The 1,123,802-nt window shown below is 41.0% G+C and overlaps 9 protein-coding genes across 34 annotated transcripts; 5 read left to right on the top strand and 4 right to left on the bottom strand.

Annotated features, from left to right (window-relative positions):
- Positions 1–64,034: 64,034 nt before the first annotated feature.
- On the bottom strand, positions 64,035–171,702 carry UBE3D (ubiquitin protein ligase E3D). 5 transcript variants are annotated; one of them, XM_067560761.1, is made up of 10 exons: positions 171,448–171,698; positions 169,708–169,904; positions 167,321–167,411; positions 157,505–157,736; positions 152,804–152,873; positions 147,635–147,704; positions 146,467–146,575; positions 140,190–140,359; positions 119,554–119,692; positions 64,035–65,377 (listed from the first exon to the last, which is right to left on the bottom strand). In XM_067560761.1, the coding sequence occupies exons 1-10, from the start codon at positions 171,507–171,509 to the stop codon at positions 65,357–65,359; spliced, it is 1,161 nt and encodes a 386-aa protein (XP_067416862.1). In that variant the 5' UTR covers positions 171,510–171,698; the 3' UTR covers positions 64,035–65,356. The 5 variants fall into 5 exon arrangements, with proteins under 5 accessions (XP_067416862.1, XP_067416861.1, XP_067416863.1 ...); XM_067560760.1 differs by lacking the exon at positions 64,035–65,377 and adding an exon at positions 83,398–83,476 and having other exon boundaries at positions 171,448–171,702; XM_067560762.1 differs by lacking the exons at positions 64,035–65,377; positions 119,554–119,692 and adding an exon at positions 125,135–125,275 and having other exon boundaries at positions 171,448–171,702.
- A 3,825-nt stretch (positions 171,703–175,527) lies between these two features.
- DOP1A (DOP1 leucine zipper like protein A) lies at positions 175,528–278,000 on the top strand. 9 transcript variants are annotated; one of them, XM_067560750.1, is made up of 40 exons: positions 175,528–175,645; positions 200,242–200,377; positions 201,462–201,701; positions 202,676–202,867; positions 205,098–205,279; positions 207,151–207,321; positions 208,489–208,678; positions 209,246–209,344; positions 210,722–210,821; positions 214,505–214,614; positions 217,096–217,204; positions 218,669–218,789; positions 219,998–220,117; positions 223,526–223,640; positions 224,581–224,814; positions 227,181–227,802; positions 233,373–233,647; positions 234,508–234,660; positions 237,516–237,616; positions 239,755–240,014; positions 242,164–244,171; positions 244,274–244,385; positions 246,159–246,341; positions 248,964–249,089; positions 254,545–254,679; positions 255,494–255,549; positions 257,853–257,957; positions 258,975–259,041; positions 260,832–260,976; positions 261,261–261,340; positions 262,675–262,784; positions 263,514–263,663; positions 264,107–264,168; positions 264,976–265,128; positions 266,735–266,871; positions 268,667–268,722; positions 270,152–270,316; positions 272,733–272,862; positions 275,170–275,229; positions 277,197–278,000. In XM_067560750.1, exons 4-40 carry the CDS (start codon positions 202,730–202,732, stop codon positions 277,500–277,502), a joined length of 7,446 nt encoding a protein of 2,481 aa, XP_067416851.1. In that variant the 5' UTR covers positions 175,528–175,645; positions 200,242–200,377; positions 201,462–201,701; positions 202,676–202,729; the 3' UTR covers positions 277,503–278,000. The 9 variants fall into 9 exon arrangements, 6 of the variants coding, with proteins under 6 accessions (XP_067416851.1, XP_067416853.1, XP_067416850.1 ...); XM_067560752.1 differs by lacking the exon at positions 175,528–175,645 and adding an exon at positions 195,764–196,221 and having other exon boundaries at positions 270,152–270,232; XM_067560749.1 differs by lacking the exon at positions 175,528–175,645 and adding an exon at positions 195,764–196,221.
- On the bottom strand, positions 277,819–292,560 carry PGM3 (phosphoglucomutase 3). 2 transcript variants are annotated; one of them, XM_067560755.1, is made up of 13 exons: positions 292,390–292,560; positions 290,474–290,692; positions 289,620–289,804; positions 289,409–289,476; positions 288,257–288,390; positions 287,851–288,046; positions 285,239–285,396; positions 284,190–284,273; positions 282,475–282,573; positions 282,019–282,135; positions 280,934–281,056; positions 280,449–280,622; positions 277,819–279,441 (listed from the first exon to the last, which is right to left on the bottom strand). In XM_067560755.1, the coding sequence occupies exons 1-13, from the start codon at positions 292,558–292,560 to the stop codon at positions 279,352–279,354; spliced, it is 1,818 nt and encodes a 605-aa protein (XP_067416856.1). In that variant the 3' UTR covers positions 277,819–279,351. The 2 variants fall into 2 exon arrangements, with proteins under 2 accessions (XP_067416856.1, XP_067416858.1); XM_067560757.1 differs by lacking the exon at positions 292,390–292,560 and adding an exon at positions 289,996–290,236 and having other exon boundaries at positions 277,825–279,441; positions 290,474–290,597.
- On the top strand, positions 292,542–304,964 carry RWDD2A (RWD domain containing 2A). Of its 4 annotated transcripts, none has more exons than XM_067560768.1 (3): positions 292,542–292,660; positions 298,928–299,154; positions 301,908–304,964. In XM_067560768.1, the coding sequence occupies exons 2-3, from the start codon at positions 298,954–298,956 to the stop codon at positions 302,583–302,585; spliced, it is 879 nt and encodes a 292-aa protein (XP_067416869.1). In that variant the 5' UTR covers positions 292,542–292,660; positions 298,928–298,953; the 3' UTR covers positions 302,586–304,964. The 4 variants fall into 4 exon arrangements, with proteins under 4 accessions (XP_067416869.1, XP_067416865.1, XP_067416867.1 ...); XM_067560764.1 differs by having other exon boundaries at positions 292,568–292,679; XM_067560766.1 differs by lacking the exon at positions 292,542–292,660 and adding an exon at positions 292,669–292,800.
- Positions 304,965–305,035: 71 nt separating this feature from the next.
- ME1 (malic enzyme 1) lies at positions 305,036–662,453 on the bottom strand. The gene is made up of 14 exons (XM_067560758.1): positions 662,316–662,453; positions 593,997–594,130; positions 574,094–574,243; positions 516,557–516,632; positions 506,968–507,129; positions 481,844–481,947; positions 415,779–415,888; positions 390,331–390,428; positions 379,639–379,752; positions 340,778–340,883; positions 334,115–334,257; positions 331,676–331,849; positions 308,946–309,044; positions 305,036–305,704 (listed from the first exon to the last, which is right to left on the bottom strand). Exons 1-14 carry the CDS (start codon positions 662,358–662,360, stop codon positions 305,534–305,536), a joined length of 1,686 nt encoding a protein of 561 aa, XP_067416859.1. The 5' UTR covers positions 662,361–662,453; the 3' UTR covers positions 305,036–305,533.
- A 50,205-nt stretch (positions 662,454–712,658) lies between these two features.
- On the top strand, positions 712,659–720,567 carry PRSS35 (serine protease 35). The gene is made up of 2 exons (XM_067560696.1): positions 712,659–712,932; positions 717,724–720,567. Exons 1-2 carry the CDS (start codon positions 712,838–712,840, stop codon positions 718,976–718,978), a joined length of 1,350 nt encoding a protein of 449 aa, XP_067416797.1. The 5' UTR covers positions 712,659–712,837; the 3' UTR covers positions 718,979–720,567.
- A 19,290-nt stretch (positions 720,568–739,857) lies between these two features.
- On the bottom strand, positions 739,858–880,923 carry SNAP91 (synaptosome associated protein 91). Of its 2 annotated transcripts, XM_067560748.1 has the most exons (31): positions 880,464–880,923; positions 879,213–879,372; positions 850,268–850,410; positions 838,821–838,896; positions 825,171–825,273; positions 817,223–817,316; positions 813,984–814,095; positions 807,470–807,576; positions 806,191–806,232; positions 798,240–798,310; positions 795,651–795,678; positions 792,009–792,118; positions 790,822–790,922; positions 780,717–780,731; positions 780,393–780,563; positions 772,949–773,056; positions 772,100–772,357; positions 771,799–771,876; positions 771,574–771,645; positions 770,954–771,037; positions 769,766–769,849; positions 761,567–761,704; positions 760,097–760,237; positions 758,206–758,236; positions 750,895–751,006; positions 750,507–750,510; positions 750,313–750,332; positions 746,231–746,314; positions 746,041–746,145; positions 743,231–743,332; positions 739,858–741,274 (listed from the first exon to the last, which is right to left on the bottom strand). In XM_067560748.1, exons 2-30 carry the CDS (start codon positions 879,340–879,342, stop codon positions 743,240–743,242), a joined length of 2,715 nt encoding a protein of 904 aa, XP_067416849.1. In that variant the 5' UTR covers positions 879,343–879,372; positions 880,464–880,923; the 3' UTR covers positions 739,858–741,274; positions 743,231–743,239. The 2 variants fall into 2 exon arrangements, with proteins under 2 accessions (XP_067416849.1, XP_067416848.1); XM_067560747.1 differs by lacking the exons at positions 739,858–741,274; positions 743,231–743,332; positions 746,041–746,145; ... (16 more) ...; positions 792,009–792,118; positions 795,651–795,678 and having other exon boundaries at positions 797,862–798,310.
- Positions 880,924–964,781: 83,858 nt separating this feature from the next.
- On the top strand, positions 964,782–968,049 carry RIPPLY2 (ripply transcriptional repressor 2). 2 transcript variants are annotated; one of them, XM_067560694.1, is made up of 4 exons: positions 964,782–964,889; positions 965,108–965,183; positions 965,529–965,593; positions 967,766–968,049. In XM_067560694.1, the coding sequence occupies exons 1-4, from the start codon at positions 964,840–964,842 to the stop codon at positions 967,929–967,931; spliced, it is 357 nt and encodes a 118-aa protein (XP_067416795.1). In that variant the 5' UTR covers positions 964,782–964,839; the 3' UTR covers positions 967,932–968,049. The 2 variants fall into 2 exon arrangements, with proteins under 2 accessions (XP_067416795.1, XP_067416794.1); XM_067560693.1 differs by having other exon boundaries at positions 964,782–964,919.
- Positions 968,050–970,197: 2,148 nt separating this feature from the next.
- Positions 970,198–1,108,641, top strand: LOC137161463 (melanocortin-2 receptor accessory protein 2-like). Of its 8 annotated transcripts, XM_067560745.1 has the most exons (18): positions 970,198–970,385; positions 972,958–973,111; positions 978,442–978,542; positions 980,745–980,829; positions 984,583–984,624; positions 991,823–991,877; positions 993,337–993,394; positions 993,548–993,641; positions 994,053–994,085; positions 995,212–995,334; positions 1,014,139–1,014,279; positions 1,025,517–1,025,669; positions 1,026,309–1,026,459; positions 1,029,296–1,029,382; positions 1,030,952–1,031,116; positions 1,088,678–1,088,811; positions 1,099,298–1,099,397; positions 1,107,542–1,108,641. In XM_067560745.1, exons 1-18 carry the CDS (start codon positions 970,311–970,313, stop codon positions 1,107,933–1,107,935), a joined length of 2,145 nt encoding a protein of 714 aa, XP_067416846.1. In that variant the 5' UTR covers positions 970,198–970,310; the 3' UTR covers positions 1,107,936–1,108,641. The 8 variants fall into 8 exon arrangements, with proteins under 8 accessions (XP_067416846.1, XP_067416839.1, XP_067416838.1 ...); XM_067560738.1 differs by lacking the exons at positions 1,088,678–1,088,811; positions 1,099,298–1,099,397; positions 1,107,542–1,108,641 and adding an exon at positions 1,032,154–1,034,457 and having other exon boundaries at positions 972,958–973,078; XM_067560737.1 differs by lacking the exons at positions 1,088,678–1,088,811; positions 1,099,298–1,099,397; positions 1,107,542–1,108,641 and adding an exon at positions 1,032,154–1,034,457.
- Positions 1,108,642–1,123,802: the final 15,161 nt, after the last annotated feature.

The following is a 1,123,802-nucleotide window of genomic DNA, read 5'->3' as shown; positions in this document are numbered from 1 at the left end:
GAAAAGTAGCTAGAAGACGAAACCCTGGGGGAAGCTGGTATCTCTAGACTGATGGATTCTGACAAGGGGAATCCTGAGCATTGGACAGAGGTCCCCAAAGCCATTTGAATAACCCTGAGAGACTTCTGGAAAGTTAGTAGATACATCTCTTCCTTCATTTGGACTACAAACTGAGTCACGGGCAATGTATTTTACCTGCTTTAACCTCTCAATAACTCATTTCTTTTTCTTAGCTAATAACTTTTTCATTAGTTTACTTGAGAAATTGGCGACAGGGCTGTCTTTGAAATCAAACTGCAACTTCAGCAAGTTTGCAGATGACACTAAGCTAGGGGGAGTGGTAGATACCCTGGAAGGCAGGGATAAGATACAGAGTGAACTAAACAAATAGGAGGATTGGTCCAAAAGAAATCTGATTAGGTTCAACAAGGACAAGTGCAGAGTCCTGCACTTAGGATGGAAGAATCCCATGCACAGCTACAGACTGGGGACCGACAAGCTAGGCAGCAGTTCTGCAGAAAAGGACCTGCGGGTTACAATGGATAAGAAGCTGGATATGAGTCAGCAGTGTGCCCTGGTTGCCAAGAAGGCTAATAGCATATTGGGCTGCATTAGGAGGAGCATTGCCAGCACATCAAGGGAAGTGATTATTTCCCTCTATTCGGCATTGGTAAGGCCACATTTGGAGTATTGTGTCCAGTTTTGGGCCACCACTACAAAAAGGATGTGGACAAGTTGAAGAGAGTCCAGTGGAGGGCAACAAAAATGATTAGGGGGCTGGAGCACAAGACTTATGAGTAGAGGCTGAGGGAGCTAGGCTTGTTTAGTCTACAAAAGAGAAGAATGAAGGATTTGATAGCAGCCTTTAACTACCTGAAAGGGGGTTCCAGGGAGGATGGAGTTAGACTGTTCTCAATGGTAGTAGATGATAGAACAAGGAGCAATGGTCTCAAGTTACAGTGGGGGTGGTTTAGGTGGGATATTAGGAAAAAGTTTTTCACTAGGAGGGTGGCGAAGCACTGGAATGGGTTACCTAGGGAGGTGGTGGAATCTCCATCTTTAGAGGTTTTTAAGCTGTGGCTTGGCAAAGCCCTGGCTAGGATGATTTAGCTGAGGTTAATCCTGCTTTGAGCAGGGGGTTGGACTAGATGACCTCCTGAGTTCCCTTCCAACTCTAATCTTCTATGATTCTATGATCAAGAGTATCCGTTGACCTGGGGTAAGTGGCTGGCCCTTTGGGGTCAGGAATGACCTACTCTGTGGAGATTCTTGGTGTTAATAACCTTTCATCACTAAGCCCAGATTGTCTCAGTAGCAAGATATACTGGAGAGCTTAAGGGGAACTGTTTGTGACTCCGTGGTAAGACGAATAGTAATCCAGGAGTGGACAGTTGTTATTGGTTTGGTGAAACCTAGCTATAGAATATACTACAGTTTGGGGTATCTGCCCTCTTTTCTGACAGTCTGACCTGAGATTGGCACTCTCAGTTGTGAACTACTCCAGACAGCATGATACTAGTGACAGATAGTGTTTTTCTGTGGCTACAGTCGTAGGGACTGGCTATTTTAATTTTTTTTTTTTTTTTTTTTTTTAAAGTTAATGGTTTTAGGAAAAGACTTTAAAAGAAAGGTCCTATCACAAATGTAAAAAAAAGGAGGGGGATAGAGAAGGAGCTATGATAAGGTTTTATTTTAAAAAAACCCACCTTATCTGAAATAATAAAGTTAATAAATCAAGGTACCTTTTTCCATGTATTGAAAAAGTTAATACCACATTTTTAAGATGCTGAGAAGTATAAAGAGGGAGTGGTCTCAGGGAACCATGCTGGTGTTCATTAAAAAAAATCTATTCTATACACGTTTTTATACTGTGCTTGTCACAGCAGTATCTGAGCACCTCCCAGTAATGCATTAAGCAACATGACTACAGCAACTGTCACATGTTTGTTCTCTTATCCTCTACCCAGAAGGAGAAGTGCACAGAGGAGTGTGTAGCTTTGACAGGGTTTTTCCCACCCCGATTTTAGAGCCCCAAGATCAAAGCTAGAGGCAAAGAGTGGTGTGGACCAGCTATCAGTGAGTGGGAGGGTAGTTCCACTTCGAAACCCGAGTAACGGGAAAGGTGATTCACTTTGACACTAGCAAGACCATGCCAGAGCTTATAGCTTGATCCTATTTAAAGCTAACCCCTTCAACAGAGCTGGGAAAGGAAGGGAGCAATTCAAAACATCCAGGACTGAGTAAACTCACCTTTTACAATTCTAAACTCTAGACTCTAATACCAGGGAAGAAACGTTAGTAACTAAATATTTTATGGTATAAAATACATGAAGTAAAGTATTATTGCAAAATTCAAACTATTAACACAAGTTATGACATTAACAACTTGAAGGAATAATACTGCCCTCCAAAGAGTTTTACCCTATATTTTTAGTCTATAGGTTAACTCTAGAAACATTACATGTAAAAAAAATCCACGTTAAAAGTTCATAAGAGTTGTAAAGTCAAGCACTCAAATTAGGAAATGCCAGATTTACAGTCGCCCATGCAACTTAATTCAGCCCCCTTTCATGTCCTTCCTGTGCACTGAATGAGGCAGGGATCTGTGGAAAGAAAGTATGTAGATAGTAATTAAAGGCTGTTGTAACATATCATAATATGAACAAGGTGCAGAGTTAAGATTGCACAGGCCACCCTAATAGTGGCATTTCCTAATTCTGAGTGCTTGACTTTGCACCCTCAATAACTTTAACATAGTTTTTTTGTATATAAATTTCTGGGGTGGGGGGAGGCAGAGGTTATGAAGAAGTAAATGTAAACTCTATTATCTGAAACTAACTACCTCCCCCATCCTATATCAACAGTAGGGTCTCACCCCTGAACATTCAGCACTACAGCAAAAACTACCACCACTTGAGCTCAAGGCCTAGCCACATTAGCTAGCAGCAAGAAAAAGCTGTTAACCCAAATGGGAGATGGATGGTTTGCCATGTGCGGGATTCCAGGAGATTTACAGCGGAAGCTCTGCCTGCCTCTCTCTTCCCCCACTAGGAATCAGGGGAGTTGCTGTCTCACGTAGTCCCCCCAGAGGGTTGAGATGCTTAAGAATATTCCAGGTTTGTGGAAGTTGCTGGCAAGCCTGGGTTTGCTCTCTTCCCTCTTTCCAATGCTACAGCTGCTCTGGCGGCTCCCAGTTGTTCCCAAAACAATGGTGGCTGCTGCTGCTGCGGCATTGACAGAGGCCTAGTTATTTAGAATGGCCATAGTTATTATTTTCACGTGCTGTCAAAACATTCCAGAGACACACAAGTAAAGTAAATAGTGATTTTTAACAATTGTATGCCTCTGATAAACCTGAATGGAATGTTATGGGGGAAAAGAAAGAATAGCCCTAGGACCACAGGAGTTTCTCCCTGCCAAATTGCAAAGGCCTGTTGCAAACAATGGCAGTGTAACAGCTTTTCTAAAAAAGGTTGCATGAATCTTTCATAATGGAAAGATATGCACCCTAAATATAGGGCTTACTATTAGCTCCTTCTCTAATAAATGTGTAATAACTGGCATTTCAGTTAGGAATGGACATTTTTAAAAGATAGTTCAGAACATTTTCTAGGTTGGTAATGTGGGGGGAAGCCATTCTGTTTATGCAATAGAAAGCAGAAGGCCAGTGGAAGTTATGAGGAGGAGGATATATTGGCGTGGGTCAAACCACTGAGGTTTCTCTCATTTGTGATTGTGACAGTATGCTAGCAGCAGCACCCTGATCACAGACCTTGCTTCAGCTTGAAGAAGGCTGCAGGCTCAGCTGGACGCAAATAAACACTTTACTTGGGGAGATGATGAGCACCTGGGTGGTAATTAATGGGTTCATTATGCAATTGGGAGGATATAAGTAGAAGGAACAGGAAGCAAGGGAGAGCTCAGAAGGTGATCTGTGCTGAGGAGAGAGATTGTGTGGAAAGCTCCTGCTACAATCTGTCTGAGTTATGTTGTGTGAACAAAGGAATAAAGCATACACATGGTGAAAGGAAAAACAGCCTGGGACCTGAGTAGCCTATTGCCTACACTTCAGATCATAGACAATGCTATGCACTGCATAGCTGAGTGAGCAACCTGTGACACCAGGGGTATGTCTACATAGCGAAGAAAAACACCAGCTAGCTTGGGCTTGTTGGGCTTGGGCTGCAGGGCTGTTTCATTATTTTGTAGACTTCTTCACACAATGCACAGTCAACCTGTGGAACCTCCTTACCACAGGATGTTGTGAAGGCAAGACTATAAGGGGTTCAAAACAGAACTAGATAAGTTCCTGGAGGATAGGTCCATCAATGGCTTTTAGCCAGGATAGGCAAGGATTGCTGTTTGCCAGAGGCTGGGAATGGCCGATGGGATAGATCACTTGCTAATTACCTGTTCTATTCATTCCCTCTGAAGCATCTGGAATTGGCCCCTGTCGGAAGACAGGATTTTGGGCTAGATGAAACATTGGTCTGACCCAGTATGGCCATTCTTATGTAAGTACTCGTGGGTTGGCAGCCAGAGCAGCAGCAGATGTTATAGGAGTTTATTAAGGAACTGTCTCAAACATAGCAACTACTCTTACAGAATGATTAGTAAATTCCAGTCATGGAACTAGAAATCGGATGCTGGGTCAGGGACCATGTAAAATGGCCCAGGGATGACTCTGATGACTTTTTGTTTATTTTTGAGTGGGTGACTATCCATGTCAGATGGGATAAGGATGTTTGGACACTCTGGCTGACCCTTTCTCCGACCATTGAGGCTCAAGCGGCTTATATGGCCTTCAGCGAACACCACGCTAGATGTTCTAAAGGCCACTATTCTGAACAGGGTGAGCATGGCAGCAGAGAAATACTTCCAGAAATTTAGAGCAGATAAGTGAAACAGTGGGTTACGTCCCAGGGTGTTTGTACAGACTGAGGCCAAATTGGCAAGACATAGAGGACAGTTTATGCAGAGCCTTTTTGAAACTACTCAAATCTGGGTCTGGAGGCACCAGCCTGAATCATTCAAGGCTGCAGTAAAACTAAGAGTGTGTAGAAGCAGACTTCCCATGGAAAGTGCTCTGAGCCCCTTCAGACAGGGAAGGGAGAAAGAAGGTTGAGACATCTTTTTCAGCAAAACTTGGGAAGGGGATACAAGGGGCAAACAAGGGTGCCCCAGTCACCCACATGGAGGTTTGTTTCCAGTGCAAGGGCAATGGACACAAAGAAAGCCAGCACATACATGGACTGTGGGTTTGCATAATTCTGTTGTGGGCAGGGGTAAAAGGCATGTCTGGGATAATGACAGTTTCCCATCAGAATAGGCTGGACAACCACAATGGGGCTGGTAGATTCTACAGCTACATGTCCCCTAGTACAGAGAACTTTGGTTAGACCACAGTGGCAACAGAGAAGGTTGATGGTAACCATCCACTGCGTGCATGGGGAAAAGAATACTTAGCCTGTGACCACCATCTCATTGTCAGTGGGAGGAAGATTTAAGCGGCAAAGAGTAGGTATGGTAAAGTCATTGTCTTATATGGTTATGATAGGAACAGACTGAACTCCATTTCCTTTAAGTAAGAAGGGCAAAAGATGGAAGGGAAGACACCAACAAGTGGGTCTGAATAAGGAAATCCTGAGTATAGACCTTCCAGGCAGCCCACCAGGGGTCATGCAAAAGCACCCTAAACATATATCAACAAGCCCAGAAAGAAGGGACACATTGGAGGACTTGGAGGGCTGTGACAAACTCAAAGGGGGCAATAGATCAAGAAGTACTCAATCAGGGACACCTAGAGGAGAAGGAGAGCAGAGGCTCAGCTGACTCCCATGAGGAACAAGCCACAGGCAAGGTCCTTGGTAACATGCTGAAGAGGTCGAGAAGTGTCCTGATACCAGGACTTTGATAGGTGAACATACCCTGATAATCCCAAATCAGGAAAAAGACAAGACAGAGGATGACAGAGACCAAAGTATTGATGCTCTTGTGGTACAACTACTCTGGTGTATATGAGCCAGGGCCAAAAGGAAAAAATGAGCTAAGGTCAGTGGAGTACAGCTAGTGTGATGACCTATGGAGCTGTGGGGGAACCTCCACCCTCAAAGTATATTTTCTGTGCAGGGAAGGCAGTAGAACCTCATTAGTGGCCCCTGGAAGGCCAGTCTGAAAGGTCACAAGAAACCCCAGTAGAACCCCAGCCACATAAAGAGGGTTGGCCTTGAACAGTGAAGACCACCCCACCTGGAAGGCAAGAAAGAGTCTCAATTGAAGGGGGGGAGGGGAAATGTGATGGAGTGCTAACAGCAGCACTCTAACACTAACATTGCTGCAGCAAGAAGGTGACTGCAAGCTCAGTTGTGAGCAAACACTTTTTGTTGGGGATGATGAGCACCTGGGTGGTAATTATTGTGCTAATGATGTAATTGGAAGGATATAAGTAGAAGGAACAGGAAGCAAGGGAAAGCTCAGAACGTGAGTTATGCTGAGATTAGAGACTCTGGAAACCTCCTGCTACACGATACCTGTGTTATGTTGTGTGTAAAAGAGTGAAGGAATAAAAGGAACATGTGATGGAAGGAAAACAGACTGGACATGTTTATTACCGTGAGGTGACAGAAACAGGCTATACAGTACAATACACTAGGTAGCAGAATGGGCACCCTGTGACACTGACCAGCACATTACCACAAAAACCTATTGTAGGGGCAGCTCATGAACAAGTGCAGAAAAGATCAAGAACAACACCAGGGCCTAAAACAGATTCACACTGATTTCACTGAGTTTTGGATCAAAGTCTAAATGTATTTCTCAGAGGATTATTCTAACATATTGACAACAACCCAAAATTTAGTGTTTGATCTGGGTTGAAGTGAAAATACGGTCTGCGGAAAGAGAAGTAGAGAAGATCAGGGGTAAGTTAATGGCCACTGGTTTTAAAAATCAAGTACAAAATACAATGAAGTGGGTTGTATGGTCCCAATTCTGAGAAGTACAGAGTACTCAACTCCCATTGAAGTCAACAGGAGTTGAGGACATTCAACCATTTGCAGGATTGAACCCTAAGATTTAACATAAGTTCCAACATACTAGAGGAAGGAGCTCCCCGGCAGGGAAGAATGGGTAACTTAGATTTCAAGAGTTACAAAGAACAGGAGCATATATGAAAAGGTTCATAATTGCCATATCAGGCTTCATAATTATTAAGAACATTTGAAACTAATTAGGAATAAAATACATATAGTAGAAACCTCATTATCCAAATTCCCACTACCCAAACATCCCTAATAAATTGTAATAGTTATACAGATCCTTTGAGTATCCAAGGAGGGATGAACCTTCTGGGATCAAAAACATTCCACCACCCTTTAATCACCACACTAAGGTATGGGAGAAGTAAGAGAGGAGAGTCAAACAGAGCATCATGGCACAGCTACTTTTAACACTTCCCTTTGATTATGGAAAAAGAGATGGCAACTGTGGCTGGCTCAGAATTCATTCAAGATAAGGGTGTGGATATGATGTCCTAACTACCCTTTTCCTTTGCCATCTGCTCCCAGTTACCATTATAAAGCAGGTTTGATTACTGGGATTGTAATGTCAACTGGTCTATGGCACTGTTAAAGGGTTAAAGTCCACGATGCACTTATACACTTTAAAGGGATACTATCATTATTCATTTTAAATAAATTCCTTCCTGAGTTAGTAACTGGGGATTTTCTTTATAAGGGAACAGCCACTGCAATAAAACTTTCTACTATAGTGACCAGATTACATTTTCCAACCTCTTTTTTTAAAAAGAAACAAAACTTAGATTAGCAGCAGTATGTAAAAGATTAACCAATTCAACAATGCAAAATTTCTCCATCAGAGAAACATGCATGGCACCAAATGGCCAGCAAAGAGAAACTTTGATAGCTTTGGTTTTTAGATCAGTCTTGTTCAAATTACCTTATGCACTAGCTCTTAGGAATGAAAAAGTGTATGAAGAATCCATGCTCATAAAACCTACGCTGTTCTAGTGACAGCTTGCTAAAAGAATTGCACTTTATGAGAATTTCTAGCCAGAGGAAGATTTTCTTCTGTCTCTGATATTGCTGGAGACCCAGGTTAACTTGGCCAACAGATACTACTAGGCCTTCTGTGAGCTGCTTTCACCTTCCTGAAGCTCTGCAGAAACTGTACAAGGCAAAGATCACCAGTTTCATATAAAGACCTTAAAGTTATTTACAAACACAAATCAATTAATCAATATCGCTATGAAGCAAGTGAGGGAAAGTTAGCCACCAGCTTCTGTGGCCAGGGCATGCAGCCACCTCCGGAACAAAAATATGGTAATTGTTTGACAGCACACTGCAATAGTATGTAACATTTTATAACAGGATGTGAATAAGTACTGCACCGCTGCTGCAATTTGGCAGGTAAAATGTATTTTCCCAAATTGAACTTGGGTTGAGTCACTGAGGTTAAATGTGGAAACTTCTTCACACTTCATAAACAGTTCAAGGGGTTTTTTTGGTTTGTTTTGGTTTTTTTGCAAAAGTACATTAGAGAATATTTTATTCTAACTAGTTTATCCCTCTCTAGTGTTATTTGAGTACCAGATAAAAATTATTAGGAAGCACAGAGTTTTTTGTGGTGAAAAGAACAGTTCAAGCCCTTGAATCTAGAATAAGGAAAACTTGAGCTTTAATTTTCTGTACTGCAGTTTTTCCCACACAAACCAGAAAAACCCCATATAGGTCTAAACTGACCATAGCAGCCCTAGGAGTAAGACTTTTGGCATTTAACTGGCCAAACTGAAGAATAAAAAGAAAGGTTTGCATTGTATTTTTAGGGTTATTTATGTTGTTTTTAATTGCAGATCCCAAAGGCATGACTTTCTAATACATTTTGGTTCACATCCCCAATTTAAACTGTTGCTATGTCTTCACAATAAATTACTTCGGTATAACTTATGTCGCTCAGGGGTATGAATAATCCACACCTCTGAGCGACATAAATTATACCCACCTAAGTACCAGTGTGGACAGTGTTATGTCAGCGCTCCGCAGACATAGCTACTGCCTCTTGCAAAGGCAAAAGTTACTAAGCCTATGGGAAAGCTCTCCCCTGTTGGCTTAGAGCATCTTCACCAGAAGCGCTACAGCAGGGCAGCTGCACCGCTGGTAGCTGCTGTAGGGTAGACATAGCATACATAAGCAACAGATGGCTGTGCAGTAAAATTAGTCTATTTATCCTTTGATTCATTTTCAGGAGTATCTGTAGTTTACCATACGTTGTTCATATATGTGAAAGTAAATTTAGGTCACCTAGCTCTAAAAAAGGATATGTCCTCTGTATTTTCTTGAATCAGTTAGGATCTGATCTATAAAAGTGCTTCCTGCCATATTAAAAAAAAAGTTCTTAAGACCCATTTAACTGTAAGTAACTCAGGCTTTCAATTGCTCAGCTGTGAAGGTCAGGTACTTTAGATCAGTGTTTCTCAATTACAGATCTATGGACTGGTGCCGTTCCCTGAGATTTCCCCGGCACAGTTTAGGAAGGCAGCAAGCCAGTGCCTGGTATCAAAAAGGCTCAGAAACACTGTTCTAGACTTTTCTTTTTCTCTATTCCTATGTACTGTTTGCAATATATGTAGAACTATGGGCACTACGCTCCTTTCCTCTGAGTAACATGGACGGAAGAGCACAGTAAACCCCTAGGAATAGCATTAGGTGGTCCATACAGAAAGAAAGGATAGCTGTGCAGTATTGTCCTCTTCCATTCTATATCTGCCACCTGCTCACCATGCTAACATCACACTTAAAAGGAAACACAGGTCTGATGATTATTACTGTATAAAGTTTCTAAACAAAAACTCACTGTTGTAATGACTATTGTTTTTTTCCATGGATATTTTACAAGCCAAGGGTTTGCAAACCTGGTAAAACTTTCTTAAAAAGAAAAAGTGAAGGGAAGTGTGGGCTGGCAGTTAAGGTCAAGAACTTGGGGACAGTCACCATTTTCCAGAGATTGCAGTTTCTTCAACATTTGAGTGCTTCGGGAGAACATGCTGGTTTTGCCAAAATTGTTTAGGAGAAAGAGTTCCAACAACATCAAATCAATTTGATGATTTTGGAATGAAACACTGATTTTTCGTTTTGAATATTTTTTTAAATGTTGGACTGTATTTTACAAAAAAGTCAAAGCAAAGTGTTTTGATTGACTCAAAAGGATTTTTCCCAGAATAATCTTTTGTGGACAATTTCAAAATTTTTGTGTTTTGTCCCAATTCAGTAAGAAGCCAATCCTTCACAAAATGGTATTTCAGTCCTCTGCACAACTCTAGTGCTGACCTTTTGCCATGTTAAAAAACAATCCATTTAGTCTCACTCTTAGAAATTGGTTGAGAACATAAAATAAACAATACTTTGTCTCTAAACCCTTGAGTTAGAATTTCCTTAAATAGCTTCTTTTGATTGACCTGAAAGTCCAAATAAATTATATCAACTATCTTTTTTATTCATTGGTATGCTGACACATTCAAACTCAATTTGGAGAGGAAATTTTCCTTTAAAGAACCATGCTAGTTGGTCCCCATCATATCATATTTATCTAGATGGTTTAAACTCTATTTCATCCAATGTTTCTGATTTCCCAGAAAAAGGTTTTCTGGTCTAATTCGCAGGATCATCACTAGCACCTTTTTTAAAATCCAGGTACAATATTTGCTATCCATCAGTCTCCAGTGCAGTAACTGATTTTATTGAGATATTGCATATTTTTTGTTGCCACTTCATTCTTTTCAGAGCTTTGGATGAATACTACAGGAGACTGGCAAGCTTTCACTGTTTCATTTATCAGTTTGACTAGCTTTTTTTCCCATCTCAGCCTCTGGCACTGAGTACCATCTGTAATGAAGACAATAGAGAAATCATTAAACTTCCCTGCAATAGCCTTATCACCCTCCATTTACTCCCGGACAGTCAAGTGGGGATCACTGATTTTTGTCTGACATTCTGTTTCTGAGGTACTTAGGGAATTCTTATTGTTTGTGTTTGGCTTGTTGCTTTTCAAATTCTCACTTAACCCTATTAATTTCTATCTTGCATTTCCACTGACATACTTTGTTCTTTTCTTTTGACTTCCTCATTTAGTGAAAGGTCTGCTTGGCACAAGTTCTCTCTTGAACCTTGACATTTAAAAAAATGTCCTTGTCTGCTTGTTTTTCTTGTATAATTAAATTTCTAAGCAATTTATATGAAAGGAGAACATGATCCTTTCTCATAAGAGCTTCCAGATGATGTAGGCATGAGATGTAACACAATTCACGCATGTAGCACATAGAACCGGCCTGCTTCATATATATTTTTATTAATTTAATTGCTTGTCTTATTATAATAGATTTATATAGATCAAGTGTTCCCTGATATTTTGTGGGTGAGGAAGTTAAGTTTGGACATGGAAGAAGGGCACATAGTGCTCAGGTTATAATAGGGGCAATCCACCATGTTAAGTTTTAGTCTTTTGCTTATTATTATCTTAGAATCATACAATCATAGAGTCGGAAGGGACTTCAGGAGGTCATCTAGTCCAACCCCCTGCTCAAAGCAGGACTAACCTCAGCTAAATCATCCCAGCGAGGGTTTTGTCAAGCCGTAGCTTAAAAACCTCTAAAGATGGAGATTCCACCACCTCCCTAGGTAACCCATTCCAGTGCTTCACCACCCTCCTAGTGAAAAACTTTTTCCTAATATGTCCAACCTAGACCTCCCACACTGCAACTTGAGATCGTTGCTCCTTGTTCTGTCATCTGCCACCACTGAGAACAGCCTAGCTCCATCCTCCCTGGAACCCACTTTCAGGTAAGGCTGCTATCAAATCCCTCCTCATTCTTCTCTTCTGCAGACTAAACAAGCCTAGTTCCCTCAGCCTCTCCTCATAAGTCTTGTGCTCCAGCCCCCTAATCATTTTTGTTGCCCTCCGATGGACTCTCTCCAACTTGTCCACATCCTTTTTGTAGTGGGGGGCCCAAAACTGGATACAATACTCCAAATGCGGCCTCACCAATGCCGAATAGAGGAGAATAATCACTTCCCACGATCTGCTGGCAATGCTCCTACTAATGCAGCCCAATATGCTGTTAGCCTTCTTGGCAACCAGGGCACACTGCTGACTCATATCCAGCTTCTTATCCACTGTAACCCGCAGGTCCTTTTCTGCAGAACTGCTGCCTACCTCATCAGTCCCCAGTCTGTAGCTGTGCATGGGATTCTTCCGTCCTAAGTGCAGGACTCTGCACTTGTCCTTGTTGAACCTCATCAGATTTCTTTTGGCCCAATCCTCCAGTTTGTTTAGGTCCTTCTGTATCCTATCCCTACCTTCCAGGTTATCTACCACTCCCCCCAGCTTAGTGTCATCTGCAAACTTGCTGAGGGTGCAATCTACCCCCTCCTCCAGATCAGATCATTAATGAAGATGTTGAACAAAACTAGCCCCAGTACCGACCCCTGGGGCACTGCGCTTGTGACCGGCTGCCAGCTAGACATGGAGCCATTGATCACTACTCGTTGAGCCCTATGCTCTAGCCAGTTCTCTATCCATTTTATAGTCCATTCATCCAACCCATACTTCTTTAACTTGCTGATAAGAATACTGTGAGAGACTGTATCAAAAGCTTCGCTAAAGTCAAGGTATATCACATCCACCGCTTTCAGCACATCCACAGAGCCAGTCACCTCTTCATAGAAAGCAATCAGGTTGGTCAGGCATGACTTTCCCTTGGTGAATCCGTGTTGACTGTTCCTGATCACCTTCCTCTCTTCCAAGTGCCTTAAAATTGATTCCTTGAGGACCTGCTCCATGATGTTTCCAGGGATTGAGGTGAGGCTGACCGGTCTGTAGTTCCCTGGATCCTCTTTCCTCCCTTTCTTGAAGATGGGCACTATATTTGCTTTTTTCCAGTCATCAGGGACCTCCCCGAATTGCCACAAGCTTTCAAAGATAATAGCCAATGGCTCTGAAATCACATCAGCCAACTCCCTCAGCACCCTCGGGTGCATTGCATCTGGCCCCATGGACTTGTGTATGTGCAATCTTTCTAAGTAGTCTTGGACCTGTTCCTTCAGCACTGTGGGATGTTCACCTCCTTCCCATTCTGTGCCACCCAGTGCAGTAGTCTGGGAGCTGACCTTGTCTGTGAAGACAGAGGCAAAAAAGGCATTGAGTACCTCAGCTTTCTCCACATCTTTTGTCACTAGGTTGCCTCCCCCATTCTGTAAGGGGCCCACACTTTCCCTAATCTTCCTCTTGTTGGTAACATACCTGTAGAAACCCTCCTTGTTCCCTTTCACGTCCCTTGCTAGCTGCAACTCTAATTGTGCTTTGGCCTTACTGATTTCATTCCTGCATGTTCGAGCAGTATTTTTATAATCCTCCCTAGTCATCTGACCAAGCTTCCACTTCTTGTAAGATTCTTTTTTGTGTTCAAGTTCACCAAAGACTTCTTTGTTAAGCCAAGCTGGACGCCTACCATATTTGCTATTCTTTCTGCACATCGGGATGGTTTATTCCTGTGCCCTCAGTAAGGTTTCTTTAAAATACAGCCAGCTTTCTTGGATTCCTTTTCCTCTCATATTAGCCTCCCAGGGGATCCTGCCCATCAGTTCCCTGAGGGAGTCAAAGTCTGCTTTTCTGAAGTCCATGGTCCGTATCCTGCTGTTCTCCTTTCTTCCTTTTGTCAGGATCCTGAACTCGACCATCTCATGGTCACCGCTGTCCAGGTTTATTCATAGTTTTATTTATAGTCCTAGTCTCAGTCTTATTCCTGATCCTATCTACAGAAACCTTATAGTCTTTCTAGAGCTCTTAGCTCTTGATCATTTCCTAAACTCTCCCCCTCCCACTGGAGAACTGAGGAAGCATACAGCATACATCAGGATACAGGGGCAAAGCTGATCCTTTTGTCTCTTACTACCAGATTATCAAGGAAGGGTGTGAGTATATAAATCTAAAGGGTTATAGTATACAATACCACATGGATCTCTAAAACAATATTATTGCCTTTCTAATTTTGATTAATTATTCATTTAATTATTAGTCTATTTTATCTCAATAAAGTCTTTAAGGGTGTATTTTGGTTCTCAGTGTAAATGTTTCTGTCATACATCCTCCTGGTCCTTGCAAAACCATGTAGCCTGATTCTGGGACAAGAACCTTATCTTCTGATCAGATTAATTAACGAGCCTCTAACCCCATTCTGTAAACAATAATATTAAAAACCTAAAATCAGGTCACACACAAGAACTTGCTATTCATGAGTTAGGGAGTGCTCTCTAACGACTAGATTAAGATGGCAGATTTGCTCTCCACACATATACTCTCAATATAGAATTAATATAAGTGATGCTGCTGCATTCAACAGTGTTCAAGAGGAAAGTGGGGTACATTTAACTTTTACCCTTTGATCATTAAGAATTAAATGAATCATGATCCTGTTTCTAATTTCCTGGACTAGCCCTAGCTGAAGCTTTATTAGAATTGAATTTTTCACTGAGTTTTCTTTAAATGAAAATGTACACTCCTCTAGGAGTGCGATGTATAAACAGCTGAAGAAGTGAGTATGCTTGTTACTAGCTGTGGAGAGCAGTGCAGAAAAACTGAAGGAATATGTTACAGGCCAGTTGTATTTGCTTGAAATGGCCTACCATATTAGGGGGTATTAGCCCTACTGGAGAATGTTAAATGAGTTCTGCTGGCTCACTGAGGTAGGGGACTCATTATGCCCTAATATGTAAAGGTATTGGGTCTTCCTTGCCCAGTACCTGCTTGCTTGATTGCTTTCTTCCTATCAACTACTAGCTGACAGCCTTCACCTATCCTTCAAGGATTCTTCATCTCTGAATCAGATAAAGTCACTATTCTTTAGTTTCCTGGGCTTCCTGATTAACCTCAAGGCTAGAAACACAAATGAGAACGCTCATTCTGTGGAATGTCAGTCCATCTATTTCTGATCAAATCTAGGAAGTGCAGGAGAACAAATGCTTTTTTCCCCTTCAAGTTGGCTATGCTTCTTGTGAACGTCAAAACATTTTTAATTGGTTCAGACAGATTTGGATGAAAGTCCAGTTCTCATATTACTTCATCGGGTCTAGCCCGGGTACATCCACTGACTGTGGGCCCGATCCTGCACTCCTCGTTTTAGGCAGAGGGCATTTTGCCTGAACACAGGTTGCAGGACTGGCACATACCTGTGATTTTCTTGATTTGGCTCCAGTGCAGTGCTCTCAAGTGTTCCATGTTAGAGTGAAGCACTCTGCATTTTCTCTAGTACATTTTGTAGCTGCTTTGGCTTCCACCTATGTATGCTCTACGTTCAACTGTCTGGGTATACAGGCTGCCAGTTTTCTCTTCTTGACTCTTTTCCAAAAGCAAAAGTGCTGCCTCCACTTGAGCAGAAAGCCTGTGAATAGAAAGCTACAAAATCAGAATCTTCATTGATTTTAGTTAATCTTGACCAGGGTGGACCATTCAGGCCCTGTTGGAAGTGACTGGCTGCTAAACAGCTCCATCCTTCATTTGTTTCAAGAAATAAGACTTTGGGAATGGGGAAGACAGGAGAGGGAGTTCCAGTGCGCATCCCTCAAATTCTCTTCGATTTCATTAAGTTCTCTTCCCAGTGTGAAAGGATACATTAACTACACAGCTGAGGGAGGATTGCACATGCATTTGTGACTGTCTATACCACTATGCTCACCACTTTTACACGACTGATAAATTTTGTACCAAGTATGCCTTGTGAGGTATCATTTGAAAAGTCACTCTGCTGAATACCATAATCCTGTTGAAACATGTGTAGCAACGCTATATGTGCAGTTATAAGATTCTACTGTTGGATTGTTACTGAAATGTGCTCTAAATCTCGGTGACACCCACAAACCAGTTTTTCAGAGACAAAGACATGCTTGCCCCAGCCAGGTATTAAAGGACTATCACCTGTTTAAGCAAACATTCTCCAGCAATGGGAAGGTGTAACCAAGAAATTTACATGTCAATCACTGGGATGGTTCACACCTCACATCCACAATAGACTGTATGTCACCATAATGCAGCAAAGAAGTTTCTACCACAAGACATTAAATTATAAAGGAGAGGAAAAACACTTATCTTTCTGCTCATGACATCAATGATTACACGAAGGACTCTGAACTAAGGGGGAAGAGAGGTTCCAGGATGAAAGGAGACCCAGTTTGTGAAATGTACTGCAGCGTATAGTGAGGGAAATCTTCTTTTAATTCTGTTAGTTTGTTATGTTAGCCATTAGCTCACATTGTATTTCTTTTCTAACTACAGCAAGTCAGGTGGCCCAGACCCTTTTTTCCATCCACAGGGTCCCCGCTCCCTGACCCAAAGGACTCACCATGCCTTGGTACATTGCAATCACCCGTGCTCCTTTATTTACAGTGCATAACAGTCAGTCAGACTTTTCTTCCCCAGGCACTCTAGGGGCTCAGGATTTGCCCTCCCTCCCGACAAGCAGACAGCCTGTCTCCCAAACTCCCCTACCCTGCTCAGCCATGCCTCCCTCCCTGGCTTCGGGTACTGGCCTATTTATCGCTCTGGGCCAGATCCCCAGCTGTTCCTAATTCCTTCATTAGGCCAGGCTCAGACCCAGCTTAATCAGTGGTCAGAGCTGTTACCTGCCTTACCCAAGCCCCTTAGGTCTGGGCTAACAGAGGCAGGTAAGGAGTTTTCTACCCTCTGCCCTGTTACAATAACTAATCCTGACTTTCATGCATCATCATTCAGAATCATTTCAAATCTATCTTTCTGTAGTTAATAAACTTATCTTGTTTTATTTTAACCAGTGTGTTTGGATTAAAGCACTGTGGGAAACTCCGTTTGGGATAACAAATTTGGTGCATATCTTTTTCCTTTGATGAAACGATGGACTTTCTATGAGCTTGCATTGTTCAGAAGGGTACTGAGCAGAACAAAATGCACATTTCTGAGGGGACAAGGCTGGGACTAGGAATTCGCCGGTGTCACCCTGTATGTAATTTATGAGTGACTGGTCAGAGTGCTTGTGTATTTAGACAAGAGTGAATTTGCATGCTGAAGACTGTGAGAACAGGCTAGAAGCCGATGTTCCAACAGCAAAGCAGTGTAAAAGGCACCCCAGGCTAGAAAATTAAGGGGGCACAGCTGTTCAACAATCCAGATTGTACCCTAGGGAATGTCATAGCATTACATTTTACAAATAAACCAGCATCAAACAGTCAAAGAACAACTATGATTTTAGGGATCAGCCATATCTCTTTAGTACATTAATTATCTGCTTTGCAGTGTATACAAGGGCAAGAAAGCATGTGTGAAATAGCTTGCCTACTGTATTTTTAGAAATCTGCATTCTTTAAGTTAAGAAACACATCAAATGCAACCCTTAACCGATATATATTTGCCTCTGTCAACGGTTACAACGGATACATCAGGGTTTTTTTTTTTAAACTTTGAGAATGCAGATTTATTTTAGTTCTTCATACGAACACAGTGAAAATGCTATACTCTTGACTATTTGCTTAAACAAGTAAACAGCACAGTTTCTATGCACTCACAGCAATAAAGAAAATCACAATATATGCTATATCAGTGATTTAAACATTTAAATATATGTACATATGAAGGGGGAAATACCCAGTATGCAGTTCAGCCTATTTCCATTACACACAGGGGGTTAGATTGATATTTTAATAGTTACATATATTCTATTAGTTATTTTAAATATTTTTGTCAGTTATCATACATTTGCATGATTAGCATAATTGCATAATATGGGTAATATGGATAAAGTATTTACAATATGTATCTCTTTACTTAACATGTAAGCAAAGCATATAATGTTACTATATACATGCTTATTAAAATAATACTATCAAATGACATTTCATTTCCCATTGATTTTTGTCCTATTTCACGTAGAAAACTTTGATCTGCTGTTTTTAATGGAGCCCCAAGTAGTGGGTTTTTTGGTTTGTTTGGCATATTCGTTTTTAATTTTTACTTCCATATTTGTGTACAACTGATAATGTCAACTGGCTTTTCACTATTAACTGCTGCCATCTGTTGAAAAGTAACATGAGTTCTCAAAAATGTTTACAGGCATTTGCCCGAATCTTTCCAACCTTCTCTAGCTATCCATTCATTTTCAAAGGGAGATTTGCAGGGCCCATGGTAGGTTTTAGTTTTGTTCTTTATTATTTTTCTGAACTACATTGTAGATTACATCCAGGGTAGCCAATGGACAGCCTACAGGCCATAGGTCACTTATGGAGTTGTATGTGCCACACGACTCTGTCCTTGGCCCCAATCCAGCACGTACAAAAGCACACGCTTAACTTTTAGTGCTGACGTGCTTAATTTAAACCACCACCACTACCCCCACTAACCTTGCATCCCTCCCATCCCCCCCACAAAGGACTTATTTTTCTATCCAGTTCATGTTGCTGGAAAGCCACAGAAACTTAACTCAACCTCCTGTCTGATCCTTTCCCACTTCTGTCCCCCAGTTCAAGAAAACATTGCTGAGCAGGGATGCACGTAAATGTTGCTGGAAAGGACTCAAGCAGGTGCCTTACTCTAAGCACCTGATTAATTGCTTTTCTGACTAGGGATGGTCTTCTGAATTGGGCCCCTAGAGGTTAGAAGCCCCTTTAATCCCTATTAAAATGTTCATCTAATCTTCTCTCGCTCAGTTGCTGGAAATCTTCCAGCATTCTACTGCACTCCTCTGGCAAAGAACTATTACCTGACAAGTCCCTGAACATAAAAAATATTGATAGATTTAAACAAGAACATTGCACATTCTTGACTTGTCCATATCCCTCCAATGAATACATCCTGAAAAGGCTCAGAATTTCCTAAAACTCTTTCTCATCCCTTCCAATCATACAACATTGTAGCTCTACTACTTGAAATGTTGTGCAACTCCAAAACAAACTACTCGAATCAAGTTTGAAAATACTGTCTGCCTTATTTATCACCAATCAAATGCAAATTGTTCTTGGTGCTATACAAGACTTGGAATAAGGGACATTTTATGTCCCAAAAAGCTTGCAGTCCATGGAGTTTTACCATAGATGAATTTGGCCCTGAATGTTGAGATATTGAGTTATTACCCTGAGTCACTACATTGACCCTGTTCTTAAAGGTGTCAGCAGTTGACCATTCACTGGGAGTTACTGTCACTTTTACTTTACATCCTAATTAAGCAGAGGTCTAGGGACACATGCAGGTACAAGCACAATGCACCAGAAGGAGAATGCCTTCTGTCATACTGTCCTTCCAGATGTTCCAATGATGCCTTTGAAGTGGGAAGGAAGAGAGGCACACATGCACAAAGAAACACTAAAGCCTTCAGTGAGACAATTAACCTGCTAAGAGAAACTTCTTATTGGAAGACTAAGTGCTTATTATGAGCAAGAAATTCTGTTGAGTATTAAGTGACGGACTCTCAAGGGATCAGTACTGAAAATCTCTTAAAATTTTTATTCTTATTCCTAAAATATCACATTTTGTTCTTTTAAATGGTGCTCTTGGGTTCATTATAAACCTCATTAAGGAAACAAGGCTTTGCGCGATGTTTAAAAAACCTGCCTAACTAAGACAAACTGGCATTCACTTTTTAAATGGAATATTGATGATCTTTGCTCTTAAATTCAAAGAATAGCTCTTTTTTAATCTCCTAAAATGTGCTGGAATGATTGCATTGTGTATTTCCTGATTCATTCTACTATGGACAACCCTGCAGAAAAACGTTTACATCTTTAGCATTTTCTCAGTAATTCAAATAACCTGATTTCTTAGTTTAGTGTAATGAATAAAGCCTACCAAATCTATCAGAATATCACAACAGGATTTCATTATGAATGCTTTGGTCATATATGTAGTCAAACACATAACTCTTTCAGTTACCTCTAACATGAACCAAACAACAAGAGGCATATGATACTAAATAAAATGGCCTGTATCTTTGTTTTGTATTCTATTTAGGGTTTCTAATGACATTATAATCAGTATATAAAGTTAGGTAAATCATCAGTTCTGTCTTCCAAAACACAATTCTGTACATTTCTTTGTTTTAATGATCCCAGGTAGAGAAATGAGTTAAAGCCTGAAAAGCCCCAAGAAAAAAGTGTTTATTTATGAGGCTCTCTCTCTCTCTCTAAATTATTGTTTTCTTTTCCTTTGACAAACAGAAATTCCTGTGGGTACCTCTATGAAGTAATGAACGGCCCAATTTTATGGACTATATTGACCACAGAGATGATCGTGATTGATTTCTGAGCCGTTGCACTGGGTGTCACCTGACAGCAAGAGGGGAAGGATCCAAGACTAGTAAAAAGCATTTGTTTTACCATTCACCGGGTATAGTGCTCCCTTGTTTGGGTGCAGTAGGTGGCCAGCTGATGTGTCATCCAGCCCAGCTCACAGCAATCTTACATATATGTTCAGTGGAAGGGAAGGGAGAAAGGGCAGGACTGAGCTTTATGGGACTCCACCTAGGTATTCTCTCGGGGAAGAGAAGCAGTTGCCTATCCTGATTCTTTGAAATCTAAGAATTAACGAAGCCTGCTTAATGTTGCTTTCTCCCTTCCACCCCCCATTTTCTTCTGGGACTTGCAGAAGCAGCACCTAGTGATCAGATATGTTGAAAGCTGCTGGTATATCCAAGAGTGGAAACAAACAGTTTTCTCATGCCTGCCCATGGCCATAAGAGGGCCATCGACTAGTACTGCATGATCCATCTGCATGCTATAAACTAGGCAATGTTTTAGATGTTTGCTTACTGCCCCTCTCAATAGTTTTGTCTAGAGAGGGTAGATAATGCGGTCTTTGGTGTCAATGGTTTCTTGAGATCGAAGCAGACCATCTTATGCTTCGGGGGGGTCCAGTATTTGCCAAGTGAGGGCAGAGATCACCTCTGTATGATGGACAAGGTGCACTTCATGTGCTTTCACCAACCCATAGAGATGAGGGTATGTGCTCCGCCAAGGCGGAGAGTTCGTATTTTTAGATCTCAGTGGTGAAGAGACAGGCAGACAGGAAGTGCTCAAACAGCAGTTTATTCACGCAGCACTTAAGTTACAGATTTCGGGCTGCTGCTAAGCTGTTAGGAATACAATTTAGGGATTCAGGCGCTTACCAACACGAGGGCAAGGAGACCCATGCTTTGCCCTGTGAAGCGAGTTGCAATCAGGAAACCGGCCCACTCAAGGCATCAGCTAGCACCTCACTGGATCCACGGAGAGTCTCACGGCAGGGCGCACCTGGGTGGTCCTAAAATACCCCCTCCTCCAATTCTAGCAATAAGCTTATTGGCTACATTTCAATCCCCTTGGGGATTGGGCCTTAACACTTGTTATTCTTTTTTCTATTGGCAGTTAGCTAGGGACCAATCCACTATAAGCTGCAGTCACTTGTTTACTGCTGTAGCTAGCTTTTAGCTGGCTTAAACTGGTTTTGCAGTCAGCCTACTTCTGCTTTCATCCCGTGGTTATGTCTGGGTCATTTTGGGCCTAGCTATTGTTACTTATGCTAACTCAGGCCTAGCCTTGTCACTATGCTACCCTCGTGTTACAATATTCTTCCACTCCTTACAGGGTAGGTTTCACATGTTATGGCAGAGCTATCCTGTGGTGCTGTCATAGCTTCTGTGGAAATGGACCAAAGTCTGTCAAGGAGGACAGACTGAACACAACCATCTGCCCCCAATTAACTACCAGCAACACCAATTCTGATTCAGTCAATCTTTTCAGACAAGGAGGACAAAGACAAAGACAATCCATGGTAATTAAATGAAATGCTATCTCCATAAAATGTAGAGATCATCAGCATAGGATGTAACTTGTGTGTTTTGTTATAAAGCACCCAGAATGAAAGACTCCGTACCAATTTATAATAAGGTTTAATTAAAATTTTATTTAACCAAGGACAGCTTTAGGTTCTGATCTTCCAAAGATATGCTTAACGTTAAGCCTACAAGTAGTTCCTAGCCACATGCTTAAAGCTAGGTTTGTGCTTAAGTCTTTGTAAGATCAGAGCTTAAAACTATATTATTTAAAAGGGTCTGATTTGTAGCTTATCTTTATCTTAATTATATGAAATTATAAAGTCCTTATTGCTATTTTAAGCCTAAATCAGCATAAAAGGGAACACAGCAACTTTGTTACAATTAGTTGAGCTGTTGGTTTTGGTAAAGAGGGCCACAGGAGCAAGGCATGTATCTCCTTTCATTCATTGGGAAGAAGGTTGAGCTTTTCATGAAGTTTTATGGACATTGGCAGGACTGTTAGGAATGAAATAAGGATGTTGCTAATGAACCAAACTTAATGGGACATTATAAATGCCAGTGCTCCCTCAGCATGAGACATAGACAGTAGGGTTCCTGTTGCTGCCAGGCTGCATAAAAAGGGCCTGTGCATAACACAAGTGTCCATATATGTCCTGCTGGAGACACCCATGATAGAAAGATGATAAAAGAACACTACAAAATACATCAACTGAAAAACAGATTCAGATTCCTCTTTAACTTCCTAAAACTGCATGGATTTATTGGTATGTTACTACAGTGACAGAAACCTTCAGCACAATATCCTGTACATCCTCAGGGCCGGATTTAGAGGCAGGCGATCCAGGCACCTGTGCCTGAGGTACTAGACGTGGGGGTGCCGGTGCTCAGGGTGCTGTTTTTGTTGTTCATGACAAAAAGGAAAATAGAACGTTTGAAGTAAAATGTTTCAGGTATTCCATATGGGGATTCATTTTTCACTAACCTCCTAGAATGTTCTGGACTTTTGCAGAATTTTGTGGCACCTTCCAGACGTTGAGAACTAGATTTTCTGAATGTTGTCAGCCATGCCCTCACAGGTATATAAAGGCTGGGGCATCACCAGTCAGTGAGGTATAAGAATGAACTGAAGTGAAGTGAGAGCCCAGTTGCAATATTGTGAGGCTTGTTTTATTGTGTAATTGTGAAAGTGTACTTGTGTTTTAAGATGTGAAGAGATAAAGTAGCAACTAATAAAGGACATATTTAATGAGACACCAGAGAGATCTCTCAAACCTCTATCTACTCAACAATATAAAAGAAATGCTGTTACTTCTTTTGCCATGTTTAACACAGAATGTCTGACTTTCTAAGACTGCGGAACAGACTTTTTTACTCTCCCTAATACTATGTTTTCCCCCCATAGAAAATAAAAGATGCCTCCAAAAAAGACTTCAAGAGCTCAGTATAGGAAGCAAAGAGCTCAGCTGCAATCTAGTTTGCAAAAAGAAAGTTTGTTACTTTCTGAAAATACCTGAAACAGAACATAGAGCTGGCTTTAGGCAGTAACGATTGTCCCAGTGCAGAAGAAATTGTTCTGCAGTCATAGAAAGTAACAGAAAAGCGACCTTTTGAACTAAAGAAGTACGGTTAACATTCTAAGGCTGTCACCCACTGTAACACTACCATGGCCAGGGGAGGCTGGGGTGTGTTGGTTCTGGACACTTAGTGATCAGTGTGAATACCAGTGAGACACGGTATGCCCGATTTGCAGATCAATAAGGTTTAATGTGCAAGGTTTTCTATAAATATACTAGTTAGATACAAAGCCTAAAATTAACTACAATATATCATACTCACTAAGCCTGGAGAGCTAAGCAGTTACACAAAAGGCTGAATACAGGAACGGCATTCTTCAGGGGCCCCACCAGGGAGTCAGTGGCCTCTGATCCAGCCGGCAGCACCTCCCGCGGAGTCAGGTGTTGATGGAGCACCCCCCTTTGTCTAAGTGGTGACTACTTATACCCTTCCATAAACAACCTTCACCTAATTATCTCTCTCATTATCATATATGCTAATTACCTACATTCCACCCTTAACTACATTTCATTCTCACCATAATAATTGGGGTCGTCAAAACAACATCTGGTGATAGGAGGGGCGGAGTAAATGTATGTCCCGGCAATAAAACAGTGTACCCCAGACATTCAAGGATAGCTTCTTGTTCCCATCACCCTTATCTATGTGCAGCTGCAGTATCTGCATTTTGTGTTATGTGCCGTGCTATGCAGAAACTGAGACATCTATACTGTTATTCAGTCTCTGCCAACTGAAAGATGTCATGCTACAGGGGTCAGAATAGCCAAAGCAAGCAACTGAATGCTATGCTAGGCCTGTAGGACAGTGGTCAAGCAACTCAAATTGTACTGGGCCTCCAACAGGGTGTTCCTGCTCTTCCCGTCCCTACTCCCCCTTCCCCAAGGCCCCCACCTCCTGTCACTGCCTCGCTGCTCCTCTCCTCCACTCCACCCTCCCTCTCTGGCAGTCCCCACCGCTCACCACATGCATCCCTCGTCTCCTCCCCCGTGGGACACCCCCTCCCCCATGCGCCATGTCCCTCCTCTCCTCCACGCTTACCCCCTCCTCCGTGAGATTTCCCCAGCCACTTGCCACATCTCTTCTCAACTTCCTCCAACTCCTGTGAGACCCCCACCTGTCACACGCTATGTCCCTCTGGTGAGGGTGCGGCCAGGGCACAGTGAGAGCAGAGTGTGGGCGGGGCTGTGGGTGGCAGAGGCAGGACAGGGAGCAAGCCTCCCTCAGGGGAAGATTCACCCACCACCCATGAACATTATTTAATACTGGTCCACCCAATGTTGGTGCACAGTTCAATTTCTTGATGTTCGTATATTTCAGTTATTCTTAAAATTAAAAAATTTCTGTAAGCGTAGAGGAAACCAATTTCTTTTTAATTTCTTTATATACAGCATGAATAAATACAGATTTACAGATCCTAACATGTAAATGTATCATCTTATATGACAGGGATAAATTATGCAGGCAAATCGTGCACCAAAGTTGTAAGATGGGCTACAAATGCAATAAAAATAAGGTATTGCAAAGTTTAACAATTTGGAGGGAGTGGGGGACACACACCAAAGGCATTCCTCGCCTGGGGCGCCATTTGGTCTAGGGCCAGCCCTGTACATCCTCACAAAGTAGTAAGTGTCCCAAGTAACTGTACACACTGCATCTGAGGAAGTGAGTTGAAGCTCACGAAAGCTTATGCCTGCTGAAATTAAATTTGTTAGTCTTTAAAGTGCTACAGAACTCTTGTTGTTTTTGCTGTATACAGACTAACATCTACTCCTCTGGAACTCTTGTACACACTGAGTTACACAACCCAGTTTGAGGACTTGTCCAGGGAATTGTTTGTAATTCCTTTATCTTCTCGTAGAGAGAACTACTTTTTAAAATGTTGCTAACATATTAGGGCCCATATAAACACAAGGGGGCACTGATCCTGGCAGGGGTCTCTGGGCAGAGCTGTGATGATAACAGATGCTGAATTTCAGTGTTTTAGGTAAATCTCACAAGTGAAACATATCTCCAATTTTGAGTTCATTCCTGCTTCCACTAGAACTTGGAGTTTTGCCTTTGACCTCAATAGGGATAATTCATCTCCGCATAAGTTTAATTTGCCCATGGTGTATTCAGAAGAACTTTTAAGCATGTATGGTGAAATTCACTGTGTGCAAAGAGCCATCTTAAATTCCACTTCAGCCTTATTTTGAAGGCTCAAGCGACGCACAGAGCTTATGCTGGCTCTCTGGATGGGGTGAATTTCACCTTCATTTAATGGTTGATCTGAACATCCCTAGCAGTATTTCATAACACTGTAAACACAAGCTAGTTCTTTGAACTCTGTCTTTAAGTCAGCCTTGGCTTCTCTGAGTAGGTTTGTCTAGCCCCAGGGAAAATAAGAGATCTATAAAACAAAGCTAAAATTAGACATTTCTTCAAATCAGTTCAGTGGAACTCCAAGAGTCTCTCCACATGGAGTGACCTCCAGCCCCCTAATGGACTGGATGCAGCAATAGCCAGGACATTGCTGTAATCTGCAGAAAGTTTCAGATAATGGTGGCAGGGATAACCTTAGTAGCAGCTGTTTTTGCCAAGCTAAGCACATCCCAGGCAAATAATAAAAATTAGTTGATAATGTTCAGTTACTAATATCTTAAGGCTAGACTGAGAAATTATTCTCATCCCTGAGCATAACAGGGCTCAGATACATTGTGATGAGTCACCCTACACAAACTTCAATAGATAACACAGAACCAGCCCCTTTGTTCTGGGAGATGGGGAGGAAGTAATTTACTGCAGTGTTTTACAGAGTGCAGTTTATGGATGTTGGTTTAGCTAGGGTGGCCAAAGCATTAAGGGAGGAGGGAGAACCAGGCTTGGATTTATCCCCACCTGCTATTCACACCAGGAGTAGCTGCTATGCAAAGCCTGCTCTTTCCACCATACCTTGACTCCTGGACTAGGTAAGCCCCCAGTGCAACCACATGGAAAGCAAGGGAACTTAATGCTTTCTTGCTCCCCTGCATGGTTGCCTAGGGCCACATGACAAGCTAATGACTAAATCAACAACTGGTAAAGAATGTCAACAAGAGAAATAATCTCATACACTTTACGATTTGTCTTGATAAAGGGCTCACATCATTTTGGATGAGTTCCAGAAAAAAATAATACACTTTTCCAAGAAAATAGCCAACGAGAAATAAAATGAAGTTATAGTGCAGCAATAATGTGCTTTCAAGGTGATATGAAATAAAATACTGCCCCATGTTCAGCCGAGTCACTGAGAATAGATTCTGCCAGAAGGCTGTCTGTGCATCCACTCATCATTCAGTCTCTCAAAATCACATAAAAAATCCTTTTCATCACAATTCAATAAATAAAGCTTCTTCCCATCTGCAAACTGTCTGATCACAGCAAGAATAAATCAGAGAAGTAACATCAAAAGGTATGCACTCTTTTAAGCATCAGAATTTCCCCCTGCCCCTGCCCCTGCCCAGGTAATACTGTGGGAATATGTGAAGCTTTCTACTTGGAAATGACAAGATAGCTTTACTTTTCCATGCTTACTCATCAGATCTGCCCCTTTGTGATCAAAGCCATGGCTGTTCACTTTAGTGGGGAAATAATATATATTTTACTTCTGCTGGGCTGGCAGAGCCAAAACGGTTAAGAGAAAATGTGCTGAATATTATTTATTCTTGTGTCAGAATCGTTACTAAATTCCAGTTAGTTACATTTGGGCATGGAGTTATATATGTAGCACTGAAGGCACAATTAGGACCTTAATTATGATTATAACATGACGAGGCAAGTACCCACCTTTGCTCTCATGTCCCAGGTTGAGTTGCCAGGGCCATTTTGGGGTGGGAGGAAATAAGTTGGAAACTTCTTGAGTCACTGAGAAACAAACATTGTTAGTATGTATATTACCATAATGTCCAGGTGCCCTAGTCGTGGACCAGGACCTCATTGTGCTGGGGTCTCTACAAACATAGAACAAAGGGAGTTCCTGCCCCACACTGCTTACAAGAATCCTCACTATTCCCCAATTACTCAGGTCACTTTTCTGAGCAGAGCCACGCTTCAGCAATCTGCTAAATACTTCTATTTTTTCCCAAACAGTAAAGGAAGCTTGTTACAAATCTATATGCCACCTAAATCCTGTGATAAACCCAATATCCAGAGAATACAAAATGTATTATTTTCAAAGACCTCTAGTTTTCCACAAAGCATCATTTTCTATCAGCCCTCTAAGATTCTTATAAATGTAAGGTTCTATTTGCAATTCATTAGTTTTTACTTCCACATCATCATCAGAAGGGGGAAGCAGAAATGTCTAAGTGAAAATGGGTCCCTGACAAAATTAAGGGTTTTTTTTAAAAAAAATATTTCTAATCTGCACACATCTAAACCCACACTTACAATCCTCCCTTCAAACATTTCAGCGTTTACTAGGTGAATTAGCCTACCCTGCAACTTCTTTGTTTTCAGTGCAATTTCATTAAATGAACTGTGATATAACATTTCCAATGTGTGTTCATAGTAATAGGGGAAATTATTTTACTGGTGGTTGCCCATATATTGTGATTCGCAATCTCAGGAGGCAACTATCTTTATTGTTTAGTGTCCCATCATGGGTTTGTTTGGGGTTTTTTGAAACAAAAGACTGAGAGGAAGGCAACACCCTTATAGAATTTGTTTTCTACTGTGTATCTGTTACATTTCTAGGCACATAAATGTAAGTTCAAGCATATAACAATGGATCCCAACTGTAAAGGGTCAGCAGCCACAGGGATCTTCTTCACTTCACTTCTTCATTGAGAAAATCCTGTGTAATTAGGGTGAGCCTGGCCATGTGCCCAAAAGACCGACAGACTGCAGCTCAGTTGGGCCAAGGGAAAAGTGAACTCCAGAGTCAAGGGCATGCCCCCAGTCCCAAGATGTACAAATAAGCTATGGCTTGTCGATTTTAGGATCCCAGTTGATTTCTGCTGGGAGATTTAAGCGTGAGGAGAAAGGCAGTATCTGAGATACACAGAATGCTAATGGCAAATGGGCTCTATAGATTTAAACCCACACCCTGCATTGGATTCAGAAATGAATTCAAAGACATTCCATTCCATGCCGCACAGGTCCCATGTTCAATGAGTTTCTCTTGTGAGTAAGGGAACTGTCGCATTCTGGATTAACTGGAGTTCCTGAATAGTTCTGTAATATAGCCCCCAATGGAGCATGCTAAACTATTCCACTCAGAAGGTGACAGAGGCAGAAAGAGCTGCTGTGAGGAATGGTTATCACAGCCTCCTAGCCAAGTGTGAATGGGGAAATAAAGCAGCCATTGCCACTGTAGATATGGCCCCACAAGGTTCCCAAAGGAGAACTTTACTAACATAGTATATCAGCTGAAGGGACTGGTATTGCACCTGCCATCTCCACTGCTTTTTTCCCCTCAGCTAACCAATGTCATTTCTCAGTTTTATTCATCTTCACCCAGCTCACTTTCCTCCAAACCCCAATCTCATGTAGATACATAGAACTGGATATACGTTGCATATAAATTCAGGATTGTTTTGTATCCTAATAAAGAGTATGTTCCATTCAGAAGACTTCATCTGGAAAGCTCTCTAAAACTAATAATCCACATCCTACTGGTTCTCTGTGTTTATGACCCCAGCTCAGCCAGCTTCAGGACTCTTTCTCCCACCCACTATGTGCAGATTATGGAAGTCCATCTGGAATCCTGCTCATTTCACGTCCCATCCAGCTTCATAAAACATAAGACAGCCGCTAAATTACAGGCTGTAACAGTATTTTCTTAGCATTTTCCAATCCCTTTGTACAGGGACCCTCACAGTATAGAGACCCCCATGGTAGCATGAGAAAAGAGATTCCCACAGTGGCTGCTTTCTGCATTCATAATCAGGGGTGTCTTGTGCTTTGTAGCTGTAGAGGATTAACAAGTCCACCACAATAATGGAAACATTTTCACAAGGTAGTAAAGCACCTTTTCCTGTCCAATGTGAACAACTCCCCCAGATAGATTAAAAATGTCAGTGGTGCTATCAGGTTAGATCATTTCCTAGTTCGATTGCTCAGAATTACCCTCCGTAGGACTGTCAATAATGCAAAGCAAGGCCACAATACTGTAAGTTTATTTATCATCTGAATATTAATAAGTAAGATGACAATTTAGCACACGTGCAGAGAAGTTCAGTGAGATTCTTAATGTATGATTTTTGTTGGGGGTGAAGAAAGGCAGTGAGATATAGAACTGGCTGTTTAATCTCAGTCTGAACCAGGAGCCTTTAATGAAAGGAATATATTTGTTTCAATCAAAAATGGCACAGCAGAAGCACCACATACAATTCAGCATACTCTGACTGCTAGTATCTGCTCACATCTCAGCTACTGTAATTTTTTACTTATTGCAGCAGAAGCCCTCACCACAACATTTAACTGAGGATATGTCTACACTGTGGAGTGAAGTCAATTTAATTTAAAAATCGACCTTCACCCGCTGACCTGCCGAAATCGGAGGAGCGTGATCACATCCCCACCAGCCACGCTTGCATCGATAATCAAAGCAGTGCACCGTGGGTAGCTATCCCACAGTGCAACTATCCGCAGTGCCTTTGAGGAAAGTTGTCATCCTCCCATGATGCAATATGCTCCCTTTCTCACCCCTACCCCCTCCCCTTGTCCAGAACAAACAGATGAACATTTTTTTGCACCATATTTCCAAACCCGTCTCCGCTGCGTGCATGCCATTGCCGGGGAGGCATGGAGCCCACTCAGCTATGCACTATAATTGTGAGCATCACAAATATCTCACGACTTATCCTGCAATATTTTCAAGGCCGAGACAGGAGCCGTAGCGCAGAAAATTGTGATGTTACTGAAGCTGCCCTACCACAAGCCATAGAGTGAAACAATTCCCATTTGCTGCAGGCTGTCATGCAACATCTTCAGTCCGTGGAGCGCCAGTTCTGGTCCTGGGAAACAAGCACAGACTGGTGGGATTGCATCGTTATGAAGGTGTATGATGATGATCAGTGACTGCAGAACTTTCGTATGCAAAAGGCCACTTTCATTGAACTATGCACAGAGCTGTCCCCAGGCCTGAAGAGCACGAATACTTGCTTGAGACCTGCTCTGACAGTGGAGAAGTGAGTGGCCATCACTTTCTGGAAGCTAGCAACCCCAGACTGCTACCGGTCAGTGGGGAATCAATTCGGAGTCAGTAAATCCACCGTGGGAGCTGCTGTGTTGCAAATGTGCCGGGCCATTAATAGATTTCTGCTGAAAAGGGTAATGACTTTGGGAAATGTGCAGGACATAGTGGATGCATTTTCTGCAATGGGGTTCCCAAAATGGGAGGGGCAATAGATGGCATACATATCCCTATCTTAGCACCGGACTACCTTGCCACAGGTACATAAACCAAAAGGGATACTTCTCAATGGTGTTGCAGGTGCTTGTGGATCACAGGGGACTTTTCACCGACATCAGTGTGGGGTGATCTGGAAAGGTGCATGACATACACATCTTTAGGAGCTCAGGTCTGTTAAAAAAGATGGAGGCGAGCACTTTCTTCCCTGACCAAAAAAATAAATATTGGCGATGTTGAAATGCAATAGTGATCCTGGGGGATCATGCCTACCTCTTGATCCCCTGGCTAATGAAGTCCTACACCGGGCACCTGAAGCATTTCAATAATAGGCTCAGCAAGTGCAGAATAAAGAGCAATGTTTTTTAAAGTAGTACAGTTTTATTGGTGTCCTGTTATAGTGGGGGGAAAGGAAGATAATTTTACATTCTCATAAGGCTGCTTGGCCATCCAGAGCAAAATGTGACTATGCAAACAAAGGATGCACACTCCCAGTTCTTAAAGAGGTTGTTTTAAAGGGGCTGCCTCTTGTTGCTCCCTTCCACCGGCATGAAGTGGAGTACCTACTGCATTAGGGGTAGGGGCTGGTAAGAAACAGTTTGTTGTTTGAGCATTTTGGAGGGGCTGCAGAGGGAGTCTGTCCTGCCGCTGCTCATCCTGGAGCGCTACCAGACACCTCAGCATGTCAGATTGATCCCTTATAATACGCAACATCTTCTGTTGCGTTGCACGCTCCTGCGCTGATTTTCTGTTTTCCGTGTCCATGTTTAGTTTTTCTGACAATGACATCCTCCAGGCTCTGAGCTCTGTGTCAGGAGCCGTAGAGGCGTTCATTAATTCGTTGAACAGGTCATCCCGAGGTTTTTCGGGTTTTTTTGTTTGGTTTTTTTTTGCTTTTTTAATCTGGGAAACGTGCTCTGCAGGAGTAGAACCTGGGGTGAAGGCCAAGGTGTCCACTGTAAGGCAAGCAAAACAAAGTTGCCATTGTATGGCATCCGGCTACAGGCCTGGCCCTTATGCTGCTATGCTGTGTTCCGCAATGATGCCTGCTCATTTAATACCAGAGTGGCGGGGAAAAGTGTCCTACTGTGGCAGAAGAAATAAGGCTGCCATCCCCAGAACCTTCTGCAAAAGATTGCAGAGTACATACATGAAAGTTTCCTCGAGATATCCACGGAGGATTCTCAGAGCATCTCTGTGCACGTAAATAGTCTGTTCTGGGTAAAAACCTCTGCTTTAGTGTACCAACCCCCATGAAGCCCATCCCCACAAAAACACAAACTCCTTTTTTCCCCACAGATAAGAAGCTGGACTGGGAACATAACCACAGAAATGCAATTTGCTACACACACTCACCAGATGTGCTTTCCCTGGCATCTCAGTCAGTAACGCTGTCCTGTGTCCGGCTGGGCTGCTCTGGGGTAATGAAGAGTTCCTGGTTCTCAGGGAGAATAGATACCCTGCTCTCCTGCTCCCTGTTCTCCTCATCCTTCTCTTCCACAGAGTCCTCCTCATTCATCCTGGACTGGAATTTTGCAGAGGTATCAACTCTGCACATTGGCACAGTGGTGGGGTCACCACCAAGAATTGTATGCAGCTCCTCATAAAAGCAGCATGTCTTCAGTGATGAGCCAGAATGACTGTTCATCTCCCTAGTTTTCTGATGTGCCTCCCTCAGCTCTTTGATTTTAACGTGGCACTGCTGCACATCCCTGTTGTGGCCCTTCTCCACCATGTCACGTAATATCTTCTCGTAGATATCTAAATTTCTTTTGCTGGCTCAGAGTTGAGCCTGAACAGACTCTTCACTCCACAGGCTGATAAGATCCAAGACCTCAGGTCGACTCCATGCTGGAGCATGTTTGAGGCGTGCAGTCGCCATGAGCAGTTCAGCTACAAAGCTCTCTCCATGCTGACCAAACAGGAAATGGGAATTCAAAATTTCCCAGGGCTTGAGGGGAGGGGCTGTTTCCTGTGCATATGGCCATGGTGCAGCAGAGTGCAAATGTCCAGAGCAGTCACAACAGAGCATTATGGGATACCTCCCGGAGGCCGGTGACGTTGATTTACGTTGCGCTTTGCCTACACTGACGCTCATTCAACTCATAGAATTCAACTTCAGTGCTACACCACTTGCGGAGGTGTTTTTATTAAGTCGAATTTTACCACAATTTAGGTTGGCGGAACTGACATGCCAGTGGAGACGCATACTTTAGGTGGTTGATGTAAGCTGCATTCCGTCGACCTACATGGTCAGTGTAGACCAGGCCTGAATTTGTAACCAGTTACTGGCATAGTTGGCTCTAAACAAAGTTTGGGTCTATACACAACATGGTTACTACTCATTAATAATGGTAGATAACGTTTCATCCCAGCATGGGGCCTAGGCTGCTACATAATTGTCTTTCTGTAACTGACTTATTGTCAGGGGAGGGGTGAGATGGGTGTGTGTCAGGAGTTGGAGGAAGTGGAAGGTGTTTGAGGAGGGTTGTATTGTGGAGAGGATCAGCTAAGCATGCCTGTGTCATTGCTTTGGCCAGACCTCTTTTCTCCTAGCTCTCTGCCCATCTGATCCCAGAATGCATTTCTCATACATCAGAGTTTAAGGCCAGAAGGAACCATTAAATCATCTAGTCTGACTTTCTGTGTATCATAGGCCATTACGTTTTACCCAGATACCCCTATACTGAGCCCAATGATTTTAGTTAGACTAAAGCATTTCAATGCTCAGAAGACTAAACTCTGGTGTGCCTCAGACAGAGAGGCCAGAGGGCCCCTGCAGTGGTAGGGAATTGATTAGGAAAAAAAAGCCCAGCTGATCCTAACAGGTGGATCTGCATGGGAAGGCAAAAATCCCACAAGGTCCCTGCCAGTCTGACCCAGGGGAAAATGCCTTTCTGACCCCAAATCTAGAGATTAGTCTGACCCTGAGCATAACAGGTATCTAAGGAAGAGGATTCACTGTGGCAGCTCAGAACATTAGTCAACCCTGTTCCGTGCTCAGTCTCTAGCTGTGGCTAATCTCTGATGCTACAGAGGAAGGTGAAAAATCCCACTCCCCGGACCCCCCACCCTCCCAGAATAAATCTGACCAATTGTGCATTGGGGGTGGGAAATTCCTTCCTAAACCCTGCAGAAGCCGTGTATGAGATTTGATTATTGTCATTGTTTTAGTGCAGAGCTCCAGCTGTTGTGAGGATGTTGAAAGCAACACAGAGCTTCCTGTTCTCTCCAGGCCCCATAAAGTTTCCAGGGCCAGAAGGGGGACCGACATGACCATCCAGCCTGCCGCCCTCTGCCTCACACACAGGCTGTAGGGATTTCTCCCAGAGTTGGGTTAAGCATGCTATATGGAATGATATCTAATCTCATTTTAAAGTCTCCAAGGGATAGTGAGTCCACCCACCTTCCCTGGTAAGTCATTCCAATGTTTAATTACCCTCCCTTATATATGCAGCTTATATTTCAAGGTTGAATTTGTCTAATTTCAACTTCCAGTCATTGCATCATTTCTTACCTTGGTCAATAAGACTGAAAGCCTCCTCCTCCACACACCTCCAATATCAGAGAACTTTTGCATATGTATATACCTATACACAGCAATCAATGACTTCTCAACCTTCCCTTCGGAAGCTGAATAGGTTGAGCTCCTTAAGCCTCACCTCGTAAATCTTATTTCCAGCACCCAGATTATTTTTGTGACCCTCCAATGAATTCTTTCTGGTATTTCCACATCATTCTTGAAATGTGGACACCAGAGTTGGACACGGTGTTCTAGTAGTAGTCCTACCAATGCTGTGCACAGAAGCAAAATTGCTTCCATACTTCTGCTTGATATCCCCTTTTTTATACATCCAAAGATTGCATTCTGCTGATGCTGCTCTATGCATGTTGCCAGGGCCCACTATCCCCTTGGGCAGTATGAAACAGCTGCCCTGATGTTACCAGACTGCACTGATACAAACCGTGGGCCTGATTCACTTTTCACCATAAGTAATCATTTACTACAGAGCCAAGTGAGTATGAAGTCAGTGTACTAAATCAGAAGGGTAGCATTTTGCACCCACGTTGCACTGATATGAGCAGGGGGTTGGACAAGATGACCTCCTGAGGTCCCTTCCAACTCTATGATTCTATATATATCAACTTAGATTGTAAGCTGTTTGGGGCAGGAGCCATCCTTTTGTTCTGTGTTTGTAGCGTGCCTAATACAGTGGGACCCTGACCCGTGACTGGCACTCCTAGGCACTACCACAATACAAATAAATAATACCTAGCTATTACATAGCACTTTTCATCACTAGCTCTCAAAGCACTTTACAAGGGAGGTCAGTATGCTTATCCCCATTTTACAGATGAGGAAACAGAGTCAGAGAGAGGTGAAGAGACTTGCCAAAGGTCACCCAGCAGGCCAGTGGCAGAGTCAGGAATAGAACCCAGGTCTCCTGAGTCCCAGTCCAGTGCGCTGTCCAGAATGAATCAGGCCCATAGTCCATATGGCAGTGCTAAGTGCATAAACATGGCTCAGCCACATTTGTGAGGCAGAAAACCTGCTATGCAAACACAAAGTGTCTGTTATTACTGGGTCACAAGAGTGTCAAATTGGTTACAGGAACACAGTTGTATCTGTACTGTAAGCAGTACCAAAATTTTACTATAAATCCACTTCATTTTTCCTGAGGGAGAGTCCCTTTCTACTCATCGCTCTAAAAGCACAGCTGTAAGGTTGTTCAGTACTATTTTACTGGAGAAATGGAAATTTCCTTGTTACAGAGGAGCTGCAAAAGTTATGAGAGTTACTTTATGTTGTGACATCACTTGCTACAACATTAAGAATGTTAGGAAAACACACAGAAGCAGTTGGGTTTCAAATAACCAAGTTTAGTAACGATATACAAACATACAGGGCTAATTTAAAATATACAGTGCTTTTCTGGCAGGGTTCTGGGAGCTTCTGCAATATAGAAAGCAAGAAGGCCCACTGGAGGGTTCCCAAATTATTTAAAGGGATATTACCCAATTACTAGACACTGCACTTTATAACAACATTCCAAAAAAACAGGGGAGGAGCATTTGGCTGCTGTTAGCTCTGTATTTTAACAAAATTATTTCTTTAAATTCCTGAAATATCCCTTCTGACAGAGTGAAAGGCATCACCACAAAAAAGGGAGTGGAAATAAGGGTTTACAACTCAACGTCTCTTTCAATACTTCGTTTATTTGTTGTCTCACTCTGGCCAGATATTTCACAAATTCATTTCCAGGAGATAACAGTTGACTCATTGTCTCAATTTTCATTAAAAGACCTCAGTGCTAATTACAACCCTGATCATACGCTTACACATATGCTTAACTTTAAGCATGAGCGGGTCCCATGGAAGTCAGCAGAACTGCTTGTATGCTTGAAGTTGGGCACATGTGTAAAGCCATGGTCATTCTATGGAGGCTATGCCGGCATAACCCTGTAGTGTAGACACAGTCTACAATCGATGGAGGAGGCTTTTCCCATCAATCTAGAAGCATTACCTATCCAGGCATTGATAGCTAGGTCAACGGAGGTATTCTTCCATCAACCTAGCTACATCTGTATTGGGGGTTAACTCAGCATAGCTATGTCATTCAGGTGTGTGGATTTGTCATGCCCTTAGGTGTTATAGCTATGTCTATCTAAATTTGAAATGTAGGCCAACCCTAGCTGAAGATCAGGGCCTAACATTTTTATTCTTTTTGATTTACAAAAGACTCCTAGAGAATCTTAAAAAAACAGCTTTACCATTCATTTCAAACATTATCCATTATCCGCAACCTATTTTCAAGCACTTATGAAGCATCTTTTCCTGGCTTTCTGAGAAAAGACTATCAATAGACAAGAGGGAAGCTTTATTTTTTAAGGACTATAATAATCATTGGCATTCTTTGGTGGGTGTGAAAGAGAGGCTTTTCTTCCCTTTTTTCTAAGTGAATATTACACATTCATTTCAGCTTAATGTTCAGGGTAAAGGTCCCAAAACAAATATAAAGTTCCTCTCCTCTAACAGATTTACAAGCTTAACACCAATGATTTCCCTGCAACAACTCTCCATGGAACAGCTTTATATAATCCCTAGGCTTCAAAGAGCTTCTTGTAATTACTCTGAGCCTTTTGTGAGAAATTTAGGAAGTTTTAGGGTATCAATGAGCAGTTAGCATCTGTGGCTGCCTACTGAGTTCTGAGGTTTAAATCAATTAGTGGAACTGGGACTGTTTGCAACGGGGTTTCATGCAGAACAAGCATATACCAGAATTTTAAATTAAATATTTAATTTCCTGTGGAAAGTATCCAAAGTTCATTCTTTTTTACCTAGTGATTTTGACTCTGTCCCATACTGCTAACCTGATTGAGTTACTGATGCATTGTTCTTGGTAGAATCTATTTCTAGTCTTTTTAAACAAATCCTTGAACTAATCAGATTTGGAGAAGCAAGTGGACGATTTTTCTTTTTTATGCTTTGGATTTCTCAACATCATACTGTTTGTGTTCCACTAGAAACATCTGAACCAGAATTTATTAAATGTAAAGAAAGAGTCCACCTCATTCTGTGAGGACTAAGCTGTAGAATTTTCTCATACATATTAAGGTAATAAATCAACCATATTAAATCACACCCTACTGTGCTATATGCCATTTGCATACAGGACCATAAAAACTGCTAGCAATACCAAGCAAGCACTGTTAAGCAAGCAGTGGGGAAGAAAATGTAGAATTACATGGTGTAGTTTTCAGTAAAACTGCTGAATTTGCAATACCAGCATAGTACCACCCAGAAATGTTAGCTAAAAGGAAACGGGGTCTGACTTCCTGAAAAGTCAGAGACAGCTAGGAGTGACTTTCTGAACTGCTTCCTGTCCAGCACAGCAATGGAGAAAAACATAGTATCATCTTTTAAATCTTTAGAGTAAACAATATTGAATATCAAGTCCTATTAGATGTATTGAGAACTGAAACCCCGATAAAGTACTTTATAATTAATTAATTAAGCCTTATTACATCCATGGACAATAGGTAAGTATTATTTATCTGTTTTACAAATGGAGAAAGTGAAGTACTGAGAAGGTGACTTGCCCAAATTCTGATTAGCCTTGTCTACACTAGCCGTGTTTAGGAATTCTTCCACCATTTAACTTCCCCCAATATGACTAATATACATGCAATCATAGCAAAGCAGTCAGCAGAATCCAGAATAGAATGCAAGAGTCCTGACTTTCAGTTCCCTTTTCTAGTCACCAGGGTAGACACAGGGCTGTTAAGAAGTCCACAAGTGCTGAATAGTCATTCCCTCCTGACCCCCACCACATTTTGCAGTTTATTCCATGGCTCTGGAAATACAGCATTTAAAGTGATGGTTACATTATGCCACATACAGTACTTTTATAGAATCAACAAAACACATAATGGTGGGGTTTCATATACAATTCTTACTACTTTTATGCAGTGTGATAATCTAGGTCCCTCAGGGAAGAACAGAAGGTTTAAATCCCAAAAATAAGCAATTATATCATCTGATTGCATACAGTGTTGTTGTACTATAAAAGTATATTGAGTAAGGTCTTTTATGAAATCTTGTAAGGTTCTGAACTTGAAAGACATTGCAAGAAACTATGGTTATGATGAATTTATGCATATAGAAAGTTGTGCTCAAACTTCAACTCCACGTTCCCACCCTGAGAAGTTAAGCTGGGAGGGGCACCTCTGAAGTCAGGTGTTAACACAAAACTGGCTTCAAATAACCATCCAATGTCCAACCCAAGAAGAGACAATGATGGACCATTAGAATTAATGGGAAGACATTGAGAGATCCCTAGTTATCATATCAAGAAGGAATTTCCCCAGTCTGAATAACCATGAGTCAACAAGCTTTGAGGAAAAAGAAGAGAAAAAAGCCTTTTTGAAAAGGAGTTTGAAATGAAGGTTTCTCATCTAGAAAGTGAGAGGCAGTCTGTAGGCAGGAAGCTGTCTGTGAATGCTGGATCTCCCCACAGCTAGGGGGATACACTGGGAAAATGTTCTAAGGCAATAGGTAACTTGTTTGAGGAAAGAGCTTTTATCTAATATGAAAGTGGAAAGCTTGTGGTTGAGTCTATGCTTATTTTCTGTGTAGGCTTTCCCTTTCTATTTCATCTTTGAATCTGTGTGGGTTTTTTAAATAAACAAGTTTTTAAATAAACTTTTTTTTTTATCTCAACCAGGTCTGATGTGCAAACAGTGTATACTACTGACAGAGTGCTCTACTCACCCCTGGGATAGCACCTTCTCCTAGCGATTCTGAGGAATTAGCTTCACAAGGTCAATGCCCTTTCCCACCGTTGCACACCATCTCTCAGTCTCTCTCTCTGGGTCTGCAGCCCCTCTCTTGCTCCACAAGCTGCTGCTGCTGCTGCTGCTGCTGCTGCCTCTTCATGATGCAACCCTCCAGCCAGGTCCCTATATGCATTTTCTCCTTCCAGGGTATCAAAGTCTTTCTCCACTAAGCTTAGGCTCTTCCCATTCACTGTCCCATTGTGCCACTTCCTCAGTGGTTGGCAGGGGAACCCAGGTCCATTCTCTACTCCAGAGTATGGCTCAGGGACCTCTAGTCAGCAGCCAAGGTTGATTCCCTCTTGGACCTTAGAGCCTTTCCCTGGGCCTTTTCCTTACCCTCTGGCATTCCCCCATCCCTGGGTTTGCCAGCTCCCTACTCCCAGGGAGTAACCAGAAGCTACTTGTCTCTGCAGCCCCCAAACACTTCTCCCAGAGAGTGACTGCAGACTTTCCCAGCAGCCTACCTTCTGCTGCCAATTTCCTGTCTTCATAGTCCCAGTCCAGCTCATTCCTCCTGAGCAGGGCTCCCTCACTGAGTCAGGGGATTACTTAGCCACCTGCTTCCCCTCAGTTTGTGGCCTGTCAGGTTAATTAGCCCTCTTCTCAGTCTGCATTAACCCTTTCTGGGGAAGCGTGGAGTAAACACCCCATCATGATTCCAAAATGAGCTGGTGAACCAGAGGGGAATGATCAAGTTTCTGGTAATTAAGAACACAGGAAGGACCTATTTGGGGAGACTAAGGACTGGAATGGCTGTTGCTGTCATCTTGGAAGGAGTAACTAGGCAGGGAGAGCCAGGGTGAGGCCTTATGCTTGTGGACTGGCTATGGGCAATCAGGGATCTGACTCATAGGCGCACGACACCAATGTACCCCAAAGTAAAAGGGCAGGTGGTGACCCCTTGTCTATCTGAGTGATCCCAAAGTGTCATCCTAAAAACCTCATTTATGGCTTCACTATTTGGGGCATTGTGATCACCCTAAACTCTTGCCAGTGAAAACTGAATACCATACCATTATATATTTTATAGAAATAAAAATGCTGGGGAGAGTCTTAATTTTCCCTGCACCATTGCATCTTCTCACCCTTGGTTATTCAGCTGTAACTTGGCCAGAAACTGACAAAAGTATTGTAGCCTGTCCCATTTTCACTACAAAATGAGTAAAGCTCTGTAAGAAAGCCTGTAAGAAAAAGATTTAAGACTTACAATGAAGAGAAAGCTAGAGGGAGACTGTTGATATAAAAATGGCCATTGCCTTCAACAGCTAAAATTGAAATATGAGCAAAAATCTCTATTTCCATATTGTTACATTGACAAAGGACTGGAAAATAAATACCACCATGGCTGGAAAAGGCCAATAACTGTAAAACAGAAAAATAATTTTAAAAATAAGAAATGAAAGGAGACACTTATCTTCTGTTCAGGTCAATAAGCACTATCATTGCAGTTAGAGAGCCATTTCTCCATAACAAATAGGGTGATGATAGCATCATGTCCTCTCATAAAGAACAGTGTCTGAGTTAGTTTAGCAACTGTAGCCTGTTTCGGAGTCATCAATTTGACAGCTTCAAGGTTAGGGTCCAGAGTTAGGTAAATGAATATATATGGAAATCAAAGACATCCAGAACCAAAACAAAACTGAGAATTTTCAACTCAAACATAATAACATAGGAATGGCCATACTAGGTCAACCAATGGTCCATCTAGCCCAATATCCTGTCTTCCGACAGTGGCCAATGCCAGGTATTTCAGACGGAATGAATAAAACGGGTAACCATCACGTGATCCATCCAAGCCTTTGGCAAACAGCAATCCCTGCCTATCCTAGCTAATAATTCTAATAGCTAATAGTTCGCTAACCACATTATAGTCTTGGCCTTTACAACATCCTCTGGCAAGGAGTTCCACAGGTTCAATGTGTGTTGTGTGAAGAATTATTTCCTTTTATTCATTTTAGACCTGCTGCCTATTAATTTCATTCGGTGACCTATAGTTTTTGTTATGAGAAGAAGTAAATAACACTTCCTTATTTACTTTCTCCACACCAGTCATGATTTTATAGACCTCTAACAGATCCCCTCTTAGTCATCTCTTTTCCAAGCTGAAAAGTCCCAGTTTTATTAATCTCTCCTCATATGGAAGCTTTTCCATACCCTTAATCATTTTAGTTGCCCTTTTCTGTACGTTTTCCAATTCCAATATATCTCTTTCTAGATACAGCGACCAGGTCTGCACGCAGTACTCTAGATGTGGGCATACCATGGATTTATAAAGAGGCAATATGATATTTTCTGTCTTTTTATCTATCTTTTTCCTAATGATTCCCAATATTCTATTAGCTTTTTGACTGCCGCTGCACAGAGGCTGTTTTTAGAGAACTATCCACAATGACTCCAAGACCTTTCTTGAGTAGAAACAGCTAATTTAGATCCCATCATTTTATATGTATAGTTGGGATTGTATTCCAATGTGCATTACTTTGCATCTATCTACACTGAATTTCAACTGCCATTTTGTTGTCCTGTCACCCAATTTTGTGGGATTCCTTTGTAACTCTTTGTAGTCTGCTTTGGACTTAACTATCTTGAGTAGTTTTGTATCATCTGCAAACTTTGCTACCTCACTGTTTATACCTTTTTCCAGATCATTTATGAATACGTTGAACAGTACTGGTCCCAGAACAGACCTCTGGGGGACAGCACTATTTACCTCTCTCCATTCTGAATACTGACCATTTATTCCTACCCATTGTTTCCTATCTTTTAACCAGTTATTGATCCAGGAGAGGACCTTCCCTCTTATGCAATCCATGAAAGGATGCTGAGGGAGTTGACCGATGTGATTGCAGAGCCATTGGCCATTTTCTTTGAATACTCATGGTGATTGGGGGAGGTCCCATACGATTGGAAAAAGGCACATACACAGCCCATCTTTAAAAAAAGGGAAGGAGGAGGATCTGGGGAACTACAGACCAGTCAGCCCCCCTCAGTCCCTGGCAAAATTATGGGGCAGGTCCCTCAAGGAATCCATTTTGAAGCACTTGGAGGAGAGGAAGGTGATCAGGAACAGTCAGCATAGATTCAAGAAAAAGCAAGTCATGTCTGACCAATCTGATTGCCTCCTATGACGAGATGACTGGCTGTGTTTATGTGGAGAAAGCGGTGGATGTGATATACCTTTACTTTAACAAAGCTTTTGCTATCATCTCCCACAGTATTCTTCCAGCAAGTTAAAGATATAGGGTTTGGATAAATGGACTCTATAAGATGGATTGAAAGTTGGCTAGATCACTGGGCTCAACTGGTAGTGATCAATGGATTGATGTCTAGTTGGCAGCTAGTATCAACTGGAGTGCCCCAGGGGTTGGTCCTGAGGCCAGTTTTTTTCAACATCTTCATTAATGATCTGGAAGATGGGGTGGATTGCACCCTGGCAAGTTTGCAGATAACAGTAAGCTGGGGGGAAGTGATAGATAAGCTGGAGGGTAGGGATAGAGTAACCTAGACAAATTGGAGGATTGGGCCACAAGAAATCTGATGAGGTTCAACAAGGACAAATGAAGGGTCCTGCTCTTAGGTTAGAAGAATCCCATGCACAGAAACAGACTGGGGACCAACAGGATAAACAGCGGTGCTGGAGAAAATGACCTGGGGGGTTACAGTGGAGAAAAAGCTGGATATGAGCCAACAGTGTGCCCTTGTTGCCAAAAAGGCTAACAGCATATTGGGCTGCATTAGTAGGAGCATTGCCAGCAGATCAAGGGAAGTGATTATTCCCCTCTATTCGGTACAGGTGTGGCCACATTTGGAGTATTGTGTACAGTTTTGGGCCCTCTACTACAAGAAGGATATGGACAAATTGGAGAGAGTTCAGTGGAAGGCAATGAAAATGATTAGGGGGCTGGGGCACAGACTTATGAGGAGAGGCTGAGGGAAATGGGCTTATTTAGTCTGCAGAACGGACGAGTGAGGGGGGATTTAATAGCAGCCTTCAACTACCTGAAGGAGGGTTCCAAAGAAGATGGAGCTAAGCTGTTCTCAATGGTGGTAGATGACAGAACAAGCAGCAATGTTCTCAAGTTGCTGTGGGTGAAATCTAGGATGGATATTAGGAAAAACGTTTTTCACTAGGAGGGTGGTGAAGCACGCAAATGAGTTACCTAGGGAGGTGGTGGAATCTCCATCCTTAGAGGTTTTTAAGGTCCAGCTTGACAAAGCCATGGCTGGGATGATTTAGTTGGGGTTTGTCCTGCTTTGTGCAAGGGGTTGGGCTAGTTGACCTCTTGAGGTCCCTTCCAACCCTAATCTCCTATGATTCGATGATCCCATGACCATTTACTTTCCTTAAGACCCTTTGGTGAGGAACTTTGTCAAAGGCTTTCTGAAAATCTAAGTACACTATATCCACTGGAACGCCCTTATCGACATGCTTGTTGATCCCCTCATAGAATTCTAATACAATGATGAGGAATGATTTCCCTTTACAAAAGCCATGTTGACTCTTCCCCAAAGATCAAAATCATCTATGCATCTGATAATTTTGTTCTTTACTGTAGTTTCAATCAATTTGCCTGGTATTGAAGTTAGGCTTACCAGCCTCTAATTGCCGGGATCTCCTCTAGAGCCTTTTTAAAAAATTGGTGTCACATTAGCTATCCTCAAGTCATCTCGTACAGAAGCTGATATAAATGAAAAGTTGCATACCACAGTTAGTATTTCTGCAATTTCACATTTGAGGTCCTTTGGAACTCTTGGGTGGATGGATACCATCAGGTCCTGGTGACTTATTGCTGTTTAATTTATCAGTTTATTCCAAAACCTCTTCTAATGACCTCCTCTAACTGTCCTCAACTTGAGACAGTTCCTCAGATTTGTCACCTAAAAGGAATGGCTTAGGTTTGGGAATCTCCCTCAGATCCTCAGCGATGAAGACCAATGCAAAGGATTCATTTAGTTTTTTTCACAATAACTTTATCTTCCTTGAATCCTCCTTTAGCATCTCAATTATCCAGTGGCCCCACTGGTTTTTTAGCAGGCTTCCTGCTTCTGATGTACTTAAAAAATTATTTGCTGTTACTTTTTGAGTCTTTGGCTAGCTGTTCTTCAAATTCTTTTTTGGCCTTCCTAATTATACTTTTACAATTCACTTGCCAGAGTTTATGCTCCTTTCTATTTTCCTCAGTAGGTTTTAACTTCCACTTTTTAAAGGATGCCTTTTTGCCTCTAACTGCTTCTTTTCCTTTGTTGTTTGACCTCGGTGGCACTTTTTTGGTCCTTTAACTGGTTTGTTTATTTTTTTAATTTGGAGTATACATTTAAATTGAGCCTCTATTATGGTGTCTTTAAAAGGTTTCCATGCAGCTTGCAAGGATTTCACTTTTGGCACTGTACCTTTTAATTTCTGGTTTTTGAAAAGTCTCAGACACACAGCTCTCCTTCCCAAAGCAGAATGAAGTGCACAGGGGTTTAGTCAGAGCCTTCCAACTAGGGATGTTAACGTTAAACGGTTAACCATTTATTGATGGTTAACCATTTAGTATTAGTCTTACCATTAACACATTCCCTAGCCTTTCCCGCACTTTCATTCAAATCCCAATGGCAAACGGCCACCAGAGCAGGTGAGCAGAAGCGTGAGGGGATGCTGGACAGCCATTCACAGAGCAGCATCCGGAGGCCAGCCCCGACTACAAAAGCTCACACGCTGAGCCTGAGGAGTGGTTGCCCCTCCCGCAGATAGAGGTGAGGGCAGAGCAACGTCAGACAGCAAGTCTGGCCCTAAGGGGCAGTGGAGCTGTCCCACTGCCATGTGGGCTTAGGCCCCTGACACTGTCACAGTAGTGCTGCCTGGGACTCTGCCCTCCCCCCAGTCTGGCAGCCACATGGAAGTTGTGGGTGGGTGGTAAATATGGGGGGTGGGAGGATAGGGGCCTCTCTCCAGATTCCAGCAGCCACCGCCACTCAAGCCAGCCCAGAGGCACCTTCACAGCTTCCTGCCACTAGCATGCTCATTCTTTTCTGAAACCTGATCCTGGACACTTCCCTTCTTTTTCCCTATAGCCATGAGTTGTTGGTCCCCCTTTCTCCTACTCTTCTCTAACCACTGAGCCATTCAACCACCTGAACTCACTCTCCCTGCTCATTATTCTCGTTCTTCTCCCTCTCCTTCCCTCTTTTTACCTCTCTCACCCTCAACTTTTCGCTCCTTTTACATACTCCCCTCCTACTCCCGCAACTGCAAACCTCTCCATACGCTATTCATCTCCCCCACTTCAAGCCTGACTCCCCCTCACAATAAATAGCAAATATTCCCCTAATCCCAACTAAGTTTTTATAATACGAAAAAAAATAAAATAATATCCTGCTCACCCTCTGCTTCCCCTATCTCCAGACGTCAAACGCAGGGACATCAGGTCCCAACAACACAGCGCCTCCCCGCAGTTGGCTGCCTCCCCGCAGTTGGCTGCCTTCTCTACAGAGTGTACCAATGGTGGGGCTCTGATAAGAATGGTGAGACCACTGCAGCGTCATCTCAGAGTCTGTGCTTGCATGCCTCTCAGAACAGCCACGTGAACCAAAAGATTCAGCTTCATTACCACAGGACCTGGTGTGGTCACAGGAGGTTTAACGTACAGCTTTATCATTAGGGCTTTTTGAGCACCCTGTCCTGCCCCTGTGGAGCTCAAGCACAAACAGGCCGCCATGTGGCTGTGGACTGCCTCCTTTTTCATCCTGGTGGTGGATGGATGCACTTGACAGCTCTGGATGAGGCTGCTGGGACAGAGTGGTTACGTGACTTACCCAGTACCTAATTCATTGTTTGTGCTGTCAGAAGCCATATGCCAGAAGAAGTGAAGTCAGAACCTGCTTTCTTTTAGCATAGGCAGAATACCAAACAGCTCAAGATTTCAGCTTCCATTAGCAACAGCCAATGACTTTTTTTCTTTTTCTGGCTGCTCCCGCCATCTGCTTTGCTTCACCATACCACTCTTCCTCATTCTCCTGAATTTATCATGCCATTTGTCACTATGCCTTTGTCTTCACAACTCCTCCCCAGCTCCCTGCCTTCCTACTTCCACAGTCTCCTCTTCCCTCTCCTGAGCTTTACTCCCTTAAAAGCTCCCACTAATTAATGTACTTTGATTTCTTTAAAATGGTAATGTCTCCATAGGTTGGTCATTTTAATGTATGCGCAAGACCTGTGTGACTAACTGCATTACATGATACTTGTAATACTTGCACTCCTTCTCTCTATCCCTCATGTATGCTGCCCTGCCCCTGTTATTTGTTCTCACTTGGTTTGTCTTGTTTTATATTTCGATTGTAAGCTCCTCAGGGCACAGAATGTTTCTCTCTTAATTGTTTGTGCGGCCTCTAGCACACTTTGAGGTGCTCAAAAATAAATACTAGTAGTTCTAGCCAATGAGGTTGATAAGACTTGCTCCCCCACCCCCAGGGCTAGAGGACACAGTGCTGAAAATGGGCTCAATCCTACACTCTACTCCAGTCAGAGCAAAGAGACTGGAAAGCAGCCAGCTCCCTCCAGGCAATCAAGGAGGGAGTTTCAGTATATCCAGCCTTCAGTGTCGAGTATACTGGGATGTTTCCAGGGGCTGTGGATGGCTGGAGCACACTGCACTCCAGCAATCCAGCTAATGGCTTTTCTGGTCCATGTCTAGCCAGATGTAGTTTATTGATTTTGGTCTGGATCTGTGATCCAGCACAACCCTATCCATTTTAAGCCTTGCTTGTACTATGCATTATATGCATACATGGTATCCTCATGATTTTTCCTGCAGTAATCTAATTTAATTCCGTAGAGCATGACTCCCTTTTACATGAGGGTTGTTGGACACTGCTCTGGCAGTGTAAAGAGGTATTAATTGGGGGGAGGAGGATATAAGTTACAGTTAAACACACTTTAAGGATCCTGCTCTGACAGGGGATGGCTGCCTTAGTGAAAATGTGTAACAGGTCCATAATCTATAACAGGTCCAATAGTTTAACTGTAAGTAGATATTCGCTAGATTTCATACAAACAGGAGTTTATGGCAGCTATTTCCCATCTTGCCTCCTCATGGCTATGGCTTATTTCCTGAGCACTAAAAACCCCAGTAGTCATATATTTCTCACTATGAAGCTTCTGGAGGTGATGCGGGATAGTGTCAAACTAGAAATTGGACTTTCATAAATCTTGCATTGTGTTGCTTTCACAATTCTTGAATTTGTGTTGGCTATCTGTTAAAGCCAGATTTGCCTTTACTGTTCAGGACACAAATAATGTGTGGGTATTAAGATGCTCATAAACTTGGGCTGTTGTATTTTCCTCTCCTATCAACCTACTTGACACTGATTTAATGATGTATAGGCAAATCACCTTTAAAGTTATACATTTACATGTATTGTTCATTATATTTTTATTAATGTTTTCACTTGCAATAAGCCTTAAATTCTTTTTTCCATTGAACAACACTAAGCAGATATTAAATGATTTCAATGTATTTGAGCGACTAGAGGTGACATAACTGCTAATTAATCACCTGGTTTCTCATTAAATATTGTTTAGTACCTCAGGAATTCATATGAGGGTGCATATTGTATCTCCTGTTTATTAGCCTCTCGTCTATATGCAATTTTTCAAATTGGTGAATGAGTGCTGATAAGACTCTCTTTATTACAGCTGGTTCAGGAATTGATGATGTTTTCATAGCTCTTAATATGGCTTGTCACCTTACTGAAAATAAGTGAAACATGGATACATTAAGTATCAGACTGTCTGTTCTTGATTTAAAAAAAAAGATATGCAAGGATATGTAAATCGGTGTCTTGCTACTCTTTATGCCACCCAAACACTTGCAATAGAAGCCTGGGGAATTTATGTTGTATTCTATACCTTATAGTCTATGGTGTGTCTATATATAATATGGCTATATACCAGTAGTTGTTAAATGCTGCAGTATACTTTTCTGAGGTTCACAAAAGATGTTTGCGGTCATCTATGATGCTGAGAGCTTGAGTCACAATTGTGAGGGGAGGAGATTTATCTGTGAAAGCAACATTGGCTAGAACCACTATGTCTTCAGAAGCTAAGAGCCCATAAAAGGTATTTTGGGAAAAGACGTAACATATCCTCCACCCAACCAAGGTCATGCCTCCTCCCTGTTGTGAGACACTTCCTCAGATAATGAGCGCTGTCAGCTATGCTAGCACAGCCCCAGACTCAGAGGGTAGTCAGTTGTATTATAGGTGCCTCTTGAGTGAGCGTGCTAGATGTTGCTTAGGAAAACTGAAGTAGTACCAGAAAGTTAAAAGAGAAGGATAAATACTGATAGATTGATACACATACACACACACACACACACACACACACATATATATATATATGTACACACATACACACAGAGTTAGGATAAAAGATAGAATATACAAGATACAACAGGATACACATATATTTCCATGTTTTCAGTGATATTGACCTTTGCTTGTTTTTCATACAAAGTGTACAGATACAGTAATGGATGGTCTGGGGTGATTACTGGTAAGCTAGTTGCACATCAACCTAATCCCTTACAAATCTATATCTGCTCCAGTACGAAAGAATGTATTAAAAAAAAAAAAAAAAAAAAAAAAAAAAGGAGGGTAAGATATGTTCACTTTTCACACTGAGGCTTCAGTGTATGAGATGGAGATAGAAAAAAAACTCAGTAAGATTCAAGGGTGCATTAGAGCAGTGACAATGGAACAGCACTGGGCAGCTATAAAAAGTATCTTCCTGAAACCTGATTATTTTCAACTTTAGCATTTGGTATTGCTTGAGTGAAAGGCACATACAGTAGAGGTGCCATGAGAAATGCTTTGCTGGCATAAAGTGAAGGTCCATTCCATTTTGCATGTGAATTCAAATAAGGTTAAATTTTTTTAGTTTAAAAACTCTGTGCCATTGGGATGTTCCATTTCCCTTGTTTCCTTTGAAGCTTTTAATATGCTTCTAGAATGGGTGATGGGTGAGTGACAGCAGAGCTGACAGTTCTATTAGCTGTAGAAACAGGACTGGACAATCAAAAGATATCGCACCTATGGATAATGAGATGGATTTCTGAATGCAGCCTAGATTCTTGCAGGATAGGCTACAATGTGACTGTTAGTAGTAGACGTAGCAACACGTTTTCAAGAATTTGTTTTATATCTATGATCTTAATTAACATGCTTGCCACGTACAGTCCCAAGAGGGGAGGGATGGTCTTGTGGCAAAAGTCCTGGATGGGGCCTTATGAAATCAGAGATCAGATCCCTGCTCTGTCATAGCTTTTCTGTGAGACCTTGGGAAAGACACAATCTTTCTGGTCCCTAGTTCCTCATCTAAAAATGGAGATAATATTTCACAGGAGTATTGTGAGAATAAGTATAGTATTTGTGGGGTGTTCAGAGGCTGTGGCGATGATAGTCATAGGCAGATAGACTGAACTGAACTAATGAGCCGACTGCCATTGATTCTTGGCAGCAGCTCCTGAAAATACAAGACTAAAAACAAAGGAGATGAACAACTTATCTGAGCTCCTGTGACAGCCTGATGCCAGTTTTCACATGCAGCTGTTGCAGACACACCAGTGGGCACAGGCTTCAGCATATGATCACGTAGGGTTTCTTGTTGTTGCAATCCACTGTGGTCAAATAAGGTGGGACAGAAGTGGACAGGTTTAAAGATTTGTCAGCTTTTTGCTTTATTGGTGTAGAGGGGACCCTCCTCCCTAGAGAGAGTCAGTCAGCTGAAGAAGCTGTTTAGAGTGCAAGTGCAATTAAAGGCTGCAATAAACTTGGTTCTGGACATTTTGTTTGTTTGTTTTAAAGAACACCTAATCCATGATGTTTATCTCAGAGTCACAAATTGTTAGGATGTTGCAGCCAGACACTTTCCTAGTTCTAGATATGCACAACATATCTGCCATAACTGTTTGGGAATGATTGGTATTCAGTGCATTGACTTCATTATTGAGATGTTTAAATGCACACTTGGGTCATAGATAGCCACCTAGATGTGTACTGTTTCTAAACCTGGACCCAAAAAATGCCTTTTTGGTTGGTGAGTAGTGGAATTTAAAACAACTTTTTTTTTTTTCAAAATTTCCCCATGGAAAAAAATTCAGCTGGGGGCAGCTGTCTCTCCTTTCTTTTCTCATCCTTTTCTAATACTAAAACACAAAAATGAGAAAAGAATAAAGTACAGCAGGAGACGGATAAAAGGGAGAGAGAGGAGGAAAAATATTTTAAAACTGAAAAAATGTTCAGGGTGTGTGTTCAGGGTGTGTGCACACTTGTATCATTTTTGCAAAAGATGTTAACATTTTCCATTAGTTGAAAGGCAATTTTCTGTCAGAAAAATGTTTTTCATGGAAGTTTTTCAGCTTTAATTGGTTCTCTAAAACAGTAGCAGAAGTCAGAAAGGAGGGAAGAGGATTAGGCTCTATACAGACATCTTCTGATACAATGAAGCAGAGGAGAGATACAGATACACATATAGTAACTTCAGGGACAATACTATTTTTCTCATTTGTAATCATGCTTCTAGTTGGTATCAATCTGACGCTTTCTTAGTTTCTTCTCATTTGTCTCATGATGAACTGTAAAACTAACTCTGCACCTTTCACTTCCTTTTATTACAAGAGTGGAAGAAGTGGTGCTACAGGAAAAGTAATTTTCATTGTTTAATTAAGTCTTAAGCCTGTAAGTCTGCAAAAAAGAGCCTCAGGTATATTCAATGGTGAAAGCAGATATAATGGGACTGCAAGAGGAGAGGAGGTTATACTTTTGACTATTCTCTTATTTGGTGTATTAATTTTACTTCTCAGAAATGTTTTCAGATGGAGACTACAGGAATTACTATACCTCAGCTGGAAAAACAAGGGAAAAAATACATTGCCCTGAGCACAGAGTATGTGGAAGATGATCATCAAATCGACCAGAGTGAAAAGAATTCCAGAAACTGCAAGATATTAAGATGTATTGATTTATTAACAAATATATCATTTAACATGCTAAACTACTAGAGACGTCTTAAAAACTGCTGTTTGAAGGTCACAGTCAAATGTAACATATCTACTTAACCACATAGGTGTCTAACTGCATAGAATTAGGTCATTTTTACATAGACTACATGTGACGTGACTGCTCCAAGTAGCAGTTTTTAAGTTTTTAATTGTCAGATACTTACATATAAATAAGAGTGATTTATACATTGTAATTGGATCAATTCATCTCATTAGCTACTTGCAGCTTCTGAATTTCCTCTTGCAGTGTTCAGTGGATTTACGTCAGACATAAATAACAAAGGTTTACTGAAACCTGGTTATCTCTGGTAAAGATGGAATCCTTAAAGCGACAGTCATTTTTTCCTACTGCTTAGAGCTGTTCATTATTCAGAAAAAGAATTAAATTATGGTAAGGCTCTGAAAAGAATCCTCCATAGCAAAGAAATTATTTATTGAGGGCCAGTTTATGATCTCTGTTTCACTGGTGTACATCCCAAGTAACTCAACTGAAATGAACAGAGTTACTTAATATACCAGGATAAATGAGAGCATAATTTGCCCCTAAATTAGAAACTTCTGTCACAAAGGGTTTTGGGTAGCATACAGATAAGGTGGTGCCCCTTGAACACTAGATATTTTTTCTTAATGGGGGATTTGCTTACTTTTCAATATGGAATGATGTGATTTTTTTAAATGAAGCTTTTAATTTAACTTTCTAATATATTTAATTTTTCTGATTTTATGAAGTGTTCTTAAATAGTGCCTTCCAGATGTTTAAATTGGCATCAGCTTAAGTAGTGCATGGGGAACCACTATATTATTCTAAACAAATAATATTTTATTGAACTTTCTACAAAAATGACATAATGGAATCAATGTTTATTGCCTTTCCCCAACTTCCTGATCCATTGTGATCAGTTTCCCAGCTGATTTTTCTAACTGTCAGCCCTGCAACTTCAGCCTGGAACCCAAAAGTCAAGCTAGGCAAAGAATACCAAGAACAGATTTTACATGAGAAACTATTTAACAACTTGGCTGATAACATGTGACCAGGAGGGACTCCATCTCCCTACACAACCTCACTGAAGCCATGGACATTGACCATACACTAACCCCTATAGGGGATCTACAGAAAAGTTAATGCTAAGGCTACATTAAGTTCTCTGGAACCCTCTCCACACCATCAGTGCCCTTTGGGAGAGGGAAGATTCCAAGAGAAGCCGTAGCAAATCTGTATGAAAGGGACCCTGGACACAGGTCTGTAAGAAAAGGGGCTCTTAAGGAAAGGAGCTGTGCCTCCAGAGGATGTGTAGACTGAGAGTGATTAATTGCTTGCTCATTCCACATGGAACAAAGTTTGCTCCCAATAGACTAGTCTAATAATCTGTGCATGGGGAATCCCAAAAGATGAAAGAGCAAAATAGATTTGTAACACCATCAAATCGATCCACCTGACAAAAGCACTCAGGAATTTAGGGCCAGCAGGGGAGATGTTTTTAAATCAACACTTACAAAAGTGACACTCGCAGGGGTTTTGTACAACTAGAGTGCTGCTTGGCTTCCATGACTTACCTTGTGTTTATGCACATTTTTTGATTCCTCAGAGTTGGGAATATGATGCTCAAAATTAAAGACTTCACAAGCTTGTTTAGCAATTCTATTTCCCACTACTATTTTTAAACTCCCTTTGCAATCAGTGCACAGGAGATTTAATCTGAAGGACATTTTCTGCTGAGAAGAGGGTTTTATGCTGTTTTGACTCCTGAATATGCAGAACACAAAACTCTGATGTCTTGATAGTGTCCTCATGCTTTTTTTCTCCCCAAAGCTCTTTTAGGTTTGCTTCACAGTAGCTGGATTTTTAAATTGTGTTTTAAGATCAGTACAATAATAATGCACCATATCTAGAACTAAATGGCCAGAATAATGACACAGTGAAGTTGGTGTTTCTTTCTGAGGGTTTATCTTATTTGTATATGATATGTGATCATTCTTAATGGCATTATAGATCTTGATGAATGGCTTGCACAAATATAAGATTATTGCAGTCTACATTTATGAAGAATACAAAAGAAAAGAAAATCCTACTAGCTATGGAGAGTCACCTTATAATAAGTGTTCAAGCAGTTTGATGTGTTTCACGATAAAGCACAAACTTGTGTCTTTCAGAGTATTTTACTAAAGATTTGCAAATAACTATCCATTGTTAACTCTGTAGCTTCCTCACCCTGGCCACTTTCCTCAATAGCTTTCACCACCCTTTCAAAGTACGCAAAGAGCACAGGAACATCAGGAAATGTGACAAATCATTTGTGGAGGACAGAGATAGGGTTTTTTGCCTATAATGATAACTATGCATCCTAATCACCTTTAGGTGGGATGCACATCATAGGTAATAAAATAATACTAATCTTACATTTTATATATCACTTTTCATCCTACAGGAACTCAATGTGTTTTACAGACGTAAACTATCATACAAAATATACACAGGGAACACCACTGAAATACAACCATATCTGGCATATAATATGGTAACGGTTCAACATTGCACAAAAATTCTAAAGTATAATTTCTGGCAAGAAAAGAAAACTGCAGGGGGAATTCTAGGCAGGAAGAATGCAGTTATATGTGGAATCTCAACTAGACCTCAGAATTAAAACCCGCTTTCTTGTGGAAATCCTTTGGGATCTGTAATGACCATAAGTGGCCGGGACTCCATACATGGACAGATATATAAATTAATGGTTATAAAGGCCTTTGTGTTTCTGCTACATGAAATATTTAGGGCTCAGTGATGTCTCTCTTTCAAGGCTCAGTTGCATTAGGGGAGGAAGGAGTGGTGTGTTCATATATGGAAGTAGGCAAATACTGCAAACACTTTCCGTGAATACTTGGGTGAAGCCTCTGTCAAATTTGCTGTAATATTGGGGGGGGCTTCCTGTTAATTTTCTGTGAATATTCATGTGAACAAATTTTTGGTGGTTGACAACAGAAGCCTCACAAGTAAATACCCATGTGAATGTGGACTTACAATGATATTTCTTGGTTTTCCAAAGCGTGTAAAGGGAAGGGAAAGAAATGCAAGTGAACAGAAGCAGCCCTGAGGAGGTGGGGCTGTGCCCGTAGGGAAGCAGCAGGGGGCAGGAACACACCTGGCAATTTGACCGCTTGCCTGGAGTACAAGTATGTATTGTACTCAGGAAGGAAATGAACTCCGTGGGACCCCGGCTTCCAGAATCGCCTGGAAAGGTGGAATCTACAGATGCTTGCCACTTGGCATCCAGGATAATCATTACAAAGGGCCCCTAGACCCCAGGCATCACCAGGTTGGAAAGATAGAGAGAGGGGACCAGCAACAGGAGCACCCCAAGAGGAAGTGGGGGGAACAGCAGCAGGTAGATGTGGTAGAAAAGCAGGATAAAAGCCTCCCCTGTTGCATCTAATGCCAACATATACCAGGTGCTCTCATAAGCTAATAGGATTTTAAAAGCTATGGTTTAACTTCATTTGTAGCTGCACTGGTTCTACTTGTAGATTAGACTGTAAATTCTGAATTACATTGTAAGCTCTTTGGAGCAGTGACTGTTTCTGCCTCTGTGTCTGTGCAGCACCTCCAAGCACTACACCAATAACCACATTGGCAAAGATCATTCCAAGTCATGTCAAAGCAGTTATTTTGTAGAGCAAAGGAATCACCCAGAAATGCTTCTTCTGGGTCTGGGCAGTGTAGCACAAAACACTAGCTATCCGTCCAGACCGGGGCACTGACAGACACCTTATACCTTGCTAGTCCCTGCACAGATTCAGTGGGACCCCTGCACATTCACATGGGACAGGCATAATTGTAACTCTCAGATTTGAATGGGAAAAGTAGATTTGCAGCTTTATGCTTTACCTAGTTCCTTTACTTAAAAAGGGATCTTTCCTAGCCCATCCTCAAACCATACGTATAATGCACAACATACTAAAGTACTTAAGACTTTTTACTGAATGAGAGGGAAACAAGAGTACAAATGTTGAAAGCACAGTTAAATGTATTAATTCTAAGTCAGTAAAAGTAAATATAAGATGTTGCAGATTAATAGCAAGCAGAATGTCCTAGACAATCATAAAACCATGGTGTTGCGCTGTCTGGAGTGGCTCACAACAGAGAATGCCAACCTCAGGGCAGACTGTCACAAAGCAGGGCAGACACCCAAACTGATTGTATGTGCTATAATTGGATTTCACAACTCAAGTAACAAATGTGAATTCCTGGCTCACTGTAACAGTCTTACCATGGAGTCATAGTCAGCCCCCTTGGGCATTCCTTTTTATCTTGCTGCCCAGGCAAGTTTGACTTAGTGATAATTGGTTACTTACACCCGCCCAAAAAAAAAAATCACAAAATATCCAGGTTGCTCCCAGTCCCAAGAGATCAGTCACTTACACACTCAAATGAGTTTCAGTCTATGATTCAAAAGGTGACGGAGTTGTAGTAATCTGTCAATTCAAAAGGTCTTTCAGGGCTAACCCATGTCAAGCAGCATGGGGATCTCTTTGCTTATGGTTAGGAATCTTTGCCCCTCAGGGTCCAGACAGCATAAAAGAGATTCAGTTGCTCCCTGTCAGGGATTTTTATCCCCTCCATCTCAAAGTCCAAACTGATTGGATGAGTTCATGCGTGGGTCTTTCCTTCCTGGAGGGAGCTAGGACCGAAGTCAACAGGGCCTCTGTCCTTTGAGGCGACGCACTACCTCCTTGGCCTTCAGTGGGCTATCTTATGTGCAGGATGAGCGCTTTACCTTAATTAATGTTTCTTTTTCCTGTTTGGGGAGTTACTCAATTACACAGGTTTACAATCCAAACACTCAGTATAACTATATACCATGGGCTATAGAGGTTATAAGTAGGATCAATCCATGCAGCATCCTACAAGTATTTTCTAAGTCTAAATACTAAACACATTCTTATCAACTTACCATCTACTATAATTTTTGATAATGCTAACACCCAGGTAAGCAAGACTGGTTTTCAGCTATGCCTTGTAAGTGTTCAGTGAGGTCTAAGGCTTTGGCATGAGCTAGCATCATACATGGTTCATCAGCAAATAGGCCTAAATATGTCTACAACCTCCATTTGCTGTAGAAACCTTGCTATTTCCTTGATCTTAGAAACAGCATAAACTGTGACTGATAATATCTAATGTCACTAAGATCTCAGAGTGTTATGTAAAGGGAGACAGCAGCTATTATTAGAGAATTCAGACATATCAAAATATCGAAATGCCTCCAAAAAAAAATTAAATACCACCATATTTAAAACTTTCTCTCAAAAGACATTGTACTGGGGATTGTAGTGCTGAAGATTTAGCTCTAGTCTAATAGTTCTGGCATACACCCAGAACCCATTCCCCTCCCAGCTGTAGTGCTTCAGCTTTTATTCGTAGTTATATAAATCACAGAGAGTATAAATGCATTACAGGTTAAGAGAAGAAAATAATATAATTTCCTAGCAGACACTTAGAACAGAGACATTCCAAATATGTGCCCAAATACCCAGCAATTGTTAGTGGAGAATAAAATAGACTTTTTTTTAAAAAAAAAAAGTGTATTGTGAATTAATGATTTATCTATCTATCTATTGTATTTATAGCACCTCCCAACCTTTAGTGTATTTTATCCTCACATTACCACTATGAGTAGGGAAGTGCTAATAGTCCCCCATTTTACAAATGGGAAACCGAGGCACAGAGGGGCACAAAACCAAACAGGAGGTCTTTGGCAGAGCAGGGAATTGAACTCAGATTTTCAAGTCCCAGGCTAGTGCCAAAACCACTGGACCAGCCTTGCTCTCGGAGCATAAAAGGTGCTGCATTGAGAGCTCTGGAGGATCATGTGCTTCTCATCTTCAAGTAAGATAAAGCAGAGGCCAGATCATGACATGTTTCCCCACATTTGTCCACCAATGAGCATCATCTCTTTTATGAAAGAACCATGTCTGGGGATGAAAAGGAGTGTTTAAATCTCCATGCCCATTTTTTCTTGATCTGTCTGCTGATACTGTCAGTCAGGGTAAACCTTATTTATTTAGGAGGAGGCAAATTCTCCATATGATTTAATTTTCCATATACATATATTAAAGACTAGATTCATCTTTCTTACCAAAATGTCCCAATTCAAAGAGCATCTATCAGGCTGCCCCTTTTTAACCCTGATGAAAAAAATTAAAGAGAAAGAGAGAGATAGCTCTGCAATGTACTCATACTCACTACTGGATCTGTTTAATAGAAATAGAAGTTTTCCAATACATGGCATGAGACCCTATGCCACATGGTACACATGAAAAACATGGCAGCTAGCCACACCCTCCACATAAATTGCCATGATAACAGTGTCTGAGCTCAGCCATGAAGCACACACATGGCTTTAAATAGGTGGCACAGGGTGTGAGGGCATCTCCTAGTGGGTGCTAATAAGCATTAGATTAGGATAAATTTGCTTTGACAAAGAAATCAGCAGTTTCTGAGTCCTTGGTGTGCAGAATAACTAAGGAATTGTAAAATGAAACACCATATATTTGAGGCCTTGAAAACCAACCAATAATATTTTCATCAAAATCACAGGGAGAGTAAAAGATTGCAAAGGTTCAGATGAGATTATTTTTAAAGTTTATTTGGCTCAAGGAGATCATTAAGGGAAGCTGCAATGGCCAAAAGATGAGAAAGAACATGCTCTGATGTAATTTGACATTGAAGGAGCGTTGACAGATTAAAGTTCACAGATATTTCTGACAGGTAACTGCTCCCTCAAGGTGGTGGATACACATGAAACTGGGTGACCGCCAGATTGTACAACATTCACCACCTTGTGCACATTCTATGATTACAAATCAGTTTTTGCTGACAGATCTCATTTTTCACTGCAGGATGTTGGTCTCCAAGCCTGTGCCAAACTGTTCTAACTTCATCAGTGCAATCGGGAATACACTTTACAAAATTGCCTTTTGCTGAAGTGAGAGTACCAAAGCAATGTAATTCTGCAAAACATTAAAGGAAGGGAAGGAGAGAAGCTATCTATAGAAACTAGTACAGATGCTTTCAATTTTCTAATAAAACAGTCCAGTCTCATGGTCAAGAGACAATAATTAAGATAACAGGAACAAAATAAACCTTATTTCTGACTGTGAGCAGCTATGACCCAGGACTCTCGCTGTTATGACAATTAAGTTACAGAGGAAACTGCTGAGTTATATATTACTGACAGTATTTGGTTGAAATGGAAACTAGTGACATGCAGATTGGTAAAATCATTGAAAATAAAGACCCTCATTTAGCAAGACTTTAAGAAGACTACTCATGTGCTTAATGTTAGGCAAATGTTGAGTGCCTTGCTGAATTTGGACCAAAATCGAAAAGAGGGGAAAAGATGCAGATTTTAAGTGTGTCATCATAAAATAACCGGGTGTTTTCATATATTTTTGAAATAAACCAGTATATTTAAAACATGCTCCCCAGTCTCATGGTGACATTGAAGAATCATATATATATATATATATATATATATATATTCACAAATTTAACACCGCACCCCAACTCACCCACCACTACCAAAGATGCTCCTTCACAGTACCTGTAGCCATCAGGAAAAAATTTGCAGGAATAGGCAATAATTCCCTTTTCAAAAAAGGTGGTTTAGTTTATTTTTCCCTTTAAGCATATTCTGGAGGATGCTGCTGCATCATGCTTACAGGTATACTACTGGGTTCCCCCATGCCTTGTTTACTTAGCTAAGCAGAGAACTGCATAAATGCCAGGATCTGTCACAGCTGTGTTTGCTGGACTGGAACATTGCTCTTTGTCTATTGAAGATAAGAGCTCACAACAGTCAAGCAAGCCATGTTTGCACCTCACAGGCTCAAAATATTATTTTAATAATTATCCTGAATCAACAAAAATAATGGCTCAAACCTTCTAGTAGCCATTTATTAAAAAGATACTCTTAATTTAGTGCATTTTCAGTTTGCTTCATCAATTCTGCAATATGCATTCCAGTAATTTGATGAAAATGCTTTTCTTCTTCAGCAACAAAGCACAAGCTGTAAATTGTCCCATTCTCAGGTTCCTTTCAAAGCTCAGACAAAGGACTGTGCTTGTTCTGCTCTTATTAAGTCCACATAAATCAAAGCCTGGTAAAGGGCAAGCCTGGTAATCTGAGAAAACAGCCTACACTAACTATACAATTGGATTACTGTGTGTCTCATCCTTCATATTAGCCACAGACATAGTGCAGCAGCTGACAAAGTTTCCAGAGAAGTTCAGAGAAGAGCCATGACACAGCATGAATTTGTAAATTTAATAACCATATTAATCTAGAACTTAATTGTCCAGTGTTGTAGGGCATTGACTGGATTTGTCTCTCCGCTCCCCTTATTTTATAGCCAACACCTTTCTAGTGCAATCAGTAGTTAAGATCACACTTAAGCCATGTCTACGCCTCATCCAGCTTTTTTTTTATTCCGTATTGTTGAGGGCAAGAAAGAGGGAACAGTAAAGGTTTGTAACTTATGTCTATCCAGTACAGAGGAGCTGGCTTGGGGGGCAGATCCTCAGATGGTATAAATTGTCATAGCTCCCCTGAAGTCAAAGGAGCTATGGCAATTTTACAGAACTGAGGCTTTGTCCCCTACTGCTTATCTTCACTTGTGCTAGTATTTAGTCTCCCCTCACACTTATGCAGGTATGAAGCAACCTTTTCAACCTGACTCACTATGCACAACAGGGTCAAGACTTCTGTGATGTTTATAATGGCTTTAAAGAAGAACATAGTTTCAAATTATGAATGAAGCTCGACACATTTTTAAAGGACAGGTTCAGAAGATTTAGATACTATTTTGCAGCTCTGCCAGATAGTACGTTAATGTTTGCAAAATGCATAGGAATCCTCACATGTAACGAAATATAAAAGGACAAAGTGGCTTTTTACAATTAAATGAAAACCAATTTTATATATGTTCACACTTCAAACACTGCTTTTTTCTAGATTTAATCTAAGTAGTGAGTGGGAGCACACACCTTATAGGATATAATATACTGAGTTACACAATCAACAGGGGCTTTTCTGAATGAGAAAATCTTGTGCCAACACCTATTAACTAACATGATATTGAACACACATTAGCATTCAGAACAGACAAGCACTGTCATATTTAATATCAGGTCACCTGGTTATTAACCATAATAGTCACCGTCCACAATGAATTCTATGTCATGTTTAGCCTTGTGGTAATAAACATGTATTCTAATATAATGCAATTTCCAAGAGTAGACAAAGGCAGATAAGGCCTAGCAGGATATTCTATTATTTGCCTCAGTTATATATTTTGCAGTGTTTATACAACTGTGATGCAATCATTGCAAGAAAGCCTGTATGAGAAAAACAAGAGTTCAGGAAGACCTGTTAAGGTAGTACTTCAAATGTATTTATCTGCCACTTTCAGTGGACCAAGGATAATTGGGGATGGGGGTGGCTTTAAAAACAAAACAATAAATTGATGTACTTAAAGAATGGACTATATTAAGTGTTGAAAGACAGCACAATATGGAAAAGAGAGCTGACAAAAACATGTTAAGGTATTTCTACACTGCAATAAAACACCCACGGCTGGCCCACGTCAGCAGACAGGCTTGCAGGGCTCAGACTGCGAGGCTATAAAATTGCAATGCAGATGTCCAGGCTCAGGTTTGAGCCCGGATGTCTACACTGGATTCCTATAGCTCCGCAGCTGGGAGATAGCTGATGGGCCAGCCAAATGTGTTTTATTGCAGTTTAGAGTAACATACCCTGTGTGTTTAAGTCAAAATGCTTATCTACAGAATGACTATTTATTTTAAACAAGAATTGAAAAGCTTCCTTTTATTTTATAACTAAGGATTGTCTACATGGGAAAGCTGAACTGATATAAACGAAGGTGTGAATTTAAACTGATATAGTTAAATTCCTCATGTGGACACTCTAATTCTGATACCAGAAGGCCTTTTCTCGGTTTTGCTTGTCAGTCACTTTGAAAGAGGTTTAAGCTAACCTGAAAAAGCCACTCTTATTCCAGAATAACAATGTTTCCATGGGAAAGTATACTGGTGTAACTGTATTGATTGAACTATTCTAGTATAATTATACCAGCCTAACTGGTAAAACTTTCCCATGTATACGAGACTAAAAGTAATAAAATAACCCTATGGCCAACCAGTGCCAAACACAATGCTGCTGCTTTTGTTTACTGAGAGGACATTGATAGTCTGATACATAGGCATACTTTATGCACCAATTAGCCATCTATATAGCTTCATGGCATAGTGGAATAAAAGCTGACATTTTTAATTTCTTCTTGTTGCCATTCAGTATTTGGAAAGTTATTACAAAGCACATCTATCTCAGTTAATGTAAGCTGGGGATTTTTTTAATGCCATTGCTGACATATTACCATCAATTTTGGACCAACAATGTGCTTGTCACTATAGAAATTAAGATTGTTCCTGCTGTGAAAAGTGTAGAGTCTAAAAGACAGATACATTAAACAGAATGGACTGGAAAATCCAGAAGTGGGAATAATTATTTTATACGCGCACACACACACTCAACTCACTTCTTGTAGGTATTGTGGAAACATTTTTTTAAAATTTTTGTCCATATGTCTGATGTACACCCTTTATAAACTTGAACAATAAACGTTTCTGTTATGGACACACATAAATGTGGAATTTATAAATCGGCATTAGATTTACCACTAATCGTGAATGATCACAAGGACGTTGTGATAAGAATTAGTGTGCAAAAATAACCTGCCCACATGAAGATTGTCACATGCCCCTTTTTATAAAGCATTATAATTAATGAGTTTTTAAAAAGGCAACAACTGAACTCATCAGGATTCAAATACCCCAGTGCCTATGAAAAGAGAGGAAAAAAATGCCGAAAGATTTAAAAAAAAATAAATAAATTAGGCAACTTGTCTATAAAACAGTTACTGACTGAATAATGCAACACCTGTCATCACAATTAATCCTTTTCTTTTCTCTCCTTCTGAATATTGGCAAATAAACCCATTTTCAGACAAGAACACTTCTGATATATTTATATGTGGGCTGACATTTTTTAGGTACCTGTGCAAGTAACTTAATACTTGCAGGAAAGATAACCCAACCAGAACCAGAGCTGCTTATCTTTGACAGCTTACATCCCCATACCTAAGGTATGGGGATAAAGACCAGGCAGCAAACAGATTCCTGAAGAACATGGCTTTGTGAGGCTGCACTTTTGGCCTAATCCTACCTCTGTCGTCTCCCCTCCTATATACCTGCCCCAAAATCCTGTACTCACACACTCACACATCACATTTTACTGTGATCTTCTACAAGGTTTTCTGAGAGTGATAAACTAGCCAGGAAGGGTTTGATTTATATTTATTTACAGTGCTCCTTCTCATGCAGACTCCTAGTGCCCCACTTCATGCAGATTTTTTCTTCTGTTTTTCTGATAAATTAAGTTAATGATTTGCCTACACTAGCCATCTCAGAACCTCATTTGCCATTAGAAGTATATTAACTATTTATGTCCCCAACACCATTTTATGTTGGAGAAATTGACACGATGATAGATTTTAAACATACAAAGCATAAATATTCTCTGAAGCAGATTGCTTTATTGATGCAAAACCACAACGGGGGGCATTTAAATAGGATGAAAGTGGCTTTACAATCGCAATGTAGCAATCTGTCATTACTATGTTTTCCCTCCTTGATTGGCCTAATTGTATTCTGAAAAGCAGAGACCAGCATATAACAGAGCAAAACAAAATTGGAAAAATATTATTAGAAAATTCATTTTATTCATAACAGAAATATCAAAATAACTAACCATTGTTCTACAGACAAATTATCTGGAAGTGGAAGTAGGCAATATAGCCCCTGAATATATATGTAGAAAATGCCACACTTCTGCTCTTATTTGAATACTCGAATCTACACTAATGAGGAAAAGTAGGATGAGGCCTAGACTAGTTGCTGACTGGTCTTAACCCCCCACTGATATCCCACACCTCACAGAAGATGTTCAGCATCTTGCAGCATGTGTTAGAATAATTTCACTGGCAACCATGTAAAGGAAGTGCTGGCTTCTCCTGGAATCCTAGGGTTTTAAAAGGAGCTCTTTGTAACAAGAATTTCTCTCTCTAAACCAGTTTCTCCTAAAGAGTTGTCCTTTGACAAGCTCACAACTTCCTTCTTTCTTGTTTGCAGTGTAGTTGTTGCTGTGATGGTCCCAGGATGTTAGAGAGAGACAAGGTGGGCGAGGTAAGCTCAAAAGCTGCCTCTTTCACCAACAGAAGTTGGTCCAATAAAAGATATTACCTCACCCACCTTGTCTCTCTTATTTCTTGTTTAAAGATAGGTATTGAAAAAAGCCAGCCTTTACAAACAGGATTTCTTCCACTATTTTTAATAGAAATGTTTCTCCAAGCATCCTAGGAACGTAAGAACTGCGAGACTGGATCTGACCTCATGGTCCAGCTAGTCCAGTGTCCTGTCTCCAAAAGTGGACAGCACTAGATGCTTCAGAGGAAGGCACAAGACAGATTAGAAAGGCAAGGGATAATCTGCATCCCACATTTGGTTGCCTCCTCCTAACCCCTATATTTACAGATTAGTTTACTACCTGAATCATGGGGTTTAATGATGCTAATCAAAATGTACGGTGGCATAAATTAGTATAATTCTGGATAGTCTAGTTATCCATATAAATGTGTGACCTTTTTTAATCTTGTTTTTGGCCCCAGTGGTATTCTGTGGCAATCTTGAGGAGGTATTATAAGAAAATGATTACATTAAGTTTACAAAATAGACAGGGTTCTGAATATGTGCTAATATAGGGCTCAGATATACAGTATAAAAGGGTATAAAATCCACAATAGGAATTTTCTCATACAGTTCAGCCATATCCTTAGCTAAGGCAGAGAACAGAGTGGCTGTTGAATTGTGGTAGCAGTGGTGCTTATGCAGGGATGAATAGCTCATCTTTCCCTCCACTGTCCACATATATACAAATCCTCTCTGATACTCTTTCTGCACAGCAGAGACCAAAGTGATCACTGATACCTAAAGAATGAGAGATCCACTCCAAAACTGGAAAGAGTGCAAGGTTATTTGTTCCACATGGAATGTAGCTGGTGGTATCATCCCAGTTACAATTAGGTAAATGTCTACAACACAGAAACAGCCACCAATTCCAACCAGCACTAACTTGCTCGTCAGCCCTTGCTGACAGTATAATAAGAACAGGAAGTACTGCAGGGCCACATGGATTGCACTATCCCGTAGATATGATTCCTCCAAGCCAGGGTTGATGTAGGAAGGTGTAGGAAAGGCTGTGTGGCGAAGCTTATGCTGTCACAAACTGAGATACACGTGCTTCACAGAGATGATTTCTGTCTCCAGGACGGTCAATCCAGCAACTTCTATAAACCCTACATTCACATACACATTTCTTTTTATAGGTGCAAGATCATTTCTTTCAAGTAATCACAAAAACTTTTTGTTGTGAACTTTAATCAAGGCATTATCAATTTCATTCAGTTTTACATAGGGTACAGGCATGAAAATATCTTCTCTCTTGATTAGGAAGTAGGATTTAATATGGAAATAATGTATATGCTACATACATAATGTTGCTAGAAAACAGCAGTTCACATTTTACAGTTCTAGTCATCTGATGATCTCTGCCAACTCAAAAAAGTGAGTAACACGGTAAAAGTTGCATATATATTTCTTAGAATTAGAATTAGTTAGAATTCACTATCTTAAATATTGTATACCCTCTCCTGGCTGCCAGTTTAAACAAGTCACTATCAACCACTGCTCCATCAAGATAACTGACTTCTCCTTTCGTGATGAAGAGGTCATCATTATAGTCATCCCAGCTTTCTGACATAAAACACTCTCAGAATTCCAGTCTTTAATGTATGTCTTTCTCAACTAACTCTCTCTGGTATTGGTTTTGCTCTTTCAAAATGGAAAATCCAATAAATATCAAGCTAAAATAATAATTAAATATTATGTTGAGGTTTTGCACCCCAGTGGCTCTTTCTAGAAAGTTATCCCAGTGGAAATGATCTTTATATTTTTTAATTGTATTTGAAGGTTAACTTGAGAAGAATTTTCAATTAATGGGTCTGGATTCTTCATATCTTCAAAAAGGCAACCTGTAAAAGAAAAGAAAAGAAAACAAAAATGGTTAGTCTCAGCATGGTGAGAAAAAGCATAAAGGACTCCTGCAATTCAAAGAAATGATGTACTTATTATCACTTCACCGAAAAATACTTTTACCTAAAGCTGCACAGTATTTTTCCCAAAGTAAAGATTGTTAAATGTTGAAGATGTTCTAATATGTTTATTCTACTTTTCTATTTATTCCTTTTATGTCCTCAAACCCATTTTTCAATGCTTGCTGCCGAATTAAATCAGCTATAGGAGTTCTCACAGTTGCAACAAGGATTAGCAAGATTCTCTGATTTGTATTTCTGTGACGGAAAGCCACGTATACACATTTTTCTCGTTGTATCTGAAATACAGTTTGTTTCGAATTTAAAAAGATATTTGACAGTATTCTGAAATTTAGATTTTAATCCCTGATATACTCCCCATTTTGCCCAAAATATTAGCATGTTTAAAGAATGCTGTTTCTATCTGCGAAGAGTGAAATCCTGATTCCATAAAGGTTAATGGAAAAACTCATTCAGATTCAAAATGACAGGAAATAGTTAAAGACACATCTGTGATGATGTATAAAAAGGAAGATAACTAATTACACTAACACAATCACCACTGTTACAAAGTTGCAATAAATCTTTCCCAAAGTATATCATGTAAGATATCAATGGAAAAGTTATATATTGCTAAGTATTATTATTCTGTTTAAATCCATGCATCATCTTTGTATCTGAAGTTATGAATATTGGCTATGTGTCTGTATTGCACAAACGTCCTAAAACAGATTTGCATTTAGACTACCAGTCAGCTTGATGGCTAATTAAGGACAATCAGCTCATCCACTGAGCCCCTCCTGAATGTTTCAGAAAGCACTGGAGCATTAGCTGTCCCATGATTCAGAAAGGCATGTAAGGACATGTGACAAAGATATGTGATCTAAGACTCCATCTTTTGCCAGTAACTTTTCCAAGTACCTTTCCATGCAGTTGGGCTGAAAGTATAATAAAAGGAGACTATGACATCACTTCTTTGTCTTTAATCCTGCTCCACAACTTTGGATATGATTTTTAACAAAAGGAAGTTTTGAACAAGGGACTGATGACCCCCAATCCACTTGGGTGAACCAGAGAGACTTATTACAAACTAACAGATTTAAAATCACTGCTATTATATCCTGACCTGCAAACTCTGAAATCAATTGTAATGTATATGATTCCTTTAACTCTCTTATAATTCTCTTCTTTTCTTTTTATATTAATAAACCTTTAGTTTTTAGTTACTAAAGGCTTGGCTACAAGCATGGTATTTGGTAAGATCTAAATATATATATTGACCAAGGGGAGTGGCTGCTCCTTTGGGATTAGAAGAACCTTATATATGATGAATCTGGTTTTCAGTAACCTCTCATCATAAAGACCAGATGTCTGGGTGGTGATAGGAGCTGGATTGCCTAAGGGGATTGTATTTTGGCTTCTTGTTAACCAGTGTGCTGATACAGGAGCTCACTTCCATTACTGGCTTGGTGAACGCTAAACAGGGCTGACCCTAGACCAAATGGTGCTTCAGGTGAGAAGCATCTTCAGTGTGCCCCCTCCTTGCTCATTTATTATACTTTTGAGTATCTTATTTTTTTATTGCATTTGTAGTCCCTTTCACAACTTTGGTGCACAAATTGCATGCATAATTTATCCCTGTCATATAAGATGATAAATTTGCACACTAGGATCTGTAAATCTGTATTTATTCCATGCCATATATAAGCAAAAAAAAAAGTTTCCTCTAAGTTTATAGAAACTTATTAATTTTAAGAGTAACTAAAATGTGCTAACATCAAGAAATTGAACTGTGCATCAACACTGGGTAGACCACTTCAGTTCATTCTTGTATCTCACTGACTGGCGATGCTTCACCCCTTATGCACTACAAGTGCATGGCTGACAACATTCAAAGAGGTTTGAGGAAAATGTAGTTCTCAGAAAGTTGGAAGGTTCCATGAGATTCTATAAAGCTCCAGAACATTCTAGGAGATTAGTGAAAAATGAATCACATATGGAATACCTGAAACTTTTTACTTCAAACATTCTATTTTCCCTTTTGTCACTGACAACAAAAATAGCACCCCGAGTGTGGTGTCCCCTAACCCCAGCACCCCAAGCAGTTGCCTGGGTAGCCTGCCCCTAAATCTAGTCCTGATTCTAATGTTAGAATAACCACCAGTTTTGGGGGGCGTCTGCTGTATTTTTTTATCAGGCTGTCCTGAATGTGGCATTCTCATCTGTGACCCACACCAGGCACGATCCACATCATCTTTCTACAGAAGGAAGGAGAAAAACTACATGGAAAACGATCCACCTTCTTTCCTCTGGTGTACAGGACTAATGGCAATACAAAAAAGGACAAGGACTGTGACCTGCCAAATATAAAGAACCCAAAGATTGGTGGGAGTAAATGGGCCCAACCTATTGGCCACTGGGTCATCTGCATGTAGTGGCTCTCCCTCCATGTTCTTTTCAGCCTTCCTCAGAACTGGCAGTATATACAAGAATACAATCAGAATGTGAAGCTAAACAACTGTGAAGAAAGTATGAGCAAAGTGGAACTCCCAGAATAAGCAAAAGAGCTAACTATTAAACTGGGGAGGCTTAATACTTTGCCGATCAAAAAGGTAGTTCAGAAAATGCATTGAAGCCACTATGGAAGGATGAAAAAGCCAATAGGGCATTTAGCTTACTGCTGAAAACACCAAGGGAACAGAACTGATGCCTCATACAAACCCAGCAAGGAAAAAAGTCATTAGACACATGCTGCCCTTTTTCCTTCATGCTCTTTGCAACTTCAATATATCAAGTACACAAGCAATTACAGACCTAATACAGCTCAGGTTTATAGACTATTAGACTACATGTATGTGGATGTCATGCTGATCTTTAATCACCAGACTGTTTGATACTGTATTTAAAGAATGTGCTAAGTGTGATGAACCAGCAGGGATTGAACTGCAGATAAAACAGAAACTATATCAAATGAATAGTCAAAATACAGAGCTGGGCAGAATAAAAGATTTCTTTCTAATCAGATGGCCAATGGAATACTTAAGAGAGAGTCAAATGTTTGTTAGAGAAGATGCAAAAAACTAAGTGTCTTTAGATATAAATAGGGGATTTCTCTGAGAAAATCTGCTCTAAGAAAGGATTTGCATCAATAATAACCTGAGTATAGACAATGAATACCCCAAGACAATGGCACTTCTTGGCTATCAAGGAAAAAATCTGAATCCCAGCATTGCAACTGCTCAGTATCGACTTGCTGTCTGCAGCAATTAAAATAGGAGCACACTGGAAAGATCCACATGTCCATAGGCTTTACTACATGGGGGAGCTGTGCAGAAACTGAAACTTCTGTTCCGTGGAAAACTTTGCATTAAAAACAGTTTTGCATCAAAACAAAAAGTTGAAAATGCAAATTTTTCAATGGAATAGAAATTTTTGAAATATGCCAGGCAGATACATGGTCCACCACCAAGCTGGGTGCCCAGGAAGCTGACTGCTCAGGGAAAACTATCTGCCTAACTGGTTTCTTTCAAAAGTTTCATCGCTTCCACATGCTCCTATGACAGATTTTGATTCCGTTGAACCAGCATTTCCCAATAAAAAAAACCGTGCTGTGGGAACATTTTTCAATAGTGTTAGGATTTCCACAGAGCCTGGAAAATATTAGCAATGGAAGACATTAATCCTCTAAACTACTGACCCCCTGGAGGGAGAGTACAGTCGGGGGAACTGAAGAGCATTCACTAGAGATGGGGGGTAGTGTTGCTTCCTATCATGGTGGCAGGGTGGTTGGGGTCCAAGCCCATGATGCAGTGACAGCAATCAGTCAGTGCCTCCCTGTAGGACTTGTTCCCCAGAGCTGGGGCCTGGGTGGGCAGGATCCAGCAAATGTGGCTGCAGGGGAATGGACCAATCAACAGCAGATGCAGGGGAGGGACCAATCAGGAAGCGAACCAACTGAGACTCTTTCTGAGCTGCAATGTCTGCACTGCAAAAATCCCAGACATTTCCTGTTATTTGAAAAATCCACCTGGACAGAGGATGGAGCCTCAAAAGAAGATTCAATGTACAGGAAAACCTGGATGTATGGTAACCCTGTTGTTTTATCAAGTTTTTTAAACTTCTGCCTTAATTTTTATAAGGGATTGGGGTATTAGTTGGGGATGTCAGGGGTAATTAATGGGCCTTTTAATGTTCATGGTTGTACCTTTTAAAAGATTATAACAATTGAGTGCCAATATATGTTTTTTAGATGTACATATAGTTAATGTTAGCAATACTGTTTGCTCAAGTAGGAGGAGATGTCTGTGCAGTTTAATTTCAGACCTTCTTGGAACTTTTAACATTTTGCATAGTGTTTTTCATACAAACTGTATCCCAAAGTTTTTCACAGAGTTAAAGAACACAAGAGAGTGTCTAATAAAAATACTAGAAAATAGTGCTGTAAAGGTATTCCATAGTGAATAAACTAAGCGTTTGGGCACAGCAGGTCCAACAAAAAAATTAAGAGGAATAGGTGAGGGAGAAAAGCTGTTTTTTATAGAAAAAGTTTGAAAAGCAATGGAGGCTCAATGAGCCGGAGAGATAAAAGAAGGCTGTTCCAGATGGCAGAAGCTGCTGGAGAGAAATCTCTTGACACAGTATTACCATTTTGGACAGAACTGATAGAGAGGATGTCTGGTGTTAGATGAGCAGAGGAAAGGCTCAACCTAGATGAGCAATGTTTTTAAAAAAACCCAAGAACTGCGTGTTCAGAGTACACAGACAATTCTGTGGAGCTGACAGTAGATACAGGAGTATGAGAAAAGTTAAAGGTCAAAAATGATGCCAAAGTTAAAAGCAGTGGAGGCAAAGGGGATGTCTGAATTGAGGGAGATGAAGATGGAGGTGTAGAGAATACTCCTCTTTGCTAAGAAAAGGACAAGCAATTCTGTCTTTGAAATAATCCACTTTCGGAAGCAGAGATTAAGCCACGTACTTATTTCATCAAAACACAAAAACAATGAAGGTGTCAAAAGCTGAGTTTCAGTATACAATCATGGGGATCTCAAACTTTTAAACTGCTCCTACTTTTTACTCACTCCGAAGTACTGCATAAATAAAGGTGAGTGTGTGCTTTTAAAGGTTAGAGACACAGAATTTCTACTACTTATCTGTAAAAATATACTGGTGTACATGGCACATACCATACAACCCCTATGCATTATCACTACACAGGTGGAAATGTACTTAAGTTCTCTCTCATTTAACTACATCTGTAAAGTTAAAGCACAATAACTTTTGTGTAGAAGCAAGGCCTTAATTCTATCTGATTCATCATAACATTTATGCTCAGTTTGCACTGGCATAAGATCAAGGTAGACCACGAAGTGGGAGGAGCAAACCATCTGCATCTTGTCCTGGAGACATCTCCATTAATAACTGGCTCCGGGCCCATACTTCTCTCATCAAAGTCCTGAGGTTCCAAATCCTGTCTTTTCAAACAACTGAGCAGAGAATGAAGGGATCAAGAAGTACTCCCTTCAAACATGCCTTATAAATGCCCAGTACCTCCACACACAAATGGGTACTATTCATTTCCTGCATCACTACCAGTAATAAGGCAACCATAGCTTTACGGCAGCCACAACTAGCTTGCAATGTGGATTAACAACTGTGGGCAGTGACTAACTATGCTAACCACAGTCAGACCGGTGGCTGCCTGGTCAGTTGGCTTCCATCTGCCTGGATCACATATTGACTCTCAACTTTTGGATGAGAACCAAGTCCACCAAGGTGCAATCCACAATACCTGTTCCGGAAATACATTTGAAAAAACAAAATGAAAAAGGATATTTTTTTAATGCTAAACCGGAACATATGCCCACTTCGTTCTGTCTCCGGTGAATGCATTGCCCCATAAAAAGGCAGCTACCTAAGTGCTACCAGGCAGTTATTTAGTAGCTCAGTATCTATGAAACTCCTTCCCTAAGGTCTGCATCTTGGCATGGGGGAAGGCTTGTGTGTTCCAGTGATCTTGAGAACTATGCCAGCGGACGTTTTAATTCCTCACAGGTCAAAGCGTAGGCACAGCTGGAAAAGCAGTCCATGCTCCTCCACGCTGGGGATTGAGCAATAGGCCAACAGCCTATCCTCATAAAAAAGTTAAGTTATAGAAACACAACACAGTAACTATTCTGGCAAATAACATGAACAGGGATGGCAGAGCCTTGTTCATGCCCTAAGCAACATGTGATGGCTTGGGAAGGATTCAGTTCTATGCAACTGCTTTTTGGAAGTGCACATATATTTCTAGATGTGAACGTTACCATTTGAAAGGAGTGGGGCATATCCAGCACTAGGACAGTGAGAATAATGTAGTAATCAAACACACGTCTATGGTAACAATGGGATTACTTTCCACAGAACAGCCTCCTGATAGTGTGCAGAGGTCCAAACCAAGATATACTAGCTACAGAGCTGTGCTAAATTGTGCTGATGTTTTACTCTCATTTTGCATTCTCCAGGCTCTAGGGGGAATAGCAGCAACGCCTTGCTTTGCCCCCCATGTTCTCCTATGCCAGAGAGGAAACAAGCAAGTGATAGGAGTGCCCTGAAGTCCACTTTCACATCTGATGTGTCATAGACACAAATTACAATCCTCTGAGGAGAACTGCTCCAGGTTTACACTCAGATTAGAAGTTTCATGGCATACTTTGAACATAATGCACTGATGATTCAGGCCCAAGCATATAATGTATCTGAATATGAAAAAGTTCTTTACATAATGAAGTTTCCACTGACCCTTATTTCTGGCCTAAGCAAATTGTAGAAGGATCAGCTTGCACTTATGGGCCTGATCCACTGACGATGATGACAGGATTGTGCCCTTAGCTTGGTAAAGCCAATCTAATTACTTTACTATTAACAACAAACAGAATTTCAAATGCATAAATATTCCCTGAGGATAAGATACCATGCAAACCTTCATGAAACAATCTTACAAATCCACTAAGAAGCATGGTTGTTAAAAGGACACTGTCAGTTTCAAATGACTGCCAAACATTTGATCTTATAAAAAATACAGTTTTACAAAACCTCGGACTAATAGAAAAGTATGCATAATCATCATGATTACTTTTTCATTCAATGGAGTCGAGTACTTTAACAAACGAAGCTACTGCTCTGAAGTGTCAGGAAAGCAAACATTACAGCATTGTGCTACTGCAGGAAAACACAGAGATGAAATTAAATAGAAACCAGCTAGAAAGAGAAGTGATAGGACTAAATAGCCCTGATGGGTTACAAGTGCAGGGAAGGAAAACCCAGATCATTTGGGGTTATGAGCAGGGGAAGGAGTGATGGCTTTATGGTACGGTTCCACCATTCGTCCCCACAGTGGCTCAGCTGGCACTTCAGATGTTGGGAAGGGAAGGGAACCTTCTCTGGGATCCCCCATACACTAGCTTCATGGGGAATTTGATAAGTTAATGCTGATCCTATCAGTTACACTACAGGCAATTTGGCAGCAGCACCTAGGGGAACCCATAACAAGTATGTTTTTGTCAGAGCTACACTGTCATGGAGGCCTGGAGAGGGACTGGAGACAGCACAGAGTCATGGAAAAAGCTGGGCCTCAATAGATCTGCTGCTAAGCAGCCAAATTCCCTGCTGCTTCTGTGAGAAGGGGAAACTCCACACTCCACTGGGAAAGGTGTGAAGGGAATTCCACATGTGCAAACTTGTGTTGTTTCCTGTCCCCTGTGCACGGATAAACCATGTGTGAGACAGTACAACCCAGAGGGACTAGTTAGTTCCATTGTCCAAACCGGGAGACAAGTAAAATGTAAACAAACAACCTACTGGAAAATAAAATAGATGTTAGTTGAAATTTCAGCAAGACATTTTTTTAAAGTATGATTTTCAACCTGACAGCGTCCCTTTAAAATGGCAAAAAATAAGCCAGTCTGTAACTAACATATTATGCTTTCAGTTTATCCCTCTTAACAGTATTAATTTCTCAGAAGTATTGAGTTACAGTAGGCTGTTTGTACTTGACCAGACTTTAGAAGGAAGCCTAAGAAGAGCAGTCAAAAGGACAGACAAAAGATCAGTCTCTATTGGGTTTTATTTTACCTCAAGATGACAAAAGCCCTTTCAGCATACTAGAAAACATTGCTTAAAAATGTGAATGTTATAGGGGAAATTGAAGTGATTTTTTTTTAAATCCAAATTTAAATGGCTAAAAACCCTAACAATTTTATTTTGTCTCATTCCCAGCCCCCATTGTTAGCCTGTTCCCATTTTCTTTTCTTTAGCAGCCATTATTCCTGGCAACGAGTTATGTAGGACAGTGGTTCTCAACCCAGGAAGTATTCAGAGGTTTTCCAGGGGTTACATCAACTCATCTAGATATTTACCTAGTTTTACAATAGGCTACATAAAAAAACACTAGCAAAGTCAGTACACACTAAAATTTCATACAGAGAATGACTTGTTTATACTGCTTTATATACTATACACTGAAATGTGTATTTATATTCCAATATATACAGTATTTATATTCCAATCAATTTATTTTATAATTATATGGTAAAAATGAAAAAGTAAGGAACCGCTACTTACCTCGTAACTGCTGTTCTTTGAGATGTGTTGCTCATGTCCATTCTGATTTAGGTGTGTATGTGCGCCACATGCACCGGTGCTGGAAGATTTTCCCCTGGTAGTACCCGTAGGGCCAGCTTTAGCTCCCTCTGCAAGGGCGCATGTATGTGCTAATTTATAGGGCGCTGCCAGTCCCCCCTCCCTTTCAGTTCCTTCTTGCTGGAACTCTGACAGAGGGGACGGAGGGTGGGCTGTGGAATGGACATGAGCAACACATCTTGAACAACAACAGTTATGAGGTAAGTAATCGCTCTTTCTTCTTCGAGTGCTTGCTCATGTCCATTCTGATTTAGGTGACTCACCAGCTGTGTCTCTGGAAATGGGCAGGAGTTCATGGCCATGAAGACTGCAGTACCGCTCTGCCGAATCCCGAATCGTTCTGAGCTTGCTGCATAACGGCATAGTGGGACGTGAAGGTATGTATGGACGACCATGTAGTGGCCCAACAAACATCCTGAATAGGCACATGTGCCAGGAAAGCGGCTGAAGACACATGAGCCCTTGTGGAATGGGCTGACAGGGACACTGGAGGCGCAACTCCGCTTGTTCATAACAGGCGTGAATGCAGGCTGTAATCCAGGACAATATTTGCTGTGAGGAAACCAGTTTGCCCTCCATCCTGTCAGCAATCGCTACCAAGATTTGCTTGGAGTGGTGGAACGGTATGGTCCTATCGATGTAGAAGGCTAGAGCCCTCCTTACATTGAGTGAGTGCAGGTGCCTCTCTTCACTAGAGCTGTGAGACTTAGGGCAGAATATCGGCAGGAAAATGTCCTGATTAACATGAAAATGGAAAATGACCTTCGGGAGGAACGCAGGATGAGGTCGAAGCTGTATCTTGTCCTTGAAGAACACCGCATAAAATGGCTCCGAAGTCAGGGCCTTAATCTCCGACACCCTGTGTGCAGAAGTAATTGCTACTAGAAAAGCCACCTTCTAGGACAAGTGCATGAGTGAGCAGGAGGCCAACAGTTAGAAAGGCGGAGCAGTGAGCCAGGAAAGGACAAGATTCAGGTCCCACTGGGCTCTCTAATCTGAGAGAAGAGTCTTTCCAGCCCTTTAAGGAATCTAGTTGTCATCTCGTGGGAGAAAACCAATCTGCCCTGTATCAGTGGGTAAAACGCCGATATTGCTGCCAGGTGAACTTTTACCAATGAAAAGGCTAAGCCTTCCTTGCTTTAAATGAAGCAAATAGTCCTTTGCGATTAGGAAATACCGTGAGTAGAATACTTTGCCCTTCAGATTCTGAGGAACCTCCTCCACTGCTCCTATCTGCAGAAGGGCTTGTAGCTCCTGGACAAGGAGTTGATTGTGAGAGGGGTCCCTAAAGAGGGATGGGGAGGGAGGATTGAAGTGAACTGAAGGGTGTAGCCAGTAGTCACCATATTCAACACCCAACGGTCCGATGTAATGGCCATCCAGGCTGGGAGAAAAGAGGCAAGGTGGGAGGAAAATGAATGGGAAATTGGATCTCAGGCATAAATTGATCAGTTGTCCCCAGGCGCACCTTCAAGAGCCTCTCTTTCTGCTCGAGGAATGGCAGCTCAGGCCTGGTTTTGAGGTAGATGCCAGTGAATTGCCCCAGTGACATTTGTAGCCTCTATTTCTCTTTCTTTAGGGCTCCTCTCTGGACTGGCCTCCAAAGTGCTGCTGCTGTGTGGGCCTGAAGTATTTCCTTGATGAGGACAGGTATAAAGGCCCAACGAGTGCAACGTGGCCCTAGAGTCCTTTGGACTGTGCAGCCTGGAGTAGGTCTGGTCCGCGAACAGAGCAGTGCCATCGAACAGAAGGTCCTAGATGGACTGCTGGATATCCGTCAAGAGACCATATGACTGGAGCCACAAAGCTCTCCTCATTGATACCACAGAGGCCATTGCCTGTGCTGCCGAGTCCATCTCATCTGAATCTGCCAGCAGGGAGGCCATGGCCACAGTCTTACCCTCTCCAGGATGGCCTCGAACTCTTGTTTGGAGGGCTGGAGAAGGGAGTCGGTAAAATTCTCGAGCGATTGCCAGATGTTAAAATGGTATCACCCCAGCAACGCTTGCTGGTTAGATACCCTTAGCTTTAGGCTCGCTGTCGAATAAATTTTCTGGCTGAATAAGTCCATTTTCTTTGCCTCTTTGCTCTTTGGAGTGGAGCTCATTTGCCCCTGCCTGTCACGCTCGTTAGCTGCCGTGACCACCAGCGAGCCCGGAGATTGGTGCATATATAGATATTCAAAACCCTTAGCGGGCATATAGTACTTTTTCTCTGCCCGCTTGAACATGGGGGGCAGAGATGCCGGGATTTGCCACAAAGCCTTAGCCAGCTTCACTACTTCCCCATGCACTGGGAGGGCCACCCTGGAAGGGGCTGTGGACACCAGGACGCCAAAAAGCTCATCCACTGGTTCTTTAAGCTCTCTTAAGGCCTAGGTTAGCTGCTAGCCTTTTCAGTAGGTCTTGATGTGACCTATAAATCGTCCAGCAGGGCAGTGTGTGAGGAGCCTGCTACTGCTTCATCTGGGGAGGACAGTAGCTGGGGGGCTGCTGGTGCCCCTTCCCTAGTCGAGGTGGTCACTGACGGACTTCCCGACAGTGACTATCCACGCTCCGAGTTGACATTTAAAGCCAGTGCTGAGGCGGAGTCTTTTGAAGAGCGCAGCACCAAAGTTCCCATAGACAAGAGTATGTAGGGCACTGCGGAATGGGGGAATTCCCAGGGGTTCCAGTATTGCCAAAGTCCAATCCATCGTCCTTGAAGTCCATCCCCCCATCTGAGGAAGACTGAGGGGGGCTTTGCAGCCTGCCCCTCTGGGGGGACTATAACTTCCTACCCCGAATCTGAGGAGATATATCCCAGTGACCATGGGGGTGCCAATGCCACCTGCTTCTCCACATCTCTGCACTGGAGTTCTGGTGTTGGGGAGTGGTGTCCAGAGCTGGAGCATTGGTCACGTCTCAACTGTGATTTATCCTTCGGCTTCCTGTAAGGATTTGAACGGTGCTGGGGCTCTGGTGACCGATTTGTGACGCTGCAAGCTCAGCGAACTTTGGGGCTCCGAAGATCGATGCCGACGCTCGGCGAATTGGTGCCGATGCTCCGAGGATTGATGCCTAGCGCCCTGCGACCATTGGCCCAAACCCAATCTGTCCCAGTGTGATTCCGGTGATTGGTGCCAAGAACCTGAAGAGTGCCTCGAGGTCAGCAAATAGCAACCAGCTGACGAGGGACGAGACTGTTGCACCGATGTTGCTGTCCCTTTCAATGAACCCCCCGGCCAGGGCGTCCACTCCTCAATGCATAGGTCTACCCTCTCGAGGTATAGGCGGCACCAGCATGGCCAACAGGTCCTTCATCACCTGGAACACCTCAGGCGTGGAAGGGACCAATTGATGGCGTGTGCCTTTGCTGCTTCCTGGAGTTGGCGGTGGCGTGAGTGCCGGGCTCAATGCCCATCCAGGCAGAGACCCTTTCTGAGCTGACTCCGGCTTCCCTGAAGTTTTCTTAGCCGTCTTCGGTGCTGGCAAGCGCTCCCTCTCTGAGTGCGCCTTCTTTTGGTGCTTTTTCGGCACCGGGGATGTCGAGTGGTGCCGGGTCAACTCCGACGCAGGGGAATGCTTTTTAACGATGCTGCAGTATTCAGTCCCGAGTCCGATCTTGGCTCCGACACTGGTCTGAGTGCCACCTCTATCAGAAGGGCCTTAAGTCTTATGTCCCAGCCCTTCTTAGTTCTCAGGCGAAAGCTCCTACAGATCTTACACTTCATAGAGAGGTGAGCTTCTCCCAAACACCTTAAACAGCTCTGATGCGGGTTGTTCAGGCTTCTTGCAAGAAGCGCAGGGCTTAAATCTTGGGGAACTGGGCTTGCTCCGACCCTGGGAACTTACTTATTAACTAACTGAGTAACTACTAAACAACCAAATTTTTAAACTATATACACTAAGAGAGCTAGAAACCACTAGGAAAACAGAGACTTGCGAGAGCAAGAGAGTTGTTCCAGCACCGTCACGGGCGGTAAAAAGGAACTGGAAGGGAGGGGGGCCAGCAGCGCCCTATATACCAGCGCATACATGTGCCACTGCAGAGGACACTAGAGTCGGCCCTACGGGTACCACCAGTGCATGTGGCGCGCACACACACCTAAATCAGAATGGACATGAACAAGCACTTGAAGAAGCAATTTTTTAGTAACAGTGTGCTGCGACATCTTTGCATTTTTAGATCTGATTTTGTAAGCAAGTAGTTTTTAAGTGAGTTGAAACTTAGGGTACGCAAGACAAATCAAACTCCTGATGTACCGAGGCAACAATATTTACCTTTGATAGACAAATTATTACCTTTGTCTATTACCTTTGATAGACAAATACAAACGATGGCTATAGATAGATATAGATGGAACTCGGTACTAATGCTGTATTGTAATTACTGCTCTAAATCCAACCAGAATAATAATAATAAAAAAAATCCACAGAATTTAGGATTTTCCTTGTTAAGGCCAGATGCTTTTTGTTTTACCCTATGGCAATTACTGTTATGAACTGCAAGCCTCAGCTAATCAAGCAGACTCAAGCAGCACTTATTTTCAACGGCAAATGATTTAAACTGCTATAGCAAAAAGTTTGCCTGAGGACACAAATGTGTGGGTAGTCTGAAAAGACGTTTAACTAAGGCTCTGCTGAGTCTCAGCAATTGTAAGCCAAGTATCTTGTGCTTTGCATTCTTGTGCACTTTCTGTTTTAGTTGTCCCACAGGATGAATACCAAAGCAGAAACTCATCTCCTTTTTTTGAGGGCTGTTTCAGAATGGGGAAGATGGCAGCTCTGCTTCTGCTGTGGTATTTAACTCTGGTCTTAATGGCATTTAAACATGCAATGGAGAAAACAATGGCAGCTTTGAACAAGAGACTAGACATGGTTCAGTCTTTTTAAAAGAAATGGACGAACAAAGTAAGATTTTCAAATTCAACTCATGGATTTAGTGTGGAGAACCTGGGCTAAATTAATGGATTTGTATCTGTCAGAGTTCCTTTGTGGCATCAGGCCTCTAACTGTCTCCTATCTTGCAGTGGGAACCCATGTTCCTCTCCCTTCAGACCAGGGATTTAGGCTTCAATTCCTCTTGCAATTCACTGTGATCACCTGAATAATTCTAAGTTTAGTTTGGCACCTGCCTCCTATTCTCTTTTCAGGGACAATGACAGAGTTAACCAGTGATCAAACAGCCTTCATAAAGCAAACTATTTAGAACAAAAGCTTTACAGCGAAAACGTATCATAAAAGAATAAACAGCTTACACACATTCTTATGTGGTCATACTGATCATACTACACAGGACCCTGGTAGGTTTCAAAATCCTTCAACCCTTTCTGCAGGGCATGTGCCTCCTGTCACAGTGCCCACTTATGTAAGAGCTAAATTTAGCCCCATAAGTAGTGACAACAAGTTCTCTGCATTTCAGCCCAATAAGGAAAATAAAGCTCTTCATGGAGATATCTCAGAGAATTTAGACAATGCTGGTTATCACTGCTTTCTTTGTAAAACTAGATACCTGACCTTGTTGGGGCTGAGAGACTTGGAATCTATTAGTCTTATTTTTTCTTGAAGGCTACTATTTAAAATTCTCCTAATAAAATAAAATCCATATGGGTGGTTTGTAAAACACTGAACATGTATCATAATATCCTCAAAAATCCCAGGATTAAGAAGGTGGCATTCTGACTGCCTCTTCCCTGAAATGCCAGAGGGGATAGTTTAATGGTCTACGCATCAGGTGTGGAAACCAGAGATTTAAATTCCAGCAGGGTCAAATCAGTTCTCTCCCCCTCCCAAGTAGATTGAGTAGAATGGATGTTATGTGTGGGAGTCAGAGGAGAGGTCTAAGCCAGCGTGCTATAAACTTTATACAGACAGAGATCCCATTCACTTTTTGTAAAAGACTGGGACTTGCCCAGGAGCACTGTGCCATATGTTGCTTATTTGCATGGCTACTATTCTCTAACCCAGATGTGGGTGCCATTTGGTGCTACTGTGTGCATGTAGATTGTGAAGTATTTTAGGCTTCTCTGGATGAAAACTGCTAACTAAATGTAATAATTTACTGTCACTGTATTCTGCGCCCATCATGCCTTAAAGAGAAAGAAAGCTTTCATGTGTGTGAAACTGGAAGCTGGTCTTTTCCTATGCGGTGAAATATCCAACTAAACTCCAATTGGAATTTGCCAGGCAAACTTTCGTGAACTCCCCTCCCATCCTGTTCCCTGATGAAGCCCAATGTTTAACTCTCTACATCAGAAGGCATTGACATAGATTTTCCAGAAAGTGAAGCTGAGGTAGGGGAACAGCAGAACAGCCAACACCAACCATCAAAAAGCCCAGAAAACTAATTCACACATAAGTTGCACAAAATTTACACAGACATTTGCTCATTGCTACTCTCCCTCCCGCACCAGCCTTGGTCTCTTGCCCTTCCCCTCTGTTTCACTCCCTGAGCAGCTTTCCTCCTTGTGTTGGAAGGCACAGGAGACAATTTGTGAATATTCCTTCAACTAAGTCAAACACCTGCACAACACAACCTTCTCCGTCTTCCCACACAGCCCATCACCCATACACAATCAACTCTCTCCTTCCAACAAAATCCAGTCATCCCAGCTCCATAAACTCAGTTCTTCCTCCTCCTACCCAAAATATCAATCCCCCACATATTTTTCTCCTCACAATAATCAATCACCCCACCAAAAATCAGTCCTCCTCCATCAATATCCATCTCCAGTATCTCTTAAGACTCAGGCACTTCATGTAGCAACAGGCTCAGTTCCCTGACAATACTCCTAAGAGCACAAAAAAGAGGGGAGATTGCTGCAAACCACAACTGGCCCTGCAAGATCTTCAGTTCCTGTTCTGCAGCCCCAGCTCCACGTGGTGGGTAGGGGCTGGGAGGCAGAGACCCTTCTTCAGGGCCAAGAGGAAGAGGACTCTTGCTGCCAGCTCCCAGTTGTGCTTCTTAGCCTCCCTGCAACAGCAGCAGGCTCCAGTTCTTTTTATATTTATATGTAATCAGCGAGGAAGCTGGAAATAGCAGGAGATGGATTGGCAGTATGGAACCAGAAGGAAAAAGCTGAAGTCTCTTGCTAATAGCTGGAGTTTAGACAGATCTGCATCTAGATCAAATTGAGAGTTGGGGACTGGTCACTGCATCATCAAGACTCATATAAACTAGAAAAGGGTTTTGTGGTCTGTCAGACTTTCACAACACATGTCCTTTCAGTGTTAAATTAATCCAATTATCAGTAAGGTACTGCACTAGCAATACATCAGAATTATTTGATATCAGTATTTGGAGTCAAAGTATTTTTGTGTTTTAACATTAAATGAAAATCTCTCTTTCACCTCTTTTCCTCCCCTCCAACTCAAACTATTTGTCAGAAGTTCACGTGTCCACGGATGCACTTAGGACACTCATGACACCATCTTATCAGCTATTAGTGATGGGCACTACAGCAAAAACCTGAGACAGATAGGTAACATAGATGGCTATGAGAGTTAGGAGCAGTGGAGGTCACACCCAGGGCCATAGCATCTCTAGATTTTATGTTAGCCAGTTACTCCTTTCAGATTATGCTACTGTTGAGCTGCATATATAAGGGAATCTTAATAAACTTGTATGGGTGGATTTCATTTTAGTTTTTCACTTATAACAACACAGCAAATATGTTTACATCAATTAAGATGTTTCTGTCACTTGCTACCTTCTGTCTTTCATTTCCTCTCCTTTCCATAAATCTGAAGGCTCAGAATACACACACGTTTATTTCACTTGTTCCCTGTTCGAACGGACTGTCAGTAAAAGCTCTAATAAGGGGTAGTGAGATATAGTGATGTGAAGAGAAGCTGTTTGGTTAATATTCCACCTGCTGTTGGCATGGTGAGAGACGGTCTAGTTTATTTTTGTTTTATTTCCCACAAAGTATCTCATTTGCGTCTGAAATGAAACTGTGTGCTAAAGATTGAGGAGCTAACTAATAGAGTAACATCTCATATGTTCTTAGTTGTTTGAGAGTTGGTGATGCTTGTAAATGTGATATAAATTGATAAAGTTTTAAAAGTCTCTGCTACATACAGAAATATTTTATATAACTTTTGCTAAAAATAAAACTATTATAAGCCACCTGTTATATTTGCATGTAGCCCAATTTTTAAAAGGGGCCCTTAATTGTGTGTGCCTCAGTTTCTGGATGCCAAATTGAGACACCAAAGAGCTGATTTTCAGAAGTCGGGAGGATCATTGCTAGAGATTAAATGTGGAATTCCACAACAACAAGAAGTCAATTTTTAGAGCACAACCCTGCCTTCTACATCATGTTCCAGGTATAAGGAGTTCCAGGTATAAGGAGCAGCATGGAAGAAGGCATGGGCATGAGAGAAGGAGTAGGATACAAAGGGAAAGGTGAAGTGTGAGGCACTGGCAGAGGAAAGGGAGAGCGCGAGGAACAGAAGAAAATGATAGCAGAGGAGTAGACAGGGATAAAGTTGTAGAAGGACAAACTTATCTTTTCCATACTAAACCAAACATAAAATTAAGTTCCACAACTAACAGAATATAACATACTAGAAAAAACACTTATGTACTGTGAATGTGACTTACTGGAAGAAGCTTATATGAAAGGAAAAGGTGTTGAAAGACAAGCCACCACAGATTCCTCTTCCAGATGCTTAGGTATTGTGTCCATTCAGTGGTCACCCAATGATGCAGTTTAAAACTGTCTGTCTTACCATTTTATACTGCCACCTATCACTGTAGCAGTTAAGCACCTTCCATGTAAAAATCAAAAGCAAGAGCAAAATCCGTAGTGGATTTCATGGAGTCTCTGGCACTTCTTTTTGGGAGGTAAAAACTCTGCTTGGGGTAGGTTTTTTGTTCTTCAATTTTATAAATTTATTTTTGTTGTTGTTGGTGGTGGTAGTTGGGTTTTATTAGCTAGAGGGTCATGAGTGTCATTTTTATGGTGGAAAGGCCTTTCCTAAAATTAAGGTTTTGTTGCATTTCTCCAGACTCTGGATTCACTTGATCTCCTTTAGAAGTATGTTCGATAGTTGAATTCCCTTGACTGAGAATGTTTTATTCCCCACTCACACACTCTTGTCCTGGACTTTGTGACCTTCCTTGTCCTAGAGGAGTGCAGGTGCCATGGTGGTTCATAGATTTAAGGGACACTCAAAGTTGCACCATGATGGAAGATCACCTCAGTTTGCTTTTACAATGAGACAATGCTCTGTCTATGCTTCTAAGATTGTACTTCAAGTCCTCGCTGCCTTGCTAGTAGGGTCATCACAGATCTGAGTGTAATGAGCTAATTCTCCCATAATGTACATAATGTCCCGTAATGTACTTTCAAGAGATGCTTGGAGAAGATGCACCCTTAAACAAAATGAAGTCAAAGATAATTATATTAAGACTCCTTAAAAGGCAAAATTCATCCATCATGGACAACATAAAATAAAAATTTAATATCTAAAAACTGCATTACTAAACTGCCTAATGAGCCATTCCTCATGCCTCTGAAAGTTGTTTTAATAGAGAATGATAAAAATGACTTTAATAAAACTTGAATACCCATTCCTAGAAGTCACATAGTGAATTCTGGCTCAAGAGTCAACATATCTGTTCACACAGGGAAAGATCATGCAATAGACAGGGACAAATTTCCTATGCGTTCTGTTGGAGTAGGTTATAATTTTACTGAAGATTCCACACCTACTTACTTCATAAAAATAAAACATCGGTTTCTGCAACAGCAAAATACTAACAGATATCATAAATATATCCTGCCACACTTCCACCCCATCAAAAATTACTCTTTAAAATGCAATGGTCATGCACACTAATGCTGCTACTCTTGTGACATGTCATAACACTAACATGTCTTAATGTCAGCTCTTTCAGTTGTTCTGGAACTGGACACTTTTCCCCTCCTCCCTAGGATGTTGCTGGAATATTTTGCTTTGTAATGTATTTGTGAGCATTTGCTCTTCATTCTGATCTTCTCATGTTTAGGTGTTCCCTTTGTTGAGGGAAGGCTATGCTAAGGAAATGAATCTCGTAGTTCATTCTGAAGGCTGCAAGGACAGTGATTATTTTTACCTCACTCCTGACAGGAGCTCCCTAGTCTTGAGTTTATTGCTAAGAGCTCTGTCCCTTGTTTTCATGAGTTTGAACCTTGAAGTTAACAGTTTCAGTTGTCCTGTTGACTGTAGCTTTCAAAGGAAGTCCTGGGTCTCTTAACTAGAGACACTCTATTAAGTAATGAGCTCTATTGCCACAAAGGACTCAAAGACAAAGGATAAAAATTTCCTGAAGTAATTTAGGAGGCCAAATCTCATTGAAAGACAATCTAATTTAGGAGTCTAAGTCATTTAGGCACTTTTGAAAATTTTACCCCAGGCTCTCATCTTGATATTGACCTGATGCCCTATGGGTATCCCATACCTATCTAATAAAGTGAGTGGAACACTAAGGCTATGTTATCAGGAGATCAGCTGCTGCATTTGACATTAGTTGTGGACTCCTCCCGCTCTTAAGGTTGAGGCACTTATTCCCAAATACAGGGAGCTGAAATAATCCAGGCTGGAAGCCACAAAGACATGTCTGAGGGGGCACGATTTCGCTCTAGAAGTGAGGAGTCTAAGGAGGCTCACGGGACTTAGCCAGCACTAACCAGACAAACCTGTAAAGCTTGCTCTGCCTGGAGGGAGGAAGCCTGCCACAGGAAAGGGTGATGACTTGGGGGCAAGACTGCTGTACTTTGATCTGTCCCTGTAGCCAGCAATCTCCAATGATAAGGAAAACAGTCATAGACCCTGCCACCCCCGAGACTGCATGGACCAGGTATAAAATAGGGGATGACCAAAGGAAGGGCTGGAGGCAGACCCTACCCATGACCAAGGACATTAGAACCTGCAGATAAGATGAATGTCAAAGGGGTGACCAAAAGACTGCCTGAGAGAATTACCACTTTTGCCTTTTTCTCTGATTCTCCCTCTCCCAAGAGGGGTAGAGGGAAAAAAAACCCCTTTTTGTTTGTAGAATCCCTTGTGTGCCACAAACAGGGGAAGGGCTCCATAAGCAGCCCAAATTGTGGTCTGGAGGAGACTCAGGGAGGGCCCCTACCCCCACCCATCACAACATGGAACATTATGGCAAATTGTCAGATGATAAGGGGGAAATCTTCTTGCCAGCTGCAGCTGAAAGAAGGTGTCTTTAGCAGTTTTAGCTCTTTGCATATCCTGAAGCAGCAAAGAATCCAGAAGAGCTCCCTGACTCCGGACTGACTGGACTATTTGAGGGTAGACTCTCCATAGTGGGAGATACTAGAGTAGATAGACAAGGTGCAAAATGATGACAGTTGCTCATCCTAGTGAGAAAACGTTGTGCTAAATTCTGCACAAGCTGCAAATGATGATGAAGTAAGGCTGGAAGCGTTGCCAAGAAGAAACAGTAGCAACTGAGCCTCATGGTTACAAGACGTATATTACTGTGGTACAGCACAAATAATCCGTGATATAAAACCCTTTTTGAGTTCTAAAATTTGAACAAACAAGAACAATACATTCTATGCTTATGTTTGGGTTACTTCAACTATATAGTGTTGCACATGCTCAGGGTCTAACTGATCGCCATATCTGGGGTCAGGAAGGAATTTTTCTCTAGGTCACTTTCCTCTGCCGCACAGGATATGGGTCACTTGCTGGTTTGAAATAGAGTAAATGGTAGATTCTGTGTAACTTAACATCCTGAAATTAAGATTTGTGGACTTCAGTAACTCAAGATAGAGGTAATATGCCTATTGCAGGAGTGGGTGGGTGAGGTTCTGTGGCCTGCAGGAGGTCAGACTAAGTGATCATGATGATCCCTTCTGGTCTCAAAGTCTATGAGCCTATGAAGAACACTTGGAGGGTTATTATGGGAGGGGGGGACAGTTATTCTGATGTTTGGGATGTCTATATTACAATGCTAATAATGAAATACAGTACAGTTAACTCTCATCTGATAGTGAAGTTAGCCTCAGCCTTTCTATTTTCTCTCTATACGGTGTGTAGTCACTTCTGTTGTCACTTTGTCTGATTTAATTTAGAAAATACTCACCTTGCAGCATGGAATATGCCTTTATTTTTCAGCAAAATTCCATGCACAAATATAATCTGTAACAAAATAATAATAGCTGATTTTCCATGATTCATTGTGAGACCTCTGGCAGAGTCAGGATGTCCTGGCTCTCCATTCTATACTCAGATTATGCCTCTCATGTTACAGATTTACAAATGTACTATCAAGATTTTCAGAAAAGCCAATTGCATAAAATAGACAACCAGAAGAAAAGCAAGAATTCATTATCTCTTTGTTTTCGACTGACTGATGTTGCAAAAACAGTCAAATTTGTCTGAGAGTTAAAATCCGTTTGTAAAATGTGTAGTGTATAGGATGGAAAAAGACATGAACCGGGTGGATAGACAAGAAAGGAAATTTTCACAGCATCCTTGCGTCTTAATCTGGTTGTGAACTTGAACAAAAGTGATTGAGTTCCTTGGGTTTTCTTAAGGAAAAAGGAATTTAATCTCTTTGCTTTACAATCCTGGAAATGAAGTATTCAACTGGGAATAGGAGTGGAGGGGAACACTGACATGCCGGAAGAGTTAGATTTGGGATGCTTGCATTTCAGAGGAGTTGCTGGATGGTTGCAATGACACCCCAGAAATTCTGCAAAAATCAGCTAAGCCATAGTTAACTGTTTCAGTGTCTGATTTGACAGCACTTCAGACATACCCTGAGAGTATTCTGCTTTACAATAGTCTATTTAACTGGGAAAGTCAGTTCCCTCAAGACCACCTATAATTAGTGAGGAATGATGCACACTTGGAAGACAAATATAGACATTGCAGAGGTGATGCATCACAGCTTGAAAATAATTAATGCTCATCCTAGTAATGCCACCTACACCAAGAGACTTCGGAACAGTTTACTGGGCCCATAATGTCACAAAGGAATAGGGAAATCATTTTTCATATCCACAGAAATAGGTCACCATAAACATTTTGAAAAAGAATCTGAGTGAAAATAAAATGGATTTTGTGACAAGCTGTACTCATTTATCGCACAAAGTAAGACTTGCATGTGGGCTTTCAAGGTATTTCAGCCAGCCTGCTTCAAACATGAAACACATTCTGAAACAAACAGATAATAAAGCAAAGTGATTTTACAATTAAACATTACATTATTCAGGGACTGAACAGCTCAAGGATAGTGGGCTATGTGGAGACTGTTGCCTCTAGGTTACAGGTTTAAATCCAACCCACCACAGAAACTACCCAAAGTCTTTACTATTTGTTCAGCAGTTTATTATTATTGTTATTATTATTATTATTTGCATTACAGTGGTGCCTCGAGGCTCAGACTTATACGTGAAGAACATTTGTAGTCGCAGCCTAGCTCTTAGGGGATATGTGTCCAAATCACAAAACAGCCACCATCACAAACGGCAACCTTGTTAGCAGTCCCAGCAGAGACCAAGAACTGAATGAATCCTGAGGTCTGAAACATTTGTTCACCCTTATAGGTGGTCCCCCTTTCAGGTTAGCACTGAAGCACAATTAGCAGGTCAATGTTTTGTTTATTTGAATACAGTTTTGCTGTATTAATTTTAAATGTATTTAAAGTGAATTGGCACATTTAAAAACCTGGTTCTTAAAGTATCTCAAGGCACAGGAAGTAAAAACGTTCTGGAGATTTTGTGAACACCAAAACATTAAGGAGTTCATCCATATCTACTCACATTTTGTCCTTTTTTATTAGGATCCTACATAACTCTAGAAATTCCAGCTACGCTCTCCAATTAGTTCTTTAACTTCCTTTCCACACCAGGTTCTTTGATTTATTAGAATGATACTCTGCTTGCTTATTGGACAAAAAATAAAAAGCCTCTAAGTAAAACACTGCTCTGACGTGACAGCCACCTTGTTTCGTCTTCTCTCTTTCATGTTTTGCGCCCTTACATTCTAACATACTCATGAATCTATTTTTCAGCTCACACTCTGCTGTTCTTTTTCCTCTTCTTAAGTTTTTCTGATTTTCTTTTTTGCTCTCTTCCCAGCAGTTCAATTTTCTCCAGCTTCAGGCGATGACAACAATTACATCTCACCATTCTGTGACCACTTCTTGAACTGATATAATGCTAGAAATAGTATTATTCAGAACAAAGCTAATGTTTCTCTTTCACATGGGATTTTCCACATTCATTTTCATCTTCCTTTTACAAAGCATTAATGACCTTCAAAGAGAGTCAGTTTTTCATGGTTTTCTTTCTCTCTTTCTATACTCACTCTTATTTTCTGCTTTTAGTATCCAATTCATCACTCAAGGAAAAGTGTATAATGAGTAAATTGTACACTAGTGTCATAATTCCCTGGAGGTATCATTCTCCTGCCTGGATTATTAAACTACAAAACAGGGACTTTGTCAAAAAATCGTTACAGTCTGTTTGACTGACCTAAGACATCAAAAAGACCAGTAAAACCCTTTCCTTAGAGAGAGATCACTTACAAATGCACTATTAAAACATTATTTAACAGTATTAAGTGACTGAACATATTTTAAAAAAAAATTCAATAAATGAATAATATTGTATCAATACGGCCCTACTTGAATTGTGTGATAATTGTCAAAAAATTGCATCTGAGTTGCGGACAAACCATGGAAAATTGCGCAAAAGTAATAATGGACCTTGTTATGTTCTGTAATAAAATCCATTATTACTTTTCTGTGATTTTCCATTGTCAGTCGCCCATGCTGAGAGCAGGGGCTCCCGCTGTCGACCGCCTCAGCTGACGTCGGTCGCCTGGGGCTGACAGAGGGGGATCCCGTTCTCAGCCCCGGGCTCCCACTTGTCAGCCCTGTGCATGGCAGGGCTCTGCTGTCAAAATTGGGGTGGAAGCCTAATATCGTGGAATCCTCAATATCACACGTTAAATAGGGCCTTATGTATGAAAGATGTACAGGAACAAAGAACATAACAGAAATACAAAAAGATGATTATGGAGTATTTAACCAGATATTTACAAGCCTGTTACCTGGATACAGTATCAGATAAACTATAGTAACTATAAACAATCTGAATAAAAAAACCTCAGCTTTTCAAAATTATCATCAAAATTATATTAGCTATTTTTGTTTTGTAAACATGAAGAGCTAGAAAACATTTAAAACTAGCTTAACTGAAATGTTTGTATGAAAAGCATTCTCTTTAAAATATAATTTCATTTAGCTAGTGAAAGAAATGAGAAGCCATTTTCTTTTCAAACTGTAAAAATAAACTTTTTTCAGAACTGTTCCTTTACGATCAGTTCCACCAATAACCATATGCTGGCATTGCAACCTTAGTGATTTCATGTTGAATGTGAATATGTATATACATATTTCACAAGGGTATATCAAAATACATATTCCGCAAGTATACACAAGTTAATCTAAATACACAAATCAGCACATCCTCTGGACTTTCAGTCAATATATTCAATGATAATTCAAAGGATAATTATTCCAAGAACCACATGTTTATTAATTTAGTTTGCAAACTTTAAGGCCAAATTCTGCTGCTCTTACTCACATTGAGTAGTACCTTATCCTGTAATGTCAAAGTAGATATTACAGAGTAAAGTACTACACTCAGTATGAGTAAGGAAGTATGGCAGAACCTGTCAAATACTTTCAAGGTACTTCAGCTTGGTATTCAGACACGAGTTATGCTTTTTAAAATGTATGTATCAACTGGAGTAAATCTAAAATACCTATTTGCCATCTATTTTCGATACATGTGGCCCCTAACACCATAGTATCTGAGTACCTCACAATTTTTAATGTATTTATCCTCACAACCCCCTTGTGAGGTTGAGAAGTGCTCTTATCCATTTTACAGATGGGAAACTGAGGTAGAGAGAGTCTAAAGGTATGTCTACGCTGCACACGAAGCCTGGGCTCTGACTCAGGTTTGAGCGCAAGCTGTCCGTCTGTCTACACACAATTCAGTCTAATTTGGGTCAGTAAGCACACATGTTCCAGATTGTAGGACCCTGCTAGGAGTGTGGATCAGAGCCCAAGTCCTGCTGAATTTTGGGTCCAAGCTCTGTCAGCTGCAGACCTGAATCAGAAGGTATGGAAAGTGCAATCTGGACGTGTTAGCACGGTTGAGAGACTCGGGTCCAGCAATTGTAAAACCAGGCTTACAATGCAGTGTGGATATTCAAGCATGGGCTTGGAAATACTAAGCCCAGGTCCCACAAACCCACATTTATAATGCAATGTAAACATACCCAAGTGACTTGCACAGAGTCACCCAGGAAGTTTGTGGTGGAGCAGACTTGAATCTAGGCATCTCAAACTCTAGGCTACTGCCCTAACCACTGGACTATCCTTCCTCTCCCCCACTTTGGTACATTATATATTCTTTTGCATAACTGCAATAAACAAGGGGCCAGATCTGACCCCGATAGCATATTACTCCAGCCAATAGGCTTCTTTATGGAGTAAAGTATTATTCAGCGTGAGTAAGGGTATCAGAATTTGGCCCAAAGCTATGTCTACAGATTTACATTTTTTTACTAGGATATACATGATCTTAGCCATCAGACCGGGAAACATATGCCAAAAGACTCTCCCCCCACTGAATATTTGCACAGCAATTAATTGTTCATCTTGAATGCTTGCCAATTTTTTACTGGTTTTATATCATGAACTTGTTCACCTCAAAACACAATGCACAGTATTATCTATACATACCCAGAAGGACATGCATCTGTGGCCTCATCCTGAAAACACCTTACATGCGTGAGCATTCTCACTGAAGACAACGGGACTACTTGCATGGGAGACTAAAGGATGTATCACTGTTTGAGTTCTCTATAATTAATTTTTTCTCATTCGCTTTCTCTTGCTTAAATCTCAGAAGATGTCATTCCAAATATCCCTTGTTAATTTTTTAAATTTGTTTTACTACTTCTCTAAAGTCACAAATACATTTTTATATACATCCACACAGGCATATGCACTATGCATTGTACAGTGGTTACTTCTTTGTTTTAATGCTCTGGCTGATCTACCACTTTCCAATAATAATAATAATAATAATAATAAAACTGTTTTCAAAAAATTAAAAACACAGAGAAGTGAAATTAAATTAGTTAACTGCTAGGAGCATGAAGCATTAATTAAATGAACTAGAGAATTTTCCTCTTATGAGGAACATTTATTCAGTGTAATTAAATTCCTTTTATTCGAAATCTGTACTTACCTAAGTGTAAAATATTACATCATACCAATTCCTGCAAGTGTACGCAAGTACTGAACTGTTAGGGATCTTTTTTTCTAACAGACTGAAGACATTAAATCACCTTCACTGTTTGAAGTATTCAAAGAAGTGATGGAAAAAAACTGCATTAACCAACAACTACGGTTCCTAATTCATTTTTCTAAAGATTACCCAGCTATCACAGATTAGCTCCAAGCATTTTCTTGCAAAGTTCATATCCAATGGTATTGATGAGAAACTTTCAGAGAGTCAGTAATAACTATTTCTCCTCAATATAGCCTGCTGACTGGTTTACTCATTTGCACCTGTTCTGCACCGCTGAAGCCAAAGGGAGTTTTGACATTAACTTCAGTAGGGTCAGGTCCTTGGCTAGAATGTGGGGATAACACCACGAACGTACTAGGTATATTCCCATACTGCTGTACATAAACAAAGTAAATTGAAACAAGAGCAAGTTATTGCCCAGGGCTAAAATTTTCAAACCTAGAAGCCTAAAATCAGGTTCCCAAATATGATGCCCAATTTTCAGAACTGCTGAGTACCCCTTGACTTCAGTGGGAGCTGTTGGTGCTCTGAAACAGAGAAAAGTCTGGATTTTGCCATTCAGTTTTGAATATATGGGCTATTATATTCAAAGCTGAGATGGCACCTCTATTTGAAATGACTCTGAGTCACTTATAACTTATTCCAAATTGTGACTTTTTTGGCTGAACATTTTCATGTTTGGTTTCAGTCCAGGAGAGAATGATTTTAGAAATTTTCATAACCTGAAAAATGACTCAACAGATTTTTATCTCAATGGTGATGGGAAAAGAGGGTGTGTTCCAGTTGCTACGTTTTCAAATGCTTTCTTCTGCACTTAACTCCTACACAGAATAGCTAGACAACGTCAGACTTGGTTTCTACATAATCCTGTATTAACAATATGTGCTTTGCCTTGCTGAGGAAGCTTGGTTGTGAAATAATGAGATTATTGATGTTTGAATACAGCACTTTCACTGGCTGTTCTTCGACTTCCAAAGCATGTACCAGGGCACATAAAATAAAATAAAATAAAATAAAATATCTAGTTCTTCTATAGGCTAATATTCACTCCTGTGCAGAGGCCAGTAAAAGGTCTAGTCACCACTTAAGTCCCACTAAAACCTTATTTTTTTTATCTTGTTCTCCATTAGCTTTAAAAGTGTATAAACTACTGCATGGATGACAAGACAAAGACTTAAGGAGGGTTTAATTAAGGAGAAAGGGTACTGAACTCACTTATGCTGTGCCAGGGTTTTACATCTTCCCTCCCCTGTGAGTATATTTTAACTAAATTCCAGGAACATAGTGGATCAGGCCCATGGTCCATATAGTCCAATATCCTGCCTCCAACAGTGGCCAGCTCCAGATTTTTCAGAGGAAGGTTCAAGAACCCTTGCATTAGGCAGATGTTGCATAATCTGTCCCCCACTTTAGGTCTTCTCCTAATCCTTTAATCAGTCTTAAATCCTGAAGGGGAGGCTACTTACTGTAAATTATGGTTCTTTGAGATGTGTGGTCCCTATCTGAATTCCATCATGGGTGAGCATGCATGCTATGCGCTGGAACTGTTGCAAGCAGTGTCTGTCGACCCATGTGCACACCTCGCATTGCCCACATGGTGTGTCTGAGGTCTTATATGTCTGCGCAGGTCAACACCCCCTCAGTTTCCTCTTATACCCAGGCATCAAGCCCTAAGCAGAGGGGAGGGGGGAGGGCCGGATTGGAATCCAGATAGGGACCACACATCTTGAAGAACCATCAGTTACAGTAAGTAACCTCTTCTTCTACTTTGAGTGATGATCCCTATATGGATTCCATCATGGGAGCGTAGCTAGCAGTAACCAGTATGGAGCCGGGGCTAGGGCTCCGTAGATGCCAGAGTTTGTAGGACTGCAGTGCCCACTGCTGCATCAGTAGAGGTGGCATTAGTCAAAGCGTAGTGAGCCGTGAACATGTGTATGGAAGTCCAAGTTGCTGCTTTGCAAATATCTTGTCATGGGACGTCAGTGAGGAAGGCCGTTGTGGTTGCCTGTGCTCTTGTGGAGTGTGCTCTGATACGAGATGGAAGCTGAACTCGACAGAGTGAGTAGCATTCCTTCATGCAATGAACGATCCAGTGGGAGATACGCTGAGAAGAGAGCGCATGCCCCTTGTAGCGGTCTGCTATCACCACAAAGAGTTTTGGGGAGGTTCTGAAGGGGCGAGTGCATTGTAAGTAAAAGACTAGCACCCATCTGACATTGAGGGATTGTAGGGTCCTCTCCCTGGTAGAGGAATGTGGCTTAGGTGAAAAACAGGGAGGTGAATAACTTGGTTGAGGCGAAAGTGGGAGGCTACTTTAGGGAGAAATTTGGGCTGAAGCCTCAGTGATACTTTGTCCCTGTGAAAGATGGTGAAAGGAGGGTCTGCCATCATGGCTGCTAGTTCACTAACACATCGAACTGAGGTAACAGCCATGAGAAAGATTGTCTTCGTAGACAGAAATGGAAGGGCACAAGAGGACAGGGGTTCAAAGGGCGGCTTAATAAGTGTGGAAAGGACAAGGTTCAGGTCCCATGCCAGAGTGGGGTCCCGGACTGCTGGAAACAAATTAAGTAAACCTTTTTTAAACCTAGCGACAGTTTGATGACTAAAAACAGAGGAACCCTCCACAGGTGGGAGGAAAGTGCTTATGGCTGCTAGGTGAACTTTTATAGAGGAATGAGAGAGCCCTAGCTCTCGTAGGGAGAGGAGGTAGTCTAGGACAGCTGGAATGCACATGGCTGATAAGGGGTGATGGTTATCTGAAGCCCTCTGAGTAAAACATCTCCATTAGGCCTGGTAACAAGCCCTGGTCGTGTGACGGCAGCTGTATGTGAGTATCCGTTGCAGTGAGGAGGAGCAGGCATTGTCTACCTGCGAGCCCCATCCAAATACCAAGTTGGGAGGTGGAGTGGTGCTGGGTTGGGATGCTAGATGCGGCTGCTCTATTGGGTAAGTAGGTTTGGTATGAGGGGGAGAGGTATTGGAGGGTGGGTTGACAGGTGCTGTTGGTCCGAGTACCAATGCTGCCTGGGCCAAGATCTGCACCTGATCTTGTTTCAGTTTGTTGAGTACCCGAGGAATGAGCAGAAGGGAAGGAAAAGCGTACCGGAGGTCCGGCATCCATGGAATCAGAAAAACATCTCCTTGTGACCCCCATCCCAAGACACTCCTGGGGCAGGAGGGGAAGTTCGTTGTTTGTCACTGAGGCAAAGAGGTCCCACCATCGGAAAATAGTCCGGAGAATGGGGTCGTGGAGTTCCCATTCGTGGGAGCAATGGAAGGAGCGACTGAGCTCATCCGCAAGGACGTTGTCTGTTCCCAGTAAGTATGTCACTTGTAATGTTATATTGTGCTTCATGCACCAGTTCAATAGGTGGACTACTTCCTGGCACAGCGACAGGGATTTGGCCCCACATTGCTTGTTTACATAGTATACCATCGACATGTTGTCTGACAGAAGTTGGACGTGTTTGCCCTGGAGTAGAGGAAGGAGGGCGTTGCATGCACGTCAAACTGCTCTCATTTCTAGGTTGTTGATATACACCCTCGCCTCTCTGGGGGACCAAAGTTCTTGAGCTGTGTTGCCCTGTACATGGGCCCGCCAGCCCACTAGAGATGCATCCGTCATTAGGATCTGTCTGGTTTGGGTTGGCGGAGGGTATGCCCACCAAAACTTTGGAGGGGTCCCGCCACCATGTCAGGGAAGCTAGCACTTTTGGTGGGAGGGAGACCCATTTGCCCCGATGGTCCTTGTTCGGGTCATAAACCAACAGTAATCAATGTTGTAGGCAGTGCATGTGGAGTTGGGCATACAGTGTGACTGAAGTAGATGCTGCCATGTGTCCCAGGAGGGATACGCATAATTGAACATGGGTGTGTGGGTGACGTTGCACCTGTGCAATAATGTTTGTGAGGGCGGTGTAGCAGTCTTTGGGAAGGAATATCCGTACTACCTGAGAATCCAGTGTGGCTCCAATGAACGTAAGGTTTCTGGTAGGAACAAGTGTGGACTTATCCCTGTGGGTACAAATGCCGAGGTTGGCGAACAGATTCTGTAGGGTTTGGATAGTGTGATATATCAAGGGCAGAGGGCGGCAGGAGAGTATACGAAGGGAGGTATATCAGCCCCAGGATGATCAGGGCTTTATTCCCTGCAGCCTAACTAGAGTCATGAGGGGGCAATTAGGAGCCAGCTGAGGCCAATTAGGGATCAGCCAGGTGTTCCATAAAAGGGCTCCGCCCCAAACACACAGGGCACAAGGTGGAGGAAGCAGAGGTGTTGTGCTGTGCGGAGCGGAGCGGAGCGAAGCAACAGACCGAAGTAGCGAAGTGTGGGAGAGCGGAGGAACCCTGAAAAGAGGTACCGAGCCCAGCAAGGGGCAGCAAGAACATAGGGCTTGAGAGGCCAGAAGGACTGAGGGGGGAAAGTAGCCCAGGGGAAGAGACTGCAGCTCCAAAATACAGAGCCAGGAGTATACCGCTGCGGTTCATAGGGCCCCTGGGCTGGGACCCGGAGGAGCGGGTGGGCCCGGGTCCCTCTCCCCCTCCCCCAGGGAAGATGGGGTGACGGGCACTTTCCTGGTCCCCAACAGGAGCAAAGCACGAGATCCACTAGAGGGAAGCCGGCCATTGGCCACAATAGTTACTAGTAGGCGTTCGTGCGATGATGCCACTAGTAATCAGTTGTCTAGGTAAGGAGACAGAGAATGGCCTTGTCATCTCAGGTAAGCTGCCACAATGGCGAAAACTTTAGTGAACACTCGTGGTGCCATAACTGTCCCGAAGAGGAGAACATGGAACTGATAATGAGATAGCCCAAGTTGGAGACAGAGGAATTTGCAGTTGGCTGGGTGGATGTCTATATGAAAATATGCGTCTTTCATATCAAGAGCCGCAAACCAGGCTCCTTGATTGAGGGAGAGGGTGATTTGCAATATCGTTATCATCTGAAAGTGGAATTTGTGGATGAATTTATTTAGCGCCCATAAATCCAAACTGGGTCTGAGATCTCCCCCTTTCTTTGGAATGAGGAAACAGGGGGAGTAGAACCCACGGTTGCTGTAGCGGGAGGGAACTCATTCTATCACTCCCTTTTTCAGTAGTGTTAGAGTCTCCTGGTATAGGAGGTAGATTTGCTTGGCATCCACCCTGGTTGGTCGTGGTGGGTGGGAAGGTGTGGAACTCTATGGAGTAGCCTTGTACAATGTCTAGCACCCATTGGTTGGTGGTAATCTTGCTCCATTCGTCATAAAAATTAGCAAGAGAGCCTCCAAATTGAACGGGCGAGGCCGAGTTTGGTTCGGGGAATGATTCACGGTTCTCTTGCTGAAAGTCAAAAGTGTTGTTTTGGGTGTTGGTGTAGGGTAGACACCGCGGGCGCGGTAGCTGAGGAGGGGTAAGGGTGCTGTGATTCTTGCCTTCAGCGTTGTTGCTCCTGAGGTCATGAAGGGTAGGATTGAGAAGCCTGATAATCGAGCGTTGGTTGATAGAGACTGATAAACTTGTCCATATTGGAATCTGGTGGGACCAGGGGTATATAGGCCCAGCGATCGAAGAGTGGCCCTGGAGTCCTTCAGAGAATGGAGACTCTCTGTCTTGTCACTAAACAATTTTTGATTATCAAATGGTAAATCTTCCAGTGTCGTTTGGACTTCCTTTGGAAACCCTGAGGTCTGTAGCCAATAGTCACGTCGTAGAATAAGTCCCAATGCAAGGGATCGTGCCGCTGTATCTGCTGCGTCAACTACTGCCTGGAGGGCGACTCTGGAGACCAACTTGCCTTCCTCTATAAAGCCTTAAATTCTCCACATTTGTCCTCTGGCAGAGAGGTCTGGAATTCCACTAGTCTAGAATAAGACTGGAAGTCATATTTTGCCCGTATGGCTTGGTAGCTGGCTATATGAAACTGAAGGCCTGCCGAAGAGTATACCTTGTGACCAACAAGATCTAACCTTTTCGCAGTTCGGCCTGGAGGGGTGGCTCTAGGGTTTTGTTGCCCGGCCTGCTGTACCGAGGCTTGAATCACCAGTGAGTTAGGCGGTGGATGCATAAAAAGGAAGTCTGTATTCTTGGCCAGTACCAGATATCTGTGTTCGGCCCGTTTGGGTGTTGGCACACAGGATGCTGGGGTGTGCCAGATCACCTGTGCTGGCTGTAAGATAGCCTTATGGATTGGTAACGCTGCCCTAGCTAGGCTCGACAATTGAAGGAACTCTTTGACATCTTCTGCTGTTAGTTTTAGAGTTGTTGCCCTGCACCATAGCAGCTCCTGATATTGACCCTCATTGTCCAGTGGCGATGCAGATGGCGAAATGATGGCGTCCTCTGGCAACGATGAGGCTCCTGTAGGGGGTGGTGGATCCATCGGTCCCGACGGAGCGAACGGTACTGGTGGTACCGAGGCTTCTGTGTATTCCCCAGATACCAATGGTGCGGTATATACTGATGGGGGATGAGAGTTTGTTGCCCGGTCATAATAAGGGTCTCACCCTTGCAAGTGGGGTCTATCTGAGCTTTCATAAAAGTCCTACGGATATCTAAACCATTGCTTCTGTGAGGATGCATAATGCCTTCTTGAACTGCATTGTGGGGAGAAATGTGCTCTGGTTCAGACAACCAGTCAGATTCTGACGGTTCCAGTAGTGGCGGTGCTGTTGGCAGAACTGGTGGAGGTTGCGGAGCCTGTAGTGGCTGTATTGTCGGCCGAGGTTGCGGGACCGTATGTGGTTGTGGGCCAGTGGTACTGGTGGAACCATAGGATATGTTCACACTGGACGGTGGTGCAACAGAAGTAGTCATCACCCAGAGGCAGTGGCCATATGTTATCCTGGGGGTCGTTGTGAGCTGAGCCCTCCACAGGTCTACAGAGTTCAGCTGTGGGGGTCAAAGTGGATAGCGGTTTTGGAATGCGAGGTACCGGGTCCACTGAACTTGTGGATGGTCCATATTCCATAGGGGCTTCAGATATGGATGGGCTGACAATGTTTTCTTGTCAGCTTTAGCTCTTTTGGGCACTAGAGTTGCCGAATCTGCCTGCGATGTCTCGCCTGGCTGGTCATGGCTCAGGGCAGGAACGTGGAGTTTAGAAGTGTTCCCTCTCGGGGATCCACTCTTGTGGCCATGACTATGTTTATTCTTATGTGACTGATGGATTTGATAACTCCACCAGTATCAATACAGTTGGAGACACCAGTGCCATCGGTGTGGGTGGATGCTCCCGTGGGTCCATTGCCACCTCTTGGTGTGCATGTAGACCCAGAGCTTCCTCCATAAGGAATTTTCTAAGTCTGATTTGCCTCACTTCTCGCATGCTAAATAGGAAGGAGCAGCAGATGGAGCACTATGATACAACGTGAGATTCCCCCAAACAATTTAAACAGCGTGAATGAAGCTTACTGAGAAGGACCGCGGGCATGAGGCACTACTCTTGAACTCTGCCTGCTTTGGCATAGTCCCCCAGACAAACAGGGGGTGCGGAAAAAGTAATTAGATCTCTATCTAACTCATTCTTATATATAATGACTTACTAACGATCTGCTAGCGATCAACTAACAATTTACTGACTATTTTACTGCTAACAATTAAAATGTTTACTTGCTACTCAGGTCTGAAGAGGAGGAGAAGATGTTCCGACTCTAGCCATGCGACAGTAAGAGGAAACTGAGGGGACGTAGACCGATGCAGACATCAGACCTTGGACGCACCGCATGGGCGATGCAAGGTGTGCATGCGGGTGGACGGACACAGCTTGCAACTGTTCCGCCTTCAGTGCATGGTGCACATGCATACCCCACGATGGAATCCACGTAGGGACCATCACTTGAAAAAGCAGCATAGGATTTAATGCTTCCAAAATTTATGTTAGCATTAATTAGTAAACCAAGATCATGCAGAGATTATGTACAGTTATCCATAAAAGCGTCTACTCCCTTTCTGAATCTTGCAAAATTGTTGACCCTAATTACATCCTGTGACAATGAGTCTCACGGTAAATTATGTGGTTGCGTGAAAAAGCATTCCCTTTCACTGAGTTTCAGTTTGATCTATTTTCATTTCACTGAATGTCCTCTTTTTCTTGCATTATGAGACAGGAAGAACAGAAGCTCTTGATCCATCTCCTCTAGCTCATTCATTATTTTATTTACCTTCATGTCCCATCTTATTTGTCTCCATTCTAAAGGTAAAAATCCCAGTTTTTTTCATCTCTCTTCATGAGTTTTTCTATTCCCCTAATCATTTTCATTAGTCTTTTTTGAATCCCTTCTAGTCTGCAATACCCTTTTTGAGATGAGTACACGATATTCCAGGTGAGGCCACATCACTGCTCATTTAGAATGACTTTCTTGGCTCACAGCACTATACAAACCATTTATAAATCTTCCCATGGGCTCATTTCACCCTTTGGTGTAACTTCAGTATGAATTTTGGCCAATATGATTATCCTCTGGGATGTTTATCCATTTGAAAGATCACTCCTACAGTGACTGCACTGTCTAGAAGTGGTTCAGTTAAAATGTACAGAGAAGTCTGAAGGCTCTTATCAATATAACAATGGGAAGTACTGATCATTAGTCATTTCCTATAATTTTATCCATCACTTATGTCTTTGTTTGATCACCTACACAATAGTTGCTTTTTATGCTAACTGTATGACAGACTTAATCAATGTATTGTAGATGTACATGTTAATCGGGGATGGGTACATTACGGAAGTAACGACAGAGAACAACTGAAGGGACTGAGTCTTGATGCTTGAAAGACGAGACATATTGGTCTGAATATGACTCATCTGATAGCATCTGATTCTTACAAACAGATGTGCGTGATTATTAATTGGCAAGGAGATCAGCAAGGCCAGACTCCTCTCCCCCTCCAGTGACATCTCACCCCAGTTCTTTGAGATTGTGCTGTAATCAGCCCAAGGAAGCTACTGCTGCGCCAGGGTAGGATTTACTGCTGCAGCCTCACATGAGGGCTCAGAAGTACGTGGCACTTCTGTTCTCTGATCTACTTGATAACAGAGGCAGGTGAGAAAACGCTTAACTCGGAGGTCTGGTCTGCACTAGAAAACTAGACTGTCAGTCAGGGTGAAAAATACCCACCCCCTGAGCTGCATAGGTAAGCCAGCCAAAGTCCTTGTGTAGACAGCACTAGGCCAATGGAAGAATTTTTCCATTGACCTGGCCTCTCAGGGAGATGGATTACCTATGACGATGGAAGAATCCTTCCCGTTGGCACAGGTAGTTTCTACACTGAAGCGCTAAGTGGTGCAGCTGTGCCACTGTAGCCTCTTAAAAATAGACGAGCCATGAGTTTTTGCACAATAAGTCGCAGCCTTGAGGCTTCATTTACTATTTGGCACATAATACGGACACATTAAATGGATTTCAAACTGGCTAATTGTTAGGTCTCAATGTAATTAAAATGGGGAATCATCATCGAACGGCTGTGTTTCTAGGGGGGGCCCACAGGTTTCAGTTCTTGGCCTTATGCCATTTTTATCATTGACCTGGGGTAAAACAAAATCATCACTGATAAAGTTGGCAGGTGACATAAAAATGAGGAGAGGACAGGTCACTGAGGTACATCTACACAACCCATGGCAGAAAGCCTCAGCACTTGGGTTGAGAGACTCGGACTTGCGGGGCTCAGGCTTTCATGCTTGGAGTAGCTGTGTAGACATTGCGGAATGGGCTGGAGCTCAGGCTCTAACACCTAAGGAGGCAGGAGAGCTTCAGAACCTGATCTGCAATGTCTACACAGCTATTTTAAGTGTGGAAGCCTGAGCCCCACAAGCCCGAGTCTGTTGACCTAGACTCTGTGATCTGCTGCGGGCTGTGTATATACAATAATCCAGAGCTACCTGGATCATTTGGTAAGCAGGGTGCAAGCAAACACTATGAATTTTAATACAGCCAATTGTAAAATGTATACATCTGAGAACAAAGAATGTAGGCCGTACATACAGGATGGCGGACTCTATCCTGGGAAGCAGTGACTTTGAAAAAGATTTGGCTGTCATAGTGGATAATCAGCTCAATGTGGGTTCCCAGTGGGCCACTGTGGCCAAAAGGCTAACGAGATCCATGGATGCATAAAAAGCGGAATCTTGATTCATTTCTGATATCCACAATTGGAGAAAAGAAGAACCATGAGAATGATTAAAGGACTAGAAAATGTGCCCAATAGCAATAGACTGAAGGAGCTCAATCTATTTAGTTTAACAAAAAGAAGGTCAAGGGGTGACAATCAGAGTCCAGAAGTACCTACCTGGGGAAAAAATCTTAATAATGGGCTCTTCAGTCTAGCAGACAAAGATATAACAAGATCCAATTGCTGAAAGTTGAAGCTAGAGAAATTCAGATGGGAAATAGAGTGTAATTTTTTTGACAGTGAGGGTAATTAACCATTGGAACAATTTACGAAGAGCCACAACACTGGCAATTTTTAAATCAAGATTGGATTTTTTTCTTTTTACCAATATGTTCTAGTGCAAACTGGGATTATTTTGGGGAAGTTCTATGGCATGTGGAATACAAGAAGGCTGACTAGATTATCACTGTGATTCTGTCTGGCCTTGGAATCTGTGAATTTTATTTGCTGATAAATAACTGTTCTAAAAGATGCTGGGACAAATCCTAGGAGTTGATAAAACTTCCTTTGACTTCAGTCGGACCAGGTTTTAGCCCACATTTTACAATATGGTGAAGAAGTGCACTGTTCTGGGGGCAGGGATGCAAGGAAGGAAAGAGCTACTAAACAGAAATATTTCTAACACAGCAAGTTTTATAACTAATATTTAGCTACATTCTAAGTATCACCTTTAAATAGGAAAAACAGCTACTACTAATGGAATATATCCCCAGGATACCCATAAGGAACAGACATTTGTGATTCATTTAACTAGTCACTAGCTACTGTTCTACAAAAATACAGCTGAAAATGCATTTACTTTCTGTGACAGTTAAGAATGCAACTTAAAAAAAGAAGATTTTTGTGTGTGTTCAGCAAGTCTCCTACACTAACTTTTTTTTTTTTTAAGTAGTAACATTGGTTATCAGTATCAGGGTATCAGTAGTTTGGAGGACCAACAAGCATGGAACATTATATCCAACACAAAATTATTGGTATTACTTAATGATTGATGATATAAAAAACAAGGTTAGGACAATAGTGAACCACTATGACTAAAGGTAAGGTCCACCTCTCCGGAGAACATGATCCCAAAGCTTCTGGAGCCCTATCGTTTCCAGCATCACTTATCACAGATGAAGGACACTGCAATCTGGCACAGATCCCAGGAGTGGGCCAAGTAGCCAAGAAAATTACATGATTCATGAGTAAGATTACATTCTCAGTTACTTGCTTCAATAGAGCAGAATTTTTTTCAGTGAACAAGGTATTAAAAAAAAAAAAACCAAAATACTGGTTGATAATTTCCTCTTATCTAATTTTCAGGACCAGAGTTCAAGTTTTATGTCTCTCCAGCAAGAGTTGATAGCATCGCTATTACTGAAAACAGCGTAAGGAATACAGCTCCCTGATCTGTTTGACCCTTTTGTTATTCTTACAAGCACTGGTATCATACAAAATCTGGATTGGCAGGTAGGAAAAAAGTATCATAAACTCATAGACTTTAAGGTCAGAAGGGACCATTATGATCATCTAGTCTTACTTCCTGCACAACGCAGGCCACAGAACCTCAACGACCCACTCCTGTAACTGACCCCTAATCTATAACTGAGTTACTGAAGTCCTCAAATAATGGTTTAAAGATTTCAAGATACAGAGAATCCACTAGCAAGTGACCCGAGCCCCATACTGCAGAGGAAGGCAAAAAACTCCCAGGGCCTCTGCCAATCTGCTCGGGGGCAGGGAGGGGGGGGGGAAAATTCCTTCTCGACCCCAAATACGGTGATCAGCTAAACCCTGAGCATGTGGGCAAGACATACCAAACAGAAACTCAGAAAGAGTTCTCTGTAGTAACTGAGAATCCACCCCATCTCACGTCCCATCACAGACCATTGGGCATATTTACTGCTAGTACTCAAAAATCAGTTAATTGGCAAATTAGACTGTCCCATCATACCATGTCTTCCATAAACTTATCAAGCTTAGGTTTTTTTTTGTCCCCAGTGCTCTCCTTGGAAGGCTGTTCCAGAACTTCACTCCTCTGATGGTTAGAAACCTTCATCTAATTTCAAGTCTAAACTTCCTGATGGCCAGTTTATATCCATTTGTTCTTGTGTCCATATTGGTGCTGAACTTAAATAACTCCTCTTCCTCCCTCGTATTTATCCTTCTGATGTATTTATAGACAGCAATCATATCTCCCCTAAGCCTTCTTTTGCTTAGGCTAAACAAGCCAAGCTCTTTGAGTCTCCTCTCCTAAGGCAGGTTTTCCATTCCTTGGTTCATCCTAGTAGCCTCTCTGCACCTGTTCCAGTTTCAACTCATCTTTCTTAAACGTAGGAGACCAGAACTGCACACAGTATTCCAGATGAGGCCTCACCAGCGCCTTGTATAATGGTACTAATACATCCCTATCTTTACTGGAAATACCTCGCCTGATGCATCCTAGGACTGCATTAGCTTTTTTCACGGCCATATCACATCGGCGGCTCGTAGTCAGCCTGTGATCAACCAATATGCCCGGGTCCTCCTCTTCCTCTATCACTTCCAACTGATGCGTCCCCAGCTTATAACAAGAGTTCTTGTTATTAGTCCCTAAATGCATGACCTTGCACTTTCCACTATTAAATTTCTTCCTATTTCTATTACTTCAGTTTACAAGGTCATCCAGATCTTGTTGCATGATATCCCGGTCTTTCTCTGTATTAGCAATACCTCCCAACTTTGTGTCATCTGCAAACTTTATTAGCACATTCCCACTTTTTGTGCCAAAGTCAGTAATAAAAGGTTAAATAAGATTGGTCCGAAGACTGATCCCTGAGGAACTCCACTAGTAACCTCCCTCTAGCCTGACAGTTCACCTTCAGTATGACCTGTTGTCATACTGAAATTTGTAATTTATCTGTAAATTTGAGTCTACCAAGTGATTAGTTAATAATATATTAATAAGATTTCTGGTATTTATTTCCTTTCCAAAAAACAAAAATCAGTTAATCTTTAATGTATTAGGCTGCTGTTAAGCAGAGCAAGAGGAAAGAATGTTAACCTAAATGCCCTGGCAAAATACCAACAATTACATTCTGTCTACCTAAAACTCTCCCTGCATTTTCCATTGGCTATGGCCTTCTTAAACTGCTGCATGCTGTTCTGTGCACTATTAAATAGTTGCCAGGCTTCACCTTAGATAGAGCAGCATTTCTATTTAGAATGAACTAATCCTTGTGCATTAGTATGCTGTGTTAATACTTAGCCTCCCTATTGTTCTTTCCTGCAGAAAAACCCATAGAAAAAAACCCCCAAATGTTCCAAATGCTCATTTGATAGCCCTGTAAATGAATTTGCTATATTGAGATACATCTGTCTCCTCTCACACCATTACGTATAAGAGCCTTTGAATTAAAGAGTCATTCTATCGTCTCTTTTGATGTTACTGCGTGAGAAGCCATTGCATTTGTAATTTTCCATTACTGATCACACCAGCAGACCATTTAGAGAAGAGGAGATTAGAACCCAATCCTGTTCACAGTGCAGTCTGTGGGAGTTTTGCCATTTATTTCAATGGGAGCAGGAATAAGCCATTGGCAAGGCAGCCTTTCTTCAAATAATTTCCTCTCACTTGTTGGATGGTCAATTCTTTTTTGTGTTTCTTCATATACGGTCTTTTCCTGACTGCAAACTTTCATTTGTTTTCTAGCATCATCCACTACATTCATCATCATCAATCAACCACAGATCGAGGACCAGTGATTTAAATGAGGATGACATGATTAGATGACAAGTTTCCTAAAATTGCAATGAATGATGGACTTGATTACTGATGGCAGGCAAGTTATATGTATGTCACTGGAGGCATTACTTCAAGGCCTTGGTAAGAAAGGGTCACTCCAGAGTCATCTTAAAATTGACAGTCAAGAACAAAAAGCCTTAATAACCCATCTTTCTTCCACAGTGCACTTCACCAAAGCCAAATTGCTATTCCATTTCATAACTACTACAGATGATATTTGGTTTCATGCCCTTGTAATTAGTACATTTCTCCATTTGATTCTTTGAAGACCTGTCATTACCACTTCACTCTTAAGATTTTGTGGTCTCAAACTCTTCTGAATGCCTTGTCTAGCTGCCTTGCCTGCCAGTACAACCCTGGAGCTGAACAGCAACTTCTTTTCACCAAGACACATTTCCCAAGGTCTTTGAAATCTATGATAAAATTTTGCCCCATTATGAACTACAGCTACAATTTGATATGGTTGCATATCTGTATTTTCAAAGCATGTTTCACTCTGTCCAAAAACACTATAATGAACACATCTCTTCTCCATATGTTCTGGAACACCCAGACTCTTAAAGGAAGCAAACAACAGTATAGTGTAAGCTTCTGCAATGACTGTCATCCACACAGCAAATATCAAAAAGTATATGAAACATTAAGAAAAAGTCTTCATTATGGAGTCATTGATTTATAATCTAAGAATGATTCATTACTCCCTATTATTAAATTTATGACTGAATACAGTGTTACATATGAATCTCATGTCAGATCTAGGCGCAGTGTTGGCTGGCAGACTGTAAAATACCCCTCACTTAAACCAATCTATTAATTCTGAATTGCCCAAAGCTAAAACTAGCTTATAGGAGGCAAACTTCTCGGGATACAGCCCTAAATAGAAATAAGTTATCTAATTCAAAGGAATAGGTACCACACTGCTTCATAAAATCATAGAAATGTAGGGCTAAAAGGGACCTCAAGAGATCATGTAATCTAGCCCTCTGTGCTGAGGCAGGACCAAGTATGCCTTGGTGTGATGGGCTATACAAACCCCACACGGGTCCTCAAGGGGTTAAAAGGCAATACTGGGCCCAATAGCCCTGCCGACTGGGCCTGCCAAGCACGCACTGGTTAGAGGAACGGGTTAAAAGGGAGCTCAGAAGCCCAGGCAAAGTGTGGTGGACAGGCTGCAGGAGGAAAGAATCCTTCTCTGTGAAGCCAGACAGAAGGTTGAGTCTGAGAGGGGACCACAGAGCGGGTCAGCCCCTCTGACAGCACATTCCCACTCTCCACCCCGTCTGAGAACTTGCATGTCCTGGGAGGCCCTGCTCCTTTGAATTCTGTTGTTTGCTGAGAGACTGTTTGGACTACTGGGGTCATGTCCCAAAGTAAAGGACCTGTTGGTAGAAAGTAACCCAGGGCAGCAAACTCGAACTTGCTGCAGGTAGGACCTTGCTGATGCTGTTTTTCACAGAGCCCTGGGCTGGGACCCAGGTCACCCTACCATTCTCTTTTAAGGGCCAAAGCCCAGATGTGGGTGGAAAGCTTGAGATTCCCAGCTTAAGGTCAGGAACAGGCATTTCTACTGCCTGGACAGAGGGGCCATGCTTCTCTTGACCTGCTGCTCACAAACAGGGAAGATTTGGTAGGGGAAGTAGAAGTGGGTGGCAACCTAGGCAGCAGTGACCATGAGATGGTCGAGTTCAGGATCCTGTCAAAAGGAAGAAAAGAGAACAGCAGGATAAGGACCATGGACTTCAGAAAAGCAGACTTTGACTCCCTCAGGGAACTGATGGGCAGGATTCCCTGGGAGGCTAATATGAGGGGGAAAGGAACCCAGGAGAGCTGGCTGTATTTTAAAGAGACCTTATTGAGGGCACAGGAGCAAACCATCCCGATGTGCAGAAAGAATAGCAAATATGGTAGGCGTCCAGATTGGCTTAACAAAGATGTCCTTGGCGAACTTAAACGCAAAAAAGAAGCTTACAAGAAGTGGAAGCTTGGTCAGATGACTAGGGAGGATTATAAAAACACTGCTGGAACGTGCAGGAATGAAATCAGGAAGGCCAAAGCACAATTGGAGTTGCAGCTAGCAAGGGACGTGAAGGGGAACAAGAAGGGTTTCTACAGACATGTTGCCAACAAGAGGAAGATTCGGGAAAGTGTGGACCCCTTAGAGAATGAGGGAGGCGACCTAGTGACGGAGGATGTGGAGAAAGCTGAGGTACTCAATGCCTTTTTTGCCTCTGTCTTCACAGACAAGATCAGCTCCCAGACTGCTGTACTGGGTGGCACAGAATGGGAAGGAGGCGAACATCCCGCAGTGCTGAAGGAACGGGTCCAAGACTATTTAGAAGGCTTAGACATACACAAGTCCATGGGGCTGGATGCAATGCACCCGAGGGTGCCGAGGGAGTTGGCTGAGGTGATTTCAGAGCCATTGGCTATTATCTTTGAAAGCTCGTGGCAACAGGGGGAGGTCCCTGAGGCCTGGAAAAAAGCAAATATAGTGCCCATCTTCAAAAAAGGGAGGAAAGAGGATCCAGGGAACTACAGACTGGTCAGCCTCACCTCAATCCCTGGAAAAATCATGGAGCAGGTCCTTAAGGAATCCATTTTAAGGCACTTGGAAGAGAGGAAGGTGATCAGGAACAGTCAACACGGATTCACCAAGGGAAAGTCATGCCTGACCAACCTGATTGCTTTCTATGATGAGGTGACTGGCTCTGTGGATGTAGGGAAGGCGGTGGATGTGATATACCTTGACTTTAGCAAAGCTTTTGATACTGTCTCTCACAGTATTCTTATCAGCAAGTTAAAGAAGTATGGGTTGGATGAATGGACTATAAAATGGATAGAGAACTGGCTAGAGCATAGGGCTCAACGAGTAGTGATCAATGGCTCCATGTCTAGCTGGCAACCGGTCACAAGCAGAGTTCCCCAGGGGTTGGTCCTGGGGCCAGTTTTGTTCAACATCTTTATTAATGATCTGGAGGATGGGGTAGATTGCACCCTCAGCAAGTTTGCGGATGGCACTAAGCTGGGGGAAGTGGTAGATACCCTGGAAGGTAGGGATAGGATACAGAGTGACCTAAACAAACTGGAGGATTGGGCCAAAAGAAATCTAATGAGGTTCAACAAAGAAAAGTGCAGAGTCCTCCACTTAGGAAGGAAGAATCCCATGCACAGCTATAGATTAGGGACTGACGAGCTGGGCAGCAGCTCTGCAGAAAAGGGAACTGGGCTTGTTTAGTCTGCAAAAGAGAAGAATGAGGGGAGTTTGATAGCGGCCTTTAACTACGTGAAAGGGGGTTCCATGGAGGATGGGGCTAGGCTGTTCTCGGTGGTGGTAGATGACAGAACAAGGAGCAATGGTCTCAAGTTGCAGGGTGGAAGGTCTAGATTGGACATTAGGAAAAAGTTTTTCACTAGGAGGGTGGTGAAGCACTAGAATGGGTTACCTAGGGAGGTGGTGGAATCTCCATCTTTAGAGGTTTTTAAGCTGAGGCTTGACAAAGCCCTGGGTGGGATGATATAGCTGAGGTTAGTCCTGCTTTGAGCAGGGGGTTGGACTAGATGACCTCCTGAGGTCCCTTCCAACTCTAATATTCTATGATTCTATGATTCTAAGCTGTGTGCGCTAACCACTAGGATGCCTGGCCCTCCAAGTCCCCTATTACACTTGATTTTAGGGCTCTTTTAATTTTAAAGCACCTCAAATGTGCAAGTGAAGTTTTGTTTGTGCAGACGTTTACGGGAAATGATGCCAACATTCTTTGAAAAGTAGATTATATGCTTTGTCCATATAAGACAATTTCTTTGCAGTAGTTCACAAAATTCTGCAACTAGCAGAAGCATGAGGTTGTGATGATGATGCTATGCTAGTCAAGCCTACATTAAGACCCATACAGACAGCATGGCAGAGTCCTAAACATACCTTTTTGGAGAGTTCCTTTCTCACTGTTTCAAATAAGACAATGAATAGTTAACACAATGGAGGTGCAACGATGTTGAAAAGTTCCCTAGTACCTTTGATATGGAAACTCTTATTTTATTTATTCAGATTAAAATATAATATGGAGAACTGACTAAATGCTTTCCAACTAAGACCACACATATACCAGCACATGACAATTTTCAGTACCTGGAAAGTTAATGGAGCAAATTATTAAGCAATCAATTTGCAATCACTTAGAACATAATAAGGTGATAAGTAACAGTCAGCATGGATTTCTCAATAACAAATCATGTCAAACAAACCTAATAGCTTTCTTTGATAGGGTAATAAGCTTGTGGCGGGGAAGCTGGAGGGGAGGGTGGTAGCTGTGGTATATCTTGACTTTAATAAGGCTTTGATACTGTCTGGCATGACCTCATAAAAAACTAGGGAAATACAATCTAGATGTAGCTACTATAAAGGTAGGTGCATAACTGGTTGGAAAACCATTCCCAGAGAATATTTATCACTGGTTCACAGTCAAGCTGGAGGTGCATATTGTGTGGAGTCCCACAGGGGTCAGTTCTGGGTCCAGTTCTGTTCAATATCTTCATCAATGATTTAGATAATAGCATAGCCAGTACACTTATAAAGTTTGTAGATGATACCAAACTGGGAGGGGTTGCAAGTGCTTTGGAGGATAGGATTAAAATTCAAAATGATCTGGATAAACTGGAGAAATGGTCTGAAGTAAAAAGGATGAAATTCAATATGGATAAATGTAAAATACTCCACTTAGGAAGGAACAATCAGTTGCACACACAAAATTAGAAATGACTGCCTAGGAAGAAGTACTGTGGAAAGGGATCTGAGGGTTATACTGGATTACAAGCTAAATATGAGTTAACAGTATAACTATTGGGGGGGGGGGGGGGGGGAAGGAGCAAACATCATTCTGTGGATGTATTAGCAGGAGTGTTGAAAGCAAGAAACGAGAAGTAATTCTTCCGCTCTACTCTGCGCTGATTAGGACTCAACTGGAGTATTGTGTTCGGGGCACCACACTTCAGGAAAAATGTGGACAAACTGAAGAAAGTCCGGAGAAGAGCAACAAAAATGATTAAAGGTCTAGAAAACATGATCTATGAGGGAAGACTGAAAAAATTGGGTTTGTTTAGTCTGGAGAAGAGAAGGCTGAGAGTGGACATAACAGTTTTCAAGTACATAAAAGGTTGTTATAAGGAAGAAGGAGAAAAATTGTTCTCGTTAACCTCTGAGAATAGGACAAGAAGCAATGGGTTTAAATTGCAGCAAGGGCCATTTAGGTTGTACATTAGGAAAAACTTCCTTACTGCCAGGTTAGTTAAGCACTGGAATAAATTGCGTAGGGAGATTGTAGAAGCTCCATCATTGGAGATTTTTAAGAGCAGGTTAGATAAACACTTGTCAGGGATGGTCTAGATTATATACAGTCTTGTCTTGATTGGAGGGGTCTGGATAGAAGACCTCTAGAGGTCTCATCCAGTCCTACACTTCTATGATTCTATAAATTACCATTTGTCTGTGACACTGATGAATAGTGATGGATGATAGAAAACTAGATAGTGCCTACCACATCGTGGGCACTTTTGTAATACACATACTATATAATTAGAGTATAACAACTACCTGCAAAGGTGAAATGTGGGGAAAAGACTAACAATTAAAACCTTCACAATGAAAATGAATATGAAACTACATCAGATCTGGCACTTTGTTTCTCTGTAGCTGTGACATCATTCTTTATTGTGAATCACGTAACATGAAATCAAATCAGAGTAATCCACATTGGATTTTCACAACCAAACCTATGCTATTCTTGTCTAAAGAACATTAGTACTTTTTTACATGCGTTCTGAGAATATTGTTCTGGAAGATGCCACCAGATGACAAAGTTACACTTAATCTTTCAAATTTTTTTTCTTAGTGTGCAAGCAAATATTCAGGCTTGTGTTGTTTTATGATACAAGATTCTGGGTAGAGAGACAGAGGTAGGGTAGAGAGAGTTGGATACTTTACTGAATTGGGTAGAGGGAGCGGTACAGTGTGCAGTCTGCCTTGGTCTCTGACTGGAGTTAATTATTTGTGTAGATTTGCTACATGGGAACCAGGCATTTGTGTTAGGCGTAGATTTCTAAAACAGGCGATTGCTTATGTGCTTTTGGTAACCACCTCTTGCCCAGGACATGTGTAAGTAAAACAAATTATATTTAGAATATATCTAGATACTGTGTCACTGATTTCTCCTCCACTGGAAAGCTGACCTGCAAGGCCATGGACATCTGGTACTGCTTGGCAAAGGGGTGACACTAATGTGGTTCCTGATTCTAGATCTCAGTCAAGGGTTTTACTACTACGTTCTGAACCCTGATTCACCATTATCATCATCTGAAGTACAAGACAAGACATGGACTTAGCTAACTGAGGACATGGGGGGCTTTAGCCACCACAAAGATGGAGGGTTTGCATTAATAAAGCAAGAAAACATTGAGCTTGGAACAGAAACTTGTTCATCTCACTTTATTAAAAGTGGACAAATTTAGTCATGTACAAAGTAATTCATTAAAGCAATATTCAGCAACAACTTCTTTTTTAACTCTAAGCTCTCCCCCCAAATAAAAAGTTGTCTATGCTCCTGGAAAAATATGTTTTACATACAAAGTAAAGTCACACATTAAAAACTGATAGATGGCTCTAACAGTTGCTCAAATAAATGTTACGGTAAACTACAGGGATATTAGCATTTATTAAGATGATTTTATTAAATCATCTCTCAAAGTGGCAAAGGCACAAAAAATAACATAATCAGTTAATTAAACCTGGAAACCTCTCTCATTCTTCACAGAAATATTTAAAAATATAATAATATAATTCATTCAGTATTACTTGTTACTTCCAGTGGCAGCCCATCATATTATTTTCTAGATATTCTGAAGGAGTTTTATGCAATTATTATTATTCCTTAATACAGTAATAACATTTTATTTTTTAATAAGTATAGCCTTTGTAATTGTACTGAACTGCAAAACTCCTGATGCTTGGATGAAAGATATACAAGTGCGGGTAATGAGGTAGGATAAATCACCATAAATGTGAAATAATCCAACTTAAAAAGAGAGTACATAAGTATTATCTAAATCCTCATAATAAAGAATTTATCTGCAGTTGTAATGCAAGAGAGAGTTGGGTTTTTTGTTTATTTTAGATCATTCTCCACAGGAAATATAGTGGTTTAAGAGGAAACAATATTATGGTTCTAGACAAGATTAAGTCTTACATCATACCCTTTAATACTATACCTTGGCAGAATTAGCTGAAATCAGCAAAATTTACTACAGCAGGGGTTTCCATGCTAGGCTTCTATAGTCAAGATAATCTATTTGGAGCAGCCAAAAGAGACTGGCACTAATGTTATTGTGATTTCTCACTTTAACAGCGACTTTAGCAAAAATACAATCACTCCAAGGAAACAAAACTGAATACATGTATATCAATGAAGGCAGGTTCTGTGTATTAACAGCAGTTTCTCCACTTTATCATCAATGCTGGTTGAGAATTTCAAAGAACCTATGCAGTTTAGGAGATTTAGAAATGGAAATTAATTAAAGATGTGTCTAAATCCCCTAGATAGTTTTGAAAATCTCAACCATTTTCTGAAAAAGAATCAAAGGGTATGGATCTAGATGTTTGCAAAATATAAACACCCACAAGTCCATATATATATAAGAATACATCTCCATTCCATTTTATGGCAGAGCCACAGTAGCCACCTTGTAGGAATTCCCAATTTTTAAAACTATTATTTTTAAACAAGAGGTGCAAGATCGTTATAAATCTACTTTATTTTCCTTTCTGGTATGGATGGGTTGAAGACCCATTTTGAAAGTCTATTTCTCTTCCCCATCTTGTTCCTTTCCTACCTCACTGCCTGTCAACCATCTTGAGCAGCAGTAGCAGCAACATCTTCTTTCCCTGCCTCTAACGTTGCTTCCCAAAATGTTCAAGGCAGCAGCAGCATCAAATTTACAAGAATTTGGATTAGTTCACTTCTGCTGCTCAGAATGCTTAAGGAGAGCGGGAGGACTGAAACTGACCAGATCCTTCTAAGTTTTACTTTACTGTTGCTCCAGAAAGTACCCACATGTCCTCTCAAAGAAATTTTATTATTTGTGGGAGAATGTGCAAGTGCTTTTTACAAGCATCAGTGATGGGAAGCCTCTAATATATCAAGGCACACACTTCAATTCAGCCCCTGTAATGAATGTACATTACAGAACACAGTAATTCTGTATCTTAATCCATTCTGTAATAATTACTGTACAAAATGGAGTTATCAAGCTATCATGAATGATTTTTAAAAATTCTGATGTTCCCTAAGGAGCTTCCTTCTTGATCTACCAAATGTTATTGTACTTCAAATTATGAATAAAGAATACTAAATATTTTCCTTATCAATTGATAGTTCAAAATAGTTACAGGTTTAAAACAATAAATAGACACAAAGGTTTTTTTTTTAAGGACAGGAACTATTATAACCACTTAGTCCAACGTAGGCCATAGAATTTCACCCAGTAATTTTTGCATCCAGCCCATAGTTTATAGTTGAGCTGGAGCATATCTGTTAGAAAGACATCTAATATTGATTTAAAGACTTCAAATAATGGAGAAGTCGCCACATCCTTTGATAAATTGTTCCAACAGGAATGTACTCACAAGAGAACCCTGCTGGTTGAATCTTAACTATAGAAGAACCACTATGATAAATAATGCAAGTACCAAACGAAAATGATCCTTTTGTACTATCAGCTCATTTCTCTTGTCAGAAATGTGGACAAATTGGAGATAGTCCAGAGGAGGGCAACAAAAATGTTTAGGGGGCTGGAGCACATGACTTATGAGGAGAGGCTGAGAAAACTAGGCTTGTTTAGTCTGCACTAAAGAAGAATGAGGGGGGATTTGATAGCAGCCTTTAACTATCTGAAGGAGAGCTCCAGGGAGGATGGAGGTAGGCTGTTCTCAGTGGTGGCAGATGATAGAACTAGGAGCAATGGTCTCAAGTTGCAGTGGGGGATGTCTAGGAAAAATTCATATTAGGAAAATCTTTTTCAGTAGAAGGGTGGTGAAGCTGAAATGGGCTACCTATGGAGATGGTGGAATCTCCATCCTTAGAGGTTTTTAAGGTGCAACTTGACAAAGCCCTGGCTGAGATGATTTACTTGGGGTTGGTCCTGCTTTGAACATGGGGCCAGACTAGATGACCTTCTGAAGTCCCTACCAACCCTAATCTTCCATGATTCTATGAAAGTACTAGTGCAGCTACTAAAACTTCCATTGAAATGTTGGCATTGCTCTACAGTCCTTAAAACATAATTTATTTCTTTCAATTTCACGCAACTGTAAAACTAAAAACAAAACTGCAATCTATTTAAGTCCAAGAACCACTGATACAGTCTATGGCCATAAGAACTGATGCATGGTACTGAAATAAAATGCCTGTTTTCCCACAATAATAGGATTGAGTGAAATGTGCTAAACAACTCCATATATCATCATAAGAATTCAATATATACGACATTTTCTGTTCAGTGTGCCGGAATTCAAAGAAAAGAAAAGATAAGGTTAGCAAAACATAACAGATTACTTGTCACTTTAAAGCATCTTCCTGCATTAATTGTTTTGTGCTCTAAGTACAAATGTACCAACATATCTGACCAGCTTTTATGCTCAGAAGTAATAGATGAACAGTTCTATAACAAAGTAGCTGATACGTCAACTGGGTGCTAGCTATGGGCACTTGCCACGTTTATAAATAATATACAAAGTGAAGTTCAACCAGTTAGTAAAGCAAAGTACTGTCAGCTTCTAAGGGAAGAGAGGCAGAAAGATCAAATATATAGTGAGCTAATGCAGTTCTGTGAACTATGTAAATGAGCCCAACAAATGAGAGTAAAATAAGGCTCACTGCAAACACAGGATAGGAAACTTTACTCATACTTCTGCATTTCATTCCAAACAGGCAGATCATGAGCCCTTGACAAGCCCCCTTTGGATGCTAGAGGAATCCACAGCTGGCTCAGTGAGCCCTAAACCAGCTGCTACAGGCCCCTTTGGTGGAGGAGATGGGCTATGGGTTTGATTGTCAGGGGCATTACGGATCAGGGACAGAAATCAATTTGTTCTCCAGTAATCCTGGTTGATGAAAGGGCTCCTTGGAAGCAGTTATCTACCAGCTCAAGTTAGAGCAGACTCAGTTTGGCCCCCTCCTGGACTGGGTGAACCAGTGTTTGACTTTTTCCACTTTATTCCTTGCATGCACGTCTTCTCATGTCAGCTGCCAGCTACAGACAACAAAGGCTGCATCTACACTGGAAGTGCTGAATCACTGCTGCTGCGCCACGGTAGCACTTCTGGTGAAAACGCTCTGAGCCAACGAGAGAAAGCTCTCCCGTAGGCTTAATTACTCCACCTCTCACAAGAGGCAGTAGCTATATCAGTAGGAGGAGCTCTCTTGCCAACATAACATTGCATACACATAACATTGCTTAGGTAGGCATAACGTACGTTGCTCCAGAGTGTGAATTATTCACACCTCCTGAGTGATGTAAGTTATACCGAAGTAAGTTCTAGTGTAGACAAGGTCAAAGAATTTCAATGTCATTACATAGGAACGAAGAGGATATGACCCACAGAAACCACCACAATGTGGAAACCTGCTGCAGAGTAAATTCAGAATGCTAGTGTTATGATGCCTTCTGGTGCACTCCTGTTACATACTGCTTCAGTGATATAAATCATATTGAAATCTTTTCACGGGGTCATATCAGAATGAAAAATTATTTGAAATATTATGTTACTGAGCAGTGTTAAAGAAGCAGTAGCACACTGCTAGAAAATAAAATGCCATTTATACAAAGCACAGGTAGGTAGAGCACTAACCTGTCCCCAGAGAACACTTTTAGAGCACAAAGCAGAACAGTTTATTACTGAGATTATTAGCAACTAAGTCTATTTCCTTGTGTGCGTTTTTATACTCCAAACAATCCAATCCATACTTATGCAATCAACAGATTTAGACAGTCTTCAACGTTGTACTATAACATAGAAAGGATTCTACCTAAGAATCCACATCCTTCACACAAAAATTGGTCACTGTTAGCACTGGGATATGGAAAGGATCACTCTTTGTCTATTACTTCCCAACACTGCATACATTAATTGCTACTAAGCTACAGATGAAGTCAGGTGCTAAACTGTGCCTTTTCTAAGTTACCAATTCAGAACCACCCACTGCACATTTTTTCTAAATCTACACCAGAAACATACATGTGTGTGAAGAAAAATACTCCTCCACTGAAAAATACATTCGCTTTCTACTTGGGATGGCTATATCAGTTGAAACACCAACTGAAACGCCAATTGCCGAGGCAAGAAGAAACACTTTCCAGGTTCTTTTGGGCCCAATTCCAAAAATATTTAATATTTTTAAAATCTGCTCAAAATAATTTTCTAGACTGATGATAATTATACATTACAGGTGCACTGCAAAGGAAAACAAATTTAGTTTCTGCCCTTTATTTCTTGTTTACAACATTTAAAGTATTTCTTGTTTAACAAAATAACCCATTTTTTTCCAAGCTCTGTTTAAGACTCAGCATCCTTTTCCCGCTCATTCAGGTTATAGACAGAAGTGATATCGGGCATGATATAACTGTTCAAGCCCCCCACATATCTTGTCCATTTTTTCCATGAAAGTTATGGAAGAAAGGACATAATATTCCTGATATCTATGGTGTGAAGGTGAAAAACAACAACAACAAAATCAGAAAAAAATTCTGAAAAATAAAGTTTGAGGCGGACAGTTTCTATTTTAAAGAAGCAGCTGACATAGGAAGACAAGCAAAGAGCATAGACAAATGATATCTTTAGCATGAAAGACTATTCTTAACACTATCATTAGAACAACAGGGTGGCTGATTGCATCTGCATTTTCATTAGATTTACTCACAAACTAAGATTTGAACAATTTTCTAATAAATCCACCAAAGCACTAAAGCGCACGCTTTCCGATTAAGCATGTGAATACTCCTATTGAAGTTAGCCACACACTGGAATGCTTCACTGGTTCAGGACATAAAATTAACCCATGAGGACCCTGGAAAAAAGGTTTCTCACATGCACAGTCATATTTGGAAAATGAATTTAAAACTAGATCAACCTATAAGTAAAAGAACTTCACAGGCACCTCAGGAAAGAACCTCTTCTAACTCCAAGTGCCATGATGAATTTTGGCAAAGCGAGTATAGTATGTGCCAAGGCTCTGATCCTGCAAAGAGACATGCACTTGTGCCCAGCGCTGAGTACCACTGAAATCAATGGGGCCCAAATTAACCACATCAGTGCATTTAAATCAACAGGGCTCTATAGCGACACAAGGATTCTCCACATCATTCCTGACAGGATTATGCTGCAAGTTAACACTAGCTACTCTTTAAGGGCCAAGTTTTGCAAACATTTACAGTGTGAGTAACTTCACTCACAAGAGTAGTCCTATTGAAATGAATGGGACAACTCACATGAAGGAAGGTACTCTTGTGTAAGGATTTTCAGGTGTAGGCCCTGATCTATCTACAAAAGGGGTAAAATATTTCTTGAATTTACTGATCTCTCTCTCTCTGGGTTTGCTAATCATTTTTCAGTTCCCATCTACATCCAGACAAGACCCAAGAAATCTCCCACTACAGAATCTCAAACACTACATACCAAAACAGGGCAAAATGTATCCATCAGCATACAACAAACTTTTATTCAAACTATTTCTTAATCCCAAATAAAACTGGGAAGATTTTATCCCATATTATGGGCAGTAAACAAGTTATTGAATGTTCACTATTTAATAGGCAATGTAGCTTGTTCAACTGCATCACTGGCTAGATCAACCAATCCATAAAACATGTAATTCTGTGACCTCATTCTGTCAACACACAGAAGATTCCTCAGCTTTATGAGCCAGAGAAGTACAATTCAATCACAGTTCTGACCTGAGATATAAAAACACCAATCTGAAATAAACTGCAATAACTGCTGTTCACTTGAGTTCAAAAGAATACAGATCCCCTTTTCAAGTTCACAGAGGATAGATGGTAAATTGAATATTTAGTTATTTCATAACTGAATGGGCCAGATCCTCAGATGGTGTATATCAATGTGACTCCATTAAAGTCAATAAAGGCACACCATTTTACATCCGCTGAGGTTCTGGCCTAATATTTCTTTTATGGGGATTTCTTTTCATTTACTTATCCTACTTTGGCAATGATGTTAACATGAACACAATTGGAAAGAATTCTCATAAAATAGAAAAAATAGTGGACATAAATTACTTAAACTACAGAATGCAATTTTACTGTAACTGCCAAATCAAACATAGATTTAGATACATTTACTGACCTAAACCAATCAATTGTTGATTCATATACTGATGGATTGAGTCAAGGATAGACAAAGCACATTTTAAAGGAGGCTGAGTTAATACATTTGATTATCATGAATTAAAATGACTATGTATTTCATTTCAAAACTGTACATGCTCATTCATAAAGATAAAATTATACAAATCTCTTCCACATTTATTTATATTAGCATCTCTTCAAAAATTATTTCATTAGACATTTTAAAAGCCCTATATCTTTCACTGAAGAGGGTTTGGTGCGTGTTGAACAGTAACCTACAATAGGACAGATTGTGACCACTTCACTCCCATGCACGCACTCTTACTTGCATGAGTGATTCCATCATTCTAGGGAGTGATCACCCATGGAAGTAAGGGTTCATAATCTGGTTTGTTATTAGCACAATTATTTTAATTTTCTTTTTTATAAAGTCTTTGACATAATGCTATGTTTTAATGGAGTTGTACTTTAATTGTTCTAGCTACTCACACTTTCTTTTTAAAAAAGTCCTTGGTGGCATTTATTTAAACACGCTATTTAGCTTAGGCAGTTTAAAAATCTGCTATACCTTCCCATCTTGGTCCAAATACTTAAATTCTGGGGGAAACTGAATACTAAAGAAAATTCTTCCTTGCTGCATTTAGTATTACAACTAGCTGTGCAGCCCCAACTGATAAGCCTTTAATTTGGAGGGTTTTATGGGTCTCCAGAGAGCCTGCTCTTTCCTACAGATTACACTTTTATATTGGATGAAAAGCAGTTCATTACCTGGAAAGAGTTCATGCAGCGAAGTGAAGGTGGCAGACAAGCATTACTCAAACTCAGTATCAACAACAATTCCAAACAGGTTTTTGATGGAAATGTTAGAGGATGAACTCCAATATCATTTTCCCATGCATCAGCGAGGCTGGAAAATAACAAGAAATCCTGTTAATTAATTCATGTAAAACACATATTGCACAAAGTTCAAACAAATGCTAAAAATAAAGTACTGTTTTCTATATCCTAATAGTACATGTACATTGTCCCTTTAGGAGTCACGGGCCAATGTATTTTCCTTACAAGACTGGTAAATGTGAGAGGTATTTTGCTATTATCACCAATTTTACAAAAAGATACATAATGAGACAAGACAATTTAGCACCCATCAGAACAATTCATTTTTACATTTGTAATTCTAAGTTTTAACAATATTTCTGAATCAGATCTCAACTGTCACTGGCAATTTCCTATCATAGAGTACATTTGCATATACTATATTGCAAAAAGAACAGTTAGTGTATTATTAGGAATCCTTTTTATTTTTATCTTGCTTCCAGTAGCACAGCTGTCACTTATCACTGATGAAAAGGTAGGAGGGCAGGGGTTCTGATGCCAATTGATTTTTGTGATATAGCAATGGAACAAATCTACACGGACCAAAATCAACCCTACCGTGCTTTATATGGCTTTCTGGTTTGAACATAAAATGCACAGAAATTCTCAGAGCTAATCACACTCAAGCACAGAAACAGCAGCCAAAATAACTGGTTTTTCAAGTCATTTTGCCAATTTATGCTGAGGAATAACAGATTGTTTCAACAAAATCAAAATGCCAGCATGATCAGTTTGCAAATGCTTATTAAGCTAGACTAAGCTAGACTCTTCCTTTTCTTCCGTGTAAGAATTGTCAGATCAGATCAATGGTTCATTTAGTCCAATCATCTGTCTCTGAAAGTGGCCAGTACCATTTGCTCCAGAACAAACTGCAATCACAAATTTAAATACATATTTTTATTAGCAGATCAACCACTTCATTCTTCAGCTCTTCTGACAGCATACCATCCAAACCTGGTGACTTGTTGCTGTTCAATTTACTACAGGAGAACCTCAAAGATACAACCACCTCGGGAATGGAGGTTGTTCGTAACGCTGAACAAAACATTATGGTACGGGATCCTGCTGCCAGTGTCTTCCAGCAGAGGCTGGGCGAGATCTCTGCAAAGCTGGCACCTGGCAGCACTGCCTGGTTTGCAAGCAGCTCCCTGCCCTGTTCCTGTTTCTTGCCTTTGGGCTAAACTGGAGGGGGGGCTGCCCTGCACCTTTGGCACTACAAGCCCCAGCTCTCATCCGCCTCTCCCCAGGGCTCACCCTGCTCTGAGCACTGCTTGCCACGCTCCAGAGGCAGCACCTGGCAGGGGGTTGGTGCCAGCCGGCTGCCAGTACCTCTCCTTCCCTGCCCCTTGCACTCCCAGAGGTGCTGGCAGGATCCAGGAGTGCAGCCAGGGGCAAAGTTGGGGCTTATCGGTGCACAGGCTGTGGCCCTTTAAAACTCCTCCAGAGTGCAGCTGACTGCCACTCCAGCTCCAGGCCAGGCTTTGGCTGCAACCTTCAGTTCCTTGCATTGCAGGGAGCTTTCTTTCCTGGCTTCCCCCTCCAGTGGGGTAGGAGAGGGTGAAATAGCGCCCTTGGCTTACAGGAACAGCACAGACCCTGCGCTGTTTCTGCTCTGCATGATGACCCTGCAATACAGGCACAATATTTGCTTCGCCCCCCCCCCCCGCAACCCTTCACTGCTGTCTGATTGCTTACTTCGTTTCACAGGGTGTTCGGTTGACTGATCAGTTCGTAACTCTGGTGTTCATATCTTTGAGGTTCTACTGTAGTTTGTCCCTCCTCTTTCAACAGCTGACTCTCCAGCAGTAGCTGAAAAGAGCATGTACCAACACCCACCATTCTCTGTGGTGAAGATCAAGTCAAAGAACTCACTCATTCATTCATTCAGACTACAATATCCTTACCTTCTTTAATTGCTCCCTTTACCGCTGGTCCTCTAGCACAGTATTTCGCAACCAGTCTGTGGACTGGTGCCAGTTCCCAAGATCTCCCTGACAGAGTTTAGGAAGGCAGTGAGCTGGTCCCTGGTATTAAAAAGGTTGAGAAATACTGTTCTAGCAGACCCACTGATTCTATGACAGACTACTGCTTCTTGTGTATTTAAAATATTTCTTATTTCTTTTCAATGTGTTTATCTATTTTCTCTTCACACTCCCCCTTAGCCCTCCTAATTTCCATTTTATATTTTATCTTCCACAAATTATGCTCTTTTCTATTGGCTTCTCATAGAAGGGGATTTTGGCTTTGAGGGATAGCTGTTTGGCTTGAATAGCCTCTTGAACCTTCATATTTGGCCACACTGTTTTTCCTCCCCTTTGCCTCCCTTCTTTCTTTTTTTTTCAGAGTTATGAAGAACTCCTGTGGCTCTGCTACATATACAATGCTGAAGTAGCCGCCCTACCGCATTCAAGGATTTTAATTTTCTCAGTTTCGATTTTACTCATTTTTTTACTTGACTCTTCATTTTACTTTTAATCCCCTTTTTCTAAATATGGCAATGTGCTCATTTTGGGGATGTCTGTTTCCACGAGGATGTGGGGGAAGTTCTATGACGTGTGGTACACAGGAATAAGACTACATGATCACAATGACCCCTTCTGGCTTTGGAATCTATGACTCCATGGATTTAATTTTATTGTGATCATCCTTAGTTGCTCAATTATGATTACTTCTTGTATATAAGAACTCCTGTGTGTTCCTTAATACTTAATCAGGAATAATCTCTCCTTTTGTATGCTCTTGAACTAACTGATTCAAGAAAGCATGGTTTATGTTGTTTGAAATTGTTTCTCTAAACCTCCCCCAGATGTGACATTTGTCCACTTTATATGTGGCAGTTAAAGTTACTTATTACTACTTTTTATTAGACTCTGTGCTTCTTTGTTCTCCTTCTGCTCTCTGACTCAGGAGAGCATTAAAAAATATTTTTCTTCTTCTGTACTTGTTCTTGTGGATGAAAGAAAAGCTCTTCTTTGCTAAAAATGGAATATTTCATTGTTTTCTGATATAGTTATTGATTTTACAGGGCCTGTTTTAATTTCACATAGAATAGCTGTCTCAATGGCAATCTAGGAGAAAGTATTTCATGCTTTCACTTTTCCAGCTCTGGAAAAGGCCCAGTTGTGTGATGCGAGTGCCTCCTAGGAAGTGCTAAGCACCCAAGGGGAGCAACATACCAAGGAAGCACTTTTCTCCTTCCAGCCTCAGGTCAAAGATGGCAGTACAGAAAGAGTATCTCAGCAATGTTCATTATTTGTATTTCCCTCTTTTGACTAGTGTATGCATCCCACTGCTACTTCCTCATCTGCCGCAAAATGCTATGCTAAGAAGGTGAACCCATATTAAAAGTGGATGACAGAGGGGTAAAAAACACAAGTCTCTCGTTTGGACTAAGATTTGTGATGGGGAGAACACACCACTGAAAATAAACCTGGACAGTTGACATGAATCAACTTTAGAAACCAAACCCCGTAGCAAATAAATATAGTAAAATGTACTCAACAAAAGAGTTCTGAACTAGGAACAGCACACGTCTTGAGTTAAGCAAAAAGGACATAAGTGCTTTGCAGCTGGACATTGAATCCTTGCTTCTACTCTTATAAATTGTTAAAATTCAGTCATGCCTGCCAGCTATTTCCTTATTAGGAAAATTCTTCCTAGTCAGAAGTTAAAAATAAAAATCACTAACTTTCTTAACTAGAAGCACCATGCACTTTGGATGATATCTGGAAATTCACACTAGGCAAACATCAGTAAGTTGGGGTAATTACAACTTAGAAATTGAAGAGAATGGTAGATAAATTAAAAGTAGAATATACTGTTACCGTAGAGTTCATCTAGTACACTCATTGGAAATAAAGGCTTACATTTAAAATAGCAACAGCAATTTTCTGAATTAATTGAATATACTGATGTTTGCTTAATGTGAATTTCCAGATATCATCCAAAATAAACTCTTCTATTTTACCAAAAAGATATTAATTACACCCAAACCCTCTTATTATAAAGTCTTTGCATCACAGATAACTAGATTCCCCATGAACATTGGTATGAAGGGTTCATTTATATATTTGTTCAGATATGGTTGGTTGGTTATAGCAGATTTCAGTCTTCATGTTACTTCACTGTTTATGGGAAAGTAATTTTTTTAAAAGAACCTTGCCACAGAGCTGAAAAAAATGTGTGTCATTACCCAAAAGCAATACAGCAAATTCATCTTAATCAGGCTGTCCAACATTGGGATGTCTCTCTGGGCATCCATGTAGTCTAGCAACAGGGAATGACACTGAATACTGCTTAATTGGGATAGTATTAGCATGAATTAGCTGAAACAAAAAGCAGCAGTGCATCTCCTTAGCAACACAAGCTATCAAAAGTACATCAAAACTGTCCATCACTTTTCAGCATCTTCCCATCTATCAAATCAAATTCGGGATCTCAGTCCCTTATCTTCAAGGCATTCAATGGTCTGGGCCCTTTACAACTGAAAGATCTCTGAAGCTCTGGGATCAGGACCATAGCTGACAACTTAGCTCCTCAAATACAATGAAGCTGTCCATTGCAAGGGTAAAACTCGTTTGTGTGGGGGGAGGGCAGAAGGGGGGGGGGGAAGAAGGTCAGCTTTTTGGGGGGGCCACTCCAATGCAGTGGAACAAACTTTCACAGGATTCAAAAACAACCTCAAACATCACCACATTCTGTGCCAACTGCAAGGTGAATTTCTTTGACCTTGCCTACCCCCATATACAGGACAGAAGACATAAAAGAAAGAAAATAAAGAATCTCACATAACCTTCACCTTGGAGAAAAGAGTGTCACGTGACAAATGCTATTCACATTGCTTAATGCACTTCTGGAAGGTGCACCAATACTATGGTGATGAGGGAGGATAAGAGTCTGAATGGAAGAGAATTCTGCTTGATTGGGACACACAAAGCTATTGCTATCATTTAGCCCCAGCATCCATATGTCTTTCTATGCTTTGACCTTTGAAAATGGAGGATACAAAATAATAAAGATTAAGAAATAAAAAACTAAATGCTGTGAATAACATTTTATTCTTTTTTCTGGTAGATTTTTGTATATTGTAGATTTTTGTAGAGTTTTCCCTAAGCAGGGATTCAGGTAGTGATATCAGAATCATGTTACCATAATGGGCTAAACATGCAAAGCAAGGAAAATAATGTTGCTGTTATATGTGTGACAGAAAAAAGATTTAAAATAGTATGTGAGATTTTTTCAAAGCTGTCTAAGGGATTTGTCTATTTTAAATTAAAATGAATGGACAATAGTGTCTAAATCACCTAGATTGCTTTGAAAATGTGAACCTCTATATTCTGATGTTTAACAAATTGATTCTAAAGGCAAATGTGAACTTCACAAAAACTGAAAATGACTATTCAGATTCGACTAGTAGTGAAATTGTCAAAGATTTGCAACAAAAATAGTTGACCAGACTCTTTAGGTAAACATATCCAACATTCTGTACTCCAGAGAGCAATGATATCATGCCAATCATAATTATGGGTTAAACCATGCATTGCTTTTGAACAAGCTGAGGCAATCACTTCTCTTCCCAGCCTTCCTCTGTCAACTCAGGTTCATTACACTGCCTCTGTAAAAATCATAGCATATGTTAGTCTAAGGACTTATCTTTATTCAGAGACTCTCAACTGGTTTCCCCTCTCACCTCCTGCTGCACCTCAGAACAAGTGTATATATTCTTAATGTATAATGTAATACCTCCTCCTTTTTTCCCTGTCTGTCCTTCCTGAACAAGCTATACCAACATTCCAGTCATGAGACTTATCCCACCAAGTCCCTGTGATGCCAGTTAAAGACATAATTTAGTTTATTTACTATTTATATACTAATACTTCCAGTTCTTCCTCTTACTCCCCCATATTCCTTGAATGTATAGGCCTGGTCTACACTACAAAAATTTGTTGAAATAAGATATGTTGACTTTCAGCTGCTGTAGCGGTGGCTGATGTCCACACTGCTCTCCTTGGGTCGGTGGAGTGCATCCTCACCAGGACCACTTCCACCGACCTAAGGGACAATGTAGGGGGAGCTGAGAGACCCATCTCTCAGCTCCCTGTGGGCTGCCCCCCACTTCTCGGTCCCAGCCAGGGCGTGGGGATTTCCCCACTCTGAGGCTGGGAGCCTCCTGCGCCCCGGCTCAAAGCCGGCTGCAGCCCCCCATGGCTTGCCCAGTCCCAGCTCCCGGGTGTGAGGCAGCCACCCACGCCCCAGGTTGCCAGCTTGCCGGTGTCCCAGGCTGCCAGCGGGGCTGCAGCCCCCTGTGCCCGGCTTTCAGTTGGGAGCTGGGAAGCAGCCTTCCCAGCTCCAGGTACCATCAGGCAGCAGCTTCCTGTGCCCCGGATGGCAGCCAGTAGCAGCTTGCCAGCTCTAGCGAGCAGTGAAATTGAGAAGTATGACAGCTCCTCTACCGCTCTAAGTCTACACTGATACTGTGTCGCCCTTCCTCTGCTGACAAAAGCCCTATGCCTCTCACAGAGGTGGTTTTATTTTGTCGGAAAAACAGGGCAGTTTTGTTGGCGCAGAGGTGACTGTGGTGTGCACACCAATACTGTTTTGTCGACAAAACTGTCTAGTGTAGACCAGGCCATATAGACATCTAAAATGTGCGGATTTCTCCCACTGATTTCCTTCTTATTGCTCCTATGACCCTATCGTACTTTTCCATGTCTCCTCCCAATTTCTAGCCCTCTGTTAAGGTTGCCCTTTTTTATGCTTACCTTTGTCACCTGCCCCCTTTAAACCTAGTTTAAAGCCCTCTTCATTAGGTTGGTGAGTCAGTGTGTGAAGATGCGCTTCCACTTCTCAGCCAGCTAGACCACATGTCTTCCCAGCAGACCTTCTTCTCATCTCTAGGTGTGCCTGTCCCTGCCTGGGTCCTTACCCTCAACCAGACGGATGGATGAGAACACAAACTGTGCCCTGCCCCCTTCACCCTTGCTCCCAGAGCTGTACAGCTATTGCTTATTTACCTGGGATCATATCTCGCAGGATCATTACTACTCATGTGGATGAGCAGCATGGGGTAGTGATCAGAGAAATGGATAAGCCTCACCAACTTTTCATAACATCTCAGACAGCATTTTACAATTGCTTCTCATAGTTGCTCATGGATATGAGCAATGACAGCACTACGCCATACAGGCCCCCATATGTATTAAGAGGAATTATAGTAGCTGGCTTCCTGTTGTTCCATCATTTCCTGCCAGGACATATAGGCTAACAAGCAGTATTATGTGATCAATTGTGTCAAATGCAGCTGTAGAAAAAAAAATCAATCAAAATCAATGTTTCACCTCTGTCCAACCCAACTGGGGGTTTCCCAGTCAATGATATTTCTGTACCGTGACTTGGTCTGATTTCAGATAGAGTAGGGTGCTAATGGCGGGCAGATGCTGCTAGAGTAGGTTTCTACCTCTTCTTGATAATTTTGGAAAGACATCTGGATAATTCAGGAAAGACATGAGACTGGACAGCAGTAAGCTAGGTGGCTGGCATTGAGGGACTTCTTTTTTAAGAACATCTAGACTAATATGTCTTTCAGGGAGGCTGGAAGAATATCAGTCTCCCTGACAGAATGCACTCTGTTACAGCAATGGGCTGAGGCATTCCTTGCTAGTTTTGATCAGCCAGGAGGGCCACACGTCTCATTTGGCACTGACGTCTTTCAATGCTTCTAGTACTGCAACTCCATCTGCTGGGCTGGGATTTTTTTTTATTTTTAATGCTTTTGGTCCTTACAGTTGTGGAAAAGATGTTTAAAAATGTAAATTATAGTGATTTCTTCCTGATTCTGCAAACAGACAGCTCTAGTGCTTCTGCTGTTGATCAGGGATTTCCCAAGCAGCAGTAGAATCAAGATATTTTTACACTGCTGCTACTTGGAAAAATCTAAAAGCAGCAGCAGAGAAACAATAATATTGCAGCCAACACTTTAAGAAGGGGTCCTCAAAAAAGTTCTCCCCTTTGCTCAGTGATAAACTCATTGTCTTATAGATGCATGTGCCCATAGACAGGAAGAGGAAAGGACTGGGGAATATCTTCATTACTTTTCCCACTTGTCTTATCTCCAACAGTAAGTTATCACTAGTCAGTATGATACAGCAATGCATAAAAAAGCAGGGCTGAGCTTCATGACACACAAGGGACGTCAACCTCCATCAACTGGGTAGTGGAATTTTAGCAAGGAGCTGCCATACATTTCTCCCAGCACACTGCTGTAACAGAGGGAGATGCTGGAGCAATTCACCAGAGAAGCAGCATGCAAAGAATGGTCCCAAAGTGAGGAAGAGTACACTACTGGAATCAGTAAAACACTAAAGTCCCTCTAGCCATCCCCTGCAGCAGTATTTGAGTACCTCACAAAGGAGGTAAGAAGGCATAGCCAAAAAAAGGCAAATTGTAGGAGAATGAAAAAAACCCAACAAAACTAGAAACCAGCAGAAAAGAAGAAACAACTGATGACATTATAAATCACATACGAGTGATGCGGTACCAATACCATGGAAAGAGGAAACGCTTTTAGAGGATGGAGAGGAGAGGTTTATCCTGCAGTTTTTCAATGTCCTTTTCTAGTTTGATTGACTAAGTCACTCAAGATAATCTCAGGCTTGGTCTGCACTGCCAGCGAAACTTGGTGGCAGTCGACAGGAGATACACTAGCTACTTTATGTCGCTTACGTATCTTCTGGCAACTTCCTAACTTCTACTTACCACAGTGTCCCCACTATGTGGCGATGACGGGAAATGCTCTCCCATTGACACAACGTTAATTTTTTGCGGGGGTGGATTAACACCATTGACTTCCGGATCGATTGAGCGGGTCTCCACTGCCGCTCAATCGATCGCACAGAATTGATCCTGCAATGCCAACGGGGGTGCCGTCAATACAAACATATCCTCAGAGTCTTTTATAAAACCTGCATTAACACCATAACGTGTTAATTGTGTAAAATGTGTGCTGCTTAATGGTTAGCTGCATAAACCAGATCAGAGCAGTGGTACACCTCTTCAGAAAACCTTCAAAAAGTTAGGATAGTGGACTGGCAAGTCTACTATAGTTAAGGTTTATGGGTTTATCAACTGGAACATTATGCAGCTTATCCTTTTCTTTTCTATACCCCATTCTTAGGGGGTGCAGAGCCAACCTGCATGCACATCCTTCCCCTTGTGTGAAGAGTAATCCATATTGATGAATACCATCCCTTTCAGCAGAAGCTCATTATATAGCCCTTCAGAGCCACATGCATGGAAACCTTGATTAATGTGATCCTTCACAGTGAAAATATAGTGTATTTTACACTGTCAAGGTCCCAAATAAGGTTTCTGACATTGACTTTAGAAAATTTGCCTTTTCTTGGAGTGGCTTATACCCTTAAAGCTTTCCTAGCAACTGTGCAGCCTTATGGATTTTTCTCCTGCTAAACAGGAGTTTCAAGTTTGAGAAAAGATTTACTGTGAAATGCCCTGTCCAATGAAATCTGGACATGCTTGCAGAGGTGACAAACTCAGGTTCAAGAGATTGCAATATCAATTTCCTGGATGCGTCAGCAGTCCTGCTGGATGATTACAGACTGAATTCATCCTTTAGCTTTGAAATGTTAGCAGGGGAGATAGATCATGCAATCTTTGTTAGTAAGAAATAGGAATAAGAGGTTAGAGGCAAAGCTTATTCTGAAACAGCAAATAGTGGGGGGCAAAAATGGTAGAAACTTACTCAAAAATAAATACCTAAAAAGGAGTGATATGGCGTAGGCATTTATGAACATCAGTCTGCTCCAGAGGTTACTGTTAGGAATCAATAATTCACTGAGAGAGGAGGAAGTGGGATTGGGATGTGGAGGGTGAGGAAGGGGATTTAAAGTAAAAAAAAAAAAAAAAAAAAAACACATAAATAGTACTTTCCAACAGAGAGATGTCAAAATCAGTGACAGAATAAATCTACTGATTTAAAAGTGTGTTTGGAAATTTTCATCAAACTGCACATTGGATTTTTATGAAGTCCCTTTTTCTTAAAAATCCTAATCTGGGATTTTTCCTAATTTAATTTCACGTCTTTATTTTAGATCAAATTTGCCATTGCCAAGCCCCTGGAAAGGCCTTCATTTCCTGACCTACGTTTGGGATTCAAAGAAAAAAAGGTGGAGCTCAGAGGACAGTGTTCCAGCAAGTACATTCCCCTTTAATTCTCCATTCCCTATAGACCCAGCTAAAGAAAGCTAAGGCAGCACCCTCCTGTTTAAGGAGGCCCCAGTAGAGAGATGTGTGAAAGGAACACCTGAGGTCACCAGCCAATAGCAGGAAGTAATGGCAAAACAAAGGGGACCCTGGAGGTTGAGTGGATGATGAAGAGAAACAAGTAATTATACAGGAAAACACATTCTTCTGCTAAGGCATGGGACAGGCTCCTTTCTACCATCTGGTTCCTGCCACTGCTGTCTCAAGCAGTATCTAGCTCCTTCTTTTGGCAGTGGAAGTACAGTAGTATTTTCCATCACTTATTCCTCTAACCCAGTGAAATGGCCTTTAAATTCAGGATGTGCTGTCAATGTAATTCTTTTACAGTAATTGTTACTGCTTACCTATGCAAAGTACACTTAGTGGGGAAAATAACTTTTCTCTCCTTGATTTTCTGCTACATTCCATCCAGTCCTATTCAACTCCTAAAACACATTGCATTGTCTGAGGAGGAACTTTGCTTTGCATGGCTAAACACAGACATTTTTTTGTGTTTAATAAGGGCTTAGATAAATAATCTTAAATCCCAGTGGGTCTCATTAAACCAACATCATAAAATTTTTACACTTGCACATGAGTTTGGAGGGATGGAGGGGGGAATGTCTACCTAGCAATTTGAACTCATGCTGCCTAATGTAGCCTTAGGGAAGTGATTGTTGAAATGTGTGTGTCTAACTATTTGAAATGGATTTACAGTGGCCAACTATGATAAATCGTTGCAGAGGCTGACATAGATTATTTTCAAACAAACTAGTACATTTTAAATACACAAAAGTACAAAAACAAAGTTTAAATAATACTAAAGATGGTAATCTGTTCTTTATGCAAATTGTAAGCACGTACTTCACGCCTTTGGGACAGTTAAATGGTAACAGTTTTACTGTCCGATGGAAAGGTATGTAGGTTCCTCCCACCCAGTAACAGTCTATATCTATTTAGTTTGGTTCTTATATGTATTTCAACTCCTCAATAATATCTCAGCTTCCAGATGGAGCCCTGAAGATCCCTTTACTTCTGCCTGCCCCACCCCTTTTACACTCTGCCATCTTTACCCTCTTTCTAGCAGAGGACTTAAAAAAATTCCTTGTGGATTGGGATCAAGTCCAAATTTCCCACATTGCAGGCAACAGACTACTTTACACTGTGAAAACAAAACTAAACTAGTATAACACCGTTGTACACACAGGTCTGGTAGAGGTCCCTTGGGATTGATATTCATCAGGCTCTTCTGTTTGGAGCCCACCTCACTGGGCTTTAAGCCTCCTGAGTCTGAACAGAGCCCATGTGCTAGCCCTGAATGGGGTCTCTAGACACACTCTCAGAGGACAGATCCTCTGTCTTGCACTACTCCTGAGAGCTGTGACCACACAATCCATTTGCCTTGCCCTGGGACCACTGCTGACCCCTCAGACTCTCCTTTACTTTAAACACACCCTCTCCCAGACTTCCAGCCATGTGGGCTTTCTGCTGGTATAGGTATATCAGTATTCTACACCAGCCAAGCTAACAGGGTGCATCCCAAACCAGCACAACCTATGCTTTAGCTAGCATAGCTTTTTTCCAGCCGTCCTACCCCTCCCTTCCCATCGAAATAAGCTATACCAGCAAAAGTGCAAATTTGCTGATATACAGCACTGCCTCTACTCTGGCGACAAATCACTGGGCTGGGCACAAATCACATTTCAATACATCACATCATAGTTGCAGAACAGTTACACCTCCAAAAATCCAAAGGGACAGAAAAGAATCCTGTTTCATTCTCCTGTTACTGTGCAGGTGCCACAGGTCTGACAATACTTTTAAATAAATAAGAAAAAAAGCAAAACAGAAGTGTTTCTGTTTTGTGACTAGTGTCAGCAAACAGGACTCTGAATACACACATGAAGCAAATCTATGGAGCAAAGTGGTGCCATTTTTGCATAGTTCATTATGATAATTTATAATTTGTATTTCAGTAGTGCCCAGAAATTCCAGTGATGGACCACAACCTGATTGTGTTATCTGTTGTACAAACACAAAGCTAAAGGACAGTCCTGTCCCAAATAGTTTACAATCTAAGTACAGTCATCAGTTTTCAAAGTAGAACTGCACTTTAATGATTCTCCAGGCATCATGGGTTGAGCCAAGTTCCATGGCCAAGTTCCAAGTTCCATGTATCCATGGAAGCTGGGCATACCCTTCTGTGGAGACTACTAGATCAACGTCAAACAGTAATGCTTACTTCTCCATACCCAACAAGCACAGTTTATTCAGACAAAATATATTAAGTAAAACTTATTTAAATTAAAAATCAGATTAAATTAAAATGGGACAGGCTGGCTTTATTTGTGACAGAGGGTACTGCAGTGGTCATATCCCTCTGTGATCTGAACCAAGTCCTCACCTGTGCTGCCCCAGTATACATTTCCTCAGAATGATTATGTGGGTTGTCAACATTAACAATGCCATATTAACATATGACATTTGTATAAGCCCAATAAGACCTTAAATTCCATTCTCAGAGTTTATTATATATAAAACTTTCAAAACTGATTTTCTGGCCACTAAAAAGATATCATTAGGACTCTGATTTTAAAAACCTATGTACTACCTTTTCACTTTCTAACATCCATTCCACAACTAGGTCATTTGAACCTAACATTTTTCTGTTATTCTACATAAATGTAATACTAATAAAAAGACATGCCGGAACAGTATGTCTGTAATGCACATGAAGAAGTTGTTCTGCATTACAACTGCTAACAAAACAGCAATCACACTTCATAAAAAGATGACTGAACTTATTGCTTTTTAAAAATTTAATTCTTTCCTGATCTATTGACTCTTATATAGTAGACAATTCATAATGTTTAATTATTTGATTACAGAAAACTGCAACAAAGTAAGGAATACCACAAATCACAGAATCAGAATCATTCTGAACATTCACTGACTGCAAAAATCTATTATTTCCAGCCACCCAATCCAAAGTATTGCCTAGCAAAAGATTTCTTACTAATTCAAACCTTTACCGACATCATGTTCTTCCCTTTCTGGGACTGGGCGTGTGTCTCTGACCTCTTTGTCTTAAGCCTACTCTTACACTTAAAAATTAGATCCACCGAATTATGTTGCCCAAGGTTGTGAAAAATGTTGCACACTGAACACTGTAATTAGATTGACCTACATCCCACTGTAGCTGTGGATAGGTCAACGGTAGAATTCTTCTGTCAACCTAGCTAATGCCTCTCAGAGTGAAGAATTAACTGCAGTAATGGAAAATCCCTTTCCATTGATCTACAGTGTCTACACACTATGGTGCTACAGCCGCACAGCTGCCGCACCGTAACTATGCCGCTCTAATAGCTGTAGTGTAGAGGTGGCCTTAGAATAATATGTCTTTCCCTCCTTCAAGCAGGAGGTTCCCCTCAGTCCTCTTTCTGGAGCTGCCTCCTGCCTTAGGTTAATCAGCGGCAAGGCTTTTGCCAGCTCCCTTCAGCTGAACACTCTTCCCAACTAGCCTTCTAATCTCAAGGGTTCAGCAGGCCAGCCTTCTCCTGTCAGTGTCTGTCCTGCTATGAGGGAATAGACAGCCTTTATGATCTTCCCCTTTCTCCCAACTCCTTCCCAATCGGTTAACTGAGAGGGGAGGCTTGCCCCACCCTCTGTGCAAGGCTCCTAACTGTGGGCCCTTAAATATACAGGAACAGGATTCCCTCTCCAAGCACTTTTCAGTCCTGGAGCTACTTCCTCCCTCCTTTCTCTATCTCCCTTCAGTCTCTATACATCTTCCTATAGGACCTTTCAAACCCTCCAAAAGCCATGTCAGGTGGTGGAGTGGGCTGACGACTAGGCCCTACTGCCTTTGATGGCAGACCACCCCAATCACACATGCATGAACGTTTTGCTTAGAAAGGGTTTCTGTATAAGGTAACTGGAAAGCATGCAGTGACTGGAATGCATAAGCATACATCTATAAAATCACCCAAACTAGTGGAAAGAGGAGACGTGCTTGCAAAGTATCCTATACTGGTTTCAATGGGCTCAGAATTGGGCCCCAAGACTGCCTCATACAAAACATCTCAAGATCTAAAATGGTGATTTCCTTTTAAGAAAAGAAAAACACTTCTAGGCTCTGTATTCTAGTTAGAATTAAAGAATTCCTCTTATGAAGGTACTAAAACTGGCAAGTGAGCTTTTTTCTCATTTGTATATGTATTTACTACTTTTTGAAGAAGGCAGCCCTCCTAACCGCCAACAAATGTAACTCACTCAACTCACCATTTTCAGACTATGGCCTCAATGGCTACTTTAATCAGACCAGCAGAAACCAAAATCAATGCTGAGCAAATAAAAATATACTGCTGCTTAACTCATAGGTCCCAATGCTGTTCATCTCCGAATTCAGAGTTCTCATGCAGTATACCCTTTCAAATCAACATTTTAAGAAATAAAGCATAAGTGAACCACTAGTGTCTCATTCAGACAAGTTTGTGCACGGTGTTTAAACACAAAAGCTGTAGCTCTTTTATTCCCAACGTTATTTGCAACGTGAACAGGAAAGTAAGAGAAGTTTGTCTTTTTACCCCTTCATTTCATTCTTCAAAATCTGTGCCAAACAGTTTTTAAAAGCAAAAAACAAACAAACATCATGCAGAGGAGCTTAATTACAACTTGTTCAGGGGACATTTCCTTCATCTTATCTGCATTTTCATTTTATCTGCACGTCACTGAAGAAAACAGTTGGGGGATGACTGATTCTCGGGTACATAGCAGTCCACGATTGCATAAAATAAGTCCTACAGCCAATTAGCAGGACACAGTTACCTGATTTTACAGTGCTATATAAGTGCAAATAATTATTAACCTGACAGTTGCAAGTAAAATACTAGTCAACTTAGAACAAAACCGCAGGTCTCCAGACACACTTGAAGGACTGGGAGTACTAATAATATATCAACAATAAGTCAAACTCTTATGTAATGCTTTTCCATCAGTAGATGTCAAAGCACTAGCTAAGTCATTGCGGTTTGCTTCCCATATTCATATAGCCAGTTCTCAGGTCGGTTCTGGAAGCTCTAAGTAGGGAAATGTTGCAGAAAATGACTTGGTGGGGAATATGTCCAAGTGTCCCTAAAAGTCAGACAGACCCAAATTCTAACACCTGAGCCTCAGTGGTTCCGAGCCACACGTTCCAAGCCTCAGGACTACAGAATCAATACACTACCAGTGTGTAATTCACTGCTCTGGAGAATACTCGGGGATACCACATACTGTATATGCTGTAGCACTTTCCATGTAAGAACAATTCTGGTCTACATCATGCAACAGTCCTTTTGCACCATGACAGGTGTATAGGTATGAGGTAAGTATAAGACTGAAACAAAGAGTATTTCATAATTCCTGGTTTATGGACTTTTGAAAACAGCCATGTTTTTCTTTTGTCTCTTAAAAATATTTTAATTGGAGCAGTTAGCACAAAAGATGACATAAAGCAGAGGGAATCTGAAGTCCTCAAACAAGAAAAAGACAAGCAATAAGGTCACAGTAATATCCACTGAGAATTTGGATAAGGAGAGATGTTAACAATGTAGTTAGGTGTGTAATTGCCCTTCAGAAACCATGCAGAAAAACGAAACATTAGACACATGCTCAGATAAGCAAAGTTCTTCTGATTTCAACTTATGTGAAGAGGATAAAAGTGATAGTAAAAAGACAAGAGCATAACATTCCTAACTACTGAGCAGCTCAAAAAAAAAAAAAAAAAATACAGGGAGATCTTCAGATGCTAGACCCCTAAATGGACTGTGCTATTTAAAGTTACTGACATCACACATATTTAAAAAAAAAAATAACCAAAGCAAATGTTCTAATAGGGAAGATAAACTGGAACAATTGTTCGTGTTGTCCCTCCTCTCATCTTCTTTCTGCTCTTGATGATAAAACTTCAAAACAATAAGGCCTCAGCTGTATCTGCCAGCGGAGTCAGAGTGCTAGAGTGCGCTTTCCAAAAAAACCTCTCATTCCTAGTTGGCAGCCACTGAGAACATGTCTACACAGCAAAAAAAAAAAAAAAAAAAAAAAAAAACCCAAGTCCCATGGCAGCAAGTTTCAGAGCTAGGGAATATTGATTTGGGCACACAATGTGTGGCTAAAAATAGCAGTGTAGACCTCCGGGCTCAGGCTGGAGCCTGGGCTCTGAGACCCTCATCGGGTTTCAGAACTGGAGTTCCAGCCTGAATGTCTACTCTTCTATTTTTAGCCACTTAGCGCTAGCCCAAGTCAGCTGACCCTGGCTCTCAGACTTGCTGCCATGGACGTTTTGTTGGTTTTGGGGTTTTTTTTTTGCTGTGTAGACATACCCTGAGTAACCCAAAGATAAATGCAAACTAATCTTCAGAAATAGACTTTCTACACCCAATCCACTAGAGAAAGAGACACACCTGCACATAGTCCTAACAGTAAGACCCCAAATCAAGTCTAGGATGGAGCCTTTGACAGAAAAGGAGCTCTCTCTTTTCTAAATTTTGCCATTTCTCTTTGCCTCTGCATCCTTAAATGGGCATTATTGTTTTTGTGGACGGTCCATAATAGGATTTGGACATCACTGTATATGAACTGCAAGTGATCAAGTAAATATGGCTGTTATCTATGCATTATGCCAAGGTATCTAAATCTTCTCTCTGATACAGAATATAAAATGCAAACCTGTACTACTGCAAGTTTTACAGTTATTGAAATTCAGTTTCTTCTGTTTTGAGACATTGCACTGGTTGCAGCAGTATTCCCCATTTAAAGTGTAAGCAGCCTAAATCAGACAACTACTATAACAGGGATTTAGGGCCACTAAATAACCTCTTATTACTTGAGAAATTCTCCAGTCTCTAATTTGTATTTCTGATCTCCATTCTGAATAAGCAAAAAATGACTCCACTTTGAGATAGACACTGCAGACCCTAAACATGCTCAGTAAGAATTTAGGATTTTTAAAATAGTGCCCTGGCAAAGAGCCGTGTGTATGGATCAGCACAATTGCAGCCGCGGTAAATGATCACAGTGAACGTGTGCAAAATTGGTGGCTACTGAGCACGTGCAGTAAGGGGTGACAGAGGGTCAGTTAGCTGAGCAGCTAGCTGGTCAGAATGCACTCATACGGGCCACAACCTGTTTTAAAAATCAGAGCCGTCAATCAGAATTCTGAGCATGTGCCAGTGAGGTAGTTGCTTCTAAGAATAGAAAGGTATATAAAGAGAGAGCTACAATGTAGCATAAAAGGCCAGTGGGCCCAGCCACAGTTTCAGAGTCCGGAGTCTGCATCTGAGAAAGAGAGAGACGTTGGGGGAGAGCCGGGAAGCTAGCAAGAGAAGACAAACAAAAACTGCTGAAGAGATAGAGAGAAAGAAAACTGGAACGGAGCATAGCTGACTGACCAGGAACTAAACAGCAGCAACAGTGATTTTTAAAAGGAAACATCAATAGACTTATAGAGTAAGCTTAATATTCTGTTAATTATAGTTTAGTCTAAAGTAGAGGATGGGATATAGGGTTAGGGTTTGTGTGTTGTTAAGAATACATGAAATTCTGTTATTAATTGCAACGTATCTATGTAAACTTCAAAGCACTTTAAAAGATCTGATGTCAGCAATTCATTGCAAACTGGCCACTTGCAAATAATTGCTTCCCTTAGAATCATTTAAACTATATGCTATTGTAGTTTAAGTGCTCTTTAACTTGCAATAAGGAATTTTGTCTCAGGGATTTTGTGTCTTGTTTAGGATTTTTAGATCATATTGTAGTAGGGATTATTAGTTCACCTCGATTAGTCCTTCAGCCCTTGTATAGATTAGGCCCATCACAGCATGTCTTCCATTCTTCTCTTATCCTGGCCTTCCTTCATCATATGCGGCCATGCCTTTTCACGACAAAATCTTCTCAGCTCTTTGGAGGTTGACCAAGTGGTCGTTTCAATTCCCGTTGGTACTGCCTGGTGACAGCTTTGGTCCACAGATTGTCAGTGACCCTAGCTATATGCCCAGCCCATTCCATTTTATTGTACCTACTTTCAACAACGACAGCCTGCATTCCACTCTGCAGTCCGATTACTTCATTAGGGATTTGGTCACAGATTGAAATCCCCAGAATTCTTCTCTCCATTGCCCTCCATTGATTATTAGTTACAGCAATAAAAAGATACTTTGTTTTGGAAAGAAAACTGCCTTTGTCAAATACTTTATTGGAAGGTTATATATGTGTCCTTTAGTGTTTCCTTAACAACCCCAAACTTTTACCTTGGGAAGAACAGACTAAGGGGGCAATAGGCAGGTTATTATAGCAACGTCCCAAAATCCATCTTTCAGGGTAACATTTTATATCACACATAGCAATATATTTTCCATTGCCTTACTGTGAAGCCTTCTGGATTAATAAATTTAATTATCATCACATCATTCTCTAGGAAGATGATCTCTCCTCCACAAATAAGCACTGTTCACGGTGTCTGAGCATTCTTTCCATGAATTAGGTGGAAAAATATGTTCAAAACATTCAATATTTGAATTGGTTTTATGTATATTGGTGATGCAGTCACTACAGAATCAGTGTGAATACCATGATATATACCATAAATTCTCACAAATTATTGAGAGGTTTATATTTTTCTTTTTTAAAATATTATCACGAGACATTATATTTTCTGGTAAATTAAATAGGAATTAAAAAATCCGCCACTCTTTCCCCCCCAAGAGTTTAAGGGAAAAAATAAACCCAAACCACTATTCATATATGCTTTTTGCTCTACCATCATAGAGCCAACAGATGAAATACAAATTACCCAAGAAATCCTATTCCATCAGCTGTGCAAACACTGAAGTCATTGTTGAATGTAATATTCTAGCAACTTTGTCCACCACCAGTTAGAGGCTTTAATATAAAATGATGCTATTAAAACATGATTGCAACCTTAACCAAACATTATGCTGGCAGTGTTTTTCTTCCATAATCGACACTTCAGAGCCTGCTAAGTCAAATGTTTTCTTTATGAAAGCTCCAGTACACTTGGACATAAGAAAAACCAAGCATTCACAGTTTGAACTTAAAAAAAAAAAAAAAAAAGGGTAGTTGAAAGAATCCTATCATTAGGTTCAAAGCAAGTTATAACTACACACACACACACACACACACACACACACACACACACACACACACACACACACAAATTAACCTGTAAAATCATATTTGAAAAGCCCTTAATTGTAAAACTCCTTCACATTACTAAATAATCTACTTCACTTCATATTCTTCTTGCTAAATATTAAATTTGATTTCCTTACACATTTATGTTGTTACATACGTTGCTCATCCATATTTAGACAAGCAGTGTGCTTATCTACTGTAACTACTTCAGGAAGTGCACACAGGATTGAGGATCTCTTGGCTTAAAAACGGAGGACTTTAACAGACCATATGAATAACAAGGCATCGTTTCAGAGCAAAGGCTTAACACTGAAGCTGCAACAGACAGATGAAAATTGCAAAGTGCAAATTGCACACACCATGTCCCCTTAGGGTCAGCTGCACCAGAGGGGGTAGGGTTACCACCAGGGAAGGGCAGGCAGCAGTATCGCCACTGCCATTCCACAGGTATTCATTCTCCCCAAAGGAGAGCAACTTTACATTCTGGGCAGGATACCACAGGAGTCGTGCAGGTGGAGAATAATAAGGAGAAACTGAACTGGCAAATGTTGGGTTTACCCTGCCCCTGGCCTGGCCAGCTTTTCCCACTTTCTGGGCTGTATTAGCTGGTTCTAGGCCCCCAAATGCTGCAGCAGGTAGTGGGTATCTTGGGCCAATGTGATTGTCTAGCTTCAGACAGACTTTCCATTTCATGGAACTCACATCCTGGGTTCTTCTACCTTCTGCTGGTGGAGAAAGAATCAGGCTCTAAATGTGTACAGTTAGTTAACGTGAAAAAGAAAAATGAAAAATAGAGCATATTATACTTAGTAAAGACAAAAAATATGAGCTACCTATTTTGTAATACTAGTGTAAATCAATCAGTAATGCAACTCCAGCCCCTACACTTTCAAAGCGATGTGCAGGAATTTAGCCACCAGATTCTCATTGACCTAACAGAACTCAAGCGACTGAAACCATACACACAACATTATGAAAATGTACCCCATTTAGTCTGAAGTGTACCTAGAAGGTACACTGTCCTGGACTGTGAACCCAAACAAAGAACAGAACTTAACAAAAGAAAAGCGGATACTTACTCCTTATTCCTGTTTTTAATGCAGGGATGGTAAAGAACTTTGACTGCATTCCAGGCACCTGAAGAGCTGGAATCAGGCTTCAAACTATCTTCAAACAATGTAAAAACATTGCTGGATGCTGAATTTCCCATAGATTCCACCAATAAAGTGTCAGAATTTAAAAGCCACATCTGTGGATAGAGAATAGTTTATTTATAGAATTCACCAACAGCTTGAACTTGTTCTGTTACTCCGGATTTAAAGCTGACATGCTATGAGTAGGTAACATTAGGCCACATAAATCATGAAACTTCTTGATGTTTACTAGAGTGTGACAATTTAAAACTAGTTTCTAAGAAATCTTTAATGGATGTGAACTAACATTTTATGGTAAATATTCTTAAGTGTTTAAAGTGCTATAAGCTCCAGTGGGGATAAATCAAGGGTTGTATAAATGATGCAGGATTCCTTGTGATCAGTGTTACGAGCAACAGAACTGTGAATCTGCATTTCCTTTATGGCAGTCGCATGTTCCCTCTGCCAGAAAAAGAAACATCCAAAGACTATTGTTCCAGTTGCTAATGGATGATTTTTCTAATTTTGTATTTCAGTGATGTGTTAAACAGATGGTGTTGAAACAGTCAAATCCTGAAGACAGGATGACAAGTGAAAGATTTCCCACTGGAAAGGCCAAGGTGGGTGGATGGGTGGGTGTGTGTGTTTGCACGCGCGCACGAGTGAGAGAACATTAACACAGATTGGATGAAGCTAAAACAGAGAGGGAATGGTTAGCACATTAGAGTTTACTAAAGTTGAGACAGGCCCAATTACCAAGAGTAGAAAAGATTCTAGCCAACACTTATTGGGAAAATAAAACTAATTCAGAGCTGTTAATGGGAATTAAGTTTCTCCATACTAATTGCTGGCACGGACGTGCTAGCAGTCTATATTGGAAAATTTTGAAAAATCTCAATTCTTTGCACTGTAATATTATTATTAATCCAATCATTGAATGTCTGTGTTGTGGTACCACAAGACCCAAATCAGGATCAGGCCCTGCTGTACTAGGCACAGTACAAAAACCATTGAGGTCTCACCCCTTTTCTTCATTCATTCACTTGGCCATGGCAGTGAAGAGACATGAGTTGCCAAAATGAAATTAATTTTCACAAGTGAACTAATCGCATTTTTTTGCTCTCTTTGAGCATATTATTTCAGTTTTCTTTGTATATCACTCATAAAATGTAATACTTTGTACTGTCCTCCAAGGAATTCCAGTTGTTTTTCCCCAAAGACCTAGTTGTTCTTTGAATAGGCAGTCAAGTTTAATAGGGTTCTTTTCTTAGCTGCTTTTAACATTTACTTTGATGTATCTTTGGACTGCTATTCGCAATATCTAGTGCACTTGTAAAAGTAGCATATAAGTAGTGCTATTGGTTAGTTGGTGCTAGCCTTTCGCTTCTGGAGACCTGGGTGACCTCAGGTTAAGGCAACAAATTAAATTAAGTTTGGTGATAGACTTACTACAGCCCCCAATAGTAGAGGTTTGTTCACATCACATAACACATATTAGTTGATATAACTGATCACAGCTTCTGTAGTTTGTCAGAAGACCAAGATTAGAAAACTGTAGCAAGCTTTTTTTTTTTTTTTTTTTTTTTTTTTTTGCAAAGGAGAAATGAGATGCATTCTCAAAGATGTCTTGGGAGGAGATGAGGAAAAAGGAGACATACTTTATACTCTAGCTAATTGTACAAAGCCTACCTCTAGCTATTACAAGTCCCTTACAAACACCACATATGATTCCCCTTCCCCTTTTAAAGAGTCCTTCTAGAATCTTCACAAAGTGAAAAGCATTCTTCACTCTAGCCTAGAGGACACAGTCTCAACATGCGTCTCTTCCTTTCAAATAAATAAAGTAAATTTAGAACTTAGCAGTACCTATTTGACATCCCTGGAAAGCCACATCCTCTCTACTAAAAGAACAGTTACAGCTGATGGGCAGGATCCCCTGGGAGGCTAATATGAGGGTGGAAAAGAATCCAAGAGAGCTGGCTGTATTTTAAAGAAACCTTATTGAGGGTGCAGGAACAAACCATCCCGATGTGCAGAAAGAATAGCAAATATGGTAGGCGCCCAGCTTGGCTTAACAAAGAAGTCTTTGGTGATCTTAAACACAAAAAAGAAGCTTACAAGAAGTGGAAGCTTGGTCGGATGACTACGGAGGATTATAAAAATACTGCTCAAACGTGCAGGAATGAAATCAGGAAGGCCAAAGTGCAATTGGAGTACAGCTAGCAAGGGATGTGAAGGGGAACAAGGTATGTTCCCAACAAGAAGAAGATTAGGGAAAGTGTGGGCCCCTTACAGAATGGGGGAGGCAACCTAGTGACAGAGGATGTGGAGAAAGATGCGGTACTCAAGGCCTTTTTTGCCTCTGTCTTCACAGACAAGGTCAGCTCCCAGACTACTGCACTGGGCAGCACAGAATGGAGAGGAGGTGAACATCCCTCAGTGCTAAAGGAACAGTTCAGGACTATTTAGAAAGATTGGACATACACAAGTCCATGGGGCCAGATGCAATGCAACCAGGGTTCTGAGGGAGTTGGCTGAGGTGATTTCAGAGCCATTGGCTATTATCTTTGTCTTCTATGAAGAGGTGACCGGCTCTATGGATGTGGGGAAAGCGATGGACGTGATATACCTTGACTTTAGCAAGGCTTTTGATACAGTCTCACACAGTATTCATATCAGCAAATTAAAGAAGTATGGGTTGGATGAATGGACTATAAAATGGATAGAGAGCTGACTAGATCATCGGGCTCAACAGGTAGTGATCAATAGCTCGATGTCTAGCTGGCCGCCTGTCATAAGTAGAGTGCCACAGGGATCGGTCCTGGGGCTGGTTTTGTTCAACATCTTCATTAATGATCTGGAGGATGGGGCAGATTGCACCCTCAGCAAGTTTGCAGAGGACACTAAGCTAGGGGGAGTGGTAGATACCCTGGAAGATAGGGATAGGATACAGAGTAACCTAGACAAATTGGATGATTGGGCCAAAAGAAATCTTATGAGGTTCAACAAAGACAAGTGCAGAGTCTTGCACTTAGGATGGAAGAATCCCATACACAGCTATAGACTGGGGACCGATGGGCTAGGCAGCAGTTCTGCAGAAAAGGATCAGGGGGTTACAATGGATAAGAAGCTGGATATGAGTCAGCAGTGTACCCTAGTTGCCAAGAAAGCTAATAGTATAGTGGGATGCATTAGTAGGAGAATTGCCAGCAGATGAAGGGAAGTGATTATTCCACTCTATTTGGCACTGGTGAGGCCGCATTTGGAGTACCGTGTCCAGTTTTGGGCCCCCCACTACAAAAAGGATGTGGACAAGTTGGAGAGAGTCCAGCGAAGGGCAACAAAAATGATTAGGTGGCTGGAGCACAAGATTTATGAGGAGAGACTGAGGGAACTAGGCTTGTTTAGTCTGCAAAAGAGAAGAATGAAGGGGGATTTGATAGCAACCTTTAACTACCTGAAAGGGGGTTCCAGGGTGGATGGAGCTAGGCTGTTCTCAATGGTAGCAGATGACAGAACAAGGAGTAATGGTCTCAAGTTGCAGTGGGGGAGATCTAGGTTGGATATTAAGAAAAGGTTTTTCACTAGGAGGGTGGTGAAGCACTGGAATGGGTTACCTAGGGAGGTGGTGGAATCACTATCTTTAGAGGTTTTTAAGCTGTGGTTTGACAAAGCCCAGACTGGGATGATTTAGCTGACGTTAGTCCTGCTTTGAGTGGGGGTTGGATTAGATGACCTCCTGAGCTCCCTTCCAGCTCTAATACTCTGTGATTCTTCTATGATTCTAAGATAAGCAGAACAAAACCTGTTTTGCTGAGGCAACAATGTCATGCATCCAAAAAGCTTAGTTCTCTAGTATAATGAGAAATCAAAGCGGGTAATGAAGATATGCCTGGTTATCCTGGTCATACCAGGATGAGCTTGATTACAGTATATACAGTATAAGTATCTACTTAGGGAACAAAAATTTAATAATGGGCTCTTCTATCTAGCAGAGAAAGGTATAACACAATCCAATGTCTGGAAGTTGAAACTAGATAAATTCAGACGGGTGTAAATTTTTAATAGTGATGTTAATTAACCATCGGAACAACATACCACTCAATGTGCAGCGGCAGTCAAAAAAGCCAATAGAATGTTGGGAATCATTAGGAAAGGGATAGATAGAGAAAAATATCATATTGCCTCTTTATAAATCCATGGTATGCCTATATCTTGAATACTGAATACAGATCTGGTCGCCTCAGCTCTTAAAAGATATATTGCAATTGGAAAAGGTACAGAAAAGGGCAACTAAAATGATTAGGGGTATGGAAAAGCTTCCATGTGAGGAGAGATTAATAAGACTCGGACTTCAGAGGGGGGATATGATAGCACTCTATAAAATCATGACTGGTGTGGGGAAAGTAAAAAAGGAAGGGTTATTTACTCCTTCTCATAACAGAAAAACTAGGGATCACCAAATTAAATTAATAAACAGCAGGTTTAAAAGGAACAAAAAGAAGTATTTTTTCGCACAACACACAGTCGACCTCTGGAACTCCTTGCCAGAAGACGTTGTGAAGGCCAAGACTATAACGGGGTTCAAAAAAGAACTAGATAAATTCATAGAAGATGGATCCATCAATGGCTATTAGCCAGGATAGGCAGGAATTGCTGTTTGCCAGAGGCTGGGAATGGCTGACAGGTTGGATCATTTGATGATTACCTGTTCTATTAATTTCCTCTGAAGCACCTGGCACTGGCCACTGTCAGAAGACAGGATACTGGGCTAGATGGACCATTGGTCTGACCCAGTATGGCTGTTCTTATGTACCAAAAGTCATAGCGGAGTCTCCATCAGTGACAATTTTTAAATCAAGATCAGATGTTTTTCTAAAATATATGCTCCAGGAATAATTTTGGGGAAATTGTATGGCCTACACCATACAAGAGGTCAGACTAGATGATCACAACGGTCCCTTCTGGTCTTGTAATCTATGGAATCTATGATTTATGCATTCCACAAGACTGGCACAAGATCAGCGGGGACAAGCAGTCGAGTTCCTCATCCTCTAGTCTACTATATAAACGTTTATGAAACGCAAGGATGCATCCTCGAGGAAACCCAGATCCTCTTTTTCTGAAGAAGGGGGTAAAAGAAAGAATGCTGTTCTTCTTGTCAATGTACTATAAGCCATTTAAGTATATGGGGGGGACCCCTTGCTTTTTTGCCTTTTGAAGTAGTTTTTGGGCTCGGCCCTGGAAAGTCCGCAGTTGGTGAAGTAGGTTTGGCCCAAGTTGAATCCCAAGTGTTGAAGAGAACTGGCCAGTTCTTGTAAAGGTGTCACCAGAGAAGTCTTGGTTGGTATTGGGGGATGCAGAGACCCCAATTCACTGTCTATTTTCCTGAGAGGCTGAAGGTCCAGTAACTGAACAGCTGTGGCAGACCTCCTGCTCCTGTGGCTCTTCACACAGCCTCCTCATAATGAGAGCACCTACTATTAGTCTGGCCTGCTGCACCGTAATGGAGTGGAGATAAGATGCTCAGCAGCTGGTCCTGTCCAAAGGTCACAGCCACATGGTCCCCTCTGGGAGAAAAGAAATGTAGGGAAATGATTCTGGTAGTGCTTACTGAAGTTAAGAGTTAAAAGATAGGATGGTAGTGGATAAGGTGGAATACTGAATTGCTACTCTCTGTGCTCTTCCAGAAACAAGATTAAGTGGGATGAGGACAGAAGGGGTGTGACCATGCCTCAGAGGCTCCTGGACAACTCTAAGATACTTCCAACATTTCCAGGAAGAGGGGTGCAGCCCAAGTGTATCAGATATAATGCTCCAGAATACTTCTTTAATTTCCTCAGTCACAAAAATATTGTAAACAGACAAGACTACATACTTGTATGTAAAAAGCATGGCTGTGTACAGTACTTTGGACTAACTGCATGAGACTACAATGAACTTTCAGTCTAAAAAATTCAAGTGGATTATTACATTCCATTGCAGAATGCCCAAAACTAAAAAGAAAAAACAGGGAGTCAGAAGCAGGCAGGCACCACAACTGATAATTTGAATGATCAACTCCTTTTTCTCATTTCACTTACACACATAAGTAAACACAATATAACCAATGAATATAACATAAGTAAACACAATATAACCAATGAATATATGCCAGGAGTTCACACTCATGGAAGGTTAAAAATGGAATATATTTCTTTAGAATTGTAAGAAAATGTCTTACCAAGATGTAGACTTTTCCATCGTGCCCTTGTATTATGAACCTAAATGTGCTTCTGGAAGAGGATAGCTCCACGAGACACTGAGCGATAATGCTCTGTACAAACTGAGACCTGTTTTAAAATAAAATCAGTCTTCACAGAATGTTTTCATAATAATGACACTTTTCAAAACTAGCCACTGACACCCAGTGAGCCCCAAGTAAACTTTAAATATATGGCATCGGAGTTTCTCCATGCTGTCAATTCTACTACAATCTGGCAAGGAAATACTGCCCCTAGGCTTAAGTCACTGTTATGCGGAGATAGAGCTCATCTCTTCACCTCCACCTGTCTTGTCTTCCCGTAACCAGAACTGAAGTATTTTTCCTTTTCTGCATAACAAGAATTGCCATACTTGAACGGACCAATGGTCCATATAGTCAAATGTCCTGTATCTGACACAATCCAATGCCAAATACTGCAGATAAAGGTATAAAACCCCAATACTGCACTTTAGTCTGGAATATTATGTGTACATAAAAGTGAATAATGATGTACATATCTGAAAATATCTTTTAGTCTGCAGAATGGAACAGTAACTTTTTATAACATATGATGCAAGCTGTTCACAGCAGGCTGTATTTTATGGTAACCTCAACATAGTAACCTGGATTTAAACTGGATTGTCTGGGGGGAAAAAAAAAAAAAAAAAAAGTCTTCCAATGAAAAGTACAAGCTTTAGCTGTATTTAAAGGACAGAAGAAACGTGGTTTAGATTGTCAGATACCATCTTGTAATTAACAATTACATAAAAGCACTGCATAAATTTAGTGAAGTAACTAGGTTGGCATAACTAGTCACCGGAAGTCAAAAAATGTAAAAACAAGTTAATTTGATTTTCCATTACACCATCTATACTTTATGGTATACAGTTTATAACAAACTGTTGTATGTAAAGCTACACATTTAACTAGAAAAGAGATCACAAGACACAGCAGGTGTACTATATGGCTGTGTTAAGATTGCTTTTGCATTTCCTTAACTTTGTTATTATAATAGTGCAGACTTAATACTACATTAGCATAATATTTAATGAAATACCCAAAAAGTAACTATTCAAAAAATTTAATATTTATCACTCAACAACACTGTCCCAATAACCAAACTGAGTCCATAATCTGATTTCTATACCTTGGTATCATGTCAACATTTTTCCCAGATGGCTGAATAATCATCTCAGTGACATAATATTTTGTAGTCCCTAAAATCAGACAAGAGGAAATTTTAAAAACTCATTAAAACAGTACACTTATTTTCCATTGTAATATACCGCATCACCATATTAATTAAACTCTTAGATCAGCATTCAAATTAAAGGGTGGAAGAGATGTTCACAGTCTTGTTTTGGCATGTTGTAGGAGGAGCTGGGTAACTGGTAATGGCCAGAAGGAAATATCTCTTTAGCTCTTTTTGGAGCTAATCACACGATCAATAATTTGCCGTCTGTATCAGTCCCTACTTAACATCAGGCACAACCATTTTGATACAACCATTTCCCCATGTACCCCAGATAAATCCAGAGTAGGCAAGAGCCAAAACACCTGTACTGATAATTTTAAAAACATTTTATGTATTTAAATGCTTGCTGATAACAATTAAAAACTCTTGTCAATTATTTATTACTGAGCCAACTTTGAACAAGAAACTGAAAACACTTAATGGATTGAAACCAGTGCAACTTATATCAGTACTTCAGCATCCTCTACCAGCCAATAATGCCCCTGCGAATCACAATCACACAGCTCTTACAAGAGTAAACTCAGGGGACTAATTTTCTTCTTTCTTTAAAGAGAGGAAACAATACTTCTCTGTAACAAAGCTAGGCTAACTCAGGACACTGACCCTTTCTGGACTGATTCAGAAAGGACCCACACTTCAAGTGAAGGCATTTAAAAAAAAAGTCAGAAGAGGAATTGCTTCATCCTTGCAGACATAGCTGCTTCCACCCAGATCATCTTTTTCTTTTAAACTTTTTTGTAGGTGTAAAAGAAAAAAATATTTTATTTATAATATACACACAATTTGTATTTTTCAAGCTTTTTACTTGCTTTGCTAAGTAGATGCATTTATTAAATACCTAATTCCGTAAACATAAACAAAGGGGATGCTTTAAATGCGAAGACTGTAAAAACAAACAAACAAAAAACCAAAAAAAAAAAACCAGTTTTATCATATACAGTTTTGTACACAAGCAGCTGGTACAATCTGGCTAGTTCCAGGTACAAAAACAAGTACATACAACTGTAATATTGCTATATATCTATGTATAGATGTCGCACAGCTGGGGTTTCTTGCAGGTAGATGCATGGATATCTGGGCAGAGTCATTCTGCATGCATATCAGTATCCCAGTTGAGTGCCTTTCTTTGTCCTTGAATGCTAAGGACTGAAATCTAAAGACTTCAAACTGGTCTTCGGACATTGGGATTTGAGTAGCAGTTTACTTCTTCTATTATCTGAAGCCACAAATCACAATTTTGGGATTTTGTTTCATGAGAAGTAATCTTGTAATACACTTCCTTGTGGCTATTAATATTCTGAATTAGCATCATTCTTTGTTATGAAGGTTTGAGGAGAGTCCCTGAGAACCTTTTGCTTATACCAAAATGTGCGTCGAAAGTTCCAAGTAAGCTTTTATGCTTGCGTGACTAGACTATTTGGGTATGTGAGCAGTCCCAAAAAGAGTGTGAACATGCCTAGTGAATCATTTGCTCATATCCTCTCTAGCAGAAGGAGGGACTGAATACATTAATTTTGTTGAGGATTACAAAGATGTAGAAGTAGTACATGACTATTGCATGTCTATTGCAGCATCTTTCAGCTCGGCTTAGAGTTTAGCGATTAGCACTGTAGATCTAACTGTCTGAGCCTATGCAGTGCATCTTTAAGTTACACACTGGCAGCTGTATGTTTGCTCGGTCAGCTGGTGAGGAGACAGCAATAAACTGAGATAAAAATTCACATTTCTAAAATCAGATTTTTGGAATTTGTATTGTGCTATTTATTCAAATGATTTCAGGTCTGAGAATTAGGTGAACTGATCTAAGTGAATCAATTTATTCTCTAGCCACCAATCACTGTTTCATAGGACAGGTAAAAGGCAAAGTCTGTGATTTTAGTCATTTATATTAGATGAGCCCATGCCCATTATTTCCCTGTGTACTGAAGCACAAGAAGTCCCAAAGCTGCAGAACTCCATGATACACTAATTAGGTTAGAAATTCTTGTACAGGTTCTTCAGATCATAACTAGCCTTTTTCTGCAGTAGAATCACATGAGGTCCACTAAGTCAGAGCCATTTGTCTGCATCTGTTGTCTCGTCTCAAACAGTAAGCTCTTTGGGGTATGGACCATCATTTGTTCTGTATTTTGTACAGCGCCTAGCACAATAGGGAACTGGTCCATGACTTAGGGATCCTGGCACTATGGCAACACAATAAACAACACGTATTTATTGCTCCACTCCCTGCGTTCCCCTTGCCTGTAGCCTCAGAATTGGGGGTGGGAGGCAGGGAAGACTTTCTCTGGACCAGCAGTGAGCACTCAGCCTCCTGGTGGGCTTGAGGAGGGCCTGGTGGCTGATTAGTTACACAGAAGGATGCAACATAAGCCTAACAGCTCCTCACACACATGGGGAGGACTTATAAACTCTTACCCTTGCTCTGGGGCACCATTCTTCTCTGAGAAGAAAAGCCTCTCCTTCCCTGACCTTGGGATTAGAGCAAAACCAGATTTTGGGCCTTGATTTGGGCATCATGCTAGTCACTTTTTTGAGGTGGGGAAGGAATTTTCTCTCACTGTCAGAATGGCCTGGGCAGTGTGGGGGTCTTTTCACCTTCCTCTTAGGTGCCTTGGGAGCTGGAAGGTAGGCAAGGTTGTAAAATTTGTTTTGTCACAACTTGGCAGGTGTCCAATACAGGTACTTAGTCAATAGGGTGTCTTGTTCCCTGATAAACCAGAACTAAAAGCAGATTAGAAGACAGCATCTCCTAAAGAAGGTGGGGGAACAGGGCTGGGGCTCCCAATATCTTGCATGGTGAGGAGACAACCATCTCTTTTCCACCCCTTTAACTCTGGTACAAAGGGAGGGCAGTGGAGTGGGAGGGGGACTGACGGTAGTCCTCTAGGAGCTGGAATGGAGGAGTAAGGACACTGAAGCAGCTCTCCACCAGGATTATAAAGGATGGATGACCTGCACTGGATGAGTTATTGCCACATAGCTCCCAGATATGTTAATTAATAAAAGTCGTGGCCCAGTTAAATCACATATCTGGTGTCTAGTCTTTCTTTCACTGGTGACTGGGACAATACATTTGTAAACATATCCAATTGACTGAGACTTAAAACAGTTTGTACCAATGTTGTTATTCATGTAGAACAGTTCTGGGTGCCAATCAAATGACAGTCTGACCTAAAATAGAGCCTCATCACAGAAATACTTGTAGGGTAAACAGGCTCTGTTTTTGAGACACACTTATTCTACATTTAATGCAGCACTGACATTTCTTTCCTTCTTATATTTGTCAGTCCCATTGTAGAAAACAAAAAGCTTAGTGAAAATAATAAACAACAAGTCTGCCAAACACTCCTCAGGACACCAGGAGATGAGCCCACCAACATAGAAAGTAAAATTTGAAAGTAAATGTCAGGAACAGAAACTGAAAACAGAAGAAAGTTTTATTTTACATTTATCCAAGGTGGTTGCCACTGGATTTTTACTAATGATAAGCGAACTATGATGGAACAAAAACAGAGGACTCAGACAGCAATTAAAGCTGCAACGCATTTAGGATAAATATATTTTAGAAAGAATAATAGAGCATGTAGATTGGGGTAGCTTAAACTTCTAGTTTAAACTAGTGCTCTTACACTGAAAGTATCTAATGGGCATCAATGCCTTCAGTCTGCAGAATGTAGCATTGTAAAGGTTTAAATAATATATTGAAAGTAGGAAAATTTTAAAATTAAGAAAGAAACAATAAGCGAGGATTAAAAATCAAGTAACAAAAATAGTGGCAGTTAACAAAAGAAAAATAAGTACTAACAATGGCTAGGTAATACATATTATAAACATGAAGATGAACATCTATACATTTTTTAATGGATCAAACCGCTATCACCCTGACCACACTGCTTATATGACTTCTCCCATCCTTTCATCTGTCTTTGTTTTTATAGATTTTTTAAGCTCTTTGGAACTGGGGGACCTTATCTGCCTATAGATCTGTACATCATCTTGCATATTTTATATTCTACAGTAATATAAATAAATAATACATACCACTTCCATGCAATAATCTCAATTCAAATATTTATATATAAAATTACAGATCTATAGATATACATACCAGTATTAACACATAGTCTAGACACACGCATTATGTACTCCTATTTTAAGGTATGTTATATATGCAAGTTTGCAAGAAATTACTCCTCTATACATTAAAATATTGTCTACAAGACTATTAACCTAAAAATTGTTTAGTAAATATTTTTAAATACACTAAGATCAAAGACCACAGTAATTCAATGTTAATTTCTTATAGATTGATCAATTAAGGTGACTAGCAAATTTCAAATGAATCAACTCCACAAAGTTTTTGCCAACTTTTGGGCTGTGAAACTTTATAGCCTTTTCTTTTGTATTAGTTATAGTTGATAGGAAGTAGATTTTTGTTCAAAGAAATTAACCTTTGCACATGATCTATAAAAAGTTTATTCTATCCTATTTTGTTTAAAGGGGCTATTTAGCAAAGACGAACTACATACTTGAGCTTGTATTAGGTTATGTAGTTCAGACCTAACTCGATACACTAAAAAAAATTTACTAAGGTACACAAAGTATGCATTTCAAGATTAATTATAAAGTTGCACATGATACTCTAGGTAGCCATCTTTTTAAAACTAAATTTAAATGCTTGTGTTCATATTTTAATCCCTAACCATTATTTCCAATCAGAGTTGTTCATAACTCTGGGTCTGTGCTACAAATCCACTTCACAATAGAGCAAGAAGCATGGGTGAAACATCTAAAATGGAATACATCATGTTGCTAAGTGTTAAAAGAGAACAATATGGCCAGATGCACTACATAAACAAGAATCAAAATAAATTACAGGGGCCAATAACCTCATAGTTCTGACAGTGGAAACAATAATCTCACCCCTTCAGAAGTGAAGGGAAAGAACCCACAGGAATCAACTCAGCATCCTATTGATAAATTATTTTTCTCCAGAACTTTTAACCTCTAGTGTTTAATGAGTGAGCCAACCAAGTATGGTTTTGTTTGTGTAATCCATACCTGATGATACTGTTTCTCCCAGCATTACCTTGCAGCGCTTACAAATTACTCTGGTATTTTCCTTTGATTTCTGTAGAACAGAGAAATGTCATTTAAATGCCATTCAGCTCTTCTGAAAAAGAATGTATAGTTTTAACATACGCTCCAGAGTGCAGAGTGAACTTTATACTTCATTCTGCGTTCCTCAGAATGTTTACATATATAGAGATGTGTCTTGACTATTTCATTCACTGCAACCTTTTAAGCTTTCTGAGTTACTTAGAAGTTGAATGTTTGATTTAAATATTACAGTACACTGATGATATTGTACAAATTAAACCCAGTTTTCATATTTAAATTGAATATTATTTAAAACAGTAGTTCTCAAACCACAGCCCAATCAGCACACAGCTATGGTCCATGTGACATCCTCAGGGCCATACAGGTAGTATATATATATATATATATATAGTGTGAATGCAGTCCACATAACACATGGAGAGCTCCATATGCAGCTCACAATGGTAAATAGGTTGAGCACCACTGGTTTAAAAGATATAACTGAGCACAACACTTACCTTAATTCATATTATTTCATTAGCAACAGTTTTGCATCTAGTATCTGCACAATCAATGTTATGCCTGTTCATTTGGGATGCATGTGCAGCAAATACGTTTGACATGGGCATTTGTATAGGTTTAGTAAAGTCTGAAAAAACTTTCAACTTGAAAAATCATATTGAAGCCTGACTAATTTGTACCTAGACAGAAAAGTAATACCTAAAATTATAAATAAAAAGTTAGTGGAAAAAAATCTGTTTTTTCCATTTATTGTGTCCCTAATTAAAGATTATCACCATATTCCATTGCTTCCAACTGTAATAAAGCCACTCTTTCACTAAAGCCAACATAACTCTCAAGTTTAAAACCTTCATGTGTGATACAAACCACCAAAATGTATGACCAAATGTATAACATCTGCATTGTTGCCTATAGTACCATAAATGACAGATTATCATGTTTTTTCATAATAAAGCCTTTTTAAAAGAACGTGTCCTCATTGTGTGATGTAAATATAATTATAATATACCCAAACCAAAGATTATGTATATAGAAACAAAGAATGTAAGTAATACATATAAAATAAGGGGACTGTATCCTAAAATCCCATGGCTTCAAAAAAGGACTTGGTTATTTATCATTGCCACTAACATGAGCTCCCAGGGTAATGCTGTAGCTAAAATGGTAAACATGGTCCTTGAATGTATAAGCAGAGGAATATTCAGTAGGAGTAGGGAAGTGGTATTACCTCTTATGTAGAGCATTAGTGAGAAGGTTATTGGAATACTGTGTTGAGTTCTGGAGTCCATATTTCCAAAAAAGGATGATGAAAAATTGGAAAGGGTTCATACAAAACCTACAAGTATGATTTGTGATCTGGAAAACATACCTGATAATGAGACTTATGAAGCTCAATCTATTTTAATTAAGAAGATACTTGATCACTGTCTACAAGTATCTACATGAGGAAGATATTTAACTAGCAGAAAAAGACATAACGAAATCCAAAGGTTGAAAGTTGAAGCTAGACAAAGTCAAACTAGGAATAAAATACAAATTTTTAATAGTGAGGATAATTAACCATTGGAACAACTCACAGAGACGGTTGATTTCCTGTCACATGAATTCTTTAAATCAAGAATCAATATTTGAAAAATATGCCATAGTTCAAACTGATGCCAGAATTACTGGGTAAGGTTCTTTGGTTTGTGTCGTGCAGGAGGTCAGACTAGATCATTATAGTGGGTCCATTCAGGTCTTAATAATGTACCAACCTGGGAATATTAGAGATGTGAGTTCTATTCCTAGCTCTGCTAAAAGAAACTTTATGCAATCCATCAATTAACTTATTAGTGAAATGGGATTACCTTGAGTCCAAAGGTAGGACTGCACAGAAATATAAACAGTGTGTGGTATAGATGAGGTTTGAATCCATGATCTCTTGGCTCCCAGCTCTGTGTACCTTCCCATGGGCTAAACAATCTTGTGATGGAGATCTTTCTCTGTTCCCAAAGTGGGAACCTGATTCAGCTCAAATGTGGTAAAGTTGAGAATTCTGTTTGCCAGGTAAAAGTGAGGTTGCCCCTAGTAAGAATGGCTGCCTACTGGCTCTTGTTTCTAATGAGACTGAATCACAGCTGCCCTCAGGGAAGACAGCTACTTCCTATTATTAGGAAACTGAGGAGACAATCTATATTGCAAACATCAACTGAGCCAGGAAACATCAACTGAGATTCTAGTGGGAACTCCAGGGTTGGGAATTTTCCAACTACTGTTGATTAAAAAAAAAAAAAAAAAAAAAAAACAACAAAAAAACAACCCCAGCCTTAACAGGATACCTAACACCAGAAATGAGGATCCCATTGTACTGGAGTTAGACTGGATAAAGTCAGCTCCACTATCTACAGTTAGTTCACTTTCCCAACTGCTGCCCCTTACTCCCTGCAAAAAGCTGTGGAGCAGAACTTTCTTTTTCTTTCGAACAGGGAGTAAAGAAACTGGGTTTCTTTATACAATATTTGAAGGCAGGGGTTGGGGAGCTACAAATACAGTATTCCTCAGATGACTACTATTTGAGTGCTTTTTCTGCTTAAAATTTACATGCTGTGGCTGAGAATTGTGAAGTCTGATACCTAAAAACTCTGAGAACTCAGTGGTATCACTGCTGGAACAAAAAGGATGATACTTTTAGTCAGACTAATTAAATCAATATATCTATGTGACAACTTGCAGCCGCTGGCAATCTGCAGATGGAGGTGGATCCTCTAGGTTTTTTTTTGTATTTCTATTTCTACAGATCCTTGATATTGTCTCAGGGAAAATATTTTCCCCAAGAGATACTATTAGGATGCTGCATGACCATGTGATGTTTAAAATCCATGTTACATTGTTAGACTAAAATGTGAGCAATATATTTTCCATGGCAGAACACTGTCTTGGTCCCACAAGAGACTAAAGAGGATTGTTTAAGTATCTCTGCCACTACTGTTTTGGCCACAGACAAACACTCTCCAATGACTGCTATGCAATTAAAGAGGAATTTTCATACTTATGCAGGCTGCATGAATACACTATAAAATGAGAACATTTGTGCCAACAGCAATCTGTGTTGCCTGTAACTTTCAATAACTCTCCATATTACAGAAGAATTTCATATTTCAATATGAATTTTTCCCTGATTAGTCCAAGTTTCTGCTTGATCTTAAAGTTGTGCTCATTTCCTTGGAAATGACCGATGCTAGAAATCAGTGAATGTAGATATTACAATTTCAGTGCAAGCATGATACAAGGGTTTTCAAACAATCAAGTAAAAAATCTTGGTATCAAAGCAATTTTTAGGAAGTAAATATGGAGATTCATCATATTCAAAAAAATCTTTGGGTGCCTCACCACTGGAGACTTATCTGATTTCTAATGGAGCTGGTAGGACTACACTAATCTAAATAGCAGTGGTGCAGTGCATTTAAATGAGCCTTCTTGTTTCAGGTGCACCTGCAAGTGTTTCAACTGCACCTCCCACTTCTCTCAATCCCTCGCACTCCCTGTGGAAGCAGTTGCTTGTGGGAGATTTGATAGCCCAAGGAATCATGGTAGAAGAGTGTTGAACTGCCCTAACTCCATGGGAATCACAACTATTTCTGCAATATATTCTAAATACAGAGGCCATGCTGAATAGTCCGAGCTTACTCTTTGTTCAGAGAGAGAACTTCCTGCTAAAAGTCCTGAAAATGAACCACCTAGCATCTCAAGAAACCCAGAAGAGGGCATGAAAGGTGTTCAATCTAGCATGGGAAGAGGCAGAGCCAGAGACCAGCAGTGCATGGAATCCATACAGTGACTCACAGAGAGAGTCTCAAGCTTGCTGAGTCAGAGCCTAACAAACTCTGTAAGTTACCTGAAGACAGCATTTGCCAGGCCGAGTGCAGCTTTTGAGTCAGAACCATGACAACAGAATGGAGTGACAAAAATATTCTCATGACATGGATCCATCTTCCCATCATTTAAACATCCTCCCTTGTATTTTGGAAACATAAATAAATATGATACCTGGACCTAAACCACATCCTAATTTTGACAAGTGTTTGTATAGCCAAACTGTTTTGTTCGTATTTACTTTTTAGTGTCCAGCATATTTAAAGCAAATGTATTACTCCTCGATTCCACCCATTCTTAGCTTCTGGGTTTTATTTTGCTTATTATTTGCTTATTATTGCTATTGTTGGCATCTTCCTATCACATCACAGTTACAGGTTTTAATAATTACCCATTTGATTATACAAAACCTGTAGCAACAGACCACTGTTTCCATTTCACTCAAATCAAGAATGATCCAAAGATTTTGCTTCTTCACTTTCAGATGATATGAAATCCCATTTTAGTTTACTCAGTCTTCTTGCTAGGTGCTAGGTTCTCTGAACAGTATTTTTATAATGCTTTCAACTGTGTTTCAAGGGAGAGGTTTCTGACCAAGAGCAATTCTTCTGAAAATGCAAACCATAACCTAGAATTTAGTCTGGCTCCTAGACAAAGGATCTCAACAACTCTATACTACCTGTGAAACAAACCCACATTTTCACAAAGATCTTTCACAGAAATATCCATTCCCAAAAATAAAATAAAATAAATAATCACACTGAGATTTATTCAAACAAAATACTTTACCAAGGCAGAGCCCCTCTCAGAAGCAGAATGTTCAGTCTCTGAATGGACTATTTCAGCTCCAAGCACATGTGACTCACTTCCTGAATTCACCAGAAAGTAAGTGTGTCCAAGAAAACAGTCATTATTTTGAGGGTGAAGAATACTGTTGGCAAAGGGATTGGGGTGACAGCACCACTCCTCAACTAAAGCACTCCAGTTTTCACTTGGTAGAGGAAGAACTCTGAGAAATGTCCTAGTAAAGGAAAGAAAATGAGATATTTCAATCTACTACAAGGATTTCTAAGACACCTATTATCGATGGGTCTGAATACATTGCAAAAAACAACCAAACATAAAATTCCCCCTGAAAGAAAGAGCTGGCTTTCCCTCCCTCAGTAAAAGGCATATTCTTCCAACTGTTGGAGATGATTGGATGAATTCTGAGATGGCAATGGCAAAGTGACTCATAACATGATTATCTGGTAAACACCTGCATAACAGGTGAGTCTTGCATTATGCCCAATAGGTAGAAAGACTCAGACTCCGCCTGATCTCCAGTGATTATATTGCAGAAATTGGCATTAACAACTAGTGAAGCGAATCTTGAGATAAAAATAAAATACATCAAGTCACAGTCATGAAAAATATAATAATGTTCATTTAAAAACATTTTTTTTTTAAAGTTCTCTTCTCTCTCTTTTACATCAGACGTCCACACAACATCAATGCAGGTTTATCTGCAGTACACACTCAGCAAGATCAGTTATGCATACCCAAAGCCCTCCATGCGCACAGGGAGGCAATTAGGCTTTGACGCAAAAATAAACAAACAAACCAAACCAAACCAAAATTAAAAATGCTATAGTTTTTTTTACTTGCACTGGATAATGCAAAGAATGGTTACTTACCTCGTAACTGTTGTTCTTCGAGATGCGTTTCTCATGTCCATTCTGTATGTACGTGTGTGTGCACATGCCACATGCACCGGTGCTGGAAGCTTTTCCCCTAGCAGTATCTGTAAGGCCGGCTCTAGTGCCCTCTGCAACGGTGCACGTATGTGCTTGCATATATGGTGCTGCCGGCCCCCTCCCTCTGACTTCCTTCTTGCCGGAACTCAGACAGAGGGGACGGTGGGTGGGTTGTGAAATGGACATGAGCAACACAGCTTGAAGAACAGCGGTTATGAGATAATTAACCGTTCTTTCTTCTTCGAGTGCTTGCTCATGTCTATTCTGAATGTAGGTAACTCACCAGCTTTACCTCTGGAGGCGGGTGGAGTTCATGGCCGTGAAGATTGCAGAACCACTCTGCCGAATCCTGCATCGTCCCAAGCTTGCTGCGTAATGGCACAGTGGGATGTGAAGGTATGCACGGACCACACAGCGGCCCGACAAATATCCTGAATAGATACATCCGCCAGCTAGGTCGCCAAAGACACCTGAGCTCTAGTGGAATGAGCTGACAGGAATGCTGGAGGCGCGGCCCCGACATGTTCATAACAGGCGCAAATGCAGGCTGTGATCCAGGACAACACTCGCTGCAAGGAAACCGGTTTGCCCTTCATCCTGTCTGCAATTGCCACAAAGAGCTGCGTGGAATGGCAGAATGATCTGGTCCTATCGATGTAGAAGACCAGAACCCTCCTTACATCGAGAAAGTGCAGACGCCTCTCTTCACCGAAACTATGAGGTTTAGGGAAGAATACCAGCATAAAGATGTCCTGGTTAACATGAAAGTAGGAGACGACCTTAAGGAGGAATGTCAGATGAGGGCAGAGCCGAACTTTATCCTTGAAAAACATCATATAAGGTGGCTCTGAGGTTAGGGCCTTAATCTCTGAAACCCTGCGTGCAGAAGTGATCGCTACCAAGAACGCCACCTTCGAGGACAGACGCATGAGCGAGCAGGAGGCCAACGGTTCTAAGGGCGGAGCAGTGAACTGATAGAGGACAAGGAACAGGTCCCACTGGGGAACTGGCGCCCTAATCTGAGGGAAGAGTCTTTTCAGCTCCCTGAGGAATCTAGAAGTCATTGTATGAGAGAAGACCAATCTGTCCTGAATCGGTGGGTGGAATGCCGATATTGTCGCTAGATGGACTTTCACCGACGAAAAGGCTAAGCCCCCTTGTTTCAAATGAAGCAGGTAGTCCAGAATCGTCTGTATAGAAGACTTCGTTGGCGACACCTTGTGATCAGCCACCCACCAGGCGAAGCGCTTCCACTTTGCTAGGTAAGATGCTCTAGTGGAAGGCTTTCCGCTTTCCAACAGCACTCTCTCGACCTGGGCCAAACAACGTTGCTCTTCCCCGCTCAGGCACGCAGCAGCCAAGCCGTCAGATGTAAGAAGGCTAGGTCCGGATAAAGCAGCCAGCCTTTGTCTTCAAAGATGAGATCTGGGCACAGCAGTAGAGACCATGGCCAAGCTACAGAGAATCTCGCAGTATCCCAAATCAGTGCTGGCAAGGCCACTCCAGGGTTACCAGAATGACTCAAGCTTTGTCTCTCTTGACTTTCACCAGGACTCCGTGCACCAACGGTATTGGGGGAAATGCATACATGAGACTCCCAACAACAAGAGTAGAAACACATCCGACAGGGAGCTGTCCTCCAACCCCAACAGACAGCAGAAGCAGGCACATTTCCTGTTCCCCCTGGTGGCAAACAGGTCCACCCGGGGAACTCCCCACCTTTGGAAGATGCAGTCGGCTACCTCCTGGTGGACCACTTGTGGTGAGAGCAAAAGGACTTGCTCAAACAACCTGCTAGGGTATTCTTCAGTCCTGGCAGAGGGACTGCTTACAGGATAATGTTGTGCTCCACACAAAAGTCCCAGAGACATATGGCTTCTGGCACAGGGCTGGGGACCTGGCTCTTCCTTGCCTGTAGATATAATACATTGCCACTGTGTTGTCTGTGAGTACTCTCACTACCCTGCTGGACAGATGAAGCCAAACCACCTCACAGGACAGCCTGATGGCTCTGAGCTCCTTAACATTTACATGCACGCTCAGCTCCTCCCTGGACCAGCGACCTTGTGTCCTGAGGGTCCCTAGGTGGGCCCTCACCCCAGGTCTGAGGCATCTGAGACCAGGGACCGTGTTGGCCTCGGGGCCAAGGAGGGAATTCTTGCCAGTACCTGACCAAGGTTTGTCAACCTCTCTAGAGAGGTAAGGATCTGGGAAGGGATTATGACCACCCTGTTCAGGGGATATCTTGAAGGGGAGTATACCATAGCCAGCCACATTTGGAGTGGCTGCAAGCGTAGTCTAACGTGGCAGACCACGTAGGTACAAGCCGCCATATATTCTAGCAGGCTAAGGCATACCCTCACCATGGTAATCAGGTAGCCCCTTAGGCTGGCTATAAGCTTTGTCATTGCCTGGAATCTGGCAGCAGCGCCCTAGCTTGTACAGAGTCTCAGACCACCCCCACGAACTCTATTTTCTGAACCAGAATGAGAAACGACTTCTCTTCGTTTATTAACAGGCCCAGCGACTGGCATGTGTCTCTCACGATCTGCATGTCTAGACGGACCTGTTCCCTCGAGCGGCCTCTGAGAACCCAATCTTGCAGGTAGGGGAAGACCTGCACCCCCTTGCGCCTGAGGTGTGCTGCCACCACTGCCATACATTTGGTAAAAATGAGGAAAGCAGTGGAAAGGCCAAATGGTAAAACTGCAAATTGGAAATGCTGCACTACTACTGTAAACCGCAGGAACTTCCTGTGCCCCGGAAGATAGCGATATGGAACTAAGCGTCCTTTAAATCGAGGGCGGCAACCAGTCGCCTGGATCCAGCAAGGGAATGATGGCCGCTAAGGAGACCATGTGAAACTTTAACCTTTGTTCAGGGACCGCAGATCTAATATGGGCCTGTGGCCCTCTTTCGCTTTGGGTATCAGGAAGTACCTGGAGTAGAACCCTTTTCCCCTCAGGTTGTGAGGAACCTCCTCCACAGCCCCTAACTGTATGAGCGCTTGAACCTCTTGGATGAGGAGTTGCTTGTGAGACAGGTCCTTGAAGAGGGATAGGGAAGGGGGGTGGAAGGGCAGGATCAAAGTGAACTGAAGGATGTAGCCAGTAGCTACTGTGTTCAAAACCCAGCAGTTCAACGTAATCACCCTCCAGGCCGGGAGGAAGGGGGCAAGACAGGAGGCAAATGGGCGGGAGACTGGATCTCAGGCACAAATTGATCAGTCGTCCTCAGGTGCACCTTCAAAAGCCTTTCTTTCCACCTAAGAAATGGCAGCTTGGACCTGGCTTCAAGATTGATGCCAGCGAATTGCCTCGGCGGCGCTCGTAACCTCTGTTTCGTCTCCTCTAGGGCTCTCCCCTGGACTGACCTCTGAAGAACCGCTGCTGTGAAGGCCTGAAGTGCCCTTTTGATGAGGACGGGGTATAAAGGCCCAAAGATCGCAATGTGGTCCTAGAGTTCTTTAGATCATGCAGCCTGAAGTCAGTTTGGTCTGCGAACAGAGGGCGCTTGAGCTGGCCCCACGGGTATCGCTAGGGGAAAAACTTCTGGCATCGGTGCATGTGGCGCACACACATGCCTATATTCAGAATGGACATGAGCAAGCACTCGAAGAAGAACCTGAAGTTAGACTCAAATTTAACTTGCAAAAGCCACACATCTTAGAATACCTTGGATCATGAAATAGTCTCAAAGCGAGACTACACACATGCTGTTGTACAGGAACAATTCTATTTGTCTGAAACACCTACACAATATTTTCTTCAATACAGTTTCTGCTTTGAACATCTGACCTATGAAAAGCAAAACTTCAAATTGCTTTTTTTGATAGTAACTATTCTCTTATTTCTCCTCAGTACATGCTTTTATACCTACTTTAATAAAAAGACAAATATTTGAAATACAGTAGTTTCTCCTTAAACCAATAAAATCCAAACATACATACAAAAAATGTTTCATAACATCTTTTTGTTTTTAAATTGTCATATTACTCACAACTTCCTAAGCCTGACCACAATTCCCCAGTCTCTAGTTCCACAGATGTGTTGTTCTTTTTTAAGGGCGCAGAGCTATCACTCATTTACAGTTTGCTTTTGCCTGCATTTTCTAGCAAAATAGTTGTACTTGTAGGAAATTCTGCACTTTTGCCCAAATGCTGGACAATGGCTATATGCAAGTTCACTTCCACACCTCCCATGTCATTCTCTAGGCCAATGGTTCCCAACCTGGGGGGCAGGCCCCCCTTGGGGCGGGCACCAAAGATTCCAGGGGGTCCATGAGGCTTCAGTAATATTGAGGTCATTTAGCATCCCAAGCTCTGAACCGGGCACAGCAGCCTCCAGCTCCATACCGACCGGGTACAGCCCCCCCAAGCTCTGTGCTGGCTGGAGTGGAGGAGCAGCCCCCCCCACCCCTGGGGCCCTGAACCAGTTGCAATTCTACAAGGTCAATTCCTTGGCACCACCCATGGTCTGTATTCACTGCAGTCAGATGTAACAAGAATTTCTGTTTGAGACACTTCCATGGTCCCTCCACATTGCTCCAACCTTAATACTGGTGGTGGGTTACTGGTCAGCCATCCTTACAAGCTTTGCAGTGTAGTTCTGACAAGGACTGGCAAGCCAGTCAATTGATTGCCTATTATCGGACCACAGTCAAATACTGTCAAATGTTCTAGCCACGTATGCTTTGATGCAGTCAGTAGCCTACCTTTTTGATTGCATCATACAGCCATTGTTTCATTTTTTAGAACTTCATTCCATTGTCTGGCATTTTTCTGAGTTAAAATAACTTTGTTAAAAAATATATATATATATATTTTTTTTTATATAATTAGGCATAAGTATCTTTCTAAGGCTAAGCTTACTGGAGACATCTAAGTCTTACTCTGTTTTGTTACTGTTCTAATAAATTAGCGCTTTAAAATATTTGACCATTTTCGACATTATTTGACAATATGCAACCAATATTTGTCCGGTCAACTGACCAATTATTTTTGTACTTGTCAAATGACCAATCCAATCTTCCTTATTGCTCTCAAATCTGTCACTCCTGTTACTATGTGGCATTTTTTGCATTACAGCAAGGAGAGCTTGTATTTAACAATTATATCCATTTTATTCAAGCCTTACATAACACAAAGCAACAGAGCCTGCTGTAAACTGGGACCTGTCATTGTCTGATCTGTGCCTGCAGTCCAGAACCGCCACCTTGCCATCTTACATAAAGACCTTTGGTCTCCACCCCGGCATTCCACATCCTTACATAACAGCAGCTGGCAGAGTCCTCCTAAATAGACCGCCTCCCCCCATTAGTTTGCCCATCCTATGCCAGAAATGTGGCTTTTCTTTTAATTACAGTTTGAGTCTTGTGAATCTGTGAATGGGAAGCCAGGATCTGGGCCCTTATTTGTCCCTAGAACTGGATAAATGACATCAAACTAATGCAGATTAGAAGATTTTGAATTGTATTGAGCAATGATTTATTCAAGCCCATCTAACAACAACATGGGCAATCTATGGGTCCAGTCCTTCAATGGGACTCCTCACTATTGTAAGGTTCTACCCACCCAGGGTCCTATATTGGAAGAAGACTCAGTTTCAGGTCTTCATCTCTCTTTTAATTTATATTAATACCCCAAAACTGCAGTCCAATATTAATATTATCTTTAGAAAGTATACATTAAAACCCTCTACTCAAAATCTATTTGCATTATAAAGTTTAAAAATAAAATAGGAGGACTTTAAAATATATAGCCTATCCCCCCAAAAAAAACTTCATTGATTTTAGAATAAAATACCTTTCTTTAACACAAACTACGTAGTCCTATATTTGCTCTACATAAAACTTGGGAATTCAGTCATAACAGTAAATGTAATGCAATAATTCTATTAAATTAAGAGACACTCTATTCTGCATTTGATTTTTCAATGCACATATAAAGCACTTGTGTAGCAAAATTAATTTTTTGGCCTAATGGAAAGGGCAATCTCCTTAAAAGATAATGAATGAAAATTAATTTAAATTACATTCTGCTCTGCTCTCTGAAAGCTACTGAATAAACAGAAGCAAAGCCTTGAAAGGCATGCTTTTTGTCTATAACCTCCTCTTCTACAGTATAATCAATAGGAAAGTGTAAAGCACGAAGGATTCTTTCTCCAAGAATCAGGCAGCACAGACAATACTGAAGAGGTTTATTCACGATACCGGGAAGTCTGATTAATCAGCTTCAAATTCATGTTGTTACAGAAGACGTTTATATACAGTTTTTATCACGTAAACAATCTGTTCACTTACAAATACAGACATTGTTCCACCCAGAAAGAACAGGAGTAATGACAGATACAGAACATATGTGCAGAGACACTCTAATTACATCAAAGGATCTCTGACTACACCTGGGGGAATGGGTGGAGAGGGAGAATCCTTACAGATAGGAGGGTACATGACAGCAGGGTGTAAGGAATGTGCTGTTCTCATTATGAGGCTGAATCACTGAGTGGACATCTGGCCTTCCGAGTTATCAGGTATTTACTCTAGCCATTGTCCTTGAGGATCAGGTATGCTCGTTAGCCATTTACATGAGTTTCGACTTACAACTTGTTAGCTGAAAACAAGTTCAAGCCTTACAAAAGAAAGAAGCATCCTGAAATCTCAGCAGCTTTCAAGCCATGGAAAATTTGATAATCTTCCTTCCATTGGTTAGTAGGGAAGGGGCAGAGGGGATGATTCCGTAACTCTGTAGAGCCATGAGACTCATGGAAAGAATCAGGCTCTAACCCAGTGGATTTCTGATCATCTGCAAGGAAGACCTGCCCTTCATACAACTCTGCAGCCTTTCCCCCTCTCCTCCCCAAACATCTATGTTATCTTAAGCTATCTATCATACATCTGCACGCTACCCCTCTCTCTCTAGTGAAGCCAAAGCCAGAGAGAGCTAATGTTGTTTCTAACAGCATTAACTACAAAACTGATTTCAGCTGGAAATGAGGCAGTGTGAGAAGGGAAAACACCAAGTAAAGTGGCAGCTACCTTGCTTTACCCTGTCATCCAGACCGCTGTAGCCCACCAAGCACCAAGGGGCTTTCATAGGCTGCCTGAAAGGAGAAAAGCATGGTGGAGAGCCATTCCTATGCCCCATATCCTTAACCCTTTTACTCTAATTTGATCTCCTGTGCGCTCAGGTGTGGAAAAGAGTGCAGGATCCATAGGCAGTAACATTCATATGCATATAGTAAGTGAATTAAAAATTTGGAACAATGTTTATTTGGGGATGGAAATGTGCTTTCAACTGGAAATATCACAAATGCCACTGACTAGAACTTAACAAGTTCTGATCATTCTTTAAATATATAAAAATAAAACACATATTAGGTGCTAAAGCACTCCATAAGGAAAAACCATGAAATCATCATTTGGTTACATTCAAGTCAAGTCATAAATCAGTAAAGTTGATGGCAATATAACAGAAATTTAAACTGGATTACATTTGAATGGCCAGTTTGCATATTAGGAGGGACACAGATCATAAGAGATTGCAAGTATGTCTGTTAGAATGTGCGCATGTTCCGCTGAAGCTGTAAAATGGCTCATCACAACAGCTAGAAAACCCAGCAACTCTGCATTAAAATTCAAATGCAATCTGCAGACTTTGTAAGAAAGAGAGAGAAGGCAGACACACGAAGTTCAGGTACAGTTTACAAACTTCTGAAGGTTCAGGGCTACTCAAATCTGGGGGGCAGGGAGGCGGGTGTCAATTTGGCTCATTTAGCAGAGGAATCCAATAAAAAGTTCAGCTCCGGATATGGACTTTCCCAAGTTTGGAGGAGTTCAAATATAGTGTGTGGAAACCTTGGGAACAGGAGGAGTGGGAGATGGTATCCTATCAGCTATAGATGTTACTGGTCCTAGGCCCCATCCTCCATGTGCCAAGTTTCCTCAAGTCCTGAAGTATAGGGTGCTCAGCACATCACAGTACTGATTCCACAGAAGCACACTGACCACTACAGAAAATCTCTTTGGAAAAATTGTATTATACCTCTTCATTATGGATCTATAACTTTCAGGGCAAGGACTAATTTTACCCTTTTCCTGGGAGACAAAAGGTAGCTTTCCACCAACATCTACTCTGTTGGTCACACTTTAAATTCACCCTAATCAGCAGGTTGTACTTATAGGGCAGGATTCTTGAAATGCAGAAAAATACAAAAGCATGTAGTCTCGTCCCAAAATTTCAATTTGTGTACATTTACATTTAAAAAGTCATCCTAAACCTATTATTAATTAATGACCATGAATATTTCTTTAAAAAAATCATGGGGGAAAAAAACAAAAACAAAATCTCTATGACTTAAACTTTCCCCTGCAATACAAAATATTGAAGTGTAGGAGAACCAGAAAAGGAAACTGACTAATATATACAACACTAGTCTCTTATCTATGGATGAAAAGCCCTGTACCTCAAAACATTGAAGAGGGTAATACTCATTAGCCTCACTGCACACAGATGGGGAGACTGAGGCCTCCGCCTCAGGTGAAACAGCTTGTCCACGGTATAGTGCAGAGTCAGGAAAAGAGCCTGGATCTCCTAAATTGCAGTCCAGCGCCCTAACCACTGAAACATATTGCCACCCTAGTCGCTATTTTCCAAGTCGAGTGACATGCCAAAAGTAAAGAAATAGCACAAATGGTGAAAGATTTGTTTTAGATAATTTTACTTTTAACAATCTATGCTGTACACGAATAACAGATGAGGAGACTTTTTAAATATATGACTTTTAACCTGTCCTTCTTAGTGCATGAGTAACATGAATAGTAACCACTGTAGTGTTTATTAATATACAACATACAAAACGGCATTGCTTACCGTTCTTTTATTATGATTTCACCACAAGATTGACAGTAAAAGATGCAACTCTTCTGCGCCTTCAGACTTTGAGTGAAAGTTGAAATCAATTCTACAGGTATTAAAGAGGATATAATAAACAACCAGTTCCTGTTTTGAATACACATAAATTTGCATATAAAAACCTGGGTATCCACTCATTAGCTCCTGAAAGTGGAGAGTCTAACTACTACAAGCAAGATAAAATACTGGCATTCCATACATCACATTCCTTGTACGCTTCAACATCCTTCCTGCTTACAGGAAGAGAACAGGCAGGCAGATCTGAGGAAAACAAAACCCATATGCACAGTATCTAACATTTATTGTTATATATACACATGCTTTATTTGAATGGTCATTTTTAACAATGTTGCAAGCTTCATGTTGGAGGGGCTGAAATTTTATCAGGGTCAACAGGATTCTTTTAAAGTTACATTTAGGGAAAATTAAATCTTAATCCCGTTAACTTTAGCTCTACTAATCTCTGGCTCTGCCATGTGGTGATGTGTCCTTTAATAATTTATCAGACTAGATAGTTGAAAAAAAAAAAAAAAAAGAGTAATATTCTAAATTGTCAAACAGATAGAAGCTGCGTATGTAATAGCAACAAAATATGCTCTCTCTCAAAGCAGAAGAATGACAGACTCCAGTATAACAATACCCTCTGCTGGCCAGCAAAGTGAAAACACTCCAACTAAAGCCTGTTCAGACATTTCTTCCCAATTAAACAGAGAACTAAAAATAGTCAATGTACATGACTTTGAATCAGAACAAAGCTACAAGTGTACCACTGTGAACAGATGAACTTGAACTTATCTAATGTGATGCAAAAGTAGACATCATATGCCACATTTTCAAAACTGGGACCATATTGAAAAAATTGAAACCTGCAGTTGTGTCAGTCAGGTGATTACACACACACAAAAATCAGGAATTTTACAATACTAGCTTATATTAGCCTGCACAGTTACTCAGTTTGCTTGTGAAATTTTGAATTTTATGCATACTTTTGTGGATGCAACTTGAGCTTAATTTTTGAAAACTCAACACTATGAATACACTGAGGGTTTTTACGCTAAAGCTTCACATGCAAATTGAATAACTGTGCATAGTAATACAAACTAGTATTTAAAAATACCTGATTTGTGTGTGTGTGTGTGTGTGTGGAGTCAGCCAACCTACACATATAAATGCAATTTTCACTTTTTTATTGGTGCAATTTAAGGTTGAAAATTTGGTACATGATGTTTATTTCTGCATCATAATGGATCACTTCTGTTAATGAGAGACAAATATTACACTAAATATTTTTTCATGTAATTCAATTGTTAAAACACATGCACAATCAAAGATCAACATGTGTAAACCACCTCAGCATTCCATAAAACAAGCCATAGAACTCCAGTTTTTTCCTGTGTAAAAACTCCACTCTTGTAATCTACACATATGCAGTATAGCTATAACTAGTAGTAGTAGTAGTAGTACTTGTTTCTAGTTAAAAAAAAAATTAGAAATGATATGATACAGTGTGATGTCTTCCCATTGTGTGTCCTGTGAAATATATCTAAATGTTTCTATTTCTGGCCATGTGAGATACCAAATATGGTATATGAAATAGAAGGGAAAAGAAAGAGCCCAATTTGTCATTCCTCACCCGTATAATACTTGTAACATATGAAATCAGCATCCAGACAGTTAGAAAACAAAATTTATGGAAGTGCTGTATAGTTAATTTTGCAGATTTTAAATAAGTGGTACTTCACTGCTGGAACACTGAATACTGCAGATCAGTGCAATGACATAAGAGACAGCAATACAAGACAGTGATTCTCAACAAACAAGTATTAGTGACATTCCTTGTCCAACAGCCTGGAATAAATTAGATTTTTCACTTTGGCACATAAAGTAGAAGCAAAAATCAAAAGAAGAAATTCACAAATCAGATGATGAGGGAGGAGTGAACACTGCAGAACAGGCCTAGGGTTTTTTTGCAGTTATGTGTTTTCCCTTTTTATTCCCTATTTTGTTATTCTATTTTTGCATTTTTGTCTATCAAAGTTGGAATGGGAGTACTGGGAGTCAGTTCCTACTTAATTTTGAATTCAGTGCGAATGAGAACCTTTAAAAAAAAACAAACCCATAAGACATAAGTTCTGTATATCAAGAAATCAAGTTAATTTTCTCACAACAGAAAATAAAGCTTTGCCTTTTTTCTCTCATATATTTGAAATAACTTGTAAAAAGTCTCACATTATCCCTAAACAAAATTATATTATCTAAACAATGGCCTAGATCTTCTTCCTTTCAAGGAATTTGGTATGCATTGTCTAAATCAAGGGAAAACAAAATAAACTGGTCACCCTTACTTGCATTTGAACCTGCTTGAACTTGCAGCCTCACATGTAAACCATCTCCAGCTATGTATTGTAGTCCTCGACAGGAAGAAGGAATAATCCTGACCTCTGCAGGAAGGCTGATCATCTTGCAGGCTTGACAATTTTTTATCTCTAATGATGCTGGAGCCACTGAAATATCCACTGGCAAGTTTCCTGCTTTTGGCTCACTAGAGATTTAACACACACACATATATTCCAGTTAGAAAGAAAGCTTTACAATGAGGGTTTAGTCACATATGTTGTCTTGTTTAAACAAACTAAAATTCTCTGAAAGTTGAAATGCTTCTGACTTTTTTGTGGCTCTGGATGATTTTGTTGAGTCCAATATTGAGAAACGTATAGGGATTAAAAACAAAAATTAATGAACGCTTTTCAACAATCCACAGATATTTATCTCCAAATGAGTATACACCAAATTTACTTATTGAGAAATAAGAGAGCAGTTTAACTGTTTTTCTTTAACCTAAAACCATAAAACAAAATGTGAAGGAAAAGAGAGTTTCAATTTTTTGTCTACAATCCCAGTTGCAAATCAGAGACAAAATTACACAAAAAGGAAAGACAACTAAGATGTTTATATGTTAAAAAGATAATGTGGGAGGGGCCACAATTATAAATAAAATGTCCAGTCTTGTCTTTAAATCTCTGGCAAAATTCCCATCAAATTGTATGCGGATAGGACTGGGTCCAAAGGATCTGAACCTGAATTCCTTGCACTTATAAAATTCCCACTGAACCCTCAGAGTAGATTAAAACTGGAAGAGGTAATGGAGCAGCAGTTCTTAATGTTAACAGCTGCATGTGCCCAGACCATACCACAGATGGCAGAAAAACAGACTTTTGTTAATGAGAAGAAACCAACACATTTAAATGTGGAAACAGGTATTTTTCAGAAATTAATTGCAGAAATCATAGAAGAAAAAGTAACTTTCAATACTTTCTCTATAGGTTTGATATGCCTCTGAAATTCACTGGGCCAACTTTTTCCAAGATTCATAGCAAATGGTGTGGTATTCATTCATTTGCATCCACATTTTACACTTTTTATTACATATGCCACACATTTTGCTGATTTCTGCCGTCAAGATGCTGAACTTCACAAATCAAGTGCAATGCCCAAAGAGTGGAAAATACTATTGTTGAAAGTTAGTTATGTACTGGTTGAGGGAGGGAAAGTTTATTTGCCCAATGAAGTTTGTAATTGGAATAGATGAAACAGAAGCAGATAAACACCTCCGTAAAGACAGCTAAATGTTTCGCAGTTGACATGCAATGATTTTTAAGATTAGAAATGACATGCATTAGGAACGATTGCTACTTTGGGAGATTTGCTACGGCAGCACCGCATATTGTGAATTCACAGTGGGAATGATGAAGGTCTGCGCTTAGGCGACCACCAGTGAAGCAACAGGAGTGCTGGGTGGAGCAGGAGTAAAATGCCAACAGGACAGTAAAAGTTGGGGGGGGATGGAAGGGGCATTCTTGTCACCCACCCACGCCCACATAGTTGCACTGGCACGACCCCGGATCTTCAGCCTCTACGAAAGCCAGGTTTGCAGAGGCGCTATGCGATCCCCGCCGTGCTCCCAAAAGCCCCGGGAGCAGGCGCTGCCGAGCAGCAGACACAGCTAGGGAGCAAGCTGAGAGGCTCGCCGCACGCAGGGAGAGGAAGAGGGATTAAGCGGGCAGCGCGCCGCTCCTCTGCAGTACCGGATAACCAGCAGCCCGCTCTGCATCCTCCGCCTGATCTCCAGGAAAGCTGACTCCTCCATGGGGACGCCGACTGAAGCGCTCTCCACCCGGGCCCCTTATGTTACCGGGCCACGCCCCGCGCTGGAGATGGGGATTCCCCCCGAGGCTACTCCATGGTCAAGTTGCCCGCCCGGTCAGGCTGGCGGTGGTGAACCTAGCCACGTGGGGACTACCTGAACCCAGCCCAGGAAGCTTTGTGACCGAGGAAGGAACAAGAGCAGAGCGGTGCTTGTGCGGCTCCCTGCCGCCCCATACGGCGCCCTGTGTACCTGCAGCGCCCGCCACGCACCCACTGCACAAAGCGGACTTCACTTCTAGTGTCCAGTCATTATCCGATCCCAGTAACAGAGAGAGCTCCGAGCTTGCTCCCAGTAGCCAGCCTTGGGGTGCCACCACCAGTTACTCCGTTCTGCTGGTTATCCAACTGCTGCAAGACCAGACTATGTGCACAGCTCAGCTGAGAAGTGCTTCTTCACCTGAGTATCCCTAAGGACCCTGCTCAGGAAGGAAGGGTTTGCAGGAATTAAATTCGTGTTTGTAACCTCCTTGTAATATTACAGCCTTTAATGTTTTGTAATAACAATTAAATCCCAATTTGTTTTTAAGGACATTGGAAAGAGAAGGAAGGGAAGTTTCTTCTCTGCCTGAAAAGTGTAGCTAACTAATTATTTTATGCAAATATTGCATGTGTATGGTGTTTTTCTTAAAGCACTGTCTCCTAGCTTTTATTTAAAAACAAAACAGTAAACTGTCTGGCTCTCATGAGTGCAGAGAATAACTTGAAATCATGGACCTTAGAAGTTCAAAAACCTGCAGGCAAATTTGGGGGTTCTTCTAATTATTTATGTTAAATAATGATGATTTTAAAGCCAATGTCATGATTTTGGAGGGCCTGACTCATGATTTTTAAAAGCTTGGGACTGAAAATACTGAGGAGGTGGCTGCTTTTTGGCGGGAGGTGTAAAAGCATAATCTTATGTAGTATTTGTAGGGCAGAATGTGGCAGGTGGTGGTCAGCCAGTGTGAATCAATTAAAATTATTTAGTGTTTTTATAATATACAAAATCAAATATTACAAAATGCAGGCTATGTTTAAAACCCCCTTATACCGTATTATAATTAACTAGTTTTAAAAAGAATGATAACAACCTAAGTTTGTAAAGCACTTGAGAGTGAAAGACTATGTAAACTGAGGGGCATAACTTTGCAAACTGTTCCATGCAAGCAGATCCTTACACCCATATAGAATCCCAGTAAAGTCAATAGGGCTCCTCTCTGGAGTAGTTTGCAGGATTGGAGCCTTAAGCCCTGATTTTAAAAGTGTTTCCACATGTGCAAAAAGTTGTGCGTGACTGTGTTTGCAGAACTGGGGCCTATACAGTTAGAAAAAAAAAATCTCAGTGCAGCCACCCTTGGGATGAAATGTTTAATAGCACATAGAAAGTGCAGAATAGTTTAATCATTCGTTAGCCAATTTAAACTGTAAGAGGATCTGAATATAACCAGTTAGTTTCCTAAAATGGAATTTAAACCCCAGTCTTGCAACTGATTCTGAGAACAGAGCCTCACATCCCTGTGGAGCTGGATTGATTTAAATTTCTCACATGGAGCCACTTGCAGGCCAGGACCCAAGGGTTAAGAATTAGATCTTCCACTGATATTTGTATGACTACATTAAATGAGTGTCAATTTCTGCTTTAAATTAAAAATTCAACACAATCTTTAACAGTGGAAATTGTGTACCTGTCAGATTTTCAAAAGGAGACTCTTGTTGATCCATGGAATCATAAGTGTTTTGTGTGGGATGAGCAGTACCTCTTCTATATTAGTTCAAGTCTGGAAGAAAGTTCAGAATTTTTAAAATTTTGAATAGAAATAGCCATTAAATCATAGAATGAGAATGTTGTATAAAGCAAACTTACTGTCAGAAAAAAGTATTATTCCCATTTTTTCCACTTTTCTATATTTAGCAGACAGCTTGGGGCCAAGTCCTGTTCCCTTTGAAGTCAATGGGCATAGCATTGTGCCCTAGGTTTTTACTACTTCTGGTTTGTTTTGTCCTTTTTCCCCCCCCCCCAGAAGATACTTTTAATTCTTTTTAAATATTTGATTTTCTTTAAAATACTCTTTAAAAATCCCTTTTCCTTTTGTGATCTTTTACTTTCTTCTCCCATATTCATCTTCAGGGTTCCTCTCTCTTTCTCTCCAGCTCTGAGGCCCCGCAAACACATGAACATGAATATCTTTACACATGTATTGTAGTTCCATTGAGTTGAACTGAATTACTCACATGTGTAAAGTTATTCACATACATAAGTACTTGCGGGATGAGAGCAATAGTCCTCTCCTTGCTCCATTTTGATGCCACCAATAACATTAATTCACAGAGACTAAGGCCAAAAGGAACTATTTCTAACCTAACCTCAGTATATCATAGGCCATTAAATTTCACCCCATCATGCATGTATTGAGCCCAATAAATTGTTAGAGAAAGAATAGCTTATGTTTGGCTAAAGCATATCTTCCAGAAATGCATCTAGTTTTGATTTAAAGACCTCATGAGGTGGTGAATCCACCACTTCCTGTGCTAATTTGTTCCAATTGTTAATCACTCTCACTGATAAAATGTGTGCCTTATTTCTAATTAGAATTTTTTCTGGGTTCAACTTCTGGACATTGCTTTTTGTTATGCCTTCCTCTGCTAAATTAAGGAGCCCTTTAGTATTTGATATTGTTTCCCCAAGAAGATATTTCTACATTCTAATCAAGTCACAGCTCAGTCTTCTTTTTGATAAACAAAACATATTGAGCTCTTTAATATCTCACTGTAAGGCATTTTCTGTAGTCCTCAAATTATCTTTGTAGCTCTCTACTACACCTTTTCCCATTTTTCAACATCCTATTTAAGATGTAGATGCCAGAAATGGACACAGTATTTCAGTATTTTTTTCACCATTACCATATACAGAGGTAAAATACCTCCCTAGTTCTACATGCTCTCCAAATGTGAATGAATAATAAAGGTGCTTGAGCGTGAGTAGGTCAAAGCTTGAATTTAAGCTTCAAATGCAGGTGAGTTGATAGCTAGTAAGAATGTAATTTGTAAAACAGAAAGTGGGGATCTATTTTACTTTCTCGGGGGATAATAGGCAATCCAAAAGGAAAACTCAAGAGTCTTCACCAATGTTAGCTCACTTTCTTAATTACTTGTCTGATATTGCTCTTGCCAAGTACAAAATCTGATTTGTTCATGTCATCTGTGATCCGTATAAATCTTTCATATAATTCAGCATTGGTGCAACAATTCTGTTCCATCTATGAGAGAATGACTACAGTTCACATTTGTCGGTGGTGGTAATTTGTGGAAATATGAGACCAAGAAATATATATATATATTTTATTTCATAAATGCCTATATGATAATTGTATATGTTATTTATTTCGTGTATGGAATTAGGACCACACATTGCAGCTGTGATAATGTGTCCATGTGCCCACTCCTGAAGCCCCAATACAAATCCATAGAGCACAACCACAGAAATCCCTACCTGTCCATATATCCATAGTACAAATAAATCTGTAGATACTGAAGCCAGGTCTACAGATACAGCAGTGCTAGACATACACATTAAAAAAAGAGAGTCTGCAACTAAGAGGGTTTTTTTACACAAATACACACACGTGGCAATACACGCACCTCCCTGCACAGACGCACACAGTCTCTTACACACAAATACATGCAATGCATGCACACACGCACTTGCCCACACACAGACACTTTTTCATACACTTTCTTATGCAAAGACACACCTCCTCTCCACGGAACAAAAAACGATGCACAATACACAATAGTGGGGACACACACACACACACAATTTCCCCTACACAGGCACACAGATGCACCCACATAGTGCATACACACACGCAGTGCATGCATGCAACCTTCTCCCCTAGACACGCTCTCTCACACATCCACGCCGCCCGCAGCAGCAGCGGGGAAAGGCGCTGCGCTGCCTGAGGGCCGGCCAGGGGGCGCTGTGGCGCAGCCGGTCTGCCGAGCCGGGGGGGAGGAAACGGGAAGCCGCGCTGCATGTTGGGAGCTGTCAGTGGCCGCTCCTCCGCTGTCGGCCTCTTCCGGCTCGTGTGTGTCGCCCAGGTAACAGCCCCCCCGGACCGGCCGCGTTACCGGGCTCAGCCACCGCGCGCCGCTTCTCGTCCCCCTCCCCCGCTTCGGCCGCTCGGCGGGTCCCGGGCCGGGGGCGCGCGGAGCAGCTGGAGGCCGCGGCGGCCCCTTCCGCCTCCCGGCCCTGCCTCGAGGGGAGAGGGCGCTGCGGACGTGCGGCGCCCGGGTCGGGCCTGGCCTTCCTGCCAGCCCGACCGACGGCGGGGAGGGGTCTCCCCCGACACTGCCCTCGCGCGCCTGCTGGTCCCCCGGCCCTCCCCCCCCCGCCTTCCTCCGCCCTGGGTGTCCCCCGACCCTCCCCCGCAGCACCCTGACCCTCTGCTTCCCACCCTGGGTGTCTCCCCAACCCGGTCTGGGAGCTCCTCTGCCCCTCCTCCCGCCTTGGGTGTCTCCCCCTTTCCCTCTGTGCCACATGCTGACCCCCCCACACACACACACTTTGGGTGTCCTCCTGACCTTCCCTCGGCATCTTGGGTGTCCCCAACCACCACCACACCCTGATCTTTGTGTCAACCCTCTGAACTCCTCTCCCCCTGCTCTGGGGGTCTCCACTGAGGGGTTCCCCTCTGCCTCTCCCACTGGCCTGCGTGTTCCCATGTCGTGGGTACCTAAGAGTAAGTGGGAGAGGGCAAGAAATCCAAAATAATGCAATAATCTGTGAAAGGGCTCCTCATGTCCCAGTGATGCATGATTTGTTTTCAATTCTTTTCTCTTTCTGCAATTCAAGACCATAGTTTTAATTTGTAAAGACCTTTGTGAATTATCTCCATTCCCAACCCCCACACCCTTTTGCACTACTGCAATTGCTGAGGTCAACTAAAGGTACTTCTGCTGATGGTCCCTGGATTTGCCCACTGCAGAGTGTCTTGAGAGTAGGATGCCCAATGGAGGAATACTTGTGTTGCTAGAAATGGAATGTATTAAACTTCAGATTCAGAGCATAATAGTGCAAAGCACATTTTTTGCTCAAAAACCTGTATGCTTTTGGATTTTGGTTGTGGAGGTTTTTTCTGTGGTGTTGGAGTAATAGAGTGCTTTGTGGCCTGGTGTGCTTTTACTGCAGGTTGTTTAAATTTAAGATTTGCACCTGGATGCTAAAGTGGGAGATGCCTCCAAAAAAACACCAAAATACATTTGATATTAACTTTAGATTTTAAACTTTTGTTCTGAAAGAAACAGCATTTGCATAGTTGCAATTAATCACTTGTTTTGTATTAATGTTGCAGGAGTGTCTAAACATGTACATACACTTAAGAAGACAGTCATTTACTTTGAAGAGTTTACAGTCTGAGGGACTGTACCTTTATTGTAATCCTAGCATGTGTTGAACTTGCTCTATTATTCATTAATTATCACAAACCTTAACCTTTGCACTTCTCCATCTGTTTGTGTGAACATGATAGTTTAAGCTGACAATTGTAACGTCTGCTGCTTAGAGCAATACTTGCATTCTAATTCTGAATTAGGCAAAATAATGTATGAGGTAGAAGACTATTTAAATAATATTTTCAAATGCCTATGTGATCAAAAATAATGTCCTGAAATTATATTGAAAATAATAGGACTTAATTTTGTTTTTAAATTTTAGCCAGTGTGTCTGTGCTTATTTTAAATACTTACATCAGTCTGTTTGGCAGTTTCTTATGTTCTGCTTTGTAGCATTACTAATGCTTTTCCAATCAAGTTGGAAAATGTCACCTACATGCATCAATAGAGGAAGGGGGAAACTTGATGGGGGACAGTTCCAGCAGCAAGGGAGGGAAACACTTGCCAAGGGAAAATAGGTAGCTCCTTCCTCAGGAGTCTCTGACATCCATTAGCCAGATGGGGAGAGAGGTGCTGACTGACCAGCATTCCTCAGTTCCCAGGATTTAATTCAGTGCAGGGGTCATGTGGAGCCTCTTTCAGCTCCATTCCAGAAGCCCTCTGTACTTCCTTGAACTAGGAATGGGAACCAGGCCTGACAGATGCTGTGGGTCTAGCCAATCGCCTATTTAGGGGATCAGGAAGCAATTATTTTCTCCCGTGGGCCAACTGCTAGAGGACCAAGGAGGTTTGTTTTGTCTTCCTTGCAGCACCTTCAAGCTACAGTGGGTTGAGTAGGAATGCACTTAGTACCTGATTGAGGTCTGGGAGTGAAGTTTATTCATCGCAACTTTTGGCTAGTTTCCTGTGTGGTTAAGAGAAAAAACTGAATGGTTCCCAGAGGTAAAAGATTTGGGATTTATGTGGTCAGTAAGGTTAAGATTTTGTCACGGTTAATTTTAGTAAAAGGAATGGACTGGTCAAGGGCAATAAACAGAAATTCAGGGAAGCCAGTGACCTGTCCCTGACTTTTACTAAAAATAATGGGGTTGGGGAGAGGGCTGATGGGGGGCAACGGAAGCCTGAGCAGGGGGTGGGGGTGAGAGCCCGAACCCTGCTGCAGGAGGAGAGGGAGGGTCCAGTACCTGCCACCACCATGGCTGTCCACTCTGGGGCCCCCACTGCAGCTCCAGAGGCTCAGGGTCCTCTGGATGCCCATGGCTGCTTAGAGCTGTGTAGTCTGTTGGCGTGGGGTTTCCCCACTGCCCGTGGCAGGTGGAAGCTGCGGGGCCGCCCATGGCTCCTGGTCCCCCTACTGCCCACAGCATCTGAGAGCTGCAGGGCCCCCACCTCCTGCGGCTTGGAGTTCCAGGGCCCCCACTGGCTGACTGCTCCAGTTCTGCCTCCCTGAAGCGGAAAATGTCATGGAAGTCTCTGAAGTCATGGAATCTGTGACATACATTTATCCTTATTGATTGGCCTTGGGCTCGTGATAGGGTGAGACCTTGAGGCCCTCATGGGCCAAGGTTAGACCTTGTGGCTCTCATGAGCCAAGGTCCCCACCCTGCTGCACTATGTGCTCTCATGGAAGGGGAGTGGTGCTAGGTGTCAGAGAGCTGAGGCTCCCTCAAGGAGCCATGTAACCCTCGCACTGGAACAAACTAAATGCCTGGTATAGGAGAGTAGAGTATGGGTGATGGGCCCTTGTGTTAAAATTTAATAAAAGTTGCAGCCTGCCACTTAATTCCATGCATGTGTCTGTTCTGATTTTGCTGCTCCAGCCACATCTGTAGGTAATATCTTTTTTTGCCACTGAGGTTGTATCTGCACAACAAGTACTACAGCTGCACATATGCTGCTGTAGAATAGATGCTGCCTACGTGAACCGAAGGGTTTTTTGCATAGATGTAGTTAATTCACTGTTCCAAGAGGCAGCAGTAGCTCAACTGAAGAATTCTTCTGTCAATCTACCAGTGTATATAGTGGAGGTTAGGTAGATCTAACAACAGTGCTCATGGCATGAAATTTTTCACAGCCTTGAGACCAAGCCTTAGAGAAAAAATTATACCAATTGAGATATAAAAATATGTAATGGTCTTCAAAATTATACAGTCTTTAAAAATAGTATCTCCCTTATGAGGTTAACTCTGATGTATCAGGGTTTGTGGTTGATGGAATGTCAGCAGCATAGTGTGCTTGATTCATTTTCCTGTAAATGGGAGTTAGCATTCTGTGAATTCAGGGAATCTGAAAATAAGAGGTGAAGGAAGGTTTACATTCCTAACTTCCTGCCTTGTTTGCCCTGGTTATCTGTGGCATTCAACACATTAGCGTATCATTAAACAATGAATGTTTATATCATACAAAATTGTACCTATCCTACCTCTTTCCCTGGCCCTTTCATGCTAGAAATTATTTTGTGATGTTACATTATAATAGATAATCACAGTAACACCCAATGGAAATTAACTCAAGCTTACTTTGTTTTGAACTGCTTCTGCCTAGCCAGTGAAAGATTCTGTTCACTGAATAAAACTACTAGTCTTCTGCCAATTTCACTCTGATGGAACAGCATAGATCTTAGATATTCAGTGATGAGAAAAGACCCAAAAAGGGTATATGAACAGGAGGAATGCAATCAAAACCAATTCCAGGAAAGGTCTGAGGAATAGGGGAGTAAAGAAGAGATGTGAGGAGTAGAAAGCATGGAGGGGAGTGGAGACTGTTGATTTACTTTTGTCAGTCAGATTAATTGTGTTAATTAGATTAATAGATGAAAAACTTTTAAAAGTGTATCTTTTTTTATTTTCTCCATTTGAAAGTTTATGGGAGGAGGAAATGTTACATTGGACTTATTTCCCTGAATAACCAGAAATGAAACCAAGAATGAAAATAAAGCTCTGAGCCATTCAAAAAAAACGAGTTTGGCTATCAGCACAGTACTATTTTAATTTTTCTATTTTAAATTGTTTAACTGTTGATTCTCTCTCAATGCTATGACCATCAGACCTCTGCAGCATGCTTATCTTTTACATAGATTTTAGAACAAGTGGCAGAATTGTCTTATTGATTTATGAAAGACCTCAATAGATTTCCCACCAGAAAGTTCTGTTCCTTTAGAAAAGGAACAAATGTTGAAAATATACATGCTCTATTTAACAGTCTTTAGTAGCTAATTGTATGGACCCTGATGCATCAAAGCATTTAAGCAAGGCCTTGACTAAGCATGTGAGTAATCCAGTTATGTCAGGATTACGCATGTGCCTGAGAGCTTTGGTAAATTGAGGTTATAGTATCACCTGTAAAAGTGTAGTGAATTTAACCCTAGTTAGTTTTACTGTTCTTTCCTATTGGGTTCAGTTTTGAAGAGGGATAAAAGAAGTGGAATATTTGTTTGCCCAAATAGTCATAGAAGAGGTCAGATAGAGATTTACACACCAACAATCCCTTTATAATCAGGAGTAGGATTCATGAAATGAAGTGCTCTGCAAAACATTCAACCTAGAAAGTGTTTAGGAATATGTAGGGTATGTGATATAATTTCTTAATAAAAATAAATGGGTTTATAATGTTTTGGCAAAACAAGAGATATTAAATAGAGTGTTGGACAAGGTATTCCAGGAACACTGAGGTTTTTCTTTTCTTTTGTTTTTAACTACTGTGATAAAATAAGGCTAAGAGGTGATGACGTCTAACAAAATTTATAAGAGTGTCAATCAATGTGGGGAATAAACTGCTGGGGCAGAAATACACTTGCGCTAAACAAATGAAAAAAAAATTCTGCCTCACTAAGCTTCATAGATTTTTATTTTTTTTCCTGTGACGAATCCACTGGTTTGCATAAATTGCATATATAGAGAAAATGACAATGCCAGCTGTTTAGGTGGGGAAGAAGTTATATGGCTGCTTTGAATACAAACCTTAATGTGATGTGGATGAAAATTTTTAAATTGTATTGATTCCCAGTATGACTTCATAGTTTAGGTTTAAGATATGATGATGTTTGTATTTCCTTAAACAAAATAGGAAAAAACATCCATAACTTTGGAATTATCCCCAAAATATTGGTATTGTATCCTAATGACAATAAAATTGAACAAGAGAATATTTCTGCTTTATTTCCTTGCCCACTTCTTGGTGGTATTAGACATTCAGAAGTAAAAGGTGAAGTGGATTTATGCAAGTTCGGTAGCGGATAAAAATATTTTTTCAACACTGGAAAAAGATATCAGGCCCATTTTAAAAAGGGTTAATTTCAAATCTACCCAGAGATGCATATTATGAAAATTCACTGATAAAACTTTGTTAATGCAGAGTTAAGGTTGCCTGTGGTATGTCGTGCTCTTGCAGAACATCATTTGCAAAACTCAAACTTCTGAAAACCAGGAAATAGAGTTAGGGTACATGCCACTGCATCCTTAATGCTGCTTTCTTTGAGTGATGCTGCAATATGCCTATTACACATACACTTGGACTCTGTGTTTGCAGATGGTGCAGAACACTCAATGAATAGGACACATGACTGCTGTAGAACTGAATCTAATTCTCTTTCTTTACTAAGGCAAAGCTTGTGTGTAAGTGAGTGGTACTGAACAGGAGCTACCTGTGACCTGCCCTACACGCAAACACTTAGCCTTCTGAAACAATACATCCGCTAAATTTTACATCCCCTTCATTCCTTTGTATAATCCCTTCACATTTATGCACAGGATGCCAACTAACACTATGTTTTCAAATACCCATTATTAAACTCAGAGACCACTCATCACATCTTGCTGCTGATTGTCTCTGTGGCAAGAAGACTCTGGTGCACAATCAGATTAGTTGTGGGAGCTGGGAGCCAATGGGAAGGCAGTAACCAGAACTGGGTGGCAAATGGTGGAGATGGTCGTAATGTCACTCATTGACCTAACCAAGTGCAAGGGCTCCTTCCATTCCCATGCTATGCTGTGTTTCTCATCACACAGGTGCCAGCTCTGTTCCACACCATCCAGCCCTAGTTATTACCTATACCTTCCCATTGGCAGAGGTGTTGCATTGCCCACCCTCTGATTGCCTCTCAGCTTCCAAACAATCAGCCAATAGGGAGGTGGTGACTGGAATTGGGTGGCGTGGAGCAGAGTCAGAGCCTGTATCGATGGGGAAGTGGAGCCAAGTGGAGCGGTGTGATGCAGCAGCAGCTTTATTAAAAGACTCTGCTCCTCAGTGACCTGGCTCACTCTTTTTTGGGGGGAGGGGGGGGCTTCATTCCCCTCCTCCTCACCCGTACCTTCACTTTAGGCACTGTGCTTGATGATCACATTGCCATGGCTACAACCCTGCTCAGCCCTCCTAAAGAATATTTTCACTAGCTGCCTAGGTCATGTGAAACCAGGATGACTGGAAAACCTCTTATCTACCCTTTCTGCACATGCACATTGAAATCTGTTTGAAGCATGAATTTTTAGCATGTGCTAATCCAGGCAGTATAAATCTTCCTTTAATAATGATTTCAATATTGCTTCCTCAAATGGACTGTGGGACGAGGTGAGCTAAATGTTGAGTAACTGAGGCTATGTCTTCACTGACGGCGGCAAATTCGCCCCCGTCAGATTGACTTCTCTGGATCGACTGAGCAGTCAGTGAAGACCTGCTCAGTCGATCCAGAAATCGACGTATTAAGACCACCTCCTCAAGTAGCATAGTGCTGCGTCAATGGGAATGCGGTTCCCGTCGGTGCAGTGCAGTGAAGACAGTGCACAGACCAGAAGCAGAGAAGTCGACAGAAGTAATGCATGTTTTTTGCGTAGCTTGCGTAAATCTGGTCGACTGCTGCCAAATCTTGGGATAAGTGAAGACAAGCCCATAGATGAGACATGGTTTGAGCCCCAGGTGTGCCCAAAATAATTGTTGGTAGAACCTGTACATTTTGTGAAACGAAGGTTTTTAATGGGGAAGGGACCTGTATCTTGGCAATCTCTTGCTCAGATGACTCCAAATTTGGTTCACTAACCCTATTCCACACTTTCATGAGACAGCAAATTTTAAGACAATTTGAGTAAGCATGCAGAATTTAGAGCACTGGGAAGAGGAATCCTTTAAACAGGAAGGGGTCTCAACCTTAATTATAGTTGAGCTGGTGCTGTGCTATAATATAATGTTGAAAAGGGAGAATAAAGTGCAAAATTTATGTCAAGAGTTAAGGGTAATTAAGTAAAATATCAAGCCACCAAAAACTTGATGTTATGTTTTATTTATATACTTCAGTAACTATTTAAATAAGAGCAATGTACAGGGTGTTCTCATCTTTTTCCAGTGCCAAAGCATGGGAAGACATACTCGGAAATGAAAAAGTGAAGTATGGCTGGACAATGAAAGTAACAAATGCCTTTTTTGTTCACAAAGCCAAAGTACTCATGAGAAATTGAAGCCCTGCTATAATGCAAGGTGTAGTACAAGTTTAGGAGTAAACATAGATTTGAAGCTGCCCTGTAATAAATTAATACTATATGTTGACCTGATTATTGCGATATTTATTGCATGAATATATTGGTTTATTGCAGCGTTGATGTAGCTATGTTGGTCCCAGCTGAATAGAGATACAAGGTGGGTGAAGTAATATTTTTTATTGGCCGGGCTTCTATTTGTGTAAGCACGAAAGTTTGTGTGTCTCACTAAGCTCTTCTTTCAGGTCTGGCAGTCTCCCAAGCCCTGCAAGCCCAAGTCAACTGACGTGGGCATTTAACTGCAGTGTAGACATACTGTAAGACAGTGGTTCCCAACCTTTTTGGCTCAAGGGCCACGAATATTTTTGCAACCTTGAAGGGCCACCAATCTATCAACTAACAAAAAATGTATTGACGTATACACCATTAAGGACTACAAATCACTACATATTTAAAGTAAACATTTTGATGCTACTGTGCTCATTTTTACATTCACTATTTTACATTTACAAATTACTTACGGTATGTCACACACTCACATACAAAGCACTAGTGTACATGAGTGACTGTCACTACACACTGAAGCACATGGACTGGCAGCTAACTGGAAGGCACTGATTTTTAGAGTCCTGTCCCTCCTCAAGCATGGTGGGTACTGGCTGCTCCACCAGCAGCTGCCCCTCTCTCCCACCCCCTTCCCCCACTGCAGTCAGATGAGAGGGAGCCTCCTCGCTGATTTCCCATTCCCCTGGCTGCAGCAAGCAGTCCTGTAGCCCTATGAGCTCCACCTGGGTCCCTAGGCAGTGGCTCCCTTCTGCAGCCAGGGGGATGGGAGATCAGTGCTTCCCCCTCCCTCTGGCTCCAGCAGGGACCACAGCGCCTATGGACCCAGGCAGAGTGCTTTGCCGTGCTCCCTGATACAACCAGGGGGAGGGGAGTGCCAGCAAGCCCTGTGGCAACATGCTCCACCTGGGTCCTTAGGCAGCGACTCCCTTCTGTCGCCAGCAGGAGGGGAGCTGCAGGCCATGTTTGGCCCCTGGGCCGTGGGTTGGGAACCACTGCTTTAAGAGCTCTGTTCCTATTGTTAAAACAACAGTACTGTTTTATTTAAGAATGCTGTCTGATCACTGAATATAGACTCCCAAAGGACAGAATTGCAAACTCGGTCAGATCTTCTGGGTAAGAAAAATTGATACGCAGGGTTCTTTGGCCTAGTCTAAGAGTTGGAGAACTTCAGAATTGCACACTGGGGTAGGTAGAAGTACATGGCCTGACACCTGAGGGACAGCTCTCAGAAAGACCAGGGGACAGAAGTGCAGCTAGCCCTGTAAATGAGACACATGGGTGTGCTTTCCTCTGCCACCTAACATTCTGATGTGCTCTGTAACCAGCAATACTTGTGTGTCACTTGGAGATCATAAGCACAGTCTCTGGCTATGCTAGACAAATATGTTCCATGTTCTACACCAGTTAGCATGGCTGGGGAGCTATCATTTAACAGAGTTTTATTGTCTAATAAAAAAGAAATGATCCATTTATGAGTAGCATCTGCCTTTTCTTTATTCCAGCGTCAGATTGTTAAATAGTGGTTCAGTATAGAAAATTAGTGGGTTGTTGAAAAGGATCCCCGTCCATACACCTAAGTCATAATGTTTCAGCTTCACAGCTGAAGGTATAGATCAATTATTAGCTGCTGCTCCATCAAACAAGGACCAGTGCAAATAATGTGTTAGATACATTCAATTATCTTAAGAAATGTTTAGGTATGGAAGTCATGTTTGTTCTTCCAAAAGCATTTGTCTTTTTTTGTATTTAATGTTATAATGTGTCAGTGGAATTATTAGGACAGGGGCCTGGAGATTTAATTAAGGGGATGTGGAGGATTACGCCTTTAAGAAAACTGTGGAAAATGTCTTTATAAATAAAGATATGTGACAAAGAAGGCATTTAAACTATATTAATAATATAAATTGTAGCAAGGAGGATGATGATAGTTCTGTGAGTTGGGATGAAGAGAAATTTAGGGGAAAAAAAGAGGCATGCTAAACTGTCAAAATAGATAGGTTATATCCTGAGTCTTCTTCCTCAGATGTATAATTCAATGAGAAGGAAAAAAAATCCAATTCTGAATCTGATGGTTTGAATATAGATACTCCAGAGCCCTTTCAAACAAAACAGCCACGCACGGTGTTCGAGTAAAAAAGAAAAAAATATTTTAAAAAAGAGGGGTAGAAAAGGAAGACAGATTCAAGCAAATATTTCCCATTTAGCTGTAGATTGTCCTTATTAAAAGGAGATAAGAATTTCTAAATAAGTTCAGAAAAATAAACAGGCATATTTGCATAGGGCAAAATCTGAGATGACAAATTTGAGCATTTGTATTTTTTTCTATCTGAAATAGATGTGGCTATTTCTGCAGTAGAAAAAGATACAGTAAACCTAGCAAAAAGATAATTTGTCACTAGAGAAAAGACAGGGAAAAAGTATAAAAGATAGTTAAGTTCTGGTTGTCAGACCCAGAGACGATGATGGCTCAAAGCAAACTTTTAAAATTACTGAGCAGAGCAGACAAACTAATCAACAGATAACCTTCCTTAATATGACATGGTGGCTGTTAAATGGAAACCTATTGGTCTCAAGGAAAAATTACTATCCTTAAAGCAAACTCTTCAGTGTAGATAATTTTTCTTTCACCATGCCAGTGTTGGAATATTAATCCTAAAAGAGGTCATGCTATTCCTTTATTGGACTTCCTTTGAGTGTCGACGTCTTCAAGTCTTAATGATAGTGTGATAAAAGTTCAAATGATACTACTGGGTTGTCATTAACACAGATACAAAATTAACCTGTTTTATTCATTTTTTCACTTCCTAATTTATTTTTTTAGAAGTGTTAAATGTGATGAAAATTGTATGATTTGGATTCCATGTCATATTATTTTAATAAAATTATTTTCTGTTACAGTAATGCTCAGAGGCCTCGGCTGGAATCAATGCTCCCTTTTTCCTAAGCACTGTTACATACAGTAAGAGACAGTACTTGCCCTGAGGAGCTTACCCTCTAAGTAGAGAAGACAAAGGGTGGGAGAAAGGAGGTATTGTTGTCCTCATTTTAGAGAAGTGGAACTGGAATCAGGTTTTAAATTGGAAAACTAATGTTTTCCTTTTATTCTTTAATTTTATTTAATAGTGTATAATACTATTTAATTAGAGTTGGAAGGGACCTCAGGAGGTCATCTAGTCCAACCTCCTGCTCAAAGCAGGACCAACCTCAGCTATATCATCCCAGCCAGGGCTTTGTCAAGCCTCAGCTTAAAAACCTCTAAAGATGGAGATTCCACCACCTCCCTAGGTAACCCATTCCAGTGCTTCACCACGCTCCTAATGAAAAACTTTTTCCTAATGTCCAACCTAGACCTCCCCCCCTGCAACTTGAGACCATTGTTCCTTGTTCTGTCATCTGCCACCGAGAACAGCCTAGCCCAATTCTCTCTGGAACCCCCTTTCAGGTAGTTAAAGGCCGCTATCAAATCCCCCCTCATTCTTCTCTTTTGCAGACTAAATCACAAATCTTTTTCTTCTCTCTTTAAAAAGATGACTCCTGGAGACTTCTGGATTTCCTACTTCTAGTGAGAAGCCTGTGGACACTTAAGTTGAGCGGGAAATGTGCTTTTTTTTAATGTAAAAATAATTATTACATCTCTGAATATTTACTTCCTTTTAATCATAAAAGTGTGTTATGAAGGTAGGAGTAGAGAAGTTGGTTGCTGAAAGTTTGAAATATTTATTTTCACGTGAGCTGCCTTAAACAGACTGTTCAATTAGGTATTTTTTAATTAGTTATTTATTAGCCTCAGTGAATTCTTATCTGTTAAAACCTGAACTCTGGACCTTATAAAATAGGGCTGATTAGGAGGAAGGGCCATTCTTTACAGCTTGTTACTTACAATATCTCTAATTTTCTTTAGTCTTCATAATAGTGGAATATATTTTTATTTCAGTTGGATGTTTCTTCAATGAACGCCCATATAAGAAAATAAACTTCTGGTTCTCCTGATTGTTGGTAACAAGGACTAGTTAGAGCATCTAGGATTCTAGGCTTTGTTATAATGGTATCTGGTGCGTAAGTGCTTGAGAGTAGTTCAGTTTTTGAAGTAGTCAGACACTTCATTGGGACTAAACGGTTATGATGAATTAAATTATTGGTATTCCTGAAAATGGGACTGAAATGCAATTTGGGCCAACCAAGACAGTGTCGTTTTAAAGAGAAAATACAAGACAATTCTTTTGTGAATTTTAAGTGGATAAAATAAATGTGCAGTGAAGTTTGTAATATTTAAAACCATGTTAAAAAGGGAGGTTCTATCTTACAATGCTACAGAGAAGTGACAAAATTAGGGCCAATAATAGTTGGAAATATTATCTGAGAGTTGTAAGAGTAACTCACTTCCATGTGTTATTGTATGTATAGCAAATTTAAAACACCCCTAGTCTGCAGAAATTAAAGCTATCTGTTAAAACACAGACAATTGTAGATGAAAAGATAGCCACTCAGAGAGGAGGACCCTTTGTTGTAAAACAACGGGAGTTCTGTGGCACTTTAAAGACTAACAAATTTAATTTTTGTAGGCATAAGCTTTCGTGAGACTAGCTGAGTCTTACAAAAGCTTATGCTTACAAAAATTAAATTTGTTAGTCTTTAAAGTGCCACAGAACTCCCATTGTTTTTGCTGTATACAGACTAACACAGCTACCCCTCTGGAACCTTTGTTGTGAGTTACTTGAGAAATAAATTATGGCAACTAGAATCAATTGGAATCCATTGCAAAACCTGCAACTTTGTTGATAGGAAAGTATGTGCTTCCAACATCAGACTTGTCTCTTTCAAGACTAAAATCATGCTACATATATTTCCATTCTCTTCTTATTCATGCTTTATTTCATCCCATTAGTCAAAGACCCTATTGTTTATAGTCTGGCTTTGAGTTTCTGAAAATGCCTTTGTCCTCATGTTCCTCCTCAATGAATTTGAAAAACTTGGTGGGTGAGGTAATATCTTTTATTGGACCAACTTCAGTTGGTGAGAGAGACAAACTTTCAAGCTACACAGAGCTTTTCTTCAGGTCTAGAGAAGGTACTCTGAGGCCTAGTGTACATTTAAAACTTACAGCGGCACAGCTGTATCGGTACACTGTAAAAGTGCTTCTGTAGCTGCGTTATGTCAATGGGCGAGAGCTCCTGCTGACATAATAAAAACATCTAAATGAGTGGCAGTAGCTATGTCAGTGGGAGAGTGTCTCCCGCCGACATAGCACGTTCCATGTAAACACTTATGCTGGCAAAACTTATTTTGCTCAGCAGGTGTTTTTTTTTTTTTTTTTTTTTTAACACCCCTAAGCGAGAAAAAGTTTTTCTGGAATAAGTGCTAGCGTACACAATGCCTGAGTGTCACAAGTAAATACAAGGTCAAAATGATAGTTTAGCATGAGTAGTTAACCTTGATTGGTCCCTTGAAATATGTGCTAAGTGGCCCATTTAACACCTCTTGTGGTCATAGTACAAAAAGGGAGGTTAGTGGGTTACAGATTGTTGTAAAAATAAGCCATAAATCCAGTGTCTTTATTAAAACTATGATTTTTAAGTGTCTTGAAAGCTTATGAATTTAAGCTCTCAAACTTGCCTTTTGAAAGTGTTATGCAGGTTTTCTTCAAGAATGAGGAGTGATAGGTGAGATCTGGAGTGATCAATTTCAAAAGCTTGTCTCTCTCACCAACAGAGTTGGTCCAGTAAAAGATTTTTGCCTCACCCATCTTGTGTGTGTCACTTAAAATGTGGGTTCTTTCCTACCTAAATTTCAGAATGGCCTTCAGGGTTAGATCTAAGTAAAACACATTGCAGTAATACAAAATGGATGTGAAGCAGCCTATTGTGAAGACTGTATCAGAAAGGAAAGGGAGCAACCCAGCCTCTTGATCAGCTAAAGAAATACTTTAGCTGCAACTAAAGAATGTAGGACCAGTCAGAATTTGAGTAACACTGGTGTTGCAAAACACTTTCACAAACATAAACCCTTAATTAAAGGAGAGCACAGAACTCCTGCTAACTCCTCCAGGTTCTTCTACCAGTCAGCATCATATAAGGATTAAACTTAAGATACATACCTAGAGGAAAGCTACCTATATTGATAACACACTGAGAAAGCAAGCAGACTATTAATTCTAGGCTTTCTTTCATTTTAGCAAAGCTAGGAAAGGAGAACCTAATACATAACAACACAATAGTGTGTCTCCTTTAATCAGATTTCAGGACAGGAGCAATTACAATGAACAGTACATAGGGTTCTTACCTCAGGACCCTGGTTCGGAGCTCACAAACTTAGTCATCAAACAAAGTCTCTGAGTCTGGTTAGACTAGTCTCCTGGATCCTGGGAGAGAATCTCTCTCTTGCCCAGCTTCCTGTTTAAATAGCCCATTTCTAGGGTGGGGCAGGGCCTCATTGATTACATACCAGGTGGTATACCCCTTCACACTCACTAGGTAGTCTAACATACACATTGAACAGTGGTAAGATGGGTGTGATGGTTCTCAGGGTACCCAGTACTGTGAGACACCTTGTTACCCCTAGCCAACCAAACATTCTCCTTTGGACTATGCCAGTCCTTACTTTACTTTGGAGGTTAATAATAGGTGCACCCCAGGTGAAATGTTCCCCTATGATGTCCAGCTTTTAATCCACTGGATACTCATAGTAATACCCTGGGAACAGTATACACACCAGCTTGTATTATTCAACCCAGGATCAACATATTGCTTCATATCACAGCACTTATATTAATTGTGAAAACAAGAGTACATTTATTATCAAAGATTCAAGTGATAGTGAGTAAGGATATTGGAAACAAATGGTTAGATATAAAACAAAATCGTAACATGCTTTCTAGAGACTAAACTAACAGATTAATCTCCTGTGTAAAATAGTTTTATGTAACCCAGTGTCGTCTTCAGCTTTTCAACCATGGGTGGCTGAAATCCCATTTTCATAAATATAAACACACTGTCCATTTACTTCCTAAGTGTAGGTTACAGGGCTGTCTTCTTTGCCTCACAGATATACCCCCAAAAGTTTATTGTCTTTGTACACAACCATGATAATCACTCATGGTTTGCTTTTCTTGTGTGCTGCTTCCATGTAGACTTCACATCTCTTACTAACTTCTGACTTTGTATATAAATGGATATCCATTGTTTGAGTTTAGGATGCTTAATTTACATTTTGACAGACTTGCATTTCTTACCTCCTCTTTGAGGGAAAACCTGGTTTTCACCCTACCTGGATACAGACTTTAAAATCATGTTTTCAGTATATAAACATAACTCCTTACGTAGTGTTTGTACATACATTTTACCATGATATTAATGACCAGTGTAATCCTGGCTTTTATTTAAGGCCTCACATGACATTATTTTGTGAACCAGGATATTCATACCAGAATCAAGATATTCCTGTAACCCCCTTGCTAGGTGGCATTAAGGGGATTTGGGGGTCACAGTGGGACACTATAAGGCCCTGTGTCTGAAGGTTCTTGGGGGGTTCAACAGTGGCTCTGAAAAACACCATGGTTCTTCTAAAACAGCCATGTCTGCCTTTACCAGGTGTTGCAGGAAACCACCTCAACAACCAGTGGTAGGAACGGATGCTCACTAAATAAATAACATAAACGTAACACCTGTCTGCTATTAAAAGGAGAGCCACAACTAAAGGTAACTGTGGGTTTCCTTGTCAGACTGACAAAAATCTGTAGGCATCTAGAATTGGCCTGTCACTGTTTTGTTAATAACTTTCCTCAAAAAGGGGATGTGGGTAACAGGATGATAGTCAAAATTGTTAGTGTCAAGCAATGATCACTTGAACATACCCTCAAACTGTGATTTGTAGGTCTACTTGGCATCTTGCTTTCCTTAAGAGGCATTAATAATTCCCAATGATAATGGGTCCCGGTTTTTTCTATTGACAGTTTGGCAGCCGTGAAGTGGAACTGGGTCTGTTTAACAAGTAATTGAACAGACTTATCTAGAATCTGTGGAAGACTGGGTGAAACTTGATTCTGAAGACTGCATATGTGCCCCTCTTGTCTGGATGCTGCACCCACAGAAAGAGACAGATTGCTCTCAGTGTGAATAATCATAACAGTAAAGTAATTAGAAAACTCTTGATAGAGATAGCTGGCTCTGCTACTAAGTGAAGAGTGTAAGAGACAAGCAAATAAATGATTTTTTCACCATTGTACATATGTGATGGTACAACAGAGAAACCAGAAGTTTTTCTGAAGTTATTTGGCTTTGAGCCATCAAATTTAATTATATATTTACTTCAATTAATTTCTAAGTTACAAGCCATTAAGAAAACAAAACATGATATTGGGAGGGAGAAAGTTTCTGTATTAATAATGTGAATTAAACACAAACATTGTTTTATGCTTTTACCACCTGCAATTGTGAGAACTAAAAGACTTAGTGTATTACATTCAAAGAGATTTAACTGTTTCCACACGTTGGCTTCATTAAGCACTTATAGGAGGCTAATTTTCCTAAGTAGGGAATATATGGAAATGTAGGAAGTTCTGCATCAGACATGTTTGCTCCATTGTTGCATTTTAGTAGATGATACCATTACTGAGCTTTAATAATGTTCTACTGAATTACTAGAATTATACAACTTGAGAGAATTTTTGTTGCATCTTCACTTTAGCCGTAAATCAACGCAAAGAATAGTTGTTAGAGTACATGATGGAAATGGAAAATAAAGGTTAAAAATGACATTCGGACACAAGGCCTTCATACTGACAAAAACAAATGGAAGAACTTATATCTCACACATTGAAGTGAGTCTGTAACACTGTTTTTAATGAGTTCCAGAGGGGTAGCCTTGTTAGTCTGTTTTTAGCAAAACAACGGGAGTCCTGAGGCACCTTAAAGACTAACAAATTTATTTGGGCATAAGCTTTCATGGGCAGAAACCCACTTCATCGGATGCATGAAGTGGGTTTCTGCCCACAAAAGCTTATGCCCAAATAAATTTGTTAGTATGTAAGGTGCCACAGGACTCCTGCTGTTTTGCTAAAAACAGACTAACATGGCTACCGCTCTTGAACTCATCAACATAAGAGTAAAAAGTCACTTTGGAAAGTATTGAACAAACTTGAATATTGTGAGCCAAATTCTGTACTGCCTTAAGACCTGTGCAATTCTACTGAAAGTCAGTGGATTGCAAGGGGTTTAGTATTCAGTCCCTTGGGTCTAAAACTGCCCAACAGAACTAGATAATTTTTCAGATATGTTTTGTTTATACCCTTTTCAAGTTGAATTGCCGAGGGATAAGGGTGTTTGAGAGAAAGGTGAATCAATTCCACCCTCAGCCAATTTAATCTAGTCGGCAGTATGAATGTAACAGTGCTTTGGATAGCTTTGGTTACTTCCACAAAAGGATTTGAAGATGGACTGAAGCCTTGAGCAGGTTATGTAACAGGGAGCCAATATAAGGAATGGGGCCCTTGGGTGATGAGCTCTTGGGGTACTGATTTGATAAGAACATGGGCTGTTGCATTCTGAACCATCTGGACCTTTTTGTAAAGCCAGCAATTTAATTCCTTTGCACTTGCAAATGCCAGATTAGTTATTTCAAATACATAGATCACCATGGCCAGGTCAATGTTGACAGGAGAAGGTGAAGTCACTTTGCCAGCAGTAGTTATTTCCGTACCCAGCATCAGTGAAATGTGGAGGAGGACACCCAGGCTGTAGATCTTTGAAGGCAGAACCTTTTAATATGGGATGGTGGTGCGGCATCAAGCTCTTTTGAAGTGCTTCCCTCTGCACACTGGCATCACCTCTTAAGAGCAACTTCTCCACATTGCACCTAATACAGCCTTAAGGGGTGGATCCTCCACTGACCACTGCAGCATAGAAGCAGCCATAAAGGAGTTTTGCACACCAGAGAGAGATGCTGCATGTGTGAAAATGTTGGTCTATTTCCTTAATAACCTTCTGTACAGATAATGTTCCCAGCTGCATGCAGTCAAAGTTTGGGTTGAGACTATAAAGGGGGAAAAGTGGCTGTGGCTGGAGACAAATTTCCTCCCATGCTTGACCCTAGAGCGCATGACTGGGTAGAAAGCACCAAGTTTGCCAGAACTTTCTCCTGCATGTTTGCCGAGGTACAGCAACTAGAAATGTGTATGTGAGGGACACAGAGTAAAGCTGCTGTTTAGCTGGCACACGTACATATCTCCCTCTCTCTGACCGTTCTTGATCTGACCTAACGTGCTATATTACACAAAGTCACTCTTTAAAAGTAATCATCAAACTACACATACGCACACTGTGTAGCATATGGCATCCTATACAGATTATTTCCCCTAAATGTGGATTTAGGTGTGTAGATTTAGGTGTAGATTAAATTTTTTGGCCCAAGGGTTTATTTTCCAGTTCACATATGAGATTCTATGTTAACTAATGGTGACTGCACTTCCAGATGAATAATGAAAGCCTTTGGGTTCCTGGTAGTTCTCAGCAATTACTTTTATCAATGACCCACTGCAACTGCAGCTGGAGTCAATGGAAAGATGCCCATTGACTTTAGTGGAAGCTAAATCCAGCCTTATATTATCAACTATAACTTAACTTGGGGCTCTGCTTTAAAAAAAAGTTATGAAAGATTTTGCACCATTTTACATACTATTAACTAAAAACAAAGTAAATTCTGTTTTTGAGAAGGTTTAATTTAGTATGCCCTTTGGTGTAAATGATTTGTAAGAGATTAATCACAATTATCTTCTACATTAGGAATTTACTTATACTCCATAATACATGGACTGGAAGATCAAGACCAGGGCAACATCCACTTGTAAAAAGAGGAGGAGTGAACGGTGTGTGTGTGTGTGTGAGTGAGAGAGAGAGAGGTGTCTTCCACTTTTGTTTTCATCCAACTGTAATTTCATTGTGATGAATTACCGATGGTTCTCAGTGACCAATGCATTTTCAAATGTACTTGAAATAAACTGAATTCAGCACCAGAAAGGCAAGCTACAGGGCATGCAGACAACTTTTTACTTCCTGTATTTAGGTGAAGTGGGCCAGGAGTCACAAAGAGGTAATCTGTCACTGTCACTGGTGTGTCTCTAATAATTATCTCTCTAGTACAAAACACGCATTCATGTTTGTGCATATCTGGTATAAACCAATCACCTCTCAGAGAAGCACAGTTGCTTAAGGACTGAAGCAATGGGTGCAAGGTTGGAATTGCTGTAGCACCACTTAGTGGGCATTACATTACTAGTCACCTACTAAAACTTGTATACCTCTTCTAATTGATTGATATAATGGAGATTAGAGTTGGGTTAACCAATCTTTTATCTGCCTGTTAAACTTGTCAAGAACTGGGAACTTGCAGCTATAATCCCATATAACTCATTCAGTGGACAACATTTCCCTGCCCGTTCCCCCCTTCCCGCCCCCCAGCATCCTTAAGAAAAGACTCTGCCATACTGAATTGATTTTAAAATTATCTAAGTGCTAATTATAAATCTTGTTCTTCATGGCTCTTACCCTATGAGAAATCTTGGTTTTTATTTAATGTTTTCTGCACTAGCAGCTGTGCCACAGCCGGCTCTCCTCTTCACATTACTAATTCTATGCTCCCTTTGATCAAAGGCTGGTGGCCTTTTTAAAAAAAAAGAAAAATAAATAAATAAAACCCTAAAAAATAGTCAATGGGAGCTGCCGCAGTAGCAGAAATTGTTCAAGAAGCAGTTTGGAGTAATCCCAGCATTGGTAAGGAACACTAACTTTTTTTTTTTCTCTCTGAATCCTGATTGTGAACACTTAGGAAAAGAAAATTACACATCATCTTATTTATGACTATTCCTTGTGAGAATATGCTGTCATTAGCCAACAGACAAATATTCACTATGAAAAATATAGAATCTGTATAAAATCCAAAGTTTCATTTCACTGAAAGCAAGGATCTCACATTTATAGTTTATAAGGAAGGAGGACCGAACGATACAGCTTTCTCAGCTTCTGGTGAAATGGTGGTCCTGTCATCAGCTGAACAGATATTTGCTGTGTATTACCAAACTTTCATTTAAAAATATATAGAGAAGTTTTTCTAAGCGTATGACCTCTTGTAGTCCTCATGATATTGAATAGCCTTAGATTCCAATAAAATATTACACCCTTTTAATCTATTTAACTTAATGGATTCAAATTGCCACTCCGAGTGCTAAATTTCACTGATTTAACACAATACATTTATATAGCCACAAGAAGATGAGCACTTAGCTGAGAAATATCAGTTAGTTCAAATATGCTTTTTGCAGGCTTTACAAAAAATTGGAGGACTTAAATAGTAAGAAAGTGGTGTGTATCATAAGGAATAATCATTGCTGTTCATCTACATAATATACAGTTCTGTCTGCTTTTCTTCTTTACCCTTTTGGTACTGGCAACAAGTGACTAATATATTTAGTGTTATGAGAACTCCACAAGGTAATGACATCACATTACTCAATTTGTCTCCTGTGTACTCCAAAAAGTCAAAGGTCTCATGTACACTCAAAAGAAAATCAAGTGACCTACTCTGAATTGAAAGTACTTTCCAACACAAACAAAATCAAAGATCCAGTTTTTTTCTCTCTCTCTTTTTTGCAGTTATGAAAAACTAATTTGAAACTTCAGAACACTCTTTGGCCCTGGTTTTGAATTAGTCAGTTGAAAGAAAGAAAGAAAGATGCCAAATACTGTCCGAGCATGAAACTTAATGGTATGAGATTTCTCTGTTAGATGATGTTTCCTACACTGATCTTATGTTGTCAACAACTAAAATACCTTTTAATGATTTCTGGCTTTCAAAGTATAACACTGCCTGGGCTACATATGTTTACCATTATCCATAGAATCATCAGGCCCCTTATTTTCAATAGAGGCAGTTGTGGACATGGGCCAGAATGGGCAGAAACACAGTTCCGGTAGTGAAATTAGCAACTGGACAATATTCCCAGAGAAGTAGTCCTGTTTCCTGTTCGTTTCTGGAAGAAAGCCCATTTCTGATACAAAAAATATCCCTAGAAAAGAAATTTGTGTGGAGGGTGTATGTGTGAAATTATTACACATCAACTCATATATCAAACACTGCACTTAGTGTCTTTCATGTGTAGCTCTCACCCCTTTACAAAGTTGGAAAATATCATTATCCCCATTGTACAGCTCAAGAAACAGGCTGTTAAGTAATACGGTGAGTTGGTGACAGATCTAGGAACAGAAACCAAGTACTACTCCACAGGTTTTGGTTGTATCCAGGTGGTAAATTGCAGAACTATGTGACAAATTGAAATGATCACCTTACCTACATTCTGTCCAGTGATCCAGCTCCCTTGTGACTTATTCCAGCATTCCAAATACTGGAGCAGCTTCAAACATCCACTTTTGTTTTTCATTAAATCACATGCCACAAAAAATGTTTCCTTCTATTCCCAGAAAGTGGAATATTCATCCCCAGATTACGTTTACTGAGTTTTTGCATGCGCAATATTCAGACCTGGGCCAGTGATAACCAATTAAAGCTAGAAACAAGAGATTTATAGTGAGAGAGCTTTCCGATGGGATAAACAGCATTTGCTGTTTTCCCTGGAAAAACTCCAGATTAGATACTCTAAAGTCACAATACTTTTCTTTTTAGAAGAGCTATGTTAAAGCACTTTTAGAGGTGCTTTAGATTTATTAATTCTAATTTTCCCATCCCTGAATGCTCAACAGATAGATACCTGATAATGAAGGCAAGTGGGCCTACAGATGAAGGGCTGCAAGAAGTAGTCTCAGTACATTTCTAAGGTCCTTCTAAAATGCCTTTCCTGTTAAAGGCAGCATCTCCACAACGTGCCTGTGTCATATAAAGGTTTTACTGACGCTCATTTGGGATGGCCTGCAAAAGAGGCTTTACAACTGAGTGAGCCCAAACTCATACCAATAAAAAGGTAAGACTATGCCACACCATCATGCACTGCATATGTACAAATAGGATGAAACAGAGTAGTAAAGAAATTGGAGAGTTTGTGTGCTTTAATATCACGTAATAGAAGATAAATGCACACCTCACGGCCGTCTTGGGGCCAGGTGCTGCTCAGAGGCAGTGGAGGGTAGGACCTGAGCCACTGGTACCCAGTCCTGCTGTAAGGTCTGTCAGTGACCTTATTCCAGCAGAGGACCATAACTGAAGTCTGCTCTGCCATGCTTCCCCTGCCACTCATGATACACTCCTTCCTACCTTTATGGTAGGGGCAGCTGGCACAGGAGCTGTACTGGCCAGATTTCTGCTCATAGTTCCCCAGAAAAGATGGAAATTTACCACTGACTATTACAGGCCAATTCAAGTCTGCTTTATGCACTCAAACAACACAAAGTGCATTTCACAAACTGGGGAGATCTCTGTGACCTCCCATGTCTCTGGCCTAGCGAAGTGCCTCTTCACTCTTGTCTAGCCTAGCCAAAATGGGGCCACTAACATTGTCTTTACAGCCCCTTGATCTGGCTATCCTTCTCTTCATCCAATCATGCTTAACGTTCTTGATATCACCTTTAAAACCTTATAGAACTCTAACCCACCCTACTTATCCAACTGGGTCTCTTATTACATGGGCCTTCACACCCTATCCTTTCTACCACTGATCTCAGTATAGTCACCTCCATCTCCCAAAAGTAGTGAATGCTCTTCCTCCTTGTCTTGCTTAAAGACATATTCTGTGGCTCAACCAGGTATCGTGTGCTGGAGGCAGGAATTAGTGTGTGAAAGTGTATGGTTTCTGCCCACAAAAGCTTATGCCCAGATAAATTTGTTAGTCTTTAAGATGCCACAGGATTCTCACTATTGTTTTTAATGTTATTTTTTTCTCCTATCGCATATGTTGACAGATTACTTTATTTGAAATTTTAGAAGTTTCTTTTAAAAACACAATAAACTTTAATCATGGCTACTGTATGCAAGTTTATGGCAAGAGCATGGTTACTTTTGTTATAAATTAGGGTATTTTAAAAACAAATGATACAGGGAAGCTGGGATCTGTGATTGAAAATGTTATGAAATGAAAAAGGCGTAGCTTCTTCTTGGAAGGAGTTGGTTTCTGTTACTTTAATGACTTGCAGTTATTCTGTAACATGCCAGATCAAATGTCCCAGAGCTGGGACAATCCTTTCAGATCACTTTATAGTTAAACCAAGCCTTCTCTTGAATTTGTATTTATTCTCAGGGTACATGCATAGAGGGATATTTGTAAAGGTACCCTGAAATCTAATCCGTTCTAGATGCAGAAGACATTGTCGCACTGCATTTTGCTGTACCGACACTTTAAATAATAAATAAAACTCAACATTAATCCAATTAGTCAAATTTATACTGGACCGAAACAATAATCTCTTTCTAATACAGATTATTTTTGATAAAGGATATGCTAGTAGAGTAGTCATCTGGAATAAAAGATCCCAATAGAAGATAAATACGGAACCTTAAGGAAACAAATTGTTTTTTTCATAGTTTTGATTTTAAAATAATGGTGATTAAATGTAGTGCTTGTAAAAGAGACCGGATTTACAGAATTGGAGGCTGTGTTTCTTTATCCACAGAACATGTATTGCACATGCAATGGTTAGAAAAAGCTTTCCTCACATTGACAAGGTACAGCAGGGAAGTGAAGCTCAGACTAGAAGGGAAAGTGGCTCTATTACTGAATAGGATAAAGTAATATGCAATCTATTTAATATATATTTGCATAGTTATACTTGCATTGTTACGTTTCTTCATTAGTAATTAAAGAATACTGTCATTTCATTAGTGTTATGTAGTTGGCATTTTACCAATTTCTAAATATGAAGGTTATTTAATTATAAGCTACTACTAATTGTCATATTTGTATAGGGAAAAGAGCCAGGAAAATATTCTGAACTGTTAATATTTAAGTCAGGAATAAGGCCTCCAGGAAAATAGTCATATTGTTATTAAGTAATATTTAATAGTCCCGATCTTCCGTTTCTAAATAGGAGTTTATATTCCTGGTGAGCACTCTTTCACACAAACATTTGGGCGGGATGGGGAGGTTGAAGGGGTAGCCCCTCTCCCCACCAAAATATAAGTGGCTTTGTTGTACATAACATGTAGCTGGATAAAGAAGAAGAAAGAAAGAAATATTTTTAACCTAAGAAGCATTTATTCCCTATGTCAGTTCTTTTCTCCATTCCTCTGTGCTTGTGCTAAAGTCTGAAAAAATAAGAATCCTGCTGCTTTTGTATGTTTGTCCTTTCTTCTCTTTTACTGTTGTTAATATTTTATTTCATGTTTGGAGATCAAACATTGACAGTCATTGTACCCCTAACTTTTTGAACAATCTGCTGGGCATTCTATTCTTTGTGTTAAATGGATCTTTTTCTTAATTTAATTAGAAGCAAAGATTGTTAAACAAAATGTCATAACATTAATAGAATTCTTAACTTCAGTGGTGAGTTCCAGAATGCATCAGTTTGGCACTCTTGTTGAGCATATTTGCTTCATTAAATATTTGTATCATACATTCAATTTCTGTCCTGCCACAGAGAAAGTAAAGGACAATCATCATTATTGTTCCATCTATCAGGCAGCAAGAATGCAAAAGATTTTTTAATCCAGCCTTCCGTACATAGGCCCCATCTGTCTCATGTCTCTTCCTTCCAGTTCGTTTGCTTCCTTGTATCTAGAAGCATATGTCTATTTTCCTTCTTTCCTTCTTCCTTTAGTTCTCATTCCTTTTTTATTTTCTAGGATAAAAAGAAAACGAGAAAAACGAGGCTCACAAAAGAAGGACAAGGAGATGGATAACCAAGAATTCCAGTGATCCGGAAAAGAAGACAGGTGGAGAGGAGTGTGTTGAAGACAGAGCAGAGAGTTATCTATCAAGGTACTTATTTGTTTAAGTTTATGGCCCCATTGCCCTACTATCAGAGTTTAGTACTGGAGTCCTCCACCTTTCTCCAGAGTTCTTGGAGGAACGGGGCAACTCCTGCAGGATTTCTCATTGTCACCAATCTTGCCTTTCTCCTGGGTGTTTGAGTGGAGTTCTATCTCCTAATTGCAGTGAAAGAAGAAATCCTGGGAAGACTAGCTCAGGTCATATCTGTTGACCTCAAATGTTTTGGCAAAATTGACTGGCTCACCTTGACTGTATCTGTCACGTTCACTTGGTTCAGCTGTTGAAACCCAAAGCCCTGTTTAGTGGTGTCTTCACTGGAAACTATAGTAAAAGTTTGAGCATACAACTTCTCCCTTTCCCCATGGTTACTGAAAGTCCTGAGAAAATTGACTGAGACAGAGGTGGTGATATTGTTAGCTATTGGATGGACTCACCGCTCATGTTTTTCAGGCTTGATGAGCATGGTGATGAATCTCACTATATGTATCCTAAAATACTAGATGATCTGCTCTAGGGCTTTGTTTTCTTCAGTCACCCACTGCACCTCAGGTAACTGTATTGAAGTTTATGGAATAGGGTTCCATCAAATAGAATTTCTTGCTGAGCTGATGAATGGCAGAAAATTCTCCACACTTTGTGTGACACATCTTGGACAATTAGAAGACATTTATCAGATACTGTAATGCAAGAAACATTTATTTTCTGATTCCTTCAGTATGTTTTTTACTTTCTTTTAATAGTATCCAAGGATCTCCACCTTTCCTGTCTTCTTCATCTTTATATCTTGGGATATTGCTTTCCACCTATATATTGACTTTTCTTCTCTCTATTATTTCAGAGGCCTTTACTTTACTGTTATATACTCCCCAGTAACTCACTCTATTACTTCTCAATGGAAGCTTCATACATCATAGGAGATAATTGGCTAGAAAGCAGGTCACATGTGGGAGATCCCTTTGAAGCTTTTCTATTTCAAAATAGCTTTTTTGGTTGCAATCGCATCTATTAGGCAAGTTGGTGAATGGAGTTCTTTTATTATTACTTTTCATTTTCAGTTTTCTGCTTGATTTAGGTGTTTTTTTGCTGTCTGCTGGACTTCAACCCAAAATTGAACATGGAGCTACACATCAACCAACTCATTGTCCTTCCCACTCTTTGATCTTACCCAAGACAGAAAACTGCATTTGTTGGCTATGAAATCTATTATGTAGTTTCATTTATCTCATTTGGAGGAATTTAGAAACCTGAAGTATTTGTGTCTGTTCTGTGAGCTATCAAACAAGAAAGACTGCTGCAAAGCTACAATTGCCAGGTATGTTAGAGTAGAATAACCCAACTATAAATTGTAATTCCCAGATGGTTTGTGGATGGTACCAAAGGAGCAGTGTAGGAAAAAATAAGATTAAGGAAAACTAAAATATGAATACACAATATAAGTCCTGTACTGGTAATCACCATATCATTGTAACCAGAGAATTCCACCAAGTTCAGTGTAGACTAGTGCAACATACTGCTAAAACCTCTGATTACAAAATACTATTAACAATTAATGCTATTGTACCTGTGTGCATGTACTTTCTTTATACAAAACAGTGTAAGTGCTTTTAAAACTATAATATATGGATGCAGGACATGATGAAATATATTACTAAACTGGAAGACTAAATGTGTCGTAATTAAATGTTAAGTCCCAAGGGCGCTTCTGAAGACTATGCAACTGTGTTGCATATGTATGTCCTTCATTTTTTTCTTTGCCCTGGGGGTGATTGAGAAAGATGGATCACTTCATGGAAAGCATGGTGGCAAATTGTTCCAATGATGGCTTAGAAATTAAAAACAAAATGCAGAAATACAATGATAAATCCATAATGTGTGGCTGTGCATTTATTGATTTGAAATTATGGTATATAGAATGTTCTGAACTGCTGTCTATCAAGAGTATGAAGCTTTCAAACCTGTTGCATTATTTAGAATTATAAACCCGTGGAACATTTTTGGTGGAAAAGCTTTGAATAATTAACTTTACTTGATTTTCAAGCTGACAAGGTGAACGCAAACTCCTTTCAAGAAACACATTAATATCTGTGCAAAATAATATTTTTGTACACAATACACAGATTTGTCCTAATTAGTAAGCCTAATTTTATTCTCACATATCTGTAAAGTCTTCCACAGGGAGGGGATCTAGCCTCTATGATGATCACAAGCTCTTTGTATGAAATTTTGTATCTAAAATTATTTTAATATTATGAATCTTTCGGGAAAAAAATGTTCACTGTTTTACAGCTAATGATTTTACATGAATTGCAAGCTGGTCTCTAGTGGGGACTCTGTGGGAGGATGAACACGGAGGAGGTGGAGCTACTGAGTGACTCCAAATATAGAAACTATGTAGCAGCAGTTGACAAAGCACTGAAGAACTTTGAATACTCCAGTGAATGGGCAGATTTGATATCAGCCCTTGGAAAGCTAAACAAGGTATGACAGTAGCACGCTTCAGAAGAAGCAGCAGGTGTATGGAGGAATAAAGCTTTGAGGATTGATTCATATATAATATACAAAGATAAGGTTTCAACAATTTTGAACCTAAAATATTATTAAACTGTTGGAAAAATAGTTTAGCAGGTTAACCTCTACATAGGTTAAATTACTTAATGTACAGAAATTGCTGAGGAACTAACAAGTTCTTTGATGATTAACACCACTTTTTCTTAGACATTTTTAGACTCTTATTTATGTGGCTTCTTTCTTCTGTTCTGAGATCATCCCTATAGTTCCCCATAATCTCCACAATTCTCCTAATCATAAAGAGAAAGGTAAAATACACTAGGGAGGACTCTTTCTTCCTTACCCCGAATATGCTTTCCTTTATGCCGACCTCACTCATTCTCCCAGTCAGACAAGATGGTCCCTCATCTTGCACAGTAGCCCCATTTAGTTCCCTGCCTGTTATTCTTCCACACATACTTGTCTCTTTCCGCCATGGCTATACTGGTCAAGCCAGGAAGTAATTTATAAAGTATGTGTGCATTAAACAAATTGTGTAAGAATTCATTCACAAATAAAAGAGCTAAAGACATAATACTTGCCAAAACCAACAGATTAAGCCAAATTTGAAGTCTGTAGTACAAGCATTTTTGGTGTACCCGTGAAGCAAAAAATATTAGGAAAATGTTCCAGAAGTAAAAACCCACTTCAGTTTCTGAACCATAATATTTCCAAAAGTCTTTTCCAATTTGTTCCAAATTTTAACCACAAAATCACAAATTTTACTATGGGCTATGAAATTCCATGGAAAGGGATAGGATGGTGCATCTAGAAAATGGGTTTATAATGGGAAGTTAGGTTCAGTCCAATTAGTAGTTAATTTTCAGTAGGTAATAAATGTAAGCTAAAGCTCTTGAAATAATTTAGTATGGAGTATGAAATATTTTGTAATTTTCAACTGATTTATATATATATAAAGCTTACTGGCAAAAGATTTAATTTTTGCTGCTCACTATGAGGGTAATCTTGGACCAGAAAATTGGATAAGAAATTCTTATCCATGTTTCTAATGATTTTCAGTAGAAACCATTATTATGATAAGTGAGAAAGAGAGCGCACCACCTTTTTCACAGAAGTACACTGAAAATCCTTCACTTATTTTCTCTTTTTTTTAAATTGGGGTAGCTTTGTTTATTTTTAATCCCATCATTTCTAAACTTTTTGATTAAATGAATACTTCACTCTAATTTACATTTTTGGACCAACCCTATATTCCTCATGCTCCAAAAAACTACCAGTGGAAGTTTTGGATGAGGCCAGGATATAGGCTTGGACTCTGAACATTCTTACTGCCTTGTCAATTAGAATAAAATATGTAATAGCTCAGTAGACTTACATGACACTGCATAAACATAGGCCCCAACTTGCAAGAAGTTCCATGCGGGTATCCCCTTGTGCTCCCATGGAGCCTCACTGAACACAGTTGGGTTCATTTGTGCCCACAATCAGCCCATATGGAACTCTTTGCAGGATCGGCGCCACAAACTAGCTGGTCTGAAGCATTTTTATTTTGCTTACTATGTCCTGTGGAATATTGAGAATTTGGGAGCACTAATATGGTGGATGAGGACTACAGAGTTGTCAATTTGTATAAAAAAGTTTTAGCTTTATTTTTTAAAGTTGGTTGTGGAATTCTCAGTATATTCTTACACTACATAATCTCAAATATAACTGTGAATTCAGTTATGGAAAGTTCTACAGTTTTTTGATTTGCACACTGCATCCGTCTATGTTTCTTAAACAACAACTATTGATTTTTTTAGTAGAATAATTTTAAAAGGGATCACAAACAGTCCTTTTTCTGCTGGTAACTTGTGTAGGAAGCCAGAGAGTTTTAATTTCTCTCCTGAAATACCATTGTGGTAGATGTGGCATCAAAACCTGAATAAAATAGGATAAATATTCTTTAACTGTGGGCCCTCATGTAAGTGAAATTGCATGTATTTAGTCAATTTCACTTAAGACAGGCACAGATGAAGTGCCTCAGGGTAGAAGATAGCAGGGCAATTTATCAAAATTGAGATTTGGGACAGTTATGTTGAAATATATTATAACTCCCAAGTGGGCCCTATCATAATGCTTGGGAAATAAATAGTAAAATATGTAACTGGCAATAACTAATTGTTGGATATTTTTAATAGATTTACATTTTTCTTTCCAGGTTTTACAAAACAATGCAAAGTACCAAGTAGTACCTAAAAAGTTGACCATAGGCAAGCGTCTAGCGCAATGCCTTCATCCAGCCTTGCCAGGTGGGGTTCATCGGAAGGCACTTGAAACATATGAGATTATCTTCAAAATCATTGGACCCAAGCGTCTGGCTAAAGATCTTTTCCTGTACAGGTAAAAATAGTGGAAATGTCATTAACTTTCAGATTTTTAGTTCATCTAATGTTGTTTAGAAGATTTTTTTTCAATTTCGTATTTTAAACATTTTTTTAAAGATGGACAGATGGACTCTATATGCTGGAGCAAAATGAGCCACTTAGCTGCAGCATCTTGCAGTATTATAACAAGTTACAGTCTGATGTTAAACGCAGTATCTGGTAATCTAACTAAAACCACCACTGCTGATGCAGGAAGACTGGCACAAAGGTCCTGAACATCGCCAGTAAAGGTGGCCTCAGCCATCTAAGGATCAAGTCCTTGAAGGACAAGCAGTGGCTTTTAGAGAAAAGTATCCTCTGGAGACCAAGAGGGTATTTGAGGAACAAAAGACACACTTTGGTTGTTGAGAGTGACATAGCAATTTCACACACACACACACACACATTTTTTTTTTCATTTCTACAGTGTATGAATAAAAAGACAGTTCCCAGAAAGTTTTCTTTTCATCAGAAATTTTTAGGTATCCACTCTAGGCCTCTTAGGACAGTGTGACTCCAACCATAATTTTTCCTAACATATACTGAGTATTTATTCATGGTCTGATCCATGACATCAGTGGGTTTTGGATTAGGCCGTCAGTGATTCTGAAAAATAAAATTGTATTCAGAATTCTTCTGTTCTTTACATTTTTGTAGTAATTTAAGAGATTTGGCAGAGACAAATTTTTGTTATTTGTTATTTTTGTTATCTAAAAAAACTCTGTTTTGTTTATCAGATTTAAAACTGACTTCTGTTTTCCTGAAATAGCTATAGAAGCAGCAGTTGCACATAGCAAATGTAGAAAATCACGTAAAGACACCGAGTTATAGAAAGGTCAGATAAAAGAACATCCTATGCTGAATTATAACATAAAGGGATCAACCTAATGAAAAGATTATTTTTTATATGTAATCCCATTTTTTGGGCAGCAGGCATAATCCAGGAATGAACCATAGCATTAGCAATCTGCCTTGTGTTTGGCTCTGTTTAGTGTAGATTTTATTGTTTTGGAATGGGGATGTGGAGAGGAGGTATTAGTTTATTGCCCTCACAATGGGAAAAATCCTCACAATGGGAATAACCTATTGTTCTTATACATCCATTCAATGTTTTTTTTCTTATGCTTCTAAAATTAAACTTTCCTTTATCCCTTTTTAATGTTCATATTGCTAGTTTGAGGACTTATTTGCAAGCTCGATATCTGCAATGAATATTGTGTAATTTTTAAAATTATTTTGTATCTTCTTTGTATATTTATTTTGTTTGTCCTGAAGCTTATTTTTGTACAGTACAAGAGCATAGTTTTTATTATAAGGAAATACTTTTCTATACCTATTAGTTCCCATATTAGTTCTATACCTATTAGTTCCTATATTAGTTCCCATTATACCATGTCTGCATTTCTATGTTTTCCTTATAGACCTGAAGATGCTTTACTTGTGGTGTTTTTTTCATTTGATAATTCCTTTTCTAATATCATGCATTTAAGATTTAATTTTCCAGATGCAGATCAGTTACAATGATAGATTTTGTGCCCAGTCCTACTAAAATAGTTCAGTTTCATCTTGTTATATACTTGTTGCAATTCACACGCTATTCTACATCTTCCTTTCTTGAGCTGAGAATGATAAGACTCCATAAAGTCAACTAGTGGCCTCACCGTACCAGTCTATTAACCTGGGAAATACTTATTGCCATAGTGTCTCTGTACCAAAACAAAACACCAAGATAAAAAGGTATTCTTGTGACAATGCTGGGCACTGCTATAACTGTTTTGTGTGATCTAGGTTAGGTGTATCACATAAATAGCTTCCTGAAAGAGTATTACTGTATTTTATTGTTTACAGTTCTGGGCTGTTTCCTCTTCTTGCCAATGCTGCTATGTCAGTCAAACCAGCATTACTCAGCCTGTATGAGATTTATTACCTTCCTTTGGGAAAAACATTAAAACCTGGTCTGCAAGGATTGCTAACTGGGATTCTGCCTGGTTTAGAGGAAGGATCAGAGTACTATGAGAGGTAAGAATATACTAATATATTCGTACTACTAAAATGTTTGTTTTTTAACTTTATGAAATACTGAGTTTTGCTGGTATGTTAAAAAGAATTAGATATTTAAGTAACAGGTTTTATCCAGCAAGTGATGTAATCCCAGATGAACATTAAGGTGCTATATTTTTACAAGATTCATAATATTATGTTAGAAGAAAGATAAACTACTTATTGATGGCATATATTAAAAGGAAATTAAATCAAGTAGCCCCAAAACAGAACTTATTATACAGTTTTAGAGATATGTGATACATTAGAAAATGTATTCCTTGTTCCATTTTAGTGGGTGTCACTCAAAATGGTTGTTTTACCATTTATGAACTTTGAAAACAAATATGTGTAACACTTAATCTTGGTCCAAAATATAAATCTAAATTAAGTCTAAGGTATACTAATCAGGAACAATAGGTCCTTCTCTTCAGTTTACACACTAAAATTACACCTCTCAGAGTCTCAGAACCTGGGCTCTCACCCAAGGCTGAATGTCTACACTGCAATTAAACAGCCCCTTAGCATGTGGCATGTGAGCCCGAGTCAGCTGGCATAGGCCAGCTGTAGGTTTTTAATTGCAGTGTAGATGTACCCATGGTGTAATACTTCAGTGTCAGTATTTTGTGCTGAGATTCAAGTGCCATACAGTAGAAACAAGGGTTTCTGTCATAAAAATTTAGGTTCAGCTTTTAAACAGGGTCAAGCTGACTCTAGCCTATATGAAAAAGAGGTTTTCCAAAGAATGTGCTTCATAAGTACTTTTGTCCATATAGAAACTGTGAGGGATATATCTTGCTTTGTATTTTCATTTTTAAATTTTATGTTAAATAATCAGTGCCAGACACATCTCTCTTTCAGTGTTAATACATTTACCTTTATCCAGTGGGTAATGCTGAAATTTCCAAAGGATTGTGAGATTTTTGGAGGTCTTATAGGATAATATATATTACACAGTGCATTGCTTTCTGAAGCAAAGAATCTCTGTCTGCAATATTTTGCTAAATATTGAACTTTACATTGATTGCTGCTCTGTACATAGAGCCTGATTTTAGGTTTTGTAAAGCAGAAAATGTTTAGTTTCCAAAGGTATGAGCTAATGCAGCCTCTCTGTTCCACTGACCTTTTTTGTCACTTGTGCTGTAGAACCAACACACTGTTGGAGAAGGTTGCTGGTGCAGTCGACCAATCAGCGTTCTATAGTGCCCTTTGGGGTAGTCTTCTTACCAGTCCTGCGGTTCGGTTACCTGGAATCACTTATGTCCTCTCCCATCTAAACAGGAAGCTTTCAATGGAAGATCAGCTCTATATAATTGGCAGTGACATTGAGTTAATGGTAATTTGTTCATTCTTTCCTGTAAGGCTCATTTACATAACTGTACAGCTTCCAGAAATTTTCTGATGTCTTTTCAGTCGTTGAAAATAATCTTTACAGAAAGAACATATGTACATTTTGTTTATTTTCTAGCACCAGTTAGATTGAGTTAGTGTGCACGTTAGATTAAATTTCATAATTTAGATTTTAAAAATTGCGTAGTGTTTTTAAATTGTGCTGGCCATTCATTACACCTTTCAATAAAAATAGCTAAATTTTGTGGTGCTTCTTGGAAAATCTGTAGTGAATTACTTTGCTGATCAAGCTAAATCAAAGCCTGCATATTTTAAAGCTTAAATGCTTTCTACAGTTAGTAGAAATTGTGCAAATTATATCTATCTTCCATGTTTTCATAATTTCATTTTTTGCGTCTACATTGTTTACATTATATCTCATTTTGAACCAGATTATTTTGATTTAAAAAATTTTCAGATATCTGTTTTTGAGGCATGTGTATATATTCTTTGAAATATAATCCATTATGTTATTTTAATTACAAGTCTGATTTTAATGGTAATGTTATTTCAGGTGGAAGCAGTAAGCACATCAGTGCAGGATTCCAGTGTATTAGTCCAAAGGAGCACATTAGACTTAATACTCTTCTGCTTTCCATTTCATATGAGTCAGGTAAAATATTAATATAAAATAAAGAAATATATAGCCACAATACTCCTGCATATATAGATTCTTTTGCAGTCAAGTACTGATATTAAGTCAATCTTTATTAATGGGTTTCTCCAAAATCAAAATAAATAGACTCCTCCATAAGAGAATATCTCTCGAGTAGCTTGTGTATTGGCATATAGTGATTCCTGCCCTAGGCTCATGATGTTTATAGGTTGACATTTTACTGTATACAGACTGAATATAAGAGAAAACATTTATTCTTTATGGAAAATTTTTTTATGGTAGAGATGGGATCTGACCTATTAGAAATTTTCCCCCCACAATTTCTAATTGATTAGAAAACAAGTTATTAGCTCATTTGTGAGTTTTCAAGTCCTCAATATTTTAAGAGATTCACAAGTTAATTCTTTTAGCAGAGTGAGTGATTCAGAGTATCGGAGAATTAAAAATGAATAATGGATGGGAATAGTTAGACATCCAAAGGAGTTGGCAGTGGGAAAGAACTTTTCACCTTCTTGGTCACTTAAACCACTGCAGCCCAGATCAATAGTGACTGAAATTTAGTCCTTCCACTTCAGGGTTAAAATGGCACTGGAGCTGGGTAAATTTTTTTTGATGAATAGATTTGTTTTTAGAAAAATGCATTTTTTTCATTCTCTAAAATTATTTGCAAATTTGGCTCAAATTAAGCAGGAAAAAATGGAAACATTTGTGAACTATTTGTTTTTACTTTCTGTTTCAAAATGGTATTTCAAATTCTCATTTGGCCAATTTTAAAGATAAAATATCCCCAAAAAGGGAAAAAAACACTTGAAAATAGCCAAATCAAAATGAAAAAATATAAAACATTTAATTTTGAGTTGACTAAAACATTTTGATTAACTTGGAACAAATTGAAAAATAAAAAAACTTGATTTTGAATTGACCTGAAACATTTTGGTTGATTGGAACCCAAATTTTATTTATCAGTGCTATTCATGTAGTACCTTTCTTGAGCACTAAAATCCACATAAGCTAGGACTTTTTAAATACTAATCGGTGAGGAGAAATTATTTAAGACTATATCCTCTGGGGATTTTTTTTTTGCATTTTATTAAGTTTGCTTCTGTGACTTCCACTTGATAAGCAAAGTGAAATACATTGTAACAAGGTGATGGACAGTTAATAGAGGGAGTAATTTTCTGCTGTAGTTGCAGTGACATGCAGCACTTTTGATAGGTGGCTGTTGTAAGACTCAGAACTTTGTGTTACTTCACTGCTATGAATTCAGAGGTTTCAAGAAATTAAATAATTTTTTTCTAGTGAACACTAGTCCATTAGCCAGCTACAGATGTCATTTTCTGTGGTTAAACTAAGTAATATTCCTAATTTCTTCAGGCAACGCGCCCAGACATGATCAGAATTTTGTCAGCAGCCCTTCATGTAGTACTGCGCAGGGATATGTCACTCAACAGAAGGCTTTATGCATGGCTTCTAGGTAGGTTTGTATTGCATTTGATAATTATCTGTTTAATAGCAGAGAAAGGAATGTACTTGGTAAAAATAATGCCAGGTATTGGTAATGGTGAAATCTTATGTATGTGACTTGAAAAATAAAAATCAGTATTGATTATGTTCCTGCTGTATTTATTAGTGCAACATAATGGCACCAATGTGTTAGACCACACAAAGAAAGACCCTTGAAAAAGTTGTGTGTAGCAGACTTTGATTTTATCAAATGTGACTTACAAAAAAAAATTTGGTCAGCACAGCCATGTGAAAAAGTCCATGATAACAACAATCCTTGCCATATGTAAATTATTTATAAATTTTCTTGGAACCCACAGGTTCCAATAAGGAATGGGGTCCATTGTGCTGCGAGTTGTACATATTAAAAGACAGTCCCTGCCCCAAAGTTCTAATAGTCTAAAATAAGACAAGCCATAAGTGAGTGTAACTTACATTTGAAGCAGGAAGGGGTAAGGAGGATGAAGGGAATATTGATAAATTGAAATATATTTGAAAGTAAAATTTATATTAACTCCCTGATTCCACAAACACCAATACATGTGCTTAACTTTAGGTACGTAAATATATACATGATTGTGGCCTAAATTAGCATTTCTGAGCCTACTTTGGGTGACTGTCATGAAGCTAAAAATGTTGGTGAAAATAGTGATGCATTATGGATGCTCAGTGTCTCATTGTATAATACTTTTAATTTTGATATCATGCCAATTGGTCAGAAAAAGAATTAATGAAGAGCTATGGAAAATGTTTGTTATAATCAGTTTAAAAAATCTTTGATTATCAAACCAATTTTTTTCATGAGTAAATATTGGTTTATCTTCTGACTGGTTTTTTAATACTGCTGATTAAACTCATATCACATTCTGTCAGATGGGTTCATTCAGCAGGGGGATTAAAAATTCCAACTTCAGTTAAACACTTTATTTTCATATCTATTTCACAGTTCAAAGCATTTTTATGAGCTTTTTACTTTAAAAAAAAAAAAGACAGGGAGATTCATTTATATAGGAAGATCATTTCCCTAATTTTTCCAAATAAAAGGAAATTGCAGTTAATAAATTTAAAAAACCCACCAAATTAAGGTTGAATCCAAGTAACTAACCTTTTTTCCTATAAAAACAGAACTTGAAACATCTACAAAGAACATTAAGAACAACATCTGACCCATCTTTCTCTAACTCCTGGTGTTACGTCACACTGTTTTCTTAAAATTATGTATGGCAGATTCCACAGCTATTCCATGTGTGCAATTTCCACTGAAGTCAATGTGATTTTGGTATATGGAGTGGCTGCATAATTCAACGTGTATAAGTGTTGCAGAATTAGCACCACATTGATTATGCATGTCCTATATTCTGTACAATTATATAATCTCCATTTTCCATTTAATTGATCTGTATAGCTTTTATTAATATTATCATTTTTTCTTTGAGTTAAGAGAAAATTCTAATGTAAATATAAAAGCACTCTTCTTTTAACTAAGAGTTGAGGCTCTTTTAGATCTAAGTTTTCATAGTATATGTGATCTTGGCCTCTGGAGGGGCCACACTTAGCTTAATTGGGGTAAAACTGCAAATAATGGGCCAGGCAATCCTCACAAAACTGGTGGTTATTTCTAAAATTAGATTCACCAAGCCAGCAATAACACAGCTTCTAATTGCCTCACTGGTTATTCAGAAGCCAAAAACACAGTTCCCTTAAAACCATCCAGCCTCTGGCTTCCACCCAGGCAGCCAAGTCAAACATGATGGGGATTACTGAAAATCTTGTCCATCATATAAAAAAGTTCTACCAATCCCAAAGGACCAGACACATTACACAGCAGATCAATGAATATTTCAGATCTTACCCAAATACATGCTCACAACCAATTCTTATTAACTAATCTAATATTTATTAAAATAGAAAAAGAGAGAGTATTAGTTAAAAAATCATTATACATTCAGATGATAATGAAGTCCATAGGTCAATTTCATAGTAGAGATGGTAAGTAGAGTTTCAAAAATTATTTCCATAAATTAGTTCATAGGTTATAATCCAATAGACAATCCATGTGCAAAGTCTGTATGATTTCTTCCATGAGAAACAGCAGGGTAAATCCAGATTTGGAGCTGGGGCCTTCGTCTTATGATTTAAACCTCCTCTGACATGGTTTAAGTAGGCCTAAGATAAAACAGGATCATGTTCGAAGCTTCCTTTATAGTTCTTTAGCAGGCTATGATAACCTCTTGACAGCAGATATTTCCTTGAATGGATACTAGGTAATTACTTTTGGCTTTAAAGTAACCTCTCTATTTCCTAGGCATGCATTGATTAGCATAAGGTAACTTTTCATTAAAAGGTAGTTTTACAATGTGGAGTTACAAATTTCAAAGAGAAATAAAGACAATGGTATTATTTCACCCAAGTTTCATCTAAATGTTAATATCCTCTTTTGATCTCTAAATCAATAGAACACAGCAATAGACAGGAAAAGCAGTTACTATCTACCAGCTAATGAAATCATATTATGAAAATTCTAGCAGGTAACCACAGACAAATATAATTAGCATTTACTTCCAACAATATAGACTTGTATTTCAAATATTTGGCCAATTAGCCACAAGGAATGACCCTCATTACCATTTCAATACTTTTCTGATATGTCTTGAAAGGTTGATTTTGGATCATTCAGCCTGCTGGGGCTTACCTCTTTCTGGCTTAGTGTCACAGTATAGTACTTAGATATCTTTTTAAATATTTCTCATCATTCTTCTGTCATAATGCACAGTTTTATGAAAACTCAATAGAAACAAAAAACTTACTAAACTTTTTAAAATCCAAGTCTGCTCTCCATAGATGTCCTTAATATTAAAGTTTATTTTCAGTTGAAACTAAATGACATGCATCCTCTCTACTTTTTCTTCTATTTTTATCATTCTTTGCCAGAAAATGTGAAAACCATTTCTGAAAAAAATTGATATGTTTTGAGCAGCTTGTTTTTTGTAAAGCTTTTTGAGGGAATGTTGAATTGCTTTAAGAAAAGATATTAAATTTTCTGAGAGGAAACATGATATTTCTTTCACGTAATTTTTGAGTGATAAAGTTGGTTTCTTTAGCATATGAATCTTTTCATAAATGATTTATTAGTTAACTTTGATTTTCCTTTTATATGTATAAATAATTTAGAATAACAACATTAGGACAGTAGCTTCAGTGGCTTTGGTCTCTGTGGTTCTTTAATGTTTAAAATCTGTATCTTTAAAAAATATTTTGTCCTCTGTTATACAGCCTTCAATAGCATTAATTAAGGTTTTTTGTAATTGTTGTTTCTGCTGCTACAGTACATTGACTTTGAAGACATATACTGTTGTTGTATTTTTTTTAAGTCTACATTTTTCTTGCAAAAAGTAATATAACTATCTAGGAGTGTTTTCAATGAAAACTAAAACTCCAAAATGTACTTTGCTGTGTAATCAGCTTGATAATTTTGTTCCATGTAATTAATTTCCTTTATTAAACTATGTAAAATGGTCTCTCTCCCGCTAACATTACTTGGAATACAAATTGGTAAGTTATCAGTGCAAATGTGTTAATCCACTGTTTAAAAAATTGAAGAAGAAAATATGAGAAGGTAGATACTAATTTGCCCTGTCTTTTGTTTGCTTGAAGGTTTTGATAATAATGGTGCTACCATAGGACCAAGAAGCACAAGACATAGCAATCCTGAGGAACATGCCACTTACTATTTCAATACCTTTTCTAAGGAAATGTTGGTCCAGGTATCAATATGTTTGGGTTTTTTTTACGTGGCACTTACTTATTATGAAACTATTCTTTGCATCAATATAAATAAACCTTATTATAAAAATACTCTTTCTGTTAAGAATTGTCTTGACAAAAATTGCTGTTTCTTCATTCATTAATTGGCCATCTCAATATATTCATGTAATTTGTATCTTTTTAAATTAAATTTTAGTTAGCGCTGCCTTTTTGTAATATCACATACTCGTCTGTAAAATAAATAATTCTTCTGGAACTCTGAGATTTTGATAAAAACCTTAGTGTGAAACATTAGCTAGCACTCTCTTTAAAACAGTAACATTGTAAGGAAGTAGTTTAATTCCATCTCTTCTCATCTGCTTCCTGTCCGTTAGCCAGTGTAGCTCTTATGGAAAGTACTTGATTGACAGGTCAGCAGATTGAAGTCAATTTATCCACAGAACAGATTTGGAAAGGCCTTCTTCCCACTTGCATAAATGATGAAAATGCTCCTCCCTATCTCAGCGGTGGGGGAGAGGGAGTTTGGTTAGATTAGCAGGGATGACTAGTTTCCACAAGGATAGAAGAAAGAACTTTTCCCCTGGTCTTTGGTACATGCAGGAATATGCTGGGGGCAGAAGGGGGCTTTTCTGCCGCCTACTGGCTGGCTGATGGCAGGAGGAATGGTGGAGCCAATTGGCCTCACAACCTTCCCCCCCCTTTAATTCCTTCATGGGCACCTGGAGGCAGTCTTGCCTTGATAACTGCCTCATCTTCTCTTCCGGTAATTAAGATCTATAGAGATGTGTTTCAAGGATGCTGTGGGTCAGACCGACCACCAGTTTTGGGGATCAGGAAGGAATTTTTCCTATTGGATCACATTGGCAAGGGTCCAGTGTGTTTTTTTCCTTCCTCACAGCATTGTGGAGGCACAGTTAGGTTAAAAGGAGTAAGAATGGGAACTCTAACATTAGGAGTTAATAGAGAAAGAGGGTTAGGTCATCTCAGCTTGTGGTTGGTGTCTATTGTGAATAAAACCTGAAAAGGTCAGCTCCCAGATGTAATGAGTCCTAGGATTTGGCTAGTCCATTTGCCTGTGAAAAAGGGAGACCTTAAGTCTTCACAGGCTGAGGTTCCTCTGGGAACCTTCTACCCCCTTGCGGGGGGAAGGCTAGGATGATTCGTAAGTGAGCTGAATCCTAGTGAGAGGCTGAAGAGGGTTGACCTTGAATTATTGGTTCTGTGGAGGAAGCCCTGTAACCCAGCATTGGGCCCAGTTAAGTACCTGTATGAGAGAGGGAGTGGGTGCTGTGCACCCCTTGGCCATTGTTAAGTGAATAAAGTTATGGTCTGCAGCTTAAATCCATTTCTGTGTCTTTCATTCACCTGGATGTCTTGATTAATACCTTTGTCCATTTAATCTTTTTCCTCTCTGATAATGCTAACAAGGGTGCCAAGTTTGATACAATCCATTTATATTTTTTTAGCAGTTACTGCTCAAGGTAGAGGGTACCTGTTTTTCCCCAATAAAGGGGAGAGCCCAGTTGTATAATCCTTCAACATCTTTTTTAAAGGGCATGACAAAGATTGGCATATCATGTTAGAATTGTCATCGACAGCAATTTACTACCATTGGAAAGCCTTTCAAATGTTGATTGCCCCTCTCCTCTTCCTTCTTTGCCAGACTTTTTTCTCTTCTTTTGTATTTTCCTCTGCTTTTTGGACTTGCTTATCCTTTGATACCATGTCTTGGGAAGTCTGTTTCTCTAAAAGCATGTTCAGGTGTAGAAGATTTTCCAAGATACTGTGTGATGATATTCACCTTTTAGTAGATGGAAGATCAAACCTTTTTTCTGTCTCATTCCTTCTGTCTTCTCTCTTCCTTCTTTCTCCTCTTTTCTCTTTTAGAAGTTGTAGAAGAAATGCACTATCTCCTACTAAGATTGTTGTGCCAACAGCAAAAAGAAACTAAATAGCTTGTGAGAATCTAGTTAGTTTTATTCTGCATCTGGAGCCATGGGACACTTCAGTATAGGAGCTTGTTGTTTTTTCCTTCCTTTTGAAGCTCTCATTCCTACTTGTTGAGCTAAAAAAAAAATAGTCTGACACCCAAAGTGCATCCTGAATAGATAGATTACTGTTTTATTCAGCCCAGTCTTTAAAAAAAATTCTTACCTTCTCAAGTAGCTTCATCATCACTTTATACCCTTCCTTCATTACCCTTAAGAAATTTTGAGTAAGCATCTATTTATTCTACTTTACTGTGTGGTCCCCTCCTTTCTACAAATATTAGAATAAACAGTCTAGCCTAGCACTTATGTGGAATAGAATGTGATGTCATAGGCAATAAGGGGAATGCCTAGGTATGGAGAAGGAACTGCACTGAGGTAAGAAAACAGGGTCTCCTCCACTGTGAGCTATTCCCCTTTTTATGTTTTCATAATTGCCTGCTTTCAGAATCTGTTCTTCTTGATTTTCTGATCTGTTTATGTTTTTTATAGGCAATGGTGGGAATCTTACAAGTCAATGGACATGGAGAAGAGAGTACACTGATGCAGGACTTAAAGCCTTTTCGGATTCTTATCAGTTTGCTGGACAAACCTGAGCTAGGTACTTTTCTCATATATTATAGCCTTAAAATGTAATGAAAAACATATTTGCTAAAAAAAAGAGATGAATTATTTTGTTTGACTCATATAAAGCAATGTTCTAGATAATGTCCTTAAGCAGAGTATATTAACAAATTGGTTGGTATGCTCAAGCGTTCACTTGACAAAAAGAAATGTGCAGTAAATAGATGGCAGAGTTGGGCTATATAATGTCTTCCAGTCTAATCACGTACTACTTTCTCACCTCCTCAAAAAAACCTAATTGTTCTACTCCAGGCAGAAAATCTGAAGTTAAAATAATACTGAGAAGTAGGTTTAGGCACCAGAATTGATCTTTCTAAAGTTGCTTGAATCTTGAGGGGAATGCTGTTTAGATTTTAATTCTCTAGGAAAAACAAACTATAGCCGCCACCATTGTTACAGATAAATGGGAAAAATACAATAACTCCTGTTCATGTGATCCCGAGTCGCTTTCCACATTATCCCAACACACACACATTTTGAAATATTAAAAATATAATATATATTTTACAAACATTATCAACAGTAAGGAGAAATTAAAAGTGGGGGGATGTGGATCATGTTAGCAAATTTCCATACTATTCTCGCTTCATTAAATCTTAACATATGCAGTTTCAGTAAAATTTAAAATGTGTGTCTCAGAAATCACGAATGACTGAGAAGTAGTCAAAGTCTTTAAGTGTATTTTTTATCATATAGTTTGACTTTTCAGTCTCTTGTAAGTTCCAAGCCAGGCAGTTTAAATCTTACTGACACTGCACACATTAAGATTTAATGAAGTGAACATAGGATTGTGTTGGCAAATTGATTTGGCAGATTCAACAGAGTCTGCTACTGTAGAAATCAGTGGTGGTGTTCCCACTAATGGGAGCAAGATGAGGCCAAGAAAAAGCACAGAAAGCTGTTCTCCTCCTCTGAAGACAGATCACTTTGGAACTATTGATACTCATTTCAAAGTCAGATGCTTTTCCTAAACCTCAGGAGTTTGTAGGAATCTAATGTGAGTCTGATGCAAAGATTGTCTAGCACACCAGTAGCCAGAAATGAAGAAGAACCAACTCCAACTGAATCAAAGAAAATTGCTCAAAATATTTTACTTCTAATTTTTTACCTAACATTCTCAGGTAAATTTTTATCATGAGGTGTTAAGATTTAGCTCTGTGAGATAAATTTAACGTATTAGGATTCACATGGATAATTTCCTGTACATCCTATTGAATAGCATATTATATAAAATATGTATAGTTTTAAATTCTACTGTGCATAAGAATGCAAAAAAAGTGGGATTCTGTTCAGCTTTGTAAGTTATCTGAGTAAAAGTGAATTCGTGGCTTTAATAAATGAAACTGAGGATGATAATGATTTGGTTAGGGTTCAGATACTGTCATTTGAATGTTCTTAATTACAAGGTTATCATTGCAGTTATTTCTTATGGTCATTTTAGGACCTGTAATCTTAGAGGATGTACTGATTGAAGTATTTAGAACATTATATACACAGTGCAAAGCTGAGCTGGATCTTCAGGTGGAACCTTCCTACAGCAAAGATCACACACAACTAAGCAGGTGGAGTACAAGGAAAATAATATAACATATGTTTACTCTTTAACAGAAAATATCATACGTTTTAAATAAAAACATTTATAAATAATAGAAATTAAATACTCTTTATTGCGGAATGCACGCTAAATATGCAGCAATATCTAGGAGCCTGCTCCTTTGAAAGTAAAAAGCAAAGCTCCCATTGATCTGAATCAAAGCTTTTCTTTGGAACATAATGGAATGGACATCTATCATTTTATTTTTTTAAATGACATTTACTGTGCTAAAAGGGTACCAACATCAGTTGCTTTATTTTGCAACAGTTTAGTGTAAATATATAGTTACTAGTGTGCGTGCAAAATTCCATGTGAATGCTGTGTCATGGAAAGGCAGGAAGAGAATTCGAAGAGCTCTCCCTTTCCCACATTTGGCACTCGTGAGAAAGGCAGTGGAGAGAGCAGGTGGCGTGAAGTTATGTGAGATGGCAGCAGAGAGAAGAAGATGGTATGAATGGGGAAAGCGACCCACTCCTGCCTCCCTGCAGAATCACTTCTCAGATATGGCTGAAGCCAGCGAGCAGAAGGTGGTTCCCCTTATGTTACTTGTCTTTAGAAACATGAAGAGAAGCTGCATCAGTGAAGTAACAGAAGTTGGGATGCGGCAGAGGCAGAAACCTGGTTGGAGAGTCTCTGATCTGCTCTTGCATACAAAGAGAGGCAGCTCCCTCTCACTCAGTGCAGATCCTTTTGGATTTCGGAATGACAGAGAAGAGATGCCATTGGGGAGGAGAAAAAGAAAGAGTAAAACTAAGGGAGGACAGAGCCCAGGAGAGTGGAGACAGAGAGGGGGACTGCTGGTGGAAAGGATAATTAAAGAGAGACAAAGAGGGAAACAGAATGTTGGAGGAGGAAAGGGAAGGGAGAGAAAAATAAAATAAAGAAAAATAAGAATGAAAATTGGAAATCAGATCCAGTAAAAATACATAGAAAAGGGAAAATAGATCTGAGACAGAGTGGGATGGCAAGAAACATGGCAACCATTCGAAGGATACGTGTAAAGAGCTACAGTGCATGCCCACCTGAAGAGCTGCCACTAAAGGACTGGGAGGGAACCAGTGTGTTAATATCAGCATTTCAGTGAGAAAACGCAGAATTGTATACCTTTGCATAACACTTAAATCATAGCATAGTAATATATATTAAATTGTACTACTACTTTTTATTTTCTTTTAGCAAATTGAGGGAAAATAAGAAAACTGCAGAGCTGATTAAAACTGCCAATCTTCTCTTTAATTCCTTTGAGCCTTATTATATGTGGGATTACATTGCTTGTTGGTTTGAAGAATGTTGTAGGTAAGTTATATTTAATTGCTGTAAATGTAAAATTGGAGTCAGCTTTACATTTTTTTTTGTTTACATGTTGGCAGGGAGTTAGACAAGATGTCCTAATAGTTGTGTTCCACCTCTGAAGGCTTGTCTACACTAGAAACTTACACTGGTTTAACTATATCTGTATAGTTAAGGCAATGCAACCCTCCTAGTATTGATGCAGTTTTATCAAAGGTTTTTTAAAGGTGATTTGTTCTGATATAGCTACTCCTATATAGGAAGAGGAATAAGTATACTAGTATACGTCACTTTTTATACTAGTATAACTGTGTCTGCACTAGGGCTTTTACTGGTATATGCTATTTTTTATACTGCTATAACTATTTCAGTAAAAAAAATACCACCCTGTAACCAAAGTAGTTATACTGGTAAAACTCTGAAGTGTAGACCAGGCCTAATTTCTGAGATTCAGAATTTTTTAATCCCCTTTCTTGATCTGGGAATAATCAAGGTATTGATAACTTGATTTTAGTAAGAGAAATCTTTGCAGATTTCTCATCTTCCTTCCACTGCTGCTTCAACACGAATGGGTAAATTCCTTTGGAAAAGGTAACAAGGAAAGGTTTTGGGTAGATTGGTTCACATTTATTGTCCATAGAATCAAGGTGTCCTCCTATAAAATCATTATCTGTAGCATATGGTATACTTTACTGTATTAGGTAGAAATGTTCATACTTTATTTTTGGTGTATGTTATTAGGTCTGTTAGCCTGTGTCCCAAAAGGATTTTGAAAAAATTTCCCTCTGATCAAGGATCTGTGTGGCTAGCAAAAGCTGTGCATCAGTGCTTGCAATGCTTGGAGTCTTTCCTTTTCTATTAAGTATTGTTCAGATCTGGGATTGAGAAAATACTGTCTTCATTCCTGGAGAGATCACTCCTCAAAGATGTTCCTCTTTTTGGCTCTGATCCATGGTCTTTCTTCAAATTTCAAAAACTAGAAAGTATTTTCACTGGTCCTTCATATCCTTTCAAAACAATTCTACCTCCAGTAAGTCAGAATTGTGGCAAAAGGAGCCTTGAGAGACACTCAAGGATAAATATATTAATTTAAGTTACTATTCATAAGTGGATATTACATTTCACCTATGTAATGGTACTCTGCACGGAAAGCTATTTTTCCCATAATGGGAATTTTAATTAGAAGAAATCTAGGATTTCAGAAGAAGACTTTGAGAGCGCTATAGATAAAGATATCAGTCTCAGGCAGAGAATAACAGCAACTTCCTTGAAAGTATGAGTTTCCTGAAAATTGTGATGAAATTGTTTACTTTTTGGTAATATTTACCTTGGTGTGGGGAGAGGAGGGAAAGAAGGGAGGAGATTCTTCCATTTTGTTGTGTTTTAAGCTGATTCCGAATGAAAGAAAACAGGCAACCACCAAGTGAGGGGAAAAGAGAATTTGCCTAGAAATAGCTAATTGTTACTGTAATGTCTGTATGTCTTGTGCAATAGCTACTGCATTTGTGAATGTGTGTAGAATATGTGAATGTGTTCAGCATGTGATCTGCTGTTGTAGGAGAGCAGCGTACTTACCTGTAAATGATATTTCCCAATGACAAGACCTGTATTTAATTTTCACTTAAATTATTCATAGAGTTCAAGGCCAGAAGGGACCTAGTTTGACCACCTGTATGTCACAGGCCGTTATATTTCAGTTACATTACAGTTATCCCTGTATTGAGCCTAATAACTTGTGCTTGGGGTAAAGAATATCTTCAAGAAGGGCACTGTAGTCTTTCAAGAGATGGAGACGCCACCACTTCCATTGGTAGTTTGTGACAGTGGTTAATTACCCTCATTATATAAAATTGTCCTTTTCTTCTAATTTGACTTTGTCTGACTTCAGCTTCCAGCCATTGGTTTTTATTTTGTTTTTTCTCCACTAGATTAAAGAGCCCTTTATTAGTGCCCATTATTTTCTCCCTGTGAAGTTACTTATACACTGTAATCAATCTTTTTGATAAACTAAACAGATTGAGCTCTTTAAGTCTCTCACTGTGAAGCATTATGCTTGAACAGACATGAGTAATCAATGAAATAGACATTTTTTTTGAGTGCCAACACCGAGTCCTAAAACATTTCATAAACAAACTTAAAACAAAAAATATATAAATTACATGTAGAGAACACTTACTTATAATTAGTTGTAGCCACTTCTAGGTTGACTTGTATTAGCCATTAAAGAGATACTGTCAATCTTAATTATTTTGAAGTATATTAATTTAAGTCAAAACATATTTCTCATAGAACACCCTTTAAATAGTATGTCCTTTTATTGAAAAAAATGTTTTATAAGAATGTTTCTGCTCTCCTGATGATGATTATAAGAGGGCAACATCACAAGGCATGTTTGTGCCAACCCTGTCTACCTTTCTCCTTCTACTCTGTACATATCCCTGCATGCTGCCTCTTCTGATTTAATTTCAGCATTGCTGCTGCTGCTGCCTCTTTCCAGGCCTGGAGAAGCACATTCAAATGAAGCAAAACAGTGCATGAGGGTAATATCATCATGCTAGCACAACTGACTGTTGATAAAACACTGAAACTGACTAAATAAGTGCTGCCAAATGCACAAAGTAAATGAACGGGAAAAAACACATTTTTCCCCATTAGTTCCTTTGTTGCAAAATTTTCAGACTGCAATATGATTTTCATTTTTCATTTCATTTTTCCTTTAAACTTAATTCAGCAATGTGACACAACAGATTAAGAAACTATAAGACAGTGGTTTTCAACATGTGGTCCGTGTACTCCTGAGGATCCGCAGACTATATCTAAGATTTCCAAAAGGGTCTGTACTTGCATTCAAAATATGTTAGGGGTGCACAAATGAAAAAAGGTTGAAAACCACTGGTGTAAGACATTTAGGAGCTGTAATAAACCAGATTAAAACTTGGTCAAAACACTGAGATTAACATTCTACTCTTGTGAAAAATCCCATGGTAAATTTTAATGACGTCAGCTGCTTGGGACCTTCTTTTTAGAACTCATCCAAAAGACTGTATCTTCTGCAGCATATTACCCCTAAGTTCCATCCTTGAGTCAATATTGGTGCCCAGAAGAGTGTGCTATGTATGGATTTACCAAAACAATTTCCTGTAGCCCTGCCTTGCTTATTTTATGAGATGTGACTGGGTCACAGCCCACAATGGGGTGGCTGCCTTTCATAAAATATTTAACTGCTTTTGTATTTCAGATAGATAAGGATTGTATGGTCATCTATAAATTGATTCAGCTGTTTGTTGAAGAAGGAACAACTGGGCCAAATGCTTTTGTTCCATTAACTACTTCCACAAAAGGCTATTATGCATTAGCTTGTTACTTAATCATGTCCTATGTCAACAAAAACAACAGCATATTTTAATTTTGTAGGAGGACACTGCATGCTGGGCTTCAGACTGGGCCTGTAGGTGGTAACGAATCATCTGAGCTGCCCCTGACCAGTTTCTGCCTACTAGTGGATTTTTTGTTGGATATAGTTTCTTTGGTAAGAATTCCTTTATTCATTGGCTGTAGGTATATGAGGACACTACTTCTATACTATGATTTATAAAGCACTTTTGAAAGCAAACCTTGTCCACAAGTGAGTTTAGCATGAATTGGTAGATTCCTTTAGAAGTGACGAAAGGTTTGAGGTGTATTGGATGAATTTAATCACATAAACATATCAGTATTTACGTTCTTCTGATGCATGAGCCTGCAGATTCTGTTAGCTGTCATCTGATTCTGTTTTGAATTTTGTCCCTTATTTCCTTCTCTAAAATTTACATTGTTTTAGTTACAAATGTAACCTATTGCTTTGCGGTTTTATATGATAAATAGTTTAGATGATGCAATTCATTGAGTGCTAATTGTTCTGAATGTCACAATAAGATATTTATTGTCTTTAATCAATTGGCATTGCTTAATTTGAAGAAGACTGTTGGAACTGTTTTTCTCTTTATCTTTCTTTCCTCCTCAATTCTTTGCTTTCTCATTTAAAGCCTACTAGAAGTATGAGAGTGCTCTGTCAGGTATGGCATTCAACCCGTTTTCCTTTAGTTATTAATGATTTGATACTTTTCATTCTTAAATGTGTATTTTGGGAAAATTAAAATACAAAGGGAACTGGGGCAATTTTTTAATCCTATCAATGTTATAAAATTCGTTGTAATCTCTTTATAGTATAAATGAAGGGGATTTAGAATTCTGAAAATACTGAACATATTCAATAATTAAAATATTCTGAAAAACAATTCCTTTTTATCCCTCATAAAACTAATGCATAGAATATCAGACATGGAGAACTTCTAGATGTTATTTACCACTTGCATTTTTAAGAAGCTTAGAATAAAATTAATTGTATGTGATAATTATATAGCTATAGTAAATACATTTTAGGGATGGGTTTATAAGACACTTTCTGAATTTTATTATCTTTTTGTTAGGAGACCTACATTGAAATACAAACAGAACATCTTCCTCAATTGTTGCTCAGAATGATTTCTGCATTGACAAGCCATCTTCACACTTTGCACTTGTCTGAACTAACTGATTCCCTCAGGCTCTGCTCAAAGATCCTTAGTAAGGTTCAACCTCCACTGTTGTCTGCAGCTACAGATGGTACTCTGCAGCTTCCAAGTGGACACAACAGCTCCATCAAAGAATGGGAAGATAAAAAGGTAATCTGTTAATATCCTTTGCGTCCTTTTGTGTTAATTTTGTGTAAAATGTGGGATTTTCAAAATATTCAGTGTTGGCCCTACTCTGCTAGTGTTGAAGTCAGTGGGAGTTTTGCTAATGATTTTAAGTCAGGCCAGTGCTGAGCACTTTCAAAAATCTGACTCAACTTCTTCCGGTGAATTTGTTAATATGATATTGTATGTCTCTTCAAGTCCCTCACAGTTTTTCTCTGCTTTTTTTTAATTCAATTTGTGCTTTTTCAGTTTTACAGTAATTTTTAAGTTTCTTAAGACATGCAAAAACAGCAAAATACAGATGGGAAAAATATAAAATGTCTTTTACAATAAAAATGTATAACAATAAATTTAATAAACAGAATGAAATTTGATTAATAAAACAATTGAACTGTGCAATAAATTGTGGATGAAGGCCCCAGTGATTCAAGGACTTATACATATGTTTTAATGTTAAGCACATGCATAAGTCGCTTCAAATTCAGGACCTAAGTAAGATCTACAAACTTCTTGAGAAGTATTTGGATAAATTCCTAATCCAATATGTAATAAAATCTAAAGGCTAGATCCAATGCCCATTGAATGCAGTGGAAAAATTCTCATTGATTTCAATAGGCATTGGATCAGGCATCATAGTCATTATTTCCTTTTACCATTTGGAGATGGTTCTAAAGCTCTTAACCAGTGCTGCCTTATAAATTTGCATGTATCAGATAAATTAGTTCTTATGAATTATTTTAATGTTTTATCAAATATGTATACTTGACAATCATTTAATAAACAAAGAGAAAGAACAAAAAAACAGCAACTGTTTCTATTTTAAACAAATTTCTATTTCTATTTCTAATAGTTTACATTTCTGACAATTAATCGTGAGATCAATTCTTTTGAACCAAAATATATGAAGTTTTCCACAACTACAAACTTTTATGAAGTAAATCCCCCACTTCCAAGATGCTAGGTACTAAATTTTATACTGAGAATCTAAGAATTTATGCTCTGTGTTGAAAGAACATCCAAACTTGTTTGCACATTAGATTTTGATTACTATTTAAAAGATGGGAATTAAAATTATTAAGTTTTATAGAGAAATTGGAATGGATTCATTAATAATTAATGGTTTTTTTAAAAAATATGCAGTTCAGAAAATTTCTGCTGTTTATTATTTTTTAATAATTCTTCATTTTTAGCTCCAAAATTCAGCTGTTTTCTCTTGTCTTTTGGAAAGATGCCTTGACAATCTGTAATATTTTATGTTGTATGAAACTAATTCATCCTGGTTAAGTAATAGAAATTAACAACAATAATAATAACCAGGAGCAATAATACCAAAACCATAGGAATTCTATGAGCAATACGCCCACACAATTTTAGGTCAGAATTAAATACCATCTGTAATATAATTATTTGTGTGGTGACATTCTATAAACTCTCTTGACTGTAGAGAAATTTAAACATCTTCCCACTCCTTCAAGTTCTTTTAAGCCTCTCTCTTGACAGCTCCCTTCAACTCCTTCGCCCGCTTACATCATTCCACCACCCTTTCATATTGCTTCCTATGACTGGAACAGCTCTCCAGTTAACAGATGACCAGCTGCCAGCTCCTTATATAAGAAAATCCTAAAACTTAAACACACATTCCAGGAAGTCTGTCAGCTAAAATGATTGTATGCAGTGTTGTTGTAGCTGTGTCGGTCCCAGGATACTAGAGAGACAAAGTGGGTGAGGTAATATCTTTCAACCCTTGAATGGTCACTTACAATATGTGTTAACTACTTAGGCTAACCTATCTGTTCAATCTTGTATTTAGCTGTTACACTCTTAGTACATTTCCCAGACCTGTAGAAGAGCTCTTTGTGGTTCAAAAACTGTCTCTCTCATCAGCAGAAGTTGGTCCAATAAAAGATATTACCTCACCCATCTTGTCTGACTAAAATGACTCTAAATTTTAATGTCTTGTCGTCTGCTCTCTTAAACGTTTCAGGCTTTTTTTTGAATGACATAATTTTACCGTGTTGATCCCTTCTCCCTCAACCCATATTAAAATATAATATTTTTGTTTAAAATCTTAAAATGAATATATTTCAGTTGATAGACAAGGATGGCTCCTCTTATAATTGACATGGTCTGCCATATAAATATACTTCTTTGGAGTTTTAAAAACTTGGTTTTGACATGAAAATTTCTGCAAGGGATCAACAATAAAAGTATATAACACACATAATTTAAAACTTTATAATAGAATAGAACTCAGAACTGCCATTCTTTTCCAAATAGGAAAGATTTCTAGTAGCTAATTAGTGACATTCATTTTACTGTTTAATAATAATCTGTACTTTTATCTGAACTAGGTGCCATCAGTTTCACTTGAAAATCCTCATGATGTGTTTGAAGATGGTGAAAATCCTCCAAGCAGCCGATCCTCAGAAAGTGGATTTACTGAGTTTGTACAGTATCAGGCAGATACAGCTGATGACATTGACACAGCCTTGAGTGAAGGTCATGGGGCACCTGGTATCCCTATTATAGGTAGCACATCTTCAGAGACAGAGACAGCATCAACTGTGGGATCTGAGGAAACCATTGTACAGCCTCCTTCCATAATTACACAGGGGCCAGCAACTCGAAGTGGGAAGATGATCCAAAAGACTGCAATGCAGTGCTGCTTGGAGTATGTCCAACAATTTTTAACTAGTTTTATCAACCTGTATATAATTCAGAGTAATTCCTTGTCTCAGCCCTTGGCAACAGAGCTTCAACTGGACCTTGCTAGAGAGCAGCAAGGACAACCTAAAAAATGGGATAGGGAATCACATGGAGATGCTAAGGGGAAAAAAACAAATAAAACGCCAAAAGAATACCTTTCTGCCTTTATTGCTGCATGTCAGCTATATCTTGAATGTTCAAGTTTTCCAGTTTACATTGCAGAGGGGAACCATACATCAGAATTACACCCTGAGAAATCAGATTTTGGTAAGTAACATTTTCTTACTTTCTCCTTTTTCTCTAGTATATTCAGTTTAAACTCTTCTTTAGAAAAATCTGAAAAGTAGTAGGAGTCTTCTCTATTTACATTGTTGCTTGTTGTTCCTTGTAATGACATAGATTTTTTTCTTTTATGACTTGGATTACATTTTAGAAACTAAAGTATTTCTTAATACAGAAAATTGATGTTTTGAGGTGATACTTAATACTTGTCTGTTTTGAGTAATGAATATGTACTTCAAGGGATGGGATCTTAGAGTGGAACCCGGTTTCTAGATTCTGCTGTCGAAGTGTGAAATACAAAATACTTGGTCCATGTATTCTTTGTTACTAGTGCTTTTCTTATGCCTTGGAATGTATTTGCACATTGATCAGATTTATGTAATAGCAACAAGATTACATCAAACATGCCTTTAACCCCTTTTTATTAGTTTAGACTGTTATCCATGTTTATGCCTTGTGAAATAAGTGTATAACCATAAGTTATAAATTTCAGTTCAATAAAATTTACACTACGCAAGAGTTTATTTCTAAATTTATTTTGCTGTTGTAATGTAGTGTTTAACATCAAGGTTGTAAGTGCTAACTGACAACATCTGCAAAATTCACAAGTAGAGTTACTGAACTGGAAAAATTAGGCGTTAATTTACATTATAGTTAAAGTGAGGCCTTCTCTTTGACATCTGGGATTTTATTTATTTGTCTTTGAAATTTAATATTGTTTAAATGTAGGTTTTTGTTTTTGACTTGTGATAGAGAACATTGCATGGTGTTAAGTGAGAGGGCATTTTATGGGGAAGAAACAGTGGCCTGTAATTAGATATTAGGAAAAACTTTCTAACTATCAGGGTAGTTAAGCTCTGGATAGGCTTCCAAGGGAGGATGTGGAATCCCCATCATTGCAGGTGTTAAAGAATAGGTTAGACAAACACCTGTCATGGGTGGTCTAGGTTTACTGGGTCCTGCCTCAGCGCAGGAGGCTATACTTGATGACTTCTCGAGGTCTCTTCCACCCCTACATTTCTGTGTTAGATTCATAGACTTTAAGGCCAGAAAGGACCATTGTCATCATCTAGTCTGACCTCCTGCACATCGCAGGCCACAGAATCTCACCCACTCACTCCTGTAATAGACCATTAACCTCTAGTTTGAGTTACTGAAGTCCTCAAATAATGATTTAAAAACTTCAAGTTACAGAACATCCACCATTTACTCTAATTTACGTCTGCAAGTGACCCATGTGCCATGCTGCAGAGGAAGGTGAAAAAACCCCAGGGTCTGCCAGTCTGATTTACGGGTAAATTCCTTCCCAACCCCAAATATGGCCATCAGTTGGATCCTGAGCATGTCAGCAAGACACACTAGCCAGACACCTGGGAAAGAATTCACTATAATAACTCAGAACTCTCCCTATCTAAAATTTAATCTCTGGCCATTGGAGATATTTGCTACTAATAGTTGCAGATGGCCCACAAACCATTGTAGGCAATCTCATCATACCTTCCCCTCAATAAATTTACCAGGTTCTTGAAGCCAGTTAGGTTTTATTGGCCCCTGACTGCGTCTCTTAGAAAGCCATCCCAGAACTTCACTCTGCTGATGGTTAGAAAGCTTCATCTAAATTTCAAACCTAAACTTGTTGATGGCCTGCGTATATCCATTTGTTCTTGTGTCAATATTGGTGCTTAAATTAACTCCTCTTCCTCCCTGGTATTTATCCCTCTGATGTATGTAGAGAGAACAATCATGTCTCTCCCCTCAGTCTTTGTTTGGTTATGCTAAACAAGCCAGGCTCTTTGAGTTTCCTCTTGTAAGATAGGTTTTCTGTTTCTCTGATCATCCTAGTAGCTCTTCTCTGCACCCATTCCAGTTTGAATTCATCTTTCTTAAACAGGGGTGACCAGAATAGCACACTGTATTACAGGTGAGGTCTTACCAGTGCCTTGTATAATGGTAATAACACTTTGCTATCTCTACTGTAAATACCTTTCCTGAGGCATCCTAGAATTGCATTAGCCTTTTTCATGGCTGCATCTCTTAGTCACCCGGTGTTCAACCAATACACCCAGATTTTTCTCCAACTCAGTCACTTCCAACGGATATATCCCCAGCTTATAGCAAAAATTGCACTTTGCGCTATTAAATTTCATCCAGACGGGTACCCAGAAGTCACCTACTACAGGACAGACCCAACAAAGAAAACAACAGGCACCACTGGCCATCACCTACAGCCCCCAACTAAAATCTCTCAAACACATCATTAAGGATCTACAACCTATCCTACCAGATGATCCCTCACTCGCTCAAGCTGTGGGAGGCAGACATATCCTTGCTTACAGACAGCCCCCCAACCTGAAGCAAATACTCACCAGCAACCGTACGCCATACAACAAGAACACTAACCCAGGAACCTATCCCTGCAGCTCTGCCTGCTCTGCCTGCACATCGACTCTAGTGATACCATCACAGGTCCTAACCACATCAGCCACACCATAAAGATCTTATTCACCTGCACATCTACTAATGTAATATATGCCGTCTTGTGCCAGCAATGCCCCTCTGCCATGTACCCAACCGTACTGTCACTACACAAAAGAATAAATGGACACTAATCAGACATAAAAAATTGTAACATCCATAAACCAATCGGAGAGCATTTCAATCTCCTAGGACACTCTGTAGCTGACTTGAAAGTTGCCAGACTTCTACAAAAAAACTTCTAAAACAGACTTTAGCGAGAAACTGCAAAGCTGGAACTCATATGCAAACTTGACACAATCAAACTGGGTCTGAATAGGGACTTGGAATGGTTATCTCATTACAAGAAGTAATTGTCACTGTTCACACATTCTCACCTTCTAATCAGTGGTTGTGAATAGGCCTCATCTATTCTAACACCTACCCTCCCCATTGTTGTTCCTTACCCTTGGATGTATATATATATACCCCCTATCTGATTTCTATTTCTTCCATCTGACAAAGTGGGCTGCAGCCCACGAAAGCTTATGCCTGCAGAAATTCAATTTGTTAGTCTTTAAAGTGCTACAGGACTCTCATTGTTTTTGCTGTATACAGACCAACACGGCTACCCCTCTGAAACATCCCATTTCGATTGCTCTAATTTTCAAGGTCATCCAGATCTTCTTAAATGATATTCCAGTCCTCCTCCGTATTGGTAATGCCTCCCAATTTTGTGCCATCCACAAATTTTATTAGCACATTCCCACTTTTTATACTAAGTTCATTAATGAAAATGTTAAATAAGATTGGTCTCAAGACTGATCTCTGAGGAATTCCATTAGTTACCTCTTCCAGCCTGACAGTTCACCTTTCCTTATGACCTGTTGTAGTCTTCCCTTTTACCAGTTCCTTATCCGCCTTTCAATTCTCATATTAATTCCCATCTTCTCCAATTTAACTAATAATTTCCCATGTGGGAACTGTATCAAATGCCTTACTGAAATCCAGATAAGATTAGATCTACTGCATTTCCTTTATCTAAAAAATCAGTTACCTATTCGAAGAAAGAAATCAAGTTGGTCTGGCACGATCTACCTTTTGAAAAATTAGGTTGCATTTTATCCCAATTACTATTTACCTCTATGTTCTTAACTACTTTCTCTTTCAAAAATTGTTCCAAGACCTTGCATACAATTGAGGTCAAACTGTCAGACATGTAGTTTCCTGAACTACTTTTTTCTCTTTTTAAAAAATAGGTACTATATTAGCAATTATCCAGTCAAGAGTACAATCCCCAAGTATACAGAGTCTTTAAAAATCTTTGCTATTGGACTTGCAATTTTATGTGCCAGTTCCTTAATATTCATGGATGGAGATTGTCTGTGCCTCCCAATTTGGTCCCATTAACGGTTCGAGTTTGACTTCCACCTTGGATATGTTGATTTCTACTTCCAGATCCTCATTTCTATTAGCCACCCTGCCGCTACCCCTAAGCTCCTCGTTACCCTTATTAAAAACTGAGGTAAAGTATTAATTTAAGTGTTGTGCCATGTCTAAGCTATCTTTAATTTCCACCCCATCCTCAGTGCTTAGAGGTCCCACTTCTTCTTTCCTTGTTTTCTTTTTATGTATATGGCTATAGAATCTTTACTGTTGGTCTTAATTTCTTTTGCAGGGTCCAACTCTGCGTGGCTTTTGACAGTTCTCACTTTTTCCCTACACTTTCTGACCTCCAAGAGATTGCTTTCCTTGCTCGTCCATCCCATCTTTCATTCCTTGTAGACTTTCTGCTTTCTTTTAATAACCTGTTTGAGATACTTGCTCGTCCAGTTTGGTCACAATCCTTCCCTACAAATTTGTCCCCTTGCTTGAGATGCAGGCTTCAGATAGCTTATGCAGCTTTGACTTAAAGTAATTCCAAGCCTCCTCCACATTCAGATCCTTGAGTTCTTCAGGCCCATCGACTTCCCTAACTAATTCTCTTAATTTTTTAAAGTTTGTACTTTTGAAATCAAGGACTCGAGTTGCAGACTTACTTGTAGAACTATTTTTGTTTATCCTTCCATTTAGTTTAAACTGAATTAGCTCATGATCACTTCATGATAATAAAGGGAAAATGTGTAGGTAAATATATATTTGTGTAAAATTTGGTTAAATGCTCAGTTTCTGAAGAGATATTTACTTGAGTCCAATTCCCTTTATGAACTTTGCATTGTATTGCAGTAAGTTGTTTGTTGTGTGAATTTAGTGGAAATTGACAAAATAAGCTATGGAGGTATTTCTGGAACAAAATATTAGGTTGCAAGATTTTATTTTTCATTGTTTCTTTCATGATAATTTCCTGAAGATAGTATTTATGTCAGGAGAACAAATAAAAATAATGCATACTCTAGCATAGTATAGAAATATAGTTCTCTCTAAAACGTTTGAAATACATTCAACCAACCTATTTTAAGCTAAAATTTCAAAGAATATGTTTTCTCCTCTTCCATTTTTATTCAGCTTTTATGTCAAAGGCCATAATACACATTTTTTTAAAGAACAGAGATACTGAAACTAACTTAGTGGTACGAGGACTGACTTGTGGACTTTTACACATTTGTAAAATACAGTGATCAAATGCAGTGTATTGTTGAAAGCCAGACAATTTGTGTTCACCTCACCTGGAATAGAGGAAAAAATATAGTACATAACAGCTTATTATATTTATTTATTCTTATCATAAGAAAATGACTGTTCAGTGAGCTGTGTCTTCTGTTGTGGGATTATGTTTTTTGGCACATTGGATAAATGTAAAAGGCCATGTACATCTTCTGATGCTATATGAATTAATACAGTAATATCACATTTTTAATTTGTTAGTAAGCAGTTTTGTTTGTTAGAATTCACATAATTTAAAAAGAAAGTATAGCATTATTGTACTTGATTTCTTTTTAGCTACCAACTTTATTAAACATAAAGAGAATAATTGACAGTACAAATCATTTTCTCACATATTACAAAAGAGGTATAGTAGATATGCAGAATGGTAAGAAAAACTAATTTCAGTTCAAATGAAATTGTTGAAATAAAACGATTTTCCTTAATTTTTATTTCAGACTGTGAACAAGTACAGCCTCCTTTATGGCTCCAGACTCTTATGAATGCTTGCAGGCAAGCAAGTGATTTTAGTGTTCAAGGTGTTGCTATTTCTCTGGTAATGGACTTGGTTGGATTGACTCAATCCGTTGCTGTTGTCACTGGAGAAAACGTAAACAGTGTGGAAACTGCACAACCTCTAAGTCCAAACCAAGGAAGAGTTGCTGTTGTTATCAGGCCTCCTCTTACTCAAGGCAACCTGAGATATATGGTTGAAAAGACAGATTTTTTCAAGGTACAGTAAACATCTTAAAGCCCATGCATTATTTCATCTGTGTTAATTTCTCTAGACTATATTTCCAGCAACAAGAAGACACTCTTTCCTTCCAAGTCCACATCAACATCCTTGCTATTCTTGTACATTCTTAGGTTACGGAATAAAACTTACTTACTGGGTGAGATGACAATTGCTACTTTCTGTTTTATTGTTTAAATTAAAATATTTAGTTACTACTATTTAGTTCCACACAATGTAGCTATAAATACCTGATTAGAACTGGTCTTTTGGAAATATAAATGAAAGATCTGAGTTACTAGATTTGAGAAGATAATGTGAGAGGTAGCCAAGATATGAAACTGAGGGAAAATATTCAGGGTAGATACTGGTTTAACAACAAGTACAGTAATAGTAATGACTTATAGAATGTGAACTTTTAAAAATTATTTACAAAAGAAACACTTACATTTTACATTATAATTACAGTATTAGATCTACGATTCTGAAGACAAATTACACTAGCTCCACTCTTGTGATTTAGGAGGTCATCAGAAATCCTCAGTAGAAAAATATTCTGTATTAGGTAGTTTATTATCAGTGTTGAAATATTCTACTATTACAAAAGTTAATTGCATCCTCAGAGTGACATTTTCTGGAATTTTATTCAGTAGGGTATTACAGTGTTTTGGGTTTTTTTGGCTTCTTTTGCATAGATATAAGCAATGCATAATCACATAATGTGCCCAATTGTTCTTATTTTTCACTGACACGACATATGTCCTTTCAGTGTGTAAAGCTAGTAATTCTTAAGAAAAATACCAGATATTCATTGACTTTTATAATTCTGTCTCTCTTAAAATTTATTTTCATTTACAAAGCATGTAGCTTTAACTCTGTGGGACCAGTTGGGTGATGGAACTCCTCAACATCATCAGAAGAGTGTGGAGCTCTTTTACCAGTTACACAACCTGGTTCCATCTTCTAGTATTTGTGAGGATGTTATAAGTCAGCAGCTGACCCACAGAGACAAGGTAAATCTTCCCTGCTCTTTGTGTGATTATTAAAAGGTGAGTTAAAGGAACTATCAGGAAATGTAGTATTAGAGTGACATGTGAGTAAAGGACTTGATAGCTCATAAGACAGTTTGAGCTGTTTCATGTATATATGCACACATATACACACATTAATATATAAAATATTCTAACATGTTCATAAAATTCTGAACTCTCACAAATCTTCATCTCACCTTTCCTTTCCTGTCCCTTTAATTAATTTAGGATGCCGTCATGGTAGTATCTGAGGGCTTCACAACCAATTAATTTATCCTTACAATGCCTCAAGAAAGAAATAGAAAGTGTTATTATCCCCATTTTTCAGTTGAGAGCTAAGGTGCAGAGAGATTTAATGACTTAACCAAAGTCATACAGAAGACTGTTGTAAAGCTTGAAATTGAGCTGAGATCTAAGTACCTGAGTCCCAGACATAAATTATCATCCTTCCCACCTCATTCTCTGCCTCCTTCTTCTTCCCTCTGCAGCTGTCTCTCTCTCATTCTAGCCCCACTCTTATTCTTGCTCTCTTCTCTTGTTGTATTCTGGCCAACATTATAGCAAACCTTATAACTCCTGTTCCTTCTCCAATAAATTTGCCTTGATAAGTGATCTATTTGTTGGAGTGTTCTGCTGTCTCCATTTCCTTCCTCTTCTCAAAACTTGTTACTCTTTCTCCAGCATAGCTTCTGACATTGCCATGGCCTCTCTGAAGATCTTTTGTCTTTTATTACTCCTCCTGAAAGTGGTGGCAATGGCCTTGGGTCCCTCCTCTCTCCATTTAGTTACTTACAGACCCTTCACTTATTTTCCTTTGGGGCCCATTCAATTTTGGTCTCTTCTATTCTTTCCCTTCACCTTCTTTTTTTTGGTGGTTTTAAGGTCTATGTCTCTTCTGTCCTCAAACCTCTGGCCATGGATGGCGTCTAATAAGACGTTTTATATGTCTGCTTCTTTAACATTATTGGCTCATTGTTTACTTTGGGTTCCTTTTCTCTCTAGGCTCCTGTGATTCTGACTTCCTGGTTCTCGTTCTGCCTTTCTAACTCATTCATCATCTCCTTTGGTGATCTTTAAGAGCTGATATAAAGATCAATCAGTGCCATTTGCAGTGCACAACAAGTTTTATTACTCCTACAAAACTGAAGAACTATTCGGCATGTTCTTGATCACTATTTATTGACACTTTTCTCATTTAACTGTTTATATATAGATATAGATATATATATCTTCCTAGAATAAAAAGTGAGCAGTTTCCATTAACGATATAGTCTTTCAAATGACTGAGCAACTTTACATCCCTTCCATTTTGTGTGGTTCCAACCTAAGTCCTTTCCTTCTCCTGCCATTTGCCCTGAGGAGATTTCTGTGCTGTTAGATTTTCTGGCATTACCTGTGCCAGTTCCTGGGTATCGCTAGTAGGTGAACTACCCTCGCACTCATTGCCTCACAATCATTGCAGTTTCCCCTGCACCTGCATCCTTGTTTGGAACTCAGCTGGTCAACTCTTGAGAGCAACTGGTGCCTGGTTGCTTGTAGGAAATAACAGTTTGGGCAATAGAGTTGTACTACAGCCACTTCATAGGTTGTCCATGAGGCCCTGAAGTAGTCCCATTTTTCATAGACATCCCCATGTATTTGTTCCATCGAAGGGAGTAGGATGTTTTAGTCATTACTGATGTCACTGAGTGCTGCCTGTGGTCAGTCACAATGAAGAGTTAAAGCAGTAAAATCTTTTTTTTTTTTTCTGACACCATGTTAAGAACTATATAGAGAATATAAAGAGCAGCCAATGGAAGCCATCTACTATGCACAAGTTTTATTGGTCCTACAAAACCCAGGTACTATGCTACATATTCTTGAGCACCATCTGCTGGCATCTAATCAATTAACTATTTACATATATTCAGAGAAAGCACTCTTATAAAACTCTTTCCCTCATCCTGATCTCTTGGTGTCCCTCATGGTTCTGTTTTCAACCCCTTCTCTTTTCCCTCTATACCATGTTTAGAGGTCTTTAATGCCATGGTTTTTAAGTACCACTTTCATCAGGATGATTTCCAAACCAATGACTCTTCCCCTGACAACTCTTTCTCTCTTTGACACCATCTCTTGGATATTTTCTTTTTCACTTGGAGTCAATGCCAAACTGAAGAGGAAATGTGTGGTTTTACCTATGACGTTTTTACTTAATATGTTTGTTATATGGTGCCATGGAGCATGAATTATTGAACTGATCTGGAAAAAGTCACCTGTAATTAAATCAATTAGAAGAGAAGATGATGACTTAATAAGACAAGGGTTTTGGACAAGTTATTCAGTTTAATTTTAAAAGTTGGCATGGCATCACATTCTGATTCTGGACAAGTACATAGTTCTTTTTAAAGCCAGTACCTCAAATGACCAGAAAGTAACCTTTCTAGATGGCACCCTGCCCACCAAAAAAGAGGAACTCGTAATGTATTCAGTGCCTTAAATAATTGTAAACCAAGCTGTGCAACTGATAGAAACAAAATAATTATTGTTTTAAAAATATATGTTGGTAACTTGAATTCCTTTTCATCCTAAACTTGGGGAATTAGGAAACCATGCTCATTAATGAGGGGAAAAAACATCTTTCAAAGTAACTACAGTTATGGGCCTAAAAACTTGGTGTGTCTTTTTAAGCATTCAGATAAATAGAATTGATTGCAAAGTGAACTGAAATTAGTGATTCTTTTAATGTGTTTGTAATGATATTTTAATATAATCATTTACATTCTTGTCTAGCTTTCTTTTCACTGTTGTCCCAGGGAGAATGATAGTCAATGTGGTCTAACCTATATTTTGCTCCACAGAAAATAAGGATGGAAGCTCATGCAAAGTTTGCAGTGCTTTGGCATCTCACCAGGGACCTTCATATTAACAAGTCTTCTTCCTTTGGCCGTTCCTTTGACAGGTTGGTTATCATGTTCATGGTTTGTTAAACCTTTCGGTTCTATTACATTAACTGTGTAAAGTACTTCAGTGGTGTAATCTGGGAAATTCATGAATTTCACGGTGTCTAGCAAGAACACTGTTTTCAGCATCTAAAGAAAATGAATGCTAACTGTGTCATTTGTAAATGTCACTGATAATATTGTGGATAAATCTGAGCAAACAATTGATTTTTTTTTTTTTTTAGTTTGAAAGCCAAACAAAAAGAAAAAAATTGTTATTTCAAACTGAAATGGATTTTTTTCAGTTTTTCTCACCAAAACAAACGAACAAAAAACCCAGAAAAATATTAATTTGGATTCAAACAAAACATTTTATTTGACCCTAAACTAATTTTGGTTGGTTTTTTTTGTTTTGTTCTAAGTTGTTTTCAGAGTTGGCTTTTTTGTCCTTTTTTGGTTAAAATTAGCTCAATTTTGAAACAAAATCCTGTTTTCAAATAAAAAGTTGAACCATTTAGTTTCAAAACGGTTGAAATTAACTTATTGACTTTTTTTTTTTTTTTTATTTCCTTTGGCTGAAACTATTTGCTGAATCCAACTCAAATTTGTAAATAGTTTAGGTGTCCCCAAAAATGCATTTTTCAGCAAATTTACTATTTGCCAAAAAAATATATCACTCAGCTCTGATTGTGAAATGTAGGTCAGGAATGGTGACCTGGTACACTGTGTGGTCATGAGCACAGCATCTGAGCTTGTGAATGCTGCCTTCTGTTTGCTCCTGTCATTGCGATGAGTTAATTAAGACAAAGGCAGGAGAAAGATCCCAATATTAAAATAGAAATAAAATGTTTTACACTAAAACAGAACATGAGGTAATAATAGAGCTTGAAAAAATAATCTGGAAGTAGTCACTTGAATTTAAAAATAAATTTGCATCATCTATGTTTATGCCCTATATATTTGATTAGACACTTCTTATCAACGCAGTATGGATACTGTGTTCAAAAAATTTCTCACCTGACCCCCATCACAGAAGCAATTAAATGAGCCAAATGAGGATCTAGCCTCACTTTTCTCAGCTTGGATTGTGTACATACAGTTTCTTTATGTGAATGTGATGAAAGAAAATTAATTTGAATTTTGTACCATTTACCTACAACTGTGGGAGAGCATAATGAAGTGTTGGATTTCATCTTGTATTTCTTTTGGAGCTACCTCTGTCACTGATTACTGAAGAGAAGTTGGTAGATTCTGTGAACACAGTAGAAAAGCTTATGAATATGTACCACAGGAGGGCATAAAAATGTTAAAAATGATTAGGGGCTACTAGGTGTATTATCTAAGAGGTAAGGCAGCTGTTAATTTTCTTCCCTGGAAAGAGCTCTCAAGATCTAAGATATGAAAGGGAGAAAATGATGAAAATAGGAAGAGTATTATTGTCAAGTAAGCTATGTTTCTGTTCTCAGTCCTTGAGGATAACACTTGTAGATAATAAATAATAATTTTATTTTCTTTGCAACCTCATTTACAGATTTTTTAAATTGTTGCTGTTTATATTGCAGTGGCATCTAGAGGGCAACCAAGTCAGGGCTTCATTATGCTAGATGCTGTACAAACTCAGTAAATGACAATTCCTCTATTATTTTGATCTGTCTTTACTGTTAGCTCTTTGTCTCTTTTTCTTTTATGCTAGAATATGTAAATTTCACTTTTGGATCCAAAATTTGAATAGAGAGCTTCTCATTGATTCCAAACAAAATGCTACGTATGTGAAACAAGGTGTAGGAAGTGTGTCCTGGGATTCTCATCTGAACAAAGTTAATATGTCACTATTGTTCAATACATAGGTTATAAAGAATCATTGCAATCTTAGAGAACAATATTTTTTTTTGAAAAATCTGGGTAGAGTTTGATTGACACATCTCAACATTCCTCATGGAAAATGTACAAGCATATATGAAATGTTGGTAAATTGAAGATAGGTGTTGCTTGCTAATTTTGAATGAAAAAGAAAAAGTATACTTTCATATGGAGATACAAAATGCAAATAAAGCTTATTGATAGTGGACAAATATTGAAGTTTAATGTAGATTAGGTTAAAATAGGTTATATTGGGTTGTAGCAACATGTTGGATTTATTCCTAGGTTTTTTCCCCAGATCTTTGTTCATCATGCTGGACAGCCTTAACAGCTTAGATGGTTCTACCTGCTCAGTGGGGCAAGCATGGTTAAACCAGGTACTCCAAAGACATGACATTGCAAGGGTTCTTGAACCTTTGCTTCTGCTGCTACTCCATCCAAAAACACAGCGAGTTTCTGTGCAACGAGTTCAGGCTGAGCGCTATTGCAATAAGTCTCCTTGTTACCCTGAAGAAGAAACCGAAAATCACTTCATGCAAAAATTTAGCTGTGGTGATGGTAAGTACAGTTTAATCCATTCGTAAATTCATTATTCATTAACATTTTATTAATTTAAGTATATATAATATTTTATGTATTTTTATTCATATAACATGAAACAGATGGCAGAAGAAACACAGTATGTGATTTTTATGATAATAATTTTCAGAATTGCCAGCATTTAGGATCTTGGAAATGATTATATTCTTGTTCCAAAATTTTTTTAATTTCAGTGAAAACTCTGTGGGTTCAACTCCGCAGCATGTCAAATATTTGGAATACAGTAACAACTTTTCCCTTGTACATGTTGTCACAGTTTCAGGGTTAACTGCACCTTTCACCCCCACTCTCTTCGTCACCTCAAGTGCACCCATTTGACGTTTTAGGCTTCCTAGCAGTAGCCTCTCTCAGGCGGAGACTTCTGTCTCTCTCTCTAAAGACCAGGGGTTTAGACTTGCAGTCCCTCTGCACCTCACTGTGATTTCTGCAGCAGGTCTGTCCAGGATCCAGCACTTGTGGTTTGCTTTTTTCCTAGGGGCTATAACAGTGTACATCATTTACTAACCAGCTCTCGCAAATCAAAGTACATTTATTATTAGGGCAAAAGCATCATAGAGAAAACATAAAAACCATAAATGGTCCTATACACGTGTTAGAAGTTTACCTGAGGTCACCCCCAGCTCCAGCATAGGGCTCTGGTAGGTGTCAGTCTTTCAAACCCCTGCACTAAGAACAATCTTGGGACAGTTCAATTCTTTCTTTATATAATTTGGGCCTTTGATCTCTGGCCTCCTGTAACAAGTAGTCATCAGTCAATAGTCAGACCTCTCCTCAGGAAGCAAAACTTTAAAGGCTGGGTTTTTGCATAACTGGTGTTGGGAAATTTGCATTAACCACTCCAGGGATTCCCCAGGAAACAACTGAGCAAGCCAGCACCCCAAAATCACATTTAACACTTATTGTCACAAAAGTCCATGCCTGTCTGGCACATTTAAATATAATAGTCTTTTGAAGACCTCACACTTCCTAGGTCTCACATCTGTCATACAAATATAATACTGTATGTCAAGTATACTAATCTCCAAATGTCTTTCTGAAACTGTTACTGGCCTCCACTTCAGCAAAGACAGTTAAGCACGTACTTAACTTTGAACGTTAGATTAAAAGTCTCATTGACCTCAACAGGATTTAAGCACATTTTAAAATTAAGACGGCGCTCAAGGGCTTTTCTGAGTGGGGCCAATATGATGTAAAGGTAATAATCTTCCATTTTTCCATGCCCGATGCTTTCAAAGCACATGTATAGTGTAGTTATAAAAATAGGTAGTTAATTCTGTCTTGTGAAAGTAGTGGTAGTGGCTATAGTGTTTCACTGGAATCTTTTCCCCCCATTATGGTTAATATGTTTTTATCACGATGGCTTTATCAGAAGATAGAAGTTTTAAAACAAATCAAGTTCATCTCTACTTAAACGTATGTTAATGCTTAAAGTTACTGAGTTAATATTATCAATTATCAATGTTTCATCTTGAAAATAGAAGTTTCTTAATGTAAAACAATGTAATTACATTAGGATTGTATTAAGAATAACTAATTGTATTAAATTTTTTAAACCTTTGAAAACTTAATGTCTTTCTCAAGGAAAAAGGATACTTTCATAGCTCAATGTATGTATTTATGCTGCACCACATGACAAAACGTAACATCAAATTTTAACAATACAGGGACCTAGATTTCTTTGATATAACAGAAAACTAGTTAGGAAAATACCAACAAAAAAGAGTGGGTAACACACTGCTTTCAGACCGTACATTACAAGGACCCCAAGCCTTAGTATCCTGGCTAAACTTCATTTTGAGTTGTTCCATTCTACTTAGTTGTTGGGTAGAGTCTTGCTTTGTGCTGTTAAGCAGTCAACCATATCCACTTTAGAAGTGGTTGAAGCTATTCTAGTCACCATTTCATTGGTAGGGGAAGCTCTGCTTTGTACAGTTAGTAAATGGACATATAAATTCCTTTACGATCTTTCAGGATGAAAGGTGCTAAGTAAAATAATTGTATTTAAATGTAAGTTTTTATTATTTCTGCTTATATCTCAAGTTCAAAATAAATCTGAAGAAAAATATTCATATGCCATAACTATTATTTTTGTGATTTCTTTTTCAAGCATTTTCTCACATGCCTGTAAACCAAGGACAACTCATTACACCTAAAGAAAACAATGAAAAACAACTTATTATGGATGAAATGGAGAACTTCAGTCTCACCGTCAACCCTTTGAGTGACAGACTTTCCTTGTTAAGTACTAGCAGTGAGACTATTCCAATGGTTGTGTCTGATTTTGACCTTCCTGACCATCAGATAGAAATACTCCAGAGTTCTGACTCTGGCTGTTCACAGTCATCTGCTGGGGACAACCTGAGTTATGAGGTTGAGGCAGAAAACCTGAGTGCTAAGAATGGTTCTCAGGCATTGAGAGAAGACTCACCTGATGAAATTGTGCAACAGGTGGTTATTGACTTGATATGCAAGGTGGTAAGTGGTCTTGGAGAGGAGACTGAATCAGTTAAACATGATCTGCATCCCGATGATGCTTCATCTAAATTCAGTACTTTAGATCACTCTGAGGAAGTTTCTAAAATTGAAGATCAAAATATTCAGAGCATCCAGAACAGTTTGTTTGGTAATGACAGTTCTCAATTATTATCTACTTCAACTGAGATTGGATTTGAAAGACTAACGGATGAAATCTCCAGAAACAAAACGTCACCTTGTATTGCAGCAAGCCCTCAGGCCCTCTCTGACCTTACTTTCAGTTCAAAAGATGCAAAATCTGGACAAAGAAGTCATGGTAGCATTCAGTTCAGTTTCAAAGGAAAACTGCCAGAAAAAATGTCAGAAAAAGAAACTATTGTTAAAGAGGCTGGTAAGCAACCAGGAGCAAAGCCCAAAGTGAAAATAGCCAGAAAGAAAGATGAAGAAAAGAAAAAAGCACCAACAGAAAAGCTTAAACAAACCAGTATTTTCTTTAGTGATGGTCTCGATTTAGAGAATTGGTACAGCTGCGGCGAGGGAGAAATTTCTGAAATAGAGAGTGATGTGGGGTCTCCAGGAATTCGAAAATCTCCCAGTTTTAACATTCATCCATTATATCAACATGTGTTGCTTTATCTCCAGTTATATGACTCCTCAAGAACATTATATGCTTTTTCTGCAATCAAAGCAATCTTGAAAACAAATCCTTCTGCTTTTGTAAATGCCATCTCTACTACCAGTGTCAACAATGTATACACTCCTCAGTTATCCTTGCTTCAGAATCTTTTAGCCAGGCATCGAATATCTGTTATGGGCAAAGACTTCTATAGTCACATCCCAGTGGACTCTAATCATAACTTTAGAAGTTCTATGTATATAGAAATTCTTATCTCTCTATGTTTATACTACATGCGGAGCCACTATCCAACCCATGTAAAGGTAACTCCACAAGATCTAATAGGAAACCGCAATATGCAGATGATGAGCATCGAAATTTTGACACTTCTCTTTGCTGAATTGGCAAAAGTAATAGAAAGTTCTGCAAAGGGCTTTCCTAGCTTTATTTCAGACATGTTATCCAAATGCAAAGTTCAGAAAGTGATCCTGCACTGTTTACTATCTTCTATCTTTAGTGCACAGAAATGGCACAGTGAAAAGGTAGCTGGTAAAAACATAGTTGTTATTGAAGAAGGTTTCTCTGAAGACAGCCTTATCAACTTCTCTGAGGAAGAATTTGACAGTGGCAGTACTCTACAGTCACAGCTCTTAAAAGTGCTTCAGCGGCTAATTGTCTTAGAGCATAGAGTAATGACCGTGCCTGAGGAGAACGAAACAGGCTTTGAATTTGTCATAACTGACTTGGAGCACATCAACCCACAGCAGCCAATGACTTCCCTTCAGTATTTACACTCCCAACCAATAACCTCTCAAGGCATGTTTCTCTGTGCAGTGATAAGAGCTTTACACCAATCCTGTGCCTGTAAAATGCACCCCCAGTGGATTGGCCTGATCACTTCTACTCTGCCTTATATGGGAAAAGTTCTACAAAGAGTGGTAGTTTCTGTGACCCTCCAGCTTTGCAAGAATTTGGATAATTTAATTCAGCAGTACAAATATGAAACAGGATTATCCAATAGCAGGCATGTATATACATTTTTTATTTTTGCAAATTTTATCATATATTTAAATGTTTAGTTAGCAGCATGGAGCAAATTCACAACAAACTTAATGTTGCATTTTAGGCCGCTTTGGATGGCATCAATTACTCCACCAGATATGATCCTTACCCTATTAGAAGGCATCACAACAATAATTCATTACTGCCTACTTGATCCATCCACACAGTATCATCAGGTAAATGTAGTCAAGCATCTGAGAAGCTTCGTATGCCATATTTGTTCAATTAGAGTGTATGGTCTACATTCAGAATGCTTGCAGTATTGCATTTGCTCTAAATTTAAGTTTGAGGGGCTTGGGGGGAAATATTGAATATTTTAAAATCATAATGAACAAATTTTGGGTAATAACAATTAGGATTTAGAGAATTCTTATAAGAGAATGTATTCTTCATATTATATGCCTCTTTAAATACACAGAGCATCAAATTTTCCACTCGTATGTATTCTCCAAAGGTTCACTTGTCACAAAGCCCTATTCTTGGAGTCTATGCTCCTACACAAGACCAAGGGTGGGAATTCTTCCACCTCAGAATTCTAAGGTGTTAGCTCCTGCAGCCAAACTCAACTGTGGAACTTTCCATTGGAGCTCCACCTAATATTTCCTGAATATGGTTGCGTGTTGTGTTCACCTGCTTAGCTAACTCTGTTACCTGGATCTACCTTCCTTAGAAACGTAACTTTCTGTCAGAATGTCCATTCTTGTGCCTCTTTCTGCTAGGTTGAAGCTTTTTACATTAGCAGCTTGTCTTTTGTCCCTGGTGATATTTTGTAGTTGGTGCTGGGTCTCTATGTTGGGCATTTGGCCTCGAACCTAATGGACCACATTTTCTTGTTGACTGTTTACTTTATGTAAATATATATTTTCTGTCTCTTTCCCCAACCCTTTTCAGTAGTCACCATCAAAATACTTATTAGCTGTCTTTGCAAGTAGCTAATGTTGTTATGGTATTCATCATAGCACTAATTCTAAAGTAATGTTAATCACTTGCAAAGGCATTTACAAAGAATTTAAAGGCATAGAGATGATAATGAAAATCCCTCAGATCTTCAGAACAGGCCCCAGTCTAATCTATAGCATTTTTAATAAATCCACCACCAAGTTACCCCATGGATAAATTCAATCTTTGCTTTGCATGCCTTGTGAAGGATCATGCTGGGCTGGATCTGCATGCAGGTTCAGATGGAAGGTGTCACTGCAAGCCCTGTGGTCCTGGATTAAGCACATCCCACAACAGATCTGATAAATCCATACAATCAGATATACCATTGGGTGTCACAATTTTGTGTTAGCACTAGCTACATCAGCAGATGTCTATTGGGATAGGCAAGGAAACTATGCTTTAACAACTTCCAAGCATACAGCTCCTCCCAATATGCCAGTGTCATCTTTGCCTTGAGTAACACTGAATTTCTTAAACGATGTTTGGGAGTAAAGCAGTAAACAGACTATTGAGTATGGAAGATATACTGCTTAGTTTTGGTCAAACTAAAATCTCTACATGCAAAATGTCCAGAATATAAGACTGCGTAGGGCAAATACCTATACATCCCAAAAACTCACACTTTTTGATTAATATATTTCAAGAGATCAATGCATCTCACGATAGGTAATAAAAGTGCTACTTTATTATTTAAGAGTGTTTAAGCATACACTGCTAAGGAAATACACTTCCTGTTGCTACTTAGAATACAAATTTATACTAATAGACGCATTCTGGAGTAACTGAAAAGATTTTTTTTTTTTTTAAATACTGATTTTCATTGTCTTGCTGCTGTTCAGAACAGAGTAGACTATCTTACAAAAGCCTGTGTAAATGATGTTCATCCTAAAATCATAGTGTAAAATGTATAGTTGTACATTGTTATTTCTTAATTTATACTGTTTTGCTAATGCTGGCATGTAGATATTTAATGCTGGGTGGTTGTTATTTTGTTTAACACCTTCTAGCTTTTGGTTAACGTAGACCAGAAACACTTGTTTGAAGCGCGCAGTGGAATCCTATCTATCCTTCATATGATCATGTCGTCTGTGACTCTGCTATGGAGCATACTGCACCAGGCAGATTCTTCAGAGAAAACAACTGCTGCAGCAGCTGCATCCGTTACCACTATTAATCTCGGATCAACAAAGGTCAGAACATCAGGAGTAACATGTTTAAGTTCTGCATTATTACCTTTGTCAAACTAACTCTAACTGTATTCCATTAAAGTGACCTTAGAAACAGTGTTTCTTAGAAAATTCTTTGAACTTTTGCAATACCTGAATTGTCCCCAGGGTAAGAGGGGAATGGGCAGTCAGTCTAGAATTATTTAATTTGGACAAAAATCTGACTCTCCAGTTAGTACTATACTGATGACATAACATCACCCATGGAAAATAGCTGAAGTGTAGAGATGGAGAAGTATTCTCATTATAAACCATTTAAAAATACTGCTTTATATCTCTAAGGTTATAAATATTTGTTTAAAATCTTTACAGAATTCACAATATACTTAAATCAACACTTAATCTGACATCCTTATGAACAGGTTCCATGCTCCATCCATCTCCTGGGAGTGGCATCATTGTGTACGGAGAGATGTCATGTCAGATCATGGGCTGGTGACTGGAAAGAGTAGATTGTGGGTGTGGGGAACTGGACAATATGGTATTTGAAGAGTTTTGCAAAGTATTCCAATAACATGTTCAATGTTCTGCTTAGCCCATTTATTGCAGTCAGTTCAAAGTCTTCTGCTATTGAAGGAATTTTGTGTTTTTATGAACAAAATCAGGTTATCTAATATGATACAAGGATTTTAGTGTGATTTCCACATAGTTTATCATGTTACTTTATGTACTACATAGCTGTTCACCTTAATATGCCAAATATTTTTCTTGATGTATGTATAAAAAAAAGGACACCATGCTACAGTCTTTCACAATCTATCCATTGAAACCAATGGCATCTGATTCTCTGTATTGTCTTTCTATAAAGCCATGCTTCCTGGTTGTAGTCATGTTGGCAAAAAGACTCTCTGAAATCAATCTCTGCTTATAGAAGGGATGATCCATACTGCATATTTCATAAAGGCAAGATCATCCTTTATACTCCAGAATAATTGGTTACTTAAGTTTAACTCTTCCATGCATCACAGATTCTCTCTTTATTTTGCCTGACGCTTCAACACTCAAGAGCACTTGGCATATCCTGGATGTGAGAAGAGCTGTTAAGATTTATCTTGATTAGAACCTAATCAGTTCAGGACAATATCTAGGATGACCTGTCCCTCTTCTTCACCCCATTCAAGATAAATTCTTTGGGTGCTACTACGATGGCCACTTCACAGCCAAGCATAGAGTTAATATGGTTGGATAAGGAGTTACTGTAAAGAACTTTATGTTTAGTCTGTTTAATGCTTCAGTACAGCTTTGGAAGTAGTTATCTGAGTGAGTGCAGAAGGAGCATTGCTAAGTTCTGGAACTCCATCTCGAGGGATATGCTTGCCTCTGGTATTTGCAAGGAGAGAAGTGCTGCCCAAATATTTAAGACTAGGAAATGGATCATTCTCAGAAATTTTCCAGTGTGGTATGGCAGTTCACTAGAGTATAACTTTTGGATGCTTGTGTGACATTGCCCAAGGTACGCTCTGGACTGATGGACAGCTGTGTCCCCAACCTCAGGTGCCTTTTACGCTGCTTCAGAGTGAGCAACTACTACTGGTCCTGCTCACATATAGCCTCCAGTATGTAAATTATTCCCAGCTATACTGTCTGAATGCTATAGTCAGCAACGCATGAATTAGACTGCAGGGCAACACCAGCAACCTCCCAGTCCCAAACTTTTCCCCAGAAATGTGCATCTTCTACTGCCCAGCACCCTCCCGGACAATACAAACTTATATAAAGACTGTCATTTATTAATAGAAAATGATATGCACAAATCTCGTTATCCCAAATGGAGTTTCCCAAACACTTCAGTCCAAACACACTAGTTTAGATAAAACAATTAAACAAATTTATTAATTACTGAAAGATAGATTTTAAATGACTACAAATAATGAGGGATACAAGTCAGAATTGGTTAGAAGGAAATAAAAGGTAAAACGCAACTAACACTCAGTTTAACAAGCTAAGTGAATATAAAGCAAAGATGTCTCTCTCTCACCACCTGATCCAGCACTCTTACTGACTGAACCCCTTTCAGTCAGGATTTCCCCCTCAGTCCAATACTGCTTCCTTTGTTCTTCAGGTGTTGATGATGCCGTGGGTAGAGAGCAAGGGAGAGATGATTCAGGCATCTGCCTTCTCCTCTTATAGCCCTTTCTCTTGCACAAGAATCATCTCCAGCTGATGTTCAGGAGACAAAGTCTCTGTGGCCAGGAACCTAAAGCTGCTTCTTTGTCAAAATGTAGATCTTTTGCCCACACCTCTGTCTTGTGGAAGAGTGGGCACTTGATCAGATGATGGTAAATTTGATCTCATTGACACCTGGCTGAGGCATTGGCTAGCCTTTTGTCTCTGAGGGAACTTGCTTGTGACTGCCTTCCAGAACGTGTTGGAACATGTCCCAGTAATATCACACAGTGGAATGTTATATCTTTACATACAATGTTGCCGTACATATTTTACCAGGACAATAATGATCAGCAAATCATGATACCTTACACCATATACTTTGTACAAAATTTAACAGTCTTGCAAAAGGGGTGAACAGAGGGATACAGACTGTCACAGCTTGTTTCAATGTGTGCATATTCTGTTTCTGTGTTTCAGAATTTGAGGCAGCAGATTCTTGAATTGTTGGGGCCAATCTCAATGAATCATGGTGTTCACTTCATGGCTGCTGTTGCATTTGTATGGAATGAAAGGAGACAAAACAAAAACACTTCTAGGACAAAGGTATGCGTGTGTAGCTAGTTGACATGCTATTTGAATACATTGTAATCTGACTTACTGGATTTCCACTACTTTTCTTTAAAACCTATTTTAAAAAAAATGAAGCTAAGATTTTTGGGGTCATATAAAACATTATGTAAATCCTTTTCATAAGTGCATTGATGTTTATGCTATAACCACACACATTTATTTTAGAATAGAATAAAATTATTGTTTTTTTCAATAGAATAGCATTTTTTTTTTTAAAAGAAAAACATTATTGTAAGTGACTAATATTTAAAATAGAGGCTTCAAATGAAAGTGACAGTCAATGAATATTTGGTGAAACATTTGTCCAAACATTTCATTCAGCTCTCGTTCCTACAAGTTTTTTTTTCTTCATATTCTTAGCCTCTCATCCATAAGGTTAAGATATTGTCACAGTTATTTTTAGTAAAAGTCAGGGACAGGTCATGGGCAGGAAACAAAAATTCATGGAACCATGACCTGTCCCTTACTTTTACTAAAAATAACCATGACAAAATGGTACTGATGGGGGAAGGAGAGCCTAAGCCCTGCTGCGGGAGAGGAGTAGAGGGGGTGGGGTCTGGCACCTGCTACCCTGGAGGCTCAGAGCTCCGGGGACCCCCGCCGCCTGGGATCTGAGGGACCGGCTGAGCTCTGGGCTCCCCCTGCCAACCACGGTGGCAGGGAGCTGCGGAGATCCCCCTGCAGTGACTAGGAGCTCCGGACACTCCCTGCTGCCCATGGCAGCGATGAACTCCGGGTTCCCTCAGCCACCCATGGCAGCAGGGAGCTGCGGGGTCCCACACAGTCCATGGCAGCTTGAGCCCCGGGTGCGCCTCACCGCCCAGAGTCCCCCCGCTGGCTGGGGCCCTTAGAGCTCTGAGCTGCCGCCCATTGCCCATGGCAGCAGGGAGCTGCAGGATCCCAACACCACCTATGGTGGCTCAGAGCCCTGGGCACACCCTGCCACCTGAGGTCACTCGGAACTGTGGGATTCCCCTGCCACCCGCAGCAGCTTGGGGCTCGGAGCTCCCTGCACTGCCTACAGGGGACAAGGAGCTGCAGGATCCCCTGCCACCTGCTGTGGCTCTGAGTGTTACCCTAAAACTCGGAACCCACAAGGCCCTGAGTTAGCTTGGGTATACTAACAATACCACTCCCCACCCTTACTTCTATAAGCGGGTAATTAAAGTGGTCCACCCTAGGAGATTTACAAGGGTTTACCAAGGGTTCTGTTACCAGATTTGCCCTTCACCTTGGGGTATGCTCATTTATTAGGGTTACCTTCCTGGAAGGGGGGGGTGATTCTAGAGGTGGGATCCTAGGGGTGTGATTCTACTAATGTACTGCTTGTGTTACCTGTGTGTTCATAGGGCTACAAGCCCCCTCCCAATGGAGCTATCCTGCAGGACCTAAGGTTTTCAGGGCTGGGTTCCTTCAGCACCTGATTCAAATAAACCCCCCACAGATACACACACACACATTTTAGATTAACTGAGTGTGTCTGAACAGACTGGGCTATCAGCACTGTCAGCTGACCCTTTATATGTCCCTGAACTCAGCAGGCTGGGTGACACCACATTCTCAGTTGCTACCCTTATATGCCCCTTTGCAACGCACCAGAATAGAGCAGGCTGGGTCCAAACAGCACTTTTGGCTACTCCCCTTAATTGCCTCTTGGACTCAATCAGGCTGGGTCAAACAGCACTTGAGCTGCACCCTCATTTGCCCCTGGACCCATAGATTAGGCAGAGTAGCACTTTACACCACAATTGTTCTAGCAGTAACCCCCATGGTGAGCAAAACCCATAGGACTTTTGGGCACTCCAGAGATCTTTGGCTTATGTAAGAGAAGCGTTACTACAGAGCAAGATAGGGACCAAGGACACAAAGGAATAAAATAAAGTTTGGAGAGATAGAGAGAGAAAGTGGCAACCAGCTTGATTATAACAGTTATTTTATTTCCAGAGGGGTAACCATGTTAGTCTGTATACAGCAAAAACAACGAGAGTTCTGTGGCACTTTAAAGACTAACAAATTTAATATTTGCAGGCATAAGCTTTCGAGAGACTTCAGCTCTCTTCTTCAGATGCAGTAATACAGAAAATAGGTAACACAGAGGCATCTTATAGATATCCAGGTGCATTGAGAACAATGGGGGAGGTGGAGTCTGGTACTTAAGACCTAATGACGACCATTGAGTAGGAGGTGAGAATGGGTGAGCAAAGTAATTTACCTTCAGTAGTGAGACAGCCACTCCAAGTCTCTGTTTAAACCCAGTTTGAATGTGTCAAGTTTGCAGATCATTTCTAACTCAGCAGTTTCTTTTGGAAGTCTGTTTTTTGGAGTTTTTTTGGAGAAGTACAGCAACTTTCAGGTCAGAGACAGAATTCCCTGGGAAATTAAAGTGTTCTCCCACTGGTTTATGGATGTTATTATTTTTTATGTCTGATTTGTGTCCATTTATCCTTGTGCATAGTGTTAGTCCAGTTTGGCCAATGTACATGGCAGAGGGGCATTATTTTATTGCTAGGTATATAAAACTTACGATACTAATAGTAATACCATTCAAGGAGAGAAAAACAATCAAACACTTACAGTACTACACAATTAGAGTTGGGGGTATTGGAGAAAGCTATCCCAGGTTTGATTACAAAAGTAGAAAGTTATACCTGGACTAAGAGAGAGAGAGAGGGAGAGAGACAAGTTGTGTTGGGGGAAGAAGGTGGGGGGGTTGATCTCACCACTCCATGCAGTTCAGAGATTCCCAGGAACAGGCTTGTCAGTTCAGGGTCTGGAGGGCTTTTAGCTGGCAGAGCCCCCAACATGATTAGTCAGGAAGAGAAGACAGGTTACAATGGAACTGCTGCAGAGTTTGGATCCAAGCATCAAAACAGAGGTTTGAGCTGTGATAGGGGATTTGTAGATGCCAGGTTTGTTTATGGATAAACAATGTCTGGACAAAAGGAGCTGATCATTCCTGGAAGGGTGTCTTTTCTTCAGAGAGGGCTCACAATGCAACCAGGTTTCAGTGTTTTGCATACCAATAACTAGAATGGTCTGATAACTGCGGAGCTGGATGTGTACAGGTGTGAGTTCATTTACATCGAGAGCAGAGATTTCCCAACATGCAGTGCTTCCCCTGCTTCAGCAATCCCAGAGTTCAGTGCGTGTTCCATCTTCGATGTAGATGAGGCTTCTGTTCTCCATTCATGTGCTAACGGAGATGCTCATGAGGCATGGGGAGTTGTCTCACCCTTGATGGGAGGGTTTCAGTTGTGTCTCCTGCCTTTTCATATTGAGAATGTCTTTGGTTTCTGGTTCAAGCAGCCTTTGGTTTCTGTTTCAAGCATGGGCTGGGGCAGAGGGGGATAATTCAGGTGAGCCAGAGAGAGAGAGTTGGGGTTTTGCGCCCTGGTTCCCCAAGAACTCAGAGCTGCTAGGTAACAGTTCCCATTTTAAATCATAGAAAAACTCTCTAGACCTGCCTGTCTTGGTTTATCCTTCTGAGGACACGTATACAGCCTTCCACTCAAAGGATTGATGCTCAGACAGTAAATTCTTCTAAAATGAAGTTGGTTTTTTTTATTAAATACTAATACTAATATAATTGGATTTTAAATAGAAAAATCAGTACAGTGAAACATGAAAAAAGCTACTCGAGACAATATAAAACACTATAAACTATGTACTGTATACCATTACATAGAAAATAAGTACAGTTTTCACAACACAATCTGGTATTTCCTTAGCACATGCTAAAATGTTATGAATACTTAATTGTAACTCAGCATAATAAACATATAATGTTGCAATATATAACATAAAGAAGTCCTGCATACATATGTATAAATCCTTAACACAATGTAACATCAAACTTATTACAATGTAATAAGGAATTCCCTTTTATTCATTTATACAGTGACATTACAATAATATACTTAACAATACTACTTATAAACTAACTAACATTCTATGAGTGCTGGACACGCAATCATAGAATGGGTGGGGTTAGAGATCATTCAAATGCGGGCATCCAGCTTTATTTACAATCATACGCATGCATTCCTTATTTTTAAGGAAAAAAATCATACTTCTTGATTTTAATCCTTCTGTATCATTTGGGGTCCTTCTGATCTGTCAAGAACTGCTGTTTCTCTGTCACTCTTGCTGGTGCTGCTGCTCCTAGATATCTTCTCCTGTTCAGGTCCTCTCCTCTTGTCACCATCACCCAGAAACAAGCCTGTCAGTTCTCTGCCTTACCTACAATTTTTCTGATCTTTCTGGATCCTTTCTGATTGGTTGTTTTCTTAATGTCAATCAACAGCTTCTTCCTACCCAGGGATGAGATCATTTTTGACCAATCAACTGACCACTATGCTAATTAGTTGTACCTTGTTTACCTCAAACTAGGACCTCCTCTTGATCCTCCTCCAAGATATCATTTTCAACCAATCAGCTATCTGATATGCTAATTAGCTTTGTTTGTTTACTTCAAACTTGGTCCTCCTTCTGATTCTCCCCCTTACCTACTGACCCCACCCTATAGGTATTAGGAGGGACCTTTATTTAATTCCATCATACCTTTCTGCTATTGGTCAGTTTCTTAACACCTCCATTTTGTTTCTTTTCCCTCTCTGACTGATGATATCATCAGACAACCATTTTGGATTTCTAACTAAAACTTACTCTGAACTAACATTAATTACAACATATTAGAAGCTTTAAGTCTAAAACTAGCTATATTGCTATTCATGCCTAATCATTATGATACTGTCACACTTTTGTTTTTCTGATTGGAACAAGTAAAATCTTCACTGTTGTTCTCCCCGTTTGCTTTTTAGCTTTTCAGTGGCTAAATGCTGTCTCTGATCCTGGTCTCCCTATGTGGGTTAGAGCAACTTTAAAAATACCTTGTATCATGAGCCCAAGCTTCCCTGCACCACCCATGGTGGCTGGGAGCTGCAGGAGTCCCCCTGCTGGGCACAGAGGCTGAGAGCTTCGGGGAGGCCCCACAGCAACTGGGAGCTGCAGAGGGCACTGTGGTGGCTCAGAGCTCCTGGGCTGGCAGCTGGGAGCTGCAGGGACCCCCACTAACTGCAGTGGCTCAGAACTGCAGGAGACCCCTGAAGCCTAGGGCCACTTGGAGTGCGGGGGTCCCGGGCCCCCTGCTGCTCATAGAGGCTGAGAGCTGTGAGGCCCACCTCCTGGAGGACCTGGCGCTGGGAGCTGAGGAGCTCCAGTCCTGCCCTCGGCTGAAGTGGAAAATGTCACAGAGGTCTCTGGAAGTCACAGAATCTGTGACCTCCATGACATAATCTTATCCTTACTCACGCATTGTCAATAAGCTGTACTTTACTTGGGAAAACTATTCTCATCAACTCCTTCTACACTAGACAACACCAACTATTAACTGTAACAGTAATCTATAGCACATCTTGGTGTTTTCCAGGTTATTCCTACAGCCAGTGAAGAACAACTTCTATTGGTAGAGCTAGTTCGCTCTATCAGTGTTATGAGAACAGAGACTGTTATACAAACAGTAAAAGAAGTTTTAAAGCAGCCTCCAGCCATAGCCAAGGACAAGGTAGGAAAATCCGTGTTGTTGGTAGTTCAGTTAATGCTGTTTCAGAAGAGATAAATGGTACAGGTACTTAAATTATCCTGAAGGAATATGCTACCAATGTGCTGTAGGTTGGTAGCAACTGTCCTCTACCTCTAATCTGTTTCTGGTAATATCTTCTTAATCCTATTCAATGTAGAAACCCATTTCTCTCATTTAAAAAATATATTTAGTAAAAGGTGCTAGATTGACAGCATTTGAAGGCTGAAGCCCATATAATTCTTTGTGTTTCATATTTTGAAAATAGGCAAGTTCAGGTTAAGTCAATTGTGTCACCTGCACATATATTGCACATATACTGATTTAAAATTCACTCTTTTGGATACCCACTAGATAGGAGGATTAATCAGGTGTGATACTTTTTTCATGGGTGCTAATATATATTTAAGTATGTAATGCCCCCAGAATTCTCTTTCCTTTCTCCTTTGTTCCTACTTTTGAAAGGTCTGGTATCATGGTGAATATCCAGTTGAGGGAGAACAAGACATGATCTCTAGCCCCTCACCCTGGAGCCTGTCGGTGGCGTTCCATGATACAGCTAAGGTAGAGGGGATAGAGAAGGGTGTTTCAGGGTAACATTAGGTTTTATAAGGCTAAGATTTTTGCTGCCCAGGCATGACACTTAGACACCCATGTGAGTGCATTGCAATTTAATTTGACCTCAGGCTATCCACTGTTTTGTTCCTGGTAGTTGGTTCAACATCCACCATTTGTGTGAGGTAAACAAAAAGACAAAAGTCAATTTATTTCTGGTGACACTGATTTCTTGTCTTTCTAGAAGCATCTGTCATTGGAAGTCTGCATGTTGCAGTTTTTCTATGCTTATATTCAAAGGTAAGATAATGAGGCTATAGATCCTTTATTGCTTTCTTTCTGTATCATCAATCAGTAGATAACCATAAAAGGGAATCTGAACATTTGAATCCTCTACAGAAAGCTGCCTTCCTCTGATTTACCACAACAGACCAAAAGGTTACATGAGAAGAAAACAGTTCTTTCCATGTGTAATCTATAAGCTATATCCACAACCGGACTTAGGCACTGCAATGCTGAGTCTAACTTCTTCTTCGAGTGCTTGCTCATGTCGATTCCAAGCAGGTGTGCGCATGCCATGTGCACAGTGGTCAAAAGGTTTTTCCTCTTGCGGTACCCATTGGGTCAGTGCAGGCGCCCCCTGGAGTGGCGCCTCCATGGCGCTGTATATAGGGGCCAACCAACCCACAGCCTCTCCAGTTCCTTCTTACTGCCCGTGATGGTCATTGGAGCTTTGGTCATCTTGCTTCTGCAAGCTTTCCCTGTTGTCTGTAGCGGTTCCTATAAATAGTTAGAAAGTTAGAGTTAGTTTGTTGTTGTAGTTATATAGCTATAGATAAGTGTTAAGTAACAGTAAGGGGTCTCCCTGTTTCTGGGACTCTCCTACCTGAGGCCCCGGGGTATGCCTCGGGCACCAGGCTTCACACTCTGTGGATCCTGCCCACAAATCTATGCCGAAACATGACCACACGACTCTTGCTTGAAGTGTTTGGGAGAGTCGCACCAAACATATCGTTGCAAGATCTGTAAAGGTTTTTGCCCGAGGACCTGTAAGGAGAGGACTGCGTTCCTAAAGCAGATCCTCATGGAGGCAGCTCTTTGGCCACAACCCCTGAACCCAGCACCAGTGTGCGTCAGTGTGCAGTGCCCTGGCATCAGTAAGAGGCCCGGTGCCAAAAAAGTCCTTGGTGCAGAGGAAACCTCAGCACTGACACTCACTGGTGGCAAGGACTTTTCGGCACCAATCCCATTCGCCAGTGCCCCATAAGAAGCATAGGGTGGCCAGGGAGTGCTCGCCTACAGTGTGCCCCATGGACGAGGATGCTGGCACATTGCACCCACAGGCGTCTTCCGCGCAAGAGTCCCCGGGACCGGTGGTGGCAGCGCTGCAGCGAGCGCCTACAAGCCCGATGAGCGCAGGTTCCCTGGTGAAGGAGAGTGAGGTGGAAGAGCCGGATCTCCCCTCCACGCTGGATACATTTGAGGCGGCGCAGGACCTGATTTTGCCCCCCTTATATTCCATAGCTTAGTGGTTAGAGCACTCACCCAGGAAATGGGGACCTGGGTTCAAATTCCCTCTCTGCCTGTTGTGTAGTAAGGACTTGAACCTAGGTCTCTCACCTCCCCGATGAGTGCCCTAATCACTGAGCTATAATGTATTCTCTCAGTCTCTCCTGTTGGATCTGTTCCACTTTGTATAAATAAATATTCATTGAGCTAGAGAAAGCATGAGATTACTATATAGCCTGATGGTTAAAGCACTCCCCATGGAGGTAGGGAGATCTGGGTTCAGGTGCAATGGGGATTGGATCCCAGGTCTCCCACATCCTGGGTGAGTGCTCTAACCACTGGGCCAGAAGCACGCCACCGCCATCTCTTGTTTTGTATGGTAGCCATGCTCTGAGAATACCTACCAGATCAGGCCCCTCAGGTGAGATAGGCAGTAAAATGCCTAGTTTGTGGATCTCACTGGGGTTAGGTGTGAGTTGGGTATCAGGAATGAGGCAGTTTTTATGCATGCCCACCAGCAGAAACTTAGGTGGAATTTAGGCACTTACAAGGTTAGGGGTCAGCTGAATGGGGGTTTTGAGAATCCAAATTGTGCAGGTAGGTACCTAAAGTGGTAGTTATGCACCTAAATCCCTTTGTGGCTCTAGCTGGTTTTGTGTTACGTTAATTTATAGATGAAAAGGGGATCTTCTGGGTTCCTCAATTCCCCTTCTATCTTTCATTCTTTCCCCTAACTGGAAAGACCAACAGCAAACCTCTCTGCAGCTGAGGAAGTCTGGACTCAGATCCCTCCAGATCCCATCAGCAATAATCCACTCATTGGCCAGAGAGGGCATCTTTTGAATACAGTGTTCTTCCCCCTACCTCCAGAGCCTGGCACATTACCTCCACAACATCTCCACTTCCTATTGGTCTATGAACCAAATGGGAGAGATAGCATCTAAATTTTGATCGCCTGCATGAACAGTGCTTTTAGTTGGCACTAAACTTGGTGCTGTCAGACAGGAGAGATGGGAAATAGGATAGGGTGGGAGATGGGGTATTTTTGACACTTGACATGATTTTGTCACTTTGATTCTGTCATCATCTTGCAGAATTCCAGTGTCCAGCTTAGTAGACAGCTGGGCAACACTACTGCTTCTTCTGAAGGACTCTGTACAACTCAGTCTTCCAGCACCAGGGCAGTTTCTCATACTTGGGTGAGCAATTATACTTAATTTTGCTAGAAATTGTATGATTCCTTAAATGTAAAATTATATAAAGGGCGAGTGTTTTAAATCTTGATTTAATTACTTAGAGTTTTGAATGAAGAAAAATCCCTATTTCCTAGAGACCTTCTTGACAAAGATTTATGTTGAATGCAATATCTTACTTGGAAGAATGTTGATCATATACAAATATTGATTTTTGTATTGTTCCAACCTTATTCTGGAAGAACCACTTGTGATATGAGTGTGCTACTATCTTCGTCTTCATCTACTTCTCAGCTTCTCTAATGACACTGCCAACTGTGTGTTAATCATGAATACTTATGATGCTAGTTTGTGAGGTCTCTCAACACGTTTTCCCATAGGCCAACAGACAGCCATTAGACTAAAATAACTTTTTGTCATTTTCAACCCTGCTCAAATTTAAATTAGAGACCTAGAAATGTCAAGCTCCGTATTTCATATTAATCCCCTGAGCTACCAGGATCCTCTAAATAGTAGTTTTAAACTTCTAAATTTACTCATTAAGTCACTCTTATGACTATTTATTTGTATATTATATTTTTCTCTCATGTAAAATAGGATTAATTAACAGCAAAGAAACAGTTTGCTGACATTCAGAAATAAAATGCTGAATATGGTCATTTGTCTTAAGCGTTAAGCAACAATCTCTGTAAATTATAGTAATACTGCAGTGAAGTATTAAACCAAATAGTCTCTAATTAATTTGTCCAAAAACATCTCCATGAAGATATTTTGGATGTATATCATTGTTACATCTACTTGAAAACTATTAAGTATACAAATTGTCTGTTACAATCAAAATAAATTTCAGACGTTTGGAAATGTCTTTTGGAATTTTAGCAAACTAAAGGGAAGCAGCTGAAATTTCAATAAATGTGTGCTGTGCGTGTGAATTTGTCATGGAATTTTTGCCTATTCTAAAATAAAATGCAGTATTTTATGTTAAGATTATCATCAATATTCATTTAATATATTTTCTTTTAGTGTTCTAAATGAGTTTATTATGAAAAACCCAAGTCTGGAGAATAAGAAAGATCAAAGAGATCTTCAGGTAAGAAAATGGTTTTGTATAAATTTACTGTTGAAAATATTCAGTAAATGCTTAACTGTAGAGAGCACAGCATATCTGAATGATCCTTCCAGTATATTTTTAAAAATATTTTTAAGCAACTGATCTTATTATAAGGGCTTTTTTAATTTTCTTTGGCAGTTTTTTCTATTGCTTATAGTTGTTATATTTTTGTTAATATTTAACTTAAAATTTCCCTGCTGTGACTTAAACCCATTGCTATTTTTTTCTGTCCTCATTATTAGCATTTCTCCTCTAGTCATCTTTTCTCTGACTGAACCTTGCCCAGTTTCTTAATTTTATATCACAGTTCTTATTTTCCAAACATTTGTCACTTCTGCTGCTGCCCTCTGAGCTTTCTGAACTTCAGTCCACTTTTTAAAAAATGTTGAAACCAAACACTGAATGAAGTACTCAAAGTGAGGCCAAATAGCACTAAGCAGGGAAGAGTAATTACCTTGCTGCTTGTACATGAGGTACTCCTGTTAATACAATTTGGATTAATATTTTATGTAGCAGCATTGCAGTGTGCATGTTCAGTTTATGATGCTCTCCTATAATCCCCAGACACTTCCTTATGGTATTACCACTAATCAGCATTCCCCTATTCTCTGGGCAAAACATGCAGTTAGATATGCATGTGCTTGCTGAATCGCAAAAATATACTTAAGTGAATTCTCTTGTGAGCTTGAACACTTGACTACTTTTTTTGTGTTTCTCCTATAATTCCAAACCTGCTTAACTCCTGATCAGAGTGCCTAAGACGTTGGCTGCAAAGACGTATTGTACTGCAACACTCATGCTGTTTTTACCATCAGAAATCACTTACCTGAAGCTACTTTCAGGATCATGAGTTATTTCATGTCTGTGGTGAAGTTAAGTTATTCTTTGATGTTAGGTGAAAAGGCATGCTATTGGGGCGGAGATCTCATACAAGCTTTTAAACATACTTGAATACCATACACAAAAAACATATGACATACCTTTTACTTCAGCTGTGATTATATAAAAAATGTTGCAACCCCCATTGCTTTAGTTTTGAATATAACCTCTTGGTGACAGTAAACATTAAACAGTAGATAGTCCAGCAGAGGTCACATGTTCTTTGACCTATTTGTGGTAGGTGATATTTTTTGGGGAAAAAAATAGTCCAGGATTATGAAATAATCTTTCAAATTATCCATTGGGGCCTTGATATTTCAACAGAAACAAAAATGCTTCAGATTAAAAGGGAAAAAAAAGAATGTAGCAGCCAAAAAAAGTTTCTGTGAATGGATGTAAAACACTTAAATTTCCCCAGACATAGGGATGGCTATTGAATAAACCTTATTTCTGTGGTTTTTTCCATTAAGATGTGAAAACCACTGCCACAGTCAGATCTATATAGCTTTCAGTTTACTCACACAAAAAGCCACTAAACATATGATTGCTTTATTTTATTGATTTCAGACCAATTCTCTAATTTATCACAATTATTTTGCATTTCAATTCTATCCTCTGAAGTGTTTGTGCTACCTTTCAAATTCATACCATCTATCAATTTGATTAATCAGTTGGCTAAGAACTGTTCATCTCATCCTCCAAGAAATATTCATAATGGCTGATGTTGAACAGAAATGAATAAAAAACAGACCCCTATGACATCCCACTCAATACCTCCTCTTCCCCTGTCTCTGAACTAATGGGTATCTGTGTAGACAACAGATCTCAAGAGCGCAAACTTACCCTTTTACACGAGCTTCTTTACACATTTGCTTCTTGCATTCCATCAGGATGTAACTCACAAAATAGTGGATGCCATTGGTGCAATTGCTGGTTCTTCCTTGGAACAGACTACTTGGCTAAGACGAAATCTAGAGGTCAAACCTTCCCCCAAGATAATGGTTGATGGAAACAACTTGGAATCTGATGTTGAAGGTAGCTTATTTTATCTTTATTCAAAATAAAATAGTTTATTGTTTCCCTTCATGTTACTAAAATAATGCCAGATTTTATAGTACTAGTGCTTCGCTAAATCAGTTTCAGTGCTATTGTGTGGAGTACTGAGCTATACCGAACCTAATGTACATGGTGAAACAAAAAACAATCAATTTTCCATGTCTTGGAATATATATACTTCAAAATATTTATTTTTATAGATATTGATATAAGATACATAGTTTCCGACAGTAATTGGCTCTTCCTGTCACTTTTTCATTTAGATATGTTGTATCCGGCTCTGGAAACCTCAAATATAACTCCTTCAGTTTATAGTGTCCACGCATTAACATTACTTTCTGAGGTAAATGTTTCTTCAATTATATGTCTTGCTGGTTTCTTATAATATGGAGGGACATAGAGAGATTAGAAACATACACATAAACATGCACATGAGATTCAATTTAGAAGACTACTAGTTAAACATCTATGTGAAAAATAATCTGAAATATATATACATAATAGGAAAAAGCAACTCTGAGAACAGAAATGCATAAAGAGGCCTGGGAGTGATAATGGACAGCAAATGTATATGTGAATTTGTCATTTTGCTGTTTATTTGCTAATAACTGGCAATGTGCTCAGTGTTGTACAATTGTCATTTGTGTGGTGGTGCTTTCCAATCACTCTCATTATGCTGAGAACAAGAACTGGCTATGTGATCAGAGAGCCATTAAGGTACAGAACAGTGACTACTGACAGATGTCTAATATGCAAAATAATTCTCATCTGTCAAGGGGTTTCTGTCATTGCCCTGACTTCTGTCCTAGACATCTGTGTTTGTGTGATTTTGCTAATTTGCTGTATTAGTTTTTGGTGATTGATATTATATTTTATTCGCATTTTGTGGGGAAAATTAACAGTAGCCATTGAAGTCAATGGACACTGGTTCCTGCTATATGCCAGGGTATTAATCTTTGTAATCCTGACATGCTATACACATTGAGTGACTTGTACCAGGGTTTGCTGGAAGAAGTTGAGTGAGGAATGTTTGGTGAGATTTTTTATTTCTTATGGCAGAGTTTATTTTATATAGGCATAGTATGCATGAATTTATGTGCTGGTAATTAGCAAATGCTTATATTTTGTGGGCTATTTTGTAATATGTCTTGGCTGTGTTCATGTATTTTTAATTTTAAATATATAGTGGATCTTTATACTGTGGTCTTTTAGTTTTGTACAGTACTTCAGATTTGATAGCGTCTGTGTTAAATTTGAATAAATTAATATATTTATATGAATTTGCATCAGTCATAGCATAAGTGTCATGGATTAAATGGGCATGGAGACTTACCCAGGAAATGGCCTTGGAGGAGAGAGTAGGGAAGTTTACAGCATAGTCATCTGTGAATGGATTTAATTGTATCTTAAGCACCAAATTCACTTTATGAAAGAGAACCTACACATTTTTAAAAAGAGAGAGATTTTATCATTTATTTTATTTTCCATTTTTAAAAGATTCAGTATAGTTAACGTTTGGTAAACAATTATATTGAAGAACATTACGCAGAAAAGTAACTATATAAATATAAAGCTCTTTTGGAGGCTGTAAGAAGTAAGTTTAAAAAAGCCAAGCAAAACACTCCTCCCCCACAACCACCTTAAATTCTTCAATGTCTTGCTTCTTATGTCTTGTAGGTTTTGGCTCATCTTTTGGATATGGTTTTCTACAGTGATGAAAAGGAGAGAGTTATTCCTTTGCTTGTAAATATTATGCACTATGTTGTGCCCTACCTCCGCAATCACAGGTATCCTGGAGTTTGCTGATATTCTGCATGTCAGCTGAATCAGGCTGCCTATTCCATGGCACCACAAAGACAGGCAGATAAGAGAGTTAATGTGACAGACTGTCTGACTCCCCACCAAATTCCCTGGAGCCTGTATGAAATATATTGAGCTGGAAGCAAGCGTTCAGATCTCACCTCTGCTGGCTGATGTTTATATATTCATGCTTTTCACAGCCCTTCTTACTGACCAAGGCCTCATGCTCTAAGCCATTAACTCTCAGAGGCAATCAAGTATTAGCCCCCATACTTTACAAATAAGTTAACAGAGAGGTGGCAAAAGGTCACTTCAGGTAGAGTCTGGAATAGAATCCAAGTTTCTAACACGGCAAAGCCAAGTTTTATCTGCTCAGCCACATTGTGTTTCAGATCTAATGTGCCAGGTATATATGCTTCAGCTTTCCTACCTCTCCACACTCATGTCAGAGCCAGGGATTAGAATGCAGGATTCCTAATCTCCAATATTTTGCTGCTATCTGACTGAGTTGTATAGCTATTTGCTAAAGAGTTAGTCAAATCCCTTTTAGTGGCTGATCTGCAAAGAGGATAACAACCTCTCCTGTGGCATATATACAAGTGATTTTAATTTGATGTTTTAAAATGATTATTTATGCAGGAGGCTGGATATATATTCATAACTTTTTTAAAGCAGTGAATTAAATGATTTCATGTTGAGTTGCTTTTTCTTTCCAGTGCTCACAATGCACCCAGTTATCGAGCCTGTGTTCAGTTACTGAGCAGTCTTAGTGGATATCAGTATACAAGAAGAGCATGGAAAAAGGAAGCTTTTGATCTTTTCATGGATTCTAGCTTCTTCCAAATGGATGCTTCTTGTGTTAACCAGTAAGAATTTTTCTTGTTTGTATCTGTTATTGTAAATGTTTAGTATATAGTGTAATCAGTTACAAATTAAGAATGCTATGCAATGTAAACCAGGTTTTACCAACAAACTTCTTTGTTTGTGAGTGCATATAGATTATGAAGTTATCATTTATGCACACAGATTATGAAATTCATATACTCAAACCTTATTTGTGTGCACAAATTGAATGCAAATGGCTATGTATATGTAAACGTATCATATATATGAATAAGGGAGTACTGAAATTGCATGTGCAGTCAGTTTACACATGCAAAGCTGCACATATACAAATGAAGACCAGGTTGGAATCCTTAGAAAATTTGGCCCTGTATATATTTTTAAATTTAAAGAACAGAAAAATGTTCAAATAAAAATACAAATTTGTTGGTTTTTTAATATATACAATCATCCTCTTTCCTTTTAGTTGGAGAGCAATTATGGATAATTTGATGACACATGACAAAACTACGTTTAGAGATTTGATGAGTGAGTACTGACTCCTGCTCTGTACAATAATACTTACATGTTTTTTTATGTTTCAAAGAACTCCATACATGTTAATTTTTTTTAACCATTCATTACATCAATTTCTCCAGGAAAGATATTTAAAAATTCTAAAAACAAATATTTTTTGGAAGCTTTTTGTTTGGATCTTTTTAATTCCACTTGAAAATTCCAGTAGAGATATTTGTAAGAATTGTTTGAATTAACCAGTGTTTTAATTTACATTTTTTTCTTAAACTACTGGCATTTTGGAGAAAAGGGCACCGCATTGACTTCTACCATACTAGGACACAACTTCTTTGAAATAGATGGAAGTGTCCCTCATTGGGCCAGCAGTGAATTTTACCCTTTGTGTGAAAAAGTTTATCAGGCAAATACTTTGTCCAGTCTCAAAATGTGGTTAACCATGCTCTAACTTGAGGAAAAAGATGATTCTAGAATCCTGCATAATGATAATTTCTGATTAACAATGTATTTGAAGATACAGGGCCAGACTCTCCTTTCAGTTACACTGCTGCAAGTAGGTTTTCCCTACTATAACAGAGCAGAATTTGGCTCAAATTATATAAAGCATAAAGGCAGTGTGTGTACTTGCCATTTTTCTTTCAATATATGTTTCTTATATATACTTGTTGTGGTTAAATAGTATCTGATTATATGTACAAATTACACAATAGACTCTTAAAAACTGTCTTCTTAACTTCTGGTTTTATTCATGTGATGAAATAAAATTTGCCTTTCTTGTACGATCAAAAAGTATGGCTCAAGATAGTACTTTTTCTCTTTTAGCACGAGTGGCTGTGGCTCAGAGCAGTTCACTCAATCTGTTTGCTAATCGGGATGTAGAGCTGGAACAGCGAGCTATGCTCCTGAAGAGGCTGGCATTTGCCATTTTTAGCAGTGAAGTGGACCAATACCAGAAATATCTTCCAGACATACAAGGTCAGTAGAAATTATTACTTACAAAATTTCTTTTTTAAATAAAATTGATTGTTGCTGAAGAAAACTTTGTCAACACTGATGTGTTGTGGGCTCTGATAAGCATTAGCCACTATCACTTAATTTCATTTTTGGCAGTCCTCATAATAGAAGGTAAATCTCTCTAGCTTTGGAATCTTTCCTGTTCCTGTTTCTGTTTAAATTCTTGACAAAATTCCTGCTACTTTCAATGGGAGCAGGCTTGGATTTCAAATGACAGTAGAGCACATAGGCTTCTTGACTGCCAGTTAACTTTCAGCTGGATCATGTTACTGATCTGTTGTCTTATCAGTTAGTCAGAATGTCTGGACATCCTATGAGTGGTTTATAGGCACATATGTCCACCCTACATTCAGCTATGTATATATGTATAGGCTTAGATTAAAATATTGTGGGTTCTACAAATTCCTGTAGCTGTTTATTCTTATCTTCTGTTAGTCTGTCTAGTAATTAACATTGGAGGTTGTTATTGCTTCCTGTTGACTCTTTTGTAGGACCTTTGGAGAGAGCCCTTCCCCCCCCTCCATATCCCCCCATTGTGATGCAAATTATTAGGATAGCTTCCGTCTCAGCATGATGTTTTTGACCTGGTCTACACTTACCTGGAGATTCGGCAGCAGTCGATGGGAGTTACGCAAACTATGCAGAGTAGCTTGCATAACTCACGTCGACTGTTCTGCTTCCCTTCTGTGCGCTGTCTACACTGCTCTGTGTGGATGGGAACAGCGTTCCCATTGACGCAGCGCTACGCTACTTGAGGGGGTGCTTTATCACCGTCAACTTCCTGATTGATTGAGCGGGTCTACACTGACCGCTCAATCGATCCAGAAAGATCGATCTGGCGGCGGCGAATTTGCCGCTGTCAGTAGACATGGCCTTTGTATGTTACCATGATAGACTGTGGTTCTTCCTTCAGTTGGGTAGCTCCATAATCCACTTGTTCCATGATTTGTATTTTGAAGGTCTTTTCCAATCAGCCAGTAATTAGCACTAGGTCTGGCCTGTTCATGATACCGTTATTTTTCTTGGTCTGAACAGTGTGTGAATGGTGTGGTCCTTTGCTACTTGAGAGGCTAACTCTTTATTTGTTGGGTACTGCAGTGTATGTGATGAGCTGGAGCTAACAGCTAAATGAACTAACAGTGAATGAAAAGAGGCTGGGGCCAGAATATTCTCAGTGTAATATACAGTATAATAATAGTACAATATTTTAATACAGTAAACATGAGTTACTCTAGCTCTTACCACATATCTTTTGTTAGAAACAGAAGTCACTCCTTTATAATCTGTTGTTCTCCTCTTTGGAATGGATCAAACTCTTATATCGCTAACCAATGTAATGTAGCAGAAAGCTAACATAGATAATAAATAGTTGTTTTGTTTGTTTTGCAGTTATATAACTATTTGGTTCACACAGTTTATTTTGGACATTGATGAAAAGAATAAAATATAGTTAGTTATATTAATATGAAAATATATTTAATGCTAACAAGAATAAATTGATGGGAAAACTAAAAAGCTAACCAGAATTATTATGAACTGAGGAATCCTTGTTGGCTTTCTGTTTCAGAAAGGCTGGTAGAAAGTCTCCGTTTACCTCAGGTGCCCACCCTTCACTCCCAAGTGTTCCTGTTTTTCAGAGTATTGCTTTTAAGAATGTCTCCACAGCACCTTACCTCACTTTGGCCTACCATGATCACTGAGTTGGTGAGTTGCAGTTAGCATTCATGATTTGGAAAACCAATAGTGCATAGTTAACAGACGTATAACTTAATACCTGAATATCTCTTTGAGTTGCCCCAGGGAAATAAGTTATAGTTACATTATGTACATTTAAATATACAATGGACACCATTTAAACTGAATGCTGACTTTTTTGCATAATCTTGATAACATCTGTTTCCCCAAACCAAATAAAATGTCTGTATGGTTTATGCGATCAGTAAAGCCATACAGAAAATATTTTTTTCTAGAAAATTTCCAGTCTCTGTTCCCTCCCAGCTCCCACTTGCATGCAGAAGTAAATTTGCACCTCCCTCAATGTTCATTCCATCTTTGCACCTCCTTACCAGTTCATTCCCTGTCAAAGTAAAGTTTGCTTCCCCACAACGTGCCTGCTCCCTGACTTTCACTTGCTTCTTCCCTGCTGATCCCTTACCAGTCATTTAGCCCCTTCTGATGATGATGGCATCAAGCAGAGGGATCTGAAAACCTTGTTATATTGGTAACCATTGGTGATTCACAGCACTTTTTAGCTATACTTTTGTGACCAGACACTATGTCATTGGCTCTGCTTTGTCACCTTTCTGTGGCTCCACTAGCACAAATGGGACCGAGTGTTGCCTTTAAATGGCCAGCTGAGGATTCCTCTTGTGTGGGATATTTCAGGAGTAGAAGTGGTTGATGGCCAAAGCACCTTGTGATCCATTGATCCTGGGTCAGCAGACTGGCCATTACCAGATGTCTAAAATTAGAGCAGCACTGGGGTGTTTAATTAAATTCTGAATTTTGCTGAGGCTGATCTGAACTCTGATTGCATCCATGGAGAGGAAAGATAGTATAGTATAATATAATTCTTGTTCTAAGTAATAAATGCTGGTAAACTAGCTAGAAAAAGGTATTCTAAAGATTATGAAAATAAAATTTTGCATTAAATATGTTTAAAATAACTTTGGAGAATAGCAACAATATAAATATTAAGTAGCATATTCTTTCCTGTGCAATATATATTCAGAGCAGAAAGAAAAGATGATGTGGCTGTTTGCGGGTTAGTTACAGCTCCTTGATTCCCAAACTACCCCAGTCCTGATATAAATTAGACCAGTCTTGGGGTTGCTCTAATTTGATACAGCTGACTACAGTCCCTGAAATATCACATTTTAACTGAGACTTGCCACAGATACTGGGGCTCCACTCTTGCTTCCCACCATACACTCCCACCATATCCTTCCCTTCCCTGGCACATCTCTTATACTGGAAGTGTAGGAGGTTGGTATAGTAGCTTGTTTTGACTTTACACGAGTTGAGAATCCCCTCCACTGGCGGAAATGCCAGCTGGACAGTGGCATCCAGATTACTTTCCCTCTGCACTATTCAGTCAGCAGAAAAGGGATGGAACAATCATTGAGAATCTGATCCTATATGGCCATGTAGGCTGAGTGATTTCATCAGCCAGGAAATGGAAATAAAGTTCCAAGCCTCAGTCCTGTTAAGGTTCTTTCCTCGGGGCTTATGTATTATTCTTCAAACAGCCACAAACATCAACAAAAAACCTCTGGGGAGTAATTCCTTGGAGGTTTTCCCAGCTTTAGCCAGCCAGGAAGGGAGAAAGCACACCCTTCCCCTTCCCTTCTCTTTGACCCAGCTTCTTTCTTTTATACTCCTCTCTGTGCATCCATGTGATCAGCCAGGTCCTGTTAACCCCTTATAGGCTGCAGAACTCTTACCTTGAGACAGTCCATTGAAAATAAAATGTTTTTAAAATATAGAATTTGACCTTCAGGTACAAGTATTTTTACTGATGGAACAGGAACTCACTGCTGATGAAGATATTTCAAGGTAAAATTAAATTAACTTCTGCTCATTTGTTCAATTTTGTGATACTCTGTAGTCTTCTGAAGTGCAACTGGATAGCTGCATTAACATTTAGAATAGTTTGTCATAGAAAAATTGTTCAAGTTCAACTGAAGAATATTTTAATCTTACTGCAGTACAAGAAACAATGTTTGGACTTTCTTTTTAAAAAAAAAAAAAAACCAACAAAAAACCTCTCACCACTAACTACTAATAAATGACTATGTTAAATCATGCAATCCTTTTTCAAGAGTAATTTTTACTTATGTAAATAGTCCCATTGTAGTCAGTTGGACCTACTTGCATGATTAAGCTTTACGTTTTCATAATGTGTTTTTTGGATTATTTTACATAGGGTCTATAAGGGTATTATGAAATATAATGAAAATTTGTTTTGAAATATTTTAAAAACATTAAAATCTTATGTTTTTAGTTTTGTTGTCCTTTCCCAGTCCCTCCCCCCAAACAGTAAAATCCAGTTTGCATAGTCATAACTTTTGAGGCAGGGATTTCAAAGGCACAAACGGGAGAAATGTACCTGACTCCTGTTTGCTTTTTCTTAACTCCCTGTTGATAAACTGCATAGTCAATTGCTGGATCACACTTTGGTAATTATGAAATATACTCAAGAGACCAAATAACCAGTGTCAGTCAGTTTTATTAATATGGCAGAGGAGAAAGGTTCTGTACGATACCAGTCTCCAAAGAACAGTCTGTCTCATGCAGTGATGTTATATTCACTTTATGCAGAGGGTGCGCTACCCAAGTTACTCATTTTAGCTGATATTATTTATATGGTTTTACAAGTGACACATCTCTTTACACGTCTCTAAAATCCCACCCATCAGTTTGTCCCAGTTCCCTGACTTCTTGTACTCTTTTTTATATTTGTTTTGGATACTAGCATTCCAGCTACTGCTCCATGAAGGTACTTCCCTAGCTTGTCCTGAGACATAGAACAAATGTATCTTGATTTTTGACAAGTTTCCTATCTGCTTATGCCAAATTCTTACTTCAGAAAATGCAGAGTTATGGGATACTTAGCATAAATTATGGTATGACCAGTTTAGACTATATCACTATTAAAATATTTGTGCTTAATGTTATTGGTGCTTAATGCATACTAATATACATGCTGCAGATAATGCATAAGATTAATATGATATATATTTATATGCTAGCAAGCATATATTAGGCGACATCCCTTTTTTGTTTGAAAATCTCTGTTCAAATATAGTTAAATCAACATAATGATTTAAGCATATAGTATAAACTCCAAACTTTACAGAGATGCCACATGGTAAATTAAAGATCTGCATCTTTGTAAAACAAAATGCTAAGCGAGAATCATTCTATAACGGTGGAAGGTCATTATGACTATCTTGTACAGCTACTTATTATGCTTTAATTTTAGAACTTCAGGCCCATCTGTTGCTGGCCTAGAGACAACCTACACAGGAGGCAATGGCTTCTCCACATCATACAACAGCCAGAGGTGGTTAAACCTTTACTTGTCTGCTTGTAAATTTCTGGACTTGGCCCTGGCATTACCATCTGAAAATCTTCCTCAGTTTCAGATGTAAGTAAAAGGAAATTAAATAGTTTACATATTTGAAAGTCTTGCTACTGTCTTGTAAAATTCTAATTTTTAAAACCTTTGTTTCCTTTCCCGTTTCTTATCCCCCTTTCTGCCTTTAAGCTACAGCAGCAGATTACATTCTCCTGACATACAGACTTAGAATATTGTCCTGTAATATTTTCCCTATATTACAGTAGCAAAGTTAAGCCGTAATTAAGGTATTCTATCCTAAATCTTTGTATTTCAGTCACTTAGAAATTTCATTTGGGCTGAAATTTGCCATGCTTGATCTTGGCCCAGAGGTGAATTTTTAGGGAAATTTGAAGATTATCTGTCCTGTTGTTTTTAACTGTGTGTAGAAGTGCATGTTAGACATTGACAGCTCGTGCATTAGCTGAGAATTGCTATAGAGGACTGGAGCTCTGCTCTGTCCCCTTTATTCTCTCAACACACCTCGTACTGGAAGATGGGGTGTAGGAGTCAGCTCTGCCAGTTTTATGCCAGTTGAGAATTCCCCACCACAGGTGGAATTTTCAACTGGTCAGCTGTGGCATGAATATGTCTCCTTTGCACTGCTCTGGTGACACAAAAGGGGTGGAACTGGGGCTAACAAGCTGGTTCTGTTTTCCACATGCATTGTAATGTGTGTATAGAGGTCCACATTTATCCCTGGTCTAATTCCATTTATCTGAATGGAATTACATCATTGATAATTTTATCTGTAGCATTTAAAATGTCTTCTGGTGGTAGTACTAATTTAGTACTTATTACAGAACATTGCCTTTTGGAGTAGAATTCTTAGCAGAAAATTTGGTATATCTGCGTTTGGAGGAAAGGGGAGATGGATTGTTAGCAGAACACCTGAAGGTCTCTGTCCTTGCCAAAAAGAAGCCACATGCAATACACTAATTTTTTTAAAGGGGAAATGAAAGGTGTTTCTAAAATAAATGTAAACCAAGTTCCAAAATCGTTAACAGGATACACAGGTATCTTTTAAATTATAAATAAGTTTTAAAAGTGAATTAAAAGGGATCGTTTTATCAGCTCTAAACCAAAAAACAATTTTTCATATTTTTCCTGATTTTATGACATTTCAGATGCCTATCTAGATCAAAGCTTGGAGGTGCATACCTCCTCTAGCTTTAAGTGTCTGAAATATCCGTAGTGCTTATAGGAGAGAGACAAAGCTCTGAACTCATATCTTTATGGATAAGCAAAATAAGTAGTGTATTTTTAAAACCATTCATTTGTAATCTTAAATGTTCTTGGGTATCTTGCTTTTGTTAATAATTTTCAAGCATCTGGATGTATACCTACATTGACCCTACCTGAGATCTGCCTGCAGAAGCTAAAAGATGGAGGAGTAGTTAGCTTGTCACCCACTGAAGACCCCAGTGATGGGCATCCAATCCAGAACAGAGCAGGATGTTTGACAAACTGCATAGCCCAACTCTTGCCTTGGGGTCATTCAGAGGGACTGACTCCTTGCCAGTGCATTTGAACAAACCCTGCAGAATTTAGTCAGCTCTAACTACCTTGTTTGTAGGAAAAATATGTGGGGTGAAGAAGAGAGTGGGCTGTGCGAACTGCACATATGTTGAGGTCCACCAGCATTCGTAAACCTAAGATGATTGTTTCACTAGGATTTTGAATCCACCCCGATTTTCAGAGCAGAACTAAACTGTTCACACTGTCCTACTTTTCTTTGGTAACCAAACCTTATGACAATGGCTTTCAGTAAAGGATTTTTAATTGATAATTTCCTTTGTTCACTACTGTGCATTCATGGAAACATATTAGTCTTATTGGATTAGACATTAGCTTGTCTTGTCCTTCCTGTTGTTGTAGCCAGTACTTGATTATTCAGGGAAGGCAACTTCTTCAACTCCTACTGCAGGGCATGATGCACCTAACAGTTCCACAGTGTTGTGTGATGAAAGGCAGAAGCTTTCAGCTCACAACTTAGCAAAAGAGCTTCTACAGACTTGTGGCTGAACCAGGAGTACAGCACTAATTTACAAATATACAAAATTACCTCAAGTATTTTGTTGCGCCCTTCAAAATCACTGTAGGTTTTCTTTGGACAGAGTAGTGACCTGGGTACCATTTTGCTTCTCCTCCTCTTCTACCTTCTCTTCCTTTTGCTATCCTGAATAGGTCCTCCAATTGTCAGTGAAGAAACACAAGAGGGAAAAGGAAACACTGTTTTATTTTCAGTGTTGCTGAAATCTTTTCCTTTTCTGAAGACGGTGTCTATGGTACAATCCACCTTTTCTTTCTCTCTTGAAGGCATCTAAATTTTTCTTTATAAGGAAATCAAACAAAGTTTTGTAGAGCCCTCACTTTTATGACTATAGCTATCTTAAAAATCACCTGTTTAATCTGTACAACCTCTGGCGATGTTGCCTCTTGACAGGTATCGCTGGGCTTTTATTCCAGAAGTGTCAGATGATTCAGGTTTGGAGGTACGAAGACAGGGCACGCATCAAAGGGAATTTAAACCATACGTGGTACGATTAGGAAAACTGCTGCGGAAAAGAGCAAAGGTATTTAATTTTTCCTTGTTTTACTTTGTAAAGCTGCATGTACAGTAACTTGCAGCATTGTTCACTTTTCTATATAAAATTAAAGGGGCACTGCCAAATGTGCTAGTGTCCCTATGTTTGAGTGAAAGTCTCAAATCAAAGTGAGTCTGAAATAATGAAAAAAACAGAATTAGGTACGTGAAATAGGCTTTGTTCATTAGTTATTACATAGCCAATTACATCTTTTGTCATTAATAAAATATAATGAATAGAAAGTATAATATCCTCTAAATCCTAAATATATTGTAATATAAAAAACAACCACTTTCTAATAGCTATAGCTGTTTATAGATGATAATACAATAATCTACCAACTAAAATAGGAAAGTGTTTTTGTTCCTGGAAGATGCTCACAAATATTTAGAAACCAAATAAACAGTTGATTCTATTGCATATTTTAAAAAATAACATTTTATTAAAAAGTAATTTGTCTTAAAACTAGACAGAGCCTTGAAGGGCTGGCTTTCTAGCTTTTTGTAAGGTAATTTTAACACCTGAATCCAAGGAAAGGCTGTTTGAAGTAGAAGTGAAAGCATTACTGAACTGGAGATAAGAACTTGATAAACAAATAAACAGCTGGTGCTTGCTGTTCGCTGCTGGCCTGAAAGAGGGAGGTAGGGAACAATAGGAGCAGCTTGGAGAGGGAAAACTTAAAGGAATGGGGGGAAATGGGCTGGGGTACTTTGTGAAGGGGGAGCAGAGCTAAAAAGGGAGGAGCTCTTTCAGTTTTGCCATTTTTCCATTATACCTGTGGGTGAGGTGGGCAGGCAACACCAGTGGAACAGGAAAATGTGGGGACTTGTCCTCCATTCCCCAGCAATTGCCCCATTGCCCTTCCATTGGGATTATTTCCGCTAACACTTACAAAGCACAAACAGCAGAAAGAGCTAGAGAACTATGTATGTTGTTGAATCCCTTGCTGGCTGGAAAATGAGCAGAGGACCAGCTGAAGTGGAGAAGGCTACCAAATTCCTTCACTTATTGCAGAATATAATTGCTGCCATGGAATGGGAAAAACACTATCTGGTAGTTTTGAAAATATTTGCCACTGCTGGGGTGGAGATGGAACTGAGAACGTGGGGAAAGACTGCACTGGGGAAGGGTGGGGAAGCTTAGACAAAGGGTAGAAGAGACAAGAGAGGGACACTTCAAAGCTTTGCGGGGATGCTAACTTTGAGTTTATTCTTGGAGGCCTATCTGAATATTGTTACACCCCTGGTGATGGCATATGCTGGCATACTGTGTTTAACCACTGGAAAATTTACTTTGCACTGAACTGTCTCTTTAGGATGAAAAACACCCATTGCTGTAGGTATATGCTATGTGAAAATGTGTGGGGGTAAATTGGTGTTGTAGGTATATATGTACCATTAAACAAAAGGCTCCAAACTACAGGATTTGAAGCAAAATATGTGATGCAAGTCAAGATTCTTCAACTTCTTGTTTTTGATTAGCCAGGAAAATGAACCCCATAAACGTCTCTTCCCACATTGCAATGCTAATCAGATTTAGTCTGTATCATTAAATGAATTGTTAAATACTGTATATTCCTTGCTTGATGTTTGAAGGTACAGCATTTTAACATCGCTTATGCATATGGTGCATTCCAAAATAGTCTTTGACTGATTTATAATATTAGTTCTCTGCTGGTATGTATTGATGTTGAGATCACATTTTTTAAATTCAGTACTTTTCACAGTGTGTTTCAAGGACTTACAGAGTTTCCAGAAACTTCTAGAATCCTCTAGTCAAGGCAGCAGTTACAAATTGTGAACCACAAACTGGGAGTACAAGGATGAGAGGAATGGGAGTGAGATGATAAATATCAGCTTCCATTCCATTGTTTCTTTGTAGTTGCAGTGGAAAAATACTGATGAAGATAGAGTGTGCGTCTTTTGGAGTATACAACTTATCAGCAGGATGTATCACTTTAGCTTCAGGACACTTTGAGTGATAGCCAGATTCATGCACTTTGCTATTCCCCAAGCACATTTGGGCTGAAGGAGGTGTTCTCCAATCCTCAGTCAGCACTGACAAGAAACAGAGAAACATAGTGGAATTTCTTTCTGCCATTAGCCTCCTTCCCCACACACTAACTCCACAGTCTGATGCCCCCAGGCTGTGGTTTCAGACAATGGGCTCTTTTTGGGAAAGGAATTTCTTTTACTAAAACGCAACACCCAAATTGCCAACTACAAAGCCTTCATGGCTAAGTATTATTTTAATTGCTGGAACACAGTCTGAAAGTTCTCCTCTTTCCTTCCACAGGACAAGCAGGAGGACTTTCAAACGATGATTTTGGAGGGAGTGGAGATGGCCAAGCATCAGGTGAGGGTGGCCTTTGATGCTTGAGTTGTGAAACAAAAACTTATTTATCACCACCTGATGCTCACAAAGATGTGTGGTATCTGGAGATTTCAATAAAAGGGGATAACTCTCATCAGAGAACAGAGTTACGGCTATTTGGATGAAGACAAAAGAATAGAGTCCAAAGTGCCTCTATTTATGTAGATGACTACAGAGAAATGTATTATTGTTAAGCCAGCTTCTCTAAGTAAAAGGGGTTTTAAAAAATAGGGTTTCAATAAATTGTGTTTCTACCGCACATCAGAAACCAAGCACATAACCCATATTCTAGTCTTTGTGTCAAGATACAGGTCATTTACCCATCAGACAAATTAGTAGCATTGCTTAGATACCACGGTGAAGAAAGGCCATAGAAATGGCATAGATGGATTTGTACTTCATTGATCATATCCAGACAGATTAGTGGAATTTGCACAAATGCACTTTGATTGATAACATCTAGCACTAATGTTTGTAATGAGTAAATGGTGGTGATTATTTTTGGAACAACCCCACCCCTAAGTGTCAACCTTGAGGCAATACACTCAAAATCAACATTGGAAATTCTCTTCCTCTCTGAATACAATGCTAGTGAACGCTGGGAGAAAGGAAACATTTTCAAAAATCAATAACTTAAGTTTTAAACCTTCTTCTCCAGCTGCACTGACTGAGAGACCAAGTTAGGTCATGACTTGGCCCAGGTTGTAATATTTTTTTAAAAAGCAGAGGGTCAGCAACTCATTCTGTAGTAGAATTCTGGATCCTCTGTGCTCTGATTTGTTACACAGCCTGTTTTGTACTCAAGACATTTTTACCAAATAAGTGACAGTTTTAACAAGAGAGAATTAAACAGCTTCATTGCTGAAGAAAAATAGAATATATTGTCCTGCATTTCAAGGACTGTTTTATATAATGGAAATGTCCTGTAGGTCTTCAATTGCCAAAAGATGCTTAATGTTATTTAAAGGGTAAAAAATACATTGTTTGTAGAATATATTTTAAATAAATCTGTGGTTACCCAGGGGCTGAAACGTGAGTAAACAGTAACAGTACTCTCTTCTCATGCCTTCCTCTTCATCCTCCTCTTTCACATCCCGATGTTAGGGGTTTCTCATGTTGCTCTCATGCTGTCTGCTCAGGTTCCATGATGTTTCCTTTGATAATTCTCCATTCTCCACTCCTTATTCTGAATGTATTATAGCCCCAGTGGGAGGGAAAGCACAGATCAGAGGCATTTCAAGACATGACTCATTGATGTCGTGCTTCTCCTCTTCCTCCCCCGCTGTCTCTCAAGAAGCTGGATATGTCTGCTTTGTGATAGAAGAAATACTGCCAATATACTATACTGGTCTACATAGAGCAATGTCCTCTCGAGTGTTGACATAGTCTTGGTCATTTTCTAGGTTAGGTTATAGTCATGGTAATTTGGATCAAAAAGGAAACTGATGGTTAAAGACTACAACGTAGTGCACAGTAGATACTAGTGATTAATGCTTTAGAAAACCCTAAAGGAGAGAGATATGCACACACCCTTTGACTGCTGTCTTTAGTGGTGGGGTTCCAGAAGTTTCTCCTTCAAACAATGCCCAAAGCACATGCATGTAACCTAAGTGTGTGGACAATGTCTTCTGAAACAACTCAATTTTTGGTAAGTAATTTTATTTTAATGTCTCTGTTCTGGGATTTGTGTCTTCAATAATATTGGCAACAGGCTGAGATGAGAGATGCCACTAATGCCAAAGAACAAATCTGCTTTAGTAGGTGACTTAGTGAATCTCCAGGATATGACTATTCCGAGCAGAGAGGAGAGCATTTAGCATCTATTCTGCTGGTAGCAATGTACTGAAATATTTTAATGGGCAACACCATTTCTCATATTTTCTGCTTGTCCTATGTGATTTGCTTTTGGGTTTTGTTCTGTACTATTTCATACTTATCTGTATTTACAGAAAAACCCAGAGGAGGACAGCTCAGGGAAAACATTAAGTTGGGAACCAGGTCACTTGCTGTTAACCATCTATACTGTCCGCAGCATTGAGCAACTTCTCCCTTTCTTCAATGTACTCAGCCAGGTTTTTAACAGCAAAGTTACAAGCAGATGTGTTGGACACTCAGGGAGCCCTATCCTTTACCCAAACTCTTTCCCCAATAAGGACATAAAAATGGAGAACCAAAAAACATTCTCCAGCAAAGCAAGGCAAAAAATTGAAGAGATGGTTGAGAAGGATTTTCTGGAAGGTGTCATAAAAACGTGAGCTATCACTGGCACTAATCAGCTTAAATGTAATGTAATTGTTTAAATGAAATGCTGTATCTTTCAGAGCTGTATAGTTTTCTTTTCTTACTCTGTATGTAATGAACACTTCAGGTTATATTTAATTTAAATATCTGTAAATAAGAGATGAGTTCTGGATGTGGCCTGAATCAAGTTTAAATATTGGTAGCGCATATTGCTTATGGTGCCTAATATTTACAGTATCTGTGTTTTGTTGTCTTGAGTTCTGTCTTTAAAAAAAAAAGGAACTACAAAATACAAGTTGCACATTTTTCAGTTTGTTTCCAGTTTATTTCTGTGGTCTTCATTTCTCAACTCATTGGAAGTGGCTGACACACTTTTTCTCAGCGTTTGTTAAATTGGTAATCTGCTAGTTCTTTGAGTGATGGTCCCTATTGTATTCTACTGTGGGAGACCCATGTGCACTATATGCCTACCAAAAGCATATATGGCACTAAAATAAAAGGTGCTTTGCCTGTACTTAAGGCAAGAATGATCTAATCAAACACATTACTAAAATACTTTAGTTCTGTCCATTACCCAGACATCAAAGGATTAAGTTAATATTGTTGCTGTATTCCACTGTCCAGTAGTGCATGCTACTCAATATTTCTATTTTCATTCTTACTAAAGCCTTGAATCACATGAAAAATTTATGAAACAAACTGATTTACCTGAGCTGTGATTTCTTACAAACATGTCCTAGAAAGTGTCTGTCAGTGAGGAAAGATTTTCTTGTGGCAGTAAGGGGAAATGAAACTGACAATGGAGAATGCTGAATAGCAGGTTCTGTCCTGTGTCTGTGATATGGAAAGACTAATCTGTCCCTATCACAGGACAGAGTAATTCTCAGTCTATTGAGGTAGAAATGTGAGCACAGAAGTCTCAAAATGAGGGACAACACATGTAGCATGGGATTAATTTAAGAGTCAATGTGAGTGATGTCTCCAATTTCCAGTATTAAAGAGGGAAATAATACCAGGCTGGGAAGAGAGAGGTACACCGGGCTCTAAAAGTTACAGCTGTATTGTTACAGTTAAGATGTATCCAAGTTTATTACAGAATGTGTTACTGCTGTCTGCTGCTATGTGATTATAGTGATTTAGAGAAATTTATGTAGTACAGCTGAGGAGCCTGCAAGAGCACTTGAGGACAGGTACCACATACAGGAAACACTGGTCCCTAAAGTTTTAGAGGCCACTCATGGCCGCCTTAACAGATGAAGACAGCAACATAAGGTCTGCTCAGTCACCATTAAAATGGAAAGTTCCAGAGGGGTAGCTCTCTTAGTCTGTATACAGCAAAAACAACGAGAGTTCTGTAGCACTATAAAGACTAACAAATTTAATTTCTGCAGGCATAAGCTTTTGTGGGCTGCAACCCAAGTTACTACATAGTAGCGCAGCACTCCTGATTGCAGTGTAGACAAATCCCCAAACACTGCTTGCTTTAAGTGGAAAGTTTGTCATAGAGCAGACCGTTAAATAGCCACTAATGTTGTACTACCTTTAGCAATACAGCACGTAAGTGTCCAGGGAAGAGATTGGAGCATTCAAATTTAACTCATTTACATAGAAGATACTCCAGCTCAGATTGAGAACAATTAAAGACAGCAGAGACATTTGTTTCCAGTTCTGTTATTGTACTTCAAACAGAAGTAAAAGGTCTAAAGAGGCTTAAAAAAACTCCAATGGTCAGAGCAGCAGGAGTGTCCCATTAAGAGATATTCCACTTCATTTTTTTTTTTTAAACTGGGTGATTAGTCAGAAATAACAAAAGAAAAAAAATAAAGTAGTGATGTATAGGTAGTATGATCACAGCTGTGTCCTTCAAAACACAGGGTGGGGTGGTTCTCCTATTCCACCAGCTAGATGGTAAACAGCGAGGCTTACTTCATGTGCGAGGGAATCTGCATTCTCCTGTAGATTGTTTAAAAAAAACCAAAGCGTTATACTAGGCTGTAAGCATTGTTCATTTGATCTGAACTTTAACATTGGAGGCAGTTTTTCTGGACATGTGAATATAAGTATTCCTAGAAGGCTGTACATTTGAGCCTCATAGTTCAAATCAATGTTATCCAGCAGCAATATAATTATAGCAATACAAGATTTCAAAAGACCTTTAATCTTGGTCTGAAAAAGCCACTTCTAGGGCAAGTTGTTTCTATGGCCACTAATTCCTTGGTTTCATATAAAACAGCAACATACTATCAGTTAGAATAGGGTTTTTTGTGATGGTAGTCCTTGTTGCCATAAGGGACCAGATCACAATCAGTCACTGATTTTATTTCCCATATCCCAGTAAGAGATGGGAAACACTCAGGCACTGACAGTCTAGGCTGGATTGGAGTCACTATGCACATATCAAGATTGGGCACAGGGAGGAGATTTTCTTTAAACATCACTGAAAGTGTGTTTAGCACCTACTGTAGACAGGCTTTAATATCTTTAAAAGTCACGTTAGCTAATCATGGTAAAATAGGGCTCGACAAACTCTGGGCGCCAGGTCGCCGTGGTGCCTAGAAATTTAATTCTGGCGCCTAGTACTTCTCCGGGGGGAGCGGCTGCTGCGCTCCAGCCTGCGTGCCCCGCCGCTGAGCGCATGTTGTCTGGCTCCTTAATTTTTGGGCTGGCTCCTCGCTCCAAAGCAAATTTGTCGAGCCCTGTGGTAAACCCTAGGTTTCTCTCTATAGACTCTCAAACAGGCTTGGAAATATTTAAAAGAAAAAGAAAACAATCCTAAAATTGCTTCATTCTACTTATCAGGTTAGAGGTCCTAACTTACACTTATTTTCTTCACCTATTCTAAAGTTTGTCCCCAATAAGCTCTTCCCCCCTCACCCCAAAACTCAGTAGTTTTAGTGGTGCTGTATCAGAGGACTGCATTGCTTACAGCTGATGTACAGACAAATTGTTTCAGTTCTGACCTGTGTGTCTGCTTCAGCATATACTCGAACAACATCTTCTGTTCCTGATGGGCGGACAAAAGCTCGTGACCGGCTGTATTTCTTTACAAGCTCATCAATTTTTTCTTGTAGCCCCGGGGGTGTAACTGCACATCTCTCAGCAGCTGTTGTATCAATGACTCGTCTGTCTGCAACCTACAGTGGCAGGACCAAACAACATATGAAGAACTACCCTTCTAAAATAAGCTTCTTGTTGGGCCTCCGATTTGTCTGTCATTTAATCTGATTTGCTGCTTCAGTAAGTGAAGGTCTCCTTGGTCTTTTTGTTATTTCTCTTAGCTGCTTTGAAGAAGAGTAAAAATATCACAATATGGCATAGATCACTTCATATCTTCAGCAGGAAGGAGAGGCAGGCTGGTGAACAGAAGAATGCAGGGAGGGTCTCAGAGAGAGAGACAGACACACACTGACCACTATACTCTGGCCAGCATTATAGTATCACTAACCTTAACTTTGAGCTGGCGGTTTGGAAGATCTTCATAGATGGCATCCCACTGTTGTACTGTCAGACCCTTTAGAGCCAAGATTGCTTCAATCACTAGCATGTCTGAGATGGCATCACCCACGGTCTATGAATATGAAGAAAATAAAGGAGTCTTCAATGACAATTAGAAAATCCCAGGGTATTTTGTTGAATTGGCCAAAACAATTCTCAAAAAAAAATCTAAAAAGAGTCACTGAAAATGCAGCAGGATTACTGGGTGACTGTCACAAGCTTGATTTTCCTTACTAAGAGCAGGGGGAGGAAGCGAAGTACTAGAGAACATGCAGCATGCTTCACTGGAATGTTGGATTTACCAAAGATGAATTCTAGTAGTTGAAGAGGAACCCCAGTACTTCTCATATTAGGTCAGATTCAGTGAGGACAGGTGACTTGTTCCTTCCCTACACTTACTCTGGCAAAGGATAATTCACACTTGTGCATTAAAGGAACCACTCCAATAAAGTAAGATGCTCATGCCTATTCGATCCTTAGCTTCTGGGCTAAGGCTGCCAAAAAGAATACCAATGCTTCCATGGATACAAGGGCCTGTACATTCCATCATCTCACTTCACAGGCCAGTGAACAACCTTCAGATGAAAGTTACCATTTTGGTGCAATTCAACCAAAATTAAACTGGTAATGGGACGTGGAGTCTGAGGTGTCATTCTACAGTTTCCCAAGCAATCCAATCCCCTTCCTCTTCTCTAGTTACAAGTGCCAAAGGCCAGACCAGATGGAAGTATTTTGCCTTTGTATGAGTGGACATCTTTCTAATGGGAACAGTTACACTATTCAAACATGTCTTCCTTTAGTTGTGCAAATGTGGGGAGACAATAGCAGGTGCCCATGGCTGTCTGCCCAGTGTGGTAGGATGTTTAAAATAGGCCATCTCCTTCCCTTTGCCTGTTTTGTCATGGTGTGTAGTCTTCCTCCACAAAATTTTCTACACACTCCCCATCCTGCAACTTAGCAGTCACTCAAGACACCAACATTGTTAGCCCCCTGCATCAGAATCAAAATATCTGATTTTTACAGTTCAGCTCTTACTTGATTAATCAAGTCAATGGTATTTTCAAGCATCTTTGCAGCTTCTCTTTTTTGGTTCTCTTTTTCTTCTTTTGCCAGATGTCTTATTTTCTCTTCAGCAGCTTTACTAAATAATACCTAGAGAAAAAGATATGATAATAGAATTATGTCATCAATGGACACATTTCTAAACAGTTCATACAGCAATTAGAGAGAGATGATTGTGTGTTATGCCAACTAAACCCAATTAATTGTCTCTGGGTTTCACTTCCAGGAACTCCCATAAGAATACTCAACAGTTAGTGGCAATGGGTGGACAGAATAGAGAAGGAAAAAAGGTGATTAGCAAACAAGAGAATAGGGTAGGGGGAAAGTCCCATTTGTACTGGAGGTATGGAATGTAGCACATTATTCTCAAGCTAATTTGGTGGTTAAGTTTTAAAACTCAAATAAGCTATAATGCCCACAAGTACTTACTGTGCCATGCCCATTCGCCTCAAAGTAAATTCCAATGTCAAATTCCTGGGCCTTGTGATGCAAGTGCTTTACTCCTGTTTTGGTACAATGAACAGGCACCTACAACCCCAAGATACAAGAAAAGCAGACAAAGTGGTAGGAAATCAACATCTTGAGTAGATGGTAGAAACACAAGATCAAACTGTTAGCCATGAAATTAAGTGTCAGGAAAATAGCTAAATGCCTTGATGCACTATGAATGTTTAGTACAGATACTGTTTTTTTGTAGTCAAAGTGATTAGCAGAAGTTACCGAATTCTCACTACAGACCTATTGGGTAAGTAGCTTTCTCATTTATCCATACAAAATGGGAGGAGAAAAGATTAAGGGTAGGTGCAAAAAGATACCGAGCTTTTCCAACGCCTGGCCCCCCCGCCACCTAGTGGAATGCTCCCCCTACAATGCACAGGGAGAGTTAGGGGCCTAAGAAAGGGAAGCTAGTTTCCTCAGAACCTAGGGAGCTGCCTGTGCTAGCCAGGATTGAACTGAAGATGAAATGGGTGGGGCTTGGAGTTCTCAGCCATGAACCCTCTCCTGGAGTTAGGTGTCTAAAACAGATCAGCTGCTTAGGTAGTCCATGTCCTACTAGCCAAAAATCAGACCTTTTTTGGCTTGGGGGGCGGGGAGGAAACCCCCCCCCCCCCCCATCATTATAGCCAAAAGTCCTGTAGTTAGGACATCCACCTGGGATATAGGAAACTTGCTCCACATCACAGGTGAATATTTTAACTATTGGGATGAACACACTGCTGTCTTTGGCACAAGGCCTGATTCAGTACATGTCCTCTGAGCCTGCCTAGAGGATTAGGCCCCATTGGTGAGATAGGCAGGAGAATGCCTAGTTCGCAACTCCCACTTTGGAGCCACTAGGGCTTTGGCTTACGCAAGGGGTTGTAGCAGCTTCTTGGCTGCGGGGTGGTGTCTGGCTTTTAACATGCCTAGCAGGAGACACTTAGGTGCCTGGGGATTAGGTGGCAGCTGAGAGGTGGTTTTGAGAATGTCAATGGCACCTAAAGAGTGGACTTAAGGACCTAGCCCCCTCTTTAGGTGCCTAAGTACCTTGGTGGATCTAGCCCTAAGTGACAACTCCATGCGTGTCCTTGGGCAATCTCCTGATTCCCAAATCTGTGCCTAACCCATTAGAACAAACCAGGTCCATGACTGTTTAGAAAAGAGTTAAGGTTTGTGACCGGAAGCATATTATTTTAGTGGTAGCCCAATGAATGACCGAGAGAGCTCTGTCTAGGAAGGCAACTGAAGGGTGGGTGCCTAGGGAGCCTCACTGAGAAGAAGTTGAACTAAATATTAGGACCATAAATATCACTTCAACAACATTGAATGTTCTAAGGCGATCAGGCCTAATCTGTTTCCCTCAGCTGTCTAAATGTATAAAGGGCTCTGACTCTGAAGCTTTCTAAATAAGGGTAAAAAAAATAAGATTTTGTTTAGCACTGGCAATCCAACTTTTAAGTTAGCTAGAACTGAGACTGACATTTCTTCCCACCTTTAAAATCTTGTTTACCACCAATAATTTAATTGTTAATGAAGTTTAAAGCAAAATAGATTTATTTCATTTTAGGTCTGCCTGGTGTCCATCACTGTAGTACTTTACGGGTGCTTTTTTAAAAGGTAGGAAGCAAATGTGGAGGAGATGGAGAGAAAAGATTACTTCATGCCTTCATGGTTTCTTCAAGATAACGTGTAGAACTCCCATTAGCATATGCTGTTTGTACCACTGCCATCTCCAGAGTTTGTCCTATCTGAGCAGACAAAAAAAGTAAAATGCTCAATTCAAGACATATAAATCTTCAGAAAGGCACAGTATATAGGAAAAGCTAAACCAAGATTTTAGTTTAGGATGCGAATAGAACATTTAATGAGGTGAAAGATTTTCAACACATAGAATTACTCTCCTGATGTACTTTCAGAACTCTGCTGCATTTGAGAATCTGAAGGATGTAGGACTCGTAGGACACAGAGCTTTTTGACATTAAATCACTATTGGAACTGGCCTTTGCCAGGTTCACAGTCAAAAGAGGTTATCATGGGATACTGTATCTCTGGCCCCAGGAGAAGTGAGTCAATGTCTATCGGAGAAACTGACACCAACTGGAACGTGCCTTGGCAGAACAGTCTCAGAGGCACCAAGGACCAAGTGGGAATGGAGATTGGAACCCCTCTTCTAAACTCCAGCGCACAGTGGGATTTTATACTCCGGGTCTGTCCAGGCAGCACCATTCACCGTCACTAAGGACATGAGAAAATGCACTCGAAGGCAAATCAAATGCAAACTGAGTTCAAGGGAAGGGGAGTGCAGGACTGAGCCCTCAAGCTTAACTTGGGTCAAAATGGAGTTAAAAGAGTGAAGAGGCAGGAAAACATCTCAGGTTGTCAGCAGTAAAATGAAATCTAAAAGTAGGGTGACTTTTTTCAGTCCCTAGTCAAGGCATGATGGTCAAGCAGTCAGTGCTAAGTTTTCTAGTTTCAGCATGAATTTAAAGCTAGCTCCCTTGTCCTCTAAAAATTAGGTCACTCCTTTTGCCACAGCAACTAAGGTATAAAAAGGGCTCTTTTTTTAAATATTGGATTTTGCATCAGTCTGCATATTTAGAAAGAATACCCAAGTGCATTGACACCCACACATACATCTCAACCTGTGAAGGTGAGAGGCTATGTTTCACAGTTTGGGCCAAAGCAAAACCCTTTACTGTATATGTGAAGTTACCTTGATAAGAAGTTCTTTAATGAAAGTGCTAATTAAAGTTGCTATTTTATCTCCATCCAGAAGATGAAAATGGCCAGCAGTATCATTATAATAATAAACAATTCTGTCTGCATCTCCATCAAACGAGCAGCATCTTTCATTAGGTTTGATTTCTAGTCCTAATACACAGGGAAGTAGAAACTATTAGATATGGAATGAGAAGCAAAACTCTAGTTAGTTCAAATATCTATCCATCCAACTATCTATGAGAAGTTTCAGAAAGGAGATTAGTTACACACATGCACAGTCTCTAAACATGAAAAACTTTTAGTAACATGAGAGCAGGAAGTTGATTTTACTAAGAAAATCTCCCTTGAACTTTTCTAATCAGGTAAGCTGCTTTGAATGGCAGTTGCAAAGAAAAAATACATGTTCACTTTGCAATGAAAAACTGAAAATTCAGTCTCTAACCCATTTATTGTTATACCACCTTAAAAAGGTCAGGTTACAAAGTCTATATGAAATATGGTCTCAGACGTACTTCTAGTGGTCAGACTGCAGTATACTCTGTTAAATAAGTAGCAAATAGCAATTATGACACCAAAAATAGAATCCAGACCTACCAAATGCCCACACCTCTCAAACACATGCCTAGCCACCACAGAGTATTTAAGGAGCTACATCATCTATTGATCCAAATCAGAGACCAGAGACACCTAGTACTCCCTCCATAATCCACAGATGTGCAGGCATTAGCTCAAAATGAGACAGATGGGCTTCACCTCAGGGTGAAAGTCTGAAAGTACAAAAACTGGGAAGCAGCTAGATCAGTGGTTCTCAACCCGCGGCCCAATCAGCACACAGCTGCAGCCCATGTGACATCCTCAGGGCCATACAGGTTGTGTATATATATATATATATTGTGAGGATGCTACCCACATAACTCAGACAGAGCTGTATATGCAGCCCATAATGGTAAAGAGGTTGAGAACCACTGAGCTAGATGATGTCAGCTTGGTGCATGCTGCACCATAACCAGACCTTTCCTCATAACATCTTTACAAACTGACTGAAATGAATACATAAACCAATTAGATATTATATTCATAAACCTCCATGTGTCTTGCTTCCAAATACAACCCTCCTCTACTTGAGTAAAGTACAAGCATTTCCACAAAGTGCTTATTCACAGTGATTCCACTGTTTTCTTGGCCTCTTGCCATGGTTTCTCCCACTTTAATGCTCACTGTCTAGAGGCTGGATGGACATTAGCACTTCTGCATCAAAGGTTCTTTTCATCTTCAATACATTTTTCCCCACCTGCTTTAGGTTAGTTCTCATTTCTTCCCTTACACTTTGAACTCCCTCTCCTTAATGCTAGTATTATACCGAGTGAGCCCACATTTATGAAACCTTTGGCCATTAAATCTACCAAATTGGTGTTACACCAAAAAACATTGTCGTATAAGACCCTTAGATACTATAGCGTTTTCTATAGCATCCATCACTAAGATTATATATGAATGTTTTGCATCACTTAGAGATAAATGGATATGCTGGTCATACAATGCAGTGTGTTTTGTCTGTCTAGTTTTAAGCATAAGCTCCTTGGGGCAGAGACTATATGTTGCTCTGTGTTTTACAGGACCAAGCAAACTCTTTAATACTCACTAAAAGAAATAACCAGGTGATAGCCAACTAGCAGCTACCATCTAGCAATACAGAGCTCAAATGATGCTTTACAAAGGAAACTAGTTATTTTTCTCCCAGACTTTATGATCCTTCCCTATGTTAGCTCGCTTAGGTCATTAAGAAGGGTTGAGGGGGGAATGGGAAGGAAAAGAAGGATTTTTTGGGGACTTTCATGCCAAAGAATAATATTTCTTGACATCCTATTGTTTGGTTTTAGAGATCCCAAGAGCAGAGCTTCTGAAAGAGGAAAGATGGGAGCTCCAATGCCTCCTCATCCCATCCCATCCCAGAATCTCTTGCTCTGGAAACACATTCTGGTTCATGCATGAGAGAAAAGCATACTCAACTATTATCCTCTCTGTCGAGGCATTTTATCCAACTCCCCTCCCCTTGCCATCCCTTCTCTCACGCAAGTTGATACCTGAGTGAGGCAGTGCAATTGCAGCTCCTCTGCAGCTGGCAGGTAAATTAGCAAGTCCCAGTAGCATGGAAAACCCATAGGCCAAAGTTTGATTGTGAACAAGTAAAGGGTTAGGAATGTACATCCAGTTAGCCACCTAAAAACAAAAGTGGCCTGAGTTTCAGAGATGCTGTGCATCCCATGTTCCTAATGATTTCAATGGGCAGCTGTAAATGCTCAGCACACCAATAAAATCAAAGTCTCTAATTCTGATTTACACTCCTAACTTAAGTTGCTCAGGTTTGAAAACAGTGGCCTTAATCTAAGTGATAAAAGCTTAAAGCTTTGAGTAATCTGTTATCACTTTGATGATTTACAGCATTAAGGGGCTCCACAAAGATCAGTCACCTATATCTGGGGAAGTTACGCATCCCTGTGCTTCCATGCTAAGTCCTATGCTTTGAAAGTTATTGCTCAGCATGCTGCTTAATAGAGTCTGTATTTGAAAAGGGTTAAAAAATTTAGATTGTCGATTACATACCTAGAGGAGGTTTCTGATGAACTTTCACAAAGTCTGCACCACATAAATGATTGAGTTTCTCCTTGGTTCCATCATTATATAAGTGAATTAACAGTTTCTTCGGAAGGTAACGTTCCATTTCCTTTAGTTTCAGGGCTCCTATACCATTTGCACAATCTATCTTCAGACACCTCGGGTCATCTCCACAGCTGGAAGCCTTCAGAAAAGAGAGGCAGGAAAGGCATTACAGTCAACGATAATATTTCGGATAAAAATCTATAGCTATCTCAGAACTCCCCATAGCAGAAAACAAGCACATGTGACGTGTTCTGAGCTATTTTTTGCACTGTATATGGAAGATATCCAGTTTGTGCATTTACATGAATATAAGCAATGAATTATTTAGTGAAAACATAACTACCCTCACCTGTTTTATCAGTGCCCCAAAAGCTTTGGATAGTTTCTGGTAGTAACCTTCTACGGTTGCCTTCCCATAGTGCTCTTGAGTATTTTGACAGCAGACCATGTAATGCAGCTGTGGTGTTGTTACCAGACCATAATCTAATATAAAATAAGTCACAATATTAAAATAATAGAAGAGTCACTCCTGTTTAGATTGTTGTTTCCAGGATATTAGAGAGAGACAAGGTGGGTGAGGTAATACCAACAGAAGTTGGTCTAATAAAAGGTGAGAGAGAAACTTTTGAGCTACACTGAGCTTTTCTTCAGGTCTGGGAAAGGAATTCAGGCATGGTCTACATCAGAAAATTAGATAGTTAAACCAATGTCCATCAGCATGTGAAAAATCCACACCTTTGAGCAGCATAGTTAAATGGACCTAAGTCCCTGTGTAGACAGCACTAGGTCCACAAAATCTTTCCCGTTAGCGTAGGTATTGTCAGCACTGAACTGCTACAATGGCGCAGCTGCATCAGTTCTGTTATACTGTTTTAAGCGTAGACAAATCCTCAGAGTGTAACAGCCAAATACAAGGTGGAACAGATAGTTTAGCATAAGTAGTTAAATATTCTAAAGGGACCATACAAGGTAAACTGGCCGGTTAGCACCCCTGCAGTCATAGGACACAAGAGGGGGGGCTAATGGGTTTTAGAATTGTTGTAATAACCCATAAATCCAGTGGCTTTATTAAAGACCATGATTTTTACTGTCTAGCAAAGTTATGAATTTCCAAGCTCATCTTTTGAAGGCATCACAACACATTCAAAAGATGACCCTGGGAGCACTTTAGAAGATGAGCTCTGTGTTGCACGAAATCTTGTCTCTTTCACCAAAAGAAGTTGGCGCAAAAAAGATATTACCTCACCCACCTTGACTCCTATTTAGAGATATACAATATTTACTACTGTATATTATAGAAAATATTTTGCAAAAGACCTAACTGAAAACTTTCAAGTAAACTTATGTAGAAGTATCCACTTACATTAAGATCATCCCCAACCCACACAAATATTCACTATAAGCAGTAACGGAAATGGTATCTGAGCTACAATTTTGGGTCTGTAGTTCATATTTACATAAAAACTTCAAATATGAAGCACCAGGTTAAATGTCAACATACCACGATATTGACCTCCAAGAGCAGATACACCATCTATTACTGACTGTGAAAGTTTCTCACTGCTAGGTCTGAAAAAGAATAAAGACAATCACCACTTTTTACAAAAGCACCATGCAGAAACGCACACCTAGGCCTCACTCACTGCAACTTTGGTAGTTCAATAGTCTATGTGTGTGTGTATTCCCCCTCCTCCCCCACCCGCCCCAATTACCTGGTGTCTCTACCAATACAAATTGAGGCATGTTGGTGCAGGTTCACTGCTTCTTTCTGGCAGATCTCAGTTAGTATGCTCTGTATTTCTTGCTCTTCTGCATTAGTTAAGCGTGTAGCATATTCTTCCCAGGCAGAGGTCAACATTTCACCCAGAGGATCAACCAACTTTACACCATTGTCTTCCTTGGAAGAAAATAAATGTATTGAGTCTAAAAGTGAAAAACCCAGCAGTCTCTTTAAAGACAGAAGACAGCTATAGATACATCATTATGGCTTCATTTAGACCTAAAGTGTAAATAAAACTTGGCCTAGCTACCAAACAAACCCACACATAGCCTAAATCAGTAATACAATCAAAATATTAAGTCACCTACTATTTTTCTGGCAGTTCTGTAAAAGAGGGTCAGTTGATATCAAAGCGATAGGCTTCGCGATTTCATAGTCAAAAATATTTTAAGAGCAGCAGATAAGCAAAGCAAATGCTTCACTTATAACATTTGCTTTCAAAAAGCAACAGTCAACTTAAAAAAATAGAATTTGCTGAAAGAATTTGATGTCCCTCAGGTGTGCTCCCTGCTTTTCATCCTCATAAGGTCCTGTACTTTAGCAGTTCTCCTTCCAGAGGGAGAGGGAAGAACAAAGATGAGGGTATGAGTTTGTGTGGCAAAGCAGCTTCCAGCATGCAAGTAGTCTTATTTGCAGTTAATGGGACTATTCACATGCTTAAATTATGCACAAGTGTTCACAGGATCTGGCTTTAAATCTCTGCCAACTCAGAGATTTTGATTCTTCTTTGGCCTATACCACCTATTTTCCTCTTTTAACAAAGAATACAATCAGAAACATTCTTACTTCAGGATTGTGAGATGCTGTAACCATGACTCCAATAGTAGATTTGGTCTTCTTGGACCTTAGTACTGCCAGCAAACCCATGCGATACATGACATGATCAAGATGTCCTGCCTTTGTACGAAATCCAGCAGTTCCATACTGAAGGGTAAGTCCATCAGGTTTCACGTGTAACGTTGAGTACTTTGCAACTGCCTCAAAATCCATTTCTGTACAAGGAAACTGTACACGTTATTAGTAACAGCTAAAACACCATCATAAATTTCTAAATACAGATACATTGAATCAACCAAATAAGAATATGTCTCTGGAGACAGACAGAAACAAGTGGCATAGAATTTGCAGCATTTACATGAAAAAGCTTTTAGTTTTTAAAGGCTATTTATTTGTGTAGTAAAAGACTATTTTAAACAGCAACTCAAACTTGTTTTTAGCCCAAGATTAAGTTAAATCTAGATATATTCATGCAAGATAGGGCTTTTTATGTTTAGTTGTTGTTCGAGTCAGGGTTATTAGATATTAAAATTGCAACTGAGGGTCCACATAAAGCCATTCACACCCCTCAAGACATTGATGGGTTTGCAAAAGAGACACAAGCATAATAGCCCTAAAAGAAGCCTCCACATCATCTGCATACAATGAAGAGAGTCTGTGTCAGCCCCACAAGCCAGTACAGAGAGAGACGAGACAGGGCCAAGGGGGGAGCTACAGGATCCTCAGTTACACTGGTTCAGTGGCCCTAGTGCAAGTGGCAGAGAGAAATGGTGTCTCCTATTCCAGACAACAGCAGGAACAGGGTATTTGGCTTCAATACCAGGCCCCACTCCCAGTTCACTGGGGATACAGTTTTCCTTTCACCACACACAGCCTATTACTTGTTTTAATATCCAAGTGAAATTATTATTTGTATTGTGGCAATTCTTAAGGGCTCCAACCATAGATCAGGGCCCCACTGCGTCAGGTGTGATACAAACACACAATCAAAAGCACCTCTGGTTCAAAGACTTTACCAACTAAGTACAAGACAAGAAACAACACTGGGTTCAAGTGAGACAAGCAGAATACCATGTAACAATGGAACAGCACTGAGTAGCATGATAGGGAAACACAGCACAGAAGTTGCCTCCATTGACACATAACAGTGGAGAATCTGAAGACGGGATCTGAAGGAAGACAGGGAGGTGGCCTTGCACATTTATGGGAGACAGCAAGAAGGGCTGTGAGAGATGCAGGCCGGCATAACCGGCAGATGGGAGGCAGGATACAACCGCTCAATATAGGGTTACCAACCACCCGGGTTTTGCCAGACGACCTCTTTTTTGGTCTTCTGATCTCCGTATTTCGAAAATTCGCCCAGACAAACAAATGTCCAGGAGTTTTCCTTGCTCCTCCTTTTTCCTGCCTTCAGAGCTGCTGGGTGGCTGGAGAGCAGCTGCTGCTGGCCGGGCACCCAGCTCTGAAGGCATTGCTGCATCGCAGAAGGGAGACCCGACGTGGTATTGCCATGGAAACTGTACCCGCCCCCTCCACACAACCCACACGCACACCCCTGTCCCCAGCAGTGTCCTCTACGTGAAATACGGTAACGATGAGTGTCCTCTACGTGAAATACGGTAACGCTAGCTCAGCAGCGCAGGAGAAAACTTGCTCCGCTGTGCCCAGCCTGGGGCCGACATCGCGCAGGCGAGTTTCAACTCCCGTCCCGCGGGTAAAACTTTTCCAGACCATCCCCAACGCGCGAGGACGGTCTCGAAAAGTTTCACGAGGTGCCCGGCCCATCCCTCTGCCCCGCCCCCTCTGCGGTCACCGGCGCTCGCCCAGCCCGGCGCGGCCGCGGCCCCGTCGCCCCCGGACTGAGCAGCAGGAGCGGCAGCAGCGCCGTCCAGCCAAGAGCGCGCTCCGCGCGAGCCGCCTCGTACCTGCGCAGCGCTGCGCGCCCCCGGAGCTGCCGCCGACGTGGCTAGTCTCTCAGCACAGCAGCGGTCGACCACGCCCCTTCCGGGATTCGTCCGCCAGCACCCCCAAGCCAGCCAATCAGAGCGCAGCAGCGCGGAGCGGGCGGGGCGTCGTTGGGCACCAGGGCATTCCATCCGCCCGATGATATCCCAGCCTGGGGAGCGTGATGACGTGCCTAGTCGGAGGGGCGGGAGCTCCGTCTGGCGGTTAGCCAGGATGAGGCGGGACTCAACGGCAAGCTGCGCGTGCCGGGGTGCGGGGTTTGGCGGCACCGATGGTCATAGAGGCCTAGTGAGGGGCGGGGCTTGTGGAAGTGGTGTCGTTCCACTCCCTTGGGCGCTGCTCGTGGACAGGCGACCCCTGGCATCTCTCATGTGGTGAGGGGCCCCCCGCGGGGGAGGGGGGCGGGGGAAGGGAGAGCAGTGGGGGCTGAGCAGGCCGGGGCGATGGGGCTGGGGCCCTGCAGCGAGGCCAGGTGCCCCATTTTATGGAGTCTTGCACCAGCTGGTGTTTTTCCTAAAGCTTCAGCTGCCGGAGTCGGGCTGGGGAGTATCCTGAGGTTCGGTTTTCGAAAGAAAATAAAATCTTTCTGCGCCTGGTGGTTTTGGGCCGAAGGTAGAAGACGTGGCCTCGTAACGGCCTGCATGCAAAAGGCAAACGTGCAGAACCCAACAGCCCGGGTTTTCAAAATCAAGCCCCGTGGGCAGCCCCCACCAGATGGGGGAAAGGGCGGGAAACTCGCCCCTGCCTCACCAGCGAGACGGCGCCGGGCACCTTCCCCGCCTGGCTTGACGAGCAGCTGAAGGGACTCCGCGCGCAGCTCAGCCCCGCACCCTCCAGCGCGGACCCTCCCCCCCCGGGGGGCACGAGCGCGCGCTGCCCGACGGAGAAGGTCGCGTGGCGTGGCTGGTGTCGGCCGTTGCGAAGGGTGCGGGGCGGGCCGGCGAGGTAGGGCCTGGCTGAATGAATCGGCGCACAACTGCCTTTGTTGCGGGGCGGGGAGGGGTGAAGCTAATCAGAATAGGCCTACCAGGGAGACTCCACTGTTCTGCGGGGACCAGTTTATTCAGTAGCTGATGAGCCCCAATATCGGTTCCTTTCAAGGGGCTGACAACGCTCTGCCATTCTCCTTTGCCTTAGCACCAGATGTAGAATGCAAGGAGGTGGTGAAAGACCATTGTAAGGGTACAAACACGGTTCATAAAATCAAACCAGAATTCGTGTTTACATGGATTTCCAAGCTGACACATTGTTTCCGTATTTACTTGTCAATGTAACATTTTAGTTATTTCTAAAACATTGATTTGTCATTGGTTGTACAGATGAGTCAATATTTAATTTGCTATTATTAATAATGTAACTTCAGTACTACCAGCACCTGATCCAAAGCCCAATAAGTCAAGATCTGTCATTCAGAGCCTAATCCACCTGAATTTTAGCTCAGTCTTCATATGTTGGGTATTTTGATGTGCGTGCGTGCGTGCATGTGTGCACACTTTTTAATCAGCTTCACAATAATTAAACAATTTTAATATCTTTCTAAAGAGTGTACGCAATTTGAGTTTTCATGGGTAGTAAAACAGCTTTTTTGATAGTTCATTAAATCTGTTTTATCTAAATTGACTCTACAGTGTCATTCATAAAAACTTAGAGATATAGATTCCTAAGGCTTTGTATAGCTATAAGGTGTAATAAGCATTTTGATAATATTCTCTAACTCTATGCTGTTTAGTACACCTGAACGTTGAGGCATGTATAGTCTGGTGTGAGGTGATTTTACAAATCCAATGTTGTATAATGCAGTTTTTCTCAAGCTTTTAAGTAGCAAGTACCCCCTAACTTCTGAAAATTTTAATAAGTACCCCAACACTCAATTTTCCACAACCTTTTTCCCCTGTACCGCTAGACGGCTGTATTTCTCGTAAAGCAGGAGAGTTTTGAGTTCTGCAGTGCTGTGTGGCTGTGGCAGATCACAAAACCCCCTGCTGTTTCTCCCCTCCTTCCTCCTCATAGGAGCAAAGGTCAACGCCACCCAATCACTATGGCCTGATGGCGGAGTCATGTGGTGGTCTCACACAGGTGGGAACTTGTGAGGTATGAGCAGGCACTAGCGGCTCACCAGAGTGGATAGCAGCGCTCCCCATGGCCTTCCCTAGTGGGGTGTGGACCTGGGGCAAATCACACTGTGTGGGCCCCTCTTAACATTTTTATACTGGTAAAATCTAGGGCTGTCATAGTTGTCAATTTCACTGCTCAGCTAGAGCAGTGAAATTGACAAGTAAACCTGGGCATAGAGCTTGGCTTCAGGAATGAGCAAGCTGCTGGGCTCTCCACCTACCTTTCTGGGCACTGGGCTTTGACCCGGGGAGGGGAGCTGCCACCTGGGCAAGTTGCAGGCGGCTGCTATCTGGCTGCCAGCCTGGGAGGTGGGCGACTGCCACCCAATCCGAGGAGGGACGGAGGAGGCTTCTGTGCAGGCTGGGACCTGGGGATGTGGGCAGGCGGCAGGCAGCTGCTGTCCAAGCCAGGGCACGAGAGGCTGCCTCTTGGCTCAGAGCCGGGGCATGGGTGACAGCTACCCAGCTGTGAGCCCAGCTCACAAGGTACAGGAGGCTGCTGCCGGGCTCCCAGCTGGGAGCAGGCGGGACACAGGTGGCTGCCGCCGGGTTCCCAAAAAGCCAGCACCTGCCGCCCAAGCCGGCAGCTGCCACCTAGCGCCCCAAGAAGCCAGCGGCTGCCGTCCAGCTTCCCAGGACTGGGTCGGCTGCCATCTACCTCCCAGCTAGGAGGTGGGACCAGGCCGGAAGCTGGCGGCGTCTGCCCACCTTTCCCAGAAGCCTGCCTCCCTTCACTGGGTTTTTTGCCACGTACCCCCTGCCTGTGTCTCGTGTACCCCCAAGGGTATGCGTACCACAGGTTGAGAAACTATGGTATAACGCATAGTTTAAAAGAAATTACACTTGTGGCACCTGAGTTTAGAATTTCTTTAGGTTTACATTAGGAAAACTTATGCACATGCTTAATTTTACACGTGAATAGTACCATTGAACTCGGGGACTACTCAAATGCACAAAGTTAAGCGTATGCATAAAGTTAATTAAATTTTTTTCAAGACAATAATCCTGCAAAAAATTATGCATGTTTTGAGTATGTTATGCTATGTTATGGAGTACCAGTTAAATTCGTGACCTAAGGATGAGTTGCGTTTTGCACGTAAAGCAAGGATTGAGTTTGTGTGTGGAAAATTAGGGAATCTCTTTCCCAAACTTACAACAGAATTCATTTGAGTACAGAATGAATGTTCTGAAAATTTATAAGTAAATTCAAAAAACTAGTTTGGGTTAAATTACTTTAAAAATGGTATTGTACTCAGTAGTTGCATCATAGAGGGAAAATATGAGGCAAAAAGCTTTGTAAAAAACCCTTCTTTAAAAATCAATTTACTCTAATCAGAGATCAAAATAATTAAAATGCCTTAATCGTAATAAAATGGTTATTGCATTGGGTCCCTATGGAACAGAATTACAGTTCTTTTGGGTGTATTAACCACATTTCCATATCGTATATATTTGAATTTAAGTGTTATCTTAATGGTGAATTTCCTGGGTTTATGCTTGGTTTTGGGATAATTCCTACTCTCGGTCCCTAAGTTAATGCACCTCTACCCTCCATGAAATGTTTAATGTCTTCTTGAGGGCACTCACTTCGGTCTCGGGCTTCCAACTGTGTGCTTTCTCGGGGCAGAATCCTGTGTTTCTCCAGACTGGGGCCTTCAGTTGCAAACCCGTGCATTTTACTCTGATCACCTCAGCAGGTGTGAATTTAGTTCAGCATCTTCAGTTCTGTTCTCTCAGGGGGAATGACAGAGTTAACCAGGGCCAACCTTCATAGAACAAAGTACCATGTATTCAGACCAAAAGGATATCAAAGAAGAAAAAAGCTTATATCCATGCCTGGCTTGATGCCCCATTTGCCATATGAAGACCCAGGTGGGTCTAAAATACTTAGCTCCTCCTTCATGCCTGTTAGTTCTCAGAAGGTGGCTGAGGGTGTGTGTACACTACAATAAAAGATCCACGGCACAGCCACAGCTTGCCTGGGTCAGCTGACTCCAGCTTGCAGGGCTCAGGCTGCAGGGCTATAAAATTGCATTGTAGACGTTTGGGCTTGCGCTGGAGTCCAGGGTCTGAAGCCTTGTGAAGGGGGTGGGTCTTAGAGCCTGGGCTCCTGCCCGACTGTCTACACTGCAATTTTTAGGCCTCTAAGCACAAGTCAATTGACCTGGGGTCTAAGACTTGGTGCTACAGGCTTTTTTTAAGGGTGTAGATGTACCTTAAGTCTGGCCCTATTTTTGTACAACTTGAAATTCTGTGTCTGCTAACACCTTAGAAGCAGGTCAAACCATCAAGAACATTTTCCCTGATGATCATATGTCACACATGACAGCTGAACGTTGTGACTTTGTCCTGACCCACAACTACTTCAGATTTGGAACCAATCTATACCTCAAAGTCAGTGGCACACTATGGGCACCCACATGGCCCCACAGAATGCCAACATTTTTATGGCTGACCTAGAACAATGCTTCCTCAAAACTCATCCCCAAATACCTCTTCTTTACCTCTACATTGATGATATTTTCATCATCTGGACCCACGGGAAAGAGTCCCTCGAAGAATTTCACCGGGATTTCAATAATTTCCACCCCACTATCAACCTCAGCCTGCACCAGTCCATGCAAGAAATCCACTTCCTGAACACTACAATAAAAATAAAGGATGGTCACATTAATACCACCCTATACCGAAAACCAACTGACCGCAATACATATCTTCATGCCTCCAGCTTTCACCCTGGACACATTACACGATCCATTGTCTACAGCCAAGCCTTAATATACAACCGGATTTGCTCCGATCCCTCAGACAGAAACAAACACCTACAGGATCTCTATAAAACATTCTTAAAACTACAATACCCACCTGGAGAAGTGAAGAAACAAATTGACAGAGCCAGACGGGTACCCAGAAGTCACCTACTACAGGACAGACCCAACAAAGAAAAAAACAGAACACCACTGGTCACCACCTACAGTCCCCAGCTAAAATCTCCAACACATCATTAAAGATCTACAACCTATCCTAACAGATGATCCGTCTCTTGCTCAGGCAGTGAGCGGCAGACCCATCCTGGCTTACAGACAGCCCCCCAGCCTGAAGCAAATACTCACCAGCAACCATACACCCTACAAAAAATCCAATCCAGGAACCTATCCCTGCAACAAACCCTGTTGCCAAATCTGCCCACACATTGACTCTAGTGACAGCATCACTGGTCTTAACCACATCAATCACACCATAAGGGGCTTATTGACCTGCACATTCACTAATGTAATATATGCCATCATGTGCCAGCAATGCCCCTCTGCCATGTACTTTGGCCAAACTGGACTATCACTATGCAAAAGGATAAATGGACACAAATCAGACATAAAAATAACATCCATAAACCAGTTGGAGAACACTTCAATCTCCCAGGGCACTCTGTCGCTGACCTGAAAGTTGCTGTACTTCTCCAAAAAAAAACTTCAAAAACAGACTTGAAAGAGAAACTGCTGAGTTAGAAATTATCTGCAAACTTGACACATTCAAACTGGGTTTAAACAGGGATTTGGAATGGCTATCTCATTACAAGAAGTAATTTGCTTTGATGACCCATTCTCACTTCCTACTCAATGGTTGTCATTAAGCCTCAAGTACCCGGCTTCTGTCCACCTACCCCATTGTTTTCTATGCTCTTGGATATGTAAATGTTGCCTTCTATATGTTTTCTATGTTTCCTGTTTTGCTGTATCATTTCTACCAACTGCATCTGAGGAAGTGAGCTGAGGCTCACGAAAGCTTATGCTTACTGAAATTAAATTTGTTAGTCTTTAAAGTGCTACAGAACTCATGTTGTTTAAACCAGTATGTGTGTGTTTTTCCCCAGGAGGTGAAATGTGAAAAGGCTGGTTACCCCCATTTTTTAAGTATTAGGGATTTGCATTAATTATTGTTTATCTTTAGTTCCTGCTGGAAGCATTTTTTATCATACCCATTTAGCCAGGAATACAATTGCTAACAAGCCCATAAATATACATATAACTTTTAAAAAGTCAATATAATAGTTTATCAGTATTCCATACCACTGGTCATATCTCAGTATGGCTTTGAGTATGCTGTGATTCCAAAGTGGTTATCAAAACAACATTCCTGTAATGTGTTTTACCCTTTAACTAATTATACGTACTCTCAACCTTAATTCCATTTTAATGTAGTTTTTTTTCTCTTGGAAATTAAAGAAAATAAATAAGGGCTTTATGATTGACAATTTTTTTCATAATTGTTTGTTGTTTTTTTTACTATAAGACAAAACCCACAAGATTATATTGAATTGACTGATAGAAGAATATTGCTACAGTTTAAGAAAGATTATTGCTAATAAGATTTCTTCTATTCTCAGGTATCTGGGTTTACAGCTGTAACATAATGGCTGTGACAATAGAAGAATGTCTTGAGCTTCAGCTGTTGGAAATGGAAATGCTCTTTTCAATGTTTCCTAATAAAGGAGAAATAACCCTTCAGGACAAAAATGCTCTTACTAATGTGCAGATGTATTTGAAAAATATAAAAGAAGCACTACCACCTCAGATTGAATATTCCATTTCTGTTGCTATTGATGAGCCAAAGGTGAGAACTTCCATTTACATTTTGTTTTTAACAACTCCGTTTTCTTAATTTTGCACCGCAGTCACCAAAAAAAAGATGTTTCACGCATATTGTAACCAAATATTTATAGTCTCCATAAAAAGTGCAGAGTTCTTGTTTTAGCTTGTATTTAACAGAAATTCAGTGTTTGTAGTAAATAATAGGTTTTATTTGAAGAAAAAAAGGATGCAGCTAAACTTTGGGCCCCATGCTGCACTCTGCTGTTGGCATGGAGGGCAGTAAATATGTACTTTAGTCCTTCCAGCTTTAATTTTCAGACTGCAACTTGCAACCCTTGGGCAGGAGGAAGGTGGTGGATACATGGGGGACTAGTGTCATCCCCAGACCTGTATTTTTTTTTACTGTGGGCCAAGCTGAGACCAAATCATGCCATTCTTTAAGCATCATCAGTGGGAATTCTACTTAATCAGTGGGAATTCTGCTTAAAATCTGTTGGTATATTTGGACTTTGAAAGGTTGTCAGTACTCATAACTCCCACAAATATGAATGGGAAATAAAAGTGCTTCTCATTTTTTCAGCATAAGGTCCAAAAAATTTCATTGCTGTTTCAAATGATATAGCAATGAAATTTTTTGGACCTTATGCTGAAAAATGATAAAACAATAAAAGAAAAATAACAAGAAAATCCAGTTTATTTTTGGGTCATAAACATTTGATTGATTATACATTGGAGATTGAAATTACATAATATTTGTAAAGTTAATGCCAGAATTCAGACTTCTGCTTAAATGTTTAAGTTAATTTTACTAAAATGTTTGTCAGAACTTTGTTCAAATGAACTTACATTTCTGAAAGTAGTTTAATGTTGAAATTCAATTGTTTTATCATCTTACCCATAAAAATACAGAAGTGTTCTGTAATGTTCTGAATTCACTGGAGCTGTTTGAGTTAACAAAATGTAATATGAATTAATTATCAAATTAGATAGGCAAATGAGATATTTAAACGTTTTTAAATTATTGCCTACTTAGCACACTTTGTCAATATGATAGAGACTAATTTAGGAAAAAATAAAATTGTAAAACTCTGTGGTTAGAAGAAAGTTTATGAATTATGTTGAAACCAGGTGATTTTAACTGTAGGATAGTAGAAATCACCCATGGATTTAAGTTGTGAATGTTCGGGTCATTTAGCCCAGTGGTTCTTAACAAGGGATATGCGTAATACTGGGGGTACGCAAAGGTCTTCCAGGGGTACATCAACTCATTTAGATATTTGTCTAATTTTACATCAGGCTACATAAAAAGCACTAGCAAAGTCAGTACAAACTAAAATTTCATACAGACAATGACTTGTTTATACTGCTCTCTATACTACATACTGAAATGTAACTACAGTATTTATCCAATTGATTTAATTATATGGTAAAAATGAGAAAATAAGCAATTAAGTGTGCTGAGACACTTTTGTATTTTTAAGTCTGATTTTGTAATCAAGTAGTTTTTCAATGAGGTGAAACTTGGGGGTACACAAAAAAAATCAGACTCCTGAAAAGGGTCAGTAGTCTGGACAAGTTGAGAGCCACTGATTTAGCCCATACCCTCAGGAGAGCTCTTCAGTTTTGGTATCAAGATAGAAATACTCTAACAACTAATTTTTATAATATTACATCCATATATTTAAAATATTCCACCCCTGTAATGTTCTTGTTGTAGAAAATTGTCAATTCTTAAGACAGAATAATTTGCATTTGTTTTCTTAATTGTAGTATTCTGCACAGTGGGAATATCCTTTGAACTAAGTATTCCAGTAATTGCTTAGCCTACCATTGTCTCATCTATATTACTCTGAACAGCCTTCACCATAGGTGGATCTTTTATGTTTATGGAGAACTGAGAGGCTTCAGTCAGTTTTCTTCCCCCCCCTTCTCCCCCCCCCCAAGTGAAATTGACTGACAATAGTACCTACTATTGGATGCTTGTTGCAGTTTGCTACATCACCACTCTTCCCTCAGGTGTTTGCCTCCATGTGCAAGTTGCAAAACTCAAAGTTCTTTCTCATTCTCTCAAGTAGAGTGTGAGTGGGTGCAGAAAGAGAGCATCTGAGGGTGTGGAAAGTTGTCAGACATCTGGAGCTTGCCATTCCTCTATCACAGAAACAGAGTAATAGTAGTCTTCTTGAAAGTCACTTGCCCATACGGCTTTTTCTGGAACTGCTGTTTACTTTGAAGTAGCTGCCTGCTCTGCCTAGCAGTGCTCATCACAGCCACCTAAAAACATGCAGTAGGAACAGCTTCTCTTCAGGGATAACCACCTGCCTACTACAAACTTGTCACATTACTCTGGTCTGTGAAGCAGGAAAGATCAACTACATGAAGGGGATGTTGCAGGCGTGGACACAGTGAGATGGGGAACAGGGCACAGAAGATATAACAAAAAATAATGCAATTTTTTTAGATTGTGGCAATTTTATTTGATCATATATTATTTCCTTGGCAGAGAAGGAGATATCGAAAGGAGGGTGAATCTACCTTAAACCTTTGGGTGGTGGGGTTGAGGGTTGGAAGAGAGACTGAGAGGCTGAGTTTGGAAGCATACCAGCAGTCTCCCCACCCCCTAGAGAGACTGCTGTAATTCTCTAACTATCATCAGCTGAGGCATTCCTTTGTGGAGCACAGTATATGGTTCTTGAAATTCCTGTTACTGTAACATGTATTTCAATACGTGTAGATCTGATTTCATGTTTCTCTTTTTCCTCCCCACTTAATCTTAAGGTAAAAGTAGACTTGCATGTATCCTTGCCTCACAGCTACCCTCATTCAGCACCACAACTATTTGCAAGATCAAATGCACTAGACAGACAGAATCAACTGCAACTCAATAAGCATCTCACTTCTCACATCAGTTCTTTGGATTCAGGTGAACTGTGTGTATGTGTGGCTGTGCAGTGGGTCCGAGACAACAGTGCATCTTATTTCCAAAACAGTAATGTCTCTTCTCAAACTGCTCCGAAAGAAAAGGCAGTAAAAATAACTTTTCATCGAATGTGGATCTATAGTCATCATATATATAGACAGGAACTGAAAAAGAAAATCTTTGATTGTGCAAAGCAATTATATTTGACTGGTTTCTGCCTAACTGGGAAACCTGGGGTCATCTGTGTGGAAGGGCTCAAAGAAAACTGTGAGGAGTTCTGGCATGTTATTAGATATCCCAACTGGAAACACATTTCCTGCAAGCATGTTGAGACTATAGAAACTGAAGGAAATGGGGATAAACTTCATCTCTTTCATACATTTGAAGATTTACAGTTTCAGGCACATGGTGGTTATGGACTGAGGAATGACTATCACATGGATCTTGGCCAATTCTTAGAATTCCTTAAACAGCATCAAAGTGAACATATTTTTCAAATATTATTTGGTGTTGAAGGCAAACATTCAGACAACTAACAGATCAACTGTATAAATAGTTTCAATTTTGCACAACAATGTTACAAATGGGTTTTTTTTTAGTTAATCCATGGATAGACTATAATAAACATGAAGTAAAATTGGTATACATGGTGCAAGGATAGAATCTTTGCTTTTGTTTTGAATAAATCATAAGCTTCTGAAGTGTACATGTTTATTTAAGAAAATGAATGCTAAAACTATATCTACCGTGCAACTATATATAATCAGCATTTATCACCTTTTGGTTCATGAGCCAGACCGCACGGCCATGGTTGCAAATTGCACAATCCCATACTGTAGTCCTCAGAATTATATCATCCATCTGGCTTCTCACCCACATGGCACTTGGTAGTTTCTTCAGGTCTAGACCTATAATAACTTTTTTTGTAGGGGCTTGGGTGGGAGAGAAGAGGGAAGGTGGAGGAGAAGGGGCTGTATGCTCAGATTATTTTGCATTAATAATAAAAATAGACTACTCTGCTCCATGCTTGTCTGTGCAGCACACCTGACCTGCGCTGTGAAGCCTCTATTCAAATTTAATTCAACTATTTTTTAAAGTGCATACAAAAAGATCCAACTCACATTATTTTATTTCTTACTAAAAATTAAAAAAAAAATACCACCCATTTATGATGTGGCCTAGGCTTTGCTCCTTTTCCTTAATTATTTTTTCTTTGGTAAATTATTGGGTGGTCTGGAAATTGAAGACTGAAAACTTTAGCTTCGGTAGTATGTGTTTAACATACCCTAACCTGAAATATTCAAAGATTTATAAATTGTATATAAAGAGAGTGCATAAATAAGGGTTTAATACAGAGATACCTCGGTGGCCTGCTAAGCAGATGGCTAATGTCCGTATGCCTGGATACAAAAACAATTAGTTATAAAGCATCCTATTCATAACACTTTACTATGTTCTTTATGCCCAGAATATACAGCATAAGGGATTTTCATGAGCCTCAAGTCAGAGAACCACTCTACTGCACTGTCACGCTGGCTGGTTGGGTGGGGGGTGGCATTTATTATATTATTTAACATCAATATGTCAAAATCACAATTCATATGCCATATGCTTTGTCAGGTACTGTTAGAAAGGCTGTAATGTGCTAAGTAAGATAATGTTTGTTCATGTGTTATGTGTGTAATGGAAGTTATGGCTATGTTTGTATCTATATTTCAATTTGTACTGTGTTTCTGGTCAACACCCCAGACAGGATGGCTGCAGCACAAGCGCCTGCTTAATGGCCCATTAAGGAAACTCACAGGTACAGTGGGCCAGGGGGAGAAGCCAGGGATACACCTGATGAGTCACCAGGACTTACTCATGTGACCCTGGACTCCATCTTATTCCTGTAAATTTCCACAAGCAGCATGGCAAAGGCCAAAGGACATAAAAGGCAGCTGCACCACATCCATTTTGTCTTCAGTCTTCAGCTTACCTCTGGATCAACTCGTCTACAACTGACCTGAAGCTGTGAAACAAAGGTTTGAGACTCATCCAGGTACTGGATGTACACCAGAGGGACTGTACAAGCCTGCAAACGCCACAGTTCTACTAGAAACCTGATATATATGCACTTTCCAGTTATTTGTATGTATGTAATTGCTTTAATCCTTTAACATTTCTCTTATAGTTTGTTTGCTTCTTTTTATAATAAACCTTTAGTTACTAAAGGATTGGCTGGCAGCATAGTATTTTGGGTAAGATCCAAACTTATATTGATCTGGTACTGTGGCTGACCCTTTCGGGTCAGGAGAAACCTTTTTGATAAAGAGCATAGAGTTTTAAATAACTGGTCTCTTTATTGGACCTAGTGGCTGATTGGGAGCCAGAGACTGAAATGCATTAAAGGGGGCTGTGTACATTTGTATTTTGGCTTCTTGAGGAATCAGAAGCACCGTTTGTGGCTGGTTGGGAAATCTGACTTCAGTGTCACCCACCAGTGCTGGGAGAATCTGCTCTTCTTTTACAGCCTGCCCTGACCTTGGCATTTTCAGGTGGCTACCCTAGGCACAGACAGGTCACAGCACTATACCAGAATAGCTGTTATTTCACATAGGGGGATGAAGTGTTACAAGCTTAAATGATATAAAAAACATAAAACTAAAATGAAAACAATTTTAAAGCAAAAATGAACCAGTAAATAAATCATAACTGTAAACTTTTCAGAAGATGTGGTTATATATTTAAGATGTGCTATGGACACTTCCTTTTTAGTGAAATGAATACTGAAGATTAAGTAAAAAAACAACTCAACCACTATAGAGAGATGTGTAAGCTGCAAAGGGAAAATATTCCCTGTGACAGTCATTGCTTCTCGCATTAGAAAACTTTATCTGAACTGCTGCCATTGCAACTGCACGATTGAAAATGTACATACAGTTTTTCTTAGTTAAAAATATTCTACATTTACCATATTTTTAAAAAAGTTTTTATTAGTTGTATTCAAAGGTAATAATATAGCTATTTTATATGCAAATTGTATTATGCTTTAATTAAACAAATTGTTCATTCTTAGGTTATTTAGTCTCTATCACATTGTTTTGTCAGTTTGGACATAATCCTGATTTTATTGAAGTTAATGGCAAAACTCAATAGTGTCAGGGACAGCAGGAGAGAGTCCTCTATTGAAATTTATTGTGATACATCAGAAATGTGATTCTCCATAATAGATATCTTCCATAATATTCCATCCGAAAACCATAAGCAAAAAAGGGAAACACTTGCCACAAGCCTGTTGCCCAAATTGATTTTTATTCTTGTGTAATTATTTTAGCTGAATAATCAACTAATTTGAAATAAAACTACAAAGTTTCTAACAAAAAATTATTCTTACTGTAAAAGATTTCAGCATATTTTTAAAAAGCTAATATTTTTTAGATTAGAAAGATAGAAAAGTACTGAATATTTGAACTCTTTCAACTACTGCTACCTTGTTCATTTTCTATTTGAGATTTCTGCTCTGTATTTTCATGGCTTCCTCAGGCCAGATATAGGAGTCCACCACAAAGCTGTCATAATCAGTGCTATAAATGTGAGAGCGGATGAATGCTTCTTTGTCTTCAGGCTCAGGATAGAAAGAGGCTGTCTTATTGCTGTAGGCTTGTTCTGCAATCTGAAAACACACAACCAAGTTCACAGTTAAAACTTATTAAGGTATTATTGCAATGTTGTACCAAAAGTAGAAGTAGAAATTGTGGTATCTTATGTTAAATTTTGAGCTATCATATCCTCTACTGGTGTAAAACAAGAGATTTACATGATTTTACATCAGCTGTCAATCTGGCCGAATATATCATGAAGAGGATTAACAAAGGTGCAACATTTTCTGCAAAGTTTGTTTGTGCATCCACTGAAATGAGACTTAGCCATGGCCTTCTCACTCTCTTGCTATATTATCTGGTGGTGCAAATGGACTGTTCCCTCTTATCCAATAACATCCTAGCTTTTACGGCAGCATTGGGAAAAATATTCCCTGCCCACCTCACACAAACAAGAAGAGAAGTGAAATCTCTGCAGTTAGGAACATACAAGCCTTTTCTACATGGCAAAAGTAATTTTTTGTACTTTAGTCAGCTTTTACCAAGGTTAACGCTTCCTTTCCAAGTATCGCATGAAATATTTCTTGCTTCATTTTGCTTAAAGACTTGACACCCACTAGATGTGATGAGCTGTTAAGGTTTTCCATAATTGCCAATATCTTTTTCTGTAAAGCTAAATCTCCAAGAATGGTGAATTTTGACCCTACACCAGTGTGTGGGCTTCATTTCAGTGATGGTTGGGAAAAGCCCCTGATTAAATGCCTGATTCTGAAAGCTTCCAAGTGCTCCATCGCTAGTTGAATCAAGTGCTGCATCACCAGGGCCTTTTGGTTTTGGGTTTTGCCCATTTTTACCAAAAAATTTCCAGGTTAGACAAAAGTTATTGGGTTTTATTTTTAACCCATTTTCACCCAAATTTTGAACCACTCACATACATGAAAATACTGATTGTTAAGAAAAATCCAATACATTACATTAAGTAGATGTATTTGTGTTAATAATCAGCTAGACTAAGTGTAAATGCAAGCCAGTTAAAGTAAGACAATGTAGCGGAAGAGAGACATGCCTGTGCATGCTTATTAATACATCTGCCTTTTAGTGTCGTCGTTCCCCCCCACCTCGTCCCCCCCCCCAAAAAAAAAAAAAAAAGGCTGGAATTCCCAGACCCAGTTCTCTGCTCCCAGCAGGAGAGATGGTGGCTTAGTAAGCTGGAGGGCCCAGGTAACTGAGCAACCATCTCTCCTTCCTGAGTGGGCCCAGAAGCTGAAGAGCTAGGAGGCAGCATTAGAAGATGGCACCCTCACCTTTTCCACTTCCAAACCCACTCTGGAAGGACAGATGGTGGTTGAGTAACCCAGGTTACCAAGCTGCCACCTCTCCTTCCAGAGGAGGGAGCTGGGTCAGAATATTCTTATTTTTCTCTATTTGTTGCTTTTTTTCTGACCTCCCATCCCCCAATATTAATACAGAAAATTGAAGTTTTTTCCCCACCAATTTTCACCCATTTTGCAATTTTTGTAATAAAAATAATTAAATTCCTGACAAATTTTAAAATAACCAAAACCAAAATGTCTTGTGCATCACCAAAACATATGTGGCTATAGAAAAACTGAATTCCGAAGGAATCTGAACCCACTTATTTTCCACAGTGGCCTCTTGGACAGAAAGGGCATCAGCTGCCTGAGAAAATCTGCATGCTTGCGTACATATGCTCTTTCTCCCTTCCTCCTGAGAAGCAACATTTTTTGGCTGGAAGGTGATTCAATCTTGACTCCCAAAACAGATTAACCCTACAACTTCTAGGGAAAGGAGAACTAATTCTACCTCTCTATATCACAAACTTCTTAGGTTTGGGGAGAGGCTATAATCCCAAATGGAAAAGTTGTTACCTTGTGATTTCCTTTCTGGGACTGACCTTGACCCCAAACTGTCCCCTCTGAAGTTCTTTGGGTATTTCCACAAGAGTGCCTCGTTGGGTCTATGCATATAATTATCACCACTGAATAAGGCATTACTGTTAAAGTTTAAATTTCTCTCCTAATAGAAATTCATAAATTTCAAGATATCTTTGGAAGTGTTCATCTAGCTTGAGGGCAGAAAGATGTGGCCAAGCCCTGGTGCCCTGCATACAAGCCTCAATTGCTTCCAGTATTTGCAAGACAATTTGCAATACAGCCCAAATGTTCATAGATGCAAAGGTCAGAAGGGATCACTGTGCTTATCCAGTCTGATTTCCTGTATAACACAGGCCGTAGAACTTCCACAAAATATTCCTAGAGCATAGCTCCAACTAGGAGAGAGATCAGACCAGAAATGAATCAAGTTACAAATTTTCCATTTTTTCAGAAGATTAATTCTGTCATAGTGAATAGAAGAGGAGCGTTTCCAGCACTTTGTGAAAGGATTTGCCAAGCACAAAGGCAGTCTGATTTTAGCTTGAAAAGGCTGCATGGAGATGTTTTGATTTCTATGGAACACAGCTATTATGAGCATGAAAAGAAGTGAACTACAACTAGACTTTTTATATATATACCTGGGATCCTGTTACCAAATGAATCATAGGGACCCATGCCACAGATAGGGAGCTATTGATGACAATTCTCTTCCAAAAGGCCGTTTAGTAAATGGGATTATCTATAACATGATGACTCACTCAGAAATAAAACTCTGAAATCATGGGAGACAAAAAGCCATGGGGAAGGCAGAACTGGGACTGGGTCTGTTGCTTTTCAGTGCTGCCAACTCTATGGGTTATCAAATCACATTGGGCATTTTATAAACTACAGACAGAGTGCAGTCAATCTGGCAAAATCCAGGCATGAAAAACATATATTTACCTTTACAAAAAAAACCTATCTGTTCAAATGGGCCAAGATAAAGAGGATTGTAACAAAATCAGGCAGTGGAATGGCAAAGGAAGGAGGAGACTGGCATGTGAGAAGGCATTTGTTTTGAAAGGTAACTGAAGGATAGAAATTTATTGACAATATAGGATTTCATGGCTCCAAACTCTATGGATCAGGTACCATGAACAGTACATGAAATTAACCAGATGGTAGGCAATAGAAACATCATTCTACTGTAGTCATCAGTAAATTGAACACTGAGGATGTGTCCAGCTCCTTCACTTCTGTGCCTGAACTGTATGAATTTGAAATTGATTTTAAAAAGCTCTTCTGCTTTTTTAATATCAAGATTGATTTCAAATGATCGTAATGAATTCTGAAAATATTTTACGTCACCTAAGCTAATTTTAATACACGCAAAGTGCAGGAGGAGTGGAGAGAGGCTGCAGAGTGAACTTAAATCACTTACCTTCACAGCAATTTTCAGTGACACATCTCGAATAGTGACTAATGGAGGGTATAGACGTCCCTCCTCTAAATGTTCCTTTGACACCTCTTGAGCTATCACCTAGAAATAAAACAGAAGGCAGATTTAATTTTAAGTCCACAAGCCTACTTTACAGTAAATCAATTTGAAAGTAACTTCCATAGTCTCCTTTCTGATTTTGCATTGCTTCTCACAGTTCTTAAATCTAATACTTTGTAGAAAATAAAGTTGCCATTAAATATCTGCTTTTATTTTCATATTTTCTTCAAATGTGTATTGATTCCTGTGCTTTTGTTATCTTACTTACTTTATCTTCCTTAGGGCTTGTCTACACTTAGCAGCACAGGTTCATCAATGCAGCTGTGCTGATGTAGCACTTCAGTGAAGAAGCTACCTATGCCAATGGGAGGGCTTCTTCCGTCGGCGTAGATATTCCACCTCCACAAGAGGCAGCAGCTAAGTCAACAGCAGAAGCCCTCACGTCAACATACCACTGTCTACACAGTTAGGTCAGTATAACTGCATTGCTCATGGATGTGGATTTTCCACACCTCTGATCAACATAGTTATACGATGTAAGTTGCTAGTGTAGACCAAGCCTTAGACCTTCTCTACACTTAAAAAATAAGTCGATCTAACATAGGTCAACTTACAGCCACTGCTGTAATTACAACTGTGCCTGATGTCCACACTTCCCTCCTTGGGTTGGTGGAGAGTTTCCTCAACAGGAGCGCTTCCACCGACCTAAAGGGCAGTGTGGGGAGCTGAAGACCCCCATTTCTCAGCTCCCTGCTAGGAGCCCACAGGCTCCCGGGCTCTCTGTGGGCTGATCCCCACTCCCTGGTCCCAGCTGGGAGCCTTCCTCCCATTTCCCTGCTGGGAGCTGGGGGAAGCTGCCCCAGGCATCTCTGTTCCCCACTCTCTGCCAGAATAGGCAGCCATGTCAATTTCACGGCTAAGCTGTGTAACTGACAAGGCTGCCCCTGCAGGGAGCAGGTGGAGAAGCACTGAACTTCTGACCCTGGTTCCCAGCTGTCTGGGCTTACAGCAGCCTGGGCTTGGGCTTTCTTGCCATTTTCAGGGCTCCAGCAGAGTGGTGAAATTGACAAGAATGACAGCCCCACCACCGATGTAAGGGGACATGGTGTCTATGTTGACACTGTGTCACCCGAATTAAACCAACAAAAGCCCTACAACTCTTGTCGAGATGGTTTTATTTTGTTGAAAAAGCGGCAGTTTTGTCGGCGGATTGCAGTGTATACACCACCTCTGTTTTGTCGAGCAAAGCTGACTTTGGTCGACAAAACTCTCTAGTTTAGACCAACCAGGCCTAAGTCATTATTATTAACTTTATGAAGTGCTGTCTGATGAATGCAAACAATCTACCCTGCAGGTTTTGGAAACATAGATTTATGAGCTAGGGAAAAGATTATGCAAATCTTAGGGATGACTTCACATGCCAAATCCTTTTGCTCCCAAGAAATGTATGAACTCTACCCCCATTTTTACGCTCTACCAGGACTCCATTTGCAAGTCGTTTACTTTGTTTCTAACTCAGGCCACATTTAAACTAGGAGAGCTTTGCTAGTATAGAAATATCAGTCTATTATACCAGCAAAGCATTCTTAGTGTTGATGCATAGCTTATTCCAGCTCTCCTGAGTAAATTTTTGCCAGTATAACTGTGTCTACAATAGGGACTTCTGCCAGCACATCTATGTCAGCTAGAGATCGCACCTGATCACCCTGACCAACACAACTAAGCTGGCAAAAGTTTGTAGTGTAGAGCTGACCTTGGTAGGAAGGATGTCTTGAGTAATGACACAACCTCCCTCCAGCAACTGTGCACACTATTCTTCAAGATCATATGGGATATGGTATTGTTTTCCTGGTATTGTTTTTCCACCTGCTTTGAATGTGGATGAAGCCACAAAGGGGTGTGCCACAGACCCTTTGCCAGGTCACAGATGTCTTTGAGCAGAAGGGTGATTCTTGCAGGCACTGAGGAGGTTGAGATGTTGAATAACTTGTGTGTGTTTTCTTGGATCATCATCATTTTGATGTCCAATGTCTCAGCTATCCTAAGTAACAACTCCTGGAAAGCCCTAAAGTCATCGTTGGCTAGTGTTGGAGCCAAGATTGTTTTGACTGCAAAGAGGGTGTCTTCAGAGGAGAAGGAAGCTACAGAGTCTCCGTCACTGCTTCTGCTATGTCTCCAAAGGATCCCTCCTGTTCTGGTGAGGATGCTGTAGCCAGTGATGCTCGTAGTGGCAAAGTCCTCCTCCTTTTAATTGAGACAAGTGAAGGTGTTCCACGTCAAAGTCTATTAGAGGGTGCATCTCAGTAGGGCCAGTACAGCCACGTTGAAAGGTTGTATAGGTACTGGCCCAACAGTGGGTGGCCCATCCATTGCCAATCCTGCACTGGGATTTGGTATCACATGTCTTCCAGATATCCTTGTAGGTATCATCCATGCCTTTCAGATGACGGTTCCATGCTCAAGTCAGGAGGTAAAGAATCACACGGTGACAGGAGGAGAAATCTCTCTGGGAGTGGCACTGCCAGTGGGTGTGGCTTTGGCTCCAGTGGTAGTGGGCCTTGCATCAAAGCCTGTGCTAATACCAGGTCCAGTGCTGAGAGGAGCATGGAGGGGCACGGAGGAGCATGGAGGGGGACTTGTCAAAGGCATGAAGTGGGCTCATCCAGGCACATTTTGGTATCAGGAAATCAGGATTTCTGGCTCTGGGTCCAGGGCAAGCACTGGTCTTGGTGTCAATGCTCGTATGTGTAAGTCTGTCTTCCTTGCCCTAGGTGTTGCTGCAGGTATCTTGGTGCTCTCCTTCATTGGTATTAAAGATTTTGAAAGCTTCTTTCTTGGTCCAGAGTCCTCTGAGGAATGGATGTGTTGCCACTCTGAGCTGTGTTTGCTCTCACTGCAGGCAAACCTTTTTGATCCAGAGGACAGAGCTGATTATCTTTCCTGGAGTTGGTGCTGTAGTCAGCACAGTCTTCAGTGCTCAGGTAGTGTACCCTCTTCATCTTTCTTCCCCTGCTGGAACTGGGGATGTGGTGCCCAATTGTAGGGACACTCCCCAAAGACAGAATCCTCAGTTCATGTACACAGGACGTCTCCATTCCTGGATCTGGAGCTACACTCATGGATTGCTCCAAGAGGTGTAGTTTGAGCCTTGTCTCTCAGGATTTCCTGGTGAAAGCTGAAAAGGAGAAGCAGATAGCACGCTTGTCTGGGAGATGTGCTTCTATGAGACAGAACAGCTGTATTTATCTATGATGGGTATTAGTCCATTACAGAAGGATGGGGCTTGAGCATGGTGGGTTTTGAAACTGCCACAGCTAGCAGTCACTGCAAAGTGCCTCACCCTGCTCTACAGGGGAGTCTCTCCATGTCTGTCCTGACTGCTACTTTTTTGAGGGGCAGGATGGGGGAACATTAAACAAAAATCAAACTACAAAAGAAATGAAGGGAAAGTGTTTTCACTGAAGAAGAATTCTGATAGTCAGAAGCAGGTTAGTGACAGTTCAGGTTCCGTCTTGCTGGCATGGGTGGTAAAAGGAAACTGAGGGAGGGTCAGGGTTGCTTCATCCTTTATGTCCTCACATGGGAGCATGAGGAGGCACGGGAACAACGTCCTGTCCTGCTGGACATTGCTATGCAAAAATTTTTGAATTCACCTGCTTGAGGCACATGCACACCTACAGTGTAATCCACATAGACGTACCCAAAGAAGAAGGTAACTTTCTAGAGCTTTACTGAACACTAGAACATTCCCACATCAGCATCAACTTCCTGGACACCACAATCAGCTTCAACAATGGAACACTATAGACAATTATATACAAGAATCTCACAGATCATCACACTCTCTACAGATCCAGTAACTACCCCAACACACCAGGACATCTATCATCTACAGCCAGGCCCTCAGAAATCACAGAATATGCTCTAAGGAGAAAGTCTGGGATAAAGACCCTAACACATTTAAAATTGACTTCACCAAACAAGGACACTCCACCAGAGAAATAGATCATATCATGGAACAGGCCACCCAAATACTTCAAGAGAACCTGCTTCAATATAGGGGAAAAAAACCTCTCCAACCACACACCCCTAGTTGTCACCTATCACCCCACAAATGGGTATCATTAAACAGTTACAACCCACACTCTATGGAGACCACAGCCTAAAAGAAATTTGTCCAAACAGCCTCTTCTGACTTTCAAACAACTCCCCTGCCTCACCAACCTCATCATCAGAGGCAAGCTCTCCGCAGACCAGGAGCCAGCAACTCAAAGCAGCACCAGAACCTTGCATAATAAAAGATGCAAAACCTGTAGATGTATCTCCACTGCTACAATGATCAATAGCCCCTGCAACACATCTTTCACACCAGATCCAGGGGCCCTACGCATGCCTATTCACAACACATGGTGTATCTCATCCAGTGCACTAAATGCCCGAATAACAACTATGTGGGTGTGAGCTACACTGCACCCCATGTACACCCTTATGGTGTGATTGTGTATCATTCATGTTCACCCTTACAGTGTAACTGTATTGTTTAATGCAAAGTTGTTGTGTAAGACGTTTTTGGAATGCTCATGACGTACTGAGTATTATTGTTGTAGTAGTAGTATGTTTCTTGCAATGTCATATGTATGGTTATGAAGCTCTGCTATGAAATATTCCCAAATATGTGTCTTACATGATTTGAAGCAGATCTTTGCTGCTTTTAGTGTTTGCCTAGAGGTAGTTCATGCCTTACTAAGGCATGCATAAAACAACCCAGCTCTTCCAGGAACAATGGACTGGCCTAAGCACCTGATGAGAGGATGCTCATGTGACTCAGACCATGGAGGGGTCCAGGCACGGACACTGGTCGTCACTTGACCCTGAAGGAGGGGGACGGAGGAATATGTTAAAAAGGGGAGACATTTTGGCTCTCTCTCTCTCTTGGAACCCAGGTAAGAATAACATCAAGCAACCAATTGAAGCACTGACCACAGAGGAGAGCCTGGTTGCAGGCCAACCAACCAGCCTGTGGTGAGAACCATCTAAGACTGTAAGGCTACTAAATGTGTTAAGTTTAGTTTAGAATGCAATTTGCCTTTTTTTAAATTTTTGATTAAATCTGACCTGCCTTCATGTGGTTTATAATCACTTAAAATCTTTCTGTACTTAATAAACTTATTTGTTTGTTTCATCTAAAGCAGTGCATGTGGTTTGGGGGTGTGTAGAGACTTCATTTAAAGTGACATAGCTGGTGCATATCAATTTCTTTGATAAATTGATGGACTAACCAATGAGCTTGCAGAGTCCAGCAGGCAGCACTGAACTCTGTAAGAGGGAAGTTCCTAGGGTTGCATCTGGGACTGGTAATTGGGTCCTTCTATTGCATAATCCCATGAGTGGCTGGCCAGAAGCACTCACTCACTCACTAAATTAAGGGCCACTTGCTTGCAGGAGGCTGTGTGTGGGCTGACCAGGAATAGGTGGTTCACATAGTGGGGCAAGTGCAAGACGGGCTCCAGGAGTGAGGGATTGGGGTGACACAGCTGTACACCAGTCCAGACTGCAGAGGGGAACATCACAGGGTGAAACCAGACAATCACTACACACTCAAATGAACTCATACAGAAAAATGATAAAAGAGAAAAGATGGTTATTAACCTTCTGTAACTGTTGTTCTTTGAGATGTGTTGCTCATGTCCATTCCATGCTAGGTGTGTGCACGCCCATGTGCATGGCTACCAGAATTTTTTGCCTTAGCAGTATCCGTAGGGCCAGCGCCCCCTACAGTCCCATGTTCATGTGCTGGTATATGAGGCACCACTGGCCTGCACCCCCTCAGTTCCTTCTTCCCATCCATTCTGATGGCGGGGATGGATGGCAGGTCATGGAATGGACATGAGCAACACATCTTGAAGAGCAACAGTTACAGACGATTAGTAATAGTCTTTTCTTCTTCAAGTGCTTGCTCACGTCGATTCTATGCTAGGTGACTGGCAAACAATGTCATTGGAGATGGGCTCAGAATTCATGGATGTGCCATTCGCAGATGTGCTCTACTGAAGCTGGCATCGCCTTGGGCCTGCTGGATGATTGGGTTGTGAAGGTGTGAACTGATGACCAGGTAGCGGCCCTACTGATGTCCTAGATCGGTACTTGAGCCAGGAAGGTTGCTGATGTGGCCTGAGTCCTGGTAGAATGCTCAGTAATGATCACCGGTGGAGGTACATTTGCCTGTTCATAACAGAACCTGTTGCAGGAGGTAATCCAAGAGGAAATCCTTTAGGAAGACACTGGTCAACCTTTCATCCTTTCCGCTACCACAACAAAGTGCTGTGTGGATTTGTGGACAGGTTTAGTTCTGTCAGTGTAGAAGGCCAAAGCTCGCCTCACATTCAGAGTTTGCCATCTACATTCCTCATTAGAACTGTGCGGTTTAGGAAAGAACACTGGGAGAAATATGTCCTGATTGTTGTGAAACTGTGATACCACCTTCGGTAGAAAGGCTGGGTGGGGTTGCAGCTGAACCTCGTCCTTGTACAACACCCTATATGGTGGTTCTGAGGTGAGTGCTCTGATCTCAGAGACCCTTCACTCAGAGATAATTGCCACTAAGAAGGCTACCTTCCAGGAGAGGAGCAGCAACGGGCAAGTGGCTAAAGGTTTGAAGGGAGGCCCCATGAGCCTTGCTAGAACTAGGTTCAGATCCTATGGAAGTATCTGGTCCATGACCTGAGGATAAAGTCTCTCTAGGCCTCTCAGGAACTTGCCTGTCATGTCACGGGCAAAGACCAATCTGCCTTGGATCGGAGGGGGGTGAAAGGCCGAGATGGCCGCTAGATGAACCTTCAGTGACGAGGGGGCCTACCCTTGGTGTTTGAGATGCAGCAAATAGTCCAGAATAGACTGAATTCATGCCCTGAAGGGTGAGGTATTATGACTGAAGACCCAGCTGGAGAACCTCTTCCATTTGGCCAGCTATATCGTTCTGGTGGATGGCTTTCTGCTGCCCAGCAATGGCACCGCTTTGCCTGTTGATATAGAACATTGCAGTGGTTTTATTCATTAGAATTTGGACTATTCTGCCTGTCAAATAGGGGAGGAACTTCTGGCAAGCTAGTCATACAGCCTGGAGTTCTCTGACGTTTATGTGGAGGCTGTGGTCCTCCTGAGACCAGACTCCCTAAGTATTGAGATTGTTGATGTGGGCCCTCCATACCAAGTCCAAAGAGTCGGAGACCAGTGTCACTGAAGGAAATAATCCCTCAAAAAGAGCGTCCTCCATCACTGAGTGGGATTCGACCACCAGTTCAGGGAAGACCAGACTTGGGCTGTTATTGTAACCACATTGTCTAAGCTGTGTCTACTTGGGGCATACACCAAGGCTAGCCACAACTGCAGGGGTCTGAAGCGTAAGAACACATGGTGCACTACATAAGTGCAGGCTGCCCTATGACCCAACAGCTTGAGGCATGTTTATGCCGCAGTGAGAAGGCAATCCTGGACATGCCTGATGAGATGTGAAATGGCTTGAAACCGGGGTTCTGGGAGGAAGGCCCTGGCCTGGATGGAGTCCAAGACTACTCCAATAAACTCTATTTGCTGGACTGGGGATAGGGCAGACTTCTGCTCATTTATCAGTAAGCCCAGGCGCTGACAGGTGGTGATTACCAGAACCAGACTACTGACAGATTTGAGTCTGTGACCTGCCCTTGATGAGCCAGTCATCTAGATAGGAGTAAAGCTGTACTCCCCGATGTCTCAGGTAAGCAGCTACTACTGATATGCATTTTGTGAACATCCTTGGGGCGAATGAGGCCAAAGCAGAGTGCTGTAAACTGATAATGGGTTTGGTTCACCACAAACTGGAGGAATCTCCTGTGTCCAGAGAAAATCGAGATGTAGAAGTACACATCTCTTAAATCAAGGGTGGTGTTCCAGTCCCTTGGATCCAAGGAAGGAATGATAGAGGCTAGGGAAACCATGCGGAATTTCAGCCTTTTGAGATATTTTTTGAGGAAACGCAGGTCCAAAATGGGTCTGAGGTCTCCCTTTGCTTTGGGGATATGGAAGTAACAGGAGTAAAACCCTTTTCCCTTCATTTCTGGAGGAATCTCCTCTACGACCCCCACTTGTAGGAGGGCTTGCACCTCCCAAATGAGAAGCTGCTTGTGAGAGGGATCCCTGAAGAGGGATGGGGAAGGGGGGGGAGTGAGGAGAATTGCAGGGTATAACTCGATGAAATGGTGCTGAGGACCCAACGGTCTGATGTAATCTGGGCCTATGCATGAAGAAAGGGCAACAGGCGGTTTAGGAACAGGGGAGAGTTGGATCCTGGTGTGGAACTGCAATGCCGTCCTCAGGTGCACCCTCAAAACGGCTGATGCTGCCTGCTTGGATAATGCAAGGGGCTTGGTTGAGACACAGAAGAGGTAGGGTCTGGGCGATGACACTTAAAGTTCCTGTCTTTGTCTTTTCTCCTGTAGGAGTGGTATTGCAAGGGACCTGGCAATCTAGGTTGTTGTGGCAGGGAGTGGAACTGTCTCCTGGAGGCCTGTGGTGCGTAGAGGCCCAGTGAGCACAAGGTAGCCCTGGAGTCTTTAAGATCATGGAGTTTAACATTGGTCTGCTTTGAGAAAAGAGTGTTGCCTTCAAAGGAAAGGTCCCTCATAGATTGCTGCTTTTCTTGGGATAATCCCGGTGACTGCAGCCAAGAACATCAACACATAGAGACTAACAAGGCCATTGATTTCTGCTGTGTTCAGTGTAGCTCTGGCTACTGTTTTGCCCTCCTCTAGGATAGCAGGAAAGTCCTGTCCTGAATTTTGACAAGGAGTCCCAGATATTAGAATTATATCTCCCCAGCAATGCCTGCTGGTTAGATATTCGGAGTTGAAGGTTGGCCATAGAATACATTTTTCTCTCAAACAAATCCAGCTTTTTGGATTCTTTATTTTTGGGGGTGGAGCTCGTCTGACCCTTTCTATCCCACTCATTTGCAGCTGCCATCACCAAGGACCCAAGGGGTGGATGCAACAAAGATATTCAAGCCCCTTGGCCAAGACATAGTATTTCTTCTCTGCCCTCTTCAAAGTTGGTAGCAGGAAAGATGGTGTTTGCTATAGGATCTTGACCATCTTGAGAACCTCTTCGTGTACTGGCAGCACGACCCGGACTGGCGCCATGGCTGCTAGCTCATCAAACAGGTTGTCTGTTGGCGTCTTGAGTTCCTCTGCCTCTAAGCCTAAGTTGGAGGACACCCTCTTGAGGAGCTCTTGGTGGGCTCAAACATCATCTAATAAGACTGGGGCGTCTGACTTCACAACTGTGTCATCTGGGGAAGACAAAGATGATGGCAAAATCTCGGGAGGAGGTGGCATCTCCTCTTCTTGTAATGGGGCTGTGGTGGTAGCCAGATCCTGAGCTTCGGAGTCAGGGTCAGACACTGAATCCTGACCTTCTTCCTGGGCTCTTGTCACCCTCTGGTGTCTCCCAGATGACTGGTAGGAGAGGGTGCCCAGTGCAAAAGAGACTCCCCAAGGGTTCCAGTATGGCCAGTTGACCGGCCATTGGCCCTGTGGGCAACCTTGGGTGCCTAGGTATGGGAGGTAGTGGCAGGGCCATCACGTCCCTTGCTGCCTGAAGTGCCTCTGGTGTTGACAGCACCACTATCTGGAGAGGACCCCTTCTGCTCCCTGGTGTCAGCAGCGGTTCCCCCATTGAGCTCAGGGCCAATGATGGGGAAGACAGACCATGTTGCTCCAATGAGGGCAGCTGGCCCTGCACAGGTCCTGTGCTCAACTCTGCTCTTTTGTCCTTCTTAGGGGTGGGGGAATGCCCCATATCTGAGCGCTTCTTCTGCCACTTCTTTGGAGTTGTAGAAACGGAGTGGCATTGAGAGGGTCCCACTGCCGATGGAGTGCTCTGCACTGTTGCTGGCCCGAGTTGGCACAGGATGGTTCGGAGGCCTGTCTCAGTGCTGTGTTCATGAGTAGGACTTTCAGGCAAATAGCTCTGTCTTTTTTCGTTCTTGGCCTGAAGCCCTTACAGATCTGACACTTATCCTTTCTATATGCTTCTCCCAAGCACTTAAGACAGCTGTCATGGGAATAATTGACTGGGAAGGGTTCTGGCAGGTAGCACACAGTTTGAAGCCTTGGGAAAAACAAGGTTACTTACCAGTAACTGATGTTCTTCGAGATGTGTTGCTCATGTCCATTCCATTATAGGTGAGTGCATGCCACAGTGCATGGTTCCCGGAACTTTCTTCCCCTTAGCAGACCCTGTAGGGCCGGCTCTGGTGCCCCCAGGAGTCCCACGCACATGCCGCGGGATATGAGGCACTGCCGCCCTATGCCCCCTCAGTTTCTTCTTTCCGTCCGTGACGGTTGCTGGAACTAGCCTTGCTCTCTGCAAGTGCCATTCCCCTTGTTTGAACTCTTTGTTATTCAAAGTACTTTAGTTAGTTTTAAGTAGTAGTTAAACGGTGTTAAGTGTAGTTAGATAGGAAGCCCCTGAGGGACTTAGGGTGGCTGGGCCATGCCCCAATTGCCTGGGTTTAAGTCGTGTACCTCTTGCAGGAAGGCTTTCCCGCTCAGCGACCCCCACAATCGGTGCCTTAAGTGCCTGGCGGAAGAGCACAGGAAGGATAAATGTAAGATCTGCAGGGCTTTTAAACCACGGACCAAGAAGGACCAAGAGATCTGGTTAAAAGCCCTGCTCATGGAGGCAGCGCTCCACCCGGCGTCCGAGCCATCCCACTCCACGGCACCAAGCGTCACCTCGGTGCAGAGTGCACCGCTGGCACCAGCATCGACTCAGCATCGAGTAACATCGCCGGTGCTGAAGAAGAGGCAGCGCGCGGAGCGCGGACACTCCCCTGCACCGTCAGCATGGGCAGGGTCGAGTGCGGAGATGCACCGGCCACGGCCCATTGAGTCTTCTCTGGTGCCTGCATCTCCAAGCAGGGAGCCTCCCGACTCCTGGAAGTGGGAGAGTGCCCCTGCCGACACCATCAACACCGGAGGCATTTCAGGTGGCAAGAGCCTTGTTGGCCTTGCCCACGCCGCCTCCACCCTGCCCTCCGCCGAGGGAGAAGGAGTTGGTGTCCCCGGGCAAGCCCACATTGGGTCCCCCTGAATGGTGGTGGAGATCCCCGGTATGGGGAAGAAGATCTCCTGCCAGACAGCCACCGAGGGTAGAGCGAGGATGCTCCCCAAGCAATTGCTCCAGGTCAGCGTCGTCGAGCCGGCCTGCTTCGACTCGGGATGTGGAGTCTCCCTCTTGGCGCCGACGTTGGTCCCCGGTACCAGAGGCAGCGTAAGCCAAGAGGTGGCACCATTTGAGGTCTGCCAGGCGATGCTCAGACAGCTCCGGCTCTGAATCCATGGCACCGAGTTCGCCTGCACCAAGGCGGCACAGAACCCGGTCACCACGTGAAGACTCCACATCACACAGTCCCCGACGCAGAACCTGGTTGCCGGAAGCAGGCTCGGCACCGTGGAGTTCGTAGCGGTGCTGGTCTTGGTCACTGAAGAGTAAGCGGCACTGTAAGTCCTTGGTGCCGAGACGGCGCTCCAGTACATCGAGCTCCTCGGAAAGCACCTATACTCTCTGGCACCGTTTGCGGCAACAGAGGCGGTCCTCATGATCCTCTAGCTTGGAGGCGTCGAGAGAACGGTCCCCGGCACCAGGCGGTGCCTGGGACCGAGGCTGTGCATGGCACCACAGGTCTAGTGGCTTGGAGTTCTACAGGGGGGACAGTCATCGGGACAGCCGACACCCCCATAAGACGCCACAGCCGGCGGCGCAGTCAGCCCCATATTGGCCCCAGGGTCAATGGCCTTATTGGGCCCCATGGGGCATCCAGATGGGACAGAGGCCACACACAATTCATCCTGTCAGCAGGGCTTCAGTCTGTGCCTCCGGCTCAGGAGAAGGCCTATACACACCACTCCTCAGACGAGGAGTTGGACCCCATGGAGGGACCCTCTATGGGTGCAACCCTTTGTCAGGTGAGGGAACACCCCCAGGACGCGCCTCAGCAGTCCTCTTCCTCCTCACTGGACGAGGCAGTCTCCCGGGACCTTGGTGCCGAGACGGCGCTCCAGTACTTCGAGCTCCTCAGAACGCACCTATACTCACTGGCACCATTTTCAGAGGGCCGAGGGGCGCTCTCCCCCTTGCCTGTCTATGCAAACCATGGTTGCGGTGTTGTCCGTCAGCACCTTACTTTCTCATTTGTACCATATAATTATAAAATAAATAATTTGGAATATAATACGGTACTTACATTTCAGTGTATAGTATATAGAGCAGTATAAATAAGTCATTGTCTATATGAAATTTTAGTTTGTACTGACTTTGCTAGTGCTTTTTATGTAGCCTGTGGTAAAACTAGACAAATATCTGAATGAGTTGAGGTACCCCCTGGAAGACCAATGTGTACCCGCAGGGATGTGTGTACCCCTAGTTGAAAACCACTGTCTTATAATATGTGTTAACTACTTATCCTAAACAAGCTGTTCCACCTTGTGTTTAGCTGTGGCACTCCGCATAGCTTTTACCTTTCCCAGACCTGAAGAAGAGCCCTGAGCAGCTCAAAAGCTTGTCTCTTTCCCCAACAGAAGTTGTACCAATAAAAGATATTACTTCATTCACCTTGTCTCTCTACAGCTTTATTGTCTGTCTTGAGTCAGAGCACTGAACTGAATTTTATTTCAGATAACATTAGGCTTCCAAATGTTTTTGTTATGCTGGAGATTGGGTAGCTCCTAGGTAGTGTGTTTTCGATCTATGGGGAGTTGCAAACTTCACTGCAGCCATTGAGCATGCTAGCTGCTTCCATTCAGGCTAAATGAGGGAGTAGTTAAATACCACTTTGTTTAGTGATAGCTGACACAACAGAAGCCAGCATTCATATTACAGACCAGCCTGGCATGGTTGAAATACGAGCTGAATTATGCAGCCCTTCGTAGCAGGATGCGATTAATGGCCCTGCACACTTGTATGACCGCAACCTCCACAGTGGACTTCCTAACTCCAACTAATTCGTGACTGACTGGAGGCAGTCTGGAGTTGCCAGCTTCCACACAGCGATCACCATGTGCTTCTCTACTGAGAGGGCAGCTCTCATTGTGGTGTCCTTGTGCTGTAGGGCACGGATGAGCTCTGCACACAGTTCCATGAAAGTGGCTTTGTGCATCTGGAAGTTCTGCAACCACTGCTCATCATCCCATACTTGCATAACGATGCGATACGACCACTTAGTGCTTCTTTCCTGAGCCCAATAGCGATAGTCCACCCTGTGCAGCTGCTCCGTGAATGCCAAAAGCAATCTGGAATTGTTTCTTTCCATGGCACACAGCAGAGCAGACACAACAGATTCATTTTCAGATTCGCAGCTCATGAAATACTGCATGATCAGTTGCGTTACGTTCATAACACTTATCACAAGACTGGAGAGCAATGCCGGATCAATGCTTTCTGATAGAGATGACAGGCGCACAGTTTACAGGGCTGTTGAAAAACAGCATGAAATGTAGTCAGAAGCCCATGGAATGATGGGACGGAGACCCATGATGCACTGCAATCCATTTCCAGAACTCCTAGTGGCTGAAGGTGGCGAATTGCACAGTGGAATAGCTACCCACAGTTCAGTGCTCTCTCTGTCGATGCTAGATCACAACTGTGGACATGCTCCACCAACACAAGGAGTGTTGTGTGAACATTCACAAGCAATGTAATTATAGCGGTTTATGATTGTTGGTGTAACTTGAGCTGACTTAACTCTGTAGTGTAGACATGGCCTAAGAGGTTTTCCCTGAGGTCTGAGTGCAAATTCTGAGGGTGGGGTATTATTTGGTGGAGCTGTGTGTGTCAGTGAGTCAGAAGCAGATAGAGAAGGCAACTTTCCAAGGAGTCAACAAGAGAAGCAAAAAGAAAGCCCGAAGTGAGTACTCTTTAGACTGAGTGCTGGCTGGAAAGAGACTTGAAGAAACAGTTGAGCAAAGAAGCTTCCTCCTATTGTTCGATTCCTACTGTGTCCAGGGAAACAGGACTTTGTGTACATTCTTTGTATATAAACAAGATTGCATCAAAGGAATACTGACTAACACCAATTTCTTCACCTTCTGGAAACAACCTGCAAGGCCCTAAATATTGGCTAACAACTCAGGCTACAAAGGGATAACATTATGGTAACCCCATGTAAACTGAGGAATCGTGCACTTAATTGTCATTTACACACAGCCTTATTTTAAATTCTGTTGAAAGAGAGAATGCTGGCCAGGACAAGGGCAGGTTATAAAACCAGGACATTCACATGCATGCAAACTATTGCTGTCAAACTATCAGCATTTAAAATTGATCTTGAAAAGCATATTGGCTGCTAAAAATCCACTAGAGGGAGCTATAATAATTCGGAATAGAAAACATAATCCTGTTTGGTTTTTTTAAATTTTGTTTTGCTGTCCCCCTTAACAACTGGTGGTAGTTTGCTTTTTTCCCAAGGATAAACCAGCTCTTTGATACAACAGATGTATATTTATATTTGTCAGAAGAATACTTAAGATCTGTTCTTTGTAATTCGGTTTGTTCTTGGATTTAACTGGTTCAGATTTTGCTCAGGACATGAATCTTGAGAAATTAGCTGCTGATACTTAAAGCGTTGCAGGAAAAATTCAGAAGTGAAAGGTTTTGTTTTGTGGCAGGCGACTACAGGAAGCAAGTTAGAGAAGAATTGGATGCTACTCTGGGTGGAACAAGTGAGAATCTTAGCTCACACAGAATCTAAAAAAGTTTCTGTGCTGTACTTCTCTAACAAGTGTATAATCACACTGAAACTGTGTATAATCACAACCACACTAATATTTTCAAAGGAAATTTCACATTCTTCAAGGGGATTATGACTAATTAAAAGCATTTTCTATTAATTCATGCTTTTAATAGAAAGACAAATTGTCCAGCATTTAAATGGATGTCATCCAAGACTGAGCACATGGCATGAACCAGGTGTGGACATCTTGGCTATTTGGGAACATATTTTCTATAATGAAAAGGTTTAACATGATTATCTCTGAAGTGAATTAACTGTAGGCTATATAATGCCAAGAGTATTTCATTAGTTCATAATTCTCTGACATTTTTTTGTGCTTGGTAAAGTTTAGAAGAATAGGTAATGTTCTTGTCATTACAGAGAAATTGCCTACAATTAGAAGGCATTATAGTTCACAGTACTTTAGAGATATCATCCAAAATCAGTTACATTCTATTTTACTTGGCATGAAGCAAAGAACACCTGAAAACAGAATCTGAGGTACTTACAATAACTGAACTGTTCCTTCTATCAGAATTGATTGAAGAGGTCACAAAGCAAGAAGACAATAGTTGCGGGCATGAAGTCTGGATTTATATTTTCAATAGCTCTATTTTACAAATAAGCTTATATTACATGCTGAGAAGGTCTTTTCATTTAACAGATATGTTTTGGGAATCTTTTAAAATCTAGAGCTTTCTTGGCACTTCCATTCACAATTGTTCTTCAGCTTTTAATATCATAATTATTTCAGAACCTACATGCTGGTATACTTTGATTTAAGTCCTTTATGGAAGACTTATACCCCTTTTCTCCCTCCCCCCAGGACTTTAAAGGATATCTTTAACACTTCTTACCACAATTATTTGTGAGATTTTTTTGGTGGGGGTTCCCTTAATAGTCCATCAATGCTACTCCTTGCTTGTTCACACAGTTCAGTACAGAGTGATAAACTTCCTCCCACACTCACACAAGATCCAGCACAATTAGTTTCCAGCACAATTAGTGTCTGCAGTATGAAACCGGTGGTGAGTGTTTTATCCCCATAAGTATCTTGAATGGCTGTGGATTAACTTCTAAACTACCAAGACTAACTATGTAGGGTAAAAACAACGAGAGCTCTGTGGCACTTTAAAGACTAACAAATTTAATTTTAGCAAGCACAAGCTTTTGTGAGGCTCAGCTCACTTCGTCAGATGCAGAGGTATACAGACTAACACAGCTACCCCTCTGGAACTCTTCCATGTAAGGTAAAGCTGTTTGCGCATGTAAAACTTAATAAGGGACTTTCATATTTCATAATAACTTATACAGCAAAATCTGCACTAAAAACAACTTTCAGGAAATAGACCCTGTTTTAAGAGATCATTTAAAAGTATCTGCCCAGTTTCCAGAATAACATTGTTTGACTGCTAGTTAAAACTGCCTCTGTTGGTAACCAGTTTTTGCTGGTCTTTTGGACTGCCACTTAAGATATGTTTAAATCCATGTATATAGAACCTTTCATCCAGCAGTATTACAAAGCACTTTACAAACTATATATAGGAATCACTTAGCCCAAACCAAAATGAAGCTACTTCTAGAAAGAAATGAGGCAACTGTTTAACAACAAGCAGCAGTTTAGGATAGTTAGTGAAGAATACATATCCAATTGAAATTACAGGGGAGGATTTGAACAGGCAGGATGTAATTATACAAAGTCCTATGAGATGGATCATTGCCCTTCTTGGTTGGTTAAAGCCACTGGAAACAGTCTGGACCTTTTACTAATTTTACTGATGGAAACTGAGACTGTCCCTCTTACAGAGGGCAAGGTGTTGGCAACTTTTAAAGATGCCAGCGCATACCTTGCTTAACCAAACCTGTGTTGGAAACTCCCAACACTGCAGCTGCTCGCCATTAAGCATTGTAGACCAAAGGAGTAACATATTATCTTGCAGATGAAATTCTAGATGCTAATCTGCAAAAAACAGCATGAGACCCCAGTATCACCAATAGCCCGGTGGTTAGGGCACTCACCTTGGTCGTGGAAGACCTGTTTGTTTTCAAATCCTTTCTCTTCCTGATCTGGAGCAGGAATTTAAATCTCTCACATCCATGCTCTAATCACCTGACTATTGAACATTCTGGGGTGGGGTTTTCTCAGTCTCATCTGCTGAAACTGTTTCACTGTGTAGCACATAAATAATCATTGGAACATAGACTTGAAACTGGGTCTACTACATCCCAGATAACTGCTCTAACCGCAGGCCTACAGAATCACTCTGTCTCACTTTCTCTGAGCCAATAAATATTTAATTATTTACTACAAAGTGGAACAGCTTGAACAGGAGTCTCTCTCACCTTTCCTAAAAGAGAGCTGAGGTATCAGATCTTAGATATGTTGTAAGCATGCTTATGTGATTGGGCCCTGCTGGTAAGAAAGGCAGGGCAATGCCTAGTTTGAAAATTCCACTCCAGAGCTACCGGGGTTTTGACCTGGGAAAGGGTTCTGAGCAGCTTGTTAGCTGTGGCGTGGCAACAGTGCTTATGTGGCTTTGTGCATACCTAACAGAGGAAATAAAGTTCCCTTAGTACTATATCTATATATGCTTTTTATGCATGTATATATATTATGCTATGCAGAGAGAAAAACATAGGGAGATATGACACAACTCGTGACTAAAGGAAACCCTACCACATATCCATATTTGGTTGTGTTTATTATTGCCTTCATTAGTATTTGTTATTCTTTCAAGAGTATCTTTCTCTTTTTGGAGCCTTTAGCACACGGGTTTTCAGCATTTTTTGTGGTGGAGATCTCTTGTGAGAAATTGGTGGAAAGGTTCCATCATCTTTTGTGTCCTTGTGCATGCTCTGCTACAGGTGCTACCATTGTTTTTCTTTCCATTTTCTCTTCTGTTCTTTTCTGCCTCTGTTCTTTTCTCTTATGATTATCTTTTATTCTCTGTATTATTCTGCTTTCTAATGTTTGTTTTTCTTTGCTGTTTTGATTGGAACTTCCTCCCCTGCTCTCCACTCAGCAGAAGACTGTATGGTGATTGGAGGGGTTTGGGGAGGTCTACCATTGATGGGTCTGGGAGGCTAATCAGATATGCTTTGCATATTAACTGAGAGCCATGGGAGCAAAGGAGAAAAGTTGGGGTTAACAAGCTGCTGTCTGAGCCTCCTACCCTGCACATGTGAGCTTCCCCTGTGGCCATCTGAATTAGTTGCCACTGTGGGAACAGGAACAAAGAGCCACTCATTGCATTACTCATAGTCACATTAGCAAATTCAGATTAGGAAGGAGCAGACTGAACATCATGGGACTTTTTCTCTCACTGTTTTCTTCTATTCCACCCAATTCCCACCCTATTGACTCTACTGGGTTTCCTCCATGGGGCTCCTCCCAGGATGGAAAACACTGTTTTAGCAGCTGTTTTGTAAGGATATGGTCATCACTTCCCCTGCCAGTCTACAAAACACTGCTGGTAAGATCTCAGGGCTAGATACATCAAGATACTTAGGTGATTAGCGTCCATCACTGACATTCTCAAAAACATCACTCAGCTGATGCCTAACTCCAAGTTCCTTTTTTAAAAACCTTTTTTATTAAGGCAAAATTACAATAACATATTAACAAACTACATCATATATTACTTAGTTGGGATCAGGGTAACATTCAAACAATCTGGCTGGCTGGCGAGCCCTCTTCCTCTGAGCATGCTAAAAAAGGTGACCAAATTTATAAATATATATCCTCTTTTTGGCACTTTTCTTGAAGACATTTGACAATCAGGGTCCAGACACCCCAGGGGGAGAACAGACGGTTTAAACCCAAAAATATATGCAATTAAACCAATTGATTGAATACTATGTTGTTTTCTTGTAAGAGTATATCGAGTAAGATCTTTTATGAAAACTTACAATGCACTGAACTTAATAGTCATTATAAGATATGTATACAGGTTATGGTAATGAAGGTATGTGTATGTATATATAGAAAATTGTAACTGTGGTGCAACTTCAGCACCATCTCACAACAGGGCGGTTAAGCAATCAGGCAGGGAGAGGCTATCTCCCCAACCAGAGAAGTCTAGCTTTGAGCACCTAGCCATTGTCCAGCCCAGAAAAAACCAATGTGGAACCAATAAAAAAAAACAAAAACAAAAAAAACAGAAACTGAAAAGAAAATCCCGGTCTTTGGAAACCAAAAGAAAGGAGGGAGTTTTCCCCACTTTGACTATATATAATGAGTGGAAAAAAATTCAAACCCTTCTAAAATGGAAAGGCTTTGAACGGAAGACCAGTCAGAACTTGGGGGACAGTCCTGAGGCAGGAGGCTGTCTGTGAATGCTAGATACCTCTGATAACTCAGAGGGCATGCTGGGGAACTGCTTTAAGGCACTAGGTAACTCTTATTAGAAAAGGGATTTTATCTACTATGAGGGGGGAGGTCTATTTAATATCAGTGGGAGAGGTCTAGGTTGGATATTAGGAAAAGCTTTTTCACTAGGAGGGTGGTGAAGCACTGGAATGGGTTACCTAGGGAGGTGGTGGAATCTCCATCCTTAGAGGTTTTTAAGGTGTGGCTTGACAAAGCCCTGGCTGGGATGATTTAGTTGGGATTGGTCCTGATTTGAGCAGGGGGTTGGACTAGATGACCTCCTGAGGTCCCTTCCAACCCTAATCTTCTATGAGTCTATGAAAGTGTAAAGCCTGAGGAAGCATCTTCATGTTTATTTTTTGTGTCACTTGTATATGTTTGCTTTCCCCTTACTATTTCACCTTTGAATCTGTGGGGCTTTTTTACAAGTAAGTTTTCAAATTAGTTTATATATAAACTTTTTGTTTATTTTTATCCCAAGCAGGTCTGTGGTGTGCAAATTGCATGGAGTATTTGTTGGCCCAATCCTGCTTTTACGAAATACATGAAAGAACAGAGCCCCCTCTTCCTACTAAGAGGCACTTCAGCCTGTTACACTGTACCTTTAATCAAAAGCTAAAACCTCAACTGACTCTTATTGTTCTACCCTTTGAAATGTTCACTTCAGTCTTTTTAAAATATTCATTTACTGCACATCATTGGAACAAGAGATCCCAGATTTTTGTCTAAACTATTTTCTGTAAGTCCTACATTCCAGTTTGACATGATTCCAAATCATATTATTTAGTAATAATTCCAGTCTATCTGTTTTAAGATTATTTGTAAAACCACTCCACTGACAATTTTATTTGTTGATTTTACCCACTTTCAGAATATTTGTAAAAATCCTATTTTATATGTGCTTAAGTCAAAAATGAAATAATGTTTGCTTTAAAAGACATGTAAGTTATTCAGTTAGGAGTTTGCACTGAGTGATTGGAGTGTGAATGGCTGAGCAATTGAGGTGGGTGTAGACAGGGAGAGCTATTGAACAATTGGTCTAAGTAAGGAATGTCAAAACATGATGAAGAAAACACCAGCCTCATCTCAAATGTTTGAGGGAGGAAGAGAGGCGCGAAGATAATAACTTTTACCACTCAACTGGCTGAAAAGAAGTCCATCCTGATAACTTTGGAGTCAGCCCACTTCAAAGAACAAAATCTGATCAGGCTTGCAACAATGTGGGTAATTAAGGATCACACCAAATGCAGATGCAACATGATAAAGCAAAAACCCATAGACTTACAGGAGGTCTTTTCCCTATAAAATGGGATAGAAAAATGAAGACTGGAGGTTCGGGTTTACATCACCACACCAGCCAGGAGTACCAGCGCGCATCGGCAGAACCTTGCTCCTCACCCTTGTACTACAGTCACCTGGTTAGTGACTACCATGAGCACCAACAGGCTGGCACTTATAACATCTGTGAGACCTCTATGTATGTTTGTCTGTCTCCCTGTCTGTGTATGCCTGTCTGTGTGTCTGAGTGTGAAGGAAAGCACAATTAAAACGTGTCAATGAAGTATACTTTATTAGCAAGAATCTCTGTATTTGTAATCACTAGGTAAAGAACAATACTAATATTGTTACAATGTTGATACTGTTTTCCTGGTATTTACATTATTGATACTATTTCAATAAGTAAAGCACAATATCAGCATTGTTACAGTGTTGATACTGTTTTCTTGGTATTTGCATTATTGATACTATTTACCAAATTTTTGTATTCACAATAAATGCGGCTTGTTGCTTTATCCCCTGAAAAAGACTTATATTTGTTATTTGGATAACATATGTATGCCAAAATGAGCTGGTAACTGGCAGGCTGGTTTCATGCCTCCAGGAGTGACGAACTGGAGGGTAATGATCCGAGTGTCAGGTAATTAAGAATGAGGGGAGGACATATTTGGGGAGACCCATGACTGGGAGGGCTGTTCGTGTCACCCTGCAAAAAGCAGATTGACTGGTGAGAACCAAGATGAAGACCTTATGCTTGTGGGCAGGCAACTGGCATAAGAGAATTGAACCATAGCTGCACAGCAAAAAGGTGCCTAAAGTTCCCTAAAACTACAAGGCTGGTGGTGACAGAACCCCTTAATGGTCTGGGTGGACTCCAAAACATAAGAATATGTACTTGGTGTGAAAGCTTTTCCATTGCAAGAACAGTTTATACCAGTTTCAAAGGAGGAGAAGTAACATTTTTCCAGTAACACTCAATACAATGTCTTGCTGCTAACAATAAAAAAAAGTTGTCATTCTGTTTAAAATGATCAAGAGGGCCATGCCTTCCCCCACCCCACTTTTAAAAGTGAGACAGCCATGCCTGCCCACTTTTTAACATGGGTGCATTGGGGGGGCAGGGGACTGCAACGTCCCCCCAACTGCAAGCTTTGTGCAGGTGTGGAGGACACTGGCAGGGGTTATGCTTTGTGGCAAAGGAGCTGATAAAGTGATCAGTTCCCCTGCAATGAAGCACAGCCCCTGCCAGTCTCTTCCCGGTGTGGTGCTGAGGTGGACCTTAGCCCCCGCTCGCCATGAGGCCCAGTCTCTTTCAGTGGCCACGCCCCTGTTCCTCCTCTTCCCTCCGAGACCCAGCCTCCCAGCCAGGGTGGAAATTGGAGCCTGGTCATGGTAAGAACCGCTATGGGGAGCCCCGGACCCTCCACTTGCCCTGGGTAGTGTGCCCCAGAGAACGAGGACATGGACCGAGGGCTGCTCTCAGGCTCCCTGGCCCCCTGCCTAGGGCAGGTGGAGGGTCCAGGGCTCCCTACAGCAGCCTGGGCTCCCTGGCAGCTCTTATCATGGCCCAGCTCTGGCTTCCGGCCTGGCGAGGGAGTGGGGACCCAGGGGGAAGAGCAGGGGGTGGGGCCATGGAGAAGGGCAGGGCCTCATGGCCCCCCACTTCTGCGGCGGTTCCAGTGCTCCTGGTTAAATACCATCTATAAAGTCATTTATAACCATTTTCTTTATGAGACACTAATTGAAAATGTATATCTGCTTTCTTATACAGAGACCCATTCATTTAGATCAAATTCTTTGTCCAGATCCCTCTGACATTTTTTCATCTGGGTTGTTTTCTTATCAACATCTTTTTCAATCAAAATGGTGTATATCTTAGAAAGTAAACCTTTCGTTCCAGCTCTAGCTAGACCTTTAATCACATTTTAGGAGCCATTTGTATCCAGATTTCACAGTGGAAAATATTAAATGATGGAGTGAATTTCATACCAGACTTCTGAACCAACAAATACTAACTTCTTTATAAAAATAACTGCTTAAAATATATAAATATATTTATAGAAGTAGAAAACTTACATTACTTACAAATAAAGGGTAAAATAGTGAAAGGATTTTTTTTTTCTGATTTGAAAGATGGCATTTGTATATTTATATATTTGAGTGTTTATTACGTAATCACAGATTTTAAAGAATTTTTTTAATTATAATCCATAGTGTACATACCTCAGCAGTAGTGAGAAAAATGTCTTCTTTTATGTACCTCAATCCACATGAAACAACACCAAGGGCAACTCCAGGAAACACATATGCATTGTTACCCTGTCCAGGATAGAAAGTGCGTCCACTTGGAAGAGTTACAGGGTCAAAAGGGCTTCCACTTGCAAAAATGCCACGCCCCTAAAAGAAAATACATTTTGAAAGTATTACTAGCTTGTTTGAGAGGAAAATTGCTCTCATGAAGGTTTTACATAACCATTTAGATATTTAACGTATTACAAAATTTCACTTCTATCTAATTTTTAATGAATCTTCTTGGTACTCTTTGTTGAATATTAGAAATAATTGACCTAAAAGATGTCCTGGGTAACAGAATGCTGATCATGGTACCTACAGAGTATCTTGTGTGGCTGATTTATGTTGTGGAGTAGATACTGGCTTATTAGGAAGCAACAGATGATATACATTTTCTCAGAAGCCATGAATGTGATTTAGAGAAAAGATAAGGAAAAGTCGAAGCCAATGTTAATGATCAATTCCTTGTTTATCATCATGGGAAATACAGACCTGTAAGTATCAGGAAGTAGGGGAGAAATGTCTATATTTGTAAAATTCAGGTAGTGTCATGCTGCCAAAGCTAAGCTTTAGATTTGAGGTGACTTTCAGTTCCTCACTTTTCTGTTAAACTGAAGTTCACCCTGTGCAGAAGGCCAGCACAAAATGTATTTAAATCCTCAACATGGGGCTTAGGGAGGATTTAAGTAGTATAGGCCTTGTGCTGGCCTTTTGCAAAGGAATGAAAGTCACTCTTAGGAAAGGCTGAGAGCACTGGTGACACACCCAGTCTCTAGTGCCTTTTATGGATGGCTGAGGGGCTGTCTTGGAGGCAATTGTGAGCCCTCTCTTATTAGTGCTTTCCCAATGTAGCTGCTGATTTATAGTAAGAAACAAACATCTAAATCCAGAGTAATGAGATAAATGAAATGAAATGCCAGAGGCTGTATTTGAACTACTTATGGTTCTGAGCCTGGCCTCGCTGACATGAGAGTACTTTAGCATTTAAATGGTAAGGTCAAGTAAGGGCGGGATGCTTGTGCTCAGTCCTACAGAGGTCCTTTGTCCAGCCCCCTTTATGCTAAAATTGCTAAAACAATTAATTTTACTATGCAATAGTTTTAAGAGTCTCCTTGTAGCAGAAAATATTTAAGTTTATTTTAGGAAACTGAAAATGTGTATATTTTAAAACACACCATCGTTTCTGTTCAATTCTTCAAACAAATATTCTGTTTAGTTTGGTGTCATGCAGTATTATCATGGCCTGTTTATTATATGTTTTGATGACAGATATTCCAGTATATCTTTAGCTCTGGTTACCAGATGTAGCTGCCCATTATAACCAATCCTTCATACTGTATGCATTCCTGTTTGACTCATTCATTGCATTGTCATATGTACTTTTCAGTAGGGAAATGGGACATGCTACATTTTTGTTTGTATGATAGTTGTGGTATTAAAAAGCTTCCCTATACTGGGGGAGAAATCCAATACAGAATCCATGATCCAATACAAAAGGCAGATGGGTCAGTTGCTCACACTGGCAATTTTTAACACTGCTGTTACATGAAACTGCTGTGGTTATTGACACTCACTCCAGAACCATAAGACTTCTTTAAAAAATTAAAAAAACCAAACTAGTTCTTTGTTCTTAATTTTATTCACACAAACAGTTCTCTGCACTTTTCACCTATATCTTTAGTTATAGGAAATCTGGGCAATAGAGATCAATGATGCTTGGGTGATATTCTCAATTCAGAATGATTTCTAATACTTTGCTTCCTGCAAAAAGCATGTCTATCTTATGAATATTTATAAATACAAAATATATCTTTAAGGAAAAGCAGGTCAATATATTAAGTATAGTAATGAAGGACAGAGTATTAGACAAGCATCTATAGTCTGGCTATAATGCATTGCCACCCTATCAAATGCTGCTTCATCCTAACTTGGTGGGGAGATTTCTGTAGAAGGAATATAGTGTGGACGTCCTCTATTGCTAACTACAGCACACAGGAACAGTTAGCTAAAAGCACAAAAACACTTCAATAAGGACTCCTCTCATTTCTTCGCAGATTAATGTATAATAAAAAATATGGCGGTTTCATAGCCCCATAAAATGTATTAATAATAAAAGTTGGTGAAAATATTTTTCTGGTTTTTGTTTGTTGTGTTGTTTTGCTTCAATGAATTACCAGATTTGTGGTGTTGCACATTTAACTGATCTCCACATACAGAATTAAGTAATTAGTATTTCTAATCTTGAGCTTCTAAATTCACCTAAAACAAATAAACTTTTAAAATATAAATAACAAAGCAATTATTCATAGCTGTTGGGTTTTTTTTATCTAACACTACAATTAGTGACTGTATGCATTAACTTTCCATTACCTCAGTCATCTCATAGCACTGCTCAGCAGAGCACTCCGCTTTGCTGGTTGGATTACTTAGAGCAAAAATGATAGGCCGCTTGTTAAAGGAAGCCATAGCCTTGAGAATTTGTTTTGTAAATGCACCACCAATTGCTGCAGCTCCTAAATAAGATAAGAGAAACACATGACAGAAAATGTAGGGAATGCAGTTTGTTCAAGATATTCATGAAGGTCATTTTGAAAAAGGAGTAACAATACAATAACATTTTCTTTTACCACAACTTTTCTGTTAACATTTAGTGAATTTTTTCCGACTTCTCTGATAAAAACAAAGGAGCAACTTTTACATGTACATAACCTCAGGACACTGTGTCTGCAAGTGCTAACGATAGGGAAGTTACTTACCTGTTCAGTAGCTGGACTTACTCACAAAGTTTAAAGCTCAGGGATGTTCGTCCAAAAATAATGCTAGACCCTCTGTGTACGGGGCAGAAAATAAACTAAATAAAGCTAAAACCTAATTATGAAATCTAAATAATAAAATATTTTTTAAAACCTAACCAAATATTCAGTTGGGAAAAAAAAGGTGGACACTGCCAGCTGGATCCGTCTCACAGCTAGGAATGAGTCAAAGGAACTGAGGGTAGGTTGGGCTCTCTTCTTCCTTTATACGTTCAAGGGGAAGGGGCTTGCAGGCATCAACAGAGCAAGTGTAACCCACAGACACTGCTGGCTAATGTGTTCTGATTTCCAGGTCATGGGGCGCATGCACACCATAGGTAGAACACAAGTTGAGAAGCACTCAAAGAATACTAGTTAATGTTTGTAAAATGCTTTGACAATGTAAAGCAATGAAGTGCCAGGTACATTTTTGATAGGGTGCTTCTCATCCCTTTGCAACCTCAAGCAGAAACCAAGCACGATCACACATCTTGTACTCAATTTAGTGCAAGGGCTGTGTGAAACTAGTGGCACTAGCCAGCCTAGTTGGGCAGCTGGGGTTTGGGAAAGGCCATGCCTCGGCCCTCCACAGTAGCTAAACTACTTCAAACAATAGTGCATGCTGCACCCTTTGGGGAGAGTGCAAGGACTAAATTTCTTTTGCATTCCAGGGAACTCTAGGAGCTCAAGAACATAGGAATGGATGATATTGGGTCAGACCAATGAGCCACCTAACCCAGCAGCCAGTCTTCTGACAGTGACCAGTGCCAGATGCTTCAGAACGAATGAACAGAACCAGGCAATTATCAAATGATCCAGTTGTCCAGTCCCAGCTTCTGGCAGTCAGAGGTTTAGGGACACCCAGATCATGGGGTTGCATTCCTGATCATCTTGGCTAATAGGACCTATCTTCCATGAACTTACCTAATTCTTTTTTAAACCCAGTATACTTTTGGCTTTCACAACATCCCCTGGTAATGAGTTCCACCAGTAGACTGTGTGTTGTGTAAAGAAATACTTCCTTATGTTTGTTTTAAGCCAGCTGCCTATCAATTTTGTTGGGTAACCTTTGTTTCTTGTGTTATATGAAGGGATAAATAACACTTCCCTATTCACTTTCTCCACAGCATCCACGATTTTATAGACTTTTGTCATGTCCCCCCTTAGTCGCCTCTTTTCTAAGATGAACTGTCCTCATCTTCTAATCTCTCCTCATATGGAAGTTGTTCCATACTCAATAATTTTTGTTGCCCTTTTCTGTACCTTTTCCATTTCTAATATATCTTTTTTGAAATAGGGTTACCAGAACTCTATACAGTATTCAAGGTGTGGGTATACCATGGATTGAGATAGTGCCATTATGGTAGTTTCTTTCTTTATTATCTGTCCCCTTCCTAATGGTTCCTAAAATTTTGTTAGCTTTTTTTTCATGTTGCTGCACATTGAGCAGATGTTTTCAGAGAATTATCCATGATGACTCCAAGATCTCTTTCTTGATTGGTAACAGCTAACTTAGACCCCATCATTTTGTATTTATAGTTGAGATAATACTGTCTCATTTGCATTACTTTGCATTTATCAACATTTAATTTTATCTGCCATTTTGTTGCCCACTCACCCAGTTTTGTGAAATCCCTTTATAATTCTTTGCAGTCAGTCAGCTTTGGACTTAACAATCTTGAGTAATTTTGTATCATCTGCAAAGTTTGCCACTTGATTGTTTACCCCTTTTTCCGGATCATTTATGAATATGCTGAACAGCACTGGCCACAGTACAGACCCCTGGGGGACACCTTCATTTACCTCTCTCCACTGTGAAAACTGACCATTTATTCCAACCCTTTGTTTCTAATCTTTAACTAGTTACTGATCCATGAGAGGACCTTCCCTCTTATCCATGACTGTGTAGCTTGCTTAAAAGACTGTTGAGGGGGTTACTTTGTCAGAAGCTTTCTGAAAGTCCAAGTACACTGTATCCACTGAATCACCCTTGTCCACATGTTTGCTGATATCCTCAAAGAATTCTAACAGATTGCTGTGGTATGATTTCCCTTTACAAAAGCCGTGCTGACTCTTCTCCAATAAATCGTGTTCATTTATGTGTCTGATAATTCTGGTCTTTACTATAGTTTTTACCAATTTGCCTAGTACTGAAGTTAGGCTTATGGCTTGTAATTGCCAGGATGGCCTCTGGAGCCTTTTAAAAAAATCTGCATTACATAAGCTATCATCCAATCATCTGGTATAGAGGCTGATTTAAGCAATAGGTTACATATCACAGTGAGTAGCCTTGCAATTTCATATTTGAGTTCCTTCAGGATACTTGGGTGAATACCATCTGGTCGTAGTGATTTATTACTATTTAATTTGTCTATTTGTTCCAAAACCACCTATCACGACATCTCAATCTAGGACAGTTCTTCAGATTTGTCATCTAAAAAGAATAGCTCAGGTGTGGGAATCTCCCTCACATCCTCTGCAGTGAACGAGTGCAGATAATTCATTTACCTTTTCCACAATGGCCATGTATTTCTTGAGTGCTCCTTTAGCATCTCAATTGTCTAGTGCCCCACTGATTGTTTGGGAGGTTTCCTACTTCTAAGGTACTTAAACATTTTTTTGCTCTTAGTTTTCGGGTCTTTTGCTAGTTCCTCTTCAAATTCTTTTTTGGCCTGCCTAATTATACTATTATACTTGACTAGCCAGAGTTTATGCTTCTTTCCATTTTCCTTAGTAGGATTTGACTTCCAAAATTTTAAAAGATGTCTTTTTGTCTCTAGCTACTGTTGTTTAGCCATGGGTGGCATTTTTGGTCATCTTATTTTGTTTTTGTTTTTTTAATTATTTGGGATTCACATTTAGTTTGAGCCTCTATTATGGTGTTTTAAGTCATTTCCATACAGCTTGCAGGCATTTCACTCTTTTGACTTTTCCTTTTAATTTCCATTTAACTAGCTTCTTCATTTTTGTGTAGTTCCCCTTTTTGAAGTTAAATGCTACTGCGGTAGGCTTCTTTAGTATTTTCTCCTTTACAAGGATGTTAAATTTAATTACATTATGGCTGCTCTTACTGACTGGGTCAGCTATATGCACTAGATTAGACTAGAACCTGTGCTTCATTTAGGACTAAGTCAAAAATTGCCTCTCCCCTTGTGGGTTCCAGGACTAGCTGCTCCAAGGAGCAGTCATTTAAGGTGTCCGGAAAGTTTATTTCTGAATCCAGTCCTGAGGCGACATGTAACAAGTCAACATGGGGGAGTTGAAATCTCCCATTATGATTTGGTTTTCTGTATCTGTAGCTGCTCTAATCTCCCTGAGCTACAATCCTATGAGCTCCTTCCTACAATCACTATCATCATCCTGGGTCAGGTGGTTGGTAGTATATTTCTACTGCTATACTCTTATTATTCAAGCATGGAATTTCAATCCACAGATTCTACAGTACAGTTTGGTTCATTTAAGATTTTTACTCTATTTGACTCTATGCTGTCTTTCAAATATACTGCCACTCCCCCAGCAGCATGACCTACTCTGTCATTTGTATGTATTTTGTACCCTGGTATTACCATGTCCCATTGATTATCATTGTTCCACCAAGTTTCTGTAATAGCTATTATATCAACATCCTCATTTAATACCAGGCAATCAAGTTCACCCATCTTAGTATATAGACTTCTAGCAATTGTATACAAGCACTTATAACATTTGTCAATATTTAGTTGTCTGCCTTCATGGGATGTAACTGAATGAGGCTCTTCTTTGTTTGACTGTTCCCCACCTGTGCTTTATCAACTTTTATCCTCTTCCCTTTACTAAGATATAGCTATTCCCTTTAATAAATTTCCCCCAAACGATGTCTCTGTTCAAGCCATGTGCTCCTCCACGTGTCAGCTTTCCCCCAGCCCTTTGTTTAAAAACTCTTCTACAACCTTTTTAATTTTACATGCCAGCACTCTGATTTTATTATTGTTTAGGTGGGGCCCATCCTTTCTGCGTAGGCTCCTCCTTTCCCAAAAGGTTCCCCAGTTCCTAATAAACCTAAATCCCTCCTCCTTACACCATTGTCTCATCCACACATCGAGACCCTGCAGGGAAGTTCTGCCTGTCTTACTGGCCCTGAGGCACTTTGGTCATCTCTTTTGGTCAATCACTTTGGCTCCTGAAGCTCCATTCGCAGCAGTGAGACTCATGTACCATCACCCTCAAAGGCAGAATCCAGGTACAAGCCACCTTCAGTGATTACTCTTTTTTTTGTCTTCATTATTAAAATAATACTTTCTTGTACTTGTTCCAGCAACATTAAGGCAATTTCCTTAGCTGTGCCAACAAGACTCAATATATGGCATTTGCTGAGACTGAATTAAGTGAAACCTGTAGAAAAATGTTAGTCAGCACAGTGACCCCATTTATCCAGGGACAGGGATTAGTCATCAAACAGGAACAAGAATCCCAAATTTGACTCATGTTTCTGTTGTGAAAGTCTTAGCCGTATAGTATGGATAGGTGAAAATGGCCTGCAAAGAAAGAACTGTGTAGTATTAAATACTAACATGACATATAATACATATCAGTATATAATTACAATATATATCCCATGTACCAACTATCCAGATACTTTTAGCTGGATGCATATCATGGACCTTTTGCTCTAATCTTCAATTTAACTGTTTTTTAGCTTTATTTTCTCCAAACACTTTTTGTCTATTACGTGATTTCATGTTGCAGTCATGGATGGTGATATTGTGCATCTCTTTTGCATGTTAATTGCTTTGTTGAACTGAAGAAGAATAAGGGTGAATTCACAAATCTTACTTTAGAGATTGGGATTAGAGCTGGGTGAAATTTTTCAGACAAAACTTTTTTGGTGAAAAATGGAGATCTAATGACATTGAAACATGTTGTGAATTCATATCAGTTTCACCAAATTGTTTTGGTCAAAAATATCCCTTAAAAACATCAAAATGTTTCAACATTTTCAAAATGAAAATTTTGATTTTTTGGTCTGGAATGACTTCATTTCAAAATCTTCTTTGATTTTATTAGAAAACAACCTGAAATATTTTTAAATAGTCAATAGCGAAATGAGACTTTGATTTTGTTGAAACTAAATATTGCATTTAGTCTAGGTTTTTTTTCCTTTTCATTTGCCAAAAATTTTGAAAAATTTTTGTTTTGATTCAATCCCAAACCATTTTTTTCCCAATTTTTCTGAATTGTCAGTGACCCAAAAAAAAAAAAATCAGTTATTTGCACAGCCCTAATTGGAATAGTATCTTGCCATGATAATACAGCATTTGACTATATCAGTGAGAAAAAGGAAATGGTTCAGACAACTAAGTCAGGTCCCACTTACTTGATTAATCACTGCTAAGTTAAACAGTGCAAATGCTTATAAAAATTCAGTCCTCTTTGTTGAAGGCTTACATGATATAGGTTGGAGCAGTAATTCAATTGGTATTCTAAACTCAAAATATTTTTTTAATTTTGTGGTAATTGGCACAGAGTAAGATATGTGCACACTTTCTAACATGTGATGAACAGTTTTAGTGAATAAATTGATTTTAAAAGGTTACTTGTGCTGCAAAAATTCAAGAACATTTGCCTTTTCATTCCTGAAACAGGTAGTAGAAAACTGTTTTAATTCTGCTGTATAAAGGATTGAAACATCCTTTCAGCTGGTTACTTCAATGAGATCAAGATCCTGCAGTCCTTATAAAGTCAACGACAGTCTTGCCTGAACAAAGGCTGCAGTAACAGAACCAAAATGCGAGACCAGAAATCTGTGTAATCAGATGGAGAATGCAGGTGACTGTGCAGTCATACATTTATGTATGCTCCTCTTTCCTCATTCTGACTTCTGAGGTTATTTACCTTTAACTTCAGAAGTAATATTATAATGAAGAGGTGTTTCCTCAACAGGAGTTCAAGAAGACATGGATAATTCCACCACTAATATGTAGGGTTTATAATGAAAGCACTGTTATATGTTTGCCACATTTTTATTATTTAATGTTTTAATAATAATTTAATATTATTTAATGTAAATAATAATAATATTTAATGTTTATTTGCAGTAGCATCCACTATGTGCTCGGAATTTTCCAAATACTTAAGAACAATGGTCCCTGTTCAGAGGTTCTCATAATCTTCCCATTTGCAGTGTCACATACATTCATAGTGTATAGAAATAATAAAACAAAGTCTCACTGCTTAAAAATATAGCATTTGAATAAATACTCACCTATGAGTACAGATGGTTTTATATCTCTAACAATATCTTCTAGATTTTTCATTTCATCATGTTTACGGGCAAACCTTTCTTTCTCAGTTGTTAATGAGGAACGCTCCTAAGTGAACATAAGGAAAAAATGCATTTATTAAAAATGTGCTGGGATCACAATATTCCCTATGCAAACCTATGCCCACTTCAAAAAGAGATATTTTGGATATTAATTATCACTTTTATTTTTAGTGTATGGCATTTGTATTAACAAATAACAAATGTTAGAAAAGTTTCTTAAATTGTACATTGCATCATGCTCTTATAAGAACAACAAATACATTTGTCCAAATGTAATTACCTGGAATGTGAACATTTTAAACATTGACAATTTTACTCCACAGTAGCATTAACTACTCACAAATTGTCAAAAATCACGCACCATATATGGTTTATAATTTTACAAAAATTGAACAACTGTACACACTTTAAAAGAAACAAATGTGCTTTGGGCCAGATAATTCATGTAATATTGCAATCTTGTAAAATTTTAAGCAGTTGCAGTTTGATACTTCAAAAATTGATTTAATAATAGAAAGCCTGAGCTAATCTTAATAGAGTTTACATGTCTTTAGTGATATTCTATTGGCTCAGAATGTATTTGTTTATAAAACCCATGGTGCAGGAGTTACAATGCATTTTCCGTAACTATTATTCAAACAAAAATACTATCTCTTAGCTGCTTCAAGTCTATTCTTGTGTAGAAGATCAGGAGTGATCTAAAATATCAATTCTCTAGCTGCAAAATGTTAGGGTTTTTTTAATACCTCAGGATAAAACATCTCTAACCAGGCACCAATGGAAATATTTTTCCGGTAACAAAAATTACTTACCATGTAAGTGGTAAATCAGTTAAGTTTTCATCCAAAGCCTTGCCTACATTGGGGATTTCAGCTACCCATGGCCAGCCACCATTGTAGCTGCACCAAGTGAAAACCCTAATGTAGACAGGCAAAAGCGCTACAGGCTGTGATTTAAACTAGTACAGCTTACATGGCATATAACTATAGTTCGAAAACAGTGGGAGCTGCTGGGGTCTCAGGACTTCTGAGAATTAGGCCACTTGTTGAGATGTCTAAATATGGAGAAAGAGCCTATCCTTAAGCACTCATTTCTGAAAATATCACCCAAGAGGTTAAAAATAGAAATGCTTGAGAGAGCCTTGACTACATGGCTAGATTGGATACTATATTACTGATGTCTTTTCCTAACCATGCATTGCCAGTCTCAATAGAGGAAAATTTCCTTTATCTTTCCAAGTTAGCAACAATTATTGAGATAAAATCATCCTTGGTGTAACTCTATTGAAGCTTAAAGAGTTTTACCAAGGACAAATTTGGCTCATATGTTTTAAAACAGGATCTAACAATGGATTCGTTCTACTTTTTAAAAACTATATTTTTGCTTCTTTGTTTTTAACAAAAAAGATTGCTTTAATGTTTTAAACAAAAAGTTTGTGGCTTGGTACAAATTACATCACTGCACTTACTCTGATCCTCCTTCTCCTCTTTGGACAGTAACCACAAGACTCAGTATACAAAATAGAAGGCCATTTTTCATCTGTAGCAGGAGGAAATGATTCCAGGGGAGACCACAAGAAATTGTGTACGTCTGTCATGTGGCTAGAACTGACTGAGCTGTCTTGTTTTATGGATACCAGTTTCTCTGGACTCACCCTTGATTATGGGGAATTTCTACAGATTTATTCACTTCTACAGATTTCTTAAGTGACTGAAATACAGTGTTTTAAGTAGAGAGGGCTGTGTCCTCATGTGCTTATATGGATTTTAAGTATGTTCTTAGAACTACTACCACAGAAATACTGAGATACGTGCACCTGGTTTCCTTTGTGGGTAAAATATAAAATCCACAGCCTCTCACGAGTGCAGTAAAATTAGCCACTTTTGTCATGTCCATGATGAAGCCATTGCAAAGTCTCCAATAAGACTTTGAAGACTGCTATTTATAAATTCTATAGCAGATGTCATCATGGTCTACAAATGTGTTTTTGAGAACCATCTGTCTGAAAATTTGGGGACTTTTCCCTATATCATTTTAATGAAAAACAAAAATGTTTGCTTTCCAGTGGCCATATGTAGTCTTCAATTCTTCTAAGGCACAAAATAACTAGAGCTGGTTGAAAAAATTCTGACAACACACTTTTCAAACATTAATCAAAAATTTTGATTTTGATGAAGTTCCTCCATAAACCAGTCAGGGGGTCTGATGAAAACCTACCTGCTTTTCTGGTAGCTCATGTGCCTGGCTCTTTGGCAGCGTATCTCACCCATTGCATTACATGTCCTAAGAACAACTAGATGGGTGAAACTAAACAATCACTACACTCTCAAATGATATCACACAGAAAAATGGTAAAAGACAAAATCACCACATCACATCACTTTTCACAAAATGAACACTCCATATCTGACTTCTTGGTCCTTGTCCTCAAACGAAACCTGCACAACACGTTCAAGAGATGAACCTGGGAGCATAAATGCATAACTTAACTAGACACTAAAAATCACGGTCTTAATAAAAACACTGGATTTATGCCTTATTACAACAATCTGTAATCCAGTAAACCCTCTTTTGTCCTATGACTTCAGGGGTATTAACAGGCCACTTTACCTTGAATGGTCTCTTAGAATATGTGTTAACTACTTATGCTAAACCATCTTTTCCACCTTGTGTTTAGCTGTGACACTTTGAGTACTTTTCCCAGACCTGAAGAAGAGCTCTGTGTAAGCTTGAAAGCTTGTCTCTCTAAATTCCTTCACCCACCTTGTCTCGTTAATATCTTGGGACTAGTGCAGTTACAACAACACTACTTTAGTAAAAATCATGATAGCTATACTCATACAGACCCTTGCTTAGAATATATCTGAGAGAGAACCTTCTCATTTTACAATTTATTCAAACGCTGTTTTCTTGAAGAAAATGTAATTTTTAAGTGAATGTAGTGATTCTAAAAGAGAGACCTAAAACTGGGGCTGAAATTTTAAAAGCTAGCTAGGGGATTTAGCCATATAACTCCAAATAATTTAGATGGGAGCTGTTGCCTGATTTCTGGGTATTTAGTAATTTGAATGGGGTTGGAGGCTCGCCATCTGATCTGATCAGAAGATAATGAGGTTCTAGTCCTAGAATCAGGCTCCAGAAGAGTTTTTACAGGGACCGCCAGGGTGCACGACAGGAATGCTCACACTGATAAGTGAATCTGTATAATTTTATATGCTTTTATTAAGATAACATAAAATGATAGACAAATGACTGATTAAAAGAAAATGAATAATCAAATGGATAGTAGGTAGGATTATAGTCTTATTCTAAAGACACATGTGATATATATATTTATACTGTATGCTTTGGATTAATATACTCACACCCTTCCCTGATGACCTGGTTAAAAGAGATGTCCAATTCCTCAATTCTTGAGTGGAGGGGTGGAGAGCTAGGCAATGCTCAAGACCTAAGAGCTATAAGGCTAAGACTAAGACTAAGACTACAAATAATACTAAGTATAAACTACGAACAAAAGATTCTAACAAACACTAACTAAAAGAAGCTTAAAGAAGGAGTAGCTGGTGATCACCCCAAGAAACATGGTTTGCCCCTTTTTATACCTTGAACAATATGGATCCTCCTTTGAAGTCCAAACTTGGCTTCTTCACCCCTAAATTATTAGGGTACACTTATTCTATAGGTTGGCAGGTTTGTGCGTATTAATGATATATCCATATCCTTTCCAGATGGTTCCAGACAGTTCGCTTATCTTACCTTTGTTATATTTGGCCCTTTTGTGGGTTTTGTGGTGTATTTGTGAAGTTTACTCGGGGCATAAACTGAGGCAGCCCCCCTGTCTTGATGCCTCCTGACTTATCTAGGGTAAAAGTTATAACCATATATGTCTTATCCTTTAACTCATCATTACTTATCTGGGACAAAGGTCCCAAACATATGTATGCTAACTGCCTTAGCTTTCATATAGGATGTGGCCTGTAAGGTACCTTGCATTACAGCTATAGTACGTTAATATGAATCTATGACTCTATTATAATAAAACAACAATACTTAAATCTATAAGGAAAGGTATATATGTGCAAGCAATCAGGCTAATCCTATAGGCTACGGAGCTGTGGGATAAATCCTCTAACTTGCTTTGAAAATCTCAACTTGAGCTGAACTTCTGTTATCAACAGAACTGGAAGGACAGAAGCAACAGGTTTGCTAGCTTCCTTCACTGCTGTGCCAGTCTGGAGAAGTATGATGGATGGGTGAGGGGAGATCTCTAGGTCTCAATTCAGTCTATATGTCTCCTTCACCTTGGACTGGGACCATTCAGTGTAGGCCTCCATAAGGGAATGCACCTTATATGGTGGGAAGTTTTGCTCCTTGCCAGTCTGGACAGTTATAGTCAAAAAGTGAAACTAGTGATGTTTTTTCCCTGACCTTCTTCTTGTTGCTAACATACTTGTAGAAACCCTTTTTATTACCCTTCACATCCCTTGCTAGCTGTAACTCCTATTGTGCTTTGGCTTTCCTGATTTCACTCCTGTATGCTCGAGCAGTATTTTTATAATCCTCCCTAGTCATCTGTCCAAGCTTCCACTTCTTATAAGCTTCCTTTCTGTGTTTAAGCTCACTGAAGATTTCTTTGTTAAACCAAGCTGGTCTTGGCTTAACAAAGTTCAAATATACTAAGAAAGAAAGGTGAGCACCTGACATCAGAGACTATGGAAGAGGCTTCACTAGAATGGGAAAAAGTAAAATATTGTGAACAAAATTTTGGTATTGATATTAGAAAGAGCAATGAGATCTGAATAAAACATGATTTTCTCTCTAGTCTATAAGAACATAAGAATGACCATAGTGGGTCAGACCAATGGTCTATCTAGCCCAGTAATCTGTCTTCCAACAGTGGCCCGTGCCAGGTGCTTCAGAGGGAATGAACAGAACAGATAATCACTGAATGATCCTTATTTGAGCTTGCACTATTCAGTGGGCAACATTAAACATAGTAAGTCGGAGGTTCCTAGGGTTGCATCTGGGATTGGGGGGTAGTTGCTGGGGTCATTCTGTTGTATAATCCAAAGAGTGGCTGGCTAGAAGCACCCACTCACTCAGTTAGGAGCTGCGTGTTCGCTGATGGCTGTGCATGAACTCAGATGGTGGCTGTGCATGGGGGTTCTCACGGCAGAGCAAGGTAAGAGCAGGGTAAGAGCAGGCTCCAGGAATGGGGGATTCGGGTGACACAGCAATACACCAATCCAGATTGCACTAGGAGAACATCACAGACATGTTCACACCAAAACCAATGGACCAACAGGTGGGTTCCCAACTTGACACCTCTATCACTGTTAAGATGGGGAGAGAGGAGGAAGTAAAAATCAGCTGGTCAAAGACAAGACCATCCAATATGAGGAAAAAAGCCAGCCTCTAGTTGGAGAGTTCTGGTAAAGTACAGCCTCTTGCCAGCTTTCCTAACAAACTTTGCTCTTCTAGACCAGATACCAGATTCTTTGAGCTTGATAGAACTGATCTGTCAGAGAAGGGCAATTTTTCAGAGCCACTAATACTTCACAAAAGGAATAAATCTGGTCAGACAACATTTGATATCTAACACCATTTTCCTTAGCAATTAAATAATTAATGGTTTAATTACAAAAAATATTATGTGAAGACTGAGACAATAAAAAACAACGATATTCTTAGTTAACTTAAGGCTATCGCAGCATCCATAACCCAAACTCGCTGTGGTTAAAGAATGGAGCTTATGACATACTCTGTCAACTAGAATGCTGAGATTTTGAGAATCAAACACACTACTATCTAAAAACAGTTCAGTCTGATGGAAGATGCCCGCCTCAACTTAGCATTATGTTGCTTTTGTTGCTTTTTTTGTTGTTGCAGTTTTAAAATTATTTAATTCATCTTTGTAAAAAGAGGGCAGCTGGACAGTTTGGCTACAAATCATTAAAAAAGCAAACAATGCAACCTGAAAATCAATATGCTGCTTGATTAGAAGCCAATGCAGTATCTTAGTGACAAGGTAATATGAGCTAAATGCATTATTAGGTATTAGTCCAACAAGTAAATTAGAATGCGGACTGTGTTAATCATCAGATGAGGATGACAGATGAAAAATAGCAAGGTTCTCTGAAGAAGACATGCATACATAAGGGTCTTGGCAATGCTAGAAGACCAACATTAGTAAATACTGATATTTAAATTACAAAAGTATGTTACTATTATTACATATGGTTATTATTAGTAAGTCATAGGTGTAGTATGACACCAAGGCCCTTTTCTATCTTGGATGGCAAAACAATATCATAAGTAAATGAAATAGGAGGATTCAGTAACTAATGTTGAGAGCCTTTCAAAAACAGGTCTGTATTCCCAATCTTAATAGAAAACCAATTTTAGACATTCAAATACTGACAGCATGACAAGGAAAATATATTCAAAGAGTTTTTGGTATCAAGCTTAAAATAAATTTACATCATCATCAGCACAGAAATGGAAACTTACCCTATGTTGCCAGATTACAGAACCAAGTGGAAGCTCAGATAAAACAAAATTGGCTTATGAAAAGAACCTTAGAGACCCCATAGACAACAGCTGTAAAACCAGGACTTCAGACTGTAAAACTGACATACTGAGAGTGATGTTAAAATTAGAAGGTAAATCATACAAATAGTCCCAATCTGGGGCCTGATAGTGGGCCTATTATAGTGTATCTGACCCCAGCTAGGAGTTCGCACTTTGTACCATCCCTGAATAGCATAGTAGCTTTATGTAACCAGGGAAAAGGGGACATGGTTGGAGCATTTCCAAGTTCAGCTCTTTCTTAATAATCATTGCTAGAATGGCCCCTTGATGCCACAGGCAGCTGGGAATAAGTTAGAGTAGCCTTCAGAATGCTCTAGCTTACACTAGGGACAGAACTGGCACTCATCTTGCCCCAGCATCAAGAAGCCACAAAGCTAGCCTAAAACTACTTGCCTCCATGTCTTCTCTGATCCTGTGCCAAGTCAACTTATCTAGACCAGAGAATACAGTGGTGTGAGGCTTAATTTATATAAGATGTTTAGATACTATAGACATGAGCACCACAAAAATAAGTATGTGATAAATAGATATGTACAATGATTATTAAGGAGAGTGTGACAAAAGGAAATATCAATATTTTTTATAAATATGATGAATGCCTCTGTGTGTTTTTGATGGGTTATCACCATAGTATCAGAACAGTAAAGTTAAGTTGTATCAAAGGGACAAAGGTTACAATGTTAGATTTAAACAACTTTAAGACTCTCTCACACTTTTAGTGGCTATCATCCTAGGCAGGGCAAAAGTTGAGGACAAAAATGGATGAGAGACTGCTCGAAGAGGAAGGTTATACGGAGAGATTTGAAGGAGGAAAGAGAGAGGACACACCTGGCAGATGAGGATAGGGAGATTTTTACCAGATAAAGGCAGAAGTTCGATGTAAGAGATTAAGCCTAAAGTGGGAGAAATATACCCTAAGAGATTAGTAAATCAACAGGATTGAGAAGAACATAGAGAGTGGATGCAAGCTGAGGAAAACAGAGAGCAGAAGTGACTTAGGGTAACTAAGGTGAATTGAATATAACCAAGATAACCTTTGGATAATATGAAATTGAATGCTTTGGTCAAACAGAAATGGATGGTTGCAGTGAAAAGTAAATAGAAATGAGCATGGATAAAAAATAAAAATGTCCAAGAGCATCAGTCTGTGTGGCAAAATTACAGCTACAATGTTGTCACAATTGTGAATGACAATCAGTAATAATTTAAAAAAATATCAATAATAAATTTTATAAAAACAGCAAATGCTGATGAAAATAAATTTGAGAACTATGTCAAAATAAAAAAACCCACTAAAATATCAATTTTGTGCAAAGATGAGAGAAAAATCAGAAAATATATTTTAAAACTGACTAGTGTAGTTTCTGTTGGAAGAAAGTAAACAATTATTGGAAGTGTTTAAAAAGCAGGATATTAAATGAGATCCAATAATCATTGGACTGATCTACCAAACCTAAAGTACAATGAATTGTCATAAGAACTAACATTGGAGAAGTTAAGGGTGAAAAGCCACTCTATGCAGAGAGCCAGAACAAGACCTGTGCACCTCTTCAGCCTTAGGACTTGGGGTGCACATCTTTTGTGTTGGCCCTCTGTACAGGGATGAATTTCATCCTAAAAGAATAAAGAAATCAATCTGGCAGCCACAGAATACTCCTAATGGATCTAATCTATCATGTTAAAGTTTTCTATAGAACCAATCACTATAGTATTTAAGAGCTACATCAGTAAATTAGATTTTCAATTGCAAGGTCCCTGGTGGACTTCATACAGCTTTCTGCTTTTTACTCTTCCCAGGGTCTGTTTGAGTTATAGCAAAAAAAGAACAGACTTGTAGCCTATTATAAAATTGAGCAGACATTGGGTTAGTCTAATCTCTGACACGTCATTCCACAGTCAATCCTCCTCAACTGAGAATGTTTTATCTCCGGTTCTTACTTATGGCATCTTGGATTTTGTTAGCTGCCTTTTCACAAAGGAACATAACTGTTTTAGCTGGTCAAGGGTGGAGATGCCATCACTGACGTAGTTGGGTATTACCCTAGAGACTGCCTTGAAAAACAGGATGAAGGTGCTTGAATTTGCAATGGAAGCAGGTTGGGAGCAAGTGGAGGGTCAGAGAAGTGTTGTGTTCACAGCAGCATTGCATAACAACAACATCACAATTAGATAATAAATAATAATAAACTTGTGTGTGAGATTGAGAGAGAAATGGGGACAAAGGAGACATGGGAGGTGAGAGAAATGTAGGAGATCCAGACTCATTAGCCTATGTATACACTCAAATACATTCACCCAGTGATGTCTTCAATAAAATTCAGAATTAAATAAAACCCCCGACTACTTAAATAATTCCCAAGTATACAGGTCGGAAATGTAATAAACTGGAAAAATTGACAGCAAACCTTAAATTTTTATACAAAAGCTTCAGGGTACTCAAGACAGGAATTTAAGACATGTAAAGAAGATCAGCATCAAGAAGGAATGTATTCACACAGATTCAAGTGACCAAAGCCCATTGAAATAATGGGATCCACTCCCCTTCCTCACATTCTCCAGAAAAGAAATACAGTTGTTAATTTCAAAGGTGTAAAACGCTTGTAGACAACCTTTATAAACAAAAATGAAGAGCATTACAAGGGCTCCATAGTGAAAGAGAGACTGAAACTATGGCTATTCCAAGAAATGTAGCTTTAATCACCAACTCTTCCACCACAACAAAGCAGAAAAGCCAGGCACCAAACTCAGTATAATGAAGTATGCTGGTTCCTGAGGAACAGAAAATGAAAACACAGCTGCACATGAAAAATAAAAAAAACACAAAGGGAAAGGAGGGCGGGAAAGCAGCCACAAGAATCTAGTAACTGATTATGTGGCAGTTGTATGCAAAAAACTGCACACACTCAGATCAGTAGGTCCTAAGGTCTTTTGTGTTGATCCTAATTATCGGCTGAAATATTAAATTGTCCAAGTGGACGAAAGGTGACACAATGGTCCTTCTAACCTGTAAACATATTATATAAAATTACTATTGATAGAAAGGACAGAATTGAGTCAAAGAAATAATGTGAATTCAGTTTATTTGGATAAAGAAGCCACTGATTAGGAGCTCTCAGGGATTCTGGTGATGTTTTCAAACTGTTACAGCACGAGACTTCTTTGGATCAGAGGAAGTGTCAATATATTCACAAGCTGTTTTGATTAGGCAGTTTTGATTAGACAAATTCTATCAGATAATCCCTTTTATATGTTTGTTTTCTAGGAAGCATTTGGTAAAAATACCTTATAGTGAAAGACTTATGAAGCTCAAACTATTTAATTTATCCAAGAGAAGAAGCGGTGACTTAATCAGGATCTGTAAGTCCCTACATGAGGAAAAGATTTCTTATAGTAGATAATTCTGAAATCTAGCAGAAAAAGGTATAACGAGAACCAGCATTTGGAAGCTGAAGACAAATTCAGATGAGAAATAAGGGACCGATTTTTAAAAGTGAGGGTAAGTAACCACTGGAAAAACTTAAGTAGAAACATGTATTCTCTCTCACTTCAAGTCTTCAGCCCAAAACTGGATATCTTTCTGAAATGTTATGCTATACCTCAAACAGAAGTTAGGAGTTTGATGCAAGAATTCCTGGGTGAGGTTTTATGACTTGTTTACCAGAAAGTCAGTGTAGATAATCATAATGGTTTCTTACAGTCTTAAAATCTATGAATTTACTCAGCTTTTGGGCATCTTAATCCTCATCATACTGACCAGTGTGTGTATCATCACTGTGGTCATCACTAACATTATTTTGAGACACAAAGATTTACCATCACAATACTGGCCTTTTTCCTCAAAGATTTTATGAACAGACTAGATAAAGAGATGAAACCAGACGACAATCTCCTGATCAACTCCTGAAACATCAACCTAAGGTTTCTCTTATCCCTCTTGTCAATTTCCACTCCTACCTTATTCCTCCTGCCTTCTTTTCTCTTTTTGCCTTCTGTCTTATTGAAGTCCTGCTTAGCCAAACAAATCTAACCTTGCAACATTTTGATTTGATCAAAGCCAAAAGGAATTTTTGAGCTGATCTCAGTAAAAACATTTCCTCTCACAGACTGGCCAGAAGAAAATTAAAAGAATATAATTATTTTCCAGAGCCACAGGAGGAAATCTGAGGTCCAGGATCAGGTAATTTGGTCATGAGTTGTGCCTATGATCTGCCAGCAACTGAACTACAAGCGTCAGAGAGGGAAGCTTCATTTTCTTATCTTTTGTTACTCTTGTCTCCCTCCCTCTTAATGTGCATTTGTCTAAAGAAGAAAAAAGATATGTCTTTAGCAGAATAAAGAGTTGAAGGCTCTATTTTAAGGTGACTTCAGGACATATGCTGAAGTGTTATTACACACTGGCTCCACATGGTTGTTACCAAGTCCTATCTGATCAGACTTGTGCTGAAGCGGGTAGTGCCAAAAAATTCTCAGCATCCATTTGGGTCTCTTAACTTTGACACACTTGAAGATTTGTGCTTCCAGTACAGCTTGTGGAGGCCAACAAAGCCTTGAGGTGTGCACTGAAAACTTGCAGCAACATCTGAGCACAGATCCTGCAACAAACTCTAAGCGATCTCAGGCAGCTTGTCCATCACTGACATTTTATCTGCACACTCAGGGCAATTCTTCAATCTACTGTACTGCTCTACAGACCAAAAAAAAAAAAAAAGGAGAGAATGAATACAACAATGGAAACAGGTGAGATGAAAGAAACCTCAGGCTATGTGAAGTACTGATCTCTTTACTCCTGAGGGAATTCTGCACCAAAAAAAAAAAATTAAAAATTCTGTGCACAGTATTTTAAAATTCTGAAAATTTTATTTGTCAATAAATAAATGTGGAGACCAGCACAGCAATGGGGAGCACAGGCCACTGGCTGCATGGAGCTGGGAGATCACCCTGCAGTCCCCTCCCCCTCCACAGGACAGGGACTTGGCGGTGAGGCTGCACCCAACCCTGACACAGCGCAAGAGCCTGCCCCACCCCAGCATCACCCTGGGTCCCTGTCCCTCTGCGCCAGGTGCATCAGGGGTGGGCAGGCAGGCTAAGCCCAGCAAGATCCAAGTGTGGGGGGGATCTAGTTATGAGATTGAGGCTTCTATGTGAGGCAGTCTGGATGCGGACAGCTCAGTGGGGGATCGGGATGCACAGGGGCTCATTGGGGAGTTCCAGGGACAGAGGCAATGAAGGTGGTTGGGGCTTAGCAGGGGGTATCTGGCTGTGGGGGGAATGGGGCACAGCAGGGGAGATGTGGGGATCAGCTGGTGGGGTGTAGCAGGGGGGTCAGTGTTGGGGGAGTGGGGCTTGGTGGGGTAGGGATCTGGGTGCATCTGGTTGGGGATCAGTAGGGTGGGGGTCTGGGTGCAGGGGCTTGTCAGGGTGGTCCATGTGCAGTGGGGTGGGGGGGATCAATGGGCTTGCTTAATAGGGGAGCTCCAGCTGCTGCTGCCGCCAAAGGGAGGTCACATGCCGGGCTCCCCACTGCCCCTGCTCTATCCCCTCCACCTTCCTCTCCCTCATCACCCTCCCCTATCCCATCCCCCTTCCTTCCCCACTGCCTCTTCTTCCCATCCCACTCCTCTCCCTCTTGCCCTGCCTGCCTCACTGTGGGCACTCAGCTTTATAAAGAAAACAAGATGGCTCCCAACACACATACCAGGGGAGCACAACCAACACTAGGAACCAGGAAGCAGCAGACATCAGGCCTAGTGGTCAGAGTGGGTATTGGGGACTGAGCATCGAAAACCAGGGGCTAGGATCAGAGCCACAGGCAGCAGTCAGAAGCCAGAGCCAAGATAGGGGTCAGGAACTGGCTAGAAGAGCCAGGGTCAAGCCAGAATCACCTACAGCAAGTAGGGTGACAGGCATGATGGGGTTTCATGCAGGGACAAGGCAGAGACAAGGCTGGGTGCAAGACAGGGGCAGCAGGAATAAGGCAATATGGGAGTAGTCACAGTAGTGGGTGTGAGCACTGAGCAGCCAATGGGTTGCTGCTGCTGTTGGCTTAACAGCCAGTCTGCTGGCCCCTCCAGCCAAACAGGTGACATAGCCAATCAGGCGCTACTGCAGGCAGCTGCAGACGCTGATTCCTGACAGTACACCCCCTCAAGAGTTCCATCTAGGGGCATAGGGGCCTGGTTTCTCAGGGTATGTGTGATGGAAGGAGCACAGGAGATCTGGGGCATGGACGTGTTCTACAGGTTCTGGACCATTAGTCTGGACCATATCTGTTCCAGTCAATTAAGTATTGTTTTCCCCAGACCCAGCAAGTACGTAGAATCTGATGCACTACATATTCTTCTTGCTCCTGAATGGTTATAGGCCAGGGAGGGGAAGTACAAAGTGCAAAAAAATTCTTGACTGATAGTTTTAGAAAAGAGATGTGGAAGATGGGGTGAATCTTAATGGAGTCTGATAGCTGTATCTTGAATGTAACAGGGTTAATCTGCTTCATTATCTGGAAGGTCCCTAGGTACAGATGGTCCAGCTTCATGGAGGGGTGAGTCCATCACAGATGCTGATAGACAACCAAACCTTATGCCCAATCCCAAAGTACATGCTGGATGGCAGGACCGGTCGGCATACCATTTGTACATTGCCTTGTAGACGTCTAATTGCTTCTGGAGTTCTTGGTGTACCTGCTGAATGTGGGCAGCGAGTTTGGTGACAGTGGGCATACATGATTCAGAGGGGATCGCTAGATTAATGCAAGGATGGAAACCGCAGTTAGCAAAGAAAGGGGTCTGCATCATAGTGACGTTGGTGGCATTGTTGTAAGTGAACTTGGCATGAGGGATCAAAGACAGCCACTCATTTTGATGATAGTCTAGAAAGCAATGTAGGTACTGTTCAAGGATCTGACTGACCCACTTCACCTGACCATTGGTGCTTGGATGGCAGGTTGTTGAAATTAGGGAGTTGATAACCAGTTGGCATAGAAACTCCTACCAGAAGCGGGAAATAAACTGTTCCTTGGTCAGATACCATGCCCATAGCCAAGCTGTGGAGAGGAAAGCTAATGTTCACAAACAGGCAGGCAGTCTCCTGAGCAGAGAGAAACATGAAACAAAGTGCACCATCTTGGTTAAATGGTCTATCACCAGTAGAATTACAGTGTGGCCTTTAGTGCTTGGTAATTCCACTATAAAACCCATGAAAATGAAGGCCAAAAGCTGGGATGAAGTGGAAGAGGGCTGGAGGGACCCAGAGCTCTTGAACTGGATGGTCTTGATCTGGGCGCAAAGTTTGCAGAAGTCTATGCAGGATGCAACAGAGGCACATATGGCTGGCCACCAAAAACTCCTGGACACTAGATCTTAGGTTTTGAAACAGCTGAAGTGGCTTGCCAGTGGAGCGTCACAACAGCATTGTACGACTTGAAGCTGAGTAGCCTCTTTGAGTACACAGATGTGTCCCTCATGGTACAAGATCCCATCCTGGAATGTGAACACTGCAGAGGTCTGGTCTTGGTCGTTGATACAAGAGATTTTTAAGCTGCTCTGATTCATATAAGATGCTCGGCACCAGAGACAGCATTTGATTATACAGCTGGAAAATGCAGGCGGAGAGGAGCAAAACTGGCAAAGATTTTATCTACTTTAATCAGGGGAATAAAAGTAGTGATAGTATTATAATGAATAGCCATGAACAGTTATATAGTTATTTTTAGGATTAAGGTTTCTGATAAATAGTAATTAGTAAAAACAACGAGAGTTCTGTAGCACTTTAAAGACTAACAATTTGTTATTAATTTGTTAGTCTTTAAAGTGCCACAGAACTCTCGTTGTTTTTGCTGTATACAGACTAACACGGCTACCCCTCTGGAACTATAGTAATTAGTGATAGTTTAGATTAAATTTTAAGTAGAAATCAAAATGATGATGTCATCAGGTAGAGAGGGAGTAGAAAGCAAGATGGAGGTATTCAGACGCTGACCAATAGTAAGAAGGCAGGATGGGGTGAGATAAAGTTCGGTCCTGATACTTGAAGGGAGGGCTCAGCACGTGAGAACTGGGTGGAGTCAGGTTTGAAGTAAACAAGTGATCTCACCCCTTAGCTGATTGATTAAAGATGATATCACTAGATAGGAGGAGCAGGGGGAGGTCCGAGCCTGATTAGCATAGCAGGCAACTGATTGGCTTGACATGATCTCATCCTTTGGTGGAAAGGAGGGCTTAATTGACATTGGAAAAGCAACCAATCAGCAAGGATCTCTAAAAATCAGAAAAACTGTATATAAAGACAGAGAGCTGACAGGCTTGGATGTTGGGTGATCATGACTGCTGAAGAATCCTGAGCAATGAGAGCAGCAGCAGAAGGAAGAGAAATTAAGATCTAGATATCTCAGGCAGCAGCAATAGCAGCAGCTTCAGCAGCAGCCACAGCAACAGCAGCACGAGCAGCAACTTTTGGCAATAGACTAGACAGAGCAGGACCATAGACAAAGCAGAGGAAAAGATCTAGGAAGAGTGAGTAGGACCTTTCCTTAATAATAAGGAATGTATGGGAATGACTTTAAATAAAGCTGGATCCCTGCAGCTTGAGTGATCACCCCACCCATTCTATGATTGCCTGACCAGCACTCATAGAATGTTAGATAGTTTATAGTAGTAGTAGTAGTATTGTTAAGAATATTATTGTAATATTACTGTATGCGTATGTGTTGCCTGCCACATTGTAATAAGCTCTGGATTTTGCAGTGTGCTAAGGATTTATACATATGTATGCAGAATTTCCTTATGTTATATGCTGTTACTTTGTATGTATGTTATACAATGCTGCAATTAAGTATTCATGACATTGTAGCTTATGCTAAAGGAATACCATATTGTGTTGTGAATGTTGTATTGCAATTTTAGAATTCTTATACTGTATAGTTTATAATACTCTGTATTTTATCAAGTACTTATTTCTATGTGTTTTACTGTATGACTTTCGATTTAAAACCTAACTGTATTAGAATTAGTAGTTAATACAGAGACATTTGTTTTAAAAGAATTTGCTGTTTTAACTGTCAATCCTTTGAGCGGAGGGCTGTATCCATGTCCTCTCAAGGGCAAACTGAGACTGGCACGCTTAGGGGGCTTCTCAGTGATTGTAAACAAGAACTTCTGATAAACCCTTGTAAATTCTCTAGGGCAGACCACAGTAATTACCAGTTTATAGAGATAAGGTTGGGAACATAATTGTTAATATAGCACTCCCCAAGCCAGTGTAGGGCCTTGTGGGTCTCGGAGTTTTTAGGGTAACAAAATTTGGCATCTCAGCGCGAGCCTGGTGTTGAAAGCATTGTGCAGTATAAAGTAATATCAGGCTTGGAAATTCTCCATTACATCAGGGTCTAAGGCTTGATGAGTTTGGATGGCAAAAACATTACCAGACAACTAAGAATGGATGGAGAATAACAGGTTGGAGGCTATGGTGCCAGAAATAAAAGCCTGAGGATTGCTAAGGTCAAAGTACTCGTACTTCCATGAAAATGCATCCGCCTTCCCATTCTTTGTCCCATGAATTCAAATCGCAAAAAGAAAAGGGAACAGCATGCCTGCTACTGGTTCAGATGCCTGGACATCTTTAGGTATTCCAAGTTTCCATGATCCTTCAGACCTTGGACTGGGAACCTAGCCTCCTCCAGAAGGTGGTGTCATTCTTCAAAAGCCACTTTGATGGCCAGTGGTTCCTTGTCAAGGATGTCATAATTCTTCTCAGCAGGAGTGAGTTTTTGTGAGTGAAAGGTGCACAGGTGAAGCCACTCATTTGGAGCATTAGGTTGTAATAGAACTGCCCCTAGTACAAAGTTTAAAACATCCACCTCTACTGTAAATTGCCCTTGGGGGGCCTGAGTGGAGCAAGATGGAAGCTCTCCTTCAAATTATCAAAATTCTGGGACCATCACTGGGACTATAGTAAAGTCCAGGCTTGCACCGGAGCCCCTGACCCCCCATTTTTTTTCATTTTGGATTGTTCAATCTGTCAGGTGACTGGGCTGTGGGGTGTCTAGCCTAGTGGTCAGACCATGCATCAAGTGTAATGGTCAGAGTGGGTTTTGAAAACCAGGGGCTAGAATCAGAGACAAAGGGAGTAGTCAGAAGTCAGAGCCAAGAGTCAGGCCAGGGGTCAGGAACTGAGTACCAGAGCTGAGGATCAAGCCAAAGACAGTAGTCGGAAGCCACGGCCAAGGCAGAATCACTTAAAGCAAACAGGGCAACAAGCAAGTGGGGTCTCAGGCTGGGATGGGGCAGAGATAAGGATGGGTGCAAGGCAGGGGCAGCAGGAACATGTGGTGGGCATGAGCACTGTGCAGCCAGTGAACTGCTGCTGGCTTAAGAGCCAGTCTGTTGGCCCCTCCAGCCTATCATGTAGCATAGCCAACCAGACAGCCTTCTGCAAAACAGCTGTGCTCATGGGTTGTCTGAAGACTAGGGGTACATCTTCACTGATGGCAGCAAATTCGCCGCCGTCAGATCGATCTATCAGAACTGATTGAGCAGTCAGTGAAGGCCCACTCAATTGATCTGGAAGTTGATCCATTAAAACCACCCCCTCAAGTGGTGCAGTGTAGTGAAGATGCCATGTAGAAGAAAAGTTACAAAGATGATGGGAGTTACACAAGCTACTCTACGGTAAGTGTATACCAGGCCTAGCTCTGTTGCAGGCCCTGATTCCTGACACTGTAAGAAATAGCAGGGGCTGCTATACCACCTCCGCAAGGGTAGATGTGCACCAACAATTGTTAAGCAGTTTAACATCTTCAGAATTCTAAGGTTGACTGTTCTCATCAATGTCAGCCTCTTACTTCGCCACCAATTCACTCTGATTTTGGTCAACTATGGAGGTTATTTACCTGTAACTGGAAGTTCTTTGAGATGTGTGGTCCCTATCTGTATTCCACGTGTGCACCATGAGCTTGAGTCTGGAGATTTTGGTAAGCAGTATCCATGGGTCTGCACATGCACAGCTGTTCTTCTCAATCTCCAAACCAAGGGTGTAAAGGACAGTACAAGCCGATGTCTCTCCAGTCCCTTTTCTCATTGTGAACTGATCATGAGCCAGAGCAGAAGAACAGAGAGGGGGAGTAGTGGAATACAGATAGGAACCACATATCTTGAAGAACCTCCAGTTATAGGTCAGTAACCTCCATTTCTTCTTAGAGTGATGGTCCCTATGTGTATTCCATTCGAAGGAGATGAGTAAGCAGTAATCAAACAGAATGCAAATGTGAGGATGCAGATGGTATGGATGTCTGTAGTACTGCTGTCCTCACAGCTGTATCTGCAGTAGAAGTCTGGACCAACACAAAATGTCTTGCAAAAGTATGTATGGAGCACTAGGTAGGCTGCCCCACATATATCTAATATGAGTACATCTCGCAGAGATACTCCAGAGGTTGCTTGTGCTCTGGTGGAGTGGGCTCTTATTTCCTTTGGGGGTGGGGGATGAGGAGAGAAAAGAATGTGAGCTAGTTGGTAACAAAGAATGATGCAGCCTGAGATCCACTTAGAGAGTTTCTATGCAGATAGAGCTTGACCCCTCCATCACTCTGCTAGGGTGATAAAAAGTCAAGGTGTTTTTCTAATTGCTTTCATTTTCTGTGGATAAAATGATAGTGCCCATCAGACATCTAGAAAGTGAAGCCTTCTCTCCTTATCAGAGGCATGAGGTTTTGGAAGAAATACCGGTAAGTGGATGGTTTGATTCATGTGAAACTCCAAAATTACTTTAGGAATGAATTTCAGGTGAAGATGAAGCGAGACTTTCTCTTTATGAAACATGGTGTATGGTGGATCTGCCATAAATGTTTCCAGCTTGCACATCCTTCTCACTGATAAGATGGCAACTAGGAAGGTAACTTTCATTAAGAGATGGGACTTAGAACAAATGACTAATGGATCAAAGGGAAATTTGGTGAGAACTGAAAGGATGAGATTGAGACCCCTATCATGGTGTTAGTTTCACCACTCGTGGGAAAGTTCTAATAAGTCACTTAGGAATCTAGTTATTGTGGGATAGGCAAAGACAGTAGGGCCACAACTGGAGGATCAAATGCACTGATTGCTGCAAGATGGACCCATGGGGAACTGATAGAGAAGCTTGATTTCTTACGGGTAAATACGTGTTCCAGAATAGCAGAAATCCCACTGGACTCTGGAGATAACTGACATTGTTAGGACCAAGAGGAGGAATGCTTTCATTTGGCCAGAAGGCATTTCCTGGTAGAATCCTTCTTGCTTTCATTGAGAGTGGATTCTGAATATTAGTGCTTTAGGTATGATGCCCCTCCAAATACTGGGCCTTGTGTTGCAAGGGTCCTGGGTTGGGGTGCCTGATTGTACTCTTGTGTTGATTCAAATCCAGAAGTGGTTGGATGTTGACAGATGGATGGGTTGAAATCATCAGGAAGTCTGAGAATCAGAACTGTCTCAGCCACTTGGGCACAATAAGGATGATCTGAACTCTGTCGTGATGGAACTTCACATAACCTGTGGTATTAGTGGTATGGGAGAGAAGGCATATTTGTGATACTCCATCCAAGGTAGCAGCAAGGTGTAGCCTTTCAAGCCACAGCCCAGAGGTGCTCTGGAGCAGAACAGGGGTAGTTTCTTGTTTGTTTGAGGCAAAGAGATGATCCTAAGATGGTGTTCCTCACTGAGTGCAGATGTTTTTCAGAACGAAATCTTGAATCTCCCATTCATGGTCTGTGGAAAATGTCTGATGAAACTTCTAGGGAGTTCTGTGCACCCAAGAGGGTTATGTGGTTTCTGATACACCAGTGCCAGAGGCTGACGATCTCTACATACAGGGGAAGGGACCTTGTTCCCCAGTGTTCATTCATATAAAGGACAGTCATTACATTGTCTGACATTACCTGGATAGGAATCGGATGAGTGGAAGGAATGAGTCACAAGCCTAAGGGACTGCTTTTAATTCCATTAAGTTTATGTGTGTCCTGGCCTCCCAAAAAGTCCAGGTGCCTTGTGCAATATGATTGTTCATATGGGCACCCCAACCTAAGAGGGAAGCATCTGTGATGATAGTCGCCTTGGTGTGAGTGTGAGGAAAGGAACTCCTCCCTGAACTTTCTCTGAGTTTTTCTGCCAGGTGAGAGAGGCCATAATTTAGGCCAAAATTGTTATTCTGGAATTTATGTTGTTGTTGTCTTTGTCTCGTGAGTAGACAGACTGAAGTCAAGTTCCTAGGCAGCAGAGACGAAGCCTGGCAAATGGTGTTACGTGAGTGCATGAGGCCACATGGCCTCAGTAGGAAAGACAGGTCCTGACTATAGTCAGAGGTTTTCTCAAACCACTCATAGCATGGACTCTCTCCATTGGGAGATAAGCTCTTGCTGTAATCAGGTCAAGGGTTGCTCCTATGAAATCCATGGACTTTGTGGGAGTCAAAGTGGACTTTTCTTGATTGACACAGATTCCCAGGGAAGATAGTAAATGGAGTAGAATTGGGTTGCCAGCTGGACTTCCCTGCTGGATCTGCCCATTAGAAGCCTGTCATCAAGATATAGAAATACACTAAAGCCATTTCTTCTCATTCAAACTGTCACCACTGAAAGGACTTTTATAAGGATCTTGGGTACTGTAGTTTGTCTGAATGGGAGTACTCTGAATTGGTGGTGTCTTGCCCAATGAGGAACCTTCTGAGGGTCAAGTGAATGTCTATGTGAAAGCAGGTGTTTTTCATGTCAAGCACCAAGAACCATGGGCCCGCTTCCAGAGAGGAGATTATTAATGACTATATGACCATGCAGAATTTTAATTTTTGGATGAATGTATGTAGCTGGCATAGATCAAGAGTCGGTCTCCATCTGTCATTGTTTTTTGGGGACCAAGAAATATGGAGAGTGGAATCCCTTTCCTTAAAGTTGGGGTGGCAGTGGTTCTAGGGTCCTTTTCTGGATTGTGGTGGGGACGTGAGATAAACTTGATTGCTTTTCCTCTAGGACCTATTTGTCTGTGTTATTGCCCCTCCAGCTGTGAGCAAAGTTGGTATGGCAGCCACCAAATGTTTAGGGGGCAATAAGGCATGGCATCAATATCAGTATGCAGTCCTCAAGTGTGCCAACAAAAGAACCTCTTGGATTGTAGGTGGAGCTGGTCAGTGGTCATAGAAATGGAGGAAGTTGCATACCTGGGTCTTTGAACCCTTTGTCGTTTGCATGGATGGAGCCAGAACTGGTACTGTTGGATCCTTCTTCCTTCATGCTTTATCTTTGTGAACAGAAGGCTTATGCAAACCTATTTATGATTTGTATTTACAGGTATTAGATATCTCTATGCCCAAAGAAAGCACCTTGAGGAGATGAGGATCCTCTTTTACAGCATCCACATCTCATAGCATCCTCCCATTGGTCCCGATGGCACCACCGGTAGAGCAGGAGCCTATTATTTCATTGTGCAAATTTGATACTCCAGATAAATCTTTCTGCAGAGGAAAACATGTCCAGACAGAACCCACAAAAAGTATTGGAACTATCTGCCTCCTTCAGGATATGGCTACCCAGGGACTGCTGGTACCCTGTGTCTTGGGCTCCCTACCAATCCTTATTGGCCTTACTGGGCCCCATGAGATCCATATAACAGATGTTCTGGATCTGTGCAAGAATCATACCAACCTTCCTCTCACAATCAACAGTAACTGGCTCTGTCAGAGTTTGCACAGAAATAACTCGGGCCAGATCTGCCAATTCCTCTGGTTCTGAAAGGTGTGTCATCATCCTAACCTAATGAAGTGGTTACTCCATCATCTCCTTCACTTTTCAATGACCACAGGTAGTACCAGGAACTGTTACAGAGGGTAGCAACCGAGCTCCAAATACCTCTCAAGGAGGTCCAGTACACAGAACATGGTCTATTAGACATCCTTCAATCCTCTGGTCCTTCTAGGGTGGCCCTTCAAGTCAACCAGACTCTTTTGGAACCTCCCAGATCTGTATGGTATATCCCTGCCTCCTGTGCCCCTTTACTTGAAGAGGGCTGAAAAAACGATATTTCGTGCCAGGTAAAGGGGCAGAGTTTTTATTTACTCATCCAATATCCAACTCCTTAATGGCACAAGCAGTTACAAAAAGGTCCAGGACAGCATCCCAAGACTACCCCAACTTTTCTCCTCTTGAGGAGGAAAATATTTTCATCAGCTAGTTTCCAATTCAGAGTTGCTAACTACCAGGTACTGTTAGCAAAATACAATTTCCTGAATTATTAAAAATTTCTAGACTTTAACGAGAAATTTCCTCAGAAAGACAGGACCAAGTTCCAAGCCCTCATTGATGAAGGCAGGCTGGTGGCTAAGACATCACTCCATGTGGCAGTGGATGCACATTAACACAGCTCCAGTCATGAGGTATGAATTGTGGGTCCAATGTTCAGGGTTCCCTAGGGAGGACCAGAATACCATTGAGAACATTCCCTTTGATGATTCCCTTTAATAAAAACACTGACTAGTATCTACACCCTCTTAAAGACTCTAGGACAACCCCTCACTCCCTGCATTTACATCCCAACCCTGAAAAGGAAATTTCATAAGCAAACCTACAGATCCTCCTCCCCCAGGCATTTTATCAGCAGCACCCTTATTAACCCCCATGCAAATGACAAAGGGTTCAAAGACCCAGGCATGAGACTTCCTCTATCTCTATGACCACTGAGGCATAGAGAACTAAGCTAACTATGCAAACTATGAAAACACTAAAAACTAAACTACTAAAAACTATTTATGATTTGTATTTACAGGTATTAAAATAGAGAAAGATTGAAGCAGACCTAGAGTATTCCAATTCAGGCCATTCAGTGGTATGAAAGAACTGGAGCGTCATCGGTCTGCACTGCCTTTTATACTCTGGTTTGGAACATGAGGAGAATAATTGTGCCTCTGTGTACCAATGGACACTGCTTACTAAAAATCTCTGGACTAAGATGCATGGTGCGCATGAGTACCCAGACGTGGAATACACATAGGGATCATCACTCAAAGAACATAACCTTCCTATACATCAGTTTCCCAATCTCTAAAACTGAGAAAACAATACAGTGAAACTGCACAAGAAACCACCCTTGTTAGGCAATCTCTATTTTTTGTCATCCATTTAAAACATATAAGGCTTCATCCATTAATACTTGTACAACACTGAAATTCTTGGATGAAATGCAAAATAGGAAGTATTACTCTAGCACTTCAGGACACTATTTCTGGGAATGAGACAAAAATCTGCATCAAAGATATGTAGACAGGTAGGGTCAGATATTATAATTTTCCTGTACTCATTCACCCCAGCTCTGGAATTATTATCAGGGTGTTGGCCTAGGTGACATCTTTTCCCTCTTTAATTTTTATGATTCTACTATCTTTACTACAGTGCTGCTACAGTGCAGTTTAATAAAACTCAGTACTGCTGGCTCTCTCAAGATTTTACAAGCTAAATACAGAACAGATGCAGTTGATATGGAGGTAACCAACTATAAAAGAAATATAAGAATTCAAAAGGGAAAAAAGCTGTTGTATTAGTGAATTGAACCTTTTCTTCTCTAAGAAAAATCAACATGAAAGTTTGGAATGCAAACGACATGAAAGAGGTGAAAAAGAGAAGTTAATTGAGCTCTTGCATGTTTCTTTTATTTTAAGTAGCTCACAAGCTATTAAATACATAACCATCTTTTAAAACATATAGGTTTCTTTATTTTGGCACATGGAACATTTAAGTTTCTTTAGTCTGACACGTGGAAGAAAGAAAGTAAAAGTAACTCATGAACTCTCTCAGCAACATCAAATTTCTGATCTCTGTTGATAGCATCACAGACCACAGCATCTGTGAGATGAGCTTTATCACTATGCATATAAGATATTTGAGGCAACATATCTAAGTTCATGCAAAAGTCTGATATATTTACAAGATCAGAAAAATATTATTATTCATAAGCCAGCCTTTTTGTTCCCTTTTAAAAAATGTCTCCTTGAATATTGTTAACATTACACACACACACACACACATACACACAACATATTAACTTAGTTATTTAAAAACAAAAACACAATCATACTTACCTGGGAAATACAAAAAAGAACAAGTTGAACATTTCTATTTTTATTTAAAATGGCTAGCTTTAAAATCTACTTAATACAAAAAGTGCTAGAAAAGACTGTCTCTAAAGTAGGAATAACACGGACTATGCACCAGATCTTGTTCCCACTGAAGTGACATGGGAATTTTGTCATTGACTTCAATGTGAGCAGGATGGGACCTTCTGACACTAAACACCTTTGTATTCGTAACCTACATGCTATCCTACTAATCTTTGTAAAAAATATGCCTTAGGAGGTATCATTTGAAAAAACAAGGTTACTTACCAGTAACTGTTGTTCTTCGAGATGTGTTGCTCATATCCATTCCAATATAGGTGAGTGCGCGCCCCCCGTGCACGAGCCTCCGGAAGCTTTTCTGCCCCTAGCAACCCCCTGCGGGTCGGCTCCTGCACCCCCTGGAGTGCCGCGCTCATGTCGCGGTATATAGGGACCCTGCCGACCCCGTGGCCCCCAGTCCCTTCTTTCTGCCGACTCCGACAGCGGGGACGGAGGGTGGGTTTGGAATGATATGAGCAACACATCTCGAAGAACAACAGTTACTGGTAAGTAACCTTGTTTTCTCTCTTCGAGTGATTGCTCATATGCATTCCAATATAGGTGATTACGTAGCCATACCATGGAGGCGGGTAGGAGTCACTGTCGAGTAGCCCTTCTTAGGATGGCTCTGCCTACAACCACGTCCTCTCTTGCCTGTTGTACGATGGCGTAATGAGATGAGAAGGTATGGACAGATGACCAGGTCGCTGCCCTGCAAATGTCTATCAGGGGCACCCGCTCCAGGAAGGCCGCTGACGAGGCCTGGGCTCTGGTCGAGTGTGCCGTCACTGTTCCGGGAAGCGGCACCTTTGCCTGATCGTAACAGGTACGTATACAGGCGGTAATCCATGCAGAGATGCGTTGAGAAGAGACAGGTAAGCCTTTCATTCTCTCAGCAACCGCGACGAACAGTTGGGTTGACCTTCTGAATGGCCTTGTACGATCGATGTAAAAGGCCAGGGCCCTCCTGACGTCTAGGGAGTGCCATCTCTGCTCTGCCTCCGATCCGTGTGGTTTGGGAAAGAACACGGGGAGGAAAATGTCTTGGTTACAGTGAAACTGAGACACCACCTTAGGTAAGAATGCTGGGTGGGGTCTCAGCCTCACTTTGTCTTTATAGAAGACAGTATAAGGGGGCTCCGAGGTCAAAGCTCTCAACTCGGAGACCCGTCTGGCTGAAGTAATGGCTACTAGGAAGGCCACCTTCCAGGACAGGACTAGCAAAGGGCATGTAGCCATGGGCTCAAATGGGTGTCCCGTTAACATGGAGAGAACCAAGTTCAGGTCCCAGAGAGGTACCGGGTCACGAACCTGCGGATATAATTTCTCTATCCCCTTCAGGAACCTACAGGACATAGGATGAGAGAAGATAGACCTCCCTTCCATCGGCCGGTGGAAGGCCGAGATGGCCGCCAGGTGTACCCTCAGGGAGGCTAGTGCGAGGCCCTGCATCTTTAAGTGTAGGAGGTACTCTAGGATTGCCTGTATGGGCAATGAGCTAGGTAAGATCCCCCGGGACTCCGCCCAAAAGGTAAAGCGCTTCCATTTAGCCTTATACAGCACCTGAGTGGAAGGCTTCCTGCTCCCTAGTAGAACCTGCTGTACTTATGTTGAGCAGGCTCTCTCTCCCTCTGTTAACCACATAGCCTCCATGCAGTCAGGTGGAGGGAGTCCAGGTCCAGGTGTAGAAGACGGCCCCGGTCCTGGGAGAGGAGGTCGTAACGCCTCGGAAGCAGTATTGGCTCGGCAATGGACATGTCCAGTAGCATACTGAACCAGTGTTGCCGGGGCCAGGCTGGTGCAATGAAAATAACATTCGCTTTGTCTCTCTTGACTTTCAAGAGCACTCTGGGGAGTAATGGGACGGGGGGAAACGCATACATTAGGGGCCCCGTCCAGTCTATTAGAAAGGCGTCCGAGAGGGAGCCCTGCTCGCATCCCCGGAGTGAGCAGAACCTCGGGCACTTCTTGTTCCACGCAGAGGCGAACAGGTCTAGTTGGGGAGTCCCCCACTTGTGGAAGAGAAAAGACGCCACCTCCTTGTGGAGCGACCAATCGTGGCGGGGTAAGAACGACCTGCTGAGGCGGTCTGCCTCGTCGTTCCTGACCCCTGGGAGGTGAGAGGCAGAGAGGTGAAAATCGTGCCTCACCGCAAGGTCCCATAGCTGCATGGCTTCCTGGCACAGAGTGGAGGAGCGTGCCCCCCCCCCCCGCCTGTTGATATAAAATATGGCTGCTGTATTGTCCGTGAGGACATGCACTACTCTGCCCGTTAGGAACCTGAGGAAGACCTTGCAGGCGAGACGGACTGCTCGTAGCTCTCTGAAATTGATGTGAAGGTGTAGCTCGTGAGGCGACCATAGACCCTGCGTGCTGAGGTCTCGGCTCGTGGGCTCCCCAGCCCACGTCGGAAGCGTCCGTTATCAGCGTCACAGATGGGGTTAATTCTGCAAAGGGAACCCCCCGAAGTACCTCCCTCGGGTCTGTCCACCAGTTGAGGGACGTTAGGACCTGGGCTGGGATGGTGACCACCTTGGAGAGTGAATGTCTGGATGGGGTGTACACCGAAGTCAGCTAACCTTGGAGAGGCCTGAGTTTGAGGCGAGCTAATCTCACCACATATGTACATGCCGCCATGTGCCCCAACAGCTGAAGGCAGCGCCTGGCTGTCGTCGTGGGGAACCTGAATAACTCCCGAATGATGGCGGTCATGGTCTGGAATCGGGCCAGAGGGAGGAAGGCCCTGGCTTGGACTGCATCTAGGGTGGCCCCGATAAAGTCTATGCGCTGCACCGGGGTGAGTGTGGACTTCTCGTTGATGAGCAGGCCCAGTCTGGTGCAAGTTGTGCAGGCTAGGGCTAGACTGTTCTGTACATGAACCCTGGACCTTCCCCGTATTAACCAATCGTCGAGGTAGGGGAAGATCTGGACGCCTTTGCGCCGGAGGTGGGCAGCTACCACCGCCATGCATTTTGTGAAAACCCTGGGTGCTGAGGAGAGGCCAAAAGGTAGGGCCAAAAACTGGTAGTGGGCACCCGCTACCATAAAACGAAGAAAACGTCTGTGCCCAGGGAGGATAGAAATATGGAAGTAGGCGTCCTTTAAATCGAGGGCAGCATACCAATCCCCTGGATCCAGAGCGGGAATAATAGAGGCTAGGGAGAGCATACGGAATTTGAGGCGTCTGATAAACCTGTTCAGGCGGCGAAGGTCTAGAATAGGCCGCAGGCCTCCCTTTGCCTTGGGGATAAGGAAATACCGGGAATAGAACCCCCTGCCCCTCTCCGAAGGAGGAACTTCCTCTACCGCCCCTAGGCGGAGAAGAGAGTGAACCTCTTGGACGAGGAGTAGCTCGTGAGATGGGTCCCTGAAGAGGGACGGGGTAGGGGGAGAGTCCGGTGGGAACGCCGAGAGTTGAAGAGCATAGCCTCGTTTCACTACGCTGAGCACCCAGCGGTCCGAGGTTATCCCCTGCCACTCTCGGAGGAAGGGATGCAGTCTGTCCGTAAAGGGTAGGGTGGAATCCAGTGGGATGGAGAATGTCAGAGAGCTGCCCTCGAGCGTCCCGTCAAAAGGACCGCTTATTGTTCTTCTGCTGGCCTTGCTGGGAGCCCCCTGCAGGGCCTTGGCGGTCTCGGCGGTTCGACTGCCTAAAACGGTCTCGACCTCGCCTAGGTGGAGGGGGTCGAGGAGGCAGTCTAGAGGCAGGCTGTTGTTGCTGCTGCCGTTGGGGTCGCTGTCTGCCCTGGCGCCTTGTGGCCTGTGGCACATAGAGGCCTAACGATTTAAGGGTAGCCCTAGAATCCTTGAGGGCGTGTAACTTAGTGTCTGTTCTGTCCGAAAACAGGCCTACGCCATCAAAGGGCAGATCTTGGATGGCCTGCTGCACTTCCAACGACAGGCCGGAGGATTGCAGCCACGCCGACCAGCGCATCACGATTCCCGATGCCATGGCTCTCCCCGCCGCGTTGGTGGCATCGCTCGTGGATTGGAGAGCCGCTCCAGCGACCGTCACTCCCTCCTGCAAGATGGTATTATAGTCCTCCGCCATGTCTGATGGTAGTGCGCGGAGGAACCTCTGGAGGGAAGTCCACAGGTTTAAATTGTACCTGCCAAGGAGCGCTTGGTGGTTTGCGATCCGTAGTTGTAACGCTGCAGTCGAATAAATCTTCCTCCCAAACAAATCAAATTTTTTGTTTTCTTTATTTTTGGGAGTACTCGACTGGGCCCCTTGTCTGTCCCGTTGATTAACGGCATCTACAACCAGCGACCCCGGGGGGGGGGGAGAGGGGTTGTACAGGTATTCAAAACCTTGGGAGGGAACGTAATACTTGCGCTCAGCCGTTTTAGAGGTGGCAGACACTGATGCCGGAGTCTCCCACAGGGGCTTGACCACCTTCAACACCCTGTCATGGACTGGTAGCGCGACCCGGGAGGGGCCCGCTGAGCCTGAGACCCCGAAAAGAGGATCCTCCTCCTCTGAAAGCTCTTTTAGATCGAGCTGTAGGTTATTAGCTAACCTCTTTAATAATTCCTGATGGGTCTTAAAATCAGGAAGGGGGGTTCTTTGGTCCCTAGATGTAGTGTCCGGAGGGGAAGAGGAGGAGGACTGGCGAAGGGGACCCGTGGAAGGACCCTCCAGAGGGTCAGACTCCTCGTCAGAGGTGTCCGGTCTGTCCTGACTGGGAGGTGGGGGTGGGGGTTGGACAGCCACTGAGGGAGCCGACGCTGTGCCCTGGGTGGGTTGTTGAGGCCATGGCCCCCAATAGTGCCATTGCCAGGGCCCCTGCACCCACGTCGGTACCGGTCCCGGTGCCGTAGCTATTGCAGGCCTGCAAGGTGTCAGGCTGCGCGATTTAGGGCGCTTCCTTTTATCCTTGTCACGATCAGGCAATGATCTGCTCTGGGAGGACCGGGAGCGGCTGCAGCGGTGTCTACGATGACGGTGGGGGGGGGGAACGGCTGGGGCTGGACGAGTTCCCCCGGGACCTCCTGGCTCTGCGGTGGTCAGCTGCCGGCGACCTGGAGCGGTCCCGCCCGCGGCTATGTCTTCTCCGATGCCCCGGAGAAACCCTCGGTGCCGAAACCTGCGTTGCCGAGGGCCGCGCCAGGCTGTGTTTGGAGGTCCTCGCTGACGGTGAGCGGTGATGGTAAGGCTCTGAATCAGCTGGACCCCGACGGCTACCCGCGGATCGGGAACGATGTCTGTCCCGGGAATCTGCACGGGCCCGGACCGGGGATCTAGACCGGTGGCGGGGCTTTGACTGGGATCGGTGCCGAGAGCCTGATCGGTGCCGAGAGCCTGAACAGTGCCGAGAGCCGGATCGGTGCCGAGAACGGGATCGGTGTCGGCCATCCCTAGGCGACGGTGTTCGGTGCCGGGAGTTGCGCACCGAAGATCGAGAGCGGCGCTCGCGTGCGTGCTCCAAGTGTCTCGGCTCCGCAGGCGAGCCAGATCTGTGCCGAGGAGAGTGGTGCCGGGAGTCCTTTGAGGGAGACCGGTGCCGAAAGCTGCGCACCGAAGTGCAAGGATAGTCAGCCTCCCTCGGTGCCGGTTGGCTGTCCGGATGGTGGTGGGACACCAAGGATCTGTTGCCCGATGTAGAGCGGCTACTCTCGGAACCTCTAGACCGCTCCCGGTGCTGCGGTACCGAGGTGCTCGACGACCTAAGGTCGGAGCGAGGAGGGGGAGTTCCCGCTTCCCCCGTCCTCGACCGTCTGGGGGGAGACGATGGTTCGTGTCTCCGCTGCCCACCGGGGTAACCCAGCGCGGATCTACCCCGAGACGCCAACCCTGACTCCCTCGGCCGAGGGGGGGATGGAGGCGTGGGCATGGCCATGAGAGCCCGTGCCGCTAAAAACGCCTCCGACATCGACGGCCCTTGCAGGAGAGGTCCCCCACCCCCGGGGTCGGGGGAGGCTCCCTGCGTGGAGATGCCGGTGTCAGCTCTTGCTGTACCCCCTGCTGTACCGGTCGCAGGGGGGAGTCCATAGACACGGCCTCCTGCAGCTTCCTTTTCTTCGGCACCTTGTGCACCGGTGCCGCTGCCGGTGCCAGGGGAGCGCTGTGCGCCGATGAAATACTCGGTGCCGACGGTGACCCTGAGGGCTCGGAGACTGGGCGAAGCGCCGACTCCATTAAGATGGTCCTGAGGCGGGCATCGCGCTCCTTTTGAGTCCTGGGTTTGAAGGACTTGCAAATGTGGCATTTGTCCTTCCTATGAAGTTCACCCAGGCAGCGGAGACAGCGATCATGCGGGTCGCTGACCGGGAAAGCCTTCGAGCACTCGGCGCAGGCTTTGAATCCCGAGGTGCCCGGCATGGCGCCCGGAGCCCGTAAGGGCTAACTAACAACGCTAAACTACAACAACTTTTTTTTTTTTTTTTTTTTTTTTTTAAACTATTAACGTTTAACAACAAAACTAACTAACCACTAACTATAAGAAGGAAAACAGGTAAGGTAAAGGAGATTGCTACTTGCGAAGAGCAAGGGGCAGCGTTCCAAAAGACCGTCACGGGCGGAAGAAGGAACTGGGGGCCACGGGGTCGGCAGGGTCCCTATATACCGCGACATGAGCGCGGCACTCCAGGGGGCGCAGGAGCCGACCCGCAGGGAGTTGCTAGGGGCAGAAAAGCTTCCGGAGGCTCGTGCACGGGGCGCGCACTCACCTATATTGGAATGCATATGAGCAATCACTCGAAGAGAGAACTAATAACTCACTGATCATTAATAGCCTTGAGTGATGTAGTAAGTGTTCAGTATTCAGAGTAATGGACATATGCTGGAATGACAACTAAAATGTGTTGAAGCCAGGCATGTCAGGCATGTAAACAGCAGCAGCGACTGGGGGGCGCGTCGTGGAATGGACATGAGCAACATATCTCGAAGAACAACAGTTATAGGGTAAGTAACCATCTTTTCTTCTTCAAGAGCTTGCTCATGTCCATTCCATTGTAGGTGACTCACAAGCAATACCTTGGAGGTGGGCCAGAGTTACGGATGAGCTGCCTGCAGCATTGCTGTACCAAAGCCCGCATCATCCCACGCCTGCTGGATGACAGCATAGTGGGACATGAAAGTGTGCACAGACGACCAGGTGGCAGCCCTGCAGATGTCTTGCACAGGCACTCTCGCTAGGAAGGCTGTAGATCAGCGGTTCTCAACCTTTTTTTCCCGAGTACCACTCGGGCCAGGTACAGTCAGGTCAAGTACCACTTGACCCGACTGTACCCGACCCAAGTACCACTCGGGAAAAAAAAGGGAGGGGACTTGTGGCGGGGTTTCGCAGCGGCGGCGGGAGGGATTTGCGGCGGGGTTTTGCGGCGGAAACAATACCCGCCACCGAAACCCTTCCGCCGTTTCCCCATTTTTGGCGACACGGTTTCGCACGGGCGGGTGGGAGGGCCCTTCCGGCGGCTGCGGATTCAGCGGCGCGCGTACCACCCAGCCTTCCGGTAAGTACCACCGGTGGTACGTACCACCGGTTGAGAACCGCTGCTGTAGATGAAGCTTGAGCTCTGAGTGAGTGGGCTGTAATTATCCCTGAAAGCGGCGCATTCGCTTGCTTGTAGCACAACTTTATGCAGGAAGTTAACTGCAATGAGATGTGCTGGACAGAAACAGGTAAGCCTTTCATGCGATCACCCACTTCAATGAAGAGTTGTGTAGATCTCCAGAACGGTCTCGTGCATTCGATGTAGAATGCCAACGCCCGTCTGACATCTAGCGTGTGCCACATCCTCTCCTCCTCTAAACCATGTGGTCTGGGAAAAACACGGGGAGAAAAATGTCTTGGTTATAATGAAATTGGGAAACCATCTTAGGCTTGAAGGCTGGGTGCAGCCTCAACTGAACCTTGTCTTTATAAAACACAGCGCCCCAATCTCTCCTTGATGAGGTAGTGGCAAGCAGGAAGGCCACCTTCCATGACAGCAGCAGTAAAGGGCATATAGCCATGGGCTCAAAGACGGGCCCCAAGAGCCGTGAAAGGACCAGGTTGAGATTCCAGGAAGGCACCAGATCACGGACCTGCGAATAGAGCCTCTTCAGGAACCTAATCGTTATGGGTGGGAGAAAACTGATCTCCCTTCCAAAGGCTAGTGGAATGCCAATATAGCCGCTAAGTGGACCTTCAGGGAGGCCACACCTAGCCCCTGGAGCTTTAGTTGCAACAAGTACTCCAGGATTGCCTGTAACGGCGACAACACTGGTGAGATCCCGTGGGACTCCGCCCAACAGGCAAATCGCTTCCATTTAGCACAATATACGACCTGTGTGGAAGGTTTTCTGCTACCCATCAAAATTTGCTGGACTTGCACTGAACAGGCTCGCTCATCTACGCTCAGCCACAGAGTCTCCAGGCCATGAGATGCAGGGAGTCCAGGTCCGGGTGCAGCAAGCAACCGTGATCCTGGAACAGGAGATCGTGCCACCTCAGAAGCTCCAGTGGGGGGCGATCAATAGGTCCAGCAGCATGCTAAACCAGTGCTGGTGTGGCTAGGCTGGCACAACTAAGATAATGTTCACTTTGTCCCTCTTGATTTTCAGCAGGACTTTGTGAAGGAGAAGAATGGGCGGGAACACATACATGAGGCTCCCTGACCACTGCAGCAGGAAGGCGTCGGAGAGCAACCCAGCCTCCAGACTGTGACAGGAACAGAACTATGGGCATTTCTTGTTCCATGCTGATGTGAACAGGTCCACCTGGGAATAGTCCCACCATTGGAAAATCATACAGACCACCTTCAGATGCAGTGACAAGTCGTTGCGGGGTAAGAACGACCTGTTGAGGCAGTCTGCCTTGTTGTTCCTCACTCCCAGGAGGTGGGAGGCTATTATGTGAAAATTGTGCCTCACTGCCATGTCCCACAGACAAATGGCTTCCTTGCAGAGGGCTGAGGATCAAGCAACCCCCGTCTGTTGATGTAATAGATGGCTGCTGTATTGTCTGTCATTACCTGCACCATCTTGCCTGCAATAAGGTGGAGGAACACTCGCATGCTAGTCGAAAAGCCCATAACTCTCTTACATTGATATGCATGCACCTCTCCTCCCTCTACCAGACCCCTTGTGTGCCGAGATTGGAACTGATATAGGCCCCCCACCCTAAGGCCAAGGCATCTACTACCAGGGTAACCAAGAGACTAGTTCTTCGAACAGTACACCCCTCAACACTGCACGGGGGGCTCCTCCACAAGTCTAGTGTGGCCAGAATGTGAGGGGGAACTGTGACCACCTGGTCCAGGGAATGTCTGCTCGGGGCATAAACCAAGGCTAATCATGACTGAAGTGGTCTCAGTCTTAGGCGAGCCAGCCTCACCAAGTAAGTGCAGGCCGCCATGTGGCCTAACAACTGCAGACAGTGCCTGGCTGTTGTCGTCAGGCAGAGATGCAGGCGAGCAATGATGGCCAACATTGCCTCAAATCGAGGCTGGGGCAGAAAAGCTCTGGCTTGGGAAGCATCCAGGACCTCCCTGATGAACTCTATTCGCTGCACCAGGGTTAATGTGGATTTCTGCTAGTTTATTAGCAGGCCCAGCTGGTAGCAGGTGGAGCGTGTCAGATCTACACTGCTCTGGACCTGGGCATTGGACCTGCTCCTGATTAGCCAGTCGTCCAAGTAAGGGAAAATTTGGACCCCTCTGTACCTCAAGTGCACCGCCACCACAGCCATACATTTCGTAAACACCCTTGGGGCCGAGGAAAGGCCAAAGGGCAGTGCTGCAAACTGGTAGTGGGAATCAGTTACCACAAAACGGAGGAAATGCCTGTGGCTGGGGAAGACAGAAATGTGGAATTGTGTGTCCTGCAGATTGAGGGTGGCATACCAGTCTCCTGGATCCAGGGACGGTATGATGGAGGCAAGGGAGACCATGTGAAATTTCAACTTCTTGAGAAATTTGTTGAGATGACACAGGTTTAGAATAGGCCTTAGACCCCCTTTCACTTTGGTGATAAGGAAGTACCTTGAGTAAAACCCTTTTCACCTCGCATCCAGTGGAACCCTCTGTATGGCCCCCAAGCTGAGAAATGTCTCTACTTCTTGAATGAGGAGTTGCTCGTGAGAGGGGTCCCTGCAGAGGGATGGGTCGGAGGGTTGTTGGGAGGGGCAGAAGCAAACTGGTGGGCATATCCTGCCAACACTATGCCAAGGACCCAGCGGTCGGAAGTGACCTTGGCCCATTCAGACAAGAAGGGAGCTAGGTGGTTCAAGAAGAGATGGGAGGGATCCGGGGAACAGACTGGTACGCCACCCTCTGGCGCACCTTCAAAACTGTCTCCTTTAATTGCCAGATCATCTACACGACCCTTGGTGTGGGGCTGAGGAGGACCCCAGCGTTGATTGAGATCTACTAGATCCCCTATTTCTATCCCTCTGCCTGTAGGGCATGAATCGCTGAGGCTGGTACCTTTGCTGTTGCTGGCCCTGAGGATGGAACTGATGCCTAGAGGTCTGGAGCGTATAGAGACCCAAGGAGCGGAGCATGGCCTTCGAGTCTTTCAGACGATGCAGCTTCACATCTGTCTGGTCTGAGAACAAGGCTGACCCGTCAAAGGGGAGATCCTGGATGGACTGTTGGACCTCCTGGGACAGCCCCGAGGATTGCAGCCACGAGCACTTGCACATGCAGATGGTGGAGGCCATGGCTCTGCCTGCCAAGTCTGCTGCATCCGAAAACACCTGTAATGCTGCTCTGGCGACCGTGATACCCTCCTCCAGGGGGCGCCAAAGCCAGCCCTACGAGTACAGCTAAAGGGAAAAAAGTTCTGGTAACTGCATGAGGGCGCGCCCACACCTACAATGCAATGCAAGCACTCAAAGACAAATATATGTTAGATTCTCTGACCAGCCTGATCTTCAGGCAACATAATGAAGATCCATTTTTACATATTAGGTAAATAAACCTATTAGCTAACAAGTGGGGGAAGAAAAAGCATGGAGCTTCCTTTACCACAAGACTCCATGTCACCTTCCTCATAGCTTGAATAAACTTTACTTTGAGGGGTAATCTTTAGAAGAATCAATTTAAAAGATTTACTGGTCTATAAAGACAAGTGTTAAGCAATGGAATCAACTGATTGTTGATGATCAACTGATTATCCTTGAAAACTTGTGGCGATTGGGGGAGTTCCCGGATGATTGAAAAAAGGCAAATATAGTGCCCATCTTCAAAAAATGGGAGGAGGATCTGGGAACTACAGACCAGTCAGCTTCACCTCAGTCCTTGGAAAAATCATGAAGCAGGTCCTCAAGGAATCCATTTTGAGGCACTTGGAAGAGAGGAAGGTGATCAGGAACAGTCAGCATGGATTCACCAAGGGCAAGTCATGCCTGACCAACCTGTTTGCATTCTATAATGAGATGACTGGCTCTGTAGATGTGGGGAAAGTGGTGGACATGATATGCCTTGACTTTAGCAAAGTTTTTAATAGGGTCTCCCACAGTATTCTTATCAGCAAGTTAAAGACATGTGAGTTGGATGAATGGGCTATAAGACAGATAGAAATCTGGCTAGATCATCAGGCTCATAGACTCATAGACTCTAAGGTCAGAAGGGACCATTATGATCATTTAGTCTGACCTCCCACACAATGCAGGCCACAGAACTTCATCCACCCACTCCTGGGATCAAAGGGTAGTGATCAATGGCTTGATGTCTAGCTGGCTGCCGGTAACAAGCAGAGTGCCCCAGGGGTCGGTGGTGGGGCCAGTTTTGTTCAACATCTTCATTAATGATCTGGAGGATGGGGTGGATTACACCCTCAGCAAGTTTGCAGATGACACTAAGATGGGGGGAGTGGTAGATACCCTGGAGGATAGGGATAGGATACAAAGTGACCTAGACAAATTGGAGGATTGGGCCAAAAGAAATCTGATGAGGTTCACCAAGGACAGGTGCAGAGTCCTGCACTTAGGACGGAAGAATCTCATGCACTGCTACAGACTGGGGACCATCTGGCTAGGCAGAAGTTCTGCAGAAAAGGACCTGGCGGTTACAGTAGACAAGAAGCTGGATATGAGTCAACAGTGTGCCCTTATTGCGAAGAAGGCTAATGGCATATTGGGCTGCATTAGTAGGAGCATTGACAGCAGATCAAGGGAAGTGATTATTCCCCTCTATTCGGCACTGGTGAGGCCACATTTGGAGTATTGTGTCCAGTTTTGGGCCCCTCACTACAGAAAGAATGTGGAGAAATTGGAGAGAGTCCAGCAGAGGGCAACAAAAATGATTAGGGGGCTGGAGCACATGACTTATGAGGAGAGACTGAGGGAACTAGGCTTGTTTAGTAGGCAGAAGAGAAAAATGAGGGGAGATTTGATAGCAGGCTTTAACTACCTGAGAGGGGGTTCTATGGAGAAGCTAGGCTGTTCTCAGTGCTGGCAGATGACAGAACAAGGAGCAACGGTCTCAAATTGCAGTGGGGGAGATCTAGGTTGGACATTAGGAAAATGTTTTTCACTAGGAGGGTGGTGAAGCACTGGAATGGGTTACCTAGGGAGGTGGTGGAATCTCCATCCTTAAAGGTTTTTAAGGTGCGGCTTGACAAAGCCCTGGCTTGGATGATTTAGTTGGGGTTGGTCCTGCTTTGAGCAGGGGGTTGGACTAGATGACCTCCTGAGGTCCATTCCAACCCTAATCATCTATGATTGTATATAATATTGCTGTATAGAGTGAAATCTTTTCAGAAAGCTCATGAGACACTGGTGATTAGTATCATTGTGAAATGTATGCATTAACACTACGTCAGGAATTATAGATGCTTCTGGATATTAGTCTGTATAATCTTCCCAGACAGGAGGGAATGTCACAGCTATCTACCTGTCTCCAATGCAAATTAAGGATGGTGGAATGAGAAACAGTGGACAACCCATTCACATAGGAATTGTACAGGGGGATAGGATGCCCACAGGACGGGAAAAACATCATGAGGTCATCCTGCCACTTGAAACAAGTTAATTGAACTTTGGAAGACATAAGAAAAGACAAAAGCCATCTTTGGCATCCATCACTAGACACACACAAGAGGCTAGAGTTCTTGCAAGCTGAGAAAGATGGGTCCTTCAAACAAGGGGGCAGTAAGTGTGTGTGTTGAAGTCTATGGAACCCAATAGAAGTGAGAATCCTGCTTAGGCAAAGATCTTTCACCTAAAATAACAAGGGAATCCAGCACATTGTACCTTTGTGAAAGGTCCTGACTAAGAGAAAGTCAGCCATGGCTGGGAATGATTGATAAGAGAAAACATTTAGAACAAAGCCTGTAATTTGCTAAATTAAGATTTAGACTTTTAGATGCAGGTTTTCACTTTTATTTCTTTGTAGCCCTTTCTAATTTTATTTATTTTATTTAGCATCACTTAACCTATGTCCTATTGTGAACATGTTTGTTTTATTTTATTAACCAACTCAGTGTGGTATTTCAAGAGAGAGGTGAATTCACCCCAGTTGAGTTAATATGATATGAAGTGTATTTGTGTCTGCAAAGGAACAAATTAACAATATTATTTTTCTGAACTGTCCACTAATAGGCTGGAAATTGCAGAGCACATAATTTTGGGAAAATTCAGGACTGGGAGTGTGTTGGGGTCATTCTGCTAGTAGTAACCAAGGCTGGTGGAAGCCATTATAGGGCTGTGGGGTTGTGGACAGGCTGCTAGGGTTAGAGCTGCTGAACCAGTGCTGTCTAGCACACAAACACTCAGGGTGTGACCTGCACACTAGTAGGCTGGTTGTGAGTAGCCCAGCGTAGAATATGAAAAGAATAGTTAAAGGGTTTATGTTTTAAGATAGAATAGAAAAGTTTAGAGTTTGGAAAAAGGGCCGAAAGGACCTAATAAGGGCTGTCAGGACACTAGCACAGCACAGATAGAGGGCAGACATGAGAACGAATGCTGACCACACCTGGCTGGAGTAACAACTAAAAATGTAATGCTGCTAAATTATGTCACATGGGATGACAACATGAGCGAGAACAAATTGATACATGGAGTGACAACATGAGCAAGAACAAATTGATCAGAAATGTTACTGAATTATGTCACATGATGGGGCAAGTGACAACTAAAGTTGTCAGTTTGGTCAGTTTAAAGTAACAAGTAAACTTGTCAGCTTAATTAATAAATTGCAACAAGTAACAAGTGAAGTTGTCATGTTGGTCAGCTTGAGGTTATTTAAACCCCCAAAAATCAGTTGCACTTTGTACTGCAGCCCACTGGGATCCTTGGTAGCTGGACTGAGCCCTTCTATGAACCAGCAGCGTCCAAGGGACAGCTATACTTCTTAGAGTTGACTCGGCCCAAGGGGCTTAGGAACAGAAGCGCTTTTTGGTAATGTATGAGAGTACACTTGCTTTAAGATAGCTAAGAGTTTGCAAGTGACCATCTGTCTGCAAACTCTGGAATAATTGGGAGTTTACAAGCCACCATCTGTCTGTAAACTGTGGAATAACTGGGAGTTTGCAAGCGACCATCTGTCTGTAAACTCTGGAATGATTGAGGGTTTGCAAGTGACCATCTGTCTGCAAACATAAAATGACCAAAAGTAAAATTGTGCACTATAAGGAATGAATGCATGCATAGGAAAATAGTAGGCCTTTGTATTCTTCTTTGGTTTCATGTTTGTATATTTACATGTATGCACTTTATTTAATACTTATGACTAAATAAATGAGCTCCATTTTTTCAATTAAAGTCCTACTTGAATTCTTGTTCAGTCGCCCCCGCCCCTCGGTCGAGACAACTCCTCTGCTCCCAGAGACCCACACTTCTAAAGCTAAGGCCTTCCAGGCCGCTCTGAGTCCACACCCAGGTTGGGAGCTACAGCAGCAAAGGATTGTGATATGCCCAAGATTACAAGACAGGCGGTAACACACCCCTCACTGGTCTGGATTGCACCCTGAAACTAATCAGAATGTGACAGATATATTAAGCATCTAGATATCAGAATAGATAGATAATTGCTTCATCGTATCCATAAAGCTGTTTCTGCATCTGGCTATATACAATGATGAGAATAATTTATAGGAATGAAAAATGTTGCATTACCTTAACTATTAATCCTTTTGAGTCAACCATCCATATCTTTTTGATGGCTTCATCTTCAGGTGTTCCTTCTTTTTGCATAGCCATAATAATCAGATTTGCTATCCCCAGAGCAGCCTTAAAAGGAGAGAGGGAAAAAGAAAATTAATATATGAAACTGGAAAAGAAAAAGATGCAATAACATATACTATTTTTTCTATTACTTTAGCCAAAACTGTTAATTTCAGTAACAATTAAAGCTCTACAATGATTTCATAAATTAAAAACACCAGAATGCTAGATATGGTGGTGATAAACATCATATAAAAAACAAAGATAGTCAGATTCATGGGTCAGTTTTGCTATGTTTATTCTAGCCAAAAAGATAGTTTTTGCTTCCTCTCTTCCTCACATGACTAATGGAGTCTGTTATTTTACATTAGACAATAAAATATGATAGAGATTCAGAACCCCATGTGACTACTCGATTATTACCAATGAAGTTTGGTTTGAATAAAAGAAGTTTATTACATTTTTAAAAACCAGCCCATAGAGTGGAGTGTAGGGGGTGGTACTGAAGTGAACATGATCTCTGGGCACTGTAACCCCACATGTCAGAGAAGCAGATGATTATTAATGTGGTACAAGATATACCTTAAAAGTTTATGAGAAGGTCACGTGTGACAGTATCAAAAGCCTTACTAAAGTTGAGATATATCATATCTACTGTTTTCCCCCCATCCACAAGGTTTGTTACCCTGTCAAAGGAGGATATTAGGTTGATTTGACATGGTTTGTTCTGGACAAATCCACGCTGACTGTTACTTATCACCTCATTATCTTCAAGGTGCATACAGATTGATTGATTATTTGCTCCATATCTTTAAAGGTACTGAAGTTAAGATGATTGGTCTATAATTCCCTGCATTGTTTTTATTCCCCTTTTTATAAATCGGTAGTGTATTTGCCCTTTTCCAGTCCTCTGGGATCTCTCCAGTCCTCCATAAATAGTCAAAGATAATTGCTAATGTCTCAGACAGCTTGTAAGCCAATTCCTTGAGTATTCTAGGATGCATTTCTTCAGGCCCTACTGACTTGAAGTCATGTAACTTGTCAAAGTAATTCTTAATTTGTTCCTTGATCTTCAGACCCTACTCCATTTACACCAATGGTCACTATGTTAGTTATCTGATCACTGCTAACCATGTTGTCTGACATTTGGACATACGTGGATTGGATGAGTGGGAGGAAGGCATTGCAGGCTCAGCGGACCTCTGTGTTCTAGTATATTGATATGCATTCTGGACTCCTGAGGGGTCCTGATGCCCTGTGCCATATGATCACCCTCATGTGCACCCCTACCTAAGAGAGAGGCATTGGTAATGATGGTTGACTTGGGAATCGGTCTGAGGAAAGGGATCATCACCCAAACTTTCTCCGGTTTTGTCCATTTTACGAGTGTCCAAAAGCTTGGACAGAATTCTCATCTTGTTGTTGATGTTGCCCCTCTCTGGTGAGTACACAGAGGGAAGCCAGTCTTGTAGGAAATGAAGATGAAGCCTAGCGAATGACATCACATATATGCATGAGGCCATGTGGTCAATGAGGGAAGGGAAAGTTCTGATTGAAATCCAGAATCTGATAGTGGCTTTCTGTGTGAGAGCACTCATGGTCTGAAACCTCCTAAGGGGTAGATAAGTTCTTGCTGTGGTCAAGTCCAACACCACCCTTTGAAGTTTATGGACCTCATGAAGGTAAATGTGGATTTTTTGTGGTCGAGGTAGACACTAGGCAAGGCAGTAAACTGAGCAGAAATTGGCTTGTCCGCTGGATTTCTTCATAGGAGTCACCCATCAGAAGGCAATCATCAAGATATGGGAAGACAGTAAATCCCTCTCTTCTCATCAAAGATGCCATTACTGAATAAATCTGTGTGAAGACCCTGGTGCTGTGGCCAGTCCAAAGGGAAGACTCTGAAGTGGTAATGGTCTTGACCAAAAAGGAACCCGTGGGACAGTTGAATATCTATTTGAAAGTATGTGTCTTTCATGCCAAAAGCCATGAACCAATGTGCCCTCCTCTAAAGAAGGAATTATTGTTGCCCAAGAGATCATGAAGAATTTTAGTTTTTAGATGAAAATGTTCAGCGTTTATAGGTTGAACATTGGCCTCCACCTCCTATTTTTCTTGGAGATCAAGAAGTAAGGAAAGTAGAATCCCTTCCCTTGATGTGGAGTGGAACTCTTTCTGTGGTTCCCCAGAGGAAAAGCAAGTCCAATTCCTGTCAGAGAATCTCCTTGTGAGAGTGGTTCTTGAAAAGGAACTGGAAAGAGTGTTTGTGGGTAGGATTTCCCTGAAACTTGATCAGATAGCCACCATGAATAGCTTTTAGTACCCATTTATTGGTAGTTAGGGCCCTCCAGTTGTCAGCAAATTGGGTAAGACAGCCTCCAAAAAGCTGAGGCAGAGAATGAAGAAGATGTGGGTCTCTACCATCCCACCAAAAGAAACTCCTTGACTCAAAGTTAGAGTAAGATGTGGTGGTGGACACTGCAGAGACTGGGTTCCTGGGCCTATAAATCTTCTGTCTTTTATCTGATGGCTCCTGAGGACGTTGATGATAAAAGGGCTGAGGAATCAGTGTCACCCTATATCCCTGTCTGTGATGTTTTCTCTTGAGGATCGGTATAGATGCCAAATGAGAAAAGAGTTACTAACCTTTCATAACTATTGTTCTTCAAGATGTGTTGCTTGTGTCCATTCCATGTTAGGAGTGCACATGCCCGCATGCATGGCTGCCGGAGATTTTTTGCCTTAGTAGTATCCACAGGGCTGTCTCTGGCATCCTCTGGAGCCCTACGCTCATGTGGCAGTATGTGAGGCCTGCACCCCCTCGGTTCCTTCTTGCCATCAACTCTGACGGCAGGGACAGAACGTGGATCATGGAATAGACATGAGCAACACATCTCGAAGAACAACAGTTACGAAAGGTTAGTATCCGTTTTTTCTTCGAATGCTTCTCGTGTTGATTCCATGTTAGGTGACTCACGAACAGAATTCCTGGATGTGAGCTCAGAGTTCACGGATGTGCTGCTTGCTACATTGCTCTGCTGAAGCATCCTGGGCTTGCTGGGTGATGGCATAATGAGTCATGAAGTATGGACAGAAGACCAGATAGCAGCTCTGCAGATGTCTTGGATCACCACCTGTGCCAGGAAGGCTGCTGACAAGGCTTGTGCACTGGTTGAGTGGGCTGTTATAATTGCTGGTGGAGGCATCTTTGCTTGCTCATCGCAGAACTTAATGCAAGAGGTTATTTATGAGGAGGTGCTCTGGGAGGAGACTAGCAGGCCTTTCATCCTATCTACTACTGTGACAAAGAACTGCATTGACCTGCGGAAAGGTTTAATCCTTTCAATGTAGAAGGCTAACATCCAGGATGTGCTACCTCCACTCCTCACTGGATTTGTATGGTTTTGGGAAGAACACCAGTAGAAATATGTCCTGGTTATTGTGGAGCTGTGACACCACCTTTGGTAAGAAGACTGGGTGGGGGTGCAGCTGGACCTTGTCCTTATAGAACACTCTGTAAGGTGGTTCTGAACTGAGCGCCCTGATGTCAGAAACCCTTCATGCTGAGGTAATTGCCGTCAGGAAGGAGACCTTCCAGGAGAGGAGCAGGATGCTAGCAACTCAAAGGGGGGAACTGTGAGCCTTGAGAGCACTAAGTTCAGATCTCAAGGTGGTACCAGATCCCTGACCTGAGGGTAAAGCCTCTCCAGACCTTTTAGGAACATGATAGTCATATAGTGGGGGAAAAACTGATCGATCTTGGACTGGAGGATGGAAAGCCGAAACAACTGCCATGTGGACTTTCCGTGATGAGAGGGCAAAGCCTTGCTGCTTGAAATGTAATACATAGTCCAATATGTCTTGTATTGAGACCTGGAGGGTGGGGGAGGAGAAAGATTTCATTCTGGGGCCCAACGGGAAAACCTCTTCCATTTGGCCAGGTATGTTGTTCTGGTGGAAGACTTTCTGCTGCCCATCAGGACCTGGTGAACTTGCACAGAGCAAGCCCACTGTTCTGCGCTCAGCCACAGAGTAGCCATATCGTGAAGTGTAGGGATGGTGGGTACAGGGTGCAACAACCAGATGTGGTCCTAGAAGAGGAGGTCAAGACTGAGTGGAAGCTTCAATGGGGTTACTACTGACAGCGCTAGCAACTTGCCAAAACAGTGCTGTCGCGACCATGCCAGAGCTATTATGATTATGGCTTTTGCTTTGTCCCGCTTGATCTTCAAGAGGACCTTGTGAACAACTGGTATCGGCGGGAAGGCGTATAGCAGTGCTCCTTCCCATGGGAACAGGAAGGCATCAGATAGAGAGCCCTTTGCGAGCCCACGTAGTGAGCAGAACCGATGGCACTTCCTGTTCTGCCTGAATGTGAACAGGTCCACTTGGGGAATTCCTCACCTTTGGAAGATCATGGCAGCAACCTCTGGGTGGATAGATGATGGCAAAATGAGAAGGATCTACTGAGGAGAGCCGCCAGCACATTCCTGGCATAAGGATGGTGGGAGGCAATGATATGAATGTTGTTCTGCACACAAAAGTCCCACATGTGGAGGGCTGCTTGGCAGAAGGCTGATGAACAAGCTCCACCTTGCTTGTTGATGTAAAACATCACAGCGGTGTTGTCCATCAGGATCTGGACCACTTTGACGAGAGATAAGGGAGGAATGCCTGGCAAGCCAGATGTACTGCCTTGAGCTCCTTGACATTTATGAGGAGGGAGCGATCCTCCTGAGACCAGAGCTCCTGCGTGCTGAGATCGTTGATGTGGTCTCCCTACCACCAGATCCAAAGTGTCAGAGACCATCGTCACTGAGGGTGATAGCCCCTCAAAAGGCATCTCCTCTAACACAGAATGAGAGTTTGTCCACCAGGTTAGGAATGACAGAATGTGTGGGGAGATTATGATTATGATGTCCAGATTGTGCCTGTCAGGAGTGTAGACCAATGATAGCTATGACTGCAGGTGCCTGAGGCACAGATGTGCATGTTGGACCACGTAAGTACATGCTGCAATGTGGCCTAGAAGCTTGAGGCACATCTGGGCAGTTATTGGGGGAAGGCTGGGGGGGTTGAACATATGCAATGAGGTCCGACATGACTTGGAACCTGGGCTCTGGTAAAAGGTCTTGGCCTGGGAGGAGTTGAGAACTGCTCCTATAGATTCATCCATTGGACAGGGGACAAAACTGATTTCTGTTCATTTATGATCAGGCCCTGATCCTAGCAGGTGGCCCATACCAGATTGAGGCTGCGGTGGACCTGGGATTGTGACTTATCTTGATGACTGGATCATCAAGGGTAATGATAGATATGTACCCCTTAATGCCTCAGATAAGCAGCCACTACCATCACATACTTTGTGAAGACCCTTGGGCTGGAAGAAAGGACAAATAGCAGCCCATAAATTGAGAATGGTGTTGGCCCACAACAAATTGGCAGAATCTCCTGTGTCCTTGAAAAATTGAAATATGGAAATAAGTGTCTTTTAAGTTGAGTGTGGCATACCAGTCACTTGGATCCAGAAAGGGGATGATGGAGGACAGGGAGACCATGCAGAACTTCAACTTCTTGAATACTTGTTGAGGTGACACAGGTCCAAGATGGGTCTGAGGCCTTCTTTGGCCTTCGGAATAAGCAAGTATCAGGAATAGAGCACCTTTCCCTTCATATCTTTAGGGTCTTCCTCCACAGCCCCTTCCCGCAAAAGTGTTTCCACCTCCTGAATGAGAAGTTGCTTGTGAGAAAGGTCTCTGAAGAGGGACAAGGAAGGGGGGAACTGAAGAGAACTGCAGGATGTAGCCAGTTCATATAGTGTTGAGGACCCAATGGACTGATATTATCTGGGCCCATGCAGAATGGAAGGGAAACAGTTGGTTGAGGAACAAACAGGGGAATGGATCCTGTAGCCAGACTAGGGTGTCATCCTTCGGCACACCCTCAAAATGCCTGATGTGGGCCACCCTGATGACACGTGGGGCTCGACTGGGTCGCAGAGGAGGGTGGATTGGTACAGTGATGAATAAACCCTTTCTCTGTGTTCCCTGCCTTGATGGGCCTGAGAATCTGGGCAGCAGTTGCGGAGGATGGAACTGCCTCCGAGAAGTCTGAGGAGTATACAGGCCAAGGCAACTGGAATATTTCAGGCCATGAAGCCTGGTATCTGTTTGCTCTGAAAATAGAGCATTGTCCTCAAAGGGGAGGTCCTGTACTGATTGCTGTACCTCTTGGGACAGACCTGAAGATTGCAATCAAGAGCACTGATGCATCAACACTGATGAAGCCATTGACTTGGCTGCTAAATTAGCCACGTCCAATGCCGACTGGAGAGAGGCTCTACCTACACAATGGACACAAACTCCTGTCCGATCTCTTGTGGCAGGGCGTCCTTGAACTTTGTAACTGAATCCCAGATGTTATAATTCCATCTCCCCAGCAAAGCCTGCTGATTAGAGATTCTCAGTTGAAGACTGGATATGAAATAGATCTTTCCTCCAAACAAGACCAGTTTCTTTGTGTCTTTATTTTTAGGTATCAAGCTAGTCTGATCCTGCCTATCTCTCTCATTCACGGTGACTATGACCAGGGATCCTGGAAGTGGGTGTGAAAATAAATATTCATAGCCCTTGGCCAGGACATAGTATTTCTTTTTGGCCTGTTTGGATGTTGGTGGCAGGGAGGATAGTATCTGCCACAGGGCCTTGACCACCTTTAGCACCCCTTCATGCACTGGCAGCACAATCCTAGCTGGTGCCATGGTAGCCGGAATATCAAACAAGCTGTCTGTAGGCTCCAAGAGCTCCTCAGCCTCTAGGCCCAAGCTGAAGGCAACCCTTTTAAGGAGATCTTGGTGGGCTTCAAAGTTGTCAAGTGGCATCGGGGGAGAGGAGGTTTGGGCCAGTGACTGCTTTCTCCACTGATGATGAAGATGACTGTAAAGTGAGGGGAGGGAGTGGCACCTCCTCTTCCTCCACAGGAACTGCCTCTACTTTTAAATCCAGAGGTTCGGCGCTGGGCTCGGATTCCGAAACCAGGTCCCATGCCAAGGCCACTTCTCGGATGTGATGGGAAAAAGGTCCCATCATCATTGGGATCTCCCATGGATTACAATATGGCCAATAGGCCAGCCACCGGCTTTTGGGCCAGATTCCCGCTGCAGGGCCAGCATCCAGCATTGGTGCACCCGATGAGCTGTGCTTTTGGGGGTGGTGATTGGACTCCCCTTTGGATTCTGAGGAGGACGATCCCTCCATCAGGACCACGGTGGGGCTGATAGCGCTTCTCCCTGCCAGCTGCAATGGAGCACCAGGGAGGGCAACTGACAATGAGAATCCTTGGAGCGGTGCCACATAGGTGGAGAACAGTGCTGTGTAGGTGGAGAGCGGCACTGCGCAGGTGGGGAGCGGCGCTGCGCAGGCAGTGAGTGGTGCCAAGACAGCGGTGAGCAGCGCAACATCAGGGTATGAGGTGGGTGGGATCAGTGCCAGGTATCTGGAGGTCAGCGACTGGTGCTGTGAGGATAATGATTGGTACTGGGGAGATCTAGACTGGTGGTGTGCGACTGGTGATTCCACCTCGGAGTCAGAGACCATGAACATGCAGCTGGAGACTGGAACCGAAAGGGCCGTGACCATCTTCTTGGCGTGGGGGACCAGGACCAAGGTGTTGTAGACTGGCGCCGAGATTCCAAGGAACAACGCCAGTCGACAGGCCATTGTAGTGGGCCCATTGTGGTTGTCCCCTGGAGGTGGGTCCTTCACTGGTGTGGTTGTCAAAGTAAAAGCACACGGGGTGGAAGGCACTGGAAGGGAAAAAGAAGACTTTTCTCCCCAGGAAGCCAAGCTGCTTGCATCCCTTATCAGAGAGAGTATCCATGGGGTGTGGCTGCTTGGATCTCTCTGTAGCCACCTGTACCACCAAGAAGTTAGGTGGTGGGGGCAAGAATAAAAACTCTCCTCCTCTGGATGGAACAAAGTAATGCTTCTCGGCCCTCTTAGGAGTGGGACCACTAGAAGCAGTAGTGTGCCAAACCATCTTTTGCTGGGTCCATGATGGCCTCATTAATGGGGAGAGCCACACAATTTGGACCAGAAGGCTGAAAAATGTTCAGTAATCTGTGCTGAGGCTCCTGGACTTCCTCAAGCTGAATCTGCAGTACTGATGCCATCCTGTGCATGAGCTCCTGATATTGGTGATCTGGCAGAGACAGAAAAGATGGAGTAACCACCTCATCTGGTGAAGATGATAAAATCACTCACAGAGCTGTCAGAAAGAGCTCGCCTTCTTCCTCCAAATACTTGACAGGGCTGGTTGGGGTAGACGGACAATGATAAATAGGGCTCATGCACCAATCCTGGGTGTCCAAACTAGGGCTCTCATGGCCCCAATAGTGCCAGTAGGATGGATCAATGGGAGGGGGAGGACCCTATGGCATAAGGTACCACTTATCTCTTGCCTAATCATGTCTGGCTGGAGGCCAGAACCCTGATTTATAGGGCTTCTCTCCGGAGTCACCTTTACCTGGAGCTGCCTGGCCTCCTGAGGAGTCCGACTCACCGGAAGAAAAGGTCAGATCCTGAACTACCAGTATAACTGACGGTAGTGATGGCTGGAACAGGAAAACAACTTTGAATCCTTTGGATAGTCTCTTCCTCTGGCATAACAATGTCCCCGAATACAGATAGTCCCAACAGGAGGAGTGAATGTGGGTAAGCGAAAGCAAATATGTCCTCCAGGGTGATGAAGATCTCAATCCATCCTGTCATGCAATGACAGTCTATTGGTGGAACAGTCAGAACCAGAGCTTCCTTGGTCATAGTGGAAGTTAGACCCATCTGGAGTCATGTTGCTATAGGTACAACATCAGCACTAAATGTGGGTGGGAGCACCAGAAACCATTTATCTTGATCCTTAACCATCAAAATTGATCCCTGAACCAGCAAATCCATATCCTTGCATGCCACTTTCTCCTGCTGAGAAGATTTACACAGGCTTAAGTCCTTAGCGCTCATGCATGAAGGTTCTTTTGACTTTGATGGGATCATGGAGGGTTCCTTTCTCTTCAGGGCAGTCTTAGACCAAGATGGTTTGTTCCTATGTCTATGAGAGTACATGTAACAGGGTTGAGTTTGGCTAATCACAGCTCGTGATGCCTCTTTATGACTCATCTGGGGAACTGGCTCATGAAATCCATGCCCCATCAGGTGGTCAATTCAACCCACTGCACTGGTCTGGAGCTGCAGTGCCTCCCCTTGGTGGCGTAACCCTCTGGCCGTCGTCATCATCATCCTCCTCCTATTCCTGGATATTATCAGAACTTCCTTCCTCAAAAGACTCAGGCACGCTCCATATCCACTGAGCTGCCTGCACCACTCCTGCAGTGGCTGGAGGGGAATCTGAGCCCACCCTCTACTCCATGTTCTAATCCAGGGACCCTCAAACCAGCAGTTCAGACCTCTCAGACCTTACTGCCCCTTCCCTGTCCTTTCTCAGGCTTCTATTCTCCCTCTTGTATCAGGGAGTGTGACTACAAGTTCACCTCATTGCAGCCCCCATCTACTGCCAACTTCCTCTCTTTATAAGCCCTGCCCAGCTCCTCCTGCAGTTGCACTTCATCAGCAATTAGGCCTTAGCACTGCTTGGCTTTCCTCCAGGTACAACCTATAGGTTAATTGACCTAATATACTCTTCAGGCCCAGCACAGTGCCCCTTACTTTCATTAGAAGCCTTTTCTTTAGGCTTAAGACTTTTAGCCTCCACTCCTGAGCTTGTGCTCGAAGGGGCACGACCCTCTTGCTTAGATTGATGTATCAGAGTTAGTCCCTAGCTCAGATCTGATTGAGGTCTCATTGCCTTCTCCATCAGATATTTCCTAAGCCTCAGTGCCTGTCCCTCACAACTTCTGAGGGGGAAGGAGCAGCAGATGCTGCACTTGACTGAAATGTGAGTTTCACTCTCACAGTTGAGGAAGTGCTGATGTTTATTTTGCACAGAAAAGGAGCAAAGAAAGGAAATGCAGTTTTTGAACCCTGGAACCCTAGGGCATCATCCCAGCATTTGGGGGTGAGGGGATATTCCCTTGGATGGAGAAGAAAAGGGGGGAAATAACTATCAACTATTCTATAATAAAAAAATACTGAACAACTAAAACAACTATATACAATATATTTACAGCAGTGACACAGCAGAAATGAAGCTCAGACACTAAGGATTCTGACTTAGACCATGGAGCGATCAGAAGGAACTGGAGAGACACTGGCATGCAGTGAACTTTATGCCCTCAATTCGGCACACAAGGAGAGCTTCTGAGCATGATGGCCACTGGATACTGATTGTAAAAAAATTCTAGACTCAGGCACATGGTGCTCACGGATACACATAGGGACCATCAATCAAAGAACTGAAGTTTAATAGCAGACTGTGATTTGCCCAAAGCATCCTATGAAAATATCTATCTTGATCAGATGAACTAAAGGAGTTTCAACAAAGTGTATATTTGAAGTAAGAAACAAAACATTTTGCAGGTGATTGTTATTATTTTGCCTAATAAACCTCCTATTATGAACCAGATACATGTAACTTGTTCATAAAGAAAACCAAGGTTTTCACATGAGAAGTTTTCCTGATGTATAATAAAGATACCTCTCCAGCTCCCTGGAACAGTATTGTGTGGTCTGACAGCTTGTTCTCAGTGACGCGCAGAGCTGCTAGAAGACCTGCAACAGCTACAGCTGCTGTTCCTGAAATATAAAATTAATTCCTTTGACTACTCTTGAAATAGTAACTGAAAAGCCTTAAGTAAAAATTATCAATGATTTCAGAGCATTCATGTAGCTAAAAGATGCAAATACTTAAGATAGTTAGCAATTACAATATAGGTTGGGAATCTTTTGTATGTTTTGCTTTAATTTGTTTTTATTAAATGAAAGAGATATAAATGAGAATAAGAATAACGTCAGAATAAAGTAAAATAAAAAAGATTACGGTCTTGATTCTAACCTCAGCGATGTTAGAATGTACTCTATCTTGCCAACCACACTACCTTGTGCTGAGAGTCATTTGATCAGATCTCAGAAGCTAAGCAAGATCAGACTTTGTCAGGAACGGGAAATGTTAACTCCCACTGGCAGGATGCACACTGAATGAGGCAAGGGCTCCACAGATCCCTTTGCTTCAATGGGTATGTAACATGAAATAACAGAGGTTATTTACCTCTTACAGTAACTGGAGCTCTTCAAGGTGCCTTTATCTTCATGGATCCCACTGTAGTTGGGTGTGCCCCATGCATGTGAGCCTGGACTCTTTTAGCTGGGAGCCTCCCCTGGGCTGCGCGTGCATCTACTGCATGCTCTCACACCCCTTCCAAGGGCATAAAGGGCAGATCAGCTCCAACCGCCACTCAGCTCCTTCACCAACACAGAATACCCCAGTAAAGGATTCTGTATCAACCGGGAAGGAGGGAGAGTCATAGGATCCATATGGACAAAGACATCTTGAAAAACTCCAGTTACTGTAAGGTAAGCAAGCTTTCTTTTTTCTTCCAACATTTGCCTACATGGATCCCACTGTAGATGATTAACTATCAATTACCTGTCAAAGAGGTGGTTGATAGGACTCCTATTTAAACAACAACTGTAGGACAGCCCTGCTGAATTGGGCATCTGATCTAGATGCTGCCACAATGGAGTAGTGTTCAGTAAAGGTACAACCAGAACCCCAAGTACGTGCCCTACCAATCTCAGAAATAGGGCCTCTTCTAAAACAAGCTGCAGATGTCACATTAGCTTTACTGGAGTGTAGAGGGAGGGGGGAGTTTATTTCTGGCATAGAATATCTTAATACAATCTGAAACCCATTTCGAGAGCCTCTGAGCAGAAACAGTCTGACCCTGAGATCTGTTACCAAAAGCCACCCAAAACCTGAATGATATATGAAATGACTTTGTTCTAAAGAGGTAGAAGGACAAAGTTCAGCGAACATCAAATGTATGAAATCTGGTTTAAGTAGGATGGTTGTGAGGCTAGAGGAAAAATACTGGCAGGTATATAATTTGATTTATATGAAAATTCAAAACAATTTTCAGTAAGTATGTTGGGTGAAATTTGAATGGAATACTGTATAGAATATTGTGTATGAGGGGCCTGCTGTTAAGGCCTGTATTTCACTCATCCTGGAAGCTGAAGTGATAACTAAAAAATGTAGTTTTCATGGAAAGATGTGTAAGCCAGGTCTGAGTTTCTCAGTGACACTCTCCCTGCTCAGCAGCTGAAAGGGGGGCACTTTATTTGCATGGGCTTTGTATCTGCATGAGTACAATTAAGTATTTAGCATAACTTACCTAGGTGCTGAGCATAATGGGAAATGGCTAGCAGGGCTGGTTTTGGGCTACAAACCACTTTTGTGTTAACTGCTGGGGTAATGAAATGTGTCCTTCAATTGTATGAACAGATGTCAGCAAAACTGTGCTTAGTTTGTTATGATAGAATCTGCACCCTAAACTAAACCGAGCTCCACAAGGATGGCAGACAGATGTTTCAGCCTGGAAATGGGGAGGGGAGAGGTGGAGCAGTATCCTATTGGGATCACACTGGCCCTAGTAAAGGGCTGCCCCCAGGCATGGAGTGATTCTCTCTCCCCATTGTTAAAAGATGGAATTAATGACTCATCTTGGAGTCTTTTGTTTCTTGAAAGCAGGGACATTGCCTGTATGTCAGCAGAAGGTTTACCCATGAGCTGAAATCACTAAGAGCTGAAATCACTAAGAGCTGAACCAGTAGAGGATCTGGGAAACCTTGCCTGACAACTAACAGAGCTGAGTGAGCACCAGGCAACTCTGGTGAGAGGCTGGCATCGGTGGCAGCCTGATGTGGTCAGCGGCGAGGCCGGCACAGTCGGTGCCGGTGCAGTCGGTGGAGAGGCTGGCACAGTCGGTGCCAGCCGGGTCAGCGATTGGCAGAGGGGTCGGCACAGTCGGTGCCAGCCCAGTGCAGTCAGCGGGAGCCAGGTGCAGTCGGAGCCAGTGGTCGGTGGGAAACAGGCGTGGTTGCTGCCAGCGGTCGGGGACTCAGCGAGGCCCGAAGGCGGTAGGAGACCGCAGCAGAGGGGGCCTGGTCAAGCCCGTGTCGGACAGGAGTGGCAGAGGGAGCCTGGTCAAGCCCGTGTCGGACAGGAGCGGCAGAGGGGGTGGAGCCACCCCCAAGAGGTGGACATTGCAACCACGCTGGTCAGTACAGGGGGAAGAAGGAAGGGAGAGGCGAAGGACACGCCCCATACTCTGGGAGTGGTTTGGTTCATTGAGTTCATGAACTCTGTTTGCACTGTTCCCCAAACCAGTGCTGTGTTACCTCTCTTTTGCTATTAAAAGGTTTCTTTCTACACTCAGACTCTGTGCTTGTGAGAGGGGAAGTATTGCCCTTTGGAGGGCGCCCAGGGGATAGTAATTTCCCAGGTGACTGGGTGGGGGCTCGAGCCAGTTTGGTGTTGTATCATTGAGAGGGACCCCTAGATATAGAACCCGGCCCTTGCTGCTGCGGTCTGGCAGAAGGGTTACAGATGGAATAACAAAAGACAATAACATAGGTTCAAAGGTAGAGTCCATTAATGCTAGAAACACCACATTCAAGTCCTGTCAACACTACACAACCATTTCCTTTACTGGTGGAAATATCTGAGTCAGTCCTTTCAAAAATCTTGATACAGTAGGATGGGGAAAAACAGAATGACCCCCAACATGTGGATGAAATGCAGAGATTGTGAGTGATAGATGTAATTGAAAATCCTGAGTGTTTTAGCAACAAGTAGCCAAAGATAAAAGAATCATAAGACTCCCAAGGTTGAATGACTTTCAATAGCCCATAAGTAAAAACAATTCCGTTTAGTTTTACGCATTAGCCTTTCTGCTCTGAATTAAAACCTCTTGAACTGCCTTGGAACAACTTCTATCAATAGAATTCAACCAGTAGCCTCCATGCTGTCAGATATAGAGACATTGGATGGAGCACCAGACCATGATTCTGAAAAATGTCGGGAAGATTTAAAAGTGGAAAGAGTGGATGTATTGATAGGTCAGAAAATCCAAAACAGATTGCCCAAACATTATTATGTCAGCATGATCTTCATGTATTTTCCTGGGAATTAATGGGAGAGGGGAAGACACAGCAGAACCTTTCCCCACCAAATCAGAAAAACATCTGCTAGTGAAGGTGAGCTCAGTCCTTTTGGGGAGAAAAATTGGGGCACTTCTTGTTTATAGTGTTAGCAAGTATGTCTATTGAGGGGCTCCCCTATCTCATGAATATCTGATCCAGAATTGAGTCTTTCAATTCCCTCTTAGGAGTAACCGAGCCCTTCTCACTGAGATGATTTGCCAAGTTGTGGGACCCTGGTAAATGAAGGGATACCAGGCTGATTCCCACAAAAAAATCTCTTCTTGACATAAAGGGGAAGATCTTTCCCCACCTTGTTTATTTATATACTGCATCACCATTGTACTGTCTGTAAGAGCCTGGCAGTTATGCCCTGAAGGAGGGGTAGGAAAGCCTTGCAGGCTAGACAAACATCTGAGCCCTAATAAATGTATGTGTGAGATCATAGCCTCTGAATCCGGAGGCTGTCTAAATGAGAACCCCAGCCCCGTGTGGATGCATCTGTCACAATTGTCTTTAAAAGGGAAAACCGGTCAGTGAAATAAAATTGAAGGGGATCGGTCTACCAACACTGATATATCAGTGCTGTTGGAGGAACTTCTACCAATAATCCATGCTGTGTCTAACTGAATGATAAATTTATCTTAACCATCCCTGAAAAGGATAGAGACGCAGTTTTGCATGTGGAGACATGTACTAAACTATCATGTGACCCAGCATGCTGAAGCAAACTCTCTCTGAGGTTTTTGGCTGGGAGCGGAGTTTTGAAATGATATAATTAATTGTACAAAACCTCTCCTGAAAAGGAAAGGTCTGGCTGACACTCAGTCCAACATTTCCCTTATAAACTCAATTGACTGAAAACAGGTGAGGATGGACTTGTCTCAATTATTCTTGAGGTCTAATGGGGAAAAACAACTGAAGGCCCATGTAAACATTTCTGATCACTTGTTGGGAAATGTGTCCCTAAATCAACCACTTGTCAAGATGGAGTACATATGAAGGCCCTTCCTCCTCAGGTGAGCTGCTACCTCTAAAAAGCATATGGTAAATACCCTTGCAACAGTTGAGAGACTGAAAGATAGAACTGAGTTAGTAATGATATCCCCTGGCCATGAAACATAAAGATTTCCTATGAGCTGGATGGAGACCTGCAAATTGAGATTTGAGAACCAGTTCATGGGAACTAGAGGAGGAATTATTGAAAAAAGAGCAACTATCCGAAATTTGAAGCAGCAGATGAATTTGTCTGACATTAAATATAGGACGCTAATAGAAGAACATAAGAACTGCCATACTGGGTTGAACCAATGGTCCATCTAGCCCAGTATCCTCTCTCTGATAGTGACCAGTACCAGAACTTCACGGGAAGTGTACAGAACAAGGCAAATGGAAAGATCCATCCCCTTGTCTTCCCCTTCCAGCTTCTGGCAATCAGAGATTTAGGATCACCCTGAGCATGGGATTGCATTTCTAGCCATTTGGTTAATAGCACTGATGGACCTATCCTCCATGAACTTTCCTAGTGCTTCTTTGAACCCAGTTATACTTCGGGCCATCACAACATCCCATGGCAATATATTCCACAGGTTAACAGTGCATTGTGTGAAAAAGTACTTCCTCTTGTTTGTATTAAACCTGCTGCCTATTAATTTAATGAGGTGACCTCTGGTTTTTGTATTGTGGAAAAGGGTAAATAACACTTCTCTGTTCACTTTTTCCAAACCGTTCACAAGTTTATAGACCTCTAACATAACCCCCCTTAGTCGTCTCTTTTCTAAGATGAACAGCCCAAATATTTTTAGTCTCTCCTCAGATGGAAGCAGTTTCATACCCAGGATCATCTTTGCTGCCCTTCTCTGAACCTTTTCCAGTTCTACTATATCCTTTTTGATGAGGGGCAACCAAAACTGGACACAGTATTCAGGGTATGGGCACACCATGGATTTAGATAGTGGCATTATGATATTTTCTGTCTTATTTTCTAAGCCTTTCCGAATAGTTTCTAATATTTTGTTGGATTTTTTGACTGTTGCTGCACATTGAGAGGATGTTTTCAGAGACTCCAAGAGGATGTTTTCAGGTAATTCCAATATCTCTTTCTTGAGTGGCAATAGCTAATTTAGAACTCATCATTATATGTGTAGTTGGGATTATATTCTCCAATGTGCATTACTCTGGATTTATAAATGTTGAATTTTATCTGTCATTTTCTTGCACACTCACTCACTTTTTAAGATCCCTCTGTAACTCTCCACAGTCGGCTTTGCACTTAACTATCTTGAATAATTTTGTATTGTCTGAAGACTTTGTCACTTCACTGTTCACCCCCTTTTCCAGATCATTAATAAATATGTTGAACATATTTCCAGTACAGATCCTTGGGGGACCCCATGTTATTTACCTATCTCCATTGTGAAAACTGACCATTTATCCTTATCCTTTGTTTCCTGTCTTAGACACTAAACACTTAAACATGTGCTTAACTTTACTACTGTGACTAGTTTCATTGAAATCAGTGGATCTATTCATGACAGTAATGTTAAGCACATGCATAAGTGTTTTCAGGAACATGGACTAAATTTTGGTTCCCTGTATATATAGTACAAAAGAGTCTTTAATTACATGATCACATTCTAATTTTCAAGTAATACAATATCGTACATTTTTCTACAATCTTGTACATGCATTTTGAAAGGTTCAGACTCCTTGTATCATTCATTGTGCACTTTGTATTGAAATTAATGTTATTAACTTGACTTGCATACACATAGTATAATGTAAAATAATTGAATCTTCTAACACATATGCCTAAAATTACAGAAAGATGTTTGATCTTATACTGTATTATTTGTGAAATAGTATATGACTGGCTAAAGACTGTATTGTAAAGCATGCATACAAAGGAAGAGTTAAGGTTGCATGTGCAACTGTAACTCTTGCCTTTCTTGACCTTTGAACGTTTAACCATGCATCCTTAATGTCCTCTGAAAATTTTTAAAGGAATTCTATTACTAACAATGTATACAGAATTAGTGTACTTTGTATCAGGCATTTAATGTCTTTGTAAATATATCTAAAATACAATACACAGAGAATTTTTCACACTGAGTATCACGGTCAACTGGAACTTAAGCATTATCAACAATGAGTCTTGTGATAAGTCTATGACAATAATTACTTAGTATTAAGTATCAATGTTTTGCATTTAAAAATATCGATAAAATAACATTTATTAATTATCCTAAGAATGTTTATTTAACATATGTAGAAAAATGTGGTGACATCTACCTGAAATTTAATGCCAAGTAACCAGCAACTGAAATATTGAATGTGCTTGAAATATAGCACCAGATTAAAATACTGTAATAAAACCCATTCAGATTTTACATTCTACCATCTAAAATCCAAAACAGAGACTGCTATGACTAAAAAATGAAAGAGGATAAAGCAGTATAATATATTGTGCAAAAATAGCCAGTTTCCATAAGCTAGTGCCTATACTTCATATAATTTCAACATTCAGCTGCAACTCTCACACGAATTTGGTAGGAAGGGATTCTTAAAGATAGATATATGGGGAATGAATGTCAGAATTCTTCAGAAGACATTGCTCCCTCCATATACAACTATAAATGTCACGCAACTGTATGGAGTCCTGTTAATTTTAATGGGATTCCACACAGTCACAAGAGTCCATCCACACAGAATCTATTACAGGACTTGGCTATAGATTTCTCCTGATGTTCTTTTGTCCTTACATTATCCAATATGGGACTTGAATTCAATGAGAAGTGGAACACAGCCCATCATGGGATTGGATCACCTTATATTCTAAGCTCCTCATGGTAGTGATACTTTCTTGTATTTGTCTTGGAATCTACACCTCTGACACTGTAAATAGTGAGTAGAGACTAGCAACAATAATTACTTGAAGATTAATTCTTCATAAATTTTTCCATGTTCACTTCCCAAAGATAATGTTAATATATAGTACATATTGTCTTTGTTGTTTATTCTACTACAGTTGACCAACACTCTTGGGGGTGGGTTTAGATATATTTTGGAATAAGTAAATTATTAGTTTTATAATCTATCATGAATCAGTTCTTATTCAACAAGTCCTCTCAGGAACTCAGGATCTGAAAGTCCTAAAATTTGGACACTGTTGCAGGATAGTCATATCATAAGCCACTTGCTATTATGTCGCAAACTAGAGCCAGATACTAAGCACACTTTGCAAGATTCTTTCAGTGGGAGTTGTGGGGGCTCAACCCTGAAAAATGGATGCTCAGCACTTGGCAGACTCACACCTTTGACAATTTATCAGGGTGGACATGGAGGTACACCTTCATATATATGTGTATGTCCCTTTATATATATCTATATCTATCTAAATGTATCACACACACAATTGTTAATCACTTAAAATATAATGCTTCAGAAATCTTCAACAGAAATTTTAAAATAGGTTTTATCAAGGAAAAATACAGTAATCTAACCAGAACCGGAAAATTGGGAGAGGAGAAATATGTTTTTAAATGCAGCTTAATAACTATAGGTAAAAAAAAATAATGTTGTGGAAATTGCTTTATTCATTTCCTCATCCATTATAAACAATCCCAAATATTCAAAATTCAAATTCAAAATTTCCCGGGGCTTGAAGCGAGGGTCTGTTTCCTGTGTACGTGGCCGCGGTGCAGCAGAGTGTGAATTTCCAGAGCGGTCACAACAGAGCATTATGGGATACCTCCTGGAAGCCAATGATGTCGATTTACATTGGAATCTGCCTACACTGACACTCATTCGACCCATACAATTCGACATCAGCGCTACTCCACTTGTGGAGGCGGTTTTAGTAAGTCGAATTTTACCATGATTTAGGTCGGCGGAAATGACGTGCCAATGGAGACACACACTTTATGTGGTCAACGGAAGTCGCATTCCTTCAACTTACATTGTCAATGTAGACCAGGCCAAACATTATGGACAGCTTCTATTTGAGAAGAGATTAAAAACACTGAAACTGTTCAGTTTCTAAAAGAGACGAATGAGGGGAGATATGATAGAGGTCTATAAAATCATGAATAGTTTGGAGAAAGTGAATAAGAATACCCCTTCACATAACTCATGATCCAGAGGTCACCCAATGAAATCAGTAGGCAGCAGTTTAAAACAAACAGAAGAAAATACTTCACACAAGACACAGTCAACCTGTGGAACTTGTTACCAGGATACGTTGTGAAGGCCAAAAGTACCATGAGGTTCAAAACAGAATTATATTTGTTCATGGAGGATATGTCCATCAATGACTATTAGCCAAGATGGTCAGGGACACAGCCCCATACTCTGCGTGTTCCTAAATCTCAGACTGCTAGAAGCTGGGATTGGACAACAGGGAGTAGATCACTAGATAAACTGCACTGTTCTGTTCACTCCCTCTGAAGCATCTGACCACCGTTTGAAGACAGGATACTGGGCTAGATGAACCATTGGTCTGACCCCTATGAAGGAGTCAGTTGACCAAAGATGGCTTCAGGATCATTTTTCAAGTTTCACAAAGTTACATTCTTTTTTGTGGGATATAATGTTTTGTGAAACTTAAATAATATATTTTAATTGTAAATATTCTAGATCATTTCATTTTTAAAAGTAGATTAATTTTTCATGTCTAATTGGTTAAATCCAAGTGAAATATTCTATATGTGAATTGTGATGGAATCGATCAAAAATTCTTACACTTCCTAGATAGCTTCCTCTCCAATTATCAGAAATAGGTTAAAGGACACTTTGTTCATAGCCCACATGGTTATATCAGATACACTTTTTTGTCATTTTAAGAGTCTTTATTTTATGTTTTAAGAGCTGAGACCTATTACTTCCCACACCCACCTCTCTACAATACTATTTCTCTGAGGCATAGATTTACGAACAATAAAGAGATTAATAGATTCCAAGGCCAGAAGGGATCATTATGATCATTTAGTCTGACCTCCTGTATAACATAAGGCCCAGCACAATTCCTAGAACACATCTTTCAGAAAAATATCTAATCTTGATTTTAAAATTTTCAGTGTTGGAGAATTGACCACAACCCTTTGTAAACTGTTCCAATGATTAATTATCATCACTTATTTCCAGTCTGAATTTGTCTAGCTTCAATTTCCAGCCATTGGATCATGTTATACCTTTCTCTGCTAGATTGAAGAGCCCATTATTAAATATCTGTTCCTCTTGTACGAACTTACAGACTGTGATCAAGTCAAGCCATACCCTTCTCTTTGTTAAGATAAACAGATTGAGCGCTTTAAGTCTGCCATCATAAATAAGGGAGGTTTTCCAAACCTTTAATCATTCTTGTGGCTCTTCTTTGAACCCTCTCCAATATTTCAACCTCCTTCTTGAATTTTGTGAGACACCAGAACTGGACACAATATTCCAACAGCAGTCGAACCAGTGTCAAAAACAGAGGTAAAATAACCTTTCTACTCCTATTCGGGAATCCCTGTTTATGCATCCAAGGACCACAATAGCACTGCGAGCTCATGTTCAGCTCATTATCCACTACAACCTCCAAATCTTTTTCAGTCACTGTTTCCCAGGATAGATTCCCCCATCCTGTAAGCATATTTCTCCGTAGCATAGATTCAGGAATAACAACTGTCAGGTGTGCAGAGGGGCACTTTCCTACCACACATTCTAGGAGCTTATTTATGTCTCTTTCCCAGATAAAACTGAATCTTCCTCTGGTAAGTGTCAAATTGGCATAGACCATAAAACCTAAATCAAAACAATTCCCTCTCCCACTCCTCTCCCTAGCCCCCTTCACCCCCTCCCACCCCCCTAAAAATGTCAGACTGGTTTCCAAATTTTTCCTGTTACACCATTAAATGGACCTCATAGGCCTCAGTAAAAGGGGAATACCCTATCCTCTGGATGCCAACCTGGTTACCAAAGCAAGAGATTGCAGCCTCCAGGCTGTTCCATTTTAGACCCCATTTCCTATGGCCCCCAGAGGCCATTCTGGCATCCAAGGATTGCTCAGAGATATGGCTACAAAAGCCCAATGCCACCAATAAAGGAATCCACAGAAAACTAGTCAAACCATTCTTCAAGCGGTTTCACAACTCCCGAGCCACATAATGCTATCAAAGCAAAGGATTGAATCTGGCCTAGTAGTTGTGAGCATGAAAGTGAAGTGTTAATGGTGCTGTAAGTTGGAATGTGCAAGGTATTGCGGACTGTGTTGGAACTGCAAGTTATCACCTAAGACAGGGAGGAGGAGGGGAGAAAGTTGCTCCTGGTCATGATTGCAGCTAGGGGACTCTGTGGCAAAGTACACAAGCAGAGCTATTGTCACGGACTTGGGCATGGGCAGTCAGGCCTAGTGATCAGAGCAGAGGCAGTTAGTCCTAGTGGTGGTCAGGCAAGCAACAACACTGAAGGTCAGAGCCAGAGCAAGGAACCAGGAGTTAGAGCCAAGAGTCAGAGCCATAATCAGGAACTGAGCAGGGGTGGAGTGCACTGAAGCAGGGCTGGAGCAAGGCTGGCACAGGAACAATTGCAGCTGTGGGCATAAGCATTGAGCAATCACTGGCCTAATGTTGCTGCTGGGCTAAAAAACAGGTTTGGTGACACCTCTCAGCCAATTGAGTGGTCTGGTCAATAAAGGTGTTCAGCTGCAGGGCAGGAGCTAATCCCAGGTGCAGCAGTCGACCCTAATTCTGGAGCAGCTGCTGTTCACTCACTTGTTTTCTGGGTTTATACCCTATCCCAACTCCCCGTTGGCTGCTTCCCCACCCCATTGAATACATCCTGGGGTCAACAAGAAACCCCATTTTTTTGTGGCCTGCTCTATTCATAGAATCATAGAATATTAGAGTTGGAAGGGACCTCAGGAGGTCATCTAGTCCAACCCCCTGCTCAAAGCAGGACTAACCTCAGCTATATCATCCCAACCAGGGCTTTGTCAAGCCTCAGCTTAAAAACCTCTAAGGATGGAGATTCCACCACCTCCCTAGGTAACCCATTCCAGTAAAAAACTTTTTCCTAATGTCCAACCTAGACCTCCCTCCCTGCAACTTGAGACCGTTGCTCCTTGTTCTGTCATCTGCCACCTCCGAGAACAGCCTAAACCCCTCCTCCCTGGAACCCCCTTTCAGGTAGTTAAAGGCCGCTATCAAATCCCCCCTCACTCTTCTCTTTTGCAGACTAAACAAGCCCAGTTCCCTCAGCCTCTCCTCATAAGTCCTGTGCTCCAGTCCCCTAATCATTTTGGTTGCCCTCCGCTGCACTCTCTCCAACTTGTCCACATCCTTTTTGTAGTGGGGGGCCCAAAACTGGACACAATATTCTAAATGCGGCCTCACCAATGCCGAATAGAGGAGAATAATCACTTCCCGTGACCTGCTGGCGATGCCCCTCCTAATGCAGCCCAATATGCCATTAGCCTTCTTGACAACCAGGGCACACTGCTGACTCATATCCAGATTTTTATCCACCGTTACCCCCAGATCCTTTTCTGCAGAGCTGCTGCCCAGCTCGTCGGTCCCCAGTCTATAGCTGTGCATGGGATTCTTCCTTCCTAAGTGGAGGACTCTGCACTTGTCCTTGTTGAACCTCATTAGATTTCTTTTGGCCCAATCCTCCAGTTTGTTTAGGTCACTCTGTATCCTATCCCTACCCTCCAGGGTATCTACCACTCCCCCCAGCTTAGTGGCGTCCGCAAACTTGCTGAGGGTGCAATCTACCCCATCCTCCAGATCATTAATAAAGATGTTGAACAAAACCGGCCCCAGGACCGACCCCTGGGGAACTCCGCTTGTGACCGGTTGTCAGCTAGACATGGAGCCATTGATCACTACTCGTTGAGCCCTATGCTCTAGCCAGTTCTCTATCCATTTTATAGTCCATTCATCCAACCCATACTTCTTTAACTTGCTGATAAGAATACTGTGTGAGACAGTATCAAAAGCTTTGCTAAAGTCAAGGTATATCACATCCACCGCCTTCCCTACATCCACAGAGCCAGTCACCTCATCATAGAAAGCAATCAGGTTGGTCAGGCATGACTTTCCCTTGGTGAATCCGTGTTGACTGTTCCTGATCACCATCCTCTCTTCCAAGTGCCTTAAAATGGATTCCTTAAGGACCTGCTCCATGATTTTTCCAGGGATTGAGGTGAGGCTGACCGGTCTGTAGTTCCCTGGATCCTCTTTCCTCCCTTTTTTGAAGATGGGCACTATATTTGCTTTTTTCCAGTCCTCAGGGACCTCCCCCTGTTCCCACGAGCTTTCAAAGATAATAGCCAATGGCTCTGAAATCACCTCAGCCAACTCCCGCAGCACCCTCGGGTGCATTGCATCCGGCCCCATGTGGCTCCCCTGCTGGCCAGGGGAGGCGGATTTGATGCAGCTGCATGTATGGCTCAGTGGCTGCTCATTCCAAAGTCCACCAGAGGATTGCAAAGAGACATGGACTGGGGAGCAGCGGGGCTCTAAGACCTTATCTATACTTGCCTATGCTTAAGGCGGCATGTAGGGCACATGTAGCTACATGCTACAGGGAAAGGCAGGCTGCGTCCACGCTCATTGCAATGTGTAGCTGCACGCAGCAGTGAAAAGCAGGATACGGACTCTGGACTTCAGAAAAGCAGACTTTGATTCCTTCAGGGAGCTGATGGGCAGGATCCCCTGGGAAGCTAATATGAGGGGGGAAAGGAGTCCAGGAGAGCTGGCTGTATTTTAAAGGAACCTTATTGAGGGCATAGGAACAAACCATCCCGATGTTCAGAAAGAATAGCAAATATGGCAGGAGACCAGCTTGGCTTAACAGAGAAATCTTCAGTGAGCTAAAACACAAAAGGGAAACTTAAAGAAATGGATGGTTGGGCAGATGACTAGAGAGGAGAATAAAAACACTGCTCAAGCATGCAGGAGTGAAATCAGGAAGGCTAAAGCACAATTGGAGTTGCCGCTAGTAGGGGCCATGAAGAGTAAGAAGAAGGGTTTCTACAGGTATGTTAGCAACAAGAAGGTCAGGGAAAGTGTGGGCCCCATACTGAATGGAGGAGACACCTAGTGACAGATGATGTGGAAAAAGCTGAAGTACTCAATGTTTTTTTTGCCTCTGTCGTCACAGATAAGGTCAGCTCCCAGATTACTGCACAAGGAGCACAGAATGGGGAGGAGGTGAGCAGCCTTCAGTGGTGAAAGAACAGGTTCAGAACTATTTGGAAAAGCTGGACGTGCACAAGTCCATGGGTCCGGATGCAATGCATCCAAGCATGCTGAGGGAGTTGGCTGATGTAATTGCAGATCCATTGGCCATTATCTTTGAAAACTTGTAGTGACTGGGAGAGGTCCCGGATGATTGGCAAATATAGTGCCCACCTCCAAAAAAGGGAAGGAGGAGGATCCAGGGAACTACAGACTGGTCAGCCTCACCTCAGACCCTGGAAAAATCATGGAGCAGGTCCTCAAGGAGTCCATTTTGAGGCACATGGAAGAGAGGAAGGTGATTGGGAACAGTCAGCATGGATTTACCAAGGGCGAATCATGTCTGACCAACAGAGCCGTCCCTAGGGTATGGTGAATTGGGGCAACTGCCCTGGGCACTTTAGGTGGCCCTGCCAGTGGCGTACCGAGGGGGAGGGGAAGTGGGAGAGGGCCATTCCCCCAGCACCAGTCTGGGAGGGAGGAACACTGGCTGGGCCCTCAGAGGAGGAGCCGTCCACCACTGTCGCATGTGGCCAGGGGTTGCTGGGCTTTACCGGCAGCCATGCTGAACCCAGTCTGGCGGTGGCTGAGAGCTCCTGCTGTGGGGGGAGCAAGCTGCTCCTGGTTCCTCCATCCCCACCAGGCAGCCAAAGGCAGGGCTCTGGGGCAGAGCTCATCACTCCCCACCCCCCTGCTGCTGGGCGACTCAGGGGCATCTGCCCTGTCACTCCCACTCCCCGCCGCACTCACTACCCTCACAGCGGGGGGGAGTGTGGTAAACAGGCCTGCTGAAATCCCTCTGCAGGGCGCTGCTGCTGTTGCCAACAGGGGGGAGGGAGCACAAATGTAAGTAGTGGCCCCCAGGCCCGCCCAGCTGAGGGGTTGCTCAGTGAGCATGTGCGGGGGGGGGGGGGGGAGGGAAGAGGCGCTGGGCCCAGCTGATTTGTCCTGGGCCCCGCACCCCTCAACGGATGGCCCTGCTGACCAACCTGACTGCCTTCTATGACGAGATGACTGACTCTATGGATGTGGGGAAAGCGGTGGATGTGATATATGTTGACTTTAGCAAAGCTTTTGATATGGTCTCCCACAGTATTCTTATCAGCAAGTTAAAGACATATGGGTTGGATGAATAGACTATAAGGTGGATAGGAAGCTGACTAGATCATCAGTGTTACCTGTCAGCTCTATGTTCTTGGGGAACCAGGGCACAGTACCCAGCCTGTCTGACTCACGAAGGACCTCCCCCACCCAACCTCTGCTTGAACGAGAACTGATCAGAAGACAGACTTTCAAAAAGGAATAAAAAGGCAGTGGGATACACACCTAAACCCCTACGGACAACGGTGACAGGATTAAGGTAACTCTCCTAGCCTCATCTACTCAAAGATGGAACAAGGAAACATCTCTATTAGCATACCTAATGGAGAGCCAAGCTTCAAGGCAGGGAGCATACTGAACTCTGGGATCAGCAAAGCATGGCATGATGGGAAATCTCTGCTCCACCTATTAATGAACCCACACCTGCACACACCCAGCTCAGCAGTTATCAGACCAGTTCTAGCCTTTATTGATATCCAAAACACTGAATCTGCCTGATTGCATTGTGAGCTTCCTGGAAGGAACACTGCCCATAGCCAGGAATGATCAGTTCCTATTGTCCAGCCTAAACAAAACAACTCTGGTATACAACCTTGAGTCATCGTTTACCCAACAAACCTAGTGTTCTCCCTTGAACTACTGTTTCTTCCCTACAAAAACCCTTACCCAAGGTCAAACCTCTGTTCTGCTGCCTGAATCCAAAAGCTGCGTCAGTTCCACTGGGACTTCACCTTTTCTTGACAGATCATGTTGGGAGCTCTGCCTGTCAAGCACTCTGGACCCTAAGCTGAACAGCCGTTTTTCTGTAAAATGATAATGACCTAGTTCTATTAGAGTAGCCAGCTCACTATCATTCTTTGTTGTTGGCAATAACTGTCATCACTGGTCTTCAGCAGTTTGCCTTATTGTTCTTCATGAAAGGGAGAAAAAATGTCAGCATGAATAGCAGATTTGTTTAACTGGAACTGCTGAAACTAATGAATGACCTTAAACTTTACCATGCACATCAGCTGCCATTTCTGGAAAAACAATCAAAACACAATCTGCACCAGGCAAGTGCCGAAGCATAAGACAATCTTATAAATATTCCAGAATATGAGCAGAACTTTATTGCAATTTTCTACCATCACAAAGACTATGGAAAAATAAACTCTGAAAGTTTTGACAACAGAATATGGCATCTTACAGGGGAATTGTAAGCAGTTGTGAAAGTTAACATGCTGAAACAGAGTTTTCTAGCACAGAAGACAAAACACTTATTACACCTAAATTCTAATCCACTCACGGGTGTGAAATTTGGAAGCAAACCCTAGTTTATTGAGTTTGTATTCTGCCCAAGTTTCTGTTGCAGTTCCTGTTACTGATAGCAACAGCAGCACTGAGCCAAAAGCGTGTTAGCATACTACTTCTTATTATTATTATGTGTTTTATATCAGAGCCCAAGGTTTGCAATCACAGATTGAGACCCTGTTGTTTTAGGCACTGTGGAAATGCTTACTAAAAAGACAGTCCTTGCCCCAGAGCATTATAATCTAGGTTAAAACAAAATACAACAGGAGGGTGAAACAAACAAAGTGGAGGATGTTAGGTTTATTTTTATTGATTTAATTTCATTTTGACTTAGAAGAAATTAAAAAATGCCCATGGCTCTGAGTGATCTCCCAACTATTTACAATTACAAAAATATAATACTTTACAAGCAGCTCACACTTCTGTCAAGCAGCAACACATAAATAAATATTAGCACCTTCATACATTGGCCTGTAACTCATTCCCTCTAGTTCTCCTTAAAGGCCAAGTAAAGCAAAAGAGCTGTGCAGTATACCCTGAAAGTCAACAAATCTGGACTATTTTGGACCGGAGGATTTAGGATGAGGTAAAGGTAAAGCAAATACAGTTCATCACAATGAGTATTAGGCACATCTAACACTCCCTCTTCTTTCCATCTACAGGGTGAAGAAGGCATAGGAGACAGAAAAGAGTCCTCTTTCCTCTTTTAGTCCCCAGTGAGGAAAAAGGGAGAGCATGATCTTGGGGCTGGAAGAAACAGTTCAATCCCTGAGTGGAAGGGACGAAGGAGGGAAGTCCAGTGCCTAAGGGTCATTTAGAAGGGAGCCTCACATGAGAAGTCCACCCCCAGCTTCCTAAGAGGCCCCCTCAAGACTACCACACACATCAAAAAACAAGACCCTCCCCTCCACTAGACTCTGGCTACACACACTTTATGAATATTCTAGGGGCAACTTGGTGGCTTTTATCTCCCCCTTCCTTAGCAACATCTTCAACTATGGGTCCACTCCCTCAACTTCCATCTTGAGTGGGGGAGGTAGCCCTGGATTCCAATCCAAAGGAAAGAGGAATTTTCAAGGAAGGTGTCCCCTGTTCCTCCTCCATCCTGCCGCTGCATATGCCTGGTTCATGCTGAGTGGGTGGGATGGCTGCATGACCTTACATAAGCTTAGTCCAGTGAAAACCCACTTATCAACCCCAGATGTAAAGAAGCCTGCTTATTAGAAGAGGGTTTTTAGGACTATGTCCATAAAAGGCTATGTCGCTGCTCTTTCCCTCTTGTGAACTGGATTCCTGACAGATGGGAAAGGAGCAAGTGACCCTTCACTTTAAGAGTCCTTTTTCCTGTTGAACTTAGAATAAGACTTTCCTAGATGGAATTTTGCAAATATAGGCTTGAAAAAAGTTTATGACAAAGTCCATTCCATGCCCATTGTGGTACTCTGGTGGCCCAAACGGGTGGGGATCTTTTAGTCCAGTATAGAAACTGAGCCCTCTTAACAAATTAACTATTTTCCATGAAATTAAGTTCCTTTAAAAGGTCAATTTATAGATGTGAACTTGACTATGGTTTGGGATTTGTTAAACTGACTCAGTTAGACATAGATTCCTTCTATGAAGCATTCCTCTAAATGAGCTCAGCCTTGGTTAGAAATCTGAATCTAGAGCTTTCTTGGTTCTGCCTGCTTTGTCTGACAAAAATTGATGTCCTTGGAAACAGTGACATAACTCCTGATATAATTTATAGCGGTGAAGAGTTTCCTCCTTAGAAGATGGTGCTCTCACATCTATCTGGTGAACACTGAATAGGTATCTGAGATAGCAAAGATAACTTTGGTGAAGAAACCTACCCATTTAGTGAGAAAACACACATACACAGAATAAATAGAAGATAATTAAAATTTTCTATCATATGAATATACAAAGTCAAGGATTGTAATACAGTCGGGGTAAAGGAGTTACCAGAAAAAGTACATATTCTGTGATACATTTACCACTGAACCATGCTAATTGATAGACAACATCTACATGGTGGCCCAGCACTATAACTGCTGTTCTAGTAACCCCGATGGTATCTCTCTTTAATTTGGGTCATTTTTGCAAAGATCTCCTACTTCATCTTGATCCATTCTTTTTTGTGGAATGTTATTAGTGATGTTTTCCATATGATACAAGGATGTATTGACCATTTGGTATCAGGTGTTGGGCCAGTACATATTCTATAATTTGTACATGCCTTGCTCAAAGACTATGCAAATTCATGTTTTCAATTGGAATATTTCAACTTTTTCAAAAATAAAAACAAAATAAATATAGAAATCTTCTATCCATTTGGTTTCAGGAGCTGGACTTTCCAGATGCAATATGGCAATGATAGAAAGCTAATTTAGAGTTTCCACATTTCTAGTGTAAAAAGGATTAAAATGACAAGCATTTATTATGATAAAAGAAGGAATTCTGATTTGAAAACTGAACTCATTTAGGTCTGACATGTCCTCAAGAGCTGTTAATACATTTTTGGATAATGCTTACTTAATAATAATAATTACTCAGTTTACAAACCTATGCTAAATTTTTTTTACCCATTGTACAGATAACATAATACCCTCATATAATAATTGGAAATTATGCATGCTCTATATTATGTTTAATCAGACCTTTTCATAATTAATTTGAATGGCATATCTGTTAAAAACAAAGGATGTTTCCTCAGAGCAAGATAATATAGAAATTATTTCCATGTATAGGTTATACTGGTTATAGAATTTTTGTTTGCATTAAAATATAGGTTCTGTGCCCATAGTGATGGGAAAAGTATTACATTTGTGGGCATAATGGAATAAACACAGTTACAACTGTATTTAGGAAACAAATAGTGTACGTAGTTCTCCATACCCACAGATTTGTCATTTCCAGTGTGAAACAATAACTTATTCAAAAATACAGAAAAACTGTTTTGACAGAATGGGTGGCCTAATTAATTGGCAATGGGATACAGATGCTTTCACCATCAATTCAAACCCAGACCAGTCAGCTGTGACTATAAGTAGCTACCGTATGATGGCTGTTTGGAGACCTGTGTAAAATGAGTTAGTGGTCTTATATCAGTTCTTACTAGGCAGTCTCCACATCTCAGGAACTACCAGCACAATTAACACTAATTAGCACCCTTGTTAGTGGTTTCACCAGACATGCCAAAGAGGTAACAAGCATGGAAACTGAGCTACTCTCTGAACATTAGAAGTAGTCATTGTAGGTCAGGATTGATATATGTTGGTAGGGTAGCACAAGGAAATTTGCATTGTTGCTGCCCATACTACATCTGTTCTGAAAGAAAATAAAACATCTTTTTCTAGGACTATCAATCCCGCATATTTTAGAAAGTCTTAAAAAAAAAAGGACCACAGAGTTTACCTTGAACACAGTATCAAAGACATCTTTCAAATGTGAGGAAATGAGGAAAATTAGCAACTCATAGAACTACATAAAAATTACATTAAAAGAAGGTGATGGTTGTGAAGTCAAACACTGAAAACTTAGAAACTGGAAATGTCAGAAATAAGGTTGCCCATGAAACCTTAATTCAGCTCCTTAATGCAAATGCATAATGCTAGTCTTTTTTCCAAAGCTCCTCCACCTCATTCAGTGCATAGAGTGGAGGATATCACATTTTTATGCCCAATTTGAAACATCTTAAAGGGACCTGATTTTCAAAAGTACTGAGCCCCCCACACTCTGAAAATCAGGCCTTTTTAGGGTGTCTCAAGATGGGCACTCAAAAATTGAGAAACTTAAATTCTGACCAATTGTAAGAATAGTTGCTAAACATCTGAGCACTTCAAGATCCCTGACTGCTCTTTAGTTTGGCTACTTTCACACTTAGTGCCCCCTTCTACTGAGTCATCAAAGGTCAATTAGAAGTTCTTCTCTAATTCCTACCTTGTAAAACAGTTCTCTGGACAGTTAATTAACAATCTATCCTTTCCAGATATCAAATGAATTTCAATCTGTATATTTCTAATAAAATAAAATAGGGAAATTTATCCATGCTTACCTGAAAATTTTCTTTCTTTGAGTAATAAGGTTCACAGATCCATTATAATGGGTACTTCAAGAGTTCTTGCAGGCAAACCAGAGTTATCAGTCATTGGCAGCAGGGGAATACCCAGCTTCCTGAAATTCTCTCCAATTGAGAGAACTTTCAGAGTCAGGTTAGTTCAAATCTACTTTCCAAAATTATATGCTATTTTAGATAAACGTTGAGGAAAAAATCAACAATTTCTCCCTCTGCACAGGGAGAAATTTCACCTAATTTCAAGAAATCAAAATATTGGGATAACAATTTCTACCTGTATTCTAGACGATCCATTAGTCTATAGAGTGCATCAGATCTGTGGACCTTATTACTCACAGAAAGCAAATTTTTTGGAAGCATAGGATAATTTTTCCTATTTTTCTTTGTACTAAGGTCCACAGATCTGTTAAATGGGATTTTTGTAGCAGTGGTCCTCCAGGGTCATCCTTTAAATATGTACATCCTAAACAAGGTTGATTATATATAAATATCTCCTCCATATTCACCTGGGCACTAATGTGTGGAGAAGACTTAGGGAATGAATGCTATGACAGTTGGGAGGACTATCTGTCTGAATTAAAAGTACTATACTGATTCTTATTAGACAAAGCTCCCGACTTCAAATTTAAAAAAACCTCATCTGATTGGAGAGAGCAGTCATCAGGAATCCTATCCTAATGAATAGGAAGTATAACAATACCTCCCGCAGAGGGTTCAGGCTGAGTAGTGGTGTAAGGAACAGAATGAGATCCCAAGGTTTTGCTCTATCTATGACCTTAAAGAGTTAGAATAAGGTTGATGCCCTAAATATGCATTTAACATTGAGAATTATACAAAACTTCCTTCTCTTGAACAAGTTGAGAACATTATACTACAGAAACCTGATCTTTTGGCTTGGACACTCTTATACACCCACAGTATAGATTTCTTGAGGGAACTCAAGGCCACGGCTATGTCTACACTGACGGCGGCAAAGTTGCTGCTGTCAGATCAACATATCTGGATCGACTGAGCAGTCAGTGAAGACCTGCTCAGTCAATCCAGAAGTTGACACTATTAATCCACCCCTGCAAGTGGCGTAGCACTGCGTCGACGGGAATGCAGTGAAGATGGCGTGCAGAAGAGAAGCACAGCAGTCAACGGGAATTATGCAAGTTTTCTGCGTAGTTTGCATAACTCCCGTTGACTGCCGCTGAATCGCCAGGGTAAATGTAGACGAAGCCTATGTCTGTTTCACTGATTTAACATGATAGTTAAACTACGGACTTAGTACCATCAGTAGAATGAATTCTATTTTCTGACTTCTCTTTTGGGGGTCAAATATTCATTTAAAACTTGTTGGGTCCCAAATAACAGACCTCTTCTATAAAATAGAGACATCCAAAGATCCACTACTAGATTAATAAGGCATGAGAGCCACAGCCTCTACACCACAAACACATAAGAGTATCACTGCCACTGTCTCATTCCTATCTTTTATCTGATAGTATTTTCCTGGCGCTCAATGGAAAAGGTGGGAAGACATATAGCAAGGACCTTGCCAGCTTTACAAGATGTCATTCACCATCTCACATCCCAGATCCTGACATATACAGAGGCTGCAGGACACTTTATTTACTGTGTACAGATACCAGGAGGTCAATCACCAGCGCACCAAACTGACTTAATGATGAATAAAATATTTCTAGATGCAGAAACCACTCTGTTAATCAGATCTCTTCCATGTAAGTCTTGGTGTTCTTTTCCCTTTTTGGTGGGCAGGGCACATAGAGATGCTCTACCAAGGACAAGAGAATGTTTTTCTGGAATAGGGCTCATTAGGTTCTTGACTATTATTAAGAAAACTCTATCAGACCTTGAGTGTCATGATCAGAACAGTCTGTTATCCATTGAAGGAACAGCAGTATTATGAGATATCAATGAATAGTGGTGATCCAGCTGGTAGATGCAGTGCTCTATCTGGTACCCATTCCCTAAACTGAATGGGGTAGATACCTTAAAATAATCGCATTCTCTGCATTCACCAGTTGTGGGAGCAGAGAATATACAACTGGAGCTAGATCTCTGCCAATAGATGAGATTGGGTGAGAAGCAGAGGAGATACCTGGAATTCCTGGATAGGTATCATATGTGCTGGATCACTGCAGTAAGTCTGTGTATGAGATCAGAATTACTAATAGACTCCAATAAGAACTGGATTTGTGTTTCTGTGACACCGCTTTTTTCATTATGACTATCTTGATCTTCTGTTAGCATTCTTCTGAGATGAGATCTTGCACCTGATAGTATTCATTCTTCTCTCTGTACAGATCCCAGATCAGAAAAATTGTCCAGAAAAAGATAAATAAATTTGCTTCTTCCTTAAAGTTAATATTATTACCATGATCCTGGAGAGGGACCCTAGGAGCATATGTAAGATCAAATAGTCAAAGCTGGGAAAAGAAAAAGGCTGCCATCCATCTGCAAAACATAACAATTGTCTGAGGGAGGCAAAATGGGAATATTTTGCAGACAAGCCTCCATTAGGAACTTATTTAGATGTTTCAAACTGTGCTGTTTGTCCCCTGATTCTGTAATGCTAGAAATAGGATGGGGAGTAGGTTGCAATGGTCCAATCTGAAGTAGATGATGGATGATCTCATTCTTGCTGTGAACTTTCCATGGGTTACTGACACTGCAAATGTGACAAAGCTGTACCTGAAATTCTTTCACAGCCCCATAGGGTACCTCTTCTAGTCAATGTCCAGTGAGCGCATTTGATCAAAACTATAGGTAGACCTTTTGATCCCAAAATGAGAGAGCCTGGTACTAACTGGGGGAGGGGGGGTGTCACTCCAAACAGTGCTGATTGGGAGATGAGCAGATAGCTTTGAGGTAATAAAGAGATTCTATCACCCCTGCACTTGTTCTAGCTACCATTTGCAAAGAAGTATTCTCTCCAGTCGTGCTTCAGGACAGCTTTAACTTGCCATATCATTTGTATTCCTTTCCACAGTTTTCGTATTGCAAGTCAATTTTTCTGATGACTATAAATAGCCTCAATTTTCCATAAAGTTTCCCACTGTATCACTAAGATAGCTAGGAACTGATTTGTCTGAGCATCTGATCCCAAGGACTAAAGCCCTATATACCTGCATGAATCCCACTTTTTATTTTTCTTTCTAGGGAGAAGACCTTTAGTCCATGCAATTTTTAGGTTGAGAAGAACCATGTGAAATGCAGTGGAGAAGGTGGAGGAATGGTTAATGTAGGCCTGAGAGGCGAGTTAGCACACCTACATGCACCTAGAGGATGGGCCAGGGCCAATTAAAGATGAGTCCCAGCTAGGGGAGGAGTCGAGTTGTTTCTATAAAGTGAAGAAACCCGGAACAGAAGTGGGATGCAGGGACAGAGGGGAAGAACTGTAATAGAGTACAGTAGGGGTAGTAGAGCAGGGGTTCTCAACCTTTTTCTTTCTGAGCCCCCTGCCAACATACTATAAAAACTCCAGGGCCCAGTGGAGGGATGTGAGGGGAACTTGGGGCTCCTGGCTTCAGCTGCTGTGTGTGGAGGGGGGCAAAGGGGCTTCAGCTGCAGAGGAGGGGGCTTGAGGCTCCAGACTTCAGCCATGGGGCGGGGCTTGGGGCTTCTGCCCCACAGGGGCACCAGGGCTCCAAGCTTTAGACCGGCGTTGGCATTGGAGCTCCGGGCTTCAGCCTCGCAGAGGATGTAGGGGCTCAGGGCTTTAGCCCAGTACAGGCAACCTCTCCAAACCTGCTTTGCTGTTTTCCTGCCTGGGGATGAGGTAATCCCACCTGGACTGGGTTGTGAGGGAAACAGCATTCTGTCTACAGAGCCATATGAGGACCCCAATGAGACTCTTGAGGGAGCCGGTGACACAGACCTTTCCTTTTGTCTCTGGCCTTTCTTGGCCAAACTCTGTGCCTGAATCCTGCAGGGGCACCAGAGGCTACAAATGCCTCAGAAGAGGAAGCCAAGCTGAGGGGACAATCTCCGCAAAAATCAAATGCAGCCATGGAACATGGCTGGAAATAAGACACATTATTGTCATACTGTTAGTCTAAAAATCTGAAATAAAGTTTAGATTTCTCATCAGAAACTCGCTGCAGCAGGGAGGCCTGGATAAGCCATCAGCTGTTGTGGAGGCATAAAAAAATGGAAGGAACTTCAGGACATTCCCATGCTGCATGTGACTGAGGTCTGGATCTGCCCCTAAGTTGCAAGCAGGCTGAAGTACCTTCAGTAATGGATCTGTAGACCTTAGCACAAAGAAGAACTGAAGTTAAATTGAAAGAGAAGTTATATCATGCAGCCTTAACTTTTACAAAGTTAATTAAATGAATGTCTAGAATTAGATGGAGTGTAGGATATAAATTAAAAGGGGAAATGAGAGGAATAAAAATAAGTCACTGGAAATACACCTGGCGTACATATCCCCAGTACTTAAACTGGTCTTAAAAAGGTATGTATGGGGGTCTATGATCATCATGACCATATGTGCATGTCCACCTGCCCAGCAATTAATTCTGCCCCTCAATCCCCAAACTGATCTTGTTCCCTCCACTCCCCCATCAACTCTGCCTCCATATCTATTCTGCTCCCTACAGAACCATCAATTCTTCTCTCTAACCCATCAATTCTGCCCCCTCTACCCCACATCAGCTCTGCTCCCCCCCAGCAGCTCCTGGGCTTCTTCACAGCCTCTCCCAGACCTGGGGGAGTGGCTGCAGTGGGGTCCACCTCCTCCTTCCCAGGCTGTGTGTTGCAGGGAGCAGGGAACAGAGCAGACAAGAACTGTCCTGTTGCTCGTAGAAGGAGAAGAGGAAGAAGGAGGGAGCAAAGCCACCAAATTGCTGGGTTCTTTCCACTCCTTCCTCCTCCCTACCTTCCTCTGAGAATGGTATCAGCTGCTGAGGGGAGGGCACAGAGTTCTGCCTGCTTGCTGCAGCAGCCCGGATCAACTGCTCTTCTCCAGGAGGCAGGCTAGTGAGGAAAATAGCCAATGAGAGGGGATTTTGCCCCAGGCACTGTAAAACTGTTCTTCAGTGACCCAACAAACGTTTTAGAAATTTAATTTCCTGAGTTTGCAGCCTGTTACATTTCAAGCACTTCATATGCCTAGACATGCATGGCTCTTAGTGAATATTCTCAGGTATCATATGGAAATCTGGTCTTTTTGTCTCTTGTACAATAACTAAACTAACTGGAACTCTAATTTTTCCTAAGCACTCATAATAGAGCAGGAAGAACGTATTTTGTTACCTTGAATGTCATCATTGAAAGTGCAGTACTCGTTACGATACTTATTCAGGAGGCGGAATGCATTGGCATTAGCAAAATCTTCAAACTGAATAAGGCAATTCATGCCATACCTAGAAATACAAAAGAAATATAAATTTAAAATAGGAAACAATGCAATATTGCACATATAGAATTGTTAGCCCTTGAAGCCAAATTTTGCATAAGAGCATAATAAAAACTATACATAAAATTATGAGCTTCTGTTCTATATTGTATTGTTGTACTCATACACTTTACTTGGAAGGAAGATTTTGGACTATTCACATACCTTACTGCAGTGGTTCCCAACCTGTGGCCTGTGGGGGCTTTCAAAGTGGCCCGCAGCTCCCCTCCTGCTGGCTGCAGAAGGGAGCTGCTGCCTAAGGACCCAGGCAGAGCGCAAAGACTGGTGGAGGCTCCTTGCTGCAGCCAAGGGGATGGGAGATCAGCACTCCCCTCCTCCTGGCTGTAGCAGGGAGCACAGCAAAGTGCTCCGCCTAGGTCCATAGGTGCTGGGGTTCCTGCTAGAGCCAGAGGGAGGGGAGATCAGCGCTCTTCTCCCCCGCCTCCAGCAGAGAGCAAAGCACTCTGCTGGGATCCCTAGGTGCTGGGGTCCCTGCTGGAGCCATAGGAAGAGGAGCACTGATTTTCCATCCCCCTGGCTGCAGAAGGGAGCTACTGCCTAGGGACCCAGGTGGAGTGCACAGGGCTATAGGACGTGTGCGGTTTCCCTGCTGCAGCCAGGAAGACAGGAGATCAGCGAGGAGGCAGCCTCCTCGCTGAACTCCTTCCATCTGGCGGCAGTGGGGGGAGGCGGGGGGGGAAAGAAGGGGGCCTCCTGGTGGAGACTGGTGGCCTTTCAGATTTGTAAAAATGATATCTGTGGCCCTTGAACCAAAAAGGTTGGGAACCACTGCCTTACAGGGTTCTAAATTAATTAACTGTTCAGGAAAAAAAAGGCCTCAATTCCCGACATCCCAACAGAAACCTTTATGGAATTTTCAGCAGTAGTCAAATAAAGGAAATAAAAATAGGACTCAGAAGCAATGGGATGGAATGTAAATCAGTGAGATGCCTCTGGAATATTGTACTCAGTTCTGTTATCCTGTCTCAAAGAGAAATGAGCAGATGTAGAGGGAGTTCAGACAAAGGTGACAAAAATTATTAGAAACACTTTAAAAATATTATGGAGGCATTGGCCATGGCTCTATAGTTAAAGTTGAGTTTCATTTTGCACTTAAAGCAGGGATTTAACCTCTTTGGTATGTATGAAAAATACAGCATATTTAACTCAAAGTTGCAGTATCTACTGTTTGAGTGTACAAAGAATTTACAGAAAATTAACAATTAATAATTAATTAATTAGATTACTTAGATTGTGTTAAAATTAATTAAAATGCATCATTTCAGGAATTTAACATCTTTTCACTCTTTTCTTTCTCATGATTGATCTTAAGAATGGATTGACGCAGACTCTTCAAGCGTTCCATCTAGTTAAAATTAATTTAAATCTTCTGCATAGGCTGTATTTGAAGAAATGAGGATGTAATTAAACTAAATTATTAATGACTGCTGAATCTACTTGATATGATTATATAGGGCAGTTCAATAGCTCGGGTAATTCTAAAATTGGGCCACTGTGATATCAGAGGTAACTCAACCAATTACCGTGTCAATTCTAATAGCTGTAATGAATCAATATAAGGTGTCAAGATGGTAGATTACTTGGCTCAACTGTCACTGTTCTCTAAAGGTTTTGTGCTTGCATGCCAGTGTGAGCAGTAGTTCTTGCAAGACTCTTAATGGCATTGATACTGTGGCTCCATTGCGCACCAAAGCAGCACTGCCAAGGAGCGCAGCGGGAGCCTTTTAAAAGTGCAGAAACATTGAGCTCTCCAATCCCCCTTTTCACATAGCACCAATCTCTGTAATAGCCCTCTAATTCAATAAATCAATTACATATTAAGGGCCAGATTAACCAGTGTACATTAGCTGTTTTGTGCTGGTCTGGTGTACTGATGATGGTATACTTTTGCCCTTAAAAGGTCTTTTTGTTTTTTAAAGCAATTTTAACAATGATACAACTTATCTTCAAATCATTAGAAATACTGCATGGTAACATTCTCTTTGGATTTCTTGTTTAGGGATCATGTGTGATATTTTTAATAATTTTTTAAAAACCAATAAAATTCCCCAACAAAACACCACCAACCAAAACAAAACAAAAACCATTTACAACAAACAACCCCCCCAAATTAAAATGGAATTAAGGCTGAGAGTACAATCAATAACTTAAGTGTAAAAAAACCCCACCATTGGAATATTGTAGTTATCCCAAAATAAACAGCTATGAACATAAGATTTTCAGACATAAGGCTAACATTAACCACCCCTCTCCAACCCTCCACCCCCTGCAAAAAAAAAAAAAAAAAAAAAGCCCTCAAGGTATTGAGGTAATGACAAGAGGGGGAAAGTATGACAAAAATCTGTCTTTAAAATCAGTTTAATCTAACCTGGGATCACACGCTCTAAAATGTCTTAATCATAATCATATGATTATTGCACGGCATCACTACCATATCACAATTTACACTGAACAACAGCGAGGCAAGATCTTAGATCTCCCTTTTGACCAGCACATTCCCCCAACTGCCTGAGCTAAAGGAGAATCTTTTTTAGCTGTTAGCAATATGGACCCAAGATATACAGTTGAGCAGTTCTGATTCCATCCAGAAGAAGGAAGTGGTGTACACACACTCAAACACACACACACACACACACACTAGCTTGTTCGTTACAATAATTATCTCTCTAAGGTGTATGTTAGCGTAATTTTCCTTTACAACTTAAGTGTATTAGGAAAACTATATTGAGCAAAACCATAAGATAAAAACAAAAGCAAAGAATTGTTGTGACCATATTTATTTCTCTATAGAAATCACATATTTACAGCCACATTACAATTACCCAGAGCTGAGGGGACTCCACTGACTATAATCCCTCCTGGAAATATATCCTCAGGTTTTATGGGAAAAGCTGGATCTATTTGACACATTAGTTAGAGGCAATGTTTAAAAGGGAAATCTGTTGGTCAGTAATTCAGTACAGTAAATCATGACTGAATCCAAATGAGAAAAGAAACTGGAGCTGCCTTTCAATAATAAATGTAAATTTGTAACTCGATTTACTATCTGATTTGAATTTCTATGATTCCCATGAGGAGTCAAGGGGTTAACAGTTGGATGATAACCTGAGGCTAATAAGCTTAACCCTTTGGAATCCTGGAACCAGTTTACAAAAGTTATTTGATGTTATTAAGCAGAAGTCTATATGACATTATTTTACTACATATAATAGTCCTCTCTCTTATTTGCAGTTTTTTATGTCTCTCCCCCTTTCTCAGCCCACTTTATTTTAGGTATTTATAAAAAATTCCATGAATTATGTTAAATGAGTCCTGCTATAGAAAGCATCCAATATATACTTGGAGCTCTAGCAGTTATAATCCTTAGATCTGGGCTAGGGATTATAGATAGCTAAATTCAATTAAACAAAATAGAAAAGGCAGACCTGATTTAGATGTAGCACTCACGTTTTAAAGTGTCTCTCCCCTCTGAGAATCTTGGCATTGTGGGTGGCAAAATTTCTTGGCAGAATTCTTAGTGATTACTGAATTAAATAATCATTTAGTTATTATTACCACCACTTTTCTGAGCATCAGAAAAGATTATTGAAGGCATAGATTTGTCAAACTGTTTTTAAAGAGGGATTCAGAAAAAAAACACGAGTAATTAAATCCTGTTTCCTAGAAAAAAAGGGCATTTCTCAGGACTCTACTTTATTCCATATATTTTAAGGCCAAAAGGGATGATTAGAACATCTAGTTTGACCTTCTGTATAACACAGGCCAAATAATTTCACCTAGTTACCCCTGAATTGATATGTTTCTGAATTTCTTTTTAATCTGTTTACATGATGCTCCTGGAGGAATATTTTATCTCTATTCAAAGTGCCAGCATCTTTTAAATAGCCATTAAGATTTTGTGGCTAGAATATCTGAGAGAGAAGTTAAATGAGCTGATTCTGATGCTGTGTATTCTGGAAAAATTGTAAAGAAGTAAAAAAAAAAAAAGGCATTACAATTAAATACTTAAATTTTTTTTGTATTTGAATTTATTATTAATTACTTCTCTACTGTGTTAGGTGTGCATGGTGCTTTAGAATAAAAAATAAAATACTGCACTGAGCTGCTTCTTACAATCAAAGTTAAACTTGCTATTGTTACCTGGGGTTATCTAAACCCAAAGCTATGGTAACTAATCTGTTTTCCAGGCGGTAGCAGGACATAAATCAATGGGGACACAGCACCTCCGTCTGATAAATGATTGGTACACACAAGAGTGTTTCTACTCAAAAATCTTTACTTTTATTGAGTACAAAGAACACATCAAAACTAGCAATAGTCTAGAAAAACTCTAATAATAGTTACCCAAAGTCTGAGTTGGTATCAAGTGGCAGCAGACTGCTGACTGGCCTTCCTCCTGACTGTCAGACCTCAAGCTCGTAGAAATCCTCTAAAAATAACTTCTTCTAGACTTCTCCAAAGTACACACACTTTATAGGTAACTCAAAACAAAGCATAACTCAAAGTAACCCATAATGGGCTGACCATTCCCCTAGCAACAGTGAAGAACTCATAATCTTTACTTAACAGCAAAGCAGCTCTAGCAAAAACAAACTTACAGACACAAGCACAGACAGCATGGTCAGCTATCCTTGTTAGTAACACTGCAGCTGTATAGCTGTTTTTGTCTGCCTAAGCAAGGCCAAATTTTTTCAAGCTGTGTGCTGTCCTCACTTCCAGCTTATAGTAGCTAAATGCACAAGATGACTGTGGGATATGTCAAGTTCAGTTCTCTCGTAACACTGTAGCACAGGAAGGGACAATACAAAAGGTAAAGGCAGTGTAAAGGGATAGTAATAAATGAGCGTATGACCCTGTGACATTCCCCTCTACAATCTGGACTGGTAAATCGCTATGTCACTCCAATCCCCCACTCCTGGAGCCTGTCTTACTCTGAAGCAGAAAATATTTGTTTCAGATAGAACTGAAAATGAAACTATTTGAAAATGTTCAGTGAATTGAAATGTCAAAAAAATTAAATTGTGTTGAAATGAAACACTTTGTTTTGACCCAACTTGAAACATTGTGTTTCAATTTCATGCATTTTGACAAAAGTAAAATGGAAGGGAGGACTAGATTAACATTAGGGTACTCACCTGGAATATGAAACCTAATTGATATGGAGAAGGGATCTGATCTTGCATCTTCCATATAACAGGTGAGTAGCCTAGCTACAGGGCTATGGGATATTCAGGTATGAGGCCTTCTCAGTCTCTCCTGCTGAAGCTATTCCACTTTGTATAAAATACTTAATCAGTGCAGCAGGGACTTGAACTTGGGTATTCCGCCTTCCAGGTGAGTACCCTGAACACCAGGATTTAGAGTCACTCTCAGTCTCTTTCCCTGGCCCAATGACTATCCATTGTCATCATGAATAGATGCCACTATGGATGACAATGTATAGCCTCCCCACTCCTAAGGCACTCACCTAGAAGTGGGGAGACCTAACATCAAACTGCTTCTCCATAACAGGCAAAGGGGGGAACAGAACCCAGTCTCCAATATCCCAGGTGAGTGCCATAACCACTGAGCTAATGCTTATAAAGGATCCACTTCTATTGCCACCTCCTCTTTCCCCTCCTCTGGTTGTGTGAAATTGAAATGAAATCTTTCAAGATGGCTTGAAACTAAATGTTTCATTTCAACATTACTGAAACATTTCCATTTTTGTTCAGTCAGAATTATTCGGTGAGTTTGACACAAATTCACAAATCGTTTTGGTCAACCCAAAACTGAATTTTTTGGCAAATAAACTCTTCGCCCCCCAAAAATTTACCCAGCTCTTGCCCTAAATACACAAAATTATACAAAGTAATAATCATCAGCTAGGGTCAGGAAGATGTTTGCCCCTGAGTGTATAATAGTCCATAATTGACCACATGGATTATGAACCCTTGTCTTCCTCTGGAGTATTTGGTGTCACTATTGGAGACAGGTAGTTGTGTTTGGTGACTAAGATTACCAGATTTCAGTGAGAGGGAGGCATTTTTATCTGAGCTTCCCTCTTTCTGCTGCCTGCCTGGCTCCTATCACTTTAGCAGCTGATCATCCCATATATGTTAATAAATTTATATTCACAACAGCCTGCTGAGATAAGGAAGTATTATTCTCATCTTTTCTGACACAGAAAATTCTGACACATTTATTGACTTACCCAAAGTCACAAAGGAAGTCTGAATCAGAGCCATAGTTGGACCCAAATCTCTTTGTTCATACCTAATACCTCAGCCACCAACCCTTCCTTTTTCTCCGGTTGTGTAGACAGAAAAGGGAGTTTCCACTCTGCACCAAATATGTGAGCTCCCCAGTGGTCCATGGCTTATAAAAGGGACTGGCCATTATGAAATTGTGCGGCTGCCAAGAGACTTAGTTTTTAATGTTACTCCTGTTTGTAACATAATTTAGGCCATAATTTTCTATCGAATTTATTCAGCTTTTCCAATTTATAAACCTTATAACCTGCTTATATTTCAGTGTCTGAGATATCAGTTCCAACCAGTTAAGTAACTATACTGACAATATTTTCCTATTCTGTGAAAGAATTCTATGGACTGTAAGTCACTGGCTCTCTATCCAGACCAAATACATAGAACAAGCATTTTCATAACATTGTGCTCTTAAAATGCTGACTGAAAAAAAAGGATCCCATAGGAGCTGTGAAAATCTGGGTATCATCTTGGATTCATTCTGTCCAAGAAATAAGACCCATGGTCATTTTTAGATCTTTGAAAAATTTCTGGACACAAATTAAAGTCATTTGGTCTTGCTGCCAGCCATTGTTTTGGATTATCTCCTGAAAGAACAATGGGTTGCTTTTTAGGCTTTTAGAGATTCATGTTCAATTCCAAGATCTTATTTGACTATTTCCTTTGTTCAAATGGGCCTTTGGAACTGGAAAAGCTTTTAAAGCTTCAGGTCAACAATTCCAAAGGAACAGCCTAACCAAAAGTGTAGCAACACTGAAACTCACTCCCACTTTTTGTGCATCAATCAACCACCCTCTCATCCAGAAACATCAACTCTGTGCCAAGACAAGATGTGAAAGCGATCCCATTCCTTCTCCCACAGGTTTTTAAGGTTGTTCCCACCATGCACACTGCCTCAAAACCAGTTTCTAAGCAAATTTGCCAACCTTCCCCATTCAACCCACAGTGTGTTCGTTTTTAAGATATTTAAAAAGATATTTTAAGATATTTCACTCTTTCCCCCCACCATTATATCTGAATCACCTCCATCCTTGGACCCTCACGCTATTTTTTAAAAGATGATGTGGGTTTTCGTCCCTCTCCCCACTTTTTTAAAAAAGCAAAACCTTCTTTAGAAAGCGTTTCCCCATTTTCACTTCCATTTTCCCAGAAGATCCAAAGGGAAGTGAAGAATTTTCTTCACTTTCTTCAAAAAAGAAATTGCATGTTGCACAGTATCAAGGGTGCTGTTCTGGGTGCATTCACTCCCAATCTGGCTCTTCTGAGTGTGGGAGCATCTGCATTGTATGTGTGCACTCTGATCCTGTGCATTTACATAGCACAGAGAGCTGCCTAAGGTGGCACTGGCAACCCCAGGCCATCTCCCAAAACCAGTACTACAGGCAGATAAATACAGGTGCTCATATACCACAGTGAAGGGCTAGTTAGAAATCTGAATAGATACATGTGTCTTCCCCTGCATCCATAAACAGCCCCCCTCTCCTCACTCATTTCCCTCCTTAAACAATTCACCTCTTCCACAAAGTCTTTCAGCAGCAATCCACCAAATATAAGAAAACAAATAACCACTCAGGAAAAGCCTTCTGCATTATCCCCAGACTCAACTTCCATCCACTGTATTACCTTTCTGAACTGTCTTACTGGTTCTAATTCAGGCTGTGGTCCTGGAAGCTGTTGCAACCAAGCAGGCCCTGTGGCCTGCATGGAATTCTATTGAAGTCACTGGGGCTCCACATTGGTGCAGGGGTCCACCACACAGACTAGCTTACAGAATCAAGGACTTAAACAGTAAGCTGGTGCCAGAGCATATTTTTATTTACATTTGAATAACAAAACAGAATGTGATAACACAGAATATTTTTTTCAGCACAAGCTTGGGTTCAGTACACTTAACGTAATAGTTAGAGGCCTGCAAATCGACAAATATCTGCTTTATATCTGCGGATCATTTTTGCAGATCACGGCTTCGATGTGGATACAAATGTTGTATCAACACAGAGCTCTGCAGCACACAATCACCCGAATGGAACAGCTGTCACCCAGTCCTCAGGCTTCAGGTTGGCTTGCTGAATCATGCAGCAGTAGGCTTCAATATGTGGCAATAGCCCACTGGGCATTCTGGGAGTGTAGTCCTCAGCTTGCTGAGACAGAGGAGGTAAACTACAATTCCCAGATGGGAGTGTGCTCCAGTACAGTGAGCCAAGCTCCAAAAGAGGTGTTTTTACTTTAAATTAGGCACTTTCCTGCTGCTCTCTCTCCTGGTCAGATATGCATGCTTTAGAGCCACCACAGCTGCGTACGGATATATGAGCCCCCACTGAGAGGGTGGCAAGGCACACGAGGGCCCAGGATGTAGCCTCCCTGCCTGAAGTGGGGAAGGAGATATGGCGGGGGCGGAGTAGGAGGTCTCTGGGAGAAGTGGGGGGCGATTGAGTGCTTGGCACAGCCCTGTGTCACTAGTGTGTGGTGACCAGTGGTGCTGTTAGTACAACCCTGCAAATCCATAGATTTCTACTTTATATATGTGCATATCCAAATTTTGCAGATCATGGATTGGATGCGGATACAATTTTTGTATCCGTGCAGGGCTCTAACAATAGCACTAGATGGGAGTAAGCAATTAAAACAAGTATTTCTTTAAAGTGAGTATACATAATTCTGGCCCACTACAATATTAATCTTTAAAAGTGTTTTCTATTTAACCAAGATATATTTCTAATATGCCGTACCCCTAAAGTTTCCATATTATGATATAAACTCTTGCCAAGACAGGGCAGGTGCTCTCAGACATCAATTTTCTTCCTCCTGGACCTCTCTGTAGATTCAGTCCTGTTAAACAAGAGATTCTGCTGTGTCACCTGAGAGGGTTGGTGGGGTTGAGGATAAAATGGTTTGAGTCCTTCCTCGAGGATGCACCCAATAAGCAGTGGTTGGAAACTACACCTCCACCACTAGACCTGTCACTTGTGAAGGATCATTTCTCTCTCCAGGCTTTTCACATCTACATGCAACCAGGAGGTGTACTAGTCAGATGATATGGATTCAATTGCTATCAATATGCATATTATACATAGCTCTATCTAACCTTCACCACATACAATCACTTCAAACTATCACCAAGATAGCTGATAGTTGGATGAGATCAGCTGTTGGATGAAGAACAGCTGGCTGATGCTGAATGCAAGCAAGACAGAGGTGATGCTGGTGAATATAGTAAAGTACTTCAAAGAACTTGCAGCCATGGTGCAGTGTCCATTAGTTGAAGATACACAACCATAATTGGTCAATACAGTCCATAGTCTAGGAGTACTCTTGGATTTCTCGCTGATACTGAGCTCTCACAGAGCAATATCTGCAAACAACACTTTTTACCATCTCTGCTTGGCTAGGAAACACCAAGTGTTTGGTGACCTGGCCTCAGTTATTCATGCCTTCAATCACCGCTCAGATGGACTACAGCAATGCAACATATCTGGACATGAAGACTTCAGTGCTTAAGAAATGCCAACTAGTTCAGAACAGTCCTCCTCAGCAACACAGGTTACTGCAAACATATCAAACCTATCCTCTGCTCTCTACACTAGCTTCCCATAGAATCTAGAATCAAGTTCAAGGTCTCAGTCCTTATCTTCAATGCGCTGCATGGCCTAGGCCCAGGATATCTAAATACTGTCTAAAGCTTTGGAATGAAGGGGTTGAGAACTGCGTTCCTCTGGCACAATGGAATTCTCAGCAATAAGAGTAAAGCTTGTCTGTACAGGAGACAGAATTTTCTCTAGGGGTGGTCTGAGACCATGGAACAAAATCCCCAAAAATGAAGGACCATCACAAACATCACCATCTTCTGCTCCAAATGCAAGATGCATTTATTTAACCTTGCCTTCTCTTACATAAACACACAGCAACAGGTATATATTTTTTAAAAACCACACCCTATCAAAACAAGACACTTCACACGGTTCTTTGTCTAGGGCCTGGATAAGAGAACAAACATGTGACGGATGTTTAGTCACATGGATCTAATGCATTACTGGAAGGCACTCATACTACATGATGAGTGCAGTATAAAAATGTTTATGGAATAAAACAGAGTCCTTTTCAATGAACTCTTCAAATAACTCTAATATGTTATTTACTTCTCTACCTTTTTCCTTCCCATTTCTCTAACAAGCTGAATCCTATAAATCAGTAGGTCTCAAACTTATTTGACTCTGCCCCCCCTTCTGTGTGTCTGCAGTCATTTACACCCCCCACCACCACACAAGTAAATATACTAATAAAAAAATCAATAGACAGCTCTCACTAAATATTAAAAACAGTAAGGCATTGATTCAAACAGAGCCAACGGTCCATTGTAATAAGAGCAAAAGCAAAACTATGACTGTGGTCAATGCTTACAATTAAATGTGCACACCGCATCATAGCAAATGGATTAACGTACAGATGGCAACAACTCTTCAATGGAGGAAACATGGCAAGACGTTCAATATAATATTTATAGTACCTCAAAAATAAAGTTTTCACTGCACAGTAGTTTCTGATTAATTGCATGTTAATTTTTTCAATTTTTATTAAAGCATTAACAGTGAATTATGGGCACCCAGGAATCTGACTGGTATAGACTCCATTTACTTTAACAGGTGATATAAAAGATTTTAGATGTAATATTCAATATATCAGGGAGACCAGACTAAGACCTTAAAATAATTTACCATTACCACGGACATCAAAATATTTTGTTATATTCTAACAAACATTCATGTTAATATTTTTTCTCTACTCAGATATTTGTTCTAAAGTAGCTGTGCAACAATGGTTCTGTGGTTAAGGCACTGGGATTAGCTAGATTCTAAACTTTGCTCTGCCACTAACACTTTGTGTGACCTCAAGCAAGTTATCGCATTCCCATTTGTAAAATAGAGATGAAATCCATTAAAATTTATTAGGTGCTTAATCAGTATAATGATACAGGCCATTGAATATCCTGCAAGTAAATAATAACTAAGTATTTTATTAAAAACTAGAGATGGGCCAAAGCTGCATGACTCGGATCCGGATCCAAACTTCTCCAAATGTCAGTGTTACTGAGACGCAGCCTTTTGGAACAGCCCCTTATAAAGTGTGTGGTAGCCATGAAACTTAGATATTCATACAAACTTCCCCAAAGGTGGAGGTGCTCAGAGTTAAAGTTTAGATCTGAATTAAACTTTTGAAAAAAAATCAAATATATTGTAAATTTTGGCAAGTCCTTTGGCAAGTCTTTAGCGATCTCTTCAATGTTTGAAATTCTATATGAATCTGAAATAAAAAATAAACTAAAGAAGTGCACAGAGGTCCTCTTTTTATGGTATTGTGCTTGTACCAGCTACTTGATCCTGCCCCTACCAAAGTCAAAAATAAAACTCTGGGAGCCTGAAAATGTAATCTTAGCTGTCTTAGTCATTCAACTGTTTTTTCAGTGTTACAATTCAGTGCTCCCATTGTAACTGTTCTATGGTCTGTCAAAGAGCAATCTCAAGTTACTTTTAGTTGTATACTCATTTAAAAAAGATGAACTTAGATTTGAGACAGATAATCTAATTGAGATTCTTTTTCTTTTCAAAATGTTCAGGTCTTGTTTAGAGACTTGGCACTGTGACTTCTTTTTTGGATACTGAACAGATTGGTCAAGTGTCTGCATAGACTATATCCTGTCTTCCCTCTGGCATTATTCTTCATGACACTTTTTCGGCTTCTAAAGTTTTGTATTGTGTACTGGCCTCTTAGGATATTGAGTGATCCCAAATAAGTGAGCCTATATTCTTATAAAAGCTCTTTAGCTGTTTAAGTATAACATCATGGGTACTTAATTAAATGGTTTCTATCTTAAAAATGGATAGGAGCCTGTTATGAAAAGATATTTATAAAATACATTATATAGTAAATGATTCTATCTAGTTTAAGTAATTAGAATCTGTGCTTGTTATGTGTATGTGGTGTTGTTTTCTGAAAAGTGCACTCTTTGAATAGTTAAAAAATTATTCATAATAGAATAAAGGCTGTTCTTCCTTGTCCCTTTCCTAGTCGATAATTTTACTTTGAATGCTTGAAAAGGGTTAGAAAAGCTCAGCTTTGAGGTTTTCACTCCATGAATACATGATATAACACTGATTAAAAAAAAAGTCAAAATTTTGTATTAGTTCTATAAGATTTGTTTAAAGGAAATATAAATATGGGGCTGCACTTCAGTAGTGTGTGGAAAATGAAAATTAAATGTCAGAATGAAAGGTGCTATATTATAAATGTGATTCTTAACAATTACCATTATTAATAGGATCACATTTTCCAAGAAGCTTGAACTGAATTTCTAAATTTGTGCATGAAATATTTTTGTGGGCTAACATTCAGATTTATGCATGCAAATGGAAACTGCATGTAGAAAACAGATACTGTACTTAGAAGTTTCCATTTATTTTCACAAGTCACTCTCAGCAACTACTGTACAAATATCAAGTCATCATTTTGAAATTTGGTCCTTAACAGTTAGAGTTTTAGTTTAAATAAGTTTATTATGTGACAAGAATAAGCCCTGTGCAAATGTTCACTGCCAAGATATAACACCTCCCCACACACCTGGTTGGGTAATGGAAACACTACATCCCATTAGATGTGAGAGGTAATAAGGGGCTTTTGAGCGATAATTTTAGACAAAATACTTTGTACTAATGCTTCAATTTTATTTACATTTTTTGATCTAACAGAATGTTTTTATTACTTTTACAATAAGGCCCCAATTCAACAAGATACTTAAGAATGTGAGACTTTCCACTGAAAGCTATAGGCCTGTTCATACACAAAGTGCCTACGTAACTTGCTGAATTAAGACCCAAGTGATTTATACCAAATGATATCCCTTTCTGAAAAGGATTTTTATAATACATTTTGCCAGATCTCAAAAATGCCAGATGAGTTTAGCAGTTCAGAATGAGAAATCCTAATTTAATTTGGTTTTACTTGTGTTGGTTTTGAACTCTTCTCTTTAAATATAAATGATGCAATTGGATAATGCAAGTAGTCTGAAGCCTGGGGCAGCACATCTGCTCTTTCGAGCAGCTACTTATGGTATAACAAACAGATGGAAACACCTCAACTCCCACGGCTGATGGCTTTCACCCTGAATGTTAAAATCCAGCTCATAATGATTTGTGGAAGCATCAAACAGAACGTTTGTGAAGGAAATTCTTCATGTATTTCTAACTGATTATACAAATTATGGAGTATATTTAAGGAATATCTTAGGAAATACTTCATCTTAAATAACAGACAGAACTTTGCGGTGGACTTTTTTTTTTTTTTTACTGCATCAAAATATCCTATTTATTTGCAAACAAAAATTACACTTTGAAATAAAGAGTGTTGACTAGTGGTTAGATCAGATAAATGGAAGAAGTAAACCTTAGTGCTATTTCCACCACTGTCTTAGCCTCTATTTCTGACAAAGAATTCACTGCAACCTCTCTGTATTCAGTTTCACCTTCTGTAAAATAGGGATGATAAAATGTATTCACTTTTGTAAAGTGTGTTGAAATCCTCTGATACAAATGTGAAGTATAGTACTTATTTGATACAACATACCATTCACAGCTTTAGTCTAGTTTAATTTAAGCTATACAGTGGAATAAGAACCAAAAGAGATTTGTTGAAAATTAAGTTTTAAATGGAGCAGGTTTGCTTTTCAGAATTTCAGTGCCAGAAGTACTTGCATTAACTTTAATACCTTTTTGAACTAACTTTGACAATCCAAACCATAGTTATCACAAAAGAGCTGTATTGGACAAAATAATCACATTAGAAAAGCACAAAATCTAGGGATAAACAGAAAAGAAAAGAAAAGAAAAAAATAACTAGAGGTAGTTTGGCTACTCATTATATGTATTTTACTAGAGTCTTTTTTTCTCCTTAGAAAAGACAGGGATAATTTGATTTGCAAGATAATCTGTCTCTCTTACCTTGGAATTCTGTGATTTCATCAGTTTTCTGATGGGCCCCACTTAGGCCCTGTGAGGTGCTGAGTGCTTTCAACTCATACTGAGTATGTCTAATGCTTCATCTGGGAGCATCCTTCCCTGCCTAAGTTGCTGCCTATACTAGTCCAGGCTACACTGCTAATTTTAGTGAGCTAGTTTGAGCAGAGCTAGCACATGTTGGTCTACACAAGCAAGGAAGCACACTCCCAGCTGCAGCATAGACTTACCCACCAAGTCAAAGTCAACTGAAGTTGAAGATGCCCAGCATTTTGCAGGACTGGGCCTTAAGAGTAGATTGTTACACTGGTAAGTATTTCCACAGCAGTTCCCTAGTGACCTTTAATGTACCATGCTGAATGTTAATGTTCACATCAATTGAGTATGAAACTTCAGCCCTGCACGATAAAGTGATTACTGCTTTGCTGTAGAAATACTTAACAACACATTCCCTTCAAAAAGGATTTACTTCAATGTAGAATTGTTAAATCAGACAAAATCTTGAGGCTGCAGGAAGAGGGAAGAGGGGAGCATGCTGTATTTAAGACCTTTTTCATTAGGAAGAAAATTCCAAAGGTTACATGATAGCTTCTAGCTTTTTGTAAAATCCTTCCCCCTGGCCCTGGGAAAAGACTTTGTTTGCTATTAAAATAATTATAATAGTATCCAACATATTATTTAGCCCTTCACTCAGGATGATTCCAAAGTGCCTTATAAATGATATACTGTAGATAAAAGAATCACTTCACCAACCTCCTGGGATGAAACATAACAGCTGTTTAATATGACAAAGTTAGGATAGGGAGTAATCAATACCTTATCCAAATGCATTTGCAGGAAGAATTTTAGGTAGGCAAAATGTAAGTAAGCAAACTGAAATTTGGTCAAGACATCTGGGCTAACTCTGTGAACCCTTATTCTTGTGACAAGTGTCATGGTGTCATTAACATGTGATTATATGGATTTAAATGTTATGTCTCATTCAAAAGACAAACGTGACTGATTCCCCTGCCTTACACCTTGCATAATCATTTACATCTGTGTTAAACAAGTGTAAAACATTATCATATCAGAATTCACCACTCATTTGCATCATTAGTAGCATTTTGCAGCTGCTTCACACTTTGCAAAGGCGTAAATGGCTATCTAATGTATAAAGTACTGGAGAATCAGACCCAAAATTTCCAACACCACTGTCTCTCCTACCATTACATTGGTGTTCAGCCTTGACTCAAGATAGAGTGCCATTACTGAATCATCAAAATCACTTCCTCCAGGTGCAAGAGAGCTTGTTCACACAGGGAATTTAGTGCACAGTAACCTAGGGAGCGAATTTAGCGCTCACTAGCTCCTCCCCACTAACTCCCTGTGCGGACACACTTACTGCACACTAACAATACCCTCAAGCAGTTTAGCTTGGCACACTTCCAAAGTACATTAAACCAATGCACACAAAGGCATTTTAGGCCTGGTCTACACTACAAACTTAGGTTGACATAAGCTGGCTTGCATCATAGAATCATAGAAGATTAGGGATGGAAGAGACCTCAGGAGGTCATCTACCCAACCCTCTCCTCAAAGCAGAACCAACCCCAACTAAATCATCCCAGACAGGACTTTGTCAAGCCACACCTTAAATACCTCCAAGGATGGAGATTCCACCACCTCCCTAGCTAATCCATTCCAGTGCTTTACCACCCTTCTAGTGAAATAGTGTTCCTAATATCCAAACTAAACCTCCCCCACTGCAACTTGAGACCATTGCTCCTTGTTCTCTCATCTGTCACCACCGAGAACAGCCTAGCTCCATCCTCTTTGGAATCCCCCCTCAGGTAGTTGAAGGCTGCTATCAAATCCCTCCTCACTCTTCTCTTCTGTAGACTAAATATGCCCAGTTCCCTTAGCCTCTCCTCATAAGTTATGTGCTCCAGCCCCCTAATCATTTTCGTTGCCCTCCACTGGACTCTCTCCAATTTGTCCACATCCTTCCTGTAGCGGAGGGTCCAAAACTGGACACAGTACTCCAAATGTGGCCTCAGCAATGCCGAATAGAGGGGAATAATCCCTTCCCTTGATCTGTTGGCAATGCTCCTACTAATGCATCCCAATATTCTGTTAGCCTTCTTAGCAACAAGGGCGCAAGGTTGACTCATATCCTCTTGTCCACTGTAATCCACAGGTCCTTTTCTGCACAACTGCTGCCTAGTTCGTCGGTCCTCAGTCTGTAGCAGTGCATGGGATTCTTTGGTCCTAAGTGCAGGACTCTGCACTTGCCCTTGTTGAACCTCATCAGATTTCTTTTGACCCAATCCTCCAATTTGTCTAAGTCACCCTGTATCCTTTCTCTACCATCCAGCAGATCTACCACTCTCCCTAGCTTAGTGTCATCTGCAAACTTGCTGAGGGTTCAATCCACCCCATCCTCCAGATCACTAATGAATATGTTGAAAAAAACAGCCCCAGAACCGACCCCTGTGGCACTCTACATGATACCGACTGCCAACTACACATCGAGCCATTGATCACTACCCGCTGAGCCCAATGATCTAGCCAGCTTTCTATCCACCTTATAGTCCGTTCATCCAACCCATACTTCTTTAACTTGCTGCAAAGAATACTGTGGGAGACTGTATCAAAAGCTTTCCGAAAGTCAAGGTATATCATGTCCACCACTTTTCCCACATCCACAAAGCCAGTCATCTCATCATTGAAGGCAATGAGGTTGGTCAGGCATGACTTGCCCTTGGTGAATCCATGCTGATTGTTCCCAGTCCCCTTCCTCTCCTCCAAGTGCCTCAAAATGGATTGCTTGAGGACCTGCTCCATGATTTTTCTGGGAACTGAGGTGAGGCTGACTGGTCTGTATTTCCCCAGATGCTCCTCTTTCAAAGATGGGCACAATATTTGCTTTTTTCCAGTCATCCAGGACCTCACCCAATTGCCATGAGTTTGCAAAGATAATGGTCAATGGCTCTGCCATTACTTCAGCCAACTCCCTCAGCACACTTGGATGCATTGCATCCGGCCCCATGGACTTGTGCATGTCCAGCTTTTCTAAATAGTTCTGAACCTGTTCTTTCACCACTGAGGGCTGCTACCTCCTCCCCATTCTGTGCTCCTAGTGCAGTAATTTGGGAGTTGACTTTATCTGTGATGACAGAGGCAAAAAAAGCATTGAGTACTTCAACTTTTTCCACATCATCTGTCACTAGGTTGTCTCCCCCATTCAGTAAGGGGCCCACACTTTCCCTGACCTTCTTGTTACTATCATACCTGTAGAAATCCTTCTTTTTACCCTTCACGTGCCTTGCTAACTGCAACTCCAGCTGTGCTTTAGCCTTCCTGATTTCACTCCTGCATGCTCAAGTAATATTTTTATATTCCTCTGAGCCATCTGTCCAGCTTTCACTTCTTGTAAGCTTCCTTTTTGTGTTTTAGCTCACTGAAGATTTCTCTGTTAAGTCAAGCTGGTCTCCTGCCATATTTGCTATTCTTTCTGCACAGTGGGATGATTTGTTCCTGCGTCCTCAATAAAGTTTATTTAAATTACAGTCAGCTCTCCTGGACTCCTTTTCCCCTCTGAGGGGATCCTGCCCATCAGTTCCCAGAGGGAGTCAAAGTCTGCTTTTCTGAAGTCCAGGGTCCATATTCTGCTGCTCTCCTTTCTTCCTTTGTTCAGGATCCTGAATTTGACTATCTCATGGTCACTGCTGCCCAGGCTGCCATCCACTTCTATTTCACCTACCAATTCTTCCCTATTTGTTTGTGAGCAGCAGGTCAAGAGCAGCACAGCTCCTAGTTGGTTCCACCAGCACTTGCACCAGGAAGTTGTCCCCAACATTCTCCACAACCTTCCTGGATTGTCTGTGCACTGCTGTATTGCTATCCCAGCAGATGTCAGGGTGACTGAAGTCCCCCATGGGAGCCAGGGCCTGCCATCTGGAAACTTCCATTAGTAGTCTGAAGATAGCCTCATCCTCCTGGTCTGTCTATAGCAGACACCTATAAGATGCCTTTAAGTGTGGACCCATGCATTAACCTAGTTATGCATGGGTCTACATTTAAAGTTGTTCCCCACTGATGTAAATGACCCATTATTGTGACATAATAACATCACCTCCTGAAGTGATGCAGAGCCATGGTTGATGTTTGTCTGTGTGTTTTATCTGAAGCTGCAGCCATTTTGGCTCTCTAGGGTTAAATAAAACTGCAAAAAGGGGGGCTCCCCTGGTAGTTGCCTATCCTGAGTTACTGGAGATAGTATCCCCAAAAATGAAGGGGTTTTCTGTTCTGGATGTGGCCAATGATTTCTGGAGTTTACCCTTAGGCCAGGAATCTCAGTATCGAACAGCCTTTATATTCCAGGGTACTCAATATTGCTGGACTGTCTTGCCCATGCGATACTGTGCCACTCCCACAATATTCCATGCTGAGGTAAGAAACATGTTAGAAAAGGAAGGACTGTTACAAACAGGGAAAACAGTTCAGTATGTTGATGATATCCTGATAGTTAGACTCTGAATTAACTCTTCAATTTCCCTGTTTTTTTTCTGTAGCTTGCCTGGCCAATATTGTGGCATGTTGTTTAAGCCATATTTCAGCCATGGCCATTAACTGTAATATTCTATATTTTTTACTTATTATTATTCTTCAAAGATTCAGTTTTTGCCATTCCTTTACATATTCCAGTCCATGTTTCACCACTTTCTTTTTTAAATTTATATGGGCCTCCTTTTCTGGCTACCCAGTGTGCCCACATTTCATCAAAATCTATGGGGATTTGCAGGGAAAGGATAAGAGGGTTACCCAGCTCATGGGTGTGTTCTCACAGTGTGTATGCTGTCCCAGCTCTGGATAGATAACCAAAACACCAAACCACAACTGGATTATCCAATAAAACCAGAGATCTGTTTCAGTCACGAAGGCGCCAGACCAGGTTTTTTGTATCCTGCAGACTCTACAGGACATCTAACACATGTATGCTTGTTACAATGAACCAGCTGCTCAATAAACAGCAGGACTTTCCATTTCTCCGTTGGCTGGACCAAGACACTCCCTTTGAAATCTTCCTTAATACACTAATACAAACACGTTTTGCATATTGCCCCTCTGACATTATAGTTGCCACCCTCTGATGTGGTAAGATACCAACCTCTGACATGGTAAAATACCACCTTTTACCTTGTACCAGACAGTTCGGCCAACACACCTCTATCCATCATATTGTCATTCGGAGGAGTCAGTAAGCCCTCGTTATCTTTGGGGTATTGGGATATTCTGGTACCTTTCTGGAATGTGCTTGCGTGAGTGTTCTGTACCTAGTGCTTCTTTAGGAATGTGTGTATCAGCTCTGTTCTTGCCAGTTACTGTGAGCCTGCCAGTATTCACAGCATGACTTTTGCTAACTATGCTTTATAACAGCAGGGCTTGACTATTATTTTAGCTCAGGCCTCATACCTGGCCTATTATACTAGGCCTCAAATCTCAGGATCTCATTTTCTACTACAGAAGTGTTCACCCTCCACACCAGCAGAACGACTGACCCAGATAAGGAGAAAAAAGAGGAAGCAGGAAGACATGTTATGCAAGATCCTGAAAGCCAGTGCTGCATCAGACCTTGAATAAAGGGCCTGAATAGTGAATACTGAGACTGTATGGAAAAAGAAAGAGTAGGGAGGAGAAAGGCCCAGGAGTCCCAGCAGAAAAAAGGATAGGGAGATGCACCAGGACATAAAGGAACTTCTCCATCAGCAAACGCAGATGCTGCAGAATCCTGTGAACCTCCAAGCTTAACAATACTAGGCTCGACTGCCATTGCAGTCTGTGGAGAACTGCAGCATGGTGCCTCCCTAAACCCTCTGCCCCCTCAGCATTCCTCACAGCTGCACGCTTACCTCTACAACACCACATCAGAGGAAAGCATGCATAACCACAGCTTCATATACACTAACCTGTGAGAGCCATGGTTGATGTATGTGTAGCTACAATGGACATTAATGTTCCTTTCCCTTGTTTGTTTATTAAGATGCTGACATTTTTTTAAGTTAAAATGTATTTGCTGTTATGTTCTTCAGATGGTTTGTTAGGTGCTGGTTTCCTAACTGAATAAAACTCTTATTTTGACAGTGATTTATCTTTATTAGTGTACAATACATGGTGTATAATGCTGCTAGCAGTGAAAGTAATAGTCTTGTACACTCACAACCCATAGGATCAGTAGCAAACAGTATACTAATCATAAATGTATAGCAAATCCCTCAACAGTCAGAAGTGCACTGTGCATATATCAAGGATAGATATGCAGCAAATACCACACAATTCCTACGTCTGTGGTGCCAAACTTCAGCACCAGATTGAGCACAGTATACCACAGCACATTACTGTGGTTCATGGTTAAAGTGCCAACACATTCATGTCAGTGAGGCATCCCTGATGAGCCACCAGCCCTTGCGTAACCATGGAAAAATAGACCTTTCTGTTGATGTACTCTGTGGTAAGGCACACTGGGGCCATAAGAGGGATGTGCATACCACCTATTGCTCCACCACAGTTTGGGAAGCCCATAGCTGCAAGCCATCCACTATGTCCTACACATTGCCAAAAGTCACAGTCCTGTATAGCAGAAGATGATTAATGGCCCTGGACATGTGCATGATTATGATCGTGTGTCCTGTGCTTCCAATGCTCATTATAATCATGCAGAGCAGAGCATACTCCAATCTTCTGTCAGAGATGGTGGAGCACAACACATCCTGCATGGGTTTGTTGGAAGTTGAAAATAGGCATGAAAATTATAGGCCAGAGATATTATGGCATGGAGAACACAGCATTATGGGAAGTTGTCCCAGTCACCCCAGAGCAAGTTGTTCCTGCCCCACCATCCATTACCAAAACTATCCAAAAGAAAGATCACTGAATGGTGGCGGGTTGCTCATTAGGATACCCACCCATGGTCCACGGCACTATGCATCAACACAAGCACTTCTGGTGAATATGTGCAGCACCAATGCAAGGAGCCATGTACACACATGCACAAGTAATACACTAACTGGGGCGGCTGTATGCCAATGTAACTTGCATTGACAAAATGTTGTAGTATAGACATGGCCTTAGTGTGCAGTAAGAGTTTCCACATGGACAGGCAGCGTGCACCAACTGCTGCGCACCAGCTACTGCAGACATTTTCCCTGTGTAGACAAGGCCAGAGTTTTTCTGTAGGATAAATATGAAATTAAAGAATTAAAAGTTAGCTTGAGTTTGGTTAAGGAAATATATATGAGTTGCTAAGAAAGGCCCTGACTAGCAAGTAGAAGAAAGGCCTTGAAAATAGTAAGTTATAAGGCCAGAAGGAATTAGGTAGAGAGGATGTCTGGTTCAAAGAATAACTAATGAGATAAGGAGAGGTTTATAAGAAGAAGGCCCACAGATTTCATCTGATGCACCTCAAACACTTCAAAGAACAGCACAGACATCAGACAAAGTCAAATAGTGCTCTAGGAATAGCATTCCTATTAACAATTGTAAGGACAGAGCAACATTGTATTTAGAATTTAATCTTTTCTATATTCCCATAGCAAAGTCCATATCTGCTTCAAAAAATATGCCATGTCATTGCCAGCTCCTTTTATTCAAAAACCAATTATAACAAGGGAACTGGTAAGTTTTTTTTAAATTTTAAAACTTGAATTTATTTACATTGACAACAAATCCTATTTTACACAGAGACCTTGGGGCTAAATGTTTTCATTGAACAGTTACAGTAGCATGTCATTTGAGCACAGACCACATTAGGTGCAATCCCTCTCAGGTTATGTTAATAAAACACATTCATGAGGCTAGAGGGAATAAAATTTTAGATATTATTTCTATTTCTAACATTGTAACTCTATAGACAATAATGGATGATGCCAAAACAGAGCATTTATTCGATTCTACTCAAGTTACTACCATAATACCTGAGTGTCTTCCATTAGTTCAGTAAGCATTGTCACTACACAAATGATCTGTCACTTGTTGTTTGTTCTCTATTCCTGTCCCCTGGGAGAGAAATGTGTGCAGTGGAATGTGTGGTTTTGGTAGGTTTATAAATTAAATATGTTATATAGTAAATGAAAACTTAACAGTCCTAATCTAACTCTCTACTATCAAATATATAAAACAGTCTCTCTGATAGTCTCTTTGATCACCCTAGAGATCTCTTCCAGGTCTCTAGTCAAATGATAGGAGATACTGAGGAAAATAAAGATGAGCATGGAGAGTATTTAGGAGGAGGTATATTTACACGACTGTCCAATCTCCCTTTTATTTCTGTTACTCCACTTAAAAATGCATTTGTAATTAGCATTTCTATTCCTGTCTCTCTCATACATCACCTATCAGCATGTTATCTAAGTGCTGATATTTTCCTCTGGCGAGGCTGTGATAGTACCTTAGTAAGACTCTACTACACCCCTGACACTGGAGCCTATCAACATCTTTCAAGGATCACTATCACTGGTGCAAGCCGCCATTAGAGCTCGTATAACTGGCCATAAGAGGACCATCCCAGCAGAGTGGCATCATCTGGTGGCCCATAACCACCCTACTGATTTGTATGCCAATCACCTGCTGGCCCAGAGAACATGGCCAGGGCTTCCCTGTGCCCCAGAAATCCCTTGATAGTATTCCATTGGGGCCACTGACAGCCAGCACATGTTAAAGGAATACTAATGTATGCCAGGGGACCAGCCCAGCACATGGCCATCACCAAACTGGGGAAGCACACAGGAGACAAAGTTACTTTTGTAGCCTCCTCAGTCATAGTCAAGGATCTGGGCCAACAAAAGAATTATAAACATATATAACATTTTTACATTTTATTGGATAGGAATTACACTTGGATTGAGATCTAAGTGGAAATATAAAAGGGGCAATTGGACAAGAGTTTAAAACAATTGTATCACATCCTTTGTCTGGGGCCTATTTAGATTTTAAGCACTTTGGAGCCGAGACTTGTCTTATATGTCTGTAAAGTGCCTAGCAAATTTTTAGGCCCCATATAAATAACACACTGTTACAGCTCATGATATCACATTCTGGAGAAGGAAAAAAACCCAGCAATACATAAAACAACCTGGCAATATCAGTCACATGATCTTTGTATTTTGGACAGAAACAGAACTGCCTATTATTATTATTACTACAATTTTAAGTGAACTGTGCAAAGGATTCTTCAGACAAAAGGAGACATGGGGTAAAATCCTGGCCCTTCTAAAGTCAATGACAAAGCTACCATTGACTTGGGCCAGAATTTCACCCAAGGCCACAAACTGGACATAATACACAAAACATAGCAGCAGAAAGTCATGCGGTTAGCTTTATGCCTGGTATGTATCTTGATTATGCCATATTTTTAATATGTTTATTTTATTCTAGAGCTAAGCAGGAAAACAGTTTTTCCACTGGAGGAAAATATCCAAGATTTTGAAAAAATTTCCCATCCCAAATTGGAATGAAAAATCAAAACCTCGAAAATGTTTGTGAACCACCAAACTGAACACATTTTCAATTCAGGTTAGTTTAAACTTTTTGTGTCAAAGATTTTTAAGTATTTCATTTTGATTTTGACCATTTGTATATTTTTATATATATATATATATATATATATATATATATATATATATATATATATAATTAGCTTAAATTTCAAAATGAAAAGTAAGCATAGTCCCAAGGCCAAGGCAGTGCCGTATCGGATGGTGTCACAGGAGACCAGAATATGGATGGACAATAGGTAGATAGTACCAGAGGAAGCATTGATGGCCTTCCTGCTGATGGTACAATTTGTCTGTCCCTCCGAACAGCAGCGCTTTTGGCTACACTCTGTACTGAAAACTGCAGAACCCCTGAAAGCGCTGAGTGTGTTGGTGTCTTGCAGCAAAGGTGAATCAAAAACGAAGAGACAAAGGAGGTCCCTAGCCACCACATATGCCTTAGGTGTCATCAGTACCAAAGGGTGCAACAAAGTGTGCACCAAACACAAAGCTGATACTTCAGAAGGTCTTGCAATGGAGTTCATCTCGGCGATCCCAAAGGTGATGCCGCTGTCAATGACTCTACATTGCTAGTAGAAGTATGAAGCATTGGGGGGTGCCTAGTGGGCTGGTGCTCTAATCTTGATATTCACTTTTCTTCCATGAGATTCCATTGGAGCCCTCATTCTCTTGTCATCAGAGAAGGAGAAGGGTGTCTTCTCTCTGGCTCCCTGTGATGAAGGGATACCACCAAATCCGGCAGCAGATTCCTGGATGGAGTAGAATCTGAAGCCCCATATACCGAACAGCTGGATTCCAAGGTGGGGGGCACAAAACAGCTTCCACAAAGAAGTGTTGAAGCCTTACCTCCCTAGACTTCTCAGTCCTAGTCTTCAACCCTCTGCAGATATGGCACCTATGCCTAATATGTCCTCCTCACAAACACTTAAAACAATGTGAGAGAGGATCATTGACTAGCATAGACTTGTTGCAGCCAGGGCCTCCACATGGGAGGGAAAAAGGGTACACTTTACCAGGGCCCAGGCTGTAACCCCCTTTACCATGAGGAAAAAATTGAGGCTAAATTATAGATCATGCCTGAGGATATTTATAGAAACTTATTTCCCTGTATCTATGTATCTACTGTCCAGATCTTGTGAGATTTGCTGGAGCCAATCAAAAGCAGTGTTAGAGCAGTCTCAAGAAACATTCTGAACAGTGAGATGCTGGGCCAGTAGGCCCTTCTCTAGAATAGAGAGCGTGTGCTTGTGCAGTTAAACTAGGACTTGTAGTTTGAGACTGAGAAACAGAGAGATTTCTGCTCCTCTCTGTGACATGGTCTATCATATCAAGATCAAGAACTACCAGTCCCAGAGTTCCTTGTGCATAGACAGGAGGGAGGGACAGCTGGTGGGAGGGGCAAAGCAAAGCACCATAAGACAGTGGGAGCCAGTGCTGCTGCTTCTTCTGGTAGTATTTGCAGGCCAAAATATATGTGAGTAAGTGTCTAATTCACTCACAGTCACACACAAACCCCCTACTGCCATGTCTAGTGGTGGCTATAAATACAAATCAGGCAGCCAGAAACGTAAGGAAGTAAAAGAAAGGAAACTAAAAGAAGCTAAAGGACACCAATCTATCCTCCAGTTTTTTAAATCAGACAAGGCCTTTCTGCAGCCAGGCAATATACTAACTAGGGAAGCGGATGAACAAAATCAAGATGAAAATGATTTCAATAGAGAGACTGTCTGTGGCACTGGCAATTGATGACAAAGAAAGCTGCCAGAACATGCATTATGTGACTCCAATCTAATGCTTGAATATAGTCAGGTAGTATCACCATTAGCACCACAACATTCAGAAGGTTTACAAGAAGCAGGAGAGGGTAGTGCTACACTATCTGATTCTTGTCTTTTCAAAGATCCAGGCTTGTGGCCTAAATACATAACAGATTCTATCTGTCAAAAAATTGTTCTATATGGTGCCCTGACTTTTGAAGAAATGCGGAAGCTAGTGAAAGAAAATAATTGTTTGCTTGACCACAGTTACTCCATTTTGTTGTTTTTAGTGTTCTGCTTTCTGTTGAAATTACCCTCCCGCTCCTCTTTAATATGTTTATGGTACTTCTCCCTGCCAAGGTCAGAGAGAAAGATTAACAGAAGAAATGAGGAGCCAGTGATAAGTATTTTTTGTTTTCTCTTCAGTCTTGAAAAATAGACTAGACAATGTTGATAGATAAGTTGAAATCTTCTGCCCTTATCTTTTATGTTATGCATATGTTTATAGTTAGAAGAGGTAGAAAGTGTAATGTTAATAGCAATAATAATAATAATCTGAGTGTACCAATAAGCATTAAGAATTTATGCATATGTAATTTCTTTGTTTGTGTTTGTATAAATATGCAAGAGAGCATGCCTTCAGGGTCTCACACTGACCACTTGTTGGGAAGTGTCCGACCTCTGCAGAAATAAAACTTGGAGACTGCCCAAATACCTGCTTAGATCTCTTTTTATCTGGTGCAGGGTAAACAAACCTCATTTGGAATATTTTTCCAACACTAGCAAAGTCAGTGTCAAAAGATGTTGTTGGGCATAATTTTGCTGAATTTCTTCTCAAATGTAAGACTTCCAACAAGAGAGAAAAGATACCAAGAGACTGGCTTGTTTGGAGTGCTACCAACCAAGCTGTATTGTTTTCCATGTTGGCTGTTTCCTGAAGGGAGGCTTAAACAACGCTGTGTGCTGGCAAAAAATGAAGGGTATTCACCAATTGAGAAAAAATGGCATAAACTATATACTAAACTTCCTGAACATGAAAAGAGCAGAGAACATAAAACTTGCTACTGCCAGTGGAAGCAATTACAGCAGTCACTGTCTGGTGGACATGGAGTGGACAGTGAGATTCAAAAACCAATATTAACAGAAGCTACAAGATAAAAGAAATATTGCATAGATTGTTGGATGTTACCTTATTTCTTGCTTCATGAGGTTTAGCATTCCAAAGAGATAATAATCTGATCGGTGACCCACAAAATGGTAACTTTCTTGGAACTCTTCAGATTATAGCTCTGGGGGCCTAATTCACGATTTTGCAATGAAAAAGGCCAGAAAAATAAAGCTTTAAAGTTAATTGGCCTAATTATAAAATGTTTGCAGTCACATTGGTCAATTAGAATAAAAAAATCAAGACATTGACAGGATATAATATCTTTATAATGACTAAAAATTTACAAAATAGTCAGCAAACTTGTAGGACTCTCAGGTTGTGTATTATGTTAAACAAAAATAGCAAAGGGGGGACATTTTTCAGAAATGTAGACTAGGTAACAGTAATTTCAGAATTCAAACTTTTTACATGGCTCATGAGATTTTATGTATGGGATATGGGATTGTGATACGTGTGTGGGAGGGAGCCCGTGTTACAAGTTTGTACTGGGCCCGAAAAAATTATGCTTGGGCCCCGGTTGCAGCCAGAATAGCAGTTAAGCCTCAAAGACCATTAACTATATACAATAATTTTTGGGAAACAATTCTCTTTTTAAAGAAAGGGAAAGGAGCATGATAAGTACATGTTCCAACTAGCAACTCTGGGTGCTGAAAAGGAACTGAGGAGGGCCTGGCTTGTTCTGCCCTTAATACTTTCAGCTGGTAGGGATCTTTGGTAGAAAAAATTGGCATTTGATATTACAAATGCTTCACTGCAAAAATGAAAAACTGTGATGACTGGCATCACAAAAAACATTGACTGCATACAAGATATGTATACATATTACAGGAAATCGGCCAATATTTTGACTGATTTGCAGAGTCCAACAACAGAACAATTTTAATTTTAAATTGTACACACTCAGCAGATGTTTTACTTTATTCATCACTTAAAAATGTGAAAACATCTCAAGATCAAAGTTTAATTGCTCTTCAGCAATAGCACAGGAAAATAAAAATACTTCAAGCACATATTTTTGTAACTTAAGAGTATTCAGGCAATATACATACAGAAAAGTATATCCACAACCTTTGCCTATCCATAAATAGAAGCCTCTCATCCTGTGACTGATGACCTACTGTGCTGTACATCTTCCTGAAAGAAATGCCAGAAAATATGTTCCCCAAGTATTGCCTGTAGACATTTGTGCTTCTGGGATGTAAGCATCTCATTACATAAACACATGCTCCATTGTACCTCTGAATGTACAGACAGAGGATATGTAAAGCAAAACAGCCCTCACATCCCTTCAAATCTGTAAGATCATTGAAGATAGGAACCTTGGTTGTCCCTCTTCTTATTATCTTGTCAGCTATTTTTACCCTATGCTTTTTTGTGTTTGTTACTTTTATTTATAGTCAGTTTTCAGAATAATCAGTAATAGTAGCTTTAAAGCTACTTTCCACACTATTGTTTGGTTAAGGAATTAGGCCTATTGTCCATCAAGGCTGATTTAAACATTAACATATGTTATTGCCAACTGGTTCCTAATGTCAAAGTTATTTGTTGGCAGGACAGGCAGTCTGGCTTCTAGTATTATACTTCTTTGTGAGGTTAGAATGGCAGCCTCTGATCAATATGGGTGGTGCATGAAGGCCTGGCTGAGGGATATCTACCAAATAGGTGCATGGTTTGAGCAGTCTTCACTCCCAGAGGCTGCAAAGATTTAGGTTCAAGCATTCCTCTTGGATGAATGTTGGAGGTCCGAGTCTGAGTCTTGCAGTGTGTCTGCCTCATGATTCCTCAACAGAGAGTCAAATATTGGAACTGAGAAACAATTGGATCTAAGGCCCTTCTAAGAAACTCAGGAAATCAGATATCCTCATGAGCTCTGAACCTCAGAGTTCTCTCTATTGCCAAAGGAAAGAAGATAAAGATGATACCTGGTTCTGGCAACTGTTCCCATGTTCACTTTGACACAAAGAGGAGGGAAAAAAGCTAACATAACTTGGGAGGTTGGTATCAAGCCTGCTTGGGGAATAGAGTGATTATTATTTAACAGTTGCATATAGAACACAGCAAATAAAGGCAGACTCCTTGCTCTGTAGTGATTACAGTCTGAAATGATCGTGACAAGACAGAGCAGTAGGAGAATTGATCATAGTGCAACAAAGGAGAGAGAAAGAGAAAGGGATACATAGATAAGGTTACAGAGATAGTTAGCTTGTACAGAATTAATCTCACATTAGTTCTTAGGAATTTCTTGTTTGATATATATAATTATTGTTTAAAGGGATTGTTTAGAAGATTGTTCTTTCACATTTATGGAAAGAAAGAGGTTTGAGCAGGGATTTGAAGGAAGAGAATATGGGATTGTGCATCAGACAGGATAGGGGAAGTATTCCAGATGTAAAATTGTGTGAGCATAGACATTCTTCCAAGATGTGGAGGGAAGGTGAACTCGTGACAACTGAATAGAGGTTGGAAGGAATAAAGCTATGCAGAGTCCTGAAGAAGGAACAATGATTTTGAAATGGATGTGATGGTGGATGCAGAGCCAGTGAACAGACTTGTAAAGAGGGATAATGTAGTCAGAGTCCAGGAAACAAAGATAAGTTTGGCAGCACTGTTTGGACAGTCTGAAAGGAGCCAGATGGGTGTCAGGAAGATAAGAAGTTACCGTAGTTCAGGCAGGAGATTATGTAAATCTCTGTCCACCCGAAGATTTGCTACTTTGTCTAGGGAAGAGCCTTCTAAGACCTCTCTGGTGCAGACTACAGATAGGGAGCTGATGGAATCTGAGGAGGAGCATGTCATTAGTAATTCCCATCGGAAAGCAAGGTGATTTTTGCTTCATCATCCCCTCTAATTTAAAAGTTTTCAGGAACCTACTGCATAGATGTAAGTGGCAGGGGAGGTGATATGATAACTAAATAAAAATTCTAGAGCAGCAAACTACAGGTTTCCTAGTCTTAATCTGTTAGTAGTTGGCCTGAAACTTGAGGGTTTATATCGGTTCTAAAAAATTATCCTCTCTTGCTGTTGCATTAATATACATTGCATACAGATGCATCATGATGATACAAGTATTACAATAAAATATAACACCACCATGTAATTATTTGGTGGCATTCTGTGCCTTCAGATGATGGAAATCTCTCTCCCAGTTGTTACAGGCCAAGAAAATGAGTAGTCCAGAAAATAAATTTTCCAGACCAATAAGTATACCAAAAAAAAAAATCTGAGTTCAGTTGCACTGAATTTATGTATTTCTTTTGTTTAAAAAAAAAGAGGGGGGTCTATACTAACAGTTTTCAACCAACCTAATTTCTTCCAAGACAGTGAGGAGGGGATTTTGTGTTACATTTTAAAAAATGAATTTGAGTATAAAACATTTTAAAAGTCTCTAACTGGCTTAGGAGCCTAAATCCCATTAGCTTTTAATGGGATAGGCCTTCCTGAAAAATTTAGCCAGAATTTTAAGGAAACTCGTGTTACATCACCTGTGAAGAAAGTATTAAAATTCCTACAAATGTATTTTAGCACTGTAACTTTACAGCATGATTGTGAATTTCATGGACTACTAAAAATTTCTATGATAACAGCAAATCAAACATACGTTTAAAAAATTGCACAGCTTTATATAACATTGTATAAAGCTGCAATTATTGTTGATAATTTTTAAATGAAAATGAAATTAAACCATTTTAAAATTAACTTTTAAATTAAAATAAAGATGTATATTTTCCTTAATTAGAGATACTTGAGAAATGAATTGAATGAATTTTTATAAACTTTTCTATAAAATGAGATACTCAAGTTCAATAAAATGGTACATTTATAACAGTAATGTTTTTAACAGAAGTCATAATAAAGAAATCAAATAGTTTCTCTTGCTTTCATTACAGAAACAGGAGCTTTTTGTAATCCCCATGGAGAGAATAAAAGAATGAACCATGTATTTTACATTGACAGGAGCAACATTTTCAGCTGAGCTATACTGTACATCTTTTTAATGGTTTTAGTTATACTTTAGCATCCTGGATTTATTCCTCTCAAACAATGAGTTTGAATTGAGCTCAAATTTTTCACTCCAAACTGTGGCAGTGATAAAAATTTGCTTTGCAAAGAATATCATTTTAATTAAGGATTATAAAGAAAAATAAAAATCTGAACAGACCAAAACTGTAATACCGTAAGCCTTCTGTCTCCATTCAGAACGTTTTTGAACAGGTGGTTAAAGTTTTAGAAGGCTCCCCACTATCTTCTCTTGACTTCTTCCTCAGTGTCCTGAGTGTTACACTGGTGATCTAATACTGACAGCCTACAGAACTACAGCTCATTTCTAAGGAGTCAGCTCAGGGGGAAAAAGTAGTGGCTGTGACAATCTGTGCCTCAAAAACAGCACCCTGAAACCGCATATTCACCACTGTCATAGAATTGTGATATGTTTTGTTCAACGTAGGCCTTGTAAGGTACCATTTTAAAAGTCTTGATCTGCTAAACATTAATATCTGGTTAATATCTGGTTGTATATGAAGTTATGAAATATTGCTGTATATGTTACTGAAACGTGTTGTAAGGTGGGAAACACCCACAAGCTGACTTTCAGACAGAGCAATGGAGTAACCAGACAGTGTTAATGGTTCACCATCACCCAACTAAGAAACTGTTTACAATAAAGACGTCACAGAGAAAGCCCGTAGACTTTCTTGACTGCTTAACCAATAAGGGTGATCCACCCCCTCCTCCTCCCCGTCCTCTACCCATGTCACATGCAAAGGATCTTTCCAGCAAGCTGGAAAAATTATAAAAGAGGGTAAGTAACATCATCACTTGGTCTCTCTCTCCCCCAACCCAACACCTGGAGGAATGTCTGGAAGACAAAGACTTTTGAACTGGGGGAAGGGCAGTCCTGGGTTGGAAAGCAGTTTCAGTCTTTGTATTAAGGATCTATACCTGCTTGTACCATCTGTCAGGGTGAGACTTTGCTTGATTTAAATCCTGTTTAGTGTATAAGAACTTAGACTGTGAAATTTACTTTTATTTCTTAAAGTAACCAACTCTAATCTTTTTATGCTTATTACTTGTAATCACTTAAAATCTATCTTGCTGTAGTTAATAAATCTGTTCTATATTTTACTTTAAAACAATATGTCTTGGTTGAAGTGTTTGGGAAATCTCGGCTCAGTTAACAAGGGCTGGTGCATATCTTCTCCAACTTGAGGGAGGGGCGGACTGTTTAGTGAACTTATTCAGCCAGGCTTCTGACCAGAGCACAACGGTGTAATTCTAGGGTGACAGGGCTGGAGGGCTAGGGCGAATTGGCTGGTGTCTTTCTCTGTTGCTGCTTCATGAGTAGCTAGGTAAAGCCTTCATGTAATCTAGCTGGATGTGGAGTTCCACCTGCTGTTAAACTAGGTGACAGCAGTGCCCCGAGGGATCTGCTGCTTGTCACTAACAGGCATTGTTAAGAGTTATCACAGGCTATAGTGTTAAGGGAGCACAGCAGTTCCACAGTTTTCAGGCTATACCCTGTGGGAACTTGTCACAGTGGAATATTCCCAAATTCTGCCCTCATTTTAAACTCTGGGTCACTAATGCAAGTCTTCACTGTATGTTTTTTTATATTATTATTATTATTATTATTCCATGAGCAGCAGTGAAATAGTTAACAGTGCTGACATTTAAATCATCCTCGTAAGGTATCAGAATCAACTTCCCGATAAGATAAATGGAGCAGCACACACTTCTCTGAGTTATAATTTCAGGCCTTTTGCAGACTAAGATTCAGGCAGGCAGCACTAGATCAGGAAGACATATTGAAATTGATGTGTGCTGCACAGTGATAAAAAACAATTTAAAATGGACTACCTTTTATATCATTCATTTCTGCATATGCATCCTCTCTTGACTTATCCTTTGATTTTTGAACAATAAGAATAGGCTTAGTTTGAAAGAATTTAATGGGCCTCATTTTCAGAAGTGCTGACTTCCTGGAGCTCCCAGTGAATTCAACTGAAGTTGACAGTGCTCAGCACTTTCTGAAAATCAAACCCAGAGACTACATATTTGAAAAAAGAAAATGTGCATCCTGTCTCCTGTGTTCCTATTTTGGATTTAGTCCAAAAATGTCTGCATTAGTCGTACTCAGACTTTGAAAGTTGCTTTTCTTAAAACTATCTGGATTAGTAAATCAGAACTGTTATCTTCTTCTGTCTTTAGTGGATTAAATTTGTTTTTAGCAAGCATAATAAAGGATGTACTGCTTAAATAGTTTTCATTAATTTTTTGGCAAATTTTCCACATTACTTGATCTTAGATTATACACTGTGATAAATGAGTCTTCTAGAGGTAAAGTACATTAGAAACTCTCCTTTACTAGCCAATATTCATGCTTTTGAACTTTATGATACATTAGAAAGTTGGTCTGAAATCAAGAAGAAGAAGAATTCAGTAAAGACAAAAGAAAAGTACTACTTTGAGGAAGGAAAAAATCACACAAATATGTACAAAATGGGGAAAACTGGGTAGGCAGCAGTACTGCAGAAAAGGATCTGGGGGTTATAGTGGATCACAAATTGAATACGAGTCAACAGTGCAGTGCTGTTGCAAAAAAGGCAAATGTCATTCTGGGATGTATAACAGAAGTGTTAAACGTAAAACATAGGAGGTAATTGTCCGGCTTTACTTGGCACTTAGCTGGAGTACTGTGGCCTGTTGCAGTCTTTCCTTGAGGCAGGGAAAGGCTCTGGCAACTTCTCACTGCTGACTGGCAGCTCCCTGATGCAGGAGCCTTCCATGCTGCAATGAAAGACAACCCGCTGCAGATAGAGAGCTCTCTGCTGCCAAGTCTTTCCCTGCTGCCTCCCCACGCTGAAGCCTCTCATTGATACAGTAAAGCACTGGACCAGGTTAGTATGGGAGGCTGTGGAATCCTTATCGCTGGAGATTTTTAAGAACATGTTAGACAAACACTTGTCAGGGACAATCTATGTATAATTAATCATGCCTCAGCACAGAGGGCTGGACTAGATGACATCTTGAGGTCCATTCCTGCCTTACATTTCTATGATTCTATGTTGCTGTGTCAGTCAATATTATAAAGCCCACATGCAAAACTAGAATTGATCAATCAGCATGTATAATGTCTTCAAGTCATTTTGGCATCATGTTGGGTAATATGTGTGTTAATAACACAATTTACATAGAACCTTTAATCTTAAAGACAATTTAAGAATGTTCATTAAAGTAACTAGCTGTTCCTTAAGGTTACCTACCTACAAGATAACCTGGGCTGGATTCTCTGGTCAGCTAAGGCCATTTTACACCACGAAAGCAGTGCAACACAGGCTGTATCTACACCACTAGCTAGTGGTGTATTTCTCCTGCTTGTATATATACATTCGTGGCTCTTACTGAGCTAGCGTGAATGTAGCAGGGTATCCATGGTAGCATGGGTAATGACCATGGAGGCACAGCTTAGCTCACTGAGCTAGTGCAAATATGAATATGAGAGAAGGGAAATCACACACCTATCTCACAGTGTACACATAGCCATAATTTTAAACTGGCTAAAAAAAGCCAGTGGAAATTTCCCTGTCCATAGAGGAACTCTCTGTTACCAGAAAGGTGGCAGAGGCAGTTCTGCCACTTCTTATGCCAGCCATGACCCTCGCTCCTGGCATAAGGAGAAAGAAGAGGTGTGATGTGGGCTTGTCAGGGCTAGAGAGGAGAGAAGGTATGGCAGAGCAAAATGGACTGATCTTCTATTTGAGGGGATTTAGTTCAGTGGCAAGGGTCACCTCTGCTCCAAGGCTGCTCTCATTTGCACTTAGGCTGGGCAATCCTGAAATGAGGGAGCTGCAACCAGATCATAGCAGTCTCTCCTTTCTACTCCATCCCAGCAGAGCACAGATAGTGTGGGGAATCAAGCCCAGTCACTCCTCCTTCCCTAGTAAAAACTTGCCATGAGGTTGCTTAATTTTTTTGCTAAATGAGCAAGAGTTCAGTCTACGTTCCTAGTAAACTTTCCTATCTGAATAATCACTATGTGGCATAAAGGAGGACATCTGGTTTAATCACAATTTGTCTACAGTATTTCCTGTCTATTACTCTGAGAGTCATGCTTTCTTCAAATATAATAGGTCTCACAACCTTAGCTACTTAGTCATAAACATGTAGCCAATAGATCATAATTACATTTGTCCCATAACAAGTATTTAGTATATCTTCCTTCAACTGACTGCCCTTGAGCTTTTTTCCCCCAACACAGTTGAAACATACCACCATTTTAAAAGGTGGTGTAGTAGTTACATGCTGGAAACTTTAACTGCTGCTCGCACAGAACCCTCTGCATATGCACTGAAGCTGTGAGAACCTCACAGATACCAATAACACAGCCAGCTTGCACACTTCTAGCCCTGCTCTGCACATACATGTGTGCACATCCAACACCCTCTTCAGACAGAAGAGTGAATCACTCACTAATTCTATACTATTGCAAAGTGTCTGTATGTGGGTGGAGGGGGGTGAAAGGATGGATGATCTCCTAACCCTTCCCCTCCCTCAAACTCAGTGCATGCACAGAAAGGATTGCACATGTGCGCATACCCATACACACCTCCCCAAAACTCTAATTAAACACAAATAAAAATAGTCCACATTTAAAAATCTGCCCTAGCAACATTTGAAACTGCAGCATCCCTCAACGAATTAGTACATAAGAAGATAAAAATATAAGAATGGCCGTACTGGGTCAGACCAATGGTCCATCTAGCCCAGTATCCTGTCTTCTAACAGTGGTCAATGCCAGATGCTTCAGAGGAAATGAACAGAACAGGGCAATTTATTGAGTGATCCATCCCCTGTCATCCATTCCCAACTTCTAGCAGTCAGAGGTTTAGGGATGCCTATAGCATGGGACTGTATCCCTGACCATCTTGGCTAATAGCCATTGATGGACCTATTCTCCATTAACTTATCTAATTCTTTTTTGACTTCACTTACACTTTTGGCCCTCACAACATCCCCTAGCAAAGAGTTCCACATATTGTGCATTGTGTAAAGAAGTACTTCCTTATGTTTATTTTAAACCTGCTGCCTGTTAATTTCACTGGGTGACCCCTGGTTCTTGTGTTTCGTGAAGGGGGAAATACAACTTCTTTATTCACTTTCTCCACACCATTCATGATTTTACAGACCTCCATCATATCTCCCCTTAGTAATCTCTTTTCTAAACTGAACAGTCCCAGTCTTTTTAATCTCTTTTCATATAGTAGCTGTTCCATACAGCTAATCATTTTTGTTACCCTTCTCTGTACTTTTTCCAATTCTATCATATCTTTTGAGATGGTATGACCAGAACTACATGCAATATTCAAGGTGTGGGCATTCCAAGGATTTCTATAGTGGCATTATCATATGTTCTGTTTTATTATATATCCCTTTTCTAATTGTTCCTAACATTCTATTAGTATTTTTTTTATTGCTGCTGCACGTTGAGTAGATGTTTTCAGAGAACTATCTACAATGATTCCTAGATCTCTTTCTTGAATTGTAACAGCTAATTTAGATCACGTCATTGTGTATGTATAGTTGGGATTATGTTTTCCAATGTCCATTGCTTTGCATTTATCAACATTAAATTTCATTTGCCATTTTGTTGCCTACTCACCCAGTTTTATGAGATCCCTTTGTAATTCTTCGCAGTCAGCTTTGTACTTAACTATCTTGAGTAATTTTGTATTGTCTGCAAAATTTGGGGGAATCCCGCTATTTACCTCTCTTCACTTTGAAAACTGACCATTTATTCCTACCTTTTGTTTCCTGTCTTTTAATCAGTTACTGATCCATAAGAGAACCTTCCGTCTTATCCCTGATTACCTACTTTTCTTAAATGCTTTTGGTGAAGGGACCTTGTCAAAGGCTCTCTGAAAGTCCAAGTACACTATAATCACAGAATCACCCTGGTCCACATATTTATTGATACCCTCAAAGAATTGTAATAGATCGGTGAGGCATGATTTCTTTATACAAAAGCCATGGTGACTCTTCCCCAACATATTGTGTTCATCTATGTGTCTGAAAAGTCTGTTCTTTACTACAGTTTCAGCCAATTTCCCTGGTACTAAAGTTAGGCTTACTGGCCTGTAATTGCCAGGATCACCTCTGAAGCCTTTTAAAAAAGTCAGTATTACATTAGCTATCCTCCAGTCATCTGGTACAGAGGTTGATTTAAGCCAGTAGTTCCCAACCTGTGGCCCGCAGGGTCTTTCAAAGTGCCCCGCCACCTCTGTCCCACTGGCTGCAGAAGGGAGCCACTGTCTAAGGACCCAGGCGGAGCCCATTGTTGTGGGACTACAAGACCGGTGCAGGCTCCTTGCTGAAGCCAAGGAGATGGGAGATCAGCGCTCCCCTTCCCCTGGCTGTAGCAGGGAGCATGGCAAAGCCTGGGTCCCTAGATGTTGGGGTCCCTGCTGGAGCCAAAGGGAGGAAAGTACTGATCTCCCATCCGCCTGGCTGCAGAAGGGAACCACTGCCTAGGCACCAGGTGGAGTGTACGGGGCTACAGGACACATGTGGTCTCCCTGCTGCAGCCATGGGGCGGGAGATCAGTGAGAACCTCCTCACTGAACTTCCGTCTGGCTGCAGTTGGGGGGGGGGCCTGCTGGCAGAGAGTGATGGCCCTTCAGGGTTGTAAAAATGATATCTGTGGCCCTTGAGCCAAAAAGATTGGGAACCACTTATTAAAGCGATAGGTTACATAGCACGGTGAGCAGGTCTCCAACATAATATTTGTGTTCCTTCAGAACTCTTGGGTGAATACCATCTGGTCCTAGTGATTTATCACCATTTAATTTACCAGTTTGTTAGCCTTCTAGGCACACTACAAGGCCCATGCCTTTGTGGGCTGAAAGAAGGAGTGCTAAATGTATTGTTATTAATACTTTTACTTGCAAATGGATTTGGCCAACTACAATTATAAGAAAGGGTAGTGCAATTTATTATGTGATTATGTAAATTTTAAGAAAATTGTCAGAGTGACCAGATCATGGAATGAGTGCCCTTGACAAGATAGTCATAAATCAAAATAAATAGATTGCGCCTGTAATTGAATGTGCATGCAAAATGAGAAGTACAAAATAAGTCTGGGTTGAGGCTCCTCTGAAATTTTGGTTGTTGGTCCCTACCTCAACTGTCTTTCTAAATGGGAAAAAAAATTATTAGTGCCTTGGTTAGCATTTTTACTTATTAGTATCACCAACCCCTTTTTCCTCTATGCCCAATTTCCACTTTCAGAGTATGTGGCTAGAAAAGTAACTGGGACATTTGTTGATGTTCAACCCATTCATGTTCTGCTTCTCTGGTTGTTTTCTACCCATCATGAGCAGTGCTTTGCAAAGTATTACTAGGGGAAGTTGATCCAGAAATTTTTGGGTGCATTATTCCAGAACCTCATTATATATTACGTTTGATTATAAAAAATGTGCTCAGCACTGCACAAAACACAGAGGAAAACACTATCACTACTTCAAGAAGTTGCAATACAAACAGAGATGACCTACAGAATGTAAGAGACTAGCACACTGTTAGCATCATATTAATAAATAATCAAATTAATTAATAACTTATGGTTCTATTTTGCAGTAAAATAAGTATTTGATTGTCTGTTACATCATTCTACTACATAGCCTAAGTATGGAATTTCAGAGAAGCAGTACACTGTTGGGAATCTCAGGCGTGGTGCAATTTTCTTGCCTGTTAAAAAATGTGTAAAATATTTAAACCATGCTTCAAAAACTGTTATAGTCGCTGAGTGTAGTCTATTGATTATACTGTGTTACACTTATGAATAGTACACCTTTGAAAATGCACTTTTCTGGAGCTACTGGAAATAGCGTCCTGCCTCCTGGGTCTCATCAACCAATGAGAGTTTTTTCTGAATATTAATATTTTCATTGGTAAAGTATTTTGTCATTTAATATCCTGTTGAAGAATTCTGAAGGTAAAGTTTTATGGAGATTCAGAACTTTCCTCTTGTATAGTTCAGTTCAGAACTTAGTAAACACAGGCTTTGTTTACATTGACGGCGGCAAAATCGCCACCGCCAGATCGATCTTTCAGGATCGATTGAACGGTCAATGAGACCCTCTCAATTGATCAGGAAGTCGACTGAGTAAGTCCACCCCCTCAAGTAGTGTAGTGCTGAGTCGACAGGAACAGTGTTTCCATCGGCTCAGTGCAGTGTGAACAGTGCGCAGAAGGGAAGTTGAGCAGTCGACTTCAGTTACGCAAACTACTCTGCGTAGTTTGCGTAACTCCCGTCGACTGCTGCCGAATCGCGCGGTCAGTGTGAACCAGACCACAGTCATTTTCCTAACTTGCTTCCTGACTCTTAATACTATTATTGAATGCAACAATTTACTTAATTTTAGATTAATTTAAAGACCAGATCCTAGACTCAGATTAGAACCATGAACTTTTCTTACATTTTGAGTATACTAGCACAAAAAAGGCCTCTTTCAGTATTTATTTCTTTCCAACATTGTTGAGAGTGCAAATGGACCATGTTTTTAGCTATCATCATTAATTTTTACTCAGATTGTTTCAGTTTCTCATCCAAATATTCAAAAGGGTTTTACACTAAGAAAGATTTGGTCAGAATACATATATCCATTAAAATGTCCCCTAATAAAGGAGGTCAGGAAAAATGTATAATGACTATAGCTGTCTGTCTGCAAAGTCTTGTCCCTAAGGATTGAATGAATGAGCTCTGGAAAGTACTTTAAGTTTCCTAAATAAGAAAAGCATCTAACAGTGATCTGGTGGAACAGTTTGACTACAATCAGATTCCACTCAATATCTTTAGTTTTATTATTTTTAACTCAAAAACTAGGAATACAGCCAAATTTATACTTCTGGAATTATTGTTTTCATAAAAAAAATACCCACCTTCGAAAATTCCACATTTTCTGGCATTCAGTACAGGCAGCTACTACTTCAAATCTTGAATGAACTGAGCTAAACAACCTGTCCCCACCCAAAATCACTTCCAAAAATTTAAAGTACAAATGCACCCTAAACATATTTTTCAGCTCCTCTTCCTTTAATTTGTTCATGATATAAAACAAGCTCTATGATTTTCAGATTTTTATAATTCATAAATATTATTTTATATGCTGGGAAGGACATTAGAACAAACAAAAAAGAGATCACCCTGATAATCCTTTATCAGGGAATTCAGACAGTGCTGCATGAACATTTGTACAGTGAAAGCATAATGAATAAAACTTATAGCCTATGTAACTATAGTAATGATCAAGTCGCACTATCTTGACTCAGCCATCTCCCTGGTGACTCAGATATAGCACACACAACATACAAAAATATCATACCGGGGCAAAAAGGCTTACTGGTAGCATAGGAGATCTATCATCAAATCCTAGATTTAGTTTCTTATCTTTCAACAAGTAGGTGCTAGAAACACTATAGTGGTAGATTACTATGGCTAATATTTTCAAAGCTTAAAGTTTAGCTCCTAAAAGTTTCTAAATATGGATTTAGCGGCTTAAAGTTTTAAATTTTTGCCTACATTTCTAGGTAAAAAGTTTAGAGGATATTGTTCAAAAGTGATACTTGATGATAGAACAGGAATGTTATTAACTAAGCTCCACAGATAACTCAATGAATAACTTCCCAATGAAGGACAGCGACAATAACTGCTTTCACTTTTAAAAATACAGTGGTCTCATGAAACCTGCAAAATGCCACCACAATAGCTCGCAGCTTTCATCTTGAATCCAAGAAAGTCTCTATTGCATCTTTTGTAGCTTTGAAGCATTATTTCAAAATACATTTTTGTCTGCTGGAATTTTATGATTTCCTGAGAACCTACAAGATTGCTCAACTTTTCAAACTACAGTACTGTAAGAAGTCTAAAAATTTAACATTTGTTTTGAGCACTTTGGCCAGCCCATCATAATACTTCATTGTATAAATAGGGAAATATTTGTTTCACCTGCTAAAGGCAAAATTGGATTTTTTTTTTTTTTTTTTTTGGTGTGCCGGAAACTGGTTAGGGAAGTTAAAAGGTACATAGAATGGCAGAAAAAATAAGGCCTTCATAAAACTGAGTTTAGTATAAATCCCTCTAATTGCCTAGACTCTAAATTTCATGACTTGACCACAGCAAACCTGCGTGGAAGGGCCTCACCAATCAGCAAAAGACGAGCTGTATGAAAGGATTTAAGACCAGATGGTAGTTATGTAGAGCTGTGGAGACCTGGCACAGGAAAGGGGCAGTGAAAAATAGGAAAATATGCCATATGGAATAATAATAATGTGTATATTCACAGCTATTTACAGGATACCTGATGAAAAAATCCTTTTGTCTGAATATGTTAGCACAGTCACAGTACATTGTTACTGTAAATCAAATATACAAGCTCTCCTAAGGTTATCATTGGACTTTTTAATTGGTAATTTGTATGAATACAGTCACTTGTAAACTGAGCATGAGAGATTTGGGATTGTACCAACAAAATTAATAACAGCGTAGGAGTAATCCATGGGACAGCAGGATACGTGGCTACAATTCTGAGTCAGTATTCACCACAGTCTTTTTTGGACATTTTGCAGTGTTTAAATCATAAACAGATGTTTGCAGAAAGAAGCCCTGTCTCCTCTTTCTTACATATGATGTATTAATCACTGCACTCGAAAATAAGATTATAAAGATAATATCTTGCTGAGGTACTTTTTTCATTTTTTGCATCCCTTTTAGAACAAAAAACTAAGAAATAAAACTTGAGAAGATTCAATGACCCATTATTATTATTATTATTATTAAATATTTATATTGAGGTAGCTGTCAGTGACGCCACTTGGGGTTGAAACACCGTTGTGCTGGATGCTGTAGCAATATGGAGAGGAGAAAACCTCCCTGCCTGAAGAGTTTATAATCGAAAGACATGAACTGAGGAAGAAAAGTGGATGTGATTACAACATATAAGCAAATGAATCTGGGGGAGCACCGGCACAGCTTTATTAGTTACATTTATTGTATTGTATAGTATTGTATTGTATTGTATGTTTTTAAGTGGGTGTAGCTGTAGCAAGGAAGGGAGCAGGAAAAGGAAAGAAAAGGAAGAGGAATAGTGACAGCTGGCCACCTCTTTTAGCCATGATTAGCAGGCTGAGTTTTGTAGGTATCATGGCAGAAGATAGTCTTAAGGAGGAATCTAAATGATTTTATCAGGAAACATTTCCTCTGTATAAGGGACGTGGTAAAAAACATGGAGGAAGTGTTTAAAAGAAAAGCTGACTAATCGGTGTTAAAGGCTGGGAACACTAATAATATGAAGGCAGGAGTCGACATCGTAGCAGATACTAAATCATCTAGGTAAAGTAAGGCTAAGTTATGACGGGCCTGACAAGTAAACACAAGAAGAATGTACTTGATACAGACATGAAGTGGGAGCTAATATATGAGTACTCAAAGAAGGGGTAAGCGTGGTCAGAATGATGACTCAAGAAGATAATTTTAGCAGCAGTATTTAAAATGTACATGAGGAGAGTAACGCTGCAGTAATTAAAACCAGAAAAGAGAAGGTTGCAGTAATGAAAGCATGAAATGCAGGGGGCTTGGACAAGAGTTTTGGCTGTGCAGACAAAGAGGAAAAGCCAGATTTCAGAGATGCTGTGTAAAATAAAACAACAAGATTTAGAAATAGCATGAGTATTTGAGTCCAGTGAAAGTTCCAACTCAAAGATGACATGCAGGTTATGCTCCTTAGAGATTCTGAGAATGGTGGTGTTGTTCACATTGATGAAGAAAGCGGAAGACTCAAGTGAAAATATCAAGAAGTAAATTTCAGTCCTGCTGAATTTGAAATGGCAACTTGACACCCATGGAGAGATGCCACAGAGACAGCCTAAGATACCAGACTGCATGAAGGGAGATGGCCCATTACTAGAAAGGAAAATATATGAGTCAGCACCATAAAGATGGTAAAGCCATACTTGCAGATAAGAGTAATTACAGATAAGGTCTGATATGGAGGTAGGGCACTAGCCTAGGACTTGGGAGACCTAGGTTCAATTCCCTACTCTGCCACAGATTTCCTGTGTGACCGTAGGCAGGTCACCTAGCCTCTCAGTTTACCATCCGTAAAATGGATAACAGCACTTCCCTACCTCACATGGGTGTTCTGAGGATAAAATACAATAAAGATTGTGAGACACTCCCAATACTATGGTGATGGAGGCCACAAAAGTATCTTAGATAGAAACAGTGGGGGTTCCAAGGACAGAGCCTTATGGGGCACTGACAGAGTGGGGGAGATAGGAGGACGATATTCCACCAAAGGAGACATTGAAAAAGCAATAAGAAAAGTAAGGAAAGAACCATGAGAGTCAATGGAGGACAACATTTCAAGTAGACAGGTGTGTCAAAAACCACTGAGAAGTCAAGGAAAATAAGAATAGAGTAGAAGCCCTAAGATGTGGCCAGGAAGAGGTCACTAGAGACTTTAGTGAGAGCAGTCTCAGTGGAATGTAAAGTGTGTAAGCTATATTAAAGAGGGTGAAGAACACAATTAGAAGAAAGGCTCTCCAAACCACAGTTACATACATCATGTTCTATCAGTCTGAAAGTGGAAAAGAGATTAAGTGGTAGTTTCAGGGGAGAAAGGATCAAGGATAAGTTTTTATTTGTTGTTGTTTTTTAAATAGGGGAAACCAATGCATGTTTATACTAGGACCAAGTATGGAACTTGATATGAGAGAGAGCAAGAGAGGGGCTGTGAAATATCAGAGAAGGGATGAGAGCACAGATGAAAGAGATTAGAAGATAAAAGGGATGGGAGTACTGGGGCAGGAAAAGGGGTTGGTGGAAGAGGGCAGGCAAGAAGTCTCAGTGCCAGTCCCAGGTGAGAAGAAGAGTGTATCAGGAGCCAAGGAAGATAAGGAAGGAAGGAAAGTGCAGAGGGAAGTCACACCAGATCTTATGATTTTTTCTTTGAAGAAATCTGCAAGATTGTACATGGATCAGGAGGAAAGAATAGGTGTGAGGAGGGCTTAAGTAGGGAGTCAAAGATGGTGGTAACGGATGTGGGATTTGATAAGCAGGAGTAGTATAGCTGTTTGGCTAAGAAGATGTCAGAATTAAAGGAGGAAAAAGTAAATTTGTGTTGGAGGAAGTCAGTGTGATTCATAGGACTTTTGTCAGAGATGCTTATGAGCACAAGAATGAAAGAATAGAAAATTGATAGTGGGGATGAGCCAGGCTAAGGGTTGGTAGGGTGGACTTTCCAACAGGAGAGTGATGCAAAGTAGTCAATACTGGTGTAAAGAGTGGAGTGGAGGTGATCAATGACTGAAGCACAGAAGGAGAGGGCAGAGATGACAAAGAGGAGAAGGTTGAATAGCAAAGGAGAATTCTTGGATGTTGATGGATTGAAGTCATGAAAGGTACAAGTAACAGTACAAGCAGAAGGGGACAAATCAGCAATGTTGAAAGATAAGTGGTGGTCAGAGCAGGGGAAATCAGTGATGGAGAGAGCAGCGGGAGCAGTGCATGGTATAGACAAGATTAAGTGAATGGCCATATTGACGAGTAGGGGAGCAGTGAGATATGAGGGCAAGGAGGTGTAAGGCTATGGAATCAGATGAGACTTCAGTATGTAAATTAAAATCACCATGAATGAGGGTGAAGGATTGTGATGTGAGGAAGGAGAGCCAAAAGACTGTCAGAAAGGAAGGTGAATGGTGTGCATGTCTGGGGCGGGGGGGGGGGGGGGGGGGGGGCAGGGTGTTAACAGATAACAGCAACAAGGAATGGGAGAAGGGAAAAGTTTTGGCAGGAGTGCTGTTCAGAGGAAGAGAATTATTCAGGAAGCAGAGGAACTGGAAATAGCAGGATCAGGAGAGGAGAAGCCCAACCCACCACAATCTTTGGAGGACAACTCGGGGGGAGGGGGAAGTGGAAGAGGGGGAATGGAGGTGTGGGAGAAGAGGAGATGCCTGTATGAGAGAAGCAGCATCAGAGGGAGTGAGCCAAGTCTCAGTGAGGGCAAGGCAGAGAGAGCAGGAGATAAAGAGGTCATATATAGCAGTGATCTATTTTGTTTTTATGTTTTAAACACACAGAGAATAACCATTCCAGGGGCAGCAAGAGAAGAGGAAGAGAGAGGAAGGGAACAGGCAGGGCCACCCAGAGGAGGGGACAGCAAACGGGGCAGCTTGTCCCAGGCCCCCCATTTGAGAGGGACCCCAAACCAAGTGGCATTGTGACCCCATGTGCTGGTCACAATGCCCTAAGCAGGAAGCCAGATCCAGCCCTGCAGGACAGGAGCTGCCACTCTGGGGTGAGTGCAGGGTGAGCACAGGGTGAGCTTGCTCTCCCATCCCAACTTCCCCAAGGGCCTCCCCACAGTGGTAATTTTTTTGGAAGTGTGGGCGGCCTTAAATCTCAGATTTCACTGCAGCCCCCCAGAAACCTCTGTGTAGCCCTGGGAACAGGTATGAGATTAGAGGGGTAGAGATCAAAGCAATAGAGGTAATACTCTGAAGAGAGCAGTGGGGGGAAAAAATCCTAATTGGCTTCAAGTCTGAACTTAAGTTTATGGAGGGGATGGTATGATGAGAGTGCTACAATGGCAGGTAGCTGATCTGTGACTGCTAGCAGCAAATATCTCCAACACCCACTGGTGGGATACTAGACATGGAGGGCTCTGGATTACTACAGAGAATTCTTTCCAACATGTCTGGCTGGTGGATCTTGCCCACACGCTCAGGATCTAACTGATCGCCATATTTGGGGTTGAGAATGAATTTTCCCCCAGGTCAGATTGGCAGAGACTTTGGTGGTTTTTTGCCTTCCTCTGCCATATGCACTTGCAGTTTAAACTAGTGTAAAAGGTGGATTCTCTGTAACTTGAAGTCTTTAAATCATGATTTGAGGACATCAGTAACTCAGCCAGAGGTTATGGGTCTATTACAGGAGTGGATGGGTGAGGTTCTGTGGCCTGCAATGTGCAGGGGGTCAGATTAGATGATCATGATGGTCCCTTCTGGTTTTAAAGTTTATGAGTCTATGAGTTGTGAAGATGGGTGTGGTAAGAGAAAAGGGTGGGAGATCAAGGCAGGACCAGGAATAGGGCAGATGTCCCAAGAGGAGGCAACAGAGGAGGAAATGGAGATGGGATTTGGATTTGTGGCATTGAGTTGGGGTTGTAGAGAGAGAAGGAGAAGGAAACAGAATAAGGTAAAGCTGGTTGTAAGGAGGGCAGGATGGATGTGGAAATGGTGATGATGTGAGGAGAGAAGTGAAAAGAGTCAATGCAGACGATAGTTTAAGAGGAAGTCAAAGGAGAGCTAGGAGAGCATGGCTAGGTGAGAACAGTCAAAGGGCTACAGTGTTTTAAAATACTAGTCCAAATTCTGCACTATTTATACCCCATACCTTCCCATCAATTTCAAAGGTGCTGTTCAGGGTGTAAGACAAAATTCTGTGCTGTCTTAAGAAACCACATACACAGACTGTTGAAACATGAGGTTTCGGTTCCCAGTCTAATGGTCAGGTGTGGGGTGGGGGGTGGGGGTGGATATTATAAGCAGAAAATGTCAATACCACAACATACCAGACGAGGTTATTGTTCTTAAGAGCTTCCGCCCCCTAAGAAAGGAAAAACTTCAAACAGAGACCACATATAAAATTTTGCAGTGACATTTAAAGCTTTAGCTAAGGATCAGGCTTATACCGTATTAGTGAAAGAATTTGCAGTAATGCATCAGTTTATCATCGTTTTTACTCTCTGCTGCTCAACCAAAATTGCTTAATCAGAAGATCATAGCTATTTGAACTTTTTAGGGCTGCAGTGATCCTCTCGCTTTCAGGCCTCAATCCTCCTATTGCTTTAAATGAAGATGAAGTCACTTGGGGTCTGTCTACACTGCAATTAAAAACCTGAGGCTGGTCCATGCCAGCTGACTCTGGCTCATGGGGTTCGAGTTAAGGGGTTGTTTAATTGCAGTGTAGACTTTCGGACTCAGGCTGCAGCTCGAGCTCTGGGACCCTCCAACCTCGCAAGATCGTAGAGCACAGGCTCCAGCCCAAGCCCAAATGTCTACATTTCAATTAAACACACCCTAGCCCAAGCCCTGCAAGCCTGAGTCAGCTGTCATGGGTCAGCCGCAGGTTTTTAATTGCAGTGTAGGCATACTCTTGGTGCGGCCACAACTCATTCACCAAGCAGAGGTTTCTGCCAGCAAGGATCTCAGTCAATGTTTATAGCAGTGTAAGCTAGTGGAACCCACTAATTAATCTGTCCATAGCACATGTAAAAACAATATAAGCAGGACACCAAGACTTGCTAGCCAGACATAGACTTATAAAAGTATAGTCAAGCAATTCCTCTTCAGCTCTGAATTTGATAACATCCCACTCAGGTAACATTTCTGAACTGAAACAGAGACTGACACTTTGAAATAGAGAATATCTGAATTAATGAAATATCTAGAATATGCTAAGAAGGGGAGGGCAGAGTCTTGTATTCATATGGAATATTTGTACTAAGGTGTCTAACTATTATCCAAAAATTCAGATGTCCATTACAAGCATAATCTAAATCCATATATCAGCCTATATACACAGCACAAGTAATTAGAAAAACAGTTAACATGCTCAAACTGATTAAGTCTTTGCCAAATGTAAAGTGTGCCATAATCCAGAATGGAAACAGCAACTAATAAATGAACTACTGGACAAGTCAGGTCCACTTATGCATCACTGAATATTGTCTGCAATTATCTCTATCTCTATTTAGTCATAATTTCTTTATATAAGAATTGGGTAGAAATAGAATTTCTGCCTCAACCACATACCTTATCCAAAGGAGAGATTTACTGAAATTTTGTGCATACAGTCACCACTAAAGTTGTTTGGGTCTCTATTCTAAACTATAAATCATATTGTTAGGGCTAAGCTAGACATAGCAAATAGGGTTTGACCCCCTATTTAATAAACATTATTGTCCCCCTCTTTAATAAACATTGACCAGATGCTTGACTTGGCAACTTCTCTTGTTGTTAAAATGATTCAATAGTTTCAAAGTGACTCCTGTAAACCAGTAGCAGAAATAAAATGGAAGGATTCATTGATATTCAAGCTTTTAATCCTGATGAAAAAAATAAAAAATAAAGTTCTAAACCTAAAAGATTTAATATGTCGACCTTTGTGTTGATTCAAGTTTTCTTCTACACAGGTTTTATTCTATTCAAATGTTTAAAAATGTCTTTCCAATTTTTTACCATATATTCCTCATCATCCTCAATTTACAATAACCAGGTTAAATTATATTTTAGCAACTCTATAAAAATGTGATTGAGCATCTAAATATAAACACAATGTTTTCACCACTAAGGCCAGCACATTTAATAGATTCCCCATGAGTAGTATTGTAATACTATTTAACAACTCAAAAGCAATTTAGGTTTTTTCTTTGCTATCAGAAAAGATTTCCCCTACTATACAAAGAAGCTCAATAACAAAACTTGACTTTAAAATTTAAAATAATGTTCAAAATAACATTCAAAACCTTTTTGGCAGTTTTGCATAGTGCTATATCTCTTTGCACCGAGAGCACTGAGAGTGGAAAAATCCTGACTTCTGACACTTTCTCTCATGTGCGTATGGCATTCTTGACACTAAGAAGTTAAAAAAAAATACTGTGGAAACCAGTTTATTCCAACTATAAACATATACTAAATTCTTTCTAAATCAGTTGGATTCTTCACAACATATTTGTAAAACATTAGCTAAAGTTAAGAGCTCTAGTCATACTCCCAGTGCTTCATGAGCACCTGCCTAGCCACAAATACAAAATAATCCCATTCAACCATTTTTGGATTAACTGAAAAATTCAGTAAAGTTAACTGAGGGATGGTTGCATTGCTCAACATCAGTGCACATTAGACGCTACTCTCTATCTTACACAAAATTCCATTTTTCCAAATGTACTGTATGTCTCCAAGACACTCCAAATAAGAATATATTGTAATAATAAAGTGTCCATAAAGTGTAGCCCTTTATGTGATGGGAAGGATTATGCCAAACAGTCACTGTAATAGGAATGTTGTTGAGAGTAAATTTGGGCATGATATGGTCTTATTTATATTTGTCTTTTATACTAGGCTGAGGTAAATGCTTGTGGAAAAAAATCTATATTGAGGCCAAAGGAAGGTTCACTATTAAACTTGGAAATCCCAACATGATTTTAGGGATATCATTTTCTCATACTCTTGGGTTTTTGAGTTTTGTTATTATTCATCTGCAAGATTAAATTTGTTCACCATAATGCACTGATATACTTATGAAATAAAACATGTATGGTAAAATAGTATCCAAGAAATAAGTAAACAGTACAGTACAGAACTCGGTGTTGTGTGTTTCATTTGGATTTTACATTATTCTAATTTATTTGCTCTTTTGTGACTAATATATAGGAAAATATTTGAAGTTCTTTTGTTCAACCCTCTGAAGATCTCATACTTTCTAACCCCTAAAAGCAGACTCTCAGTCCTACCAAACAAGGTCCCAATTAAACAAAACACCTGAACATGTTTTTTCTGACATTTGACTGCTTGACTTTTCTACAATAACCCCATACTAATTTTTTATTAGATTATCCACACTCTAGTCTGAAGGCAGGGCAATTTTACATAACCTGCAAACCCCTGATCCTGACATATTCTGGAACCCATAGAACAGATTGGTCTTCTGTAGTGCATTTTCCTATTTGGGAAAGAGTGAGTCTGTGACCAGTCTGTAGGAGGAGATGAATGAACTAAAGACAAGAGAGCATTTCTGTACCCCCAATATTAATCCTTGTGCCTAACATAGATCCAAAATGTGTCTGCCTATATGGGTCAAGCGAGAAAGCCTATTGGATGAATATAAAGCGGTCCATAAGAGTCCTGTGATCCTGAACCAATGAACAGGAACTATTTGCTGGGATGATGAAATAACCTAATACCATGAAATGCCAGACCTGAAATAACTTTATTAACACAGATAGGAACCCTGTGGAAATGTGATTCTTTCATTAGATTTACCTGGGATTATATACTAAATTACTTAAATGAATCTCTTTATGGTGAGGAACTTCAATATTTGAGATTCAGTACAAAAATTAAATTAGTATAATTTACAGCTGGATCTGACATCAGGCTAATGTCTACTATCCCCAATGTATATTACGTCAGAAGTACCCAGTTTAGGACATTTGACATATATTGGTATTTCAGCTAAAAGCAACATGTAAGCAGCTGGTTTCCATTTTGAGATCTGATTTGGATAATACACCAAACCAGCTGCACTCAGCACTCTTAGCCTGTAAATACTGTTCTTTAAAAATATTTTCCATGTATAATTTACAGCTTCTGTGGTTTTCCTGCAAAATAGCAACAACAACAAAAAATTGTTAAGTAGTCTGTCTTAGAACCAGAAAATACTAGGTCTTTCTAAATGTAGTGTCATCAGCAAATTAATAAAGCATTTTATTTTTACATATTAAAAAGTTATATTATCTAAATTAGATATTATCAGTATGAGAGGTCACTGACTCCAGCTTTTATCCAGTGTAACTCGATTGAAATCATTAGAGTTACTCTGGAGAAAAGCAGTAGTGGTAGTAAGGCAGTAGTAAAACAAGCACTAAATGCTTAAACCTTAAATCATATTTTCTGCAGAAAGCCCTAATCGTGTATCAGTAATGAAGCTGATGCTTCAGTGTTTCAATTTAAGTCCTGATCCTGCAATGAGCTCCACATGGTGTGACCCGTCCATGCCCAGGGTAGCCAACTGATAATGACAAGGTCAGGGCAGGCTGCAAAAGGAGAGCAGATTTCTCCCCGTGCTGGTGAGTGACACTGAAGGCTGGCTTCCCAACCAGCCTCGAACTGCTTCTGATTCCCCCACTCTGGATATCAAGAAGCCAGTCCACAAATGCCCACAGCCCCCTTTACTGCATTTCAGCTCCAGGCTCCCAAATCAGCACTAGGTCCAGTAAAGAGACCAGTTACTAGAACTCTATGCTCTTTACTAAAAAGGTTCCCTCTGACCCCAAGGGGTCAGCCACAGTACCAGTTCAACATAAGTTTGGATCTTACCTAAAATATCACGCTGCCAGCCAATCCTTTAGTATCTAAAACTAAAGGTTTATTGTAAAAAGAAAGAAATAAACCATAAGAATTGTTAAAGGGTTAAAGCAAATCACCAATATACAAATGATTAAAAGTCCATATACATCAGGTTTCTGGAAGAAATGTGGATTTGCAGGCTTGTATAGTTCCCTCTGGTTCACATCCAATACTTGGATGGGTCTAGGTCCTTCATTTCAGTTGCAAGATGAATTGATCCAGAGGTAGGTGTGTGTCTGCAGACTGGACAGGAGCAAAGACAAAATGGATTCTGTGGTAATCTTATAAACCCCCTCCCCCGGCCATGCGGCCTGTGGACAGTCACAAGAACCAAACTGGAGTCCAGAGTCACATGGGCCAATCCTGGTGACTCTTCAGGTGTGCTTGGGCCCCTCCCTTCTGAGTGTCTCAATGGGCCATTAAAGCAGGCTATTGTCTTGCCACCTCTCTGTCTAGCGTGTGTTGCAGCCAGCCCAAATTGACATACAGAAATATTAATACATCCATAACTTTCATTTTACATATAATACATGAATATAAGTATTAGTATCTTACTCAGCATGATATATTCTTTCTAACGATACCTGACATGATATATCTCACATGCATTATCATGATTCTGCCATACTGATGTCACACAACATACTAAATGCCCCCCCACTCAAGCCAGCCTGCGTGACACATGGGTGGATGCTGGTGCCACCCTGTGAAATCAACAGGGTTTCACATGTGTGCAGGGATGTGCCCCCACAGAGATCATTGCAGAATTGCGACTCAAGGGGTCAGATCCTGCTTCCACTGAATTCCATTACAAAACTCCCACTGATTTCATTTGTGCAGGATAAAGCCCTCAGTGAATAAATAGGTTTAAGAAATTTTAAAATGTGCAAAGTCAAGTAAATTGCCAAGCACGAAAGAACTGCAATATGTGAAAAACCTGTGAGAAATAGTCTCTGAAATATTACAAGATACCACGAAAGATTTCCATCCCTAACTATATAAATACAAATCTAGATGAGGCAACCAGATATGGTGGTCACATAAATCTAGACTGATCATCCTCTAAAATATTTTCTTTGAGGAGACAAAACTGCATAAGACTTAAATTAATTTAGTGCCTGTGTTTAATTACATATAGCACTAATGATTTTTTAATATAACAAATGCTATATCAATATATTTCTCTCTAAACTTAGTATAGCTACAGAACTCTATACCTTCAGCGGCTTTGTCTTATACAAAAATATTAAACTAAATTGTTTATAAAATATTTCAATTTCTACAACGCTGACTGATATTATACCTGATCCTACAAAAACATATACACATGAATAAATTCATTCATGTGAATAAAATTACTCACATACGTGTTTTCTAGATTGGCCGTCTAGTTTGTAAATAGGTTCTAACTTCCTGGAAGGATAAAGATTCCAAATAACCATAGCTATATTTTTCTATACAGCAGTTCAAATTAGTAAAGAATTATTTACTTCTATCAGTAATAATTCCTCATACAATAACTATAATGTAAAAAGAAACAGTTTAATTTTGTTATGTGCTTTGATTAACTTTCTAGAAAGAATAACTTGCATATGGTTGCATATAATAACTTGCATAAGAATAACTTGGTTCTGCTTCTCCAAGTACTACCATATGTCTGCTGGTATAATTACGATTAACTTATGTTTTTATTGAACTGTGTATAATTTATTTTCAGTGCAGCTAGACAGCAATCTCTTTCCAGTAGCCACTCACACTGGTGACAAACTGGCAAAAGAGAAGAATGATTAACTTTGAAGTTATAACCCACCACCTCTGAAATAAAGTTAAGCGATTAAGTGACACTTCTATTATTATTTCCAAAGCATAAAATCTGAAACAGATAACTGTCTGGTTTTGTACTCAGCTGGATCCCACTTGTGTGTGGACAAATGATAAAACTAGCATTGTGTGGGAGACAAAGCAACAAAGGAATATCCTTTTGCAGAAGCCAATATAAGAATAGCAGTAGAAATTCCTCTCTAATTACTCTAAACCTTACAAAATTAAAAAAGTAAGGTATTGAGAGAAAATAAAGATCTCTGCATCACTAAATCACCTAGTTCAATTTTTTAATATGTACTATATGGATCATTTTGCTTTTAATTTTATGGTCACTCATAGTTATGTCAAAGGTGAGTTATCAGTTAGCTATTACCCAATCTGATTGACAATCAATAACAGGGTGACTCAATTCAACTAATTCAACTAATCCAGCCATTCAAATAAACTGGTATTAAAAATTCAAAGGGTTTGATTTAGCAAACACATTAGCTAAGTAATATGAGATTTTCATAGACCTTATTAGCATTGGCACCATGGACATCAAATGTCCATGTTAAAAGTAAGTTGCATATTATGGTGTGTCCTGAACTGTGTCATACATCATTTTTCAGCCATCTGCATGCTAATATTCTTTGCAGTTATGCATAAACAGCAGTGATTGCTAATGCAGAAGAGGGATGCATGTCTGGATTTTCCAAGAAGTGTCAAAATATATTATAGATGTCAAATACTGCCCCTCACCTCTGCTGTCAAAAGGCAATAAATCAGTAAAACAAATACATTCTACTGTTTTGCAATTCAGAAAAGCACTCTTCAGCTTTCCTCACCAAGAAATTCTTCAGTGTACCCCACAGCACTGTATTTGATATATAAAAAGGTAGCAAAATCAGATGAAAAGATGTCTTTCCCCATATTCAGAAGAAAATCTGTCATTTAAGTGGAATGGGAGAGATGGAAGGCAGGGGAACAGGAAACACACTCCAACCCATAAATTACACCAAATCTGTATCTAAATCAGAACTTGGGCAACTATAGCTCAGAATGGTTAGGGTGCCAGCCAGAAGAAAACCCAGCTTCAATTTCTCCTCTACCACAGACCTCTGTACAACAGTGGGACGATCTCTTAAGGCCAGATTTTTAGAGGTATTAGGGACTTAAAGATGCAGATAGGCACCTAGTGGAATTTTCAAAAATGCCTAGGCACCCAACTCCCAATAAGAATTAGGCACTTAGGCTCTTTTGAAAATCCCACTGAGTGCCTATCTGAATCTTTACGGTCTTAAACACCTTTAAAAATCTGGCCATTAGTCACTTGGGCCCAGATCCTCAAAGGCATTTAGGGGCCTAACTCCCACTGAAATCAAGTACCTTTGGCTCAATTCCCATCTGTAAAATGGGAGAGAATGGTACTTTCCCACCACACAGTGAGGTTAAATACATAAAAGATTGTAAGATGCTCAGTTACTCCGGTAATGGGTGGCACACAAGTATCTAAGACAGATTGATGGATAAAACTAATAATAGTTACTCATTTTGGCCTGAGCAGCTAGCCAAAAATTCTCCATCTTGCATGTTGTTCTAGTTAGGAGGAGAAATTGATGATGGAGTCACATACCTTCAACAAAATTTTGTTTATTTACAAGGCATGTACAAAATCCTGTTTCCCTGAACACAGGAAGAATTAAAAAACAGGAGACAGTTTCTTTGTTACAGCCCCAGGGGACTTTTACCCTTCTTGTTCAGGTTTTGCGCATCTTCCATCCTTTCTAGGGCCTAGATCAATGGAAGTTAAGTGTCTTTTTGATGATCTGGGCCTAAATCTGTTTTTGTGTGCTCTTCTGTTTCTCTCTCTCGCTCTCTCACATAAACACACCACTTTTGCACAAGACAATAGCCAACAAAGATCTCCACCCACATAACTCAAATTCTTCGGTGGATTCACACATGCCTTTGTTTTAGGTGGGGGCTGCTATACAGGAGCTTAACTCTTTTTTACATCAGTGATTCCATCCACCAGCTGCAATGACCTTTCAAAAGAAATGAATTGTTACTGAGATACAGAGCTCTTGTTTTTGGGATTGGAAATCTTCATCAACAGTACCTGTTGGACTGCACGTGTGCGCCCCCGCACACACATGCTGTACGCAGGACGTATATATAGCGCAGTGTGGTCTGACCGCCTACAGTTCCTTCTTTGCCACAGAGCTTATGTTTTCAGCTGCAAAGCAGAGGGGAGGAGGGCGGGTAGTGGAGAATCCATAGGGACACATATCTTAAAGAATCTCAGTTACTGCACAGGGTGAGTAACCTTCTCTTTTTCTTCAAGTTATGTCCCTATTGGTGCTCCACTAGTGGTGATTTGGCTTCCTTTATTCAGATTTCAGTAGGGGTCCACATGGAAGAAAGTGCTCATCAAAGAGGCAGAAAATCAGATGATTGGCTTCCACTTTCACTGTGCCAACCTTGTCATAAAATATGAAGAAGGATAGGTAGGGCAGGGCTAAATTGCACTTTTAAGGTCAGAACCAGACATTTGTGTTTGATGCAGTAGAAGAGGGGAAGCTCAGTGCAGGGGTTTAAAGGGTGTGTGTGTGTGTGTGTGTGTGTGTGTGTGTGTGTGTGTGTGTGTGTGTGTGTGTGTGTGTGTGTGTGTGTGTGTGTGAGAGAGAGAGAGAGAGAGAGACAGAGACAGAGACAGAGACAGGAAGGCAGGAAAATGATCTTAATAGTAGTGTTTTGAATGAATTTTTGAGGGAAGGGGGCAAAGTTGCAGACATTGAGATTAGAAAAGAGGAGCTTACAGCAGTCAAGGCACAAGATGATCAGAGTTTAAGACAGCAGTTTTGGCACTGTGGACAGGGATGGGTAATGTGATCACATCTTGAAAGGCTTGTTCACACTGACCGCGTGATTCGGCGGCAGTTGACGGGAGTTACACAAACTACGCAGAGTAGTTTGCGTAACTGACGTCGACTGCTCAACTTCCCTTCTGCGCGCTGTTTACACTGTTCCCGTCAACACAGCACTATGCTACTTGACGGGGTGGACTTATCAGTCGACTTCCTGATCGATTGAGCGGGTCTATACTGACCGCTCAATCGATCCTGAAAGATCGATCTGGCGGCGGCGATTTTGCTGCTGTCAGTGTAAACGTAGCCGAAGATGTTGTGCAGGAAGAAGCAGGAAGTTTTAGACAGTTGGGATTTGAGAGTTAAAAGAGAGGGCTGTGTTACAGATGAGGATGAGATTATGGGTCTGCATGAGAGAGAGGAGAGTGGAGCTGTCCACCAAGTCAGAGAAAGGTAGTAGTAGGGGTGGGTTTGTGTAGAAAGATCAAGAACTCAGTTTGTAACTAGATATCCACAAGGAGACATCAGAAAGACAATCCAAGATTTTGGTTTTGATAGAGGGAGACAGTTTCCAGGTAAAATATAGACTTGTGAGTCATCCACATAAAAACGGATATTTAAAGATTTGTTTGCAGAAAAGACAATCCAGAGATAGGATGTAGAAGATGACAGGGGACCAAGACAGAATAATACATGTACATCATTAGTCAAATTGCTTTATATTAAAATTACCTGAAATAAATTATTTCACCAAGAAGACAACAGCATTTGACTATATCATCTAATATCAACATACCTACTATGCACTGTAAAGCACAGCATCAGTTTTATAGATTGCAAGCCCGCTGGGCTTTTTATACTACGGGTTTGTAGAATACCCAACACAATGAGGCCTGATTGTGGTGGGTTCTTTGGTACTGCCTTTATATAAACGTTTATTAACAGAAGCAACAACAACAAAGGTCAAGGGCAAATTATAGCTGCTCTTGTGTGAATGTACTAAAGTACAGAAGCACCAGGAAGCCTTTTTCTACCCCAACTGCACCCATATCAGGACAAGTACACTTCAGGTTGTCTTTTCTAGGAAATTCAGGGGAGCATCAGGTCTGATTCCAGTGCTAGCTAGAGGGGTGTGTGTAGGTGGGGCCATAGGCCCAACTTTTGCACTGGGGGGAGAACTAGTTACAATTTTCTAAAATGCAGCAAGTCTCACTACTCGCCATGCTCAGCACAGCATCTAGGAAGCAGTATGTCTTATGTGATGCTTCTAAGCACTGTTGCTTCAGCACCTCCCCTCCTCCACAACGTGGCTCCAGTGCTCAGGAGCCACAGCCCTATCCATAACAAAGCAAATAGACTGTGTTAAAACCCAAACTTAACTATAATACCAACTCAGGCAGGGGTAACTCCAAGACAATAATGGAACAAACTCCCTCCTTGAACTTGACTGTCCCTGGGTTTCCAGGACCTCTTCTGTGCTAACTCCTTAGTTCCCTCTCCTCAAAGATTCATTCCTACCTTCCTCTCATCTCCGATAGAGTTAACAAACTGCACCCACCACAGCCTCTCACTTCAACCCAGGATGTGCTCACTTTTCTTTTCCTCTGTGCAATCCACTCAGGACCTAAAGTCTGACGTTGACAGAAAATCCATTCTTCTCATTGACAGGTGACCCAATCTGATTGCTACCTGTAACATCCCATGTATTCTGTGACCTCAGCCCAGACCATATATTTCCCCAGACTAACAGTATATTTATTGGGTTAAAATGTCTTCATTTTTTTCACACCAAAAACACAATACAATGCGCTGATGACTTCCTCTATATTCTGGGTGCTTGCCATGTATAGCCCACATTTGGCATTCCCACGCCTCTTCATTTTTCTCCACAATAGCTTCTCTGTCTTTTAACTCATTCTCCCTCAGATTTAGCATGCATTATAGCCAGGATAATATTGCCAATGGCTCCACCTCTAGTTTGTCCAGAAACTATCATGACTGTATCGTCTCTATCAGACGCTTCATACTGCTCTAACATTATCAGGTCCATTAGTTCCCGTTGTCCAAATTTTGGGCTTATGCTGCCACGATGCAAATAAGGGCAAATGCACCAAAATATAACCTGTATTCACAATTAGGTGCTGTATATACTGTCAAAATTACTGGATGGTTCAACCACTCCTTAGTGATGTGCAGCCCCAGTCACCTTTTCCTTTGATCTGTTGCCAGTACATTTCCTTACCATAATCAAGGGCTTTTCCAAGTTAATTAAGAAATTACTCACAAGTCACACTATATTCTAATCTAATAATAAATGAAAACATCTTGTTTAAAACTGTTTATATATTTTATTTTTCTGATATTTAAACAATACAGTTGTTCACAAGGTTAGAAAACCTAACATCAAATGGAATTGTTGAGTAATGCACAATGTGAAACCAAACTCGGTTAACAGCTGTGAATAATATTGCAAAATAATCAAGCTAATGGGAATTAATCACTACACTATGATACTAATGCAAAGCATGTTGTATTACATTTGTCAACAGCTTGGTTTGGAGTTCATAAATGTAAAACCAACACAGTTGATCTTTTTTTAAATATATGGAGAATTGGTTTAATCAAACTATTACTATTACAACAATAACACAACTGATGTTATTTTCAAGGTACCATAACACTGACTCTATAAAGCTAGACAAATTCAGACTGGAAATAAGACACAAATTTTTAACAGTGAGGGTAATTAATCACTGGAACAATTTACCAAGGGTCATGGTGAATTCTCCATCACTGACAACTTTTAAATCTAGATTGCATGTTTTTCTAAAAGATATATTCTACAAATTATTTTGGGCAAGTTTTATGGCCTGTATTATGAGGGAGGTCAGACTAGATGACCACAATGGTGCCTTCTGGCCTTGGAATCTATAAATCTATAACCAATATCTGCCGTCTTGATAGAATGAAATTGAAAGCTGTCACACACAATGAGAAAATAATTATTTCTACAATATGCATTAACTTTGTGCTCCTATTGTTCTAAAGGATAATACATAGGTCTAGATTTTAACAGCCGTAATTCTATCGCTGCTGGGGGGAAGTAATATGTTACTAGACCAGTAGTAGATTACTTCCCCCTTTGTGCTGGCTTGCCAGAACACTGATGGGTGGGAGATGCAAAGCCAAGGCTATTCCCTGCCCACTCCCTACCCAACTGTGTGCAGAGGTTTCTCTCCTCATTGTGCAGTAACCTGTACAACCCATAGCCTGCACAGGGGAGTAAGGTGGTGCCCCTGCCATGCCCGCTCCTTCCCTTACAGCCATAGGGTGTTCCAGCCAGGAGGTAGAGGAGAGGAGTTACCTCATTTATGATGGTGAAGATACCCCTTTACAGGGGGAATTCTCTAGTGCAAAGCCCCATCCATTTTAAATTCACTTGCATCATGTAATCAGAATTGAGTGCTACTGTTAACAAAGAAGAAGCCTTTCTTCTATCCAAATCTATCAGTCTCGACCCCCATTCCATTTACATACTAAATCTCTGCTCTACATATATATTTATATTAGGCATTTATATGGCCCCATTACCATAATATCTGAGCACCTCATAATCTTCAATGTATTTATCCTCACAAACCCTTGCAAAGTGGGGAGGTACATTTTACAGAGAAGGAACTGATGCACAAAGGGATTAAACGTGACTCCCCCAAGGTTATGCAGGATGTCTCTGGTGGATCAAGAAAATGAAGCCAGTCCCTAAACACCTAACTATCCTTCCTCTTTAAATTTCTTCTGTAAATACCACTATTTAAGAGAAACAATTGTCATTAGGGAAAATTTTCTTCTTTCTATTTAATGTTTTATGATCAATAACCCTTGAGGCTGAATATGAAAAACAGCTTTGAGTCAGGATTCCAGTCTGAGTCATGTACTTCAATGGTGAAAATATTTGTCCATTTTTCTCACGTTAAAAAGCATATTTCTTCCATCCAAAATATTTTTTCCAAAATGAGTCATTTTCACCATATTGGCACTGGAGGAAGAAACAGCTGGTGATGGCCAGGGAAATTATAGCATACACCCACAGGGCAATGAGAATAGAAACTAAAGCTGTTCACTGGATATGTGCCAACAAAAATCCAGATATATGCCTCTGCCTACACACATCTGGAAAATATCTGCATTGCATTAGTTTCATTCCATAAGGATACTGCACTAGATATCCTACTATAATATTTTTGTAGGGAGTAGACGTAAAAATTTTTAAATATCTTTTTTTATTAATAACATTTATGGAAAATTATAGAGCAGGTTTATTTTTTGGAATGGAGTATCCAATACTTTAGGAGACTATATACTTTATAAGACTATACTTAAGGAAACTATATCTTAATCTGACTTGGTTTCCAGAAGGCATTGTCTTTTTGAATACACAGGCAGTGACATAATTGAATGTGATGCTGCATCAATCTGTAAAATCGAGAGACTTGTTTCTCTGAAAAATGTAGCTAAAAAGACCTTTAAATTTCTTTCCTTTACAAGTTATATATTTTTTCTTCTTTTCTTTTAAAATTTAAAAAACTAAAACAAAAGAGAGTGGGTGCATGTACAGAAATGTCCTTTCAGTAGACAAGGGTTCAGATTTGAAGAAGCCTTATTTGACATTATGCTGTTGATCATGTGGTTGTCTGAAATTAGTCTGTAGAACTAGCCACAGTTGTGTGTGTATATATATATACACTAATACTTCACATGCATATGCTATGCGTTTATATCCAAAGTATACACAATATAATAATGTAAACAGATGCAACAGAAGTACAATAAAAGAGAACAAAGACTAACTTTAGAAAGTGGACTTGAACTCATGGTAAACAGAGAGAACTTTGATGGATGATGCACAACAGGCATAATAAGAAAAAATAAGGATATGGCATAGTTGGAAAAGCACGTTCTGTTTCTTTCTCAGCTCTGTTTTACTGATTCATTATAATTTGCTGCTTTTCCTTTCAGAAGACATACCAACATTTCCATCAAATTTTTCATGCAAGAAAGGAACAAAGCCTTCCTTTATTTATGAAAAAGTCGCATAGCCTATAACATAATTCAGTATGCTAAAGGAATATTTCAAATATACAACTTTCATATATCTATGTAGTAGATATAAACTGCCTGGTGCTAAATAGAATTCGCTAGTACCAATTGGAACTTCAGGGGTTTCAGTTAAATAAACAAATATCAAGGCCTGCCAATTCTCATACTTTCATCATGTCGTGATTTTTCATGACATATTGTTACTATCAAAGCGCTGGCAAAAGCCTTTAATTTATGGCACTTCCATACTTTTCTACTCTAACAGTTCCGTTTCTTTCATATTTGCCATTAGATCCAGGACAAGCAGATCAGTTTTTCAGCTGTTAATGTGAGAGAAAAGAAAAGCAGAACTGGATAACAGGAAAGACAGAGAGCCATAATTTGTCAATGATAAAACGTTTTGTAAATATTCCCTTTGATAACCAAAGATGCTTCACATGCAGAAATCATAAAGTGCTTAGGTCCTTAAAATTCAGTAGACTTAGAATCTTTTTATGGTTTTAATTCACCCTTTCTTCCGACATCCACATGCCCCTTTCCCAAAAAGTAGCAGATGTTGGAGTCTTACAAATTAGTTTCCCAGTGGAGGAGAGCTCAGTGAGATGGGCATATTGTAAGTGTAATTTGCTTTATTTACACATATACCAGTCCTGGAACAGAAGTGCAGGCAAATCCTTCTTTCAGAAATCTCAGCCCAACACAAGCGTCTGGTTCCCAGGCAGCAGCTTAAGAACTGACTCTAAATGGAGACCAACGCAGAGAGCAAGCTTTGCTGCTTCTTACTCCCTCTACCAGGCGCTTGTATAAAAAAAATTAAACAGCAGCACAACTATTGATTCCAAGGCTAAAAACTTGCTTGCACACTAAGAAAAAGAACTTGGAAGAATGTGTAATACCACCACCTGATGACCCCTGCCATAGCAATATATACCCTCAAAATCAAGCAATGTGTTTTGTAAAGTTCTTTGGGGCTGACAACAGGCCAGAGGAGAGCACTGGGTACTGCTATAAAGCAAAGGTACTTCCTCTGGCCAGGAAGTATTGCCACATGGAAGTATACATCCTGCAAATCGAGGGCAGCATACCAATCTCCACTTTCGAGGAAAGGGATAGTGGAAGAGAGGGTAACCATTGTGAACTTGATTTTCTTGATAAATCAGTTCATCTTCCTGGAGAGCTACATTGGACATAGACACCTAGACCTTTGGGGAATTAGGAAGTAACAGGAATACAATCCTTTCCTTCTGTGATGACAAGAAAGGTTTATCACTTCCAATTCCAGAAGAGACCATACTTCTTGAAGCAACATGATCTTGTGAGATGGGTCCCTGAAAAGGGATGGAGAAACTGGGTTGGGGAAAGGGAAGAGATGAACTGGATAATATCTCTCTTCTTTATAGTGCTGAGCATCCATCTGTCCAATGTTGTTTCATTCCAAATACTGGAAAGAGTGATAGTTGTCTTCCAAAAGGTGGGTTGTGTTCAGATTGGTATGCCGTCCATTAGGAGGTGGTGAAAATGATTGCTTAGGAGGCTGTCAGTGTCTTGTGAGAAGGGCCTGATGGAGATGAAGTCACCCTGGCGATGTCAAGAGTCGTGGAATCTCTGCTGAAAATGTGATCTGTAGTAGTACCGAGTCTAAATTCTTTTCTCTTTGAGTTTGGAATGTATACTCCTAGAGATCTCGGAGATGCCTGGGAGACTTTCAGGACTGGAGCTTCAGAGTGGTGTCTGTTAATACAGACAGTACTATGGAGCTGAAGATGGCATCAGAGGCCAAATCTCCAGTGATCACATAATGTTCTGTGAAACTGTGGGCAGAGGCCTAAGTCACCTACAGTGGAGAACCCATAGGGACAATACTTGAAGAAGAAGTAGCCATTCTTCTCATTAGGTCCTAGAAGACCTTAAAATCCTTTAGAGATAGAGAGTGGACTCAGGGGTAACAATTTCATCTAGAGATGAGGAAGAAATATGTGGAGGGATATCCAAGGATGTTCAGTAGGATCCAAACCTATGGGAGAAGGAACAGTCAGGGAAGCCTGGTGAGAAGTTTCTTGGACTGGAAAAGGAGAACTCCTTCTGGTATTAGATTCTGATGGAGGTCTCAAATCCCTTGGTATTGGCAACAACCAGTATGGCCACACAAAGTAACCCACAATTTAAGTGCCCATAAATCCTTAATACCTGTGTCCCTGTTATGATGTCTACAAGGTGATCTGAAAAATTGGGATGGTGACTTGTGCCTCTCAGATTCAATCTAAAGAGGAAATGTCTGATTCCTCAGGAAATGGAGGGGTCATTTCTGTTGGACTTCCTGGAGGTCTTCATGTGGGAGACACCCTGAGGTCTGTATACAATACAGGATGAGGCAGTCTGAATGCTGATTTGATGCCAGAAAAGGGTTGAAGTCCACTGCATCAATGACATTGAAGGCTCAGGTGAGGCTGATTGAGCTGGCAAAGCTGACCTCAGAAGCATTGCTTTTGGAGCTGGCTGCATCAGGTACATTGAAAACACTGGTGGTGCTGACGATGTCAGAAGTGTCTACATTGACGGTACCAGGTGCATTGATTATATTAATGGGACCAACACTGCCAAAAACTCCTTAGCGGTCAATAGTAGACTATTAGTAGTAGTGGAGAGTCTGAGAAAAGGGAGACACATAAGAGCTCTTGCAAACAGGAAGGCTGGATGAGTTGAAGTACTGAGACAGGTAAGTCCTCTATTAGGCTTGAAAGGATTAGATTTTTATAGATAAATGTTGAGAAATGGCAATTTCACCATAGATACACAAACCAATGAGAAAATATTTCCATCAATACAAATCAAAATTTTACAAATAAGCAAAGAAATAAAAATGCTGCTTAGAAGCTAATTAGAGTCCTTAACATTTATAAAACATGTTGTGATCCCAACATAATTGGAGCTGGAGTAGCGGTACCATTCAGAAAGCTTTAAATTTTTGTATCTCAGTGTGTACTTTCATTAAATAATTAATACCTGATCTCTTCCCCTCCCAATAATTGCCTGCAACTATGAAAATTTAAATAGATAAAAATAAAAAATGTTTAACAACAAACATCTATATTATTTGTCAAAATTATAAAAAAAAATAAAAATCAGATTCTGCCAAGCCACCTATTGTCAGTGTTTGCACTGCCGGTGGAGCCAACGGTGCTGAGATGGTCTGGATTGTCTGTACAACCAAGGACCAAGTAAAGACAAAGACATTGGACTTGATGACCCCAGAGGATCTGGAGATGACAGTGCTGCCTCTGATGGAGCCGGTAAGTGCTTATGTTTCCGATGCCTTGAACCGGTATGGGAGGACTTATTGGAAGACTCACTCAGTGAAGGCTGAGATTTGGAGCACTAACAGTACTGTTAAAAAGTTTAAGGTACATAAACCCAAAGGAAGGCAAGACCTCCAAATGTTTAATGATCAGAAATTATTTTGGGTAAATTTCAGATATTGTTATTTGATAATTGTGGATGACAAAACTATATTCCAAATCTTTGTTACAAAAAACAATGACTTTCTGTAGGGTAAAAAAAAAAAAACAACAGAAAAAGGAGAGTTAAGTTAGGATAGGCCTGTGTGCAGTGATTGATTAAGGCAGGATCCTTGGAAGTTCTCCTGCTTTGGAAGGCGCTCAAAGCATTGAGTCAGTCCATAACAGATGAACTACATAGGAAGAAGATACACCATTGGCCCAAGATACCTCTTATGAAGCCATTAGGTCACAATTACAGGACCTGAGGGAAAGGAAGAAAGGCAGCAGCCGCACAATCCCCAATTTAGTAGGTATGCACTGCTCAGTTAGCAGACTCCCTCGTTAGCTAAAGGGAAATGGGGCAACATTTTGGTGGACCTGGGACATAGTACTTCAAAGTCAATTTTTTTTTTTTTTTTTGAAGACATTCCTGTGGAACTTTTATAGAGTAAGTGAAGTTTTGCCACATATCCTTTACTATTTACATTACAGTATTTTATTCAAAAACACTTGCACTTGCTTGATAGACTCCACCATGCTTATATTATAAACCAAATATATGAAGATTTACTAGATAGTAGAAATCAGCTTTACATAATATTTCATGTGCTAATGGTAATCTACAAAAACCTTACGTACTGCAATTCAGCAAAATGTGCTGAATGACTCCATTAACCAGCCAAGGAGCAGTTAGCACAAATATAATGAAAAGATTACCTTTTCTTTTTTTCTGTAGGGCCCCTGAAGTCACACCAGCCAACACCTGGCTGTGGTACAATGCCCATTTTGTACCATGCAGTGAAATCACAGCTAACACAGTACTTTGCTGGAGCCTACAAAAAGTCTATAGGTGATTAGACTTTCATTTTTTTTGGAATTACTGTATGGTCTTCAATGGGTTTTGTTTGTTTGTTTGAATTAATATAGTACATTTTTCAAGTGGCAATAGCAGTTTCTCTTCAATACAGAAATAAATATATCTTCTCTTTCCTGGCTGGAGAGAGAAACAATTGTAAAGAAACCACAAAACATATCTCCTGGGCTCAAGCTGAACATGTTTGGGACAAATAATCATTTTCCAGGATTGGACTGAATCAGTAAATTTGTACCCACTATTTTCTCACACCTTATTTTACCTCTTTAAAACTATGATGATAGGCTATCAGAAATGCTGGCACGTTTCTGCTGGGCCTCACTGCAGAAGCTCCTGGAGACACTTTCTTTATTTGCACTTGAGTACTCGACACTCTACACCTTGCAAAATCTGAACAGTTCTGGAATTTCAAATGCACATGGTTCACTCTAGGCACAAGTAATAGCCAAGCATCAGAGTACTGCAGTAGAGTAGCCCATCCTACAGGCTGCCAAATCAGCTCAGATCTCATTATTGTTTCAAAGATGTAAATGAAGATGTGTGGGAATTGTGTGGGATAGGCTGCAATCTAATGCCGCAATCCAAACCCAAAAAAGTTATTTGGCCAAAACTTGCTAGCACATCTCTAAAGATTACTTTAAATAAGGTTAGTAATTTTACTACAAAAATGTAATGAATAACTCAGTATTAAAACAGAGTTGACATAATGGATCAAATTTTAAAAAGAATATACACAGGGAGTGAAAAACAAAACGCCAACAATTTCCCCATTTTCTTCCCACCCCACTTTTTTTTTAAACTACTGGAACACTTTCTCTCCAAGACTGAAGTTCAGTGAAATTCATATGTGTGAATAACACAAATATACTGCATACCTGGAAGTCACAGCTTGCATGAATTCATCAAGAAGGTCATCATAGGCTTGACCCCTGACTCTTTTGTGTCTCAGTCCAATATATAAGGGATCTTTTAGCAACTCCTGTTAAAGAAAGTATGAACTATTAAGAGAACAAGTTACACTCTGGTACAGTCTAATAAAAACAAGGAGAGAGAGAGAGAATGATACAGTGTTTGAGTATTAACTGCAATAAATGGGGTACATATCCATCTGTATATAAAGACTGAGGAAATGCAACAAAGAAATACTCCATTGTACTATGTGGGCAATGGAATGAATCTGTGTCATTCCCAAGTGAAGAAGGTAAGTTATAAAGTCAGGTTTCACAACTTCCATTAGTGATAGAATTAAGTCAGGTTCCTATTATAAACCACATTACATTTTTTTTTTATACTTTTCTTAATTTAAAGAACAGAAAGAAGATACATAAAAAGGCAAATATTGCTTTCCCTCAAAAAAATTTGCTTTTCAGATATCAAGCATTCATACAGTATGTTAGATTATAACTTAGGGGTACCAGCATGTATGGTATCCATTACACAGAGAGTAACCAAGTACAGTCTTGCCCACTTCTAAACTAAGCTAAAACTCTGTGGTTTTGGATTATTCTTGTTCAATGAACAGTGTACTTCAGAGGCAGCATATCACATTTTATGTTCTGGTAGCTATGTTGTCATTAAAAAAAAGACCAAACTACCACTAATACAGACCTATATTTCCGTATTATTACAGAGCTGTCACAGATTTTTGGCTGTTTAGTTTCTGTAAGAGGTATTATTTGTCTTGCTCTGGCACCAATCCACATAAACATGATTTCAAGATGCTCGGTCCCGTCATTTAGATTCCCATTATAAATTGAGTTCAAACTCTTAGCTGGTCTGCGGCTGTGCCATCTGACAGTAATTGCTTCTTTTTGATGCCTCTTCTGCTTTGGTTTTTAGAAGAGCCAACACACTAGCTTTTTATGTTCATAAGTTCCCTGCTCAGTAATTCTTGTTTTAGGCAAAAAGTAGCAAAATGTCATGATTAAAAAAAAATCCTAGAAAGAAAAAACTAAGTTCTTATTCAGCTTTATAAAAAGAACTGTTAAGTCATCTCTCTTTATGTAAAAAAATGCTTTAATATACATGAGAAATATTCAGTTACAAGAAATATTTATTTCTTTAGTAAACTTAGTTATAGAAAATGTACATGTTTTTAAGATGTGTATCAAGATTTGGCTTTGAATAAATTATTCAGCCAAATTTTAACCAAAATTAATACATTTTGCTACATCAAATTATTTTGTCATATCTATTCAAAACTAACTAATGAGCATGAGGTGTTTGCAGAACACAGTACCTGCAACATAGTAACTTGGCAAATTCTTTTCCTCTTCTTCTCATGTCAATTTCAGCTCAGACACTTGCACCTCACCCTGGTGCATTTGACTCCTCTTCTCATTCCCCCCCACTATCAGTTCCCCTCAGTTTGTTCTCTCCTGATCACCTTACTCTGTTCTTTCCTTTATGGCAGAGTACTTCCTTCACCTTGTCAGCTTCAGTGTTTCTCACTTGGGTGGTGGGGGGCCTGGAGTAAATCAGTTTCACTCCAGAGGTTTTTTTTCTTCACTCTGGTTTTATTTTTCTTTAGCAAAAACAAAAACACTACCCCCCCAAATTCATAATGCAAACAGAAATACTTTTCCCTGCCTTTCTACAGGATATTACCTTACTATGCTACTATGCTTACTCCCATTGCCAGTCCTTCCCCCAAGCAGCTGTTCCTTAATTTCTTTCTCTATAGGGAAGTGAGACAGCTTTCCACTGAGGGGAAGCCATTCCTTCTTGCTGCTGCTACTATTGCCTTGCTGTAACCTGTGTCTCATCTCTCCCCTCCTCTCTCTTACCAGAAAAGGATTTTTTTAAAGTCACTGGCAGCCCTTAACTGGCCTCAGGTATCTCTAGTTAACTTGAGATAAACTTTTTTCAGCTCATAGGGAACAGGGCCTTCACCATTCTACAGTCTTTCACCACTCTCTTATATCTGTAAGGACTCACTTTGTCACATCTTCTTTTGCCTCCAATCTATCTATGAGAAGTGCCAGGTTGTTCTTCCGGTCTGGTACTTAGGTGATTTTAACATGCCAATCTGAATACAATTGGACTTCGGCTCATCCTGAACTGTTGAGGTAGTGAGTATCACAACCCGGGGTCTTTTGTTGAGAATGCTTTCATCCTGGGCACTTTGTTGGATTCCCTAATGAGAGCATCTGTTTTTGTGGGTCTTTGAGAGACTAATTTCAAATTTCTTTTTGAAATCTTGATGGAAACTGAAACTAAAGTATTTGGGACTAGCTGATGCTAGCTCACACTGAAGCTGTGTACAGGGCAGTTGAGTACCAGTTAAAATTTATCATTACATTCAAAGGTAGTTATTTTATTGTTTGATGAAAGTTCAGTAGTTGAATGACAGCCTTGAGGATCAAGATGATGAGGAAATTATACAAATTATACCAAATTTAAGCTACTTTGCTCAGTGCAGAAGGAAACAGAATAGTCAATGTCCTAATCTTACCACCTGCATTCCATCCTCATTCACCTTGACTTCACAGCAGCTTTTGACACTATCAACCAGACCCTACATTTTGAATCCATGTTCTCCACTGGTATTCATAGCTCTGTCTTATGACTCTCCTTCTACCTGTCTTATTGCTCCTTCAGTATGTTGTTTGGTGGGTTGTTGATGGTCCCCTCTCCACTTTTCAGTGGGTATTGCCCCAGGCTTCATCTTTGGTGCTCCTCTTCTTTTCCTCTCTCTCTCTAGGTACTCATCTTCAGAAATAGCTGAGTGTTCTCTCTTATTTCTTGATGACTCAAATCCCTCTCTCCACTCACAAGCTGTCCTCAATTCAATCCAGCATTTCAGTCTGTCTTTCTGATACCTCTTTTTGTGGCTGTCAAGTCAACATCTCAAATTCAATATGACCAAAAACTGAGTTCTTGATCTTTTCTTTTCAAGATCTCCCCTCTCCCACTTTTCTCTTTACTTTGGACTACACCACCACCCTTCCTAGTGATCCAAGCCTGTAATTTGGATGTCATTTTTGACTCAGCCTTCTCTCTAGACACACACATTCAGACAATGTCGAAATCTTGCTTGTTCCTACACAACATTTCTAAGATAAGGACCTTTCTCTGTTTACACAGCTAAAACTTTCATCCAAATGTGCATCATTTTGTGTCTTGACTATGGCAAGACCTTTTTAATTCTGGCCTTAATTACTGCAACCTTACTCTTTTCAAGAAAGTCCATTTAAAATGCTGCTGCCAAGATCATCATGCTAGTTCATCGCTCTAAGCATATCAATCCCTGTATTTCAATTCTTTCACTGACTCCCTCTTTACCTTTGCATCAAACACAAGTTTATTGTTTTTATCTTTTAAGGACCTTCACAGCTTAGCCCCATCCTACCTAGCAAATTTAGTAATTTATGATGCGAGCCTCAATCCACATTCTACCAACATTCCCAGCCCTTATCACCCTGCCCTCTCTGTGTTTCTCTCTCTAAATAGTTAATAAAGTGACCACAGATGGTGCTCAAGAATATTCAGCATAGTTCCTGGCTTTTGTAGGACTGATAAAACTTGTTGCTGTTATTGTTGTGCAAATGGCTTCTTGTGTGCAGCTCTTTACATGGAACTCTTACCATTACCCACGGGTCATCTTCTCTCTAAAAGCTTTCTTCAACTCCACCCCTTATGCATAGGAAAAATTCTCAGACATAACTCATACGGCTACTACTTTATCTTCCTTCAGATCATTCCTTAAGACTCACTCTGCTGTGATGCTTACAGAACACACCCTGCTGATTACAGCTAAGCAGGTGACAAGTTGTGACTGTTCCTCTTTACCTTCTTTTCCTACTCAATCATTCTTACTAATGTTCCCATACTTCACCTTACCTCTAGCCTAATTAAAAAACAAAACAGAGGAAAAAACCCCAAACAATAAGTCATGTAACTAATGAAGCTGTGTCAATTCTTCACCACACTCATTTGCTTATATTATATTCCCATTCCCTGACCTTTGTCTGTTTTGTCTCCCAAGACTGTAAAACATCCCCATCCAGGACAGGGATTTTCTGGTATGCACAACAGAGCCCTAATCTTCATTGACATCTCTAGGCATGACCATAATAAAAACATTTACTACTACCAATAATAATAATAAAATACTGTGAATAAAAGCTTTTAAGTATGAATTAAGATTTACAATCTCAAAACAATTTATGATAGCTAGATAGATAAATGACAGGTTACCAGAAAAACCAGATCTCATTGTCATCATTTTAAGTGATAGCTTAATTTAATGTAATTGATGTGACTTCTCATGTAAGAAAAATCTCTAGGAAACATACAACAGCATATATTCAAAAACAAGGAACTGCATAATTAGGTTTGGTTTAAATTTTTATTGGTAAATGTCAGTAAATATTGATTTCATGGTACACACGCAAACTGACAAAAAAAATTTCCATCAATAATAACTTAAATTTACAGATAGGTAAAATAAGAAAATGCTGCTTGAGTACTTATTAGAGTTTGATTTTACAGATATTTATTTTATATATTTTGACACGTGGTATTGACAATTTGTGTTTTAAGTTTATAAAGCTCTAACTTTTTGAAATTCAAAGTTTACTGACATTAAATAATTGTCTGATTCCCCTATTGTTTATCCCCCAATAATTTCCCCCAACTGTAAAAATTTAAATTGATAAACATTGAAAAAAATGCTTAAAAATAAACATCAATCCTACCCATCAAAATTATTTTAAAAATTAAACTCTGCCAAGACTATGCATGATGAATCTTAACAAGTTCATAATTTATAAACATTATCACAGTGACAAAAATGAACATTGCATATGCAGAATAAAGACAATAAAACATTCTTAATGGCTAGGTTTCTAAAAACTGAACAGGAAAATAATTTCTCCATATTACATCAAATAGTAATAGATCACACCTATCAGTCAACACAGTTTAGATAACCCCAAATGGTTAGTTTGTAATTCTAGTGGTGCTCAGTTAGTGTTAACTATATGTTGCCATTTCCATGACGAATCAATGTTTTCAGTATTATGCTTATAGGCATTCAATTATATTGAGAATGTGTATCTTCAATTCATGAGTTCTCAAATTTAATTACTTACTAAGTATTGATTAAATTAACTTCTAACTACTACACCATTGTTTACATAAGAGCTATTTTCCTACTTACTATACAGTTGACATACTGTAATTGAAAAACTTGTCATTAGCTTTAAATAACTTTATCTCAATATTTGCAGTATTCTAGGAGCACGTTAACTGCTTTGCTTAACTGACACCTATGTAAATTTACTGCAGAATGCTGCACAGCATTTTTAAAGTTGTGTAGGAAGTATCCTGCCACTGCCCATTCAATTAAAGCCACTGCTGCTTTTTTTTTTTAAGAGCAGAAATCCTCACTGGACTATGATAGTTGTATAAGCAAGGTCTGAGTGGCCCTCCCCTACTCAGCCAGCTGAAAAGGGAGGCACTTTATTTGCATGGACTCTGTATTTGCATGAGTATAACTAGGTGCTCAGCATGATTGCATTGTATCTGCATAAGCACACTTAGGTGCTGAGCATGATGGGAAATGGTCAATTTGGCTGGAATTGGGTTACAAATCAATTTAGTGTTAACTGCAGGAGTAATGAAATGTTGTCCTCCTATTGTATGAACAAATGGCAGCAGAACTGTGTTTAGCCTGTTCTGATGAATGATTCATTCTCATCTAAACAGAACTCAACAAAGGTGGCATACGGATGCTAGAGCACTGTAAGAGCAAGGCAGGGCGGGGTTGGGGGGTCTTTCAAGATATACAGCATAAATGCTGACAAATCTTTAGCTGTGTAGTTAAACTTTAATACAGCCTTCTGACATTGTTTTCGAGATCCCTTTGCTTCCTCACCACCACTGTATCTGGTATATTTGCTCGTATCGCAGTCCAGTAACTAAAATAAGGGAATGAACAAGTAGTGCCAGCCTAATCATGGTTGCATGATCACAACTCACACACACACCTTTGTAGAATGTTAATGAGGCAGCCTTAAAAATGTAATTAACTTAATGTTCATGGGGCTCTTTAGGGCTTTCAGTTTGGGTAGAGTCTTATAAGCACAGGCAATTAATTCAGCAATACATCTCTGTTGAAAGCCTGCACAAGTTTGCTGGGAGCTTGAAATTCTTTTACAGCTCAGTGCCTGTTACTTAAAAAAAGTGATACAGTTCAACAAGGAACAGCCAAAAAGTTCCTTTATAGTCCTGTTTGGAGTAATGTATGGTGAAATGAGGATACGAGACAAAAGAATTAAGCATTCAGCAACTGAAAGGAATAGTGGTCATTTCTAAGATGTGAATGGCAAACCATTGTGCAACTTCTCTTTTTCAAAAAGGCACTGAAGAATGAATAAGCTGCTTAAGCACATTATCCTGTTATTCAGGTCACGACAGTGCAAACTAGATCAGAGGGGTTTTTTTTGTTTGTTTGTTTGTTTTTTTAAACTGTTCACACATTTTGAGAGATTAACATATTTACTACTGGTTGTTTCATGACTTTCCAAACCAATTACTGAAAAGAAAATTCTATACTACAATCAAATATGTCAAGATAACATGATTACTGGACTCTTTTCCTCAATTAAACAAAAGAAAGTTGAATCACAAACTTCTTGTAAAATTTAAAACTTTTTTAATGTTCTTTTGGAGATTTAATCTCCTTCAAAATATACCTCACCTTTCTCTGATTAACAGATTTGTTGTGTGTGTTAAATAATACTTAATGAAAATGAAAAGTCTATTTTATACACTAGTGCTTTAATGAAAAAATCTACACAAAAGGTATAAAACACATTAAAATTTAGAAATGCATCAAGTTCAAACTTTATACTTGTAAACTTTTTCCCCCAAAAGGGCTTAATTGAGGTTCATTCACTTGAAAGATCACACAGAGCTACTTAGAATTAGCTGTGTAAAATAACAAAGAGTTCTTTGAAGCACCACCTGAACATATTAAAACTGTAATGGTATCGGAGGTTGTAAAAAAAAACCAACCCCCATTTATATTACTTGCACACACTTGGAGCTAAGAGATCAGCAAGTCATCAAAGTTCAAGAAAGGCCTGAGCAGTACACCTGGCTCTAATTTAGCTTCAGGAGCCAAGCCAATGAAATGGTAGATTACACAATTGGTGTATTTCATCAAAAAGGAATGAACATGCTGAAATACCATCTGTGACAATTTAGGGAATCTGTCTATGAACAATTTATGAATTCTGGTTGATTTTATTAAATTGCTGTGTCATTGAATGCCTCAGTGTTTATGTGTAATCCACTATTTCTGTGCTGTGCATCTTCCAGAGCAGGAACAATGGAAGGTTGTTAAATCTGGATGGTCATCCATTCAAATGAGAACATCTGAAGACAATAGGTTGGCTGAAGCTAGGAGAACCAGTTTTCCAGCTTTTGCACAGAGGAGTGGTGCTTGGAGTGGAATTTCTCAAGAAGCAACAAAGAGATTATATGTTAGCAGTGGATCTTAAAAAACAGAACCTGAGAGACCCCTGGGTCAGGGGGAAAAGGTGACTGAAAGGAAGGTCTCACAGGATAAACAAAGACACAGGCTTTTGGAAGGAGAGGGGACATTTCTGATGGCAAGAACAGCCACAGTCAAAGGAAGCTGGCGAGAGAAGAGAGAGGGCAGACTCCATGACTGGGGAGAGAAGCCTGATCTGGAGAGGTGGAATTCCACAAAGTGGACCTAGAACCCCTAAAGACCCAGTTCTGAAGAACCCTCCAGGAAAGTGAGGCAGGGAATAGCGTATGGGCATCTTATTGTTTTTGTCTGGATCTGTATATTTCTTGCAGTACCTAAAGTAAAGAGTGATTGGTTTGGAAATGCTTTGCAAAACCTTTGTGTTAAGTCCTTCAACTATCACATGTGCCTGAAAAAGTAAATTATACACCAGAGTACCCATAAGGTTGGTGTTTTGGGGAAGGCTTGGAAGTCTGGGGGAGCTGGCACTAGTCACAGGGCCTAGGGAGTTGGATCATGGAGTTTCAACACTCAGAAGGGAATGCGAGACAGATGATCTTCACCCCAAGAATATGCCTAGAGACCTAAAGCCAAAGGCAGTACCTGGACTCTGCTCAGTCTCAGGGAGTGACAAGCACACTGGTCCAATGTAGGGGGACCTAAACACAGTAGCCTGGTGAGTGTCCAGCTGGGGGAGTTCAAGCAGGGCCATGACACCATCTGTATTCAAAACTGGTACTGAAATATATCTGGAACAGATACTTTCATTTTCAGTAAACAGATTCCCTGAAAATTGGAGGCATAGGACCCAATCCTGTAAAATACTGAGCACCTCTACTCATACAGAACTCAGAGGAGAGTGCCCAGAACTAGAGCTGAGCAGATAACTGATTTTTTCATTAAGTGGCCGAGCTGAAAACTCTGAAAAGAATTCAGTTTGTTTTGAACCGAAACTGACTTTTTCACCAAAACAAAAACAAACAAAAAATTGTTCAGGTGGAATCAACATTTTCAAAACATAACTTTTTCTAATTTTTCCCCTCATTTTTTATGCAGCCAAAACTATTCACCAAATTTGATCTGAATTTGTGAATAGTTTTGGTCTCCCTGAAACTGCATTTTTAGTGAATTAATTATTCTCCAAAAAAAATTTTTTTGACCGGCTCTAGTCAAAACCCCTCAGGAGTCGTTCAGCATTGCAGAATTGCACTCTTAGGCCACGCCTACTGTAAAACTGCTATAGTGGTGTAGCTACAATGCTGTGGCTATGCCACTGTACTGCCTATACTGATGGAAGCAATTGTCTATCAATGTAATTAATCCATCTCTCTGAGAGACATTAGCTAGATCAATAGAAAAATTATTCCATCAATCTAGCCACATACCAAGGGTTATACCAAGGGTTATGTCAACCTAACTATGGCACTTAAGGTACAGAATTTTTCACAGCCCTGAACAATGTAGCTAGATCAATCTAATTTTTAAGTGTAGACCAGATCTTAGAGAAGAGTTAGAAAAATGTATGGCATTCTGCAGCTCCAAAGGAGTTAACTTTTACTGGAAAAAAATCAAAATCAAAATCGTATTCTCACCAATATTAGTAGAGATAGGGTAGAAATTAGAGCTGGTCAGAAAACAGGAATTTCCATCATTTTGAAGTTTGTTTTTCTTCTGAATCGCAACAAAATGCTGAAATTCCAAAATATGCTGTAGAATGAAAATTCTGGAAAATTTTGATGCAGAATTGTTTAAATGTTTTGATAACATTAAAACATTTAATTTAAATAATGTTGAGACTTCATAATGTCACATAAAATATTAAATATAGATTATATACAATAATATAAATATTTTAATATTACAAGTCTAAATGAATAAAAATGGTAGTCAAAATGAAACATTTTCACCTTATCAAAACAAAACAAGAAAATTGAAATGATTTATTTTGAGTTTTACCTTTCAAAAATTTTGTTGAAATAGACATGCTCCTGCACAGCATTTTAGTTTTAATTAATCTGCACATTCTGATGGTAAACTGTTCCATCAAAAACATTTCTACTGCATTTTAAATGCAGTTAATTTCCTTTTTAATGTAAGCAGCAAGAGTTTGCATTGCACATTATTGGAAAAATCTCACTTCTCCTGTGGAATCATAGTATAGTAAAATACGGACTCTCCTTCTATTGGAAAAGCTTTCACACCAAGTACGTACACAAAAGAAGTGCCAAAAAGACAACATATTTAGAACTTTGGTCATCCCCTTTAGTGTATTCAGAGAAGGAGGGCTCCCCAGCCAGCAAGCCAGAATCTTTAGCTAGGTTATTTGAATATTAACCTGATTCTGAATAAGTAATAATTAATGTGCAATGTAGCATGTTAATGTTTTACTGTAATTTTGCCTTAATAAAAAGGGTTTTTTTTAAAAATGTTCTGACTAGCTCTAATAGAAAGAGAAGGATTCAAACCACCCAAACATGAAGGAAATATAAATATGAATCAAGATCTACTTCTTGGCTCATAACCATCCCTTGTTACTAGTAACTTAAGAGTCTTATAAAATGAAATAATGTTTAAAAATGTAATTTATATTTTTTCATTTATGCTGTTTGCTTCATTTTATACTTTACTGGACAGTTAAGTTCAACTGGTAAGATTAATTTTCTACTTACATTCATTTTACTTTCTGTTTCACAGCCACTAATTTGTTGTATTTCAATTTTCTGCCCTTTGTGAATTGTTTACATTTATAAAATGTTTTCATTTAGATCAGTCAAAATGTATAAAATCAATTCAATTCATATAAATAAACTTATTTTGGGGCCTAATCTTCTTAAACAAAGCACCAGATGCTACACATTTCAGAAAAAGTGTGGTGTATATCACTATAACCAGTGGTATCTTATGATTTTTTTTTTAATAGTACCTAAAATTAGGCTTCTAAATCCTATTTAAGCACCTAAATAAGTTGCCTGATTTTCAAAAATGTTGAGAACCTTCCAAATACCATTGATTTCAGTTGCAATTAGGAGTGCTCAGAACTTCTGAAATTGAGGCCCTTCATAACCAGAAGGCAAGAGAATTTAAGATGTTGTTTTATCACAAAATATTTTTTGAGGAACAATGTTAAATTCAATTCACCAGAAATAATGCTAATTTTATGAAATTCGTCTCTTCTGAAGTTTTTTCTTTGAAGCATGCCAGCTAGGAACTGGAGGGAACTATGGTTCGGAGTGAAGGGTAGGTCTTTATCACCACATCTCCACACTGCATAGAGATCCCAGCAAAAAATCCCCACAGGGAACCTCAACTTTGCAGGACCATTGCTCTTCATGCAACCCTGCTAAACAGACAGGCCCCTCTGTGAGAAGGTTTGTCTCTCTTCACTTCTCCCTGCCAGACAAAGGAATAGATGTGCAAGGACCAGCTACTTTCCAGCTTCCTGCAGGGACCTCTAAGCGGAAAAGAGTAACAGTGTACTCCCCAAAATGAGAAGTCATGGAATCCATGCCTTCTGTGACAATAAAATAGTTCTAGACATAGGAAAAAGAAAGAAGATATGTTTTAAGATGAGACTGAAAAGCCATGGGTGGTGAGCCAATGTACTAATAGTAAAATTACCAACCCAAAGTAGCTGCTGAGATATATTATACATTGGGATTTTATTATATGAGGGCGGGTAGGGAAACAGGAGTTGTAGTATACTAACCATTTTTCCAGCTGTGATTTTGAAAGCAGCACTGTAACCTATCTATATCAAAATGAGCAAAATCTAGGCCTGTGTTATGCAGGAGCTCAGACTAGATGATCATTCATAATGGTCCCTTCCAGCCATAAAATCTATGAATATATAACATTTATTAAAATAAAATTATGCTTGAAGTGAAAATGATTTCCACAGAAAGAGATAAGACACTAAATAATATAATACATTTGCATTTTTGCATGGTTAAAATAGTATTCCAAAACAAATCTACAGTAAATAGTTTGACTTTTTAAAACACTGATACAATAAAAAGAAAAGTGGGATGTGTCTGATGGAGGGAAATAATTAGGTAAATCAAACATAATTTTCTTTCTATGGCTAATCTCAGCATCTTACGATATTATAGGGCATCTTCTTTTTTGCTTTCTACATATGCATAGCCACCCCAACTAGTGTTTTGTACATCTTAACCAGACCTCGGGTTGATTCTCTTCAAAGTCAGATTTGACTTGTCCAACTGTGCTTGTTCTTTCCTTTTATAATGCATCTTTTCTTTTAATCTGTTTGACCTTCAAGCCGCCTGTTTGCTTTTTGATCAGGAAGCTCACTAGTTTCTTAATCTAAAGAGGAACTAAAGATTATAGATCTGACTAGACAAACTCTCCCCTGTCCTCCTCCTTTCCACTAACTCATTTTTTCCCCTTTATCTCTTTTATTCTCTATCCCTCTCTTTGGTTAACAGTACTCCATCTAATCCTTCTGTATCCTTGCCCCATCTATACATATTAATTCACATGTGCAATCTTCTGATCCCTGCACATTCTGGGAGTTCCTACTATGCTGTACATGTACCACGAGTCAGATCTTTAACTGATCTAAATTGGCATAGCTCTAATGAGTCAACGGAACGACAATGATTTACTGTAACTGAAGATATAGCTACAATGGTATAAAAATAAATCATTACAAACATCTCCAGATACAAGTTAATTTTCTTAAAAAGAAACTTCAAATATCAGTTTTAACTTTTTTTTTCCCTGTAAATTTCACCCGAGAATCAAATAAACATATTGACCTGTCCCACTTGTTCCCACTTGCTACCCTCAAGGAAAGAGCTGGGAAAGCAGCTGAGCTTTGAACCATGTTCTAAAATTCAACAAATTCCGAGATTTATTAAACTAATGAGGGAAAGGAATAGACATGAGAGCCCTTAACTGAAACATAACTGCCACTAGGCATTCAAACATGGAGACATGCTGGAAATAAGACCACATTACTCAATGGTTTTTGTCAATCAACCCCATTAGCTTACAGAATTGATTTAGGAGTGAGTACCATAAAACTGCCATCACAGAATCTGTAGTGCCAGTTGTGCATTGCTCATAAGGAGAAAAGAAAGTGCTCCTCATTACTGTATGCAGACACTATTTTTAAATGCACTGTAGTTCTAAAAACACCTTTAGAAATTCATGGTTTTCAGTGTTGGGAGAGTGGAATACTGAACTAAAAGCAGTCCCAAGGAAATGCACAAAAGATTATCCAAACACTGGGATCTGTGTGCAGAAAAGATTCTTTGCCTTATGAAAATAATCTAAACATTAAAAGGCAAATGTATTAAATAGCAATTGCAATATGTTGCATTAGAGTATATGTTTTTCTAAGATCAGGAGGAGATTTTATTAAAATAAAATTGTCCTTTTCCCAGTTCTATGCTGGCGTGCTACATATATTTACATGCTTCTTCTGAATAGAGAGCTCATTTTTGTCTATACTTACCAGTCATATTAAAAAGTTACCATGCAATTCAAATCACAGTTCTTTAATATTACAGGTAATTTGGCAGCTTGGAAAAGAGAAAGAAATGTCTATTTTCTTATCCAATATTGCCAAAATAATTTTTTACCAAATGTTTTGAGAACTTTAAAACAGTATACACGAATAAAGAAGAAGTAGCGAGAAGGTCAGTGTTCTGCATGACTTGTGTCAACCTGAAAAGTAACTGCACACTACATGCAATAAGAAAGACTGTACTACTACAGTGCATCATTGGATAAGCTACAGGCTGTGTCATATGAGTGTGTACTAAGTGGACACTGAATCAAGGCATCTGGCATAACTGTGTGACTGCTGCCATCTGCTGTGTATGACAAAGCTCTTGCCCAGTGCCTATGCATTTCCGGGACGCAGGGCTTTAGCCCTGTGGGGCTTGTGCCACTAGGGGGTGGGGGTGGGGGTTCAGGGCTCCAGTCAGGGGAACCTGGGGCTTCTGCCCCACAGGGTGCTGGGAGTCTGGGCAGGGCCAAGGGATCCAGGCTTTAGATCCATGGGGAGCGCCAGGTCTTGGGGCTTCAAGCTTCAGCCCTGTGGTTCTGCTCCCGGCTTCAGCCCTGTTGGGTTTCAGCCATGGGGCCCACGACCCCCTGAAACTGGCTCATGGCCCCCGGTTGACAACCGCTGTGTAGCGTATGGGCTCCATATCTAATGGTAAGGAGTGAGATCAAAGAGGCACATTTTCATCTTTTATTTTGAACAGCTAGTAAGACAAATATGTTACATTCTGTTTGAGAAGCTCAGATAAATCTCCTAACTATAACATCTGTCTACAACAATAGGGATAATGCCAATTCTACAGACACCTGTAATTTAAATTGGAACTTGGAATTTATATAAAACTGTAATCTCAGAGCAACATTTCATCAGGCACAGTTTTAAGAAGTATGACTCCTTTATACATTCAAACTGAAACAAATGGTTGTCTACATGCCAGTGGCATATCTTATAAAATTTAATTATATCATCATTGAGCAAACAATAGACATGAAGACTTTGACAGAGCATGTGACTATACCAAATTGTTCCTGTATAAATAATACAAAACAGTATTTTAGCACACAGTGAGTAGTCAAAACGGATAGAAATGTGATAATTTTAATTGTTAACTTTTGTTATTCAAATACCAAACACTTATCACACCATCCAATACAACAATAAATCCCATAAAGAAATTGTCTTCTTCCTTCCATAACTGTCATTAAATAAAGCCTAGGCTGACACTAATCATTAAACTTCCTACATCTAAGGGCCATCAGCAGGAACATATGTAGTTAGTCACTGCCACCATTTCTCCAGCCTGAGCTCCAGAAGCCTTCTGAGTGAGAGATCTAAATCTTTTCTTAATCTGTGACTCTCATGACACATCATACAGCACTGCAACAAATCCTCCATGCCAGCTCAAAGCTGATGTCTTTAATAACAAATTCAGATTTGGAAATAAAGAGGTTTTTTATTCTAAAATGCTTCTGCTGCACTGAAGACCAACTGCTCTTTGAGCAACTTTAAACAATCCATTGGCAGCTTGGGATAATAGCTGAACTGCAATATGCTTCAAATTTCTGCCAGCACTTAGATTCTAAAATGTTTTTCAAATCATAGAATATCTGTATTAACGTAAAATTAATTTTAGAAGAAACATAAAGATAAAATGATAAGATTGTCCTTTCCACTGGCACATCAAAAAAGGCATACCTAGGACTAAAATATTTCAAAACAGCTGTGCAAAATTGCCAATTTTCACTTTGCAAATTTGTGCATATTTTATGCATATTTTTAAATGAAATTCTGGAACATGTGTGAATTTGCCCTAAAGGAAAATGTTATCAACTTTATGCTGTTAAAAAATAGAAAAGCTTTGTACCTGTGATAGGGGCTAAATTTGGGGAAAATATCACCAAACCCAATTCAATAAAGTTTAACTTGCCTCAGAAACTCACCTTCTTTGGTGCTACATATGCAAAGAAGGTGAGCTTCTGATGAAAGACTTGACGCTAATGGAATTTAATATTATAGTTTCTTTCACTTGAGAATAGCTAATATATAGAAATAAATTATACTATGAAAAGTATCTGGAGTAGAAAAATATTGTTGGGTAAATCTGACAATTTGAAGTGCCACCTACCTTCTGATAGTCCTCAAATTTCCTAAGGTCTTATGAAGCAAAATAAATACAAATTCAGATGCAGCAATACTTATCCCAGATAAAATGACAATATAAAAACTTTTAAAACAGACAGTAACATGAGATAACAGCAAATTACTGGTGTCTATTGAACACACCCGAGGTAGGAATGACATTATTTTAAGATTCATGAAGGACATTATGCAATAGAGATTTACTTATATTCTACACAGACAATGCGATTTACTGCCCTGTTTTTAAAATATTGATATTAAAACAAATAAAACACGTTTTTATTCTCACAACATCCTAGTGAGCATGGGAAATATTAATATATCCATTTTACAGATGAAAAAACTGAGGCACATATTAAGTGATACACTCCAGGTAATATATGAAGTCTGTGATGGAGCCAGGAATTGAAACAAGGTCTCCTGAGTCTCATTCCAGTGACAAGACCACCTTTACCCTTATTATGAACTCTTAGTTACAATCTTAACTATGGAGCTACTGCCAAGTGATTCCACATTCAAGGTAATTTTTACCGAAGTATATCTCAAAAATAGCTTGAGCAAATTTTTTTATACTCCAACCAACCAAAGAGTGCCCCAGTTAAAAAAAATGGGTGAGAGTATTTGACAAGATGTTAGTGTTTATGGTTAATAATGGGTAGATGAACTGACAGACAGTCTGTGGTTGGATCTGTTACCCATATATGAACTTCTGGTTTGTGAGGGATTTACAGAGTGTATTGGAAAGGCATACGAAGTTGGGTATGCGGGGGTGAGTGTAAAAGGGTTTCTAGTTTTAGGTTGAAGCAATGCAGGGATATAAAAGTAGAGTTTAGCTTGGTTTTGGATTATGCAATGTAATTTTTAAACAAATGTACACATGTAAAAAGAGTGTAAGAACTGTAAGTCTATTTGAATTTTTACCTACCTTCCTTTATTTGCTCCTTTAAAAAAAACATTTTTTTTAAATGCAACATTTCTTGGTTATAGTAACCATAACTGAAAGTTCATTAAATTTTTTGTCTGCTCATTAAAGAATAAAAAAGAAGCCGTCTAAAAAAAAAGAAGAGTCTATACATTTTCTTATTAATTAAAGGATATACAGCTCAAGACATCTTTCATTCTTATTTCAGTTTAAAAAGGAGATAGTTCAAAAAATGTAAACATAAGATATCTGTTCTTTTACCTTATAACAAGAAAATAGTCAACTGTATGTTAATAAAATGTATATAAATTAAAAAATAAGTTAGTATAAACATGACTTCCTGAAAATCCAGTAAATCAGAAAATATTCTTTATATACAGAACTGTTTTAAAACATGAAACCCTTTGCTGATGTACAAGTTGTTTAGTTAATAAAGTTGCTGATGTGCATGTGGTTACTGAGCTCTGATTAATAAAATATGGGAAGGAGCATCCAAATGAAAACAAGAGAGGTGATGTAATGCATTCCTCCAAGAATACCATGATAAAGAACAGCAAACAATCCCCCACATTTATAAGTGAGAGACAATTCAGTTACTACCACCACTAAATACTGTGAAGAAACTCAACTCCTATTTTTGCACTGTATCCATATAAAGGTGATGGTGACTTGTTTCATTTTAAGAAAGATAAAATATAGTATTAAAATAATAATGTGGCTGCATTAACAACAGGAAACCATTTATATGTCAGATTGTGTCTAGCCTTTCTTCTGAGTGAAAGAAAAAGACTGAAGACCACCAAGAGCACAGCACATTTAAGCAGAAAGTACAAGCTTGAAAGGGGCTTAAAAGAACATAATAAAACACAAATGTACATGCCTTAAAAAAAGTAGTGTATTTGAGTGGTTTAGTATACATTAGGAAAAACAAAAGTGAATCCAGAATCTCAAGAGGCAGAAGTCTTCGGTATTCTAAATTATGTATGAACACATTGGAAACTTTGGTGGCTAGTCCCAAGATGGATGTTATCTTAGGACAGGTCGTGACTCTCAGAATCACAATCATTTCCCTGGACTGCTCCTGGGGTAGCTTAACTATGTTATTACTATTACTAATTATAATTATTGTAACCCCTGGGAGCCCTACTCATGGACCAGGATGCTCTGTTAGACACTCTACAAACACAGAAGAAAAAGATGGTCCCAAAGAGCTTACAATCTAAGTATAAGACAAAAAACAACAGATGGGGAAGTACAGTAGATTCTGCTTATTAGCAACTCCTCGGTAGATGGCTAACAGTTGCCCTTAACTGGAGGTTGCTTATAAGCGAAAGGCACTTTTGCAGGGCTGAAGCCAGGGAATGAAGCGTTGGAACACTCCTTCCCTGCCTGCTGCACTACAGACTTGACTGTGCCCAGTGCTCATCACCTTCCAGCACTTCCTTCCAGAGATGCAGCCAGGAAGGAATTTCTGTGGCTGTCTGGTACTTCCCTGCATCCTGCAATGACATCAGGGGCATGCTCAGTATGTCTCAGCACTTCTTTCCCTGGCTGTAGTCCCACAAACCTGCTTTCCATGGGAATCAGTGGCACTGGGATGTGTGGAGCCCCAGAGCCAGGGCAGGACACAGTCTGGACCAGTGCAAGGAGAGATACTGTGCACCTTCCACTCTTCCTTCTGTGAGTGCAGTCCCGCAAACCTGTTTTCCACAGGGATCAGGGGCTGTGGCCAGCTATGGGAGTGCTGAGATGTGTGGAAACTAGACCCCTGGGCCAGGGCAGGACACAGCATGGAGAGTGCAGAGAGAAGTAGTCGGTTATCCTATGGATCCCCAGCATCCCCAATTCCCATGGAAAGTTCCACCATGCAGCAGTAGCTCTGTCCCCACTACTGCCCTGCCTACAGCCTCCACCAGGGCCCAGACTCCACACGTCGCAGCACTTCCATCCCTGGCTATAGCCCTGCAAACCTGCCTGTGGCTTGACTTTCAACATGGAGTGTGGGTGCTAGGGGCCTGTGTGGATACATGAAAAAAAAAAAAAAAAAGGTTGCCAGTAAATGACAAGCCTGTCACCAATATCTGGACCCATTAACATTGTAGCCAATTGGACAGTATTGGTTCCAGGCAAAATGTTTCCATGGAAGAAAAGTTGTTGTGATAACAGGGTTGCTATCGGTGGAATCTTCTGTACAAGGAAACAATGAGACAAGATTGGTCAGCAGGACAGGCAGTGGCCTTAGCATACCAACACCATAACTGTTGTCAATTTTTTTGTAGACATCACAGCAAAGGAAAATTTTATGGGGGGATTTGAAGGAGAACAATGAAGTGGCTTTGCATATGTTTACTGGGAGATCCTCCCAAGCTGAGGGACAGTATGGGAGAAAGCAAATTTTAACAAGTGGGTGATGGAGGCTGGCATAAGATTGGAGGAAGTAGTCAGCCTCTCAATACTGAATGAGAAATGATAGGTTGGTTGGGAATAGGTTGTGAAAGGTTAAAAAATGAAGATAAATAGCTTAATGTAGCCTCGCCACCTACCTGGTCTGGCTTCAGCTAGCCATTGCTTCAGTTTCCCCTCTTGGGCTCCTCAGTAACTCACAAAGTTTTTATGTGTACAACAACTCCTCCCTTCTTATGGTCTGGTTTATTAACCAAGTTCAAAAGGGAAACAAATTCCCTGTTGAGGCTCTCTCTTCAGCCAGCTCATTCCTTACATTCCAGTCTCACTAGCTCTCTGCACTCTTTTGAGAGCAACAGCAACTCACAGGGCTACTACCCGGAGTCTCCCTTCTCTTTGGACAGGACTCAAGATCTCCTCTCCCTTCACCTTCACAACCTCTCTTATGTACCCCTACAGGACTGATTTAGCCACATGACTCATCCTCTCTGGGGATGTGAGGTAAGCCTGTCACAGGTGGGAATGGAACCATGTCCCTTAAAGAGGCCAGCCAGCCTGTGATATTTGTTTGATGTGATGAAGACAGGGAAGTCACTGGAGAGATCCAAAGAGAAGTGTGACATAGTCAAAGCAACAGGCTAGGAAAATGATCTTTATAGAAGTATTTTGAATGCATATGAACAGGACGAGAGTGCATTTGTCAAGAACAGAGAAAAGGACGTTACAGTAATCAAGAAGCCAGATGATGAGAGTTTGGATGGGAGTTTTAGCTGCATGAATGGATAGGAAAGGTCATATCTTAATGTTACGTACAAAGAATCTGCAAGATTTAAGACATAGCCTGGATGTCTGAGTTGAAGATGACACCCAGGTTTATGGCCCTAAGTGACATGCCACGTTGGCTCAAGGCTAGATGAAAAATGGCAATGTAGCCCTTAGTAAGCATAAGATTGTGCCATTTTAAAGTTACATTTCACTAATTTTGAAAATGTATTTATGAAATTTACTATTTTGGTCATTTAAAAATATTGACACCTTTTTAATCTTACATCTTTAATTAAGGAAGTGATTTCTGAAATTTACTAGATGTTCACTTTCAAAGACTTTAAGAATAATTATATATTATTTTGGAAAAAAAACTCCATTTTGTGGGTTTCTGTGAGAAAAACATAATGGCACAAGGTCCCTTTGGACCTTGCTAAGTTTTCTCATTAAAGCTGCCAAAATAGATCAATATTGGCTGATACCATGCTAACTCAACATTACTCTCTCCCTTCGCAGAGCTGTGGATTCTATCTTAGCATGATTCCCAACCTCTGCTTGAGGAGAAAGAAGCCAAGTTTGAGAATTGAACCGTATTCCAAAAAAAGCTACTCCTAAATTAGCGAGCTTACTAGTCTTAATGTTAACATTTTTTTCCATTTAATATCTGTTACTCTATATGAACTCATATACCATATGAATATACATACTCAAATAAGAAAACATAACTTAGAAAAATTAGATTTAGCCCACAGGGAGAAATTTGAATAGAAAATAAAGAAACATGGAGAAATAAAACAGCGAACAGATGCAGGCTGACAAACAAATCATCTCACATTCAGTAAGATTAAACAGGAGATATGGTATCCAAATACAACATAGTATTCCAAAACCGGTGCTATAGTAAAGAGCTTTGTATCCAGTAGTGGTTTCTATTGACATTTTTGTTGCTGATAAGGGATCTTCCCTGTGGCCTATTTTAACATCTAGGATACAGATTTGGATTAACGTTTATCTATCATGAGCCTGAAAAGATTTCAAAATATTAATACATAATAAAGAGTGCAAAGTATTAATACATAATAATAGGTACACTGAGGGCCATATGGGAATAACTGGTATTTACTTTAACTATTTATCAAAACAAGAAAAAAGCATAGGTATGTAAGAATTACATATGATTGTATTCCTCTCCCCAACACTTGGTATGTCATCTGTCATATTAAAATGCAAGTTCTTCAATAAATAGGTCCATGACATTGTGCTAAGCATACAATGGGGCCCCAAATATGACAAGGGCCTTGATCCAGACTCAGGACTCTGGCATTATTGTAATACAAATATTATGGAATGAGAACAACAATAGCTGCCTCTACATCAGAATAGTAATCCAGTTAAAAAATAAACTCAAATGATTCTGAAGAGCAGATCTATAGGATGCACTGCCATTCTCTACACAGTTCCGAATAACATTAAGAAAGCTAAGTCACATCATATACAGAAAACACAATTTCAGGGTACCACACAAGACTTCTGAATAGATATTTTCCATAATTTACAGATTATTCACAATCATTAGTAGAATTCCCATAGAAACTAATCGTTCTACACTTTCATAATAAAAAATTAAATATACTCAAACAGCTCCAGCATTTGCTGAAGAGGATGTGGGCAGAATCAGTAGATTATTAGGGTTGGATGAAAATTTTCCATTGAAACTACTTTTAGATTGAAAATTGAGTTTTCAATTATAATTTTTTTTTTGCCTGCTTTCCATGAAAAAATTTGACTTTTTGTATAAAACAAAACAAAAAACAAAACATGACCCTATAACAACAACAAAATACCCAAACTAGATATTTTCAGTTTGGAAAGAATCCAAGCTGCCTCATGTCCCATTCTCCTCTATGGGCTGGCATCCCTGGCCAGACCACATCTCCCATGATGCACCTGAGCAACACAGCAAGAAGGGACATGTGGTGCATCATGGCAGACTATAATTCCCATTAGATACTGAGCAGCATTTCTCAATCCAAATTTTCAGGTTTTGAACAAAGTCTTCCATTTCAGATTTTTTTTTGACAAAAAAATCAGAATTTCCAAAGAAAAAAAAAATCTATTTTCTAATCAGCTCTTGTTATTTTACATACAACTTTTAAGATTGTCCAGAGATCTGAATTTTTTGGACACACATACATAAAAGTTTGCAGAAAAACCTTTGATAGACACTCAGTGGTAAAAATAAAACACATCAAGCCTAAATGGAGCATTCTCCTAAAATAAAGCAATCACAGCACAGGTGAACAAAATACAAGAAAAATGAAATGTGTAACAGTACTCAAATTAGATGATTAAACACCAGGTTTGAAGGATATTGGCGTTTAGCCAATGAACAATGCATCATGTGCAAGAAACAAAAACAAAACAGTAATAACTTCAAGCTCCAAGGACCTAGGGTCATCACAATTTTTACACTAATATTCTAAAATAACTTTGCCTCAGACAGGATGTGTAAAAGACCCTGAAACTATTTATTATGTCAATCTGATAATATTATTGATATCTTGCTTTTAATAAAGTACAAAAGCCCATTCAAGCTGTTGATTTGGTTCTATGACTTGAAATCACAATCATAAATGTTTGATTTTGATTTGGTTGAAGTTTCACTATGCAGTAAGGTCTTTTTCTGTTACTGCTTGTCTGTCACCCCAAAGATCAGCAATTTCATTTACTCTCCCTCTTCTGCTTCATTACTTTCCATGTGTAATTCTGGCTTACATTACAAATTACAATAGTTCAGAAATTGAAAGCTATGAATTCATAGAACAGATCTGATGTCAAGTACTCTTTTATAGCCCCCCCCCCTCCCAAAAAAAAAAAAAAAAAAAAAAAAAAAAAAAATAAACCAGAACTTGGTCAAAGACTGTTTTCAGTGTTATGTTTGTGTTAATAAAAGACTAGCTGTTATGTTAGGCCTGAGATTGAACTGACATATGCGCCTGTTGTTTAATTACGATTTACCAGTAAGCTTCTAAATTCTGGATACCCCTTAGTCAGAAATTGAAGCAGAAATAACCTTTTATTGCATTACAGTTCTGACTGATTCTGAAAGTATTGCCAGACATACTGTAACTTTACATTAAGCAAGAGATTAATAAACATCAAGAAAGAACTTTAAGGTCTCTATCAATTTACTAAAAATGAACTGCTGACAAATAGTTAAATTAGCTCAAGCGACTTAGCCAACAGTCCCCTACATGAAAGGAAACAGTATCTGTTTTAGGTCTTCTCACTAGTTCCCTTTGAAATTTTGCAAACTCTTATGTCCATATTCACATAAATATTCTGGGTGCCACACTTTAGGAAAGATGTGGACAAATTGAAGAAAGTCCAGAGGAGAGCAACAAAAATGTTAAAAGAATTAGAAAACCTGACCTATGAGGAAAGGTTAAAAAAAACTGGGTATGTTTAGTCATGAGAAAAGATGACTCGGGGGGGAAGAGGAGGCTGAAATCAGCCTTCAAATATGTTAAGGGCTATTATAAAGAGGACTGTGATCAATTGTTCTCCATATCCATTAAAGGTAGGACAAGAAATAAGGGTTTAATCTGCAGCAAGGGAGATTTAGGTTAGACATTAGGAAAAACTGTCTAACTATTAGGGTAGTTAAGCTCTGGGATAGGCTTCTAAGGGAAGCCGTGGAATGCCCATTATTAAAGGTTTTTATAAACAGGTGGGACAAACACTTATTGGGGATAGTGTAGGTTTATTTGGTTCTGCCTCGGGGCAGGGGGCTGGACTTGATGACTTCTCAAGGTCCCTTCAAGCCCTACATTAATAAGATTCCACAAAAGAAATCTAAAATAAATCTGGCGTGTAAATTAAGCATGCAGAAGTAAGGTGCCATCATTGCCCTCTCTATGGAGATCTTCTGGAACATACTGGTAGAACAATTACTCTGCACTGAAGCAACCAATACATTCCTTTTGTTACTGAGCTATATTTTGTTTCTTTCATGGTTTCCATATATGGGGCAAAAATCCTTAAAATGGGTAACGGGCTTTCAAATTTTAATTATTCTTGAATTAATGAATTCTGAATAATCTGTCACCTCATGCCCTCTTTTGCATTTTGGGGGTCCCAATAATAATCCCATACGTTTCCTCCCTCATCTACAATCTGCAACATCTGTATCTGAAAATGTTCCTGTAGGACACCTTATTTGTTCTCCTGTCAGTCTTTTAATAATTGTAAGCACCTTGGAACAGAGCCCCACTGAGTGCACTTGGAGTTTCCTAAAATCACTGATCTCATAAAGAATATTTTTTAGAACTGTATACACAAAAAGGGACTGAACTGTCTATCCTCTACTATTCTTACATACTTAATATATTCCAGATATCAAAGACATCAGAACAATGCAGAACAGGTTTACACAATCAATTCTTTATTATCTTCTATTCTTGCAAGAAAAGCACCATTTCACTGCTATGCTATGGACTAGCCATAAATATATTTCCAAAGTAGACTAATTGCAATGTTCAGAGGTGCAGCAAAAAAGATACATTGTCAAGATGACACACGTAGGGTATGTCTACACAGTATTTTGGAATGAGTGGGAGCAAGCCTCCCATCCTGGGTCCATAGACTTGGGGTAGCAGAGTTTGCACTAGTGCTCTAAAAATAGCCGTGTAGACAACGCTTTGAAGTTGCTGCAGTAAACTTTCTGACCCCAGTGTGTTGGGCATGCACACACCTAGTGGAACACGTGTGCACCCACTTAAAGAACCACCACGATTTTTTGACCAAAATTAAAATTTTTCACAAAAATTTTCACTTTGGTTGAAAGTCCACTTTTCATTCCAGCTCTTATACTAAAATGAAAAAATACAAGATAAAGACAATACAGGTCAAATTCTAACCCCATAGAAGTTAGTGGGTGTTTTTCACTGACTTCAGTGAAGCCAGGATGTCACCCTATGAAAACAACAGTGAACATCTCACAAACCATCAGGTTTCTCTTAATGTAGTTGGAAGAAAAGAACCTGGGACTAGAAGCATTAATGAATTATTTCACTGTATTTTATTAAGTGGGAGCTTTGCTCATAAAGAGGTAGCAGTAAATTTTGGGCTTCCTTAGAAGATAGTCATAGTGGACCAAATTCAACTCAAGTTGGCACAGAAACTTTCTGCAACAGTAAAGGCTGCGGCTCCCAAAGGGGATTCACTTCCCAAGTAGAGAAATGACTATTCCCAGGCCCTAGTTTCACTGTGGGCTATATAATTGCCACGCAAAAGAGGCTGCACTGGGTATGCACCAATTGCCACTAAGTCAGTGCAATCTACTTTTGGGGCTGTGCTGGCCACCTGTAGGGTCCCCTGGTTCAGAGAAGGTTTCAAGTTTGTTGTGAAATCTCCACAATCAGGGGTCCTATGCCAGACTTTTTGCCAGTGAAAGTAATCTGGCGCTTTTCAATTTACTAAATTGTCAGTAGAAAAATATCAGTATACAGGATCTATTAAATATACTGGTAAACTGAATAAAACTTTATTAAAGAATAATTATATACAACAAGTAAGAAGGAAAATTAGTGAAAAATAAGACAAAAAGGGAATAATATCCCCACCCCAAATTCTAAGTTCACCCTTTAATAGAACAGATAAATACAATTATACATTTCAGCCTGCTGCTCCTAAAATACGTGAAATGTTCATGGAACCCTGAAGAAGCATTTACCTCATTATCAGTTCCCACATCCAGAATTACAGGCAGACACTCTTGTGGTTTCATTCCTCCACAGGCTGTGTAAAGTGCCAATTTACCAACTGGGATGCCCATTCCATAACAGCCAAGGTCTCCAAGGCCAAGAATACGTTCTCCATCAGTCACCACAATAGCCTTGATAGAGAAAAAAAATAGTACTATGATATAATTTCCTTTCTGAAATGCAGCATATCTCAACTCCTCACACTTTTTGTTGCCATTTAAGAATTATTATTACAGACACATTAAATTATAGTAGAGTGTAAGTCCTGAATTCCTTCATTACATTTTATTGCATTTTCACTTTAATTATATTGCGACTTCACTTCACTGTAAAAGGCTTCCCTCTGTGCTAATCCTCTAAGAATGCAGCAACTGTCACTTACGAGACATGTGCTCAGTGCTGCATTCCAAAGGAATTATCATTTCCCCTCCTACATTGCCCTGGCTCATCAAAGAAGATGATTTGCCACTATCTTGGGGAGAAAGGGTAAGGAAGGACCCATGGTTCTTGGGTATTCTTGCAACTGCTCCCAGTGGGAGTGAAAAGGAGATGATACTTACTGCAGCTCCCTGACAGAAGTGAAACTATGGTCTTCCAGGATATATCCTCACAGCATCTGGGAGCAAGCCTCCCAGCCCAAGACCACAGACTTGTGGTAGCTGGGCTTGCACTAGCATGATATTTTTAGCCGACATACCAATGTAGGCTTCAGAGCCCAAGCCCCAACATCAAAGCACCGTCTATACAGCTAACAATCATGTACTAATGTGAACCCTACTAGCATGCATCTCTGGACCAAAGCTGAGTGGCTCATTTCCAGATGCTATATAGACATAACCCCAGAGGTTCCTGCCCCTCAACCATCATACTCCTACTGACCCACGTAAACATAGTATCTAGTGCTTCCTGCAATTGCAGTGCAGCTGTTTTGAGATATAAAAGACAATATTTTACTTTAAGAGTGTTCCACTGAATACATGCAAATATTTTGTTTCACTGATGATAATAACAACACCCAACTCTTATTTAGAGCTTTTCATCAATAAATCTCACAGTTTTAGAAATAGTACCATAATAAAACGAATTTCAATGACATTTAAAACCAAGAACAAATCTCTGCACTCGAAACAAAGGTTTCTGAGACACTGGACAGAACCATATGAGTGAAGAGTCAAGTATGGCAAAGTAAAAAATAATAATTTAAAATTATGAGGTAGGTAAAAGGCAATGTAATTTTCACTGAAGAAATAGTTACTAACCTTTAGTAACTGTTGTTCTTCAAGATGTATTGCACATGTCAATTCCACTCTTGGTATGCGTGTGCCCCATGCACAGTCACTGGAAATTTTTCCCTCAGTGGTACCCATTGGGACAGCTTGAGCACCCTCTGCTGCCACATGCCACTAGGACCAATACAAAGGGCCCAGCTAACCCCAAACCCCCTCAGTTCCTTCTTTCTGGAAATTCCAATGTAGAGGGGTAAGGAGGAGGGGCGTGGAATAGACATGTGCAATACAACTCGAAGAACAATAGTTATGAAAAGTTAGTAACTGCTTTTTCTTCTTTGAGTGATTGCAAATGTGCATTTCACTCTTGGTAATTCCCAAGCAGTAATATAGGTGGAGGGAGCACAGATCATGTAACACTCAAGCTGTAGTGCAGCTCAATCAAATTTAGCATCATCTCTAGAGTACTGGTGAGGCCTAATGAGAGGGTGTGCTCCAATGACCAGGTTGCTGCTTTACAAACATCCTGGACAGGGATCTCCACTAGGAACACTGCTGAGGATGTTTACAATCTTGTGGAGTGAGCAGTAAGCTTGTCTGGTGGAGAAAGTGCTGCCAGATCATAATAAGAGCAAATACAGGAAGTTATCCAAGATCAAATTCTTTGTGAGAAGATTGGAAGACCTTTCATTCTGTCTGCTATAGCCACAAACAGTTGGGTGGACCATTGAAACAGTTTAGTCCTGTCTATGTAGAATGTCAGTGCTTGTCTAATATCCAACGTGTGTAGCCTTTGCTCATCACTATTTGCGTGTGGTTTTGGGTAAAATAAAGATAAGTAAATTGGTTGATTCATATGAAAATTTTCAACTACTTTAGAGAGAAAACTTGGATGACAGCATAAATACACATTATCTTTAAGGAAGACTCTATACGGTGGTTCAGATGTGAGGATACACAGTTCAGCAACCCTTCTGGTAGAACTGATAGCAATTAGGAAAACCACATTCCATGAAAGGTGTAGTAAGGAGTATATTTCTAAAGGCTCAAATGGTGGTCCCATAAGTTTAGACAGAATCAAGTGCAAGTCCCAAGGGGGAATGGGCTCCCTTAATTGAGGGTGCAACCTTTCCAAGACTTTAAGAAATCTCATTGTCATGTCATTAGAAAAAACAGAAGTTAGTTATCCAAGCGAGGGCGAAAAGCTGATATTGCTGCCACGTAACTCTTGATAGACAAAATAGCTAAGGTCTTGCTATTTCAGGTGCAGCACATAGTTGAATATATGTTGGATGGATGAGTGCATCAGCGAGACTCCGGTTTGATAAGACAGATAGGAAACCGCTTCCATTTTGACAGGCAGGTGGCCCTGGTGGAGGGCTTTCTGCTACGTAGTGAAGTGATGGAAAGAGATGCAGGGGTTTGCCACAGCACTTTAACAGGGTCCATAATGGCCTCATTGAGAGGCAGGCCCACTCTGGAAGGACCTGCAGTGGCTAAAATATCAACCAGGCATCATTAGGATTCTTTTACTTCCTCCACCTATATGCCCAGACTTAAGGCTTGAACAATTCTTGGTGTGACTTATAGTCATCTGAAGGAGGTGATATACCCTCTCCTGAGTCTGCCTCTTTAGCGGAGGAGAAAGACGAGGCCAGCAGTGGCTGTGGATGCTCTTCTTCCACTTCTTGATCCACAGGGTCCAGTTTAGCTGGCTCTTGATGTCCGTTATCAGGTTCAGGACTGGAGTCAGGCGCATATGCTGTCCCGTGGGTAGGTGCACATGCCTTTCCAAGACCACCAAACAGTAGTGCCTGGAATACAATCTGGAAATGGAAGGGGAAGTCCCACAGATTCCAAAAAGGCCCCTGGACAAAGGTAGTCCCCCAGTGACCCTCTGACTAACCAATCAATGGTACTTCAGTTACAGGATCCATGGAAAACTGGAAATAACTGGAGGAGTGGTAGCAAGAGCAGCTCTGAGGATGGGAAATGTAGAACCTGACCTCTGATTCAGAAGAAGAGAGCTCTCCTTCCACTGACCATAGAGGCACAGTTCCAGATGGTGCCAGCAACTAGTGCTAAGGTGGAGAGGCCCCCACAAAGAGGCAAGTATTATAGGTTTTTCCTTTGACGGTACCAAAGGGTGAGACATCAGGGGTACATGAGACTGGTATGGTACAGAGCACCATAGCAACACTGTTGTTTCTCCTACGCCCACCAGCACCGATAGTGTCAACTTTTTACTGCTAACGATACCGGAAACTAACATGATCAGGAGGTCCCAGGTAGATGTAAACACCTGTAGCATGGTCAGAAGCGAGACGAGACAGTGTCAGTACAATGTGGTGGGGTACTGCAGATGTGGAAGGTGCTCCTTCTGGCTCCAGCCTCGACGGAACCTGCTTAGGTGTCAGAATCAACAGTGCTTCTTTTTACAGCACCAAAGCAAAGGAGTGCTTAGATTTAGACGACATTCTGCTCTTAACCCCAGGTCTAGCAGACTTTAGTGCCAGGGATCTTCCCTCTTCAGCAGTCTGCTTCTTATGCCTCATCTTAGGCACTGGGGATGGTGAGCAATATCAGGACTCAGGCACAGTAGGAGACTCACACCTTACTGACACTGAGGCACTTAGTGCAGAGTCTGACAGAGGTGGCTCATATGGAGATCTCAAGACCACTCTATGAGTAGAAACTTTATCCTGGCATCATGATCTTTCTTTGTGCAAGGCTGAAAGTCCCTGCAAATTTGGTAATGCTTCCCAGTATGAGCTTCCCTGAAGCACTTCAAGCAACTTGAGTGCGGGTCGCTCATGGGCATAGCCATGTTGCTGGAAATGCAGGGCTTGATACCTGGAGACAGAGACATCCCTTGGCGCTAGGAATCAGCTGAAACCCTCAGCTGGGGTAAAAACCTAACTAAACTAATTACAATGAAATACAACAGAACAGAGTCCACTGAGATTACTTGCAAAACCAAGAAGAGCAGTTCTAATGTCCGTCATGGTCCATAAAAAGGAACTGAGGGGACTGGGGGTCGACTGGGACTTTTATATCGGCACCAGCAGCACACCAGCACTCACACAGTCCCAATGGGTACAACTGAGGGAAAAATTCCCAGCAACAGTGCATGAGGTGCACGCACACCAAGAGAGGAATGTACATATGTAATCACTCAAAGAAGAACTAGAATTTAAATATATAAAAATAAATATCGTAGATATATTTTATGGTGAGGTATGTAGCCCTCTGCTCAGATCATTGATCAGACTGGTGGGCTGAAAAAAAGCTCACAGACGGTATCTTGGGAAAATTCCAAGACAACAATATTAAAGAGAAAAGCTTGTTTAACTTCTGACTTAACAGTCAAAGACAATAAATGGTGGTCTAATTTTGTTCATAGTTAATTATAGCCTTAACATCCTAGGCTATGATCTTGTCAGTTATCATAAATTTAGTAGGCTCTGGCCTGTTCAATATTTGGTTGGGAGTCAAGAAAACCCAGAATTATGCATGAAATGGTATTGTCCATTCAGAAGGTGCAATACCTGAGTTGGTATTGAAGCAATATTCAGTACTGCGTTTAACAGTACAGTACTGCCAATCCAGGCATTCAAAAATCATGTCAGACCCCTCCCCCCAATCATGAGATTAGCATGAGATTTTTAAAAATTATGAATTTGGGGTTCTTTTTATTTGCCTTCTGATTTTCTGCCTTTAAGATGCACTCACTTCACATTTTCAAACTCTTCTCCACAACTATAAGGGCTAGAAACTTACTTTAAAAAAATAAAAGCTGAGATTCTCACTTCTAGATGGCTGGGCTTTAAGAAAAATAGTAAATATCATGAGACCTGTGATAACATTATGAGAGTTGGCAACTCTGAAGAAAAATAGAGCCAACATCTTTCAAAAGAGTGAGTTTCTGAACCCTTACGTTTATTAAAGATCAATTTGCTCAAGAACAGAATTTACCAGTTTGTTAGTCCAAATGTCCTGACCAAATTCCAGTTGAGATAATTTCATGTAGGAATATATTACTTATCCTACCTCATATCAGCATTAAAAAACAGAAAGAAAAGGATTTAAGTCTTGTTACTAAAAGCAACAGTTTGACAGGAACAATATGGCTACTATCTAATCAACTACACCTGGCCAAAAATAAAGTTACACTCCTGTCCAAGGTTCATGATATTTTGGGCCAAACAAACTTAAAAACTACAAACTGTAGAGAGTAAAAAAAATGTTAAAAATTAGAGAAAGTCTGACTGTCTGAGCTTTTTAATTAACAAAAAGGAAAATAAAGTACGAGTGTTACTCATCAGAAATTAATCTATGCACTGGGATGGAGAAAATGTTCTATAACATCTCCTATTGCTTGCTGATGAGTACACAGAAGTCTTTCTAAACAGTTTAGGAGGGGAATATAAAATTGCATTTTGGCATATGCCTACAGTAATGTTCCCCGCATCCAAAATTGGAAAATAACATAGTACACGAGGAATGAATTTTGTTTTCTAGGGGCATAAGTTTTGTGTAAGAGAGATGTTTATTGACAAAATAAGAGGTACTTTATGACAGACCAGGTTCTTTGAAAATATTCAGCCAGTTCAGGAGCCTTCAAAACAGGAGTGAGTATGATTTTACAGAACTGTGCAGTAACCCCAGCCCGGAGGCGAAACTTAAGCCTTCTCCCTGTTGCTGGCTGCTTGGAGTGGCTTCTGCCCTCTCACATCAAGGATATCAGTCCTGAGTTTTGTAGTTTTGCATCTGGTGCCTCCACCCAAGCACATCCCTTCTACTGCCTGGAACATAAGTGGTGCTGTCCTTTGGGAAAATGATTACTACCAAATAATATACTAGGAGTAAAATACACAATACACAAGGGATAAAATAAATTATTACAATCCCTAAAGTAACAATACAACAGGGGGAACTTTATTAGGTATGGGAAACAAAGGATAAGGGAAAGAATAGGAGTAACTAGAAGAATAAAATAGCAACAGTACCTTAAACCCTCCACCTCCCAACATTTACAACAGAACCAAATCACCTAGTTCCCGCCCAGCATCTGCTTAGGTAGATAATGAATAGAGAATCCATTTTTTACTGGGGGATACAGCACTGTAATCATTGGCTGGCTTAAAACTAACAGGTGAAATAAATAGACATGGGATTTATTACAAAGTCTTCACTCCTAAAAGGATAGTATCATCTTAAGGCTCCCTAGTCTGTAGTCCAATGGAAAATAAGGTTAGCTCTCAGTAGCCTGATCTGGAGTTGCTCTTCAGATTCCCGGGTTTCTGGTCTCTGTCAGGCTGACACTTTTCTGTGACCCACAAACCACCAACAGAGTTCAAGGCTTCCATCTGGGTAGGAATGGGAAGTTTAATGGGGACCTCCCAAGCTGTGATGCTTCTCCCTCCGCTTTACTCCAACAGCAGACAAACCCAAAAGTAAGATCAAACCCTTTCTCTCTGTTTCTGCTCTGAACTCTCAACTCTTGGCGATCTGGGAAACTGAGTCCTGAGCCTCTATAGCCATTGCTGCTGTAGCCCGGAGCGAATCTCCTAGAGGCTTAGATTACTATGTCAGGAACAACCAACTCCAGAGAGGGTTACAGTTCAGGAAAGACCGTGAGGGTGGATAGGAGAGTCTGGTCTGTTTGTAGTGCTGTTAAGGCAATTAGGGGAGTAGAGTGTTGGGAGGCTGGTATCACTGCTGAGGCAGTTAACGTTGTGGTGTGCTGTCTGATCTAATTAATTGTGTCTCTCTGCGTGCAGAAATAGATGATATGTACTGTTACGGGCCTTTATTTTTCATTTCCTCACTTTTGCATTTTCATAATAGGTATGTTATATATATATCAACCTTACCTCATAAACAACAGTGCACTAATTTAAAAAAGAGGTCTGTGGTAACTCTGGTAATACTTAGCAAATGTTGACCTTTAATGGTTTCTATTGTAGCATTTTAATTGCAGGCAACACCATAACGTACCTGTCTTTGCTAAATCCATTCAACTTCTCCACATTCACATGCTGCATTTGTGTTTCTACATACACTACACATGCAGAGGACAGATTTATAGAACAAGCAAATAGTTAAAAATGTGTCAACACAGATGCTGAAAATGGAAAACAAAACAAAATATTTTGTTTGCATTTCACAAGTCAGTGCAAGATTAAAGCTGCATGTTATGGTAAAGTCTGCACAGAATAAAACTATTTAAAACATAAAGATCACATATGGAAATATCTGTTACAAAGTAATTCTACTGTACTCCAAGTTGGTACATTTAGATTGTTTCCTGTAAAAGTCACATTCACAAGAAAAGGTAGACTAATCCAGTAGAAATGAATGTATTACACTCAAAAGGATAACTTGAGCATCTGTGAATTTCAATTTTTGTTTATTACACTGAAATCAAATCTAGTCTTGTACATTTGCATAAAGGACACAGGTTAATGATCACTGTGTATCGCATAAACACATTGTTTACATAGACATTTGGACGACTCAAATGTTTCCTCATTAAGCTACTTCAGTGGGTGTTTTTTGAAAATCAGCTGTTACAGTTGTTCTAAGAGGCTTTAAATGGTATAAAAGCATCTTTAAGTATTTGTTCACAGGATATGAACATGCGTTGACCTCAGCTGTATATTTTTAAGGTTCAAACAAAACAACAAAATAGGATAAAAAGGAGATACACTCCAAAATAAAATCTTGAGTGAAAAAGAAATAATTATCTGCACAAGAACCTGGACATGCCTGTTTAACAACAAGTATTATCTTAAAAATGAGACTATGCCTGAAAACAACCTCAGGATATAAAACAATATAATAAAATGAATACCATGACCTCCCGCCACCTATCACTTACAGAGCTACTTTGATCTGCAGATCTCAAAATGCTTTACAAAGATGGACAAGCACAATTATCCCTAATTCACAGATGGGATAATAGGGGTGTAATCCTTCCGTGCCTAGGGTAGCCACCTGAAAATGCCATTCTGGCGTCTGTCCACCCATCCCCCTGGCTGCAGAAGGGAGCCGCTGCCTAAGTACCCATGGGAGATCCTCCTCACTGAACTCCTTCCCTCTGGCTGCAGTGAGGGCGAGGGGGCTGCTGGCAGAGACTGGTGGCCCTTCAGAGTTGTAAAAATCTTATTTGTGGCCCTTGAGACAAAAAAATTGGGAACCACTGCCTTATTCCATGACAAGCAGCTGTTGGTGGAAAACAGAAACAGCTTCTGAAAGAGTTCTTTAGAATCAACTATAACTAAGGAAAAGATTATGTCATGTAGGTCACGGAAGTCACAGCCTCCAAAACTTTTAGAGACCTCTATGACATTTCCCACTTCAGCCAGGGGGGTAGGGCTGGAGCTATCAGCCGGCAAGGGACCTGGAGCTCCAAGCCACTGCAGGCAGCCGGGAGCTCCCGTAGCTCTGAGCCACCGTAGGTGGTGGAGGGACCTGGAGCTCCAAGCCGCAAGCTCTGAACCTCACAGCTGCAGGTCTGGAGGTCTCAGCCACTGTGGTGGGGGGGGGGGGACCCAGAGCTCCAAGCCACTGTGGATGGCGGGGGGAGCGGAGCACTAAGCCACCGCAGGGACCCAAAGCTCTAAGCTGCTGCGGGCAGCAGGTGCAGGACCTCCCCCATGCAAGTTCCTCAGCAGGGCTCAGGCTCTCAGCTCCCCTTCATCCCACTCAGACTTCAATCCTCCCCATCTGCCCCATTTTGTCACAGTTATTTTTAGTGACGTCAGGGACAGGTCACAGGCTTCCGTGAATTTTTGTTTATTGCCCATGACCTGTGCCTGACTTTTACTAAAAAATAACTGTGACAAAATCTTAACCTTAATTGTAACTGAAATTGCTTTGACTGTAAAATGTTTAGCAGAACTTTCTTTATGCTGATATATAGAGATTTCAGTACTTAAAAGATGTCATATTTGGGAGTTCGTTGATCCATACATAGTGATCATTCAGATGTAAATAATTAAATCAGTCCTTATCATATTAAAAAACTAACGAACCTTTTAAATCAAATGAGGCTGAATATAATTGGCAAATTATCAAGAATTTCAAGTTCTAAATAAGAAAGGAAGCCCTAAAACATAAGACAATTTAAAAGCTTCAAGATTCGGAAGCTGGAACTGGAAAGTGCCTGTGATACAACAATGATTTAAGAAACCACTAGCGACTTATTAAACAACCATACCGCCTATTTTAATTTGAATTAAAAGCAGTAACTAGTCAAAACATTTTAATCAAAGTTACACAGATATAGAGCAAACTAACTTTGCCAGGCAAATAAAATTGGACCTACCCTGATGACATCTTCAGGCCATGATGTAAGCATTGTAGCAATGTGCCCCCGATCATGGATGGTGATAAAAAGCCCTCTGCAAGCAAATAAATAAATACTTTGCATTTCTACATTATATGAATATTTATTTAAACATTTTAGTATTTATTTAAATGTCTATTTAATTTTCACTATCATATTTGCTCATATCAAGTTGCTACATGTTAAAATATCATAAAAACAATCACAGAACAAATAGAACACTCAATAACTCCTACCTGTTCAGAGGTGAAAGCCTGTGAGAAACCTTTCTATGCATTAAATCAAAAAAGTGTCTTAAATCTTAAAATTGATTCAGCACTTGAAAAGGTAAGGATTGCCAGATTTGCCACTCACATGTAAACTCTCATTGATTTAATTAAAAATACATGATTTTGCCCCATGGTTAAAACAGATAAACCAATATTAAGAATAAGACTGAATTTAAAACATATTTTAAATGTGTTTTATGCATTTCATAGGATATTTGTCTCAAACTACAGAATAAGATTAATTCATGTAGCATATGATATAGACACTTTTCACGCAGATCTAAAAGTTATATTTGGTAGACTGAATACAAAAAATTATTGTCCAATTCCTATGAGCTAAAGTATGAAGTGTCCACGAAATGCTGTAGATTAAATGCAAATTATAAGAATGAAGGAGCAATTGCCTACAACATTTAAAAAAAATAGTCCACCAGATTATCAGGTTAAATACCCTCTTTGATTTGTGTGCAACAAGGGCCCGATATTACAAGCTCTGCATACACAATACTCCCCTTAGGTCCTCCAAATAGGAAATATCCGGTAGCTTTGAATGTACTCATAATTTTACTTTATCAGAATGCTTGCAAATTATTATTTAGCACTGGTAATATAATAGAACTAAAACTGAGCTACCAGTGTTATTTTAATTCTCTCATTCACTGCCTTTCTTTTCTTTTCTTTTTTTTTAAAACATCCTACAGCCTGTTTGCATGCAAAATTACCTCAACCCCTATGGCAGTTGTATGCACATAAGAAATGCAATATTAGCTCATCCCATGTGAGGCAATAGGTGAAATCTTAGCTTTAATGAAGACAACAGCAGAAATCTCATTGACTTTGATAGAGCCAGAATTTCACCTTTAAAAACTATGGAGAAAATGACAAAAATGAAGACTACAATAAAAGTTACACAGGAGTATGTGTCCATAGGTATTTTCTTTTACACAAACTTTGCACTAGTAAATAGATATAAGCAGCCACATCTTTTAAACTATTTCAGCCTATTTCATCTCATATGAAATATTATAAAATTTGTCTTTATTACAGAGAAAAGAAAAACAATACAAGTATTTACTGCACAACATGGTTTCACAGTCCCACTATCACATCCAGGCAAGTGGATCCATGGCCATAAGGAATCAGTGGAACCTCACAGATTTAATTGGAGCTCTTCTGGAGTGCAAAGAGATCCACTTGCATGGATGTGGTCTGAAAAAGAGCTCTCACCAACAAAAAGTTGATCCAATAAAAGATCTTATCTCACTCACACTGTCTCTAAGATATTTGGGGCAATTACCTATTAAATACTAATAAGTAAACATTTAAACCTTTTAGATCAAATTCTTCCCACACAATAATGGTCCAAAATATACTATGAAACCCGTACCATTCATCCACTCAAAAGATAAGCAAATAGGCTACATAATGTTGACTAAGAAATGGGAAATAAGTATTTCAGATGGTCCATAAGTGTGGGTTTCACTGTACTTTGTACGAAACATAGAATCATAGAATATTAGAGCTGGAAGGGAGCTCAGGAGTTATCTAGTCCAAACCCCTGCTCAAAACAGGACTAACCTTAGCTAAATCATCCCAGCCAGGGCTTTGTCAAGCCACAGCTTAAAAAACTCTAAGGATGGAGATTCCACCACCTCCCTAGGTAACCCGGTCCAGTGCTTCACCACGCTCCTAGTGAAAAACTTTTTCCTAATACCCAACCTACACCCCCCCTACTGCAACTTGAGACGATTGCTCCTTGTTTTGTCATCTACTACCATTCAGAACAGTCTAGCTCCATCTTTCCTGGAACCCCCTTTCAGGTAGTCTTCTCTTCTGCAGACTAAACAAGCCTAGTTCCCTCAGTCTCTACTCATAAGTCTTGTGCTCCAGCCCCCTAATCATTTTTGTTGCCCTCCACTGGACTTTCTCCAACTTCTCCACATCCTTTTTGTAGTGGGGGGCCCAAAACTGGACACAACACCCCAAATGCAGCCTCACCAATGCCAATAGAGGGGAATAATCACTTCCCTTGATCTGCTGGCAATGCTCCTACTAATGCAGCCCAATATGCTATTAGCCTTCTTGGCAACCAGGGCACACTGCTGACTCATATCCAGTTTCTTATCCACTGTAACCCCAGGTCCTTTTCTGAAGAACTGCTGCCTAGCTCATCGGTCCCCAGTCTGTAGCTGTGCATGGGATTCTTTCGTCCTAAGTGGAGGACTCTGCACTTGCCCTTGTTGAACCTCATCAGATTTCTTTTGGCCCAATCCTCCAATTTGTCTAGGTCACTCTGTATCCTATCCCTATCTTCCAGGGTATCTACTACTCCCCCTAGCTTAGTGTCATCTGCAAACTTGCTGAGGGTGCAATCTATACCCATCCTCCAGAACATTAATGAAGATGTTGAAAAAAACTGGCCCAAGGACCGACCCCTGGGGCACTCCGCTTGTTACCGGCTGCCAGCTAGACATGGAGCCATTGATCACTATATGTTGAGCCCGATGATTTAGCCAGCTCTCTATCCATTTTATAGTCCATTCATCCAACCCATACTTCTTTAACTTGCTGATAAGAATACTGTGGGAGACTGTATCAAAAGCTTTGCTAAAGTCAAGGTGTATCACGTCCACCACTTTCCTCATATCCACAGAGCCAGTCACCTCTTCATAGAAGGCAATCAGGTTGGTCAGGCATGACTAGCCCTTGGTGAATCCATGTTGACTGTTCCTGATCACCTTCCTCTCTTCCAAGTGCCTTAAAATGGACTAATAAAATATGACTAATAAGGTACTTCTCCACTCTGCTCCAAAATATATTCAACACATTATAAGATCAAAACTCAATCGCTTACTGGGGGTTTTGGATTTATTTACAAACTCATAACAATATAACAAATTCCATCCCCTGCCTTTGCTGCTGCTAGAGTTCTTCCGGGATGGCTGTACAGCTTAGACCTTCTCTGCTCTCTTTTTCCAGAGATGTTAACAAGTCCCACCTGCCTCAGTGATATCTATCAATGGTTCCGTACAAGTTAATACTTGATAACAGGATGAGTCAAGAGAAAAATCCTGCCACCCCAATAAAAATAGAAAATATTGGTCTGCTTTACTTTAATAGTTAAAAAGTTTTGGAAGATCTGTCAATATATAACATGCTACTCTAGTTACACTTAATTTATCTTTTTCTTCAAAAGTTTGATAAACAGTACTTCTACCACACATCTCCACTGTGGTAAAAAAAGTATTTTTATTAACAGAAATTTATATATTCATATAGCACACTATCATGGCATTTTGAACATACTGTATATATCCGATTGACCTGGCAATATTGCTTAAGTCCAAAAATTCCTATCCAAAGGAAAGGTACATTTTCTTTTCTTACTATCGGAACATGAAAAACAGGCAAAACTGGGTGCATTTAAAAATACAAAAAACAAATAAATACAAAAATCAACCAAAGACACATAATGTAAGATATGACAATAAAATATGGGACAGAGAACAAAAAATATGAAGCTTGTAAATTAGCATTGCAGTGTGTAAACCCATAAGGTTTTGGTTTGTTTTGTGATGTCCAGCATAGGCATTGTTATTCTATAAAAGTTGTAAATTACTGTGTCAGTTTTATAAATAACCTAAGGCTAATTAGCATTTCTTAAGCGTTGCTAGCATCATAGCGTTTAAAATTACTCAAGTATAAGCATGCTAAATAAAACAATTAAAAGTGTAAGAGAAGAGCGTTATAGCCATCCTTCTTTTAGGCTTTAAACATGTTTGTGTTAAATGAAGCAAAAAACTTTTCTAAACAAAGATTTTCTAAAGAGCTCAAGTCCAGCCCAGAGTCGTCAAGTGACCTTTCTGGAATGGAATGGATTCCTTGACAGGGGAAATAAAAGCAGTATGGCTGGTTAAGAGATGACTTTGTTAAAACATTTGTAAGGAACTTTGCTGAAGTATGCTGTGTTCATTTTAGAAATCTGTCCAAGTGGGACAGCATCCAAACAACAATGAAAAATAGGGATTCAAATGTAAACATAAGGGTCATGTCCAAACATTTTTTCTCCCCTTCTTACTTCAACTTGTTTCTGAGGCAGCATTTCTATGTCTATCAAGATACCTATGGTTTTAGAGATACAATTTTCTCTTGTCTTTTTCATTTCTTGTCTCTGTATTCAGTCTTCTCTCTCCTTTTCTTCTCCGAGTGTAAGTGACTTTCTCTTGTCTCCCCTTTTTCTCTGACTTTCCAGAATCCTCTTCCCCTAACCACTCTTGCCTAACACCTTCTTCCACAAGCAGCTAGTTTCAAGATTTGATGCTGATCTCAAACCAGTTTTACATTAATGTAACTATAATTCTATATAAGATATGTCTATTCAGAGCATAGTGCTACGGTTGAAACTATTTTGACAATTCCCTTAGCGTCTATTAAGGGGCAACAGTTTCTGAACTATGCAGTTCAGCAGAGACCTTGCCATCCCCAATGAGACACATTCAGCAGGAAAATTATATACATTGTATCTGTGTTTCAAGTTCCCAAAAATGTGGACTAGTTTGACAAAAAGTGAGTTGTTTTCAACCTTCAGCCAGTTATCCTCATGCTACCAACTCCAAAAGGAATTGGAAACTTTTCCAATATGTAGCTGTAACACCAGATAAATAAGAGCCAGCAACATTAAGGTCTGAAAGCTTGTTTCATATGCAGACAGCATAAAACCTATTCACTATCTAGGATACCTTTTTGTACAGAGCCCAGTTGTAACGATCTCGGGGGTCCATTAAAGAATAAACTATTGAATGAGTAAGGAACAGAACTTTAATAACACAGGCAGGAGTGACTTCCAGGTGTGCAGCTGGGAGCAGCCATGTTACACCTGTTGTAGGGCACATCTCCCAATCACAATCTTCTACAAGCATATCTCTACATTTTCCCTCCTAAGGAAAACAAATTAACCCTTAGATACATATAAAACTCTATCTAATGACGCATGTACTAACATCTAACACATAGCAACCATCTAATAACACATGCATTATACCATTCTATGAACTCAACATGTCAACTGCCTAGAGAGGAGAGGTTACTAGCACATCACTCTCATGTGAGTCTTTACCACCCACTTTCTTCACATATCCTAGCAAGTCTCTAGGAGTCTTTCCAGATGTTTGATCACCTGATCAGATCATCTCAGTACCAGCCCTTCATTAGAGTCTGAGTTGTTCTCTCGTTCCCTGACAGTTTCTTCTCCATGTGTTGATGATATCGGATCAGTCAGAGGAGATATGCTGGAATCTACCTCAACTTTCATGGTGTTGGAACTTTCTGGGATAACTCAAAGATCCTGTCGATTATGTCAAAATGTGTCCCCTTGTTCTGTCTGCACCACATACGACCATGGATGCAGCTGTTCTTTAATGGTACCCTTTTGGCCCCAATTATTAAAGGTGTGATTCCTCAGACACACTATCAGCTGGCTTAAGAGATGGGAGATCACGGGCCCTTCAGTCAAAATAATCTCTCTGCTTCCACTTCTCATTTTCTTTCATCTTCCGAATGGTGGCATTGTTCTGAGATCGCAGCAAGTTATTAATATGAGTGTTGACTTTTGTCTACTTATCAACAGGCCCAACACTTGGCAGGTGAGCTGGACAATCTCGATGCTGTGGTGGATTTGCATTCTTGATTGACCCCTGATGAGCCAATAATCCAGGGAAGGGAAAACCTGTATACCCCACTGCCTGAGGTGGGCCACAACCACCACCATGCATTTGGTGAACACAAGAGGTGCAGTTGACAGGCCAAAAGGGAGCACCATAAACTGATAGTATTGCTTGTTGACCATGAAATTTAGGAACCTCCTGTGGCCCTGGAAGATAGAAATAGGCATCCTTTAAATCAAGGGCAGCGTACCAGTCGCCTGGATCCAGACAGGGGATGATAGGGGTTAGCGAGACCATACAGAATTTAAAATTTTTGAGGTACCTGTTCAGGTCTCTCAGGTCCAGGATAGGCCTTAAGCCTCTTTTTGCCTTTGGTATTAGAAATTACTGAGAATAAAAAGCTTTCCCCCTCTGTTCTTGAGGAACAATTTCCATGGCTCCCACTCATAAGAGGGCTTGCACCTCCTGGGCAAGTTGCTCATGAGGGGTCCCTGAAGATGGATGGGGAAGGTGTGTGGGAAGGTGGGAGCAAAGTGAACTGAAGGGTATGCCTGGAAGCTACCGTGTTGAGGACCCAAGGGTCTGATGTTATAGCCCATGCTGGGAGGAAGGTGGCAAGGCAGCGTGAAAACAATAGGTGGCCTGGATCCTGGGAAATGGCTGGTAGGTCACCCTCAGGCACATCTTTAAAAAGTATGCTTCCCCCTGGCTGGTGGTAGCTCAACCCAAGCAGGAGAGTGTGGCTGGCAATTGGCCCTGGGGCTTCTTATAACCTGTTTTTCATCCGGTAGGGGATTCCTCTAGGTTGGCTCCAAAACCTGTGTGGCTGATGGGGTTTGAAATGCCGTCTAGAGGGTGCAAAGTGGCCCTTGAGCCTTTGAGGCCATGCAGCCTGGAGTCCGTCTGGTCGGTGAATAGGGCTTCCCCGTTGAAAGGGAAGTCCTGGATAGACTGCTGGACCTCCAATGAGAGGCCAGATGACCAAGCCATGATGCCCTTTTCATTGAGACTGTGGATGCCATGATTCTGGCTGCTGAATCTACTGCATCTGAGGCTGCCTGCAGGGAAGCCCTGGTTACCTCCATCCCTTTGGCCACAACCACCTTAAATGCCTGTCTGGGGACTTGTGGCAGGGAGTCTGCAAATTTTTCCAATGACTAACAGATGTTAAAATCATACCAACCTATCAGGGGCTGCTGGTTAGATATGTACAATTGTAGGCTTGCACAAAAAGGTCAAACTTTTTTGCATCCTTGTTTTTTTAGGTAGAATTCATCTGACCCTGCCTGTGCCATTCGTTGGCTGCTGTTACTATCAATGACACCAGGGAGGGTTGGGTGTAGAGGTACTCAAACCCCTTCGCAGCTATATAGTATTTCTTTTCTGTCCACTTAGATGTCGGTGGCAGGGAGGTTGAAGTCTGGCCAAATTTGGGCAGATTTTCACAAGGATAGCAAAAGGCACAACTCCTGATACAAAGACCACACCCCTGCCAAATTTCAAGTACCTCCTCCAGAGCATGGGGAGCCAGAGCTTTCCAAAGAAAAAGTCACCAGAATTTCTTAACATTGAAAAGAAATTATTTTTCCCCAGCCTAGTTCTCAAAAATGGCTGAACTGGTTTGGCTGAAATTTTCTAAAACAGCCTGAGTCAGTTCAGCCTGGACACTTAAAGTTTGGCAAAGTTATAAGTGAGTTTTATAATGGGACATGACAGGCAACCCTAAGAATAGTGGTGCTACCAGTCCTGCCTATAACAACAGAATGGAAATTACTTATATGAAAGTGTGATATCTGTTTGTAGCTTTTTGTCTTATGTAATATGCCTCTTAGTGAAAGACACCACAGTTTTACTTTTTTATTCTAGGATGTCTGCCCAGATGTGAAGAAGCAGGAGAAAAGAGAGGGTTACTCACCCTATGCAGTAACTGAGGTTCTTTGAGATGTGTGTCCCTGTGAGTGGGACCTGCACCTGAAGTGGCGCACCCACAGGGACAGCACTTGAAGAAGCAGCCATAATATAGCATACCTTCCATTTCTATAAGAGATATGCTCCAAAATGCTGCAACTCCAAGTACAACTACACAATAACTACCAGCTAAATATCATATTGACAAGCTATTTCTATATCTTCCTATTAACAGAGAGAAATAAGATACCAAACTTTGCCTATTTATTATTTTTTATTTCAGTAGCACCTAGGGATCCCAACCAAGATTGGGGACCCATTGTGCTAGGCACTGCACAAACACGGAATATGAATCAGTCCCTGCCATGAACAGATTACCATGTAGACAGGACAAAGCATCAAGAGGGGAGGATATAACATACAAGCAAAGTGATGGTCAAGAATGTAATTTTAGTATCACAATTTTCATTATGGATTCATGTTGGTGTTTTGTTTTTTTAATTTCTCAGCAGTTCTGTAGTAAAGGATTAACTAAATAGAGAGACAAAGGAAGGCAGAGAGGACACTGAAGGGAGTGGGTAAGGGCAATAGTGAATGGGAAAAAAATGAACATGAAGGTCAACTGGAATGACGCTGAAATGAACAAGCAGTATATACACCCTGCTCATTACCTTAGTATGCCAAGAAGTGATAATAGAGATGGAAGAATTCTTACATAGTGCTAAATATTCTGCTGTGCCCAATAATCAGTGGGTGCAGCTGGAGGGGGCACAGATTGCAGATCCATGATCCTAAAACCAATTTATGCTAGTCCAGTCCCAGCGTATTTTTAAGCAGCTTGGGGGCTGCAATTAAGTACATCCACTGCCTTTGGCTCCCAAGTAGAGTAGGCCAAAACTCAGGATTTTCTTTTGTGAGAAATTTCAAATTTTCAAAATTTAATTTCATTCCAAATCTGATTCAAACCAACTTTTTCAACATGATCATGAACTTGAAATCCTTTGACACATGGTGTTTTTGAAACAAAATATGCTCCCTGAAACTGACAGCTGCAGACTGAAACTGACATGCTTGTAGCTGGAAGCCCTGCGGTCTCCAGCAGCCCACCAGACAAAGTGGCAGGAACCAGGCAGGGATCCATTGAAACCCTGCCTGCGATTCATCAAAAGTTTGCCAAATCCCCAATTTGTTTTCTGAGACATTTCAGGTTTAACAAACTGGCACTTTTTCATGAAATAGTTGTCAGAAAAATTCCACCCAGCTCTATTCTCAAAGGGTCATCCATCAGCCAGGATTGCCACAGAGCAGTAGTGCTCTTGCAATGACCCCTGCCATGCTGGCTCTTCCACAGCTGGGAACTCCCCACAATGCAGCATAGTAGATGGCTGTGTTTTCTGGGCCCTTTGAGCTGCCACAGCAGTACAAAGGGGCTGGAGCCATGAAATAATCTGGCTTAAATGTTTTCTTCATCATGCCAGAATATTTATTGGCTAATTTAGAATGTCAGATAAAGATTTCGTTGAAACTGATAAGCAGCATAAGACTTTTACTATATTTGTCTACAGTGTGTCATTTCTGGCAGAAAAGTGACTAGGAATGAGACTCTGGACAGGCCCACAGCAAGGTGCATGGTAAACACTTAAATTAGTAAGTACTAACTCCTGGGTAGAAATAGTAGTTAAATATTGCCCATATTTTGCTGGGATATGGAAAGGAAACCCTGATCATGGACACATCTGCTTTTAAAAAAAGGCTGAGGAAAATACATAGTATAAATTCTGCTGGTCTTTAAGCATGCATATATACAGCTGCTTTCTTACTAGACACTTAAAAAATAACAACAGCAACAACCACAACAACAAAGAAAGGGCAGACTCAAGTTACTAGAATTCTCCTGTACACATGTTGAGCCCAGTCAATTTTGGGAGTCTTTATTGTAAACAAGCATTCTGAAATTTAGAATTTAACGCACTCTTCACAAACTGAACGGAGACCCCCATAAATTGGAGACTCCTCAAAGGAAGTTGTGTGTATTTATATTTCCTTGAGGGATAATATAGACTGGGACCCCATCTTGGTAGTGACTGATAATTGCTGGCTCTAAGATTGTGAGAATTATTTTTCAGATTAAAAAATTATTTCAAACCAGACCCTGGGGTGCTGCTGATCTGTACAGAGTACAGTTTAGAGTTTGTATGTGCAATGTTGGCTTAAAACTTACCTTTGCACCTCTTTGATTCTGGTGCAGCTTCTGTCAAGGACTGGTCCTTCTATGCCAAGTTAAAAGCAGCCAGGGGAGTAGTCTAATTTATTCCAGCAGCAAATAGCCAAGAGAGGTTGAAACTACAGCGAAGGACCTGCATGGCGTGGGAGCACCCAAGCCATGCCTCTTTTCCTCCAGCCATACCAGCAGTAAGGAAGCAGAGTGACATAAGAGCCTTTTCACCAGCTCTGCATCACTGGAAGTAATCCTACTTGAGCAAGTTAGGGCCAGTACTACTGGAGGGTAGCACAAAAAGGCCTTAATACGTGAAAGAATCTGGCCCTTAGTTTAAAAGGTTTAAATAAATTATTTGATTATTATATTTTAACATGGAGTTTATTCCATTTGTCTATTTTCCATTAAAATGTGGTTTATAAAAGTACATGTGAATCACAGTAGTAAAAAAATAATCCTTTTTTCATCCCCTTATGATAATGAGAGGTACTCACTAAGACTTCTTTAAAAATTTCAAACATTTTCCAGTGGAACAAAGTTCAAACTTTTCTCACAACCCTAAATATGTTAACCAAAACACTCAGTATAAAGAGGATATGGAGTAACAGAGGTAACTTATTAAGTTCTCCATGCTGCCTAAAACAACAACTTTAAAAAATCTCTAATTCACAGAACAGCTTAAGTTCAATTCAGCAGTATTTCTCTGTCACCACTTGGCCAATTTCCTGTACGTTACAAGGAAGAAACAAGCTAGTCCCTAGTTCCTGTAATGCAATCCATTACTTATTAGTGTTTAAAAAGTATACAAAGGAAGTGAATCAAACCTCTGTAAGTGTAAATATTGTACTAAAAATTGCTATGAATGCCTCTGCCCATTAAACGAAAAGTGTATTTCATGATACAACACACCAGAATAGACAATATTCCTGCTTCCTTCAGTTAAGCATTATTTTCCGTTCATAATGACCCCAAATTTTAAATGCATCTCACGTTTTTCAATCCTTTCTGCTGAAATTCATCCCTATGCAGAAAATTAGCACAAGGCCTATGAGTCAACTACGTCCCACTAAGGTTCTATTTTGAAGAATTAAGTGATTCACAGACCTTATCCCCACCCTCTACCCTGAATCCAGCAATGTGGAAGACCCCAGTTGGAGAAACAAGGACATTTAAAGTACGAAACTGGCCTTTATCACTTCCAAGCTATATTCAGGAAAAAACAGCAAAACCAAAGATCTGGTAAGAAACAAAATGAAGGAAAGAAGCAGAGAGCACCAGTCATAATGAAAAAAAAGTTACAGATAATAGATTGTAGACTCTTGAGAACTAGGAACATGTTTTACTGTTTTGTGGACTTATATACTAATGAAAAAGTAACAATAATAATAAAAAGACAACAACAGGTAAGCAGGAGAGAAGAATATCAAAGCTGCCTGTAACAATTTATGAGTATCAAGTTATTTTTGTCTGATATGTTTGTTGCCTAATTTATGAATATTATGCTGTTTGATTATTATTGTGTTTGCTATATGATTACAAGTGGTTAATTCAAGTAGGAGTGGATCGCATGTTCACAGGAAAGTGGACAAAAGCTTCAGATCGCCCCAATTACTGTTACTTAATGGACAATACATATGTCAATTACTTTGAAGTTTGATCTCACACCATACTGAATTCAACAGTTGTGCTCAACAGGGAAAAACAGGAAGAAAAAATATTTGGGTGGATAAAAAGATGGTTCCTGAAGGACAAGGCAGACAGGGAGACAGAGGCTATTGGGGAATAGACTGAAGCCTCAGTCCTCAGAGGGAACTAGGATAAACTGGGTCTACCTAACCTACAGGTAAGACAGATATACGTATAGACTTTTTATTGTGCAGAAAATCCTTTCCCTTTGTTGTGCTTTGTTTGTACCGTTGATATTAAAAAATACTTCATTTTGAAAAGGCTGTTTTCAGTCACTTTATTCACCACTGGTCCCAACTGCTGAAAGGAACTTTTGTAGTTAGACGACCCCAGTCAAACCTGCTGAGCAATCATGGCTGGTACAAAAGGGTCTTGTAGTCTGGAGACATGGTCTAAGTGGGAGAGTCAGGGGATTCCAGTCAGAGAGGTGACGGTTTCACTTGAAAGGGTACACTTAGAGAGAAGCCAGTCCTGCCTCCCCTCCCCCACCTGGAGAGAGGAGACGATGGAAGCCATACATTGAATATGATGCAGGCATACTCTCTCACCATGCACTGTCATGCTCAGGACCAGTACCCAAATAGGAGCATCAAATTGTACCCTTTTAAACCCTCCAATCATACTTGTATCTCCCTTGTGATTTGTTCCAGACAGATTGCAACTGGTACCAATGGCCTCAGTGGATTATATATCTTAAGGTGAATGTGAAGGCCCCCTCTACATTCTCAGGCTTGCCAAGGGACTCTGACCTGAAGCCAGAGTCTTAATCCATTGCCCTTTCCCAAGCAGAGGTAAGAGAGATAAGATGAGGGGAGCCAAAGCTGAGCAAGACATAGAGGCATACCCCCTTATCAAGTATTGCTGTGGACCAATGACCAGGCAGCTCCCACTAAGTCATAGGGACCTCAGTTGAACACTTTCAAACACACCAACTGCATTGGAACATGCCAAAGTTGCAACAGTTGTCATTTAAACCCTCAAAACTAGACCATCAGGATGCTGGATGTAAGGAAAAATCCATGCAGCGGTTTGCCATATGGTCACAATCCTTTCCAGACCCCAACATTGGTGATAAGATGAGCCCCCAATATCAAAGGACTTCAAGCATAGTAGTTTAAGGATGTGAACTGTAGGGCTGAACCAGACCTATATGCAGTAGACTATAGCAACCTCCCTCCCCATCCAGCTCCTCCGGGCAGCAGCCAATCATCCAGTTCCATTATCACCTGCAGCGGCAACAGTAATGTGCCCAGATGCAGTATATAATATCCCTTCCACTCCTCCCTGCAGCACAAGAAAAGGGGTGGGAGTGGGGCAGAATGGAAAAAGAAAGAAGCAGCTCCCCTTCCCACACACATATACTGAAAACAAATGGAGGAGGGGGAGGAAGAGGGAGGGATCACTACCCTAGCTGCTCCTAGTTGAGATCTCATCTCCTCCTAGCTCCCATCTCTACTGCTCCCAACCCCCATCAAAGCTGTACCTTGGCTAGAGAGGTGAGCATTTTCTGACTTCCTAGCTAGACCTGGCTAAAAAAAACTAATATTTGAAGGCATTTTGGGAAGAAAAAAAGGCCTTTTGTTTGAAAAGCATAAATTATTTTGTTTTTTCCACATTATTTCAGCATGTCAGCTAGGTGAATTATGGTCGCATGACTGCTCCAAAAAAATCACAATACTGACTAGAATGATCAAAATTTACACAATGGAACAACTCAAGAAAATAGGTAATAATAGAATTCATTCCACTTAATAAGTTACTCTCAAAAATAAAATAGAAGACAATGAACAAAAATGCGTATTTTGAGAACAATCTGAGTAAAAGCTCTTGCTGTGAAAGACTTTAAAACGAAGAAACATATTCAGTACACAAAGCACAACTGATCCTGTTTATTTTGGTTTTTTTTTTTTTTTTGCTGCACAATCTGAAGTTCACTGCAATATATTAAGGGCTTCAGAGATTCAACTGTATAATTTAGTACAAACAGTTATTTAAGATAAATGTATTTTTCACATTAACAAAAAAAAAGGTGTTTTGATATCTATTTTATGTTAAAAGGTTTTACCATTCAATATATTTCAGAAACCTATCAATAACAGGAACATAGATAAAACTGATAGTTACTTTCTGACCATCTCCTTTGTTTAAAGAAACAAACTGCAAGCTGTAGTCCTGAATATTTCAGACTACTAAAATTTATTCCTAAAATTGCTAAAATACAAGGCAGATATAAAAATGAAGATGAAGATAAGTACATTTCTTTTCTGGTGCTTGAAATAATTGATAGCTGATTTAATTATATTCCAAAATTATTCTACATCTAGACAACCAACTTTTATATGTCTATTACTGAACCATAAGCAACAGATGATATCTTAATTAGATGGCATCCTGTTTAAAAAGGCAGACCTTGGGAAACATTTAAGGGGTCTTTGAGCAGTTCTGCCCTAGCAGCCACTAAACTATTTTGACAGCTGCTCAACAAATAACTTCATTACTTACAGACTAATAGGCACAAATAGAGCTATTTAAAGATTGAGAATGACAAAATAGTTCATCAGAGAGTGACACATTCATTACTAAGAGAGAGGCAACTTAGCTTTTGAAGCAAAACAGTGGGTTATCACCAAAACACACATTTGTTTTAATTTTTTGCTATGTGTAAAGTGTAGAAGAACTACCAATACAAAATATTAGTACTCATCTAGTATGAATCTTGCTGTGCTAATGAGACAGAAAAAATAATAAAAACCATGTAAAAACGTTAAATGCATGGAAATTCAGATCACTGGATTATTTTTATATGTTTTATGCTTTTCTTTCCCATTAAAATAGCCAAATTTCCAGTATATGAATACTAATATTATTAATATTGCTAGATTCTGTTTAGCTCTAATGGTAAAATGTCTATTGCCATTATTTGTTTACAGTAGTGCCCACAATGTAATAGACACTGTACAAACAAAAATTAGGCACATTCTCTCTTCTGCAGAGCTTACACTTTAAAAAAGTTAGATGAAAATGTATTAAACATACTTACTTCGATGGCATTTTCTATTCAATTTCCACTTTAATAAAAAAGGATTTACCTCCAAAAAAACACACAAAAAAGGTGTGAGTAGCTTTGATGTGATCTTCCTGTGTGAAGCTGGCCATATATGACTTGTTATTACATGTAACATGCAGGCAACAAACTTAATTTACACCTCAGTGACAACAATAGTCTTAATGCTCTGAACTACAGTGTCAAATTATAATATAAAATTCAAGGAAGTCAGAAAGTAAGGTAGAACAAGGTAAGTGCTATGGGGAAAAGGCCCTCTCCTTTAAGGGTTTAAATTCCCTTCAAGCAAAAGAAATAATACAAAAAAAAAAAATCAATGTTCAATGTGTATCTATCAGTAGAGCCCTGCAAATCCACAGATATCCGCTTTCCACAGATGCGGATATCTGCGAACCATTTATTGCAGATTGCGGTCGGGTGGTCACAGAGGTTGGGATCTCTGTGATTTCTGGGGCAGGGCTGGAGCAGCTGCCAGCCAGAAGTGCAGCGAACAGCTGATCAGCTGTTGGGTGCCAGCAGAGCTCAACAGCTGATCAGCTGTTAGGCAGGTTGGGCTCATCAGCTGTTTGGGGTGGCAGGGGCTCAACAGCTGATGAAGGGCTGGCTGCTGGCTCCAAAACAGCTGATGTGTGGATGCAGATGCAGGTAAAAGGGGGAGGGTGGATTGCAGGTGAGGTAAAAGTTTAATCCTGTGGATACGGATCAGATGTGGAACCACATATTTGTATGTGTGCAGGGCTCTATCTATCAGACTTAGTGCAAGGTATTTATTACAACACATTCAAAATGTACTTGTTCTGTAGTTCTATAGAAATCCGCAAAACACACATCTATGCGGAAAAGATGGTTACTAACCTTTCCATAACTGTTGTTCTTCAAGATGTGTTGCTCAGGTCCATTCCAATGTAGGTGTATGCACATCAAATGCATCGCTGCCGGAAGCTTTTTCCCCAGTAGTGTCCGGGTTGGCTCTGGTGCTCCCTGGATTGGAGCCCTCATAGAACAATATATAGGAGACCACTGACCTCAGTTCTTTCTTGCTGGTAACTCCAACAGAGGGGTAGGGGGGAGGACTTTTGGAATGGACATGAGCAATACATCTCAAAGAACAACAGTTACGGAAAGGTTAGTAACCATCTTTTCTTCTTCCAATACAATTCTTCCAACTTCTTCTTCCAATACAATTCCAATACAGTATAAATTCTGCAAAGGAAAAATCCCCAAAACAGTGGTTTTTAATTTCTCCTACAGCTGTGGATTAATTATTTAGTTCTAGGATTTGTACACTGCAACTAAATGAGATCTCTGTGGCTTCCCCTGTTCCAGGGTCTCTAGCTGTGTGAAAGTCACCAGTAAAACAAGGTTACTTACCAGTAACTGTTGTTCTTCGAGATGTGTTGCTCATATCCATTCCAATATAGGTGTGTGCGCCCCCGTGCACAGATTCCCGGAACTTTTTCCCTAGCAAGCCCCGCAGGGCCAGCTCAGGCATCCCCTGGAGTGCCGCGCTCATGTCGCGGTATAAAGGGCGCTGCTGGCCCCGTGGGTCCCCAGTCCCTTCTTTCTGCCTACTCCGACAGTGGAGACGGGGGGTGGGTTTGGAATGGATATGAGCAACACATCTCGAAGAACAACAGTCACTGGTAAGTAACCTTGTTTTCTATCTTCGAGTGATTGCTCATATGCATTCCAATATAGGTGATTAATTAGCCATACCTTGGAGGTGGAAAGGAGTTATCGGTAACCTGTTCTTGACAGCACGGCTCTGCTGAAACTCGCATCTTCCCTCGCCTGCTCCACGATGGCGTAGTGCGACGTGAACGTATGAACCGATGACCAGGTCGCTGCTCTGCAGATGTCCTGCAGGGGCACCCGCTCCAGGAAAGCTGCGGACGAGGCCTGGGCTCTAGTTGAGTGTGCCCTCACCGCACCTGGAAGGGGCACCCCTGCCTGCTCGTAACAGGCTTTGATGCACGCGGTAATCCAACTGGAGATTCGCTGGGTGGAGACTGGTGAGCCTTTCATCCGGTCTGCCATTGCCACAAACAGTTGTGATGATTTCCGGAAGGGTTTGGTTCACTCAATGTAGTATGCCAAGGCTCGTCTGACATCCAGCGAATGCCCCCTCCTCTCCTCCTCGGAACCGTGTGGTTTAGGGAAGAACACGGGAAGGAAGATATCTTGGTTACAGTGGAACTGAGACAGCTGAATCTTATCTTTATAAAACACCGTGTATGGGGGCTCCGAGGTCAAAGCCCTTATCTCGGAGACCCTCCTAGCCGATGTAATGGCCACCAGGAAGGCTACCTTCCAAGACAGGAGGAGTAGGGAGCATGTGGCCATGGGTTCGAAGGGGTGTGTCATCAACATGGTAAGCACCAAGTTGAGATCCCAGGGGGGGTACCAGGTCCCAGACCTGAGGGAAGGTCCTCTCCACTCCCTTAAGGAACCTAACTGACATAGGGTGGGAAAATAGGGACCGCCCTTCCATCGGCTGGTGGAAAGCCGAAATGGCTTCCAACTGTACCTTCAGGGAAGGCAGAGCTAGGCCCTGAAGCTTAAGGTGCAACAGGTATTCCAAGATCGCCTGTATAGGCAAAAAATTTGGCAGTATACCCCTAGACTCCGCCCAACAGGAGAACCGCCTCCACTTGGCCCTGTACGTAATCTGTGTGGACGGTTTCCTGCTACACAGCAGAACCTGTTGGACTTGCAAGGAGCAGGCTCTTTCTCCATCCGTCAGCCACAGAGTCTCCATGCCGTCAGGTGGAGGGAGTCCAGGTCCGGGTGCAGCAGGTGCCCCTGGTCCTGGGAGATCAAGTCGTATCGCCTGGGTAGCAGAATCGGCTTGAAGATAGAGAGGTCGAGCAGCATGCTGTACCAATGCTGCCTTGGCCACGCTGGGGCAATCAGAATGATGTTCGCTCTGTCCCTCTTGATTTTGAGGAGGACTTGGGGCAGGAGTGGGATGGGGGGGAAATGCATACATCAGACCCCCCGCCCAGCTTATAAGAAACGCGTCGGACAGGGAGCCCGGCTCGTGACCCCTGAGCGAGCAAAACCTCGGGCACTTCCTGTTCCAGGCTGACGTGAACAGGTCTAGTTGGGGAACACCCCACTCTTGGAAGATTGAAGTCACTATGTCCTGGTGTAGTGACCAGTCGTGTCGGGATGAAAACAACCTGCTGAGGCGGTCCGCCTCGTGTTTCCTGACCCCGGGGAGGTGAGAGGCTGACAAATGAAAATCGTGCCTCACAGCAAAGTCCCAGAGGCGAATAGCTTCCTGGCAAAGGGCCGAGGAGCGCGCCCCCCCTTGTCTGTTCATGTAAAACATGGCCGCCGTATTGTCCGTGAGGACCTGGACCACCCTGCCCTTCAGGAATCTGAAAGCCTTGCAGGCCAACCGGACTGCTCTGAGCTCGCATACATTGTGTGCAGAGCTCTCTCCTCAGGTGACCATAGCCCTTGAGTGCCCCGGTTGCGACTGATGTGGGCTCCCCATCCCACATCGGATGCATCTGTGATGAGAGTCACTGACGGGGCCAAGCCTCTGAACAGGACTCCCTTCATCACTTCCCTTGGGTCCCTCCACCAATTGAGGGATGGCAGCACCTGTGGGGGAACCATGACCACTCTAGTCAGAGAATGTCTGTTTGGCGCATATACCAAGGCCAACCACGCCTGTAGAGGTCTAAGCCTGAGGCGAGCCAGCCTCACCACATACGTGGAGGCTGCCATATGTCTCAACAGCTGCAGACAGTCTCTGGCCGTCGTCGTGGGGGACCTGTGGAGATTGGATATAATGGCCTTCATTGCCTCAAACCGAGTCTGTGGGAGGAAGGCCCTGGCCTGTACAGCATCCAATGTGGCCCCAATAAAATCTATACGCTGCACCAGGGTGAGTGTGGATTTCTGCTCATTAATAAGCAGCCCCAGTCTGGTGCATGTTGAGCAGGTGAGCCGTAGACTGTTTCTCACATGGGCTCTAGACTTTCCCCGGATCAGCCAGTCGTCTAGGTAGGGGAAAACCCGTATCCTACTGCGATGCAGGTGGGCTACCACCACTGCCATGCATTTTGTAAAAACTCTTGGTGCTGAGGAAAGACCAAAGGGCAGGGCCCGAAACTGGTAGTGGCGCCCCGCTACCATGAATCGCAGGAACCTCCTATGGGCAGGTAATATGGAGATGTGGAAGTACGCGTCTTTTAGATCATGGGCAGCGTACCAGTCCCCTGGATCTAGGACCGGAAGAGACCATGCGGAACCTGATGCGTCTGATATACTTATTCAGACGGCGTAGGTCTAGAATGGGTCTGAGCCCCCCCTTTGCCTTGGGGATCAAAAAATACCTGGAATAGAATCCCCGCCCCTCCTCAGTCACTGGGACTTCTTCCACTGCCCCAAGCTCCAGGAGGGAATCAACCTCCTGTACCAGGAGCTGTTCGTGGGCAGGGTCCCCGAGGGGGAATATCCTAGGGGGGGAGTCAGTGGGGAAGGCTGTAAGTCGGAGGGTATAACCTTGGCGATCACCTCCAGGACCCAGTGGTCTGTAGTAATGGCTTCCCATTCTACATAGAAAGGTCAGAGCGTTTCTGCAAACGGTCGGTTAAGATCCAGGGAAAAGGAAGAGTGCTACCCTCGTGCACAACATCAAAAATTATTCAAATTACCCCCTTTGGAAGGCCACTGGCTGGCCCCCAGCAGAGGACCCTTGTGGCCTCCTCTGTAGGGCCCACGGTAGTGCTCCCGACCTCTCCTCAGTTGGGCGGGTCGGGGAGCCTGTCTCGGTGGGGGTGGCGGCTGCCTCTGGGCTTGAGGCCAGGACTGCCGTCTCGAGGCCTGGGGGGTATATAGCCCTAGGGATTTCAAGGTAGCCCGCAAATCCTTTAGGGCATGCAGTTTCTCATCCGTCTTTTCCGAGAATAGCCCGGAGCCATCAAAGGGGAGGTCCTGTATGGCCTGTTGGACCTCTTGGGACAGGCCTGATGCTTGAAGCCAGGAGCAGCGGCGCATGACGACAGCTGAAGCCATAGCCCTACTAGCTGTGTCAGCCGCATCACTGGCAGACTGCAAGGCCGCAGTCACCACAGCCTCCCCCTCCTGTGTCACTGTGGCAAAATCCGCCGCTTGCTCAGGCGGTAAGGTTGACGCAAACCTCTGCATCGAGGCCCAGAGGTTAAGATTATATTTTCCTAATAAGGCCTGGTGGTTAGCTACTCTAAACTGCAAGGCTGCAGTAGAGTAGATTTTCCTCCCGAATAAGTCTAGCTTCCTCCCATCCTTATCCCTGGGAGTATTCCCCTGGTTCCCCTGGCGATCTCTTTGATTGGCTGCATCAACCACCAAAGAGCCTGGTGTAGGGTGGCTGTAAAGGAACTCAAAGGGTTCTTTGGGTACATAGTACTTCCTTTCTACCCCTTTCGACGTAGGATGTACTGAGGAAGGGGTCTGCCAGAGGTTCCTGGCGATCTTCATGACCCTGTCATGTACTGGGAGGGTTGCTCGTGAAGGGCCCACAGACCCTGAGGGCCCAAAGAGGGGGTCCTCCTCCTCGGACATGAGTTTAAACTCCATGCCCAAGTTCTCAGCAGCCCTCTTCAGGAGGTCCTGATGGGCGTGGAAATCGAACAGGGGGGCCCTGTGATCCCTAGCCGCAACATCATCCGGAGACGAGGAGAAGGATGGAGGCATGGGTCCCATTAAAGGGTCCTTCCTCAGGATCAGAATCACCCTCTGAGTCATGCCCCTGTGTTATTTTAGGTAACAGGGGTGCTGGTGGGGCCACCGCAGAATGTAGAGATGCCGAGCCTTGGGCCACTGGAGCATTCCATGGTCCCCAATACGGCCATTGCCACAGGCCTTGGCCCCATCCCGGTGCCTGTACAGGTAGTGGCTGATGCACTGTAGCATGCCGGCCACCTGAACCCCCAGAGTGTCGCTTGCCACGTCTCCGGTGCTGGCGGGAGGACGAGGCCGGAGAAGAGGACGAAGAAGTCGTGGACCTGCCCCTGCGTCAAGACGACTTGCGATGCCGCTTACCCCCTTGGGAGCGGCGTCGGTGATGGCTGCGTGGAGCAGATCCAGACCGCATCGCCATCGGTGCCAGGCCCATCGGTGCCGGGAGAGGCAGTGGGACCGTGAATGGTACTGGTGCCGTAGTTTCTGGGACCGGTGTGGAGGGCGGTTCCCGGGTCACCGGTGTCGCGGGCTGCTGCCCCTTGATCAACTGCGGCTGCAGGATAGGGATCTGGATCGGTGCCAGAACGGGCTCCGCACCGGAGTCTGCGAGCCCGAACTGCGGCCCTTGCCGGGGTCGGAGCTGGATCTTTGATGACCCCGGCGGCTGCCTCGGGACCGCCCATGGTGCCGCGGTGCCAAGGCGCTCGACGACCTAGAGTCGGAGCTCGGAGGGGAGCTGACACTCTCCACCCTCTGTGACCGCCTGGATGGAGACTTAGATTGAGGCCGTCTCCACCCACCGGGGCCACCCAGCGCGGTTTGCCCCGAGATGCAGGTCCCTTAGCCCTCGGCCGAGGGGGGGATGGAGGCGTAGGCATGGCCATGAGGGCGCGTGCCGCGGTAAACGCCTCTGGCGTCGACGGCCCTTGCAGGTGCACTCCCCCACCCCCAGGAGTCGGGGGAGGCTCCCTGCATGGAGACACTGGTGCCGGAGTAATCTCCACAGCACATGGCTGGGGTGTCTCCTTGCTCACTCCCTGCTGTCCCGGTGGCAGAGGAGTCCCTGGGTGCGGCCTGGGGCCGTACCTTCTTCTTCGGCACCTTCGTCTTCAGTGCCGGTACCGGAGGGGCGCTCCATACCGACAACACACTCGGTGCCGTTGGAGACCGCGATGGTTCGGACGCTGGCCGGAGCGCGGACTCCATCAATATAGCCTTCAGCCTGGCGTCTCTCTCCTTTTGTGTCCGGGACTTGAAAGCCTTACAAATCCGGCACTTCTCTCGTCTGTGCTGCTCTCCAAGGCATCGGAGGCAGCAGTCATGTGGATCACTGACTGAAAAGGCTTTAGCGCAGAGATCACAGTTCTTAAAGCCTGTAGAGCCCGGCATGGCTCCTTGAATGGGAACCCCATCAGGGGTACTTACTCTAACAACTTAACTACTATTAACAGCTACTTAACACTAAAACTTCAAAAACCAGTTGAACAACAAGCTAGGGTAAGAATGCTACTTGCAGACAGCAAGAGGCAGTATTCCAACAACCGTCATAGGCGGAAAGAAGGAACTGGGGACCCGCGGGGCCAGCAGCGCCCTTTATACCGCGACATGAGGGGGCACCTGAGCTGGCCCTGCGGGGCTTGCTAGGGAAAAAGTTCCGGGAATCTGTGCACAGGGCGCGCACACACCTATATTGGAATGCATATGAGCAATCACTCGAAGATAGAATGGAATTTACTCATTTTTGGTTACCTAGCTCTCTCTTTTTTTCTGTTTGACTTAACTTCATAGAAGCTAATGTATTGTTGTATTTAATGCCCTCACCAGCAGCTGCTCTTAAATCAAAGGATGGGAAAAAAGTATGGTTCACAGGTTATGCAATCCAGTTTTAAAACTGAAGTTGTAAATAGTAGTACTATGCAATGGGACTTCAGGTTTGGGTCCCTCTCTGCATGTCTCACCACATGTATGGAAAATATGAGGATATAGCTTTTATAAGGAAATTTCCTTTCTTTAAAGTTTAATCCTTTAGAAAAAAATAATTCTTTGGTGTTAAATGAGGAAAATGACCCCTGACCTACCAAGTATCTCTTTCATAATTATGGATAAGAAGATATTTCAAACCAAAATTATCTGCTTGAGGAAACCAGGCTAACCCAGTCCACATTAGCAGTGTGGCAATTGTTTTACATCTCCCCTAAAAGGAGAATGCAGGTCAAAAGCATTAAAATTCTTTTTTGCCCTGTTTGTCTACTGAAATATTTCATGATGTTTAGATAGCTATTCTTAGTTCTACTTAAACTTACAAACTCATAGACTTTAAGGCCCAACCAGACCATTATGATCATCTAGTCTGACCTCCTGCACAAAGCAGTCACAGAACTTCACCCACCCATTCCTGTAATAGACCCCTAATCTATGACTGAGTTATTGAAGTCCTCAAACCATGGTTTAAAGACTTCAAGGCACAGAGAATCCACAAAAAAATGACCCTGTGCCCCATGCTGCAGAGGAAGGCCTCTGCTAATCTGCCCTAGGGGAAAATTCCTTCCTGACCCCAAATACGGTGATCAGCTAAACTCTGAGTATGTGGGCACGACTCACCAGCCAGACACCCAGGAAAGAATGCTCTGTAGTAACTCAGAATCCACCCCATCTAACATTCCATCACAGGCCATTGGGCATATTTACCGCTAGTAGTCAAAGATCAGTGAATTGCCAAATTAGGCTATCCCATGAGACCATCCCCTCTATAAATGTATCAAACTCAGTCTTGAAGCCAGCTAGGTGTTTTGCTCCCACTGCTGCCCTAGGAAGGCTGTTCCAGAACTTCACTCCCATGATGGTTAGAAACCTTTGTCTAATTTCAAGTCTAAACTTCCTGATGGCCAGTTTATATCCATTAGTTCTTATGTCCACATTGGCGCTGAACTTAAATAATTCCTCTCCCTCCCTGATATTTATCCCTCTGATGTATTTATAAAGAGCAATCATATCTCGCCTCAGCGTTCTTTTGGTTAGGCTAAACAAGCCATGCTCTTTAGTCTCCTCTCATAAGACAGATTTTCCATTCCTTGGATCATCCTAGTAGCCCTTCTCTGCACCTGTTTCAGTTTGAATTCATCTTTCTTAAACATGGGAGACCAGAACTTCACACAGTATTCCAGATGAGGTCTCACCAGCGCCTTGTATAATGGTATATATATTTTCTGATATTTGTTATAAGGTTATTTGTTATAACCTGCTTGTTCATCTGTTCTATCTATTTCAATATATATTAGCAGCATTACTGTTTGTGCATTCTATGCACAACTTTACCATAGCCAAGTCTTGAATCCTGGCCTTCCTGAACAGACTGGAAACAGCTTTGCTAAGCCAAGCAAACTGAAACAGAGCTTTCCCTTCGCTCAGTAGAAACTAAGCTACCCTTGTTTCAGTTGAACTTCCCATTGGCATATTTTATAGAAGATGCAACTTGATCTAAACTCATATAAGAAAAAAAGAGTAATCAACTGTCTTTAAAAATTATTATAACAAAGTATGTGGATCAGGCCAATTTTACACCAAATATTTTAAAATAACCATTGGTCAATGGTCAAAAATCAATGGTCAAACTGACAGCACTACATGTCATGCAAATGTTAAGGCAGAGAATAAGGACATTGAAATGTTTGCATAAAATTATTGTCAGGTAGACAGTATATTGGTAGTGGTGATGAAGATGAGGAGGAAGAACAACCAAAGGGAATCTGTATAATGCTATAACATTTTATCCTCTAAAATGTTCTACTATTGCTAATACAGGCTCAAAACAACTTAATTTATTTGCCAAACCTCCAATTCTGCCAACAATTATTCACAGCAGTAACGTCCACCTTAGTACTGGAATTCAGTGGGACTACCCATGTGAGTAAAATTCCTTGTGTGTGTTAAAATATTTGGAGAACTGAAGCCTAAATGTGCAGACCAGAGAAGAACATTTTAGCAGGAAAATTTACTAAGGATGGTACAAAATAACACCAGAACATCGCCATCAAAATTACTTCTGCAACAGAAATATACCTATAGCCAAATTAGCTGCTTCAACAATATGTCCATACAAGTTGTGCCCACTTATGCTAGGACAGAACTTCATCCCCAGAAAATACCAGATTAGCATTCATTATGCACATCCAATAAGTGTTAAATTGGAGCATGTTAAACTATTCTGACTCCTACACCTGTTTTCCAATTTATTTACATACAGTGGTAAAATACTGCAAGTCTTGTATTTACCATTTCTGCATTTTTGTTGGTTCTTTTGCTTGTTTGATTGTAAATTAATATTATTAATTCAGATCCTTAGAAATTTAAAAAAATGAATAGCTGTATAACATTAGAAAAATATCTTAGTGTACCCTGTCTTTATAATGAATAGAGACTATGTTAGCTTTTAGAACCAGATTGAGACCTCAGGAATGGGCAGGCTCCTTAACAGAAGGGAAAGGCATGAGAGAGACTCTTTTAAGACATTCTGATGCTGTAGGGTGAGCAAATACAGTAAAACACTGAACAAGTGGATGATTTGCCAAAATGGCTGAGTCAAACAGAGCCAAGAGAAAATCTGGATCATCTGAGGGAGAGTAAAAGGGAGAGAGATTCCAGAATAGCTGGGACTGAGATGAACAATGGCAAAAACTGTTGTTGCATTGCCAAATTGGAGAATTTTTTTCATTCTGCATATTTCATAGCTTAGGTAAGCATAGTTGAGGGTTTCCTACTTTGCAGGAGAATGTTCTGAACGTCAGATGAGCAGTCTTTCTCCAAGGGATTTACCAACCAACATCCAGGATGCCAGATGCAGCATGTGATAATGATTCTGAGAGATTCATGAAGAAGACGATGTAGGATTATGGGTGGTGCAACCAAGAAGATCGCTAGATCTGAGAACCAGAATTGTTGGTCCATACTGGACTTATGAGGATGATGCAACCTGCAACCTGCTTGAGCTTGTAAAGTACTTTGGGGATCATGAGAACAGGTGAGATATAGAGGAGAGTTGAATTCCATAAAAGGAGGAATGTGTCCATCAGTGAATCCAGATCCATGCACCCGCTGGAACAATTATTGTTCTTGGGTATCACAAACAAATCTACAGACAGTTGTCCCTGTTTCAGAAATATGTGGAGTAGAATAGAGTCATTGAGGGACCATTCATGGTTTTGCATAAAAAGTCCTGCTGAGGTGATCTGCAAGAGTGTTTTGTAGACCAGGTAAATGACTCACTAGTTGGTTGATGCTGCGAGGTAAGCAGTATTCCCATAAATTAATCACTTCTTGGCAGAGAGGGGAGGACCTCAATCCTTCCTGTTTGTTCATATATACTTTGGTATTGCTGATGAGCATTTGGACCACAAACCCCCCAGAAGAAAGGTAGGAAGGCCTTGCAAGCAAGCCATATTGCTTTGAGTTCTAATATGTTGATATGCAGGAAGGGCTCCTGCAATTACCATTTTCCTTGGATTTTTAATTGGTCCACATCAGCTCCCCATCTCAGAGTGCAGGCATCTGTTAACACTGTCTTTGTGGGAAGGGGTACAAAAATGGGACCCCATTGTATACTTGGAGCAGATCTGTTCACCAACTTCAATAACATAGGCTGTGCAGGGACATGAGCAATTGGTCCAGACTGTGTTTACTGAGAATATATTCTGATTTCAACAACCTTATAGTGGCCAGAGACAAAGTCTGGCATGCAGTCTGATGTAATATATGCCACTACATGCCCCAGAAGCTTGAGGTACAACCTCTTCACTGTTGTTTGATGTTTGCAGAGGTGGCTGATGAGGTTTACTGTGATTTGGAAACAATATTGAGGTAGGTAATCTCTTGCAGACTTGGAATCTATCAAAGCCCAAATAGACAGATGAGACATCTGTATTGTCTTTTGTTAATGGAATTGTGTAGATATAGACAAATCACTCAAAGAACAGTCATATCCCCTCTCAACCTTCTTTTTGCTAAGCAAGCCAAGCTGTTTTTGCTTCCTCATAAAATAGGCCCTTCATTTCTTCTGATCAGCCTTCTCTGTACCTGTTCCAGTTGGCTTAATCTTCCCTGAACATGAGGTGACCAGAATTCTATACAATATTTCAAATAAGGTCTTACCAGTGCCTGGTACAATGGCACTTCACTGTCTCTACTCTCACAAATACTTCACTGTCTCTACAGGAAATATCTCGCCTAATACATCCTAGGATTCCATGTGTCTTTTTCACAGCTGCATAAAAAGTCTATAAATATAATTAATAAACATTGCTCACTGTCACTCCAACAAATGATTGGAAAATATTTTATTTGGATTATCTAAAGAAACTCTTTAGAGTATATGTCATTACTAAGCACTCCTTGTTTTCTGTTCTTCCACCTCTTTGCTGATGTAAATGTGAAAAAATCCTCTCTACTAAATAAAGGAACAAGCTGACAATGAAATAAAAGGAGAAAAAGGAGAACATACTAAGATTATAATGATATTGTACATACATAGCTCTTTTAGATTAAAACATAATTTCAGTAGTTTTTCAATGATCAATAGATCAGTGTGTTTGTAAGATGTTTAAGCTGAGGAGTTCAAATGTCAAAATTAGCACCTGATCTGCCATTTTCATTTGCCTATTTATAAAGCAGGAATTGATATTGCACATGAAGAAAGGAGTTAGAACCTTTTTGATAATTTGAAGCAAACTGGTTCAGCCAGGTGAGAAAAGGCCAAAACAGTTTGACACTAAAAACAAAAGGAAGGATGAAAAGGAAGATTTATGGCTCAGTTCTGTAAAAGGCTGAATGTCCACAACTCCCATGAAAGTCAAAAGAGCTGAAAGTGTTCTGTACCTCTCGGAAAGTGCTTAGTAGTGATCAAAGCATGGTGGGAAAACTGATTTTTTGTACTGTTCTTGTATTGTTTATTGAAGTAGGGTTTAATTTATATAGAATTACCTTCCTTTACATTTCCCAGACTAAGGATAGTGTGTTACTGATAAAATTAACGTTTGAGTTCCAAGATTAAAGCAAATGTGGTAGCTGTTGGTCCAAGCATGGACAAAGTTATCACATAACTACATTAATATCTAATTTGGCTATGGTAAATAAACACCAAACACTATATTCAATTATTTCCATGTACTGCTTCTATTCAGTGGCATGCAAAAACATAATGGAAGTCAGAACAATCTGCAACTTTTTTTGTACACTTAGAAGTGGTATTTGTACACTTAGAAGCGGTATTTGAATATTTTCTTTGTCAAAGTTTTATTTAAAAAAATAAAACTTGAGAGAGACACAGAGACCCAAAATTTAGATAATGTAAAACACAGCTAAAACCAATAAAAATGTTTCCATAAGGTATTTTTAACCTCCAAAAGGAACAGGTTATTTTAAATTAATATATATTCTCTTGCAATGTTTGTAATCCCATTTATCATTGTGCTAGGAAATGAGAACCTGAAAGGTAGAGTAAGAAATTCACTGTAAACTAAAGTAAAACTTACTCTTGTGTTTTTTTACTTTACAAGAACAAAAAGTGCAAACATGCAAAAGCTAATACCGGAAATAATGAAAAGTAAAATTCATATTTAAAAAACTAGGTTCCAATCCTTCAAAGATTTACACATGTGCTTAACTTTAAGCATATGAGTAGTCCCACTAACTTCCTTTATTGTACTCACAAGCTTAAAGTTCATCACATGCATAAGCCTTTGCATAATAGTTGCTATTCTAGACCCCTACTTTCCAATGGGAGCCTTAACACAGATCCTAATGCCACCACAAAATCCCACAAAAGTCAATGAAACTTCAAAGGGGCACTAGTGGAGTTTACTGCAGCCCTTCTTAGTTCAATACAATAAGAAAAATATTATTGTTAATGTGACAGTATGCCTTTAATAAATCCCTTTAATTTAAAAGGCACCACATTAGGTTTCAATCCTGCATTCCTTGCATACCCAAACACCTATTATTTTCATTTGGAGTTTTGATTTTGATGGGTACAGTTCTACAGCTTTTCTAGTAATATCTTTTCTTTTCATTCCTACATTTTTCAGTAACTAACATGTAATCCTACCAAAAGTATTTAATGAGACCTGACTCTCTTGATTCTCAGTGCAATTTCCAATTAAACTACAGTATGCACGTACGTATGTATTACCTAGACACAATTCTTAGGAGAACATCCAAGAACAACTTTTAGCATGGGAAAGGAGCTTTACTTCAAGTGTCTTATTATGCAGAGAAATTGATAGGTATGTAGGAGAAATATGCATATACTAAAATTCATTATGATACTGAAGTCCCAACATATCAGCTTTTCATCTCTGAGGATAAAACAGAGAAAAAAAGACAGAAAAGGAACATATTTTAAATTTATATCATTGTTAATTTTTATGTTGGTTATAGTACATCATATGTTCTTATAATTGGAGGCTGAAATGAATTAAGAATAAATCAGTGATTTGCTGACTTAATAGAGAACTGTCAAAAGTTTTCCATGGAAATTTGAGAAGAAAATATTGGATGGAATCCTAAGGTAACATTTGCAAACATTAAACATGTGGAATTTCTGGCCCACTGTCAAAAATTAATATAAACCATTAGGGAAAATAATATTCTTATATTTTTCTTCCTTTTCAAATAAATTACCTCATGGATTTGTATAAAATTTTAATTTCATAAAGTGAGAATGAATATTTTAGCACAAAGGCAGCAGTTAATTCTCAGTTAATTATATCAGCTATATCACAAAAATTTAATATTGTTACAATAACACTCATTTATAGCTATATGCAACAAAACAATATAAGGAGTCAATGTTACATGAGGAAAACTTAGTTTTAATAGTTTTTGCTAAATTAAAGTCCAATCCAGTGAGGTACTGAGTGTCCTCAATTTCTATTGGCCTCAAGAGGCCTGCAGGAGATGCTCAGCATCTTGAAAATTCAGAAATAAATTTTTAAAAAATATTTAAGTGACTCAGGAATTTGGGTCCCATTTCCAAGAGAGATTTAAGCACTTAGGAATTTAAGACCCAGTGAAAGTCAACAGGACTTAAGTTTTGAAGTCACTTTTGACAAGAGGTCTTGGATGGTTTTTGAAAACTTTACTCCAGCTGTTATAGGAGAGGTGAGTATTCCTCATCGTTTATTTATTTATCATTTATATTGCAGTGACACCTAAGAGTCTCATTCATGGACTAGGGCCCCATTTTGTGCCAAGCATGATACATGCAACTTATTATACATTTACATTTCTATTTCAAGTGGCATACTGGATATAAAAATATGTAATAACCTATGCAAAACTGCACTCCAATACTGTAAAATTATACATAGGAATATAGTACTAGAAGGGGCCTCCTGGGTCTTCAAGTCCAATCCCCTGCTATTGCAGGCAACCCCATCATATAATCCTGTTCATACACCTATCAAGCTCCATTTTAAAACTAGTTAGGCTGTTTGCTCTCACTACTCCCATTGGGAGACTGTTCCAGAACTTTGCTCCTCTGATGGTTAGAACCGTCTCCTAATTTCCAGCCTAAATTTACTGATGGGCTGCTTATACCCAGTTGTTGTTGTGATGCTAACTGTGATGCTGGCAGACCAGGTGCCAGGTCATGCCAAGGCAAAGGGCCTAACTGAACACTGACAAATGCATAGCTGGAAACCAGTCTGGCTTATTGGTGGTTTAGTAACGTTAAAATAGATTTTAGTGTTACAAGAATGTGTTAAAACTGCAGGAAGGGGAAGCCTATGCATGAACTCATTCCATCAGCTTGGATTTTGGGTTGAGGAGAGATAAAAATCCTTGACAAAGAGAAACCAGTGTCTTTATGCTGTCTGGACATTGAGGGACAAAGATGCTGCTTGGCACTGATTATCCCTAAACGACATATAGAGCTGTTTATTATAAAAGCTTATATTACCTTTTTAAATCTAAGACTGTAACTCATTTGTGTTTGCATATTTCCTGTTTTAACCTTGCAAATACTCTTATTTCTTTTCTTAGTTAATAAAATTTTAGTTAGTTTATTATAGGATTGGCTACAGGCGTTGTCTTTGGTTTGAGATCTGAGTACAATTGACCTGGGTTACGTGACTTGTCTTTTGGGACTGAGAGTAACTTGATTATTGTGATTTTTGGTGTAAAGTGACCATCTATTACATAGTTCAGCTTGCTTGGATGGCAAGATACACTAGAATGCCCAAGGGGACTGACTGCCTGTGACTCCCTGGTAAGACTGTTATAGTGCTTTAGGAGTTCATACTTGTTTTGGGGTTGGTGACATCTAACTATAGATCATATGGCCAGTTTGGGATATCCGTCCTGCTTTTGACAGTCTGCCTGGAGGCTGGCACTCACAGTAGTGAGTCACTCCAGACAGCACAACACCGATATTGTGCTTTAAGTTAAATAGCTCTTCTACCACCCTAATATTTATCCCAGTGATGTATTTATAGAAAGCAATTGTATCCCTTCTCAGCCTTCATTTTGCTATGCAAAACAAGTCAAGCTCTTTTAGTCTCTGTTTGTAAGATAGGGTGTCCATTCCCCCATCATCCTAATAGCCCTTTTTGCACCTGTTCCACTGTGAACTTACCTTCCTTGAACACGGGTGAATCAGAATAGCACCAGTATTCCAGAAGAGATTTTATCAGTAAAGATGGCCAAAACCCAGTGGTTTCAGTTTGCCAGAAGTCGAGGTATTTCTGAATTTGCTGTCATTCCAATCCAGAACAAAAGCAAATGATAGAGAAATTTCTCAATGAACCAGAGATCCTCAAACATGTTGTTTCTCAAAAACTGAAATATGGTGTTCCTAAAATGAAATATGTGAAATTGACATTCTTGTCTGTTTCACAGCTGCAATTCACTCCACAAGATTATCAATTTCACATAGCTGCTGTGCCAGCAGGAAGCCTGTCAGCACCAGAAGCACCAACTTCAGCCAGTGGTCTGAGATTGCCAAGCTCTCTACTTGAGATGAAACTCTTAGAGCTTCATCCAGGGCCCTTTCATGGAACTGGGAGTCTGGAAGTGCTGGAAATGGTTCTGAGGAAGCCCTGCCAGATAGAGGGTCCCAGATTGGGGACCTCAGAACTGCCACAATCATGGACCAGCTGGCTCCCCAGGCTTGCCCACTTGGAAGTAGGTAAGGACCCTAGAAGCCCTGAGAGCTCCGCTTGAGCAGGGAGCTCAGCAGCCTCAAGAGCTCTGGCTCCAATGGATGCTCTATGGATTGGTAGACTCCTTGCAGCAGAGAAGGGAGACTATGATCCCCAAGAGACCCACTTTCAGCTGCAGCTCTGAGGGCTGGCAGGCTCCATCCAGGGCTCCAGAGCCTGGCAGGCTCTCTGCTGCAGGACTGTCAGCCTTAGAACACCAGCAGGTTTCCAAGGGAAATCTCCCTGTGTTTTGGCAAAAGTTTATTTGAATCTGCAACAGATTTGCCAATACATTGTGCTTGAGCACATCAGCAATTTCTGATTAAACTAAGTTTCACCTGAAAATTTCCAACCAGATCTACTTCCCAGTGACTTGTAAAATGGCATTAATATTTCCCTATTTGTACTCACCTGATACATACTAGGATTGCATTTGCTGTAATCAGAGCCACATTACACTGAGAGTTCAGTCATACAACAGTGATAAGCTAGATCCTAGACTTTCCTTCCATATAAAATGAAGAGACAACTTTAAATTCCTACCCCAAATACTGTGTGTTATAAATGCTTTTTTTGACTCAGATTAGAATCAGGATTCCTCTCTTGAGAAGAATTGTCCAAAGAAAACAAATGTCTGGATTTTCAGAAGCAAACACACCTGAGGTACAAATGTGTGTCTCAATGTATATATAGCTTCGGATAAAAAGTTCCCAAAAGCAGGTACTATTGCCTAGGAGGAAAAAACACCTTCTACTACCAGAATCTGTGTAGATATGGATATATTCAATCTACAAAGCCTAACAAAGTTACGGGGCAACACATCTGTATTTTGGAATGAAATACTGCCTCAATGAGGTAAGTTTCATTTGTAAATAGAAATGGTCTTTCTCTGGCTCTATAGGCTATACTGATGCTTTATATCAGCCAAATGGAAACAAGTAGTGAGACTTCCTTAACTCTAAGGTATGCTTGAGGTCAACCTACAGGGCTCTCTCAAAGTCAATAAAATGGTTCCTTTTCCTCTGTATTCTTAGTATCAGAACAGAATTCCTATTTCAAGTGATGAGATACGAGAGAGAATTAGCCTGTGTCCCCTTAATGAAAAAATAAAGTATGGGTCCTTGCAAGACAAAGCCTTCAATCTCCTCTATACATCTCAGAGAACAAAGTCTTCAAAACTACAGCTTTCAGAGTGGGAAAATGAACAGGAAACTCCCTCAGAAACTTCATGACAATAAAAGACCCCTCTTTCCGCCAAGATGAAATCATAGAATCATATCAGATCAGTGTGGTGACAAATCTAGTTCAGTTTCCTGCGTCTGTCAGTACCAGATCCTTCAGTGAAAGGTGCAAGAAATCCCATATTGAACAATCATGGAATTAACTATGTACAGGCAAAATTTCATCCTAACACCCATCAATTCACTGTTGGCTTGTGCCTCCAATTTCTTGTTTAGTCTTTTCTAAATGTAACTGTCAATATTCTCATTATCCATATAAATAACATTCTTTATTAATCCTACTATTCCTGGCCTCTATAAAATCTTCAGACAATGAGTACCAACAGGATAATTATGCAATGTGTAAGTTTAATATTTATTTTTTATCAGGTTTAAATTTGATTCCATTCCATTTAATCAGAGGTTCCCTTCTTCTCGCATTATGAGAAAAGCTATACAGGAGCGCTCTATTTACCTTCTCTATATCATTCATTATTTTTATACTTCTGTCATGACATATCTCTAAACTAAATAGTTCCAATCTTTTCATTCAAAAGTTCCATGTCTTCCAATATTTCTGGCAGCTACCTCTGGAGTCCTTCCATTTCTGCTTTAAACCTTTTCTGAGATAGAGTGACTAGATCTGAACATTTGTTCCAGGTGAGAGTGTAACATAAAGTTATATAATGACATAATAATATTTTCAATATTACTTTCTATACCAGTCTTTATACATTCTGATGTCATTTTCTTTTTTGACCATTGCTTCACATTCTACAGTTTTTCACTAAGCTGTTCACTATAATATTCAAGCTTTTTTCACAGTGGCTATAATGATTTTAGAAGCCAGTAATATGCTCAGTAGTTCAGACTATGTTAGTGACTTGCATTTGCCAAAAATGACTTTCATTACCATGGTGCTCCCAATTTACTTAAGCTTTCATAACTCCCTCAGTATTTTCTGTTGCGATTAAATTAAATAATTTATGTCATCTGCAAATTTTGCTGCCTCACTGTTTAGCTTTTTCAGATCAACTATTAATATGTTACACACAAATAGACTAGGTTAAATGAAAGTTATTTAGGTTGCAAAGTCAAGCCCTCAAAAGTTACAAAATGCCAGAGTAAAGGTTGATCATGCAAACTTGTGTGTCCATCTAGTGCAGTGAATGAAGCAGAGGTTTTTGGGGAAAAAATAGTAAGATCATGTAATTATAGACCTCATCATAACACATATACATACAGCATGGAATTAAGGTTGCACAAGCAATCTTAAATACAGCATTTCCCGATTTTTGAGTTTTTGTCCTTGCGACTTAAAGAATATCTTTTAATATAGGATTCTTTTATGTAATTTTCTATATTTGTTTTAAAAGAAAGGGATAAAAACAAAATTAAATACAATTGTAACAATCCCCAATCATGTACCATCATCAGGATTCAAATGCTGGTATTTTCAGCATTACAGCACAGACTTCTACCAGTTGAGCTACAGGATATAACTGTCAGCAGAAGAATGCTGTGGGGAGAGATGTAGGGACATATGTCAGGGAGCTAGTAGTCCAGGTGGAAGAACCCAGTCAAGCTTTCTCTCTCTACTATTACAGCTGCAACAGCAGCTCCCGGGTGTTCCCTGTACAGTATGTGATGCTATCGCTGCTCTGGAAGAGTAAAGGCTGGGCTTTTTAGGATGTTCATGTTCAAATATTTTTGTATGCTCCCAGAATTTTCCCTGTGTAATAGAAGTGAGAGAAGGGAAAAAGTAATTTTAAAAAGGTTATAATTCAGGCAAGCTGAAAGCAATTACATGGGACAAATGAAGGACACATCTTTAGCCCCATAGCTTTGTCCCTGCCAAATTTCAACAGCTTACTGAACCCAATGGAGGTGTGAGAGCTTCTAAAATACATTTACAAAAATATTTTACAATGGAGAGTATCAGGCAACCTAAATATATAGTTCACTACCAGCTCCTCCTATCATTAAAGAATACAAGTCCTACTATGGAGTTTTGCTGTACCCTTCATTTTTAAGCCATGACAGTACTTTATTTCTTATTCCATGACTACTTTAGTTTGCTTATGCATTCTTCAAATGCAGTAGTACACAAAGATGGCAGAATACTAAAGTGATTGCAGCAACACAGTGGTTACCTGGTTCAAATAAAATATCTTTGGGGTATATTTCTATTCGGATTCATAGAATCAAAGAAGATTATGGTTGGAAGAGACCTCAAGAGGTCATGTAGTCCAACCCTCTGGTCAAAGAAGGACCAACCCCAACTAAATCATCTCAGCCAGGGCTTTGTCAAGCTGGGCTTTAAAAACCTCTAAGGATGGAGATTCCACCAACTTCCTAGGTAACTTATTCCAGTGCTTCACCACCACCCTAGTGTAAAGGTTTTTCCTAATATCCAACCTAGACTCCCCCACTGCAACTTGGGACCATTGCTCCTTGTTCTGTCATCTGCCATCACTGAGAACAGCCTACTTCCATCCTCTTTGGAACCTCCCCCTTTTAGGGAGTTGAAAGCTGCTATCAAATCCCCCTAACTCTTCTCTTCAGCAAACTAAATAAGCCCAGTTCCCTCAGCCTCTCCTCATGAGTCAAGTGCCTCTGTCCCCTAATCGTTATCGTTGTCCTTCACTGGACTCTCTCCAATTTCTCCATATACTTCCTGTGGAGGGGCCCAAAACTGGACACAATACTCCAAATGTGGCCTCACCAGTGCCGAATAGAGGGGAATAATCACTTCCCTCAATCAGCTGGCAATGCTCCCACTAATGCAGCCCAATATGCTGTTAACCTTCTTGGCAACAAGAGCACACTGTTGACTCATATCCAGCTTCTTGTCCAGTGTAACCCCCAGGTCCTTTTTTGCAGAATTTATAAAAATATAAGAGAAGAATTGATGTTCTTTAAGAAATGCAGAAACAAAACCTTACCACAGAGTGCTAAGCAACTGACAAAGGAATTTGGCTAGCTGGGAGAAAGGGCTATTGAGTATGTAACCAAGAGGTCTGTGTGTTGCCAAACAGAGCAAATGTGCAACAGAGAAAAGCTAGTGTAACTCTAAGGCAAGCATACGCCTAAAGAAGTAAGAAAACACTTTAGATATGTTGGTCAAAATAGCTAACAAGATGTTAGAATGCAGAAGGAAAGGGATAAGATTATAATGATTAAGGTTAAGATTTCATCAAATGATATTTTTAGTAAAAGTCAGGGACAGGTCATGGGCAATAAAGAAAAATTCATGGAAGCCTGCAATCTGACCCTGATTTTCACTAAAAATACCTTGGGGGAGGGGAGACCACCAGAGTGCTGCTGGGACTTGCAGCTGCTCCAGCCCCACTGCTACTCCTGCAGCAGGGGCTGACTGCTATTGCTCCAGCCCCAGGGGGGTTGACCCAACACTGGTTGCTGCTCAGCAAACTGGGAACTGCTGCTCCGGTGGGCTCGGAGCTGGTTGTGGGTCAGCTGCTCTGGCAGCCCCAGGGCTGGCTACCAGTCAGCTAGTCAGGCAGACCTGGGGCTGATAGCTGCTCCACAGCCCTGCCCCAGAAGTAGTCATGGAGGTCCCTGAAAGTCATGGAATCTCCATTCTTAATAATGATGTAACATAAGTCAATATTATGGCTTCATTTAGAACACTATACATAGCACTGATCACTTCATCTCAAAAAGGATATTTCAGAACTAAAGTGGGGTAGTCAGAAAAGAACAATGAAAGTGATGAAGGGCCTGGAAAAACTCTGATATTAAACAAGATGAAGGATATAAAATAATGAATGGTATAAAGAAGGTAGACTGGGAACTTCCACTCTACCTTTCCTATAACACAAGAATAAGGGAACATTCAATAACATTTAAAGGTATAAAATTCATAACCAATATAAGGAAATACTTTTTCACATATGTGAACAAACTGAGGAGCTTGTTACCACAGGAATTTGCTGAAACCAGAGATTTAATAAAATTCAAGGAGGGACTGAATATTTAAATGAATACTAGAATATCCACAGTCACCATCATTAACAAACAAATATCAACAAATTTTGGAAAGAATGTTAAACCTTGCGCTTATGGGATTAAGCCAAATTTTAACTATTAGAATTCAAAATAAAACCTATATGGAGCAGATTATCCCACATCTTCCTATTGCAAATTTCTTACATCTTCCTATGAGGCATTTGGCACTAATCACAGTCAGAGACAGGATACTGGACTGGATGAAGCTTAAGTTTGAGCCAGTATAGAGTCATTCTCACTCTTTCTCTGGCCCAATTAATAATAATTTAATATGAAGTGGAATGGCTTCAACAAGGGAGAGCGTAACTACATCAGAACATTCCATAGTCCAGTGGTTAAATCACTCACCTAAGAGGTAGGGAACCCCTGTTCAAATCTCTTTTGCTCATCAAATAGAGGGGGGAATTGAACCTGGGTCTCAACACATCACTGGGGTAAATGTTATAAGGGAGGTGCCCTCTCCCCCCAGCTATTTTGTATGGATCTAGGTGCAGGATTGGGCCCCACAGGAAAGCTAAGCAGGGGAACACCTCACTCCACATGATTTGAGGATTGCTCTGTGGTTTAGCATGAAATAGATGCTTAGATGCCTGCCTGACGCAGCAGTGCACATGCCCAAGGGCAAAAACTTAAGTTCCATGGGGACTTTTTACAATGAAAACTTAGGCACTGAGGGAGTTTAGGGACCCAAAGGGTTAGGTGGCAACTGAATGGGGGCTTTGTGGATTGCAGAGGTGTCTAAAACAGGGCCTTAGATTTATATGTATTTATTTATGTATTTATATTACAGCAGTATCTAGAGAAGCCCCATTCAGTACTGGGAAAGTATTGTGCTACCTGAACAACTCCAATGAAGAATTTTGCAACTCTCCACTTTGGGAATTGCCGTAGATCCCCAACTAAAGTCCTTATTAATAACACTTCTGGAAAAAAAATCCTGCATCACATAATATTTTCAAAACAAGCAAACACTGGTAAAGTCCATGGCATATGAAGAAAGACATTTTCAAATGGTTGCTTTGTTGTATAAGAAATGCATGTTTTATTTCGAGAACTGAAGAGTAAGACACTATTAAAACAACAAGCCATATACAAATCATTAACTATCATATTTTTGCTAAAAGAGAAAAAATTCTGTTATTTCTGAAAATAGACAGTCACTCATAACTTAAAATACTGCGTGATTCAATCATTTCTGAAGAGATGATGTGTCTATTCAAGGTGGGGAGGATATAAGCTATCTTGGTTAAGCCTCAAATTGGTTAAACTCCAAGAGTCTGGCTTTTAAGAAGAAAAATAATGCTTACTTGTGTGTTAAAACAACAGTTCACAAGGGATCAGAAAGACTTTCCTGGCCTTGATGATCCAACTGAGCCAACTTAAATTCCTGGTCCCTTAATAATCAGACAAACTACTCTTAGAGCTTATCTACACAAACACTTAATTTAACAGTTAATGCGTGTCAGCAGGGTCCACACAGACAGTTTGCAGCAGGCTAATGTGGGGTTGATTCACACTCTATCTTGCTGTGAACTAAGAGTTCACGTAGACAAGACTTCAGTCTTTGAAGGATTTGAATCAGGAAGATATCCAATAAATTAAGAAACAGAAAATTTATGCTGAAAAAAAAATCATGCAAATCTTATTAGGGTATTGAGTAGTCTCCAAACTAATGTGGTGAAAACCCTATTACAGCAGATTAAACCCACCCAAGAAATGTATCTGTGTCTTATTTGTGCCCCTGTGCACACACACTCACTCACACTCTCTCTGTGGGAAACAATTTTGCATTGGCAGGCAGATGAACTGCAATGTTGTCCTCCAACTTCAAGATTCAAATATTAGAATTAGGGGCCCAATTTCCAAACGTGTGCGCCTAGAGTTAGGCCTTGACACTGAAATAAACAAAATTAGCATTTATGTGCCAAAAATGGATATTTTTTTAAAAGATCAAGCCTAGAAACTTTAACAAAATACGTTTTGTATGCTGCCATAGCACTAGGAAAATAAAGATCTGAAATAGTTTAATGTACTGTGAAACTGTCTATCAATTTTGAAATGGACTTTCCTTCAGATCTGTGGGTCATTAAAAAGATGAGCTGATTTCAAGAAATCCTTTGTCAATACACAAGTTGAGAGAATGCTTGACATCCAATTTGGGAAGGAATATTTTACTTGTGAGGACTGAAACATGAGGAAAAGGCCAGTCCCAAGACCTATTAGTTCACATGAAAAGATAACTTTTTAGGTAAAATCTTTTGATAACAAGTAATCTCTTGAAAATATGGAAGATTTGGTTCTGTATAAAACAGCACTCAGAAGAACCTGGAACTGAAAGGTAAGGCTGACATGCCTTCCTTTTTAGATAATGTCTGAATGAGATTCAGGGCATGCTTCAAGATGTGACCTCAACTAACTGCTTTTTTTTTAAATGATTCCCAGTCAATGTAATGACACATCACCCCAACAGCGAGGATTTTCAGAAACAATTTTATGAATGTGACAAGAATGTGACATTGTTTAATACCTACCTGGATTTAATTTTGTGATTCGGTTTGCAATTGCTTTTCCTCTTAGACATGGAAACACACATTTAAACAGTTTTTAAGTCTTAACTATAAACAATATTTCATAGCTTTTCCTCTACTCTCCACATGTTGAGCTTACACGTAAACACAAAACATCTGGGTGTTCCACATACTGCAGTAAAATTATTTTTGGATTCTTAATGGGAATTTCCATTGAACTTTCCCACTTTTATATTTGCTGGATAAATAAAACAGCTGAATTAACTTATTTTATGAGGGTTTTTTTTTTTAAGAATTCATTTCTAGCAAAAGATAACTTCTGCTGGTTTGCTAAGAAGCAGTCATATGTATATGCACACTTTTGTTGAAATAAGCTATTTTTGATGTTAGGACTTTCTTTTCAGACAGAAAAAATTTCACCAAAAATATTTTCCCAATTCAAATTCTGAGATAATGCTTCTGAGAGAGGATATACTACTGATTAGTGCAACTAAAATCATAATTCCATTATGTTCCTCGTACACTGGGGTATGTGCAGGGATTTAAAGGTAACCACTTTTGGATTGGCACATTAAACATCCTCCATCCAGTGCCTCCAGGTCCCACTATCTACCCCGCATTGTCCTGAACTCCATTCTGTGCACCCCAAGCAGACTCCATACACTTAATGGGGACTGCAGGCAATGAAGGGATGGGACTCAGCAAGCTTCCCCATGCCCCATCTGGCAGATCTGTGCTGCCAGCCCAGTTTCCCTGCTCCAAGCACCATCCGGACATGGTCAGCACACAGTTTTTCCAGCTGCAGTTTGGTATGTTTAGCATATGTCTCCGGGTTACTCATCCTGTCCTTTCCTCTGCTATACTTCCCTTATCTGAAATAAACAAATGGAAAATAGCAAAGCATAACCTTTTTCTTTACTTCTTTCTAACCTTCTTACTTTTGAATCTCTTAGTATTTCTAATATCTGGTATATCAGTGCCTGGAGCGTAAGCCTTGGTTAACCAGCAGTACAGATCCTGCCGACTACACTGTCACGCTTCCTGGGGGTACCCAGTGCTTTGAGACATCTCACTACCTCCTGCCCTAATGTGGGGAAGCCTTATCTGTGCCAGTTATGGGTCAGCTCCCCAACAGACAACACAAGCACTACCCTCTATGCTATGCAGGCCCCACTTTCTCCCTATACGTTAGCGATAGGCATGCTCCAAAGCCTGAGACCTCAGAGCATCTCCTTGGAGTGTTCAGCACCTGTTCCACTGGAGAATCCCAGTATGCATAGATTTGCTGCTACCAAAGAAGCAGCACATGCCAGCTTACCAATTTAACCTCAGATAACCACTCCATGTTTATACTGAAAAACATGTAAAAGTTCATTTAACAAAGTGGAGAGATTCAAGCGATAACAAGTAGACATATAAAAATAAATGGTTACATACTAAATAAAATCATAAGATGCATTCTAGAACCTTGACTTACTTAAATATCATCAGTAATGGATCAGTAACTGGTTAAAAGACAGGAAACAAAGGGTAGGAATAAATGGTAAATCTTCACAATGGAGAGAGGCAAACAGTGAAGTCCCCCAATAACATTACTGTTCAGCATATTCATTAATGATCTGGAAAAGGGAGGGAGCAATGAAATGGCAAAGTTTGCAGATGATATAAAATTATTCAAGACAGTTAAGTGCAAAGATGACTGCAAAGAATTAATGAAACTGGGTGACTGGGCAACAAAGTGGCCCATGAAATTCAACATTGATAAGTGCAAAGTAATGGACATTGAAAAAAATAATCAAAACTACACATATATAATGATGGGTTCTAAATTGGCTGTTATCACTCAAGAAAGATCTTGGAGCCACCGTGGATAGTTCTCTGAAAACTTCCACTCCATGCACAGCAGCACTCAAAAAGGCTAATAAGCTGTAAATTTGGGGAGCATACACTGTGTTGTTTGATTTAACAAAGAGTTAATCCAATATGAAATGTAAATCTCAATCCAAACATAAGTACAGAGTTTATATGATGTCTCCAAATATTGCTTATTTTCTCGCTCTCTCTCTCTCTATTATAGGGGCTTGTGTACTCCAATGTAAAAAAAACTTTATAAAATGAATCAATCATTTAACAAATTAAACATTATCAAATAGGTTGCCTAGAAATGTCTTTATGAAAAAAATCTAACTCCCTCAAACTTTCAAGAAAATTAGAATCTTGAAACTTGGTTCCATATCAGTTCCTTGGGACAGTGACCTGATTTAATATTAAAATTATGATGCAGAAGTTATACGAGTAATAATATTTCTTCTACTACATACTAATCAAAATAATTTTACTGTAATACAGTGATCAGTACTAAACACTGTACTAGATGAAATGTAACATCATGTCTTGTTTTGCATTCTATTCTTTCTGCAAATTAAACCTTATTTTTATTTTTTACTATTGTAAATTTTCAATGCTTTTCTACAATAACCTTCAGATTATTTTCCTCATTATTGTTCTACATGTTTGTAACATTCATTTATCACACAACTTCTACTTAGTTTTTTTTCTCCCAACAAAACAATTGCAAACACCTACTTCTAATTTAGGTGGACCAGAAGACAATATGGGACTGTGATGATGACCAAGAAGAGGTTCACTACAGCCTGAGAACTGTAACAGCCCCTCCACCCCCTGTTACACCTGGAGAGTTTGTCAGACTCAGGGAGGTGTTAAAAGGAAGGAGTTTAGTGCAGTTGGGGAGAGGAGACCAAGGACAGAGATGGCCTGGAGTATCCTCTGTGAGGGAAGGGCTTGGCAGAAGCCAAGCAGAAGGAAAGCCATGGGAAATCAATAGGAGTGGAGTTAGTTCCTGTGATGGGCCTTAAAACAAGGGCAAGTATCCAGGGAAACAGCCTTTGTGGTTCACCGTTTTGTAGAAGAGTGGAATACTGGGAAAAATCTAAGATAGACTAAAAGTTTAAGCCTGGGGCAAGCTGAAGTTCTTAAGTTTGTATTTTTGTCTGGGCTTTTGAGTTTTGCTGAGGGACCCAAAGGTGCAGCCTGGAAAGCTACTACTTTGGAAGAAAAGTGAGGCTGAAGAGGAGCCCATGAAGGGCAGAGGATGTTGTGTTGTTTATTCTATTTTGTTGGACACTATTTGGGTGGAGCTAGAAGGTGACCTGACTGGAAGGTCAAGTTATTACTATGCCAGATCACTGAAGTCCTGAGGAAGAGTCATGGAAACAATGAGTCATGCCACAAGGGGATGGTCCGGGATAGTGAGACCATTACAGGGACCAATACATAAGAATTATGCATTAAGGCTACTAATAAGGCTGAAACGTCCTAGTCTTAGTTACACTGTGACAAATCATTAAACCATATATAGTCCTCTGCTGGGGATATCAGAATGACAATAGGGAAAATAATATATGCTGCTATGCAGTTTATTTGTGTCTCAGCATTGTTGTTTTAATGTGACTTTCTTTAGTTTTCATCTTAGGACAGAAAATAATGGTAAGACCAATTGAAAAACTCCTATTTGTCCTGAAGATTTAAAATGCTGATAGTACATAAGCATTACAAATCAGTCTTTAAATAATTTATGAATAAATATATTGAGTTATGAATTGAACACTTTTTCTCTAGTAATGGGAACCCATGGTAATTTATTTGATGCTCTGTTTAGTTGTCATCTAAACATTACACAGAGTTCTCTGTGCTATTTGCTGGTGAAGAGCAATTGGATTTACAAACTCAAGAGCTGCCAAAATTTCTCCCAGCTCAACTGACATTTCTTCCTCCAGACTACGAACTGGCTATTATTAAACTAATCATTAATTTCCAGGTACAATGAATACCTTGTTTGACATGTACTTATAAATGCTCTTCTGCATTTAACACTCTAATCTCTTTACACAAATCTAGCTGGGCTTGAGTCTGTAGCGAGATAGTTATTTTCTTTTGTGAGATGACCCTGTTGTTTCATGAGACAAGATTAGTTTCATGTGGAAGGGAGTTCAGGTGATTTTTATGGAGAACTGTGGTAGGTTGTAAATGGAAACAGGACTTTTTTTTATCATTGCTTTATTGACAATCAAGAAATTGAATGTCAGCAGCTAAAGGAACTGTGTATGGCAGGCCACCCACAGAGACAGAGAGAGTGCCTTGTAAATTGAGCATATAGTTTGCACGGCTGGACTTCTGAGTTACAAGCAAATTGCGAGCCACTGATTTATTACAGTATCACATAATAGATGTCCTGTCCACAGTGATTATCAATGGACGTATTCATATCAAGATGTTCTTCAAAGTGACAGGAGAAACAAGCTGAAACTTTTAAAAAAGTGTTTATGTCTATAACTGCACTATAAAGACATATAGTATATGCAGAATACTGCTGTGTACACACACACGCACAGTGTGAATTGAAAAAATATTTATTGATAGTTATGGCAGTGTGGCATCTGAAATACCATAACTATTACTATTATAAATGTACTTGGACATTATGGTATTGCAGATACCATAGTATGGTAAACACTATGGGTAAGCAAGCTAGAAAGTTATTTGTCTCTGCCATCTCCTACCAGCCTGTTTTCTTTCAGTGTTCCACAAGAATATGCATGCTTTATGACCAAGGAAATATTCATCTGCCAGGGTGGATATTAAAGAAAAGAACAGGTTTTCTCTGTTCTCCCAAAAACTCCACACTTTATAGTCAAGGAGTTTACCCACTTATCTCCCAAAACAAGTTTAGGTTGGCTTCAACATTCACCTGAGTCCCCAAAACATATGGCAATAAGCAATATCCAATATTCACTTTGATAGACTAGTGGCTACAGATGAAGTACTGGATTTGGCAATCCTTTCTCTTACCCCAATGGCAACACACATGGGGATGTGCTATGAAAAACCTTTATGAACCATTTCCTCCAAAATCACCAGTACAAAGTAATTAATTTCCAAAGGTACAAAAAAATGCAGCAGTACAAAAGTACAGGCAGACATCATAAGTAGCAGTCTCTCAGTGGGCCATCCAAGTGCTTCTTTACAGAAACAGTGTTTGTGTCCTGGAGGGTTTGAGCACTAAAACACAGCTATACTGAAATATTGTGACCCAGACTAATACTGATATTTAGTAGATAATTTAATGATATTTTATAAAAAGTCATTTTATAGTTAGGTAAAGATTTTTTAAACAATATCAAAAAATGACTATGCTTTCTTCTGTATTATGCATGGCAACTTGTCTATGAGTATGTCTACACAGCAAAGAAAGGTTTCTTCTTAACTTGGGTTAGCTAACCTGTGTTAACTAACTCAAGTTAAACCAACAGTGAAGACAAAGCATCTCAGCTATTAACCCAGGCTAGCAGCTCGAGTTCAGTTCTTGGCACACCTATCTTGAGCTGATAAAGTTAAGAACCAAGTTGATGTGGGACCTGTAAGTCATCTCTGTGTAATTTTTCTTGATTCATCTCAGAGAAGAAGAATGGATTACATACTTCTTTTTCCTCCTGGCCTAGTGGATGGGGGGGAAGCAGTAGATGTGATGTGTCTTGATTTTAGTAAGGCTTTTGACACAGTCCACATGACACTCTCATAAGCAAACTAGGGAAATGCATCTAGATGAGTGCACAATTGGTTGAAAGACCATACTCAAAAAGTAGTTATCCATGGTTTCCTACCAAACTGGGAAGGCAATCTAATTGAGTCCCACAGGCGTCAGTCCTGGGGCTGGTACTATTCAATATTTTCATCAATGACTCGTATAACGAAGTGGAGAGTATGCTTATAAAATTTGCAGATGATGCAAATTCTAGGGTCTCATGTGTTGTTAGACACATATGGGAGGAACTGACTCGCTCTACTCGAAACTGGTGAGGCATCAAGTGGGGTACTGTATCCAGTTCTGGGCACCACACTTTAAGAAAGATGTGGACAAACCAGAGAGAATTCTGATGAGACCAACAAAAATGATAAAAGGTTTAGAGAACCTGACCTATGAGGAAAGGGGGAAAAAAACTCGGCATGTTTACTCTTGAGAAAAGAAAACTGAGTGAGGACCTGATAACTGTCTTCAAATATGTTAGAGAGACAAGGTAGGGGAGGTAATATCTTTTATGGGATCAACTTCTGTTGGTGAGAACAGAGCTCTTCTTCAGGTTTAGGAAATGTACTCTGAGCTCACAGTAAAATGTAAAGTAGAATAGATTTTTTATCATAAGATGATAGAGTATATGCTATTCTAAGGGATCATTCAACGCAGAGTGGCCCGTTAACACCTCTGCAGTCATAGGACAAAAAGATGAGGTTAGCGGGTTACAGATTGTTGTAATGAGCCATAAATCTAGTGTCTCTGTTCAGTCCATGTAGAGTCCAGTCATCTAGCAGAGTTATGAATTTAAGCTTCCAGGCTCATCTTTTGAAGTATTGTGTAGGTTTCCTTTTAGGATCAGGACTAAGAGGTCAGCTACAGAGTGATCGCTTTGTGAAAAGCATTCACCTGCAGGTGACAGGGTATTTCTGTCTTTTTTCATTTTCCTGTGTGAATTCATTCAAGAGTGTAGTGATTCTCAGGTTTTACCCAGATAGTTGTTATTAGAGCAGTTAGTGCACTGGAGGAGGCATACCACATGTTGTGATAGGTATGTGTAGGATCCATGGATCTTGAAAGGTGTGTTGTGGGGGTATCGATCATTGTAGCAATGGAGATATGTCTGAAGATTTTGCATCTGTTGTTCTGGCAGAGTCTGGTGCTGTTTGAGTTGGTGTGTCCTGGTCTGTAGGGAGCTTGCATCTGATGATTAGCTTAGAGAGGTTGTGGATTATTTGACAATCAGAAGTGGGAATTCAGGAAGGATTACTTTCAGGATGGGGTCTGCATTGAGTATGGTTTATAGTTGCTTGATGATACCCTGTATGGGTTCCAGTGTCAGGTGGTAGGTGACAGCTAGGGGTGTGCAATCAGAGGTGGTTTTATTTCTGTTAACAGGCCACGAGTGATGATGATCTCTCTCACTAACAGAAGTTGATCCAATAAAAAAATATCACATCACTCTCCTTATTCCTCTAATATCCTGTCCAACATGGCTACAACTACACTTCAAATATGTTAAAGGCTGTTATAAAGAGGACTGTTATCAATTGTTCTCTACATCCTCTGAAGCTAGGACAAGAAGTGATTTGCAGCAACAGAAATTTAGATTAGATATTAGAAAAATCTTTTTAACTATAAAGGTAGTTAAGCTCTAGAATAGGCTTCTAAGAGGGGTTGTGGAATCCCCATCATTGGAGATTTTTAAGAACAGGTTGGACAAACATCTGTCAGGGATGGTCCAGACTTGGTCCTGCCTAAGCACTGGACTTAATGACTTCTTGAAGTCCCTTCCAACCCTACATTTCTATGATACTATGATTCTATAATTTATCCTTCAATTTTTTTAAAATATGAGGGAAAGGAAGAAGAAAGGGCAAACATTTTTTCTTCAGTCAGCACATACAGAGGAGAAGGAATGAAGAAAAATGTTAATTAAATTATTTTTAGTATGTCACATTAGCATGATTAGATCAGTGCAAAAAAAAAAAGTATGAAGTTTGGTACCCTCAGAACACTAGCTAGAACTCTCGACCATGTTAAGTCCTGCAAAATTAGTAACATTGTAAAACTTTTTTTTTTCTAATTTGGTTCAGTTCTCCACTTGGTGTGTAAGCCATTTTAACTAGTTAATTCTATGCTATTTCCATGTGTTTTCCATGAACATCATAAGCATAAATATGTATTATTGTGCTATATTTGCAGATCTTACAGCCATTTAAATTTTTAATAATCCAAACAGGATTTGTGATTTATCCATTGGTGGACATGGTCATTATCCATCATAACTTTTATAGAGAAAGAGTAGTTATTTATCCTACAGTAACTATGGTTCTTCATGTGATTATCCACACAGATTCTGCACCCCATTTGCCTGACAGCAAATTCTTTCTGAATAGAAGTATCCATTTTGGCCACACATACGCCACTTGCACTCTCATGGCCAAGGCCAAAAGAGATAGGATGACTACAATCGCCATTCAATTCCTTTGCCAATAGGAATCTTAGATGGTGAGACTCTAGTAAGTGGGAATGGGCAGGGTCGGTCATGGAATCTGTGCGGACAACCCATCTTTGGGTTGATTTACCATTGGGTAAAAAATATTCTATCTTTGAGCAACTGTCCACGCTGATTCAAGCTATAAGGGTGACCTTATCCTTATGGAATACAGAATAAAAAGGGCCTGCCATGAAAGCCTGTATTTCACTGACTTTTGTGATTGAAGTGACTGTTACCAGGATCACCATCTTCATGGAGAGATGATATAAGAAACAGATTGCCAAGGGGTCAAAGTGTGGGGAGGGGTCCTGTGAGGTCAGTTAGAAATCTCAGGAAGAGGGAAGCTTCTTGAGAAAGACATGAGAGGTGCCTTTCCAGAATCTGGATAATATAGGGTGAGTAACCACAGTAAAGTCTTGTACAATGCAGATATCGGCCACACTTGCACTCTAATACGGCAAAGGTAACAGAGAGTCTGGACCACTTTAGAGAGAGAAGGTAGCCCTGAATAGTTGTGATCAAGGTAGATAGTGATGAAAGCTGCCACTGGGTTGCCCAGATAGAGAATCTCTTCCATAATGTGGCATAATTGAGCCTAGTAGAAGGCTTCCTGCTTTGCAGAAGGATGTCCTGGACTTCAAAAGAACAGTCTCTCTCCAGATAAGTTATCCAGCAAGCATGAAGGTTATCAAGTAGAGGGAGGACAGTTCCAGGTGCAGCAGTGTGGGATAGTAGGTTGGAAAGAAGTGTAGATTCACAAGTTCACAAAACCAGGACTGTCTGGCCTATGTCTACGGTCATCAAGGATAATACACATGGAGTCTTGTTTGAGTTTACTGAAATCTGGGTATCAGTAGCACAGTGTAGTACTGGAGTCCACAGAAGAAGAAACATCTGTCAGCAAACCTTGGCTCATGTCCTCTCTGAAGCAAAATATCCAACACTTATTGTTCTTGTATGTCACAAATAAGATTGAGGTCAGTAGCCCCATCTCAAAAAGATGTTGTGGAGGACAGAATTATTGGGGGGCAATTTCTGGTTTTGCAGCAAGGTTCCACTAAGGTGGCCTGCAAAGGTATTTTGACAAATGGACAGGCAGAGAGACAATGGTGTGATGTGGTGGGGTATGCATGATTCCCAAAGTTGCATCACCTCTTCACAGAGCTGCAAGAACAGTGGTGCTATCTATGGGACAGTGAGGTCCCAAAAAAGAGAGAGGAAAACCTGGTACACTAGAATGCCTCTGAATTCTAGGATATTTATGTGGAATAGTGCCTCCTGCAGTGATCATCATCCTTGAGTTCTAAGAGAGTCGAGATGAACTCCCCATTGTAAGGCAGAGACTTCTATTAGTGTCTTGATGGGAAGAGGTTCAGAGAATGGAACTCTGCTGCACAGTTGTAGTGGATCTGTCCACCAGTTTGAAGAGGAGAGAACTTCTACAGGGACAGTGACCAGTTAATCCATGCTGTGTCTATTAGGTAGATACATTGATTTCAAATCAGCCTTCCAGAAGCCATAGGTGAAATCTGGCAAGCTGCGTGACATAAATGCATGCTGCCATGTGCCCCATGAGTTTGAGGCATGTCTTCAATGGTGTTCTAGAGTGGAGGCAAAACTGATAGATAAAGTCTACCATGGAATGAAAGCCTTGTTAAGACAGGTAACCTCTCACCAATTTGGAATCTAACAGAGCTCTGATAAATTCTATGGACTGAGTTAGGGTCAGAGTACATTTGTTCCTGTTGACCTTGTGGCAAAGACTGTGCAAGTCAAGTAAGTAAACTTCTGCAAGGTTCATCCTTGAACTAGCCAATCAAGCAGGGGTATACCTATTTTAGCATCCTGTGCAGGTGAACAGCTACTATGGCTAAGCTCTTGGAGAAGACCCAAGAGGCTGTTGAAAGGCTGAAGGGTAGTAGGCTTTATTGGTAGTGAGAAGTACCTGCCAGGAATCTGAGGTATTGTCTGTAGGCCAGGTGGATGGAGATGTGAAAATACACATTAAGATGGTTGAGAGTTGAAAACCAATTCAACAGATCCAGGAATGGAAATATGTAAGCTAAGGTGACCATACAAAATCTGAAACATTGCGTAGCAGATAGGCGTGGTACCAGATGAGGAATGGTAGTAGTTGGCAGTTCCCTGATGAAGATATCTCCGAAACAATTCAGCAGAGGGGATTCTGGCACCAGAATGATAGATAGTTTGACCGGTATCATGAAGAGTCTCAGAGCTAGAATCTCCAGTGCAGAAATATCCAGTGTTGGGGCAAGAGTCAGTACCAAGAAGGAGGTATTCGGTGTCTGAGGCAAGGCAACAGTCATCAAGAAGTCTCAGTGCCAATGTCAATGTGCACAATGCCAGTACAATACCAGTGGGTAGAAGGAACTGATTTGCTATTTGGTGACGTAATGCTGGGGAGAGACTCCAGGCTGCAGGTGTTGAAGGAGGGAGTCAGAGCAGAAGATTTCAGTCTTTTACTCATGGTCAGTGGATGATCTGCGCCTGAATTCCCAACTGGAGCAGAACTCCATGCTCAAGCAGATGCAGAATACAGTCTATAAGAGGATGCTGCTCACAAAACAGAGGATGAGCTCCAACTTGGCACTGCCAAGGGGGTGGGGTGCAGCTGATCTTTTCTGGGCTTCTCACAGGCTGAAGCCGAAGGCTGCATCGATCTTTTCAACAGAAACAACTTCAGCCTCACCTTCTCTTGGAAAAGGAGTGGCAGGAGTGGCAAATAAAGCAACAATCTAGCATGAGCCCTCTTTCAGGCACATGAGGCATCTAGAGTACCTATTAGCTGGCATGGTGGAGTCACACAACAGGTAGGTCTTGAAGCCAGGAAACTTTGTATTCATCATGATGGAATACCCCTCGTACAGGAAAGGGGAGTGTCTGGATACAGAAACCCACTCAAAAAAAGAAAAAGAAAAAGAAAAAACAAGCCTTAATAGCCAAAGAAAAAGAACAATGTTAACAAATAGACTATATTAAACTACGGATAACTGGAATGAAGTCCACATAGTGACACAAACACTGCTGGTATTTAGTCTCACACCATAGGTAGTAAGAAATAACCAAGTGTCAGTTGTCGCTATCCCATTCCTTATGCACTCAATTACAGTTACCATGAGGGCTCAAGGGCTGCAAGCATCTCCACAACATACACTGCTATTTCAAAAGAATCCAATCTTGTTGCATATGAGTGCATGCACATTAAAGTGTGGAACCAGTGTGGACCATCACTTGAAGAATCATAATTATGCATAGTGATTTACAGACAAATAAATGAACATTGTCTGTGCCCTGAAGGATAGAACATATATTTTGAATTTATGGGTCTATTTTCTTTTTGATACAAGTGCATGAATCCAAATGACATCAGTGAGAGTAATGTGTACACACCAAGGGTGAACATACCCTCAAAAACTTCTGTTGTTCCCTGTATTGGTGCATAAAACAAAACAAAAAAAGTCAATGTGAAGACCTATTTTTACCCTATATGATGCTTTGATTACTATTTTACCTTTACTATAGAAAATGTTAGAAGTTATTTAATATTTACATTACAATAGCAACAGAGGCCCCAATCAGAACTAGGCTCTGTTGTGTTAGGACTGTACACACATGTACAAAGATGTGGCCCCTTCTCGGATGCTTTTACATTCTAAAACAAGAAATATACAAAGTAGGATACTCGCAAATATACAGATTTCTATAGGTATTTAGGCACCTAAAGATGTAGATAGGCACCTACTAGGATTTTCAAAAGGCATTTAAACAGATTAGGTGCTTAACTCTCATTGAAACTGATTTGAGTGTGAGTTAGGCACTTAACTTGCTTAAATCCTTTTGAAAATCCCAGTAAGTGCCTATCTCCATCAACCTTGAAAATCTGGCCATGGGTGAACTTAAAAAGCGCATTCCAGTTTGTGCAGTATCACCATACATGGTATGTACATTTTATGTGAGCCCACTGTACCATTGCAAAAGTTTAAAAAAAAATCATAATTTTACTAGACAAATTTACTTTAACTCCATTTGCTCCTGAAGCCACTGGCTTATATTCTACACGTACCAAAACAGTGTTAGGTCTGTAGGTGGGAGTTGAAGAATGAGAGGACATCCCATTCATAAGGGGCAAAATGGAAGAAAGCACGAAAGCATTTCAGTGAGATGATGACAAATAGGTGGGTGAGGGTGCCACCACAGGCATAGTGGATATAGCAGGAGTGGCAGGAGTATAAGAGCCAACAGCAGACAAGTAACAGAGTTGTGAAGGGTCTGGAGATGAGTGACTCATGTTCTAAGCCCAGCTCTTATACGCAGTGCCAGATTGGAGAAGAAAAAAGGTCTTGGTACCCCTCAAAGCTCTGCTCATCAAATAAGTTCCACCCACTTGAGATGCCAAAATGAGACAACTCTTAATTGATGTTCAAAATATGAATATGTATGTTCTCTGAGCTCCACTGTGCTCCTTGAGCATGGCTCCTCCTCACTGAGATTCAAATACATCCATGGAATCTGCTGGGGTCCTTCAGTTTAGTCGTTTCTTGACTGAATTCTGGTAACTATGTATGAGCCCCAGTAAAAAGACCTTTTTGTAACAGAAGCCTAGGAAACAGGAAGTCTTCCTTTTAATATAATATGAGCAAGCTAACTGGTGCCCCAAAGAATAATTTCACTGACCTTCCCACCAAATCTTAAAACCAACTCTTGGGAAATGAGAGAGTCTTGAAAAGACTGTTACTAACCTTCTATAACTGTTGTTCTTCAGGATGTGTTGCTCATGTCCATTTCAAGACCCACCTGCCTTCCCCTGTGTCGGGAATTGAACTGTAGAAGGAACTGAAGAGGTGGTGGGGTCGGCAGGGCCCTACATAGGGTGCTATGAAGGCGCAACTACAGGGGGCCCCAGAGCCAACCTTACAAATACCACTAGAGGAAAAACCTTCTGGCGACTATGCATGTGGTGTGCACACATCTACTTGGAATTGACATAAGCAAGCACTCAAAGAAGAAAAATTGTTTGGGAAACCCACCCAAAAATGTTAATCTAGTTCTGGTCCTCCTGGATGTTTCTTGTTGTTAGCTAAAATAAATCTTTACAAATGACTCACAACTTTCATTAGGTCAGTAATATATGTGTAGCACAAATGTATTATAATATTTGATAGTGCAACAAACAGACAGTCAAAGATGACCAAACTCCATTTCACTTGATTGATGAATACAACAACTTGAATGTCAAAAGACACCTCATTAATTGCATCCATTAATAGTCTTTAAAACATCTTCACTTTTGAATTCCTTTTGACTTTTTATATTAATGTGTCTCAAGTTCTTAAATACTATTAAGAAATGAAACGCATTCTGATAGAGATCCTATAATAGAATAGATTGCAATGACATTTCTTAATTTAAAAATAAATACAAGTATTTATTATCCCAATATTGTGATCTGGCAATTTTTAGTAATACTAAACACCAAATCAAAATGAAAATAATCCACTATCCACATACAGTTTAATAAGCTTTGTTTTCAAAAAACTTTGCTGAACAAAATGCACAAGAAACATGAGAAAGTAAAATAATGGAAATTTATCCTTGTTTTATATCGCAGTTGTTTGTATCGCTGTCATTTGCTGAGTCTATAAAATTCAATTATTACTCCAACACAATAAATCATCATCATGGCAAATCCCAATGGGAAGCTTCCTTGCAGATCGAGTGCCACATGGACTGATCACTAGCTAGGTCCTTAAGACAGTCTGGCTGGATGTTCAATCTAGGTCAATCATTGGCAATCATATCACACCATCAAAGCTTCTGGTGCCCTCATGCTCCCTAGAGTAGTGAAATTTCTTGGGAAACACTTCATAATTAATTGATCTTCTACCTTAGTAATATATATCAGCTGCCTAAACCAAACCAAACTCATGGGAGGTGGATGCTGCATTCTGCTACAAGTATCCTCATTGCTGATCTTGACTTGGCACTTAATATGGAGCAGCTGACAATGACAATTGAAAATGTCAGTCTACCGCTCTTCAGCTTTTCCTAGCACCCATGTTTCACTGACATATGTTAAAGCTGGTATAATCATGGTTCTGTAGACATGCAGCTTCACAGAAAGCTTGATATCATTATATCTCCACAGGGGCCACTAAAGGCCCCCAAACGTGGTGGTGGCTTCTGATATACAGCTATCCAAATCTTTCAAACATCTTCTGTCACTAAGTTTTGTCTTGACTGATAACCAAACCAACGTGCACTGTGTTTTACCCAGCTAGATGAGCCATCAACTGCAGCAGTTCACCAAACTGTGCCAACAAGGCAATGCCACTGGCATATTCAAGGTCTCAAAGCAAAATGGTGTTCAGCTCAATGCCACCGACAGCTGCCTTTTTATGCTTGATCATCCAGTACAATGAATACTACATGACAAATTAATTGCGGTCATTATTTCCCCCTTTGATAAAAGGCCTTTATTTATCACTGATGACTGGCTACTGTTTTGTGCCTTTTTGAAAATTAAACAGAGAAAACCTGAATTAAACTGAATGTGAAATAATTACCAGTGCAAAGATCCACAAAGCTTTATGATCCTATTGAATTACCATTACTAGACATGCCAGAGATTGTTGCACAGTGGAGACTTGGCAAAGTTTCCATTTGGCAGCATGACAATGGCATTTCAGCATTTCTGATAATATATACCTGAAACAAATGATACTAAAGAATAACACTGTATACAGCCATGCATTTATTAGTGTTGGGTTAATCTTAAAATATATAGTATTTTTATGTTAAAACTGTAGGAAAAATTCAGGCCACCTCTGTCAGTGACGTGCTGCCAAAATTTTATCCAGACAGCACTTCAAAGGTTCACAATGTAAAATATTCTCTCTCCACCTCCCACCACTAATCCCACTATATTGGTGTCTTGAAGAGTGGAGTGGTGTCAGATTGGGATGTGGGGTTTCAGGCTCTTCAAACTCTGGTGTAGGCTTGGGACTTAACTCACCCACGTAATAAACTGGCCGTGACCAGTCTTGGGTGAAACTCAGGGATTTCACTGCTGAAATTAAGAAAAAATGCTTTGCTACTGCTAGGGCACCCCCACCACAGCAATGACCCTGACAAGAGTTATAATACCAAGGATTGCAAAGTAGAGATCCCCAGGCACTGGGGAGTTTAGGGAGGATACAGAAAGACCCAGGCAAATGGTAAATTAGATAAACTTTGACCAGCAAATTTATGCTCACTATCTGCACAAACAAAGAAGGTCATAAATAAGTTACAATTTGGGAATAAGAGATAAAATGTAAAAAAGACTTAAGCATGGAGGAAAAAACATAGGTGCCAGTAGCTGGCTAAATTTTGTTACCTAGGGATATTGAATAATATGATAGGTTTAGTAGAGTTAAAGGAGGTAGCTAGTTTTACCAATATAATGTAAATGAAAAACAGTGCTCTTTGGAAACTCTCTCCAGACTTCAAGCTGCCAGAACTCTTCCTCCTCTGCACAACCATGACATGCAGAGGCATCACTGGCACTTCCAGACAACTGGATCCTGACTGGCCATCAGGTGAAGATTGTCTGTATATTGGGAGTGGTGAGCATAAATAATAGATTTGTCTGGCATATGTATCCTGGGTGTGTTGCTAATAAATAAGTGTTTAGAGTACAGCTGTGTAAGGTTCTTTCACTGGGAAAGGGTCGCACAGCCCCGTACAGCCCCAAGCCTCGTGGGTAAGGGCGGGTACTTAAATTGACCAGGTTTCTCCCTGAGCCTCGTGGATAAGGGTAGATGCCTTACACCCCAAACTATTGAGAGGGGAAGGGTGGGGGGTACCTAAATTAATTGAGTAACACTTTTACCCGTCAGTAGGGTATAGGCAGGGTGCCCTAGATTTTTTTGTGGATAACACTGGGGTGGAACTGGGTGAGCAAATTTATAGTGGTCAGAGAAAGAGGCAGGTTGCAGTAGCTGCAAGATTCCCATATAGTGGAACATTTGCCTCATCCCATCTCTTTTCCTCACACATGCCATATACTGCTTATACAGCCTGTCCTATATGTAAATTCAGTACTGGCGGGGGTGTTTCTCTTGAAGCATTTGATGTGGCAATGGGAGCTACCTGAGTGAACAGCAACCAGATCAGTCTGAGACTTAGAAAGGGCTGAAAAACTGACTTGTAGAATCACCCTTAGCATTTCTAGGCAGGACTGTGAAACAATTTTCCTCATCAGCATCGCTAAAGTGACGAGCATCCACTTACATTAAGTGATGCTGTTAGGAAACAGAAAGTATCTTTATGATGTTGTAACATCTGCTGAACTGTTGAACAGGTTTATGTATACACACCCTTGAGGTCCTTTTGGACTCCTCCATACTGTTGGATGACAAAATAGCCAAAGCAGGCAAAAAATGTCCACTTCCTTTGTGATTGGCTAAAAGATTGTGACTTATCCTATCAGACACAGACCTAGCCACAATGATCTTCTCATTCATGACCTCCAAGCTTGGTTACTGCAACATGTACCTAAAAATAAAGCCCTCTTCTCTCCACAAAGATGCCCGCTGCTGTAAAAATGGAGACCATCTGATTTCTCCTTTCACCTCTAGCAATTGGCTTACACTGTTGTCTTCAAGGCATTGATCGGAAAGGCTGGCTCTGTTAATAGGGAACTGACATACAAGCTCACCAATGATCTCTCCTTTTGCCACAAAACACCATTAAATTCTCCAAAACACAGTCGTAAGTTCTGATTGCGCTAGGCACAGCCCCCTGAACAACAATTCAGAAATTATTCTTGCCAGGAGCCCTTGAGATTGAATGCAGCAGGGAAGGGCCCACTTGTGCAACAGCTTACCTCAGCAGACCTGTGGAGAATTAACTTCCTGGATTTGGTGGGAGAAGGGTTAGTTCTCCACAGGTCTGCTGCAATCAGTCACAAGGGCTCCCAGCAAGAATAATGGATTTGGTGGGAGAAGAAGAGCATTCTACTTCTCTCTTTCTCCCCTTTCCTCCATCTCCCACCCAGTATTAGTGCAGGTAAAATAAAGGAGAATGAACTTTACCCTATAAAGAATTTAATTCTGGGGCCAGATCTTCAGCTCCTATCAAATGGCATAGCTCCACTGATTTCAGTTGAGTTATACTGATTTACACCAGCAGATATTTAGCCCTGTATATTGAAATATTAAAAAGTTAATCTTTTTGAACAAATAACATTTTAATTATGTGGCTCAAACCCTCCTTGAATGCTAGTTTATCATGTTGAAAGAGACAGGCAGGCCTCATAAATCCAGGTACTTTAAATAAAGCGAGACCTAGATAACCTAGAAAGGAAACTAAAAAATAAAAACAGCTGGCAGAAAAATGGAAGTGAATTTAAGGAGCTGCCTGATATGACAGATAAGAAAGACGCTGCTTAAAAAGCTTTATATTTGCTGCATGTTCACATTGTTTAAAATAAAAATTCATTTCCAAAAGACAATGAGACAAAATGCTATAAAAATTCTGAATACATTCCTTATTTTTCTCTCAAATCTTATGGGATTTTTTTAACCTGATGACTGCACACATACTCTCTCTATATATACATATATATATATATTATTAAGGCCAAGACTGCTAAACTAAATTTGGATTAGGATCAATTCATCCTTTTGCTGACATGTAACAATAACAATTGTGCCTGTAGGAAAGCCCAATTAGGTTTAGTAAGATTATAAAATGTATCCACGTTTTAACATATTGAAACAACAGTTTATCTTTGTGATGCAGTACAAATTACAGTTTAACATAGACTAAAAATGTAGTTAATATAGTTTGAATTATCTCAGTTATTCCAGATTTGGATTACACTCAACTATGTTAAAAAAAAAATCCTACAGAAACCTGCCAAGAGGAAAAAAGATACAATTACGTTTATTTGAAGTATAAACTTACATACCTTGGCCTCCGAAATGCTAAACCATATTGTTGGCAAGCCAGACCCACAGTGGGAGTATAAACAATAGGCATGAACCTTTCAATGTTAGATGTCAGCACTTTATAGAAAAGTTTTTCATTTCGATCCTGAAGTCCCATTAACAGAATGTATCTGTGGAAAATTAAATATAATTAGACACGTATCCAAGTGAACATTTAAAATAATTTAAAAACACAATAGATATGTAGAGAATTAATTAAAGCTCTGTTTGTTCCAGAAAAAGTTTCTCTCTGGTCCAGGGTACTTAAATTTAACCATATCTTAGTAGCACAAGTGTCTCAGTCCTAAATGATAACAAACTTGGGCCAGACAGTAGATAGAATCTGAAAGCATTGCAAAGGTGACAGTTGCCATGCTCAGAAAGGGAGCTAATTCTTGTCAGACATAAAATGCTACATTTGCATTAAAATAGCAATGTGGATTCAACTTAACCCTTAATCCATACATGCCAATTGTTGCATTTTGAGTAGGATAAGCATAAATTTGCTGAGGGGGGGGGGGGGGGGGGAGTTGGTTATTTACAGTTTCATTTTTCTACTCTGGTCCACCACGAAATTTCTCCCAATCCAAGGAGAATGATAGTTTTTCCATACCGCTCTACTATTAGATTTCAATACTGGCACACATGCAAAACACCTGATCCTACAGTCACTCCTTGGCTCCTACTGAATCCCACATTACTTTATATCCTAATGAAATCAATGGTAGCTCTGCATTTGAAAGCACTGCAGATTAGGACAGCAAAGGGAAAGAATAAGAATACATGCTTAACTAACTCATCTTTCTTCGCTCACCTATTGCAACACACACAATAGATAAAATTATCACTTTTCCAGGATCCCAACAGAAAACCTTGTCTGAAGTGAGGCAGAAAAGGGTGATTTAAAGATTGAGGACCAGATCCTCAGCTGGTATAAATTGGTGTAACTATACTTGCTTCAAGCTACACAAGTTTACATCAGCTGAGGATCTGGCCCAGAATTTTCAGCCTTAACACTGAATTTCTTGAATTTTTGTAGGTTTAACAAAAGTGCTGAGAATTCTCATTTCACTGATAAAAAATAATTGATTAATGAGGGGGGAAAGCCATTTTAATGAAATTTTAAGGTTGCATAGTTAAAACTAAGAGTCAGGAAACACAAAATATCTTGTTTTCCTATCAACATTTTGTATATCCTATATATTTTATTTTATATATTTAACAGCATAAGCCAAAATGTTAAGATTCCTATTTAACAAAGAAAAAAATAGAAAATAGTCCAAATGTGCAACATAGGTGCATTAATGTTAGTAAACAAATTGTAATTTTGTATATCCTGACTTTTTTTGTGAGTGGTTATTTTAACTATTCAACCTTAACCTGTTCAATGGGAAGGGTGGGTTGGGAGTTCCAGCATAATAAATTCATGTGGTGGCAGAACTGAGGGGAAAAAAAGCAATGCTGGGTTTTTTATACATTTTTTTTAATTCTATTTTTGTAATGTGAAGGGCACCCAGAGCCTCAGATGGGCGTTCCTTTATTTTGAAATGGATATAATTATATACAAATATGAGATCAACATAAATAGCATCATAATGAAGTGCCATCATTAACTTTTTAAAATAATACAAGCAAATAATTCTATATAAAATATTAAGAAAGTTTTTTACACATTTATTCCTTTTTTCTACAAGTATTTTTAAAAATGTTTTTAAACATATTTGATACGTGTCTATGTGTACCATCTTTTAACATACACTGCTCTGTCTGTATGTTGCATATATCATTATATGCTCTTGAAGTCTAGAAGTTCTCTTTATAAACTAATCACCATATTTTAACTTATACGATTGCCCTACCATCTACTCTAAAATACTGATCCATTCATAATCAAGAACTCTGACTGATATATCAGGTTTACGAGGGGTGAACTTTTGAAGATATGTATTTCATTTCCACAGGGATCTTGAAAAGTGACAGATGGAGAACTTGTTATGAATAACCAGGCTTGGTCAATGCCAGCGTGCTCAGGCATGCATAGAAACTGGATGACTGAAGCAGTCTCTGATTCTGAACACTTGCCCATTTTTCTTTTTATTACTACTTTCTTTGAAATCAGCTGCTGTTATTTAAAACCCCAAATGATCTTTTCATTCTCCAATCTATTATTCAGAGCAATCCTGCTTTCCAGATTCTGTAAAGTGATCTTTTGGAGAAGGAATGCTGGAAGACTTTTGAATTGGGGCCCTTTAAACAAACCAATTTTGTGCTAATTGCAATATTTTATAAATATGTAATTGTTCCATTTTGTTTTATACCTCAATTTAAATGAAATATTTCTGACATTCAATTAGAATAAAATGCTGTTTTACTTAACAGTTTTTATATGCAAGGTGTCCTAAAGTGCTTACAAATGTAATAGTAGCACAATACCTATAGTCAGATATTGCAGATAGTATGTGCTCAGCAACAACTTAAATGAACTTTATATATTATAACATGTTGATATATTGAGAAATGCAATTTTGATCAGGAAGATGCCTATATCTAACGCAACAATTTAAAATGTAGTATTAGATTGACTGAATATTTCGCTAAAGTTGTAATTTAAACAACATGGTGAAAAGCAGAACTCTACAATGCTAACCTGCACTGTGTGCATTTGACTATACCAAAAAAACCCAACAACAACAACAAAAACATACATACCACCACTCTCTTCACATAAGGATTTGTGGGGAGGTTTTTTGCTATCAACTAAAAGAGGACCCAAGTATTTACTACATGGTCCATATAGAAAACTCAAGAAGAAATGGCTTGCACAGTGCTGTAGGTCTCATAGCTAGATTACTTCATCAGATTTCTAGTGTGAAATCTTGGTATCACTGAAGTGTGTGGCATGACTCATTTGATATTCAGGCCAAGGCCTCACCTGTGGAGTGCATCACTAAATCTCTTGAAAAATGAAACAGTGCATGACTTGTTGCTGCAGGTGTTGTTGTTACAGAATTGGAGAGAGAATATCAAAATGACAGAAACAGCAATTTACACTCCATCTCCAAATAAGGATTCTAAGAAAACATGACAGTCTAACAGTATGCAATGGGTGATATAAAACCTATACAGACACATACATACACATGCAGAGTATATTTTTCAAGACACTTGGTAATGCCCAGTATGCATCTGAAATTGGCATCTAAATTAGCTTGTATGTATTGAACTATATTTATTAGGGGCCGAGTTAAGGAGTCCTGAATAAAAGACAATAGGAAAAGGAGATAGGAAATGAGAACCAAGAGTTGGGAAGAGTGAGGCTGCAGGGATTGTGATCTGACCTTTCAGAGAAAATCAGTGTGTTCTGCTCTAATTGAACTACATTTAGAGTTTCAGTAAAGTACTTATTTCATTTTCAGAACCTAAGGTTGTCACTTTTTTCCCCTGGTCAGAAGACACCTAAAAACTCAAATAGTACTCCATGGTTATGAAGGTATTTTAGCTACAATGGTAATGAGCAGAATACAAGAACCAATTTATTTTATACAATTTTGAACATGACTATACAGTTTACATTTTCACAGAAGTATATTAATAAATATAAATTATATAATATTATTCAAGTTAAGACACTCAACAAAACATCATCATGCAAAACGGTCTGATTGCACTTTTTCTCAAAACCGTTAGTGTACTCCTATAACTAAAATATGTTACCAAAGTAACATGAGTCTTCAGAGGAAGAAACCCCAAAATAAGAAACATAACTAAGTCAGACATACAGAGAGGCACGCACATTAACATTTACTTTCACTTTTCAATATAGAAAATGAAGGGCAATTAGAAATGTAATAAGAATGAAAGATCAAATTACTATCAGAAGACACAGAAACAGGTTTCCAAATTAAATCACAGAAGAAGAATTATATTTCATCATAAACTTATTGCCTAATGCCAATGTACCAGATAAAACATACAGACATACTCAGTGTTTAGAGCATGAGTGAACATTGCAGAGATGTCAACAAAGCATACTCTCAGGTCCCCCACAATCAAATCCCAGTGCACTGACCCAAGAAGCTTCCAATCATTGGGACACAAGCAAGGGACTCCAAGAAGTTGATGCCAGGTTCACCATTAAAAAAACCCCCACAACATTAACAAAAATAAGAAGCTTCCCCCCTGAGATACCCCAGTACTTCCTCTTGCCTGAAGAAGAGATGGGACCTCCTGTTGAAGGGCAATCTCATGAGAGTGAAATGTTGTTGTTCTTAGCAACAAAAAGGTGGTCAGGGAAAGTGTGGGCTAGTGTGCCTAGTGACAGATGATGTGGAAAAAGCTGACGTATTCAATACTTTTTTTGCCTCTATCTTCACAGACAATGTCAGCTCCCAGACTGCTGTACTGGGCAGCACAGTATGAGGAGGAGGTGAGCAGCCCTCAGTGATGAAAGAACAGATTCAGGACTACTTAGAAAAGCTGGACATGCACAAGCCCATCCGAGGGTGCTGAAGGAGTTGGCTGATGTGACTGCAGAGCCATTGGCCATTATCTTTGAAAGCTCATGGCGATTCGAGGAGGTCCCGGATGATTGGAAAGCAAATATAGTGCCCATCTTCAAAAATGGGAAGAGAATCCAGGGAACTACAGACCGGTCAGCCTCACCTCAGTCACTGGAAAAATCATGGAGCGGGTCCTCAAGGAATCCATTTTGAAGCACTTGGAGGGGAGGAAAGAGATCAAGAACAGTCAGCATGGATTGACCAAGGACAAGTCATGCCTGACTAACCTGATTACCTTCTATGATAAGATGACTGGCTCTGTGGATAGGGGGAAAGTGGTGGATGTGATATATCTTGATTTTAGTAAAGCTTTTGATACGGTCTCCCATAGTATTCTTGCCAGCAAATTACAGAAGTATGGGTTGTATGAATAGACTGTAAGGTGGACAGAAAGCTGACTAGATCATTGGGCTCAAGGGCTAGTGATCAATGGCACGATGTCTAGTTAGCTGCCCGTATCAAGCAGAGCACCCCAGTTTTGGGGCCAGTTTTGTTCAACATATTCATTAATGATCTGGAGGATGGGGTGGATTGCACCCTCAGCAAGTTTGCAGTGACACTAAGCTGTGGGGAGTGGTAGATACACTGGAGGGAAGGTGATCTAGACAAATTGAAGAATTGGGCCAAAAGAAATCTGATGAGGTTCAACAATGATTAGAAATTAGGGTTGGACTAGATAACCTCTTGAGGTCCCTTCCAAACCCAATCTTCTATGATTCTAAGGAGAAATGCAGAGTCCTGCACTTAGGACAGAAGACTCCCATGCACTCCTACAGACTGGGGACCAACTGACTAGGCAGCAGTTCTGCAGAAAAGGACCTGGGAGTTACAGTGGACAAGAAGCTGGATATGAGTCAACAGTGTGCCCTTGTTACCAAGAAGGCTAATGTTATATTGGGATGCATCAGTAGGAGCATTGCCAGCAGATCAAGTGAAGTGATTATTCTCCCCATTCGGCATGGGTAAGGCCACATATGGCTTACAACTGGTAAGGCCAGTTTTAGGCTCCCACTACAGGAAGAACGTGGATGAATTGGAGAAAGTCCAGTGGAGGGCAATGAAAATGATAAGGTGGCTGGAGCACATGACTTATGAGGAGAGGCTGACAGAACGGGGCTTGTTTAGTGTGCAGAAGAGAAGAGCGGGGGAGTGGGGGATTTGATAGCAGCCATCAACTACCTGAAGCATGGTTCCATGAAGAATGGAGCTAGGCTGTTCTCAGTGGTGGTAGATGACAGAACAAGGAACAATGGTCTCAAGTTGCAGTGGGGGAGGTCTAGGTTGGATATTAGGAAACACCTTTTCACTAGGAGAGTGGTGAAGCACTGCAATGGGTTACCTAGGGAGGTGGTGGAATCTCCATCCTTTGGAGGTTTTTAAGGTGCAGCTTGACAAGGCCCTGGCTGGGATGATTTCATTGGGGTTTGTCCTGCTTTGAGCAGAAAGTTGGACTAGATGACCTTCTGAGGTTCCTTCTATCCCTAATCTTCTATGATTCCATTACTAGTCCCTGAAGAGAGATTGGAAAGACAGTGGGAAGGGGAGAGTAGAAATGAACTGGATGGCATATCCAATTCCACCATGCTTAAGACCCATTGGTTTGATGTTATGTGGGCCCAGGCACTTAGGAAGTGGGACAAGTGATTGGAAAACAAAAGATGAAGAACAGACAGAACTATGGTAACTGGTGCATAGCTGTTGGATGAGGTGGCTAGACGGGATGAGCCCACTGATGCTGAAAAGCAGGGCAGTGCAGAGCATCTCCTATAACCTCTGTCCTTTTTTCTTGGCTGATCTTGGGATTGGGGAGGAAAAACTGTATGGCTGCTGTGGATGAAACTGTTTTCTTTTGAGTGCTGGGCTATAGATTCCAAGGGATTTCAGTGTCATTCTGGAATCTTTAAGACTATGAAGCCTGTTGTCTGTTTTCTCCAAAAACAGCAAGGAACCTTCAAATGGGAGGTCCTGGATAGTCTGTTAGATATCTAGTGATAGCCGGATACGTGATGTGAGGTGAATACACGGAGGTCAGGTGGACAAGGAAGGATTCAGAAATTGGAGAGATGATGAAGGATGAGACGGGAACTGATAGCCAGGAACAAACAGAAATCAACAAGGACAGGAGCCACCGGAACAGAATCACGACAAGGATAGGAACCAGCTGGAACAGAGGCATGTTGAGGACAGGAATCAACCACAACAGGAACAACGAATAATGGACTCATGATGGGGACAGGAACCAACCACGACAAGAGCAGGAAGAACCAATAGGTAAGCATTGATCTTAATCCAATGTAACAGGAAAGAACACATGCAACTCTCTGTGGGCTGCCACTTGGGAGGACAGCCCCTCCCAGATGTCACCCAAAATCTTAAATACGACCAATCAGAGAGTTTCCTTCTCCTACCTTTTTCACACTGCACGTTGTCTTGCAAACAGCACCCACACGGAACCTTACTTCTGCACGTGACACCCAACTTTTGTGCACACGGCACTAAAGGATTCAAATGCCCTTTGTCATGGCCTACCCAAAATACACAGACCTGTAACTGACCAAGTTTAGACTAGCATTTTCTATCAGGGCTTATTCGGAGGGGTAACGTTATTAGAGTCAAGTAACACTGGAGCCACCCCAACTGGTACCTCTGAGGGAAAAAATCTCCAACAACTGTGCCTGGTCCACACACACACCTACAGTGGAACGGACATGTACAATCACTGGAAGAGCCTGGTATTTCAGCTACTTCCTTGTATTGGAGAGTGGGTGCTACTCAGCCTGGTCCAGGTGAAGAGAGTTTTTACCCAACAGACATGGGTATAAATAGTTTCCTTATCTTCTGTTCACCTGGGGAGATGGTCTGTATCTTCTGGTCACCTGGGGAGATGGTCTACACTGACCTGGTACAGAGCTGCCTCCATGTAGCAGGTAACTCTCTGGTTCTCTAGCTGCCCTTAAAAGGGGCCGCACACCTTCTCCAACAAGCCAGACAAAGGCCAACACCACTTAATGTGCGGTGAAGTCATTATCCTAAGTGTAATATCAACTTTCTGTGATTACTACTTATTGCTATTGTAGTAGCATCCAAACTGGTTAGTAGTTGTACAAATACACAGGGACACTGTCTCAGAAAGCTTGCATTGTAAAAAGAACATTCAAAGGATGGGGGAAAGGGAAATATTTGACTACTTTAAAGTGGAAAAAGATTAAGTATTTGATTGATTCCTATTTGCCCCTCTACATAGTCATTATCAGCTAGTTATTTATTTAATTAGTAGAACTGGTCTAGAAACATAAACCCCCAAATCAGATAGGGATCCCATTGTGCTAGGCACTGTACAAGAAAGAAACAGTCCCAGGGCTTACAATCTAAATTATAGATCTAGGCATCACATCAGAAGTGGGTCTTAACAAGGGATTTGAATGAAGAGGGGGTATAGTGGCTATGTTCAGGGAAGACATTGAAAAAGTGCAGATGATGGTGGGAGAAACAAATGAATGGGGCATCGGAACCAGCATCTTTGGAGAAGCAAATGGGTAGTTTACTTCACTGTCCTATACTAAGTTCTCGAGTTAGGTTATAACGTTTTAAACAGTCTCTTACACTTATTTCAGGAATGTAGCTTTCTAATGCTGGTCTCATGCAAAGTGTCCAATAGGGTATTGACTTTTTTTTTTTTTTTTTTTTTTTTTTTTGCAATTACTAAGTTTTAATGCTATGTATATTTCTGTTGGTAAAGGTATTTAAGTGTTTTTCTCATTTGAATAATACATCAGAAATTCGTCAATTGATAATCCAATATATAATGCAAGTGTGATGCAAAGTTCAAATATGCAAACAATGAATAATGAGGATTTTTCATAATAACTACTATAGCAGGTTTAGCACTTTCTAAAGTGAACACAAAGCCACACCTATATAGAGTACTACCAATACAGTACACTATTTACCCTTCACTAGGTTTTAAAGTGTTGACAAAATTTGACAAGTAAACAAATTTGGGACAAATCAAATATTTTAAACTCTAATGAAGAAATTACTCACCTTGTGCAGTAACGATGGCTCTTTGAGATGTGTCCCTACGGGTGCTTCACTGTAGGTGTGTGTGTGCACATCCACACTGCCAATCAGATAATTTCAATAGCAGTCTGTCCCATCCCGTCCCATCCCGTACACAACTCCCCATCAGCCATAAGGGCAGCCCATATGCATAGGCATTTCCTTCTCAGTTCCTTCTCTAACACAGAGTCAACCAGTGGAACTCCAAAATAGAGGGCAGGAGGAGGATGTATCGTGGCGCAACCATAGGGACATACATCTCAAAGAACCATCATTACTGCACAAGGTGAATAACTTCTTCTTCAAGTAGTGTCCCTATGGGTGCTCCACTGTAGGTGAATCCCGAGCAGTACCTACCACTGGAGGCTGGGACTTCAGAGTCGAGTTTGATTGGATGACAATACCGTGACACAGAATTGGACATCTGTAGCCAAAACCCCCAGAATGGCACAGTGTTCTGCAAAGGTATGCGCAGATGCCCAGACAGCTGCTCTGCAGATCTCAGATACAGGATACCCTTGAAGAATGAGATTGACGAGGAGACTGACCTCATGGAATGCTTGTGTATTGAAGATGGGGGTGTTACCCCACGCAATTAGTAGCAGAGTTCAACACAGTCAGAGACCCACTTGGAGAGTCTCTGAGCCAAGATCACTGCACCTTTTGCTCTATCGGCAATGGACAGGAAGAGCCTCAGAGATTTTCTAAAGGCCTTTCTCCTGTCAAAATAGAAGGCCAAGGCTCCTTTACATCGAACATAGGGAGGATGGCTTCACTGTTATCCCCATGAGGTTTGGGAGAAAGTGCTGGAAGGTGAATAAGATGATTCATATGAAATGCAGAAGTTACTTTAGGAATGAACTTCGAATGCAGTCTAAGTGTGACTGTCAGGGAAGAATATAGTAAATGGGGGATGCTCTATCAAAGCTGCTATTGCCCCTATCCTCCTGGCCAAAGTGATGGCAATGAGGTTCATGGAAAGGTGAGTTAGTGAACAAGTGGCCATGGGTTCGAATAGTGGTCTAGTCAATCCTTTTAGCACTAGATTACAGTCCCATTCAGGAGTGGGGGATGGGATGGGCTGTGGGAAGAGGTTTGCTCTGCCTTTAGGAAACCTCTTTGTAGTTGGGTGGGAAAAAACAATGAGGAGCCTGTTGGTGGAAGGTTGCAATTGCTGCTAGATGGACCTTCAACGAGCTAATAGAGAGGCCTGATTTCTTTAAAGTGAACAGGTAGTCTAGGACCACCAGCAAGGTGGCTATATTAGGTGTGATGCCCTTGGATTGGCACCAGATCTGGAATCTCTTCCATTTCTGGAGGTAGGTACGACGAGTACTATTATTTCTACTGTGTAACAGCACCTGCTATACCTCCTCAAAGCAAGATGCCTCTATGTGCTGGAACCATGAAGGAGCCAGGCCTTGAGTCTCAGGATCTGGAGATTGGGATGGGGTGTGTCCCTCATTCTGTGACAGGAGGAGACGAGTGGCTGGTAGAGTCATCAGAGGACATAACACCACCTGTGACTGGTAAAGGTACCACATCTTCCTGGGCCAGGTGGGGGCAATCAGACTGATGTTCACTTTTTTCCTTTATATCTTCAACAAGACCTTAGTGATATACGGAATGGGGGAAAAGCATAAAGGAGGCCCTTGTCCCAAGAAAGAAGGAAAGCATCTCTCATGGAGTGTAGTTCAATCCCTGCCCTGGAGCAGTACCGTACATTGCTTGTTCTGGTAAGTATCATAGAATCATAAAATATTAGGGTTGGAATGGATCATCTAGTTCAACCCCCTGCTCAAAGCAGGACTAACCCCAACTAAATCATCCCAGCCAGGGGTTATTCAAGCCAGGTCTTAAAGAACTCTAAGGATGGTGATTCCACCACCTCCCTAGGTAACCCATTCCAGTGCTTCACAACCCACCTAGTGAAAAAATTTCTCCTAATATCCAAACTAGATTTCCCCCACTGCAACTTGAGACCATTGCTTCTTGTTCTGTCATCTGCCAACACTGGCCTAGCTCCATCCTCCCTGAAACCCCACTTCAGGTAGTTAAAGGCTGCTATCAAATCCCCCCCCCCTCATTTTTCTATTCTGTAGACTAAACAAGCCAAGTTCCCTCGGCCTTTCATAAATCATGTGCTCCAGCCCCCTAATCATTTTCGCTGCCCTCTGCTAGTCTCTCTCCAATTCCTCCACATCCTTCCTGTAGTGGGGGGGGGGGGAAGTGGGGGGAACTGGACACAATACTTCAAATGAAGTCTCATCAATGCCAAATAGAGGGGAAATAATCACTTACCTCGATCTGCTGGCTGTAACGATATTGATGGTTCATTAAAGAACAAATATTGAATGAGTAAGGAACAGAACATAAAATAAGTTGATGTGAAGGCCTGTCTCTGCTGAGGACCACTTGCCCTGTGTTGTGTGACCATTGAGGTGCATGCCCCATCCTATGAGGGAAGCATCAATGGTCAGGAGTAATGATAGGGAAGACTGAGCAAACATGATTCCCATATGGATGTTTGCTGTATCCTTCCACCAGTACAAATATTGTTTGACTCTGGTGCCCATTTATATAAGTTTGTTTATATTGTCTCTGGCCTGTAAACCGAACTGAACCATGCTTTAAGGCCTCTCGTGTAATCTGGCATGAGCCGACAGCCACGTGCCTCAGAAGCTGGAAGCAATGTCTGATGAAAATTTGTGGGCTGGATTGTATTGCCTCAATCAACGAGGAGAGACTGTGAAATCTGTCATGTGATAGGAGCACTTTTGCCTGAGTGGAGTTGAGGTTGGCTCCTATGAATTCTAGCCTCTGTATCAGTATCAAGGTCGATTTTTGTTAGTTGATCTGTAGGCCCAGATTCAGAAACAGGTCTCAGGTGGCTTGGGTGACTCGTTGGGCCTCTACGAAGAGCTGTGCTCTGAGAAAGAAATCGTCCAGGTAAAGATAAATCATGATACCTTAAGAGCATAAGTGGAGCTGCTGCTACCGAAAGGACCTTGGAGAATACTCTGGGAGCTGATGAAAAGCTGAAAGGGAGTATTCTGTACTGACAGTGGTCCTGACGTAGTGTGAATCTGAGGTAACGCCTGTGACTTGGTATGATGAAAATGTGGAAATATGCATCTTGAAGGTCGAGGGCCAAGAACCAATCACTATGTGGTCCAGTATGGGTCTTGAACCTCCCTTTTTCTTTGGCATCAGGAAGTAGCGAGAGTAGAAGTCTCTGCCCCTGAGATGTACCGGCACAGTTGCTATAGCTCCTCTGCTAAGGAGATGGTTTACCTCTTGACATAGTAGACTCATGAAAAGGGTCCCTGAAGAGGGATGGGGAAGGGTTTTGGGAAGGGGCGAGGGAGGAGAGGTGGATGGCATATCTGTGCTGGACAATTTCGAACATCCATTTGTCAGAGGATATTAGTTCCCAGGTGCTGCAAAATGGGGCAAGGCAGTCTCCAAATGGAGGAGTGGGTTTCCCAGCATGAGGTAGCAAGGGGACTGTTCTACCAGCATCTTGAACAACCTGTCAAAACTGCCGCTTTAATGTTGAGGGCTCAGACTAGGTTGGTTGTGGTCCTGATTGTTTTCGTTTAGGGAACTTTGATCTCTTTCTCTGTGGCTTGTACAATCTCTGTGCTGGGTATTGAGATGTGTACAGCGATGACCAGGGCTTGAACTGTCGCTAAAGACAGTATTTTCTTTTGTAGGCTGGTATGTAGATCAAAGAGTCACCCGTGAATCCTTCGATGTGTGAAGGGACGTGTACATCTTTTCAGCAAACAGCTTCATTCCCTCGAAAGGGATGTGCTCTGATGTGGTTTGGACTTCTTTAGGGAAGCTGGACAAATGCAGCCAGGCAGCCCTTCTCATGACCACTGCCATGGAGATTGAACGCACCACCATGCCTGCCGCGTTCAAAGCGGATTGTAGCAATGTTCCTGCCACCAACTGGCCCTCATTCACTGTGGCCATAAATTGGTCTTTCGGAGGTTCTCAAGCTGATCAGTAAAGAAGCTTAGCCTTGCATAATTCTGGCAGTCATATTTGGCTAACAAGGCCTGGTCATTTGCTACCCGGAACTGAAGGGTGGTTGAACAATATGTTTTCCTGCCAAACAGGTCTAAATATTTCCTGCCTTTATCATATAGGATGGATTCATACTGATATTGGTGGCCCCTCTAATTAACCACATCCCCAATGATGGAGTTTGGAGGCTGGTGGGAAAATTAAAATTCTGCACACTTTGCCAACACATAATACTTTTTGTCTGTCCGCTTGCATGTTGGCAGGATGGATGCAGAGGTTTGCCATATAACTCTGACAGGGTCCAGGAGCACCTCCTTAACTGGGAGGGCCACTCTGACAGAGGTGGAGAAGTGTAGGTTGTCTATCAGTTTGTGGTGAGGCTCGGTCACCTCGTGCAGTTGTATTTGCAAGGCTTCCACCACCCTTTAAGCTAAGTCTTGGAATGACTTAAAATCATCTGCCATGAATGGCGGGAGCATCATTGCCTCATCAGGTTAGGATGACGAAAGATGGACTTGAGTGTCTTCCATTTCTGCCTCCGCTTCAATTTCTTCCCCCAGCTGCTCAGGAGTTTCCGATCCTTTTGATGCCACAGCTGAAGGAAGGTGTCTCCTTTCCTGCTGATACGCCTCACTAGGGGCCTGGAAGACGTGTTGCCTCTGGGCCTGCCAGAGATCCCAGTATGGCCATGGAGGATAGGGGCCTGGTGGCTGAAACCATGGTTGCCCAAACCATGGTGGTTGAGAATCGGGTGGGTAGTACGCTTGGCGTCCCTGGTGAGATTGGGACCTATATGGTGCATAAGACGAGCAGTGGGAACCCAAGTACTCTCACTAACTGTCTGACTCTGATGATGAGAAAGGAGGTGTGTGGCCTAGAGATGTCATTGAGTCTAATGCTCCAGGCAAATTTGGTACCGGAGCCCTGGTACTGAGTAGGGGCGAGTCTGGTATGTCAGACACAAGTAAGTCTGTTGCACACCTGAAATCCACCAGTGCAGGTGGTTTTCAGAGCCAAGATGCTCATATCGACAGAATCGGAGATGCAGACTTAATCCTATGGTCTGACAGTGACCCGTGCACCAGGATTGGTGCCACTGATGGTGCAACTCACCATGTCAACGTAGCCTTCCTGGGGGTGGATCTTCTATGCTTCTCATACCCCCTCAGTACCAGTACTTCCTTGCCTGTGCCCATTGGGTCTTTGGGCATACTGACTTGCGCTGTCAGCTTGGTACCAAGCATGCCCTGGGTACCACTTCCAGATGGCTTCGTACCATCGTTACCGAAGATACCAATGAGGCCAGTAATCGTTTCCGGCTCAATCGAGGCTTGCTCTAGTGTCTCACAGAAGGTTAGAGTGATAGCTCTCTCCGGGACTCTGGGGGTTGAAGGGCTGATTCCTTGAGCAGGAGTTTAAGCTTTAACTTGCTGTCCTTTCTGGACCTGGGTTTTAGCTGATGACATCACTCACACTTTTGTTGATTGTGTTTCTCCCTGAAGCAGTGAACATCTGTCCATCATTGGGATGGATTCTTTGCAGCTAAGACACTTTTTGAAGCCTAGAGAGCCAGGCATACTCTTGTCCAGTGGGGTCCCCCCCACTGGGGTAGGCAAGAGGCAGACGCTTTTCTTCTTTTTCTTTGGCATGGCCAGCTAAAAACCAACAAGGTACTAGAAGAAAAAAGCTTCAAGAGAAGCTAAAATTTGCAAAACTATTAGGAGTTAATCCATGAACAGATAGCTCATAGCTTCCTCTCCAGCTGGGGTGGTTGAGAAGGAACTGAGGAGGGAATGCCCGTGCACACAAGATAGCCTCATGGCACGCAGGAAGCTATGCGTGCATGGGATGGGACAGACTGTTATTGAAATTCTCCAGTTGGCAGTGTGGGGGCACACACTATAGTGGAGCACCCATGGGGACATTACTCAAAGAAGAAAATAAAGTTGCTGTCACAATTTTCTTTTTTATTTATTACTCTGCAATTGTCCACCAAAAGCAGAGATCAAATGTCAGGAACCACAGAAAGGATAAAAGTTTGGGCTTCACTGTAGCCAATCCTAATTGGCATGGAGATAAAGTATATTCTGAACTAACTAAAGCCAGCTCTGTTGAAATTATATAGAACTACAGATGCAATCTGCATGTTCATAATTAGTAAATGCAGAAGTGTCTGCCAAAACGGCAGCAATAGACATCTTTATGTATCTTAGAGTATATTTAAAGTAATTTTCCTGTGTTAAAGATAAAAAGAAACAGTCTCCTCTGCAGGTTTGCATTCCCATAATAAAAATGTTAATGTAGTTCATTCTGGAATAGCTGTTTCCATGCAGCTTGAGTCCTATACTAGGCATGTACATGTTAGTTATGGTTAGGTAATCAAAAAGTAGTTTACTGTGTAGGAATGAAAATAACACAAGGGAATGATCTGAAAATCTATAGAAGAATATAGAGAAAATGTTTCTTTATTTTTTTCATTTTTAACAACACTTAAAATGAAATAAAGACAGTCAGATAATATAGAACAGAAATAGGGACATACTGGAGAGGAAATGGCTAAGAAATGAACAACAAGAAAAAGAACAAGAAGTCAAGAACAAATGTAAAGTAGTAGATTATTTTCCTCCACTTAATTATCCATGTAGGAAATAACACTTTGCCATATTCACCAGTGATACAAATGGACATGATTCCATTGAACAGAAAGATGGGGGCAGAAAAGTTACTAGTGAGGAATAAGTTGTAACAAGCGGAATTTTGAAAGTTAAGAAAAACCCCCAGACCCCCCCACAGCAGTGAAGTTATACATTCAAATTTATAAAATGGGACTTTTTCAAATTAGAGTGTCCCTGGATAGTTTCCCAGTTCTCCCTGTGACAGGGTGTCCCAGCCCCTCCCACCAGAGAGGGAGCTCTCAGCTTCCTTGTTGGCCAGAAAGGCCCCTCCCCGTCATGCACACGCCACACTCCTTGGAAGGAAGCCGGGGTTAAAAGCCCAGCAGCAGCCTCAGAAAGGGGTGGGACAATAGAGAGGAGAGACTCATTCCTAGGGTCTCACCCTTGCCAGAAGGGATGCAGCCCTGCTACATCCAGCAGGGTTTCAGGACTACTTTACGGCTCTGCTAGGCTGTTTGTTGAGCCCTGCCATGCCTAGAGAGGCTTTCAGGACTGCTTTACTGCTCAGTAATGCTCTTTACTGAACCTTGCTGTGCCTAGAGAAGCTGCAGGATTGCTTTGCTGTTTAGCGCTACTCTTTGTAGGGGCCTGCCATGCTTAGAGAGATTTCAGGACCGTTTTACTGTACAGCACTACTGTTTGGTGAGCCCTGTCACGCCCAGGGAGGCTTCAGGACTGCCACCTCCTGCTCAGCCCAGGGGGAGGGGGGCGGAAGTTTGATGGGCCCCCCTGCACTGGGGAAAACTCTCAAATAGTGGCGTGATCGACAACCAGAGGTGAGGCACGATACTTTGAGGCCTGCACTGGACAGGAGTGTACCAACGCCTCCGTGTTTGGGGGAGAGCCCAAGACACCATCTGTCAGATTCCCTCATAACAGAGAGATGAAATGCCAACCACACCCTGCACTCTACCATTCCAGGCTCACATCTTCAACTTGAGAGACAAGGTGGGTGAGGTAATATCTTTTTTTGGACCAACTTCTGTTGGTGAAAGTGACAAGGTTTCAAGCTACACCGAGCTTTTCTTTGGGTTTGCTGGAACCAGCACAGCTGCCCTACCATCACAAACAACAAAGGAAGTCATCAACTTTAGGCAGTAGTTTACCTTCCAAGCTCTCTGGGTTTCCTAACACTACTTCCCCCTATTCCCAAGTAAAACAAAGTATTTGCTTCTCTCTGTTACGGTCTCTCTGGGAAACAGAGAAAGTAAAGCTGTTAGACATCGAACAAAACAGTTTGAAAATAAGCATAGCTTTAAGTCAAAATAGACTAACACTAAAATTGTCACTGTTGCCTCTATGAGAACCTTCTATTCTCCTATTTAGACACAGATTCACTCCCAGTTCTCACTATTACCTTGCACTTCCTCTTATGTATTCCAAATTAGCTTTCTAGAGACTAATGTGCTTCAACTGTTTCATAGACTTGCTGATTAATCCTTACCATAGAACTCTGGCCTGAAATCCTGGAGTTTTCTAAGATGGTTTCTCTCTTGCACATTCTGGAACCTCAAATGGGTAATATCCCCTCTCAGACAGAATTTCTGGTCTATATTTTCAGGAGTGACTACAGTGTCTCAAGGTGGGCATCAAAAATTTAAAGGGGCCCAATTTTCAGAAAGTATGGAGCACCTGCCCTTTAACCTTTAAGATGTTTCAGGGTGGGCACTCAAGAACTGAGGAAGCTAAAAATCACTAGTTATTACTGAAACTTAAAGTGTCTGTTTATGTAGTTCTCTTGACTTCCACAGAAAAAGAGTAATTGGGTATCAACTTCCTTAAAAAGATGTATTCCTTCTTAAAGGTTGTGTTTTGGAAGTGTGTCTTCTCTACTAAGGATGTTTCTAAAAGATACCTTAATGATTCTATCATGGGCCAAAATTCTATCATTATTTAAATTCAGCAGTGCCTTAACTATTTCAAAGTGAACACCAATAAAAATGTTCCATGCTTCAAAATTATGATCATGACAGGAAAAGAAGCACTTACTTTCAAAGAATTAATAGTATGTATTTGTGTTTCAGAGGGAGAGGAGGTAAAATTAAATAAGGCTCTAGCACCTACATTTTTTTATTAAAGTTGAAAGAATTGGTTATTTCAGGTATAGATTATACAGATTTCAGTTATTCTCCACAGCAGTCACATTGTATCTCAGAATCTTCTTGTAAAGTGCAGTGAATTTTTGTATAGGGTCTGATCCAACAATCCTTACACAGACAAATCCTCCAATGATTTCAGTGGGAATTGTGTCTGATTCAGAACTGCAGGGTTATGCTCCATATGTCCTTTTAAGATATATGTATGATTAAAAGGTAATCCGGTAATTTCCCTGGCTTTCTGGGGGAGGATTCCAGTGGCTTTGAACTCTGCAGTGGACCTGGCTGGAATCCTGACTGGCAGCTGCTGCTGGGGGAAAGCTCTGGCAATTTTAAATGCACATATTTCAAGGGAAGAATTGTTGTTGTTGAAATTGTTGCTGAAGTGCATAACGGGAGGAGTGACTGCAGGGCATCTCATCCAGTGATCGTAACCCTGCTTCTGCCTAGGCCACCCACATGCTCCATGAGTGGCTTAAACGGCAAAGACTTAGGGGGTGGGCCTGTGGAGGGTACGCCAGGCTCTCCAGACAGTTGCAGCTGCTCTAACAAGCCTGGCTGGGCTTGCAGACCAGCCGGGTGAGCTCAGCCCATGGAGCGGCAGGTGGGAGCCTCTCCCTTTTGTGTTGGATCTGAAATCATCATTGTTATGAACCCTAATAAATTGTCAAACTGAAAAAAAACCAAAAAAACCCAAACATCATTTAGGCTAAAATCCAGAGCCCAGCAAATGTAGCTGACACGCACATTGTGGACATGTACAAGACGACAGAAATAATAGAAGTAGTCTATGCAGGATACATACATAGTCTTCTTACCCCTTTCTTTACCCACCCTGCCCCTCTAAAGGTGAAGAGAAATGGGGAAAATCCATGGATTGGCCATTCAATGTCACACTATTTTCTATATCAAGCCACAACAAATACTCACAAAGAACAGGGCAACATGCAATAGTTGCCTATCCCCTGTTAAGCTCCACCTCATCCAGCCCTGTCCCAGGATCAGCTGAAGGTGTTTTGTTGCCCAGATTAGAAAATGTTTTTGGCATCCCCACAACATGATTGAGCAAAAGAAGCTCCCCACCGCCCAAGATGCTGAGTTGGGCACCTCCAGAAGTTGATGATCCGGGAAACTTCCCTGATCACCCATCTCCTTAGGATGGCCCTGCCCAATCCTTCCACAGGAGAATCACACCTGTTTAGCCTCATAGTGTATGTCTACATATGGCAATTAAACACATGCAGCTGACCCATGTCAGCTGACTCAGGCTCGTGGTGCAGTGTTTAATTTGCAGTGTAGACATACCCACAGGTACCAACAATGCAGAAGGGGATTTGCTCCTAAAAGGCACATTTCCTTTTTAATTTTTGTTATGTCTTTAGCCTATTTGCTACTGTTTGATTATTTTTAAGGTGAAAATCCATTTTGGATTGCATTTTCCTAGACAAGAATCCTTCCGTAGTCCATTTATTCAACAGAATAAAAATACATCAGGTGCTGGGGATAGTACAATAAATAACATCCATCTTGTGGTGTGTGTTTTCCCCGTCTTAAAAATGCCACATATAATATATGGTGACTTTCCAAACACTGTGATGAGTCAATGTGACCTTTTTTTTTACATTTTAATTAGAAACCTGAAAGTACAGTAGTACAACTAGACCCCGATCTTGCAACATCTTGCGTGTGGGCCAGCTATCCTGTGTGTGCAGAGGATTCCCTCCATGCACAATATATTGCAAGACCAGGCGCTTAGAAAATCAATTTTATTCTAACACAAAAACAGGTTGTGACTAAGTGAAAATGTGATCAAATACAATTTAAATGATTAAAATATTAATATTTTGCACATCCATAGCACCTCTTATCCAAAGATCTCAAAAAAATTTACCAACTATTACTACTGATAGGGAGCTCAGATTTTATATATAAAAATATAAATGGGTATTATGGTGAAAATTAAAGAGTAACTGATAACACAAACATTTTTAAAACAATTCTATTTTTATTAAATATTTCCTATATTTCTCTTCAGTTGTATTTTATCATTAGGAAAATTTTCCTCAAAACAACTTTGACTCAGATAGGTTCATTTGCTCCTACTCTACTTCTTCCCTGGTTTGTTATGGGAGAAATAATTTTGATGTAAAAAACCCCCAAATATTACTATTTCAGTTGAGAAAAAAGGCAGAAGTTGAATATTAGTAACCAGTTTTTATAATAACTGTTCTAGTAAAAAAAAAATAGGAAAAACAGAAAATGTGTGCTACTTATTAATGTAACGTTTTTCATCAATCCTTAAGCACCAGAAGCTTTTTAAAGACTTCAGTTACAAAAAACAGAATAAATATAACATTAGAACATAGTTATTCATCAACATCTGCAACATCAGTCGCAGAGAAATGAAAGAATTGAACAATGACCTGGGAAAAATTATAAGGTTCTTTAGCAGAATTTTACCTGTCTAGATCAGATGTTTGTCTTTCAAAATTCATGAGAATCCTTAAAACCTGGACATCTTGACTGAGAAAGCAAGGAGGCAATAGTCCATGAATATTCAACTGTTGTCTCTCTTCCAAAGTAAAAGCCATGCCCTGTGTAAGAAAAGCATGACAATATCTTCAGGATAATTCAACAATGAAAAAAGAAAATGTATTTTTAACTATCAAAATATCCCATTAACTGAAGAGGCCTCCTCCCCCACAAAAAACAATAAAACCCACAATGCTATCTATCTATAATAGATATTTTCAAAGCACCATCATTCTATTATCCAGGCTTTAGAATCATAGAATATTAGGGTTGGAAAGGCCCCCAGGAGGTCATATAGTTCAATCCCCTGCTCTAAGCAGGACCAACCCCAACTAAATCATCCCAGTCAGAGGTTTTTCAAGCCACACCTTAGAAACCTCTAAGGATGAAGACTGCACCACCTCCCTAAGTAATCCATTTCAGTGCTTCACCACCCTCCTAGCAGTGAAAACGCTTTTCCTAATATCCAGCCTAGACCTCCCCCTTCAACTTGAGACCATTGCTCCTTGTTCTGTCATCTGCCACCACTGAGAACAGCCTAGCTCCATCCTCCCTGGAACCCCTTTCAGGTAGTTAAAGGCTGCTATCAAATCCCCCCTCATTCTTCTCTTTTGCAGACTAAACAAGCCTAGTTCCCTCAGCCTCTCCTCATAAGTCATGCTCCAGCCCCCTAATCATTTTTGTTGCCCTCCACTGGATTCTCTCCAACTTCTCCACATCCTTTTTGTAGTGGGGGGCCCAAAACTGGACACAATACTCCAAATGCGGCCTCACCAATGCTGAATAGAGGGGAATAATCATTTCCCATGATCTGCTGGCAATGCTCCTACTAATGCAGCCCAATATGCTATTAGCCTTCTTGGCAACCAGGGCACACTGCTGACTCATATCCAGCTTCTTATCCACTGTTACCCCCAGGTCCTTTTCTGCAGAACTACTGCCTAACTTGTCGGTCCCCAGTCTGTAGTTGTTAAGGTTTGAGAATGTTTTCATTTTCTCTATTAGTGTAAACAATTATGCTTTCTAATATTCAGAAGTCTTTCAAGATCTCTAATGAAAAGAATAGCTGAAAATTGACATGAACAATTCAGTGGCTGCAGTACAGCACACTTGCCTCTCTATCAGTTTATTTACATAGGACCTGACCCAAAGCCCACTGAAGTCAATAGACTTAGGATCAAATCCATTGTTCAGTAGGATAAAAACTATTTGTTGTATTAAAAATAAATGAAGAAGTATTTTTAAAGATTCACTGGATTTCTTATTGGCATCCAGGAAAGTAGTTTAAATTAAATGAAATTATTTTATACATTCTATGTAGAATGAATGGGCAAGTAGATTATTAAATGAAGATTCCGGTTAGTTTGACCATAATGTTCTTTATGTACCAGGATTTCAGTCTAGTTTGCACTGAAGCATTTCTATTATTTTCACTGTAAGTAAATTAAAGCTTTGCAATAGCAGCAAATTGTTAAGTAACAGGAAACATTGCTAAATATCTTACTTAGTAAGAGTAGACAAGTGCTTTCTCAGTAGGTCAAAAATTTCTGCCTAAACAGTATACAATGGAAATTATATACTAGAAGTGATAATACATTAGAGTGTACCTTCTTTCCCCACCTTTTGTTTGTATGATTTGTCTCAAGAATCTGAAAACTACATAAAATACTACTAAGGTACTTCATGACCACCTGACAAGTCTAACAAGTACATGTGCTTGCAAAATCCCTGTTTTCTTTTTCCCTAGATTGTGACTGGATTCATATGGGGTAATAGATCTGCTGTTTCACCTGGGAAACAGATACACAAGGCATCCATTCTTCTGGATTACACTAATTATTCTATTTATGTCTGCACAGGCAAATTGATGAGTAGAACAGAAAAAGATTTAAATTGCCTTTTTGTGCCATAGCAATTCAAGGTAACATATTGATGTGACCAGCAGGAGTAATTTCTGAAAACATTGAGGCTTTGTTTCCACTAGAGAAATTTAACATACAGTATTCACAGGGTGAACAACACAGGCAACAAAATGGCAGATGCAATTCAATGTTGATAAGCACAAAGTAATGCTGTACACCAACCCTGGAGCGCGGGTGACGATAAAGTCGTATCGGATACCAGAGGCCAAAAGGGAAGAGATTAGAACAGTAGTAAGGAGGATGCTGGAATTCAGGATTATCGAGGAGTCCCACAGCCAGTGGTCCAGCCCGATCGTCCTAGTTCCCAAGCCCGATGGCACCCTGAGGTTCCGTAATGATTTCAGGAAGTTAAATGAAATATCTAAATTTTATGCCTACCCGATCCTGCGCATCGACAAGCTAGTGGACCAGTTAGGCAAGGCCCGATACCTGACCACTCTGGACCTGACCAAGGGTTATTGGCAAATCCCCCCAGGCAAAGATGCCAAAGAGAAGATCGCCTTTTCCATGCCCGATGGTCTGTTCCAATCTACCGTCCTCCCCTTCGGACTCCATGGAGCCCTCACAACATTCCAACATTTGATGGACAAATTACTGAGACCCCACGCCAAGTATGCTGCCACTTATCTGGATGATGTGGTCATCCATAGCCCGACTGGGAAACACACCTGGGGAAAGTGGAGGCAGTGCTCAACACCCTCCGAAAAGCTGGCCTCACAGCAAACCCTGTCAAGTGCACAATAGGGCTGGCTGAGGCCAAATACTTGGGATATGTGGTGGGAAGAGGCCTGATAAAACCCCAGTGGAACAAGGTAGAAGCCATCCAGGCCTGGCCCCGACTGGTATGCAAAAAACAGGTGAGGGCTTTCTTAGGGATAGTGGGGTACTATAGGAGATTTATCCCCTACTTTGTCAATAGAGCAGAGCCCTTGACGGATCTGATAAAAGCTCGGGGCCCGGATATGGTGAAGTGGACCGAGACGGTGGAAAACGCATTAATAGATTTGAGGACAGCTCTTTGTAATCACCCGGTGCTCAGAGCCCCAGATTTTGAGAGGGAGTTCATTCTCCAAACAGATGCCTCAGAGACAGGGCTAGGGGCTGTCCTTTCTTAGATCACAGGCGAAGAGGAGCACCCAATCCTGTATCTCAGCAGGAAACTCCTCCCCAGGGAGCAGAAGTACGCGGTGGTCAAGAAAGAGTGCCTGGAGGTTAAATGGGCTATGGAAACACTCCGATATTATTTACTAGGGAGGAGGTTTAAACTGGTGACAGACCACGCTCCGCTCTAGTGGATGCACACTAACAAGGAGAAAAATGTCAGAGTGACCCGATGGTTCTTCTCCCTACAGCCTTTTCACTTCTGGGTACAGCATAGGGCCAGAAGCCAACAGGGCAATGCTGACGCCCTGTCACGCCAGCACTGCCTCACATCCCAAGTAGCCCAACCATGTAGTGTTGAGTGGGGGGAGGGGGAGATGTGTGATATAGCAAGGGCAGAGGGCAGTAGGAGAGTGCTCGAAGGGAGGTATGTAAGCCCCAGAATGCTCAGGGCTCTGTTCCCTGCAGACTAGCTAGAAGTTATGAGAGGGCAATTAGGAGCAGCTAAGTCCAATTAAGGCCCCGCCAGGTGCTTGATAAACACCCTCTGCTCCAAACAGACAGAGCGTGAGCTGGAGGAGTAGGAGTGCAGAGTTGTGTGAAGGAGCGCAGAGTTGTGTGAAGGAGCAGGAAGGAGTGCAGGGAGTGTGGAGGAGCAGAAAGGAGTGCTGAGGAAGGTACTGGGCTCAAGATGCCAGAAGGAGGGAATTAGCCCAGGGTAAAAGACTACAGCTGTGAGTACGGTGCCAGCAGCACATAGCTTCTACTCATAGGGCCCCTGGGCTGGGACCCGGAGGAGCGGGCAGGCCTGGGTCCCTACCCCTCTCTCCGGGGAGACAGGATAACTGGAGATACCCTGGCCCACTCCGAGAGGCAAAACTGCGAGACCCACTAGGGTGAAGCCACAATATGTTGTTACAATATGTTGTTACAGTTCTTGTGGTGTTAATTCCTTTTGGACAGCACTACAAAAATACATAAAACCCACATACAGTATATGGACAGTTGAGTACAATATAGCTGCTCTTAGACATTCTTAATTTACACTCCCTCCTTTACTTTGGCACAGGTTTTTTTGAATTTCACATCATGGAACTTTTCATTCCTCTTCTCCCTGAGGTTTTTAAGTAACCATATACATCCACAATAAATGGAGAGAGAGAGAGAGAGATCCTTTTAAATATTATATAAAATGGCTTAATGGAATAGAAAATCACCTTTTTCTAGGTAATATAAATGTGTGCCATTTCCTCTGTTTATGATGCATGTGATAAGGTTAGGGTTGATATTTTTGTAGTTGAACCCTGCTTCATTTCCCTAGTACTTTGACCAACTCTTCATTGTAAACTTTTCCCAACCCTAATTTTTTCAAGATTATTAGTGCTGTTTCATGCATCTTCCAGCAGAGAGTGCTCCTGGTCCAGGCTGGCTGTCATATTCCATTATTCCCAGATCTGTGATGGTGCTTGCCTGTCCCTACAGAATAAGCAGGAATCTTAAAATCATTCCTGACACATATATGCATCATTACACATAATTTGTCATGTACATTTTTATATATCAGTCCTGTATTGCAAGTACTATAGTTTAAGGGGAATTTCAGACAACGTAATCTAACATTTGTGTGACAATAAGCAAGACTATGCAACTACAATATCTTTCATCTTCCTTTTTTATCAATGTTGAGTTGTTAAGCTAAAGTACTATTCTATTCCTTCACGGTAGTGATAATTGAAATTAGGATTTCTGTAATTTTTAAAGCAACTGTTTCACCCTATAATTCTTATTTAGAAATGTTAAAGGTCCTATGGCAATCAATGCTCAGATTAATGTGACTTTTAAATGTATAGTTGTCACAATTTTTATCTTCAAAATAGGAGCTTCTTTTAAACTCTGTTTTATTTCTTTTACTTTTGTGACCTGAGGAGCAGCTGCTGCAGAAACCATCTTTTTATCTTTTTTTTTACTTCTTGTTTTCTTTCCTGAAACCTATTGGGAAGAAGAAAACACACAGGCATGCATGCACACATGCACACAAAAATATTAAAACATTCATTTTGGAAAGGAAAGGAAAGTTCCTTACTAGAAGGGGAACTGTCCGTTAATTATTAAACTCATAAGAAGCAAATTAATATTTACTCACTTCTAGATTCAGCTCTCCAATATTTGCAACTTATTCACTCTTTCTTGTTTCTCACTCTTCACTAAAGATTCTATCACTGCACATTGCATCAAAGATTTACCTAGACTTTCCTTCATCACCTTCTAATCTTTGTCACAAGGTAACAACATAAAGACTAACTGGTAAACGGTCCGTTCTCTAGAAAGTACATGCAAAGTTTGTTCAAGAGAAGGAGAAGTTACTCATCTAGTGTAGTAACTGGAGTTCTTCCAGATGTGGCCCCCTATGGGTGCTCCATTTCAGATGCATATGCACCCCATATGCCTTTGATAGATTTTCAGTAGCAGTATCAGACCTGCCTCGGCTAGCTTGGTGCAACTAGAATGACTCTGGGTTTGTCTTGTTTGATACTGTTCAACACCCTCAGAATCAACAGTGTTGGAAGATATGCCCAGAGAAAGCCATTGGTCCTAAGAATGAGAAAAGGACTCCCAAGGACTGATGAGCCAGCACTCCTCTCAAAAAGAATTTATTTTACTTTCCATCGGCAGTGGTGACAAAGAGATCCTTTTCTGGAAACTCCTGAGTCAGGAAAATCTGTCTGACGATCCAAGGGTTCAGTTCCCATTGGTAATCTTTGATAAATGTCTGGTGAGATCACCAACCACGGTGTTCTGCATGTCTGGAAGGTAAGAGGCTGAAATGAGGATGTGATTGGCTATACACCAGTTCCACAGCTTTTCTGCTTTGGCACAAAGAGAAGTGGATCTCACTCCTCCCTGATGATTTATGTAAAATATGGAGGCTACATTGTCTGTTATGACTTTGCTGGATTGGCCCCTGATTAAGGGAAGGGAGTGGAACAGACGTTCCTGACTGTTCGAAATTCTAGGAGGCTGATATGTAGGAGAGACTCGAGGCAAACATTTCCTTGGACGGTGTGTGTCCGTAGGTAGGCTCCCCATCCCACAAGTGATGCATCCCAAATTATAGTGATAGTAAGAGGAGACCAGGTGAAAGGAACTCCTGCATGGACTTTGGATGGGTCCTTCCACCAACTGAATTAGTCTAGCACCTGACAAGGGACAGACACCAGTTCGTTTATATCTTGTTTGTTTGGGCTATTGATTGTTCTTAGCCAACCCTGGAAGCAGCAAAGATATAACCTGATGAGTTGTGTTATGAAAGTATTAGTTGCCATATGACCCAACACTTGGGGTAATTTGTTACTGCCATCCAGGGGCTTATTTGAATCTTGGCAGTAAGGCTTGTCAGCATTGTAAATCTGTCCACAAGAAGGTAAATTCTGGATATTGTGGGATCTAGAGAAGCTCCTATGAAGGCTATGTGTTGAACTGGAGTCAGAGTGGACTTTTCAGCTGGAGTCCTAAGTTGTGGAAGAGGGACATAGCTGTCTGTATTGCAGAGAGGACTTCGATGGATGACCAGTCCTTGAACAACCAATCATTGAGGTAGGGAAAAAATGATTATTCCCCACTGACAAAAATGAGTGGCTGCTACTGCCAGGACTTTGGAGAACACTCTTGAGGCATGTGAGAGGCTGAAAAAGGGAACTCAAACCTGGAAGTAATCCTAGCCAACTTTGAAACAAAGAATCCTCTTGTGAGAGGGGTGAATAGCGACAAGAAAATACATGTCCTGAAGATTAAGGGCTGCAAAGCAATCCCCGGAATCTAATGATGGAATTATAGCTGCAAGAGTTACCATTCTGAATTTCTGTGATTTCACAAATGTGTTTACAAGTCTCAGATTTAATATTGGTCTCCATCCCCCATTCTTTATTTGAAACCAGAAAATATTTTCCTTTGTGCTTGACTGGAACTGGTTCTATGACCCCTATGAAGAAAAGGAAAGTAACTTCCTGTCTCCTCTCATGAGGAGAGTCCCTGAGGAGGGACAGGGAAAGGGGGTAGGATGGAGAATGGAGGTGAAATGGATGGAGTAACCCAATGTTAAAAACCTCCAAAACCCATCTCTCAGACATAATTTGTTCCCATGCAGACTGAATATAGGAGAGATGGTCTCCAAAAGGAGGAAGGTAGGCAGTGTAATGAAGCTGAAAATTCCTAAGGTGCAGATCTGGACCCACTACCAGACCATCAAAATTAATATTTTGATGAAGAGGACAGCTGATTGATGGTGATGGTCATGGTGGGAGGCTTCTTACTTTGATATCTCAGTCTCTTTTTAGGTGGTTTGGCAAGTCTATGAAAGCTGGAGAATTGAACTAGACAGAATCTTTGTGCCATTTGGGATGTAGTAAATGTTTTTCCATTTGCAGATGTATATATACACCAAGAGACCTGAGTGTGGTCTTCAAATCTTTCAAGGTGTGCAAGAATTCATCGGTGGACTCTCTGAAAAAGTTTCCGTCCAGCCAAAGGAAGATCTTCTATGCTATTTTGCACCTTCTTAGGAAATTCAGACAGCTGCAGCCATAATGCTAGATGCATGATGACAGTAATAAAGATGGAATGAGCTGCAGTGTCGACTACATCTAGGCTGCAACAAGGTCCTTGATAAATGTGGATCCTCTGCTATGATGGCCAGGAACTGTTCCCAATGTTCCAAAGGAAGATGATCAATAAAAGTGCTGAGTTTACTGTAATTGATGTGATCATACTTTGCCATCAAAGCCTGATAATTCGCTACTCTAAACTGGAGGATCATAGAAAAGTAGCTTTTATGCTCGAAGAGGCACTTCTGGTCTTTACTGTACAGTTTAAACTCTGTGTGGTGTTGGCTACCATGTTCATTTACAGCCTCCACAACTAAAGAGTTGGGAGAAGGGCGCAAAAATAAAAATGAAGAACTTTTTGCTTGGAGAACCATACTTTTTGTTGGCTCATTTACATGTATGTGGTACAATAGCTGGCCAGATAGAGAACCATACATGTAAATGAGCCAACAAAAAGTATGTAATGCAATAGCTGGCCAGATAATTTTGACAGAATCAAGTAGAGCCTCATTTACTGATAAAGCTAATCAATCAGAGGCTGTTGTGTGGAGAATGTCTGAGTTATATTGCGACTCTTGGACCTCCTCCAATGGAATCCGAAGCAAGTCAGCTATCTTATCAGCTGCTGAAACGGTTTAAAATCATTGGTGTAAGAAGGCAGAGGAGACTTTATAGCCTCATCTTAGGTGGCTGTACATGAACACAAGACGGGGAAACAAGTAGGAAGAATTGGAAGTCCTGGAACAGTCAATGAACTATTATATGATTGGAATAACAGAGACTTTGTGAGGTAAGACACATGATTGGAGCACAGTCATGGATGGATATAAACTGTTCAAGAAGGACAGGCAGGAGAAAAAAGATGGAAGAGTTGCACTGTATGTAAGAGATTAGCATGACTGCTCAGCGCTCCAGTATGAAACTGAAGAAAAGCCTGTTGAGAGTCTCTGGATTAAGTTTACAGGAGAGAGCAACAAAAGTAATGCTGGAATGGTCATGGTAGAGTAGATGACTTCAGAAGCGAGGTCTGCTTAGTGCTGTGGGTCTTTGAGGAGCTCAAGGTCTTCAACAAGCTCCTGGTACCAGAGAAGCCTGGAGCCTCAGCGGTATCCTTCCTGCAACATGAGGTCTCTAAAATGGTCAGTCTTGATGGTGACCGAGCCTTTTTTGAATTAGACTCTCTATGAGATGATCCAGAAACTTATTTTCTTAGGAACTTTATTGGTACCCTCTGTTTTCTTATCCCGTGAAGACCTAGGCAAGTGGAGTACGGAGGTCAATGGAGCAGTGTGCTCACATAATGTCCAAGGATGGTTATTCACCAGGTGCTGATATTTCTAGAGAATCAGGCAGTGTTACTGGGCCTGTAACAAGGCTGGCTGGAGAGTGCATTCTACCATGAGATGCCTAAGTTTAATCTCCTGTTTTTTTCAAGATCTGTTTTTAAAAAACTGAGCAACATCTTGCACTTCATACTGATGATACACCGGGAATATCCATCACTGACAAGGACAGATTCCTGACAGGAAAGGCAGTGCTTGAATCCCAAGGATCGTGGAGCACCAGGCTGACGACTCTGAGAAAACCCCTCTGAAAGGGAGGAGGAAGGGATATTAAATGGAAAAACCACAAGTTAACTAAAGAGGTATGAAGTAGCCCACCCATAGGGACACTATTTGAAGAACTGACATATTTACTTAAATATATAGGATTTTACTGTTTAACAAACTTAGTGATGTTTCAGTAACAAGATAGTAAAAAAACTTGCATCAGATCTCTGAAATTAGATGCACAATAGAGATGTGACAGCACATTTAAAGATTACATACCTATATGCATATCAGCACCTATATCCCTCATGATCAGCCCCAGAGAATTTGCGTAACTAGCAACCAGTGAAGTAGAACCACCACAAAAAAGTCCTCATCAGATTCAAACTCACAAAGCCAGCTTTAGAATCAAGTTTTGGAAAGCATTATATTTGAATATAAATTAATTTGATATATTTTGTTCATGTGTTAATGGTTTTTGGTTTAGACTGCACATCTAGAATAACGAGCCGCCATTATCTTTACAGCAAAGTGAAAGTGACTGGAAGATTGCATAATTTCCTTCTGATGAAATCAGAGCTCACAGAAATAACATTTAAAATACTGAACTGTATATGTACTGAACTGGAAGAACTTCCAGGAAAGAGTTACCAAAAATGTCTGTCTGCAACAAAAGATTTCATTATGATAACCTTGAACAAAGATAACTCTTGACTTTTAAAAGAAAAGTCATTATAAATAACATCCATTCAAGTACACAATGGTGGTGGAATTCTGGTCCCACTGAAGTCAATGGAAGTGTGTTTAAACTGAAGGTCTGAATTACTTGTCTTATACAGCAACTGCTCCCACAGTTATAGCCACAGTTATCATACTCATTTTCACAGTTTTGAAGTTCCATTTCAAGGTGGTTTTTTTAATACTAAAGAGAATTAAGATTTTTCTTTAGTATAGAAGGAAATTCAGTTCTGAACTAAAATAAAAATGCCAGCAGCACAGGCTGCTGTAGGATACACTGAATCAACATTTCTCTGGATGTCCCTTCCATTGTGGACCTTATAGGCATGTAATGGTCCCTAGTGGATAAAAGCTTGCAGCCATTTTTTATGGATGCAGCCTCTCCTACTGACATTTTCACATTCAGAGGACTCCATCGGGTTCTATATGGGCAAAAACCAAAACAGTCATTCAGGTGAAATTAGCTGGATGACTCACTTTTTCTAGATTCATTTTTTAGACAGAAGAAAACTGTATCATAAATAGATACAGCTGATATCCTCACTGCAGTGGGCCCTTTGTCCAGCTTGATGGAGAAGGTGAATTGCACCCTTTAACTGCAGGGATGGGGCTTGTATGGCAGGCTGGTGAGCAGGGAGCTGCTGACCCTTTAAGGCCTCTCCCTCCTGAGTCAGTTACCTTTTCCTGGTAGAAAGCAGGAAACAGCACAGCTGAACCAGGATGCTGCCTCTTTAGTTGACCATAAGAGAAGAGGGCTTAAGAGAGGGGGATTATTATACTCAGGGAAGTTCCAAGAAAGTCCTCTTTAACCTGCACCAGGCAAACAGCACCCCCTCCCACCCATGAAAGGACGTAAAATACCACATTTCATCATGATCTGCTGTGGTCATTACACTAGTCAGCTTTTTTCTTGGGGGGCTGAGAAGAAATTTTACCTTATCCCTAGATTGGCCTTCCCTACAGTGGGCTGTGAACCTATTAGAGTAGGAAAGGGGGAGTTATGCTATAATGTCTCAGTTCATTATGTAAACTTGTGGTGGATGTCCAGTGCATGTACTCCATTGGGAATGGATATGGATCAGATAAAAATGGTTGGTAAAGAATTTAAAGAAGACATACTTTAAAGGAGAAGAAAATGCGGGGGTGGGGCTCCTATGACCGGTATGGTGGACAGTCAATCCCCTCTCAACTCTCAGATGAGAGGGTGAGGCAGGGTAAGATGAAAACAGGGAGAGATAATGGGAGCCCCCAAGTATATGGAAATGATCATGGAATTACGAGCACTGTACAATTTTATTTGCTGGATACTCACAGATGTTTTTTAAAATAAAACTGCAGTCTAATCAAAACCACATCCAGTGTCTCCTGTCCTTCTTCCAGCATAGACAGACAAAAGGCCAGTAATAGAAGGAAGAATCCAACTTTGATTAAAAGATTATACATTCAGAGTGACTGAGGCAGGATTTTCTCTTTTTTCCCCCCTTCTGATTTTGTAGCATTTTAATGCTTAACTTTGCTAAATGACTATGAAAGAGGCAGAGCAATGGTGAATTAGATCCTTATTAATCAACATAAAAAGCACTGTTCACCTTTGAGTTCATGATCAAAAGAATAAAAGTAACAGCCTATTTACTAACTGTAGTTTAACTTTTGGCATTTTTTGCCGCCTTATGCTGTGGTTTAAAGTGCTATCAAAAGGTACTTTTTCCTTATGATAAAAACATGCAAAACTGATAATGGGCTCTTCAGTCTATCAGAAAAAGGTATAACATAAGCCAACGGTGGGAAGTTGATGCACATTCAGTCTGGAAATAAGGCATTAATTTTTAACAAGGATAATAATCATTGGAACACTTTAACAAAAGTCTATGGTGATTTTTAAATCAAGATTTGGTATTTTTCTAAAAGTTATGGGATCTATGAGATGGAGGAGGCCTTCTGACACATAGCAGGTGCCTTGAAGGAACAGCACCAAATTAACTGCTGCTTTATATCCCATGCAAAAACACCCAAAGTCAAGTGATTGCACATGCTATAAATCAGTGTTGAATTTGGCCCTTTTGAATTCTGACAAATTCAGATCTCCACTAAGACTTAAAGAGCAGGCATTGGCATATATAGGGGCCAAATATAGGGAACTTATCCAAAAGACTTTTTGAAGAGCTAAATTTGATGGCTAGAAGGAAGTATACTATAGGCAACCTTTAAGTCATAGCATACCTGCTGCTGTTCAAGTGACTACACAAAAGCCTGTGGACAATAACTAACTCTTGTATGTTTAGTTCCTGAAGAAAACAAATATTTGTGATTAAATGAACTACCTCCAGTTTATAAGGAATTTGGAAAATTAAATCATTCTTGGCCTTATTTGATTATGAACAATTTCAAAAAATTGAAAAATTGCAGGTTGCTTGAATGTCTGCCCTTTTGGCTATTACAAGCTTTTTAATCTTCAGACAAAATCAGTGACTCACAGACCAAATGTTTCCATCATTTGTGTTCCTCACTGATATTTGAATAACGAAGATTAAATATGGTAAAGTTTCAATTTCTCCAAGCATGGAGAAAGAGCATCTTGTGCCAAAACTGAAAAGTGATGAATATAATAAATATTATAATAAATTGCAAATCAAATTATGGGTTGGAAAAATATGTATTATCAACACAAAACCTAACTTGCCATCACTCCTAATCTCAATATTTATATTTTCTGCATTCAAATAACACATTTTGATTAATACAGTGAAATTTACATTACAAGATAATTCAAACTATTACCTGCATATTATTCCAGAATAATAAACAGAATTTCAATTCAACAATTAATCTAATTTATTAGTCGGATATTGTTTTGCACTTGATTTTAAACATATACTTTTACAACCATTTTAAAAACAATATGATTTCTCCAGATAGAATGGTTATTTACCCTACAGTAACTGTGGATCATAAAGATGTTGTAGTCAATATGGATCCCACTATACGTGTGCATGAGTCTATAGCACACGAGTTCAGAATCTTTCACATAGCTCCTTCTGTTAGGGCCACACATGCCCTTAGTCTCCTCATACATCTGTGCATGGGCATAAAGGGTGGTGCAGCCTCAGCCCTCCCTCATTTTCCTGAACACTCAAAGCCGCTGTTAGCGGAGGACTCCAAAAGTAAGAATGGAGGGTGGGCTGTAGGATCCACATTGACTACAACATCTCAAAGAAGCACAGTTAGGGTAACCAACCAGTCTCTGAATATGTCAGTATGGATCCGACTGAAGGTGACAAGCAAGCAATATCCTCTTCAGGATGGTGGGAATGAGGAGGTAGCAACTATAGTCAATCAGAGATTAGAGTACTGCTCTTCCAAATTTTGCACTGGATCTAGCAACCAGGTCCAGCAAATAATGTTTTTACAGAGATGATTAAGTTGCTCTTTGTAGCAACCTTCCAGATTTTAGTTATCAGAACATTTCATGAACAGGCAGAAGATGCTGTTTGAGATCTGGTAGAGACAGCCTTGATGAACAAAGGGGAAGGTATAGCTGCCAGCTGGTAACACAGTATAATAAACTGAGTATGGAATATGGCTTAAGGAAAAACACAAGTAAATTGCCTGGCTAGTTGAAATTTAGACATCACCTTGGGATGGAATTTCATATGACATCACTTTGCCCTTGTGGAGTGAGGTATAGGGGAGATCCGCCATGAGTGCCTAAACCCTGCTCACTGTCCTAGTTGAGGTGATGGCCATCAAAAAGAATATTTTAAGGGCAAGATGTTGGATGGAGCACTCTATAAAGGGATCTTAGCAGGGGCTCCTTAAGCTTCAAGAGGAGTAGGTTGAGCATCCATGTCAGAGTAGGTTCTGTGACTGATGGGTAAACATGCATCAGACCCTTAAGAAATTTTGATACCACCAGATGGGCGGTCACTAGGCTGTGTTGTGATGCCCATATGGAAAATGTCTTTCACTTGGAGGAAGAAGGCTTCCTTGTGGACAGCTTCCTCCTGTGTGCCAGGATCTCCTAGACATGTAAAGAGCAGTCCTGCTTTACAGTGCTCATTCAGCCAACATCTAGGCTATCAGTTGTAGCAACATCTTATCTAGATAAAATGCTTGTCCCTAGTTCTGTGACAACAGGTCTGACAGGTCTTCAAGTCTGCCTAGCGGCTGTACAGACATGTGCAGCAGGTCTGTTGGCCACAACTGTTTTGGCCAGAAGGGAGCCACCAGGATGAGTTTAGCCTGGTATAACCTGGCTTTAGGGATCACACTGGGGATAAGTGGGATTGGTGTGAAGGAGTATATCAGCCCTTGGTTCCATTGTAGCATGAAGGTGTCTGGTAGGGATCCCAGGCCCATGTCCCCTCTGGAACAGAAGTTGGGGGACTTTCTATTGTTTCTGTGGTGAAACAGGTCTATTATTGGATTCCCCCATTGGTAGAATATCGATTTGGTAATGGACCTCAGCAGTGATCAGTTGTGATTGGTGACCAAATATCTGCTCAGGAAATCTGTCAAGATGCTGGCTCCCAGCAGGGATAGGCCTATTGGGATTGTGTTGTGCAGGCAGCACCAGCTGCACAGTTTAAATGCCTCTCTGCACAGAGGAGAAGAGGCAATACCCCTGTTTCTTTATATAGTATTTCACCGAAATATTGTCTATCAGTATCTGTACTAAAGAGTGCCTCACAAGCAGGAAGAATACCACACATGCCTGTCTGATGTTCCAAGTATTTGTGTAGTCTCACATTCTCTGAGAACAATGTCTCTTGTACCTGTTGGGCACCTCATCCCATCCCATCCCAGACATATCCATGACTAATACTGCAGATGGTGACACATCCTCTAACGGTACTGCTTTCTTTACATTGTTGGGGTGAAGCCACCGGACAGTACACAGAGGACGAGACGGAATTAAAATTCTGTTGCTCCGTGGATATTTTGCCAGGGAGTAGACTGACCTGAGCCAAAGTTGTAGGGGAATCCTCAGACAAAGTATAGCAAGTGGAATTTCATAGGTGCATGCACCTATATACTCTAATAATGTGAGGCTAGTCTGTACCATTATGGTCAGATGGGCAATTATCCCTAATATTAAGATTTTGTCACAGTTATTTTTCATAAGGATCACGGACAATAAACAAAAATTCATGGAGCCTGTGACCTGTCAGTGACTTTACTAAAAATAACCAGTGGGGCTAGAAGGGGGAGAAATGACAGCTACAGCCACATGAGGTGAAACCCCACTGCCACAGGATGGGGCACACAACCCTGGCTCCAGCCCGGGCTACAGCCATGGTGCAGGGGCGCACAGTCCCAGCTACCATGGGGGGCGGGAAGGGGGAGCGCACAGCCCCAGCTCCGGCCCCAGCCACTGACATTTGAAGTTGAAGAAGTCACAGACATCCAAGCAATCAGTGATTGCTGTGATCTCCATGACTAAATCATATCCTTAATTATCCTAGTAACTAACAACTGAATCAAGGGGAATCTGTCCTGAGCTAAGTATGCCTTTGCTATCATGGAGTTTATCCTGTATGTTATAAACTCTATTGTTCACGCTGAAACGAGAGATGATTTCTCATGGGTCACCAGGAGGCCCAGTTGGGCAAATGGGGATAGGGAGTAATGATGCTTGTCAGAATTCCCAGATAAGATCAGCCAGTCATTTAGGTAAGGACAGATATGAATATCCTTTTTACTTAGGTGTGCCGCCACAGAGAGACACTTGATGAAGGCTCTTGGTGCCTTGAAGAGTCCAACGGGCAGTTCCTTAAACTGATGATGGGTCATCCCTACTGTAAATCTGAGGTACTTCCTGTGGACCAGTGGAGAGCAATGTGGAAGTAATGCATTCTGCATGTTGAAAGCCACAAACCATCCCTGAGCCTTAAATGATGAAATGATGGAGGCAAGCATTATCATCCTGAATCTGAAGCAGTGCATGTATTTATTCAGTCTCCTCAGTCTAGGATAGAATGAAGACCCCTTTCTTCTAAAGGGAAAACAGTTATCTACATTTCTAAAACTGTTGTTCTTCAAGATGTGTTGTACGTGTCCATTCCACTGTAGGCGTGTGTGCACCACATGCACAGTTGCCAGAGAATTTTTTCCCTCACCAGTACCAGTCAGGGTGGCTCAAGCACCCTCTGCTGTTGTGAACCACTGCACACAGGTATAAGAGGATGGAGCCACCCCACACACCTTCAGTTCCTTCTTACTGGATAGACTCTGATAGAGAGGAGAAGCAGAGAGGGTTGTAGAATGGACATGTGCAACACATCTTGAAGAACAACAGTTACAGAAAGGTAGGTAACCATTTTTTTTCTTTGAGTGATTGCACATTTCCATTCTACTGTAGGTGACTCACAAGTAGATTAATAAGGAGGCGGGCTTGGAATCTATCTGAACAGTTATTGTAGAACAACCCATCCAAAACTGGTGAAGAGGAAGAAAGGGAACTGGTGTGGAGAAATGAAGGGAACTCCAGTTCAAAACTGACATCATTCTTAAACTGACAGGAAATGGAATAATGAGCAGCAAATGTGTGAAATGATGACCCAGTTGCTGATTTGCAACTGTCTCAAATAGGTACTTGCATTAGGAAAGCTGCTGAAGCTGCTTGTGTTGTAGTCAAATAAGCCAATACTCTAGGAAATCGCATTACATTAGCTAACTAGTAGCACAAACGCAAGGGGAAAGCAGTACTCTAAGCAGTAACCGACTTCCCTTTCACCCTGTGTGCAATCGTGACAAATAACTGCAGCAAGACTCTGAAGGATCTGTGCAGTCCAAACAGAAGGCTAATGTGAAGCTTTGGGGGGAAAGTTGGCAAATAAATTGCCTGGTTAATATGGAAATTGGAAACTGCCCATTAATCTTGTTAACACCAGGTTGAGATGTCATGGGGAAATATGTTGTTGCACCTTAGGGTATAATCTGTGCAATCCTTTTAGAAATCTGATAGTTATGGGTTAGAAAAAAGCGATCTATTACCCATATAGGGTGGAACTCTGAAATGGCTGCCAAATATACTTTAATGGAACTGTTAGATTTTGATGTTTTAGGTGCAACAGATAATTCAAAATGTGGTGAGTGGAAGCCTGCACTGGATAGACATGTTTTTGTTGAGAACGCACAGTTCAAGGCTTTCTGCTATTCAGAAGCACTTCCTGGACATCTTTTGACCAAGCCATTTCTAATGATGTTAGCCAGGAAGCATCCAGACTGTCAAGTGGAGAGCCTATAGATTGGGGTGGAGCAGACAGCCATGGTCCTGAGAAATTATGTCTGAATCCAATGGCAGAGGAAGTCTCACTAACAATGCTACTAAGGTTGAGAACCAGTGTTGCTGAGGCCATGCTGGTGCTATTAATATGAGGCAAGCATAATCCTGCTTGACCTTGAATAGAACTATGGGTAGTAATGGTATTGGAGAAAAGGAGCAGGGAATTCGTCCATGATAGCAGGAAAGCGTCCATCAAAGAACCAGGGCAGTTAAACCCCTCTCAGAAGCAAAAGGAATGGCACTTTCTGTTGTTCTTTGTTGCAAACAGGTCCACTTAGGGAGTCCCCCCTAGCTGGAAGATGTACCAGACCATGTCTGGACATAGTAACCATTTGAGGTGAATGGACAATGACCTGCTTAGATGAACTGCCACTTATTCTGCTCACCTGGAAGATAAGCAGTTTTGAGGTGAATGGAGTTGTTTATGCAGAACTCCCAAAGTAGAATTTCCTCCTGTCACAGTTGACATACACCCCTCCCTGGCTGTTTACATTGAACATAGTTGCTATGCTGTCCATTAACTCTAGTGGATTTTTTCCCATAATATGTGGATGGAAGTCCGAACAGGATAGACTCAGCGAGTCAAGTGCTATCACATTTATATGAGCCCTCAGATCCTAGAAGAATCACAACCCTTGAGTTTGCAGGATTCCGATGTGTGCCCCCCAACCCAATGATGAGGCAAGGCATCTGTGACCAATGTGAGTATTGTTTGTGGAGAAACAAAGGGAACTCCCACACAAATGTTTCAAGGGTCTGTCCACCAGTCCAGAAAGGAAAAATTATCCCTGGAATGCGAATCACTGTCTTCTAGATGATGTCAACAGTGGGCATACACCCACACTACCCATCCCTGAAGTCTTGAGGCTTCTGTAATCTGGCATACTGTACTATGTAGGTACATGCTGCTCCAAGTCCCTGAACTCTGAGGCAACTGTGCACTGTGGTAAATGGATATGCTGTTAGATCCAAGACCAGATCTCAGTGCATTTGGAACCTTGACGGGGCAGAAATGCTCTGGCTTTTGTAGCATCCAGAAGTGCTCTGATAAACTCTTATTCTTTGCACATAGATTTTAGAATTGATTTGTCCAGATGGAGTAACAGTCCCAGTCCATTAAAGGTGGACTGAACAATGGTCATGCTGGACAATACTTGAGACTTGGAGCAGCCTCTCCCAGCCAGTTGATGAACCCCTGCCCTCTTTGTAGCAGAGGAACACTCTGGGGAACCCTTCCTCTCAGACTCTTTTCCTCTAGCTGGATTCTGTACCGCACGTCTTGCTGAATGAGATACTGAGTCCTTGGAATATATGTGTATCTTTGTTGGTATTGCAGATGCACAACATGATGCTGAAGACAAGTTGGGAGGCACATTCTGTACCAATGGTGCTGCATTTGGAGTACACTCTGAACCTGATGGCTCCGATGAAGGGCTAAGTGGCGCCTCCATAAGGAGACACTTGAGTGTCACTGCTCTATCTTTTTTAGAGTGAGGCTTAAACCCTCCACAAATATGACACTTCCTCAAACAATTTAGACAGCTGGAGTGTGGGTCACTGACTGTGTGCCAGACCAATGCCAATTGGCAGCACCTGAATAGGAGCCATTCCTTGTTTTCCATGGTTCCAGTCCCAAGAATCAAATTTGATCCATAAAGGACCTAAAAACCTGAAACCTTACGCTGACAGTAACTATACACTATATTTAACTAACTACTATTAAACAACAAACAAACTATACACAAAGAGTAAGGGAAATAAACCATCACTGACAATAAGAAGGAACTGAGGGAAGATGGGGGCAGCTTCATCCTCTTATACCTGCACACTGTGATGCACAATGGCAGATGGCATTTAAGCACCCCAATCACACAGAGGGAAAATGTTTTCTCACAACAGTGCATGAGGTGTGCACACACCTATAGTGGAACATACATCGGCAATCATGCAAAGAAGAACGAAGAAATAACAGGAGTAGAAAACTTTGTCCCAGTATTATTGAGGAACTTCTTCATTTTTTCCTAAGAGTAAAAAGGCCACTTCCTTTAGTAAAAGGCTCTTGTGAGAAGGGTCCTTGAAGAGGAATGGGGAAGCTGTGGGAGAGAACATCATCAGCTGAAATCTCTGCCCAAACCGATGGAAGGGAGTAAGATGGTTTCTGAAGGTTAGTTTTACGATCTGTGTCTCAGTGTGGTTTCCAATCATCTCCTCAAACTTGTTGAAACAGACTAGGAGAAGGATGGACACCTTCTAGGATACCAGGATGGCATCCTGGGTGCGTACTCAGGTTGGCAAGTGTGAAGTGTCCTTTGCCTCTGAGGATGCTGATATCAGAATAGTTTTTAGTCCAACATCAGAATACAATTCCTGAGGATTTCAGCATAGCCCTGGAGTCCTTTAGGGAATGGAATGCCTTATCATGGTGCTAAACTGGTACAAACCCTGGAATGGCATATCTTTGAACATTGCTTGGACCTCTTTAGGGATGTCAGACACCTGCAACCTGGAAGTCATGGCCATGGACCAGGCAGCTGTCTCTAACTCATCCATTGCTGCCTGTAATGCTTGTTTAGCTATAATTTGTCCCTTTTTTAACAACATCTTTCAGTTCCTCCCTGCTCTCTTGTGGAATTCTGAAAATAGGGTCACCCCTTCCAACATCAGGAAGTTGTACTTCACAAATAACACTTGATAATTTGCCAAATACATGGTTTCCACCTTCAGTACCCCATTATAAAAATTGTTCCAGCACCACTGCTGTGGGCCCCATTTTCTCTTGGTACTATAATCAAGATAAAGAATTACATATCTCTAGTTACCAATGTATAATTTATACATTAATAAAAAAATGAAATTTGAACAGCCTTTTCCTTGACAATTGTTTGCTTTTGAATTGAACCTAGCTTTTTGTAGTCTGGTAGCAATGGCTGTGAGAAACAGAAAACTAATGATTTTTTTCCCAGCAAGAAAAAAAATTCAGTTTCCTCATACTGTAGCAAAATAATCCCATCTTCAAAGATCAAGCCAGTGTTTTTATGCCTCTACCTTATAGTCTAGTTAGGATAGTTCTAGATATTTGTATTGTTCTGGAAAAGGCAATTGTACCTTATTAGATTAATATATTTTACATTTTAAAAAGTGCAGTTACCTGCACCATACTAGCTACTTTGGATACTAGGGACTGCCAGTATTCAAAACAAGCTTTAATTGTCCAATATGTAGGCATCACTTGTTTCCAGTCTCCTTCAGTATATACCAGGGGTGGCCAAACCATAGTTCATGAGACACATTCAGCTCTTTTACAGTTAAAGTGCAGCTCGTGGAGCTCCCTATGTTCTCCCCTCCCCAAATTATCCACCTACCATACTGGGGTGGGGAGCTCAAAGCTTCTGCCCTGCAGCAGGATGGTGGGGCTAGAGCATAGTTTCTCAACCTGTGGTACGCATACCCCTAAGAGTAAGCGAGACATAGGCAGGGGGTACCCAGGGAAATACAGAAGAAAGGGAGGTGGATGGCAGCTGCCGACTTCTGGGAAAGCTGGGCTGCAGCCCCCCGCTTCCCGCCCTGTCACAGCTCTCATCTGGAGGCGGGTGGCAGCCACCGGCTTTTGGGGAAGGCACGCAGCAGGCACCCACTTCCCACCCAGTCCCAACTCCCAACTGGAAAGCGAGCAGCAGCTCCCTGCTTCCTGCCAGGTCCCAATTCTGAGCTGGGAGAAAGCCACTAGCTTCTGGGGGAGGCGGGCAGCAGCCCCCAGCTTCCCACTGGGTCCCAGCTCCCAGGTGGGAGCCGGTGGCAGCCTCCTGCGTTTCGCGAGCTGAACTCACAGCTGGGTGGCAGCCACCCGCGCTCTGGCTCCAAGCCGAGGGACAGCCTCCAGCGCCCCAGCCTGAAGACGGGCAGCAGCCGCCTGCCCACATCCCTGGGTCCCAGCTGATGCAGAAGCCTCCTCTGCCCCAGCTCGGAGTGGATGGCAGTCGCCCATCACCTGGGCTGGCAGCCAGGCAGCAACTGCCTGCAACTTGCCCAGGTGGCAGCCCCCCGCCCTGGCTCAAACCCAGTGTCCAGAAAACTTGTCAATTTCACTGCTCTAGCTGAGTGGTGAAATTGACAACTATGACAGCCCCAGTTTTCACTAGTTATCCTCTTTTCTTGTCTCTCTCTCTCGCTCTCCTTCCTTGTCTCTCTCACCCCTTCCTCCTCTCAAATCTATGGCAAAAAATTTGACACCGCACTTTATACTCCCCAGCACTGGCATGCCGGTCAAAGCCTTCGAGCTTTGGCCAACATCACACTAGCCCAGCTACATACTTGAGTTGCGCACCCCTGGTGTAAAGGTGGTAACCCTACCCACACCAGATCTGACATCTGTAATATCATGGCCTTATATATTCAACCCTTCTTCCAACATATGGCTCACATTAATCTGTACATATAAAATCCTATGGAAAATTGAGTGTTGGGGTACTTATTACAATTTTCAGAAGTTGGGGGATACTTGCTACTTAAAAGGTTGAGAAACACTGGGCTAGAGGATTCTGCTCAGAGGGGAGCCTCAAAGAGTCAATAAGTTTGACCACACCTGGTATATACAGATAGAAACGTGTGAACAACTATGTCAGCTTGATTTGTGAGTTGGTGCAAAATATATCTGAGTACTCAGAATATTCATACCAAGGCAATTCACAATTATTATTTTAGCCAACAAACTTCTGTGGGTTTTACAATCATGCATAAGAAAAAAATCTTGTCAAGATAACACATTTCTTATTTAATAGGGTCAATTCAAGTTACATTCATAAAAAATGAATGTAACTTGAATTGATCTTATGAAAAGCAACTTTAATGTGATTAGTGTTCTGAAACAGTGACAAGCCCCACATTGGAAGTTATTCTTGTTGGGGCTGGAATGTGTACAAGGCCTAAGGTGGCCATGTTCAAGAGCATCTGTGCTAGAAAACATTGACCAGATACCCCAAGTCAAAAATAGTCACCTATGCATAACTGAAACAACGCAGTCCATTCGATCACTAAAAGTTCCCATCTACACACAAGGGGAAGGAAGAGGTTTTTTTAAAAAACATAAACTATTTAAAAAATATAACCAAAGGACAAAATATTTTTGAAGAATTCCAACAGTAAATTCCTAGTGCAGAAGGATATAATAGACCCTGAAAAATATGTAACAGAGCCAACTTCTTTCAATGTAGTCAGAGTTTTAGTGGGACTGATGTGCAAATCAGGAGTTACAGAAAATCTAAAGCAAAGGAGTTTAAAAGGAAATGCAGTGCAGCTATGCAAATCCAAACCTCATTTATCTAAAAACCTGTTATACAAAATAGGGTCGCATCTCCTGATCCTATTTCAGAAGTGAAACACTGATAATGAAGGTTCTGAATGACTATCAACGGAGATGGATAAAGGAGCAGAGAGAGAAAAAGAGGGTATATCTGAGTAAGCTGAAATAATTGAAGGATTCAGTGGACAAAACATTTTGAAAATAGAAGGTAAAATGTAGAGGGTTGCACACCCCTGCTAAATCCCTAGTTTCCTCACTGCAGAGCTGACCAACACTAGGCAAGCTGACCAGTAGTACAGGTTCTGTAGACTTTGAAGTCCACAAAGGTGGCCCATTTTAGGTCCTGATCCAAAGACTGAATGAAAAATCCTGATATTACTTGTGAAGTAGTCACTAACAAAGTTGGTTCTAGTAAGTTTTTTTTAAAGTGTGCCTCATAAAGGATTACCAGAGCATAATCTGAGATTTATTCTATTTCAAGAAGTGAAGTGTCTTGTACAGCAGATGCTGCAGGCAGTGTGTACTAATTACTGATAGGCAGCTCAGCTATAATCAAGCTAAGGTTGTGATGTACTCAGAAGTTCATTCACTCAGAATCATGAATAAAGTATCTCCTTTTATAAAAGAGACTTTGAAATAAGCACAAGGACTGTCAAAAAGAAAGTGAAAAACAAAAACTGAACCTAGCTTTTTGTTATTTTAAAAAAGTTTAGTTTCTCACAACCAGTGCTACCAAACTGCAATTACTTCTCCAAATTAGATGCCTCAGAATGAAAAAGGCAAATGTATTAACTTAGAAAATCCAAATATACATACAAACACACACACAAGCACATTCTATACATGCAGTATTTATACACATACACACACACAAATACATATATTAGAAGTTATAGCAGTTCCTTTTCTCTGCTTTTTTCTCTATACTAGACTTTTGTCTTTTAAAAATTCCCACGATGATTACCACCAATGCTGCACTAGGGTAGAAAGGTCATTGTGTATAAGTAAGGCTAAGATTTAGTCATGGGTATTTTTAGTAAGAGTCACAGGAACAGATCATGGGCAATAAACAAAAATTTGCAGTCCGTGACCTGTCCATGACTTTTATTATAAATACCCGTGACTAAATCTTAGCTGCTCTTTCAGCGCCACTGCTCTCAGAGGGCCCGGGATCACCACTGCTCTGGAGGGAGCGGCGGCCAATGGCTGGCTCTTGTTCCGGCAGCAGGGGCTAACCGCCTCCAGCCATCTACTGCTCCAAGGCCCCCAGGTAACTGCTATCCAATGGCTTATGGGGCTGCCCCTGGGACTGCTGCTGCCCTAGGAATTCTCAGGAACGTCCCCGGGATCGCTGCTTGGGTGGTTCCCAGAGTTAGCCATACTGTTCGCTGCTGGAGCAGCCAGTGCGGCTGGCCCCGGGGCTGTCCAAGTGGCTGACCCCGGGGTCAGCTGTTTGGGCAGCCTTGAGGTTAGCTGCACTGGCCGCTGCAGCTGCGGAAGTCACAGAAAGTCACCGAACCCGGGACTTCCATGACAGACTCGCAGCCTTAGTTTCAATTACTCTGTCATTCAGACTTGCTGGAATTCCCCGTTGTTACCATTTGTGAAACTGCACAAATAGCAGTACTGGCGCCATCTTTAAGAAAAGATGGCAAACAAACCCACGTTTAGTATTCAGGATACTGAAGTAAGTGTTAACACAATTGAGATAAACAGAAGAAAGATAACTATGTTAGTACCCTATATTATGTTGTTTCCCCATGTTGTCATTGTTTTAATGAGACTACTATTGCAAATCAGGAATACTTATTTTTCCTTAATAATAAGACTGTGCAAAATTTATTAATGATTTAGGGTCATGGATATGTACTGCCACAAGCTATTAGCTATTTACCACAAAGCTTTCAGCAGAGGTACATAATTATAGCATATCCATAATGCTTAGTAAGCATTTTCACACATACTAAACTAGAGACAGACCCCAAACTGGATTTCCCCCCTCCAATTTCTAGCCAAAGTTTTGGAAGCTGTATGTGACAAAAACCTTCCACATTCCTGGCTTGTGAAGCTCGCTGCACCAAACCTTTAAACTGGTTCTCACAGCTCAGAGTCCAGCATCATCATGAGAAAGCTGTAAATTACAGCAACATGCAAAAGTTTATACTCCTTCAGATGCACTGATTCTATGAATACAGTCTGAATTAGTTGTTGCTCCACGTTTCTCTAATTACTTCATTTTGCCTTTGCTATAATTAACCTGCTTGCAGTGTTCACAGGTAAGCAAATGCCAACTGAATGACTACAGATTGGTGGCCAGTAGAGATTACAGATATTCGCTATTTGTTGTAATGGCTTCTGCTAAATGTGCATTTGGACAGCATATAGTTGTCTTAGCATTACTGTTACCCTCTTTGTTATTGCTCTGTTCCTTAAGTTTGATCACACTCATGTGTCGCATCATGTTTTAAACTAGGGTGTAAGCTTTGGGACAGAGACTGGTTTTACCAAAGTCATCTGTACAGTGCCTAACACAATGGGGTCTGACTGAAGCCGTTAAGCATTAATACATTATTATTATTATTTTAGATTAGTATTCTAAAATAAAATGCTTACTGCCAATATTCCTATTCAATATTTATATTTCTAATATCAGAGTAAGTTTGGAGAAATACTTAAGACACTTTCAAAGCATATCGTCTTTTCCACAGAATGCAATGTGAAATAAAATTCCTAAGGTAGAAAAAACAGAATTGTTTTGCCAGTGATCCAAGCTTAAACTGAAGTTAATATCTTTATTTTCTTCAGCATCTCACCACTTCAAAAGAATATTAAAGTATTTAGAGTCCCATAAATGTGCCAGATAACTGTGGCATATGGTAATATACAATATCCCCATCTGCTACATTTTTTGTCAAATCTGAACATAAATTTGCAGACTGAAATAAAAGAATGCTGAGATGCATATGTAATGTGTGAAGTGGTAAAATGTGTTTTTACTGAAGCAATATTGCTCAACATTTGTTTTTATTAATTGATTTTTAATTGCCTGACTTATTTTGTTGGCTATAGGCCCCATGAAAAAGAAGGGTAACCCAAATGCCTTGATCTATGGTCACATATATAAAGAGACACCATAGTTTAAACCAACCATGTATATGTAAGAGGTCTATTAGCCCCTTACTGAAACTTAGTGGGTCTTTTTGATTGGCCATCTCTGGAGGAAACAGGACCCTGGAACGGACAGCGACCAGGGCCAGTGGAGAGAGGCCAGCTCAGGTCAGCCTGATTGACAAGGCAGACAGGCCATTAAGGGAGCCAGGAGGGTGGGGTAGAGGGGCAGGGAGCCCGGCCCTCCATGTGAATTGGAGCTGCATGGCTGGGGCAGAGCTGACCAGAGCTAAGGACAAAAGAGCCAGCAGCTGGAAGGCTGGAAGAGGAGCACAAAAAGATGAATGGAGCCGAGCTGATCCAACCCACAGCAGCAGAGCAGAGAAGCATCCCAGAGAGCGAAGCGCAGCTGCACGGAGCAGAGCGAGCTGGGGCAGGAGCCATCTGGAGCTGGGTGTGGTGAGCAGCTGGGGAGAGCGAAGGGGACTTTGGGAGTGTGTGGCTACTGGCAGAGCAGGGGTCTGACTCTGCATCCCTGCAGTGTAGCCAGGGCCTGGACAGTGGGCCTGCAACGTGTGACACAGACTGAACCTCAGAGACACTGTTTGTGATGCCCCGGGCCAGGGGGCAGTGTTGGGTGTTTTCCTTTAACCTTTCTCCTCTTTTCTTCTTTTTTTAAGTGATTTAATTGCTGTTTTTGTAATAAATTGTATTGCTTTGTATTGTATGCAATGATCAGTGGGTCAAGGAAGCTCCCAGTGCAGAGTTAGTATCCCGGAGTGGAGATACCCTAGCCCCTGCCCTAAGGAACCACGACAAGATTGGGGGTTGAGCCCCAGGAATTCTGGGTCCAGCCTTGTCAGGGTTACAGGCACCACACAGGAGAGTGGGAGGAGAGCCCTTGAGGTCAGGTGGGGCCTCTGTGTAAAGAGAGTGGGAGCAGGGACTCAGATCCTTTTGCTAGCCAACTCTATTGGGGTAGTGTACAAGCAAGGAAAGTTCCCCACAATAGCGGGCCCATTCCCCCGCTTACATATATGTGGTGTCACTAACTGAATGCCCTTTACCTCTGACTGAAGTATGAGATTAAACAGCAAGTCAGTTCATTACACTAGCCAGCAGGACTTTTAAAACCGAGATCTAACAGCTGTACCAGATGTTAGGCGCCCCAATTCCCTTTTTCTGGCTTCAACGGGTGATACCTTCACCTAAATCCACTTCCAATTCCTGCTCATCAAAGAACCACATCTCTGTAACACATACCTGCACTGGACACCCGCCATACCTGCTACCTATTAAGTTGTAACATATTAACCTAAACCTCCTTTCCTACCACACTAGGTCCCTAACCTGCTGTGTGGAAGGCAATCCTCTCTTACTCTCCACACCTCATTTCAGGCAATCTGGCGGTGAGGGACAAATTCCTTCCCAGCCACAAAAGAAAAAAGATGTTTAGTGCAAGCCTACAGCAGATCATAAAATCTAGTCCTACTCTGGGGATTTCCGATCTGCAATTGATGAGAGTGTTCCTTTAAAAAAAACCAAAAATTTATATTTCATTTAAATAAAAATCCAATTTAAATTAAAAAAAAAAAATTTAAATCATCGATTTTTATCCACTTTGCCCTCTCTTACATAGAGATCAAGGTCAAATTAAAGCACATTAGCAGAATGGACAAGTTGAGAAACTTGTATTACTTCTCCTCATGTTAGACTTTTTCTTGACTGAAGTAGAATTTTGGCATCCTGGGAGGCTGATCTAAGACTTTTCCATATATCTGACTAATTGTCTTATCACACCCTTATCCCCCAGTCCACAATCCTTTCCAGTCCACAATGATTCTAGCTCTGATGCCTTGTTCATCCATGTCTTTATTTTTCCAGTGTCACCCACTACACAGAGAATGCAATCACCAATCGTGCTGCAGGCCCATACATTCTCCACCTCATTAAGAGACATTTCTACCACAACATCCACAAATGGGCTATCAAAACTATTTTTTAAATTTTATATATTTTATATATTTTAAATTTTTTAATTTTTTAAAATTTAATCAAGCTGTGTACACACCCCATTGTTGAGTGACCGTGTAATCTTATGGCTACGGTCTCTCTCTTTCCTTAGTCACTCTCAGAAAACTAAGTTTGACATGTGCAAACTCTGTTTAGAGCAGGTTAAACAGGTGAGTAAGTGTCATGCACTCCTACCACTCCCTTACAACAACATAAATAATAATTGAGCATTAAGTTCATTTATAGTTAAAAACTCAGTTATATATTTAGAAGATTTACAACGTATTACATATTGGAATACTAAATACTGAAATAAACAATAAAGATTTTAAATATATTTTAAAATGTCAGAATTAAAGATATTTGGCTTATAATAAAGGCACATTGATTTTAATTGTAACATTTAGGTGAGAAAGCTGAGAACACTAAAGAAGCAGAAAACAATACATGAATTAGTAAAGATAATGCATTATTAGATTTGTTTTTCTTTATCTGAGGGTCCCTTGAATTTAAATCAATATGGCACTGTCCCGGCAAACACTCACACGTGAGTAGTCTCAGTGAAGTCAATGAGACTATTTATGCATAAAAGTAAGCAGGTGCTAAATGCTTGCAGGATTGTGATCTATTTGATAGTTATATGAAAATAATATTAATTTTGGAATGCATATGGCAATGACCAAAGAAAAATGAAATTATTTTGTTATTTGATCCTTTCCTTAAATAGTTATTTCCATCTGTATAAACTCTTATTTCTGATCTATTTCCAATGTAGCTCAGCCTTGATTTAGAATGAATTTTACTCTAAAATTAGATTAACTTTTGACATTCTTCTAAACTATAAAAATTTAATCTAAATCCAGTCAGGATACATTACAATAATGAGAAGTCTACAAAAGAAGTAACAGAAAGAACAGACACAAAACAGAAACATTTAATAAAACTATTACAATGACCAAAATATGCATGCTTTGTGGCCAAATATGTACTGTTTTAGACATCTCCGATTTGTTTAGAAGTGAGACATGACTTAACTGTTTGATTATATTTTTTGTATACATTTCTGAAAATTTATACCAGTTAAATTCAGCTAAGGCTCTTCTAGAGCAACCCCTATTGTGAAGGGTGTAGTATTACAATGACTCAGACCATGAATAAAACCACAAAGTTTTGTCAAGTACAAAATCTACCACCACATTTTAAAAAAAAATTATTTTAGATCAACTTATGAAACAGTTACTCATCTCCTTTTCTAACAAAGAATGAACACTATGCCTTATTTCAGGCCTAAGAGAGTTTTGTTTGTTTTTTAAATAATGGAGAAAAGTTAAGAAAAGATTGAACCCAGTAAGGGACTTGAAGTCAAGGCTCTACCTTTGGCACTTTTACTTGATAGGTTTAACAGATTTTAAGGTAAAAAAAGGACTGATGTGATAATTTAGCCTGATCTCCTGCATAACACTAGACACAGAATTTTAGCCATTAATTTTTGCATCAAATAAATGTTTAAATAAAAATAAAAATATTTAAATAAAAATAATAATTTTTGCATCACATAACTTCTGATTAAGCTGGAACAAATCTTTTAGAAATATATTGTTATCATGATTTACAGATGCCTAGTAACAGAGATCCACCACATCCATAAGTGAGTTGTTTCAATGATTACCCTCACTGTTAAAAATGTATGTATTATTTCTACTTTTAATTTATTAGCTTCAGTTTCCAAATGCTGGAACTTGTTATGCCTTTTTCTGTTAGACCAATAAGCACTCTGCTATCAGAAATCTTCTCCTTATCTAGGAGACTGTGATCAAGTCATCTCTTAACTCAATTTTCAATAAACTAGACAGACTGATCTCTTTTACCCTTTTCCTGTAAGGCAAGTTTTCCATTTCTCAAACAGTTTTTTTCTAAACCCTTTCCAACTTGTTCCAATCCAATCTTTTCCAGGTGTAGACACCAGAACAGGACACAGTATTCTAGTAATGACATCACTAATACTACCTCCGTTCTTTTTCTCGATAGTCCCCTGCTTCTACATCTAAGGATCATATTTGCTCCCTAAGGCCCTACATCACACTCCAAGCTCATGCTTAGTTTGCTATCCACCATGACCCCCCAAGTCCTTTTCTAAGTAACTGCTTTCCAAAATACAAGCATCCTCTCCCCTCACCCTATAAAAGTATGATAGCATTCTTGACCAATGCATTGATATATTAAAACAAATGTTGTGTAAGTAATCCCAGCTTACAGTAGAACTATCCTGTCCTTGTTATTCACCATCCACCAATTTTTGAGAAATTTTTGGCAGCAATTATTTTGTTTTCTTCCAGATCATTGATAAAGATATTAAATAGCTGTAGGCAAAGAACAGATCCCTCCAGCACTCCACTAAAAACATCCTCACTGGATACCAAATCCCCATTTACAGTTAGTTTTTTAAATTTATCAGTTTTCCAGTTTTCAACTCTTTAATGCGTGTAATATTGATTTTTATAGTGCTTATTTTTTAATGTTGTGCAGTACCAAGTCAAATGTTTTATAGAAGTCTAATATACTATGTCAACATAATTACATTTATCAACCAAATGTATAATCTCATCAATAAAAATCAATTTGATTTTCTATAAAATCAGGATGATTGGCATTAATTATGCTATAATCCTTTAAATAATGAATGACTGTCTCCCATCTCAGCCTTTCTAAGATTTTGCCTTTCTAAGATCAATGTCAAGCTTACCAGCCTATAGTACCCACACCAGTCCATTTTATACACTGGCAAAATATCTACATTTTCTAGTCCTCTAGAACTTTCTTTGTATCCAAGATTTGTTAAATAGCAACACCAATGGAACACAGTTCCTCAATTAATACTTTTAAAACAGTTGTGTTCAAGTTATTCAGTCCTATAAAATTTTAAAATGTTTAACTTTAGTAGTTGCTATTGCAAATCTTCCATATTGTTGGAATAGAAAGTATTTTATCATCAGTATGTGATATAAACTCATCATCCACTTCTGCCCAAATACAGAACAGAAATATTTATTGGGCACTTATGCCTTTTCTGCATCACTGACAATTTTACCATCCCTATAGGATCTATATCATTAAGATTTCTTATTTTCCTAGTATATTTTTAAAATTTGTCATTGTCCTTAATCCTATTAGCCACAGATTTTTCATGGAAAACATTTAGGTACCCGTAACAATTTTCTATATTTCAGCACTGCAAATTTATAGTCATTAGCATCAGTTTTGCCCTTATTCCCATTTGGTGTATATTTTTTCGTTTTTATTGTGCTGTTCAAGTCATTTCTTAACCAGGATGGATATTTTTTTAACTGAAGAAGCCTTCTTTCACAATTATGGAGGAAGTGTTAAGAGAGTAAGTTGCCAGAAATTACCAGTCAGTCATATATCTCCTATTCTCTATCCCTTATTACTAGAGGAGCTGGGTACACTGGTTGCAGTGAATATTCTTGGAGAGAGGATGAGACGAAACAAAATGAAGTGACAATTTAGAAAAAAGGATTTTAAAAAGCACTGTAAATTAAGTAAACCAGTCAGAAGAAAGAAACGTAGAACAATTCTGTGAAAGTAATTAACAGTAGAAAACCTACAGTTCAGTCAGCCAGCAAGCTCTCTCCACCTGCAGAAGACAGTGTCATAAGACTTGATTTTTTCCTGTCTTCCTCTGCTGATGAGGATATAGTACATGCTGTTTGGGCTCACATAGGGTGGGCTGGATAAGAGCAGATTTCCTAAATTCTGTAGTAGAGTCCAAGTATCACTAATTTTAAACTGTTTTTATGAAGGAAGTTACTACTCTCATTTTAACAGTATCAATCCAGTTATTTGTGGATCAGCAGAAGACAACTCCAAAAACTGCTTATTTTTCCTCTGTTAAGTGCAAAAATCATGGCAATGTCAAAGGTAAGTATTTGAATTTCATGGGATATGCATGGCTGCTGAGTCTTCCTCTCATCCCAAACAGATATTTCCAACACTTTGGCCTCCCTGCTGAGGCTGCTCATGGGTGGTTAGCGGACAGGTCCCATCCTGAAGGGGGACAGGCAGGTGATGTGTTGGTCCTATCAGGAGACAGTGGAAGTGAAGCAAAGCAACTCACTCATATGGCACCATGGAGAGTCCAGACCAGGGCTGCATTCAGGGTCCAGCTCACTCCACAATCAGCTTTGGCTCAGGCTGCTCATACAGATAGACAGCCTCAGGAAGAGGAAGGTGGCTCTGACAATGTGCAACAATTAGGCATCGCATCCCAGCCCAGCCTGCACCACAGAACCCCCCAGCAAGCTTGAGGGAGACACTACAGTGCCAGCTGGCAAGGAGTTGAGACTGGGATCCACCACTTGGAGCACAAGCGGGTGGGGGAAAGCTGGAGGTTTATCGCATTCCCCTACCCTGATCTACAGCCTTCCCCTAACCCTGATCTCCCCATCAGGCCAACTCACATACTTTCTCAGCTCCAAAGAGACGGTTACTGACCTTTGTAACTGTTGTTCTTCAAGATGTGTTCCTCATTCCATTCCATGTTAGGTATGTGTGTGCCCACGTGCATGGCTGTCAGAGACTTTTTTTGCTCTAGTGGTATTCATAGGGCCAGGCTCTAGCACTCTCTGGAGCCCCATGCTCATGCCACAGTAAATGAGGTGCCACCAGCCCTACGCCTCCTCAGTTACTTCTGGGTGTCAACTCTGACTGCGCAGATGGGAGGTAGGTCATGGAATGGACATGAGCAACACATTTCAAAGAACAACAATTACAAAGGTCAGTAACCGTCTTTTCTTCTTTGAGTGCTTGCTGATGTCGATTCCATGCTAGATAACTCACAAGCAGTACCCCTGGAGGTGGACTCAGAATTCATGGAAGTGTCGAATGTAATACTGCTCTACCAAAGTTGGCATCATCCTGGGCCTGCTGGGTGATAGCATAACGGGACACAAAAGTATGGACTGAAGACCATGTGGCAGCCCTGCAGATATCTTGGATAGGCACTTGCATCAGGAAGGCTGCTGATGAGGCTTGTACCCTGGTCGCGTGAGCTGTTATGATCGCTGGCAGAGGCACTTTTGCTATTTCATAACAGAACTTAATGCACTCAGTTATCCATGAGGAGATTCTACGGGAGGAGACCAGTAGGTCTTTCTTCCATTCTGCCACTGTGTCAAAAAGCTGCGCTGACCTCCGCTAACATCTAGGATATGTAATCTATGCTCCTCACTGGATTTGTGTGAGTTGGGAAAGAACACCGGTTGGAATATATCTTGGTTCATATGGAACTGCGACATCACCTTAGGTAAGAAGACAGGATGGGGATGCAGCTGGAACTTCTCTTTATAAAACACCATGTAAGATGGTGCTGAGGTGAGGGTTCTAATTTCGGAAACCCTCCATGCTGAGGTGATCACCATCAGGAAGGAAACCTTTCGTGAGAATAGCAATAGGGAGCAGGTTGCTAATGGCTCAAAGGGAGGGCCCTTTCAAGAACTAGATTTAGGTCCCAGGGTGGGATAGGGTCCCTGACCTATGATAGAGCCTCTCCAGGCTCTTTTAGGAACCAGCGGGGCTGAGCGGGAAAACCCCACAAAGGGCACTCCCAGCAACACTGAGCGAGGGTCCGTCCACCATGAGAGGGATGACAGGATTTCCATGAAACTGTAACCACATGATCCGGATTGTGCCTGTTGGGCACATAGACCAATGCTAACCACACCTGCAGAGAGTGAAGTTGAAGACAAGCATGTTGTACCACATACATGCATGCTGCCATATGACCTAGCAGTCTGAGGCACAAGCAAGCGGTTGTGATTGGATGAGATTACATGTCCATAATAATGCCTGACATTACTTGAAACTGGGACTCTGGAAGGAAGGCTAGGGCCTGCGTTGAATTGAGAATTGCTCCAATGAACTCTATCCATTGGACAGGGAACAGAGTTGATTTTTGCTTATTCATGAGCAGGCCCAGATTTTACAGATGGATCTCAATAGACTGAGGCTGTGTTTGACCTGGGACTGTGATCTGCCCTTGATGAGCCAGAAATTAAGGTAGGGGTAAATTTGTACCCCTCGATACCTTAAGTACGTGGCCAATACGGCCATACATTTTGTAAAAACTCTTGAGATGGAAGAGAGGCCGAATGGTAGGACCGTAAATTGATAGTGGAAACCACCTACCACAAAGCGAAGGAACCTCCTGTGGCCTCGGAAGATCGAGATATGAAAGGATGCATCCTTTAAGTCGAGGACAGCATACCTGTCCCCTGGATCCATGACAGGATGATGGAGGCTAGGGAGGCCATGCAAAACTTCAATTTCTTGAGGTATCTGTTTGACTGACGCAAGTCCAGAATGGGTTTGAGGCCCCATTTGGCCTTCAGTAAAAGGAAGTAACGGGAGTAAAACCACTTCCCCTCATGTTTTGAGGAACTTCTTCCACAGCCCCTCCCTGTAGGAGGGCTTTCACCTCCAAAATGAGGAGCTGCTTGTGGAAGGGTTCCTGAAGAGGGATGGAGAGGTAGGGTAGGAGGAGGGAACTGAAAAGAACTGCAGGGTATAGCTCTCTGCGATGGTGCTGGGGACCCAGCGGTCCAATGTGATACGCCCATGCAGGGAGGAAAGGAAATAAATAGTCCAAAAATAAACAGGAGTGTGGATCCTGGGACAAGACTGGGGCATCATCCTCAGGGACACCCTCAAAATGCCTGCTGCAAGCCCCCTTGGTGGTGTGTGAGTCCCAATTGGGCAGCCGATGAAGAGGAGGTGGGATGACAATGTTTGAACCCCTGGTCCTTTTCCCTCCTCCTTAGGTTCCCTGCCGTGGTTGGCCAGAGTATGAGGAGACCGGAACTGTTTCCTGAATCCCTGTGGGACATACAGGCCAAGGGAACACAATGTGGCTCTAAACATTTTTAAGCCATAAAGCCTATTATTGGTTTGCTCCAAAAACAGGGCATTTCCCTCAAATGGGAGCTCCTGTATGAACTGCTGCACCTCCTGCGACTACAACTAACTCACTAACTATCTGAGAACTATTTACAAACTAAGTAGATCTAACACAAAGAGGACCACCAGGCATGTGCAGACACAAGAGAAAGAGAAGTTCCAACAACTGTCACTGGTGAAAAGAAGGACTGAGGGGGCGTTGCACTGAAGGCACCTCATGTACCATGGCACGAGTGCGGTGCTCCAGATGACGCAAGAGCCGGCCCTACGGATACCACTAAGGCAAAAAAAAGTCTCTGACAGCCATGCACATGGGCACCCACACACCTTGCATGGAATCAACATCAGCAAGCACTTACATTTCAGTCTCGGCTTCTCAGCAGCTGGTTCTGCATGGTCTCCTCCAGGAGTTGCTGAGGGAGAGGGCAGGGCAAGCCAGGATTCCTCATTGCTGCACATTGTCAATGCTTTCCCCTCTCCCCACTGCCAGCCAGCCAGGAAGCAGCAGTAGCAGCCTGGGCCAAATCTAGCATGGAGTGAAACAGGGCCCTGATCCAAGACCCAGGCTGGGTTGGGCCAGCTAGCCAGTTGTGCCTATGTGGTGAAACACCCCTGTTGTCCTGCTGCCCATCCCCCACTCCCTGGGATAGTATCAGCCCATCACCTCCCCAGCCTGCTCTGGGATGGGGACTGGCCAACTAACCAGCCACAGAAGTCGCCGAATTAGCCCAAAACTGTGATTTTTATAACAGTGAAGAGGCAGAGACGGGAATGTCTGCTTCCGCCTCCCACTATTGGAAAAATCATGGTATTAGACTAATTTCATGATTTCCATAACATTGTGATTTACATAGGGCTTTAGTTATAGCACATTACCACTAGATGCAAATATAAGAGGCAAGGCAATTTAAGGAAATAGACGGAAGTGTTAAACACCTTAATTCTTAATTGAGTTATGGGGAAAGAATGACTGACTAGGAAGCATGGTGAAAGGCTTAATCTTTGTAAAACTACATGGCTAACTCACTATAGCTTACTTCCCAGAACATCCATCTGCTTGCCATGGTTTACATGAATTCTTGCTTGAATTACCATTGCCACTTGATTGAGTCAAAGTGTGGAAAGTTATCAATGTCAGATAGCCATGGCAAGAATTCAGAAGAGATAAATCTGTGGGTTTTAATTGTGAAAGATTGTGTCAAGTCTTATACTAAAAGGAAAAATGGGCCTCCAAATACACTTGGAGAATGTGCTTCAATACATGGGGGGGAAAGGGAGGCGGGAGGGGAGGAACACCTTCTGACCGCACACCCCTAATTGTCACCTACCACCCTACCCTAGAATCCACACAGGGTACCATTAAACAGTTATAACCCATACAAGATGTAAACCACTTCCTGAAGGAAATCTTTCCTAAACCCTCCTTTTAGTCTTCAAACACAACCACCATCACCTCACCAAGCTCATCATCAGAAGGAAACCCCCTACAGACCAGGACCCACCAACTCAAAGCAGCACCTGACCGTGCCATAACAACAGATGCAAAATCTGCTGACAAATCTGCCACAATGATCAATACCCTCAACATACCTTTCAAGACCCATGGGTCTTACACATGCCTATCACAACATGTGGCATACCTCAGCCAGTGCTCTAAATATCCCAATAACAGCTATGTGGGTAAAAACAAGAATGAACTCACACAGAAAAATGATAAAACGCCAAAACACCCTATTGCAAGTAAACCCTTTTCACATAATGATCACTCCATATCTGACGTCTCAGTCCTCATCCTCAAAGGAAACCTGCATAATACCTTCCAAAGATGAGCCTGGGCACATAAATTCATAACTTTGCCAGACACTAACAATCATGGTCTTAATAAAGACATTGGATTTATGGCTTATTATAACAACTTGTAACCCACTAATGCCCCTTTTTTGTCCTATGACTGTAGGAGTGTCAATAGGCCACTTCACATTGAATAGTCTCTTACAAAATATGACTACTTATGCTAAACAATGTGTTTCACCTTATATTTAGCTTTGAGTGTTTGTCTACACTTAAAACACTGCAGTTTCATCACTTCAGTGAAGAAACTACCCATCCCGATGGGAGACGTTCTCCCATCAGTGTAGGTAATTCACCTCCCTGAGACAGGGTAGCTAGGTCAATAGAAGAATCCTTCCTTAATCTAGTGCTGTCTACATGGGAACTTCCATGGGTATATCTACATCTCACAAGGATGTGAAAAATCCACACCCCAAGAGACATAGCTATACCGACTTAAGTTCCAAGTGTAGATCAAGCCTAAGTACCTTTCCCAGACTTCCATAAGAGCTCGGTGTAACGAAAAAGCTTTCACCAACAGTAGTTGGTCCAATAAAAGATTACCTCACTCACCTTGTCCGTCTAACGTCCTGGGACCAACACGGCTATACCACCACTGCAAACTAAAAGGAACACTTGGTAATAAACATTTTACAAAAATAATCAAACTGTCCAACTATGAAATTCTTGGGGCCAACCCACCACTCCGTTTGTCCTTTAGAGAGTGAAACTTAGGGCTGGCTTACACGGGGAACTTACAACTGCATAGTTATGTCTCTCAGAGATATAAAAAATCCAAATTCCTGAAAGAGGTTCTATGCTGCCTATCCACCAGTGTGGACAGTGCTAGGTTATCAGAATTCTTCCATCAACCTGGTAATCCACCTCCTCGAGAGGCAGTATTTTATGACATGAGAACCCCTCCCATAGGTGTATGTGTCATCTAAACTGAAGCGTGGCAGCTGTGCCACTGTAGCAGTTTACATGTAGACATACCCTTAGAACTATCAGCCATCTGATTCCTTAGTTATACTGTACTTTGAAGAGCACAGAACTCTCTCTAATAAAAGGAAAATTTTCTCCTGTAGGTAACAAGTGACCATTCCGCAGCTGTGCTCTGAAAAAGAGTAATGCAAAGTTCCTAAAAGGATGCTGAATATGCACAAATCATAAAGGATTTAAACCATTATTTACTCTACTATTCAGCACAAATGTGTTCTGTCTCTTTGTTCTCATATTTACATATGTAAATAAGAAAAAGTACAACAAAAAATGCAAATTTAGAATATTTAGTGCCATAACCACATTTCCATGTTCCATTTGTGGTAGAAAGACACTTAAAGAATGAGGCAAGTTTGCCACAAGAAAAAATATTTGTTTCACAATAGTTTACTTGAAATATATTCCTGCAGCAACTAAATTTCACACTTCAACCTCAATGATGATTTTCTAATATCAAGTTTTGTGGAAGTAGAGAAGGCTGTCATCATTTTTCAATATATTTCTGGGAGTGGTTAAAATAAAACTGTTTTTTGTAGAGATAACTATGCTATAAGATTAAAGGGAAGAAGGTAGTTTTACAGTCAAAGAGAAAGCAGGGTATGTTAAACGGGGCAACTATCATCTGTACTACTGGAATCTGGAGAGAAAGAAGACCTAGGCATCAGAGTACAGCAGTTAAATGTTATAATAGTGCACATAAATGGATTTACCATAGTAGTTAACATCACATCTGTACATCTTCATATAATGAAATATTAACCGTCTCAATTTTGCTACATTCAAGATTTGTTCCAGGAGTTTGGTACATTTCTGCAGCAGTAATCAAACAATAGTTTAGACAAGTAAAAGAGAATTAGGGACCCAACTTTATGAGATGCCAATCACCTCCTAAAAGGTGAAGTTAAACGGGAATTGAATGAGCTCAGCATTTTGTAGGATACAATCAGCCCTTTATCTGAAACTTATTTCTCATTCTCTTGCCTAAACTATTATTTGATTACTGTTGCAGGAATGAAGCAAAGTCCTGGAGCAAATTTCTGGAATGTTGCAAAATTGTGACTATGTTTCACTGTATGAAAATTTACAGATGTTGACTATATGGTAAACCCATTTATCTACGTGTTTAAATATCCATGTTTAATATTTGTAATCGCTTTTATCAAAAATACTACCCATATATTAATCACATCTGTTTAGTCTAATTTAGGTATGTAATAGAGACCCAACTCAAGAAAAAAGAAATCTATAGAAAACATGCATTGAGGTTTAGTAAATTGATTTTCTTTACATTTGACTGCTCTCCAAGATAGCTGGGCTCATGTAAGTAAAGATTTTTTAAAATAAAATAATTCAGAAAAAAAATAGATTTTAAAAATTAAACATTTATGTGGATTTACAAATCAGAGGAAAGTTAAAAAATTCAGCTAATACAAAACTCCCTGAATTGGCTAACAGTGGCACAGAATGCCTAATAAAAAAAAGAAAATTAAGATAATTTGTGAAGCTTATGCAATGCCAAGAATCTCCTCTTAACTGGCCTTATTCACCTCCCATGTCACTATTGATGTCAAAGTGACACCAGTGATCAATTTCGATCTCTCTCTTTCTATCAATGGCAGAAATTCTGATCAGAAAAATGCACACACACACACCCCAAAACCCATGAATTTACAAAAATTGGCTCCGATACAGTATATTTTAAATGTATGTTGAAAACAATATCTCTAGTCATTAAACATTATTTCACTAACACAAGTTTATGAAATAGAAATGGAAGGGAGCAGAGGAAGAGAAAATGAACACAAGCATATTGGATTTCAATTCGGTCTAAGTTTATTTTTTACTTTTATGATATTTCATTAATTACATAACATGAATTATAGATCAGCGTGGTCTCATCAATAATGTTAATAACCCATGAATTACATCAGCTTCAAATCAAACTTGACATGAGATACTGTAGTGGAAGAGTTTCAAAGAAGTGATTATGTTCTACTTGGTTAATAATCTACATGTTAAGGTGACCACATCATAATAGCTCCCAAGTTTTGGAATACAGTTCAAAGATTTAAAATAAATGTATTTTCTCATAACTCATACATGAAATGAAAACATTCAAAAAACAAAGTCAAACTATAAGAATTGTTAAAATAATATTAAAGACCATGACGTAAAAGCCCAGAAAATCACTGCTGAAATCCATGACATGATCACAGTATCCCAATGCCCACAGTTATAGGTGAGGCCCTAGCCACAATTGTCAAGTATTTACAAACCTTGGGGATAATGTTTTAGCCAGATAGGAACTCGGAGGGGATGGAGCATGCTCAATGCACATGGAATGTCCAGAGAATTTAGCTACCAAACTCAAACAAATCTCTACTGAGCATGTGCAAACAGATTTTTCTGAGGCTTATAGCTTGGCCAAATTTGAATGAATTTTCACAGGGATAAAAAAGACACATCCTTGACACCGGGGCAATCCCCTACCAAATTTCAAGCCATTGCTCCAAAGTTTGGAGGCAATGACTAGAGATTCTCAACAAAATAGCTGTAAGAATTTTTTTATTTATTTATTTTAATGTGAACAAAAAATATTTTCTGTAACCTCATTTTTGGAAATGGCTGAAACAATTTAGCTAAAACTTTCCCAAACCACTCACTCTCAGGTCGGTCACCTGTCTTGGAACATTTCAGCCCAAACAGTTCAAGTCTGGCAAAGTTATAGGCAACTAAAAACAGGTCTTTTAATGGCAAATGAACCTTAACTACAGCCATCACTACCTGTGCTGCCTATAAATGTAACCAGATTGTAGGGTACTTCTGTTGGTCCACTCCACCAGCAGATGTTACAGCCTTCAAAGTACTCCTGACTCATTCCAACACATGGAGCGCATTAGATTCATGCTGGATAAAAATGGGGTAGAGTAGCAGCACTCTGGCCAGAGAGGTTTAGGATAAAGCCAACAGGAAACAAACTGTAGGAGCAACCAAATCTGGGAAGAAAACCTGAACTGAAAGTTGTTATACTATGAACAGTTTCTAAATAAAATGTAAACTCTAGGAATGGGGTGAGTCTTGACCCAATGCAGCACATATGGACTTAATTTGGGTGCAAGGGAGATAGGGGCTTGCTTGTAGTAGGGTTTTTTCCCCTTTGAGTGTCATCAGTGTCATGTAACAGTCACAAAGGGATAATTTCTTTTAACATTGAACTAAGAAATGTATAAGAATAAGGGAAACAGTACTATCCCAGAGAGAAGCCCTCTGTCTGCCTCACTGCAAAGTTCCTACTAGTATCTTCCAAAGAGAAGGAAGTAAACATACCTTCATAATCAAACTGCTCAGTATACATACATTACATACAACTTTATATTTCATCTTTTGTACGATTTGCAGCCCTGAAAATTTTAGATGCTGAAAACAGGTTGTGGATTTACATTAACAGGTTATTTTACAATGCAAAAACTTCAAATTCCAATTTTATGAGACTGAATTAGTAAACTGAATGTGTATTGTCCCTTATACGTCATGTTATTTTAATGTCTAAAGTTTTAAGCCCCACTTTATCTAAAAAACTAAATGCAATCTTAACTATGTTTTAAAGAAGTTGGTAGAAATGATATAATGTAACAATAAATAGGATGTTAATAATATATTGTAAGGTCCATCCTGTAAACACTTACACACTTGAGTTTAAAAGGAACTACTTACCTGAGTAAAACTGTACATGTAAGTATTTGCATGATAATGCTTATGATGTTACAAATTGCCTAGGGAGGTTGTCGAATCTCTGTCATCGGAGATTTTAAGAGCAGGTTGGACAGACCTGTTAGGGAACGTGTAGTTAATGTTTGGTCCTGACTTGAATGCAGGTGACTGGACTTGAAGATTTCTCAAAGTCCCTTCCAGTCCTATCATTCTATTTTCAAAATAGCCTCTATGTTTATTAACAGAAATTTTGTAGACATACTCACTTATATCAACCAAATTTATATTTACATGCCCAAACAAGTATTTCTCTATACAAAGCAAATATCGGTAATTAACTTCATGCAAATATAGCTTGTGAAAAAGATTATTTGAAAATCCTGTCCTAAAGCCTTGATTTAGCATATTTTAAAAATATAGTTTCCCTGTAAAATTTGAAAACAGAGCTTAGAGCAAAAATTAAGAGAAAAAAAATATTAAATGCTTATCTTTTTCTGAGCTGCCCAATGTTCATGCATAATATAAGCAGAAAAGGGGAAGTTAAGTGTTAAATCTGGATTTGAAAGCAATTTGCCTACTTTTTTCAATATTCACTGGAAATGGTTCTCTTAACAAATTTGTCTCTCAATTGCACATGCACTTCAATTCACTAATGATGCGCTGATCAGAAGCCCTGGTTGAGGGACAGTTTTTAATATATTAATTTTTAAAACCAGCATTGAAATATTTTAATTTTTTATTTATTGTTATGCAATTGTTCTCCAAAACAGTCTTTACTAACAGAGGACGAAATCATGTTACGTTAAACTCTGGCCTTCCCATTCTTGACAGTGTTCCTTTTATGGAGACTGCAGTGGGGAACTCTGAACCCTCAACCTGCCCTGGGCGGGGAACCTGACAGCAGCCCCCGCAGTCCGTGTCCCTGCCCCTGGGGCACGCTGCCCAGGGCAGGTGGAGAGTCCGGGGCTCCCTACAGAGGCCAGGGGTCCCTGGGTGGCTCTTACTATTGCACGGTTCCGGCTTCTGGTCTGACCAGGCGTAGGGCCTCAGGGGAAAGAGGAAGAGAAGGGGGTGGGGACTCAGGGGAAGAGGAGGGGCAGAAGGTGGGGCCTCGTGACAAGGGGTCCATCTCAGTCCCCTCTGCCCCCACCGGAAAGAGCTAGCACCGCCCCGAGCTTTGGGTAGGCACAGAGTGGCCCTGCACAGGATTCCAGGACAAATGCTGTCCCATAGTAATCAGTCCAGGACCATAACTTGAGCTCTGCATTTTGGGACTGTACCACCCAATTCAGGATGGTGGTTGCCCTAAGTAAGTTACAAACTATGAAAAAATTTGTACAGCTGTCCAAACCTTTCCAACTGCAATTCAAAAAGAGTTCATTAACTTTTTCTCTCAAAACTGGTTTGTATAGTTAAACAGGCTCTAAAGTTTAACAAACCTGGTTTCCCAGTGGTCAATTCTTGTTGTGTATGTTGCATATTAACAGGCAAGATCTGGGATTGATTTATGCATATTTACAGAGATTCACCCATGCTCTCACTGAAACTGGAAGTAGTGGCTATGCTGGAAAATATCACGATTTTTCTCAGTAAACACAACTGTAGCTCCAAATTCACTGGTGACAGTATCCTCAAAGTCTTCACAGATATCCAGATAGAACAAAAGCTTCATGAACAATTTATACACAAAAAACTTTCAGATGAACCATTGCTTGTTTGATTACAAATCAAACTCAAAAGAAGAATTCAAGTGCATGTGAAGTTCAAGTGGAATCTTTTACATAGCTCCAAAAGTCTGTCCAGACCTAATAACAAAACCGATATGTAATGTAATTTACTACAGTACCTGGGCAAACTTGCGCCATGCTCCAGACACTATTGAGACAAATTTTCATGAAAATACAAAGTTAAAAATAAAAAGTTTCCCTTAGTAGCATTTTTCCTTAGCTAACATAATTAGGTGGGATTATTAATCATAGAAATAACAGTGCCCTAACAAATCTGTTAATGGCAGCATTTACTTTGAGGGCCAGTGACATGATAGTTTTGAAAATGTCAGACTCTTATAGATAACCTATGGAAGATTTCTTTTCCAAAGTGGCCAATTTTTCAGTCAGCCTGGAAAAAAATAGAGTAGGCTTACAAAAGGTTCATAGTTTCTAAGACACTGCTGGTGATCAGTGTGATTGTACAGAACTTGAAGAATAAATATATTTCTGGTAGAAGTAATCTTTTGTACTGATTGAACAGAGTGAATAGAGTGTTATTTTCTTTGCAAGTTATAAATCGTTGGTGTTTAAGATCAACTACCTGTCCTCTGAATGAAAAGCTGAAAATGTTACTATATATGGAAGAACTCAACCTAAGTTAATTAATTTTTTTGGCTACATAGAAAAATGGAAACTACTTATTATACTTTATATCATTTTTAGTGATCTCATTTTCTATAGGAAATTTGAAAGCATGCTGTTTAATAATTTCTCTTTTTTCTTCCTCTTCTTTTGGAGATTTCCCCAAGTCCTGTTCCCCCTTTCCGCCTCCTCCCCCCCCAAAAAAAACCCCGACAACTCCAGAAACATTCAAAAGCTCATGCACTAAAGAACTGTCCAATAAAACTTGCATGACACTTTAGCCTTTAGGCAGGAAATAAGTTCTACTTGGATTTCATGACAACAGCAGTTTCATTTTTAGCAAGCAGTACTGACTCAAGTTAAGATTTGCTGATTAAAGTTCTTTAGAGAATATGATTATGAGGCTAATGAATCACAAATGTTTATCCTTTGATAGTTTACCTGTCTAGTAACCTGTCTTGTCAGCTCTCTCTCTTCAGGCAACATGTACAACTCAAAATCTCTCAATCTACACAAGAAATCCAACAAATTAAAAATGACACCAGAAATCTTGTATCCTAATTATTGCAAATTTATCTACACAAGCAATAGTTGTAATTGAATCCATATTTCAGCTAAGAAAATATTTTACTTTTAAACTAAAATCAGACATTAAAACTGGATTAAAGTTAATTTAAAATTATATTCCATAGATATTGAGAATTCAAATATATGTTTCTAGATATCCACTTGGGCCTCAATCCTGCAAGCATATACTTTCAAGCTTAAATTTACTACTGCAAATAAACAATCCCATCGATTTCAGAGAGACTACTCATGGTAGGAAAGTGTTTGCAGGCTTGGGTCAAAGTTTGTACTGTGGAAGTAAATATAAAACAGGCTTCCTTAATTATGTACCTCAAGAAAATGGAAAACCCCAAACAGAATAAAAATTAAAGTTTATAATATTATTAATTATTATTATTAGATTAAGTATTGTTTCAGCTCTGACTGTCCATTGTCATGGCCTGAATTAAGAATACAATAAACTACAGCTACTCAATATCTGCAAACTGTTTTGTTTACATACTAAGTTCAAAATTTCTTATGCCTTGTTGTAATATAAGTTAGCTAAATATCCCTGGGGGATATATATATATATATATATATATATATATATATATATATATATATATATATATATATATGCGCACTAGTGTGAAAAAAGCACAATAACCATAAGCTAGTGCAAAAGGTATTTGATATCATGAAATAATGTTCTCTGGAATTAAATTCAGTGAGCATTATTAAAATCCAAGCACATGGGATAATGTTGGATCATACTAAAAAGACACCATAACAAAAAACATTCCACTAAAAGGAGTGGGATGAGTCTGTATTGTATACTGTAATTGTCATGTTCAACCTCAAAACAGGATTAAAGTACATTTCTCAGTACCCTTTGAAAAACAGATTGCCAAAAATTTAATTTATATTGTGATACTTGACATTTGGATAGATGGCATAAAAAAGAATGAAAGTAAATTAATTAAAATATTACAGTATCCTATTCCTCTGAATGTTCTTTTAAATCTTTTCCAATTCTTTTTGCTTTAAATACACTGTACTTTGTTAGCCTCTTTTGCTGTAACAAAATAAACAGTTCATACCATACTGGAAATTATAAAAGAAAAATATGAAACACTCTGTTTTTGGCATTGCTGTCTGCAGATAGGGTATTCTACTGCTAGGATTAACTTCAATTAAACCTAAAAATAAAGTATATATTTTTACTTGTCCTTCCAATTCCTTCAGGCCAAAATGTCAGCAGGAAACTGAAAAATATAGATAAGAGAACAATGGATCCACTCAGCTCATCCTTTTTTCAGAAGATATTATATACCCTAAAATAGTGTTGATTGCTAGAAATGTATCTTTCTAAATTTAAGTTAAAATCCAGATTCAACAAAGGACTGAAGTATAAGAGTAGTTCCATTAACCTTAAATGGGTCTACCGAAGTACCTAAAATTAAGCATATATTTCAATTCTTGGTTGAATCACAGCCTGACACTATTATATGTAACTGTTATAGGTAGGTTATTCTACAGAGATATGTAACCCATTAAAATCCAAAATTGGTTTCCAGTTAAATCTCAGTATATGCCCCAAGTCTTTGCTTAGATTAAATTTTATTGAAATATTCCCAACCAAGCATTGGTAGGTATTTCTGATATTAGGGTGCCTTGAGGCAACAAGAATGTGTTTTAGAAAAGCTAGAGACACTATATTAGATTAAATATGCCATAAGTAGACCGTTCACAGCCTCCTTTTTGCTATGCTGGTTTAGTTCTTTTCTTATAAAATGTTTCCATCTTACCCTGAATTATTTGTGCTAGAAAGTATCTAAAACAAGGTAATATTTGATTATCTTTTTATAACATTAATATGAAGTAGGCATCATTCTTGGCTCCTACCTGCTATTTTAAAAAAAGAATGTATTTAAAATTAAAATAAGCTTGTCATTCTCTTCTAAGGTCATTTGAATTCTGGCTTGCACTTCATATTGCAAGACGTTCACAATCTTTCATGAAGACTAGACCTAATATTTGGGCAGATCTGAGGGATTTTTTGTTTCAGGTGAAAACTGAAGTTTCGGCAAAACTCCAATGCAAAAATCACTCAGTGCATGTTCGAACCCACAAAGTGCTCACTAAGCCCCCTAAACATTGAAAACTGTTTTATAGAGCTCTCTGGACAACAAAAAGTTGATGTTTGTTACCCTATCATGACGGAAACAACTGGCTGGCTTAACTGGGAAGCAGTGCCAGTTCTCTCTCATTTCCTCTCTCGTCTTTGCCCTCCACAAGTTTACAAAATCTATGTTGATTTTAAGTTTCAAAACTCCTTTAATTTAAAAGCAGACCAGCCAATGGCATGGCAATTAGAAAATCTTAGATATGGACAAGACCAGGCTCTGTTAGCAGAAAAAAGAAAGCAGAAGGCCCTCCTCAATAAATCCGTGTTTTTTCCACACTTTTATTCCAAGAAGGCTATCTGCCAGCCTAAACAGACGAGTGTTTTTATTTTCAGTTTGTTTTTTTTTAATAGTTTAAACACCTCTCTTAGGGATATTGTCCTGGATTTATAAATATATATGTATTATGTATTATATCTGCATTCTGTTTTCCTTATTGGAGAAAAAAATTAATGTGTGTGTTCTCCTCCATTACTAATTTGAATAATCTCAGTTACCAATAATTTTACCAAAAGCTTAAAACAAACTACAGAAGCATAATAAAATACTTACATCCACTACTTTGCATGTTTTAATTAACATTTAATTCTGAAATCTTGAAATACTTGATTTTATACCAGTCATTATGTATCTATTGACCCACTGTACCACACTTAAACCATTATCAAAACTCTGAATGACAAATGCCTTAGATGCAAAGTTTTGGTAGCCGAGTCAGCCCAACCCACTTTGGCTCTCTAAATGCCTTATAGTGAGAGACTGAAGAAGCTCAATCTATATCATTTATCCAAGAGTAGGTTAAGAGATTTGATCATGATCTATGAGTATATAAATAAGGGAAAGATTTCTGACAGTAAATGTCTCCTTAATTTAGGACAAAATGTATAACAAGATATAATGGTTGGAAGCTGAAGCTAGGCAAATTCAGACCAAAAAGACGTACAATTTTTTTTAACATTAAGGGGAATTACCCATAAGAACCACTTACCTAGGGATGTGGTTGATTATCCAGTCCTGAAGTCCTTAAATCTAGACTTGATATCTTTCTAAAAAGATATGATCCAACTCAAACAGAAGTTATGAGCTTGATGAAAAAAATACTGGGTAAGGTTCAATGGCCTCTTTTATGCAAGACATCAGACTAGATTATTATAATCTTTCCTGTTGGCTTTAAAAATCAATTAATCTATGTAATTCACTATTTTAATCAAAGTCCAATATTCTACAAGATCTTCAGTTCCTTGCAACTAATTTCTAGTTCCAATCTTTTCCGTTATGTAAAAATTTTAAAATATTGACCTAATTTAGAACTACACAACAAAACTAATATGAACTAAATTGTCCCTTAGAAGTCTACAAAATTTTATTTTTATTTAATGTACAAACTGTTTTTGTTTTGTTGAGCTAACCATTAAATTCAAGACACTATCAATTTAATACACACATTTGGCAGTCTCTAACACAAACAAATTAAATCAGTCATGTGTTAAGCACAACAGTTCAGAATCTGACCTCACAGTAACAAAAAACACATTGTTCTGAATATTTGTCTTGCTACAAAGTTTTTTTAAAAAACAGAAAAATAGTTTCCTTCTGCTTCTTACTAACAATCAAGCATTTATTTAACCTTTTTAAATTCAAATGTCCTACAAACAGTCTGAAATTTTCTTTTGTAAAGGATTCAATATCTCATCCCTTTGACTAAGGGCTGAGAAAAGAGAATTCTAGCAACTCCAGGGAAATCCAGACTTGACATTCCTGATGTTGCAAAAAGGTCTCTCTTCTTAAAAGTGTTGTTGAAGTGTATTGGTCCCAGGATATGAGACACACAAGATAGGTGAGGTAATATGTTGTATTGGACCAATGTCTGTTGCTGAAAGAGGCAAGTTTTCAAGCCACACAAAGCTCTTCCTCAAGTCTGGGCAGCTTGTCTCTTTCAACAGAAGTTGGTCCAATAAAATGTATTACCTCATGCACTTTGTCTCTTTCTTCTTAAAAAACAATGAACCCATGTGAATGGAGATTGGCTAAATCAGTAGTATCCCCAATGAAATCAGTAGAATTAAATTGATATAAAATTGGATCTGATTCTATTCTTGGCCAAACATTTTTAAGTTGGGAGTAGCAACTTGAATTGTTTTAATTTACATTCCAATTGACTTTTTTTGTGCTAGCATATTCCAACAGGGCTAGATGATAGATTGTCAACTCCATTTTGTCCAAAACTGGGATATTTTCAAATTAATTTTTATTGCCACTAGAAACAGCCAGTCCACCATTATAATCACAGATTCAAAATGCAATCCTGTATTTCTTCCTATAATTTTTCATCTCTTTTATTTTTCTAAAATTCCGTTTCTTCATAACAATTTTTGGATTTTGTTGCCTTTTCTTGTTCTCTTCTTATCCTGTATTTCTCTTTCCCATCCTTGATCCTCCCCTCTCCTACATCTCTCTACACTTGGTCTTCTTGGGATGGAAGCCAGAGGCTTGGTCCTGTTATTTTTCTAAATAGGAAAACAACATAGGAGTGTGTTTTGGAAAGTAAAATGAAAGTGAATTTTCAGGCATCACCCTCCAAATGCAGGTGAGCCACAAGGATGCATAAATATTTTTAAATGGTCCCATCGATGTACACACAAACACATCCCTACCCTTCTCCAGCAAAAATGTTTATGTTTGCATTCGCAACTTGATCAAAGCCTCCTGCTCATTAACAAGTATCTCCTCTTCCAAATGTATCCTCCTTTGCACAGCATATAACAGTTCATTTGCCTCTTCACTCAATGTTTTATTTAGTTACAAAGGCCATTAGCAGAGACATTTACACAACATTAATATTGACAGATTTGGCACCTTTTCCATATTTACTTGGATTGAGGTATAATTTTAAGCTTATTCTTTTATGTACTAAAATATGTTAGTGCTCAATGTGAAACTGTCAGTTGAAATCATTGTGAGGTGAGAGAAAATAATTTTAAAAGAAAATGAAGTTAGATTTAATGGGCCAATTTCATCCCTGGTGTAACCGCACTGAGTGATGGGTGAGTATAAATCAATATATTTAATATCAATTCTATTTTAGATCACAGAAGTATTAATGTAGTATCAATGCCAGTGACATTTTTTGTTACAGCATAGCACAGATAATAGGAAACAGACTGGTTTTTATTTCCATTGCTTTTACTCACATACACTATTTGGCAAGGTACTTTAAACACTATAAATCAAAGAATCAGAGCTCTTTTCCAAGAACATATTGCCAAATGTATTCTGTAGCTGAGGAATTCTTGGAGATTGCAGAGCACATGTACAAACATAATATTTCATTTAAAAACTGCTACAGTTTATAGAAATTTATTAGATTTCATAGATTTTAGACTTTTTTCTAAACCTCAACTAGGCTAACAGCTGGTTGGTTGATTCCACTCCCTCTTCTCCCCGCTGCCCACTCCTGCAACAATTCCCTATAATATGTTCGTAAACTGACAATTTTAAGTTAGAAGAATACTCATACTATACAGCTGAATTCTGTCAACATGATACTTAAATAGATGTAATTGAAAAGCATGTCATTTGTTGCTTAAAACCAGGAATATAGGTGTTAGGGAACTCACAGTATATGATTTTCAAAATATTCTTTCATGGTATATTTGAGCTAATGATATTTGGAGCCCTCTTTTATATTTAAATGTGTATATAAAGGCGATGAGCAGAGCATCAACCAAATCCTTCATTGATTTTAAACTAAACAATGAACACAATTTTGCTTAGGCCAGCTCTAAACTACAGACCTATCTTGGTATTACTACGTGTCTCAAGGGTGTAAAAAATCCACATCCCTGAGTGACAGTTATACCAACCTAACCCTCCCATATAGAAAGTGCTATGTCAGTGCTACCACCTCTCAGGGAGATGGATTAACTACGTAGCACTGTACATGAAGGCAGGCACTCATAAGCAAAATCAAATTTCACCTCTTCCCAAAACAGCCATCACCAGTTCAGGTTTCAATTGATAAGATTTATGGTTATGATATGATTTTTTTTGGTCAGAGTAACACATTAATGGTTGATTAAAGCCATTCTAAGCAGAAAACATCTCTATATTGTTTCATAAATATCAGTCTGATCTTGCATGCCCAAAAAACACAAAATCCTTACTGATTTAAATGGAAATTAAGTGTACCTTGGTATGATCAGGAGTGGTCAGTAATTTAGTACTGTTTTATGTCAAAATAGTCTTGCCTTTTTGATGAGTGGTAGCAGATTTCAGAGTCTTGCAGATCAGTTTCTGATTGGACGGAAAAATCAGAGTTGCAGCTAGCAAGGGACGTGAAGGGGAACAAGAAGGGTTTCTACAGGTATGTTACCAACAAGAGGAAGATTAGGGAAAGTGTGGGCCCCTTACAGAATGGGGGAGGCAACCTAGTGACAGAAGATGTGGAGAAAGCTGAGGTACTCTGCCTTTTTTGCCTCTGTCTTCACAGAGGAGGTCAGCTCCCAGACTGCTGCACTGGGCAGCACAGAATGGGTAGGAGGTGAACATCCCGCAGTGCTAAAGGAACAGGTCCAAGACTATTTAGAAAGATTGGACATACACAAGTCCACGGGGCCAGATGCAACGCACCCGAGGGTGCTGAGGGAGTTGGCTGAGGTGATTTCAGAGCCATTGGCTATTATCTTTGAAAGCTCGTGGCAATTGGGGGAGGTCCCTGATGACTGGAAAAAAGCAAATATAGTGCCCATCTTCAAGAAAGGGAGGAAAGAGGATCCGGGGAACTACAGACCAGTCAGCCTCACCTCAATCCCTGGAAAAATCATGGAGCAGGTCCTCAAGGAATCCATAATAAGGCACTTGGAAGAGAGGAAGGTGATCAGGAAGAGTCAACACAGATTCACCAAGGGAAAGTCATGCCTGACCCACCTGATTGCTTTCTATGATGAGGTGACTGGCTCTGTGGATGTGGGGAAAGCGGTGGACATGATATACCTTGACTTTAGCAAAGCTTTTCATACGGTCTCTCACAGTATTCTTATCAGCAAGTTAAAGAAGTATGGGTTGGATGAATGGACTATAAAATGGATCGAGAACTGGCTAGAGCATAGGGCTCAACGAGTAGTGATCAATGGCTCCATGTCTAGCTGGCAGCCGGTCACAAGCACAGTGCCCCAGGCGTCGGTCCTGGGGCGGGTTTTGTTCAACATCTTCATCAATGATCTGGAGGATGGGGTAGATTGCACCCTCAGCAAGTTTGCAGATGACACTAAGCTGGGGGAGTGGTAGATACCCTGGAAGATAGGGATAAGATACAGAAGAACCTAAACGAACTGGAGGATTGGGCCAAAAGAATTCTGATAAGGTTCAACAAGGACAAGTGCAGAGTCCTGCACTTAGGACGGAAGAATCCCATGCACAGCTACAGACTGGGGACCAACAAGCTAGGCAGCAGTTCTGCAGAAAAGGACCTGGGGGTAACAGTGGATAAGATGCTGGATATGAGTCATCAGTGTGCCCTGGTTGCCAAGAAGGCTAATAGCATATTGGGCTGCATTAGGAGGAGCATTGCCAGCAGATCACAGGAAGTGATCATTCCCCTCTATTCGGCATTGGTGAGGCCGCAGTTGGAGTATTGTGTCCAGTTTTGGGCCTCTCACTACAACAAGGATGTGGAGAAGTTAGAGAGAGTCCAGTGGAGGGCAACAAAAATGATTAGGGGGCTGGAGCACAAGACTTATGAGGAGAGGCTGAAGGAACTAGGCTTGTTCAGTCTACAGAAGAGAAGAATGAGGGGGGATTTGATAGCAGCCTTTAACTACCTGAAAGGAGGTTCCAAGGAGGATGGAGCTAGACTGTTCTCAGTGGCGGCAGATGACAGAACAAGGAGCAACGGTCTCAAGTTGTAGGGGAGGAGGTCTAGGTTGGACATTAGGAAAAAGTTTTTCACTAGGAGGGTGGTGAAGCACTGGAATGGGTTACCTAGGGAGGTGGTGGAATCTCCATCTTTAGAGGTTTTTAAGCTGCGGCTTGACAAAGCCCTCGCTGGGATTATTTAGCTGAGGTTAGTCCTGCTCTGAGCAGGGGGTTGGACTAGATGACCTCCTGAGGTCCCTCCCAACTCTATGATTCTATGCAGAGTCAGGGTATTTTTCTAAATGTAATTTGTTTATTTACAAAATGGAATCCTGATTCTTTGTATAGAGGTGATCACAAACTGCACAATGCAACTCCCTCTTGCTGAAACTTCAGCTAAAGCACCAGTACTTTTTCAACAAGTGACAGCATCTTGGATTTCTGTGTCTCAGACTCCTGGAATCTCACAGTTTAAATACATTGTTCCCTGTTCCAGCCTCAGCCTCAGAATTTACCTGGGAAATCTCTTATCCAAAGCTGCTCACCTAGGACCACATGACTTTGAAAGGTGGCCTGCCCATTAAACTTCCTTTTGTGAAGCTACTCTGCAACACAAAGTGATAACAGTAATACCATCCAGAGACTGTTTTAACCTACACAATACCCTTAAAGACTGTCTGGGTGTGATGGGATGTCATGGTTACTTTAACTCTTTAAAAGAGTTTCACCGCGGGTGCATGTACATCAATGAACCATAACATGCATGGCAATTACACCTGTTGCCATAACATTAAAATGGATAAAAATCATTACAAACAAATGTTCCTCAAAATACTTTATGAATCACCTGCAAAGAAGCTGTTCAGGAGGGTCTGCTCTAAATGTTGTGGAACCTTATGTAAAACAACATGAGGTACTCCATCCAGCTCCCTTCCCTCTAAATAGCAGGTTCCTCCACTTCTCCATTTCCACTATATCCTCCCTCAGGCTTTAATTAACCCTTTGTTCACCTATTTGTGAGGTAGCGAGGTAGCCAAAAGGAGGAGCTGAAGCACTATTTTCAAAGCAAAGAACGAGGAAATAAGAATTAGGGAATTCAATTTTCATTGTAGCCTAGTGGAACCAAGGTCAGGAAGGACAGTGCATGGGGAATTGCGAAGAGCATTCTAGGTGGCAGGTCGACAGTGGGTGTATCATGAATAGGGTGACCAGATAGCAAGTGTGAAAAATCAGTAGAGGGCATTTGGGAATGGGGGCTAACAGGCACAGAAAGACACAGCCCCAAATATCGGGATGTTTGGTCACTAATTATGAAGCTCATAAAAGAGCCTACAGAGTTTCATAATTCACATGTAGTAGACCTAAGGCTTCTGTTCAGTACAGATATACATAGCATGAAAAAGACTTCCTTGAGAAATCTTTTCAGACCACTAATTATAATATGCAGAGAGGATATTTATTATTTAAATTTAATCTTGTTTACTTAGCCACATTACACAAAAAGGAGTAAATCTGGAGGAGTGTGTTACATAGCTTTTTGTTAATAGAACATTTGCTATTTTAAATGAGATGGGAGAACGTCTAGGGCTAGAAATTTCTATTAGTAACACTGTTAAAGAAAAGAATTACTTGAGCATAAGCACCAAATTTTAAGTATCTAACCAAAAAGACACACCTTTGGTACACTGGTTTTTTTACTTCCAGATATGGACAGAGTAAAAGTACAGGGATGCTGCACTGATCCAGAAGAGATTTACCCAGAAAGAGATTAAATGAAGGGAAAAAGGAAGAAAGCTATTAAGAAGAAAAGAGACCTTAAAAAAAAAAAAAGAAAGAAAGAAAAAAGAAACTGAAATTAAAAAAATAGTAGCAAATGAAAAAAATGGTCCATAAGGCCAATTTGGCCGACAACACACACACAAGAAAAATAAATAAAAAAGTAAATAAATAAATATAAATATAAAATAAAGAAAAGTAAAAAAGTAAATAAAATAGAAGATAGCTGCACCAATTCTCCTTCCCTGGATGAGCCACTGAAGTCAGTGTGACAACTTTGTTGGATCAGGACCAATACATTCAGCATTTTGCAAGATCAGTGAGAGCTGGCAATAGCTAATTGGGTGTTGTTCCATCTCCCCCTACCCAAACACACATGATCAGCCAGACCAAACAATATATCCAAAAGCTATTTCTATTCTTAAATGGTACAGAATATGTGGAAGATGCTGTGTATGAGGCTGGTTTATATGTCCATTTTTAATGCTCTTCCACCATCACATTAACCATAACTTGGCTCATGTTGTTCCTAAATAAAACCTTATTTAAAAAGTTATTTAATATTTTTAAGATTAGTAAAATTCATTTTACACTAAAATGCAAGAATTATTTCTCTAGAAAGTACCTCAGGTTTTTTTTTTATTATTATTATTATTCCTTTTTTTCCATGTGTGTGTTGAGGTGGAAGGGAGGGGGACATTACCCCCAAATTTCAAGTCTTGATTTTGTTAGTTATGGGTGAAATACTACCCCTTATCTCTATGGTTCTGAAAGGGACAAAATGCAAGACAACTGCTCAAGGCAGAACAAGGAACAGAAAGACCATTTTAATCTCTCCACCATGTATTTTTATACATTTAAAAGCCATTCCAGCAGCATTTTAGCAGTGAAAATAAAAATGCAGTTATCTCATCATTACCATTTATTCATGGACATTTATTTGCAGAGAAGATATCTAAGACCTGGTCTACACTGGTGGCTTAATTCGAATTAAAGTCCCTTAATTCAAATTAATTACTCCCGCATCTACACTTGCACATTGTTAATTTGAATTAAGGAGCCTTTAAAATCGAATTAATAAAATCACCTCTGCAAGTGGATTAGCGCCTGAAGCACATCAGTTAATTCGCATTAGTGTGAGTGTGGATGAAATGGGACTTAATTCGAATTAACTGGCCTCCAGACTGTATCCCATGATGCCCCATTTCAGTACCCTCCCCCAAATCAGCCCCGGGAAGATTTAAATCTTCATTTCCTGTGGTGAATGGGTTTAAAATCCAAGCTGCAATCACTCCTCCACACACACAACAAGCCCTTTGCAGTTCGTCTCTCTAAGGGTTTGAAATATTTCACCACCCCTATCCCTGCGTGGTGAATGCGTTTTAACTACCCAGCAAGCCCTTTGCAGTTTGTCCCTTTAAGATTTGTCCCTTTGAAAGTTTAGCCCTTTAAAGTTTGTCCCTTTGAAAGATTTCACCCCCCACCCTGCGTGGCAAATGCTTTTAAATGCCAACAGTGAGAGGAAATTCTTTGCTACATTGTTGATGTAGCAATCATGGAAATTGATATTTTCTTAAGAGTTTATTCACAGTGCTACATGTGGATACATTATATCATGCTTTCCATCAGTGAAATGGAAACATTTGTATCACTGTATTAATATACTAACTGACTCCCTTGGTATTTATCTTACATTCTACAGACACCTGTAGAATCAAAATCAAAGGCAAGCAATATGCAGGGGGTGGTAGGGGGAGCATAAAAGGCAAACAGCATATAGGTGGAGGAGGGGTTCGTTTGGTGAAGGGAAAAATCAAAGGCAAGCAATATACAGGGGGTGGGGGAGGAGCATAAAAGGCAAACAGCATACAGTTCTAAAGTAATCCAGGATAAGCTGCGATGTATTTGTCACGGTCAAAATGAGAGCATAGTTCAGCTGGCTCCATGTGCCTGCAGCAATGGCGATCGGGGGAGTAAAAAAAAAACAGCATGAAAATCCTTTTCCTGTTTGGGGGTGGGGGAAAAGGGTGGGGGAAGGAGCGCTGCATCCTGGGACGATGACACTTGTCACAACAGCCTCTATGATTAGTTGCACTGTGGGATAGCTTCCCACATTGCACTGCTTTCTAATTCGAATTAAGGCTGGCCAGTGTGAACGCAAGAAACCAGCACAAACACTGTAGTGTGGATAGTCTGCAGCGCTTTCTATAAATCGCTTTCTGTAATTCGAATTAAGATAATTCGAATTAGTGCTGCAGTGTAGACATAGTCTAAGAATAAACCATATTTGCTGGCAGTAAACAGACTCCACAATAGAAATTATGATGGAGATATGTGCTTTAAGGAAGTTTACAGACCAACAGACAAAATGGTTTTGAAGATCTATTCCTCTGAAGATTTTAGAACTCATTAAAAATACATACTGAACAAGGAATACTTATATTTTATGGACAGATAGATATAGCTGTAGAGATACATGCACACATGAAGACTAGATGTTACATTAGTTATTTAAACTAAAATGAGAGGGGGCTAGAATGGAAACTATATACATTTTAACTAGAGAATTTGATACTACAAATGCTCTAAAAGACAAAAAGAATATAGTAGGTGAAAAATGTCACATTCGTCTCTACAATATATTTTGTTATATTTTCACTGACATGTTAACATGAGCAAGTATAATATGGTTAAGTTGTTCTGAATTGTGCAGTCAAAGAATTATACATGACTCAGAATTGAAAAAGCAGTCTACAACTCCAGGAAAAAAATATAAGAGGCTTTGGCTTTCCCTCCAGAAATAGGTTATTGATTACAATCTAGACATTGACCTGTAAAATATTTTTAATGAACATTAATTGACATTCTACAGAATATGTAAAAAAGTCTGACTCTGCCTTTTTATTAGCTGAGCTTCATAATGTTCTGTCTAGCTCTTGCAGGAGTAAGTCCCATAATCAAGGTCCAACTCTGCATGTAATGGTCTATGAAAATTTTTCAATGAATTTGTTATTTTTTAAATCCCTCTTCTTTTTATGGCAGGAAATAGACTTAAGGGCTACATTCAGGAAATGATCTTTTTTCTGAAAAAAAATCCACTTATCTGTAAAAACTAAAATACATTTGCAAAGAGATAACGTTTGCAACAACTACCAGCTTTACAGAAAAAGACGGTTCCTTACCTTGTAGCTGTTGTTCTTCGAGATGCATTGCTCATCATGTCCATTCCATTGTAGGTGTGTGTGCGCCTCCGTGCACAGTTACTGGAACTTTCCCTTTAGCAGTACCCGTAAGGCTGGCTCCAGCATCTCCTGGAGGTCCATGCACATGCTGCAGTATATGAGGCACTGCTGGCCCTATGCTCCCTCAGTTCTTTCTTGCTGCCAACTCCAACAGCAGGGATGGGGGGTGGGTCATGTAATGGACATGAGCAACACATATCGAAGAAGAACAGTTACAAGGTAAGTAACCATCTTTTCTTCTTCTTCGAGTGCTTGCTCACATCCATTCCATTGTAGGTGATTCACTAGCAATACCTTGGAGGTGAGCCGGAGTTACGGATGAGCTGCCTGCAGCACCACTCTGCCAAAGCCTGTGTCATCCCATGCCTGCTGGACGGTGGCATAGTGGGACGTGAACGTGTGTACAGACGACCAGGTGGCAACCCTGCATATGTCTTGCACAGGCCCTCTTACTAGGAAGGCTGTGGATGAGGCTTGAGCTCTGGTCAAGTGGGCTGTAATTATCCCCGGAAGTGTTCATAGTGCTTTGAGTGCTCATAGCCAAACTTGATGCAGGAAGTTATCCATGACGAGATGCGCTGGGCAGAGACAGGTAAGCCTTTCATCCAATCAGCCACCACAACGAAGAGCTGCGTAGATCTCCGGAATGGTCTCGTGCACTTGATGTAGAATGCTAATGCCCACCTAACATCTAGCATGGGGTGGGGGTGGGGGGGATGACTTTGACCACTCAGTCCACGGAATGTCTGCTCGGGGCATAAACCGAGGTGAGCCATGACTGAAGTGGTCTGAGTTTCAGCCGAGCAAGCCTCACCACATAAGTGCAGGCCGCCATGTGGCCTAAAAGGTGCAGAAGTGCCTGGCTGTTGTAGTCAGGCAGAGGTGCAGGCGAGCAATGATGGCGGATATCACCTCGAAGCGGGGCTGGGGAAGGAAATCTATAGCTTGGGAAGAGTTCAGGACCGCCCTGATGAACTCTATCCACTGCACTGGAATTAATGTGAACTTCTGCTCATTTATTAGCAGGCACAGCTGGCAGCAGGTGGCATGTCAGATCTACACTGTTCTGGACCCTGGACCTGCCCCCTGATTAACCAATCATCCAGGTAGGGGAAAATTTGGACCCCTTTGCGCCTCAGGTGCACCGCCACTATCACCATACATTTCGTAAACACCCTTGGGGCCGAGGAAAGGCCAAAAGGCAACGCTGTAAACTGGAAGTGGGAGCCGGCCACCACGAAACAGAGGAAACATCTGTGACTGGGAAAAATAGAAATATGGAAGCATGCGTCCTTTAGGTTGAGGGCAGCATACCAGTCTCCTGGATCTAGAGAGGAAATGATGGAGGCAAGGGAGACCATGGGAAATTTCAGTCTCTTCAGATATTTGTTGAGATGACGCAGGTCTAGTATAGGCCTGAGACCCCCTGTCGCTTTGGGGATGAGGAAGTACCTCAAGTAAAATCCTTTTTCCCTCATGTCTGGTGGTTCTCTACCTCTTGCATGAGGAGTTGCTCGAGGAGTTCCTGAAGAGGGATGGGGAGAGAGGGTTGTTGGGAGGCACAGAAGAAAACTGGAGGGAATAGCCTTCCGAAACTATGCCGAGGATCCAGTGGTCCAAAGTGACCTTGGCCCATTTGGACAGGAAGGGGGCTAGGCGGTTCAGGAAGGGATGGGAAGAATCCAGGGAACAGGCTGGAACGCCATCCTCAGGCGCATCTACAAAAAGATGGCCTTTGATTACTGGATCGCCTAGACAACCCTTGCTGGGGGGCTAAAGTGGATCCTGGTGTTAGTCGACGTCTCCTAGACCCACTATTTCTGTCCCTTTGCCTGTAGGGCGTGAACCACTGTGGTTAGTATCTCTGCTGCTGCTGGCCCTGAAGACAGAACTGGTGCCTTGAGGCCTGGGGCATATAAAGACCGAAGGAGTGGAGTGTGGCCCTCAAGTCTTTCAGACTATGCAACTTCGCATCCGTCTGGTCCAAAAACAAGGCCAACCTGTCAAAGGGGAAGTCCTGGATGGACTGCTGGAGTTCCTGGGACAGTCCTGAGGATTGCAGCCATTAGCACCTACGCATACAGAGGGCAGAGGCCATGGCTCTGTCTGCCAACGACTCCTGCATCCGAAGACGCCTGCCGCACTGTTCTGGTCACCATAATACCCTCCTCCAGGATGGTATTAAAGTCCAGCACCTGGTCCTGGGGCAAAGCGTCTGCAAAGCTCTTGAGTGAGTCCCAGAGATTGAAACTGTACCTGCCCAGGATAGCCTGCTGATTGGCAATGCGAAACTGCAGGCTTCCCATAGAATAAACTTTTCTCCCAAACAAGTCAAATTTTTTATTGTCTTTTGGACATGGAACTGGCAGCATCTACCACCAGGGTACCGGGAGGGGGTGTGTGAAAAGGTATTCAAACCCTTTGGCAAGGACATAATATTTCTTTTTGGCACCCTTAGAGGTTGGGGCCACTGATGAAGGGGTCTGCCATAGGGCCTTCACTATCTTTAATACCCCCCTAATGTATAGGGAGGGCAACCTGGGCTGGAGTGGCCACTGCCAGGACATTAAAAAGACTGACTGATGCCTCATTTAGCTCCTCCATCTCCAACCCCAAGTTGGAAGCCACCCTCTTGAGAAGCTCTTGGTGCGCCCTGAAATCATCCAGGGGCACCTATGGTCCCGGGGTGACCACCTCATCTGGGAAAGAGGAGGAGGACTAGAGAGGCATGGTGGGTGATGGCATCATTCCCACTGATGAGGGGACCCAACAGAGGTCCCTTCCTGGGGGTCCGAGTCATCGCTGAAGGCTGAATGATGGCCCTTCTCCGGTGCTGGTGGTGCAGACTGCACCCCAGATGACCTGAAAGACAGCAAACCCGGGCCCATCGGAAAACCCCAAGGCCCCCAATATGGCCATTGGGGTGGCCGCTGCTCTATAGACCATCCCAGGACTGTCTGAGCAGGCAGGTGCTCTGGAATCTTTTGCTGGTGGCGGCAATTCGCCTGGTGACCATCCTCTCAAGAGGACGCCAACTCACTGTCAGATGACCATGGTGGGACTGCATTGGAGGCTCCCGTTGCACGGTGCCGAGTGGAGGGGGAGCAATGACCCAATCTGTGGGTTCACTGGCACTCTGGAGAATGACCTTTTGACATTGTCAATCATGAGGACGATGAGCCCTAGTGCCGGTGCCGTGACCAGTGCTGACGCGGGGAATCATTCTCCAACCCTGAACTGGAATGCCTGGAGCAGTGCCTGGGCATCAATGACTTATGGCACCACTTCCCCTCGGTGCCAACACTGACTCCGGTGACCAGGTTCTGTGCCACGTCAGTGCGGGCGAACTCCTCAGTGCCAGGGAGCAGGAGCGGCGCTGGCTCCCTTCTGGAGAGCAGCCTCTTGCAGGTGACCCAGACAGGTGCCGCCTCCTGGAACGAGCTTCACCCGGTGCCGAGAGGGTGACCTCACTCCGTGCCCCGCCGATGTGGGGTGCTTCGGCGACCATGACCCGGAGCGACTTCTCGGAGAACGGCGCCAAGTCGACCCTCCATTCGGGATGACCGGGCTGTTGGAGATTTTCTCCCAGGCTCCGAGGATCATCTAAGCCAACCAAGGGGTCCCAACGTGGGCTTTCCCTGCAACACCGGCCCCCTATCTCTGGGTGGGTCTGGAGGCTGGGGCAGGGGCAGCATAGGCAAGACCAACAAGGTCCATGCCACATGAAACACCTCCGTCATCAACGGCGTTGGCAGGTGCAGAAACACCCTCCCACTCCCAAGAGTTAGGGGTGGCTCTCTGGGTGTGGACACAGGCTCTGGTGGCGGCGAGCAAATCTCTGCTATCTGACCCCAGTGAGGTCCCATGCTCGACCCTGCTTTCTTGGACGTTGGAGGGAATGGCCTCGCTCTGCGAGTTGCTTTCGCTGTTTCTTCCTCAATGGAGACGAAGAAGTCCAGTGCGAGGCGGAGCCAGTGCTGGCGGTGTGCTCTGCGTCGATGCCATGCTCGGTACTGAGGCAGTGCACGTTGGTTCGGAGGCTGGTCTGACTGCTTCCATTAGTAAGGCTTTCAACCAGATCTTTGTCTTTTTGAGTTTGAGGTCTGAAAGCTTAACTAGGTCCAATCTATCTAACTAAGACAAACAACAAACGACTAAGGAGAACAAAAAGGGATTGAGAACACTTGTGATGCAAGTCATAGTAGTTCCAGCAACCATCACAGGCAAAAAGAAGGAACTGAGGGGGCGTAGAGCCGGCAGTGCCTCATATGCTGCAGCATGTGTGCGGGGCTTCAGGGGGTGCCAGAGCCGGTCCTATGGGTACTACTAAAGGGAAAAAAGTTCCAGTAACCGCGCACAGACACCTGCAATGGAATGGACATGAACAAGTACTCGAAGAAGAACTCATTTTAATTTTTCTACCTACAATTTGACAGCATCTTTTCAAATAGTGCTGAAGCCAGTCACAAATAAAACTGTTTATCTATGGCCACAAAAAGAAAAAAGAGAGTTAACAGAGATTATTTTTTTAATAAGAAGGGAATTATAATAGTGCTCTCTCAATGAGAAAATATAGTGAACCTTGCTTTTAGTAGATATTGATAGTGTACAATCAGTGGAAATACCAAAATCAAGGCCTCAAATAACTCCTATGATATTCTGTAGCTTTAATGTCCCATTCTCTAGGACATCTAGCATTGCTTCAGGTATTACATGCAGCCTGAAGAAAGACTAACCTTTCCCCACACCAAAAAGGAACTCTCTTACTCCTCATGAAGCACATGTAAGGCATGTACAGAGAAAGCTCTTCCCAACTAATTTTTTTATAAAATTAAAAATAAAAAGTATAACAACAGAGGATGCCCCTAACCAGTTAGGAGTATTTAACTTGTTTCTGAATGGTACATGCCCTTCCAGTTTTCCATAACTGCATTGTGAGAGTTCTGCTTAAATACAGTTCCATGTTCAATTCCTGGGCTAGCATGCATCCAGTGCCAACAGCTGAAGTCTGCCTCTTTCTAATCTTTAAGATCAGATCAGGCAATATACAGATTAATACTTGGCAAAAACAATTATGTAGTGTACCATCATGTACTCAACTCTTTTGTTATGAGAAAATACAATTTACAGCTACTAGGAAAAGAAAGAGTAATCTGCAATAAATTTGTCGTTCTACAAAAGATACTGCTGTTTACTGTTTTAAAATTATGCTGCCTAAGCATGTTGCCATTTCCAAGAATATAATATTTATTAGTTATTCACATTAAAGGAAAAAGCTGTTAGGATGCAGTTTCCTGCACTTGAAGATATAAGAACCAGCATGCAGATTGTTGTAACATATTTTGCTAGTTTTACTATGAAAACAATCCCACAGCAGGTAAAAATAGAAGCCTGATTAAAGGAGACACTACAGCAACATGCTTTAGACAGCATTTTGGAATAACTGAAACAATGTAGAGAGACGGGGAAAGGGGAAGGAGGTAATACCTTTTATTGGACCAACTTCTGTTGGTGAAAGAGACAAGCTTTAGAGCTACACAAAGCTCTTCTCAATGAAACAAAGTACACATTTTACTTGGCGCACCTACAGTATTAAAAGTTAGCTACAGATTTCAGACAAGCCCATATGATGACCTTCATGGGTATTGTTTCCAATTACAGTGCTTCCTTTATTTAATTAGTTGTGCCTATTAAATTTCTTCAGTGACCAAAATTTTCAAACCCAAGTGCCTAGGGTGCTCCTAAATCCATATTTAAGCATCTAAATAAAGATGATTTGATTTTTAGGCACTGCTAACCTGCAGTCAATTGAACTGAAGATCTAGATATACATGGATTCCAGCTTTTTCAAGAAATTAATTTATACTAAGTTAAAGAAAAAATGTGGAATAATAGATTAGATGTAAAATTATAGTGAGAGTAAGTGATGCCACTCATGAGTGAAATAACCAAAGAATCCTCCCTTCTTTCCTCAAAACTTGCAACAGTCAGACCAACATTGAATAAACCACACTGGATGCATCAGTTCCCGCTAACCACCCACCAGTATCAAACCTCTGAGAAGGTTAAAGTAAGTTCAGAGACAACAGCCAAAGGCCAACTACAAACACATAAATGAAGCTAATACCCTCCAACTGGCACTATCTCAATCCAAGCTATGACATGGGACAGAAACCACTTTTGCGGCACTGATTGATGATGTCCTGCTGTCAGTGGATGGTGGGCGGGCATCCATTCTCATCCTCCATGGCCTCTCTGAAGTATTTGACACTGCTGACTATTAAATACTACCTCCTGATAGGTGGCATGACCTGCACTAAAATGGTTTAAATCCTCCCTAGAAGGATACACTCAAAGCGTTGTACTGTGAAACTGCACCTTCATCACTGGATATCTCATTTGTGGAGTTCCCCAGATATCAGTTGTCTCTCCAGTTCTATTCAACATTATATGCAGCTATTAGGTGAACTGGTAAGATGACAGGGACTCGTGTCAACAATGTGCAGATGATGTACAGCTCCACTTCTCCTTCATCACACACAATCACACCACTATCAGCAAAATGTCCCAGTGCCTAAACAAAATCAGTTTATGATTGAAAAACATCTGATTGAAGCTGATCCCAAGCAAGACAGAGCTAATGCTTGGGAGGCAGAGGAAAGCACTTTGAAGAGTTTTCAGCCACAGTACAGTCTCCTTTGGTTAAAGACACATACCAACAATTGATCAACTCAGTCTGGGGCTTGGGAGTGCTCCTAGATTCTTCACTGATGAAAAGCTCTCATGTAGTAGCATCCAGAAGCAGCATAGCAGTTTTCCACCATCTTGGGAGGGCTAGGTGACCCTGTCCTAGTGTGACAGACAATGACCCAGCCTCAATTATATACAACTTTGTCACTTCCCACCAGGACAACACAATGGAATATATCTGGCCATCACCCCTTGGGAAACTCTTCCTAGTAGAGAATGCTGCAACCTGTCTTTTCAGTAATATAGGCTATTGCAAGTACATTGAACCTGTCCTCTGCTCTCTACACTGGATTTCTATAACATATTAATTCAAGTTCAAGATCTCTGTCCTACTCTTCAGGGCACTCAATGATATCTAAAAAGTTGCCTTAAGCTCCAAGATTAAGATCATAGTCAACAACTCCATTCCTCAGAACTTTCTAGCATAAGGCTAAAGCTCATCTGTTCAGGAGACAAGAGTTTTCTTGGGAGCCAACCAAAGACTGTGGAATGAACTTCTATAGAAACATAAGACCACCAAAAACCACAGCAGCTTCCACTCCAAGTGCAAGGCACATTGCTTCGACCTTGCCTTCTAACATATAGTAAGGTGTACACCTATCAAAACAGTACATCACACACACAATTTTCCCTCTGGGTAGAAGGGGAGTGAACGTATGAACCACACCTGATAGATGTTAGTCATGTCACTTAATATGCTAATAGAAGGAGCTCAAAAACTACAGAATGAGGAAGCTATAAGAACATATATAAAAATAAAGAATAGCCTATTTACCTTGTCAAATTCTGGAAAAGACCTACTATTCTTCCTGGTACAATTGCATTAAAGTTATAAACCTCCTCATTTCATAATTTTAAAGGATTTTTTTGTAACTGATTCTAATCTGGTTTTCAAGTTATCAGTTTTCAGTATCACCAAGTAACAAAACATTTATCTAAAAAAGGATTTATTAAGAAAGCACTAACTTAATCAGTCTCATTTTTCGACAAAATACCCTTTATTAGAAAAAGAACTTTAACCATAATTGTAATGATTACTTTATAGATATTAATCTATGAAATTACTGAGTCAGGATTCGTTGAATTATTTACATACAGTTTAAGTTAAATATACTTTGCAAAATATTTAAAAAGATTCATGTGGGTATATATGCCATATCTTTTAAAACACTAATACAATAAACATTAAGAACAGAACAGAATGTGACATTTTTTCAGGAATGTTTGCAGCAGTACCTCTCCACATCCTCACTGGATACAGAGGAAAACCTACCCATGTGGTCATTCCCCATTACATTGTTACATTTACATATATGTAAACTAGATGTAAAGTTCATTCAGTACTTCATTTATAACTTAATAAGAGCTGAATGTCTGTTTAAAAGTTTGAGGTGTATGTCACAAGGAAAGCCAGAAGTAGGGGAGTAACTTTTGTCGTGTTTTGCTCTATTTAACATTTCTGACAGATATAACTATGAATATTAAGGTGAATTTTCTAGATAACAAATATCTGTTTCTTGCTAAAAATAATAGAAAGCAGGAGTTACCCGTATTCTGGACGCTAGACTTATATTTCATAATTTTATCATTAAGACTGAAGAGATTTTTATTAACAGAAGACATGGCATGAGAAAAGATATAGCCTACCTCTACATTTATAGTGGCATGTAGAGCATAGACATTGCACTCCCAACTAGCACAGGTATAAATAGCGGTGTAGACAAAGAGACTCTGTTTAGGCAAGTAAAGTGCCCTATGCACCTGTGGTAACCCAAAGTATGTACCCTACATGTCTCTCTACACATCCAAGCAGTACCTCCAACATCTATACTGCTATTTCTATTTCTATACTGCTCCCAGCTGCCAGAGCCTTTCCCCGCTGCCTCCCCCCTGCCACCCATATGCCAGAGCCTTTCACTATGGCATGATGCTGGTTTGCTTTGAGGTTTATGCATTTTATCCATCAGAGGTTCACAACATGGTTCATTTTCATTTCATTTAGGCACGTAAGTGCCTTTTGTGGATCTGGGCCATGGTGACCAGAAACAATCAGTTCACTTCCCTAAGTGCAAATAATCCTTCCTTTGTTTAATAAATCAGTTTTAAATATAAAAATTTGTTTTGATAAACTTACTTTTTTCCCACATTTAAGTTAGTTGTATTTAACTAATGAAAACAATTTTAAATGCATTGTGCATTTTTAAGTCCAATTTCGATCCAAATGCAGCTTGACACAAGCCGTAAGTAGAAAATTATTCATCTAATAAATAAAAGTAATTCATAATTTTCTAACAAAATATAAAAATTAAGAATCTGAATGAACAGAGCGTAAACTATATAATTGTTTACATATATGGGTATAGCTATATTGTATACTCATTCACAAAAAGTAGTATTAAATTTAGTGTAAAGATTATATTTAGTTACAAATCAATGTTTTAATGATTTTCAACCAATGAACGTCAAACTATTTTGGGAAAATAACTAAAAAGTGCACATGCAAAACCAGATTAAAATCAATTATTTAAATCAAAAGCTTCTTGCTTGCTGATTTAAATCATGATTAAACTCAGCAATTGAAGTCAATCGCCATGAATAACTGATATGATAGTTAAATGGAAGTGCTGATACTAGTTAATTTCAGACCTCACAGAGCACCTCTTGATTAGCAGAAAAAGTTTTTGCACTTTTAAATGCTGCAAATGTTCTTTTGTACTTTAGAACCATTAAAGTTTATTGTTTTCAAGTTCAACTCAATACTTTTTGCTGGCAAATAGCCCTTGTGATTGGAGCTGATAGTCATAGTCCATTATGTCTTATGTAGCCACAATTACATAAACCATCACCACAACTGGCAATGTTTTTTTCAGTGCCCCACAAACTCATTTGCTTTTCTCCCCTCCACTAATAATCATCTATATTGCCACATAGGTAGTAGAATCTCCTCCCATAGGAGAGTCTTTTTCTCAGTCTTGTCAGACCCAGTAATCAGGAAGCAGGTTGTGGGGTTCTTCTCCAGATCCAGGAGTAGGACTCTGTGAGACACTCTCTCACTAACATAGAGGCAGCAGATTGCAATTGGACAGAAGCAACTCAAGTAAAGTTTGTATTAACTAGATCGGTGCAGCTGATGTCTAATAACATTTTACTACTCATTGGAAAATGTTATTGCACATGTGTAACACAAATCATCATTCACAGTAAAGAGTCTCAGCCAGGAAAACAATAAAAATCTTCCTGCCTAGCACTGAAAAGCCAAAGAGATGCTCTTCACTCTGGGTTGCAATGGATGGGCAAAGTTGGGGACAGAAAAGGGGTGGGGGTTTTGTAAAAGTGGCTTCCACCAGATGCATTTTAGAGTTCATACTAATTCTATCTAGCATTTTACTTTTTAAAGCAAGAGGCTTTGTTTGTCTTGGTTATTCAGACTTTTTAAATGAATGCTGTTACTTTATTTCATTGGGGGAAACATCTGAAGTTGTTTATCATCACTCTTTGGATTGGTTTGTTTGTTTAATCATAAAGTACTTTTGATTCAAATTATGCAATTGTACATACATATTAGACAACAAACACATTTACAAAAGGAAAAGAAAAACAATGTGCTCAAATGAAAATTAAATACCTTTTTTCCTTGTCACCAATCAAAGGTCAAAACCTACTTTAGCAATTCATGGGGGTACCCCAGGGGAACAGTAGACAATTGTGATAGGTGGCAAGGGCACTTATCATAATGCCTCACTGACATCTCCTGAACCAAGGATAGGAGCAGAGCCAGGGTGCCAGGAAAATAACTATGTTGGAACAGGGAATTTGTATGGGAGATAGAAGTATTTGAACTTTCTATGAGCATCTACCTTTTTCAGCACCTATCTGATGGGTTCTTCCTTCATTGTCTGCCAAAAATATGTCTGCTCTGCTTGACGGTAAAAATAGCATGTAGCAATATCCTCATATTTGTTCAATGGGCAAACTGAGACTCTGGGACGTGAAGTGACTTGCACAGGTTCATAAAGGGAGAGGGGGCACAGCAGGGAGCTGAGCCTATATTAAGAGTAGCAGCCTTCCCTAAAGCAGCGGAAGCGTGAGCTGATCTGTGGGAAGGATCCGATGTTGCTGAGTCTACAGGACAAGTGCCGCTCCCGCCACTGCTTTCCCCCTCCCTCCCCGCCGGGTGTCAGGCTCTGCTCCCGGCCCCACCGCTTCCCCAGTCGCTACAGCGTAACAGGTGCCGGGCGGGCTCGGCGGAGACAGAGGGCTCCCCCGCGGGCCGCTGACTGAAGGGCAGGGGAGGCGCCGTTGGATACGCGTCCCCTGGCCCGGAGCTGGGGGTGGGGGGAGAAGAGCCGCCGGAGCCTGATCCCCTCCCCCCCTTAGCAGCGTCCCGCCCGGCCCGGCCCCGCCCTGTTACCTTGTTGAGATGCGGGTTGCGGGTCACCTCGTAGCCCCTCTTCATGGTGAGCTCCGCGGGCTGGGCCGGTCACTCTGACTGCGGGAGCCGCTGCCGAGGCCAGTGTCCGCCGGGCTGGGGAGAAGGAAGCGCCTTGTCACGCCGCCGCCACCGCCTCCAAGCCGGGGTCAGCGGGGCACAAGCGTCGCTGAGTCAGCGAGCGGAGGAACTGCTCCGACGGGAGCGGCGCGGCGCTGGGCGGGGCGGGTCAGCGCCCGGAGCGTTCGTCTCCCTCGCGTGACTGCGCCGAGCCGGAGCTAGCGCGGCCAGGGCAGCGGCGGGGGGGGAGAAAGGGGCTTCCTGGGGGGACAGGAGGGGCTGAGGTGAGAGACGGGGGATGCCGGCCACGCGCGTGGGGGGAGGGGGGATCTGCTGCTGGGGGAGATTTGGCTGGTGAGGGAGGTCCTGAGGAGTCCGGGCTGGGTGGCGAGGATGGGGCGGGGGGAGTCCTGTGAGGGAGGAATTGGCCATGTGATAAAAGGGTGAGGGAGGAGCTGGCCATGTGAGGGATTTGGGGTGAGGGGATGAGAACAGTGTGGAGGGACTGGAGCCACGTGGTGGAGGGGTGAGGGATTAGGGGTGGGGGAATGAGAGGGGCCTGCGCTGACTGGGGAGGGATTTAGAGGTGGGGTAGCAATCCAAGAAGATGTGGCGATTTGAGGGACAAGGCAGTAGACAAAATATTGGCAGGGAAGTATGCTCTTGCCCCCGTCCTACAAGAGCTTGCATGCTCCATCCCTCTTTTTTTAGATGTCCTGTAGGCTGCTTATAAAATATTACTTGGGAGGCTTGCAGCTGCCAATCCAATCTTGTTTTGTTCAGTGATGCCCTTCATATCTGATTAATGTCATTATTATATTTTCTTTTTTAAGTGGTTCAGATTCTGAATTTTCCACATTGGAGTGTTGATCTTTTAAGACTTCTGACAGCATGTTCCACACCACCTCCCTCTTAGATTTGGGAAGGCACTTCAGATTCTTAAACCTTGGGTCAAGTGCTGTAGCTGTATTTAGAAATCTCACACTGGTACTGTCTTTGCATTTTTTGTCAAATCTGCAGTGAAAGTGTTCTTAAATCAAACAACATATGCTGGGTCAGCATCAGAATCCACAATAAAATGAAAATATGGCAGAATGTGGGTAAAATCAGGTAGCTGGAGACAATTCTCCCCCAAGAGGTTCAGTCACAAATTTAATACATTTTTTTAATGAGCATCAGCATGGAAGCGTATCTTCTGGAATGGTGGTTGAAGCATGAAGGGGCATACAGATGTTTAGCATATCTGGCACATAAACACCTTGCAAAGCCAGCTATAACAGTGCCATGCAAACACCTGTTCTCACTTTCTCGTGACATTGTAAATAAGAAGCGAACAGCATTATCACCTATAAATGTAAACAAAGTTGTTTGTCTTAGCGATTGGCTGAACAAGAAGCAGGACTGAGAGACTTATAGGCTCCAAAGTATTTACATTGTTTTATTTTTGAGCGCAGTTATGTAAGAAAAAATTCTACATTTGTAGGTTGCACTTTCAGTATAAAGAGCTTGCACTTCAGTACAGGTACTTGTATGAGGTGAATTGAATAATACTATTTCTTTTGTTTATCTTATTTATGGTGCAAGTATTTGTAATAAAAATAATATAAAATGAGCACTGTGCACTTCGTATTCTGTGTTGTAACTGAAATCAATATATTTGAAAATGTAGAAAAACATCCAAAAATATTAATAAATTTAAATTGGTATTCTATTATTGTTTAGCCGTGCAATTAAAATGATGATTAACTGTGATTTAAAAATTAATTGAGTTAATTTATTTTGAGTTAATCACTTGAGTTAATTGCAATTGACAGTCCTATTTAAAATTCATAATGAACTGAACAAACTGAAGAAACGGTTTGAAGTAAATAGGATGAAATTCAATAAGGACAAAGGCAAATTATTCCATGTAGGAAGGAACAATCAATTGCACACATACAAAATGGGAAATGATTGCCTGGGAAGAAGTCTTGCAAAAAGAATCTGGGGGCTAGAGTGGATCACAAGCTAAATATGAGTTAATACTGTAACACTGTTCATTTTTTTTCTACATTGGCCTGGCATGTCTTAGCAGGTGTATTGTAAGCAAGACACGAGAACTAATTCTTTCACTCTACTCTGTACTAATAAGGCCTTGGCTGGCTTATTGTTGTCCAGGTCTCGGTGCCATGTTTCAGGAAAAATGTGGACAAATTGAAGAAAGTCCAGAGGAGAGCACAAAAATGATTAGAAGTCTTGAAAACATAACCTATGAGTAAGGATACGATTCTGTCACAGAGGTCACAGTGGCAATGGATTCCGTGACTTTCCAGGACCTACAGGACTTCTTCTGAGACAAGACTGGAGCCCCGGGGCTGCCAGAGTAGCAGCTACTGGAACAGTAGCTGATTGGCGGCCAGCCATAGGGCCACCTAGCAGCAGCCACCAGAATAACTGAACAGCATCCATCTCAGGAGTCACCAAACAGCTGACCAGTGGCCATCCCTGGGGCCACAGAGCAGCTGCCACTAGAACTGCTGACTGGAGGCCATCCCCAGGGCTGCCGGACAGTTGACCCGGGGCCACTGGAGCAGCAGCTGGGGTTGGGTCAACCCCCCCTGGGGTCATAACAGTAGTGTCAGCCCCTGCCACAGGAGCAGCGGTGGGGCTGGAGCAGCTGCAAGCCCCAGCAGTGTTCTGTTTGTCCACCCTCCCCCAGGGTATTTTTAGGAAAAGTCAGAGACAGGTTGTGGGCTTCCGCGAATTTTTGTTTATTGCCCATGACCTGCCCTGACTTTTCCTAAAAATACCCATGACAGAATCTTAACCTTACCTATGAGGAAAAACTGAAAAAAATGGGTTTGTTTAGTCTGGAGAAGAGAAAACTGGGGGGTGGGGACATGATAGTTTTCAAGTACATAAAAGGTTGTTACAAGGAAGAGGGTGAAAATGTTCTTTTTAACCTCTGAGGATAGAAAAAGAAGCAATGGGTAAAATTTCAGCAAGAGAGGTTTAGGTTGACATTAGGAAAAACTTCCTAACTGTGAGGGTAGTTAAGCCCTGGAACAAATTGCCTAGGGAGGTCGTGTAATCTTTCATTGGATTTTTTTAAGAACAGGTTAGACAAACACCTGTCAGGAATGGTCTAGTTGTTCCTTAGTCCTGCTTTGAGTGAGTGCAGGGGACTGGACTGGATGACCTACTGAAGTCTCTTCCAGTCCTTTACTTCTATGATTCTATAATATGGCTAATTTTAAATACATTTAAATTTGAAAGAAATTGTTGTTTAGTTGCTCTGAAGATACAAGCTCTGTCAACTTAATGATTGTTGAACTAATTCTAATTTGATTATCTTTTGAACTGTTTTTAGCAATTCCTATAAATGGAACAAACTAGTAAACCTCAACAGTTGTATCTATAGGAGAGCAATATTTTAAAAATATAGATATTGGTAGAATAGAATAAAGCATGATAGTTACAATAATATAAATAAGGTATTTCAAATCTGGGCAGGATTATTTTGGTCAGGAATATGGCTGCACATTTGTGAACCACCACTATACTGACATATTTTCAAAAACACATTCAAGTTAATGCATAGTGGGCCCCTTACAGTGTCAAAATATTGCTGACAGGAGAAACAATGGATGGTTTTGCTTTTTCCATTAGCTGTGGCAGGTATATAAATCTATTCTGAAATGGTTTTCATGTAGAAAATTTCTGATATTTATACCTAAGATTTCTTATAATCTTCTGTAATAAAGTTTGGTTCTTTTCTGAATTCCAGAATTTAATTAATTCAGAACTTTCTCTATTAGTAATATCTTTTCCATGTCACAGTTTCTACAATTAATGTCTTACAGAAACACACAAAAATTGTCTAAAATGTTAGAGAGACATTGTAAGGTCAAATTTGGCTGAAATGTGTTTGTTATAAATTAACTTTAAAAAATTAAAATCAGTAGAAATGGTTTAATGAGTTTTTTAAAGGTACAAGGGAAACGTTTAAAAATATTCTTACCACTAAATATTTTATGCAATGTTTGTATGCCAAACAATGCAGCAATGGGCTAATGCTTGATAATGTTTAAGTGAAATTGATTTTAAACAGAATTAAAAACAACTGGTCTATTTTTAATTTTCCAATTTGAGAGATGAGCAAAAATTAAACATAATAGTAATTTTTAAAAATTATTCTGAGTAATCTAAAGTGCTCAAGTTTTTTTTAAAATGATTTTTAGCAGGTTGTCAGTATCTTAAAATGACACAGAGTACTAAAACTTAAACAATGGCAATTTAGACACACTTCTAAAGCAAATACTCCCTAAATGTACTGAGATCCATAAGGCTCTCAGGATACTCCCAAGAGGTAGGAACATCTGCATGAAGGCGTAGTGTCTCCACACTATTCCTGGATTCCTACTCTTCCACATCTGTGCCATGGAACAAGAAATTTCTGCTACTTCCTAGAGCATCTATTTTAAAGTGTGAAACCCTAACCCAGCAAACAGTAAGAGTAGGATCTAATAAAAGACCCAGAAGAGCATTTCTATCTGGAATGGTTGCATTATGTTTAGTTTCCTGTGATAATTTCAATAATTCTGGGAGTCCATCAACAGATTCCAAAACTGTGGCACTCATCTTTAATCCCTAATAATTTGAGGTTTAATACCTTTTAACGCTAATTAGGTTTAACACCTCTGGGGCCAAATTCAGACTGGGTGTTTGACACTCCCTTGATGTTGTGGTCAGTGGCGTTTCCCCTAACTCCCCATTTTCCTTGTTAACTAGATTTCTTACTTAACTGTAGATGGAACAATTTTGGGAGGCTATTTAATGTACATGACAAATAAATAAATAAATCATCTTACACATTTTGGAGACTGTCAGAGAGTCCATTTTGTTTTCCAAATTGTAAGTGACATTTAAAAAATCCATATCTTGAAAATGCTGGCCACAGCAACTAAGCCATCTGAAGCTTTTTCCTAGGTCCAACGGAAAGTATGTGGGGTTCACTACTTGAAATTTATTTACCCCAATATAGAGATTTGCTGAGTGAAATTACCTAACAAACACTGTCTGTTGCATCATGCTAAGAAATCTGCTGATTAGCAGTCCTTGGGTGCAGTTTTGATTTCCTTTGATCTGAAAAGTGATAGCAACAAGATTTTGAAGCTCCTAAAGAGACTGAACATCATTATAAATAGATTCCTATCTAATCTATCAGTAACATTTGTACTGTGCCCACCCTTATCACCCCATGCTCTCAATATGAAAATGCAGAGTCTTTATGGATATTTGGTAATATATAAATTATTAGAGGCATGACTAACAGTACTGTTAAGTGCCAAGTGTCTCTCTTGGTAGTTAATCATTGGCCTTTTTATCTGACACTGCCAGTTTTATGGATTCATGCACGTGAGAAGCAGAGATTCCATAATAAAAAAGCATTATTAAGATAGAGCTGTAAACATGTCTATTAATTGAACAGTGCTAGAACACTGCAGCCACAATAAAAGAAGAATATCTGAAAGACAGGAAATAATCAGTTAAGGTGTTGTAAGCCAGGCGGAAGAACTGTGACCACCCGGTGCAATGGCTGTCTGCTTGGCACATATACCAAGGCCAACCAGACCTGAAGCGGTCTGAGCCTCAGGCGAGCTAGTCTCACTACATACGTGCAGGCTGCCATGTGGCCTAACAGTTGTAGGCAGTGCCTGGATGTTGTCGTGGGGCATCAGTGCAGCTCGGAGATGATAGAGACCATTGCTTCGAAATGTGGCTGAGGGAGGCAGGCTCTGGCCTGGGAAGCATCCAGGGTGGCCCCAGATGAATTCTATGCATTGCACTGGGGTTAGTGTGGACTTCTCATTTATGAGCAGTCCCAGCCTACTGCACATGGAGCAAGTGAGGGTCACGCTCTCCTGCACTTGGGACCTGGACCTGCCCCTGATCAGCCAATCGTTAAGGTAAGGAAAAATTTGCACACCCTTTTGGCTCATGTGGGCAGCCACTACCGCCATGCACTTGCTGAACACCGTTGGAGCTGAAGATAGGCCAAAGGGTAGGGCTGTAAACTGGTAGTGAGAGTCAGCCACCATGAAACAGAGAAAACGCCTGTGGCTGGGGAGGATAGACACATGAAAGTATGCGTCCTTGCGGTCGAGGGTTGCATACCAATCTCCTGGATCCAGGGAAGGGATTATGGAGGCTAGGGAGACCATGCGAAACCTGAGTCGTTTGACATATTTGTTTAGACAACGCAGGTCTAATATGGATCTCAGACCCCCCTTCGCCTTGGGGATGAGGAAGTGCCTCAAATAGAACCTCTTCCCCCTTCTGCCTTGAGGGACCATTTCCACTGCTCCTATGTTGAGGAGGGTGTCCACCTCCTGCAAGAAGAGTTGCTCATGAGAGGGGTCCCTGAAGAGGGATGGAGGGTGAGGATTGTTGGGGGGGGAGGGGTAGATATAAACTGTAGGGCATAGCCCCATGAGACTATCCCAAGGACCCAATGGTCCAAAGTGATTTTTGCCCATTTGGCATAGAATGGCCTTAACCTGTTTAGGAAGGGGCAGAGCAGATTCAGGAGAGCAGTCAGGGCACCATCCTCGGGTGCACCATCAAAATTGCCTCCTCTGGTTGCCCGACCTCCTAGGGGCCCCTGCTGGGGAGCTGATTTCTTCTTCTAAACCCCCAATTCCTATTCCTATAGGATTGAAAAGGCCTGGGCAGAGGCCTTGGCGGCGGCTGCTGCATCTGGGGCCATGACTGACACCTGAAAAACTGGGGCATGTAAAGGCCCAGGGAGCGAAGCGTGGCCCTGGAGTCCTTCAGACCATGCAACTTCACATCGGTCTAGTTGGAAAATAGGGATGACCCATCAAAGGGGAGGTCCTGAATAGACTGCTGCACCTCCTGGGACAGGTCCGGGGATTGCAGACACGAGCACCTTCTCATACAGATAGCAGAGGCTATGGCCCTGCCCGCCGAGTCAGCAGCGTCACAGGATGTCTGGAGCACTGCCCTAGCTACCGTGGTTCCTTCCTCCACGATAGTGCTAAAGTCTGCTGCCTGGTCCTGGGGCAGGGCCTCAGTGAGGGAGTTTCATAGGTTGAAATTATATCTGCCCAGGAGGGCCTGATGGTTGGCAATCCTGAACTGCAGGATTGCTGTGGAATAAACCTTTCTCCCAAACAAGTCCAGCTTCTTATTGTCCTTGTTCTTGGGAGTGGACCCTGGCTGACCTTGCCTGTCTTACTGGTTAGCTGCATCTACCACCAGGGTTCCTGGGGCGGGGTGAGTGAACAAATACTCAAACCCCCCAGCCAGGACGTAATATTTTTTCTCGGCCACCTTTGATGTAGGGGCAACCGAGGAAGGGGTTTGCCACAGGGACTTTACAATCTTAAGGACCCTTTTGTGGACTGGGAGGGCCACTCTCGTTGGGGCAGCCACCACAAGCACATTAAAGAGGTTATCTTTGGCCTCTTAACTCCTTCACCTCCAGCCCCAAGTTGGAGGCCACCCTCTTGAGCAACTCCTGGGGCGCCCTGAAATCCTCCAGTGGCGCCGAGTGGTCCCGGGAGACTGCCTCGTCAGTTGAGGAGGAAGAAGACTGCTGAGGTGCGCCCTGTGGGTGCGCCCCCTCCTGGTGAAGAGTTGCACCCGCTGAGGGTCCCTCCATGGGGTCCGATTCCTCGTCTGAGGAGTGGTGTCTATGGGCCTTCTCCTGTGCCAGAGGCACGAACTGCACACCCAATGACATAATGGATTGGGGCCCCGGCCCCACCTGGATACCCCATGGGGCCCAACAAAGCCATTGTTGCGGCCATTGTCCTTGGGGCCAACCTGGGGCTGACTGCGCCACAGGCTGTGACTCTTTGTGGGGCCATCGGCTCGCCCAACGACTGTCACCCCTAGGAGACTCCGAATCATCCTCATAGTCAGAGGCACTGGACTGGCGGTGCCGTGTACTTCCTCAGTCCCAGGCACCCTTCCATGCTGGGGACCGCCCTCTCAATGCCTCCAACCTGAAGGACGATGAGGACTGCCTCCGTTGCCGCGAGCGGTGCCGACGAATGGAGGTGCGCTCCGAAGAGCTAGAGGTACCGGAGCATCATCTCGGTACTGATGATTTCCGCTGCCGTGTGCCTTGCAGTCCTGCAGACACCTTCGGTGACCAAGGTCGGCGCCTCTCCGAACTACTCGGTGCTGAGCTGGACTCCGGTGACCTGGTTCTGCATTGTGGACTGAGCAGTGCCAGGTCTTCCTCTGGCAACCAGGTTCCGCACCGTCTCTGTGCGGGCAAACTCCTCGGGGCCAGGTCCTCTGACGGCAACTAGGTTCTGCACCGTCTAGGTACGGGCGAACTCCTCAGTACCAGGGATCTGGAACAGAAGGTGTCTGAGCACCACCTGGCAGACCTTGATCAGTGCTGCCTCCTGGCATGCGCTGCCTGCGGTGCCGGGGATCGACATCGGCGCCAAGAGGGAGACTCCACATTCTGTGCCGGAGCAGGTTGGCTCGACGACGCCAACATGGAGCGACTACTGGGGGAGCGGCTCTGCTCTACCCTCGGAGACCATCTGGCAGGAGATCTTCCTCCCTGTACCGGGGATCTCCACCGCCATTCAGGGGGACCCAACGCGGGTTTCCCCCCATGACACCGGCCCCTTGTCCCTTGGTGGAGCGGGGGTGGAGGTGGCGTAGGCAAGGCCAACAAGGCTCTTGCCGCCTGAAAAGCCTCCAGCGTCAACGACTTCGGCAGGGGCACTCTCCCACTCCCAGGCGTCGGGGGAGGCTCCCTGACCAGAGATGCAGGCACCAGAGAAGACTCGATGGGCTGGGTCCAGTGCATCTCTGTACTTGACCCTGCCCATACTGATGAAGCAGGTGAGTGTCTGTGCTCCGCACACTGCTTCTTCCTCTTCGGTGCTGGCGATGTTGTGTGGTGCCGAGTCGAGGGTGGTGCCAGCGGTGCGCTCTGTACCAAGGTCACGCTCGGTACCGAGGTGGAGCGAGTCGGCTCGGACGCCAGGCAGAGCGCTGCCTCCATCAACAGGGCTTTCAACTGGATTTCTCGGTCCTTTTGAGTCCTCGGTGCGAAAGCCCTGTGATCTTACACTTCTCTTTTCTATGAGCTTCCCCCAAGCACTTAAGGCAGCGGTCATGGGGTCGGTGAGTAGGAAGGCCTTCCCGCAGGAGGCACACGGCTTGAATCCCGGAGACCGGGATATAGCCCGGCTGCTCGAAGTCCCCTCAGGGACTTGCCTTTCTCTAACTACTCTTAACAACACTTAACAACTACTTAACTAACTAAAACTAACTTAGAATATCAAACAAGTCCAAACAAGGGGAATAGTACTTGCTGAGAGCAAGGCTAGTTCCAGTAACCGTCATGGGTGGAAAGAAGGAACTGAGGGGGTGTAGGGCTGGCAGCGCCTCATATACTGAGGCATGTGCGTGGGGCTCCAGGGGTCGTTGGAGCCGGCCCTACAGGATTTGCTAAGGGGAAAAAAGTTCCGGAGAACCATGCCCGAAGGCGTGCACTCACCTATAGTGGAATGGACATGAGCAAGCACTCGAAGAAGAACTGACCATTTAGTCCTTGCCGTTGTTTCCTGTCTTTTAACCATTTACTGATCTGAGAGGACTTTTCCTCTTATCTTATGACTGCTTACTTTGTTTAAGCACCTTTGGTGAGGGACCTTGCCAAAGGCTTTCTGAAAGTCCAGGTACACAATATCCACTGGATCACCCTTGTCCGTGTGTTTGTTGACACCATTAAAGAATTCTAATAGGTCGGTGACGTAGGATTTCCTTTTACAAAAGCTGTATTAACTATTCCCCAACATATTGTGTTCATCTACATGTCCAATATTCTGCTCTTTACTATAGTTTCAACCAATTTGCCTGGTACTAAAGTTAGGCTTACCGGCCTGTAATTGCCAGGGCTGCCTCTGCAGTCTTTTTAAAAATTGGCATTATTTTAGCTGGCTTCCAGTCATCTGATACAGAGGATGATTCAAGCAATAGGTTACATAGCACAGTTAATAGTTCTGCAACTTCATATCTGAGTTCCTTCAGAACTCTTGGGTGAATATTATCTTTGTCTTGGTGACTTATCTGTATGTCAACTATTAACCCTAAACACATTTTTATGATTAGATTATAAACATATAAAAAAGGTGCTTACAGTAGAATTGCTGACACAAGTTTTATCAAAGTGGCACAAATAGCACCATTGTAATAAAATACCATAAATGTTGATGCAGAAATGTAATGAGAGCTCATGTAATAATAATAATACTTAGCTCTTGCACAACACTTTTAATCTTCAAAGCATTTCACAAACATCAACTAATTAATCTTCACAACTCCCATTCCAAGGAAAGTAGCTATGTTCTATTACCCTCATTTTACAAATAAGGAAACAAATAAAAGGCCAAGTCCTGCACATCCTCAGTTCCCATTGACTCAGGAACAAAAACCTTCAGGCCTTCACAGGACTGTAGTCTAAGTGATTTATCAAGGCCACAGGAGAAAGTCAGTGCCAGATCTGTAATTAAATAATCAACAAATCTTTTTTTCTTTGTTTATGGTACCATGTGAATACCCCAAACAAGGATTAAGGCCTCACTGTGCTAGGCACTGTAAAAAGACAGTCCCTGAACAGTGGAGTTTTTTACTCTAAGGCTCCAATCCTGCAAACATTTATGAATGTGAATAAAATTACATGTGTGAATAATCCCATTTAAAATTTAATAGGCAAAATTTGCAGAAAGACCACACCTACTGAGTTTCTTCATAATTCTGGCAAGCACAGTAGAGGGGATTAATCGGAAAAGATGACAGATTAGCGTGCGTACATATCGGGATAGCCACATTCAAAACACATGCAAGTTGGTGTGGAAAAATAACTAATACTGAATGTGTAGTGCTTTTCTTCATTCAAAACTTCTTTGTGTCTCAACCAATATTTCTCACATTCCGCAAAGCGAACATTCCTCACTGAGGAATACATACAGTATGAGCCAAATTTAAAGTTTTTAAAATGTCAAATGGTTTGAGTTAGCATCTACTCCACTTTTTAAAATGTCTGGGAAGCATTTTTCATGCTGACGTATGACTTATTTAATAGAAAAGATTTCCTGTTCTGATAACAACTGTAAGAAATTTAAACCCAGACAATAATTTTGAAGAAAGTTATAAAACCTGTAAAATGTAAGTGCCATCTCAGCCACAATTGTGGTTCCTAAAGAGATGATCTTGACCAGTTTTATTTTTCATGGGACCATCTATAATGTATGTTTGAAGAACTCTGTATAACCCATAACATAAAGCCTGGGCCACACATGCATAACACTATAGATGAACTAATATACCTTGTACCTCGCTTGATGGATTCCACTCAGCACCTATAAATCTCATGTCTTCTTTTTCCTTTTCCACTATCTTTCTTCTTCATATTAATCTTTTTATATCAACTTTGTATTATTGACATCCTTAGCAGATGTCTTAACCAGACCTGAATGCTCTACAGCAGCTGCCAGCTTTCTCCAGTTTAAGTAATGCACCAAAGCCCTTTTGTTTCTTTGTGTCAACAATATGGATTCCATTTTGATCAATATCCTTTCTGCTAAATTTAGATTCCAGGTCTTCTCTCCTACACCTGCCTATAATATTAGTATCAATAGGTATCATGACCATGAACTCTTCCACATCACTGACTAGATGTTTGTTTAGATATCTCATGATAATTTCATACCAAATGAGCAAATAACTGAATGGTTTTCATGGTCACCATGGATTTGATCCAAACCCCAATGAAGTAAATGAAAAGGCTCCCAATAACTTTGAGTCCTTTGGATCAGGCACCATATTCAGCCGTAAGTATTTCTATTGACACAATTACCTATGAGCACAGCCTGCCTTATATTAAACCACAGTAATCCCATCTTCTGGAAAGATATCAAGATGACTTCATTCCTGAAAGGTGCTGAAGACTCTGGCCCTGATCCAGCAAAGAGCTTAAAGTTAAACATGTTTTTACATATTTTGTTGGACTGGGGACAGTGCTCAGCATTTTGCAAAGTCAAGGCCTGTTTTGGAACGATCAGCCTGTTCTGCTTCTGTCAGAAGATGGGTCCCAAATAAGGAAGTCTGTCCTTCATCCCACTTTGTTTCTCTCCCCTCATGAGGCGGAAAGATCTGGGCAGCCAGTTCTGAGATGAGTCCACTCTACAATGTCTCTATCAGCTGTCTCTGTGATAATGCTAGGATGATTCTATAATAAATAGCTAAAATAATCCAATACTATACAGCCCACATAAAACATTTCAGTTTCATCCTTATTATAGCAATTGATACTAGCCAAATTCACTGCTACTGTAAGTGACAGTAGCTCCTAAATTTCATCTGCTTCCCACCAGTGAATTTGGCTTAATGCGCTGAAAGCATATAGTCTGAAATATATATGAATTAAGAAAATAGCTGCTTGTACACACCCAGAAACAATTCAAAATCTGATTCACTTACATGGGTACTACTATAGCCACAAAAACAAAGCTTTTCTTGAAAGTACTTGTGTAGGCATAGTTTATATGGAATACAATACTATTCAGGATTAGAGCATGTACAACAACTTAAACAGTGAGCTATGAAAAGAACAAAAAGTCACGCAACATCAAACTTGCAGTCTTTGGCTGCAATACATTCCAAAGCTTAGCAGTATAGGTTTTTACACAAAAGTTTCCTATAAAAGTTTTATGGTCAACCTCTGCTTTCAAATGCACACATGTGACTCCCACTGAAATGGATGGGAGCCACTGTTGTAGTAACTGAGATAGAAAGTTACCCTAATTGTAAGCTCAACTGTAAGAAATGAGTGAAAGTTCATTAAATACCACAATAACCTAAAATAAATGTTGATGGGAAAAGGTGCAAAAGGAAGACAAGACTGAATTAGTCCAAACAAAAAGGTCTGCTGATATAACTCAAGGACTGTATTGAGATCATGCCTGGTAAACAAGAAAAGTATGGGACCGGAAATGAAAGAAACAAAATTAGTGTACTGGAAATTAGGCCTGATTGGTAGATGAAATACTGAGAAGATGGGCTATTTCTCCCATCACTCCTGCTTAGGATTCTTTAAAAAAAAAAAAAAAAAAACTTTTGGGGGAAATCAGCAGAAGAAGTTGTCTGTCAACAATTGCTGCAGTGAGCTTCACCATCAGTAATGCCACCCCCAGCACCGCACCTGGTAAGCCTTTCTTGTCCTGATCCTGAGAGATGTCCTGACCAGACCAGGCCAAAGATAGGGACTCTGATAATATCACCATCTCCACCTCAATTGGCTCTGGCTAAATCCCAACTGAGATGGGAGACTGTCACACACGTCCCCATATATTCTTTTCCTTTTCCACCTTATTTCTTTTTCCTATCCTTCTCCTTTTTCCTTCTATCTAACAAAAGTCTGGCTTAGTCATCCAAGACTGTATATTTTGCAACACTGTTGTAAATCTGTGACTAGAGAGGTGACTAAAAGCAATGCTCTAGACAGCCTGATGCTAATACAATTGTGTTGGGTCTCAGAATGCCTGATAAGCCTGAGTGCCATGTTTGTGTTTCTCTAGCAGAGAGGTTGCAAATGAGAGTCAATACCAGAGAGAGAAGCTGCATTTTCTATCTTTACTGGTTTTTTTCTCTCCACTTTTACATGTTTGTCTTGTTTTATCTTTTAGGAAACTGGACTGGACTTTAACAACAGCAAGAACAATAACTCCAACACATCTCAGCTGATTTTTTCTTATTTCCCCCCCAAAAGGACCATTATTACCATCCAAAAGCCTGCCAAATGGTGGTGGGGGGGGGGGGGTTCCTTCTAAAAATTCTGTCCAGCTAAAAGGAAATGGGACATGGAATGTTGTGAAAATGAAAGCGTTATTTAATATTTTACATTTCAAGTGCTTTAACTGTTTTCCCTTTTCCCCATCATTAATAAAAGGTTAAAAGGCTGTTGAATGGTCTGTTTGCCATTCTATTAACTCGGGTGTGGTCTCTGTATACCAAGCCCGAAACCTTGTTTTAAAACTGTTTAATGTCAGACAGTTTCAGGATCATGTTTCAGAAATACCTTTATTTAGCTGGCCCCATATATTCCATTGAAATTACTACAATACCACACACACTTGTGTTACATGGGCAGAATTGGCCCTAAATGACTGTGTTTTTCTAAATTATATGCTGTTATGTTGTTTTATTCTAGATAAGATAAAAAGGACTTTACCAGGCACTCAAGTTTGTTTGCTCAATGAAGCAAGTTTTTCTGAGAGGAAAAGGATTTTGTATGTCTAAGTTGGAGTTTACACATCTCTGGAATGCATTTTATTGTAAAATACAAAAATGATGCAAAGAATTGCCTGTCATTTTAAGGGATAATTACAAATAAAATCCTCTTCCGACAAAGTGGGTTTCTGCCTATGAAAGCTTATGCCCAAATAAATTTCTTAGTCTTTAAGGTGCCACAGAACACTCGCTGTTTTGCTAAATATAACAGAGCTTCCCTTACTTAATATGTATGGCATAGCTCACTTCAGCCATGTCTTGAAGCAAAGGTTTTAAATCTGTCTGACTTCAGCCAAGTTTCAGAGAGAAAGAGAAACCCTTAGTTCTGTTCTCAACTCCAGCCTTCTCCCTGCAGAGAACAACTCTTATTCCAACCCTAGCTCTGTACAGTGCATCACTCTAATAGTTACCCTAGAGGAAATTAATTCATTCTCCACAAATGGCCCAGCCTCACTATCCTGTAAATTTGTACAAACACAGCATGCTTGACCTGGAATAGAGAGAATGTTAATCTCTTCCTGCTTCCCTCTAGAAAAGATCTACTTTATATAGCTTGTCATACTCATAAAAATACAGGAAGGAGTGCAGCACTACATCCACTAACCACACAACAACTGAGACAGGCACAGAGAAGAGTTAAGATTTTTTTTCTCTGTAAGGGGAAATGAGTTTAAGGGCTTGTTTCTAGGTAGGAGGTAGGATGGTCTTGTAGTTAAGATACTGGACTGAGATTCAGACAATTGGAATTAATTCCTATCTCTGCCAGATTTCTATTGTGACTATGAGTAAATCACTTAATTTCTCTTTGCCTCAGTTTCCTATCTGCAAAATCAGGGTAATGATATTGTCCTACCTCTCAGGAGTAATGAGGATAAATTAATGCTTGTGAGGTGCTCAAATATGATGGTGATGGGGGTGAAAGGGCATGTAGATAGACAAGAAAGAGTTGGATTAAAGCAGAAAAGCTCACAAAGCACCCATGTTACTTAATGTGTAGTACACTGCTGTATGTTTGTTTCCAAAAAGGTCATTTGCAACTGCATTGGCTGTTACAAATGCTGTTATTTACTAGCTGTTCTCTGAAGAAGGGATACATATGTGCTGATTTACTAATTTCAATGTGTTCAATTTCTGTCATCTTGTGAATAAGTTACATTCTCAGTACAAGATGTTATGGTGCATATTTGTTCCATTTTCTTAAATCCTAATTTGTTTGAATCCCAAAACAAATGTATCTGAGCCACAGAGCATACTGTACCAACTACATATTTACTGCAACAGTCTAAGTTGAGTTGAGCTAGATCAATACTGGATAGGTGTGCCCTAAGGAAATCCCAGGAGCTGCAGAAAGTGATGATGGTAACTAATAGGTATCATTTTCCTGTCTGAGGCTCCCCATCCTGCAATCAGATCTGTGAAAATAGATCCCTTTATCCATATTGAGATCTGTTGATTTAAATGGGACTTCACAAAAGCATAAGGGGTCCACCTGTGGGAATCCAATTGCAAGTTCAGGTCCTGAGCCAATAACGAGCCAATTCCCAAATGCAATCTACAGGATGACACGTAAACATTTTTAACATTAGACCAAATGTTCTGACTGCTTGTGGTTATTTGGTACTTTCTACAAGTACAGTTATAATTTACTGATTAATGTCCACTAGAACTTTGGTCATTCTCATTGACTGACAGACCCATTTGTGAATTACTGAATTTGCAATTAGTCAAGCAAACTATAATAATAATTAATAATAAAAAAAAAACAATGAACCATAATGTGCTTTGTTCATTTATTTGACAAGCATAGTTCACACTAGTTACGAAAATACTTCATAGTGCAGCAGTAACTGTGTTGCAATCCATTGTGTGTATACATATATAATGTAATGTATTGTAAAAGCAGTAAAGTCACAATTTACTTAATGTTTGGGAAGCACTGCTATGCGATCCACAATTGTAAGGGTGTGTTATAGAAGTGCAAATATTACTTATGAAACCTCTTTGCTGAGAAATGGGGAGAGCTCACTGTTTTCTGTATGTGACCTGTCTACTGGGTCATGAATCCCATGTCAAATATGGGAGAGCCAAATACTTAGATGATATCTCTGATTTCAAAACTTTGCCTTTGGATGACTGAATTAAGTTGGAGACTTTGGCTGTGGTATGTGAACAAATGTATCATTGAATTAGCATGGGCTTATTTATAACAATGAGAAGCACTGTCAAGTCAAATGTTGCTGTTAACTACTATGCTTACTTTGTATCTTCCAGAAAATGAATACATCATTAATTATGTGGCATGATACAAAGTCATTAGGCTTACAGGAGTTATAAGGAGCCTCAAGGGGACCAGGAGTAATCCAGGTCCCTAGGTTTGATATATTTAAGTATATACACTAGTGTGTATTTTATAGTTTGCCCATTCAAATAACCACAGCAGTCTGTATAGTCAAACCCTGATTAACCAAAACTTGGGGTTAAACAAAGCACAATTGTGCACTGATTCTCCATTTATCCAAACCCCTGTTATTCTGATAGTCTCAGGTACCCCTAGAAACATTCAGATGAACAAGGTTATAACTGTATTTGAATATGTGATACAAAGATTCAATGCACTATTTTTGTAGGATTGCTGCAGTTGTGAGGGGCAGAGCAGGCTGGGTGTTCTTCTCTGAGAGAATATAGTATAGGGAGAAAAAGGGTCAGATCAGACTCTGGTCATCAGTGAAAGAGCAGAAGGAGTTGGCAGCTGATAAGAAAATGACTGTGTTAAGTACTTGCAGTTGGATGGTGGGTTTGACATTTGAGAAGGTAGCTCAGGTTGGTCACCTTTGTGTTTGGGTGGTTATAAGGTTTAAACTGTGAAGAGGTTGAGCATATGTATCTTTCAAGGTGGATGGAAGGATTTTGTAGTTAGAAGTGATGGAGTGGCTGCTTGTCACTCAAGTTGGAGGTTGGGAGAATTTCTGCCAGAGGAGTATTAATTATTATTTATTTATGTAACAACTAGAGTTCTTAACTAAGACTGAAGCCCCATTGTACTATGTACTGTACAAACACATAATAAGAGAGAGACCCTGCTTTGAAAAGCTTACAGTCTAAGTAAGGCCTTCATTCTGCAAAGAAATTAAACATGCTTAACTTTATGCATGTGCTTAAATTCAATTGACATCAATGGGATATTATAATTTGCTCTTGGATTGCTCAAATATGAAAATATTTTGAAGTATGAAAACACTTTTCCTCTCTGTTCTAATAAGTCAAACTTGACTCATCCGACTCTTTAAACTTTACAACAATAACAACAAAATTCAGCTCTGGAATGACAACAGAAAAGGCCATTTTCATTCCCAAATACAATTTTTTTTAGAAAGTTTAAAAAAAAAAAAAAAAGCATTCTAAAATAGATGCTTGCAATGCAATGAAAGATGTTAGGAGTTAGGCATCTAACTCCCTTGAGCCCCTATGGAAATCCTGGCCTCAAGCATTAATCCTAGAGTCACTATTGCAATGCTATATTTCATAGCGGTAAAATGGAGTTCAGCCAGGGCCATCCCCCCCAGCACTCTCCTGGACCCAGAACTGTGATGAGAAAACCCCTTGTGTTCTGGAGGCACTAGGATCCAGGTAGTGTCTCTATCTCCTCCTCCTCCCCTTCATGATCTTGGGGGGAAACTGCAGAGAGGAGCCTGCCAGAAACTCCAGCTGATAGGAACAGAACAGCCAAAGCAGAGACCTTAGGACGTTCAGAGAACTTTCTACAACTTTGACTGGACTTTGTTTGCCTTATACTGACTGGCTGTTTGCACCAACCCTCTCACTCCCCATCTCTCACTGTCTCTTCATCTCAACTTCACTCTACATCTGCCCATTACCTTCTTCTCCCCTGCCGTGTCCCCCTCAGTTTCCCTTTTCTTTTAATTTAACCTCCTAAGTAATGCCCCCCCCCAAAAAAAATTGTGGAACTAACATGATGTTTGCTAACATCTCACTGCTCATGTGTTATATCCTTTCCCTCCCCATACCACTCCAGGTCTGTTTTTTCTATTTAGAGTATAAGCTCTTCAAGGCTGGGACCATCTACTACACTGTGTTTGTGTAGTGCCTAGCACAATAGGGTCCCATTCTTGGTTGACCCTTAGGCACGACCATAACAAATATTGATTCTGATTAATAAGGATGAGGTTTGATTTAAGATAGTAACTGAGGGTTTAAAACTAGCAGTTGCAAATGTCAGGCTTTGAGTATTTTGTAATTTAATGCCAACAAGACTGTATTAATTTGGACATAGCGCTCATTTCGAATACTACAGGTCTTAATCTGTTTATATTGGCAATATTTATAATGTTGCAGTTCTTCAGGAAACACCTGCAGAATGGTTTAATTGGCTAATGATATAGGTTTGTCCACAGGATTCAATGTAATAAGGTGCAACGTTGCAACTGAAAAGTACAAACTATCCCAGCAATTGACAGCCCTCTACAGTCTAATTCTACAGAGCTATGTCTACATATTTTAGCTTCGTAGAAACTAGTTACTCTCAACACTTGAGTTTGAATATTTTGATGTGTTCATGAGTGCCAAACCCATTAAACATTTCACACGTTTTCACTTAGACAGAAAAAAATGTTCCAGTTCCTCTGTTTTCTTTGGCAGACTTAAGCAATTTAGACAAATTTCTAGATTTTGTGAGGAATGGGTATTACTTGCCTGCCAAAGCAGCAAAGTGAGGAGAAGATAAAAACACCACCACTAAGCCAGCAGTACTGGATTTCTTCCTGATTCATTGGGGAAAAATGTAAGTTTTATCACTGATTTCAATGGGAGTAGGTTTGAGCCCATTGTATCCAGGAGATAATTTTTTTCAAATTAGGTTTTTTTTGGCGTGTGTGTGTGTGTTGGATGAGGGGAACATTCAGGTTTTGTTATTGTGGAAGACTCCAGGTATATTCCTCACTTGACAAATACACAGACCAAAGCTCTGATCCTGCAAGGAGAGCTATGCAAATAGACCTCTGCACTAATATGGAGCCCCATTGATTTCAAATGAGCTCTCTACAGACATGTGGGTCTGCATCATTCTCCTTGAAGGTATTGGGGCCTACAAAACGTGTTTATTGTGACTCCATAATAAAAGTGTCCATTAGAAGTGTTGGGAATTTTTCAACAAATGTTTTTTGTGGGAAAATACTCATTTTTCAGGAAGGGTTTCTTCAATCTACAATGGAATTTCTGGTCAAAATATGAACAACAGAGGTCCACCACTATGTAACCAAAGCCATGAGAGAACTGGCTTCCAATCCCTTCTCTGATTTGGGGCAGGGACTTGAACCCAGCTCTCCCACAACTCAGGTAAGTGCTTCCACTGCAGGCTATTGGAGGGCTCTCTCAATGTCCCTATTTGGAGCTGTTCCATTTTATATAAATAATGTAACTATTCTTTGGGCCAGCAAGAGAGACAGGCTCTAAAACCCAAGTAGTTATGGAACTCCTGCGGAATGTAAGAGACACAAGTTTCCACTCTTTGATCTGATTCAAGCAGAGCAGGGACTTCAACCCAGTTCTCCCAACATGATATAGTTTGTCTCTCTTTCTCTCTCAATCATCTATAGGCGTGCTTCCAGTTTCTATAAATAATTAACTCTTCATTGGGCCTGAGAGAGAGAGACAGTGGTTATTAATACAAAGTGGAGCAGCTTCAACAGGAGAAATTGAGAGGCACCTCCCACCCCACAAAAAAATATCCAGTAGCCTGTGGTTAGTGCACTCATGGGAGATCTGGATTTATCATATCCTTCCTCCAAATCAGGCAGAGAAAGGACTTTAACCCAGGTCTCCCACATCATAGATAAGTACTCCTATCACCTGGCCACTGGCTTCTTTAAGGTCAGTTGGTCGTTGGTCACTCACTTTTCCTTGCTCTTTCCTTCTTTGTGTGGGTTGGTGGGATTTAAAAAGTCTCAGTTTACTCCCAGTGTGGAATGTGACAAATTTCTGAACTCTCAAAAATATTAAAGGGATGGGAAAACAGTTTCCTCCCACCAGCTTTAGTTGCAATTCTCTGTTTATAGACAAAGGCCTCACTTCTGCACTCCTTATTTTTAATGGGAGTTTTAGCTCCATGAAAGCACAGGATTGGGTCCTGTCTCATGCAAACAGCAGGGCAAAGATTTGAGTTCAGATCTATAGAGCATCCCATCCACAATCGATTTCCCTTGTTATTGCTTTACAGTTCTTCTTAATTAGGAGGAACTCAGAGAGAACAAGTACACATACCTATTTATCAAGAAGAGGAAATCTTCACCAACATCCTTCTAGAAGAGAGGGGACCAACTCATAAGTAGTTTCCAAGCTGGACTCTGACTATTTTTACAGGTGGATAGCCCATTTAGAGCTCAGGTAGAGACACCCAGCTTCTAGTCTTGATCTGTTTGCTTTTCTTCCCTAGCTAACTGATCCCACGCTCATGAGATGAAGACTTATTAATTAGTCCCCCAATGTCTTTCCCTTGAGCAAAATTGTCATACATGCTTGCAACTCAGCATCAGAAATTATGTTATTTTTTTTCCAAGATGACAGTAATAGATTCAGAAGACAGTATTCAGGGTAAACTAGACAGTTACAATTGCAGCCAAATTACAAAAGCCAATTACAAAAGCAGTAGACTCAGTTTTGCTCCTATTGATTTCAGTGGGAGTGGGACTGGGCCAAATATCTCATTTACTAGATGACAATTATTTCCCTGGCAATCCTTCAAGGGAGGAGCCTAATTTATTAACACAGTTTTTCCATGGAATTAACATACTTTTGTTTTATCCTATTATTGGCACATCTGCCAGCACCCTTACAAGTATTTACAGAATGAAAATGATTTAATTCACAAGATTAAATTGTACTGTATTTATTTCCTAAAATGCAATAGCTCTAGAAATACATTGTAAATGGTGTTCAACTTTTAACATTAATTATTAAAAATAAAATAATTATGTCAGAAATTATAGTAAGTGATAGTGGGGTTGACCTCATAATAGGATAATAGATAGGTATTCAAAACTCAGGCGATTATTAAAGCAGGCAAGGCTAATATATTGATTTAATTTTAGTATCTGAATTTATAATTTAGCTTTAAAACTGTAAATTTTACCACCAAGATAATTAAATAAACTGATATTGTCTATTATACTTTTGCTTAAAACATCTTTTTATAAACCACCTTGTAAGTGTTTTTATTGTCTCCTGCTCAAACATACAACAATACATATATTTTATCATGGAGACTTTTGATGTGCTCATTTTCTTAAGATACTTTATTTGTACACACAGTTAAGGTTCAGCTGTTCTGGCAAAACAACAAAGCAAGAGCTCTGCCCAGTACTCACATTCAGCTGTTTCTCTAGTCGGCACAATGGTTCTTGTAATCTTAATCTCCATCTAGTAGCAGGATATCAATCCTTCAATTTACAGTCTGCTTTATTCAGATTTCCCAGGATTCCAGATCAAGCGTGCAACATTTATGTGGACATTTCTGCATTTTCACGAGTCAGATGACAGTACATATGTCTATAAATTAAAGATTGATATTTATTTTTCTCTGTGTTGAGCAGTTGGATTTTGAAATGTATATAGACCTTTCACAGTTACACAGCATAACATCTGTAGGCATTACAATACCATTAAGCAACTTTAGGTTTTTTTAATTTCCACATGGGACTAACATACTGTAATCCCAAAATGGTGTGAAACAAAAAGACAAGAATATTTTACAAAACTGCCATTTTCACTATCTTTGTTAAACAAGCAGACACTGTAGCTGCCAAAGTGCAATGTTCAGTCATAGAATGAATTTGGATACATGGTTTGAAAAGGAGTACAATATAAAACTAGTCAGCACATACAGTTGTGATATCCATTCTCTCTTCATTATTCATGTGGGAGAGAAAGGAATTTGTTTAAATAACCATCGCTTAGATACTGGAATTTATTTAATTGCTATCAGTTCCTCTTGATTTAGAAAGAGAATTGTAATGCAATGACAAGGGAAATCAGAAAAATAAATAAACCTCACAGGGAAAATGATTGCTTGTGGGGTGGTCTATATATATGATCTCAGACCCTGCCTTATTCTTTGAACAAGCGAGTTAAGGCCTGATTCTGTGTTCCTATGGAGACAAAATATCCTTTGAAATCAAGACGTCTGATTCCCATTTATATCAAGGCCTCTTTACCCTTCTCTAACAAAGTAAAAAGAGCTTTAAAGTGGGCATAAATTACATTTACATACCAAATGGCATAAAGCGGCTTTAGTGCAAGTGAGAATAAGGCCAGCTTTACAGCAAAAACTTAAGTTGACCTAGTTACATCACACAGGGCTGTGAAAAACTTCATGCCCTATGCAATGTAGTTAGGTCAATCTAACTCCCACTATAGATGCAATTAGGTTGATGGAAGAATTCTGTCGACCATGGGCTGTGGGTATAATTGGCCAGGGGAAACTAAGCATCCCCTGGCACAGCCGCTACCAGATGCCTGAGCCTTGGTTTTTGCTTATTTATTATGCGCCATGCAGGTTCCCGTATGGCTGAGGAGGCAGCTACTTAGCTTCCTAGATCCCCTGTACTCCCCAGGGAGATCACTGATGAACTTCGGAAGCTGAGTAGCAGATACCGCCTCCTCAGCCACCCGGGAACCTGCATGGTGCATAATAAATAAGCTCAGCTCAGGGGAGGGGTGGCTTCAGGGGAAGGGAGGTGTGGCAGAAAGGAGAAGGAGCCAAGTGGGGGGAGGAGGGATGCGGCGAGTGGCAGTGGGGGGGGGGGAAGGGATGCGGCGAGTGGCAGTGGGGGGGGGGAGAGGAAGGATGTGGTGAGTGGCAGTGGGCGGGGGGGGGATGAGCAGAGATGGGGGAAAGGAGAGGAGGGACACACACAGGGAGAAGTGTGGGGGCCAGCGGGGAGGAGGGAGGAAGGAGAAGAGAGATGCACGTGGTGAGCGGGGAGGAGGCCAAGCAGGGGAAGGGGCGGGGCCTGGGGAGGAGCGGGGATGAAGTGTGAGCAGGGCCACAGGCGTTAGAGGCTGGTCGGGGAGCTAGCCTCCCTAAGGGGAAGCTTCATCCACCACCCATGTTGTCAACCTAGCTACTGCCTCTCAAGGGGTTGAATTTACTATGACAGAAAAACCCATTCCATCACTATACTAGCTATGTTACTGCGGTGTCATTGCAGCGTTGCAGACGTACCACTGTAGCACTTGTAGTATAAACATATCCTGAGGCCCAGGGAGTACAGAACTGACTCCTTTGGCTATAAGCAAAAGGAATATAACCTTCATTATGGAGCCACATAAAAGCACAACTCCATCTCATAAAAACATAACTATATCAAAAGGGCAAATACCAAGAGTAAACAAAACAGTGATTACTATCAACTTTTGTTGTTTTTTCCCTCTCCAATCTAGCAGACATTTCTGCTCTTTAGAAAATGTCTTAATTCTGAACATATTGTATACCCAAGGAAACTAAAGGAGTTCGGTTATCTTCATTTATTCACATAGGCTCCAATCCAGTAAAATACTGAGGTATATGCTTTATTTCAGTCAATGGGATTATTCACATGCTTAAATTAAACACGTCTTTAAGTACTTTGCTGAACTGAGACCATACTCATTGTCTTATATGGTGGGGAAAAAAAGCTTTATGTGTAAAAAATGTGTCACATCTTTTCATGTTATACATCATAAAAAAGACAACATGAACAATGTAAGAGCACATAGATGGAAGTTTTGACTGCTGGAATGTAATTGCCATATCAGAACCATTTACCATACCTCTTGAATACTCCATAGGGTGCGGAACAGTTGACATTTTGATCCATAATATACACTGTGCGCCTTTATACATACATGCTGTAAAAAGAAAAAGGAATCAAATTATTTTTGTTGTTGTTTTCCCAGAAGTTTTCTTCACATCCCTATCAGAACCATAATTGTATGCTGGGAGATGAAGTTAATAGTTCATAAAAATGAAATAGGAACAGCATCATTTGAGAAGAGACTTTCTGGAGACATCTCAAAAGAGAATAAGTTGACTTCATTACCAGAGTGAATGAACTGAGAATAAACAGTTGTGTCAGAGGGCAACAGACTTTTATGAGGAGGTAGGGCCCATCTGCCTGTGACTCCTTAGGAAGGCCCCACCTGGAGGGTAACAGACTGCCCCAGGTGGGTGAGTAGTAAACGAGCATCGAGATCTAATAAAGATTACCTAAGCTCAGTTAGAGAAACTCCAAAAGGAGACAGACGACTCCTGTGGAGTGGTGCTTCCAAGAGAAGCCTGAGCCAGAGGGCTGAACAGGGAGCCTTGAAGGTGAGCTCTCTGGTGAACCTACCAGAGTGGGGAGCCTGTGAGAGAAATTCCTAGAGCAGGGAGCCTCCTAGATGGAGGGCTTTACCACTCATCCCCCAAGACATTGGCCATAAGCCTGGCATGGCAAAGATCACCCACTGTCCCTGAAGAAGAGTTGCAGTGGACAGACCTCCCTGGATTCCAGAGAAGGATGTTACTTCAGTAGGGGCAAGAGCCCTAACACCAGGGGCAGAAACTGGAACTAAGAGAGCCTGGAGGTAGAGCCTGGGTAGAGATGAACAGTGGACCAAAGTGGGGGCATGGACTAAGAATGACAGTCACCCTCCTGGGATGTTGGGGTGAAAGTATTGCTTATGTTCTACGCTGGCTTTTCTGTTAATAAGTGAACCCCTCAAGAAGATGCTTTTTAGCACTTAACCGGCTGTTTATATCCTGGGTAAGGGGAAAATCCTATATAACACAAACAATAATTCAACATTATTGTGTTTCTCTAGCAATCTTAACTCATTCCCTTTGAATTTGTTTACTTTTTCTGTGTTTCGGGTTTTAACCATGATGCTGCATGAATGTGGTTTTTGACAGTTAGTAGTTTAACTCTCCCCCCCAACAATGTGGTCACTCCCAACCCAATGTAATAAACTCCACAAGTTACAACTGAGAGTATCCTAGCCTCTTATGTGGATTTCCCTTTGCAGAAGGTGAAATGGCCTGCAGACAAATCATTTGTAGGAATCATCAAGGTACTTACATATCTAAAGTGGATTTTTTCCCCACAATTTTAGAGATCTGTTTGATTTGTGCCTCAAAATTTAGCTCATTAAATTTGTCTGGTTTTTAATTTCACAATCAGACATTTTAGTAAATGTGTAGTGTGCTCATCTGAGTGGGCAATTACTTAAATAAATTAATTGCATGGGTTTATGTAATCTTTTCACATATATGCACTGTGTAGGTTTCTCTGAATGTGTAATCATTAAGGCCCGGTTCCATCATTAGTCTTAGGTGTTGAGACTTTAGGCACCCAGGAGATTACTGGAGCAAATATATGATCCTCAAAGCCTGAGTTAGGCCTCTAGGCTTCCTATACAATCATAGGGAGAGACAGGCGCTTAAGAATGGGTTGCACGAAAGCTGGTGTGTTAGGCAAAGAGCTACCTAAGAGAAGCAAATGGGAGATGCTGATGAGAGGAGTGTGTCCTTATCCCTGCCCCTCCCAGGGAGATAGACACTTCCCTGCAGCTTGGATTTAAGCGTTTATTTCTGCTAGCAACTCACAACCAGGAACCTGTCTCCAAGAGTCAGGTAGTTTAGGCACCTAAAGCATTAGGTGTTGCACAAAATGGCCAGAGGAAGTGGTGATGCCGGTCTGATAACCCAGTGGTTTGAGCATTTGCCTGGAAGGTGGGATACTCAATTTCAATTACTTTCTCTGCCTGAAGGGGAGGGAGGATTTCAACAGGAATCTCCCATACCTCTCATTGCACTAACCGCTGAGCTATGGGCTATTCTGATGTGGTGGAGGTCCTTCAGTGTCTCTCCTGTTGAAGCTATTCCACTCTGGATAAATAATGAGTCACAGGAGCAAGGGAACTGGACCCTGGGTGTCCCATGTAACCACCAGGATACACAGTATCACTTTCACTCTCTGTCTAGCCCAATGACACTAATTATTTAAACAGAGTCAAACAGTTTCAACAGAAGAGAATGAGGGAGCCCTGGTTCAGAATATCCTGAGAGATAGGGGGTCCCTGTTCAAATCCTTCCTGTTCCTCAGGCATTGGGGGAATTGAACCTCTGTCTTCCACATCCCAGGTGAATGCACTAACCACTGGGCTTAAAGTTATAAGTGGAGTGTGGTATGAACATGACCACCTGATTCAACAGGCAACTTCTGAGTGTACCTTTTGGATCAGGCCCCATGATTGAAAAAGGTAATTCTTCTGCTTAATTTCCCTCAGTAGATGGATTGCACTGGGTTTAGGTAAGAGATTAGGCATATGGACCCTGCCTTAGGTGTCTAGGGAAATTTTACAGTGAAAACATAGGTGCTGAGTGACTTAAGTTGCCTTCGGGGTTAGCTTGGTAATTCTGTAGAGAACTACCTTTTGTTTGTTTTGCTTTTAGCAGTTGATGTACCTTTATTCCTGGGTTAAAGGCTTGTGTAACTAGGAAAGTCACATATTTTGTTCTGCAGCTGGCCCATAAATTAGGCTTTAAGTTTTCAGCATTTATTTGTCAAAATAAGTCAAGGGGTGCAGCATTTCCAGGCATATTTTGGCACTCCATAATGTTTCCTCCAATCTATCTGGCCACAATCAATGGCTACCCACTACTCTTTTGTCTGTTAGGCATTAGAGAAAGGAAGTATGAAGCGAATACCTGGCTGTGTAAATATTAAAGAATGATAACAATCTTGAAACTCAAAATAATGCAATCAAAGCTGGGTTTGATCATATAACAATGTGGAAAGAAATTTGGAATAACAATTATCTTTCGCTCTCAATATTTAAACCATCCAAACTAATTAAAATGAAATATGCTTTAAAAGAAATTGATCCTACTTAGGCCAACTTTCAGCTGAGGATAATTTTTATAGCCGGTGTGAAGGAGTTTGAAGTGGCAATATAGACAAATCCTTAGCTGCAGCAGTGTGTTATTAGCCTCGGCTATGAAAAGCAGAGGAGCTGCTGGCTTCAACAGACTAACAGCCTGAGTTCAATGTTTTCCAACAAGAGCTATTAGGGCAACTGAAACTCATTAAGTCCCCAAATCTGCACACACACGTTTAACTTTGGTACCTAAGTCCCACTACTCACAGTAATAACATTAAACACATATGAAAATGGTTGCAGGATCAGGAGCTTACTGCTGACAACATGCTTGGCCCTGGAAAAAATACGAGAGACAAATCTGGACTGATGGAGCTTACAATCGAGCAGACTTAACATACTGTTTCAAAAATTTGGTAAATGACTCGTGTAAATTAGTTCAAAAGTGTTGGATGAGGAGATACATGTGTAGGGATGATAATTCTTATGAGTATTAAATATCCATTAAATTGTGTTTATTTTCCATCTACTTCAACTTGCGTGAAAGTCACACTGAAGTAGGACTGCAGGCATCTCCTTCTCATTTGATTTCTGAATGTAAGTACTTTAATTTGGTTAAAGTAGGGCATGATCTTTTGTTCAGCTCCACTGGACTATATGGAAAGCTGGGGCTAGTTGAGTTTTTCAGGAAATAAATACTCTGTTGGTCAAATGCAATGGATCTACATGCATAACAACTCTACACAATTATCTTCTCTCTCTTGAAGCCTGGTCCAACCAAAGCCCACTGAAGTGAAAGGAAAGTCTTCCACTAACTTCAAGGGGGCTTGGATTTGTCCCTTTCTGCTTACCATGTTACACCAACAAATTAACCAAATAAATTAATGGGGCCAAATTTCACATTGGTATAAAGTCAATAGGGCTGCAAAGGATGCAAGCTCAAACATGAAAGCCTTAATTTAGAAAAGGCACCTTTCAAAGCTATTAGGTTCCTGCCCTGTGAAGCTTATTATTATTATTAATTTGTATTATCATGACATCTACGAGCCCCAGTGATAAGAGGAGAACCTCATGGTGTTGGGCACTGTACAAACAGTATACAAAAAGACAGTCCCTGCCCCAGAGAGCGTATAACTAAGGCCAGGTCTATGCTACAGACTTCTGTCAGAATAGCTGTCGGTCAGGGATGTGATGAGATGATTTGCAACCAGCATAATGTGGAGATGTGGTTATGCTAGGAAAACTGCACTTTTGTCATCATAGCTGAATTTGCTTGGAGTGCTGGAATAAGCTATGCTGGCAAAAGTGCAGTTTTGCAGGTCTGAGCTGAATCCATACTTGAAGCCAGTATAGTATATCTACACGGAGAGAGCACTCTTAGGTCAGGTCTACAGTAAGTATAAGACAAGAGACAGATGGATGCAGATGTGTCCACTGGGGAGTACAAGAAACAATTAGACCGTGCTTGCACTGTGTATTTCATTACTTGTGTTGTTACTTGACATCTTGCTGGAGAGCTTTGGAGGTGGAGTTAGTAGAAACAGACCTCTCCTACACATACAGTTCATGTCTTATTAAACTCAACTGTTATTTTTCTATCTTACCTCCAGCTTCTCTTAATTTGCAGTTGTTCCAAAACATCTGGATGAAACCCAAAAAAAGTGTGTTAGAATGTTTTGTCCTTTTGGCAGGGCAAGTAACATTCTGCCTCACTTCATTTGCTCTCTTAGGGATTTCCTCTAAGATATCACTGTATTATGATCAGTGGAACAAGAGTCAAGGAGCCATGTACCCTGTCCAAGCAGTTATTGATAGGAAACCAGGAGAAAAGGAATGAGTACTTAGGCAGGAAGTAACTCAGCCACATGAACAGAGCAGCGCACAGAAGTTTAATAAAGTTCCACTTGGTCAACTGAACTTGCATTCAGCTTCACTCTTAGCTAATGAAACATGGTGGCAGCATCTGAACTCTGCAGTGGAGCAGGTGGCAGTAGGACCCATGGTCTGAAGCCCCCCTCCCCCTTGGATTTTGCATACACAAACCTAGCCCAGTGATGGACCCAATGGAAGGAGGAGTTCAAGTTGTACATAGACCTGGCAGGAGGACGACAACAGTAGGAAAGTAAAACTACTATTTTACCTTATTGGGGAACAAGGCAGAGAGGGCTGCAACACTCTGGAGATCACCACTACCTCGAGCCTCAGAGCAGTCCTTGGAGCCCTGGGAAACCATTGCTCCCAAAAGCAAAGCAAAACAAACTGTGGAATGACAGAGGTTTTTCACTAGAGACCAACCCAAAGGGGAGGGGATAGACCCCTATGTTGCTGCTTTACGCACACTGGCTACTACTTGCAATTTGGGGACTTGACAGACTCCTTAATTCCAAACAGGATGATCTGTAGCATTTGGAATCAGCACCTGTAGGATCAGTTGCTCCAGGAAGGCAGTCTCACATTAGACAGATACTTAGACATAGCATGTGCTTTGGAAGCCTTAAGAGACAGGATGTAAGCCCTAGGAGGCACCAAACCAAGTACATTCAATGAGATAATAGCAAAGCAGAGCAAGTGGCCAGGGTTCCATATCCATGGTCAGTTGCATTTACTGTGTGAGACAGCTCAAGCAAGTAAAGGAGAAGTGCTCTGCACTAGGACAGCATTGAAAAGCATGTGGCAAGTTGAACCATTTTAGCAGTGTGTGAAAAAACAGAGGAAGGGTCCAGAAAGAGTCACACAGACTTGTACAAGAGAGGGATGGTACATCAGAGAGTGGTGATGACATTATGAATCATTCCTTGAATCTGACAATGTATGGCTGTCAGGACAGGAAAGCAACAAAGGACAATATTAATCTCTGTGCATGCAACTAGGTTAATAGGGAAACATTCTGAAACTTCAGCTGGATAGCGCAGCAATGTGGTTCCTCAGAGTGGAATGGGATTCAAACACACCCATTATAAAGAGCAGACACAATCTAATAATGCATAATGCTCTCATTGTACAACCCATATGAAAATTTAACTTCATAGTAACTAACCTGAAAAGTAACAGATGGTAACTACTGAAGTTATGGTGGTGGATGGTAAGCACCAGAGATCCCTCTTGGGGAATACAGCCAGACAAACCATGGATTTGATCAGGATGCAGCATCAGAATGTTATAGCTGCTGTGCAAGGAAAAAAAAAAAAAAGAAGGAGTTCCAAGGACAATGGAGACAATTTCAAAAGCACATAGGGATGTTTGCTTTCCTTCAAGGCACCTGTCACCTTTGCAATGACTGGAAGTAGACCAGAGAGCGGAACCTGTGTGCTTAGCATGAAGGAAAATTCCAGTGGCTCAGTGTTATTCGGTATGCAAACTCAAAAAGTCTGCAAAGCAGGGATATCATAGCACCTGTAGCGGCTAGGACAGCCTGGGTAAGTAGCCAGGTGTTGGTAAAGAAGCCATCAGGCAAATTATGCATCTACATAGACTCAAAGCTACTGAACCAGTCAATGAAAATATATCACTATCTACTGGCCACAATTGATGACATCTTGCCAAAAAACTTTCCAAAGATGTAATCTTCACAATCTGATATGAGGAATGGGTTTTAGCACAAAAGCCTGGCTAAAAAGGCAGCATCCTGAAAATCTTTGCAACATCATCATTTGGTTGCTACAGATGGCTGTACATGCCAATGGGCATAAGTCCAGCACTGAACATGTTCCAGAGAAGACTCCACTAAGTGCTGGAAGGACTGCGTGGGATGATGGAGGAGGCAATGATGTAGTGGTTGAACGAGACCATGGTGGAAAAGTACAAATTTTTCTATGGTGATGCAAGGACAAAAACATGAAACTCAAACATGAGAAAACATGAAACTCAAACAGCGTGAGATGACATACATTGGACATCTATTCACAGCAGAGGGACTGAAAGCAGATCCCAACAAAAGCAAGGCATTCAGACATGGCAGCTCCAGTGGATGTGAAAGGGGTACAGCACTTCATAGGAATGACACTTTCTGTCCAAGTTCTGGCCACACCTGGCTGCAGCAGCAAAACATATGTCTGTATATGAGGCAGGATGTTGAGTGGGACTGGGGAGGTCCCCAACAGCAAGCATTAGAGACACAAACAAATTATAACACATGTCCCTGTCCTGAAGTACTACCAACCAGGACAGACACTGACACGCCGGTGTGATGCATTGGAGAAAAGAGTGGGTGTAGTTTGTTTGCAGAAATAGCCAGTCGCGTACGTCAGTAGAGCCCTATCAGAGACCAAACAGGGGTGTGACACTGGCAGCCCAGGTCATGCCAAGGTTCCCATTTCTCAACTGGCCATTGACAGATATATAGATGGATCATTGGACTCACTTGCGGGTTAATATTGAAAAAATAGATATTAGAATTATAAGAAAGTGTTTAGACTATATTGAATGCTTCTGAGATTCCACCTGCATTAATCTTACTTGGAGTATCTGTGTTCCAAAATGTAATATAATATTTGAGCAATTGTATATTGAGCCTCTGTGACTCTATACATTGCCGTACAGGAGAAGGACATTAGTGTGAAGAGCTGCTCATCTACAGAATATGTTATGCCCCTCCTGAAAGAGGAGACCCATTGATTCTAGATAGGTTATGGTTTAAGCTTACAACTGGAAACTCTTTACATGTGGATTGAGAAATCATCAACCAAAGGACTAAAGACTCGTATTATCATTCTGCTCTTCTCCCTGTAAAGAGGAATCATGCAAGGGGACTTCTCTCATCAGCAGACATTGCTGCTCAGAGCACAAGGCAGGAGGGGGGGAAATTCCCAAACAAAAGGAGCTAAGGATCTCTATGCTTTTTGGACACTTGGGGGACAAAGTGTTTCTTAGTATAAGCAAGAGATCCCCAACTGCTTAGCCAGAGTTAGCCCTAAAGGACAAATAGAGCTTGCTGATTATAGAAACCTGTATTACCTTTTGAAACCTAAGGCTAATTCATTCATGTGTCTGTTTGTTTGCTTTAACCTTGTAAATAATTCTAACTTCCTTTTCTTAGTTAATAAATCTGCATATAATTAATTACAGGACTGGCTGTGAGCATCATCTTTGGTGTGAGGCCTAAAATGCAATTGACCCGGGGTAAGTGACTGGTCCTTTGGGATCAGGAGTGACTTGAATATTGCTGTGATTCTGGGTGCAAGAGGCCATCTAGCAGAGATATGCTCAGCGAGGTGGCAGGACAGACCAGAGTACCCAAGGGGACTGTCTGTGACTCGGTGGTAAGGCTGTTAAAGTGTCTGAGGAGTTAGCATTTGGTGCATTTGGTTGGTGAAACCTAAGTTTAGAACTCACAACCAACTTGGGGTTTGTTTTTAGCAGTCTCACCCGAGGTTGGTACTCATGCTCTTGCATCGCTAATGGGAGCATCACACATGGTATGCCCAAATAGAAAAAGAGCTTGTGGCTGCAGTAGTTGGAGAGGGGTGATTCCATCAGTACATCTACGACCACCCAGTAATAGTGCAATCAGATCACAAATTCCTAGAGACAGTCATGAAAAGTCCTTTCTTGGTGCTCCACAAAAATTGCAGCACATGTTGATGCACCTCCAGGGCTACTAGGTACAGATCAAATATTGTCCAGAACAATTACTGGTGTTAGCTGACACCCTAAGCTGGGCATATATACCCAGCATCAGTGATTTGGAGGAAGAGGATCAGGACACTGAATCCATTAGCACGCTGCACATCAAAGAGGTCATGGAAATGGACACCCTGTTACAAGCAGTCAGGAGAGAGACACCAGCAGGGTGGCCAGAAGACAAAAGTCAAGTACCTGTTGGAGCAGAACCATATTTTCAAATTAAAGATGAGCTAGGTGTGCAGAATAGAATCATATTTTGAGGACAGAGAGCTGCTGTTCCTACTTCATTATATAAGGGTATCATACAGAAAATACATGCCTCACATCTGTAATTGACAGCTGTCTTTGATGGGTTTTAGAGTGGGCTTACTGGCCGGGACTGAATACACAACTCCAGTCCTTGATAAAAGGATGTGATAAAAGGATGGTCTTGTGATAACTGCCAGTGGAAAGAGACTTCATTACCACATGAGCTGACTAGCCAGCCATGGGAAAAGGTGGGAGTGGACGTATTTACCGTCAAGGAAAAGCAGTACTTTATTATAGTGGACTACCATTCCAATTTTTGGGAGGTCAATGCCCTGCCTGATCAAAGACACAAGTCAGCGATTGGCAAACTGAAGGCCCACTTTGGGAGAGATGGCATTGTACACGTTATATTCACAGACAATGGACACCAATTTGCCTCAGAAGAATTCACTACAAGAGTGCCAAAACACTCCAGCTCAGGTACTGACAGGATGAAGGACCAAAATCCTACCACTAATGAGAACTGTTGCAGCCAGAAGGCTGGGCCCATCATCAAGAGGTGGCCAACAAATCAGAGAAAGCAAGCGCTAGAGCACAAGAGGTCAGCTGAGGACCCTCCAGCCCTGGAGACAGGCACTCTTGTCAGGATCTGGTCATCAGAGAGACACCAGAAGGAGTGGATTAAAGGAGTTGTAAGGAGTGCAGTGGCACCCAAGTCAGACAAGATGACTATGCAAGAGGCACAACTAATCCAAAGGAATAGGAAATTCTTACAAGCCAGTAGCCACAACACCCAAAGACAGCCTACTGCAATCAGAGAGTGGGAGGAGATTCCACAGAGAGAGTTTGCTAGACTTTGGGACAGATGACAGAGAGACAGACAAGTTACTCCTGGTGTGGTCACCTGTTGAGGATACCAACCCACGTAACCAGCTGAGTCTGTGGTAAAGGTAAGACTCCAACTCAGATATGTGCTAGCAACCTCTGGCTGCAGCGACAGGAATGGGAGGTCTGTGGGCTGTGAACTTCCTGGCTGGAGCCTTGAGGACCATTCTTTTCTCTGGCCATGTCTATACTACAAGCTATGGTTGATACAAGTTATGGCAGCATACAGCTGTGGATGTTTCTATCTCACTCATGCACATTCATACTTGGCTGCTTGCATCAGCACTGTACATACACACCAGGAGGGCTTGTGCTGATGCAAAGTGTGGTGCACCACAAGTAGATATCTTCATGTGCACAAGCCAGTGCCCAGTACAACGACTTTTGGGAACTACTTGCAATGTATTGTGTGATAAAAATGACTCTCCTAGGGATCTTTAGGAACTAGGGTCAAGTTTCTAGCGTGCAACTTTCTCTAGTCTTTAATGCCATCTGTAGCCCATAATTTTCACATTTAACCCCCTCCCACACACACACACAAACCAACGTGACACTTTTTGGAGTCCACTCTCTCTGAAACAAGCATGGAACCCATATACCTCTGCACTATTTTCATGAACATTACAAATACAGGATGCACGATGCTATTGTATTAGCAGACCCACAGAAAGTACTGCAATAGGGGATATAATGTTTTCTTGGAGGACAGTTTATGGAGGGATATAGCAAAAAACAATTCAGGTTTGGTGGTGGCTTTCATGGGAGCAGTTGCAGACAATGGAGCACTGCTTCTGGGCCTAAGAAATGAGCACTGGTGCCTTGCATAACATCTGTGAGGCAAAGAAAGAAAAGCTGCCACCATGGTGGAGATGGAGCAGCTGTTTGCTAACTTTGAACAGCCAGACACCAAGGCCACTGCAAGAGCTCAGCATGAAGTTAGGTAGTTGAGGGAGGCTTTGAAGAGCCCTTTAACTGTCAGCCACAGTAGTGTTCTGGGCTGGGAGCTTTAGGCAACGCTAAGAATTGTGTAGTTCTTACTGTACATTCATAAACATGACTATTTTCCTGAAGCTATGCATTATGCACTGCTTCCTATACGTTAACTAGTACTGTGTACTTTGAGTACCGCTATGCATTCTGCAATATGCTGTGAACTAATAAAGATAATTTTGTTCTCCAAAACCAGAAATGTATTTAGTGGCAAAAACAGCAGGCAGAAAACAAGCAACACAATACAAACTGTGGTAAAGTCAACCCAGATGGCTACAAAAGGGTATGACTATTTTTGAGCCGGGAAGTGGGCGGGAGTGAGCCTGCCCACTGCTAAAGGCCCCTCCCCCTGGGGGAGAGGAGTCACTGGACCCAGGACACATCTCATTGCGTGGGACAAAGAATGAAAAAAGGAGCGGGTCTGCGGTGCACAGGGTCAAACGGAGGGAACCAGAACTGGACACCGAGCAGAGAACCCCAGACAGCGCCCACTGCTCCCGGAAGGTGTCAAAGGAGCCAGCAGACGCTGCCCAGAGGAACTCTGCCTGGATGCATGAGTGGACAGAAAAACAGAAGTAGGCCCCACAGTCGCAGAGCACCCCCCCTCCCTCCCCCCCAGCCAACCTCCTCTCCCTGGTCTTGTAGGTGGCCATTTTGGCCAGGCTTAGGAGGAAGTTGACGAGGAGGTCCTGCGACTTTGTGGGGCCGTGGATGGGGTGTGTGTATAAAAACAAGTGTGGGGAGAAGTGCAGCCAGAACCTCAACAGGAGGTTCTGGAGGAGCCGGAACAGGGGCTGCAGCCTGGTATACTCGAGATAAATGTGTGCCAGGGTCTCCCTCACGCCGCAAAAGGGGCAGGTGTTGGGATGAAGGGTGAACCACACCAAGAGCATGCCTGTGCTCATGGCTCTGTGAAGGAGCCACCAAGTGATGTCCCCAGCGGGCCGTGGGGTCAAGGTGGAGTAAAGACTGGTCCACCAGGGGTCCTCGCCCTCCACAGGTGGCAACAGGTCCTGCCATTTGGTGTCACGGTGGGACACGAGGGCAAGGAGGTGAAGGGTGTGGAGCACAAGCGTGTAGAGATGGTCCCTCAGCGTGGTTCGAAAGAGGACCGGCTGCAAGTCGTGCAGCTGGCTCAGTGCGTGGGGAGAGGACGGTCGGTGGGAGGCTCATGGGACCAGGGACCGATGAAAAGCGCTGGAGGGCTGGGACTGAGGGGGGGCGGGGAGCGCCCTCTCACAAGACCCACTCGAAGTAAACCCGAGCAGCAGGGGGCAAGGCTGCCTTCACCTCCTGGAGTACACGCCGGAGGGTTCGAAGGGTGGAGAACCCCATGCACTGAGCCAGCACCTGGGGATCCACCCAGTCCCCCCCGTCATAGTCCAGGAGTGCCAGGACCAACCTCCATCGCACCGAGGGGGATTCCGCCACCTGCGCACACCGAGTTGGGGGGTTGTGTAACGGGCTCCGCGGGGAGATCCTCCCCCTTGGTGACCGCAAGGGACTGGAGGCCGAGACCAGCCTCCTGGTCCAGAGGAGGTTATGGTAGAAGACCAGCAGCTTGGAGAGGTCTCGTGGAAGACCCCTCGGATGGAGATAAAAGAGCTGCTGGTCATATCGGAGCCCTCGGAGGCAGCGGAGGAAGGTGTGCGCCAAGTGGCTCCATGCCGGACTGTCAGCACTATAAAGGAGCCTCTGCAGGGCCTGGAGGCGGAAGGTGTGGACCTGGCTGTGGATACAGCACAGACCCTGCCCTCCCTCCTCCAGGGGAAGACTCAGGATCCCTGCAGAGACCCAGTGCAGACCTGGCCAAAAGAACTCCAGAACTGTCTTCTGGAGGCGGGCCAGGAAGCTCGGGGTCAGGACCAGGGTGTTCTGTCCATGCTCTGGCACCGACTCGACTAGCTGGTTGAGCACCAGTGCCCTCCCCTGAAAGGAGAGGCACCAGAGCAGTCCTGTCCATCTCCACAGCCACCCAGACACCCTGCCCTCCAAATCTTGCCAGTTCTCCACCGGAGAGGGATGGGTGGCAGAAAGGTAAATGCCCAGATAGAGCAGAGGACCCACGCTCCACCAGATGGCTTGAAGTGCGAGTGGGAGGGAGCTCGTCCACCACCCGCACCCTACCATCAGGCCAGAGCTCTTGACCCAGTTGACCCAGGCAGAGGAGGCTGATAAGTAGATGGCCAGACAAGCCTCCAGCCGCTCCAGGTCGTTTGGGTCCTGGACCGCAAGGAGTACGTCATCGGCATATACTGACAGGACTAGTCTCAGCTCTGGCTCACGGAGCACCAATCCGTCAGCCTCCAGCAGAGGAGACGGAGGAAGGGCTCGATGGCCAGAGCATACAGCTGGCCCGACAGCGGGCATCCTTGACACACTCCTCACCCAAAGCTGAACAGTTCAGTCAGGGTCCAGTTGAGCTTGACCAGGCACTCCGCGGAGGCATAGAGCACCTGGAGAAAACCCACAAAGCAGGTCCCAAAGCTGAACACCTGCAGGGTGCCCAGGAGATACCCGTGGTCCATCCCGTCGAACACCTTCGCCTTCCTGTCCCTGGACCAGGAGAACGACAGACCGTCTCTACACCCAAGCTCCAGGAGGTCCCGGACCAGGTAGAGATTATTGAAGATGGTGCAGCCTGGGACCATCTAGGTCTAGTTGCGATGGACCATGTCCTGCAGCACGGACCCCAGCCTCAGAAAGATGGCCTTGGCCACAATTTTATAGTCCGTGCCGAGGAGTGAGATGGGATGCCAGTTCTGAAGGTGACAGAGGTCCCCCTTCTTGGGCAGCAGGGCGAGCACGGCTTGCCTGCACGAGAGGGCGAACACTCCACTCCCTCGGACTCGGCCCAGATGGTGGCAAGGTCTGGGCCAAGGAGGTCTCAGAATGCGCGGTAGAACTCCGTGGTCAGCCCGTCCATACCCAGGGATCTGTGTGTGGGCATGAGGCAGAGGGCTTCTGAGAACTCGGGCACAATGAGAGGTAGCTCCAGCCGGTCCCGGTCGCCCACGCTGACTGTGGGAAGTTCGTTCCAGAGCACCCTGCAGGCGGCGGCTTCAGTTGGATCCGGGGAGAAGAGGCTACCGTAGAAGGCCCGGGCCCTTCCGCACATCTCCGCCGGAAGGCAGGTAACGTGCTTCCAGGCCCCCTTCCTTTTCTCCAGGGCGTAGAAGAAGCAGGAGCCATGATCCATCTCCCGAAGGAGACGGATGTGGAATCGAACGAAGGCACCTCGAGCCCGAAGGTCTTCAAGGGCCCAGAGCTCCTCCCGCTTCTCCCGGCACGCTCCGCAGAGGGATGGATCCTCGGGGCTGGCAGCCAAATGCCTCTCCAGCTCTAAGACTTCCCGCTCCAGTTGCTCTATTCCCGCGTCCCTCCGCCAGCTGGCCCCCCAAGTGTAGTCGCGGCAGAAGAGCCAGGTGTGCACCTTCCCCACATCCCACCAGCGCCGTGCTGAGGGAAAGGCATGCCTCTGCTCCTGCCAGGCCAGCCAGAACTCCCGGAAGGATGCCACGAAGCCCACGTCCTCCAGCAGGCTGTTGTTAAAGTGTCAGTAGGCCGGCCCCAGCCTCTCTGTGGTGAGAGAGGCCGTCACAGTCACCAAGTGATCCAAGAATGGGGCCAGCAGTATGCCAGAGGAGTGGGCCCATGAGAGATGGTGACGGGAGAGGTAGATGCCGACCAACCGGGAGTGGCTCAACTGTTCTTCCCCAACCCAGACAAAGGTGAAGGTGACGACATCATCCGGGTAGTGGTTTTGCCAGACGTCCACCAGGGAGAGATGGTCTACAATCTCCCGGAGGATGTCTGCAGCAGCCTGGCAGTGCTTGGTACCTGTGTAGTCTTGTTCCTCGAGGGTGGTGTTAAAGTCCCCACCCAGGACCAGGCATTTGCGAGGATCCAGGGTGCCGAGGAAGGCGGACACTTGCTGGAAAAACCACACCCACTCCGGACCTGCAATCAGGGCGTAGACGTTGACAAGGTTCAACACCAACCCCTCCATGCGGACCCAGAGGTGCAGCAGGCGGCTCAGCACAACCTTGGTGACCCCCCAACACCTTGGGCTGCAGGTTGGGGGAAAACAGGGTGGCCACTCCACCCACGCGGGCAGAGAGGTGACTAAGGAGCACCCCGTCTCCCCACTCCAGCCGCCAGCTGGCCTCAGCGGCTGGATCCAAATGGGGCTTGTGCAGGAATGCCACAGAGTACCACCCCTCCCAAAGGAAGGAGAGCACCTGGCTTCTGCGGAGACCCGTCCTACAGTCCTTGGTGTTCAAAGTTGTGATGATGACAGGCATTATGAGGAGGGCTGGGGGGGATCCTCGCTGGCAGAAGTGCTGGCGGCCCCCATCAGGCTCCGCAGCAATCCATGGCCAGTCCTGCAGGCCATCAGGGTGTCACGGAAGCTGCGGGCCCATTAGTAGGCCACAGCGTCCTGGCTCCTGGTCCCTTTTCCCTCCTTCAGTATGACCCTCATGGCCTGGAGGACATGGTGGAAGTCCCCCCAGCGCTGCAAGGAGAGCTGCACCCAGTTCCGGGCACCACGAGTGTTCCGGAGAAAAGAGCGCAGCTCATCCCTCAGAGCCTGGGGTGGTCAGCCTCCAGCCCGGCCCCCGCAGCGGCCTTGTGGCCTGCTGGGACAGGCAGTAGGGGCGGCGGCAGAGAGAAGACAGCAGCCCCAAGCAGGCTGGGAGAGGTGACGGCAAAGGTCGCTCCCTGGGAGCTCTCAAGGGAAAGTAAACAACTCCAGGGGTGGCAGAGGCACAAGTGGTGAGGGGAGGAGGGAAAGGGTTAGGAGTGGGAGCAGGAGCCGGAGGGGGATTGGGGGCAGGAAGGGGCAGGAACTGGGGCAGGGGAAGGAGTAGGGGTCAGGGCCACAATCGGGGGTGGGTTCCGAAGCCCCAACAACCGGGCCAGCGGGGCACAATGCCTCCAGGGTGGGTGAGAGGGGGGTGTCCTCCATGGGGCCGGGCTCGGGCACAATGCCCGTGACTTTGGCCCTTGTGAGGGGACACCCTCAGGGGGATGGAGAGGCAGCTGTCCCACAGCAGAAAAAGGGGTGCCCGGTGCCCAGCCACTCAGCCCCAGCCGTCGCCACAAGGGCTGCAGCTGCTTCAACGGGGGTACTGCTGCCGGCCGGCCGGGCAGGCAAAGGAGCCTAGGGATGCCCCGGAGATGGGAGCAGGGGCAGTAGCATGGGAAGGGAGGAGGGGAGAGAGAGCGGCAGCTGGGTACTGCTCTGATCGTGGTCCTCCATGGGGGGGTGGGGTCATCCTCCCCATGGCAGGCCAGGGTCAGGCCCAGGGCATCAGTCTCGTCGAGCAAAGACGAGAGGTACCCTTCTGCCACCATGAGGTCATCCCCGGTGGCGGCCAAGGCAGCGGTCGCTTCGGCACCAGCAGGGGGTTCAGATGGCAAAGGGGCAGGAGGGCTTCCAGCCAGGGGCTCCTCGAGGAGGGACTCCAGGAGGAAGATGGTGTGGCCCACATCTGCCGCCACGGCTTCCTTGGATGGTGCCACCTATTGGGCTATGGCAGGGGGCACAGCGGAAGGCCCAGCTCCAGCAGCCCCCTTTATGGTTATACAGAGGAATCCCGCCCCCCCCTTGGCAGCGAGGGGGAGGTGGTGCTGAGGTCCAGCCTTGTGCTTGCTGCGCTTGCCCTGCACAAGCACCCAGCCCACTGAGGCGGAGGGCCGGGCAGTGGGAGCAGGACCAGGGGGCAAGAGCACAGGGGTTGGGGCTTGGGAAAGCAGGGGCAGGGCAGCAGGGGAAGGAGAGGCCTCTCCCCGGGGTGAGCCCCCTCTGGTGCCTGACAGTGGTGGCCCTGGCTCCCTCTCCTCCTCAGGCCCCGCCGGACTGCGCCGGGGCCCGCCCGCTTGCCTGGGCATTCTGTGGGGGGCACCCCCAGGGCCCAAGCGGAGGTGACATCCCGGGATGGAGGAGGAGGAGGAGCAGCCACAGGGACCGGACGGCTAAGGTTGCTGCTGCTGGCCTGGCTGGTGCCCTCCTGGGTCTCGGGGGTCCTGGCCCTCCGTCTTTGCTGGGCCAGTGGGCAGTCCCTCCGGATGTGCCCCATCGCCCGGCAAAGGTAGCACCGGCCCTCCCCTGTCGAGTAGTGGACCCGGTACCAGGCCCCTTGATGGGGCACCAGGAATGATCCCTTGAGCGCCTCTTCACCACGTGCCGCCGCTGGCAGCTGCAGCTCCACCTGCCAGCGGAACGAGAGGAAGTGGCGGAGGGTGGGGTCCTTACAGCCGAGGGTATGTCTAGGTCCTCCAGGGGCTCCACGGGCACGTGGACGCCCTCCACCGCCAGGCCCATCTTCACTGCCTCCTGGGCGGTGGCCTCAGATGCCAGGAAGAAGACCGCCTTTCCGCCAATAGGCGAGACCAAGGGGGGTTGCTATACCACAAAACTTAACAAATCAGTAGAATGTAACTTTGAAATTAGAAAGGCACCAAACATTTTCTGTCCAGTTCAGTGCATAAGCATAGTCATTTATAGCTATCCATATACCAACTGTGGGTCTCACAGGTCAACGTATGTGAAACTGGTTTTATTTGCTGTTGTGCAATGAGAAGAGGTAGGGAGTGGGATAAGGCCCATGATGCCATGTGGTTGGGAAGGTGGACTTAACTGCATCCTTGTAATGGGGCACTTACATCCACAAGAGACAAATTTGATCATAGACACATGCACAAATAGGTCAACACAAGGCAACTTACATCAATCAAACTTTAGATTGCAGACCAGACCTCTCAAATTCTAACCATTATTTCCCAATATGGTGACCATCCTAATTACATTACATTTTATTTGTTTATTCAGCATTTTGCTCCTACCTGTTGGGTGAAAGTAACAGAAGGATACAGCAATAATACAATGGATAATTTAAAAAAATAAAATAAAATGAACAACTAGTGGTCTTGAGTGAGAAGAAAATTTTGAACTTATAAGAAGAGAAAAAAGGGAGACCTAAAATCATTAGAAGTAGCAGCATTGAGAAAAAGGAAAACAAAATGGTTTACAATGAGGACATTCATAAAAATTAAGATGGAGGATGAGCGTGTTAATGGGGCTAAAAGAGAAAAGGGGTTATATTTGATCATGGGAGAATAAGGAAACTCCTTTCACTGCCCACAAATACATTTATATTTCTTATTGATGTGAGTTTGAATGCACTGCTTCTATATCATTCCAACAGTTGATATGCCTTAAAACTTGACCAAGCCTTAAATCAGGGCTGACTACATTCATGGAAGCTCCTGGCTTATGGCTGTGTTAAATTTGGTCCTTTTGCTGAAAGGATTATGAGCAGTTTTTGTGACATCTCTAGTACTTCTGTATTTGCTGTTCCTTGTACCGTTAAAGCACATGAGGAACGAGCAAGGGGGAAAAAACCCAAAAAAAGCCAAAGCCACACACATTAAAGCCACTTTTCCTCTATTCTAATTTCTTCCCTAGGTGCTTCAGTGCTACAATAGTATCTAAGGTAAAGCCCTTAAGTAGGAGAAAGTTGACCAAGCCTGACCATGTCAGAGTGTGTGCCATGCAAAAAAAAAAAAAAAGTGTAAAGAAGCTAAATTTAAGAAAGAAAAGGACATGAAGAGGGGGAAAAAGTCCTTTCCCAAACAAACAAACTGGTTCAGTTCAAAAGAAAAAAAAAAAAAGATGTCATTAATTCTTTGAATGCTTTCACTAAAATCTTAAGCCAACACTTTATTGGAAGCAGTACACTAAAGAAACAAACCCTAAATAATATTAATTTCTTTTGTGTTCTACTATAAATAAAAGGTTCAAATCATATCACTCTGAACTCAGTTCCCACATAGTGTGAAGCAACAAATAAAATCAGATTCTTAGACCTTTGGAAGCTGTGGCTGAAAGAGCAGGCCACTAGTGCTTCTCATTACCAAAAGGAAAAATGTGGAGCTTCCTGTAATGGAAAGTTACTTTTCTGGTTTCCATCAGCATTAATTATAATTTATTTTTTCCATAGCCCCAAAAACAAATTCTCTGACAGTCTACTGCTGTCTTCCGGATGGGCATGGAAGGCCTTAATCGCAGCTGACCAGTCCTAGTTCCACTGTTCACCAAGGTTGGTTGACAGGATCTACAGCGATCAAGAAGTGTGACTTTGCAAATCTTGAGTGCTTCAGTGCAGGGTAAATTGAGCATAGGACATGGGTGGGGTAGCAACATGAGGAATAAATCAGCCACTAAATGAATCCACAGATTATATTAATAAAGAGATACACAATTCAGGAGTCTTAGCTGCTGCTACATTTCAATTTAATTCCCTTTCCTGAATCCCTTTAAAAGCCCCTGCATCCAGACTTTGTAGAACATGCCAGCAGCATTTGGACCTATATAATTAAATTATATTCTCATTTGAAAACAGAAGGATTATACTTAAATGAAAGACCTCCAATATAATAAAATTAAAAAGCAGAATAGGAAATAAAAACAGTTCTGAGGAGGAAAGCGACAAGTTGTGATCAAAAACAATGCTACAGTTGTCATACGCTGGTACATCGTAAACTTAGTGGAGTTGTACATTTTTGGTAACAAATTTGATTTGTAGTGAAAAAACTTTAAATTTTTACACTATATACAGTAAATTGTTATTATGAGCATATGAAAAAGTAGCAATGGACAAATTTCAAATAAACCAAAGACTTATCTGAAATTCTTTGAAACTGAGCTGGAAATCTCACCTGACCAGGTTTTCCAGTACTTCATTGTTGCAGCTGGGATGTATCACAATAATAATTTTTGTTGTAATTTGCTACTGCTGCTTCCCAATTCAGCTGAAATTAAAAACAAAAATGTAAAGATATAACATAATATTAACCATATCTTTTTAGACTCAAAGTCTCTTATCTGACTCAATTCAACAATTCCTAATTAAGGAGTTAGGTTTCTGAATTCATTGGTTTCCAGTATATAGTTTCTTATTCTTTCCATGTTGCTTTTTAGTTTATTAGCCCTGTTATTCTATTAGATTATTCCAACTGCATTTGTTAAATATAAATATGAATATTTTTCTTGATTTGAAATTTATTTGTGGCTAATCCATTCCTATGAATAAGCCCTGTAGGAAATGAGCAAGGTGCCAAGAAATCCTGTGGGGTTTTTTTTTTTGTTTGTTTTTTTTTTTGTTTTTAAAAGATTTTCCAGGTAATCTTTCCTGCAAGTTGGTGGACTCCTTGGGAACATGTGGGTGGAGGGCAGGCTTGCAACCTATAAATCGAGTTATCTGTGGGGAAAGAAGCATTAAGTCCTGCTGATTCAGAGGTGTCCATGTGGAAGGCCTCCTCCCCCATCTCATAGAAACATGACTGCTTCAGGAGCTGTACTGCTTTTGGAAGGATCCCCCCCTACAGCTGTATTGTAAATTGAGAAGGTGCCAAGTTGAAGTTAGAACTGATTGAAGCAGAATTAAATCAGACATCCAAAGGTCAGCTGCAGAGAACACTGTGGGGAGTGGTTATCCCCAGCTATACATTCTCCCCCACTGGGGGAAGACATCAGAGGTGCAGCAGAAGAGCCTTTAAAATCCCAAGGGAAAGGACACAATGCCCTCAAACCCATTTTTCACCCTGCAAGAGAAAGTCACAGTATCTCATTCCCCTCTGTTGTGGAGGGAATTATCTCACCCTAAATTATGGATAGATTGGGTATAGCAAGTTCTGGTGTTTTGGGGTTAGAAATATATCATTAAGGACCTTTTTAATAAGAAGGCATGCTAGCTAAAAAGTCATCTTGTGGGAATAAAAGTAGTAGGAAGCAAGTGAAATTTGATACCAGATGAGCTGAAAAGTTGGCCAGAACTAGTATTTTTAAGATTAGTTTGGGGAAAGGAAAAGGGAGTTACCTGCCCCATCCAAAGAGGATATGGAAATAATCATTGGTATTGGAATAAAATACATTTGTGGAAGATCAGAGGATGAATGAAAAGCAAAGGCAGACACTACATGGCATAGGACTGAGCATTAGAATTTTTAAACCAACTTTTTAATTAGTTTATAGCTATTAGCTTCCCCCCCCCCCCCTTGATTGCACCTGCAAAAATTCTGTTCCCATTATTCATCATGATGGAACGTTTTGTGGTGAAGTAAATCTGTGAAGAATTTGAGCCATGTAGATGGGGTACTTCCTTGTATGAACAAAAACATTTAACAGCACACACAAGCCTCAATGAGAGCAGGATCAGTCCACTAGCCCTGTGAAGGACAGACCAATTTCCAAATAAAATTGCACTTTTCAAACTATATTTTGTTCAAATGGAAACCTGAAGGTGTGCAACTATCTATTTCACTTACATAAGTGGAACACATCTAATGTGGAAAAGATATAGATACACTATAAAACATTACTTGGAAAAATTTTGTGGATCCCCAGCTACCCTACCTTAGCCTAAAAAATGAGATACTTCTGTTAAATCACTTCTACAAAATGCACTCTCAGCTCTGATGGTAGAAACTAGCTCTAAGAAACTAAAACATACTGAAAACACTGATAAATATTTTCAAGAATTTTGATGGAAAGCCTATGGATTTTAAAACTAGTTCTGATTTGTTTTATTGTAACATGGAAAATTTCAAAAAGTATCAGTCTTTCAAAAGGCACTACTATGTGTAAATCTATTTGTTAGCACTGATATCATGTTTCTGGAGCATGTTAAAATACCAAAACAGTTCACTAGTTTTCTAATGAGAAAATTATTTCTGAAGGATGAAAACTTTCCAGCATCTAATTTTAACAGCAATTATTCATTCACATCACTGCTGTATGTCTTATATTATATATTCCTAGAGGGCCAGGAATAATTTAATTTATATTGTCTGTATACAATAACCATTTTTGTGAACCAAGACATTTTTCTTAAAGGAATTCAATTACTTTTCATTAGAGAGCAAAATAAATTCTTATTAGATTTGTTTTTAATTTTGTGAGTAAAGGTAGTAAAACAAAATTAAAGATCTGCATTTATAGATGAGCCAGGAAAGTATAAATGTAGTTCATGGAATTCAAAGATGCATCCACATTTTTATGAAATGGCACTGTCTTCATATAATTTTTCATTTTATCTTGCAATTTTATAACAAGTTAATACAGCAGCTTCAGTGCTCAAATTCTAGTAGTAGTCTGTGGGAGAAAGGGGAAAAGGAAGGGGGAGTAAAAAAAAAAAAAAAAAAAGTCAATCCTTCAAGTAAAAAAATTTTAAACAAGACAAAACAGTGAAAGTAAAATGGTTAAGGTTCCTGGCCACACCAACTTTCTGTTTCCTGGACATCATCAACTAGAGATGGTTCTTGCACAAGAGAAAGGGCTATAAGAGGAGAGGGCAGATATCCCAAATCCTCTCTCCCTGGTTCTCTACCCATAGCATCAATAACACCTGAAGCACAATGGACGCAGTAATGGACTTGGGAAGGGATGGATCCTGAATGAAAGAGGTTTATCCAGTAAGACTACTCAAACGTGGTGAGAGAGACCTTTACTTTGCATTCACTTAGCTTGTGAAGTTAGGTGTTAGTTGCATTTTACCTTTTATTTCTGTGTAACCAATTCAGACTTATATACACCTCATTACGTGTAGCCACTTAAAAAAAAAAAAAATCTATCTTTCTGTAGTTAGTAAGTTTGTTTGGTTGTTTGATCTAAGCCAGTGTGTTTGAAGTGTTTGGGAAACTCCCTTTAGGATAATAAGATTTGTTAATATAATTGTCTATTAATAAATGACAGATTTTATATGAGCTTGTATTGTCCAGGAGGCTACTGGGCAGTACAAGATGCACTTTTCTGGGGAAAAGTCTGGGACATTGCTGGTGTTGCCCTGTAATGTAATTCATGAGTGGCTGGCTATAGCACTCATACAGTATAGCTGCAAGTGATTTACATGCCAGAAGCTGTGTGGAGCAGACCAGGGGTGGTTGCTCTCACAGCAAAGTAGGGTAAAATGCACTCCAAGTTGGAGAATTGAGAGGACCCAGCTGTCCATCAGTCCAGATTATACCTTAGGCAATGTCACAGAAAGTCAGAGTCCAAATGCCAGACCAAAAGTTGAGACAGCATTGGAGCCAGGAATCAGGGCTGAGAATCAGAACTAGATTACCTGAAGGCAGTATGCAAGGCAGCACGTAGGCTGGAGCAATGCGGAAGCAAAAGTAGGGCTTGGTGCAAAGTAAGCCCCATAGGTCAGAGAATCCACAGGCATGTATACTGAATAGCTGCTAAACTGCAGCTGCTGGGTTTAAGAACAAGCCAACTGACAACCTTAGCCAATCGGGTGGTTGTGCTGTGACCCAGCTGCGCTCACTAACTGCCTGACATCTGGGCAGGCAGAGCTGTAGGGCAGGCCTGCATTTCTGACAGTATCTCCACTTTGAACCTCCTAGCTGTCTTCTGGCCTGTTTTTTCACAGAATCATGATTCTAAGTACCCTTTTTGTCCCTGGTCATTGAAAAGTAGGGCAGCAGAGTCGAGCAGGATGGGAATGGGTTCTCTGTGAAGGGCTTTAGGAGAGAAATGTGGAACACAGGGTTAGATCCTGATAACTTCCAAGATCCTGATAGATCTGGTAACTGCAACTTGAATGCCACCAGGTTGATCCGTTCCAGAATCCTAAATGGGCCCAGCTACTGGTGGTCTAACTTAGCCAACGGGTGAGTGTTGACCTGAGATTCTAGGTGGACAGCCAAACCTCTCCCTGATGGCAAGATCGGAGATGGCTTGGCAGCTCTGATCAGCATGATGCTTATACTTCTTCTTGGCAGATTCTGTAAGTTCCTTCAGTTCTAGTTGTACTTGGTGGAGGTGGGCAGTGAAGTCTGCAACAGCAGATACCGAAGATCCTGTGAGGATGTCTGGGCAAAACCGAAGGTGAAATCTGTAGTTGCATGGGTGGCTTTATTATATGCAAATTCCACATGGGGGAGCAGGGCAACCCAGTCATCTTGGGGGGTAGTTCATGAAACAGCAGTGACATTGCTCAAGGATCCGGCTAACCTGTGGGGAGGGGTACATGTGGTTCAGGTTGTGGTTGGGGAGGGCTATAGGGGGGTGAGGTTGGTGTATGAGGTGGGGGAGGGGTACAGGCGAAGGGGTGACAGGAGGTGATGCGGAGGAGGGCACGGTGGGGCTGGGGGGGGGGTAAGGCAGTGATGCTGGGGGCAGGGTAATGGTGAGGGGGGCAGGGTGGGGCTCTGGGCGGGAGATGATGCCGAGGAGGACAGGGTGGGGCTGAGGGCGGGGATGGGGGTGACGGTGGCCTTTGACTTGTGCTGAGGGGAAGCAGGAGGCCCCTCTCCCGCGTTTCCAGGGCGGGGAACCAGCCCGAGCCCCGCGCACCCTGAGGCTCCGGAGAGCCCCGTCAGGGGCAGCGGGACGAGCGGCCGATCCCGCCCTCCGCCGGCGGCAGCGCAGGAGAAGCGAGGCCGGGGCGGGGCCGGCGCGGCGGCGCCCTCTGGCAGCGGTTCCCCGCGGTGTCGGTGGGCAGGAGCCGGGACAAGATCCGCAGCCCGCCCCCTAGACACCCCCGCCGCGTCTGTTCCCCTTCTGCCCTGCACCGCCTCCGCGGTCCGCGCCATCCCCAGCCTGCCCCGCATCTCCTCCCCCAGCTACCACGCAGAGCAGTCACCCCGCAGCGCGCGCCTCTGCAGCCCCCTCGGCTTCCCCTCCAGCCAGCTGCTCCCGCGCATCCCGCCAGCCCCTCTCCTTCCCTGCTCCACAGAGACACCCACAGGCTGTCCCAGCTCACCCTCCGACCGACCCTTCCTCCCCCTCTCCCCACCCTCCCTCCTCCCTCCCAAGCCATCCCCTCCCCCGCCTGGGAAGAACCTGGCAGCTCTTCCCCCCACCCCCCATTCCCTTCTTCAATAGCCTGCAAGGCTCAGGCTGTGCTCAGTGTGCGCTGCTCTCCTTGGTGGTGGCCGGCTGGCGGTGACGGTGGCGATCTCGCTGTCTAAACTGGGGGACCAGCTGGCAAATACGGATTATGAACTAGATAAGAGTAGAGCAGCTATTGCGTTTCCGCGTAGACAATTTTACGAGCCGTGGATTTGGCTACGTTTTCCCCATTCTCTCGAATGGTAACAGGTATGAAACAGTCTTTCCAATGATGTTCCTATCTAGTGCCTTCTGAGCTAGCAAAAAACACTAAGGGGCCTGCCTGATTTAAAAGCAAGCAGGCACGCTAAAACGTGGGCTGCACCTGAGACCTCTGACTTGTGCCACGAAAATGCTGCGCCCACTTTATTTTAGAACCGAGAGTTAGAGTTTATGTGAAAGCTGCTTGTAGCCTCAGCGGGAAAAGTAAGATACACTCACCCACAGATCTACTAACGTGACCGTGTTTACACTGGAACACGAAGACTGTCCTCTCCGCTACAGCACTGTTTGCAAAGCTGCACCGATGCAGTTGATAAGAGATGTCAGAAAATAAGTTTTAGCCAGTTACAGGATTTTACACTGATGCAGCCTTTTCTGGCTAGCCTTACCAGTCTGATGAAAATATTCTTGGCTAGACTAAACTGTGACACTTTTTTTTCCTGGTACTTTTCAACAGTCTTGTTTCACACAGATGACTTAAAACAGAGAGATAGAAAAAGCTTATTTTGGAAGCTTTCATCCTTTTGCCTCTGGGCAGTTCCAGCAGTGCCGATTGTGGAGAGAATATTGTGGAGATGCTTTTTTGCATCAACCCACCTCCCCATCATGAGTCATCTGTTCAGTTTCTGTGCTACCATTCCTTCCATGTTTTTGAAATTGACACTAATTTTATCCAGATTGCTTCTGGCAGTGAGGACATGTTGAAGTTACAAAAATCTTTGCTAAGCTATTTAATTTTCAGCCTCTGGAGTCCTTTTTATAAAACGATCCCATTTGCAAGAGAAATGGAAAAAGTAAAGTCAACGGGTTTTTTAATTTGAAAACAATATAAACATTTTGATTTTGTTTTAGAAAGCTGGGATATAGCTTTCCCTAAAACAGTAGAATAAAAACTATTTTCTTTCTTCTCAACAACTCTAGGATTGCGTTTAAGGAACTATCTATTAAGATCTATATATATCCATAAAAATGATTAGCAAAAAAATCTGTTCTTTTGAAATAACACTGCTTCTATTCCTGATAATGCCGGAATAATTCATCCATCTAGCTCTAATTCTTCCGTCGTAGACCGCGGATTACGCAGTAATTGTACACAGGAGGGTATTATTGTAGATAATTGTATAGTTACTAGACTTCAATCTTGTAACGAGACAAAGCTGATCATCATCAATAAACAGGCTCGTTGTACTGCAATCATAAAGCATTTAACTGACTGCTGAGAATAGAACAGCTCATTCCTAGGGGTGGGGGTAGATAAAATAAACTAATTGGAAGTGAAAGTGACTGCTAACAGCAACTTTAACTGGGAATGTCTTGGCGTCTACAAGGGAAGTGAAAGATGCTTATTAATGACAGGACGTTAATTTTAGAAGCTGTTCAAACCATCCTCCAAACAAAACAGAAGTGCCTGGCATGCTTTGAGAGCTATACAAAGTAAAAATAATATGTTTGTTAAAAGAGAAAATTGAGCTTTTTCTGTAGCTTAGTTTAGCACCCACAGTTCACCAATAATTGTATGCATTTGTGTGTCTCTGGAGAGAAACAGTCGGGGCGGTGAGATGGTCACTTGGGGTTGAGAGAAGATATTTAAGAGCATTTCATTCTCTAGTGGAATAAATGTGGCTGTGTTGTGTCTTCGCACAATCTTATCAACTGGTATTTTCTGAAGACAGGATCCTGTGGTAAATGTGTTTTTTCCACCTGAAAGAAGTGTATAAGAGACTATTGGAACAATGTGCATGGCTCTTTACAGAAAACTGTCATTCCTACCTAGTTTACAGCCTAAACTAAACTTTAATTTATAGTTCGGTCTAGGAATAGATTGCGGGTAAGTATCCTTACTAAAACACAGTGGTTTTTATAATGCATTATATTACACCGCTATTGAAAGATAAAATACTTAGCGAGAGTAAGAGTTTAAAGTGTCCATAAGAGAACTGATCTATCTAGTTCTGCCATCTAGTGGCTACGTAGATATAGAGACATACAAACTGTTAAGCAATAAGGAAAGTCAAAATTAAGGCTGAAACTTTTTAATTCTATTAATTCGTTTTGCAGCTGAAGTAAGTTTAGTTTGCGATTTCAGAAACCTGCTTGTGCTTTGATACATATCTTGTAAAATCATCCTCTGTGGCTGAGCACTATACAAGTAGCTGAATTTACAAGATCTCAGAGTACCTCTGTTTTTCTTAAATACCAATGGATATGTAAACTAATCCACTCATCAAGTATATCAGCACAAGTTTCAGGATGGAGATTTAGTGTTATGCTTTAGTTCATGGCTAGAGTAATGGTTTCTGCTGAGGAGTGGCTGCGTTGTTACTCCTAAACGTTTTCATGATTCATCTTGAGATTTGCAGATGCTATCAGAACTTGTTTTTCAGTTTTCTTCTTGAAAATTGAGTGAAAAAAATTAACCTGTTTAGAGGTCTAAATAGCAACTCTTCATCTTGGTCTGAAAACTGCTTTTAAATTTTAAATCTATTTTTCGAGATACGAGAGACCTAGTTCTTGTGCTAACTGAACTCCTTCAATGAGTAGCACCTTTTCAACCACCCAGCATGCATTAAATAGATAAAGACAAAAGGAAAAAATCCTACCAGCAACTTCAGCTTCACTTTGATTCTCATCAAATTTATACTAGCAAATGAATTACCCCAGAATGAATTAATGGGAAATTTGGGGCAGATCCACAAATCTGCTTTATGGAGGTTTGAATTGTACTAAAGGGAGATATGATATATTGGTGCTTCTTGTTGAAGAAAGGGGAAGAGTTAGAAACAGAGGAATGGAGAACCATTGGGGACGTTGGGAGTTTGAAGTGGGGACTTTAGAGGGACTTGTAACTGCAGCTTGGGCAATCATTGTGTGGGAAGGTTTGATAAGTGGGAAGAGAAGCTGTAATTTTTTGCTGAGACAGGATCTCCCCTTCTCCTCTTGTTGCCAGTTTCTTCCCATTCCCTGAAGCACCTGCTTGGTACTTTAAAGCAGCTTAGTGTTTAAGATCTGTTTACTAATTTTAAACATGAGTAGTAGAAAGAAAATGTTGTACAAGGACAACTGGTTTGCTGTGATATAGCAGTTCCTATGTTTATAATGCTTTCTTGGTGTGTGTATATATAGGCTTCTTTCCACTCTATTAAAGTACATTTCCAACTCCTACCAAACAACAAATGATTCATTTTAAATGACAAAATCCTTGGCTTCCATATCTGCTCTTAGAGGCAATAAGCACTCTATTCTAGTCTTTTTACTAGGAGGAGCTGATGTGGTCTTTGTGGTTCTGTTAGGGATGATTGCAGGAAGCTACAACACCCCACCCGTTTTATTGTAGGAAGCCTCCATACAGAAAAAAGTTAGTTATAGCTCCAGCTAGGACGACATCAATAATCTTTTTGGAAAGATTTCAACAGTGGTAGGTCTAAGTCACTCTGTATGAAACTAGCACTAGTGAATTTTCCTTACCATTTATGACATTTTGCATATGTGGACCCTGAATTGTGAGCCAGGCATTGGTTCAAAGAGGAGGAGAATTCTAGGAAGAATGGGGGTCTTGCCTCTTGATAACTTTCACAAATCTTACAAAAGAACTGGCTTTCTTAGCACTTCACTAATTGTTAAATAGGTATATTAGGACACTAAAATATAGTTCTTTTCACATTAATATCAGTAATATTTATGCTATCATGGACTTTTCCAGTTTTTCTTGTGCTCAGAATTCACACATAAAATATTTCATTTTAAAATGTGATGCTAATTACAGCTACAACCAAAAGTTTATCTTGAAAATTCAGAATACTTCCTACTTACATTTAATATTTAATAGTAACTTATCTCATATGAGAATCATCTGGCTCAAAGGTTCCCTGGTACCCATAACACAGAAATCCTAATGTGTTACTGGAACTCTGATTCCTAGCTCCACCATGAATGCACACAAACGAAAAGCTGTTGTGCAGGACTCTGGAGTGGTGCAACAGCACACTCCAATTCATATGTGTGCAATAGAGCGTGGGCTATTCCAAACCATAGATTTGCAGTTTGGAGACTAAGGGCAAAATAGAGAAATTCTGTGTGAAGTGGAATAAGTTACAGTTCCTTACACTCCCTTATATTCAAACTCTTAGACCTATTTAAACTCATCTATAAGTGAGTATAAAGGAGTCTAAAATGGTGTAACTTGCACACCAAGGACCTGGAAAAAAGTGTACTTTAAAGTGGAATCTGGCCTACTTCAATGTTCATCTTCTTATACGCTCCTATTACGTGCTTTTATTGCCACACCCCTGTCTTCATGTCCACTTTAACTCCCTTTACCTCAGATTTAGTGGTCTAAATTTAGAGAATAGGTAAGGAGTTTGTTGCATGTTAGTAAGTGGGCATGAATCTGTTAATTAGGAATCAAAGTTAGTGTACCCCACAAGTTTAAGATCCTGGAAGATGTTGTAAATTACACAGATGGTGGTAGACTCACCTCTGAATTTGGTATAACTAATAAGCTCCACCGTGGGACATGGTACTCACAGCTCAATAAAAGATGGTGGGTTCTAATTGTTCTAGCTAAAATCTTAGTTTGATAACTGATACAACAAGTTATCCAAAACTTATAGGACTCATGGGTCCATGTTGTGCCTTTTAAAGTGAAGCTGTCACTTTTTGAATATTATGCACAAGCTCCTATTTTGCACTTTGTCACTTTATCTAGCCTTAGTTTTATCATCTTTAATTTTCACTCTAACAAAGGATTCAGATTTTGCTAAACTGTATATAATTTGCTAAACTATATTATATGCAATATGGAACAGGCATCTTTATCCAGGTTTATACTTACAGTAAACCAGAGAGCATAACCACACACACCTCCTTAAACTGCTTAACTTAAGGTTTAATTTTAGGCACTGCCTTTTCTACAGGTGCTTGAGGTTTCCATATTATCTAACTGTACAAAGAGGTACATGAATAAGCTCAATTCTCCAAATGGCAACAACCAATATCTGGTTAATATTTTAGACAGCAAGTTTAGCTACAATGTTAGGATGGTCTTGCAATTAAGGTGCTGGGCTGGGATTCGAGGGAGTTTAGTGTCACTCCTGGCTATGCTACAAACTTCCTATGTGGCCTTGGGCAAGTCACTTAGTCTTTCTGTTCCTCAGTTCCCCATCTGTAAAACAAGATTAATGCTTCATGTGTGTGTCTTGTCTGTTTAAAATGTAAACTCTTGTATATGTACAGCACCTAATGCAATGGGGCTCCTATCTTAGCTGGGGCCTCCGTCCACTACTGTAATACGTATTAAAAGTTTTGAGAGAGCCTGGGGGACCCTAGCTATTTCCTTTTCAGTTCTATCTCCTCCACAGCCTCTGACTGTGTCATCCCTACTTGATGGATCCCTGAAACCTTTTCCCCCAAATCAGCCATCATCTACTTTCTTGTGACTCCTCCTTTGTGCAGGAAGCTCTGTGGCCTCTTGGGATCCTTAGACACAGACTGGGAAGTCAGGGGATGGAGCAGAAGCAATCCTTCCAAGCAAGAGCATGGGAGAGCAATTAAGGAATTAATATCTCCCACTATCCCCAGGCACCAGAAACAGACAAAATTGGGCATGGCCCTCTGTCTATCTGGTTGGATGCATGGTGTGAGGTGCTATGTGGTTGCACAGGTTGCTTAGGCTGTTGGATATGATACAATAAAGAACACTTTAATTTAGAGAGAGCTCATGTGAATCAAGCTTTTACTTTGATGCAGCCTTTTAAAATATTAGGCACATACGCATCTGCATTTATTGCATATTATCTTCAGAATTTTTGCATGTAATGATTGTCACGTCTTGATTGTTTTCAGCTACAATCACAAGAACAAAATTAGATGAAGGAGCTATTCTACAAAGCCTAATGTTAATAGATTGGAAATGCATCAAATGCATTTTTATGACCCACACGCTGCCATGTTATTAAAAGTAGAACACAGAGGAAATGGGGCTAGTTTCTTAAAATGACATTTAGGTGTAATTCATTATTTAATGAAGAAGTAGAATTATAAAGATCAAAATATGGAGAAATGAATGACGGTTCAATGAGTTCCTGGTTCTTTTATAACCACAGTGCTAATATTTTACTCCACTGATCTTGTTGGAAATACTGTGCCGTGCTGTAGTCTTGAAATATAATGTTTAGATAAATTTAATTTTTAAATTCCAATGTCTGAGTCTCTATTCTCCGTTTTTAGAGCAACACAGATGGACACCATGGGACATATATTGATGTTACTGATGTTTTCCATTCCCATATTATGTCTCACTGATGGAGTAGAAACAGAACAAGATTTCACCTGGCACTTAAAGAAGGTACCTCAGATTGTGAGTGAAAGGACTTTCTCTCTAGACAGCCCTAAATTTGAGGCAAAAGCCAAATTAGAGCTGAGTAATGTGTGTGGAATTGAATGCCAAAGCACACTCCCAGTACCAAGCTTATCTGACCTGAAGGAGTCTCTCTCCTATGAGACTGTTTTTGAGAATGGCACACGGACCCTGACTCACGTGAGCGTTCTAGGGTTAGCAGTTGATGTATCCAATACCACCACCACAAGAATGTCCTCAAGAAGAAAGAGGCAGATATATGGCACAGATAGCAGATTCAGCATCGCTGACAAGCGGTTCATGACCAATTTCCCTTTTAGCACAGCTGTGAAGATTTCCACAGGCTGCAGTGGCATTCTTATTTCCCCCAAGCATGTTCTAACAGCTGCTCACTGTATTCATAATGGCAAGGATTACATAAAGGGCAGCAAAAAACTGAGGGTGGGATTGCTGAAGATAAGATCTAAAGGTGATGGCAAGAAACGCAGAAATACTCGAAGTAAGAGAGATGCTTCTGAGGCAAGAGATCGCAGTGAAGGTATGAAAAAATTGAAGCAGAGATCCAAAGGTGGTGGCAGAAAACAAAAGGCAATAGGGAGTCGGAGGACCTTAGATAGTAAACCTTCCTTCCAGTGGACCAGAGTAAAGAGTACCCAGATCCCAAAAGGCTGGTTTGAAGGCATAACTGGGGATGTTTCCCTGGATTATGATTATGCTGTTCTTGAGCTCAAGCGCCCCCACAAAAAGAAATATATGGAGCTAGGAATCAGCCCAACGATCAGAAAGATGCCTGGTAGCATGATCCACTTCTCAGGTTTTGACAACGATCGATCCGGGCAGCTGGTCTATCGATTTTGTAGTGTGTCTGATGAATCCAGTGATCTCTTCTACCAGTACTGTGATGCTGAGCCTGGCTCTACTGGATCTGGAATCTATCTCCGCCTTAAAGAGCCAAACAAGAAGAAATGGAAACGCAAGATCATTGCAGTTTACTCAGGTCATCAGTGGGTGGATGTCAATGGTATGCAACAGGATTATAATGTAGCAGTACGAATTACTCCTCTCAAATATGCCCAGATTTGCTTCTGGATACATGGGAATGATGATAGTTGTGCACAAGGCTAATAAAAGCTGAAACTAGATCATCTAGCACCTATAATATAATAGAGTAAAAACTTGCCCTAATAGTTATTGGAAGAGCATCACCCTATATCAGGAATTATTTGAACTGGAAGCCTGAAAATATTGATGTGTTGAGTATTGCTACTCTTGGAGGTTTAGTAGAATTTTCACATTGATTATTTTTAATTATATAATCAACCTATGACATGCACTTATGATCAAAACTGTGTTTGTTTCAAATTCTGATAGTTTCAAATTGTTCACATTAGAAAAATTGTGACTTCACTTGTTTAATTTTTTAAAAGGGAAGTATTGAAACTTCTCAAACTGGTATTTACTAAACAATGTGTGGATATTTTAAAGAAAAACATTTGACTTGATTTTCTCAGGGTTCTGCTCCAACAAGCATATTCTAGTATACAAGTTGTGCACGTTATTGAACAGGGTGCAGATTGATACAAATTGTGAAACATTGGTGTAAGACCAAACTAATTAAGGTTAGTTTACTCTAAAGAGCATATGTGCACTCTGAGATGTGGCTAGCTAGTTCATACTTGCTATCTTGGAAAACTTTTTTGGGTGCCTTACAAACTTTTCCATGGAAATTCTAAATTGCTGTAGTTGATAATCAGGCCTAAAAACAATGAATTTCATTTAATTGCTTGCTAAAATAGCAAAGAGTCTAACACACATAGCAGTTCCTCTGCTTGGAATAAGGAGGAACCCTATGTGTTTAATTTAATGCCTTTCAGTCTAGTTTGAGAAGATATGCAAAGCTGGGGAATCTTAAACGTGCATTTTAATATTTGGTTTAATGTATAATAAAATATTCAACCTTTCTGCCAGGTGAAGTATTCTGTAGTTGTCTGTCTGGAAGTGGCTATTTGACAACAGTTTAAAGCTTCACAAAAATATTTCTGGGTGCTAAATATTTCAACAGCTTTTGTAACTACTTTTATAAGTGTCATAGATACTCTATAGTGCATCAGACCGTTGGAAAGCAATGTTCTTTTTCATACAGTTTTAGAAACTGGATAGTTCTAATCACATCCTATTCAGGCCTCATCAACATGAGTTACAGGGAGAGAATATATTCCTCCCATACTAAATCATGTTATGCCACTTACTGAAATGGTACACAAGCTATCCATGCAATAGATATCTAATTAGCATTGTTGCTACCTAATAAGATAATTTGGTTCATTTGTTACTGGACCACACAAAATTAAGAGGGTATTTCTATAAAGTGAGCCTGATTTTTTAACGTCTGTATACAAGTATCACTTTTTTTTTTTTTTTTTATCAATTGTGCTTGATTGCGTCACAATCTAATCTTGTGCATTTCAAAGTCTTAGTGTAACAAATGAGACTGTCAGGATGCTAATTTAATCCAACAACAAAATTTAAATGCATATTTCAGTCTATATGCATTTGTTTATTACTGTTAAAGTTATTCAATATTTCAGTATTTAATCTGCTGTGATGATTAGCTTGCATCAACCAAAATTCATTTTCTTTACCATTCTGGAAGAAAATATAACAAGTTTTTTTTTAGATATTTTTGGCTTGCTGTATCTTTAAAACTATACTTGTATGTTTTGATGAAGTACTTTTTTTTAATCAATTGTTTTGTATATGATGGAAAATATAAAATCTAGCACTTTTGATTTGCAGGTGACTTTGCCATTGTTTTCAAAGCATGAACATTTGAGGTTTGTCTATCATAAACAAACTTATTTTGAACTTTTACAATATTTTACTCTAAATGAAGCCTTATTGTAAATTAAAGGGTTTTTTTTTTTTTTTTTTTTTTTTTTTTTTTTTGTAATTTAGGCCCTATCTCTGTAAACAATTAAATACATGCTTTGCTTTAGTCATGTGACTGTTTGCAGAAACAGGACTATACTCTATCAAGTTTAGAAAATGTCTAAGGTACAGTTAAAGATTAATGACACCTTATTTTGTAATATCTCTAACTATTACTCCTCCATTAATAGTAATTTAAAAATCATCTCAGTCCAGTATTTGTATCTGCTACCTCATACCCCTATAGCACAGACCTAACGTATTCTTTGGAATGAGCTATAATTTTCTTAAGTTAAACTTTCTACACTTATTCTAACAAAGTTAAATGCTAGATACTCATCTGATGTAAATCAACATAGCCCCACTGACTAATACAGTTACTCTAGCTTCTGATCTGGTCCTAAATCCATCATAAATTAAATTGAAGGAATTTAAATTCCTTATTATGGCAAGGCTTAGTATGCCTCTTCAGCATGAGAGAAGTGACAATCAGTTTTCATATTAGCTTGAGAATACAGGAAAAAGCAAGAATGATGAACAATGATAGTAGCAGATAACTGATTTTATTTGAAAAAGTAGCTGCTACAAGTACTGCAACCTGACCTCTTTCCCCACAGCTGGTATATAATTTCAAAAAGTACCCAGAAAGATGATAGAACAAGTAATCAAGCAATCAATTTGCAAACACCTAGAAGATAATAAGGTGATAAGTAACAGTTAATAGGGATTTATCAGGAACAAATCATGTCAAATGTATCTAATTTTCTTTGACAGGCTAACAAGTGTTGTGGATAGGGAGGAAGTGGTAGATGTGGTATATTTTGACTTTAAAGCATTTGATACTGTGGCACATGACCATCTCAAACACGAGAGAAATATAGCCTCAATGGAGCTACAATAAAGTGGATGCATAACTGGTTGGAAAACCATTCCCAGAGAGTAATCATGTGTGGTTCACAGTCAAGCTGGAAGGGCATATCAAGTGGGGTCCCATGGGGATCAGTCCTATTCAATATCTCATCAATGAGTTAGATAATGGCATAGAAGTTACTTTTAAAGTTTGCAGCTGGATACCAAGGTGGGAGGGGTTGCAAATGCTTTGGAGGATAGGATAAAATTCAAAATGATCCAGCCAACTGAAGAAATGGTCTAAAGTAAATAGGATGAAATTCAATAAGGACAAATGCAAAGTACTCCACTTAGGAAGGAACAATCAATTGCACACATACAAAACGAGAAATGACTGCCTACGAAAGAGTACTACGGAAAGGAATCGGGGGGTTACAGTGGATCACAAGATAAATATGAATCAACAATGTTGTAAAAAAAGCGAACATTCTGGGATGTATTAGCAGGCATGTTGTAAGCAAGACACGAGAAGTAATTCTTCCACACTACTCTGCACTGATAAGGCCTCAGCTGGAGTATTGTGTCCAGTTCTGGGCACCATGTTTGAGTAAAGATGTGGAAAAACTGGAGAAAGTCCAGCGAAGAACAACAAAAATGATTAAAGGTCTAGAAAACAGGAGGAAAGATTGGAAAATATTGCGTTTGTTTAGTGTAGAGAAGAGAAGACTCAGGGGGGGATATAAGTTTTCAAGTACATAAAAGGTTGTTACAAAAAGGTGAAAATTGTTCTTGTTCCCTCTGAGGATAGGACGAGAAGCAAAATTGATGCCTGGTAATATATAGTCCCAAATTCAGATCTGTTCCATGCAACAGATCTGAATTTGACTTTCACCATAGTTCAAGACTCAAGCTGGGGCAGAGCTCTTGCCATAATTCTCCAAATGGCTTTTTCTCCTTCTGAAGAATTTGACTACTTGCAGCTTATATTTACTCTAACGCTTTTCCATGAGGGGTTCTCTGATCTGCCATATTTGACCCATTTCTTAATATTGTACCTGGCTTTACCTCCCCTCTCCCCCCAAAAAAACAAAAAAAACACGATTCTCACTTTTTTGCAAATGACAACTTAGACAATTAACCAATAACTTCTGGACGTAAAAAAAATAAGCCTCATCAGCAAAATCTCACAAACTAATACCTGAGTTATGCAAAGATTTATGTATTTCCTTAACTTTATGATATAAGAGAAGTCTCAGGGATAAATCCTAGTGTGTGAAGTACAGGACACTAAGAATTTTTAGGATTGGGGTTCAAGTCTATATCAGTTTAGTAAAAGAAAAACGTAAGTTAGCAAAATTTTTATTTATATAGCACTATAAAAGTATTTGGTGCTTTAACACACACACACACACACACTCCTTGACCCAAAGCTTTTATAAACTAAATTTTGCACTTGTTTCCATCTCATGAATGGGGTATAAATCAAAACAGAATAGGGCCCTAAGTCAGACATACATTATTCAGAAAATGAATTAATGTACAAGAAAGAATGGAAACATTGTTGGGAAGAAGATAAGCAGTTTGTTTTTCTTACTCTGCTTTTGATTTTAAGAAATGGATATTTAAAATTTAATGGAGGCACACTTATACATCAGGAAGAGAGACAGAATTTGGTTTCACAGAAGAGATTTGAGGGAGGAGTTGGAAGACAATTGATGCACAAGGAGTAGATATTTCTTCCAAGCGCAAAGGCTGGCATGAAAGGCAGTAAATGAGGTGAGGGGAAAGTATGTAGAGAAGCAGAAGAGGAAGAGGCCCAGTAGAAAGCAAGTGAAGGTGTAAGATTATGATCTAGTATTGCATAAAATTTTGCATAAACACAAACCACCTTAGTTTTACTATTAAATAATTTAGTCTGTCATACCAATCACAAACAAAAATAAAAGGGGTGACGATGTGTCCGCATCCTGGAAGTGAGCAAGGGAAAATTAAGAGAAACTCTAGTCCTCCAGACTGCAATCTTTACTCATGAGTGGTCTCTCTGAAGTCAACAGGGCTACTCATGTGAGTAAAGGTCTTACTTCTGTAAGTAAGTATTGGGTGGTCAGGTGCCATAGTAAGCAACAGGTTCAAGCTCTAGCAGAATAAGAATGCTTAAGTCATGCTGGATCCTACAGGGTGCAGTAAATTTCTCTGGCTTGGTAGTAGCTCAACATGATGATTTTGGAGTTCCCAGCAAGGCCTGGTCCCTATCAAAGAAAGAACCTTATGTTTTAAAAATGTCACTGCCATTTATTGCCCCAAACACAACCAATAAACGTTTTCAAATACACTTCAGCAAATATACCCAACAAAAATCAAAAGTGGGTACTTTTTAAAATAAAAAAAAGCTATCACGGATTTTTTTAATGTCTATTAAAAACATTTTTATCTGGAAATGCCAGGATTGAAGGCTGTCAAAAAATTAAATTTAAAGGCTGTTGTTCAAGTGAAAAGTCTGAACTTGCTCAATAAGCTCTAAGAAAGTGGAAGGACATCTGTGCCCTCTATTGAGCTATTTTTATTTCCCAATGCTGTGTTCTCCCAATTCTAAATTATATTCAGATTAAAAACCCAAAAGAATCACTAACCTTGTGCTGTTGCTTATCTTATCTTCTGCAACTGGATTGAGGATTAGTTTAAATTTTCTAAAGAATGGGAGCAAATATCCCTACACAAACTGTAGTACATACATATTTCTAACTGCTCACAATGACAGCTGAATATACAAATTAACTTGCATGTAATTCTTATAAACTAAGGTATCGAGTAAAGTATATTTATATTTTATTAAATAGCTGTGTCGGTCCCAGGATATTAGAGAGACAAGGTGAGTGAGGTAATAGCTTTTATTGGACCAACTTCTGCTGGTGAGAGACATAAGCTTTTGAGCTTACACGGATCTCTTCTTCAGGTCTGGGAAATATACTTGAGTGCCACAGCTGCATGCTTGCAGGTACCCAGATTCCTGGTGAGATTCCTCCAAGCTCAGCACTCTTCTTAGTAGGCCTGACTTAGGTATTTTCTGCTCTCTGTCAGGCCATTTGGTAAGGTAAGGGTTGATAAACAAAAATTCTTCAGTTACTTAGTATATAATTTAAGTACAACCTCTCCCTTACATTCTTTAGCCTTCCTTAAAACAATTAACAAGTAACTTTTTAACTTCTATGATTCTCTTATACTGCATTGGACAATGTGCTACTTTGTTATGGAGATACAACAGATGATCTAATAAGTCTCTTCCATCTCCGATATAGACGATGAGGAAAAAAAATCAGAAGTGAGTGTTTATCATACAGTATGGGATTTAATAGATAGTATGAAAAAGAGATCTCAATCAAAATAGTTTATTTCAACAGTGATGTATATAGTAAGACCAAAAAACTTGGTATTTTTAGTTGATTAAATTATGAAAGACCTTTTGAAAAACATTCTCTCTAGATAGGTTGTGTAGAGTTTATATCAGTGTTTTATTCTATTCTATAGGGATTCTTATACACCCTTATCACCAAGTATCTGCGCATCTTCCAGTAGTGCAGTAAACTACATAGTTAACATCTGTCATGTGCAATTTATTCCCTTTTTCCTCTTCTTCCCTCCCCAGAGAGTTGATGTGTGGTGCTATCTAGTTTTTATTGCCACAAGTTTGGAACAACCCTAATATTCATGAATAGTGGACAACGTGTAGGTGCACCCAAAAATATAGTATGCTACTTAACACATCTTGTGTTTATGCCACTTGTTTTTCTTTTTTTTTTTTTTTTTGGTTTCCTTACAGTTTCCACTCACCCCAGTATATTAGTTTCTATGAAAACAGTCATTTGAGTTTCAGTAACTGAAACTTAGATTGTTTTGGAAAATATTGGAGTTCTGTTAGGACTATGAGAAAATGTTGTATAAATACTATGCCAAATCATCATCTCATTTACAAGTGTGAAACTCAGAGGAGAATTTGACCTATTGCATATATATAGTCACACATTTATAGTATAAGGGACCAGGCACTTGAGGCATATAAATAGGTTTTTAAAAATTAAAAACTTAAAAGGAAAAATCTTTAGAACATCAATAGTCAATAGAAAAAGAAGCAGTTTAAAAAACATTCAGCATTAAGGGCCCAATTTTGCAATTATTGCTGAGGTAAAAATCTCAAGGCCTATCTAAAGGGCCACCACAAAGCCATATGTGATGCTTAGGCCTTATGATGGTGCTCTCTCCGTGGGTGAATTTAACCCCCACTAAATGTATTTCCTAAGTGAACTTAAAAGGAGATACCCAATATAAATGAGTATTCAGATGAAAGATCCAATCTTGTAAAGTTCTGAGCACACAACTCCTTGGGACTCTGATGGGAGTTGAGGGTAATCAGTACCCATCTTCATAAAACCCCTACATTTTTCACAAGTTATATCAATACAGAAGTTTTCAGTTTATTACAATTTAATTTTATAAATTTATCTTAACAGCCTCAAATGTTTACTATAGAATAACTTTTTTAAATGCTTTGGGTGGAATAACAGTATTACTAGACATTTTAAACATAGTTACTTGCTTTGTACCAAAAAATGAAAGTGTAAAAGTAAAAATGTTAACTTTTTATAATTATGCATCCACTGGTGCTATAATATACTTGCATTTATATTTGTATTGTATTGTTTGTATTGCCTTTGTATTGTAATTATCATAACTTGTTTTTAGCAGCTTTTAAGATAAAGAAACTCCAGTTTTAGTTTTGGTAGCTAAACACTTCCAGTTCTTGAAATTTGTATTCCTACATATTAGACTGTATGGATGACAGTAACTAAATTTTATGTCAAATATTGTCTGCAATTAATGGGTTTAATTTTATTTAAACCTTTTGTCCATCTTTTGTTGTTTATTAGAGAAAAATGCATTTCCAAGCCCTCGCCCAGATGATTTCTCACTTCAAGAGCTAAATAGCTGGCAAACTGAATAGTCTTCAAAAATAATTTCTAAAATGTTTGACTTGCATAATATGTCTTTTAATATATCATTGGACAGTGTTCTACTACAAACTCACAGTAAATGTGGCACACTGATTTACAGTGTCCTTTATTATTGGAAACAGCCACGTGAATAAAAATGTAGCCCGGACACAGCTTGCACCTAATGACTGGTAAACATTTGCGATATTAGCCCTTGAAAATGCATTCTGTTATTCTGTCAAAACAGACCACACAGCTTGGGTTTGCAACTCCTTTCATTTTAGTAATGTATTATAACATTTATCTATAGCAATATTGCTTCATTATGGTCAAGAACTTATACCAGAATATTTAAAAAATAATCAATATGCTGTTGGATGAACCATCAAAGAAATTAAATTTACTGTATGCTGTTCTCTTCCATGTTTATAAATATTGAAATGGATGTTTGGATGCTGCAGCATTTGTGCCGAATAGTCATGATGTTTTGAATTCACTGTATGTTTTCACTATGCCAATGTAGTTTTTTCGGAGTTTTTACTTAACTAATTTGCTTTTTGCATAAACTATATTAATGCTGTAGTCAAGTGTGCAGTTCTTAATTTTTCAAAGTAAACTAACTGCATCAAAAACTGGCCAGGAGTAAACAAAATACTGTGTATCTAACTATGGACAGGAAAACTATTCTACTGTATATTTTAAAATCTTTAACTATTACGCTAACTAATCTTATTAGCCTACTAATTTAATTCAGAAGATGAGTTCAAAAATAGTTGATACTGTTACTTAAAGCATATCTAGAAGTTTTACTCAAGAGTTCGTAGACTAAGATTTTCTTATTCATCTACTGGTTATGCTGCCTGATGTTTACTTCCCAGGCAGTGAGTAACTTAATTAAAATGTAACTGGTGAGAAGTAGTTCTTGCCTCCTTCCTGCTCTCTGCCAGCATTTTTGTTTTGGCACTAGGCCAGGGTTGCCAAATAGCACTGATGAGCCACTTTTACATGGGTAAGGAATATCAACTAAAGAAGTCTCCCATGACTTTAAAATGCCAGCAGGGAAAGGTTGCAAAAAAGGCAAGCCAATTTGTTTTTATGGAGTCTTTTAATCTTTATCATAGTTCTATGGAAAGCCTTTGCCAGAGGAAGGATTTAGGGTTTGTAATGGAGTCTAATCCCCACCTGGAGTATTGTTTAGGTGTAAAGAGGGTAAGTGAGGAACAAGCAGACTAGCTTCATTTATATGGAGAGACCATTACAGTAGACTTCTGTAATGCATATTTGGATTAAAACAGTGGAGGTTTATGGGCGGGTATCCTCATTCACACTGACAGTAAGGGAGTAATTTGTCATCTCCTCCTTTCAAGTGAAAAGGATGTTAGTGGTAAAGTCATTTATTGTGATTTGCTTAAATTATAGGTATTTATTGTACTTTATTGGGCATGAAATTATGGTAATAAAGCTGCAGTGTTTGACCCCTTACAGTGGTGGTGATATTAATGAATGAGAGTTGTCAGGTTCACTGAAATGAGGATGGTTGGATGACTCAAGTGATTGGGTTTTTCACAGCTAGGTCAGTGGTCCATTTCCACACAACTAGTAGTAACCAAAACTACTTTGACAGGGATGCAGAAATCTACGTAAAATTAGTTTGATTTCAGTCAGTTCACAATAGACCGTTTCCACACAGACAAAAATGAATGATAACTGGCATTAATTGAATGTTTATCGCTTTAAATTGCAGAAGATGTGGCCCTGAGGGAGGGTATGGCAGCAGAGAAAGTTTTCACTTTGGTCCTTGACCAACTAGTGTTTGATTCTTTGAAAAATTTACAAATCTACCGTACACACACAAGCAAGCGGAGGATCCTTAAACATCTCCTGCTTAGATAGAAAGCTCTTCAGGGATTGCACCATCTCCACCTCTGGTGCTATTGTAATATAAATATTGAATCACTACTTGTTTTCCTTCATAACTCAGACTTCCCCTTTTCTCCCAGTGTTTGTAACAATGACATCGTATTTGACCCTCTGCTATACCCCTGTCTACATACCTAGATGGCCACGATTAACGTTAGTATGAGCATTTCCCATATTTCTTTTTGTATGTCTGCAAGAAAAAAGACATTACTACCTCTGCAACCTTGCCTATGTACTTCAGTGCCTTGACTCCACTTCTTTTGAATTATTTTTCTATTCCCCAATTTTTGATCACCTTGACTATTGCAACTATTTTTATAGCCATCAAAATCTTGGCTCTCCAGGCTCTAATAGCCTCTGTAAAGAATGTCATTGCCTGGCTTCTCACATCCACCATAATGTCAAACATGTACATTAGTCACAGAAGCAAACAATTCAACAAATATCTTATTCAGCCCAAGATTCCATTCAAAACTGCCTTCCCTGTTTTTAAAACCCTCTAAAAAAAGTGCTGCAGCTTCTCTTGCAGACATAGACTCTCCCTATACTCATCCCCACTTTTAACAGTTTATTTAGCCGTGGCCTCTTCTGTCTCACTGTGCAATCTCACGAAGGATGGTTCAAGTACCTTTTCCTCTGAAGATTTTACCATGTGGAATAATTTTAATCTCTCTCTCCACCTCATCAACTCAGCTATTTTTAATTTCCCATTTGAAAACATGTTTTCTCACTTGCCTGTATCTCTTGGTTTCTCGCTTCTGCTATTTAAGTTTTTAATATGTAATTTTAAAAGAAATTATGTTAGGTATTTTGGAATAGTTAGTACAGTACAAAATATGCTATGGAAAATAAAAGTATAAAATCAAAGTACACAAGTATCAATCTTCTATAATTACTACTTCCATAACGCTATAGGTCATATGAAAATAGGTTTTACTTTCATGTTCTATTTTATCTTGTCTAGCACCTAAAATTAAAAAAAATAATGCATAAACAGTTAGGCTAGATTCAGAGGAATTTGGTTTCACATCTGGAACACCATTAAAGTAATTGCTAAAAACAAAGAGCCAAAGGGAAAAGAACACGCAGTAAAATATTTTTTATTTCAAAAACAATTACTTACGATGCCAGAGCTGCCTTTTAGTAAGCGGGGGAATGATTTCATAGACTCCGAGTGAATATAAACACGATGCTAGGCAAAAGATCAATCGTGATATCTGCTACAAAACATAAGGCCGCAGCTGTTCAGGAGAGCTCTAACTATAAGAGGTTTCTCTTTCTTCAAACCAGACCAAAGCACAAAGCTTGTTGTGAGAAGTTACTCCAGTGCAGGGCCCTTTGGCCAGCCTCTATGTAACTGGGGTTTATGCTAATGAATTCTGCAAGCACTTTGGAGAAAATGAATCCTCCGGCACTTCTCCTCCACACCTGTGGGGTTGCTGCCTGCCCAGATTTTCCTTGGGATCATTCCTTTTTGAGGTAGCTGTCTCAAGAAATATCTAAGGGTGCTTAGTACACACTCCCAGCTCTCTAATTTTATGGGCTCAAGATCATTCCCGATGTCATTTTTTTCTGGTCTCAGTACTGGCTGTTGTCTACTCCTGTTATATTTATCTAGCATCTAGAGCAGCCATGGAGATACAATACAATAATTATTGTTTAAATAGTTTGCACTCCCACTACACTCTTCCCTACAGCAAGGGCATGGATAGGGGATCTGCTTAGTGGAAGATTCATTATTTTTCCCCATCTTATCCATAAAACTCTCCCTAGTGAGGCAGTGAGTTGGCTGATTAGGATGCTGCACTTTTCCTAGCCCTAGCACATTAGCCAATGCATATGTTAGGTGTAATGCACATCACATTATAACATAACTGCCCACATGATAGGTAGCCAAACTATATTATGTCTTTCCCACAATACTGTTCACTCACATCAAATTATATATCCCATGATACCTTGCAAAAGTAAAGTCAGCTTTGGCACTGACTGGAAATTATGAAACCTGTACAAACTGGGAGAGGTACCTTTGTAGGCAACCAATATGGAATGTAGAATCCAAAGCAGAAAGTAAGAAAGGTTCACCCTGATACCAGAAAAACAACAAGATAAAAAGCTAATTGGTAAAATTTATTTTTGGGTGAGATGCAGAGTGCTTTTAGCTAGTAAATACAGATGATCTAAATATAGGTAATGTATGTAAGGTGAATGTTGTGAGAACTGCTCCCCAGAAGGACTGGTAACTAACTCTTTCCTCTCTGTATTGTACTGCTTTGTCTTTGGACAATACCTCTGACTAAGTTTTCTTAGCTGGCCTCAAATATGCTTAATAATGAACCACAAGTGTAGTAAAGCAATGGGGTATATGTTTAGCAATGCAGTGTAGCCTGGAAAACTATTTAAAAAATATAAACAGCTTCAGTGGTGCAACAGCTTCAGAAATTCTACACAAACACTGTTTACAGAATGCCTAATCCCAGAAGGTGCTGAGCAGCCTCAGCTCTCACCAACTTTTGCTCAGTATAAGGGGTTGTTGGCCCCGTACTGAAACGTAACAGGTTGGGTTTTTTTTTTTTTGGTTGTCCCTCTCCCGATACCAGGAAAAAGGCTGAAGAGGAGTCAGGATCCTGAGATTGACAAGTCACCTGTGCCAATGGGGAGAGGCCAGCACTCCAAGGTAACTGGATTGAATGAGCAGGCAAGGCCAATGAGGGAGTCAAGAGCCCCAGGCCCATCCTCCATGGAAGCCAGAGCAGAGTCAGGAATGGTGCAACAGAGTTAGAGCAGCCCAGAGCCAGAGAAGCATCAGCACAATTAAGTCTCCTGCTCTCAGCAGGGTCATGTGCACTGGTGTAGGGAGAGAGGAAGAGGTGGGCCCCTTTCCCACACTCTGTTGAGAGGGCGGTAAGCACCAGACCGGGGAGGGATGTGGCCTGACAGGAGGCCAGAGCTGACAGTGGAGAATGGATTCTGTCACACAAGCACAAACCCGTCCTTGGCGAGTGCTGCACCAGCAGTGTCACCGCAGCACAGCCAGGTCCAGGACAACAACCCAGGCCTCAAATTTATTATTGTAAAGTTTATTGCACTTTAAAGACTTCTACATTGAACTGTACCCAAGCCATTTCCTCACAGTGCTTATGCTGTGACGTATTCTTTAATCCCCAAAGAAACAAACAGTTTTAGTGTAAATAAATAATTCATATGAGGATAAGATGTGAATTAGGAGTATCCTGGAGCAGGTGCACCCTCATCCTTTCCCAGAGTTGCTGACAGAGATGCTGAGGTAAACACCCAGGAATTCCTCTGTGTGGTGAAAGGCCTGCTCATGCGGGCCTCTGAGGAAAAGTCAAGGAGGCAGATACTGGGGTGAAATGAATCAGAGCAGGGACTCAGATCCTTTCCTCACTTGTTTTGGCCAGGGTACTGTGTACACAGAGAAATTCCCCGCTTACATCAGCATGGTATATGATCAGGCAGTAACTTCAGAAGTTAATCAATGATCTGTTTAATAAGCCACACAGAACTGCCGGTGAGATGGAGACAGTTTGCCAGGCAGCAAAACATAGGCCTGTGTACACTATAATGAGATACATCTTTTAAACAACAGTAGCCACTGGAGCTAGTCTATACCAACCCCTGCCATGTGACAGGTGTACATTTTTGTAACCTTGACCCATATCAGGTGACTGAGTTTATTTCCTGGCCTCAATCTCTTATCAGCACTCTAGGGCAGCACACCTTTATTACTGCTCTTTACCCCATTAGGTACAAAATCACAACTTCATAAAGGGAGTGAACTCTTTGACTGAAATTACTTTCTGAAACAAAGAAGGGGGGGGACATCCATCCTTCTGTCACAGAAAATGCAAATGTTTATCAATAACAACGTTTTAAAAATATTACAAAAATTAGCCTGAAGTACCCCAACATAGGTGCAAAGGCTCTCATCGCTCCTCTTTCATTCAGTTCTCCCATACAACCCAATCCGCCTTTCTCCTTCATGGCAGCCACAAACAGTGCAATCTCTCTCTTACAGCTAGAAAGATGGAGAACTTGCAGGGAGATAATTCACAACATAACAAGAATTACAAGGAGCACAAGCACCATCTGCAGTCTCAGAAGCTGAGACTATCCCATCTTGCTCACAACAAGACTAAAGCTGGTTCCTCAGCAAAGGCTGCCCACATGGCAGTGTACCACATTATTCAGTGGGTGAGCCCAAGGACCAAAAAAATATCAACTTTTAATTTTAATGTGCAAGGTGGAGGCACTACTGTAAATGCAGACAGTAGTTTGCTAAGTCTAAACTGGCCTTTTCGTATTTCCGCCTAACCACATCAGTCACAAAGCACTGTTTTGAACTGAAATTATATAGCTCTCAAATAGCTGGGTGCAGCAGTGTGCTTTGCTTATACAGACCACAATGAAGTTTTCTTATTTGGCAGATGCTAAGCTCCATGACAAATACACAATATAGTGACATATCCAGAACTAGAGGTCAACTCCTTAAGCTTAATTTTAAAGTAAATTTTGATAAATTTGTAGTTTTGCCTAGCAACAGCATTTTTGAAGCCAAGTACTCGTTCTGGACAAGACAGTGCAAAGAAAATGTCTTCTATAAAACAGATTACTGATAGACTAATTGCAAGAGTTACTGAATCTGGGTTCTTCTCTTATGATCAGAATTCAAACGATTACTTTTCAACTTTATTTAAGTATATACTTGCAAGGAACACACTCAGGCAATTTGCCATTTGTAATGAAAAAGCTTCCTCTCAACAAAGAGGATTTTTTAGCCAAAAGGCTGCCACATCAACCATGTTATCAGTAATTCAGCAGGAAGCATTATGCCGCTTGAGGCAATATTAAGCCAACATCTCACATTAGTGATGATGATCCATCTACTACTGGGGATGTATTCTGTTGGCTGAGACATAAACAAGATCCAGACTACAATGGTTATTAAAGATCATAGAACTCTTCATGAGAGTAGAGCTGTTCGCACCTGTGCCCTGACCAAATTACACCTTGAATAATGCATTCAACCTATCTAAATTCCCCCTGCAGTTTCAGCTGAATACGATGAACTATTCTATATTCTTCACTTACTGCTCTAAATTCAGGGCATTACTGTGCACAACTACAAAGGACTCTGCACTTGCTCCATCACAGTCATGTATCTACGACCTCCCCCATCTGCTCTCTCTAGCCATGTCTCACCTTAACCCACGTGGACAATGTATGTTCAACCGAACCCTTTCCTACGGACAAGTGAATTCATTACCCTGCAAATGAGAGTTCCCTGAAGATCTCACCAGTACTGCCAGGTGCCCAGCTCCTCCTTTCACATTTCTATACACTTTTATATATGGAGGCAATCCTAGGCTTATCTTAAGCCACGCATAGAAATCTCCAATGTTCCAGTTCCAACCTTGATAAAAAGCAGTTGGTGCCAATGCCTAAACCCAGTTGTTGCACAGAGGCATTTTGTTCAAGAGCATTTTAGTGTCATCAGTTTTAGGGAAAACCCAGGTAGAAAGCTAACTTTGCATTTTAATAAAGCTCATACAAAGAGAAACATTCTGATCCCACCTTCCCCGAGTGGTTTTAATCAGCTTACTATTTACCAGTAATTTTAAGGATCAAGTATTCCATTTTAAATTATCTATTAAAGTCGCAGAGCATTTCAGAGGCAGCACTGAAATTGGGCACCAAGCAGAAGATCTTTAAAATTTAATCAGCAAAGTGAGTCAGAATTCTGCAACACTTCAGTGCTAATCCTTACTCAGTCAAAGCATCCACTGACTTAATTGCTTCAGGAAGGTCTGCAGAAGTTGTTCCTATTTCTTTTAAATGAATAAAGAAAATTTCATAGTAACCTTTTTATAGACCTTATGGCATTTTGGCCAATTCTCAAAGTGCTGCATACACCTGGAGGATCCATTAGAAGCTACCAAATTACTTTCTTTGTTTTCTATTTCTTAATATTATATTCCTGTTCAGCACTCCTGACTCAAAATTTGATGGCTTTACAGTGGAATTGCACCGAATGATAAACTACTAAGTAAAGTAACCTGCAAGGAATGATTCGTGACATTCTGCAGACTCTCTCAAAGTTTGGGACAGACCAAAAAAAAAAAAAAAAAAAAAAAAAAAAAGACTTTTCTTTCGCTCCTGTCCTTTCTCCAGCATTTGTCAAAATTATCTGACTTACCAGTGAAAGTTTATATCTACAGTGAGACCTGTCTTAAATGACTGTCAAGAGCCCAGAATAGCTTGGTTGGCTAGTATTCAGTGGTATTCAGCCAGTGATAAAACACAAACTATTTTGGAAATCCTGGGGATATTTTAAATTGGTCACCTAAGATAAAAGGCTTTCTGTGGTAGGCCTTTGGTGCACTGTACTGGAAAATGTGACTATAAATGAATAATCTATTTCAAGATTAAAAGATTTATTTGGCAAAGTACTGCATTTGGAAATTAGATGCAGGCAATAGACTATATATGCCTTGCTTAAAACTGAACCAGTGTTTATTAGAATGTTTGGCCCAAATGAAGCAAATGTGCAGCAAATATAATATTTCAGCTTTGAGAAGAAGGAATCTCATTGTTGGAGGGACTAAGCGATTCTAGGTTTCAACCTGGAAAGTCATTGCAATACCCTGGGCTTGCTCTTCATGGCTATAGTCTGCTCTCCATGGAATACACAGTTCGCATTGAAGAGAAACGCTATGTCTAACTAGCCTGTTTTCAGAAAATATTCCTCATCCAAAAAAAAAACAAAAAAAAAAAAAACATTGTAAACTTGTAAGTGATATGTTAGCAAGTTCCATATGCTTTTAAAAATACCTCAAACAAACCTAATTCAGCCCTCAGTTGTTGGCAAAAACCAAAATATATGAAAAGTCTGCATTCCAGTCTAAATTATACGGAAAGGTGAAAGTAAATCTTGATGTTCAATCATGAAGCAAAATGACAAAAGATGGCGAAAATTCTAAAGATGTACACAAATTGCTAAATTATATATGAATACTTGCCATGATCTTAAGAACATTGAAAACCTTGAATGCAAGATACTATGTTTTAGACAATCAAAATAATAGAGCAATATTTTAAAAGAATATATTTTGGCTACATTTTCTGATTACTAGATAGGCAGTAAGTACAAAACAGACTGGTCTGACTTCTCACACTAATTCCTGCTTTTTGTCAGCCATAATTTAGTGAAACACTGTAAGGACATGGTTTAAACCTTTCAGAAGATAAATATTCAGTTAAGATCCAATAAATATCTTTCTGTATATAACTGAAGGTTTTCAAACCTGAGTAAAGCAAAAAAGGAAAAGGAAATCAACCATTTTTCAGTAATATGGTTATGCAGATACTAAAATGTAATGGCTTTTCTTAGTAATGCATCAAACTAGTAAGCTGAGCATTACAGCTACATATGCAGCTTGTTACTTTAATCTGTTCAGTATTACAAGCACTAATTATAGCACAGTGTTTAGTGAAAAAATCTAACTGTCACAAGGTAGTTCATATTCACAGTACATTTAAGATGAACAATAGTTTGTTTTTTTTTTGTTTTGTTTTAAAGTCCACCACTTTGTTCACAGCTGAGATTATTTAATGCTACATATAAAATGTCAGCCACTCTTTAGTATTGTAGCAATAAAAGAACGTGAGATTTCACATGCATATTTTGGATTACATAACTTTAAAGTAGAATTTTAGAGAAATAATACAAACTGAAGTGAGTTAATCAGCTACATTTGTATGAGGTGACACTGTTTCTTTCCCTCTCCCCCAACATTTCTAATATTTAGATGAATTTCACAAAAGTATGTGAAAGAGCTTAAAAGAGCAGATGGACACAAGTGTACATTGGTTGGTTTGTATGTAACTGGGAGTTTGATGCAGCTCCTGCCTCTCATAACAAACTGGCTGAAATATCTTTGTGACACTATGTCTGAGAACATACCTCAGAAACTACATATCCATATTCTGTACAAAGTATGCCTTGTTTGGTATTATTTTAAAATAATCAATCAACCAATCTACTGAACATGAATATCCCGTTGCATCATATGTGCTATCATTGTTTGTAAAGTTATAAAATATTTCTGTAAATGTCACTAGAACATGTTGTGCGGTGGGAAACACCTAAACCAGCTATTCAGGTAAAACAATGGGATGGCCAGACGTTAATGGCTCATTCATTCATCCAAGGATAAAATCCACTATCCTAGAGATTGTATACAATGATGGATGCATGTTCACAATGGGGACTGACTGACCAATGAAGATGACCCTTGAGGTCATGAGCCCGGATTGTTCTAGCCAGCTGGAAAGGACTATAAAAGAAGGGAAGTGACATAATAGCTGGTGGACTCCACTTCCACACAACAACACCTGAAAGATCATCTGGAAGACAAAAACTTTGAAAGGAAGGAGGGGAATTCCAGGCAGGGAAAAAGGTTGCCCAGACTGTGTTTAAGAAAGTGTTTGTACCAGCTAACAAGTGAGACGTTACTAATTCAAATGCCGTTAGTGTGTAGAGCTTAGACTGCCATCTTATGTTTATTTCTTTGATAGCTTCTTTTAATCTCTTTACACTTACCACTTATAAAACACTTAAAATCTATATTTCTGTAGTTAATAAACTTTTTTAATGTTTTATCTTAAATAGTGTGTCTTTGGTTGAAGTGATTGGGAAATCTGCTCAAATTACAAAGCTGGTGCATGTCCACTTTCCTTTGATGACGTGGTGGACTGGATAATAAACTTAATTGGTTAGGCTTTTGACCAGGGCAAGGCAATATAATCCTGGGGTCCTGGGCTGGAGAGCCGGGTGGACCTTCTCTATTGTTGGTTTGTGTGGGGCTAAGAAAAGCACTCATATAACAAAGTTGGGTGTGTCCCTGCCTGTGGGCGCCCGTGTTTAAGTGTAGCTTGCCGACAGCATCACAGAGAGTCAGAGGCAATCCACATAAACATTCCTGGAATCTAGCTGGGGGTGGTGCTCTACATGCAATAGGGCTAGGTGATAACGCCTAGAGAGGTTTGCTGCTTGTGACTAGCACGGCATTGTGAGGGGCAGCCCCGGCTGGAAAGTTAAGAGGGCACGGTGTTCCCACAGTTTTAAGGTTGCATCCTGTGGGATCCAGTCACAAGCCTAAAACCCCTAAAGGGGTTTGAGGTTGGAGCATGCTCATTAGAGCCCTTGAGCCAATCTACAAGTGTCTCCACAATAAAATATTTTAAGAGTTAGGAGAGTTTTCAGTCTCACTTGCTGTAGAGGCAAGAGATCCATAATTAAATAAACAGAATTACAAAGCAAGCAATTTTCCCTTTTCTCATCTATATTTAGATATAGAAAATGTATCAGTGTCACTGGGGATGGCTCACGAGGAGACATGCAAAACCAAACTTTGATCCTGCTGCTCTTACAGGAACAAAAAACTTCACAACAAGGTCCAAACTGCCATCTGCTGGCTCTAGTAAGCTTCTCTTCCAGAGGAACATGCCCTGGAAAAACACAAATGGTTGAGCAATGCATAGGTTAGCTTTGTGGATTCCAGCTGCCTGCTGAGAAATGAGTGGACTTTAAATACACATTGGTATCCAACCACCTACAAAGGGGCGTGTGTGTGTCTTAAGAATGCCAGCACCTTGTTGATACAAAAGAACTCAAGCATTTTCAAACACAGAAAGAGAAAAATGTGTCGTACCTAGAATTCAAAGGCAAGATCTCACTGAAGGATAGTAGCCAGATAATGTCAGGCTCAGGTGCATCAAAGTGAAAATAGGACCCTCTCCCCACAAAGTGCCAGGAACCTTGGGAACAAACAGGGGAGTAGAATGTGTTGGAGTTCAAAAAAGACAACAGCTTTGAAACATCTGATGTTGTGGATCCCTAGCAGATTGGGAGCCTTGCAATGATAGAATAGTATTTTTTTTTTAAAAACAATATACTCATTATGCTTAGTCCTTTCATTGTACCTCAGACATTCCAAACAACGGGATGGGTAGGCTTTGTGATGCAAGAATATATATTTTTAAAAACCTGAGAAGGCAGGAGGATCTATTACAATTACAGAAGGGAGAAAACCATGGTACCTCTAGTAGCTCTGACAGGATCCTTGTACGTTATATTCTATTAGAATTTTTGCTTTGAGTCATTAGTTACATGTTTGACTACATAATCTACACCTGGATTTAGCTATGCTTGCCTTTAAAAGTGCTTTCATTCACTGTATCTGTCTCTGCCCAAGGAAGCAATGTAGCTGTAAAGAGTCAATCTGTGTGTTCGTTTGAACATCGCATGAATTGAAGGCAAGTTGGACAATGAATTTTTTGTTTTAAACTTAAGTTGAGACTGCTAACTGTGCAAGCCTGGACTTTATTACTAACAGAATAGCCCATATGTATGTGAATAATTTTATAACATGTTTATTTGCAGAGCTTGGGCCTATGTTTATCTGTTTGATAAGGGTGAAAGCAAGCAGCAGGAAGGTATCTGGCAGCAAAATTTTTGAAATTTAAAATTCAAATGGAATCTTTGCTGCAAAGCATTCTGGAATGTCTCAAAGGATCACAAGAGCCAAACTTCGTTCTGGCTTAATAAGGTGCAACTCCACTGAAAATAACTGAATTACATCTATTTAGCCAAAGATGTAATTTGGTCCAAAGACTTTGCATCTATTGTAAATATTCATAATTGTTCTAAAAGTTGTATCATCTTAAACAGTTGCAGCATTGTATTAGACTAAGCCCATTTCAAACCAGTATCACTACCAGCTTCAGAATTAGAAACTTATCTGGAAAATGATTCTGCTTGACTTAAATTCAAATTATATATTGTGGTTTTTAAATGTTTCAGTATTTTGTTTTTGTGAAATCCAGGATTTTAGTTGAAAGGACTTGTAAACTTTAAATTGCTTGTTACATGTGACATATACTAACTGTATGTTAAATACAGAGGTGTGTTTTTTAAGATTAAAAAGAGATCCTATTATCCAATTTGTTTACTTTGTCCAGTGTATGTTACTTTGTGCCTAGTCAGTTTCACTCTTTTCTTTGTTTGTATGGGTCTTTCACAGAGCAATAGGGGAAAGAGATTTTTAACAACAGGAAACAGATCATAAAAGACAACATTTAAGCAGGGGACTCAGGTGTAGTTCTTGACACTAAATTTTTAGAAAATGGTACAGTTTTAAAACTGTGGAACAAGCAATACATTGAGAACTCAGTATATACTTTAACTAGTGGCTGAAATCCTGGATCTTTTATGAAATTAGAGAGACGTTTATGTTCGTATTTACTTTGATCAAGGTGTTTATTGCATCTCAGAGGGCACACATGCACTGGGTTCTTAAACCAAAATACAAAGAAAAGCTATTTTGAAATTAGCTTTATATAACTTTTTCCCCATTACAGTGTATGTTATCCCCACAGTTAATTCAGATACAACCACTTTTAATGGTACCATACATTGATTAAATAGTTAATTTGAAAGACTTAGGTGAACATCTTTCTAATCCAATATGCTTTTAACAAAGAGCTGCCAAGCCACTTGTAACACTGATCAACAGTGACCTCATTTAAGAGTCAAAATCTTAAGCCAAGCCATCAGCACAAACAGTATGAGAACAAACTAAAAATTAAAGAAAACACAATATGTACGGTAAAGGGTGCGGTTCTCTGGATCAGAATGAGGTCTAATCACAAATAGTACAAAAAACTACTCACAGCATAGTTGGGGAATGGAAATACACTACTCTAAGGCATACACACAGGTAAGCACTAAAACAACAGATGTACATAAAAGAGTTAAATAAAAAATGAAAAACATCACTTGCACTCATGTTTTAACTACAGATACACCAAAGAGTGCTTTCATATTTGATGGTCTTTAATGTCAGCACAACTATGGCTGCTTTTTTCAACTACATGGAGAGAAACTGACCCTTTACTTATTTTCAGTGCATTTAGCCAGAACTAATAAATAAGTCAATTTAAATGCAAGAACTCAAACAGTTAAAATATATTTAAATTTAAAATGTAATAAATATGGTATTCTTTCAGATATGATTTTTCATTATTGGTAAAGTAACTTCAAAGTAGTATTTGTTATGGAAGTTTACCTTTATATTACTTTAAATTATAATACCTTAACATGTACAGTAGTGCCACAAAAATAAAACATTTTTCACAACAATTGAAATTCCTGTGATGGGGAAAAATGTATTCCACAAAGATTCTGTCTAGTTATGTGTTTCTTACTATTGGTATTATTACACTGTTTTGTAACAGATAAAGAAGAAACTGAACTTTTAGGGAAATTTTTAGGTGTTTGTCAAAAGTTATATACATTGAAACCTTCAAAACACAGACACATCGCTCCAAATGGCTCACCACACAACAGCTGCATAATCTGCCCCCATTGAATAGGTGCAGAAAAGCACTAGAAGGCATCAGAACATACATCCATTGTTTAAACTGTAAAACACAAATAACCCAAGTACACAAATTTAGAGAGAGTAGGGATAACAGCTAAGGTAGTACACATTCCTAATGTTCACTTTCACAGCTGTGCTACACGTTTCAGAAGTAATAGAAAGTCTGAATAAGCACTGGGTTTGGTATTGGTGGCTCACTTTGAAACTCTGAGCATCAATCTGTGATTTGTAGACTCCAAACTCACATTTTTACTATCCAGTCAGAAAAACTGCAGCTGTGAAGACAAAAACATAGTTAGAAGGAAAAGCTACACAAATATTTGAATCAAATTGAGTAAAATGACTTGCAAAGCAGCCTATGGCCAAACTTGGTACACAAAATAATCAGTTTTCCCCCCTATCATATCTAAAAGCAGTTATGAAACTACTCACTGGAAGTGTGCCGTTCATACAAAAACATTTAAGAATCCAGCTACTTTCCCACTTAAATTCTGATGGAGGTGTCTCCCCAATAAGTTAGGGCCCCAATACTGCAACTGGACCATCATATTTATATAGAGCTCTTTGAAGCCACTGGGTTCTAATTATAATGGGTTATCTATGCTCATGAATAGCTCTGATTCAGTCATCATCTATAGCCAGCAATGAATGTAGCTGCACCAGTGTTGACCCTCAAGTGTAGGCAAGAGCACGTTGGAAAGACTTTGCACTGGCTGAGCCAATCAGTGAAAAACAAAGTTTGATTTTGTCTACAGCTGCGTGTCACCAGAGATGCAGCTCCTTCAGTCACTGAGTCCGAACTCTTCTTAAATGCAGATGAGGCCTAAAACTATCCTCATTTCTTCCGGATGTCAAATTTTCACAAGCTGTGGATGGCACTAAGTACAACAACAAATAACTGACACCAGAGAAACTCAAACATCTTGTTTCAGATTAGAGCAGCTACTTTTTCTCGTTTAATTTTCTCTGCCATTTATTAGAATTATTCAATACAATTTCTCATAGTTTATCTGCTCTACTTCAGTAGCCTCCAAATTTTATTGGTTGGCTCCTTCAACCAGTTTTATGATGTTTTGGTATCTCAAGCATCATATTCTTTCTGATAAAGGTTTATTATGGTTACTGTCTTTTTCCTTCTTTTCCTTTTTGTCTTTTTTTTGGTTGCTTTTCTTTGGCTCTTGTTCTCTCAGCTCCCTCATCCCTAGTCTCCCCCTTCTCTCTTTCAATGTATCCTCACTGGTGTTTGCTTCCTCCCTAATGTGTGCTTCCCCTAGGCTGTTCCACATGGCATAAGGCATTGAGCAGTGCTATGATATGCAGAAAAGCAGTGCCCTGTAGCACCTCTCAAGGAGGAGTGGAGAGACTATGGGGCTGGAAGCAATGAAGGATGCAGGCAGCCCCCCTTTCCATCTCTATCAGTGATTTGGCATCCTTTGAGGACATGCACTACTCCACATCTTCAGGAGTCAGTTTCACTCATCCGTAACAGTCTGATACCAAGTCAGTTTTATGGTCACAAATTGATTTCTCACACAGATGAAGATTACAGCGTAGGACTGGTCACAAGAAGAATTAGTGTGAATAGGTGAGCTCATATTATTCATCAATGATCTACTACAATGGCAGCTAAGAAACAAAATTGCTTCTGGCAAAGTAACTTTGCTTTCAGTTTTGCCCCAGTGTTCCAGTCTACCTTTAACAGCCTTCATAATCAAGCGAAGGCAGAGCCATAATACAATGCAGACAGGACATTCAAAAGAACATAGCAACCTCAAATGAGGTAAATGAAAACTGTCTAGAACGGAGAAGCAAATTATGCAACACTGAACTTTAAAAACCAGTATGTGCATTGCTTTTGTTCAGTTTACAGAGTATGAATGACATTACAATTTTTACTACATATATGTTTAAGAAAATTTTCTTAACAGAAAATTAAAACACATAGTATGAATAAATACACCAATACTAGTTTAGTCTATGTCATACAGAAGGACACTGATAAATAATTATGATTAAAACCTATATTGCAATTTGAAATTAAACTTCTAAAGGGCTTTAAATTTGTACCTCATGTTTCTCATTTACAGTTGTATTTTCTATAAATAGTTGCAGGTTCCTACTCAAACTTAAAGGGAGTGGGATGCTTGTAGTAACATTTTACATATTGTACTGGTTAACTGCTGCAGACCAAATACATAACCCATGTAAGTTCAAAGTCAGCCACAGAATACCTTAATTGTTTACAAGAAATCCTTGATGTTAAGATCTGCTAATGGGTCCTTTGTTGGAGGTTTCTTGGGACTCTGAGTGGCAGGTGTAGGGCTTGGAGAGAGCTAACCAAACAGAAACCAGCCAAGGAAAGCAGAAAAAGAAAGCAAACAGATAACAAGCACATTACAAACATGCAAAAAGTTAGAATTCTTGACTTACAGGCTTTACAGTGTATTTTCTGTTATCTCTTGTTTAAATCCTGTGTTTTATCTCAAATACAATTACTATAAAGTTGACAATGTTTAGTAGACATTTTAATTCAAGACAAAAGAAAAAGTGGTTGGATTTTCTAAGCAACTTACTAGTCCATCTTTGGCAGTAGTGAAAATTCTGGTCAGTGTACCCATTAAATGATAAGGAAATTTAGAGAGCATGCCAAAGCAGATTAGAATTCCTCTATTGGATAGTTAGAGAATTGTCAGGAACACTAACCTGGTAAGACGACAATTTAATTGATAATTTGTAGCAATAGTTTAAGATCAATGTATGGACTACACAATATATTTTTGAAGAATAACAGTGTTCATAGGTATAGAGGAATCTTCAGTCAAAGGAAAAAGTCAAATGTACAGTAGACCATGCTATATTGTACATAATATTACACACACAAACTACATCAAAAGAACATGATTAAAATTGCAAAGATAAGCATTCAAAAGTTAAAAAATATGAGAATTAAGGTTGCCTGTGCAACCTTAATTGGGGCTCCCTTACACTGAATCATAATGCATACGCACAATTATTTGATCCCATACTATGTTTTTCATAGGCCCTCTACCTCATTCAATGCACAGGATGGATGGTGCTCATTTAATGAGTTTCTATTCAAAAAACTTTTTTTCCTCATTTCTCACTGTGTGGCCTATGCTTGTTTACTGCACACTATTTCAAACCCTGCTCTGAAAACAGAATTATTAATTTCCTTTTAAGCTTATGTCCTTAGTGCTCATCATTGTAGTAGGTGAATGCTTCTCAAGTCCATGTTCCAAAGCATGGGGGTGCCAGGGCTTTTCAAGGAAATAATTGTCAGAATTTAATATTAGTGAAAAACATTTTTCACTAGTCCTGTTCTCAAAGCAATGGCTCAACTGTTTTGGCAGAAGCTTTCCATTATATTTCAGCTGGAAGACGACACACAGCATGGAAATTTTCATCTCAAACTGCTAAAGTTTGACAAAGTTATAAGCAACAGAAAATCTTCTAATGGGAAGTGTCAGACAACCTTATTAGGCAGAGCTTTCAGCCTAGCCTATAATACACATATTTGTGTCTCATACCATATACTCTTCCTTTGAATTATACCAGAAGTACCATGTAACCTGACTGAGTGAATATCTAAGATTATATCTTTAAGTAACAGAATATAACGGTCAATTTTAAGCTTGTCCATGTTTGAATTTGTACAGTAGGCAACTGTTTTTGCCTACAATGTATCAGCATATTGCTTCCACAACAGCACGATACAGTTACTTAAACAGATTGAAAACCAGATAAATTTCAGAACTTTGTGAATCTTAGTTCTTGAAGGACAATGATCCCTTAAGACTGATCTTTGTGCCTGTTTGAAGCATAACCAGATGTAAATAAACAGGATAATGAAATATCAACTAATGACGTTTATATGAATTATGCACACAATAAAGCTACATAACTATAACATGATTGAGGAACAAGATTTGCTTAGCAAAGCAAATATGCTCTGTTTCACCATTTAACAGATAGATATTGAAGATCCTTTAAAAAAATTTGTATATAAAAATCCCTTCAGTGATTTACTCTTACATTATATAATTTTATTTAAGCCATTTTTACATTCAAATTATTTTTATATTTTACTTCAAATGTTAGAGTTTTTAAATATAATGGCGAGAAAACCCATAACACTGCAATGAAATTAATCTTCTAACTTTATTTCTAAACACTTATTTGGTTGGTATCAGTAAAGTCAGAATACATTAAATACATTCAACACATGAAAAATTAAACTATTTCTCTGTCACAAGTCTATCACTGCTTAAGAAAAATAGTAGAAATGATGGAATATGAATAAGAACAATATGAAGTTTTAACTGCATTTCTCTGAAGAAAAGTAGTAGATAAGGAGGAACAAAATCTAATTTTTAAATATATTTATTCCAATATGCAGTTTTATCTCATATTACACCACGCTGCATCTACTATGGTAATGACCATCTCATACAGTTATTTTGTAGTGAAACAAAAGGAATGCTACCTAAATCAGTTAGTTACAACATGGCTGCCTAAAGGGACAATAGCATTCTAGCCAGGAACTGAAGTCCCTAAATGACAGTTTGTCCCAAGCAGGCAAGGAAGGGTTTGATGCAAAGAATCTTAGGGGAAGTGCATCTCTTTAATTTTTCTCTAGCAAACGCTTCCAATCCCATCAATACCAGTCAACACTGCTCTGTGTCTGCCAATGATCCCTCACCCCTCCGTTTAAGTGAGATACACCAATATAGGAAATATTTCACTGGGAGGAGGGAACCTTTTCAAATTCATCTCCTTTCATTCTCACTGAAGATAGTTCAGTGCCCAACCTCTACATTTGGGCAGAGAAAAGAACATAATTTTCACTAGGTTTATTCTCAGAAGACTACATGTGTTTCAATGGAGTTAAAAACCAGCTAAAAATAGGAGGAAAAGCTTACACAACAAACTGCTGTACAGGAACAGAGTACAATGCCTCTAAACACCCTATTTCTACTTTAAAACCTACATTTAAGTACTTTACATATAAAAACAGACTTACTTGTGCACTAGATCCAGGTGCAACTCCGAATGGTGGCCTCATCATAGGCTGTCCATACATAACTGGCTGTTGTGGCATCATGGGTACACTTGTTCCAGCAGGAGCCTGCAAAATTAAATAGTTAAAAATATGTAACGGTAGCTAAAACTGATTAGGAAAAGTTATTTAAATGAAGAAAAATATCACTCACCATTCCAAATCCTGCTCCCGGCTGTGCAACAGGGGGGACACTTGAGGCAGGAGGAATAGCACTTGCTGGAGGCACAGTTCCTGTCTAAAACCCAAACAAAACAGATGAAAATTTTTATAAATCCAACTGTAACTACCTAGGATCATAGTGAGGGGGAAAAAATCTTACTGTACTTCAAGATGAAAGATGTCAGAACTGTTCTACTAAATATTGTTAGGCAGCAGAAAAGCAAGTCAGCCATTTTGCTTCTTAAAACACTGAGAACTGGTCATTAGAAACTTGAAAATGTGGTTTCTAGAGAAATATCTAGACATATATAGGTCAGTGGTATTAGATTTAAGATATTCACTTCTTACTAGGATTTGCATGATGAAAAGTTCTGCTCTATAGACAGAATTCTTAATTCTGAAAACACAGTTTCAATATATTAGCCATGTCTTAAATGACTACAACTAGAAAATGACTGCAAGGGAAATCTTTTGTACAGAACTGCAACAATACTTCCCATTTCTCTTCTTCACACCCAAATAAGTCTTCAAATATGTCAAGGACTTTTATAAAGAGGACAATGATCAACTGTTCCCCATGTCCACTGAAGATAGGACAAGCTTAATCCACAGCAAGGAAGATTTAGGTTAGGTATTAGGAAAAGCTTTCTAACTATAAGGAACAGAACAGAACCTTCAAGGAAGGTTGTGGAATCCCAATCATTGGACATTGTCTAACTTGCTCTTAAAACACCTGTCAGGAATGGTCTAAGTATACTTGGTCCTGCCTGAGTTCAGAGGATGAACTAGATGACCTCTCAAGGTCCCTTCTAGCCTACATTTCTATGATTCTACATTAGCACCATTGATTGGTTGTTGCTCCCAAAATGAATTATGGATACCTTTTAGAACATGTCACACAACAAATCTGGGATTGTTTACCTTGATCAAATATGAGCAACACAGCAAGAGTCCTACAGATCCTGGCCAATTAATTACTGTGGTGTATTAGTATGTGTCTGCAAACTCCATTGTTTTGTGTATACCATTTTGACTGTAAGTTGTACTACACCGCACCTTCACTTTTGTCTTTTAGCCTCTATATTTGACTGGAATATCCAAAAGGTCTCAGCACAGACTGTGTGCCCATTGGTGGAGGGCTAAACATGGAGAGCTTTCAAGAGACGTTAACTTGGATGGTCTTCCATTCAAATGGAAACATCCTAGAATAATGAGCTGGCTGCAGACCAAGGGAATCCTTGTGGTCTGGACTTCAGGTTGGCTGTAACCAAGCAACAAAACCATTTGAGAAGGGACTTGACGTTGCTTGGGGGAAGAGAGCAGTTGCCTGACAGAGGGCTGAAACTTTATAAGAACAAACACTGCTCTTAGCAGAGGCTCTCTCTCACCAACCAGGACAAAAAGGCAGGACTGGGCAGGAGGAGAGGAGGGTCCTGCAATCCTGAAAGGACTGACAAAAACCCAAAGGCTGAGTGGTGAGGACAGAGGAGGGAGGGATTTGCATGCTGGTTGTTATTTTCCATAGATCTGTACTCTTGTGTTTGGTCTATGAGTAAACTGTAACTTGTTTAGAAAATTTATTTGCAAGGTCTGAGAGTTACTTGCTCTGACTGCTGTAATACTTATTCTAATTGTCACAGAATCCCCACAGGGTGAAACAGTAATCAAAAGGGTCCATGGTTTCAGTGGAACTCTGGAACAGTTACCGGGGATGCTTGGGAGAGCTGGAATTAGCTTCAGGGCCAAGGCAGTTGGACTGTGGCATTCCTTTTCAGGAAGGAGGGTAGACATAGGATCTGTGCCCTGAGAGTGTGCCTAGAAGCCCAGAACCAGAAAGCGTGTCTAGATTCTGCCCATATCCAACAAGTCTAAGAGCACATGGGATCCAGCATGTGAATCCAAAACACAGCAGCCTGGTGAGTGTCCACCAGGAGCTGTTCAGCCAGGGCTGAGCTCTTCAAATTTATCACAAGTTTAGGGCCTTTGTTTTTTCATATCTATAGGACCTTGTTTGCTTCAGCTTCATCAGTATTTTAATTTAGTTGTGTTGATGCCAGCCTCTCTTTTACTGAAGTCCAGAACTATATGTCAGATAATTTATTGAATTAAAGCTCTGTATACATATTTCTAGACTTAACTCACTGGCTGTGAAGGCTGCATTTAGAGGCTGAACTCAAAGGAGTTGACTTCCTGTATTAATGTGGTACATTAACTTGGATGTCCATTTTTATATTATTACATCTGTGGCTACTGTAAAGATACTGAGACTTTATCCAGATCTGATTCTGTCATTTGTATGTTACATAGGTCCTTTGGTGGAAGCAGTGTCAAATAATTCCACCTAACTGAACTCTCTCAGATCAGACCTATTGAAGGCTCAAAAAGATATGTGGTTCTTGTCTCTCTTCCATTCAAAGCATATGCATGACCACTTAAAGACGGAGGCACTACTGGCTGTAGTGCCAGTGTGTGACTGGCACTTCTGCTCTACAGTACTTTTTCCAAGCCCCAACTTATCCTATGTTTTCTGTGCTCTTACAGCTTCAGGTTTTAAATTGGATTGGAAAGAATGGCTGAAATTTAACGCAGGCAAGACTGGATCAGAATACTCACGGTCAAAGAGAACTCTTTATGCAGTGATCCGCAGAATGAAAACTAGCAAGCCATTAATGTTCTAGAGAAGTAGATGAGGAATATGCCAGTTTCTTCAATTATATAAGAACTGCTGCCCTTTCCAATATATTACTCAATCTCTATGTCCCCTTGGATCCCTCTATTTCTGAATGCACACTTCCATAAGACTCAAGCTGAATTCTGAGTGTGCTTCAAGTTTCAAAACCCAGTTATTTTATTTTTTATGCACCAGCTACGTGCTTGGAGGTGTACAAGACAAAAAATTAAGGACAGTCTGAAGAGAATGCAATCTAATTAGACTTCACCATGTTCATCCTTCCACCCTTTCACTTCAACTGAAGTCTGCTGGAAGTGTCAGTATCTGCTTACAACGAGGCTGGAAGACACTCTTTTTAAGAGCCACTACTGCCTTTGACGTATACTCCTTCAATAGTCCAGAGCATAAATTTGGCAAATATTTTTACTAAACCAGGCTTCTGAATGAACGTCAATACAAATACCGGTAGTCTGTCTGAAGACTAGGACCGTTAGATAATTTTTGATAGCTAATTTTGTCTTTTACTGTTATAGTGTAGTGCCATAGGTACCCTCAGTTATGATGATATCACTAGATGATATTTAGTAATATTTAACTTCTTGAACATTTAAAGAAATATCATCAGTCCTAGCAACAGTAAAGGTTGAAGTTCACAAAACAGTAGGAATGACTAACTTTTAAAACAATAGCAGCAATAATAATCATTTAGCTAATATTTTCATGTGAATTCAGTATCACAAAAAGCGTCAGATTGATGACCTGGACAAAGCCAAAGAACACACAGCATAGGCAGCAGCAGCTGTTCAGGCTTCAGTATTACTCTGCCAATGTATCTCAATACTGACCTGGAGGGACTTTAAGGGTTTCAATCTCCATAGTCATTCATTCCTATCTCTCTGGCACTTGTATAGGCAGAGTTTTTTTTTTTTAAAATGGTTTTAGACATCAGCGAACTATGAACCGCAACCCATTTCATATAGACCAGTGAATTCCTATCAGATAGTAACTACTTTCAGTTACAACCAGTCTAGTCTGGGTTTGAATGAGTGACCAGAAGTGAAGGTCCACATCTCATTATAAATCTCTAGATCCATCCAGGTCATCATTTTTTCATATCTGCAGGGAATGGGGATATCCTGAAAACAACTGTTTTTACTTGATTTACCTAAAGTAACTTATTACCAAGCTGTTTCTCATGAACGTGCTACAATGACTAGTGGATTAAGTATCTGGTCACAAAGGCATGTAAGAAAAGTTGCATTAATATATTAGTGACAATTTCCATCTAACTTTAAGCCAGCTGTAAAAACTGTAGTGCAGGCAAAGTGCAGTTAGTATTTTTAAGTTCAGTTAAAAAACTTCTTAAGTAGAATTAGTAGAACTTTAAAATGAAATTCACTTACATAATAGAAAATTGCCCAACCTTTATGGTAAGAAAAAAGTTGAAGTTATAACTAATTCATTCATCAAAATTCTGCACCTGCATCAAATGGAAGCTGAAAGAATGATTGGAAAACTCCCCCCCCTCCAATGAAACACTTTTGCTCATAATTAATAAAACAAAATACTACATACTATTGTCTGAAAAGTGACTGACCTCTCTTTCTGGCACATATACACAGATCTCAAGCAGGATCTGACTGACTTCACCGACATCAATTCCATTATGCTAATTTACATCAGCTGAGAATCTGGCCCAATGACATTGGTTGTCTCCAATCGACATTTGCCAGCATTAGTCACACTGTCATAGAAGATACCACAGTATTTCCCTACATTTAGAGGTAGTTAAGGTACCTCAGATATCATGTGTTTAAGAGTTGGCTACGGCTGATTAATAGTCACAATTGTACTCGCATAGTCGCACAGAACCACAGGGAAGAACACCAGTTTATGAACACGATAGTAATAAATTTGTTCCTATTTCATCGTCACTTGAGTGGTGCTGAACATGAAATGCTAGGACTAATTACAGAACTACATACCAAGGGACCACTGGGAGGAACACCAGTTGACCATGTTGCGGGTGCTACTTTTGGTTGCCAGTTAGCTCCTCCTGTTAACTTCTTCTCTCCAGCATTCCATTGAAGGTCTCCCCTTAAAAGGATTCAAATGCAGATTCAGAGATATGAGTAACAATAAAGTTGTACATTGAAAGTTAAATTAAGCACTCAATGTGTGTACATTAATTTACATAAACATTAACATAAAGCTATCAGGCACATCAGTTTTTGTTATAAGCAGTTGAGAAATCCTGCATGCATCTGGCGTGCATAGACTGTGAATCAATGATCTTCAATCTCAATGATGGTTATTAGTTATGGCAACCAAACTTCCAAGTTTATGGTACTGTATATTAAAAGATAAAAACAGAAATGATGGTGAAAGCCTTTAAATCTCATTACCAATGAGTAATTAGCAATATGGGAGAAGGGAGACACATTGCTTAGTGCTATATTTACATTCACCAATATGGTATTATGATCTACAGGTGAAGTTACCATTTACATCAAGGCAAAAAAACAAGGTTACTTACCAGTAACTGTTGTTCTTCGAGATGTGTTGCTCATATCCATTCCAATATAGGTGAGTGCACGCCACAGTGCACGGTTCCCGGAACTTTTTTCCCCTTAGCAGCCCCCGTAGGGCCGGCTCTGGTGCCCCCTGGAGTGCCGCGCCCATGCCGCAGCACATGAGGCACTGCCGGCCCTACGCACCCTCAGTCCCTTTTTTCTGCCAACTCCGACAGCGGGGACGGAGGGCGGGTGTGGAATGGATATGAGCAACACATCTCGAAGAACAACAGTTACTGGTAAGTAACCTTGTTTTCTATCTTCGAGTGATTGCTCATATCCATTCCAATATAGGTGATTAAATAGCCATACCTCGGAGGTGGGTAGGAGTTACCGGTGAGCTGCCCTCAGCACGGCTCTGCCGAATCCTACGTCCTCTCTCGCCTGCTGAACAATGGCGTAGTGGGACGTGAAGGTGTGCACCGACAACCAGGTGGCTGCTTTGCAGATGTCCTGCAGGGGCACTCTCTCCAGGAAGGCCGCAGAGGAGGCCTTAGCTCTGGGTGAATGCGCTGTGAAGACACCCGGCAGCGGCACATTCACCTGCTCCTAGCAGCACTTGATGCAGGATGTGATCCACGCGGAGATGTGCTGGGTGGAGACCGGTGAGCCTTTCATCCGGTCCCCCCCCGTGGCGAGGAGCTGCGCCAATTTCTGGAATGGCCGTGTCTTTGATGTAACAGGCCAGGGTTTGTCTCTCGTCTAGCGAATGCCATCTCCAAACCCAGACCGCGCGGTTTGGGAAACACAGGGAGAGATCAATCGTGGTTATAACGAGGTTCGGAAACCAACCCAGGCTAGGAAGCCAGACATGGCCTCCACTGCAGTTTATCTGTATAGAATAGTGTATAAGGGGGCTCCGAGGTCAAGGCCTTAAGTTGGAGACCCCCCAAGCTGAGGTAATGGCCGCCCGCAAGGCTACCGTCCACGAAGCGCGGCAGAGGGCGTGAAGCCATGGGTTCCAAAGGGGAGGCCCCTATGAGTCTCGAGAGGACCAGGCTGGTATTCCAGGGAGGCACCGGGTTGCAGACCTGGGGATGCTGCCTCTCGATCCCCCTTGAGCACCCCGACCAACGTGGGATGGGAGAACGGGGATCTCCCCGCTAGCGGGTAATGGAAGGCCAAAATAACTGCCAAGGGGACCGTGAACGAGGCCAGCACTAGACCCCGGAGTACTCCAGGGACGCCTGCAGAGGCAAGAGGCTGGCGGAATGCCCCAGGACTCCACCCAAGAGGTAAACCATGACCACTTAGTTTGATACACGACCTGTGTGGAAAGGGTCCCTGCTGTCCAGCAGGAGTTGTGGGACCTGCACCGAGCAGGTCCCCCTACCTCCGTCAGCCACAGAGCCTCCAGGCCGTGAGCTGCCGGGAATCCGGGACCGGGTGCAACAGGGCACTGTGGTCCTGGGAGAGATGGTCATGCCGCCTCGGGAGCCCCATGGGCGGGGCGAACGAAAGGTCCAGCAGCATGCTGAGCCAGCGCTGGCTCGGTCAGGCCTGAGCAGTGAATATGACATCCGCCCTGCCCCTGTTCATGTTCGGTAAGACCTTTGGCAGGAGTGGAGTGGGCGGGAACGCATACCTGAGGGTCCCCGTCCCATTACTGAGGAACGTATCTGAAAGCAACCCAGTCTCAAGACCCCGGCGCAAGCCGAGCCTTGGCACTGCGCATTCCCAACTGACACGAACAGATCCGGTTGGGGGACACCCCACTTCTGGAGGATCGCAGTCACTATCCCTGAGTGCACCGACCAGTCGTGGTGGGGTAGAAATGACCTGTTGAGGCGATCCGCCTCGTCGCTCTTCACCCCCATGAGGTGAGATGCACTCCAGCAGAGTCGTGCCTCATGGCAAAGCCCCACAATGGGTAGTTTCCTTGCAGAGAGGCCGGGAGGGTGCCCCTCCCTGCCTCTTCATGTGAAGTGGCTGCAGTGTTGTCCGGCAGCGCCTGCACCACTCTGCCTGTCAGGGATCGGAGGAACAGCCTGCACGCTAGGCGAACAGCTCTCAGGTTCTGCACGGTGACCTGCAATCACTTTTCCTCCACCGACCAGAGCCCCCGAATGCTCAGGTTGGCACCCACGTGGCTCCCATCCCACATACGAGTTGCCGGAACTTAAGGTGACCAACGGGATCAGTTCCGTGTAAGGGAACGCCCTTCCGTACTGCCCTGGGGAATCTCCATCAGTCCAGGGAGGCTAGGGCAGGTGGGGGAACTGGACCACCCAGTTCAGTGGGTGTTTGCTCGGCACACATACCAAGGCCAACCATGGCTGAAGCGGCCTGTGTCTTGGGCAAGCTAGCCTCACTATGTATGTGCAGGCTGGCATGTGGCCTAACAGCAGTCGGCAATGCCTTGCTGTTGTTGTGGAGTATCGGTGCAGCTGGGAGATGATAGAGACCAGCACCTAAAAACATGGCTGACGCAGGAATGTTCTGGACTGGGGAGCGTCCATGGGGGCCCCCAGGAACACTATGCGTTTCGCTGGCGTCAGTGGACATCTGTTCGTTCATGAGCAGACCAGCCTGCTGCACGTGGAGCAGTGTAGGTCGCGCTGACCTGCACTGGGAACCTGGACCTACCCCCATCAACCAATCGACCAGGAAGGGAAGGTTTGCACCCCTTTCGCCTGAGGTGGGCCGCCATTACCGCCACGCAAGTGGTGAACACCCCTGGAGCCGAAGATAGGCCAAGGGGCAGGCTGTAAATTGGTAGTAGGAGCCAGCCCCTGTTGGCTCCGGAGGATGGACCCATGAAAGTATGCATCCTTGTAGGGCGAGGGCGGCATACTAGACTCCTGAATCCAGGCATTCTGGATAGATTGCTGCACCTCCTGGACAGGCCTAATGGTTGCAGCCCTGAGTACGTCCTCATGGAACTTGCGGTGGCTATGTCTCTACCCACCGGGGCAGCAGTGACGCTTGACGTTTGGAGCGCTGCCTTAGCCAGCGTGATTCCTCCATACAGAATGGCAGAAGCCAACCTCAAGATAGGGGCCCGCTATTGGGCAACTCCTGGTGTGCCCTGAAATCTTTCCGTGGCGCCACGTGGCCCCCAGAGACTGCCTCGTCCGGGAAGGGGTAATAGGACTACCGAGGAAGTCTTGCGGGTGCTCCCCTTGCCCAAGGGGTGCACCCATAGGAGGGTGTCTCCACGTGGTCCGACTCCTCAACCGAGGAGTGGTGTTCATGAGCCTCAGACTGTGCCAGGGTATGGACTGTACCCTTACTAGCACTTTTGCCGCGTGCTTGGACACTTTGAGGGGGCGCCGGCTGTTTCGACGACTGCCCCCCCCCCGTGGGACCCGAGCTGCCACACAGGCGGTTGTCCTAGGTCCCGGGTGCCTTGTCCAGGCCGGGGACCGTGCTTCCACTTCCTACTGCTGAGGGGAGCTCCAAAGAGCCCCTCAGCCTTGTGGAGAGCTGCAGTACGGGCGTGGAGTCCCAGTGCCGTGTGGACCCCGGTACCGCGTGGAGCTGCGGCGCTATTGCAAGCTCTGGCCCCATTTGGGGCTGCGGTGCTGGTAGAGCCCCGCTGTCTTGGGGGTACGGAGCCGACTAGAGTCGCACTGCTGCCCGAGGCTCCAGCCTCCTCTGGGGCTGCGGAGCCGGTGGGAGCCCAGCTGCCACCTGGAGCACCAACCCCGCTTCGGGCTCTAGAGACGGTGGGAGCCCCACTGCCGCCTGGGGCTCCGGCCCCTCCTGGGGGTGCGGAGCCGGCTAGAGTCCCATTGCCGCCGGGGGCTCCAGCCTTGTCTGGGGTGCAGAGCCTGCGGGAGCCTAGCTGTCGCAGGGGGCTCCACCGCCCAGAACCGTGGAGCATGCGGGTGGCGCCAGTCAGCTGGGGCCCAGTTGCCGCCAGGGGCTCCGGCCTGCCTGGGGCTGCAGAGCCAGCAGGAGCCCCGCTGCCGCTCTCTTTTTTTTTTTTTTTCCCCTCTGCTCCGGCCCCTGGTTGCGGAGCCGGCAGGAGCCCAGCTGTCACCGGGGGCTCCGGCCCCTGCCCCCAGCTGCAGAGCGGGCGGGGCGCCAGTCAACTGGAGTGCAGCTGCAGCTTGGGGCTGCGGAGCCAGCAGGAGCGCCGCTGCCACTTTTTTTTTTTTTTTCCCCCTCCTTTCTTTTCTTCCGCGCTCCGGCCCTTTTTTGCGGAGCCAGCGGGAGCCCCGCTGCCGCCGGGGGCTCCGGCCCTGCCCAGAGCGCGTAGTGCGCCAGTCAGCTGGAGCACAGCTGCTGCCCGGGGCTCCGGCCCCACTTGGGGGCACGGAGCCAGCAGGAGGCCCACTGCCGCCAGGGACCCCGGCACCGCCTGGAGGGTCCGGTGCCGGGGGGAGCTGCTCCGGGGGAAACCCTGCTGCTGCCGGGGGGGGCCCAGCACCGCCTGGAGGGTCCGGTGCCGGGGGGATCCCCGCTGCCTCTGGGGGCCCCGGCACCGCCTGGAGGGTCCGGTGCCGGGACAGCCCCGCTGCCGCCGGGGGCCCCAGCACCGCCTGGAGGGTCCGGTGCCAGGGAGCTGCTCTGGGGGGATCCCCGCTGCCTCCAGGGTCCCCGGCACCGCCTGGGGGTCCGGTGCCAGGCGAGCCCCACTGCCGCCGGGAGCCGGTGCCGACCCGCTGGGGGAGCGTCCTCGCTCTATCCCTGGCAGCAGATTGGCGGGAGATCATCCTCCCGGTACCGGGGATCTCCACCGCCTTTCGGGGGGGACCCACGCGGGCTTGCCCTGGGACCCCAGCCCCTTCTCCCTCAGCGGAGGGGGGGGGGGGCGGAGGTGGCATAGGCCGGCCAACAAGGCTCATGCCACCAGCCTCCGCATTGGCAGGGGCACTCTCCCACTCCACAGAGTCGGGGGTGGACCCCTGCACAGAGATGCAGACCCGGAGGGGACTCGACGGGTCGTGGCTGGTGCATCTCTGTCCTCGACCCTGCCCATACCCACGGCACAGGGGAGTGTCCGCTCTCCATGCACTGTCCTCGTCCCCGGCACCGGGGATGCTGCTCCGTGCGGAGTGGAATCCGGTGCCGATGGTGCCCTCCGCACCGAGGGGGAGCCGGACGACCCGGACACAGAGCGGAGCGCTGGGATAGGAGCAAGGCTTTAAACCTGATCTCTCTGCTCTGCTCACTGTTTAAAGCCTTGCATGTCTGACTCTGTCTGCTCTCCCCCCAGGCACTTAAGGCACCGAGTGGGGGAGAGCACAGGGGGGGTTAAACCCAGGCGGCTGGGACATAGCCCGGCCACCTTAAGTCCATCAGGGACTTCTTCCTAAGCTACAACACTTAACTACTTAAACTAACTAGGTACTTTGATTAACAAAGAGCTAGAAGGGGAATGGCACTTGCAGGGAGCAAGTGCTAGTTCCATCCGACGGTCACGGGCGGAAAGAAGAGACTGAGGGTGCGTAGGGCCGGCAGTGCCTCATGTGCTGCGGCATGGGCGCGGCACTCCAGGGGGCACCAGAGCCAGCCCTACAGGGGCTGCTAAGGGGAAAAAAGTTCCGGGAACCGTGCACTGTGGCGTGCACTCACCTATATTGGAATGGATATGAGCAATCACTCGAAGATAGAATTGAGGGATTGGCACTGCATATACTACTATTGATAAAGGCATTACAGCTGCCCTGCTGGAACTCTGAAAAGACATTTCACAGTTAAGAATTTTGATCAAAACGCTGCAACGGAAGGAAAGGATGGCTTTTCCCTTCAGAACAGTCAAGTTGTAGGAGATCTATGAAGTACATTCACAGAAAAAGGAATATTTTTCACCCCTTTTAGATGCAGAACAGTTATCAGTAAGGGGTAGCTCAACTTGTAAAGTTTTAGCAAAAAAGAGACTGCAGGAAAAAAAACCCCAGAATTTGAGGCAAATGAAAGCAGTAGAACCTCCAAGCCTGGAGAGCGTTAGAGTTCCCTACTCCTGTCCCTATCCCCAAACCAATTAAACAGGCAAAACTCAAAATGAAGATTTTACGAGAAACCTGGCTCTATAAAATTAAGGCTTGTTTGATGGGACAAGTGGGAAAATATCCATTGGAATTTTTTGATGATATCCAGGCCCCATTGAAGTCAACTTGAATTTTGCTTCAATGGGGATAAGACTGCCCCTTTGTCAGTAAATTGAGACTGATTCTGTTTTACAGTGTAACTGAGAAAGTGGGCAAATCAGCTAAAGTAGGAACAAAAAAAAAAAAGACATGGTGGAAAGAGACGAACAATGATAATTATTTAATGTCATTTTACTTTTCTGAAAAAAAATGAAAGACATTAGCCAAAATACCATGGATTTTCCTCCTATAAATTCAGTCTAAGTAGAGGCTGAAAATCAGCTCAGTAGTTAGTGGAGTCAAGTTAGTGTCACTCACAGAAAGCGTATCTAAAAATAAAGCTCAACAAAAGGAAAATATTAAATGGACTGTGTGAAGTTCGACATTAAATCAGTTTTAAAATGATATATTTCATGTAGTTTCAAGATCTAAACTTGTCTCTAGTTACCCTGTCAATGTTGTGGTTTTACAAAATCCCATTTTCTTATTTCTTTAAAGGCATATCTCCCTGTTAGTGTGGAAAATGACAGACTGTGCCAGAAAAATAATGACTACATGCAAAGTGCTGTCAAATACACTAAACAAAATGGGAAAACAAGTTCTCTAATCCTTAAATTTTATTAATTTTATGTGTTACAAGGAACAGCATTTTTAAACAATAAAACTCGCAAAATTCAGAACTTACTTTTTTGATGTGGTGCCGGAAATTCCAAGATCTGAAAATCAGAAATGAAATAATTAGGATTTAAAAATTAGTTGTTTATAAAATTAAGTGAAGGATCCTATCAAATACTTTTAATATAAAAACCTTTGTGCACCAACATAGCTGATCCAACAGCACACTAGGAACAGTACTGTTTTTTTCTAAAAGTTCTCTTAATGATGAAAGCTAAAATCCGAAGCACACCAATTTCATCAATGATTTCCTTACGACAAATTTGTTCTTTCAAGAACTTAACATTTCTTTAACATACAAAAGAAATAAGATGCCTGAAGAGCCAGTGTCAAGGTTTCCTTGACTGTGTATATGTACAAAATAACATGTAAATATGATAGTTATGGATGCCAGTGGCAAGTCTAGTTTACCTTTACTGTCATATTTGTGAGAAGTTTCAGTCAGTACATGTAGATGTGAAAGCAAGTTGGTCTTTAGCTGTATCCTTTCAAATTAAAAAAAATTGTGCATTGCACTTGCAGGCTAGGATTTATGGGCTCTCTAATTTTGTCAGCATCACAGTAGTGGATTTAAATTAAAAAAGTTTCAGAATCCAAGTGACTGAGAATTTTTTTTTAAATGATATTTTCATTCTCCTACATCACCAGTAGAGAGCAGAATTTTTGACCTGCAAGATGTGTTTCACCTATGTATCCCCACTGCCCACTGATACACAGGAGTAACTAATTTGACTCTCAGGATCATTTACATATGATTGTGCGTAGAAAAAAAGATGACAGCTTGGTTCTTGCTGATCAGTTAGGGTTTTCAGGGCTGTCAGAGAAAAATCTGTTTGTAAAGCAAGTACATATTAGATGGTGTAATTGAGAACAAACATGAAACAGTTCAATTTCTACAGTCTTTTTCAGACTGCAACCATATTTTAATATTGTTGCCTCTTGGCCCAAGCAGTTGGTCAATATTTGGGGCCTTGTCGGACTGTTTCCATTAGCAGAGGCGATTGAGTATACAAGTCAGGAAGTGGAGGAGGTTGTGCAAGTCTGTTTATTAACAAAGTCCTGTTTCCCTGAAAAACTAGAAACAAACATAGGCAATTTTCTTGTTCAGAAATCCAAGTCTGCCTTTTCAGTGAGCACTCTACCCAAAAGAAGTTCTCTCTACTTCCTCCAAAGGCCACATTACCATTGCATCTCCTGTTGTCTGCAGACTCTCCTTGATTTTTATTTTCTTTCACCAGACACACAGCTGCAACCAATCAATGCTGCAGTCCCCACATTTGTAATCTGTCTCTAGGGAAAACCCTTAGGCCACATGGCTTTGCCTCTGCTCAGACCTCACCATGCTGGCCTGTGCCTTGGGCGGTAACTTCTATTGTTTCAGCTATCACCAAGCACCTGTTGATTTTTACAAGGTCTGATTGATGACTGTTAGTAACTCTTCCCAGCTTAATGTACACCTCTAGAATGGCAAATTCTATATTTTACATCTGTGCTCTAATCTGTTTCAAGTATCTAAGCTTGAAAACCTGTTTTCCAGAGACTAATGTGTCTCAGATTATAGAACAGACCAATTTAGCCTGATTGAAAAGAGAAGCTGTATGATGGAGCTTCAAACAAGCTCTAGGATGAGATCAAACTTTGGCACAAGACTAGGAACTTGTATTCATGGAGCAGGTCAAAACCCAAGCACCTTGTCGTCGTATAGAGGACTATAGTATGATTTAATGGCTGCCACAGAGCCGCAGAACTTTTGAGGGGTGGGGCAAACTGTGCTTAAGTAAGAGTGACAGCTATATTTATGTACCCAAAAACAAATACAAATCTTACCAATGAGTTGAATGAGTCAAGTAGGTCAGCTCATAAGTCACTTTAAAAAACAAAACAGTAGTTATGTGACTTACTGCCTACTAAATTTGCGAGAGACGAATCAAGATCACTTCCAAGGCCTTTGCTTGCTGCTGAAGCAGTAGCAGCTGAAGCAGCTACAGACTGACCAGAGGGAATCATAGTTGGCATAAGAAGATCACCTAAACCATCAAACACTAGAATTTAAAGAAGAAAATAGTTTAGGGCAATAACCTGTACTGTAATATTCCTTTAAGTAACACCATTTCACAGAATCTTTAGTATTACTCAACAAATGATCAAAGCACAGACAATCACTACACAGATATTACTAATACATAATTTGACATGAAAGAATACCAACAGCATGCTATTGTACTATCACACTGAAATGTAGAATATCCCTGAAATAAAAATATACTAAATGAAGACTGGAACAATACATGCCTAAATGGTCACAAATGCATTCTTAAAGTCTACTAACTGAATCTAAAAACCCATAACATTGCCCCTCTGCATATATGTTAGTTTTTCTAACCTCTTCACAATCTAAATTTTTTTTAATAGATCTAAGAGTTACTGTAGTACTAGAGCCAAGAAGCCAAAGGATTTTAAATATTTTAATTGCTAACAGGTTTCTCTAACATATCACTTAAAAGGACGGGAAAAAATCTGTAACTGGTAATCTTCATCCACACTGACAGACCTAATTTCCCCCAGATCAGATGTCAGCTTCAGGAATCAGGTTTACAGTTCACAACTCAAACTGCCTCTCTATTGCCTGGTTAGCCCATTATTATTTTAATAACCTATATTACTATTCCACCACAGTAAATATTCTGATTCACATTTGATGTGCATGCTAATGTTTGGTCAACAGGCAACTGCAGCATATTATGTACTGGCAGGCAACCAAATAATCAAAACAGAAGAACTACTCAGATTTCTCTCTTACTCATTTAGTTGCAGAACTCACCAATTTGTAAATTTGTAGCAAGGACCCAGCATGGAAAGTGTAAAATGGAAGAGATACAAACAAAATGACAGCAGTGATGAAAAGTTAAGCTTTCTGTCAAGCAAAGAACACTATCTTCACCTCAATTTTGTGTAACTGGGTGCCATGCAAACTTAAGGGCTTCAGCAACAGCAGTGAGATCACATGCCTATACAATGAATATACAGTACAAAGTGTTTGTGTTTTCCCTGCAATAACTCCTAACTCATGCAGATAAGCACGTGCAAAGAGATGACATACATACTTATTTTTGGTTTCTGCTGAAAATCAAGGAAGATAATGGGAACAAGGAAAGATTTCCTAGAACTATGCCCGCTGCTAGTGAATGCTTAGTGTGCTAACCCTGTACTAACTAATTCTCTTTCAATTGAATAAAAGATAGGAAATGTTGACACCCATGAGAATTATTTTTATATCCTTTGTATTAAGAGCAGTAATAATGGTATCATTTATATTAGTGTTAAATAAACACATTTGTTCTGAAGATGCACAAGTAAAACCCTTCCCTCACCTGATGGATCAAATGAGCTGCCACCAGTTGATGGTGATGTTCCAAAAGCTGCTTCAAAGTTGGGCTGTAATAAGCTGGTTTGAGCTGGAGTAACTGGTGAGGGTGATGGAGAGGGAGCAATGAAAGAACCTCCAAAGCCTTTAAAAAAGTTATATAAAAAAAGGTCAGATGCACTGAGATGGAATCACAAAATAAAAGCCTTGACATGTTACAGCTTCAAGAACAGTAAGTATAATACTTACTTTATCTTTATGCAAAGTATTGTAATAAAAATAACTTTAAAACAAGCCAAAGAAAGACCTATTGTAACTGGCATATTTTTAAATCCTAGATTGCAAAAATCATATGACAGCATCATAAACCTAATTTGTAACTTCACCCACAAATGAAATGCAGTCACCTCTGGGGTAGAGCACAACAGTTTAATAGCACACAATGCTTTCAGTGCACAGTGTAAGAGATAGAAGCTAAATACATCTTACCCAACTAGATGTATAGGAATAATCTTTAAAAAGGAAAAATGCAATTACTGGAATTTGGTCAGGACACTGGGGTTAGCTCTTGAGGAAAGTGTACCATGAGCTAATAATCATGACTTGAGTAACCAGGAATGCCAACAGAACAGTGCCTGTTAATCTTATACTGGTTAAATACTGACTGCCTATTGATTCACCAACCAGCTAAATTAATCATCACTCCTCCTTCCTACAGCACATGGGTCTCCTTTGCACCTCTCCCAAATTCTTATCTAGCCTGATCCTCTATTTCATAGATTTCTATTAACAAAACCACTTTCCTTTATTCTTCTGGTCTTAACTGGTCTCCAACTTAGATTTTTGAAGTACTATAAAATACTATAAAGAACAATCTTATTAACAGCTATTGTACATGATTTTATAGATTTATTCCTTTCTACAGCTTTTTTCCCCCACTGACTCCTTGATTTTTTAAAAAAATTCTTCTTTTCTTGTTAGAGCATTAAACGTTTTCCCTGAAAAATAGAAATAAAACCAATGATGCACCACATTTCTCTCTTAAAATAGTTCTGTGCCAATGTAACATCCATTGAGTAGTTCTGCCTGCCAGCAAGATATGGATTGATAGTTATGACTTGTTTTTTCACGAGGTGCTGAATGCCCACAAATCCCAATGAAATTAACAGAAGTTGCAGGTGTTAGCAACTTTGGGAGACCAACCATTATAGACATCAATCACAAGGCCAATTTTCAAGTAGACTATTCAGCATCCTAGAATAAATTTCTTGTTGCACAAATTTCAGGTTTTCAGCATTCTGTTTGCATCAGTTGAGGACACAGCATATGTTAGGGGTTAGTGATGTCACAAAGTACAGGAAATGAAAATCAGACCCTGAACTCATCTTGTGAAAGAAGTGAAGGAGGAATTGACTTCGCTAAACTGTTAAAACTGTAGTCCACATGTTATAACAACAGATTTGGTATCTTTAAGCGTTTATCCTTTTTAAAGTGACAACACATGGCAACTAATACACTTCAGGGAGATTGTGGTACAATGAACACTGACATTTTATCCACTTGCAAATTGCCACGTGTATGTTCAAACATCAGACTTACTGTCATAAGGAAGAAGACAGTCAGACCTCTTTGTCTGGAAGACACTAGACACAAGTGTGATAAAGCTGACTACCTTCAATTTAAATAATTAATGCTTAAAAAAATGAAGTGTTAAAATTTAGGAAGTTAAAAATAAATATCCATCAACAGTTACTGTAAAATAATAATTAATGTTATGTATCTCATGGTAGTTTAACACCAAATCAAACTTTTGCCCTAAACTGTGAAGGAGCACATTACATTCCCAAAGAATAGTTCATTAGCCTACAATTCTAGAACTAGTAGAACTTGGGAATGATCCTGGCACCATTTTCTAGAATATGAATGTGCTAACAGATGACTGAGAAATGATACAGTAATGTTGATTAACCTCATTCTAACAGCCATCTTCAACAATTATGAGATACTGATAACCTATCTACATGACCTGGCAGGAGTCATGCTTTCTGAAAGATCAACGAGTCACAATGGGTAGCTACTTCTTCCCAAGAGTTTAGTTTTGAGCAAGAGTGGTTACAAAGTCAAACCTACTTATAACTATGCCTAGTAGATGCACAACAGCATAAATTTGAATTCAACTGGAACAGGTGCAAAGGGCTATTAGTCTCGCCATTCTCCTGATTATCCTATCTTATGAGATGAGGCTAAAAGAACTGAGCTTGTTTAACCTGGGAAAACAAAGGCTGAGAAGGGAGAAGACTTCACTCTATGAATACATCAGAGAAATATACACCAGGGAAAAAAGAAGAGTTATTTAAGCTGAACAATGTTGGCACAAGAACGAATGGGTATAAACAGGCCATGAATAAATTTAGGCTGGACATTGGAAGAATGTTTCTAACCAAATGAGTGAGGTTTTGGACAAGCCTTCCAATAGGGGTTGTGAGGGCAAACAACCTAACTAGTTTTAAGATGGAGTTTGACTAATTTATGAATGGGGTTATATGATGAGATTGCCTGCGAGAGCAAGAGACTGGACCATAACCCAAGAGATCCCTTCCAGTCCTATGTGCAATATGGGTTATCATTCCAGTGGCACGCTGTTCCAAGTTTCCTTTTCATCACAGAAGACACTATCTTCCAGTTATCTCCACATAAAGAGGCGCTGGTACATGGCATAAAAGCATGCTTGTTCAAAGTGCATCTAGGCAAGATTGAAACAATGCTAGTTGGATAAGGAACATACTCTAAAGAAGTGATGAGTACCATTATTTCACTCTTGATCAAGGCCCTTTACATCTAGTAATTAAGACAGCTGCAGTATTGGTTATGCTAGACTCACTGACTATGGATACCTGGCTAATCAGTGCCCTTCCATCTCAAGTTACCCAAAAAATTCTTGGACAGTGACCAGTTCACAGTAGTTAGAGAATTGCAATTAATGTGGTCTAAAGCTGCCAAATGCTCTGTCTGGTCCCAGGTAAGTTAATGAGGAAGCTGGAGATGGTAGACAATTAAGCAGCCTGTCCAAATGGCTCAAACTAAAGTCAGGATATCACTGTTCCAGAACCTGCACTGGATTTCCCCTTTATTAGCAGATCCACTTGAAGGCTCAGGTAGGACAAAGACTTGAATTACTGTCATTATCTCAAATTGCCTCTTTTTTCAGGGACCTATACCAGCTGTGATTATCTGGCTCACTAAGATTTAGAGCCCAGACAAACTTATGAGGGAGATGAGGTGTCTTTATATCATCCCATAGGCTCTCAAACATGCTCCTAAAGAAAACAGGAAAGAATCCCATCCATGTAAAGCTCCCTCTGCAAATTTCTTTTTCACTCCCCAGAAAATTGAAGCAGAAGAATATGATTGAATATTCAAAGTATAGATGCTCACAAACTAAGCAGAATGGAAACCCAACTGCCCTTCTGAAATTCCTTACTATTACTATATCCATGTACATAATTCTATGGTTACAGGTACTTTAGCAGAGTATAAATTGATTCTATCCTCCTCTCAGGACTGGAATGGTAGATCTGGTAGCAACAAACCACATTTAGCCTTACAAGACAAACTCCTCTTGTTATGAAGGTGGCAATAAAGTGGTATGGTTTTAATGTATGCATAATTTTTATAAACATGTTTTATATACTATTACATAGTTATACATTTACCATTTTAATTTAGTTTGCTTTTAGTCATTGTGACTTTGTTGTATTTGAAGACTGATTGTAGTATATTTATTAACCTACACTACTTAACTAGCACATCCAAAGAACTACCTGAAATGCCGAGTAGCTGGTTAAATGTAGTCAGGAATATTAAAAGTTAGATCAGTAGAGTGTGTACAGTTAAAAAAAAATTAAAAACCAATCTAGAATAAAAGTATACTAAAATGACGTGTCGAGATTTCCCTGCACTCATTGTTTAGGAGTTCCCAAGTTGTCTAGCATTTATTCTACATGAAACCAGGAATAGCCTTGAGAACAGAATTTCATCTTCATTCAGCACTGATTGGTAATAAAAATGTGGAGAATAAAATAGTAATAGAAAGCAAAATTGAAGTTTCAAATAACGTCTGGATGTGTCAGCTGAGCATCCTCTACTGCCAGACAAGAATGTTGATTTGTTTATGAATTAACACAAAATACCTCATAAAATATTCTATTACCAGTTGTGTAGAGTTCCTATTTATATATGCACACGCAGGCGCACACACACACGCACAATTTAGACATAGGATTAATTATACAGAGAAAGTAATTCAATATAACTTTAATAAACCATTTTATTTTCCTATTCCAATTAGCTTCTCGGCAGAGAGGTATAGGGGAAAGGTTTTTTTCCATACAGAGATCTAAAGAAAGTAAGCTAAGAACACAGCCAGACAACAGTGTATGACTCCATAGAACATTTATGCAAATTATGCATAATACAAAAGGTACCTGTGATTTTGTGCACATGAACACTTTCACTAAAACTAAGCACTCAAATTTTGAATGACAAGCCTTCAAGAACTATGAGAAATGAAGAGTATTTTAAATTTAGAATAGGATTATGCTGCAGGTTGTATATATGCCATTATCTGAGGCAAAACAAATGCTTAGCAATATGTTGCTATAGTTTAATAGAGCCTTTGTAGCTGCCACATTGTCATTCAAACCCCATTGGTAGCCATTTTGGATTAAAAATGTAGAAGCAAGAAAAAAAAGTCTATTTAATAGTAAGTGAGACTGTTGGAATTTGATTTCTTCATAGGCACCTCAACATGTGGACCCAGCATCATTAAAAGAATGATGCTTAAAGGCAGGACCACATGCCTCAGTGCAGGATACGACAGGCAACTGTGGATTTGATTAATTCTATCTAAGCCTCAGTTATCCAAAATCAGGCTCATGTCCTCCATATTTTATACATTGAAGTCTTGATTTAATACAAACTTACCTAACTTTTTCAAAACCTTACCTATGAGTAAGTCCTCCCCATTACAATGAAAATCTGAATATATTTTGAAGGCTCCAATTATTAATGAGTAGGCAAAATATTCAAGGAATATCTATATTCCTAGTCAGACCATGTTCTCATGCTAAAAATGCATTTTGTGAGTAAAATTTCTTTCAGCCTGAATACACCAGATTGTGATTTGACATTTTCAAACAGGTTAAGACTTTTCCAAAATTTCACATGGAGGAGACTGGTCAATCAGTTGCTAAAGATGCTGAAACATGTACTGCCATTTTACATATTCCTACAAGTAACCAACAATATTCTCATTCATGACATTAGCTACAGATACTCATATAAAGTTGTCATTTAAAAACTTAAAAAGAGGAACTCTAAATTAGAAGGCAACGATTGCCTTTACTGAAGGCTCCCGGTCTATCCAAAGACTTTGAAGAGGGATAACACAGCATACCTCAGCTTTGAGTAGCTGTCTTGGAACCATGCATTATTGGAACCAGATTCAGAACAAGCATATGTAATAATTTCTGGAACAGGCACTTACTTTTTTGTAATGAAATAGAAAAAAGTTTTCCATGAATATGGTTAGATACCAGCTGGAAATGTGTTCTCCTTTGGATTTACCCCAAAAGAGACGCATTCAATTTTATGGAAGAAACTCATGGCATGTAAAATATAAAAGTTCTCATTTCTATCTTTTATAGGAGAGCTTCCCTATTTAAGTACTAATGGTCCCCCTCACACAATAAGAATGTGGATGAGGAAAAAACTAATCAATAAAAAACAGTTGAGAAAAATTTAAGACACCTTAGTTTAAAGATGACAGTATTTAAGTTACAAATATGACAGATAGCAAATAGGGCCAAATAAGTAGTTACCTGAAAGGGAGCAAGGAAAGACTTTTACTTCAATTCTGAATTAAGAGCCCATGTATATGAGGGAGATTTAACAAGGGAATACAGTATTAGAAGAGCAGCAACATTTTCCATCTGCTGGCTCACAGGAGATGAGATAACATCCTTAGTTACTGAACTTGCCAATGTCACTTTCTAGATGAGTCAAAGTCACAATGAGTTAAGTGACTATTTTTTGGCCATTTAGAAATATACACATACATTTCCCGAAACTAGAGGAAAGCTGGCTAGGAACTTTTTCCGCGACTGATTTAGTAACCTTTTTGACTTGGTGTAGTTCAGGTAGCTTGTGTTATCTGAGCCACTATATGCTATTACATCATGTTTGGTAACACAAAAATAATATTTCTGAGTTGGTCATTGCCTAATGTAAAGCAATAAAGGTCACAAAGTTGGCACATGGTAAAGACCAGTGAGGACTCACTGAAACTGTCTGAGTAAGAAGAAAGCCAAATACATGGTGGCGGAAGGAGGAGGCTATAGTACATGGACATTTCTGGTTGATGGGCATTAATTTTTACTGGAAGAAAAAAAAAAAAGGAGTCATACTTGTGCCCCCAGAAGGAGTATTGTTACATGTACACTTAGCAATGAAGGCTACTCGAGACCAAAAGCTTCAAGGAATGAGATTGACATGAAGCAGTCACCATAAGCTTGGAAATAAGCATGACATCCGTAATTTTGCATGGTGCCAATCCAGGTTTTTACAATCCCCTCTGATATAAACAAAGGGTGACAAACACTGAAAGTGTTATGGTGCTCTTTGAGACTCCTCCCTTCGATGAAAGAGCACAAAGGCAGATACAAGTTACAAAGTGGGCAGCTTCAAGACTATTTAAGCCAAAGGAATAGTCAGAATTTGTTGCCTCTTCAATCTGGCTCAAAAAAAAAAAATTGGGCATATGTGCCCGAAAGTCACAAACAGTGTTTTCTATCCCAATTCTTGTTATCGAGGGATACTTGGAGTTTACTTTCCCACAGAATTTGGATCAATGTAATATGAAAATAACTTTTCATCCTACCTTTCACTGAACTTCTGAACTAAAATTATGCATTGATACTGTAATCATCACTTAGAGGTTGCCTTTATTTATTAGCTATAATCTGCAGCACAAGAAGTGTGCTAGAACCACACTGGTTGGCTATGCCAAAAACTGTGCAATTTTAAGGTATTTTAATATAATTCAAGTAGAGAGACCTTTGCAGTAACTGATTTAAATTCAAATGATTTTATATGGTTTGAATTAACAGAAATTTAGCCATTCTGCACAATAGTTGTGAGGTTCTGATCACCTCACTAAATCTTCAGTTTATATTAATTTTGAGAGTTGCTCATTTAGATATTTCCAATGGTTTAAAGCTATTTGTATCATATTTGACATTATCCTGAAGATTAATGGTTTGATCTCTTTTTTTCCCCCAATATAAAAAGTTCTGTCAAAAAAAACTTTATTACGTCTAGTATTATACATACTTAGTCCAGACCGTTCTCCCAAAACTGCTAACAACTGTGAAGCTTTAAACAAGTCAGTTATCATCTGCTTCTCGGCTAGCCCAAATGTAAAATGGTAAGTGATGTTTGCAAGGTTTAGTTAACATACTTTCAGTGCTTTGAAAACAACATTATTGGAATATTGTGAGAAATTAAACAAGCTACAAATGGTGATACTTCCATTTGTTAAATAATGCTTGTACAGCTGTGAGGATACATGACAAGAGTTTAGCATGGAGAGGTTAGTTTAATAATGCTTAGACAAGCAGTATACACCCTAAAGTTATCAAAATTATAACTAGTACTTTTTCTATATTGAACTCATTTCCTACAACTAAAGTTATCCTGATTACTTACATAGCAACACAAATATGCATGGGACGGTACAATAGATTATAATACCTATTTCCAACCCTGAAGTACAATCTAAAGGAAGAACCAACAGGAGGAGATAAGGAGAAGGAAGTAGGGTTAGGAAAAGGCAAGAATAAGAGGATGAAAATAATATGATTATGTAGTCACTTAGGAGTAGACATGTATTGAAAGTTGTGATATACAGTTTTATTTTTAAGTTTAAGAATTTTTAATACTATGAAATTTTGCTGTACAACAATTTTTATAATTCACTCCAATTCAGAGGTTCACTTTGAAATAAAATAGAAGGAAAGATTTTTTTTTCCTGTGTCCTTAACATAACTGTGACTAAAACAAAACAAAAACAAAAAACCCCACTCAAAACCAAAAAAAACACCATTCCACACTGAAGTATGTACATTTTATTTAAATTTATATTTATTACCAGCCAGTAAGTCTGCAGAAGCTGAGGAACTAGAAGCAGCCTGGGTTGCAGATTGGGGTTCAGAAGCACTACTTCCAAAAGCATCTACAGGGCGTTCCACAATGCAGCAAGAAAGGTTAAAAAAAAAAAAAGTTTAACATAAATACTCTGATTCATCATTGCTATGTAAAGAATGCATGAACAGTAGCATGGACAACTTCATTCACCAAATAGGGAACAACAGAACAATGAGGAAATGTATTTGGGAACCTTGGATAGAATTACAGGAAAAGTGGTTTTGATTGCATATAGTGCAGGTGGAGAAATAAGGCAACGAGCCAACATTCCCTACCCCAAAAAAACATTTTCATATGGGAAATGCAAGTGATTTTTTTTTGGGGTGGAGGGGATGGGCGGGGGGCAATACTTCATCCATGAGGCTTGTAAAACTAGTGGGCTTTTCCAACAGGGAGACCCCAACTATATTTATAGTACGCTATTTTAGACTAGAGGGTTCAGCCATTTACACATATCCATTTCATGGATTAAATAAAAGGCAATTATAACTCCAGCTAGAACTACAGAACTGAAAATACTCTTCAACAACCTACAAGCCGGTCATTTTAGTTGACCGTTTCACTGAAGTTTGGAAATAGCTTCATAATTCATTAAACAGAAATGTTATTATGTTTAACCTATACAGAAAAAGTCTTATAAAGGCTAAGAGTTGGATATGCATATCCTAACTTCCACCATTTCAGATTGATTCAATATAATCTAGTTCACAATTCACAGTTACCAATTTATTTTAGTTTATATACCAACTCCTCCTGCTGCCTACAGAACTTGAGCTGCTCAGAGAAACATCAGAGGATGAAAAGATATACAGATACATATAATGCACTTTGACTGAAAACTCAAATACCTGATCAAGAAAGATAACCCATGCACTGAATGTAGATGACAGAATGGTAAATACAATGAAGATGGATGATGGAATAGAAATGTTGCAACTATTTATTTGGAGTTCAAGTTTTATTGACTTTTCTGATAGGAAGACTTCAATACATTCAAAATTGTTCAGCTGCAAACACTGCATGAGCTAAAATGTGAAAAGAGGAAATTGCAACTGCCAAAAAGAAAACAGTGTACATGTATTTGAAATGAAGTGATTTAACTTGTAAGTGGTGAGGAAGGAGAAATACCCACCACCAAATAGGTCAATCACACCTGAAGAATCCACTTTTGCTGGAGAGGCAACAGGTAGAGGAGACGGTGCTGCAAATGCATCCACTGCAGTAGGCATATGACAGATAATATTTAGTATCAGCAAGTTAACAGCAATGATAACTAAATATTTTGAAATTCACACTTAGACTCCACCAGTTAGCACCACAGGACCTGTATATTTCAGATACCAGTCTACAACACTGCAAACTGAAAGTATGCAAAAATTCACATACACTACTTTTTAAATACCATTCATGAAGAAGACAGCTTCCTTGTGCAGTGTTGCACTTATTTTCTGAAAAAATAAAGCTATACATACATGTCATCTACTAGTATAGATGACTTTCCTGGAGCTGGTAAACTCAATAACATTAGTTGACATTAGATAATCTGAAGTCTTATTTTTAAAGAGATTTCTGACTATTATGACCATTAGAAAGTATTCTTCAGGAATAACATGCATCACAACTTACCACTGAAACGTTTGAGATAGTATAGGTAGGGATTTGAAAGGGGATTCTCATGTTAAGCATAAAATCATTTAATTTTACTTGGGAAAAGACTGAAAATCTGTGGTGTCCTGTGAAACAAGCACTCACCAGATAAGAGATCAGCAGTGAGAGAACTCTCAGGCACAGGAGAAGTTCCATGTGGTGGAGATGAAAAAGCATCTTCCAGAAGTAAAAGAAAAACCAAGTAGAAGTAAGTACTGTGTTTAAATCAAAGTCAGCTTACGCTGAAACAAAGCATGAAATGAGAGAACATTTAAGGAAAAAACAAACAAACAAAGACTACATTTCAGAAAAGGATCTTTTTAGCTTTACCTGTACCAAACAGGTCTATGCTAGGAGTAGCATCTGGTTTAGGCGCTGCAGGAGCATCAGGAGGTGACTCAAATAAATCTAAGACCAAGAATATACATGTCTAACTCATTTTGGAAGACAGGACTGAAAGCAGTAACTTTTCAGTTTTGCACATCGTATTTGGAGAATTTTAAAAGACAGGCTCTGTCTGTAAAGAGCCTTCTAATATACAGAATACATGCAATAATGATAATGTATGCTGTACATTTATTTGACAAACCAGAGTTCAATCCAGCAGAATCAAAGAGTTAAAAACAATTACCACCAAAGATATCTAGAGCAGGAGGAGCGGAAGTGGTGGTAGTGGTGGTGGCAGATGTGGTGGCTGTGGTGGTAGTGGTAGTTGCTGTAGCAGTAGTAGCAGTGGCAGCAGTGGCAGCAGGAGAAGGAGTAGTTGCGGGAGCTGGAGTAGCTGCACTAGTAGGGGTAACTACAGGAACACTGGTCTCAGTTGGCTTCATAGCAAAGAGGTCCAGCTCGGGAGCAGCCTCTGCACTACCTTCAGATGGGGCAAAGGGGTCTTGTAAAAAGGAAAGTGGAGAATATATATAGAGGATCAGTAAGGGAGGAAATTGGCAAAAATAAAAGCATAACTATGGGTAATATACATACATGAGTAGATACACACGACCACGCAATTCACTTCTCTGTAACAACTACCTTACTCATCTGGGCAAGCTATTCAGCTGTTTTTCTAAAATAAAGTATTTTCATAAAGATAGAAAAATTTGGGGAATTGAAAGCAAAACATTTTTTTAAAGGTTGGTTTGGCAAGATTGAAATGCAACAGATGAAGATAACTGAAGAAAACAGTTCAGCTTCCAACACATTAATGGATATTAACGTGTTGCTGCTTACAACACTCAGCATTGTCAAAATTATTCAGTAGTGCTACTGAATAAATGTACGGAGAAAGGATACTGGCTTTGACAGAAGATACATGCAGTTTATGTGAAGCATACTCTTCTGTCTCAAAGTTTAATGTTTTTGATCAACTACAATGGATACTCTGTATTGAGAAGAAAAATATTGACTGATAATTTCAGAAAAACGCACTGCCATGTAGTTTAATACTACCACACACACAAGAGACTAATGACATAAAACCCACCATTTCCTGAACATGCATCAAGAGCTGCTGCTACAGGGGTTGGGGTAGCTGGTGCTGCTGCCCCTTCAGGTGCGGCAGGGGCTTCTCCAGGAGAAGCTGCAAAGGCATCTTGAGTGCAGTTTTTAAAAACAGAAATTAAAAGGATAAAGAGAGAAGAAAAATATAGTAAAAGAACCAAGTTAAATTGCATAGGAAGATTCCCTTATACAATATGAATTTTTATTAATTTTTTACTGATGCAAGATAAATCATGCATTATAAATACTCAACCCCACTCAACATATTTATTTTAGATGGAACCACATATTAATACTTTGAGGTGGTAGGCAAGAGGCATATTAAGATGTAAAAGGCAACAGGATTCTCATTGTATAAGGGTTCTGAGCAGCATGTTTATGTAACATCAGAAATTAACTGAAGCATGTAAAAAGTTATGGCAGTAAATTGATGCCAATTAAGATATTAAACTTTCTTGTTCAGTCAAATTACCTCAGTGTATGTCTGAATAATAATTTATGTAGCATGTGACTTAATTTCCTGAATACTTTGAAGAGCTAAAAGCTTGGGTTGTGAACTAGAATTCCCAAATCACCTCTTTACTTATTGCACTATTGACAGAATTTTATTGAGTAGAATTTGTGAAGCCCATTTATAGTGAAACCTAATTTGTGAGATACATGTCAGTTATGTGGATCTCCTGAGAAGTAGAATTTTAATTACCTCCATAAAAAACAGACCAGTGAATGGAAATTCAATCATCCTCTGAGATTAACTGTAATAGTTTAATTTATTTCTAATTCCTGAAAGACGCTGCTCTAAAATTTTGAGCAGTTAGAAGAAAATTGTAGCTTAGTCTTATAAAATATCCCAGGAACCATAGTGTTCTATGCGAGTATTGACACACACAACTCCTTTGCACTTTTCTATAACACATCTATTTTTCTCTATATACTGCTGCTCAGAGGTCTAAATTCAGACTTTATCCATTTCTCCATTATGTAATGTAGCTTTTAAGATAAGATTTGCATGTCAATCTTTATTAAATCTATAAAGGCCCTCTAAAATAATTTATTAAAAGACATTAACAGGTCTTGAGGAATTGCATATGACAGGATTCACTATAATAAGGTTTCACAGACCTTCAGACAAACTCATCTTTCTAAAATCAAGAACTCCAAAAAAAGATAATTATATGTTCTCTCATCTTGCTTTTGACAGAGCAAGAAAGTTCATCTTAACTTATGGTGTACACAAAGACTACAAACTAATCTCATAAGTTTGATGACCATGTTCCATTGAGACTAAACATCTAAAAATTGACCCAAACATTAAATTTGGGTGATAGTTGAGCAATAGTTTTTCTTCTTTTGCTTTTTTAAAGAAGTGCTGATGTTATAGCATTTCAAGCTTTGAAACCATTATAGTAATACACTCACATTATACAACTGGGAGATACCCAGTTCAGGCCCTTACTTTGAAAAGTAAATTAGGCACATAAAGTTAAGTCTGACTATCATGGAGTAGTCCTAAAGAAACAATTCATTGGGACTACTCACATAATAAAGCTCAGTGCATGGTAGCATTTGCACAATCATGTCCTAAAGTAATAGTGTGATGCAGAACACATTCAGCTGTCTAAGGTATTTCTAAGTCCTAAATGTCCAGTATTGCCCAGGAGATAGAAAAGAATGAGGGGAAAAAAAAGCTAATTGCAAACTACCTCTTAGAAAGGAATGCTGCAACTGAATTGCCAAGCCAGCATGAGAAAGCTTTACATGCTGTAACAAGTTTCAATTCGAAAATGAAAATACCCATTTTAAAAACAAATTTTGTGCCAACTACTTTAAAAAAGCTCAAGGCTACATGCATCTAAATTTCAGCAAAACCACATGAAAGCTGATATTCTATCAGACCAAGTACAAAATAATGAGAACTAAGAGCAACAGGAGAAAGAGCCTGCCAATAAGCAGTTTCTCATTATTGCATTAGAAATTTAAATTATTTAATTTACAAGAATTCACAATGGCAAAACTGAATGGCAGTTGTTCAAACAGTAAAATGTGTAATCAGTCAAAAAATCACTACATTATCGCAGAACTACTACACACTGGCCCATGAATTAGAAGAATGGAGAAATCTGATCAGTTTAACAAGGAACTGGACTGAAAGTTTTTTGAATGTGGGTACTTCCAACTATAATTGCTTTTGAAGGCTTGTAGGTTGGTCAGTTTTTGCCTCTACCAAAGCTTCTGAATCAGTGGAGAGTTCCATCTGGAATACAATCTTTGATATTACTCCTGGAAAAATAAACACTTCCAATGAATATAAAGTAGACCGACACTGTGGAATACTTTCAGTAAATACTGTTTTTAGATAACTTTGTTTCAGTAATATAGTGTAATACATTAAGAAAATAAAAACGCATTGTGGGATTGCAAGAAAGCCCATCAGGATTACTTGGAATAGTAATTAGTTATGTGCTAAGACCATGTAAACAAGGACATTATTCCTGTTAAGATATAAAACCATCTCTCCAAATACAACAGCTATACAATTCCATCAGGGATAAACCCCCACAAATGCTCCCAGAAGGGAAATGGTTGGTTCGGAGTGTAGCAAATACATTTTTCAGTTCTGGTTTTATACTTAGCTGAGACCTGAAATAGGTTTTCAATTTATAAACAGGGCTTTAGCTAACTACACTGTGATTGACATAACTTTCTAAAATGTAATATGTTAAGTGTTCAGACTATCTCCTATACGAAGACTTACAATAGTGAACTAACATTATAACGGCTCTACAATCCTGACAACTTCTGAAAGTTCTAGGTTCATCAGAATAAGCCATAAGAGTTAACTAGAAGGACACCCTTAAAAACTTCTGAGACTAAAATAAACTTACCTTAACAGCAGTCCCCATAATAAATGATTTACCTTAAGGATTTCAGCATAAGGTTTTAAAACAAAAATAACTCCCCAAAGTTTTGCTACAGACTTAAATTTTGAAGGGCATGTAAAATTAAAAGTCATGAAAAAAATTGTACTACACATACAGTTTAGATTATAATGGAAACATTTACAAGCCTACCTTAATTTTCACTACATCGCATATGTTGTGTACTTTTCACATTTCATTCATCTTGGATCAAAAAAATAGGCTAGTTATTTTCTCTTTCTAGTTCCACAATACTGGCACAACACTGTTACCTCTGCATTTGCAACATGGAATTTATCATGTAAAATTTAAGATTAATAATGTTTCTATTCAATTAAATTAGTAAATTGAGTACCCGTTCCTTAGGTCTTTTTTTTTTTTTTAATTATTAAAGAAAGAGCATGCTAGTAAAATATTAATTCCAGTATAAGCTTCTTTTTGTGTTTTCCGCCTATGCTCAGGCAACAGAGCATTGTCCACTGTTTCCACCCTTTCCGCTTTCTACCTTCCCAGCCCTTTCCTTCAGGTTCTTTATTGTCTTTATTTCTGCTCTAGACTATTCCTCAGGCTTCTCCCCCATCTCACATCCATCACCAGAAAGAATAGCTAAGAACCGGTAAACTACAAGAAGTGACTCCACTAAATTAACATCTTCACTCTCCAGCAGACAGAGATCAACAAATAACTCTAGGTCTCCTGTAGGCAGCTTAAGGAGAAAAGCAAAGACCAATAGGTCCTGGGGAAACCACACTATCCTTTCATCCCTAAGTCTTGTGGTCCACCAGGTCAAAGCACATTAGCAGGCAGGTATACTAAAGTCTGCAATGCTGCTGCCTATATGGCATTGGTTCTATGGATACCTAGATGATTAGTCTTGTGTCAATTCAGTGACTCATGACTGAGTTTTGAATGTTCATAGAAACGTTTTCAGAATCCAAAGACTAGAGGAAAGATGTGAGCTAGATATACTGAGAGAGAAACGGTTTAAGATTTTATGCCATTTCTTTCTGAAGAAAAAATGCCTATTCACTAGGATCTGAGCAGATTGGAATTTGAAATGATCAAATTTGTCTTCATAATATTCTCTCCAAATTACAAGATACAAGGTAACAAAGATCTAGAACCTTTACTTGTTCACCCATGGAAAGTACCTACTGATGGATATAGATAGTCTAAAATGGGTTCTCTCTCTCTCAAAATGCTTGAGACCCAGATATCATTGAAGTGATAAAAGGTTTCTTGACATGCACCACTATACATTTTATAGCACCCAAATTGTGCTATACATTTTAAAAAACTCCCCATCACAGGTTGTAAACATGGGCTATGAAGACAAGAAGTAGTCCCCAGCCATCCTCTCCTTGTAATGCAGGGCACAGATGAAGCTGATCAACTGCATTTAGTTACAGAACTAAAAGATAGGCAAATTTATTCTTTCAGCAAGGCCGCTGCAAATGTATCATAAGCAAGTGTTAGAGGTAAAACATTTAATTTTAATAACTATTCTTCTGCAATATATGCAGTTGTACATTTATATTTCTATCCTAAAGAGCTCACATTTCAATGTCTCATTTTATATATTTAAAAATATTTAAAGCAATATGTATGTTTACTATGCTATCAATAATTTGTGTAAACTGCATTCAATGAAAAGTAGTCCTCGGGTTCCTGGAAACTGAAGTGAGCCCCTTTGAGACATAAGGTTAAAACAGCCAACGTAGTCCTAGATTACTCTGGCACAGAGAGTGATCTTGAGAGCTTCAGAAAGTCACCCATTATTATAGAAAAGGTAGCTCATGAATGTCCATCCTCCCTTATATAGAGTACTCAGCTTCTCATCAGAAGTAACACTTCAGCAGTAGCTCGCTGGAATTGCTGAAGTCTAAAGTGTAGAGAAATAGCTTGATTGCTTATGGACTGCATATTTTTTGTGAAGTTAGAATGGTAGCTGTAGATAATTAAGTCTATTTATCTGGATTCAGGCAGTCTGACAAAAAGTCATCCCATTTTATATGTGCTCACCTGAACAAGAATCCCTATTTAATGGGCTGTATAGACAGAAAAGATTTGAAAACTTTCAGGACTTCTATGATTTAAAAAGCATAGGAAAGATGTCTTGAGTAAAAGTTCTGTTCAAGAAATGTAATCTCTTTACCTTTGCTGTTCATACTAAGATAAAATAGGTCCAGGCACATGTGTGGATCCTACGTAACCTGGAAAATCTGTGGTAATAAAGTTCCCAATCCTTTGAGTTTTACTGGTACAGGAGTCAGAAGGAACGATACAGAATCCAGTGTGCAAAATAACATACGGCAAAGTACAAAATAATTTTAGCTGTACGTAGACGTTTGAATGAAACCTTTTGGCAACAAATGACTCCAGGACATGTTTGTGTGACAGGAGATTTGAGGAAGATTGGAAGCTTGTGATGATGAGAAGACAAACCAGGAAGAAATAGGAGAAGATCAGATGATGTTAACACCTATATAATTTGAACCCCATCTAAGCCCCTACAAATCACCATCATCGTTTACCAAAAAAGACAACTGTTGATAACTTTAGTCAACCACATTGGCAAGGAAGCTTCAAGGACACCTAGTAGGCTAGTAAAGACACAGATACCTTACTAGAAAGTTCTAATGCAAAAACAAACATTCCTCAATAACACAATTTATCTCCTTGGGATGTGGATTTCATAGGACCTTTCTTTATTTAAAAAAAAGGTGATTAAATTCTGTAGAAGGAGTGTCAAAGAATCTATGCCAACAAGTACATAGAGGTAGAAGCCAGAGCTGGGTAAATTTTTGGCAAATAGGTTATTCACTGACAAATACAGTTTTGGATTGACCAAAACTATTGGCCAGTTCACACCACACTTGCCAAACAGTTTTGACCAAACCAAAATTGAAACATTTTAAACCAACTAAACATTGGTTACATTTCAGGCATTTTGACAAAAGCAAAGAATAGGAGGACTAGATTCATAAATTGGAAGGAAGTGGTGGTGCTTCTCTGATAGCTGGGATGTGGGAGAACCATATCAGACAGTGAGAAGGGATCTGGACTCTGGTCTCCCCCACTGCAGAGACTCCTCAAGCCACTGAACTATAAATAAATATATAATCATAGGCGTGCGCACGGGGTGTGCCGGGGCACACCCTAATGACGGGGAGTAAAACCTTTTATACCTGTCCTGCCGAGAATCCTTGAGAGTTGGTCCGGTGGTGCTGCTGCCGAAAGACTGCGGGTGCACCCAATTTGTCGGCGGATGGGAAGTGAATGCAAGGTGCCGCCGAAATGGATAGAGACGCGTAATACTGCGGCAGAATGAAAGGCACCGTATTCTCCTGCCAAAATCCTGTCCTTCGGGAGATTTCTCGGCAGCGGGTGGTACGCGGTGAGAATTCCGCTGGCAGGAAATTCAAATGTGGCCCACCGGTGAAATTGACTCCAATACCCCTGCCAAAGATTCCCTCGGTGCATACCCTAATCAAATGTGCTGCACATGCTAATGTATATAATGTAAGTATTCTGGGGTGAATCTCTCCTTTTGAAGCTGTTCTACTATGTATAATGAGTCATTGGAGCAGAGACTTGAAGTCGGGTCTCCCACCACATCCTAAGTGAGTGCATTAAGCCACCAGGCTATATTCTGACTCTGTGGCCCAGCAAAAAAGCATAGAAAGGGCCCAGTTTTACCTAAAGGTCTAGCAATAGATATTTAATATGCCATTGCAATCTCTTTAGGTAGGTAAGCCAAAAGGGGATCCTACGAAGAAATTCAAAAACAAAGGGAAAAAGCATCAATTATGCCAATCGGTGACCATTTTGTTTTTAAAACACTTTTTAGGGCTTATTATCAACAGAACAAATTAAAAAAGCCTTCTGAAATGCAAGAAAACTTGTGATTGGATTCTCTATAATGTGGGTCCCTGAGCGTGCCAATGAAGTAGAATGACAAACAGCTGTAGAGCACTGGTATTTTTAGTGATATGGGCCTATACATTTCAATCTATATTCACATTCTATGAAAAGGTCCTAGGTTCACTCACAGTATAAGAGTGTAGATCTGTGGATGAGTCTGATTTTTAAAAAAAAAATTCCTTCCATATTTACATGTTAATTTTTAGTTCCACAATTGGTTACTTAAGGATTAGGCTTAGAACCCATTTAAGGATTAGGCTTAGAACCTACTGTTTAGGCAGTTGAAAATGTATCCAGTTTTATGTTCCCCTTTCCATAGGGGATATGCAAAAAGGAAACCCTGCACATAGAAAAGGGAAAGTCTTTCATAATGTATAACAAAAAACAAAAACACCAACCAAAAAAACCAAACCACCCAGAAAACTTTAGTTAATTTGCAAGTTCCATTCAAATCTATTTAATCACTTGAATAATTTGGGCTTCCAGACACAAGATCAAGTTTTTAGTTAGACTATGGAAGTTTTAAGATGATTTGTTCTTCCTGGATAAACTGCAGCATTAGAGTACTAGAGCAACCAAACTAACCTCCAAAGAGATCCACTTCAGCAGTGACAGCAGTAACAGTTGTAGTAGTTGTAGCAGACGCTGAAGCAGTTGCAATTTCAGTAGTTGCAGCAGTAGTTGGGCTAGGTTCTGGTGCAAATGGATCTGAAATCTGTGGCTCAGAGGTAACACTCGAAAGCGCTGCCAGATGGTCTATATGCAACCATATATGAAGATCAAATGGAAACAGTGAGTGGAAGAGAGGGGAAAAATACTAACACTAGACTCCAAGAAGTAAAGACAGCTGTTAAAATTATATTAACAATTCTCTATTAAAAAGAAGCTTAGAAAATAAGTGTTACTCACCCTCTCCCAAGAGGTCTGTAACATTGTCCATTACATGATTGCAATATAAAAAAACATGAGAGTTAACAAAATTGCCAGAATGAACATGTACATTAGCCACATACATGATAAACCATTTCTGAACCATTCAATCACTAGTATGCCACCCTACCCAGACATGCCATAGACAACTTGAATTGAGTTTATATAGGGCAGCCTGTTTTTAGGAACTTTGAAAGGTCAAAGTAGAGACGTAAATGCATAGCCTAATGTGCAACTGAATCCATTTCTTTAATACCTTTATTTAATTATTTGCCCATTGGTCCACAGGATTTTTGTTCACTTGTCAAATTTATTAATTAAATAGTTTCTATTAAATATACTACCAACACTAAGTCTGAATGGACTGCTGATCAATAGTTCTTTGTTTTAGCCAACTGAAGTGTTTTCTTTCTATGTAAGAAATGTACTTTAGAGTCACAGCAGTAATCAAAAATCCAGAACTATAGTGGCATTGAAGGAGCTGAACAAGAAAACATTTTCATAAGTATTTTGTTGCCACAGATTATACCAGTCTTCCTATTTCCCATACTGCAGTCTTTGATCTCAAGAGATTTATTAATATTTAAGAGATTATTTTTGTAATAGAAACTCCAAAGTGCTTGCCTTTAACTCATACATTTACAGCTAAATATGTTAATGGTATTATCTGGGATAATGGTCCACCCCAAGGTTTGTCGGCGATCCCTTACTTATAGATAACCATTCTCCCCTACCTAGCTTTGCACAAAAACTACTGAGGACCTACTAAAATAAATGTAAGAGTTAGGGACTATTTGACTGTAATACAGTTCTAAAAATTGGCACACAGAGCACTCGGTTATAATCTGAGTTATAAAGCCTGCTATGCATATGATCTCCGAGGCTAATTCAAATCTGTCATTCACCCAGAAATATCTCTCTCTCTCTCTCTCACACACACACACACACACACACACACACACACACACACACACACACACACACACACACACACACACCTGACTAGTTAACAATGTTTGGATTCAAGACTAGAGTTCATGTTAAAGAAAGTTAATCATCCAAAGTGAGCCATTTTAAAATACTCCACAATGCAAGATGGAAAATGAAGTAAACTATCAACAGCCAATTGGAGACTTAAAACATTTTATTTTGTTATTTCAACTTTTGTCACTTTTGGCTGGAAATTCAACTTCTCTGTGGAAAACCAACTGATTACCAAATGGTCTTCTCCTACCAGAATTAAATGATTATGTTCAAATTCTAAATTTTAGACCAGAATGAACATTGTGGCGATAGGAAACAACTGTACAATTCAGCATATGAAGCAAAATGAGAATTTTTTTTTAATACTCATGCTTCATCTCAAATTTCTACAAAAAGGCACACAAACTAAAGCAGAATTACAGTGACAAAATCAGATAATTCAAAAATATTCTATATCAATTGCTTCAGGATACCATTCATGCATAGTGTATGATTTCTTTTTGTCTTACAGTTTCCACAAAAAGAGTTCAGAATTGTGATTAATACATAGTACAAGCGGTTTGGAGTTCACCGTATATTTGAAGAGTTTTGTATTAGAAAAAAATCCAGCTGCATTAGCAAGGAAGCAAATTCTCCCAAAGGCGTAAGTATTTTGGCAAAGTATACCCTGATAAGATCTATAGCCAAATAAGCCACAAAATCAGAGACTTGATTTTTAGGTAGCTACTGATTACTGACTTCAGTTTTGGGTAAAATAATGGAAGTTATTGAAGCTCTAACAGCAAGTAGAAGAACCAAAATATATGTATTAAAAGTAGGTTTGGCTTTAGTTCCTAAGCATTAGGTCTTAAGGGTTTAGAGTGAGACTCAGAAGTTAGCAATGTGTATCTTGGGATAATTTAGCAATGCATCTCATGATAAACAGGTAAACTGCAAATGGAGAGGAACATTGTAGGGGCTTTTTGCAATAAGAGCTAACCTAATTGATGTACTGAATTGATTGCGTAACTGTTGGCAATGTATTTATGGCGAAACAGAAAACAACAAATGGATTACCAGAACCCTAACATTGGTCTCCTGGTACAAAATATGAATGGCAGGCTGGAGACTTAATCATATAGTCCTGGATGCATGTAGATGGAATGGAAAAAGGTGTATAAAAGATTGTCAAATCGATCTTTAATTGGGACACCAATTAGTGACCAAATAGTGGAAGCCAGAGTATAAACAAACCTCTTGTGGTTTAACTCCACTTACTTTTTCTTTTGTCTTATTTTGCTGTCAACCATCTCCATAAGGTCGTAAATATATCAACACTGGGGGGCTGCTTTATCTTGTACCAGCCTAAGGCTGTCAGTATGCATGATCCAGGGTGTGTTTTGTTATATGTATGTGTTCTTGTATAATTATCCTTATACTTGGATTTATTTGCATTTTAAGTAAAGTCTTTGCGTGTGTGTTCTACTCATCTCAACTCAATAAAATGTCTTATGTAGCTTCCTGAATAAAGAACTTGTTATTAGTGATTTGTACACCCTAAACTTAATGGAATTACATAAGCAATTTTCTATAGTGTCCAGGGTAAATATTAGAAACAAAAAGCTATATTATTATTATATTTAATTATAATTAAATTAATTTAAGTATTATATATTTAAATTTATTTTATTTTAATTAAATTAAATAAAATAAAGTATAAAACATTATAATTATAATAATAAATAGTAATAATAATAATATACTATTTCCATTCAGAAGATGTGTTGCAATTTCCCTGAATACATGGGGAAAAAGTATTGGTTAGAATGCACAACATACAAAAGGGGACAAACAAATTATTACTAAGCGTTCATGTGATAACTGATAGCCGGAGTGAATGAGTCAGGGATGCAATAAGGGAATATAGAGCCTTTCACCTTCAGACCATTAGTGAGCAAGTGCTCAATACATTTAAGAATATAATTATACGACTTGGTTGCCTGCTATTGGACTCATGAAGTCTCTTTTGGTTTTATGTTCCTCAGTACCAGACTTCCAAAAGCCAACAGTTTTTTCTTAAAAAAACTACTACACTGAGTTAACATGAAAACTGCCATACTCTTCTAGAGTGGTCAGACTTGGAGCACACTGAAAGGGAGTCAGAGTAAAATTTTCCATGGTTCCTGCCACAACTGTACTTGCTGTATGATTTGGAAGATTAAATTAAGATGAACTATCATTAAAGGGAGACTAAAAGCCTTCATTCACACATTAAAGGTTTGTAATAGAAAGCTAATGTCAATCCTTCTGGCATCTCTGAACAAGTCTGTTAGGCTGCTATATGCGTCAATGATCTCCATCAAAAAGTTAGCATTTTCCAACAGGTATAGACAGTGAAATTAAAATACCAAAGCTTTCATTTACTCAAGTGTCGTATCTGTGGAAAATTTTCATTCTTTAAAATTGAGACCGCTGTAGCTTCTAACACAGTAAAATTGCACATCCATGCCCACCATCCACATCCTTCAGTATGTGTATCTACACACACACACACACACACACACACACACACACACACACACACACACACACACACACCCTTAATGAGCATGCTTTCTTCATCATTTCATAAAGCGATGTTTGTAATTTACTATCAAAGTATTTCACAGATATGAAAACATTAAATACAATTGCAAGAAGTCTTGGTTGGCTCTGAACTTCCTGCAGTCTTAACAGACTCTCCTCCCTGCTGCTGTTGTCCTCTTCAATGAAGTCAGGGGTTAAAATATTGAGGGGTGGGGGGAAGAGGGAGGAGACATCTCCTTCAGTTAAAAAAAAAAAAAAAAAAAAAAAAAGGAAGAGCTCTCTGTCTTCTAACTTGGGTGAGCAGACACTCCCATACCTCCTCCTCCTCCTCTTCAGCTGGTGCAGAGAACACTCCCCCTCCTGTTTTGATTTAGTTTAAAATATCACTGATTAATGTAACTAATTGCCGGTGTCATTTTTGGACTTTTGCACATCAAAGCAGCTCAAATGTGCCACAATACTACTGGGTACTTCTATTTCGCAATTGACAATCAAAGTGCAAAATTGCAAAATAAAGATATATCGCAGCTTCACAAAAACAGTAGCTCTTATCACCTTTCACTACAGAGATGCGAGGAGTAAAAATCTTTAACTTCAAGAAGAAAGGAAGGAGTGACTATGTAGTTCCAATTCATCTTTATGATGAAGCAAAATCTACTGACTATGACAATACTATAGATAGAGTGGTTTGGATTTCTTGCTTTAAATCAAGTGTCTTTACTAGTTTGTTCACAGCTTTAGTCTGATGCACGATGAGCACAACAAGCTAACGGCAAAGATATGTAGTACATGGGCCTAGACAGTCATCTAAAAACTCTTCGTTCATTAAAAAAGTTAGAGTAAAGGAACGCATGTAGCATGAACACATGTAGCATGACCCGAACAAAGTTATCCTTTTGTATTATAACCAATCTTTACATCAGACATTGTTGTACTCAGTAGAAATAAAGAATTTACTGCAGAATTCCTATTATGAAGGCCAGAGGAGTATTAACAGAATTAGATGCATTGGCAGGAAAAAAAAACACCCCACATTTGGAAGGTTTTATTATTTTTTAAAACTTGAGATAGTCAAGAGGCATACCTCCTTCCATACAGGATTTTACAACAGTAGCAAGAGGTACATTACACATATCATTTGGTCTCCAAGCACTGTATACCTAGCTTGGCTTTCAAAGCTTGATTTGAGAAATTGCTGTTGAAACACTCCCAACGTTGCATTTGTCTACATTTACACATAACCAATTCGTTACCTCACTAATTTATAGATGATCATATTGTACTGAAGTCTCCTAATTTCCTAGCATGGCACCCTAATAAAACGTTGTAAAAATAATTTCAGTCATTGTTTTATGAAGCAAATAAAGAGAAAACAATGAGAGTATTTAAGAATGCAAGATTTAAAAATAATGTTTTACTGCTTTTTATACTTACTGCCGTTACAGATATTTTTGTGGAACAGAGGAATGAAGCTGTGAAATTATCAAAAGGTGAGTATTAGGTCACAGTTTAAAATTAATCTACTTTAACATTTCATGATAGTCTGATGCTGTAGGGACTAGAACTTTTCCTTGCAAATATTCTTACACAACACGTCCGTGGAAAATATTGTATCAGAAAACATGACTGAATAATTAAAATCTGGGATACTTCCTAGAGGAATGAATCATACCCACATCCTATATATTTTTTCAGTAGACATAGCTTGCAGCATTGCTCCGCTTCTTTTAATCAATCATTCCCTGAGCAAGTCTAACTATCAGAGACAATGCAGAAATTAAAGGGTGGGACTTCCAAAAGCACCTGACAATATGTCTACCTGGCAGACACCATGCCAGCTGACTTGGGCTCACAAGGCTCAGACTTGGGCTGCAGCCCAAGCTCTGGGACCTACTGAGGTGGGAAGGTCCCAGAGCCTATGCTGCAGTCAAGCCCAAATGTCTACATGACAAGTAAACAGTCCCTTAGCCTGAATCAAGTGGCACAGGCCAGCTGCTGATGTCTAATTGCAGTGTAGACATACCGTGAGTGGCTACCTTGGGATCACAAGTAATTTAGGGTGGGATTTTGAAAAGTGCCTAAGATTTCAATAACAAATAGGAAAATGCTCAAAAGAGTGGTCTGTTCTCAAGTTTGTGTTAATTGGAAATGGAGAAGAATGTTAGTAAATTTTCAGAGGTCCAAGAAATTGCAAAATTTGATCTATTGAATCCTTAGTAAAATACTGCATTCCTTCAGCTCACTTCTCTTTGCTTGCTCACCCATTCCATACATTCCCTTTGGTGCATCATCTTCCATTAATTCTGCAATTTTTTATTTCCCAAACCTTGATCTTATTAAACCTACTGTTACAGAAATAAATGAAAGTAGATTATTGCACTTTCAGTTACGGAACAGTTGCTATACAATTTGTATAATAAAAAGGAAGCATGGCAGCTACAATGAAGTTAAGCAAAAGAGAAAATTTTTCAGAAAGCAACATTACCTAATTGTTAATGTGAAGAACATTTTAAAACCCAAATTACTGTTAAAGTAATTTGTGTGATTGTGAATGATATAGATTATGTCACTGTATTAAAAACAAGGTTTCTGATGTGTCTTAAACTCTGAAAATAAAAAACAGGCTCTAAGCCACAACTGCTATTCTCTTGCTTAGGGAAAACCAGTGAAACTATCTCTAGATCTATTTTTCTGAACTTCTTTCAGCATATGAAATTAGGCTAGGTTTGAAGCCCAGAGACTCAAGTTTCCAGAAAGTCACAACTACAAGAGAACATTAAAACCTTTAGTTCATAGATTCCAACTGTCTGGTGTTGCTGAAAGAAAGGATAATGTTAGCATATGGAGACATGACTAGAATGTCAGCTTCTCAATACTTGTGAGAGCTGCTGCCTAGATTGATACAAAGGAGGAGGTCTGGAGAACAAGGAGCCTTGACCAAATAGATTTAATTTATCCATTTTTTTTCTGCTCTGTTCATGTCTTTGTTCTAGACTAAGTCTCTAATTGTAGCACCAGGCTTCTGTGAATGGTGAAATACTATATACTTATGCATCCCATCTCATACCCTCTTTGGTTTATTATTGTTATTTTACATCATAAAGATATGAAGTTTACAATGGCATATTATGGTAAACAAAGCCCTCAGGCAATCCCTATTCTTACATAGAGTTCTGTGGTGGTTGTGATGTGTAGTTTGAGGTATGTTTGAAGCAATCACTAGCAGAAGCATGAACATCTATTGTTGCTTTCCAGCAACTTCCCTATACCTGGCAGGTAGAGCTGTATAAAAACTGGAAAAGAATAGCATTCTGATTTCCACTGCTGAATTGTGATAACTGATGCAAAAGCATTGAGGAAGAAAGTGGATAGATAGTCCAGAATACCCCATGAGAAAGGAAGCCTAGCTTTTATGAAGGTGTATTCCATAGAGTACAAATTTCAGTATAGCGACAGGAAAAGAATCTAAAATATATTTATTGCATTCTTTTACAGTTTCCGGTATATTCAGTTATGATTGAAAATGAGCTTTAAAAGTTAAGTCAAATTACCCTATCATTCCCCCATGAGTGAAAAAAATACATCAAAATAGTTCCAAAATCAAATCTCAAAAGTATATAAAAAGCAACCTACTGCGGTACATAATATTTTAATGAGTTTGCCAGTTGCTTGAAGGATATGTCAGAGTAAGGCACAGAGTTATCCCTCGCCATCAACACATTATCTCAGAATTACTAAATATTTAACAGGTCGCCATATATTTGTATTGTTGCCAATGGTAAAGTAGATTAGAATAAAAAAATTATTCAAGGTGTCTAAACAAGTGCTTTCCAAATATATAAATGGTTAAAAATGTATCTAAAATTATGTTCAGTAGGTTAAAGAAAATAAGGAATTTAATACCTCAGGAACATAACAAATCCCAGTTGTGTTACAGGAACACTACCACATAAGAATGATAAAATTGACAATGATGTAGATATGGCAGAAGTGTTTAAAAATATTTTTGTTCCGTATGTGGAAGGAAGCTGGACATTCATATCTCATGTGAGAATGAAACACTTTCTACTCCAACTGAAATTAGGATGTTGGAAGTTCATAATTGTTGTTTAGCATTTTTAAGTCTACAGGATTATATAATTGACACCCAATAATTTTAGAAGAATTGGCTGAGAGGTTTGAGCTGCTGATATTTAACAAAGTATTGGAGTATCGGGCAAGTTCCAGTGGCTTGGAAAAAAGTTAATATATTAGTATTTATACAAGGTAAACAGGATGACCTGGGTAACTATAGGATACTTAGCTTGACTGTGATCGGAGATAAAAAAAATAAAATAAAATAAAAATAAAAATAAAAATAAAAAAAATCAATGAAAGACCAGCACAGGAGGCCATCAGTGAAGAATTAAAGGCTGGCTGCTTAATTATTACCAGCCAATATATTTTTTATGAAAGATAGGCCAAACTTGATTTTTAGAGGAGATTAAAGTTCGGTTGACAAAGATATAGGTTGACAATATATAGATTTTTATACCATAGGACACTAATTAAAATAGAACACTATATAAAAAACAATGTAGCTCATATTAAATCTGTTACAAGCTGGCTAACAGATCGTTAAAGAAGTAACTGTAAATGAGTACAACTTCATTCACTGAGGGCATTTTTAGTGGGGTCCTACTGCTCTCTATTGCTATTGCTCAGTGTTATTCCACATCTAGATCTCATTTTCTTCCAGATTGATCATTGCCAGTAAAATCTGCAGATGACAAAAACTGGTGGAGCAGACAACAAGGACGAGTCAGTTCTACACACTGAATTGAAATACATGGTAAGCTGGACTTACTTGAACATATAAGTTAACAGACAATGCAACGTCATATTTTTAGGAACCAAGAATATAGGTCACACTTACAGGACTGGGAGAGGGGACAAAAATATTCTGGAAAACAGAAAAAGGACTTAGGGTCATGGTGGATACTATAGTAATTTCAACATTAGCTCCCAGTATAATGCAGCAGCTAAGAGAGCACAAGCAACCCTTAGATGTATAAGGCAGGGAATACTGAGCAGCAAGGAGGTACTATTACCCCCTATAGATGGTAATAGTGAGATCATTCCTGTATCCAATTCTGTTATTTACACTTTAAAAAGGATGTGGACACACTGGAAAAAGTTCACAAAAAACTACAACAAGAAGGATTTGAGCTCTGGAAAACCTGCCTTACCAAGGAAGATAAAAAAAAGCTTCATCTATTCACAAGAGAAGATTAAGAGTTAACTTGATCATGGATTATAAGTATCTACATAGTAAAGAGATTTTTTGATAGTAGAGGACTTTCTTTTCTAGCAAACAAAAACATGCATCTTATTTCATAGATTCAGACTTTAAGGTCAGAAGGGACCACTTTTAATTGTTTAGCTCTGGCTCCTATCTACTGGATTTTGCTATATCTTTAACACAGTGGGGAATTAACCACTGGAACAATTATGTCATGATGCGGGGGAATTCTTCATCACTTGAAGTCTCTGGATCAAGATATGAAGTCTTTAAAAAGGATATACTCTAGCTTAGCCAGAAGTTATAGACTTCATGCAGGAATAACTAGGTGACATTCTACAGCCTGTGTTATGCAGAAAGAAAGTTAGACTACTTGCCCATAATTTTCCTTTCCAGCCTTAAGATCTTTGAAAATAGTGGTTAACATGGCAAACTTTAGAGCTAGAAGATCCAAAAGAGTTGCTGCTCTAAGAATCTTAAACTCAGATCAAATACTGACCAGATATAGGAAGAAAAGGCCTCCTGGGCAAAGTATTTCTTAGACCCTTCAGAGAGAGAATTTGAATGCATGAAATGTTTCTGCTATAGAGTGGAGTTAGCCCACACTGAACTTTATGATTTTGTGTGTCGTGGCTATACAGATATGGCTGTTACTAATAGCAGTTTTGATCACCTGTAAGTATTTCAGGAAATAGTGTTTTCAACATTTAGGACTCCTAGGATTGTTAATACACTTACAGGGCAACTAAAATATCACCCCTCAGTGAGCAACAGCTGATTCTTAATGTTCATGGTGCCTTTCTTCTACAGATCTCACTTACCTGGGAGAAAAATTGATGGTAAGTGACTTGCCCCCAGTCATATATCAAGTCACTGGCAGAGCCACTGATATAGATTAGAACACTGGTTTTCTGACTGCTAGCCGAATGCCCCATCCCTACTTAAATCAGCACACCATCAGGCTATTCCAGGCCCTCATCTCCTTCCCACCTGTTCCCATCCACTTTCTGGGCTGCATACTGTGGCTTCTTCCATAGGATAAGCATTGTTCGGTTGTATGGCTGCACATCCATTCCTAGAAGATTCTCCACAGCAAAGAGCCTACAGTCTGTGTTCCACTGACTTGTCAGCTGAGGCTAGTGAGTGAATTTGGAACACTGTTTCATAACAGTAGGGAAAGTCAGGTTTCAGTTCAGCTGCCAATGTAGGAGGGAGATTAAAAGAAAAAAAGAGTAAAATAAAAAGATATTTTACCTCCCCATGAAGTTGCCCCCGCAGGAGCTGTTGGAGCTGCTTGCCCAGTAGATGTGAAATCTGGCTGAAGATCTAGAAGATCACTGGATGGTTTGGAAGTGCTATTGGGGGGGGGGGGGGGCAGGGGGAGAGAAGGGGAGGAAAGAGAAAAAAAATCTATAATATTATAGGTATTTGTATACTTCAACAAAGTAAAAACTGTCCCAGGTTACACTGGAGTGTTCATCTGTCAAACCACTGTAAAGCAAATATTTTTCTGGATCAGAACCTAATCCTCAGAAGCTACTAAATATCTTTAACACATATTTAGTTCAATAAATGCTGGGGGTATTCAACATTTTGGGAGAGGACATTATTGTTCCTAACCCTCATTTCTATTTCTGGAAACTGCTACTGTTCTGCGTCTCCAGAGAACGCTGTTGAACTGCAATGATACTGCAGGACAAAGCAATAAAGGAAATACCCCTGCAGAACTTCTAAAAGGAAAATCAAAACCCTTTTAGGAGCATTGGGAATGGAGCTCTATTTTTAGTCACAGCAACTATTTTCCAAAATATTTCTGTCCACTAGAACAGAAAGCCAGGTACTGAACAGGTGACAGGGAGAAAGTTAATACCAAAAATTCATTTTAGAGCTATACCACAAATAACCATATTTCAATATGTCACCCTTCAAAAGAAGGGAATGAAAAAGTTAATTTGGTTTCAGCTTGTCTATTTAGATGAAAAGGTTACTAATATTTAAGGTTAACAGAAGTAGAAATAAAAATCAAGTTAGCACTATTTCCACTAAATGTATATATTGTAGTCAAACAGAATGTAGGCTTCTGTATACGAAGTAGCGTGCTTAACTATTATGATATTGGATACTGACCAAAGTAGCAATAGAACTAATTTCAGTTTTCTGGGAATTAGTTATATAAATCAAGTGTTTGTACAGCTTTAATGCCATGCCATTCCACAAATATGCTATGCATTCAGTGTTAAGTAAACTAAAAATTGTGAAGGAGTTCACGGATTAAAACTGTAGAGCTGTAACTGGTATACTCCAGAGATCTGGAATTTGTATAGCAGACACAGCATTTCTCAGAACTATGCAACATGCTTAGCTCTGAAAATCTACAAAGTGAAATGGGGTCTGTGGGCATACATGAAAACAGCTCATGATTAACATATTGCAGAACTAACCTGACTGGAGCTGCTGTAGATGAAGTTGCAAAGAGATCAACTGGTGGAGACGTATCAATACTTTTTGCTGGGGTAGAATTAGGAGATGTAACAGTTGTGGCTGGAGACGACTGGGGACAAGAATTCAAAATATATATCACCAGAATATGAACTAGCATAGGTTTTCAAGTCTACCTTACAAACTAATATTAATCTCTTAAATACAAAAAATAAAATTTTCTAGAAATTCAAAGTTAATTGGGGGACAACACAAGGAAATCAAGTCTCCATAGAGAGTGCACTTCCTTTTCCCTTGAAGGCTGGGCAGCACAAATATTCTTAAATAAGAAAAGATTTAAAAAACTAGCAAATTTGAAAGACCATACAAATATGGAATGCTATTTAACTCATTGGGTGCTCTGTTTATGGGATCCTTTACTTGCATGGGGATTGTCTTGTCACTAGACAATCTTCTTAACCCTGTCTTTCCAAAGGCTCAAATCCCAACTCATTTTTTTCTTGGAAATGAAAGTTATTCACCCTATGCATTTAGTTTCAGTGAAGTTGAGAGAAGAAAAAACTGCCAACTATAAAAAATAGTTAACATGTGGCTTGTTTAATTGTACCAGCTATGTTTACATGTTTGTACATCACTACCTTCCACTACATGCCCTCTAACCTGAGAGCCTTGATAAGCCAGTTTAAAAGAAAAGATAATACTTTGAGCATTTCATGAACTAAAGTAAACAGACCCAAGATTACTGTTTTTAAAAAAACTTATTACGGGTAACTATCTCCATAGCAATTAAAGATATTAATGGGAGATACCTACTCTTAGGTTCAAGTGTCTAGCTCACAACATCCAGATGCTGTCTGTGGTTCTTATGACTAAAGTTTCTAATGTCAAGTTTCTTTACCCTGACAGGGATCAAGTGTTTGCCACCATCCACCTTTAGGAAGATCCCACACTAGATCTTAAATTGGTGGTGAGTGTGTGTTTTATTTTTGCTATACAGATCTAGGGGAAAAAATTTGCTCTTCCTGATTTTCTGACCCATCTCCCAACTTCTTAATGCCAGCTGGCAAAAGGGTTACAGAAGTGTCCCAATTCTTGTGTGTATATTCTGGTTCACCATTGAATGCCATGTGAGGTCTTAAATAAAAGCTAGGTTCACACTGGTCTTTGTATGTACATTTCACAATGATACTTGATACTTCGTAAGGTGTTATGTACATATTTTCATCGTATATGTTCTTACAGTCCATGTCAAGATATGAGTCCTCAGAAGAGGTGGAGAAAACAGGTTTCTGTCAGATATATGAGGTTTATTCACCTCTCTGTCAGACTAAATTAAGCATTTTAAGATAACACTGGACGCCCACTTACATATGAATGTATCGAAGAAATGTGAAGTGAATAAAGCAGCAGCACACAGGAAAAACAAACCATGGGGTAGCGGGTACATAGTGTCTCTGAGTACAGATAGTGAATTAAGTGGATACAAGTGGAAGGCAAAGAAGACACCTCCTGACCCTCCACCTATGAAGTAAACAGGCAGCGTGTTTACATTAATAAAAATAGGGTCTTAGACAAAGATGCTACAAAAGTCTTTAGACAGGAGGTTAACCTGTTAGTTAAATTTAATCTCTAAAAAGTATCCTTACTCACTATTACTTGAATCTTTAGTAATAAACTTACCCTTCCCACCCTCCCCCCACTATAAACATATCTACAGTCCTATGATATTAAATAAGGTGTTGAACCTGAGTTGAATCAGATGCTAGTGTACACACTCTTCCCTTCAGAAGCAGACGAGGTATTTCTGTCAGAGTTAGGCAGATAAGAGGCTAGAAATACCAGGGAACACTTCAATGGTGGTGGGAGGTCAGGAACCGGGGTGCACCCATTGTTAAACCACAAGGCAAAGTATGGACTAGCATTACCCAAAGGACAGTGCTTGGATGGCTAAACAGGCTGTGTCAGGAAGCTGACATCTAATTAAGCATAAGCAAGTCTCTCGCACTGAAGGCAGTCCTAGTGAAGACTGAAGAACAGTCACAGTGATGCATCTGGACATTTTCATCTAGATATTTTCACCTTTAATTCATTAATATTGGGTTGGAACGTGGATGGAGCTGCATGTCAGACGCTGAAGAGTTGATGATCTTGTGGAAAATGAAGGCTTCTTGGGTCTCTTCCCAAAGATATACAAAGAATGTCTGGGAACACTGCCAAAAAAGACAATCTTTCTAAATTTGCTCTTATTCCTCAGGCTGCAATATTTCAGGATGTCACCACTTTCAGAGGATCTAGGTATGGCCAGACTTGCCTTGATGCATGGTCACTGGAGCAGCAGAGTTATGAGAACATGACCTTATACATTGCAGCTGTCAGGTACATGAAACCCATCTCAGAACCCTGATCTGCGATTCAGGGCCCAAAGTGTGCCCTTGGTACATGCACACGCGGTTTCAATACATTGAGGTGGTGCTGCCTAATAGATTGAACACTGGATTAGGAGTCAGATGACTTAAATTCTAGGACTGGCTTGGCCACTGGCTTGTTGGGTACCTTAGATAAGTCACTTCACCTCTCTGTGACTAAATTTTACCATCTGTAAGATTGATATGATACTGACCTCCTTTGTAAAGCACTTCGAGATCTATGGATGAAAAGGCTACATAAGAGGCAGGTACTACTACTACTACTACTACTACATTGCCTTGGAAGAAGCAGGCATTAAAAGCTGTTGAAATACTTGCACAACTGAAAATTCAGAAACAGCCATCTTACTCCTGATGAGGTGACTATTTGATTCAATTGTCTTCTTGGAAGCCTTTAGCGCATTCAAATTTGATCTACAGAATGATTTCTGTGTAAGAATGAATTATTTGAAACAAGTTTCCTGATGCCAAATATTTGCAGAGGCTCTGTGCTTCGAGCAGAAGTGACCAGGCCTAAGAGAGAGACAATACTCATGTTCATCATTAGAAATCCTTTAAGGTTGTGACGGTAAGGCTGGATGCTGCTGGTCTTAGAATTTGTATAACAAAATATGGAGATATTTGGGGGGGGGGGGGAAAAAGCCAGTGATTGGAAAACAGCCAAATAAAGGATGGTAAATCAAACAGATGAGGTAACTTAAAAAGGCAGTCTCCTCACAGTAAATGTACCACAGAGAAAAAGATGTAGGGGAGAGAAGCTGACATGCCTTAGGCAGTCTCCTCACAGTAAATATACCACTTGTGAAAAAGATATAGGGAAGAGAAGTTGACATGCCAAAGGCCAAGTTGAAGGTGTGGAAGTCTGACATGCCTCCACATAGCACTTGACAGCCATCTCCTGACAAGGCAGTTCAACATTCTTTCAAGTGCTATGGAGCAGTCTCATCCATCATGAATCAGCAGCTTAAAATTCAAGAGCAGGTCTCTAATCCTTATTTTACAGTGGTTTCATTGTTTATGGCTTTTTCAAACTGATGGGAGGTTGCCTAGAGTATGGGATAAGTGGAGGTTTCTTTAAAAAAAAAAAAAAAAAAAAAAAGACCCACACAGACCCAAATAAAGAATTTTTCTTAAGCACTTAACTCTAATGGTGGTTTAAAGGCACATGCGGACCGAGAGCAATTAAACTTAATTAGCACATAAGCTATTAATATTTACCTTGCTCAAGGGAGAAGGCGCACCAGATCTAAAAAAATAGGAATGTAAAAGATTTTCAAACTAAGTACATTTTAGGAAAGCATACTGAACAAACATCAGAATGGTATTTAAAATAGTTTTTCAAGTGCTCATCAAAAATTATATAACCAAAAAGATTACACAGTAATTATGCTGGACTTGTCTAAAAACCATTTCAAAACAAACATACTAGAATTTAACTCAAAAGCCTCCTGTCATTTTAGGTAATAAGGAGAAGTTTTAAGCTGTGAAATACCTATACCTATGTTTAGTACTGTTTGTGGCATTAGACATCATGGGCCAGAGCTTACAGTCCTGCCCCGATGTACTTTACACAAGAATGGTAAGTAAGTAAGGCAGGCAGAAACTTACACGTCCGCCTTCAGCCCCATGAAAGCTGGGGACTGTTGGGGTGAAGTGCTGGTCTGGCCTTACCTCCTTCCCAGCCATGCCCCCTGTGCTGGTGGCTGGGAAGGGTTGGCACAGGAGTCACTATGGAACAGGAAGTATCTTCAGGGGATCATAGCTGCTTACTTTTATGCTGCCAGGAAGGTGCAAAAGCCAAGATTGGCTATACCTTAGCTCCTGACAGTTTTGTCTGAAATATATAGCTCGATGTTCAGTGGCGTTTAAGGTATACATATCAATGATTTAAGGGTGAAGTTTTACAGGACTATTGTATTTAACATAAAAACCAAACATTACAAATACAGGCAATTCAGATCTAAGACTACACTATGGAAGTTCAAATATGCCAAGATATGGAAACAAGTAGTTAGGACACAGACTAAAATCTGCCCTGGGTGGCACCATGCAATAACCATACAGTTTTAATTAAAATAATTAATGTTTGTAGTCCTAGATTAAACTCAAGTAAAGACATCTTCAGGCTTTTTCATATATTTTCCTACCTCATGCTGTCACTACCAGGCAGAGGTAAGGTTGTTTGGGTGCCCTAGCAGTGCATTTCCTTACTCATAGATAGATATTTATTATAAAGAATAATTGTTTCACAGATTGCTGCTTTGATACTATGACATTAACTCTTTGTTCAGACCTTCAGCTGGGTAAGAAACAAGAAGATCTCTGTGTAAGCTCAAAAGCTTGTCTCTTTCATCAACAGCAATTGGTCCAACAAAAAGATACTACCTCACCACTTGTCTCTCTAGTTCAACTCAATTCTCTCCCACTTCTAGGTTAAGCTTTTTTATTAATCCAATAGCCAATTTTTTGAACCAGCTTAACCTCTGGGAGCATACACAGTTGTGAAACTGACCAGATCATTTGTCATGTATTTAAATGTTGTGGTTAAGACAACTAGTTCTGAAACACCCTATTAGGTATTCCTCTTTGCACAAGAGAAGCAAATATTCCTTGATTAGTTGCAAATATCACTGAATGCAAATTATACAAAAAGACCATGACAAAACAATTTAATCACACAAACTAGAAACTGGCAAGAATTATTCGATCAGTCAATCTTCTCAGTAAGATGATCACTTAAATATGCATGCAAAACATTAGTACACAAGAGCATACGGAAACTTACCCTTCACTAAATTGCACGGCAGACACACACACACACACACAGAGAAAGAAAGAAAGCATAGGTTAAAAGTGCATTTTAAATCTTTTCAACAAAAAAGTTAAGATAAACATGTAGTTAAAAGGCTGCAAAACAACTAGGAAAAACATCATTAGCAAATAGAGTTTTTACAAATATGAATAAAGACATCAAATAAAGTAGCAGGGAGAAGAAACAACTTATTCTTCCCAAAAATGGTCCCTGTACAAAACCAATAAAAGTTAATTGGATTCCATTATGTTGCAGTGTATACACAACAGGGTTTTTTTTTGTAAAATTAAGACTTCAGTAAGTGGCTCTTGTAAACAGAATACAGCTGAGAAGTCAATGATGCTAGTTAAATAAGACTGACATGATTAATCTGTTCTGAAAAGTGAATCATGAATGATATATGCGAGGTCTGTCGTCCATAATTGTGTCTAATTATTGTACGCGCTGTCAAAACAAGTCAGAATTGCATAGGTTATGCTTGTTTCAGATATAAAACACAGGAAAATCTTAAAATACCTGTAAAAAAGGCATTTGCTTGTATGGTCATAATGTGAGAAAAATGAAATCTCAAGCAGTGTTTAAAGTGAAGTATGGGGAAGTAGACCCAGTATAAATTAGAGGAACAGCAAATATTGGAGCCAGCACAGTGTGATGCTGCTGTACTGTCTGTGGGCAAATGGAGTCTCACATCATTAGGCTTTCCTTACTTCCATGGAAGTTCCAGCAGAGATAAAAGTGATACACAGACCACTTTCCCTTAGTTGCCACATTTAAGTTCTCTGCAGCAATTGACACAGCCTGAAGAATTAAAGATGGCTAATAACCAAGCATTGTTCTAGGAGAGAAGTAGAGTGGAGCCAAGAATCACCTCTTCTTCCAAAAGGAGCAAAAGTGGAAGCTCTTAATGTTGGGTGGCCTCTCTGGCCTGGAGGGGCTTCTATTTTTGTCTTCATGCATTTTATATAATTTTTACACATGTAATTATATCATTTTACCTGTTCCCAGGTTTTTTCCCTTCCAAGGTGTTTAGATGTTGTTCAAGGGTCTCCATAAGACTGCTGGGAGCCTGGAAAGTGAATGTAAAAATGGTGTATTTTTTTTTCTTTAAAACCCTCTAAATGATGGCAGCTTTAAGATTATTTAACTCATGCTCATGCTGTAATCCTAATTCCACTCCATTGTGTAAAGAAAAAAAAAGTGTATTTTCATGCTGGAAATAAAGAAAAATGCAATTCTATAAAAAAAGTCAATCCTGAAACATTTATTCTTTACTAAGTTAGAGCCATCTTTTTCTTTACTACACAGTTATTGAAGCCTAAGTACGTGATGTGCTCACCATGCTTCAAGCCAGATCATGTGTTTGACATTGACAACAGCATAGGCATCCATAGGTTAAGTGAAAGTTACAAAAAACCAACTCATGTATTTTTGCTCGTATCAATTAAGTTGTTGTATACATTCATTTTTAGCTAAAACACTGACAATTTTTCCCATTTGTGGCTAATTGTTAGAGTTGAGATACTAGTTGATAAACACTACTAAAAGGAAAAGTGTAAATTAAACAATGGCCCAGATTAATTATAAAAAGCTATGTTTAGAATTTGAACCCTTTCCAGGTAATGGCATGAAATACCTACAGTTATAGCCTACTTAAAAACTTATGAATACATGGGACAGGTAAACCAAGATTCAGGAGCCAAAAGAAAATAAATTAAAAAATTCCAATATTGGATAATTTGATCAAATGAAATAAATCTCAGTCTAATGATGGTCTGACTAATTTTGCACTCTGTCTGAAATTTAAGATCCTCATATTTTTTAGTAAATCCACTGTGGACTTAAAATCTGGTTATTTAATAGCCAAGTAAAATACCCAGGCATGCTGTTGCTGTTACAGTTGTGTATAAAAAGGAAAGAAAGAAAGCCAGTACAAGTTACAGTGTCCTTAGCTACTCCAGTATAAAAATAGTGCCTAGATAAGTAGATTTCCATAAGACCAATGAGTGAACAGGAAGCCCTTGAGAGCTACAACAGCAGATAACAGCAATATTTTATCGGGGTTACCAGTTCATCAATGGTACATTCTTTAAAAGAGGAACTTTCATTATCAGTGATTTTCAGATCAACCAGAACTCTTGTCAGCAATACCTAAAGTGTTTGTCACAAATAAAGTCTTTAATAGGTCACTTTAAATAAATGCGTTAAAAATTAAAAAAACAAAACAAAACCCATCATTCTTGAAGTCAGTGCTACTATACTATTGCCAATAAACACACACACAGTTACTGAAGACAATTTCAAGTGCCAGACTTAAATCAACTTCAGAAGATAATTTCACATTGATATCAGTGTAGTTAAGTACATTTTATTAGGTAACATAAGAAATTTGATTTACAGTATTGCTGCATAGTAGAATCCTCTTACAATCAAATCTGTAATAAAACTATTCACTATACAATTTTAGTGTTCCAATATACATGAATTTAAATTAGGGATCTTTGACAGACTTACACAGCAGAACTTCAAACACAAGATAGTGGAAATACGGAGAACATTTAGTTTTACAACTTTACACATTTCATTAAAAAGTATCAATTGTGTGTGTGTGGGTGGTTGTGGGTGGGGTTAATATTCAAACATGGCCAAGTTGTGTAATGCTCCAAGATGCCTTCACAACTTGACAGGCTCCGTATCTATTTATACATGCAAACATTTGAAATTAATAAATAATGCAAGCATAAGCCAACAGCTCAGTACAGGTAACTTCCTTAAGTAAATAGTTGCTAGAATTCATCAATAGTGAAAAACAAAAGTGCCTCAAACTTGGCCTTTAACTTATATATTTCTCTCTCTCTGGGCTAATTCTCTATTATACAAGGTATTCATTTTTGTGGGTAAGGGAAGCAATAATGAGACATTTAGGATTTTGTTGGGCACACAGTGTGTTCTGCCAATCAATGGTCCCAATAATATTTCAATATTCTATCTACAAGTATTCAGTTGTTTTCCTGAGACTTAATAGTTTTCCAATATACAATTTCCAGTATTTGTGCTAGATTAGCTTGTAAAAAAGAAGTGAACATAAAGTTGGTCTGATACACAACTATAAAATATGGCTCTAAAACTAGGAGTTCGGGGCCTCAAAGATCATGAGGCCACACTCAAACAAGTTCAGTATACATGGTATTACTAGCATACAGCAGGCAACATTTGCTATTCAGATGCTTTTATGATATATGCATGGGGATCGTCTCCGGCACAGATGATCAGACAGTATCCAGAGAAGGTGACTCTAGAGGCAGGGAAGTCAGCCTAACCTTCTATACAGTTTGGTGGTGGCTGCCACAAGCCTGTTCTCCTCACTTCAATTCATAACTGCTATATTTTGACTGGCCTCTAAAATTAAAAACCACTCAAATTTTCTAGCAACTAAGATGCCCACCTCAGCTTTCAACTCTCTGCAGCTGAACCAGAAAGACTAAAATTTATATGAAGCAAAAATCCAAGAACAAGGGAAACAAGGTTGTGAAACAACTGAACAGAAGCATTTATGAAAAGTTTAAAGTCCACTATATTTCCCTTCTTTGGGGCTGCAAAGCATCAAACCTAGATACTCACAATTTGGCAGCATTGTGTAGATGTAAATCCTCTACATAGGAAATTAAATTTTGGAGAGGTTTAAAATTATTAAGGTATGCCACTGAAACCGTTTAGACCTAGTAGACAGAGCCTTAAGAACATAGAGATAATGTCACCCTGTGTAAAATATAACTGATATTTCATTTAGAGCTGAGCAAATAACAGTTTTTGTTTCTGCAATTGATGAAATTAAGAAATTATTTCAGATTAAAAAAAATCATTTTTGGGTCTTTTTTGGCAAACCAAAAAGGAAGTCATAACTTTCATTTCAGGTTAAATAATGAATTTAACTGGACATGAAACAGAACTTAAAAAAAAAAAACCAAAAAAAAAAAATCTCCAAAACAAAACTGCAATAAGATTGAAATTTTTTTTTGTTTCCAAATAAAAAGACATTGTGAAATGAAGTGTATCAGGTTTTAAATGTTTTCTTTTTAAAACACCAAAATAGTTTGCAAAATGTTGACCTGAATCTTCATTTTTCATCAAAAAGTTTCAGATAACTTTTTGCCCAGCTGTACTTTCAATACACTGCCTAATCCCTTTTCAGTGATCCCTGAAAGGCACAGGGAGTCGGGTATTCCTTAAATGTTTTGTCTTATGCACATAAAAACCCAAAGCACCTTGGACATTTAGCATATGACTACACTTCAAGCTGGGAGTGCAATTTCCCACATATCTGTGCTACCTCTGACTGGCCTAACTCACTAAATAGAGAGTGTAACCATGCTGGTGGGAGAGGGCTAGCTGTCCTATGTACATATCTGTCCAGGATGCTAGACAGATCTCAGAGTAGTTAACCCATCATGCCATGGCAGCTAAGCTCTATTTTTATTGCACTAGCCCAATCACAGCTAGCACCGGTATGTATTCTCAAACTGGGAATTACACTAAGGTCAAAGCGCAGCCATAACCTAAGAGTATGGATTTAACTTCCCTTGAATAAAAATGTGGTCTGACCAAGTATGCTAGGGGACTGATTATCTGAATCTGGTGGAATTTAGACACTCCTTTTGGTACGCATTTGTTGTCAAAAGGCAGGTGTGACACCAACTCAGTTTAGGTTAAACCACCAGCAGGTTAAGTGATCTAAAGATCAAGCTTTAATGACATATTGGAAAAGTATATAAATGGTAATTAGGGCCATTCCTTATAAATAGCTAACAAAGCCACGTAAGATAGACTAGAGCTTTGAAATGTAAACCTATATTGTCACAGAATTAGAAGTAAATACTAATTATATTTGCCTGTATTTACCTATATATTGTCAGATGTTAATGTGATTTTATTACCTGGTAGATGGTAATCTTTTATTCCTGTCTGTTACTATATTCTAATGATTCAGAGATCAAAATGGAATATTAGCAATTATATGAAATGTGGTGTCATATCATTGTCTTTATTTCTCTTTGAAGCTTGTAGTAAACTGTCTATGAACAGCTGGAATGGTTAATTGCCTTATGCTAATCAATGCAACTAATTACCTGTATATAAATAGGAAACAGAAATTGCCTTCAAAGCAACCGTGTATATTGCCTATTCTTCATTGAAGGAATGCCTGCTTTGTCAAGAGACTAGCCTGCCAGAGATCTATAAAAACTTTGGGACCTGATCCTGTCATCTCAAGACCCTTATCAGAGGCGTTTTAAGTCACAAAACTCAGGTCTCCAGCCCCATTCTGGATTAACCCTACTATTTCTTATGGAAGAATTTATACAGACTCTGCACATGGATTGTTTATTGGATTATAATGTATGGAATTGGTTCTGAAAGAACTTTTTGCAACTCATCTCTACTATGAAACTGACCTAAGAACTGTATTCATATCTATGATTAAAAGATTAGATATACAAATCACTTTTTCTTTTTAATAAATCTTAGTTTAGTTAATAAGAATTGTCTGTAAGTGTGTATTTGGGTGAAATCTGAAATATTCATTGACCAGATGGGTAGTGTGTCCAATATCTTGGGATTGCTAGAACTTTATATATAGTGAAAAAGATTTTAAATAAATCTCACCATATTTGACTTGGCTGTCTGGGGAGCCCAGCACTGGCTTGCTTAAAGGGAACTGTATTTTTGGGCTTCTTAGTAACCAGTAAAGTTACTGTAGAAGGTGATTTGTTGCTGTCTTGGTGAATCTAGTTATTAGAATAAACCATCAGTTTTGGGGATAGTCTGCCCCCATTCTTTTCAATTTGCCTTGATTGCGCATTCTCATTGTGGTCCCTCCACACAACACAGTCACAGCAGGTCTCTTTGGTGATTCCCTTGGTACCAACCTCAACATGTTTTCTACACTGACCAGCTTCTGCCTAGATGCAAGTTTCTTCAGTGACAATGAAAGCTTCTGCAGCAGTGGGATCCTAGCACGGGACAACTCCTTTCTCAGAACTGTTTGCTTCTGCCATGCCAGTAAGACTAGACGTGAACTAGTACCTGATTTTTCAGGGACTGTTTACGGGACTTGCGCATCTTTGGCTGATCCAACGTGGACCAGGGACCCTGAATTTAAGGCCACTCATTGAGAAATCCTGGCACTGTCTGTACTTAGGGAGGGTCGGCAATATAAACACAAACCTACTGCCCTTTTACAGCATTGGCTCTGAATGTTCAGTGCTGTGACAGAAGCCGCTCATGCAATCCAATGTGCACTGCTTTCCAGAAGGCTGCAGAAGCTCAGTAGCCTACTAACTACAGGCAAATATGCAGAAGTACTCCAAGAATTAATGTCAATGTAACAATTTCTGGGTGCTTCCTGTGGTCTTTGTAACAGCCATAGCCCAAGTTAAAACCTCTTGGCTTAAAGACTGAATAACTCAAATGTGACAAACTGTAAAAGTGTCTAGTATTTTATCAATATTACATGAGATTGTTTTCTTGTTCAGTGTTGTATTGCTTCATGACAATGCATTGTTAAACCAAAGGAAGGGCTATAAAGGGGTTAAAGAACTGAGCAAGACAGACAGATAAGACAGCCAAATTGACGGAGCCAGGTACCCAGAAGTCACCTACTACAGGACAAACCCAACAAAGAAAAACAACAGAAGACCACTCGCCATCACCTACAGCCCCCAACTAAAATCTCTACAATACATCATTAAGGATCTACAACCTATCCTAGCAGATGATCACTCCTCAAGCTGTGGAGGCAGTCTTATCCTTGCTTACAGACAGCCCTCCAACCTGAAGCAATTACTCACTAACCACCGTACACTATACAACGACAACAACACTAACCCAGGAACCTATCCCTGCAACAAACCCCGTTGCCAGCTCTCCCCACTCATCGACTCTAATGACAACATCACAGGTCCTAACCACATCAGCCACACCATAAGGAGCTCATTCACCTGCACATCCACTAATGTAATATATGCCATCACGTGCCAGCAATGCCTTTCTGCCATGTACATTGGCCAAACCGGACTGTTACTACACAAGAATAAATGGACACAAATCAGACATAGAAAGTGGTAACATCCATAAACCAGTCGTAGAGCACTTCAATCTCCCAGGACACTCTGTAGCTGACATCAAAGTTGCCATGCTTCTACAAAAAAACTTCAAAAACAGACTTCAAAGAGGAACTTCAGAGCTGGAACTTGACACAATCAAACTGGAATGGTTCTCTCATTACAAGAAGTAACTGTCACTGTTCACACATTCTCACCTCCTAATCAATGGTTGTGAATAGGCCCCAACTACTCTAACTGAATGGACTTTGCTTATACCTAACTTCCCCATTGTTGTTCCTTACCCTTGGATGTGTGTACACACACACACACACACACACACACACACACACACACACACACACACACACACACACACACACACACACACACACGATTTCTATTCCTTACATCTGACGAAGTGGGTTACAGCTCACGAAAGCTTATGCCCGCAGAAATTAAATTTGTTAGTCTTTAAAGTGCTAGAGGACTTTTTGTTCTTTTAGCTGCTTTAATGGTGCTATCAGAGATACTAGAGATAAAAAAGACTGAATCCAAAGATAACAGATCTTGACCAGCTAGAAGGTGGTCCTGGCAGAAAGGAAGAGGGGGAAGTGGTCAAAATGCTAAGATGCTGATATACGCTCGGGAGAGGTAAGAGCTGTAGACAAGCAGCCTCTCGGTAAGCAGGGTCTGAATATCTAGACTGGGAACAACTAAGCTAAAAGCAAGGTTAATTTCATGTGGTCAGGCCTGTTATTTGTACCCCATGTCTCAAACTGCTTTATTCCTACTGGTAAGATTGAACAATACTATTTGAGAAAGCTGTGTGGTTTCCTGTGCATTAACACAGCTCTCAAAGAGGGCTGAACAGCAAGCTTCAAATCCCAGCTGGGCCTGCTGAAGTAATAACAGGAGTTTGTAAACCAAGTCTAAAAGTGGGAAAATTGCAGAATTCTACCCCAGGAGAGAGAAAGATCTGAGGCTTGACATCTTGGGGGGGTGCACTTAGACCCCGAGAAGGGCCAGTGGTGCAGCTACCCCAATAGGCATGACACCACATATAACTATTACTTTGTAAAAAGGAAACAACTTGAAACATGTACTTATGCAACTATTTTAGTTTCTAGCAGACTAAAACAAAAACTGAACAATTTTTAAAAAGTGTATTTGTTGTAAATTCTGTATTTTAGATTATATAAAAACCTCAAGAACGCCTTAGGCTTCAGTTATTTTTCCTCAATCAAAACCAAAATGTTAAATGTAAACTTTTATTTAGCTTCTGAAATCTGAAACCTGTAACCAAATCCTACATCTTCATTTCAATTCTGAACTTTAAGACACTAGGGATATTTTCAATCAGAAGAAACAATTTATGGGATATATTAGGGAACCAAAGATTCAAATTCATTTATAATCTATGTTAAAAGTAAGAACATATTCTATTAAAAACTAATTGGATTTTAAACACTTGCTATCCAGTTTAAGTGATTTTAGTTTGTGCCATTTTGCAGGCACTAGGATATACAAGGTATACTAATATCCTCGTCTGCTTTGATTTGAATATACTGTTCTGCATTCAGTAATGAAAAGTTTCATGCGACTGTGCATTAAGGCAATGAACATTAATAAATATTGTTATGGTTCTCTTAAAGATAGGAATGCCAGATTAATAATATCAAAAAATGATTGACAGTTTGCAAATTCTTCCCTTTTCTTAAAATCCTTCTCAAATGCAAATTTACATATCAGCATACATGCCAATTATCTGACTCTTCCTCACACAGTTTTAGTTTATTGTATTTCCTTATTACATCAATTTATACAACGCTTAAAAAAACCCAAAACTTACTTGTGTGAGATCAGGAATGTCTCCTTTGTCAATTCCAATTTGCTGTGGATTAAAAAAGATTTTTATTGAGAAGCCAGTGTTCATGTGTTATAGGTGCAGCAAGTATTCAGCTGGATTAAAACTGTGGTGTATTTTCTCTTCCACTAATTCCTTATGCACTACAGCTAGGAAAAAATATTAAGTTCTAAAGTCTGTAACTTATATTTAGATTTTTCTCCCCACAAGGCTCTCCCTTAGCCTTCCAAACACACTTTCAAAAAGCTTCACTGCATCCTTCTAGGGAGCAAAAAACATTTCTTCAGAGAAACAAACAAAAAAAGCCCCCACAAAACTCACTTCTTACTCAGGTCTTGCACACTCTAGCACAGAACTTTCTAGCCCCAAGTGACACATTCCAGCTGTAATGCAATTGGTCTGAAAAGGCAGCAGCAATGAGCTCAAGAATGAATTGCCCAGGACTTGGAACTCTTTTTGAAACTTCCAGTTAATTCTCTCTCAATTAGTGAAGGAGCTTCTGCAGCAGGTGCTGCACCTCTTCAGCTTTCAGTCCAAGTCCCTTTTGTTAGTGTCCCTTCCAGCTCTTCAGCAAACTAAAATAAATGTTGAAACATCAATCGCTGCTAGCATCCTTAGTACAGCTGTGCTGCAGCCCAGAGCTTCTCTTTTTCTGCCCTGATTTTTTAAGTCTCTGCTCATTGCCTTGAGACTTTTGCTCCTTTTAAGAGTTTTTTTCAATTCCAAAGCTACTTGCTTGATTTTAGAATGTAATCCACTTCTACTCATCAAGAAGAAAGATTAGAACTCTTTAAACATGCAGCAGGAGGATATAATTGGAATATTTGCTGCATATTCTACTTGAGCTAGGAATGTTGCACAAGAGTATCCAATCTACCTGAAGGTGTCATGCTGAAAACTAGATCTTCATGAAAATCACTTTCAGTCCCCAAAATTGCCACTCCCTCCAAGGTTACATTTAAGTCAGGGACTGTCCAATGGCATAATCATGAATGGAATGAAACAAGCTCTGGTGAGGTGAGGTACCTTGTGCCCCAACACACTATTACTGCCCACAGTGGCCAGGAACTTTAGAACCTGGATTTATCAGCATTTCTTGAGGTAGGGATAGGGCACAGTGTAAGTGTCAGACGTCTAAAAACAAATAATATTTTGCTACATGTGCTTTTTCAGTCTGATATGGAGAAAATATGGTAAAAACATTGCTTATTCTTCCGCACTTTGTCACTTAAGATTTTTCATGATAATATTAGAGGTTACTTACCTCTGCAACTTTAAGAAATTCAGATACTCTGGTCATTCTAGTCAGAAATCGTTTGTAAATTTCAAGAGCATCTTTACACTGTCCCTTTTTCATTTCAAAAAATTTCTCTGGAAAGAAAAATATAAGGTGAATCACCATTTTCTCATTAGCTGTATGCCAGTAACTAGAACTATATTTATGGTAGATCTGCAAGTATCTGCAATTCTACTTACAGCATACTGATACTTCAAGAATTTAATTGCTAAGTGGTATAGTGATTGGTCCTATTGCTAAGGCTTCTTTCTCTCCTCCTTTGTTAGCTAAAACGTAACTATCCTAAACTACAACGACTTGACACTATTGAAGTTAGTTTTTCTGGTGCACTTGATTAAAGTGTCATTTACAGTTACATATTTGTTGAACTATTTCAGTAGATTGCCTATTCTGTAGTACAAGATAGCAAGGATCTTACATGACCAGCAGCTAAAGTGTTAAATTTTTCATAATTTCTATTATGAAAAATTTTAGTATGATTGGTGACCCAAGTTAAGTTATCAGAAAATCAGTTTTAGAAACATTTAAATAAGAATAGTGAATACATTTATGTTGCACACCTATTATTAATTTAGAATAAAGCTGAAAGTAGTCTAATTTCAAGTTACACTCCCTGTAAGCACATTATATTGCACAATACCAAATAAGTTTCACAGAACTCAAATGGTTGTTCTCACTTTGGACTTGGAGATATTCAGTATTATGCCCATTTTTCAAATTTACAACCATTCCTATAAAAATAGGGTCAATGCAGGTTTCTCAACCCTGCACACTCAAACAGGCCTAATGAGAAACCCATGAAGGTTTATGAAATACAATATAACAAACACACACTTCATAAGCACAATTTATTCCATAGAGGCACATTTATTCAATGATAAAAATCTTGCAATCCCTTTATTAACTCGCTTAAAAACCCCCCACAAACATTAAGACTTCAGTCCAAATAATTAGGCCTTCCACAAACAACTGGAAATTTCTTCACTTTTGCAATCTTCAGAAGCAGCTGCACTAGGGTAAGATTTAACTTCTCAACTCTTCCCTAGAACCAGAAAAGGAGCATCTCTCGCACACACACACGCACACTCCCCTCCACTCTCTAGTTCCCTGGAGAGTTTTGGGGAGAGTTTGTGGCAAACTTGGTAACACTGTCTTGATGCAATTCGAGACCCACTTGGAGTCTTTGGATTTCTGCAATGGAGAGGAAAAGCCTAGGGGACTCCCTGAAGGCCAGGGCTCTCTTGGCATCTAGAGATGCAAGATAGCCTCCCTGTCGTTTTGATGAAGCTTGCGGTAAAATTTGTGAGGTGAATCAATTGATTCATGTGAAATGGGGAGGTTACCTTAGGGATAAATTTTGGATGTTGCCTAAACATAACCTTGCCCAGAAATAATATTACGTGGGGAGGATGCACCATCAGAGCTGCTCTCTCTCCTATTCTTCTGGCCAAGGTAATTGGTATCAGGAAAGCAGTTTTCATTAATAGGTACGTCAGCCAACAGGTGGTCAGGTGTTTGAAGGTAGGCCTAGTCAGTCCTTTCAGTACCAGGCTTAGATCCCATATGGGAGTAGGAGGTCAAGATTGTGGGAAGAGGTTTACTATACCCTTGAGGAGCCCTTTAGCGGTTGGGTGTGACAGGACTGAGTATCCCTCAAGAGGTTGATGGAAATCTGTTATAGCTACTAGGTGGAACCTGCGAGTGCTTAGAGAGATATAGTCCTGATTTCTTTAGGGTTAATGAATTGTCTGGGATATGTGGAAAGGTCATGCATGTTGGTGAGCTATGTTCCAAATGTGAAACCTGGACCATTTTTGTAGGCAAGTATGCCATGTAACAGAACCTCTTGTACCTCCTTTGAACAGGCACTCGTCTAGGTGTTGGAACGAAACAGGAGCCATGCTTTGAGATGGAGAATCCCCAAATTGAGATGTAGGTATGTCCTTTGTTCTCTGAGAGAAGGTGTGCAATAGCCAGGTAAGGGATCAGCGGGAGATCAGAGGGTCGTGGGAGATGCACCATTCCAGAGCCCCAATGCCTCCACACATAGGGAGGGCGACCTCACTCCCCCGTTTATTGATATAGTATATTCAGGCTATGTTGTCTGCTAGGATCTGTGTCTATGATCCTTTGATCAGTGGGAGGAAGTGGGCGCAGGCATTCCTGACCCTCTCAGCTCAAGGAGATTGATGTGAAGGGACATCTCCATGGGTGACCACTTTCCTTGTGCTGTGAAGTCGTTTTGGTGCACACCCCACTCTACGAGTGATGCGTCTGGTGAAGTTTGCAAAAAGGGGATCCCGTTCCAAATGTTTGCTGGGTCCTTTCGCCAGTCTAAGGAGTTTTTGATCCTGATGGGCAGCGATAGGGGTTTGTTCAGTCTGTCCCTGTTTGGTCTGTAAACTGAGCTGAACCACATTTGGAGACATTGCATGCGAAGCCTGACATATGTTATCACTGCTATACCCACTGCCATATGCCCAAGAGTTCAAAGCAGAATCTGGCTGATATTTGTGGGCTGCTTTGAACAGTCTCTCTGAGCGTGACCAAGGAGAGGAAACCGTGTTGAGGTAAGAGGGCTCTGGCCTGTAATGAGTTGAGGTTGGCACCTATGAATTCCAGGTGTTGCAGTGGAGCAAGCATTGACTTCTGGGTGTTGATCTGTAGGCCCAGTTCTGTAAAAAAGTTCATTGCAGTTTTGGGGACTCAGGGAGCCTCTGAGAGAGATCAGGCTCTGAGGAGGCAATCGTCCATTTAAGGGTAAATCATGATCCCTTTGGAGCGTAAGTGAGAAGCCACCACTGAGAGAACCTTGAAAATACTCTCAGGGCTGATTATAGCCTGCAAGGGAGCACTCTGTATTGATAGTGGTTTTGTCCCAGAGCGAATCTGAAAAATCATCTGTGCGTCAATAGAATTGAGATAGGAAAATTGGTTTTTGGCCCTCAGCAAGCCTGTCTCTGTTTTAAAGACTGGAATGATCATTGATAAAGTGACTGTCTTGCATTTTTGAGCTTTGACAAACTTCTTGAGAGCTCTGAGATTTAGTATGGTCTCCAACCTCCCTTCCATTTGGGTATTAGGAAATAACGAGAGTAGCACCCTTTGCCTCATAGATGTTAAGGTACTGTTTCTATAGCACCCAACTGGAGGAGACAATGTACCTCTTGTTGCAGTAAACTCTCATAAGAAGGGTCCCTGAAGAGGGATAGGGAAAGATGTTGTGGAGGAGGCAGGGAAGTAAAATAGATGGAGTACCCAGCTCAAACGATCTCTAGGACCATCAGTCCGATGTTATGCGTTTCCAGGCACTGTAGAACGTTGCCAAATGGTGGGCCAAATGGGTGTAAAGTGTTGGATGGCTGTATCAGTTGGGGGCAGTGGGCTAAATGGTTTGCGCTTTGGAATTTTTCCTTTCTTTGTGGCTCATAGTGGTGTTGAGGTTGATATCGAGATGTGTGTGTAGTCTATGCTGGGATTAGGGACTAAAAATATATTTTTTCCTGGAGTGTAGATGGCCAGCGACTGGAGAGTGGCACTAGAGTCCTTCTGGGTGTGAATGGAAGCATCAGTCTTCTCTGCACAGAGCTTTGTGCCCTCAAAAGGGAGGTCCTCAACAGTAGACTGTACCTCCTTCAGCCTGACAGATGGAGCCATGATGTCCATTGCATCACCACCATTGTGGAGATGGACCTAGCCACTCTGTCAGCCATGTTGAGGGCAGATTACAGTGATGTCTGTCACTAATTGGCCTTCCTGGATAATGGCCTTAAATTGTTCATGATGTGACTCCAGTATCTGCTCAATAAAGTCAGTCAGTTTTGAATAGTTTATATAATCATATTTTGTCGGGAGAGCCCACTAGTTTGTGACACGAGAAGTACGCCTTCCTACAGAAAAGGTCTAGGTGCTTCCAGTCCCTATCATAGGGAGTGACCCTTGATTGGTGTTGCTCACACCAGCCAGGTGACCCATGGGCGGGTCCTGCGAGCCACCTCCATGAAGATAATCTTCTGTTGGAGCTCTCTGTCCTTACAAGATCGTGGCTGAAGTTGCTGGCAGAGACCAGGCTTTTGCTGGATGTGGCCTTCTGTGAGGCAGCAAATGCACTGGGAGTGCTTGTCTGCAATCAGGATTGCCTCCTTGCAAGTGAGACACTTCTAAAAGCATAGTGAACTGGGCATACCCCACTGGGGGACAAGGGGAAGGATCCCCAATGACGAAGAAAAGCAGGAAAAATGAAAGGTTTTTTTTAAATTTTGGGAATGAGAGAAAAAGGATAAAGAATAAATTACAGCTATTCTATACTAAACAGGTAACTATATAAATGTGAATAGCAGTGACCCTAATGGACTACGAGGAGCTCCGTCTCTAGCCAGAGGTGGTTGAGAAGGAACTAAGAGTTAGCCTGCACATGCTGCCTAGCCTCATGGAGCAGCTCAAGGAGACAACACGCATGTGCAGACCTAACGGACACTGCTATCCAAGAAGTTCTCCAATCAGCAGTGCAGGGACATAAGCACACCTAAAGTGGAGCACCAATAGGGTCACTACTCAATGGGAAGTGGCCCTTCTTCTCTAACAAAAAAAACTGACTACACAAAATGAATAAAGAGAAGAGAATGTCCCTTGACTACCTTACCAGTTGTAGTTACTGTAAATGGGCCATCTGTCTCCTGACTATCTCCTTGTGACTGGCGTGGCTCTGAGGCACCCTGACTCAGTTTCCCCTCTTCCAGGCTCCTCAGTGAACTCCAAACACAAAAGGCTTTTATGAGCCCCACAAACTTCCACCCCTCTTGGGGTTTTATTTCATTAACATAATGTTCAAAATTAAACAGTCTCCTACCTCAGCATTAAACTGGGCACAGTCTCTTCCCGCTCTCAGAGCGGCTGGAGAAGATGCAAGGCCTGGCTTGCCTTTATTGTCTTCTCCCCAACAATAAAACAACTTCCAGCCAGGGCTTTGTACCCAGCCATAACTTTCTGGGCTTCCAGCTTGGAGTCTCTCTCCCTCAGGAACCATGGCACATACCCTCCCTTCCTGCAGCATCACTCTGCAGTCCACAGGCCTCTTGTTTTTCTACACCAACCCAGCCTAGTTTAGTCACATGAATTAATTCATCCTCCCCACCTGGGGAAGCAAATCAGTTGTGTCACAGGAGGACTGACACATATTTCCCTTTAAAAAGGCCAGTCACCCTTTGACAGTTACCCTAATGTTCTAACTAACAGCAAGTACAGTTTTCAGACAGACACGTCATTTCCAAGTTAGTGACTCTTCAAATGTGCTTACAGTTTCAAAGAAAACCCCATAAAAAACCAGAAGTGGGAAGAAACATGAAGACCGTAATTATTTTAGTTCATCATCATGATGTATAAAATATTAGCTGTGTTTTGTAGAATATCTATATTTTACCAGCTTTGATTTGCCATGAGAAAAATGGATGACTTGAGAGTAATAAAAAGGAAACCAGAGCCTCTCTCCAGTTCAGTAGTTTAAATTCATCCCAACTTGACAGTTACTAAAAGTCACCTTATGTGAACTCGCCAAGTTTCCGGTGAACTTGTCCCCATCACGATATATTATAACTGAAACCAAGTATTACCATTCTTGTTGGCAGTTAAAGCAATATGGCCAAGGAAAACGTCAGCAAGTGGTCAGAACCACAAATTCAGCCCTACAGATTGTTAATCCAGAAGAGAAAGCAACTCAATGATTGAGTGTAAAGAAGCCTACACCCTGTCAGATGTGGCTGTCCTGTTGATAAGAATGTCTCAATGTCAATCCTGCTTTCTAAAAGTATGTTTTATTTTTAACTGGTAAAAGACTGAATGTCTCAGAATGCACTCATGAGATTCAAATAACCACAATAGGCAGACACCTTGCAAAATATTAGCTGACTCACAGTAAAAGTCAGTATCATAACTTTGTATGTTAATGACTAGGGGTACATGATTTATAAAATAATGTTTTGAATTTTAAAGTTCTCCATTAATAAGTAAAGGCTAAAATAATCAGGGTTGAAGGTTAACATATCCCAGCCCCACCCCAAGTCTCCTCATTTAAGATCCAGTTCTTAATGTTCTTGGTATTTTAGAAGGCAAGATGTTTATTATGGACTAATAAATGGGTAAGACAAAAAGGATGTTTTTACATTTGGAAAGGATACTAATGTGACAAAAGTGTCAAAAATTTTTTGACACTAAAAACAATCAAGTGTTTGCAAACATTCCATTTTTTTCTGCTTCTTGAAGTCATATTTACACATTCCATTATTATCCAACTCTTTTATCACGTGTCTAGTTGAGTAACTGCTACAGCAAACATGCACGTAAGATTAAGAATATAGAAAAAAGATCACCAAGAGGTGACATCACATTTTTTATTTGGTCAGCATTAAAAGTTTCCTCAGAGTTCTTAAAACTGAATTTCTACTTAAGTCTACTATTTTAAAATAAACCTCATCAGCCTACTTACCTAGTAAGTTAATAACTCCATCATTGTAGCACGCAAAAAGCTTGATAAGATCTTTAAAGAGAAGCATAAATGCAGCATTTATGACGCCATTTGTCAGTTCATTTGGATGAACCTACACACAAATAAAACTCCATTCAGGTATGTTCAATTGGTCTATAAAATGCTTAACATTATAGCTTTCAACAAAAGATACCTATTAAGTTAAAATACTATTAAATTATATAGACAGATTATTTAAATTCTGATGATACTCTGCTAACTCAATTTATTCAAGTGAAGGAAAAGAGAACACTTCTATTCCATCATTTGGTGCTCACGTGGTACATGCCTGCTATCACTAACAATCCCCTGGAAAAGTGTTACCAGCTGTAACTCTGAGACTCAAAGTGTTCTCTACAGAGTCATGGGACGTGACTCCCAGATCTATCTATGCACCACAGAACATAAGGGCTGCGAGGCCTGAGGGCTAAGCCACTTTACCCTATTATTCTACAAAAACAAGGTGGTACTTAGATCTCAGCACAAGTTTGATTCTGCTTCAAAGCCTAGTAAATAGGGCTTCTGGAGAGAGAGGGGAACAAATTAGAGATGGGGCATTTACATCCCTGTCTGTGGAACACTGGAACAGACTACATTTGCACACATTCACTAGCTGCCACACACTACTCAAAAACAATTCTGTGGATGCATGGCTAGGTGCCTGACTTCTACAGTGGTGATCTGGAAGACCTATATTATGAATAAAAAAATCCAATTGATTATTCACTCAGGCTTAATGTGAGCAGAAAGTACCAGCTTTTGTCAAGGACCATACTAGATTTTTCCATGTTCTGTTACCAATATACATCGTACTACATATTTGATATTATAATATTCTTGAGAATCAAGTAGTGGTGAAAACAAAAAGGAGGATTTCTTCAAAACTCCCCTCCTAAAAAAACCCCAACCTCAATCATGGAGATGTAAACTGATCAAGAGAGTTCATGTCTTAGTAAAACATACAAGCCTGAGTTATTACTCCTACAATAATAACCCTGGTACATTTACTAAATCTTTTCATAAAAGGTGTCCAGTTGCATAGCAGTCTGAAAGCCAGCACACAGTGCACCCTACCTGCCACACAGAGGAGTTTCCAGAACCAGGAGGCAATTCTTCCTCTGTCTGGTTGGGAAACAGCAACCGTCTCTGCTTCCTTATTCACTGCTGCTCCTAATGGGGAAACTCTACATATCCCCACGCACTGCTGTCTCCAGTCAAAGGATTCTAGAGTTCCTTCTCCCTTTTATTTTTCCCTCTCTCTCCTTCCTGCCCTCCCCACCAGTGTCAACCAGGGTGGATAAAAACCAGGATGTTTTTAAATGAAGAATTGTTTACATTTTAAAAAGTTGACTTTATTATTTTCATTTTATATCATCTTAAACTGCTAAAGCAGATTTTTTTTTCTTGCTTATTTCTTTAGTTTTCCAATTTCAGTAGAATTTCAGATTTTTCTTTGCTTTTTCTAAAGAGCTTCACACTTAAAATGCTCATCTATGGTGAGAGAGACCAGCCCAGAGTCTCATTAACATCCTTCTTGTGATACTAGCACCAAGTTTAGTCAATAGCCCATACTGTACAATATATGCAACCTTTGTCCCTTCCGATACTATCAATGCATTTCCACAAGTCAAGGAAACTGAAATGCTTTGACCAGGCAAATAGTTCATCACTATTTGCAGCTAAAAGCAGAAGTCTCACTGACTTCAAAGTGTATGTCTACACTGAAGCCAGGTGTCATTTCCAGTTCAGGTAGATGTACCTGAGCTAGCTTTGATTAAGTTAATGCAATAAAACTAGCAGTGTAGCTGTAAGCTGCACAGGCGGTTAGCCTATCTCACCATCAGTGCACCTCTCGACAGGCTCCTATTCTGAGCACACTAGTTTGATCAAAACTAGCACTGGTATATCTACCTGAGCTGGAAATTACACTTGAAATACGTGCTCAAGAATAAAATTTAGGAGCTTAATTTTAGATTTCCATTTTTGAAATCTTTGGCCTGTGTTTCACACAGGAGTTCACAATAAATTTGTCAATGTACTGAAACTTTCAATAAACTTTTCAACGTTTGACATGAAAACAATTTTATTTTCAAGTGACAAAGATTTCATGCCACTAAGAAAAGTTTCCAGTAAAAGTATGGTTGTAGCTGCTGATGCTGCAAACACTTATACACATGCCTAACTAAGGCCATGTCTACAGTGACGGCGGCAAATTCGCCACTGCCAGATCGATCTTTCTGGATCTTTCTGCAGACCCACTCAATCGATCAGGAAGTCGACGCTGGTAAACCACCCCCTCAGTAGCATAGCGCTGTGTCGACAGGAACAGTGCAGTGTAGACAGTGCGCAGAAGGGAAGCGGAGCAATCCACGTGAGTTATGCAAGCTACTCTGCGTAGTTTGCTTAACTCCCATTGACTGCCGCCGAATCTCCAGGTAAGTGCAGACCAGGGCTAAATGCCCAAGCAGTCACACTGAAGCCAATGGGACTATTCTGGTGAGTGAAGTTACTTACCTGCTAAAGAAACCCTACAGTAGAGACATGTAAAAAAGCTAGCATTTAAAACTTAGCTCATTAGAAGTTTTAAATCGAAAGTTAAAATAGTATGAGTTTTTTATTTAGTTTTTACAAAGCCTCCATCGGATTTAAAAACAAAAACAAAAAAAATCTAATGATTTCTATTTGCTCTACCTTGGGTCTTAACTGAGATTTGCAGCAGGGTTTTCCCTCTTTTTCTTTCACCTTCTTCCTCGTCTTCTGCTCTTACTCTCCTTCCTATTCTTTCCCCTATGTCCTCTCCTTTATATGCAAAACAATCATTCCCAAGCTTAAGTTTCAAAACAGAACAAAAAAGGAAACTTAAGCATTAAGTCTTCCATTCCCACCCCTTTCTTCCTTCCTCATCCTGTCTACTTCTTCATTCCCTCTGTTCACAGCCTACTTGGCGTTATCCACAAAACCTACACCCATTTACTCTGAACACAGAAAAATATTTTAAAAGGAACACTGTAAATTCCCATTGAAATACAAACAATCAGAGGAAAAGTATGTTGTGCTCTATTACCGTAAAATGTTAAGTGCCATCAATCTTAGCAGCCACTAAGGTAAAGCAACACATGTAGGCAGCTTTTAAAAAAAAAGTTGCATGAAATAATGTATATACTTGGTTTTGTTTTCAATTTAAAATTATGAATACATACATCAAATTCAAGGAGTGCATCAATTTGTTCCTGTAATATTGGCATGCTCTTCAATAACTTTTCTGGAATCATTGTCCTCATTACACCATCAGCTCTGCAAGACAGAAGAACATAAGTTAACAGCCAAGTTTAATTAAAGATCAGTTACTCACTAACTAGAGGGCTTGACGTACAATAGGGTGTGGTTTAGAAAATTTCAACACACAACACAGCATCTCAAATACATGTTATTATCATCTAGGGCACCTGTTTATTTCAAATTAATCATGCAAATTATGGAAAACTGAAGTTGAATCTTGGTAAGTGTTGGAGAGTTGCACTTATTTCATAGATTCCATTGTTTTCTAAGTACCTAATCTGCAGTCTATTACTATTAAAAAAGTGACTGGTAGTCATGGTATTCATGGAAAAAATACAGTGCAGAGAACAGTGTCAGACACAAAGATACAGTGTTGAACTCACATGTTCTCCCACTATAGCAAACATGAACAAGGATAGTTAACCATCTAATTCTGCTTCTCTTAAACCATTTTTTAATCTATTCCATCATTCCTACGTTTTGGTCACAACACCCTAGCACAGAGACCAAGTTTGTACATACCTAACACAATGGGGCCCTGCTGCTTGGTGCTATGGTACTACAAGTAATAGTTCTTAAAGGGTCAGATCTTTGAGACAACACTAGTTCAGTCCCATAGTGAGACCAATTTCTAAGGCCTCATTAGCCTCGTAGAGAAAATTGATTTTCACTTTACTTGATAAAAAGGAAGCTCTTTGCTTCCTATGATTTGCATGCCCAAGGAATCAGTCACTGAAAAAAGTTACTTTCCCCAGCTCTGAGGGGAGATAGGTACAGAAACAGGAAATCTGTCAAATAGCACCTTCAGAGAAGCAGAATTACAGGAGTAGAATTCTTCTCTAAAGCTAACACACTGACTACATTCCTACTTTTGGCTACTAAGAAGCTTGAAGTGACCCCTCCACAAACCCATAGATTCTACAGTCACGGAGGAAGAGAAACCTATATAAAAAAGCCAGTTTTGTGCATGACTAAGACGACTGTATTCATATCAGGGGGAACAACTGGATAGGTGGCAAACAGCTAGAAGCAGGGCCACGTAGTAGTCAAGAAGAAAATAATTTTGTACAAACTTAGAGTGAATGAGAGTTTAATCAATCTATTCCACACATAGTGGATAAAAACCAATTCCAGTACTCCGGAAATACTTCCTATCTTTCTCTATTTGTTTCTATGACTTTCTAATACCTACAGACATCCATCCTATGTTCCCAGTGACTATCACATGAATGGAGCTCGCACGCGCACATGCACACCAAAGATGACCGATAAATATAGCAGATCTCCCTCAAACCTTGGAACATTTCTTCAGCCTAAGGAAGACTAATGGGCTGGTTTTTGAAACATTAAGGCCCATTGTGTGAACACTGGAATCAAGAGTGCAAGTCTTTGTGATTAGCTGGCAGACGGTTTTGAGGTCTGGCTCAGGGACATGTGTATTACCCTTAAAGAAGATTATCTCAAAGACCCAGAGGTCTGTGCTGATGATCTGATACACATTATCTAGTCATCCCCATCTGCTTCAGTCAAGCAGGGTGTTTGTTATGTCTAACTGTAGAGACTCCATAGTAAAAGACAATATGTTATATCTTGAAAGATCTCTGAAAGTCAAATAAGACTTTAATCAGCTAGATTAGTCATAAAAGTTTTTTAAAAAGTCTTAAGATGTTCTAGGCTATATTTAGTAGGCCCCAAGACTAGCGGTTCTCAACCGGTGGTACACCAGTGGTACGCCGAAGAAGGCTGGGTGGTACGCGAGCTGCCGCCGGAAGGGCCCTCCCTCTCACCCTCGTGAAACTGTGCCTCCGAAAAGGGGAAACGGCGGAAGGGTTTCGGCGGAGGGCATTGTTCCCGCCATGGAGCCTGCTGCGAAATCCCACCACCGCCGAAAGTCCCGGCTCGCCACCACTGCGAAACCCTGCCGCCGCTGCAAGTTCCAGCCCACCACTGCCGCGAAACCCCGCTGCCGCCGAAAGCCCCACCTCCCCCTTCCCCCCCCCCCCCCCCCCGAGTGGTACTTGGGGGGAAAAAAGGTTGAGAACCGCTGGCCTAGAGAATAATGTATGCAGTTGCAGTTCTTGTGCTTGTGAATAAGCTAGTAATGCACAATAGGGTGCCATTAAATGGTAATTCATCATGAATGAGAATCCTGAGAGTGAGAAGAGTAAGGAGAAATTCATTTAAGGTTACTAAATTCATTTCAGTTTACTAAGATGACCAACTTCCAGAAGATTTCCATGTTAATATGCCTGTCACTTAGTAGGCATTTCAACCCCATAATGAAAAAGGGCTGATGGGGAAGATCACCTCTTTGCTTGAGAAGAGAGAAGCTCTTACATCAGGCAGCATCCCAACTGGTTCCTGGGCAGCTACTGAAGAGAGCCTGGAGAAATCTCTGGTGTCTCCCAAGACACAAGACCCCAGGGCCCGAGGAACAGAGCAAATCAATAAAAGCATAAAGAAAATGTACCTTGAAGTGTTCATTTCCAAGGTAAGAGGATAGCAATCACCCAGTCATAACCTATGCTATACCACTAGCAGGTGTTAAAAGCAGCACCTTCATAATGTGAACCAGGAATTACAAACCATTATTAGGTAACTCAGAACAGATATGAGGAAGATGAAAAAAGGCATAGGGCTCATAGAAATTAGGGCACCTCAGCAAGCACAGATAGATGTCACAGCCTTGGAGCGTTGGGAGCCATAAATCTCTCACGAATTGGTGAGGTATCCCCAGCACGTCATATGCTGGGCTAAGCACCCAGTGTCAGGTGAATGCTTTTGAAGTATCTGGGACGAGAATCAGGCTAACAGAAGTTATTTGGAGGCTTCAGGAAACGAGGGGTGCTTTATTTTCTGGGCAGGTTAGCGCAATATCTGCGGAACAGATGTATCCCAATTCACCCTCAACGGATAGTGGATCTTCACCTATGAATGTCTTTGCAGTCAACTCTAAGAGAGACAAAAACCCAACAGCCACATGCTGAAAAAGCACTGCAGCCAATAACTTTGGAGTGCTCAACATTCAATATAAGAACAGACCACTGACAAAAGTGGCGCTAACAGCAAATCATCAAGGCTACTAATGCACCATGCACTGAATGAATTAACACAAGAAGAAAAACTCCACTAATTACCCAAAATTAAAACACGTAAAACAGTGGCCAAAATACCCCACAATACCTTTGAGATGCTAGCAACTCCAAGATGCCTTCAGCTGCACAGTGAAGTAGCTGAAGCAGATACTGGTGCTGTGAGCAGCTCTTACCATTGAGAACAGGGCAAGTCAATGAGGGGATCCAGAAGCATTCCCCTAATCAGAAGATCATGTCCAGGGGTGCAGCAGAAGCTGCAACCAACCAGGCTGATAGTAGCTTTAATTGGCAACTAGCAAGGAGCTCTTTAGATAAGCAGTCACTAAAAGAACTGAAACAAGATTAAAGAGTGCACTGAGCCACTGACTGTTTAGCTTGGAATGTAGCTGAACTACTGATGCCTTAAAGGGGCCAAATTATTTTCTGTAAAACAGAAGAATCGCAGCCTCTTTCACATTAGGGAACAGAGACCCAAGCGTGTTAGTTTACAGAGATCAACTTGCTGGTCATAGAAGGTTAGGTTATGCCAAGTGCACCCACACATTATATACAACCATCTAGCAGTTCTTATGTACTGAAAAGGGATTCTAAAAAATGCATTGTGTAGTTATGTTCATGGCCTCAAGTTTCTGTATCAATATGCTTGGTTTACGAATAAGTGTTTTTCCCACTGCTGGCGTTGCATATTCAACCTGGGTTCTGAGAATCATGTGGCGTTTTCTTTCTTGCACATTTTGAGCTGTTATAAGCCTGTAATGATTCAACAGGCTAAGTTCGTAAATCAGCAACAACTGTGCAAGTCCACTGCTTGCATGTTTAATATTCTATAAAGCTAATGGATGAAAAACAGGTAATGTTTGTATGTTGATGGAAAGCCACAGGAAATGGAGGAGATATCTGTCTCCAAGTTAGGCTATCTGTGACTTAAGATCTTAATGCCAACTGAGAAGGACATGCAATGAGGTTACAGGAGTTTACAGATTCTGGTATGCACATTCTGATTCACCAAATAAATGTTATGTGAGGTCTCAAATGAAAGCAGATGTCCCACTGGTCATCAATATCATTCTGAAATGTACATACATGTACCATACAAGGAGTTATGTATGTGTTCCAGAAAACTATGTTCTTAAACATGCAATATAAAAGCAGGTCACCAAAAGGTAATATGCCTTGGACCAGTTCCTCCAGACAAGAGGTAAATGTCTCTCTGTTGGGATATAAATTAAGCATTGTACGCTAACACAGCGGATATCCATTTACATATGAAGTCAAATGTTGAGAGATTTGAAATCAACAGGAAATGGACACTGGGGAGAGGATTGGGGGGGGGGGTGTCAAACAAGCGATGGGGGATTATTCTGTCTGTGATTAAAGACAATGAACTTTGGATGTATTTCTAGAAGACAAAGATTACTTCCTAATTGTAGGATACCAGGTTAACAGATAGTATTTCTGTATTCATGAAAGCAGGGTCCCAGGCAGCCATGGTTGAAAATGTTGCAGAGGACTTTGGGAGGAGAGAAAACTCTCAGTTAAGTTTAGTCTCTAGAAAGCATGTTACCATCGTGTTTTTAATGTAACCATTTGTTTCCAATAGTCTTACTCACTATTACTTCTAAGTTTATTGTTTTCATTATAAATATATCTAAAGCACTGTGATATTAAGCAACGTGATGGTCCCGAGCTGAATCTCACAAGCTGGTGTACACAGTTCCTTTGGGAATATATGAGACCTGATAATTCTGTAGTGTCCAGATATAAGGGGCTGGACACTGCAGGGAATGTTCCAAGGACTCAGGGGTTGTTGTATACCTATCACTACCTACAGAGAGAGAGCAAGGTCTGGCAGGTAGTCTCAAAGAGACTGTCTGACACAGACTCTGAGCACAGTCTCTTTGAGGCTGCCTGTCTTCACCCTGTCTTGCAGGTTTTAAAAAATAAATAAATAAATAAAATAAAATCAGTCAACACCAAATTCCCGAGTTCCCCAGACACATCTCTGTAGCGTCCAGTATCTCTCACTCACTCACAGAAATTAAGTTCACTGCCTCCAAAAAGGTGTACACACAAGCCTGTTATGTTAGCGGAGGACTCACTATATACTTCATTGTAACAGTACAGATATGGTTTGTAGTAAAACTAAGAACACATTTATCAAAAAAAAAAAGAAAAAAGATTTAAGTGATACAAAGATAATGTTACATAGCATGGGTACAAAACAAAACCTTCTTTCTAGTGACTGAAATTTAATTTTAGCAAGTTACAATCTTTGCTTAAGCAGTTCTCACATCAAGTTACCAGCATCTCTAGGCCACCAGGCCAGAGGATACAACTTTCTCAGGCTCAGAGGATGCTATTCACTTTGTTGCTTAAGTAATGGATAACTAGAATGTCTTTCTGGTCCCCTGATATTTCCCAGTGTCCATTATCTCTGGATCAAGAGCCAGGAAAAACTTCCTAGGGGTGCAGAATTTGTCCCCCCAATATGCCCATTAAGCTGAAGCCGGTTAGCTTATTTTATTTACCTTTGTCTAAGGCAGACTTGATCTATTCAATGGCTCCAAACCACAGGTTAAGAACATATACCCAGCACACATACATAACTCTTCATACCCCAACCTAAACATACATCATACAATGATACTCCTGATCAGAGCACCACCCATTTACATGACACCTTTTGGCTATATATTAGGACAACAGAGTATGGGGGGCAGTGAGCGTGTCAGGCCTGATAAGGGTTACAGTATAGTGGGCCCTCTGCCAGTTGGCTCTGAGGGGCTCTTACATGTCACACATTAGCTCAACACACAGAATCATAGAATTTTAAGACTGGAAGGGACCTCGAGTGGTCGTCTAATCCAGTCCTCTGCAGGACTAAGTAATAACTAGACCATTCCTAAAGGGTGATTGTGTACCCTATTCTTAAAACACCTCCAATGACAGATTCCACAAACTCCTTAGGCAATTTGTTTCAGTGCTTAACTACCCTGACAGTTAGGTTGGACATTAGGAAAAACTTCCTGTCTCCCTTGCTGCAATTTAAGCCCACTACTTCTTGTCCTATCCTCAGAAATTAACGAGAACATTTTTTTTACCCTCCTTCTTGTAACAATCTCTTATGTAATTGAAAACTATCATGTCCTTCCTCACTCTTCTCTTCCCCAGGCTAAATATACCCAATTTTTGCAATCTTCCCTCATAGAGTCATGTTTTCTAGACTTTTAATCATTTTTGTTATCTTCTCTGGACTTTCTCCAATTTGTCCACATCTTTCCTGAAATTTGGTGCCCAGAACTGGACACAATACTCCAGCTGAGGCCTAATCAGCATGGAGTAGATTGGAATGATTACTTTTCATGTCTTGCTTATAATACTTTTACTAATACATACCAGAATGATGTTTGCTTTTTTTTGCTACAGTGTTATACTGTTGACTCATATTTAGGTGGTTATCCACTATGAGCTCCAGATCCCTTTCTGCAGTACTCCTTCCTAGGCAGTCATTTCCCATTTTGTATGTGTGCAACTAATTGTTCTTTCCTAAGTGGAGTGCTCTGCATTTGTCCTTATTGAATTTCATCCTATTTACCTCAGGCCATTTCTTCAGTTTGCCCAGGTCATTTTGAATTTTAATCCTATCCGTCAAAGCACTTGCAACCCCTCCCAGCTTGGTATTCTCCGCAAACTTAAGTGTACTCCCTCTGTCATTATCTAAATCATTGATGAAAATATTGACCAGAACTAGATCCAGAACTGATCCCTGCAGAACTCCATTCATTATGCCCTTCCAGCATGACTGTGAACCATTGATAACTACTCTCTGGGAATGGTTTTCCAACAAGTTTTGCACCCACCTCATAGTAGTTCCATCTAGGTTGTATTTCCCTAGTTTGTTTAAGAGAAGGCCGTGAGAGAGAGTATCAAAAGCCTTACTAAAGCCAAGATATACCACATCTACCACTTCTTCTCTATCTACAAGGCTTTTTTACCCTGTTAAAGAAAGCTATTAGGTTGGTTTGACATGATTTGTTCTTGACAAATCTATGCTAGCTGTTACTTATCACCTTACTATTTTCTAAGTGTTTGAAAATTGTTGCTTAATTATTTGCTCCATTATCTTTCCAGGTACTGAAGTTAAGCTGACTGGTCTGTAATTCCCCAGGTTGTTCTTATTCCCCTTTTTATAGATGGTCACTATATTTGCCCTTCTCTAGTCCTCTGGAATCTCTCCCATCTTCCATGACTTTTCGAAGATAATCGCTAATGGCTCAGGTATCTCCTCAGTCAGCTCCCTTCGTATTCTAGGATGCATTTCATCAGGCCTGGTGACTTGAAGACATCTAAGTAATTTTTAACTTGATTTCTCCCTATTTTAGCCTCTGATCCTCTCTCATTTTCACTGGCATTCACTATGTTAGACGTCCAGTCACTACTAACCTTTTTGGTGAAAACAAACAAAAAAGTAATTTAGCACTTCTGCTATTTTCACATTTTCTGTTATTGTTTGACATGTCAAAGTGAAAAGTTAGATTAAACAAAAGCACAACAGTGCAATCTTTAATAGACTACAAGTACTTGACAAATTAAATATTAAGAAATAATTCAGATTTAGTTGCATCTTTCATTTTCTGTTCAACTAGTACTTAAACCATGCCCCTTTACCAAGGCATTAGATAATTATTCATTCTAGTGACAGAAGTGTCAGGTTTCACTGGAATCAGGCAGCCCTATCATAATTAAGTTTAAATATTGTAAATGAACAGCTTACCCTTTCTTCACTCTTGCAAAATCAAATGCCATTTGTCTGTAGGAGAATGCTTTTTCATTCAAGTATCTACTGTAACGCCTTATGAAGGTAGACATATCATATCCTGCAATAAACAAAGTTCCATATTTTAAACTGGATTAGTGTGCTTGTTTATAAAGACACATCCATTTGCTAAAACTGAAAAACTGCACACTGCATTTTAAGATTACTATTTACATTCTATGCAAAATGTACTGAAGCTAGACATAGCCTTACATATGAAAAAGTGATACTTTAAAGGTAGGAAGAATTATCAGTTTTGCAAATTTCATTGAACCCCACCAAATAAAGGAAAATGTAGAAAAACAGCTCTTCATACCAAAAAAACACTCCTCAGGAGCCAATCAACAGCACAAGCCAAACCAGATGTGGAAGTCAGCTCTACTGCTTATGCTATACATTAAGTTCTGAATCAGTATTACATGCTTTTACGTTATGTGGTCGTGTGACCATAACTCAAAATGATTAGCAAGTTTCAGTAGTTTTTAACTTGGGAATGCTTTTGAACCTTCCGCCTAAGTTATACTTTTGTCCACACAGTCATCTTGATAAATGCAAGAGTCTGTTCTGGCATCTAGTACATGCTGCATATTTGTAGCCTGTAGTACTGTCTTGGGTAATCGAATTTACCAGATAAATAGCTCCTTCTGTTCCTGCAATTATTTCAGTCTATGGCAATCTTTGATTAAGGTATCATCCAGAGTACAGAGAAGCTTTGTAGTTGAACATATCTAAAGTTATTAGACAAAGGCCACCTGCATTTCTCATTTCACAGTTTACTCATTTGAAGTCTTGTGGTTATTCTAACTTGTTTCACTGACAAGCTAAGTAAAATAATCCACAGAAGACAAACTCTAAAACCGATTAAAGACTGAGCCCTGTATTTATCCTTTATTCGTTAAAAGTAGATATGTAACTCTGTAGGTTATGTAAAAGTGAGAAGTTAGATTACAGAAAACACAGTATTTCTACTTTTATACTGCTTTAATACTGAGACAGCTCTCCTTTGACAACCTGTAGCACAGCAGAAAATACAACACCTTAGATCACTCTCGTGTCTGAATCAGAATTTCCATTTTCATATAAATACCTCCATGCTCACATTTGTAATTTAATTTATATTTGTAATTTCTGAAGTTTCAGTAAAGCTTGGCTAAAGGAATCGCAGCATCACGAGGAGGGTAGGTCAAGCCAGAATGGCATGCACGGTTTTGAGGGCGGGAGGGGGAAAATAACTGACGGAAGATTTTGGTTGTAACTCTTTTACCAATCCCTTGTGATCCATTTTTTTGGGGAGAAAGCAGGGACATGGAGCTGTAGCACTTAGATACCCACTCTCTAGAAGCAACACCCTACATAATACCATTTGCATATTACATATATCTAACTCATAAGAAGGCTGCAGCCACAAAGAGTTATGGCATACAGCTAGAAGTGTTTGTGGGAATAAGGTTACAGCTAATTTGGGGGTTACAGTCCCAGGTGACTTCTGCTCTAGTTATTCTTGCCTCAAGTACCGCAAGTCCCTCCACACCTCTCCGAGCCCCCCAATTCACACTAGGCACACAACACCACACTATCCAAATGCCTCCCAAGTCAGTTCATCAAGTGAACTCCCCCTCTCCTCCCTAGGAGGTAGCTAGTTTTCCTTTATCACTGTGTGCATAGGCATGCACCATCCTTCTTTAATTTGTTACTGGTGTGCGACAGCTGTGTTAGAGTTGCAGTCTTCCTTGCAAGCTTTTCATGTTGCCCTGTGAGAATAGGGGCCACTGCCCCTGTACCTTCTTCCTAACCCCTTTGCCCCCCCCCCCCAAGCTCCCCCATGATTCAGAAAGATTATCTACACTATGCTCCTTAGCCATCACCTCCCTTGGGTGGAGACCTGTGTCTCTCTAGCAGCTGACTGAGGTTTCCAAGTCTGCACCGTTCCCAGCTTACGTTGTGATAGGCAGTCTGGCTTGCTGTGGGTAAGTTCGCTGGCTTTTTCGCTTTCTCCTCAGAGGCCACAGACAGCATCATTTTCCACAGACAGAAGTTACTACATTGCCCTTTCTAATCAAGCCCATTTATTCTTAAATGGAAAATATTACAGAGAAAACATTTAAAATAATACAACCTACACACCTGCTGATGCCATCTCCAACAAGGGCTCTGGTAGGTGTTCAGTCCTTCAAACCCCAGCAAGGAATTTTTCTGTGGTTATGAATTCATAACAGCTCTTGGCTCAGAACAGCCACACCCATGGATATGTAAATCCCCGCTTTCTACATGTGGGCTTCTGATCTTGAGACCCTGAGAACAAGTAATTAGCAGACAATTGCCCTCTCCTCAGGATATAGCTTCAAAGGGTTGTGTTTCTGCATAACCCAAGGTGGGAGGGCAGTGGGGGGAAATGTTTTCTCCTCCCCCTAGATCTTTCCTAGGAAATCCACTCACACACGTTGTCCCAGAATATCATCCTTGTCTGCCACATTGTTCAGTGTGGTCCTGATCATCCAGGCCCACAATAATACAGAATATTTGCATTGAATACAATGAACTCCAAAGATACTTAAAAACTTAATGCAATTAGGCTATTCAAGGGTACTGCAGGAAAATTTCCATATCTGTCTCAGTACATTCCTGAGAAAGTAAAAATGAGATTGCAGGCCAGCTGCTGTAAAAGCGCCATCCTCTGCTTGCATGGTTTGAGTCTTGAAGTTGATAATTTCATTGTTCCTGTAGACTATAGCTGCTAAAGGACCAAGACCTCTCACAATAAGAGGTTTATTGTTAGTGTGGCCTTCACCTTGGACCTAAATTATCTGAAGTTTTACCTGGTTTTATATAGAAGAGGCAGCATAATGAATGGAGGACCAAGGTAATGTGTTCCAAGCAGCCAGTTCTGCTTAAGAAGCAAACTGCAATGTTTTGGACCAGTTGGAACTTGGAAATTTAATACACTTATTTCCAAGAATTGCACACACACTGAGTTGCAATAACCCAGCTAGGTATCCTGGAAGTGTGGACAACTGTGGGCAGGCCACTGACAGACAGTAGGAGGCACTGCCTTCTTGCCAATCACAGAAGAATGAAGGCATTTCAAATAGCTCTGGCTGAGTGTCCAGAAACAGTGAATCTAGAACAATTCCCAGGCCATGTACCAATTTGACTATTTGAGGATAGACACATACAATGATTCCTTGCTCTAAATGCTTCCATCTTTCCATGAGCATCACCTCTGTCATGTTAGAGTTTGACAGCTGCTGTACGTCCACTTGCTGATTCTGGATAACTCCAAAGATAGTTGAGTAACAGTGCTATGTTCATCTGATGAGATCTGGGTGTCTATGTATTGTTTCAATTCAAGACCATCATGTCTTATGATTTCTTGCAGTGAACTCTGTTAGATTAACAGAATGGAGGGATACTGCAAAAGCCACAAGAAACTCCGCAGGGAAATAGTCTGGTAGCATAGGGTGTGATGCCCTCTCACCTACATGCTACCAGAGGTGGAGGGGATCACAAAATCTAGTAATAAATTTATACAGTTATTGAAATGTGATCTCACTAGTGATATTTAATCATAACCTTGTTCATTATTAGGATCTGTCAAAAGTGTATGGGTTACCACAATCTTCATTGTTTTGGCATGTACACAGTTCTGTGCAGAAAAGAGATATTTTGACTATAGACAGTGGATTGTGCAGGGACTCCTACCAGTACAGGCACAAAGAAGATCTTGTAGAAACTCAGATGCCATTGAGCCCTTGAAGAATACAGGAAGTAGTTCATCATCCACATTTTTCAAAATAATTGATGATGCAATGGTGATCCAGTATCTGGTTTACTTATGTGTGATGTCCCAAATCTTTGTTTGCCAAGATGCTCTTGACATGATCATCAAAACTGTCCTCTCAGAGTGAGAGTTTTGCCGGCGACTTATCTTTTTTGATGGCTAGATTGAGGAGCAAGCAATTCAGGTCTCTGCATTTCCCTTTCTTACTCTGGTCATACAGCACTGCCACCAACTTCCTTGCTGCAGAAATTGCAGCTTGTCTGTCACTCTTCCTCGATTTAGCAAGATCTCTAAAAAGGTAAGCTCCCTTTATTCTGACAGCATTAAATACAGATTTCCTACCCCCCCCACCCCACAATATCAAGTAGTGATTACACAGACACATCCTGTTAATGCATGTACATCAGGAAGCATGTTGCAGAAGTCAGGAGTGAGTGAGTCACAAACTGCATGCACAGGTATGAAGTGATGCTTGTCAGTTGTACTGGTCATAATGTCGTTTCAATTCATGTGTTATCTGTGTTCCATTTTGGAAAGTAGTGAACAGCAAAGACCAAAAAACATCTGACATTCTAGTTCCATTGACACCAAGAGAACCAAAAGCCCTACTCGTACATATGGCTTGTGGAAGTATCTTTGCGTCCACTTCTTCTTGAGTACTAGACAAGTCTTGGGCTTCAACGCCTCTACTGGTGATGGACTTTGGTATTTCACCATTGGAAAAGCCTCTTGCAAGGGTGTTTTTACTGGATGTGATCCTGCACCTATGTGCATTTTGAACCATAATCACTTGTACAATTCCTCTAGGATATGCTTGTTGGATGCTATGTTTAGCAGTTTTCCATGGAGGCACACCAATTACCTGGTATTTCATCCAAATCTTAGATCCAGTTCTGCTGTCTTTCTGCAGTTTTCATTTGCTGTTGTCATATATCTGCCAGAGACTTTGATTACAGAATTAGATTTGTCAAATCCTTTTAAGATCTGCCATAAGTACATAGCCAGCTTATCAAATGTGTGGAATTTGTCTTCAGCCATGGCCTTTCTGATATATATATTATTTGTTGCGTGCTCTTAGCTCATGCATTCTTTCACCTTGGGCTTCCAACTGATGTCCTAATTCAGCTTTGCCTGTTCTTCTCATTGTTCCATCAGCATGAGAGAGAGAAACAGACACAGAGCTTATTGGGCTGCTAAGAACAGTTGTCATTAAAAAAATTATCTCTGCATCTCACTACCGGCAGGGCTCTGCAGAAAACAGTTTCTGGACTGACAGCTGCTATGATTGTCTCTCCCTTGCCAGACTTAAATTTGTCTTCTTCGTCATATCAGTAAATGTATTTATGCCAGATTTCTTGTCTGTAATGAAGAAACTATGGGTCTCATCAGGATCAAACCTCTCACAAATCTCTATATTTGTTCTTCTACAACACCTGCTATTTACAGTAGAGACTCTTGTACATCTGATGTCACATGCTATTCAGTAGATATGTTGATGAGCACCTATAGATATGATTCAAGGTCATATGGGTTTGCAATATTGCTGATGACATGGCCGTTAAGAACTGTAATATGTTGTTCATAATATCTCTTCAGTGTAGGGGCTAGGAATTGTTTGTGGACTCTTTCTTCACTACTGCTTGTTTGCATAGCTTTTTCATATTCATTCAGATTACGAAATGTGAGGGTTGACCTGACAAGGGCTACCTTCTTTGTCAGTCCTACAATCCCACTCTGCCCTTTGAGTCTTTGATGACAGTTTTGTTCCTATGTCACTCCAAATTCCATTGAAAGATCCAGCAATCTGATGCACACAAAATTCCACAGATCAAAGGTACCATACCTCAGGGGTATCAAGAATGTAGACTGATATCCACCAGGCATAGCTGGGCCTGTTTGCAGTAAAGAAATATAGAAGCACGGCATGCTCTGTGTGCAGCTGAAGTTTCCAATCACCCTCTTGCTCTGCACAGACATTTACAAGTATGACCTGGAGAAAATTATTCCAGAATTTAATGTAGGAGACAGGGCATACCATCTCACCCGCATCTGAAATTCCTCCAATAGTAGCATATACAGAATCATCAAGCTCTTTAATGATATGTTGCAAGGACCTTTTGAGCGTCAGCCAACATCTGCCAGATAAATGATGTGAGCAGGGAGGAGATTAACAATGAATAAAGTTTTGGAGCAGAGCAATCAGGATCTCAAATGCTAGAATCAAGCCATGTAGAGCATAAAATTAAATTGCTTACCAGCAAGCAGTTGATCTGCAGTACAAACTGCATAGACACATCAGAATCTACAAGAAAGTCTAGCAATCTTATGTCTCCTCAAAATTTCCCAATATATGCAATAAAACAGCACAGGGTATGAAAGCCACCCAGGCAAATCACATTGGTACCAAATTCATTTGGGAGGGTCCATTTCATTTGCTGAGCAACAGCATGCAGCTGCTGATCCATGACCTGAACAGCATGGTGTTGTCCTAGAGCTGCTGACATTTCAGCATTTAATATAGACTGTGGCCACGTCAGCTGGTTGGCATCCACAACAGGTGCCTATGCAACTGCTGTGTAGACATTCTTTGTTGCAAGCTTGTGGTTGAAACTGGTCCACACCAGAGTGTGCATATCATTTGGTCATGATGTTCTATCAATAGGTAGCAGTCTTAAAGGACAACAGGAGATATCTCAGACAATGTTCATTTGTAGGTGACAAGAGCTTATTTTCTCAAAGTTTTTTTCATGGTGAATAAGTTCTGTATGTGCTCTAAGGTTTTTTTTAAATGCTGCATACTGCATAAAAGACTGATTGCCTTGGGAGAGTGACTTTTCTTTCTGATGTTTCAGTGATTTTTTTTTTTTTTTGGTGATGAAGATTTCTATCTGCAGACTGTTCCTGAAATATCACAGTAGCCACTGAATGGAAGGTTTTCTTTCCATCAATCTGTCTATGAAGATGTTTATATTATATCCTTTGTGGATGAAATTTCCATCAGCCTGAAGTGGTACAATTCCTTTTGCAATGAACATCCCTTTCTGGACTCTTTCTAGTTCAGTTTTTGCAGTACTAGTGATGAACCACCATTTTTTGCCACATGCAAAAACAACTCCCTCATTTTCTGGGGAAAAAGAATCTTCCCTTGCATAGCCAATAAAAAAAAGTCTTTTAATACATTGCCATTTGGTAGCTTTGACAAACATTAACATTAAAGTGTTGAAATTATTTTAAAACAGTAAAAATTGTAGTCAGCCATGTTGCAGTGTTTCTGGACCCATGCACGAAAGTGGCACATTTTGGGTACCATTGTTTCACCTAGCCTACAGGCTTATGGGAGTACTTGACAGCTCTACATCATACCTATGCTAAATGTACGTAAAGTAAGCTTTCAAATGATGTGACGTGGAAGTGTGTAAAATATAGCCCTTTTTGGAGAATTGCTTCATGCCTAATAGTAAGATCTAATAGGAGATTAAGTGTCCTACATCAGTCAGTCAATGGGGAAGACAGGTCATCCATCAGTGCACTTAATACAGTTTATTTCAAATCCTGGCCTGAAACTTCACTGGTTAGACATAATGCAGTTCAAGACAGACTTTTGCAAAAAGCAATTACTTTTCAATTAGTCAAGAAAAGAAGGTTGATAATTTGCTGCATATGAAGGCCCTTGTGTATTGGTAGAACTATTTTCTGGTTTTAGAATTGGTGTTACTTACAGCAATATTTATGTCAAGAGGGAACTCAAGTGAGCTCAGCTGTTTTACACCCACGGGGGTATGGATCATATTACATGCAATTGCTCCAAGTTCCAAAGAATAGAAAAGGGAAGAAAAATTTATGGTACTGCAGTCAGTTTATAGTTCCTTTGATCTGGAGAGGTCAGATTCAGATAGTTGACATGTTGTGAAGAAATAGCCATGCTAGCTTCCTGGTAATTGTGATCATAAGTCAGGGTTGATGACAATGCCATCCTAACAATTTCTGCTGACTGCAATTTATTGGCTGCAGCAACAGCGTAGAAAAATCCAGCAAGCAACTAAGACCCATCTTGCCATTCTAAGCAACCCACACCCTTCCCTTTCTGAATCCCTGCATTGGATATTGAATATTTCTACTGCCACAAATAGCATTTTCCAATTAAGAATATCCAAGGCAGTATTTGTATTCACAAAACTGGTCATGTAGATGAAAGATATCCACCTTCAAAAACTTCCACCATCCCTCCCCTACATGCACACGCACAAAGTGTTTGATTCTTTGAATTCTGCTTCTCAGATCACTTCTTCAAGCAACTAGAAGCAGGGTCCATAAAACTAAATAGCAAAGACTTCAGCAAAAACATCCAGAAATATTTTTGAACCCACAAAAAGACGCTGCAAGTCCTGACCATGACAGTCTGATCAGTGGTACCCAGAATTTTTTTTTTTTTTTGGTAGTACAGCTATGGAAAGCACACCACCCCCATCCCAAAAGCAAGAGCTGTGTGCATGCCAACTATAACCATGTGGGCATCCAACACAGTGTTCACACCCAAGAACAAATCCTCACATACAGGATTCAAAATAAAAAGGAAGGATCTTTATCCTCAATCTGGCAGAGATGAGACAAGACTGTGTGTGGGGGGAAGGAGAATGTTCCTTTAATTGAACTACACTACAACGGTAACATTAGGAAAAAAATTCTAATAATACTCAGTTATTCTGTTGTCTAGACCTGTTTTCTGGATCTTACTATTCTCCCCTGGCAGGAGTGCATCCTCTGTACTGAGTAGATGTCCCCATTTTGGACTTTCTCCTTTTGAATCTTTAAGCTGGGCCTCATGGAGATCTGGTTCCAGACTGCAGGGGAGAAACTTGGGAGTCTACTGTAATCCCAGAGCCAATAGTTTCCTCTTTGGTCCAAGCCTTCTTGTGTTCAAGGGCCTACTGTAAATTATAGCTCCAATTCCAAGGCCTATATTCACAAAAGTTGCTTTCTTCTATAGAACTGGTTTAATGTAAGTTACCATGAAGAGTGTGGAGATATGTATTTTATAAATTCTGTGTGTACCTCTGTTTCATTACTGTCATGCTGTCTGCTGCATAAGTGCAGAGGGTTAACTCAGTACTATGTGACTTTTGCAGCACAGCCAGGAAGACAGACAATGGACTAACTCAGTCACCAATGCTTAATATGAAGACTCTGGCTGGAGGTGGAAGGTCCCAGCTAGAGACCTCAAGGGCACTGCAAGTGGAAAAATGAAAGAGCTCGAGAGGGAGTCAGAAAGAGGCAGTGACTGTTTGAGACATACTGCCCCTTCACTCCTGGATATGCGGGCATCAGGGAGGTAAATTAGATCTACCTGAGCAGTTAGGTAAGACAATACGCAAATAGGCCTTTTGTTGGTGTAACCCCTTCTCTCTGTTTGCTATGTTTGTTTGAATAGATACTTGATTTTAAAGAAACTGTTTTGAGTCACAGCATTTACCTACTGATCACAAGTCCCACAGGGAAGTCTATAGTGGGGCCCAGAGAAAGTCATCGCAAGGTAGGACCAGGAAAGAGAGCGAGAGAAAGAGACAAATACAGAGGCATGTGGCTAGCCACCAGTTCTGGACAGCTCTCTTTCAGTACAAAGATCTCACTGTATACATCAGCAAAGTGCAAAACAGATTCTCTTTTCAGCAGAGGTTTGCTCTTAACTGACAGACGGATTTTCTAAATACTTTATATTGCACTACTATAACACTTTGAAGTACATCATTCTACTCTATAATATGGTAGATTGAAGTAAAAACTGGCAGTGTGAAACAATTAAAAGAAGTGCTATACAATGTGCAGTCTAATATTAGAACAAGGCTGGTATAAGTCAGAGAACTGGCCTTACTGGAAATGGAAAATTTTGTAAAACAGGCAAAAGCATCAGATGCAAAATGGGGAAGGATGTGCAAAGAATCACTATTACAGACTTGTTATCCTACAACTCAAAATATATGCAAAAGTGGTGCCCCAAGCCTGTCCACACAAGGATAGACAGACAAAGAAAGGGCTTTACTTGCTCCTTGGTTTCAATTTCCTAATTACACCTCTGAATCAAATGAAAGTTAAGAGTTACACAAATCCAAACTGAACACCATATACTGTTCATTACCTAGGATGGTTTTATTTAATGCCAGATTTCAGCAGCCTTTAGTGAAAGCATCCTGAAAGAACAGATGAGTTTATTAAAATAGTCTTTTGTACAACAAATTAAAAAAAAATTGTTTTTATAGAATCTTAACAACAGCACTGCAGTGACACACTACGTAAAATGAGCCAAAATTATTTAGATAAGGACATGCCCCTAGAGCATTAGTAAATACTCTTAATAAAAGCAGGAGAGGTGTGTTCATTTTAAAAAACCTAATGGATTATTAAAGCGTTATGAGCACAGAAGTGTACCATTACTGCTAGAATGACTGGCAAAGGGAACAGTGGAGACAGTGAAATAGGCAGATTGCCAAAAGAGAAAAGAGTTAGACAACATGTACAGATAACGAGTGTAAAAATAAGAGTGTCACTCAGAATACCTTTAGGAACAATTTGGGCATATTATAATATAAGCATTATATTAACATATTGGTGTCTGTTATTTATCTTTTTAGGAGTTTGATATAAATAAGCTAATCCCAAACTTCAACTAAAGAAATTAGTTTTCCTTTACAATTGCTAGTACATTTTCATACTGACAACTTCATGTGAAACTAAGTAGTATTTAAAAACAAAGGGTTTCAATCATTTTCCCACTATTACTGTCAAAGAGTAGGCTCTTCGTATCTTAAAAGTTAATCTGTCCTGGTTTCACAGTCAACCCTAAAAAAATCAGAATTATGATACCACAATCTTTTCCACAGTATGCAACTGGTGTCACAAAAACAGAGTTAGTACTTGACGCTTTAGTCAATGAGAGCAAACAGATCTTTTTGGATTTAAGTGTCTTTAGCGTAGTTGATGGCAAACATATATACAAAGGTTAGCAATTAGTAACTGTGGTTCTTTTGTTTAAAGCACTTGGCGCTAGCTGGGTTTCAAAGAGGACAAGCTCAAAGCGCTCCAACAAACTTTTAACATGCATCAGCAGGATGCACGTGGACAGTTAGACCATGCCCAGCCAAGTGTTTGTGTAGAATGTAGTAGCTAAACCACTGAAAATTCCATCCTCATTGAGCATGCTCCAACCTCTCAGTTCTTAGTGCTGACCAGGCTGTTCATGGGCCATCTCCACTCCAAGGCTTTAAGAGCAAAGCTGGACTCTCCCTGAAACTGATGCTCCAGCTGAGCACCAGAACTGAGAGCTAGGAGCCTCTGTGGTGCCTACCTCAGTGCTATCAATTACCCCCCTTGAGTCACCCAGGCAATGTGGAAGAGGAAGCTGCCGGACTTGAAGGACAAGAGCCAGCTCAAAGAAGAGAAAGGAGTAGATTGGGACAAGGGAGTCTAGTGACCCTGAAGATGAAGGAGGTCACAGGGTGCAGGTGAAGGAAATGGAAGGATACCACAGTCAGCAGAGGAGCTTGGGAGATGTGGGGAGGAGAGACGGATCTGACAAGAACCCAGAGTTAGACAAGTGGGGGGAAAACGGACTGGCTGGGCAAAAACTGCAGAGAGCCAGAGAAGGGGGCTTGGGTAGGCAAGGATATGACTGGAGAGGTTCTGATCACTAGAGAACCCCTCCAGAGGCTGGCCTGGAACCCAAGATTCACAAGTCTCACCATTCCTCTTATGTCAGCAAACATCAGTGGAACCCACCTCACAACGTGTCTCTAGTGCTGGTCCACACAGAAGATGACAACCTACTACTGCTATCAATTTCTCTGTTACCTCATTTGGCAGAAGTCTGTGCAGTGGATCTAAAGGTTCCAATTACAGCCGGTAGGAAAATTTCCAACAGAAATTTGGGGGGGGTGTTTTTTTGGGGTCAGAAAATGCCATTTCATTGAAATTACATATTCCACAGAAATGCATTAATTTGTATAAAAGCAGGCAGGCTTCTAATTTTTACATATGTACTTGTACATGTACGGCTCAATGGATGGAGATTAAATGATAAGTTCTTCTTCCAAGATAGACATGCATCTACTCCCCCAAATGTTTTCTTAGATCAATCATTCCATTTCTAGTTCTGGTCTCTCATCAAAAATTCCTCTCCAGTCTGGCAATATATTTGTTAATGAGGTGGCCATAATAAAAAACACAATAGTCCAGCAGACTACTGCACCAGAGTCTTGACAAAGTAATATTACCTACTTCATGCAGGTGATGCCACTGTCTGTGCAGCCCAAACTGAACTGGCTTTCTTCTGTTGCTATAACTCAATGCTTATCAGGTATAAATTAGTATCCCCCACCACTCATAAATCTTTCCAGATTTCTCTCTGAGGAATTTATGTTTTGGATTTTCTTCAAGCTGAACAGTTGTTTTCTGTCCGTATTTCCACCTTCACTAGTATTTACTTCTCCTTCCAGTTCAATATTAATTGCTAGTTTCATTAATCTTGAAATAGCATGTTTAATATCTTCATGAAGATCAGATCCATCACTGAAGTACTCTCTGGACAGCTCCCCAAACTTAATATGTTGTCTTACTGTAAAGTTTAAGATACCTTTAAACAAAGAGGACAAGAACAGGGGAGAGGGACAAAATGTTTCAACACAGAAAGCAGAATTACTCCAAACCAGGATTTTCCAAGCATCAGAAGCTCTTCGGAAACATGGAGCTCAAGCATTTAAATGTTCTTCTCTAGTTTTATTCCTTGCCCTGTGTGAGTCTATAGCAAAACTCAAAATACTATTTTTTTCCCTTTGGCATTATGATGTGTCCTTTTTGGTAACAGCTGAAGTAGCACGGTATATTTTTGATGCTAGCAATGACTTTCGCATTCAACTTTCCTGCACACCCTCCTAAAGCCATTCATGTAATTCTTTAATAGCTTCCTGCTATTAAAAAAGGGGAAGTTTATTCCACACCCAAAGAAAACTGTTCCCCTACTTTTAGGTTAAAAATAGAGATACATTAATGAAGCCTCACTACAAAGTTCAGGAATCAATGTAGAACTAGAGTTCCACCACTTTCTCAAGCCCACTTGCCATCTCCTCCCCTAACCTGACTGGCCCCTCTGTCTTCCTCAGCCTCCTCTTGCCCCCCTATCCCCCAACTGATATACCTAGCTCTTCACTTTTCCCTTCCTCGATGTGTAAGTAAGAGAATAAAAGCCTACCCTCAAAAGACACAGAACATCTCCAACAGTATTCCACAAGAAGTGATGGAGACTTCCTTATTAGGAACATTTAAGACTAAATGAGAAAAGACACATTAGGGAACAATTCCTCATTTACAGTACTTTCCACCATGAATACAAAATATTAAAAAACCATTTGCCAGTTTCATCTCTAACTTCCATGACATCCGGTCATATTAAAGAGGTAAATTAATGGGATAAGATACATTGCCTTATTCCCATTTGAAAGGTTTGTTTTGAATCATGAGGTATAGGAACTTCAATTCTTTTTTCCCCCCAAATGGAAGTTTTAAGTTCTGCTGAAACTGATGGGGCCAGCTGGAAAGTTGTAGAATAGCATCCCATCTCACTTAGCCTTATGGCTTCATTACATTTACAAAGTGTACCTATAAAGAAAATGTGAATTTGCCAAATACAGTACATTTTAGAATGGATTATCCCAATTTTGGCTTCATATACTCCATAATTCATAACCTTCAATTAGTCTCCACTAATGCAGGTTAGCAAGGTCTATAAGATATTAGTAGTATCTTATTGCTTAAGTTAAATACAGAGAGAAGAACATTCTTACCATGTGATCCACTTTTGTCCAAAAAATTGCTGAGATTGAATAGCGTGTTTCTAGATGCCAAATACTGAATAAATCTCTACAAGACAGAAAAATCAAAGTCAGTTTCCTCTCCTCATTCCAGTCCACATCTGCAAGCAGATAGAAAATGTCACTTGAAATTAGACTTGATCATATGTACATATAAAGGGAAGATTCAGCTGACATCTTCTGCTAACTGACCTGAGTCACTAACTCAAATGGAGATAGATGGACAAAGCCACAAAGCCTGGATCCAGAGGAGAACTTCCTCAAAACTTGGAGATGTGGAGGAAGCAAAAACCTAGGTACTTGGCTTCAGCCTTTGATTCTTTTCTAACACAGTTTTAATAGTGTTCATAAAATGAGACCTAGAGGAAGGGCAGGATAGTAGATTAGCCTAACTGGCTGACACAAAAAGGTGAGGATGATTAACTACAGAAGACAGTTAAGGAGCAGAAAGATCTAGCAATTTGCAAGAGGGCAGAACAGAGAATAATGCTATTAAACTGATTATTGTTATTATACTTTGCACCTGGAAGCTCCAAATGAGATCAGGGTCTTATTGCATTGCATATATACTGAGTGGTTCACTTACAGAAAGACAGCAAAAATGGGAAAAGCACATTAGTAACCAACTACAAAAATCTGGAGTGACAGATAAATTGAGTTGGAGTAGCATTGTGATGGAATTGTGATTGAGTTGTGAGTAGGCACAGTGGAAGGCTACTCACCCTGTACAAGAACTAAGGTTCTTTGAGATGTGTGTCCCCTTGGATGCTCCACTGTAAGTGTGGCAGCATCCCCTGCACCTGTGATCAGAGCTCTTCAGCAGTGGTGCCTAAGGGACTGCACATGTACACCTCTCTCTCACGCGCTGTGTGCAGGACATATGTAGAGTGCTGTACAATCCCAACCACACTCCCTTCCTTCTCTGGTGCAGAGCTTATGTGTTCTACTCCAAAGCAGAGGGGTAGAGGGCACCTGTGGGGACACGCATATCGAAGAACCTCAGTTACTGCACAGGCTGAGTAACCTTCTCTTCTTCAAGTGATGTCCCCATGGGTGCACCACTGTAGGTGATGAAGCAGTGACCCTAGTCAGAAGGCTGGGGCTTTAGAAAGGCCTGTATAGCTGCGGATAGCACAGCATGTCCAAGGAGACTGTCCATAGCGGACTCGTGCATGATAGCGTAGTGTTGGGCGAAAGTCTCGGATGCTGTCCTCATAGCAGTCTTAGAGAAGTCATCAATACAGACATTATTGAGTAAGGCAATGGAGGTAGATAACAATCACATGTAACGTGCTCTGATTGAGATAGGTGGTTGTCTATCATGAAGTTTGTAAGACAGTCATATGCACTTTAAGTTCCACTTAGAGGCATTGTTTGGATATAGCAGTGTCTCTGGATCTTTCAGTGGTAGACAGGAATAGTTGTGGCGACTTTCAGAATGGCCTAGTCCTGTCCAAATAGAATGTTGATGCACCCTTCACATCTAAAGCATGAAGGATTGCGTCCTGTTCATTACTGTGGGGCTTGGGAAAGACACAAAGGGAAGTGTCTTGGTTGGTTGAGATGGAACAATGCTGGAACTTTAGGGAAGAATCTTGGGCATGAGCGAAGTGTAACTTTGTCCTTATGAAACAGCACGTATGGTGGAGATGCCATGAGGGCCAAGATTTCTCCAGCTCATCAAGCAGAAGTGATAGAAACAAGAAAGGCAGTTTTCACTGCCAGGTGTAAGTGCGAGCCGGTTGCCATTGGCTGAAATGGGGGGATCTTGTCAAGGAATGTAGGACTAGGCTGGGGTAGGGTCTCATATGTGTGGATATAGATTTTGAATGCCTGTGAGGAGGCACTTCTTGAGAGGGTGTGTGAAGACAGAGTGGCAGTCAACAGGGAAATCAAATGTAGTAATGGCCGCCAGGTGTACTCTAATAGTGCTATTGGCTAATCCATTCTATTTGAGTTGTAGAACAGTCAAATATGAATGGTAATGGAGCACGTGCTGCATTGACTTGTCGTGGAGTACACCAATGTTGGAATCTCCTCCACTTATAGGTGTAAGTGCGTCTGGTTGTGTTGTGTCGGATATTCAGGAGCATCTGTTTCACTGCATCTGAGCAAATTATTTCTGGACCCCAGAACCAAGGAGGAGATACGCCTTGAGATGGAGCATTTGAGAATTGGGATGATGAATGCATCCTGTATCTTGGGAGAGGAACTACGGTGTTGGGTGGAGATGGATCGGTTGGCATATCAAACTTGTTGGGGCCACATAGGAGCTATTAGTAAGACTCAAACTCAGTCCTTGTGTATCTTGCAAAGCACTTGGAACAAGAGGAGAAAGGGAGAGAAGGTGTAGAGGAGAGGTGCATTCAGGTTATGAGGACCACATCTCCTGCTGATCTGCATTCCAGTCCCACTCTGGAACAGAACTAAGGAAAGCAGGTGCTGTGCTGAGTTGCAAAAAGTGGGAGTAAGGCAACCCATCAGTTGAATGTGTGTTCAAGTGCTTGCATGTCCATTTCCCATTCATGTGATTGCGTGAGAAAGTGCTACTCAGAGCATCGGTGGTGGCATCCTGGGAGGTACGCAGCTGAGATGGAGATGTTGTACTGGATACACCAGTTCCATAGTTTGATCACTTCCGAACATAAGGAATAGGACCTTGCTCCTCCCTGTTTGTTGATGTAATACATGCAGGTGAGGTTGTCAGTCATCACTTGTATGGTCTGACATTTGAGAAGCAGTAAGAAAAGTTGGCAGGCATTGTGGACCGCTCTTAGTTCTAGCAGGTTGATGTGTAAGGTGGATTCAGTGGGCGACCATCTGCTCTATATTATGTGTTCATGTAGATGTGCTCTCTGGCAGATGAGGGAAGCATTGGTGGTTAGAATCATAATTAGTGATGGTGTAAAGAAGGGAACCCCAACACAGACGTTTTTGAGATGTATCCACCACACTAGCGAATCCTTGACTGGGTTTGTGCATGTTATGTATGTGTGAGAGGTATACAGTATGCAGCCAGCCTTGAAGAGAGCACCTGTAGTCTTCCATGTCTGACTACAAACATGGCTGCAGCCAGGTGGCCTAAAAGTTGGAGACATGTTCCTGCTGAGATCTGGGGACTGATCCATGCGATGGATACCAGATCTGTTATAGCCAAGATTCTGGGAGGTGGTAGGAAGGCTCTGGCTTCTATGGCATTAATTGTGTGCTAATGAATTCTACTTGTACCGGTCTTAATGTGGACTTTTCTTGGTTGGCGAGGAGGCCTAGTTTTGTGAACAGAGTCGTTATGTGAACTGCTCAGAAGGCATTGGTTTCAGATGGAACTTTAAGAAGACAATCTTCCAGGTATGGAAAGATGATGACTCCCTTCTTTCCTTAAGTAGACAGTGACCACTGCCAAGACCTTAGAGAAAACCAGAGGTGCTGTGGACAGTCCAAAAGGCAGTACCTTGTACTGGTAGTGATCATTGCTCACAACAAATTGGAGGATGCGCCTGTGGGCAGGATGTACTATAATATTTAAGTAAGCGCCTTGTAGATTGAGAGCCAAGAACCAGTCCCCCTGTTCCAGTGCTGGGATAATAGTGGAGAGGATAACCATCTTGAAACACTGAAGTTTACAACCTGAACAAATTGTCAAAGATACAGGATGGGACACCAACCACCAGATTTCTTCTGAATCAGAAAATAGTGGGACTAGAAACTGCATCCTTTGTGTTGTGGAGGGAACTGTTCTATGGCTCCCAGTTGCTGTCCCATGTAGAATAGACTCATAAGAGGATCCCTGAAGAGGGATGGGGGAGGAGGTGGTGAGACAACATGGATAGGAAGGAGATGGCGTATCCTTCCTTGTCTATCGCTAAAACTCATTTGTCTGAGTTGATAAGCATCCCAGATGGGAAAAACTGAGCTAGTTCATCACCAAACTGTTAGTACATGACAAATGGTGGAGATGTCTGGAATAGGTGGGAGGCTCTCAGGGCTTCGCCCAAACCTTCAAAGCTGTTAATTCATTGAAGGTGCATTGGATGTAGTCCTTTGGGGAGTCTGCTGCCTACATCTGTTTGGAAACCTTTGGTGATGGCATTGGTTGTCAAAAACAAGTTTACTTACCAGTAACTGTTGTTCTTCGAGATGTGTTGCTCATATCCATTCCAATATAGGTGAGTGCACACCAGTATGCACGGTTCCCGAAACCTTTTTCCCCTTAGCAGACCCTGTAGGGCCGGCTCTGGTGCCCCCTGGAGTGCCGCACACATGCCACGGCACATGGGGCACTGCCAGCCCCACGTCCCCAGTCCCTTCTTTCTGCCAACTCCGACAGCGGGGACACAGGGTGGGTGTGGAATGGATACGAGCAACACATCTCGAAGAACAGTTACTGGTAAGTAACCTTGTTTTCTACTTCAAGTGATTGCTCATACCCATTCCAATATAGGTGATTAATAAGCAGTACCCTGGAAGTGGGTAGGAGTTACCGATGAGCTGCCCTCAGCATGGCTCTGCCGAATCTCGCATCCCCTCTCACCTGCTAAACCATGGTGTAGTGGGACGTGAAGGTGCGCACCGATGACCAGGTGGCGGCTCTGCAGATGTTTTGCAGGGGCACTCTCTCCGGGAAGGCCGCTGAGGAGGCCTGAGCTCTGGTTGAGTGAGCTGTGATGACACCCGGGAGGGGCACATTCGCCTGCTCATAGCAGCACTTGATGCAGGATGTGATCCACACGGAGATACGCTGGGCGGAGACAGGTGATCTTTTCATCCGGTCTGCCACTGTATGAAGAGCTTTCGTCGATTTCCAGAGCGGTTTTGTCCTTGATGTAGTAGGCGAGGGCTCGTCTCACGCCCAGCGAATGCCATCTCTGTTCCTCTTCCAAACCATGTGGTTTGGGAAAAACACAGGGAGAGATTTATCCTGGTTACAATGAAATTGGGAAACCACCATGGGCAGGAAGGCTGGGCGTGGCCTCAACTGCACTTTATCCTTATAGAGTACTGTATAAGGGGGCTCCGAGGTCAAGGCCCTAATCTCGGAGACCCTCCTGGCTGAGGTAATGGTCCTCAGGAAAGCTACCTTCCATGAAAGCATGAGCAGGGGGCATGAAGCCATGGTTTCAAAAGGAGAGCCCCCATGAGTGTAGAGAGGGCCAGGCTGAGATCCCAGAGAGGCACCAGGTTATGGACCTGCAGATAAAGCCTCTCCACTCCCTTGAGGAACCTCCGACATGGGATGGGAGAACAGGGATCTCCCCTCTAGTGGCTGATGGGAGTCCGAAATGGCCACCAGGTGAACCTTCAGTGAGGCCAGCGCCAGACCCTGGATTTAGCTGGAGCAGGTACTCCAGGATCGCCTGCAGAGGCGAGAGGCTGGGCGGAGTGTCCTGGGACTCCGCCCAAGAGGTAAACCATTTCCACTTAGCCTGATACATGACCTGCGTAGAAGGTTTCCTACTGCCTAGCAGGACTTACTGGGCCTGCACCGCGCAGGTTCTCTCTCCCTCCGTCAGCCCAAGAGCCTCCAGGCCGTGAGCTGCAAGGGAGTCCAGGTCCGGGTGCAACCAACAACCTTGCTCCTGGGAGAGACGGTCATGCCACTTTGGGCCGGAGCAAGGAATATGACACCCACCCTGTCCCTGTTTATTTTCAGAAGGACCTTGGGCAGGAGTGGAATGGGCGGGAACACATACCTAAGGGTCCCCATCCAGTCACTGAGGAATGCGTCTGAAATCAACCCAGTCTCACGATCCCAGCACAAGCCGAACCTTGGCACTGCGCGTTCAAGCCGACATGAATAGATCCAGTTGGGGAACACCCCACTTTTGGAAGATCGTAGTCACTACCTCTGGGTGCAGCAGCCAGTCGCGGCGGGGTAGAAATGCTCTGCTGAGGCGAACTGCCTCATCATTCCTCACCCCCAGGGGGTGAGATGCAGTCAAGTGGAAGTTGTGTCTCACGGCAAAGCCCCACAGACGTGTAGCTCCCTTGCAGAGAGCCGAGGAGCACACCCCTCCCTGCCTGTTTATATAAACATAGCTGCGATGTTGCTTGTCAGCACCTGTACCACTCTGCCTGCCAGGAATCGGAGGAAGAGCCTGCACGCTAGGTGAATAGCCCTCAGCTCCTTCACGTTTATGTGCAGGTGCCTGTCCTCTCCCGACCAGAGCCCTGAGTGCTCAGGATGTCCCTGATGTGGGCTCCCCATCCCACATCTGAGGCATCAGAGATTAAGGTGACCGACGGGACCAGTTCCCTGAACGGAAAACGCTTCCACACTACCCTGGGGGATCTCAATCAGTCTAGGGAGGTTAGGGTGGGCGGGGAACTGTGACCATCCAATTCTGTGGGTGTCTGCTCAGCACATGCCCGAAGCCAATCATGCCTGAAGCGGCCTGAGACTCAGGCGAGCTAGTCTCACTACATATGTGCAGGCCGCCATGTGGAAATGCCTGGCTGTTCTCGTGAGGCATTGGTGTAGCCGGGAGCTGACAGAGACCATACCTCGAAATGTGGCTGAGGTAGGAAGGCTGTGGCCTGGGAAGAATCCAGAGCGGCCCCAATGAATTTTGTGCATTACCCCGGGGTTAGAATGGACTTCTGCTTGTTTATGAGCAGTCCCAGCCTGCTGCATGTGGGGCAAATGAGGGTCATGCTCTCCTGCATTTGGAACCCGGATCTGACCCTGATCAGCCAGTCGACCAGGGAAGGGAAGATTTGCACACCCCTTCACCTCAGGTGGGCCGCCACTGTACTGCCATGCATTTGGTTAACACCCTTGGAAGATGGCCAAAGCGCAGGGCTGTAAACTGGTACTAGGAGCCAGCCACCGTGAAGCGGAAGAAGCACCTGTGGCTGGGGAGGATGGACACATGAAAATATGCATCCTTGAGCTCGAGAGCAGCATACTAGTCTCCTGGATCCAGGAAGTATGCGTTGCAGACCCCCCTCTACTTTTTTAAATGACTTGTCTGCAGTCACTCAGCAGGAAACCAGGACTAGAACTCAGGTCTTCTGGGTCAGAGTCCAGTGCTCTATTGACTAGGTCATACCACCTCCCCTTGGGGACGCCCATTCGGGATAGAAGGGCCTTAACCTGTTCAGGGCAGGACGGGGTGGGTCTAGGAGAGCAGTAGGAGCACCACCCTCGGGCGCACTATCAAAACTGTCTCCTACGACTGCCCGACCCCCTGGGGGCCCCCATTGGGAGGGTGAGGACGAGCCAGGGTTGGTTAATTCCGTCTCCTAAGTCCCCTATTTCTATAGGGTTGAAAGGGCCTAGGCGGGGGCCTTGTTGCCACTGCACCTGGGGCCACGACTGTCGCCTGGAAGCCTGGGGTGTGTACAGGCTCAGGGAGCAAAGCGTGGCCCTGGAGTCCTTCAGGCCATGCAACCTCGCATCGGTCCGATCGGAGGAGAGGAGGCCAACCCATTACAGGGGAGGTCCCTAATTGATTGCTGCCCCTCCTGGGACAGGCCAGAGGATTGCAGCCATGAGAACCTTCTGATGGAAATGGCAGATGCTATGGCCTCACCTGCTGAGTCAGCAGCATCACTGGACGTTTAGAGCGCTGCCTTAGCAGCCGTGATTCCTTCATCAGGTGAAGTCGGCAGCTTGGTCCTGGGGCAGAGCCTCAGCAAACCGCCTTAGGGAATCCCACAAGTTAAGATTCTCTCTCCCCAGGGGGGCCTGATGGTTGGCAGTCCTGACTGTGGAGTAATGTAAATGTTTTGGGGTTTGTTTTTTTGTTTTTGTTTTTTTTTTTTTTAAACACAATTTCACAAAAAGTTATGTTGTGTTTGTTCTTGGGAATGGCCCCAGGCTGGCCATGCCTGTTCTGCTGGTTGGCTGTGCCCACCACCAGAATTCCTGGGGCCAGGTGAGTGAATAGATACTCGAACCCTTCAGCTGGACATGATACTCTCTCAGGCACCCTCAATGTAGGGGTAACCAAGGAAGGGGTTTGCCACAGGGCCTTAACAATTGGAGGACCTTATCATGGACTGGTAGGGCCACTCTTGCTGGCACAGCTGCCACCAGCACCTTGGAGAGGGTAACAATGGCCTCCAATAACTCTTTGGCTTCTGGCCCCAAGCTGGAGACCACCCTCTTGAGCAGCTCCTCGTGCACCCTGAAACCCTCCAGAGGCACCATGAGGTCCCTGGAGACTGCCTCGTCCGGGCCATGGGGGCCGACTCGTCAGAGGAGCGGTGACTGTGGGCTTTCTGCCAGGGGTACAGACTGCACCCCTGTGACAGAGTGGATTGGAGGCCCTGGTCCCATCTGGGTGCCCCATGTGGCCCAATGAGGCCACTGACCCCGGGGCCAAACCTGGGCTGACTGCCACCTGCTTTGACGCCTTGTGAGGGCGTCGGCTGTCCCGACAACTGTTCCCCCTGTGGGACCCTGACCATAAGACAGGCGATGCTGTGGCCGTCCTTGGTCCCGGGTCCCTGGTGTGGCACATTACTGACTTCTCACCGCCTCTGACATGGAGGATGATGAGGACCGCCTCTGTCGCCACGGGCGGTGCCCCAGGAACGGAGGTGCACTCCGAAGAACTCTCGGTATCGGCGCCTTAGTACTGAGGACGTTTGCGGCGCCACTTACCCCTTGTGATCAAGACCGGTGCTGCTCCGAATTCCACAGTGCCAAGCCTAACTCAGGCAACTGGGTTCCATGTCGGGGCTTTGCGCAGTGCAGGTCCGCGAATGGCGACCAGGTTCTGTGCCGCCTTGGTGCGGGCAAACTCTTCGGTGCCAGGGATCTGGAGCAGGAGCCGTCCGGGCAACGCCTGGTGGACCTCGACCAGTGCCGCCCCTTGGCCCGCGCTACCTCCGGTGCTGGAGATCACTCTACCACTGGTGGCCAGCTGGCAGGAGATCTTCCTCCCCGTACCAGGGATCTCCACTGCCCTTCGGGGGGGGGACCCCAAGCAGGCTTGCCCCGGGACACTGGCCTCTTCTCCCTCGGCGGAGGGGAGGGCGGAGGTGGCGTAGGCAAGCCAACAAGGCTCTTGCCGCCTGAAAACCTCCGGTGTCGACGTCGTCGGCAGGGGCACTCTCCCACTCCCAGGAGTGGCTCCCTGCTCAGAGATGCAGACCCAGAGAGGACTCGATGGGCCGTGGCCGGTGCATCTCTGCACTCGACCCTGCCTGTACCTAGTCTTCGGCACCGGGGGTCCCATCAACCGCTGTGCTTCCCTTCTGCGTGGCATCTTCACTGCACTGCACCAACGGGAACCACGTTGCTGTCGACGCAGCGCTATGCCACTTGAGAGGGTGGTTTAACTGTGTCGACTTCTGGATTGACTGAGAGGGTCTTCACAGACCGCTCAGTTGATCCAGATAGGTTAATCTGAGGTCAGCGACTTTGCCGCCGTCAGTGTAGACATACCTTTAGTCTGATATCCCTGTCTTTCTCTGGCTCTTGGTTTGAGGCGAAGACAATGGGAGCACTTTTGGGGAACATGTTCTTCTCCCAGAGAGTGAATACACTGTGGGTGGCCATCCATTATGGAGAAGGTGACCCTGCATGAGCTATGCTTCTTAAACCCAGAGGAGCCAGGTGTAAGGCTGAATGAATTTCCGGGGTGGGAAGCGGGAAAAAAATGGAAACCTAAACTACACTATTCTAACTCTACCTCTATAGTTCGGAATGTGTAAAAAGGAAATTTTTTTTTTAAGAAAAGAAGAGAAAAAAGATGAACTAACTACACTGTAAGAGAACTACACTATCTTTGAGGTAATCTGGAAAACGGACTCTGCTAACTGATTCCATCCTAGACCGAAGGTGATAGAAAAGGAACAGAAGGCGCTCCACACACCCCGGCGTGCGCTCCACACACCCCATGAGATGGGGGAAGCACGCACGTGTGGTCTGACAGACACTGCTGCTGAAGATTTCTGATCCCAGGCACAGAAGGGCACTGCTACACCTATAGTGGAGCACCCATAGGGACATTATTTGAAGAAAAAAACATTTCTTTCCACATGCAAAGCACAATTGTAAAGAGGCCGAATTCTGCTATATGAAGTTCTATATTTGAAGGGTGCTTTTAAAGAGTCATTAATAAGAGAGAAACTATCTAAGGTCAGCACAAATAAGGATTAGGAAAATATGATGAGAGATGCTATTAAATTTGCACACAGCCTAAGAAGCCTGACAGAGGAGAAAAGGATAATCATTTGCATAGCAGATATTTAGGTCTTGTCTACACTACAGAGTTTTGTAGACACAAATTACGGCAGCATACAGTTATGCTTCTTGTGTCAGTGGAGTGCATTCACACTACCAGCACTTGCATCAACACAGGGAGCAGTGTACTGTGGGTAGCCATCCCACTGTGCAACTGCACGTAGGGTGCTTTGGGAAGGGTTTGAAATGCCTCATGGGGCAGGCACAGCATCACATGATGGTTTCTGAATCTCATCATTCCATGGGCATCCTACTAGATTGACAGCTGCTTTTCAACTGCCCTAGTAGCCAAACTGACACCGCTGAACACAAATACAAGAAGCCCACAGAAGTGAGAGAGAGAGTGTTGGGGAACAGTGAGTGTGTCTGCACTGCACACTGTGTCTAAACTCAGACAGCGGACAGAAGCAACCAATCCTGAGGAAGAAGCTGGTGCACAGACAGCTGATGTTCCCGTCCTCGCGCTGCCCCCACAGCTCAGCAGGGACCTGTACACACCAGCAGGGGGAGGGGGTTACCCTGACTCCTTCCCTGGCTCTGCACAGCACATCTCTGCCCCCTCCTCCCCCAGCAATAGCCTGCACTGTCTGCATGCTTGCTATAGAAGACCAAAAAACCCTCTGTAGTATAGACTAGCCCTCACTAGGATATTAGTCTAAACATATATTTAGCTATGTAATGAATAAAAAAGTTCAAATAAGACTTTCGGCAAAAAACACATTAACCGAGGTCAGACAGACAAATCAGAGAACCAGTTACAGAAGGCATGCAAAGCAAAAGGAGACATGGGAAAGTGAGAATTCCACAATATTTAGAGTGTTTTTGCTACATGTTACTCCTTTTTTCTTAAGGCCTTCTCAGGTCACTATGGTCATAACCAAGCATACTGGAAAGTTACAACTTAAATCTTAGAAACTAAAGTTAAGTTACACAGGGTTAAGATGAGGCAGAAGTTAAAGAATGCAGGGCTACCTGATCTATTATGTTGACAAGTTACCTTACAATTGCTGAAAGGAAAGCTTAACAGCTGGTTCTGTACTGGCTTTCTGAACATCTCAAACTTCAAATTAAGTTTGGAAAAGATTGATTGACAAGTGTAGCTGAAAAACTTTTGTTTTCATGAAACAGATCAAAACAATTAAAGAAGGTAGTTTTAAATTGTCAATGACCTATCCAGGAACTTCTCCAGGGTAAACACTGTCTTGAGAGAATTCAGTTTGCTTACCTCATTGCCATGAACCATTAGATGATGTGTTGTAACTAAGGCTTTGAACACCACCACCCAGCTACTATTCGTTGCTCGCTCAAAAAGAGTATCAGCCATTTGAGGAATATTAACATTGGTCTCATTGGTTGCCTGGATCAAATCTAGTTTAAAAAAACAAACAAACAAACAAAAAAACCTGTTACAGTAAGTACAGAGAAGACAATAAGCAGAAGTCCACAGAGCTAATGATAACTGCATTTTAAACACACACAATCACTTCAAATTGTACTTGGATATTATCGGTAGACTATCCAGTAATGCAAGCTCTAAAGGGTCTGTCTACACTGCAATTAAAAACCCTGCAGCTTCCCTGTGCCAGCTGACTCAGGCTCATGGGGCTCAGGCTACAGGGTTGTTTAATTGCAGTGTAGACCTTCAGGCTCAGGCTGGTAGAAGGTGCCAGAGCCCAGGCTCCAGCCTGAGCCCAAACTTCTATATTGTAATTAACCAGCCCCTGAACCCTGTGAGCCAAAGTCAGCTGGCATGGACTTGCTGTGGGTGTCTAACCTCAGTGTAGACATACCCAAGAGGCATGCATGACAACATGCCTTTGTAGATCTGACCAGGATACCAACTGTGTATCAGCCAGAACAAAATTTTAATGTTCATGTTCTCTGTAACAGACTTTTGGGTGCAAACCCTATAATGCCATGTCACCTGAGAATCATAAGTGAGCCCATGCACTCTGCTTACAGAGGCCAAAGAAAACATCTGTTACTGAAAAATTTAACTTTTATTTTCAAGTTTCTAGTTCTTATAAAGTTATCCTTCAAAATGTTAACTGCTGCAGAGACATCTTCCAGTGTCTCCATAGTGCTCAACACCAACAAAAGTGACAGGCATGTCAGTTATGTAAGCCAGTTTCTTAACTTATGAAAGCTTGACCAGCAGATGCATGCAGTGAGTTAATCATGGGTGCAAAACAAACTGTAAAAACCCAGAGGCCAGGGGTGGAGGAAAGAAGAGTGAGGGAGTAGAAGAGAAGTAGAATAGTAGACTAGATAGAAATATCTGGGTCTGGGGAAAAAGAGGAATATAGCTGGGGGATTCTAGATCAGATAGCCCAAAAGCCAAAAAACGGATACCAAAGTTAACACCTGGAGAGCACCTAAAAGGAATTCAAGCACTCTTCCCAGCCATAAGAGATGGGATTTTTTTCCACTACAGCACTACTGGATAACCTAGCCCTTCCCACATCCATCTGTTGCATTAACTTATAGTAGGTAGATATATGCATGTGTTTTGAAATATTAAATTAAAAACTTTATAAAAATTTGATCACCCACTCTCAGAAATAGGTTTGACACTACAGCCATCATAAGAACAAAAATGGGGCAGAGTCAACTTTAAAAATATGCTCAGTCAGACCCTTGCCTTGGATGCTGCTGATGGCTGCAACAGCAGTCTTTTGGTCCGACTGAACCAATCAGCCAGAGACTAAGCCTTGAAAACATCAGAAGCAGGACCACGAAGACACATATTGAAGCAACATGACCAAAAATTCAGTTCTATCAAAGTTATTTTGAATTTGGAAACACTTAGGCTGACAGAGGTCCACTGACTTGAGTGAAAAAGCAACACAGCTCTTAAGAGTCCAAGCATGAAGATCCAAATGCAGGGCCGGAACCTAAATTTGTGACATAATGAGTGACAGCAAAAGGGATGATGGAGTAGAAGATCAGAGTTGATAGATCAAGGTTACTTTTGTTTATCACGTACACACAAGCTCCTAGTTTCAAAATCTCCTTAATGCCTCTTGTTCTGATTTATTACTCTAGATGGCAATACATCACTGTTTAGAACCTTACATATTTTGCTTTATTCCTTCTTTGAGATACACATAAGCATTCTAAATATTAACCGCTACCGTTTGCCCAGCACTTTTTTAACCCACAATCCTGGAGCCTGCCACCCTCTACTCTTCTGTAGAGTCAGTTTACAGCAGAAGTGGAGACTTAAGGCTGGTCTACACTGAAGCTGGCGGTCAATGGGAGATACGCAAACTACACTATGTACATTGACTTATTTACGTTGCCATACTGTAGTGTCTTCACTGTGCTGCGTCGATGGGAGATGCCCTCTGGTCGACGCAGCCTTACTCTTTTCCGGGGTGGGGTGGGGTGAGAGGGCGGGTGGATTAATGGCGTCAACCAGAGAGCACATCCAGGATCGATTGAGTGGGTCTCCAAAGCCCGTTCAGTCAATCCCACTGCATCGATCCGTACAGCTCTGGAAATGTAGACATACCCTTACAGTCAGTCAATCTTCTCTTAGAATTGGGGTCAGTGTTGGTACTAAGAGTTGTAGCTGCTCTGAATCTCAGGATCAGGCCTACTATCCTGCAGTTGTTCCTGACCCACAATTTGTAAGGAGCACCAATACATTGCCTCAAGGATTAGAGTAGTTCATTCTTCATAGCCATTAAATCACAATTATGTTTGATTAGCTGACATGGCTATTTAGGTCACATCACAGTTTATTTCTAAAAAGAGATACATTCTGAGGGTCATTAGTACTGTGTTAAAAGAACACAGTATGCCAAAATTTAGATTGCTTTTGAATCTAGTTCTGCATGGCATTCAGTTTTGTAACTTACAGATATGTGTTCTGCTAAGTCATGTTTGATGAGTTAGCGCAGCCACCAAAAAGCACACTTACACATTCATAAATACCTGTATTACCGTACCTGCTGTAATACAGGAAATAAGACTTTCAGAAGTCAGTAAAACAGATAAATCACTGGGAAATTGCCCTTAAGTGCAAATGTGGACCCTGGATTGTCATTTATATCAGCCTTCCCTGGTTGATACTGGAATTATAAAAAATAAGGACGTTTGAACCTGAAAGTTATCCTAAATTTAAATTTGTTAAAGGTAACAGAGGACCCAAATTCAGAGGGGGTGGGTGTGTGTCTACCATTGTCTAAGAAATAGGGTATATAAGAGTGATCCGGAAGTTTGCATTTGCTTTGGATACTACCACAAAAAACAACTTGCCTATAGCTAGGTTTATGAATAATGTGCTCATATAAGTCACTAGGTGAGGGAAACTGAAATAACCTATAGCTCAGCCATTATTAGAACATCTGAGCCATGTTTGCAATCACTTTACCTCCAAAGCAAGCAAGAACTTGTAAAGTGTGGAACTAGCTGTATGCAGTGTGATAAATACACTTATCCTATTGCTATCTCCCAAAGAGAATCTTTAAATACAGGCTTAGATATTTTTTAAAAGGACAAATATTTTAAATTCTTTGCTAAAATTTACAATGTATTAAAATTTACTATCTTAGCATCACCTCTTTAGGAGCATGACTTTTAGCAAAGATCAATTTAATGGCAAAATACACTAGTAATTACATAATACTGCAGCATCAGTGATGCATGAATACAGCCCAATTAGCCTCAGTAAAACCTCCACAAAGACACTGCCATTTCACCCACTCCTACACATTACACCAAGGTAGTGTGGCAGCAGTTTATTAATTAGAGCTTTCTGAGAGCACACCTTCCACTTGATGAAATTTTGCTGTTCAATCAGGCTGACATTTGTCTATTTGTAACACTATGGTAATGCATTAAGGTGGAGTTCATTCACTTAGTGAAAGCCCTAAAAGCAAAAGTCTGGAGTGGTTTAGTTTACACACTACCCAATTCAGCTAATTTATCAGATTAAGAAATGTATGACCATCCTTATGCATAAGTATAGCAAGCAAACAATTGGTTGCCTATGCCACATAAAAGCTCTGCAATTTAGAACCAGCCTTATCTCATCAGTGAAACTGAAAAGCATTAGCGGTGGGAGAAAAACGATTCATGTCCTGATCAACCCTTCCAGCCCCATAAATCAGGGCATCAGGAGTCAGTGCAAAAGATATCAACATGGAGGGCAGAGAAAGCATGTAAAATATTGAAAGCATGTAAGTTTGTAAACACCTAAAAATAAAAGCTTAAGTAACCCAGAGAATAATGAACTGTATTTTTATTTAAGACAATATTGTGCCATGACACAGATGGAACTAGGGAAACGGCTAAATGGAATTGTTTTTGCATGTCAGATTTTTCCATTCATGTATTCACACCTCACTATGTACATTTTAATCTGAAACTCCCTTCAGGTGAGGGGGAAAAAAAAAAATCAAAGACAGAAGCATTCAACTGACTCAACAGCACTCTACAGTTTGTCCTATATGACGTCTTTCATCTGTTGAAAGGGTGAAGCCAAGTAGAGTAATAAGGTTAAGTTTTCAATTGAATTTATGAAGACTTGGTGGCTTAAGACACATATGCACATAAATAAGGAATTAAGCCTGGGATGAGAAAGGGACCTAAAGAAGTTTAAGAATGCAACTAAGCTGTTAAAGACGATGAACCAATACAGATGGGAGTACAAAGAAACCTGCCATTTGGGGGCAGCTGAAGAATATGATCAAGGCAGAAAGACAGCATGAGATGACAAAGAAGAATTAAGGTGGTGATATCACCTCCATCTAGAGCATTAGAAAGACCATTTTTGGAAAGGTGTGTCCCATAGTGGTTTCAATATTTCATGGTTAGTGAACAAAATGGAAATGGTTCAGAAGATAAATTCATGAATGATTTGAGGTTTTGGAAAACCTAATTTATTAAGCTTGATATATTTAGGTTCATTCAAGAGGTGATTTATTGTGGTCAGGAAGTATCTACGTGGGTAAGATATTTCTGATAGATGAGCACTCTAATCTAGTGGACAACAGAACAAAGATTAATGCCTGGAAACTTGAAGCCAGATAATTTTCACCTTACTTCTGGTTTGAATTTAAGAGTCAGGGTAATTAGCCAAATTAGCCAAAGCTTACCCAGGAATATGGCAGTGCTCCATCACAAGAAGTACTCATGTCAAGACAGCCTTATGTAGAGCAATACCATTTACTGTTCTGTAATGAGTTTATTTTGACTTTAATTAAAGTTTTTGAACATTGCATACTAATCATGTATACTAGGCTTATAAATTGCACACCAAATGCAAGATTTGCTATACATTTAAGTGATACTAGTTTTGCTGAATAATGAAAAGGCAGATCAAATAAATTGCTGGAATTAGTGGAGGACAACTGGGACTATTAGATGGAAGGGCCGACATGTACTCCTGTAAACTTTTAGAACATGTATAAGGGAGTCCTAATCTGTATTTTGTCCTTCCTCAGTTGTAGCCTAACTGGATGAGCTGGAGAGAGACTCCCTCCAATGCATCTCTACCAGTGCATGGGAAAAGGCATTCTGATTGTGTCCAAGCCAGTATTTCCAAAGAACTGAGTTTACATGTGCTATTTGTAGAAGGTTTTTGGGGAGTTAGTACCCCATTCTTCAAAATTTAACACAAAAAGTAACTTCTCTCTAATTTCCCCCTTGTTTAAAAAAGCCAGGAGTGAGACATTACATTTGCAAATTTGATGATGCCCTTTTCCTTGGAAACATTGTTACAGACTTTAGTGCAAAATCATATCTCCCAAATAAAATAGTTTTCCTACAATCTCATAGATGCTACATGTATATTCAAAAGTAAACTGTTTCACATCACATAGTAAATAGTACTTGAACTGAGGCATACAGGCCATTAAACAGTACAACCTCATCCCCCAAACTGCACCTAAGAAACGCTGTATAATTGAGTGAAGAAAAGTGCATGGGTATTGAAATTTTTTAGACACATACCTCAGAAAGATAGGCTCTATCAGCAGTTTAGTCAAAGACACACTAGACCATTATAAAAATGAAATCATGATAACAAAAGCATAAACTAATATTACAAGAAATAAATGCGTATCTATGGTTGTAAAAAAAGGAACCATATTTGAGAGAGATCATCATTACATGACTATCACAATATATACATGTCCACAAGAAGCAGTGCTAAGATTGTTTATTGTTTTAAATTTACGGCATATTCTGCATTCTAGTAGCATGAACTATGAAGTTCAGGGTGCTTTTGCTATAATTATTTGCAGAGGACTAAGATGGTTATCCATTTTGGCATGTTTTACATGTAGTTAAGAGCTTTACCTTCCTCCCCCCTCTCCCGCTCACACCAACCCCATATCCCACTTAAGGAGATTCTGCACTAAGTGTGCCTGATCAGAAAAGATGCAGTACGCAAATAAAGTTGCTACTGTTTAAGAATTACATATACCAGTCACAAGTTTTTTTAAAAAAGCACTCACATTCTTATTTAACTAGTTTTTGTAAGGACATCATTTAAAATAGTTTTAAAAGGTTTGTTTCAGGTACTATACTTTACCCTCAAGTTTCACTTGTTATAGTTACATTTCATGTTTTGGGTGTTTTTAAAACTGTTTCTCTTCTCCAGGTTTTGCGAGACCCACTCAAAAACAGGGAAACTGAATAGAATATTTTGAAGTGCACAAAGTAAAGCTTTTTTGTTTGTTTGGGGTTTTTTATTTTTAATACACAGCCCATTCTTTAGACATCACTTTTTAATAGTCTATCATTTTAAAAGTAGAGACAGAACTGTAATTTAAGATGAGAGTGTCCCTTAAGACCTTGAAAGGAAAAGGTGAACATCTCCAAGCAAGATATCATAATTGCATTTTTAGAAAGTAGGTAGTTAACCCTCTCTCTCTTCATATTAATCATCACATTGCAGATATTGAAACAAGTCTGCCAGGGGTTGTGGTGGATTATCCATCACTGGTAAATTTTAAAATCAAGAACAGATTTTTTCTAAGGGACATGCTCAAACAAGAATTAATGCAGAGAAGTCCTAAGGCCTATTATGAGGTTATGCAGAATATCAGACTACATGATCAATAGTCCCATCTGTCTTTATAATCAATTATTTGATATTAGCATACATGACTATTTAGATTTGCTTAAAGAATGTGAATATCTTGTTGAAGATTAAGAATATACTATGAAGAAATATATAGCAAAATCTCGCATAAAAAAGGGTTCTCTTATTTCTGTACATTTATGTAGCTTAGCTAACCATAAACAAACAGAGAATTGATCAGGCATGAAACTCTAACCAAGACATCATTTAAAAATAAATAAATAAATAAATTAGGATATGCTTCTTTTCACTGAAAGAAGTGTCCAATCCTTTAAGATTGGAAACAATAAAAAACAAAAACATGTGGTGGCTTTGCAGATTTAGAGGTTACACAGATGGCATGATAAGTAAAGTCAGAAAAGAACTAAAAACTTATTAATTGCTCTGTATTAGAATAGCCAGTGTTATGAATACAGCCTTGCTAATCTGTGGATAACCGCTTTATATACACAGACCATGTTTGTGGATTGCAGATGGGATGCAAATTTTGTATCTGCACAGGGCTCTAGTTATGAGAAATCTACATTCAGCTACAATGTAACAGCTAAAAGCAGATACCAAATCTGAACTCTACCAGTTTATGTGAAAAAACTTCCTAAAAAAGCAGAAGAAGTTTTAAGCATGAGATTTCCAATTCTTAGTCAAGTATTTGAGATTGTATTTAGACTACACAGACACACAATGCAACTGAAATGGTCAGTGCAGACCACATGAGAGATTTTCCAAAGGGCAGAGGGATATTTCTGTTGGCCATATGACAGAGTAGTGTACTGTCAGAACAAACTTGAGGTATCTCCTGAAGAAACACTGACACTGAAAACAAAATAATACTCAGTCAAAAGGGATAAGCCAAAAGAGATAGACCATAAAGATAAAAGGGGCTGGAAAGAAGTTACTGATCTCTTCCAGAAGTGTCTTCATCTAGAGCTGATATTAGCTGAAACAGTAACAGTGAACAGAGCTATTGTTTTTGTAGTTATTAATATTGTAGTAAAATATTGAAAGAAAAGCTGGGCTCAGACAAGAATAGAATTGGAATGAATGAATGTAGAAGTGTTTTGAAGCAGAGTTAAGTCTGAAACCTTTCTACTAAAGAAAAAACTAAAAAAAAAAAACTGATTTTTTTTTTTATTATTTTATAAAAAAAACAAAAACACCCAAAAACCACACCCTACACCTTCATCTTGCAACCAAAAAGCTTACTTATGTCACATCATGCTGCCAAAGCTAGCCACCTCAAGAGCTGAATTTCTACATAATCAGAAGTTAAATGAAGAGAACTTAGCACTGGCCAGCAGAAGGGCATGTTTTCCACATTGATGTGTATTGAAAGTGTCAGAGGTGATTGAATATTTGCATGGTTGGCTGGGGTATTCAATGAGATTAAATAAGCAAGAAGGATTCACTGTAATTTTAGGTATCATTACTAGCCATTTGCAAAAATAAAGCCAGCAAATCCACATAAATCATGTTAACAGTAGAAGGGTTAGCCAAACATTGTTTCCAGGTCATTTTAACATGCTCTTGCTGTTTCATGAGAAGACATGATTTTGGTTTTCCACTGTGATTTTAAATAAGCCAGAGAACTTGGGCTTGTGCTCTTTCTGATCCTTTAATTTATACAAAAGACCTGAATTTATTTTTTTTTTTGGGAGGGGGGGGGGGGGAGAAAACCAAAGTCTACTTGCTACTTTACTACTACTTTTTCAGAGGTTGGGGTTAGATGGACCAGGAACTGTCATGTCTAACCTTTCCTACTTTTGCTAGAAGATTAGTAGAGGTGTGTGCTCTCCCACATTAAGAGAAACAGGTTTTATGAGGTTTTTTTTAAGTGTCGTTTCTTCAAAGCCTTCATTAGTCACTGAAGTCTAATACTTTATTTTTTTTTAATACTAACAAATTTTTTAAAATTCTCTCCTCAATAACAACTCAGCTTTCCCTCAATTCTTATGACAACAGTATTATTCTTCACTTAATTACCTTTTGAAAGTATACTCCAAGTGTTGTCTGTCCTGTAAAATTTATTCCCATTGACTTTTGGGGAAACTTAATGCTCCCAGGAACCCAAGGCTTCATCTACATCGAAAGTGATACTGGCATTAGCTTTGGTATGAATTTAAGCAGATATACCAATGTTAATCCCTGGTCACTTATTCCACAGTAAGTGGCCCTTGCAATTTAGCTTAAAATGCCTTCTCAAAATGAGAAAACTGAAAAAAGCCTCTTATTCTGGAATAGGAGTGTCCATATAGGGAGTTATACTAGTATGACCCAACTCTGTTTAACTACACCAATATACTTATACCAGTATAACTGGTCGGACTTTCCCATGCAGACCAGCCCTTAGGCAAACAGGACATGATGCTTTTGAAAATTTTACCCTAAGACTTCTGACATATAAAGACCACCTGAAAGCTTTTTCCCTTTCTTCATACAAAGAAGGGAGATGGGGGAATATTTTTTTGCAGGTTACTTTTAACAGAAATTTCTCTCTAGATGATTTGTCCTGAGAACATTTTTTTTACATATAAAAATTGATGCATCCTAGCTAGAATTGAGAGTATGGGGGCGGGAAAGGCCAACATATGAATAGTCTAAGAATTTAAAGACCCAGTTCTTCCAGTCTTACACTCTGCCTATGCAACTCATCTCTGCCAACTTGAGCAATTTTGAACTTTTAGCAAACTTGAAATTTGGCAGTGAGATAGTCCTGGGGTCAGAGAAGTGCCTTTTGCTATCCCCATGAGAATCCATCGAGATTTAGCAAAAGTCACCCAAGAAGTTACCATCTGCACATGTGGATTAGAACTTGTTCAGGACTGGTCCCTTCATTCGCTGCAAATTTTATCTATCCACATACATACCCCTTACCAAACTTCTTGCCTGCACTCCCCTCTGAGCATACTCTTTAGCCTAAAAAGAGATCCACCAAGTGAGAGCCAGGAGACCATGAGTAATGAAACTGATCTTGGAACAGAAGCCAGGAGAGCTCTTGGAAATAACTTTTCCCTCTAAGGCAAACGTTGCCACAATTCCACTAGAATTCGATTAGTATATCACTTCTTTTCTCTCTATTGTGTAGCCATGGCTGCACACAAGTATTCCTTCTGTTTAATTCAGTGATGCTACCCTTCAGCAATTTTGAGCACCACAGTGTCTTCCTTGGTAGGAACAGATTCTACAAACGATGGATTGTTACATCACTAAATGAATGCAGAACAAACAGCTAGAGAGAAAGCTTCAGTTTTACACATGTATGCTTTTTTCAGCAAGGAAGTGGCACCTCTGCTACTCTTTGGCCTGCATGGGTATGTCTACACTGCAATTAAACACCTGTATGACTGGCCTATTTCAGCTGACCCAGAGTAAGAGATTGTTTAACCGCAGTGTAGACATTTGGGCACAGGCCCAAGCCCTCCCAAATGGGACTCCAGAGCCAGGCCTCAAGCCTAAGACAGCTAACATGGGCCAGCCGCAGGTGTTTAATTACAGTGTATACATACCCCATGTGGCCAGAGAGACATCACAGGTTGTAGATAAAGTTCTGAGAATTGTTAAGGCAGCATCTCCAGTGAGCATGAACACTGAAAGATTGCATTGGACAATTGCTAGGATAATAGTTACAATTGTGCAATTGCATTAGTTCACACTGAAAAGTGGCAATTTGGTTGGTAACTTGGTGGCTTCTCCTGGCTCAGAGCAAGTGCAGTCCCAATTGTTGGGCAAATGGCTGTGTAATGTTGATAGCAAATGTATAGCAGTATGGTGTGTTGCAAGTGTGCTGAAGAGTTGCAGTGCCAAAATTCTATATTGTAAACATATCAAAACAAAGATTATGAACCCAACTAAATCAACAGCTCTTTAGTTAAGTGGGTTCATGATCACCATGTACATAAATGATGCAGGCAAACATTTTTCATGAGACACTTCCTAGGAAGTCTGGCATTTTGGACAACACTGCAAACAAATCTCATTGTGCTTTTCTGCTAAAATTAGTGAAAGGTATTTTGGCACTGAAACATATGAATTATCATTCTACGGTTTCAAGCATATGTGAGCAAAAAGCATCAACAAAATATGAACAATCCATTTTTCATTATCAAAGAACAAAGTGAGACACACCATTCTCTTCATATTCTTAAAGAACCTGCTTGTCCAATCTTTAAAGACAGGCTGGAACAATGGCAAGAAGGCACAGAGTAGAGAAGTAAAATGTTAAATAATGTTGCTTCTCTCATCAGTATCCACTGTCTGGGCTTGCAGATCTGTCATGGTGTAAGATGATAAAGTGTTTGACAATTTGAAAGCCTAAGCACTGTATCTGTATGGTTTCACTTAACAACAAAGTCTTAGTAGTTTGAAAGTATGGTTTTTCCCTTACAGATTTAGTTTTGCAAGTGAACCTAATGGATATCAAATTATGTTTATATTTTTTTTTACACAGTCCTGTGAATAGTTTACTGGTGGTAAAATGCACCAAACAAGGTCTCTGCACTTTCCCACTACTATAGATGCTACAATCTAATAAGGTTTTAACATAATATAGTAACTTAAGCACTGACAGCAAAGAATCCATGAACTGCTATGTGAAACCAGTGGAGGAAAATATAATGCAAATCCAAAAAGCCTGAAAAAATGGTGATTCAACATTAAGTTCAATCACCTATCCTCTGACTTTAATATTCACTGTTGCCAACTTTAAGCAGTCAAAAATTGTGAGTCAGACCCCCAAAAAAATCATGACATATGTCAGAGTTCGGGAGAGTTTTTGTTTCTTCCATTTATGATTCGTTTTCATATTTCCCCATGAAGGCTAGAAACTGTCAGTTTTTGTTTTTTAAAAAAAAAAGGTTATTCTCGCATAGTCATACAGCTGCAGGAGCTCAGGCTTTAAGATCATCAAGTACTGCAAGACTCAGTTGGCAGCCCTGATCACTATATGGTTTATTTGTTTTATACCAATGATTATAACATCTACTGTTATGCTGGGGGTTGGGTGAAACCTCCATGAAGATGGTGGGTGTAACAGCTGCCTTTCATTCAAGATAATAGGAGTATCCGGTAAACACCTTCTTGGAGAAAGATAGCTGAAATAATAGTAACCACTGCCCAAACCAAAGGCTACATGCAAAAAGCTGAAGACTGAGAGATTTCACTAGGAGCTGAATATGAATAGAAGGCTGGGATTTTTGGCAAGGGGAGGGTACTTTTGAGGAGTTGCAGTCAAAAAACACCAGACACAGGCAGAAGGCCAATGACAGACAGAGAAGCTCTGATAGTGTAATCAGAAAGAAAGCCAAGATGTTTTTGGGTAGAGTGCTAACTGAACCAAAAAAAAAAAAAAAAAAAAAAAAAAAAGGCTTGAAAAATTGAGCAAAGAAACTGTCTCCTGCTTGATTCCAACTGTGTTCAGGGAAACAAGACTTGGTGAATATTTTTCTAAGCAAACAGAATTGCACCAAAGAAATATCTGCCTATCAAATATCAATTTCTCCTATGGAAACAACCTGCAAGACCTGGAATATCAGCTAACCACTTAGGTCAAAACAGATAACAATACATACTGTATAAATTTACGTGATAACTTGCAGTTTCACAATCCCATCATTCTTCTATGAGGCCAATGTGCCAAATTGGCCTTATTCGTTTTCAGTTTAGTGGCTAATGGAAGTGGAAATCTAGAAATTTCCCTAAAGTACTGCTAGATAGAAGAGTACATCGAAGACTACCGGATATTTCAGGTGTAGTGAAATCATCATAATCTGAAGTGAGGGGAGGAGTGTATTTTATAAGAGTGTTTGGGATAAGATGGTCCATGCCAAGTGCATCAGATTTATTTTGAGGTTTTATGGGTCCCCGAGAGAAGTATCTACATTTGTAAAATGAGCACACAATGCATATGTTCTAGGCACTCGATGTTACTTTAAATTTAACAATAACTCTCTAGCCAGTGCAATTTAGCACTTCATTTGGTAGAGAACTGTAACAAGGGAATTCGTATCCGTTACTCCAGAAGTTCCTTGTTCCATGCAAGAGAAGTATCTCTTAATTTGGAAAGTCAGTAACTTGCAATTGTATTATTCTGTACACCCCTCCTGTAGTTAAGTTTCTTATCCCCCCTTCTTTCTTCAGCATACTCCTGCACCCCCAACCTCATCTATCATTGATGATCACTTATTACTGCATTACTATAGTTTCATCTGTCCCTATGAAGAGTCACTTTGCTGACTCAATACATAACAGCCAATATTGCTGCAGATGAAAACAGGAAAGGAGTACATTTTAAGTTCTTCTAAAAAAAACCAAAACACAAACCAAACAAAAAAAAACCCACATTCACACGACAAGCACTATCTTGGTTGATATACCAGGGCTTGAACCAGAGACCTTCAAAGCTGAAAACATAAGTCACTATAGCTTGAACTAGAACAGCCAGGTTCTGTAGCTGCTGGCTATGAACAGACTTGCCCTCTGTGACAGATTGAAACCAGAGAGGGATGTGTAACAAGCAGTGTATACACTTGTTTCTCTCTCTCTCTCACACTCTCACACACACACACACACACACACACACACACACACACACCCCCCCCCAAATTTGGGCCAAAGTTACATAGACATTTGGGGAAACTTGGCACTATCAATTTAGAAAAAAGTAGATCAGGGACTAAATTTGGTCTCTAGTCTCAAAACCTAAGGAACTATAGGAAACTGAATTATTTCAGCCCAGAACTGAGTTTTCTCACACTTCTCTTTGTAAGACTGGTGTCGCCATTTACACCAGATGTCCCCAAACCGTTGGGTGCACCCCCTCAGGAGACACAGAGGAATTGTCAGAGTGGCATAGTGGGGCCTGGGCCAGCCCCCATGGGGGCAGAGAGGAAGCAGCACCCAGCCTCGCTCTACCCCCATCTCCTCTCCAGTCCTGCCCCTCTGGCTGCAGCCCCAGCCTCAGCTCCCAGTCCTGGCCTGTGCCCGGGCCCCATGGCCCGCTCATGGCCGGGCCCGGCTCTCAGCCCCAGGTCCCACAGCTGCAGCTCCAGCCCCCACACTGGCCTCAGCCACAAATTTGAGGCACAGCTCACCAGCCCCCAATTGCAGCTTTGGCCCCTCTCCCAGCCCCAGCTCCCAACTGTGGCTTGTGGGGATAGGGGGGCAGACCAGGTAAGAGGGAGCCATAACCCCAAAAGTTTGAGGACCACGGAGTTAGACTATAAAACTCAAGGACATCGGCAAGACACATATTTGGGCCAAAACACCTTCAAAGCAGTACTAGTAAACTGAGGTTTGAGAGGTCACAAAATTCTGAAAGTCTAGAGCAAGAATTTGGATTAGCTGTGCAGTCTGGTTTCAGCTCTCTCTTCAGACAACTATCTGAAGTTCTTTAATTGCAAAGTAATTTTCTGGACAGCCTCCAAGTCTGTTCACAGGACACAAGAGATTAACAGCATCCCCAACTTTCTCTAGCTCTGGATCAGGCCTCCTTGTTTCTGAGCAATTGGCCTGACTCTTACCTACAATTTAGTCTCAAAATTCTAGTTGTACTACAGACAGTTTACAAAACACCAGAAATCAATATTTTAGAACACCTTTTATAAAACTCAATCCAGTTTACAGGTACTTGTATTACATACACAACCTAGAAGAGTTCTCTGGAAAGCCTAAATATTCTGATGACTAAGAGAAAGAGTGTAATATTCCTTCCAAATGGATCAACACTTTTCTGTTAGGAGGCAGAAAGCCTCATGTGAAATGCAGCTTAAAGCTGTCAGAATGACTGAACTCCTTAAAGTACAAAAGTCAACAACAACAGCTATTAGTCAAGTATGGCAAATCTCAGACTTTGTGCTACAGAGTAGTCCCTTTTGGATAAGACTTCCAGGTTTTCTGACCTAAACAAAAAGTACTCTTTAAGGGGTGGCCAGATCTCAGTATAGGTACCTTATAGCTTTACTTGCTTACAGAGAGCCCCCCCAACCTGAAGCAAATACTCACCAGCAACCATACACCATACAAGAACACTAATCTAGGAACATACCTCTCCAACAAACCCCGTTGCCGGCTCTGCCCACACATCGACTCTAGTGACACCATCACAGGTCCTAACAACATCAGCCACACCATCAGGAGCTCATTCACCTGCACATCTACTAATGTAATACATGCCATCATGTGCCAGCAATGCCCTTCTGCCATGTACATTCGCCAAACCAGACTGTCACTACGCAAAAGAATAAATGGACACAAATCAGACATAAAAAATGGTAACATCCATAAACCAGGCGGAGAACACTTCAATCTCCCAGGACACTGTAGCTGACTTCAAAGTTGCCGTACTTCTACCAAAAAAAAAAAAAAAAACTTCAAAAGAGAAACTGCAATGCCGGAACCCATCTGCAAACTTGACACAATCAAACTGGCTCTAAATAGGGACTTGGAATGGTTCTCTCATTACAAGAAGTAATTGTCACTGTTCACACATTCTCACCTCCTAATCAATGAATGTGAATAGGTCTCAACTACTCTAATTGAATGGACTTTGCTTATACATAACTTCCCCATTGTTGTTCCTTACCCTTAGATATTTTATACACATTATACATTACATACATATATACATAATGTATACACACACACACACATATATAACACACACACATATATAACACACACACCAGAGTCTATCTGATATCTGTTCTATACATCTGACGAAGTAGGTTACAGCCCACGAAAGCTTATGCCTGCAGAAATTAAATTTGTTAGTCTTTAAAGTGCTACAAGACTCGTTTTTCCTGTTAATTTAGTTGCAGCCAAGATGGTCTGAGTAGAAAGCAGTTCAGCTGACCAAGTTCCTTCTACAAGTTTCATATCACTGCTGTAGTCATGTTCTTTAAATATAGGAAGACAGCTCTGTACTGATTGTCTCCCACATAAAACAGCAAACAAACCCACATTTCAATCTACATTCCACAGGATCCCAGTTCTTGCTATGGCAGAAAAAGAGCCAACAAGATAGTTCAAAGTAATCTGAAACTCATAGATGAACTGCTACACATGCTGCCTTCTCACACTATACATACCTGTTTACTATAAATTACACAAAGGAAATAGTTGTCACAGTGGGTGTCTGCTGTAAGCTGGTATCAGACTTCAGGCAGTGGCTATGCTGAACTTTCAGAGGAAGGTTTACCATTCCGGACTGCATTTGGCTAAACAGATAATACTTGCTACACTAGAAATTTTTTTCGACTGCATCTCATTTGACTTATTTAAACAAACACCAGAACCAAACAGTTTTTATTCTAACTAATGGTGCTACATATGCTGAGACTATGGAGTTTTTTTGTTTGTTTGGTCTTCAGCTACAGTGTTTATCCAAATATCTTGCTGCAAAGCACTCTTCAGGTTGCATTGCATTGAAAAATAATTTTTTTGTTCATTTGTAAGTTTGCAGTTTTTCATATTTCATGATAACTCTGCCTTTTTTGTTCTTGTATGACAGCTCAGAGAAGTAGGGTGAGTAACTGGCCTATGTGTACAATGTTTTGGTTTTTTGAAGAGGCTATGCTGCTGTCATTTCTACTTACCCTTCCCCAAATTTTATATACAACTCATCCCAGTTGAGTCTCCGCTCCTAAGCTCAGTTTCCTTGACTCTTTACAGACCTCTTCCACTTCTGCTAAGTCCTTGGAGGCTACATGTTCAAAACAGAGCACTTTACAGGAGAGGAGAATGTACCACCAGCCTACATCAACCCTTTATACTATTGGTATTGTTCTAGACCTCTTTAGTCCAACATTTTAGTAGCTATACACTGCTACTGCCCATTATGGACAGCTCAATTAAGTTGTTTATACAGTGACTTATTCACAGCTCCTCCCACCTGCCTGGGATTTTACAGTTAGAGACTAGTGTGCTCGGTTGTCTGTATTTTTAAAAAAGTTGATTTGTTTCTAATTGCAGCAAAGTGGCTGAAATATATGAAGACTTATTCTGAAAGTGTCAATATGGACAGTAAAATAGATTTGCCTTTAGAAAATAATATTGTGGAATTGTAAATAAGGTGTAAATAATGTGAAGAAGAGATATTTATTTAAACCCCCACCTCCACTGACAAAGACAATTTCATGTCAAAGCAGAGTAGGAGAAGTGCATTCATTTTTCTAAGCCACTAGAAAGTACCTCAAGTTTTCTGGCCTTTCTCCCAATCAAAATAGTTGAACAAAGAGGTATAGCTACAAGTCAAACAAACAGTTACTATGCATTAATGCTACATTGATACCATCACACAAAAGTTATAGTTGAAGACATACAAGCTCCCTTGCAGAACATCAAAATTGGGACTTATATCATGGCTTGAATGCCTATCATGGCTTGAATACCTAATCTCAAGGAGAAGGGGATAGCAAATTATTCTACAATTGCAGTCATATTAGCTGCTGTTTCTACTGAATGGGATCAGCAGTGAAACAGTTTAAAGTGACAGTTTAAATGGTCATTTGGTTTGAATTAGCCTGTTGTGTAAACTTCTCCTCACAACTATTGATCAAGATCTTTTTGCACACCATTCAGAGGTAGAAGCTTCTTTTAAAAGTGGAAGTTGCACATTAAGGAACATATTGTGCAGCCAACAGAAGCTGTTGAACGCATGAGGCCTTTGTTAACATGTGATAATTTGAATGAAAAAAAATTGAATACATGCATTTCAGTGCTTCGTTTTTAAATGTCACATTGCATCAGCACAATTTTCACTTTTGTGTTTTCCAGTGTGTAAATACAGATATACAAAGGTTTGCATAACCTGGAAGCCTGCACTAAATTGTTTAAAGAGGTTTATTTTACAATTTTGTTTCTTACATAAGATATTCCAAAGTGACAAAGATCACATGAACATCTGAAGCTTGTAAAGAGTCAGTAAGAGCATTTTTTTTCTGCAATCACTTCCCTGTCATAACAAATGAACAATTCACTCAAAAAAGTGTTCTCACATCAGTAAAACGTAAGCCAGGCTCAAATTGGAAGAATAGTGGTATTCTTCTACCTGAGATGCCAAAAAGTTGTCACTCATGGTAGATTGGACAGTGTTCAAAATATGATCATACTTGCTATGCAAAACTCCTTGAGCTTACCTCCCTTCATTGAGGTCTGGATATACTATGAACTAAGCAAGATTAAACTATAGGCACAAGAGACATTTATCTAGCACTCCAACTCCAAGAGTTATGATCAAGTCTGGATCTAGGCTTGCATTTGAAAAGATTAGTTCTTTAGCCCTCTTGGCCAAAACATAATCTTGGACTAGAACATCCAGACATAATCCAGGTGTAACCAATGCAGTAGGGGCTGAATCCAGCCTCCAGCAGAGGGAGCAGCAGCAGCCATTGGAGCCAGGGAATAAAGCTGCCTAGCTCCACATCCACAATCACAGCAAAAAGGAACTTCACTATCATTGAGGGAAATGGAGGGGTAGAGAGTTACTACATTATGTTAAACTCAGTTTAAGCAGGATTTAAACCTGTTTAAGCGCATCTACATTAGGGTTTTGCATTGGTAACTAGAACTGATACACACATTTAAACAGACTAACCCTTGGGTTCTGTGGGACCAAACATGGGGAACAAATCCCCAAGCAGCAGCTGAAGTTCCAGAACTAAGAGCTCTTCTCTCAGACATACAAATCAAGGAACTTTTAGCTTCAGGGTCCCAGCTGAAACCTAGAAGGATAAAACATGGAAAAAGACAGCCTCCAAGGAATAGGACTCAAATCATGAAGGGCTGGTTTACATTAAACCCATCGCCTTGAAGTTAGTCTTCTACTGGTCTTCTCCGCTTATCCTAGGATATCCACCCTCTGCAAGGGGCAACATTCCTCTTGCTGCATGCCCAGTTTCCTCATTCTTTTCATACCCTCCAAGATCTACTTTTGCTTTGCTTGCCACAATTGGCACAGGAATGCAATTCTGCTGCCATACTTCAGATGCACATTGGAAGTTGGCTTATCTGCTTTAACTGCCTGACTCCAGGCTCTACCTTACCTCTACTGTCTATTTAATCTCTTCAAGACAAAGGTCATACCTTATTTTCTTATTTATGGCTGAAGTGCCATACAGATAGTGCAACATACACTCCCTCCACAAAAGCTATCCTTAAGCTAGGATCAAGAGAGGCTAGCAACTTGCTCTTCTGAGATAAAACTGGCCCCCCCCCCCCCCCAAAAAAAAATCCAACCAAAGCTGACTGCATTTCTTCCTCTCCTAAATCACTCCAACCTACAATCCACAGATTTTATCCACAAAGTCAATTAAAGACTCCTAACAAAAAATGCTTCATTCTGTAGCAGAACTGAGATACCTCTATTTCCTGCCACACTGCTCATCACCTGAAACAGTTCCATGGATCATGATTTGAGACTATGGGGAAGGAGGCATAAGATAGGAAGAAAGAGTCCCTCGCCTCCAGTACAATCTTAGCATGAGATTGAATTTTGTAATTAAAACACCCTTCTCAATCATCACCACATATTATTTAAGAGATACGTGAAGCCACTAAAAGGAAATTGTGAGAAGATACAAGTGTCAGCAATAGAGACACATCTGTCTCCTTTACAGACACCATTGCTCAGTTAACCCAGTGCTTAAAGTATCAGTTCCCAGTGAAAGAGCTGGCTGAAGCTTAACCTCTTCTGGTTTCCAGTTTGAGTAATGTTTAGCAGGCAGGAAGTGGGCGATTCAGATATACCAGGAACAGATTTATTGAAGGAATATGGTGGTTTCAACACATTATGAAGGAAGATGTCAGGTTTCAGCCCAACCAACCTCCCAAGGTTTTCTCAAGTGACTCTGTCAACTCAAGCAGCTTGGCCTTGCTCAGCATGCCAGAGTCCATACCAACCCATCAGCTTTAGGCGTTTGATACAACAAAAGCTGGCTGGGGAAGACATCATGGACAGCCTCGCACAAGTTGGAGGGATGTCGTGGCTCAAGACCTTGCCCACCTGAGCCTCCATATAGAGCAAGCTGTAATGTTGGCAGGAGACCAGGCTCTCTGGAAATGGGTGATCTGAAGTGTGCACTCTACACTCCACCAGCAGGGGAATTAATAAAATGAATGAAACTTAACCTCAGCAAGACAGCTGATGCTGCTGTGTAGGATTCCCAGAACTCACAGTACCAGCCTGAAGTCAAGAGTCTTCAGCTTCAAATTCTTTTTGGACTGCAGATGGTAAAATAAAAACCGTCTTAGCTACAGCTGGCCAAGAGACTGAATTCACATTTTGTGGGATTTGAACTTTACCACACGGATCCACACATTTGCAACTTCCAGGCTTGATTGTTGCCACTCACTATACCTCTAAAGATGCCACCCTAAAAAGCCTTCTGTGGGTTTATAGTGCAGCAGCTTACTGCAACATTTCAGAAAGCACACCATTCTGCTGCTTCATCTTCATCTACTGGCTATCTGTTGAGTATCCAGTAAAGTTTGATATTTCAGGCCCAATCTTCAGTGCCATAAATGACATTACCCCCAGCTACTAGAGAAAGAAAGACTCTTCCAATTACTAGAACCTCCCACAACAGCTACATTCCTGTAACAGTGAAGTTGTCAGCCTTAAGAATAAGACTTGTGAGCACAAGAATTGCCAAGGGTTCTTGGCAGTTGACCGGAAATCCAGAAAAATTATGACTGCAAATCTAGTCTGTCATAAGGTGGATTTAGCCCACTAATATAAGAAGCAGCCCCAATGTCCATCAATTCCATTAGTTTCTTCCTCTTGCCAGCTAGCATTACTCCTATTCTTCCCTCTGCAGGCCTAGCATCAAACTAGTTCTGGGCCAAGCACTGGGGGGGGGAGACAACTGTATCATCTGGTTCTGCTGTAGAACAAAAATATGGCAAGTTCCATCAGCACACTGATGTTACTAGGACCCTAAATGCCTCAATCTCCTCAGTGCCCTAATACATAGGTTGATCAGGAGAAGCAACAGAACCTTGTTGGACCCCTCGAGGGGTCTCTAGTGAAAAAGCAGATCCCAAGATCTCTTTCAAAGAAAGAAATTCAGAGTCACTGAGCAACTACACATGTTGAATCTAGGAGGTATCAGCAACTCCTTGCAGTTCATTGTATCTATGCTACAGAGAGATATTTGAACAGTCCCCAAATTTCAATACTTGGGTGCTGCTGACAGGGCATTCTCAGTGGAGGAACCTGAACTTATTTACTTCCCTGTTGCTCCCGATGAGCTCATGACTGTTGGCTTGAGACCATGGTGCACAGACTACTCGTATAAAGCCTTTGATTAACTAGTTAATTGACTTATGTAAATTGAGGGAGGGAGCACAGCCAGCCTCCGGGTCCTACTCTACCTGTCAGGACCTCCTGCCGGAACCCACAGCAATTCCTCTTGGTGTCATGGAAAGCCTCAAGCCAGCAGGAAGGAGAGGCAGGGACCAGGGACTCATTTATATAAGGTGGGGAGGCTGTACACAATCCAGGAAGCACAGAGCTTGCTGTGGAAAGGTAGATCCTCGCCACTGGCAGCAATATCCACAATATCCACAGGCTGAACATGCTGAACGCTCCTGCCTACTCTTGGGACAGAGCTTGCTCTGGAAAGGCAGATCCTCGCCACTGGCAGCAATATCCACAGGCTGGACATGCTGGGCGCTTCTGCCTACTCTGGACTGGGATGGCAACTCCCTTTCCAGGGACCTTCTTGGGGAATCAGGGCAGGCTGTGGGGCAGAGGGGGAAGACCTTGAGATCCTTTCCCCCCAGGAAACCTCAAACCAGCAGGAAGGGAACAAGTGCTCAGCAGAGCTTGTAGCCAGCTCAGAACAAAGGAAGTTTAGAGGGAACACTGACACTCTGTATCATAACCAGGCCTAAAACCAGATTGATATGGGTGCAGTAAGTCACTAAATCATTACGTTCGCTTGTCATGACCTTCAGTCACCTTTTAAATAAGGAACTTTTGAGACTCAGCAGTTAAGTTACGGCTTTTTGACTAAAGCAAACCAAAACTTTGTTTTAAATAATCTGGCATCCTGCCATCCTCCTGGAAACAGGAGTTAATCTCCACTAACAAAAGGCCCCAAGTTTTTCCCTTGACTTACACCACCTATGAGGGACATGGTCTTATCCCACAACCAAGCTTGCTGGTTCCCCAGCAAATCCAAGGCTTATATACACAAGACTGGCTAAAACTCCAGCAGGGAGGAAAAAGGCTTATCTCATTTTGAGACTGCTCACACTCAAACAGTCCAAAGAAAACAAAAAACAAAAAACCTGTATATGAAGGGTATGAAAGACTACTCACTACAAAACATCCTAATCAGTTACCAACAGAACCACATTACCAGGCTACTCATATGCAACAGTTTTCTTGGTCTGTATATAGATAGAAGGCAGGTTCTGGGAAGAGAATGGGATAATTAGAACTCACAACGGATCTGACAAAGAAGAAAAACAAAACACTATGTTGCAATTGGCCTCTCTTGTTACTCTCGGCAACAGGTACAGGAGTTAAGCCACTGATTTCTGCAGAAATCAATCTCATTTTATAGAAGTTTAGTTCTTATGGCTGTGAAAATCATCTTCCAAACATGAATCAGAGTGCAAGTCAAGGAAGTGTTGCCTTCCTTAGTCTGCAGAAGATCATTCTATCATGTGTCCTGCTACTCCTGCCAGAGGAAGCAATGAGTACTAGCAGAGACACTTAAAGAGGTTGGGAAGGGATATTTTTGGTTTTGGTGAAGGGACAGGATTTATAAGACTAGACATGTGAATTTAAAACCATGATGTGAAGAACAACCCCTTTGCCTGATAGGACAGCAACTGGTGGAAAGGAAGTTCAATTTTTCCAGCAGCCACTGAAGGAATATTACAGAAGGATACTGGGTGTCTTCATGTTTCAGACACGTATTAGAGGCTTAAAGCTACAGCCCATGAGCCAGTAGGCAGTCATAGTACCTTCCCCTGCACCAATGTCTATGGGCTCATCTACACTTGATGACTATGTGGATTAAGGTAGGGTGTGACTTTAAAGAGCAATCGCTATTCCTGAATAACCCCTCGTTTAGGCAAACCCTAGAAAGGGCAGGATTTATCAGCATGGTAATCTCTTTCATATCACTTTTTGGCTAGTAGGTGCATGAATATTTCAGCATTGGGACCACTCCACTTCCTAAGGATACTAGGCCATCCGTAGAGTCAGTAGGGGTAAGTGAACAGAAATGCTATTTAAAGACAGCAGTCTTTCAGGTATGCAAGTGAGCGCTATTGTAGACTCCAATACTCTTCCACTGTTTTGGATACAAAGTAAGGATTAAATTGAACTATTGCCCTTTACAACCTTTATTTATAAGCCATATATCAAATATTTCAAATACATTTTAAAAATAGTGCAAGTACTAAATCTGAGAAATAGATTATATATTAGACACATGCAAATTTTACTGTAGTCTAACGTAAGTACTGAAGAACCACTTCCACACAAAAAAAACCTGCAGATTTAGTCGTTAGCCTTGACATTTCACTAATTTTCCAGACTTAATTCAGTCCTCACAACTTTACTAGGCAAATTTTGCCAAGGTGCTTTCAAACTAGCAGTTTATTTCCAGAAACTGTATGAGTACAGGTCACTCTTTCCATTTAGAACCTGCTCTCCAAGACACACAAGATTTCATTTGTTCTAGATACAGATTACTTCCACTCAACTGAGACAAGGGAGGGCAAGATGTCAAAAAGAGCAACTCCATACTTTGTACATTCTTTCAGCAGTTTGTTGGACCTCCTTTTCACCTCCATGAGGCTCAAGGTTTCAATGTTCTTTTCCCACTATACCTTTCCCTTGATGATATGATCTACTCATATGGCTTTAAGTACCATCTTTATGCAAATGACTCAGATACCAGCTTTATACAATTGACTTTCAACTCCTCACCTGCCTCCTCTATTCAACCCGTTCTCTGTTGGACATCTGAAAATCTCACCAACTTGAATTCAGTTTTAGTCATGTTTACTTTCTCATCTTCTCTCCAAAACCATTATCCCTTTTGACACTACCACCATTCTCATGGACATTCAAGGCTATAAGTGGTATCATTTGTCTCCTTCCTCGTTTGCCCCATACTTTCAGACAGTGATCAAGTCTTGATACTTTAAGATCAGACCTTCCCAACCACAAAGCCAGGATTTTCATCCAGATTCCCATCTTGACTACTGCAGCCTCCTCCTCTCCAGTTTGCCCAATATCCACTTCACTTCTTGAGCCTACTCAAAATGCAGCTGATAAAATCATCTTACTAGCCCATCAGTCTGACCAAATCATCCACTGTAAATTCCTCAGCTGATTTCTTTTCTACTGCATCACAATAAAGTTTATTTACTTATGTTAAAGGCTTTCCCTGTATACCTGATCTTAAATTTTAATGCATTGTTCCCCACTACTCCCCTCAGCTGCAATGCCAGGCTTGAGTGCTTGTTTGTCCGCTTCTTCCATGGAGACCTCCCACTTGCCTCCATGTCACCCCTCAAGCATGGAATGTTCTTCAGGAACTAGTTAATTAAGATACTGGTAATCTACTCCTTGAAATCCCTCCTCCAGACCATTTCTATTCTGAAGCCTATTTGAATTTGCCATTTTGCTGAATTAGATTACTCAGAACCATCAAGTTGTGAACCACCATGTAATTATATACTTCTGTCATTGCTACCATTGTCATCCTCCAGTAGACATGTATCTTATCTTAAAATCAGCATGCACTTTGAGGCAGGGATCATGTTTGCCCAGCATTTGAGATTTCTGGGTATTACCAAATACAATTGCTTCCATCAGGCCACTTTGTCATTCTAGAACTCCCTTTCTCCTTCCCAACAAAAACAGAAGCCTTGAAGAGGCATCCTGAGGAAGTTCTGTAACAATGCCCAAAGTTATTCTTACAATTGTCCCATCTTTGCTGAGACCTGCCTAATTATATTAAATAGTGGATTTGCCAAGGCCCCCCTTAAATTCCAACTGTTTAAGCCTCACATAATGGGGGACTCTATCCTGGGAAACAGTGACTCTGAAAAAGACATGGGTGCTGTGGTGGATAAGCAACTGAACATGAGCTCCCAATGTGATGCTGTGGCCAAAAAGGCTAATGTTATCCTGGCATGCATACATAGGGCAATCTCGAGTAGAAATAGAGAAGTTTATTTTGCCTCTATATTTGGCACCAGTGCAACCACTATTGGAATAGTGAGTCCAGTTCTGGTGTCCATAATTCAAGTAGAATGTTGATAAAATGGAGAGAGTTTAGAGAAGAGCCAGGAGAATGATTAAAGGATAAAAACCATGTCTTACAGTGACAGACTCAAAGAGTTAAATCTATTTTAGCTTACAGAGAAGATTTAAAGGTGACTTTAATAATCTGTACGTATCTAAATGGGGACCAAATATTTGATAATGGGCTCTTCAGTCCAGTAGAGAAAAGAACAACATGATCCAATGGCTGGGAGCTGAAACTAGACAAATTCAGACTGGAAATAAGGAGTACATTTTTAACAGTTGGGTAATTAACCCTGGAACAATTTGTCAAGGGCTGTGGTGAGTTTTCCATCCCTAACAATTTTTAAATCAAAATTGTATGGGTTTTGCAAAAATGCGCTTCTAGGAACTATTTTGGGGAAGTTCTAGGACCTACATTTCACAGAATGTCAGATGAGATGGTCAAAGTTCACATCTGGCCCTAGAATCTATGAACCTAGGTCTTGTCTACACAGGGTTATTTTTTCCTGTTGTAGCAACCCTGATGTTAGCGTGCTATAGAAACGTAAGCCGTGACTCACATCATGGAAGCACGTCTACCCCCAAGTGTTTGCACTACTCTAACTACAAGAGTGTAAAAATCCATACATACCATAGATCAAGGCCTTAGTACCACAGCTTTGCATTAACACAAACAAATAAAAACCACCTCAACTCCTTTAATTTTCCCCACTTGCTTCCCACATCACTTTAAAATGGTTACATAACATAGCACCCCGGCACTAGACCAAGGGTACAGGAAGTGAGAACCCTCTATTCACAGAGCACCTAAAACACAGGCAAGGCAGCCTACTATATATATATTTTATATATATATAAAATCCTGCCAATCTAAGATTTTTCTGTAGATACTATGTGAATACCGAGTGTATACTTCTGTCCTTACCTAGAGGTGGCACTCCAGAAAGAAGATAGCAGATCAGCCTCTAAACTCATTCAATCTTCAGCCTAGCTGCTAACAAGGGCACCAAAACATATATATATATATATACGGTGGACACAGAACTACTGCATTGAAAATGGTTACTACCAATAGTAGGCTGGGCCATGTTCAAACAAGTGACCTAGAAATAAAGCACTCCACATCACATCATCATTCCCTCCATAACCCCCCTTGTCCACTTTCCACTCCCCTTTTCACTACTTTTCTACTTCAGCATAGAGGAAAAAGTCTTTCCTAGTTTATAGATTCTTCCTTTACTTGGCCCACTCATCTGATGTCTCTCCTCCAACCTTTTAATCGCGCTACAAAGAGGAAGCATTGCTCCTACCACCTTTTGAAATACTTTATTTTTTGAATGTCATCTATTCCTTGCACCTCCTAACACTTTCCAATAAACAAAAACAAAAAACTCCATCACAAACCCCTTTCCCTTCATGCTTAATCTGAAATTTTTACTCTTTGTTATTCCTCACTCCAAATCTACAAACATGATCTTTTAGTACAATTATAGTCATAAGAATAACTACACAAGGTACCTTAAGATTGATTTATCTGCTCTGTGCACTCTTTAGTCATATCTGCATCAGGAAAAAAAACAAAACACTTTTTACTCCTGTTAGCACTTCAGAGCAAACAACAATATGGAAGAGGGATCCAATTCTGTTCTTGTATCAACTAAATAGAGTTGTTTAAAATCAATGCTAAATTGAGAGTTTTGGAACAGAGCAAAAAATTAAATTTAAGTTGTTAAATACAAACCCTAACTCATTGTAGATATGGGGTGTCTTTTTTTGAGAGGGAAATGGACTCAATCAATCATGGTCTGTGGATTAGTGTATGACTTTAGAACTACATATTACCAGGGATCACACCAAAACTCACTGACTTGCAGTACTCCCATTAGCAAAGATTAATGTCTTTATGCAGCAACAAAAAGTGTAGTTATTACTTAAGTTCTTTATTGTCACTTTCTCATTCACTGAGAACATGTTCACCTTTAAGACAAATGCTTTTTCTGTTGTTTCACTTCATCTTCTATTTCTCTACTCTTTTTCTGACTCTCTTCCTATTACATTTCCCCTCCATGCAAGAACACCTAATCTCCCCCCATTCCAGCTGTGGGCTTCAGTCTTTTCCCCACCCCATCTGCTAAAAAAATCAGTAGTTAAAACTGATATTTAAAATCATCATTAAGATTTACCATTAGTAACCTACTGATATTCATAGGGTCCAGGGGGAGAGCAAAGAGTTCACAACTCCCAGGGACTTTTTTTTAAGCCTGAAGACTCAAGATAGCACTGCATCAGTTTACACATGCTTCATGTACATGATGTTAACCTTCTGATCATGAAGCCAAGAAACTTAAGACAGACTGACTCTCAGAATCAGAATATGCCATGTGAACCACATACAGCCAAATGGGCTAGCTATGGCTCACAGCTGGCTCTATTGGTTGTGAGAAAGTATGTTGTTAACCAAGATAGTTTACCTGTATTTGCATACCTAACCAGCTGCAACACGTTCTGATGCTTGTCTAAACCCAGTATGCATGAATCATTGTCAGTTATGATTTTTTAAACAAATAAATACTCAGATATAAGGCAACACAACCTAAGCAGCACTGCAATACCTAGAGCAAATTATGAGGCTAATATCATCATGTGTTCAAGTATACCTGGGAAACAATGATATGCTGCATGTACCACTTCAAGTATAGTGTTTTCACAGTGATTATAGCTATAAGGAATATCTGAAGTAAACACTAGAAGGTGAAATACAGTCAGAAGTTATTCTATCCTTTTAGCAGCAAGTACGTAATATAATTCTATTAAAAGTATTTCAACACTAGACTAATGTTAGCAGTATACATTGTTCTAAAGTGAGACTGTTATGAGCTAATATTTCCAGATACAGATTACAAAGATGTTACTAAACAGTGAGAAACAGTTTCCAAACCTAAGAACACACTTTTTAATGCATTCTAAAAATGAGTTAAGACAATGGGCTACAAATACTTTTCTATCAAAAAAGTTATTCACAGCTTCTAAGCAAAACCTAGCTCAACACCACATGATTAAATTCTTTATCCACCTCTCTCTCTCTCAAAGTCAGAGCTGAAAACACGCTGGTTCAGAAAGATCTATGCGAGATTGCCAAAACAAGCAGAACATTACAGACTCATGTTATAGTTTTTCAGTGATGCAGTGACCTCATTCACTAATCTTGGTTTCATGCTAAATAATTTCCATATGTCCAAAACGGATTGCAAGTCTCTAATGCGTGTAATAGCAAAGCCACCTGTCATCTTCCATAAGTCATTGTGGGAGCCACCATCAGATATACAGATGAGGCAGTTGCTTTCCTCAGGCAATTGGGTCCCTCAGCACAAGAGCCTTAACTCCCTTATTCAAGAAGCATCTTGACTTAACATGTTCACCTTTGATTCCACCTTTGTGTTGTGACCACACACACTTATCAATACTCTAGCCCCAGATTCAGTATCCATGTCAAAATTCATCCTTATCATGACTAAAGTGATGTGTGGGTGGGGTAGGGTTCACTGTCCTTCACATACTCTATTCTTTAAGATACACACTAAATTGTCTTTCTGAAACTGAGGCTATAAGTCAGAAGGAGGGAAAATGGCTGAGGGAGCAATATTATGAGAGCACAAAAGATGTGCAATAATAAAATCCATCCCCTTTCAGGATTTTTCAATAAGTCTTATGACTTCAAGGAGGTGATAACAGCAAGCATTTAAGGGCCAGGCAAGCTGCCTTCTTAGCCCTGAGCACGTAATGCTTATATAAAGAGATGCTTACAGTCTAGGTGTTTTTTCTTAGGCCCCATCACTTCATGTGTGGTTGCTTTGCAAACGGCTCTGGCTACAGCTGATCCTGTAACGCTGTACTGAGCAGCTGCGATGCGATCTGTCAGCGTCTGACCCGACATCTTCGACTAACGTTAGTGCTGCTGCCTCTGCTGCAAGCGGAGAAACACAGGGGAGGAAGGGGATGTTCCGGTTTTAATGACAGAGCGAGGGAGACCCTGTCCTTCCAGCAGCCTGGCCCTTTCCTTCCTCCCCCAGCCCATTGTGTAAGCGTTACAAGAACATCCAAGAGAAGCTGCCCCGGGCAAGCCGGGGTATTTCAGACACTGCAGAAGAAAGGCCGGCACACACACAAACGCAGGCATCTCCTCCCCGCCCCGCCTCTAACCTGCGCCCCTTGCTCAATACGATCGCGGCTAACAGCTGCTGCGGTGCTGAGCCCACCTGCCGCCAGCCCCAGGGAAGGAACTGGGGAAGAGGGCGGGGGGACATAATGCCACCCCCTGGAGACGGGGTCACCCCTCCCCCGCCACAGCCGCGCTCATGACAGCCTGCGAGCCCCCGGGAATGAATTCAACACCCAGGCGGAGCCGCCGCCGCCGCCGCCGCCACTGCAGCAAACGCGAGCCTCCATCGCCGGCTCCACCGTGTGCCTCTGGTGGGAGATTATCACCTCATTGCGCCATGTTATGCCCTCCCTGCGCCGCTCCCCACCCCCACCGCTCCGCCCTCACCGCTCCTGGAGGCGAGGGTAGGCCGCCCGCCCGCATTAGACAGCGGGGTCCCCCTCCCCGCGCCCGCCCGGCCCAGCCTCCCTCTCCCCAGGGCTCCCCCCCCCGGGCCCCTGTCCCCGCCCTAGCTCACGCGCCAGCCCCCCAGCTCACTGCGGCTCCGGGCAGCCCCCCAGGCCCCGCAGGGATGCTGCGGTTGCAGCGCGCTGACCCAACGCCGGGCAGGAGCACGGGCTGGGCTGGGCTGGGGGGAAGCGCTGGGCCGGCGGCAGCCCTGTCAGCGCCTCCTTCTCTCCTCTCCTCCTCCCCGCAGCGCTGCCTCTCCCAGCGCAGCTGCCCGCCGGGCGCAGGCACGGGGCGGGCCAGGACAGGGCTCCCAGGTGCGAAGAGCCCCTGCCCGCAACGCGCGGCCGGGGAAACGCCGGGGCGGGGCCGGGCTGGAGCCGCCGCCGCCGCCGCTATTTCTAGCCTAATCCCGCAGCAGAGCCTCCGGCGGGCAGGGATGGATGTACCCGCGCGCCGCCCTCGCTGTCTCTCTCCACCGCCGCCGCCGCGCTCCCTCCTGCGCCTCGCGAGTCCCGGCCCGGCCCCTCCTCGGGTTTGTGGCTCGGCGGAGTCAGCTGACCCGGCGCGGACGAACCGGGAGGCGCGGTCCGCTAGGTGCCGTAGGGACAGGGAGAGCCCCCCGCGCCGCGCTCTTAAAGGGACACCCTGCGGCTTGTCCGCAGCCTCCGCGCCCGGCCGGTCCCTGCTCCTGCCCCCAAGGTGAGCTGCCGGGCAGGACTCCGCCTGCTCTCAGGGCTGTTCAGCGTCAATTCCCCTCGGCGCTGCGGGTCTCTCCGTTTTTTATTTTTTGCTCCATCTTCCCTCTGGTTTCCCTCCTTGCCTCTTTCCCCTTCTCTCTGGCTCTCTCCCTTTAAATGGGTTTTGTTTCATGTTGAAACATTTCGTTGTTACTTTGTGAAACAATTGTGCGTTTAAAAAAAAATCAAGATTAAAATATATTTGAATTCCAGGCCCCTTTGAAGATGGTCATGTTATATTTCCTTCTCCTACTCACCGCTCCTCCAAGGGTTTTTAAACTGCAGCTATTTAGGCTGCCAATTTAAGACCCTGGCAGCTGAACTACAGTTACCATAAAAACGTAAGACTGGCCATAGTGGGTCAGACCAATGGTCCATTTAGCCCAGTATCCTGAGGGAACTAGGCTTGTTGAGTCTGCAGGAGAGAACAGTGAGGGGGGATTTAATAGCAGCCTTTAAGTACCTGAAGGGGGGAGGCCACAGGGGGATGGAGCTAGGCTGTTCTCGGTGGCAGATGACGAACAAGGAGCAATGGTCTCAAGTTGCAGTTGCAGGGGGAGGTTTAGGTTGGATATTAGGAACACTATTTCACTAGGAGGGTGGTAAAGCACTGGAATGGGTTAGCTAGGGAGGTGGTGTACCCTCCATCCTTGGAGGTTTTTAAGGTGTGGCTTGACAAAGCCATGGCTGGGATGATTTAGTTAGGGTTGGTCATTCTTTGAGCAGGGGGTTGGACTAGATGGCTCCTGAGGTCCCTTCCAATCCTAATCTTCTAAGGGAATGAATAGAACAGGGTAGTTTGTGTGATCCATCCCCTGTCCTCCTGTCCCAGCTTTTAGAAGTCAGAGGGGTTACATCCCTGACCATCTTGGCTAATAGCCATTAATGGACCTATCCTCCATGAATGTATCTAATTCATTTTTTAACCCTGTTATACTCTTGGCCTTCACATCTTCCCTGGTAATGGATCCCCCCAGGTTGATTGTGCCTTGTGTGATGAAGTATTTGTTTATGTTTGTTTTAAACCTGCTGTCTATTTTGTATCGGGTGACCCCTGGATCTCCTGTTATGTGAAAGGGTAAATAACACTTCCCTATTCACTTTCTAAATACCATTCATGATTTTATAGACCTCTGTCATATCCCCTGTTAGTCACCTCTTCTAAGATGAGCAATTCTAGCCTTTTTAATCTGTCCTTTTATGGAAGCTGTTCCATCCTCCTAATAATTTTTGTTAACCTTTGTACCTTTTTCTGATTTTCATATATCTTTTTTGAGATGGGGCAACCAATACAGTGTTCAAGGTGTGGCATACCATGGATTTGTACAGTGACATTATGATATTTTCTGTTTTATTATCTATCCCTTTCTTAATGATTCCTAACATTCTGTTAGCCTTTTTTGACTGCTGCTGCACACTGAGCGGATGTTTTCAGAGAGCTATCCACAATGACTCCAAGATCTCTTTCTAGAGTGATAACATCTAATTTAGACCCCATCATTTTGTATGTATAGTTGGAATTATTTTTTACAATCTGCATTATTTTGCATTTAGCAACATTACAGTTACAGTACAGAAGATCCTATTTTCAGGTCAAATCAAAATTTCCTTCCAGAGAAGTTTTATGTTATCTTTTTACCTTACAATTGGCATGAATGGATGCTACATTATCCCCAGATTTTGGAGATCAAGATTTGTGATAAAAGAGCAGGAAGTGTTGCAGTTTATTCCAAATTTCTCCCTCACAACTTTAGTAGTGTAGCGCTTTTAAAAAAAAAAAAAAAAAAAAAAAAAAAAAAAGCCTTTTTTAAAGAGACTTTAGTTCAGTCAATTTATATAACTATGAAATTCCACTAGTAACATAGTTGACTCACTGATTATAGAATTGAGTAAGAAATGTGGACTCCAGATTAATATCCTAAATTTAACACAAGTTTGGAAAAGTCTTCTATTAGCTAAGGTAGAATTAGAGTTTTTGCTAGGACAACTATTCCAAACAAGTAAGAGAAGATGAAGAATAGAATCAAAGGTGGAGCGCAGTTAGCAAATTGAACAAGATCATGAAGTCTCAGCAAAAGGGTAATTGAAAACAAAATGAAAAACATTTTATAGTCCAAATAAACTAAAACAGCAATGGAATAGACATCTATGCTATGGTGACAAACACTGTATAATACTACAGGTTAATATAGGGTAGACTAGACCTTTGCCACAATGGAGCCAAAGGGACTTTTAAACAGTGGAGACAAACAAGTTACCAGAAATTGAGACAGAAAGGCAAAGTGGTCTTTTCAGAATTAAGGTGGTGATATTTGGCTCTGAACTTCATTTCATTATGATGAGACTTTCATTCTCTAATATCTCTATACAGATATTATAAGGGTTATATTGATGTAAATTTATTGTTTTGAAATTATACATGCTTAAACTTATTCGTGTGGAATCAGAGCATTTTTAAGCACAAGTTTCTCCATGCTATGACTATTGCACAGGCTTAAAGCCAAAGAGTGTCACTAGCTAAGACTGATGCTGAACCTGATGGTTTAAGCAAAGACAATGAAAATAAAAATATTGAAGGGCTTCTATTCTTTTAACTGTTTTTAATGGATTGGATTAGTGAATGTTTATAATATATATATCCATACATAGTCAAATTTGTAGATCTCCTAAAATGTCAGTAGAAGTGGCTTTTCGGAGGGGACTGATTGGCTCAAAAGATTAGTAATGGGGCAGAGAACTTTTCAGCTCTGTGTCATTGGTTCTCATCCAGAAAAAGCAAATAGTCACTGACAGGTTGAAAGTTGTTTGACAGTCTAAATTTAATGTGTTGGTGATCTCTATCTAGGTCAAATGTCTGCTTTACCATAATTGCCAAAACTAGAGGTCAAAACTTAAATAAGCATTATGACAGACCAGTCTATTACACTACTCACATTGGTATTCAGGCCCAACAATCCTGTCATTCTTGGGTGTTTCTTCTAAGTTGGAGTTGAAGCACATTGGCAAGGCATTATGGAGAATCGTGCACTACTGCTGTCCATGCTGTCCCTGTTCTGTGGATAAATCACAGAAATTGTAGGCCTGGAGGGGACCTTGAGATGTGATCTAATCCAGCTCCCTGCACTGAGGCAGGACCAAATATACCTAAACCATCCCTGATAGGTGTTTGTCTAACTTGTTTTTGGAAAACTCCAGTGACAGGTATTCCACTGCCTTCTTTGGAAGCCTATTCCAGTGCTTAATTATCTTTATAGTTAGAAAGTTTTCCTAATGTCTAACCTAAATTTCCCTTGCAGATTAAGCCCATTATTTCTTGTCCCACTTTTCACTGGATGTGGAAAAAAATTGATCACCAGCCTCTTTAAAACAGCCCTTAAGATTTTTGAAGACTGTGATCAGGCTTCTTTTCTTGAATCTTTTCTCAAGACAAAATGTGACCATTTATTTTAACCTTTCCTCAGAGGTCAAGTTTTCTTAACTGATTATCATTTTCTTGCTCTCTTTTGGATTCTCTCCATTTTGTCCACATCTTTCCTAAAGTGTTGTGCCCAAAACTGGACACAGAACTCCAACAGAGGCCTCACCGGTGCCAAGTAGAGTGGGACAATTACCTCCCATGTCTTACATATGACACTGCTGTTAATTCTTCCCCAGAATTATATTAGCCTTTTTTGCAGCTGCATCGTATTGTTGACTTGTATTCAATTTGTGATCAACTATCACCCTCACATTCTTTTGAACAGTATTTCTGCCTAGCCAGTTATTCTCCATTTTGTAATTATGCTTTGGATTTTTTCCTTCCTAGTGTAGTACTTTGAACTGGTCTTTATTGAATTTCATGTTGTTGATTTCAGAACAATTCTCCAATTTGTCAAGGTGGTTTTGAATTCTAATCATGTCCTCCAAAGTGCCTCCAGGTAGGTTTCATCTGCAAATTTTATAACATACACACCACTCCATTATCCAAGTCATTTAACAAAAATATTAAATGGTAACAGATCCAGGACGGACCCCTGCAGGACCCTACTAGGTATATCCTCCCTCTCTCTAAATACCAGACAATAATCCTTTAGTCTTGCACAAATTATGAACTAATGGTTTCATTGATGTTGTACCATGTCTACAGTACTTTACTGTTTCCAATGTCAAATGGAAAACTTCATTGCATCATTGAAATACACTGCATACGTTGATGCATGGATGCATACATTGCATCATTGAAATACACTGAAAGGTGGGTTTTCAGAGATCAGGAAGAAGTGAAGGCAGCTTTAAAAATAATATACACCAAATAGAAGAAAGGGAAAGTTGATAGTAATGAATATAAATCAGAAGTTAGGAATTGTAGAAAAATGACAAGGGAAGCCAATGGACGCAAGGAGAAATCTATGGCCAGCCGAGTGAAGGACAATAAATAGGAATTTTTTAAATATATTAGGAACACAAAAAATATTAACAATGGTATTGGTCCATTACAATATGGAAAAGGTAGAGTTATGAATAATAATGCAGAAAACGCAGAGGTGTTCAATAAATATGTCTCTTCTGTATTTGGGGGGAAAATAGATGATGCAGTCTCATCATATGATGAGGATAATACTTTTTCCACTCCACTAGTATCTCTGAAGGATGTTAAACAGAAGCTACTAAAGTTAGGACATCTTTTAAATCATCAGGTCCAGATAACATGTATTTAAGAGTTTTGAAAGAGCACTTGGTAAGTTCCAGAAGAGCGGAAGAAAGATAATGTTGTGCCAATTTTCAGAAGGGTAAATGGGATGACCCAGGTAATTAGAGGCCTGTCAGCCTGGAATTGATCTTGGGCAAGGTAATGGAGTGGGACTCAATAAAAAACTTAAAGAGGGTATGTCATTAATGCAAATCAACATGGGCTTATGGACAATAGATCTTGTCAAACTAACTTGATTTTTTTTTATGTAGTTACAAAGTTGGTTGATAATGGTAATAGTGTTGATGTAACACAATTAGACTTCTGTAAGGCATTTGACTTGGTACAGCACAGAATTTTGAAAGACTCAGGTGAGGAGCAAGCTTTGAATCTTCTCACATACAAAAATTCAAAAGAAGCATTAGGTGGCTCTACATGTGAATTTATAATGTATTTTTATAATGAGAACATATATTACCACAGCATATTTGTTAACTATGCTCAACAGTGAGTGGCAGCACCATGAATGAAGATCCACTTTGCACAACTTTATAATTTAAAAACATGTTGTATTTAACTGTTGACTTGTATAAAATATATATACATTAATATTTATAAGGAATGTTTTTAATTTAGCTTTCATTTTAGTGTGGAGCATTAGCTCCTACAGTAGTTTATTATGAGAGAGTGGTCTTTTTTGAGATGCTAACATGGCAATAATAGCAGAAAAGGACATTTTTTTTCTAGGATTCATGCTTTCTCTATTTTCTAGTGCCATCTGATTTCAATAGAAGTCATAGAATTGGCATTTAACTTTCACAGATATTCATGTTTCATCACTGGCTGTAAGAGTGGCTCTGAATTCCTGTCAGGTAAAACTGACGGGTTTAGAATGCCCAGAATTTCAAAAGATAGAATAGCTATTTTTAATTTAAATATTATTGGTTAAATAATAATAATGAAGAACACCATGCCAAGTATTAAAGGGCTATCTTAAGGCCATTCTAAATCCTTACCAATTGCACCTTAATGGGACATGGAGCAGCTCCAGCTGTCACTAAGGAAAATAAGTTTTAACTTCAAGGGAATGACAAAGTATTTAAATAGTAATAGTTTTCTACTAAAATGTGGTGTTAGTTAGCCTGTGTGAACTGCAGTATGAAATTCTGTCTACTTTGTGAAGGTGGCCTGTCTTGGCATTGTCAATTTCTGTCAATACAATACCCAGTTACATCACCAACAACTACTTCAGCACTTAACAGGATTGGACTTTATGTTGAAAAATTGTCAAGCTAGTTATAGTGAAAGGAGGAAGAAATTAGAAGCTTCTCCTGTTACAAAAATATCTGAGGAGAAAATAAATGAGAAAATACTTAATTCTGCATTCAATTTATGTATCACAGATCGGAATTAAAAGAATGAGATAAAGAGATCCACAGCTATTTCCAGTTATATTTAGTTAGTCCAGAACCTGATTCTAAGTTAGATTTGGAGTCCAAAAAATCTAGGCGGTTTGTGAATTATATTATCCTGAGCTACACAAAGGGTGATATGCAGGGATCAAGTCAAGATATGTGTTGGATGCAGAAGTAGAGAGATATTTTTAAAGTGGTAAAATTGTTTAATTTCTGTTGCTGTCCAGTTCAGGAATGAGTAACCAGTGTCATGAGAATAAAAAACATTATGAAAAGTTATTACATATATTTCTGTATTGTGGTTGGTAGGTACTGGTCCATATGATGGCATGATACTTATATGTGTCTAATCCAGTGCCCACTGAAGTCAAAAGAAAGACTCTAAATGACTTCAGTGGACACTGGATCAGGCTCCTGGGCAGCTGGTTTGAATCCCTCTAGGTCAGTGGTTCCCAGCCTGTGGTCTGCGGACCCCTGGTGGTCTGTGAGGCTACTACAGGGGGTCCACGGAAAAGAAAAATAACAACATCCTCTCCAAGGAAATGTACAATTTCAAATAGAACTAGTAGCATGTGGTGGTCTGCAAAATGTTTGCAGGTTGAAAAGGGGTCCGCACACTTGAGAAGGTTGGGAACGGCTATTTTAGGTTGCCTCCCCAGTTTGTGCTGGGATGAGAGAAGAGATTTGCTATGCACCATGGGTTATATTCTAGACATGTTCTTCTCTGCCTGAAAATGGGGTTTATAGATTTCTATTCTTCCTGTTGCCAGCAATATACTGATTCCCTGTTGATAACATGTCTCAGGGACATACTCTGAGAAAATACACCCATAAATACAATGTAGTCAAAAGATATTGGCAATACTATGTACATGGCAAAAATCTTATAGCAGAGGACACATCAAAATCAATATCCAGACAAATCATAAAAAGTATTTTGCGCCTTCTTCCCCATGCCATCTTTTGATAACAGATTAGTGAAAAATTAGGGATGGAAAAGACCAGTCCATCTCCTGCCAAAACAGAATTGTTCCCTATTGTAAATTGACTAATGCTATATCCATTCTTGCTTTAAATATGCCAACCTTATATCCTGGATGATGTTTTTGTCCATATAAATAATGGCTTTACTGGTTTGACAGAAGATCTCATGCCCACCATGATAACTTTGGGGGAGTTCAGACTATTGGCAGGCCTCTACTTGTAGGTTTTTTGGGATGTGCTGGGGTTTTGGTTGTTGTTGTTTTGGAGATTACAGAAGAAAGGATTCTACTGCTGTCAGAGTCTACTGTCAGTAGAGGCCCCTAACCACTGTGCTATGGGATATTCTGATGTGGGTCTCTTTTGTTCCACCTTGGATGCACCTCCCAAGTGGCTGCCTTAACCACCAGACTATAGAGTCATTCCCACTATCACTTTCTGGCCTAATGACTATTTAAATATTTAATCTAAAATGAAAATGGCTTCAACAGCAGAAAGTGAAAAAGCCCCACCCCATCAGAATAGCCCATAGCTCAATGGTTAGGACACTCACTTGAGAAGTGGGAAACCCCTACTCAAATCCTTTTTCCCCAATTAAGCAGAGGAGGGAATTGAACCTGGCTCATCCATATCCTGGACAAGTGTGCTAACCATAGGGCTAACAGATATAAGACAGGCAATAACACCTACTCCTCCCACTCCATCTGGATTTTGAATGGGATCTGATCTGGTAGGCTCTGAGCATGCCTATCAGACTGGTTCCCACAGGCATGAAATGTGAGGGAATACCTATTTTCAATGCTTTGTGAATTGCGCTGAGGCTTAGGCATGAGGTGGGTGTCCAGACAACGATATTGAGGCATTGTGCACATTCCCAGAGGCAGAAAATTAGGCACCAAGGGAACTTTTACCCTGAAAATTTAGGTACTGGGGGAATTTAGGTGACTACAGGGTTAGACAGCAGCCAAACAGGTTTTGTGGATCACAGTATGGCCTAAATTTGGGGTTAGATATCTAAGTACTTTTGTGGATCAGGGCGTAAACCCTGGAGTTCTGAGTTAGGACTATGTGCTGGGAGGCAAAGATTAAATGGGCAGGAACCAGAAGCTGATGCTGGCTGCACAGACAAATAGCCATAGTAAGGGAAACTTTCTGAAATTTTCAGTTTGCTTTGAAACAGAGAGAAAAGGAGGTTGGGCCTTTCTGTTACTCTTTCCTGGAGAGGGAAGTAACACAAGACTTGTTTGCCTAACTCTGAGACACGAGAGTCTGGAACTCTTTTTGCCTGGGCTAAGGACTTTAGGACTGGTGCAGGTTAAATCTTAAAGACAGCTTTTGTTCTGTTTTCCTTTTTAGTTTGGGTTCTTCTTGGTCGAAGGGCCACTTGCCCACACACAACATGTTGGTGCTTGTCCCTGCTTTTCCCTAATCATATTCCCACTTATTGCCCTGATCTCTCCTAGTCTGTCCTCCTCTCTATTGTTTCCTTACAAACATCACTTCTCTCCCTCTAGCACCTGATTGAATTCCATCTTCTTTTCACAGCCCAACCCCAGATTCAGATCTCATGCCACTAGCTGACTGATTTAATCTCAAGTCCCTGACAGGCCCTGTGCTGCTGTCTCATGCTTCTGTTACTCTCAAGGCCAGTGATATATACAGCTTTCCTTGCAGAGTTGTCTGTTACCATGGTGAGAGTAGCTGTCCTGCAGAGGGTTGTGTAGCTCCAGCAAGGGGAAGGGAAGTCCTTGTTCAGTGAAGTTGGTGCTTGTTTCACACTCTATATGTCTCATGCAAAGCCACCAAACACCAATTTGTTGTATACACTATTAAGTGCAGAAGACAAATGCATGAGAGAACACAGTACCTTCTGGAAGCTGCATCAAAAACATGGATGATCCAGGATTTTCCAAGCTTTCATTGTTAATTATAACCTGCCATTCATATTCTCATGCAGCCTCCACCCATCCCCCAGCACCACCTCATCCAGCTCTTTATGCTGCCTCCAGCTCCCTGCTTCCATACCTACCATAGCCTCTAACCCCTGATCTTTTTTTGCTCTATAACTTCCCCTAGCCCTCTTCCATTTCATATGTGCCTATCCACCCCTTTTCTTTCTTCCTCATTAAATGCCCAATCCAACTTATTCCTTCTTTCCCTGCCCTTGAAGTCTCCTCTGACTCCAACCTCCCTTTTCACCATTGACTCCAACTCATTTACTCTGATTTTGTTAATCTTTGGAGAATGGCAAAAATCCATCTGTTCACTCAGGTTTTCTCCTGAAGGGATGAGAAAAGAATCTTTTAACATTTGTTTGCTTGTGAGGAAGGGTGGTCTGTGAATAAAGCACAGGACTGGGAGGCAGAAGAGCTAGGTTTTATTCCCAGCTTTTTCCCATTCTTCCAGTGTCAAGCAAATGACTTTAAACTCTCTGTGACTCCATATCTTCAGCTGAAAAGAGGGGAAAATAATACTTCACGGAGATGACTTGATGCTTAAGTCATAGAATCATAGAATATTAGAGTTGGAAGGAACCTCACAAGGTCATCTAGTCCAACCCCCTGCTCAAAGCAGGACTAACCTCAGCTAAATCATCCCAGCCAGGGCTTTGTCAAGCCACAGCTTAAAAACCTCTAAAGATGGAGATTCCACCACCTCCCTAGGTAACCCATTCCAGTGCTTCACCACCCTCCTAGTGAAAAACTTTTTCCTAATGTCCAACCTAGACCTCCCCCATTGCAACTTGAGACCATTGCTCCTTGTTCTGTCATCTACTACCATGGAGAACAGCCTAGTTCCATCCTCCCTGGAACCCCCTTTCAGGTAGTTAAAGGCTGCTATCAAATCCCCTCTCATTCTTCTCTTTTGCAGACTAAACAAGCCTAGTTCCCTCAGCCTCTCCTCATAAGTCTTGTGCTCCAGCCCCCTAATCATTTTTGTTGCTCTCCGCTGGACTCTCTTGAACTTGTCCACTTCCTTTTTGTAGTGGAGGGCCCAAAACTGGACACAATATTCCAAATGTGGCCTCATCAATGCCAACTAGAGGGGAATAATCACTTCCCTTGATCTGCTGGCAATGCTCCTACTAATGCAGCCCAATATGCTATAAGCCTTCTTGGCAACCAGGGCACACTGCTAACTCATATCCAGATTCTTATCCACTGTAACCCACTGGTCCTTTTTTGCAGAACTGCTGCCTAGTTCATCAGTCCCCAATCTGTAGCTGTGAATGGGATTCTTCCTTCCTAAGTGCAGGACTCTGCACTTGCCCTTGTTGAACCTCATCAGATTTCTTTTGGCCCAATCCTCCAATTTGTGTAGGTCATTCTGTATCCTATCCCTATCTTCCAGGGTATCTACTACTCCTCCTAGCTTAGTGTCATCTGCAAACTTGCTGAGGGTGCAATCTACCCCATCCTCCAGATCATTGATGAAGATGTTGAACAAAACCAGCCTCAGGACCAACCCCTGGGGCACTCCGCTTGTAACCGGCTGACAGCTAGACATGGAGCCATTGATCACTACCCGTTAAGCCTGATGATCTAGCCAGCTCTCTATCCATTTTATAGTCCCATTCATCCAACCCATCCTTTAACTTGCTGATAAGAATACTGTGGGAGACTGTATCAAAAGCTTTGCTAAAGTCAAGGTATATCATGTCCACCGCTTTCCCCATATCCACAGAGCCAGCCACCTCTTCATAGAAGGCAATCAAGTTGGTCAGGCATGACTAGCCCTTGGTGAATCCATGTTGACTGTTCCTGATCACCTTCCTCTCTTCCAAGTGCCTTAAAATGGATTCCTTGAGAACCTGTTCCATGATTTTTCCAGGGATTGAGGTGAGGCTGACGGGTCTGTAGTTCTCTGGATCCTCTTTCCTCCCTTTCTTGAAGATGGGCACTATGTTTGCCTTTTTCTCATAATCAGGGACCTTCCCCAATTGCCATGAGCTTTCAGAGACAATAGCCAATGTCTCTGAAGTCACATCATCCAACTCCCTCTGCACCCTCGGATGCATTGCATCTGGCCCCATGGACTTATGTGTGTCCAATCTTTCTAAATAGTCCTGAACCTGTTCCTTCAGCACTGAGGGATGTTCATCTCCTCCTCTGTCACTAGTTCGTAAAATACTTTGTGATTCTCAATGGGTGTTGTGTAAATGTGAAGAATTATTATTATATTGTAATATGTTCATGCATCCAGAGTTATTTTAAATATTTAAATAGTGAAACCATATAGAGAGAAACTTTGCTGAGAGATCATTGATCTGTGAGATAATTCATCATTCAGTTTAGGATATAATTACCTTCTCTAATTCAAAAAGGAATAACTTAATCTGTGCATAATTATTCTAGAAACGTTGCTATAGTTCTGCATTTCAAAGAAAAAAATAACTATCTCAAGGTAACCAGCCATACCATCACTTACTTGGACAAGAGGAAAAGGAAGTTGATAGTTGATAGAGGTTGATAGTTTTGGACTAGTGTGTGGCCCCTGCCTGAGCGTGGGAATTCTGGCCCCACTCCCTGATCCTCCTCCTTTCTCCTGGGGGCCCGCCTCTCTGCTCCTCCTCTTCCCTCTGAGGCCCTGCCCCCTGGACAGGCCGGAAGCTGGAGCCCATGGATGAGCATGTTCTCCCTGCCCCGAGCTGGCTGAGTCTGTCACCCTAGCCCCTTTACCCTCTGTCCCCACACATAGCTGGCCTACACAGCCCCTCTCTCTCTTCATCACTGCCCCCCCCATGTAAAACATGAAGGTCAGCTGTAGGTGGGGCGCTGAAGATGCTGTACCTAGGGGCACGTAAGGTGTAAATGCAACCCTGATAATAGCTCTTCAATCTGTCAGACAAAGAGATAACAAGATGCAAAGGCTGGAAATTGAAGCTAGACAAATTAAGACTGGAAATAAGGTGTACATTTTAAACAGTGATGGTAATTAACTATTGGAACAATTTATCAAGGGTTCTGGTAGATTGTCCGTCACTGGCAATTGTTAAATCAAGATTGAATGTTTTTCTAAAAGATGTGCTCTAGTTCACATAGGAATTTTTTTGGGAAGTTCTATGACCTGTGTAATGCAGGAGGTTATCACAATGGTCCTTTCTGGCCTTAGAATCTATGAAGATATATAATTATATTATTATATAATATAATAATTATATTATATTATAAATATTTAAATATTAAATATATAATAAAAATGAATATATTTTATTAATATAATATATTATTATATAGTATTTATATATATTTAATTATATTATATTATATATCATATAAGGGAAACTGAAATGCTGCAGTGTATTTTCATGAGCAAGAGTACAGTACGTGAAGCTTTTCTGTTGACTCAATAACTCTTATGAGGAAGGAAACTCCTCTTTGTTTTGTAAAAATATTGAGTCTGGCACCAGAAGGCAGTTTAATTTCTTTAAAGAGTGTTTAAATTAGTAGATTATAAAAGCAGAAACTCCTGACTTTTAAACCCAGCTTTGCCACTTCTTTGTGCATGTCTTGACAGCAAGTCACTTTATTCTCTTCTTGGGAGCTTCTGGAAAGGGGGATTATCAATTGCTTGCTACCTCAGTGGACTAAGTACTTATTTGTAAATATATATTGGACATTAAGTGACACAGCCTTTTATATTTTGGCTTTATTCATTTTCAAATAAAAGTAGTACTCAGACTGGCAGAGAGCAAGTTGTTCAGAAACCAGTTAAACGTTGGTCATCAAAACAAGCTGAAAGCACAAAACTTCTACTGTGCAAGATACAAATCTCTGCCAACTAAAGTGAACTGTTTATTTAAAATTTCCTATGTCCTGCCAGTGCTTTTATCCAAGTAAGAACTAATGCAGTGCAGACATGAGCCCAATTGCAGGGGGAAGTTCCTGAAATGCAATACAACACAAATTAACAGTAAGACAACATTACCACTCTTTTCATTTACCCTTTCTCCTCACAATGAGTAGAAGAGTGCAGCAGCAGTAAAACTCAATCCTGGAAGGCTCAGGCTTTTTACAATCCAATGTTCTGGTATATCCGACCTGCTGCTGTATGTTTAAAAAATAAATATAGTAGTAAAGTGAAATGACAGCACAGCATTGTCAAAGTCTGTTAATACGTTTCGAAAGTTGTAATTTTACTGACAGATTTATCGTTCAGCAGAAATTCAATAGATGTCAGAAACATGTCAAGAATAAAATCAAATTCTCAACCCAGTGGGTAGAGAAAGCTCTTAAGCAACATGTATAAGCATATATTTAAAAGAGAAGGGAAATGATTCGTTTTAATACCTTGGGACCAAAATCCTGCCCCTATTGACTTCAAAGGAAGCGGGATTAGGACATCAAATAGATAAGTGAATATCTACTGAAATATGTATACGCGTGTAAATTAAACAACTTTAAGCCTTTTTAACAATATTTATTTTAATAGCTGCATCTTTGAGTAGTTCTGGTATCTTCAGTCAGTTCTGTCAGTTTGCTGCTACTTCTCAGCAGGAAATCTCCATCTGCTAACCTTGGCTCAGATCCTCAACTAAACTCAAGAAGTGTTTGATGCAGTTGGTCAGAGCAGTGTGCAAACATGACTTCAAGCTATCATTCCACTCCTCTGATCCTGGGGTCACTGTGTGAGTCCACCACCATAAATTATAGCAACTTGAGGGCTGCTTTAGATTGTGCTCACTACCAAAATGCCCATTGTGGCAGCTGATGATTGTTGGATTGCAGGCATCCTAGCCACACACTTGTGGTGCTCTGTTGAATACAGTGGCATACTGAGGGGCGGGGCGGAGGGGGCCAGGCCCCGGGCGCTGTCCTGCAGAGGGGCAACGGGCCGGCCCTTCACGATGCACTGGGGACGAGGGGCACTGGCCCCTTTCACACTCCCCACCCCCTGCATGTTATGAAGAGCCGGCCTAGTGCCCCTCCCCTGCCCTCCAGGCCAGGGGATGAGGCTGCCCCATCCAAGCTGGTGCCAGGCTGTGGGGCTGGAGTGGCAGGTAAAGGTGGAGCGTCGGGTCAGCCCTTCACAGCAGACTGGAGGTGCAGGAGACTGAGGGGCAGCTACTCCCGTTCCTGCAGGTGCCCCCCAGTGCGTCGTTAAGGGCCAGCCCAGCCCCTCCCCCAAGGCGGGGGGGGGGTGAGGCCGCTCCCATCCGAGTCGGCGCTGGGCTGGAGCAGGAGAGGTGGGTGCTGCACGGTGGGTAAGTGCAGGGCAGGTGGCGGAGCCAAGCCTGCCTTTGTGGCCTCCCCCTCCCCCCAGGCCTCACGCCTCCCTTCCTCTCTTTCCCCATGCAGGTAGGTGCAAATGTAGGCTTGGCCCCTGGGGTGCTGGAGATCCACGTTATGCCACTGGTTGTACAGTCAAATCAGCTGGTCTTGAGAGGTTTTAACCACATCCCCACCAACCCGCAAGATAACCCCTTTTTGATTTTGAATCTGGTTTGTATTCAAAATGGTAGTTATAGGTTTAGATAGAGGGATTCAAATCTAAATCCTCCTCCCTCAAAATTCATGATTCAAGATTGTCTTTTTTTCGTCTCTCCACAAATCTTAACCATTTCAAATTCCACAGGAATTAACTTCACTAACAGAAACTTTATCTTTTAAACACCATACTGCCTGTGAATTATTATACTAACAGATTTTAATTAAATTATTTCTTTAAACTAACATATCCCATAATGATGACAAGGCAGTAATATAAAGTGATCTGGCTCACTGGTAAGTTGGGCCCATTCTAACAAAACATGTTCTCATACAGCCAAGGTCATATATAACCCACTTGCTTGTGCTACAGCAATATTTTGTTTTCCTAAAGAGGGAGAGAAGCAGTGAGAGAAAACATGGATTTTTATTGCATTCTGTACCTCTCTGCATCAGACCATAGCACTTAGATGTGCCCAGAAGCATCTAAAAGGAGGAGTGTGGAAGTTACTGGACATCATCAGTAGCTGCCTCTGAAGCTGTGTAGAGGGATTCCATTAAGGGCTAACAGGTTCCACACATCCACCATCCAAGAACTGAGCCAATTAGAGATCAGTGGCTGAAATAGAGTCTAAATAGTTCTGAAATAGTTCTAAATGGAGGGAGTTTGAGACAACATTGTTCAACACTGCAGGACTGAGATTTTCTTTGTGCGAGTGCTGTGCTTCAGATCCTGTACCACTTTGGATTGAGACTATAGATTCCCTGTCTTGCTGGAAGCTGAGGAGATGGCTAAGTACTAACTGGAATTGCTGCTGGCCACAAGTCCCTTTGGTCTGCTTTTTCCTAAAGACATTGAGGCATTTAGACGGGAACTGTGGGACTGGTTGTGAATTCAACGGAATGTCTACACTACAATTAAACGTGCACCGCTGGCCTGTGCCAGCTGACTCAGGTTCACAAGGCTCAGGCTTCAGGATTGTAAAATTGTGGTGTGGACATTCGGGCTTGGGCTGGAGCCTCCCCGCTCGCAGGGTCCCAGAGTTCAGGCTCTAGGCCAAGCCCAAATGTCTATACCACAATTGTACAGCCTGAGCCCAAATCAGCTGACACAGGTCAGCTGTGCATCTTTAATTGTAGTGTAGATATAAGCAAAGTGACACACATGCACAATTGATGCCACATGCAGAGACTGAGAGGTCATCTCTGAAAAGGTTACAGAGCAGAGTGTGGAAAAAAACAGGAATGTGCATGCGTCTTATAGATTTTTATATTATATATAAATAAAATCATATACACACACAGATATGCCTTGCACTGAAACTTATGTAACAGCAATAAAGTCTGTGTGGAAAACACAATAATGTTAATGTATAATAGTTGTTTAAGAAAAGCTTTCACAAGTATTCCAAATGCTGTTTGCAGATGTTTGTGTGTGTTTAATGTTATTCTTTAAGGAATTGTGTAGTACTTTCTCTTGGCAGTTTAACTCTGTATAAGACTACTTATTTTTAGAGTCCTGAAAGGACTGAGCTCTGGCCTGTGCTTTAGCAGAGAAGTAGGCTGACATGCAGGAAAGGGGGAATATATTAATTATACACAATATTATCTCAGCACCCTTCCAACTTGGAAGGAGTACATCTAAGAACAAGAGAGCAGGCTGTATCTAGAGAATGGGAAACTGTATTCTGGAAAGCTGCGACTCTGAAAAGGTTTTAGGGGTTCAGACAAACAAAACATGAGTTCCCAGTGCAATGATGTAGCAAAAAGGCTAATGTGATCCCTAGATGTATAAATAGGGGAGTAGTGAGTAAGAGGAGTGGGGTGATTTTTATCTCTGTCTACAGCTTTGATGAAATTGATACTGGAATACTGCATCCAGTTCTGGTGTATTTTAAGAAGGATGTTGGAAAATTGGAGAGGGCACAGAAAAAAAACACAAAAATAATTTGAGTGTTAGAGAAAATGCCTTATAGTGAGAGTCTAACACAGCTCAATCTGTTCAGTTTATCAAAATGAAGATTTGAGAGGTGATTTATTTATAGTATATAAGTACTTTCACAGGAAGAAAATATCAGGTAGTAAATGCCTTTTTAATCTATCAAGGAAAGTCATAATAAGAACCCGTGTCTGGAAGCTAAAACCAGCCACATTCAAATTAGACATAAGGCACACTTTTGTTACAGTGAAGAATTAACCACTGGAACACTACCAAGGGAAGCACTGGACTATCTCTTGATGTCTTCACATCGAGACCGAATGCCTTCCTGGAACATCAAACATAAGGGGTAGCTGGATGAAATTCTCTGGCCTGTGTTATAAAATAGGTCAGACTAGATAATCTGTTCTGGTCTGAAAAATCTATGAATATGAACTATGAAGAGGTTGAGCTCTTTTCCTGAATTGAGAGGTAGAGTCCAGGCCATAAGGACTGAGTTATATATCAGACATGCAGCAAAGGTCTTAAAACTGTGGCAGTTGAAGAAAGGAGCCAATAGCCATGCCCCGTGAAGGCTTTCTTATAAAAATCTAAGGCTATGTACACACTACAGTTTACATCATCATAAGTTATGTCGCTCAGGGGTGTGAATAAGCCACCCCCTGAGCAACGTAAGTTACACCAACCCAAGAGCAGATATGAACAGCGCTATGTCAGCGGGAAAGGCTCTCCCACAAACATAGCTACCCCCGCTTGCAGTGGCTGGAGTAATTAAGTCGATGGGAGAGTGCTCTCCCGTTGGCTTAGAGCATCTGCATTAGCAGCACTGCAGCTGTTCCACTATTAGCTCTGTAGTGTAGCCATAGCCTAGGACTTTCTGTAGCACAGAGTTACCCTTTGAAAGGAGGACTGGAACTTTCTTCCAATAGAAGAAGTGTGATGTTGGTCTCTAGGGGAACCATGCTGAGATTGTTCAATTAAACTGCAAAGAATGGGGCTGGCAAACCCCCAAACACTGGTGGCTATTTCTAAAAATTAAATTCACCAGGCCAGCAACAAACAGCTTCTAGTTCCCTTACTGGTTATTCAGGAGCCATAACCACAGTTCCCTTAAAGCCCTCCAGCACTCTGGCTTCCACTCAGACAGCCAAATCAAATATGATGGAGATTAATGAAAAATCTTGTCCATCATATAAAAAAGTTCTACCAGTCCCAAAGGACCAAATACATTACATGCCAAGTCAATGAATATTTCAAATCTTACACAAATACACTTATAGCCGATACTTATTAACTAAACTGGTATTTATTTTTTTAAAAGGGAGGACAATGGTTAAAAGATCAATATACATACAGATGATAATAAAGTCCATAGGTCAGTTTCTTAGTAAAGATGATAAGCTAAGTTGCAAAAGTTCTTTCAGGATCAGGTTTATAACAGTGGTGGAATAAACTGCTAATTTGCAAAGTCTCTCTGGAAATATCCAGACATCTTGGGGGGTCATCAGTCCTTGTTTAGAGCTTCCTTGTTAGAAATCCAGTCCAAAGAAATGAAGTAGGAAATGAAGACAAAATGGAGTTGTTTCCAGGGTCTTATATACCTTCTTCCATGTGGCTGGGTGCTTTTAGTCTTAATTTGTGGCAAAACACAGGCCCAAGATGGAATCCAGCACCACATGAACAAGTCACATGTTCTTGCATGCCTTGTTGAGTCATAGGAGCAGCCATTACTCATATTCTGGCTAAAACAGCTACAGAAAGGCTCACTGTGTGGGGACAAACTTCTATGGTTTATTCTGTGAGCTAAATGTCCTTTAATGGACCATTAACTTGCATAGTCCATTCACAATTTGCTGGTTAGACTGCATACAAACTACCTTGTGGATGTTACCCCAGGAGCAAACATTTGAAATACAGATAGTCATTCATAATTTCAGATATAAAGATGATACATGCATATAAATAGGATAATTGTATTTGATAGATTGTCACTTTTCCATTGATACTTTGTATAGCATACCTTGTATAAGATTTGTTACCATTATATAACAGTGGTAGCAATAATGATATGCATGGACATATTTCAATCATACAACGTCACAAGAGCTATGAACAAGGGTGCTGGAACAATTTTTGTAGTGGGGATGCAGATTATGGAAACCAGGTATAAGGTGTTTATTACTGCTACTTCAAATTAGGGGCTGCAGCAGCACCCCTAGTTCCAGCACCAGAGAATATGGAATCTGAGCAAGGAACTTTTTCCTTTATCTCAACCCCCACTCTCATGATACAATGAAGTACTGGTACTATATGGCCACTCTGCAGAGGGGAATCCTTTTAGTTTGTTGAATTTAGTTAGGCCAGCTAATGAAAAAGGTAACAAAGAGAGTAATTGCTACCGAAGAGTAATACAGTCTTCAAGATCTGGGGTTTTGTTTTTTGAATTTTTTTTTCTGCTCATCCTTAAAAAAGTGGTGACTGCTATCACACTGGAGATCAATACCCCTATTGCAAATGTACATTGCGTTTTGTACCAAAGGATTCCAAAACTATTATAAGCCATGTACAAAATGCTTTTCTGCACAAAGTGGCCTGCTGTGCCTTAAGTGGATGTAAATAATTGCCTGGAGTGGGTCAGAAGTGTGTGAGTGGGAAGGCCAGGGCATACACAGCATCCCATATTTCGTGGATGCAAGTAGTTACACCAGAAATGTGGAAGACACTGCTGTAGTATGGGGAAAAGAGAGGGTGGGCGTTGGAGGAAAAAGAAGGCATTGCCAGTATTGTACCCTCTATATGGAATCATACCATGCCAGCCTTTCTTCATGAAAGTCAGTGGAGGCAGGATTTCACCTGCACTATCTGCAAACAACAGAACTGATACAGGGACCCATAGCCAACAGTAATACCTACAAGCTCACTTGCACAGTTCCAAGGGAAGTGCATGGGCCCTCTCTCAACTGTGAGAGTCTCAGAGAATCACAAGGTCAGGGAAGAAAATTTGCCTACCCAGCCACTGAAACTCAGAATACTCAGGAGGATACCCCAGTACAATCACAGCCTACTGAAGGCCCGATGCTGTCTGCAGACAGTCCCTAAGCCATTTCATCCAGTGTGGTAGAGGACATTACGTTTGCTGGTCTATGTAACTTTTCCCATTTCTTTTCAGTTCCATTTATGGCTGGCAGACTCTCTCACTATCCATCCATATCAAAGCTGCTTGCCACTTCAATAAAGGATCACAAAAATATAGAAAACAATCAAAGCCCTTGGAAACTGAGCAAAGGGAATACATATCAGAATAGTAGACCTACCACATACCATGAAGACAAATTACCTCATGCTGTTATCAAGAGGAGTGCAATAGCTCCTGAAGACAAATGATACTAGGAATGATCCATTATAGGATTATGCTTCTTTATCTAATGGAAAGAAGCCTGATTGTCACAGCAAGGTGCAAGTAATGGCCAGAAAATGAGTGTTATTTTAAAATATTTTACATATTTACTTTTACCTGAAGGTTAGTCCCAGTATTTAGGCAAAGTGCACTGAATGCTATCAAAATGCCATTGAACAAGGAGGTCATTTAAACACCATGCCTTTCTCAACCAAACAACATGTTTGTCATACTGGTATCCTATACTCATTCTGGGAGGAAAAACCCACTGCTAATTATTTTGTATTCAAAAAAAGAATCAGACACTTAATGGTGCTCTATTGAGCTCAGCCTCTGTTCATCTTTGGCAAATCAACGGCTAACATTTTTCAGTTTGGATACTTATATTCTTATTTAGGCATCTAAATGTACCATCTGATTTTTTCAGTGGCGTTGAACATGAGCATCTCATTTTGAATGCATTGCAAGTTGTGGGTGCCCAGAACCTCTAAAAATGACTCATTTTTAAACATCTGGATATGAACTAAGTGCATCTCAAAAATCAGTAGAGGTCATCATCACTGCTCCAAACAGCCTACAGTCTAGACTAGATATTACACAAGTGACAGCCAAAAATGGACTAAAATGGGGATGGGGTAGGAAGGTCAAATATCACCACGTGGTTTTGTAGTAGGTCATGCACACATCCTGATAACTCCATTAATAAATGTTGTTGCTACCTTTCTTCTCCTTCATTTTTTATGGACAAGATGGCAAAAGTGAGGTTGAGGACAGATTTGAATGTAGTAAGGGAGATGGCTTGGCAAAAAGAATGGGGACAGTATTCTCAGTTTGGAAGTAAATGTAAGAATAAGGGTATGTCTACACTAAATTAAAAACCCATGGCTGGCGTATGCCAGCTGACTCGGGATCGCGGGGCTGTTTAATTGCAGTGTAGGTGTTCTGGCTTGGGCTGGAGTTTGGGCTCTAGGATCCTACAAGGTGGGAGGGTCCTAGAGCTTGGGCTGCACCCCAAGCTGAATGTCTACACTGCAATTAAACAATGCGAGCCCAAGTCAACTGACAGGGTCCAGCCGTAGGTGTCTAATTGCAGTGCAGACATATCCTACGATTCTAAGTGGTATCAAGGCTGTTGTCACTAGCGGAGAGGGCCAGTGAGAAATAAACATGAAATGAGACCAAGATAAGAGTTAGGTCTGCTTCAGTAGTCAAATAAATCCGGCCACTTGTATGTGTCTAAATATGGACTGGAGTGCCTAATGGTAGGCACTCAAATTTGAAGATTTTCACCCAAGATAATAGCTGATCCCAAATCTACTCTGTTGTACATATTGCTAATAGAAAAATTGTTGTTGAATTGTATTTATTATATTTTATAATATACTTTGCTTTATGGTGAATTCCATTCAGAGAACAGAAAAGTGCTTTACAAATGCTAATTTAGCCTAACTCCACCCTTATATGTTGTGTGTGTGTGTGTGTATATATATATATATATATATATATATGGACTTGTTTTCTTTTATATTTGAAAAGTGCCTACTATGTTGTAGGCACTGCCAGAAACTATAAATAATAGGCTGTTTGTGGTGCTGAACACTTCTCTCAAGGAACATACCAAGTACAATCCTGACTTCACACAGTATAAAAGTCCCCTCTAATTAAACTCCCGATTGTAAATTTAAGAGTGTGCAGGGAAACATCCTACTCAAGGAAAAATAAAAAATGATGCCTGTGGCAATGATGAATGGTTTTATTCCCAGCTTTTTCCCATTCTTCCAGTGTCAAGCAAATGACTTTAAACTCTCTGTGACTCCATATCTTCAGCTGAAAAGAGGGGAAAATAATACTTCACGGAGATGACTTGATGCTTAAGTCATAGAATCATAGAATATTAGAGTTGGAAGGAACCTCACAAGGTCATCTAGTCCAACCCCCTGCTCAAAGCAGGACTAACCTCAGCTAAATCATCCCAGCCAGGGCTTTGTCAAGCCACAGCTTAAAAACCTCTAAAGATGGAGATTCCACCACCTCCCTAGGTAACCCATTCCAGTGCTTCACCACCCTCCTAGTGAAAAACTTTTTCCTAATGTCCAACCTAGACCTCCCCCCCTGCAACTTGAGACCATTGCTCCTTGTTCTGTCATCTGCCACCACTGAGAACAGCCTAGCTCCATCCTCTCTGGAACCCCCTTTCAGGTAGTTAAAGGCTGCTATCAAATCCCCCCTCATTCTTCTCTTCTGTAGACTGAACAAGCCTAGTTCCCTCAGCCTCTCCTCATAAGTCTTGTGCTCCAGCCCCCTAATCATTTTGTTGCCCTCCGCTGGACTCTAACTTCTCCACATCCTTGTTGTAGTGGGGGACCCAAAACTGGACACAATACTCCAGATGCGGCCTCACCAATGCCGAATAGAGGGGAATGATCACTTCCCATAATCTGCTGGCAATGCTCCTACTAATGCAGCCCAATATGCTATTAGTCTTCTTGGCAACCAAGGCTGCACACTTCTGACTCATATCCAGCTTTTTATCCACTGTTACCCCCCAGGTCCTTTTCTGCAGAACTGCTGCCTAGCTCGTCGGTCCCCAGTCTGTAGCTGGACAAACCCCCATTCGCTTCAGATGTACTGGCAGAGCTGGCCTGCCTCATCTCTTTCCTGGACAGTTTATGTTTACAGTCTTCTGCATTGGTTCACTGGGAGGGAGAAGGTTATTTCTTTGCCTTTCCACACCTCTAGTACACAGATCAACCATTATCTGGCCCTGATGTCTCTGCCTCTGCAGGAAGTTTATGTATGGAAGTTTTGGGGGGGAGGAGGTTGCATTTAACCACAGTCTGAAAATCCAGTGGGTTTCGGCATATCTATTTGATACAGAATGACCAGAGGAAAGACAAGGAGTTGTATCCTGACTCCTTGATGCGAGTGTTGAATTAGTAGAGTATAGGACATAGCTTAAGCTCTTTTAAAAAATTGCTGTGATTCTTCTGAGACAGAGAGGGGTTAACTAAGACTGAACTGTAACTGAAGTCCAAATACATTCTCTTTATGAAGAAAAATGCAGGAATTTTAAGAATTCTGAGACATGAACTTTTTCATTACATGTATGTCATTCAGATTGCTGTAAAGTTGTGTCAAAATTTGCATAGCAGCTTCCTTTTTTCACCATTCTAAGTCAGGTGTAATTATGCACTTTGTGAAACCCGACATATAGAAGCTTAAACAGATAATTTTCTCTCTGCAATCCATGGAGCCAATTTTAAGTTTCATGTGTAAATTTACTGCAAGTTTGCTGATATTAGGAAATTCTGGTTAAGGGAGGCAAGATCTCCAACTGCAAACCTACTTGGATTCATAAGCTGAAATCTGGCTAGTGATGAATTCACAGAACAAAGTAATTTATTTTGGTATTTAAGGAGTAAAATATTGAAATGGCTGAGGGCTGATTTTCAGGTACATGTGCAGCAGCAAAACTTTTAAAAAGCAAATTTAAGTAGGCACATCTGCAGCTAGCATGTGAAGTAAATACAACATTATGCAGTATCCTTGGGTGGCTCTGAATCAGTTGTATTCTTCTGGGACAGGAACACAGAAATACAACATTGAATTATAAAAATTCAAGACAAAACAAATAGTACATTTATGAACAAAAAAAAACAACAATGAAGCCTGTCTCAATGTAATGCACCCATGTAATGGACTGATACAAAAAAGCAATTGGTAACTGTTGATGGTGGAATAGAGTTATATGGACTTTGTAATTACTTTAGGAATACTTTTGGGATGGTTTCTTGATAGGAGGTTGCCTGACAACTCTTTTACAGTTTTACTTTATTCAGGTTTGAGGAATTGACTTTGACCAAGGCAAGCAAAGCAATATGAAGCGGTCCTAGAAAAATAAATGTTGAAAAAAGATGTTTGAAACATTATTTCCTCCAACACAGGCAGCTTGGGAATTCAAACCCTCAAGCTTGTGAAGCACTACACAAAATGGCAGGTATACCCCCTCAGAGAGGGTGATGGACCATCATAGAACCATCTCAGATTAGGGTTGGAAGGGACCTCAGGAGTCATCTAGTCCAAGACCCAGCTCAAAGCAGGACCAACCCCAACTTAAAAAAACCCAATCAATCGATGTAATCTCTACCATCTCCTTTGGCTATTTCCCCATTGTACAAGCAACATCATAGTTGTAAGTGGTAGTTTATCCTCCTACATACTTCTGTCATTGTTGCCCAATAATAGTGGCAAGGTCAGAAGAGATAAAAAATACTTCTAGAACTAGGTGTCATCCACATAGTTAAAACACTGAGGCCCATACTTCCACATTAACCCTTCTAATAGCCCCAAATACATATTGAAAAGGAAGAATGACAGAATGAGAGAACTTGCATAAGAAAGCCTTTGAGGGAGGTAAGCAGCTGACAAGTACTATGCACAAGGATCTCCCAGAATGAAAGAAATGGAGCCAGTTGAGTGACTTCATTTGCTTCTGCTTGGGCTCTTGAGAATGTAAAAATTCCTATGGCTAACAATATTGAATTTACACTTTTCTCCCTAAAACTCAACATAAAAGTCAGAGTCTCTCTCTCTCACACACACACACACGGATCAACCACTGAAAATTCTGATTATTGCAGTTGATCAGGTAAATTTAGGGGAAAATAAATAATTAAACAAAATAAATCCAGTCAGAGCTCATATCCAGAAGAAGGCTCATGAAACAGCAATAAAGGCCAAATTCTGCTTTTGTTACTAATTTGAATTGGTCTGATGACAACTAGGACATTGACTTCAATGGGATCAGTGCCATCAGGCAATCAGGATTTGGTCATAAGAAAAAAAATCTACAGTCAAGGAAATTCAGAGTAAAAATTCAAATTCCATTTTTAGCTAGTTCTCGTGTCTCCTTAATACTGCAGAGGTCTCCTAATAGTGACAGTTTTAGCCTTGGATCCTTTGCTTTTGGGGAGTTGAAATGAGATCTTTATCTGAATGGAATTTTTTATGCTTTTGTATTCCAATCAGTTGTTTGGAATTGAATCTATATAGGAAAATAATAAGTTTAATGAGGGTTGGTTAAAGAAAGCATTACATTGCATATGGATTGCTCCCAGCTATTTTAATTGAATAAAGGAAAGGTTTCCAATACACCTTTAATGTTGGCTAATATCCTGAAAACTTTTCTGCAGCTAGGAAAAGTACTGCTCCTTTCCAATTCCAGTCACATTGTTTTTTAAACAAAACAAAACCAAAACACCCCAAGCACTCAAATCTGTATTGTGTAAGATTAGCTCAGTAACCATATTATTGGAGTTATTATGTAGTGTTTTTTCATCACAGATTGATGTCATATTAAACTACAGGAATGTCCTATATTTGCAGTTACTCGGTTGTAACAATGAAATAAATCCCTAGTAACAGAGCAAAATTTGATCCAAAATTAAAATGTAGGCTGCTGACAATTGGAATCAACTCAGTCAGGTGGTGGTATCAGAGATGTAATTGGAGATTGTTTGTTCTGTTTTACTGGCTAGAGACAAACTGGCTTAAATGCAATGTTCCATTGAGCCAAATTGTCACTTGAGAAGGTTATCCCATTGATCTGACAGTTCTATGTATTCTGCCTTTTACAGATCAGAGATGGAGAAATGTTTGGATTAATGATTTGCAATAGAAAAGTTCTAGCCTTGTTTATATTTTAATACGATTTTCCCTTCTCTCTAGCCCTGCTTTATGCTATACAGTTTTGGTGACAGCTGCTGTGAGAAATAAGAGCTGGAACAATGACAGGTCATTCTATGGCCATACATTGTCTATGCCTTCACCTGACTCAGCACTTGGTTGAATGTTCAAATAGTATTCCTATTTAAAGGCACTTACTTAACCAATAAGCTTATGGTGGTTTGTAGTATGGAAAGATAGGTTTGTTTAATTATCTTTGTGAGGATGTGGATTAAAAATTTAAAGTGAATGGGCTAGGGAAGGGAGCGGACAAATGACATGTAAATGTTTCTGTTTTTAATTTTACTACATATATTCCACCCAACACAAAGTTATTCATTCACGCTACCTACATTTACTTGGGAAATCTGCTTAATTGAGACTTTGTCTAGGAACTAGTTTAAGATTAATGACAATAGCATAGATTGCTTCTTAATGGGGATGCTTCTTGTGACTTCAATAGAACAATGTTGATTTACAGCAGCTTAGGATCTGATTATATGAATTTGAACAGGGGTCTCCCATCTTCCTCCCCATCATAGCAGGGGAAACTGAACCCACCTCTTTGACATCATAGCTGTATGCTCTAACCATTAGTCTAAAAGTTGTAAAATGGGCACCTCCTCTGAGTGGATTTTCAATGGGACCCACTCTGATAGGCATATTCTGAGGCATGATAAGTGGTGGGAACACCTACCTTCCCCTGCTTTAAGGGTTTTGAAGTGAAGTAGGTATCCAGACACCTAGAGTGAGGCAGCAGCATGCATGCACAGAAGCAGAAACTTTGGCACCTGGGCAACTTTCACAGCAAAAAGGTAGACTCCAAGTTAAACAAACACCTACTGAGTTAGGTGACAGCTGAGTCAGGGTTTTGTGGATTGCCATGGTGCCTAAGTCTGGGGTTGAGGTGCCTAAGTATCTTTGTGGATGTGGGCATTATTAGTTACAAACATTAATGACTTTATCTGCATAATGCCTTTGTAAAGCGAGGTGGCCATTTTACTGATGGGGAACTGAGGCACAGAGATTAAAGTCAAAACTGTCAAGTATAAGCTAATTTTGGGCACCTGGTTTGTGAAATTTAGGGCCTGATTTTTCAGAGTACATTTAATAGAACTTTCACGTTAACTTCAAAGCAGAACTCATTGAACTCTGCTGCAGTTGTGAGTGCTTAACACTTGTGCAAATCAGACCCCAGCTGTCTCCTCTTGAGCACCCAGAAAATGAGGAACACAATTAGTGACCACCTGTGAAAAGTTTGGTTTCAATGATTTGTATAAATCTGCCAGAGGCAGAGATAGACTACAGTTCTCCAGGACAACATTTGTTGGCCTTACCTACGAGACTACCCTTTCTCTTCCTGCAATCCCCAGCCTTATTTATCACAATTCTCCTAACTTATGCAACAAATGAGATAAGAGTCTTGTTGCAGGGCTTAAAACCCCCCTCCTTTGGGTTGGGAAGAAGGGCATTGTGATCCCACGGTTGAATCTAACTTCACACCCTGCATTTTAAGGCAGTCTGACCAAGTCCATGTGGCTGTCCTGGCAGTCTGGGCAGCAGTGCGCCTAATGGTCAGGGTCAGTGAAGTCACTCATCTCTGTGGGGTACTGTGGCCTACTGATAAGTTGCGGGAGTGGGGCACCAACCAGGGTAGAGAGGCTTAGGCCCTCCCTGCTCCTCCAGCCACAGCCCAAGACCCTGGCAGTGGCACATACCACCAAGTCAGAGGGGATCCTCCCAAAACACACTTACCAGTTTCCCCAATTCCTCCACTGTAGCAAATGTTATATCCCCTGGACTACTTTCTACCCCTTTCCCCAGTAGCAAAGCTTGTAGCTCTCCTGGGTCATTGGCTGCTGCTGCACCCAGCATCGCTGTTCCCTCTAGTCCTCCTTCAGGCAGCGAGGCATCCACCTGTGTTGCTGTCCACTCAACCTGTGGGGTCTGGGGTTCTCACTGCTCCATGGCCAGAACCTGCAAGGTACATTCTCTCCTCAGCAAGCCACCCCAACTGAGTTGGGATGCTCTCTTTTGTACTGAGGCTGCAGGTGGAATTTGCCCAATGTCCTCCTTGGCCCACAGAGTGAGATTAACCCCAGCCAGACTAGTGCGGGGCTTGTACATCCCATCCCAGGTCTTACTGATGACAGCCTCGTTAACTACACAATCCTGATGCATCTATCCTGTACACTGAATGAAGGAGGAATACTGTGGTAAAAATAGTATATGATTATGTAATTAAAGAGTGTATCAAAGTGTATATGAATAAGGGGGCTGAATTAGGGTTGCACAAGCAATCTTAATGCTGCCATTTCCTAACTTTTGAGTGCTTGCCTTTTCACCTTAGCATTCTTTTAATGTATGCTACCTACAGTGACTATAATACATGTATAAATTAACATCTGGGCATATCTGAATGTATTTTCCTACTCAATAATAAAGTACATTCTTTTTAAAGTTATCAGACTCTAAAAATGATAGTTTTGCAGATATATGCTCTTGAGAAGTAAATTTCTGACATGTGAGCCTAGAATTCAGTAGTGAAATTACAACTGTATTAGAAGGATGTAGAAATTGCCACATGATAGAAGAAATCTGAGTATTCCAGATTTCACAAAATAATTCAGTATTAATAATAATAGCTCAATTCCTTCTCTGAAAGAACTTCAAGCATATTAAGAAAGCAAAATTCTCAGTACCGCAAAAGATGGGGCAAGTTGAAGGTCATCTCTGCTCTCAGTGAAGAGAAACAGTACTAGCAAAAGTTGATAATTCTAGGCTTCAGATATGACTACAGTTCTGTCAAAGAGTGAAGAGAAATGATAGATTCTTCTGCTTCAGCAGAGCTGACTATTGCTTAAACTTCAGAAACTGGCATGTTAGTAAAGCTGCATTTAGATGCTTTGCTGGAAGCAAAGCTGCTGGCTATGTACTAGTTTCGTTTAATAAAGTCATGTTCAAATGTTACAGATCTTCAAATATATCCTTTCTTCTATCTATACTGCATGCCCTACATATGACAGCCTGCTTGGCCATTTAACCCCTTCCATGGAAAGGGTACTTACAATACTCACTATTGCAGGAATATTACAAGTTTACAGCTAAAATACATAGATTCAGTAACTATATTGTCCCTTTTGGATATCCCACGTAAATTATATTTTTAGTTTCTCTGCATACATTGTGTTTTATATGAGTATTCACATTTTGGGGCTCTTGTTCATAAAATCTGAAGTGGTCCAGCTAAGATGTAAACAAAATGCAACTTAAATAATCAGCACATTTATTGAAAAATGGCCATAGAGAATGTATTGTTCTGTTCAACATCAGATCTATGCATGATCAGAATTATCATAAAACAAGTTCTAAAAATAATTTGTAAATATTAAATATTTCAAATCTCAAATACTTGCAGTGAACCTGTCAGAAAAATTATTCACATAAATTTATCACCAATTTTGCAAAATTTTTACATTCAAGAATATCATGACTTTTTTGTGAGCATGTCAAACAAAAAACTGGCATAATTTCTAAATAAATTATTTGTTATAAATTATTCATCCAGGACTGGTAAATATCAATCATCCTTCTGTCTGTGAATTCATTGATTTCCAATCAAAGAGTTCAAATCTGTAGTCACATGAAATGGAATACATAGTTCTTTTGTAATAAAGAAGGCAGATAGGAGGCTAAAATAGATTAAACAAGGTACTATGAACAAGGCACAGGAATTTATTATACCACTGTACAACTCTATGAGGCAGCGCCAGCTGGAATACTGTGTCCAGATTTGGCTCTTTACTTCAGTAGAGCCAAATTGTGAGCCCCTTATCCCCTATGCTCACTAGTATGGCTAAAGGTTTCATCCTGTGGTCCATAAGGATGTACAAATCCTAGGGTAGGTCCACAGAAGTACTAATCTGATTTAGTGAAGTTGCTTTGAATTTGCACTTGTGTAAATGAGTATACAATCTGACCCTATGTTTGCATGTCAATTAATTTTTCTCCTTGAAAAAGAATGGGTGAAGCTCTTACGGACTTGAAAGGAGAGAAAAAGTTGTTTACTGATTCAAAGGGGGACAATAATCTTTTGTGAAACCAGGTTTAAATCTTCCTTAGCATCATTCAGAATTTCCTTGAACACTTTAAAATGATTACAGAAAGAAGATTTGTAGTCAGCTTCACAAGAAATGTTTGGGGGTTTTTTTGGAGCTCCCAGAAGTGGGTAACTTTTATGGGCACTATAAATTATGAGATACACAAGGCGGGTAAGGAAATATCTTTTACTGAACCAACTTCTGTTAGGGTATGTCTTCACTGCCTCAGCAGCAAGGATCGATACAGCAGCACTGATTGAGCAAGTCTGTGTAGACCCACTCAGTCAATTGGAAAGCATACTCCAGTCAACTCCATTAATCCACCTCCCTGAAAGGAGTAAGACTGCGTTGATGAGAGGGTGTCTCCCTTCAATGCAATGCAGTGAAGACACTGCGCTACGTAAACATAAGTACATCAGTGGGAGATAATGTAGGTTGCGTATCTCCTGTTGACTGCTGCTGACAGCGTAGACCAAGCCTTAGTGAAAGAGACAAGAGCTCAAAAGCATGTCTCTTTCACCAACAGATGTTGGACCAATAAAAGATATTACCTCACCTACCTTGTCTTTCTCAGATCTTGGGACCAGCGCAAAGATGATAAATTATTACAGGAATACAGAGGAAGACATTGCATTCTTATTTAACTTTTATTGGTTCTTTTACACAAAGCTGCTGCTTGCTGTGTTAGTCTACAAGCTTTTTCATGAAAAATGGAGTTAGAAAATTTGGGTTCCGTGTTCCTGTCCCTGCTACTACTTGCTCTGTCTCCATGAGAAAGTCATCTACTGTCTCTGTGCCTCAATTTCCCCATCTGTAAAAATGAAAATTATACTTACTTTTGAAAAGTGAATCGAGATTTACAAATGAAAAGTGATATATTAGACCCAAGTATTATTAAGGGTGTCAATCCTACTATGTCAAAAATAATTATTTCAGTGTGTGACAAAGCAGATAAGCTGAGATCAGGTGAAGGGAAAACAAATAACACATGGATTTGTGTTTCAAACAAATAAAAAAAGCAAAAAAGGTTCTTGCAGACAGAGTGCCAAACTGTTGAAAAGGTCTGTTACAGTGAGGATGGGTCAAGCATCTAGCCAGAGACAGTGACTTACACAATATCATTACTCTCCGAGAACACAATTATTAAATCTTCTCCAGGCTCATCTCTCATTGAAATCAATGGGAGGGTTGTTTGAGTAAGGATTTCCAGTTCAAGCTCAGCCCTTTAGAATCTTTTTTCTGTCTCCTCCCCATACGAACAGAACCACATTCTGCTCATGGCTGTCTATGTCCTGAAGACAGATAGCTGTGGTGGTTTCTTCAGGCAGACTGTTTTATCTCCGCTGGAATGGCACTGCATGGCCACACAACTTTCCCACAGCAGTTCAAGGACTCCCTTAGTGTGGAGTAGGCAAGAATTAGTCAGAGACCCCCCTGAGCATTTCTGTTTCTCTCTCATACACACCTCCCAACCCAAAGTCACACCCAAAACTAATCCTTGTCTCTTTGTCTCTGAGTCAGGCTGTCCCCTCCCACTGAGGGACTGAGTAGCCCTGGCTCATCATAGTATCATAAAAGATTAGGGTTGGAAGGGACCTCAGGAGGTCATCTAGTCCAACCCCCTGCTCAAAGCAGGATCAACCCCAACTAAATCATCCCGGCCAGGGCTTTGTCAAGCTGCACCTTAAAAACCTCTAAGGATGGAGATTCCACCACCTCTCTAGGTAACCCATTCCAGTGCAGCTGAAGGTCAAATCCCCCCTCACACTTCCCTTCTGCAGACTAAATAAGCCCAGTTTCCTCTGCCTCTTCTCATAAGTTATGTGCCCCAGCCCCTAATCATTTTGGTTGCCCTCCGCTGGACTCTATCCAATTTGTCCACATCCTTCCTGTAGTGGGGGGGACCAAAACTGGACACAATACTCCAGTTGTGGCCTCACTAGTGCCGAATAGAGGAGAATAATCACTTCCCTTGATCTGCTGGCAATGCTTCTACTAATGCAGCCCAAGATGCCATTACCCTTCTTGGCAACAAGGGCACACTGTTGACTCATATCCAGCTTCTTGTCTACTCTAACTCCACGTCCTTTTCTGCAGAACTGCTGCCTAGTCAGTCGGTCCCCAGTCTGTAGCAGAGCAAGGAATTTTTCCGTCCTAAGTGCAGGACTCCGTACTTGTTCTTGTTGAACCTCATCAGATTCATTGGCCCAACAAACTGCTTGCCCATATTATGCTGTGCAGAAGCCTCCCTGTTGGCCTCAGCAGGGGTTTCTAATCCATTTTGTTCCCACCTTTGACAACTAGCATAGAGGGAAATGGTCTCAGAGGGCTTTGGTAGCCATTACAGTTATAGTCCCATGGATAGGACTCCCTTTTGAGGATCAGACTGACACTCCAGTCACTAGCAAACTCTGAGTGGGGGTAGGAGGCGTTACATAATTACTATATATTTTCAAAGGTGCTGAGGCAACATAGATTTGTGTAATTTTTTTAAAAAAGTATGCGTAAATTTGCAAGCACACTGATATTTTTAATAGTTACTGGGCTTTTCTATTACTTTGGACTTCTATCTGGATTTGCCAGCAAATTACTATTAAAGCTAATGTTATAAAATGATCAAATACAGTGTTTTTGAAGGGACGAGATTCTGTACATCTGGGGACAATGCATAGATTATCTAAAAGGTAGAGAGTTTGGTTTGGAAGTCATACAGTACAAAGAGTACATTATCTGCATTATCCCAGATTAAGGGTTATTCCTTTAGTGAGACAGTTGAGATGTGAACATTGCAACATTCGGGTACATCACTCATACAAGGGAGATACTGAGGTTGGTTAGTGGCAAGCAAGTTTAACAATGAGTGCTGATTGTCCCTCATTGAATGACAAGTTCAGGATGGTTAGTCCATTTAGCAAATATGATCCACAAAGCAAAAGTCTTCCTGCATCACTTTCCCAGCATGGCTCATTTCTCCTGGTATTGCGTAATCCCAGTGATGTGTTCCATGTAGATGTCTCTGGACCACCTGATGGTGTCAGACACCATGAGGCGTCGCATCAGCCGAGCATAACGCCGACCGATTCGGCATGCCCACAGCACTTGCTCGTTGCAGGGGTCCCACGTACCCAGGGCTCCGACGATCAATGCGTGTGTTTGAACCTCATAGCCCTTTGCTCTCAAAGCACCAGCTAATTACATAGATTACAAACCCAAAATCATTAGTCATGCAGTAGGCCCATTGACTTCAATGTGATATCTGTGGGAGTAGTTGCATAATTAAGGGCTTTGTGTGTATGTGTAAGACCTGAAAGATCAGATGCTATATTTGTCTATACATTTTGACTGTATGCATGAAATCCTGGCCCCTTTGAAATCAATGAGAGTTTTGTCATTGACTTCACTGAGGTCAAAATTTCACCCTATAACTTTATATTAGAAAATAAAAATACTTTGCCAGCTTATTTCACACAGCCAGTCCAATGGTTTAGGACGTTTACTTTGTCATGTGGGTGTGTGAATTTACTCTGTTCAATTATAGAAGATAGTGATATCTATAATCTATTACTATCAAGTATTCCAGCATTAACTACAGCCTGTGTATTGTAGCTCAAAGATAATTATCCAAGAAATTCACCAAGAAACTGAAAAGTACCGATAAAAAAGGAATATGTATATTCAATTTTCATATAAAATTCCAAATAATAAAGAAAAAAATAACATGCCAATGGGGAAAGACTGATACGGAGGGCACTGAGTACGTAATTTTAATATGCTTAAGCAGTCAAAGGAGAGAAACGTACATCTAATACACTCTTTTATGGTATGTAGATTATATATTGCACCTGTGCTTATGACTAATTTTAAGGCTTTTGGTATAATAAAAGTACAGGAAATAGGATTAAAAACAGTCATGTCAAGAGTGGCTGGTTTTTTGACAAAAGATAATAAAAACTATAGCAAAATCATGTAGTATTCCTTAACTAACAGTGAGAGCATTTGCTTAAGAGAACTCTTGCTGTTGTGTCCTCATATTTTTTAATTCAGACTGGAGACACAAATAACATTTGACCAGGTAGCTTTCCCATTGAAATGAGGTCATGTCTGCCGCCTCGGGATCCTAGAGAAGAAAATGAATGAAACTCCTACACCAAGGCCCATATCCCCAAAGGAACTTGGATGCCTAAGTACTTTTGTGGATCTGGGCCCAAGTGCCCATATCATTTTCCTGAGTAATTACTGTGATGGCTGGGCATTAGTAGGGTACTGCATACTTTGGGTATGGTGTACTTACTACAGAAAGTGGCTACTGGCCTTGGAATATGCATCCTAATCAATTAGGAATCTTTGAAATAAAGATTTTAAAAACAGTGAGTACAGTGACTTTAGGGATGGTCAAACTTGTACCCAATTATGTTTCCTTTAACTTATTAGGTCAGATCCTCCATTGACTTCAATAGAGCTGTGCCAATTTGCACCAGATGAGGATCCCGCCCTTAAAATATAGTCCCTAAAAACAGTTTGTCAAGCTAAGATAATGAGCCCAAACTAAGAGATCCTGCCTCAGCCAAATTGATAATGCAATAGCACTCATCGTACAAATTTCAAGTATGGTTGGCTAATTGTTTCACGGCATGAGCTGGCATCTAAATTGCATATAGATGGATTAGAATATCAATCCAATTTCAAAGCACTTTATAATAAAGTAATCTAAAAGTTCACTGCAATTTATAAATTAATATTCTGACTGACTGTATGAATGGGTGTACAGACCCAGTCCCAGGGTTATCTGGGAGAAGATAAAACAGTTCCAGCCCTGCAGAGATCAGCATCCAGAGTGGTAGAGATCTTTCCTGGTGCTGGCTACTAAAAGCCAGCCAAGACCTCCTGGCTCCCTCATCTGGAGTCCTGAGGAGAAGACCCTGCCCCAACTGGGGCAAAGAAACAGTTAAGGGGACTATTTTTGAAGCCTGCTAATGTTCACAGTGCTGCAGCACTAGTTTTTGGACTCACCCTCAGCCAGGGAAGGAGCTGGGAAGGATTTTGAGTGTCAGGAAGTGGGAAATTTGTCAAAGTTTGGTATTTTGTTAACCCTAATCCTTTCCTTCCCCACATCCTTTTTCCATGTTCCCAGTAAAGTCCCCCTTTGTTATACTGTTATTCTGCGGTGTCTCATTTCTTTGTTGAGGTTTGTGTTAATGCACTTTAATGTGTCCTGTGTATTGGGCTTTATACTCCTTGCCAGATAGTAGCATTATTCATTTTTCTCAAGGACAGGACCCCTTGTGTCCTGGGCACAGTGAGGAGTAATCCTGGGTGCAGGCACCAGGCATCATAAAAAGAGTGCTGGACCTAACATATGCGAGCAGAGGGGAGAAGCCAATCTAAGTAACAAGCACTGTGGAGGAGACTTGAGCCACACCTTGGGAGAAGGGCTACAATTGACTAGGACAACACAAATTATTGGGCTCAGTAAAGGAGGAGCTGGATGAAATTCAATGGCCTGTATTATACAGGAGTCACACTGGAAAATCTAATGGTCTCTTCTTGCCTTAAAATCAATGAAAGGTCCTAACTACTGTGAGCCATAGTAGGAGGGATTGTTATATTTGAAACATTCTGATATTTAAAGGGTTTTATTAGACTTTTTGGTATGGCAGATACATTATTCCCAACATGCACGTCCTCATTCCACAGAATTATATATTCCATAATCTTAATACTTTATCCACTTAAAATAGCACAGCGGTTTTTTTCATCCTCAAAATACCTTAGGTAATGCATATAAAAACAAGCCAGGACACTTAGGTGTTAATATATTCAGTAAAATGTATATTTAACTTAATATCATATTTGATATTCAGAACATATCTTCACTATGTATGGAAGGCAAAAAAACAAAATACGCTTTTTCCTGTTTTGTCCATCCATTCCCAGCAATGGGATTTGGTTTTAATTTTATACAAACACTCCATTGAATTTATTAGATTTAGTATAAATGCATATCATGAACCTGGGAGCAACTTAACGATCCTTTCAGTTTTGTTTTGGATTTTAAGCCTTTCTAGCGGAAAAATTTCCTGTTCTCGTTTGTTCACTAGCACTTGCAAAGGCAGTAATTTGGCCTCTGATGTTCCCTTTTGATGTTTTCCAATTAAGACCACACAGTGGAGATGCTACTCTTCATTTCCATACAAACGACTTCATCTTCTAAAGTAAAATTGTACAATGTGGATCTTTTAAAATTAAATATTAAATATTTAGCTTACATTGGATTTACTTGGCATTTTAGAGCCCAGTTCACCATTGTTATGCATCTCTGATAGTAATTTACACCAATGCAGAGTGGGTTTAAAATTCTACCATTGATTTGGCAGAGTTTTACACCCATTTTGCATTTGTGTAAATAACCAGATGAGGTGCAGGATAGCAGTGAATCAGGCCCTTAATATCAAGTATGTGTAAGCCCTGTGGCCTGAAGTCAAAGAGGGTAAGGCACTCTCTGCTCCCATCTATTGCTGAACAGGGGGAAGAACGGCACAGACTTGTTTCATCAGTTACTAGAGCTGGTCAGAAATTTTCCAGCAGAACATTTTTCCATCTGAAAATACCAACTCATCAGAATTAAAATATTAAATATTAAAATATTCTGCAGAAAAGTGTGGATTTTGACAAGGGACTGCCATGATCATCTACCATGACCTCCTGTATAATAGGCCAGAGAACTTTGCTCAAATAGTTCCAGTTTGAACTAGAAAACATATACAATCTTGATTTAAAAATCACTAGCAATAGAGAATTCACAGCCCGTGGTGAGTTGTTCCAGTGGTTAATTACCTATACTGATAAAAATGTGTGCCTTTGTCTGAATTTGTTTAGCTTCAACTTCTAGCCTTTGGATCTTGTTATACCTGTGCTTGCTAGATTGACGAGCCTAATATTATCAAATACTCATTCCCCATGTAAGTACTTATACACTAATCAAGTCACCCCTTAATTTGCTGTTTGTTAAGCTAAATAGATAAACTCAAGTAGCTCAGTGAGTACAATACATGTTTTTCCAATCCTTTACTCATTGTTATGGTCTTCTCTGATTTCTCTCCAATTTATCAATGTCCTTGAACTGTGGACACCAGAACTGGGCACAGTATTCCAGTAGTTGTCCAATGGAAAGCTACTGGGCTGCCTTGTCGCTCATCTACCTTCCTCCCCATGTCTCTGAGGGAGCTGCCTTACGAATTGGGCAACCCAGATAGTTGGGCACCCAGGGCAGCAAATTGAAAAAAAATTCCATTTTGATTCTTCTGAAACAGATTTTTTTTCAGTCTTTCCCTCATTAAAAAAAATAAAAATTGAATTTTCATCCCAATTTGGGATGAATATTACCAGAAAAAAAAAACAGAATTTTTCACAGGAGGAAAAGACTGTTTTCTAGTCAGCTGTACTATGTACTAAGAACCCTAGATGGACAAACTTCAAGGGAGAAAGCTCTCTGCCCAAATACAGTGGTAAATAGGGGGAATTATGGCTACACAGATGTTTATTTGTATAAGCTTTCTACATGTAAATTACACCAGTGACATTCTGTGTACAGTTATAGCGACTCCCAAACTCAGCATTGGTTGGGTAGTGGAACTGAATGGAAAGGTCTTTTGTCTTGAGGCAAGAAGGATAATCTTGGCAGCAAAGATTTTATCCAAAGGTACTATATGCTACTGAGGAGCTTGGGCGGTTTGTAGGACTGTGAGGGTATGTCTATAGCAGATAAAGAAAGGAGAAGATCTGTGATAAAGGAATTCTTGCATATTGGATGTTGATGCTGGCAGGTGGGGAACTAGATTACCAGACTCCTGCCAGAGTTACAATAGAGGACTGTTTAATATTGATTTTTGCTGTGTTCTTCCACACTCATTTTATATCCTGTGTGCCTGTAATAATCTTCATCGTTTCATATGCAGGTTCAGTACTTGGTGGTGGGAGGATTGCCTACTAATAATGCCCGGGGAAGATATTTAGTGGGCCCAGGAATTCTGGGTGGGGACTTGAGCCTATAGTGTTTATCTATTTTTAAGAGGGACCTCCCGCTGTTTGAACCCAGGCCTTGTTGCTGGCAACACCTGGCAGAAGGGCAACATGTGAAATGCACTAGTCTCATATTACAAAGTACTGATCCCCTCCCTCAACTGCATGCTTGCTTTCCTAATATTAGCATATTTTATACTGCAATAGAATTCAAAGGAAGAAGAGACTGTTTTATTATCCAGCTGTAGATGGCACCAAATATCCATTAGGTTAGAGTCATTCATGTGTTTGTTTAGGGCAATGCTTCCCAACCTTTTTAGCTCGAGGGCCACAAATATCATTTTTACAACCCTGAAGGGCCATCAGTCTATCAACTCATACAAAATGTATTGATGTATATACACCATTAAGGACTACAAATCATTACATATTTAAAACAAACATTTTGATGCTACTGTGTTCCCCTTTTTTACATTCACTATTTTACACCTACAAGTTACTCACAGTATGCCACACACTCACAGACAAAGCACTAGTGTAGATGAGTGACTGTCACTACACAATGAAGCACATGGCCTGGCACGCTGGGTGGCCTGCTAAGTGCAGGCTAAACTGTAAGGCACTGATTTTTAGAGTTTGCCCCTCCTCAAGCATGGTGATCCTGGCTGCTCCACCAGCAGCCTCCCTCCACCCCCCACTCCAGCCAAATGGAAGGAGTTCAGCAAGGAGCTGACAGGAGGAGTTCAGCTGCCTCCTTGCTGATTTCCCATTCCCCTGGCTGCAGCAGGGAAAATGCATGCATCCTGTAGCCCTGTGCACTCCAACTGGGTCCCCAGGCAGTGGCTGCCTTCTGCAGCCAGGGGGACAGGAGATCAGTGATCCCCTCCCTCTGACTCCAGCAGGGACCCCAGCACCTATGGACCCAGGCGGAGCGCTTTCCCATGCTCCCTGCTACAGCTAGGGGGAGGGGAGTGCTGATCTTCCGTCCCCTTGGCAGTAGCAAGGAGCCTGCACCGGTCTTGTGCAATGCACTCCGCCTGAGTCCTTAGGTGGCAGCTCCCTTGTGCAGCCAGCAGGGGGGAAGCTGCGAGCCACTCTGAAAGACCCCACGGGCCACTTCTGGCCCCCGAGCCACAGGTTGGGAACCACTGGTTTAGGGCATTTCTATGATACTAGAGAGCTGATATCTGATTTTTGGCAACCTGCTGTGTCACAATTTAGACTACTACATCTGTCATAAAATGAAAAATTCACACAATACCTTTATGTTTGCATATCAGCATTTCCTAATATCTGAGATTCATTTTTATGTATTTTATACTTAAACAACCTAAAATATCGCAAATTTAATTTATATTGCAGTAGCACTCAAAATCCCTGCCAAGATCAAGGTCCCATTGTACTAGACACTGTATAAAGACATAATATGAGAATACCTGCCCATTTTATAGTCTAAAAAGGCACAACTATTACTGTGACCCTTCCGTACCTAGGGTAGCCACATGATAATGCCAAGGTCAGGGCAGGCTGCAAAAGGAGAACAGATTCTCCCAACACTGGTGGGTGACACTGAAGTCAGACTTCCCAACCAACCACAAACAGTGCTTCTGATTCCCCACACCGGTTATCAAGAAGCCAGTACACAAATACACACAGCTCCCTTTACTGCATTTCAATCTCTGGCTCCCAATCAGCCACTAGATCCAGTAAAGAGACCAGTTATTTAAAACTCTATGCTCTTTACCAAAAAGGTTCCCCCTAACCCCAAAGGGTCAGCCACATTACCAGATCAATATAAGTTTGGATCTTACCCAAAATACCATGCTGCCAGCCAATCCTTCAGTAACTAAAACTAAAGGTATATTATAAAAGGAAAGGAACAAACAATAAGAGAAATGTTAAAGGATTAAAGCAATCGGATACATACAAATGATTGGAAAGTCCATATACATCAGGTTTCTAGAAGAATTGTGGAGTGTGCAGGCTTGTATGGTCCCTCTGGTGCACATCCCGTACCTGGAAGGGTTTCAGTCCTTTGTTTCACAGCTTCAGTTGCAGATGACTTGATCCAGAGGTAGATAGGTGGCTGAAGCTGAACAGGATTGAAGACAAAATGGATTCCAAGGCTTCTGCCTTATATATCCTCTGGCCCCTGCCATGCTGCTTGTGGAATTTTACAGGAACCAAAATGGAGTCCAGGGTCACATGGGCAAGTCCTGATGACTCATCAGGTATATCCCTGGCTTTTCCCCCTGGGTCCCTTGCACCTGGGAATGCCTTAATGGGCCATTAAGCAGGCTATTGTTCTGCAGCCATCCGATCTGGGGTGTGTCTCAGATAGCACAATTTAAAATACAGATATCTCAAACATATCCATAACTTCCATTACACATATAACACATGAACATACACATCCTTATCTTACTTAGCACATTATAGTCTTTCTAACAGTACCTGACATGGCATATTTCACATGAATTATTATGATTTTGACATACTGATGTCCAACAATATCATAAATGCTCCACCCCCCAATCCAGCCAGCATGACAATTATCACCATTTTACAGATGGAAAACAGAGGTAAAGTGTCCCATGACCAGGGTCACACAGAAAGTCTGTGGCAGAGCTAAGAATTGAGGTGCAGTCCAGTGACCATCTTTCTTCTCAGTCTAATTCTGTATCCTTAATAACTCCAGACTAGATTATAATGGTCCTTTTGGCTTTAAAAATCTTCAAACATGATTAGGAAATGCTGTAATGTTTTAATCCATGCAGTCTGAGTCACTTCCTGGCTTCATTAAGTTGGTAAGTCTCTTTGTCAGAGAGTTATGGTTAAGGTTTGCTGCCAGAGATGTGGCAAAAGCCCATCTCTATACAATTGTATAAATACAAATGAAATATCAATAGTACTTTTCAATAAGTGTTTATTATTTCATGTTAAATTATAATTCCATAGAACATCTACTCTTTTCCATAAGGAATCCAGGAGGATTTGAACCAATCAATAGCAATGGAAGTACCAGTGATTGGACTGTGTATAAATTGAAAATTCAGCTTAATCCACAAAAAACCTCCTAAATTTATATTCTAAACTTTGTTGTTCTAATAATGTAAACATTGAACATTAATATTTTCAGCCTCACATGAAATACACAAATATGTACCCTAAAAATCTGTGGTAACATCTAATATTTTCTTCCCGCATTTAAAATGCATTCCCTGGAGATGCAGACCTTGAAGATTTGGGTTTATTTGAATTGAAAATCTGCATTTGGGATGGGTAATCTGAATGTTTGATTCATTTCAGAATCAATAGCTACCATGGTCTATTGTTCTCAGAAGTACAGTGTTGTATCTGAAAGTGGTTCCTGGAAATATACTATAGGTCTAGCCAAGTTATAGACCGATGCTCTGACATTGCTCCTGGAACTATTGCCTCAAAGAGCTGTTTCTACCGGAAGTTAGACTCTTGAAGATTATGGTAATGAAGTAACTTTAAAAACAAGGAGTCAAATCCTTCAGTCACTATTCAGTTCTTACATGGGCAAAACTCTTGTTGAGATTAAATTATAAACTCCTCAGAGCAGGGATTGTCTCTATGTCTTATGCAAGATGGAGCACATTGTGGACAGTTAACATATAAATCAAATAATTTTAGTGGGAGTTTTGCTTTTGTCAAAGGACCACCCTGCCTGGAAATCCCACTGGCAGCAGAACTCACCACAGCAGGTACATCTACCTCAATTTTCCTCCTTCAAAGTCCCCAGTAACTCTACACAAGGCTTTTTTGCCTAATACCACACCTCCTTGGGGCCAGTTTATTACAGAAACATAGTGCAAATAGTCCATAACAAAAGTCCCAAAACATAGTCCGTGTGTCACCCCCAGTGCATACAGTGCTTAAAATCCCAAGACATCTGGTCCCTCTACCATTACACATACCAGCTTCCAGCATCTTCCACCAGACGTGGGCTCTTCTTCAGTCCCTTCCTGTCCTTTTACAAGGACATCCACCCTAGCCTTTCCAGCTAAAGTACAACCCTACCCTTTCCACAGGGAATGCTTCCCCCACTCCTCACCCCAGTCCTCTCTGAAGGGAATTCATCCTCACCAGGAGGGCAGCCATAATTCCCTCTAGCACTCAGCCTTCTCTAGCCCTCTAGCTTCATTAGGTAAGGCCCACTGCTGTTCCCCTGCCTTTAGCCCTCTCTGGTCCTTGGCTTTTGGCTCTCTGTCTTATAAATCAGCAAGTAATATGCTCTACTTCTCTCTAGCTTTCAGCCCTGGCTCTCTGGCTTGTGGCAGTTAGCTAGCAAACCCCTCTTGCTCCTCTTTTGTCTTCAACCTTCCCTCGGGAGCTACCTACAGGTTCCTTTAGTGACTTCCTTCAGTTTCTTGGTCTCTGGCAGGCGAGAGCTACAAATCTCTCACTCCTAGGCAGCTTCCACCTGCCCTTTCCTGACTGAACTCTCGGCTTCCTCTGTCTCTCCCTATTTACATGGCCCAGGTACCATCTTTTAACCCAACTGGAGGCGGGAATCAACTGACCAGTCACAAGCATTAGTTTTTTCCCTCTTAAAAGGGACAGCCTGAGTAAAGGTTGATTACAGGATTTGGTCTATATTACTTTGGATTTGTCCCAGATAAACTGAACATTGGTAGAACGTACTCATGGGCATTTAGGTGCGATAATTAAATATTAGTCTAATTCTTTAGACTTTGTGATGTCTTCTATATCTTTTTTCTTTCGTCTTTGACTGCATGGTTATATGTAAGGCTTATGTAACCTTAAGACCTCTGATTAACATGAAAGTTTACTGAAGCAGATGCATAAACTGTATGGAGGTTATAAACTAATACCAATCTTAGGTGTCACAACTTCTCTTGGGGTATGTCTACATTGTGGGCGCTGAGTCGGGCTCCACTGATGGATGCAGCAGGATCGATTGAGTGGGCAGTGGAGACCCGCACAATCAATTCTGGAAGTGCTCTCCGGCTGACGCAGTAAATCCACCCCCCCAAAAAAGAGTAATGCTGCGTCGACCGGAGGGCCTTTCCTGTCAATGCAGATAAGGGGAGATGCTGCGGTAAGAGAACGTTAGTAAGATGATGGGAGATACACAAGTTTCAGTACGTGGCTTGCATATCTCCCGTCAACAACACCGGCACTGTAGACCAGGCCTCGGTTACCAGAAAGCAAAATGCTCTGGAAATCCCCTTGTCTAAGATTTCCTCTACCGGCAATATGGCTACTGCACACCATTCTAAATACACATTAATATTCACTGCCAGAAAATCCTCAAGTAATATATACAGCACTTCATTTTTCTCTTTGCACTATAGTTCTCCCTCACCAATTAACAGAGCTGCTCAGTGAGTAAATGTCAGCACAACAGAGAATGCAGAAAGGAGAGAGAGAAACAAAATGGCCACTACCCTTACTGTTACCTGAGTTTGCAGGAATAAATAGTCCTCTTCAGTCCTTCTTTCTGTCTTTCTTTATGTTATAGCAAAAAAATGTTCTCTCCCTGTCTGTGAACTTGATCTGTTTTTCCATTATAGCCAGTCTTTACCCTTTCTTTTATTTACTATTCTGCATTTTTGCTTATTTTATCCCCCTACGAATTAAAAGCCACCCGAGAAGCCAGAAAACTCTTTGATCTTAAGCATGGAGTTTTCATCTAGTTGTTGCATATAGCTGTATGATTTTTCTCATGCAGAGGAAGCAGAGGGCTTGCCCCTCCTCATCCGCTGATGCCATGAGATCCCTGGAGAAGTTCTATGAACCTCAGGGCACCCACAGATGGCCAGAGCTCTTGAATGGAGGTTTCTGGGACCTCACTTTCTCTATGGCAACCAGTTTTAGAACCCATATATTGAGTTACATCAGTGTACAATTGTCCTGTGACACATTGCTCACTCATGGGTGACTATTTCATTTCTGTCTTCCTCTGAGGATACAGCCATAAATCCAGTTCCTCCTCACTGTGTGATTCGCAGCCCTTTGATTTACATCCTGATCAGAATCTGTGCTTCACTAGATGAATTACCCTGGCATTAAGAGAGCCACAGAAGAAGTCCTGCTGCTTTTTAGAAGTCTAATCACTTTTTGTTTCACAACATAGTGTCCTTACTCCTCCCCTGTTCTACAGACTTTTCTCTCCTTAACACTGAATCCTGATCTTATGAATATTTAAACCTTACACAGTTCACAAGGATGCAATGCATTTATTGTACATCTTAACACTAGCACCATTACCAGTCCTGGTTTCTCTCCATAGTCATTACTCATGTTCTCTCTTCGAATGATTGCTCATATGCATTCCAATTTAGGTGTGCGCGCCCCGTGCACAGATTCCCAGAACCTTTTTCCCTTAGCACACCCGCAGGGCCAGGCGGAGTGCCGCGCTCATGTCGCGGTATATAGGGCACTCCGGCCCCGCGGGTCCCCAGTTCCTTCTTTCCGCCTCTGACGGTTGCTGGAACTTCTGCCCCTTGCTATTGCAAGCAGCAGTCCTTAGCCTATTTGCCCTCATTAGAGCTCTAGTTTTGTTAGTTAGTTTGTTTTCTTATTCAAAAACAGTTGATTGATCGATAGTTGACACTGTCAGGTGCCCTTAGGGGCTTCTGCAGGAGCCATGCTGGGCTCCGCTGGTTTCAAGAGCTGTTCCATGTGCTCCAAGCAGTTTGCGGTGAGTGATCCTCATGACCGCTGCCTCCGTTGTCTCGGAGAGCAGCACCGCAAAGAGAAATGTAGAATCTGCAAATCCTTCAAGCCCCGTACCCAAAAAGAAAGGGACGCAAGACTGAAGGTTTTACTTATGAAGTCTGCGCTCCACCCAGCCTCCGAACCGTCAAGATCCCCGGCACCGAGTGGACGCTCGGTGCAGAGCGCACCGCCAGCACCGACATCGGCACCGAAGCCTTCAGTGCCGAAGAAGTCAAAGCGGTCTGGCAAAGCGCCTCCATGGACTCCTCCCTGCAACCAGCGAAGCAGGGAGAAAGTCAGAAGACACCCCAGCCACGTGCTGTGGAGGTCCCTCTGGCACCGGTGTCTCCTCGTAGGGAGCCTCCCCCGACTCCTGGGGGTGGGGGAGTGCCCCTGCAAGGGCCGTTGACGCCGGAGGCATTCGTCGCGGCAAGGGCCCTCCTGGCCTTGCCTACGCCTCCATCCCCCCCTCGGCCGAGGGGTGCGGGACTAGCGTCTCGGGGCAAACCCGCGCTGGGTAGCCCCGGTGGGTGGAGGAAACAACGCTCCCAATCCGCACCCAGACAGCCACGGAGGGTGGAGAGTGCATCCCCTCCGAGCTCCGACTCCAGGTCGTCGAGCGCCTCGGCACCGCAGCACCGGGGGCAGTCAAGAGGCACCAAGAGCCGGCGCAGGAGTGTCAGCGCCGACTCTGACACCACCCACAGCTCGGGCTCGAGCTCTCCGGTGCGGGGGACGTCGCGGCACCGCTCTCCCGGTGACACCCTGGCGGCACTGAGTAACGTCAGCCTGGAAGCCCCCCTGGCCCCGGCATCAACAGCAACGGCACCGTCAATTCCGGCACCGACTGCAGTACAGACGATGCCGGGACCGATTACGACGCCAGCCCCTTCAGCGGCGTCACGTCTCCCTGGCGTGGTCCACTTTGATGTGCCAGACTGCGGTGCCTCCAGGGCTACGGCACCGGGGTGTGCGGTACCGACGGCACCACTGTATCCGCCGGCACCGATGTATGCGGCTCCACTGGCATAGACGTATGCGGCACCAATGTATGTGGCACTGCCAGCACCGACATATGCGGCACCGCTGGCACCAACGACTTCGGCACCGAGGCTACCGGCACCGACGACTTTGGCACCGACCGCCTCGGCACCGGGCTTTGCGGCACCGGGAAAACCAGCGCGCTCCTGTTCCGCCTCAACGGCACGCAGCCGAAGGAGCCCTCACTCCCGATCCCGTAGTGGGCAGCGCCGCTACAAACGGTCGGGACGCAGACGCAGGAGGTCTACCGGGTCCTCCAGTCGATCCTCCTCCAGGAGACACCGCAGGCGTCGGCACCGGTTCTCCTCCTCTTCCCAGAGCCACTCCCCGCCAAAGAGTTGCAAGAGGCAGTCTGGCGGCTCAGGCCACGAGGGACACTATGTGGACTCCCAGCAGCCACCTATGCCAGGATGGCCACAAGGGCCATGGCAGTGGCCCTACTGGGGACCTTGGACTGCTCAGCCTGGACAGGTTGCTGAGTCGCTCCACTCTGGGGACCTCTCCCAACACAGCTGCCTCCACAAATCCCTTCTGATAGGGAGTCAGACCTGGAGGAAGGCCCCTCCACAGGGCCCGTCCCCCTGTCCTCCTCTTCATCCCCTGATGAGGGGACCTCCAGGGACCATAAGGCGCCCCTTTTTGATTTCCGGATGCACCAAGACCTCGTTAAGCGGGTAGCCACCAACTTGGGGTTACTGCTTAAGGAGATGTCGGAGGAGGATGACTCCCTCTTTGGCCCTTCGGGGTCCTCAGGCCCCTCTCGCGTGGCCCTCCCCGTCCACGAGAGGGTAATGAAAATTGTGAAGGCCCTTTGGCAAACACCTTCCTCTGTTCCCCCAACATCGAAGGGAACAGAAAGGAAGTATTATGTGCCGAAGGAAAACTTTGAGTTCCTGTACAATCATCCCCTCCCAGGGACTCTAGTTGTGGATGTGGCAAACCAGAGATCGCCAGGGGGGTCAGGGGAGTACCCCCAAGGATAAAGAGGGAAAAAAATTAGATCTCTTCGACCGCAAAGTCTATTCCACAGCCGCTTTACAATTAAGGGTGGCAAATCATCAGGCCCTCCTGGGGAAATATAATCAAAACCTGTGGGTCTCAATGCAGTGTCTGATCTCAGCGCTTCCCGCTGATCAAGCTGCAGACCTGGCCACCTTGGCACAGGAGGGAGAGACAGTGGCTCAAGCAGCTCTGCAGTCCGCCAGCGATGCGGCGGATACTGCAGGCAGGGCGATGGCGTCCGCCATCGTCATGCGCCGCTGTTCCTGGCTGCAAGCATCGGGGTTGTCGGTAGAGGTCCAGCAAGCTATCCAGGACCTCCCCTTTGAAGGTTCTGCCCTCTTTTCGGAGAGGACGGATGATAAATTGCATGCCCTCAAAGACTCGAGGGCTACCCTGAGGTCCTTAGGACTATACACCCCTCAGGCGTCAAGACGCCAGTCTCGCCTTCAGCCACAAAGGCAGCCACCTCCCCCGCCAAGACAAGCCCCTAGAGCCGCTCAGCAAAAGAGGGGGCAGGAGCGCTTTAGAGGGCCTAACCGCCGTGATCGGCAGGGCTCTTCAGCGCGAGCGCAGCACGGTGGCAAAACCAGAAGTGGCAACGGTAATAAATGCTTTTGACAGCGACTATGAGGGTGGCGCTCTTCCTTTTCCCCGGGAGCCTGACCGACCCTTTGAAAACAGGCCTTACTATCATGCTTGAGAAACGATCACTACGGACCGTTGGGTCCTCGGGGTAGTCCTCAGGGGTTACGCCCTCCAGCTCACTTCTTTTCCCCTGGACACCCCTCCGACCCTATCCCCTATCAGGGACCCCGCTCATAAGCAACTCCTCATACAGGAAGTCCACTCACTCCTGAACCTTGGTGCGATTGAGGAAGTCCCGGGGAGGGAAAGAGGAAGGGGATTTTACTCTAGATACTTCCTGATCCCCAAGGCCAAGGGCGGCCTGAGACCGATCCTGGACCTCCGCCGTCTGAATAGATATATCAGACGTATCAAGTTCCGTATGGTTTCCCTAGCCTCCATAATTCCGGCCTTAGATCCAGGGGACTGGTACGCTGCCCTCGATTTAAAGGATGCCTTCTTTCACATCTCCATTTTACTAGGGCATAGGAGATTCTTGAGATTCATGATAGAGGGAGGCCACTATCAATTTGCGGCCCTCCCATTTGGCCTGTCCTCAGCCTCGAGGGTCTTCACCAAGTGTATGGCCGTAGTGGCGGCCTACTTGCGCCGTAAGGGGGTTCAGATCTTCCCCTACCTGGATGACTGGCTCATCAAGGGCAGATCCAGGAATCACGTGTGAAACAGCCTGGAGCTGGTCTGTGCCACATGCACCAGACTGGGACTTCTCATCAATGAGCAAAAGTCCACACTCACCCCGGTGCAGCGCATTGACTTTATAGGGGCTACCCTGGATGCCGTACAGGCCAGAGCCTTCCTGCCACGACCACATTTCGAGGCAATGGGATCCATTATCACAGAGCTGCATAGGTCCCCCATGACAACAGCCAGGCGATGCCTACAGCTGTTGGGACATATGGCAGCCTCTACCTACGTGGTGAGGCTGGCTCGGCTCAAGCTAAGGCCCTTGCAGGTGTGGTTAGCTTCGGTCTATGTACCCTCCAGACATACTGACCAAGGTGGTCACGATTCCCCCACAGGTGCTGTCCTCCCTCCGTTGGTGGACGAACCCGAGGGAGGTGCTCAAGGGAGTCCCGTTCAGAGACCTGGCTCCGTCCGTGACCCTTATCACGGATGCCTCGGATGTGGGATGGGGAGCCTACATCAGCAGCAACCTGGGCACTCAAGGGTTATGGTCACCAATGGAGAGAGCCCTACACATCAATGTTCGCGAGCTCAGGGCAGTCCGTTTAGCCTGCAAAACCTTCCTCAGATTCCTGAAGGGCAGGGGGGTACGAGGCCTCACGGACAATACCACAGCCACATTGAGCAGGCAGGGGGGAGCGCGTTCCTCGGCCTTGTGCCAGGAGGCCATGCGTCTCTGGGAATTCGCAGTGAGGCACGACTTTCACTTATTTGCCTGTCACCTCCCGGGGAACAGGAACGACGAGGCGGACTGCCTCAGCTGGTCGTTCTCACCCAGACACGAGTGGTCGCTGCACCAGGAGGTAGCAGCTTCAATCTTCCGAGAGTGGGGTGTTCCCCAACTGGACCTGTTCGCGTCGTCTTGGAACAGGAAGTGCCTGAAATACTGCTTGCTTCGAGGTCACGAGCTGGGCTCCCTGTCCGACACGTTCCTAGTAGAATGGGGAGGGGCCCTGACGTATGCATTTCCCCCCATTCCGCTCCTCCCGCAGATCCTTCTCAAGAGGGACAGGGCGAATATCATCCTGATTGCCTCAGCGTGGCCAAGACAGCACTGGTACAGTATGCTGCTCGACCTATCTATCGCCACACCAATTACGCTCCCCAGGTGATACGACCTGCTCTCCCAGGACCAGGGGCGCCTTCTGCACCCGGACCTGGATTCCCTCCATCTGACAGCCTGGAGACTCTCTGGCTGACAGAGGGTGAAAGGGCCTGTTCTTTACAGGTCCAACAGATTCTGCTTGGTAGCAGAAAACCCTCCACACAGGTTACATACCGAGCTAAGTGGAGGCGCTTTACGGGTTGGGTGGAAGCCAGGGGTATCACACCAACCTGCTCACCTATACAGGTGATTCTGGAATACCTTCTGCACCTTAAATTCCAGGGCCTAGCCTTAGCATCCCTGAAGGTACACTTGGCGGCCATCTCGGCTTTTCACCAGCCGATGGAAGGGAGGTCACTGTTCTCCCACCCCATGTCGGTCAGATTCATGAAAGGGGTGGAGAGGGTGTTTCCACAGGTTCGGGACCCAAGCCCCCCCGGGATTTAAACCTGGTCCTCACCATGTTGACAGGACCCCCCCTTTGAACCCATGGCTACATGCTCCCTGCTACTCCTCTCTTGGAAGGTAGCATTCCTGGTGGCCATCACTTCGGCCAGGAGGGTCTCTGAGATGAGAGCATTAACTTTGGAGCCCCCCTATACTGTCTTTTACAAGGATAAGGTCAGGATGAGGCCCCACCAGGCCTTCCTTCCCAAGGTAGTCTCCCAATTCCACTGTAACCAAGACATTTTCCTCCCCGTGTTTTTCCCAAAACTGCATGGTTCGGAAGAGGAACGGAGATGGCATTTGCTGGATATCAGGCGGGCCCTGGCACACTACGGGGAGAGAACCAGACCCTTCCGTAAATCGACACAGCTGTTCGTAGCAGTGGCAGACAGGATGAAGGGCTCTCCCGTCTCCACCCAGCGAATCTCTTCTTGGATCATGTCATGTATTAAGGTGTGTTACGAGCAAGCGAAAGTGCCACTGCCAGGAACGGTAACAGCACATTCGACCAGGGCTCAGGCCTCATCGGCGGCCTTCCTAGAGAACGTGCCACTGCAGGACATCTGCAGGGCAGCCACGTGGTTGTCAGTTCACACTTTTATGACCCACTACGCCATTGTTCAACAGGCGAGAGATGACGCAGCGGTTGGCAGAGCCGTGCTGAGTAGAACTGCTCGTCAGTGACTCCTACCCGCCTCCAAAGATATGGCTACTCAATCACCTAAATTGGAATGCATATGAGCAATCACTCGAAGAGAGAAAACAGGGTTACTTACCAGTAACTGTTGTTCTTCGAGATGTGTTGCTCATATCCATTCCAAACCCACCCCCCATCCCCGCTGTCGGAGTCAGCAGAAAGAAGGGACTGGGGACCCGCGGGGTTGGAGCGCCCTATATACCGCGACATGAGCGCGGCACTCCAGGGGGCACCGCCCGGCCCTGCGGGTGTGCTAAGGGAAAAAGGTTCCGGGAATCTGTGCACGGGGCGCACACACCTAAATTGGAATGGATATGAGCAACACATCTCGAAGAACAACAGTTACTGGTAAGTAACCCTGTTATTCCTGTAGTGTCAGCTGAGGGAAGCCTTTCATTTTTCCTCTCCTTTCCCTGGAGAGCCATGGCAGTATTCATGTTATCCATTAAGATGGTCTTGGTAACTCAGCATTAGATCTGTAGCTTGCTTTCAGTACTCCAGCAGTTAATTATCTCTTTCTTACATATGGCATATTAAACTATATAAATAGGAATGTCTCATTTAAATTGTTCTGTCTTTGACAGCCTGAATTTGTAAGCTAACTGTAGTCAGTCTCTACAGCTCTAGAATGTTTTCCTGAAAGAAAAAATGGTCCTTTGATGTTTAGAACTGTGATAGTATTTGAGATGTACAGAGCTGATTTGATTTGGTATCATTCAATGCACTCTAGTGGTTTCAGTTTGAGCTACAAACTGATCAACTTTTTTTCATACACAGCAAATCAGCAGTCTATATTTTCCCCTTTACACTTGATAATGATGAAAGACTGCAAAAACAGGGTGATCTATCCCTTTAATGTCCACAAGTGGGGGAGAAGGGAAGCAGGAATCAGCCGAGGCAGCTTAACAGTGCCTCATGATAGGCCGACATTCCCAGCTGGACAATATAAAGGAGGTCCCTTTATATTGGGACCTCCTTTATATTGAGAGGGTAGGGGAAATCAGCACACAGCATGGTGTCCTGCAATTGGTCTGGCTCAGGGGATTTCCCCTGCTTGGGGAAGGCCCTTCCCAGTAGCTACCAGAGGTCAGAGGGCCTCTGTCTGATTCCTTCACCAGATAGTAGTTTGTATTACTTTTGCACATTTCTCTTTTCTTTGTTTGCAAAGATAATAAAGACAGCCCTGAAGAAAGAAACTAACTATTACTCCCCAGCTGGTGATTAAGACCACCAGTCTGCACCATTCCCTTTCACAAAGCTTTTCCACCACAATCAGAACATTCGCAGCATTACCATCACTCCTACACTAAAGAAAGAAAGAACCCAGATAAGTTTTCTATAACCTGAAAAGAAAGAAGAGATGAAGGAGATTCCATGAAGTTTGCTAGGGACTTTGATATTGTCGATCTATTTTTTGTAGAAAGAGCTCAGATTCGACAATGGTGGGTGGCACCGCAAGTCCCTAAATAGAAAGTCCCTCTGTAGTTGCCAGTCATCTTGACCAGTATGTTCAATTTCCATTAAAGGAGAGAATAGAAACCAGAGGCCTAAATCCTCCTCCCTGTTTCCACAAGAGCACCGGAGCGCAGATGTGCAAATCTATCCCCCAAAAGTGCAGACATGTGTGGTGGCGACTGGCTCCACAGCTCATGCCCCTTCTTCCAAGCCCGTTTCTGACCCTGCAGAAGTTCTCCTGCAGGTGATCCATGGAGTTCTGGTTCTGCAATTGTACATAAGAGTGGGGTGACTGGAATCATAGCCAGAGAGATGAGCACACTTCATGGTATCAAGCACTGTAAAACTTCTGGTATGCCCAGTGCCAATAAAAGATAAAATCTTTAGTTTGCATGAATCCCTTCTCTGTGCTGTGAAAGTCCTGTTGAAGGGGTTTAAAGGGAAGTGGCTGGGGTATGTGAACAAAAGAGGGTATGATGGCAGCATAGATTGATTGGAATAATAATAATTTCTGTGCAATGACCCTTGGTTCTGATGGCTGATTGACCAATCCGTAATTCTCACTGATCGCAGCAGAAGCTGATGTGTGCTCAGTACTTTTGAAAATTAGGACACCGATTTAGGTGCCTGTTTATGGATTTTGGAGCCTACCTTTAGGCTCCAATTTTGAAAATCAGGTGTTCACTATTCATGCTGTTTGTTTGCTTCTTGTATTTGGTCAATAAAGACTGAATTGTTCTGTTCAGTTCCACTTCTGTTTCTAGTCAGTTTCAATGTTTAGTTCTTAGGGACTATAAAGGGCTCTGAGGGTTATGTTGAAAACACTTCAGAGAAACATTTAAAAAATCCAAACAACTGTTTTCACTGAAATTTTACAATAAAAGTCAAACACTTTTCTGTTAATAGTTGGTTTTGTATAATTTCTGTGGCACACTTGCTAAGTGTATATAAAAGTAGCTAAGTGGTAATAGTAGTCATACCATCTTTTTGCCCAGCCATGAGAAGGAGACATGATCAGATAAACTTAGCCATTGTGTTACATTAACAAAATCTACATTTTGGGACTAACATACCTGACAGCATCCTTTTAAATTAACATCTTTTAAACTACATAATTGTGTAGGGTTAACCCATTTTCACTATGTTAGGGCATTCATGTATAATCTTTCACTCCCATTAAGTAATCTCACATTCTCAAGGATGTTATATAATACTAATGGGAAATACTAAACACGAACCCATTTTGCATAATTAATAGCTGTGTCCCCAATACAGAGGAGGAATATTTCTAAAAAGGTTTTAGTTAAACGCAGATCTAACTTGGACAATAATATAGTTTATGGGTGAGGGAGACTTTAATTACCTTCTTAATTTAAAAGTGGATTACTTATCAGAAAGGACAAGAACCAACTCTGAACTGTTCAAAGAACTAAGGAATTATAAAGCATTTTGTATACATTCAGAATTCTCAGCCTCCTGTCAGGGAACATTCATTGTTCCTTAGTGCATGATTGCTTCTCTCAGCTGAACTATTTCTTTGTTAGAGTATCAGATGCATACAATCAAAAAAGCTAAGGAATGCATCAAAGCCCTCTCAGATCATTCCCCTTTATACATGGGAATTACAGGCTCCCTAGACAAGCCATGACTAGTTGGAGGCAACATTAACACAAGTTACTTGTGTGTTCAAAGCATGATAAAGTTGTCTGGACAGAAGGGAAATTTTTTATAAGCAAATCCATTAATGTGTTTGCTGTACTTTAGAGCTCCTCCAGTTATGATTCAGGAAATTACAGAATCCATATACAAATATGAAAGATGCTAGCTAATAGCAATTTCAAGTTGCGTTCTCTCAAATGTTCATGGGCATGTCCCTTGATCTTTTTAAGAATGCATGTGAATAATATAGTCAGTGTGTATCTTAACCTGATAAGACAGGAATCCCCAGGAATGCCTTAAAGGGTCAGTGAGGTTTACAATTAAAGAAATATATGACAATTGCTCTAGGTGATCTGAACTAGGGAAGAATAATACTTTTTTGATGAGGCTTCTCTAAATGGATTAGCCTACAGTAGTTGTGTCTAAATTGCAGCAGATTTTATTTGAACAAAAGTACTGTATTCATGGTAAAAACTCATTAATAACTCAGTAATAACTGGTGTGACAGTGCACATTACCTCTCATGAGCACCTCCTGTCAGGTGGGTGTGAACCTGCACTCTCTCTTTTCACAGTGTCCTCTGTTATCCTCATTAGGCTCAGCAGCTCAGCCTTCTTCAGCAGCTCAGCCCTCCAGCCAAATCACACACAGTCAACATGTGAACAAACAAACCCCTTCCAGGGTGAAAGGTCCAAAAGGGTCTGTCCTTGTGCCCCCGGTAATGTCCTTAGCTTGGTCTCTGGGCTCAGTCCTCAGCCCCTTCTAGCTTTAAAGCCATATCTGCCCTGGTATAGATCAGTATCCCCAGGGCTTTCTCCCTGGAGATGCTTTAAGTTCTGCCATTCACTTGGGCCTCTAAATAAGCCTTATCCCCTTCTAGGGCCTTAGGCCACCCTGCCAGTGGCTGGTGAGGGGACCCAGGTCCACCTGCTATTCCAGGTCCCGACCCAGGGACCCTAAATAGCAGCCATGTGCTGCTTCCTATAATAGTTGCTGCTGCTGCTGCTATTCCCTGTGCCACTTCCCACATAGCCCCTTCCTCTTCACCCTTACCTTAGGATTCTCTGTCTGTTCCCTACTTGAGCAGGGTCTCTCCCACTCTTCACCTGGAGCATTTCACAGCCTTCTAGTCCTTCCTCACCCTTCTGGTCCCAGCCAGGAACTGAGTTTCTTAGGCACTGCAGCTCCTTTTAACTGAGTCTGCTGGGCTCTGATTGGGCTCTACTTCCCTGCAGCCTTTCTAGGAGGCCTGGAATACCCACCTTTGCTGCTCTTTTTCTGGGGCAGAGTGTGGTAGGACTGTGAGGCCTCCAGGAGTGGGCCTCAAAGGGCCCAGTACACCCTGTCACAACTGATCATCATTAATTAGTGATTTTGTTGTATTTAAATTCATAAATAGCATAAATACCTGTCTAGGACCCTGTCCACCCCACATATGTCCAAGCAAGTATCATCAGGTACTTCCGGTAGTCATTGAAGTATAAAGGCTCTCATAGTTAAAAGCTATACCTAAAAGGCTTTAAACTAAATTTTATTGTTAATATTTCTGTGTTGGAGTATGGATTTATGCATTGATTAGTAAGGGCTTTATGGTTATATTATTGCACCAACGCCCAATAGTGCACAGCTGAGACCTAATCGTCAATCATCAACATCATCATCATTTAAAAAAAAAATCTATATCCAGGAGACAGTAATTCTTTAGGTGGCAAATCCTGGTCCCATTGCAGTCAATAGCATCATCTCCTTTAACTTCAATAGGACCCAGAACTGACCCAGGATGTACAGGAACGTGATTTTATTTTTGCAAGTTTCTATTCTTCCTCTCCTTCCATGAAAATAAAAGTAAATCATAAAATCAACAGGACAAACTTCTGTTCAGTATTTCTGATATTTTCCTAGTTGAAATCTAGCAATAAAGTGCAGCCTTCATGGAAAGGCTATGTAGCAAGGCAAGGGTCACATTTCATTACTAGTCTTTTAAAGCTACATATTCTTGATTCTAAATAAAAACATATTCACTTTAAAATACAGAAGCAATCCTTGTTCTTACTTCTCAAAAGGATGCTCAACTATTATTTGTTCCAACAAGGTTTTCCCATGCCCTCTCCTGACGGGTGTGTTATTATATTAGCCCATAATAAAAATGCTGAAGGGAAGCCTCAGCACTAAAGATTTCTCTATTTTCTTCTGTATCTCCACCATGGACTAAATCCTGCTTGCATTACTCATTTGAATTCTCTGAAGAGGCACCATATAGGTGCAATCAAAAATTATCTACTGCATAGATGAGATCAGACGTTCCAGTGCATTCTAGAAGTTCCCCCTTTTAATTAGATGGGACCATTGTAATCCTCCAGTGTGACCTCCTGTGTAACACAGGCCATAGAACTTCCCCAAAATAATTCCTAGAGCAGATCTTTTAGAAAAAAAATCCAGTCTTGGTTTAAAAACTGTTAGTGATGGAGACTCCTCCACAGCCCAATTGTTAATTACTCTCACTGTTAAAAACATATGCCTTATTTCCAGTCTTGTAGCCCCATGGCAATGTGCTGCGCCTGGGTCCTTAGGCAGCGGCTCCCTTCTGCAGCCAGCGGGAGGAGAGTGGCGGGCCACTTTGAAAGCCCCCGCGGGCCACTTTTGGCCCCCAGGCCACAGTCTGGGAACCACTGTTCTAAGCCAAGTTCTCTGCTGAAGATGTCTCATGGAAATTAAAGTAGGTAGAAGAATGGTCTAGTGGTTAAGGCACTGGAGTGGCACTCATTGGCATAGCAGGATACCCATACATATCACATTGCAGGTTTAGGACTAGACTGAAATATAAAAAATTAGTGACCTCAGAAATGATTTACAAAGACCCCAATATTTCATTTGGTTCCACCTAGATGGGCCTTTGTGTCTGTGTAGAGCCCCACTGAAGTCAACCAATGACAGATCCAATTTCAGGATTCGGACTTTCGGTTTTTTTCCATCTTAAATTCAGTTAGTAGGTTTCCACTACTCAATGTTTCCTTATTTATCCTACTTTATATAACCAAATACAATACATATCATGATCTATTTAAATTTCAGGCAAACCAGAACTTTATTGTTTCAGTCTACATTGTGAAAATGTTAAACAATGAAAAGCCTTGGGCAAAATGTTTGCCAGACAGCCCAAACTTTTCTTTTGGTGCTGGATCCTGGGAAATCTCTCTCTATGCTTTTAGATTAATTAGAATTAATTTCGTAGTATTTTCGGCAGAATTGCATTACCCAGGACATTGCCTCATTCTATATATCTAAAGCTGTGTTGTGAAAACATTTGTTTCTTAAGACTTCATTTCCTTCTGCTCTTTCTTCCGTACCTTACACCGCAGATCAAAATACTGTTTGTCATCACACTCTGTTGTGGAAATTATAGGCTGATGATGACCCTTTGTAGGTCAGTGGCAAAACTCCTTTTTACTTAACTGGTGCAGAATTGGGCTGTATGACATCACAAGAGAGGTCATGTTATCAAATAGGAATAAGCTTCAGAAAGAGAAATCCTGTTTTCAGGTAAATAGCCTTACAGTGGAAAGAGAGAAGGAAATTAGAAAAATTACAATCTATCCTGTAAAGGAATAATAGTCTCAAAATTACATGTTTTTCAAAGTTTTCCCCAGAGTGTCAGAGTCCCTTATTTACTAAAGCATGGTTTTCTCACCTGGGTCTAAATTATCAGGTGTCTTGCATAAGACACCCCCAAAATTGAGGTACCCTAAGTCAATGGCTACTTGTGAATATTTTGGCCCAGGGCTTTAAGTTTGCTGTATGATCCTGGGGATCACACAGCTTTCCAAAGAACACAGCTGCTCTAAAACCTTGCTCTTCCAAAGTAGGAAAATTTTGCTCAGAGTGAAAGGGACAAGAATCCTTCAGAGAAAGGGCTCTGGCAGAGGCTCAGACCATAGCAATGAGAAGTAGCATTTGGGGGGCTGCCTAGTAAGTGCTGAGAGTTTGGCCAGATCCACCACTATACAAATTCTTGTCTTGGTGGGGACACAGCTGTAGTTCTGTGATGCCACTCTGCAGCTGGGGAAGAGAAGAGGGGAGAATTTCTGAACTCATGGGGCCCAACCCATATCAATCCCATTTAATTCAGCAGTGGTATAGGCGCAGGATTTGGCTGGATGTGAATTGTCAGAATTCCTCTTTATCAATTTTTAAAAAATTAAAAGAGCAATATCAAATATATGATATTAAAAGACATGAAAATCACAAAACATTCCTAATGATAGAAAGAATTTGTTTTATAATGAGCAAAATTTAAATGCACTGCATTGTTGTGATACAATGATCTGCAGGTTTTCTATTATTCTTTCAATATGCAAAGAGTAAAACATGTACTTTCAAATTAGAATATTTTTATATTTGATTAAGGAAAACTACACCTGGTCCCAAACTCAGAACAAATATAAAATCTTCATGAGAGAGAGAAAGCAGAGCATAACACTTACTCTGAAAGATACTTCATCTTGAATCCTCTCCCAGACATGCCCCCTAGAAAGTAGGAACATAGCTTCCTTACTTATAATGATAGCTGCATGCACCACTCTTTCCTCACCTACTTTTGAATGCTATTTCAGAGATGGTACAGCAAGAGTAGTTCTTAAAACTGGAGTGGTTTCAAATTATACTGCCCCTTGGGCACACTAGGAATTAACTCTCTCATTTTACGCCAGTGAGAGAAAAAAATGAAAGACTTATAGGACAGGCAGATTCCTCCTCTAGGGGAATCTTTGGGGAAAAGGCAGGTCATTCTGATAACACTGAAGAAATACCAGAATGTTCTGTCATATGAAATTTTAAAAATATAACTCTAAAAAATTCTGCAGTCAAAAATTAACAGATAGAAGGTGTGAGAGCAAGGAGAATAATGTAATATAAACAGCAGACTGCTATTTTAATAGTGATATTGTGAGTGAAGGCAGGCTATTCTGAGAAAAGTAAAAAGAATAATTAAAATGTACTACACCCAAGGGAATTTCGGAATGGAAGGGAAATAGACTTACTAGATATTTGAATTACACTGAATAACTCCCTAAGCTATTAATGAGGACATTTAGACTTATCTACCTATCCTACTGAAAAGACAAGAATATTGGTAAATGTGAGGTACATATTACAAATGGGATATGAATCCAATTAATTGGAATTGCAAACAGAGTGCAATCCAATTCATTTTACATTGATTCATATTAATTTAGATCAAGACTTGGCAACTCATGGATACAATGAAAATGGTAATGGTGATATGGAAGGAGATTTTGTCAGGACATGTTGCAAAGATTGTAACAGACATTTAGTAAAGAGCGAATGATTATACAAGATATGTAAAGAGGACAAAAGAAAAAAGTGATAGACTACTAAGTGAATAAGATTTACCAGAGAAAGAATAGAGATCCTGTTTGTGGAGTGATGAGTTCACTTGGATCCTTCAGGAAAATCAGGTATTAAGTATTAATCTAATTAAGACAGACTAGTTTCAATCAGTGATTAGGTTCTGATTTGATGTAATTTGATTTGTTACATTCAGAACTGAATTATGTTTCATTCTGAAAGTTTATGTCCTTAATGTTTTTGCAACTTTTTCTGATCCGTGGGCAAAAAGCATCCCTGGGAAAATGAATTGTCTTGAGTTACTCTGGGAATAAATTTTACCTCAAAATATTTGTCTCAGTGTATATATTCTCATGTTCTTTTAAACACATTATCCTTCAAAATAACTGGGGAAAAAGTAGGAACTGATAATATGTATGTGTATATTTGTAAATAAAGATAATAAGCTTACTACAGCATCTAATGAAGATTTGTATTAAATAGAAAATGTTAGATCTGGAACCTGGAAATATGAGACATGAAAATATTGTCAGCAGGGACTGGAATAATTGATGTAAGATGAACAAAGAAGCACTCCTAGGATGACATTAATATCAAAAGGGTTGTGCGACTCACTGCAGTATGAAAGACGTTTCTATTTACAAACCAGTAAGGCTTGATGAAGACAGATTGAGCTGAAATGATGGCACTTTTTATAAAATGAATTAAAAGAAATCCTAAAAAAATATAGCAGGAGAGTTTCAAAGGCACAAATGGCAGGTGCCTATCTTCCATTTACGTTCACTGGGAATTAGGTGCCTAACTAATTGAAACACTCTCCTCTACAGCCTGATTCTCCATGTATTTATAGCAATTTTATACTGCTATAGACTTCAGGCTTACTATAGTTGGTGTTGATCCTGCTTTGAGCACGGGGTTGGACTAGAGACCTCCTGAGGTCCCTTCCAACCCTAATCTTCTATGATTCTATGAGAAGCTTAAAAAAGACAAACATAATGTGCCAAGGAACGGAAGAAGCACCTTCCATCAACATCAATAATTATGAACTTGAAGTGGTGAATGAGTTCACATACCTGGGGTCCATTATTGCAGTCAACCTTTCACTTGAAACAGAATTCAATGCTCACATCAGAAAAGCTGCCACAACAATATCTAGACTGAGCTAGAGGATAAGGTAAAACAATAAACTGACAGAACCCACAAAGATTTGTGTGTATCATGCATGTGTTGTCAGAAAATGTTTGTACTGGAGCAAGACATGGACCTTATACTCTCATCAGGAAAAAAGGCTCAACAGCTTTCACATGCATTTTCTTTGTCGAATTTTTGGAGTCTCCTGGAGGGACAGAGTCACCAACACCGAGGTGCTCAAGCAGGCCAGCATACCCAGCATGCAAACACTTCTCAAACAGAGATGCCTCCGCTATCTTGGGCATCTGTGGAGAATGAATGATGGGTACATCCCAAAGGACATCCTCTATGGCTAATTGGCATCTGGAAAAAGATCTAAAGGACACCCAAAATTGCATTTCAAGGTTGTGTGCAAGTGAGACCTTAAAGAAATGGACATGGATATGGATAACTGGGAAGATCACACTCAGGACTGCAGCTTTTGGAAACAAGAGCTCAATAAAGGTTTCCAAAGCTACGAGAGGAAGCAGTCCAGTTTAGCAGAGGAGAAAAGAGATGCATAGTGCAAATTTAAATAAATTTCATACAGAAGACAAGATTTTTTAAGGTTGTGGCATCTCCTGCCCTTATAATATAGAATAGTTTTATTTTCATACAAAATGGTTTTGGTTATAGAAACTAGTTTTCTAAAAAAAGGGGGAAAGATTAAGAATTAAATAATTGCTCTAATTGAAGAAAATATCTGAAAATACTTTTACTGTTGTGACGGAGTGTACCTACACTGCACTGGTTCAGACGGGATTAATCACACTCTACGGCTCAGGCCACACCCCCTCATCCCTGCTGGGCATGCTCCATCTGGAACCAGGATATAAAAGGGAGCAGCTCAGCTCAGTCTGGGCTGATTGCTGAAGGGAGCAAAGATGCATTGCTGGCTCCTGCAAGCACTCCAGGACACAGACACCAGCCAGGCTGCGGCTCCAACCAAACACAAGCCGCTCGACACCATGGACGGAGGAGGGACTGCGGAACACAAGAGACTACCAACCACAGAAGAATGGGTAGGAAGGAGCCCGGGGGAATAAGCACTGATCCAATTTAGGTACTGGGCTTTGGCTTAGCGTGTTTTGGAATGATCCCTGCTGACTCTCTGGCAGATACCCCTGCCAAAGATAGGGCCTTGGCCTGGGACCCAGTGGAGTAGGAAGGGCCGGGTCCCTCTACCCCGGCTGCCACCCACCCCTAGGTGGCAGTCCATCCTACTCTGGACACTAGGCCACACCGCCCTGCCACTAGGGTGATTCCATTGGCTGTGATCACTAAGTTGCACCACCCTACCACAAGAGGTTAGTCCATTGGCTGCAGCTACTAGGCCATGCTGCCATACCTAGAAGGGTAGCCTTAGTGACTCAAGCCATCGGGCTGTGGACCCTCACCAAAGGGTAGCTGCAATGACCCCATTCTTAGGCCATGCTGCTCTAGGAGCTAGGGCTGCTGTGGCAGCTGGGGAAATGAGGCCACTTGGGCTGCCCCTATTCTACTTCAATTTCCCCACAACCCAACACCCCCTGACGGGATGTACCTTTACCCCGTGACACCCCTCTTTGACCTGAGCAGCTAGTCAAAGTTCAGGGGCCTGTGGAATGTTCCAGTTGGAAGTAGAAATTGATGGAGTCTGGTATTTTCTTTGATGCAGTCTTGTTTATTTAAAAGCAATGTAAAAAATCATGCTCCTCCAAAGCAGGAGGAACCAAGAACAAAAGAAGCAGTTTTAGTTTACAGCTCCAAGCCTCTTTAGCCAACACCAGTCCCCAAATCTCTCACTAACTTTCCTAGGGTGGTGCTTGGCTTTCTTGCTTTTTTGTCTTTGTCTCTCTGTTCTCTGATCTCAGTTTATGTGTTCTGTCTATGCACACACACGCAAATAATACTCAGCAAAAGCCCTCCGCCCACTCACTCCAAACACCTGGGCTGGTTCACCACCACTGTTTGTCTTAGATGGGTGGCTTTTGATTAACTCATCCTGGCCAGTATGTTAATTGAAGGACATGTTCATACTCTGAGAGATTTGTGGTCTAAGTAGCATCAGTATCCCTCAACAATTCCAAGTGAATTTGATCTATATACTCTGAATATATAAGGCCATGTCTACGCTTACACTGGCACAGCTATACCAATACCATATCATACCATATCCCCATATCAAAAAAGCACATATCAGAAATATATGATCAGAAACATAAATGAGGGTGTATTGATGTACTTTGGAGAGTATTTCCCAGTATGGGTAGTCCTATTCCAGCTGCACAGGAAAATGATCTACCTGGTGCATGACATACCATCAGGAGGGCATCAAAGGTAGATAAAACCATGCAGCACTCACCACAGTGGGTTGGTGGCCATGCATGAAGACAAATGTGCAAAAATACTATAAAAATTGTTTGGTTTGTGCACACAATAATCCTATCCCACAAAAGCAAATGCTCCCTTAAGAGTCAAATGTATGAAGGCCTATGGCAAGCTTTGCAAATTGATTTTGTGGGACCCTTACCAAAAACTCAACCAAAAGCTATTGGTTTCCTCTTTATCATTGATCCATTCTCTAAATGGGTGGAAGCATTTCCTTTGAAAACGAATACTGCTTTAGCTACAGCAAAAAACTTAATGGAACAAGTTTCTCGTTGGGGACTCCCCACTAAGGTAGAGTCAAACAGAGGAACACGTTACTAGGCAAATGTTCCAAAAATGTTTGCAGTTGTTGGGAGTGCAACAATAATTGCATATTCCATAATGGCCTCAAACATCTGGGATGGTAGAATGAACAAATTGCACCATCAAACTAATGCTGTGGAAACTAGTGAATGCCAACAGATGCAATTGGGACACACTGATTCCACTCATTTTAATGGCTGCCTCCACAGATCATACACCAGTTGAAGTGATGACTGGGTGAAATATGCAAATTCCAAAGCATCTTTTATGGCATACCAGTGGCACATAGTTAGAGGGAGTTAAACTAGAAACCTATTTGCAAGCATTACAAAAGCATTTGAATCTGATTCACTTGCAGGTAGGTGTAGCACTGGGAAAATCCAAACGGAAGGCAAAAGCCTATTTTGATAAAAGCCAAAGAGAGAATGCTTGGGAAATTAGAGACCAGGTTATGTTCCAATCATATGCTGTACTTGAACATAATTTATATAACTGATGGACTGGGCCACATATTGTTGTTGTGGATAGACTCAATACCTCTGTATACAAAATTAGAATTTTACATGAGAGCAGAAACAGAGATAGATACTACCATGCAAATCAGCTGAAATTGTATTGGAAAAAAGAAATTTCTCCACAGGCAGAGGAACCAGAGATGTTGATTGCAAAAGAGGAAGTGGAGACCCAGTGCAAGTCAGCCCAGTAAGAGGAAAAGAAAAAAAAAATGCAGGGTGTAACAACACTGATCCTGTACTTCTCTTTGAATGTTGCCTTTCAAACTGAATCGCAGACTATTTTGGCCACAAAAGACACAGATTATTGCAGTAAATCCGAATGTTGTGTTGGGACTGGACTCAACCTTGCCTATTGAGCTCAGGATGCACAGGTAGTAGTGATTTGGATGCAAGAAAGAATGAGACCAGATCAAGAATGAGATGGGATACCATGCTTTTCAACTGAAATTTTCTTCAAATGGGATTATTAAACTGTACAAGGACAATTTATATCTAAGACTTGGGACAAAACATTGTTTACTGCATGAACTAATAGTATAACTTTGACAATCTATAAGGTACAAAATCATGTGTCATGTCTGTATAGATTGGGATTACATCTGGTATTGAAGGATGAGAGAAAAGCTGTATTCTGGAAGGATTTTCCACTGGAGTTCCAGAGACGTGGAGGAAAGTGTGGGCATTATTTAAAAAAAAAATGTAGGCAATCAAATACTACTTCCAACTACACATAACAAATTTTAATAAAACATTAAAGGAATAGTAGAGGAACAAACTGTTCCTGCATATGACATACAAGAAAATTGGAAAAAAATCTCTCCCGTACTGGAGGAATCTGTGGGGGGAGGACATAAAACATATATTACATGTGAAGGGCATTTTTTGCCAATAAATAATGGAATTCCATATGGATCATGGAGAAACAGAACCAAGTGTCAAAGCTTAGTAAAAAATGGAGCAAAGACCATATATAACATAAATTATGAAGATGAAGGAGAATATGAAGCCTGTATCCGAATTCATTTTTTTGGATAGAACAAAAGTTATCAATAAATACTTCAAAGTAGATGTACAGGCAATAACAGTGGAAAAAGATCATGATTCACAGAATTCAGTGTAATGTCCAGCAAGAAGGCCCTGTTAATGGTCTCACAGCTACACCTACAGAAAGGGAGGAAAGAGGATACAGGGAACTACAGACCGGTCAGCCTCACCTCAATCCCTGGAAAAATCATGGAGCAGGTCCTCAAGGAATCCATTTTAAGGCACTTGGAAGAGAGGAAGGTGATCAGGAACAGTCAGCATGGATTCACCAAGGGCAAGTCATGCCTGACCAACCTGATTGCCTTCTATGAAGAGGTGACTTGCTCTGTGGATGTGGGGAAAGCGGTGGATGTAATATACCTTGACTTTAGCAAAGCTTTTGATACAGTCTCTCACAGTATTCTTATCAGCAAGTTAAGGAAATATGGGTTGGATGAATGGACTATAAAATGGATAGAGAACTGACTAAAGAATAGGGCTCAACGAGTAGTGATCCATGTCTAGCTGGCAGCCGGTCACAAGCAGAGCGCCCTAGGGGTCGGTGCTGGGGCCGGTTTTGTTCAACATCTTCATTAATGATCTAGAGGATGGGGTAGATTGCACTCTCAGCAAGTTTGCAGATGACACTAAACTAGGGGGAGTGGTAGATACCCTGGAAGATAGGGATAGGATACAGAAGGACCTAAACAAACTGGAGGATTGGGCCAAAAGAAATATGATGAGGTTCAACAAGGGCAAGTGCAGAGTCCTGCACTTTGGACGGAAGAATCCCATACACAGCTACAGACTGGGGACCGATGAGCTAGGCAGCAGTTCTGCAGAAAAGGACCTGGGGGTAACAGTGGATAAGAAGCTGGATATGAGTCAGCAGTGTGCCCTGGTTGCCAAGAAGGCTAATAGCATATTGGGCTGCATTAGTAGGAGATTGCAAGCAGATCGCAGGAAGTGATTATTCCCCTCTATTCGGCATTGGTGAAGCAGCATTTGGAGTATTGTGTCCAGTTTTGGGTCCTCCACTACAACAAGGATGTGGACAAGTTGGAGAGGCCAGCAGAGGGCAATAAAAATTATTAGGGGGCTGGAGCACAAGACTTATGAGGAGAGGCTGAGGGAACTAGGCTTGTTCAGTCTGCAGAAGAGAAGAATGAGGGGGGATTTGATAGCAGCCTTTAACTACCTGAAAAGGGGTTCCAGGGAGGATGCAGCTAGGCTGTTCTCAGTGGTGGCAAATGACAGAACAAGGAGCAACGGTCTCAAATTGCAGTGGGGGAGGTCTAGGTTGGACATTAGGAAAAAGTTTTTCACTAGGAGGGTGGTGAAGCATTGGAATGGGTTACCTAGAGAGGTGGTGGAATCTCCATCTTTAGAGGTTTTTAAGCTGCAGCTTGACAAAACTCTTGCTGAGATTATTTAGCTGAGGTTAGTCCTGCTCTGAGCAGGGGGTTGGACTAGATGACCTCCTGTGGTCCCTTCCAACTCTATGATTCTATACCAGGGGTATTCATTAACCAAGTACAATTTATACATATCCCTGTTGTGTTAAATTTATCTAATTGGCAAATGAGTGAATTTGGTTATTGTAAAGATACTAAGGCTGCATCTTTCTTTTTGGTACTACTTATGGATAAGATTACTTGGTTTGAGGTCACCAGTGTTCCTCTAAATAGCAGTTCCTGTGCACCTTATGTATTGTAAATTTTTAACTGTAGTATATTTTTCACTTCTCAGGCAGCCTGGTTGGACATGAAAAATTAGGAAATGTACAGTTTTTAAAGCACTGATCACAAAGACAATGACACATGACCAACATAGGAATCAGGCTAAACAATACAGTCTCACAAACAGTAAAGATACAAGAAAAACAGAGCAAATGAAATCAACTGATGAATAAGAGCAGGAGCCATGTGAGTCAGAAAGGGATGATTGTGGATAAGGAAGCAAAACACAGTTGCAAATAAAGGTGATGAAGAGATAGTGATGCATGTCCTGCTACCCAGTTAGCACAACTTTGCGGATCTAGAATGGTATGCATATAAGTCAAATGACTAAAAATATGCAATCCTTTACCCTCTGCTTATTAGTAACAAGTGTTACACTGGATCAGCAGAAGTGTGGGGGAGTAAATGTGCTGATTGAAATGAACATTAATTGGGTCAATTTAGGCTCAAAATTTAGGCTTGTGTATATAAAATGTTTACAAAATTTAAGATCGGTATAGACAGTGCTTTGAATTGGTGTCTGTGTGTAACCAACTCAAAGCAGCACCAGACCTTGCCAGAACAACATATACAAAATCTGGAGACGTATCTCCACTGTTACAATGATCAATACCCTCCACAACATGTCTTTCAAGACCCATGGTCCTACACATGCCTATCACAACATGTGGTGTACCTTATCAAGTGCACTAAATGCCCCAATAACAACTATGTGACCAGGGTGAAACCAGGCAATCACTATGCTCTTGAATGAACTCCCACAAGAAAATGATAAAAACCAAAAAAAATACCACATCACCGGTGGATGAACACTTTTCATGATCACTTTATATCTGACCGCTCAGTCCTCATCCTTAAAGGAAACCTGCACAACATTTTTAAAAGATGAGCCTGGGAGCTTAAATTCGTAACTTTGCGAGACACTAAAAATCATGGGCTGAATAGAGACATTGGATTTATGACTTATTATAACAATCGATAATCCTACTAACAACCCCCCCAATCTTCTTTTTTTCCCTCCCTTCCTTTCCTCCATGTCACTGGAGGGGTATTAATGGGCTACTTCATCTTGAATGGTCCCATGAAACATGTGTTAACAACTTATGCTAAACAATTTGTTCCATTTTGTATTTATGAAAGCGGGGGAATGGACCCACTATTGTGGGGAACTTTCCTGGCTTATACACTACCCCGGTGGAGTTGGCTAGCAAAAGGATCTGAGTCCTTGCTCCCATTCTCTTTACCCAGAGGCCCACCTGACCTCAAGGGCTCCCCTTCCATTCTCCTGTGTGGTGATGTCCCTGTAACCCCGACAAGGCTGGGCCCAGGATTCCTGGGGCTCAATCCCCAATCTTGCCATGGTCCCTTATGGCAGAGGCTGGGTGTCCCCACTCCGGGGTAGTAACTCTGCATTGGACACTTCCCTCATCCACTAATCATTGCATACAATGCAAAGCAATACAATTTATTAAACAAACAGCAATCAAAAACCAAATACAAAATAAGAAAAGAGGAGAAAGGTTAAAGGAAAACACCCAACATTGTCCCCTGGCACAGGGACACCACAAACAGCGTCTCTGGGGTGTAAGGGAGGTCCACAGTCTGTGTCACACGTCGCAGGCCCTCTGCCTAGGCCCTGGTTGCACTGCAGGGATGCAGAGAGTCGGACACTTACTCTGGCAGTGGCCACATGCTCCCAGGCTCTAGGAGCAGAGCCCTTCTCCCCAACGTCAGCCCCCGTCAGGGTCATGATGAGTCTGGCCTGCGAGGCCTCTGGGCTGGTGGTGTCTCCCTGTGCTGGGCCCTGCCCAGGGTCCCCCTCACTCTCCCCACCTGCTCACCATATCTGGCTCCAGACCACTCCAGCCCCAGCTCCTGCTCCACTCTGCTCAGTGCAGCTCCGTTCTGCTCTGCTTAGCTTGGCTGTCTGGGATGCCCCTCTGGTTCTGCTGCTGTGGGTCAGCTCAGCTCAGCCCCATGTGCCTTATCTCTGGCCTCCCAGCCGTTGGCTGCTTTGTCCTTAACTCAGCCCTGCTCTGCCCGGCATACGCAGTCAGGCAGCTCCAGCTCACACGGAGGGCGGGACTGACCTGAGTTGGCCTCTCTCCACTAGCCCTGGGGGCTGTGTCTGTTTCAAGGTCCTGCTTCCTCAAGAGATGGCCAAACAAAAAGACTCACTAAGTTTCAGTAAGGGGCTAATAAACCCCTTACATTTAGCTGTGATGTTCTGAGTAAAGGCACGTCTACGCTTAAAATGCTGCATTGACTGTAGCACTTTAATGAAGATACTTTAAGCTTACAGGAAAGGGATTGGTCTACACAGGGGGGTTAGGTCGGTATAACTATGTCACTCAGGGAGTTTGGATTTTTAACGCTCCTGGGCAACATAGTTATACCAACATAGGTCTATAGTGTAGTCCAGACCGAAATTTCCCAGACCTGAAGAAGTTCTCTGTGTAGCTCAAAAGCTTGTCTCTCTCACCAACAGAAGTTGGACCAATAAAAGATACTACCTCAGCCACCTTGTCTCTCTAAACACAAAAGTGAAATTCCTGGGTTATTTTAAAAGATTTTTAAAAGATCTGACATTGGTCTTTCATTTCTGAATTCCAGTCTGACTCAGGACAAAAATGAAATGAGTTTCAGTCTCAGTAATCTCAGTCTACTCATGAAGATTTATCTGCATTTGGGACAATTATACTGAATGGTAAACTAGAATTTATATATTTATTTACTGAGGGGAATCTCAGCACTAGAAAAATAGTGATGCTGCAGGTGAACACTGAAATACACAGACTAGAGCTGGGTGATACAATTTTATTTTCTCTCTAACAATAGCTAGTGTGATTATATCTCTTTCATAGACCCAGGAAATCACAAACCGTTATAGGAAAACTATGGGCTATATCATGCAGTCTCATAGAAAAGCCATCAGAAAGGACATATTTAAGAGAGAAATTCAAAGTTTCTGAAGCTTCAGGTGGTTAAAAAGTAAAATTTGTATGATGCTAATGGGGGTGTAACTCTGCAAATTTACAGCTGCCCCAAGATCCATAGGGAAATGTCATCTTAGTGCCAGGACATCTGGCCAGAGTTGACTGCTCTTCACTTCTCCCCTATCAGCCCTGTTCCCTCAGGAGTCATGTTGGGAGTTATGTGGGCCCCAAATCCTCTCTCTTGAAATGGGTTTGAAAACTGAGAATTAATGCTGGCAGTCAGTGTTATTTCACTGCAGGTTTGTTGGGGAGATGATGCCATGCAGAGCTCTCCTTAGGTTATGATCCCTCCCTCACACACAGGTTATCAGTGCCTCTTTATACAAATATTTTATATAAATATGTAACATATTTATTTAAAGGGACACTGATGCTTGTTTAGGGCTAAAATTTTGCCCATTCAGAATCAATGGAGAATGTTTTATATATTTGATTTATAGTTCATAGGTTTTTATAAGTATAAGAAGAGACGAATGTTTTTTGGTTCCTCAGCATAGTTTTGTTTTTATTTTTGTTTTATTTAACCAGGGGATGCTTAACTTGTAGAAACAATAAGGATTCCATTAATAAAATACACTGTAACAGAGTGAAATGATTTTCTCAAGTAAGAAGTGTGACTAACACTCTCTTGTTAGAAACCCACTCAGGCCATTTGCAAAAAAGTCTAAGCTCTGTTGTTTGTATTAGCACTCTGAAACTTGTCTCTGAGCTGACATCAGATCTTTATGTTGGTTCAGAGATACAGGGGGAAGTGTTAATGTTTACTGAATTCAGATGCTGTTGCTTAAGATCCTTAATTACATTTATCATTCCTGAGCTGCAGAATAGTATGTAAAATGGAAAGATTTGAACTGTGCACTGACAAGGATACCATTTTTGTGGGTTAAAATCATTTATTTTCAATCAAATAATCAGTCAGAGATTCTGGGTTTTTTTTCTTCATGCACTTAACAGATACTTCATGTTCTCAGATCTTCTTTTTTTTTTTTTTTTTTTTAATTGTTAAATTAAATTAAACAATTAATGGGATGGCACTGAGCTGTTCACCATTAGTTTAGCACTTCAAAGCCCAACTAAGGGCTGGTCTACACTGAAAAGTTAGATCAACTTAGTTACATCCTTCAGGAGTGTGAAAAATCCACACCCCAAGAAAAATAGCTATAACCAACCTAACGCCTGGTATAAACAGCTCTAGGTCAAGTAAGAATTCTTTTGTCGACCTACCTACCGCCTCTCCAGAAGGTGGAATCAGGCCTCATCTACACTAGCATTTATGCCAGCAAAACTTTTGTTGCTCAGGAGTATGAAAAAACAAGCGACGTAAGTTTTACCGAAATAAACGCTTGTATGGACAGTGCTACATCGGTGGGAGACACTCTACTGCTGATATAGCTACCACCACTCATTTAGGCTACACAAGAGCTTATTCCAGCAAAATTTATGTCTCTCAGGGGGGTATTTTTTTTCACAACCTTGGGCAACAAAAGTTTTGCCAGCATAAGTGCTAGTGTGGACAAGGCCTAATTACTACAATGATGGGAGAACCTCTCCTGTTGCTCTAGTAAATTGTCTACACAGAGGTGCAGCTGCAATGCTGCAGCTGTGCTGATGTAGCATTTTGGTAGTGACCAGGAATTACTATCTGATGGCTGGTAGGTAGAGCTGGACAAAATACTGCATTAAAAAACAAAAACAAAAAAACAACCCTCCCCTCGTCCCCTCCGCAGTATTCTGTGTAAGTTTAAAATAAATGTACTTTAGTTGTATTCAGACCCATTCTCCATTTGCTATCTGAGAGTACTCTAGCAAATATGGTTATTGGCATGAATGTTTGTAGAAACAATGAATGTTAAACAAATACTGAAGAATACTCATGGAAAGTAAATTTTTAATTAATATATAGGATCATTTGCACTGGACACCCGATTGGATGAATGTTGCTTTTACAAACGGGGAACAAATATATATTATGTGTCCAAACAAAGCTAAGCTATATGTCTCAGATTTCACTTACAATGAACTGCAATGAGCTGACCAAGAATTATCATACCAAGTATTAGTGCATAATTTCATAATCTGTTCATGGACAATTTTCGGAGAAAAAAGAAGTGATGTTCTTAAATACATTATTTGTTGGGAATTATTTTCTCAGCTCTACTTTCACTGGCTTGTGAATTGTAAATTGATTTCAGTTAATTCATAGTGTCTTCATCATTAAGCCATCCTCACTACTGGAGCTATGTTTGCTGTCTCAGCAGAGAGGTCATGGACTGAATGGACCATGGAAACTGAACTAGAATTTCAGTCCTAGGTCTCTCCAGGTAGTATTGTGAGGAAGCTTTCACTGCCAGTGCTGTACAGTGGGCCAGATGCTTATTTTCCAGTTGGCCCACAGCAGTGGTACGCTATACTATTGTAATATTGGTGAAAGCAGTGAAAGTGGCCCCTGTACCTGCTGTGCCACCCTGCCCCAGCATGAAAGGTGTGCTGGCAGAAAAATGGAGCGTGACAGGGTGAGTTGGGGCCATAATGGTGCAGCAGCATTCTGTGACACCAATTCTCCACTGCCATAAGTTAGAGCAACCCCTGGGCTCCGTTAAATAACTCTGGGGCTGAAACAGGGAACCATAACCAGCTTTTTAATGTCTCCTTCCCCATTCCCCTGAACCAAGTGGAGCTTTGAGGCAGAGAATTCAGCCCAGTTAATCTAATACTTTTCATGAGCAGTATATTCAATAAAAATATCTTTAAACTATTCATTTAATATGAACTGTCAGTGATTAGAGATAATGACTAGGAGCAGTGAAATTGAAAGCTATGCATAAAACTTCCCCTATGCATTAGGCATTCAGAAGCCTGTGGGTGTTTTACAAAAAAATGTTGATTATAATTATAGTACTAGAGCATCTTCATCTGCCAAAGAGTCAGCCATGCATCTGCTCTTCTACCTTGGAAAGATAGTGATGAGGGAGAGTAGGGGTTGTGGAAAGGAAAAGAAAAAGGAAATAGCAATCTTTTCCTTTATACAAGCACAGCTGGCCAGATCCTTCAATCTTTCTGCATACAATATTCCCACTGAGTTAAATGTAAGGGATCAGATATAACCCACTCCATTGTTATATGCCTCTTGTTCAGGCCCATAGACAATTCTTTCAAAAGGTACCTAAGATGTAAAATTATTTTTAAAACATAACTAAAAGGATATTTAGTGGTAGCCTTGAAGCCTGATATTTTCTATTTATCCACAAAGCAGGTATGGAATTAGCAGTGCCAATGTGAGTTTCATCACAACATGGAGCTACAGAGACAGACTTTATTAGTGAGGTGGAGTTTAGATCTGATGCAGATCTCATTAAAATCAAAAGAGAGAATGTCTGACTTCAATGGAAGGTGAGTCAGGCTCTACATCTCCATCCATATTCAATCCTTGGACTCCCTCATGTGTTGCCAAGATGGTGCCAATTATGATGATTTTTCTGACAAAGACACCGGTCCAATAGGAAATGAACTGAAGCTACCAACCCACTTCATATGAGTCATTCCACAACTATTACATGATACTACTTTTCAGTCATTACTGATTTGGGCCAAATTCAAAGTGATCATTTGAGAGTGAAGCCCCAGTTCAGCAAGATGCTTAACCATATGTCTAACCTGAAGCACATGAGCAGTCCTACTGAAATCAATGGAATTATTGACATGCTTAAAATTAGGCATGTGCTTGAATACTTTGCTGAATTAAAATCTAAATGTCCATGTTTTATGCCCAAATCCTCTGAATCCCAACACTCTAAATGTTGCATGAATAACAAATAAATGAATTAATTAAGCAGGCCTTAAACATAAATATGTAAGTTGCTTTTAATTTTATTTAAACCACTTGTTTTAGACAAACAGTTGTTAATATGTGGGGCATTTTAAACAATACTTTATCTTCTAGCATCAGGTTAATGCAGATGATATGTTCAGTAAAAGTGATCTCTTACATTGCTCATCTAATGATCACTGAAGATAATCACTTTGTGATGACATGGAAAATATGCTGTAAATATCTTGTGGTTTAAAATTGTTGCTTCATAATTGCTCCAAAATGAAAATGTCAAAAGCTCCTATCTACATAAAAAGATCTCTGATGAGATTTTGCATTTGTTGTATGCAAGATGAGAAATAGTCATCATTTACTCCTGTAAAGGGGATCGCATTCCAAATATTGCTGACAAATTTTTGTGGTGGTAAGAAAAAGAATCTATCTATCTATCTATCTACCTATCTATCGTTCACCCTAAAAGAGCTTTCAACAAAAAACGGTGCAAAAGCAGTACTTATTATATGAAGTGAGCTATTGCATTGAATTGCAATTTCCAAAGTTCATGGTAGATCACTGGTAATTTTTAAATCAAAATTGAATGTTTTCTAAAATGTATGCTCTAGAAATTTTGGGGGGGAAATTCTATGGCCTGGGTTATACAGGAGTTCAGACTAGATGATTACTATGGTACCTTCTGGCCTTGGAATCTATGCATCTATGGATAAAGAACTGACTCGAGAAGACAGAAGGATCTCGTGCATGGAAAAAATTCAGGATTATTTTTATTATGTTTAATATTTATTTTGTGTTAGGGTCTACAGGCCACAGAGCTGATTAGATGACTCACAAAAGTATATGTAATTGGGGTACTTTTGTTCTATTGTCACATCAATATCTTGGACAGAGGAACCCATGGAGAACTGATTAAATGAACCAATGATGAAAATCTAAAGTTGAAAAAGTAAATCTGAAAGAATAGGGGGAAAAAATCAGAATGACAAGTATATATAGAAGCATGAGCTGAGAAGTAGTTGTACCTTTCTGTGTAAGATGGTGAGACTGTGGACACAAGTTGCAAAGGAAAGAACTTTCAATAAAACACTGATAACAGTGATTGTAAAAGATACAGCTTTAAAACCCCTACAATAGGGCTCATCAAGTCTAAAACATTGACATGTATTAAGATTGTTAATGCCTATCAGAGAAAATTTTCCAAGAACTACTTTATCTGTCATCTACTTTGGCATCTACCTTTCCATTCTGCACTATGATAATCAGAATGCATAACTTAATGCTGACTCCAAACATTAGATACCACACTGAGCACATTTCTAGTCACCTTTATATAACGGTTATAGAAATAATACTGATACAGTCAAGAGCAACAATAATAAATGGATTTGAGTATGTTATACTCGAAAAAGAACTGTTAGGATGAAAGAAAGAAAAAGAAAAGTTAGGATGATATTGTTTGGAAATAATACACAGGCACTAGAGAGGCATACACACTTCTGAAGGGAATAAAAAGGGCAGGTTTTACAACGTACCTCTCTGAATATGAAAGGTAGATTGCAATATGAATACACATACACATGCACACACAGAACTTCTTTAAAAGAACATTATGAAGATTCAAAGTAAAGCACTCAAAAGTTAGGAAATGCCAGAGATAAGGTGTGCTGTGCAACCTTAATTTTGATCCCTGTATATGAATTATGATACAGTCTTTAATTATATGATCATATACTATTTTTCCCTATGATCCCTGCCTCAGTCAGTGCACAAGACATATGGTGTTCACTTAATGAGCAGCTTGTTGTTCCCCAACAAGCTATTCAACGTTTTGTTTTCTCCTCATTGTTCAGTATGTGGCCCATGGTTTATTCACTAGACACAGCAATCAAACCCTGCTACGAAGACAGAATTATTAATTTCCTCTTGGGCTTTTCTATGGTGCTCAATTCTTTAGTATCTGAATGCTTCAGAAATATTAATTAATTTATTTTCACAACAGCCCTGTGAGGTGAGGGGATGCTCTTATCTTTATTTTACAGATGGGAAACCAAGGTACAGAGAAATGAAATAAAATTATATCCACTAATTCTGAGTGACCAATTTGAGACACTTAAGGTCTGATTCTTCAAAGTACTTAGCATTATACCGCACTTTATATATTCAAAGCACAGCTCCCATTGACTTCACTTGCAAGAGTGAGAGTGTGCAGCACTTCTGCAAATCAAACCCCAGGGTCTCAAGTCAGGCTGGCAGAAGATGAGACACGATCCATGCCTGCTAATAGTGGGAGGAGACGGTGCAGAATGAGGGCAGTGGCTTCAGCAGATGTTACTGAGCAGGTTCAGTCTGTGAGCCTGCTCAGTACAAACCAAGCAGCAAATCTAGGGGGACACATGACCCCCCTCCCCCGCATACCCCCCACGTGCGTCACCTTTGTAAGGTATTATGGGGTATATAAACCCTGCACAAGGGCTGAAGGGGTTAATGAGCAACTCTGGGCCCAGGCAACCCTGTCCACCTACACCTGCAGAGAATGCTCCAGATGGAGATGGTGCTTTAAAGGAAGCTAGACAGCTCAGAAAGGGGGCTGACAGCGGAGGATGGAGGGAAGAAGGACCTCCCCTGGGAGCTCCTGAGAAAGGTTGTGGCAAAAGCCTTTCTGAGAAAAGAAGAGCCTACATGCTGGGCCCAGACAGACTGATGTAGCATTTAGTACCTTTTTTTCTATTACTCTTTCGCTAGAGACTGGAAAACTTCAACAATAGAGTAGGGGGTAGTAAATGGCCCAGGGAGGGCAGTCCTAAGGCACTTCTGGGTACTGGACCTTTGATAACCCTGGGTCACAGCCTGCTTGAGTTGGGGAGGGGACTGAGCTCCCCTACCAATCCCCCTCTGCATTAAGTATGGACTGACTCTCCCTCCAACCAGTAGGTGACACTTCCAACAAATACCAACTATCACATGAGGAACACACAATTAATGACTATGAAAAGTTTGGTTTTAGCAATTAGCCTAGCATCACATAGGAACTCTGTGGCACAGGCAGAAAGAGAATCAGTTCTCCAGAGCTACATTCAACTGCCGTAACCATGAGATCATTTCTCTTACTGCTTCATTCATTATACATCTTCCAACTTTAGCAACAAATGAGACAGGGGTCCTGCAAAAAACATCTGTCTTCACTATACAACCCCGATTCATCTCCAAAACAGAATCATCCTATGCACAAGCAACCTTTATTCTGGCATTTCCTAACTTTTGAGTGCTTGGCTTTGCAACCTTAATATTCTTATTTAAACAGGGTTGTTTTGTGAGTAACTTCCTAGGTTTGGGGGGTGGGGGGGGGGGCACAACAGAAATTCCATCTCATGGCATCATATTGACACCCAGATGGTTCATCAGCAGGATTGGACCTTTTGATCCACTTCATAGACTTCTGCCACTTGAACTAACAGAATAAATGATAGCAATAATAGGTTGCCATCCTTTATGTGCATGAGCAGTAGAGCGGGATAAAACATACACTCTGCCAGGGGGTTACACAGATACTTGCTGCCCGCAGAGGAATAGTGAGACTCAGGGATCTTTGATTCCATTCCAGGCTCTAGAGGGGAGTGCGCTCAAGTGAACACAGACACTTCTGCCTGTTTCCCCCAAAGTTTGAACCTTTCTGCCCCATCTTCTCCAACCTGTCCATGTCCCAGTCTTGTCTCTTCCCCTCCCTACCTCTGATTTCTCAATCTCACCCCCATTCTATTAATTTAGCCAATCTCAGTCTTCAATCTTCAGGCTTCTCATCCCCACCTCAGTCTCCTTGCTCAGCAAGTCTTCGTTTCAGCCCTCCAGACTCCATGTCACTGTCTCCTCATTGTTGCCCAATTCTTTAATGGTTTAAATTATTAGTGATTTCCAATTCATTCTGATTTAAAGAGCTGGGAGACTATAGAGTTCTAGTCCCAGAATCTGGCACAACAACATCAAGATTATCCAGTTTGATATCTGGTTGGGAACCCTGGTGGCACAATGAAGACACTCACAGTGAGGGCACAGCAAAGCTGTAAGAAACTTTTATTAGCACAAAGTAAAGACACAAACACTCCAAACCGCACAAAAAGATAGCAAAAATACAGAGTTAAAGCAGTATCTTATACCCTTCTTCACATATATACTCACATCCTTTCTTAGTGATCTGATGGTAAGAGACAAAGGTCCTGCTCTGTCTCTGGCATTCCAAACAGGCCCAATGATACAGATCAAAATTGACTGACTGATCGTCCCACGATCCTTCTTACATGGTGGTATGACCTATTATAGGGACTAGGACCTGTCATGAATATTCATTCAAATGATTTTAGGTTATTACTAGAGTGGCCAACTTTCTAATTTGCCAAAACGGGACACTGAGTGCTGGAACTTACCCCAGCCCTGCTCTGCCTTTTCCCCCAAGGTACCACCCCTACTCTGCCTCTTCCCCCCAAGGCCCTGTTCTCCCACTCCTCTCCTCCCTCACTCGCTGCTTTCTCCACCTTACTCTCCCTGCCACCTGAGCACGGCTCTAGGGGTGGAGGAGTGACTGGGGCAGGATGTTCAAGAGAGAGCCATGCTACAGGGGTGAGTGATTGGGGTAAGATGGGGGAGAGAGAGCCACACTCTGGGGCTAGGGGGTGACGGGTAGGACAGGGGAGTCGCATGGGGTGGGGTGACTGGCGCAGAGCAGGGGAGGCAGAGCCGCGTTCCGGGGGTGGGGGGTGACTGGGGCAGAGCAGGGGAGAGGGAGCCACGCTCTGGGGCTGTGGGGTGACTGGAGCAGAGCAGGGGAGAAGGAGCTGTCCTCTGCGGGTGGGGTGGGGGGTGACTGGTGCAGGGTGGGGGAGCCGTTTGTACCTCTCTCTGTCTGAACTGGGCACTTCCTGAGAGTGCTCTTCCAGGCACAAGCAGTGGCAGCTGCTCTACCCTTCCCTTCGTGGCGGAGGCTGGTTACTGCCAGCTGTGCTGACTGGACATTGCTAGGTTCCTTTTCTGACTTCCTGGTCAAAAACCGGACACCTGGCAACCCTAATTATTACCATATATGTCAATTCGTTGCCAAGGCAAGTTAACAGTTAAGCATTTGCCAATATTCTCTCCTAAAATATCCAAGCCTACTATCAGTTCAATGTTCTCACGGTTACCTGGCATAATTTCGTACAAACTTCTCCCTTAAAAACATCTTTCTCAGTTTCCCAAAACTCAGAGTGACTGTTGGGCCACCTATCCGTACTGAAGTTCATAGGCCTCAAAGCCTCATGCTAACCGCTTAAACTCACGCCTCACATGATCAAGGCCTGTAGGTACCTGTGTTACTGCTGAGTAAAATACAAGGCTAAAGCTAGTTCTATGAGCTACACCCTCACTCCCAACCATTTCTCTAGTGTCCCACTGTCCCCCACCTCCGGGTCCCCAGTCTCTTCACCTAGCCAACTCCCGTTTCCACCCCACCTCCTGCTTCTCATCTGATCTCAGTCTCTCCCCACTGCCTACTGACTCCCATTCCCCTCTCTGGCTCCTAGTACCAGTCTTCATGCCCAGCCAGTCCCATTCTTTGTCCCTGGATCCCAGTCTCAGTCTCTGCCCTAGCGCTGAATCTCCTTGTCCATCCAGTCCCATTGTCCTCAACTCCAGTTTCCCACTCCTCACTCCTGTCAGTCTCCAGAACCAGTTTCCACCTGCCTCCCAATCCAGGCTCCTTGTCCCAATCTATTCCTCTGACCCCTTCCCTGGTTCCCACAGACTCTTGCTCCCTTTTCATTTGAATCAGGTAGCTTCCTCCTCCACACTGTGGAATCTAGCCATGAGTATAAGACTTTGTATTAGAGCTTTTTATATATTATCTTGGGACAAGTTGCAAGAGGAACTGAGCACTTGCAACCGATGCTTATGGGAGTTGACAGCACTCGCCATCCTACAGAAGACATACAGTTGTGTAGTGCATTGAAGTTATTGTATTATGTGTATTGGTCATACTGATGCTGCATAACTAAAGGGTATGTCTTCATTGCAATAAAAGGTGTCTTCTTAACTCGTGTTAGCTATTTCAGGTTAAAATAAAATGAAGACAGAGCAGCTCAGGTTTTAACTAAGATTAGCAGCTTGCATTCAAGTCTAGAGGGTTTATTTGAAGGATTGCAAAGCATGATGAGATAAAATGAACTCTGTCTTATCCTCTGGGCCAGAAATATATCACTGGTTATTTCAAAGAAATACATAGAAATGCATTTCAATTGTTTGTATCAAACAATATATAAACTATAACAGATTATTGATGTGTCAATATATTCCAACTAACAGTAGCAGGAGTATGGAAACAAGAGGTCTTGGCTGATAATGTTTATGCTACATTAAGTCAAAGGCATAAACAGATATTTTGAATCAGGAACAAGTATTGAATGATTGAGGGCCCTGTCAAAGTCATAAATTAGTAGGAGAAAATATGACAACAGCAAGAGGACAAGTAAGCTCCTTACAAGAGGGGAAGCAGCAATTTACAGCCATAAATAACTTGAGTGGATTGATTTGTTCACTGAATCTTATTCTTCTTTCAAAACCAAAATTACCTTTTAGTTTCATTAATGTATTTAGGGCCAAATCATGATTTCATTGTACTTAGGGACAAAACTTCCACCTCACAGGAAATGCAGAGCACCACCTAGACTTTAGCCCAGATTTGGATATTTTAATAATATTCTGGAAATTTTTCATCAATACAAAATATTTGTCAGGGTGGCAGGGTTGTTAACACATTATGTGTTGTTCTTTGTAAAATAATATCTTGTTTTCAAAGTATATAGGAAAACTATGCACTTATTTCCATATCTGCAAAGAAAAATAATCTGATGTTAATGTACCTTAGTACCAGATTTTCAGTGAGGCAGGTGTAATTGCATACATACATTTATATGCACCTCATTTATACGTGCAAATCTCAAATGTGCACATGAATCAAGAATTTTCATGCACACATGACTAACCACCTAACTGGCCATATGTGTAAACAAGTGCCTTATTTGTGTACACACACTAGATATCTGCATGAATAAATTAGGCACACACCTGATTTTTAAAATCTTTCAAAATTTTATCAAAACTAATAACATGAAAATGGAACTGAGCTATAAACTACCAATTACTAGGACAGTGTTTTCTCCTGTAATCAGGGTTTCCCCAGCCAACACAATCTTAGCCAATAGAAAAGTGACAAGCTAATTACATTAGACCTGATCCTGCAGTCCTCAATTTATATAGAACTCTGACTATATAAATAAGGTCTGTAGGGCCAGGTCCATATATTTCACATGTAAACTGGTACAACAGACTTTACATAATGCATTATGTTTTATTAATACTCAAGAGGTATCCATTGCTGCTCACAGACAGTCTTATATGAAGCCAGCTGAATGTTTTCAGTCCAGCTATTCCCATGTCCAAGTGTGACTAGCACTGTGTTGTCAAATCTTGCTCTGAGCCATTTGGGAACACGTTCCTTGTTTGTAATAACAAACTCAAATCTGCCCAGACCTTGGTGTTTGCTCTTCTGTGTGTTCTATTAAAAGTACATTACATTACAAGTTGTTGAATTGCTAAAAGGTATATAAGTATTTCAAATCAATTTCAGTGACTGAATTACTCTTTGCTGCTGATAAATATCTGCTTCATATGCAGAGCTAAATTGTATTCTCAGTTGCATTGGTGTGAATCCAGAATAATTCTATTAGAGTGACTTGTTCTGCTCTGGAAAATTTTTTTAATTAAATTTTAATAGTATTTTTTATAAAAATTGCACTGTGGCTGAATTAGATTGAATGCTGTAAATTTACATTTACAGCTGCTTTGAAAGTGAGAGCTGTTAAAAATAAATAAACCCTTAATGCTGATATATTCTATATATTAGAGACTTTTGGAAGATGTGGCATTTAATATAATTCCTGAGAATGTTTTGTTTTTATTTATTTAAAAAGTAGAAAAGCTTCATTTGTTAGTTTCTGGTCCTTTCTATTTTTAAAGCAGAATGTATTAGATCATGACAATTAGAGTTATTAGACTAAGACTCTGTTAGACTTACCCCTGGAGTTATATAGGTGAAACTGAGAGCACCATCTGGTCCAATATTCCTATTGTTTATTTTAAAAAATCTGTGTTACAAATATCTGAAACAGATCTAATATCTGAGGTATACAAAGAGAAAAAACTGTGTTAATTTGATTAGGTGATAATTAATGAGTGAATCAGCCTCAGTCACAAAGAATCTCTTCACATTGCAGTCAGAACTATGCTGGCTTCCAGTCCCACCAAATTAAAAAGGTTATATATAGTTTTGTCAACCATTCTTGACCACTATTCCTTAAATGGTTGTATAGCTATTGCAGCATGGTTTTAACATGGTTCGTGTCTAGAGTAGACAAGTCATTGTCCCATGGATGCATTGCTATGTAGCTAACATTCCTTTGCTTTCTTCTGTGTGACACATATGAGGAAAGCAATGGGGCCTAGGACAGGAAATGAAGTTATTCTTCCATTCTCTGTTTAACAATACCCAGTCATACTCCAGTTTAGGTAGAACCTTCTTTCCATTAGGTCAGTCATAGTAAAGTATTATTGCAAAAATAATTTTCTCTTAATAAATGGGACTGCACCGCAAAACTACAAGGCATGTAAGCACAAGGTGACAACAACATCTGCTGGTCATTATTTTCTCCTCATCTCTTCAACACCTCTGTGTTTCAGTTTGCTTTATAAGTTGTAAGTCACTCTTTTCTTAAGAGGTTTTCTCATACAGGTCAGGTACTAAAAAGAACTCTGAACCCTGGGGCAACTAAGGGTCACCAGAGCAAAGGAACCCAACTTTGTTTTGGTTTTTTTATTTGAACTGTGCATCCCCTCTTCAACATCTCTGTCTGTAGACAAGATGGCTCATCTTGGTAATTTACCAAATAAATAATACTGTTATCTAATTGATGAACTGTGGCTTTTCATCTCTGCTGTTTTGAGAGAGATTCTTTTCTATTTTTCTTCTGCAGACAAACTAGTGTCCATCTCTTTCTTCTACTCTGACACTTATGTTAATGATTGTCTCAGAACTTAAGTGTGAGCTACAAAAATGGGTTTTCACGTCAGTCATGCAAAAATGTATGCTACCATCAGACAGTCTTTAGGCATCTGATTTTATGCACTAACTATAGGTTGTTCTATGCTGAGGAAAAAAAGAGAGAATTTGGCTTATGATCACACGCTCAAGTAACTGATTAATGTCCTCATCTTGTCCAGTGCCATACCTGAGGATATAGGATTGGTATGTACTACAATGTAGTATGACAACTTTGTCTAGTCTAGTTTTAACCATTTCAACTTGTCCACTATAGGAGGGGGAAAATTTTCAAATAACTACATATGTTGCAGTTCTGCAGTTACTGTGGGAATCTTATACTTCAAATGTTTGACTTCTTATCCTTAATGAAATTAGAAAATTATATAGCCTGTGTTATTCAACAGATCAGACTAAATGTTTACAATGGTCCCTTCTGGCCTTAGAATCTATAAATGATCTTTTGTGTCATCAGTGTATCATTTTTTATGCTAAAAACATCTTTTGATTCAAAATTTGATTGACTCATATATCCTCTTAGAACCCAATCAACAGCTCCAATCTACTGATGGCATACACCCAGTGATCTAATACATGAAGGTGATCTGAGCAGAGCACATCACAAATGTGCAGAAGGTTAAAGGCATAGACTATGTAATTTATTTCTCTTTCACTGTAAGAGCATTGCTTTCTTTTTTCACTGGTTAAATAGCAGAAAGATATTAAGTCTCTATCCACATTTCTGACTTGGAGCTCTGGGGGGAAAAATTACAGACCTAACAAACATTGACTAATTTGACAGCACTTAGCATAGAGCTACCAATATAAACATTTTACACATACTGCTGTGAATTAAGTAGGGTGAACTGCATCATATCCAGGGCACAGTGGAAAGTGCACAAGGAAATTTCTACCCATATCTACTCCTGGGCAGAACACTGCTTCTGACTAGCTCCAGAAAGGCAATAGCCTCCCCAAAGGGAGCAGGGCACAGGGTGCAGACATGCCTTCTGGTTGGATCACTGATTATATTCCATCATTTTGGGGGCTGCGTATGCTCCAGTTAGCAGGACTGACCCAATAAGGAAAGGAGTGCATGCCACACCCTTTCAAAGGGTGGCAGAGCTGCTGTTGAAGCACCTACTCCCAGACCACGAGGAACTCTATCTGAGTTCCTGCTCTTTGAACCCCACAAAAGTGTTCTTTACTGGCTCTTCTGTTAATGCTCATTGCTTGCACCATCTGACCTACGGTATTAAATGCAGCCTCGCAACATCCTGTGAAGTAGGGAAAAGAGATGGATTGTAGTTTAAAAGCCTGGCCATTTAGGACCACGTGCTGCTATTGCACAGCTTACCTTTTTAAAATGATTGGTAGCTGTGCATTGGAATAGCATCATTGCTATATAAGAGAGAATGAATTAATGGTCTGGATGCATGTAGTCCTTTGGGGGTGGTGATTGGGCGGGATATATCCTATATTTTAAGAAACTCCCATAAATTAAAAGAATTGTTGATATCCGATGGGAAATATATAAAGTGCAGAGTAGTTTTTTTCCCTTGGTTAAGAAGGTAAATATTTACTAATAATAAGTGCAGTGAATTAGGATCGTACTACAATGCAAAGACATTCCCCTACTGGACACGTCACATTCTCCACCATCGCCAGGTGAAATTCCTTTGTCTGTCAGCACTGTGTATGAGACTGACTGGTACTGCCCTTGAAATCGCCAAAATGCATTTTTTAAAAGTATGTTTTTTACAGACGCTACACTGTGGCTAGATAAGATTGCATACTGGCAGTTTACATGTGAGAGTTGCTTTGAAAGGGATAGCTGTTGATAAAAAAAATGAATTAATGCATAAAGTAAATCAAATCATGCGTTGAAATATTTCATATATCAGAGACTTGAAGAAGGGATAGCATTTGATATAATTTCTAAGTGTGTTTTGTTATTAAGCGAATAAATCAATACCATTTTTAAAGGCCTCGTGTTTCATTTTCTGTTCCTTTATTTCAGCTACCGCAGAATGGATTAGATCCTTAGCTGTAAGGAAAGCTCTTAGTCAAGCAGACAGGTATTTTTGCCCCAAAAGTGGTGGGTATTTTATTCCCCTCAGTGGTAAGGAGTGAGGACAGTGCGTCCGTTTTTTCCAGCACCAACCTTTATTGCGAAAAGTACACGAAACTGGGAGAGTCTCTTTTTCCCACACTGGCTATTTCACAGCCCAAGCGTGGGTTTTTGTTTTTTTTTTCATGACAGCAGCCGCGTCTGTTCAAGTGTGATTAACACCGACTTGCCAAATCTCTCCCTGGGCCATTTGGGACTTGCACGCGTCCACGCTCCTTGTTTACACTGATTCACGCGTAGCCTTTTTGTTTATCTCACTAGCAAATGAAAGGAAGGAGGTGGACTCCTAAAGAGTCATTAGCCAGGGAATATAAAAGCCCCTCGACCTCGGGCTAGCAGGAGAACTGATCTACTTCAGGATCGTCGGCGAAGCAGCACCACTCCCGCGTCCGGATCCCGTGCTGCAGCGGCGAAGCATGGAGAGCGCACACATCTGCTGCTGCTGCCCTCCACTGAGGGGGTTTAGGTACCGGAGACGTTCCAAAGGACAACACGGGTATCCGCACTTCCTCCAGCTCAGCGCATCCGCCGCGCCCTCCTTCCACCAGATCAATTGCGCTTGTGCTCAGGAGCCTGGTTTCCCCTGTTCCACTTCCACTGAGAGCTCTGCGGAAACTGAGCAACCCGCCTAGAGTTAGGTGAGTGTTCATCTCTATTTAACAGGCTGTTTCCTTGATTCTGCAGGTCCGGGGAATTCTGGAGACCTTGGATCCCCACCCAGAGAGATGCAGAGAGACAGCTGAGACGAAATCAAAGTGTGGTGAGTGTCTCAAATCTGCCAATAATGCTGCCTTGGCAGGGAGATGGAGAAGACCAAGCAGGTTCTTTTCCATCTGAAACGGTCAGGACGCCATGCAGGGATGTGAGTTTTTAAAGAAATTAAAATGAAAAAACCCAAAAGCAACAAACTATCGATCCTCCTTAAAAATGGTTGTTTGGAAAATGATCAGTGCAGCAGTTGTGAAGGGCGTTTCTGAGGTTAACCGGCAATGTGTAGTTTAATAAACCCAGAATACTGACTAGTGCAGTAGATTAACCTCTACTGTTTGCCATGTTATAATTAACACGTGTGGAGTAAATTTTGTCTCCTCTTCTCAATTCCTAGCCGTATAGTCCATATGGGATGACAGAAACCTCAGGAAAACCTACCCAATATACACATCCAGTAAGGTAAGTTGCTATTCACAGAATAACAGGCTCTCTAGTGCTTCCAAGGAGTGACCCTCTTGATAATTAGTTTTACAGATGTCATGCTTTTGAAGCAGTCTTTATGGCCTCTAGTCTCCCCCTATACCACCAAATGTATTTGTGGCTGTATATACATTAGATGGTCTGAAACCACTTGAGCAAAGAGTACAGTAACCTTTTCCAGAAATGTGTTGTGCATTATAGCCCCAGTCCAGCAAAGCAGTTGCTTACTTTTAAATGTGTGAGTAGTCCTATTGATATCAATGACTGAGTACTTACATGTTTAAAGGTATGCAGGTGCTTAAGTGCTTTGCTGGATTGTGGCCTACCAAAATAAATGTTAAAAACTATCATACTAATGATACCTTGCATTTATAAAGCTGCTTTTATTCCAGAAGATCCAAAAGCATTTTACACTTTACAAACAGAACTCTCCTCACTCATCCCTGAGGTTGAACTTGACAGTTTGATAGGACACACCTCCACTAACAGCTCTGGTCTGGAAGTAAAGAAGATTACTATAGCTGAAACCGTAGGGGATCTATCTGTTGCATATAATGAGAACTAGTCATTATGGTATCCAGATGATTTAGGAAGAAATAATGTAATGACATAAATTAGTATTTTTGGTAGGACACAAGTGCTCACAAATTTAGACCCGATCTTGTGAACACCGAGATGTGTTTAGCTATACACAAGTAATTGTATTGACCTCAGTGGGACTACTTACATGCAAGTATGTGTGAGAATCTCTGCAGGATTGTGGTTTTACACACTAAACGTGAACAGGAAATGTGATACTGAGTACTTGAGTGAAAAAGATGTTGGTAAGAAGATGTTGCCTAGAACAATTCATTACTTACAACTGACTTAGAAAGTATTTCTGTATAAGTAAAAAAACCTCCTCTGATATTTTTATTTGTTTCTGTTATGGATGATATGTGATAGTGTTTGTTAATATTTACACGGGGAATATATTTGGTGCTGGTGACAAAGTGGTTAGTGTACTGTCCATTTATCTCTGGAGACTTATTTCCTCATTTCTTTTATTTTTAAACTGGCCTCCCGTTTTTGCCTACAATTTGTTGTGATTAGTTGATAGTGTAAATTACATTAGTTCAATTCCCCTGTCAATAAGGTAGTAAAAGGTCTAATTGTCATTATTTGTGTTTATAATCTGCGGGTACAATAACGGAGACAAATCTGAAAAAATAGACCCACAGGGTACAAGTTGCATATTATCCACAAGTGAGCAAAAAAACAAACAAACAGGTTTTAGTTTCATCTTAAGAAGTTAGTCTTGCTCTGAATGATTTCTTTCAACTCTGTTTTATTGTAAATGTATATAAATCTAGTTATACTATCAAAAATGAAAAAGTTTGCATACTGTACATACAGAATGCATGTAAATAATACACCAAACACAAAGCAAACTATATAGCTCTCAACTGACATTTAAACTATATTATTCCCTTTTCTCCATCTTTGCAAACACTGAACCCAATTCATGTTACATACTCTGGTGTAATCAGGATCTCTGAAGAAAAAGAAGTCACACAAGTGTAAACATGGTGTGAGAAGAAAATCAGGCCTACTGATTTTTCTTTTGGAGTAAAACTGTTGGTAAAATCCATGGGCCCGATTCTCTTCTTACATCAGATTTACACCATTTGTAACACCAGGAACTTCAGTAAAGTTGATCCTGATTTGCACTGGTATGAGAGGAGAATATGGCCCTCAATAACAAAGCAATCCACATAATTCATGTTCATTTTTCCAATGACTTAAATAATCATTGGACCACATCCCAGAACCTCAGTTAATCAGGTAGCAGCCTGAGTACAGAAGTGGATCTCAGGCTTCAGGTTAGTGTTTGATACTACATATTGGATGGTAGAATATTTGAGACTTCTATTGGATCTGTGTTTTTGACAAATTTTTAATTTCAAAATATGTATTAGATATTCAGATAAGAGAAACCTTTTCTAGTGCTGATTCAGCAAGTGATAGTTGTGTAGGTGCTGGAGGAGAGTTGATGTCTGTCAGAAAACCAGAAGACTTTCCTGTCCTCAGAGGCTGACAGACAAGAAACACAAATATCTAATAATATCAAACAATAATAAATAAATAAAGAATATTGTATATTTGTTTCAGACTATTTTGGCCTAAGTCAAGGTGCTATGATTACTTATACCAAGAAGCTGAAGCACTTCTGAAAAACTTCCCTGTTCAAGCCACAATTTCCTTTTATGAAGATTCAGATAGTGACAATGACGATGTTGAACTGGAGCAAGATTCGGGAATAGAATCAGAGTGCTAATTACAGGGAGTGCTAACTTTCTACAACTTTCTAATTTAAACTAGATGTAAAAATGTATCATAGTATTTTTTAAAATAATTTATTTGTATGTAAGTTTTATTCTTAATAAAAAATTGAAATATTTTGTAAATGTGATAGTACTTTTGTCTTTACCTTTCTATTCTAAGGATTAAGTTTTTGTTTTTAAGGGAGAAAAGGTATCAATGTGAATTTCTTAAAACAGTTGAATATTTTATTATTCTTATGAAGCCTGTTGTGATACACATTTAATGTATTATAGTTCTAGCTTCTATACTTTGTAGTCCATAACTGACACATTCCCAAATTTCAATTTTAAAACAAGGTACTTGATTCTTCTCTCTTTTACACCAATTGTATGATGATGTCACTTTATTGACTTCTCTAGTGTAAAAATGGTGCAATTGCTTGGAGAAATGTCCAACAGAGTGGCTACATAATGAGTTTTCTTTATAGCTTAGTTGGGGCACATTAATTACTTGACATGCCTCTAATCTGGAACAAATATTCTTAGATCATACACTTACTGTTGAAATGAAATTGCATGCATGTGCACAGAAGCAAACAGTTAAAAAAGAAGATAAACAACATAGCTTTTTCAGTGTATACATTAGGGACTGCATTCTGCTGTGGGCCACACCCATGGACAGAATTTAGGCTTAAGAACTCAATCTCACTCTCTCAGATACATGAGTTTATATTGCTGAATATAGCATAAAAATAGTTACTGATCATGCACGTAAACCAGACAACAGAAAGAAGTAAAGACAAAATTGTGCTGTTACTAATGGGGTTCCAAGGCTACAGCTACAAGCAGAATTTGGTCTGAGATACTCAGTCATTCATGCCTGCAAATGTGAAGACAGCTGTAAATGAAAATAAGTTATAGCTGAATAATCATTTGGAGCCCAAGTCTGCCACCTGCACTCATGATAAACAGTACTGTGCTCTGTGAGTGCTTCCCTTGAAATTACTCACAGAGTAAAGGTACAACACGGTGCAATGATAGCAGAATCAGACCCTTCAATAAAATGTTGTTTGTACACCTGGTCCATTTCCTCCATTTGAAAACCATCAAAATGTGGGCTGGTTGTGACAGCTAGAATTTCCAGAGACTATGAAGCAATAAATATGAGATGTGAACTACCCTACTGATTTCAATGTGTGTTCAATTCAGATGTCCATGATGATACTTCAAGCATCAACATTAACAATTATACTGTTCAGCTAAACATGTAAGAAAGAAGAGGGAAGATTAGGAAGATCTATGCAATCTTCTCTTCCTGAGACTCGTTTTGGTGCTGAAGTTGAGTATGACTGGTTTAATTTTCTTTCTGCTTTCAAAAATTTGGGAAACTGTGCTGCAGCCTATTAGTAGAGCTCACTGTTCTCTGTTTTATACTGTATCTCAAGGTCACTTGAAAAAAAAGTCAAAGTTATAATGCCTGATTGTGGACCTTAAATTTGATTCAGTGGTGGACTGTTTCCGCATCATGCTCAGGTTTTCTCTCTCCTCCATACGAATGCAAATAGCTCTTTTTTTCTACCTCCTGAGTGGTATGCAAGCTTAGATTTTTTATGACATCTCATTCACTTTTGATAATACTTCAATAAGGACAATATTTTGCACTTAGCGGGAACTTCCAATCCGAATATCTAAACCATCCAAGCCATCTGTTTTGGATGGTTTAGCCACAACAAATCCTGCATCTTGCTTGGGGGTTAGACTAGTTGACCCTTTCAGGCCCTTCTAATCCTATGGTTCTATGACATCCAGAGCCCAATCCTGTGAGGGGTGGTAGGCATTGTGCTGCCGAGTGGCAGGCATTCCAGGGACATGAGGTCTTGGCCACTTTCAGCTATTAACCAGGCTGTGGTCTGCTTTACAAGAGCCGGTGTCCCAGGGGCACCAAGGCACAATGCACCAGGGGGACAAGCGTCCAAGTCCCAACGCAGCAGCAAGGTGGAACGTGGAAGTTGTGCCCCGAGACGAGGGAGAGAAGGGAGGGGCGCAGAATGGCGGCAGGTCTCGCGGGACCAGCGCAGCGCGGCAGCAGCGGAGAGTTCGAGTTTGTGTCCTTGCGCGGCTCCGACCCTACCTGAGAGGGCGGGGCAGGGGTGGGGTGCGCGCGCGCGCCGCGCGGGGCTCCCTGGCGGGAACTTCCGGGAAGGCGGGGTCGCTTGCCCCTCCTCCCCGCTCCGGGCCCTGCGCCTGCGCAGTCCCCTCGGCGGTGGGAGTGACCAGGGCCCGGCGGAGTCAGGGCCCGACTCCCCGAACCCGGATTAAGCGGGCGGCGGCGCCGCGACCGCTGGAGCTGGGCTTGAGGGCGGCCGGCCGGCCGGCGGCGCCGGGGCAGGAGGATGCTGAACGTCCCCGCGCAGGCTTTCCCTGCGCCCGGCTCCCAGCAGCGGGCGGCTCTGGGGGGGCGCAGCAAGGTACGGGCCGGGCCGGGCTGGCGGCTGCCTCCGGCCTTCCTGGCGGTGGCGGGGCGCTGGGCTGTGCGCGCCGGGGTACGGGGTCCGGGCTCCGCGGCGGGGGGCGTTGTGCGGAGCCGGCCGCGGAGCCTGAGCCGTGCGCCCCGGGGCGTGTGTCGCTCGGCTCCGTCCCGGACCGGTGAAGTACCGCGGGGCGCCCCCCCCTCCTCCCCCCGGAGCCAGGCAGGGCAGCAGCCCGGCGGTGCTGTCGAACCGAACCGGGCCCGAAGTAGCGGGCAGGCGGCTGCTGCTGCTGCTGTTGCCGCCACCCCGGGGCCCTGGAGACACGGTCCTGTGCTGGCGTGTTTGGAGCCAGCTGTGTCCTCGCCCCCGCGCCCTTCGGGATCCGGCGCCTCCCGCTTGTGTGTGAGCTGGGGAAAGTACGCGCCAGGGGTGCAGCTCCGGCTTTAAATGAGTGTATAGGTAGCTGTAGTGCAACTTGGCTGTAAGGGGCAGGAAAGGACAACTTCAGAACTTCCAAAAGGAAAGTGGAAGTTACGGGCGCATCAGTGAACACCTCTGCTTAAGGGACAGAAGTATTATTGACCTATGGGGCTCATTGCTGCAAGACATCAAGTCCATGAACATAGCAGGCTTTGGCACCTTGTATGTAATGAAGATAGTCCCCAGTTGCACTATTGTATTTTTAATAATTTTATAAGGTTAAATATCTATACCCTTATGCTGCAGGGCATAAGCTAAGGAGGACACTTGCCCTATGGACTGGCTGCTCTATAATTGCCCAGTTCAAGGTTTTTGCAACTTCCTTTGAAGCATCTGACACAGGTAGGGTGACCAGATGGCAAGTGTGAAAAATCGGGATGGGGTGGGAGGTAATAGGCACCTATATAAGACTAAACCCCTAATATTGGGACTGTCCCTATAAAATTGGGACATCTGGTCACTCTACAGGTGACTGTCAGAGATAGAATGCAAGACTAGGTAGATTGCCAGTCTGATCCAGTATGGCAATTCCTCTGTTAACCATAACCCATATGTATTATTTCCTTTTAGCTTTTTTTGTTAAATCTAAACGTATATGTGGTATTTATGAATGTATACGCTATGAAATTATCTTCTGGGAATTCCTGACTTAATTCTTTTACTTTAATGTTGAATTCATGCTTTTTTTTTTCTTATTTAATTTTAGCTTGCATGTATTGGTGGAACCAACATACATTCCCTGCCCTTAGGAGCTTATGCTTATTCCCTTACTTTAGGAGCTCATGCTTACTTGTTGCATTTTTGTTTCAAGTTTTACACTCTAATAATACGGAAGGGTTAGGAGGGACATGGGTAACAATGATAAGATCAGATTGTTAGGTAGGTTAGGTATCTACACAGCTTTATGGTTCGAGAAAACTTTTATTTCTCTTTATAGGAAGATGACAGCTATCAGTTCTTTGGTAAACTTTCTAGGTTATCTCAGTATTCATGAAGCATAGCTCTTCTGCTGCTGCTAAGTTCACATTTTGAAGTTCAAACTCTAGATGAGGATGTTTGCTTTCAAAAGCCCTGATGCTCTCGACTCTTGTTGGGTTTGATAGGAGCTAGGCGTGCTCAGTGTTTTTTAAAATCAGGCTCAATTTATTTAGGAGCCTAACTATAGGCATCTAATATATGAAAATTTTGGCCATATACAGTTTAAATTCTGATCCCCTATGTAGTATTCTCCAGTCTTCCCTTTTGTTCCATCTCCTTCTGTCTCTGCTCTTTCACGTCTTCCGCCATATGTAGGGCTTGCAAATTTGACCAGTGGATTAAACCCGCTAGGCACAGATCAATATTAAGGGTGTTAAAAATCAGTGCCCAGGAAAGAAGCCATCCTCATCTCTAACTTTTGGGAATAGGAAGGTCCTGCTAAGATGATGTCCCTGGACCTTACTTAGGGGTTTTATCTTTTAGGGGTTTTTTGGGTCAGTCAGTGACTGAACTTGAAGAAGTACTCTGGCTGCTATAAGAGAGGAGGAATAGATGTATCTGTCTCTTCTTGAGCTGCTACAGTTTGCTGGAAAGTTCACTTTCTGATTGCTGTGAAGGGTGTATGTGTAATACTCTACCTCTCCCTAAACTGTGTTCTTGACTCCCTTCATTCTGTGAATAGCTCTATTTCTTTTGCTACTCCTAGACTTCCCAGCCAGCAGCAGAATGAAACTGATGTGATTCTTAACTTATTGCCATGAAGATTTGATATCTTCAGTCCAGTTTGTTGTGGACAAATATCCACCCATTGGATGCCCATATTGGCAGTAGAAGGGTAGAATTGAAAGAGCATGGAGAGAGTGCAGAGAATGCCACTTGCCCAGAGTAAGTAGGGAGCTGTCCGAAGTAGTTTCGCTTTGGTTTGTGTGGGTTCCCAGTAGGAGCAGAGAAAACGAACAAGATTGCCTTCACTCTATCCATACCCTCCTTGTAAAACAAAACAAAGTAGTCTTTTGGATATGTACTTTTCCAATAAAAGATATTACCTCATCCACCCTGTCTCACTTTTCCTTTAGCATTTTACAATGTTAGCATACATTTTACTTTTTAGGTACCTTTAAAACCAGGCAGAAGTCTTATGGACTGGACTCGACTAACTAAAAGTGGAAAAGACTTAGCTGGATTGAAAGGACAATTAATTAAAGTGACTGAAGAAGAACTTGCGAAACACAGTAAGAAAGATGATTGCTGGATATGTATAAGAGGTGGGTTATTCACACAAAAATGCATACAGAGAACATCATCATATGTGTGTCATTTCTTCCCATTCATAAATTGGCTGTTTGGGCATCATTTCACAGCTTAGGTCAAATCCACCTATGGCATAATTGGACATCGCTTTATTTAAGATAGAAGCTGAATTGTTTAAGCCAGCAGTGAAATGTGCTTTTTAGTGCACAAATTACAGGGACACCCATTTACCCTATTGCCTCTTCTGTCCTGTTCCTTCTCCCCTGCCCCCAAATCCATTATAGGTTTTTCTGTGACAGAAGACATTGAAAAGAGGCCCCCAAAATGAGAACTGCAGCCGTGGTAATTTCCTACCTCATCTGTGACTTGAAAATTATGAACCTTCTTATGGAGCCGATGCTTATTGTGCAGCTGAGCTTCTTGGAGGAGGTGTGCAGCTTGAACAGTAGTATCAGAATGCTTTGTGCTTATGAAAATATAAAGCCTCCTTAGTGCTGGACAGAGTGTGAACAGATAGTATTCCCCTTACTATAACTTTTTGGGGAGATTTAAGTAGTGCTTACTTTCAGCTCAGCCATCATAGCATGCACAGTGTGGTAGGACCATGTCCCTTCCACAGTCAGTCTGTGCACCAAAATCAGTCTGTGCTAGCTGGTCTCTTGCATGTTGCAGTGTTTGGCACTGTACTTTGGCATACCCCACTCTGTGGGTATTTTGTATGGAAAGTTTTCTGTCCACTCTTGCTTCCCTCTAGAGCACTCACACAGAGCTGAGCATATATATTTTAGTGCTGTTATGTATTTGTATGTTAAAATGACAAAATGCTGTCTCTTAAGTAGGATCAAACCAAAACTACTCTGAAACAGCAAGATCAATGTAAGAGTAAGTTGGTATGAAAGTCAAAATGCTGACTTGCAGACAATCTTTACTCTGTCAGAGTATGAAAAACATTAACAGGTGAAGGAGTATTAGTAATTTTTAATATTATTGTCTTTAAATTTTTTTGACTTACATAATATTCTAAGGGAGAAGTAAGCAAATGTGTAACCATATATTCGTATCCTTATGTCTTCAGTTTACTAATGTAAATGACAGTTGTCTGCATTTACCTGCAGCAGATATCTGTGGCAACTAATTTTTTTAATGACTTCTACAGAATCTTGAATCAAATATTTCAGTAAAAGCATTTAATCTTTCTTTGAACTCATAGCAATTGAAATAAATATATTGTGAAAACCAAATATCTTGGTATAAACGGTGTTCCTCTGGATATTTGATCACTGGTATGCAGCTCAGTGTTTAGTTGAGAATAATATGTTGAACACCTAGTTATTTGTACTTCTTTTCCTAATGCTTTTTTTCCAACAAAGCATATGTCTTCAGACTAGTTTAGTAATTTTTTATAGACCTCTATCTTCATAAACTCATGTGTGTGACATAAGTGTGATGTGGGGCAGCAGTGTCTTCATACACATAGTCCCTTACTTCCTGGGCTAGAATAGGCTTGAATTGTCCTGGGATAAAGCAGTCCTTCCTTGAGAAGAGAGAAAAAGTATTTTGTCACAGTAGCAACTTCTTGACTCTTTAAGAAGTAGCTTTGATGTACTGTATTCCGAATGGAGTTTGTGCCATTTGAAAGTTGGTCTGGAACAAAATAGAACAGTTACTGTCACATACTTGATCTCGGACATCCTGGCAACAGTATAGTGGTAGAATAGTCAAAACTTCACATTATGGTATCCTTTCCATCTCAATCTTCTTCCAAACAGAAATTCTTCCCTGTAGTCAATCCAAAACATAACTGCAAAATCTTTCTTTCCTACTATTCTGACAGTGTCTCTGGCTTCCCTTCTTCTAAAATATCCTTTAAGGTTCTCATTTTTACAGAACTCCATCATGCTACTTCTGCATGCACCTCTGCCTTCATTTTCTCCTACAACTCCACCCATTCTTTATGCTAAGGCTTTTTTTAAACAAAGCATTTCCCTTTGTGTTTTTCAGATTTTTTTTCTCCTCATCCCCGTGCCCAAATACTCTTTGTAATAAGCTCTTGGTTTTACAACAAGAAGAAACTTTTAACATCCTTTACTGCTTGAAACACTCCGGCTACGATCTGCACACCACACAAACCCTACTTTTGTTTCTGTATTGTCCTGCTTTTGATTATAATCTCCTCTCTCCAGTCTTATTACTTGTTTGGCACACTTCCCCTGTGTATAGCATATTGTTCTCAAGGACCATAAAATATTTAATATTTTGAAGATCACTACCCACATCTCTAAGTGTGTGGTTTGTAAAAACTTAGTACTAATACTGTATGTCTTGTGTACTATTATGGGTCTTTCATATATGGTCATGTGGGGCCTGATCAAAGTCAATGAAGTATTTCTTTTGTCTTCTATAGGCCTTGGATCAGGCTCATGTGCGTAAGAGGAGACCTTTTCAAACATAATGATGGCAGGAAATAAAATGAACAGAGTGATAGTAGGCCACAGAGAGCTGTTGAAATGGAGGCCTGAAAAGAGCATAGGCAGTGAGATGAGGAAATGAATGGAGATATAGGCTGTGGCAAAAATGTGAAGGGTGCTGAGAGTGTGGATAAGGCACATAGACTTGATACTGAAGAAGAAGAATTCTAAATAGATTTGGGGAAGGTGTGTGTGCATGTGATGGGGGCAGGGAGGGGTATCAGTGGAGGAGGGGAGTTGAAAATCAGTGTTATGACTAGTGGAATTGTCAGTGCAGGTGGAGTGGGAGGAAGGGTGGATTTCAGTGTTTGATATAGACTGAGATGGAAGTCGGACATGCAGGTGCAGAAGCTGGTAAAACATAAGAGATGGAATGGTGGGGGGCTCAAACTGGGAGCTAAGAGGTGGCTTTGGGAGTCTGTACATCTGAATGTTAGCAGCAGCATCTGACTAATAATAATGTCCTAATAATCTGAGTTTTCACTGACTAAGTTTCCTCCGTGTATGCAGTATTCACTACTGCACACAAGATGGCGTAGTTAGCAAATCCAGCAGAAAAAGAGTGTCCAATACAGTGTGCTAAAATTATCTCTTTTATAAACTAGGGAATATCAAGGTGTATATTCTGCATTTTCATTGTTTACTCATTTTACTTATGTTCAATTTTTTTAAGCTTATTGAATTTATAACTTTATCAAATTACCAGTAGGCAGCATTTTTTTTTTTTTGTATCCCTCATATGCAAGAAGCATCCACAACATGCAGACCTCCTGACATATTGTCGCCGAAATTGATAGTAAGAACAAAGCAAGGTATAAAATAGTAACCACTGTTAATAGTAATATGCTTGGTACTTGAGGGCGGGAAGAAACAACCCCCCTCTCTCCCCCCCTTAAAATACACTGATTTTCACACAGCAGAACAAATATAATTTACGTTAGCAACCGGTAATGTGAGCATGTGTACTTAATATTTGATAATATTTTGCTTTTATTTATAGCCTTCCATTCAAGGATTGCAAGCCATTTCACACATTCAGGGAATTAAACCTTAGCATCCTTGTAAAATGAGTGTGCTTATATTATAGATGTGAGAAACTGTGGCACAGAAGTTAGTGACTTGCTCCTGATCACACAGTGAATCAGTGGTAAATTTTGACAATAAAACCTAGGCCTGCGGTTTGGGTTGTGGGCTATTAATTACCCTTTCCTCTCTTTGAATTAATATGTGCAAATCACCATTTGTGTTCAATATATGCTAAAATAGGTTAAATTTAAGAATGTATAGTAGGACATATCTTTGGCTACTCTTCGACTGTTTGTTTCCATTCCAAGGTTTATATGGTAGGCATAAAGGTTTCACAGTGTTTCCATACTAAAGGGTCATTTTCAGATGGGTTAAACTTTCTCAAACTGTATCTTTCAGATGTAAATCTTAGATATAAATTTGAGCTAAAAATGGTTCTACTTTTGAGGACAAGGAGTAGAAAAAATGTCTGTTGGGAGGATCTGCATTTGAATAGCTCTGGTGTCTCAGCAGGGAGTAACTGGAAATTTGTTCGGGATCTTAGGGCCTCATTTTCACAAATAATACAAGTACCTGCCACTCCTATTGATCTGGAGTAATGGATGGTCAGGACCTGTAGAAATTAGGGCATAGGTTGAAGGTATGCTTTTTGGTGGTCTGCTGAAGATCTATGTAGGTTTGAAAATTATACAGGTTTAAACAATACTTTATACATGCAAACTAGTGTTTATTGCATAAGATTTCATTGGCTCTGAGCATGTTTGTAAAAGATGTAATGGAAATGTTTTGGAGGAACCCTTGCCTCAGTGAGCACATATCATGCAGGACTGAGCATTCTATTGTTAAGCAAGCAGATGCACATACATGAATTTCTTTTGTTTTTGTAATTTTTCCTTGTTTAAAAAAAAAAAACCCTAGTAAACACCATACAAAAAACCTTCATTAAAAGAATAATAAGACTGTAAATTGAAGCACTCATAACTCTGTGTATGGCAAAGTGTCTGTGCATGCATTACAATAGCTTTAATTACATGGTCACATGTAATATATTTTCTTCCACATTCCTGCTTTATTGATTGCACAGTTTGGATGTTGACTAGTATTTTGTAGTTAAATAAGGCTGGGGTCTGGAATGTCCACTAATAGTACAACTGTGGTAGATGTAAAGAAAAAAGTCACTGTAGAGAGAATCCCTTATTATTGGTGGGCAGGGGGATAATTTAAAAACAGAAATTCTTTAAAAAGGAAAGGATATTATGTCATGTTGCTGAGAGCATGAAGATGGTCAGGTTTTTTTAGCTTAGAAAAGGCAAATTCTGTGTAAAGGTGTGTTCCAGGCAGTCTTCTAAGCTAGACATATTTTTGGCACAGAACAAATTGCTTTAGAACACTGATTTAAAAGTGACAGTCACATATTTTATCTTGATTTTAAAATTTAGGCCTTGATCCTGCCAAGACTTAAGCAGTTGACTAACCTTAAACATAACAGTAGTCCCACTGGTTTCAATGGGATAACTCATGCGTAAATCTTTTCAGGACGGGATTTTAGGCTGCCTAATATTACTCCATTTAATAAAACAAAACAGCAGTTATAATGACGTGTAGGAATGTGGAATTTTCCAGTCAGCTTCATTTTAACATTTTTCTCTGATTTTTTTTTTGTAATACTGAAGGATTAAAGTATAATGCAGTAATATTTCATAATATTTCTTATGCCAAGATATCTCTGCTGTTTCCCATGACTGAAGAATATTGAAATACTTTAAAATTAAAATTGCTTTCTTCAAATAAGTTAAAGTACATATTAGAGAATTCTTTGCTATAATTCATACATCCATTCTTTGATACAGGGCTTGTGTATAACATCACACCATATATGGAGTATCACCCTGGTGGTGAGGACGAGCTAATGAGAGCAGCAGGAAGAGATGGTACAGATCTCTTTGATCAGGTAACAATGCTGGAAGTGAATGACACTCACTTTGTTAAAAGGTGTTCTGAAAATTGCACATTTTCTGAGTTTCTTAGGGCATTCAATACATGAAGAGGGGGAAAAACAGTTACTAAAACATGTTCAGGACTTGGGTTCCAATACAGTAAAGCACTTAAGCATGTGCTCAGTGTTAAGAACATGGTTAAGTTGTTAGCTGTCCCAAGGCATTAGCAGTTAGCCAACAGGATGGTATTGTGCCCTAAGATTGTTGAGACTATTAGTGCATGCTGATTTGTACCATTTAAGAGTTTTAGTTGTTTGCCTAGTGATTTACTATGATCCTTGGGTACCTAATCTATATGACCTTATTACTATATATCTTGTGTTTCTTCACCATCCCCTTCCCTATTCTTTGTTACTCTCACACATAACCTCTAAACCAGTGTTTCTCAACCTTTTAAGTAGCAAGTACCCCCTAATTTCTGAAAATTGTAATAAGTACCCCAACACTCAATTTTCCATGGGATTTTATATTCACAGACTAATGGGAGCCACATGTTGGAAGAAAGGCTGAGTATATAAGGCTGTGATATGACAGATGTCAGATCTAGTGTGGGTAGGGTTACCACCTTTACACCAGGGGTGCGCAACTCAAGTGTGTACCTGGGCTAGTGGTGATGTTGGCCAAAGCTCGGAGGCTTTGAGCGGCATGCCAGTGCTGGGGAATATAAAGCACCATGCCAAATTTTTTGCCATAGATTTGAGAGGAGGAAGGGATGAGAGAGAGAGACAGGGAAGGAGGGTAACTGGTGAAATCTGGGGTTGTCATAGTTGTCAATTTCACTGCTCAGCTGCCTGCCAGCCCAGGAGGTGGGTGACTGCCACCCAGTCCGAGCTGGGGAAGAGGAGGATTCCGTGCTGGCTGGGACCCAGGGATGTGGGCAGGTGGCTGCTGACTACTGAGCTTGGAGCCGAGGTGCGTGTGGCTGCCCCCTAGCTGCAAGCCCAGCTCGTGAGATGCAGGAGGCTGCTACCGGGCTCCCACCTGGGAGCTGTGACTAAGCGGGAAGTGGGGGCCCAGAAGTTGGCAGCTGCTGCCTGCCTCCCCTTCACTCTGTTTTTCCCAAGGTACCCCCTGCCTATGTCTCAGATATCCCCAGGGTACGCGTACCTCAGGTTGAGAAACTAATTTAAGCTCTTTGGGGTGGAGGCAGTATCTCCTATTTGTCCTTTAAAGTACCTAGCATACTGACTTGGGTCCTGTAAACATAATAAACATTTACAGTAAACAACTATTTCAGAGAATCCAGTAACTTGAAAGACTGCTGAGTCCAAATACTTGCAAAGCATGAAATGTTCGCAAATTAGTCTCTCTCATTTTCCGAAGGCCTAGGAAAGAAAGATTCCCCTCTATTCAGCATTGGTGAGGCCGCATTTAGAATACTGTGTCCAGTTTTGGGCCCCCCACTACAAAAAAGATGTGGACAATTTGGAGAGAGTGCAGCGGAGGGCAACCAAAATGATTAGGGGGCTGGAGCACAGGACTTATGAGGAGAGGCTGAGGGAACTGGGCTTGTTTAGTCTGCAAAAGAGAAGAATGAGAGGGAATTTGATAGCGGCTTTTAACTACCTGAAAGGGGGTTCCAGGGAGGATGGGGCTAGGCTGTTCTCGGTGGTGGCAGATGACAGAACAAGGAGCAACGGTCTCAAGTTGCAGGGCGGGAGGTCTAGGTTGGACATTAGGAAAAAGTTTTTTACTAGGAGGGTGGTGAAGCATTGGAATGGGTTACCTAGGGAGGTGGTGGAATCTCCATCCTTAGAGGTTTTTAAGCTGAGGCTTGACAAAGCCCTGGTTGGGATGATATAGCTGAGGTTAGTCCTGCTTTGAGCAGGGGGTTGGACTAGATGACCTCCTGAGGTCCCTTCCAACTCTAATATTCTATGATTCTATGATCAGTTGTCTTCTAATACAAAAGACAATGAAGCAAAATGAACATTTTAAAAAAAACCAAACTCTGATTAAGAAAAGGTCCTTATATATGTAATAAAATCTTTGTGTTCTTGTGCCTGTTTTGATTAAAAGTAGCATCTCAAAATTTAACAAGTGTGTTTGAATCACCACAAGCAAAACTGACATTAATTTTCCCGCTGTATGGACTCAAATGCAGTGAGAATTATAATTGTTCTTAAATATATGAAAACTATTCTTCCTCCACGCAGGTTCACCGTTGGGTCAATTATGAATCCATGTTGAAGGAATGTCTTGTTGGAAGAATGACTCTCAAACCTGTTGCTGTTACTACAGGTATGTTTTGTAAAATGGACTATATTAAAATCAAATATATTAGAAATTAGATAATTTGAAAGTCTTGAGACACCTGAAACCCTCAGGTTATTTGAGAGTTGGCCCTCTGAAATGAGGGAGAAGATAGTTATCCATATCTGACTGTCCCAAAGCCATCTGGAAAGCGATGGAGCGATGATATAACCGTAGACTTTTATACATAATATCCCTCTGTTTAGCTCCAGTTTGTCAGTCACTGGGAAGCAGACAGCTTAGACAGGCCATCTTGTCATTTTTTCACAAGATGCTCTTTTTCATTTTCCCCAAGTCCTGTGCCAGCCGAGGTGGGTTACTTCCTTTGCATAATCTAGAGCAGTGTGGTAAGCCTCAACTCATTTTCATGTGGTATTTCTATTAGGTAATGTTTGTTGAAAGCCCAAGATGCCAATTATGGGATCTCATTTCCTAAAATGTACTAACTATTTTATTAGGCAGTTTGAATAAGCAAACTACTCAGGTGGTGGTACACAAGAAAAAATGTTTCCCTGCCTGTGCGCTTTGAAGTTAATTCATGCTTGGAGGCTTGTTTGGTTTTCATATGGAAAAACATATTGGAGATAATACTATTTGTTCTGCTTAAAAGGTGCATGCTTACAGAAATCCAAAACTGATCAATGCTGCTTTGGATCACTGCTTTGGATAAGATAAATAAGTTGTCTTTAAAAGTGTGGATTCCCAGGGGCGTCAAAGTCTCTTATATTTCTTCTGTTTTGTAGTAATGATCAAATGGCTGGTAATAGCCACCAAAAAAAAATCTATTGCTGAGCAGCAGGCACTGTTTTTTATAGTAAATATGCTTCATGGTTGTACTTTGCTGTTCTTGTTATTTAGTAAGTTAGCAGGAATAAATTAGGCCTTAAATCATGTGAAAGTTAGTACATAATTGAGAAAATTATCTTGCCAAAAAACATTTCATTGTGAAATTGATGATATTTTTCTAATCTGTTCAGAGGTCAGCTGTGACCACAGTTTGTTTACTAATTAAAGTACTGGTAGCCGTTGGCAGCAAAGGGGCAAGTATTCTATCCTGTCCTGGTTTTATCACAATTTTTTAGACAATTGCAGAATAGACAGGTATTGCATGTTTTTACACAGATCTGAAGTGGTGGTAGAGCACTCGCTGATGGGATAATGTCTAGCATATTAACTAAGGTTACACTTTAAAATTAAACACTTTATGAACAAATACAGGCTAATGGATTGCTATTACTCATTGAAATTATTTTCTGAATTTTCAGGAATAATTCTTGCTGTGTAGCTTGTTTGTGAGCAATTCATGACATATTTGAAATTTGAGCTGTTTGATCACCTAAGTGTGACATGGTCTGTTTCTGTTCGCTGACAGAGAGAACATCTCTTAGAATCAGCTTTCTGTTAGAAATGCTCCTGTAGAGGGAAATTAAATTTGCTTTCCATGAATATTATGTAAACTTTAATATATGCTGTTTCCACAGACACACCTGTCATTAAACATGTTTGCTAAAATATTGCTGGTGCAGAGTTAACTAGTTTTAAAATGTGAATGAATATTAGTAGAACACTTTTGCAGTATTTGTCCAGCTCTTGAAATTGCTACATAAGCACTGGTTTATTAAATTATACTATACAAAACAATGGGTAGATTCTTTCAATACTTCTCCCTTCCCCATCTAAAAAAAAAGAGGAAGTAGTACCTATTTGTAGCGTGTACGCTGATTCTAGATAGCGACACATGGTGTATGTAGAAGGAAATCAAGTGTTGCATTCAGGAAATTTTGCATTAGTCTAGGATCTTAAGACATCATGTACTGTTTTAACCAATTTCCTTTTGATGGTGAGAAATTTATGAAAGAGGGTGTGGGGGGTGAATGCTTAGACAAAGGCTGAACTAGTTTGAAATAATTAACAACAAATATATCAAGTATAAAAGACTTAAGTTCATTTGAAATGTTTTTGAGCAATAATGGAGATTGCTCCTAGAAGATAAATTGACAGACTTAGAAACAGAAACATGGATTAGAAACAGGAAGTATACTTGCTTAAAATTGAGCAATCTCTCTGGCATATTTTCTTAAAGAAGCTAATAAATTATCTGATTAAGCCAATCGTATTACTTGAGGTGCTTAGATACAGTCCTGATCAATAGTCTGCATTACATTTTTCTGAAAAACCAACTATTTATGCTACGTAGAGGGGTCTTTGGGGATAGTTTTAATACATAAAATATTGAATATATTAAAAATGAGACTAGCAAATATATATGCCAGTCATCAGCCTGACCTCTTTGTATCTTGTAGCTCTTTTCCCACTCCCTTTTTATTTTTCTTTATATTGTGAACTCTTCAAGACAGGCTTGTTTTACTATATGATTTTACAGTGCCTAGTTTTCCTTAACTATTACAATATAAATAACAGCATCCTTATCCTTGAATCAGTACTAGAATTCCAAGACCAAATTTATTTTCCAGTTGTAAATGTCACACTTTCTCCAGATGACTACAAATATTGTTTTTATGAAAGATAGACTCTGTATCATGACTCAAGAATTTGACTAGAACCTACCTGGATCATTTTGTCTTGTATCCTTCACTTGCAAAGCCATTAATTTTTAATATGCCTCTGTAGATATCACGTAATAAAAATGTAAATGAACAGAGAAAACACAGTAAAAAAATAGTTGTCTAAGCTTAGCTCAAATAATGTTTTTAGGTGAGAAGAGCATTTTTCTACTTGTGCACAACAGTGAAATGCTTGTGGTGTTGGTTTTGACATTGGAGTAATTTATTTCACCCTTAAAAAGATTTAGAACAAAGATTGTCAATTTGAATGTTTAATCCAAAGACAGATCTTTATTATAGGCGGCAGTGTCATCCTATACTTAACTTTGCATTTCACTTCCCATTATAAGACTGTTCTCACTTATCTATAACTTTGTCAAATTTTAACAGTTTGGGATAAAACTTTCCATGCTGGGTGTCTGCCTCACACTTAACTTTTTGAAAGTTTCAGCAAAAATGGTGTAGTTGTTTCTGAGAATTAGAGAAAAAAATATTGTTTGCATGTTAAAAATAAAAAATCCTTACATCTTATTTTGTTGAGAAGCTCTAGTGCCTTCATGCTTTGTATCAAGGATTTGAAATTTGACAGTGGAGTCATGCTTGTGGCAGGGATGTACCTTTTTCTTTTCCCATGGAAAACCTGATTGTTGGTCAAGTTAAAGCCTCTGAAAAAATATGATTCTGTACATGTTCAGTAGAGCCTTGTTAGTTTGGCAGCTAAATTCTCTGAAGGTTCCATCTTCACTAAATATGTTCCATACCAGGATTTTCCCTGCCATTGCCTGTGCAACCATAATTCAGGCGTTAAGTACACAATCACATTTTTTTCACGGGGTCCCTGCCTCATTCAGTACATTGGCAACCTTAATGCTGACATTTTTTAATTTTTGAGGGATGATTGTGAAACCTTAATTTTCTTCTAAACGTGTTTTGTATGCAATATATAAAATAGCAAATGAGCTGAACATCATTTCATTTTGGCTATTTATTTCTTGAGATTTGGGAAATGTTGTTCTGGTTAATCTGTTTGTATATGTTGTTGTAACTTGATTCTTGGATCTTATTTACTTTTCCATAGCTAAAGCTTTTTTAAAATCAAACGTGTTTGAGTATTGTGTCTTAACTATAGTAGCTATCTAGTATTTTGGTCATTGTTGGCTTTCTTGCATCATTGCAGAGGCTTGCTGTGCTATATCTGAAGAGAAGAGACTCTTAAATGGTAAGTTTTCACATGGTAAGAACTTGAAATTTAAACAAAAGAATATCCAAAGAAGTTAATAGGAGAAGCAAACATCTAGCTGGTGAACCTCTGTGTAATAAATTTGAATTTATGGTATTGCTGTGGTAGAGACTGTTGGACAGCTGTGAGAATTATAGTTGACAAAATCCTAGGTAGGATTTGTGAATTCAGCACTGAAAGATGTTTCACTCTGGAGAAGTCTACCTCTGGGCTAGTTCCTAAATCTAAAATTCTGAGTACAGCTATAAAAATAGTCTTGAACTCATCTTTGATCTCATCTCTCAATTTCTCTGCACCTATCCGCTTTGCTACTTGTCATCTCCTGTTTGCATATTGTCTTTCGTGCTGTCCATTTGCGCCTGAATGTTCTCTGTCTCTCTTGGTTTTCCAAGCCCATGTAAAAGATGCTATTTTGATTTTGTTAATATCTCTAAGAAATAAGTAATACAAAAAAAGTTCTGTATTTATGGAAAATATTTACACGAACATGCATCATATAACATTAAACCAAGTTTTATACTCTTCTGTGGATTTGCCCAGTGCCATATCACTTGTCTTTTGGATTATAAATTCTGTGTGGCAAGGGGACTGTCTTTACAATGCCAAGCACATTGCCCTTGAAGAATGATTTATTAGGTTTTGACAAAGGGAATTAGAATACAAATTTTATTTGTATAGTGTAGTCTGATTTCACAGTTCTTAAATGACCCATAATAACTACACACAAGAATTGTAATTGCTAAACTTTGTAACCCAAATAGAAGACTAATTGTAATTTGCTTCAGTGACTACCTTCTTTCCTTTCTCTGCTGCTTTATCACATTGGTCTACAATGTGCTTAGCTTCCTCTGAGCTCTAAAATTCGTTGTTCTGTTGAGTGCCTCACTATGACTGGAAATAGAAGTGAGTCTTGGGCTAAGGAAAAAGTATGTTTGATACTGCCAGATCCTTCTCTTTTTTTTTTTACCCAGATTGCTCAGATTTTAACCAGATAATCAGAAAGAACACTGTTCGTTGCAGTTTGACTTCTTAATGAGACCACCAGTATATTAGCAAGAAATCATAATCATATTGATTTGTTTGTTCCATTACCTTTCTTCCTGGGAGGCAGAACATAGTCCAGGCACATCAGAAAAGGATGATTCTGAGCCCTAAAAACTCGGGCATAAATTTTAACACAATTGTTGTAATTAGTGCTGATCATAGAAACTGTAGGGATGGAAGGGACCTTGAGGAGCTCATCCAATCCAACCCCCTGTGCTGAAGCAGGAATGAGTAAACCTAAACCGTTCCTGACAGGTTTGTCTAACCTATTTGTAAAAACCTCCAAAAATGCGGATTCCACAACCTCTCTTGGAAGACTTTTTCAAGTACTTAACTTCCTTTATAGCTAGAAAGTTTTTCCTAATGTCTGATCTAAATCTCCCTTGCTGCAGATACAATCCATTACTTCGTTGTACCTTCAGTAGACATTGAAAACAATTGGTCACTGTCCTTTCTATAAAGACTCTTAATATATTTGAAAACTATAATCAGGTCACCCCTTACTCTTCTTTTCTCAGTACTAAACATACTCGGTTGTTTTCATCTTTCCTTATAGGTCAGGTTTTCTAAACCTTTTATCACTTTTGTTGCTCTCCTCTGGATTCTCTTCAGCTTGACTATATCTTTTCTAAAGTATGCTGTCCAAAATTGGACACAGTATTCCAGCTGAGATTCACCACTGCCAAGTAGAGCAGGACAATTATCTCCTGTTTCTTACATGAAACACTTCTGTTAATACACCCCAGAATATTATTATTTTTGTGACTGCATCACATTGACTCATACTCAATTTGTGATTCATAGTTCTACTGTCTCACCAGTTATTCCTCATTTTGTAGTTGTGTGTTTGATTTTTTTCCATCCTAAGTGGACTACTTTGTACTTGTTTTAACTGAATTTCATTTTGTGGATTTCAGACTAATTTTCTAATTTGAGAGCGAACCATTGATATACTACTTTTTGAGTATGGTTTTTCAACCAATTGTTTTACCCACCTTATAGTAATTTCACCTAGACCACATTTCCCTGATGTTTGTTTGGAAACCCACAATTCTTAGTTCTCCTACTTGGTGTATTCAGTGTCACAATCTAACTTCTGAGAATTATTTTTCTAATCCATTCTGGCAGGGTTACTTTCAAAGGGATAACTTCCAGTCCTCTTCCATAACTGTAGCTACCTGCTAATTCTACTTTCATCTGTTTTGCCAAAACTTATAGATAAAGTGAAACACTTGGTCATACGTCCCCCCAGAATCATTGAGTCTCACTTTGTTCCCTTACCTTATTTTCTCTTTTACTCTTATCAGTCCTTTTAATTCTTCCCATTTCTTATCTTCATACCATCTGTCTTCTAAGCACTATGGTTTATTATTGGAAAAGTGGTCATATGTTCTTAGATGTTTAAGATCAGAAGGGACTACCATCTAATCTGACCTCTTGTATAACTAAGGCCATAGAATTTCACTCAGCTATACTTTTAGTGAGACCAATCACTCGTGCTTGACTGAAGCATATCTTCCGGAAAGCATATAGTCTTGATTTGAAGACGACAGGACATGGAGAATCCTCCACTTCCCTTAGCACTTTGTTGCAATGATTTTTACCTCCCATGTAGGCAAAACTGTAATAGACTACTCTTTAATGGTCTTGTAATGGTCATGTCTGTGTTTAAGCTATTACCATCTTAAATTCATACTGTGGCCTTATTTTAAAAACTTTAAAATATAGCTATGCACAATTTGGCCTCGATCATAGAAACAGTCAGGCAGTACTTGCAGGATCATGAATGTTGTTGTTCTGATTGGTCTGGTCAACAACCTGTATTTAAAAAAAAAATCAATACAGTATTTAGCCAGTTGATCATAACACTAAGGCTGTGATACTGTCTTTGATTTGACCAGTAATGGAGGAATATTGTAGATTATTATTTGAGGGTAATATGTGATATCTATATCTATAGATTTCAAAAACACATACACTCACAGAAGCCTATATGGGTGTTGCTATTGCTGTTCTAGTATACTCTATTTCCTTATTTTGTCTTAGCAAATTCAGTTTGTTCACTTTTGTGTTTCTCAGTCAACAGTTGCCTTCCCTGACCTAATTTTCTAAGTTTGTGTCAAAATTAAGTTAGCATCTAATACAGTTAAACTCTCATTTGTGTATGAAATGGGAGAGGAGGAAAAGCAGTACGCCAAGAATGTCTAAATTGCAACTAGACACTTGCGGCTGGCCCATGCCAGCTGACTCTAGCCCAAGCCTCTTGAGCCATCAGGGGCTGTTTAATTGTGGTGTAGACTTTTAGGCTTGCAGCATCCTAGAGTTTGGGCTCCAGCTCAACCCTTGAAGTCTACATTACAGTTAAACAGCCCCACAGCCTGAGCTCTGCAAGCCAGAGTCAACTGGCATGGGCCAGCGCTGGATTTTTAATTGCAGTGTAGACATACCCTAAGAGTTGGGATTCTGGTTTCAGGATAGGTTGGGATTAGATGTTAACGCAAATGAGGATTGGTTGTTCTTTTCTTGTCCCACCAAATTATAAACTATATGACCATTAATGGTGAGATAATAAAATTAATGTTATATGTCTTCTATTTAATGACACTTAATATATGTTATGGTGCTCCTATATGTATTCTTGGTTTTCTAAGAAATCAACAGAGCATGCTCTTGCTATGTGTAATTAAAGTTCAAATATCCAAAATATACTCCAGAAATATAGCCTTCAAGATGACAGTCTGATATGCTTCTAGACAGCTATTCTGTGTGAGCTCCAAACAAAGAGAACTTCAGTACATTAACAAATTTTGATGTTCCATTAAATCTTTTTGAAGAGAAGCTATTTATCTTTTTTGGGGGGGATGAGGGAGGGGAGAATGCATATCTTTTAAAGCCTTGCACTTTGACTTGGCTGGTTTCAAAATATTTATCTTTTATGATGAAGTAAAGTGCATTTTCCTTGTACCTAATTATTTTTATGACAACTTTGTAAAGCCTCCTATAATAAGACAAATGTCTTACTATGCCTCTGAAAACAATCTTGGGGCTCAGAACATCCAAATAAGTAATTTAGAGAAGAAGAAATGTCAAGTACAAAAAGAACAGAAAATGATGTTATGTTAATCCAAGAGCATGTTGGAAACTGGAATTTTGCACAATTCATCATAAATGGTATTCTCACTTAAAAGAAAAGATATAATCCATTTAGTGTGGAATAAAGGCAGATTTAAATGTGGTTCTAGCTCCCTATGAGCAAAACACTCTGCAAAATGGAGGGGGAGCCCTTTATACAATATGAATTATTTTTATAAAATGCCTTACAATATTCCAAAATATTTCAGAATGGTGAGTTTGGTAGGGCAATGACTCTGTAGACAAATGGAATAAGCATTATGCATTCAGCAGTAATTAGTTTATTCAGAGCCTTTGGAACCTGTTTTATTGTGACACAGAATGTTGGCTGGAACATAAGGATTATCAACAACTCTTGTTAGAAAGTGTTGTGGGACCTTTAAGTTGGAAGTTGAAAAAGAAGCGGTAGCTGGGCTCCCAGTGGGAAGTGGGGAGCTGGGAGCCTGGGCTGGGCTCCCAGCAGGGAGTGCCGCATTGAGCTCAGAGCCTGGGCTCTCAGCCTTCCATCTACTTCTCAAGTCGGGGGAAGCACTCCTAGTGAGGACATGCACCACTGACAGAAGGAGGGGAGTGTGGACATGAAAAACCGCAGTAATTACTAATCATACAAATAAGTTTGTAGTGTAGCCATGCCCATCTCAAATGGCTTCACTAAGGTATTAAGGGGTTTGATGTCACTAATACACTACATATATTGCAGTGCCCTTGCATACGTGGAAAAGTATTTTATACCATGAATAGGCCCATTGAAGACAATGGCATTACTTATGGAGTAAAGTCACTGTGAGCAAAGGTATTGCAATCTGGTGCAGTAGGATTGATAGAATTGGATAGATAATTTAATGCATGTGAAGTGCACAGTTGTCAAGGAAAATTCTGTTTTTACAAATAAGTCTCAACTATAAGATATTTAAGTCTTTTGGAAAAGAACTGTGTTCCATAAACTTAATTAGAAAGGTCAATATTAACATGGTAACATGGTGATGCTTTATTTTTTAGATCATCTTCAAAGTTCTGTTCTTGCTACAGCTTCATTTGTAATCTAGACAAATTCATTTTTGTTAAATATGCATGCAGTTATAGAAATTTTAGCTTCTTGCCAACAAGCTCAGCATTTGAATGCTCTTTAGTTCACAGCAAAGTGGATATTTTCAAGTACCCACAAATATCACACCAGAATTGTCTTATTTGCTGGAGTCTATATAACCCTCACAATGATATAATTTCTAAACTAGATAGGAAATGCTTCTAACTTTCGTAACTGTAGTCTGATTTCCCCCACTATTTTATAGGTTGTTAGATCAAAGGCTTTAACAATATGGTGTCAGTATTTCCATGGAGGCCTTGGTTGGGGAGCAAGCCTCAGATTTACTGGGTGGTTGTTCTTTTGGAGGAGCATTCATTTTTAGCCACTAGTATGCTGGGGCAGCTGCTGCGTTACCTAAGATATAGACACAGTTTAGGAGCAAAGTATAAGGAATTGAACTTATTTGGCACATGGTGTTCCCTCCTGGGTTATTCATAGGTTTGTAAGGCCGGAAGGGACCATTATCTAATAGCTCGATTTCCTGCATGACCCAGACAACTTAATTTCACTCAGGAACTTCTACATCAAGCCCAAAATTTCTGGTTGAACTAGAGAACCTGTTAGGAGATAATATTTGGTTTAAATGCGAAAATACATTCCGTAGTTGTTATCCCTGTCTTGTATGCATAACCATCTCTGGATCACATGGTTTGTCATTTTAATGCATCTGAATCTGATTTTGAAATTAAAAAATGAGCAATTCTATCTGGAAGGGAAGCATGATAAATCAGAGCATGGTCTGCTCCAGGTCATCATAAAAGTGTGTAAGAGAGAACTGGCAATTCATCAAATTAATTTCAGGAAAACATCACATTGGTTACTCAAGGGAGTGGTCTTGCCTGGCATAAAATCCCTGCTCTAGTTTTAATAACAACCAGCCATCCACGGCAATAACCATCCCTTCCCAACTCTGTTTTTGCCCTTCATTCTGCCTAGGCCTGTTCCACTAGAAATCCTGCCCCCCCACTAGTTGTCATGGACACACAACATTTCAGGCTGTTCCTTTTTCTTTATGCGCACAATTACCCGTTCAGTTTCTTTGTATTGGTGTTTAGGAAGGAGAATTGAAATCACTTTAATTTAAGTTCTCATTTTAGATTTTTGCCTGAAAATTATTCTGTCTGTCTCCCTTAGATCAGAGATCTATATGGTTGTTCTCCAAACAAACTGAATAGTGATCGTCCCCACTAGCAGTTTCTCAGACTTCGGTTCAGGTCACTGGTTAAAAAGTGGAAAAACACTAAAATAAAAGCTATTTATAAAAGCAGCTAGCTGAACACTACGGAGATGTCTAGCAATATGCGTAGTATAAAGCAAGATTTAAAATGCTTGCAAGTCTCTGCTTGGCTGACTGATGTTAAAGCTGAATTAATGTATGCTTCATACCTAAAAGTCACTCTTATTTATTTATTTTTATTTTTTGGAATTCTGTAAGCAAACATGTCTAAATCTGTTTGGGTAAGTTAGCTGGGGCTATCATTCTAATACTTTGAAAGTTAAATAAAGTAAAATATAAGACAGACAGTTAAGAATATGCTAATACATACAATTACATATTACTGGCTTCCCAAAGCATATTGCAGAAACATGTGCCAATTCCAGTATGACTTGGCAAACTTGTACACCAAAGTTTTCTGTGGTTTACCAGTTGCATTGAAAACAAGTGTCTGAAGTGGAAGTTAGTTTTTGGGGGGCCTGGAACTCATTTATCAGGGGGCAATTGCGAAAAAGCCTATGAATGCCTTATTACTAATGGAAATGCAAACACCAAATATCAAAGAGTTGTAGTTATAGCATGATTTTAGTTTTAAAACTTTCTGGATTTCATTCTTACTAGGACTAGATGTTAACACTCTTGAGTGGGTGAATATCAGTGTAAATGTGTTAATGAATTCTGATTTTTTTTTTTTGTAGGGATGCTTCCTAAAATTAAAGTATTGGATTCTTCTTCCAAAGATTTAACTCCAAGGTATTTATCTATATTTTTATAGTACACATTTTCTATACGTTTTGTTAAATAATGTATATTATTAGCAAATTCAGAGTACTCTAATCCATAAATCTCAAAGTGCTTTATTTAGGTGGGTATGTATTATTATCGTGTCTTACAGTTAGGGAAACAAATGCTCAGTGTCTTGCTTGAGGTCCCACAATGAGTCTATAGAAATGTGGGAGAACAGAATGTATGTTTAGTGACTTTGCACTATTCTTTGCCCTATGCTGCCTTCTACATAAATATAAAGTTAGTTCTTGATTCAGGGTGCCTCCCCATCTATGTTTCTCTGTAGTGCAATAAATATTACTGACTTGAATTTTTCTATATTTGATCAGCATCCAGTATTTATTTTGTTAGTGTGGAATTATTTTCTGATATTACAATTTTTTAAAGGCCAATAGGTATGTGCAGTATACATGCTGAACTAAACCCACCAGTGTATAGTATTGTGGAGGCTCGCTGTGTAGCAGAACTCATGGCTCCATGTAGGCTAGTGTAGAATGGGACCAGACCATGGAATATATATGAAGTGGCAAGTCTGATTCTGATCATGTTGATCTAATGGCTAAAAGCCCATAGAACAGTGACTACAGGGGGCTGTTTGGATGTCCTGTGCACTGTCTGCCATTCGGGGTTGATTCCACTCCCCCAACCACTTTGTTTTTTCCCTTTCCCTAGTCTGCCTCAGGGTTTGTGCAAGAAGTTGTGAATCCCAGCATTGGTATAGGGACTGAGATAAATAGGGAAGAGAGGACAACTCAGACAAACTACAAAAAGAACTAATCTACTTGCAAACATTCTCATTTGCAGTAAGTTTCAGGGTTTTGCTTTCTTGTCCTTTAGTCTAAAAGATGAGTATGATAATGTAAGACTAAACTCAAATTCTTGTTGGAACTTAAATATTGTATATTAATACTTAAACATTCATCAGTATTGTATATCTAATACTGAAACCACCCATCCTAGAAATCGGACAGGATCCATGGGAAATGAAAATAGAGGTGAGTGTAGTACTATGTACATCACATGACCGAAAGGCCTCTTAAATTATTTCTATTCATCCAAAGAATGAACTGCTCATTTTACTTGAATGTCTGTCATCAATAACTAGTCTCTTTAGACCAGTCACGTGCAGTTGTGTACACATTCATACCATTCATACATTTAGTACAAATCTTATGCACATTCTTGCTAAATTGTACTTTCTAATAATATGATTAACTGCGGTATGCTAACTAATGATGGATAACCAGAGTTCTCATTTTTTTAATGTTTGAATATCCTTCCTTAAAATCAGTTTTAGATTTCTCAAGATATAAAATATATATTTGGTAGGTAATTTCATAGAAATGTCTGCTTGGACGTTCTTGCCATTTAAATGTATTTTTTGTATACCCACAAAAATAACTCCTTTTTTCTTAATATTTTACAGCTATGAGTGGTTCCAAACAGATTATTTGGTCACAGTTGTCATATACACTAAACAAAAGGTAAATGCATTTATCAAAAGAAAAGAAAGCCATGAAATCTTATTGTAAATACGGTCATATGTCCTATGAGTTCTCTAGCATTGTTCTTACGTTCAAAAATAAATTTGAAATTAAATTGAAATTGCTGTAAATAATTTCCTTTTTTTATATAAGGGCATAAATTCAGAAATGGTGATAGTTGACCATCAAGATGGTAAGCTGAGAGTAGACATCATTCTGAGGAATTATTCATATCTCTTGCACATTGGTAAGTGCTTTAGTTTTGCATTGGAAAACATTAAAATCTACCAAGAGTTTAGTCCTTCCCTCCCTCCCAACCTGGTAGTCAATGTGTTTGTGTATAGGTTTATTTTTACATCTTATGCTTCTACATTTCCCATAAAAGATGTTAATTTAGATAATGATACTCTGGAGTTAAGTAAATTGTGCCATATTTGTCACCTTAAAGATATAAATTTATAGTGAATGTCTACTTTTTGACATCTAAAGTTCTTTGTATTGTTCCAAGGTGTATAGAATGAGCTGTAATAACAAAAACTTAAAATGTTTTTTAGAATCACTTCACAGTAAGTGAATGATGCTGATAAATATAAAAGCAGAAGGCCATTTGATTTCCAGTTATATCTAAATAAGAGGATGTGCTTTTTCTTCATTTTAGAGCTGAGTTATGCAGTTCAAGAGGACATTGCAGGTAAGATGGGCCCTCCCCTTCTTCCCCAGTTCTTTACCCCATTAATGTCAAAACATGTCAACTTAAGTTTCTCTACTTTTCTCTTCCCTTCTCCATCTTGCTAGCAAATATTCAACAGATCAATAATACCTTTGCCTATGATTAATGTTCTGACACAGCACACCATTTTGGACAGTCCAACGAAACTTAGTTTTCCAGTGTTATGGTATTTGAAGCCACAGGAATGAATGTACAACTTCCAAGGGATTCTGCATGGTATTAATGTCATGCTAACATTAAGAATATAGTTCTAAGGTGCAGTAGTTCAAAAGAAAATATAATTGTCAGGGAAAATATTGGTGTGCTGTGAGTGGGCCTCTCTATTTTTTCTGCGTGCATATATCATTTATAATAAAGGACTCACTGTAAAATCAGAGCAGTATTCAGTAAAGTATCTGGAGAGTTAACAAATTGTGTGTGGATTTTTTAAAAGTATGCTTTCTAACAGTTATCTAGGCCCAGCTGTCTTCCTGAACTGTCAGCTTGCTTGCTTGAATCATCCTAGTTAGATACTGAAGTTTTGAGGTGAATACATATAGATGCCTTGGAAATATTAAAGATAGAATATCATTGTTCCAGTCCCCACAGGCATATTTAAAATGTGTTTCTTAGTGCTTAGAAACGTATTCTGTGGTATATTTGCATACAGGACTTTGTATTAGATTGTTACTCAGTTTTTTTTAAATTCATCTGTTTATTGAAATATAGTTGTACAATAGAGGGGGTTGTCACTTATGTGATATAGAAAAAGTGGTACTATTTATCATTAATTGGTAACTCTGAAATCATGAGCATTAACTTGGCCAGATGAGCAAAATGTACTTAGTAAATATACAGTAAATTCTTTATTAGTCATTCATACTAAGCTATTGTTTTTAAGAATACAGTGAAGCGTGTCAAGGAGGCCTGGAAGTATGTTTGATTTGGCATTTTAATTTAGCACAGTAATTTTGTATGTTATGAGAGGAGATTAGATTCTAGTACTTACTGAACTTAATTATAATGAAACTAAATAAAATAACTTCATGCAAAATTTCACCAGCGTTCTTCTCTTTTCTTTTCTTTTTTTTTTTTTTTTTTTTTTAAGTACACATTTCTGAAAAAGTGGGAAAGGTGGAGGTTGTCCTGAAGAAAAAAGATAATATTCCTTGGAGTAAATTGGGACAGCCACTTGAGAGTCACAATTCATTTATCAGGTGCACAGACAGAGGTAAATAGTCTTTCATTTGTTATACAGGACAACGCATTTCTCTTCTAAACCACATTTGAGGCAAGGACCTTCCAGGCCTATTTTACCAAGCGGTCCGAAATAGGATTCCCAAGGGTGGGGCACAAATCTTTATCCTGTCCTTTTGCCTTTTATAGTCAAGCCTTCAGCCTGTTCCAAAGAGGTTTTCTGATCAAGGGTATATAGAAACCCTGCTAGACGGAGCTGTAGTGAAAGCTTCTTGTCCGAGGGCAGAATCCAAGACCTCTCTGATCTGCAAAAAAAAAAAACCATGGGAGAGCTGGCAGATGACAGATTGGACCATTCTGTCAGTGTTGGATCTCATCACAATACCTCTGCGTCATAGCCACTTGAGAAAACATCAGTGGACATTGATATCCCAGTAAAAGCAAGCAATGCAGGGAACATTGCATTTGGGTGATGGATGACCTCTGTGCCTCTTAGGGTTAGTGATAGCTTGATGGCAATTATCAGCTAAGGAATGCCTTCAGTTCAAATTGTAGTTACTACAGATGCATCCTTTTTGGGATAGAGAAATCATGCAGATAGACACTGTACCCAGGGAACTTGGTGTTTCTAAGCATGTGGCGCAAAGTGCCCTATATTCTTGAAATCCGTCTTGCCAGTGCTTAAGGTGTTTTATGGTGATCTGTTTGGCCAATGTTGATCCCTCTGTATGCCCCTGTTCAAAAGCTACTTGTTTGAGATCATCTTTTTATTTGACAAAAAAATTCTGGGTTATCATAAATTAATCCAAGGTACATTAGTCTCTTTGCCAGGTATACGTGGTGCTTTACACTTTGATCCTTCCCATCCCAAAATTAAGAGCCCTAGTCATTGGGTATTAATGTGGTCTGACAAAGCCAATGGAAAGAGGCACTCAGTACATCTTTCTAAGCTTATTTTCTTATGTGAAAGATCATTTTCTTAATGGTAGTGAATTCAGCTTCAGAATCTATTGACTCCCTGAAATCAGATTTTATAAATATAAGGGATTGTGCTTGTAGCAAGAAAACTTATCCCAATTTTTCAAGTGGAGACAGCTCCAGTTAACTAAGTTCTCTACTATGTGGAATATAACCTGTGTTGTTCACCTTTCTTTTTAATATTTCTGAAATATACATTATTAAAATAAAATGGAATTTTTAAAAATGAAGCAATATCCTCACAGGCTATGCTTATTTATGGATGACTCTGAATGAAACTAGGGGAAGGGATAGCTATAGGCTGGCGGCAGAGGTCCCAATTTGAATTTAAAAAATTGTAACAGTTTTTAAAGACTTATTCCACAGATGTACTGAGATACAAGAGATTTTTGCCTCCAGCCGGATATATGCAAAATCATGTAATATTCCAGGTAATTTAGTTAATCAGACATGTCTCCACTTTAAAATTGAGTTATTTTTCTTGCTATCATGAATTTTCTGGTTATTCTGTGGCTTTAAATTGTGCTGATTTGGAAGGAGCTTTCTGTTTGTATAGGTTTCCCCAGTTTCTAGGGTGGGAAGAAAGGAAAAGAATCTTGAAAACTATTTTAGGAATCTCAGAATAAATGCTTCTAAATACCTCTGATATTGTGTGCAGAAAAACCCTGAGAGCCAACCCCCTGGCTCTCAAAATCCAAAATTTAAGCCCCCAAAAGAAAAACTTTTGAGTTTTGATTTGGGTTTTGATTTAGTCTTAAATAGCCCTTTCAGTCTGCATACATAGTGGTAGCAAGTAACATCCCTCACTCTGTAATGCCCTGCTTTTTCTACTGCCTCTAAATGAGCAGATATGATGTTGTTAAAATAACAGTGTGGGAAACTGGTACTTCCTTACATTTTTCTGAGGCACAGAAAAAAATTTCCTAGAGAATCGTTGTTCAAATAATCTAGAGTTCAAGTGATCAAGTTCATAGACAGTAACGAGCAAGCTTTGTGTAAGAGGTTCAGTAATTCTTTGATGAGAAGATCAGATAAATGAAGTTGAAGTTTGTTCAAGACAGATGATTCCTAATTTTGCAGGTTACAGAAACCTTTAATCAGAAGTGTAGTAAAGGAGAATCTCTGAATAAGAAATAGTATTCAATGTAGCCAGTTACATTAATAATCTATCTTTTGGTTTAATGGGGCTATAAAAAAGAAACCTTGTATACTAGTAGAAATCTTTCTGTAAAGAGATGACTTCTTTGATCAGAAACATGGAGCCAAAAGATTTAGCCCCTAATTCTGTAAAAATGTACTCATATGCCTAAGATTATGCACTGAGAGTTGGGTTCTCTGGTCTGCAAGGCCACTGTGAGCCATGTAACCACATGCCCTCTCCCCATGTGTAAGTGGTGGGGGAAATGTCAGGGAGGGGAGTGGGCATGGCTCCTGTGCTTCTTGAATTTGCACTGGAGTCGAGAAACTCAGGTCCAGTGATCCTCAACTGGCACCTTTCAGTACCCCTCTTCCCCAAATCTCTGCTCCCTCTGATTATACTCTGTTCTCTTTTTGAAAAACTATTTAACTCAGGTTTAAAACATATTAAGTTTCTTTTCAGATTGAACTGTAGGGGGAAAAAAATCTATGGACAGATTGGGAAAAAGGCATGCTGTCTTGAAATATTAGATTTCCAACTGAATTGTGGTATGTTCAAGATTGGCAGTATGTATTTTGTCGGCATTACTCATGTATTCCAATGCAAGGGACCATATTGCAACGTTTCCATACTATCACGTAACTTGAATGAGATACCCCGTTTGGGGGTGTCAGGTTACTCAGTGAGGTAATGGTCTCTCCACATTGGTTTCCATTTATGCTCTCATTTTTTTCCAACTGTTTTTGTGTTGCTATTTGTTTCCTGTTGATTACATCATGTAATGAGGAGACATTTTCTTTAATAAAAATTGCTTTGGGCTTAATGGGAAAATTTTTCTAGTGCTCTATAAATTCTGAAAAAACAATGAGAGTCCTGTAGCACTTTAAAGACCAACAAATTTAATTTCTGCAGGCATAAGCTTTCATGGGCTGTAACCCACTTCCTCAGATGTAAGGAATGGAAATCAGATAGGAGGTATATATATACATCCAAGGGTAAGGAACAACAATGGGGAAGGTAGATATAAGCAAAGTCCATTCAGTTAGAGTAGTTGAGGCCTATTCACAACCATTGATTAGGAGGTGAGAATGTGTGAACAGTGACAATTACTTCTTGTAATGAGAGAACCATTCCAAGTCCCTATTTAGAGCCAGTTTGATTGTGTCAAGTTTGCATATGAGTTCCAGTTTTGCAGTTTCTCTTTGAAGTCTGTTTTTGAAGTTTTTTTTGTAGAAGTATGGCAACTTTCAAGTCAGCTACAGAGTGTCCTGGGAGATTGAAGTGCTCTCCGACTGGTTTATGGATGTTACCATTTTTTATGTCTGTTTTGTGTCCATTTATTCTTTTGCGTAGTGACAGTCCGGTTTGGCCAGAGTACATGGCAGAAGGGCATTGCTGGCATGTGATGGCATATATTACATAAGTGGATGTGCAGGTGAATGAGCTCCTTATGGTGTGGCTAGGATCTGTGATGGTGTCACTAGAGTTGATGTGTGGGCAGAGCTGGCAACGGGGTATGTTGCAGGGGTATGTTCCTGGGTTAGTGTTTTTGTTGTATGGTGTACGGTTGTTGGTGAGTATTTGCTTCAGGTTGGGGGGCTATCTGTAAGCAAGGATAGGTCTTCCTCCCACAGCTTGAGCAAGTGAGGGATCATCTGCTAGGATAGGTTGTAGATCCTTAATGATGTATTGTAGAGATTTTAGTTGGGGGCTGTAGGTGATGGCCAGTGGTGTTCTGTTGTTTTCTTTGTTGGGTCTGTCCAGTAGTAGGTGACTTCTGGGTACCTGTCTGGCTCTGTCAATTTGTTTCTTCACCTTTCCAGGTGGGTATTGTAGTTTTAAGAATGTTTTATGGTGATCCTATAGGTGTTTGTCTCTGTCTGAGGGATCGGAGCAAATCCGGTTGTATATTAAGGCTTGGCTGTAGACAATGGATCATGTAACGTGTCCAGGGTGGAAGCTGGAGGCACGAAGATATGTACTGCGGTCAGTTGGTTTTCAGTATAGGGTGGCATTAATGTGACCATCCTTTTTTTGTATTGTAGTGTCCAGGAAGTGGATTTCTTGTGTGGACTGGTCTAGGCTGAGGTTGATAGTGGGGTGGAAATTATTGAAATCCTGGTGGAATTCTTCGAGGGACTCTTTTCCGTGGGTCCAGATGATGAAAATGTCATCAGTGTAGCGTAGGTAAAGGAGAGGTGCTTGGAGACGAGTTTTGAGGAAGTGTTGTTCTAGGTCAGCCATAAAAATGTTGGCATACTGTGGGACCATGCGGGTGCACACAACTGTGCCACTGACTTGAAGGTATAGATTGGCTCCAGATCTGAAGTAGTTGTGGGTCAGGACAAAGTCACAAAGTTCAGCTACCAGGTGTGACATATCATCACCAGGGAAAATGTTCCTGATGGCTTGTAGTCCATCTTGATGTGGAATGTTGGTGTAGAGAGCTTCTACATCCATAATGGCTAGGATGGTGTTTTCTGGGAGATCACCGATGGATTGTAGTTTTCTCAGGAAGTCAGTGGTATCATGAAGATAGCTAGGAGTGCTGGTGGCATAGGGCCTGAGGAGAGAGTCCATATAGCATGTATAAATTCTGACTTATCTTTCCGCATAATATGTAAGAATTTTCTTGCTTTTGATTTATTTCTGTAGCATTTACTTGTTTGAATTTTTAAATAAGCTTCTGCTATGCCTTTAGGGTCTCTCTGCATCAAATATTTTTTATTGATTTAACTGTAGTGGTAATTGAGATTTGAGACTCTTGTTTTGAACTTGTCTGGTTTTTTTTTCCTAGTGGCTATTTACTTTATGTATATTCATTTAAAATATCCATCTATAAAAAGGAAAATAAGGACAACCCAGGGAATTATAGACCAGTCATCTTAACTTCAGTACTTGAAAAGATAATGGAGCTAATCATAAAGCAATCACTTTGTAAGCCCGTAGAAGATATGGTGATAAGTAATGGTCAACATGGATTTGTCAAGAAAAATGTCAAATCAGCATATTATATTTCTTTGATAGGTGACTAGCCTTGTGGATAGGGGAAGCAGAAAATGTGATATTTTTTTTTTTAGTAAGACTTTTCATACTGCCTCACATGACCCTCTCATAAACAAACTAGGGAAATATATAGCTTAGATGAACTTACTATAAGGTAGGTGTATAATTGGTTGGAAAACCATACTCGGAGAATAGTTATCAATGGTTCACAATCAAGCTGGAAGGTCATATTGACTGGGGTCCTGAAGAGATCTGTCCTGGGTCTGATTCTATTCAGTATCTTCATTAATGATTTGGATAATGGCATAGAAAGTACACTTAAAAAGTTGGCAGGTGATACCAAGCTGTGAGGGGTTACAAGTGCTTTGGAGGACAGGATTAGAATTCAACATGATCTTGACAAACTGGAGAATGGTCTGAAGTAAATAGGATGAAATTCAATAAGGACAAATGCAAAGTACTGCACATAGGAAGGAATAATCAATTTTACAAATACAAAAGGGAAATTACTGTCTAGGAAGGATACTGCAGAAAAAGATCTGAGCGTTATAGTAGATCACAGTCTAAATGGGTGTCAACATTTATGGGCTATATTAGCCAGAAGTGTTATAAGCAAGACATGAGAAATAATTATTTCACTCTACTCAGTACCAGTAAGGTCTCAACTGGAGTATTGTGTCCAGTTCTGGGCACCACACTTTGGGAAAGATGTGGACAAATTGGAGAGAGTTTAGAGGAGAGCAACAAAAATGATCAAAGGTCTAGAAAACATGACCTCTGAGGGAAGATTTAAAAAATAGGGTTTGTGTAGTCTGGAGAAGGTGGGGCGTGGGAGAGGGAGAACCTGATAAGTCTTCAAGTATGTAAAAAGTTGTTCTAAAAAGGAGAGTGATAAATTGTTCTCCTTAACCATTTAGGACAGGACAAGAAGCAGTGGGCTTAAATTGCAGCAATGGAGATTTAGGTTAGACATTAGGAAAGGCTTCCTAACTGTCAGGGTAGTTAAGCTCTGGAACAAATTACCTAGAGGTGGAGGTTTTTAAGAGTTTCCACAACCAATGACAGAACAGGTTAGATAAACACATGTCCAGAATGGTCTAGATAATTCTTAGTTCTGCTTCAGTGCAGGAGACTGGACTAGATTACCTATTAAGGTCCCTTCCAGCCCAAATTTCTCTTCACATACGATTCTATATGTTGAAAGAGGGTTGTGGGATTTCTGTGTTAATTATCTGCAATGAAAGTAAAGGGAAGGTTGGAGTGATTTAGGTATTGGCAAATCATCTATCAAGAGAATTTCTCCCTGGGCTCTCTAAAAATACTTCTAAGAGTACAACTTTTGCTTTTGAAATTGCACAAATAGCCACATTTTCCAGAGTTCTTTGGAAAGAATTTCCCTGCTGTACTTACAAAGTCTGACCCCTTTGGTGCTCTATTTCAAGTTACACAAATTGAAAACTATTACAGTTTTTTTAAAAAGTCCAGCAAAATGTATATATCTTTGTTTGCCAAACATCGTTGCCTCCAGTCTTTAGTTACCATTTTGCAAAAAACATTTTTATTCAAATGGAAGAATGAAAAGATTTCCCTGGGGCTCACCATCAGTGATTTGATGGTTTGAGAATGAAGCAATGGAAAAAGTAGTTCTTAATTTAAGGAATTGACTTATTTGCTATAGATTTTAACTGACTTTTTAATTGACATACAACATTTATTTTGTTGCATTTGATATGGCCTTCTGTATGGAAATCCGGATATGTATGGAAATCAAAACATGTCTGTGAAGAACTCTTCTCAAACTTGCTGTAGAATGTTTTCTTCTTGTGTTGGTAAGACAAAATCAAGTTAAATAGTTATGGTAGCAGAGGAATTAAGTAAATTTCTAAAGGGAACCAATTTACAAGGAGTTCATTTTTAATATTTCCAAAAAACCCACATAGTTATATCTCAGGACTGATCAGTAGGGAGAAACACTTCAAGATAACTTATTTGAGGGTTAAAGACATTTATTCCACCAGGCTTAATCCTCAATTTTTTAAAGACAAAGTGCTAGGGATTTTCTTGAGGAATAGTTACTTATAGAAGTGGTGACAATGCCCTCTCTTTTGTTAGTTTTTGTTCTGTGTTGCAATGTTGGTGATATTTGAAGTCAAATGTTTTATAGAAGGTATGTTTCTGCAATTAGATGATACTTTAAAGAAAATCATTTGAATAATTTATTGATTTTATGCTTAACTGTAGTGAGGCATATCTCCATTAAAAAAGCATAAACAAAAAGTTGATGGCCGTGGTACTGGCATTCTGTTAGAACATATATTGTAGAATAAAGGCAGAATGTACCCATTAAAATATACTTAGTACAGTTGTAAAACCTAGCAGTTGTTCTAATCTTCCAGTCATTCACATGATTTTCTTGGCAGTGTTTTTCTGGAAAGTGTGCAGTATGGCAATCACCCCATTAGGAGATAGGCTGAGATTATCACAACACATTCACACTGCTGTGCCAGGTTGGAATCAAACCCAGGTCCCAGAGGTGACAGACAATCACTTCCACACAATGCTACCTTCATCTCCTGTATGTAAGAGACTCTTTAAAGGGACACTTATTAGGCAAAAATCATACTTAAAGTAAAATATTTTTGTTATTTATAATTTAAATTAATCCATATGAAACCACTTAAGTTACTTTTCATGTTTAATACTTTTTCTTTACTATTTGTACTTCATTCAGTTTGGATAATGACATTAGATTTTCTAGCTTCATTTCCTGGTTCCCATACACTAGCACATTGATGCAACATTTTTGTGGAAAATGCTGCAAAAAGCATTTAGTTCATTTTTTTTTTTTTTTTTTTTTTAAAGTGTGGAACATTATGGTTGATCACCATTTCAAAACTATAGTTTTGAGTGTAAATTCATCTAAGGTCCCTTTTAAAAAGATTCATTGCTTGGTATGGGCTGAAAAAAACATTGCATGTGTGTTCCTGGGCAGCTAGGGCTTCATTTTTTTTTTAATTCCTACTTACCACAGAATTTAACTGACAATACTATGTGTGCAGTGCAGTTATAGCAATGTCGGTCGCAGGATATTACAGAGACAAGGTGGATGAGAAATATCTCTTACTGCTGATGAGAGAGAAGTTGGTTCAATAAAAGATATTATCTTACCCACCTTGTCTCTCTAACACTGTGTGTATATCATACTCTGAATTAGTTGGGTTACAATCACAGATATGCCATCACCTCAGAAAATATGCAATAGTTGAAACTCAGTAGGCAAATCAAATAGTATTTTATGAAATGTAGATTTTGTTTGTGGCTCAGACAGGGTGACATGATATAAAAATCCTTGTTTTCTGATGCAGAGTAGAATTTTTGTTTTTATACCGTAGGGAAAAACATTAGGGCTTCACAAAGCATTATAGCATGGCAAGTCTGAAAATTATTGTAAAGTGACTATATAAATAAAGGCAATAGCCATATGCACCTTGGAAAAGCTGATACTCAGGCTAGGATCTTCAGACTAATTTTTACTGAGAGAAAATTTTAGCCAGAACATGGAGGTTTTCTACTCTTATCCCTTCCTTCCTTCCCTGTCTCCCCACTCTCCCAAAAGTGTACATAATCTTTATCTTCCACCTGAACAGCTGCATCAAGAATTTATCTTGGTTTAATGCCTTAGTCAAAGACTGAGAAGAAACCCGTTAGCCAGTTACCCCTCCCAGTTCTTTATTAATTTCATGATTTGTTTTTTAAGCAAAATCTTTCAGGACCTGAACAGACATTTTATATTGAGTCATACTAAACCTGCTCTTGGCTTTCTCTCTTCTCCCCACATTTCATCCCCCCAACCACCCCAAACTGCAGTTAAATATGTACAAGGAAAGGTCCTGAGAAAATTCACTTGTATCTTTAGTCCACCTTGGTTCCTTTTTGCACCTCCTTTCAGAAAAGAAATCCCTTCTATATGTGCCACATGTTCCACAAAGTCTTCCTCGCACATAACAAACACATTGAACTGATGTGGCAAAGAATGTGAGGAGAAGGGTTTTTTATAGATTGCTTTTACACCAGTGCAAGGAGTCTGGGTAACAAATGAGCAAGTGGAAATTCTCACTGTTGAGAAGAAATTTGATATAATTGGCATTACTGGAACCTGTTGAGACTATTCACATGATTTGAATGTTAAAATAAATGGTTATAACCTGTTAAGGAAGGATAGAGTAGATAGATGGGTGGCGATGGATGGTGGAACTGGATATTAAACGTACCACCTGTTTTGCGTTAATAACTCCAGAATCATAGGGTCTTGAATGCATATGGATCAGGGTGCTAGGTAATACAGCCCAGAAGTGGTTACTGTTAAAAATTTGTGCCTTACTTCTAATAAGGGCATTTAACCATTAGAACAGTTTACCAATGGTTATGGTGGATTCTCCATCCCTGGCAATCTTTAAATCAAAATGGGATGTTTTTCTATGAGAGAGATGTTGTAGTTCAACCAAGAATTAATTCAGGATAGTCCTATGGTCTGTGTTGTGCAGGTCAGACTAGGTGATCCCAAGGGTCCCGTCTGGTTTTATAATCTATTAATCAAATGGGAAAGGGAGAAATAGAAAGCAACCAGTATAAATTGGAAGTTCTGAAGTGTAGAAAACTGATAAAGGAAACTAAAGACATCACAGAAAAATCTTTGTCTGGCAGGACTAAGGAAAATAAGGAGATAAGTATATTGGGAACAAAGAAATCCCAGTGATGGTATAGACCTATTAATTAGACGGAGATGATAAATGTTAATACAGAAGTGTTCAATACATATTTCTGTTCTGTGTTTGGAAAGAAGGATGGTGTATTTGACTCTCACAAGTATGATTCAGTCCTTTAGTAACCAAAGAGAATGTTAAATACCCTCTACTAGAGAAGAACATTTTAAAATTTGCAGGTTTGGCTAACTTGAACTCTAGAATCCTAAAATATCTGACTGAGGAGATCTCTAGTCAAATGTCAACTTTTCTTAAATTTTGGCATACTGGAGAGATTCCAGAAGACTTGAAGAGTGCTAATGTATTCGTATTCAGAAAGGGCAAGCAAAATGACCCAGGTAATAATAGACTGGTTAGCCTGACATCTGTCCTGGAAAAGATAATGAAAAAGTTGATACAGAAGTCGATCAATAAAGGATGATAGAGGGATGGTAATATAATTAATGTCAGTCAACATGATTTTATGGGAAGTAGGTCTTGTCAAACAATCTGATATAATTCTTTAAGATTACAAGCTTAGTTGGTAAAAGTAACTGCATAGATATAATATAGTTAGAATTTAAGATATTTCATTTAATGCCACAATGTTTGATTAAAAAATGAACACTGAATGGTATCAATAGAACACATGTTAAATGGATTAAGAACAGGCTTACTAACAGATCTCAAAGTAATTGTCAATAGGAACTCATCAAACAAGGGTCTTCCTAATGGGATTCCACAAGGGTTGGTTCTAGGCCTGATGTTTAAGATTTTTATCACTCATTTGGAAGTAAATATAAAATCACTGTTGATTAAAATTTGTGGATTATGCCAGTGTTGGCTGAGTGGTAAATAACAATGAGGACAAGGCAGTCATATAGAGTGATCTGAATGGTTTGACAAGCTGGGACAATTCAAACAAAATGCATTTGAATACAGCCCAATGCAAGATCATACATCTAGGAGCAAGGAATGCAGGCCATACCTACCGAATGGGGGACAGTTTCCTGGAAAGCAGTGACACTTTTCAAACCTGAAAAGGTTTGTTTGTCAGTGGACTGGCGACTCATCTCAAGCTCACAGTGCAATGCTGTGGGAAAGAGGACTCATGCAGCCCTTGGATGTATAAATGGGAGTAGCGAGTAGAAGCGGGGAGCTGATTTTACCTTTGTAACAACATTGGTGAGAATGATACTGGAATACTCCTTAAGGTTCTCATGCCCACATTTTAAGAAGAATTTTGAAAAATTGCAGAGGTTGCAGAAAAGAGCCATAAAAACGATTCTGGGACTGGAGAAAATGCCTTCCAGTGAGAGACTTTGAGATCAATCTTTAGCTTAGCAAAAAGGAAGATTGAGAGGTGACCTGATTGGTGTTCAAGTACCTTCATGGGGAGAAAATACGGATAGTAGAAGGCTCTTTAATATAGTGGAAAAAGGCATCTCAAGAACCAATTGCTGGAAGCTGAAGCCAGGCACACATTTTTAACAGGATGATTAACCTCTGGAACAAATTGGCAAGGGAAGTGGTGTATTCACTATCTCTGAGAAGTTTTCAAGTCAAGACTTGGGCACCTTTCTGGAATATATTCTTTAACCAAGCACAGATTACAGGGGAAGATAACTGGGTAAAGTTTAATGGCTTGTGCAATGCAAGAGGTCAGACTAAGGCCTTTGGGCCTTAAATTTATGAACAACAGACTTGATGAGAGAGGAAGGTCTAAGAGGGAGTGTGGCCTAGTGATTAGGGTATCAGATTGGGTTTCATGTGACCTGGGTTTTATTCTGGGCTCTGTCACTGACCAGCAGTATAGTCTTCTGTGCCTCTTTCCTTTTCTATCTGTTTTCTGCTTTGTTTTGGATTGTAAGAACTTAGATTAGGAAGTGTCTCACTGGGGTCCGGAGCTCAGATGAGGCCTTAGGTGCTACTGTAAAATAAATAATAACCTTGGGTTTAGACACTGGATTTGGACCTAGGTCTATGATCTATTCCTTTCTTTGCCACAGGCTTTGTGTAACCTTGGGCATTAGCCACTGAGGGTCTGTCTACGCTGCAATTAGACAACCATAGCTGGCCCATGCTGATTGACTTGGGCTCGCAGTGTTCAGGCTAAGGGCTATTTAATTGTGGTGTAGGCATTTGGGCTCCATCTGTAACCTGAGCTCTGGTACTCTCCGACCTCACAGGGACCTGGAGCCTGGGCTCCAGCTCGAGCCCAAACATATACACTGCACTTAAACAGCCTGTTAAGCCCGAGCCCCGCAAGCCTGAGTCAGCTGGCACAGCCCAGCTGTGAGTATCTAATTGCATTGTAGACATATCGTTAGACTGTCTGTTCACAGTGCCCACATCTTGAATCCTGTGTGCAGATCTGATTGCCCCATATCATAAAAGATATATTGGAATTGGAAAAGGTAAAGAAAAGGGCAGCTTAAGTGATTAGGGATATGGGAAAGCTTCCATATGAGAGGAGATTAATAAAACTGGGGCTTTTCGTTTTAGAAAAGAGACAACTGGGCTGGATACGATAGAGGTCTATACAATCATGATTGGTGTGGAGCAGGTAAATAAGGAAGTGTTATTTACTCCTCTTCATAACACAAAAACTAGGGGTCACCAAATGAAATTGATAGGCAGCAGGTTTAAAATGAACAATAGGAAGTTTTTCTTACACAACACAGTCAACCTGTGGAACTGCTTGCCAGAGGATGTTGTGAAGGTTAAGACTATAATGGAGTTAAAAAAGAACTAGATAAGTTCATGGAGGATAGGTCCATCAATGCTATTAGCCAAGATAGGCAGGGATAGCTGTTTGCCAGAGGCTGGGAATGGTCGACAGGATGGATCACTTGATGATTACCTGTTCTATTTGCATTGGCCACTGTCAGAAGACAGGATACTGGGCTAAATGGATCATTGGTCTGACCCATATGGCCGTTCTTCTGTTCCTGAGTTCCCAGTTTGAACACTGAAGTAATACTGCTTTACCTCACAGAGCTGTTTGAGAATAATATTCATAAATGTTTGTGAGGAACTTAGATCCTATGGCAAAAAGGGTTATTCATCTATTTTGGGTACATTGGGGGAAATTTCTTCAGATTTTGAAATTGAAGCAGTGGTGTGAGCTTTCAAATAAAACTTAAAAAGAAGGTTATGCCCCTTTCAGGTAATTAGAAATCCTATGACTCTGTTTTTTTTAAGAGATCAGCTCACTGTGGATAAATTCTTAACTGGAAAATTACTTTCTGCTTAACTAAAACTTGGCTGAAATACATGTGATGAATGTAAGTTTTTGTTTGTTCCAGTTATGGATCTTTGAGGTAATGTTAACTAATCAGGTAACACATGTAAATGAGTCCATCAAAAGTATTTTGCAGTAAGTTCCATGAAAACTATCTGAGAGGAAGTGAATAATTTTTGGCCTCTAAAATGTAACACTCTGAGAAAATATTGCATTTTGGGTTTATGACCGTAATGCAGAGCTTTCCTGATGCTTCTTATGAAGGTATACAGAATCTATAAGATTCTTGGCATATATTGACATCTTTCAGTGAACATGGTAGTTTATTATGTCTCCAGGAAAATATAGAGGCAGTGACTGCATCTCCGTAGTTAAAGTTGATTCTGATGTGGGCTTAAAATGGGGCATAAACCCCCGTTTTTCTTTATATATAAAGTTTCAGTGTGGAAACGTCACTTGCTAGTTTTTGTAGAACTTGAATTTTTGTGTGTGTTTTAGTTTCTCTTCATAGGCTTGAGCTTTTAATAGGAAGTATTCAAAATAGATCTCTTACTGCAATTTGTGACTGTTTCACTTTTTGTTGACATGTATTGCTAAAACAAAATTGTGTAACTGTACAAAAATTGATAGCTGAATCTTAAGTAGATCCTGATATAGGACAGTTCTTAAATTTTTAGTATTACAGTTTGCTTTTTGCCATTTTCCCCTCATGATTGAAAATTGATATACAAGTGGTAGCCATTTATAAAATCTTTTTTGTTGTGTACATAAAATCTTGTCCATCCAGATAAAATTCTTCTCCATCAGCTGCTACACCTTTCTAGATTTTTAACCTACGAAAAAGTTTATATGCAGTACTGTCTGGGAAGGTTTTATGTGCTGGAAGGCAGCCACAGATATCTTGCTGAATCTTGAAATGATCATGCCAGAATATGAAACTCCTTTATTGCCTTTTCAGATAAAATGATGTGGAAATCCTGCTCATCACCCCAAAATACAACATCTGGGATATTTTTTCCCTCATCAATTTGTTTTAGCTGTTATTGGATGTATTGGACAGAAACCATGAAAAACATGTATGAAAAAGACGTTTAGTATTTCAAACACATTAAATTTTTAAGCACTTGTTTCTATATTAATTGCTATACATTAAAGTAACTCACTACAGCAATACATGCTGTAAAACACCATAGAAAATGGTGATATGTTTCAGTAACAGTAGTGTCTAACTAGTAACTGAGACTCTAATTTAGCTTAATTACAACTTTGAAAATTACAGAGCAAACTGGACATACAGTATCCTGCACATATGCTTGCAGGCATAATTATATGGTTAGATGTTCTCGGCTCTTCTACACATTTGATTATCCTTGAAAATAAAGCTATTTGGGGACATATGTACACATACAGCTCAGATGGAACAACTTGCTTTAAACAATCTTACTTTAATCCAATAAAAATGTCATTTTGCTGTAAGACCCTTTTTCTGTTTAAAAGCTTTTGCTTTTACTACTTTTCAGTTAAATTTCCTGAGACCAGAACAATGTAGGCTTTTATCATTATGACCTGTTCTGTAAGGAGGAAAGTGCTATATACTGTAAAGGTAAAGTGCTTAGACTTAGTGGCACCAAGAGCTATATGAGGAGTTTTCTGATTTAAAAAAAAAAAACCAAGAGTCCTGTAGCACCTTAAAGACTGACAAATTTCTGTGGGCATAAGCTTTCGTGGGCTGCAACCTGCTTCGTCAGATGCATGAAATGGAAATCACAGATAGGAGAGGGGGTGGTGCGCGTGCGTGCGCGCATCCAAGGGCAAGAAACAACAATGGGGAGGGCAAGTACTAACAAAGTCAATTCAGTTACAGTAGATAGGGCTATTCACAACCGTTAATGAGAAAGTAAGAATGTGTGAACAGTGACAATTAGTTCTTATAATGAGATAACCATTCCAAGTCCCTATTCAGATCCAGTCTGATTGTATCAAGTTTGCATATGAGTTCCAGCTCTGCAGTTTCTCGCTGAAGTCTGTTTTTGAAGTTTTTTTGTAGAAGTATGGCAACTTTCAAGTCAGCTACAGAGTATCCTGGGAGATTGAAGTGCTCTCCGATTGGTTTATGGATGTTACCATTTTTTTATGTCTGCTTTGTGTCCATTTATTCTTTTGCGTAGTGATTGTCCGGTTTGGCCAATGTACATGGCAGAGGGGCATTGCTGGCACATGATGGCATATATTACATTAGTAGATGTGCAGGTGAATGAGCTCCTGATGGTGTGGCTGATGCGGTTAGGACCTGTGATGGTGTCACTAGAATCGATGTACGGGCAGAGTTGGCAACAGGATTTGTTGCAGGGATAGGTTCCTGGGTTAATGTTCTTATCATATGGTGTATGGTTGCAGGTGAGTATTTGCTTCAGGTTGGAGGGCTGTCCGTAACACATTCTCACCTTCTAATCAATGGTTGTGAATAGGCCTCATCTACTCTAACTGAATTGACTTTAACACTTGCCCTCCCCATTGTTGTTTCTTACCCTTGGATGTGTATATATATATATATATACACACACCTGCTATCTGTGATTTCCATTTCATGTATCTGATGAAGTGGGTTGCAGCCCATGAAAACAAATGTAGAGTTCTGCACTTAGGACGGAAGAATCCCATGCACAGCTATAGACTGGGGACCGATAAGCTAGGCAGCAGTTCTGCAGAAAAGGACCTGGGGGTAACAGTGGATAAGAAGCTGGATATGAGTCAGTAGTGTGCCCTGGTTGCCAAGAAGGCTAATAGCATATTGGGCTGCATTAATAGGAGCATTGCCAGCAGATCGAGGGAAGTGATTATTCCCCTCTAGTCGGCATTGGTGAGGCCACATTTGGAGTATTGTGTCCAGTTTTGGGCCCCTCACTACAAAAAGGATGTGGAGAAGTTGGAGAGAGTCCATCGGAGGGCAACAAAAATGATTAGGGGGCTGGAGCACAAGACTTATGAGGAGAGGCTGAGGGAACTAGGCTTGTTTAGTCTGCAGAAGAGAAGAATGAGGGGAGATTTGATAGCAGCCTTTAACTACCTGAAAGGGGGTTCCAGGGAGGATGGAGCTAGGCTGTTCTCAGTGGTGGCAGATGACAGAACAAGGAGCAACGGTCTCAAGTTGCAGGGGGGAAGTCTAGGTTGGACATTAGGAAAAAGTTTTTTACTAGGAGGGTGGTGAAGCACTGGAATGGGTTACCTAGGGAGGTGGTAGAATCTTCATCTTTAGAGGTTTTTAAGCTGCGGCTTGACAAAGCACTGGTTGGTATTATTTAGCTGATGTTAGTCCTGGTTAGTCCTGCTTTGAGCAGGGGGTTGGACTAGATGACCTCCTGAGGTCCCTTCCAGCTCTATGATTCTAAAACTTATATCTGCAGCAATTTGTTAGTCTTTAAGGTGCTACAGGACTCTCGTTGTGTTTGCTGTATATAGACTAACACGGCTACCTCTCTGGAACTTTTCTGATTTAAATTTTCTGATATAAAAGGTATATTTAATTTGTGAATATATTTACTTAGTTTTAAATGAAAACTGAATGTAACTTTTGTATCTGTATTTTTCTTAATAAACTAGTAGCAGCTTTCTTATTTGTGCTGTGTGGCAATAAAACATTGCAGTTGACCAGCTTTGTCCTGATCCTGCGGTTACTGGGAAAAGGCATCTGAGGGTGCTTGTCTAGCCCTTATTAAGCTGCACTTCCATGGCACACTGCCTAGGGGGCAACTGTAGCCAATGAAAAATATTTATTTTTCTCCTGCAGCCTTTAGCATTTACATGAGCTTGTTTGGTTTTTTCCCCTCTTGGCAAAGATTAATCTGCAAACAGCAAAATACTCAATGAAAGGATGACCAAAGTAACAATAAGGCCCATAGCAGAGAAGTTGCAATAAAGTCTCTCTCAAAAGTTAAGGTCTGCATTAATCCATTAATGCTATTAGATGGCTGCTAGAAATGCTCTAAAACAGGCACTACATAATTTGCTTGTATGAGAAATGATGAAAAGTACTTTTGTTGCATGTTTAAAAATGAAATTTAAATATCTAAATCTTACAAGAATTGACCTGTATTTGGGCTGGAATTTAATAGAATACCTGAAATTTTGAGACTTCCACACACCCCCAACCCTAAAATAAAGTAAATACTGTAAAATAGTTGGTATGGTAACTTGTGTGGAAAATAGATGAACTCTTAATCTGTGCTGTGAAAAGTTGTGAACTGTGCCTCTATAATATCCTCTTAATAAGCATTAATATTTGATTAACATTGAATAGATTGGAATAAAGAATCTTCTTGTTTCTGCAGTTAAAATTTGTCTCTGTTTTAAAGTTTCCTGATTCTAAACACTTGAGCTGTAAACAAACAACCAAAAAATTTTCGATGAAGTATTGCAATATTGTTTTCCATTTAAATGGAAAATGAGGATAGTACACTTCTTGCTTTAATAATCTGTGAAGGATTTTCTAACATCTGATACTTTATGTACAAATAACATAAGAGTACGTTCTTTCCCTGTGATATTTGATGATGATTTTATAAGTAGACAAATTTCGACTAGAAAAAAGGTGCACATTTTTAAACAGAAAAGATAATTAATCACTGGAGCAGTTTAGCAGAGATCTTTGGATTCTCCATCACTGGCAATTCTTAAATAATGATGGGAAGTTTTTTAAAAGATATACTCTAGTTTAACCACAGCTATTAGATTTGAAGCAGGAATTAATTCATGGAAATGCTACAGGCTGTGTTACCCAGGAGGTTACAGGCCATAACTGATCACAATGGGCTCTTCTGGCCTTAAACATTTGACTCTTTTCAGGAAGATATAAAAAAATTCTGTGCTTGCAGCAAATCCAAATTGTCTAAGAGCAAAATGTCTTGCACCAAACTAAACTCTCACTATGTTCATGTAAGTTCACAGTACAGTTATGAAAAAGAAATCAAGATTTCTAAATACAGTTTATTGGATCATGAACAACAAAGGCTCTGTATATAAACATTTTTTGGAAATCTCTCACTGTTGTAGCAGCAGTGGAAGACTAGTGTAGAGGGGCCATAGGCAATTTTACTGTCATACATGGTAGTAAAACACCCATGCCCTGTATACACTAGCTCTAACGCTATTGCTATCACCAGTGCTGCAAGATTATTTCCAAATGCTAATGTAAATAGATCTATATGTGTTCTAAATATATAGGAAGGTAGCTTACAAAAAAACCCCAATCTCTTCTGCTAGTATGATCAGTCTAGAAGAGAAATTTCATATACATTACTTTTTTCACCTTTGTCTTGCTGCCCATTGGCTTCTCTCCTTTTTCTGCACCTTCCCCAATTTTGTGCCAGCTGATAACCCAGACTCCTGGATCTGTTCTTTAGATTATAATATAGGAATATATATTCAATTTCCAGACCAAAATACATTTTTAATAAATCTCTAAAACAATGTAATAAGAATCCATTAAATTCTCCCTGTAATTTTTAGTGTTGCGTATGAGTGAAATGTGCATATTTTAAAAACCATGTATGCTGACACCATTAAGAGGTGCAGAAGAATAGAAAGCCAGGATTAGATTTATTACAATGTAGAAATCCCCTACAAGTATAATTGTTTTCTGAATACTTCTGTACGTCAGAGCCTAACATGACTGTTTCTTTACCAGTCATTTTAAAAAACAAACAAAAAAACCTCTCAATCCTTCTCTTTTAGGTTTGTATTACAGAAAGTGCAAACTGATTTCTAAGACAGAAGTCACCCATGACACCAAACTTTTCTGCTTAATGTTGCCACAGAGTACTCATCTCCAGGTTCCTGTTGGGCAACACATATTTCTCAAACAAATTATTGCAGGTAAGAATCTATCACTAACATTACTTAATAAAAGTGTTTTTTCTTGATAATTAGGAGCATGACTGACAATTTCCTGCAATATCCTGAAGGAACTTTATTGAATTTAGATAAATCTTATTGGGGTCCATTGTATTAAAAATGCAATTGTGTGTATGTTGTGGAATTATATGTATGTAACTTCTCTAGGAGACTGAGTAATGCATTCTCTGGAAGGTATTAGACACTTCAAAGGGGTTTTTAGATTAATATGTAGGAAGTGGATTTCCTAGGAGTTATCTGGGGGTAAGGGGAATGCAAATGACCCATTTTGAATCCACTCTTTTGAAACTACTACCTGAGGGGGAAAACTAATTACCTGCTTCGGGAAACTTCAGATCAAAGCTTCCTAAACTGTAAAAGGATGGACTAAACATGTTATAAGTGTGCTTATTCTGAGCTGATACTGTGATGTACCACAAAAAGAAACCCTGGGGTGTGGTTTGGAAGCACTGCTCCAGCCAGACTCCATGTTAGGGTTGGGGTGATCTCTGGTAAGCTTATTAGCATTTGTGTAGATTCTTTTATTGTTTTTAATCTTTTTCTTTGTAGTGCTTGTACCTTAAAGATAAAATAGGCTTGCATAGAAAGAATTGAGATAACTTACAATTGTTGGCAATTGCTCTGTTATCAGTCTGTGAAGAGAAAGCAAGCTGCCTGTCTCTGCTAGGAATAACACAATGAAGCAGGGAACTGTGCAGAGTGGAAATGCCCCCTCACAAGAGTGCTTATATAACTTTTCTGAGCTAAGAGTTATACAGTTCTTTTAATTAGTGGATGGAAATAAATGACACTTTTAATTTGAAGAGGAGAAGTGTGGGATGTACCAGTAGGGAACACAGAACAACAGTCCCTGGCAGCTTTATGATCTCTGTCCAGCAGCAGCCATCTTTCTCAAAAGGGAGGCATATGTCCATTACTAATGAAAGGTACATATTGGAGATTAGGCAGCCTCTGTCTTCAAGTGCCTCCCCTGCCTCTAGCAGCAGTTGGGGGCCATTTCATTCCACCTGTGGGGCAGCTACTTTAAAAATTCAGACCTGAAAGAGAAGTACCAGAGCAAATCATGGTAGCTGCAATGGCAGCTGAAAGAGTAGGAGGCTCAGGGCCTGCATCATCTTTCCCTTCCCAGCTTAGTGTCTGCTTGCAATAGTAGAACCTGGAAGTCACAGCTTTTTCCCTACTAAAAAGGGAGGGGAGAAGATTAAAAAGCAAAAAGCTCAAAGTGGCTAAAAAGTACCAACGGGCCAATCAGGCAACCAATGTAAAGTGGCCAGCCTATTCTTAGAACACCTGATGCCCAGTCTGTGCTCCTTGTGAAAACTGCATCTGTGAACGCTGAAGCAAAACATGGATAAAAATAGCCAGAGAACACACAACAAAAACCGCCTTCTATGGTAGCTAGTTCATTCCGGCACTAGATGCTTATTCTCAGTCTGGTGGAAGATGAAGCCCTTACCCTGAAAAACGATCAGAAAGGGTTATTAAGAGATGGACAAACATCTTAAATCAAGTGGGTGGTCTGGCAAATGTAAATAACAAAATTAAATTTAAAAAAAATAGATACAGATTCCTGCATTGACTATTTAGAAGTTTGTAAAGCTAATATCACTTATATGGCTGCACAGAGCCTTCACGATGTCAAAGATGGACATTAGATACATCCTGCAGATCTAATATATAGATGAACTTGATTCTGAAATAAGCAAAGGGAAACAGCATGATGGCTTTCATCTGGTATCCATTACAAGGCCTCTTCCTATCTAAAATGGAGAATTAGGGTTCACGTGCACTGAGTACGTCAGTGGCAGCTTGCAGTGTGCCAAAATCCCCAGACAATATTTAGAACTTATTTGCTTCCAAGACAGTTACTAATGTATACTAGCTGGCTCCCTGGATTGTTATGCCAGGGAAATAATCTTTCCAGATGTCTTTCCTTTGATACATACTATTGACATAGCTGACTGCTCTTTCTCCTTTCAACAACTGGTGTTAATCTTAGCTTTTCTTTGAAACATATAACTGTCTCTGCCAGCCAAAGTAAAACTATGTGTGTAAAATATCACACTCCCTGTACAAACGTAGCGCTTCAGCCTTTAGTTCTCAGCTTTTTAATCTAGTACTACTAGTTTTTCTCTTCCTACCAGTCTAATGTTCCAGTTTGTGCCATCTGGTTTCCCAGATCTGTTTTTGAGCCACAAAGAGTACGGATTGTGGTCATGGCCACTCCAGCCATTTTATTATTCTCTGCTTACTGTAATAAACATGGTAGAATTCACAAACCAAAACTTTGTTTAACATTACTTAAGGTTGCTCTCAGTAAACCAAACCATAAAATACTAGGGAATATAAAGTTAAGGATTAAAATGGATTAAAACCTTGCAAAGTCAAGCATTCTTAAATTAGGAAATGCCAGAATGAATGTTGTGCATGCAGCCTTAATTTGGCCCCCTTAATTCGTAGTTAAGACGACCTAAATCACGCTGTAGACAGTGCTAGAATCCCTTCCATCGGCGTAGGTAGTGTCTACACAGAAGCGCTACAGTGATGCAGCTGCACCTCTATAGGGGTGCCAAATTAAGGCTTCAAGGACAATGTTTAGTATGGCATTTCCTAATTTTAGTGCTTGACTCTGCAACCCTTTGATCCTTATTAAATCCTTAACTTTATATTTTCTAATTTCATTTTTATGGTTTAGTTGATAATGAGAGGAATCTTAAGTGATGTTAAATGAAGTCTTTTGTTTGTGAATTTCCTTAAATTTGAAGAGAAAATGTTTTATATATGTGCTATTTAAATAATAAAGCACTTACACATTTTAGGGCTTCTGTTTTGGGGAATTCATTAATAGCAATTTTTGAATCTTATGTAGAGGTCCAAAAGTGGACTTTTTGGGACTTTCATTACAGTTTATACTGAAAAGAGAATAATCTCTTTAATATGATCTAGTATGTTTAATGTTGTACTGTGTGTGATACTTTGTGGGTTCATTCAGATAAGTAAGGGGTTGTCACCACCTGCCCTGTAACCTTGGGTGCTTCTGTGCTGTGCAGTCTTCACTCAGAGCCCTGACACCAGCAGTCTGGTTACAGCACAATGACCTTACCACCCACCTTGGTTACTCTTTGCAGCCTGAGACCAACAGTTTGGAGTCTATCTAATGCTGTTTCCTCTGCGGTGCCCAGCAGTCACAAAACCTTAAGTTCACTGTCCCTTTAAAGAGACAGTACACAGCACCAGCCTGTTAGTCTGCCTGTGGATTTTACTCTTCAATTTGAAACACCGTGTGGAGACTATTAACGAAGAACAGCTATTTAAATGATACCAAGAAGGAGGAATTGGGATAGAAATGGTTCTAAATAAATAAAAGTAAAAATATGCTTCTAAGACTAAAACTTTTAACAAAATAGAATGGCTGATTAGTTCTGATGTTCAGGTCCAGAGAATCTTATTGGAGAGCAGGAAGCCTTCCACTAGGATCACTTACCTGGCAAAATAGAAACGCTTCTCCTGCTGGGTGAGGGAGCATAAATTCTTCCCATCTCCCCACCTCTACCATCCATCCTGGAATACTTATTCTACCTGAAGCAGCAGCTCTTAGCACTGTCCGTTAGGGTACCCCTAGTGGCAATCTCAGCTTTTCATCTACAGATCCAGGGCAGTTCAATTTTCTTCCACAACATGACTGTCAGATTCCTAAAAGGCTTGGGAAAGTTCTTCTCCCAGGTCAGAGATCAAGTCCCTCCATGGGACCTCAATTTGGTCCTCTCCAGACTCACTGGGCCCCCCTTTGAGCCCATGGCATCCTGCTCCCTGCTCCACTTGCCCTGGAAGGTCGTCTTCCTGGTGGCAATTACATCAGTAAGATCCAGTTGTGACCACAGCCTGCATTACTGCCAAAGGTAGTGTCATATTTTCATGTCAACCAGGACATCTTGCCAATGTTCTTTCCCAAGGCACACAGCTCTAATGAGGAAAGGCATCTACACACATTGGATATCAGGTGAGCATTGGCTTTCTATATAGAGGAAAACTAAACCCTTGTGAAGTCCATACAGCTCTTCATAGTGGTGGCCAAATGCATGAAAGGCTGACCAGTTTCATTCCAAAGAATTTCCTCTTGGGTCACCTTCTGCATCTGTGTATTCTATGAGCAGGTGAAGACCACGCCTGCCGGCCACTCCAGCAGCCCACTGCAGCTTTCTTGGCCCAAGTACCGATTCAGGACATCTGCAGGACTGAAACTTGGTTCTTGGTGCATACCTTTACGTGCATTACACAATCATACAGCAAGTGTGGAACGACAGGGGCTTTGACAGGGCTGTTTTGCCAACAGCATGTCCATGAACTCCTGGCCCACCTCCAGAGGTACTGCTTGTGAGTCCTCTAGCATAGAATGGACATGAGCAAGCACTTGAAGAAGAAAAGACGGTTACTAACCTTTTGTAACTGTTGTTCTTCAGGGTGTGTTGCTCATGTTCATTCCATGACCCACCCTCCTTCCTCTCTGTCAGAGTTCCGGCAAGAAGGAACTGAGAGTGAGGTGGGCCGGCAGCGCCTTGTATACTGGCGCATATGTGCACTACTGCAGAGGGCACTAGAGCCATACTACAATAACACTGAGGGGAAAAATCTCTAGCACCAGTGCATGACCAACCTGATTGCTTTCTACGAAGAGGTGACTGGCTCTGTGGATGTGGGGAAAGCAGTGGACATGATATACCTTGACTTTAGCAAAGCTTTTGATACGGTCTCTCACAGTATTCTTATCAGCAAGTTAAGGAAGTATGGGTTGGATGAATGGACTATAAAATGGATAGAGAACTGGCTAGAGCATAGGGCTCAACGAGTAGTGATCAATGTCTCCATGTCTAGCTGGCAGCCGGTCACAAGCGGAGTGCCCCAGGGGTCGGTGCTGGGGCCGGTTTTGTTCAACAACTTCATCAATGATCTGATCTGGAGGATGGGGTAGATTGCATCCTCAGCAAGTTTGCAGATGACACTAAGCTGGGGGGAGTGGTAGATACCCTGGAAGATAGGGATAGGATACAGAAGGACCTAAACAAACTGAAGGATTGGGCCAAAAGAAATCTGATGAGGTTCAACAAGGACAAGTGCAGAGTCCTGCACTTAGGACGGAAGAATCCCATACACAGCTACAGACTGGGGACCAATGAGCTAGGCAGCAGTTCTGCAGAAAAGGACCTGGGGGTAACAGTGGATAAGAAACTGGATATGAGTCAGCAGTGTGCCCTGGTTGCCAAGAAGGCTAATAGCATATTGGGCTGCATTAGTAGGAGCATTGCCAGCAAATCACGGGAAGTGATTATTTCCCTCTATTCGGCATTGGTGAGGTTGAATTTGGAGTATTGTGTCCAGTTTTGGGCCCCTCACTACAAAAAGGATGTGGAGAAGTTGGAGAGAGTCCATCGGAGGGCAACAAAAATGATTAGGGGGCTGGAGCACAAGACTTATGAGGAGAGACTGAGGGAACTAGGTTTGTTCAGTTTACAGAGGAGAAGAATGAGGGGGGATTTGATAGTAGCCTTTAACTACCTGAAAGGGGGTTCAAGGGAGGATGGAGCTAGGCTGTTCTCAGTGGAGGCAGATGACCGAACAAGGAGCAACGGTCTCAAGTTGCAGGGGGGGAGGTGTAAGTTGGACATTAGGAAAAAGTTTTTCACTAGGAGGGTGGTGAAGCACTGGAATGGGTTACCTAGGGAGGTGGTGTAATCTCCATCTTTAGAGGTTTTTAAGCTGCGGCTTGACAAAACCCTCGCTGGGATTATTTAGCTGAGGTTAGTCCTGCTCTGAGCAGGGGGTTGGACTAGATGACCTCCTGAGGTCCCTTCCAACTCTGATTCTATGTGGCATGCACACACTTAGCATGGAATGGACATGAGCAACACATCTCGCAGAACAACGGTTGCATTAGACAATTACTAACCTCCTGTATCCTTCTGTGTTCCCCAGTGGTCAGTCCTGGATATAGAACTAGTCAGTATTTTCATTAATGACTTGGATAATTCAATGGACCATATGCTTATAAAATTTGTGGATGATGATACCAAGCTGGGAGGAGCTGCAGGCACTTTGTGGGACAGGATTAGAATTCAAAATGATAAATTGGAGAATAGGTCTGAAATCAACAAGATAAAATTCAGTATAGAGAATTGCAAAGTATTTCAGTTAGGAAGGAAGAATCCAATGCACAGCTACAAAATGGGGAATAACTGGCTAGGAGGTAGTACAGCAAAGGATTTGGGGGGTTATAGCAGATCACAAACTGAAAACGAGTCAGCAGTGTAGTGCAAGTTGCGTTATAGGCTAATATCATTCTGGAGTATATTAAGACAGGAGTGTTATGTAAGACATAGGGGTGGTAGTTCCAGTCTGCTTGGTATGGTAAAGGCCCATCTGGAGTATGGTGTCCAAGTCTGGGCAACATACTTCAGTAAAGATTTGGGGAGAATTCAGAGGAGAGCAACAAAAATGATTAAAGGTTTAGAAAACATGAACTGTGAGTGAAGATTGAAAAAAAACTGGGTTTGTGTAGTTGGAAGAAGAGAAGACAGGGGAGACCTGATAAGTCTTCAAATACTTAAAAGGTTGTTGTAAAAAGAAGTGTGATAAATTGTTCTCCTTATCCACTGAGGAGAAGACAAGAAGTATTGGGCTTAATCTGCAGCAACGGAGATTTAGGTTAGATATTAGGAAACATTTTTAGCTATAAGGGTCATTAAGTACTAGAATAGACTTCTAAGGAAGGTTGTGGAATCCCCATTGTTGGGAGTTTTTAAGAACAGGTTACATAAACACGTCAGTGTAGCGGGCTGGTCTAGATGACATTAGGTCCCTTCCAGCCTGACATTTCTATGAATCTGTGATCTGTATGAGAACAAAAAATAAAGTAATAGCATCACACTTCTCCACTTTTCTTTTTCACAATTCTGAAGAGGTCATTTTGAACTTAATTAATGGGAACTCCAAATTAAAAACTGCGTGTCAAGCCTTGAAGTTGGGTGAATATAATAGGTTTGTTTACTTCAAGTATGTTCAGTTTATCGCTTGTCAGAGGTTAGGTACAGTATGAAATCAGTGAATTTGTCTAAAGTGGTTGGGGAATCTGCTCAGATTACAAAGGCTGGTGCATGTCCATTATCCTTTGATGAAGTGGTGAACTAATTAATGAGTTTGCATTGTCCAAGAGAAGATCTTGAGCATTGTAAAACTACATTTCTTTCTCAGGTGCAAAGCTGGGGGCATTTGCTGGTGTTTCCTGTGTATTGTTCATGAGTGGCTTAGAGAGCATTCATGCAGCTTAGCTGAGTTTGTCCCTACATGTTGTTGACTGAGTGATAACAGCATCTGGAGGGGTTTGCTGCCTGTCATTCGCAAAGCATTGTAAGAAACAGCCCAAGATGGAAAGTTAAGGGGGCACAGTGGTCTCTCAGTTCCAGGTTGTACCCTGGGGACCCTGACACAGAGATAAAGCTCAGATTGTTAGCAATGGAATTGTTCCCTGCAACCACCCTTTGAGCCAGGTCAGGAGACTGCACCATCTCCTCCCCCCCATACATCTGTCCCCAGACAGATCCAGCACCCCGTCCACCTCAGGACATGCTTCTCCTAAGAAAGGGAAACTTTGAGCACTCTGGGAAGACTACCCAAAAGAGAAGCATGAACTCCATATCTAAGGAGCTGGCTCCTAAAAAGACCCAGGTCCCCTTTGAGGGCCTTGATCTCTGAGGGTACCATTGAGGCAAAGACTTTTCTTCCAGTACCCGCAGACCCGCAAAGCCCTGAAGCTCTAGAGAGAGGAAACAAGATTCCAATTGGAACCTCCACTAGTAAGGAGAGACGTAGGGTATCATTGAGCTCAATCCCATCATCAGCACCGAAGCATTCCGCTCAGCTGTTGGTGCCATCATGTGCCTTAACCTAGCTATTGGTAGCAATGAAAGTACCTGTCAGTACCAAGCAGGCATCTGCATCTGACGAGATCTGCATAATGCAGCGTCACTGGTACTGTCATCTCCAGCCACAGTGACTTTATCTATGGTGTCAGTACCAGGTTCTTTCCAGTCTCGCAGTTCTGATACTCGAGGGATCTCTCTGTGTCCAATAAACCAGAGTCTCGGTTGCTGTCAAATACAGAGTGTCTCACAGAGCCGAGACCTAGGTCTCCGAGTGGCCACTCTCTGGTGCAGAGCTCTCCTCCAGCCTTATTGGCTGCTCTCCCATGGGAAGATGAGGAGGAAGAGGGCTCCCAGTTGGTCTCCTCAATTTATGTTAGGGGTTCATCTGCATACCTCTTTGGAAATCTGCCCTCACACTGGGAGGACATTGTGGTACATCAAGCGTGGCGGAACAAACCTTGTGTGCCATTCACACTCCCTTATGGGCCTTCTGCAATGGCCCTATTGGGACCCATGGGCTACCTATTGGCAACAGTTCAATTAACCACTGGTACCATCCCTGAGGGGGATCAAGGTTTCACATCCCCCTTCTACCATTCCAAGGCAGGAGGAAACGTTTGAGGAATTGGAGGCTAGGGCAGATGAGGAAGTCACTCTTGAAACTTCCATTTTGTTGTCGTTGCCAGATTAGGCACTCATTTCTCCCCCTCCTTCCGTTGCTGACAACTCCAGGACCTCATTAGAAGGGTAGAGGTACTGCTAGATAGATGGCTTACAAAACCAGTCTCCACATCAACCTGTTGGAGCTCAGGGCAGTTAGAAATGCTTGCCTCCATTTCCAGCCCTTCATTGGGGCAAAGTAATCAGGGTCGTGACAGACAACTTGTCCTGCATGTTTTCCATCAACAAGAGAGAGGAGCAAGCTATAAAACTCTGGAACTGGTACATAGCCAACCAAATCCAAATTTCAAGAGCCTACCTTCCAGACATCCGGAATGCTACCACAGATGCCCTCTGCAGACACTTCTCTCATGATTATGAATAGGAGCCAGACACTCAGGTCCTCGAAGATATATTCCAGAGATGGGGATGGCCAGAAAGAGATGTTTTGTCACCTCAGAAAATGGGAGGTGTCCTCTTCTCTGTTCTGGGGGGCTTCTGGGTCATCTCTCCCTGGAGGCATCGTCTTTCTACCTTGAAAGAAGAGTCAGTTCTGTGCCCCCGCCGCCGCCCGCCCCCCCCCCCCCAAGCCTATAGTTCTAAGGATGATGAGCAAGATCAAACAGGTCAAGGCTAGAATAATTCTCATAGTACCTATCTGGCTGAGCCAAACTTGGTACCCTTTCCTGCTTCAGCTCTGTGTCCAACTGCCAATCAAGCTCCCAACCATTTCTCATCTACTGTGTCAGGATGTATGTAGCCTGCTTCACCCCAGCCTGACAGTTCTGCATCTCACAGCATGGGTCCTGGGTGGTTCTTGAGAATAGAGGTTTTTTGCTCCATGGAAGTTCAGCACGTGTTATTACACAGTAGGAACACATCAACCCACACTACTAACCTGCAGAAATGGAAAAAATTGGCTCACTGGTGTGGTTGTCAGCACCTCCAACCTGAATTGGGTCCCCTTTTCCTTATTGAATTATGTGCTGGATTTGAAGACATCCATGTTATCCATCAGCTTGATCAAGGTACATCTGACTGCCATCCTCCAGTCGAGGGATTCTCCATTTTTGGTCACCCAGAATTGAGCAGATTTATGAAGGGTCTGAGTAACCTATTTTCTTACTTTAAACATCCCACTCCACCCTGGGACCTCAATCCGGTCCTCAACCACCTTACAAGACATTTGTTTGAACCAATGGCTACCTGCTCTCTTCATTTGTCTATGAAGACAGCTTTCCTAGTTGCCATCATGTTACCCTATAGGATCAGGGAAATTTGAGCTTAGATGGTAGATCCTCCTTTCACGAGGTTCTTTGGGGATAAGTCTTCTTTACGGCCACATCCAAGGTTCCTACCCAAGGTTACGTCAGATTTTCATCTTAACCAGTCTGTCCATCTACTGGTATTCTTTCCGAAACCTCATAATTCTCAGCAAGAATCCTACTTTCATATCTGGCATGTTAGAAGGGCTTTAGCTTTCTACTCGGATAGGACTAAGTAGTTAAGGAGATTGTCTAAGCTCTGCATATCTTTTGTGGATAGGTCTAAGGGAAGCCATATTTCTATCCAAAGACTTTTAAGATGGATATCAGGTTGTATATATACCTGTTATGAGTCTGCAGATGCTCAGCCCACCCACGGGGTCAAAATGCACTCAACCAGGTCAATTGACATCATCTGCATTTTGAAGAATATCCCAGTTTTTGAGCTATGTAGAGCTGACACCTGCGGTTCAATCCATATGTTTTCAGAGCATTACACTCTGCTTCATGCCATCAGATCTGAAGTGGCACTTGGCTCTGCAGTACTATCTTCAGTTCTGGATTCTGTTTTCAAGCTTCCTTCTCCTTCTGGGGATGCTGCTCTGAAATCACTTGATGTAGAGCATCCATAAGGACGCTACTCGAAGGAGGAGGAAATATTACCTTGTTCAGCAACTGTAGTTCTTCAAGATATATGTCCCTATGGGTGTTCCACTACCGCCCTCCTTTCCCTCTGCTTTGGTTGTTCCTTAGAAGATGACTTAGTAGAGAAGGAACTGAAGGAGGTTTACCCGCACACCTGTCTATAGCCTCTGTGTCTGCCATGAGGAGGCATAGGACATGTGCGCAGGCTGAATGGGCACTGCTAGCTAGAAATTTCCGATCAAGGGCATGAGAGGAAAATATGTATCTGAGGTGGAGCACCCATAGGAACACACATCTCGAAATGCGTGTGTGGTGGTATGTATTAAGATAAACTTTCTTTTCAACATAAAATAATTGCTTGAAATAGGGTGTTAAAGGGTCTGGATGGGGATGAGGCTACATAGTCACATTTTAATCTGGTTAGTAGACTTAGTCCTTGAGCTAACAGGAGTTAGTAAATTAGCTGAGACTTTTCTTATTATTGGTTCATTTAAATCTGAAATAGCACTTTGCTGCATTTACTTTTCTTTGTGTTTAATATAAAATCTGTTTTACCAAAACAAAAACAAAAAAACCTGTAAAAATTTGAAACAGCTGCTGAGAAATTATAGGAATAGAGAGATTATTTTAATGAATACAGTCGCATTAAAGTTACTTTGTATGAGTCTTCATTTATGCTATAAGTTTGTTTGCTTTTCTTCTGCTTGCGTAGGTACTGAGATAGTGAAGCCATATACGCCAGTATCTTGTTCCTTGAAATCAGATTTCAAAGAACCATCTCATCATGATAGTACACATCTAATTTTAATGATCAAAATTTATCCCAATGGACTGTTCACACCAGAACTTGACCACCTGCAAATTGGTAAGTGTTTTCTTGCACTAAATCATTTATATGCATGTTTCGCGCCACAGGTTGTTCATGTTGGTGCTCTCTTGCATGTTGTTTTTTCCTATGTGCCCTTGCTACTTTTAATATTTGAAACCCTGTTCATTTAGCCTTATCCTATCTAGTTTTGTTAGGAACTGTATGCTGTAAAATATTCACATTGGGGACTACACTCCCAGTGTTTTCGTTTTCCCTAAATAATTATAGCTATCTTATTGTAAAGTTTTTCTGTGCATGTTATCATATAAAAATTTCTCTGATATTTGGAAAAAACCAAGATTTATTTTTATGTGATCGATGTTAGCGCAAACCTCAATGCCTACTGCTCCAAGTGCAAGACACCCTTTTGACCTTGTCATCACTAATTTAAAAACATGGCTGTGTGTATGTATACCAGCTCCCTCACCCCTCCAAAACACCCTACCAAAATATTATGTTGCACATCCAGTTTTTCCTTAAGGCAGAACGAGAGAGAATTAACCATGTGTCAGTGCATTTCTTGAAAGTACTCAAATACTACGGTGATGGGGGCAGCATAAGAGCTTGTATAGAATGGTTCACCAGTATTCTGACATCCACTTCATTAAAGTTTACTATTCTGTTCTTGTTATATAGGAGATTGCATTTCCGTGAGCAATTCTGAAGGTAGCTTCAAGAAGTCACAAGTTCAAACTTTAGAAGATCTCTTTTTATTGGCAGCAGGCACAGGCTTCACACCAATGGTTAAACTACTCAACTATGTTTTGACTAATGTCTGTAGTCTCAGGTATGTGTACTCCTTATGATTTATATATCAAGCCAGATTAATCTTTAATGAAGAAGTAGAGAGTAAAAGACTGAAATCATTTCTACAGGAATAACAGAAAATGAATTAGGATGTGCTGTACCTTGGTAAAGCCTTGTCTGTTTCAGGGAAATCTTTCATTCACTTACCTCATCTGCAGACTTTGGGAGTTCAAGTGTAGATTGTGACTGACTGCTGCTGGTGGTTATCATTGGTAGCAGATGGTATGTAACTATGTCTCTTGCCCTGTGGAACCTGAAAGATTAACGTCTTAGTTATCTGGAAGAATGCTTGGATAGTACTGCTTGTTAGACATACTGGGGATACTTTATCCCTAATTCTGAGAAAACATTTAGATCTGACAGTTTTGCTATACAACATTGTTATATATTCAATGGCTATTAGCCAGGATAGGCAGGGATTGCTGTTTGCCAGAGGCTGGGAATGGCCGATGGGGTGGATCACTTGATACCTGTTCTGGTCATTCCCTCTGAAGTGCCTGGCATTGGCCACTGTCGGAAGACTTGATACTAGGCTAGACGGACCATTCGTCTGACCCCATATGGCTGTTCTTATGTTTTTATTTGACAGTGACATAACTGATGTATGAAGGGCTTTGTAGAATTGTGGCTGTTAGATTGGAAGGAACTTGGAGAGAGAGAGATTTCCCAGAAACATGAAGTAGTGCCCGAGCTGCAACAAACTATATGAAGTATTGAACAATACAGCATCTTCAAGACTGCATATGTGCAAAGCAGACTATAAAGATCCCATGACTCTCTTTCTTAAGTCTCTACGTGGCATATTGCCTGGCATAACTATTTCAGAATAACTCTCTCTTTGGACACTCTTATTCTGGAGTAACTTCCCTACGTAGACAAGGCCTAAGTGTAGCCTGGGCCCAAATTCCTCATTTTCTCCTTTCTTCACTGTTTTTTAATGTGCTGACTGATGTTAGTTCTACATGGATGAGGATTAGGATCAAGACTCTTTGAAGATGCTGTTTCATGGCCGTATAAGCTGCCATATAAATTGGCATATAAATTATATTATAACTTAATTTATATACATTATATACATTATAAATTGCCATGGAATTGTAGATTATTTTTAAACTTCCACATGTTTCAGAATATAAGCATTTATTTTTTTAGAAGTCTCTAGACCTTAAAATATAAATGTATAAGTGTGAACTTAATGTAAACAAATACTGATGTCTGCCTGAGCCTGTGGGATAGCTGTTACAGTAAGACTGAGATAGATGTGAACTGCCTGACTCATGTTAATGAGATGTTAACTCTGAAATATGATAACTTAAATGTCTACAGTAACTCTTTTTAATTGATGGCTAAAATGATTACTTGTTACCATTAGATAGAAGGAATTCAAATCTTCATCCCTCTAGCAGATAGAGACTTGGTCTATGGACGTTTGCATCAGTTTAGTTAAATCTGTTCAGTAAAATGCAATTGCCAAGAAATATGGAATGCAAATTACTTTAATAGATTTATTACCTACATGCTGGACTAGTAATTTATTTTAGATTATTTTAGTTTAAACCTGTTCCTAATTCATTTATGCTAAATTGAAAATTGCCTGTGGTAGACTGAAATAAGTGTCAACAGAGCCTTTTGTACCATTTTAACTGAAGTGGCTTAAAAATGCATCTTAATTTACATTGCTGCAACTCTGCGTATAGGCGAGCCTTTAAAGTCATCCTGTCCCTGCTCACAAGGGAGGGAAGAAAGGGATGCATCCCTCCTAATGTCAGAAACTTCATTTGCTTCCTGAATACCTGTATACTCCAAACTAAAACCATCTTTTGCCCCTACTGTTAGTTGCCAAAAGCCTCTGCCGTTTATTCAGCTTCCAATACCTCCAGCTTCCTCAAATGACTTCTGTGATGCAATTACTTAACAATACAAAAATTTGTAGTACATTAAAATTTGAGGGCCATGTAAAATTTCATGTAGAAATAAATGACACTTAAAAACACTGTATTGATTAGACTAAATTGGAGTGCTGTGAGAGGAGGTAGTGCAGCATTATATAGGTCTAATGTACTGCAGAGGACATGAGGCCTTGATCACATTGTCATCTTGTTGCATCCAGTCACCCAAAAGGTTAGCTGCATTTCAATGGTAGGTGAAGTGAGTCTTGTCTCTCTGCTATTTCTATAATGCACATCACAATAATAGCTGATCACTGTATATACCTGTAGTTTGTAAATTGTTCTGGGGCATTTGGTATGAAGGATGCTATATAAACTGCAATTTAAAATTAAGAGCATAATGCCTTGGTACTGTGTTCCAATGGGAAGTCATTGTTGGACTATTGTGTTTAGTGTCTCATCAGCACCATTATTCACCTAAATATATTCAAAACCAGATTATCTAAATACCAGGTAATGTATAAAGCTAAGGGCAAATGATGGTGAAACCAGACTCCATCATCACCATTTTGAAACTCCAACTTTATATGTAGAGCATGTAGTATATACTGTTCAAATTATTTAGAGGTATGCAGGGTTTTAGCTATATAAAATCTTTTAAAGTAGCATAGCACAGTAATGCTAAGATACTATTGGGACACAGAAGAAAAATGATTAGTAATAGGACTATATACTTACCTAAAGTCTTTGGAATTCCTAGAAAATATATGCCATTCTTGTCCTTAAGACAATATAGGTCTTAAATTTCTGCATAATTCAATATTTTCTAGAGATGTACAGTATTTTCTTTCTATTTAATAGTTGCTACGCATTTGTACATAGTTATACACTTCAATATCAAGTTTCTATGTGTTTTGTTTTTTTAAGGATAGCGAAGTTGTTGTTCTTCAACAAAACAGAAGATGATATACTTTGGAGAAGCCAGTTGGAGGAGTTAGCCCTTCAAGATAAAAGGTATAAAATAGTTTTATAGAATTTTTATTTATGTATTAATTATATTATTGTAGCCCTTATGTGCTCTAGTCATAGACCAGGACCTCATTATGCTAGGTGCTACACAAACACAAAACAAAGATGGTCCCTGCCCCCAAAAGCTTACAATTGAGTAAGACAAGACAATAGATGGATACAAACAAACAGGGTAGTATAAGGAAACAATGAGAAAATACTGGCCAGTATGATAGACAGTGGTCTCTGTACACCAGCAGTTTAACCGTTGTGAAGGTTTTTTGTAGACATTATGAAAAAAGGAGAGTTTCACAGAGAACTTTGAAGGAGGATTTGCTAGTTTTGCAGATATTTATGAGGAGCTCCTCCTAAGCATGAGGGGCAGCATGGAAGAAAGCGCAAAGGTGCTTATATAACACGTGGGTGATGGAGGCTAGCCTTTTGGGCCAGTTGGAGGTGGGAGCTGACATTCTGATGGTGTGTGAGAGATCATAGGGTACGGATGGGTCTTGAAAGTGAAGACAAGTAGTATATGTTTGATGCAGTGGAGAAAAGGGAGCAAGTGGAAGCACGCAAAGAGAAAAGGTTGACATGGTCAAAGTAATAGGCTAGGGAAAAGATCTTTGCAGAAGTATTTTGAATTATAAAGCAATTATAAATTCTGTATTTACCACTCATCTGGAGAGTGTGACTCTTTTTTAAATGGATAAGTAATATAGCGGACTTGATCACCACCTGTTACCATCACCACAGGGAGGGTGCGGGGATGGGTTTTTAATTTGCACTTTTACATTTTGCCTATTAATTTTGTTTATAACGTGATCTGTTCAACATGCATATGTGCTTTTCTCAGTAGGGATAGATTTAAGCATATACTCAAATACTTAGCTGAATTTGGGCTTTTGAGCAGCTGAAAATCATTAGCCAGCACCATGCGATCAGCCAGCCTAGCACACTAGCAAGGTGTCCACAAAACACTATTAAAGAACTATCTTTAATGTGCTGGATAATGATAAACTATTTTTCCTTTTATTTATTTATTTATATATATATATATATATATATATATATATATATATATATATATAATCAGAAATGTTTCAAAACATGTTTTGCATATAAAACTTAACTGATTTATTAAAGAAAAGAAATATTGAACTGATTGTTTCAGGTCACCATATCCTTCAAGATTTTAGAACTAGTAGAGCTCATCCAATCTATGAATAAAAACTACGTGTAAGAGGAAGTGGAAAACAACTTTTTAAACTCCCAGTTGATTTTTTCAACTTTGAATGAACTAGTCATTTTAGCTGAACTAGTTGCATAAAGTGAAATGAAGAAAATATTCTTTCTACACCTGCAGGAGAGGCTACTGTTGTCAAAAGCTGATTTAGCACTTCACTAAGCTCTAGTTTCTGGTGCTAAGCCAGTAAGATCCACCAGTTCAGTAGTTATGTTTGCTGCCAAGTTTCAAAAAGAGTCTATCTATGATTTTTATCTATCCTGATTTGCATTAATAGTATTGCAGCTGTCTGTATGGAAGCAATATTTTTACATGTCCTCCTGTTTTTGCAGGTTTGAAGTTCAGTTTATTCTTTCAGAGCCAACAAAAGAATGGATGGGCAAACAGGGAAAAATTTCTTCATCTCTCCTTTCTGAGTTAGTGAAAAGAAGCAAAAAAGACTCCAAAACACTTATTTGTGTCTGCGGTCCAGCACTTTTCACAGAGCAAGGAATACGGTGAGTGTAAAAATAATTTTTCCTGTGTCTAAGGTGAATGGTATAACTTTATTGCCCTTTGTATTTTAGAATGTCTAAAAAAGGTACTTTGAATTTTCTTATGCAAGTAAAACCATTTTTGTAAATGTTTGTGTTTAAGCAGTAGATCATTACAAAAGGATAGAATACAATCATAAGAAAAATCTTGTGTTTTTAAACTGTTTCATACTATTATGTGCCACTCTTTTTATGTAAATATAGGTTACAAAAATTTTAGGACCATTTTAGTTTAAAACTTCTAGAAACACACATTCATCCAAATATTAACTATAGCCCAAGTTTCACCAGTTCAGATAAGTTGTTAAAGCTTTCCCTCTTAACAAAATATCATTTCCAGTTATTTTTTGTAACTATGAAACACTTTTTGGTAGATCCAAGTGTTTAAGAATTTTGAAACTCATGACTTTCTCTCAATGGGATTATGTATCTGATAAAAAAGGAATTATTGAAAAGAGTGCCAATTTCTGACATTGTCAGTTGAATTTGAAAAAGCTGTTCTATTCAAATCCTGTAGAGACATAAAAGCTTTCAGTGCATTTATATTCATATTATAGCTGTACTAAAAACATATGGAATAGAAAAAAAGAAAAATTGTAAAGAAAACAAAACATTGGACCAAATATCAGTGCTGGTTACATTCGTTGAAGTCAGAGCAGTTTCAAAGATCTAACAAAATACAGAATCTGACCAATATATTTTCTCTCTTTTTTTCTTGAAGATCTCAATCAGAACTAAATCTGAGATGCTTTAAAATATAACACATTCTTGAGTTTTATAGAACTTGATATAGCATCATATTAGGCATTTTTATGAAGTATGTATGAATTCCTATATGAACAGGGAGTGTGTTCTTAGTGTATGTGCATAGCCGGACTGATTTCATTAGGTTGTCGTCTGGAAAAAAGACAGACACTGTTGCTGTAAATTGTTTAGCTTTACTCTTCTGCAATTTCTCTCTCCAAACGTGCAAAGTAACAAATTTGATTACTGATTTTCAGGTTTCTGCAGGATCTTGGATATTCCAAAGAAGAGATCCATAGTTTTACTGCATAAAACAATATGAGGATATCACTAGATAATGCATCAATCTTATTTGTTTATATTCATAAATAAGTTTAAATTCTTAAAAAGAATATTTTGTATGTATTAAAATTTGACTGTTGATATCAAATTATTTCTTGAATAGTATATGCATTTGGGGTAAAGGGATTTTATACTGTTTTCTTGCTTTTTGTATTTTTGCTAATACTTACAGTTCAGCTAGGATATTAATTTATTGCAGAGACAAGTAAATGTGTATCGTACACATTAGATATTTAATTTTGTTAGCCTGTTAGAACTCTTTCGTCGTAGCTATGATTTATTACCATCCTAAGCACTGATTACATAGATTTTTTACTTGAAACACTTTTCTTTACTGTAAAATGTCTTATTAGCAATATTGTCTGAATTTATATATTGCACAGTTAACTCAGGTGAATGATCACTTACAGTATGTTCTTGTTGTTGATATCTTAAAACTGTTTGAAGTTTAAGTGATCAAAACATGTCCTTGTCCTTGTACATAATATTGACAAATACATAAATAAAGTGCTCAAATGTATGGCAAACAGAGTAAAGATGCACTAAGTAGAGAAAAGGTACATATTGGGTACTTGTTAAAATGCATTTGGTGAGTGTATTGTATCACTGTCATATGATAAAGTGGAAGGAGGCTGGGAAGGATGGTCCAGTGGGCCGGGGTTCAAGTTCATGCTCCACCACTGGCTTCCTGTGTGACCTTAGGCAAGTCACTTAGCTACAGTCCCTCTTCTATAAAATGAGGATAATAGCACTTCCTTAGATTGTAAGGTGCTCAGAGACTATGGTGATGGGGGACATGTAAGTACCTTTAGATTATGACACAGATTGCAATAATAAGATTGTTTGGGTCTGTTCCTCTGCTCTTCAGCTAATCAAGGTTAAGTACTGGTGATATGACTGTAATTTACTACAGAATAATATTTTGGAGAGACAGCAGAGATAAACAGCAAAACTATTAACTTTTGCCTGGTTTCAAGATTGTGGAGCCCCAGCTGTTGAAAGTAATATTGCCCGTAACAAGCTTCTCTTGTGGCCTTTAGTACTGTTGGCATGCTACTTTACAAATCTGAATGACTGTATCTGTCCTGCTTCAAAAACCTGTTAACATCAGGCTTGCCATGGGAGCATCCTTGATTCAACACATGTAAAAGGAATATTTGAATGACAGTATCCTCTTTTGTCAAAAGCTGAAACTGATATGTGACTGTAACGGGCTTTCCCAAATTGAACCATCTGAGACACATGAAAAGAAACAGTTTGGTAGTACTCCCTTCTTTACACAAAAGGGCTATAAGTAGAAATGACTTAATAATATTACACTATGCTTCCTAGCAGAAGATAGGTTTCTGGAGCATCTTGACATCTCTTATCACTAAAACCTTTTACAGTTCTGACCAGCTCTACGAGTGGAAAGTATCAGACATTTTCTAATTATAGTAATTAATGGTCCCTCGACTGGCTTAACAGTTCCTGCATCTAGCTCAATAGCTTGTGTTTGAACCAGAATATGCCTTTTAGAAAGACCTTTAATTTTGTTTTAAGTCTGATCTAAACAGAAAAGTTTCATTGGCATAGCTACATTGGTCAGGGAGTATGAAAAAATTACACTTCCATCTGATGTAACTATGCTGACAAAACCACTAATGTAGACCCAGCTATGTTGAGAGAAGAGGGCTTAGGTCAGTGTAGCTAACTTTGTTGGGGGAGATGGTGTTCATGTACCAACAGATAAACTCCTTCTCCAAGGTTGGCTGTCTCTGCACTATAGAGCCATGCTGACATAGCTATGCCAATAAAATCTCCAAAGTGTAGACATACCCATAGATTCAAAGCAGATGGATTCTCCTCCCAATTTTTTTTTTTTTTTTTACACCTTCATGTGGGTTGTTTTTCTTGCTATGTTAACTTAAAGCTTAAAACACCCAATGTGCAACTTTACATTATTAAGGCCTGGGAATATGTAAATATTTAATATGTAATCTTTTTTATTTGAGCCATGATATTGCTTTGCTTTGAAATTGTGTGCATATTACAAAATGTCAGTTTAATGGAAAAATCTCTTAAAAGGGCTGCTGTTGAAAACACAATAATTCTCTTCAAGTTGTGAATATTTTACTACCCCAGTATTCGGGATGACAGTAACACATGATTTGGGATGGAGAGAAATTCATTAATGTATGAACCAATAATGCACTTGTTTATATAATGAAACCTATATAAGAAACTGTGCTTCCATTCTCTGAATATTTTGGTTCCTTCATGGAATTCCTTAAAGTGACCCTGAGAGTTTTATCCTTTTTTGCTTGTCTGGTGTATAAAGACCTTGTAGGTCTTCAGAAGATGGGTTTCTTGGGGTGGATTATAAAGAGCCCCAAGGTTCTGTTGTTTAGTTGAACTTTTTTGTTACCCTGGAAGAGAAGTAGTTTTTTTAGCTTGACCAGAGAGCCGAATTACTCTACCTGCAAGAAGGAAACTGGGGCAGAGCAGAGGGAAACTGAGGTAGTAGCTGTACCTGACAGAAAGAGAAGGTACTTGTCAACAGGGGTATTTGATAACACAGATTAGATGAAGCACTGGGAACTGGTTCCCAAAGCATTAGTGGGGGTTGCAGATAAAAATAAGAGGTAGCCATGGGTATTTGGAGGAGGAATAGTGACTATTTTGGAAGACTAGGTCCTTGCTGGTGTTACTTCCCAGAGACCCTCTGTAACCTATTGCTGTCTTTATACAGAAGAAACAAAATAACTTTTAATTTTTGAAAATAGATTATTTTGATCATTTGTAAATAATTTGTGATAATATCTGGTACTTGTAGGTAACTGTACTTCTGTGTCCTCAGCATTGCTATTGCCACCCCCTCAGAACTCAGACCAGTCAATCTTCTAACTCATAGTCAGGAACCAGCCTGTCATTAAAACTTCTTTTCTCTTGACTCTGCCAGAAAAGCAGGATGAACATTCTCTTTACAGTGTCATTTGTCCTTACATAAATAATCTATAATCTTGCTGACTGTTTCTCCTACACACATACTCTACTCCAGGGTGCCCAACTTTCTAATTTGTGAAAACCAGACAATGAGTCCTGGAACTCCACCTCCCTGCTCTTAGCTCCGCCTCTTCCCCTGAGGCCTCCCCCTCAGGGCCCCACCCCTGCTTTTCTCTCTCCCAACCATTACTTGCTGCTCGCTCCCTCCACCTGCCAGCTGTGCAGGGCTCTAGGGGTGGCAGGGTGATGGGGGGAGGATGTTCGAGGGAGAGCCACGCTCCGGCGGTGAGTGACTGGGGCAGGAAAGGGGGAGCTGTGCTCCAGGTGTGGAGCGGTGACACAGCCGTGGAGGGAAGGGAGAGCCATGCTCAGGTGGTGGGGGTGATTGGGTCAGGGCAGGGGAAGGGGGAACCATGTTTTGGGGTTGGGGGGATGACTGGGGTTGGGAGCGGGAGCCGCACTCCAGGAGTAGAAGAGGGATGACTGTGGCAGGATGGGGGAGCAGCCAGTACCTCTCCCTGCCAGACCCATTCTGAAGTGCTACTCCAGTCTCCAGCAGCAGCTGTTGCTCTTCCCACCCTTTGTGGCAGTAACTGGTCTCTTGGCAACCCTATGTCTCTTCTCAAAGTAGAGTCAATTATCTTCTGCTGCTGCAGAAGTCCGAAGCTTACGGCAAAGAGTTACAAAGGGATCTCACAAAACTGGGTGACTAGGCAACAAGATGGCAGATTAAATTAAATATTGATAAATGCAAAGTAATGCGCACTGGAAAACATAATCCCAACTATACATACATAATGACGGGGTCTCAATTATGTTACCACTCAAGAAAGAGATCTTGGAGTCATTGTGGATAGTTCTCTGAGAACATTCACTCAGTGTGCAGTGGCAGCCAAAGCTAACAATGTTGGGAATTATTAGGAAAGGGATAGATAATAAGACGAAAAAATATCATATTGCCTTTTTATAAATCCATGGTACACCTACATCTTGAGTATTGGATGAAGATCTAGTCGCCCCATCTCAAAAAAGATATATTGGAATTGGAAAAGGTACAGAAAAGGGCAACTAAAATGATTAGGAATATGGAAAAGCTTCCATATGATGAGGGATTAATAAAACAGATTTTTCAGCTTCGAAAAGAGACAACTGGGAGAGAGATGATAGAGGTCTATAAACTCATGACTGGTGTGGAAAAAGTAAATAAGAAAGAGTTATTTACTTCTCCTCCTAACACAAAAGCTAGGGGTCACCAAATGAAATTAATAGGCAGCAGGTTTAAAACAAATAAAAGGAATTATTTCTTCACAGAACATGTAGTCAACCTGTGGAACTCCTTTCCAGAGGATGTTGTGAAGGCCAGGATTATAACGGGGTTCAAAAATGAACTAGATAAATTTGTTGAAGATAGATCCATCAATGGCTATTAGCCAGGATAGGCAGGGATTGCTGTTTGCCAGAGACTGGGAATGGGTGATGGGCTGGATCACTTAAAATCAGAAGACCTCAGGAAGCCATTTAGTTCAATCCCGTGCTCATGAAAGTAGGACCAACCCCAACTAAATCATCCCAGCAAGGGCTTTGCTTAAAAACCTCCAAGGATGGAGATTCCACCACTTCCTTAGGTAACCCATTCCAGTGCTTCACCACCCCCTTCGTGAAACTTTTTCCTAATATCCAACCTAGACCTCCCCCACTGCAACTTCAAACCATTGCTCCTAGTTCTGCCGTCTTCTACCATGAGAATAGCCTAGCTCCATCCTCCCAGAACCCCCTTTCAGGTAGTTACAGGCTACTATAAAATCCCCCAACATTCTTCTCTTCTGCAGACTAAACAAGCCTAGTTACCTCAGCCTCTTCTCATAAGTCATGTGCCCCAGCTCCCTTATCATTTTTGTTGCGCTTTGCTGGACTTTTTCTGATTTGTCCACATCCTTTTTGTAGTGAGGGGCCCAAAACTGGACACAGTACTCCAAACGAGACCACCAGTGATGAATAGAGGGGAAAAGTCACTTCCCTTGATCTGCTGGCAGTACTACTAATGAAGCCCAGGACGCCATTAGCCTTCTTGGCAACAAGGGCACTCTGTTGACTCACATCCAGCGTCTTGTCCACTGTAACTGCCAGGTCCTTTTCTGCAGAACTGCTGCCTCGCTCATCGGTCCCCAGTCTGTAGCTGTGCATGGGATTCTTCAGTCCTAAATTCAGGACTCTGCACTTGTCCTTGTTGAACCTCATCAGATTTCTTTTGGCCCAATCCTCCAATTTGTCTAGGTCACTCTGTATCCTATATCTACCCTCCAGTGTATCTACCACTCCCCCTAGTTTATCTTTAGTCATCTACAAACTTGCTGAAGGTGCAATCCACCCAATCCTCCAGATCATTAATGGAGATATTGAACAAAACTGGTCCCAGCACCGACCCCTGGGGCACTCCGCTTGTTACCAGCTGCCAATTAGACCTCAAACCACTGATCACTACCAACTTAGCCTGATGATTTAGTCAGCTTCCTATCCGCCTTATCATCCATTCACCCAACCCATACTTCTTTAACATGTTGATAAGAATACTTTGGGAGACCGTATCAAACGCTTTGCTAAAGTTAAGGTATATCACATCCACCACTTTCCCCACATCCACAGAGTCAGTCATCTCATCATTGAAGGCAATCAGGTTGGTCAAACATGACTTGCCTTTGGTGAATCCATGCTGATTGTTCCTGATCACCTTCCTCTCTTCCAAGTGTCTCAAAATGGATTCCTTGAGGACCTGCTCCATGATTTTTCTGGGGAGTTGGGTGAGGCTGGCTGATCTGTAGTTCCCCGGATCCTCCTCCTTCCCTTTTTTGAAGATGGACACTATATTTGCCTTTTTTCAATCATCCAGGACCTACCCCAATCGCCACGAGTTTTCAAAGATAATGGCCAGTGGCTCTGCAATCACAACAGCCAACTCCCTCAGCACCCTTGGATGCATTGCATCCAGCCCCATGGACTTGTGCATGTCCAGCTTTTGTAAATAGACCTGAACCTGTTCTTTCATCACTGAGGGCTGCTCAGCTCCCCTTTCTGTGCTGCCCAGTGCAGAAGTCTTGGAGCTGACCTTTTCTGTGAAGACAGACAAAAAAGCATTGAGTATTTCAGCTTTTTTTCCACATCCTCTGTCATTAGGTTCTCCACTTGTGATTTGACCTTCCTGATTTCATTTCTGCATGCTCGAGCAGTATTTTTATGCCCTTCCCTAGTCATCTGACCAAGCTTCCACTTCTTGTAAGCTTCCTTTTTGTGTTTAAGCTCACCAAAGACTTCTTGTGTTAAGCCAACCTGGTCATCTGCCATATTTGCTCTTTCTACACATTGGGATGGTTAGTTCCTGCGCCCTCAATAAGGTTTCTTTAAAATACAACTAGCTTTCTTGTACTCCTTTCATCCTCATATTAGTCTCCAGGGGATCCTGTCCAGCAGCTCTCTCATGGAGTTAGTCTGCTTTTCTGAAGTCCATGGTCTGTATCCTGCTGTTCTCCTTTCTTCCTTTTGTCAGGATCCTGAACTCTACCATCTCATGGTCACTGCTGCCCAGGTTACCACCCACTTCTACTTTCCCTACCAATTCTTCCAGGTTTGTGAGCAGCAGGTCAAGAGGAGCACGGCTCCTAGTAGGTTCCTCCAGCACTTGCACCAGGAAGTTGTCTGCAACGCTCTCTAAAACTTCCTGGATTGTCTGTGCTTTGCTGTATTGCTCTCCCAGCAGATATTAGGGTGATTGAAGTCTCCCATGAGAACCAAGTCCTGTGATCTGGAAACTTTCATTAGTTGTCTGAAGAAAGCCTCGTCTACCTCATCCTCCTGGTCTGATGGTTTATAACAGACGCCCACCACGTTGTTGCTCTCGCCTCTAAACTTAACCCAGAGACTCTCCACAGGCTTCTCCCGAGTTTCATGCAGGAGCTCTCAGCAATCATATTGCTCTTTTACATACAGTGCAACTCCTCCTCCTTTTCTCCCCTGCCTGTCCTTCCCGAACAGTTTATACCCATCCATGATAGTGCTCCAGTTGTTTGAGTTACCCCACCAAGTCTTGGTTATTCCAATCACATCATAGTTCCTTGACTGTGCCAGGACTTCCAATTCCTCCTGCTTGTTTCCCAGGCTTCTTGCATTGGTGTACAGGCACTTAAGATAACTAGCCAATTGCCCTACTTTCTCAGTACAAATCAGGAGGCCTTCCTTGTTGTACCCTCCTCCTTGTGCTTCCTCCTGGTATCCCACTGCCCCACTTACCTTTGGGCTTAGGTCCCCATCTCCTGGCAAACCTAGTTTAAAGCCCTCCTAGCTAGGTTATCCAGCCAGTCTGCAAAGATGCTCTTCCCTATCTTTGATAGGTGAATCCCATCTCTTCCTAGCAATCCTTCTTCCTGGAATAACATCCCATGGTCGAAGAATCCAAAGCCCTCTCTCTGACACCACCTGCAGAACCACACATTTACTTCTGCAATTTGATGGTCCCTATCTGGGCTTTTTCCTTCCCCAGGGACGATGGACGAGAACACCACTTGTACCTCAAACTCCTTTATCCTTTTTCCCAGAGCCACATAGTCTGCAGTGATCCACTCACGGTCATTCTTGGCAGTATCGTTGGTGCCCACATGGAGAAGTAGGGTAGCAGTCTGAGGGCTTGAGAAGTCACGGCAGACTCTCCATCAGATCTTGAATTCTAGCTCTAGGCAAGCAGCACACTTCTCGAGTTCCCTGGTCTGATGGATGACTCTGTCCCCCTTAGGTGATGACTTCATCCCCCACTTGATGATTACCTGTTTTATTCATTCCCTCTGAAGCACTTGGCATTGGCCACTGTCAGAAGATGGACCATTGGTCTGACAGAGTCTGGCCATTCTTATGTTCAAGTTTCTTTCTGTGTTTGGATCCTAGTGCTCTTAGGAACAATCTTTGTCAGCTTCCCAAGTGGAAGTTTGGTTTCAGGACCCAAAAATACTTGAGTTCATTAGAATCCTTCATATTAGGCTGATTGTCTGCTCCCCGTAACTCCTAAATTAGTGCTTCTTTCTTCTCCTTGTTTTCTGGGCCTGTAGCATATCAGTTCAATAACAAAGTTCAACAAAAACAGATGCCTAAATATCTTTGAGGATCTGGACCAAAATTCTTACAATTTTGGAGGAGGAAGCAGGACTGTAATGGAACAGTTATTGTAACATTGATACTCTTGTGACATTGAAATGAGGCGGATAAAAGAATGTCCATTATGCATACCACCCCTCAAACATGGCTTTCCCTGTGCTGCATTTCTAGTCATCAAGGATGTTTACCAAGAGCTATAACAATGCACAACAAGAATTTAACATACCATTATTTGTCACGGAGTTGCTTTTTATTTATCTTAACATCCAAGAAGGCACACAACTCACATTCTGTACAATAATGAACCAATATTCCATGTAATCATCAAACCTCAGCAGAACTAGTTAAGCTATATTATCACTTTTACAGAGATAAGCCTCTCAATATTCTGCACAATGCTGAATAAATGTAATAAAATTCAGAAGCAATGTGGTATAGGTTAGCAACAAATAGCTATTAATATTGTTATAAGCCTTTGACCTATATAGCAGTACTGTATGAAGAATTCAGTGTGCAGAGTGGCTGAAATATTATAAAATATTATAAATGAAGCATGACTCTGACAAAACTGCAGCTAGTGCCCATTGCAGAAGTTAGTATTGGGTTTCTGATCAAGCACATTTGTACAAATAAATTTTTGCAAGACTAGTGAGGCTCCCTTTCCCACAGTCTGCCCTTAAATAGCACCTCAGTTTTACCAAGCCACTGAAATGAAGTGTTGTCTATCTAGTTCTCTGTAATAAAGTTTATTACCACTTGATCACTTCATCCATTTTAAAGAGACTTTTCTATAACCACTTTGATTTACCAGCATTGCTTCTTTGTTTGAGGTCAGAGGGTACCATATCTGCAAAATGGCTGCTGTTGGTTTATGAAACATTCCAAACATTCTCTTTACTCTTCAGATATTTAGGTAAAGTCTCTCAAGAATTAACATTCTATTCTTGACTAGATAGGGGATGAAACTTGCTGATTCTTTCTTAGCAGCATGTGCGTATGAGACTCTGTAGTTCAGTGTTACGCAGCTTGCATTAGTTAATGACTACAGCCCATCCACAAAGGTATGTAGCATTTACTTAGTGATCCATGGCTGTGTTCATTTAATTAGCCATTTGCATATAATTAGTGCTATATTAGCAATCAGTCTTTTTGCAGAAGCATTCAGCTGCTGTTGTAGCTATCTCCTATGACTCTGCCATTAGCATAATAAATGCACATGACAAGGAATTTGTCTCTGCACTGTTAATTATTGAACAAAATGTATTGTAAATGAGTGTATTTGTGTCTAATGGAATCATGGTATATTTTCCACATAATTTCCTTTACATGTGATAGAATGATGTGTGGCATAATTATAAATTGGTAAGAATTGATTAATTTTCTTCAGGATTTCCTGGAGAAATACTTAAGGTAAAGAGAATAATTGCATTGGCGGAGATGATGCATGAAAGAGAGAAATTTGAACTAGCATATTTATTTCTTTTAATGAAGCTACTTCTCTCGGGTGTATTCAGATAGATTGAAAGGATTAATAAAAGGTGGAGATGTATGCTTTAGAGAACTTCTGGAAATTATAATTGCTAATTGACACATGCACTGCTCTGTATAAAATAAATAACCAGACATTTGTGTAAATAATGTTATATGTATAAGAAACTACAAAGCACTGGTAAAAGGAAAAGTTTATACAAAAGTAAAATTCTAGTGTGCCTGGATGAAAGGGTTGCTTACCTAAAAATATTTGGAGGAGGAGGGGGGCTTGTCAGAGTGATTAGAGATGAATGCTAACAAATATAGAGTTACACAAATATTAGGATGAACTAAATGGTTTTCTCCATCTCTCTCATCCTGAAAATACAAGGATTTCCTGTATAATATTACTGAATACTTTACATTCTATGTAAACAAAAAGAGGGAGAGGACATGCTTATGAAAGTCCAGTGTATTGCTAGTGGGAGTAAAAGGGTGAAATCAGATATTGATATTGTGGATATTGTGCCTGAATATGTGGAAATGTTCTCTAACAGTGAGCTCTATTTAACTAAAAGTGTTTACCCTGGATAAGCAGTGAAAGATCTATTGCTTGAATCTTTTAAAAAACTAGACTGGTCATTGTAATGCAGATAATGGGACAAGCTGAACTAAAAGTCTTTTCTGTTCACAAGTTCTGTGATTCAGAATTCTTTCTAACTTCCATGATTCATCACAAATCCAGTGAGGTTAACTTAAAAGTCAAAGGAGCAAATAATGCTAGGGCAGCAAATACATTTTGCTTCTTAATTATGCTCTAATGAATCATTTTACTATTTTTGGTTTTTTTTCACGTGCATGACCTGCAATTAGATGAGCAGCAGCACATAAGCAACAGTACCTTTGGGGTATATAAATGTTTCATCTGGCACTAACTTGTTAGTTAGGAAGCAAATACCTTTTTGGAGAGGGTTATGGAGGGGTATTACCCGTCTTTGTTGCACGATTGCTTTTACCATTCTTAACAAATGTTTTGAGAGGAAATAAGATTTAATATTGTACATCAATAAAATAGCATAAACCAAAGGAACAAACATTAAAAAGTTAAATATTTAAAGTTCAGAACTTTGGCAATATTATAGAATGTCAGAGGGGTATTTTAGTGTCAAAATTTTATTGCCACTGTCATGACACTGTATAAACTCATGGTGCGTCCACTCCTTGAATGTGTAGTTTTGGTCACCTCATCTCAAAAAAGATAATAGAATTGGAAAAGGCACAGAGAAAGGCAACAAAAATGATTAGGGATATGGAACATCTTCCGTATGAGGAGAGATTAAAGAGACTAGGACTGTTCATCTAAGGGGGATATGATAGAAGTCTATATAAGCATGAATGATGTCAAGAAAGTGAATAAGAAAATATTATGTACCCCTTCACATACACAAGAATCAGGGAGTCGCCCAATGAAATTAATAGGCATTGATTTAAAACTAATACAAGTACTTCACACAACACATAGTCAACTGGTGGAACTCATTGCCAGGGGATGTTGTGATGGGCAAAGTATAAATGGGTTAAAAAAAGAATTAGATAAGTTCATGGAGGATACGTCCATCAATGGCTATTAATCAAGATGGTCAGTGATGCAACACCATGCTCTGGGTGTGTCTCAACCTCTGGCCGTCAGAAGCCGGGACCGGACATGGGTTGATCTCTTGATAATTGCCCTGTTCTGTTCATTCCCTCTGAAGGAACTGGCACTGGCCACTGACACAAGACAAGATACTGACCTATATGGACTATTGGTCTGACCCAGGATGGCTGTTCTTATGTGCACTCGTTTAGTGTAGCTAACCTAATTTGAGGTCCTTCTATTGTGGATAGTCCAATTATTTTGTTTTTACTTTACCCCATATTATCCAGAAATTGCATGCATAAATGTCTGTAGGTAGGTCTACACTGCAGCTGGGAGTGTGCTTCCCAGTTCATGTAGACACGTGCTAGTTCTTCTTGAGCTATCACGTTGATAGCAATGTGGCCACAGCAGCACGGTTATTTGCTTGGGGCTAGCCACCTGAGTACACTCTCAGGGGATCGGGCATGATTGAACTCAAATACTTGAGTTTTTGCTGGCTGTCTCATGTATTTTTTTCCTGAATTTGTAAGATCCTATAAAACTGCTTCTCACCAATGTACACTGAGGAGTGTAAATGGTTTAGAGAGGAGTAGTAGTAATGGTAATGCATGGGTACTGATCTCAAGGGTGCTAACTTGATCCTGGATTTGATCAGAGACTTGATCATGCAAGAAGCTGTGCACCCTAGTGAAGTGCAGAGCACCCTCAAGTCCTGTTGAAGTCAGCTGAAAGTAATGATCATTTCACAGGAATGCCCAGCGCTTTGAGCCCCAGAGTGAAAAGGAGAGGCACACAGTCCTTGCTATGTGAGGTGGAGCCAGTCTATGGAATTTATCACCATATTTTGCCACCTTTGGTGGGGAAGGGAGTTCTTAGATGGCCCGAACCCACAAATGAATTTTTGGATAGGTAGTACATAGCCACTGCCATCTTGAATGATGCCAACATGTACATATGAAATTTTGATGTGTGCCTCCAAATCTTCCACCATACCTTTGGTTTGTGATCACCAAGGGTAAAAGCCATTGATAACTAGTGACACGTGAATTGAGGCAGGTTTAAGCATGTTTCCAAGTATAGTGGTCCACAGCCCTCATTTTAAGTTAATATCTGACTAGTCTTGTGTTTGCCTTGTTTCTTTCCGTTGACTGTTTCATGTGTGTAAATTTTATGCAGATCTTAGTAATTTTTCTTTGTGTGCACCATTATTTTCATTGAAGTCAGTACGCGTTGTGAATACTCATCTCTCAAAATATTTTGTATAGTGGAAATAGTGCTCTCTGTGAGTCGTCTACAAATGGCATTATATCCAATATTGTCAGAAAAATAGGGATTTGTTTGCACATCTCTGTGGTTGCTTTCAGGTAGCGTATAGGGTTTACTATATAGCTTTAATAATAATAAAACAACACTTCTATACTTCCTTCATCATAGAATTTCCAAGTGCTTTACAGAGAATTAATTTTCATCTCACAACACTCCTGTGAGGTAGGCAACAATAATTTAGCTCCATTTTACATATGGAGAAACTGAGCTACTGAGTCATTAAGTGACTTGCCCAAGATCACAAAATAGATCTTTGGAGAACTAAGAGTAGAAATCAGACTGTCTGACCCCTTCCTTGCCTCCCAACCTGTTGTTTTAACTTCTTGACCATACTTTCTCAATGTCTAGTTTCCATGTCTATTTTGTTGGTAATTGAAAACTCTTTTGGGGTCACAAACATATTAGTGGAGCCATCCTAGTACATGCCATCACCACTATTCCCAGTCCTTTCCTACAGGGGGCTACATGCATTTTTAATGTAATTTCTCTTCTTCCTAATTCCCCACCCCACCCTTCTTTCCCTCTTACTAGCTCAATTTCAGGTTTTAACAAACTCAAGCTTCAACACAAGCTTAGGTGTTTTGTTCCCATGGAGACAGTTTACTGTCATCCCACACAAACTGGAAGCTGGGTTGCTGTGGCAACATAGGTAAAAACGTCACTTAGGTTCATTAGATTAGAATTGTCAAATCAACGTTGAACAATGGCTCGTCTTGTCCTGGGTCTTGTCTCCATCAGGGGGCCAGTGGTGGCTGCTTCATAGGAGGGTGTAGAGGTGTTCATGGTGCAAATAACTGCGATGTTAAAATTGAAGAAAATTTTAGTTTGTGTATTAAGGCAGAAGGGATGATAGCCTGTAAAACTTCATCTCTTTCATCCATGTTTCATCCAAGGCATGGTCCTAGCTCTGAGGCACTTACAGCCTAACTAAAACAACTCTTAAAAGTGCACTGGAAGGCTGGAGATCAGTTCAGTCATACTAAATTAATATAAAAAGTTTTCTTTTGTGGTGGTGGGGGACACACCCACACCAGTCTGGGATGAGAAGGGGTTAAGAGACTTCATTGGTTACAAGTGAGAGGAACAGCCTTGCCCTGCATAAATTGCCTAGGCTGCCAAACTTGGAAGGGAAGCCCTCCAATAATGACTACTTAAGAACTGGCTATAAAAGGAAGAGTGGTTAGAACAGGAGAATTACAGAAACACTTCCCACATGGGAGTAGAAGAAACCTTGGGCTGATCCCCTGAGTCCCTGTACCCAACACCTATACTACAAGACCATCCTTGCTGTCAATGTTGTTACTTCAGTACAATCTCTATAGGGCAACATCTTATAACCACTGTGAAAGTGCAGCTTGTAAAGAGCACACCAACTCACTTAAAGGGGTGTTCAACACACACAGCATGTTACTAGTGTTCACTGATCTTCACAGAGTGAAGTTCAAGGTATTCCTTTTGACCTGTAAGGCCTAAATGGCTTGGGTCTGGCTAGCTCGAAAGGAGAGTTGAGTGAATGGGAGGGCATGGTGGGAGGTGGGGGTGATTTTAGGAGAGATTGGAAGGTCCTATTCTTACTGCCTGTGATGGTGCAGAAACGTTTTCTTGGTTCAGCAAGCTCCTCTAACCCAGTTGTTTTTTCTTGTAGTGTACATAGTTAGAAAGCTAGTTAAGCTCTTAGTTTACCTGTTATATCCTAGATACAACCCCACGGGGGACATAGCACTAAGGACGGGGCATGCCCTGGTCCTCAGGCTTCAAACCTTATGCATCATGCAAGAAACCTACGCCAGAGCTGCCTGAAGTGCCCTGGAAAGACTGACATGCGAGAAAAGTGCAGGATCTGTAAAAGGTTCAGAACTCGCACTAAAAAAGAACAGCACATTAGACTGAGAGCACTTCCAGTGGGATCGGCTGTTAAATTGGCCTCTGAGCTGGGCCGTTTAGACTCTGTGCTGAGTACATGGGCATTGGTGCAAAGCACCCTTCCAGCACCAAGTTCATCCCAGCACCAATCGCCATCCCCAATGCCAAAGAAGCAGCATGGGAAGACACATACTGGGAGAGGGTGCAGGAAATGAGGCAAGACCCGTGCTGGGCCACTCATCTTCGCTGGGACTCAGGTCGACAGCAGCCTCACCATTGGAGTTGCCAGCCGAATTCCAGATCCACTGCTGACTCCTGGGAGCAGTAGGAGCACCTGGCACCTTATGGTACCATCTACACCCGAGGCATTCCAAGCAGCCAAGGACCTCTTATTGATTCCCATGCTGGCGATGCCTCGAGAAGAGAGATCCCCGCACCGAGACTCCGTGCTAGTACCATCGACTGCAGGCCTATCCAGAGGCAAGCCTGTGATGGGGCCTCTGCAGCGATCTTCAACACTGAGGTGTCGCTCCCTTTCCTCGTGCAGGTTACTAATGCCTCGCTAGCGATCACTGGACCCCTAGCACCGATCCCCGGATTCCCATCAACAACAGTTGGACTCACGGCACTGGTCTCTGGACCCATGATACCGGTCCTTTGAGTCGCAGCACCGATCCCCAGAACACCAACGCCGATCTCCAGAATCTCTGTACTGGTCCCCATCGTACCATTATCGGTCGTGGGAATACAGCTGGTGGTCTCTGGACATGCAGCACCGCCCCACAGGTCCCTGGTACTGTTTCCCCAGTACTGAGATACTGCTCCTCCTGGTACAGTGGGTAAGTGGCAGTGACAGCGGCACTGCCATGTGGTCACCAAGAGAGGACTTCTTACATTTGGTTGGGGATGAAGTGGCCTTTCCCACGAGACACAACCAACGCAGCAGCTGTCGCTTGCTAAACCTGGACCTGGACTCCCTGCACCTAATGGCCTGGTGACTCCATGGTTGAGCGCAGATGAGCGAACCTGTTCGGCTCAAGTTCAACAAATTCTGCTGAGTAACAGGAAACCTTCCACACAGGTCGTGTATCGGGCTAAATGGAAGTGATTTACCTGTTGGGCAGAGTCCCAGGGGATTTTGCCTGGATTGTCGCCTATACAGGTGATCCTGGAGTATTTATTGTAACTAAAACTCAGGGGCTAGCCGTGGCCTCCCTAAAGGTCCACCTAGCGGCTATATCGGCATTCCACCAGCCTTTGGAGGGGAGATCAGTTTTTTCCCACTCTATGACAATTAGGTTACTGAAAGGGGTGGAGAGGCTCTATCCGCAGGTCCGTGACCCAGTGCCTCCCTGGGATCTCAACCTGGTCCTCTTGCAGCTCACGGGGCCGCCCTTCGAGCCCAAGGCTATATGCCCTTTACTGCTGCTGTCATGGAAGGTGGCCTTCCTGGGGGCCATTACCTCGGCAAGGAGGGTCTCCGAGATTATGGCACTGACCTCAGAGCCTCCTCATACTGTGTTCAATAAAGACAAAGTTCAGGTGCGGCTGCACCTGGGCTTCCTGCCTAAGGTGGTTTCCCAATTTCATTATAACCAAGACATTTTTCTCCCCGTGTTTTTTCCCAAACCGCATTGTTCAGAGGAGGAGAGGAGGTGGCACATGCTAGATGTTAGACGGGTGTTGGCATTCTACATTGAGCACACAAGACCGTTCCGGAGATCTACACAACTTTTCGTTGCCATGGCTGATTGGACTAAAGGGTTACCTGTTTCCGCCCAGCCCATCTCATCGTGGAACTTCCTGCATCAAGTTCTGCTATGAGCAGGCAAAGGTGCCGCTTCCAGGGATAATTACAGCCCAGTCAACCAGAGCTCAAGCTTCATCTACAGCCTTCCTAGCGAGAGTGCCTGGGCAAGACATCTGCAGGGCTGCCACCTGGTCGTCTGTACACACTTTCACGTCCCACTACACCATCATCCAGCAAGCGTGGGATGACACGGGCTTCAGCAGAGCAGTGCTGCAGGCAGCTCATCCATAACTCTGGCCCACCTCCAAGGTATTTCTTGTGAGTCACCTACAATGGAATGGACATGAGCAAGCATTCTTAGAAGAAAAGATGGTTACTTACCCTATAACTGTTGTTCTTCGAGATGTCTTGTTCATGTCCATTTCTCGACCCACCCTCCGTCCCTGTTGCCGGAGTTGGCGGCAAGAAGGAACTGAGGGGGCGTAGGGCCGGCAGCACATCATATATCGTGGCATGGGCATGGGGCTCCAGGGGGCACCGAAGCCAGCCCTACAGGTACTGCTAAAGGGAAAAAAGTTCCGGTAACCATGCACGAAGGCGTGCACACACCTACAATGGAATGGACATGAGCAACACATCTCGCAGAACAACAGCTACAAGGTAAGTAACCATCGTTTACTTTGCCAGTTATATAATCCAGATTATGTTCCTCTGTCTTACTTGTTATGTACCTCATGCTGGGCCATATTTTCTCTTATGCTTTTCAGGGAAAACCATCAAAATCTGTCCCCTGACCCAAGATGGGCCAGAAATGAGAGAACTCACAGCTGGCCCGGTCAATTTGAATTCTGTGTAATCAAGTACCCATAGTTTTCTCAAGGTCAGGCTGGAAAGGGCAAAACAGGTTGGCAAAGCAGGTTGGCAAAGCAGCTGTACCCTGTCACATTCTCTCCTGCTGACTCTGAAATATCAGATTTGCTGTTAATGCTGTTTGAAGCAGCAGCATCACTGATGCTGTCCTCAAGAATGTAATGCTGATGTAATGCTGCTACTTAGAAGGTAGGGCATGAGTCAGTCAGTGACACCATAGCTCCTTCAAGAGGCATGCTACCAGAGGAGGCCAGGCTACCAGGGCAGAGATACAGGCCCTCCATGGATTTTCCTTTGTTCTGTGCAGTCCTTGGACCATCTGCTTCTCTGGGGGAAGGACAAGCTCCCTACTCGTTCTGCACCATAAGGGTTTTTTTTGGGGGGTGGGGAGTTTGCATATGCCTTATAAGACAGAAAAATACATTTTAAAATATTTAGAAATTCTTTAAACATTTTATTTGGACTATTTTCTAGCTCTCCCAGCCTCGTTAATGCTAAAAGCTTGGTCAAACAGAACTCTGAGAGAGAGAAATATAATGAGTACATTGTTTAAAAAAAACCCCAACTGTCTAAGATTTGAACAAACAAAGCAAGGAACCTGAAGTTAGACTCCTAAGAGAGTTCTTTTCAAAGGCACAAATGGCAGTCAGTGGAAGTTATGGGAGTTAGTCTCCTATCAGCCATTCGTACCTTTGACACTGTTTCCTACATCCCGTATTTAGGCTCCTAGAAGAGGGGTCTGATACTCAAAAATGTGTCCAGTAACTCCCATATGTTAGAATTGTTTCCAGTCCCCCAGTAGTTGAGAATTTGAAGGTCAGTCATCTTCCTCCCTTCCTTACATCATCCTTAACTTTTCTCCTCTCAACCTGAGTTGACATCAGAAAAACATGACAGTATATAATAGTCCAAAAAGTGCACACACAACCTATTTAGTTATAAATTTCAGTCCAACAATGATTCTATCATCAAAAATCCTTCTGAAGTAAACATTCTAAATGAAGAGTTTTGTTTTCTGTGTAGAAAACTCTGTAGAAATGTTTCAAAACAGAAAATATTGCATGTTGATATTTTTTCATCCATAAGTTTCATGAGAAATAAGTTTTTAGTCTGGGGGAATTGTATACAGGGACCCCTCTGCACTCTCTGAAACTCACAAGGAGCAGCCCTTGCAAGTTTAATAATACATGAATTCCTCCAGTACTCTTCATAAAATGTAGATATGCCAGCATAGCTTGTGAGTATCATGAGGAAACTCTTGCTCTATCTTCTTCATGGGAAATGGCAGAAGTGATGGTCTTACTAGCCAGCATAAAACTGACAGCCAGCAAATGATGTAATTCCCTCCTGACTACTGTGAGCCTCTCATGATTCTTACAGTGTGAGATCTGCAAATATTGGAAGGTTATACAACACCTTCAGACCTTGTAAATTCTGTAAGGATGGACCTTGAAGCTGCTGGATGGTGTTTGAACATTGTAAACTCTTTAGGCAACCCCTATGAATCTGTCAGTTTTGAAACAGCAAGTACAAAACAAGCCCACAAAACAAAGTGGTTATAACAAAATCCATATGGGCAAACAACAAACTGTGTACTTGTTTTAGTTGGAAACCAATTTGTAAAGCAAATATAAAGCCTTAGGCCCAAGATGTGTTTGATTTATTTAGATAAACCACTAAGACAATTTTCAGAAAGAGGAAAACTGTTGGATTTTCAAAACCCAATAACTCAAATTGTTCAATAAACCTTAAACTTAAAAAAAACAAACAAACAAACAAAAAACCCCAAACCCCTAATCTTGTCATGTAAAATTTGAATCTGAAAGCACTTCATTTAGCTAAATTAGGTGGGAGTAAAAATTAGAGCTATACTGGATATTGTTTTACTGAGTTGCTACCTGTGCTTTGTAGTCAGATGAATCAGCTTTGGTTTCTGTACCATTTTCTTACTACCTGGTGTTCTCTGTGATTGTAATTGGATCAAAAATTACAATAATTTCTAGAACCTTACATGGTGGGGGTCAGCTTGCTTTGCATTCTGTTCTCTCTTGACTGATATCATGAGCTGTTACTAAAGCTTCATCTTGTCTTGAATTCAGCTGTTTTAATTGATAGCCTATAGGGCTACTTGATACCCTTTTGAACTCACACCTCAAATTCCCACAAGTATAATAATTAGATAGAAAGGACTTCTTTCACAACTATCACTGTTTATCTAACTTAAAGTTACAAAAATTACAAAAGCTAAGGAATTGACGGGAAAGCTTAGTGCTATCCTTACTGTAGACAGGGCCGAGTCCTCTAATCTGTGTAATACGCAGGTACATAAGCTTCGCTCGTGGAGTTCTGTAGGTGACTTTGTAGGGAACGAAGGAAATGGTAGAATCCCAGGGCTACAGAATCCACTGTATGTATTGTCTTCTGCACATAGGGGGCTAGTGTATCCACATACTCATATCAACTAGTGATGCCTCAACCTCACAGTTCTCCTCTACAGTGATACAGCCGAAGCACTTTATCTGCATCTTTCTCTCTCCTTCCCCTACACTGTAGAATTGCACCATGTTGACAGCATTTAGCCCTTTCTCTGGGCCTTAACTTGGGTTGACAGATGTGGCTCACTGGCATTAAAACACTTTATCATGTGTTAAGGACATGCGAGCCTTAACCTTTCGTACTCTAGAAAGAGTTTGCCAGTACAACGCCACCCTGCTTCTACCGCCAAATTATTTTATACCAGCTTATTTTACCACCATAGCTATGACAGTTAGGCTTGTGATTTTTTTTAACCTACATACCTATAGCAGCAAAACTTTTACGTGTTAATTTTTAGTGTTAACATGGTTGAATTTCATGACACATCATTATTTAAAGGTGATTGCAAAGGAAATAAAAATTAAGCATATGCCCCCACTCTCCCTCCTGCCCCATTTTAGTGATTGTATAAAGAAGGCGTGGAAGAGGTTTTGTCTGCCCTGGAGAATTCTATGGACTCTAGTGAAATGCTTGCATCACATACTGAAAAAATGAGTAAAAATGTTTGAAATGCTTAGTTTTTTATCATCACCTATTTAACTCTAATGCCCAATGAACTTTATGGAGAAATGATGCCTTTTGTAGTAATTACCCTTTTAGTTAAGGTGTGGGAACTTGCAATACACATACCATGAGACCCTCAAGCATTTCTCCAGCAAAACCAGAGGCCTGTCTTAACATTCCTGTTATTTCTCATGAGCTGCCTCCTGCTGGTTGATGGTGAATGGTTCCAATGAAATGTAACTGTAAAAGGACATTGTGGTCAGAAAGGGGTGCGCTTATGCAGGGCTTTGTTTATATCAGGACAGAGACCTTGAACTGAACTCTGACAAAGAGCCAGTGCCCTGTATTGCTAAGTAGATTGGCTGCTGTATTTTGTACAAACTGGAGTTTTCTTCAGGATATGGGGCTTCATTCCTAGCTATGAATTGCTGTAGTTCAACATGAACAGCATGAATATGCAGAATCCTGTGGCCAGGGTCTCTTTTTTGATAGATTTTAAGGCCAGAAGGAACCACTGTGAACATCTAGTCTGAGCTCCTATGTAGTACAGGCCATAGAACTTCTCCACAATAATTTCTAGAGCAGCGGTTCTCAACCTTTTTTTCCCGAGTACCACTCGGGCCAGGTACAGTCAGGTCAAGTACCACTTGACCTGACTGGACCTGACCTGAGTACCACTCGGGAAAAAAAGGGAGGGGACGTGCGGCGGCGGCGGGGTTTCGCGGCGGCGGCGGCGGGAGGGATTTGCGGCGGGGTTTCGCGTCGGTGGGGAGAGACATGGGGGAAACAATAGCCGCCGCCGAAACCCGTTTGCCCATTTTCGCCGGCAAAGTTTCGCAAGGGCGGGCAGGAGGGCACTTCCGGCGGCGGATTCGGCGGCGCGGTACGGCTCGCATACCACGCAGCCTTCTCGTAAGTACCACCGGTGGTACGTGTACCACCGGTTGAGAACCGCTGTTCTAGAGCATATCAACACATTCTGTCTTGATTTAAAAATTGTCAGTGATGAGGAATCCACCACAACCCTTGGTAAATTGTTCCAATGATTAATTACTCTCATTGTTAAAAGTGTAGGCCTTATTTTCATTCTAAATTTGTCCAGCTTCAATTTCCAGCGGTTGGATCATATTATACCCTTCTCTGCTAGTTTGAAGAGCCCATTATTGACTATTTCTTCCCCATGAAGGTACTTATAGACTAGTCAAATCACCACTTAACCGTCTCTTTGTTAAACTACATAGATTGAGCTCATTGAGTCTGTCACTATAAGAAAGATTTTCTAATCCTTTAATCATTCTTGTGGCTCTTCTCTGAACTCTCTCTCTGAAACTTTTAACTTCCAGGATGGGTGCATCCATGCAGTCAGCTTACAAGATGCACTTAACCTTCACAGCAGTGCCCAGCCGTTAACAATGTATATTTCTCGTTCTCAGAAACAGCTGCACTATTTTGACTGAAAATTTCCAAACACATTCAGCCTGAGGCAGACAACTGGCATGGAAAATTTCAGCTCAAATAGTCTGGCAAAGTTATAAACCACTGAAAACAGGATCTTACGATAGAAAGTGTTGGGCAACCTTAATGGGTGATGCTACCAGACACCCATAATACATAAAAATGCCCTTCAATAAGTAGTGGACTAGAATGTACATTTCTACAATCATCAGTTTTTTTAAAAGTAAAATTCCCTGCATGTTTTATTTAAAATTGAATTAATAGACAATAACCACATTACACTAAACCATATAGCCACTAAACACTAGCTGTGCTATCTTTTTTCTCATATTAGAAATGGCTAAATATTTTACTCCTCCTCGTGATTATACTAGTTACTGCTTGTTTATTTTTATTGGACCTGTGTGGATATTCCAATATCCACCCTTTCTCCAGACTAGAGCTGATTCAAAAATGAAAAAAAAAAACCTCAAGGGGGTTGGTTTATTTTTTTCCAACAAAATTCAAAATTTCAATATAACACTTAGTTTGAAAGTTTTGTTTATTACTGCTACTCAAACGCCTCCAAACTTTGGTGGTTTGCCTACAATAGAAACTGGATCCAAGCTACCTTGTGATTTTAGTACTGCTAAATTAAAATCTGACTGAGGTTATGCAAAACTGAGATCGAAATGTGGCTTCCTTGACAAGTCTCTTATTCAGCTGTAACTATACTTGTCCAGACACAATTCTGATATCTGAATTTGATGCGTCTATTATTTCTTTTGTTTTATTACAGTAGCACCCAGAGGCCCCAATTAGCATAAACACAGTAAGAGATTATCCTTACTCTGAAGAGATAGTGGCTTTTGAAAATGTTACCTTGTAAGTGACTAAGGAGCCGAATTCCCATTTTCAAAAGTGACTTAGGTTCCTAAGTCATTCAGATGCTTTTGAAAATTTTACCCACAGTCTAATAGAGTGTTTTAGAACAAAGTGCAATATATGTGTAAAAAATCAAAACAAAACAAAACACAACCCCTGTATCCTAACAAATGGAGAGATAATGAGGGTAACAGCTCTGAGAAAATGTGATTAATTAAAAAAAAAATTAAGCTGTAAACAGAAATATTATTGACAACAGCAAACGCTATTTATATATCTGTTTGGAGATTTGCTTTGTCTCAGTTTGACTCCATTTATTAGGTCCACTCTCTTGAGTATTGCTGGCAAAGAACTTGCAAGATATCCAGAGCTAAGTGATATCTCTGTGGCATTCAGTTGTGCATATCTTTGATTCTTGACATTTGTTTTTCAATTAGACCTTTGCAAATAATATTGCACCTATTGGGGATGGGAGAGAACAGACATTTACTGTCTGAAAGTGTGATAACAGATTCATAAATGCACTGAGTGTATATTACAATCTCTCTCTCTCTCTCTCTCTCTCTCTCTCTCTCTCTCTCTCTCTATATATATATATAGGGTCAGGTATAAAATGAGACCTTAGTGAAATAAATGGCAATGTGTTGGCCAATGTACTAAACATGTTCACATACACTTTCTGCACCCCAGAGAACTGTAAGAATAAAATAAATAATATAAAATAGTGTAATGTGCCTGCATATATCAAAGACATTTATCCTCATTATGGATTATAGAGGATATAAAGGATCTAAAGTCAGTGGGTTTTTCCATTGTTTGAGTAATCTGAATGCAAAAGCAGCTTCTGAAAAATTTCCTAATTGAGCACAGGAAATAAGCATAGTTTTTTTCACTGAGTAAAACAATTACTGAACAGAATTTTACCAAATTACCACTGGCCTGAAATGTCTTATGCTTGTTTTTGTCACATTTGTTAAAAGTTTAAGGGCTTGATTATATCATCCTATAACAAATGTTACCTTGCCTACAGCAGTCATTTGATTCTGTAATAAAAAGAGTATAATTATCTCTAATGGAAGATGTCAGAGTTGCACACTTCAGACGCTCCGTTTTTGAGGAAGAAAAGGGCCTGTTAATTATATATATTTCTCATATTTTAGAAAGTACAAGCTTTTTACATGTTAGTTTAATTGACATTTTCAATATGCAATGACTCTCATCACAAAGTTCCATGCCCGCTGTATGGGCATGTCCACCTGGGGAGATCTTTCTGTGGAGCTTTGCTGACTTCAGCTGGGCTTTGTGCAGGTTCAAGGACCTGATTCCAAGGGTCAGCTTTCAGGAATAAGCACTATACACATACATCACCATTGAAATGCAGCCATTGCTGGAGTGGTACACAACAGAAAGAGAACAATACACCAAATAATGCAGCACTCTCAGCTGGGGAACACAGAGAGTAGGGCAACAAGGCTATGTCATATCTATCTATCTAGAAAAAGACATACAGGATCTTTATTGACCATGCAGAGCAGAAAGGACCTCTATTTTTATTTATTTATTTATTTTAAAAGGTTTCATTTGAAGACAATAACAGGCAACAATGGTCTGAGGTAATGCAAGCTAAATTTACTTGGGTAGGAACAATTTGATCTATATGTAGTCAAAGCAGAGTTGGCTTGCCATTTTCTTCCTTTCATTCCTTTCATTCCTCTTCTTCTAGGTCTTTCACAGCTAATTCCTGATGCATTGTTGATTTACCACCTTGTTAAGAAACACTCTCTTCTGTTAGATGCACCTGGCAATAGAAGGTGAATATCTGAAAAATCTTAAAGATGTTCTCTTTTGAAAATTTTGGCTTTAGAGACCCATTCAGTGCCTTATGTAGATAGAGCATGATGCTTAGTTTTGGGTAGACATCCAAATGTCCACATTTATTTCCTGAAAAACAGCTGGGTTGGTTGTTTTATTTGTTTGTTTGTTTGTTTTATTTAATTTGTCAATTACTGTTGTTGCTTCTTATTTGCATGCTTCCAGCTATCATCCCTACAGTCTTCTCCAGAGAGAAGGAGGTGAGTAAAGAATAGCTGAGTATGGATAATGAGATCTGGATGCTGGACAGAGGGGACAAGGGAAATATAAACCTGGAAAGTGCCAAGTCTGCAACTGTTTCATCAATTAGGTTAGACTAAATCCTGAAAGCTTTATTTTTCATCTAGGAATAGGTGTATACATTAATTATTTCTGACAAGTAATAGTTGTAAGTCTGCCTTTTGTCACATTTAGGCAAGATCCAGAAACAGCTGTCTCAAGTGATGTTAATCATATTCAGCATATAGTCTGGTGGATAGCAACACTTAGATTAATGCTGAATTGGTCTTAAAATACTATGGTGTATCTAAATCCAGGGGTTATTTGAAAAGGCAGACAACTGTAAAATTCAAATATTTTGTAGATTTGTTAGACTCAGCACTCTCTTGTGGTACACACAGTTCCTATTACTTTAGTAACACAGCTTCAATAATAAACAATGGGAAATCAAAGTAATTTTTGTCTCAAACTGTAATAGAAAAAATCTGCTTTTCATTACAATAAGTTTTACAGCATGTTCCTTTAGTTAAAAATGTTCTTTGCAAATATTATGACATTCTAACAGCAGTAATGAAAATGTAGTCATTAGCTTCCTATAAAGGAAAAAGATTGCCTTTAAATACATCATGGTAGGTAGAATGTATTGCCATGCACCCTGTTGTCAGATGGTATATCAAATTTAGGATCCGTCACTCAGCCTCTTGATGGACTTCTCCTCCATTAACTTATCTAATTCTTTTTTTTAAACCAAGTTATACTTTTGGCCTTCACAGCAGCCAATGGTAATGAGTTCTGTAGGTTGGCTGTGCATTAAGTGAAGAAGCACTTCCTTTTGTTTTGTTTTAAACCTGCCTAGTAATTCTATCAGGTAACCCCAAGTTCCTGTGTTATGTGAAGGAGTAAATAATATTTACCTTCTCCACACCATTCATGATTCTATAGACCTCTTCCATATCCTCCTTCAGTTGTCTCTTTTCTAAGTCCCAGTGTTTTTAATCTTTCCTCATATGGAAGCTGTTCCAGATCCCTGCTCATTTTTGTTGCCCTTCTCTGTACCTTTTTCAATTCTAATATCTTTTTTGAGATGAAATGACAAGAACTGCACATAGTATTCAAGACATTGGTATGCCATGGATTTCTATAGTAGCATTATGAATTTTCTTTTTTTGTTATCTATTCCTTTCCTTATGGTTCTATTGCTCTGGAATCCATTCCTGGGAGGGGGGGAGGTTTAGCTACCTACTAAGCATGTAAGACCTACTAATCTTTCATGTAGCCATTTTCCTAATAGATTGGCAGTGTTTCTCTGCTACCACTTGCCAACTGTCCCTTCGGATAAGAGATTCTGAGACAGGAGAGCTAGTCTACCCTTATTTGTGGCCCCTGAATGTAGAAATATGTATTTAGTGCCCATAAAGAAGGTAAGAAGAACTTTAGAAGCTGACATAGCTCTACTTCTGCCCTGCATACCAAGTACATCTCTGAACATGGGCATGTCAAACATTCTAAGTGAAACGTTACAAGATGCAGCAAAGGCATTAATGTCAATAAATGTTATGCATCTGCAAGTGCAGCAGGAAAATATGCACCCTTGAACCTACTATATCATCTCTTGGTACATTTTATTTTACTGTCCTCTTCCGTTCGTGTTAGAGAGGACTGAGTGGGGAAAGTTAAACAAACCATTTTATTATCTTGTATGTAAGCTTCCAGGTTGTTGGATGACTTACTAAGATCCTGATTTGAAATATCTTGCTAAGAATGAGGTAGAACCGCTCTGCTTTTGTTGGAACATTTCTGCTAATTCTGGTAAATACAGCTTTACCTTTATTTTACATATTGGGTCTTCTCCCTCTATGCAATAGCAGTACCAAATGAAGACCATGATTGAAACACCGCATGTGATAACAAATGTTTTCTGAATAGGAATGAGATGCCTGGCAGTGAATAATTTTGTCCAAAGTGGTGGTGATTTTTGTAATAGTGCCAATATATTTTCTCAAAAGAAAAATAAGAACAAGAAGCTATAAACGAGGTGTTCGCCTTCAAGCTGGATGGTAGTGTCTCATGAAATGCAAAGGATCTTTGTGCTAAGTAAATATATCTGATGAATGTTAAATAGTAAGTTTGTGAAGAATGACTGGAAATATCCATAAGATTTCAATATGTCAGTAAATATACTTCAATATACAGTTAGGAAACCAACAATGTTATCCTGTGACTTAGGTGCACAGTTGCCAACCATGCACAACAAACAGAAAAACAGACTAAGCAATGGTTCCCAAACTGTGGGTCATGACCCCAAGTGAGGTCGCTCCATCAGCAGATAGGGTCACAGCAATCCCAAGCGTGCAGAGGACACCATTTTACAAAACGGCCTCCTCCGCACAGCGTGACCTCACACACACACCGTATGCACAAGGTCACGTTGCATGGGGGAAGCTATTTTGCTCTACAAAATGGCGCCCTCCATGCAGCATGACCTTTCACTCACCATATGTGTGTGAGCTCATGCAGCCCAGAGGACACCATTTTGTAAAACAAAATGGCATCCTCCTTGCGGCGTGACCTTGCATGTATAGTGTGTGTGAGGTCACACTGCAGAGAGGACACTATTTTTAAATGGCAACTTCCATGCTGTCTGGGGTAGTAGGAAACAACACCTCTGAACATGGGGCCATGCAGGGAAAATGTTTGGGAACCGCTGGTGTAAGGGTCTGAGTCACAGCCCATTGAAGTCAATGGAAAGATTCCTATTGACTTCAGGGGGCTGTGAACCAGGCCTCCAGGGTAGGATTTTTCAAAGGTGCTCACCATTAGCCTAACTTTGCCCCTGTTGAAATCAATATTAAAATTAGGGACGTAAAAATGTGTTTAACAATCGGTTTAAAGTTCTAAAAATAGAACGGTTAAAGGGTTTAGCTCTGCATGTGGGGGGGAGGGGAGCCACGCTGGGCTCGGCTCCGCCCTCTCTTCCTCTTCCCCCCCCCCCCCCCCCCCCCCCCCATGTGTGCAGAGCTACAGCTGGACATCTCTCGCTTGGTGGGAACCCATGCTGGGCTTGACGCCTCCCCTGAGGCAATGTTTAAACTAATTAGTAAATGGTAAGACCGCTGTTTACCATTTAAACGTTTAGCACTTACATCCCTAATTAAAATCTCATTGTGTTCAATGGGAGCAGAGTTAGGCCAACTCAACTATGCATATACCGGGAGCCAGGGGTGTAATTCTTAGCTCTAGGAGACATATCCACACTAGCTATGATTGAGCTAGCACACTAAAAATAGCATAACTGTGGCAGTGGGAGGGGCTAACCATCTGTCACATTGTGGAGTCCAGTCCAGACCAGTGAAGGGTTGTGTCACCACCTATCCTGCAACCCAAGCCCCTCGCAAACAGTATACAGGTCATTCCTTGAGTGTCTATGTATAGCTCCAGTCTCCCAGCAACACTGACCTCAGCAGCCTTGGTTACTACCTGCAGGGCAACCCCAATACATTCCCTGTCCCAAATTTTTCCCCAGAACGTATGTTCTGCACTGTCCAGCCCTCTTCTGGACAGTTCAGGTAGCATAAGTCCATTGTCCCAGTAAAGGGTCCAATATACAACAGTTTGCTACTTTAATTGGAGTTACCCAACATTTAAGTTTAAACATAACACTGGACTAGTTTGGTAAAAGAATAAAACAAGTTTATTTAACTACAGAGAGAGAGATTTTGAGAACAAGTACACGCTAGAAAAGTTACAAATGGTTACAAGAGAAATAAAGATAAAACACTTAACAAACTTGACTTGGTTCAAGGCAAAATCCTTACCAGGTGCTCCCAGCAACAGGCTGACCAAATTTCAGCTCCGGAGCTACCCAGAGTCAAATGGTTGGTTCCTTTGTCATCTTAGGTGAAAGAGAGAGAGAGATCGGGAGATACATTGGGATGTTTTTGCTCCCTCACTTTTATAATCCAGTCACCTTTTGAAATGTGTTCCTGAGTGTTACTCCTAATTAAAGTTCATTCCTGCTGTGAGGTTGGAGTAATGGGATCTTGTGGTAAAAGAGATTATGTGCTGTTGTTTTCTAAAATGTAGATCGATCTGTTCCTGTTCCCCTTCTTTGCCAAAGAATGACCACTTGACAGGTGATTGCCCATCAACTTTGATGACACCTAGCTAGAGGCATCAGTTTGGCTGTTGTCTTTGAGAAAAGACAACAGGTTTATTCACTCCCCAGACCTGTCTGGTAACCACATTTCAGTCATAATTTCATTTTATGTTCATAAATTTACATATAATGTTCCTACACACATTTCCTCATGATATTATTAACCAGTGAGTTATTAGTTTTCAAGTGATACCTGACAAGGCATATTTTATACAAAGATTATTATAATAGTGTGTAAGGTGTGAATATAGGGCTGCATTCAGCCAGATTACCCCAAGTTTGTACCCTCCAAGATGGTAGGCTTGTACTCAAGGTAGCTAACCCCTCCCATGAATTGCACCACAGGCTACATTATATTTTTAGCACACTAGCTCCATCAGAGTAGTGTGGGTATGTCTCCTTGAGCTAGGTATTGGACCACCAGCTCGAAGTGTAGACATAGCCCAAGTGAACAGCTCACAAATGATGCTCAGGATGAGAGCTATGTCTACAACCAAAGAAATGGCTATATTCTTAATAGGCATTTTGTTCTCTCAATGATTGTAACTAACTGCCAATGACACACATGCACATTGTATTCTTTCATTGAGACTTTATTTTTGTTCATTCTTGTTGTTTTTCCTTAATCTAAAGTTAGTCAACTTAAAGAGTACACTTTTGCTTTATGAAGATGGAAACTTAACCCTCTTCAGTGCTCAAATTAGAGAGAAGAAAGAAAGCAAGAAGAGCTAGAGAGACAATGAGCATCTAGAGAATATGTAATTTTCAAGAAAAATTTACCAGATATTCAGGGGCCAGAGAGTTTGTTAAATGACCTTCATGGCCATGTGAGAAACAGCAGTGGGAGCAGGTATACAATTCTTACACTCAGACAATCTTGGTCAATTGAAAAGCATGATTGGGTTCTGTTAGTTTTTATTTTACTGAACGAATACATTAAGCTTGGAGGCTGTTACCCTTCTGAGGCTGTCAACCAGTTCAAGAACATTAAAGGAAGCCCAGGTTGAAGGAGGACAGTGGGAAGGATTCATACAGTAATGAAAATCATTATACTAACTTAGCCTTGGACAAAAGACAAACAAGATGAAGAAAAAGACTAATAGCAGCCTAACAATGCAAGGGACAATGTGTGCTAGGAGTTAAATGGCAAGGGAGAAGGATGAGCAAGTGAGTCAGTGAATAAATGAATAAAAAAAAGAAAGTGGTGGGCGATGTCCTCATGAGGTTAAACAAAATGAAAGGCAAAGGGCATATTGAGAGAAGATGGACAAAACTGCTAGGAAATGGAGGGGAAATTAAATAAAGGCACAGAAAAAATATGGAATGAATTATATTAATTTTAAAATTGAAATTTTAATGTTTTTATTATTGGGTCAAGGAGAGCGGATAAAAAATATTCTGTCCTTCATTCAGCAACAGAGAAAGAAAGCTAATGATGGTGATTAAGTTCAGTGGTCTGATTATTTGTGAGTGTTTCAGCACTCCTGAAAATCTGACCACAATTGTTCTGAACAATCATTTTCATCACAAATGCTCATAAAGGTTAGAACAACATATACTGTGTTAGGCCTTTCACTTCTCAATCCCTATGTAAAAATGTATTTTAAGTCACAATGAGCTAAGTTTGGTGGTTTCAGCCTAATTCTTCTTTGAGTAATGGTCCCTATGTGTATTCCAAATGTGGGTGTGCACGTGCGTCATGCACCTGAGCTGGAAGGTTTACCTAGCAGTGTCTGTCGATCCGCACATGCATCATGCATCCCCTCATTCTTACAGCCAAAGGTATAATAGGCCACGCAGGTTGACACCTCTCCAGTTCCCTCTTACTGCCACATGGCCTGAGTTGGAATTCCTGTTCCTTCGCGCTCTTAGTTTTTTACTAAGATAGTGACTTTGCCCATTTGTATAGAGTTTTTTATAGTTATTTCTAGTTGTAGCATTATTAGTAAGCTAGTTAGTCATCCTTGCTGGGGACTATCCACCCACCCTCGGGGACTATGTCCCACATTCCAGGATTCAAGAACTATGTATCCTGCCCTTCTCCTCTGTGGGTGATGAGCACCAGAAGTGTCTCTCTTGCCTTGCCGAGGTTCATACCGCAGCACGTTGCTTGATCTAAAAGTCATTCCCGCCTCAGATCCAGGAAGCTTGAGAGCTCCACCTTATGGAGAAAGCAATGCACCCACATGTGCATTCAGATCTGGGACTGTTGAAACCACCGGTACAGCGACCATCACCGGTGGTGAGTGCCCCTCTGACCACTTCCTGAGACCGCTTCCCTATAGATGCCACCTGGAGCCTTGCGTGTTTCCATGGGCAAACCCGACGCTTGGAGCCTTTCCTCTTAGCAGCAGAACTGGTGGTCCTCTACTTGTCCTCTCCATTCTTCTCTGAACCTCTGCTCACCTGCTAGGTCCCCATCCCTGTAGGTGAGTCTCTTCTGGTATTGCCAGGCAGGTCCTTGGAGACACCACTCCGAGGCCCACCAGTTCCTCCGCTACTGGAACTGTCCTCTGAATCGGAGTTCTCTGAGCCGGAACCATCCTTCTCCTCAAAGTCTCAGTGAAGTTCAGACTTACGTTCCCAACTGCTGTACCCAGCAGCATATGACCCACTAGCATGGGTCTGGTACTGGTATTCGTGGGGCCCACAGCTCCCCCAGGAGGCCTCCTCTTGGCCGTACCAAGCAATCTAGGTGCTTTTATACCTCCCAGGCTCCTCCAGTGCCATCGGTCTCAGAGCAAGAGGCCAAAGTTGAATCAGTACCGCTGGCTCAATGGTACAACCACTTTATCCTCACCAGACAAGGCACTCATTCCTCCCTTTCTATCTCCGCCGGACAATCACTGCCAGTACCAAGACCTGCTCCAGCGGTTGACAGCAGACCTTGCTCTCCCCTCTGTCGCTCACCCCACTATCCTGCATTGCAAGCCGGTTGTGCGGTCAGTGCATAGCAGAGAACAAAGCGTCTCCACCCATCTTTTGGCATTGCATGCTCATAGGGGAGTTGGAGCACAGCAGCACATGTGGTCCAGTGGTGCTTGATCCTCAGGCCCCTCTGAGCTAGCTCATCTGAGCTAGAGTGCTAAAAATAGTAGTGTAGCTGGGGTTCCATGGGCAGTGGCAGCAAGGGGCTAGCTGTGCTGAGCACAAACTTGCCTGGATCCCTTGGGTACACAGCATGGTTAGCCTGGGCCACTGCAGCTACACTCAGATGAGAGCTAGCCCGAGTAGGTCTAGGCCAGCTGGAAATCCCACTCCTAGCTCATAGTTTAGACATAGCCTTAATGTAATTTTTTGGACCAAATTGATATTTAACATTTGCAAAAATGTAGCTGCTTAGAAGATTATAGACCTGATTCTCATCTCACTTACATAGCTTTTACTAGTGTAACTCCTATGACTTCAATGCAAGTGAGATCAAAGACCTACTGAAGTCCCAGTATGGATGAAAGTGGTTGATCATTCTGCATTCTTGGAAGTTTTATTTTATAATGTGTATAGAAAGTCTTGATGTATTAATTAAAATGTGGCTTCCCAGATCATAAAATCATTGAATTCAGAATATGAACTGATGTTAAGACTCAATATGACACAAGATGGAACATGTAGCCAAATACGGATACCCCCGAGCACTATATTCGTGAATTTATAACTATTTCGGTAAATAGTTGCACTAATAAACTTAACTGCTCCATAGATTTTCCACCTTGAGAGATTTTTTTGTACCAAATTATAAGTACTGTAGACAGCTTCTTCTGAATGTTTTTACTAAGATTTCAATCAACTTAAAGCAATAAAACATATATAGCCTAAAAATTCTTTCATTCCCATAGCATCCTGGCTGGTGAGAATACAGGCACAAGTGATAAATAATCTATTTTTGTAATGACATCTTCTGCACAATGACACATTTTTGTCATGAGTTTTTAAATACACATGAAAATAAAAGCTCAGATCTGCAGATTCCCCCGAATTCGTGGACCACCGATCCAGCTTTTAATTCTAACCATTATAGTGTTCTATTGAAGTTCAGCAAAGATCCGTGATACTCTGATTGAGGCTCCTGAGCCACAAGTGGCTCTTTAATGTGTCTCCTGCAGCTCTTTGCAGCATATGTTAAAATGCTGTGTGATTTAATTATGATATATTAGTAATATAATTAATATGATATTATATATAATTATATATTCATATATTATATTCAAATGTATTATATTATATATTTAATAAATTATTATTAGTACATTTATATTATAAACCAAAATATACCAATAAACCAATTTTACTATATTATTAACCAATTGTACTAATTTTGCTGTGAGAATAATATATATAACATAAAATAGTAAACGAAACAATGAATTCACACTACTATGGCTCTTTTGGGTAATGTTGATCGTTAATTGGGTTCCTGAACCACTAAGGTCTGAGTATCACTGGCATAGACCATTAAAAGGTGCAATGCACGCTGAAAGGAAACATTTAAATTACTCCTACACACACTGATAGGCTCTTAATTAGTTGTAAGCACTCAGAAAACTGATATAATTATCATTGTGGATAGCTCAGTGGTGCTGTCTGCTGAATGCAGAGCAGTAGTTCAAACCCTCCTCCCCCAAAACCTAGTAAGATGTTAGGCTTTATTAAAAAGGGCAGAATATTCTTTATTAGAGAATAAAATCAACTTATTATAATGTCATTATATAAACTGATGGTACAGTACGCCCTCCCTTTGGATGCTTCTGTTAGTTTCAGTCACCTCGTTTCAAAATACAGAGCTGAAATAAAACAGGATCCAGAAAAGGTCAACAAAAAGTATCAAAGGCATGAGGGGGGGTTTCTGGGTGATGGGAGATTTAAGAGACCAAAGGCCAGAATCTCATTTACACTAAGCTCATTTATACTATGCTGGGAATATAAAGGGGTCTTAAAGTGGGTATAAATTACATTACATTAAGTTACAATTGTGTGTACTTTATATTGCTAGACTAGCATAAAAGAGGTCTTAATGTAAATGAGAATTAGGCCCCAAGGGTCTGATTCTCTGCTGTCCTGCACCATGTTTACACTGCTGTAACTACATTATACACTACATGGCACTGGCATAAAAGTAGAATAACTGTATGGAGAAACAAGAGTATTTGCTTTTGTAAAGGTTTAAAGTTAGAGAGATGGCGGAAGTATATACAACATTAGCTGCCATTGAAGTCCATGGGAGATTTTGCCATTGACAACTAGCAGCCAAGCAGCCAATATTTTAACTTCACTATTAAGCAGGATGTCCTCTCCTGACAGTCATAATAACAGAAAGCTCCATCACAGTAGAATGGGGACTCTGATCTTTGAACACATGGCTAAATGCGTAAAGCCAGAAGAAAGCACAGTTGGAAAGCTGTTACAAAATTCTACTCCATGCCCATCTGTGTCTGTGGTTTGACTCTTACAGTGAAATGACTTGATAGACTAGTTACACTTTTCTTGGCATATTGATCATTTTTTCCCAGATGGATAGCTCAGACCCACACGCTGTGCATATCCTCTGGAATGAACCTAAAGAGAATCAGAAAAAGGCTATTTTTCCCTGTCTTCAATCAATTTAAGCTATTTCAGGGTATCATTTTGACAACCAATTGCGGTTGAAAGGAAAGCAGCTTATTAGAGAACTTTTTTGCCCATCTCATAATATATTTCTTGGCTAAATTGTAGTTAAAATTTTTCCTTTTTTAGTTGAAAAAGAAAAAGATGATTGAGCTTTCTTCTTGTGATGTTTAATGTCGTCTTGTCTTAATGATGTCTTAATGTTGTCATACGCATAGGTTTTACAGATGGCATCCTCAGACTGCCTTTCTTATTCAAAGACAGCACACATGCCACAAGATACCATCACTCACATCATTATTGCTGTTAGAACATATGTTTGTCCCTTGCTGTTAGAAGCTTATGTATTATGTCTAGCCCCAAATATAGCCTCATGTGCAGTTTTATTTTCTCTAAACGTGAACAGAGAGGTTGAATGTCAGCCTGTTCCCTCTACACTGCTTGCTTCCTGGTCAAAGTGACAGAACCTACAGGGTTGTGATCCCTTCCCACAGTGAAATGGGAAGCTGTGACTGTGTACAGCTCTGTTTTATGAACATGCAAATCATTGGAGGCTAGATCCACAAAGATACTTAGGTGCTTAAAGGCCTCTTTAGATGCCTAAATCTGACATTTGCGTACCACTGGCAGTCACAAAATCCCTGCTCAGCTGGTGCCTAAACCCTGCAAGGTGCTTAAAAGCCCCTAGGCACTTAAGCGTGTGTCTGCTCTGCAAAAAAACCCACAGCAGCAAGTCTCAGAGTCTGGGTCTACAGACTGGGCTAGCTGTATGGTGCTAAAAATAGTCATGTAGGTGTTTGGGCTCGGGCTGGAGCTCGAGTTCTGAAGCTGGGGGAGTGGGGAGGGTTTCAGAGCCTGAGCATCTACACAGCTATTTTTAGCACCATTGCATGAGCCCGCAGCCCATGTCTGTCATCTGGGCTCTGAGACACGCTGCTGGGGGGCTTTTGACATGTGGACATACCCTAAGTGTCTGCTGGTGGCATGTGCCAAACTGCCTAAGTTCTGATGCCACTGAGCTGCTCAGTGCCCTAGCTCATGCCCAAAGCCCAGGAGAATTCTCATGTAAGGTGCTCAGTCTCCACCTGCCTAGCTGACCTCTGGGCCCAATCCTGTTCGCATGCTCAGAGCTCACCTAACCTGCACAAAAGACAAAAGACAGTGTGGGGTTGTGCATTCATCTGTCACACTAGCCCAGAGGTTAGCACTCTCTCCTGGGATGCAGCGATCCCAGGTTTGACTCCCAACTTTCTGATTCAGAACAGGGACTTGAACCCAGGACTCCTGTGTGAGTGCACTGGGCATTTGGGGGGCAGGTCTTACACCAGCTCTTCTGCTGAAACTGTTCCACTAGAATACATTAACTATTTCTCGATGCAGTGCTAGATTCTAACTCTCCCACCCCCCCAGGGGAGTGCCCCAAGCACGGGGCTCTAGTGTCTCTATCTCTGGTCCTATGAATATTTCATGTTATACAAAATGATGTAACTAATTACGTATTCATTGGACCAGAGAGAGAGAATAAGTGGGAGATTGACTCCATAGCCCAGTGGTTAGGGCACTCTCATGGGTGTCCCACGTTCAAGACCTTGCTCCATATCAGGAAGAAGAGGGATTAGCAACCATGTTTCTCACATTACAGCAGAGTGCACTAACTGCCAGGCTGAAATGGGGTGGGGCTCTCTCTCACTGGCTTTTCATGAGAGAGGGCTGACCTGTTTTAGGTGCCTAACTCCAAGGTTGACAGCTGTGAATCTGAAGTGGAGATAAATGATTTACCACCCTTGAGGAGTAAGGCCTAAGCCCCACCTTTCTTCTCAGCATTTCTTACATGCTAGTTTAGGTGGTTCCTTACTGAGCTTGCTGGCTTCTGTGAATCCCATTCTTAAGTGCCTAAGCCTCCGCATACAACATAGGGTGTGCCAGGGCATCTATCTCAGAGCTGTGGATCCCACTGGGTGGCCGTGTGCATAGAAATTAGGCATTGCAGCACCTAAGGCCTCATCTACACTACAAAGGTAACTCGACCTATGTTAGGTCAACTACAGCCACTGCATTAATTACTGCGGTGGCTGATGTCCACACGACCCTCCTTAGTTCCGTGGTGTGCGTCCTCACCAGGAGCACTTCCACCGACCGAAGAGGGGCAGTGTGGGGACCTGATGGCCTGGTCTCTCAGCTCCACTGGCAGCTCCTTGCCAGGAGCCCGGCTGCCCCACAGGCTCCTAAGTTTCCAGCAGGCTGCCTCTCCCCTCCCCATCGGGAGCAACTGCCCGGGGCTTCTCCCTCCCTGTTTCCCATGGGGACTCAGCTGTGAAATTGACAAGGCTGTCCTGGCTCCTGGCGGGAAGCAGGTGGAGAAACTGCTGAGGGCTTCTCCTCTCCTGCTCCCACTTGAGGGGGGGTCTAGCCACTCAGCTCTCTAGAGGAGTGGGGGGCAGCTGGGCTTTAGCCAACAACTGATGTAAGGAACGCAGTGTCTACACTGCGTTGCCCTAACTACACAGACATAAGCCCGACACCTCTCGGTGAGGTGCTTTTAATAAGTTGGCATAGCAGGGGAGTTACATGGGTGGGAAGAACATTTCAGTGTGTACACCTCCACTGTTTTGTGAACATGAGCTGACTTTTGTCGACAAAACTCTGTAATGTAGACTGGCCCTAAGTCCCCTTTGTGGATCTAGTCTTAAGAAGCGTGTGCTGTTTCCATGATAAATAGTTCTCTTTTCCTGTTTACTAGTATGTCACATATACTTTAGTAAGTAATCATTTCTGAACAGCTTCATTGTATGAGCCCTAGATAAAATGGTCACTGAAGCAATCCTCTAATGTGATATTAAAGATGCTGTGAAAGCAGACGCACCTTCAGCCAGATCTCTCCTGTGGAATCCAAACCAGTCAGATATTACCATAGGTTTTGGGGAGGGATGGTGCTGCAAAATAGACACTTGCTCTTGGAAGGACTTTGCAGGTGTGTCTGGGTTAGTGACACTTCTAAGCAGGGAGTCAAGCTGGTTAGGTACTTAAATGGCTCTCACCACTGTTGTATCTAAGTCTTGGCTCCAAAATGATTTAAAAGTGCTGGCACTTGATTCTAGGGAATCACTTAATTCACTGTAAAATGAACAAAACCCCTGCAGTAGCGGTCTTACACAGAGTACAGGAACCAATTCTCCACAGAGTCTCATCAGACCCATTCCTCTTACTAATAAATATCTGCAGATTTTGTAGTGTAGTCAGCAGTCTATTCTGTGATTGTACAGTGTGGCCAGAAGTTAGACAGATGCTCTGTAGTAACACTGTAACTCAACTGTGTTCCTCAGACAGTAGGCAAGGAGCTACCAGGTCTGTATGTGTCCTTAACTCATCACTCTTAATCTTTTTGGGCCAGATTCACAAAGGTGTGCAGGCATTGCAGTGCCATCCCCTAGGTGCTCTGCCATCTAGTGGAGTCCTCAGCCCCAGCTAGGTGCCCTGTATAATGCATGAAGAGAGTTAGGTGGCTAAGAAAAGGATCCTCAGAAGCCAGCAGCAGCCAAAACTCAGACTTCTCTTGCAAAAAATGAATGCGAACAAGCACCCTATTATAATCAACAAATAGCCTGGTGGTCAGGGCACTCACCTCAGAGGTGAGAGACCTAGTTTCAAGTCCTTGATTTGGAACGGACCTATGTGTCAGGTGAGTGCCCTATCTACTAGGATCTCTTGCACACACGCTCTCTCTCTTTTGGGTGGGGTCCGATGCTGTTGGTGTGTTCAGAAAATGCCTACAGGATCAGGTCAAGCTGGAGAGAGAGGTTTTCTTCCACCTGCTTTGAGAATCCCACTTCGGGACCACCAGGGCTTCACCTTCAGTAAGGGCTTGGATCAGCTTGTTAGCTGTATGGTGGCATCAGCTCTTCTCATGTACTTCTTGTAAAGGGTAGGTTTCAGGGCTGCAACTAGCAGTTCTCACTCTTGTAACAGATATGGACTGGCTACAGGGCTTCCTTCTTAGAGAGAGAGACACCAAAGATGTGTTCACTATAAGGTCCTTTATTGCACCGCCAGGTATATCTGTTGTGTGCTCAGATAAGAGTTTACACAAAGCTCTAGAAAGCTTGTCTCTTTCACCAACAGAAGTTAGGTCTAATAAAAGATATTACTTCACTCACCTTGTCTCTCTGATATCCTGATGGTCACAGGGCTACATCACTTCATACAAATAGGGTCTGTTGCACACGGCGCCACCTAGTGGCTGAACCGTATAATACAGTTTAACGTTTCATTACAGCTGTGTGGTAGCTTTGTGAATGGCTGGCTACTGGTGAAAATGTAGGCACCCATTGGATTAGTCAGCAGGCAGCAGCTGAGAAATGGGTTTGAGAATGCCAGGAGCCTCAAAATGATGAACTTAGAGGTGGTTAGGTGCTTAAGTACCTCTGTGATCTGTCCCTTTGTGTTTACTACACTGGAATCCTGTGTCTTCTCTAGCATGAGGGACACTATCTGTTCTATGCCACTCCTTGATTTCTAGGGCTACAGTGCTGATTGCAATTCAACAGCAAACTTGCAATGCTGATTGCCAGTTCAATTGCATTTCTAATTGTATGAGCTTACCCTTAAGGGGTAGTTATGCAAAAACAAATGGGCCAGATCCTTAGCTGGTGTAAATCAAGGCAATCCATTGGCTTCAGTGGTGCTTAGCTGAGGCTCTGGCTGAGTGTGTGAACTGCAAGATCATCCCCACTGTCCATTATCACTTTAAGGTTAGTAACACTCTAATTCTTGTGTTAGATTTGTCCAAAAGTTATATAGAATAGTCACTCCCTTACTAGTTGCTTTTAAGGCAACTATACTAAGTCCCACACATCTGTTATCTAGGCAAGAGTAAGATGCTTCACTGAGTGAGACTGATCAACACCATGATCTGGAGCAGAATCCAAGTTTGTATTTTAAGATAGATTTCTAGCCCTTATTTCTCCAAACCCTGAAGTGAACATAACTGAAACTGCAGCTGCTGGCCAGAGAGAGAGAGCAGCCACTCTGGTACCACTGTTGGGTTCACAGGAGGAGTTTCATCCACCCTCTCTCAGTCCAGCAGCAGAGAGGATGGAAGAGTAACTTCAGTGCCTCTCCCCTTTCCACATCAGAATTCTCTCAGCTTCTTTAAGTTCCCCTATCTTGGTTTTATAGAGGAGAGAGAGAGAGTCCAGGGTGGGTGGGTGTGTAGAAAGAGATTGTGTCTGGGATGGGCGAATGAGAACGTGAGTGTGCATCTACAAACAGATATACTAGATGTTCTGACGAGCTTCAACAAGAGTTGCTAGAGCTATATGACTAAATAGCATCCCCCTTCCAATCAGCACACAGAAACGATACTACACTTCGGTTGCCATCTCAACCAATTTGCTATCACTCACTATTTATTGGTGAAAAGCATAGAGCTGAAAATTATTCTGGCTAATTTCCAATACCCAAGAGGGATCTGGAGAAAATGTCAGAATTCTACTATTTGGTTTGATTAGTTTAAGATATGTTTACACTTTTTTGTTTTTGTTTGGATTTTAATATTTATTGCATGGGGGACAAAGGCTAACTTTAAATTAATCCCCCAAAATGCACAGCACAGGAAACAAAATGGAATGTGGCTCCCACCGAGAGAAACTGAACGCTAAATATTTTGTTTTAAGCAAAAAATGTGCGTAAAAAGAACCGGTCTCTGGTACTGGTCAGCAGCAGAAGACAGACGGGAGCTGATGCACTGAGTGAGGCCCCAAGTCCGATCTAATGAGATGTGTGTTTTCCTTTCTTACCACACAGGATGAAGTACCTAGATAAGCATGTGGGTTTTAAATTAGGATACTAAGTTTAGAAAAAATTTACTCCTGTCGAGGGAAACAATGGCAGTGGATGGGAAAGAAATATACAATGGAACATAATACCTAATAATAGTCGGATGAAATCAATGAATTGCCTCACCTACCTGATCTGTGGTCAGGGAGAAGGAGAAGAACGGATCTGGAACAGGTAGAGAGACGCTGTCCATCAACCAGAGATTGTCCCACTGTGCCAGCAGCTACAAGTTCTAATGGGTGAGTGGGTGGGTGAAGGAAGTACCAGCGGTTTCAGTTTTGCACGGACCAGTACCGGAGGATTGTTGACAGCAGGCAAAAATGTGTGAAATTATTGCAACCTAGCAGGAGATGGGGTGAATTTAGTGCCTGGGGAAAGCACCCAACCGAAACCCTCCCTCTGGCCCCACAGGAGGAGCCCCATGGAAAGCAGTGATCACAGCCGCTGTGCAGCACGGGCATGACTGCTGGTGTGTCCAAGCGTCTCCCCAACCCGAGCTCCCCCGCCAGTGCGCCTCCCTTGACCCTGGCGCGGTGGAGCCGAGAAGTTATTTCAGTTCAACTGGGGGCCTCTCTGCCGGGCCAGCCTGCAAGGCGACACTCAGAGAGAGGGGCCCACCCTGCCACAGTTCGGGTCCGGCGGGAGCTGCCTGGGTCCTGGCGGCTTGGGTTCCCGCCCATCCTTCATGCCGGCCCGGCCCCCCTCGTGGGTGCGGCGGGCAGAGCAAAGGTTGTGGGGGTGGCGGTCACGTGCTGCCGGTGGGCGCTTGACGCTCACAGCTGAGGTGCCCTTTTTGCCAGGAACCAGAGCGCGGCGACCTGGCCCCGCCCAGCTCCGCGCGATTCGGGGACAAGCCCCGAAGGCGGAGAACAACGCCCACGCCCGGCCCGGCCCCAGCAGCTCTGATTAGCTTCGCTGCCCCCCGTGACCGCCCAGGCTGCGTGCCGGCCGGGCCGGGCCGGGGTGCGGGTGCGCGGCTCCCCTCTCGCGCCGACGATTCCTTCCCTCCCGCCCCGGCTCTGAGCCCGCCGCCGCCCGCGCCCTGCCTGCAGCAGCAGCAGCAGTAGCAGCTGCGGGGGAACTTGCCTGCCCGGGACGCGGCGGCGCCAGAGGAGGGAGACCCAGCCCGGTACAGTGAAGAGGCGCGAGCTGTGCATCCCTCCCCGGTCTGCTTCCCCCCAGCCGCAGGGGGGGCCCGAGGCGTGCGGGGCTGGGGTGTGTCCGGGGGCTCGCGCCCTGCGCTCGGCTTGGGCCAGCTGCGGAAATGCCGGCGCGTGCCGCAGCGCCCAGCCCTGGGGCTCCTGCCCTGCCCTGCCCTGAGGCAGCAGCTACGAGACGAGAGGGGCTTGTTGGCAGAGGGGTGTGAAAAGCGGGGGGGGGGGGGGATGGATGGCTCTGTGGAGTGGGTGGGGTGCCCAGAGCCATTGAACCCAACTGTGAACCCTGCAGAGAGTGGAAACGCGCCAAGGGGTGCGGTGTCCCTAGCTCCAGCAGCACCTGTGGCCCCCTGCCCCGCTCCGCGTGGGGAAGGCGGTTCGGCAAGGTAAGGCTGTAGGTGGCTTGGGAATGGCTCTTGCGGCTCCGTTACCCCCCGTACGTGGGTGGCTGGGAGAGAATTTTCCCTCTAACCACTGCAAAGACTAAAACTTGACAATGCTGAGAGGCTCAGTCCTTTTTTTTTTTTTTTTTTTTTTTTTTTTTTTTTTTTTTTTTTTTTTTGGGGGGGGGGAGGGAGGACGAGGGAGATACTCTTGGGTTTTAATAGCCATTGCAGCCCTGTTTTATGCTTAGTATGTTACATCCTGGAAATACAAATCTGTACTTCATCTTTAGCCTCTTTGCGGCAGTGTGAATTTTGGGATTTTTTTCCCCACTGGGTAATTTTTATTAAAAGAGGGAAATTGTTGAGAATTAATATATTGGGGGGTGGCTTTTTTTTTTTTTTTTTTTTTTTTTTTTAAAAACTCCTTGCTAATGAACCAAGATTAGTTTGCTTGTGTGTATATTACTTTCACTTGCATTTAGACCAGTGTTTTTCAACCTGTGGTCCATGGACCCCTGGAGGGTCTCCCGTCTATGCCTAAGATTTCCAAAGGGATCTGTACGTCTATTCAAAATTTTTTAGGGCTCTGCAAATTAAAAATGTTGCAAACCACTAATTTAGGCAGTACCTCTTAATAGTTGCTCCACAGTTTTATGCCTCGAGCTCTTTTAAATTTTTCCTGTGAATGCAGCAAAATCAGTGTGTCGAGAACAAAAGAGACATCTGTAGCCATGTTATTAACATCAGAATAAAGCAAGCATGAATCAGATAAATCTCCAGACAAAAGTAAACTTTGAACACATGCCATTTCCCCATTTGGTTTTAAATGTATCTACTTATTGCATTTGAAGTAGGAAAAAAAAGTCTTTTGACACTGGTAAATTATTTTAAAAATAACCAAAAATGGAAAAATAAATAAGCATTTGAACTAAGGACAAGAAATCAGTGGAAGTTCTACTTAAAGAATAGTACGATCTGGTCTTATTTCAGAATGTAAACTGTTAAAATAAATACTTCAAGTGTCCGGAGTTTCTGTAACTGGGTTTTAGAGGATAGTTCTTTATTCTGTTTAGAAAGTATACATTGATTAAGGTAAAACTTTCAAAAGCATCTCTGTCAAGCATCATTTTCAAAAGCAACTTAGATACTAGGAGCCTAAATATAATTGAAAGTTAATGGGTTCCAAAGTGCCTACATTAGCTTTGGAAATGGGAGGTAGGTACTTCTGGAAACTTTACCTGTTGTATATATGCAGGTATTTGTTAATTTAAAAGTAACATTCCTTTCTCTGTTGCTAAATCCAAGTGTTCAAAAAAACATCAGTCAAACTCTCCCAAATCATGAAATTGTTTGTTTTGTTTCTTTGTTTTTTGGGGTGGGGCAGAGGAAGCTTGTCTACACAGCACAGCAGTGCATACTGATTTCTAGAATGCACCAATGTGGTGTGTAACTGGCCTTTGTAGAGCCTGCTAGGGCAAACTAAAAGTTCTCTACTATGAGACCACAATCCTGTAGTGAACATTGTTGCATGCTGTAGGCAAGCCCTAAATATGACAATTTCTAAACCAATAGTAAACGGCACTATATTTTGGTCTGCCTTCTGATTCTTGAGCCCAACTGTAATTGGTGCGTGCTAAAATTCAACCTAAAATGGATGCAAACGTGCAGAATTTCTCCTGCTCAGAAGGAGGTTCCATTGCCTCCAGTCACTGGAGGTGAGGAGTTATCGCTCCCTCCCTTCTCTCCCATTTCTCTCCCTGCCTACTCATATTCTCCTTCCATATTCTCCAGTCCCACTTCTGCCTTTCATATTTTTGCTCTCTTTACCTAAAGAACCACCTTCTGTTACATTCTGTCTCTCCATTCCCTAATCCCAAGACCCCTGGATCTTCCTTATGGCCACCACCCGTTCTCCTGTCTGGAGTAGTCTCTTTCTCTGTCCTGGTCCACATTCTGCTACATGGCCCTCTTAGGGTTTGTCTACATGGGGAAATCGACTAGTATAGATATAGTGGATTAATTACGCTATTCTGGTACAATCATGCTGGTCAATTTCCCTGTGTAGACCAGCCCTTAGCCTCCTTTTTGCACTTTTTGCATTCTCTTATTCTTTCACAGTTTCCAGTCCAGTTGTCTTACTATAGAGCCTAGGATGGCAGTCATCTTTACCAGAGGCAGCATCCCATGAAAAACTACTGGAAAATGGCAATCTGGCTTCATTTCTGCTTAAAATAATGGGATATTGAGGCCATTTTGAGTAAGGGCAGATATTCGCAAAGAAGCTGCACACATCAGGAAATTGTGAGTCTGTCTCAAAAAAGCCCACAAAAAATTGCATGGCTTGTGATGACATCAAAATGGTTGACTATTCTGTCCTTTATCAAGTATTAATTTTCACTACAGGTTTTGCAGTGGAAGAATTTTTGTAGGTAAAATATGGCAGATATTATACAGTTTGGCCTGCTATTTAAATGCAGTTGATTTCCATCCTGCAAATGGTGGTGATGGTAGCAAATCTTTCTGTTTCGTTCCCAGCCTATGATAGCGACCAAGGAAATAAGAGGTAAACATAGTATGTTCGGACCCAATCCTATAATTTAACTCATGAATAAGAGCTGTAGTAAAAAGCCTTTTATTAGCTATCTTTGCATAGTAGCGTGTTGTACAGAGAAATAGTAGAGATTAAGAATAAGAGATTGACTCTCACTGGTACTCATTTTCATATATCACTGTCAGGCTTTCACCAGGAGCTCAACCTCAACTGAATTTTTCATTAGAGACTGTATAATAAATTCTCTTATCTTGTGCAACAGAGCTGGAGGGAAAAATTTCAGCTGAAGATAGAAAAAAATCCCCAAACAAACCAGGTAACATGTTAAATTACTTGGCGGCTTTACTCTGGAAACATCCCAAATTGAGTTGCTTTTAAAAAAATTCAATTCTATTGCAGTGGCAGCCTGAAATCCTCACAAAATGGAACTTTTAAACAAAAATTCTCCATCATATGGTAAATAATAATGTTATTACTGTTTACAACACTTTCCAAGAAAAGCTAAATGTAGCTCTATTGTCTAATTTTTATTGATTCTTGAGAGATTGTTATACCTAGCTAACTGACTACTGAAATATTCAGGCATTGAGATACCATAGGAGCAGATTGTGATTTCACAGTTCATGTGCAAAGGAGATCCTCCAATGTGGTTTTTCCACAATGCACATAGGTCAAAACATGTCCACGTGTGATCTAGGACTAATGCAGTTGTGAGTGAATGGCCCAAGTGTGGTTGTTTTCCAGCCCTATCAGCTCACTCTCTCTTGACTTCAAGGGGCACCTGGAACCATACTTATTTATGGACACAGTTACAGTGAGCACTCAGCAGGAAGCACCAGTGCTGTTCTGTATGTTCAGATCTAGATTTTAAACCAGATGGCATATAACATTATTTAGAGATTAAACTCTTCACTTGAAATTGGAATAAATATTTACAGAGTGTGAGAAACAAAGGATTTAATTTAATTAAAGAGCAAGTAGCTGTCAAATATCTCAGTTAAGTTACCTTCATTCTTGCAGTTTGATTCAAGTTGCTTATGTGAAAAAACAACCTGGCTCTCTCTACTGCTATGGTTTTTATTAAAAGAGCAAGCAGATATGAAAGATTAATTAAAATATCACTCAGACTAACACTACTGGAAATTTCACTAAATTAATTAGGAATTAAAACAATACAACTATCAAATCAAGGTCAAATTGGAATCCAGTCAACGAGTAGCAATGTTTGACTTCAAGTCATCATTTGGTCAAATTAATACAGTAGGTAATCAAATCATGAGGATAATACAACAAAGAATCGCTTTCTTTTGATCCTGGAGCAGGAGACTGAAGGAGGTAGTGGTCTTGCTAAGTCTAACCACCTCTCTCTGCCAACTAAAAGATCTTGCCCATGGCAGTGAAATCAACTTAGCTGGTGAAGGACATCACTGTCTGTTCCATTTTTAGACCCCAACCAAGAGAGAGCACCTGAAGTGGTAGAATCGTATATCTAGTCTGAAGGAAATAAATACTAAAGTTGTTTCTTAAGTTACATCTTCAATGCTACTACATGCTTCTTCCTTAAATCTCACTGTTGTTATGGTGACTGTCTCCTCTTCTTACTCCCCCACCAACAAAGTGGGAGAATTTACCAAGTGATTTCAGAACAGACGTAGTTACTGAAGGTGCTTAAAGCTTCAGATAACACTCTTCCTTATTTGAGGTAGCATTTGGAATGGTTCAAAAGCAGAATTAGGATTTAGTGTTAGGGAATCATTCCTGGTGCCGTTTACAATGTACAGTCAATCCACACATTGATACCCTAATAAAACAGAAACATTTCCCCATGAAATAAAGTTAAAGAACAGAGAAAAATGAACTTTGTGACAGGGTGGTCTGCTTTTTTAAGACCCCGGGTGGGGGGTTAGGGAACCATCACCCCTGTTCCAAGGAAGAGCCCAGCAAGCAGGTTCTGGTAATCATCAGACCCAGCTGGGTAATGTCAGGTGACTGGATCTGAAAACTATGAGCTAGATGATACAGAAGTGGGCCCCCGCTCCATTAACTAAAGCCTAGGGCCATGCTAATTCTATCAGAATAACTAAAACCCCAAGCTGCAGACAATGCAGTGGAGGATAGCATGGGCCTGGAGAAGTCCCTGGGCTGAGAGAAGACCCGGGGGACCCACAACCTACACTGGGGAGCAGGGCAATTGCATTATGTTGTTCTCTCCATGTTCATTTTTGTGTTACAACAATAAACAGCCCTTAGGCAAGGGCTAAGGATTGACTGATTATTCTCCCAGGCTGGTGAGTGAGCTCAGCAGCCTACAGAGATACTTACGGTAAAGGTTTGAGCTTCTTCTGCTTTGTGATTTTGTGACCTTTGATTTCGTGGAGTGGGGTTCTGAGCCCTGGTCTACACTTACCTGGAGATTCAGTGGCAGTCGACGGGAGTTATGCAAATAATGCAGAGTAGCTTGCGTAACTCACATCGACTGCTGTGCTTCCCTTCTGCGCGCCGTCTTCACGCCACTGCACCGATGGGAACTGTGTTTCCGTTGATGCAGCACTACACTACTTGAGGGGGTGGTTTTACTCAGTCGACTTCCTGATCGATTGAGCGGGTCTACACTGACCACTCAGTCGATTCAGAAAGATCGATCTGGCGGCAGCAACTTTGCTGCTGTCAGTATAGACATACCCTGAGTCTTACTGGAACCAGGTGATGGAGAATTGGTCATAGATCTTATCACCAGCGTGAGTCTCTTGCACAGTATCAGACTGGTCAGGCTGGTATAGCTGATGACCCAAGTTTTCACCTCCTCTTCTTCTAGGTGGCCTTCCAAAGGGAAATAGGAGTGCTCCTTTCAGATGTTGGTGGATAGGGGCAGCACACATGCTTTCATTGTGTTGGATACTGGGCTAGATGAACCATTGGTCTGACCCAGTATAGCCGTTCTTATGTTCTTCTGACCCTCCATGGCTTTTTAGACACTTAGATCCTTTCTTTCTCTCTCTCTCTCTTTCCCAGGGCAGGTAGGCGGAGAATGGAGGGGGGAGTAGAGGGCTCTGGCCATCCCTGATCTATAGGCTCTGAATGTTATCAATGTGGCCCAATCCTCATTAAGGTGAGCAAGCTTTGGCAAGGTGAAGCCTTTCTGGAAAGCCTGTTCTGCATGACTGTTGTCTGGAGAGATCACTGTTACAGCCACAAGCCATCTGGTCCCCCAGATTAGAAAAATAGGAGCTGCATGGGGCCCATTTAAGAAGAAGCTGCCTCAGCCTTTCATCTGGGAAAACAGTCATGGAACCCAGATGGCATAAGCCTCTGTTAGAGGCCTAAATTGTTTCTCATGGCTTGTTCACACTTACCTGGAAATTCGGCGGCAGTCGACGGGAGTTACATAAACTACGCAGAGTAATTTACGTAACTCCCGTCGACTGCTTCTGCGCACTGTTCACGTTGCACTGAGCCGACAGGAAAAGTGTTCCCGTTGGCTCAGTGCTACGCTAGTTGAGGAGGTGGACTTACTAAGTCGACTCCCTCATCGATTGAGCGGGTCTCACTGACTGCTCAATCGATCATGAAAGATTGATCTGGTGGTGGCGATTTTGCCACCGCCAGTGTAAACATAGCCATAGTGATAGCTAACCACCTAGTCATGTCCATACTCTCACTCCTAAGGTGCTTTCAGCATTCTGGAAATAAATGTAACTAGTCTGGGGTAAGCTGTCATGTCCTTGCATCAAACAAGAAAATTAGGAAATGGCTGTGAGGTTTCACCAATGTAGAAGACTATGTTTATATACAGTAACTTCTGTCCTAAAGGTAAAGAACTACTCTTAACATCTTATCAACAAATTATTTTTAATAGTAAATAAATCAAGTAATGCCAATCCTAAATTGTCATTGGGATTATTTCTCTCACAATAGTTTTAATTCTGACTCAGTCTGCGTGGTGGAGGAGGCAATGACTTTTTGATTCATAGTCAACAAGGAGAAAAGTAAACAATATGAAATGAGAGTTGGACACACTAAAACAAAATACAAATAAAAACTCTGGTATAATGGTCCAAAACAGACCGTGCAGACTGCAGAGAAATACCTTTAGAATTTACACAATTAAAGCAATGCTATTGCAGCATAGTTTAATTGAAAGAATAAGACCTGCGTCCCAAAACTGGAACAGCCATATTTCTTATTGGGCTACCAGGTATGATTTTATTAGGTGCCTATCACCAAGTGATCAGAATTGTTTTTGTTTTTCTTCTAACTTGACTTTAAGATTTTCTTGTTTTTCAGCTAACTGCTCTTCAAATTCCTCTTAGCCATACTCATTTCTGTTCTACATTGTACCTTCCATAGTTGATTATTTATTGGCTTTATTAGGGCTGGATTTCTGTTTTCTTCTAAGGATACCTGTTTGGATTGAATAACATTTTTGTGCAGAGCAGCTGTTGTAGCCACATCCTTGCACAGAGACCAGTATCCTCCATTATGGGAGGAGGGGTTCTGGGCTGCAGGGACAGATTGGGGAACTGCAGTAGACTCTGGTTATGTGATGTTTAATGTTTGAATAAAGGAACAATTGTTACATGCCAGCACTTGTTGCTTACTGGTGAAAAACACAGAAGTAGCAAAAGGCACATCCCTGACACAAAGGCCACTCCCCTGCCAAATTTTAAGTCCCTGCTCCAAAACATGGAAGTGCTAGAGCTTCTCAATGAAACAGCTGCAAGAATTTTTTTAATGTCAGCAAAACAATGTTTTTGTTTTCTCTCATCTAATTCTTGGAAATAGCTAAGCCATATTTGTGAAACTTTTCAAAACAGTTCAACCTAAGGTGGACACCAAGCATGGGAAATGTCAGCCTGAAGGGTTAAAGTTTAGCAAAGTTATAAGCCACTGAAAACAGTGGCTTACAATGGAAAGTATCAGGCTATCTTAAAAATAGGGATTACTACAGCTTTGCGTATAATATAGGTTCAGAAAGTTTTTAACGTTTTAAAAAGTTCAATTCTTTATATAAATCATAAGATGTTGTTTCCTTTAAGCACTAAGGAAAAAATAAAATGCACTAAATAATGGTTTGGTTGTGATGCTTCCTTCAGACTGTGGAGATTGTTAAAGAGCCTTGCTGAAACAGAGGCACTTAAATTATACTCACTTTCCCCCAGAAGTACAGAGAAAGTAGTAATAAAGGAAAATGCCATCACTAAATGTTTGTTTTGTTACATGCTTTTTGCTCTTCAGTCAGCATATTAATTCAATCTTTGTCCCAGTGACTATATATATCAGGTTGCACACACTGTTATCTATACCAAACAGCTCAGATGAATGGTCATACAGTAATTGTAAGCTTCTGTACGCAACAGAAAAATACTTGAAGCTTTCTGTATATAAAATGTTCCAAGTAAAAAGCAAAATCATTACTGACAACTTAGGACCTGATTCTGTATAATTTACATGCATTAAATTCCCACTGATTTCAGTGGATCAACTGGGAGGTCCTTAGTTAGGACCAGATTGTCCTGTCTCAGAGACCCCCTTGAGAGGAGGCCAGGAAAACTGCAAGGTATCTTGTAGGGAAAGGGTTATAGTAGGTTTAATGATTTGTAAAGGATAAGATTTCTTAACTCTGTGGAGCCTAGGAATCTACAGGGAAGGACTGAGTTGCTGAATCAGGGTTCGTCAGGTTACACACGGACACTCAGTGCATGTTTGTATGCTGGCTGAGGGCTTCCAGACAGAGCTACAGCAGCGGAGCATTTTAAGCCACTCAGGCTTCCAGGACAAATGGTGACAATCTCTAACTGGTTTGAATTACACCCTGGAATGTCATATATTTTCTAAGATAAACACATAACTGGCATATTTAATAAAACAAAAACAAAAAAACCCAAACCACCACCCTACTAAAACAAGATTCACCTCCTTCTGGGGAGAGGATGAGAACAAACACGATAGATGCTGTCGTGTTGCTTAATGCACTACTGGAAGGTGCTCAGTTACTATGATGATGAGTGCGATATGAAAAGCTCTAAAGAGTAGAAACACACTAATGGGCTCTGATAGAGCTGGAACTGTTATGGAAAGCAAAGTAGCATTGTTAGCTCACTAATTACATCTGCTCAGTGTGCTATTGCAATAAAACAGCAGAAGAAATGTTGAGCTGTATTGCAAAGGGAATCTTAAAAACAAGAAAAATATATACATTGATTGTCTTGGGACAGAAAGCTTAATCTTTTTTTCTATCAACATGTGCCTGATCCAAGTGGGATGTACAGTATAACTTCTTATATCCTTGATTAATATTATATAGATATACATTGTTGCTGTAGTAAAGGATAGTCTATGAATTTTTTATGCTATTTGTAGTCTAGATTTAAGTTTGGATTATTTTTAAAATTGACTTAAAGACTAGGACTCCTTAGCTTGTTTAGTAGGAGGAAATGTAATAGAGGTGTGTCAAGTACTGAATAGTAATGCAAGTTCAGTAATAGTCATCTGAAGGCTATTCAAGGGCTTATGTAAATGGTTTGGTGGCCTGACTCTAATTTCTGTTAGCAGTTATGTGGAAACAAAATCCACCATCAGAACAGGTATTGAGGTACTTTTGTTGCTAGTCTTTCCAGACATGTAGGGAGAATCAGATACTTTTGAGGATTAAGATCTAATGTAAAGTTAAAAGGGCAGTGCATTTTCTTTATTCCTTCTACTCTTTTAGGCCTTGAACCTGCATCAAGATCCACATGGATTGGAACTCGTGCTTAGCTAAACTCATTACTAGTCAATGGAACTTGCTTCTGAAAGGCATTGAAGTAAATGGCTTAGTAAGATTCCAATAAGAGTAGTAGAAGATAAATCTTCATTATATAAACAATCTGTAATTCCACTTATCCCGCAGAGCTATGATAAAATTAGAGGTCTATCTGTGATCCTTTCAGGGAGTAGTTAGTGTTGTGAGGCACCTCACTACCACTTTCCCTTACTGTAAGGAAACCGTGGTTAGTTCCATGTCTCCACTGACCAAGGGCAACACAAGCATTCCTCTCTTGGTTTTGCAGGCCCCACTGCCACTTTACAAGTTAGTGACTGGTGCACCCCAGCCCTGGAGCTCTCCGAGTGTCTCCCGGGAGTGTCCAGTCCTGTTCCACAGGCTGCTTTCAGTGCTGACAGATTCACTACTTCCACAAAAGCAGTATGCCTTAGCTTACTAGTTTCTTCTCAGATCACCACTCCTCTTAACACACAGTGCTTATATATGTTTATAGTGAAAAGAAATCAAGTATAAGTTTGTCAAAGCACAGAGATTCAAGTAGTAGCAAGTAGAAGTAGTGGAAACAAATAGGATTTTATTTTATATGTAACCAACACCTATTCTAGAGCCTAGAGTTAATTAACAAGATATTCTCATGCCTTGCAGAGTATTGCTCGTCCAGCAACCTTCCAGAGTTTTACAGGCAGGCTTGGCTGTAATCCTCCTTTCATGAGACATGCATGGGGAAAGACCCTGGTTGTCGATTTGCACTTCAAGATATACCAGAACAATTGTTTCTTTATTCATAAATAGGACACACACCCTGTTTATTTCTGTTGATTTCCCCTTTTGTAGATTTACCTCCTGCCTGCGAGGAACATTTCCAAGGTCTGACACCAGGATGTGACATACCTGCCTTAACTCCAAAACCTTAAGAACGTAGTTGTTAATATCTAAGGAGTTCTGTATCTATACTGTCTGCTCATGCATTTTGCAATGAGCATGACTAGTGGCTCTTGGTGGAGACCTCACATGCCATCCTTCAGTGAACTATTATGCAGATATCTGACCCAGGGGATCCCTGTACAACCATATGCACCCCCTGTGCCCTGCTTCAGTTAGCACCAAGGGGTCCCTGGGTCACACTGTCAGTCTTTGGCGTCAACGTATAGAGCTAATATTTAGCTGGATTCAGAAAAAAGTTTCACCCTAAAATGTAGGATTGCAAAATCAGGTATCTCATGATGGTTTTATATTTTCCTCCAAAGAGGAAAGTCCTTAGTAGGAAATCTGCCAAAAAATGGACAATGGATTCTACAGATATGCTAGTCACTGTGAGTAGGATCCACAAAGGTACTTAGGTGCCAATGCCCTAGAGTGACTAACAAACCAGGAATTCCTCACCTAGGAAGCAAATGAACAGCAAATTTGCTTTATGAATGTGGGCTGTCAATCAGGTGTGGTCGAAAACGCTGGAGAGAACTTTGGGTAAGACAAGTTTTTTTTAATACAAGAGAATTACTTATTAAGTTTAGTCTCTAAAAAGTGTTATGATTTTGTTTTGTACATAAACATTTATTTCCAATACTCTAACTCTATCACTTGAATCTCTCTTTTTTGATAATAAACTTATTCTTGTTTTCACTGTAAATATATTTAGGTGCTGTGGTGTTAAGCAAAGTGGTGATCCTAAGTTGAACCTTACAAGCTGGTAAGGCCCACTGAGGCCTGGAAGGGTGTGCTTGTGTTGCCAGAGGCTAGTGGAATCAGGGAGCTGATCCACACTGGGCACAGACAAGATTTACTCCTGCTACTGGTAATTGGTGGTGAGTTGCTTCACAACCCTGGATACCTCTGGTGAGCATCACTACAGTCTGAGACCACCCCCAGAGAGGGTACTGTCTCCTTTGCAGACAAGCTTTACTTTTACTTGAGAGTTCCATTGTGCCAGAGGTGCAAAGTTGTTGACCTTGATCTCTGACTTTAAGCAGTCTTTTAGGTATCCTGGGCTCAGGCCATGGAGTGCTTTGAAGCTAAAGACTGAGACCTTGAACTTAATTCAAAATTCTATGGGAAGCCAGTATGGGGAGTAGAGGACAGGTGTGATGTGTTCATGGTAGCTAGTGTGCAGTGCATTGTACTAGCTGTAGTTTCCTAAGTGCTGATGGCTTCCTGGCCAAGTATGTTGCATTGCTATAGTCCAGCTGAGGTGATGAAGGCATGGATAACTGAGACCAGGCCTTCGTCTGCCAGGATGGGACGGAACCTCCTAGCCAGCTGGAGATGGTGGAAAGCATTACTTATGGCCTTTATGATGTGTGAGCTCTGTGGAAGAATCAGAGTGCTCCTAGACTATGGCCTGAACTGACCAATTGTGGATGTGACCCCTGCCCCCCATACTTCTGAAAGTCAATAAAATAATATCCTGTTTACCTGAACAATAACAGCAAGATGGGTATTATCCGATGGCTTTCCTGGGCCAATAAAAATAGATCTCTGAATTAATTGAAACAGATTTGGTGTTATACAGACATTCGTCTCAGTGAGAAACTGAGATGGTAGAAGTAGTCAGCTGTTTTTCTATCTTTCAAACAAAGGGAAGCCTTATGCCTTCTATTATTTACACCAAGTCACTTTGTTGCACTTACTTCTTTTATGAAAGAGATGAAAGCAAGCAAATGCTAATGAAGAAAAATAAATCACGATGTTCAGTTGGACTGTTCATGAAGATTAATATTTGCCTTTGGAGTGAAATTTGGATGCTGATTACACAGAAATGTGATCAAGAGGAGCATTTCCCTGGCAAGCTGCCTTTGTCTCCACTTGACCAAAAAAACTATTCCAAGGCCAGAAATGTATTTAAATATTCCCTTTCTTGGGAGAATCCTTATGCTGCATGCTAAACTATAATCTTGGCAAGCTTTCTTTTTCAATCCATGTGTGCTGGAGTTTATAGGGAATTAAAGGGAAAAATACTGGGGGAGATAGAAAGGATTATAGTCTGTGAAAAATGCATATAAATGAGCGGAGTGAGGGAACATGGGAGCAAAAGCCATCTTGCACCTTTCTCACATCTGGTAGCCTTCTGTAGCACATCATACAAGCTGGGCTGGAGCCTGAGGCTCCTTCCCTTCCATAACTTCAGTGAGAATGATGCATAGTGAACATATCTCTGGTTGTGACTCAAGAGAGGGAGGTAAAGCACAGCAGTCTGCCTGACTAGCATGACAGAACAGAACATGCACTTGTCTCCAGCAGTTTTCAGGGTTAACTATTCTGTCCTCTCACTGTCTTTCTGCTCTTTTGTATTCAGCAAGTTGCCTTTCTCTCCTGTCTAAATCTAAAAGAAGGAAAAGAAGTACTGATACTAAGGAACTGAGGTTCCCAATGATCCACTGGTACTTCCCATCACCCAGAATAGGAATAATGTGCATCGTTATAAGGGAGTGAGATGTTTTTTTTGTTTTTGTTTGTTTGAGTATGACAGTTTTTGGTTAGGTGGCACATTGGTAGTATGCTCTGTGATGCAGATGTGCTTTCTGGGATGGGAAGTTTGCCTCATTTTTAAAGCTTGCAATTGTCAAGATGAGTGGTTTTTTTGGATAAACATTTGTAACTTCTGTTATTCCTGTATAACCCTTAAAAATACTCAGTCCTTTTACTTAATACTTCAGAAATAGGCAGTTTTACTAGAAGTCTTAGCTATTTAGATGCAGCCTATGCTACTGGGAAACTTCAGCATATGGCCACTCTCTCTTTCCATGGTGGTTTGCACTATGTGCTCATTATAGGAGATTACATGCTTAAATCCAAAAGAACAATTAACATGCTTGTAACAGTGTGCTGTCCTGATTCTGCAATGTGATGCATGTAGGCAAACCTCTACTCCCACGTGGAGCCCTGTTGATTTCTGTTGTAGGATTGAGGCCAAAGTAAGCACTAAGTCCTGCTAGCCTTACTCAAACGAGCAGTATGTTGAAGCCAAAGTGACTGCCCCATGTGGATAATGGATGGCTCATGAATTTAGATGTCTTTGATGCATTATTGTATCTTTTGTGCAATGTCTGAATTTTTTTCAGCTTGTCTGCTTTTTAAACAGCACCACAACAGGACAGCTAATTTTGAATGATTGAACAAAGGAATTTATGTTTTACAGCAAAAGCATGACCATTTAAAACTTTCCATTTAAAAAAATGGTTTTGATAGCTTTTCATGATGTATCATTTATTTTGAAGATGAGTCAGCTACATACTTGGATTCAGCCTTTAGCTCCTAAAACCAATGGAATCTTATGTCTGTTAAAATCATACATCACTTACTATTAGAGCTATATATCAAAATGAACATATAATGCCAACCTTTTTTGGAATAGCAACACCAAGTTAACGTTTTGGAAGTCTACAGAGTATACCATTTTTTATCATGACTTGGCTCTCAGATCTTTTTGTTAAAATCCTAAATAATCTTTTTCTTTAAAATGTGCATCTCTGTGAGCTTTAAACAGGATATCTCACTTATTTTAATTTGTTTTATCCATTGCACTAGGCAAAAACTACAAAATACACAAAGGGCCAACTTCAGCAAAGTACTTAAAGCAGATGCTTGACTTTGACTTCTGTGGGACTATTCAAGTGTTTAAGTTAAGTGTTTTGCTGGATTGGGGCCATAATGTGAAAACTGAATCTGTGCTTTAAAAATTGACCTTTTTCCTTCCCCATCTGAGGAAACTCCTCCCCCGCTCCACAATATGTAGAGCTGATCAGGAATTTTCTTTAGAATGAATAGGCTTGATTTATATTTTCTTGCTGTAGAGACATGCTGAAAACAAAGCCTGGTACAATTGAGACCTGGTGTACACCAGACTAAAACTTAGATTGGCCTGGCCAATGTTGCTCAGGTATGTGAAAAGTTCCTAAGCTCTGGTGTAGGAGCTACTAGGTGGATGGAAGAACCTAGCTACTGCCTCTCGAGGGACAGGTTTATTACAATGACAAAAAAACTCTCTCTCTCTCGCCACTACAGTGGCGTAGGTGCAACTGTGCTGCTGTAGCGCTTGTAGTGTAGACATAAACTAAGATTATGCTCCCTAAACCTCTGGACTGCCATTCCCACGGCTGGTGGTCATTCATATTTACTATATTCGGCCTGTAGGAGGCATGTTCTATCTGACTGATGTGCTCTTTGATACTTCTGTACATTAACAGGAACATTTGTGGAAATCCTCATATTCTACCATTCCATTAAAAGGAAGTTCTACACAGGTTGGTGATTGGCATGGACAGGAGATAGGGCTGGGAAGAAATGGGATGGAACATGGTGGCCCTATCTGAAGGGGTGGTGGAATTGACTTTGAAAGGAATAAGTGGGAGATAGCACTTTATGCAAAGGTGGGTCATTGCCTATGAAAGCAACGGGAGGGGGAAAGCCAAAAGATGACAAATGATAACAAAACTTAGACACTGTTAGAAATATTTCTATCTACTAACATGTTGTTTTGTATTCACATTTTATATATCTGTACAGGTTAGAGATGTCTGCCCATAGGTTAATTTCCAACAGAACATCTCAGCAGGCCTTACCTAACTCTGATTATACTTTGGAGTATGAGTACTATGAGTATGAACCAGTTTCCTTTGAAGGACTGAAAGCTCATAAATGTAAGTCCTATCTGGCAGTTCTGTATTTTAGCTGCACACTGTTGTATGCTTTGAAGTTCCTGATGTATTCATTTAATGGATAGTTTTTCAAAAATCTTTTTCTGCAAATTGATTATCCTGCACACAGCTTCTTGGATGAATAGCATAATTGATTACTCTTTGTTGATGTATTTTTTTTCTTATTCGTATAAGTACCTGGAGATATCCTAGACACCAGTTCTTTGGTTCAAATAGAAATGTCCACATACTTTGATCCATTGCAGCATCCAGTTGCTCTATGAAAAAGAAAAAAGTTCTCACTGATAAGAAAAGAAACACGACCGCTTTATTCTTGTTAAAATATATATGAAAAATTATTAAAAGGTTTAAAACAAATTCAGAAAAATCTTTCAGGTGAGATCTTTATCATTATATCTTTGCTAATAGCGGTGAAGATTAAAACAATTGGTATGTAAGTAAGAAAAGATCAAACAAATGCATAAGGGTCTCGATGGTTCAGTGGATTGGTTACAGGATACAGAGATCTGGCTCTACTGATAGTGATGGATGTTGCCCTCTGAAAGCTATTTGGTGGCCTTTGTCAAAGACATTGGTGTTTTCAGCTAGTTCCAGTTGTCTGTGTCAGCATCAAAATCTGCCCTGCTTGTAACAGATCAATTACATAAAAAAAAAATAGAGGAAAATTTTCAATGTTAGAATCAGTTTTGACAACTATAAGTTTAGATTCCTTTAGACCATTAGGGGTTTGTATTTAGTCATGAGTCAGAAAGACCAAGTTCACCATAAACTAGTGATCACCTAACTGTGGGGCATGAAACAATGTTTGGGGAGGGGGTGTGTGGTGGGGCCTGGGGTCAGGCTAGCCCCCACAGAGGGTGGGGAGGGAGTGCCCCCCTTCTTTGGCCCCAGCTGCAGCTCTGCCTCTAGCCACATACTTTAATGATCTCGAGGAATGGGCTAAACAGGCTTATTCCTAAATTATCCTGATATGAGAGTTGTCAACCAGCAGTTCAGACCAAAAAAAAAAAAATAATATAAAGGGGTATCAGAGAGGTTAGAAATAAAATAAGATTCAACTTGAACAAATACAAGCTAGTACAACTGGTGTACAAGTCAGTGGACTTGATTCTGATCTTCCTTATGCTGGTTTTACAGTAGCTGACTGATGCTTGGGCATACTGTTATTCTTGATGACTGACATTATTGCCTAGACAAAAGACCTGGAGCCTTAAAGTTCAACCTGTCTTGCATGAAGCGAGAGTAGGTTTGTGAGAACTCAACTGTATTCAGTAGAATTCATCCTCTGGCCAGGAAATCAGCTGCAAGACAAGTTGAATTTTAAGGCTCCAGATCTGTATTGAACAGCTAAAATATGCACAGTGTTCTTGCTCGCTGCAAGAAAGGCTTCTGAATGGCCACGCCCCTGTGTTGCAAAAGCAACATCAGTGTGAGTCTGCATTGGAACATCACAGTGAGAGTAGGTACTCTGATGCTACAGTGATGAGGCCCATATAAGTACCTCGGTGGATGGATGCCCACGTATCAAACAAAACTTGTTTGCCAAGGAATATAAGCAACTTCAAAGAGAGAAGGCTCGGGGTGCTGGAACAATTTTTATAGTGGGGGTGCTGACAGCCATTGAACCAAACTGTTAAACCAGTATATGATGGAAGCCACTTCAAGCACCCCCCTGCACCCGTAATTCCAGCACCTATGAGAGGGTTATATCTGGACTTGCTTTAACAGTCTTAATTCTAGCATGCTTCATTGTGCTTGCTGTCATAGCCAGACCTTTATGACTCATTTGGTTTTTTATTTTTTAAAGACTAGATATTTGAGAAAAGTGGAGTCTTAAAGGTATCTCACTTTAATCATCTTCTCCCTAATTTGTATTCCATTCAGCCAGAAACTGAACCTGGAGGTACTGTTTTCAAAAGAATTGCTACATTATCACATCTAGTCACATACTGGACAAAAATAACAAAGGAAAAATATAACTCTGTGTGTCAGTGTGTGAGAGAAAATAGCTTCCCCCTCCCAGTGGGGTATGGCGAGAAGGGGTGAAACAGCACCCTTGGCTTATAAGAAACAGCACAGACCCCACACTGTTTCTGCTCTGCACGCTGACCTTTAAGATGCAATACAGGCACAATATAGAACTTGCTTTCTTCCCCACCCCCCCCTTCTCTGCTGCCTGATTGCTTACTTCCAGTTCCACATGGTGTTTGATTGATCGGTCAGTTCGTAACTCTGATGTTCGTATCTTTGAAGTTCTACTGTGTTACCGAATGTATAAATAGGACCCAATCCTGTGGTCCTGTTTCACTTGGGATGGTAATGGATGAAGTTCTGGTGAAAAGTTGGCACAACTCCATTGACTTCAGTGGAATTGCATCTACTTCTCTGGGGCTGAATCTGGTCCACTGAACCTGAATGAACTTTTGAGTGACTAAGGACTGCAGGATCTTCCCTGACCTTTGTAGCCCTTCACTTTAGTTGATTCTGGAAGCACGGCAGTACTGTGTGATTGCAACAGTTTGACAAGAATGTGGGGGTCCCCATTACTTAAGGGTTAACTCCAGCTCCTTTTTCCCTTGCCCTAGGTAGGGCTACAGGAGAGAGAAGTGGGAAGGCATAATGATGATGGTTTCATACTCAAGGGGTTGGTGAACTTCAGCCTGAGACACCTTTTGGTTGTGTGTATGTTTGATGATGGTAACTTGATTTATGCTGATAAAGCTTTGCTCTTGCTGTTTCATTTCTGCTGATTCATCTAATTTACAAACCATTTATTAAGATCATGCTTAGGTTTTATTTATTTTTCATCGATTTCCTCCAGCTCTTATGAGAGGTGGGTCCCAGTCTATGAACCTGAACTTTGCATAGGTGCTTCATTTCTAACCTTCTTTTTTCAAAGAAATAACTTCCATGTTTCAGGCTGAAATGTTCTCAGTTTTGGTCTCTGCCCAAAGGTGATTTATATGGAAAGTTCAAGCACCAACCCTCCTGCTACTCCTCAAAACAGCCTTTTCCTCTTCCCCCCCCCCCCCCCCCAAAAGTAACCAAATGTGGTGCTGCAGGATGTCCCAGTTAGTGGGAATAGTTTCCAGAGTTTCCATTACCTTAAGAAGTATTAGAGAGCAGACTGGATTAATGCTTCACCTAGCACCTGTCCTCTCTCCTCATTTGTTTTTTAATAGTGAAAGCTGTTAGAGCATTATCTCTTAGTAGAGTGGGAGATGCATCCTGGGACCAGTCATATATTGAGTTCATACCCATGTGCTTGATTCCAAACAGTGAGCATAGTAAAATTAATCTAGAAACCTTGACGTTATTAGCAGATTGAATATCCTGGCGCATTACACTAGGAAAAATGGATGCCACCTATGGTATGACTGCCAATTTGCTTAACTGTGGTCTAAAGCAATATGGAATTAAACATGAATTCTTTGCATGGAATATTAATGAGTCGTGATCACCCTCATGCCAGGTATCTGTTGTTTACTGCAGATACTGCTACTAATGTTCTTGTGAATGGTTTAATGGAATCTGTTTAATGGTAATAAGGAATATGTCCTCTTTCAAGGTAGTAGCAGTTAGGCATAGGTTGTCAGATGTAACAGTGGTGTGATTAAATCTTTGCCAGTTCCTTTTGTAGGGAGTGCTAAGTGTTTTCTCTTGTAACCCAAGTGAGGGTGCTTTTAGTTCTCAAACATACTCAACCCCATGACCTCCCCGCTTCTTCCTCTCAAAAAAAAAAAAAAAAAAAAAAAATTCTTAGTTTAATGACTGCCACATTTATCAGCCTTTTTAAAAACTAAGATGTCTGTCTTTGTAGTTCCCTGTTAGTGCAGGCTACTTTATTAATCCGTAATGCAGGCAGATCCTACCACTTGAGTCAGGGATACAAAAATGTGGAACTGTAAACAAAAGGAGTAAATATTTTAACTAAAGATGGACCACAACACACACAGCCTGGATCTCAGCACACCTGCACTTTTAGTAGTGGTGAAGTGGGAATTCTAACCCACATCCAGATAGCAGCAGCCCCGATCTCTGTAACGAACTGGTTTGGAACCCTTCTGAGCATTACGGCTTTCAGAGCCACCTCTCAAGCTTGCAGCCTGGATTCGTCTCTAATTTAAATTCCTAGTTCCTAGCATATGCATCCGTCGGTTGGTTGGGACTTTCTGCCGCAAATACTGCATTGCCAAAAGATGCTAAGTCGCCTGGCTTTCTCACAATAGGTGGCCAAATTCAACTTTTGGTATATCTGCACAACCCCAGTGAATACACTGAAGTTACACTGGTGCAACTGAGTGCAGAATTTGGCCATTAGTCACTGAAAATGTATATATGTGGTTGATGGTGTCAGTGGAGGAACACTGTGCCTTCTGGAAGATGCAGATGAAGAAGCAAATTTGGAATAACTGTTCATTCTCTCCCTGCATCGTGAGATTTATGGGTGAAGTCTTCTCAGTGGAATTCTGCAACATTTAGGGTGGTGTTAGAGAGTAAAGGGGTGTAAAGGAAACAGGGTAAGGTAAAGGCTATGGTACACTTAGAATTCTTCTTTTTGTGTTATTGAGTCGTAAAATGGCTTAGCTGGCATATGTGTGGTATAGCGGGGGGGTAGAAAAGGGGAGAATACCTGGGATAGGATTTTTCCTGTCTTTCAATTGCATTATCACTCTAGTAATTCCTGCAGGCTTCATAAAGCAATTATTTAGTATTGCATTACTTTTCACTACTCCCAGTTGGATGAAGGGAACAATATATTTTTTCCTACTACCTATTACATTTGGAATGTGTATGTAGAAATCCTCCAGGCAACTGACGTCTGTATTCTAACCACTGTGCAGCTTTAAGTTTAAATGATATTCATCACTTTCTAAACAGCAATCCAGTTTGAAAGCAGTTTTATATAAAGTCATGCTTGTACTATTAATGCTCTGCCTGTTTTTCTTCATTTTTTCCTCTATTTAAAATCCACTCAACTGGAATCTGGTCATATCACTGCTCATTAGTGGAACATTGACAGCTGCAAGAGCTGAGGGTTTTGTTTTTTTTTGTATGTGTGTTGCAGCCTTTGAGCCAGATCCAATATTCATTAAGTCAATGAAGAGGCTCTTATTAACTTCAGTAGTCATTGATTGGCTCAGTCTCTGTGGCTGTAGGAATAAGGCTGTGGTGTCTTCCTGGTACGTACAGTTTTGTTTTCTGCTGAATTCTAGTGATCCTGGCTGGAGAAGTATTCCAAAAAGGATTTAAACATTTATATGGATAATGACAACTTCCGCATTACATTAGAAAGGATTAAAGATAAAACTTAAAAGGGATACAAACCTTTATGCTTCAGGGCATAAACCATCCACTAATGTGACAGGTTATCTGTAAGTTTCTTGCACTTTCCTCAGAAACATCTGGTTCTGGACACTGTTAGAGGGAATATAGGAATAGGTGGGACCTCACCTGGTATAGCAACTTCTATATTCCTATGCCATCTAAACAAAACCTGGAGGACACTGGCTTTGTTTCTTGGGGATATCCAGAGTGACACTGACGGACATAACTGCCCAGTCATTGGCATTGAAAAACATCAGCATCATCTAATGGGGGCTCAAAGTGGCAGATCTACCTCAGTGATTAAATAGACCACTTTAAAACAAGCTGTTTTCAGAACAAGATGTGGCTGTGTGATCAGAAAATTCTTGAATGCATGTGGATCCATGTGCCAACTAGCAAAGCCCAGAAGAGGGTATTAGTGGGGATTTTTTACAGACCACCAAATCAAACCAGAGAACAGGATGAGTTTTACTCCTTAAGTACCTGTGTGGGAAAAAAAAATTGTGGTTTTATGAGGGACTTTAGTTTTGGGAGATGCCAGAGCTCTCAGATAGCCAATAGTAAAACATCATTGGAGTTTCTAAAAATTATAGATAATGATTTTCTAACAATAAGGTACTGCACTGAACACAAGGTAACTCTAATTGAATTAGTCAGTGGACTGAAAGTTGGTGATTACCTAGGGACCAGAAATCACAATCTGATTACATTCAATACGGACAACAGAGGACAGTCCCAGCCTGTATAAAATATATAGTTGTTGTTTCAAAAGGGTCAATTTCCCAAAGCTGAGGAAAAAAGAATGAAATTGAGTGGGAGAAAAAAATGTAGGCAAACTGAATGAAAATTTGGAGTTCTTTGAGAAGAATTTATTAGGTGGCCAAAAAGCTGTAATTCCAATGTCTCAAAATAGGATAACTTTGATTAAAAGGCATCCTGGTTAAGAGGGGAAGTGACGGTAACAGCTGGAAATAAAAGCACAATATTTTACAAGAGGTGTGGGGAGAAGTAGATAGCAATCAATATAAATTAGAAGTTTTGAAGTGTAGAAAATTGATAAGTGAAGCTAATAACATGAGGGGAAAATCCATAGTTGGTAGAGCTAGGACATTAAGGAGGAGTTATTTAAGTATATTAGGAACAAAAGAAATCCTAACAATGGAATAGACCCATTACTAAATGGAAATGATATAATTGCTAATGACGCAAAAAAGACAGAAATGTGCAATAAATAATAAATATTTGTTCTATATTTGGAAAGAAGCTGGATGACATCAAGGATGAAGTACTTTCCAGTCTATTAATAACCACTATCTAATAGAGAGAAACATTTTTTTAAACAGCAGACCCAGAAAATTTGCACCCAAGAGTTCTAAAAGAGTTGGCAGAAGCCATATTTGAGCTGCTGATACCAATTTTCAATACATTTTGGAATACTGGGGAAATTCCAGAAGACTAAAAGAATGCTCCTAGTGCCAATATTCAAAAAGAGCAGGAGGGAGGAACTGGGTAACCTGACTTCAAACCCAGGCAATGTGATAGGAAAAACTGATGTGGGATTCAATCAGTGAAAGGATGGGATGCCAGTTAACACAGTTTTATGGAATATATGTTTTGTCAAACAAACATGATTTCATTTTTTGATGAGACCACAAATTCAGTTGCTTAAGATAAGCATAGATGTAATTTCTTTTTTTTAAGCCATTGGACTTAGTACCGTAGAGCATTCTCATTGAAAAAAATTAACTTTATACAATATCAACCGAGCACTTGCTAAGAGGATTCATAATTGGGTAACTGACAGAACTCTAAAAGTCGTTGTCAACAGGGAATTGTTGAATGGGAATGCTTTTAGTGAAGTTCCACAGGGTTTAGTTCTAGGAGTAATGATGCTAGTCAATATTTTTACCAGTGGTCTGAAGTTAAATATAAAACCACTGCTGCTAAAATTTGCAGATGACATCAAGATTGGCTAGGTGGTAAATGATTCTGAGGATACAGAGTAATCTGAATTGATTGGTAAGCTGTGCCTGTTCAAACAAAATATGTTTTAATAGGGTCAAGTGCAAGATCATATATCTAGGAACAAAGAAAGCAGGCCACCCCTACAGAATGGAGGAGTGTATTCTGGAAAGTAGTGATGTAACAGTAGTCACTGGACACTGATCCCTAGATAGGGAAAATGTTTTTAACTCTGATCCATAGCAGGTGACTGTGGTCAGAAAATGCATTTCAGTCTATGCCAACATGCATATGCTATACTTATGTCATTTTGCCATGTAGTTTTGCATGTCCTTTGTGCAGCACAGTGATATCTTTTAATTCTTAGGTGAACATAGATTTATCATCATACATTTTAATTAGGACTAGCAAATTAACTTGCATATTCACTTGCCATGTCCCTGACTAAACATGGGGCAAATTTAAACTGTTAAAGTCAATGGAAATTAAATTGTTCTGTTAAGTATGTGACCAAAAAACGAGCAATTCGGAAGTGGAATGTAGAGCAGCTACTTTACAAACTTTGTTTCATATATAGCCATGGCTATTATCTTACTGCCTCACTTCGGTCTTTTGCCATTACATTTTTGGTGGTCTTTTAAAAAGAAATCCAGTCAAACCAATTGACTAACTTGGACACTTTTAAACATTTTTGGAATATATTAAGTTATTGTCTTCTCTGTATCCATTTGATGTCATTCTATTTTTTTTTTTTTTAAACCCACATTTCAAATAGGTTGCATACTACTCTACCAGTTCTTTGGCTATGACAGGAAACATCTCTTTAACGATTATAACAAGATAAATATTTTTGAACATGCTGTGTCAGATAACTCCATCTCAAAGGACTGAGCAGTCATGTGAGGCAGAAGTCTAACAGGCTTGTGCCAAAATAATTAAGAATAGCAAAATTCAATCCCATAGGGACAGAGGCTTTCTTTAAAACCAAAGAACCATTTTCATACAATTTTTAGCACTTCAGTGTTTGCATAGTAATTTTAAAAGTGAATGTGTTCTCAACACTCCTATGAAGTAGGTATCCTCATTTATACACTGGGAAACTGAGGCAGAAGAGTGCTGGGATTTGACCAATGCCTCCCATGAAGTCACTAGCAGAGCTGGAATTAGAAATAAACTCCCTGAATTCAAGCCTTGTTTTTTAATAAAATCTGATCATCCTTTTAAAACCAGTGTGTCTTGTACCCAGCCAGTCAGATCTCTGATATAGTAGATGGATCTCAATTTATTAACTGATAAACAGGAATCTGGCATGGCACTTCCTTGCTATATTAAGTGGTAAAAAGAGGACAGTTGTAACCCAAGAGAATTTGGACTCTTTTTCCACACCCAGTTTTGCTGTACTTCACAGAACCACTATTTAGTGACTGATTAATTACATTTGTTGCCCTTGGCACAAACTGAAAATGTTGTCCTGACCCATTCCATGTAAAGACAAGACTTTTTTTAAAAACAAAAAGGGGTGGGGGGAGGTTGCACTCTGTACCTCCTGTGGGCTGTGTTGGGTATTGTCACTGAATTAAGCAAACAGACAAAATTTTAAGTATAGGTGAGAGTGCATTAGGCAGCTTTGTTTGGATCAGAGGGTCATTCTGTGTGTTATAAGGAAACAGGACTAAGTCAAAGTGGGGAAAATGTTATGAAAAATCATCTGTTTATTCCTTTTCTCTTTCTTTTGACTACTAGAAGTTGCCCTTCATCTACTGTTTTCCTGTGCACTGGCACCCTTCAGCTGCTGGTGAATAAGTCACAGCCACAATGTACATCCAATGCTAAAACATAACTTCACATTATAATATATTTTCAGGGTTCCTTAAAAGAAAAATAAATACAATTAAACTATGTTAAAATGTTGTTTAATTTGCAATTTTGTTAAGCACTTGAATGTTAAGAAATGCCAAGTTTACAATTGCCTGTGCAACTTTAATTCTGCCTCTTTATGAATCCAACCTGTGCACTAAATGAGGCAGGGGTCCTGTGGGAAAAAAATGTGGTCATGTAATTAAAGACTGTATCATCATGCATATGCACAATGAATGAATTAAGATTTTTCAGGCTGGCAACAAGAGAAGGCTATTTTGGGGTGGGGGTGGGAGGCCGCTATGACCAAGTGCTGGTCTGGTGATGGTTGTGGGGAGCTAGCCTGACATGCTTTTCCTCTCTGTGAGCTGGGGGAGCACCTGCCCCATGGGATACCCCCAGAAGGGGGTGTGGACCATTGAGGCCATTTGCTAGGTTAGGGGTCAAGGCAGATCCTGGCCCAGCTGTCTTTCCCTTACTCCAGTAGCTCTTTGGTGTGTTCAGTACAGCATGTGCTGCTGCTGCTTTGGCAGTGATGCAAGTCTGACTTAGAATATTTGTATTCTTTGGGCAGTTTGCCAAAAATTTCCTAAGGAACATGAGAGAAGGGAAATGACCATTTTTACCTGTTTATATCTTAGCAAAAGTTGAATGGACTGAGAAAAACAGGTGCTTGTGTCGTTTGAGGGCATTTCCTGTAAGATACCAAAGGCCTGCTGAAAGCTATGAAAGTGTGAGAGTTTCTTAAAGAAATGATTGTAAGAATCTTTTATAATGGAAAGTGTTAGACAAATTAAATATAGGGATTGCTTCCAGCTCCTGGTACTGTGCATTTAATTCATGTATTGCTCTATCCACTATCTGTTTTTGACCAAATAGCATTTCCAGTTATTCCAGTCAAATATAATTATTCAGGAACAGGTAAATTGGCTGTGATTAAGGACTAACGATAGCAGTACAGGGCATTTGCTGGAGACTAAGTGGCTGGGAAGAGTTGAAGAACCAGGACCTCAGGCCCTTTGTTTATCCCAAGCATTGGCCTGTGCTGAGGTTTTATTGTTATAAAAGGGGAAATTTAAAAAGATTCTGCATTCAGTGTTGTGCACGCTTGATGTTTCTGCTGCTGAGTCAGTCAATGTGTATACATTGGCTTTTTCCAAAGACTTCATGCCTGGTACATTGACCACTCAGGTTGTTGAATGTGTCTTGTAATAAGGAACAAAGCCTTTCTGAACTCTGAGTCATAACACATTAGGTAGAATGGAACCTGTTTACAAGCGAAGGTGGAAATACTAATCAGTTTATTACCTCTCTTCTGCAGATTCCATTGTGATTGGATTTTGGGTCGGTCTTGCAGTTTTTGTCATTTTCATGTTCTTTGTGCTGACCTTGCTGACGAAGACAGGAGCACCACACCAAGAGTGAGTCTGATCAGTGTGTGACAGTAATGTGATGTGCTGATCAAATATTTTTCCCATTACAGTGATGGTCCTGTCTATTGAGCTTTTTGAAAAGGGGACACTGTCAAGGCCAAACTGCCAGGAATCTATCTATTTTAAAAAAAAAAAAAAAAAAAATTTTTTTTTAAATACTTTCCAGATGATACTAAAATGTCTGCCTGTTCCAGAAGCCAGAGCAGCATAATTTCTAAATCCGTCGTCTTTTGCTGACCAGACAACAAATCCAGGGTGCTTGTTTCTATGCTGTCTTAGGATGAGTTTTGTCAGTGCAGGTATTATACCACCTTTCCACTCTGCCTGCCTGTTTTGTTCTTGTGACCAGGTGGATGGCACCAAAATAATCAAGAATCTCTCTTTTTCTGAACTCATCTGGGAGGGCACTTTTGTATCGTATATTTCAGGGGTGGCCAAACGTACTGACCCTCCAAGCCACATACAACAATCTTCTGAAGATTGTTGAGCTGGGGTGTACCTGCCAGGGAGCTTCAACTCTACTCCTGCTGAATCCCCAAGTCCCGGCAGGTGCCTCCCACCTCAAGCCATGTCAGGCATGCCACGTGGGGCTTAACCCCCAACATTCCCCTCCCTGCTGGGCAGAAGCCTCTAGCCTCACCATCCTATCGCAGGGTAGAAGCCCTGAGCTCTCCAGCCCAATCTGTTATCCAGAGAATGGGGGGAGTGCATAAGGGGCTTGTGAGCCGCTGTTTGGCCACCCCTGGTGGTCCACCTGGGTCTTTAGGCAGCAGCTCCCTTCTGCAGCCGGTGAGAAGGGAGCGGTGACCTGCGGGCTATGGGTTTGGAACCAATGGTCTAAATAGTACTTGGCTTGTTGGAGCAGTCATCCCAGATTTAACCCTCTGTGTACAGTATGTGCTACTGTAATCCAAGTAAATAGTGTGGGAGGAGTGATTGGCATGAGCATGGTGCAATTAACCTGTTGTGACGGTGTGTCTCAGCGTGAGTAGGTGTTTGTACTATGGAAAAGATACGTCTATAGGGAAAGGAAGGCCTCCAGAAGCCTTCCACTGTGCTCCAGCTGTCTCCATTAGCATCCTTCCCCACTCACCAAGCCAGGCATAGTTGTGTCTCAGTTGTGCCTTATTTAGTTTTGACTTCCTTTGGAGCTCTGGGACATAGATTTGAGTGTAGCATACTTGAATATTTGTTATCACACAGCTGTGCCTGGAGTGAGTGGTCCAGTTTGTCTTAGAGCGTTATTATTTTTATGGTTTCAGATAACATACTGTTTACTGAACTAGAAACATTATTCATCAATGTTCTTTGAAGGCAACAAATACTGTTGTTCCTATTTCTTTTTGATCCATGTGTAAGACTATAATATTTTCTGGGAAAACTAAATATTTACTGGAAAAGCCAGTGTAGGCTGTGGATTTGGTCTGAGCTATGTTTTTCCCTACACTCCCACCTCACTGGACCTTTTCCTGGCCCACAGTTCCAATAGAGGGTTGTTTTGCAGAACTCTATGGGCAAGTTGATGTTAATGGGGGTTCTCAAGGTCTTGGAAGAGGAGACCATCACAGTTATACTATTGCCCCTTTAGACCACTTTGGCAGTGTTAAAGGGGCCTTAATGTGGGTGCAAATGGAACTTGTTTCAGAATAGGTAGCAGAATTCTTTAGTCTGTGCATCCAAAGGCTGCCTACTACGTCAGGCAAACAGGCTTTGTGTGTGTTCTGGGTGGAATTGTACAGGATGTCCAGAACCAGATTTACTGAGCTGTTAGGGTATAAAATAAATGGTGAGAAAAGAATGAAAAGAAAATGTAGAGTGCAAGGAAAAATAAGAACCCTATTTTGATGATAATGGCAATAAGGCCAGAGGTGTGTGTGTCTGTGGTTTTTGTAAATTATCATCAGTGTTTAGAAAATCAGTCGGGGAAACAACAAAACACACAAGGTTGCTGAGACTTGCTGTATTTGTTCATGAAAATTAGTCTGGCTCATAACTTAGTAATGGATTTCCAGGCTTCATTAGTTAGCTTATTTTAAAAATGGCCTCAGGAAAACCAGTATATGGTACCTCATGAGTCTGTTCTTGTAACCTGTACTTAGAAATTGTTGACTCATATATTTGCACAGCTTCAAACTGCTCTGAGTTACCGAGGCAGATTAATATAAACAGAAAAAGAGTATCTGTATCAATCATTTAGCCTGTATTGCGGCCCATCGTGCAAAGCCTGAGAGCTGGTAAACATCTAAGGCCCTTCATTTTTTATTTTTATTTTGTTTTAAATTTCCCAGGAATGTGAGGTTTTTATTAAAAAATTTAAAAAAATGTGAGAAAATTGGTAAAAACTGAAAACGCACTGCTGGTGTTCTCTGCATGTTGCAGCTGAGAGAGCCTTCTGCTACTTGCAGCGGTTGGGTTGTCTCAGCTGTGGGGACCTGATTCCTTGCCTGTTGCACTCCACCAGCCCCCATACAGGGGAAGCGAATGGGGCTTCATTGATGGACCGGGGTCAGCAGGGAATGGAAGGCTATACTCTGAGTTCTTGCCCCCCAGCAGACACAGCCCCTCCTGACCCCGTCCTTTCTGCATGGCCTAATCTGCTTCTCCTTCAAAAATTTCCCAGGTCCCAAAAAAACAAAATTGGGGGGAAAGAGAAAGTTATTTACTGTAACTGGAGATTCTTTGAGATGTGTGGTGCCTCTATTTGGATTTCAGATGTGGGTGTGCATGTGCCGAAGCCAGAATTGTTTGTAGTTGTGTCCGTTGACCCGCATATGTAGTGTGTGTCGACTGCCTGGGGTGTCTGAGGCAGATTGATGCTGCTCCAGGTTCCTCTTACCAGCAAGCAAGAGAGCCTGCAGCAGAGGGGATGGAGGTTGAATATTGGAATCCAAATAGGGACCACACATCTCGAAGAACCTCCAGTTACAGTAAGTAACAGTCTCTTCTTCTTTGAGCGATGGTCCCTATGTGGTTTCCAGATGTGTGTGCATAGTGAGAAGTGCTCAGCATGGAGATGGGTGCGAGGGCTTGCAGGAAGTAAGTCCGCTATACGATGGGGCCAATCGCTGCTGCTAGAGTGATGGCGTACAGAGTGGTAAAGGTGTGGATGGAGGACCATGTGGCCATCCTACAAATGTCCTGCCACGGAATGTCCGCAAGGAAGGCTGTTGTGGTGGCATGTGCCTGTGTGGAGAGGGCCGTGACTCGAAGGGGTGGAGGAACATGAGAGAGAGCATAGCATTCCTTGATGCAGTGGGAGATCCACTTAAAGAAGCATTGTGAGGAGGGAGTGCATCCCTGATAGCACTCGGCAATGGCAAGGAAGAGTCTGGGTGAGGCCTGGAAGGTATGATGGAGATAAAAGGCCAGCGGCATCAAGAGAATGCAGGGTTGGAGCCACTGTTGGAGGCAGCGCATATGAGGCGGGCATACGGTGTCACAGAGGTGAAGGTTGCCATATGGCCAAGAAGGGAAAGACACAAAGGTACATGTGCACGGATTGCAATGCAGTAGCACAATGAGGGAGGTGAGGACAACAAAACCAACCATTGAGAGAGAGGCTCCGCCCATGAGAGTCCAGGTGTGCCCCGGTGAAGGTGAGCGTACGGGTAGGGACGAGAACTGACTTATCCTCATTGAAGTAGATGTGCAGGCCAGCAAGGAGGCCATGAAGGGTCTGGATAGTGGACAAGAGAGGGTCACGAGACAGCACAATAAGGAGCTAGTCGTCCAGGTAAGGGAACATGGAGTGGCGAAGACAACGCATGCGGGTTGTGACAACCTTCATAAACATACGAGGGGCAGTGATGATACCAAAGGGAAGGATCTGGAACTGATAGTGAAAGTGTCCCACTGTGAAACAGAGGAACTTGTGATGGGCAGGGTGGATGTCTGTGTGAAAGTATGCATCCTTCATATCGAGAGCCTCAAACCAGACCCCGTGGGGAAGGATGGGATAATGAAAGGGAGCGTGACTATGTGCAATTGGACTTGCATATGAATTTGTTCAGCAATTGGAGATGCAGAATGGGGTGGCAGCCCACCCCCCTTTTTCAGCACAAGGAAATATGGGGAGTAGAACCCAAGGCCACAGTAGCAGTGTGGGATGCATTTTATGATGCCCTTACAGAGGAGGGTGACTGCTTCCTCTCGGAGGAGATTGTGATGGGAGGGATCCCCACGACCACCGTGAGGCGGTCAACAAGCGGGGAAGGAGAGGAGCTCTACCAGGTACCCCTTGGTGAACAATATCAGCACCCATTGGTCAGTGGTATCATACCCCAGTTGTAGGCAAACAGGGAAAGATGGCTGCCGATGCTCTGGGGTTCCATAGGAGAGGTGAGGGGAGGTTTGCGGGTCTTGGGGGAAGTGTCAAAGTGGCTGTTTGAAGGGACATTGTGGAAATGTCAAGGCAGTGGAAGTGGCAGCGGTGGAGTAATGGACGTTGTGTGCACGGGCGATGATGAGACTGCTCCTTTGGGTGTTGTGATTAGGGTTGGTAGGCAGTGCAGGGAAGGGTTGGAACGATGGCTGCTGCTGCTGCCTGTAGGTCAGAGCTGGAGTGAGGAGACCAAGTGATTTTTTTGCTCTTGGGCTTGGGCAAATCATATTGAATCTGATATACCTGTATTTTAAACCATTGTGATCTTCTCTGTGTAATATAGTTTAAACCCCGTTTACACTGCTTATTTGATTTATCAGTATTGATACACCATATAAAAGCCTTATTGAATAGGATGGTTTTCTAATGCACTTTAGGCACCCAAATTAACAAAGTTAGATACCTGAAGTCTGTATTTACACAACTACATATGAGGTGAGGCCCCCTGCGTTGCAGAGCACACCTAGTACTCCACTGAATGTAGTGGGAATCGCACCTAAGCAGCTCCGGATATAGTGGTCTAACTTTCACCCTCTAAACTTCAATCCAAGTTCGTGAAAGCTGACCTTGATCTTTTCCTGCAGCCGAGACTTATTCTTAACAGGCTGTTTTGTTTTGTTTTATTTTATTAATTTTTTAGTGTGCTGAATGTTTTTAATGATCATATGAGGTGTACTGTATCAATTGCTTTACTTGCATATGCTACAATGGCAATCTGTTCAATGTCTTTTAAAGCTCTTAGATCACGGGTTGGACCAGGTGTCTGTTGTAGAAATGAAGGTGTTGATTCACAGAAAAGGGGAACAAAGCAGCAGATGGCAAAACGAAACATTTAGAGTTAGCTGCTGTATGGCCTGGGGCCCAGATCGTCAAAGGGCTTTGTGTGCCTAATTGCCTCTTCAGGCACTGAAGTTCACCATAGGCGCTACTGACATTTTCAAAACCACCGTTCAGCTAATGCTGATGCCTAACCCGATAGGTGCTTAAGTCCCCTAGGCACTTTTGTTTCTGCCAGCAGGCATGTGCAGAGCCACCTGAGTCCTGACATTGTCCACAGCCAATGAGCTGCTCAAGCCAAAGCCCCACGCACCCTGAAGTGGAATTGTCAGACTAGGTGGGGGAACACCTATCTCACCAGCAGAGGCTGAGACCTGTAGCCATACGCTGAGCGTGCCTAAGGCCCGATACCAGTCAGGCTCCGCAGGAGGGCTGGATGCAGGCCACTGACAGGTGGGGAGACAGAATTTACACCCGCACAGCAGATAGCTGCAGACACAGGGAAATGTAGGTGAACATGAGCAGGGTATCAAGCAGTAGATGGAGACAGATGGTTTTGGCCGCTAGGTCATTGGTTACCTAGGCCACGTTGGCCGTTTAGGCACCTTACTCTAAGAGAGGGTTCCTGGCGGAGGGAAGCGCTTCTCTCTGGCCTGTCAGCGAGGTGATTAAGCCCCTCTCTTCAGCATTTCACGCCTTAGGCAGCTCTCCTCTCAGCTTGCTGGCTTCTGAGGATACTTCTCTTAGGCACTTCATGGTCTCCATGCATTGTATGGAGAGCCTGAGTGCCTAGTTTGGGCTGGGGGATGCCGGCAGGCCGCCTAGGGATGATGTGTCGCAACAGTGAGCAGAGCAATGCCTGAGTACCTGTGAGGATCTTTGGGCCTTAGTTACCCATCTGTTAAATGGAGAGAATAGCACTTCATTGCATCACAGGGCTGTTGTGAGGACAAATATATTACAGATTGTGAGGTACTCAGATGCTACAGTGATGGGGACCATGTAAGCACCATAGATAGAACTACTTCTGAAATAGTGTTCATGAATGTCCTACTCTGAAGATACCTGAGAAATTGGAGATGGTAAAGACCTACAGTTCTTGGGGCACACAATGCATGCCCTGTCGATGCGGGATTATTCCCTACAGTACATTATTAACACCTTTGTTCGTTCCATGGACTTCGATGGAGCTGAGATTTCATCCAGAATCTGAAGTCTCTCTCCTAACCATTGGGCTATAGAGTATTGTAGAGTGGGTCTCTCTCTTTCTCTCATATTGAAACTGTTCCATTTTGTATAAATAATTAAACAGTCATTGGAGCAGGGACTTGAAATTGAGTCTTTCGGCGAGGGCCCTAACCATAGGGCTATAAAACATTCTCACTCTTTCTCTGGTCCAATGACTATTTTTACATAGTGGAACAGTTTGATCAGGAGACTGAGAGTGACTCTAGAATACCTCGTAGCCCAGTGGTTAGGATACTCACGTGAAACATGGGAGATTTGGGTCTAAATCCCTGACCCACATCAGGGAGAGGGGGGATTTAAATCAAGGTCTCCCACATCGTAGATGAGCAATCTAACCGCTGGGATAAGCTTATACTGGGGGCGGGGGGACACCCACCACCACCACCACCACCTCAGTTTTTTGGGGGGAAGGGGCTTAGGTGTCAAACTCTAGGAGAGGGTTTAGGGCTGTGAATCCCAAGCAGAGGGAGGCCATTTCCCTCTGGCCCAGACTTAGACATCTAAGCCCTTTTAATGGGTGGTACTAGGCCACATACACAATCCTTTGCTTTTGAGTGATTTTAATGTCCTGGGAATTTATTGCTTTTTATTGGGAGAAAAATCAGTAAAAAAAACCAAACTAAAACAAAACAAAGGGCAGTGGGCAGGCAGTTGCGCTCTGGTGTAGGGAGTACTTACATGGGACAGTTGAGGAAGCTTCCGCTCCAGTTCTGCAGCAGTCAGGCGTCTCGGCTGCAGGACCCGGCCCCCTGCCCATCTCTCTCCCTACCCTGCATGGGGGAAGTGAATGGGGCTGGGTCAGGAGGGGAGTGAAAGGCTGTTCCCCAGGAGTACTGGCTTCCCTCCTGGGCAGAGCCCCCTGGTGTTTATACACAGCCCATCTACTTCCCTGTGGAAAAATTCCCAGGTCCCAGAAAAGCCACAATTTGGGTGAAAAATCCGTAAAACCTGAATACTGGCATTTTTAATACCATGGGAATTTTTCTGGGAAAATCAGTAAATACCAATCACGATGGGCCTTACCTATTGCTTAGCTTAGACGGTTCACTGCTCAGCACGCTGGCCTTTGTGAAGCCCGTTCTTAGGCACCTGACTCCTCCCCATGTATTTGTATAGAGAATCTGTGCACCTATTCCACTAGGCAGCAAGGGCTGCTAAACGTTAGGCATTGCAGTGCTGCGTATAAGTCCCCTTTGTAGATCTACCCCCTTAAACTTCAGCTGCATAGATGCCTCTGCTGCCCACCAGCTAGTCAAGTGATTGCTAGTCACAAAAGAGACATGGAGGTGGCACCCATTATCCACACCCTACAGAAGTCAGTTAAGGCTTTGTACAATGCTCTGAAAATGTTTAGTGCTGCTATAATTATTACTCATAATACTAAATAATGAGGAGTATTTAAGGGCAGATTAAATGAAATGGGAGGATCAGGGTTTTCCAGTGCATTGCATATTAAAGTGCCATGTAGAAATGCTGGCATTAATGATCTACCCCAGCATTACAACATCTATAGGAATATAAACAATTCACAACAGAAAATATGAAGTACAAGTAGTTTAGCTTTTAAGCATGCCCTAGGCAAATGAAAATTTTTGCATTTATTCCCAATTTTGATGCCTACTGAAGTTACATTTGATATTCACAGGTAATCATTTTTAAGTCTAATAGCTATTTTTATTTTCTTGGTTATTTTAGTAAATATAATTTTGCTTTCCTCTCCTCCTAGCAATACAGAGCCTTCTGAAAAAAGATTTCATGTGAGAAGCTTTGTGGCAGACTTTGGAAAACCTCTGGAATCAGACAAGGTCTTTTCGCGTCAAGTAGCTGAAGAGTCCAGGTCACTCTTTCACTTTTACATTAATGAAGTGGAGCATTTGGGCAAAACAAAACAAAGCCCCAAAGCTCCCGGTATGGACAGTAATATTCACTTCCAGGAAGTAGCTAGGAGCAGTGAAAGGTTGGAGGAGGATCCGAATTACCTTACAAAATGTAACATCCCCAACTTCGTGAACACTGACCAGAATTCTTTACTGGGTGAAGATGATCTGCTGATTTCCGAGCCACCAATCATTTTAGAAAGCAAACCAGTTATCCAAACCTCACATCAGATCCTTGACTGAAAAATCTTGATTTCTAAAGCAAGTATCTTTAGTGTTTCTTATTCAGCTGCTAACATCAGACCTTTTTGGATATTTCAATAGAAGGTATTTCATATCTTATGCCTGTTTTTTTTATTGTGACTATTGAACTGACTGAATTCACTTTGGTATAAAGTGAAATACTTAATATTTTATGTCAAGACTTGTGTCATTTTCAAGTGTTTCCTAAGATCAAAACCTTCTTCATCACAATTGCTGCTGTTGCTTGCTATTTGTTTTATTTAAGTAGCCATCATACCAGCTGTGTAGTGGTAGCAGAACACACTAACGCAATATGAGAGTTACAATGCACTTGACCTGCTTTGTGGGGATTGCTGTGTCTGCACAGAGAGGAGTATCATTGGATCCTAAAAGGAGTGGTATGGAACTCTTTGGCCAGGAGGACTGTAAACTCAAATCAAGACTGAATGGAGGAATAAGAGGAGGAGGCACCTTTTGGACGTCTGAATCTCCACCCTGCTTCCAAAAGGCAGATTATTTTGGAACATAACCAACATAATGGAAATCTGCTTGTCATTAATCTGCACCCATGACTCCTAGCAGCTTTTAGAGGTTGCTGAAACCCTGTTTATCAAAATTCTAGAGATGTTGCTTTGTATATTATGTTGTTAGTGTTTACAAAATACTGTTTCCATCTGCTGCTGAAGAAAAATAAAGGCTGTCGCAATATTTAGTGTTTCAGAAAATTTCATGTTCTTGCAGGTGTGTGCGTTTGTGTGTGAGAGAGAGAGAAAGCGAGAGAGAGACCTAGAATGAATGTGTTCTCCGTGCAATTAATAAAATTCAGTGTTGTGGGCTTGATTGTTAGTGTGCCTTTAAGATAGTGAGCACAGGATTTGATATAGAAATAATAGGAAACTGGTTTGAAAACATTCCTGTTTTGCGCACAGGGCTATGGTTCTGGCCGATTACTACAGTGTATATTTGTAATGGATTGATACCTGCTGCATTGTACTTTAATCAGAGACAGACAGTGTCTGCATAGTAATTGCAACTGTAGTGCTCACACATGCTAATTTTTTGGGTAACTTTGCAGAACCACTCAGACTGATTTGTAACAAAATAGAGTTTGGGGGAGAGTTACTTTATTGCAACTTATTTTTTCACCTTTTAAACTCTGGAAGAAGTATTGGCTCTGAGATGACAATAATTTACAGAAAAATAAGTCAGGGCCCAAATGGAAAAAACAGGGTTACTTACCAGTAACTGTTCTTCGAGATGTGTTGCTCATATCCATTCCAATATAGGTGAGTGCACGCCGACGTGCAGGGTTCCCGGAACTTTTTTCCCCTTAGCAGACCCCGTAGGGTTGGCTCTAATGCCCCCTGGAGTGCTGCGCTCATGCCGCAGTACGAGGCACTGCCGACCCCACGGCCCCTCAGTCCCTTCTTTCTGCCAACTCTAATAGCGGGGACGGAGGGTGGGTGTGGAATGGATATGAGCAACACATCTCGAAGAACAACAGTTACTGGTAAGTAACCCTGTTTTCTACTTCGAGTGATTGCTCGTATCCATTCCAATATAGGTGATTGAAAACAATACCTCGGAGGTGGGTAGGAATTACTGGTGAGCTGCTCTCATCAGCATGGCTCTGCCGAAACCCACGTTCCCTCTTGCCTGCTGAACAATGGCATAGTGGGACGTGAAGGTGTGCACCGACAACCAGGTGGCGGATTTGCCAATGTTCTGCCGGGGTACTCTCTCGAGGAAGGCTGCAGAGGAGGCCTGAGCTCTGGTTGAGGGCACTGTGATGACACATTTGCTTGCTCATGGCGGCGCTTGATGCAGGATGTCCTCCATGTGGAGATGCGCTGGGCAGAGACAGGTGATCCTTTCATCCTGTCCGCCACTGCAACAAAGAGCTGCATCGATTTCCCGAGCGGCTTTGTATGCTTGACGTAGAAGGCCGGCTCGTCCCGCATCCAGCCAAATGCCATCTCCCTTCCTCTTCCAAACAGTGCGGTTTGGGAAACACGGGGAGAAATATGTTGGTTACAATGACATTGGGAAACCACCTTGGCAGGAAGGCCAGGTGTGGCCACAACTGCACCTTATCTCATAGCTGTATAAGGGGCTCCGAGGTCAAGACCCTAATTTCGGAGATCCTCCCAGCTGAGGTAATGACCAACAGGGAGGGTACCTTCTATGAAAACATGAGCAGAGGGCATGAAGCCACGGATTCAAGAAGGGGGCCCCAGGAGTCTCGAGAGGACGGGGTTGAGATCCCAGGTTGGCACCGGGTCACGGACCTGCAGATAAGCCTCTCCACCCCCTTGAGGAACCTGACCGACATGGGATGGGAGAGCAGAGAGTTTCCCTCTAGTGGCTGATGGAAGACCTAACGGCTGCCAAGTGAACCTTCAACAAGGTCAGCACCATATCCTGGAGCCTTAACTGGAGCAGGTACTCCAGGATCACCTACACAGGCGAGAGGCTGGGCGGAATGCCCCGGGACTCCGCCAAATAGGGAACCTGTCACCTCTTAGGCCGACACACAACCTATGTAAAAGGTTTCCTGCTGCCCATCAGGGGGTGCTGGACCCACACTGAGCAGGGTCTCACTCCCTCCGTCGGCCACCGGGGGCCTCCGGGCCACGAGATGCAGGGAGTCCCGGTCCGGGTGCAACAGGTGACCATGGACCTGGGGGAGAAGGTCATGCCTTCTGTCCCACATCCGAGGTGTCTGAGATTAGGGTGACCGATGGAACCAGTTCCCTGAAGGGGACGCCCTTCAACGTTGCCCTGGGCGATCTCCACCAGCCTCGGGAGGCTAGGATGAGCAGGGGAACTGTGACCACCCAGTCAGTGGGTGTCTGCTCAGCACGTACACCGAGGCCAACCACTACGTGTGTGCAGGCCACTGTGGCCTACATAGCTCCAGTTCCCTGAAGGGGACGCCCTTCAACGTTGGGATGAGCGGCTGTGACCCCCAGGCTGTTGTCATGAGGCATCGGTGCAGCTGGGAGATGATAGAGACCCTAGCCTCGAGATGTGCTGAGGCAGGGAGGCTGTGTTCTGGGAAGCGTCCAGAGAGCCCCCAGTGAATTCTATGCATCGCATGTGGGTTAATGAGGGCTTTTGCTTGTTTAGAAGCAGACCCATGCTGCTGCATGTGGAGGGAGTGAGGGTCACACTCTCCTGCACTTGGAACCTGGACCTGCCCTGATCAGCCAATCGTCCAAGAAGGGAAGATTTGCCCATATTCTCACCTTCCGTGGGCCTTCACTATTGTCAAGCATATGGTGAACACCCCTGGAGCCGACGACAGGCCAAAGGAAGGGCTGTAAATAGGTAGCGGGAGCCAGCCACTGTGAAGCGGAGGAAGTTCCTGTGGCTGGGGAGGAAGGACCCATGAAAGTATGCGTCCTTGAGGTCGAGAGCTGCATCCCTGGATCCTGGGAAGGGATTATGGAGGCTAGGGAAACCCTGCGAAATCCAAGTCATTGGACGTATTTGTTCAGATGATGCAGGTGTAGTATGGGTCTCAGACCCCCCCCCCGTTGCCTTGGTGATCCCTAACCATCGCTCCTATGTTGAGGAGGGTGTCCACCTGCAAAAGGAGTTGCTCGTGAGGGGGGAGGGTACAGCATAGCCCCCAGAGATTATTCCGAGGACCAATGGTCCGATGTAATCTTTGCCCCTTCAGGGTAGAAGGCCTGAACTTGTTCAGGACAGGGCAGGGCAGGTCCAGGAGAGCCGTAGGGCACACCATCAAAACTGTCTCCTACAATTGACCGACCCCATGGGGGGGGCTTTTGCTGAGGACGAGTTGGGGGGCTGACCTCTTTTGTAGGGTTGAAAGGGCCTAGGTGGAGGTCTTGGTTGCTGCTGTGCCTGGCCATGACCGCCGCCTGGGAGTCTGAGGTGTGCACCGGCCCAGGGCAAACCGTGGCCCTGGAGTCCCTCCGACTGAGCCGCCTCACATCCTTCTGATTGGAGAAGAGGGCCAACCCATAGTGGGAGGTCCTGGCTTGATTGCAGCACCTCCTGGGACAGGCCTGAGGGTTGCAGCCACGAGCACCTCCTTGTGGAAAAAGGTGGAGGCTATAGCCTTTTCCTCTGAGGCAGCAGTGTCACCGGATGTTTGGAGCGCTGCCCAAGCCACCGTGATTCCTTCATCCAGGATTGTGGTGTGTTGGGGGGAAGGCAGGCATGGATGCGGATGAGGACTGGGGAGATCACCTAAAAACCCTGCCCCTCTTCCTGTGAGAGTCCTCCCAGCAGATGGCAGGAAGAATGACGGAGGATGTGGAGAAAGCTGAGGTACTCGATGCTTTTTTTGCCTCTGGCTTCACAGACAAGATCAGCTCCCAGACTGCTGTACTGGGTGGCACAGAATGGGAAGGAGGCGAACATCCTGCAGCGCTGAAGGAACGGGTCCAAGACTATTTAGAAGGCTTAGACATACATAAGTCCATGGGGCCGGATGCAATGCACCCGAGGGTGCTGAGGGAGTTGGCTGAGGTGATTTCAGAGCCATTGGCTATTATCTTTGAAAGTCATGGCAACAAGGGGAGGTCCCTGAGGACTGGAAAAAAGCAAATGTAGTGCCCAACTTCAAAAAAGGGAGGAAAGAGGATCCAGGGTACTACAGAGGGTACTACAGACCGGTCAGCCTCACCTCAATCCCTGGAAAAATCATGGAGCAGGTCCTCAAGGAATCCATTTTAAGGCACTTGGAAGAGAGGAAGGTGATCAGGAAGAGTCAACACGGATTCACCAAGGGAAAGTCATGCCTGACCAACCTGATTGCTTTCTATGATGAGGTGACTGGCTCTGTGGATATAGGGAAGGCGGTGGATGTGATATACCTTGACTTTAGCAAAGCTTTTGATACTGTCTCTCACAGTATTCTTATCAGCAAGTTAAAGAAGTATGGGTTGGATGAATGGACTATAAAATGGAAAGAGAACTGGCTAGAGCATAGGGCTCAATGAGTAGTGATCAATGGCTCCATGTCTGGCTGGCAACCGGTCACAAGTGGAGTGCCCCAGGGGTCGGTCCTGGGGCCGGTTTTGTTCAACATCTTTATTAATGATCTGGAGGATGGGGTAGATTGCACCCTCAGCAAGTTTGCGGACGACACTAAACTGGGGGGAGTGGTAGATACCCTGCAAGGTAGGGATAGGATACAGAGTGACCTAAACAAACTGGAGGATTGGGCCAAAAGAAATCTAATGAGGTTCAACAAAGAAAAGTGCAGAGACCTCCACTTAGGAAGGAAGACTCCCATGCACAGCTATAGACTGGGGACCGATGAGCTGGGCAGCAGCTCTGCAGAAAAGGACCAGGGGGTAACAGTGGATAAAAAGCTGGATATGAGTCAGCAGTGTGCCCTGGTTGTCTAAGCTAATAGCATATTGGGCTGCATTAGGAGGGGCATTGCCAGCACGTCACAGGAAGTGATTATTCCCCTCTATTCGGCATTGGTGAGGCCGCATTTAGAATATTGTGTCCAGTTTTCGGCCCCCCCACTATAAAAAGGATGCGGACAAGTTGGAGAGAGTCCAGCAGAGGGCAACAAAAATGATTAGGGGGCTGAAGCACAGGACTTATGAGGAGAGGCTGAGGGAACTCGGCTTGTTTAGTCTGCAAAAGAGAAGAATGAGGGGGGATTTGATAGCGGCCTTTAACTACCTGAAAGGGGGTTCCAGGGAGGATGGGGCTAGGCTGTTCTTGGTGGTGGCAGATGACAGAACAAGGAGCAACGGTCTCAAGTTGCAGGGGGAGGTCTAGGTTGGACATTAGGAAAAAGTTTTTCACTAGGAGGGTGGTGAAGCACTGGAATGGGTTATCTAGGGAGGTGGTGGAATTTCCATCGTTAGAGGTTTTTAAGCTGAGGCTTGACAAAGCCCTGGCTGGGATGACATAGTTGAGGTTAGTCCTGCTTTGAGCAGGGGGTTGACGCCTTCGCCGCAGGTTTGTCTTCTTACAAAACTACTCAAAATAGTTGAGTCCAAAGCAGACTGAAAAGTTACAAATGGATCTCACAAAACTGGGTGAATGGGCAACAAATGGCAGATGAAATTCAGTGTTGTTAAATACAAAGTAATGCACATTGGAAAACATAATCCCAGCTATACATATAAAATGATGGGTTCTAAATTAGCTGTTACCACTCAAGAAAGAGATCTTGGAGTCATGGTGGATAGTTCTATGAAAACATCCAATATGCAGCAGCAGTCAAAAAAGTGAACAGAATGTTAGGAATCATTATGAATGGGATAAATAAGAAGACAGAAAATATCAAATTGCCTCTTTATAAATCCGTGGTACACCCACATCTTGAATACTGCGTGCAGATCTGGTCACCTCATCTCAAAAAATATGCATTGGAATTGGAAAAGGTACAGAAAGGGCAACTAAAATGATTAGGAGTATGGAAAAGCTTCCATATGAGGAGAGATTAATAAAACTAGGACTTTTCAGCTTGGAAAAGAAACAACTAAGGGGAGATATGATAGAGGTCTGTAAAATCATGACTGGTTGGAGAAAGTAAATAAGGAAGTGTTATTCACTCTTCTCATAACACAAGAAATTAATAGGCAGCAGGTTTAAAGTGGAACTACAGACCAGTCAGCCTCACCTCCGTTCCTGGAAAAATCATGGAGCAGGTCCTCAAGGAATCCATTTTGAGGCACTTGAAAGAGAGGAAGGTGATCTGGAACAATCAGCCTGGATTCACCAAGGGCAAGTCATGTCTGACCAACTTGATTGCCTTCTATGATAAGAGAACTGGATCTGTGGATGTAGGGAAAGTGGTGGACATGATATATTTTGATTTTAGCAAAGCTTTTGGTATGATCTCTCACAGTATTCTTGCCAACAAGTTAAAGTAGTAGTATGGGTTGGATGAATGAACTATAAGATGGATAGAAAGCTGGCTAGATCATCGGGCTCAACGGGTACTGATCAACGGCTTGATGTCTAGTTGGCAGCTGGTAACAAGCAGAGTGCCCCGGGGTCAGTCCTGAGGCCAGATTTGTTCAACATCTTCATTTAATGATCTGGAGGATGGGTATAGATTGAACCCTCAGCAAGTTTGCAGATGACACTAAGCTGAAGGAGGGGTAGATACACTGGAGGGTAAGGATAGGATACAGAGTGACAGATAAATTGGAGGCTTGGTCCAAAAGAAATCCGATGAGATTAAGTGCAGAGTCCTGCACTTAGGACGGAAGAATCCCATGCACCGCTACGGACTGGGGACTGGCTGGTTAGACAGCAGTTCTGCAGAAAAGATTCTTGGGGTTACAGTGGACAAGATGCTGGATGAGTCAACAGTGTGCCCTTATTGTCAAGAAAGCTAATGGCATATTGGGTTGCATTAGTAGGAGCATTGCCAGCCGAGCGAGGGAAGTTATTATTCCCCTCTATTTGGCACTGGTGAGGCCACATCTGGAGTACTGTGTCCAGTTTTGGCCCCTCCCACTACAGGAAGTATGTGGACAAATTGGAGAGAGTCCAGTGGAGGGCAACGAAAATGATAAGGGGGCTGGAGCACTTGACTTATGAGGAGAGACTGAGGGAACTGGGTTGTTTAATCTGAAGAAGAGAAGAATGAGGGAGGCTTTGATAGCAGCCTTCAACTACCTGAAGAGGGGTTACACCGAGGATGGAGGTAGGCTGTTCTCAGTGGTGGCCGATGACAGAACAAGGAGCAGTGGTCTTAAGTTGCAGTGGGGGAGGCCTAGCTTGGATATTAGGAAAAACGTTTTCACTAGGAGGGTGGTGAAGCACTGGAATGGATTACATAGGGAGATGGTGGAATTTCCATCCTTAGAGGTTTTTAAGGTGCAGTTTGACAAAGCCCTGACTGGGATTATTTAGTTGTGGTTCGTTCTGCTCTGAGCAGGGAGCTGGACTAGATGACCCTTCCAACCCTAATATTCTATGATTCTATGACTCCAGGTGGCGCCAGAGCTGAGCTGACTGATACCACTGAGGGAAAATTTTCCAGCAGCTGTGCTCAGGGCTAGCACACACCTACATTTGAAGGGACATGTAGAAGCACTCAAAGAGTCTGAGACTACAGGTAGTTCAGACTTAGACAAGTAGCATATGGCAAATGTATTGAAAAAGATTAGACGTGTGTATAGTGTCATATTGCCATCACTGAGAGACAGTCTATTGTCTTAGTGTTTTGCTAGTACCATGGCGTGCAATAGTATACCCAGTTTCTGTTATAATGAATACATTATTCAAAGTTTTTGTCCATGAATAACACAAGCACAAAACAGAAGGCCAACATTCTCTTAAAGTAAAGAGCCTTATGAATTTGTGTCAACCATTTGGATGACTGAATTTATTTTATATGCGGTGTTGTAGCCATGTTGGTCCCAAGATATTAGAGAGAAAAGATGGGTGCAGTAATCTCTTTTATTGGATCAACTTGTTGGTGAGAGAGACAAGCTTTCTGTTTGACCTGGTTTAGCTGTGACACAGAGTATCTTTCCCAGACCTGTGGAAGAGCTCTGTGTAGCTTGAAAGCATGTTTCTCCAACAGAAATAAGTCCAATAAAAGATACTACCTCACCCACCTTGTCTCTCTCAATTTTGTTTCTTAACATACATTGTTTAAAACCCAATTTATTAGTCCTTTTTCTTTCCAATTTGTCTTGACAACTTAAGTATATTTTTTTGTGGCTGTTTCATTTGTGCAAAGGTTATTTTGATATGAGTGAAAAAAAAATTGCATTGACACTTTACAACATCACATCCACCATAGAAAGTACCTGAGGAACACTTCTATCAAAATAGAAGTCCTGCATGGGAGGACCTACATCCCCCTCATATTTCCAGCCTGGGCCCCAAGACAAAAGCCTAGTCACTTGGGAATTGCATATTTACCAGGATATGCAGTGGTTAGTGGTAGGGCCAATCAGAGGATTTCTTGGGCCCTCAGATGCTGGAAGGGGACAAGGAGAAACTAGGTCACGTGTGCTCTAATCCTGTTTGTGTGGTGGAAGGTGTGGTTGGTGGTGCTTTAGCAGTGAGCTCTTCCCTCCATGTCACCTGACAAATAGAAGGAGCTAACATATGCTGTGTTGCAAAGCTTGTAGGGAATGCAGAGGTTGCTTGTGTTCACTGTGGATACAGCATTTATTTTTATGTTGCTAGCGCTTTTGTACCAATGTTCACAGTTTTAAAAGATTTAATTAAATTTGATATTTAAATTAAATCTGCAGCTGTCAGAGCAAAACATTTCTTCACAAAGGTGGTGAAGAGAGTGTGTTACAGTAACTGAAGGTCTCTTGAGATCTTTTGAAATCAGTAAAGGGGCTATATTTCAAAGTGGAACGGTGAAATCTGGGTCCAACACAAAGGGAAGGCTGCTTAAGTTACCAGCTGGCATTTGTTGAAAGGATATTTCCTAATCCCAAATTCACCCCTGGAGAAAATGATTAGTGTAGTTGTGCTGCATCTGGAGCATAATGGTGCTTGGTACTAAAAAAAAAAAAAAAAAAAAAAAGAGTTTACAAACAGTTAAATGGTCCCCCATTATGTCACTAGTAAAATGCAACTACCTCCTGCAGTTTTGGTAGCAAGTTATAAAAGTGTAACAGCATCTTAGAAAGGATACTTATCTTGAAATTGCTGGTGGTAAACTGCAGGTAATAACTGGTACCTGAGTAGCGTACTGACACTAACAAGTCAGTGGCTCTTTAATGAGTATAAATACTCCAGGGGCTCAACGTCAAGACATCCCCTCAAGCAACATACTGAACCTGAACACCATATGGAGGTATTTGGTTTAAAACTAAGTCAGAAGGAAAAAGGGTGCATCTTAAATCAACACCTCTGCATCTTGCGCCTCTTTAGCTGAGTCCTCTATCATCCAAAGTCTGACCCAGCCAACCCCTTTGCTGTGGGCAATCTGACCAAAATCACTGCTCAAAGTAGTAAATGGTATGATGACACTACACTGCCCTAGCTACAGCACTGTAGCTATGCTGTCTTAACCACATGGTTTACATGGAGCCTACACTGCTGGAGTAAGGGGTTTCTCTGTTGGTGTAGGAACATCTCTTGATTTAGCAACCATGCTTGAGGAGGTGAAGTGTTCACAGCGGTTATGTGGTATAACTGTGTCAGTCAAGGTGTATTTTTCCCCTGTACTGCTGACTGACATAGCTGTGTTGATTTAATCTTTAAGTACAGACCAAGCCATCACTTGTATAAATATTCATGGTCAACTGCTGCCCTTAGTTACAAAAACCTAGTCCTACTACATCCACTGGAAGTAGTACCTGCATTGGTTGGGGGCTGAATTGAGCCTCTAGCTGTGTTGTATTTTTGTGGAGACAAGTATGATGCGCTTCAGACCAAAAGGAAAGGATTCTAGCGCAGAGAATATCAAAAGTTAATCATTTAAATGCTAGGGTAGGTGCTGAGCTGGGAACAAAGCCTAAAGGCTTAGCTCTCAGATGCTAAAGTAATTTCCCTTTTATTTAGGAAAAAGACTTGTCTGTAGCTAAAGGACTTTGCCATGTCCACCTAATCAGATCTGAGTCTCTGCAGAGTAACTGCAAAACAAGCAGTCTATGATGGACAGCATTTGTTGCTTATCAAGGTGTGGGGGAGCAAGACTCTAACGTTATTTGATTATGAGTGTTGAAAAGCGATTGAAGCATTTCCTACCAAAATGAATTTAGTGTAGCCCTAGAGCGCGTCTTTCCTCTTATTACATGACTGCTTGCTGTGAAGGAGATTTATTACTGTGCAGTAAGGGAAGGCAATATTTTACATTACAAATAGTTCAAAAAAGTTTGCTTGTAGCTCTCTGATGAAAGACCATAAAATTGCTGTAGCTGTTCCAGTTAAGAGAGAAAAGAAACAGAGTAGGTAGCATAGACATCAAGGTAAGTTGTTTCTTCTGAGACCCTTTTCCAGTTCCCTCCCAACTTAGTGCTTGTTGATTGGCTCTCTGTGCCATCCTTCCCCGAGTGCCAACTGTGTTACCTAGAAGGGCCAACTGGGCTTGGCCCCTGCTGGAGTTTGCCTTTGGGAGTCTGGGTCAGTAAGTGTCTAGTGACAAATAAGCAGTTTCTCCAAAAGGTGTGATTTATTTGTCCAAATGGCACACAGGGCTTAGCCCAGTAGATTTAAAAATAAGAGCCTATGTGCATGTGGGCTTACCTGAGTTTTATAGTCCCCTCAAGCCCTAGGGCAGACATGACTCAGCCTTGCATGTGTGTGTGTGTATGTATGTGCCCTGCCCCCTTGTTTTCACTGGGCACCTGGCAACAGTGCTTACTGCAGAACCTGTGTGTGTGTCTCTGTCTCTGTGTCAACCTGCAACAGGGTGACTGAAACTCTGTCAACTTCCAGCTGTGCTGACCACTTCCATCATCCCCTTCTGCTATGGCACCTTTTTAACCCCTCAGGAGATTTTCCCAAAGCTAGGGCTAAGAGCGAGAGAGAGAGAGAGAGTGAGGTAGCGTCTTCCCCCAAGTGCTGGTTCAGCCCTTCTTTCTCCTTTCACTCAGGATCAGGGCAAAGATGCCTTAGCTGTGGTATTTATATACTGTTAGCAGACATTTCACCCTCATCTACCTATGCAGGCAAGTAGAGGAATATCACACCCATGCTGATGGTCACGATACTTATAAAGACTAAAATAAATAATTCCCAGTGGATCATGGTAGGCAAAGCTGGTGCTAGTGAGAGAGAATGTGTCCTATAATTGGTTGACCCACAAAGAAGATTGATGTAGACAGCTGCTCAGTGGAATTTGTAGGCTGGCATCAGGCATCCACATTCCCTAAGCTACCCAGGAATGAAATGCAGAGGAAAGGGGTAGAGCTTAGGGACTGGCTCCACAAAAATATATAGGTTCCTCACTCCCATTAAGGGCCTTAGCATTCTCAACTGTGACCCTACTTCCCCTGGAGTTAGGCACCCAAGTCTGTCACTGCTTTCCTATGGAATAAGAGGGACCCCCCCCCAAATCCCATTATAGCCCAAGTGGTTAGAGCATTCACCTAGAATATGGGAAAGTTAGGTTCTGTGAGTAGCTCCACTGAAAGTATGTCTGCATCCTTGTTCTGCTGATTGGAGAACTTTGGTAACAGTGTCCGTTCAGCCTGTGCATGCACTGATCCTTTCCTGCCACAAGGCTAGCCAGCATTCATGGGTGAACCCTCCTCACTTCCTTCTCTCTACCACAGAATCAATTATAAGAACTCTGAAGTAGAGGGGAGGTGGGTGGTTGTGGTGCACCCATAGGGGGTCACATCTCAAAGAACCATCTTCACTGCACAAGCTGAGTAACTTAGTCATCTTCTTAGAGTAGTGTCCCAATAGGTGCTCCACTGAAGGTGACTCCTGAGCAGTACCCACTACTGGAGGCTGGCACTTTGGAATCAAGTATGTTACTGATGATAGCTCAGTGGCACTGAATCTGGCATCTGCAGCCAAGTCCCCAAGGATTGCATAATGTTCTGCAAAGGTATGGGCAGATGCTCAGGTAGCTACTCTGCAGGTTTCCAATACAGGGATACCTTTGGAGAAGGTGACAGAAGAGATTGATCAATCTCATTGAATGTGTGCATATTGAAGATGGGGTTACTGTATTACGCATCTGGTAAAAGAGCCTATTAAAGTTCAAGACCCATTTGCAGAGTCTTTGAGCAGAAATCACTGTACCTATCAGCAAGGGAGAGGAAGAGTCTTGGAGATTTTCTGAAAGTTCTTGTTCTGTCCAAACAGAAGGTCAAGGTACTCCTCACATTGAGCATCTAAAGGATGGCTTCCTTATTATCCTGAGGAGGTTTAGGATAAAAGGTTGGAAGTTGAATAAGCTGGTTTATATGAAAAATAGATGTCACCTTGGGACTGAACTTCAGATGAAGTCGAAGAGTGACTGTCAGGGAAGAACACAGTGAAGTGGGGGATGCGCCATTAGGGTCGCTATGTCCCCTATCCTCCTTCCTGAGGTAATGGAGATCAGGAACGCTGTCTTCATTGAGAGGTGAGTTAGTGAACAAGTTGCCATGGGTTCACATAGTGGTCTAGTCAATCCTTTCAACACTAGGTTAAGATCCCATTGAGGAGTGAGAAGTTGACATTGGGGGAAGAGTTTCATTATCTGTTTGAGAAATCTCTGTAGTTGAATGGGAGATGATTAAATATTCTTTTACCTGTTGGTGGAAGTCACAGTTACTACTAGGTGAACCTTTAGCAAGATGATAGAGACCCGATTTCCTAAGAGTCAAGAGGTGGTCCAGGACTACGAGTACGGTGGCTGCATTCATAGGATAAGCTCCCAATGCTTGGGCTTGAGCCTGAGCGTCTACACAGCAAAGAAACAGCCCAAGCACTGAGAGTCCACGTAGGTTGATGGAGGTCAGCTGTGGGTGTCTAGTTGCTGTGTAAATATAGAAACATTGGAATATGGGAACTTCCCCTTTCCAGGTACCTGCTCTAGCTGTAAGGCTATACAATCATTTTAACTTTCTTTGGCTCAGTGAGTAAGTATTTACATATAGCGAAACAGCTTCAACAGTGCTGGCCACATCAGAATATTCTGTAGCCCAGTAGGGTTAGGGGACTGTGGGAGACTCTGTTCAAATCATTTCCTGATCAAGCAGAGGGGAAATTGAACCTGGGTCTCCCACATCCCAGGTGAGTTCTCTAACCAATGGGCTAAAAGTTATGAGGTTGGGGGTGGGGGCAGCACCTCCTCCAGCCATACTCTGAATGGGCCTCCATCTACTATGTGAGCACATCTCCTCACCTATTTCATGTGCAGGGCCCGAGGAACTAAAAGCTTAACTTCCTTACGGTGTGGATTGTGCTGGGTCTTAAGCAGCTAGAGAGCAGGACACATGCTCAGAAGCAGAAACTAGGCCCTCAGGGAAATTTAGGCACCTACAGGGCTAGATGGCAGCTGGCCAGGAATTTTATGAATGTCTGAGGTGCATAAAGGTTGGACTTCTGTGTATCTAGCCCTTAAGCCTCTCCCCATCAGCAAAACTAAATGTCTCTTCTGTATTCTTAGCCACCTTGATCTAGCTGCCTTAACTGACAATCACTTCCTCCTCTGTTGCCATGCTTGGCTCCTCTCTGGCCTTTCCTGAGTGGCTTCGCTTCTGGTTTTCTCAGTGGTTGTTAACCATTTTGAATGATTCTATCACAGCGCCTGCCTGAAACTCAGGCCCCTTTAGGGCATCTCAAATTGGGCACCAAGAAGCCATTTACATATTCACTGAGACTAGTCATTGTGGGAAATCTTGGCTTTTCTTTTCAAGGGTCTGATCTAATTGCTGTTCCACCACCACAACCCTTACTGGTTTTTGTTTCAAGGGCCAAGCGTGTTTTGTTGAATGTGTCTTTGCAAGTACAAACTCCTATCCACTGTATCTCTAATTTTTACACAAAATGGCTATATGGCTTCTGGGGGAGAAGATGGGAGAAATAAAATACCAGCTATCATAGATAGTAGGCACCCTGTTTAATGCAGAGCTGGAACGCTCTCAAATATCACCAAGATGCACAAGGTGTAAGAATTTGAACAAAACAGAGCCGAATAGGTAAATCTCTCCTCAGGGTAACATGTCTCAGCATCACCTACAAGTGTCTCCTCTTTCAGGGCCCTGCTCATCTCTGTTCCACCTTACAGCTCCTCTCCTTTCTTGCTGCTGCCTCTTGGAAAGTTAGGCATAGTGAAGCACCTTTTCATCCTCTGCTATCCTCTTCACCCCTTCCTCCAGGCTGCTCTTTATGCTGTGAGGGCTCTTAAAAATGACTTCTTCTTCATTCTTGTCTCAACTCAAACTCATTCCAGCCATCAATGCACTATGAATGTTGGAATTGGTTTGTCCATCTTAAGTTATAGTACATTTAAAAAAAAAAAAAAAAAAGGAAACTTGAAAATATCTGCCCAGCATCTGCTATAAATAAATTATAGCTTTATCTTATGCCAGAGGTAAATATGCTGGTTAGTTGACCCACTAGCTAAGCTACCATATAATGACTTTGTTAGATTGAAAAATCAATTAGATCAGATAAATGGGGTTCTGCTGTAGTTTTTTCATATTGAAAAAAAATTCAGCTAAATGGAATAGCCTCATTAATACCTGAAAACAATTTCCTTCCTGCTTGTGCTCTGTTTCACAGCATCTCTTCTTTTTTTCCTGTGGGGTTCTGGCCCAAAGGATTCAAAGCTAAAATTTGCTGTAGTGATTTATAACCTCAAAAATAACACAGTACAATGCAACTTCTTATACACATGAAGGAATTACTGGGGGATAAAAGCAATTCTAAGTTTCCTAGGAACTTACAACCTACATTTTGCAGTACTGAATATTAGCAAACTAAGTTTTTGTCTATGCTGTGTTTATGTCCCTACAGTATATGTAAGGTAATACCCGCTGTTACATGGGGGGTACATGTTGCTGCCTGATTGGCTATTCATATATGACTTCAGCTGTAGTAAAGCTAGAGCAATGTGCATGGGTGTACTTTTTGCTAACTCTCCCTTAACTTCATAATAAAATCTGAGGTAAAAACTCTGACTCCTGTTTTAACAACTATTAACCTTTGATTTTCTGCCAGTTCCACAGTGACACTCATTCAGCAACTCTAAAAGCTGCAGCAACTTATTCCTTATTTTTCTGTAATGCTTAGGAGTTATGTAGAACATTCCAGTGGTTGATCTCTCAGTGCTTTCTAGAGGAGTGTCTCATCCCCCTTTTGAAAATGGGGGAAACAAGGTTGAATGGTGAAGTGTGACTTTGCCCCTGACTTGTAACTTGCCCACAGTGAGGAGTAGAGTCTCCTCCCTCTTGGTCTCTTTGACCTATCCCCTGGCTGTGGAAGATGGGT

Source organism: Emydura macquarii, unplaced genomic scaffold (assembly GCF_026122565.2).
Source record: "Emydura macquarii macquarii isolate MOO-44397 ecotype Brisbane River unplaced genomic scaffold, CSIRO-AGI_Emac_v2 contig_2297, whole genome shotgun sequence".
In the NCBI taxonomy this organism is placed as follows: Eukaryota; Metazoa; Chordata; order Testudines; family Chelidae; genus Emydura; species Emydura macquarii.
Note: the sequence above shows the minus strand (reverse complement) of the source record. Positions and strands in the feature narration are given on the sequence as shown.

Bases quoted from the DNA above. Each gene is read 5' to 3' on its own strand.
- UBE3D (XM_067560759.1), bottom strand. From the start codon at position 171,509: ATGGAGGAGTCAGCTTTCCTGGAGATCAGGCGGAGGATGCAGAGCGGG. The intron at 157,737-167,320 runs GTAAGCAATGCC...TTCCTTTACTAG, and splicing joins GAAATCATAATAAAAGAACG to GACATTTCTCAGAGTTCTTC. The intron at 147,705-152,803 runs GTATGGATTACA...GTCTGATTTTAG, and splicing joins GGGAGAAACAGTATCATCAG to GGACTACAAAATATTATGTC.
- DOP1A (XM_067560750.1), top strand. From the start codon at position 202,730: ATGAACACGGAGGAGGTGGAGCTACTGAGTGACTCCAAATATAGAAAC. The intron at 224,815-227,180 runs GTAATCTGTTAA...TATCTGAACTAG, and splicing joins AAGAATGGGAAGATAAAAAG to GTGCCATCAGTTTCACTTGA. The intron at 227,803-233,372 runs GTAAGTAACATT...TTTTTATTTCAG, and splicing joins CCCTGAGAAATCAGATTTTG to ACTGTGAACAAGTACAGCCT.
- PGM3 (XM_067560755.1), bottom strand. From the start codon at position 292,560: ATGGAATGCCCTGGTGCCCAACGACGCCCCGCCCGCTCCGCGCTGCTG. The intron at 288,047-288,256 runs GTGAGGGTAGTT...TCTTTTCTGAAG, and splicing joins TTGGGGCACTGATAAAACAG to GCTTCCAGCTGTGGAGATGA. The intron at 282,136-282,474 runs GTAAGTACTTGT...CTTTTTCTCTAG, and splicing joins AGGCGAATGGGCATGGCACA to GTATTATTTAGTAAAGCTGC.
- RWDD2A (XM_067560764.1), top strand. From the start codon at position 292,568: ATGATATCCCAGCCTGGGGAGCGTGATGACGTGCCTAGTCGGAGGGGC. The intron at 292,680-298,927 runs GTGCGGGGTTTG...TTCTATTCTCAG, and splicing joins GGCAAGCTGCGCGTGCCGGG to GTATCTGGGTTTACAGCTGT. The intron at 299,155-301,907 runs GTGAGAACTTCC...CTTAATCTTAAG, and splicing joins TTGCTATTGATGAGCCAAAG to GTAAAAGTAGACTTGCATGT.
- ME1 (XM_067560758.1), bottom strand. From the start codon at position 662,360: ATGAAGAGGGGCTACGAGGTGACCCGCAACCCGCATCTCAACAAG. The intron at 594,131-662,315 runs GTAACAGGGCGG...TTTCTTACACAG, and splicing joins GCAACCCGCATCTCAACAAG to GGCATGGCTTTTACTTTGGA. The intron at 309,045-331,675 runs GTATGTACACTA...TTTTATTTCTAG, and splicing joins TTTTTCTCACTACTGCTGAG to GTGATAGCTCAAGAGGTGTC.
- PRSS35 (XM_067560696.1), top strand. From the start codon at position 712,838: ATGCTTATTAATGACAGGACGTTAATTTTAGAAGCTGTTCAAACCATC. The intron at 712,933-717,723 runs GTAAAAATAATA...CTCCGTTTTTAG, and splicing joins TGCTTTGAGAGCTATACAAA to AGCAACACAGATGGACACCA.
- SNAP91 (XM_067560748.1), bottom strand. From the start codon at position 879,342: ATGTCGGGTCAGACGCTGACAGATCGCATCGCAGCTGCTCAGTACAGC. The intron at 817,317-825,170 runs GTAAGCTGTTCA...TCTGTCTTGCAG, and splicing joins TTTGCAAGAGTGAAGAAAGG to AGCTGATGGTGTAATGAGGA. The intron at 806,233-807,469 runs GTAAGTAACCTC...TTTAATCCACAG, and splicing joins AATTTCTTAAAGTTGCAGAG to CAAATTGGAATTGACAAAGG.
- RIPPLY2 (XM_067560693.1), top strand. From the start codon at position 964,840: ATGGAGAGCGCACACATCTGCTGCTGCTGCCCTCCACTGAGGGGGTTT. The intron at 964,920-965,107 runs GTATCCGCACTT...TTGATTCTGCAG, and splicing joins CGTTCCAAAGGACAACACGG to GTCCGGGGAATTCTGGAGAC. The intron at 965,184-965,528 runs GTGAGTGTCTCA...CTCAATTCCTAG, and splicing joins TGAGACGAAATCAAAGTGTG to CCGTATAGTCCATATGGGAT.
- LOC137161463 (XM_067560745.1), top strand. From the start codon at position 970,311: ATGCTGAACGTCCCCGCGCAGGCTTTCCCTGCGCCCGGCTCCCAGCAG. The intron at 1,029,383-1,030,951 runs GTATAAAATAGT...CTGTTTTTGCAG, and splicing joins TTAGCCCTTCAAGATAAAAG to GTTTGAAGTTCAGTTTATTC. The intron at 1,088,812-1,099,297 runs GTAAGTCCTATC...TCTCTTCTGCAG, and splicing joins AGGACTGAAAGCTCATAAAT to ATTCCATTGTGATTGGATTT.